This window comes from Aspergillus eucalypticola (assembly GCF_003184535.1).
Source record: "Aspergillus eucalypticola CBS 122712 chromosome Unknown BO83scaffold_12, whole genome shotgun sequence".
NCBI lineage: Eukaryota > Fungi > Ascomycota > Eurotiomycetes > Eurotiales > Aspergillaceae > Aspergillus > Aspergillus eucalypticola.
This window is the reverse complement of record NW_020290286.1, coordinates 1-921,090: the sequence shown is the minus strand read 5'-3', so window position 1 is coordinate 921,090 and position 921,090 is coordinate 1. Positions and strand designations below refer to the sequence as shown.

Genomic DNA, 921,090 nt, shown 5'->3' with positions numbered 1-921,090 from the left:
GGATACTCGGAAAACAGAAAGCGAAACCAGAAGCGATTACCGGACTGAACGGGGAGAACTGGGAACTCTCGCGTTAACAGTCGAGTCAGGGACCGTACCTATGACTATAATGGACCACTTCGAACACATAGATTTCGACGTGACACCATTGGGACGGTATGACATCGTGTTAGGGATTCCATGGCTCAGGGATCATAACCCACAGATCAATTGGAAGACTGAGGGTCTTCAATTCACCAATTGTGACTGCCCAAGACGACACCAGCAAGGACCAGGTATGGGGTCTGGATCCGTACGGCCCGCTAGCCAGCAAGAGACTGGGGCGAGAACTAAGCAACCTATGGGGAGGTTGAGAACACCACGGAAGCCTAACGCGCCAGGCACCGGAGGAAACTCAGAGGAAAGTGGTACCTCGAGTATTGTCGCACAAGTAATAGCAGCAACCAAGCCAGCACAACGAGATTGGCTCAGGGAACTACCGGGATGGGCCACGGCAACAACCGAAGAATACTGCGAGTATAATACTGACAGCACCGACCCGAGGAGCGAGTCACAGGTGCAGGAACACAGGAACGACAGCACAAGGACCGGGACTCAGGAGCGAGGACCTAGGTCCAGCGACACAGGTCAAAGGACTCAGAGCGAGTGGAGACCCAAGCGCAGCGACACAGAGCCAACGGGGACTCAGGAAGGGTGGAGACTCGAGAGCAATGACACAAGAACAAAAGATTCACAAGAACTCCTAGCTGTGACCAAGAGCGACCCGTGCGTCCCGCCACAGTACGAAAGGTTCAGGGATCTGTTCGAACAACCGGAGAAGCCTGAATTACCTCAGCACGGAAAGCATGACCACACTATTCCTATTGAGGAAGGGAAGTCACCAGTGTGTAGAAAGATTTACCCGATGTCCGAAAAGGAATCGCAGGCGCTACGAGAATACATCGACGACCAATTAGCGAAAGGCAACATCAGACCGTCAAAGTCACCCGCAGGACATGGGGTCCTATTCGTACCAAAGAAAGACGGCAGCCTACGACTATGCGTGGATTACCGACCACTCAATGCAATCACGATCAAGGATCGGCACCCTTTACCCTTGATCTCGGAAATCCAAGATAAGATACGAGGGACAAAGTGGTTTACCAAACTCGACATCACCGATGCGTATTATCGTATACGTATTGCGGAAGGTGAAGAATGGAAAACCGCATTCAGAACGAAGTATGGACATTACGAATACTTGGTTATGCCATTTGGGCTTACCAACGCGCCCGCATCATTCCAGCGATATATCAACGAGGTACTGGGAGAGCACCTCGACAGATTTGTAATCGCCTACTTGGATGACATCCTGATCTTCTCGAAAACCGAGGAAGAACACGTCAGGCACGTGAGACTTGTTCTGCACAAGCTACGCCTACACAAGCTACGATGCAAGCTCAAGAAATGTGAATTCCATGTACAGGAAACGGAGTTCCTGGGACACTGGATATCCACGGAGGGAGTCCACACTGAGCGAGCTAAAGTGCAAGCTATTCGGGACTGGCCTCAACCCAAGAATTTAAAGGAGCTACAACAGTTCGTCGGATTAGTCAACTATTATCGACGATTTGTGGACGGATACGCTATCCACATGACACCACTGTTTGAACTTATGAAGAAAACACAGGAGTATAAGTGGGAAGAACCGCAGCAACGCGCATTCGAAAATATCAAACACCGACTTACCACGTCACCAGTGCTAGTGCAGCATGATCCAGAAAAGGAAACCACCATCGAAACCGATGCATCAGACTACGCTATTGGCATGCGTATGACGCAGCCAGGAGATGACGGAAAACCCAGACCAATCGCATTCCACTCAAGAAAGTTGGTTCAGGCGGAACTCAACTACGACATCCATGACAAGGAACTGCTAGCTATAGTGGTAGCATTCAAACAATGGAGGGTCTACCTCGAAGGAGCGAAACACACCGTCACCGTGAAAACAGACCATAAGAACTTGACCTACTTCACAACAACCAAAGAGTTGACCAGAAGACAAGCAAGATGGGCAGAAATCCTATCGCAGTACGATTTCCGTATCGTACACTGCAAGGGAACGGAAAACGGACACGCAGATGCGCTCAGTCGCAGACCAGACTACGAATTAGGAGAAAAGGCTATCGAACCAGCCATCCTAAAACAGAATAAAGACGGATCGATCAGCTACAACAAAGCCAACCTTGCAGCAACACTGGAGATAGGCAGCGACCTAACCAAGCGACTAGCTGACGCCACCAAAAACGACAAGGCACTCCAAGAAATGAGCAAAGGCTCACCGGACAAGATTACCATCAACGAGGAAGGATTAGCTTACTTCCACGGGCTAATCTTTGTGCCAACCAACATGAGGACAGAGATCGTGGCTATGCACCATGATGAGCCACTCAAAGGACACTTAGGAGTCGAAAAAACCACAGAACTGATCGCTAGGAACTATTACATTCCGAATCTCAGACAAAAAGTACGCGATTACGTGGGACAGTGCGAGACATGCATCAGGGACAAGCCCGCGAGGCACCAACCATACGGACAAATGCAAATACAGGAGGCACCGCAACGACCATGGGAATGGATAACGATTGACTTCGTTGGTCCACTACCCGAGTCAAAAGGGTATGACGCTATCACAGTCATCACCGACCGCCTCACTAAATACATCCATCTCGTACCAAGCCAAACAACGATGACAGCGATACAGATGGCAGAACTATTTCTGGGAAATATTGTCGCAAACCACGGGATGCCAAAGTACATCACGTCGGATAGAGACAAGTTGTTCACCTCAAAGTTCTGGAGGTCACTTGCCGACCTCATGGGAATTGAAGAACGAATGACAACGGCTTATCACCCGCAGACAAATGGACAAACGGAAAGGGTTAACCAGACAATCGAACAATACCTGAGACACTACGTAAACTACCAGCAAGACGATTGGGCAGACCTGTTGCCGATGGCACAATTTTCATACAATAACGCCAATCATTCGACAATCGGAGTCTCACCGTTCTATGCTAATTACGGTTATCACCCAAGATTCCTTGGAACACCGATAGGAAAGCAACCAATTGCTGATATAGCCGAAGACATTGTCACATTCACGGGAAACATGCACACCCAACTATCCCGAGACATCGAATTCATGAACCTACGAAGCAAGATATACTACGATCATCGACACGGAAAGGAACCTGACCTAAAAAGAGGGGAGAAAGTATTCCTACTCCGCAGGAATATTAAAACAAAACGACCAAGCCAGAAACTCGATCACCACAAACTAGGACCATTCGTCATCGAGGAAAAGAAAGGACCAGTCAATTACAAACTAAGACTACCGAAATCGATGAACAGAATTCACCCAGTGTTTCATATCTCATTATTGGAACCCGCACCAAAGAACGCTAGAATCGCAGAAAATGTGGAAATCGACGACGACACCGAACAAGAATATGAAGTCGAAAGGATTCTAGACCACAAGAAAATCAGCGGCAAGTCACACTACTTGGTGAAATGGGAAGGCTATGATACCTCAGAAAACACATGGGAACCTATCGAGAATTTGACGGGCTGTCACCAGCTTGTGGAACAGTACCACCAGCAGCAAGGTCGAAGTTCGCCCAGAAGGAAGGGGAACCAACCAACTGAGTCAGACTAGTGTCGTCTGACACAGCGGCAAGTTGAGCAGCGTCATGCTCGTCGGCCAGACGCTCCAGCTCCCGGAGATCCTCGGCGCTTGGAGGATCCTCCCCATCCAACAAATCCAACACACTCGAGTCGTGATCCAGCATCCGGCCACCACGATCCTTAAGGAATTTTCGATGTCTTCGCAGACGTTTCATTTTCGCAAATAATTGCTCGATCTGCTCTTCGGTCTCTTCAATCTCTCGAGCTATTTTCTCTTCATCGCGCTGAAGTTTATCCCACTCGGAATCACTGTGGAAACGCTTCTCACACTTGCGACCACGACGAGTGCAGGCCGCACAATTTCGGTTTTTGGAATCCATGAAACAAGGAAGACCGTGGGAATCACACCAGGTGCAAGGAAATTCGACCTGGACACCGTTACGGACGATCCGGTCAGCTTGATGGCAACGCTCTTTGTAGCGATTACGCAAAGGCATGATGACCCATCCTGGGGAAGAAAAGAAACTGAAGGACCCGGCCAACACACAAGGGGGGAATACACACCTTTATGTTTCTTGAGGACAAGAAACCTCGAAGGAGGGGAAGTGATGTTACGGACCCCTGCTAGTTAATCTACTAGTAAGGCGGACTCGCCAGGCAGAAAGCGCCGATAAGGGCAGCGCTCGGGCAAAGCCAAGTTGTTATTTAGTACAATTCCCGATTACCTTTACGACGCCCAGAACGGCCACGCATCACGTGATCACGGTATACACACGGATCTATGGTATATGGTATACCATCCCGGTCTACAACTACCATGGCGGTATACGACAGACCTAATGGTATATGATATGGTATACGGAGGATAGGATATATAAGGACACTCCTTCATGTACTTAGTTAGTTCTGTTCTTCGTGCTCAATAACACTGTCTTTAAGTAACCATACATTTGGAAGCTTAGCGATAGAACACTCGTCCGCACTTACTTACGGATAGCTGCGCGGCACTATCTGGCCTTACTTCTCTTCTCGTGTCCAAGACCAGTTGTCCTTAGATAGTCATCAGCCTGATACTTCCTCGACCCAGTTCGACGGTACGTATACCAGTGAAGCTAAGCTAACCGGGACAGAGAAGCGATCCTAGGGTTTGACACTTAGCTTTAAAATTTTTTTATTTTTATTTATACTTATTAACTTTCTCTTATTATATAAGTATTATTAAAAGCTTATTAATAAATTTAAATTCTTCAGTAGAGAGCTTAAACAGTCAGTTTAAATTAATAAATATATTAAATAAATAAATATACTAGATTAATATTATTTAAGACTCTGTTTTCTGGATAATATTCTGAATATTAATATTAATATCTATCTCATAATGCTAAATAAAGATATAAATATCTAAGTATTAAAGAATAATTTTTTAAAAAGTATTTATTACTTTATTTATTTATTAAGTTAATAATCTGATAAGCCAGAAATACAAGATTAAAAAAAGTTTATTATTATTATTAAATATCTTGACTCCCGTGTATCAGAGATTATACAGGTAACTAATTTAATTAAAGCCTGTAATTTTATTATTTTAATATATTTTAAATTTTATTATAAATACTGTTATTATCTTCTCAAGAATAATTCTATATCTAATAAATTTATATTTTATTTAATAGAATATAAATTTATTTAATAATTTATCTTTTAAAGACAGCTTCTGTTATTCTAAGTTATCTAGAATTTTAAGACTATATAATTTCTTAAAAAAATCTAGTACTGGTCTAGTCTTTAAAAAGCTCTTGAAGCTGTTAATATAAAAAAATATATTAAATAAAATAATATATAAATTAAAGATTAAACTTAAATTAAAAATAATTTCTAAAATCTTAAATTTATTTTTATTATCTTATCAATTACCAGGCCCTGGAATCCACAGAAATTAATAATATTTATAAAGTTTTTATTCCCAGGAATCTCTTTGTAAAAATTAATTTTAAGAAGATAAATAGTTAAGATTATTTATTTTCTAAATCTTAAATTAGTTTTAGCTTTATATTTTAATAATAAAGATAAAGAATCACTCCTGGATAATTTATAATAATAATTATAAGCTGGCAGAAGAAAAATAATTAAATATATTATTAATTATAAATATAAATTATCTCAATTATGGTTAAGAAAATATATATAAATTTAATAATATTTTTAATATATATATTTTTTGTAAATTATTAGATAAGCTCCAGTTTTTTCTTCTTAGTTATAAAAATAATAACTTATAAAAAATCAGTTACTATTTTTTTAGATAAAATACAGCATAATTTATTATTTATATTTTTAATTTTAATAATAATTTTCTTATTCAGTACTGATATTATTTCCTGTTTAAGAATAAGATATTACTACTTTTAAAATATCTTTAATAAATTTTTATATTTAATATCTGTATAATATTAATTATTTTTATTATGACGGATATTATATCTCCAGCAAAGAAAGTTATACAGAAAATAGATTATTTTATTTAAATCTAAGATTAACTTCTACTATAGTATTAGTTTAATATAAATATATTAATAATATCTTTTAAAGAATAATTGGTGAGCTTATATTCTAGTATAAAAATAAAGATATTTACTTACTTATTCTAGTATATATAAATATTATCTAGTTTTTTTTAAGTCTTATCAGTGTACTACTTTTATTAAAATTATAATATATCCAGGCTCTCTGCTTAGATTAAATAAATTTCTGGAGATAACTGGTTCTTATTCTTAAAATTATTATCAGGACTATTATTATTACTATCTGAAATCTTGTTATCAAGATCTGTATTAGTATTAGAACAACTGTCAGATCTAATATCAGAAAAGATTTTGTTTATATCTGAGCTGGTATTATTATTATTCTAATATTATTTATTATTATTTTCAGCTGGTCAGGGGCGGGTTACTATTATTAAACAGTTTATAAATAACTGGCAGTAAGATAAATATTTAGAGTAAAAAACAGAAAATTAAAAATAACTGAATTTAGAAATAATAAACAGAATATAAAAAAGACAAAAAATAAATCTGTAAAAAAAAAATAAAAGTAAAAAAAAAAATATTATTAAAAAATATTCTAGAACTGGAAAAAATATAATAAAAAAAAAAAAAGAAAAAGCTATTCTTAACTTTTTTATAATAAATATAGCTACAGGAGAATAACTTACTAAATAAATAATATTAAATAAAATATAATAAAGAGTTCTTTAAAATATTAAGACTAGAAACTAGAAGTAAGAGTCCTTCTGTAGAATAAAGTATCCTGGCCGTGGTAATACTAACATGTGATTCTAAGACATGTGATGGTTAAAGGGACGCTTAAAACGGCTGCTGAAGTAGCCATTTCCGGCCGCCTTTTAACCGTCACATCATTTATATGAGTATCTGAGAGAGTTCTAAATTTATCTTAATATTTTAAAAAAATATTTTTTTATTAAACTAAAAAAGAGAGAGTCTTATTATATTTTATTAAATTATTATTTAATTTAAATTATTATATTTAAGAATATGTTCCCCACCTGCTAGAGAAATAAGATAAAATAGTAACTATTATTACTTATTATTATATATTTTAAAATAATAAAAAAAAATTAAATAAAAAGATAATTATTTTATTAATTATAAATTATAATATTAGTCCTGAAATTATAATAGTAAATCAGCTAAAGATAATATCCTGTACTGTAAGAAAAATTCTATCAGAAGAAACAATAATTAATTATATTATTTTATATATAAAAGTACTTAATATCTTGTAAATTATTATTATATTAAAAATAAGAAAATTTAATTTATTAAAGCTTATTTATTCTCTTCAGAATCAGAGAAAAAAATAAAGAAATTAAAATAATTTTTATAATTTTAATTTTTTTAAATATAGTAGAAATTATTTATTATTTTTATATTTTTATTTATATTTAAAATAATCTCGAAACCTTTACAGACCTCAATAATTATATTAAAATAGATATTATCAGCTATTAATTTACTAAAATATATTATCTCCAATTATTCTAGTTAATATTTCTAGAATTAAAGCTATTAATTAAGTCTCTATTTCTATTTATAATATATAGAAGATCTCTATTATTATTATTAATTTATAAGAAAGTACTTGTACTTTTAAATAATATTATATAAAAATTAACAGAAATCTTTAATTTAAAAAAATTTAATTTTATTATTAATAACTACTCTTTAGGACTTACATATTAATCTATTATTTTATAATTATTAGTAATAATATAATATATTATTTTTTTTTTAATTATCCAGTTTACTAGAGCTACTAAGAATTAAGTTAAGATATATACTATTATTAAGTTTTTTAAGAATATTTAGCTACCTGAAAATAAATCTTATAATTTATTTATAAATTCTGAATAAATTTTTATTAAATTTATAAAATTCTAAAATATATTTTTTATAAATTTTTTTTAATAATTACTATTCCATGACCCTGTAAACTATATTATTAATTTTAAGATTAATAAATTATTTTTATGTAGTCTAATATACTCTCTCTCTGGGGCCGAACTTAAGATCTTACAGGAATATATTAAAGAAAATCTAAGACTAAATTAAATTTAATTTTTTAAAAATCTTACTGGAATCTTTATATTTTTTATATTTAAAAAAAATAGTAATTTATATCTTTACATAAACTACAGAAATCTTAATAAAATTTTAATTAAAAATTATTATTCTTTATCTTTAATTTTAAAGATTCTTGACAGAGTCTTAGGTAGTATTAAAAATTAATATTAAAAATACTTACTATTAGATTTATATTAAAAATAAAAATAAATAGAAAATAGTATTTTATATTTAATATAGCTATTTTAAATATATTATTATATTATTCAGATTAATTAATACTCTGGTAATTTTTTAAAATTATATATATATTATACTTTATGGGCTTCTTGATGACTTTTATATAATATATTTAGATAATATCCTTATCTTTTTACCAGATAGAAGATTCTATATAAAATATATTTACTAGATATTAAAAAGACTTTAAAAAGCTTAATTTTATATAAAATTATTAAAATACTCTTTTTATTAATCCCATGTTAAATTTCTAGAATATATTATTAATAATAATAGTATATCTATAGATTTCTAATAAATAAATAATATTATTTTATAGCCAATTTTTAAAAGTTACTATAATATTCAAGTTTTTCTAGAATTTTGTAACTTCTACTGGTAATTTATTAAGAATTATTCTTATATTATATTACCCCTCACCTCTCTACTCCGTGGAACGATCAATGGACAGAAGCCAGAAGAAATTTATTTGAATATATATAAAAGAATTATTTTTTATTTCTTAATTATTATCTTCTAATAAGTATTATTACTAGTATATTTTAATATTTAGAAACTGATGTATCAAAGAAAGAAATAAATAGAATTCTATTCTAATCTAATAATAAAAGTATATTTTATCCAGTTATTTTCTAGTTATATAAGTTCTCCAGTACTGAGCTAAATTATAATATTCCAGATTAAGAATTATTTACTATTATTTATTTCTTTAAATAATAAAGATAATATCTTAAAGATACTTCTTAAATTATTAAGATTTTATTAGATTATTCTAATTTATAATTATTCATGTGATAAATTAAAATTAATTAAAGATAAATCTAATAATTTATATTTTTAATTTTCTTTGATTTTATTATTAAATATTAAATAGAAAAATCTAATCCAGTAGATAAATTCTCTAGAATATCTATAAAGATTTAAATAAAATCTGTTCTATAAAAGAAACTTTTAATTCTAATTTATAAGTATTTTATAAATATATTATCTTTAATAATTAGAGATTTAATTAAAGTAAAATCTTAGTTTAAATCTTAAAATATATAGAAATACCTTAGATTTAATACTTATATAATATTAAGCTTAAAGAATTCTAATAATTAAACTAGTATAAAAATAATTAACTAGACTGCTTAAAAAAATCTATTTCAAGAGAGATTCATATTCTAATCTATAATAATATAAATATATACTACAGAAATTTTATACTTGAATAAATATAGTTCTAAATTTCAAGAAATAATCTTGTATTTATAAAATAAAGATCCAGAAATACAGAAATAAAAAGTATTATTAAATAAAATTAATTAAATCAGAAAGACTGAAATATTAATTTTATAAAATATATTTATTTTAAGAATTATTTTTATATATTATTATCAGAAATTTTATATCAGATACTTATTTATTTATATTATAATAATACTCTAGCGGGACACTTCGGAAAGATCTAAATAAAGATATTATTATATAAAAAATTCTATTAGAATAGATTATATTATAATAAGACTTATTACATCCGAACTTGCCCAGTATATTAAAAAAATATAATCTTTAAATATTAGCTATATAATAAGCTTAAATTATTATTAATACTATTATATCTTTTTAAAGAACTATTTATAAATTTTATTATAAATTTACTGCCAGTTATTTAATATAGGAGAACTGTTAATACTATTTTAATTATTATAAATTATTTTTTAAAATACTTTTTTTTTATTATTTTATTTATAATAATTATTCTAGATCTTATTAAATTATTTTATTAAAAGATTGAACTGGTCTTCAGATTATTTAATAATATTATATCAGATTAGAGATCTATTTTTACTAGTAAATTCTAATTAAATTTATATTATAATAATTATGTTACTTTGAAATTTTCGACAGTGTATTATTACCAAACTAATGACTAAACAGAAAGAATAAATTAAACTTTTAAATATTATTTATAATATTATTTAAATTAATTTAAAATAAACTGGTTTTTAATACTTCTAACCATCTAATTCGCATGTAATAATACAGATAATATAATTACTAAATAATTATTTAATTAGATTTTATATAGTTATTTACTAGATTTCTATATCTAAATTGAGGGTGATTCTCAGTAATAAGAAATTTTAATTATATAAAACAGAATTAATAAGCTCTAAGAAGTAAGGAAATAATTATAAAAAATATAATAAATAATTATAAAAAAATAAAAGAAATATTATAATAAATTTAAAAAGCTATTTCACTTTAAAAAAAAATTTAATTAAGTTATTAATCTAGAATTCATAATTTAAGAAATTAAGAAAATTAGTCCTGAAGTTTATAAGATTCTTCTAGATTTTAAAATTTATTAGAATCTAAGTATATTACTTATATTTATCTAATAAATATAAATAAATTTATAATATGTTCTATATGTCTTTACTGGAGCCGTGATATAACAGAAGAAATAATAAGAAATTACTTCTAATATTAAAATTAAATAATAAAGATAAACAGAAAATTAAGAAAATTAAAAATTATTAATATTATAAAAATCAAGATTACTACTTGATTAAATAGAAAGAATAGTCAAGTAAATATAACTAATAAATTTTAAATAAGAATATAATAAATACTTAATAAATTATAAAAGATTATTAGAAGAAGTAAAAAAAATATAAAATATAAAATTTATAAATTATTATTATTATCTAATTAAATATGTTAAGAAATATAATATTATACTATTATAATATAATAAATAATATATATATATATCTAATCTCTTTTATTCCTGATCTATCAATCAAATGCTGCCAGAACCCAGGATTTCTTTATAAAATAAAAATAAAAACAGAAAATATAAAAATAAATTTAATAATCTTAAAAACTATTATATATCTTTTAAAATTATTTTTATTATTAGATATAATTTTCTTAGTAATATCAGGATACTGGATACAGATTATCTTAATAATAATATTTAAGTAAGATTTTAAAACTAAAATCTAGATTATATAATCTTTATCTTCAGATAATAAATAAAACAGTAAATTACAGTCATATATATAATATTATATATGGATAGTGCCAGCGGGAGAGAAAAAAACTAACAGAATTATAATATAATAATAATTAATAAGAAATAAATTATATACTATTATATTCTTTTATTAAAATATTATCTATTAATTATTTATTTAAATAATTTATAAAAATATTTATATATAAATTATCTTGCGAGTCCCTTTCAAGCTAAACTGGCAAGTATAAATAAATTTTATATAATTAAATATTATAACCAGATTCTAAGTCTGCTTAAATATAATATATTTAATATTATTATTTTAATAATCTGACTCGAAAACAGTCTCCTGCCAATTAAAAATCTTAATTAAATTATATATATTACTGAGTATACCCGCTGAAGTCTAGCTAATATTAGTATTATATCCAGTATAATAACAGAGACTGAATAAGATATACTGGAAATTATATATTCTTACTATTAATATATAAATAATATAAGACCAAGGCACGAGCATCTAAATAATAATTAATATTATAAGAAATATTTTCTGTTATATTAAAATTACCGCTTGTAATATATAAATAATATATATAATATAAATAATATATCTTAATAAACTAATCCTGTAGCACGCAGATCTTCTTAGAAAACATTTTCAGAATCCAATATAAAGAATATAATATAATACTAAATAAAATATAAAAAGAACAAAAAAAGAGACTTAATTATTAATTAATAAATAAATAATAAAAAAAATAATAAAAACTATATAAAATAATTATAAAAAATAGATAAAGTGACTATAAAATACTAAAAAAATAATAATCCCAAAGTAAAAGAAGAAGAAAAAAAGAAATAATATAAAAAATTCTTTTATTTATATTTTTTTATTATAAATCTATCTATGCAAATATAATTAAACACTAGTAAAGCTATACAGAAACAGTATATAATCTTATTTATATTAAGTATCCTGTGGATTCTTTACTTCGCGTTATCAGATCCCCGCCATTCTGAATTAGAAATATATAAGATTATTTCTAATACCCGAGCCAGATGGCTCGTCCCAGTAAAAAAAGATACCATTTATAATAAAATAATCCAGTTATTATAGTGAAGGTCATCAAAATAACGTATTATAGCAGTTATAGAAGTTATAAGATTATTAATAGCAGTTCTACATTACTCTGATATCTATAAGGTGCTGATCCCTTTACAGAGGATTACTGATTCCTCAAGAATCAGTCTATTTTGTGGATATAGGCTACCTTTGTTATTATTAGACAAATCTATGGTATTTAGTGGCTGATTCCTTACCTAGTCGACAGGCCTTCTACCCTGACAAGTAGATCCTATCACACTTTTCTATACTAGACCACCTATCCTTTTCAGCCTAGTGCCCCTGCAGCTACCTGACCATTATCAGCTCCAGATTTACCTCTGGATCCCGACAGCTAATCTTCAGCTGGAGTATAGAAATAGACTCTTTTCTTTGATAATTTTAATATTTATATTTGTTTGTTCATCAGAATGTTAGAGTTATTTTATAACTTTTTAAAGATATAAAGTAGGCTGCTCTGGTTATAACCAGAGAAGAGTCTAAAGATTTCTGAGGCGGGGAGGTGACCGTTTGGAAGAAGAAGGAAAAAAAGCAGCTGTTTATAACTATGATTTAGTCCTAGGAAGGCTCTAGGATTTGTATATAGCACTGTCTCTCTAGATATATCCTAGTAAGCTCTTAGGTCTTATGAATTCTAGCTTGCTGGATTTTTATGTATCAAGTTCCTGCCTTGCTAGGTTACAGGAGGTATTATTTATAATTAGCTGGGTGGGGACCATAATAGTATAAATATCTTAAAGGATAGCTGTGGGAAGATTAGGTACTATATCTATTATTATAGCCCTTCTTAGTATATTAAATAGAGCTGCAAAGTTGGTACCAGGGGTGGCGAGCACAGGATCTAGTATTAGGCTACTTCCAGTAACAGTTATACTGTATTACTTTTGTCCTTCTTGCTAACGTAATCAACGGTCGGGCGGGACACATGGTCAGGCGGGACACCCCTTCGAAAACACTATCTTGAATCTCTTACCTGAGGCTTTTCAATCATTATAAATGCCACCAAAAGCATCTATCCCATCAAAATCACAGGTGGAGCAGGAGGGCAGGATTCTTCTTACTATTGAAGCTATTCAGAAAGGCCAAATTACTGGTATACATAAAGTAGTGTATATTTATAATATTCCTTGAACTATTCTTTATGCTCGACTATCTGGACGTGTTTTTGTTAAAGATATGGCCAACACATGTTAAAAATTATTAAATAACAAAGAGGAATCACTTGTTAAATAAATTTTATTTCTAGATAAGTGAGGAGCAAGTCCCCGGCTGCTTGATATTAGAGATATAGCTAATTTAATAATCTTTAAACAAGGTTATTTAACTAATAAATAAGTAGGCATCAACTGGGTCTACAGCTTTATTAAACACCATGAATCCCTATAAACTCGATTTGCTAGACAACTTAACTATTAAAGAACTAAAATGGAGGATCCTGAAGTTATAAAAAACTAGTTTAATCATGTATAAGAAATTATTCAAGAGTACGGAATCTTATCAGATAATATATACAACTTTAATGAAACAGGATTTGCTATGGGAATGATTACTATATATAAAGTAGTAACTAGTTCCCAGAGAGCAGGTCGGCCATCATTAATTTAACCAGAGAACCGGGAATGGATTACTGTAATTAAATATATTTAATCTAATGGAGAGGTTTTACCTTCGATCCTGATCTTTAAAGATAAAATATATCTAAAAGCTTAGTATAAAGATTAATTCATTCCCTTTATCTGGAGGATTGAAGTCAGTGATAATAATTAGATTATTAATATAATTAGACTTTAATGGCTTCAAAAACACTTCATTCCATTGATTAGAAACAGATTAGTAGGTAAATATAGTCTTCTAGTTCTTGATAGCCATGGTAGTTATTTGACACCTGAATTCAACCAATCCTGTACTGAAAATAATATTATACTTATTTATATACTTGTTTATTTATTCCATCTGCTTCAGCCTCTTGATGTTGGTTGTTTTAGCGTGCTCAAATGCACGTACGGAGGCATGGTTTAAAAGCAAATATAATACAGCTATAATTATATTAACAAGCTTGATTTTCTTGAAGTCTAATTTAAAGCCTACCAGTGTATTTTATCAGAGTTAAATATAATCAGTGATTTTAGAGTAATAGATCTTATTTCTCTAGATCCTGATTAAGTGCTTTCTTAGCTTAATATTCGCTTGAAAACACTACCAACTCTGGACAGCCAGTTAAGTGGCTCAGTGCTTTAAATACTATATAATATGAAGTATTTTTTGAAGCATTAAAATATAGTAGAATATTTATTTTGAGAACAGCAAGCAAGTCTAACTTTATCTATATATTCTATACTATATCAGCTTCTTAAAGGGTGTGAGCTAGTAATAATAAACTTAATCATACTAGCTAAGAAGAATACGGATTTACGTGCTAGCCATAAAAAGCAGTTATAAAAGAGGAAGTATTCAAGGAAGCAGGTAATTTATACAGAAGATACTACTGTTGAAGATACTTAGAGAGTAATCTAATAAGAATAGAAGATATAAAATCATGAAGATATTGAGATTAAATCTCAATCTCTAGCTATGGAGACTTCCTCGTGCGCGCCTCCATACTGCACCAATTGCTTCATTATTGGTCACTGATGTACGCAGTGTTCAAAACCACCTAGTTTTTAATTATATAGCATTTTTATAAGTGTTTGCGTTGAATTAAAGGCTTCATTTTGAAGATATCGAGCGATTCGGGCAGGGGGGTGTCCCGCCTGACCGTGTGTCCCGCCCGACCGTTGATTACGTTAGTAGTTGAGTATTAGTAATCATACCAAATAAGAAGAGTTGTATAGAAAGATTAGCCTTGCTATTCTCCGGGTAATTAATAAACTAGCTGGATAAGATAGTATTAGGGTTAGTAGTACTTATAGCAGTCTTAATAATTAGGATTAGGTTAAGGCCTATAATTTCGGTAATCTCTGAAGACAAGATTTCAGGGGTGACAGGGGTCATGGAGTAATGGCTGCTGGTGAGTTAGCTAATCTTCCTGGGTATATTAGTTACTTAATAAGAGATCCAGTGAGAGCTCCGTTTAATCTAGCAGTTTTTAAAAAAAGCAGTTATGGCTTCCTTCTAGGTCTTCAAGACTGGAAGGCTTTAGTAGAGACTGGCAGAAGAGTAAGTCCAGTTTTGATAGATTGGATATTCTTAAGAAGCTTTCTTTTGGTATCCAGATGGGATCACAGGCTAGTATGTATAATAAATGCATTAAGATTCTTTGCAAGATAGTTCTCCGGGAGGTATACAAAAAGTTGGTTATCAGGTGGCGGCTTTGAAGCTGTTCTATTAGTCTTAATATTACTGTAGGTTTGCTTCGTGGCAGCATTGTTCTTGGCTAGAGAATTTTGGATAATAGTCACGTATGTGGACTGGGCAAGACTGGAGAAGGGGCGAGTAAAGAAAGATAAAAAAGGAATAGAAGCAGGGGTAGGGGCAGGAACTGGGATAAAGAAGGAATTATTTAAGGATACACCGCTAATATAGGTATTAAAATGTTGTTGGGCTATGTTGGCTAGGTTATTGCTAAGGGCCGTGAGCGCTTCTAGCTGGCAGGGCGTGAGGCTAGTGTTATGGTGTCAGTAATTATTCAGGAAGGCTGCTATAGGGCTAAATACTTTCTGGTCCTCGAGGATTCTAGCAGTGGCTGAGGTAGTTGTCTCCTGTAGTATAGTCTATAGAGGGCCACCAGGTTGGTTGTTACGTCGTGCCATGTTATTGGCGCGTTGAGACGCGTGGTGGTTGCCGGGCAGGTGTCAGGCAGCGCGCGGAGGGGGAGCTGTCCCTTATCCTAGGCAGGGCGCCTGGGTTGAGAGTCTAATTTGAGGTTTCAATAGAATATGGCCTTCCAGGGTGAGAAGGCTTGTGGACATGCTCAAAGTAATGTGTTGACTATTTTTATTCCCTCGTGTCAATATTGCCCGGGTGAGTCACGTGTGATGCATTTGATGGGCTTTCGCCAATGGAATATTGTCTCTAGCCGCGTTGCTGTGTTGTCCTTTCAGCTGGGGAGGGGCAACGGCTGCGGAGGGCTACGCTGATGACGAGCTGCTCCCAGCCTGCCATGTCATGAGGCTCTGCTCTTGTTGACATCGAGCTGACAACTTATCAACCGTTTCCACCATATTCAGCGTTGTTCAACAATCCATATCACTGAGCCCTTATTCCAACAAAGCACGCTAGCTCCTCAACATGCCTAGCCCTCCACGAGATGCTTTCCAGATCGGCTGGATCTGCGCCCTCCCAGTCGAGGCTGCTGCTGCTGCGGAAATGCTGGACGAGGATTTTGGGATCCTTCAGGAGCAAGATGAAGCGGACACAAATACCTACGTGCTGGGCCGAAGTGGCAGACACTACGTCGTGATCGCCTGCCTTCCCGGTGGGCAATACGGAACTACCTCGGCGACTACTGTCGCTAACAATTTACTTCGCACTTTTTCCAAGTCTCTTCGAATCGGATTGATGGTTGGAATCGGGGGCGGAATCCCCTCAGCTGCTCATGATATTCGCCTCGGCGACGTGGTGATTAGTTACCCTCAAGGCACCTGCGGTGGCGTGATTCAATATGACATGGGGAGAATTATAGCAGAGGGAGAGTTTGAACGAACCGGCTCGTTGAACAGTCCTCCGAGGGCATTGTTAACCGCAGTCGCCATGATGAGAGCTAATGTCCTGAGGGATGACCCCTGCTACCTGGAATATCTCCACAGTGCGATTGGGAGGACCGCTCGAACTCGGAAGAACTTCGGCCAACCTGCTGCACAGTACGATCGATTATTCAAGGCAAAGCATGATCATCCTGCGAATGCGAGTAGCTGCGATAGTTGCCCTGCGGAATGGGAGGAGACAAGAAGTGGGCGCGAGGATAGCGGCCCGCAAACCCATTATGGAATCATCGCATCCGGAAACTCTGTTATAAAACATGGAAATACGAGAGAACAGCTGAGGTCGAAGACAGGCGCGTTATGTTTTGAGATGGAAGCGGCCGGTCTGATGCTGGACTTTCCTTGCATAGTTATTCGCGGTATTTCCGACTATGCGGATTCACATAAGAATAAGCAGTGGCAAGGATACGCGGCCTTGGCAGCAGCCGCGTATACCAAAGAGCTCCTGGGATACCTTCCTGTTGGCCATGTGTCGCAGGAGGCATTAGTGGTGGATGTGTGTAGTAAGGACCGCTTATCCTAATTCAGTTTCGGGAAGCTTTATGGGCTAATGCGGTAGTCGTAGCTGAGTTGAGAGAAGTTAGAGAAGGAGTCAGCGGCATTAATCAGCGTTTAGATGGAATTAGAAGTCAACAAGACCGGCACCATCGCGAGAACATTAAAATTGCCTCGACAGAAGAACAACAACGTTGTCATCAGACTTTCAAGGTGGCCAACTACACGGAGCAAAAGAACATCAATCCACGCAGAGTTGAAGGAACCTGCTTATGGGCTCTGCAAAGCCCTGAATACACTCGGTGGTCGGAGAGCACTTGTCACGATCTCCTCTGGGTGTCAGCTGATCCAGGTTGCGGGAAGTCTGTACTGGCCAGGTCGATTATTGATGGTTACATGGAAGCTCCTCACAAACAAGTAACAGTATGCTACTTTTTCTTCAAGGACAACGAAGAACAGGACCACCTTGCTGCCGCAATGTGCTCGGTTCTTCATCAGTTCTTCAGTCAGCGGCCCGATCTACTGCGTTATGCTATTCCGTCCTGGGAAGAAAATGGGGAGAAGCTCCGAGGAGAGGCTGAAGAGCTTTGGCGTATCTTCGTGACGGCCGCATCAGCTGAAGGATCACGCGAGACAATTTGTATACTCGATGCGCTTGATGAGTGTCGGGAGGCTGATCAGGGTCGATTGATCGAGATGCTTGATCTATTCCAGCGTCAGTCATATTCATCAACGCAAGATGCCTATTTGAAATTCTTGGTCACCAGTCGCCCCTACTACCATATCCAGAACTACTTCAGAGGGATAACAGAGACCTTCCCACACCTACATCTTAAGGGAGAGGAGGATAATTACCAAATCCGCAAAGAGATTGATATTGTTGTTAAAATAAGAGTCAAGGAGCTATCCGAGACTGCACGACTGTCACAGGATGTGACGCAACGACTCGAGCAACAGCTCATTCAAATGGAACACCGCACTTATTTATGGCTACATCTAGCTATGGATGATATTCGATCTACGTTCGAGGATAGCCTTCGGCCTGCCGACGAATCAATTCGCATGATACCCCCTTCAATCAATGAGGCATACGAACGGATTCTTAGTCGAGTTCCGTCCGGTCAAGTGGATATAGTGGGGAAGGTCTTGCAGATTATTGTTGCTGCACGCCGTCCTTTGACAACAGTCGAAATGGCCATGGCGTTGGGTATAGCTATCTCGCCACAGTCACGAACCGCAGCGAAAGCTGGACTTGATTCATCGCTGATAAGCAAGAAGCTCCGTCATTTATGTGGACTTTTTGTCTTTATCAATAACTCCAAAATCTACCTCATCCATCAGACTGCAAGAGAATTTCTTATCGCGAAGAGAAGCTCGCACCAAGCCGGCCTCGCATACTCATGGAGATTGAACGATGCTGAGCACCAGATGGCTCGAGTATGTTTGCGATACTTGCTAATGGAAGATCTTGTGTGTGATGATGACAGGCATCGCTCCAACACCGAGGATTTCTTGGGGTATGCAGCAGTACATTGGCCCGACCACGTAAGGAAAATGAATCTAGCTTCGGACAAAGAAGCCGTCGAGCAAGTGCATCAATTATATGACGTGAGTGGAAAGCTGTTCCCACTGTGGTTTCCAGTCTTTCAGGAGGCAGCAAGGCCTTACGAGGCGAGTCTCTCTGCAATGAAAGCGCTGCATCTAGCAGTCTTCAACGGCCATGACCTGGAGGTTCAATATCTACTTGGTGTTGATCCCAGCGATGTTAATATACCTGATGGCACAAACACATACGCCATCGTACGGGCGTCCTTGAATGGATACAGAAAGGTCGTGCAGATATTGCTTGATTATGGAGCCAATGTCAATGCCCAGAGTTGTCTCTACGGCAACGCCCTTCAGGCGGCTTGCTCTAATGGGCACGAGAAAGTCGTGCAGATTCTGCTTAAGTACGGAGCCAATGTCAATGCCGATGGTGGTCGCTATGGAAATGCCCTGCATATAGCTTGTTCTGATGGGCATGAAAGAATTGTGCAGCTGCTGCTTGAGTACGGAGCCAATGTCAACGCTGAGGGTGGTCGCTATGGAAATGCCCTGCATATAGCTTGTTCTGATGGGCATGAAAGAATTGTGCAGCTGCTGCTTGAGTACGGAGCCAATGTCAACGCTGAGGGTGGTCGCTACAGAAATGCCCTTCATGCATCTTGCTCTAATGGGTATATAAACATCATGCAGATTCTACTCAAGCACGGAGCCAATGTCAACGCCCAGGGTAGTTATTATATACGAAATGCCCTGCAGGTAGCTTGCTCTGGTGGACATGAAAAGATTGTGCAGTTGCTGCTCAAGTACGGAGCCAATGTCAATGCCGATGGTGGTCGCTATGGAAATGCCCTGCATATAGCTTGTTCTGATGGGCATGAAAAAATTGTGAAGTTGCTGCTTGACTATGGAGCTGATGTTAATGCCCAGGGCAATGTTGATCGAAATGCCCTGCAGATGGCTTGTTCTGATAGACATGACAAGATTATGCAGTTGATGCTCGAGTACAGTGTTGAAGTTAATGCCCAGAGCAGTGTTAAGCGAAATGCTCTGCAGATATCTTGTTTTAATGGGCATAAAAAGATTGTCCAGTTACTACTTGAGTACGGAGCTGATGTTAACGCCCAGTGTAGTATTGATGGAAATGTCCTACAGATAGCTTGCTCTGATGGACATGAAAAAATGGTGCAGTTGCTGCTTGAGTACGGAGCCGATGTCAATGCCTATGGCGGTCTGTACGGAAACGCCCTTCAGGCGGCTTGCTCTAATGGGCACGAAACAATTGTGCAGATTCTGCTCGATCACGGAGCCAATGTCAATGCCCAGGGTAATTACTATGAAAACGCCTTGCAGGCGGCTTCCTATTATGGGCATAAAAAGGTCGTGCAAATTCTGCTTAAGCATGGAGCTGATGTTAACGCCCAGGGCAATGTTGACGGAAATGCTCTACAGATAGCTTGTTCTAATGGGCATGAAAATATTACAGAATTACTGATTGAGTATGGAGCAGATATTAATGCCCAAGGTGGTCTCTTCGGAATCGCCCTTCAGGCGGCCTGTTCTAATGGGCATGAAAAGATTGTGCAGTTGCTGCTCAAGTATGGAGCTGATGTTAACGCCCAGGGTAGTTACTATGGAAATGCCCTGCAGGTCGCTTGTTCTGCTAGACTTGAAAAGATTGTGAAAATGCTGCTTGAGCACGGAGCTGATGTCAATGCCCAAGGTGGCCTCTATGGAAACGCCCTTCAGGCGGCTTGTTCTAATGGACACGAAAAAATTGTGCAGTTGCTGCTGGAGCACAGTGCCGATGTCAACACTCAAGGCGGTCTCTACGGAAACGCCCTTCAGGCAGCTTGTTCTAAAGGATATGATGAGATTGTGCTGATGCTGCTCGAGCGCGGAGCGAAGATATCCAAGCAGGGTCAAGCGATCATCTTTAACGACAACATACTAGCGCTACGGGTAATTCGAAACCTGCTTGGTAAATTAGTTCAGCGAATTATTCGAGCCACGCTGCAGGTAGCCTCCGGAATGAAGGCATGAGGGATCCTGATTCACCTCCAATGGGCTCCAGGACATTGACATTGTGACGACCCCTGTGAACGATGAGGTCCACCGGCTTGCCAGAGAATAAGTAGGCTCAAAGAAAATGCAAATGTTCTTGGCACCTTTCGCATAAAAAGGGTTTTATCCGGACTGTCCAAGTCTTAAGACCCAGGCTTGCGACATGAGTTACGGAGGTGATGCAGAAACGCGTTCACGTAGAAGGAAGAAGATAATATACAAGATAATGAGCAAGACAGTAAGGTTTTAGGTTCCGTAGTGGGTTTCGAAGAAGTATCCCAATGCATTGGAAACCCTCCGCAAAAGAGAACACTAGGCAAGTAGGCCAACACTGGCCTTGATGAGAACCCAGCTTCGTTAGAGGTTCACTACATGTAAGGAAATATACAATACATAGACAGACAGGGTCAGGGAGAACTTGCATATCGCTAAAGGCGAGGATCAGCGTATTAATACTACTACAACAGTACTGCTGCTACTATGTACGTAAGAATATGTTCTTCTTCTTGCTGACACCAAACTGAGGTAGACAGGGAAACAGGTATAGAAATACAGATTAAGAGGAATCTAGTAGGCAAATCTTCATAACAGGACAACAGTGAAACAATGTCTGACAAGTTCAAGATTAGCATTATTTGATAGCTCTAGAAATAAGGAATATAATAATATAATTTTCAGTCTTTTATAATTATTCTGTGGAGTTATAAATATTTAAAGATAATAGTATTCACTTTCAGGTATAATTGACATATATAACAGAAATTTAATCAGATTAGTATATATAATGGAAATTTAAATTAGGTTAATACCTTTTTTTCAGAGATACTAAGCCTAATTAAATCTATTAAATATTATAATAATAAATAATATCATAAAAAGTATTACCTCAATAAGTATTATAATGATAAGTATTATATAAAATAATATATTAATATTTTTAATATAAATTCTAAATTCTCAGAGTCTTATCTATCCTATATACTAGAAAACTTAAATTATATATATTTATTATTTAGTATTATTTATTATATCTAAGTTATATATTTTCAAGAAATATTATTTATTATAAAAATATTAATATATAGCAATCTGTGCACTCTAGTAGGCAAATCTCCACAACGGGACAACAGTAAAATAATGTCTGATAAGTTCAAGATTAGTATAAGGGTGAATATGATGAGATAGTGTGAAGAGTATATCTTATTCGCGAATATGAAATATAAGGTTGATTTCCTTAAAGTATTGTTGCTAACTATCCTCCCTCTATCCGCGAATAGTGAGATATTCGCGGGTAGCCTATGGGTCACGTGCGAGCACTAACCAGGCCTCGCGACGGGGACTGCTATCATTATGGATATTCCTCGCGATAATAAGTATCGCGAGGGTTATAAGGATTTAGGTCCTTACAATAAAAAAAAAAAAAAGTAGTATATTATATTATTATTAATAATTATCAAATACTAAGTTAATATAAAACTCTTAAAAAATAAACATTAATGAAAGAATTACATTTCTTATATATTATAAATAAGAATAAAAACCTGATATATAATTTTAAATCTAGAAATAATAATTAGAGTATACTGGAAATAGTTTACTTAATGAGTTAATAACTTATAATATCTATTTTAATATAATTATCAAGATCTGTGAAGGTTTTAAGATTATTTTAAATATAAATAAAAATATAAAAATAATAAGTAGTCTTTATTATAAATAAAGAAATTAAAATTATGAAAATTATTTTTATTTTTCTACTTTTTTGTCTGATTCTGATAAAAATAAATAAATTTTAATAAATAAAATTTTTTTATTCTTAATAAAATAATAATTAACAAGGTATCAAGTATTTTTATATATAGAATAATATAATTAGTTATTATTAAATTTTGAATAGAATTTTTTTTGGTTCAGAATATTATCTTTAACTAATTTATAATTATAGTTTTAAGATTTTTTTCATAAATTATAATTAATAAAATAATTATGTTTTATACTTTTCTTTATTATTCTAGAATTTATAATAATAAGTAATAATAGCTACTATTTTCTTTTATTTTTTTAGTTACATACAGAATATACTTTTAAATATAATATTTTAAATCTAGAAAAAACTTAATAAAGTAAAATTAAATTTTTTATTTAATTTAATAAGAAAATCATTATTTTAAAATATTAAAATAAATATAAAACTCTTTCAAATTTTAATTAAATTGTTAATATACTTATTTAAGCTAGACTATAATATCTGACTAGAATATTATAATATTCCTGATTAGAGTAAAAATCTAATCTTTAAATTAAGATTATAATTTCTTAAATAATTATTCTTTATTTAAAATCTTATTATTAATAAAATAGTATTATCTCTGTCTGTATATTAAATCTATATAGCTAATAACAGTAATAATCTTATATTTCTTTGATAAATATTTCTTAGAGACTTTTTAAAATATATATTTTCAATAATAATCTATTTCTGATACTTCTAAAGATTAAAGTTTAGTATAAAATAAAAAATATTAATAAATTTAATTTCTTTTTTTTCTTTATCTGATTCAGAGAAGGATTATGAATATTTTAATAATAATTTATTAAAAAAACTATTCTTTATTATTAATTTATTCTAATTAATAAATATAGTTCTTAAGTTATTAAATCTCTTTAATAATAGAAATAGTATTTAATAATAATTTTATATTAATTTAGTCGCTAATTAATTCTAATTTTTTATTATTCTAACATGGTAGCATCTTTCTTAGATAATTAAACGTAAAGAATCAGAATATAATAAAATTTATATATTAGAATAAAAAGCCTGTCGACTAGATAAGAAATTAATTATTAAATATTATAGATTTATCTAATAATAACAAAGGTAGTCTATATTCATAAAATAAACTGATTCTTAAGAGATTAGTAATTCGTTATAGTAGAATCAATATCTTATAGGTATCAGAATAATATAGAACTGCTATTAATGACCTTATGACTCCCATAACCACTATAATATGTCATCCTGATAACCATACTCCCGATAGCTAGGTTATTCTATCACACACAAGGAGGGGGCAAACTTATTTAAATGAATATTAAAAAAAATAAATTAAATTGAAAGAAACTATATATATATCTAATAATAAATATAAATATATTAAATAAAATATATATTTTACCTATTTACTTCACCACTTACTTTAGAAAGAAGAGTGAATAGTAAATATTTATATAAATTAAATATTTAATATAGAATATAATAAATTTATATTCTATATGCATAGCATATATAGTTAAATATTAGATAATAATAGCTATAACTGAGTGGGTTCTTATAGCACATGCATGGTATATAATTGGTTAAAGTTGGTCGTGGTCTAGTATGCTCATCGTGGTCTAAATCTCTTAATACAAGGGGGTTCAGACTATGCCGAGCTATGCTAAGAATAGCTTGGCGTGGTCTGAACAGGGCGATGAGATGACTGGCAGAATATTAGACCACGCTCACCTTTTTTCAGACCATGATGAGCTGCGACCCGGGCGGCTCGTTATCCCGGCGGTTCGTTGTCCAATTACGTTATATTAGCATCTAGCTCAGTTGCAAGTGGGGCCTGCCAAGCTGAAACGTTCAAAAATTTCATTATTTCCCCTCAGCAGGTTCAGCTGCGGCCTGAACACACATGCATGCCGATTGGCTTGAACTTTGCCACACTCATGCCCCATCCTGGATCGGTGAACGCCCGAGCAATGTAGACGGCAAAAAAAAAAAAAAAAAAAAAAAAAAAAAAAAAAAAAATTTTCCGGCACGGTCAAGGCCTCAGTTCCGATACTGATGCTTAAAGGAAGTCATCTCTAATACACGGCCAATGTCCAATCACGACCATGCTGTATAGTGATCTTGTTTCCACAAGAAACCTGACTACTAGACTAGACACCGTCATCAGAAAGCATTACAGTATCGAAAAATCATGGGTACTCCAATTCTCGTTCATTAGTGCTAATTAATATAAGCCGATAACAGCTCCCTTCTGAGTTCTACCCGGTGTGTCTTTACTAGTGGCCCAGCTGGCAGGGATTTACGGGGGCCATTAGCGGCAATCGGGCAAATGCGTTGTACAGGGGTCCGTAACACTAGCACCTACTACTAACTACGTATACGTGTCAGTAGCTATCTCATGGCAAAAGTGCTACAATGGAGTCAGTGGTACCAACGCCGATCAAGAAGACTAGCCACCAATGCAGTCTGTGCCTCAATCACCGATAGGGTGGGGTAGACTCGCTCGGAACAACAGGCCATCCTTACAAACACCACCTTATCATTATCATATCACAGGCCGAGTTTGAATAAGTTGTCGTCAATCTATTAGCGTCTTCGGGATTTGGTTGTCGTTGGAGTTACAGCGATGCTGCGCGCTAAAATTCGGAGACTTGCAATGACTTGCAAGGAGACCTGTACGGAGATACCCTGTGTTAAGCACTCGGTGGGGCCCGGCATCACACTATACCTACCTAGATTCTAGCTATAAAAAAAGTACGCAATATGAATACATTTGTGTACGTTCTCTGTTTACTTCGCTTCCCTCTAGTCACACATAATAAAACTAATAGTTCCCCTGCCCATTCCTATCCAACTCGGGATATATCTCCGAGCTGATATGCAACCCAGAAAATAGTATGATAGAACCGACCAGCCGGTTCCTTACAGCTATCGATTTCTGGTCTCGGAGAGACCGACAGATTGTCAAACACTAGGATCGCTTCCCTGTCCCAGTTAGCTTAGCCCCGTTGGTATACGTACCGTCGAACTACGTCGAGGAGGTATCGACTGATGACTATCTGAGAGACAACCCGGTCGTGGACAAGAGAAGAGAAGTAAGGCCGAATAGTGCCGCGCAGCTATTCATAAGTAAGTGCAGACGAGTGTTATGTAGCTAAGCTTCCAAACATATAGTTACTTTAAGACAGTTGTATTGAATACGAAGAACAGAACTAGCTAAGTACATGAGAGAGTATCCTTATATATCCTATTATTTGCATACCATATCATATACCATTCAGGGTAGATCGGTGGTCGACCCTGGGATTCCCATATACCCTGAGTATACCTTCGATGGTAGGTTCGATGGTAGATGGTCACGTGATGCGTGGCTGTTCTGGGCGGCGTAATGGCAATCAGAAATTATACTGTATATATTATCTATATAATATTAAATTACTTCATGTTAAATTAATTATTATATCTTAGTAGGCAGGCCATGTTTTTGTTATGCCATGATTCTAGAGTGTGGGTATAAGGAGAATATTATTGCAGTATTAATAGGCGATGGCCCGTAATCAAAGAAATATAGATCTTGATGTTGGAAAGCTAGTGTTACTTGAGAGGGATAGGATTATCTTGCGGTGGAAACGAAACTATATACTCTTCCACGATGGCTATGAGAGACCATCCTATGGAGGGTACAGCTACTCGTCCTTCTTGGGCCCCTGTGGTAATAATGTGGCAGCACATGATTAGGAGTGTAATCCACGATAAGTTTGCATATCTAGCTTGCATGTGTATGATGGGTCATCTGTATATGAACGAGTCCGTCCTTCTGTTAATCACAGATTGGTTCAGGATTTGGCATCACTGCATGCATAAATAGTCATTTCCGCACTTTCCAGAGGTGTCTATTGACTTGAATGCAGTGTAACCATATGCAGTCCAATCTTAGATGGTCAGCTGGCCTGACTAATGGTGGTAGATCCACAGAAGCAGGTCATAACTACATATTATGTAGCGCTAGTTCAATTCTTTTTTTCCCACACTTAACTGGTGAACAAGCTCACATCTAGTGTCACAAATGCCGAGTATATAGATATACTAGGGGTTGTCAGTTATCAATTCCATTAGGACTTATATAACAAGACCACGACTAGGACTGAACATTCAGTCAACTACAAAAGTAGATCGAGAATATTGTTAGCATCCAGTCATGCAGTGTCTCCCAGTAGCCTGATTGGCTCTGATTCCGGGCTGTTCCGTTCTTTTCAATCAAAATGACTGTGCGGGAAACAAATCGAATTAGTGCCACAAAATATGTACGGATTGGTAGTAATGACCTGCTTCTGTGGGTCTGCCGCCATGATAAAAGATAGGAAGGAACGGGCAGGCACCAGGGATGGGCCGAGACCAACTAGAAGAGGTAGAGACGGTCGGCCGTGGGATTAAGCAGACGCCCGAAGATAAATATCGAGGCCTTATTCGTATCCGTAGATAGCATTTGTAAATGTAACCTCATGTAATATGGACATGCATCCACCGAATAGCACGGCAGCATCGCGCAATACATGATGTAATTGCGCAGCGGATCAGGTTTGGCTCTACGTGTAGATTTCGCGTCCTGGTAAGATTCCATTCATGTTGTTCTTATAACCTTTTCCATCGTCAATATCGCTTCAATCCATCTGTAAAGTACCCGACGGAGTAACTCGGGTTTATTTTTTTCTTGATATTATCCTGAATAGGGGTGATACATGGTGCATTAAAGCGGGGCTCAGCGTCGCGAGCTGAAGGGAGGCCCCAGCGCCCATGATAGCCGCGAGTTCCGATTTGGAGGAAGTTAGGACAAATCTCTATGTCACCCTCTGCACAGTCACTGGGTTCTGAACGATTAATAGTCCATGTAGTATGCAGTGTTCTGCTAGCCAGATTTGGGCGGCCCCGCTATGGTTGTACCATATCAACTTATCCATTGGCAACTGACCGGGTCCCACTGTCGAATACAGAGTAGAACTTTGTTTATGCCAGTCACTCGATTGCCATCATGGCCGATATTCTTTGGCTTAGCATTCAGCCCCATCCACAAATTCAAACGTATCACGTGCATTGTATCTCCATATATGCGGTTTCTCTGAGGTGGGAGAGATAGAGCCCGTCGACTAGGCAATAATTATGTTGGACAAACACTCTACGCAGCAAGTGGGAGAAAGTTAATGGTATATAGCTAAGAAGCGGGGGCCTGCATATTGCCCCAGCTATGTGGCGAGAACACTGAGTCAGTTTATATGCATTTTCTCGCCCTTACCGGGACATCCCTGTCACTCTCAGCCGTATATGGGAAATCATGTTGTCAAGAAAAAGACAGTCCTACGTGCTGGTTTTGGACACCTAATGCAAATATAGCTGAAATAAAGTGATTAAATGAGGGAAACTGAAAGACACGTAATATTTAGTTACCGGACACTGCCAGCTCATCGCATGAGTTAGTATGGGAAGTGGGGGTTAGAGTTGCCCCTCATCTAGCAACAAAGCAGGCCGTCGTCATACAAGAACGTCTGCCTGTCTATCACCCTGATTGGCCCTCCATGGCATGCAACATAATATAGAAACGCGGTTGTCCGAGTCAAAACTGTTGTGCTTGTATCGCTTAAAATTTCAATAAACAAATGTTGTTGGTATGAATTTGTATATAGATACTAGGTACCAATATCAAAAGTCTAGATTTATTTCTTCATAGTAAGTACTACGCCATGTTACAACGTTGCCCGAACAGAGCGCTCTATCTGAATGAGGTTGGTGACGTGGTGGATAGTATTTAATATGGTGATTGTTTTTGCGTTGGGAGTAAGCAAGTCATTCTCTCTTACTCTAGTACGCTGACATGCAAAAACGGTGCCTGGGTGCTGTACTCTCTTAATTTTATGGGTCCGCTAGTCCACATATAGTTAGCATTTTCAATTTACACCAATGAGTTCGATTAAGAGTGGATTACTGATGGTAATCCTATCCATTTATAGTCTAGAGAACCCACAAAATTAAAAGAGTACAGTACTCGGGCACCGTTTGTGCAAGTCAGTGTAGCTCTCACTTGTGAGGGGAGACTTTTCTTTTTTTTTGTTTTTTTTGGAATCAATTCCAGAGCAGCTCTCCGTCACTAGGGAATATCAATGGAAATCCCCCGTGAAAACCATTATAAGTAGACAACAGAACAGGTCCAAGGGCGTTCTCTCCAACAATCTCGTTATCTTATGGAGGGGATTGATGGTAGTGACTATTGAAAGATCGATCATGCATACCTCATCTATAATTATAATAGTTTTTCGTGACCACAGTCTGCGTATTCTCGCCCCCATTGTTAGTTGTCAGGAACGGTAGAGGAATTCCAAGAGGAGTATAGTAAGTGTTTTCCCCAAATGGTATTAATGGCTGCCCTTGTTAATGCCATGAGGATGACTTTATACTTGTTAGTGGATGAAATTTATACCGGCAGAAATCATTTATTTCTCCTCGTAGCTTTCCTTATGGGATATTTTATTGGCGGGGATCTGGCGACGATTGGTAGCTGAGATGCGGCAGGGTTGAATGCAAAACTAAACATACCTATCAACCATTATTATCAATCAGTCACCACCGTAGATTGGCAGCCTGATCATCACCATCGGCCACGATTACGCGATAAATCATCTCCATGATATCGCATCAGTTAGTGATCATTTTATCATTAGATCGGAAATCAGACCTCATAATTCCTTCATTGTAACCCATGAAATTCAGCGGCAGAATACTGAGTAATAAAGTAGGAGGTCAGAGCGGATGGAAATTACGCATCCATCTTTCAGCCAGCCAGGTGTCCGATTTGACTGTCTTACGACTCGTGCTAGAGCGACTAAGTTAGCTGACCTATCTGAAGCTGGCAGGCTTGGCATATTGTGCCGCGGAGCTCCATCTCTACACTTCTATGAATGACAGTGGCGACTATAAGATGTTCAATACGTAGTTAAAGTCACTGTGTGGCGATTGTCTAATTTACCTAGTAGTAGGACTGACTTATATCTGCGTGGAAAGAAGGCAATAAGCTGCAATGGCCTGAATTGCAGCTCATCGCTGTTTCAGCAGGGGCATCCACTTCATTTTTACAAAATGAAAAGGTAAAAAAATAATAATTAAAGTTAAAATAGAAATAGTTATACTTAAAGAACTAGATAAAGCAAATTTTGAATCAAAGTAAATTTTATTAATAACTTTATCTTTTTGTAAAACAAGGTGAACTCGAATCCCTTTATTTCAATTTGCAATCAAAACGCAGAACCCTCTGCATTATTTTTAATATAGTAGTTAATAACAATATTAAAGAAATATACGAGAAATATTTTTATAATATCTTAAATTATTATTCCAGAAGGATGATAGTTAACCAGCAAAATACGCATCCATCATTAGAGTCGAGGCCATCAAGCATGGAATTATCAGCTAGCGCTGACGGCTATTTGCACAGTTTATTCAACCAGAGCTTATGGTGTGTAATTTATGGAGCATGCAGTGTTTGTGTCGCCCTAGCAATGACTGCAGAAAAGACAGCTGGAGATAAGGGGCTGTGTGGAACTCATATAGAATGTGGCGAAAACGGCAAGGGGGGCCTCAAAATATTCCACCAATGTACGGCCAAGAGGCGGAGTGGTAAGTATTCTGATTTTCGGGCTTCAGCTGTCTGCTTTCATGACTTATATGTCATTTCCCCAGGAAAGAAAAGGATAATAAAGGATAGGGAAAAATTTCCTGCACGAGAACCACTTTTGAATTGACAACATAGCTTGGGCGTCAGCATCTATCACTATGCTTCATGAATTAATTGGTTATTCCACCTTCAGCGGAACATGCCTAGTGGTCTTCATTATCACCCTAGGTGCGACGGCAATTGCGACCCTACGTTCATCTGAACAGATATCTAAATGGCCACTGATCAACAACCGAAGGATTTATGAATTAACCCTGGCACAAGCAAAGAGGCGATTTTACTATAATCTTGATCAATTGTGTCAACTTGGATTCCAGAAGGTAGTAACTCCGCATGACTTGAAAAGCTTTTTGTTTTCATTTACTTGTCCTAACCTCCCGCAAGTCCCGAGACGGATTCCGTCTAGTGACCGATAGTGGGACTCATCTGGTGCTAGCCCCAAAATACCTACACGATATTCGTGTTCAACCAAACCTGGTATTTGGACCGGTAGTCAATCACGTACGGAAGGTGCCGTTCCTATTTTGATGGGAGTCTTTGATGGTTGACTATTTTCAAGGAGTTCAATGGCCATATCCGAGGGTTCGAGCCATTTGGAAAGTCTGCGGTTGCGGGGCCCATATTCCAGAACTTACTGAAGAAGAAGATGGTAATCGCACTTGGTAAGACTTTTTTTTAAAGAATAGTATCACAATGGGCAGGGTCTAACGCAGACTTTAAACGCAACAGGGGATATCATCGAGCCCTTAGTCGAAGCGGCTGGGCCAGCCATTTCGAAGGGTTTTGCTGACAGACGAGGTACAATCCTTACCAGCTATATATTGGTGGTTATGTATACTGACAGTTTTTCAGAGTGGCATACAATTACCCTGCTTGGGCCTTTGCGCAAGATTATTACTCAATGCTCTTCAAGAATATTTGTCAGTGAGGAGCTCTGGCAAGACCCTGCCTGGGTAGATGTGGTGGCGGACTACACAGCCACCGCGTCGAGAACCGCTGATGCTCTACGTCAATGGCCGCCATTCATACGTCCTCTAGCGGCTCACTTCATTCCGGGGGTTTGGAAGATGCGCGCTCAAATTAAGAAGGCGCGAGGAATGATGAATCCCGTCTATGAGAAGAGACGAGAAGAGAATGCCAGGTTGGCCACTCAAGGCAAAGAGGTCCCGAGAAGAGCATCAGATGTCATGGATTGGTTTGAAGAGTGCTCAAGGGGTCAGGAGTACGATATGACTGCTGCACATTTGGGCCTTGACTTCGTGGCGATTTCGAGTACGGCGGACATGATCACCCAGTTGATCTATGATCTTTGTGGCCAAGAACGTCTACTAAACGACTTGCGTCAGGAGATAATATCTGTGCTCGGAGATAATGGATGGAATAAGGCATCCCTATACAAACTTAGGCTTCTGGATAGTGTTATGAAGGAGAGTCTGCGGCTGAAGCCTAGTATTACTGGTGAGTACCTCTGCTAGCTCCCTTTTTCATGTACCCAGCCTTCAAATTAAAACTAAACCTGTCAGGTCTTCGTCGATATGCCCAAACAGATGTCGTCCTCTCTGACGGGACCAAAGTATCGAAAGGTACCTTGGTAATTGTCTCCGGCCACCATATGTTAGAGACTGAGTCGGGTATATATCCTCAGGCCGATGTATTTGACGGCTACCGGTTCTATCGCTTGCGACAGGTGTCTGATCAAGATACCTGGAAACAGTTCGCGTCCGCGAGTGAGAAGCACATAGGGTTTGGCTACGGTCAGCATGCGTGCCCGGGGAGATTTTTCGCGTCTCATCAGGTCAAGATTTTGATGTGCCATATTCTTCTCAGATACGACTTCCAACTTCCAGGGGGCGAACCGCCAAGGCCGTACTTGAGAGGATTCAATTTCAACGCTGACCCATCCACGGAAGTCCTGATCAGACGGAGACAAGAGGAGATCACACTTTGAGTAATCCCACTGCCTGCATTCACTGGTTCCTGGCTCCGCCATCCTTTACTCTGTATATTAGGGCTAAGTTCCCAGTGACAGATTGATTAGGGGCTAGAGAAGCAGAAGTAGACATCCATGATGTAGCTTATTACGAGGATGTTCGAAGAAATCAAACGCGACGAGAAAAAGAAAAAAAAAAAAAAAAAAAAAAAAAAAGAACCGATTTATGGGATGATTGTAGTCATTGTATTTTGTAGTTCACCATATACAGCCTTATTCGCGTGGTAAACCCGACTGTTTCGAGATAGCAGAGATGTCTGAGGACACTAGCGCGTTGCCGCGGCACGTCAAGAAACCTCAATTATTTCAACCATCTACCATTATAAAAATGAGTGCTTTTGGAACTGAAGTTGGTGGAAATCAAAGGCCTAATGCAGAGCCTTTATCTGAGACTCACTCAGTTATTTTATCAACACTAGAAAACAAGACATCGCCGACTCAATTAGCTCAGCGATTAGGCGTCAGTCCCAACACAATCTATTCAACAAAAGAACGCTTTCAATACAACCACACCTTGCTGTCTCTTTCTGGAGAAGACAGACATAAAAGGCTTGTCCATTCTACTAGGTGTTATGTCTATCGACTGGCTCACCAGAGGCCTAAACCTAGCTAGAGTTCGATGTGCAAGCAGCGATTCTGGGATCTTTGTCTCAACAATTAGGCGGGTCCTCAACCGATTTCCTGTGAAAAAAAAAAGGAAAGGAAAGAAAGAAAGAAAGACAATGGAAAAGTAAACTCTTTTGCCTGGGATAGCTAAATAGAGGCTTCAAATCGCGCGTACATGGCTCAAATATCCCGATTGGAAAGATATCGAGCATGCTGACGAATGTTCGGTGCGGAGAAAGTTCTATTTCCTTCTACTCAGCACGTCTTTCGTTTTCCAAACGAGACCTACAGGTGTGACCTAGTGAACCTAATAAACAATAAAAGACATCCCCCAAATGGTCTGGGTGCTATATGGCTGGGTGACCGATCTGATTTGGTCATTATAGAGCAAGACGAATTATCTCAACAAAGCAGCTATTCAACGAAATCGTACACTTTTAGTAAAACGTGATTTCAATGGGCCTAATAGATACTGCTAAAGTGGTTACTATGTCTGATGTGCCAGGCAAGCCATTTTGTTGCAGCCAGGGAGTCAAGAATGGGTGACTTCCATAGAATGTATTGATTTATGTAGTGACGCTTGCAGATGAGGACTGATGTAGTATTTCTCACATCGTACTGGTCATGTACAGGCATTCAACCAGGACGTACTGAGATGGAACGAAATCAGGGCAGGAGCAAGGACAGCCTCGCTATTACTACTGCTGTGCCAGAGATCAGTCGGCCATGGCAGGCAAGCCAAAGAGCCGTGTGGCGTTTCCAGCAGCAATAGCCATTCGGGTGCTTTCATTGAGTTCAAGTCCATCGAACCAATCTGCTGCATCCTCATTGCTCTCATAAGGATAATCCACGCTGAACATCACTCGTGATTCGCCAAGCTCTTCGATTGTGTTTTTCATTGTGCTGTAGCGACGAACACCGGCCAATGTGGCATAGAAATGATTCTGGAAGTAGTACATCAAAGAATGTTTATGTGCACCATTACCACCTGGAGTGCCGATTTTCATTCGCTGATTCGCTCGATGAATAATGAAGGGAAGTGCTTCGGCACAGTGACCCAGTATAATCGTTACAGGATACTTGTCAAGGATTCCAGAGCACATGATTCTCAGAGCATGGCCTGCGCACTCCACACCAAAGCCATAAGATGCGGAGACAAGATTGGGATATTGGCTGTACAGAACTTGCTGATGAATTGGAGGCAATCGTGGATGGATATAAAGTGGAACTTGAAGTTGATGAAGCATTTTCCAGAACGGTTCGCACTCTGGCGCATCAAGATACCGTAGTTTGTCGTCGCGGTCGTCCAAGTTGGTAAAACCATTGATCAGAGCGCCTTTAGCGCCTAATTGTGACACAGCTCTTTGAAGCTCTTTGGCAGCTTCCCCTGGATCATGCATTGCAACGCACGCAAAAAAACCAAAGCGGTCCGGATAAGGTCGCACGTATTTATTATAGATTGCGTTGTTGGTCTCGCGAGCAAAGTAGATGGCTGTTTCCGTATCACTGACTCCTTCAATCCCAGGTGATGTCAGACTAAGAATGGCGTACTGCACGCCGCTTTGGTCCATGGACTTGAGCCGAAGCTCGACATCATCTAATCTGCTCTCGACATCTGCAAGGAATTCGGTACTAAACGGCAGTCCATCCAGATCTTTGATTACCGGACGAGGTGGATAATTCTGATGTGCGGCGAACAGAGGACTTCCCACAGCTTCCTCCAGGGCAATCTTTCCGGTCCGCCGAACAACCGGAATGCTTTGGGTGGTCTCACGATTCATAGCCATTTCCAAGGGGATCGGACAGTCATTCAATGGGAGAGGAAGGGGGTTGAAAGATGACGTGTGAATTAGAGGGGGAAAAAAGCCTGCAGTTGGTTGGGTTAGTTCATGAAGCATGCGCCAATGGATGTCTCTTATCATTTTTCCTTCCCGTCAATGTCCGGGGATTTCAAAGAATATAACGCATATACATGGAGAAGGTGGGGAAGCAGTTTCATGCGGGGACGACTTCTCATAATGTGGGGAAGTATCTGCCCCGCGTCTTCGGCAGGGCGGATTAAGCGAGGGAATGACTGGAGCTATTTGACCTCGGTGTTTGTCAGTGCCTCACATTCTTGGTCGTAGTCGACAAGCCGGCACTCGGCGGAATCGCTTCATGAGGTCACAAATCTTGCGGGGATGAGTTCCAAAGGTTTGTGGGGAAGGTAGCCGGAAACATCCGTATTCTGGTGTTCCTTGGCGAAGGTTCACTCGGCTTGGCCACGTTCTAATCGTGACGCAGAACTGCATATCAAAGTATTTTGGGTTGATCATCGACAACCTTGATCTTCTCAGAAGTGAAACATTTCCTGTTCTGAATCCCGTCACTGGAGCGGAACTACACTCGGATTCATCTGCTCCGCTTGGCAGCCTTATTAGTGCCATCGCAGCTACTCGCGTTCAGAATCTTCTCCAGAATGCAGTCCAACATGGTGCCACCGTATCCGCCGGACGGGTCTCGGTTTCTGGAGCAATTGTACAGCCCGTTGCTCTTTCAGGCATAACAAAGGAAATGGATTTATATCATCAAGAATCATTTGGTCCTGTTGTAACCCTGTTCGAGTTCGATACAATCGACCAAGCTGTCAAACTGGCTAATGATACAGAGTATGGTCTAGTTTCATCTGTCTTTAGCACTGACATTTTGATGGCCTTGAAGGTCGCAAGACGGATAAAGAGTGGCTTTTGCCACATCAATGGACCAATGATTCACGATGAACCTCACTTGCCGCTGGGAGGCCAAAAGGCGAGCGGGTACGGGAAGTTTGGGGGTACCGCGTGTATCAACGAATTCACTGAAGATAGAGTGGTCACTATTGTTGGCGAAAGGGAGCATCGATTCCCGATCTAAATACTAGATTTGCCTTGTACGAAGGCCTAGAAAAGAACGGACGACGTACATAATTTGTTAGTGGAAAATCTTACAGAGCTTGAAAAACAGTTTGATCCAATTATATCTGTATCACATTCTCCATTGATGTAAGCCGCGGAGCAAATCCATTGCAAGAACCAAATGCATGAAGCTTAGGGTATGATATCTATAGATCCTACGCTTTTAGCATTGAGCCTTGCGTACAAGCACGCCGCGCTGCAGCAATTGCCATATTCGTGTACATAAGCTATCGTAATGTCCTCGTCGAGTCTCTAGCTATATGAAATACTTTTGCTATTCAAGGCACTAGTATCTTGCACTGCCGACAGGTATTCGAGTAAGGTACGCAGCCCGCTTACCGGTTACCTTATAGTGGCCTATTACGACTACTGACTCCTCAGCTTTACGACTGCCGAAGGGTGCCAAGACCTAAACACACGAAACTGGGTCTGCATGCTATCAAAAAGACTACATCGAGTATCCAAAGCTGACATTTGAAAATACGCTATTTGTGGCTCATACTAATCAGCCTTGAGACTTGACTTTGATGCCTATCTAGATTTCCCAATGCTTCTTATCTCTAAGCCTTCCTAACTAGCTTAGGACGACCAGATTTCCTGTCAAAAGGAATCTCATTCAGGGATGCCCAATGAACCTAAACGTTTCAGTTCTTTACCTTCCAATTATTCAGGTTTCCAATTGGAACCGCTGGGCATACCTCAGCCAGCATTGAAGTGAGCGCAATTCCAATATGTTTGACTGGTTATGACTCCAGACAACAGCATCAATGGTCATAGGGTGAACATCTCCTTTTAAGAGAATCTAGTCGATATCCCTAGCGATGCGCATGCCCTAAACCCCTCTTAACTCGATGGCATGAACAACACTGGGAGGAAGATTCCACCAATATTTCCGCGCTTCCAGATCAAACAAGATCTCCTTCCGCAGCGCTGATGATGAATATAGATTGCAAAAGTAGGAAGACTCAAGTAGTCATGGCCCTCAATTTGAGGCAGAACCATAGAAGAGGGAACAACAACAAGATCACATGTGGTGTTGATAAGAGATGTCACATATGTCAGAGACACGAGGGATATTCAAAGACAGTGCCTCAAAGACCTTGCAAGTAATCAGCCTGTTCGACATGTTGCATGTTTCAAACAATCAATAGAATCTGACTGACGCAAATTCGAGACGGATGACCTAATATTCAAGGCTATAGATAATGAGGACTTATCTGCATTTCGGCTTCTGCCTCCAGCATATGACGGTGAGAAATTATACCCCTTTTTTTTTTTTTTTTTTTTTTTTTTTTTTTGGGAAAGATAATATCCCGTTTACTGAACACATACGGAAATTTGATGGCAAAATACAGTTAGGTATACTGATTTCGGTGATAGTTATCATAAGCCCGATTAACTCCGAGATCTTAGTGGAGGATGTCCGGTTTGGGCATAGCATCAGCCTTCTCCACGACAGCTGCCCCGCGAAGTTGGCACTGGTGAGATGGGTCCCATGTGGGGAAGACAGGCAAGACAGCTTTGACCACGCTATGAAATAAGTGAATAGAAGGAGAGAGTCCCACTCAGTCTCGCTTAGAGAAAGTACCGAACACCGAGAAAAAGGGACGAGCAGGGCTGATTATCCCCGGGCTTCCTATTACGCATGCTCTAGAACGTTTACAAATCTGTCTGAGTTTGATTGGACTAGCAGATTGGCAGATATGCAACACAGCAGTGTCCCCTTAACAATTTCCATTTTTCTTTTACCTCCGCCAGAGCAGGCTATGAAAGTGCACCCTGTTAATATTAAACCTTAATTTTTTGGAAGGGAAATCATCTATCACACTGAACTTTTATCCTCGTCAATACAACGGGAATTCATCCATTTCGCGCTACAGTGTTGAACTTTCTCAACTACCACTGTATGACAAGTTCCTCGCCCTCATTATCTATCAATTTGAAGTATACCAAATCCCTGGGGGCTTCCCAGCTATCTTGAATATAGCCGTGCAGGAAAGCAGTGCTCCCGTTCGCTATCCCTTCAATGCGCAGTCTGCTATGCTTACCAACGTCGTGGCCACCTATGGGCTCTATCTCCCCGTGATCTTCTTTCACGCAGTCGTCTGGCTTGGACTGTCCTCTGTTCTTTTCGGCTTGGCTCAAGCGTGGATCCATGGTATCATGATCAACATGAAACTTGGTAGCATTTACAACCCTGGGCTTACAGCAGTGGTACTAAAAATTGTTCTTATCGGCCACAAGTATATGCAATAGATGCAAGAAAGGGCTTGATCACATAAAGAGACAGGGTACTCGGCACCTTGCTGCACTTTTGTTTGGTTACAGACTCCTCAAAAGCACATTTGGCTGGCTCCCTGATTACGAAATCGTGTATCCTTTCACACAGGCCGAGATGTAGAGATGGAGTGCCAGGTTTGAAGAATTAGATTAGCATGTTAGAGGAGGAAAGAAGATCATTGCATTGATTCTAGAGTTGTGGTTCGCTACTGCGGAGATATTTGCACCTCAAGAATTCCTCAAGTTCACCATAGGAGAATTTATTAAAATCTGTCTGCTCGGTACAAGTTACTGTTGCTAATGGATACTAAAAATAATAATAAAACCCTAATAATAAATCATAGCTACCTTCACCAACAGCACATATGCGTCAGCGTTATGATAGTCGTAGATGTTACGGGATGTGTAAGATAACCTTGGTTCGCAGGCTCTGCTAATGACCAACTACTTGAATTAAACACTGACGTTGATGGAAAATAGTGCTTAGTCGCGCAGAATATTACCACGATTGTGTCTTTAAAAAAAACCTAGAAAGCATCGCGAACGATATATTCCTCCCTGTGCCTTCAAATGCCACAATCAGATAGCGCACGTCACCGGGCCTCTCAAGCGACGGTTCAATATTAATATAGCTCGTATCTCTGATTCACATGGCGTAGAGGAAGGGGCTGCGGTGATCATATATTATTTTATTAGAATAATTCCTAGTGAGCTGCGCACCCATCCGCATTTAACATTTGCAAGTTCAATATGATCAAGTAGACATCGTTATGTTCAAAATAACTGGCTACTAGGGTGAGTGAAACTTTTTGACCATTATTTAAGTGAGCCCAGTGAGCCGGGTGAGCAGGATATGGACTTAGACCAAGTATGAATCCCCTTTTATGGCTGGACTATAAGTCTATATGAATCCAATTTCTAGAGCTAGACGAGGGCTATATCCTGTACTGCGATATTCTTCCAGAATTTCGTGCCGCCAAGCCCTCGATCCTCAGTGTACCATAAGCCAAGCCGTTCATAGTCCCCCTCTGTCCCGGCCACCGGCCGAACAAGGATACCCAGCATTACCTCTTGGCTAGTAATATCATAGCTCGGGAATATGGAATGTTGGTCGAGACTAGTACTGGCGATCAGCAGCATCGCCATTTCAGCCAAAGGGCCCTGGGCATTGCCGTCTGCATCAGCACCCCCGGAATTATAGTCCCAATCCAAGTGAAGATTGGCGATGTATTCATCTGTTTCCGACCATAGCGTATAACTGAATGTAATCCCGAGAAATTTTCGAGGGCCATTGTTCTGGACTCGGGGGTTTCCGTTCTTGCCAACTGGCAGTTTGACTACTTTGCCAGAAATGAACAGTCATACCTGAGATACGCGGCCATAAGGATTAAACTTCTCGGACTTGACGTCCGCCTTTTGGAGTGTGACTTCCGATGATATCGAGACGGTTGGATTAGTCGGGCCTTTCACCCAGTCGAGTACCACTGGACGGCAGGCCCAGCTCCAGGAGGGTGCCGTATACCCATTCGTTGATTGAAGTTTGTGGTAATCATCAAACTTCTTAAACGAGACTGTTGTCCAAAGAAGCCCCCGGTGTAAGTCCGACTCCCATAGGCCCGCCAAGTACCTCTGTTCCGGGAACCTTTCGTTAATGATCCTGGCCAGCGCGGCGATGGCTGGTAACCGATCTTGCTCATATGTGAGCAGCTTCTTAGAATAGAGCTGAGCCAACTGATACCAGGAACACAGTGTCTCACGAAGCGAATCCTTCCTCTCGAAGTAGGTTTCGTGCTCGAAGCCAGAATGGTCGGCACTTTTGCGAAGGGTTCCACTGATCATGTGGAACATCGAATCTCCAAAAAAAACAATTTGCGGGGCGAGACCAAATTCTCCTGGAAGGTCCACGCTCGTTTGCACCAGTTCGCTTCAGAAAAATCAAGGTTTCCAGGTACTTCCTGGTTACATACCAGTCTTCCAGAACGGTCACCTGATTTGATCAGCGTCGAGCAAGGCGAGCAAAGCATTCGCAGGTGTAGATGACCGGAGATAGTACTACACAGTCGCGACTGAAATGGAATTTTCACCGTCAGTGGATTATGTTTTGGTTTCAAGAAGCCGCTGGAGCAGGAGTCTCCTCGAAGGATGCATAAAGTGATAAAGCTGTGAGAGTAGACCTGTGACATGCTGAGTGCCTCCTTAGCCCAATCCTCTTTGTCATCCTGAATGATGCATAGAGCATCTACCCAAAGAAATCGGATCCCTAGGGCACGACACAACTGAATGGCATCTGCAATTGTTTGTGGGATCTTTCCGAGCTTGATACTCGACAAGTGCTCAACATGGGTGTCGGAAACCGTCTTAAGTTGGCGTTTCGCCTGATCAATCGAACCCCAGCTATAGCTCAAAGTAGCGTACCTCCTCTGGGAAGGCTTCAGTGAGAGGAACTCTGGGTTCACCGTCGGAAGAACCAGTCTCAAGGCTGAGCAACCTCTTGACGACAGATCCAGCAGGCGTGTGGGTAGAAATTCACCGCTGTCATCTGTCTCTAGGGGTGTTTCCTGCACTGAAAGTGCGATCAATTGTTGCAGGCGACCCAGGGACGCTGGAGACATCGGATTGTTCCCTACAGGCTGACGGCCCAGGCTGAACCATGAAGCACATGGATCTAGCATCTCTCGTATCAGGATTGTCTCAAATTTCTGAAGAAGTCATTGCGCACATACCATCCGCGTCAGTGTAGAGATTGTAATGCGAGGAGTATTCTGTTACCCCCTGCTGCTGATTGATGGTGAAAAACACATACAGGGTATCGAGCCAGACCTTCGGGTCATTCGCAGGACGGTGGGGGTCAATGCCAAATTGTCCGAATTTATATTAAACCTCCGTAATAATCAATTCTGCTTCCGCTGGCTGCGTCCCTTCCTTTAAGGCGATGTCCCCCCAGATTGTGAGTAAATCTTGCCGAAGGACATGACAGAAAGAACACCCTCCTGATGCCGTCATAGTGATGCCCGACAAAGATGGAAGCACATCGGTTCGCTTGAAATCCAGCTTCAGCGTTGTTCTCAAAACTACTTCTGGATCAACAAAGCGAGCAAACCACTCTGGATTCACGTAGGACAGCGCCCTTGCTGCAGCTACCGCGGTTGGCCCTACCTCTGCTATTTTGTTCTCCACGGTCATTACCTCTGTTCCAAAGTCGACGTAAGCCTTTCCATCTGCTGCCACTTCGATGCGTCCTCCGTGCTGTATATCATCCAGTTTCAGCACTCGACAGTATGTGCAAGGTCGATCAAGAGTAAGCGAATCGGTAACTTCTGCTATTTCTGCCATGTCTCAGTCCGTAGATAAGATGCTTTCCTTTCGCTTTTGCCATAAATGGGAGTTTCTCTCGTTAAATAAGGCGAGCAATGGGAGAAAAGAAATAGTAGGAAACTTGGCTTTCTTATAAGCAAGGATACCCTTGTCGGTTTGGCTGCGTGACCACTTCTTCATCCTCCTGAGACGTGGTCTTCTCCACACCACACATCTCGGCTTGACAATCTGAGCCACGTAGTTGGCTTCTGCTAGGTTATGGGCCTGGGTTAGCTCTCTAAGCATCTTACGATTACCCCGATTGATCCCGGTAAGCTTGTTAGTATTGTCGAGCGTTGTAGAGATTCCAATCCTTTCAATTGTGCCACTCAGATAGATTCCAGTGCTTTCTATAACCACTTTCACACCTATAGCTGTTAATATTTGTTGAAACGACGTTTTAGGTCAATATTAAAGCCGTAAGAAACGCTTCATTCTTACCATCTAGGCGCGCTCGGAGCGGTTGAGGTTACAGAGTTTACGGGTCACGTGACCCCTACTATTGGTAATCTACTGAGATTACGTTCCAACAATATTTTTATTGAGCAATCCAAAGCAGCTGTTAAGACCAACTGGTCGTTCGGTTTAAAGATGAGTTTGGACTATGCCAATTACGCTAAACCATTTCTGCAACAGATCCGGAATAGCCTGTGTTCAAGATATCGTAGCGTAACGTATTCATTTTAGCCAAGCTCTGGGCCCTGTTCATTACACGTCAGGCTTAGTTTTACTGCCAGGTAGCTTTAAGAATCTCACAAATTTATATAAAGAAGAACCTTAGAAATCCACTTACGGATATTACCCGCTCCAATATCTCAAATTGAGTTTTGCGGGCCTGTCATCCTTCTGTATGCTTTAACGGAGGCCTTAACACTGTTTAAGAGAGGCAGAAGTACATGAGCCTTTATATCTTAATTCTTTCTGCTGCATTTCGATGAAGTAATCATCTTTCCAAAAGAGCGACCAATTAATTTATTTTCGATGCAGATTGATATTTCTGGAATGGCAATTGGGCAGCTATCTAACCGGAAAAAGCAAAGCCAACAAACTTCTACACTATCTTGCACAACCCCCTTGCCCACACCGGACTTTTCCCGACTTTCTCCCAGACCTAACACACATATATTTGTCTGAATATGGCTAGCCTATAAATTCAGATTCTTGGCATGTACCGCTCTGTCTTGTAATGTCCGCCGGAATTGCACCGAGTCTTACAGAAGACGTAAAGCCCATGCAGATGGCGGGGGGCTCCGGTCACGGGTGACTCGGGCACCTGCCCACCCGGATGAGGTAGTGTAACAACATAAGCACGTCCCTCCACTCAGCCTTGTCTGATAAATATATCGCAGCTGAACTGGTCTGACTTCTGTTATCTGCGATCCCAAGGCATCGTTCACTCGTTTACGAAGGTCCTCCGGCATAAGGACTAAATGGATACAGAGTTGAAGATATTTACCTAATAAACTCTTTCCTTTTTTTACTTTGGATCTTCAATGCAGCACAGCTACTAGTATCTGGTTCGAATATTGAGCAGATAGCTATCCGAAATCCTAATCTACAGCTTCTACAAGGAAAACAGGATAGACCCCACTTTTTCTTAAATTTCTTATCTTTTATCTTTAACATCAGCTGATTGTAGATATTACCTTCTACGTAGTAACTGGCAAGGATCAGGCAAATATGGCCATCACGAGATCCAGAACCCCACAAAGAAACCTTTGCAAAATTGGTCGAAAACCTGAAATTCGGTCAATCCGACTTTTGGCAATCGAGCTATTTTGACAGCCACTAAGGGGTTCAAGTGGCCTGATTAGGTATAGTGGTATAACTTTCGGCGACACTAGTCCCCCGCTAGCACTTAAATCAGGCTAGAGGATATCGCTTAGTCCTTCAGAATACGAAGCAAGAGTCAATCGGATGCTTCCGTCTGACCGCGATGCATTGTTATTCAAACTGGCTCTAGACTGGGACCCTGGCCCCAAACCTACCGAGATGAAAGGACTTCTTGTCGTATATGAAGGCGCTGGCCACTCTATCTGTTCCTCTTATCATCTTTCCAAAATTTCCATTCCTGTCGCTCGTTTAACTATATACCCCGGCATTTCCAATAGAAAATGCGTATCCACTCTTTTGCCCTTTTGGCCGGTGCCACTATTGCCATCGCTACCCAGACAGTCTCTCTTTTCCTAATTGGCTTCGATGAGCAACAACTTGAGGGCAAGATCATTGGCACTGTAAGCACAACCATCCCTCTATCAATCTACCTCAACAACCTAACTATTATCATCCCAGACCGGTTCCATGACCGAATATCTTATCAAGTGTGCTGCTGACGTTGACTCTACCGAATGCGGTCTTCCCCCTAATGGCATGACCGTAGCCCAAGGCTCTTCCACCGTCAGCCTGGCATACAGTACGGGTCGTATGTGAGTATATCCAGCCCTATAAGGATCCCACTTCTACCCCACAAGTCATAGCTGATCGTTTCCTGAAACAGAACCATTGCTGAGAACTGCAACTACGATTCCATAAGCGTGACCTGCGCCGCAAGCCTTGACGAGGAAGGCATAACCACCACCTTCACCTCCGCCGTCGCCCTCACTGAAATTCCCGGTGGCGGCTCTTTGCTGCCTGTCACTATCACCGGAACTGCAACAGAGAAAGCCGCCGCCACTACTGGGGCCTCCGTATCGGCTTTCACCGCTGCGTCGACTAGCGGCGCTACTTTGACTACCTCCGCTTCGACTACCGGTGGTACCAGCGCTGGTACCAGCACCAGCGCCTCCTCGGATAGCAGGAGTGCTGCTGCGACCAGCCAGACTGAATCTGGTAACGCTGCTATGCCTATGATTACTGGAGACGCGCGCTGGGCTGCTGCCGGCGGTGCTGCCGCTGTATTGGCGCTTGCCGTTCTTTGATCATCTGATCATTTTTATTTTGGATGAGATTGGAGGTGTTCAGTCGTGGCTCCACCAATGCCTTTCTGCCTTGACAAAAAAGATATGGACATCCTCATGTATCAGCTACAACTGAATCATTCTCCGTCACTCTACCTACCGCCCTGCGGTTAATTATAAGCTTCCGCTCGATTGTGCCATAGACATACTCTCGGAGACTTCTCATCGTATTCGCCACCTTCTTCCCATTCGGCAAATGGTAGAAAAAACTGAGTTGATCCGACTATGGCTGTGGCACGATACTGGGCGGAAAAGGTGAGTATGCTTGTATTCATGAAGAGAAATACATTCCCAGGTATCATTACGACGTTTATAAAAAAAACCTGTATTTTATATGGAATCTAAATTGGCTTTAGCATGTCACGCGATTAGGGAGTGAAAGAGGGTCTCTCAAACTTGGAAGGCAATAACAATTCGCACCGTGTTATTCCGACTGTACTGTCGCACTATAACTGTAGGGCTGTACCTTCACACTTGAGAGTGACTGGAGACGCTGTGGTTATTACCCGATAATGTAAAACTGCAGCATTGTGCGCGGAGCATGAACTTTACCCCTGAGTCTAACTGATGGCGGACCCACACCGCGGGAGGGCCCCAGACCCCTTCTCCAAAGTCCAAAGATAGTTACCAATTACCACCGCCAGCTCTACGGAGGACGCGACCCTCGAAGTACACACTTTGACAGATGTTTTGACAACCAGACCCCGCTGCTGTATCTCCAAGACTGTATCCACGCATTGGACGGAAAAATAGTGTAATATGGCTCAAGGGTTGAAACAGGATAACCGTGATGGCGAATGGACCAAAACGTCATCTCGGGCGCAATGTGAGGTCATCGACTACGCTACGCGGAGTTATCCACACCCTATCGCGCTTCAAAAGACCTGAGGTGCTCGCACTCTGCTGCAATATCAGAAGGCAGTACAGCATTTATCATATCACTTGAAGATTTCAAGATGTCTGGCAGTTCTGGTAAGCTTAGCTCCTACGGTCATGCTGTCCCTGGGGTATTCGAGTTGAAGCTTACTCTCCCCCACTCGGCAAGACTTGCCGAAGTACCCCTTTGCTCGTTCCCCAAGATCTTATAATCCTCCCGCGGAGCTAGGAGAGCTTCGACGCCAAGGTCCCACGGAACGAGTTCAGCTCTTCGATGGGAAGCCTGCATGGATCATTACGAGACACAAAGAGGTCTGTGAGATGCTGAATAGTGATAGATTGTCCAATGTATATGCTGCCCCCCTCAGTTCCCGCTATCTGAGAGTCGCCGTACTTTATGCTCACCAATCATTTAGGAACGATACAACCGCGACGGATATCCCGAAATCCATAGCGGTACGAAGAAGGAAGGCGTCAGGCCGACATTCGTCCACATGGACGCTCCAAAACACGAAAGGCACAGGTAAGAGAGGCACAACAACCTCATTGTTGAAGATACGGAAGCGTCTATTAACTGACTCAGAGCCATGACGGAGAGCTTTTTGCCCCTGAAGCGACTGAAGCACTCAAGCCACAAATCCAGGAAATTGTGGACGGGCTGATTGACTTGATCAAAGATCGGGGTTGTAAAGATGGACCTATTGACCTGGTCATTGAGTTTGCTGCCATGGTGAATCCAAAGGCGATTCTACTACTGATCTTCAAAGTCCCTGAAAAGGAGACTAACAAGATCATCCAAGCGAGCTCCGCGCTCAGCGGCACAAGCGGCACAGCATCTGAGTCGGGTCATACGGATTTGCACGATTTACTAAGTCAGCTAGTCGACGAACGGATCAAGAAGCCTGGCAGTCCGCAAGAAGACTTGATCAGCAAGCTCGTGATTGAACAGTATAGGCTGGGAAGCCTCGACCGCGACGACCTTATCATCCTCGTCTATATGATCCTTGTCGCTGGGAATTCGGCGATTGAGAGTTCCATTGCCTTAGGCGTTACTACCTTACTGCAGAACCAGGATCAGCTTAGAGAGCTTAGGGATAAACCTGAACTGGCAGGGCAAATTGTTGAGGAGATATTGAGGTACCATACTCCGTCTGCATTGAACAGCAGACGTGTCGCGATGGCTGATCTCAGGCTGGGTGGGAAGGTAGAAACGCAATCTTTCGACGTCTATCTGCATAGCTCTGACTGTTACCAGGAGATCACTGCCGGCACAAGTGTCATTGGCTTCGTTCGATCCGCCAACCGCGACGAAAGGTTGTATTCCGATGCAGACAAGTTTGACATCCACCGTCACGTCGACCCGCACCAGAATCTGGCCTTCGGATACGGCCCGCATAATTGTCAGGGTCAGTGGCTGTCGCGGCTGGAGCTACAGGTCGTTTTTAGTAAGTGATAGCGCGCCGGTTCCTCCACCTGTGTACAAGGCTAATAGATGAAACCGTTCCAGGCACCCTATTCCGCAGACTTCCGAATCTAAAGCTTGCCATTGAGCCCTCGGAACTGGAGTATACACCGCCAACACAGAATGTGGGGGTTGTCCATCTTCCTGTGGTATTCTAATGAAACATTTGTTGTCAGAAATAAGAGAATAATAGTATACAAATATTCAAGAGCAATCTTTTTGATAGATAACTAAAATGATAATTCCCACTTGGTGATAGGGCAATTAGAGTTAAGGTTTGCGAGCCAACATTACCGAGTACTTGTGAAAAACTGATGTCATCTCTTCCTTTCTCCGCGGAAGTCTCAGGCCGTTTTATTTAAGCATGGGTAGTTAAATGGAGGAAAGCGGGTCGGAGACTGCAGCCGAGGGTCATTCTGTATCAAATTAGTAAGGCAGTGAACCTATGCCTGGTAAAATGCAAATCTACCAACTGGCCCAGCACCCTGGGTCTTCACAAAAGGAGATTGAAAGTGAACCGGACTGGACTCTTCACTTCCACGAGAACCAGCTGGGCTTCCGGAATGCCAGTGGCCGGTATGCAGGGATCACACATATTGGCGATGAACTCGCTGAAGACCCCGAGGAGGTGCGAGAGGCTCGTGAGCAGATTGGCGAGCTGAAACAAAAGGTCGAGAAGGGAGAGCTGGTCAATTTCCGAGACCTGATAGAGGACCAGAAAGATAGGGAGGTACGTGTGTATGCATGCAAGGCAGAAAGAGAGCGTCAGTAATGGTAATTTGATACTGACGGTTGGTGCAAAGGCATTTCATCTTCGACATCCCGCGAAACGACCCCCCGGCTGGTGATATGTGCCTGATTACACAGAGCAATGGGTGAAGATGGCTCAGGATTGGCCGGCAAATGTCCGGCGGCGGCAGAAACAGGAAGAGAGCCAGAGGAACGAGCAGCAGGAAAAAAAGGACGAAGAGAGCCAGGAAGATGGGGGCAAGCAAGCGAACGGAACCAAACAACATAAGAAGGACCAATATGAAGATGCCAGCACCCAAAAAGCAAAGCCAGAGCAGGACACGCAAAAGTCGGAGGCCGATGGAGGCGCAAGGGACGATAAAACCCAGGAAACTAGTCCGGAGGGACTTGCATTGATCCGCGCGTTACAACACGAGAAGGAAACTATGAGCAGCCTGAAGCAGAACAATGGCAAAGCAAGGTCACCAGCGCCCGGAAACCCTTACGTCACCATTGACGAAGCAGATCAATTTACCGCAGATAATTGGGTGCCTCGATCCCCTGATCTAGTCCGGCTGACTGGGAAGCTGCCATTGAACGCCGAACCGCACTTATCAAAGCTCTTCAACGCCGGGCTCATAACCCCAAATGAGCTCCATTATGTGCGGAACCATGGCCCAGTACCGAAACTGGTTTGGGAGTTTCATGAGATAGAGATAGAAGGTGGTCGGGTGAGAATTAGTATGGAGGAGTTGACGAATAACTTCACGGCTATAAATATTCCTATCCTCCTGGCCTGTGATTACACGCGGCGCAGGGAGTTGAACATGGTTAAGCGTACAACAGGATTCAACTGGGGTCCTGGGGGCGTGAGCTGTGCTTACTGGAAGGGTCCACTGCTTCGGGATGTTTTAATTGCTGCCGGGGTGCCAGAACGCATGCCTGACCAGGACAACCAACGGTATTGGATCCATTTTGAGGGAGCTGATGAGCCGAGCGAGGCCAAATATGCCACCTCTATCCCTTTTGACCATGTTATGGACCCTAGAAATGACGTTATTCTCGCATACGAGATGAATGATCGACCTTTGCCACCAGACCATGGTTTCCCTGTCCGAGTGATGATCCCCGGGTATGTGGGAGGACGCTGTGTGAAATGGCTTAGCAAAATTTGGACGAGCAAGAAAGAGAATGACTCGTACTATCATCTGCATGACAACCGAACGCTGCCTAGTTCTGTCACGGATGCGGAAAGCGAAGTTGCCAAGCTGTTCTTCAGTCACCCAGATACCGCGTGCTACGAACAGACTCTCAACTCAGTGATTGCGAGGCCTGCACAAGGGGAGAGAATTCGACTTAGTGAAGCTCGGAAAGGGAAGACGTATCGCATCGCAGGGTTTGCCTACAGTGGCAGCGGCCTTCCGGTTCGTCGAGTCGAGGTATCTCTAAACGGTGGCAAGACATGGCTCTACTGTATTCGCGAATTTCCCGAGCGCCCCATACGTCATGGGGATAAATTCTGGACCTGGGTACATTGGCACGTTGACGTCGAGATTCTCCAGCTGGCCCAGGCAGAGAGCATTACAGTTGCATGCGTCGATGGGGCTCATAACACGCAGCCAGAGCAGCCGCGCTGGAATATATCAGGGACATTAAATAACTGTCGGTATTCTGTAAAGCCAGAGATGGTCTACGATAACGATGATGACCAGTCAGGTACTCCCTACATATTATTTCGCCATCCAGTGGAGCCAGGAACAGGAGATGGGGGCTGGATGCAGCCAAGCGTGGACGTACAGGTACAAAAAGCTAAGCAAAGCGCGGGTGCGCCTCAGAAACAATTTACACGCGAGGAAATTGAGAAACACAGCAGTGAAGATGACTGCTGGATTGTCATTGATGGCAAAGTCTACGATGCAACGCGGGTGCTGTCTTGGCATCCTGGTGGGAAAGCGCCCATCCTTGCGCATGCTGGCAAGGTTCACCATGAGACTACCGAGGAGTACGCAAGCATCCATGATGATTATGCAACACAGAAGCTCCAAGGTTAGTAAATTTGTGTATTATATTCTGAGAAGTGACTGACAGGGCTGCAGAGTGTATTCAGGGAGTCGTGACGGAAAAGGCGCTGATATACATCGAGAAAAATGCTGAGAGGGCGAAGAAGGAAAAGCAGCAAGCTGCCCAGGCCACCGACCAGGCGCTACAGAAACATCGCTGGGTACCCGTCAAATTGATGGATCGCAAGGCTATTAGCAAAGACACTCGGGAATATACATTCAAACTGCCCGAGGGCAAACCTACCCTAGGCATCGGGGCTTGCCAACACGTCGAAGTAGCCTTTCATATGAAGGACCGAATGCTTGTACGTCCTTATACACCGACTCAGCCGCTTCTTCCCCCGGAGAAATCATCCTCAAAGGATTGTCGTGGGAATGAGAAGTCTCAGTTCATCAGTAAAGTTAGAGACGGAAAGGGTACCTTCACATTGACCATCAAGACCTACTTTCCTAATGACGACCAGCCTGGAGGCGCAATGTCGAACGTCTTAGACTGTTTACCGCTAGGTGAGGATGTTGACATCCGAGGCCCGACAGGGGATCTCGTATACGAAGGATACGGAAATTTCACAATCGCAGGAGAGAACAAGCAATTCCAACGAGTGTCTCTGGTGATCGGAGGCAGCGGTATAACCCCTGCTTATGCACTCATAGCTCGAATACTACTCACAGATGGAGATAAGACGGAGATCCGCGTTATCGATGCGAATAAAACGACAAGTGACATTCTGCTACGAGATCAGCTAGATAAGTTTGTGAAAGATAGTGCTGGACAGCTCCAGGTTGCACATGTCATCTCAAAACCAGATGATGACTGGAAAGGGCTTACGGGACATGTCAACGAGGAAATAATCCAAAAGCACATATTTGAACCTTCTGACGAAAATGTGGCCATTCTGTGCGGACCACCGGCAATGATCGAAAAGGCAGTGCTGCCTGCTCTTGACGGTATATTAATAAATTCTTTTCTGAGCCTGGCTGCGTTGCTGACAAGTGATAGATTGGGGATATGTGCGCGACGAGAATGTCTTCGGTCTTTGATGCTCTGTCGGTCGAGAAAGACCGTCAGGGGAAATCTATGAATACGATATATCGTTCCAAGCATCATTAATGAGGAAGCTTCACAGAGAAGCCATATATATATATAGTATACCAGGATAGTGGCTTCTGATTCAGCCAGAGCATTTGGCCAAAGGATATCCTGATATACTATCAACTTAAACAACGAGTGAGGTCGTCCAAAGGGAAGAGAACAATGTGAATTATACTCATCATGAACTTTGCAAGAAACATTACTATCTTCCAACAATGTATGCAGAGAAGGCACATGACCAATAGGCAGACAGCAGAGTACGTGAACGGTTCCTATAGCGAGTGTATCACCATTCCTTTTATGGCTATCTTGAGAGCATAATTACCTACAGATCTGTGCGGAGCTCGTCGCGTCCCTACTTCTTTCCGCCCTTCTGGTCATTAAGAATGTTTTTGGTAATCTTCTCGGCGGACATAACCGCACTACGTTAGTACTCCCAAGTTTCGTTGGTGTCTAGTGCAGATGTAGAAGGGCAAACTACAGACAGGGATAAAAGGCAGAACGGAGGCAGGACTGGGAACGCCGAAGGATCCACGACTTGAAGAGAAGTAGATAGATCAGCCAAACATTCCCGTTTGGAGATATCGATGAAGGAAGTAAAGACATTAATCCACCATTATCTAAACCCATGGTTAAAACCCGACTATCCATGACAGCATGGGTCGTCCGCGCGACCCATGCGCAGGATAGTCACTGGATAATGTATCAAGCGGAAGCTGTTCTTCAGGGCATGCTTGATTTCAGTCCAAATAGCAGCTTTGGGGCCCGGAGTAAACTTACCACTGATAATAATAGGCGCCATGGCCGGGTTTCCGAAGAGTCGATACATGTATACAATTAATACTTCTAGGTCGGTCGTACTGGTGAGCCAGTTCAGGTACATATTAGACTTGTCGCTCATTATTTTGAAGTTGAGAGTGATACTGCCCTTAGATATAGAAGTCATCGGAACGCCTAATAGGGTGGCATAGTTGTAGCCATCATCTTAAAAGTCATGGCCGAGCGGGAAGGAAATGGCAATAATTTCGGGCTAGTCATTGGGCAATGAAACCAGGTCTTTGTAAAGTCGCGTCAGTAAACTCATAATTATAATATCAAATAGACAGAATTTAGCACGTACCTGCTTTAGTCAATAGCGAGAAATTCCGCAGGTCGCTGGGAATATCCGCAATACTACCAGAGTCGGGATCAAGATTAGTCATTATGCCTGTAATGTTCTCTCCGAACAGATCTTTTTCATGCCAGCGTGACAACACTATTCAATATCACCATTACCTTATCCGCCTCCAGTTAAGCTGCTCCCCCAGTCCCTGTCTGAAATCTAATTTGAACAGTTGTTCCACAACTTCCCTATCATCCAGCCGGGGGTTCTTTGGGACTTCTCAGTGGCAGGGCTCTCTTGCTGGAATACAGGATAAAAGAGCCAGCGGGCCACGGACGATTCTTGGTCTGTGTAATGAAATACTTTTAGGCTCTGGCCATTCAACAGGCTCATAACTTATTAGGAATATCATTGTACATAATATCTGTCACTGATTATTACTACAGTGTGCTGCATGAAATAGACATAGTATCCAAATTTTTTTTCTATATTCTCTCTATAATATATTCTTCGTATCAAATTTGGTCCTTATAAACAAAAGCTATCCCTGTGTCTATTTTCAGATCATGTCCAAAAGAAAGTTACTCTACCGGCGCGATGCGTTCAACGGCGAAGCAACCAGATTGCGCAATAGGCGACGAGGTGAGCCCGTATCTAGAACACTTGAATGGTCTACTACTTCATAGTATTTCCGGACTTCTACAGAATATATTTATATAGGATGATCTAATCATTATATAACATGGATAAAATACAAGTAGTTTATTTTACTAAGAGGAGTTTTGGAATTATCCTGAAGATACGTGATGGAATTCAAGTCTATATATGAGAAACCGGGTCTCCTAGACTTCTGGTGGCTGGGATATCTGGATTTGAAAAGGAGCTTTTGTATAGTATTACAGGGTGTACTATTGATTGTTTTATGCCAGACAACTTGCTAATTATGGATTGGTCATTCAGTGGGATGGCTGACTCGATCGCTACTTGTCTAACTGACTTAATTTAACCTCGTTAAGGTGACCCAAGGATACAATGTCTCTGTTGAAGGATACAAGGGAAACGTTGACACCTGCAACCTTACATATAAGTGCTTATGCTGACTACCACATATAATTGGTAAATGGACTTTTTTTAGAGCAAGAATAGATAAAGAATAGAGCCAGAATCTAGGAAGGTTCACGGACAATATGAAACGTTGCTTATCAGTAAAGTTTATAATTTCCCGCCTCTGGTCTTATTCACTCCCTGCTCATACTGCGGAACGATGTGTTTGTTTCTGACTTGATCGTTGGCGTTAGGGTAAAGCCCCGCCCATACCGTTCCTTAAACTCAGGCGTCTGGCCTTCCGCCGCGTCGGTTGTATCTGACCTAAAGCTGGTCTTTGAGCGAGGCTCATCACCTCTCAGAGAAATAGGATGCTGAACTGTGAGATCTCGAGACAGCTGCTGGATTGTGCTGTTGCTCATATAGCCTCCTACTTGTCTGCTCCTCCAGCCCAAGCCTCGGTTTTTCCCATGGAGAACCTTCCCATTCGCGGAAACCATGAACTGAAGAGCGTCCCCAGTGCCATGGTTTTCAATAACGCTGACGGACTCCTTGAAGTGGCTATCCGCATGAGAGCAAATATCCAGACACTGCCGAGCAGCTTCCCATTCATCACGTAGCCGCGATAAGACTTGGGCATCTTCGTCCGAGGAGATTCTATTTTTTGACTTGGCGAGAAGCTGATCCATGACCTCCTGCATATGCTTTTCTAGCTTGGCTGTTGTCGCAATTAGGCTCCTTTTACATTCCTGCAAGCCTCTGTTCGTAACAGTCTCGGGCGACGAATCACCCATCTCAGATCCTCCAGCTGGACTCGTGTCGTCGGATAGCAACTGGATCTGATCGATATGGTTTGACAACTGGGCGCAAATCTGAAGGCATTTCTCTGTACTCCGGCGCTCCTCCCTCAGAGAGTGCAATTCGGCTGCATCCGGATTGGATAGGGGTTCATCCTTCTCAGTCAGCTGCTCCAACTTTCGATCTATACTTTCGAGTCGGGCTCCCAAGTCCTCTTTTGCATCCTGTATCAGAGCCTCGTAGTTCTCAATGCTTTCGACCGCGACCGCAGATTTGCGCCTGGGGCGGGATCAGTAACCATGACCAAGGAAAGGGAAGTTGGATAACAAGAGCCGGTGTTTGTTGAGGTTGGGTGCTTACAGAGTTGCATCAGTCAGGGCAATATTAATTGTGACTTTGTACCCTGCCAGCAGGTTCCGAAAATCATCGATATCATCCCCCATGTATGTGAGTCTTGCCCAGTCACGGAAGCTGGCCCTATTATTACTCGATCTTGCCGCGCACCGAACCAACTCCTGCTGGAATTCCTTGCAAGCATTCCCGCAGCGAAGCAATGGCAGATCTAGGGCTGAGAGGTCTGTATCGGAGTTTGACTCAACTAGTTCAATGAGGGGCGCCAACACAGCCTTCAGAGCTTCTAGCTCGTCGACAAGGTCGCGCACACGCTTCGGGTGCGAACGGAAGCTGTTCACCGTCTCATAAAGCGAGACCGTGCCTTGGAATGCGAACGTCGCCAAGGCCAGTATTCCAGAGGCGAGTCCGATTGCTTCCGCCATGGTTATCGGTGTGCAGTGGTATTGCTTTACTGTACGAAGCACCCAGACAAATGGTGTAGCTTGTACAGAGGGACCAGGCCAGATCAGAAGTTCAGACAGAGGCAGTCCAGGTAGAAACGTTATGTTGACTGGGGATTTGCCTGGGCAGCCGGGGCCGGGGGGGGGCGGCTCTAGAAGGGTTCTTATCACTCAATGCAGCATCACCTGGTCAGGCTGTAAGCGCCGTGTTCACCTACCTACCACCTACCACAGAAGGCAAAGGTTTCAAGGCGGTCCGGTCGGGGTGGGGCGGCGGCTGCTCAAACGCAAATAACCTAGTGTCATGGGGAGGCAGTGTGCATTGGCCCGATGGCTGTTACGTATTACCCGCAGGACTAGTGCGGGCGCGTACATCAGATTTCGAAAGGGGACGGCCGGTCACATGGCTAGCCGCCTGTCGAGACCGGCGACAACGGTTCACTTCATGGCTTCCAAAACAGCTGGTAGGGGTAATAGTAAGCTACCGTAAGATGTCTAAGCACAGCTGATCATCCTCCACGCTAGTGAGGGCAGACTTCAAAGACCAGCTCGAGAAAGACCCGCCAACCTTCCAACTACAATTCCGGACACGGCAGCAGCTGTTACGGACGCTGACGAGAACTGGTATGCGTTTCAATAACTGACAACATAGCTAAGTGTTGTGAATCTCACGACCGCTACAACTACACGGCCAGCAATCATCCCTGCGAGTGCAAAGCAGAGGGCAGCAACTAGCAGTCATGGCATCGATCCTTCCAGGATACGCTTCCTGAACTGCTTTCCCAGCGCCATGAGGCGATATCAGAATTAGCTTCGATGCCGTTATGGAATATTAAATATCCTCAGCCACTGCCGGCTCAGACGGCGGAAGAGTTGGGCAGCAATACTAGTTTAGTCGTAGATCAGGCCCCGATACGATCGCGGGCGACAAGGCTGGGAGCGAGCCATGGCACGAGCTATTGTTGACTTACCCGTTGCCTATCGTCACTGGATTCAGTATTCAGTATTTATGCTTGCTAGCAATTAGCACTACAGATTGATTTTCTCGAGCATCTGATGGCGCGTATCTTTGAGGCAAGTTGCAGGGCATTGGTTTGCATTATTTAGAGTTGGGGGTTCCCTCTGGTGTACGTAGCTTGCCGATGACGAGATTCCGGTCCGTTGGTTTTCGTCACGTCAATACACCCGGGGTATCGCAAGGTGTACTGTCTTCACGTGACTTTAATGCTAATATATGGCTTGTGGGAACGATTGGCCCCTGAAACCCCTCCAACATTGAGTGGTGTCGCAAGATTCTTGAGATATTATAAACACCTGGGAAATAGAACTTGATTTCGATACTCTTCATCCAGCTATACAATTAAGCGCCCGCCAGCTTATATCAACAATATTATCTCTAAATCCTTGATCAATAATCTCTAACATTCATGAATATCCACCTGAGGCTCTTATTAAGAATTCTATAATCTACTCAGTAAACTTCATGAGCACTAAATATTTTAAATATCTAGCATATAATATACTGTATCAATCTAACTAATATCATAAAAGAGCATGTAATATCTCTCTTATTTTATATGAGATTTTTATTATCTTCAGCTTGAATCCCTTGCCTTACTATCCTAAGGATAGATCAGGGAAAAATTAAATAAAAGATAATATATAATCATGGGCGGAGAACTGAATTTATAAGTTGAGCGCCAGCCTCGCAGCCTCCGCAGGTGGGGGGTGGAGTGGATCGAACTTCTATTGTCTGGTCAACATATAGAAGGACTCAGTTGTTTCGCCAGGGTCGTGGTTATTTCAATCAATCCCCAGGCGATTTCTATCCTCGTTTAGGAGTCGGGTTCTGGCTCTGTTAAAAATTTGCCTTCTGCATCCTACATTACTTTCCGGCAGATATGGCCTGTCCGAATAGAACGATGTACACCCCACAGCAAAGGCGCCTTTTTAAGGAGTCAGAGACTTCCCACTTGATAATTTAGGTGTTACACCCGTAGTTAAACATCCTGGTGACTGGAAAGTAATACGTAGAAATGCTCTAGTAGTATTTTTCCAACAGGGAGCATTCACTACCAAGATGATAAAAAACTTAAGCCGTTCATGTCTCATTTACACCTAAAACCTTCTATCTACAAGTCAGGAAAGTTCCCGATGTGTGATGGTAACGCGGTAGGATAAGACATAAGCAATTCCGAATAGATTTTCGTCCAACGCAATAGTCACGAATGATATACCTGCTACGATCATTTGAGTTGGCACAAAACGGGCAGCAACTGATATTCCCTCGCTCACCATCGCCAGACGCCATATTAAACTTTAACCATGACAGCGGTACTCTGTGGGCTTTGGATCTATGTCCTCTTCTTGGGCTAAGTCTTGAGCAATATTAGCGGCAAAGCTTACTGTGTCTTCCAGGAAAGTTTTCAGGTTGTTGTTGTTTTATTAATTGGGCAGTATGCTCATATGATATCTTGATGAGGGGATTCGAAGGCTTTGATCATCTTTCCCTATACATTCATACACTTCTGCAGTGGCTGTGGATAGGGTTGTCTATTTGTCAGCACGCCATACGAAGGTCTTGAATTTTTGTTTTGCTCATTGTTTTACTAATTGATCTCGATGTGGAGTTGCATATTTGTTAGTGATTTGGTAGACAGAGACATTGAACAGGATTAGGGAAGTAGGGCCGTGCTTGATACCACTGCTGTTGTAGTTCGATCTGCAGATAAAATCAACTATTGCCTCTATGGCACGTGGCTCACCTCTCACGAGATGTATGATATTGTCAACCGGTTTCTGCACGCATTAGTGACCAAATTGGTGGTACATATGCGAGCTTACCATCCAATATCCTTATAAATATTACTATTAAAACTTCACAACTGGGTCTATATTATACTAAAAAGTCAAAGTCTAGAAGCAGTTTTTGTGGTGCAATTAGTACCCGTATTTTCCTCCATAATGTTATAAATTAGATCACCCCTAGCTGATTTTCCATCGTTCAGTTCTGGTAGCAAAAACACTGCTAGTGCTAGCATTTTCGTGCCTAGAGCCGAGACGTTATCCCTAGGGTCGTCTGCAGTGTCCGTAGGGCCGATATCAATGGTACAGAGTGTTAACTCTATCGATCTCAGGAGAGCCTGTCGGCCCTGGGAGCCTTGTTGCTCCTGGGGCCTCCATGACAGTTCCCAACGTACGTTCTTTCGCTTAGAACAGCGAGCTTGCGATTTCGAATCGCGAAGTGTGTCCCTCGAGAAGTTTGGCTGCGCCGGCAAGCGGATCTACTGGTGAAAAGTTGAATCCCATAATCCCTCAAGATAAAATAATAGGTGTCAATTGCCCGGAGAGGCCGATATTATGTCTAGATTCACGTCCTTCTTTTCCACAGGTCAAGCAAAGACCGCTAAGCAAAAGGGGATGGAGAATCTGTCTTGGTGGCAGGACAAATGAACGAAGTTTGACGAGCGGAGATTGGCTAATGGCAGGCCCCGTCCCTTGCCGTTTCATCGAAGTGCTGTAATAGGTATCGAGGTTGATACACGTACAGAAAAGCGGGTCTACTTCAAGTTTTGGTACCCTGGCAAAGAGCAAAACAACCTGTGACAGAATGTGTACACGTCAAATGTATATGAGAAGCGTGAATCTTGTATCTAGGCAGAACATATTGTACTCTTTGTTATTGAGTTGCTACTCAGGTGTCTATGCATGTCTTTGCCAACAGCAAAACCTGGAATACACACGGAGCAGCGAGAAACCTAGTATACGCCTGCGCCCATGTATCTAGGTAGCCTCTTTCCACTATTAGGTTGCCACAGTATGATTCCAACCACGCATAGGACCAGTGCAGTACGCATTTCCTGGAACGAGGAGTCTCGTACAGTTTGCAGACTGCAGGGAAGGATTAACCTGCAAGAACAAATTGCTTGTGATTTTGTCTTGGACACAAATCTGTGTACAAGAATCCCCAGTAGTGGCTGTATGCCATTTCCCACAAAGCTCTGAACTTAGTTGTCCCTTGCAATAATTTCCCTCGTGAGAAACTTGGAAGAATGTTGTGATTATCACTGAGATTGTATCTAGAATTAATAATACTAGGCAGGTACTCATTTTGGCGCCAAGGAGAAGTGCCGGTCAGGGGCTTCAACTAGACAAACTTACTAGCTCTTTATTTGGGTTAAGCGAGCGGAGGAGTATGAGTCGGTCTGAAATTTCTGTACATTTTCATTTGGCCCATTAACGACGCTAATAAGATTGCTATGTTACATCGACTAATGTTTTTGATCGCGTTCAACTTCTTCTAGAGCTAACTTGGCAGTAGTGGGACCATGCATAGCAAAATTCCGCTACAGATGGCAAGGTACTCCGTACAGCGCTGCCACTTCTGAAGCTAACTGCGTGGTTTCTACGCTAGCTAACTACTCGCACGTTTCTGTTCAATCCCGAAAAAGCATCGAAGCTAAGATGAAAATAAAAATAACGACCATGTCTTAGTACACAGTGGTTCGCTTAAGCTAGTCTTTCTTAGAACTTACAAATGGTACCAGTAGTCCTGGAAAGATAACTTAGGGATGCCTTTCGTCGTTTACCATTAGTATAGTCCCCATTATATCTTGGAAGCTCATCAAGAGTTGGTTTTAGGAGCCATTTGGTGCTTCTATGTCTGCTCTGGGAACCATGGGCTTCCTTTTACGCCCCCGGCTGGTGTATCTTTTATTTTTCCTGTGCTTCCTCATTGCTCAGACAGCAGGACAGAACTGTAGCAAAGAGAACCCCTGTGCAACTGGATGCTGTTCGAAGCATGGTTACTGCGGCACTGGTGATGAGTTCTGTGGTGCAGACTGTGTTGATACCTGCGACTATAAGCTGGGTTGTGATGCTAACAACCCATGTGCACAAGGCTGTTGTAACAAATTTGGATTCTGTGGACTTGGACCAGACTGTAAGTACTCAATGAGAAGTTTTTGGATCGGTACATTTTTGGTTTTCAATATCTAACAAAAACACTTTCTTAGTCTGCGGAGATGACTGTGTTGCTAGCTGTGAAAGAAAAGCAGAATGTGACCCGGGCTTTGGGTTAGATTGGTCTGAAAAATCATCTTGTCCTCTGAACGTATGCTGCTCAAAGTTTGGCTTCTGTGGAACAACGTCAGAATTCTGTGGTAAGAAAACAGTGAAACAGCCCTCTTGCAATAATTCAACGCACACATTAGAGCGTGTAGTTGGATACTATGAGACTTGGAGCACTCGGCGTCGATGCAAACAATTCTGGCCGGAGCAAATTCCTTTGGGAGTTTATACCCATATCAATGTGGCCTTTGCAGTCATTGACCCGGATACATTCGGGGTTCGACCTTCTTTGACTGCAGACATTGAGCTTTTCAAGCGAGTTGCCCGCCTCAAGCAAGAAGATCCTGATCTCAAAGTGTATATCGCTATCGGAGGTTGGAGCTATAATGACCCTGGCCCAACTGCAACGACATTTTCCGACCTAGCCGCATCGACATCCAATCAAGTTAAGTTCTTCAATTCTCTCACAAAGTTCATGTCCACATATGACTTGGATGGCGTAGACATCGACTGGGAATATCCAGCAGCGGACGATCGAAGTGGTCGTCCAGAAGACTTTGACAACTTCCCCAAGTTCTTAAAGAATCTCAAAGCGGCACTCAAAAGAACTGGCGGTCGAGATGGTCTTAGTATAACTCTGCCTGCCTCTTTCTGGTACTTGCAACACTTTGACATCGGAAATATGAAGAAAAGTGTGGACTTCTTCAATATCATGACCTACGATCTTCATGGAACTTGGGACAAAGGAAACAAATGGACTGGTGAATTCCTCGACGCGCATACCAATCTCACTGAGATTAAAGCTTCTCTGGACCTACTATGGCGAAACAGTATTCCATCGGATCAGGTAGTTCTTGGAATAGCATTTTACGGCAGAGCATATACGATTGCAGACCCATCATGTACTAAGCCTGGCTGCCTTTTTGCGTCCGGGGCGGAGGCTGGAGACTGCAGTCATGAGGTTGGGATTCTGATGAACTCCGAGATTGACGAGATTATCGCGGGAAAACGCCCCAGAATCACATATGATAAAGATGCTGCAGTGAAGATGATCACATGGGATGATAATCAATGGGTATCCTATGATGATATCGACACCTTCAAGCTCAAAGCCGACTTTGCCCGAGGGAAATGCCTAGGTGGCCTTATGGTATGGGCAGTAAGCCATGACCATACCAATGGGACTTACTCCCTTGCCCTGGGAGAAGCAGCCCAACGCAAGTTTAAAGCTCTGCCCGACACAATCAAAACAGACGACACAATCAAAATCAAACATAATCAGTGCAAATGGACAAACTGTGGAGACCTCTGCCCAGATGGATGGGTTCTGCTCCGCCGTCATGACGATGATAGACATCATGATGGTGAGTGGATGCTTGATGATGGAGGCTGTATCTTCAAAAATCAGGACCATCGCCTGTGCTGTCCTCCTGATCAAGATGCTCCGACTTGCGGCTGGTACACTTTCAACAACGGTGACTGTGAAGGCAAGTGTCCAGATGGTAGTTTTGAAATTGGCGGAACCGACCGTGGATGTTCAACTGCATTTGGTAATTACCAAGCTGCCTGCTGTACGAGTGGTCAAAAGAGTACTGCGCTCTATGAGAAATGCGAATGGGGTGCTTCATTCGAATGCGACTCATGGAAATGCCCAGCAGAAAAGACCGATGTTCTCCTTAAGTCATGCAATGGCAATGGAGGATCGGCTTGCGGTGGCGACTGGAGAACCCACCTGAATGAGGAGCGCAAATATTGCTGTGACAGCTCTGATGAAAACATGACTTTCGACGACTGCGAGTGGCTTGACGACTATAGCGAAACAGGATACCAAGTCATTCCTACCGATGGTGGTAGTGGAAGTGGTGGGAGTGGCTACTGCTTCTCAAGCTGTCCTAAGGACAAAGTACGGGTAGCTATGGAGCACTACAATACTTGTAACAAAAAGACTGTCTCCCGTGCAAAGTGCTGTTCTCCCAACTACACCACGACCCAAAAAAAGGTAGACCCTATGGTGGAGCTTTGGACGGCTGATCTTAAAGACTGGTTGTAAAATCCTACATGCTCTACCGGCTATGGGTACGGCTACGATGATACCTTTGGTGTGGGCTACGATAAAAGAGGCTTCACAGACATGTTGCCTATAGAATATACACCTCGGTATGCCGGCACCTCGGGAACATCTTTGGAGAAACGTCAAGATCAACAGTCATTCTTCACAAGCAATTCAATTCTAATTGTTGCGACTGATGTCATCTACACCTATCGCATGACGAGCAGGACAAACAAAGCCGTCAAGGAAATCAAGGTGTGGAACGACGTAATTGCCGCTTGGTTCACTTATCTAGCGACTTCCACCCTTATACCATTCTTGAGAGATGTTACAGGTGAACTGTTTTCTGTAGTTGCAGAGGATCTTGCAGGTCGCATCATTTGCAACCTAGAGTACTGGAACCAGATGATCAAAGATTGTACAGCTCCCAGTACTTTAGATGAAGTCTGCGCTATCAGCGATCTTGACGGTTTTGATGATGAATACTCTATTGACCCCGATACCTACGGAACGAATGGTGCATCAACCAAACGAGCTTTTAACAGTCTGGACAAACGTGATGGAGCTCCCAGGGATTTCACCGTTGATTGCGGTACTGACCCAATTACTGGACAGCAGCGAATCATGATTATTACATCAGAGGCCTATCCAAATGGTGGCAATGGTGTCAATCTTGCAAATGCCAATGGACTAACAGTGCGATTTGCGGTCGCAAATCAACATGTATGCACTGATACCTCTATTGATCCTAACGCGCCCAACAATCTTTGGACGTGGGTCAGTAAGTGCTCCCAAATCATGATACATTGAATTATTCCCATGGGGCGATATGGTACATGTATTAACCCTTCTAATTCTTTCATAGCTGAGCATATTTTCGAGCTTCAATTGATTCCTCGCTCAATTGAATTTATGGTTACTGGAACTTTACCTGCTGTGCAGGGCTTGCCAGACTTCAGCACTGGGAGCAAACGTATGCCCTGGGACATTGCACAACTACTGAATCAGGATTATTCGACATGGGCTAGCGGCCACACCACAGCAACTGGAACTCCAATTATTAGGATATTTGACAGTCTCGGCTCAAAGATTAACCCCGCTCGATTAGTTAATACTGAAACTCACTTGAACTCGATGAAAGGGAGGGTATGTTACTATGATAAGCCTTCTCTTTGTAATTTTGATGCAGAAAAGAGAAATTCGCTAAATGGTTGATTATAGCTGTTCGCAGGGAAGCAGCCGATTGGTGATGATACTTGGAGGAATCTAAACGTGGCAGATGAGAGAGCTGGACGGGCTGGGATCAATGAAATACGAATGGTACGCGAAGCCTCCTTCAATTATTCATTTATGTGCTAACTTCATTCGTTAAATTCAGATTATATCTGTGTTCGAGTACTTGAACCAGCAGCTTGTGAACCGTCACCTTGTTGATACATATGGCGCTGCTAATAACGAATTGCGTGTGTTCCAAAATGCAGTCAACAGTGTGTTCGGGCAAAGAGACTTCAGTGCGCCTAATCTGTTCAGAACTTTCATGACAAATTTCATGTCACGAATGGCTGAGTGGGCCTCCAATTGGCTTAATTCGCGTATTGATGAGCTACTTGTCACATGGCAAGCGGTGCAAAATGCAGACCCCGGGATCGCACGCATATCAGGTCGCAGCAAACTACACGGGTGATCTGAGGCAGCTCAGAGAGGTGGTTCGATCAAGAGTGATTTTTGACAATTCAATCTTCATTTATATGCTGGCATCAGGTAGCTAGTTGCTTCAAGTTGGCTTTTAGCTGACAAAGAGGAGGAGATTGGAGTATTTTGCAATGATATGACCAGAAAAGATGGGCGGAAGGAAGAATACATTTTGTACGGATGATCACACATTTTCAATGTTTATATGATGCTCACTATCTAGTACTATGTACATAAAAATCATCAAGGACACACATACATCAAATCAGTTGTACGGCCATTTGGATTTCTCAAGTCGGGTAAAGGCCCAGGAAATTGGCTCCCGAAAACAGCTTGGGTACAACTTGTTAGCATTGACGTAATGGAAATCCTGCCAAACTTCTTTGAGCGAGTAACAATCTGACATGAATTCGTAAAAACGGTAAAAGATCTGGGTGATGCTGATTTTGAGGCGGCCATCATAGCCATCCTCATCTGGCCCGGCCAGAGGCCAGTCCGGATCAATTGCCCATATCCATCCATAGTACATATCTGGGCCATATGTGCCACAAGCTGAACGAGCCTCGTCTGTCAACAAGAAGAACACATTTTTGAGAACACCGGGCTTTAAGTCACCCCTCTCGCGGCGATCACGAAAGTCTCTGGCTGGTTGTTAGCAATGTCTTTAATATTATGTAGGAAAACTCACTGCTGTAAATGGCTGATGTTACTCTCATCGGCCTCAAATGGGACAAATTGAGCGAATTTGTGATCGTGTATCTCTTCATATCCCTTGAAACCGAAAGACATCTCAAGGACCTCGGCAAATAGCGCCCTAAACTCATCCAGTCTGGCCATTCCTTTCTGATGGTAAAAGACATAGCCCCAGCTCTTATCATCTTCTCGAACGACAATCCTTCGAACCCAGTCTTGCAGATCTGGGAATGGTTCTTGTTTTCGCTTTTCATGCCTTGCCTCCAAGTCATCATACTGTTTCTGAGGAATTACCTCATTCACAGCTTGAACGGCCTGAAGCTCCATTGGTGAAAGAGCTGCTTCTTGTGCCTGTTTCAGTTTATCGTAAAGATCAGGACGCATCTGCGGCCACGCGAATCGATCACCCTTGTCAAGGGTTGGCGTAATGCGGAAATGATCGTGAATCAGACGACATTCCGCGTATGTGAGGGATTGACGGTCCGTAGCTGCCTTTTGAAGCAAGTTTTCAACTGACATACCCAAGTATTTGGTTGTGTTGGCCTGCATCTCTTCTAAAGGCGGCCATTGCATCAGCTGGTGTTTTTCATCAGGTGAAATTTCCGCTTGATGCTGGATTGCTTTGTCCCAGAGAGGCTCTAATTGAGCAAACTCTTCTAGTGTTTTGGCCATGGTGGGCAGAAAGGGATAGCTTTGCCAACGTCTCCAAAGTTGTTGTTCACGTCCACGGCTGGATTTCCGAGGTTGATCCTATGAAACCAAAGCGTGGATCATATGCGGATGCGACCGGTCTTTATACCCATGCATGGTTTTCAAGCTATTGGTCCTAGTACAACCTTGGAATACGCGACAAACGCAGGTCTCACAGGGTCCACGGGCGTTTTTGCGGAAACGCCAAGGTTTCCAAAAAAATACACAGGAGGGTAATTTACATGAATCTTTACACAACCCGCACGGGACGTATGATATCCGCAGTTTATCTCAGATGTTCAACCTTGGAAGCTTAAAATTATCAATGATTTTTCTGTCAGTAGCAGTCGAAAATACTTTGGGATGGTCTCCTTTATATCATCGGTGCTACCGTTTGGAGAACGGAGGGTAGAAGCTAGACATAATTGGCTATATAAGGCCGTCCTCCTCGCTGAGAATGGAGGTATTCATTGGAAAATTCTTGTCGGAAGGCTGTATGTATCTGTCTAAGCCCTGGTAGTTAGATTAAGGCTCCTTGGCTATACGACCAGTCCTCATTCTGGCCGGGTATGACGAGGACATCAATCGTCTTATGGCATCGAACCCCGGCCTCACCAGTCGTTTCTCGGAGACAGTCACGTTCAAGAAACCGACTCCCTCTCAATGCTGGTTACTCTTGCGGGACAGTCTGGGACAGGTCCGCCAAGTAGATCACGCTGTTATTCGGCAACCTGATGGCCAGTTTCACGCATGGATCTTGACGTCCTTTAAACACCTATCTACTCTTCCTGGCTGGGGGAACGGTCGGGATGTGAAAACCATCTCGGACACCATTATTAGGAGAGTCTTTTCGTGCCCTTTAGATGAAGGCCAGACACAGATGGTGATCACTGAAGGATTGGTCAGTGCAGTTCTCCAGTCCACAATTCAGAAGCGGCAGTTACGTGCGACGGCGACCGTCCCGAATCTGCCGACTTCCCCGGCTGCCATGCCAGCGATGGCTGGACCGCCCCACACGGCACCCTCCTTCACAGCTGCTTCCTGGGCAAAACAACAAGATAACCCGTCGACACCACCAGACACTGACTCAGATGGCGCAAATCTAACAGAGGCTGACCTGAATGGGCCTCGCGATCCAGGGGTATCTAACGAGGTTTGGGACCAACTGCAAGCTGATCGAAAACAACACGACGCGCAAATCAAGCATGATGCGGAGATCATTAATGAGGAAAAGGCTTTGCGAAAGAAACTGGACAACAACTCAGAGATGCCAGACGATGACGAGCGATGTCAATATAAAGAACATGTTAGGAGTCTTGTTCGGCAAACGGTTGAGATCGAGGAGCGAAAGAAGGAAGAAGAAGCACAGAGGAAACTGCGGGAAATGGGTGTCTGTCCTATGGGATATCGTTGGATTTCATAGGCCACAGGCTACCGGTGTGCAGGTGGGAGTCATTTTGTCTCTTCGGCACAGCTGGGCTTGTAATTCCATACGGGTCGCCAGAATATCTGTGATTTGGAAGGCGAGCAATGAGAATGCCTTTCCCTTGATGAGGCGGGGCTTAGACACGATAAGTTTCTGGTGGCTCGCGCCCAGAATAGCGTATACAACAGGATGTACTGCCACGGTCTCGTCGTACGCAACTATTCCAATATAAATGAAACTGTAGGACATTGTTTGATTGCGTTCGCGATAAATTATATTTGCCGCTATTGTCATCACAGCGTTCCCACTGGTAAGCTTACCAGCTGGCACGTAACCGGAATATGGCCGCCTCACGATATCGGCTAATTGCTCCTGATCAACAAGACAACCTAAATAGGGATTTTTCTGTTTGGTTCTGGGTACTTCCACAACGACATATTCATTTGAAGGGCCCACAGATGTGGATGTTCTACGCTCGTACAGTCCCGCTTGGGTCTCTCCAGTGTGTCTCTCGGGTCCGATCTCAGCACGCACTCATCAGGGTAGTCTTTACTACTAAAGACTTACTCCACTGAGCTACATCCGTTAGTGCCATCTCCCAGAACAACTTTAATGCAGTCATACAGGAAGACAAATGAGACTTTGATAATCAGAGCGGCTCTCTACCACATAGAAACTGCTTCGTGATTTTTGAGTTATCGGTAGTAAGCGTATGTTGCTACTTGTATTATTGATGTTGGGCTTCAGGGAATGTGTCGTACTACTGAACACGTAGGTGCTGGCTGGAGGCTTGCTGAATGTCAAGCTAGAGCCCATTTTAAGAGGTTGAGGCTCTTTGAAGCGCCTGTTGTGGTCGGACATGTGACAGTGGTATGTGGCCGACCGGGTGGAGCGGGATGTCAAGATTACTAACATGGGCGAGTACTCCAACTCGTAGCTGTACTCCAACTGTTGTACCCCAACGGAAGCTATGCTATACTAACTTACCCCAATAGCATAAAGTCATGATGTAAATTGTGCTACCATTGCTATGATAGCTTTGGCAGAGCTCTACCTATAAAGCCATAGTTAACAGACAATAGTACTACATCATGGCACTTCTTTGACGCTATACTATACCTACTCCAATAGCATGGAGTCGCGCTGAAAACAGGTACTACTATTACTCTGACACCTCGATAAACCCTTCTCTTCATCAATCCTCATAGTATCAAACCATAATACAAATGTAACTCCACTACATCATTATGATACTCTGAATCTATACTACCCTTCCTCCAACAGCATGGAGTCATGATGAAAACAATCGCTATGGCTACTACGACGCCGAAGTTTGCTAGTAGACAGCTTTCGATATATAAATATCATCTACGATCGAGGCAAACCCCCGCATTGGCCGGTTTATTTTACTACCATAATTAAGTCCCTGCTACTACATACTCAGAGACGAGCTTCCTTCTGAAAAAAAACAAAATCATATTCTCATATCCTCCCTCTTCGTGGCTCCATCGACATGTCTTCAACAAATATTCTAGGCAACCTCAACCAGGTATGCATTGCCACACCAGATTTTTATAAGACCCTCGACGAGCTACGTTCAGTCGGCTTGGGACCTTTTCAAGTATACCGCTTCAACTCCGATACCGTTTCGGATCAGAAATACTACGAGGAGACAGGTGACGATTTATATGAGATGGATGTGGCCTTTGCGTATAATCCCGATTCAACGGCGCCAGTTATCGAGGTCATGCACCCCAAAAAGGGAAAGTCTGTTATACAAGATTATTTGGATAACCACGGCAACAAAGAGGGAGTGCAGAGCATTGCTTATGATATGAGCACCTTGACAATGGATGAGCGCATAGAAGCGATGAAGGATAAAGGCTACAAGCCTGCTACGTCGGGCTACTTCATTGGCAAAAAGGGGGGAACGAAATTCTGCTTCTTTGATACCGCCGACAATGACCGCGTTCCAACGTGCTTCGAGACGATCGAGTGGTCGAGTGATTGGGTAGCCCCAGATCCTGAGTGGTACCCAAATCCGCCAAATGCATAGACAGGACGAGCATTTTGGATTGTGTATCCTAGGCTTGCCGTGACAAGAACAAATCCTGTACCTCAGATCTCTGTAGGTTTTCTTCCCTCGGGGTTTTCCTGCAGACTTTTGCACCTACACACGGAGATTATCCCGAGATGTGGCGTGAAAGATAGAATTATGATCTTATATGTATGATTACCTTAGAACCTGCGCCTTATATCGGATTAGTAAGAATACTAATGACCTCGGCCATCACTACGGTTGCAAGAGACTAGGTAGAGTTTTGTTCGAGAATAATACTATAAGTAGAAACCTGGATCTTTTCGAACCGGATTAGGGAACAGATTGTTCTCTTGCACTCAGGAAAGGGTTTGAAAAAGCCTTTGTATTAGAGGGAGAAGCTGCCAGAGACCGAGAATGACTTGGTTGTGTATCTTGGGTCCTATTATCGATTCACTCATTACCATACCAAGTGTGGGAACGAGGAGTGTATGATGAGATACGTAAGTATGTGCAGGCCACATAATATTATTCGAGTGTATACCTCTGTACTAAGTATCTTCACACTTCTGCGCGGAAGATGTTTAGGCGAGCGACCTCGCTTAATTAGATGTCATTTCGGTCAAGATGGCCATTCTGTCGACTATGCAGGGGCTTTAGTATCTAGATGTTTTGAGCCCCTCTGTCATCTCTATCCTTAGGCGCAGCATTGACTTGTGGTATATCCTAGATGTTTTCATATGAGTATGAGAGCAATGCATACAAATGGGTGCCGATAGAGACAGCAGCATTCCACGGACCCGGCCCGAACCAAGGATAGAAGCACGAGTTCCCTCGGAGCATATCTAAATCAATCTGGCCAGTCACAGACACAGTCTGCTTTCTTAGAGCAGCTCTGCACTCTCGGGTGAGCAGTCCTGTAAATCTTCAGCCATAAACGGCGGATAATTGCGACCAATCCAATGGAATCCCGAACTGCACTTACCCTCCTGACGGGTTAACCTTTGTATTCCCAATGCCTAAAGTACCGGCTAGTCCATACTGTAGATGATATAGAGATGATCACCATGTTTTACTCCACTTGATTAAATATATTGAAAAGAGATGAGCCTTTTTCGTTTATCCTTTTTGTTTGCTTAATTTTTTCTCTCTTCCTTATGTTCATTCGATCTTAGAGTGAGAGAAATTGGCCGTCTGCCGGGTGCCTACAACGCGGAAGGATACCCGACCGGGGAAAGCCACTGTCAAAGTTGATTCAGCTGTGAGTACTAGGCTGAACGGGCAAAATGCCTCGTCGTGCGAGGGATTCAGCCTTGAATTGCAATTATGCGCTCCGTATTATGGGAAGGGATCCACTAGCTCTGGCTGAGCAGGATCGCTGAATGATGAATGCCAATGCAGAGATCATCAGGGAATGGGTGGCATACATACAGTTTGTCGTGGTCCCATGTCAAGCTTTAGTACGGGCCGGATGGGAAAAGTGTAATGAGTAGAGACAGGTCATTGGCGGGAACTCCGAGGGCATCCAACTGCCAGGCTTCGGACAAACTCGCTCGCCCCCGCACTGCAAGCTGGTTGAGTTAATCCGATCCCGTTGCTTAACCCTTGGGACGCGACAGACTGGGCCCTCGGAACCAAGACCTCAGGCGAATCTAGCAGCGAACGCCGGGGTCTAGATCAACAACGTGCAGTACATCATCAGATCGACCTATGCCGCTCGCTGCAGTTTACTTTTACCGCACTGCTGTCTCAATGCCTGTCAAACTGGCACTTGGACAAGGCAACGATTTCTGACTTGCCACAAGGCGGGTGGGCCTGGCTGTAGAACAAGCCTTGCTACTATCCATCGACTACAGAAACCGACACTTGCTATATCATCCTAGTATGTAGTAAGTGACTGTGGCAGTGATTATTTGTTCCGTACTGCCATCATCGCTACTATCTACTGCGTTGTGCTGGTAGTCCTTTTTTACTATAGTAATAATAGGTACTTTATATCTCGCAACACTCATTCGACACCATTGTTACATCCCGACTACTTGTATAAGTACGACTTTCACTACCATGCCGCCACCTAAACCCCGCCAGATCAGAAGACCCCGATTATCATTGAGTTGCAATGTCTGCCGTCGTCGCAAAGTTCGCTGCGGCCGCGAACATCCGCAATGCGCCAACTGTGTCCGGATGAAGGAAAACTGAGTCTACGAGAATATGGTCCGTGATACGTATTCTGGCCGTGTACTCCTCCTGTGCCCCAGGGGATAACTCTAATGGACAGGAATCCTCTGCCGATCATTCGGAGGAGCAAACAGGAGGTTTTACCTGGTCACACTGGATGACACAGGACTCTAGAAATGTGATAGATCTCGGTGATGAGGCTCCGTCCGACGATCGGTTTGTCATTTCGCTTTACAGTTCGAGTTCGGCCCAACTCGGCCCAAAAGAGACAAAAGGAATGATATGGGTTCCATTTGCTTCATCACATCCTCGCATTCTGACGGGTGACACTGCATTTCGATCTATCCTCAAAGTGTACTGTTTCCGTAAACCACACTGTTACGAAGTAAATCCCAAGTGTGGAAAGTATATAACCTATTTAGTGTATGCATTGTGGCCCCGAAAATTCGTTCCAGCTCCGTTCATCTCTTCTATCATCTGAGAGCTTTCTACTGATACAAATAATAAGGAAGTATCATATCCAGGCTCGAGTCCAGACATGAGAGTAATCTATGTGACGGGGAAGACGGAGGCATTGCAAGACGCTGAAAGAACGCCATATAGTAAGTAATACGGCGACAAAAGTGTGGGTGGTACGAGTTTGTGTTAGAATATATTTCAAGTTCAGACCACGAGGCTTTGTAGCAACATCAACCCGAGCCACCGGATGAAAGTTTGGCTCATCAACATATGTTTCCATGCCTATGTAGCTGTTACCTGGGTCTGTTGTGTATAATTGATTTTGTTCCCTTATGAAGACCTAATCAGAAATTACGTAGGGCTCTATTTAAGAAGCAAAAATGAAGGTCGAAAAAATAGTTCAAAAAGGGAATGGGGCAAGCCGGGCTTGAACCGGCCACCTCCAGATCTTCAGTCTGACGCGCTCCCAGATGCGCCATTGCCCCAATGATTACGTCATACTGACAAAGTATATGACCTCTATTGGTACTGATCCTTATTCAATTATCTTGCTCAACGCTTCAAAGACAGCATGACATCCAGTAATAAAGAGTCGGTATTATAGTTCCAGTATGTCCTTTTCGCTTATGCCCCGGGTTGAACTCAATGGATGATATCCATGAACTCGCTGCCATGGAAAATTCACCCGATGCCATTGATTTCGCGTGAACCAGACATTCATGCCTTTATACTGCCTTGTAATCGATCACCTAATTTGACCTTTATTGAGAACCCACTTCTTCCTGTCATATATGGTAGATTAATTGCACCTCTTCAAAGAGCTGCGGCCTACTAGTCTCCTACTCGACCCAATGGACTAACTCTATTTTTACATTACGTAGACTACTACATCGTCCCTCACAGCCGGAATATAATTGGCATATATCCCCGTGCTGGCAGAGGGTGCACAGGACTCTCAACTTTGTACTTAGACCGGAAAACTAGATACATTTATCGAGCATCTTGCTCACTATAATTCCATTACTCACAAACAACCTCATTGCTCAGGAATGTTGCATCCACCGCGAAGCATTGAGTATCGCTGGTGATCTCGTATTCGCCGTACAACGACTCAACAGTGCAGCCCGTGGAGGTGTACATTTTCAAGATAGCCGATGTGCCAGCATCGCAGGAGCCAGAGTAGATCTGCGCGGAGAAAGATTTGAGAGGGAGGCCGTTGGCAGGCCCACAGGCACCAGAGATGACGTTGGCGGCCTCAATGCTGGGGGAGACGCAGTCGGCGTAGTAGTAGCCGCTGAAGGCGACGTCAAGGGTGGCAGCAGCAGTGGCCACAAAAGTGGAAAGCGCAAGGGCCTGGCATGGTCAGGCTGGATTATCGGACATCGGAGGGACGGGATGTTAATAACCTTGAACTGCATATTGAATGAGATTCGGGGGTTTGGGTCTCAAGAACCGTTGAAGTGTAAGTAGGTGGTGTGTTGGTCTGCCATGTTGCAGGGAAGCATCACGACTTTATAGTTGCGATGGGATATAGTAGGTCATATCTATCTTTTCACGCTCCTACTTCGCAGGACGGGGCGCCAAGACAGGGCTGATGCGTCTTTCACCACTCAGCTAGATCTTATCAGATCCATATTCCTGTTCAGGAAGTCTACTCCTTCGACTGTTACTATCTCCGATCTATTGCCAAGCAAGCCTCCTCGTATTCCCCGCACTTGGTATACGACGCGATGTTTGTGATGCCCCCACTGGCGGATTCTTTTACGTGAACCCGTAGTACGGAGGTTCGAGAAAAACTCTTGAAATCGGATTTAGGGTGAACAGAATCTGAGCATAAGTGATTAAGCGAAGAGATAATATTCCAAAGAATATTACATTCTTGATACTTAGATTTAAAGCCAAGATTTGCAGATATCATAGGCTTTATTTTCTGAGGACTGATAGGACGGTACTATCTCGGCCAGCTACCCGTAGAGAATATGAAGGCTTCTGATAGGCCGAAAATAAGATGATTCCACAAGACTCCGCACTAAAATAGTGGGTCCTCCAGCAACGCGAGACCTGCGTAATAAGTCACCCTGGTACTCATCGGCTTTTGTTGTTTTTGGCTTCTTACCCAATTCAAGATACTACTCATCTTTATGACCTTGGGTTCAGACGTATTCCTAACGTTACCCAACGAGGACACAGATTCCCAACGAGAACTACTTATTGCAATTTACATAGACAATGATATATAAAGTGAATACAAAGACGTGCTAAGACGCAGGACATTTCTTGATTAAGAAGCTCATTCACATTAGACATTCCTTTGGGCCAAGTAACCAACGCATCTGGCCACTTGACTGGAAGGAAACACAGGTTCATTTGGTTTGACCAACCATTGACAACTCCAGAGACGAATGCCCCAGAAAGATCCCGGCCCCATAGGATATTTCCTGTAATGCTGTGTAACTCCATTGGAGGACTTTGTGAGCCTCAATTTCATACTACGACAATCCAGGCTCTAGGCCCATTACATGCGATATTGTACACACTATACAGAGTGGAATTCGTGGCTTTTCAGAGTCCCTGGCTATCACCAGATCGAAGTGTATAGAGTTACAGGCACGGTAGCCTGTCCGTTCACCGGAACCAGTGGAAATGATGCCCCAAAGGAGACCAAAGCACTGTAGCGTATATTTAGCATATAGAATGACAGGTCTGACATGCTCTGTACAAAACAAAATTAAGCTGACACCCGCAGTTGGAGGGTCGACTACACATAGACATCGAAGAAGCCATAATGAGATGCTATTTCGCATTCCGCCTCAACTCTACCAGGTTCTGAAACAGGTCTGCTAACTTTCTCTGACTAGCTTTTGCAGGTAAAATAGTAGAATAGACTCGATATAGGCGCCCCTTGAGCAAATCCTCTAATAACTGGACTTCCACACGAGAACTACACGCTGAGCTCCATCTGATTTCTCTGCACTCAGGGTAACGGGGGCGCCTTGGGTAGGCTCAGCGGCCGCATACCAGTACGGGCCGCCTCCCCCGTTGTGTTCAACACCACCATCAGCTTTAAGGTTGCTTGGCTCGCCCTGTAAGGGACATTATTAGTATCCAAGCCCTGTTGTGTAAATTACTCATGTACTTACAAAAGAATTGTAGCCCGTGCTAGACCAGTATTTGGCAGCTCCAGCGTCCGGAGTCACAGTGATGTCTAACACTTCGGTGAGAGTGTAGTAGTTTCCCCGTTGGGTAACCTGCTGACCTCCTTCACGGGCTCTGACCGCAGCACAGGCAGAAACTTTCAATTGGTCCTCTTACACGTCAAGGAAGGCGTAGTCGTCGGATATTTTCACAATTCGGGGTCAAATGGCTGGTTGAGATGGTTCTGCACCCATGATACCGAGTTCAAGCTGAGGGAGTACGAATGGGATTATTCAAAGATCAGGCTAGTCGAGAAGCTATATATCCTTTCTTTTCTGTAATAAAGATAAGGCGTTGAATTCAAGACTGTATCCCTACGCTCCTTCATCCCATTAGCTTGCGTGGCGCTCGACTACCCCTCCTCGACGGTTACGTGAAACTTCTGTAGTGATGTGCCTTTGATGATTGCCTAAAAACTCTGGAATATAAATCAAATGATGATTATCAGTGTATTAACATCCCTCTGGTATTGAATCCTGACCCGAAGCATGTCTGATGGGAACAGACCTTGTCGGACCTCTTACATGTATCTTTGCCGCATCTTGAAAGACATAACTTTTTAGCCGTATCATGACACAGAGCCGTTCTTATATATATCCATATCTCTTTTGCGATTTTTTGACATGAAGAATAATTATTCTCTGCTGAAGGTTCTCAGCAATGTAGCAATGTCTCTGATTGAGTATCTTGCGTCAGTCATCGCACAAAATTAGCATAAAGGTGCAAGTAATAAGAAAAGCGGGCGGAGGGGACCATAGTCTCGAGCATCATCTTGTTACATACGTACCGGCGAGCGAACCTAAGCTGACGCAGGTTATCGTTTATAGCATTCTGATCGTCATAGGACAGTAGTATATATTCGTCTACTAGTTCAACCGCAGAGGTCTTGGGACCAGTACATATCTGTAGTCTGGTTGCTCTGACTAAAAGATCATTGCATGCTATGACTGCGCAACAGCCGACTCAAACAGCGCTTGCAGTCGTTTCCCTTCACTGTCCGCCAGCTCCTCGTAGGTGTGAGCAGTTCCGATTGGATGATATGGGAATGGACTGGGTACAATGTTAGGATGCTCAACAAACACAGATTGATCGCTACTCACCCGTACTCCGGAACCCATGTAATCCGGCAGTTAGGATCTTTTTGCTGTCTTGATTTGACGATTCGAAGCCACAGTTCCTCGAAGAATTGCCGCTCGGGAGCAAATGCAGGATTTAGAGGCTCTGGGCACTGTGATGACTGCTTTGTTCCCATACGTGCATGGATATGGCCAACCTAACAGACATGTCCATTATTGATTGTGTACTTCTTTTGTTCGAGCAAGAGGCATGCTTACACGCGGGATGACGCGGTCGAGGATCTCACGGTCTTCTTCGCCTTGATCTAGGAGTCTTTCGCAGACGACCACCCAATGTGAGATGTCGGCAGTGATACGTAACCTGCGTAATCAGTATCGGACTGGGAATGATCCATAACCAAATTTACGTACTCTGGAACTCTCTGTAGAATGTAGTCGGCCGAATAAGGGTTGAAGAGAGATCTGTTTCGGTGCGTTTCGTGGCAGACTATGCCCTCGAAACCCTCTTCCTTTTCTACCTGAAGAGCTCTTTGGTAGAAGTAGACAGATTCATCAAAGCTCCAGTAGTCTCTGAGGAAGATAGCGAGTCAACATCTTAATCGTGGTATACCCGGAGTGGAGGGAACGTACGCTCCGGATTGTGCATTGATAACCACTGGCTTCAAGATGGTCGCTAGGCGAAGTTGTCCTCGGTAGAACTCGAGGTGAGCATCTGGGGTCAAACCACGAGGGCGGGGGCCGACATATTTTGGCCATGCGGAGAAGAGGCTGCAAAGCAATCAGCTCAAGTGCCGTTCCAATGGGCAGCTACTACATTATAGTCGAGATACTGACAGAATGCTAATTTCCAGGCCCACCTCATCACAGTTCTTGCGGAGAAGCTGCAGTTCTTCGGGTGTCATAAAAGCAAAATCAATCTCGATCCCATCTGTTAGGATATCTCGTTAGTTTAGCCTTTGGGGGCATTGCAGTGCAGGCGCTAGCTTACCGTAGCCGTGAGCCTTGAACTCAACCAACTTCTTTCTCCATTCGGACTGCTCCGGACCGGGATCTATGCCCCAGAGGGATCTGAAACGCGAGATAACAACCATGACTGAGAATTATGAAGGTGCAAGCTCCTTAGGGATTTGGCTGGTCTCCTGAAGGGCACGCACGCAACAATTGCTTGCTTGCTTGCTACGAGCTTGTCTGGCAGGCTGCGAGGAGATAGCGGGGCTATAAATCGGGTGGATATGGATGACAAAGAGCTGATCCATTCTATCACCAAAGGCCATACTTTGGAGGACTCCGCAGATGTCGCCATTGTGATCTGCCCTTTGGAAGTGACTCTGAATTCCTTTGATGCTTTCTCAGCAGGGGATATCACTGATCGGGGAATTTAACCCGCCAGGGCCGCTCCACTTTCCCCAATTGATGGCCGAGTGACTAGTCCCCACCGGGTTAGCGTCGAGGGTGGGCCCGCGGAGGAGTTCTCCTTCTACGGCCATATCCTCCCCGGTTGCCTAGAGAAGAACGGCTATAGCATCATGGATCACAACATCAACTTGCTTTGTCCATCTAAAGCCGGTTCAATGTTCGGCCTGGGAATTCTGTTCCGCACCCGGCCGGCATCGACAAGCCAGACGCGGTCCGCTGGTCATTACGTCTCGCCCCTCCCCCACCTTTTCCCCCCACTCCTCATGAGGTTCCCCTCACCCCACTCCTCGATCGATTTATACCCCCCATAAATATGTAGAATGGCCGGCATTTAGCACACATCACTGCAATTACCATTGTCTTTGACGGATTTGTTTCATCATTTTGAGCAAAAATGGCAGTCCAATTCATGAAGGCATTGAACTATGTCGGGCCATTCACGGTCAAGGTGCAGGAGGTGGAGCGGCCTAAGCTGGAGCACCCCGATGACATTATCGTCAAGGTTACCAGTGTATGCTGTGTAGATTAGCATGATTTCCGCCCAGTTACTGACAGCCATAACAGGCAGCCATCTGTGGTTCTGATCTGCAGTGAGTGCAATTGGGGAGTAGGGTAGAAGAGACTTCGTACACAGATGTTGCTCACACATCCCCAGCATGTACGAAGGAAGGACGGCGGCAGAGCCAGGCATCACTTTTGGTACAATTAACCTTACTTTTGCATCTCTGCCCATTCTGACGTGGATGGAACAATATAGGACACGAGAATCTCGGTCTTGTCGAAGAACTCGGGGAAGGAGTCACCCTACTGAAGAAGGGCGACCGTGTGGTCATGCCGTTCAACGTTGCGGATGGTCGTTGTCGGAATTGTGAGGAAGGGAAGACAGCGTTTTGCACGGGTGTAAATCCTGGCTTTGCTGGTGGTGCATACGGTTCGTCTCTTCTGAGTGAGCGCTGTGCGTGTCTTCGCGTTGACATTGAATCCCACAGGATATGTGGCTATGGGACCTTACCGCGGAGGTCGGTGTGACCCCCTTACTGTTAGACAGATCATGCTTACCGAGTGAACCATCAGGCCAGGCACAGTACCTGCGCGTTCCCTACGCTGATTTCAATGCCCTGAAGCTCCCCCCAGGAACCGAACACGAAGCGGACTTTATTCTGCTGGCAGGTAGGCGGTCAATGCTCTCACTCTTGGGTGATCGGTTAACTAATAGGCAAACCAGATATTTTCCCCACAGGTATACTCCCCCACGAACCCAGTTCAATCCCCAAGACCACGTCCGCTAATATGAGTAGGATGGCACGGCATTGAAATATCGGGTTTCCAGCCAGGTGACAGCGTAGCAGTCTTCGGGGCCGGCCCCGTTGGTCTCATGGCAGCATACTCCGCCCAGCTGCGCGGTGCATCTCGCGTGTACGTAGTAGATCGGGTCCCCGAACGACTGAGGGCAGCGGAACGGATCGGTGCCACCCCCATTGACTTTACCGCGGGCGATGCCGTCGATCAGATCATTGCACACAACGGAGATTTGGTGGATCGGTCCGTGGATGCTGTTGGATACCAAGCTGTCGGTAAAGATAACTCGACCGAGCAACCGAACATTGTGCTCGAGAACATGATTCGCGTGACTCGCGCGTGTGGTGGACTGGGTATTCCCGGACTCTACGTTCCGAGGTATGTCACCCCCGCATCGCACTACGACGGAGTATGTTGGCTGACGACTGACCAGTGACCCCGGTGCGGGTGATGCGTCGGCTGCGAAGGGGATGATTAGCCTCAGCTTTGGCAAGCTCTTCGAGAAGGTATAGTAGACGCCTGGTTCTTTGGAAAGGAGGCACTGATGCTGACATTGTGAGCAGGGGCTCTCCCTCGGCACGGGCCAGTGTAACGTCAAGGCCTACAACCGGCAGCTACGAGACCTGATCATTGCCGGCAAGGCGCGCCCCAGCTTCGTGGTGTCCCATGAGATTGGAATTGAAGAGGCCGAGACTGCATATGACAAATTCGACAAGCGCGTGGACGGCTATACCAAGGTTATCATTCACCCCAATGGCGGGTTCCCCAGCAAGCGGCTACCGGCGGGTTCCTCACTGTAGATTCTGTCGATGTCACGGTTTGTTCCAATCTTAGTAGAGAAAGGTTTTTGTTCATCGTTTAGCAAATGTACAATTGATTGAAATTCCGGTCGAGTACATGGCGTGTATTTCTTCCTCAAGAAATGTTCTCAGGGAAATGGAGTCTGACACGGAATGTTTGTCCGCTCCACGCAGTGACAATCATTTCCAGATTGGGGTTGGATGGCCCTGCGGAGAAGACAACCCAGCTGGGAGCAAACGATAGTAGTCCGGTGCAGGCCTCAACCCATTGGTATCATGGTGCATACTTGTACCAAGAATCCCTGTCTCTCAGTCGGCGGCCACTTGCTAGTAGCTTCGACCAGCCACCGAATGTCACTTTCGCAAAAGGAATGGCAGGCTCTGCGGACAGAGTGAAACTATACCCTACTGCTTGGATTGCAGGGGCATAAAACAGGAATGATTATGGGGAGTCGAATCTACATCTTGTCCCACGATAACATATTCTATCGTTTTGGTATATAACACTCAACCATAAATTTTTGGGGGCGATACCTGTCTACCTAACATAGATTCGATCCGGCTAAAACATTAGAGTATCAGCAATCACCATTTGACTGAACCTCTTCCATCCCGACGGAGTATTCCAGGCTCGCAGCCAATACCCACCCTCCCGTACACCTTTCAGCGTATGTGCAGATGGCCTCACTCCCTGTGGCAGGCTCCGAACAAGGGGGTGCACGAAGAGAACTCTGACCGGCTTGTTCTCATCGCACGCTGCTCCAGAAAAGTCCAGCCTTGCGAAATCAAAACCTGTCCACGTGGTGACCATTACCATCGGCACCCGACCCTTCGCGGGGATTTTTGGCAACATCCGTTGAGACGAATGATCCTCGCACATCCGCAGGAATGCCTTGATGGACGCCGGAGAGGTGTATCGCAAGCTGACCAAACGGAGTCCACCCGCCAGCTTGGCCACGGACTCATTCTGGATCTGAGACACCGACAGCTTGTGCCGCAATAGCCCGATGCTATTATGAATCCAGTAGGTCCCTGGCTGGGGAGGTTCAACCACACGCCGATAGCTGAGCGGACCATAGAAATACATCTCAGTTCGACTGCTGGGAAGGGCACAATAGACCGTTTTGAGAAACCAGGCATTGATGACGTTGTTCCTGGTCGGCTGGGCACCCACAGTCGTGGGGGCGAAAGCAGCGAGTGGTCGTTTGTGCATGGCGCCTACCCAGTCGTCCGGCAGGTAAATGTACCGTTCCTGCAAGGTTTCCTGCAGACATAGCTTGCGCAGCAGTAGACACCAGACTACTCTGGCTATCAGTAGTAGAATCGGCCAAAACCCAGTGGTGAAGTTGGACAGATGCTCGGCATAGGTTATGGATCGAACCAATTTTTCCTGCGGGTCGTTGGGTATCACTCGGTCGGACATCCGGTGACCACAAGCATCGGGTGGTAACAGCGGAGATGTGATAGGTCGACCCGCGAGCAGGTCACAATAGGCCCGAATTACGTCGTAGGCGGCAGTGCCGTCGGCCAGATGATGACTGATGCCGAAGCAAAGTAGGTTGGCGTCCTGGAGAAGCGTGACGCGGATGAGGAATGTATTCGCAGGTCTGGCAGGTACATTGAAGATGAAAGCAGCATCCAGTTCTTCAGGGTCGAGAGCGTCAATAACCGTCGGTTGGCTGCATTCTGTAGACTGGAGCACGCCATGTTTCCAGGATGCTGCACCTTTGGGAAGCGTCCGACTTGCAAAGTCGACAGTCGAGCCAGTGGAATGTGCATATGGGCGGCCCTGTCTCACAGTTCAGAAAATCGTCATTGCGCCCGGGGCTCAATGATGGATACTAATCACTGACCGACCGGTAAAGCTGTCCTCCCAGAGCGGGCCACGCTTTTACCAGCTGAGCTGCTGTCTGCCTCAACACAATTTCATCTAGATGCGCGTCCACGATAAGTCCGGTGAAGACCATGGCATTGCAAGTAAGAGGGTGGACAGTTCGACAACGATACTTCACTTTCTCCATGGCGTGGTCGTTGTTCCTTCTTCAGCACAGGATGCTTGAACTGTAGAGTACTTCACAATGGTCCGCATTGGCTTCGCACTGGACTTATGCTGCTGAGAACCAGCCAGGTTATCTCACGCTGGAATAAGGTTCGCTCGTCCAAAGGTTGATGCGTGAGTTGGTGCTTTTCTAGTTCCACTGGCTTCTGGCAAGCGAACTCCCAATTCATTCGGATCCTATGGCCGACCGAAAGGCTAACAGATGGACGATTGATGACCTTCCTGATATCTAGGTTTAACCTTCAACAGAATCTAGACTTAGGAGGTGTCGATCCTCGACGGAGTCCGGATTGAAACGTTCGGCGGTTGTGCACGTCGTGTACCCATACTTGGATTGATTATGCTAAGATATGGTTCCATTGACAGCGCACCAGTTCATCGATACCAAGTGTCGTTTGTGATTCGAAGTTGTAAGAAAAAGTACCAACCTCGCAGTCAGCAACCCAGCCTAGCTGCTTGGTAATGATCCTTCGAGAAATCATAACGACGCAGTCATCTGGCTCTCGTTGCTCCGCAAAACCAGCATCCAAAATCAGCACCAGAAGAATTTCGTCGTGACACCGATTGCCACTGTCTCTGGTCCGGCGTTGGCTTTCTCCCTTCTTACCTTAGTGACCAGGGGTATTGAGTGTCACCTTGTCAACTGTCTGTTCACTCTGGATGCGCCGCATATTTATCGCTTGTGTCATGATCGAGGCTATTGACATGAATCGTCGAATGAAGGCGCAAAATCGGTGATCTCTGCAAGCTATCCCTTCAAGTGGTAATCTTCCGAAGGCCCGCCGCCGCGACGCAATGTACAACTCTGGGTGACAATGTGTAATGAGCTGACCCTCGTCACGATCGTTTATTGGTTGCTTTTATTAATCTCTCGCAGGGTATCCATATGCCAATTCCTTCCAAAAAGGTATGATCCCATACCACCCGCCAAAGTTGTACGGCGCGGTTCCAAAGATGGCTCATCGGGTCATTCCTGACCCTTCTGCTGCAACTGTTTGATCCGCTCGATCAAATCCGGCATCTTATACGGCTTGTAGATAATGTCGTTCATTCCCGCCGCCAGCATCTCATCCTTCTGAGCCGTCCGTACATTGGCTGTAACCCCAAGAATAGGGACCCGCGCCATGGGTCCATCCAACTGGCGAATGGCCCGGGAAGCCGTTGTGCCGTCCATGATGGGCATGACCTGATCCATCAGTACACAGTCAAACCTCCCCTGCTGCTGGACCGCATCTACCGCCTCCTGGCCATTACTCGCTTCGCTGACCTGAAAGCCGGAGGTCTGGAGCTTGCGCGAGAGGATGCGCTTGTTGATGACGTTGTCTTCCACTAACAAAATGCGCCGTTCGCGCGGATGTGAACGCGGTTCACTGCGCGGATTCTCGGGGGCCTGCTGATCCTCGTCCTCTGGCACAGGTGAGCCTCTCGACGCCGGGGAGGAGACTCCGCTGGCAATCTTCACTGTATGCTGCCGCCGACTGTCTTGGCTGGCGTGTCGCGAGATCTCCGGGACGTGAGTGACAGAGGGATTCTCGGGAATGCGTGGTCGGGCATGACGCTCGGTCACTCCACTCATCTCGTTGCCCATTGCCTGGATCTGGCTGCACATTCGGTCAATCTCCGTGGTTCCGTTGCTCTTGCTAGGGTCCTCCCCGGGTCCTGCTGCAGTGCGTCGCACCGTGAAAAAGAATCCAAAAGTACTTCCCTCGCCCTCCTTAGAACTCACGCCAATCTCTCCACCGTGCAAATGACACAGCTTGCGACTGACATTCAGACCTAATCCCGATCCGCCGTATATTGTCTGGGTGCGCGGAGTCGCCTGGTTGAAGCGCTCAAACAACCTCTTCTGCGCCTCGTCACTGATCCCAATCCCATTGTCTTTCACGGCCACCATCAGAAACGCGTATTCTCCCGCACCCCATTCGGGTTGTGATGTCGCATCCAGTTTCAGTGCCTCCTCACCGGAGTCAAAGAAAACCACGTTCGGAGGATAGGAAGATGGCCGTTGGGTAGACGCACCGATGGAGACGCGGATGCGCTTGTCGTCGCCCGAATTGGCGGTGAACTTGATGGCGTTAGAGAGCAGATTGATGAGGACCTGGCTCATGCGGTCCATATCCGCCATGACCCAATCAATGTCTAAGTTGGCGTAGGAATGGTCCAGCTGGTAGGTGAAGTGAATATCATGTTTACGCAGCTCCGGACGAAACATGGCGAGCGCGGTGGCTACATTCCGGCGCGGTTGCACGCGTCGGGGAGATAGCGTCAGCATGGCAGCATCCAATTTGGAGTAGGTTAGTACGTCGTCGATGATCTTCTTCTGGTGCGCCACGCAAAGACTGATGGTATCGGCTGCTTCAGCGATCTGCGTCCGCATCTCCTCCCCCATATCCGGGGAATGAACAGCCTCCAGGATATCCTCAGTGCAGTGGAGGATGGCCGATAGCGGGTTACGCACCTCGTGGCTGATCATATCGATAAATCGCTCCTGTTGTTGCTTGCGGTCCTCTGCCTCGTGGGCAATGCGACGCTGCGTCAATTCCGCCGTCTTCTCTTGTGTGATGTCGGTGATGGTGCAAACAAAGCCCCCTTCTGGTCCCAAGTTGAATCGTTGTCGCTCCTCCTCATCCTCCAGTGGCGTCAACAAACACACGCGCCATAGACACGGCTGCAACCGGGTACGGTATTCGATGCGGAGGGCATGGTAGGACTGAGAGGCTTCTCGATATGCTGCTGCTACGCGATCAAAGTCCTCGGGATGGATGGACTGGCACCAGCACTCAAAAGCACGATCGGAGGTGCAGGTGGTCAATTCCAAGAAGCGTTTGTTCACGAAGACCGACCCGTCCTGGTGATCAAGGACTGCCAACCCGATAGGCATCATGTCGGCCAGCTGCTGGGCCGACACGTCTGGGTGGCCACCCATGGCGTTATTGCTGATTATTGTCTGCATGGGCTCGGTGTCTGAAGGGAGGAGAAGGGGAAAGGAAGGTTTGAGGAATGGCTCCAGGTCAAAGTTGGGTTGCGGCGCCGTGAGTCTACTGGTGCCAATCAAGGTCGCAGTGGCTGATGGTGCAACCTTCCACTGTTGATCGAAAGGCAGAAAGCACCCATAGGGAGATTTCTTGTGTTGCTGTGTGCCTTTTGTGGTTCAATCCATGTGAATTTTCCATGAGAAGCTGGTCCATGACGTCACGACATGGCAAGCCCTTCTAACCCACATCAACAAACTTTCATTCTCCTGATCCCGATCGAAATTTATGTGCCTGTCTATCTGCCATGATTGTAGACCCATTCTCTTATTCACATTCTGCATCATGGCTAGCACATATGTACCTCGGAATTATAACCGACCAATGCCGTTGACAGAAAGACCAGGACAAAGTGACCTCTCGGTCCTAGGCAATTAACTTCCGCAGCCTCTGTTCTCGGCAAAGCAGTTCTTGTTTCAACAAATAGAACACTGCTGTCTTCATGGTCCAGTTATTCTTTTTCTTCAGCCGCTACTGTCAGCAATAGTGTCTTACATCGCTCACACATCTTGGCCATCCTCTGCTGCAACCCCGGAACAGGCGATGGATATGCGACACATCCTCACTGAAACATGTTCCGGGACTTTCGCCTACGACTGCCACCACTTTACCATAGGTGCAGTTGATGGGGTCTTTGTACTGATCATCAGCCGGTCGACTTTGGCGGACCCATGCAAAGGTTAGTCGGTTTGAACAACGCGTCGATATTCAGGGGTCCTTCACTCCTCATTCTGTCCGAGACGTCCCATTCGACAAGACACATCCTGATGCAGTTGAAAGTCGGTATATTGTCGCAATTGTTGCTTTCGTTAATAACATTAGCTACCACGGACGTGATTTTATTAAGAGGTGCAGCCAGTCAGTTCAACAAAACCTCTTTCAGCAGCCAACACTGCAGCTACGCCGAAGAGTTGTTCGCAATTCGCTACTCTCTCGTATGGTAGTGTCAGTCACTGACCTTAGGTTCGACCTCGGCGTCTACGTTATCTGCTGCTCATTACGAACAGATACCAGGTGTCGCTATCCCATCAGCTGACTATAACTAACAGCATGAAACCCTTCCTTCCAAAGCTGTAGTGGTGGGGCCAGAGATTCACCCCCCCCCCCAACAAAAGGTGCGACATGTTGCTTTTCTACGCGTGGACAAACAGCACAGGACTGGTCTTTCTGCTGATATATAAGAGTGCAGGTCTAACCACCAGTTCGAGACTATTTAAGACCACTGCAGAACTCCACCTTCTCCAATACTTCTTAATCCTACAAGTTCTGATAATTAATCAAACTAATGTCATTCCATATCGCTCAAATCAACACATGTACAACTTCCATTCTTCAAAGAAATGACAGGATTAGATGTAGCGGATCTGCCGGAAGGACTTGAGCATCATGTAGACCCCATGCAGGGTAGCGTACATGCTGGCGCCAGCCACGGCCCAAGCGGCGCCGTGCACGCGTAAGGAACTGACGGGGATATGGCCGGGTTCTGAGCTATCCTTGCGATAGGTATCCGACCGCATGATATGTTGTCGTCGTTGGGTAGGGTCTGACGCATTCAGCTGCTGATCTTGAGATTGTAAACATTCATGGCACAGGGAGCAGCGTACCCGCCGACTGCAGTCTTTGGCTGATGTTGCCGACGACTGGTCGGGAGCGACCGATGAGCATTTGATGCATGATGGAGTTGTGGTATAATGTGGTTGGGTTTGTCTTTTGGTAGTTATAGATATAGTGTAGTTGAGTAGGGTGTGCAGGGTCCCGCGGCTATTATAAGCAGAGGGTGCAGGGGCGAATAGGTTGCCGGAACCAGGGTTGTCAGGCGACCGCGGGGGTGGCGAGAGGTGAGACTTTTGTTCATGATAGCATTTCCTCGTCATGGACTGACTAGACTGCAGCTGGCATAGTATGCAGTTCTTTCTCAGATGGTTCATCGTCCACTATACCTACCACCCGACATGATGGTCCGGCTATTTCTCATTATAGCTGCATATCAAAGTATCTTTAAGTTATTGACTTAGCGTGTCATCATATGCTCTCATTTCTAGTAATAAATTCATTCTAGTGAAATGAACAATATTAAGTATCGGTATTCACTTCATCAAAGCTCCTTGCACTAACTTTGCCCCTTATGTAGGGCTTATATATATTCAGTTGATATGTTGGCAACGGTCGCAAAGGGATGAAAGCAAAGAATACTCCACCATACTGCAATAGATGCCTATTACAAATTCCATCCTCTCTTTTCTCTCTCTCCCAAGCAGTAATAGAAAAGCTTCCTTTGCTTCCCTTCCATCTTCTCTGCATAATCCACCGGAACTTCCGAGGACGTGACGTGTCATGTGATGTCACAGGATGCTCTCCCCGCATTACACAGTCCATACCAATATTACGGTTAGGCTAGGCATTGACCCGGTATCGGATTCGGGGCAATTCCCACCGAGCGGAATATCCGACTTGGAACATCTCTTGCTTGGCTTCCCAAAACAAACAAGCAGAATGGCTATACTCCAGCGAGTGAGGGCTCTCCTGCCCTCTGTGAATGAAAATTCAGTCGTCAGATCGAACGCAGGACAGTCATTTAGTCCTTAACCGTCACCATGGCTTCACCCGACTGGACTCGCGCAGCCCCTTGGATCTGGCTACCTCACTATCTCGAAGAAGATAATCGCCCTGGCCGGTTCTTCCTCTTCAGAAAGACCTTTCAATGGCACCCTTCAGATGACCTACAAGACCTCCCTGTGCACGTCTCCGCCGACAGCCGATATCGCCTCTTCGTCAACGGTCACCGCGCGAGCTGGGGTCCCTGCAAGTCCTATCCAGGAAAATGGTACTACGAGACAGTCGATATCCGCCCATACCTCCGCGACGGTAAAAATGTAATCAGTGCGCGTGTTCTACGGTATTCTACCCTCGTACCGGGCTCCTCGTCGATTGTGAGCATGCCGCTGCCCGGCTTCATGCTGTACTCTCCGCATCCTGAACTCGCCATTTCTACTGATCCCTCGTGGACGTGCATCGAGCAACGATCCGTCAAGATTATCCCGCAGACAGAATGGAACTACCTGCTCGGTCCGCCTTTTCTCTCAAACAATGAACGCGCCGTGGACACCATAACTGGCTGGCATATGCCTGGATATGATGACTCGCGGTGGGATAAGGCGGTATTCAAGTCCAATGCTGTGAAGATGCTTCCTATAGTAAGCCTGTGGAAGCTGGCACCGCGTCCGATACCGGATTTACCGGAGATTGAAGAGAGGTTCGACGGAATAGTCAAGGCCACTGGTTCTGTCAGCGAAGACGAGTGGAAATTGCTGGTTCGAGAGGACAAGCCCGTGGTGATCCCAGCAAATGCGCAGGTTACTGTGGATCTCAGCGTCGAGGCGCTGATGACGGCGTTCGTCAGCTTCGCTTTCAGTGGAGGGGCGAGCTCAAAGATCAGCATCCTGTATTCCGAGTGTTACGAGAAGGACCTGGGAGTGGAGACCGCACCATTTCCCATGCCTAGAACCAAAACTAATCGATCGGACGCGAGTGGTCGCCTGTATGGTGTGAAGGACTTTTACACTGTCACCTCTGGACAAGCTGCCCACTCGTTCGAGCCATTCTGGTTTCGGTGTTTTCGCTATGTTCAACTCGAAATATCCACAACTGATAATCCAATAATATTGACGAACATCTCGCTGCGACAAACTTCCTACCCACTAGAGATCACCACCAAAGTTGACGCTGGTGCCGAGCTCAACAAGATCTGGGAGATCAGTCTCCGAACACTCCAGAACTGCCGCCACGAGACATACGAAGACTGCCCGTTCTACGAGCAGAACCAATTCGCATCCGATTCTCGACTACAGATGCTGTTCACCTACCAATTATCCCCCGATGACCGTCTCGCCCGCAAGACTCTCGAGGAGTTCCACGCTAGCAGAACACCAGACGGACTGATTATGGCACAGTATCCGACTGGCTTCGCTTCTAAGCAGATCCCGCAATTCTCCTTATTCTGGATCCTGATGGTACATGACCATATGATGTACTTTGCGGATAGGACACTAGTGCGCAGATACCTAATCACAGTGGATAGCATCATTCAGCATTTCGAGGATCGCCTTGACGACCGTGGTCTAGTTGGCCAGTTTGACCCCGATACGTGGCCGTTCGTCGATTGGGTGCAGGATTGGTTTGTTCCGGGGCAGATCTTCAAGTCCTGTATGCCTCCGGCGTATCATACGGCGGGTGCGGCTACTGTCAATAGTTTGATGTATGCGTATGCCCTACTACATGCGGCGGAGCTGTGCGAATTTGTCGGGCGGATAAGCACGGCGGAGGAGTATCGGGCGCGGATGCACAGTGTCCGGAGTGCCGTGAATCAGCGCTGCACGTCTACCTCCCAGTTATACTTGGACGGCCCTGGAGTGGAGCAGTACAGTCAACACACACAAGTGTTCGCCATCCTCAGCGAAACAGTAACAGGAGACGCCGCAAAGCAGCTCCTCAGACAGACCGTGGCCGACTCTTCCCTCGCACAATGCTCATACGCCATGAAATTCTACGTCTTCCGAGCAGCAGAAAAGACAGGCCTATACAGCGAACTATTTCCCAGCATGCTAGATCCATGGCGGTCCATGATGGCCAATAATTTAACGACATGGGCAGAGGATGAGGTGAACGCCCGCAGCGACTGTCATGGGTGGAGCGCAAGTCCGGTGAACGAGATCGTCACGCAGCTGTTCGGGGTGAAGCCTGCCGAGCCAGGCTTTGAGCGGGTCCGCATCGAGCCCCGAAGGGAATTAGTGGCTGCAGCTGATGGTTTGTTGCATACCTCTCGGGGGAATATTAAGGTGCAGTGGGCCCCGGGGAAGCCGCTAATTGTCGAGGCGACGAGTAAGATTCACGTGGAGATTGTGGTTGATGGTCGGGTGGTTGAGAGGGTGTTGGGTCCTGGGGAGCCTCTCACTTTTGCTGGGTAGGGATGTTGTGGTACGTAGTAGAAGTATATATGTATTTGATAGATGAATGAATAAAAATGTACGTACTTACATTTTGAGCCCATGTCTTCGATTAAGATACTGCAAAGAGAATAGGTGGTCGAGTTACCTCAATGGAGGATTCAGACATGAACCTTGTGAGAGTTCATCCACCTCGGGCCCAAGCTGATCTGCAGAACGCGTGGAGATGCACTGAATCAGCGTTCTGTTCCATGGAAATCTTGCCCCCTAATTGTCGATCCAGGCCCGGAATTGCCGACATCAAGGAGGGTCCGGTTTTCCCGCTTCCTCGGAAGACGTTCTGATTGCTTTCGAGTCCTCCCAGGCTGCCAGGTTGTACCCCATGGGGTAGACCCGCCCTGCCCATTAATGGGGCATGGGTTCTAGCTATATTTCCCCTACGCCGCGTTGCATGTCCGGCATCAGACAATTGCAGCACACCCAGGACTTGGTCAGCAGCAGAGTCCACAATTGAGTGACAGTATGTCCACCGATCAAAAGTCGGAGTCGAGCCATCTCGAGGTAGTGGACCAGCAGGTACGTCGACAAGACACTGGAACCCTGGAGATCCACGACCCGGCTAGCCAGCATGGCCGTTCGACATGGCAGGCACTCCGGGCGAATCCGGTCGTGGTTCTGTTCTGTCTGTATGGCAATATCGGGGCGTTGATGTATGGGTTCGATAACCTGGTTCTGTCGCTGGCGCTGTCAATGACTGCTTTTGAGTGAGTATTCCTCGCTATAGCATTGGTAAGAATATAGACAGTCGCTTACGGTATGACTGTACAGACAAGCATTCGGAACGCTCACGAACGGGTCATACGTGATCCCCGCATACTGGCAGTCCCTATGGAACGCCCTTTCGCAAGTCGCGACGATGCTGGGATCAACAGCTGCGGGTCCCATCCAGGACAGATTCGGACGTCGAGCAGCATTCCTCGTCGCGGCGTGTCTGTCTGCTGCTGGCATTGCAGTCGTGTATACGGCGTCGACTCCGGGCGTCTTTCTCGCAGGGAAGATTGTCAATGGCTTGTCGTTGGGTTTGGCTCTGACGACTGGGCAAACTTATATTTCGGAAATTACCTCACTCGAGGTGCGAGGTATTGCCCTTTCGGGGTATACCTTTTGCATGGTATGTTCCTTCTAGACATGAAGCAAGAGACAGTGATGTTGACAATGGGTCTCGTAGAACCTGGGATATCTGATCGCCGCATCTGTGGCTCTACCGCGAATGTCAATGTCCACCGACGCTGCATACAAGGTACGTAATTCATACTTCAATCCAACCCCATAAACTAACAAGTCAGGTTCTCTTCGCCTCCGGCTGGGTCTGGCCCGGTGTCATCCTCCTTTTTCTTCCATTTATACCCGAATCCCCATACTTTCTCGTGATGAAAGGCCAGCGCGAAAAGGCTGGCCGCATGCTATCCCGATTAGGCAATCCTGCCTCCGAGACGCCGCTCATTCTCGCAGACATAGTCCGCACACACGAAGAAGAGCAACAACGCAACGAAGCAGCCAAGGAGGCCAGCTTCCTGGAATGTTTCAAGGGAGTCAACTGGCGCCGCACGCGGATCATCCTCTATTGCAATGCTCTGTCGCAAGTGATTGGGTCCAGCTTCATGACTAACGGGCCGTACTTTCTCGTACAAGCGGGCATGTCCTCTGCTAAGACGGGAATGATGACGGAGATAGGTATTGCGTTTGGGATTGCCAGTTCCCTGATCACGGGGTACGTGATGACCGTTTGTGGGAGACGAGCGCTGGTCATGTTCGGCATTGGGCTCTCGACGACGCTGTTCACGGTTATGGGAATTGCAGGGTGTTTTCCACACTCGAGTCCGGCGTTATGGTATGCCATCCCCTTTGCCTCTCTCCAGGTGAATACTAACATAGGTATAGGGTGGTCGGCATCTTCCTCGAACTCTCCTGGTGGGTATACGGTCCCGCCATCGGCCCAGCCATGGCCATTGCAGGTGAAGTCTCGTCAGTGCGACTGCGCGCCAAGTCACTGGCCATCGGCTTCACATTCAACTATTTCTTCTCGACGGTGTGGAACGTGGCGATGCCGTACCTATATAACAGTGATGAGGCAGATCTAGGTGGATTGATCGGGTGGATCTTTGCGGGCATGGGAGCTGTCACAATGTTGATTCTGTTCTTTGAACTGCCTGAGACTAAGGGGAGGAGCTTTGAGGAGCTGGACGAGATGTTTGCGGCGAGGGTGCCGACGAGGCAATTTAGAAGGTATCAGTGTGAGGTTGGGTTGGGGTATGCGCGGAAGGTAGTGCATGATGGGGAGGATTAGTAGTGATGTATACGCAGGACTAGCTCGAATTAGTATGTTGGTTTTTTTACTGTGTATGTTTGGTAGGTTTGTTCATTATCATCAGCTGCATCGTGGATGTCTAAAGTTGATGCTGGGCTGAGTAATGGCAGTTCTCGTGGCCCATGGAGATGGATGACCCTGTGATTTATAAGTAAAGGTAGTTAGGTTTGCTACGGCTTGTTAGTTTGACGGCCAACGGTCTATTCTGCTCATCTACTTGGCACGTCACAAATCGAAAACGAACTTATATAGGTACAGGCGCGTCGGGCAAGAGATCACCAGGTAAAGCTCTCCTCAATATAATCCAACTGGGTACGGCCCTGGCGCTGTCGGCAAGCCCGGCGGACATCATCACTCAGGCCACCATTGCCACAGACCATTACGCCCATGGCCCCGATCTGATTCTCAATTTCCATCTGGACGAGCGTGCCCACATCTGGCCGGCCCGGGAACATCTGCACGGTCGCGCTGGGACTTCTGATCTCACGGGGGTTTCTCGGGCGCGTCACGAACAGCTGGATCCGCAGCACATCGCGTCGACCTTCCATGCCTAGGATCGTGGTCATCCACGGTCGGATCCAGTCTAGGTGCTCTGGAGATTGAATGACCCATACGAGAGTGACACGTCGGGCAGCGACGGTGCCATCGCTGTATCCTTGCACCAAATGGCGGATGAATGGCAGGCAGTGTGTGATGCCAACTCCACCGGCAAAGAGGAGAACAGTGCCGTACGAGTCAAGCGAGTGGAGGTTGCCATAGGGTCCCTCGACAAAAGCAGTGACCGGCATGGCTGCCGTGGAGATATCCGTCGTAGTTGACCGCGGCGAAGTGCTGATCGTGTCCGGGGGCAAGCGGGTGCGCGCGTAAGCAAATGCTTCCGTAAACATCTTGTCCGTAAATCCGGTCCGACGTCGCACGAGCAGGGAAACCGTGTTGACCTTGCGAGACTCCAGCCCAGGTTGGCCGTGGTCATTGCCCATCTCCACCTCGGCCATCTTCTCGTTGTAAGACCCAAGCAGTGTCTGGCCGGTCTCGCCCCAGGCGATGGAGAAGGGGTGTGAGGTCCAAGCCCCGAGTTTCGGGATGTAGACGAAACAGTACTGGCCCGGCGAGAAGGTCCAGGGACGAGCGAGTTGCAGGGTGACGCGGACGGCGTCGCCAGGCAGCGCCTCCAGATAGGCGGTTGTGCGGCGACCAAAGCCATAGTTGCGGTAGATCAGGATCAACAACCGCGCAAGTCGCTGAGCCGCAGTTAGCCGATGTTTCTAATTTCGGACGAACATCCGCAGCAAGGAGGTCTTACCTCAAACGCCCAGAAGGCGATGGCGGCGTAAAGATAGTAACGGCAGGAGTAACGGTAGACATGATGCCAGAGAAATCCCACAGCCACACAGGCCAGCCCAATGTGAAGGTGGAGGAAAGTCTCGTAGAAGGCATGTCGAATGGGAGAAGGGGATTGAACCAGAATGACGAGCATAGCCACCATCCCCTATAGGCCAAGACATCAGCGATTCCGTTGTAGTAGGAATTATGGGGACGTACCATGAGACCATTGAACATGAAGGGTTTCGACAAGGTGCCGAGTGCGGTTGACCACCCATCTGCTCAACATTAGCCCTTGGAACCCAGGAAGCTAGAATAGACCTACAAGTTTGCACTTTGGGCACTCCCCAGGCAATGACATGGGCCAGCCCCTCCAACACGACGATGCGGCCCAACCACCGATGCAGCAGATTCCAGGTGTCGAACGAAACGCGCAGAAGCGGGATCAGGGGGTTGTTGCGGCCAGCCATGACCAGTAGGGGGAACAGATTGGCGGTGGCCATGTAACCGGTTCGGTTACGAATAAGCTCCGCAACAGTTGATTCCTTTGATCCATAGGGCACAGTGTTGGTGCACAGCACAATATTCATGACAACGATGACGGTCAGGAGAAGGGTATGGAAGCGGCTGGGCAGGGTGCCCATGTTGACGGCGCGGGAGAGTTGCCATTCCTGGTTATGTCGAGAGCGTAGCAGCGGCGCATCCAAAAGGTGTCGCTTCAACCAGGCCACATGGAAATTGGGAATGCGATGGTAGGACTGGCGGTGGTCGGTAAAACTGGCGAGGCGACGCAGGTGGGCAGAGAGACGGCCGGAGGACTGCCAGGCGAAGACAACCACAATCATACAGGCCAACACCCAGAGATTGGCATAGCAGAGGGTGTCATTGAGCATGGCATACCACAAGTCGGAGCCCATGGTGGATCAGTGTTAGCGTCACGTTGGATGAGAAGAGAAATGAAAGGACGAATCCCAGCGTGTAGAGAATGAAAAGATGCAAGATAAAAAGTCAACTCAGTGGACCAGCCACGATGGCAAACAGCAATGACCCTGGCTGGGGGCAAGAAGCGAAGAAGAAAAACAAATGAAGGACTGCGAACAGAGATAAAATTAAAGTTAACGATCGAAAGAATGGAGCAGAGAAAGAATGGACGCAAGGATAGCCGGGATGGAGAACGAGCGGATCTCGCCGGTCAAATACTATCTACTAAGTAAGGAACTACATGGAGGCGCAAACGGATCGGCGGAGATGACAGGGTGGTTGGGATGCCATCAGAGCGCCAGATAAAGCAGATGACCGACCCTGTCAGCGGGGGTGGTGCAGAGGAGTAACTCCTCTACTAAAATTCTGAATCTTCATGATAGGCTTGGGGGGGAGGGCATGCAAGGGGTGGAGAGTGCGCCGAGACGAGTCAGTGGCGGGCAGTCGACAGCTCTGCTGCCTCATCAACTCGAGACGCGCAAGAATAGTGGCTACCAAGGCCCAAGCCAGCCGGTGATCCCTCGTCCAATCAATCGGGCGAAGAAAGCGACCGGCGCCTAGCCCAACGGTCTTGGTTTCACGATCAAATTGGCTGGGGGTGAGGCGTGGGTCACGGGTAGGGCTGGTTGCCTCTGTCTATTCTTGTTCTGCTTGACAAATCATCTCGTAATAATCCCCTCAACCGAGAGCAGTCCAAGGGAATCGAAGATTGAGTAGAAATTCAGGGTTAACATTACCTAGTATAGGGTTCACTAACAATGCAATGGCTTGCCTGCACGGAACAGAAATGCGCGCTAATCAGCTAATTAGCTGATAGGGTCCAACAGGGATGAGTTAATCGACGATCCCAGTCAGCGCCAACTTAAACAAACCACACCTGAAGAATTCTGCATCTCCCTGTCATCTCTTCCTCGAAACAACACCCCCTCTCACCTCGTCGGCTATAAGTATAGCCAGCTGACAGCTTGGCAAGACTCCAGGCGGCAACAAAATCCGAATGTCTTGGAGTGCTGAAACCACCAAGAATGCTTGTCTGCCAGTGAAGCCGTGGGTGGATCCCGGCGGGGGAATGTCCCACTGGCCCATTGTCGGCTGCCCCTGACAGCCACCACGCCATATAGATGGGTTTCCACCCTTCAATTTATTTACGGCAAGAATCTCTATTTTTTCTTGCTCGCCGTGAGTAGTTTATCCGACCGCTCGTTGCTAAGAAAAGAGTCTCATGAGACGTTATGGAGCCCGAAAACAACGCCAGTCGCCCGACCGTGAGAACTGGACCCCCCCGAGAACCACATTCCCCACGCGTTGGAGAATCCTCTGTCTTACTAAAATTGTGGCCAACTGAATCACATAACACTTCGAGAATCCGCTCGTTGGTTTCCTCACTCTGTCTTCGTCACAAGCAAATGTGATTCTGACGAGAACGTCCATCCTCTGGATCTCACAGGGGAGAGGGCTGCAGCAACAAATAGCTGCTTGAGACCACCAAGGTACTAGATTCAAAACGTGCGAAGTTAGTTGGTTGTCTGCAGGGGCCGATACGAAGCAACATCTCATTGGGCTGGGTTCAAGGTCATGCTCTAAGCACAGGTGCAAGTTACAGGAGGCGCCATCGCGACCAATTCCACCCCAGCGGCTGTTCGCTTACAGCGGAAAGCCTGCTACAGTAGGTGTTGTATATGGATACAGCTGCGAGTCATGAGACATGCCTGCGCCGCGATCCACATGTGGGTGTTGGGATGACAACGACAAAAGTCATGATCTTGCCTAAGGACTTATGAGGACGCGCTTTTCTCCGTTGGTGATATCTGCACATTGCCCCCGGCACTGTTTTGACTGCTGTTGGCTTGGTTGAAGCCGGCAATGCTCATCTAAGACATGGGAGGTTACAATTGCCTCGCCGGAGTCGATGCCAGCGGATATTCGTGGGTGAATAAGCCATCTACGTGATACCTGTCGCACTGTCGACAAGCAGCAGTACTATCATCAACGCTTGCATGGTTGTCATATATGGGAGAGGCCCTGCCGATAGATGTTTGGCCACTGCCAGGATATAGTTGACGCTTGAGCAGAAATGGGGTCAAATATATGTCCCAAGGACCAAGCGAGCTCAACATACTATATAGCAGTGAGCCTGCAGCCTGGATAGACCAGTAGAATAATTCACCACACCATCCTGCTGCACTCAGCTTCCTAGTCGTTCAATTTTGAGACGCCCCACGCTTCTGAACGAATCCCGGAGAATGCTGCCAGTCTCCTCTGGCATGAATGCCTTGTATTGCAGGCAAGACACAGGATGAGTCATGCCTGAGGAACCGGGTGTAAACGCCAAGCCGCCCAATGGGCCCGCGCGGATAATGCAGGCCAATCAATGTCGATATCACCAGCGAACTGTCGGTGTTTCCACCGAATCAGAAGGACTAGTTCTGGAGGGGAGAGACCTGACAAGGATGTATGACTGTTCAATAAGATGACTACAGATAAAATAAATCCTCCAACACATGCTCCTATCCCATCATGACAAACTCATTGCTTCCACCACCTAAAAACCGTGAAACTTACGGTCCTACAACATGACAGCTGCGCGACCGCTTGGACCGCCAGTCGATCTGACCCCCGCCCAGTGGCCCTCGCCAACCATTCTCCGCGGGCGATACATCCAGCTCGAGAAGCTACAACCCAAACATGCCAACGATCTCTGGGACCGAATCGGCGGAGCCGACCCAACGCTCGCCTGGCTATGGGACTATATGCTAGACGGACCTTTCACTCAGCGCTCGGCTTTCGAGCAATCCATCACCTCCCGGTCCGATTCCACCGACCCGTTCTACTTCGCCGTGATCGACGAACGTGCCTCCAGCCCCAGCTGCGGCAAAGCCATCGGATTCCTTTCGCTCATGCGGATTACCCCGGCACATTGGACCGTGGAAATCGGGAGTGTCATGTTCTCCCCGGTGCTGCAACGCACTGCGGCTGCCACTGAGACGATCTATCTGCTAGCGCGGTATGCCTTTGACGAGCTGCACTATCGTCGAGTCGAGTGGAAATGCAACGCGCTCAATGCCACTTCCCAGAGGGCGGCCCGGCGATTGGGGTTCGTCTATGAGGGTACCTTTCGGCAGCATATGGTGATCAAGGGTCGAAGTCGGGATACCGCTTGGTTTGCGATGGTGCGTGATGACTGGGAGGAGGGGGCTAAGGAAGCGCTGGAGCAGTGGCTGGAGGAGGGGAACTTTGATGAAGACGGTCGGCAGAGGAGGGGTCTTCAGGATGTCCGGGAGGCAGTGAAGAAATCGAGATCTGTAGAGTAACAGAACATGGTGCCAAGGTTGGCTAGAGCGATATCATAGATATGAGGACTTGTGTGGTGGTCAGTTTAACCTGCATCTAAGATAGATTTAATTCCCAATGTGTTCAGTTTTAGGTAAATATTAGTATATAGCAATGACCGTTCAAGGCGGTATTCTGCTTCTGTCTTTCCCGTTCTATACTACTTAGACGCACTGCACTCCATTCCGCAAACACGAAAAGGTCACAGTCACGCTTGAAATTCTTGCTACTTTTATAACCTATTCCCACTCTTTGAAACTCATCCCCCCTCTCCGCTTTATTCAACAGAAGCCACCAGACCCTGGAACTCCGACCCAGCGCGGTGAAACCATCCACATCTAGTACACGATCTATAATCGTTCCAACTTCCAGGAAGCCCCGGGGATATATTTGAGTAGGGAATGGGCTTTCCGAGCCATAGCTGTTTCTGGGGGCCCATAAGTAAGACAAGTGGAGGAGTAGCTCAAGAGTGGATATACTACTGTATAGTTCTGGATTAAACTGAACCTTGGGCGGATGCAGAAGAAGAATCGTGATAGAGGTATGTGTGGGAATGTGAGAGAGATAGTAAGCGTGGCAGTGCAAGGGATCGTCACTTGTCACAACGTGGCTGAGCTGCGATCTGGGATAGCATGTGACTTCGATACGATTGCAATCATTGCATCTTACTAAAGTGCGAAGTCTTTCGATCAATCTCTCCCATGGCGAGGACAGCTCCAATGCCTTTATCTTTGGACTGATGTTGATGTGGTATTTCGGGCAGGTCTCTGCGAAAGACACCAATGGGTGGAAATGGGGTTATTAGGGAAGACATAGTGTGTACAAGTTAATGGACCCTAGATTGCTCGGTGACGTCCTTGAGAGGAGATTGTAGGATTAAGACGGAATCAGGAAGGTAAAGAAGACCACCTAAACCTGGACAGACAACAGAAACTGGCAAACAGATCATAGGTAGAATAACTAGTTTTTATTTCGCATCGCATATTTCATATCTTCATATTAGAACATGTACATTTATAAATTTCCTTCAACCTTGGCCACTGCGCTCATCAAGTCTTGTACTCCCTTCTTCGCACCCTCCGCCGGCTCCTCATACGGTGTCCGGGGCTTCAGCTTCTCCTCTGCCCCCTCAATACCTGCCGCACGAGCCGAGAAGATCGCAGCTGCGTACTTGGTGGCAGCAATTCCACTCTTGCAGGGGCTCTCCGCCAGCGCTGCCTGGCGCTGCAGCTCAACTGCCTCCTGAATTTTACCAGCAACATAAAGATCATAAATCTTCGACGCCGTCTTCGGAAACACATTGGCAAAAGCAGCAATGCACCCAGCAGAGCCCGCAGCCAGACCACCGATCAAGAAATCTGACTGACCACCATAGATCGCGAACTCCTCCTTAGAGAAAGTGGCTGCTAGCCTGGTAATCTTGCCCACCGATCCACATGTCAACTTGACACCCACCACATTCGAGACCCCATTACCGCTCGATGCCGCAGACTCGCGCACGATGGCGGTGATGGTCTCCGAGTCCAGATCCACACCGTTACAGACACCCGGGAAGTTGTACACCACGACGGGCAGGGGACTCTTGCGCGCGACGTCAGCAAAGAAGCGCTTCACGACGGCCGGAGTCGTGGCTTTGCCAAAGTAAGCGGGGGGCAGGACGAGGATGTAGTTGGCGCCCGCGGCGGCGGCGTCTTCGGCCAATTCGAGCACTTGCTTGGTGGAGTGGGCACCGCAGCCGGCCATGAGGGGGTAATCGGGGCCAACGGCGGCACGGGCCGTGGCGATGAGTTGGGCGCGTTCTTCGCGGGTGAGGAGGAAAGCTTCGGAGTTGGTACCGAGGATGACCAGACCGGCGAGGCCGGTCGTGGAGAGGTACTGGTAATATTTCTTTTGGGCGTCGAGGTCGAGGGTGTCGGTGCTATGGTCGAAAAAGGTCACGGCGGGGCACCAGACGCCGGCTTTGGGGATGCGAGGTTGAGGGGTGACGGCGACGGAGGAGCCCATGGTGATGCTGAGGTAGTATCAATTCTATGTGATAAGTCTTTAGGAAATAAGGGTATCAATTGAGTGAGTATTCTGTCAATGACGTGCTGGTGGGAAGCTGATTATATACTTGAAGGCTGCGGGGACGGAAAAGAATCCGATCGGGATGTCTTCCCGAATACTTATCAGCGGGCAATCAGTCCGAATGCTGTTTGACACTCAACGATATCGGAGTGAGTGCGGGGGTTACAACTGAGGGGTTGATGAGGCGGTTATTTGCATTTAAACATGGTTAGTATATGCGCCGGACTCCACTGAGTTGCGTTGTAGTGGCTGCAACGGTGGTGGCAACTACTGTTAAATATATCGCCTGGGAACAGTGGTACTTGCACCCTCCACATTCACATTTTCCAGATACTAATGCATAGGAGATGGAACCTAAATATCAGATAGCATGACCTACCCACCATCTGCTAAACACCGTATACTCGAAATAGAAAGCAGCAATACAGAAATGGCCCCCAACTGCAAGGGTCCAACATCAGCCACGGCAACGCCTCAGCCTAGTCTTAGCGCCGTCATCCTGCACCGCAGCTCTCTCCAAATGTCCTCATCTTACGAAGTCACCTCCAAGCACCCGATAGACACTCACATGGGACGATAGTAACCGAAATACATGGCTACTATCATGACACCCTAGATATTGTTCGTCTGTCGCCAGAGACACCAAACGTTACCTCACCAATCCTGGCTCCCGCTAGGATACGAGACATCAGCCGGCCATGGCTCACGGCTGGACATCTCCCAGCGCCCCGAGTTCCACCGCACTCCTGGCAATAACCTCAGTATTTACCGTGACTTCTCTATCGGCCGTGACGCTTCGATTTTACGCGCGAAAATTAGCGCGACTGGACCTACTCGCAGATGACTGGCTAGCGCTTGCTGCACTGGTAAGCAAGCCTGGCACTGCCCAATAACCAACTAGCTATGTTGCAATCAAAGTATCTCACATTCTACACAGATATGCACCTTGGTTTACAATAGTACTCTACTAGCAGGAACATCCCGCGATATCATCGCAAACTACACCCACCCCACAGCTCAAACTGAAGTTGCAGCAAGGAAATATCAACTCGCCCTTCAAATCATCGAGATCATCGCCCTCGGCCTGACCAAGCTGAGTTTCTTCACTTTATGGAAACGCGTCTTCAGTACCCATCCTGTTCATCGACTATGTACTTTCCTCATCGGCGCAGTAACGCTGTGGATGGTTGCATTCATCCTCGCAACGATTCTCCAGTGCGGGGGTCATGTTTCTCGTATTTGGTCATCGATAGAGGATGTTAATAACAGTAACACCTGCGCAAGCGCAAACAGGGGTATTCTACTAACGGTGTATACAATCACCGATCTCATCACAAACATACTAATCACAATCATTCCTATCTTTGTTATTGTCGGGTTGAATATGCGGATAGGGAGGAAGATAGGGATGATGGGGCTTTATATTGTTGGTATCTAGTATGTCCTATTCCTCTCCCATGCCCATCTCTTTTCTTCCCGGGGACTTGTACTAATGAAAGTGATGCATAGCATAACCGGGATTTCCATCACAAGGACATATTTCACGATAGTCCTGTCATACAACAGCAATGAGGAAGAGAGAAGGTTATCTTTCATGCATGAATTCACTTTACTAGCTCTGTGGGCTGTGGTCGAGGTAAATGTGGGGATCCTGGCTGCGTGTGTTACGGTTGTAACGCGGGGTGTGAGAGAGGTCTACGCTGGTGAGTATTTTATTCTAGTCTTGGAAGGGTATAATGTGCTGATTATGACTACTAGATAAACGGAAGAAGAAGTTCCATATGTTATCCGGGGTGGCGTTAAAGGGGGATCATGACGGTGTGGGTGATGAAGAGGCACAAGGATTTCAAATGAGAGATGTGGTATAGAATGTGGAGGTCAGTTGGACCTGTGGGTGGTGTATACTACGATAATGATACTATATACCCTTTCCGATTTACCAGGCAATAGATGGTTGCCCATTTTGACCTTTTTTTGATTTTCTACATCTCTTATATTTAATAGCTCATGCAGGTGAATGTCGCTCCATAATCCGAAATGCTGCGCAAGCCATGCGTCGTCACCAACCAAACTATAATGATGCACCCGAGATCTCATAGTTCGTCGTAAGTGTAGGTTGAAACCCCAATCAGTGCTAGACTTGTCAGCAAGGTCCTCATCAAGATCTCTCTCTAATGACAGAACATACCGTGATGTCCTCCCACTTCTCCCATCCGCGTCCGCGCACTGCAGCCAAGTCTTCTGCTGTGACATTCTTCCCGGTTGTGAAGTAGCCAGCATTGATCTTCGCATCGATTTCGACGCGCGAATCCGTCGGGATCATCTCGTCTGGGATCGGGATACGCTCCAGGATCTTGATTCCCGACTCGACGATGGCGTCGTGCTTCATGTTGGACATGGATAGCATGCGGTCGATCTTTTTAATGCCGAGCCAGTGCAAGATGTCTGGCATCAGCGCTTGGAAGCGCATCTAGAATCAGAGTTAGTCGGATGTTCTATTCTGAGGTTTGGTAAACAGCTTACATCTCTAACACCGGCAATGTTCTCCGTCCGCGTAAAGTACTTGTCGGCAGTGTCGCCGCCGCGCTTGCGGGCATTGTAGACCAGGTACTTGATCACCTCACCCAAGGCCCGACCTTCCTTTCGGAAGTAGATGACCACTCCACTACCTCCACTCTGGGCTTCGCGAATCGCCTCCCGAATACCAAAGGCAAGGTACGGTCGGCATGTGCAAATATCCGATTGAAAGACATCACTGCCGTTGCATTCGTCGTGAATACGCAGTGCTAGTTTCACATTCTCGTCGGACACCCGCTCCGGTGGCCCAAAGATATACACCGTCAGGCCTCCAATGGGAGGGAGGAAGATCTTCAGATCGGGCCGGGTGATCAGCTCGGGATAACTTCCGCCCGTATGCTCGAATAGTGTCCGTCGCAGCGTCCCCTCATCAACTCCGAACCGCTCTGCAACACCAGGCAGATACCAGACCGGTTCGACGGCGACTTTGGTAACGCGCACTTCACCGGAGGAGTCAACCACAATGGAGCCGTCCACATCAAGTTTCCCCTCCTTCACCGCGTCGGCGATTTCCGCAAAGTTCATGTTCGCGCGGGTCACCGCCATTGTGGGGCGGATATCCCAGCCCTTGCTTAGCTCGTCCCGGAACTGGTTAACAATGTCATGTCCCCACGGGTCCATAGACACAATCTTGGTCTTATCGGCCCAGGCAGGCTGCCATGGGAAGTTGAATGTAGGTTGACTGTTGCTGAGGTCAGGACGGAAGTTCGGTTCCAAATCACCGGCGGCAATGGCGAGGGCGTTGTAGATGCTGTAACTGCCACCATGAGCGCCCATAGCATTCCGCCGCTTGAGTAATGCGGAGCTACGGGAGACAACGACGGGGCCGCGGGATTTAGCATCTGGGGCGCCCCATTCGAGCGGGATGGGGTCGATGCCACTTTGGCCGGGGTAGGTGGTCAACTAGCTCATAAGGTTAACGATTCTTGCCCACACCAGTCGGACACTGCTCCACAAACTTACCACAATATGCTTACTGTAACGAGAGTTGGAGTGAGTGGGCGAGGTTGGGGTAGTCGGTGACTGGGCTGTCGCCTCGTCGGACGTGGGCTTGATGGAGGTATCGGTCTCCAACATGGTGCTGGATGACGATGCGGGAAAGGAATAGGCTGTGAAGAAACAGGGGAGATGGGATGAAGAGGATGAAGAAGGGAAGAGAGAAGAGCGAGATAAAATGAGGAGAGGAGGGGACAAGAAAACAGGGCGACGATGGGTGTCGCTGCATGCCAGCTGCATGTGACTTGGGCCCGAATCTCAATCTTACGGCCTCATCTCTCCCTCATTCTCCGCACTGCCTCCTTATCGTTCACGCCCCCCTGGCCTGGCCTTATCTATCCCCGGTTTGGGTCAGGTGTAGACTGAACCATGGTTATCGGGTCTATCATACCGGTTGTCTTGCTAATTTAAAACGAGATCATAATGGAACAACAGCCAGATCGGCGGTTATTTTGTTTTTGCAATCCGACTCGCGGTCAAGTTGCGGATGCACGATGACGCCGAGGGCGATGCGGATGATCGACCCCTCATTCCGGTCCGGTTGGAGTTCCGCGGGGAAGCGCGGCGAAAATGCTACAAGGGAGCTGAGGTACTAGCTACTTCGGCCATCATCTCCAATGAATGAGCGACCGATTCCATGGCTACGGGTTCTCCTTCCATGCTTAGCCGAATTGTGGCATCGTTGGGACACCGAATCACGAGACTCCCCCGGGTCACATGGCCCTCCCCTGTCTGGCTGCCGGTAAGGAACTATGTCATGGTTGGCTGGAAATGATGACCCGAAACCACCCAAAACACCCATAGGTTGAGCAAGCAACTGGTATCTATTAATCTGACTTTCATTTGAACACAAAGAAATCCTCATAACTCTTCATAAGCAATCCACATTGCACCATAGTCATATCTTATTCCAATCTCTTCCAATCAACCCGGTTGAGCAGCCGCCATCGGACAGCGGCGTCGCGTCGAGGGTTTGTCGGACACGCTCTACCGGAAGCCGAGCTGAGCACGTGAGCTCTTGATCGTCTTCTTGATAATGTCTTCCACCTCGTCCCAGTCCTTGGTGTCAATCCGCTGGATGTTAGTGTTGAAGTATCGCTGAATCTGGTTGAGCATCTCCCACTCTTCCCGGTTGGACACGAAAGAGATGGATACACCCACGCGGCCGAAACGTCCTGTACGGCCAATACGGTGCAGGTAGGTCTGGAAGTCGGCCTGTCGTTGACGGGCGCCGGGTTGGTGCAGCTCAGGGATATCCTATCCACAGAAAAATGCATCATTAGCAATGAAACTCATGATCATCATGTAAAGGACACGGCTTACGTAGTTGATAACCATGGACACAGTGGAGACATCGATACCACGGGCAAGCACGTTGGTCGTAATCAAGACCTTCGCGTGTCCGGCACGGAATTGGTCAATGACTGCGTCACGCTGCGATCCTTCAATGCCACCGGTCAGGGATGCCACGGTGTGACCCTCGGCAACCATGCGCTTTTCGATCTCCTGGGCAGAGGCACGGGTCTAATCCTGCGTTAGAGTAACTGCCTTGCCGTAGAGGATGTGTACAAACCTTGACGAAAATGATGGACGAGCCGACGGTGAGCAGACCGTAGAGGTTGACAAGAGTCTGGTACTTGTCCTCGTCATTCGAGCAGTCCAGGTACAGCTGCTTAATACCCTCGACCGTCAACTCCTCATGCTGGAGGGTGATCTCGTTGGCCTGGGGGGCGAACTTGGATGCATATTCGTGCACGTGAGCAGGGAAGGTAGCCGAAAAGAGCACGACCTGAATATCTCTAGGCAAGAGACTGAAATAGACGTTAGCACGTATGGCGTAAAAAGTGAACATAGAGCAACCTACGCCTTCACACGGATACATTGGTCACCCAGACCCTGCTGGTCGAGCATGTTGTCGGCCTCATCCAGAACAAGCACGCGGAGCTTGTTCGCAACCATGATGCGCCTCTTGATCATGTCCATCACAGTTCCAGGGGTACCCACAACGACGGAGCACTCCATCTTGGCGGGACGAGCGCCAGTATCTGCCGGCACGGCGGTACCAATAACGAGCCCATCAAGGAACTGGCCCATCACTTGGATGACACCAACAATCTGACGAGCCAGCTCTCGTGTGGGGGCCAAAATCAACGCCTGGGGGGTCTTTTGCAACTGCTCCGACGAGAGGTCCAAGCGACTGAGGATGTTCAGGACGAAGGCCGCAGTCTTTCCAGTACCGGACTGGGACTGACCGACCAGATTCTTCGCGGGGTTGCCAAGTAGCAGCGGGAGGGCCCTCTCTTGGATCTTGGAGGGTTTCCGGAAATTCATTGCCGACAATCCCTGGAGGATGCGAGGGTCCCTGATTTCACGACGGGTTAGCACCGTATTTTAGCAGTATAACAACCGAAATTGACGGATGCACGCACAGGCCGAGATCTTCAAAGTTCTTCACGGAGAAAAGGGGGTTATTCGGATCGGCCTGGAGATCGCTGAGCTTGACTTCAACGGTGTAGTCAGGCTCATGAAGGTCGGAGCCACCCTGTTGGGCGGCGGCGCCATCGGTCTGAGGAATATCTTCGGTCTGTTCGGAAGCTTCTGCAAGAAATGATCGCATAAGTCAGGGTCCAACAGGGTCTGGTAAAAGAGTGACATGGAAGTGAAACGAGCGGTGGCATAGAAGTAGACTAGTATCGTACCGGTAGGGGCAGATTCCTCGGGCTTGGTGATGCGGTCCGCAAGAGAACCGGCAGCGGGTTCTTCAGACGCCATCCTGATGATGTACAGAAGAACTGTGAAGGAAGTATAGGTAAGAGGTTAGGGAAGATATTTCGGATGCAAGTTGTTGTTCGTGTTTCCCAGACGGAGGGGAGATGGCGGGGTAATTAACAGCGCGCTGAAACAGGAATCAACCGCTCAACACAGGAAATGAAGCGCACACGAGAAAAGAATGACACGTTCACCACGGTGCCCAGTTAGATGATGGAAGAGGAAGGGCGATTGATCGTTCAACACCCAGGCAAAGCAGCAATGGCTAAGGGAAGCCCCATCACCATGACGGTCGAAAAACCAACGCGGCTGACCGCCTTGGATCGACACTAGGCCTGTTTGGGCCAGCAGCCGAGTAACTGCAGTCTAACCATATCAGGAGGCGGTAAGAGTCGAGGGATACCATTTACGATACCATACGGTTGCCAGCCCAAATGGGGATGACGTAGGGAGCCTCCGACTAGGCAATGGAGGCTCAACGTGGCCTGACAGGCATCCAGAGGCTGTCCTGTATGGTCATCTTCCCCGCTTCCTCATCGTTCTCCAGCCATTCCAGCCGCGCCTGGCAACGATTCCTGGTTCCCCGATCCCCCCCTACCCACCATCCGGTTGTACGGACTACGGAGCACACACGGTCGCCAACGGCTGTTCCGCACGTGGAAGGTAAGTTAGGCTGCTCCATTCGCTCTCCTGGTTGGACTCGCGACTCGCTAGGTCGACGCAATTTTGAGTCTTCCATGTCGCATCTCCGCCTGTCTCCCTGCGGCGTGACCTCCGACAAGCTGACCATCTATCAGAATGGCTACCCCGGATGTCGCCCCTCACTTTGGGGCGGAGTTGAAGGTATGACATAACTCTGTCGCATCAACCCCAGATCCCAGCTAATCGAGGACCTTGGCAGGATTCGTTTAAACCGGTCAACAATTGGGTAGGCACTTACTTCCCTCTTCCCGCCTCCTTATCCCTTCCAGCTGAATACCCCGGATGATCGCCGAAATCTTATTCATCGAGAACTAAAGAGAATGCTTGCTAGGTGTCGAATGGTATCGGATGGCTGGATGAGATACAACAGTTTTACCGCGAGCGCAGCGCAATCGAAAAGGAGTATGCGGCAAAGTTAACGGCGCTATGCAAGAAGTACTACGACCGCAAAGCCAAGAAAATCAGCAGTTTGAGTGTCGGAGACACCCCTAGCATGACCCCGGGCTCCCTCGAAAGTGCCTCACTTACCACGTGGTCGACACAATTGAGCGCCGTGGAATCGCATGCCACTGAACGGGATCACTTCGGTAACGACCTGCTTGTACATGTCGCAGAACCGCTCAAACAAGCTGCGAACCAGTACGAAGAGCTCAGGAAGTGTCATGTTGATTTCCATGCCAAGCTCGAGAAGGAGAGGGACTCCTCGTACAGTGACCTGAAGAAGGCGAAGGGTAAATATGATGGCGCGTGCCAGGAAGTGGAGGCAAGGCGGAAGAAGATGGAATCTTCGTTCGACCACAGTAAGCCTAAGGCCCAGGCAGCGTACCAACAGCAGATATTGGAGATGAACAACGTTAAGGTCGGTTACTGCGATGATGCCAAAGACTATTGCTGACGGCAATGCAGAACACATATCTCATCAGCATTAATGTGACAAACAAGATGAAAGAGAGATTCTACCACGAATATGTGCCGGAGCTACTTGATGTAGGTGTGCTTTGACTGGTTGGATCCAATCTGCTAATATCCCGGGTAGGGCCTGCAAGACCTTAACGAAACGCGTGTAACGAAGCTGAACTCGCTCTGGACATTGGCCGCACAACTCGAGAAGAATTACCTGTCGAAGAGTATGGACCACATGGCAAACCTCATCAATGAGATTCCGCGCAACCTTCCACACTTGGACTCGCTCATGTTCCTGCGCCACAATGTCACACAATCACAGGAGCCGGCCAACATGACCTTCGAGCCGAGCCCAATCTGGCACGACGACGACGCTCTCATCACCGACGAAGCGGCCAAGGTCTTTCTGCGCAACCTGCTCAGCAAGAGCAAGACACAGGTGCGAGAGCTGAGAGTCGAGGCGGATACGAAGCGACGCGAGGTGGAAACCGCCAGACGGGTCCGGGAGAGCATCCGACAGGGCACGGACAAGCGCAACGAGGTGGAAGTTGTCCGATCTATATTCTTCCAGCAGGAGTCCCTGCATGAAGTTGACCGCAGGCGCCTGACTGCCGAGGTGGAGACGTCTACCATCATGTCGGCGGTGGGCGATCTTTCGCTCGGAGCGCGCAACCACAATTTCAAGTCGCAGACGTTCAAGATCCCGACCAACTGCGACCTGTGCGGAGAAAGGATATGGGGATTATCCGCCAAGGGCTTCGACTGCCGGGATTGCGGATACACCTGTCATAGTAAATGTGAAATGAAGGTACCGGCTGAGTGCCCGGGTGAGCAGACCAAGGAAGAAAAGAAGAAGCTGAAAGTGGAGCGACAAGAACAAGCCAACGCCGCCCCAGCACCACTTGATCTAGAACCAACCACGAGCTCATCCACTGCGCCATCACTCACCCGCAAGGACACAATGAATTCGCTGAGCTCCGGCTACGCCGTCAGCGCCAACCGATCTATGTCCAATGCCGCACAATCTCCCACCACGACCGCAGCGGAGCTTCCCACACCCGTCGCAGAGACCAAGCCCGCCCCAGCACGGAAGAACCGCATTCTAGCACCGCCACCGGCACAGTACATCAGTGGTCCGCCCGCCAATGACTCGGTGCCGGCGCTAAGCTCCAAGACCAACGAGCAGCATGGCAAGATGCTGTATGCATACCAAGCGGGCGGAGCTGACGAGGTGACTGTTCAAGAAGGGGACGATATCGTCATCCTGGAGCCAGATGGTACGCCATTTCCCACCTCTTACCCTGACGACACTAACCAAGTCATTATAGATGGTTCCGGTTGGATGCGCGTACGGTCCGGCGGCGAAGAAGGGCTCGTCCCTGCTTCCTATGTGGAAGCTGGGCCCGCACCTTCACCCGTGCCGTCCGCCAGCCCCGGCTTCACGGCTGACCGGCCAGGCTCAACGTACTCGAATTCGTCGGCGTCGCTGACGGGCGGCGGCGGCGCCGGGGGCAACAAACGGGTCGGACCAGCTGTAGCACCGCGCCGGGGCGCCAAGAAGCTCCAGTATGTGGAAGCGCTGTATGACTACGACGCGCGCAGCGACATGGAATGGAGTATGGTAGAAGGCGACCGGTTCGTGCTGGTGAACCGGGATGGCGGAGATGGGTGGGCCGATGTTGAGCGGGGCGGGGTGACGAAGAGCGTACCGGCGAACTACATTCAGGAAGTGTGATGATATTCCCACGACCTGCAGGGGGTTGAGGCAGGCTGCACCTTTCACATACGTTGTTCTGATTCGATTGTCATTGTTACCTTGCATCGGGAAGCCTGGGAGCTGGTTTGCTAGTAGTTTTTGCTTGTTTTGGTTTTGGCCGTTGTTGTTGCTTTTGGCTACTGTCTATATCCTCCGGCATATTCCTAAGTGGTAGTAGGTAGATGAGAGGCGAGAAGTGCACAGTGCACAGTGCACAGTGCAGCAGAGCTAGTAGGGAGTTGTAAGTGGATGGATGAAGATATCTGTACATAGGGTTGTTGAAGTGCGCGTTGTGATTATGGCATGACAGTGTTGTCTTATCATTTCTTCCTTTTCAATCCACGAGGTGTGTAGTGATAGTATCCTTTGCAATGCTCTGTATAGCTTCACCAGAGCAGACACTACAAGTTGTGGGCTAAAGAAGCAGGTAGAAGAGGACGATTGCAGTGAACCAAAGGTCTGCTGTTAGTCACAGTACAGCACAATAGGCAGGCAGGCTGAAAAGCATCAGAATTGAGGAGGCAGAAAGAAAGTAGGTAGGAAAGAAGAGGGAACAGGGCTCTATTTCTGATAAAAAAGAAAAAAAAAAAAAGGGTTTGATTAAAAAACCAGGAAACACCTAAAAAGGGATTCCGAGATTCCGATCGGAAAGAGGATCTACAGCCAAAAGCTACTTTCCAGTGCTAGACACAACTAAACGATGTCCCTCCAGCCAGCCGCGGGTGGAAAAGAAAAACTTTCATGATTTAGCCGGGGATGGATGGATGGAGGGAGGGATGGATGACCGAGTGACTGACAGACCAGACGTTGCAGGAAAGAGAGAAGCTCGGACGGCGAAAAAGAGGGAAAGACAGCTTGCAGATGCACTGCAGGCAGTTGGAAGGATCCTGCAGCCAAAAACCCGCCAAACCGTGATCCGCGCAGCCAATAGCGAGGGAAGAATAATCACGCAGTTGGCTCGTGCGAGAGTTAGCGAGTTGCGACTAATCTTGATGGAAGTAAGCTCAGCTTGTTGCTCAGCCACCTCCAGATTAGTTAACCACCTCCTACTAGGAGTGGGTGGCTGGTGTGTGTGTGTGTGTGGTGTCGGAGGATAAGAGAGTTGTAGCTTGTGTCATATGCTGTGATCCCGAGGTAAATACCAATAAACTAGTCACTAGTAGTAACTAAGTAGTAGTAGTAGTCTGAAGGTACTGTAAGTAGTGTTGTCTTCCTTCCGGGGTATTGTTGTCCTGCAGGTTATGAGGCAACTGACTAGGGTTTCTTCCTGTTCAGTCCAAGTCCCTGAACTTTCAGGCAGCAGCAATTTTAGCAATAACAAAAGTCAAGAAAAATAATCAGTGAGTCTAGCCGAGCGTGAAATAGGAAAAAAAAAAAAAAAAGAAAGAAAGAAAGAAAGAAAGAACGGCAGAAAATTGAGACGGAGCCAGAAGGTGGCACTGGCGAGCAAAAAAGTGGTATTTTTTGTATGCGGGAATTTGCTGGACCATCCATTAGGGAGTAGAAGACTAACACCGATGGGGCAGCTCGTCGGGAAGACTTGATGGGAAAATGCCGCATTCTTTTCCTGGTCTTTTTTCCATCATTACTTGGTACTATACTACTACTACTCTACTACCAACTTACTCTATGGTATAGTAGGGTTCTGCTGATATCATACGGTGGAGGGCCGTCGGAGCGAAAAGTACTGCTCCCTCCCTCCCTCCTCCTATGACTACTACTACTACTACTACTAACTACTAACTACTAACTACTTGGTACTTACTACTTACTACTACCATTACCACTCTATTCTAGATTTTCTTCCTCTCTCTCTCCCTCTCTTCCCATCCCCATCTCCACTTTGATCCCTCTCCTGATTCTCTTGCTAATCGAAACCCGGGGATCCTCATCCTTTTTGCCCTCCCGAATCTTCTAAAATCCCTCATGGCTATACCTCTTTACCACTAACTAATCTCCCAAGCGAGATGAAGTGACATCCCCATCCATGCAGTCGATCCGTGGCTGTGCCATCTTTCCCCCATCTTGTGTCTAGCAGCTAGCCTAGCTACTCCTTCCGTACGTAGCTGTTTACCCTCTTTTCCATCGCACCGTGATTATTTTCCATTCCCAATTAATTTTTTACTTCCTTACCCTTCCCTTCCCTATCACCACCTCCACCCACTTCTACGTATAAATCCTCCCTTCCCTCCCATCTACTTACCCACCACCATCATGCCCATCTGCTCCTCTTTCTCACTCCCTCCCTCTCTCACTCCCCTCACCATTCAATCGTTAATCCCCAGGAATGCTTATCGACGGCGAAAAGTGGGCGTGTGAAGCTTGTGTCCGCGGCCACCGTGTGACCACCTGCAAACACAATGGTATTCTCCTCTCTTTCTTTTCCTCCAAATTGTGCTGCTCTTAAAACTATACTAAGCGTGATACACAAATAAAGACCGACCCCTAATTCGCATCAACCGCAAAGGTCGTCCCTTTGCCACCTGCTCCATCTGCAACTGCACCCCCTGCGAAAGCCCCGAAGAGCACGCCAAGCTCAAACGTGAGACCGATCATCATCATCCTTCTTCATCCTCAAAAGTACACGTTCACCATATTTCTACACACCTCATTTCACCCATCGTAAATGGATTTTGGTGCAGTTCAGGCTGATATAGTGGCTTCTAGCGAGCTGCTGGCCGTTCCCCGCGACTCTCTGCCTCTCCGTCCACCTTTCTCCCCATTGCCCCGAGGCCATCCGTTTCCCCTAGTACCAGCGCGACGAGTCCCAATTCATCACTTCCGGCTGCTGCTAGCGCGTACGCTGCAGTGTCAGCTGCGGCGACTCTCCCAGGGAGTACGACAGCAACCGCAGCAGGATATCTCTCTTCACCACCCATCACATCTGTCCCACCGTCATTCTGCTCCATGGCCGCCACCACTGACAGCATGTCCATGTCCATGGTGAATCCCCTGCTCGTGGATGCGCATCGCATGTACAGCGACCTGGCGGTATCCTTTGCAGACAGCAATGCCATCTACGCGCTGGAGGACCTGGGATTAGATGACGTCAGTGCAACCATGCTCGCTGCCGATTCTGTCTTCCAGGGGAACGACTGGGACTGGTTACATGATGATCACCACGATGGTGGTGTGCTCTAACATTTGTGGATCCTCTTGGGTCTGCAGATTATTCACTACAAAGTATTACTCTGTGGATTCGAGAGGGTCGTTTGGGTAGGGCGGTGGGAGGCCTGGGGTCCGAAAATGATGGGGCCGTATATGATGTTATGAGAAACGAATTGTACTGAGAAAATGGTATGGACCAGTCGGGATCAACAGGACCTATCTACTTGCTTACTTTACTTGACTGGTTCAATTAGAGGAGAATTGCATTGCATTGCATGTATGTGCATGTATATAGCGTGGGCAGGCTGAATTGATTTACTGCATAAGGTTCATTCCAGATTCCGCTAAGTAACACTGACAGAAGGACCACAAGTGCTACCTTCCAGGGGTAGTTGGCATGAGATTTATTGTTGACCAGCACGTGGAAAGGAACAAGGGGAAACACCGTCAAATATTAGTGGGGCTTTACACAACCGAGAGATCCACTGATCAAGCTAACGATCGTCTCTACAATTTGTCTTCTGCCATGTTATTTTCTTTCTTGGAGGAGAAGCAAAAAAATAGAAAAAAAAAAAAAAGAAACAGAAATTCAATTAAAAAACAATCAGTGGTCTTGAAACTCTCATATATATATATATATATATACCTAATACCTGTCCTACCTATTTCTTACATTATCTGGTTGTAGGAATAGGACTTTTCAATGGGCAGTAGCCTAATAATTGTTGGCTACTTCCAGTCCGTCCGAACAGTTGCGGAGGTACTAGTAAAAAAGTCATCCTCCCAACTACTAACTAACTAGACCCTTTGACCGCGGTACTACACCGCTGAAAGAGAATTTCCTTCTTTGGAAAGCAACCAGTGGAAGGAAGTAAGCAAGCAATAATAGCTAAGTACAAGGAATACGAGAAAAGTATACATCGTAGGTTTTAGAATACCTCGAATGTGGATCTCGGCATCTGTTATTAGTATTGAACCGATAGACCCAGAACTAACTACTTAATTATTCATTAACTATTATACGTAGATGGTGTCAGGGTCGGTATATATTCTCGTGACGATGGTATGGTTCTCATATTGTACAAATTGGATTGGCTGTAGTGAACTGACTACAAGTTATCCGAAGTGTGGAAAGCACGACATCTGACCTACAGTTCGAAAGCACACCTCTCGGCCAAGAATGTACAAGTACAACAGAACAATTGAAAGAATAAGAAAAGTAAATTCTATATATAAGAATAGGTAGATACACAACAGAGAACGGAACGGGCCTAGACTTCATTTATTCCAAGTTTGCGAGCGCGCCCTTTCCCTACTGACGAGTTCATCACCATCTAAGCATAGGTGGGCCAGACAGTCACGGTCGAAGTGCTGGTAGCCACCACCATATCAGTGGTAGTGGTCCAGGCAGTCGAGGTCACCCATATGGTGGTGGTAGAGGCACCCGAGTCGGCAGCGGCAGTGGTAGCCACGGCTTCCTTGGCGGTCACGGACTCGATCTCGCCGCTGCTGCTGTCATCCTCGTCCTCATCATCCTCATCGTCGCAGTCGTACTCGTCGTCATCGTCGTCACCCTCGTTGTCGTCCGCGCCGGTGCTGCTCTCCGACTCGCTGGAGGAACCAGCGGAGGAAGAAGAAGAAGAAGAAGAGGAAGAACCGGTGGTGGACGAGATGGTGCCGGAAGTGGGGACGGCCGTGGCAGTGACAGCGTCAGTGGTGGTGACGGCCTCGGTCTCAGTCTCGGTGGCGGCAGCGGCCTCGGAAGTGGTCGAGACGTAGGCGGCCTGGGTGGAAGCAGCAACGGAGACGGAAGCAGAGGCGGAGGCAGAGGTGGCGCTGGTGCCCTGGGCGATGATGCGGGCGACGGCGGCCTCGGCGGCGATCTGGATGATGGCCTGGGAGTTACCGGTGGGAAGGTCAGGGTGGATACTGCCATCGACGATGTACTATAGAAGATAATATGTTAGAAGAGATGGTCTCTGAGATAATAATAATAGGGGGAGGAGGACGTACCAAGTTCTCAGTGCCGTAAACCTTGGTGTTGAGGTCAACAACGGAGGTGCCGTTGGCCTCACGGCCATCATCGACACCCATCTTGGCGGTACCGACGTAGTGGTCACCGGCGGTCAGCTGGTTCAGGATGCTCGCGGCGGTGGCGGTACCCTGGATGGAGAAGCCAGCGGTCGAGTTCTTCATGTCGGCGATCAGGCCGTTGAGGAAGCGGGTCAGGGCTTCCTTGTCGGCGGCAGTGTTCAGGTAGGGAGAGGTCTCGATGGTGGTGGAGCCGGTCGAGTCAATACCGAGGACACCGGTGGAGGTGGCACCGTGGGTGAGGTACAGCTTCATGGTGATGACACCATCCTCAGTGGTACTGCAGGAGGCCTGGTAGAAGCGGGTGATGCCGTCAGTACCGACGTTGGAGGTCCAGAACTGCAGACGGTGGCCACCCTGGGTCATGACACCGGAGCCCTCGGAGTAGAGCTTGCGGATGGGGGCAGTGGCGCCGGAGATGGCACTCTCAGTGTCGAAGTGCGTGAAGTTGCTGTTGGTGTTGACGGTGACGGTGAACATGGGGTGGTCACGGAGGTTGTCGCCGACGGGCAGGTCGATCCATTCACTGGAGGGAGGCAGGGTGATACCAGTGCTGCCGCTCTGGACGGTCTTGATCTGCTCGGAGGGTCCAATACCGGAGTTGAACAGGATGCGGGGAGTGGACATGGAACCAGCAGCAAGAACAACCTTACCACCAGCGCGGACGTGGATGATTTCGATGCCGCCAGAGGAGGTCTCGACCTCAACACCGGTGATGCGACCACCACGACGGACGACGCGGCGGACCTTGGTGTTCAGGCTCATGTGGAAGTTGTCGGCGTCCTGGACCAGGGGCAGGTAAGAACGGACAGGACCAGCACGGATACCGTTGCCGACATCCCAGGAGGGGTAGCTGTAGACCATGTGCTTCTCGTTGGGCTGCTCCTGGGAGTCGACGGACTTCCAGCCGAGACCCTTCAGGAAGGAGGAGAGAACGGTGTACATGCCCTGGTCGTAACGCTTGCCATCAGCCGAAGGGAGGGTGCTACCGGGGTTGCGGGCGTAGAAGCGCTCGGCAGCAGCCTTGACGTCCTTCCACTTCCAGCCGGTGGGCCACTTGTCGTCGAAATCGGCCTCCTGGGGGTAGATGAAAGACATGGCGTTGATGATGGTACCACCACCCAGAACACAGCCAGCCATGCCAGCAGTGTCATCGCAGAGGTACTGGCTAACGTAGTCGGAGCCCTGAATGTAGGTGCCCAGAGCCGGCAGGTCGTACGCGGTGATGGAGGAGTTCCACGACAAGGAGTCGGTAGCACCCAGCTCGACGGTCGGGGCCACACCACGCTCGATAAGCAAGACGCTCTTCTTAGTCTCGGCCAGGCGCTCAGCAGCAACCAGACCAGCAGCACCACCACCGACAACAATGTAATCGTAGGTCGTGTTCGAGACCGTGGCGGCAACGCTGGCAGAGGGAGAGGCGGAGGCAGAGGCAGAGGCGCTGGAGGAAGCGGAAGCCGAAGTAGCAGTGGACTGGGTCGCGACAGCCTTGGAGGCCCAGGTGGAGTACTTGGACGACCTGGCTTCGGCCAGCTGCACCTCGAAACCACCATAGCCGGCAGCGTGGTAGGGCATCTTGGACGAGGCGGAGGAGGGAGTCGTGGGGTTCGAGGCACTGAGAGCCCAGCCGAAGTAGTAGCTAGTCGAGTTGGCGTCGAAAGTGGTGGGCTGACCGACGATGCAGCCCTTGCACAGGAAGGTGTAGGTCAGGTAGGTGCTGTTGACGGAGGTGCCGTCGGGGATCTCCTCAATGGAAGCATCACCGCTGTAGACGGACGGCGAGACGTAGGAGGTGGCCTCACGCAGAGTTCCAACGGCCGAATCACCATCGGGCCAGGCGGCAATCAGGAGGACGTTGGTCATGGACCCCGACATACTGACACCACCCCAACCCTTGGAGCTGGACAGAGGGACGGCCATCTGACCGATGAAGTCGGTGCCGGTGGTCTCCTCGGGCAGGGCGATACCGAAACAGAAGCCGGTGTCATCGGTATCACACCATCTCTGGAACTCGATGCCAGAGGCCGAATCGGTGTAGGCGGAGGTGTTGTAGGCGTTGGCCGAGACGCCCAAGGCGTAACTCAAGGCGGCCACGCCACTGAGGAGAACGGAACGCATCTTTTCCTGGATTTACCCGAAATGCAGAAAAACGCAAAGTTGAAAAGATAGGCCACGAAGGAAGAAGATAAAATTCGAAAAAAGGAGTGTCAAAGAATTGGGTATGTCAAGCTGGCCCAGCAGCAACCCAAGGTAGAAAGAATGGCGGCAAAAAAAGAAGTTGCCAAAAAAAGAATGAAAACTCTTGAACAAGAGTGAAGTGAAGATGGGGAAAAGAACAGAGAAGAGAAACCCATAATGGCAGTGGCGAGGGCCATTGATATAAAGGACTCGAGGAAAGCGTGCGTGGGGATGGTCCGACGGCCATGACATGAAGAGCGGAGCCATTAAACGGTGGTGATATGGTAATCATATTGAAGGGGGAGGGCGGAGGGCAAGGCTAATGCATTGAAGAAATTGAGTGGGTGGACACTGGCTGGGCAGACGCCCACTCTTCAGACGCCCAAAGGAGACATGGATGAGGGCATTCTTGGCCATCGGCCTCCATTCTGACGAGGGGATGGCGGCTGTCAGTGGCTCGAAGCAAGATAAGCAATTTCCGGCGGGACTGCTAGAGTGCTTCTAGCTGTGAGGTTTATCTTCCTCAGTGGGACGTGCCAAGCCTCACTAAACGGCACGAGTTTCACACAACGGCCGCCGTGGTTTGAGCATGAAGGCGCCCAGGAGCTCGTTCCAAGCCAAGCCCATTTAAACAAAACACTCCTCCTCCGTGAAGTTCGCGCGCTGGTGGATTGCTCACTAAACCCGTACTCCTCATTGGCTTCACCCTCCCATAGTCGGGGGGGACTATTGGCCTCGACACATCCACCGTTTCTCTCCGTGAACGGGGTCCCACCGGAATTGACCGAGTGCCACCAGGATTGTCTCGGTCTCTTTTCTCTCTATCGTCGGGGAGAGACTGGAAGGGCTGCCAAGGTGCAGGACAATGTCCGGGAACCCACCCGTCAAGGAGGGAGACTGGCTATGGATCTATTTCGAGATGAGCCAAGGGGTTCTTGGGCCAAAATCAGGAACTCGGGATGACCTCAATGGGTCAGCTAGTAGGACTGACCGTTGCATGATGAGGGGTAGAGATAGATAGAGTAGATGGCTAGATGGAGTAGATAGATTGTGAGAAGGAGTTTGCCAGAAGCACGAGTGCTACGACGGAGGGATGGAGACAGCCGCCCGGCCAGATCCTCCGGCGGCCAAACCTGAGACGGGCAAAGTGTCAGACTAGCGGCGCTGCAATTTATTTTCCCTGCAAAACTCCGGTCCGCCCCCCTCCAAATGTGGGCCCACCTGGCCAGCCGACAGGAAGAGGTTGATTTATTTTTTTTCTGCTGCACTGTCCAGACAGTCACCATGTGGGAAACTAGGAAAGAGTGAGAAAAGCAGGGATGCTACCTGGGTTCCGTTCCATTACTAGATACTCTACACATCGACTGGCACCGGCTAAGGATGGTCCAACCCAACTGTACACATGTCAGAATGCTGCTTTGCGCCGAGACCCACTCGGCACTACTTTAACCCCTTGCCGGCAGCAAACAAGATAAGAAAAGAGAAGAAAAAAAAAGTGAGACACAACGCAAAGAACCAACGCATGAAAAGATACGAAAGATCATTCACCCAACTCAGTCCTTACAGCAGGACGAGTCCGGCACCGAAGACGGTGGACAGCACCGTCACCAGTCCCACCATCACAGGGGCCATGCCGAGGCCGGGAATCTGCAGTCCAGCAGCAGCGCCCGTGGAGCTCGTCGAGGTGCCGCTCGAGCCCGAGCTGGAGCTCGATGAGCTAGCCGAGCCCGATCCGGGGGTCGCGGTGCTGGTGGACGCAGTGCCGGCGTTCATGCTACCAGAGCCGGAGAATCCGGCGCCCTTGCCAGCGCCCTGAGTCATGTACTTCTTCGCAGGTTCGGGAATGGCGGGCAGGGAGTCTCCATCAACATCCCAGTTGGGGGAGTCCTTGGCCGGGCAGGGGTTGGCACCACCGGTCTTGTTGTAGCCGCCGTCACCCTCGGGGTTGCTAGTCTTGGAGTAGGCCGACTTCAACGCATCGTAGTCGGACAGGGTCTTCACATCGTTGCCATCGATCTCCACCAGACCGTAGTTGCTGGATTCCTGGGAGTACTCGTAGACCAGACCACCAGAGTAGACGCCGGTCATCTCGGTGTTGTACAGAGCGCTGACCTCCTCGAACTCACGCTTGTTGGTGTTGCAGCCATACTCGGACAGGAACAGAGGCAAGCCGTATCCGGTGAAGTTCTTCACCTTCTGGTCCCAGCCGGAGGTGGTGAAAGAAGAGGGGTCGCACCAGGAGTAGTCATTGAAGGCGAAGAAGTCACTGCGCTCATCGTCGGTACCGCAGTTCATGTACTCAGCCATCTGAAGACGGTTGGTATCAATGTCGGCCTGCATCAACGGTCCTCATTAGTATGTATTCCAACCGAAACTGGGATTGGGCTGATTTGTGGACTTACAGCAGAGTATCCGACAGGGATCTCACGGTAGTTGCGGCTGCGGATGTACTGGCGCAGATCACGCGTGACAGCCTTGACATAGGGAGCAGCCTTGGAGGAGGGACCATCGTTGATGACCTCGTTACCCGAGAAGAAAGCCAGGGTGTTCTTGTAGTTGGCGAACTTGTCGACCGTGGCGAAGATGTACTGCAGGTACACATCGTTGTACGACGGGGCGGGATCGGCACGGTTGAGGGAGTACTTGGGGGTGTTGACATCCAGCACCAGGTAGATGCCAGCATCCGCCAGAGCGTTCATGCACTCGTCGTGGTCCTTGGAGTTATCGACCGAGTAGACACGGATGGTGTTCAGGCCGAGCTCTTTGAACTTCTCGATATCACGCTTGCAGCCATCGGCATCGGCAATGGGGTCAGCGAGTTTCGAGGAACCACCGGGCTGGTAGTCGACACCACGGATGTAGAAGCGGTCATCGCCCTTGAAGAAGGCATTGCCCTTGACGGTGATGGCCGTCACATCATCACGGGCCTTGATGGTCGACGAAGGTGCAGCGAGAGCGGTGGAGGCACCAAGAGCGAGGGCAGTCGCGACAGCGGTGCCCTTCATTGTGATAGATGGTGATGGAGGTGAGAAGATACAAGGCAGATGGTATTAAGACAAAGAATGAGTGTCAGGGCGGCCTGTCAGTGAGAGATGACTGAGAAGGTATGATAATGAAATATGCAGACGGCGCCGGATATAGGATGGTTCTAGAGAACAGCGAACGAAGAAGAAGCGAGAGACTAAAAAGAGGTCTGAACGAGTGACTGAAGAGGAATTTGAAGAATGCCGGAAGAAAAGCGGCGACGAGGTTGAACGACCGAAAGGGTGAAGGAGGAAAGAGCAAAAACAGCCAGCGAATATGGAAGCGGAAGGGAGGGGGGGGAGGAGGGAGTGGGTGGCACACGCCTTAAAGCAGGCAGAGGCAGGCCGACCATCCCTTCTGCATTGCATTATTGACATCCACTGGGGTAATTTACTCGCGCCTTTGTGAATCCGTCAGGGTCTTGCCAAGCAAACAAACATTGCGCCTGCAAGCAGCCACGGCATGTGTGGGAAATTGTTGGTTCCGCTCAAACTAGATGCTACGAACCAATGAGGAAGACACCCAAGCGATACTTTCCTTTTTTTTCATGGGGAGATCCAACACTCCCCAAACGGCAGGTCAGCGGAAGTCCCAGGGGAGATTGTATTGTGGCCATCCCGATCGTCAGATCGCCTGTGGGCGAACAAGGGTCTCGCACTGGGCCAAGGCGCCGATGAAAGGCTGCCGTGGCCACTTTGCAGGGACTGGCCCCGTCCGATTCCCCGGTCGGAACAAATGAGAATGCAGGCCAAGAGAGGCGCACAAAGAGACAAGCTGCTCATCTGCTCGTCTTTTCGACCGTGTGGGTGGGGCCCCCAGCCTGCCAAGAGTTCCCGGTGGGGCCAGTCCCTGAAAAGTCCCTGGATGGTCCCTGGCAAGTCCCTTGGGACCCTGATGGCCCGTACCAGCTCGGTTGCTCGTTACAAGGGTTGACATTCCATCGCTCACAACGGGCCATTCACACCTTCAACACAGGCAACAAATAATTAATTAGAAATGATGCTGACATTCTAGTCAGATCCCTGAGTAGCCAGCCATCTGATTGCCCAACCTCAAGGGCTGGGTATAAATTCTCTTCTGCCGCTACATGCTAGTAGCAAAAGCAAGGCACCGTCCAGCGGAAAAGGAGTCTCGTCCTTTTCTGGGGTCCAAACCCAGGCTTCCCGCTCCCTGCCGTGCCTGGAAGATCGGTCCCATCAAGATTTCCCAGAAAGACTATATTTACAAACTAACTGTTTCAGTTCGACTGCATTGAACGTGGCTCCTGCTTTGTCTCGCCACTGCAGAGGGACCTGGTGTGGCTCTCTTACCTCAAAGCAACTTCTTGAGTACGATTGGTAGAGTGCCAAGATGAACACTCCTAAGGGGCGGTCATGGCAAGATTGTATTATGGTAGGCCATGACTCTGTGTCAGGAACTATTGCCTCTGGGCGACTGGGCATTTCTCAGATGCTGTGGTTGGGTTGAACTTCAGCGACCATACAGCAGTGCCGCCTTTTCACCTTCCTTCTACTGAGACACTCATGCCAGCGCCAACAGCGACTACATCTACGTACTTTATATGCAAGCGCTTTCCACCCTCCAAAGATCTTGTCGGATTCCATAATTAGTCGAGGTGGTGGCATGGCTTCGATAGATTGGTCGCATGGACTCTGTGCGACCGACACGGGCTCCCTTACTTGGACTGAAGGAAAACCCTCACGGATCTCACTTGGATGCTATGTCTCTGGCAATTGCCATCCACTCCACTCCTATTATCGCCACAGAATTTGACAATTGAATGTTGCTTCAGGGTATCTCGAGCTTCAATCCTCGTACATAGAACACTGCCACAGGTATAGAGGCACAGTCTGGCTTCAGTGTCTGCATTATCACAAAGGCAATCAAAGAACATGGCGCGCCTACTATCTATTCGACCGCCCATGTCTCACCAAAAATAGGAAGCTGACGTCAACGCACGGATTCGGGGGCCCCGCCGGAGCCGATTAGCGCCGCCCATTGTCTACTGCTGACCTTCCTAAACCAGGCCTGCCTTTACTCCAACGGTAAACCAAATCAGAGGCATGTTTCAGCATCTGGCATATTACCGCTTTGGAACCTAAAACCGTTAGCCATGTGATATGGAGCAAGTCCACTCCCACAAGACCTACTAGTACTGTAGCCAACGAGCCATACTGTCTGTAAATATATCTGGGTGCCTGCAAACAACTGAGACTTGACTGGTCCAATCCGACCGAGCCGAGACTCTTGGCATTCGCACAGAGTGTGTTTGGGTGTCTACTAAGGCATACACTTCAACCCGCAGTCTCACCTCGTTTCACTGCGAGTTGCCCAAAGGGAAACACCTTTTTCAAATCCAGAGGGTCTTAATATCTTCTACTTGGTTGTTACATATTGCTGAGTACCGATCAGCCCGTCGGTATAGTGTCGTGTGCCATTAGGTCGCCAAGAAATCCATCGGACTCCACGTCTAGCCATCTGCAACCGAGACGAAGAGTCTAGATTTCACCACAGCTCCACCCACCAGAAATGACGGGACTCGCCAAATTTAGGCAGCAACCTGCAGTTTCTATTCTTCCGAGCATGTGCTCGTCTTGTTCACTTAGCCAGGTCTGAATTGATGATATATTATGTGCTATTGTATATGCGGATGTGCCCTGATCCTATTTTATGTATCCTTCACTCAACTGTTGGTCACGCCCGACTGAGCTATGATTCAATAACGTACCATCCTTAGTTCTTGAAATTATCGACACAAGAAAGTAGAATATATAATTAGAGTCTCCTTCGACCGAAGTTATAGATTATAGTCGATTTTATGAATGCCGAAAAGTAAATGGTAATTCTAGTCATTCGTTCTGGAACAGTGGCAGCATCTAATAATATTTCACACGGTGAGCTCTACTTCCCCTGGTTATAGTACATCTGTAGTGTACCATTTTCAGAAGAGTATTTACTAGTAGTAATCGTAGATACTACATCTCACCTTAGCCTTGTCATTGCAACTTACTACTCTGGGACTTATAGTACTGCTCTGTTGTGAAGACAATTACTATTCATCCATTAAATACCCAATATATATATATACTACGCTATATATGGTTCCGAGAGAAGTCCCAACCTAGTAGCATTCAATTGTTGAGTTACTAGTACAGTTATTTACGAAGAATTTTGGGAATTTTTCCTGGGTGGTAGCTCCTATTACTCTTGGTACTCAGAATTTATAAATTCCTGAACCACAATACTGGCGAAATCAGTGCTAAGCTGCATCATCGCTCGTTGCACTTACTGAACATCTCTCGCAACCCATTCTTCAGCTACGAGTCACCCAAGCTAAGTTCCTCAATGTCGCTCGTTACCTAAAGGTCTGACACTGTTATGTCTCCGATTCCTGCCTGCTTAACAGTAAAAGACACCGCGGGTGTGGCCGCTTTACCGTCCCACAACCAGAAAGTACTTAGTATTCCTACCTCGGCTGTTTTTCCTGTTTACATTTAGCAAAGGTAATTGAATCATCTCCATTGACCGACTTTCCTTCTCTTTTCTCGTGCTGGTCGATAAGCGTCTACAACCATGATCAACTAATTAATCAACATGGTTCGTCATACAGTAATCCCACCATCACGCCTGACAATACCGACCACGGTCCGCTCCGAGTCCCAGACTTCGCAGACATTATGCTCATCTATGTACTTCCAAGAAATTTATAAGCTCTCCATGGTCAACGTGATGAACAGCATCACTGATCGTTCCACAGTGACTGTGGATGGATCGAATAGCAGGAAATGCGGACTCGACAGTTGAAACCGTTCTGACACTCGTGGATTTGCAGTATTTTTTTTGGGGGGTGGGGGGGGGGGGGGGTTACGGATGGAGCCTAACGGAGCCTGCCCACTATGAGGGAGAGAGAATCAATATTGACAATGTTATAGCCTCCTACAGAGATGCTGAAGTCGTGCCAAAACGTATTGAACAAAGTTTCACGACCGGGGGGCATTCACGGCATTCAACACCACACTCCCTGCACGATCACTCTCGAAGAAACGCCGAACAAACAGGTCTATATGCCATGGCAAATATTGAGGTTATCGGAGTGTCTTCAGAGAATTTTCTCCTTGCCAACGACGTTTGGAAGCTCGACAACCTACTCAAAGACTGTATCGCTGCTGTTATTGTCTTTGAGATGGATGGGGTAATGCCGTTGTCTTTAGCTCCCCAGAGGAATGCAGCAAGACCGTGATGGTAATGTCATTCAGGGACCCTGATCTTCCTGCTACCGACGGCTTGTGTGTAGCGATAATCGATGATGCAGTCCATCACACCCATGGACAAAAATATCGCCGTGCATTTGATATTTGCTGATGGGGCCATTCAACATTTCGATGAGAATAAGATTCCCGGAGCAGGTTCAACTGAGGAAGGTTATCGCGAAGGTCCAAATTTGCAGATGTTAAGAAATGCGATATTAGCGAGAACATTCCTGCATTAAGGGAGAGCAGCCTTGCTAACCCGACCAATTCGGGTCCTTGTCATTCACTTGAGTGCTATATGATTGGAAACCCGTGCCTTGTACTAACCACTCAGTCCGCATTAGATGGAGTTGGTCCCGATCTAGCGGCTTGGTGGCTTGGGCCGGATGAACGGCTTGCATGAGCTGGGATGCCCTGTCGGGAAAATCCGTCGCAAAGCAGCGCTTACAGCCTGAACGAACCATTGAGAGTAACCCACGTCATGTTCCCCCTCTTATATCGGACTAACATCGTATTAAGAGGTCTCCACCCGACCCTACAGAGTCCGTACGACTCGTTCTATCTTCCCACGGGGATATCGTAGCGTGTTGGAAAAGGCACATGGGGGACTTTATACGCATTAGGACACCGAGAAACAATGCTCACTCACAAACATGCATCTCAGGGTCCAGCTATTATATTAATGTTACATCGCTTCAAGGGGTCTCACGCTAAGGGGCCCTTTCATCCCTACAAGGCCCTACTAGCGTAGTCCGGGGGAGGCTTTTACTCCGTAGAGAGATTAAAGGGCAAATTAAACCGTTATTAGGTACTTCCATTCGTCCAAGCGAGTACATTTTATTTCTCAAATGCCATTATCACTTGGTTCACGCAGCCAATATCTTCTACAACCGTTTCAAATGCCTCCTAACCCACTACGCTCTCCGACACATCCCAAATGCTTCTCCCAAGGCGACTTCTAAGACCATGTTCCCTAATTTTTCTGAACACACACACATGTCATCTACTGCTCATTTTCATCTTCCTCTACGGCCTAGCAATCAACCTAGCCCGCCTAACATGCTGGCGTGATCCCACATCCGCCTTCTTCGCCTCAGACCAAGCATACAAGCCGGCCTACTCCACCCTCCGCACAGAACAAGCCAACGAACTCATTCAACAAGCCAACAGCAACACCCTCCCCCAGCACCTCCAGACAAAAGCCTCTGCCCATCCCACGATGTGCGTCGGAATCGCCTCAGTAGCCCGAAAGGGTACACGCTACCTCCAGGTCGCAGTCGGCTCCATCCTCGAGGGCCTTACCGCGACAGAGAGAGAAGACATGTACCTTATCATCTTCATCGCGCATTCTGATCCAGCGGAGCATCCAGCGTATATGGAGCCGTGGCTCCATGCTCTCGCTGACAAGGTGCTTGTCTATGATCTGGATGTAGTGGATATAGAACATATTCGCAGTTTGGAGACACCAGAAGCGAAGAAGTTTGCTCGTGAGAAGGGTTTGTTTGATTATACGTATCTCCTTAAAGCTTGCGGTGAGCTCAATACGTCGTATACGGTGATGCTGGAGGATGATGTCGTTGCTTTGGATGGGTGGTTTCATCGGACTAAGCAGGCTTTGAATGTCGCGGAGCGGAAGGCGGAGGAGGAAGGGGTGGAGCAGTGTAAGATATGCTTTTATCAATCGGTGGCAGATGTGCCATGCGAGATAAGCTAATAGAGATATTGTCACAGGGCTTTATCTCCGACTTTTCTACACCGAGATATTCCTCGGATGGAACTCAGAAGAGTGGACCATCTACCTCTTCTTTTCTCTCCTAGCCGTGTCTGTGATCGTGGCCACAACCACAGCAACCCGATACTGTTGCCCTTCTACGGCTAGATACCTCTCGAACGAGACCATAACCATCCTCTCACTCGTGGTCACCCCCCTCCTAGTCACCCTCTTCTTCGCCGCCGGACGGCACACAATGCTCCCAATCCCCGATGGAGTGCACGCGATGCCCAAGTTCGGCTGCTGCTCTCAGGGATTCGTCTTTCCACAGGCCCGCATCGGAGACCTGGTATCCTGGTACGAAAGTAACCAAGTCGGGTACGTGGATATGCTCACAGAGAGCTACGCTGACCAGAACGGGGAGGTTCGCTGGGCGTTGACGCCTAGTGTATTGCAGCATGTTGGGAGTAGGAGCTCGAAGACGAATTCGCTGGGGAGGCATAGGGAGCGGTTGACGATGGCTGAAAGGATTTGGAATTTTGGATTCGAGGAGAATGATCCCGGGGAGTTGAGGCTCGAGCATCGGTTGTGGGATGATGGTGGGGGGTAGGATGTAGGTGTGTGGTATATAGTATATTTGGTTTTATAGCTGTTTTGTACTATTTAGGTTTCGTAGTTGTATAGTTACATTTGGGTGTTACTGATTATTTATGTATATCAACAGCTGGTATTATCTTTGTGGAAGAACTGGAATACGTGCATGGTCATAGGCTATAATGGTAGTTGAATCAAAATATAATGAGTAAAATAAATGACTATATAACAACTGCAGACCAGGAAACAATGTATAAGGCTTTGAATTGAGTACACAATGAAGCGATACTTATAAAGTACATAATTTGATGTTTTAGACAAAAGTTCATGAACCGGTCTTGGACCTTTCCAGCACACCTCTTCGTAATGCATAATTCCAATATCAGCTTCCTAATGATCAGCCTTGAAGCCCATCGAGGCCCACTCGGCATTGACCTTAGCCTGAAGGTCCTCGGGGTATGAGTTCTTGAAGTCCGCAGCCTGCCAGTTAGGTCCAGTTGTATACTCAGTAGGCATCAAAGCGTCAGAGACAACCTTGCCACCCTGGACAGGGGAACCGCTTCCATGGCCCATGTACGGAATGAGAGGAAATCCGCGGACATCATCGTAGAAGTACTCATCAAGACTGGGCCGGCAACGTGTGCAGAAAGCCCAGATCACATCTTTCCAGTCATACACGTCGATATCCTCACCGACAAGGAGGAGGCGATGAATAGTGTAGCCAGCCTTGTGGGTGAAAATCAAGTCACCGAACTTACGACAAAGTTCCTCAGAGGTGGTCTTCATTTGTCGGAGCTTGGCGCCGTCGATTTGAAGAACAACCCACGTCACTTGAGATTCGAAGGGGGACATGGCTTCCTTGACTGGAAGACCGGCGTCTTTGCAGAGTTGGTGGATTTCGGCAGCGGCGAGGGGTCCGATCATTGTATGCTATACAGAGAGACAGTCCGAGTTAGTTTACGGAGTAATCAGGAGTATTTTCGGGGTCAGTATGACTCACAGTCTCGTCGGTAAGGCGGCCGCAGTTGGAGACGGGGAGAATAGCACCATTGCGGTAGGTGATCTTGTTCACCTTGTAGAGAGGGCAAGGGTGAGAATCACCGGGAAAGACGTAACTATCAAGGGGCATGCAGAGTTAGTATCTATTGAGTGGTGTATATTGGAAGCTGTGTATATCATACCCATGCATCTCGCCAAATGGACCCTCAGGACCAGTCTCCGTAATAGACATAGTGCCCTCAAGAACGATCTCAGCGTTAGCTGGGACATACAGGTCATTCGTCTCACACTTGACCACGTCAATCGCGTGGCCAGTCATAGCGCCAATATACCCAGCCTCAGTACAGCCGTCCGGAAGTGGCATGCTAGAGGCCATGATAGCAGCAGGGGGAACACCGAAGCACAGAGCCCAGGGCACGTCCTTGTCAATGGCCTTCCACTTCTGCTGCATCTGCCAGACATGCTGGGGTGGGATCACCAAACCAGCCAGATGGTCCTTGTCGTAAACCATAGCACGGGCGATTGACCAATTGGTCCAGTCCTTCTCTGGCGAGGAGATAACGTGCATACCATAAGTCTGGATGTACTTTCCGCCATCAGCCTGGTGCAGAAGAGGGACCGGGAGCTTCGTGAGATCAAACTCCCCCTCATTCAGCACATTCTCCTTGCACACTCCAGTCTTGACAACGTTGGGGGGAATCGGTGGGGCATTCTTTGCCCAGAGCATCTTATCCAAGATCTCTTTCATGCCGGAAGATGGGGGGAGGGCCAGATGACGAGCAAGTCGGCCGTACTTGTCTTTGCCTGATCGGAGAGAGTTGGGAGCACCGAGAATACGCCAGAGGCCATTGTGAGCTCCCTTAAGGTTATTGAAGAGGGGAGTTTTGTCATCAGTTTCGCAGACCTTGCGGATGATAGCGCCGCATTCAAGGTTAGGATCGATTTCCCGGTCGATTTCCACGAGGTCGTTGTCTTGCTTGAGGGCTTCGACGTATGAGCGGAAGTTCATATGAGGTAGCTCCTGGATAGGAGTCTCGTGGACGTGGTGGATACCATGGTGAACACCGTGTTGAGAAACCATCTCGAGAATATGGTAGGAGTGATTTGGAGTAAGAGACTAGTTGAGAACCTTGATATGGGTATGTCAGTGGAATAGAGCTTGATAGAAGTAGAAGCCAAAAGCAATCTGGGGAAGGATGAGAGCAGGTGTTTTACATGCATATTCGGGGGCATTGGGTCCATCTTGATGCGATGAAGTCACACTGTCTACACTTCAGTTCGGTGACAATCGGGCTGAGCTTCTTGCTTGTTGCTTCGCCCGGAAGCTCGGGGATTCGGAGACTCGGGCCGCATACTTTGCCATCGATGTTTCTGTTAACTATCGTATTTTATATGCTTTTACTAGCAATACTGCATCTCCCCAGTGGTGATCTCAACAATGTATTAGTCTCTATTGAGTGGGATCGTCGGAGGACGTATTGGAACGGTTCCTATGGTCATGAGGTCATCTTGAAATTCGACCCAACTCGCCTCTCGATGCTTCTTTACCTCTGCTTCCTGTCCACAAAATGCCGCAAGCATATTGATCGTGACTATTGAACTCGGAAATGGTAGTCGTCAATAGTGGAGTAGATACTTTGCAGATTGCCCTATAGCAGAAGTAAGGAATGGCTTGTGGGAATTCATGTCAAAATTCGAACATTCAAAAGATCATTTGTTCTGGATGAAGTTGTCAGATATGGACAGTCTGACCACAGATAAGAGGAATGTCAATGGAGTTGAAGTAACTATTTAACGACTTTCAATTTTGTGCTCCCTATGCCCTATTTGTAAGCCATATACTTATCGTTATCCTACAGGGTGTTAGATCTCTGGCATCTGAACAAAGATGGTGGACTAATAATATTCTTTGTATGTTTAGTGTGTTTTCTATATAGCAGAACACTAAAAAGTTACCGGTGAAAGCCAGTCGTATTCTTACAAATTATCTGAGCTTTTAGCAAGTGTTCAAGTTAGTTGCTGTGGGTAACCAAACATAAATTTTTTCGAAGCTCTGCATGTCTGCCACATGCAATATCTTATGTATGATCTATTAAGTGTTGGTACATTGGATTTTATCTTGTCCTCAAAACACCATCCAGTCCCCTCCTATCATAACTACGTGACACGACAGTCCCATTTAGGTTCGTTGTTCAGACTTTTTATCTCTTCACAGGAGATGTCCCATCCTGTCTGCCTAATTTCTGTCAGTGTGGGATTCGTATTTGCCAGTCAATTCATGTAGTACCTTGGTTTGTAGATAGTTATGAAGCTCAATGCTGTTGGACACCCAGCCTCTCGATGAATCTATCGGCACTGGAATTATAGGCACCCTCTCTTTCACCGTAAGTTCCCCATGAGGACCTTCAATTTCCCCGAGCTTATCCGGGTTATTCGTCAACAAGCGAATACCAGAACTGCCCGAATCATTCCCCAGGGCAAGGTCCATCAGAATGGCGGTCGCTATCCCATATGACCGAGCATCTGCTGGGCGCCCAAGGGCAAGATTTGCGTCGACCGTATCCAGGCCCATATCCTGAAGATTGTATGCCCTAAGCTTATCTGCGAGTCCAATGTTACGACCTTCCTGCCGGAGATACACAATCACCCCACTATTTGATGTGGCCATCATACGTGCTGCTTCCTCTAGTTGATTTCCACAGTCACATCTGGCCGACCAGGTAGTCTCGCCGGTATAGCATTCCGAATGAACGCGAACCAATGTTGAATCTGTATTCGAAGAAGAAGGCGTGCCTTCTTGGCTCAACCGCGAATCATCTGTGATGATCTGCCCAGGCCATAATCGTCCTTTATATGCTCCTCGAATCATTCGGTCCAGTTGTGTCTCGTCTTTGTTCGCTCGATTCAAGCTTCGGCTCTGAATGTGGTCTCCGAAAACATATGCCAGGTGCGACTTGTCGTCAATATTATTCTTGTAAACGTGTAGCCGCAGCTCTGCGCCAAAGCTGGTTGGTATGCGTGCTTGCACAATACATTTGACTTTTGGAAGAGAGGTTGAGTTTTTGGTACACTGTTGTTTCGTTGCATATGGTTCCACTGTGGGATATTCGAGGGGTGATCGACGGTTCGAGTTCGGTGGAATTAAACTGAAGGTCAAATGGCGAGAGGCGACCTCATCTCGAGATAGGTCGATGGTGCATTTAGTAGTCGTGGACATGGTGCTTTCTGAGAGATATCCTTTTTTTGAAGTATGAGCAGGAAAGATGCGATGAAGGAAGGGGTGACATTGTGAGAACGTGTAAATACCTTTTTATCTAATCTTTTGCCTCCAGAAAAAATATTCAGACATTTTTCATACATTGCGCCTTTCATAAATCTATCCTTATGTGCCTTCTGCATCATCCACTATTTCTTTTTGCTCCAATGCCCCCGGAGCTTTTGCCGCCCGAGGGACTCCGAGTCCCGAGCGTCCAGTTCCGAGCCGGCAAAGCGGCATGTAGCAAAGCTACACTTCTTCAGAAAATGAACTTTCTTGCACCTGGTTTGAATCTGTTCCCGGATGGTTCGGAGCCTCGGGGAATACATGCTTGCACATTGTGTACACGTCAATGGAATAAGTTAATTCCAGGAAGACGATCACGCGTAGCCACCCAGGCCCTTCTAGTTATGGTTGCCATATATGAGGAGTGAACAGTTGATCATTGGATTCCACGGTACATGCGAAATGTGTTTCATCCACCGAGAGTGGCTTTCAGAGTACTAACAGAGAACTAATCGATTGCGTAAGATCTTTTTTCATGAACCAGGACAGTTTTTAGAGTCATAAAATTATTGATGCTATTCGCAGTGATTACGAACGGGACTGGAGATACAAACGCCGTGGTAAGGTTATTACTACGGTATGGTGCCAACCCAAACATCGGAAGTCACCATAGCCGAGTGCCTTTGTTTTCGGCTATAAACAGCGGCTCAGCAGCATCGGTAGAGGCTCTCTTGAAAGCAGGATGCGATCCAAACGCGAAAGACAGGTACCGATGCACAACTCCGATGAGCGCCACGGTACGTGGTAAGGTCAGGGTGATAGCAGCATTACTCAGATCGCCAAGGATAGATCAAGATGCACCGAATGACTATGGAAGAAGCGCATTTTCGAAAGATCAGAAAGCGAAGTATTTCCATGACATTGTAGGAATATTGTCGCAGTGCTCCGACAAGATCGCTGGTCTTCCCGAATGTATCCTCCGTTTGGATGGCTACCAAGGAGAAATGGCTTGCGATGTCTGTCAGGACTATATGGACGGTGATGGGGCATATTATCATTGTTAGACATGCAATGACTATCAGTTTGCCATTTGCGATGACTGCAAGGCGCGAGGAATCATGTGTCTGAACGGGTCGCATGAAATGCGTCAATATGAACAGGACCGGTTTGGTGCGGAGCGACGGAACATGTCTGATGATATATATTGTCCTTGCCGCGGACGGATCAGGCCTCGGTGAGATATACTATACATGTGAGAGTTTTATGTCACTAGGCTTACGCTGAATGAACAGGTTGGAATAGGAACGGAAGACTCGGCTTGGTAGCATCTAGACGGTGGATATGCAATTGCGATGCAACCCATAGGATAACGGACTTGTCAGAAAAAGGAACTAAGTGGATTCCACATCAAGCCTTGGGGCGATTCTGAAACGCCCATGGCCGCTGTCATTGTCTGATGCGGTGAGTGAGTGGATTCATGCGGGAAGACGGTACCCCCGGATACATTTCTGGTTTGCACTGGGGGAATAAGCTTTTCGGGTTGCAGGGTAGTTCTTGAAAAATTAGACGCTGAGGTATAGAAGATGTAGAAAGTATAAGATAATATGTCCCGTCAATATTGGAATATAGGTGGTGCAGTAAGAGCGGCGACATACTATCCAGCAAATCTAGACTAGACTATCACATGTGACACGGTTCATGTAGAGTACGATTTGCTAATCCAGCTGTAAAAGTGAGACAGTCTAACCCGACCGGAAGATATATTTGGCTGTCCGCTGTGTTGCTGCTGCTGCCGGCTGCAAGGCGTGGATAAATATAGTAGCCAATAGATATCCACCCTAATAGTAGTTAACACAGTGCTGATGCCACGTCGTATAGATACGGGATTGTTATAAGCCATGGCTGACTGCGTTGGAGCGACTCCCACTCGTATTCAACTATCAGTGCTTTTCATCCATCCTCAATATAAGATTTGTATGAGGCCACCCATGGAACAACGAGGCAAAGCCACCCACCCATTCATCTACCTAAACGCTGCCTGAAGGAAAGAAGCAAGATGAGCTACCAGGATCAAGAGCACTAATCCAGGGACAGACTAGTGCAAGCCTCATTCCCAAGCTGTGAGCCAATAAAATGTCGTAATAGTGGCACCACTTCAGCTAAAGAGCCAAGAATAGCCTAGCAGATCCCCGATCCGGTGGACACTAGGCTCTGTGTAGTTTAGCGTTGGACCTAATCGGAGCTAAGCCCCCCTCGCCGACACTTGACCGGATGCGGAGAGGTTTCTTGCTAGTTTTTTTTTCTGCTCGGGAGTCCGGAATGATGGTTTTGACAGGGTAGACGGGAGGGGATTTACATACCGATGGTGGAAGTGTCTGCGATCGGTAATGAGGGATGAGGGGTAGTCTTGGTGAAGGGGGGAATTATTTAGTGGTTTGTTAGAGGTTGAGGCAAGGGAATTCAATCCAGGAACCGTAGGATTGAATTATCTTCCCCTGACAAAAGGGAGAGTCCACTCGATCAATGGTTGCCAATAGTCACAGTGACGGAGGGAGGAACAGACCATGTAGTCGCACTGGGTAACTACCTAACTGCATAGTAATTAACTCTCCGATCAAGCTATAGATAGGTCATCGGTAAGTTCCATGTGCTCCCATTATAAACTCACAGTAGTCGCGCCTATCACAATTTCTTTTCACCAAAAAAGAGTAAAGTAGGAAAGAAAAGAAGAAAGTCACTGATTTCATGGTGTCGTCATTGATTCAGATTGCCTTCCTTATTCGGGGGGGTTTTCAGTCGGGACGTTCCCGCCATTTTTTTGGTTTTTACTTTGTAGAATTCTCTTGGGGAATAAAAAAATGTGAAACATTTGAGACAGGTTGACCGGCGAATTGACATTTCCGGTCGCGGGTAGGGAAGATACCCCTCACTCCCTTCACTTTTCAATACTTAGTTATCTATCTATTTATTATCTATCAAGTATGTGTCGACTGCAGACCCTAAAAGCCTAGACAATTGAAGTACCGCATTCATCCAGCGCTATTCTACAAGGGATTATTGGCGCAATGGCTGGACTCTGATGCTGACGTTGACAACACCTTAGTTGGGACCTCCGTCGCTTGCTGCCCTCCCCATCTGGGATGAACCAAAGAAGTGGTCCCCAAGGTTCAGGGCCATTCATCCAAGACAATCCAAACTCCGGTTATCCGTACCTGCAAATAGTGAGTATCGCAGTATACTAAAAAGTAGTCGAGTCGTACTAGTACCGAGTGGTGGTAGAAAGGGCAGTGCAGTGCCACAATGTGTGCTAGGAATACTCTGTCCTTTAGAAGGACTAAACTAGTAGCATCGTTAACTAACGTATCTCCGAATCTATTCCTGTCCATCTCGACCGACTGGATTTTCTCGAAGCTCCACTTCGGACCTGCCAAGCCGAACCAGGCCTGCCTTGTTTTTTCTGCCCAGTCATTTGTCCCCATTGACTAGTATTTATCAGTCCATCCACTGCCAGGCAACCAACTCTTTGTCTTCTTTCCCATCCTTCCGGTGTGGCTTGTCTTTAACCCAATTCACTGTGTCATCTGAAGACTCTGGGTGAGACACCTCACAGCCTTCCTCTCGCTAGCGCCCAGCTTTATTATCTGCCAACCCGCCATCGTTCATCTTCCTATTCCTCTTTCGCTGCCATCGTCTCGACTCAGTCTCCCGTTTCCCAATTCGGCGTCGGATCGAACTATAGTCAACTCCGTGTCATCCATCGTCGGATTACCCTCTTCTTCCCCTGAATCTTATCATCCAACTCAATCACATCGATCAAGCGCCATGGCGTTCCTCACTCGCTTGCTTCATTTTCTGTTGCTGTCGTTGATCGCCTGCGCTGCTATCGCGGCCCCAACTGCCGATCAGTCTGATGCCGCCAACTCGGTGGTCGACTCGACTTCCCACGGCTATCTCAGTAGCTTCGAGGACAAGGCCCTGCATCTGTATGAAAAGTTCCGTCACGGAGTTCTTCATTCCGTAAACGATGCCCAGACTGCGGAGGAGGATGCTGCACTGTCCAGCCGGGCCAACCTCGCCAAGCGACAGGGTGTGAGCAATTCGACGAGCGCTGCAGAAACCAGCCAGGCGACGGAACCTGCCGCGACTTCGGCGACTGCTGCGGCCACCACTCAAGCGGAGACTTCTGCCAGCAGCGCTGACTCGACCTCGGCCGAACCCACCTCCGCTGCCACGACCGCCGCCGCCACCACCGCGCATACAACCGCCGTGCAGACTACATCTAGCTCTAGCAGCAGTGAATCCAGCTCTAGCAGCAGTGAGTCGAGCTCTAGTAGCAGTGAGTCTAGCTCCTCGTCCACGTCTCCTGTCACCACCTCCTCCACCTCCTCCTCTTCTTCTTCGTCGTCGACGTCGACCTCTTCGACTTCATCGACTTCGTCCACTGCGTCCTTTTCTTCCTCTTCTTCTTCTTCTTCTTCTTCTTCATCCACCTCCTCTTCTACTACCTCTGCCTCTACCTCTTCATCCACATCTTCTTCTTCGTCCTCCTCTCACACTCGGACAGCATCTTCTACCACCAGCGTGCCTGCCACCACCACCTCGTCGACCTCGTCCACTTCCACTTCCAGCTCGACCTCATCCACCGCAAGGTCGACCACCATGCACACCACGAGCTCCACGTCGCAGGATACGACTAGCACGACCAGCACGACCAGCACAACTAGCACGACCAGCACGACCAGCCAGCCCACCACCCCCTACACCTCCACCTACAAGATCACCACCACTCTGCCCGACGGCCAGCAGAGCACCGTGACAGCCGTGACAGTCGTGCACCCCACGGAGACCGCTCGCGAGGTGGCCACCGGCACCAAGGCATCCCCAGGACTGCAGACCGACTCTGCTGCCTCTGCCAATGGATTCGCGCGCGAGTTCGCTCTCATGATGGGAGGAGCTGCCGTGGTGGCCATGGCGTTGTAGCCTCTCTCAGCCTGTGACAACAATATTCTACCATTCAAGTGCATATTCGGCGTTCAATTCTATTCTCACATTTCGAAAATGTTCTATGATACCTCACGATCCTTGAGCAAGCAAACAAGCTAGCATGTGCATATTTCTCCGGCGTCCAAATACCAGTCTCTCCTTGAAAGCGCTGCATAAATGGGTTGCAATTTACAGTTTACATTGGTGTTGAAAAGGAAATTTGTTTTTTTATGATGACATGTCTCTCTTTATGATCCTGTCCCAGTTTGCAACTACATACATACATACATACTATGTTTCCAGCGTGTGCATATTATAATTGTCACTGCGACTGGTGTATTTACAACCAACCAACTGCAACAATTGAAACTGAACTGAACTTGAATAATCGTATCACATCGTACTCCTGGGTATTTAACTACATTTATCAACACATAATCCCCACCAGAACCATAACCTCCACCCAAAAATATATATATGTCCCCCCACCCTATATCCCACCCTTCACACCCCAATCACTCCGCGCTACCGCGTTCCGCAATAATCATAGAGTAGCCCTCTCCTCCTCCGTCCAAAACCTCACCAAACTCTCCCAAGCAGCCACATCCCCATCCCTCAACAACGCCGCCACATCCACATTAAGCGGCGAATCCGGTCTCGGATCAGTAAGCAACTGATGGATCGCACTCAACGTACTACTCAAGGTATACACAGGACTCCAATGCTCCGTGGTCAACAACGTCAGACAGATCTCGCCCGTGGTGAAGCTGATATTCGGATGGCTGATTTTCGTCTTGAAGGTGATTTTCGGCGGGGTGAGGGGGTAGGTTGGGGGGATTTGGATGGAAAGGGTCCAGAGGCCATCTATTATTTCATTTTCAATGATGTTAGTGGGTTGTTGTTGTTGTAGGGTATAGAGGAATGTGGGGATGGGGATGGGATAGGTATAAGTACTCTCGTAAGGCGTCCCCGGAACACCTTTTAATACTGCTTCCCAGTGGAGGAGGTCGTCTTCGTCGACGGGACCGAGGTGCAGGAGGGCTTCGTTGGGAGAGTTCGTGTAGTCTTTTAGTTCGCGGAGGAGGCGGTGCGTTGTTTGTGAGGAGGCCATCTTTCTGTTCCTTATTTTTTATTTTCCCGTTGGGGGAAATTTGTGTAGGTTGGTATGTGGAGGAGGGGTGAATTGATAGGGAGTGATTGATAGTTGGTTGGATGAATGGAGATAGGAAGCAAGCAAGCAGCAGATAAGGTGGATGTCGCGGTGGCTGGTGCGGGTGCGGTGCGGTGCTTGCTCGTGTCGCGCCGAGGCTCAGAAGCCAGAACTGCCAGCCGTGGGTCTTGACTACCCGCCGGTTGATTGGCTTTCCGGTCGGTCTCGGCTTCCGAACCCCCATGTGTAATCCGCCGTCACTGAGTCGCTCGCCCCTTGTTGAGCCTAATTTCAGTCGATCTCGGATTTACTTACATGGTTTGATTTCATGTGAAGAATTGTTTATACGGCACCGAGTACATGTTTTAAGATAGAGCTAGTACAACATGCGCACTTCCCGGGCATCTAAAGAAACTGCCAAGGTGCTGCAGGCTTTGTCGCCTCCTGCTCGACGAACAACTCGCAGTTCGGCTCAGGCTGCTAGTCGCCTTCAGGGTTTTGCTTTTGGGGGTGCTACTGCCCCGGATGTATCTGTCAGTGATGATGATACTTCCTCGCTCTCGTCTGTGCCGACGGTTGATATTGAGGATATCATGGAGCCGCCGGCCAAGCGTCGCAAGAGTGCGTTGAGCGCCACGTCTACCAGGGCGAATGCGCGCTCTAGCCGGAGAGCTGTCAAGACAGAGACTCCAATTAAAGAAGCGACTCTTGTCAAAGCAGAGACTTCTGTCGAAGAAGCACCTGTCAAGAAAGAATCACTTGAGAAGCCGTCAAAAGCACGACGGACGCCCGCTCGCAAGATCAAAACCGAGAATGGCGCCTACTCCATGCAGCCCCCCTCCAACTGGGAGACTATGTATGACATGGTCAAGAAGATGCGAGAGGCAAATCCCACTGCACCCGTTGACACCATGGGCTGCGCCGAACTCTACTGGCGTGCGTCCTCTCCGCGCGACCGCCGGTTCCAGACTCTCGTCGCACTCATGCTGTCGTCTCAAACCAAGGACACAGTCACGGCGGTGGCCATGCAGCGGTTGCACACGGAGCTTGGAGACCAGTCGACGAGCATTGTGAAGAAAGAGCCTGAAGAGTATTACTGGAAGCCCACAGACCAGGTCAAGGACAGCACTCTAAATCTGGAGAACATCCTAGCCGTCACTCCTGAGCGACTCAACGAGCTCATTGCCAAGGTGGGCTTTCACAACAACAAAACCAAGTATATCAAGGCTGCAGCCATTATCCTTCGCGATCAATACGATTCCGATATTCCGTCGACTGCGACTGAACTGATGAAGCTCCCTGGCGTCGGTCCGAAGATGGCGTTTCTGTGTATGAGCGCGGCGTGGGGCAAGCACGAAGGCATTGGCGTTGATGTTCACGTTCATCGCATTACCAATCTCTGGGGCTGGCACAAGACAAAGAATCCGGAGGAAACTCGCATGGCGCTGGAATCGTGGCTACCGAAAGACAAATGGCACGAAATTAACAAACTGCTGGTCGGCTTAGGACAGACGGTCTGCTTACCTGTAGCTCGGAGATGTGGCGAATGCGATCTTGCAGGAACCAAGCTCTGTAAGAGCGAAATCAGGGGTCTAGTAACACCAAAGCGAGACGCTGTGAAGCAGGAGGGGCCAAAGGTGAAGGTCGAGCAGGAGTAGAAGTTGAAACCAAGTCATGGGATTGAATGCCCCAGGCAACTCGTCAGTCACTCTTAATGTTTTGTTCCAATTGTTTGGTGGGGAAACACAACCACTCTGTTCTGCCAGACCAGCCTTCTTCCTCTGTTGACCGTGTGTTTACCTGTGTTAACCAGACATCTTTTCCCGTCAAATCATCAAGTTGTATTCTGTTGATCTTCGATAACGTTGTCGAGACTTTCATCACTGTGCTTAACAGCTAGCTCGGCTCGAGTTAAGCTCTCACTTGCGCTTTTAAGCGTAAGCTCATCCATCAGGTTAATTGTGTGACACAGTGAACCTTACTAACTTGGTCTGATTATGTGCAGGTTGGATGGAATTTAGTGTCATCGAGGACGACAGTTGGATTCTCGCTTTCGATACCGTTCAATCGACCATACCGCCACCTGGGACTTGCCGAAGGTCTGGTTCTAAAATTGTCAGGATGGAGGTCACAAAGAAGGGCCCTACACTGTTCGATTTGCCAGAAACTATCAGAAATAGAATCTTCGACTTCGCTGCTCTGCGTCGTTCTTGTATCATCGACTTCACCCTGGAGCGGGACCGCATGAAGCGAGACCCGCCTTATTGTCATAGAACCGAATTGCGAGCGCATCGCAGCCCTTGGCTTCCGCTCAGCCGCTGCTACCATCCAAAGCTGCCGACACAGCTGTTCCTGTCATGTCACACCCTGCGCCGGGAGGCCGGTGCCTATTTCTTCTCCCGTAATCGCTTCAGCATGTTTCTGCGCGGCCGGGCAGACTATAAAAACTTTGAAGCATCATTGCAATGGGGCATGGAACATATTCGGTACTTGCATGTGGATCTCGGTCATAAGGATAACCGAACGCTCAAGCTGGCGGGTGGTTCCCACCAAACATTGTTGACGTGGTGGGCGGAGTTCTGCAAGCTCGCGGCAATCGACATGCCGAATCTCAGATACTTCAGCCTCAAATGCAAAGCCTATGAGCAGGAAGTAGTTGTCCGGGTGATGCGTGATATGGATCCGTTTCCCAGCCTGTTCAAGTGTGCCTTCTATTTCAGCAATGATCAGGATAAGATCTATAGTTTCCTGCCTGTGATGAAGCGCACGGCGCGCCGCCTGACGGACAATCTTGATGTCCCGCCGTTTCCGTTCATGTATCTGCCCCGGGAACTGCAGCTGATGGTGCTCGGGCACCTGCTCATCTGTCGTTCCGATCCGTGCATGGCCGATCCTGTCCCGGGCCTTATCGTCTTGGATTACCGCGACCGTCTGCGCTTCAAGTCCTGCTGTGGCACCTGCTCGCCGGTTGGAGGCATTTGCTTCTGTGATAAGACCGAGACGGTATTTTCGACGGGCTGCACCTGCTTCGCCTCGCCATTGCGCTATTTCCTGGTTAGTCGGGAGTTCCATGAGCTCGCTCGTCAGGTCTTCTGGGGCCGCAACAAGTTTATGTTCGTGGAGGAGGATCCGACCTACACCATGGGCTTTCTGAGTGGCATTCCCACGGAATCAACGATTCTGGTACAGAATTTGACATTTCACTTTCCCTTGTGCTTTCGGGCCACCCCGCAGACGGGAGCCCGTTCCGCGGACGCGAATTTGCGGCACTGGGCAGTTCTGCGCCGTTTCATCCGGGAGCACTTTGATCTAGCGCGCCTAACCCTGAAGATCCATGATCAGGGCCGGGCCACGTCAATGTACACGATGGACAACCGCAAGAGATATTTGCGCCGGCTGCTTATGGCGTTTACCGACATGAGAGGGCTGCGAGGGTACCGGGTGTATCTGCGAGATGACCGCGGGTTCGAGAGACAGGCCGTGATGGCTGTCATGGGGCGATGGGCTCCTTGAGATGCCGCGATGCCTATCGGGTCTTAGTTCTTTCTCGTCTCTGGCAGAACAGGGAACACATATCTTCATGGTTGTGATGGTTGATGATTGATGGTTGTTGCAGATAGCGAGTTGATGCACATAGATGCGTGGTGTGCTTTTCTTTTCTTTTCTCCACTTTTTCTTCTCCTGTGTCTTTTCTTTGTTAAAGCACGAAAACTCGTCTCCATTCAGATAGCGATGCTCATGCAGGTGGTAGATGCTTATCCTGCTGTTATTTCTTTTTCTTTCTTTTTCTTTTCTCATGTGTCTTTCTTCACAGAACACAAACACTTACCTCTCATGATTATGATCCTGATGCCGATAGATGCCTGTGGTGTTTTTATTTATTTTCTTCTCTACTTTTTCTCTTCTCTTGTGTTTCCCTTTCACAGAACACGAACACTTACCTCATGGTATTGCCTCCTTAAAATATGGATGGTTGAGTCTGTCTTCATCAAGATGATTCAGGCTCAGCCTGCCGTTCATCCAGAGAGTCAGTGTCAAGATCAACCTGAGATAGCCAAGTGTTGACGTGTCTGCCTGCCACATGCATGATATCCATCACCAACGACGTGACCTAGTTATCAAGAATAATATGCCGATAGATAGTCTGTCTCTTCATCATCCCTACTAGTAGATAGACAAATAGTAGAGTGATGCACGTAAATAAACAGTAACCAGCAACCAGCAAAAAGTAAACACCAAAACTGAGCACCCAGAAAATAAAAGAGAGAGAGAAGAGTAGAGATAGAATGAAAAGAGAAAGAAGAGATCCCGCCGTGTTGTTCTTCTGAAGATAATAACTAATCGACACCAAACAGGGCCATAGCAGATTAACTGCAGCATACGCATGATACGATACTGCCTCGTATCTTCACCCTCCTTCACCAGTGATATAGATACGGTCGTGTCCATACACTTAGAAGTAGCTAGTAGCTAGGGTTGGTTCGTTATCATGCTGCATGCATGCATGCATGCAGTGAGACACAACTAGATATATAGATATGACTAAGCAAAGCACCGCACCGCACCGCACCCGCAATGAAGTCACCCCTCACAAAGTCACAACACAACTAAGATGATGAATATTTTCCCCCGCGCTATCAACATTCTCCAACTATATACAATTATATTGCCCCCAATCCCAATCCCAATCTTACCCCTACCCCTACCCCTACACACACACATACTTACACACTTACACACTTACACACTTACAAACATACACATACATAACCCATTAGATGATACACAAAATGTCCCTTCCAATCCATCCCCCCACCTTCGCAACCACACAACTCACCCTCCTCCGCGCGGAACAAACCGCCGAAATCACCTCCAACAACCTCTTCACCAGCAGCGCCATCACCACCGCGTCGCCATCCACCCGGCGCACACTCCAAGCGACAGGCCACGCCCTGACAGGTATTGTCCTGTCGCAATGTAGGACGGGGCTGGGGGGGAGGGTGGTGGGGGAGTTTGTGGCGGATGCGGCTGTCACCAATACTTCTTCTACTAGTTCTACTAATTCTAAATCTGGTTCTGGTGGTGGGGATGGGAAGTTGAGGTTAGGTGCGCATGGGGTTAGGGTTGGGGATGTGGTTAAATTAATTGAGATTAGTTCTAGTTCTGGTTCTGGTTCTGGGGGTGGTGGTGGTGGAGGGAAGAAGGGGAAAGATGGGAAAGATGGGAAAGGAGGAGGGGTGGAAGGGGTTGTGACGAGGGTTGGGGAGAGTGCGGTTTGGGTTGCGTTTGGGGGGAAGGATTCTGGTAAAGGGAGTAAGGATGAGGATGGGGTGGAGGAGTTGTGGGGGAGGAAGGTTTGGATGTGAGTTTTCGTCGTCTTGCTACTTTCTTTCTTTCTTTTGGTTATGCTGGTATCAGAGTGATGAGTGGGGTGCTAATAGCGTATAGGATCAAACTTGCCAATGATGTTACGTATAGACGGTATGTCTCTACTGATTGATTCTATGAAAAGCTATACTTATTGATGGTATAGGATGAACCAGACTATGGAGAAAATGGTCAAAATGACCGACTCCGAGCATACTCATTTCATGCGCGTGGCCTTTGGTCAGACCTCGCCTATGTTGCCAGACTACGATTCTATCGGGCCTCTGGAGTTTACAGATCCTACGCTGAATGACTCCCAGAAGGAGGCCATTCGGTTTGCTCTGGCGGCGCGCGAGATTGCCCTCATTCATGGCCCGCCCGGGACCGGCAAGACGCACACGCTGATCGAGCTGATCGTGCAGATGGTGCAGCGCAAGCAGCGGGTGCTGGTCTGCGGCCCGTCGAACATCTCCGTCGACAATATCGTGGAGAGACTGGCGCCGAAGAAGGTGCCCGTGGTGCGCATAGGACATCCGGCGCGGTTGCTCCCGTCCGTCCTGGATCATTCGCTGGAAGTGCTGACGCATACGTCGGAGGCGGCGGCGATTGTTCGCGACGTCCGCAAGGAGATCGACCAGAAGCAGGCGAGTATTCGAAAGACCAGGTCAGCGCGGGAGCGACGGGCCATCTACGATGATCTGCGAGAACTGCGGCGCGAGTTCCGCGAGCGCGAGAACAAGTGCGTGGAGAACCTGGTCCGCGAGAGCAGCGTGGTTTTGGCGACGCTTCATGGAGCCGGGGGTCATCAGCTGAAGAACCAAAAGTTCGATGTGGTCATCATCGATGAGGCGAGTCAGGCACTGGAGGCGCAATGCTGGATCCCGCTGTTGTCGGCATCCAAGGTGGTTCTGGCTGGTGATCACTTGCAGCTGCCGCCGACCGTCAAGTCGACCAAAGATGATGTTAAGAAGATGAAGGCCAAAGAGGAGGACAAGAAAGAAAACGGAGAGTTGCTAGACAATGTCTCGCTGGAGACGACTCTCTTCGACCGACTGCTGTCGATGCACGGCCCGGGGATCAAACGGATGCTCACGACGCAGTACCGGATGCACGAGAAGATAATGCAATTTCCGTCGGACGAGTTGTATGACTCGAAATTGATGGCTGCAGACTCTGTCAAGGCTCGACTGTTAAAGGACCTACCCTACGAAGTGGAGGAGACCGATGACACCAAAGAGCCGCTGGTGTTCTGGGATACGCAAGGTGGTGATTTCCCTGAAAAGACCGAGGATGCGGATCTGGGTAAGAAGGCCCACTTGGGCGATAGTAAGAGCAACGACATGGAGGCTCTAGTGGTGAGCCGGCACGTCGATGCGCTGGTGGACGCAGGGATACACCCCGAAGACATTGCGGTGATTACGCCATACAACGGTCAGCTGGCCGTGCTGTCGCAGATGCTGCGGGAGAAATACCCCAGCATTGAGCTGGGCAGCGTCGACGGGTTCCAAGGGCGTGAAAAGGAAGCGGTGGTGGTGAGTCTGGTGCGCAGTAACAGCGAGCACGAAGTGGGATTCTTAGGGGAACGGCGTCGTCTCAACGGTAAGATCCCTCCCAAGTGGCGAGGGTGCATGGACTGACAGTATTAGTGGCCATGACGCGGCCGAAACGGCATCTGTGCATCTGCGGTGACTCGGAGACGATTAGCAAGTGAGTGCCCCTCTCGTAGTCAGCATTTACTTTGTAGGCAAATCGTTGACGTTGACTGTTCTCCACAGGGGCAGTGGGTTCCTTAAGCGATGGATGGGATTCCTGGAGGAGCATGCTGATTTGCGGTATCCGGACGCTGGCGATCTGTTGTGATCATACCTAGATAGACTAGCTACGAAGTATCCTCGGACGTTGCTTGGGCCATGAGTGTCACCGATGGGAGGTCCTGCAATCTAGATGCAGTGTCGTGCAACGTCTGCAGCAGACGGTCCCTTGCAGGAGAACAACCGACTCAAACAAAACATACGCGCAAGGGATAGCATTGGAGGCAATTCAGACACGCGATGAAAGAATTGCCCAGAGAGTAAATAGTGTTGGCATGGGCGCATTTCCCTGTCACGTCAACCATCCACATTCCATATCTTAGCGAGAAATCTTAGATTGTCCATGTGGCTTGCTCGATGGAATTCCGGGAACCCCTCCCTTGGAGACGCCAAAGAAGAGGGGGGAAAGGAAGATCATGCGTCATGGCGTAGTGAAGTGTGCAGGATCTAGAATCCCACGAGCGGGACAGTCAGCCTCGCTTCTGTCCACCGCATAGATAGATACTCAAATAGATACTACTGGTGATTCGCTGAATGAATGAATGAGGATTGTGTCCGACCGCGACCGAGGGGGACGGAGAAGGAGGGAGGGCCCGTCAGCGAAAAGCGAACGGTTCCGAGCGTCTGATGGGCCAACTTAATCGGTTGTGGACGGGAGCGGATGGGGGGTTAGAGGGGAGAGGGAGGCCACTTGGCGTGTTTCAGCATGGGGGATTGCCATCGTGGTCCAATGATGAGAGAAAAGAAAAGAGGAGTTGAAGCAGTGAGTGAGTGAGTGAGTGAGTGAGTGGAGGAAGGAAGAGTTGGGAATGGGGCCGAAGGAGTGAGGGAGGAAAGATTCGGTTGTGTGAGGGAGTCAGTCACTGGGTGTGTGTGCATGGATGGTAGTGATGAGTTGGCGCGGCACAGGTTGAAATTAAATTAAATCTTGCATATGCTGTATGCAGTAATTAGTAGTAGGATGGAATTTTACCCTTTCTTTTAAAATGGATGAAAATATACCTTGGGAATATTCAGCAAGTAAATAGTAAAATAGTAAAAAAGTTTTAACTCGAACAATGGAATTTTCCTCAGCAATGAATCATCATATTTACTAGTTAACTAGTTAGTTAGTTTTTAGTGGTGATAAAATAAATATTTTGGAACTAAAAATACACCCCCTGACACACGCCGCGAGTGTTTCGAAATTCCACTCCGCTTCTTCTTCTTCTTCTTCTTCTCCATCCACCAGCAGCTCAGCTCCACTTTTGCTATGCGCTTCTCTCTTTTAGTTCTCTTTCCTTCGTCTCTGCCTGCTGCTGCTACTGCTGCTGCTGCTTCTGCTTTCCCCCCGGTCTTCTCTTCCTCTTCTCTTGCAGCTTCCTTCCATTCCTTCGTCTCTAATGCCAATTTGATTGATTACTTCCTGGTTGGGGTCCAACTCTATACTTTGGTGATTCTCCCCCGATATTATTATCAGGGCGAATAATCCATTCCTTCTGTTATTCTCCTCCCTTCTGTCTCTCTCTCTCTCTCTCTTCACCTTCTCTGCTTCTCTCTTCTTCACTCACTTCCACTCCTTCTCCATCGCCAATCCCGGGATATTCTTCCTGGATCCTCCCTGTTGGTGTTTGATAAGCTCGACGATTTCCCGTATTCTGCTCCATCCTCGCCGATCCCGCCCGCTTCTTCTGAATCTTCTGAGACTCTCTTCCCTGTTGCTCGTGTCGGGGACTAGTGAATCTTCGTCTCCAATTGCCCCCAAAGTCTTGGGTTTCCCTCCCCCCATTTCATGACTCTGTAGTGTCTCTCTCTACCAACTCGTCCATTAACTCTGATTTACTTTCCCTACTATTATTACTCCATTTTATTTTTATTTTATTCTGCCACCTTCTTCTTCCCACTCTCGACTACTTCCTCTCTCCCCCCCCCTCCTGCTGACTCCTTGGCTTCATTCCTTCCGACACTCTATTCTATTTTCTTCTTCCAACCTATCGATCATGATTTGAGCCCTTTTGCCAAGGTCAGCTTCCCCCTCTGACATCCATCCTTCCAATGTGGATTCCCTGCTGATGCTGGTGCCCGCAGCCTCACTCCTTTAGATTCCCCTCCGCTTTTCAGCTGGTGGCTCTGCGCCTTGGCGTATATCCAATCGTTCCTTGTCCCTGTCTTCGTATCTGTCCTTACCGATCGCTTCGACTGTCTTCCCACCCCCTTGCGCTTTTGTATGCCATTGGACCGGTCTGCAGCGTGCATGTTTCATGTGTTGTCTATCCCTCTAAAGCCCAAGTTCCGACATGTCTGGTGCCAGTACAAGTACCACGCGAAGTGACTCCGCCCACAGTCGCATAGCTGACTCTCCAACTTCGGACCCTGCAGCTGCAGACGCTTGCTTTGATACTGCATTACCGCCCATGAGTTCCAAACAGATGGTCGTCTCCACGCGTCGTCCACCCCGTGCTTCCGAATCCTCCCTGATCGCTACTAACCTCCGCAACACCAATCGCGCCGTCGCTACCCTGCCATACACCCCCGGAACGACCACCCTTGCTCGCGGGCCCAGCACACATCGTCGTACCGGCAGCACCCTCAAGACCGTCATGCGGAAGATCTTCACCCGCAAAAGCCGCGGGCAGGAGGACGACGATTCCGCTGATTGTCGGTTCGGCAACCACAGTCCGCGATCGAATCAATCGCTTGACAAGCCGCAGCCGCTCTCCGGTTCGTGGAACGCCAAATCCACCAGTCCGTTGCAACAGGAACACGGGCCCGTCACCTCGTGGGAAGAGGCCCTGCGCAAGCTCGAACCGCAACCCCGCCGCCGACGGGCCACGCTGCCGAGCTTGATCTTTTCGGACGACGAATCTCGCGGTGCCCTGGAAGCGGTCGTGCATTCGGGCCGACCGACCAGTAGACGGGACAACAGTCCGCATGCTAACAGTGATCCGGATGAGGTCCGCCTCCGAGAGATGCGCCAGATCAAGCGTCGCTCCCGCAGCGCGACCGCCCTGCGCAGCATGGCCAAAGATCACCTGATGTCTCCCATTCAATGGCGTCGCCGCAGTCTGGAGTCGTACGCCGGATCGACTACCTTTGGCGCGGTCTCCGAGGCAGATGCATCGGAACGACCCCCAACTCGGACTACGGTCGCCAGTGCCCCCAAACCCACCACGGAGCCGTCCTTCCTGGATGGGCCGGATGAGGACGACGAGGAAGACGCACCAGAGGAGCCCATGCCCCAAATGGTGGGGACGCTAGTCAACTCATTACAACACGATGAGAATGTGACGCTGGAACAGCGACTGACCACCTTGGAGGTAAAATTGATCGACTTGGAATGTGCGATCGCACGCATACAGTCTGGGCGCAGTGAAACGCCGACCGAGCCGTCGGGACAGAGGAAACCGTCACCCCCGACGACACGGCACAAGCGCAAGCAATCGTCGGCCCAGTCGCCGTCGGGTAGTGATGAAACCCCGGGCGCCAAGTCGCCCGGCGGCGCCGATCGCCCGTCTAGCACGAGCACACTGCGCCCGAACCATCTCCACCGCTCGCGTACATTGCAGGCCCCGTCCTCCACGTCGCTGCACGAATGCAATACCATCTCCGTCGAACAGTATAGCGCACTCGTGATGTTGCTGCGCCGGGAGCAGTCTGCGCGACGCAATCTCGAGGAACAGGTGTCCAGTCTGCGGAGCGATGTCGAGCAACTCACGCGCGTGGCACGCGAATCCATGGGCATGGGTCCGATTTATCCCATCCCAATTGACGCGCATGATATTATGCGCATGCGGCAGACCCTGGGGCCGTCTCCAACCAACTCGAGGCCGCCGACGGAAAAGATCTCCCCGGACAGTGATTCCGAGGAGCGTCCGGAGCTCCCTCCGAAGGGAGACCTGTATAATCCGCGGTGGCCGTCGGCGCGACGCGTCGAAGTTGGCGGGATGATATGATGCCAACATTTATTCTTACTCTTCTATTCCCCTTCTCACCCTCCCTCTTCTCCTCTCTTATGACCATATCTGCTTCATACCCTCATTGGTTATTATTATTATTTTTTTTTTTTTTTTTTTTTTTTTTGAAAATGTTCTGCTTGTGGTTATGATATCCTGCATAAGATTGCGTGCATGAGTGATACTGTACATACCAATTGCTTTCATCTACGGACTGGCTGCCGGGCTGCAGCAATAGACTTATAGATCAATTGAAGGAAAAAAAAGTCATAAATATACAAACACCCACTAAGAAGAACATTAACAATTAAATCAATTAAGATATACTAAAACAGCTATACACGAAGCAACAACAACACCTGGATATCTACCCCCACAACCCAAACCATGCAATATGATAAACAACCTCCCTAATCAACCTTTTTAACATCCTCCCCCTCCTCAAACCTCACCCTCTTCCCAAACAACACCGACCTCCCCAACACCGAACCTAGCACAAAACCCACATACGCCCCGGTCAACAACGTAATCGGATACGCCTGCCACGGCCGATCCCTACACAATCCACCATTAGTACATACATCCCCAAACCACCCCTCCGGGAAAAGAAAGGAAGAAACATACCAATCCAGCGGCACCGGCACCGCCCCAAGCCACGCACCCACACAAGTCCCCAACGCCCCACCCCAAACAACATCCCCAGGCCTTTTGGCCCCCCACACCTCCTTCCAAACATTCCCATCGACACCATGAACATACACCAGCGCCAAGGACGAGAGAATAGCCATATGCGCCGCGCAGAGCACCGTCTGGGCATGGTGAGTCGTGAACGGCGCGCCGAAGAGAATGAGGAGGATGCTGAGGACGGGGGTGGCGAGGAGGGTTGTCAGAGTTAAGGACAGTAATGAAGCCTATTCATTCCATTGGTCAATATTTCGTTAGGATGAGAAATTTATATAGAGGTGGGGGGAGGGGGGGGAAGGACGTACAACAACCCGTCCACGAATAGCCGATGCAGTGGACGACGAGGACGAGGACGAGTCCTTTGTGCGGCGCCGGCCGACGCGGCCGGGACGGAGGATCACGTTTCCGTTCGTTCTTGATCCAGTGGTCGTGGCCGTGGTTGTGGACGATGCGCTGGAGGTAGCAGCAGTAGGGGTGGATGGGGATGTTGGTGTAGCTGCTGCGGTGGCGGCAGAGTCGGTGCCAGCGGCGGGAAGACAGATCATCACGTAGGCGACGTGCGCGAGAGCGAGGAAGGGCAATTGCTGGGCCATTTCGGAGACCGGGTCATTGACCAGCGCAGGGAATCGCGCGGCGAAGGCGGAGAGAAGCGCTGCTGGGTGGATGTAGGAGTAGGTGGTTGCGAGTTGGGTTGGGAGGATGTTCACCGGGGGTGCGGCGGGTTTGTTGGAGGTGTCCGGGGGCGCGGAGGCGGCGCTGTTGGTTGTGAGGGGGGAGGGGGGTGGAGAGGCCATTTTGATGGAGGGGCGATGGGCCTGAGGAGGGGAAGAGAGGGAGGGGAGAAGGAATTGGGGAGGTGGTGAGGTTGATTAGGAGCTGTGGAACGAAGAGATGCTTCGGAGGTGACGGAAGTGGAAGAGGAAGATTGGTTTTGTTTGGTTTGTTTGCATGGGTTAGTCTGGGGTCGTTAGTGCCTGAGGTGTCAGGGGATGTTACAGGTTTACTTTTGAAGATAGGCCATACAAGTCGGAAAACTCTACTATTCTGCAATAGTGTCATGTACCATACATAATCTACACCTATTTAAAACACATGGCACGCCATCCCACAAGCAATACATACATCATTCGTGACCCATAAGTGCATCAACGACAATCCTCATGGCAGCCTCAAGCCACCTGTGCGTGAATCATGTCGTCCATTTCCATATCCTAAACCACTTGACAAAGGAAAAAAATCAGAATTCTTCATCTATGACGGTACAGCAGGTCCTGGTCCAGCGTCCGTTCCCTCCGTCTCTACTGGTGGAGAGGCCACGGGCACGGCCATAGGCTCCTGCTTCTGCTCTAAACCAGGCACCGCAACAGGACTCTCTGGTGTCCGTGGTTCTTCAGGAATCGCCGGAGGCAGTCCTGAACCCGGCAGCGGAGAGACCGGTGAACTTAATTGCCCCTCTTTAGGATAGCTAGTCACGTCGATCGGAGCAGGTCGGTTTCGTAGACTATCCTTGCCAGATGGTGACAGCGTGTGGCTCGACACAGACAGGTCGGCTTCCGAATTTACAGGGCTTCGCGTCCGATCCCGCTCGGTGGACTCCTTCACACCATCTCGCACCTGTGCAACCTTGGCTTTGAACTTGCCAAACAGGCTGCGCTTCTCGGGTTCAACGAAAGAAGCGTCCTTGGCGGCCCCGTTGTTGCTGACTTCCGCGTCGAGACTCAGAGGTTGATAGGACGGATCGCTCGCAAATTGCTGCAGATCCGAGGGCGAGCTTCTGCTCGAGTGATGCCAACTGCCAATCGAGCTGGTGCTTCGGTCGGCACCGGGTGTGGTGGCCATGAGCGGTGGCGACGCAAGTCCCAAGCCAATGTGCTCGTTGCTGCGTTTGGACGAGCGCGGGAACCGCCAGCTGCGGCGATGCTCCTTGCGCTCCGCTCGCGCCGCATCATCAATAGGGTCAGCATCTGAGTAATCGGTGAACGATGATCGAGAGTTCATCGATGGAGTCCGTGAGCCATAAGGCCGCAGCGATGTGTCGCCCGCCTGCTGTCCACCTTCGTGCGGCAACAGCTGCTTCTCCGGCCTGCCTTCTCGTGGCGGGCTCAGATCATCAGAACTCCTAGTGTTAGGAGCTCGTGGCGTCGCTCCTCCAGCATCATTGTTGACCTCCGCGTGTCGGGAAGTATGCAGGATCGCTGCTAATCCAGTATCAGATGTCGCAGCCTGCAGCGACTGAGACGAGCTTTGCGCACTTTCACTCGCGCTGCCAGGGATTCGCTTCTTCTTCAAGCGGTTCGGCTGTCGCGGCTCTTTATGCTCACCACTTGGTGGTGGTGACTTGGAGAACAGACTCGAAAGCTTGCGTTCCCGCGTCGGCGTCACCACCGCCGGCGGGGGTGAAGCAGCTATGGGTGGCAGTCCTTCCCGCAGGATAGGCCTGTCACCGACAAGCTTCTCTGTACTCCCCTGTTCAGGGTGTGGGATAGGCCTTTCTGCCATCAGCCTCTCCGCAATGGGCGCCTGAGCGGGCTTTTGAGCGATGGGCTGCTGAACAACTGGCCTTTCGATAGTCGGCTGTACAACAGCTGGCTTCTCCACACTGGGGTGTGCCGTAGGCTTCCCCGTATCGCCAACCTCATTCCCATTTTCAAGCGCACTCTTTGGTACGGGCCCGTGTGTGGACGAGTGGACATAGACAATCCCAGTCCCTGGCTCTACCACCTCTGTTATGGAGCCTTGACCATTTGTGGGTGGCGGAGTGCCCTGAGCAGCCTGGTTAGGTGCAGGGCTCACCTGAACATTGGTCTGAGGCAACTCAGGTTGAGGTTGGGCGGCAATCTGGGTTCGGGGTGTAACCGGGGCTTCAGGAACCTGAGCCTGAGGCTGAGGAGCAACTTGGGGCTGAGGAGCAGGCTGATTTTGGGGAGCTTGGGGCTGAGTTTGAGGGGCAATCTGTGGTTGAGGAGCAGGCTGAGGTTGAGTAGGCTGGGGCTGAGGTTTAGGAGGCCGAGGAGTGTCCTCAGCAGGCGCAGGCGCACGGCTGGACGCCCGCGAGTGTTGCGCAGACGTGTGTGCCGATGAGTTGACCCCTGTGTTCTCCACCGCTCGTCCATATCGTGATGGAGGAATCACGGGCGTCATCTTGGACGGTAAAGTATTGCTGCGATGTACCCCAACACCGCCCAATGAGGTCGGTGTTGCAGGGCTTGCAGCATTGGAATTGCGCGAATTCTTCGATGAGACAGACACATTCCGGCGCAAACTTCCATACTTTCGGAAGCTCTCCGCACCGCCACTGGCACTCGACACCGAGCGTCGAACATTGGAATGAGTGGTGGGCCGGCGGGCCAGACCTCCTTCGACCTCCTTGACCGTCTGCTCATCGGCGGCGGTGCCGTTCATACCAAACAAAAAGTGGTCCTGGTTCTCAATCAGAAAAATGAGGACATCCTGACTCAACTTGTATTCGTCTGGAGACATGTCGTGCTGCGGATGCGACAACAATCCTGGTTGGAAGATGGCAGACAGATTGGCCGACGTCATGCGATTCTGATCCGACTTGGACGCAAAGACAGCCAGCAGGTCGAGAATGTAGAGCAACAGTTGTTTGTTCAACGGGGGCAGCTCGCGGATCAACTGCTGGTAAGCCGCGACCGCTTTAGCATGGTCGAAGGCCTCCGTTTCCGCGGGCGGGGCGTTGTTCTGAATTTGTTCCTGGACCTGTCGTTGATACGTGCGTAGGGGTTCGCGAAACCGTTCATAAAAGTCGAGCGGGACAATGGGTTCGGGCAGCTGGTTCAAATAGCGCCGAAGAACGTTCGCAGCATCATGCACAGTGTAGCCAGTCCAATCCAAGCCCTTTCCATACCGTTCGGGGGAGTCGAAGATTTCCTGAAGATCTTTGATGCGCTTTGCAGAGCCACTCAGACGGAAGATGCCCTCAACGTCGGTCGCTAGCGAGATATACGTTAGCACCGATCTTATCGCACGGCCAGCATGGTCGATATACCTTTCTCTTTTAGATAAACTCCACATTTTGCGACCACGATGGGGACGTATCCGTAGATGAAGCTCTCGCCGTTGTCGTTGGTGAGGGAAATGGCGACGTTGGCGTACTTAATGCTGACGTTGAGGGGGATGCCGAATATACCCTGGGGTTTCTCTGCATTTCGTTAGCATGTGTTGAAAGTAGAGTCCATCAAGCGCAACATTCAAGTAGCTAAGGAACTGCATGCTGCAAAAGGCGACTGGCGTCGATGCGATGGGATCCCACGGACGCCCCACGATCGCATCGCCGCCGACCTTCCCCGCAGCGCAGCAAACCCAACCCAAGATCCTAGTATACCACCACACATACCTTTTGGTTCCTCCTTTCTGGTATTTCTCTTGAATTGTCTCCACCAGGAAGCCAAATCACGTTTCGACGGCGGCGAGGTTGCGATAGTCTCAGGGGGGGCAGCGGTGGGTGGAAGCCGGTGCAGGGGATCGACACCCGGGTGCGACTTGCCGGTGGTAACCATAGTGGGCAGTGCGCGATGAAAATGAGGGTTCCAGACGAGATGCGACGTGCCTGCGAAGGTATAGAAATATAGCGACCGGACCAGACCCTGCTAATCCGAGGCCTCCGTCACCGCCCTTGTTGTTGGCGCGAGAAATTCCGGGGCTGGGAGGCGTGATCCCAAAATAGCACGAGGACTAGTCAGGCAGCGGATTTTAAGTGCCGCGCCGTCCGAAACACGTACAGTAGCAGGGAACCGGTAAAACAGACACTGGGAATTTTTCCGACGGTGGAGAGAAGAGATGGAAGACAGCGAAGGTGGGACAACGCACGAAGGAGGAAGACAGGGGAGATAGGGAGGGATGGAGTGAGAAATGAAAGGAGGTTAACAAGGGAACGCAGGAAGCCAGAGTAGATGTAGGAGAGAGAGGGGGGGGAAGATGGGGGCAGGCAGGCAGCGCTGGCAAGAACGAGACGAAGCAGGACAGGACACGAGCAAATCAACGAATGCCGGACTGTCCGTCAACGATGAACGGTTCGGTGGGGGGGAGAAGATGGTTGTGGTAAATGATGAGCAACAATAAGGACAATAAGGGAGTCTAGCAATCAGGAATGAACCTCAGGCTGAGAGGCTGATTTGGGGCCCTCCGACAGGGCGGATGGGACTGTGGTTGCGTGGGTGAGCAGCAGCAGAGATGCTTCTTGGCTGGTCTGGGGGTGAAACCAATGACCATCATCTGAACCAAGGAAATGCGAGAGCTGCAGTCAGATCGATAGATACTTCGGAGAGTTGGTCGTTGTCGTTGTAGATGGTGACGATGGTGGTGGTTGCTATGCGTGATGATGGGGGAGGTGGAGGGATGAATGAAGATGATTGTGGAGGAGACAGGAGAGACAGGAGGGAAATAATGGAAAGGATGGAGCAACCGACGGACAGCCAACCAGCCAAACTGCGTGACAACCGGACGAACAGGCTTGGAGGCGTGGTGCTGTAGGCGGGACCCAAAGGGGAAGACAGAGAGGTAAAAGAACAAGAAGAGGAATGACCAGTTCAGTCACCAGTTCATTCACCAGTCAGACTATGTATTTCTTCCTAGCAGCACCAGAACGAGGCAGTCAGAAGTAAAGGAAGGAATGAATGAATCCAAGATACGTAGTTAGAATAGAAATAGGATAGATGTGTCAATCAGAAATGGGAACGAGAAGGGGGAGAAAATGGGAAATTGAAAACACCCCCCGCCAAGCATGGAGATGGATTTGTTGCTCTTTTGGGAATTGAAGTTCTGGCAAGTGGCCCTGCTTGGGACCAGACCCCAGGGTTCCAGGGTTGATGGTTTGACCTCGACCAAACAGGTCCCTTTTTTTTTTGTGCCCTTTTTCCCTTATTTCCTTTGCTTATTTTCTCTTGTTATTTTTTAGAAACCCTTATTACGGAGTATTATCTACTAATTTTGCTTATTTTTAACCGCAATTCCCAATTCTTGTTTTTATTTCTTTTTTTTTTCTTTTGGGACTTGGTTCCTTCTCTGCTTATTATTTTTCCAGTTCCCTTCGGTTCTGGCCCTGGTTCTAGTCGACCCTCCGGCACACTAGCATGGGACACTAACTGGACCATTCTTCAATCATTCCGCTACGCTGGTTAGATTGCCCCAGTTCTAGCCAATTGCGTCAAGGCCCCTCTGAGACATGAGGCTATCCGGAGACCACACTCAAATGGACTCGCTCTCCATCCGGATAAGGATTCTCGAATGCAGAATACCCTCTCTCTCTCTCTCTCTCTCCCTCTTTGCCGACCGGGGATCCCCTCACTGGATGTGTGAATGAGTGACCCTTATTCCTGTTGACTCACTGTCGCCTCCTCATGACCGATCAGAAAACTATAAATTGAGAAGGGGAAAGATACTCTCCATTCCTCCAAGGCTGCTACTACTACGTTTACAACAAGGTATATAGGCTGCCTGTCGACCCGTCGGCTGCTCGTGGTTCTAGCTAAAAATATGGTCATGGACCCCCTGATGCAACCCTCACGGCGCTTCCCCTTGAAGCAGCGATGCCGCACCATCAGGGTCTTACCGCGGTTCTCCAACCATCAACTGATGTGGCTGTCATCCCAAACGGCCCGAGAGAAATGCTGACCCCGCGTCTAGTGGTTTAGTTCGGTCGTGGTGCGAGATTCGCTTGCCCGAACTAGTCCGTCAGCTGCCGATCTCAGGAGTGCAGTTCCAGGTGGCCACTCATCTATCTACAACAGCTTACCCACCAGGCTGTTGGGCTGGATCCCTCGCCAGGTTAATCGTAGGGCCGACTCTTCAGTAGCTCGACTTTGCACATACCGAATATAGGAACGTCCGGTGTGATGGTGAAATGAGGGGAAGCTTATGCCATTGATTGAATCATCACATTCAGTCTCAAACAACCAAGACTAAGCTTACTCTATGCACATATAACACATGGAATGTCCCCTGTTGGAGTGCGCGTAAGTCCCAAGACATGTATATACAGCTCTAGCTCAAGCGTGGTGTTAGATAAATGGGTCAATTTACGTAGGTATAAAAACAACAACCAACCAGAGATACTGCTATATGTTCACGACTATCATTGGAAGACAACATGCCCCTATCCGAGTGGCTGGTACCACATAATTTCTTGAGATAGGTGGCTTACTGGTCTGCTGATCTCGGTGGCACATCTTCCACGCAATCACCTACGGGACAGCAATATAGTTTTGTATACTGGGTCCGCTAGAAGTCAGCTAACAACTTGGCCAGCTCCATTCCAACAACCGACCCGTGCAAGCTCTGAGCATGATACACCGCAAAAGCAATGAAATCACCCCGACCACGATCCCACTAAGCTCCGGATTGGAATGTGGGATGGTTCTCCTCAGAACAAAACTTCCTAGATCCTTCGATCGAAGCCGGCTAAGACCTGTCGATTTCCTTAGAAGAATCCTCCAACAAGCACCAAAGGTGGCTCCTGCCCGAGTCATTGCGGTGGGAATCTAAAGAAGATCTTTGTCCTTCTGGGTTGCTTCTCGACGTTAATGGACCTCCGGTTGTGGACGGCGAACCATGGTTCTGGCGAATGGAAGTCTGGGGCCAGCTGGCCGTTGTGCTTTTTTTAACTTGCCCAAAGAATGGAACTGCGCCAGTTAGATTGTCCTGCTGTTTGCCGTTTTGGGATTGCCCTCGGTTTCGGCACTGGATGAGTCAGCACATTCACTCGCGGTCCGGTTCCGGTCACCTGATCGGAGTTGCATTGCGCACGTGATCATATCAGAGCCTGCGGTCCGTTGAGCAGCTCCGGAGCTACGGTCGTCATCACGACCCAGGCCTCTTGTTATCAACACTACCCTTTTTGATCAACCTAGCTTCAGCCCAATCACATCACAATGGAATCGTAAGCAGCTCACTTTGTCATCCCTTCTATCATAGGTTCCCCCGACGTGTACTGATAAGTCCCAGCCTCAACGCCTCTGAGCAGCGTGAGCTCGCCTCTCGCATGGAGAGACGCCAGATGAAGGAATTCATGACCGTACGTGAGACCTGAAATAAACAGACATCCTTTCGCGTCGAACTCGGATCCAACCTACACACCGTTCATACCTCCCTGACCTATCCAATTCCTCCCTCCGTCTATTATCATCCATCATCCATCATCCATCATCCATCATCCATCATCCATCTATATCATCCCTAGCTGGCCTTTTCAATTCTAATCTCATCTCCATAGATGTACTCCAAGCTCGTCCAGCGCTGCTTCGATGACTGCGTCAACGACTTCACCACCAAGTCCCTGATCAACCGCGAAGAGGGCTGTGTCCTGCGTTGTGTCGACAAGTTCATGAAGGGATCGGCTCGCCTGAACGAGCGGTTCCAGGAACAGAACCAGGCCATGATGATGCAGGGACAACAGCGGTAAACGGGAATTCAGCATGGGGTTCGGTTGCTTTGCTTTGCCTTGACTTTGGCGGTTTCTGTATAAAATATTAGAATTTTTGCAATGATGACATCCCCTAATGGCCGGCGATGGGCTCCGCTCGCTCTTGAGGAGCAGGTTTGGTTGCCGAGATCACAGTATGGAGGTATACTGTTGCTGCCGTGATTGTAATATATGGAATGAAATAGCATTGAGTAAACTGCTGATTAAAATGTATATGGGTAATTGTAGCATGTATCAGGAATAATGGATATGACTTTCACAGATAAGACAGTGGTGTAAACCTTATGAAGTCATCGTTTCTGCTTTCTCCGATTGTCCTTCTTCTCCAAAAGACGTGAGGGGATCACTCTCCAAGAATACTTCTACTGGAAGTCTAGCTACGAGCCTTGATGTAAGTAGTGACTGGAGCTGTGTTGATACAACGAGAATCAAACTTACCCGATCGGGACGCCGACAGTCAGCCGTCGGGTCTCTTGGCGTGCACGGGCCAAGAGAGCCGGAAAACATTACCTAACCGGGTTATGCCTGAGTCATCGCATCAAGTGTCCCAATGGAGTCATTCTGTACGCCAGACGAGTGACTATCTACATAGTTATCTTTCTCTACTAGAGGGATATCAAAAGAATGGAGCTCCCTTACGTGCCCTTGAATGCATTGAGACTACTTTGGCGGAGATTGACCCTCCATGATAGATAACGTATCCAGTAGCTCCAGTCATGGCCCACTGCAAACCGACAATACCGGGACCGAACCCTGCCCGCCACCCTCATACACAATCATGCGGAGGCATGAGGGGATGAATGGTTAGTGTATGCGAGATAAATGATGCAAGACGGAGGAATTGATGGTATCGGGATGTGTACCCGAAACCCGGGCATCTAGAATGTGCCCAGCAAACAGAGCAAAACAGAACAAAAAGGGAATGCCCCTCATGGCGCCCCTCTTCTACCCCCCTCGTGCTCCCCTCATCGGCCAACTCCACCGTCTTTGCCGACCCGACCACTCTGCTGCCAATTTATTGCTGGCTCAACCTCGAGCTTCATTCTTCCTCTTCTTTCATCCTTTCTTCCTTTTTCTCATCCTTTTTATTCCCTTGATTCCCTCTTCCGGTTCCTTCCGGTTCAGTGATTGCCACCATCTTTGCCTGATTCATCATGGCCAGCACTGTCGGACAGGTGAGTTTGTTTGTTCCAGCTCTAGCAACGACCAGCATTGACGTGTGTTTTGGCTAACTGTTCTAGACCATCACCTGCAAGGTAAGAAAGCACTCGAACAGTGACCTTTGCGATCCAGTATACCAACCAGTTTGTAGGCTGCCGTCGCCTGGGGCGCCGGAGAGCCTCTCTCCGTTGAGGACGTCGAAGTTGCTCCTCCCAAGGCCCACGAGGTCCGCATCCAGGTCCTTCACACTGGTGTTTGCCACACAGGTTGGTGATATGAAACAGCGGAATTGAAGCAAGGCTGACCGAGCCAGATGCCTACACTCTCTCCGGAAAGGACCCCGAAGGTGCTTTCCCCGTCGTTCTGGGTCACGAGGGTGCCGGTATCGTCGAGTCCGTCGGCGAGGGCGTCACCTCCGTGAAGCCCGGTGACTATGTCGTTGCTCTCTAGTAAGGAATACCATTTTGCAGTTGCAGACTGCGATTGCTAACGTTTGCAGCACCCCCGAGTGCCGTGAGTGCAAGTTCTGCAAGTCCGGCAAGACCAACCTCTGCGGTAAGATTCGTGCCACCCAGGGCAAGGGTGTGATGCCCGACGGCACCTCTCGCTTCAAGGCCCGCGGCAAGGATCTGCTGCACTTCATGGGTACCTCCACCTTCTCCCAGTACACCGTCGTGGCCGACATCTCCGTTGTCGCTGTGACCCCCAAGATCCCCACGGACCGTTCCTGCCTGCTTGGCTGCGGTATCACCACCGGTTACGGTGCGGCCGTTGTCACCGCCAAGGTGGAGGAGGGCTCCAACATTGCCGTCTTCGGTGCCGGCTGTGTCGGTCTCTCGGTCATCCAGGGCGCGGTGAAGAACAAGGCTGGCCGCATCATCGTGGTCGATGTCAACGACGGCAAGGAGGCGTGGGCCCGCAAGTTCGGCGCCACGGACTTTGTCAACCCCACCAAGCTGGGTGGCAAGACCATCCAGGAGCAGCTGATTGAGATGACGGACGGCGGTTGCGACTACACTTTCGACTGCACTGGTAACGTGGGTGTGATGCGGGCTGCCCTGGAGGCGTGCCACAAGGGATGGGGTGAGAGTATCATCATCGGTGTTGCTGCTGCTGGCCAGGAGATCTCCACTCGCCGTGAGTTTTTTCAGTGTCTAAAAAATGGCACCATGCTAACTGATTGCAGCATTCCAACTGGTCACTGGCCGTGTGTGGAAGGGATGCGCCTTTGGTGGTATCAAGGGCCGCACGCAGCTTCCGGGATTGGTTGACGACTACCTGAACGGACAGCTGAAGGTGGACGAGTTCATTACGCACCGCGAGAAGCTGTCCGAGATTAACAAGGCGTTTGAGCAGATGAAGGCGGGCGACTGTGTTCGCTGCGTTGTTGACCTGTCATAATTCTGTCATAATGTACACTGATGATAATCAACGAAAAAAAATTCACGAGTTAGCTGTTAAGTGTATAAATATATGTAGCAGTCTCAAAGGTCTATATATAGGCAGTAAGTAGTCTCCAAGGTCCTCATTGTAGAATATTAGGACCTTGCGGTTTACAATGCACAACATTGTTTGCAGCAAGTTAACACCACTGCAAGTACGGAGGTACACGGGAAAGACGAAACACGCTGATCATAACCCCTCACCTCACTACTACACTACTAGCCACCTACTTGTCCTTGACTACTCTTAGTATATGTACTACGACAGCTCCACAACAGATACCCCCTATCTAATCAGTAAGTACCACTATCACTATCAGTATCACGATATCGGAGGACCATCCGCTAGTCAGACACATACCAAGATAATCTTATCGTCGCCCGCGATAATCACCTCATCCAAACAAATACAGTAGTTTAAATCATACTACCTATACTGCATGCAGTACGGGCAACTTCCGAGCAAAGAGACGCTTAAACTCGGCAATTAATGCCATCAGAAGAGGGGTAAATGAGTAGATCGGCCTCCGGGATCGGATTGCTCCTTATAGGTACCTACTATCTAGTGCTAGTAAGTACCGTGTATATATATACTTCCGTTACCACCGCCACCACTACCATCTACTTCCACCATCTCAAATAAACTCAAATAACCTACTTGAACACTGTCAACCCACTACTACTCAAAATGACCATCCAAACCCCAACCAAAGACCCCTCTCCCTCCCACCCCCCTTCAGCACCATCCCCCGCCACCAACTAACCTTCGGCCCATCCCCGATCCACGCCCTCCCACTAATCACCGCGGCCCTAACCCCCCCAACACCTCAGAGTACCACAATGATCTACGCCAAACGCGACGACCTCTCCTCCCCCCTGGCATCCGGCGGGGGCAACAAGACCCGCAAACTGGAATACCTCATCCCGGACGCCCTGTCCCAAAACTCCACAACCCTCATCTCGATCGGGGGAATCCAATCCAACCATACCCGCCAAGTAGCCGCAGCCGCCACCGTGACCGGGCTAAAATGCCGAGTAATCCAAGAAGACTGGGTGCCCTGGAGTGATCCCCACTACAGCAAAGTGGGCAACATCCAGCTCTCGCGCCTCATGGGCGCGGACGTACGGCTTGACCCATCTGGATTCGGGATCGAGCATAAATCCACTCTGAAGAAGTTGGAAGAGGAGTGTATCGCGAACGGGGAGAAGCCGTATTACATCCCTGCGGGGGCGTCGGATCACCCGTTGGGTGGGCTGGGGTTCGCGCGGTGGGCGTTTGAGGTGCGGGCGCAGGAGAAGGAGATCGGGGTGGAGTTTGGGACGGTGGTGGTTTGTGCGGTGACGGGGAGTACGATGGCCGGGATGGTGGCGGGGTTTAAGTTGTTGGAGAAGTTGGATCGGGAGAGTGGCAGTGGGAGGGGGAGGACGAGGGTGGTGGGGATTGATGCGAGTGCGAAGCCGAAGGAGACGAGGGAGCAGGTGTTGAGGATTGCGAAGGAGACGGCGGAGAGGATTGGATTGGGGAGGGAGGGGGTGACGGAGGAGGATGTCGAGTTGTGGGAGGAGTGGCATGGGGGTGTTTATGGCGTGCCGGATAAGAGGACGTGGGAGGCAATTGAGTTTGCGGCGAAGACGGAGGCGTTTATTACGGATCCGGTGTATGAGGGCAAGAGTTTTGCGGGGATGATGGATTTGGTGAAGAGGGGGGAGATTCAGGGGAATATCCTGTTTGCGCATTTGGGTGGGCAGTTGGCGTTGAATGCGTATTCGGATTTGGGGAAGACGCAGTAGATAACTCTTACGGGGTGAGAGATATACGAGTGCCAGTTGTCATACAACGATAGTGTGAAGAAGGATATAGTACGAATGATAACTATTGATATTCAAAGAGTGACTGTAGTTGGCTAACAATGGTAAAGGTGGTCAACGCCTAGCATTACGGCTAAGCACGTACTAGGGTTGGTCTAGAACAGCTTGTGCTCCAGGGTCATCTCCGATTCAGGCTGCAGTCCAACACACGCCCGGAAGATGTTGGTCAGGGCACTGCGCTGCTTGGTGAGCGAGTTGACCACCGGAGTGCCCGGAGGAGTCAGAGGAGCCTTGAGCATGTAGCTCAGCACGCTGAGCACGCTGTGGAAGCCCTTGTACTCGGCCGCCTCGTCCGCCTTCCAGCTGATGCGAGTCATCATCTCGGCAATCAGCACCAGGTCAATGATCAAGGGCGACGCCAGCAGAGAGTCCTCGCAGATGTTGAACAGACTGATGGTCTGGTGGCCACCCATGAAGATCTCCGCGTAGTACTCGTCGAGCGCGCGCTTGTTGTCGCCCACCGCAGGCATGTACTTGATCACCACGGTGTGGTCGGGGTGCTCGTCCTTGGCGTAGAGGATCTGGTTGGCCGCGACCATGTCGTCCACCACGTTGGACTTGGAGATCTCCTTGGACCGGAACTGCTTCTGGGAGCTCAAGTTCTTGCCGTCGTTGTTACCCAAGTGGTTGTAGCTGGCAATCGAGGTGAGCTTGATACCGGCGTTGATCAAAAAGTCAACCAGAGCCGACTTCATCTTGGTCTGGCCCGACTTGAAGTCGTCTCCGCCAATGAAGGCCTTGTGCTGCTCAGCCAACTGGATCGCACCAGGGACGAAGGTGTTCTGGGGAGAGCCGTTGATGAAGGGAACCTTGTCCAGGATACAGGCCACCGCAAAGACAGTGGACGGGGACACCTCCAAGTGGCCGGTCTTGATAGCGTTGAGCAGGTTGTCGGCCGTGTCATTGACGCCAGGCAGAATGTCGGCGTAACGCTCGGTGTTGGCAGTCCACATCACGATGACCTTGTCGAGGCCGTTCTGCGCCTTGAAGTCGCTGTTTGGGTCAGTGAGGAAGCAACAATTACACCACAGCAAACTCACCGAATGTCCTGCTGGATTTTCTCAACGTGAGCCCAGCATGCCTTGGAGCCCTCGAGCACATTGTCGGCCCGGTCCTCCTGGTTGGCAGCGATAAAGTCCGGGTAGTAGATACTAGGCAGGGGCTTCATCTCAGCCATCTCCTTACGAACCTGCTGCTTGAGGGCAGGCTCCAGAACCTGGGCACGGTCCATGGAATCGGCAAGGTTCATGCTGCTAATGTCCCAACCACCAATAGCGAGATCATTGGGGTGGACCATGGGCAGCATGTCGTGGAAAGGAATGTTGATCTCCTCACCGGTCTTGGCGTCAGTACCGAGCTTGATGGTGGAACCCATGACCACAGAGCCGTAGTAGTTGGAGGCGCGCATGCCCTCGCGGGTCTCCCATTCGAGACCCCGGCGGTTGGCAAGAAGACCTGCGGTCACGGTGGAACCATTGTTACCACCCCAGCCGACCATCATGACACCCACCTTGCCCACCTTGCGGTCGACCTTGAAGTGGTAGTTGGTGGCCTTGGGAGTGGCAACGAGCTTGTTGTCGGCAGTGCGGGTGATATCAGTGGTATGGTAAGCATACTGGCTTCTGATTTCATTGTCGGTGTACACGACGTTGGGCGAGTTGACGGTAAACAAAGGAGCGTTGGCACGAGCGGACCCGTTCACGGCGCCATTGGCAGCAACATCCGAGCTTGCGTGGGGAGCCATTGTTCACAGTTGACAGACGATTGGCGTGCGAGATAGATAATACGAGTGTTCAGACTGCGAGTTGTTTACTGGACGTATAATGCGTAGTCCGGTGCCCCACCACGGTTGGATGAGCGCCGGCCGTTGAACGGGTGGTGCCGCCTGAAGAAAAGTAGACAGATTAGCCATGAGAGGTCTCTGGAAGGTGGGTTTTCTTGAGGGAAGGTCCAATTGCTGTTCTTGGAGCATTGGGGGGTTATTGGGATAGGGGCAGCCATCACCGGGAGATCGCGGAGAATGGTGGGGAACTTACGAGTTAAGAAGTGTAGCGAAAATTTTGACGGTTTTTATCAGACCACGCCTCAGAGAGTGTGATCAAAGATTGAATTGAACGACTTGAAGACGATTGCTAACGAACTGAAGGTTTTTGATGGGTGGTAGAAGGAGGAAGGGTCGAGGGAAGCGAGGAGGGAACGGTACTTATACGGCGGGTCACGTTGCTGACCGTATCCGGATCCAAACTGCTCCGCACCCCCAACCAGCTCAACAGTGCACTAGCCCGCCTTCCTGGCAAATGACAGGCTTCAGGGACTGTCTAGCGAGATGTTGACTTCCGAGTGCCGGCGTAAAAGCGTAAAAGGTCAACCACAACCAGCGCATCCCACAAATGACAATTGCGGTGAGCAAATCGTGTCCATGTCTTCCGGGTACTTCAATGAGTTTGACTGGTGAATGAGAGGCTAGCCATTGCGACAGAGTGAATGTGGCTTACGGACCGTGACTTTTCAATACATTGAATCTATTCCTTCCGGCTCAAAATGGCCATTCCGCCATACAAATCTGCTATAATCTGGCAGTATCTCGATAAAACCCCGCTCTGCCGTTCCCGGCATTGGCCTGCCGCTAGCCCATGAACGACGAGATAGGATTGTGGGTGCCATAATTCCCAGGAGAGAGCAAGCAGCGGTGTCCCAACTTTGGGACAAAGACAGACTTGAACTCAGGACAGGCAATGGACTCCCCAGGCTGGGGACGGAATGTGGCCTGGGCTCCATCCATCATCGATAGTGGGTCGTTTAGGCAGTGGGAGTCGCGGGGCTCCGCCCGCGAATCGCGATAATGGCAGTTCATTGCCGACGCTGACACCAGACTAGAGCTGAGATTGGTGCGAGTCCATAATAGAAAATGTAAGCCAGAAATCTGCTTTCATGGATCAAGAGTAGTCAAAAAAAGGAAATTGACCGATACAAGTCGGAATTGCTGCTGGCACGAAGCTCGACAAGAAAGCTCTCGTGGTGTGCGGGCAGGGGGAGCAGCGGAGAGCTCGGCAGACGAGCCGTGGTAGAATATCACAACCCCTGGACTATCCATCGGTAATGCGTGCATAACGGCCCAACAGGATTGCTGCCTAGATTGTGAAAGGGAAACTAGCTAATAGCTATACGTGCTTGTCTCCACCATGCGCTGTGTGTGTGTGCCAGTGTGGTGTTCCAATGACTGTGTGTAATTTAGTAGGTAGGGTTCAAGCTAAGCACACCAATCATGATGCTCTTCTGCAACGCTGCCGTTTACAACAATCATGTGATAGCGCCCGCTGCAAGGTCCTCAGGCAACACGGCACCCAGAGGATAGGAACGCAGCCTCAGGCTGTCCATCGGCCGTGGGATTGGCGGAGGGCGGGAAACATTCGGGCAGAGACTCGGCTAGACCTTCGGCTCGGCAAGAAAAACTAACCGACTCAAACGCCATGGGCTGACGACGAGCGACTGCGACTCAAGTGTCAGACAGTGAGAGATCCGCTTGACGCGCAGATTATATAGTCAGACCACAATAGATCCATCATCCAGGAGCGGTCCCATTGAAAGTTTTTGCGTTTAGCTTATAGTGCTGTATACGGAGTAGAGCTTGTGCAGAGCACTGCACCAGTACTCCGTACACACTACGGAGTACACAGTCCTACTACTAGAGGGATATTGTCCGCCAATCGGACTCAAAACAGCGGCCGTGCATATTCCGTAGGCAGGTACCCATGGGCTGTCGTCAGCCAGATCATGAGATCGATCCTCCACTACGCACAAAGCATGCCATCATTGCTCACAATGCTTAGGTATCCTACTCAATCTTGAGAGCACTGCGCGTCGCCGACTGCCGGGTACTATTGGGACCGAACCATGGTACGGAGGTCACCGGTTCCTGGACGCTACACAGCTAACAATCAGCTGGAAGGTTTCGATCTGCATCACCCGGACACTGGTCCACCAAGGTGCGTGAGGGCAGTCGAGGGGTTACGACTGTTCTCGAAATTCGGACAGTTTCTAAACATATATCTGCCAGTTGTGACAGGCCATCGGTTTCCCAGATCGTCGGGTCCAACCAAGGAATGACAGCGTATATACACTCTGCTAAACCGGGCCCCTTGCTTCCTGCTTAAGCTTCCGGAATATACTTTGGAGTTGGAGATGGGGTAGATGCAAATCACATCTGCTTGCGGGGGTTACTGGTTGGGGTGATTGTCCATCCTCATCTTGAACGTTAAGATTGGGATAAGAGCATGAGATGTCACTTCTGGGGGCCTGTGCTGGTTCGCCTCGAAGGTAAAGGACAATCGATGATGCTAGAAACGGAACACTCCATATAGGGGGAAGTAATAGGGGAAGATTATTGGTGTAGACCTCCAACCGATAGACGAGGCTCGTGCGTTCCAATTTGGAAGCCTGCAAGTCCAGTCACAGAAGGGATACACCTCCGTCCTGGAGGTGACAGACGGACGACGGCACCATGAAAAACATATTGAGCTAGACTAGTTGCCATTCCACTTGCCAAGTTAGACTGGGGGAGGACGGGAGAATCGTTGTTAGTCACGGGGGGGGCGGGTTGCCCCTGAAGGATGATCTGCGGTGGATGATGGTTCAGGGGCTAAGATGCCTGGGAGGCAACACTATCGTCTGGAAGGTCAAGAAATCGGCCATTGTTGCAAACTGATTGGGGTGGTGGGAAAGGGGTAGATAAAAATAAATGAGAGTCAAACCGATATTGAGTGTGAACACGAAAATTAAGAAGCTTGACCGGGAGGTTCGGAGCGAAAGTAGGGTAGAAAGTAGAGTAGAGTATGGGGATGCGACCGGAGTAACTCTCGGTCAGTGAGTGTACACACCGTAGATGTCCAGCCATAGAAATCACCCGTCGATAGTCATGGAATAATTATCCTGAAGACACATATTCGAAAAGCAAATCAGCCTCACTACAGGTTTCTTCTGTAAGTAAGAATTCATGCCAATCGCTGACCTGACACCAAAGAAGAATGTGTTCCGACCCGCGGCGAGCTGCAGCCAGAGCCCTTCTAGTCTAGTCTAGTAGTGTTGTCAAGGAGAGAGAGAGAGACATGAAGTGGTGCTAAAGCAACAACGCGTGTTGGCTGAATGGCCCCAGGGCCAATCAGGGGGAAACATTGCTGGAAGGGTTCGTGGATCGCCCCAAACTTCCAACTTTCTCACTGCGAACACACGAGGAAGTTCTCTAAGAGAGGTCCCACCCAACTAGAATCGGTCTTTTCTGCATCCCAGACGGGCTAACTATCCACCCACTGGACACACACTACACTGGCAACCAAGCTAGTCTAGTCTAGTTGTTTAGTGTTTCTTTCCCCCCCAGCCAAGAGTTTACTACTAGTATTAGTATTAGTATTTTGGATGGGCCCTTCCCACCTCCCCCCCCCCAGTCAACAATGGTTGGTGCTTGTGCTTTCTCCCTTCACTCTTTTCAGTTCCGACATCCATGCGTCTCTAACCCAACTCCTTCTGGCTCCATCCAGATCGTCCTGTCGCGTCGTGTCGTGCCCTTGACATCTGGGGATGAAATTGTTCCCCTCATGCGAGGAGTCCTGCACTGCATAGATTCACACGACCCTTAAAGCACGCGCCCGGTGTGGCCTGGACGAGCCACTTTCTACCCCCCTCACACAAACCCCCCCTCCACCCGCTCATTCCAATGAGCCAGTGACTGGTGGATATCTCTTCGCTATTGTAGACTGTCGCCGTTGCCCAGCATGGCATCCATCATGGAGGGGGGCCTACTGCCCATGATTAAATGCTCCAATTGTGGAATGAGCGTGGAAATCTCCTCCATGGGCGATCATGTGTGCGTTAAACCAATGCCAGGTAACTATTCTCCCCAATCTTTCTCTACTTCAACTATGTTGTCCACGGTTGGAATGCAATGTGTTGACCAGTCCCTTGCAGCGACTCCTTCACCCTCTCAATCCCCTCCGCCGGCCCCGCCCAAATCAGACAATGTGTTACCCTCCAGAACTCCCAGCGATGCCTGGGCCTCCAAGTCTGGAAGGTCCGGCCCTCCGCCTCGCATTGACCCTGCAATGGCTAGTATGTTTATTTGGACACCACGCGAGCCTGCGCCATCCATATATTAGAGTTATGCGTCTCATGCAGTTAACACCGGCCTTCCAGATCGTCCCTTCTTGAACCCCGCAAGCCCGATTGCCAACCACGACCCGTTGATCCCCTCCCCTCTTTCAACGTCTTCAGGTCAGCGATCGCCGTTCAGAGCGCTCCAGCGCAGCCAGACCTCTCCATTGCCCGACGAACCGCACTCTCCGGACTCGATTAACCTGGAAACCGCGTTTGCGACTTTTCCCTTACCCCGTTCCATGTCGGACAGACACCCGGGTGGTATGTCGAACATAAAGGATCTCAGGTCAGCACCACCAATGCCATCGGCTCGATTGGCACCTGCATTGGACGGAAATGCGCTGGATGACGATATGCCTCCGCCACCGCTCCCGAAAGATGACCCTCCGGCGACGGCCATGGGCGTTGGGCATAGGCATGGCGCTTCGATAGACAGCAAAAGCAGCTACCGGACATCGCTGGCAAGCACACGATATGGAGACAACAGGAATTCCAAGCGGTCGACTGCCATGTCGAGCCGCCGGCCTTCGTTTGGAAGCGTCGCGCGCGATCCGTACAAGTTCGTGGATGATGCTCCCCCGGTGCCGTCTGCTGCACCGCAACAACTCCTGCGCCCCTCCCGGAATTCGGACACCTCGGTGGCCGGAGTCGCAGACAAGCGTGAAGGCAGGGGTGAAATATACAGTGGCTTCGATTTTGGGGTGTCGGAACGGCCGACGAGCGCCAAGGCTGAAATTGACCATGTCAATGCGAGCGCACTCCGAGTCTCCTCGCATACCAACAGCAACTCCGATCGTCTGAGCAGCAACCGCGGCTCAGCAGAGTTGTTCTTCCAAAGCCCGTCCCAGAGTTCCTATGGACCCCCGCTCGACTTTGAGCTGCCCAACGAGCCGCTGGCTTCGCCTGCCACCCCGGCCAACGGGGAGTACAAGGCCTTCAAGCCACAGAGCTCTGAATTTCTCCAACCACCAGACGCTGAATCTGGTCGCACCAACGAGCGGGATACCAACCAGAGGAAGGATTCTGATTCCGCTAGCGAGGGAAACAACTCCGTCTCCAACTTCGCACGAGCATTGGGACTAGAGGTCGACCACACCGCGAATGATTCAATCACCTCGTCGGATTCCTCGCCGTCCGACACCACCCGGAGTGGAACGTCTCTATCTAGTCTGCCATCGGAAGCCAGCATGTCCCGACGGAAACCCTCAGACCAGGGTCGTCTGGGCGCTGTTGTGGAGGAGGAGAGGAAGAAGTCTCAGCAGCCTGTGCTGGACGAACCGGTCCTCGAAAGTCCGACCGAGCTCGAGCCCCCTCGCATTCCAGAGGCCTTATTCAGCCCGGACTCGCCAACTGACCCTGCCATTAGTCAGGGCAGCCTGTCGCTTGTTTCGGAAAAGAAACCCCGACGTCCTGAGGAGGAGAGCCCACCGCGGCAAGAGGTGGTGCGTTCTGCGACGGCACCGCAGCCGCGACCCTCCCCTCGGCCCAAGGGCCCCTGCCGTGGTTGCGGTGAAATGATTATGGGCAAGTCCGTGTCATCGGCCGATGGCCGTCTGACGGGTCGATACCACCGCGCCTGTTTCGTGTGCTTCCAGTGCCGGACGCCGTTCCAGACGGCTGACTTTTACGTCCTGGAGGACCGTCCCTATTGTGCCCAGCACTACCACGAACGCAACGGCTCCCTTTGCCAAACCTGCAATACTGGCATTGAGGGTCAGTACCTTGAGACTGTTGAACGCCGTGGCCGTGGACCCGCGGATCGCCAGAAGTTCCACCCGGACTGCCTGAAATGCCGCACCTGCCAGGTTCCCCTGAAGGGGGATTACTTTGAATGGTATGGCCAGGTTTACTGCGAACGTGACGCCCGACGGGCGGCAGCTGCTACGCCACCACCTCCTCGTCCTCGCCGTCCAACCATGCCCTCGTCTCCATTAGCCCCGTCCGGCCGTGGATATCCCCCACCGCCCCCAGGGTACATGGGCCCTCCTGGCCCCGGTCCTGGCTTTGGACCGCCTCGTGGACGGGGTCGTGGTCTGCGACCCCCCGGCCCAGTCGATGGGCCATATGCAGCGGCGGGACCCCTTCCTCCCGCGCGACGTTTCCCGGAGCGCCGGACTACCAGGTTGATGATGATATGATATCCCTAATGGCTGTTCTGATGGACGTTACGCTGCGGACAGCTTTCTTTTCTCTTATTTTGCCAATGCTTTCCAAGTTTTGGGGCACATATTTTTTTTTGCCCTTCACATTTCCTTGCCATGACCTAGACCTTTCGCCATATACCCTTCTTTTGCATCTCCAGAAATTGGTTCCTCATCGTTAATTTCTTTCTCCCCTGGCTGGCGAGGTTTGAACAGGGGTCGCTTCTCTTCTTGTCTGTTGGTGGTCACCAACAATTTATGTTTACACTGCATAATGTCTGGTGTCATCTTGGTGTTTCCAAGCTGGTTATTCTACTTGGTTGGGTGGCTGGATATCCTCTTGACGGCATGTCAGAGCGTTAATGTATGAATTGATTAATTTAACATCAGCAACATTGTTGTGCAGTATGTAAAGGTCACTGTAGATCCTCCAAACTAGAGAATTCGTGTGGTGTACTGCCTGAGGCTGCCGGATGGTCCACCTGACCGGGAAATATATATGTGCCGCAAATTTGAGTACTCCCTCGACCACTACGTTCAGTCCTCTTCCACAGAAGTATTGGGTATCCTGGGTGGGAATTTCGGCATCCATTCCCATTGTGTCATCAAATTATCATGTTTCATGCGCCCAGTCGGATGGAAATGGCTTGCATGGATACTCAATTAGACCATAATGCTTGCATATCCCTGATTCGGTACTTTGCTGGCGGGGTTGGGTTGACTACCAGCTCTGGTGTTTGGTGTCCAGTGAACCAGTTGAGTCGAATCTGGGGTAGCACATAACGAAGCTCTTTCGCTTGACGTCGTATTAACTCAATCTGGTCCGGAATGAGCTTCGACAAAGACAATTCAAATCTGCTGATTCAGCCAGCTCGCAAGAGCTGCAAAGATGATTATTACAGAGTCCCAGTTAACAACAACAGATGATACAAGGGTTAAACTTACCGTTCTGAAAATATGCATCTTCTTCGTGGCCAATGCACCTGGCCGTCCTTGCTTCGTGTTCTCTTCCGTCTGCTGCCCGCTGCAAATAGTACGATTGATACTAGGTGAACTGGTGGGAATGTTGTCTGATATCCTTGATACTGTCTTTTTCGGCGGAAGATTCAGCGGAAAGTGCGGCATTTCCATAACGAGGGGGATATCAGGGGATTGCTCTCCGCCCTCCTGGACCTCCATAGTTATGGGGTTGGGATGTCCCGCATACCCAGGAGTCGCTGGTCCTGTGAGTGGCACTGCAGTTCGGGCGATGTACTGGCTTTCCGGAGACTGGGTTTGGGGTACTCGGCTTGGACGGCGTTCTCTAGCGGCGCTCTCGATCTGCCTCAACTTTGTGTGTGTAAAGGTCTCTCTGTTCATCATGGCTGTCGAGCGGGCCATGTGATATGCACCCAGGGTTTGATTGATGTCCGCTGCAAGGGCCTTGTATAGGCGCATTATGTCTTGAGCCTTTGTTTCGGCCTGCACGGCCGATATCCACAGGATTTGGTGGTGATTCCGAAGGCCAGGATCACGCTCGAAAGCTTCGTGTATCTGACCTCGTGTCGATATCATCTCCTTGAGGGCCTTGCTCATATACTCATATAGTGTCTCGGCCATGTCTCTGCACTCGAGAGCGTATACTTGTGATTTGATCATGGGCATACCAGCAGTCTTTGCCATTAACACGGTGTCGATAGTCTGCCATGACTTGACTGTTTTGTCTTGAAGATGGTTGACCTGAATGATGGCATCTTCGACCAATCCTAGTGTGGAATTCTGATGAGAGCCAGCGCGCGTTGTTCCTAGCGTTGGGATAGCGGTGGGGACATGCACGCCGCCGCGCGGGGTTTCTGGCACTTGCTGTTCAGGCACTTCCCTTTGCGGCTGTTTCCCCTTGGAAATGTCACTTTGCGATCCGTCTTGGTGGTCTTCATGACGAGCAGCTTTCTCGTGATGCTTTCCTTTCCACAATGTCAGGATTGACCGTCGTCTCTGGGTTTCTCCTTCCCTTTCTTGCCGGGATGCTGCTAGGACTTCTATCCCGTTCATCTCGGTGTGCTGTTCGGGCTCAGACTGGAGAGAATCTTCTTCCGAGGCGGTGTCTGTGCGTGCTTTAGCTTTGTGGTGGCCTCCTGTATCGACTTTTGTACTGGTGGAATCATCGGATGATCAGCAAGTGGATGGAGCATTAGCTGGAGAAGGAAGATCGGTGGCACCGATTGAGCAACGAATGAGTTGAAGAAGGCGATGACGTTGGGGGGTCTGTGGCTTGTCCAGGCTGCCACCTCAAGCTGGGTGTACCTCAGAAGATCGAGTTGAACCATGGTCAATGGGAAGGGAGTTCCTGTTTGATGGATCAGTCCATTACTGCTACGTCAATGCTCGTCATTCCCAAGCTCTAAAAAGGTTGTCTCCGTGCGGGCAGCTTCACAAGCTTGTCTGGAACTATAATGCGGACCAACCACAACACATGACTCGTGTTACTACTGTACCAACTCACTGGTAACACAAGGGGTAAGATGAAGAGGAGCCCTTCTTACCGAAGAGGTAGACATGCACAACATTGTCATCAATCTCGGTCTATCCTTCCTCCGAACAAACCACATCGTGCCAGCGCATCTCGCATATCGGCAGCCAGCCACAAGCGGCGGGGGATCTGCAGACTCCTCACGGAGTCAACAACACTTATACCCCTCCCCCTCCGTCCAGCTCTTCGTCCCCAAAACGTTCCTCTCCCACTCTACCAAAACACCCACCTTAACAAAACCACCCACCATGGCTGTTCCCTCCGGCCTCCCCAACTACACTCGTCACATAACCAGCCACAACTCCTCCGGAGAGGCAATAATCCACTCCTCCACACCAGGCGATTGGACAAGCATCGGGGAGGACCGATTCGGCTTCAGCGTCGCCTACACCACCTCATCGTTCCCACCCGACCTCAACAATGACGCCGACATTTCTAGCCACACAGCCAAAATGGAATCCAAGAACCTCGGGCTCGTCAATCCCAACGGCACCGTCTGTCGCGTGGTGGACTTCGCACCCAACACAGACCCATTCATGCACCGCACGCGGAGTCTAGACTACGGAGTTGTCCTGGAGGGCGAGATCATCATGGAGCTGGACTCGGGGGAGAACGTGTTGATGAAGAAGGGCGACATAGCCGTGCAGCGGGGGACGATGCACGGATGGCGCAATCCGAGCAAGGAGAACTGGACGAGAATGCTGTTCGTGCTGCAGGATTGCAAGCCCATCTCTGCGGAGGATGGCAAACAGCTGGGTGAGGATCTGGGAAAGTCGTCGGATTTGCCTCCTTCTGATGGAGCTAATGCATAACTTCCATCTCTATCTATACACTAAGTCTCACTCTATATACACACCGACAATGAATAATGACAAGATCAAGGAACCCGAATAACAACCTTCCCAAAATGCCCTCCACTCTCCAAGAACCTAAACGCCTGATCAGCCTCCCCAAACCCAAACACCTTCGAAACCACCGGCTTAATGCCCTTCTCCTCATAGAAAGCCACCATCTCCTCAAACCGATCCCTTGGACCATTAATAATCCCCTGCAGCGTAACCGTCCGTCTCAGCGCCAGCAGATTGACATTGATCCGATCCTCGGGATCATCCACCTTGCCGGACAAATACCCAATGCAATTAATCAAGCCCCCGAACGCAATACACTCGAAACTCTTCCTCAGCGTCCTCGCACCCCCAGTCTCAAGAATAACACCCACCCCCTTCCCCTTCGTAATCCGCAGAACCTCCTGGTCCCAGTCCGGCGTAGTCCGATAGTTGATCGTGTAGTCCGCACCCAGCGCCTTCGCTTTCTCTAGCTTTTCGTCCGACGACGATGTAATAATCACTACACCCACGCACACACAATCTCATTAGCATGCAAACCCACACCCCAATCCCCATTCTCAACAGATAGATGAACATACCAATAGCCCCCAACTCCTTCGCAATTTGCAACCCCGCAACCGCCACCCCCCCAGTCCCCTGCAACAGCACCACGACCTCCCCACCCTCGCCCGAGCCCCGTCCACTCTTCAACTTAATCCTCTCCTCCAAACTCATCCAAGCCGTAACACTCGCAATGGGCAACGTACTCGCCTCCACATCGCCCAGATGCCCGGGGGCCTTCACAAGCCCATGTTCCGGAAACACCCTATGCGTCGCCAACACACCCGCCTGGGGATGTCCCAGCCCATTCGCCAGTTCCTTCTCGGTGACCTGGCCGGTGATGTGATCGGGTAGGAAGGTCGAGAGGACGCGATCACCGGGCTGGAAGCGGGTCACGTTGGGGCCGATGCGTGTGATGGTGCCGCACATGTCGGAGCAGGGGACTTTGTGCTCGGGAGTGGAGGTGGAGGTGGATTTGTGGTGGGTGTATTCGCCTTTTGTTACTGTTGTTGTGGTGGAGGGTTAGTAGGTGATAGATGGGGGAGGGAGAGGAGGAGGCAGAGGAGGGTAAAGGGGGGGTTGGGAGGGGGGATTACCTTCGACGTCGCGATAGTTGAGAGATACGGCGTGGATCTCAACGAGGACTTCGTGATCTCCTGGAGTTGGGATCGGGATGTTGGTGGTGGATTTGGTGAGCGAGGAGAGGCCCGTTAGGGGGGTGGTCCATTGGGTGACGGACATCTTTCTTCTTTTTTCTTTCCTTTGTTTGATTGTAGTTGTAGTAGGGGGATGTTGTAGTATATCGAATAAGTGGGATAGCAGATAAGAATGTGAAGGGTGAGGGGAAGATAAAAAGGGAGGGAAAAAAAAGCGGCAAAAATTGGAGAAATCGGGTTGATGTCACGATGACCCACTGCGGGGAGGGAGGGAATTTGGGACAATTGATTATCAATCAACAACAACAATAGTGGATGCGGAATTCTTCACGGAAAGGGGTTGCCGAATGGATGGAGTGAGGGAAGAAGAGTGGAGACATTAATTGTGGTTGTGGTTGTGGTTTCCGACTGGGTTGGGGAATTGGGGATCGTGGTCTACGGGTTATTTTCTTTTGAGTGGGTGATCTTAGGATAATTAGCTCTTGTCCTTCATTGGCGTGATTAAGGTATATTAGTACAACGCTGTCTGTCTAGTAGAATATTAGAAAATATTATACATTGATATTCTCGTTTTGTCCGCAATATACAAAGACAGAGGTCACAACTGTTCATACCCACATGCTAGAACACGATACTTGGGTTACACATCTATCTTTTCGTCCTCCGTCTCACGCTTGCGCTTCTGAGAAGGATGCAATAATCCGGAGGCAAACTCAACCATCTCATCAACAAAGCCGGTACAACGGACGTTCCCGACTCAGCCGTATGGCGAAGGTGGTCTCGGCGGCAGTTGTGAGGAACCAGTCTGTGAAACGAGGCGAGGTATAATGTCATGGTAGAAGTTTCGCTCGTGGAGATAGTAGTCTCTTTCGGCGATGAGGAACTGGATCTGCTCAGCCTGCAGCTGCATTAGTTCCTGCAGTTGCTCGGGATCCCCGTGCGAGCGCAGTCTGGGCCGGCGAAGGAGTGCCTTTGCAGGTGATCCAACTTATTCCCTGAGAAAGTGGATTTCTGGGGCCTGCAGCTGGATACTCCCCTACAGAAGGTTATTCTGTCGCACCAAGTGAGCGATGCGGTTGTGGCAGGCTTTTAGCCTGTCCTCAAAGTTGTTCCTTGGCTTGTCTAGCTCATTGAGAATTTGAGCTTTCTTGATACCCTCGTACCTTTTGACTGGGTCGCCAAGATTTCCACGCGGTAGGATATCGGTATGACCCCTGAGTGGCAGGTAAGCAAATATGCTATGAAGACCAACTTGGTCTCGAGTGTAACACATCATCCATCTCAGAGATGGAGGTCACATAATCAATAGCTAAGATTGACTCAGAGAGAACCCGTCCCCAACTTTCCTAAGCGATGATAGAGTTGGCTACGCCCAACAGGTCCCTAGCGTGTTTCAGAGTCTAAGCTGAAGTGAGATCATCTAGCTCCATGTCTAGTCTGGGGTGAAAGGTCTTCTAGGATTTTGTACTATGATTGGAGTGGCATTGGGGGCTGTGTTCACTAGTAAGCCAAGGAGTGGTGTCGCTTAACTATATACCTAAATCATTGTACCAGGACCATATTGTCGACCAATGTCTTTCGGAAGGCTCAAATTAGCATCTTCACCATCTAAATTAATCAGTAATATGCTGCTTACTATATCTAGTGCTTACTATGGTATGTTGTTAACTATATTGCTTACTACATATTAGGTGAGACTTGGTACCAACACGTGACCGGTAATATTTCAATATTCATTCAGTATCTTACAAGCGTATCCCATTGTCTTCGTACAGTGTTTCATTAACCGCTAATAAGTTACAGCCCCCTTAAGGCTTTCCGGATTACGAGGATGTTGTAGTAGATGGAGCAAAGCAAATGATATATATCCTATAATTTCCTGATGAATGTAGAATTGATTGTAGACCAAATCATAATTCCTGATCCACAATTTTCTGTAATCTCAGGATATTCTCTATAGTGTTATCAATTGGGCTGCATCAAAACATCATGAGTTCCTTTCCACCCCCTCCTACCCAGTCCCTAGGTGAGTAGTCTCCCTGCAGCCGCAAGTGTGTAATCTAACAAAGCGTGCAGAATGGGAAAAGCTTGGAATCGCACCCATGGATGGTCAGTATATGCCCTGAGACACGAGAATATGTAATATGACTGACAATTTCTTCGCTATGTAGTAAACGCTCATGTTGAGTGCGAGTATTCGGTGTCTACTGGTCATTGGTCCGAGCCCCGACTGGTTCAAGATCCTTTGCTGCGCATCCATGGTCTTGCCCCAGGGCTTAATTATGGTAGGCATGTGCATCGAACGCTACAGGTCAAATTGCTAACAACGCCATAGGCCAACAAGCATTCGAGGGCATGAAAGGTATTGTCACATGATACCCGTCTACGGATGGCTCTTGAAGGAATGTGGAACTGACTTTACATCAGCCTATCGTGACCCTCAAGGCCAGATCAATGTCTTCCGCCCCAAGGACCATGCAGCCCGGCTAGCCTTGTCGTGTTCCGCAGTTGCTATACCCACTATTCCAGAGGAACTCTTCCTTCGTAGTGTCAATCTCGCCATTGCCGGGAATGCGGAGTATGTGCCTCCACACGATACAGACGCTGCGCTCTACATTCGACCTCTGGTATTCGGATCCGATCCTTTCTTTGCAGTCTCCGCGGGAACTGGATACAAGTTCTGCATCTACGTCCAGCCCTACAGGGCCTACCACGGAAGTCAGCCTATACCAGCCTTGATCCTGGAAGACTTGGATCGCGCTGCGCCAAAGGGTGTTGGTCATGTCAAGGTCGGCGGAAATTATGGACCCGTCCTGAAATGGAGTGATCAGGCTCGTGCTGAGGGATACTTCATCACTCTACATCTCGACAGCCGGACCAATTCCGAAATTGACGAGTTCAGTACCTCCGGGTTCATTGGATTGAAGAAAACTGGAGACTCCTTCACAGTCGTGGTGCCCAGTAGTCGCTCAATTCTGAAAAGTGTGACCAGCACCACATGCCTAGACTTGGCCAGGTCCATGGGTTGGAATGTTGAGGTTCGCCCGGTATGTCTTTCACCAACTTAAATACGCACCTTGTCTTGACTGGGCTCGGTGGTTTACATAGACTAACCCCGAATGCAGATACCATATTCTGAGCTTCAATATTTCGATGAAGTCATCGCGGTGGGCACTGCCGCAATGCTGGTATCGATCAAGTCGATCACCCGGAGGTCTACTGAGGAGACTTTCGCGTATAACACTGACGGCTCAGGTGATGGTTGCAAGCAGCTACAACAGGGTCTTCTCGACATTCAGAAAGGAAGAGTTAAGTCGAACGAGGACTGGCTATGGCAGGTTCTGCCTATTGAGCAGGAGGCTGGTGATGAAAATGCATTGTAGATACCAAAGCGTGGCATTTATATATATATTTTAAGAAGTTTCGTTACAATCACTATGGGTAAAAACGCGCCAGACTATTCGTGGTTAATGAAGGCCGATGTCCTGAAGTTGTATACATATCGACTAATTACTGCAAGTCATGATGTGACATGAGGGTATTCTTTTTGGTGAATCATGTACGCAATGGCAGTAGTCTCTCAACCATTTCTTCATCTGCATAGATCACCAAATTCCAAGGGTCAAACAACAAGAGGCATACTAAGAAGTTGTATGTCATTGCTTGTGTAATTCTCCGAGGCTCCAAAGTCTGTCCCAGGGGTTTGTGATGTGGTTGCCTAAGGCATAGTAATTGAAACTCATGGAATGACTTCTGTCTATATCTCAGATTGCACATGTACACGAAGAACTAAGGTTTACACAGTGTCAGTGAAACGAATCAAAGACAATCCACTTGTCAGTCGTCGATACTATGCAGCCCTATTGATACTGGCAGGTTAACGGGACTTACGGGAGGCGGACGCGCGCGTTACTGCCACATCAGACATCCGCCTGTGCGAAAAGATCTGCCTCCAGAAGCCTTACGAGGTAAGCAAAAACAGATTGAACTTGTCATAGAAGATTTCTAATAGAGTCATCCTTGGTTACTATTACGGTAGTCAGCGGTTCGTGTGTAATGACATAATTGTGTGGTTCAGGAGATTATTCTGCATTACATAAATTCTAAAGTTATTTCACATTACAATACTTACATGTTCGGTTACACCTATGTGCTTACGGTATTTATTACTGTATTTCTGTGTAATTGGTCCGTTGCCCGACCCCGCATCACACAACTATTGATAAGATCGCCCATGAGCTGCGCCATGGAAGCCTCTAGTTTCTCGCGTCAGCTTCTGCTGCAAATAGAGCAAGAGCAGAGACCGCCATGAACTCCACCATGGGTCCAAATGCGCCGCCAACGGCTGCGGCCACGAGGCAGAAAGCTGAGATGAGCTAGCTACTAGCGCCGCACATGGCAAACAAGTCAGGTGGGATGGTCAAGCCTCCCATGCTGACAGGAGGTCTTACTAGATAGTGCTCGGAACAGACTGGCTAGGGCTGAACTTCGTGTTGAAGGGGCGCTTTCTCGTCAGGATTCGGGTTTCATGAAGCTAAGCATAGCCATGAGTGGATTGGGGGCCTATCGTAATCAACTGGGTGTGAAGCCCCGTCACATGCCATCTGTCTCCATTTAAATCGTTCAGAGTTGAAAATGAGACTTGAGATCTTCATGACACTACTCTGAGTTGATTTGAATCGTTAATCTGGGTCGGCGCGCAGGAGGCACCCATGGCTGCCGATATGGATACCCAGCGCAAGCTGGCTCGCATACTGCTCATTGAGCTTATGGCGTGAGTAGAATCATTGGATTGCAAAGCGTGGTACAAAGCGCACTGGCTAACAACAGGACTTGATTTGACTTAGATACCAATTTGCCTCCCCAGTACAATGGATTGAAACGCAGGACGTAATCCTCTCTCGCAGGGAGTGCGACAAGATCGTCGAGATAGGGCCCACTCCGACACTCGCGGGCATGTTTCAGCGAACTATCGACAGCAAGTACCAGACTCAGGAGTGCACTAGGTCTACGCCCCGACGACTCTTGAATTCAGAGAAGAACACCCAAGAAGTTTATTTTGAAGACGCCCCTCGTGTTGTTGAATCTAAGCCGAAGGAAAGGACAAATGACGCAGCAAAACCAGCTACCAACCCATCATCTGTCAAAACAGAAGTGACTCCTGTAGCGCAACCAGAGGCGGTATCGGCACCGACACCGAAGCCTACAACAATAGAACTCGAGGATGAAGGAGTAAAGGCACAGCTGATTGTGACCGCGATAGTTTCACGAGCGCTTAAAAAGGCGCCGTCCGATGTTGACTGGACCAAGTCTATCAAAGTTCTTGCTGGCGGTAAGTTCAATATATAGCGGGCCGTTAAATCTTCACCCTGGATGCTGATGAACACAAGGCCGCTCAACGTTGGAAAATGAGGTCGTTGGAGATCTCCATGCAGAATTCGGCTCACTCCCCGAACGCGTTGAAGACACACCTGTGGCTGAGGTGTGGCCGGCGATCCAGGCAAGCCATAGTGGAGTACTCGGAAAAGTGTCTACAAACATGATTAATTCGCTCTTCACTTCCAAATTACCCAGTGGTTTCACCACCGCTGCCGCGCGAGATCGACTTAAGACACAATGGGGTCTCAAACAAGGGCGGCAGGATTCTTGTCTACTACTTGCAACGACAGAGGCACCCGTGACGAGGATTTCATCTGAATCCGACGCGAAAACTTACATTGACGGCGTCGTGGAGAGCTATGCTTCGAAAAACAGTATTCCTTTAACAACATCTCACGCCACTGCGGACGGAGCCTCGGCTTCCAATATGTTGGTCGACCCAGAAGCATTGAAGGCGATGTCTGAGGCTCAGAAAGCGGTGTCAAGACAACTCCTTAACATTTATGCCTCTCAGCTCGATCTAGACCTGGGAGCGGATCGGCAAGCATTAGACGCTCTCCATAACGACATCAAAACCGGGCTGCAACCAGAGCTGGGTCTCTGGATGGAGGAGCACGGGGAAGACTACGCCAACGGTATTAGGCCACGATTCGATTCCCGCAAAGTCCGCACGTACGATTCGGCATGGAGTTGGGCCCGTCAGAGGCTCCTCGAGCTGACCGAGCTGGTAACTCCAGCGCAGCGTGGAGATGAAGTCACCCTCGACGAAGAGAATGTCCTGCAAGCGTGCTACGCAATTGCCAATGCGGCAGATGAGACACTACTCCATATTATCAATGAGGTGTTGGGCAAACTTGGGAATTCTGCAGTTCCGCGCCCCATCTTTACTAATCTAAAGGCTCTGTGCAAGCATGTGCTGGAGTTCGGTCCAACCTTCAAAGGATCCCCAAGACAGATGGCACCATGCACGACTATCGAGAAAGACGGAACGATACGATATCACGAAAAGGAACGTGAAGATAGAATTCGTTTTGCTCATCTGGCATCGCCCACATCCGAGGATGGCGCTCTTCCCTATATCCACTTAAGGGAACAGAAGGGAGGTGCATGGTACTACAGTCGCGCATTGACCGCAAAACTCCAGAATGCGCTTACTCTGGTGCATGACCGAGGTTCGTCCTTCAATGGGCAAACCGTGCTGATGACGGGGGCGGGAATGGGTTCAATCGGAGCTGCGATGATTCGACACTTCCTACAGGGGGGAGCCAAAGTCGTTGTCACAACCTCCTGCCTGACTCCCGAGGTGGCGAAGGTATACCAGAGTATCTATATGGACTACGGCGCCAAGGGCTCTCAGCTCGTTGTTGTCCCATTCAACCAAGCCAGTGTTAAGGACATCGAATCGTTGATTGAGTACATCTACTCGCAAGGTGGTCTTGGCTGGGACATAGACTGCTTTATTCCTTTCGCTGCTATTAGTGAGGCTGGCCGACGACTCGACTCTATTGACTCGAAATCCGAGCTTGCCCACCGTTTGATGCTCACAAACGTCTTACGTTTGCTGGGCGCTATCAAAATCAGCAAGGAAACGTACCACTGTCATACCAATCCCACCCATGTCATCCTGCCTCTGTCTCCCAATCATGGAACCATTGGTGGGGATGGCCTATACGGTGAGTCAAAACTGGGATTAGAGACGCTGTTCAATCGGTGGCACTCAGAAGATTGGCAAGACTACCTGTCCATCTGCGGTGCCGTCATCGGTTGGACAAGAGGAACAGGTCTAATGAACCAGAATGACCTCATTGCAGAGGGCATTGAGGCGGCAGGCATGCGGACCTTTTCTCAGGAGGAGATGGCCTATGCTCTGGTCTGCCTCTGCATGCAGGAAATGACTGAGCTTTGTCAGGAGAGACCCCTTTACGCAGACCTAACGGGCCGAATGGCAGAAGTGCAGGGTCTGGGAGATAAGCTGCAAACGCTGCGTCAGGAGCTCAAGGAAAGAAGCGAAATACAGGCTGCGCTTCTCGCAGAATCGATACTAGAGCAGCAATGCTCGACTACCGGCCAATCTTCCGAACCGAACAGCAGCTTGGACCGACTCGAGCAGAGAGCACATGTACGCTTGGACTTCCCCAAGCCGCTTGACTACGATCGCGATATACGCACTCTTGGCTCAGACCTCCAGGGAATGGTGGACCTAGATCGAACCGTAGTGGTGACGGGGTTCTCGGAGTTAGGGCCCGTGGGCAATGCTCGCACGCGATGGGAGATGGAGGCATATGGCCAATTCTCACTCGAGGGCGCCATTGAACTAGCCTGGCTCATGGGATACATCAACCACTTCGCTGGAACAATCGATGGGGCTCCTTACTCCGGGTGGGTAGATACTACGACCAAAAAACCCGTCGCCGATATCGATGTGAAATCTATCTACGAGGAAAGAATCTTGACTCATACCGGGATCCGCCTAGTCGAGTCAGATAATAAGCCTTTCCTGCATGAGATTACATTGCAACAGGACTTGGAGCCTCTTGATATGCCTGAGTCGCTCGCAGAACAGATGAAGTCGGAGCATGGAGAGTTCGCCGCAGTTCAACAATCCACAACACCAGATCTTTTCACGGTTCAGCTTCGCAAGGGTGCCAGACTTTATATCCCTCGTGCAATGCAATCCACTCGCACCGTGGCTGGACTCATACCGACTGGCTGGGACCCACGTATTTATGGTATCCCCGAGGAGATCGTGTCTCAGGTCGACCGGGTTACGCTTTTCACACTGGTGTGCACGGTCGAAGCGTTACTGTCTTCCGGGATCACTGATCCGTATGAGCTATACCAATACATCCACGTGTCTGAGGTAGGAACATGTATTGGTTCGGGCCTTGGAGGTGCCACTTCCCTGAACAAAATGTTCAATGGGCGCCAAAGCACTCAAGATGTTCCGAATGATATCCTACAAGAGACCTTCATTAATACCACAGGGGCTTGGGTCAATATGCTTCTGCTCTCAGCAAGTGGGCCCCTTCGCACCCCAGTCGGGGCATGTGCCACAGCTGTTGAGTCTCTAGAATTAGGGTATGATACCATTGTCACAGGTAAAGCTAAGTTCTGCTTGGTCGGCGGCTGTGATGATTTTACGATAGAGACCTCTCAGGAGTTTGCCAACATGAAAGCGACTAGCAATGCAGAGGAGGAATTGGCAAAAGGTCGAGCACCTCATGAAATGTCCCGACCGACCACGAGCACTCGCAGCGGCTTTGTGGAATCCCAAGGTTCCGGACTCCAGGTGCTCACAACAGCAGCACTGGCGGTTAAAATGGGCTTACCAATTCGCGGAATCATTGCTTTTACCAGCACATCTAGCGATAAGGCCGGCCGCTCGGTGCCAGCCCCTGGAAAGGGTGTCCTTACCAACGCCAAGCACATCGCCTCACGGGTACCATCACCTCTCATGAATATCCGCAATCGCCGGAAGCGGTTGGACTTCCGCCTACGCCAGATTGCAGAAGCGCGGGACGTAGCCTTGCAGGATCTCGACTTCGAAGTGGCTGCGGTGGTAGCCCAGAGCTCGACTGTGGATGTTGAGGCCTACGTCCAGGAGCGTCGACAGCAGATAGCGGCAGACTTTGCCCGCGATCAAAAGGACGCTCGCTTCAATCTGGGTAACGACTTCTGGCGCAACGAGCCGAATATCGCACCACTTGCCGGTGCCCTAGCTACATGGGGGCTTACCATCGATGACCTAGATGTGGCATCCTTCCATGGCACGTCGACCGTGATGAATGACAAAAATGAATCCAGCGTCATTCACCAGCAACTGAGCTCGATGGGTCGACGAAAAGGCAACCTCATCCTCAGCGTCTTTCAAAAATCCCTGACCGGTCACTCCAAGGGCGCCGCGGGCGCCTGGATGCTCAATGGAGCCCTTCAGATGCTCGACTCGGGACTGGTCCCTGGTAACCGGAACGCTGATAATATCGATCCGAAGCTCGAGGAGTTTGCTGATCTGATCGCCTACGTACAACGGCCGATCCGTGTCCCCGATATCAAGGCCGTTTCCGTCACTTCCTTTGGTTTTGGTCAGAAAGGAGCGCAAGCCCTCTGTGTCCATCCCCGGTATCTCTTTGCCACTCTAGATCGGGAAGAATACCACGCTTATCTCGACCGCTGCACAAAGCGGAAGAGGAAGGCAGATATGTATTTCTACGAGGGAATGAATGGGAATTCCCTCTTCCGTGCCAAAACCGCGCCGCCATTCGCCCCGTCTGAGGAGACGAAGACGTACCTTGACCCAACTGTCCGATTTACGTGTTAATGATATCCCTCCAAGTTTCTGTTGTTTTTAGATAGCTTCTCTGAATTGATATATTTATTCGAATTATACTCGTCTCTCTAGTCACGCAAGTTTCGTAGCTCACTCTTTCCCTCAACTTTATCATTACTACTGTTCCTAACACCCCCTGTCTTTTCATCTGCCATCATGCGTGATGTACACTCACAATAGGTATTGACGAAGAGAGCCTCTTCTGTTACCCACTCCACGTTTCAGTCATCATACGAGTTAATACTACATTAACCAAACCCCCATCGCGCTAAAGTTGTGATACCAGTGACGGTGGGATTGTTCCAGAAAGACCTAGATTATGAATGAGCTCTTCCACGTGGCTTAACTGATTCAGTATCAGCCTGACAGTGAACCATGTTTTTGGAAATCGATTTGGCTATTTTTGTCATCATACTTGCTACTATAGATGGATTAAGGGTTTTTGTTTTGCTGTTTTTCTTTTCTTTTCTTTTTTTTTTTTTTTTTTAGTTCTATTATCCTTTTCTGTTCTCCTTTCAACAGTTTGGTTATTCATTAATCACAAGCCGAGTATGGTTAGTACTACAAGCAAATATATACTATTACTATTACTACATCAATATTAGACGGTCACATGCTTGAGCTTATTCGGTAACAGAGCACATGCATAAGCTTACTATGATTAAGAATCTTCTTCAATCTTACTAAAACGTTTTTCCAGCCCCAGTCTGATACAGTCACACTAATTTCAGAACCTGTCGAAGCCATAATCCCCGCTGACATCGGTCGTCAGTGTCACTGCGGCACCAACCGTATTTCTCCACCAAACTATCACCAAACAGATCAAACTCCGACCAAAAGCCCTTTGTCCGCAGCTGGTGCCGCCTTTGCAGACGAACTCACTCCAACTCAATAATCTATGAAGACAGAGTATCTGGACTGGAAGATTCAAAATGTTCAACGAATACAATATGCTTTTGTCACTGCAGTGTAAAACCGTGCTAGGGATACGATTCCTTCCAATGGGGCCGAAATTGTACGGTGGCTTACTACACAGAATAGGGTAAGACAGAGCCTTGCAGCTTACCAGCTTCATTAACAAAGTAGTATGTGGTGACGATCACTTACTATAATCATCCACGCACTAGTGCAGGGACTCAATCCATCTTGAAGGTTCTCGGTCACCGCCACAACCGGGTGTCGTGATTTATGTATGTAATATATACTGTAAGATGCGTAAGTATCGTCGTACTGTTACACCGCATTGTCATATGCATGATGTTGACTTCACCGCCAAGACCTCACGTACCTGCAGGAAGATCTAGTTTCAAATCTGAAACAAGAACATCGACCAACACAACAGGCGCAGTCGCATGGAAGCTCAATAGTAATTATTACGCAGCAGAGATAGAGTAAGGTGACCGTCGGCAGGATCCAAGATTGAGGATCCGACACGTGGATGGCTGCTATGGAGTATCCACTCTATATGCGAAAGGTGGAGAGGATACGGGATATGCCCAGAGTGGCGAAGGTGTTCCTGGTAGGCTGTGGTAATTGATGGAGTAAGATTGTAGATGTTAGAAAGTCTTCCCCAAGCTATATTACACTGACTGCAGACTTCGCGGCTCGGGGCGTGGGTAAGAGCAGAGGTTCATTCCGCCGCTATACACAACACAATCATGGAGAGCCCGTGGTCATCGCTAGGATCGCAAGGATCTTCTTCAATCTTTGAAGCACCATGGGAGGAAGTACGACAAACACAATCACTTTTTGCGGACGAGATCTCACTCGAATTCGGAGCAGTTCAATGCTCAATTCCTATTTCCAGTCAATTGGCACCGAGATGCCGACTGTTGAAAGATAAATTCACCAATTCGATAGCGTCCTCATTGCAGGAATTCTCCAGTCCTCTCGAGCTGTGCTCATCATTTTTACGATTTATTTTGGACTATACATACGATGAGTTATCGAGTGCGTCGCTGGACGTCGCAATTCTCCGCGAGATTCTGAGCTTCATTCAAACCAGCTTGCTTCGGAATGAGAACATCAACACCGTTTTGACTTCTATGAACGGCGATCCAGCCGTGGATCACTCGATTCTGCGAACGTACTTTCAAGTATGTGCCCTGACCAACCACCGATGCACGACAGGGACCAGTGAGCTCCTTGCGAGTGCGCAACGAGGCCAAGCAAGGCTGTTTGCGCTATTCAACGGCCAAGGGGTAGAGAGCTACTTTGACGAGCTCGTGGAGACCCATACCATTTATGAGGAACACCTTGCATCTCTCATGTCTTTGATGTCTGAAACGCTCGTTCGCCTGGCTGCGGATGATCAGTTCAAGGAGATCTTCCTGCATGGTCTTGATGTCCAAGCCTGGCTCGCCGCCCCGGATACTCGTCCTCCTATCGACTACCTCACCACAGCGGCCGTCAGTCTGCCGCTCATTGCTGTGTCTCAGTTGGTGCAATATGCTGTTGCATGTATTAATCTGGGTGTTACACCCGGGGAGATGCGACAATATTTGTACGGCGCCAGCGGTCATTCTCAGGGAGTCGTCGTAGCCGCCTTCCTTGCGGCTGTCACAACATGGGACAGCTTCTACACGGCCGCCCGACAGGTCATTGAGGTGCTCTTTTGGATCGGGACCCGTTGTCAACAGACCACAAGCACTATGTGTCCGAATTCCGGCCTCGAGAGATCCCCCTCGTCGTACATGCTCAGCATCAAGGGAATTCCGCAGACTACGCTGCAGAGACAGATTGATCAGATTAATGCACAACTCCCCGCACAGCAGGCTGTGCATCTCGCTCTAGTTAACGGACCACAACAGTTTGTCGTCGCCGGGCTGCAACCATCCTTGCAGGCACTAGAAAGGATCCTTCAGCTTGGAAAGAATGGCTCATCATCGGCCAACACTAACTCGTCTCGGATCCCTTTTCGCCAACGCGCTCCTATTATAAGCACCCGCTTTCTACCAATTGGCGCGCCCTTCCACTCTCCATACTTGCAGAAGACGGAGGATTTACTTCTCCAAGACCTGGCGCCCTTCACTCTTCGTGGAGCTGACTTAGCCTTCCCCGTCTATCACACAGAAACAGCTGAGAATCTCCAGAGCAGTGAGAACATCATTCCCCAGCTGATACAGATGATCTGCACTGGCCGGGTTGAGTGGGAGATGTTACAGCAGAAGGTCCTGCCGGGTTTCACTCATCTTTTGGATTTTGGACCTGGGGGAGACGCTGGAATCGGCAGTCTTGTCAGCCAGCATCGAGAGGGCACAGGCCTGCGAACTATGATTGTCTCCGCTCATCGAGGCACCAATACAAATTTGGACTATGCAGGTGACTTCTATGCCCGGTATGCTGCGGTCCGATACAGCCCTACCTGGTTCACAGAATACGCCCCATCCCTCATTCTGTCACCCAGCACCGATCCTCAAATGCTAGTCGACACCAAGTTCACTCGCGTCATCGGCCTTCCTCCGGTCATGGTGGCCGGGATGACCCCAACCACAACGTCGCCCGATTTCGTAGCAGCCATACTCAATGCTGGATACCACGCCGAGATAGCCTGTGGCGGCTTCCCCGACGCTGGCAAGATGCGTGAGGGTCTCAAGTCTCTTGCTGCAGCAATCACTCCTGGTCGAGGAATTACCTGCAATGTGATCTACGCGAACCCACGCGCCATGGCGTGGCAAATCCCCTTGCTAGCGGAGTTGCGGCGATCGGGAGTTCCGATCACAGGATTGACAATCGGGGCCGGGGTACCGTCTCCTGAGACTGTGCAAAGCTACATTGACGAGCTGGAGTTGGAGCACCTTTCTCTGAAGCCGGGATCCAAGGGAGCGATCGACGCAGTGCTGGAAATTGCACGTCTTCGTCCTAACTTCCCAATCATCCTTCAGTGGACTGGCGGTCGCGGCGGAGGTCATCATTCTTACGAGGATTTTCATGAGCCCATCCTCGACCGGTATGCGCAGATTCGGGCCTGCTCCAACGTAATTCTGGTAGCAGGCAGCGGCTTCGGCGACGGAGAGGGGTCTTACCCTTATTTGAGCGGCACGTGGTCGGAGACCTTGTTTGGCCGGCCTCGAATGCCGTTTGATGCCATTCTGCTGGGAAGTAGGGTGATGACCGCGAAGGAAGCGCGTACCAGTCTTGCTGTTAAACAAGCCCTTTGCGACATCCCTGGCGTTGGGGACGCGGACTGGGAAGGCACCTATAAGAAGCCTACGGGGGGTATCCTGACCGTCCGCTCCGAGATGGGAGAGCCAATCCACAAGGTGGCCACCCGGGGTGTGAAGCTCTGGGCAGAATTGGACCGGGATATCTTCAGCCTCCCTCGTGGGAAGCAGAAAGACGCGCTGCTGGCTCGCAAGGACTATTACATCCGCAGGTTGAATGAAGATTTTCAAAAAGTGTGGTTCGGCCGGGATGTTGCCGGAGCCGTGGTCGACCTACAAGAAATGACTTATGCGGAGGTCTGGCAGCGAATGGTGGAGTTGCTGTATCTGCCACATCTCCAGGCGTGGATTGACACTTCTTTCCGGACCTTGGTCTGGGACTGGACTCGACGCATGGAAGAGAGACTTGGTTCCGGCGCAGCAGCGAATGAGAAAACTACCCGAGCTGTTCTCCGAGATCCATCACAACTCAACCATCCTCATGAGTTCCAGGAGGAGCTCTTCGCCAAATATCCACAAGCCAAGAAGGAAGTTATCACTGCAGCCGATGCTGACTACGTGGTTTTACTTTCTCGTCGCCGCGGACAGAAGCCTGTGCCCTACATTGTGGCCTTGGACGAGGATATGGAGTACTGGTTCAAGAAGGATTCTCTGTGGCAATCAGAGCGCCTCGAAGCTGTTTTCGGACAGGATGTTGGGCGCATTTGTATTCTTCATGGACCCGTGGCCGCGCAGTATACCTGCACACCTAATGAGCCAGTCCGCGGTATACTTGAAAGCCTTCATAACTATTACATAGAGCCGATCCTGAAAGAGCGATACACTGGTGACCTTTCTAAGGTTCCACTTGCGAGGAAAACAGAGGATCTCGACTCCCTACCCCTGGTTTGCGATGGTTTTGTTCTTGAGCAAGGGGTGAACGCCGTCACCTATCGAGCCACGGATATAGATCGCCAGCCTTCATGTGAACAGTGGCTGAAAGCCCTCACTCAATCAACCCTCGCCCCTTGGTGCCGTGCCATTTTCACAGAGCCGATGATTGTTCAAAATGGGAAGCGGATCAACAACCCCCTTCGTCGACTGTTTGCCGCAACGGGCAGAGGACGAGTCGTCAAAGTGCGGAATCCCCAATCGACGAGTATGCCGGAGATCTTCATCAGGGAGGTAGAGTATCAAAGAACGACAGGAGGCAAAGTACGGCCACATTTGATCGCAAGTGCCGCTCTACGAAGAGCTTCTTCCGCGCCCACCAGCGACATTTTGATGACTCTGAGGGATGCCGCATCTGAGCCCTTGGAGTTACGGTTTCAGTACAAGCCACAACCTGGTGTTCCCAGCATTACTGAAGTAAGAGCCAACCGGGATTCACGGATTCAACAATACTATCAGCATATCTGGGTCGGAAAAACTCCATCTTTGACGACGTTGGTCTCTCCTTTAGATCATGTCTTTCGCGGCGAGGCAGTGGTCCTGACACGAGAGATAATCCGACAGTTCGCCCAGAGTATTTGCAATCATAACTCCAAGTACACGTCAGAGACTTCGGAAATTCCTCTCTATGCACCTCTGGATCTGGCTATAGCGGTTGGATGGAGACCGCTCATGAGTTGCCTCTTTCATCCGCTTATGTCTGGAGATTTTCTTCGGCTTCTGCACCTTAAGAACTCTTTCGAGTACTGTGATGGAGCTGAACCATTGAAAGAAGGAGACTGTCTCTCTTCAGAGGGCCGACTAACATCGATTAAAATCAAGCAAGGAACAGGAAAGGTTGTTGATGCAGAGGGAACCCTCTGCCGGAATAACAAGCCTGCAATCCGAATCAAGAGCACCTTCATCCTACTGGGCGAATACCAGGACTACGAAAACACGTTTGCGGAGGAAGACGAGAGGTTTAACCTCAATATTTCTTCGCAAAAGGATATCGCTCTGTTGAAGTCCCGAGCTTGGCTCTCTCTGAATCCAGGTATCGACCTGCTGGACTATCTCCACAAGTCCATCCAGTTTGAAGTCCGGAGCCGCTACTCTTTCCTTGACTCGGACAAATACGCAAATGTCTCCGTGGAGGGACAGTTCGTCTATCGGTCGGTGACCGGAGACTCCCAAGTTCTAGGAAATATTAACCTCCCGGGTGACAACTACATCAAGAACCCAGTGACGGACTATCTGCGCAGACACGGTAGTCAACTCGACAACGATTCCCAGGCACTCGCGCAGCCGCAAACTCTGCTTGATGACATTGAAATTACGATTCCGGACTATGCAACCAAATACGGGCAAGCTTCGGGCGACTGCAATCCTATTCATCTCTCAGAGTTGTTTGCGAGCTACGCCGGACACGAGAATCGAGTAACCCACGGAATGTTCACCAGTGGATATGTTCGAGCGCTGGTCGAAGCGCATGTCGCGCAAAGCGATCCCTCGCGAATGCGCTCCTGGTCCTGCAGTTTCGACGGCAAGGTTTCACCGGGAGATAAGCTCGGCATCAAGGTCGATCAGGTAGGCTTGTCGCGCGGCAACCTCTTGATTTCCATCCAGGTCCACAATACGTCTTCGGGTGTCAAGGTTCTTTCTGCTCAAGCCACAGTCGAGCAGCCTCCAGTGGCATATGTTTTCACCGGCCAAGGCAGCCAGCAGCCGGGAATGGGCATGGAGCTTGAGAAGCAGAGTGCGAGTGCTCGGATGGTGTGGCAAACCGCAGACGAGTATTTCAGTAAAACATACGGTGAGCCTGAAGTCCCTCTAATCTCGTACGGGTACTAGAAATCGGGACCAATGAGTTATCTTCTAGGATTTTCCATATCCCAAATTGTACGAGATAACCCGAAGACCCTGACCGTGTATTTCGGTGGTGTCAAGGGCCGTGCCGTTCGCGCGAAATACACCTCTCTCAAGTTCGACACTGTCGGAGATGACGGGACGGTGATTTCCAAGCGCGTCTTCCCTGATATCACCTCATCCTCTCGGTCGTACACGTTCCGCTCCACCAATGGCCTCCTGCATCAGACACAGTTCACGCAGCCTGCTCTGGCTTTGATGGAGATGGCACGGTTCGAAGACATGCGGGCCAAGGGTGTCGTGAGAGAAGACAGTCTATTCGCCGGTCATTCGCTGGGCGAGTACGTGGCGCTGGCTGCAATGGGCAGGATCTTTTCCATCGAGGAAGTGTCGGCTCTTGTCTTCTACCGGGGCCTGACGATGCAGAATGCAGTCAAACGAGACGCTGAGGGTGTCACCGATTACTCCATGTGTGCCGTCAACCCGATGCGTGTCTCGCCAAGGTTCAGCGAGAAGGACCTACACTGGTGTGTCGCGGAGATTGCTCGCAGCAGGGGTCCAGGAGGACTGCTTGAGATTGTCAACTACAATGTTGCGAATATGCAGTATGTCTGCGCAGGTGATGTGAGATTTTCCCCTACTACCTTTATAGGCCTTGGTGTCTGGGTTTCACAGATCGAATAACCACTAACCCGTGAAATATTATATTTACAGCTTCGTGCACTAGCCGCCCTGTCAGAGTTGCTGGATGCTATCGCATCTGGCGTCTTGAGTCTCACCGGTGTTGAGGAAGTGAAGGACTTTATCCAGAAGACCCTCACACGATCAGAAGCCTCAGTCACAGCAACAAAGAAGCGGATAGTTTTGCAACGCGGGCGAGCAACGATACCGCTCAATGTCAACGTGCCTTTCCACAGTAGTCTGCTCCGCCCTGGAGTGGAGTCCTTTCGCTACCTACTTCACAAGCATATATCTGAGCCCATGGTCGATCCAGATCGACTGATTGGGAAATACATCCCTAATCTGGTCGCCAAGCCATTTGAGCTCTCCAGGGAGTATATTCAGGGTATCATGCAGTTGACTAAAAGTCCGGTCTTGGGGGATGTGCTTCAAAAGGTGAGTCTGGAACGAATTCCTTCCTATCGTTTACATCTAACGAATGACATTCTCAGTGGCCACTATTATGAGGGGAGATACATATTTGTTAGTGTTTTTACTTAAAGAGACAACAGTGAACAGATTTTTTGTTAAGGAGTTGGGAGATGGTGTAGTTCCGGGGATATATTTACATGTTACTTTGTTGATAGAGCATTAGCGTTTGTACAATGTTGTTCCATGATAGTTTATATTTGCGTCAATTACAAATAGATATCTGATGTCAATGGAACATCCAATAGCACACATGAGACTTCCTTACTGAGGCAAAGGATAATCTCTCAATATCTCCGACATATATACAGTTTCCACTACGAGAGCTCATTGCAAGATGATAATGTTACAAACGAGATCCACTATTTCCTGCCTACTAATGAAATTTTCAAGAGAATCTGAAGTGTCAAACCTTCCTCTTATCTTACGGCGAGGCACACAAAGGGCGGGGATAACGGTCAAGCAGGATGATGTGTTGCGTCTCCACAAAAACTAAAATCACTCATACAGGGTGGTAGATGTGATGGAGAAGATCAGATGCGACGGCTGTCGATCCCACTCGCCTTGCGTTTAGTGTCATGGCTTGCAAATGGATGGCTGAAACCCAGTGTTGACCATGCTTATGAGCATCATGGTTATTACTATTTATTACTATATCACCAACGCGTCCAACATAGGCAATGACCAGACAGATCTTTCAATTACTGTGTGTCTAACCTAAAACAGGACCTGCAGTGCACATCTGTTGGCTTAAATCAGTGACGAACATCCAATGCTGAAGAGTAAAACCACATCCTCAATCAAGTGGTAGACCGAACCGAAACGAACTAATGCACCTACACTGCCATGTGGTGATCCTGTTCCTGCTAATGCAGCATAGATGAAGATAAATGTTTCAACTGATCTACCGGATGTCTTCGAGAGATAAGCAAACACCATAGCCCCATGGATGCAGCCTGGGAAATGAACGCAGTGAGGCCTGGAATGTGCCAATGTGCGCTGTTTCCATTGTGTAAATCAGAAAGTCAATTGCTTTCCACGTTATCCTCATTTCCTGGTGGGCTGAAAGAGGTGATACTTGTGACTTTTCTTTACATTCCCTGTTCTGATGTCAATGCTGTCAGCATCTATGATGCAGCTTATATCGCCCCTCCTTTCGCCACGTTTTTGTGGATCAGTGGGGGATTACCGATGACTCATGGAGCTAGGAACTCAAATCCATCATGAGTTCCTTTGTCGGGTTGTAGGCAAGTAAACTAACCCTAGATGTCTTGGACTTCCTATAGTAAGCATAGTAAGCAGTCAGAGTCCACTGTGGCGCTGCCAGCATGTGCACAGATGGGGAAGGAAGCCAACCATCATCTAGCTGGCTGTTATATTTTATTCGCGGGCCCAGTAGGGCTGTGTTTGGTAAATAACAATGTTTAATTTGAGGTAATAATGCATGCTACTCGAACAGGTCATTGTCTCTTCTACAAGGCTATGCTACACCAACTGCTTGGTTCCGAGCCCAAACTGGACAGCCTTACCACCAGGGCTCAGCTACCAATGTCTCAGACAAGATGAAACTGCGTATTGCAAATATAGATTGTCTGACCTCGTGTTCGATCAGCGCTTCAATTCTACAGCTGTTCCTGCTGCCCATGGCGTCGTCAATCGCCAGCATAAGTTGAGAGAGGGGACCGGTGTAGTTTCTTCTTCCATCAAAGGCCTTCTAAATCTTTAGATCTATCATTGAAAAGTAAGAGTGCGTGAACAGTATGATCGACTCACAAATTATATCAAATTTCGCCCTCAAGGGACTCCTACTGGGTCTCATAGCTTTGAGCTGCAGCGTGTGTCACCCCGTCTCCCCACAGCCTTATGGATATGAACAGCATTACTAACATTCGGAATTCACAGGCAGCGGGACTTTGCATTTCTCGACTTTTCTTTCACCCCTTAGCCAAGTATCCCGGTCCCTGGCTAGCAAAGATCACCACTTTGTATGCCGGTTATCATGCATGGCGCGGGGACCTGCATCTTGACATGTGGAAATGCCACGAGAAGTACGGTGAGTATCTCCGACTATCTATGGCAGTCGAATATTGGAGTACTAACGTCGGGTTCTCTCTGCTCTTAGGTGACTTTGTCCGATATGGACCCAATAGCCTCCTTGTCAACACTGCCGACGGGCTTCACGACATATACAGCCACGGAAAGAACTTCAAAAAGGCTCAGCGCTATGCTGCCATGGTGCATCGGGCCCCGAACACATTGACCGTGATTGACAAGAAGAAGCATGGCAAGAAGCGAAGAGTCATCAGCCAGGGCTTTTCAGACTCTGCACTCAAAAACCACGAGGTTGTCATCTTGGAACAAATAAAGCACCTTTGCAACCAGCTGAAGGCAGGAGACGGAGGTAAGCCGGTGCCAGCAGAGACCTGGTCTACGCCCAAGAATATGGGCCGAATGAGTATGTGCTTCCCACTAAGATACCCCGGATATCCAATGAAACTAACACAGAACCATTTTTTTTTCCAGCCGACTACCTCGCCTTCGACGTCATGAGCAACATCATCTTCGATTGCCCCTGGTCAACCCTGCGTGACCCCACCTTCCTCTTCATCCCGGAAGTGATCGAGAAGTCCAACGTTCGAGTCGGAACCCTGGCCCAATCGCCCGTGCTCAGCGTTTTTCGTCTGGACAGATACCTCTTCCCCGAAGCCATCAAGGCCAGGAACATGTTCATCAGCTTTGTCGAGGTGATGCTCGCCCAAGGCATCGAAGCAGCCTCCAAGACAGGCAAGGGTGTCTTCGCACACCTTGCCAAAGCCAAAGACCCGGAGACCGGTCTTCCCCTACGCAACCGAGAACTAGGCGGCGAGAGTGCGACGCTGATTGTCGCGGGAACCGACACCTCCTCTACCGCGATGGCGGCCTGCTTCTTCTACCTATCACACAACAGCGCAGCCTATCAGCGCGCCGCGAATGAAGTTCGCACTATCTTCACATCCCCCGACGAGATCCGCATGGGTCAGCAAATGAATCAATGCGTGTTCCTGCGTGCCTGCATTGACGAGAGCATGCGCATGTCCCCATCAGCGGCTGGATCGCTCTGGCGCGAGGCCGAGGAAGCAGGAGCTACTGTGGACGGACAGTATATCCCCCCTGGTGTGGATGTGGGAACTTGCATCTACAGCATTCATCATAATCCAGCGTATTACCCTGAGCCGTTTTGCTTCCAGCCCGAGCGGTGGATCGCGGATGAGTGTCGTTCGGTACAAGGGGATGTTGGACGCGCACGATCAGCGTTCAATCCTTTCTCAATCGGGCCCCGCAGTTGCATTGGGAAGAGCCTCGCTTATGTGGAACTTCATCTTGTGTTGGCGAGGGTGCTTTGGGAGTTTGATATCCGGCTTCCAGGAGGGGATCTGGGGAAGATTGGTGAGGGGAAGGTGGGCGCGGAGTTTGGCCGGCATCGTACTGATGAGTATCAGCTCTATGACCATTTGACTGCTGCGAAAGAGGGGCCATATTTGGAGTTTTGTCCACGAAGTTAAGGGTGAATGTGCATTGGTCTACCGGATATTGGGGGCCGCCTATTGGCAGTAGAGAACTAGCTCGATTGGCCTAAAGAATGGCCTTTGGATGTTAACGATGTAGGCCCAGTAGGTCCGGGCAAAGGGTCTTCTGACATATACTTAGCTTGGCTTGGACTTGTTGAAAGGTATAAAGCTGCTGGTTCACATGAATGAGCGAGCACGAGCTCTACTACTAACCTACAAGGCTCCTTCTCAACCATAATAGAAGTACCCATTTATTGTATTCATTCCTCGTAAACATCGTAGAGAATATATTATAAGAACCATCGGAACCCGACAGCACCCGGTCCATCGCGCAACCGTTCAGTCGGGACATCCTGCGCCCGCATCCTGATACCCTCCTTACGATCCCTCCGGTGGTTATCCACAAGCATATATACCCCCAACAGCGCCGCCAGAATAGCCCCAGTTCCACCGAATGCGCCCACTGTGACGAGGGCAGGCAGATACTTGGGCTTATCTTTCTCCCGGAAGACATTACTCGACACCAAACCCATCAGGTTCGCCAACGGCACACCAATACTCGTCAACAGCACACGCTTGTTCTCATCTGCAATGTTGTTGTTATACCATGTGGAGAGCAGCACCGACGGCGCAGAGGTACCCCAGGTCATCATAAAGGTGGCAAAATACGCTAGGTGGATTTGACGATCCACGTCATCGATAGCGGCATAGATCATGAAGCCCGTAAAAGTGAGGAGGAAGCCTAAGACAATGAAAGGAGCGCGGAGGCGAACGGCGTCTGAAGCAAAGGCTAGGACGATGAGCATGACGGCTCCGGTAACATTAGGGGCCACAGTGTAGAGGTTTGTTTTGACTGTGGAAAAGCCCAGGCGTTGAATGATCTGGGGCATGAAGAGGGAGACGCCCTGCAGGGGCACACCGAGACAGATTTCGATGGCGAGGAAGGCGTATGTGGAGGGGTGTTTGAAAATGCCGAGAGCGGAGCGGAGGTGGAAGGGTTCGTCGACGATGGCGGAACTGTCGACTTGGATGCGGTGGTGGGCGAGGAGCTTCTCGTCTTCGCTGAGGAAGGAGGCTGTCGAGGCGGAGCGAGGAAGATACCAGAAGGCGAAGCAGGAGAAGAGCACGGTGACACCGCCTTCGAGAATGAAGAGGTAACGCCAGTCTGGGAGTGAGGAGTCTTTGATTTGGAAGACGCCGAAGGCGAGTAGGCCGGAGAAGGCATTGGCGATGTTGCTGGCTGCGTAGAAAATGGCGAGGCGACGGGCAAGCTCGCCACGTCGGTAGAAGGTCGTGAGGTAGTAAATGACTAGCGGGAAGAAGGCCGCTTCAGACATGCCGAGGAACCAGCGCAGAGCGAACATGCCACCGAAGTTTCTGGTCGCAGACGAGAGCAGCGTGAATGAGCCGAAAGAGAACATGAGCACGGGCAATACGCGTGCGGGACTCCAGCGCTTGCCGAGCATGGCAAATGGGGGCGCGAATACAACATATGGGACGTAGAAGATGGATAGGAGTAGGTTATATTGGCCGGGTTTGAAGTTGAGATCTGGTAATGTTAGCGATGGAGGATTAAGGAAGGAATGAGGGCCGGTTTACCATCGCTCATGCCGGCAGTTTCAGCATTACTGAGGTTGCCTTTATCCAGAGCATTGAAGAGGTCTAGAATCATTAGCAGGTAAGAATATAACATCTAGATAGGTGTACGGACACATCAATGCGAGCACTGGAAGTATACGAAAATCGAAGCGACGACAGAGAGCCCGTTCGGCCTTGTGGTCGATGACCTGGACGACATCTTCGACGACCCCCGGGACAGAGCCGTAGCGGTCGATGTGTGAAGCATCGTCGGTGATGGAGTCGCGTGTAACCGACTTTTGGACTTTCGGCGGCGGATCCGAGGCTTGGGCGATCATGGTTCCTCCCAACGGCGGATGTATGTTTAGAGCTGAGAGGATAGGGAAGGGGAGGTTGGAGGGAGGGGTGTTTTCAAGAGGTGACGATGCAAGGAGGAAGGGAGAAAGACGGTCTGCTTTATGCATAAACAAGAACGGACAGGAACAGGCTTATCAGCCGGCCGTGAGGAGGATAACTGGAACCCCCCACGGCTTCTCCGCAGATCTGGCGATGCGACGACGACGGATGCGGCAAGGTTGCATCGCGGTGGCCCTTATCAGCCGGAGAGATAGCGTTGGCGATATCGGCTGCGATGTTAGTTATCAGCACCCCTGTCAATGCTCGAGATAACTCAGATTAAGGGTCTTGGCTGCGTGTCAACGCTCTCCCTGCAATATACACACCTAAGTAAGCGGTCTGTTTAATGAACAAAACCATCAACTTGCAGGGTCTTGAAGGTGGTTGAGGATGAGAGACAAATTGAGTTTACTTCTTCACTGGGGTTACATTGACCCTCATGTGAACTTCCCCGCATTCAAGCTTTGCCATGACGCGGACCGACTCTATCGTCCCCTGGATACGAGATGCAGCCCTTCAACATTTGCCGAGGTGCAGACTTCCCGTGACGCACGGTGACTCTCCATGCTGTCAGTGCGCTGGCCTGGTACGGAGCACTCAAAGTCAATAACACGGAACATTTCCACGTTGTCTGTTGACACCCGGCGACTGATCATCATCCACAGTCGAGTCTCTACTCCTTTCTCTTAAGCTAGTCCTTCCCAGACAATTGCAACCTCAGAGGTAGCCATCGTGGGGATGTCCCTTGGTGCATTGCGATGACCACAGTTGGTCGGCGAAAGCCATTCATATGGCATAAAGAGAAGCCCTACACTCAGGTGCTGTCCTCCGGTATTAAAAGATCAACATACCTTCTTCATCAACCGGTATCCGGAAGGCAGTCATACTGCGGTTAAGGCACCAGATAATACGGCCAACACGGTAGCTCAAGAAAGCCCACCTCTTGCTGGGCGATTTGAATAAATCTTGACATCGGTCCTTGTCCAGAGGTTTGATTAAATCGTGACCGTGGACCATAATTAGAAATTCCTTTCTCGGTCGCTTCAATCTCCAGTCGCGACCAAGCAAGGGGGCAGAAACTGGCGATGCGTGGCTGCCCTTCTAGCTCTGACATTTCCAGGAGCAGATGCTCCAAAGTTAGTGGAGTGCAGAATTGTGCCTCCTTCATCTGCAGATTGTCAGTAATGAGATCGAGGCCAATGGAGCTATCTCCGACCAGTCGTCCGAGGTGAATACACGGACTGATCTTTCTTTAACATATACCACCCGGTCTTGCGATCATGGGCGTTGCTCCGTTTGCGCATCCCTTGCTTGCTGGATTTTACATTATTTTGGTTTGGACTAGACGCGAGGCACAAAGCGCTCGACACCTAGCGAGGATGTCTCCCTGAAACCGATTGCAAAGCACAAACCTTTCGTCCCGACAAGCGCTAGTCAGTCGCTCTATCTCGATATCGGCGTTGTGGATAATATATGTGACAGGATAAGCGCTTGTTGCGCTGATTCTTATTTCTGCAGGTCTTGTAGTAAGCATCCAACAGAAGGTCACAGACAGTCATCGGACAACAATGACAGACAATAGCCAGCGCTTTGTTGATTGATTTTGGCAAGGCGCACGGCCATCACCGTTCTTATTGGCCACTATCATGAGACATAGTGACCCTAAAGTGGCGTTTCGATTACCCAGATCCAAGTTGCGAGGTAGTTACATTGTTGACGCTATTATCGAAAAGCTATCCTGCCATTGCTTGGGCTGATAAGGGGCCTCGAACCATTGCAGTGACTTGGAATATACCAGAGGCGACATTTTTGTGGCGGTTTATGTAAGACAATCGGGGAACGGAGCAACGGAGACTTACCCGGAGACTTTTGCCCTGGTACTATAGACCGTGTTATTACTCCGGATTGGGACTGACAAATCGATCTTTGGACAATAGCATCAAAGAAGACTGCATTGTGTGTTGAGATAGATCAGCTTAGCAGCGTCCCCTTATAGGTCACTCTCTTGGCATTGTCAAAATGTACTCCTTCGTATCGCCTCAACCTCTTCCTCCATCGCTACCGTCGAATAACACTCAAATCGAGTCGCAATGACTACCTCATCTCCAGGAGCGCAGGAAATTGCATCGCATGATATCGAAATGTCATCGAGACATCATGATGGTAAATAGCTCTCGAAGATGTCTCACAATAGCTGAAGGCCTTATCAATCCATTGACTAACTCAAAATCATTCAGGTCTAGTTTCTGAACAGACTCCACAAGATGAATACGTCTACATTGCGGATAGATACAACTTGATTCGGCGGATCATCTTCATCATGACGGTCTGTTCATCCATGTTCACCAATCAGTTGGGCTTATGCAACAGCCTTTCGACGCTCGAAATAATCGGCGATTCCTTTGGTGTCACTGCCCCTGGTCAACTCTCGTGGACAGTATCTGGCTACGGCTTGACTCTAGGCACATTTGTGTTGATCGGGGGACGTTTGGGCGACGAGTTTGGCAACAAGGCAATCTTCATCATCGGCATGGGCTGGCTTGCTTTGACCAGCATGATGGCAGGAGTCTCTGTCTATTCCAGCTGGCCCGTCTTCGTCCTTGCTCGTGTCCTGCAGGGCCTCGGTCCCGCCTTAACTGTGCCTAATGCACTCGCTATCTTCGGCAAATGCTTCTCGCAGGGCCCTCGTAACATGGGGTTCGCATGGTTTGCTGCATCAGCTCCAGTCGGTGCGATGGCCGGTCTCCTCTTTGGGGCTCTCTTCGCCATGGCGTGGTGGCCATGGATATACTGGAGTCAGGCTTTGGGGATTGCCTTTCTCTTCGTGCTCGCCATACTTGCAATTCCAAATATGCCTGTTGAAGGTGAAGAAAACCAGCGACGAACAATACGAGAAACTGTAGACCGCCTTGATCTCCCGGGAGGTGTCACTGGGGTGACAGCCCTTGTTCTGTTCAACTTTGCCTGGAACCAGAGCCTTGTTACAACCTGGGATGAACCCTATGTATACGTGTGTCTCATCCTCAGCTTCCTGTTTCTGGCGGCGTTTCTTTTCATCGAAATTCGCCTAGCTCGCTATCCAATTCTACCTGTTGCCGTCCTCACCTCCGACATCGCCTTCGTCTTCGGTTGTACAGCAGCCGGCTGGTCCACATTTGGCATCTGGGTAAGTACTCCTCTTTGGCCCAATATTTCTGTCAAACTAACGATGTATCTAGCTTTTCTACGTCATCCGGATATGCCTTAACATAGGCGGTCAAACCCCCATCCAACTAGCTGCATGGCTCTCTCCCATCCTCGTCACCGGCATATCAACAGCATTGATAATAGGCAAAATAATCACCAAGGTTCCAGCTCCGTTCATCATGTTGTTTGCGATGCTTTGTTACTTCCTGACCTCCCTTCTCATGGCCCTGCGACCTGTACATTCGACGTACTGGACTTACTTTTTCTTCGCCACCATTATCGCCACCTTCGCTATGGATTCATCGTTGCCTGCTGCCACAATCATCTTCTCGAATGCGGTGCCGAGGCAGTATCAGGGGATGGGGTCCAGTGTGATCATGACCATTGTCGTCTATAGTATTTCGCTCGGTCTGGGTTTCGCTGGTACTATTGAACTTCAGATCAACAATGGCGGACACACGGAGGCAGAGTTGCTGCATGGTTACCGGGGTACGCTCTGGTTTTCTGTCGGGTTGACGGCATTCGGCACGGTGCTCGCCCTTGTCTTTTTAATCAAGGATCAGCGAAGACGAAGGCTTGCTAAGAGTGAAAGGGGGGAGGAAAAGAATGATTCATCGGAAAGTTGAATGCTTGAAGACCTGATCCCCAGCATGGGTGGAGTATTAACTAGAAGGGAGTTGAAGACTTCAAACTGGCCAAGCATGATTGTTTGGACTCGATTGTAGATTGGTGGGCTTAACGAGGTTTTCGACTGGCAGTACTTGTGTGGAAACATGGAACCCTCCGCCCTCCGCCCTCCGCTCCCGGTCGCCAGATTCCGGGAGCTGGTCGGGGCTGCTATACTTAATTATTGGAAGAACTACTAGATCACACTACTACTTCTACATGAAACATTTAATTTCGTCTACTCTAGCTTTAGAAGGTCGCTGGTGAGTAAGTACATTCTATGTTCAAAATTTAATTCGTCGATCACTTGGCTATAACATCAGCAAATTCAAACTTTATTGTTCATGGACATGACCTGGTTTTAAGATATATTGAAGTGTACTAATTTCTGGCAACTTACTTTTTGGAAGTGTTTAGTGTCTGACCTGTTTCTATTTCTCTCTCCAGCTGCTGTCAGTATACTAAAACTTATATGATTTCTTTGCACATTATGATGAGAGGTTTCTGGAAACCTACAAATTCCGAGTATGAGTAGTGTATCTTTCATACCCTGAAGGTATTAGTGCCCGGCTGTCGCGACCTCGGTAATACGATCTTCCATGCCCTCCACCAGCTCAACCACGACGCCCGCCTTCTCCAGTCGCTTCCTTCCCGTGTTTTCCCCAATGAATTTCTCCGGTTCCTTGATTCCAACGTAGACAACCTTGATTGCGTCGCCCAATTGGAGTATCCGCTCCACGCAGGTTCGATTGCCGCTCAGCCTTCGGTTGCAGGGCTCCATGGTCGTGTACAGAACAGTGTTTTGGGGCAACACCTTCCCAATTTGATTCTCTGGAATATCATGCTGGTCGGCCACTTTGATGAAACAGCAGTGTTCCGCGTGGGTGTTGCCTGGATCTCCCGGACGGTCTCCTGGCAATTCCATAGAATATCCGGTTGAAAGGATCTCGTTTTTGTCGGCATCGACCAGAACTGCTCCGACACAGAACTTTGTCGGGGCTGGAGGTGAGAGACGAGCTTGGTCGAGAGCATATTCCATGTAGGCTTTATGGTCGCCAGCTGGAATACTGGGGTGACTTGGCTTAGCGGCCATTGCACGAAAGGCTTCAGTAGAGGAATTTAACAAATATGCTTCACCTCGATCGAGTCAAAATTGCTCTTGGCTGGTGTATGTATCACGAAGGAAAAGAAAGAATGCAGTGTAAGAAAGATCGCATGTATCAATCCTTCCTTCCAATGGCCCCTGGGATGAGGGGGAATGCCTGATGCGGGCCGCCATCATCCCCCTTTGGCAGCTTAGGGTGCTTAGGGGCGCTAAATCACCCACTCAACATCCCTAACGCGCTCCACTATATGTAGGTGTAGTGGGAAACTGTTACCCATGTTAGCTGATCTAGCCACGTACTTTGGCACCACAGGCCATCGAAGCGTAAACTGCTTATTTGGGAATGTTATCCTTGCTGAGGCGATAAAGTTAGCGCCCAGGGCTTTTTTTCCCTCCGGGCAGTATGGTAGCTTGACAGAAATCGCAAAGCTGTTGGGTGTCCTACTTTCCTATAATAGCCAGATAATTTGGCTCATAGAAGGTAACAACGGTAAAGGTGGGTGCAGTTTCGCTTCTTTCCCTTTCCGTTGCCTCACCGTGGTCCTGCTATTCGCTCCCAAGCAGCCCTGGGGGACCACTGCCCGTACTGTTGGGCTAATATATATAGTATCTGTATGTGCTCTCCTTCAGGGTGTTATGACTTGCAGACATGGCTAAACAGACTTGCGTAGTACGTGAACGTGGTTCCAGAAGGAGCGTACTCGTGACTTGATCAGAGTATAGTCAACATGGACGATCCAAAAGGCCCTCTTGGCCTAAATCTTCTCCATTCGCCATTGGAGCCTCACGTTGAGTTTGTCTTCGTACACGGCCTTGGTGGTGGTTCTCGGAAAACATGGAGCAAATCAACCGCCAGCTACCACTATTGGCCACAGGAGTGGCTTCCCAAGGATCCCGCGTTCTGCAATGTGAGAGTACACAGTTTCGGGTACAACTCAGACTATTTGAATGACAAGGGTAACTGTCTAGACATACACCATTTCGCAAAATCCCTATTAGGGGAGTTGAGCACCTCTCCACATCTGAGTCAAGCGGACACACCAATAGTGCTCCTGGGACATAGTATGGGCGGCTTGGTTATCAAAAAGGCTTATCTACTAGCGAGCCAAGATGCCATTTTTGAGAAGCTTGTGAAGCGCTTTCATGCAATTTATTTCTTTGCCACACCCCATAGAGGGTCTGGCTCGGCTAAGCTACTTGAAAATATCCTAAAGATAACGCATTCCTCTCGCGCATACGTTTCCGACCTCAAGCGCGGCTCCAGTACGATACAATCTATCAACGAGGAATTTCGGAATCATTCCGGCAAGATGGAACTATGGTCGTTCTACGAGACATACAAACTCGCCGTTGGACTGTTCAGCATACTCATCGTGGACCCCGATTCAGCCACTCTTGGATATCGCGAGGAGCAACAGATCCCATTAGGAGCCGATCATCGCTCAATCTGCAAGTTTGATGCGGTCACAGATCCTAATTATATCACCGTTCGAAATGCCTTAGCCTTGACTGTGGGCCGAATATCGCACTCAGGTGAGTCTCCACATTAACGACACATATGACACCTATAGACAAGTTTCTGACTCAGATAAGTGGTCACGTCGAAGACACAACAAGTGAGAAACCAGTTACAGCAGCTTGAGACGTATCTAGGCATTTATGAAAATGTTGATGATGACCTTATCCTTCTCGAAGACACTCGTATGAAAGGTACTTGTGAGTGGTTTGGATCCAAGTCCAGTTTTCTTACCTGGAAAAGCTTTGACAAGAGCGGTCCAAACGTCTTTTGGGTCAATGGAAAACCAGCCACTGGAAAGTCGGTGCTTGCTGGATACGTTGTCAGTCAGCTTCACAAGACCAGGGCTGGTTGTAGTGTCTATTTCTTTAAATATGGTGATAAGTCGAAAAGTCGACTAAGTGGATGTCTGCGTTCCTTGGCTCTCCAGATGGCTTGCACAAATGCCGAGATTAGGAAAATACTTCTTGAGATGCAAAGCCAGGGAGTCAGAGTTGATAGTGAGGACGAGCGGATTCTATGGAGAAGGCTATTTCAACCCGGCATTCTTCGGGCTATTCCTGAGGGTCATTATTGGGTTATTGATGCACTTGATGAATGTGCCTCCTTCTCTTTATTTTTCGACGTCATCCTTACCAATCTCGACGAATCGACTCGGCTACGGATACTAGTGACCAGTAGGGCGACACCGGGGATATGCCAATACTTTTCATCGCTTGGAGCGCATAAGGTTATGTCCGAGCAAGTCTCCGTGTCTGACACTCTCCCGGATATTAAGCTGCTCGTCGAGGCCAGAACAGGGTCTTTGGCGGTAGGTGGAGACAAAGACCGCAATAACTTAGTGTCCAAGATTTTGGATAAGTCCCAAGGGTCATTTCTGTGGACTATGTTGGTACTTAAGGAACTGGCAAATTCGCACAGTGAGCAGGAGATAAGCCAGGCTCTTCAGGATATGCCCCGGGATATGGAACGGCTCTATATGAGATCGCTCGAATCGATGTCGCAAGCTTCACAGGGAAAGACATTGAGCAAGGCTGTTCTTATCTGGACTACATGCGCAACGATGCCACTCAAAATAACTGAGCTTGAGGTCGCCTTGAGGCTGGACGTCAATGATCATTTCCCGAGGTTAGAGGAAAGTGTATTATCACTCTGTGGCCAGTTTGTGACAATTGACAAACTTGGCAAGGTTCAGATGGCTCATGAGACGGCGAGAGAGTTTCTTCTCAACGCCAACCTCAAGTCTGAGTATGCTATCAGAAAGGAAGAAGCACATACTCGCATTGCTCGAACTTGCCTTATGTACCTCACAGGCGACGAGATGAAGCCCCCTCGGACGAGTGGACGAGGTGCTGCGGCCTTCTCTTCAAGAAAGAGGTCGAATTTCTGCGCGTATGCCTGTTCAGAGTTCTCATTCCATCTGTCAAAGTCAAGTCCAGTTGCAACTGATGTCTTCCACCTACTTGTCAAGTTCCTCACGGCGAACGTCCTGTCATGGATAGAGATGGTCGCGCAGACCAAGAATCTTGATCTTATCATCCGCGCCGCAAAGCATCTCAAGAAATACCTTACAACATGTATGGCGCATCTCCCGCCTGTTGCTGGTGACCTGCAGGTGATCAGAGGCTGGCCAACGGATCTGGTACGCGTTGCTGCCAAATTTTCCGACGCTCTACTGATTTCACCCGCGGCCATTTACTCTATCATTATACCTTTCTGCCCTCAGGAATCCACCATTTACGATGCTGGCAATTCTGTGAAAAGGCTTTCCGTGACGGGCCTTTCTCAGAACCAGTGGGATGATCGACTGGCATGTATTGAGTTCAGCCAGAGCCAAACAACGGCGATCTGCTACGGCGAGATTATTTTTGCAGTTGGGTTGAGTTCCGGAAAGGTCACGCTGTACGATGCTACTTCGTATCAAGAACTTACAACACTGGAGCATGGAGAAAGAGTGATGCATTTGCAATTGTCTAGCAAACGCGGGCTGATTGCAGCATGCGGAATGAAGACAATCAACATATGGGAGATTCTTAGTGGCCGATTGATTTCCACTTATCCCGCACCACCCCGGCCACTGGGAATGATAGTTGATGATGATCGACTTATAGTTGCGTCGACCAAAAATTACTTGGCGTCGTGGGGACTCGACGAAGGCGGAATGCAGTATCCCCATCGGCCATGGAACGATTCTGACAGAATGAATGTTCCGACACATCGAGTCCCTTCTGCTGTATCAATATCAGTTGGTCACCAAATGATGGCAGTTGCCTACAGCCGACGGCCCATCATCCTCTGGGACCTCCAGGAGGACGCTTACTATGGGAGCTGCGGGAAGAAATTCGCCAATGGCGAAACCAGCAGACAAATGGTCGCTGCATTGGTTTTCAATCCCAACCCTTCGATCGAACGCCTTGTGGTAGCCTATCTCGATGGAGAGCTTACCCTCGTCGATCCATTCCAGGATGAGGTTCTGGTGAGCTTCCGGGCCAATTGTCAAACCCTAGCAGCTAGTCCTGATGGGCGTCTGCTAACGGGAGGTGTCGGATCTGGAATAATTCACATATATGACTTCGAGACATTGACGCTTCTTTACCGAGTTGAGTCCACAAAACTCTACATCAAACAATTGGCATTCAGCCCGGATAGCCTGCGACTGGCCGACATCAGGGGTACGGAATGTAACATCTGGGAACCTGCTATTCTTCTTGGTGACTCAAGCGGAAACGACAGCAGCCAGGCTACGTCAAATACTGTGTTCGAGATAGTGGCCACAGAGACAAGAGTCAAACTTACTGCACTTACTGTGGACGTCCAGGAAGATGCCGTATTCTGCAGCAAGAGCGATGGATCGGTATGTCTCTACTGTATACGATCAAGCAACGAATTACGCACACTCTATCGTCATAAGATCAGTGTTCACGTACTCAGCTGGCTACCCAAGGCCAAACTCCTGCTGAGCATCGACGTGTCGAACAGAATATTAGGGTGGAGACTCAAGAAATCACCGACAGAAGGTTGGCTGCCAGACGAAATGCTCTTCCAATCACGCCTCGACTGCGGACATGCGATTACCCAAGCACTGGCTAGTGATGTCGCAGGAAAGTTCATATTGTCCACTCGGGAAGCAGATTATTTGTGGAATATCAGCGGTCACAAACTAGACATGCGAACATATTCGTCAAAACCCAGCATCCGCAAGTGGCTGCAACATCCTGATTCAGAAGAACATGTGATATGCTTCGAAGGCACGACCGCTCGTATCTGTTCCTGGGGCGACTTGACTGAAGTAGCAATAGTCGAGATCAATATTCATTTGGGTGGTCTACAGATCAAGAATGCCTTTCCCTGCAAATCCGCAAGGGAACAACGCATACTTCTCGAGTTATTGGAGTTAGATGGCTCAGCTAAGACATGCAAGCTCTACCTGCTCGATGCGGAGGCATTCGCTGTTTACAACGAAGGAAATAAGCCAGATATTCCCAGCGCAGCATGCGCAGGACAAAAAGATACGCTACTGGAGAACAAGCTAACTCGTACTGACCGGACATCGAGCCAGTGCCTTATCAACAGAATAGCCACCCTGAGCAGGAACATCACACATTGTATCGGTGTTACCGCGTCCAGCAAGGTTGTCTTTCTGGATACCCACTCGTGGGTCTGTACTGCTGATCTGGACACACCAAAGGACAGCAAAGAGCTATATGTTCGCCATTTCTTTGTGCCATATGATTGGTTCTCGGGGTCAAGACACCCAATCTCGACCCTTGCTGGGCGCGATGTCTTGATTATACGCAAGTCAGACCTTGCTGTTATCAGAGGAGGATTGGAATACACGCTGCCGGTGGAATCTCCAGAAGCTGTACTTAAAGATTGACATGGCTCTTCGAAGCAACGACTGCTGCCTCATTGATTCCCAACATGGTTTTCAGAGTCATGGGAGGGGGCTGATTTGTAGGGTCGTCTCAAATACCAATATAACGACATTTCCTCCATGAAATCAACCATCTTCCAAAACCCTTCATAATTGGGAGCCAACGTTTCCAGGTTCAAATGAAGTGCTTAGGTTACGCGTCGCTCCGGCAGATATCAAGAAAAGCACGCGCAGAACATGCCATCGCAGGTGCGGTATGTGGGAGTAACCTAGTTGAAACGCATACTTAATTCTATTGGGCATAACATTCTATCTTTGCCTCCGACCTCCGACCTCCGACCTGCGGAGCTTTGCTTAAGCGGGACCAATAACGGACCGCGGATCGAGTATCCCTCCTACCTTATTTCCGCAGGGCAGGCGTTGTACCACGGTTCCAAAACAGGACCAGGGAGCGTACCACGAATTTGAGATCAACTATGTCCCAAAACAATCTGTATGGCACGGACAAGACGTGGACGGCTGCGGACTATGCCATTGGACGGAAAATGAATGGATACTGGGCCAACTTTATCAAGACAGGCAATCCCAATGGAGGATCCCTGGCCCAATGGCCTGTCACGGAAGAGAACGCGACGGTGCAGCATGTGGGCGATGGAAGGGGTGAAATCCCGACCGCATCTGATGCGAAGGTTAAGTTGTTCGAGGAGTGGTTTGAGACACTGAAGACATACTGAGGGCATGGAAATATCTGCTTGTATATAGCCGTCTGTAATCAGCCATGCTTCATGTACATCATCTATAGGATAAGCAACAAATGCAAATTGCCTGATATGCTTCCCCGCATTTGTGGAGCCGGTCGATCATTGTAGATTATCCATTTAGCCGATACCATGCGTATATCTGCTTCATCCCAGCTGCTCGGACTACCCGCAGATTCAAGGTAAAATCATTGAGAATATCACTTCAATTGAGTACCATCAATACGACCATGGCCCGTCACAATAATCATAACTTCCTCCTCTATCTCGTGATCCTCCTCTCCCTAGCCCTACCCATTCTAACCACTCCCCTTCCCTCTTCCCGGTCTGGATCACAATCCCAATCCCACTGGGTCGACATCTGGACCACAATGCCCCAACTCACCGAACCAGCCAACCTCCCCCCAGCCCCATTTGTACGTCCCCCCTCCTTTTCTCCACCCCCAGTTTTATACACCACTAACATGAAATAGAACTCCACTCCCTCCATCTTCCCCAACACGACCCTCCGCCAAACCCTCCGCCTCACCCAACCTGCCCAAACCATCCGTCTCCGTCTCTCCAACGCCTTCGGTAGTACCGACCTCCCCATCACCTCCGTAGCCATCTCCGTCCCAGCCAACAACACCCTCGGCAGCGCATCCATCATCCCGGGTACCACAACCCCGTTATCCTTCGACGGAGACGCCTCGATCCTCGTTCCAGTAGGGAGTCTCATCGTCTCCGACCCAATCACCCTCCCGAAACAAGCGGGTACGACACTAACAGTAGACTTGTATCTGGAGAGCGGACAAAATGGGACAGATATTACATCTCACCCGGGGAGTCGGACGACGTCTTGGATGGGATTTGGGGATTTAGTTGGTGTGGATGAGGTAGTTGGCGGGGATGTGGTGGGGGTTGAGCATTGGTATATCCATCCCCTTTCTCTTCATTTCATTATTCAACCATATCACACCGTCTCAGTCGCACAATGTATACTAATAGTTTTGAGGGAAAAAGGTACTTCATCTCTACCATTGAAGCCCTCCTCCCAGATACGTACCACGGGTGCGCAATCCTCGGCGACAGCATAACAGACGGACGAGGGAGCGATACGAATGAAAATAATCGGTATCCTGGCCTCCTCTTTGTCTCCAACAATACATCAAAAGACTGACACATAATGATGCTACACACAGCTGGCCCGACGACCTCCTCCCATACCTCCACACCCCCAACTCACCAACAACCACTCTCTCCCTCCTCAACCAAGCCGCCGGCGGCAACCGGCTCCTCCACGACTCCCTCGGCCCAAACACCCTCTCGCGCGTCGACCGCGACGTGCTCTCGCACTCCCACATAACGCACACGATCGTCTTCGAAGGCGTCAACGACATCGGCACAGCATCTACCTCCCCCACCGCGCAGCAAATAGTAGGCGATAGAATCATCATGTCCTACAAACAGATCGTCACGAGGCTGCATGCGGCAGGGATAAAGGTGATCGGAGCGACGATCACGCCGTTCGGGACACCACCGAATGCGTCCGTCGTGCAGCCGTACTCGGATCCGGAACGGGAGAAGACGAGACAGAAGGTGAATGGGTGGATACGGGATTCGGGGGTGTTTGATGGGGTGGTTGATTTTGATCGGGTGGTTAGGAGGGGTGACGGGGCTGGGAAAGATCTGTTGAAAGGGGAGTATGATAGTGGGGATCATTTGCATTTGAATCCGAAGGGGTATGAGGCGTTGGCTAGGGCTTTTCCTGTGGAGTTATTGAATTAAGCTGAGTGGGGAGAGTGTGGTAGGTGGAATAGTTACGTTATTATGCCAATTGACTGACTGATTCAACTACTACTAACTAACCAGCTAGCTAGATATTAATTAAGTTCGTTCACATACTCATGCTCATTTTGCATCATACCCATACAAGATCTTCCTTCTCTCTAGAGATGGTTTAGTATCCCCGGAGGCTGCGACGACGGGGCACACTGCGCTTGAGGGAAACACCGGCCTCAGCGGCATCACCGTAGGGACCAAAGTCCGGGGATCCACCGAGGGTTCCGAAGATATCACCGACGTAATTGCTGGGGGTGATACCGGCAGCGAACGTGGCGTTCCACTGGCTAATGATACCCTCGATGATCTTGACACCGGCGTTGTAGATGTTCTCGACAGAGGGCTCGTAGGCACCGGTAGAAGCGTAGAGGAGGTTCTCGCGGGCCGACTCGCCAGGGTAGGGACGGTCGAAGTCCGAGGCGGTACGCATGACGATGATACGAGAGAAGTCGACGAGCTTAGCCTTAGCAGCACGAACCATGGCCTCGAGGGTGGCGTTGTCCTCCTGGGCGGAGGCGCAGTAGTTACCGGTACCGTTGGTCAGGACCTTAGTAGTGTTGGCGAAGGTATCGCCGAGGATGTTACCGGAGTAGTAGACGTCGCTGGTAGCGACATCGCACTGGACGACGGAGGGGGCGGAGGCACCGGCAGCGTAGATGCCGTCGGAGGTGTTGTAGTTAGCGCGGTAGGCCTTAGCGGCGTCGGAGTCCGCGAGGGTGGCCTTGCTGGCGAAAGCGGCGGCGATCTGGCGCAGGTTGTCGTTGACTTCGAAGACCTCGGTGCCGTAGATGCTGCCGGGGTATTGCCAGGGGTAGTAGGCGCCCTGGGGGAAGTAGCCGGTGGTGGCGTTGGCGGGCATTTCGCGGATGTCGATCTCGTACTGCAGAGCGACTTGGACGGCGTAGCGGGCCAGAGTCACACTGCAGATGGTGGTCTGCTCGGGGTTGACACCGGCGATACCGGCGATCAGGAAGTAGGTGTTGGTCAGGTCGAAAGTGGGGTTGAAGATGATGGAGGAGACGGTCACGGCCGCGTTGATCTCGGCTTCACCGGTGACCAGCTGGCAAATGTTGTGGTCGGCCGTGCAGTGCACGTCCGGGAAGAGGGGAGAAGCTCCCGGGATGGTGATGTTGTGCTCCAGCACGTTGAACTCGGGAATACCCCACCAGATGGCGGCTTCGGGTTCGAACTGGGTGGTTTGTTAGTATATGACAGCATTCATGGTGGGGTTGGATTAGGGTGCTAGATGAGGGTGGGCTACCATGGACACAATGAAGACCTTGGGAGCGATCTTGTCAGTGGACTGGCGCGCGGCGATGTTCTTGGCCGCGGGGACGGAGCGAGCCGCAGCAAGGGAGGACAGGCAGCTGCTGGCGAGCAGCAGGCCCGTGGAAACGGATTGAAGGAGCTGCATTATGTGTGCGATGGTGGTTGAGTGCACTTTTTTGGCTGCAATGGCTGGATGGTGAAAGCGATGTTGGGGAGACCAGCTTTATAGCTTGCGATTGAGGTCTTTCTGTTCTGCGTATCAACGGCGTAGCTATCGGGATTTGGTAATAGGGTGGTTTAGTCGACCCACCGCCGCGTGCTAAATGCCCACATTGTTGGAAAAACTCTGCCAGGGAGACGGGCTGATTAGGAAGGATTTGCATCGAGAGCGGAGAGGGTAGCATTGGTGCCTGCCAGAAAGCCAATGATCGGCGATCCATTCCGTACGAACCGAGCCGGTTGCTGCGGTGCATTTAGTTGGGGTTACTTACTTAGTGCTGTTCTCCACCCAGCTGAAGAATGGGACGCAATTGAGTAGCTGAGTTTGCCGTGGGCGTTATTTTATTTTTCTTCTAGCTGCCAATGGATACAGAGATCAATCATCGGTAGACTAAGGTACGGCATACAGTAGATAGATGCCATCAATTCCTGTTCCTGAATGTTGTTCCCACAATAAGAAGAGGATATACCCCGTGGCACCACGGAACGGAGCCAAGAACTAACGCAGGAACAAAACAACAACCCAAAAGGCAAAACATGGAATAGATAGCAAAAAGATAAGCGGGGAGCCGGCCGATAACCATCGCACCACCAATATCGCGCAATTTAATTAACTTAGATTGCCTTATCGCTCACCGGCCTATCAACGGCGCCACTAGTGCCGGAGTGGAGGGATTCCATCGGATTTCTCCTCTCCATCATGCTTCCCAATGCGTCCATTGCTGCACCTAGGCAATTGATTCACATCCCTGTGCAGATATGGTGACATCGTGCGTGTCCTCAGCCGTAGCTGAGTTTATATAGTAATATAAGAAGCTGAGATTCAAATCCCGATGAGTAGAATTGCATGGTGTTCACGGCTGTAATGGGGGGAAGATGAGGGCACGAGGGAGGGCACGTGCGGGGCTGCGCCCAGCTGAAGAACTTTCCGATCACCACCACGGCACTCTCCACCTCGTTGCAGTCAGACCCCGTAGGGCGTACCGATTAGATGGATGAGTTACTAATAAGGAAGAGATTATAGCCGGGTGTGAATCTACAATATTCGTATGTTATCTTATTCCTTGGCAGTAGTAGTAGTACTCTCGCGGAGATCTCCTATCTTATACTTCAGTTAACTGTACTGTCCAAAATATATATATCTACGGATACTCCTATTACTAGTACTAGCAGCACTAGCAATGCCGATACTACTAGCAACACCAACCCAGGTCAACCAGATAGTACTACTAGTTGTATTCAGCTCTTTATCCAGTACATGCATCTATTGCAAAGGAACCGTATTAGTACTCCGTCGTTTAAATTTAATTGAACATTCGTTCAATTCTATCCAAATAACTGCTTGGAGCCACACAATGGTAATCACCATTCCGACAAAACATCATGAATGTCACTTGTAACCTGTACAACCACTACATCGACATCGTAAAATAGTACTATGTTGGGAAACGAAATGCCAGTGCTCTACGTTCAGAATGGCATCCCGCATTGGTAATTCCTTGTTGCTGCGGCCATTTACATCTCGCTCCTTCTTGGTCGCAATGTCACGTCCGCGGACTCGTTTCTACTACATTCCCCGCTCAGACTCTCATGCGAGGTTTCCCATACCTGAATATAGCTGAATCGCTGGGCAAAGACATCAAGCATCTTCGATGATACATAAAGAACAGTCATATCCCTTGACATGACAGTCAATCCATGTACGTAGTACCCCAACTGCAAGAAGAATGTCAGTCTCCAGGGCCTACTAAAGAATACTTACATCGGATTCGTCGGCCTTGGGGATTTTTTGGGCTTCGTTGATCCAATCATCACCAATACACCCCACGGCCTCCCTAGACGAGGCTTCTTGTTGGTCGGTTCTCATTCCATTCCTTTCCTATCATGCCACTCGGGTGAATATTCCGAACATGTGCTGATCACCACCCAATGGAATAAGCAATCCAGCCGAGCATTCTGGAATCCAACTGTCAGCCAGTTGGCGTCTGTCACGAAGCCTACGGAGTGTTGGTGAATTATCACGTGATCTAAACACGCCGACCATCCGCGGACTCGAGCAAGAATGCATCATCCCTTGCCAAGTTGCGACCGTGATGCCATCTTGGTAATTGTCAGGGTCCAATCGCCTGATCCATCAATCCGACAGATCTGGTTCCACCGGAAGCTCACGGATTCTAGAAGACGGAAGATCTTCTAGGGATCCCACTGATCGCTGCGAGTTTATTGAAGTTAAAGCTGGCCCCAAACTCAGTTTTCGAAACTAACTCGCCGGGATCGCTCCACATGGCAAGGGTATGAAGTGCTGTCTTAGACAGTTTCGGTCGAGTGGAGGTTATTCCTGACCGGACTCCATCCCCCTTCCTCCATACATGTCCGACGCGAAACCACGCTGACGTGGACAGCAGGGGATCTCACATTGCGCGGTCAGATCTCCGACGATCTCCTCCACCAACAACGGCCTTGGTGGAGATCCTGCACTGCTGCTACAAATACATTGGCCTCCCTTGCCGTGGCTGCCTCGGCCGATCCAAAGCAATGTCAGATGCTTGGCAGCAGCAGACCTCAACGGCCTCGTACGACCTCGGAGCGGAGTGGCAGGTCACGGGTTGATCCATGAAGCAGCTGGGATGCTGTCGGGCTGCCGAGAGACGGTCGGAATGTTATTGAGCGATGATGTTTCCGGGTGTGGGAGGGGATGCGATGGTCATCAGGCTGAGCCGTAGGTGGCCTCTTATTCGGATCATTCATCCCTGGCCAGCTCAAAGACACAAGGGGTTATATACCCCAGCTGAGGCGTGTCACCATGTGAGCTGACAGGAAATCCGCGTAACGGGTCAACGTCAGGTTTGACGACTTCGTCACACCGACCGTTCTTGTCCGTGAGAGGATGGCATGTAAGAGCCGCTCCATGCGATCACATTCTGCCACTGAAGATTACGCTGGACGCGAGGCCCGACTGCAGTATCTCCGCAAGTGGACAAAGGGTCCTCTCTAAATGGGAAATGCAGCGATGGGCAGCAGCTGCACTGGAGGAGTCAGATGCAGCAGAGAAAGCCGCGTCATCGTCAGCTGCGAGATGCTCCCGTGCGCCTGCCGATCGCGGGAAATGAGTCCGCATCTGCTGTGTTGATAGTCTTATTCCTAAAGAGAATGATCAGACCAGACGTAGCATGAAGGATTGGGGGGAAAGCGAAGAAGAGAGTCAACTGGCCGATGTCATCGGGAAACGACGTCATCCACGTGGGGTTGGACCGTGACGTCACCCTCCCGTCTCCCTCCAACTTGTTGGTTGTTATACTCTTTCCTTTTTATCTTTCTATCTTCCCCTTTCTTCTGCTGGTATTGCATCGCATCGCGTCGCATCCTGGACCTTGCATCGCAAATTTGTTCTGCCACCCGTTAGGATACCCCTTAGACGAAATACCCCCGACCGGCTCGCTCAGGTGAGCTTACATGACAACCGCTATCAGCTAGATATCCATAACTAATCCCTCAGTAGCCACCCACGAAAGTCTAATCAGGAACCACAAAGTCAGATCCAAAGAAACAACACCAACTCAGCTCAGTAATCACCAAAAATGGTCGGCTCCATCCACGAACGCATTCGCGAAGACCTTATCGGCAAGGAGCGTCGTCTCTGGACGGCGCTCACCTCGGCTGACCCGGGGCCCGAAATCAAGAAGATGTGTAACGAAGAGGCCAACCTACTTTTTCCGCAGCGCGAGGTTCTGCACCTGCATTCGAAGCCGTCAATCAGCGAGGCACTGAAGCCACCCTTCCATCACTTCGACGAGTACGAACTGCAGGAGGTGCGCGTGATCGTCATCGACTTGATGGCCGGGTCAGTAACGTACAAGATCAATGCGCGCCGCGGAGAAGAGACGTACCGGGGCACCGGGTCGACGACATGGAGCCAGGGGAGTGATGGAGAGTGGCGGATTGTGGTGCATCAGGAGACATTAATGTGATGAGATGAGATTCATTGAGATTCAGATGTAGGGGGGCGATATGGGAAGTGGCAGTGACAGTAGGGGATGGATGAAATGGACGAATCATGATTTCTTTTGATGCAGTCATTTTGATGCAGTCTGCTGCTGAATATTCTTTTTCTTGTTACATTATTTTATTTCTATTTTTCGTTGGACCCTGCTTTTCCATTCAGGGGTTGAATATCCCTTTGTATTGATTGTGATTGCGTGGATGTGTGAATGTGGCTGGCTGACATCAGACGGACAACGGAGTTTTGAATCAGACAAGACTCTGACATTAAGGTCCACGCAGATCGTCATAATAGCATAACACAACATAACATAGTTCCCATCTCATCTTCATATGCTAGTCTTCCCTTCCCTCGTTACCCAAAGAAAAGCAACCACAAAACAACATAAGACAACTCAACAAAAGAAAAAAGAACCAAAAGAAGAAAGAAAAGAAAACAAAAAGATCAACAAAGTTCACAATCATAAGGCTACCCAACCCACCCCAGTGGGACCAATAGTAACTGCATCATTATTGGCCCTAGTTTCATCGCGGTAACAGCAGAGTGGAGCTTAGCAGCATGTTTTCTTCTGTAGGGCGAGGGTGGCAGTGTGCAGATTGCAGCTGAGCACGCACCAATTTTTTTGCACTGCACGGCAACTCCGTGTTCATGCATGCACTAGCTAGCTGGCTAGCTAGTTAGTTTATTATTCTTTTGCTTTCTTCTTCTTCTTCTTCTCCTTCTTCTTGCTTACTACTACCCTACCTGACTACCGGAATGAGATACCTAGCAGAGACCACTTACTATCTTGGGTAATGATCTGTCGATCAGGGTGTAGTTTCTGTCAGGGTCTAGAACTTTGTGCTGCTTTGCTCACTGAGAATACATTTGTTAGATTTATTAAGGTTTGGAGAGCGAAACACACCACGTACCAGATGCTACTTAAGATCTGATGTGACGTGAGGAGTAAGCAGTACTAAGTACAAGGCAACCAGATTATATTAGTTATAATTTCATCATGATTGATTAGGTCAGATGGAGTACAGTAAGAAAGTAGCCAGTTACTCTAATCGGTCAAGAACATATTACCTGTCAAGTAAGTGAAAATCTAACCACTCAATTTCCATTTCCCTTCTTGGTAATGTAGGATATAATAGTATATGTACCACGCAAGCTGCGATATGTATAGTAGGAAATAAATATCGGTTTCCCCACTTTGGAAATTTCAATAAACAACACAGCCCCCTTTCTTTCTTTCCTTGCACTTTGATCCCGAAAATAATTTCCATCACATCCCTGCCATCCAATGTAATCCAACAACAACTCTTTCTCTCTCTCACAAAATTAGATACCAGAAGGGAAATCGAACAAAACCAGATATTGTAAGCAAACAAGACAAGGGAATTTGTAAAGAATCAAAAAGAAAATAGGGAAAATGATTAAACACCATTAGCAAACCCATCACCACCAGCCTCAGTATCGACCCTCACCGAATCCATCAACCCACAAACCTCGAACAACTTCTTCGGCCCCATGCCCTCCGGCAACCCGACGACACCATCCTTCTTCAACCTCTCCAGAGCAGCCGTAATGCCCATGTAAGCCGGAGTAATGCAAGCGAACGAGAAGATCATGATACGGAAGCCCATCTCCTTAGCCTCATCAACGGAAATAACCGGCCCAGCCCCGTTCTCCACCATGTTAAGCAGAAGCGGCCAAGGCGCAAGGTCCTGTACACACCGCCTCGCCATCTCCTTACTGGTGAAGCCCTCAAGGAGACCAACATCGGCGCCAAGATCGCGGGCGGCCTTAAGGCGACGAATGCACTCGTCGTAGCCGTGCTGCTGGAGGGCGTCAGTGCGGGCAATCAGCACGATGTCGCTGCGGAGGCGGTCCTTGGTGAGCTTGGCGGCGCGGAGGCGAGTCAAGTATTCCTCCATGCTGACGACGCGCTTGCCTGCCAAGTGACCGCATCGCTTGTTTTGGATCTGGTCTTCGATGTGGAAACCCGCAACGCCGGCTTGGATGTATTGTTGAACGGAACGAGCGACCATTAGGGGGCCTATATTGTTTTTGTTTTTGGTGGTTAGTGGGGAAACTGGGTCTTATATTGCCGTTTTGCTTTTGGGAGCGGGTAGATCATTATGTCTTGGCAGAGGGTGGAAGTTTAGGGGATTATGGGGATTTGGCTCACCTCCGTAGCCAGTGTCCATGTCAGCGATCAGGGGAGGGCCGTAGGGGTCCAGGTTCGCGATCATCTCCGCGTTGGTCTTCATGTCGTAGATGTGGGCTAGACCCAGATCGGCCATGCCCAGTCTAGACGCGGTAGTGCCGGCGCCGGTCTTAAAACCCTTCCGTTAGTATGATCTTTGTTTTCGCCGGAAGCGGAGAAGTGTGCGTTGATTGATTGTGGGGAAGAGGGTAGTAGTAGTAGCTAGCATGGACATACCATGTACATGCCCTTGAAGCCCAGGTTGATGGCAATGCGGGCGGACAGACCGTCGTAGACACCAGGGCACACGATCAACTCATCGGACTCGCGAAGCTGCTTGCGCAGCTTGCTAGCACCAGTGACCATGTTCAAGTTGACCACGGGCTCTTGACGGGCACCGTTGATCTCATAGATACCGTCCTGCTCAACGGTGATGGTGATAGTGTTGGTCATGCTGATGGTGGAAGCAGAATCGGGGGTATCAACTTTCATTGCGAGGGGGAAAAACCACAAGGTATATATAGGTGGGAACAAGGAGAGTTTTTTATCCCTTGGAAAGTGGAGAGTTGAAGATAGGAGAGAAAAGAGGCTTGATGAGGATAGAGAGAAACCAAAGGAAGAGCCAGAAGGTGACCAGTTTATATAGACGTGTCGGGAGAAGATCATCCCGCCAGCAACCAATATTCATTACCTGAGAAGATCATTTTTAAGAATTGTTTTTTATTTTTCCAATACTTCTTTTCTTTCTGTCTGCAACATTCCCCTCCTGGTGGATTGTAACGCAAGCCCTTGGCCGAGAATCATCGTCAATCCACACAAATGCACGTACACCCTACTCCGGTGAACGAACCATTGCCATTGAATTTTCTTGGCCACCATCCCAGCGCCGAGAAAAGAAAAGAAAATGGTCAATCGACGCCATCGGCGGACTATGATTTGTGCCTGTGACAAGTCGAAAAATGTCCGAATGCAATGCAGCAGGGGCCTAGATAAGCTCCCCCTCCTCTTTTTCTTTTTTATTATTTTAATATTACTATTGTTATATTATTCGCATTTTTGTTTTCCCGTCCCCCCTCTTCCCCGTACGTAGGCTAATGACCAGTAAATCGCCAGATCTAGTAAAGGATGGGGCTGGCTGGACCGCCACCGCGAGGGGAGTTAAGAGACATACTCCGCGCGTAGTTTCAGATTACGCGCGCCGGTGATGGCAGGATTGATTGACTAGGTGATTCCCTGATTTGGTCAGGTCAGGGGAGAATGAAGGAGGGGGTGTTGAGTGAGATGAAGTCAGATAGATTAGGCCCGTACTTTAGGCCACGCCGACAGTGCATGGACAAGACGCATCGATTCAAATCGATGCGGTGGCACACGAGCACGAGTTCCTCGGTAGCCGCAGGCTCCAATATACTGCAGTTGCTGCATGTCAGACGCTTTTGCTCATCACGGACGGGGCCCGTTGTTCTTCACCCAGTTGAAAAAGACAGTAGCCTAGCCAAGTCGCATTGGCAGAGGAGGGATGGAGGGGGAGGGAGAGTAAGTTTGGTGGCCAACTGAAAGCCAGCGAGCAATCAACCTCCGGAGTTCGCCAGCTGGGCGAAAAATGGGATGGATCGGGCTTGATTGGCGCTTGGCCGAGGAGGCAGATCTGCACCGATAGACTGCCAGGGCTCGGCTGATGCGCCGGAAGTTAAACGGCATCCCACTTACGGAGTCACTGTTGAGGATTGCCAGCGGCAGGGCGGGTTCTAGCACGCCTGCTGAATGGCGGAGAAACCGGAGCGCATTGGCTCCCGGGACTTATCGCAGATGAGGTGAGAGAGGGGGTGATGGAGGTTAGTGATGAAGAGATAGGCAATAGTGCATGGCTGACCAGCCGACGGAGAAGCCGATGGAGAAACCAGGACCCAGATGGACCAGATGGCCCAGGGCAGCAGCTGCAGTGCGGACTCTCATCGCCGACATTAAGTGCGTCTCTGTTGCTGCATGCTGCAGAGCCAAGTATCTTGGCAACCTGGGGGGGACAGAAAATTAATACTGGAGGCGATAGTCTCGAGTCCAGCCCCGGTTTTGCTGGGGAATGAGTGATGGATCTGGCTGCGCGGTTGGCTCTTGCGCACGTCTAGTGATTTTTTAGGTAGTGGATGTACTCTTTTTGTCCTTCCTTGGTCATGAAAGGGTCATGGTCACTTCGCAAGTTGCCTAGAAATGTGCTCATGGCCTAGAATGCATTTACTCTCCGGTCAGTGCGAGTGATCAGAACCCCGGTGTGTAACCCATGAGTACAGAAGAGGAAAAGGGAGAGGAGAGCTGAGGAACATTTCGGACCCGGCTGGGTGGTGCCGCATAGGTGAAACTGACGACGCGGGTCCGACACAGCAAGCAGTCCGACAAGTCCCCTGCCTAGCAGATCGGATGCAGTGAGGAAAAATAAACCGCCACGACTATTGGAGCTGCAGATTGGAAGAGGATTAATCGATAGATAGGTAGGACCGGACTAAACCGGGAGGAGTATAGGGGGAGTGGGAGGAGGGTAAGAAGAACAAGGGTAAGGGAGACAGAGAGAGTGTTGAGTGAGTGAGTGTCTGTGTGGTGAGGCGCAAGTCAGCCGATTGGCGGAGAGGAGATCCAGTTTGGGAGGTTCAAGGGTAGTAAGCAGTCTGATTAGTTACTTAGATTGGGTGAATAATGACGAGAGACAGAGAGAGAGGGGGTAGACTGGACGACCAGCATAGTCCGAGAGGGAAAAGAAAAGACAGGCAATGATAGTCGTGGCTGACTTAGCTAGAGACTCCAAAAACGGCGGATAGAGAGGCTAGCTCGTCACTTCGATAGCACTAGAGTTCTCGGTCCAGTTGTTAGTTGAGTTAGGTCGAGTCTAGTGCTGTAGGGAATCAGCCCAAGCCCGACAGCGGCTCCGGATTCGCCCGGCTTGGCCCCTCTGGGCGATTGGTAGAAGTTTGGGGGGGGGGTTTTAGGAGAAAGGGATAGCGGCCTGGTCTTGGAATCTTGGAACGAAAAAGAAAAAAAAAAGGTTTGTGAAGGTTTTGCTCAGAGGGTCTGCGGCCCACGCGGGCCCACGGTTGCGGTTGTCTTAAAGCTGGCGAGCTCTTCAATTTCCACGCGTCTGTCAGCCTGCCTTTTCCCGCTTCTTTCCTGCTCTGAGCGTGCTAATTGAGAGACTGACAGACAGAGTAAGAAAGCAAGAAAGATACTTTCATACTTCTTTTTCTGCTGCTGCTGCTGCTGTCGTTTCTGCATCTCTGCTTGGGCCCTGTCTTGCTCTGTTTCTTTCCCTCCAACCCACCGGAGCAGCAGCCTAATTTTCCAGCCATTGAAACCATGGAGGACAGTAAAGGTGCTAGCCCAATGGTTAGCTATGTTAGGGCTGAGATCAATGTCAAATATGCGGATTTGTTGTTGCTGGTCTGTTGTTTCTGTTCGGGTTTGCTGGACAGCACCATGTACAATGGTGAGTCACTCTCTTTCTCTCTCTCTCTCTCTCCACTCTCTCTATCCCTTTCCTCCACACCTTTCTTGTCCCTACCCCATCAATCTCCATAAATCTCCATAAATCCCCATAATTCATAATAATGGAATCATACTTACACTCTCCCCCACAGCCTACAATACTTTCGTTTCCATGCAAACAGGAAACACCATTTTCGTGGGGTTGGGTGCCTCGCAGCAGGATAGCCGACCGTACGACTGGGCGCGATCCTTGACGGCCATCGGCTGTTATGCGATCGGCAGCTTCATCTTCTCCCGCATCAACAACTTTCTCGGCCCCAAACGGCGCGGTACTCTGGTCGCCTGTTTTCTGCTGCAGGTCGTACTCGTCATCATCGCTGCGGCTCTCTCTCAGAGCCATGTCATCGCCGGTGACCTAGCCGACGCCCACTCTACCACGTTCGTCACCCACTGGAGCCAAGAGGCCGTCATCGTTTTGCTCAGTATGCAGTCCGCGGGCCAGACCGTCGCCAGTCGTGTGTTGGGCTACAACGAGGTGCCGACCGTGGTGATCACCAGTCTGCTCTGTGATCTGATGATGGATCCCAAGCTATTCCTGTTGCGCAATGAGAAGCGCGACCGTCGTGTCATCGCCTTCATCCTGACCCTGGTTGGTGCCATCGCCGGTGGATGGATCAGCAAAGCCACGGGCAACATCTGGGCAGCCCTGTGGATCATCGCCGGTCTCAAATTCTTCATGTCCGTTGCTTTGTCCTTCTGGCACGTCAAATAAGTTAATAGATAGCTCTTCTTTTTCTTCTTTTTCTTTTCCCCGCTCTTGACATTTTCACTTCTTGTTCTGCTTCGTTAGCCATCACTTCAAATTAGACCGTTCTGCTTTCGCTTCCATTCTGCCACACCCATACATTCATCAGAGCCAAATTATCCGGCACCCACGAAGTCCGAAAATATCTCTCCAAGACCACCTCCTCGTAGCTTTGATCATCCACACAATAATCCCCGCCAGAAGGGCCGATATGCGCACAATGCACATCCGGATTTAACCTGACCATATTATCATGCACCTCCCGACACAGCAACGTATTCCTTCCCATCTCGTATGGCTGCCCAAAGCGAATCTTCTGCGTCAGAAACACATAGCAGTCCCGCATAGACGCATACTGCCGATTCCTACCTAGACAATACTCCTCTTCAGTGTGACAGATTGTCCGGGCGAATAGATCCGCCACTTTTTCGCGAATTTCTGTTTCGTTAGTCGTGTGGAAATTACGCCCCGCGGCTTGGAGAATCTGCACGAATAGCCATTCCAGCCATCGGAAGACAGCGTCGTACTGGGTGATTTGTCCGGCCGAGTTGAATTCGAACCAGGCGGTGATTACCCCCGGCATGACCAGGTCGAAGGTGCTGATGTTGAAGGTGAGGACGACGGTGGAGGCGACGGTGTTTTGTGTCGCTGCGAATTGGGTGATGTTGTAGGCAATGGGAACGCCGAAGATGCTGGGGTGAGTGGGTTGAGAGAAAAGACCGGAGATGTATTCGTTGTTGAGGTCGCGGTTGGTGAAGGTGCGGGTGACGTCGACGCGGCCTTGGACCTGTAGTTACTTATGATGATTATGGAAGGGGATGATCGGGGTATGGGATGTGAGGGAAGTAGGTACATTGTCGGAGAAGATGGAGGTGTCGTTGGGATTGATATGGGCGGTGTTGGCTGGATAAAGGAAGTTGTCCCAGAAGTGGGTGGTGAGAGTCCAGAGTTGGTCGACGGTGTAGCTGGTGGTGAGGGGGATGAGGGTGAGGAGTTGTAGGAGTACTAGGTAGTAGTACATGATGGTGACTTCGATTGGATATAGTCTAACTTTATAGACAATGTCATTTCAGCTACTAGAGGTACTACTGCAGAAATCGTAGCAGCCTGTCATGGTGGCTGTGTAATCGGCATCAAGCAGGACTATATATATCGGACGGCACACGGTACCCATTTTTCATGCAGCAGCTAGGCACCAAGATAGATCCCTGTCTTTGCAGCAGTAGCTACATTCAGCTTATTATTCTCATTGTCTGACGAAACATGTTACATGGCGCTCAAAAGATGGGAAGGACAGACGGATGGTCACCGTGTGCAAGATCCAAGCCATGGCTGATATGTCTGCACGGGGAGTCAGGCTGATAGAAGCTGGTTCACGAGCTGACCCACCAATTATGGCCTGCAATACGAGTCATCCTGCGACACCCCCCCATTTCGGCAGTGATAAGCCTTATAGGGTGAGCTACTGCGTGGGTGCCACCGTATCAGCCACTCGGCAGACAGACTTCACCACTGCTCTATGATTCCGCGGCAGTCGGACCCTTCTCTTACCGAACAAAATGACTACTGAAGGACTATCATTCCGATCAACCTGTCACTTGCCTTTCTTGTAAATTCCCCGCATCACGTCTCGGAATAGTTCCGGGGGACGGAACTCTCCCGGAATTCAATTCGGGTATACTTATAGTTAGTCACAGCTGTATACGTTGCTTTTTCCCCGACAGAGCTATACAAAAAGCAAATCAAAAACACAAAATGGCTACCGTCACCCTTACTGGCGCCAAAGGCCGCCAAATTCAAGGTACTATACTCTCCCACCCCACCCTGTCTAGAACCCTCTCTCCTAACAGCACAGTCCCGACCACCCTTTTCATCAACAATGAATTCACCCCGGCCTCCACCAACGAGACCCTGACCATCGAGAACCCCTCCACCGGCACCCCACTCGCAACCGTCTCCTCCGCCAGCCCAGCGGACATTGACCGCGCCGTGCATTACGCCACACAAGCCCTCCCCGCATGGAAAGCCACTCCGGGCGCCCTCCGCGGCGCCCTCCTGCACAAACTCGCCGATCTGATCGAGCGCGACGCGGAAGACTTCGCATCCCTTGAAGCTTTGGAAGGCGGGATGCTCTACACGGACAGCAAGGCCATGACCATGCCCCAAGCCATTTCCACCCTCCGCTACTACGCCGGCTGGGCCGACAAGATCGACGGCAAGACGCTGCATCTCCCTGACGGCGGAGTGGGGTATACTTTCCGCGAGCCACTAGGTGTTTGTGCCGCCATTGTGCCCTGGAATGCGCCTCTGTATGCCCCTTCCCCGATACCATAACCCACCAACCAACTAACACCCGTACTTCCACAGAATGATCACAATCTGGAAACTCGCACCCGCCCTAACAGTGGGAAACTGCCTCATCATCAAACCCTCCGAACTAACCCCCCTGTCTGCCCTAAAACTCGCCCTCCTCATCCGCGAAGCAGGCTTCCCCGCCGGCACAGTATCTATCCTCCCCGGCGACGGCGCCAAAGCCGGCAACGCTCTCTCCACTCACCCAGCTATCCGCAAACTCTCCTTCACGGGATCCACTGTCGCCGGGCGCGCCATCCTGCGCGCCTCGGCATCCAGCAACCTGAAGAAAGTTTCCCTAGAGTTGGGGGGTAAAGGCCCCTCAATCGTATTCTCAGACTGCGATCTAGCCAACGCGCTCCTGTGGACGCGCATTGGCATCACAGCGAATAACGGACAGATCTGTGCGGCGGGGTCGAGGATCTATGTCCAGCGGGGGATTTACGAGAAGTTTCTGGAAGAATATGCGCGGTTATCTAAAGAGGACAAGCCCGTGATCGGGGATGCGTTGGACGAGAGGACTACCAAGGGACCCGTGTCTAGTGCGGCGCAGTTGCAGAAGATCTTGGGGTATGTGGAGGAGGGAAAGAAGAGAGGCGTGAGGGTGTTGTTTGGGGGAGAGAGGATTGGGGAGAAGGGGTATTTCGTCCAGAATACGGCGTTTGCGGATGTGGGGCAGGGGGAGAGGATGATGAGAGAAGAGATTTTCGGACCGGTTGCTGTATGTTCCGTCCTCCCCTGCTTTTCTTCTTTCCTTTTGTGGTGGCTGAGGTGGATGTGTGCTAACGAGAATAGTGCATTGCTCCCTTCGACACAGAAGAGGAGGCTATCAAGCTGGCCAACGACACCGCGCACGGACTCAGCGCCGCCATCTTCACTAACGATGTGAACCGCGCTCATCGCGTCACTGCAGGTATTGAGTCCGGACAGGTTACTGTGAACGCGTGGGCGATGCTAGCGTCGAATATGCCGTTCGGGGGAGTCAAAGAGAGTGGATTTGGACGGGACATGGGCGAAGAAGCATTGGAGGGATGGACGACGGTCAAGGCCGTTAAGTATAATATCCTGCCTTCTGCGGCAGCGAAGCTGTAACTTACATAGTGTGGTGTGTTTATATTGATTATAAAGACAATGATATAAATGAGGGAGAGAGGGTTAATACAAATAAAAAGGATCACTCGAGTACCGCTCATACAGTTCCGGATACCATTTCTTCCCGACGTCAGGGTGGCTGATGATTCGGTTGCGGAGGTAGGCTTCACCGAACTAGACCCAACATCGACATTTATCAATAGATGCCTCTACATAGCGATACAATAACAAGGGTGGCAGAGGGGTACATACACAGTCGAACCTGTCCGAAAGAAACTCACTCGGCACATCCTCGGCCCTTCTCTTCATCTCATCCTCATCGGACCACTCCCCGACAGGGACCTTCTCAACAATATGTCTCGCCGAATCACGCAGATTCGACAACGTCAAGTCCATCCGTATCCCCATGAAGAATGGGATACTGTATCGCGTTGTACTCTTGGGTGCCTGCATCCCATCCACTTCAGTACTACTTCCCAGAGAAAACGAAAAACATGGGACTTACAACAACTCTATGCACCGTCGCACTACAGACACCCCCCGTGATAGCCTCAAACCCCTGCTGAATATTCACCACTAGTGCACCCTCATCCTCCAGCGGGGGGACATCGATCCAGTCACCGCGTTTATTAAGGACTTGTAACCCGCCTGTCGTATCCTGTGAGAGGAAGGTGAATAAACCAGTGGAGTCTTTATGTGGCCCTACGCCTTGGGATTTGTTTTCCCCGGAGGAAGAGGGTTGAGGCGGGTATTTAATGAACTTGAGTCTGTCCATGGTTCCTCTGTATGTGTCGAAGGTTGTTGGCGGGAGAGAGAGGGATTCGGCGACGTATTGCAGGAAGGTGTTGCTTAATGGGATGAAAGAGGTTATGTATTCTTCTACGAGCGATTGCGTGGCTGGTGTGGGATACTGGTTTTGGCCTTCGAGACGGGACCAGACTGGTGCTGTTTGGTTGTTGGAGGGGGGCAGGTTAGGGGTGCCGAAGTCGAATTGCTAGTTGGGTGGTGGTTTGTTAGGGTATGTGTTGTGAGTATGATGGGGACAAGGGCGGAAGGGGAAATACTTCTCGCATGTCGGTTTTGAGTGCGGTGGTTTCGGCCCCGAGATGCGTGTAGCCTAGGAAGGAGGGCGAGTTGATCATGTTGGTTCGCTCTTTGGTTTCAGATGGGAGGGAGAAGAGGTCTGGGAGGGTAGCGTGGGCGCGTTTGGTGAGAGACTGTGATGGTTCTTCTTTAGTATGTTGTGGAATATGGGCACTGGTGGTGGTGGCTGGCTGAGGCTTACTTCCAGTCCATGGTTCGTGAGGTACAGGAAGCCTACGAGGAAGATGGCGTCGCGGAGCTGGGTAAGGGTTTCTACTTTGGTTTCTGGGTCCTGAAGACGCTGGAAGTCGATGATGGGGACGGAGGTGAAGTTCGACATTGTGATGGCAATGGCGATGGCGATGTTGGTGATGAAGTGGTGAGGGGAAGTGAGGGGAAATGGACGGATGTCATTGTTGGCGCTGAGTAATAAGGTGATGGTTTACTGCCGATGCAGATGGCGTGATCTGACTGACTGTAGACATGGCTATATCATAGAGAATGTGAAGAGGATGAAGGCATATGATGCTGATTATGCTGTTGGTTTTCGTTTTCTCATTTTCTTCGAAAGGGGGAAATCTGGATTGGCTTTGCAAGTGAGTTGGATTGTATGGGACATTGTTATTGGTCAAGATGGCTTACAGCTCAGACTTAGCTAACAGAAATATTAGCTACTCACTAAGCAATCTGGAAGAAAGCTAAAGGAAAACAGGATAGTTGAAGAGACGGCATCGATCTCAGTACCCCGGCTTAATCTCGGTAATGCCCTCATGCTGACATTACTATTCTAGCGGTGTGCCTTCCACGCTCACAATCTATCAGAAGCACTCCTATACTTTGCCACTTCGGCTGCTATGCGAAATGACCGCATCTCATATATTGCGTCCAGACTAGAGGTGGAAGTATTCAGCAAGCGTCTTCAACCACCGTGATGTCAAGTATTGAAAGAGACTGGGTCATAACCCTGCATACATTCGTTGCCTCCGGCATTGCCGACGAACTGTCAACTAATTAAGACGACCTATAATCGACACACCTAGACCATGCACATGATATATTAGCTGCTTCACATATTTACCATAGGTGGAGAATCAGAGTCACTCGAGAACAGCCAAGGAATAGAACTCTCCTGCCATCAATCATCTGAAGACGGCGCTTAAATCGTGGCCAAACGGGCAGCAAAGGAACGGATGAAACGGAGCCATCCAAAGGTGGAAGTGGACACGCTCCATTGCCGAGAACGACCGGTGCTTGGACTTCTTGTTCTTTTTGAACCGTGGCTTGATGTCCCCGGGGTTGGCAGATTATTGTTTAACGTGGTCATGATCCGCGGAAGCAGTATCATCTAAGCCGCGCCAAAAGACACTTTAGCATGGCTTGAATCTATTATTCAATCCATGGGAAGGTACAACTCTGACGTTTACGATGATAGTAGCTTTGCTGCGTTAAGGGAGCTGGATCAATGCTGAACATGAGACCGGCACTCCACGGAGCTGTGCCACTGTGGAGGATAACCCCTGATTGATTAATCTTGCCAAGTTATTCTGCTCCTTCGGCTCCCACAAAATGACTCGTACACCACTCAAAATCTTCCGGGGGCCATGTCCAGACGCGCCAAGCATCGCAGCCGGAGTTCCTGAGCGGACACTAGTTGTGAATGGCACGGACAGTTCCACCGCACAGCCACAACAGACTAGACTTTAGCTCTCTTGGCAACATTGCTGAAACGCCAAGTGCCGTTGGTGGAATTCAGCTCCCAGCATAATATCCACCTCTGGACAACGTCTTTCCTCACGATGCTCCCTCCCTGCCATGCGAGTGGTGCGACCAGCTTCATCCGTACGGGGCTTGACCGGCATCTTGGCAGTCGCATCCAAAGAACCTGCAGCTTAACCTCGTCACGGTTGCTATGCTGAAGTCCACCTATGAATGTATCTAGCCAAGCCTGGAGACAGTCCTGATGCTTGAAGTGATTTCATTCTGTCTTAGAGCTCCCAATGCCGTCGACCCATCCGTATAAAGGGAACAGGTAGACCCTGAACGATATCTCAAATCAACCCTCTCATATTGTCTTTCTTTCTCTCATCCCCCAACTACCTTTCCATTCTTTTCTCTCTCCTAATCACAATGACCAACTTCAAGTGGATTGTTGCCGCTGCCGGCCTCCTGTCTGGACAGGTCCTGGCTGCCCCTACTGCCACTTATACCCATGCCAAGCGCGCAACCGTCAGCGACGTAAGTACCCTCATTTGAAGAAAGTCACAGGAATTGACCTTTGCAGGCTGCGTTCGGCTATGCTAGCATGAACGGCGGCACTACCGGTGGTGCCGGCGGTACTACCACTACCGTCTCGTCCTATGCTGCCTTCACCTCTGCTGTCTCCGGCGATGAAGCCAAGGTCGTCTACGTCGACGGCACTATCAAGGAGACTGCCGACCAGGTCAAGATCGGTAGCAACACCTCCATCATTGGCAAGGACGCCAACGCCATCCTCGAGGGATTCGGAGTGTAAGCACATCCCCGCAATGAAGAGCCAACCAAGCTGACATGCAATAGTCTCGTCAAGGAGAAGGAGAACGTTATCATCCGCAACCTCGGAGTCACCAAGGTCCTCGCTGACAACGGCGATGCCATTGGTGTCCGTACGTGAACATCCACCCATTACACACCTTCTGATATACTAATCCAAGCAGAGTACTCCAACAACGTCTGGATTGACCACTGCGATGTCTCCTCCGACCGTGACCACGACAAGGACTACTACGACGGTCTGATTGATGTACGCAACCCACAATCACACTAATACCCAAACCATTTCACTAATAAATAACCAGATCACCCACGGATCCGACTACGTCACCGTCTCCAACACCTTCATCCACGACCACTGGAAGGCCTCCCTGGTCGGCCACTCTGACAGCAATGAAGACGAGGACAGCGGTCACCTGACCGTCACCTATGCCAACAACTACTGGTACAACATCGACTCCCGCGCTCCCTCTTTCCGCTTCGGTACCGGCCACATCTACAACAGCTACTACCTGGACGTGAGCGACGGCATCAACACCCGCGATGGCGCCCAGCTGCTCGTCGAGTCCAACCAGTTCGTCGACTCTAAGAAGGCTCTCTACTCCACCGATGATGGCTACGCCGTCTCCAACGACAACGACTTCGGTGATGCCAAGAGCACTGCCGAGGAGGGCACCCTGACTTCCATGCCTTACGACTACACCCTTCTTGGCTCTGCCAATGTCAAGGCTGCTGTTGTCGGCACTGCCGGTCAGACTCTTACTTTCTAAGCTTGCTGCGATAAGTTTGGGATATTAGTGCAGTAGGTTGAGGTTGACTAAATTTTTGTCACTCTTTTCTTTTATTTTGGTACCTGCAGGACAGCTATTTAGGCCCTAGGTTGTGAAGTACTCTAGGGTCAATATACAGTTATTGCTTGAATTGAATTTAATTGAGGCAACAATCGTACTTACTGTAAGCCGGTGCACATAATTCACAACTCACATAACATACGTGCACAGCATAAAGCGAGTGAGTGAGCATATCGCCAAATCTTCGGCCTCGCTCCATTTAGACTAGTACTCCATATTCCACACAATCGGCCTATTCAGACCCACTCACCCAACCAGCTTAATCCGTAGAGTATTCCTGATTGAGTTTGCGGTAGACACAGACATCACATCTACTCACTTACCCATTGATAGCGACCCGCCCATAGCAGGATTCCTCACCCCAGCTTATCCGAACACCAGCGGGACCTCGAACCTCGCTCAAATCGTGCCGTGAACAGTGATACCTCCCCCCGCTACATCCCTACCACTACTATACTGCAATCAAAAGCAAAAATATGGTAAGCTGTGGTGGAGACCGCAATCGGAAACCAGTTTCCTGAAAGCTTGATTTTGCCATCTCCGGAAAACCCATCGATTGGGTAGTGTTGATGCATCAAGGTTGTTTTTCGGGGTGGGTTGGTCTTGCTACCTACACCTGCATGTGCATCGGCGGGCTATACTAGGATGGTGGTTGGCTTAAAAAAGACCAAGTTCGAGATTAGTATCCTGATAGGGAACAAGTATCAGACATTCGCCACAATGATACCAAAATTTGGTCGACTGATGATGTGATCATGGTTTGGACAGCAATACATTGCTTATAATAAATGCATATGCAGGGACAAGGATAATACAGAAATGCGATAGATAGCACCGGATAAGTATATATCCACGACCAGTGAACTCCGATAAAGATAGTGGAGAGGGTTATTGTTCTATAGGTCATATTCTGATTATCTCTACTATCCACCATTGCATCCAAAGCTCTAACACATGCATTTATATTATTGCACCTTCCCCACCCCCCTATCCGCCCTAACTACACAAACAACCGGCCAAACCTGCAAAACGACCGCCCCAACCATCAAACAACCCGCAAACACCTGCGCACGAACAAAGTCCGCCGTTTCCAAATTCACTAACGCTCCTGCAACGGGCGTGCCCACTAATGACCCGAACGAACTGATCCCCCACATCATGCCCATCCTCGTTCCGAGGAAGTCACTATCGGGACAGAATGCCTTGTGAGCGACGATAGACGTCGGCGCTGTGACTAGCACCCCGCTCACGAACCCCCAGTAACAGGCCCAGACGATAAATCCGGCTGTGTTTGTCGTCGCGATCCAGGTAAACATGGCTACTGCTGCTGCCGCGACGAAGGCGATTAAGATGAAGATTGGTTTGATGTGGGTGCCTCCTGAGGCGAGGAGGTAGGGAACTGTTCGGCCGAAGGCGGAGGCGCCGTTGGTAATAGAGACGAGGTAGAAGGAGAGGCTGGTTGGGGTGTTGAGGGCGGAGCGGGCGTAAGTAGCGATGTAGAAGATGGGTACGTAGTAAGCGAGCATGACACATGTCATAGAGAGGGAAAGGAGCATGAACGGGAGGTGAGTGAGGGCTTTGAGTTCGATGAGGCTTCTAGTGCGCGTTTTCTTGCCTGGTCGACGGCAGAGTATAGCGCAGGTGATGAGGGCGAGGAAAAGGTTGATGAACGCGATGCAGCGGACGCTCCAGGCGAAGTTGATGATGGGTTGGACTTGGCGGAAGAGGATGGGGAAGATGACGCTGCCGACGCTGGAGCCGATCGAGGCGCAGCCGATAGCGATGGGCCGCCTGGTTGTAAAGTACGATGAGATGACGACCATCGCGGGGATGTAGGTGATGCCGCCACCAATGCCGACGCAGAAGCCCTGCGCGAGGAGAACTTGGTAGTATTCTGTTGCTAGGCTGAGCATCATCATCCCGAACACGACTAGGAAGGATCCAGTGAGGATCAGGGGCCGGAGGTATCCTGCGTCGACTAGGGGGCCGGTCACCATGCCGACCATCACGATCAGGGTGGCTTGGACACTGCCGATCCAAGAGATCGTGGAGGGTGATTCGTCTGGGAGGAGAACCGTTTGGTAGAATTCTTGGAATGCGCCATAGCAGCTGATGAGGCCCCTGCTGGGGGTTAGGACTGCTTGGGCGTGACTGGTGATGGGGATGTAGGTACGTACCAAGAGTTGACGAAAACGCAGAAGCCCGCGAGTACGCTGAGCCAGCCTTCCAGCCCTCCGTCGGGCACTGGTTGCCTCTCTGGACTAGCCTCGTCTGGGGGTTGATGTTCGTTATGCTCGTTAGAAAATTCGTCTGGAGCGCCTAGCCCCTCATTCTGTGTGCCCATGTCCGCTGCAATCTATGTCTATCCTATTCTGTGCATGTAGTCTACAAGGAGGAGATGAAACGTGAAAGGGATACTTGTCAGAAGTCACAAATGACCAAAATTTCGGGCATAAGCTCGGTTAGATGGCAGACTGGTTCCTACCCCAACTTTCGGTTCCCCGCAACGGCAAATGTGGAGTTGGAGTCGAGATCGGGGAACCTTTGGCGTCCCAGTCGCTGGAGTGGCAAAGCCCTTTGCCGGGGGTCGCCGACAAATTAGGGTTGACTATAATCTGGCTTATGTACGTCGAATCCCGTGATACTACTCTAATGGTCGTAGTTGGTAACCAGCGGAGGAGATGGATTGAACAACGCGAATTACATAGACATTGCGGATTCAAGATCTAATAATGTCGACACACTAGTCGTTCAACCAAAAACGGCATATCGCATCTAGCCAGCCATGTGAGAAAAATGCATGTCCCAACAAAGATATATAGCATGATGACATGAAAAATAATAGCAAATTGTTGCGAAACTGGGTGTGCATATCCATCCACCTATTACAGTCTCAAAATATATTCTGGCCTCAATCTGCTGCATACGGAGGCGGGCGTGGTCGAACTAACCGAGTCCATCTCACAAAGGTTCGAATCAATCGATCCGAATCAAAGTGATTCTCCCATGACGCTATTATGGTGGGTGACTGGAAAGCCTCATTCCTGCATTCATCTTTCAGTGCAATGTCACAATATAAAACAATTTCTTTTCGCCAAACTCACCTCATTCTCACCCCCATCGCGCACAGCAATATCCTCCAGGATCAGGGCCGGCTTTGTACCGATTGCACGCAAACCCCGAGCACCCTGCTTGACAAGCCAATCGTACGTCACAACGGCGGCATAAACACTATTCATATGGTCTTCATTATCTTCGTTCATGCCCTCCGCCGCAATACTCATTGTATCACAAGCCATCATCATGCACTGCAATAGGAACTCATCGTCTTCATCTGTATCAATGCCGCGATTGTTGGGTGGAAGCACGATCGTAATCCCTGCGTCTATATATAGCCGATAATAAATGCCGGTTGCATTGAGGCAGTATAGAAAGGAATCTGCGACGTCTTGGTGAAGGTCCCCAGGCCCGAGAATCGTGATGTTGGCAGCTGCAGTGATTTGCACCAATGCAGCTATGAGAGATGGAGAGTGTTGAAATCGCATGGTTGACGGCGAATATGAAATAAAAGTGGTGCGAAAATGCGTCAGAAGCTATGCCGGTTCTAAGATCCTTCGATGACCTTTACAAGTGCTAGAGGGGAATTCAGCATGCTAAAATATCTTGACTCGACACATAAAGCAAGCATTCGCTGGAAGATAACATAAGACAAAGATATGACCATGCGAAGAAATAAATACTCTACAGACTCGCCCGATCGTTGTTCGTTAGGTCTCGAGGCTGGTAGCGATGACATGTTTCGAGAGCGGAGGTTTGCATGGCCCCACCCACAGTTGATACGAAAACGGGGCAACTGTCGTATCTAGATGACTCACTCAAGGTATACTCAAGTAGGCGCATGCTTACTTGAACTACTGGCGCAGAAGCTAAGGAGAGGCCCCGTACGAACCTCTATCGCAAAGGGAGCAACGTCCACTAATAGGCGAGTCGATGACTGGCAACTCTGGTCAATCTCCATCGCGGTGGATATTGAATTGCAATCTATTTCTCGTGCGCGGTCTACGGGCTCTCGCCCATGATACACTAACTTCAACAGGAGCTATCGCCGACCAGCCAGTGTACTAGCTCATAGATAAGGCCACGATGGAGGCTCCCAGTACCCACATCCGCAGTGCTTAGAGCCATCACCAAAGATCGCTACGCGTCATTTGACTAGGCATCATCTGAACACCAAAGCGCTTAGCCAGGTCTAGCACATTCTAATATAGTGATTATCTTGAAACGATCATATGATTCCCGGTTATAATGGACGAACACCTCTCCACAACATAGCATGGAGGTGTCTGTGTCTGATGGACCAGGTCGAACTGTTCAAACACCTTCTTGATGCAGGCGCGAATGTCGATGTGCAAAGCAGGGATGGTTCGACGCCGTTAGCGATGGCCTTAGGACACTGTAGTCCGCAGGCGGTGAAATTTTTACTTTCAGCGGGGGCCGACCCAAACCGTGGGCATTATAATGGGCTTCCACCCCTACCATGTGCAGCGGTTCGTGGCGACGTGGAGATTGTGAGAATACTTCTTGACGCAGAAGGAATCAATCCGCCTTTACAGGATAAGAATGGGAAGTCAGCGCTGGCGCTAGCCCAAGAAAAAAGGTCATACAGCTGTGACCGAACTTATAAGGCAGCACATGGAGCATGCCCCTTGAAGCTGCTATGGGTCATTCTAATTAGTGGTCTTGTTATATACCGACTCTGAGTCGATGAATATGGAGTTACTCTTTTGTTGAAGCTCCTCGTAAAATCATGAAAGATGTTGTAGTCCCCAGAATAAGATGACAAAACAGTACATTCAAACGCCGGTTCCCTACCTGGACCGATTACGGCGATGATCACCCACAATGTCCCCGCCTCATCCCTTTAAGCGGAAATTGCTGGCCGCTCAACCTCAACCCTCGCGCAGTTCCTGCCTTAGATCAGCCGAGAAACCCCCGATGTAACTTACTAGTGAGCATATAAAACTCCATGTCCCCCCCACACTTTAACTACTAACATCGCATTACTTTCGCCATGGCCACTATCCAAATGGCCCACAATATGTCCGTCACCGGCCTGCAGCCCGAGTTCTCCCAGGCCACCACAGGGTTCGAATACTACGATAGTCGATTCCTCAACATCACAGGCAATGCCCCAAAACTGGAGGTTCTTCTAGAGAACAATGACTTCCCATTCGCCCATGAAGCAAGTGTCTTTATCCCATCCACCGACGAACTGTTCATGACTAGCAACATCTTCACCGATCCCCTCACCAACCAGTCAACAATCAAAATCTCCAAAGTATCCCTTAGCAGCAACCCAGTAACATCAGAAATAATTAATACCACCATCCCTCTTCCCAACGGAGGTATCAACCACGACTCTGGTATCCTTTTCTGCGGCCAAGGCACGCTCAACCAATCTGGGGGTCTATTCCAGATGTCTATTGACCCGCCATATGAATCCAAGCTCCTAATCAGTGGTTTCTACGGTCGGAATTTCAATTCCCTGAATGATGTGATCGTTCACAGCGATGGCTCTATCTGGTTTACTGATCCTACGTACGGATACGAGCAGGGCATCCGCCCTGCACCGCAACTGCCGAACCAAGTTTATCGCTATGATCCGAGTACCGGGGATGTACGTGTTGTTGCGGATGGATTTAGTCGTCCGAATGGCATTTCTTTCTCTCCTGATGAGAAAATTGTATACATCACTGATACGGGGTATACGGTTGGTGATGGGACGACGGATCCGACTAAGCCTTCCACTATGTATGTCATTTCCCCTTCCCCACTATATGATCTCTTGTCGCTTTTCTTTATGTTCGCAAGTACGGTATACCATCTCACATTTATGGTTGGCTGATATGGAACCATCCAGCTATGCATTCGACATCACCACCTACCACGGCCAGCCATTCCTGACCAACCGTCGCGTCTTCGCGATGGCAGCAAACGGTGTCCCGGATGGGATCAAGACCGATATGGAAGGCAATGTGTACGCTGGCTGCGGGGACGGGGTCAACGTCTGGTCGCCCAGTGGTGTCTTGTTAGGGAAGATTTACATCAAGAGCGGCGTGGCTAATTTTTCCTTTGGCCGAAATGGGCGGATGTTTATTATGAATGAGAACCGGCTGTTGTCTGCGCAGCTCGGGCATTGGGTGAAGGGGTCTATCTTGAAGATTTGAAGGAGTGGGGATGATTTGGTCCTTTTGCTGAGGTGGGGGTGCATGCAGTGTGGTATTATATGTTCGACGGCATTGGGAAAGCATTGTCTAGTGAGCTGAGGTTTGCTTGGTAATATATCCCGCATGAAGTAGCGCGTCTTTCTGTCCTTATGAAATGTTGATAACGAGTTTTAATGCATAAATTGCAAACCAGAGATGACACTAAGAAAGCGGCAAGGGCTTCATTGGTGGTAGTCAAATGTGATGTGGTGTTGTGTATGATCAAATCATGTTCGAAATTGACCGATTGTCAATACATCAAACGATTTACATTGATGCGTTGAAAGACAGCGAAGACACGTCTTCAATTATTTTAGAGTTTGATCACACTAAACTGTATAGGTCCTTCCTAGATACATTGTTTCCTCCAGTGCCACATCTAAATATAGCCTTTTTAGCTCTTTGCTCCAGTGCGAAATACTCCCATGTCTCTAGATTCGCTTAATCGATTAGTTGCCGCTGTCTGTGTATTACCATCTGCAGAGCATGGATTTGCCTTTCCATGTATGCGCATATGGAATATATCGGCTGAGTATATCATGAATGCCGGTAGGCATGACAAGATTCTGTGTTCCAGGTACTTAGCGTCCATTAGCATAGGCTATGTCGGGCCAATTATGCAGGCACTTACAGGATGCGCATATGAGATCGGAGATAAAAGCTGGATGCAATGCATGGATAATATATCATAGGCAGCAAAAGCAGGGGCGCTGCCTTGGCGAGATTGATGTGAGACCAGAGACTTTAGATATTTGCCGACATAGGTCGGACATTCGTAAACCAAGCGCACGCAACTGCAGGTATCAATGTGATTATGATCGGTAATTCTAGTATGCCAAGAAGCCCAACTCCTTGAGTATTCTGTGGCCCGAGCACGGGGCAAACTAGTTCGGCATCCAGGGTTCAGAGAACAAAGTGGAGCCGGCATGTTACTGTTCATCCGAGTACGAACATCCTTTTCGGGAAGAGCCACTCGGCCGTCGCCCGACTTGGGCTCCACCATCCATAACCCCCCTTTCCAAATTGATGTCATTCAAGGTTGGAATAATATGGGGGTACCTAGTCCAGGCTGAAAAGCCGGGTATAAAAGGAAGGATGATTCAGAGAATTGCAGTCTGCGACACTCATTTCATTTCATACACTCATTCCTGGCTCACATTCCTTTAGCGGCCATGTCAAACTTTTCTATTTGCTCGCCTGCAGCCATTCAGACCCCGGTCGTGTACGGCGCTGAGATCATTTCTCTTTCTGCGTCTTGGGTCACCAATTACACCGATTACATTCCGTACACGTTCAACTACAATGGAGGTACTGTTGAACTCGAAAATGCCAAGTTCTGCAACATTACCGTGAAATATACCCATCCCGGCTACGAGGATAATATCACTGTCGAGACCTGGCTTCCCGAGCCGACCAACTGGAACGGCCGCCTGCAGGCAACAGGAGGTGGCGGATGGGCTGCTGGCCGGTTTGTACTGTCCGAGTTTTTCATGGGAGGTGCACTTGGGGAAGGGTTTGCTACCACCACAACCGATGCTGGACTGGGCAAGGATACTACAGGACCTCGTGAATGGGCGCTCACCAGCCCAGGCAATGTTGATTGGGTGGCAGTGGAAAACTTCGGATCTCGGGCCTACAATGACCAAGCCATCATTGGAAAGAGCCTGGTGAACAGCTTCTACGGTCGTGCTCCTGACTATTCTTACTGGAGCGGTTGCTCGCAAGGAGGCCGGCAGGGAATGATGATCGCTGAGCGCTATCCCACGGCATACGATGGTATTGCTGCCTCAGCTCCCGCACAATCCTTTACCAAGTTTACTTCATCGCTGTACTATGCTCTCTTCATGCGCATCTGGCACAACTTGAACCCTCTCGTCTGCGAACTGGACTTCCTGACACGCGAGGCTATCACCTACTGTGATCCCCTTGATGGTGTGGTAGATGGACTTATCTCCAACATGACCGCCTGTAACTACGACCCCTATACCGCCGTGAACAAAACATTCACCTGTGACTCCTTGAACCGCACTATCGCACTGAGTCAGGGCGCCGCGGTCATCATTGATGCTGCCTGGTCGGGCGCGCAGACCACTGACGGTCACCAGCTCTGGTATGGCTACAACCCGGGGTCCGACATTGGTAGTACCTTTGGTGCTCAACCGGAATTCAACAGCTCATCGTTCGCCACCGTGAAGGATGAATGGTTCAATCTCTTCGTCGCTAAGAACATCAGCTTTGACACCATGGGGTTGAGCCACTCGGAGTACCAGGAGTTTTTCAACCTCATCACTTCGGAATATGGTAGCGCCTGGAACGCAGACGACGCGAATCTGCATGCTTTCAAGAACAATGGAGGCAAGCTCCTGACCTACCACGGCATGGTATGTCTTTTCCCCTTCCTTTCCCTTCTTTGCCCAGCCATATTGCCAAAACCATGACAGCAGTAACTAACCCATCACCCTTTTACCAAAAAAGGCTGATCCCAGCATTCCCACCAAAGGTACCGAATATCTCTACAACAAGGCGCGGGAGCTTTTCCCGGATATTCAGGACTTCTGGCGCTTCTTCGAGTCGCCGGGTCTCGGTCACTGCGCCGGCGGCCTCGGTGGCCAGCCCACCACCGTTATGAAGGCACTTCAGCGTTGGGTTGAAAATGGCACTGCCCCGGACACATTGCCTGTGGAATACCCGTCGCTCGGAAATGGTCTTCATCGCAACTTGTGCCCCTATCCTTCCCAAATTGAGTATATTGGCGGCGATATCTCTTTGGCTGAGAGTTTCCGTTGCACCTAAGTGATGCGGAAGATGTTACCAAGACAGAGGCGGTTGTGGCTTGTTTTTGCTTGATCGACCTCATCTGGCCTTTTCTGAGTTTTGAATTCTCTTATCTGTTCCTACATATTCGGCTTTGTGCAATAAGTGCTTAATTTTGGGGCATTAGACTTAGACTCATTCATTATATCATTGCTTTCCATTCGCAAACCGGCGTTTGAAAAAGGAGAGATAGCTAGTATGCGGCAAAGTTATAAAACAGATCCAGATGTCGATATCGAAAACGGCCTTCCGAGATACGCTCTGAGGGTAAACAGAGAAATTAGATTCCAAAGTTAGCGAGCCGGTGAAGGTACCGACAGCCCGTATCACTAACGCGTCCAGGGGACTTAGCTCTGTGAACTTGTGCAGACAGGACGCTGGCACCAATAGTGGGTCTTGTTGATTCAAAAAACGAGCTGCGAAGAAAAAGCCTTTCTTTCCACCCTGCTCAGAGATCTCAACATTGTTCTATAGTAGGTCAAACGTGTACTACGAAAAGAAGCTCCTCTTGAGCAATCAGTCCAGCATCTGGTCATAATATTGAACGACGATCTCTATACGGATCATGTCTTCCCAACCAAGGTCAACGGGTGAGTGGGATGGCATCACATGGTAGAAGTTTCGAATTTCAATGCCAGCCCCGGTGGACCCTGATAAAGGGTCTACGGAATACAACTGGAATTTGGCATAGGCACTACTAATTACGTAGTACCAGCTTCAAATCAGTGCAAGAAGTAATACCACTAATCTTGAAAAGGCTATTCGCATTCGAATACGATAACAAGCCGATCAGTAAGGATGGTGCCTATAGAGTTGTGGGTCTTCTTACCAGGTGGATCCACAAGGCTGACCAATTCGATTGAGCCAGCTCCCTGGACTCAACTTCTTTTAAGAGGTGAAGTAGGTAATTTTTTTACCGATTGGTGAAAGTTTCTTGGCTTCAGGTACTTGGCTCAATTCGCGTGCTTGTATCCTCATCCTTTTTCGAGGCTTGTATGTTTCTCCTGAGTTTATCTGTAGGCAACAAGCCTTCTTAACCTTGGATTTCCACGTCTTGCAGTTTTGCACGGCATGCATAGAAGAGATCCATGAATTCTTAGCAAGTCGTTAATGTTGTGTTATGACACGAGCTGAGCCTGTGCCCTACGGAGTGTTGTTACATAACCATGAATATCAGCCCAAGTTATATCCGATCTCGTAGGAGGTCGCTAGTTGCGACTAGATCCTCACCATGTGTTTCAGAGTGGATCTGCTGTGGATATGATGGCTCCAGGCAGATGAAAGAAAATCTCGATAACGCTTTCCTGCTCTATGGCACTAATATTGCTTTATGGTTCTGCAGGCCCAGGGGTACTACACACATATAAATATCGCGACTAGACGCTATACAGGGTTCTCCTCGACGTAAAACTCCACGCTCTGCATAAAATACTGACCAGAGTTTTAATTGAACAAGATGAATTTCTTCGATTGGATTACCACATCTTTCAGCAAAGCGCCTACTCCAGAACCAGAAAGCCATATTTGGGATCCAGAGACTGTGACCATGCAGCAACCAACTGCTCCTGAACCTCCCAGCACAAAGAATTCGGTATGATACATGCGTGAACATCTCTTCGACCATAGCGTCAAGTATACTGACCAGAAGGAAAGACAGCGGCCGCGGAATCATCAGATGTGAGCATGCGAGGAGGTGGTGAAGCAGGAGAAGTTTGTTGTGGAGTGTAGGTTTCCCCTTCCTTCTTCGCTCCGCTATGAATAGTATACTAATTCTTTTAGATGCTGCGGACTCATGTGTTTTGAGTGCTGCTGCGGGGGCGAAGAATAACGTTCAAGCGAATAGATTGTGCGAGCCAGCAGATAAATTTTGCTTTAAGTAGATATTGGTCGATGCTTCCATACAGGATTGCCTTTTTCCGCAGTGGGGCTTAAATGTAATATAATTCAATTCAAGATGAACTCACATTTCTGTGTGGCCCGTACAGTAGCCGGTGCAGACGTGCGGACTACCACTTTTATTTATTCTAATTTTTTTTTCATCAAATGCGTGGCGTAGAAGCAGAGCGTTGGAGCCTGATTGAAATGGGGCCGAGTGAAGGGTCATCCTAGAACCCTGCAGTCCCACATATGCCCACCACAACAAGGCTCATTCAACCCTTCTCTATCGAAATAAGCAAATCAGAGTTTTCGCAGGTCCAGACCCTGAAAGAAGTATATCAGTGATCGAACATTCAGAAAGATCTCTACTGCCGTGGTCTTTGATTTATTGCACAACAATATTACCGCAGAAAGCCCCACAACATGATCTGGTACTCGACTCCCTAGGCGACTTTTTCTCTAAATAGGTGCATGAGGCTTGTGTCTCACTGTATCTGGTCTAGAGTCTATCGACTCCTATTAGAGCACAAATCTCGAACCAGCGCCCCATGTCGACGAGCGCGTTGAACAATAGTGGACCAGGTTCATTTTCCGGAGCTTTGGTTTTGCCTAGGTTTCCCTTTCCTTTAACCGGATTAGGCAGTTCGCATTCGTGTTGATGTGCATGTGTCTCAGAATGGTATTTGTATAACATATAACAGTATCAGCATTGATAATTACGTAGTTCCAAATAGCAATTCACGGACATTCGCATGATATATTTCCGTGACTTGTAAATAATGTTTGAATCATGAACACTGAAATAAAGGGGGCCCATGAAGGCATATTCCTTAAATCCCTATATGGGACAATTTATTGAAAATGTCACTTATGGATCTAATAGCACTACAGAGACCTTTTCATGGTGCATCTTATTTCCATGATGATTGCGATCTCAGAATATGGCCTGCAGCAGCTGTATCGTACAGTATACATAATGCTAAATATATATATCTTCCAATGTCCTTTGATATATGCTAGCTGCGTGAGTATGTCCAAGGTGTTAGCTGTAGTAGGCAGTATATCTCGAAATGGAATCCCTAAAGACTGAAGCCCGGCCATCACTTTGACAGAAACCACGTAACATCCTCTTCTACATATGTTTCCGCACAAACATACGCATGATCAACGAAGAGCGAAAGTTGATCCCCGCAACAGAAGAAGCCCTTTATGAAATAGTCTCTCATGTATCGCAGTACGGTCCTTTATATGCTTCCCAAATAATCTAGAAACGTACTGGGCTGTCTACAGTGAGTCAGATCTGGGATGTTGGGCGCCCTGGATGGGCGCGGCGCAAAGGAGGCTGACCCAGGAAAGCAGAACGGTTGGGGCAACAGAACATTATCTGCAGCAAACCCCAGGCATCTCGAGATAATTGAGCGACTACTTGCCATAAAGTGGGTGTGTCCAGGTCAAAACTGGCTGGGGAGAGACCTCGGTGGGGAAGCAGTATAATGTTCGACATAACCTACAACAATTTATTCGCGTGGCAACGAAAGAAGATTATGTTCGTATACGTGAATCGATGTAGCCAAAGCCTCCGCGGTCCGCATAAGCAAGAGATTACTGAAGATAACACAGACATGGTCGTTTCCATTCAGCACGCCATGAGGCATAAGACGACTCGGGGTGATAAGGCGTTGCTATTTATCATGCGGGTGGGTCTAAAATAGGGATGACCTTCATTCAGGACTACGCAGTGGTATTGAGACCCACACGCAATCAAGTTGATACCGAAAAATGTTCTCGAACATGAGCAATTTATTAGGCATATACTGTTGAAGCCCACCAATATAGCCTGCCCAGATATGCTGATATTGCTACAGACATCAATTAACGCTCACCGGAATTAGGGAGTCATCTTGATTGCTGGTGTCAAGCCTCATTAGCTAGTGCCATGCACTCCCAACATCCACGCTTTATTCGCTCGCCTCCATGAAGCTGGATATGGAGCAGTAGACCCCCACATGTGAGATTTTGCAAACTTAATGGTAAGAAGGACTAAGGACCGCCTCTTCCCTTATTGGGTTTCATGATATGGTCACTTTGTGATGGTTTCTGAACCAGAGGGCAAGCAGTAGAACAGAAGTAGGATACCTTTCACCTGTGGTGTCTGGGGGCACTCGGATAAGTTCACGAAGCTAACCAGGTTTCTGGGCTGTCCTATGCTCGAAAAGTTATAATGATTACAAAGTCATCTAGGCCATGTATATAGGCCTCGGCACTCTTGTCAATTATCATGTTTGCTGATTTTACAACGTCAAATTGATATTCCAAAACCAGTCAACAGTGACTCGCTTATAGGCCACCGAACGTGAAATTGGATTGCTATATGGAAAGATATGAACTAGTGGCTTTTTTATGCAGCTGCAAATCTGCCGGCATCCTCGAGTAAATGAAGAAGGTACGGTTGTCCGCCGGCGCACGCTGGGTGAGGGGACCATTCCGGTAATCCAGTCCGACTGGAGGATGAGTACCCCCGAAACGCTATTCAGTGTGAGCTTTAGGCTATGATCCCAGGCCGAAATTACTGCTCGGAAAATGGAGCACGCTCCGTCAAGTCAACTCAACATCGGGTGGTACTAAAATTTTGATACTGCTCAGTTCCTTTTCCAGCGATGGTTTTGCTGCGCAAGGGGCAGTGATCTCAAACAGTGGGGCTAAAAGCGTGGAAGCAAACAGAATTACCAAGGAATGGTGTACTGAAATAATGGGGCTCACGTTCCAGAGTTAATGGGCGAGAAGGTCGTGCAAAATATACTATTCTGGTGCCACCGGAAGACACCCATTCTTGGCAGTCTGGACTAGAGCTATTTTGGAAAGGTTGCTATGGAGTATCCTGAAATACTGACCAATAGTGATGTCCAGACTGGGAGCATTGCCCTGAATAACATGGGGGTATGAATGACTAAGCGGAAGCGCCGATCATCTTGGCAACCAACCTAGTCTACTTAGATCAGGTTGAAGTGTGGAACAGCCGTTATCGGCTCCTCAGACTTACATGGAGCTAAACACGGATTGATGGGCGTGTACGTATGCATTCCACCTGCTGTATGTCACCTTGATGGCTGTTGAACTAATTGGATTCCGTACCTGGATTATTGAGTCACTATATTCACGGATATTACAAGCATGTAGGATGTACAGAATAACACCCATTGTGAGTAGTCATCCAAATGGGTCTTTCTCTGAAGCTAGAACCAAGATTGTGATCAGCACAGTTACGTATCAATATCATTTTCTTCACCGCAGGGCTGAACAGGGTCGATTAGGATTTATCTGCTACCCGCGGCCTGGACCAAGTTTTCTTGACCACGGTGTTTGCGGGTTCCCTGCGGAGTTCGCTGAAGGGTTAGCAGTCCCCGACCATGGGGTTGTGTGGTATGACGAATCTGTCGACTAATATAAAACGCCCAAACTGGCTCTCGCTAGGCTCGAAAACAGACAGGGGGTCTTCGACCTGCCGCCTTAACATGATACTGAGCTGACGAAGCCTCGACTTGGCACTAACCAGCCATACCCTATTTGACTTGGCGCACGAGTTCGCGCAGGAACGAAAGCTTAGCCTTTGTGAACTGCTTGCTTGGGAGCAGAAGTAGATCATACTGCCTGGAGTGTAGACTTTATAGCTTCTACATGTGTCGAATTTTGTTCACTCTCTCAATGACATGTTCAGTCAGGCAAATGCGAGTGCCGAAAAGGGTCCTAGAAGCCGAGACCCTGGTTGGACCTCCTGTGGCCTGCCAAGGCGCCCGACTGCTCGAGCGGAGATTTACTGACTCCACCCGGATAAGGTTATTACCGCCCTAACATCGGGACCCTCTTGGCGAAGGCCCTGATCAGATGCAGATTAGATGCATTCCATGCCATTGTCGCTGCTACTCCCTGCTACTCGTGTCGGGGTTTCAGGTCCTGTTTGACCAAGTTTGGGAAACATGCAAGCAGCAATGACCGACAAACAGGTTATCACTCACACTTTGCTGTGTTGCAATATGAGAAATAGCCTTCACTTGATCACAGCCCCTTCAAAATCTTTCCATCACACTGCGCCCATGACATGCGAAAGCCAGCTGTCACAGTGATCTACTGATGTCACTCAACCCCATAATCTGGATAATGCTCTTCCGGGCCGCGCAATCGGGTGACGAGTGTTAGAATCTGAGTTAATTTCTGCTGCAGAATGTCAAGCCTGGTGGGCCCGGCCGATGAATAGCCTTCTCACTCCACTCGAACCACAGGAGACGGCTATCACGGTATGTCCCCAATGTTGGGTAGCTGATCGTACTATATAAGACATCCACCCGCCACCCCAAACAAACCTCATCATTAGACGCTTCAGTCAGTCTTTATAGTCTGCACCTTCGCTCATTAAATCCACCCCCACACTCTTTAGTGACCCTCAACATGCGCAAATCCACTCGCGCAGTTGTCGCTGCTCTGGCAGCAGCCACTGCTCAGGCTACTTCCCTGTCCGATCTCTGCACTGTTTCCAATGTTCAGTCCGCCCTTCCATCCAACGGCACCCTCCTGGGAATCAACTTGATCCCCTCCGCCGTTACTGCCAACACCGTCACCGATGCCAGCTCTGGCATGGGTAGCTCCGGCTCGTACGACTACTGCAATGTCACTGTTACCTACACCCACACCGGCAAGGGTGACAAGGTTGTCGTGAAGTACGCCATGCCCGCTCCTTCCGACTTCAAGAACCGTTTCTACGTTGCCGGTGGTGGTGGTTTCTCCCTGTCCAGCGATGCTACTGGCGGTCTCGAGTACGGTGCTGCCTCCGGTGCCACCGACGCCGGCTACGACGCTTTCTCCTACAGCTACGATGAAGTCGTCCTCTACGGCAACGGCTCGATCAACTGGGATGCTACTTACATGTTTTCCTACCAGGCTCTTGGTGAAATGACCAAGGTCGGCAAGCCCCTGACCCGAGGTTTCTACGGTCTCTCCAGCGACGAGAAGATCTACACCTACTACGAGGGCTGTTCCGATGGTGGCCGTGAGGGTATGAGTCAGGTCCAGCGCTGGGGAGATGAATATGATGGTGTCATTGCCGGTGCCCCTGCCTTCCGCTTTGCTCAGCAGCAGGTCAACCACGTCTTTCCTGCCACTATTGAACACACCATGGACTACTACCCTCCCCCTTGCGAACTTGACAAGATCGTCAACGCTACCATCGAAGCCTGTGACCCTCTCGACGGCCGTACCGATGGCGTTGTCTCCCGTACTGACCTTTGCATGCTGAACTTCAACCTCACCTCCATCATTGGCGAGTCCTACTACTGCGCTGAACAGAACTACACCTCCCTGGGCTTTGGCTTCAGCAAGCGTGCTGAAGGCAGCACTACTAGCTACCAGCCCGCCCAGAACGGCAGCGTCACTGCAGAGGGTGTTGCTCTCGCCCAGGCCATCTACGACGGTCTCCACGACTCTAACGGCAAGCGTGCCTACCTCTCGTGGCAGATCGCCGCTGCGCTATCCGATGGTGACACCGAGTACGACTCCACCACTGACTCCTGGACTCTGAGCATCCCCTCCACCGGCGGCGAGTATGTGACCAAGTTCGTGCAGCTCCTCAACATCGATAACCTGGAGAACCTCGACAATGTCACCTACGACACCCTGGTCGACTGGATGAACATCGGTATGATCCGCTACATTGACAGTCTCCAGACCACCGTCATCGACCTCACCACCTTCAAGGAGTCCGGTGGTAAGATGATCCACTACCACGGTGAATCCGACCCCAGTGTTCCCACCGCCTCGTCCGTTCACTACTGGCAGGCTGTCCGTCAGGCCATGTACCCCAACACCACCTACACCCAGTCCCTGCAGGATATGTCCGACTGGTACCAGCTTTACCTCGTCCCCGGTGCTGCTCACTGTGGTACCAACTCCCTCCAGCCTGGTCCTTACCCCGAGGACAACATGGAGATCATGATCGACTGGGTTGAGAACGGCAACAAGCCTTCCCGCCTCAACGCCACCGTCTCCTCCGGTACCTATGCTGGTGAGACCCAGATGCTTTGCCAGTGGCCTTCTCGTCCCCTCTGGAACAGCAACTCCAGCTTCTCTTGTGTTCACGATTCCAAGTCCCTTGCTACTTGGGACTACACTTTTGATGCTTTCAAGATGCCCGTCTTCTAAGTGGGTTGATTGAGAAAATATGGATCTTGAAAGGGCCTTTGATAGGATCTCTATCCGTCTGTACCTAGTATCTTCGCTTCGAAAGTCGTTGTTGTTCTTCTACCTTTTGTGTCTCTTTAATCTGTATACGTGTGAAGAAGACTTTTACTAGCTTATTTAGTCAACAATATCATTGGAGTGTATATAACACTTATTGCTTTTTAAAACTGAACAAGTCTTCTTGCAGCTTAATGCGTGTTAAAAACTGTGCACGAGGAATTTCAGAATATGTCTGCAGGTTGTGAGGACAGAGACAACATTTGTAATCAAGCTAGCCAATCCCGAAATCCATCCGTGATAAGCAGAATCAAAGTAATTACCGCCCCCACTCCCACCCCACACGAACAAATTACAACAATCCGAACAAAATCATTCTTTGCGATATCTTTAGCCTTCACAATCCTTGGTCATGTTCTTCATGGCCCCTCTCGCCCACCTTTCAGACCACATCTGGGATAATCGGACGTTCTAATAACGCATTAGCACAGGTCTTGTACTGAATCAGAAGAAAAATTTGGGAATTTTTAAATTTGGGCAGTAAGGAAGGGAAAGGAGGGGGTCTGGGTGGAGAATTTACAAGGCAACTGGAACTAACCTGATCAGAAACCTTCCACAAGGCATAGGTCAAAAGAAGGGATGCGGCGCCGAACACAATGTACCAGCGCCAGTCAGGGTTGCTTTGCAGCGCGTTGACGTTCATGCCAAAAAGACTCTGTTGCTATTAGTCGGGGCAGAAAAGAGCAGAAAAGGAAAGAAAGACAGTTCACGCTACTACTTACCGATGCAAACATCAGTGGTAGGAAGATAAACTGCCCTCGTTAGCCATGTGAATGGAGAGAACCAATATATCGTCTCACAGTTATTAGACTGATACGTCTCATGAAAACTGTTTCTTCAACGGAAAGCCTAGCAAATTCCTGATATTGTAAGAACCATTCAATGAGGTCAACAAGGTAGGTATCTTACCATCTGGCGAAGGTCCCGTACACGCTCGTGCTGTTTATCCAGTCGATCATTGATAGTCGCCTTCAAACGCCTAAGATCCTCTTCTGACTTTAGCAAAAAAGGACTGTGATGTACATCCACCCTGCGATATTCATCGATTGCCCTCCGTATTCCCTTGATCTGGTCTTGAAGGGCCTTCTGAATGGTGGCCAAGTAACGTGAATCATCAGCTAGGTCAGTAATCAGGATAGTGGCGCTCGTCTCGTCACCATTGCACTAGTGGTCAGAGCTGTCAGCGTAAGACGCAATATCCGCGATAAGGGGTCGACGTACATGATCAATGACATGCGTCTCGATTTCATCGCATATTAGGGACCATTCCTGAAATAATTCGCCAATGTATTGCTGTAGGAATTTGTAGTCGCTTGCAGGAATCTGTCCGTGAGAGATAGTACTGCTGTAGAATACTGGTTGTATACTTGTATCCGGAAACTGTGGCCTTGTCCACGATATACACCAGCATTTATGACTTGTTATACCCTGAGACTGGAATGGGCTATGTCTCTTGAAGAATCCTGCATCTGGGCTCGGAAATTCTGCTGATAGAACACAGGTTACTTCGGACAGTCTTGTGTCCAGATGCACGCGGCTGTATGCGTATGATTCTGTATTGTGGTAGAGGCCATGCTGCAATGAGGCTATCCAATTTTGTTTGCTATTGTGTAGCCTGCCAATACTTCCTGTTAGCATTTAAAGAAGGTACTCATCAAACGGCAGTATTTACCAAAGATGCTGAAGCATATCCCATCGCTCGACAAGACGTCCTTGTGGAGTTACATCCTCTGCTTGGTAGAAGTCGAAGACAAGGAATATTGTTCTTCTTTTGTACCAGCTCGAATGACATATTCCGGTCTGCTCCCTCCAAATTGCAGAAAGACGCCTTATCCTTACTGTCCCGCAATAGATTGAACCAGTCCGCTTTGTCTTTGAAGCAATCCACTTCGGCACGCCATCGAAGGAAAAGCTTCACTATCGGTAGCAGTCCTTTCTCTTTTGCCAAGGCCAAAGGAGTTAAGCCACGTCTGTCGGCTTTCTCTAGAATTTCCTCTAGAATTTTCTTTCTCCCTAGAAACTCTAAGCTCACATTTGTTGGAACTTCAACTGTATCCATAGGCAAGTGAGATACATGGGCGAGTATTTGTTGGAGGTGATACTCCATAACGCCGATATTAGGGATGTCAAGCATTATATGGAAGGCGGTCTCTTTGTTTGGCCCTTGCGGTCTGGTAAATGAATAGCCGTTGGTAACGAGCCATTCAAGAGGTTCAGATCGAGTGTGAGCATTCCTCGCAAGGAGCCTCAGAGTAACGTCATCCTCGCTCCATAATAGTTCAGCAATCTCGCGGTGTCTAGCCTCTATGGCCCGCCAAAGCGGCGTTTTTCCATCTCTGTCCGCCGCGACTATACTGATGCCCTTAATGTTAAGAAGTATTGTGACGATTAAATGCCTCTCGAGTTGTACAGCACGCGATAGCAGGGTAAGGCCAAAGGCATCATGCTCAGACAACATGGATGTGCTTATATAGTCGGATGGCACTGGTATCCATTCCCGCACACCCGAGTGTGAGGTCTGCCCAAAAAAGTTTTTTGCCTCCGGTGGAAGGCCTCTTGCCTCCAGGGAATGGCTTCTGTTCCAAATCAGTGGAAGAATGCGGAGATCATAACCTGTACTTGAGTAAGGCTCGCTTTCTAAACATTGGAGAAAGTAATGGCAAGGTGTCCAGCCTTGGTTATCCTTGTCATCAAAATCCTTGTCATCAGAGAAACTGATATCCCAACTGAGTAGCTCAATCAATTTCTCGTGGCCGAATTGTGCTGCCCAGGATAAGGCCGATCGTCCAGTTTTGTCACATCGGTAGGGGTCCGCTCCAGCTTTTATCAATTTGTTCACAGCCCACGCATTTCCAAGCTCTGCTGCATGAGACAGTGGGGTACGACCGTCTTCATCTTGCTCAATCAGATTATCCATTTCAAGGCCCTTCAGTAGCGAGTCCCATTTCGCACGTTCCTGCCAATGTTCCCGGCTGGAGATGGATCCCGTTGGCAATAACTGCGCTGCGTAATGGAGCGGTGTCATACCAAATTCATCTTTTGTGTGTGAATAGGCCTCGCTATCTCGCTCAAAGCGATCGCCGAGAGTGCGGTGGAATTTTTCTAGGACCCTAGATGAGTATTCTTTTCTCTTTTGCTTGGCATTGATATGAACAGGACTAGGGGCACACCTATGGCTGTTTCAGGGGCCTCCTTTTTTGTTTGTAGCTTCCTCAAGAAATCTTCCAATTTTGAAGCCTCCATCCAGTACCAACGATGACAGATAAACGGTGCTAACACCGGCCTCGAAGAGATTCAAAGCATTTGTAGAATAATACATCGTAGCCTAGATCGCAAGGCTGCGTGGCTAAGATAGCAGCATCCGTGCATCGCCTCACGCTAAAGTTGTGGTTTCGTTTGATTTGATGCATTGCCATGTTGCTATGCGGAGTTGATAGCACTCCATCCAGGGGTCCTATTACTGTAGCCAGCGATAAGATATTGTTGAACAAATGTCTGAATAACACAAAGTCAAAGTTTCTAGATATGAAGAAACTTAAGTTATATGGTATCTCATGTGAAAATTGTTTTCGCGACCGTACGCGCTGTCAATTCACCCATGTGTGGACACTGAGCTTTGTGTTGACATCTAATTTAACCGAAAGGCGGAAACGTGGCTATGCTCGCAAAGGATCGCATCGTGCAGCAACCCCGCGCGACGTGGCTATCTTGCTGAGGCATTTACGTGGTATCATTGAATGCAAGTTAGCGATAGATCTAAGGTGCTTGTTAATGATTAAATTCCATGTTGTGTTTTTTGGCTGCTTAAAGTTGAGGATATTCAGGATATCTAGGAGATCTCGGGTGACAGGCCCCTGCGGTGTGCATACCAGCGGGTATTCATCAAGGGGTTTCCGGTCTTAGCGTACAACTACTATTTGTAGTCTTTGCTCTGCTCTTGTCGAGGGAAGAACAATACCAGTATATAAAGAATATTAATAGACATTCTATGCTATTGGATAATACTAATACAAAGACGAAGGTAAGAATCACTGCACTACCCTAGCAATCCCCATATCCAGATAGGTTCTGATGTAATATGCAGTGCGTTCAGGAAGAGAAAGAGTACTCAGGAATGTTAATGGTGGTAACAGTCCAGGTCTTGCCACCATCGCTGGTGGACATGTCGCCAGTAACGCCGCTACCCTTGGCGAGGGTGTTGATGTAGTTGGGGTCAGCAACATCGAGGATAATCGTGGTGTTGGTCCAAGCTAATGAGCGGTCTTATTAGCACGGCGAAGATTCTTCGGTAATGTCATTGTTCAACTTACAGTGAGCACCGACAGTGCCGCAGTTGTCCTCGGCACACTCGACAGCGCTACCCCAACCCTGAGCCTTGCCATCGCTGGTGGAGAGAGTAGAGACGGTTTTGCCGTTGATCAAAACGGTCTGGGTGTAGTTTCCGGTCGAGTCATCGAACTTGTCTATAAATCGCGAGTTTTAGCTATTATCCAGGAACGACAGCTTGAAAATGTCACTTACAATGCATGGTGACCTTATCGCCCTTAGTACCGTCAGCCTGGCCATCACCGTAGAGGGGCTCCTGGGAAGTAGCTGTGGAGATGAGCGGGTAAGTAATTATTTCGTTTGTCGTTAGTTTCCGTGGTCACTAACCGCTGGTCTCCTTAAGAGTGTAGGCGTACATGGTCCAATCGCTCTGCTGCCAGTTGTCGGCAATGGACTGAATCAGGTCACCATTGGAGGTGCCCATACCAACCCACAGGGAGGTGATAGCATCGGAGGAGCCGCCGCTAGGGCCGTTGGGGAGGACAAGAGTCGAGGTAGCTTCACGGATGAAGGAGTCGTCGGAGACCGGACCAGTGCTGAAAGCAGGACCCATGGCGGCGTTCACGCCGGTGGCGCCAAGAGCTGCAAGAGCTGCGAGAACCTGGGTGCGGGTGTACATTTTGATGGAGTCGTGTGTGGTAGATGCGGGAGCTCGTGTGGTCTTGTTGTTCTGATAGACGGACCGCGAGGACAAGGTACATTCTTATATGTTCTGATAATGACGAAGCAGCTTTTAACGTTCCTTCCCTAATACTCCCTCTCTCCTCAGTAATTATTAACGTTTATTGTCTGATGTTTCGGGGAAATATCCACCAGTGGGGTTTCGGTCCCCGGGAGTATTGCCCTAGTTGAGGGGATTTTGGCTCTTGTGCGTTCCATTGCACGAATGGGGTGTGCAGACACAAATATGCTGCCCCCATGCTGTCCAGGAGCCAAGAAAAGAGTCAATCTATATGGATCTCTCTGACAAGGCTACTGCCGCAGACTCCTACCTCGACTTCCCGTCCTGACCCACTTGATGGGTAATCAATTCCGATTCCCGACACCATCAGGAACAGCTCTCTCCCAAAGTCAATTGCACCTGACAAACAGTTACAGGCAGAAGTAAAATTTCCCTGGCTCTGGACTGATTCATAACTGGCCTTCAGGGTTGCTCTTTATTTTCCGGTAATTTAGCGAACGAATGCCGTACTAAATATCCGAAGGTCCAGATGCTCGCTGAATCAGGGTGGCAAAAGTCGCCATAACCTTTCCATACTGACCCGGTAGGTTAAATTTAGTCATGAGCTTGCTGTAGCGGTTACTCGAACTTAATAACCGCCATCAACAACCTTGGGCCAAACGGCTATTCTGGTTTGTTACAGGAAAATGCAGTATGGACCTCCCAGATGCCCATATGGCCCTTCTCCACTTATGGGCCCTGCTCTTGGCGCCCTACTGTAAACCCTGGAACAGCCCCTATGCAGGGGTCCTCCGTTTTCGGCGTCAAAATAGTAACAGACAGACCTGCAGTTGTTTCAACACTTTTAGGGTGGTTAATCTTCCGCCAATAGGAGACTACAGCGCCTTCTTCATTACTTTATCCATAAAGGTATGAGCTCCGTGCTTCATTTAAGATCCTCAGTCATACCTAACAACCACCACCCACGAGGGCCCAGTAGGAGATCCGGGTGCGGGTCATGGCAACTTTGGCATCCAATTCGAGTAAGGTTTACGGGATAATAATACAACGATTAAGATTAATTTTCAGTTGACGGGTGTGATTCGAAAGCTAGGCTTCTATGCTATTGATATGACCCACCCGGCCTTACACATTGATTTAACCTAGATGTCACTAATATGGGAAGCTTTAGACATATCGTCTCTTTCTGACGTGACTGCAGTAAGTAAAAGTATAAGGAACTGCTGCGACACCTTCACGGTATTCAAAGTAGCGGTGTCAAAAACTATTGTTGTGACAGTCAATATATATTTCATCGACGGTTTCCATCATGTAGATAGCCGATTCTGATTGAAATCATCTATGACCAAGTTCCTCACGTCAAGAGCACTACAGAGTCGTTTGCGCTGGGCGGATAAAAGCTTCACCGTCTCAAATTATATCAGTTATTTTACTTTCAGGCGGCAGCATTCTGTTGGAGAACATGGTCAATGGGGACGATTTTATTTGTTGTATGGCTGTGGAGCCACGGGGCTGGTCATTCAGCATGACATGGCAAAATTTATTAGAGGATACCCCTAAAATCAAGGGGTTGTCATGGGCTCTATAGAGATTCATCTACTCATTGCATCTAGAACACTGCGGAGACTTAGAAATTGTTCAAGAAGATGCGCCTGTATTATCTTTTGCTTCGACGCAACCTAGTTGGGGAGAGAATGGGCCCCTGCTCCTTGAATCAATATAAGGCGCATCAATACATCAATATTGCCAGGTTATGAGAAAGGCAACAGCGCTATCACAATGCAATTTGTGATTATTTCACTCGGATTCTACGATTATCTAGACTACTATGTCTCTCAGAGCCGAGCTTGTGTTGCTCCATCCCTTGCCTGGACGACGACCAATATACGGTGCACAAATATTTTCATGGCAGCAGCTTTACCGCCATTACTAAACTGTTCTAGCATCAGATTAACAATACATCACGTCGTACCTCCTGGGATTATAGTGGTTGCGTATGCCAGCTTGCTAGGCAATTCTCGTAGAGTTATTCAAGCGCCTATGACGACTATGCTGATTTAATATATTGACATATACCATATATTGTGCGATGTCGAAGGAAAATATATTTACATAAGAGATGTCGGACTTTTACAATGTAAACCTACCAGTTTCTAATAAACGGAGGCCGATGCCATTCTACTAGTTGTCGAGTTGAAATCTGACCCACGTCAGTAGGTCTTGTTATAGGTAAGGTGGTGATTGAGGTTTTTACCCTAGATACAGTCATTGCTGTCAGAATCTCCTCATTAGTGTGCTACCGGTAGTAACAGTGATGCCCCTAAATGTAGGGGCATAGCGATTATATAGTTATTTCTGCTGACATAGCATGTCGGGATTTGGCAGTATCATGTTTGCACGAGCCATGAACAATAGTTGTGCTGCAGCTGCTCAAGCTCAAAGATAGGACAGTCGGTCTGCGGGGTGGGGGAAATGGACCTGTCATAGTACATCTCGAGATCGATCTCCTTGGACCGTAAGCCACGATAAATTTGGAGACCTGTCATATGAGTTCCTCTTGGGAGTCATGTCGGTTTGACCAAGTAGAGAAATATACATATGATACCCTTTCATGCTGTGCATCATTTTATTTCTGCATCTTATTATTGATGCGACTTGAGACGTGAGACCCGAATCAGAAGCCTAACCGGTGAACACAACATTCTTTGATGCCTTAATGTGCGACCAGAATATGGGGCCTTGTAATCCGTCCCTTTTGATTTGTGAATCCTAAATGTAGAAGTAATCAACCAATCAGCTCGCATGGCTTAGTTGGTAAAGCGCATGACTAGTAATCATGAGATCCTCGGTTCGAATCCGAGTGTGAGCATTTTTGTATTTCTTTTTACCGCTGTCAAGGTAGGAGACCTTTTGGGGTAAGTGATTGCTCAAGGTCCTATTGTTTGCAGTGTCTTCATAAAACAGAACAATGTTCCCTCAGTACTCAGAGAGTGATGTTGTGAAGGCAGTATACTCATAAGCTCGTAGGGTCTGCTCAGCAAGCCCCCCTATGCAAGGGATACATCGACTTCAATTGACTGCCCAGCTGCACCAGACAAACCAGGTGTCACAATGATTAATGAAAATTTCAAAAAATATATCATGGGGTTATGGATTATGAACATCTACTCTATAGGAAAATTTGACACCTCCATGGCACGCATTCTTCCTATAACAATAACATGTGGATAACTCGTCCAAAAGAAAAGCACAACCTAAGACAGAGCAAGGTTGTGACAGATGGTGAAAAGACGAGTCATGATAAAATCAAATGAATACCCGGCGAGATACCTAATTGGCGCTGCGGTATACAGTGCGATAAACATCACCAAGATCGTGCAGGTGGACAAGCAGCGGTGGGATACGACTTAGAGAGATGTACCCGGCTTCGGCTCCGGGTGATCTGTCACATATAGTATCCTCCTAATGGACATGCTTGCGACCGTGGACTGGGGAGCCTTCGACTATAGTCTCTTAGCCGATAGATGAACGTCGTGGCACACAAAGTAGTCAATGCGATAGGTATAAAGTCCTTTTATCATAGTTTTGCTGGGGAAGACTAGTAAGGTTGCCTTTATTATGGGATATAGTTTACTACGGCAATTTAGCACATCAGAATTAGTTATCATTCAACTTGTTATGCCAGTAGCTTGTAAGGGAGTCCCAAGCAATAGCATCGAGCATATAAACGAAAATTTTTGCCCCAGTATCGATGTATCCTGTACAGCATATCACCAGATCGTAGAGAATTTGAGATATTCTGGGCCTTGTCGAGGTCCCAGCGTGCCAATACATATGACATGATCAGTTATGCGTGAGAAGCAATAAAATCTGCGCAAATCAATGGAGTGATCTCCCGAGGTCATATGCAAAGCATATGCTTTATACAAACCATTAACTTCAGGGTTGTCTGCAAATATCATGTATGCCACAACTACCATTCAGGGTTGCGCTGTTGCATGGCATGTCGAAAAATTGAATATAAGACCCATAACAGATTGTCAGTGGCATGTAAGCAATGCATGATTTACCCTCCTTGAACCTCACAGGGACGCAGACCAAAGTTACACTGCATCTATTATTTGATCGCATGCACCAATAATGTTTGAGGTATTTGTTGCCCGTGGTATTTAGCCTTCCGGTGGCTCGTATATAAACCCTCTCGAGATAAACATCCATGTATCTAGCAAAAGGCACAAGTCAGACATCTGGAACCGAGCCAGTACAATGAAAGCCAGTCTACTCTTCGTTCTCTCTTCCTTTTCCCTGGCCTTGGCCACGGATTCAGCCAAGTTACTTCCATGGTCGCCTCCAGGGCACGGCGATGGTATGTCTGACTTATGAAGTTAGTGATGAAAACTAAGAAGCAACAGTGCGAGGCCCCTGTCCAATGCTGAATACCCTTGCGAATCACGGGCTTCTACCACACAATGGCAAAGACATTTCTGAAGAAGATATTGTCAATGTACTGGGCAACACGCTGAATGTTGCAGAGAGCCTTGCTGTTGCTCTGTATAAAGAGGCCATGACCACAGTTGAAGACCCCAACGCGACTACCTTCTCCTTGAGTGACCTTGATCGCCCTGGTATCTTAGAGCACGATGCCAGTTTGAGGTATCTGCAACCCCAGACACATCAGGAAATCAGGCTGACTCGCCCAGTCGTCAGGACCCTTACTTCGGGAATGACCATGAGTTCAACCAGAAAATATTCGACCAGACAAAATCGTACTGGACAAGTCCTCTGATTGATATTGAAGAGGCAGCCGAGGCACATGAAGCCCGTTGGAACACTTCCAAGGCCACCAACCCTGACTTTAATGTCTCGGAAACCGGGACAGCATTCAGTTTCGGAGAGTCTGCCGCCTACATGCTTGCATTTGAAGAAGACGGTATTGGGTATGCCAACAGATCTTGGGTAGTATACTTTTTTGGTGAGTGAACTTGATGAATCATGAGCTAATAGCGCCGCTAACATGTTGATTGCGTAGAAAATGAGCGCCTACCCCAAGAGCTTGGATGGACTAAGCGTCCATTTGTTACTACAAGCGAGACTCTGTTCAACTTGACCCAGCGGATTGTGAACTCCACTGTTGGTGTCACACCAGAAGTGATAGCCAAGCTGAAAGACTTTGCTAAAGCGAACCCCAGTTTCGCAGGGTCTTCGTAAAATCATGATATTCATGGTTTTTCCTGTCTTCTAGCGCTGGGGGGCTATCATTCCCGAGAGAAAGAAAGCTGCAGAGTGGAACAAGGGTTTCTTTTTTTCGATAGTTAAGGCAGGTAATGCGTTTAGTGATTTGTGAGAGATGAGTTCACAGGTTCACCATTCACCCACGTGTCAAGGGGCTCGGACAACAACTGACATGTACACATGTCTCAACGGGTGAACATTTATTACCTACCTAGGGTTCTTCTGCTTGAGTTCATTCTTATTATCAGTCCGTCCGATCTACCAAAGATATTATACTACCATCTAGGATCCATTAGAGCATCCACAAACCGCCCTCTCATATATTATCTACTACAATTAATTCCACATCGCAGGCGAGTTATCATTTGGGTGAGCTATACTCCAACCACTCGCTCAATAGTCTCCCTTACACCATCCATATCCAGCCCCAGCAATCCAATGGCGAGCTTTTGTTCCCTGACGTAGTTGGTCTTAAGGCTTGGAGTACTTCCAAACGCAGTCGCCCGGACTAGTGCGAGCGCGCCACTAAAATCACCGGCATTCAGCTTCTTGAGTCCTTCAGCAACCTGCTCCTGGGTCGTAGTCTGTGTGACTGCCCACCGTGATCCGGTGACCTCTTCGAATGTCTTTAAGACTTCGTTCTGAGTAGTCTCAACAGACGCAATATATAGAAAGCGGTTTTTGGTTTCCTCCGACCGTAAGACGACAGATAAGACAGCCTTTCCAAGCTGTTCCTCATTCGTCATGGTGAATGATGTGACACCACCGTCCCAGATCACTGCAGACTTCGTCTTGATGTCAAAGCCGAGGAAACCAGATGCAAGTCCCTAGAATATCGATCAGTCATAATATATCAAAGACATGGTAAGAGAAGACAACTCACCCAGTCGAACAACCCAGAAGTAGCAATTCCAGTCCAGCTCAACCCCCCTTTCTCTTTCTCTTTCAGATAGTCAATAATATCTCTCTTCTGTTGAAATAGAGGGAGTAGCTGGATCACGGCATCATCTTCGCTGCTGGTCGAGAACTCGGAGGGAATAAACCGTTTCACGCCTGCCTCGATCGCAGCATCAACGAACTTCTTTTGTTCAGTGAAGGCAGTCCCACCAACTGCGGAGATGAGCACATCTTGCCCACGAAGGAGTGACTGGAGACTGGAGGGCGAAAAGTCGGTTTTATGGACAGTAACGCCGGGTGGAAACTCAGTCGTGCCGGATGATTCTTGGCGGGATAGGACGCTAACGGCGATTCTCGCATTGAAGCTCAATGCCTTGAGGATAATTTGACCGATCAACCCGGTTGCCTGTGTTGGTCAATTGGGTGTCCGAAGGAATTTAGACACGCAAGACATACCCCAATGATCGTGACTTTGGTTGGGGTGGCCATTTTGGTCTAAGCAGAGCGGAAGATGTGGTATGAATCGATTGTTTCCTTGAATCTGCTATGAAGCTTGCAGCTAAAACTGAGGGAAGATAACCTCTATTTATGTTTGCATTTGAGGCATCGAATCTACTTGATGATCAGTTGTATACACACTAATACGCTTTTCTCAACCCTAACTTGGGACTAGCCCCTACAGCTCAATGCTTAGTGCTTACATCCCATCACCCACCTCTAAGCAGATGATTCATCAAGATTATAAATACGGACTGCGCTCCGCTGTCCGCCCTACCCAATCACTGATTGATCTTCACTCTTGCACCATTTCACTTACACACTCACCTGCCCAAAAGTGCCTACGTTGGGATACGTCTTCTTAATCTGTCAATCAATAGACAAAAATGCTACGTCGGACAATCGCATCCGGGAGATCCTGCCTCGAATGTAGTCGGCGAAAGATCAAATGTGATAGGTCACTGCCTTGTTCCTATTGTGTAAAGATTAGAGCGGCATGTGTTTATCCGCCGACGAGAAGGCGCTCTCGGAGCCCAGACTCAGGGAATGTCAGTGTCACGAGTCGGCTTGATAGAATTGAGGATACGCTACGAGTACTGAGCGAGGATTTTGGTCAAATTAGAGACTTACTACGCCATTTAGTCTCATTCACGGCATCCGACACTACAGGGGATGGCGAGATTCTCCAAACGAGACCCTCGAATCCTCATGGAGACTGCGTCGATACTGGCCATGGCCCGGCTAATGGAACAGAGCCTCCAATCTGCGCAAATAGCACTTTTGATAGCGCGAAAGAAACAACCGAACGACAGCACCCATCGCCTGTCACAATTTTTATTCTGTGGCATTGGTACCTGGATACCGTTGACCCTGTGCTCAGGGTATTCCATACGCCTAGTGTTCAGAAAGACCTTATGCGAGTTATCACAGCAGATACCACTGTGGATGTGGCAAAACAATGTTTGCTCTTCGCGATGTGTTATGCTTCAGTAATCAGTATGCCATCTACCACGTGCCTGGACAAGCTTGATGAAGATAGGCCAACGCTACTGGAACGGTAAGATAGCCATGTCCTCAAACTCGAAGCTAGCTAACAATATAGATATCGCAATGGAGTCGAGCGCCAACTTGCACGAGTAGACCTTTCATCGTCCTTGGAATCTACTCTTCTACAGGCCTTCATTCTATATCTTGTGCGTGAATGAGTCCTTTCGCCCTAACTCAGCTAATAATCGTACTAGACCTGCGCCCGACTAGACAGCCACGGCCCATCAGTTAAAACCCACCTCCCTACAGCCATCAACATGGCATACCGGATGGGTCTCCACCGCGACGGCACAACACAAAACAAATCAGTATTGGAGACTGAATCCCGACGTCACCTATGGTGGCAGCTCGTTACCCTTGACACCCGAACCGCAGAGGATCACAACACAACCCCCTATATCCTTGAACCATCCTTCACCACACAGTTTCCATGCCTCATCGTTGACGCAGGCCTCCCATCCCCGATCGCATCCAATGCCACTGCATCCAGCACGTTCTTTCAACTTCTCCATTTCGAACTCATATCCTTCACCCGACGCATAATTTTCTCGGACACTTTCAACCAAGCAAACGACTATCACATTTCGTCCCCGATACAAAAGCACAAGGCCATCAACGACTTCCGGCAATCACTAGAAACCCGATACTTCTCTCACTGTGGCTCCATAAATCCCCTAGAGTTTATAACCGCGGCAACTGTCCAGCTCTTCCTTGTGTACATGAAATTAGCGGTGTGTAAGCCTGGACACAGTTTTCGACCTATTTGTGTAGAGGTCCTTCAGCGAGCACTCGCGCTGAGGGAGCATGAGCCAGGGCAGAAGTGGGTTTGGTTAGTTCAGAGAGATATGGAGTGGGGAATGTTGGAGTTGCTGCTGAATGATTTGTGCGCAGAGGGGGTGAACGAAGGGAGGGAAGAGGCGTGGAGGGTTGTTGAGCAAGCATATGGGTATTGGAGGGGAGATGAAACTGGACGGAAAACTGGAAAATGGGCGGTCATTGAGAAACTAAGGGCCCGTGCTTTGACTATTCGGGGTTACGAGAGCGAGATCGATGTACCGAACGGACTCGAATTGGTCCCAGACAATTATGGTCCAGTGCCGGCTGAGGAGCTCGCCGAGGGTACTGGGACGGGAGAATTGCCTGGCGATGGGACCATGTGCGAGTGGAGTATGGAAGCGTTTGAGCAGTATTTTCAAGGGCTGGGTGCCGGTGACGGTATGTCGAATGTGCTTTAAGCTGTTAGCTTGTACGGAAGCGTACATGTTTAGATGGAACCATACATAGTTTGGTCGTTGCGTGACGATATCTATAATAATATTACATACGGACATGGCTTTATGTCACAGGACAGCAAGAACATGTGAGCGATACATATGGCGATTTCGTGCTCTACCTATATCCTCGTTGAGAAGTGTAGCGTAGAGACTACGTAATTAGCAGCGATGAATGCACCAAAAAGACAAGACTGGCCTGCAAAAGTATGGTTTGCTCAAGCATAGTGCCAGGTGTCATTAGCAGGATGTTCATACCCTGCAAGCTGGCTGCATGCTAAGCTTTATCGGCCTGCAGTGCCAATCACATACTCATTCGTCTGTGCGCTTGCCAACCAACTACTCTGACGATCTCCCTCTTATGCTCACCCCTCATCCACTTAACCAACTATCAAAGCAATATATTGGAAATTGCTTATGGCACAATCTTCTGCTGGTCGGAGAAATGATGAGCTGGCGCGCAGGGCTCCGCATCTTCCCCACATTGAAGCCACGGCCACCAGATGCTAGTTCTTTTCTACCCTGGTATATTAGAACTGACATTATCGAACGCTATTGATCAACCTACAGGAATTGAACAGACGTGAGTGTAACCCTGCGATCGGGGCTGTATTACGCCCTGCCACCATCAATAGCGGGCTTTGCCTACGGATGGGAGATTGCGTCCATGAGCGGCATCTTAACGATGCCGCAGTTTCTTTCCTACTTTCATACGCCATCAGCTTACCGGCAAGGTGCCATGACAGCAGCTCTTCAAGCTGGCGAGTTTGGGGGTTTGCTACTGATTGGGTTCTCTCTTGCTGACCGATTCGGCCGTCGATACACGCTTCTCATTTGTGTAGCTATTTATCTGATCGGGCAAGCAGTTGTTGTCGCTGCACAAAACCAAGCCATGTTTATTGCAGGCCGACTTGTCAATGGACTCGGAGCGGGTGGCCTATTCCGATCTATTTCTCTGTAAGTATATCATCTTTATCGCTGTCTCCAAATTATTCCCTCCCCCGATCTCGTGTGGTTTTGCTGAAAGTGTCAGGTATACCGCCGAAACAACACCCCACACAGTCCCCGGCATTATGTCCTTCACAATGAGCGCAGGGATCGCTGTTGGCTTGCTAGTATCTTACTGGGTACAATATGGAGCGCTTAAGGTTTCCGGAACAGCCGCGTGGCGCATGTGCTTTGCCTTGCAGCTAGTACCTGGGGTCTTAGTGGATATGCTGATTTATCTACGCCCAAAATCTCCACGCTGGCTGTTTCAACACGATCGCAGCGACGAGGCATTTCAAGTTTTGGCAGACCTTCATGGCCACGGTGACTGCTCCGATCCATTTGTACAAGCCGAGTTCCAAGAAATCCGAGTAGTCGTGCAATATGGGGGCCGCACACCTCCCCCATCATACCTGAGCCTACTCGCTAAAGCGCCCTACCGGCGTCGCACTGCGCTAGCAATGGGTCTACATTTTATGCAGAACATCAGCAGCGTCCGCATCGTCTTCTACTATGCAGCCAAGGTATTCACGCAGACTGGATGCACCGGGACCCAAGCGGCATCGCTAGCGAACGGCATCGGATCCTCCATCTTCCTAGTCGCCTCCTTTTCGCTGACCGTCATGATCGATCGGTACGGTCGACGAAAACCACTGATTATCGGCCCAAGCCTCATGGGCATATGCATGATTGTTGTTGGCATATTACTAGTTGGCTACGGCTCGCCGTATTTCGATGCCGAATCCCAGCAGTTGAAAAACAGCTTTGCGAACGTCAAGGCCGGCAATGCAGCTGTGGCATTTGTATTTCTACATATGATTTCCTTTGGCTCAACGTGCGCTGAGTTGCCCTGGACTTATCAGAATGAGGTGTTCCCTATCTCCGCGAGAGGCAGAGGGACTGCAGTTTCTGCCTGCATAATATGGTTTACGAATTTTTGGCTCGGTTTATATATGCCTGAAGCGTTGAAGGCTGCATGGAAGATTTATTTCGTTTTCGGGGGGGTTTGCATCGCGACTTCTTTTGAGACGTATTTGTTCTATCCGGAGACTGCGCAGCAGTCGCTCGAGGAGCTGAATTTGTTGTTTATGCCGATTCGACGTAAGCTGGTTTGCTTTGACTGGGAGGCATGTCAGAAGGGGTCATTGCTGCATCGGATTTCGAGGGCGTGGAGGTGGCACAGCAGCTGGAGACTGCGCTAGTCATGGGAGGGATTCAGAGGACTGTGAGTGGAGGATTTATTTTTGCGCTTAGCATACCCGGCATATACTAGTATTTCGTGGGACCTTGCTAAAGAAGATAATACGAATTTTTGAGTCGTACGCGTATAACAAAACGGGGCACGATGGTGGATGGAGGTAAGAACCGAGTGATTAAAGCAGAAGGATCAGAGCGAACTATCTCCCGACAGTACACAATGTGCTTATACACAGCCCCTACGGTTAAGAATAGTCACACTAAAAGTAAGCTTCCTCGGCGTCCCACTAGAAGGACGCGGAACTATAATTAACCCAACCTCCTGCACAATGATGCATTCTTCTGATAATGTCCTATCAACATCCCAGTCGACTTATCCCGGCCGGTCCCGCCCAACCCAATCAAACTCCTTCTAAGCCGCCACCCGTATAGCTGGCCTGTTGATTCGGTAGAAAGTAGTCACAGGTAAGACAATTCCAACGACGCGTATAGCTTCATGCTTGTCAGATGTCCTGTCCTATCAGGATGTGCATAACGGAGGAATGCGGATGCAGGTCTCAGTTGATATAGCCAGGCTCAGATGATCATTGTACGCCTGATTCATTATCGTAGAACGTAGATGAGGCTGAGTCGACATCGTCAATTTCAATCATCAATAAATATAAATACGCGATTGACCATCTCGCCGAACATCAGAATCATAACCCATCACATCCATCCTAATCAAACCAACTGACAGCCACCCTCAAGAACCACAACAATGACTTTTCTCACCACCCTTATCCCCCTCCTCGCCCTCCTCACCCCTGCCCTCTCCGCCACAAACTGCAGCACCGGCGCCTTCACCGTCATGTCCATCCGCTCCGGCACTTTCATTCAAAACCTCCCTCTAACCGCCGCCGACACCAACTTCTACCTCGGAGGCACGACCTCCACCGCATGTCCAGAGGATGTAGCTGAATACGACGCTTGCCCACCAGGAGATGAGACCGTGATCGACTACAGCAACTATCTGGTATGTCTACCTACCATTCCCAAATTCCTTCCCATGACATGAATGACTGACGATGAACAGAGTTCCGGGTACACCCAAGAAATCTACGTCGACCCCACCGGCGCATTGAAGTTCGTCGAAGCGCACACGACATACATGGACCCTGGTGCATCGACAAGCACGTTCTGCTATACGCCGGGTACGAGCTATGGACAGTGGACGTATACGGGCCTCGGGGCGACGGGGTTCATGGCTTGTCCGTTGGATGAGGATGAGGAAGTGAACGGGGGTGCGTGGCAGGTCTTTGCGGCCATGAAGAATGCTACGGTGCCGTCGGGGAATGTGAGTGATTGCTTGCAGTTTGAGGCTCTTGCGTACCCATGGGTGTCGAATGGGAGTTCGATTGCAGCGTGGCAGTATGATTAATTAATTCATGATTTCTTTGATGGGGTGGACTGTTGGGGAGGGGTTTGAGAGAGCTACAGTGTATTTATGTTGATTGTGTCGCTTTTGGGGTTCTAAAGTTAATACTATGGGGGTAATGGTTAATCAATGAATGGACGTTGCATAAATATTCATCCCAATATTTCATAAATATATAACTGCAACGCTGTTATACCAAAGACAGTACACCACTACATAACATCAGAACATAATTAAACAGTACTAAGGACCTACAGCACACGTCATAAGGGACTTAAATCACCCTAATCAACCCACTCTAACCGATAAAATTTACTATAGTATATCCACCAGCAGTCTCCCACCTCCGACACCTCCGCGGAAAACTCAACGCCCACGCCCATCGCCTAAACACTTATCACCCCATACTCTCGGACTACCACGACAACGTCCCCACACCATCCCGTCACTTCTACTGTGTACTAGATACTGTATCGCGTCTCGTCTACTCCAGACTAAAGACTACAATTCTAACCGGCAGTTGTAGTCATCCCATCGAATGACGTAGAACCCCACTCACTCCTCTCACTACCAGGACACGCGACACAGACTCAACCCTACGGACCGACATGGGGAAGACCAAGAGACCTTCTTTCTTTTCCCCGAAAATATCTTATGCTTAATGCCGGACATGTATTCTACCATTGACTCGTAACTTCCATTCACAGCACACTATATCTCTACAATCTCCTCCACTGTTACAACACTCGTACTCACCCGGCCCCCATAACCAATGAAAATCAATCACAAGAACCCCATAGAATCCGCCCCGATCAGATCCGACCCCAACATCCAAATGCCGCACAGATCCGGCATGTCCGTCCATCCATCTAACAATGGGGGCGAAATCGAGCTCGGAATCGGAATCATCACATCCATCCATGCCCTACCTACCGTGATTAATAGTAGAGACTACTAAGTATTACCCGGGATCCTAAACAACAACCACCCACCCAGACAACCCCATTGGCCAACTACATGAGCATATCCCGGCTTCCAATCCCGAAAAATTCCATGACAACAAAACTAACCCCAAACTAGACTACTATTTAGTTAAGTATCTAGCTTGAGGTTTATCAGCCCAACTAACTCAATACTAGGCAATTTAGTGCAGAAATTATCTACCAGCTAAACTTAAGTAACCCAAGGGCCATGCGACATGGGACACATGCAGGGATCAGACCATAGCCAAGACTTTGATTGACCATAGGGTAAGACGGGGGAAAAAGTTTTTTTTTTTTTTTTTTTTTTTTTTTTTTTTTTTTTTCATTGTGTCTTTCCCATCATTTCCGGGGTAATGTCTTAGTTTTCAGGCACATGGCATGACATTAGGGTTGTTCCATGGAATTGAAAGGAACTGTGGATGGAAGAAGGGGAATGGAAGGGGTAAATAGTCTAAGCCAGCCGCTTTTCTGGATGTTAGTGGGGTGGAGTGGCCTGGTTATTAACCGGGTGGATAAAATGTCGCTTTTTGGTTCATAACGGTTCAGTTGGACTAGCTGTTCCTGGGGGGGAGGGAAGAATATTAGGGGTAGCTTCGGGGACTCTTTCCGTTCGTATTTATCTATTTCTTGACGAGACGATCATAACAGTTCATTTATTGGGTCACTGATATATTGAATTTGGAGGAAAAGGGATGAAGAGTAGAGATATTAACTGACATTAATTAATCACTTTATATATATTGATTAATCCGGAAGACTTCCCATCAGGGAATAGACTCCCCCCGTCGTACCTCGGATGAAAACTCGGTACGCCGCGCAACCGAAATAAGGATGATGAAGTCAAGAGACCAACATGTCTGATATATATGATGCCGAACCAAGAACCGAAATGCCATAAATCGAACAGCCACGGCATTATGCCTGCTGTATGGTAAAACTGTATAGATGATATCATAGCTCGTGAGAACCCAATAACCCAAGCCCGCCAACCGGAACACCACCCCATGCAAACCCTCTATAGGAACTCCTTTTCAGATGAATAAAGCGACGAGGTCGAGTCTCCCGGTCCCGGGAGCTGCACCTTGGTCGCATCAAAGCCCCACGCCTGTTCGCGAGCTTCCTTGCTGTTGCGGACTTGCATGGGCATGGTCCACTCCTTGAGGCGGCCCTCCAAAAAGCCCAGGTCACGGTTCTTTTCCCACATCCGCCGCGATACCTGGAAGGCGGCATTAACCGTTCCTCGCCGCAGATCCTCATAGGCTTTGAAGGCAACAGGGAGAGGATCGTAACGGTGCTTCGCTAGGATGCGCGAGAAGAGAATTGCGTCGTCTAGCGCGTACGCGGCAGATTCATCACGCGGCGGCATCTACTAAGATCAGTATTAAATCGAAGGCATTCGAGGGATAAACACTTACTGCATGCGCCGCGTCGCCGAGGAGGATGACCCGGTTACGGTACCAGCGTGCACCCGGCCGAACTTGCCAGACAGGATAGAGCATCCAATCGTCGGCCTTGTTGACCATGTCCCGGATGGCCGGGAGGCCCGACCGGCCGAAACGGTCCCGCATCTCTTGACAAAGGGCATCTTTGATAGCCGCGGTGCGCCGCCAATCCTGACCTGGCTCAATCTTGTAGTGCGACAGGAGCTCCTCCCGGAATTGCACGATGGCGGCAACGAAGATTTGAGTATGATCTCGGTCACAATAACTGGCGAGCAAAGAGCCATGACGGGAAATATTCATCGAGGTGGAGCGGAAATGAACGGGGGCCTTGATGTCTTTGCTATCAATCATGGTTTGGACGAATGAGATGCCCGTGTACTCGGACGGGTGCTCGGGAGAGACCCATTGGGTGCGGACGTTGGAGTGGACCCCATCGCAACCGAGAACGAGGTCCCCGGTGGCCGTTGTGCCATCTTGGAAGTATAGGACGGCCTTGTCTTTTGACTCCTTGCCGCGGACCAGCTTCTTGCCAAAGACCACATTGACGTTCTTAGTGCGCTCGACAACTTTCAACATGGCCAAGGACAGGATGATACGCATCACTCTGCGGCCCTTATACCCACCAAATCCGTTTCCATTGTCATCAGTAAAGTTGATGGCGCCGAGGGAGCGTCCCGAGCGGCTGGAGAACAGCTGGATAGCATCTACATCGGTGCCAGACTCTGGTCCCAGCTTGTCCAGCTCGTCGAGGACACCCAAGCGATCCAGATGGCGCTGAGCAACGGGGGTGAGGTTGATAGCACCGCCGGATGTGGAAAGGATGTCGTGCCGTTCATAGACATTGATCCGGAGATCGGGGACAAAGGGCGTCAATTCCTTTGAGAGGGCCAGGGCAACGGCAATGCCTGCAATGCCGGCACCCACGACCAAAATATCGCGGGGGACCGATTCGGCTTCGAGAGGGGGAGCTCGGTCCACGAAATTCCAGAAGCTGACCCAATCCTTTCCGGCGGAAGGTGGCGGAGTCGCCTCATACCCAAGATCCATCATGGTTGCAACTTTTGAGATGTGATTCAACCGATACGACAACGGTAAAGGGTTCTATTCATGAGAGACGATCGAAGGTCGTGGAGGGGTGCTGCCATAAAGAGAATGCGTGTCGTGTGCGTAGCTGCCCGAACCAGAGGGGAATCGCTTAAGAAGAAAAATTGAGAAGACTCTAGTGAAGAAAAATCCTTCGGAGGCGAAAATTGACTACTAATATCCAGGGGGGAAAGGACTAATATCCAGGGGGGAAAGGTTAGGGGATTGGGGTTTGTATATGTACACCAATCACCCCGGTGCACCGGCCAGGCTCCGTAGTTTGTAGAGACCAGCAGGAGACATGTTCGGCCGGATATGGAGACTGTTCGGAGGTAGGTCTGTCATGGTGGTATGGAGACTCGACGCGGCGAAAAAAAGTTGGCAGGAACCAAGACCCAAAAAAAAGTTTTACTTTCCATGTCGAGAAAAAAAAAAGAATAGAAAATAAAAAATCAAAACCACGAAAAGAGATTTGCCTGCAGGCTCTCCACTCATCAAACTAAACCTCGTCTGGCGACCGTCGAGGCAGAGACCGAGCATCAACGGCGCCAAGCCAGCGTCTGCTGCTCCACCCGACCTCCGAGACCACGGCCGATTCGGGATGCTATAGGCTGGAGGGACCAAGCTGTCACTGACTGAACGGTATCCTGGCCCGCGGTGGACACGCTGGATCATTTCATCACAACCGTTACGGTCCGGCGCGGCATTCTTGGAAGCAAGTTAGTCCATTAGATCCATTCGTGAGTGGTAAGTACTATATTGAGGGGACTGATAGATCAAAGGGACTGGATGGGAAGGATGTGCTTACCGAGGTTGAGACAGGAAGGTGTGGGTCAGTCCGTGTGGCAGCTAAGACTGAGATGAGCCAGGATGAAGGACTGATCTCGTCGGCCGGAAGGGGTTCATGTTCGTGTCTCAACTCTCAAGCGATGCCGGCGCAGAAACCGGGAATGGTAGGAAACTATGCATGGTGATGCAGAAACAAAGATGTGGATGAGCTGAGACCTTCCGCTGAGAATTTTTACTTGTTTGGTGTGTGATTGTGCGTAGCCAAGACACTAAGGCGTGAAGAGGGCAGGGGGGTCACCTGCTCCTGCATACATCCTGGCATCTTCAGTCAAGTTTTCCCAGGCTAACTAACCGCAGCTGAAGCTGTTGATGACGAGGATGTAGAGAACCTTTTCGGAAAAGTGTTGTCGTTTGATTTACTGCGGCTGCATGACTGATTTAGGGTAATCACAATCACATGTTAACGTTCGCAAATCGAGTATATTAATCTAGACTATGAGGATCAATCTCTGTCAGCGCCATCGGCGCTTATGCTGATATCCTAGGCTCCTAGCTCCCATATCAGTTCCACTAAAGGAGTTGTGCGCCAAAGATTAGGCATTCCGGCTTTGAAATCGATCCCAACGCCTGGCACTAATAATCCAGGAACCGCACACAGATGGTCCAAGTGCCCTTCGGTCGCGATCCCGACCCTCCGAAATGATCAGGACAGTCTAGACTCCGCTCGCAGCTCCCCTCTTCCCGCGACTTGGAATCTTCGATAGGGGGATATTACGGAGAACTATGGGAGTCTTTGCGCCGGCCGCCGGGTTCCATCAACGGTACTTCGTCGTCCAACCACATTCGATGCTGTCCTGCGCTATTGTGCTCCCCACTTCGTTTGGCCTCGTCCGTGAGCTGCGTGACGTAGCCTCAATGGTCTCGGATTGACTACTTGGTAGGGAAACAGACTGAGAAGGGGATAGCAATTATGTTAGACTAAAGAAAGCAGCCTGTCGCCTCGTATAGACACAAATCAATTACCTGCCTCCACGGATGTCAAAAGTTCATGCACCTGTCATGCACAGAGACAGACACCATGCGTGACTCAAAACCGGTTTCGCTTGACCTGTCAGATCTGAATTTTCTAGCGTCAACTCTGGTTTCCACCACTCAGGGTCGACCATCACCAGCAACGCCCTCCGAGAACGGTGTGTGTTCCTGACGATCCATAGCTATTTTCTACCTAGTCGATAACTAAGCTAGTCAACACTTTTTTTTTTTCCCTGACACCATGAACTGCCGTTGTTTCTGAATTTCAGCTTCTCGTCAGTCGTCACTAGTACACACCGGATCGTTTCAATCCAGAAGCAACTCCGTCCATGACGACTACTCAGCCTTATGCGGAGAAATGCATCCTCGAATCATAGGTCGCAACAGGGGATGTCAACACCTCATCTGCTGCAGCCGTTCCGGAGGAATTGCCGGAACGGCCACGCGAGGCCCCTCTTAACCCCCTCCCTCTTCCGCTATCCGGCGTCTCCATCACCCCTGGAATAGAAACATAGCCTAGACAGACTGACAGAGACTTTATATTGAGAATGCGTCCACTACGACAAAACCACCTCCCTCGGGATACAGGTCCGTCAATCACAGCCTTCAAACCGATGCCAGGCAACAATAATATCGCACCGCATCAAACTCCCGATCACTTCAAAAAGAGGAAAGAAACCGAAGACCATACCCGGAAATTGCATCCGCCCAGATGGCCAGAGATGAGAGAAACCTCGCACCCGATATCCGACACTGACGATCTGCAAGTCCAAAACCCCTGCCACGCTTGGCGGGCGGGGGGAGAGTCGTTGTCACACGTACGCAAATAACCGTCTCGTGATGCCTTTAGTGCCTAGCACAGCTACCTTCAATAGGTTCAACGGTTACAGAGACAGGACAAGAGAGCAGGTATATCCCCACCCCGGTAACTGTCATCAAACTCTATCGTGAGATCGGCGGGCCTAGTTCATCCTGAGGACGTGGCTTGACATACCCATGCATGAATTGAATCTTATTATTATCCAATATGAACTGGGTGTACTCATCATCAACCATCTTAGTTCCATGCAGATGCAGATGGGATGGGGGATCTCGATCTGTGGTAAATGCCGCATGGCGGAAGGTATTTCCCTATATGAGTAACCTATTATTGTTCGTGGCTAGTTAGGCTGTATGCTTCGTGATACTACTACGTAGGTAGATAGGTCTAGATCTATATTTTTGGAGGTAGTACTACTCGGCGCATCATAATGAATCTACGAGTAATCATCGTAGTAAGGTCTCTAACAGCAAACTCCGGTGTGATGCACTCTTCACAAACTAGCATAACACATAGTACCTCTTAACTCCAACAACTTCCTAATCACTACGTCATTTGACGGAATACTCAACAGAGTCGAATCAACCGCAATATCTCTCAAGCCAAGCACAATAATTCCGTATCTTGACCCCGCACACAACCCAATAGACCAACCTAGATCACCTCCTACAGTTGACGTATCCCCATCACGTCAAATACATTGATTGTGAAATGTATTATTCCCCAACACATAGAGATAAGACGACAGGGCCTACTGAATTTTGGGTCCGAGCGTACGTAAGGTCCCATACCAGTACTAAATTGGACCTATGATTGAGTCGCGCTGTATCACGTTGGACCTGTACTATTTAGCATGTCCCGATAAGGGTTTCATCTATACCGGCGAGATGGGGAGAGGCCTATGCGCATCTTGGATATTAGGGTGTACGAGAAATAGTAGATAGGTGCTGCGCACGGATAGCTTGTCTCGTATCTGGCGTGCTAAAGTGTAGGGTCTAGACAACTCATATATTGGACAACGCTAGATAATGAATGATTGATATAATATCGACGCACGGATGCGCGGCTTCACATGTAATGTAATGATGACTCTAAATCTGGATCTCTCTTATGCTATCATATCTCTGAAACGCTAAATGCAAGATGCACGAACTTTTCGTATATGCAAGGAGAAACACTTTTGGATGTATCGTCAATAGACCGTTTCATGTAGGTCAACCGGGGAGTTTATCTCGGCAGGGTATATACGAGTCTGCGCGACGGTCGCGTCGGAGAGTAAGTCTAGTCTAGGTGGATTCCGCCACACGGTCGAAATGGACTTTCGAGTCTAGGTTGAAGAAAGTGTTGACGCCGGAGAGAAGGCAAACAATTGCTAGTTCTGTTAGTGTTGTCACAAAATTGAGAGTGGTAGGGAACAAACCGATAACGCAGCTCATCTCGTAGTATCCGACCTGTTCGGCGATGTAGCCGGAGATGATGGGCCCGACGAATGCTCCGAGCGTCCATCCCATACTGGCTACTGACAGAGCACGGGAATAGCCTCCGTTGGGGCCAAAGATGCCAGGGTGCTTGGCTTCGACTTCGTCAATTGTGACTGTAGTTGCGTTAGGTTGTGTTCATAGTGTTATCTTTTTGGTACTGCTGAAGTTGTACTTACCCGTAGCTTCGATGGTTCCAGCCCCGTTCAGCAGACAGGATACTGATCCCACCACAGTAACACAGACAGCATAGATAACCTTCCCGCGATCGCCCTCATTGGCCCAGTGGAATCGCTCGTCACCGGGCATGCCGATCACCCACATCACGGGCGCAAGAAGCAAAAAGCCGACCGTGGTAGGCCATCGGGTCCCGACCCGATCTTTCAGCCAGCCACAGATGGGGCTAAGAAGGATCCCGGGACCTTGCAGAGCGAAGAACATCATACCAGCAGGGAAGCTACCCCAGCTGAATGCATCACGAACATGAAGAGGAAGCGTGGTGTCGAAGCTGGAGATGAGAACAGCAAAGGAAAGATAGCTGATCACACCGCAGACGAAGCGGGGATACCGCAAGATATAAACATAGAACTTCCAGCCTGCCATGTCGCCTTCGGCCTCAAGGCCGGGATTACTGCTCAGAAGAGGGGCGCGTTCAGGATCCGATGCGACACTCTCATTGCTGGAATAGTCTGAGTCGTTTTCGACGTCTGACTTCTCCAACATGAGCAGGCGAAGGATAATGTCGAAGATCAAAATAATGAAGGAACTAGACCACGCTACCCAGTATCCGCCCAGTTCGAAGAGAATGCCCGCAACCATAGGGCCTGCTGAGGTGCCTGCTGCTACGACCAGGGAAATGACGCCGTACGTCTTGCCCAGATTTTCCGGTTGCACATTGTCCGCGATCGTGGCGTATCCGACCACCCAAACAAAGGAGCTAGCAATTGCCTGGATGAGGCGTCCCGCGAAGAGCGTAAATGCTGTGCATGTCTGTCAGTATGCCAACATTCCAACGTCTGGCGGCATGTAGACCTACTTGATGTCGCCAAGGCCAGAACTATGGAGCCCAACAAAGCAGCTAATAGCGATCCGACCAGCAAAAGTCGCTTGGAGGACATCCGATCGGCATAGTGGCCAATAAACGGGCTTGTAACGAGGGAAGCGACGGCGGTTTCGGACAGCAAGGCGAAGCTCACGCGTTGGGTGAGGGATACGTCTAATCCAAGACGGCTTTCGAGAACGTAGGGGAGGATGGGGACGAGAAAGGCGTAGAGAAAGGTGTCTAGATAAGATGACAGATATTGTAAGCGAAATTCCTCACAGTAGGACAAACGCAGTCATTTGGGGTGTTACCAGTGAACAAGGCCATCGCCATGGCGCTCACAATGAAAAGGGGCGATGACCGCCATTGCTGGCCCCATGCGCCTCCCTTGGAGTCGGAGAAAGTCATGGTGCCGTTGTACAACTGCAGACCAGTTGGGAATGAGGCAGAGAAGACATTGCGATGCAGCGCTGCTGATAAGGAATGAGGGATGGGTGTCAGCCCTTAGCTGGCACCCCAATCGGAGTCCGCGGCTAGCAATTCCGAAACCGAAGCCGGGGTTACTTATTAATCATCCAGCACGGAGTACGGAGTAGTTAATAGATGAGAATGATATACACCGCTTCCCATGATCTTCGGGCCATGCATGGAGGTGTCCCAACATAAACCTAAGCAGGTCATTGTTGGTGGGCATCTACCCTAGGGCAGGGAGAAGCAAGCACCTTGCAGGGGAAATCGAACATGTTTTGCGGGTGGGGCAAATCCTGACCAGGCACCCAGGCAGCAAGGCACCAACAGCCCACTGGGGGTTTATCTACTATTTATGTCTCATGGAGGCTGACTCTAATATCCGGCAAATAGCCTATGATGGTCAAGAATAAATGAATATAGCCTATTTCAATTATTATGGAGTGAAGCCTGCATTCACACAGTATCTCCTCCGAGTTCAATGTCAAAGGCCAGATCCCTGCAGGAAACACCTTCATTATCGACGCTCTCCCCGCTGTCCGATAGGTGGTCTGACACGTCCTGCAAACCTGGAACCGGAGTGTTTGACACCCCTGTATAAGTTGGGCTCTGATCTTCTTCATCTTTCGTAGCCAGGACCGTCTCTGGTACTACAACGAGAGCCCCGCTCGTTGACTCTTTGTACAAGCCGGGCCACAGCGTGCATTGAACACGACCTGCAACTTCCTGGAAAGGTATAGCATGCTGCATATAATCCGGGACAAAGTTATCTCCCAAGGCACTGCGAAAGAAATGATAACGGCTCAGTTGACGATCTAGATCGCGCTTGAACTGCATACACTCCTGCACAAGGGCACGCAAGCGCCTGGCCACGGTGGGCGGTTCAACGGAATAGTACTGCGAGAGCATTATCTCCACTTGAGATACCACCATGTTTATGTCGCTTTGCTCATCTCCAAGCTTCTCCGCAGCTATGCTTGTGGCCGTGCGCCAGTGATGCTCAGTATTCCCGGTGCCTGGGGTTCATGTCAGTCTCACTTTGACCTACAATAGATCGGAAGTCATACAGTTCTGCCGTAGTGTCTCTGCAATAGACACGAATCTTCCCGATTCTTCATTGGGTATCCCTAGTAGGTATAAACTGAATATGCGCTGAAACAGAATCTGGCTGACGACAGAGGTGATAAACGCTCGAACCTCATGTGGGCCTCGAGGTCCAAACATTGCTCCATTGTGCTCGAGATTCTGTCTGAGTTTGTTCAGCGGATCCAAGTCGCGAAAGTAGGTATTGGACCAGTTTCTAAGTCGCTGTAGGAGCCGTCTCATATTTTGTGCGATATCGTCGTCAGAGAGAATGTTTGGCTGAAAATTTAGAGCTTGTATCTGCTGCGTGAGCGATCGGATGTCCGATTTCATTTTAGCCAGCTCTAATCTCATCGACTCCTTAGACTGCTGCGCTTGGTATAATTGACGCCGAAGGCCCTCTTCTACGTGACCCGTTGCCAGCGCAGCCTTTTCTAACCCTCTGTATAGTTCGGGGTTGTTCTGGGAATATGAGCATGTGGTTGTCATTACTAAATCGTCAACTGTGAATTCGACTCACGCGAAGAAGATGCTCGACAGGTGACAATTTTGGAGGCGACATATTGCTGTTGGCAGCAAGTCTTCGTGGCCTTTCCATGTTGCGAAGGATATCAAGCATTGGGAAGTACTGGGAAACGATGTCGATGAACTGCTCCATGGTTGTAATTGCCGTTGTGTAAAATGCTGAATTCATCCTCCAAGGTCTTCGCCAACGTTGACTTCATCATTTCTGGCTAATCGTCATTGTGACTATGGGAACGGAAGTGATGCATGGTAATGACAGATTCCATCCCGCTTCGGCTGCTTAAATCCGCTCTGCCACCCCTCCTTTCACTTCCACATTTTCTTTTTCGTATCTATACGATAATCTACTATTGTGTCTCAAATATGTCGAATCCTCGTATCGTCATTGGACTTGACTTCGGCACCACTTATAGTGGGTAAGAGATAATGATTTACCCAATCGTGATCGGGGAACTAATATTTGTCAGTGTCGCCTGGGCTTTGAGAGATTGTCCAGATAAGCCAGAAGTCATAATGTCGTGGCCTGGAGCTGGGAACCGTCTGTGGCGTCGTTTGATACGTTCATAAAACAATCTGCTGATCATTAGCAACAGGTACAACACCTAAAGTCCCTAGCACCATGGTGATCAAATGCGGTGGGCGTGTCCATTGGGGTTACCAAACCAACTACCTTATTGGAGATAATATTCGGGGCATGAAGCTATTATTAGATGAGCCCCAGAATTCAGGATACGTAGCATCTTTGATAGATGCGGGACTCCTCAAAAGGTCGCGCATACCTGCGGTTACTTTGACTGGCATGTATCTGACAGGACTGGTTGACCACACCAAGAAGATTCTCCAGAGACGCTTCGGCCCAGCAGCCGATCAGATGGAGATGAAGTATGTCCTAACGGTGCCGGCCATTTGGTCTGATAAGGCAAAGGATGCGACCTTGAAAGCTGCTTCAAGGGCCAAAATCCCTCAGAAGGATATTACTTTGGTATCTGAGCCAGAGGCGGCAGCTTTGTACTGTCTCAATGCAATTCAGCCTAACTCCATCGAGGTAAGTTGGGGTATGCGATAAGAAGAGCTTCTTTTTGACGTCGTATGTAGAACAACGATGTTGTCGTAGTATGCGATGCCGGTGGTGGTACTGTGGTAATTAAGCCTATCCCCACATGGGTGACTATTTTGCAATTATCATGGCTGAACACGACAGGATCTCATCTCATACCGCGTGAAGACGGTGTCTCCATTGTGTTTGGAGGAGGTATCCGAAGGCAGCGGTATGCTATGCCTCCAGCCAAGACGCTATCTAAATCGGCTGACAAAAGCAGGTGACATCTGTGGATCGGTTCTGCTCGATGCCGCATTCAAGAGTTTTCTCAGTGTCCTGGTGAATGATAAACACTTAAGTGGAAAATCCTCTGAATTGGCGTTGAAGTACTGGCAAGATCAAATTAAGCCCAATTTTGCGAGTGACCCGGACTTTGAGGAGGAGACCCATTTTGTACCTCTGCCTGGATTGAAGGACAACCCCAAGATAGGTCTACAAGATGGGTTTCTCCAGCTGGAGGGGTGAGTAAATCTGCATCATCGAAGCATCCCCTGCGCGCCTCGAAGCTAAAATCTAGAACTATAGTGCTCAGATTAAGAATATCTTCGATCCGGTCGTTGACCGAGTCAAGGTGCAAATAGTTCACCAGGTTAATAGTGCTAGAGCCAAGAATATGCCAGTGAAGGTGAGTACATCAGTTGATTTACGAGCGTGGCTGATTATTAACGGTAGGCCATCCTTCTGGTAGGGGGATTCGGGTCATCCGAGTATCTCTATCACTGTATTCAGGAAACATTCAGTGACATTGTTGTGATGCAGCCACCAAACTCGTAAGAAGTTAAAGAATGTCTTTTAAGATGCCCAGGTTAACAAGTACTAGTTGGTCTGCTGTGATGCTGTGAGTCTCATAAGGTAGAAAGGGTATTGGTGCAGCCTGCTTACCTTAACCCAGTGGTGCGGTCCGATATGGTTTGGGAGGCAGCCAGGTTACGAACCGAATTGCTCGATGCCACTATGGCATTCGGCATGAAACAGATAATCCCCAGACCATGGCTAGGTTTCCAGAAGCAAAGAGATTCTGGGATGACTTGAATGAAAGGTGGTATATCTGCGACATGATAGAATGGTATATCCACAAGGCAAGTACTCAATCGATGATCTTTAGGGAGCCTTGCAACTGTTGCTCATTACTCTGTAGGGCGACGAGATTCACGAAGGAAAACCCATTCGGATGGATTTTGACACGACCCTTGCTGTTGGCAGAACGCCCAGTATTACAAGCAGACTAAACATATGCCTTCACAGTGAAGCGCCAGAACGTAGCGATAGTAGTAGGCAGTGACTATTTCGTGTTCCACTGAGGTACATTGGCTAATTAGCACGCAGGTGTCTACCAGTTGTGTACCTTGACAACTGATTTAAGCAGTGTACCAACTCAATACTTCACTAAACACACAAACAGCAAAGGCACAGAGTACTACACTATTAGCCATGTCATGACTATGACCCCGGGGTCCGCCTCAATTAAATTCGAGCTGGAGTTAAATGGCCAATCATATGGGGAGGTTCAGGCTACTTATTTCGATTGAGAGTTGCACTCGGTCACTCCGACTGCGGTGTGTTCAGGACACTGATCGTGTTTCTTTCTTTGAACTAGCGTAGCCATAGGAAATTTGATTCGAAGTCTATCAACAGGTCCAATAATTCCATAGTAAGAGCTCAGAGGTGTTGCCGCTCTCATATAAACCCATGCGTCTATACAGTCTACTTCTTGACTGTATTCCCTCGGAGACCACACCACCCCAACCGACCATCAAATGATCTTAAACAGCTTATTAAATTTGAAAACCCCCTCGCTGCCCCCCAGCTTCGCCAAGCCACCCAACTACCCCAAATCTGCAGCAAACAACCCGGATAAACACCTGCATTGACCACCCCGACGCAGATCTTCCGCGAATAGCGTCGTGTTGCGGTGAGCGGAGTTTACCCGCACCTCCGCATCCGGATAAAAACAGAGCACATCAATGCGATCGATCATCGGCCGAATCCGTGCTCAATGTTTGTAATAAAGAGGAGGGGACATCCCCCGTTACTTTCTCTTCGCATACGCCATACCGACAGTGCACAATGCGCCTGCCACGCTGCGTCAGCGTCATTCTCCTAGGGCTGGAAGCGGCACTCGCCGAGTCCACCCAAAAATGGAGCATTCAGGATTTTAAAACCTTGGTCACCTTCGGTGATAGCTATACGGACGATACGCGAATTAGCTACTTCAGCAACCATAATGGGTCTGCGCCGCCAGTGGGCTGGGTCGAGCCTATTGTATGTTCCCCAAACATCATGCACACTATCCCTACTTCCAAAAGGCTCATGAATGCCCACATAATGTATATATACATTGCTAACAAATACCACCAGACAAACGAATCCTCCTCCGGCGGCTACATCTGGGGTCACTTCGTGCACCAATACGCCCACCTATCCCACCGGTACAACTACGCCGTCAGCGGCGCCTCCTGCTCAAATAAGATAACCCCCCGAACAACTTCCTTCGGACTCTACCCCTCCGTCCTGGAATACGAAGTACCGGCATTCACAGCCGACAACGCCTACTACATTCCGAGCACGGGAGAAAAATTCCTCCAAAACGACCCAGACAGCACAATCTACTCCATCTGGATCGGGACGAACGATCTCGGGAACTACGCATTCCTGACAGATTCTCAGGTCGCGAACAAGACGATCCCGGATTACATTGACTGCGTGTTCAATGCACTCGATGGCGTGTATAAAGCTGGGAAGGGAAAGTACTTCGTTATCATGAACATGGTGCCGTTGCAGTTAGCGCCGCTGTATGCGACGCCGGAGAATGGGGGCATTGGGGCGAATAATTACTGGCCTGATAAGTCGGGGAATTTCACCGAGATTAGTTATCGCATGTGGGAGCAGGTGAGTACCGTTAATCAGGTCTATGATTATCGGACGCCGTTTGAGTGGGTCGTTGGGAAGAGGTATCCTGGGGCGAAGGTCGCGGTTATGGATATGTATTCGTTGGTGAGTTCAGTTCTTTCCTTGAGGGGTTGAGGTGTGATGGTTGCTGATGTGGGCAGATCTCCGATATCTACTATCATCCCCAGCAATATCTCAATGGGTCAGCGCCGGCGAATGTCACGGGTTATATTCATCATTGTAATGTCGCGGGGTCAGAGTGTGAGACGCTGTCGAGTCCGGATTCGTTTCTCTGGTATGATCAGCTGCATCCGTCGCAGAGGACGGATGAGATTATTGCGGAGGAGTTTATCAAGGTAGTGAAGGGGGAGAGTGAGTATGCGACATATTGGTCGTAGGGTTCATGACTTAGGTAGTATATACGATTCGATGATGCAGTCTACGAGTAGTTGAGATGGAGGTGTAAGGGGGTCTGGAATTCTACGGGAAAGATATCTTTTACCAGCAGTACACAATGATCACTGAAGCCATATTTGGACCCCATAATAAGTCTTTACATTCATTGGATTGTAGAAGTTTTCATTCCACAAGAAATAATGTGGTATGTCTATTTTGACCTAGTGACGATCTACACAACATCAAACTCAATAGTCCCCCATCCCTCAAACGTACAAGTCCACTGACCAACCTCCATATAAATAGCCTCCAGACAACTCCCAGGCATAATAACCTGTCCAGCCTGAAACTCGATATCATATTCCGCCAACCGATTCACTAACCACGCCACAGCCGACATCGGATTCCCAAGAACATTCTTCGTATTCCCTGTCATCAGCTCCTTGCCATTATGCTTCAAGACACCACGGGTATCATTAAGGGTAAGCTCGGTAAGCTTGCGCGGCGTTCCACCCAATATGATAGCACCAGTTGACCCATTATCCGCAAGCGTATCCGGCAGATCTATCGCCCAGTTGTTCACGCGGGAGTCAATGATCTCAATAGCAGGAATAGCATAGTCGATGGCATTGATAACATCTGCCACGGTGATATTAGGACCTTTCAGGGGCCCCCTCAGAACGAAGGCAGGCTCTAGTCCGACGAAGGGCTTGATGAATTTATTCAGGTGGATAGGTGTGCCTTCGTAGATGAAGGACTTTGCAAGTAGGAACCCATAGTCAGGGTGGTCAAGACCGAAAGCGATTTGCATTACTTTCGCGATGTTGCCGAGCTTGTATCCGACTAGACGGTCGCCGTTTGCGACGTTGTACTTGGAGTTGATGTCTTGGATTCTGAAGCCGTCGTCTGGGGTGAGGCTGGGCCAGATCTTGGTTGGTGGGTCGATGGGCTTTGCTTCAACTAGGGCTGTGCGGAGGGCAGATGCGACGTCGTTAAGGTTGATAGAAGACATGGTGAGGGGTGATTTAGAGATAAGAATAATGGTGAGAATTGGATGATTGATAGAGTATTACCTTGTTAGGGCATCGGGGCCATATAAACAAACTCGTAATTCATGCATCGTTCTTCTACTAACCTGCCTCCGTAGAAGCATCTCGGAACAAAGCAGTTGCGGTCATTCTTTACCTGCTGTCTCTGGCTACTATGATAGATACTCACATCCGATTCCGAGACGATCGATTCCCTACGTTCTATGATAAGCATCGGATAGGAGCCGAGACCCCCACCTTCATCCGAGAGTGCTGCCGCGGGTGCTGCCGAGAGCAGCGACCATAGATGCCAGGGATCGGGTTCATCATAGACCAAATAAGTCTTCTTCATACTGCCTGTATTGCAATATGACGGCTTGTCTCATTTCTGATGGTCAATTGCAGGTCTCGGTAGAGCCGATAGTGTAGGAAAATTACCAAGCAAGCAATTGACCACCATGAGATATCACGCGCCATCGTCGGCGTCCGAACCATGGATCCGATTTATATAAACATATCTCCAGGTATCCAGCAACGCATGTTCACCATTGAAGTTGGTGACAACATTACAAGATCTATTATCCAAAATGGCTCCATAAGCAATCTTCATCCAGGTTGAACTACCCATTATTATTGGACCCGCAACCAATTAGGCAACAAGGCCTTCTTACGGCCTGCCATGATCGCTAATCACCGGAGCAAAGATCGCCAAGTGGGAATTAATCGACCCAGCAAGGCAACTGAACAAATGATCCATTCTTTTCCCGTCCATGCCATGATCCTTCTGGCAGTTTCGTATTGGTTACCATGGCTATCCGACCACTGTGCAGGTTGGCTAGCTCACTTACTAGCTGTATCAATCATACTGGGTTTGACCGTGATTGAGTCTAATCTTCAGCCTTCCTTCTCTATTAAGCCCTCTTTCTATCGCAGTTTATCTTGACCGATAAGCGAAGCAGCAGGACGACACTCGACAAATCTCGGGTTGGTACCCGATCATACGAATCTTGGGGGTTTGTCGCGAGGGCGCTTTTCTGCCAACGCCAACGTCGGCTTATCTGCGGGGGTACGACCCACAATATGCGGTATTGGGGAAGGTTAAGCTTGTTGATCAAGACCGCATTCAGCTGCCGCACTTCGACTGAAAATGCGGGGGATCCGAGATGTATGAATCGTGTTCTGTGCCTCTGTATTGGCCCCGAGGTCATTGGCTACGCTGCCTCCCAACACCTGTTATAAAGGGGTCATAATGGCCTTCTCAATGCGCTGGAATCTTCCTTCTGCTCTTCAGGCAGTATCAGCAACCCCTTTTCGATATGGACGTCGACAAAAAAAACATTGATGACGTTCCACAGCAACCCGAATTCGTCCATGACGATGTGTTCGGAGAGATCTCGGAGCACGGTCCCAACTTTCGCAATGTTTATACAAGCAGTTCTCATTAAATAAAGTCACAGAAGCTAATTGATTCCACTAGGTCGGGTTCATAGGAACCGTTATCCTCATGATGAAGACGCAGATTGGTTTGGGTGTCCTCGCCATCCCATCCGCTCTGGATGTTCTGGGCATGGTCCCGGGCATTATTTGTCTGTTTACAATCTACTGTATCACTACTTGGTCTGGCTATATTGTTGGCACTTTCAAGATCAACCACCGTGAGGTGTACAGCATTGACGATGCCGGTGCCCTCATGTTTGGCCCGTTGGGCCGGTGGGCCCTTTCAGCCGCGTTTTGCCTTTGTACGTGATGACCCCATCAAATAGTCGGAAGTAATATAACACCAATAATAGTTACTAACTATATGCAGATTACATTTTCACCAGCGGTTCTGCAATCCTCGGTCTTTCCATCGGCTTGAACGCTGTGTCTACCCATGCAACATGCACGGCCGTCTTCACCGCCGTTGCAGCCATCGTCGGTTTCTGCTTCTGTAGTATCCGAACGTTAGGTCGCATCACCACCGTTGCATGGGTGGGCCTACCATGTATCCTAACTGCCGGTACTTTCCCCATCGACACGTCTTATGCACGATACACTGACTTTTCACAGTAATTATTGTTACTGTCGCAGTCGGTATAGAGGACCGCCCCGCTGACGCGCCCAAAACGGACGGCCCCTGGGTTTCCGACTGGGTGGCCGTCGGCCATCCCAGTTTTGCGGATGGAATTGCTGCAGTATCGAACCTACTATTTTCTTTTACAGGAATCCCGGGTGAGCTAAGCCCGTCTGGTTGTTCCTTCCCGGTATGCTACCACCCACTAATCCCGTCCAATTCCAGGGTATTTCTCCATCGTCTGCGAAATGCGCGATCCCCACCAATACACCAAAGCGGTGGTCCTAAGCCAGACCGGAGTCCTCGCTGTATATTCTGTAATCGGCGGAGTTGTCTACTACTACTGCGGTACCTACGTTTCTTCACCGGCCCTTGGTTCAGCAGGTGGCGTTGTAAAGATCATCAGCTATGCATTTGCACTACCCGGGCTCCTAGCCACACTGACAATAATTGCACATGTAAGCCACAGGCAGCCCAATTGCGACATAGGTCCCAACATGCTAACCATACCTCTTGCTAAAACACTAAAGGTCCCCGCAAAATTCATCTTTGTCAATATCCTCCGCGGCTCGCGCCACCTTACCAGCAATTCGCCCACGCACTGGATCACCTGGCTGAGCTGTACCTTCGGGATAATTGTGATCGCGTGGATCATTGCCAGCACAATACCCGTCTTTGATGCTTTGGTATCCCTTATTGGTGCTTTACTTGGCCCGCTTATTTGCATTCAACCGATGGGCGCTATGTGGCTGTACGATAATTGGAGGAAGGGGAAGGATGCAGCGCGGTTATCAAAAAGGTGGATGTTCCAAGTGGTATGGAGCGTGCTGATGATACTCATCGGCTCATTCATGATGGTGGCGGGAACTTATGGGTCCGTTAAATACATCATGGCATCTTATGCTGAGAGTGGAGGGTCTGCTGCTTTTTCGTGTGCTGATAACTCTAACTCTGTTTGATGGGTTGGTTTGACCCATGAGGAAGCTAGAATCAGCGTTCGAAGACGAGCTATGTGTACAGGATGAATATACTAGGACTATATACAGAGGTACAGATACTAGGAATATACGTTGAACTTCGTATTTCCCAGAGGCGTAACAAAGCTAGCTGACCTCAAGGAACTGGAGCCTGTTCCAGGCTTTCTGTGCTCTTAGAGAACCTAGATCTCTGAGAGCCGCTAAAGCCATATACAGTGGGGTTTCCGGACGTGATTCCACGGCTGGGAGAGCAAGTCTGATCTTTGACAGCTCTGCGTCGATATGGCCCCTACCCCTCGTGTGTGGGACCAGAAATTTATATGCCTGTTTGGAAGGGCCTTCTGGCTAAAATGAAACAATCCATGATCTATTTGTTCAGGGGTCTGTGAGGCTACCTTCTTACGTTTTGATTAATAAAATGTGACGGCTTCGTCGATGGGAACATGTGTTAATCTTTCCTGTCTCTCTCGTAGGTCTTCATATTAAGATTTGCCAAATAACCAATAGTCGATTGTACATTAAGCCAACAGAATAACAAACTTCTAAACCAATTCCTCCCTACCTCCACTCGCTACTCCAGGTGCTAAGCAGAGATTATCCGTCGACCATGACGTCTCAATCCCGAAAGCCCATTCTTCCAGATTCGAGGTGGAAAGATCCAATAATGCATTGTATTGTAGGCCCATTCTGTTAGAAAGTTAGCGAAACATAGCCAGAAAATCTGCTGTGCCGCAGGTAGCGTGACCTTTCTAATTAGTAGTAATACACATGCACTGAAGTCAAATCCTAAGGAATGAGATACATCCCGACTAGGTTCATCAACAAAAATTTTCCTTTCCAATTACATTCAACATGTTCGATTACGTTGAGGTACCTCAGGACTGAAATGGCGCCATATCAGCCAGCTGGACAGCTAAAACTATGAGAGTAGACTAGTAAATTCCTGCTTTGTGTTAAGAGAGAGGACGGGAGGGAATACCATATAGAAGGTGTATTCCGGAGAATACAGAGAACATGAAAGGATTCAAAAATACACTGGGAGTGCATTTAGCATGGCTCCTAGATACATCAGAGATGGAGTTTCTGTCTCCCAGCTACACCATTTAATCAGATACTAGAACTCTAAGGCACCATGCCTAACACATGCAGTCTTTATAAGCCTGCCTTCCAAAGCAGGACTAGCTGTCCACCGTTCAGCGGGATGCATTCGGCATGGCACGTTACTTTTCATTGGGCTAATATCTCGGAATTCGCAGCTCGCCCAAACTCATCATCTGCAAAAACCGTGGCCCTACTATCACAGTGGCATAAAATGACAGCGAGCCTTGTGGTTTGTAGGGTAGTTTATTGAAGTATCTCACAACCAGCCTGATTATTCCACGCGCTTATTAAATTCATTTTCAGCACATAGTTGCCTACATGTGTTAATATGCATACTCTAAGGTCTTGTTCGCGTATCTACTAGTCCTGCTGGTAGCTCCGGCGTTCTACAGGTTGGGCGAAATGGGTGATGCTCCACACATCACACATGCATCAGTCACGTTCACATCGAAAGTCGAGTTACTGACGGCGTTATCAACATGATCTACTTCTATAGCCTAATTTCAATTATCCTTGCTAGTCAAGGTAATGCCCAAAAATCATATTTCTCAGTCCGCTCCACTAACTGCCGACAAGTGCCGTCGCGGTCAGAGCACATACGCTCAAATATATGACCAAGCGGTATAACTTTGTCCAGAAGAATTCCTAATACGGACAATGTCTAGCCTGTTATAATTTGGTGAGATTGCACTATTCATATATTATCCTGTCAAGGGGCAAGTGCGGCTTCGCGACCGTGAACGGACAGCAGAAACGGAAAAATGTGTTATTCATGGGAGGCGGACTTCATATTGAATCACCACACATTTTACTTTTCTAAATGAATGTAGTTACATTGTGATGTGGAAGTTCTCGAATAATAATTATGTTAGTGTGCCCATGACACCCAAAAGGAAGCTACAACGGTATTGAAGCTTCTGGTTGAAGTTTAGTATACTACAGGAAGTCATATGTAATTGCATCTGATTGAGTATCTGATAGATTCGTGCCTTCTGTTTGTGTATAGTATCGCGTGGGGTGTCGAGACTATTCGCGTATACTGTAACCCGTTAGTTTTGCCCTTTTATCACCGATATTAGCTGCGGTAGGCACCAGGAATCAGAAGCACCTTATGATAGGCATGTGTCTCACACCTCTCTTCCTTGCAGCTTATCAAAATCTATACATTTACCGACGCTCAATTCCATTTTTACCAGGCAAGAGTGGAAGCCAATAGTATCAATTATATCCTAAGACAATTTGTTCCAGTGAACCAGACGGCGACATTCCTGTTCAACGTTCGCCTGCCCCTTGCCTGCATAAGTTGATAATGTCTCAATAAGCGGTGTATATCCCCGCTAATACTCATAACATTTTTATTCCGGAGCAGAATGAAGCTCGATTCCCTAGTCTTTCTCATATGTTACTTGTGTGTTGTCTCGCTTATTCCTGTTTCCCTCCTTCTCATTATGGCCCCGGGCAGCCAGAACTCGCGATCAAAAGATAAATCCGAAAAAGCGGATAAATCTGACAAGGCCGATAAACCCATACTCAGTGTTATTAAAGACCTCAAGGCGTCAGCTACAGCTGTACTTCAGCATTATGAATACTTCGACACGGTTGAGAACTTGCAGAGGCAGGTCAAAGAACTCAATCAGCAATTAAAGGAAGCCAATGCAAAGGTTGAAAAGGCTCAGGAAGAGCAAAAGCAAAATGATATAACAAAGGAAGAATTGACGAAGTCGTTCGAGCAGCGCATTGTGAAGTGGAAGGAGAGAGAGCATGAATTGGAAGCTCAACTAAAAGAAGAACGCACTAAGGCTGAATTGAGTTCGCAGAAGAAAGAACGGAGATGGGAGGAACATTTGGAAAATTACGAGAAAAATTTACGCAAATTAGAAGAGGATCTTGAGTGCGAAAGGGATAAGAATACCAACCTAAATTCCCGTTTACGATGGACCGAGAAGACACTAAGTGGCCTTCGTGGAGATTTCCACATCGTACCTCTGGAACAAGACTTGTGAGAGATATTAGATGCAAAGTTGGGATTATAATGCTCACTCGCCGGCAGTTTCTCCAAAAGTTTCAAAAATCTCGAAGACAAGCTCTTTGATCTGACTGAACGGTTCTTCAAGGGCCCTTTGCAACCCTTCGATCAGGTGAGCCGAAGAACTAGCATGAGTTACCGGGGGAAGAAATATTTCTTTGACACAAAGACAGGGACATCATCATTTTCCTCGCACTTCCCAACCGATTTTGTTTTACGCCGACTATCAAACAGTTCCGTGTGCCCGTATTGCCCAGTCACTCATTGCGGATCGGCTTTCTAAGGATGTTTTCAAGCCTATGTGTATTGCATCACCGAAGGGGCTCAAAAGCATGGGCGATGAAATCCAGAGATCCAGGAACGAACCTCGCCAGAAGGCAATACTTCGCTCACTTCTCTTCAAAACCTTCCACGCAGAAGAGGAAGAACAACAAAGGGACATTATAAATTCGGTTACGTCAGAGCTCCTCAACCAACTAGAAGCGATGTTGAGCCCCGAGGGTAATAGTGTATTCAAAGAAGAATTATCAACCTATCTGAAACTAGCTGCCCAGTTATGGAACCAGATAAAGAGTGGATCAGATTGGGTATTGGCGTCTTCCGATTGGCACAACAAGTTTCGAGAGTGGAAGAAGATTCGGGGGCAATCGAGTAGTACTGTGGTGGAACAACAACGACTGCAATCAGGAGTTCCATGGTATGTCATGTTTCCACAGATGTATGTTGATGGAAATGATTCCCTCTTACATCCGGGGTCCTTGTGGTCTTTCGATAAGGCGCCGGTTGAAGAGAAGCGGAATGCGCAATCTCCCCGGGCTCGGCGAGTATCGGCGTCTCGGAGCTCCAAAAGCCCAACTGTAGCGGAAGCCAGCTCTGATTCAGGAGTTACACCATACAGAAGTCTTCCATCGAGGGATAAGGTTGCCGAAATGGGTCGCAGAGTATCTTCGGATTCCGAAGGCCAGCGAAGATGTAAATCTACTTGCTGAGCAGAGTCACTCTGTTTGATACCAATGGACAAGCAATCAATAAAACAATGAAGTGGCAGAAGCCAGCAATAGAGACGTCTTTTGAAGTATGTAGCGTATTTTATTTATTTTTTCTTTTCTTTACGAATGTATAAATCAAAGTTGATTTCATACTTGGTCTTCGAGATCAAATATGATTAACCTTCTGTCATTCGATCATCTATCATTTGCCGTTTTCATAATGTCAATGTGGAACCATTATCTCACACTTTCAGTCCATCAATTCTGCGACCGATTATTCATAGTCTTTCACAGGTTTGCCGAGCGCACAATGTTGATACCACCGGTCACGACCATCTTGATGTTGACATAATCGTCAAGGCCGTACTTGCTGCCCTCACGGCCCATGCCGGAGTGCTTAACGCCACCGAATCTTCTACAAGTCAGCGGAATCATCATCAGAGTCAGGATGAAAACAACTTACGGTGCAGCCCAATCAGAAATAACACCCGTGTTTATAGCCACCATACCGAACTCCAATTGCTCAGACACACGGTGTGCCTTGCCTAGATCACTCGTAATCAAATACGATGCCAGACCAACCTCGCAGTTATTCGCGCGGCGAACAACCTCGTCCTCGGTTGAAAATTTGGCGAGCGCCGCAACTGGTCCGAATGTCTCCTCCGTGGCCACATTCATAGTGTCATTCACATTTCCAAGAATGGTGAGCTCGTGGAAATTCTTGCCGACAGAAGATAACGTGTTGCCACCGAGGAGTACACTTGCACCCTTGCTAACTGCATCCTTGATGTGTTCCTGTGTCTTGGCCACGCCATTGGTTAAGGGGCCGTGTGTTACGGCAGCATTCTTGCCATTGCCAATTTGACACTTCTTCACCTCCTCGACGAGTCTCTGGCTGAAACGATCATAGATACCCTCCTGGACAAAGAATCGGTTCGCACACACGCAGGTTTGGCCAGTGACCTTGAACTTACTGATCATCGCGCTCGTAACAGCGGTCTCAATATCGGCGTCGTCAAAGACAATGAAAGGAGCATTTCCACCAAGTTCAAGACTGAGCTTCTTGAGGGTGCTGCTAGATTGTTGCATGAGAAGCTTTCCAACCCGCGTGGATCCAGTGAAGGAGATCTTCTTGACAATATCCGACTGGCAAAGCGTCAGGCCCAAAGTGGGAGTGTTCTCTAGAGCTGTGACAACGTTCAAGACACCTTTAGGAACTCCCGCGCGCTCAGCAAGTACAGCTAAGACATTGGACGAAAAAGGTGTGAGGCCGTCCGACTTCAATACGACTGTGCATCCTGCAGCCAGCGCAGCAGCAACCTTGCGTGCTCCCATAGCCATGGGAAAATTCCAAGGGGTAATCAAGCCACATACACCGACTGGCTCCTTAAGAACCTGTGTACGGCTCGATGGGTTGCTGTGAGGAATGACATCGCCATAGATACGGGGGGCTTCCTCGGAGAACCATTCGAAGAACCCAGCAGAGAAAAGTGCTTCTCCTTCGGCATCACCCTTCGCCTTACCGTTTTCTGCAGTAATGACTCTGCCGATATCCTCCTTATTCTCGACAATCAGATCGAACAAGCGACGCAGAATGCGCCCGCGCTGGCGGCCTGACTGAGACCGCCATGAGGGGAATGCTTTCGCAGCAGCTGTGATGGCGGCGTTGACATCGTCTGTGTTTGATTCAGGGCACGTTCCAATGATCTCATCCGTTGCGGGGTTGTGAACGTTGAAGGTCTTGTTCGATTGTGATGCTACCCATTGGCCGTCAATGTATGATTTCTCGACAAAGAGGCTGGGGTCCTTTAAGCTCGATGCGAATGCGGGGCCCATTTTCAAGGTCGTACGTTTCTATGTAGAAGGACTAAAGGTCTTGGGTATAATGCTCAGGCAGAAGATGAAAGTGCAGGAATATTCGACGCGAACACAAAATTCTTGAATAACCCTTTGTATATATCTGAGAAATTGAATTAATCCTTCATTCACTGGGAACACTGTTGAAAATGGCTACCCCATATGTTATCCCCGCTCGAGCACGGATCCTCGGGTCAACGCACCCCTCGGGTGAGTACCGATCTTCCCGAGCGCCATGATGTCCAATGATTGACGTTTCTTCAATTGCTTGGACCTTTTTAGTAGGTGTTTCCTACCCTTACAAAAACTATAGTATTGTGAGGGGTTGACCGCAAGACGCGACCTAATACGTCACTTGCCTGTTTCGTTCGGCAAGCTAAACCTTTCAATCATGCGGAAATGCATTCTCGATTGAGCGAGAAATGATCCTAGGAAGAGAAATACGCCGATTCAACTACTAGGCTTTTGTGGTTAGAGTGCTTGGAACTTGTAGGTAAAGCGCGCATAGTACATGTCAATACTTGGTTGTTCTTATAAATGATTATTTCTCAACAGTGCCTTTCATTGGTATGCTTGTCTTGATAAAAGTGAGTATGAAATATGTCATGAATACACCGTAGAGCATAGCCTATCGACCCTAAGTACACCTAAGTTATATTCTCAATTTCATCAAACCAAGAGGCAACGGCTCCGCTACCTCCACACAGAACAGACTACTTAGCATCCACCCAACCTAAAACATACTACTCTCAGGAATTGTTTGATCTACACACCCGATCATCGCAAGACATCAAACACGGCTTTGACCTTTTCCATGTGTTTGGGTTTCGTTTACTAGTGAACTTATCTGATCCGAGCAGCTCGACGCGGAACCGACGCTCCAGAAGAGGAGGGGTAAGGCTTATCTCGGATGAGAAGCCGAAGCGGGGGAGACCCTCGGACCAAGCCTTGAGGATCGGGTGCATAGTGTGTCCCGATGTTCCCGATACGTACAGTGCGCGAGTCCATTGCTCAACTGAGTTGCATTCAAAATGTTATTTACGTCTAGGTGGCAGCGGTCGCGATGACATGGAATGTGTACAATATCAAGGGAGGACCTTACCTTCGGGAGTTCGATCGAACGCACGTACACAGAGCGCAAGCCACATCTACAAACCAATACAACAACACATACATAATCTACAGCCGTCTACAATCGCAGTCAAATTATGTTCACTAAGAATATCCAACATTAAATTCAGATATGCCAAGCACACAAATAACCCGAATCATAGCATCCGCTGCAATGTCCTTCGCAGTCGTTGTACCCTTCGTTCCACCCGCTTTGGCAACTGCAAAGATGCGGTCGAATCGCCGTGGCTCTGACATATCCCTCCAATTTGCTTTTGTGAGACATCCTTTGTCTATTATCATGCCTGCCTGTCTCTAAAGCTTTTCAGTGCATGCCCTATCTTACATTTGCAGAGTCGCAGCAGAAGTCAGGGACACCTCCAAATATTGCATATGACGAGCCCAGGAAGTAATACAAATAACTTGCATCCAGCGTTAGGCAGTGAGCTTGTGTGAGCTTACTTGGGTTGTTATCTTCATATGGGGATATTCAGCTGGAATTTGGGTTTGGAGCGCATCGCATGTGTTTAGCGGGATTCTACTTTTTCCTCCCTTATCGAGGACAATTGTCCAATTTATCTAGCTGTCTTCTTATATGTTTTATCTTATTCAGAGAGACTAAATTAGACCAGGTGAGAAGAACACTCAACGTGTATAGAATCCATAATTCAGCCGATCGATATCAAGGATAATCGCCAGGACCTTTAAGATACAGCCAACACCGCAACTGCCCACGCCGGCATATCAACAGTGAAGCTTCCGCTACCAGACACAGTAGAAGTCTGCGTCGTAATTGACACATCATGGGGATAGTTGCTCACTGTCTCTCCCCCGGAGAGCAACTGGAGCTGACCGGACGTCGTGCCCTCGATGTTCACGGTTACATTCTGTGATGACGACCCGTAGTTTGCCAGCTTGACGTAGTACGTGCCCTCGTCAGCCACGGATGCGACCCAGTAAAGCGGATCAAAGTCGGCGGTCGTGTTGACGGGAAGGACTGTGGAGCCACGGTTTGTCGAGAACATCTTCTGAACGTAGTATGATGTGGAGCCGGTTATGGAGTCTGGACTGGAATCCAGGCCGAAGAGATCGGGCTGTTGCGGAGTTAGTATGTTCGGACAATTACAGGGAACTGTATGTGATGGAGACGTAAGCACTTACCGACCACTCGGCCATATCGAAATGCTCCAGCAAGGGTGCGAAACTGGCCATCTTGACAATGTCGCTATTGCGTTCCATGCCGATCATGTAGACGGCTTCACTGCAGGATCCCTGCATGTACGACCAGTATGTGGTGCTACCGTCGTTGCCGGTCGTACTGGCGTATTCGCCGACAAGAATGGGCCAGTCGCGTGACCAGTTGTCCCATTCGTCGAAGAGGTCGATGAACTCGTCGGGTGTGAGGTAGTGGTGGATGTCGGTGATGACGCCGTCGGGGATGGTGGATGGGAGGCAGGAAGTGTCGGTGGTGGAGGCGACAATTGTCAGGTTGGGGTATGCAGCATGAACAGCATCATAAATCAGGGTAAATCGGTTTGCGTAGGTACTGCAGCCGCTGTTGAGGTTGTCTTCGTTGCCAACTTCGAGGTACTTGACGTCCCAGGGCTCGGTGCGGCCGTTCTTGGCACGCAGGGCGCCGTAGGTTGTGTCTGCGGATCCGAGGACGTACTGCTAGTGTCAGAAAGGCTCTGGGAATATTTTGTGGGGTAGCATACCTCGAGCTCATTGAGAATGTCGTCGACATAGGGATCCAAGGCTGATCCGGACACGATGCCACCACCTAGGGAGAGGCCACTCCATACAGCAAGGAGTGGCTCCATGTCCATGTCCTCGCACCATTGAAGGTATTCATCGAGACCTAATCTTTGGGTAAGTATGGCTTTACTTTCGAATGAAATTTCCGAGTTGAGCTTACCAAGTGCGTCCGTGTTGGGATAGGTCCAGTCACCTGCACGAGATGTAAGTCAATGGCGGTCTCTATGGAAGACAGGTACAGTCTCCGTACCTTCGCGTCCTGGGCGATCAACGACAGGACCAATAGTCTCGTTCCACTTCCAGCGATCGCTAGGTGTTGCACCTTCCCTGATAACAAGTCAATTCAAAGTCCAACGCCAAATCCAATCCCGATTCATGTGGACTTACAGATTATTGCCTCCAGGGAACCGCAAGAAAGACGGCTTGATGTCCGCAAGGAAACTAGCAACATCATTGCGCAAGCCGTTGTACCTGAGCGATGTTAGACTGTCGCCTAGAATGAAATAGTTAGAAACACTTACCGTGATTTATAAGTAGGAGGAAACAGCTGCACCAATCCAAAGTTCAGAGAGCTCCCAGCCACCTTGGAAGCATCAAACCGTAGCTGCCACACATTGTGCGCATCTGCAGACACAGACGAGCTGAAAGAAGTCTCATAGTAGGTGAAGTTGGTGCCGGTGCTATCCACGGTAATATTATGATCGGCATAAACAATTCCGCTCGCGTTTCCCACGAGTCGAAGATTGACGATGCCAGAATAGTCACCCTTCATATAGAAGTAGTTGTCGTAGTTAGTCCCCAGAACGGGAACTCCCTCATACCCTTCATTTGCAAAGCCAACGTAGCCAGTTGCTCCAGAGGGAACGGCTACCTTGAGTGTGGAAGTGATGGCACTGCTGAGAGGATTGGCCGTGTCTTGCGATATAGTCACATTTCCTACTGCGCTGTATGCCGTGAGGCCCGGGTCGTCGCCCTGGAAGCCGTTGTTGCGTAGTACTTGGCCGTGGATGCCACCATCACCTAGCACTGGTTAGTGTGCCATTCTCCATGTAACTCAATTGATCTGCCATACCAGAGTTGTTGATATCCTATATTCAAGCATATGAGCGACTGCAGTAATGAGATGAGGGCGAATCAGAGTCCGTACCTCGAACATGACCCCATAAAGAAGGGGACTTGACGAATTCCCACCACTCTTTGACACTGTCAGTTCAATGGCCAGCGTCTGACCGGCAAGCAATGCCGCGGCCAGCGAGACCAAAGTAGACGAATACATGTTTGAATGCTTCTGAGTTGGCGGCTCTACTTTTGCGATATCATATGAAAACTACAACTTCCCGGAAGGGCAATTCTTTAAATACTTTGGGTAATAATAGTACTAGTATGCAGCCTGCAGAACTGTTCCTGTTCCTTACATTCTGAAGTCATAGAATTGGGCAACGCATGGGCCCATGGATGCAAAATAACTGCATTTACCTTACCCAGGCTAATAAGCCCACAGGAGAATTACCTCGTTGGGGTTGGCATCGTCAGGCACTCGATCGCACCGACCCCCCACGCAGCAGAAGATGCTGGCAATCGCGGTTAAAGTAGAACAGAAATAGACTAGAATTATGTATCATGCGGGCAACATGTGTTGCATGTTGCTGCATGGTTGAAGAAATGCGGGGGGCAGATGAGGGGTTTCAAGGCTATCGTCGTCGTCCTCGGCCATTCTGCGCCGAGGGGTTAGTGACAAGCGATAGTACTATGTTCTCGGCGGAATTTTTCCGACCACTCAAGTGGGTTTACGGAGATTGCTTATGAACATTCCAAGGCATGAACGTAAGAAAACATGTCATTCATGTTATCGTGCCTAAACGTCGAGGAAAATGACTGGCAGGTGCCTGGATGCGAGGCGTACTAAGCCCTCGTATCCGGGCCGCTCAGGGGTCAATTCAGGGACTAGCACAGGGGCAGATGAACGCTATGCCCTTTGAAGTAACTAGGGGACTCCTGTATATTGTGTCATCTACTTGCTTAAGTGCGGAGTTTCCGAAGGAAATTGGCCTGTGCACAGATATTCTAGCCAGAAAAATGTCATGAAGTGCGTAGTTCGTGGGCAGGTGCTGCAAATTTGGCATTTATTGAGTATCGAAAAATCAATTTATGAAGCTCTAAGAAGAACAGACCAACAATATCATTACGATCTCAATACCGCTTTTGCTGTTGTGTGGGGGAGATGGAAAGGTAGGGGGGCAAAAAAAAAAGAAAAAAGAAACGTCCCGGGAGAGGATCGAACTCTCAACCTCACGATTAACAGTCGTACGCGCTAACCTTTAATGCTGAATTAGTAACTGATTGGATATGATGTGGTGATGAAGGGTAAGCTTACCAATTGCGCCACCGAGACGACTCGATATTTGGTGCAGAAGAATAGTGTTTAATGTAGGGCAATAATGGAAACCAGCCTTTTTTGAAGACCAAAGCTGATAACAAACCACCTCCTGAATCTACATATATCCAACGCAACATCACTTCGCTAAGATGAAAGATCTTTATTGCCATAGTTGCTTTATAGTGCGCTGAATATATTCCAGGTAAGAGCTATGTTATATGTACTTTGAGATTCATGTGTAGGAGTAATATCCTACGTAGACCGCATTGTCTCACTGCGGATATATCATCATCGCCTGTTAAGGAGTATATTAGGGAGTATATTGATGTTCTGAAGGCCATATTCCGAGCTCCCCAACAAGTCTGTGGGACAATCACTATCACTCGTCTTGATCAAGAAAGATGAATTTACGCCATCATCCTGACACTATTCGCAGCAGAGTATGACTTTGCTATCACCAACATCCAGCTCAGTCGATACTGATGATGACTTCCAGAGAAAGCGACGCGACCGCTTCATTTTCTAGTGCCTTAGTTAATTGAACCCACCTTGCCCTATCTCATATTTGGCCTGGTATTTAATATTATTGCTGCTCGATGATACTTCTGGTCTCACACATTCACTCGTTATACTGTTATATATTTCTCCGAACTCCGCCGTGGAACGGAATTTGAGAGCGAATGGCGACAAGTGCTACTGTTCGACAACCTACAGACACCCCTGCAATATTTGGACTTGATGCCCGTACTAGTAACTTAAGCGGATCCAACGTTACACTTATTACTTTATGACCATGGGCCCATGCATGCACTTAGTTGGCTGTTACACAGCGAGGGACGCGCGAGACTACAATTGAATAAAGTTTGGTAGTCCAACTGCATACTAATCTTTCATTGAAACTAATCCAACCAGTTGCCATCAAACGGTCTCACCACAAATTATAATATTCCTAATGGGGTATAGCTTCGCTCTACCTGCCTCCAGAAGCAGCCACTCGATCCTGAGGCGGGGTATGGGGATTTCCCCAGGCTGAGCCATGTGATACCTACCCTACACTGGATGCATTGAAACGAATAAGTTCATGATTATGGCGTTATGATCATTAAAATATCAAGAATGTACATGATAATATTGATGATTCCACCTCCTACGCCTCAAACCCAATTCCCGGCCCATGGTGCGGAGACCTCAACGCACGGTCATATTCTCTGTCAGCGCGGAAATCGTCCCGGGCGATCTGCTCCTCGTTGGGGTGGGGGTGGGTATGCTTGTTCTGAGGGGGGTGAGAGCGGTGGGTGTGCTCGTGGCCTGGTCCTATGTGTCAGTCACCAATGTCTAGCATGATGCTAGATGATAAAGCTAGGAGATGGCAAACGAACCTTCGCGACCGATGGTGGGAGGATGCTCAGGTGCTTCTTCGTGCTTGTTCTCGGTCTTGTCCTTGTGGTGGTGAAGATGAAGAGCGTCTTCGGCCTTGTGGATGAAACCCGACATGATTGATGGTGGATGAGAGTATTTCCGGTTATGAAGGTCTGGTTTTGACTCGAGGATGATAATCAAAAAGGAGACTGCTTCTCTCTTTCGAGGAAAGTGGTAAGCCTTATAAAGGCAGCAGGAGATTGAATGACGTCGAATTAGGTGATTGCGTGGCTAAGCGTGGCATCCAAGATGGGCTGATTTGATAACTTCCAGTTTCCTTCCTATGCATGCATGGCCGGGGCTAGTTTGACGTCATCGCGGAGATGGACGGGCTGATTGGAGCAACATCAACTGGAATGTAGATCACTAGATAAGCCTTGTCTGGCGACTCGGAACGAGCGGCACGTCTCCATCTCAGTTGTACTACGAATGCATGTGAGTTTCATTATGAGAAATAGGTTATATGTTTAGGGTTACTGTGATCGGGGCTGAACGGCTGTACTGTCCGAGGCGTGGTAGCATGCTGAGCCATATCCATCACATGAAGGGTCATCGGAATCTAGCTTTAATTATAAATCTGTCCGCGGGGACGAAATGGTTATTGAAAAATCCCACGGTCGCAGGCTATTGTAAGGCTGGGTCAAAGTAGCCCAGGACATAATGTCTTACCGAATACGGAAACCCGAGCGATCTAGAGGTCTACCCCGCGCCCATGAGATTTTCTTATGCCCTACTTTAGAAGCTCCCTCAAATGCAGATAAGTAACAGGATATGGCATCCGAGGTGATGGCATTGTGAATTTTAGATGACGGACAAATATCATCCCTGAGGATTGACACAGCCTTGAAAACATTTCAGTCTGTTCTTGGCCAAGTAACGAAACAAGCACATCCAGTTTCTCTCAAACTACAGAAGCAGAATCAAATAGACTAAGCCATGTGTCTGATTTCTGCTGAATGGCTACACACCGCCCCCAGTGTTACGCACGGTTATCGCAGTGCTTCCATATTTTCCCGGCTCATTATTTCGGGAAATAACCGGCTCTTCTTCGAGTAATCTAGCAGCACGGGTTCTTCCAATAATTCCTCTAGCGGTGTCCCTTTTTTCAAGGTAAGCAATGAGGCCAATAACTGGGAGAGTTAAAATTCCCGTCACCAAGCTCGCAATATACCCTTTCCTGAAGTTGGGCGCATCGGTTACTGGATAGAAGACCAACGGCCACCAGGTCACAAAAGCAAAGTCAAAGGAGTTCATGAATCCAGTTGTGATGGCACGCAGCTGGAGGTCATGGCCTGTAACGTCAGCCATCCACGAATACCAGACAGCTTGAGGTGCGTATGTTGTGCCGAGTAAATAGAAGGCAACAAAATAGCCAGCGTCCGTGGAAGGGGTCGAGACAAGGATAGCCGAGCCGATGACAAAAGTCAGACCGATGGCGATTGAGACCTCCCATCTCGATTGTAGCTTGTCTGAAATCGCTGCATACACAACTATACCCACAACGGCAGTCGCATGGATAACGGTAGGATAGGTGTTTTGCTGGACGACCGTGTACCCCCGTGAGGCTAGCCAGTAGGCCATGACGTTGTTTCCTAGCATTTGCACACAAACTGAATACACTGACTGGATATTAGCTCAGTGACTGGAAGACAATTCTCTCTCGACCTACACATGAAAACAAACGGCAGGAGCCAGAATTGCCAGCTCAGCAACACGCGCTTGAAGACCGTGGTATCCCAGGACTTCTTGGAGATGGTACCCAGCCGAGTTGCTGCATGTTCCTTCTGCTCATCGGTAAGATACCAGGCCGCACGGTGTGATGGAAGGTCCGGAATGAAGACCCAACCTACGGCGATGTTAGTATTGTTCTCTTATCGAGACAAAGAACGAGCCATACCGAAGAGTGCCACTGGGATAGTCATCACTGAGACGATGATGAATATCCACTTCCATGCAGGCAGGCCACCTTTACCCGCCAGTGTCTCTAACAGACCGGCTTGAATCCAGCCACCGGACAGTGTCCCCAATTGGCCGAATACGCAGAATACCGCTGCCCGCATCCCGAGCTCAGACTTCTTGTACCACGAGGCTAGGATAAATTGTGCACCAACGCTATTACAAGTTAGTGTCGGCCAGCTCAATCACATGCAAAGTAGATTAGGCGATTACTATGCGATGGCCGAGAACCCTCCTTCGATCGCATTCAACAGAATGACCTGCCAGGCCCGAGTCATCTTGTATGTGATTAAGGTCAAGACACTCCAGGTAACATTGGCAGTAACAAAGACATATTTCGGTCGCACCACTGTGAGAAGGCTTGTACCGGGCATTTGGCAGACAGCATAGACTACCAGGTACGCGGTGCTCATGTAGTTGTATTCTTTCCCCTCGAACCCGAGGGCCTCTCGCATACCGCTGATGTAGGCCGAGGAATAGCTAGACCGTGTCACACCAAAAAGGAACCAAATAAGGGAAAAATAAGGGAGCAGAGTAACATCCAGCTTGGCAAGCAGTGCCCGATCCTTGGGATCCTGACCCCAAAGCCAGGTCGCAAGTCTGGTCATGAAGGCCATGTTGATCAGCGCTTATTTAGCTGAGGCGAATCAATACTATCACTTGGAAGTAGTATGGCTATGCCTTATGCTAACATGAGCGTGAGTTTGAGACGATGAGAGTTGCAAAGTGCCAGATATTCTGCCGCTTGTCGCACAGGCGTCAGCTAGGAGATATCCCCAATGCCCCGACAGCAGAAGCACCAGAAACCAAAATGAAGCCTTATCTTGCAGAAACAAGAGATGCTGATGAGTTAGCAGGCTAGATCTCGGCGATGGTGAAAGACCGCCTGTGAATGGTGAGATCTCCTGCCGATAAGCAAAAGAAGGATAATGTGATCGTCGGTGAGGGGAACCAGAAATCCTGCAGTCGGCCCGCGTGACTTTAGTGAATTGTCTTTGAGGCTCCAAGGCCACGGAAAATGTCATTCAGTACAGGTAAATCCCTGGATGCAGATGGAATAACATTGCACCTATACTTCTATGATCGATATCCACAAAAGGATGTTCCGTAAAAAGTCGTCCCATTGGCGTCGAGAATCTCTCAGTATGGGTACATACATGTCTTCCATCCCAGACGGAGCACCATAGCTTCTTTTGCATGCCCAACACAGAACATATTAAACCCGGCCAACTGTACCTCCAGTGCTAATTCTCTCACCATACAAAAACAAAGGCTGCTTGTTACTGAACTTTGAGATATCGCCCAGTACCTCGGCAGCTTCAGGGCCTTGAAATGCCTGCTTCGCTGCATGGTCGTCCTCGTAGAAGAGCACACATCCGAAGAAGTAAGGAATTCGGTCTTCAGTGACACCCGGACCATACTTCACGACAGTCCAGCCATGTAATCCATATTTTCTCCAAAGTCGATCGACAAGTGGCAAATGATGCGAGAGATAGTACTCAAGGTCGTACTTTGCATCGGCTTCGTTGGGATAGAGGACAGTCACGGTATACACCATTGTTTCGATGGCTGACTGGCTAAGGGCTCATTCAAGTGATGGCATAAATGGAGGCAGATGGTACGTAGGGTTGGTGGAGGAAAAGCAATTCACCGAACGCAAAAGAGGGCTCCATTGGTAAAAATATAGGTATGTTCTTGTGAGATGGTTCAACTCGCAACCACTGACCTCAGAATGATCGATGTTTGAGTTCACTGATATTAGCGTTATCAATTGGTAAACTGTAAACTCTATACGGACGGAAGCTCGTGATGGGACCTACCCAGGGCCTGGACAAAAGCTTGCCTTCTTGGTTCGACTTTCTTGGTTCCGTGGTCATTACTAATAAATGCGGTTGCTTCGCAAAGATCCAGCAGCTATAGTTCGTGTCCTAAATCGCCCAAGGATCCGAAATCCGAATGGAATACCTTCCCAATAGATTATGCAATAGATTGCGTTGCAATGTTCCGCAATTGCGGCAACGACTATTCGCCGAAACGTTAAAGCCCGCAAAGTGTACCGGATATCATCATGTGTCTCAGTTGTTACAGCCATTCAAATCGCAACAAAGCTTCGTCAAAGCTTTGATTGATAAAGCCAGAAGAGATGACTATATTGAGTCTAATCTCGTGATAAAATTGTTTGACAACGCAAACGGATGGAGTCAGATGACTGCCTGTCAACCAAATAAACCTAAACCTTTGGAAGTCCGGTTATACTGGTGTGCAGACATGTTTGTAGCAAATTCTATTCAATGAAGATCCATTATGACTATCATCTATACTCGCTTGTATGGAAAAATATTGTACTGTTGGGCCATTGGGCTCGTTATCTGCCGTTCACCGTATCGAAACCTGGTTTTGCATATTTCTTGTTCCTATATAGAAGTACTCATTCGTGCCTTCGAAGACATGGAGAATTGCAAGAGACGCTTGTAGTCACATATACCAAAAGGGAAATAGGAAAGGTATTACCCAAACACTAAGAATTGTCTGAGCATTTATGTTTGACGAGATTACCATGATATATCAACCTTATTCGCATAAACTCTCGGAAATGGCCTCCAAGTCCCTTATCTGTTGTTCATGATACCCGTTAGATCCTCTTTGTCAGTCCTTAACATACGGTCCCTGAGATCACAAGTCTTTGTATAGCCAATCGATTTTGCGAGCCTTTGTCTGCTTAAGCCCATGTTTGTATTCATGGTGTTCCTTGTAAAGGGCTCCAAGAAATTCAACAGTAAATTATGGTAGAGGAACATTATGAAGTGATAACAGTCTACATCTTATACAAAAGATATTTATTTCTTTCTGGCAATAGGCGCACGATAGTGTGTAAAGATGGTACATGCCACTACATGTTTGGTACGACAAATGTATCTACAGCCTAAACTTCCGATAATATAGAATAAGAAATAAATACAAGAAAGCATAACAGGGGTGTTATGCATTCGTAGAGTTCTCCCCAGCTTAGAACTAGCCGGAGTCTTCCAATCACTTCGACTAAAAACACTCCACCACAAAGGAACAAGGGTCAAAAGACATTCTGCTTTGACTCCAGAATATAAAGTCTATAATACTGAGGAGATGATAAGTTAAATAGAATAATATGACCACGACTTTGCTGAATAGATGTACCTTCGATTGTTACGTGTTATATTCAATATCGCTTTCTCCATTGCAAGCCCAGATATCTTCCACTCTGCTTCACGCCCATCCAATCGCCACAAACAACACCAAAATGAATCCATTCGATGAGCTTCCATGTGAGATTCTATCCACAATCATCACGGAAGCCGCGGACTGGGTGGCCCTCGAAAGCCTTTTGCAAGTCTCTCCGCGGGTACGAAGACTCTTTGCCGGAGATGGCGAGACCCCCGGGGATCGTGAAGCCATTCATATAGTCAAATCCATGTTGACAGCAAATCCAATGATGCATCACGACCTGCACGGCCTGTTTTGCCAGTGTATTGCACTGCGCCAGTCCTCGTTAGCAGTTACTAGTCTCGAGCAGTTCAGGTCAGGGGACTACGATCAGTTGTCTGTGGTCTTCAGTTCATCCATATCACAAGCTTCGCTACGAGAGATGGTACATGTCGCAGCTAACATCCAACGGCTTGCGTGCGCTTGCTTGACCACGTTCCTGAGCAGGATTCGGGGGATAAAACCGAGGTGCCACATGCCAACTGGCAGTGAAGTACAATACGAGCCGCGCGAAGCAGGCCCTCCCTCGTGGATTGAGGAGTTTCGAGTGTATCGCGCGCTGTGGCATTTCCAGTTCTACTCTGACCTTTTGAATGCGGCTGAACGACTGATGTTTCCGCAGGAAGATCTCGAACTCTTGCGGACGAAACCCCTCGTCTGGAATAATCCGTCAGAAACATTGGGGTCTGAACTACTTCCAGTAAATGAATGGCTGTGGGGTATGTTCTCTGAGAGAAAAGATTCCTTTACCGATATTCCAGCGGTGAAGAGATTCCCCAGTAGCTATCCAGCATACGTGGATCCTCTCCCTGATCCTTCACAATTGCAGGATGAATATTCGGTCTGGGCCCCTCCAGCTCTTCCTATAGACAAGGGCACAAACGACATTTGGCGCCAGGGATCCGGAATGGTCAACAGAAGATCGGGGTCGACCGGATTTTACCCTTACTGTGTGAATATTAACATGAGTACACCATCAACACGTCGGATGCACTACTGTTTCGCTGATTCACCAATTTACCGCGAGATTGGTTTGAATATATGGGATAGATGGCGGTTATATTGCCTTGGCATCTGGTATGCCTGTAATCCTGATGAGCTCCGATGGGAATACCTAGGTCCAGATGGATCCCTTGTCCCAGAGGGCTGCTTTCCAGAGCATAGCTTGATCGACATTAATTACCGGTTGTCCTTCTTTATCAAGCCCAGAGTGCGGGAAAGGGAGGAATTTTGTGAGAAATGGTCCAGGGAGAAACACGGTTTACTAGAGACAAGCAGAGCCGAGGAGACAAGCAAAGTCGAGAGGAGGATAAGGCGGGAAACGCAAAGCATGCCAAATTGGTCTTGAATTGCCCCGACAAGTTCAAACCAGATATCAGCTTAGATCTCGCTAATTAGTTCAAAACAAAAAATTGTCCGATCTACATAAGACCACAATTCCAGTAAGGATAGAAATCCTGATTCAATAGAATTAGCTTTTACATTGATCGACGTCATATCATATTTCCTATAACCCGGCGCATTCAAGTGCGGCCAGTAGAGCACCTGAGATTGAGTGGGCATGCCCTTCAATGAATTCCTCCTTACCATTCCAAATAGGCCAAATTTCATGTTGTGACTAAAGATATAGATCGTAAGTCAGGATGGCCAAGGTTGTCTTTTCGATCTCAAACAACCCAAGATTCGGGGTCACCGGCGAAGCAACACTGGGCGATCCGGGCTTAAAGTGAAGGAAAAGCATGGAATACTCTTGATCGCAATGGAAAGCCCAGTCAGTTTACCCAAAGAATTACAGGCAACTCTGCACTGTACCACCAAATGCGATCCTGCTGCTCAAAAAGTTGAAAAAATTTGTTTCGAGCGGAACGGCCGTCGCAATTACACCCAGCTCGGTGATTCCAGTCGATATCAAAAGCCTCATTAAGGTTGCTCATCCTGTTTTAGAGAACTACGATGTAGAATTGAATTTGATATTGGCTTGGAAGGTACGCGTGTGCAGAACCAGTGAGCAATACTTTTCTAACATCAGTAGGTCGCCTGAGGCAAAGTGGAGGTATGGAAGGACTTCACGGCATAATTGTGGGGTTTCCTCAGCAGAGTACTTCGTAAAGCTTGGAAATAAAGCTATGCAATATTTTGGAAGCCTTGCCGGGGTTATTCAGTCTGGCGAAGAAGGTAATCAAGGCACAGCCGCTTGCGAAGCTACAGAAAAGATTCCCTTGAAGTAATGGCGGGGTTGGTTCAGCTGTGACGGCGCTCAGTACAGGAGTGGGTCTCTCTGAGGTGAAAAAGTAAATGACAAAATAGACTTCATAACAAGGAAGAAATGAGAAGGAGAAGAGCCAAACCGTTGCCGAATGGGAGCTTCGAAGACCGAGGTATCTTGCAATGAACGAAACCAGCATCTACGTCCACATTAGTGGTGCAACAGAATACCTTCAAGGCTTTCCTTCCGTTCTCATATAATCCCACCCAGTTATATAAAGCTATATTATGAACATTAGATCCAAGTCACTCATGAGCAATCAAATTCCGGTATAAAGTGAGACTGATAGTTGCCCTATTAGGCGAGTTCCGGGGTTAAGGCTTTTCACACTGACATATCTCGCCTCTCGTGAGAGTAACGCGAATTGTATTCCACAATCACCTACATATTTCGGGTATTCACGATCCAGGGTTGAGACAAATCATGCCCTCCGCAATAGATGGCCAAGCTTCTTTATTTCTAATTTCATCTGGCTACATCCTTATGGAAAAAAGGGTGTCCCCGTTCAGAGGGCGGGGTTTTAACTAATGCAGATAACCAGTTTTACATGAATTCCTCCTATGTCATGGAGATAAGTGTATACTATCATGCTCTATTTTCACTGTAGTAAGGTCTACCACTTTGGCTTGTAATAGCCTCACTATCAGATAATAGTCGCTTTTTCTTCTCTATCAAGGGCTTGGCCTTGCAGAACACTTTCAAATCACTCCAAAAAGATCCCTACAGTCACTGTCATACAAATCGCTGTACCTGTTCCTGATCAGCACACATCATGTCGGTCGTTGGTCCCAATGCCAAGGCTCACAAAGACCTAATCAAGTGCCTGGAGAAGAAACAGGCTATCATGGAACGTCTGGCGGAAATCAAAGAAAGAGTGACAAACCTACCGTCGTCCTACTTGAGTCAAGCATTTCAAGAGCATATCGGTATCGTGCTTACATATTATGATCTTAGGGACCATTTCGGTACCAGCGACAAAGTGTACTTTATACCATACGCAGGACGCCTCTTCCCGACCATTCCATGGGACGAGGCAGAGCTATTTGACTTTGATCCCAGCCCACGAAGAGAGACATATCACATCCATAGAAATCTGGACAAAATACTCGCCTATCTTACACCGGTTAAGGAAATATGGACAGAGCGGAAGTAAGTAGAGAGATACATAGACATTCTGAGTTATCAGGATACGTCCTGACTGAAGCACTGTTGTGTCCGGTACTAGGTTCTTCGGGGACAACGTGCAGGTTGGCGAGGACTTCCGCGATTTCTACCACTGGTATGTCGTCAAGGAAGCCGATGCACAGGGAGATTCGGAGAAAACACATTGTACTCTCAGGGTCTTGCAGTACACGGAGCCAGAGGAACTTCTCATGCGGAGTGAGGTCCTTAGCGCTGTGACATACATGATGCACAAATTGATGTACAAGTGCTACAAAGATCAAACCATCTTTCCGGTAAGTGGTTCAATTGGTTTAACCTATTGTGACAGTCACTTATTGGATAACTTGTCATAGGTTCTCATCACTTCGATCTTCCCATCAAAAGTCCGTATCTTACAGGTATATTTTGATGGGGAAGATCTCCATTTTTCCAAGACTCATATCTACGATCTTAGAGAAAATCATCATCACACGTATACTCTTCTTGCTCGGTGGGGGTATCCTATTCCGTGTGGAGACCTCAAAACTGTCAACATTAGGGGGAGAAAACTAAGCGCTGCTGTAATGGAGCAGGTGGAGGACTGGAAGGAGGAGCAAGAAGCTATGAATATGGACGATTCGCCCGACAAGTGACAGTTGTATCGTTTCGAGATAATCATTGCACTCAACGTTTTGTGTTGCTGTTTCACTTTAGTGGTTACCCTAAGAGTGCATCCATCCACAGTTTGCAGAACAAAGCGGCTAGTTGTCTGGAAAATTTCTTTTTCAATCTATTGACGGTGCTGACGGTCATAGCCTCCAATAGGCGGATCTTGCATGAGTATGATGATACTATATCCGAGAATTCTATTCAACCTTAGCACGGCCCCAATCTACCCGATGTAGAAAGATAGCCAAACCCCCAAGAAAATATTGATATCAGCGAGGCACAAGCATTTTGTTCCAAAAGAAGTACAATCGCACCCAATAAAGTACAGACCCCGAGGCATAAAGCCCTTTTATCCACCTCGGTTCAATCCAGCCAGCGTCTCCGGTACCGCAAAATACCGATGAAACTGTCCCCTAGTATCATACCCCCCTTTCAGCCTCGTAAGACGTTCCTACCTCCTACTCGACGACCTGCATCCCTCAAAACAAATGCTTTTCCAGGTGAATCATATTTCTTGGCTCGCAAACCATAACGGATGTAAAGTTAATTCCACCTTTAAGTCCGATGACGGGCGTGCGGAGTAAGCTCTCGATCTCCGAAGCCCTCGAGGCTATATCCCCCACTCGTCCATTCCCCTACTGACTGGCCTTCACCATGAGAAGAATGTATACTTGCTTCATTCACACACACACTCCCCTCCAATAGCCTGAATTCTCACAACTTGTATTATCCAATTCACACACAATGCCACTCCCCAAACCCCTCCCCATTACCGGCTTCGGCCTCCTAGGCATGACATGGCGCCCCAGCCCAACCCCAGACGAACAAGCCTTCAGCGCCATGAAAGCAGCCATCTCCCATGGCGCCACTATCTGGTCCTCATCCTCCGTCTACGGCATGCCCCCTCAGCCCCCCACAGCAGGCCTACACCTCTTGCGCCGCTACTTCGACAAGTACCCCGAGGACGCCGAAAAGGTGACTCTCTTCATCCGGGCCTGCTTAGACCCGGAAACCTTATGCCCGACATGCACACGCGCAGGCGTCCGTGCTAGCTTCGACGAGTGTAGAAATGTCCTCGGCGACGCCAAAAAGATAGATATTTTTGGGCCAGCGCGCATGGATAAGAAAGTGCCTGTGGAAGAAACGCTAGGGGCGTTGGGCGAGTTGATGGATGAGGGATTGATCGGGGGAGTTGGGTTGTCGGAAGTGGGTGCAACTACTATCCGCAAGGCGCACGCGGTGTGTCCGTTGAGTGTGATCGAGGTGGAGTTTTCGTTGTGGAGTACGGATATCTTGGAGAATGGGGTTGCGGTAGCTTGTAAGGAGCTGGATGTACCGATTTTGACATATGCGCCGCTGGGGTATGGGTTTCTTACCGGGCAGGTGAAGAAATTAGAGGATATCCCGAAGGGGGATATTAGGCATTGGTTTGGGAGGTTCCAGCCTGAGGTTAGACACACCCCCCTCAGCCTGTTCCTTTTGCTATCTATTGTGCAGGGGTTTGATACAAAACATGAGTTCGGTTATGCTAACCGACTTTTGTGAAGAACTTCCCCAAGAACCTCGAATTGGTGGACAGAATCAACGACTTCGCCAAGCAGCGCGGCGTCACTCCCGCCCAGTTAGCCCTCGCCTGGATCCGCGCTCACTCTAACTCTGGGCCCTACGGAACTATCATCCCCATCCCTGGCGCAACGGCGGCTCCTCGTGTCGAAGAGAACTGCACCGCGGTTCCGCTGGCAGCTGAGGAGAAAGAGCAGCTAGATGTGATTCTAAAATCGTTTGATGTTGTGGGTGAGCGACAGGTCGTGGGGATGAGCTCTGAGTTGTGGGGTTGAAAGACATCGGGGGGATGACTAGTACTCACAGTCTGCATTTTGGAGCGCCCATACTTAGGAAGCTTGGGTAGTAGCGCTTTGATGTATTTATAGTAGTACATCCTGTGTTCGAATGATAGTATGCAGACAATGAATCTGGCATTTCTGAACCACCCAGTTCTATCGTCTTATCTATCTCATCTATTCTGAAAATGGCGCGCCATGAACCATGAACCAATCCCGGTTTTCTACAAATTCAATGCAATGCACATGACTCAGACTCACACCCAAGGACCCTTCGAATCCAGTACATCTCTAATTGTTCTTCCGCTTCCGATCCATTTCGCTCAACCTCTTCATACCACGCGTGATCTCCACCGCACTTTCGTACGCAAGATCTACACTTTGATTAGCGACTTCAAACCCCACCCAGCAAGGCATAGATAAACTCACAAGTACCAGCAGCAAGCCAGATAAAGTTCATGAAAAAGTAATAGAACCAGAAATAGTAGCCTTCAGGACGACAAAAGGACACTCCATGGTAATAGAGGTCGAACATGCTCGTAGCGTAATAAAGCACATCTCCGTAGACCTGTCCTACGGAGACGATGAGCTGCAAGACATATCGGGCTGGATGCTGCCTGGCGATGCAGTATGCGATAGTAAATGCGAGAGGGCCCCAGCAGAACTGTATGTATTTGTCAGAGGTGAGTTGATTCGGTGTTATGATATGGGATAGACTTACAGCGGTGACAGCCTCCATGGAAACGAGGAATGAATCCGAGGTGAGATAGCGTGAGTCGGAAAGGGAATATTCCTTCCAGAGCTGGCCGAATAAAGTGTGCGAGCCGGCTAGGGTCTTGTGGTAGACCACGAAGTAACTTTCGAAGAATAGATGTATGCATCCCGCTGTTTCATCCCTCGTTAGTAAGTATTCCAAAAATAAGCAAAGACGATACCACTTACTAAAGCACATCCAAATGAACGCAAACTGGTCGGATCGAGACACCAAGTTTCGCGGACGGCAGATGTAGGCAGATGCGATACCCAGCACCAAAGCCCATAGCACAGCAAACTGAGCAACCAGCGATAGAGCCGAGCTCTCGTTGGCTACATAATGCGGCAGATATACCGAAGACGGATAGTAACTGTGAATGACATCTGTAACATTGTACATTTTGCTTGAGTTTTTGTAGTGTTGTCTGCAGCCAGTAGCAGTTCACACAGATGGCTTTATACTATGAAGCCTATAGTGTGTGTACGGGCGGAACGCGCGGACTCCGAGAAACGGCTCGGGATCTCCGCCTGTTCGCTGACACCACTCTATTAACTACTACCCCTATCCCTTGCACGCTATTGCTAATACCTTGCATGCTTAGTGGAGTGTTCTTGGCTTACTGGCTTGGTTCGTTCAGGTACCGTTGGCCAAGAATAGAATTAAACTCAATCCATGGTTGGAGTTAGCTGCAGCATTAGGCGTCCTCGACGAGTTTAGCTCTTTGCAAGTGCTAACTCTGCGTGTGAACATTAGCTAGAAATTTGTCTTATTGAAATACGACGGGAAGTACAGTTATCCCGGGTTTCTTCTCATCAGAAAGAAGAAATAGTTGTTACAGTGTTTCAGAATATGAACTTGATGACCCTGATGTACTATAAAAAAGGACGGCGCAGATAGTGACGGGTTGTACTTAGTCCAGGCTGTTAGCTTATGAGCAATACACTCTGGGTTACTCGATCCTTACATAACTACAGCGTATTATTCTTAGTGATGTTTTTCATTCTTCTGCTCGACTACATACGTGGCTAATGTCAGTGCCCAGAGCCCCAGATATACTTGTCACAGACAGCTCTATCAAGATACTTTGAAAGCCCGCAACATCAACACTATCCCTTCATCCATTTAATTCAATTCAAATTTCTCAACAGTAAAACAATACCCGAAATTCCACAATAAAATCCACATAAGGAGAGTCATATTCCAACCCCCAACCCCAAACTCACTCAAAATAGCCATCTACTCACCACCCTACAAAGCCAACTCCAGGCTGACCATGAAAAGACCAAGTGCAAACATTCCACCTCAAACTATCACACGACTACCAATCCTTCTCGTCCCAAATCAAACAGGGCAATCCCGCTTATCGTGCCCCTTGCCATTACATTTGGCACATCTCTGCATAGGACAGTATCTCATAGAATGACCGACACAATCACATCTCATGCAGCGTGGAATGGGGCACTGCATTATTGAATGGCCTTGCTGGTGGCATGCTGAGCAGGTTGTTGGGGGGAAGGTGTATACTCTGTCTGGCATTTTGGTATGGTATGGTATGGAGTTGATATTGGGGTGGTTGGGTGATCTGATGTGGTTGGGGACTATGAATGGATGATATTAGAGGATGGGCGGAGGTGTAGATATGAGATGGGTCTCTGGTTGTGAGAATATGGAGTGGATGAGGACTATCAAAAGAGGAGGAATTTATAGTGTTGTGGTGAGCACTCATGAGGCTCTCAGTGTATACCATGTAAGAGGAATTTTGTTACTCGTCTAAGTTGTTTTTTCTCAGTAAACTGTTGACTTGGTATGACTACGTGGTACATTGGATGTTTTAGGAAATTGGCAGAGAACAGTTAAATGGAATCCCTCAAGTACCCCAAGTAGAAGTAGATATTTCATCCTCCGTGACATATTGACTTGGTATGACTACGTGATACACTGAACATTTTAGGAAATTGACAGGGAACAGTAGGAGTAGACTACCCTAAGTAGGAGCAAGTAATACTGTTGCAGAATACCTACTCAGCCTGGCTGTCTATCTACCAGGGTGGCATCGGTCCTTACCCGATGGACCGACCCATGACCATAGAGTTAGGGTGGTGGGGAAACGTTAGACCGTCTGGGACAATGCACACTTTTAAGTAAAGGGTGGTACCGGCAATGCACAGCCCGCGGCTTCCGCACCCACCGATTGATGTCATGCTTCCGGATAAAGTGTCAACTCAATTCGACCCGTTGAACGAGGAGGAGAAAAGATTAGTGTCTTGGTTGATGATGTATGCGCAACAATTGTGTGACCCGGTGGAAGAGGCAAAAAGCCGTTAACCACACACACAAGCGCGTGTGGGGCTGCAGATCACCCCGACCGGCAGCCGGCCTAATTTCTGGGGCGTCTGCTTCTAGTTATAAGTTACTTTTTAGGGCCCCCCAGTCGGCCCTCGGTTATAGTATGTCCGAGCAGCAAGGAAATGTGGCTGCAAGGTGTTATGTGTCAGTTGTATGCTCGAAGATCTCCTTTATTGATTTAAGGAGTCGCGGTGAGTGTCTTCCGGAAAAGTTTTACGATCTTTCATGGCAAGCCCAACCCCATTTTCTGGAGAGTCGGATTAATCCCCGGCAAGCTTCAGGGGTACCGCAAATTGATGTAAGTTACTGAAGCCTCGGCCCCTCAACCATAGAAGCTTTCCCCGCACATCGCTGGTAGCTTTTGGAGTTCACCGGTAACTTATATACGGCTCCCCCACGCCGATCGTGACTTCTCCCCCATCATTTCTTCCTCTATTCACCCGTCCTTGATCACTCATCCTCTTGCGTCTTGTTCCGCGAAATCCGCCTCTGAATACACCCACCTTCCTACAGAGAGCTGAGAACCTCACACCCCACGACACGATGGTTTTCCTACCTCCTAAAGAGGCAGGCACTTTGCCGCCTATTCCGGACAATATTCCGCTCAGTGAATTCATGCTTACAGAGTTGTATGGGCGGAATCCTCTGGGTTACTCACGGGACCCTTTCACTTGCGGAATTACCGGGAAAAGCTTTACCACACTAGATGTGGTGGATCGTGTCGATTATCTGTCTCGCGCTCTGTCCAAGGAGCTGAACTGGAAGCCGAACACAGGCACCGAATGGGATAAGACGTTAGCAATCTTCAGTTTGAACACCGTGAGTTTCAAGCCCCAGGTCGCTACGACATCTTAGCTCACTAGATTATCTTCCCAGATCGATACCTTGCCACTGTCATGGGCCGTCCACCAGCTGGGGGGACTGGTCTCCCCGGCTAACGCAGCCTACTCAGCTGCTGAGCTAAAGTATCAGCTGCTCGATTCCAAGGCCAAGGCTTTGTTCACCTGTCTCCCTCTCCTACAGACCGCTCTTGAGGCTGCATCCCTTGCTGGGTTACCCAAGGATCGCATATACTTGTTGGAAGTCCCACCACAACTCACCCCCGGAGTCAAGGCTCCAGCGCAATTCAAGACGGTCTCACAGTTCATTGAAGAGGGGAAGTCGCTCCCCAAGGTCGAGAGACTGAACTGGGCCGCTGGCGAGGGTTCTCGGCGGACAGCCTTCCTATGCTATTCCAGTGGGACATCCGGGTTGCCTGTGAGTCAGAACATGCAGGATATTTTATGTCACAAATCGCATCTGACCTCCATACTAGAAAGGTGTCATGATCTCTCATCGCAATGTCATCGCAAACGTGCTCCAGATCCAAGCATTTGAGGGCACTTGGCGCGACTCCCTCAAGGCTCCCGGAACCCAAGGCAACCACACCGAGGTGGCATTGTGTCTGCTTCCTCAGAGCCACATCTATTGCCTCGTAGTTATATGCCATGCTGCTCCATTCAGGGGTGACCAGGCCGTTGTTTTACCAAAGTTCGAATTGGATCTATATCTCGCTTCCATTCAGAACTTCAAGATCTCGTCACTGTTCCTGGTCAGTAATCTTGCTCATATGAAGGCGCCGCTCCGCAATGGGGTCTCAGTGGTTAACTCTAATAGGTCCCTCCGATCATCATCAACATGCTCCGCAACCACGAAACTTGCGCGAAATACAACCTAAGCTCAATCAGGAGTATTTTCACTGGTGCTGCGCCCTTGGGTGTGGAAACAGCCGAGGACTTTCAGAAACTATACCCGAATGTAATAATCCGGCAAGGATACGGTACGCATTCCTTCAAGACAACTAGTGTCTCACACTGACATGAACGTGCAGGTCTGACTGAGACATCAACTGTGGTATGCTCGACTCACCCAACTGACGTCTACCTCGGTTCATCTGGCATCCTCCTTGCTGGCGTTGAAATGCGCATTGTGACCCCAGAGGGGAAGGAGATCACAGACTACGACACGCCTGGTGAACTGGTGGTCCGCAGCCCAAGTGTCGTCTTGGGTTACCTTAATAATGAGAAGGCGAACCGGGAGACCTTTGAGGATGGGTGGATGCGAACCGGTGACGAGGCCGTCGTCCGCGTGGGCCCCAAGAAGACGGAGCATATATTCATTGTCGACCGTATAAAGGAGCTTATTAAGGTCAAGGTATGTTTTCAGTGATTCGTCTTCTTACTAGAAATTCGTGGAGTAACCGATCGGAATGAACAGGGATTACAAGTGGCCCCGGCCGAACTGGAGGCTCATCTTCTTACCCACCCCGCCGTTGCTGATTGTGCTGTCATCGCCATCCCCGACGAGGCGGCTGGAGAAATCCCCAAGGCCATTGTGGTCAAGTCACCTTCTTTCCGTGGCAGTGACGAGGAGGCTATCCAATCGATCAAGAAGCATGTAGAAGAGCACAAAGCCCGACACAAGTGGCTCAAGGGCGGCGTTCGCTTCATCGATGTTATTCCCAAGAGTCCTAGTGGTAAGATTTTGCGTCGGATGCTTCGCGATCAAGAGAAGGAGGCAAGGAGAAAGGCTGGTTCCAAGCTGTAGGCATGCTTATACTTTGGGATACTGTGAGAGCGGTGCACTGCAGAAGATTTTGCCTCGGCACGCTCCCTCCTATGGATATAAATATTTCATAAAATAGATAAGATCTCATTTACCAGAATGTCCTTTAGATAAGATACAAACAGTAGATGGGATGCTTTGTGTTTAGTACTTAGTGACCCCCTTAAGCGGATGTTTGCTGTGTTTGCATTCATCGCGGGGAAAGAATCGAATTTCTAAGCGGGGGTTGATCGGGAAGATTGATCAGCACCGAAAAAAAATAATACTCATTCTTCGGACGGCGCCCTCTGTCGTTCCTTCACATTTCTTTTCAATAAATTTCAAATCGGACAGTCGCAAGCTGATCCTCACCTGAAACTTCCTGTCAAACACATCTATCACCAAAAACAACACATCCCCTGCGTTCAGTGCAACCCCGCAGTTCATATTTACATCACCATGTCGTCGCAAGATCCTCACCGCGCCGACGACGACGCCTACGTTGATGCCGATGAAGCTGATGAGGTTATCAACCGTGATGAGGACCACCCCATGGAGTCCGATGGCGAAGATGAGGATGGCGATCAGCCCATGAGCTACGAAGAACAAGAAATCACCCTGCAGAATGACTCCGCCGCCCATTTCGATAGCCACAACGACTCCGTTTTCTGCATTGCTCAGCACCCCATCCACAACAACATTGTTATCACTGGCTCCGGAGACGATACCGCTTATATCTTCGATTCGACACCGAACGATGAGCGCCCCGTCCTTCCCCGCAGCTACGAGTCGGACCCGCAACCCAGGCGCGAGCGGGATTCTCTCCAGCCGCTTCTCAAGCTTGACGGCCACTCCGACACCGTGAACGCCGTCGCATTCACGGAACCCAAGGGCGAGTTCGTTATCACGGCAGGAATGGACGGCAAGCTGCGTGCTTACCGTGATACTACACCCCAGGGTACCGGGCTCGCATGGCAGTTCCTCGCGGAGGTTCAAGAAGTGGAGGAGATCAACTGGGTTGCTGTCTGCCCTTGTGAGAAGGGCAACGAGGAGAAGAGCAACATCATTGCTCTGGGTGCCAACGACGGTAGCGCTTGGGTGTTCCGCATCGACCCCCGGGACGCCGCTGCCCCCATCTCCATCATTCAGTCTTTCTTCCAACACACCGGATCCTGCACTGCGGGTGCCTGGACTCCCGATGGAAAGCTGCTGGCGACCGTCTCCGAGGACGGTAGCTTCTACGTTTACGATGTCTTTGGCGACGCTGCCGCCGCTGGCGTCTCTTACTCCCCGGGTACTAGCGCTGTCGTCGGTCTGACTGCGGAGGACCAGCGCTTCGCCGTCGAGGGTGGTCTGTACTCTATCGCCATCTCCCCGGGTGGTGCTATTGCCGCTGTTGGTGGTGCCGAGGGCAACATCAAGGTGGTCGGTCTTCCCCGTTTAGCGCCGGCTGGCGGCGCCGCTGCTTCCAAGGCGAAGGGCAAGGGTGCTGCTTCACAGGCGACTGCCTCTGCTGCGGGTACTCTGCTCGCCTCCCTCCAGGCTCAGAGTGACGGTGTTGAGACTCTCTCTTTCTCTTCCCCTCCTCTGACTCTTCTTGCGGCTGGCTCCGTGGATGGCTCGATCGCCCTGTTCGACGCTGCCCATCGCTTCGCCGTCCGCCGTCACATCAAGGAGGCGCACGAGGGCGCCGTGGTTAAGGTTGAGTTCCTGCAGAGCCGTGCTCCTGCCACCCCCTTGCCTCGTCCGAGCCCGCTGGCAGCCGCGACGGCCGGTCAAGGCCAACCGTGGCTACTCACCTCCGTGGGTATGGATGGTATTGTCAGACGCTGGGATGCCCGTGGAGGAACTGCGGCTGCTGCCCAGGGTTTGTTGAAGGAGTGGAAGGGCCACTTGGGACTTGTTGAGAACTCGGAGGGTGAACAATCCGGCGGTATCATGGGCTTTGTGCAGAGCTCGGATGGTAAGCGGGTTGTAACAGCCGGTGATGACGGTATTTCGCTGGTATTTGAGGAGTAAACTTTTCATTATGATTAGACCAAAAAGCCTGTATAGATGCGGACTTCCGAGATATCGGCGTATTAATGCAATTTATGACCATGTTTAGTTCTCAATTGATCACCAGTGTCCTGCCTGGTATGATGATATATAGCAGTACTACCACTAATAGTTTACTTTAGTTCGTTGCTAAACTGAGATAATCTCGAATGCCTACACAGCCTGTACTCCATAAGATTTGAACAAAATGCACTTGATGTGATAAATAACAGTTACTATGTACACCCGACAAATGAAACAACCCAAGCGCCGTCTGTAGAGAGCTAAGGGCCATTCAGGATAATGAGACAAAAAATCTATCCCAATCGAATCGACAATCCCTTCTCCCGCTTGTACACCACACAATGTGACCCTCTAATCACGTACGGATGCCATTGATCTCGGCAATCCGGGGTATCCTTCATCTTTTTTCCATCGCATGTCGGCTTCTTTCTTCCAACTCCGCACTTATGCTCCCCTTGATCGTGATTTAGTGGTGGCCCTCGCCGTGGTGATGGTGATCATCCTTCAGGAAGAAGTGCTCGTAGGCGCAGTAACCAGCGAAAGCAACGCTGGCAATGCCGAAGCCAGGGAAGATGCGCTTGAAACGGTTGATGCGGCTGAAGGGACCGGTGTATCTCCAGGCCTCGCTTGGGTAAATAGTCAGTACAACACGTAATCATTCAATCGGCGGTGGAAGTATCGTACTAGCGAGCCCAGGGGTCCTTCTTGGCCCAGGCCGACCGGGGGTGGGCGGCGGCCTTGAACTCGTTGATGTCAAATCCGGTGGGGTTGGGAGCCATGGTGAGCGGATTGGCGATGGATTAGGAGCTGAGTTGGAGGTGAGTTGAACGGCGGATCGAGTATTCAGGAAATTGAGACCGAGATCCGCAGGGTCCGGACAGACAATGGACGGGAAACCGGGGGTGGTAGCGCGAGAATGAGGGACAGGCGGAAACAGAGGAAGTTGAAGCTGTACGGAAACGAGGGAGTTCGAGCGAGGACTGGGGGCTTGGCGCACTAGTCCGGATCCAGCAACCGCAGCTGTCCGCCTTCTTCGCCGGCGAGGATGAGCCCGTCCGTCCCAGAGCCCAGCGCGAAAAGAGCCGACCGAACCTCCCTCCCACTTCGCTTCAACTCATCGTTCACATCCCAATCTCAGATGCGTGACGGTTGATCAGTTCTCTCATTGCTGCCTTTCAACATGCCCCCTCCCGTCGGCCGATACGGGCCTACTGGCCTAACAGCTTCCTATACCCACCTACAGCAAGCCCATCTCCAGCAACAGCAGCAAGCCCAACATCACCCGGCCCACGCCCAGTCGGCCAACTCAGCCCTCCCTCCTCCATCCCTTGGTGGTCACCCTGGTTTTGCCACCGGAAACCCGAACACAAATATCAATCCGTTTACACTGTCCGGCACCGGTATCGCAAATGGTATGTCCGTCGCAGGGTTCGCGAGTGCCGGGGATGGAGGCGGCACCGGACTCGCCAGCCACGCCGCCCAGATGGGCTTCGCACGAGGCGCGCAGATGCAACAGCAGCAATTACATCAGACTCACGATGGCCGACTGGCGCTCGAGGCAAAGGCCGGTGCGGTGAAGACGCGGATACGTGACGTATGGAGCCACAATCTGGCTCAGGAAATGGCCATCCTGCGACAGTTCGTCGAGAAGTATCCCTACATCAGCATGGTAAGATGCAGCTAGCTGTGGAGCTGGGAAATTATGAAGTTGCTCGGCTCCTTTTACTGGGAGATGAGGGACGCTAACCAAAGCCCAGGACACCGAGTTCCCCGGTATCGTCGCACGTCCAATGGGAGCGTTCACGAATAAAGCAGACTACCACTATCAAACTCTCCGGTGTAACGTCGATCTCCTGAAAATGATCCAGCTTGGTATTACCTTGTTTTCTGCCGAAGGCGAGGTACCCCCGCCCAACGCTACGGATGCGAATGGACAGCCTCTCGGAAACAGCCTCGTCCCTGCGCCGTGCACATGGCAGTTCAACTTCCGGTTTTCGTTAGAGGAAGATATGTACGCACAAGAGTCGACGGCGATGCTGGCCAAGGCGGGTATTGATTTCTCTATGCATGAAAAGAACGGAATCGACCCCTTTGAGTTCGGTGCTCTTCTGATCAGCTCGGGGCTCGTTCTTTTGGAAGATGTCCATTGGGTCTCTTTTCACTCCGGTTATGATTTCGGATACCTCATGAAGATTATGCTCTGCAAACCTCTTCCCGAGAACGAAGAGGAATTCCACAAACTCCTCAAAATCTTCTTCCCGTCGCTGTATGATATCAAATATTTGATGAAACATGCAGGACGCAATCAGGCTGTAAACGACTCTCCGTTAACGCCAGCCGCTGCTCAAATCCTCACTAATCTCGGACAGAAGTCGGGTCTGCAAGACATTGCGGATGAGCTCGGTGTCAAGCGCGTCGGCATCGCTCATCAGGCAGGGTCGGACTCTCTCGTGACGGGTGAGATCTACTGGAAGATGCGCCAACTCGTCTTCAACGGCAGCATCGACGAGTCGAAATACTCGGGTCAGATTTGGGGCTTGAACGGTCAGATGCCGGCTTTGCTGTACCACATGCAGCCACATCAGACTCCCAATCTTAACGGCGCCACAATCTACTCGGCTACCGGCACGCCAAGCACCCCCAATGCCGGTCACATGGGCAGCCAAACACCCCATACGATGACACCTGGTGCCACTGGCGGCGTCCTGGGGCAATTCCAGCTTGCCAAGTCATGAGGCTCATCGGTTCGTCTGGCTGTCTTGGTATTATCTCCTTTCAATATTTGGTGTTAGATCAGGTTCGGGGAGTTCGAGATATTGTCTACGTTTAGGTACATTTTCCCTGACTCTTTGCTCTCTTGCTTGTATAGGCTCCTACCCCTGACCGGTTGGATCTGGCAACAGCACCCGGATCCACGGTCACTTCTCTCCATTGAACCTTAGCCGGCGGTTCTGTTTACTTTTCACCTGTTTGTCATGTTGCTTTCGGCAGAGATGGCAAGGAATCTATATGATGTGATGGATGTACATAGCATGTGGCATCGGTTGTGTTTCTTGGTGCATTGTCTTGTTTGCTAGTGTGTGTTTTCTGTTTTTTCGGTCCGTTTCAAGGAGTTCATCGCCTGCAGTGCCTTCGCATTGTCTTGGAGGTGGGTGTTTGCAATAGGTGTATGGTGTTCGTCTCCGGCTGGAATGTGATCTACGTCAAGCATTATTTCGTTAAGCGTCCGGGGTTTACCACTCCATTCGTTTCTATTCCCGTAGGTAGAACTGGTTGGGAATCTACTTTGCCTCTATGATAGACATGTTAATAATTAGCATTATTAAACTATCTTGTTAGTAGATCAGACCCACTTGACCCTTCGTGGCTCAATGACAGCCTGGCAGTGATGCAGAACGCGTTGTATTCCCCCGTCCGCGATCGGTCTGCTGATCTTGCATCGGGAAGGGGGACTCGAACCAAGACTGTCCATCCCTTGATGAGCCTGATAGGGGCAACCACATCCGACGCCTAGATCGGACCCTTCCAGGCCGACGCTCGGGTCAGTCTGCGAATCCGGGGTAGCCTATCTCACCGGTGGTCGTAGACAAGGTTCCGATTGCCGCTTTGAGTCGCAGCGGAGAAGCGGTCTACACTAGACCGCTTCGGGGCAAGGAATCCGGGCGTGCTTAACGAGGCGTATCTTATCGGTGGTGCAGCGGTCGTGCTGTACAATCATATCCTCCTCTGGCAATGCGCTTGTGCAGCCATGCACTCGCTGCTTATAAGGTGGGTGGTCCCCTCAGTGCCGACTATGGTTTCACACAGTTTGGGTGGTAACATCACTTTACTTCTTCATTTCTTGTCCTACCGTACAACCGGACAGGTCGCCGGTTTATTTTCCAACTGAGGAAAACATATACTTTTACCTCTCCCATACCCAGTTTCTACCGCACACCAAGGAATCACTTCGTTGAGAGACAATTCCGAGCGCTTGCATTACACCGCTCCTTCATCATGGTTCTTGAGCGCCTTCAACAATTGACCCATCAGGTCCAAGCTACTTCTCCCCCTCCTCATCCTTTGGACCCTCTCTCGACGGTGGAAATCGATGCCGCTGTCGCCCTTATCCGCAAGGAATATGGCAAGGTCAACTTCAACGCGGTCACTCTGTATGAGCCCCGCAAGGCGGAGATGATGGCATGGCTGGAGAACCCGCAGAAGGCTCCCCGTCCCACTCGTGCGGCCGACGTCGTTGCCATTGCGCCTGGCGGCAAGGTCTACGATGGAGTCGTCGACCTTGATGAGAAAAAGATCGTGAGATGGGAACACACGCCTGGCGTGCAACCCCTGATCACCATGGAAGATTTGCAGGAGGTTGAGTTGATTGTTCGCAAGGACCCCAAGGTTATTGAGCAGTGTGCAATCATCGGCATTCCTAAGGAGGATATGCACAAGGTTTACTGTGATCGTAAGTTGTCATCGTACGACAGGTTGTGATGTGCATGATGCTAATTCACTTGCAGCTTGGACTATCGGGTACGACGAGCGCTTTGGCAATGGTGTCCGTCTGCAGCAGGCTCTCATGTACTACCGTCCTCACATTGACGATTCTCAATACACGTTTCCTCTGGACTTCTGCCCTATCTTCAACGCCGAGACCAAGCAGGTCATTCATATCGACATCCCGCCGGTGAGGAGGCCCATCAGCAAGGCGCCTCCCAACAACTACCACCCCGCGTCGATTGAGAAAGAGGGCAGCTACCGGACAGATATCAAGCCCATTCACATCACGCAGCCAGAGGGCGTTTCTTTCGGCATCAACGGACGTACTATCGACTGGCAGAAATGGAACATCCACGTTGGTTTCAACTACCGTGAGGGTATCGTCTTGAATAACATTACCTTCAATGACAATGGAAATGTCCGTCCTGTGTTCTACCGTCTGTCTCTTGCGGAGATGGTCGTCCCCTATGGGAACCCTGAGCACCCTCATCAGCGCAAGCACGCTTTCGACTTGGGAGAGTATGGTGGTGGCTACATGACCAACAGTCTTTCCCTCGGCTGTGACTGCAAGGGCGCCATCCACTACATGGATGCTGCTTTTGTCAACCGCGCGGGTGCTAGCACCATCGTCAAGAACGCCATCTGTATCCATGAGGAAGACGCTGGCATTCTCTTCAAGCACACCGACTTCCGCGACGAGTCTGTGATTGTTACCCGTGGTCGGAAGCTAGTCATCTCCCACATCTTCACTGCCGCCAACTACGAGTACTGCGTCTACTGGATCTTCCACCAGGATGGCACTATCCAGCTTGATATCAAACTCACCGGTATCCTGAACACCTATGCCATGAACCCCGGCGAGGACACCAAGGGCTGGGGCACTGAAGTTTACCCTGGCGTAAACGCACACAACCATCAGCACCTCTTCTGTCTGCGTGTGGACGCCAACGTCGACGGACCCAACAACACCGTTTTCCAAGTCGACGCAACTCGCAGTGAAGCCGAGGTCGGAAGTGCAGAGAACCCGTACGGAAACGCATTCTACGCCAAGAAGACGAAGTACACTACGCCTCTCGAAGCAATGTCCGACTACGACGGCAACACGTCCAGAACCTGGGAGATTGCCAACACCAACAAGCTGAACCCCCACAGCAAGAAGCCCGTCTGCTACAAGCTTGTCAGCCGTGAAGTACCTCCCTTGCTTCCCAAGGCGGGTAGTTTGGTCTGGAAGCGGGCTGGATTCGCTAGACATGCTGTGCATGTTACTAAGTGTAAGTGCCTACCATGACACTTCATATTGGAACTACTTCACTAACTCCCAAATAAAGACTCCGATGACCAGATTCACCCTGCCGGTCGCCACGTACCCCAGACCTCGGGTGAACCATCCCAGGGTCTGCCAGCCTGGATTGAAGCCGCTGGTCCGAACTCTTCGATCGACAACACGGACGTCGTCCTATGGCACACGTTTGGCCTTACGCACTTCCCCTCCCCTGAAGACTACCCCATCATGCCGGCTGAGCCAATGACTTTACTTCTCCGTCCGAGACACTTCTTCGCGAGGAACCCTGCCTTGGATGTTCCTCCTAGCTTTGCTCGCACGCCGTCGCAGGTTGCTGCTGGTGCTGGAGCATGCTCTTCTTGTAGTAAGAGTGATGGATCTAGTGTTCAGGTCTAGTTTGCATCCTTCATTTTTTTTTTCTCTCTTTTCTTGTCTTCCGTCTTTGTGAAGGTATCTTTGTATGATTCCCATCATGGCTTTTGTTTTATTAGTATTTAGTTAGCTTTTGGAATAGGATTCTCTGAAATTATATGCTTTGTAGTGGATTGACCTGTAGGTTCCTTCCCAGTAAGTAACTTGATTACCGCCCGCTTATTTTCTTGGTTGACCTGAATATGGAAGTCCTACAACTGGTGGCGCATATGTCAAATCCGTACAGATCGCCTTTCCCATAACATTGATTCATTCCATGACAAATGTTAAACAAATTCCTCTTTACATTCCTAAGCCATACGTGAATCGATTAACAACTCAGTCTGTGAAGCTTGTCTGGTCACTTTACACCCTTGCAATAGTGACGCAGCAGTATTGACGGACACCGGGTCGCGATTCACGCTGGCAGATTATTTTATGGAAATCTCCGAATAACAAATAACAGATTCTGCTCCCTTGTCTTAAATGCTTGCTTTTTCACTGATTCCCGTTTCTAGATTACCTGGTACTGCTATATTTGCCTGTATTTGTCTATATTCGTGAAAGCTACTTGGTCCGTGGCCAGGTACCGGGTCATGCTTCCCTTGAGCTTTGGCCATGGAATTGCATCACACGGTGATATAATGTGCACTCACTACGACTTTTACTTTACGATTCCCTGTGCTCGGTGATTATATACACGTCGCGTATTGTATGAAAGAGGCTCTTCACCAGCCGCTCCACATTCATGCCTGTTAATTACATTAGCTGATTCTCGCACTGCCTCTTCTATAAGAAGCTCGCTTCTCCTCTCCCTCTCTTCCTCTTTCTCCTCACCTCTCTCTTCCTCACACTCCCATCAGCATCATCAACATATATAGTCATCTCCGTCTTCTATATACCCAATGGCATCATCGACACAAGCACCATCCTAAAAACGACTTCCTCTTTGATCTTTGATATACTTTACTTCCTACTTTTCCTCTTCATTGTTGGACTTCTCTACCGTGTGCTGGAATATCCCTTGTTCCATCCTACTCAAAGGGTCTGATATATCCTTCCATGCAAGTCACCACATCACTCATACTCCGTGAAGGGACCTATATTCATTCTTAATCTTCAAGGTTATTGCGGAGCTTCGAATACTTTCCGTCGCTCGTTCCCATATCATGATCTCCCTAGCTTCCTCGCTCTAATCTGCCAGGAAAACTGGTATAGTTGCGATGCTCAACTTCCAATGGCGTCAAGACCAGAACACCATCGAGCTACTTGGTCATGGTCGATGCGTGCTTCAATGACACCTTCATGATGCTTGTAACACAATGTCGATGATATCGTGACCGAGATAGCTGACATGTATCATGCTGCATGTCGCCCATATCGCTTGCAGGATGGAGAGGATGAACATATACCCATCAATCGGCGTGGTGAAGGTGCGGTCGCCAGGTCCGCAGAGACAAGCTATGCTGGTAGCTTTGAGCTTCGGCTGTTACGATGGGGCTCGCTTGATTGAGGGTCTCGCCCTGAATCACTCACTTAATTTCGAGTTACAAACTATCAAGACGACCCAGTGATTTTCGGCGCGAGACCACCATACACATAGCTGTCGATTAACGCGAGCAGAAAATACTGAGGCTTTATTGTTTCTCTATCTCCCACACGCAACGGTATACGAAGTCCAGAAAAAGTCACAATGCATCATGCCATTTCCGTGTCTCTATACCACCAGGCAAAATCATCATGGCAGGGCCTAGCACAAGACCATTTTCTCATGATTAATCTCGATGCATCTCTGATAATGTGATCAGTCTTTCAAGAAACCTTCGTCATGCTCAATACGCTTGACTGGACTGCTAGCCAATGGCGCTGTTGCTACAATTGCACTTTGGTGCTCCCACAAACTGTCACACTACCGGCTCTTCGCGGAAGACTTTACTCAATATACTCATGGTTTGGATTAACCAAGAGATCCATAGTGAGTCCAGTTTAGGCTTGCTGCCAGATACGCTATTGATATCGATAATTCATCTTTAGCACTCAGCGCCCATTAGTCACTCCAGTCAAATCGTCGAATACATGGGCTGACCTCCTATACGACTACACCCACGAATTGTCTAATTGTGCAGTGTGAGAGACTACCCGACAGCATAACTTGCCTGTCGATACTAAGAAGTAAGGACAATTGATTCTGGAAGGCTTCAGTCTATGATGCTGGATACATCCTCGTGCATACATCGTTTCCCATAGGCCTCTTCAGATAAGCCTGTGTCACTCGTTCTATGCTTGGAAAAGCATCCGACCCAACTAGGTCATTATCGTCTCATGGCTTGAGAAATGTGTCTTTGAGAAACCTCCCCGACCATCGTCCAATGTCATCAAAGCCATCATGGATATACGGGACTGTACATACCGTCAGAATGCGCCGAAATGTTCCTGGTTGCGACCAGAAAGAAAAGCCATTCCCGAAGAGCTTGTTGTCGTACAAGGCTAGTTGTTGCCGAAACAGACACGGACTATCACGATACTCTGTGGAGGAACTGGTATCTGGTTCTGCTTCCAGGGCACATAAGTACTATGAAGTGCGTTTGTCAAATAAAATGAAGCTTTCTTCAACATCAATGAATCAACTGCCGCTGACTTAGCAGTGGATATCTCCAGGAGCACATCCTGACGTCAGCATGAATGGGTAGGGCTCAACGTTCCCGTTAGTTTCGATATGCGCGCTCCTTCAATCGGTGGTTCTATCTCGTGATTAATTGTGTTTCTTGTTCTTCTGATATAGTCAGAATCCTGCGTCATGACTTCCATTCCAACTCAGGAGCCACGAGTCTGGAGATGCCACACTTTAGTTGGATGTCTCCTAACTAAGTTGGGCTTACGCGCGTCAATATGTACCCAATGATGCTACAGGTACTGACGAGAGAGATTGGGTCCGATCTGGCAAGTGCCGCTGTATCCACTCAGTTGGATCTCGAAGATGTCTAAGAGGCATTTCGAGAGACGAAACACCGAGGACAATAACAGTGCCAAGTTGAGAGATTGACGCCAAATCAAGACAAGCGACGCTAGAAAGATCAGAAACGAGTCAAGTTACACACCGCACACTATTTCAGGTATGTACAGAGATACTCCAGGTCCAAGAACAGTCAGGCCTGCGTTCATCCAAGGCAAGACGTTGCGCAGCACATGCAACCAACAACACTGAAACCTTCTTATCCCAATATTTCTAGTTCTTGTGCCAACAGCCATATCCGAGACAAGAGATTTGTTTTCAACCTGCCATATCCTTCGTCTCAATCTTCCACGTCATCCTCTCCAGTGCATACTGCATCTTGATCTGGACGGCGTCTGGCCTTGACGCATTTAGGCTGGTGGGGGAGTATATGATCTCCCTGAGACGGCGTCTTTCGATGCCTACATCTGCGGGCGAACGAAGGAACGGAAATATACAGCATTATAATACTAAGAAGCTGGTTCGGCCAAGCAACTCAATGGAGCTGCTTTCACTCGTCCGACAAGAAAGGTACAGAACAGTGCGCTGCCTACTGTGAACGGGCGCTTTATCTGCTCCTCTGCCAGCGTTTTCTCTATGCCGTCTCCTTTTATATCCTTGTTCGTCTGACTTCAAACAATACTGCTGGCTTCGTGAATCGCACATTGTTTACGACCATCGAAGCTCGTCCTCACTGCTGCTTTTCCTCGACTGGTATATCTCTGGTTGATGCTCCCTCATGCTACGCTTGTCAGGCAACCCCGTGTTGATCAAATGAGATATCAATTTACGAACTTTCCAACAAGCTGCGCAAAATTCTAACTCCTGGATATAATACACGCAGCGACGACGCGGATACGCATTTCTCCAAGACATCCCGTTCATTACCGAAGGAGCAAACAGACGTGGGAGCAGATTCTCGCTTTCCATGTGACGGACAAGAAGACAGACACTCCATAATTCACGTTCATGTATGCGGGGATTTGCAATCTTGGAAAATCGAAAGATGACATCGATCAAATTTTGACGCTGAAGACCACAATCATAGGCATTCGACGTCTGAAGATTTTTCAGCAACACACAAGAGGCACCGTACCCGAAAGTCTATACAGCTAGGAATGTTTTTTGGATGTGAGGAAATCACCAGAATGCACCGCTATGTACCGCTGATGGGAGTCATCCATATATATTATGTCTGTCCGCCAAACAGTTCGTTAACAGTTGATACTGCTACATGCAAAGGCGTATTTGAGGAGTCGGGGACATGATGTCAGTCCTGACCAGCAGATGAAAGCGAAGCTGGCCAGATGCAACCGGTCATACAGGAAACAGATGGAGATGGATGGATCTTATTTCCTCGTGACTCACTCCAGACAAGAATGGCTAGAATACTTCCGGTCTTGCGGAGGAAAGTTTCGACAGGCATAGGCGATTAAAATTGACGAGACTGTGATTTTCTCCATGGGCCTTTGAAGATGATGACGTTGCATCGGTCCACTGACAATCACAACCTACTTCATCAATCTGCCTATGCTAGTAAGAGACATTACCATATCCACAACTTCCACCATTACTCCAGAAGTATGGTGGCCGGCTACTGGCAGTCATAGGCCAACTAGGTCATGAGTTAGTGGAGATACTTCAAATGATACTTGTCCTTGTCGACCTATGCAGCCTAGGAAAGCTGCTATTGGTGGACACAGCTCTCAAATGGCAGCGAACTTCCAGATTGGGTGTGCTTTGTGACTTTTGGCTTTCTTCTTACCAGTTATCATGCTTCATAGGAGTCTCATGAGATCAGGGCTTGCCGATGTTAAACCCGACATCATTGCTAATCGCTGAGCAAACACTTAGTCCATCATTGAACAACGGATTTTCCTGGGTGGATTGATGCTTTTCAATTCACTCGCAATGACAAGTCTTGCGTCAGCGGGTCTTCACGACACCTGCTTTTGTTCAGGGTGTGTGGTAGTCGCTAACGACCATGGATGGTGTGTTGGCGATTGTACTATATCATATTTCCCGGGAACCCGTTCGAATACATTCATATCCCCACATTATTATTGCTTATACTACAAATTGAGCAAGAAATGATGGAGCCATAACTGCGATAACAAAAGGCTGGTCATGGGAAGATCCAGCGGTTCAGAGTGCTTTGTGTTGCCCGATTTCAGACATTGATCCTGAAACCCGTCGAACAAATGTTTCCGAAGAAGCGTGCTGAGACAATGACTTCGGTCTTATACTTTGTTAATCTCAACTGCGATTGACCCAGTATACCATGCGTCCATGAGGATGTTATATGAGGATGCCCAGGCTTCAATGCCGCCAAGTGATCATGTTGAGAAAAGTACACATTCTTCAAGTGGTCAACGTGACTGGGGTGGTTCACATCATCCTCACGGGGCAAACAGGTGAGCAGCGCTTGAGCGTCTTTGTCCTGGTTGGACGTTTCCTTCCTGGGGAATCCCAGGACATTCTACTCGCTCGTTCCCGTCCAGCTGCACGTTATGCAATTGCACACGTTCGGTCTTCGCACAATATTCCAAGCAGCTTTAAGAAGAAGGATCTTTTCAAATTGCGCCATGAGAGGTTACCAGTTCCTCGGGCAAAGTTCATGGAGTTATCACTATAGAACGATGACCTCCAAATCGCTAAGGTCCCCGAGATCAGACCTGAGGTTGATGACATAGGATGGACAAGGTCTCTTGCGCAAAGGATCGGGATGTTCGATACAGTCTTGATCGGCCATCACAATTCCAAAGCTGAACTAGGGGGCAAAGCACCCGACATATATGACGCTTTCGACGGTGGCATTGTCATTTGCTCTGCGTACTACGCTTGAATAACGGTATGAACGTCAGCCAATGTTTGACCTCATGGAGTGTTAGCTGCAGCACTACAATGAGTCAAGGCTTATGAGGTCTTTCTCAGTCATCCGGTGGTTCATCTCAATTATGCTCTTATTGATTGGCCTAAAGGAGAGAGAATACAGGGCATTGCATACGACCGAAAGTTCCAGCTCGTACGATGTCATCGCGCTTATGGTATACTAAGAACCTCGAATCTCATGATCTAGTTAACGAGAAGATCACAATGGCTGATTCATAAACACTAGTTGCTCACCAACTTTGAACGTGATGTGACGCCCATATCGAATGGACGCAATCAATACTCTACACAAAAGAGCCTATATCGAGAATGCCTTACTGTTTCATCCGGTCATTCTACGTCTCGTCTATAAAGAACTACCTGCCACGAACACCGCCGCCACCGCTCCGAGGCGATTACAACGCACTACAAAAGGGAAGAGTCCTTCGTGGCTAGGGAACGAGCAAGTGGCCGCTCTGGAGCAGGGATTCGACCTGTCTCCTTTGCCTACGCTCAAACAAAACGAAGTGATCGTGCCGAACACCTACAAAGAGGCTGTCTCGTCGCCGCTCGCTCCGTACTGGAGGGCAGCCATGACCACACAAGTCGAAAAGATCAAAATAACGAACACCTAAGTGGTGGTTGTCCGACCCGCCGGCGCTCGCGTAATCCCAGGGATTTTATATACTACGCTGTTCAAGAACCGGATTCTTATCAAAATGATGAGGATATACTCATAGCCTTGTTGTTCTGGATATACACTGCACATTACACTCATTTTGTGCTTTCTCGAAAGAAGCGCCGAGGCACGATATCCTCGTCTGAATGGTTTAATTAGAGACTTTCTCTGAAGCAGTGGACTTCGACACCGACCAGACTCTTCTCTCGTCGTCCAGGAACATTCGGAATTGTCACTAAAATAACTCGTTCGGCAGCTTCATATCATCGCTGAATCAACTTCTTCGAATGCTTCTTCTCTCCGGGAAGATCTCCTCATGACTCTATACTTCATGGCTTGTGCTTTGAATGCGCAACTGATTTGAGAAAGCCACGAACAAGGTAGCGAATTGCATTAGCAGTTGTTCTGGCTTACTATTGGTGGTGCTAGAAAGACGACTCTCAAGGGCAAAAAGTCAGGGAAGAACGCACGCAACTTTTGGGTTCTTTTCTACCAGAAACCCTGTCCGTCGTTTCTCTTAGACGCCTACTATACTTCGATTATGACGATGATGCTCTTTCTCCGAGGTTATACTACTAATGCTTCTTACATTCTGAGCTTAGAGCTGCTCTGTGGCGTGCAGAGATGAATGCCCAAGCCTCATCCGTCGTAGAAGGGTCGTCTCAATATGGAGTACTGGTTTCTAATTCCGATGACTCTAATGTCGCATGGGTGCGCTTTTTCTTTTTTTGCTGACGGTTGTTGGCTCCAGATACCAAGTCTCTCTTCTTCGTGCAGCGGTAGAGAGAAATGATCAGTGAATTCATGCAGAGCTTCTACCGGAATCTTCATCGCCTCATTGCAACTACCTTGAGGCTGTCGATGAGCATGGTAAGGTGGACACAATAACAGACTTTTTATCCAGCTTATAGATTCCGACATAGTCCACCTTCAAGGCCATGAAGCAACAAGAAACTCTCTGGACAATTTTGGCTTGTATGCTGGCTTCTGCATACCCAACAAGACGACTGGTACTGAGCTTTGAACATTGTCAAGATGAGCTGCTTGAGCAATGCGTATCGCCCAGACGTGAGTCAGTTCGTCCATTCTATGGCCACGACTCACTCGTCCGGCTGTACCTTGGTATCTGCCTGAAGGGCACCGGGTCTAAGGAATTGACTCAGACTGATCGAAGCACCAGCTTAGCTACGAATAACGGACCAACGACGTCATCTACCTTGCAACCATAACATCATTTTATGGTGTGGTTGATGGAGAGTGAATTTATATGAAAAGATATTGATAAAACCCCATGTTGCTTTATTGGTTAACACTGCATTTTAGAACAGACCTATCGCTAGTCGGCTGAAAAAGATGGGGCATGGGGTAACCACGCATTCCTCATTGTCATGCCACAAATTATGGGGCAATGGGCTAAAGGCTCACCTACCTACACCTTGGAAACAATCGCAGCAGAGCCGATCTATGTATCGAGCTAGTCAGCAACTTGTTGTGCTATGGATACAAAGTATCTCCTGCTTCAAGCCCGCTACTAGTGTCGTGTGGCCTTACTACCGCATCCCGACACACTGGAACTGACCTAGGTGTCAAGAACCCATGGAGCGATCATGTTCACAGCATCCCAAATACGAAATTCCAAATAACATTGTCAGATATCACGGGGCGTTTCTCTTACCCCGGAGTATAGTCGTTCAGCAGACTTGTTTCGCTGGGCTGTACTTGATGAAGCCGCTATTGCTCTCTCTTCGTGCAGCCTGTTATCTTCACATTAACCATCCATTTTTGCTCGTTTTCTCTGCTCTCAAAGTCTCTTCTACTCATCCCTTTCATTTGCCTGCGTCATGCCTCGCAATTGCCATCATCCAGTGACTCTTCCGGCATGAGTCACTGCCTTAGAGCGCTCTTCTTCCTTATCAATTGGGTGGAACACGTCCTCATGCTACTTATCTAGGCACACTAGCAGCATTACTTTCTCGGTAAATGAGAGCGATCTGAGGGGTTCGAGCATTGTCACTACATTTTCGGTCAGAGTCATCCAGCCGGATGCTGTTCATTGGCGAGTACTGTTTCCGGAATACCACAATTTCGAGATCTATCGCCCCGATCTCGAAGGTTCAACGCATTAGCGTTTCTTCGATGCATCGGTACTAAACTTCTGTTGCCGGCATCGAACCCGATCTCGACATCTACTCTCCATTCTTCGTGTTTTTCCTTATGTACATGTCGCCTTCTGCCCCAAAGAATACGAGGAGCAGCTCCATATACCCAAAACACTAATACGATCAAGACCCACATTTACAGGAACATCAACGCAAATGGCATGTCTCATACCGTCACCACTGTTCTTTTCAATGATAGACGGGTCTTCGAAGATTATATAGAATTGCTGCTTTCTTCAAACCAAAATCTGCACGGACCATCATGGCCTGTCAATACTGCAACAAAACAGAAGCATTCAGTGACCAGGAGTAGGCCAGGCTTAGTTCTCATATGTTCCCTGATAGGACAGTCATCGTCGGCCGCTGGAAATGGGAATTATAATCACAGATAGCATACTATTCTTGAGCCCAAAGCTGTTCCATTGGGGACATGGGTAAAGCTAAAAGTGCTCATCTGTGATGGGGCTGTTCAGGCTTCATGAACTCGAGAAATCCTACTCGCGAAACATATTCCACTATATCCAGCAACAATTGAAACTGACAATCAAACCCAGCATACATGACAAGTTCTTAAGGCAAAGACTATGGTGCAGAAAGTGATGGCTAAGACCTTCCATCATCGTTGCGTGGAGGTTACTGGCATAATGTTCTCATGAGTGGGACTGTCAACTCAAATAAAACTCGATCGTTCGGTTGGAGTTTTCTTCACTTAGAATGCTGGGCATGCTGCCCATTCTTCGCAATCAAGTTATCATTGAAGAAGAGGAACTGACTGGGTGGCGCATTTCCCAGGCGAGGAGGTATGCATCAACACACACTGAGAAGCCCGACTTGCAGACGCCATCATGTATTCTCTATATGGAGATACCATCGCATTTTCAGCGGATCCCACTCGAGATGTTCCAGTACTGATAAGTCTCAAAAGGTTCAAGCAAGCCGCGAACTAATGCCGGCAATTGAACCAGGCCTATACATAGTCGAACCTACACCTCTGTTCCTACTATCGCCGAACCGGTTCGTGAAGTTGATCAGAAAGGGACACTTGGAGGCACGCGCGGGGCACTATGTCCTTAAGGCGATCATGCCGCTTATCTGTCTCCGTCGCGACATGGGCGAACGCATGGACATAGACGACCAGAGGGTCTGTGAGATCGGCGGCGAGATCCCGCGAGCTGGGTCCGGTGGTTGTTTCCACGCCGTAAACAATTTTCTTCACGCAGTCTCCATCTCGTCCTTGTTCCGGCGTCTGCAGAATAACGGCACATTCAGGGGAATGTCGATTTTCCAGTACCGGATGGGAAGGCAGTTCGGCGACCTGATCAGTCCTTCTTTCTACAACCTAAAATGGACAATTACTTTTGGAAGTTCGCAACCGGGGATGGCCAAACCATCGCTGAAGCCACCATACAATCGAGAACTGCTTACGCCGATCGCAAAGCTAGACTCGAGCTCTCTAAGAAAACATCATTCGAGAGCTGGAAAGCAAACTGCGAGACAGGTTCAACGCCTTCTATACTACCGCGGCAGGAAGCAATTATCGGCATGCAGTACCGATCTTGCTCATGTTGGTGGACAGACGCATCACTGTTCGACAATACATGTGTCATTTTATTTCTTTGGGCTTGCCACTAGACTTTCTACCATTCAGTTCGTCATCGTGCTTCAGATTCGTGGGATTGAACTTTCCTTGTTCGGCCATGACTACAGTACACAAATTATGCTCATATACAAGGCGACTTGGAAGCAGCGACTGGAGATATATAAGATGCTAGTCCCGCATCCCTCGATCAGAACATCCATGCACTCCAGTGTAAACTATTTCCATCATGCGAATCCTGAGAACGAGCAGTAGGTGCTTTTAACAGTACCTACTATCGACCAAATGAGTCTGTATGGAAAGCTTATACACCAGCAGATGAACCGGGGCCGGAAGGATAGACACAGACAACCGTTATCCATAGGATCCCCGTCGCGCGGACATTCCGCGACGAGTGCCACCTTTCCTTTGGTAAAAGGAGTCCCATCATCCGTGTCCTCAAGAGGTTGAAGGAAAGCTGGCGACCCGCATATTGGTTCCTGTCTGCTACCCCCTGCCCCTCCTCCCCTTGCAATATTCAAGCGTTCATGAAGCTCACAAAGACGCCGGAGTGGACTGGCAACCCGGACACAGCATACCTAAATCATGAGTACCTTGCGGAGCTCGGGAGGCAGTTTAGAACAGCGTCTAACAGAGATCAGGTAAATATTCTTGATGCGACTCTGTGTAAGCTCTGTGACTTCTTCCAAGCAATCAATTTCATCAAACGCACTGCGGATACGGAGTGGTTCGGGCAACCATGCCTGGAACTCCCCCTGAAGATAATGTGTAGAGTCGAGAGCCTGTTCGCAGAGCCAGATTGCCAGTTACTGGCAGAGCTCCGGAATACACGCCTGCGGCAGTACAAGGAATATGAATCGGAAGGCACGAATAAAGTCTAATTAAAGCTTAAACTCGCGAGCATGACTGGTGCAGTTCGTGTCTGTGCCGCATTTCCTGGTCTCATCCGATATACAAAGCAGAAACATATTGCCCTTGAGAATATCATGACAACTGTGCCATGTATGATAATGAATATATCATCCCTCGTCCAGAGGAGAGCCAGTGGGCTAAGAATATTGATATGTTGCTGGAAGGTTCGACATGCTGGCAATATCTTGTAAAGCTTATTAGGGGACTCAGGACTGAGGAAGGTACCAACGCACTGCAGAAGCTGGTCGTCCTCTCAGAGTTTCCCTCTTCGGCTGTGGTTCTCTATCTGGTACGTCTTCTTCTTTGCTTGTTCTGTCCACTAGATGAGTATAGCTAACACCTGTAGAAAGTAACAAAGCCAATGATATAGGTGACAATTTAGCCAGTATACCTGAGTGTGCTTCCGTTGTCTCTCGCCATCCGGATACGCCGGTTCTATGGAGCCCAGCCCTGGCACAGCTAGTATGTCTGACTGCTACGATACACAAGCACTCAATCGTCACGCCTTGCTCTCTGATCTCATCTACAAAACAGTGTCCAAAACTCTGGAAGGGCATATGATTTAAGACATGTGGACTTATAAGCGCCAAATCGAAGATTGGTCAAACCCAGCGCAATCTCGACCTGATTGGAACTGTCAGTGAGCTCGAAGATCTGACTTCTACGCACCCAGTAGTTACGTTGAACTCTAACACTTGCTACATCACGAGTCAAGATGAAAACGTCGCAGTATCATACGATGGAAGAGACAATCCTACGCTGAGTACTCAGCCTGCGAGCTACGCTGTGGCCGTGCGAAAATCTCCCCCAGACGGGCTGGGTATTCTGAGAGATCTATTGTCAGGAACTTGGGAATGTTTTCGTCCTTCCCCTCACCATTTTAGATATACTCGTCAAATAGCGCCAATATGTGAGCGTTAGGCGGCTTTCACGTCTACTAATTGACCCAAAATCTGGAACGGGAATGCGAAGCCCGGTGCTAAGTCTGACGAACTCATTCGACCGACTCTACAGGCCTGCAGCGTCTAGATACCAAAGAAAGTAGGCTAGATGCTGTGGAATATCAGTGCCAAACCTGAGTGAAGAAGTCGGGAATAACAGACCCGGATCATCCCAGGATGAATGGAAAGTATAACGGAAAAGTGCTTCGCTGCCAACTGGTTGCTGTCACCGGCTGGCGGAGATCCTTCTGCGGTGCCTCATGCTGGGCATCATGTTAGCTGTCTATCAATACAGGACAGACTCAGGAAACGGTCTTTTACTCCTTCATATGAAGATGAATGGTTGATGGTTGATAGCGGATGCTGTTAACGATCTTGATGCTCGAATTAATACTCATCATGCTCAGTCCTGAAAAATCAAGGACGGAATGAAACCAACGGACTTGGGTCTGTGATAATGCTTCATCAATCAGCGTCAATGCCATATTTCATCCTCCCACGTCACTCGCTGGCGCTGATGACCTTCAGGTCATGGAGACATGCGCAGAGGCTCTGGGATTGTCCGGGTGTCTAGACTATCTTGATTTGAGGTCCATAATGGCCCATCATGAAAGAGAACTGGATTCAGAGATGGCTTGGACAGTGTGGAAGCCCAAATCTAGGATTGGTCTACTGGGGAGTGTCACTACCCTACTTTGCAGAAGGGAGTTTCTGTTTTAAATGGGGTGTGTGGATGTCTTTGCCCCCTACACATTTCCTATTGCAACAGCTCGAGAAGCAGCAACTGATGGTGGAGGAAATTTGATGTTTCTGTTTCAAAACAGTTACTATCAGTTGTTTTTAACATTACTGATGGTACTAGTATTCAGTTCCTCACGTACTTACAAAGACTGAAGCGATTACCATCTGATATTTATCGTAGTTGACATCAATTAAGACCATACTCCCATACTACCAAGTACCAAACAGCCATCCCGTCCAATAAAACACATACAATAGAAAGCTATACCCAATAGATAACAGAAAAATATCCTTCACAAATTCAACAGACAATAAGAAACAGAAGACAACTGAACCATAACATGAATGACCTCACTCACCTCCCGCCCTACCCTGTGCCCCACCACCCACCATTCACACCGTAACCGACCCCACTCGAACCACACCACAAACCCCCTTCAGTCAAATATAATTTGCTCAGAACCACAAATCTCCAACAACGTCCGATGTGGTGTAATGGCTAACATCGCTGTCTCTCACACAGCAGCTCGGGGTTCGATTCCCCGCATCGGAGATGCTTTTTTCATTCTCATTCCTTTTCTCTTTATTTTTTGTACATGTTTTGTTTGTAATTTTTGCTTCTGGTTGATCGTCGCTGTTTCATGATATAATTTATACTATATATATATATATATATTATTTTTGGATGCTTACTTAGTTTGGGTTTCAGCCTCACTTCAATGTTTGTATGCATACTGCTGGGCTGTTTTGGGATAGTTTTCATACTGTGTTCAACTATCTGCTACATTGGATTTACTAGGGTATTAGATTCTAGGTGTAAGGATGGGAAGAGGGAAGGAACGCAATCAATGCATGATGATATTCATACAACCATAACGCCATTAAGCCATAAAAATATGAAAGAAGTAATAATGTACTCCGATGATCGAATCCCAGCTCGATTTAACATCTTCCTCTTATCATATATCCACATCCATCCATCTACTCATCCCACTCGTCCAACACATCGTCCTACAGCTTCGACTCAAGCACTAGCACTCCTCTTCAACCCCTCCTCCACCTCACTCAACAACCCCAAAAGCTCCTTCCCACCCTCACTAACCCTCCCCTCGATCTCCAACCCCTTCTCAACCATCCCCTTGGCCTCCTCCCATCTCCCCATCTCCACCAAACACCTCCCACCCCTCCACCAAGCCTTCACATTCGCCACAGGCTTACTCTCAACACTACATCTCGCATCGACCAACCCCTCCGGCCACGCGCGCTGGCTCATCCACGCCTGCGCCCGATTCGCATACAATCCCGCCAACTCGTCCCTCGCCAGCGTGACAGGTTCCCAGCCGGGGCGGCCCAGCGCCATGTCAATGGCGTATGTGTAGAGACGGACCGCCTCGGCGTGGTTCGACTTGCGGTATGCCGTGTTGGCGCTGTCGCGGAGCTTGGTGATTTGGGCGCTGCGCTTGGGGTTGATGGGGAGCGGAGGAGGGGGGATGTTAGGCGGGTCGAGGGAGATGAGCGAGCGGTGCAGGGCGTTGAGGTGTGTGAGTTCGGTGGTTATTGTGGCGGTGGAAGTGGGGAGCGTGGTGGTGTTGGTGGTGTTGAGGGAGATGGATTTGCTGGTTGGGTCCAGGTGGAGGGGGTATTCGGTGAAGAGGTCGACGGAGGCCATTTTGTACCTTTCTTATCGACTTGTGTGTGGTGGTGGTGGGTATATTTTTCGTAGTTGTGTGAAGAACTTGTTTAGCTAGATACTACCTATCTAGATAGATATCGTGTGTAGTTTCAGATTTCGGTGTGACCCAGAATATGGTCTGTGCGGCGGTTGTTAGTGGTTTCGATTATATTGGGAGGGTTCATTGACTCACGTTCAGATATAGGGGTATTATTAGGGGACACGCGGGAACGACCTGTTGGATTGATTGATTGAAGAACAGGCGTATGGGAGATGACAGCACTGTAGGAAGAAGCAAGCTGGACGCAAGTTGTCCAGTCCTGCGATAAGTCTCGGGCGGTGGCAGAATTGCCGGCATAATGGTTTGTGGCGGTCAGTCACCGGGTAATTATTTTGCAGATTGCATCGTTATCGCATTCTTGACTTTGATGAGATATGTAATTGTCTCTTCTAACTGCTTCATTAGTTGCACGGGCTTAATTTTAGTGGAGCATCTATGAGATTATTTCACCTTCCATGGGACAATCTTTCCGCGCTATACTCGGTAATTGATGCATTCGTTCGGAGTTCTAATGTATACCCTCTACTATAGTACTGGCAATAGTTCCATACTGCGCACCAGTATATCAATCCAAAATGTTAGAATGGCTATAAACCGTCGCTTCAAGCACACGGATGTCCCTACACAGTAGACTTCTATCTATGTAGGCACTTGTATCTGCCCTTCTAGGAAAAGCGTCGGTTGGGAATCCACAGCAACCAAACACCAGCCAATCAAGGTAAACACAAAGCAAGCAAGTCAAATGCAGTCCATTGTAGGAGATGTGGATCTATGGGAGGTTAGTTTTTCGATTAAACGGATGGTTTCGTGGCTTGTAGAATTTGATGATTGATTTGGGGATGTTGTGAGTGGAGTACTTGTGGACAAAGAAGGGTGTCATGTGCGGAGATTAGTTCTCTGTCCAGGCAGAGTAGTGAATGATAGTTGCAGGTATAGACATCAAAGTATAGAAAATGTCAAGATTCGACTACTAATCAATCATCCAGCAGTAGAGGTGGAAAAAGCAAGTCTGCATGGATTTTAAACCCTGCTTAGGCAATTGTCAGAGAATCAGCGTAGCCATATACATTTACACTTAATGCTATCTATGTCATAGTCCAACAGTGTCATCCAGATCATCAATAACCATGCAGACATAAGGTCCGATGCGAACACGTAAGGGACTTGTCCCGTCCAATCACAGCATACAGTCATCACCAGTGGAAACAGCAGACAGAAATGGGCAGTTGAAACTTCACGCAAAAAGTCAATCAAAAAGATAATACAGCACGAGTGCGCCCACAAACACCGCTCCATGGTCATTTCGAGAAGATAAACGCAGAAAACCGCCGCTAGCCACGCTCAGCGCCCATAGCCGCTAACACTAGATCCGAATTCGGACGCTCCTCCGTAATGTTGGCCGTGCGCACCGCCATAGCTGGTGTTATAGTCGTGGAGCACGCTTCCACCAGAGACCGTCGGGTCGTATGTGCCGGACAGCGCCGAGCGTGCTGCATGCGAGTTTCCAAACTCGTCCACCTCGCTCTGCTGCAGCAGAGCGTAGTCCTCGTCCCGGTCGCCACGGACAGAGGAGCCGATACCAGCACGGGAGCGGAAGTCGTCTTCTTCCTCCTCGAAATCATGGGCAGGGTTCGAGGAAAAGGCGGCTTTTGTCTGCGCGGCAAAGGTGGGATCGGAGACAGCGTCGGGCAAGGTTCCGGTGCGGCGGAAATGCGAGACATTGCGGAAGGACATGAAGGCAGTGACGCAGAAAAGCAGGCTTTTATGTTATTAGCACAGATAATGGGGATGCCATGGGTATACTCACAAGACAACAACGCCCAGAATAACAGTAGCTGTGCTGACCTTGCATTTACTTGCACTTCCGTAGGCCCAGTTATCGCATCCGCTTTTGCTGCTGCTGCTGCTGCTGGTGTCTCTTCTGCTCGACGAACTCGAGCTACTGCTGCTGGAGCTGGAGCTAGAATCGGAACTAGAGTCCGAACTTCCCTTGCTCTTACCCTCCGCCACATAGCTAGCCACACAAACCCAGGCAGAAAACCACAGAATGGCGTACAGGCAGTCGACGGTTGCGAAGGCATAAACGTTACCGAAGCGTCGCGCGCGGGGCCACATAGGCACGGCCACGAGGTAGATCAGACCGGGAATACTGAACCAGCACTAGAATGATTGAGAATCAGTACATGTCAACCAGGCGACAAGTGTGGGGATTTCAGTTATCGCAACGTACCAAAGCAAAGTACCAGGCGGAACGCCCATCAATGCCACCTCCCTTTGTGAAAACAGCGATGGTCAAGGCCCACGCCAGGAAGATGATGAACCCCTGGAACCCATGGATGAGGTTTTTCGTCCTCCCGGGGTTGAAAGAAGGTCGTGCGATTCTCATTGTGGGAGGAGGAAGAGGAGAAAGACGGAAGACGGGGAGCGGTGCCTGACGACAAAGGGCGCTTCCTTGTACGGAAGCGAAAGAGAGGATAGAGCGATCGGACTTTTATGTGAGGAATCAAATCGAGGATACTTTCGATGCGCTGTATGTCGAGGCAGACGTCTCAAAAGAAAAAGCGTTGTGGAGGGGCGTAAGATGGGGTGGAATGGATTGTTTATGCCGATAGCGATCGAAAAACCCAAGACCAGGTGAACGGGGCAACCCGATCAATGCCGCGCGGACGCTAAAGTGGGCGGTTTCAAATGGTAGCGTTGGCGAACCCGCAGCGCAACGACAATAGCAGCGAAATGAATTTCAATCAATCAAGTTGTTCGAACGATGAGAGTTTGAGAGAGATGAAAGAGAAAGGGGCAAAAAAGTTGACAGATGAATGTGAATGAGATGAGATGATTGTGGCTGAAGCGCAGCATCTCTTCAGCTTCAGTCTTTGGTACGGTACCGTAACTTGGGATGCCGATCTTACCGCTTGACTAATTATAGCCTAGGCTGAAGTGGCCGCCAGAAATAGCAGCACCTGACATACACTTGTCCATACACTTACTTACTATCTATATTGACACCCACCGTGTTGGGCTCACAGCTCCCGGCTTCTACGGAATACCGTTGTCTGGTCGACATCTCAATGAGAGTTGAGGAAATAGCTCGGTTGCTTACATTCCTCGTTGGTACCGTACCTGTTCCAAAGGCCCTCCATATAAAGTTTTTATCGACCAATCGGAAAACCTGCGGGGAGCTTTCCAAAGCTGACGAATGCCAGTCAACCAGCTCACCTGGAGGTCATGGGAGCAGTTCAGGCAGCTGTATTAGGAGATAGAAGAGGATATAGTGTGCTGGCATGGCACTCACGCTACAAAACGTGTCTGCGAATATCATAAATCGTTTCGTCCGGCCAAAATCTGTTGGAGCAAACATTGGCAGACGAAAGATCTATAAGAGAACAGTATAATCCAGATAGTATCGGCGATAACACAGTCTGCTCTGGTGGAGCGTCCTGAGTAGGTGAAGACGTATTTCAGGTGGCTTTATTCTCTTAATAGACACTAAGACCTAATTACACTATAGTATATATATCTCGTCACTCCTATCCAAGGAAGGCCACCACATGCAAATAGTAAAGATATACCCACTCTCGCTACATTAGTATTAATATAAAAAAGAGATCAGCCTAACCAGCCTTACATGATCTTACATTCCTACTACACTGATGTACAATGACGTACATTCATTACCAGACAGATGTTCGTGTCCCCTCACTCCCTCACTCCACTCCACGTGCTTCCTATACAAGACTATAGGATCCCTAACTTACCTGCACATCGCCGTCAAATAATCCATCTATCCCTATTTACCAGTCTCCCTTAGACTACATTTCTTACCTACCACACCACGGATAGTATCCTCAACTCAGAAATGCCTATGCTAGTAATCCATCTAACTCGAATAATCCACACCCCACATGCTAACGATGGCCCCTCAACAAACCCAAAATTCTATACAACAACCAAAACAAGCAAATACAATTTGCTTTTTTCATAACGGATGGTTCCCCAAATTCATACATAGTATCACATCCAATCACATCCTCTAGCGGCAGTACTAGCCGTTTCAATCTAGCGCTAAGATACTGTTCTCATGGAAACAGCTCTATATGTAGTCTAGACTGTTTCTAGTACGCGGGATATTGACTATCTATGCTGCAGATCTTATATTTCATATCTAACTTCTTACAACTGATTTTACTTAGATATATTCCAAAGAAAGGAAGGAAGAGTCATAATATTCAAAAATAGCAATAACCAAGTAATATCTCATAGCGCCACCTAATGCTCCTTTATATATCCAAGTAATCGTAACATCATGTCCCGTCCTGTCCTGTGGTTCCCGTCCTTTCGTCCGTCCGTCCATGCTGGGTGGAACAAAGGAAATAACCAACGAACAAAAAGTACTAATAATCGAAAGAAAGAGAATGAAAGGGCGAATCACTAAGGCATGCAATCACGCCCTCTTCACCCTCTTCGGTTTCACAATCATCTCCAACTCCCTCAACGGCTGATAGACATGAGCATGCCACCACCAAGGCAACGGATCCAACTGGGAGAACTTCTGATTCTTCCAGAAGAACAGGAGCTTACTGCCCTCGTTAAGGGCGCGATCGACCTGTTTCTCCAGGGATCCAAATACCTTCACGTTGGCTTTCTTCGCAGAGCGAAACAGACTGAATCGTCGGCGCGGAGGAGGCGTAGTGATGTCGGGCTTTGAGGAAGCAGGCGCAGACGCAGACGCAGACGCAGCCGTGCCATTCACCTCCCCCTCAGCGACACCATTTGTCTGCGGCGTCAATGCCTCCAAATAACCATCCACTAGGGACTTTAGATCATCCTCAAGGATGAGATACTTGACCGCCGACGCGCCATGCGTGCAGCTATCAATCAGTATCACATACCGCAGACAATTGTCGCTCACCTCCTCATCCACCATCACCTTCAACCGCAGATGCCCTGTCAACCGAGCACCCATCTGGCTCGCGAACCGCTCCATCAGCGCCTGAATCGCCGTCGCGAGCCCGCGGTCCATCGGTGACTGGCCCCAGCCACCATCCCCATCCTCCTCAGCGGGGTAGATCTTAGTTGCCTTGACCTTCCCAGCGACGACCGCCATCTCGGCATAGAACCCTCCCAATCTCGTCTGCTGCTGCAACATCCACGGCCTCTCCCTGGAGATGCGAATCTGACTAACCTCGGAATAGGTCAGACTAAGAGTCCGTTTCGGCAGCATCACCTCGCGATCATCCGCCCTCCGCATATTCCACACTTTGGTCGGCGACCGATGGAGAATCTTATGGACCGCATCCCGAGACAACACCTCGTGTCTCTCCACAACAGGTAATCCCTTCTCGACCAGAAATGCCAGGAAGGCTTCCCGGTCCGATGAGGATTGGGAGAGTATATCTACCATCCCCCGATCAAGAGTGACGCACTTACACCCCGTCCGTGCCTCAACCACGCCCTTCGCGACGGCATCTTCTTCCCCCTCTGTCTCCTCGCTGCACGGGATCCACACGTCCACGTTCTCTTTCATCACCACATCTAGTATTTGCGCTGCGTACCCTTTCATAGTACCGCCAGGGACACCAGTGGTAATGCGATAATACCCGCTCAGTACTCGGGACATACTCTCCCCGCACGCCACGCCCGACTGGTCATCCCCGCCCACCACCTCGGCTCCAATCACCCGATGGCCGGAGTAATACCACCCGCGCGCGATGGCCAGACCATACGGAGTGTCGATACCAGTGACGAGGACAGTCCGCGGCTTGAATTGGCTGTCGCGAAGGGCGGCAGCGCGGCGACGGGCACCGGTTTTGTTGCTGTCTGTTAGGGAGAAAGGGAAGTAGCCTGCGGCGTAGGCAGCGAGGAGGATGGTGTTGTCAAGCGGGAGGAGAGCGAGGGAAATAGCGACGCGGAACAAGTGCACTAGGACTTGGAGTTGGAGGAGAGAGCATCGGGGAGTTTGCAGGGACCGGGATTTGGTTGTGAGGGCGCGGCGAAGGCGAAAAGGGTGGCCGACTGTCATTCTGGTGTTATATAAATTTTTTCTTTTTATTGTCTTCAGTTGGTATATGGATAGGTTTCGGGGACTATTTTAATTAGTTAGAGGTAAAGTGGGGTTATTGTTGTATAGTATAGTATACCCCGAAAGCACCAGAAAAGAAACCCAAAATGAAGAAGAGAAATGAAAATGAAGATGGCCTCTGCAGAGTATCCACGGGCGGAAATTCTCCCTATATTATGTACTCCGTATTGTGTGTCGCGCGAATGCAAATGTAATGTGCGTCTCTCTCTGTGTGTGTGTGTGGAATGCTGCAAGGCGACCACGTCAGCATAGGATTCGCATTTGTGATGCGAGGCGGGCGGCGATGAATAGATAGGTAGAAAGATAGATAGACTAGTAGCTAGTAGTAATTAGGAGAGAGATGTGTTGGGTTGCTGCTGATGCCGAGTGTCAAAGTAAGTAACTGAGTGAGGTGGCTGGGACTGCCAGCTAGCTAGCTAACTAACCAGCTAAACAGCTGTCCGTCTATCTTATGGTTTCCACATCGCAAAGTGGGGGATGCGGATGGAGCCTATTGGAAAGAAAAAGCAATATGCGGATTTCACTTTTTTTTTGCCTCGGGCTGGGCTAGTTGGTGTCTGAGACTTGCATGCGATTGTAGGGTTGCAGTGCAAGTAGGAATTGATTGGATGGGTGCGGCCGAGGTTAGGTAGGGTAGCTGCTTGGCTACGGTTGCGGCATTCCTTGCCTTGCTACGGCGTAGCTAGCCCTGCCATGTAAGTGTCCACTGTTCAAGTACGCAGTAGGTAGATAAGAATCGGTAGATGGATACCCGATTCAATGCTGGGCGGGATGTGCTTGTGTGGTGCATGCAGCTGCTCATTGGGTTTCAGTTTCGGTTTTGTTTCATGTTATGCTATTGTGAGTGAGAGTTGCATTATTGGCTCGTTGAGGTCATTGTATGTGTCATGCATGCAGACAGGAAAGTAAGCACTTGAGAAATGCACTAGATCTCGTGAGGCACTCAGAATACATAGTATAAATAAGTAGTAGCTAGCTGAAGTGCAGATCTACAGGTAACTAGCTAGCTACTAACTACCTAGTGTTCGGTTACTACTACTACTGCCGGGAAAGTGTTCCTTGGTTCTCACTTTCAAATTCCGGGACCCCATTCAGTGGATCAGGGAACATGTATCCAGATGCATCAAAAGGAGAAGTAAAGCAGCTGAAAGCCGCTCGCAACCTACCCAAATGCAGTAACTGCACAGTGACATTTCCGATCGTCCGTCGGAGATTGCATGGCCGGCGGCGGATGCGGACGAAGGGATAGATCCGGTACGGAGCTCTTTCCAATCACTTTACCATGGCATCTTCGTATGCAAGGCGACTGCCCTATGAACAAGCCTTGAACCTATTCTATGGTGGAGCTTAGCTGCCTGGAGAAAGTTGGATCGGCATCACACAGTTAGTAGCAGGCTAGCAGGGTCAATGCGATCCGACCACGGTGGAGATGTAAACGTGGATCGTAGCGTCTCTTGAACCGGGTCGGGTTTCACATTCAGAGCGAGTGCTTTGATACCGTCACCCCTCAATAACGCCGCTCTATGGGATTATGTTCCTTTTCAATGAGATTTAAGCTTCGAGGTTGAGCACGGGACTGAATTTATGCGGAACTGGGTCGTATCATATAAGTCTCGACCAAGGGTACGCCCTCCACGTTTGCATTGTTGAAAGGGTACTTGCATTGTCTCCCTGTTCCTATTCTGCGCCCCCCACACACCACACATGACCCGCGCCCATATGGACCTTCTGGCCACCGAGATGAGGAGCCACATCCCGACGCTGAGTTGCTTTCCTCGATAAGCCAGATGAGGGGTGAAACCTTATCAGATGCCGGCTAAGTATCCTGTGACGAATTAACGGGGGAACCGGGACCACACCTGCCTGGACCGATGGGGTAACCATCTCCGACTGCCCGGAATATGCGATGTCGTGCACTCTTGCGTCCGCCACTAGGGATGGAATAGCTTCGCTTATTTGTTCCTACCATTCCATGGAAATCATGATGCGATCATCGTGGGTGTGGCCCACGGCCGGATGGCGACATATCGGCCTTATCAACTACAAAGGTCCAAGTCGGTGCCGAGTCGAACTAGTCCGCGCGTCTTTCGGCGCTCTTAAGTATCCTGCTGTCCCTCGAACGTGGCTTCAATGTCCACGCTCCCCATTTACTATACCTAGATCTTACCAGCCTCCCTCTGAATTCACGCAGCGCCTGTTATCGACCATGGGTGATAGTGCTACCCCCGAAGCCCCTTCTAACCCTCCTCCGGTGGAACGTTCGGTAAGCTTGCGCCGCAACCCCGATACGGTGGGTTTATACTCTGACAAATGACTGCTTGACAGCGTGAGGAAGGTCGAGAGCTGAAGTTGCTTCACTTCATCTACGACCAACCAAACCGTGATGAGATCCAGGGCAACCCTGCCAAGGTCCTGGATCTGATCGAAGAGTTCGGTAAAACGTACCACTTCATGAACATCGGTCGGGCCAAGGGCAAATTCATCATCGACATCATCGAGGAAAAGAAGCCCGAAGTGATGATCGAGCTTGGTGGCTATGTTGGCTATTCGGCCATTCTGTTCGGAGATGCCGTGCGTCGGGCTGGCGGACGGCACTATTACAGTCTAGAGTTGAATCCCGAGTTTGCGGCCATTGCGAACATGCTGCTTGAGCTGGCGGGCCTGCGCGACTTTGTTACGATTCTTGTTGGTCGGAGCGATTTGTCCCTTGACAAACTTTTCTCGAGTGGTGATGTCAAACAGGTTGAAGTGATGCTCATTGATCACTATAAGCCTGCGTATACCGCCGATCTGAAGCTCTGCGAGCAGCTCGGCAAGATCGTGCCCGGGGTTTCAGTAGTGGTGGCGGACAACGTGCTCTACCCCGGCAACCCGCCGTATTTGGAGTATGTCCGCAGCACAGTGGAGCAGAAGCGTGAAGCGGCCAAAAAGGGACCGGTCCAGGCATATGACACGACCAACTTGGCACAGCGATCAGTCGGGTCATTCATGCCTGCGGATGCAACTCCCAGCTTTGAGCTAACGGGCAACCCGAATTTGGTGTATGACAGCAAATTGGTCAAACCCGAGACCACACGAGTGAGTTTCACCCGTATGTCCGGAGAGTGGTAGGCATTTCACTGACATGCAAATTCTGTAGGACGCGATCGAGGTGAGCCGATGTGTGGGGATCCAAGAATGAAAGGGTCCCAAGGATAGAAGTTGAGAGATTTTTTTTTTTTTTTTCATGGCTATTTGCAAAGGCTGGACCGAGTGGCCTCATCGTCATCAAGCATCGGCGAGAGAGCGCAGAATGAATTCCGAAAGTGAGAAAGTGAGAGTGACGCATTGAGACATCGGCTTTTGCCGCGTGCCCCGCCCGACCCAAAGGTTGCCGTCGCCAGGACCTTCCCCCGCGCCAGCAGTCAAAATGGCCACTTAGTTGCTATGGGGGAAAAAAGAGGCGGGTTTGCTTCATTTGTAATCCTTAGACGATATCCATAGCGTATATAAGCAGAGAATTCCCCCCCGTTTTCCGTTGTCCCATTGTTCATTGTCCTCGCTATCCTCTCCAAGATATACCCCCACCCCATTGCAAGTAACACCACCCATCATGGCTTCAAAGACCTGGAACGTCGGAATTGTGGGTTATGGCTTCAGTGCCAAGACATTCCACATTCCCTTCATTCAGGAAGTCCCTCAATTCAAGATCACAGCTGTTGTGCAGCGCACCCCCAAGCCCGATGACGATGCCGAGAAGGACCACCCCGGAATCAAGTCCTACAGGACCACCGAGGAGATGGTCAAGGATGAGGGTGTGCAGGTGGTGGTCATCACCACCGCTCCCGATTCGCATTACGCCTTGGCCAAGCTGGCCCTCGAAAATGGAAAGCACGGTAAGCTTCCAGACAGCCACTTGTAGTAGTTAATTCCGTATGAGTGCTGACATTTTCTTGCGACAGTTGTCTGCGAGAAGCCCTTCACCCCCACCACTCAGGAAGCCGATGAGCTGGTTGCTCTGGCCAAGAAGCAGAACAAGCTCCTGGCCGTGTACCAAAGTACGTCTCCTTTACCCAGTCGCCAATTCGGAAGAACATGGTCTGATAACAATATTTGGTAGATCGCCGGTGGGATGCCGATTTCGTGACCCTGTCGAAGCTCGTGAAGAATGGCTCTCTTGGTCGTGTGGTGGAGTTCGAGACTCACTTCGACCGTCATCGTCCCCAGGAGCCCTCCCCCGATGTTTCCAAGTGGAAGAACAAGGTCATCCCCGGTGGTAGCGCCATCTATGACTTGGGCGCCCACCTCTTGGACCAGGCCGTGCACCTGCTTGGCAAGCCGGAGCGCGTGACTGGATTCATTGGTTCCCAGCGCGAGGTCAACACTTCTGGTTTCGAGGACTCTTTCACTGTTCTGCTCCACTACCCCAAGGGTGTGCTTGTCACGGCCAAGGCCGGTGTTGTCAGCCCGGAAGAGGAGCAACTGCGCTTCTGGGTTCGGGGTGAGAAGGGTAGCTTCAAGAAGGTGAGTCAACGGCCTTTCACTCTAGATGTCGATTGGTAACGGAATACTGATACCTATACGTTACACAGTTCCACCTTGATGTCCAGGAAGAGCAGCTCAAGTCTGGTGTGAAGCCAGGTGACAGCGGTTATGGCCGTGAGCCCTCTGAGAGATACGGTAAGCCACAGAACATACCTTTTGATACGAGGCAACATGCTGACAGTCTGCTAGGTACTCTCACGACCATTCAGGATGACAAGCCTGTCAAGGAAGTCATGCCCACTGTAGAGCCTCCGACCTGGACGGAATATTACCGGAAGCTGGCGCGGGCTCTTGGTGGAGAGGGCGATCTCCCAGCCAGCGGAGCCGAGGCTCGTGAAGTAATTCGACTGATTGAGTTGGCCCAGGAGAGCTCGAAGCAGGGAAAGACCCTGGATGTTTAAATTTCGCATAAATAGTGTGCCTATCACGGGTCATGATTTAATGATGGATAGAATTGATTTTGTATTGTACAAGTGACAGTGTGAAGCCTTCAGCCACTGATTCTCTTAGGAGGAATAGATGCCGCAGTGATCCTCAGTGTTACTAAATATCACTCCGTAGCGTGCTCCACCTGCTGTAGGCGAGTTCTCGATTATTGTACAGAGGGACTACTCCAAGGATAGACATCCCTATACAGTCTGGTCTCAACAGTGTCTCCAATTCCCCCTCATTTCCCCTCACGAAAGGTTTCACGAGGAAAGGCGCGAGGGTTCGCCGGCGCCATGTTTTTGGGGACCCCAGATTGATCGACGATTACTCAAGTCTGGGCGGGAATGAGGTATGTTACGCTGTCTGAAATCCCGATACCACTACGAGCCTATGAAACATGGGTGATTTGAGGCAAAAGACAAGTCGACTCGGGTAACAGTCGGCGTAATATTACAGACCAGTGACCTCATCGGCAGCTGCCCCGACGCTAAACTGAAACCGGAGTTTCCATTACCCAACGCGAATATCATGAGTGGCAGAAAGATCCCTTGGACCAGCCAGCAAAAGGGCCTCTGTCCCTCTCTTTCCAGGGCATCAATGGTCATCTCCAACTCAGCACTGCATTCTCGCCTTCTGACTACCCGCTTCCGCGGAGATCCTCATGGTTACAATGTAGGAGACCTCGTTTTGCGTGCCGACTTTTCCAGCTCTCCTCAGTGCTGGCCGGATGGGCCCATCCTAGTATTTTAATCTAGAGGAACCCCATAATGGCCTTGTCCACTCGCTCTTCGTCTGTTTCAAACCTCCAATGGGATTCCTCGGTTTATATTTAGCTTCTCTGTCAACTCCTGTCAATCCACGTAGTCCAAGGTAGGTTTTTGTCCTCGCGGCCCCCCCTGACATGGACCCGTCGGGACTCCATTTAATCAAACTGATGCCTGGTCGCTTGATGGGTGTCAATGCATGGCCATAGGCCAAAATTTGCGTCTGTCATTTCTCCTCGAATGTGTGTGCTTGGCTGCCTCTTCATTCGTGGTGTTTTCCGTCTTCAATGGCCTGCTTCTCCATGTTTGACGGCTGTGTCTGATTTTATATACGATAGGGTGGCGAGCCGTGTTGCGTGCTTTAAGACTGTCCGGGCTGGTTACCGACAGTGCTGAAGGATGAGGGCGCAGAAATCTCAGTCAGAGTCTATGCTCCAGCGCATCGACTTCTCTCGACTACATGTGGACATCGATGCCTTCCTCAATCCATATCTGCCGCCTCCACCGTGGCGCCATCTGCCCCGGCCGATCTCTCGGTTCTTCGGGTACAGGAAGACTCTCGCGCCAAAACCCCTGGGGAATCTTGTGATCGCCTTCTGGTCTTTGATCGGGGTCTTCTGTGGTGTGCTCGTAGTAGCGGAGGTGTCTGAGCATGTTCCATCATTCGAAGCTCACCATGCCCCAATCATCGTCGCCAGTTTTGTACGTACCTCTTGAGACCCCAGACTCCACCATTGCTTTTCAATATCGACTAACCACCTCATAGGGTGCTGCTGCTGTCTTGGAATTCTCCGCCATCGAATCACCCTTTGCCCAACCCCGAAATGCCGTCCTGAGTCAGATTATTGCCAGTTTTGTCGGCGTTGTGATCGGCAAGCTCTTCGCGCTGAACGAGAATGCCCACTCTATGCCGCAAGTCGGCGGCGCTCTGGCGTGTGCCATCACGACGGCCATAATGACAATCACAAATACGATCCATCCCCCTGCCGGCGCCACCGCCCTTCTTGCCGTCACGCAATCCTATGATGTGGGATGGTACTTAATCCTAATTATGCTGCTGGGCTGTGTGCTTATGCAGGCGGTGGCCTTGTTGATCAACAACATTCAGCGTCGCTTCCCTATCTACTGGTGGACGCCGCAGTCTTTAGAACGGCCCAAGCCTGATGATACCGAAAGCGCCCGGGAGGCCAAAGAGGGAAGTGTTGCATCCATTCAATCCCACGATACCTTTCCCGGCGTTCCGACCCATATTGTTATTGAAAAGGGGAGTGTCATGTTACCAGATAACATCACGGTTACGGAGCAGGAGATGGCAGTGTTGAAAAGAATTAGCGAACGATTATAGGCATACATAATATTAGAGAGATCGGAAGTTGCCTGGCCTGAAACAAAAAAGCCCGGAAGAAGGCTTCCGACCGATTAATAACAGCTATTCATGTCGTGCAACAGAGAATGAAAGACTAAGTTTGGGATGTTTGTAGATGAGGCTGAAAGTAGGTTGGCTGGACATGGCCAATTAGTAGTACTACTATGCGCGACAGAGTCTCCAGCCAATTACGAATCGAGTCGAATACGGGGATTCACGATGGCTATTTTGTTTGCTTCTTTACGACTTACTGCTGGGCATAGTTTATATATATCGCAACGGTGTCATGTTGTAGACTACTATTTCCGTTGCGTTGGTTAATCCCGTATATTGGAATGATTCATAGTTGCTCATCTTCTATAACTGAACTATCTGGTGGAGTACTGCTTGCTGACCATTATCTTGGCCTGCCTTGGGCGCAAGGCTCTGAAGCACGTGACTGTGGATGCCCAATGCGGCAAGCGTGCGCCACGTCCCGTGCAGTGACGTCGTGCAGCCAATCAGCGCGAGGCTCAGCCGCCCACTGAAGGAATTTTCGAGGCAAAAAACAACCATCCATTCATCGATTCTTCGTTGTCGATTCTTCTGTTCCTTCAACTTCATCGGGATTCTCCCTTGTGTGTTGAGTCTGAGTAGTATATCTGCTCGTATATATCAATCCATCTTTGATTCTTTTGTGCCCCTTCGAGATCCTCATTATTTTGTGAGAGCGATCTCATTCGATCACTTGTCTTCTTCACTTTTTGCCTGGCCAGCCTATCGATAAGGGCTATCCAAGGAACCACCCCCCACTCACAAGAAGACTTTCGGTCGCCCCCTCCCACTCCCCGCTATTACTGGTCCACCTTTCGCTCAGGTTCTTTTTTTCCCTTTTCTCTCTCGCCTTCATCGGACAGCTTTTATCTAGGCTTCCTGACCGTCCCTTCCTCTTCCCTTTCCGCCTTACCTACCCACCACCACCTCCCCCCTCCTCCTCTCCTCTCTCCTCTCCTCCCATCAACCACTCGCTTATTCGACAAGATGGTGTCTGCCTCCAAAGCCGCTCGTTTGGCAAAGCGTGCCGCCGATGGCGCCGACAAGAAGAAGCCCACCAAGGGCAAGAAGGACGACCCCGTCGTCGACGGTGAGGGCGGCGATGACCAGCCTGCCACCACCGATGAAAAGATGAAGGAGGTCGAGAAGTTGACTGCTCAGATGGACAAGCACGGTCTCTCCGATCGTGTCACGACCGGTGTCCTTGCTTCTCTGCCCTCCTCCCGCGACGTCAAGGTCACTTCCGCCTCCCTGGTGTTCCACGGAAAGGTTCTTATCACCGACTCGACTCTCGAACTGAACTTCGGTCGTCGTTATGGTCTCCTCGGTGAGAACGGCTGCGGAAAGTCTACTATCCTCAAGTCCATCGCCACCCGCGAATACCCCATCCCCGAGCACATTGATATCTACCTTCTGAACGAGGGTGCTCCTCCCAGTGAGCTCGGTGCCCTTGAGTGGGTTGTCACCGAGGCCCAGAACCAGCTCGAACGAATGGAGAAGCAGGCTGAAGAAATTCTTGAGAAGGAGGGTCCTGACTCTCCTATCCTCGAGGATCTGTACGACGTGAGTTTTCCCCTCTCCACCTCTTCATCCCTCTTTGCTCAGTTCTAACCTCTTCTGCAGCGTATGGACAAGATGGATCCCTCGACCTTCCACACCCGTGCCTCCCTGATCTTGACCGGTCTGGGTTTCAACAAGCAAACCATCCACAAGAAGACCAAGGACATGTCTGGTGGTTGGCGTATGCGTGTGGCCCTTGCCAAGGCCCTCTTCGTCAAGCCCTCTCTGCTTCTGCTCGACGACCCCACTGCTCACTTGGATCTCGAGGCCTGTGTGTGGTTGGAAGAATACCTCAAGAAGTGGGAGCGTACCCTGATCCTCGTCTCCCACTCCATGGATTTCCTCAACGGTGTTTGCACCAACATGATCGACATGCGCATGAAGCAGCTCCTCTACTACGGTGGTAACTACGACTCCTACCACAAGACTCGTGCCGAACAGGAGACGAACCAGATGAAAGCCTACAACAAGCAGCAGGAAGAAATTGCTCACATCAAGAAGTTCATTGCTTCCGCCGGTACCTACGCCAACTTGGTCAGACAGGCCAAGTCCCGTCAGAAGATCCTGGACAAGATGGAGGCCGATGGTTTCATCCAGCCCGTCATCCCCGACAGAGTCTTCAGCTTCCGCTTCGCCGATGTCGAGAAGCTTCCTCCTCCCGTCCTGTCCTTCGATGACGTCTCTTTCTCCTACTCTGGCAAGTGGGAGGACACCCTGTACGAGCACCTCGACTTCGGTGTCGACATGGACTCCCGCACAGCCCTTGTCGGACCCAACGGTGTCGGAAAGTCCACTTTGCTGCGCATCATGACCGGCAAGCTGAGCCCCATCGGTGGTCGTGTCTCCCGTCACACTCACTTGAAGCTGGGCATGTACAGTCAGCACTCTGCTGAGCAGCTGGATCTGACCAAGTCTGCCCTCGAGTTTGTCCGTGACAAGTTCCCCGAGAAGTCTCAGGACTACCAGTACTGGCGTCAGCAGCTGGGCCGTTACGGTCTCAGCGGTGAGTCCCAGACTGCCCTCATGGGTACTCTGTCCGAGGGTCAGAAGTCTCGTATCGTCTTCGCCCTGTTGGCTATCGAGTCGCCTAACATGATCCTGCTGGACGAGCCTACCAACGGTCTGGATATCCCCACCATTGACAGTTTGGCCGATGCCATCAACGCTTTCAGCGGTGGTGTTGTCGTCGTGTCCCACGACTTCCGTCTCCTTGACAAGATCGCCAAGGACATCATGGTCTGCGAGAACAAGACCGTCACCCGCTGGAACGGTACTATCGGCGAGTACAAGAACCACCTCCGCAAGAAGATGATTTCCGAGGGTGCTGTCTAAAGTACAAACCACTGAAAAAGAAGGAAGAAGTGATTAATCTTCTTGTTTATGATTGGAATGTTCGAGACGACACACACATGCAAATATAAAAAAGGCTTGTAAGGGGAAGGAAAAAAGTTTCTCTTTACCGTTACAGGAGAGATGAACCATCCTGATGAATGACATTCGCGCGGAAGGTTATCCGTTTTTTCTACTATTTTTCCCTTTTTTTCAAATACCTGGAGATATCTTTGCTCATTACTACTACTACACATTTGGGTGCTTTGTTTTAGATGGTCTGTGTTTCATCTTTTCATACCTTCATCGTCTCTCCCCCACACCTAACTAGACTTGAGCGTTTGAGGGTTTCAATTTGATATTATTCCCTTGCTATACTACTTTCAGAGTTACGTAGACATATATAGCCATGTAGGATGTTTCCCTCGTATCACAACTACAAGTATCTATACCTGAACTACATAGATTTCCGAGCCCAATGGTGGTTGTATACTTTGGCAACTATACTAGTAGTAGTGGTAGTAGTAGTATTATTTATATAAGGCTGGATGATTAGTGCTACGAGAGGTCGACTTACTAATTAGTATCCCCCATGTTCAAATATAGGGTACTACGGATAGCAGCAAAGCAACACTTACACAATCCAAATCCCACCTTCTAATAATGAAGAAGATCAATAGTAACATGCATGCTTTTCCCATCTATTGCGCCTATCTGCACGCTCAAAACAACAAATTCACCAACGTCGTCGTCGCCCCAAAATTGCTAACCATAATAACAAATATAGTATAGGAATTATAATTTGAACCATAAGGTTCATTATTACTGCTATTGCTGCTATTGCTGCTGATCACCCTCCATCTGCCTCTCCTTCGTCCTTTGTGTGACTAGTTCCCCTCCGAAGAGATCTTTCGTCTCACTTCCCCGTTCTAGTTTCCTTTTCTTCGCTAGACGCTCCATTTCGCTTTCTGATGTTCCTGACTCGCCTGCTGCAGCTGCAGCAGCAGCTGCCGCTGCGGCAGCGGCAGGGATGCGCTTCTGGCCTGCGATATTGGCCTTCTCTGGGTTCTGGCAATGGTAGAGTTTCTTGCCGACGATGCGTTTCAGGGTCTTCATGCGGGCTTCGTCCGACGCGAAGGGTTTGTATGCTTGGAGGAGGGCGGAGCAGTTTGCGAGGGTGGTGAGGAGTTTCGTGCGTAGGGCGTACAGGGGATTTTGATCATGGTTTGTGGATGATGATGATATGATTGGACCGCCTAGTTTCGTGTCGAGGTAGAATTCAGCCAAGGGACGATCGGCGAGGAGGAATGCCGAGAGCCAGATCTGGGCTGGGGTGTAGAGGAAGTAGGCGTCTGTGATTTGGGCGGCGGCTTTGAGGATCTCGCGGGTGGAGTGGTGAGCGCGGGAGATGCGGTCGTTCATGGTGTTTGCGGTGGCGGAGGAAGGGGAGAGGGAGAGGAGAGCCCTGCGGAGGTCTTCTGGTGTTTGGGAGGGTTGGAGGTGTGGTGCTGGTTGGCCTTGGCCTTGGGATATGGCGCGGAGTTCCATGATGCCGCCTTCTAGGCCGCGAAAGGGGTGGCGCACGTCGAAAGTGAAGCGGAGGCTTTGCATGACGAGGAATTCTGGGGCGATGATGTCGTCGGCGGAGGTTTGGCCGGGGACGCCTTCGGCGAATTGTCGTAGGGAGAGGTAGTAGTTGTCGGTTTTGGTGGCGAGGAAGAGGGCGCACGGCATGATTTGTTTCGGGTGGTAGGTCATCGGGGAGTTGGTGAGGTAGAAGCGACGGAGGTATTGGATTGCGGTGGCCTTTGGGGTTGGGTTGGGTATGTTAGTATTATTGGGAGGAGGGGATATTTGAGGGACTGGGATATGGGGGGAGCTCGTACTCTCACGATGGTGGGAAGTGGTGGTTTGTAGTTCTCTCCTAGTTGTATGATTTGTTCGGAGTAGTAGTCCACCACTTGCTGCTCTTCTTCGGGTGTCAAGCACTCAATCTGCTTGTCTTCTGCTGCTTTATTTTCCGCATCGCTTCCCGGGGCTGGTGTCCCTGTTGTGGAGGAGGTGGCTGATCTTCGCGCGTCTTGTGCCCTTCGTAGAGCTGCTCGCACTCGGTCACTCGCAACGGAGTTGGTGGTTGCTCGTAATTGCTTCAGTGATGCTTCGGTGAAGGACCACAGTCGGAACTGGGAGGATGATCGGTATATTTCGTCTTCGATCATGTTGGTGGACAGCTATATAGCGAGTTCGCTGTCGCGATAGGTGTAGCTAAGGATTGGAAGTGCTTGTTGCGCGAGGATTCTGGGGACGGCGGAAAGTCAGAGCTGATCTGCAGCGGACTTTGCCGCATATCCACGTGCTTATCGATAGGCCCGCTGCCTTTACTTCCGTCCATTACTAGACCTCCACTGCAGTTTGCTGATTGCCTGGATCATATAAAAGAGATGGCATTTAATTTGAAAGCACTATAACTTCAGTCATACAGGTATTGATTGAGTTAATGCAAGGCTAATCGTATCCTGACTTGAGCTATGCTGCCGAAAAATGTAGAAAGCGAATGGATATATTAAACATGGATCATCACAGCCTGGGTTCTGACTTGGGAGAAGAGAAATGAAATTGTCTTGGTCATGTTTGTGCGAAGAGGACTCAAGATTCGAGAGAGCAAACCCGACTGAATCGCCTAGCACCGTCGCTATTGCAAAATCTAAACCATCCGAACCGTCTGTCACATCACACCAACTACGGCTCACCAAGGAGCCGCGCCGTAATGTCTCCCATGTACGCCTCCTCCAGCTCGTAATCTTCCCCGTCCATTCGATCAATGCCATAGTATTTAAATGCGGCTACAACGCGGTCAACGTCAAATCCCATGTTACAAAATCGGTCGATCAAGTCTTTGTTGTAGCCGTCGTATCTGCACAGAAAGGTTAGCCAGAGCATGTTTAATCCGACACACAGGTACATACTTGCTTAAATCCTCTTGTTCCTGCTCTTCTTTCGACTTGATCTCCTGCAGCCGAAGCGTTTCGTCTGTCACACCGCCACTGCCTTCACCTGCATGCCTTTTGGGAGCTCCTGCATACATCACAGCCCACTCCTGAGCAACCCGTGCAAATTCCTGCGGTCTCCGAAGGAGCATCGTGGCGACCTCGGCATCTTGAGGATCTTTGGGTTCGGGTGTGCTTAGCAAGGATTGCAGTGACAGAAGGGCAGACTTGATGGTGAGCACCGGCGACCACGCAGTAGAAAGAGTGTCTAGGCAGATGGCACCCTAGGCGATTGATTTTATTAGTAAACCTGAAGACAACAAAACCTTACATGACTAGAGGAGACTCACTGTTTGACTGCTGACGTTAGGATGCCAGACCTTGGTCACAAACTTCATATGGGGAGGTCGAAATGGATAATCGTTGGGGATTTTAATGTCGATGGTATAGGTGCCACCTTCGTAGGGTGTTCCTGGAGGCCCTGGGAACGTGCCTCGAAGGTGCGTGAGATCCTCACCACCGTTCAGTGGCTCAGCCGTGATTTGCGACTGTGTGTCGGCGTGAATGTCGGCGATCTCTTTGGCGATACGCCTCGCACGATTGCCAGACATCGTAAGGAACAATCTCGGGAAAACGGGTAGCTTGTGTTATTTTTATTTCTTTTCTGAAGATGCGAAGAAAGTAGGCTTGGATTGTCTGGACAGTCGAAGGATAAGAATAGAAAAGATCTAAGAACTATGAGGCAATAGTCAAAGCTTCGTCAGCCTCACAGTAGCTAACTACCGAGAGGGGGATGAAGTGCAGCAGGTCTGTAGCAGGGAAGCTGAGGAAAAGAAGGAAATATTGGAGCAGGTGCAATCAATACAAGCGCTGGAGACCAACGACTGATCTGTAACAGCGGGTCACCTAATCTGGTGGGAGTGGACTAGAGAGGATTGTTGTAGTATGGGCGAAAGTGAGGGGATCAATGCTCTCGGCGGGGCGCAAGTAAGCGCTCTATCACGGAAGAGCGCTAAACAATCAAACAAGATTAGATCACAGGAACTTGGTCGAGCCTTGACACGGGGATGGGTTCGGATAGAATATATATGAATGACAGCGGAAATATATATTCCGGACTGACAAAAAGGAACAAGTTGTCGAAGCAATATAGGGGAAATGACCCGTCGGGCTACCTGGACGGTTCGGCGTAGAGCTGAGCTGCCAGTACATTTTGTACAGATCGGGCCCAGCTCGGTTGGCGCCAGGCTACTTTTGGCTTCTGGGCGGAGGATCCCAAGAGGGGCTTGCGGGAGATGCCTCAGGGATCGGCCCATCGTCACCTCAGGCATTAAGGCATGTAATCTGTGCCGGTTGATGTCACGTGCTTCCAAATGTGCTGGACGGGCGCCAAGGCCCGAGCGGATGGCGACCAACAGCTTCCCAGCTGCGCAACGCATCAGCTTCACGTCCCCATCCTCCTTCCACCCATCCCCCATCTCTTCACCCCATCCACGCACATCGCGAATTCCTTCATTACATTCCTCAGACCCCTGCATAGGTTGTCTATAAGAAGCCTACTGCTTCTCACAGTTTCGGACTATGGTTGGTGCCCGGCGTTGGCCCTTGTTGACAGCTCTTGTCGGCTCCTGATGTCACTTATCTGACCAATCTTCACCACAGGGTAACCAGCAGTCCAACATCGGCGGAGGCCCCGGTGGCGATGGAAGAGATGAGAAGGACAAGAAGGTATGCTATACTCCCCATGATCTTCCCATCAGGTGGCAGCCGGCTTAAGTAACGCTTCTCTGCAGAAGGACAAGCCCAGATACGAGCCACCACCGCCGCCTACGACTCGTCTCGGACGTAAGAAGCGCAAGGCTGCCGGCCCCAGTACTGCCTCAAAGCTTCCAGACATCTTCCCAACGTCACGATGTAAATTACGATACCTCCGAATGCAACGAGTCCACGACCATTTGTTGCTAGAGGAAGAGTACGTGGAGAATATGGAGCGCCTGCGCAAGACCAAGGCCCAGGCTGCGCTGGATTCGGCGAACCGTAATGATCTCGACATCATGGATCGGAATGCCGATGAGAGAAGCCGGGTTGATGATATGAGAGGCAGCCCCATGGGTGTCGGAAACCTGGAAGAGCTGATTGACGATGACCACGCCATTGTCTCGAGCGCGACTGGACCGGAATACTATGTTTCGATCATGTCATTCGTCGACAAAGACCTTCTCGAGCCTGGTGCTAGCATTCTTCTACACCACAAGTCGGTCTCGGTTGTCGGTGTGCTCACCGAAGAATCCGACCCCCTCGTATCAGTGATGAAGCTCGACAAAGCTCCTACAGAATCATATGCCGATATTGGTGGTCTGGAAACCCAGATCCAGGAAGTCCGGGAGTCCGTGGAGCTTCCTTTGCTCCACCCGGAGCTGTACGAGGAGATGGGTATCAAGCCACCCAAGGGTGTCATTCTTTACGGTGCCCCTGGTACCGGAAAGACGCTTCTGGCCAAGGCGGTCGCGAATCAAACCAGTGCTACTTTCCTCCGTATTGTTGGTAGTGAGCTGATTCAGAAGTACCTTGGAGATGGCCCTCGTCTGGTCCGTCAAATCTTCCAGGTTGCAGCTGAGCACGCACCCTCCATTGTTTTCATTGATGAAATCGATGCGATTGGTACGAAGCGTTATGATTCTACGTCGGGTGGTGAACGAGAAATCCAGCGTACTATGCTTGAGCTTCTTAACCAGCTTGATGGATTCGATGATCGCGGTGACGTCAAGGTCATCATGGCCACCAACAAGATTGAGACCTTGGATCCTGCTTTGATCCGTCCGGGACGTATCGACAGAAAGATTCTCTTTGAGAACCCAGACCGTAAGTCTTTCAGCACTATGCCTTTTGTGCCACATTGCTAACTATGCACAGAAAACACCAAGAAGAAAATCTTTACCCTGCACACTTCCAAGATGTCGCTCGGAGACGATGTCGACTTGGACGAGTTCATCAACCAGAAGGATGATCTCTCTGGTGCTGATATCCGTGCTATCTGCACTGAAGCTGGTTTGATGGCGCTGAGAGAGCGCCGGATGCGGGTGCAGATGGACGACTTCCGCGCAGCCAGAGAGCGGATCATGAAGACTAAGCAGGACGGAGGTCCAGTGGAGGGACTGTACTTGTAGGCGTGCAGACATCGATGTTGTACTTAGATTTTCCCTAGTTGAACCGATGTAGCGCGGTGCTATTAGGTCAAGAATCTATCCTAGTGTATCTTTACAGTAGTAGCACAGGGTCACTTTGGTGGCCTGTAAGTAGTGTTGTCACGGGCGCTGCCCTTGAACTTGCACAAGCGTATTATCTGTCCGTGGCGCATTGTAGATGCTGCTGACCTGGAGCACTCTCACCCATTCTCCGGTGACGTCGCGAGACACTGCTTATCGAGAAATATGAGGTCTTATCAGCACGTGACAACATCACGCAAACACTGCAAATACGCCAAATCTTACAAACAACAAGGACATCGTCTGTCGCATCTGAAGTCATCTCCGCCAAACTTCATCCAGGACAAGAGACCAGCTGCCATAATGGACGCATTTGACGAGGAGGCATTCAAGAAGTTCTTTCCGACTAGCTTTGGCAAGCAAGAGAAGAAAACCGATGTCAGCTCGCAGATTGATCGCACCAAGCGCACAGAAGTCTCTGTGAATCCTGATGGCGACGACAAAAAAGCGGGTATAACAGGGGAGGCGACGACTGAGGCGACGTTCGCGGTGGAGGAAGAGAACCAGAAAAACGATTCAGATAGTGATGATGGAAGCGACGACTCCGATGACGATTCCGACGATGAGGATGAGTTTCCGGTGTCTCACGAACTCGTTCTCAAGACACACGACCGCGCAGTGACTACGTTGACCGTGGATCCCGCAGGTTCGCGACTGATCACCGGCTCGACCGATTGTACTATAAAGCTACACGACTTTGCGTCCATGACCCCGTCGACCATACGCGCATTCAAATCCGTCGATCCTTCGGCCAAAAAGCAGTCTGCTGCGCAGGAAACGCATGCCGTGCATTATGCAGCTTTCAATCCCTTGTCCCCCAGCTACGTCATGGTTGTTTCGGCCACACCCCAGCCAAGGATTTTGAGCCGCGATGGTGATACGATCACCGAGTTTGTGAAGGGTGATATGTATTTGAGGGATCTGCATAACACCAAGGGCCATATCTCTGAGGTGACTGGCGGCGTGTGGTGTCCAACCGACGAGAATCTCTGTGCCACGGCAGGAACAGATAGTACTGTGCGCATCTGGGATGCCAATGTCGGTCGGTCACAGAAGGAGGTTATTGTGCATAAATCAAAAATGGCGGGATCCGCTGGCCGGAGCAAAATGACCGCTGTCGCATGGGGCTCACCCAAGCAGGGTGGACCTAATGTTCTCGTTGCTGCTGCGCTCGATGGCAGTTTGCTCATGTGGAGCGGGAACGGGCCGTACACTCGGCCAAGCGCAGAGATTAGAGATGCCCATGCTAAGGATACTTGGACGAGTGGCATCGACGTTAGCTCGGATGGACGACTTGTTATTACCAAGGGCGGAGATGACACTATCAAGCTATGGGATACTAGAAAGTTCAAGCAACCTATCACCACGGTCGCCCATCCTTCCAGCACGCGGTATCCGTCGTCGAATATCATATTCTCGCCTACTTCCGCTAATGTTCTCACGGGCTCGGAGACTGGACACTTGCATATCTTGAATCCAGCTACGTTGAAACCGGAACTGGTCACGCCCGTTACGCCAGGATCGCCCGTTATTAGCGTTTTGTGGCATGAGAAGATGAACCAAATCATTACCGGCTCGGCCAACGCCGAAACTCATGTTCTTTACAACCCTAACATGTCTACCAAGGGTGCTGCCTTGATCATGTCCAAGGCACCGAAGCGTCGACACATTGATGATGACCCAAGCCTTACGATGGACCTCACCCAGGGGATTTCTGGCGACTCTGTGGTTGTCGGATCCAACGGGGTGCCTCATTACAGTTCATCCACCTGGTCCGCCCGGCATCCGACCATCGGACTCACGGCGTCAGGCCGTCCAAGGGATCCACGGAGACCTCATCTACCAGCACAAACGCCCTTTGCCAAATCGCAGCCGGATGAGAAGCATATCCGCGAGAACATTCCGCTTAGTTCGATGCGGGATGAAGATCCCCGGGAAGCTCTGCTTAAGTATGCGGACAAGGCCGAGAAGGACCCGATATTCACCAAGGCGTGGAAGGAGACGCAGCCCACGCCAATCTACCGGGATATTAGTGATGATGAAAACGAGCAGGGGCCGGATAAGAAGCGGGCAAAGCGGTGAGGTGTTGCGACCGATCGGAAATAATAAACATTGGTTCCATTCCTTCTACGCCATGAATTTCAGGACATGTACACAGTATACTTTTGGAGCAAGGGCGGCGTTGAGCGTGATGAACTTTCGTGGCAGATAAAGTGTGTTAATAATCATCCGCCCACTAAACGGAATTAAACAAACAACAGAGAGATACCCTATGGCAGTGAATCTTGTGAAACTGTTAAGACATAATAGTGCATAACAAGTAAGTGTACTCCGCTGTGTAGAAAGTGTACTTGCGGCATGGACAGCCTGCTTGATGACGTTGAAGGGGCTGGTGGGTGGGCCAGGATGTGCAAGTCGTCCATTCTCCGGATCGTCCACTCGACGTTGATCTGGAGGAGGCGAGCAAGCCAATGATTCCACGTCTGCCGCGGGCTCCTCGATAATCTACTACTGCAGCCTGTCCGGCTTTGATTGCCCAGCAAACCTCACGCGATGCTGCGCTTATACGTGGTATTTCCCACTCTCCCAACTTGAGCAGGCTCGCACGTGCGAACTGGTCGTATCCAAGGATTTTAGGCCCGAGTTTAGGGACTGCGACTAGTCTCTCGCCGGTTCTCTCGGCATCTCTCTCTCTCCCAGAATCCCCCCATCCCTCCTCCCCCCCAATCTTATTCTCTACATCCGTGCACTAAACCACTGTCGGACCTCGCTCGCGGATGACGAGCGTCTGTATTCATTTTACTGTTTGTGGTGCCTTTCGGAGTCTCTTCCCTATCGCTGGTGAACGAAGACTCCCTGAGCTTGGATTTTATCACTTAGGGGATACAGAATGTCGTGGCTCACAGCAGCATGAACCCCTGCCCCCCAAGAAGCTGATGCCAACAATCTGAAGGAATATATGCTGTGACGACTACCGGAAGACTCTCCTTCGTTACAGTCAGTCGGCCGCCAGTTTTCTTGCCGGTTTGTCGACATCGGAGGCTTTCCGCATCCTACAACCTTATAGCGGCGGATCAGTCGGGACCTCCTTTTCACTCCCGCGCTCGCCTTTTGATCAGGCCTACTTGCGCCCGGCCATACCCTTGAGTCAACCTCCTATTGCGGATGGCTTACTTGCAAGAGGTGTCCCTGGCAGCAGGCCTGCTCACCGCGCTCGCCTCCTCCGCTGTTCCTACGCCGACACCCACACCGTTTCACTACTTCCCCTCCTCGTCCCAGCCTTCTCCGACGTTCACGTCCAGTCCCGGGTCTGACAATGGCGATGGCGGAAATGGTGGAGGAATGCACGAATGGTCATCCTTGATTGGAATTGTGACTGCGCTGGCGGGCAATGTGTTGATTTCCCTGGCGCTCAACATCCAGCGCTATGCTCACATCCGTATCGATAAGGAGTGGGAGCAGGACAAGTTGAGACACGAGTTGGATTGGAAGCGTGCGAACCATGGACACGGCAACTCTGGCGCATATGGATCTGTCGATGACGACGACTTTGACGGAGACGCAAGTCGAGGAAGACATCGTGCGTCTCGACCGGGTCGTTACCGGGATGAATCTCCTACTTCTGAACCCGATCATTATGAGGAACCCCGCAGCCATTCCGGGCGAACTCGCCATTACAGGGACGATGAGACAGACTCACAGGATCATATGCAGGACTCCATGGTATCCGACCGGACTGCGCGGTCGGGGAGTGAGCGTTTGCGCCGCAAGTCATATCTTCGGTCGCCGTACTGGTGGGTGGGAATTGTGCTCATGTCTCTTGGCGAGGTCGGGAATTTTATGGCCTATGGATTTGCTCCGGCGTCTATTGTGTCACCGCTCGGCGTTGTTGCTCTCATCTCCAATTGCGTCATTGCGCCATTTATGCTGAAGGAGAAATTCAGACAGCGTGACTTGTGGGGAGTTCTTATCGCGATCGCAGGAGCGGTGGTGGTTGTCCTCAGCGCAAAATCGTCGGAAGAGAAGATCGGCCCCCATGATATCTGGGAGATGATTACGCGCTGGGAGTTCGAGTTGTACCTGGGCGTTTCCGCTGCGCTTATTGTCGGGCTCATGTGGGCAAGCGGCAAGTATGGATCGCGATCGATCCTGATCGATGTTGGCTTGGTGGCGTTATTTGGTACGTACCCATGGTCCCTTTTAGTGAAATTATGGTGGATCGTTGCTTACTGTTTGACAAGGTGGATATACTGCTTTGTCGACTAAAGGTGTCTCATCGCTGCTATCTTTTACACTTTGGCACGTCATTACGTTCCCAGTCACCTATCTTCTAGTCTTCGTGCTTGTTTTCAGTGCCCTTATGCAGATTCGGTACATCAACCGAGCTTTGCAACGGTTTGACTCGACTCAAGTCATTCCAACACAGTTTGTGCTTTTCACTCTCTCCGTGATTATCGGGAGCGCTGTACTGTACCGGGACTTCGAGTCCTACACAGCTGAGCGTGCATGCAAATTCGTGGGTGGTTGTGTCTTGACATTCATGGGGGTCTACTGTATCACCAGCGGCCGTGTACGCGCAGACAACGAGTCTACCTTCTCCATTGACGACGAAGAGGAGGCCATCGGCTTGTTGGGCGCAGACCGTTATCATGATAGGGTCGATCTATCTCCCCCTGCTCCACAAGCCCGGGCCCATAAGGCAGGACGAAAAGCTCGTACCCCGGCAGGTGATCATCTTCAGTCTCCTTCGGGGTCCCTCCTAAGTCAGGGCATCGAAGACGTGGATGACGATCAGCGGACACCTAGGGGCGTCTTGTCGGCTGCACCATCCTCCCCACGCGGCTCGCTGACCGCTGATTTGCTTGAAGAACCTTCTTCGGAGCCTTCCTCGCCTATGCATGCTCGTTCGCTTTTGACGAACCCATGGGCCGACTCTCTAGAATCGGCCATCCAAACCCCCAATACTGAACCACCGATCCATCGCCCTTCTACACCCCCGGCGCAGTCGGAGCTTACAGCACACGATTCACCCTTTCTTCTTCGTTTCCCCCCTGCTCCTGGCGCTGAGGATGAGTCGGCAGGCCCAACTTCGGGACATGGACGGACTCAATCGAACGTTCGGAAAGCGATTGTCCCGCAGACGCCGCCCGCTCGGCATTTACGCAACTCCATTTCAAAATTCTCACCCGGACCTCTTCTGCCGACCATCTCGGCTGGCTTTAGTGCGGTAGTAGCGGAGACACTACGCCGCGGCGAGATTAGTCCCAATAAAGGACGAAGACTACACCACCGGATGGACCGGAGAAAACAGTTGAGCACGACAGTCTTGGAAGGATTTACTCGGCAGCGTAACGGAGACGCAAGAGGCGGCGAGTACGAGGTGGATGGCGATGTTGAGAACGCTCACAGCCTTGGGTTCCCGCTGTCCAGCAGTAGACTTCCAGGGACTGGTGCCCTTGCGACGGCTCCAGTAAGCACTGGGGATCTCACACCTGCTGTTGATTCGGAGGACGGCCCCATCAACCAGCATGAAGACAACACTACCTCACTCTCGCGGCTTCGCAGCCTGAGTGACTCGTGGAGTGGTGGTCTCGCCTGGCTGGGTGGTGTTCTCCACAAACCGGGGGCGAACAGAGGATCGGAGGCTACCACGAGCATCCGAGAGAATGAAGGTGAAGACAGTGCCGAGTCGCAGGGGGACCACGACGGGCAGGGTACCGGCGCAGGTACGCGGGCGTAATTTGAGCTTTTGACGGTGACTGGCTCCCACCGAATGTTAGTACATACGTTTGTTTTCCTATAGATAATTCACGGGTGGAGGCTGTCTCATACCACTGCGAGCATTAGCATTCTTCGACTATATAGCTGTTTAATAGAATTTTGAGAAGCGAGCGTGTTGTACTTCCGGTAGCTTGAGGCCAGTGACAATCTTTTATTTGCGTTAGACTTGCTAGTGTCCAAAAGGTGGAACCCATATTCAAGACTTTCTTCAGTTGGCCCACCCCGCGGGCATTCCATCAATATCGGGACGGGCCTTAGTTCCATCTTTGCACTTTGCGCTTTGCAGGCCTGCTGGTCCGAGGAAAGACGACGATAGGTGGAGAAAGAGCAGCAAGCAGCCGGCAAGTCCGCACCGGATCACCTGCACCCTGGCCCAACTAGGGCTAACTAGCAGCTGTTAGTCTGCTGCATGGATCATCTCCGAGTCATTTCCCAAGATTGCTTACCCCTCCCCTTCTTGCCATCGTCCTGAATTTACCCGTGCTCCCACTGGAGTACACCTCCCATCCTGGGAAATTACTCCATCGACTGCCAATCTAAAGTATCGTGGGACTCGACCGATATCCAGTCAGCTGGCTCGCCTTCAGCTTCGGACTCATGCATCATGCTCCCTCATTCGTTGCTGCTTCTCCACGCTCCCCAACACTACCAGCCCCCATGGGTACTGGCCTCATCTCCGAAGGGATTGCATGAGCACAGCCTAAATTAAACGGCTTCCTTGTCCGTCACTGCCGATGGCATTTCTTAGTCTGTTTGCTCAGAACTTTTTTCTTTTCTTGTTCTCTGGGGCTCCGCTTGGTCTGCACGCTAGACATCATATGCTGCCTGCATGATGTTAAATACCGAGGGGGATCTCCCACTTGAGCTTCCTCTTCTGTCTTCCCCCCAATATCTGCCTGCTTGTCTACCTGCATAAGCTCGCTCGTACCGAAGGAGCTGGAAGAGCAGATCATTGGCTCTTTACATAGCCATCATGGTGGCCGGTCTTTTCGCAAAGGCGCTTTTGCTCCTTCAGCTTGGATCTGGGGCTCTCGCTGTGCAGAATGCCTCCAGACCTCTGTACAAGAATCCCCATGCGCCTGTGGAGGCGCGAGTCTCTGATCTTCTCAGTCGCATGACTGTTGAAGACAAGATGGCTCAATTGATGCAGGGTGCGTGTTTCTTTTCTACGTGAAGACCCACAACTGTGAAATCAATTGATTGTTTTGTTCAGATGCAATTGCGTTCATTGCAGTAGCTAATGCTTGGTGGTATAGGTGACATCAGCAACTGGATGAACAGCACAACTGGGGCTTTTAACTACACCGGCTTGGTGGAGAATATGGAGATGAAGGCTGGTGCATTCTACAGTATGCATTACCTCTGAATATTTGTAGATAGGCAATTAACGTTGGTAGTTGGATATGCTGTTCCCTGGGACTGGCTTGCCACCAACATCAAGAGAGCCCAAGATTATCTGCTGCAGAATACGACGCTTGGGATTCCTGCTCTTGTTCAGACTGAGGGTATGTCTACCTCCTTATCAAGCTGATGTCGATGCTGATCCATGGTTGCTGTCTACAGGTATTCATGGCTTCTTGCTCGAGAATGCGACTATCTACAACTCCCCCATAGGATACGCCTGTTCTTTCAACAGAAAGGTATGCTTGCTGCTATATGTCACCTACGACTGACACTGATCCCTGTAAATAGTTGGTTGAGAAAATGGGACGACTCATTGCGCAAGAGGCTCGTGCTATTGGTACCACCCAACTGTTTGCGCCGCTGGCCGATCTGGCTCGTGAACTCCGATACGGTCGGGTAAGCACTGCAATACTCCAGCGAAGATGACTGGCTGACGATAGTCGATCACAGGTTGAGGAGACGTTCTCAGAGGACTCTTACCTTGCCGGTGAAATGGCCTACCACTATATCGTAGGACTGCAGAGCTTGAACGTTTCCGCCACTGTCAAGCACTTCGTGGGATATAGTTTGCCTGAACAGGGTCTGAACACTGCACCTGTCCAAGGAGGAGAGAGATACCTGCGCTCAACGTATGTGCATTTCTCCACGTGACGATCTAGAATCTAACACAGTCTAGCTGGCTGCCGTCCTTCAAGAGAGCCATCGTGGATGCTGGTGCATGGAGTATCATGAGCGCCTACCACGCGTAAGTCACTACAACCAACGACAGTCGGCTATTAACTCACAGGTTCTAGATACGACGGTATCCCCGCAGTGGCTGACTCGTTCACTCTCACCAAGATCCTCCGAGAAGAATGGAACTACGACTACTATGTAATCAGCGATTCTGGTGCCACAGACAGACTGTGCACAACCTTTAAGCTCTGCAGAAGCTCTCCCATCGATATGGAGGCTGTGACAACCCAGGCCCTGCCCGCCGGCAACGACGTCGAGATGGGCGGAGGTTCATTGTGAGTACCCCAATCATCTGGCGTAAGCAACCCAGCTAACACATCATAGCAACTACCAGAAGATCCCCGAGCTCGTCGAGTCCGGCCAACTGGACATCGAGGTCGTCAACACCGCCGTCTCCAGACTTCTCAGAGCCAAGTTCGAAATGGGCCTTTTCGAGAACCCCTACCCTGCAGCACCTCAATCCGAATGGAACAAGCTGATCCACAGCCCGGAGGCAGTCGAGCTCGCAAGAACCATCGACAAGGAGTCCATCGTCCTACTTGAGAACCACAACGAGACCCTCCCCCTGAAGAAGAGCGGTAGCATCGCCGTCATCGGACCCATGGCACACGGATTCATGAACGTGAGACTATCCCTCTCCCCCTGTAACTACCACAGAACACAACCAAGCTAACCCACCCAGTACGGCGACTACGTGATCTACGGCAGCCAATGGCACGGCGTCACCCCTCTCGACGGCATCAAAGCCGCCGTCGGCGACGCCGCCACGGTCAACTACGCGCAAGGCTGCGAGCGGTGGAGCAACGACGAGTCAGGCTTTGACGAAGCCATCGCAGCAGCCAAGAAGTCCGACGTGGCCATCGTCGTCGTCGGCACCTGGTCTCGCGACCAGACCGAACTATGGGAGAACTACAACGCCACGTACGTCCCCCCAACCACCCCCCATCATCCATCCATCACTAACCCCCAAATCAGCACCGGCGAACACGTCGACCTCGACTCCCTCGCCCTCGTCGGCGCCCAAGGCCCCCTGATCCAAGCAATCCGGGACACCGGCATCCCAACCATCGTCGTCCTCTCCAGCGGCAAGCCCATCACCGACGTAACCTGGATCGCGAACAGCACCTCCGCCCTGCTCCAACAATTCTACCCGTCCGAACAAGGCGGCAACGCTCTCGCAGACGTCCTCTTCGGCGACTACAACCCATCCGGAAAACTCTCCGTCAGTTTCCCCCACTACGTCGGCGACCTGCCCATCTACTACGACTACCTGAACTCGGCACGAAACATCGGCGACGCCGGACACGCCTACCCCAATGGAACCCTGGACTTCGGATACCAGTATGTCCTGGGTGATCCGCACGCTGTGTACCCGTTCGGGTATGGCAAGAGTTATTCGACTTTTGAGTATAGTGATATTAAGTTGAGTAAGACGAATGTGTCCGTGAGTGATGAGACGGTGGTTGTTAGTGTTGAGTTGAGGAATCTGGATGAGAAGAGGGAGGCGACGGAGGTCGTGCAGGTTTATGTGGTTGATGAGATTGCGTCGGTTGTCGTGCCGAATCGGTTACTTAAGGGGTTTGAGAAGGTGGTTGTTCCGGCCGGGGGCAGTGTGGAGGTGGAGGTTGAGATTAAGGTACGGGATTTGGGGCTGTGGAATAGCAAGATGGAGTATGTGGTGGAGAAGGGGGAGTTTGGGGTTCTGGTTGGGAGTAGTTCCGTGGATATTAGGGGGAGGGCGGCGTTTTGGGTTGTTTGATTCTTGCTACTTACGTGATAGTATGAAGTAGTGGTAGTAGTGGAGAAGTAGTTGGGATGTATTTGGGAACTTAGTATATTGGGGTGGGTATATATAATTCAATTCATCATTTCACTTCGTGTGCTTGCTTTTGGCTAATAATGACAGGACATAGTATATTAGCAGTTCATATAGAGATAGTCAACCCAAGAATAAGAATAGTCGTAAAGATAGGGCAAGATAATTAATCAGACCCCTCCCGCTCACCATTCGAAGTGTCTGCATTTTCTGTCGTCGTCGTCGTTGTTGTTGTTGTTGTCTCCCTTCCCACTTTCGATGACCCGTCCTCTGTATCCGCTACTACTCCCTGCTGCGTGCTCGATCGTCTGCTACCGCTACCTGGTCGAGCAGTAGCACTACTGCCACCAGCAGAGGTAGTGGCAGCAGAAGTACCAGCCGCACCGGCCCGTCTCGATTTCGCTCCCTCCTTTAACTTCTCCCACCGCTCTCTGTACCTCCCCAACACATCGCGGAGTTTGTCGTTTTCGCGGCCGACTTTACCCAGTTCTTTCTCGCCACGACGGACCATTTCCTCTAGTTCCTTGATACGCTGGTCGTAGTCTGTTGCTGGGACTGGCGGAGATGAGATGCCGGCGCTGCCGCCACCGGTAGTTGTGACTGGGGAAGGAACTTGCGATTGGTTATGAGGGTCTGAGGATGGGACATTCTGAGTATGATGCATTGCTCGCAGGGATTGTTGCAGCGCCATGGAACTTGATTGGGCGTTGACTTCCCACATGTGTAGTCGCTTGGAGAGAGTATCTGAGAGATGGCGGAGGGCTTGGTTCTCCATTTGTAGCTCTTCCATGGTTTTAGGGTTTTGAGTAAGTCGGGAGAATTTCTCGCTCTGACTGGTAGGGGTGCGGGATGTAGCTTTGCTGCCCATGGGTGCTGCTGCTGCGCCGGAGAGGCTTTGGCGGAGTTCCGGGGATGGAGGGGTCTCGCGGGCGTCGACGAAGTCTTCGTCGGCGGCGTCTTCGAAGCTGCTTCTTCGGGCCTCTTTTTCAGCCCGCGTCAGAATCCCTGCGTAGGAGACGGTGCCGCCGGTGGTGGGGACCACGTAGAAGGATTCGGCGGCGCTGCCGGTTCCGCCACTTGCTCCACCGGTGTTGTCTTTGATGGCTTGGAGGGCGGCGCGGGAGAAGAGCTTGTTGATGTCTGGTTCGGCAGAGCGATCGGGGACGGCGTTGTAGCGGTCGGTTTTGGTGTCTGGAGCGGATTTGCGGCTTGTCGAGGGTTGCGAGGATGGGTCGGTGCCTAGGGGGAGGCCGGCGAAGGCTAGGGGTGCGGAGATCTTGGAGATGAGTCCTTCGAAGGTGGAGTAGAACTTTTGGAAGGGTTCCTCGGTGAGGGAGGCTCGTGGGCGGGATGGCTCTGAGGGCTCCGCTGGCGCGTACTGCTGTGAGGTGATGTCTGTTGGGCTGGGCGTTGGCGGGATCCAGGGTTGTCGAGCGGAAGTTGATGTGCGGTGGCGCTCGCGCTCGCGCTCACGCTCCCTCATCCCTTGCATCTGTGCGGTGCCTCGTAGTCGGGACTCGCTTGTTCGAATCTTGCTTGGGCCGTCGGTCATTTTGGCTCCGGCTTGCTGGGGAGCGATTGTTGGCGATGCCGGAGAGGCGCGGTGCGCGGGGATTCCTCGTGCGGATGCTAGATTGCTGGCGATGGAGGATGACTCTCTCGACGGTAGACGAGGGTGTCCGGATAGCCGTGGGATATGCTGGGGATCAGTGGAGGTGGATGCTCTCGTCCCCGATTCTGTGGAGAGCTGGGCAGCTGCGCCGGGGCCTGCATTGCTTTGGGGATTCTCATGTTGAAAACGGAGGATCTGTGCCAGTTTTTTGTGATGTTGTTCGAGCAGGTGGAGGGTCCGCAGAGCCTGTGCAGTCGAGGAAATGAGCCAGCGTTCTCGTGTAAGTGTAGATGCAGCGATGCGTCATATACGTACCTCTTTATCCGAACTATTCTGAGCTGCAGTGGCAAATTCTCCCGCAGCAAGATCATGTTCCTCGCTGGCTGCTACGGGGTTCGACTTGCGAGTCTCGAGAACTGCATTGCGAGCGTGGGTATGAGCCTTGTCCGAAGGGGTCTGTCAGGCCGGATACAACGCTTGAGGCCGCGCAAGAAGAACTTACCAAGGTCAGGGGAGCAGTCTCCATGGCTGTGGAGGTCTCAGAAGAGAATTAAAATTTCCGGAGTGGACTACCACAAGCCACCCCCCAAAGCGACTGAATGTGAGTTGAATATGATCGGAGAAGAACGATTTAAGACATTCAGATAAGGGCCGACGAAGGACTATCGCTGGTGACGACATCCCCTCACCGCTTCGGGCAGATCACGCGGCGGTACCAATGGAACGGTAACATTACCACCCATGGAACCAGTCCCGCAAGTACCAATAAGTACTCTCCCCTACTATCCACTACTAGCATCCACCGCACTGTTACCGCTGCAACCCCCTGATTCCGGATCGTGGTATGGTTGTGACCGTAATACGCTGGCGCATACAGTGTGACAGCTCCGGCACCGCCGCAGTTCTATAATTAACCGGCTGCAGCACTGGCAAGTTTCACCATCGCGATTAAGATATATTAATTATGAGAGATCTAGAAAGCAATTCCAGGGGAAAGACGACAGAGTATATGAAGTTACAGCTACAAAAGCATCCCTTATCGTAATCGTATTCCTGCCGATTGGAAATCCACCTTGTAGATTTACATCCCCCCCGGCGGAGAAATACGAGCGGAAGTAGGTCACCGGCGGTAATGCTCCGTTCACCGTCGATGGTCTGGCAGCTTTGCGGAGTTGCACTTCGAAGCGCCTTCGTTTCGCTTTCCTTCTCCTCATCGTCATCTTTACCCCTTCCTCCCCCCACCCCCCATTTTCTTTTTCCTTTATTTATCTTTTCCCCTAAATTCTTCAGCAGTAGGGAAGTGAGAGGAAGGACATGCTGCGGGCGCTGCGACCATCTAGACGCAGTTAGACTCATCTTTCCCCTCTACGACCCTCCTTTTCTGCTGACGTTACCTTACGTTCTACATACAATGCATTGCTAGAGACGTCGACCGGTTCTGACCTCTAGCATGCGCACTGCCGTTGCTATCCAATATCCCCTTGAACTCTAAATCAATTGTTCATTCACTTTCGTTTCTGCCTCTATTCGTCCTCCCTTCACCTCCCCTCACCCCCGCTCCTCCATTCGTTCATCCACCATGGAGGCCAACCCGATCCCCGACCCCCCGCCGGTTCCAGAAACCGATATACCCAGCATCAGCAAAGTGAATCGTACCAAGACCACTCCGGTTGATCTGGAGACAATGGGAAGTTCGTCCCGAAGCAATGGGCGCTCCTCAATCGACTCGACCTCCGACAGACCCAAGTCGCAAGCCGGCGAGGCTGATTCCGCCAAGGCAGGCTCCAGCGGATTTTCGAAGCTTTTGGCCGCTCGACGGAAGAAGAAGAAGGATAAGAACCAGAAGCAGTCGGATGAATCGTCCACCCAGCTGGAGACGGAGAGTAGCAAGGATGTCCAGGAGAGTCGTTCAACAGAGTCGCGCGACGGCCTTTCCACCACCTCATCAGTCGGCCACGAGAACCTGAGCCCCCCGGACCATGACACTGTCAACTTGCTGACGGACGACTCCGAACCTGACAGGTGAGTTCATGTGTCCCCATTCCATTGGTACGCCATCGGCGAGTCTAATAACATGTCTAACGTGGATTGACCCAAAGAACACCCCCTCTTACTTCTCACAACTCCCATGCTGGCTTTTACACCTCATCCTCCCCCCTTATAAAGACCACATCGGTAGACGAGACGGAAGAAGATGGTAAAGGCGACTCGGAAGCTGCCGCTCCCGAGTCGCAACAGGAGACGGAGCGACCGCCTAGCCAACATGGCTCTTCATTAAACGTGCCATCGGACCGCGGGAAGAAACGAGGCATCTCGCCCGGACGTCGCTTCAAGAACGCCTTCGGCTCCAACCCGGATAAGAAAGCCTCTAACCGCGATCGAGCAGAATCTACTTCTAGCTCCAAAAGCAGTAGAAGAGGCAGCTTATCCGCGAAGAGAGCTCAGACTGTTGCTGAACCGCCCCCGCCTTTGCCAGCTCCCATTCGCACCGATCTCAAGGAAGACAAGCCTCTCCCTTCCCTAGAAATTCCCGCTCCGAGAACACCCCCGCATACCGCCATTCCGCACCCGCAGACCACCGTAACTCCTCCCACTCCGAATACCGATTTTCCTAGGCTTTTCACCTCGCCAGACGTGACTAGGTCGCCTGATTCTATCCACTCGAAAGATTCACCAGCCGGTATCATTGTCAGCCCTTCGGGGAATATGATCTCCCACCGGCGTGTGCGGTCCGCCTCCGCTGCGAGCCACAAGCCCAGCAAGCTGTCGAACTCCATATCCGCGATAGGACCGACGATTGAGGAGACCAAAGCGAGCGCAAAATCACCGGGCCCCATGCAAACCGGTTTCTTCTCATCCGTCTTCTCCGCCGCACAGAACGCAGCCTCGACTCTGAGTAGTAGTCTGAACTCTCAGTCAAAGGGTCGCAATGTTGCACAAGGAGGGTTGAATGAAACTGAGAACCAGCCTTCTGCTGAGGGAGCCCCAGGCCCCAGCCAGCCCATCAACAATAAAGCAGACGAGAAAAAGCCATTGGCCGTCGATACTTTGGGATCTGGAGACCTGGACTTTAGCCATCTGGATATCGCCATACCCCCCGGTGGTTCTGTCTCCACGCCGGACGGCGTTGTGATTACCAAACCAGACTTGCCCTTGGAGAAGCGCAAAGTATCGCAACGTGATGAAGAAGCAGCCAGGCTTGAGGATAGTCGTGCAGCCCGAGCAGTCACAATGGCCTACGAAAAGCCCTCGGAGACGTCGTTGGTCCCTTCGACAGATGACGGCCTCGACCTACAGTCCAGTGCTTCTTTTACAAAGGAGGGCGCTGGCGACCAAACTCCACCAAGTGGCAGTATACTCGATGGGGAGATCGGTCACACTCGGCCCTATCGAAGCGGAAGTGTGCGAAGCCGGCTTGCCCGCCGCCGGCACCGTGGGTCTTCAGCAGCAACTACATCGACACTTGGTGCAATTGGCGCCAGTGCTATTGCCTTGGGTGCCCCAGCTGCCAATGCCAGCATGCCCCGCTTGACTGGCTTTGCTGTTGCCAGCAAAAAGCGGAACAGGGACTTCCATCAACTGTTCCGCAGTGTACCCGAAGACGATTACCTGATCGAGGACTACAGCTGTGCCTTGCAGCGAGAGATCATCCTAGCTGGTCGAATCTACATTTCGGAAGGTCACATCTGCTTTTCCAGTAATATTCTGGGCTGGGTGACCACCCTTGTAATCAGCTTTGACGAAGTGGTGGCGATAGAAAAGGAGTCCACTGCCATGGTGTTCCCGAATGCCATAGCTATCCAGACGCTACATGCTCGGCATACGTTCCGCAGTCTTCTTAGTCGAGAGTCTACCTATGATCTTATGGTTAACATCTGGAAAATCAACCATCCTTCTCTCAAGAGCTCTGCCAATGGAACCAGGGTCAAGGACGGCACAGGAGACAAGACCGAGAAGGCCGGTGAAAGTGATGATGAGAGCGAGGAAGAAGATGAGATCTACGATGAGGACGAAGAAGGCGACAATGCTGATAGCCTCTTCGAAGCTGCCGGCGCCAGCGTGAATGGGAGTGATAAGTCCTTACCTACCAAGCCTGTTAGCCGCAAGGCTTCGGGCGCTCTTGCCAGTGCCAATGGGGCTGGACAGGCCGGAGCCAACTCCAGCGGTGATGGAAAAGGCAGCAAGTCGGGCTCACCCGCTGATGGTGACACTGACTTCCCTGGCCCGTCAACTCATCCTCCCACCGAGTATACTGACCCTGCAGGCCAATACGATAAGGTGGTAAAGGATGATGTGATCCCAGCGCCTCTCGGAAAAGTTTACTCTTACGTGTTCGGAGCGCAATCTGGTGCGTTCATGACGAAGTTCCTTGTCGAAAATCAGAAATCGGGAGAGCTCCAATTTGAAACTGGAAACAAGGGTCTCACCAACGACAGCCGCACACGGAATTATTCGTATATCAAGCCACTGAACGGATCCATTGGTCCCAAGCAGACAAAATGTATCAGTACTGAAACGCTGGATTTCCTTGACTTGGAAAAGGCCGTACTTGTTACCCTGGGCACCCAGACACCCGACGTCCCCAGCGGTAATGTCTTCTTGACCAAGACGAAGTACCTCTTCACATGGGCGCCGAACAATCAGACACGATTCCTCATGACATGTACCATCGAGTGGTCGGGGAAGAGTTGGCTCAAGGGTAGGTCCACTGCGTCAAATGACCTACTACAGCTGTGCTAACAGAAAGCAGGTCCCATTGAAAAGGGTGCGATTGACGGTCAAACTGCGTTTGGAAATGACTTGGTTGCCGCCCTCAAAGCTGCTGTTGTTCCTCGTGGCCGCACGGGTGGTGGTAAAGGCAAGAGTAAGGGACGACGCAAGAAGAGCGAGGTCGCTCAGGAGGCGGCGGCTGCTGCTGCCAAAGCAGCGGAGGAGGAACGAGCACAGCAGGCGAATTCCTGGGGAGTTCTGGAGCCGCTCCATGGGGTGCTTGGACCTGTTGTGGACACGGTCAAGCCTCTTTTGAGCGGAAACGTCGCCATTGTGTTAGTCGGCATTCTGCTCTTCTTGCTCTTCTTCCGACGCCCGTCTCAGCCATCTGTGGTATCCCACGACATCGGATGCCCTGGTTACTCTTTACCCCAACGTCTAGCCGCCTATGAGGAAATGTGGCGCCGGGAAGAAAGCGAGCTCTGGAGCTGGCTGGAAGACAGGGTTGGCATGGACGGATTAGCCATACCCACCGTCAGTCGATCGACGGGCTCTCGGACACAGCAATACTCTCGCAAAGTCCAGAGCGAACGTGCGCTGGCCAGCAAAGTCAGCGAAGAAAAAATGTCCGACCTCGAAATGGATCATGCTATTCGCACTACGCGTGAAAGGCTCGATACTCTGGAGAAGATCCTCCTCGACCGGCGATCCCAACCTGCAGCGGACCAAGCAGTCGTCCACAGCGAGCTGTAAGGCCGAACCACCAAAAGTAACAACCCCATCTCTACACACATGGAGAACTGGGTAAAAGCATAGAGCTACAATCACATTGTATGGTGACATGACCATCCCATACGTCCCTCGTTACCACAAATTTCGTTTTTTTTTTTTTTTTCTTTTTTTTTTCCATTCTATTTTCCTTCCTCGTCTTGTCAGCGAGTTGCGGTGTTTAGGGCGGTCACATTCTCCCCTTTCACGTATTCCTTCTCATCATACAGTCGGATTGAGAATTCGAGCATCAATCTGGGATTTGTATGCTTAGTTTTTAAAGTATCCTGAGCGAGACATTTGTTTATTCTATCTTTTCCGTCACTCACTCTTTCTCTTTTTGTTACTCTTTTCCTCATATTTTTCTCCTCTCTTTTCCTCCATGTCTCTATATACATATTCCTCCCCGGTCTGAACTGTGTGACTACTACTACTACTTCATTTGGCTCTGTGGAAAAGGAGAGAGAGCACTTTGTACATGAGCACCAACTATCTACATGTCTATACAAATATTATTTCGACTCATACTTTCTGAATTTTCCTTCGGTGATGGGGGTGGGTAGGATTGTCATTCAGTAGGTTTATGGCGTAATAGTAATGACTGAATTCAATTGAATATGTCAAGATAAGTATGTATGTATACCACTAGAAAGAGCACCCTCTCGTCTTGTTAATACTGTAATGTATATATGCACATCAAGCGAGTAGCGCAGAGTACGTAGCCAAACGTCTGTTAGATGGCAGAAACATAGCTAAGAAAAGCAAGCAAGCAAACAATCTGCTCGTAATATTATATACACTTGACATATATATAAAAATGATAGTGGTACAAAACGCCGTCCATCAAATCATCTATGACGATATCGAACCGAACATCGTGTTTTTGTTCGGTGGAAGCAGATATATAAACAGAAATAAAAGGGCAAGAGCAGTAAGGGTGCTGGGGATATCATTGATAATAAGCTAACATATATAGGGTCATTGTAAAGGTCGTGAAACATGCAAGCAAAATTAAGTGGATGTGCGCGTGCTTTTGAACTGAAAAGCATCATCTTATGATTCATACTCGTCTTCTCTCGGCTGTGAAAGTGACAGCTTCCGCTGGGAAGAAATAGAATGGGAACGTGACACGCCACTATTCTCGGCGTTGCGTCTCTCTTCTTCTTTCCGCTTCTTCTTTCGGATCTTCTTCATTGCTTCTTCGGTTAATTGCTGACGGAAGAGGCGCTCGACGACGTCTTTCTTGCGAGTCATGCGGTCGCCAACCATGATCAGAACACCGCCGGTGATGTTGCAGCAGATGGAGCAGCAGAGGATGACGGTGGTTAGGGCGAAGGGGCGGACGTGGTAGCTGATAGCCCAAGTGCAGGTGCCTAGGGCGATTTGGAATAGGGAGTGGCAGTCGAGAAGGACGACGATGGCGATGAGGAGGCGCATGGGAAAGGCATAGTGGGTGAAGGTTTCGTGGGGTTTGTAGAAGGTGTGGGATTTGGAGAGCTTGTTTTGATGGTGGATGAGCTTTAGTTGCCTCACGGGATCGAGGACGGTGAACTCGTATTCTTCACCTTTCGGGGTGTCGCCGAGTTCGACGTCGACGTCTGTTTCTCGTCGTGATGGAAGGTCGTTCTTGTTCTTGAGATCAGGGAGGTGCCGTTTGCGCCGGATCTTCCATGTCAGGAACGTGTAGCGAGCTACGAAGATCATGTGGTAGGTGTCGATAGCTCGGAACGGGGCCAGCCCGTCACCCATGATTGCGAAGAGGGCTACGAGGACGTTATCGATGACGTTAATAATATAGGACTGCCTGCCTCCGACGTTGATCCAACCTGATAATGGGTTAGTGTTCTGCTCGATGATCCGCTGGGTGAATTGCAGTCACTTACCAATGAGGAAGAGTACCCAGGCAAGACCAAAAAGTGTGATGAGTGTGGCATATAGAGTAACCAGGAATCCAAGAGCTGCGGAAAGGAAGTCAGCAGCATATACCGAGAGTTGAAAACGTCCTCACTCACGCTTTGATACATATTTTCTAAACCCTTTCATCGAACGCTTAAACTTTGATCGTCGAGAATGCAACATGTGCCGGACATGATCATTAAGCTCTTCGATTTCTTCCGGGCTCCAGCCCGCAAGGTTGCTGCCCTCAGGCAGCACAGCAAATCGAGGCTCCTCCCCCTCGCCGATAACAGACGTAAGGGTATGTTCCATGGATGGACGAACTTCAGGCACCTTTATCTCATCCGCTCGTTCCTCGTCACTCGTCGATTCCAGTTCTCTCATAGGCGATGGCGGTGAGAGCGTATAAGTCTGGTTGCGATTCAACAGAGGCCCTAGATTAGGAATGAACAAGGAATTCTGAACATTCGTGAGGGTAGATAAGGCCGACACTTCCGGATCTGAAATACATTAGGCTACTATACCACGAAACCATTTGGTATGATGGATAGCTTACCGATGACGTCCAGAACATCCACAATATGAGACCGATATTCGTCGTCCACCTCATGGTTTTGAGCCGGAGCGCTTCCACCGACCGTCGACGCACGATTCCGCGTGAAGCGGTTCACACCCACTCCACTAGCCCATCGCATGGGGGTTCGACTTCCCCGTCTCGGTATCTCTGGTAGCGGAGGGACATTCTCCGGCATTTGCTGGTTTGATGCGGAGGAAACGATCGGACTCGACGCCTCCTCTTGCACCGGGCGCATCTGGCCGCCCGTGGTCACCCGTGCCAGAGCAGCCGGGTTGGGCGTAGACCATCGCCCAGGTCGGGGCTCCGAGTTGCTGCGACGGCGGTTGCCCTGCCATGACTCGTCTTCAGCGGAAGCTGCTGGGATGGGAGCAAGAGGGGACAGAGCGACACCAGGAGTTCTGCTGGTATCACCATTTTGCTGCGATTGCTGTGATCGGGGGGTGGATAAAGTGGCCTGCTCAAACGAGGGCAGGCGTTGGAGGCGAATGGACGGGCGGCGAGAACGCAGCGAGGCCGCACGTTGTCGGGGGTATGACGTCGGTCCGGAGGAGGGCGTGGCCGACGGTGGCTGGCCTTCGTGGGGATCGGGCGAGCCGTTGACGGGCTCGATGGGGTCCATTGAAGACGGCGTGCACGAAGAATCTCACATGGACGATGAGGTTTCTCAAAGGGAGGGAAAGGGAAGGAAAGGAAAGGCAAAAATATTGAAGAGGCGAAGGATGGAAAGTGAAAACGAAAGGGGCCGCAAAGGCTAATTATTTATTGGAGGATGGGATTTGCTGCCAGGAAAGGAAGCTGCCGTGGTTACGTCGTGACTAAGCCAGTCAGCATCACCACCCTAATTAACTGACTGACTGACTAGTAGTTAGTTTCCAAGTGGATTCGTCGATCCTCCAAGGCTTGTCGGGGGGTCTTTCTTGTTCCTCCAGTGGATGAACCTTGCAGTTGTGCGCTGTTCTTTCACATCTTGGTTTATGCATCGGTGTATATAATAACCTGAATTTTATTTTGTTAGCTGCAACTCTCTGAAGCACAAAGATAAATATTTAAATTAGTCAGTTCACCAACTTGGCACCGTCCAGTCCAACTACGGTCTAGCCCCCCGTGGACTGCCTTGGGCAACAACCGTGCGTCTCCCATTGCTGGATCCCCAATCGTCAACTCTTTGGGCCCTCTCGCAATCCTCCACTACTGAATCACAAAGAATTTCAAAGTCTGGCCTTGTTCCATGAATATCGGTGCTATATACAAATTGTATATTCATTCAATACTCTACCCCTGCAATAGCCTTCAACCCTCAAATATCAAGAGTGGCTTAATCTGACTCGACAAAAATATATACATCCCCACCCAAAAGACCCGGCTCCGCTTAGTGCCCAACCATTGCCTGGTGACGCTCATTATATCTATTTCCCTGCGGCTTGGCGGCATCAATGATCTTGCGCATCTCTGCTTTCTCCTCATCGGTCAGGTCGATCTCCTGAGAAGCCCAGTTTTGCTCCAACCGGTGCGCCTTGGTTGTGCCGGGAATGGCAATCATGCCTTGAGCAGCAACCCACGCCAGGGCCACTTGGCTGATCGAACAGCCTCTCTTGCTTGCGATTTTCTTGATCTCATCCACGATCTTCTTGTTGGCGTAGAAATTTTCACCTTGGAACTTAGGGGCTAACCACGTTTAGTAGGCATAAGTAAGAAGTAATTCTATATGGGCAAAGCAACTTACAACCGCGACGGAAATCGTCAGGCGCAAAGTCTTCGGGCGTCTTGAAGGGAAAGTCGTCCACGAGCCAGCCGTGTCCCAGAGGACTGTAGGCCACATACGCCACCCCCAGCTCCTTGGCGGTGTCGATCAGACCGTCCGTCTCGTGCAGGGTCTCAAAGGCTGAGTATTCGGCCTGGACGGCGTCGATCTTGGCAACTGGGAAAGGTTAGACAATGAACAGTGATAGAAGTCAGGCAGTAAAACTAACTGGAGTTGGCTTTGCGCAGAGTTGCAGCAGAGCATTCTGAAAGTCCAATGTACTTGGTCTTGCCTGCCTTGCGGATCTCATCCAGAGCCGGGATGGACTCCTCAAGAGGGGTGTCTGTTTTGGGTCAGCGAGTCTGAAAGAAGACATGGATGCATAGCACGTACTAGGATCAATACGGTGGAGGTAGTATAGGTCAGGTGTGAAGCCTAGTCGTTCAATGGTTCCTTCAATGTATTCCTTGATATGGGAGGCGGAGTTGGTGACGGTAAAGCTTTCGACTTTGAACCCGCACTTGGAGGCAACTGCATCGGTCAGTACCTAAGTATATCAATGGGTTACACATGTACATACTGAAGATCTTATCGCGCACATTGTGCTTGCGAATGAAATCCCCCAAAAGTTTCTCGTTCACACCCGCTTGGTAGATAACCTGAGTCCATGGGTTAGACTTTCACACCTTACTCAAGGAGTTGATGGGTTAAACTCACAGCAGTATCCCAGAAAGTGCATCCAAGCTCGATGGCTTTCAGCAGAACCGGCTCTGCTTCTTCAAGACTGAGGTTGTAGCCCAAGCCGAAGCTGAGGCCCATGGCACCGAAGCCAGGCGACGGGACCTGAATGTCTTGGAAGGGAAGTGTCTTGACCATTTTGACGAAGGATGTTGATAGTGTTGAGAGATATAATTCTGTGTGGATCTTGAGAATCTGAAAATGGTATGCAGGCAGGTATGGAAGCAGTTCTTATAGGAACAGCTGTAGGGTCATGACATCGGCCATGGCTCTGCTTCCGGGTGGATCATGGACAGTCCGGCACGGGCTCGGAAAGGACCCTTTCTTTTGCCGAGTATCCATTGTAGCAATTGATTCGCAGCTTGGGATTCAAGTTTCCACTGATGTGTGAAGTTGTAACTTCTCTCGCCTCCAGTGTAGTCTCATACTATGGTACCACAGATCGCCTATGCGGGCAGCTTACACGCTAGCCGGCGGGAGTATCAAGTTGATGACCGCTTAACTCCCCCAATATCCGTTAACTCCGACAGAACCGAGGATATGTCCATATTTTGTTAGGAGAGTGAACCACCTACCTTACGATCATGATGGAGATTATGGAATTGAAACATATTTCAAAAGCATGCTAAACCTCTTTCTGGTTCAGCGCATATGCAAGGGTCAGAATTTAGTTTCTACTCTAGTGCCGATGCGGGGTCCAGTTCCGTTCTCATCCACTAATGTTAGAGTGGCAACTCTCATTCCGACGGAGATTTATTCAAGTCCTATAGTTCTGACTGCAGTTCTGCGAATACATAATGAGCTAGCCGCCCTATGACGAACGTAGATATTTCTGAGCATCCTATGAGGGCTTCAGCTTACCAGGCAGTAATTCTTTCTGTACGCATCAAGTTTTGAAAATTACTACAGCGTCTGAAACGAACATTCCTCGGCCAGCAATTATAGTGTGGTGGATGTCAGGATCCAGGTTCGATCTGTGAACCCACCCAACGGTGTATCCGGGGACCGAAGAAAGGCTTCATATAATCTTGAAAGAGCCGATTGATGCGCTTGGAGGCCATAACATCCTTCATCAGCAAGTCTTTTATCTTGGTCAGAGATTTGACAGAGAACGCCATCCCACACATGTCTGCACTATACTATGTGTTGCCAACACATAATGCACTTATACCTCCAAGGGGGCGCACATAACGGAACCCCATAACCTGGGTAATTATCGCTGTGTTTCAATCAATGTCCACGGCGTTGAGCAATGGGTTTTGCTTGATGCAGGGAGCTAAGATTCCATAATCAATTGATCTAATAGCAATGCAGAAACGTTCAAAGTGCGCTACGGCCGGCCTGTGACTTTTCTTGAGCACGTGGTAAGGCACACAATCCCCCCATAAGTGCTAAGCAAGGTTGGCTTGGATAGTGACCTGATCAGTACACTTACAGTTGGATATTTACGCTCGATTTCTCGTTCCCGACGCGGATCTCCTGTGTATTCCTATCGGAGATTATGAGAGGGTCGATTCCAAAAGGACTGTCTCCGTTCATTGGATCTACTTTTTATAGTCAAATAGTCCGTTGCAAGATCAGCATCGCATTTATAGTGCATATGCAGACGTTCTAGTGGACAACGCACAGCATTGATGGCCGAAGACATCCCCACAACCAGACTCCAAGCTGTCGCACAGCTACCTAACCATGTCACCTAACCAACAAGTGTCCGACCCGCTACTCTATATCAGCAATAACCTGTTGCAGTCCACTGATCTTCTCTGCCTCTGCAGGGTACTGACAATACTGTCTTTCCTAGAGGTATCCACTAACAATCCTCTGTTATTGTCCAGCGTTAAATTTCTCTACGACTTGACCGCTCACAGGTTTTTTTGCCAACATCCACAGTAACTCGCTGAAAATCTGGACGAAGAATATATATATCAATGAGTTGAAATACGTGGACATGGTCCTCGGCTCTCATTGAGGATGCTCTTGTTATATGGGTACTATAGTGCCCAAGGTCGGAAGATTGGGCAGTACTAGTAGACCTAAAGCCATCAGTGCAGGTGTATAGATAAATGTTCTATTAATATATCCAGGTAGACCCACCCTCTGGTACAGGACAAAAACAAATTACTTTTGAGGCCAACGAATGAAACAACCGCAGAAGCAAATATGCGGACAGCTGCCGATAAGCACACTATCTTGAACGCTAACCTAACTACGGAGTACAAGTAGCTAGGTGATAGGTTATCGGAAAGGAAGATGCTTTAGTTTATTTCTATGATATGCTTCTTTTGCTACTAGCTACTGCAATTTCCAGCGATGTGGTAATCATCACGGAATCGAGGTATTGAATGGATTGGTTCCTACCCGTGCAAGGAAGTATAAGACTGCAGTGTAACTGGAATGTCATGAATGATATAGAGATGATATATTACTACCGGATTTGTTAAAAGGATCCGAACAGTGGGAGGGGTAAAGAGGGGAAATGGAAACTAAAAGTTACATGTGGGCAGGCAGTACCAAATAAATCGCCCAAACATGCTGACAAGTGAAGAGGTTAATGCCAGAAAGAATAAATTAGTATAGTATGATGGTATGATAAGTCAAAACAAATGATCATCCAAGATAGGATACTCAGTGTTGATGTATGTTCGCATTGCGCGCAAAAATATATTTCCCCTACTCACCAATATACAGGCCGCTAATATTTCGAGGCCAATAATAAAACTTCCCGGGCAGTTGCAGGTAGAACATCATGGGGATTGTTTGGGATTGGGGCGGGAGTCGGGCGATTTCGTGGAACGGAAATAGATTGGTTGAAGGGTGATGGACGGGGTGCGTCATGTGCTTGATGTCTCGGCTGCAGGGGGGAAAATCGGGTTTGCAGGATGCATACAGGAGTGACAGACGACACTCTGCAGTTGATTGATCGAGCTTTCACGGACCCCATGTTTCGAGCTACAAGGAAAAGAAAATGAGTGGTGACAGTCAAGGAATTGAAGCCTCAATTGGGAGAAATGTTGCCGGTACTACGACCATTATCAACAAACAGGGGAGCAACTGATTGGGACGAAGGGGAACTGCCGGGTGGAAATGGATGGAGTGGCGATGACGGGAGAGGGCGATCTGGCCAGATACAAGTTGGTTGGCAAGTGGGGATGGGGCTCGCGGGCAACCCGATTAATAAATACTAAGGATGAACTGGCGACTGCAGGTCAGTTAGTTACTCAGTAATGATACCATTGCGTTGTAAATTTTAAGGTGTATTCCCTGCAAACAATTGTCATTGTTTTTTTTTTGGAAGGTTATATTATATTTCACGTGGGAGGGAAGGTCAGTTGTGTAGAAATGGCTCTGATTTGGGAAGCAACGATGTTTCTCCCCAACAACCACTAGTGTTAATCGAAGAAGGTTCATGAAGGAGTGAGTCAACAACCGGTGATGTCAGATCCCCTGCAAAGGGCTCCAGCTGCTCCATCGCGTCTAAACTGCTCCAGGGAAGGTGCCTGAGGGCCGCCCAGACCGCCGGACGGAAAGTCCACGTCGGGCACCCCAATACAGTCTAGCGTCGTACGGAACTGGTACGGCTGGCCAGCTCCAAGGCATCTTCAGGCAGATCTGGGCTGATCCAGGCATCTTCAGGCAGCAACCTGCCCCCTTCGGCATAGGCCCGCCACCGCCCTCGCTGCCTGCCCTTTTTCTCTCACCTTCTCCTTTCCCCCCCCCGTCGACTTCATCCTTCCTCTCAAGGTAAATCTTCATCAGTTTCAATACCAGATTTCCCCCAAGTCAACTCTCGTATCTAGGGCACCAAGCTACCCTTTTCCTCCTATCTCCCCCCCTCTTCAAGCTATTCCCATTCCCATTTGCTTCAAGGAATTTCAAGTACAGGCAGCCTTTAGCTACTCCTGAGTCCTTGTCTTAACCGCACACAAACCCGGTCAAGACTTCCCCGCGCGCAACTCAAACAACCGTTCAATTCTCTCCACGCTCAACTCCGTTGCGTCCTCAGCCATCAAGATGTCTACTGCCGTCGAGAACACTACCGACAACGTCGCCTCTGCTCCCGCCACTACCGCCCCCGAGGCTACTACCAACGGCACTGCTCCCGCCCCTGCGCAGTCCACGGACGCTGCCGCTGCCAGTGCCGATGAAGGACGTCGGTTGTACATTGGGAACCTCGCTTATGCGACCACTGAGGGGGAGCTGAAGGAGTTTTTCAAGAACTACAAGATGTAAGTGTTTCGAGTTGCTTTGCTTTGTTATTGTTCCACCTGGCCTTTCACCTCCCGGCTGGTCTAAGCTCCGTTGGGGCTGGTCCTAGCGGTTGGCGAGAGCCACGTTTCCAACACCCCCCTTGCTGCCATCGGATGGTAGTACCGCGCAGCGGTGGTATGTGACTACTACTGCAGGCACGCCAATTCTTCAGAGCTCCATTTCTGAAACCCCCTTCATTATCTACATTCTTATGCGGAAAGTAACATCCAAACTAACAATGGCTCTTTCACAGTGAGAGCGTCTCCATCCCCGTGAACCCTCGCACCAACCGTCCCGTTGGCTACGCCTTCGTGGACCTCGCCACTGCCCAGGAGGCCACCGCTGCTATTGAGGAGCTGTCTGGAAAGGAGATCCTCCAGCGCAAGGTCTCTGTGCAGCTTGCCCGCAAGCCCGAGCCCGCCGAGGCCAAGGCCGAGGGTGCTACAAGTGGCGGTGAGGGTGCCAGCGGTAACGAGGGCCGCAAGAGGGCTGGTGGCCGTGGCCGTGGCCGCGGTCGCGGTCGTGGTCGTGGAGGCCGTCTGCCCCGTGCTGGTCGCTCTGTAAGTGACTCGTCGTTTTATCCTCCATCCAATTGAATGCTAATCTCCATGTAGCAGGCCCCAGTTCAGAACGGTCAGGAGGCTGCCGAGCCCACCAACGTTTCCGGTCAGGCTGCTCCTCTGACTGAGGTCACCAACCAGAACGAGACCGCTGCTGCTGCCGAGTCCAAGCAGGCCGGTAAGCCCCGTGCTCCTCGCCCCCAGAAGCAGCGCGGTCCTCCCGAGGATGGTATCCCTTCCAAGACCAAGGTCATGGTCGCTAACCTTCCTTATGACCTGACCGAAGACAAGGTACGGACGATGAAGTCAAAAAACACAGCAACATGCTAACTCCCTCCCAGCTGAAGGAGATCTTCGCCGACTACCAGCCCGTCTCTGCCAAGATTGCTCTTCGCCCCATTCCCCGTTTCATGATCAAGAAGCTCCAGGCTCGCAACGAGCGCCGTAAGGGCCGTGGTTTCGGTTTCGTCACCCTGGGCTCCGAGGAGCTCCAGAACAAGGCTGTTCAGGAGATGAACGGCAAGGAGATCGAGGGTCGTGAAATCGCCGTCAAGGTCGCCATCGACAGCCCCGGCAAGGAGGACGACGCTGTCGCCCCTGCTGAGGCCGAGACCACTGAGCAGGCGACCGAAACTCCGGCTCAGGAGAACGCTGCTCCCGCTGCTGCTTAAATGACAATCTCGTTCCCCACCTGAACGAACACAACCCCGTGGAAACTCGGGGGATCGATTGGAGGAGGTGAAGTCGGGACCCGTCATCTGCATGGTTTTTCATAGTGGGCGTCGGCAGGAGGCCAATTTCTTATCCGCATGGGGAGAAAGGCGCAAGAGCAGAAAGGAAAAGTTCTAAAGCTGAAACCTTTTGACTATTCTTCCTATTTGATCTGGTCCTAGGGGGTTCTTTATATGTTATATCCGGATACCCGAAAGGGATTCGTTGTTGGAGATGAAAACGCCGTAATGTGATTGTCTGACGGAACCTGACCTTTGCTCACGAATCTTGCCATTCTGCCACACTGTATCTTAGCAATATTTATTTAGCTTATGATTAGCCGCAAGGCTGGCCTTGTAGTATTGTGCATGTGTTTATCGTAGTATTTTCCACGCCCGTACTCAGTCATGAATATCCAATCTATTCTTCGCTTCATTTTACTGATAGTTTCACTAGATACCCTGGAGTCTGTAGATCTTAACTATACACCGTAGTAACAGAACACATCGCGTATGCCACATCCCCACATTAAAGTCAATGGTCATCAGTACGGAGTAATACTACTAGGTAGTATGTAAATCCAGCCTGGATTAGCACCGCCAATGGGAGAGGAAAAGAGTGTCAATTTGATCACCGCAATGAATTATACGGATATTCCGTTCCTGTAACTTTCTAGTAGCTACCATTATGGCACCCGCGTTACTTCGGTTACTAGTACTGCACTGCCAGATATGTAATTTATACTGGAGTTTAGTAGTAGATGTGGTATGACTACAGTTGTGTGCTTGGGGCTTTATGTTGATTGGTTGATTGGTTGGTTATAGTATAGTGGATAGTGGTATTTGGAGATTGCTGTATATTATAGGTATTCTTTCATTTTTACTAGGTAATTAGTTAGTTAGTGGTAATTTGGATGTCTAGGTAGGGAGGGGTCCTTTGGGTAAATACGTAGTAAATAGTAGGATGGATGGATGGATGGTATGTTTTTCTTTTCTCTTTCTTTTTCTTTTTTTCTCTCGTTTCTTTTGTTGCAATTGGACTGACAGCGTGATAGTAGTTATAGATCAGGATGGATACTTAGATAGAAGGGTTGAAGATGGAGATGTTGTGGAGGGGTTGGTGGGTATTAGGCTGTACTATTAATCTGTTTAAATGGATATCGAGATTGCTCGAATACACTCTTCTAGCTTTTTGCTTTCGTAGATGTATTGGATCTCGGGATTAGTGTCTGTCAGGTATTATACATCATGTCTTGACTATGAAGAAGAAGAAGAAGAAGATCCCCTTTCAATAGCCTGTAGTTGAGAATAAATATAAGAAAGACTTTTTATATGACCCTTCCCCTATTTTTTCCATACTGAGACAGGATTCAGAAGAGGACGCTTTTATGGCAATCTTTTGCAGTTCAAGGATGTTGAATTCACGGTATCTCTCTTGGAGTTGTTGCTTTTCATCCCAGAGCCATCTTCCACTGGTATATCGGAAGAAGTCTTTGGGGTTTCCGATGATGTTTGGGAGTGATGTTGATGAGAGTAATGTCGGCTCGAGAGGGGTGCTGGAAATATCTTTTGTGGGCATATCGCTAAGGTATTCCGTATCCCCTTGAATGGGGGCGAAGATATGCGCATGGTTATCCCAAGCGGTTATGGAATTATTGAAGTAGGATATCACGAGGGCGTAGTGTAAACATCCTTGATTTGAGTAATCGGTCATTAGTCATTCCTTTGATGCATCGTGTGATAGATACTCCAATTCATCTTATGGTATTAGTCTTGTAGCAGGTATCTGTGCGTGGATTCGTTTTGGTCATAGATACTAGTGTACTTACTTGATTTATGCTGCATCAGTTTCAGATTGAAACACAATTATGACAAAGTACTTCAATATCAATAGATTGGTATGTTGTAAATATAATGACTACATAGCAGCTCTACAAGCTACGAAGCTGAAATAACTTCTGAATATACTCTACCTCCATGAATTATCCCACCCAGCCTGCTCGATAACAAATGCGATAGCCAGTTCGGAGAACCGAGCCATGTGCTGGCAAATCGTCAGCAAGATATGGACAGGGGGAATGCGGTCAACTTACTTCGATAGAGAAGACGCCCGTTTCATCGTCAACGTCCATCCTATCTTTGATGCCGTGAACATAGGGGTCCATTTCACCTGGGAAAGAACCCCCAGCGAGCGGGTTGCCTTCAGAGGCAAAGGCAGCGGGGTAATTGAGCTTGGTGTACGACATGTAGTCGGATCCAGCGTTCCTTATAAACCATTCAGTACCTGGCGTATCTCGGGGATACTTTGGGGTCTTACGGGCCAAGTTCATAGACTTCCGCTGGAATGGAGATGTATTCTCGACTGAGATTGACGGTCCAGTTTGTGAGCGCTGCATCGGCTTGGGTTGCAACAAAGCCGATGGTCTCGGTTGCATTACGGGCAATGAATGCTGTCATATCCTATACAGGGGTTAATAATGATAGATGGAAGGAAGCGTTGTCGGATGACCTACAAACTCCATCATGGCACCAATCTTAGCACCCTGCTCCTTCTTATACCGCGCAATAGCTTGACTGCCCAATAGCCCGCCCTCTTCAGCGGCATACCAGTGGAATTCGACAGGCCCGTCCTTGGGCGTGTAACCGTTCTCGGCCAGAATACGGAAGGCCTCGAGGATACTGACAGTGCCGGAGCAGTCATCGTCAGCGCCAGGGGCGGGCAACAGCGGAAAGAGATAGTTGGCCGAGTCTTGGTGCGCGCCAATGATGGTCAAAGGTTGAGAAAAGCTGCGGACTTTAGGCTCGAAGCGTGCGATAATCGAAGATTGGGGGAAGGGGTGGGTGAAGTATTCGAGAGAGATGTGGGTGCGGAAAGGCGAGTTGGAGATGATCTTGGTTCAGTAAGTTCATATCCATCCAAGGATTGTGGCTGTAAGGGAGGAAATACCTCAGCAATATGGTCGTGCAGCCATTCAGAGCTCTGTTCGCCGTGAAAGTCCCCGTAATATCGGTTGTAGTAGGAGGTCATGTGCTGCAGGACATCGTGCATTCGTTGCGTCTCAATTTGAGAGAACAGCGGCTTCACGAGACCTTTATGGGACAGCTTGGGAAGGTCTGAGGGGGTTAGTCTAACAAGAATTACTGTGCCAGAAAGGAAGACTTACTGGGATCCCCAGAAACCGAAGCCATCGCCTGCTCCGCGTAAAAGTCCTGATGGTCGGTGATGTCTACGAACTTCTGACCGCGTTGGCGGAGGCGCAGCTTGTCGCCTTCAGTCATCCATTCCGCCTTCTCTTCGCCTCTAATGTGCAGAAGACGGGGTTCAGCCAGAAGAGCTGCAGTTTCAGGACGTAAAGACACCATCGCAGCAACAGGGTCGGAATAAGTGTTCAAGGCCGAGACGATGGCCTCGTCCACGACGTGTTCGCCGAGTGTAGTCTTTGGGACCTCGCGATCCGCGGCGAAAACTACTTGCGAGTCTGGCTGTGGGTGCGGGGAAGCCAAAGCTCCTGCAGTGCTCCAGAGGAGCAAAAGATGGGATGTTCTCATAATAACAACCAAGTTGCTGCGGATATTTAGGTGCTGGATTAGGGCGCTGCGAGCTGTGAAGTGTTGAGTCGCTTGGGTGAGGCTTGTGGAGGAAGAGGAGAGATAAGAGAGGTAAATAAGCTCTCCGGCGGCAAGGGACAAAGCAGGCAACGGTCGGGCCTGCTTAGCGCCCGCCGGAGTCCGGAACCGCGCTATTTGCTGGGGGGCAGCCTGAATTTTTGGGAAGTTTGGTGGTGCCTGTCATTCCAATTGCCAGCCATAATTGTGGTTCCTTATCGGTGTCCAACCTGGAGGAGTCAATAATGCCACTATCGGGTGAAATCACCTTATAGAAGTGACTCATGCTCTACGGATTGAGTTGCTTAAATTCAGCATAAGCACTAGTCATGCCAATAGTGTCATATGAGAATGCTCGTGGCTCGAGCTTTTTGACTACTGCGTACCATTGATCGCTTTATCTTGCCATCTCCTTGCTGCAACATCTCAAGTGACTGACAGCTATAGCTATGCTTGAGATAGCGGTGGGTTATAACCTACATGGAATGAGATTCGAAATGGCTCCAAGATCACCAAAAAGTTGAAAGTATCAGTTCAATGAAAGCCGTCCACATACTCTTAGTCGCTTGGCATCCTACCCGATCGTATGTGAGAAATGCTTCGCTTTCTCTGATTGCACAGACATGAGGCTTGCCAGCAAATATTCGTTGATTCAGCCATAACATAGGCAGCATATAGCAATGCCAGGGTGTCTGAGAAGGGGCCTGCTATATTCAAGTTCGCTCTCGTGCAATTGCCGAATCCATCGCGATACATAGGATCGCTCAAGATGATTCAACAAGGAACTCTCCCCTCGCCGATGCACTGGCTGAAGGGGTCATCTTGGAATGAGGTCAGCCCCAACAAAGAGATCGGCTGCAACTAATCACTACACAGCTTTGAAGCCAGCCAAGTCCTGACAGTGGCCGGCGTTGCACTGGGTCTCGACTCTTCTACTCCACACTCCTCTGCTTCTCATGCCGTGGTCATCTACTCCTGTAACAGAACGTATTGAAGGCTTGCCCAAGTCACAGTCAACCGATAATTGCTCTCTACCTTAGTCACCGTCACTGATATTACTGATTTCCCTCTAGGTACAGCAGTGAGAAAACCGACTTTCCAGGATGTTGATAATGTCAGTTATATTGATCAGAACACATAAGTATTGAAGCAGTGGATCTTCACCCTCTTGTGTTGAGATGCCGTTTGAAGCCCAATCAATGGGTACCACAGTTGGCTGAGCTGGAGCCATGGGACAGCAAGTGGAACTGCTGGCCGCATCCTCGGCAGCCAAATGCCGCCTTCCATTAATTGCACCCTGGAAACTACCATCCCTTCTCAACTTTCATACACAGCCTCACTCGTTTCGCCTGTTGCGATATCTACTTTTACTGTGAAGTGGACCCGACAGGTTGAGTTTCATCTGGCGGGTGGAGAGACTAATAGAAGCTAAGGATAGTGCCCTCTTCTCCCCTCCGATCGGCCCCTCTCTTCCTCGCTGCTGAACCTCCCCGATCTCTCACCGCATCCAGGGGCTGGGGAGCATTGAGCAATTGCTGCCCGTCTTATTCCCGTCCTTCATCTGTGCTTCCTGCTCTTATTATCCTTGACTCATCATGTCGCGAATGTGGGAGGTCGATCCGGAGACGAGGGCCAAGGTATGCCATCGTCACCCCTCCATCTCCTGATTCTGCCACTGCCTCCGCGTCGACGTCGGAGTTTTGGATAACACACGCTGACTGCCCTGGATCTGCTCTCCCCCTCTAGCTCCTCCAGTTTTCCAAAACCAATGGCAACGATAAATGCTGCGACTGCGGCGCCCCTTCGCCTCAATGGGTATGAATCCTCCATCCTCAGACGTGCGCGGCACTGTCGCCACGATTCGCGCAATCGTACCAACCGACAATACGCCCACATACAACCATCACTGACACACACTCTACACCCAGGCATCCCCTAAGTTCGGTACCTTCATCTGCTTGAACTGCGCTGGCACACACCGTGGCCTAGGTGTTCACATCTCCTTTGTCCGCTCCATCACTATGGACGCCTTCAAGACTTCTGAAATCCTCCGCATGGAGCACGGTGGCAACGAGCCGTGGAAGGATTTCTTCGATTCCCATCCCATCACGCAATCCGAAGGTCGCACATTCGAAGATTCCACCATAAAAGAGAGATACGAGGGCGAAGTTGGCGAGGAGTGGAAGGAGAGACTGGCTGCGAAAGCCGAAGGAAGAGAATACGTTCCGGGCCAACCCAAACCGCAGCAACCGAAGAATAAGGAACCAACATCTCGGTCGAGCACACCGCTCGCTGCCCGGACCGGATCCCCGGCATCGCACGACGGAGTGCCGGAGATGAGCAAAAAGGAACGCAACGAGGCGTATTTTGCTCGGCTGGGTAACGAAAACTCCTCGCGCTCGGAGTCGGTCCCTCCATCGCAGGGAGGCAAATTCACCGGATTTGGGGGCGGAATGCCGGTTACAAACACGCCCAAACAGTCAGGTAGCGGGGCGGCAATTCCAGGATTTGATGATTTCCAGAAGGATCCCATGGGTGCGTTGACGAAGGGCTTCGGATGGTTTGCAACGACTGTAGGGAAGAGCGCGAAGACAGTCAATGATTCGTACATCCAGCCTACGGCGAAGACGGTACATTCCCCATACATCCTCTATCCCCGTTCGCTATGTGTCATCAACATACTGATGACCTCTCCACCATTTAGATAGCAGAATCCGACCTTGCAGCACAAGCGCGCATTCACGCCGCCACCCTCGGCCAAAACATGCAACACGGCGTCCGTGGCGCAGCGGACCATTTCCATCGTTTCGTGGAAGGACCCGACGAAGCTGCAGCGGCAGCCGCGGCACGGAGAGGCCGTGTTGAACCGGAGAGGAAGGATTTTTGGGACTCGTTTTCTTCGGTAGCAGCGCAGGATAGCCACCGGAGGACCGCATCCAGGTCGAGTGCCATCGGCACTGCGGCAATGAAGACGGGGCCTAGTGGTGCTGGCGCTTCTTCGACTTCGTCTGCAGCTGCATCGTCCGCAACAACTGGCACGGGGGCGGGCTCGTCCGCGACGGCAAGGAAGAGTACAGATGAAGGTGGATGGGATGATAACTGGTGAAGAGCAATAGAGACGGACAGATTTAAGACACAAACGTTGTTATTATTGTTCGGGAGAGCTTCGCTGGATAGGGTACGTTAGATTGGTTACAGATATGGTGCATTACATTACCTGTTTCATTTGTTCATCTGGCTGGAGTGCTGGTGTTGTGTTGTGCTGTGTGATGTGACGAGACATTTTTGCATGGCAGTGTGCGTATACAATTGATTGATATTGACTTATCCATTGGTGGTCTCTGTGTGATGCATTGTAGATTGTATACTCCAGAAGTGTTCCTACTTCTCTCTCTCTCTCTCTCTCTCTCTCTCTCTCTCTCTACCATTTGCATCGACTTCCATAACACACATGCAGAGCGTTGATGTAATGTATCCCCAGTCCCTTCTACAAATCACCTATTGTGCTTGCACAGTATCATGGAATAACACGACCTGATTATAGTACCAATAGTATAATATACATCTTGATCTCAAATCCATCAAAACATCATCATTTCCTCATATTTAACCCCCTTATGGAAAAAGAAGAAGAAGAAGTCTCATGTCAACCACCGACATAAGAGAGCCTTCAGCAGAGAATATTAAACTCACGAGACTGCATTATTTGCTCCATGGATATATCAATCGTACGACTGTTACTCCAGAACTAGACAATATTATAGAGTTAATACCGATATCAGTATCTACTGGTGAATGTGAACTGTTCAGAATCTCTGCAGGGACAAATTTCTGTTACTATCAAGGTACGGTTGTTGTATTCCTTGATGATATGAATCATAGTAAAGTAGTATCTATCCCCGACGCCAAAAAACCCAATCCGGATATCAATAAATCTAATCTAATCAATAATCTCCCTCGCCCTCCTCATCTCCTCCTCACTCGGCATATTGACAATCATCATATAAATAACTTTCTAGAACCAGATGTTAGCAATCAGCCCCAACTCAATCAAAGAAAAAAAATACTCATGAACATACCCTCTTCAACAACTTATTCAACCCACCGCCCACAAACCCCTTCGTACTCTGATGAGGAACAGGCTTTCCCTCTGCGCGAGCCTTCTCAGCCTCTTTATCTCCCCCCCTTGCCTTCTTCAGCGCAGCATCAGCAAGACCACCGAAGAAGGACGGTTTCGCTCCCCGAGCAGATCGCCCCTCGATACCCATCCAGCCGAGGATCGTATCATCGGTGAATTTCCCTCCCGTGGCCATGGCGAGTAGAGATCCGCTGGCGGCTTTATTGGTAGGGTCTGCGTACCGAGAGGTGAATTCGGGCTTGCGGCCCATGGCGAGGTTGCTTTCGGGGTTTTTGGCGATCTAGATACATCATATTATATTAGCTGGGCTGTTGCCCCTGGTGATCAAGATGGATGATGATTCACTCACGAATTTAGCTTGATCTCTCTTATCGTAGTATTCCTCAACCCCTTCCATCGCGCGATGCACTTTCCCCAGCAAGACTTCGTACTTTTTCTTCGTTGCCTCGTCGACATCCGGATTGTGCAAGTCGGGGAAGATAAGAGGGGAGAATTGGTCGAAGGTAGAGTTTGCTGTTGCGTTGGCTGTTTGGTATTTTTGTTTGATTCGGTGGAATCCTTTCTCTGGGGTTCGGGCGGAGGTGATGGTGTTGTTCATGTCGAGGTCGAGGATGGCTTCTTTTGATTCTGGGGCGTAGGTCATGAGCAGGCAGAAGAGGCCGCGCGGCATGAAGAAGTCCTTGTTGACTTTGTCGAAGAAGTTTCCGGATCTACATTCATTCATCTATTAGCACGTGCGTGTGTATGAGAGAAAGAAAGTTCAGGGAAATGCAAACCAACCTCCGTCTCCCATCAACAGCCATACCAATCCTCACAACCGCATCAGCCACAATACCCATGACAAACCCAACCGTAGGACTAACAAAGTATCCTCCCACATTGTTAGCCAGGTTTATAACCTGAAACCACTGCGACCCGACACAGGATTTATTAGCCTTGTCGACATAATCAAGAAACATCTTCTGATCGATACCGAACTTCTCAAGTTCGGGTGCATAGGCACGCACAAATCCTCGCTGCCGGTCCTTCGGCCGACGCTGAGGCAGAACAACTGGATAATCAAGCTTCGGAGGGCCGAACTCGACACTTGTGTCGTAGTAGCTCCAGTTGAGAGGGACTGGATACTCCCGGACAAAGGATTCCGCTAGCTTCATGCTATAGTCGGCGTCGTCTTGATCGGGTGGGGGTGTGGTTGGGTAAGTTACCCCACGGAGGTGGTCTTGTGCTTCATCCAATTCCCATTGGCGCTCGATGTCTTTGTCGACTTCGTCGTATTCTCGTGAGTATACGGAGTCTTGATCGTATTCGTGGACTTTGGTTGTGGACTTTTCGTCTTTGGGAGTGAGAGGTGTCTCGGTGGAATTGGGCGAGTCGCTCACTTCTCTAGATGTTTGGGGGGAAGGGTACTCGTTGTGTGTTGGAGGGTAGCTGCTCTCTGTAGGATAGGTGTTCTGCGTGGGTGGTTGACCATGTTCCCAAGGGTGGTAGGCAGTGTAGGTCGGCGGATGGCTGTTCTCCATGGGAGGGTAGTTGTTTTGGAGGGGGGGTTGGCCATTTTGCATTGGAGGGTAATTGTTCTCCATGGGAGGTTGACCGTTGTACATGGGATGTAGACCATTCTGAGCAGGAGGGTAAGTATTGTAGTTTGGAGAGTAGTTGTTCTCCATGGGAGGAGGGTAGTTGTTATGCATAGGAGGATGACCGTTTTGTGCTGGGGGATAGTTGTTCCCCATAGGCGGAGGATAGCCGTTATTCATGGGAGACGGATAGTTGTTTTGCATGGGAGGTCGGTCATTCTGTGCAGGAGGATATGTGTTATGGGATGGTGGATAGTTATTCTCCATGGGAGGAGGAGGACTGTTCTGCATAGAAGGACGGCCGTTTTGCAAGGACGGACGACCATTTTGCATCGAAGGACGAGTATGTCCCCCATCCTCCGTATGGTACAAAGGTGCCAAACTTTCAGTCTCTTCAACAGGGGACAAAGATTCCCCTTCCGCATGTTGCTGTTTCTCTTTCTGCTTCTTTTCATGATGCTTCGCTTTTTGGGCTTTAACAGTTTCCGAGACGAGGCCGATCCCGGCACTGGCTTGACGGATAAAGTAACCCATGACGAACAAAAAAAGACAAGTACAATTAGAGACGTATTATTTTGCAGTCAGTTAAGAAAGATGAATCAAAAGATCTCTGGCCAAGCATTCAAACCAGACAGCTAGAAAGGACATATTTATACAGACCCTTGCCCACCATCCCTCTCCCCCCCACCTCCCCTCGGTGATAAGAAAATGGCCCCCAAATGTATACGTGCTAGGGACCTCACCCGCCCAACCCCATAAAACAAGGGCCGCGTCAGCACTAGAACCACTGAATATCAACAGTTGATTGGTCACCTCGTTTGGCAAAAGCTTTTCTTTGCTGCGCCTTACTCCGCTGTCACATCTTAACCATAAGAAGTATCCCTGGTGTTCCACCTATTACGGGTGGATTTGGGGGCGGGTCAAGTCTGCCTTAAGTATATGATAGGATGGATCTCAGGCAAGCTTTGGTGGAACACATCCATGATTGTCTTGGTACGATGTACAGAGTAATAATTGAGTATGTACAGTACTACTTTGGTATTTACCCTAAATATCTAGAATAGAATCCTCTATTTCGAACATTATGATTATCATAACTACATACTACATCGCATCACGATCATCAATAACAAAAATTCCACCTTTTAATTTACCATAGATAAGTGATCTTAAACCCCTATCAGTAACAATGTGATGACCCTGACTCAATCCTGCCCGAACATAGCCTTGCGACAACTATCCTCTCAGCGATGAACCAAACCCAAACAGGCAATCGAGATGTTCGGGTGTGAATTGCGGGGGGTCTATTCCTAATACAGCAATGGTCATCGCCGCACTAGCTTATTGGGGTTTAGTACTCTGAGTTGGATGCCGATCTTCGTCTGAGCCCCTGCCTCAGCCGCAGAGCTTGGTGGAACACATCGGAAATTGTTACCAGGATGTCAGCCCCGAGCAAAACATAGATGTACAGCCGAACATCGACAAGGCTGGATTTGGGGTAATTAAACTGTGTGGAATCCGTCTTGAATATTGTATTGGTTCTATTATGTGAAGTGTGGAATACTTCTGAGAAAATCTAGTTGTAAGTAGAAAGAAATATATATAGATGAAATGTACACATAGTATATGTGTATATTCAAGAATCATATGTCAATATGTACAACCAGAGGAAAGTCGATGAACGTAAAGATCATTACGACAGTCTTGTTTATACCCAACGAACATTCTATATCATGAGATGCCCCGCTGCCGGCTGCCGAAACGGGCCGTAGAAGGGAAGACGGGTTAGCTTAATAGGCCCCTGCTTAAGATTGATGATCCTGATTGCTCTTGTTCATGTAGAAAGATGATCTAACATCAGACCAGTCTTGATGAACACCTCATTCTGGCGCGGAATCAGCTATTCGTGTCTTACACTCCCTAAGGTTTCAGCATTAAAGACAGATCTTTTGGAGGTATTTGCGTTAACGGGATTATTTGCTTGGTTTGTTACATATGGAGTTAATTAAAATGAAGATAATTAAGTATTAAAGTTCAATCAGTATCAGCACTAGATATTTCACGTGCGTGAGCTTATTCCGAAGAACAAACCTTCACAGATCTTCCTCATCCAGCTGGTCGCTTTTCCAGTTCCACTACTAAACCTTTCACTAGTTTCCAGACTTGTAGCAACACTATGCTTTGATCGGCTTCAGATTGATATTCAAAGGTGGATTGTGCCACACAATCCAGGCCCTCTGGTTCGAAAGCCAAGTCTTGGGATCTGTAGCAATCTCCAAATCAAAGTGCAGAAGCAAGTTGCATATGAACAGGGACACGATGTAGTGTGCCATGCTAATAAAAGGTCAGTGCTTTTCTTGACTTCTCGGATAGGGGAAGAAAATAAAAACATGTAGAGATCAGAAAAAAAGATACATCTTAGAAGCAACAGGAAGGGCGAAGTGGGTGTAGGACTTACTATTGACCAATGCAATTATAAGGACCGACAGAAAACGGCTTATACGCATCCTTAACATCTTTAGATGCGAAACTGTTCTCCTCCTTAGTATTGTACCATCGCTGAGGAGCGAAAGTCTCCGGATCATGAAAGTTATCCGTGGAATGAAAAGCTGCAAGAGGAGTAACATAGACGCGAGTTCCACCAGCAACCCATTTACCAGCTATAGTGACCCCGGGAGACGGCACCAAGCGCCCAGGAGTGACAGGAACAGCTGGAAACACACGAAGGACTTCCTTAATGCAGGCATCAAGAAGGGGCATGTCGACCATATTCTTCATAATAATGTCGGAACTGGTCTTGAACTTTGAACGAACCTCATTTTGCAAGTCCTTGAGAATGTGTGGGGCAAGGAGAAGATGGGCGATCAGGCCGCTCAAAGCCACCGCAGATGTCCCGGATCCTGCGATATTCATGAGTGGTGCATTGGCCTGTATTTCTTCAAGAGATATGTTATCTGACTTGGCGTCTGTGAGGAACTGCACGATATCTGCGCGATATGAGTTCGATGCCAATCGTTTCTCGAGCCTCTGGTCCGTTGTAGAAAAATAGAGTCGTCGCATTCTGAATACCTCGCGAAGAATTGGCTTGAGTATGATCCTGGCCAGAGGGAAGTCTGCCAGTGCTTGGATTACGGCAGCACTGGGTACTATGATCAGCGAGGCGCGCGCAAAGGCCCGGTGGGTTGTATCATCCAATAAGTGAAGTGGTTCCCCGAATTGAAGGTCATTGATCATGTCGAAGAGGGCCAGGTTCAAATACAAATTGATGTCGACAGGTTTGGCTGTCTGATCAATCTCAGCATGAAGCTTCTTGATTAACTTGTCAATATGCTGGATAATCAGAGGCTCCTGAGCAGCCAGTGCTTGCTTTGAGAAGGCGCGGGAATACAAACGTCGCAGTCTGGCATGATCTTGGTTGTTGGCGGTGACCAAAGAATGAAAACCGTATTCCCCTGCCATAGCCCTGAAGAATACCATATTGCGGGGTATAGCGAGGGGCCAAGCTGCGCTACTCGAGTAGATGTCTTTCCAGGCGCTTGCGGCGGTGAAGCTGAGCTCATCCGGAGCCACGCGCACCACTGGGCCGTACTTTGCGTGCAGCTTTTCCAAGGTATTAACTGATTTGCCAATCAAGACCAAGAAGAAAATGGGAAGACGACTGGAAGCCATGAGACGAGGACCAGGATAGTGCTTGAGGGGGTGAAAGAATATGTTGTAGATGACGCATATTATGGAGTACTGTTGTTCTTGTTAGTGGATGAACACGAAGTCACTGGAAAAATGAGAGTGCTCACGGGAACAAAGGCCCACGCAAAGGCTTTGAGAATGAATGGAAGAGATAGTTCATCCATGTTTAAGGTCATCTTGCTCGGTAGTAGCTGAGAAGTATTGAGGTTACTGAGGTTGAGAAGTTGAGAGGTTCAGAGGTGAGAGTATGTTTGAAGAGAAGGGTAACTTTGCAGTGGAAGGAGCGGGTTCACAAATATATAAGTACGATTCACCGCTTCGAAGTGGAACAAACAGGAATTGAGAAAGCAGTCACTCGCTGTCATGTGGCGAGAAGCAAATCTAACTCGGTCTACCGTATGTAGCAGGAGCAAGGAAGATTTGAAAAAAAAGTGAAAACAGGGTGAAGTAAGTCCAAAAACGGCAAAAATGACAAATAAAGTACACAGAGGCAAGTGAAGAGCTTGACTTCGTAATGAGCACACTGCATTCCAGAGGTGAATGATCACGATGGCCTATGATCCTTTTGTGATAGTTCGCGTCGGGCATAACTTCCATAGAAAGATAGAACAAGCACTCAGACCAACTTCCCCACATTGTTTACTTGTCATATGCCTAATGGAACTTTAAAATCTAAGCATATGCAATGGTAATCACTCAGATATGTTTAGGGGACATCATACCTGTGACATGTGCTTGGCATTGCATATTTGTATGCGTTGGCCATCCTTCGATGTACACTTCAGCACCGTTCGAACAAAACATGCTGAGATTGGCTATATGTAGACGCCGATTACGGAGATGCTTACAAAGGGAGTTCTTTGTTGTACTGGGCTTCGTAGGGCATGAGATGAGCTCGAAGTTGGGATGCCATGAAAATAAACTTCCGTTGATCTGATGTTCCGGGATCATCCCTGTGCTTCTTTGAGTTACTTACGATTCCAGGTCACACATGTGGCACATGTACGCAGATCCAACTAACAGGAACCAATGACCAGTGCGTATTATAGCATTGGCCAACATCCTTAAAGACTAACGCAACGTGAGATGTGACATGCAAGTTAGGGTATAGTGTGAACCGATCTTCCGCTGTCTCACACCGTTCACATTAGGGTGCCGAAGCCGGTGTGCTCAAGCCACCGTGCCCACATGTTCCTTCTCTTTCCGTATTTGTGTCCATTACTAGATTTGTGTACAAGAAATGTGTTTGTCGGTCTTATCTGCTAACATGGATAGCATTCACTAAATGGCACTAAATGTGAATCATGACCGCTGAATCAAGTAGCTTGGTTGTCCATAAATAATGACCTGTAGCCCATGAACCATTTCAGCATCATAACCGTCATCTTCACACAAATCCCTTCAGAAAGTCCACTTCAGTACGCCCTAGCAATGGGTCAACCCTTCTCTGTTAACCAGGATTCTACAGACCCTGCCACCAGTGATCCAGTCAGACTATTTTTTACCCTGGTATCCGCCTTCCTTCGAGAAGTCTTCGTCACTATACCCGACGTCCCAGCCGATGATGCCTTCGACGGAGAAGTTTTCCTCCACTTCAGCCGTTGTGGACTGCCCTCAGAGGTCGTCTACAAGTATTCTAAAGGAGCGGCCTTTATGGCACGATGCTTCTACCCACACCTAGATCGTGACACCCAATTGTCCATCGGAGTGTGGACGTCATACATCTTCTCAATTGATGATCTCTGTGAGGGAGCCGAATTCAGAGAGAATCTCAAGTATTACCGCGCATACCTCTTGGGAATCCACCAGCCACAGTGGGCCTACATTCGTGGCCTATTCTCAGCCCTGGAGGACCTCTGCGCCCGCTACGACCCCTTTGTTGGTGACATGATCCTCAAGTCCTCAATGGATTACATCAGTGTGAACGTTCTCGAAGTGGAGCAGAAGGGACGTCTCAAGGTTGATCGCAATACCAGCATGTTTCCCGAGTTCCTGCGGCAAAAGAGCGGAATCGGAGAGGCCTATGCATTCGCCAATTTCCCCAAAGGTGGTCTCGACATCGCGTCTTACATTACCTTAATTCCTGATCTGGCGGCGATTGTGCCACAGCTCAATGACATCGTTTCCTTCTATAAGGAGTCGATTATCGGCGACGAGCAAGATACTAATGTGATGCTTGTATCTGAAGTCGAGGGCTGCTCCGCTACTGAAGCGTTGGAGATGACGGTTGACAAGTGTCTTCATAGTATTCGGAGATTACGTGCAGCCTGCTTGAGAGATGAGGACCTTCGAGTTTCGGTGGACTCTTTCGTGGAGGGGTTTGCTTTGTATCATTTGAAATGGTCCCGTTATCATATGGATGACTTTGGGGATTTCCGCGAGTGGCTGCTGGAAGGTCACTGATTTTGGCGAATGTGGATAGGGCCGATGTATGAAATTGGTTCTACTAATACGTGGCTGTCGTCAACTTGGCGAGATTAATACAAGATATTTGGCGGATATTGTTACTGTGGATTTGGCGGGACCTTGCAGGGTCTTTGACATTTGGATTAGTAGTTGGACTGTGTCGAACTTGGCGATCACGTTTCTAGTGTAATGAAAGGACTGTATCGTATTCGTCTAAGGCATTCATGGCCAATGCATGAGTTCGGACTACAAGAATCACACTATCTCTAGCCTCATATTGTACTAGCTTGCACAATCCACACGGCCGATGAAGATATAAGTTCTAAGGCAAATCCGTGTGAGTAACCACACTAGCTATTGATTCCAGATCTGGATAAGTTCGTTGATACAATATAGCCCGTAACAGCCAACTGCCACCTCAAGTTTTCAGCTATATATTCTGACCTTATTCTAAGCTAATTACAATCTCACATAGTCTCATAGTTATGCCTTGCCGCATTGGAGCAAAGCATTGCAGCCAACTTGACAGTTTTTCGACATCAGCACCGGAAGAATGTCCAGGAGTATCCGTGGCTATCTAATTTAAAGACCCATTTCTCCTCCATCCCCTAGCGAGCGCATTGCAAGTTTCCGGAGATGGCATGCCTGCCTCGCCTTATCCGACTCAACACATCTCACCTCGACATAAATCCGTATCTGAGAAATCCTTCGTGCTCGGCCAGCAGAGGTTGCCATGCGCCAGCTTTCCCAAGACCGAGGAACAAGCCCATAGTCTGGTGTGCGTTGTGAAAGAAGTCTTTCTGTTTTCGCTTTAGAGAAAGAAAAATATACACAAGTTTTGAATGACTTCGTTGAAATGGCTGTCCCGAGCAAGGGAGCTGGTGTATGGGTAACCAACTACAAAGCCCCAGGCATAGTATCGAGAAACACGGTTTGCGACTCACAACTAATCTGCACCACCAGATCATCTGCCAAGGCGATTTAGGTGACAACTTCTATAGCTCTGGAAAGGGCACCTGTGACTACTACATCCCCCGTCTCAACTCAACAAGCAACTACCCCCCAGTATCGGTATCAAATACATGTGTGCTCATCCCAGAAACTTCTTCGGCGAGCTCGCCCTTCTATACAACGCACCGCGCGCCGCAACCGTCATCTCAAGCGAGTTCGACTGCCTCCTCTTGGTCCTGGGCAGGGTGTCCTTCTGCCGCATCATTGGCGGAATTTGCATTCGCCCCGGGCTGGGAGTATTGTGGCCGCCACGGCTGTGGTTGTCGCGGTGTAGGATCGGCGTCTGTATGGTTGCTGCGTCCGGTGGAGGATATCAAGCCAATTACACCGTATGTGGGGCTGTTGATGATGAGGAAATGGTGGGGTTGGGATCAAGTGCTCTTATGATTGTCGCGAATGAATGGGTGAATAAGAATGCAAGGCTTTCAGATGTCATATGATCTGCTTGCTGTTGAAAAGGTACTGATAAATAGACAAGTACCTTTTTCTATACGTTGTAGTGGGTTAGTTCAGTCTCGCCATGATTATCTTTCGGGTAAGTCCACACAAGCTAGGAAGAAAAATGGGAGCCCTCATTATAGCTTGGGCTCTGCTCCATACATTCTTCTACATAGATCCCTCGACGGGCCTGGAATGCTCCGGTTCTCCGGGAGTGAATCATAGCCCGGGTAACCATGTGGTCCGAACCGCACCCCAGACGATCGACGGAAATTAGTCTGGTTGGTCAGGGCGGTTCCCATGGACAATACGTAGTATGGAGCACAGATTTATAATAGAGTGCGAAGCGAGTCAGTGGCCAGCTACAGTCGGTCTCGAAATTCCACTGACCTTCAAACACATGATGATTGTTTTCTAGCCCCATTACCAAGAAACTAGTAGGGGACTTATAGAGCACCAGACGCTTGCAAATGGGGGTGGCTGTAAACCTTGTACAATACATAGATACGTGAGTAAGCAGGTATCAATTCATGCACCATGTTTTTGACTTAGTAATTAGCACGACTCCGCCACGACAGTAAGTAACTGTGTGAGGTACCGATGGAGGCGGCAAATTCGCCGAAAACTACCTACATTTCACAGCCCCATTCATTTACATAATTAGACTAGCTGGTATTGACAAATCAGGGGAGAGTTTGCTCTTTGCCGAGCTGCCCTGGCAACCATCCAATAGAAGTAAGTGTTCTCTCACATTGCCAAAGGCCTGCAGCTTACTTACTACAACAGCAGCAAAAATGATTTCAGGTTCTCTTCGACGACATGTTCTCTATCAGATACTGAACCTGTTCAAGTTGCGTGTGGCTCTCAAATTTGTCGGCGTCTTCGAAAGATGTAGGATGTAGCTCTGTGATATCCTTGCGCAACCTGCTACATGGTGTTTGCGGAACGAAATTGCGATTGGCAGCACCGCTCGATACTGACTCCGGTGCCCGATCAGCATTGCTGAACCTCGATCGTGGCTCGCCCTGTTTGGACGATGCTGTCGGTAGCATACGGCGGTTAATAGCGGCCATCAGGCAATAATGATTCTGATGGCTAAGTACACTCACCGCTGCCCTCCGTAATACGGTATCACTTTTCAGCCCCACCCCTCCTCGGAGAGTAGGTAGACATGTGCGGGCCTGGCTCGGGCCGAAGTAGAGTTCGAAGGAACTTGGCTCCGCACAACCTTCTGAGTTATTATGAAAACATATAGACAGAGAGGTAGCCAAAGCTTTTTCTTGTGCTGTGATTCACCAGTACACCTTCTTAGAAGCTACCTCAATCCACCGCTGTCCTGGTGAGAGAGAGATAACGGGTGAAATTCGGACAGCCGCAGAATTGGACAGCTCGGAAATCCCTGGTTTCCACGGATTTGGCTGTGGCAGGCTAAAGGCAAGCTGGCACATCCTTGTCCTTCAGCCGCGCCAGCTCATCAATACATGCACCACGAGTAAAAAGAAAAACTACCCATCGCTTGGCCTGAGTTACACGCAAGGAGCTGTGTTCCTCTCGGCACAGAAACCGATCTTGTCTATCTTCAATGAGACTTTCCAGATCAATCATGCCCCGCTGCTCTCAGGATGTGTTCTTAATTGACCAATATGGACCAATCTTAACGTTATAGGTACCGTTGGTATATACTGTAATGTTTGCTCATCTACCACTGTTCTGTGCGCGCTATCTGTCATTGACTGCAGCTCAATCAAAACATGACAGGTGTACAGTGGCTATCAACCATACCCTACCCCGCACGTAGCATAGGTATTTCCTATACTTATGATCCTACCTCGCAAATTCCATGGAGATTGATATTTCAAAGCACTGTGAATTAAGAAGACAATTCAGACCTTAGTTGGTGACTCTGATTCATCTCAAAAGATCTTCCGGAAACTGGGTTGTCATTATTACCCACCTACTTGTCCGTGGGCTGTTTGCATCTGTGGATCCACTTCTCGACTTCCCAAGACATCACAATGCGTCTCATCAATGTGCAGACATACAGATTAGAGGAGTTCTCCGAGGAGCAATTACCTCCTTATGCTATACTATCGCATACATGGGGAAGTGATCAGGACGAAGTGTCTTTTCGTGACATCACCAAGAGGAGTACCGAGCGTGCCAGTGCTAACCATTGGCCTATCAAATTCGAGGGATGTTGTGAACAGGCAGCGAAGGATGACCTCGAATATGTGTGGATTGACACCTGTTGCATTGATAAAAGCAACTCAGTGGAACTCAGTGAAGCTATCAACTCCATGTTCCGGTGGTATAGGAAGGCTAGAATTTGTTATGCCTATCTTTCTGATGTCACTGATGAGTCTGTTGAGGCTAATCCGCATATGGTCTCTGAATTCTCTGGAAGCCGTTGGTTTAAAAGAGGTTGGACACTACAAGAACTCCTAGCACCAAGGAACGTTCAGTTCTACAATGCTACGTGGACCCTCCTCGGTAGCAAAACAGATATGAAGATATTACGACTTATCCAGAAAGAAACCGGCATACCGCGTTTGTTTCTCCGAGGAGAGGCATTGACAAATGCGAGTATCGCACAACGCATGTCCTGGGCTTCAGGAAGAACAACAAAGAGAAAGGAGGATATCGCTTATTGTCTTCTTGGGATTTTCGGCATCATGATGCCAATGATTTACGGCGAGGGTGATCGTGCATTCATTCGTCTACAAGAAGAGCTTATCAAAAGAACCAGAGATGCTTCAATTTTTGCATGGGGCTTGCCATCAGAAACTCCTGCCCCCGTTCATTTTGAAGATATTACTTCTGCGGGATTATTCGCAACCTCTCCAGCCGATTTCGCCAATAGCAGCCATATCATATCACAGAATCGCGAGATCAAGTCTAGTGCCACATTTGTTGTTGAAGGCGGATGTGTCCGATCGGAAATTCCTCTCTACACAGACCCAGCTGGCCAGCTATTCGGACTACTCAATTGTGGCCTCCTGTCAAATAACAGTGGTAGCAAGGTAGTGGGAATCCCGCTTGTTAAGGATCAATCTGGGGAATATAATCGACCCGGAGGACATTACTCTCAATTATTCCCAGCATCTGAAGTCACCACCATCTCGCAAATCTACATCAAGACAGAGCGGGATCAGAAGACAACTACAGCATCCAGTTATAGCAACTGTTTTGAGATCGAGAATCTTATTGAACCTGGCTTAAAGCTGATTGAGGTAGAACCGCAAGACTGTTGGAGAGAAAAGGAGTCTCTTATTGCTACAAGCAATCATTGTCCCGGAAGCAATTTACAGCAATACTGGCTACGATTCCGCCCGGAAGATGAAGGATCTACCGACTTTATTGTGCTACTTGAGCTACAGATATTGGGATCACAGAGGAAAGCACAATGTCATATTATGACATCATCTCAAACTACTCCACTGAAGGATTTAGTTCAGTATTCTAGCAATATGAGACCAACAGCTTTTGGTCACAATGTTGCTCGAGGTAACTCGCGGAGCATCTATGTAACCATAGATCAATACACTACAGCCTGGATATGCATGTTTGTTGTTAAGATTGCTGAGACAACAACGTTGCCTACTATCACTGTGAATGCAACATTCGAGTTAGAACTACAGGCAGCAAAATATGAGCGGGAAAAGACAGCAAAAGAAAAGAATAAGCTTTATCTCGAAATCGGAAGATTCAATAAGCAGAGAGGAACGGCATACACGCTGGAGTCTGTTGAGGAACGTTTGGCTGAGATAAGACAAGAGCAAATCCAGCTAGAGGCAATTCAAATATGGCGGACTGAATTGTCCAAGAAGGAACTGTCTATCGAGAGGAAGTTTGACGATTTCGAAAAAACAGCCCTGGTAAATAATTATGACCCAGTACGGAGTGCAGAAATCAGTACTGCAAAAGGCGAGTTGGTGACTCGCAGGACACTCACAGAACATTCTGGTCAGGTTTGGAATGTGGCGTTCTCCCCAGATGGTAGAGTTCTGGCCTCCGCCTCTGATGACAAGACAGTCAGGCTCTGGGATGTGGCTACTGGAGGACTACGCAGTACATTTACAGGTCATTATAATCGGGTTTGGAATGTGGTGTTCTCTACAGATGGTAGAGTTCTATACTCCGCCTCTGATGACAAGACAGTCAGGCTCTGGAAGGTGGCTACTGGAGGACTACACAGTATACTCATGAGATATCCTACTTCGAATTACAGTGTGGCATTCTCCCCAGATGGTAGAGTTCTAGCCTCCGCCTCCGATGACAATACAGTCATGCTCTGGGAGGTGGATACTGGAGAACCATGCAGTAAACTCACAGGACATTCTGGTGATATTCACAGTATGGCATTCTCCCCGGATAGTAGAGTTCTGGCCTCCGCCTCTGATGACAAAACAGTCAGGCTATGGGAGGTGGCTACTGGAGGACTACACAGTATACTCACTGGACATTCTGGTCAGGTTTACAGTGTGGCATTCTCCCCAGATAGTAGAGTTCTAGCCTCCGCCTCCGATGACAAGACAGTCAGGCTCTGGGAGGTTGCTACTAGAAAACTACACAGTACACTCACAGGACATTCTGGTGTAGTTTACAGTGTGGCGTTCTCTCCAGATGGTAGAATTCTGGCTACCGCCTCCCATGACGAGACAGTCAGGCTCTGGGAGGTAGCTACTGGAAAACTACGCAGTATACTCACAGGACATTCTGGTATGGTTTACAGTGTGGCATTCTCCCCAGATGGTAGAGTTCTGGCCTCCGCCTCTGGTGACAAGACAGTCAGGCTCTGGGAGGTGGCTGGCGGTTTCTAATGATTAAGGGGCTCTTGGATATCAGAAAAGTTGTTTCTCGAATCAGCTCCCCACTATTTTATTCTCATCTCTTTGTAACGGGAGGGCCTGGGATAGTAGAAGCTTATATACAGCAGTTTACTGTGATGTATGACTATTCTAGAGCTTTCTGGATAAACTTGCAAATCCGGACAATTTACCACTAAAATGGACCCAAACGTTTTCGGCATCAAGGGACAAAATCCACTGGAACATGTGTAATGTTACATTGAACGGCATCAAAAGTGCTTGACAAGTGCAGACAGAGAGGTTATTCATACATCTGTCAGTGTGCAGCTCCCATCTTCTGCTCTCATAGCTAAAGACGTTTTCATCATTTCGAGGACCTGATGGAGGTGGGTGGATGTTTGTCAGTATACCAAGGTCTCTTCCCGTCTTCGATCGCTATATCTATGAGGGTAGTCACTCACAAACAGCATCAATCAGTCCAGTTCCTGAACTGCTGTCATTACTATCATTTTTATCTTTCTCTTTCTCTTCTTTATTATTGTTCTTCATCTCCTTCCTCACTACCACTGGAGGCCTGACAAGCTTCCAAGTCCTTTTTTAAACTGCTCCATCTTCCTCTGAAAACCACTGACCTTATCCTCTAACTCCCCCACTAAATCAAGCTCCTCCTTACAATCCACCGGGTCCAGAGATGTGACATCCACAACACACGATATATATCTTCAAGCACCGGCTCAGTAGCCCCCAAATACAGGAAACATGGAGCCCTGTGGTTCGCTGGTTGCGCACTGTATAGACTTCCTTGGCAGGTTAGACATGGCTGCAGGATTCAAAATACATCGCAGGAGGGTAGCTGTCCAGAAGAATTCAGGCCTCGCCGTCTTTCCACAGTGATATGTGACACATAGTCTCTCCTCCAGTTGTTGGACCTCTTGTCCATGTTTTGAGGGACAGAATCTGTTGAGATGTTCTCGGACCGTTTATGGGGAGATGGATCTGCCGTACAGGCGAGGTATGTGGGGGGGTGATGAAGTAGGTCTTGGGAGACAATACAAGGGAAAATATGCATACTGACTGAGATGTAGTAAGGACCAAGCGAGATGATAGCAATCAATGTTGCTATCATATAGTTGTTACTGTCATCCCATTCATGCCGTGTTCATCTCTATCTTATCTACTCATCTCTGTATATAGAAGCATTCAATTCCTAAATTGGCCATCACATCATCATCAATCGCAACCCATATACATACTATCGAAGTAATGAACTAAGATACGGCACCCCTACAACCCAACCCAATACCTCGTCCTCTCAACCCCAAACTCCCCCCTCAACTCTCCCTCTCCAGTTCCTGTGACCAGCACCCCGTATGTTCCCTTCTCTGACGCCCATTTCTCGCGCTGCTCGTCCCACCAACTCGTCGCTAATTTCTTCTCTACAATAATCTCAACCTGTTTCTCCTCCCCAGGCTGGAGGAACACCTTCGTGAACCCCTTCAGTTCACGGACGGGCCGGTTCACCTCCGTCTTTGGGGGAAGGACCCACAGTTGCACGATTTCTGCGCCGGCGACGGCGCCTGTGTTCTTCACTTTGACTGTGGCGGTGATTGGTTCTCCATCCGCGAGGGTGCTCTTCTCCGGGGAGGTAGTGAGCTTCAGATCACTACGGGAGAAAGTGGTGTAGGATAAGCCGTGGCCAAAGGGGAAGAGGGGTTTCACGTTCGTCTTTTCATAGTACCTGTATCCGACGTAGATGTCTTCACCGTAGAGGACGCGGCCCCGTTCGGAGCGGAAGTTAAGATAACTAGGGTTGTCCTGTAAGCGGACGGGGAAAGTTACGGGGAGCTTGGCGGACGGGTTGACGTCTCCGAAGAGAACGTCCGCGATGCCGTTACCACATTCGTTCCCGCCGAACCAGGCGTGGACGAGGGCTTTGGCTTTGTGGACCCATGGCATGGTGACAGGGGTACCGGACTGGAGACACACGACTGTGTTGTCGGGGTTTGCGTCGAGGACACGAGAGATCAGTTCATCGGTTCCAGGAGGAAGGTCCATGTGTTCGCGGTCGTTGCCTTCGGTTTCCCATTCGCTAGTGAGACCGGCGAAGATGATGACTTGGGAGGCTTGGCTGGCTTGGGAGACGGCGTTGGAGATCAGTTCTTCTTGGCTGACTTGGCGGGCGGCGCCGAAGCGGAATCCGCCGGGCCCGAAGATGACGATGCCCCGGGTGTCGAGGTCGGAGGTAGGGGCGCTGCCGAATTCGAGGACTACTTTGTAGGTTTGGCCTGCGTTGAGGTGCTTAGAGCCGCGTTCTTCGACGGTGGCGTTGCCGAAGAAGGCGGTGCCTTGGCGTTGGTTCTTGGTGTTGTCGACGACGGTTTCGTTGTCGATTAGGAGACGGCCGGTGCCGACTACAGTGACGCCGAACTCGTAGACGCCGGATTCTGTGGGGGTGAAGTAGCCTTCCATGTCGACGTAGAAAGTGAGGGAGTGGATCTTGGGGTTGACGTAGTCCATGAGGAAGCCGCTGGAGCGGAGGAGATGGAGCTCGTCGACGAGGGTGCGGTTCTCGTGAGAAGGAGGCTCGTTGTAGACACGGAAAGTGAACCCCGGTTTACCATCCTGGGTTTTGAGCAGCGGACCGAGGAGAGGAAGTTCCTTGTGGGAGTAGACTCCCTGCGAAAATTGAACTTCGGAGGTGGCTTTGGCGGCGACGCCATCAAAGGGCGAGACAGTGTAGTAGGGGTCTAGGGAGGCAGAGCCGCCGCCACAGTAAGCGGCGATTTGGGCATTGGGTCCGATAACCAGGACCGGCTTGTCTTTGCGGAGGGGAAGAATGTTGTCTTCGTTTTTCATAAGCACGACGGCTTCAGCAGCGGCGCGGCGGAGAAGCTCCCTGTCTTGGGGCCGGTTAAGGGCTTTTTCTGGGGCGTGCTCGGGGATGCCCAGAGGCTCGACCCAGTTGATGAGGTTAAGAATATTGCGGACACGGTCGTCCAGAACGAATTCGGGTACCTTGTTGGACGACACAGCATGCGCCAGGGCAGAGCCACGCCAGCGTGTCTTGCCGGGCATTTCGAGGTCCAGACCAGCAGCAATAGCATCGGAGGTGCTGTAGGTTCCGAACCTGGGGCACTGTGAATATCCATGCTAGGCAGCTATTTATAGAGATATTTCTTACCAATCACTCATAACCAGACCAGCCCAATTCCACTCCTTCCGGAGAATATCCGTAATAAGCTCCTTATTTTCACTGACATGCGTGCCATTAACCTTATTATAGGCCGTCATAACACACGCAGTAGGACATATCCTCATAGCCAACTGAAACGGCAACAGGTATATCTCGCGCAGGGCACGCATAGTGACGATGCTACTGACCGCCATACGCTCATGCTCCTGATCATTGCAGACAAAGTGCTTTAGTGTGGCAGCAACGCCCTTCTCCTGCAACCCCTTGCAGTAATTCCCAGCCAAAACTCCCGAAAGTACACCATCCTCGGCGAAAGACTCGAAGCCTCGACCGCCGAGCGGAGAGCGCTGGATGTTGATGGTGGGACCGAGCACGATATGCGAGCCCTTAGCGATGGACTCGTCACCCATCAGCTGGCCCACCTCGTGCAGCAAATGGGCGTCCCAGGTTGCTCCGAGGGCGGTGGCACAGGGGAAACAGGCGGCTGGGATTCCGTTGAAGAAGCGGGTGCCTCGCACGCCATTGGGACCATCGGACATGCGCAGAGCGGGGATGTTTAATCGGGAAATTGAGGCAGTATGCCAAAAGTCCACGCCTGCTGTAATGATTAGTGATCTTTTCTTTTTTTTTTTAGTTCGGTTATAGGTCGTTACTTGCCAGCCGTGAGAGCTACCTTTTCGCCCAGCGTGAGCTCTTCAATGGTCTTTTCCACGTCCAGACGTGCCATGGTGACAGAGACGGGAGGGTGAGTTTATTGTAAATCGAGAATTAGATGGAGTGGCATTCGAGTCAACTGCAAGTTGTGCAGCAGAGTCAAGTTTAAGAGGCGGAGAATCGTCGGTAACTGAATGGGAAGGGAGGGATTGAAGTATAAATTTATCACAGATCAGACTGACTCGAGTCGAGGACTACTACTGGAACAAGTGGTTGGAGCGGGGCAGACAGAGGAGTTCATATATCCGGAACTCAACGGTGCCTGACACCCCGCCTGAATGAACCATGCATCCGATGGCTGCAGAGTGGGATGGAATGCATCATGGATCAACATCATGAATGGCGGATCGACGGGAGGAATGGCCGAAGGAGCAGCCACGAAATGCCCCGAAGATTACCCGCTTGGTTGGGTCGGAGTGTCGGCCCGCCTGCCCTGTCGCCAGTTGGCCTTTCGTCTTGCAGATGGACCGCATATCCTGGCAGCCACCATCTTGCTTGCAGATGCAGATGCAGGGTCTGAAAGTCAACCACGTCGGACATTGTCCTACCCCGAAAAGCAAAACATCCCACTTACACCCCTTGTCCCTCGACTACTCATGCAGCCAGACTACGGACCAGAACTTAACTCTCGTAACGTGCAGCCAGCTGACTGCGAGTAGGTAGTAGCTGCTATGCGTCCGGGTATCCAATCAAGAACACAAATGGGGAATGGAGGAAAAAATTGTATGATACAGGCCATGCGTGCACATAGATCAGAAAGTCCCAGGTAAACAGACGGAACGCAAAACACCGTCCAACAATGCTAGTAATAGAGTCGCGTAATAGGTCAAAAGGAAATGGTAGATTCAATGAGAGACAAAAAAAAGAGCAACATGCAATCACGCATCATTCCGCCGGTATCAGACCCCTTGTATCTTCGACCATCCTTCATGCGCCACGTCGGGGCCGTTTGGATTCATTTCCCATCCGCATTCCTCCACGCCCACCACCATCGCCATGTCCTCCTTCATCCCCAGGTCGATTACGCTTGCGGTGAGGCCCACTAGGCGCCCCCTCGCGATGGTAGTCCCGTTCACGCGGACGATCCCGGTTACGGTCACGATCACGATCCCGCAGCTCGCGCCCACCTCCCCATCGTCGGTCATCCTCAGCACCAGCAAGCGGGGGCGGCGGAGGTGGTGGGGGACCCTGTCCGCCAAGAGAAGACGGAGGTCGAAGACGGCCTTCATGCTCCTGATTACTTGGGGCAATGTCCGAGCCCTCCTCCCGGTCACGCCGCCGCCGATTGTCTTCACGTGCGCCAGGCCCACGTCGAGATGCCTCGCGAGACTCATACCGTTCTTCCCGAGGCCCTCCCGGTGCACCACCCGCGTCGCTTCGGCGACTCCGTTCACGCTCGTAATCCCGGTTTCGGTCTCGATGCTCTTCCCGTCGACTGCTACTGCGTGATCCCTCCTCTTCGCCGCCACGCCGTTCCCGATCGCGGTCCCGTTCCCGTTCACGATCATGTGGGTGTGTGCCCGAAAAGAACCGCTGGCTTCGTCGGCTCTCCGCGCTGGACTCCTCCGCAGGCTCTCCTCGACTGCCTCCTGGTCGGCTGCGTGAAGGGCCATCTTCTTCACTGTAGGGAGCGCCAGAAGACCGACCCGCCAGAAGATCGGGGCGACCTTGAGATGCTGAGCCACCCCGGCCACCATCCTCCTGCGCACCGGGAGTTGGAGGCCGGGCCGCTTGCGGTGATGGTGCGTTCATGGCACCAGACTGTCGATTGGCACCCCTTCCTCGAATCGTCGGACCAGGGCCACGGTCCGGCGGCCCACCGGATTGCTGGAGCATATTGTTGATGCCAGCAAATCGCTTGTCTCCCCGGCCACGTTCACCACCAAACCCGGGACCTGAAGGCGGGCCACGTGGCATGGCTGCGGGTCCAGAGGGTGGTCCTAGTCCACTGCGTGGACCAGATGGGGGAACAATCGATGCAGGAGATGACGCATGATGCGAGCGTTGACCGCCCCCGTATGAGTTGTCTTGGGGCTGCTGCTGCAAGACCTTCAACCTATCAGGGTGAATTCCGCTAGTGTCGAGTTTCTCTGGGCCTGGTGACGGGGGCCCTGTTGTGGTAGACTGATCTGGTGCGTTTCGTAAGCCTTGCCGGCCAGGGCCAGTAGGAGGCTGGCGTTCAGTCGGAGCCATTGCACCGGACGCAGGTGGTCCTTGAGAATGCTGTAACCCGGTGGCATTGCGGCCACCACGCCCAGCATTGTTTCTTCCTCTCGGGCCTGACGGAACATCCGTAGGCGGCTCTGGTTGACGCAGTCGGCCATGATTCATGTCAATGCCGGTCACTGTATCTCGACTGTCAGCGCCATCCATGGAAGGACGCCCATATCGCTCACTTCGTGGCCCTGTGGGCATATCCTCGTTTCGTCCATGAGACTGAGCAAGATTGGCAGCACGGCGATCATCGGCTGGAAATCGTTCCGGACGGCCCAATGGTTCCATTCTTGGAGGAGACAATGCTCGTGTTTGCAAATTTCGTCGGTCGTCTCTATCTTGTCGTCCGCTTTCGCCCCTCCGAAAACCTTCTGAGTGGTCGTCTATCATACCAGCGCGATCAGGGTGCGTGGGAGGAACAGATCGTACATTTGCTGGCCCCTCCCGAACATCTGGCCGTAGACGGCCGGGCCGATCCGGCCAGTCCGCATCACGCGGCGGACGTCCATCCCGGTGAGGAAAGCTGCGGAATGGTTCGTCTATGGGTTGCCTTGGGTAGTCCCTGTCCATTCGGGGGTAGGGTCTCACATCACCCATAGCCGGGTCGAAAGGCCGAGGATAGTCATGGTCCCCACCAAAGCGACCACCACGTGGATAGTCTTGATGTCTGTCACGGCGGTCCTCTAAGAGATCAGGCCGAGGGGGTAACTTGTCTTCACGGTTGAATCGGTGTGGTCCCTGCGCTTGTGCTCGGGTGTTCTGCGCACTGGATGGTGCCCGTTCCGGTTCAGGGCGCTTCGGTACGTTTGCCGGTCTACCTGAGTCTGAGATTTTCGACGTAGCTTGCGACGCAGCGGGCGATGCTGGCGCCTGGGGCCGAGCAGGCAAGTCTGCCTCTGGATGAGCCCCGCGAGCAGAAGTCACATCCTTCTCGCTTGATGTTTGCTCGCGATTGGCTGACGCTTGTGTTTCGGCAATTTGAGCCGCAGGCGAATCACGTTGAGATGGCGTAGCCTTTGTGTCCGAAGGCTTTTGTGCTGTCCGATCAGCCAGCGGGACATCGGCCATCTTTGCATCCTCTATCTCTCCATCTTCAACCTCGGCCTTCGTGGCGCCCGAATCGGTTTTCGACTCTCCTTGCGACCTGTAGTGGCGTAAGATATCAGTATTTAGGTATCAACACAGTAAAGTGATTTTTCTCCCCCTGAGGACTTACCCGTTGGTAGTTGTAGGCTTGAACTCGACAGCACTAGCATTCAAGGGGGTGGGTGTTGTAGACGATGGACGTGGTGTGGTTGGTTTTGTTGCTGCACCTGGTCTGCCAGGAACTGGCGGGCTTGCACTCATGAACGCTTGAGGAAGCAACCATTTCTTCTCACGCCGGTTGAGATCGCCAATCAGAGAAGCAGCCGGAATCTTGACATCATCTCGTTCGTCGTTCTGACTCAAGTTGTTCATGCTGGTTAACATGTCCCGGCCTATCCAGTTCACGGCGGGGAAGTTCTGCACAACAGCCTTCAACACGCTGATCGCGTTACGAATGTGCATGTACTCGCCACCGTTCAAGCACGTCTTCAGAGCTGAGGAGAAGAGGCGGTGCCACTTGTACAAAAGCCGACGGAAATCTTCGTACTCCAGATAAATGGCTGGCTTCCCATCCAAGTCAACATTCTTGGCGAATCCAGGAAGGTCTTTCTTGGTGCCAAACGCTTCCTTCTCGTAGACAGCCTTGTCGGCATGCCAACGACCGAGGTCGCGTAAGACCTCGTTCAAGAAACGACCCAGGTTATCTGCTTCTCTTGATGTGCACTGGAATATCAGTGCGGTAAGTCTTTGCTCCCTAAACAGCTGGTCCAGAAGTCCGACAGTTCGGAAGTTTGGAGTTCCAGTTGTATGCAAGAATTTGAGCATCTTGAAGCAGTAGAATGCATCAATGGGAGACAACAAGAGGCGCGGTAGGAAGCACTGCTCAAGAAGGGCAACATTCAACGAATCGTGCTTCCCACGCATACCCGCAAACCAGCGATCCTTCTCCTTCTGTAGTTTGGTTCTTGTTTGCCCGTAGGCTTTCAAGTGGGCCTTGTTCTCTTCCAGTATCCGATCTTGGAGTTGTGTGAGTTGCTTCTTCTCTCGCTCTTTTCTCTGCGTCCCTGCCATGCTGATATCGGACCGATCGTTGCTGATGGCCATGACCTTCCTCTTCTGCCGATCAATTTCATCTTCATACGATTTCTGGGGTATATGCACGTCGTACAAAGACAGCTGCCAGAATGTCACATAGAACTGTAAGCCGACAACACCCCATGTCTCGGGACTCAACACAGCCTTGACTTGGTCCTGGAGATCTTGCAAGACAGGATTCAAAGCAGGCGCATCGGCAGCGACAGGCCCAGTAGATACTGTAGCAGCGTTATTGTCGGTGTTGTTCACGGTCTCGGCTTTTTCGGTATCGACATCCATGGCATTCTCGGACGGCTGTTCGCCTTCAGTCACGGTCGCCTCCCCATCTTCCGTCGTTTCCATCTTGTCAGTTTCGGGCTTGGGTGGAGATGTCTCTTCGCTCTCGCGACTGGACACCAGTGCGACCGGAGTCTTTGATGATTCTTCATCCTGCATCGTCTTTTCTATATCTGCAACCTTTTTCGCAATACTCGGGCGCCGAATCCAAAACGCTACTTCGGGCTGGATGCCGAAATCGCTGATGAGGGAAGCTAAGTCGGGAACGAACGAATCGAACTCCTCGACCGACAAGTTACTGCGAAGCAGGTCCAGGTACTGAACAAGGATACGGTGAATCTCATCGAAGATGTTTCCCAGGAGCTTGAGCTCTGAAGCGCCTTCTGTTTCTCTGAAGACGCAGATCAGTCGTTCCTGGGCTATGGCAATGAGCAATTGTCCGGCAAGCTTTGAAACAGTGAGAGATTTCATGAGTCGTCTCGAGGTAGTCTTTGACTCGTGTCGCTTATCCAACAACTGCAAGATTGTCTGTGATTGTAAAAGTTCGCCACCTGCCATGGCCTGGATTTGCGCATCGTTGAAATTGTTGTCTGTGATGATTCCCGCCATAGAACTAATCATCTGCTCGAGGATGATCAAATCTGTTGAATTGTTCTGGCGAAGCTGGTCCACAACGTACTGCAAGACCGGGGTTGGATCCATCACCGAATATCTCTTGAAAGTCCTTCCTGCAAATGTCGCCAAGGCGTTCAACCAACGACTAGTCAACAAGCCGCCTTCTTGAACGCGGCTCCGTCCCTTCTGGCCCAGCGAGCTGATCATGACCCACGTCAGGATATCGTACCCAAGATACGTGAAGTAGCGCGCACACTCCACAACGACTTCGATAAGATTCTCGTAAGACTCAATCTGATTGATGGCCACACTAATAACGATGCCCGGATTGGCGTAGGCAATCTTGGCCAACGCACGAGCCATAGGTCGAATATTCGTTTTGCTGAGCCTCTTAAGAACATCTTTCGTTTCCGCCTTCGCCTGATCAAATGCCGACTTGATGTCAGGAAGTCTGGACGTCTGGCCGGAATTCCACTCGGCATACATGTTGTACCGTATCTCTCTAGGGAAGAAGCTGATAAGGTCGAAGATCTCATTCACCACACCGGGATTCGCCTTCGTAAGACTGATCGACGGAACCAGGAGTCGTTTGCAAAGATCCTGCCAACGAGCTCTGTTCTCTGGCGAGTGATCTTTGCTCATGCTGTGCTTTCCGATCCTTGCAATTTTTGTTAGTAGGCCTGGATCTTGGCCGATTTTATGACCGGACAGATTAAGGAATGATGAACACAATGCGAAGACGTCGTCAACAGTCTGGCAAATGGGAACATTATCCGCCCAATCATCCCAATAAAACCTGTAGTCAGTTCCATCGTTCGTATCTTCTTTATCGAGCTGAGCCCACCGAAGAACTCGGCGTGGTGGCGCCTGCGTCAGTCGTATTTGTCCCTTTGGCACGCCAGACTGGTCATGATTGAGTATTTGCTTTTGGTCTTTGAGCACGTCCACCGAGGGCAATGGGCGTAATGAAGAATAGACCTTGCCAAGACAGTGGTGCAGGATGCGGTGAATGAATTCAGGGAGTTCGGGATAGACATCCATAAGCCAGGGGAATTTGCTCAGGATGAAAAGAGACTCGGGGAGAGCTCCAATGGCGAGTAGGCTCTTGAGAAGCATCACTTTCTGGTCAGAAGGCTCAGGAAGCTCGTCCTCCTCCGCCTTCACGCCTGTAGATTTGTCTGTTTCCTGGTCTTTTCCAGGAGTCGCTGATCGCGTCTCAGACTCACGAATGCGTGGGATAGGTAGGGTGTCGTCTGAAAGAGCACCAGCCATCATCAAGGCATTGATGCCACCACCAGGCCGTGCTGCCCGTTCGCGATCAGCCTTCTCCTTCAGCTTCTCTTCCTTGAGAGCATCCATGGAGTCATCCGGCCTCCAAAGGTGCGGATACAGGTCACGTAGCGAAATGAAACCAACTTTAATCAATAGAGCCGCAAGATAAATGAGGTTGTCCGGAAGAACATCAGACTTAGCGCGAGCGCGGGAGGAATAGAACCGAAGCTTGAAACCAAGTAACTGTGCTGCTACTCGACTTCCCTTGGGAGGTAGTGTTCCGGTTTCCTCGATCCATTTCCGCACCTCCTTTTCCTCTTCCGAGAGACTGTTGCTTTCCGGGAGAATCCGCTGTAGCTCTTCTTTGGACACAGGCCGGCGACCGATTTCAAAGAAAGCACGGATTCCGATTTCTCTGACTCTATTCCAGAACTCGTGATCTCGTTGCTCGTTCGCTTCCATTGCTTCGAGACGTTCCTCATCGGTAGTTACCCACCCAGAAGACCCGGGCAGGGCCCAGTTGGGTAGACCAGAATCACGGTTACCCGCATCGACTGTGCGGAAGGCATCCTCTTTCGGCCACCAGGAGCTAGCCCGCAGAAGCTTCACGAAGAAGCGGTACTGCTTTACAAGAACAGCAGCAAAAACATCGAGAGTAACATCAAGGACACGGCCTACATCCATATCAAACGCGCCAATCATCGCCTTCACCTTCTCAAATGTGTCCTCGACAACTTCGCTGGAGGGGGGCTCATTGTTACTTGTCGTAAACAGCTCTGTAAGCAATTTTGAGTATCCTTCGGACTCTTCCCGCAGAAGGTTGTAGTTCGATTGCCGATAGAGGAGGTTCGTCTGCTTGCGAATACCCATGCGTGTGAACGTTTCTCGGACAAGTCCTAGGGATTGAAGGAGTTGAGTGTCGAGTTGGAGGCGCATGAGAGCGGGGTGGATCTTCGTAGAGAACACGAGCGGTCTCAGGGCACTGTTAGAAGTGTCGGAATCGGTGAGGATAGATAAAGTGTCCAGGAATAAGGAGCGAGTATCGAGGATGGCTTGGTCTTGTCCTTCATTCTGCATATCAACATCCTCAGCGGCAACGTCTTCGCCAATGACATCCCTAACTGCAGCTCCAGCTTCCTCCGGTGGCAGACGACCGTGTAGGGCGGACCGAATGAGTTCCTGGTATATCGAAGCAAGTGCGGCGGCATCTTGTGCGTCTCTCACTTCGATACCCTTTTCCACAAGATCCTTCTTTCCAGTCGTCGCCCACTCGTCGATGGCGTTCTGTGTAACATATTCGTAGTCGTAGGGTGGCGGGGGCCCGGCAGGAGGCTGAGGAGCCGACGCCTGAGCTAGCGGCGCAGGTGCCGGCGTGGGGGTAGGCGCGGGAGATGGATTGATGTGTGACGGTGGTTGTGACGAGGAAAGAGAAGGCGATGGAGGGGGCTTCTGGTGATCTGTTGTTGAAGGCACGCCGTTTGCCTGGCTTTGTTCTGAGACGTCTTTCGCGGGAGTTGTGCTGGGCGGGGACATGGCATTATCCCTCCGACCGGCAGGAGGGTTCTGACCATCGGTGCTGGGCCTTCGACCCATGCTATTCCTTCCGCCCCGACTGGGTTGCCTTCGTAATCGACCACGCGCGTCAGAGTAATCGCGAGATTGCGGACCGTAGTTGTGTTGCGACATGTTGAGATTGCCCGGTCGATGGGGCGATGGCCGTTGACCGTCGTTCCCTGAATCGCCAGACCACGATCTATCACCTCTCTTTCTCTTTCCTCCGGCACCTGGAGCCATGGCAGCCCGATTGGAGCTAAAGTGCGCGGATAGAAAACCGATGTGTTCCCGACAGGTCGCAATTCATGCGGCGAACCTAGATTTCCGAGGGTCAGCTTCCTTCACGTGGGACCACAGAGCCGCAATCGGTCGGAGAAATCGATGGAACGCGGTTTAGGGGACTATTGGAAACAACCTGCTGTGGAAAACTCATACGGCGGAAGGAGGGAAAGAATGATGCCTGGGGAAGACACAAAGATCGCGGGTCGGATCAGAGAACGTAATGGCAGTGAATGCACGGGTAGCAGTAAAGGCGGCGGCGTCTACGGGCGGGTGTCGCGCCTTGATCGCTTAGTCTCGAGAGCTCCGCGCTAGGCTTTTTCGGTGTTACCCGCCTAAGGCATTTTCCTTCGTTCACAAAACTCATTAATATTTGCTACTTGTTACGACCAATATATCACTCGGTGTTGAAGTAGAATCTATCGCTTCAATGGCGATGGTTCACACCTTACAAAATCCATATCGCATTTTGAACATTATCGTGTCATTCGTTATATCAATACGTCGTAGTTGGCTACATAAACTTCCGAGCTCCCTCACAGCAAGCCCAAAGCCTTGGCCTCAATGTCAACGATGTCAGGAATAAGCTCCTGCAGACTTGGGCGGTGGGGGTTCCAACCCAATAGCTTTCTACCACGGTAGGAAGTACCGCGAGAGCTGCTACCCCAGGCATACAGGCCAAACTGGTTGATCTCAGTAACCTGTTCGTCGGTCAAGGGCTCAACCTCAGGGGACGGGATAAGCTTCTTTTCATAAGCCACCTGGGCCACCTGCTTCTGGATGTCACCCCAGCAGAAAGGACCGTTCTCTGCCAAGTAGTAACCCTTGTCGTTCCAAGTGGCCTTGCCACCGCCCGCAGCAGCAGCCTCACTCAGCAGAAGATAAAGATCACTCAGATCCTGCACGTTGATCTGGTGCCAGATGTTCTTACCCTCACCGACCTGCAGACCCTTCTTGCGCTTCAGGACAGCAGAAGCCAGCCAGTATGCCTGCACACTCTTCTGGTTGCAGGGTCCACGACCCGGTCCGTAGATGGTAGGGGGACAGACGATGGCAATCTTGACACTGTCGGGAGCACGCTTGCCAGCATTGATGACAATCTCATCGACATTGCGGTGGAACGAATCGGCAGGAAGGTTGAGAAGCTCATCCACACCATCCCAGTCATCATGCTGCTTGGCACGTTCCAGACCCCATGTGTTGCTACGGAAGTCCTCCACGGTCAAGATGCCGGTTCCAGAAGTGTGGATCCACCACACTGGTCGGTCAGGGGTGTGGTGAGTGGCACCCTTCGCGATGGCTTCGGCGGCAGCGACATGATCACAGTCGGCACAGTCTAACCATGGCCCGTGAGTTATACATTCAAATTACAGAAGAGCACGTGAGCAGGGACTCGGAGAACATACGGAGTACGATGTCAGCGTTCTTGACTTCCTCCTCGATGATATCGGCGGAGTCAAGGTCACCCAGTACAATCCTTACGTTGGGGTACTTGCTGGTGACTTGAGCGGCTTTGTCCTTGTTGCGCACCAAGACGGAGTACTGCCAGTCAGGATGAGCCTGGTAGACGTCGTAAAAGGTGTCTCCACCGATGTATCCAGTAACACCGGTGCTGCAATATACGAGAAGCAGCGGTCAACAAGTGTACTAACATCTGTGAAAAGATAAGCGGAAACCTACAGGAAAATCTTTTGGGGAGCCATCTTGTCGTCGTGTTCGTAAGAAGGTTGGTATGAGAATGGATAAGGGATTGCTGGGGAAAGAGTGCTACTAGAAGTGGGGGAGGGGAGCTCGACTTTTTATAGCTTGATCAAAACAAAGAGAGACCAACTGCCAGTTCCAGCTTAAGCTCCGCCATGCTTTGAAATCAAGAGTGGGCAAGATGGATCCTCGCAGGTGCAAGAATCAATCAGAAGTTTCAGACCTGGGCAAAAGTGGGGGTGGGGGTACCAAGAAGTAGTAGCTATCCCCATCAATTGCGGGCTTTCCTTGTGCTTCCAGTCTTTACTGGAATGGATGGCTCGGAGTATATTTCTGGTTCCACAGAATGAACTTTCGGCATGAACCTATAAACTTAACATGACACAAACCCTTTTCACGGTATCCTATTACTACATTGATCCTGATATTGTGTCGTGGGGATGGATACTCTACTAAAGTATGTACCCCAGCTACCCCTCATGACGTACATGGGCGGGGCTGAAGCCCAATGAATTCAACAACTGGCTATTTCTCGGACCATTGCACATAGACACCTCACTGGTACATTACTTGGGTCGCATTTGACAACGTGGTTCACATCTGCCACTCAAGGAACCGGGGTGCCGATATAAAAGTATATCTGAGAGGCTACGGATTGTTTGCATAAGGTAGACGTACATATACTCTTCTTGAACCGATACAAACTTCAAGGGCATGGTACAACATAAAAAGGCAAGGCAAAGCATAGTGGCTGGATTGCGAAACTCAAAGGTGGGCTTATTTCAATAGAAAACCGGCATCAAAGGGGAATCTTGCACAAGAATCATGCCTATAATCTACAGTTGCTCAGAAAGTGCTCGTGGCCAGGCGACTAGCAGCGTTACGAGCGTCAAGGCGATCATCGTCGTCTTCCTCCACAATCGAACTCACACCACTGGCAGAGCGCAGACGCCCCTTCCCAGTGCCCTGTCCATTGACCTCCTCGTCATCTTCAGTGGGTGTCGGTGCAACAAAGCTGCCACTGAGGCTCCGGCCGAGGCTGTCGCTGCGACGCGGTATGCCGCTCCAAGCATCTCCCTTGGGGCCTTGGCTTGAACCAAGATTAGGTCGACGAGCAGTTGGGTGGGATTCACGTCCTAGACGGCTAAGTCCTCCCGAAGCGTCAATTGCTCGAATGTCAGGTCGCACACTCTCCAAGGTAGCAAGGGTCCTCCGTTCGGATTCAATCTGGCGCAGGGTATACTCGCGGAGGCTGTTCAGCATGTCGTTAGTTGTCCGGTCAAACCACCGTTGCTTCTCAGCGAGTAAGTTCGATGTGACCCGCTGCGTCCGCTTTGTGAGGTAGTCCTCGTGGCCTTGGGCCTCGTCCAGGGCATTGATAGCCTCGTCCACCTTGTCCGGGCGGACGGAGGAACTGACTTTGAGGCGGTCAGCGGCGGCGCGTTTGCTACGTGTGGCCTGTTGAGCTTGGATCAATTCACGAAGGAGGATGTGGCGGTTGGTAAGAGTCTCCTTGACGATTAAGGCATCGGACGAGTGGTAGCTTAGAGGATCCCCCAGTGTTGTGGCCTCCGCAGTCGCTTGGACGGCATGGAAATCTCCGACGGTTTGGATGATCTTCCCCAATTTCCGGTATGCATTGGACAGTCCAGGGTGTGTCTCTTGCACGTGCATCTGGCCTAGCTTAACACCAAAGTCCGATTCTGCGAGACCGAGTCCTGGATAGCTAAATGTTAGTACCCTTGATAATAAAATATGAGCCGTCATAGCGCATACCTCGACGAGCCTTGACGACACGGTCAACCTTGTGACTAGTATCCATTGTTCCTAGATAAAACATCTTCACAGTCGGACGCGCATTTTGTAATTCAGGCGTGTCATCGGGGGGCGGCGCAAACTGCTTCAGGACCTTCCTTCGAACCCCAGTTGCGGGCTGTTTCATCCGAACCACAGGACTGTAACCGAAATCACTCTCGACAAACAGGACAACCTCGTCATCATGGGTGAGAACTTCATTGCTCAGTACGACATTCAGCCACCGCTGCATAGACGACTTGACTCTGTGTTCATCCTCTTCGGTTCCAGCGCCGGCAGGGGTAAGTGGTGGAGGGACCGCGGGGACCAACGCTTCCGGATTAGCCGAAATCAGATGGTCCGCAAGCTTGACAAACTCGGCATGGGTACGACGAACGTCTCGATACTGCGTTGTCCTGAATTTGGGGATATTCGTCTGGAGCCTGTTGTCAGTAGGCGCAGGGCGAGACAAAGAAGGGCACCACTCACGTGAACATCGAATCGAAGAATAGGGTCCTTCTTGCCCGTTCTTTCTAGCCCCGTAACTTTCGCCTGGATCCTATACACAGGTGCAGGTTGTCTGGGATTCTGTCTTGGGCCCGTTTGGTAGCGGGCGGGGAGCTGAGAACGAGGTTGTTGTCCATGCTGCTGCGGAGATTGTTGCGACTGCTCATCAGCATAGCCGGGCTCACCCAGGTGTGCACCCTGCAGTCGCGCGGACAAGTCAGGCGATCCAATCTCGTTCTCCTGGAACCCAGGAACTTCGGTAGGCTGCGATTCGGCATTGTAGGGATCTTGGGGAGGCAAGGGGGCAGGGGGGATGTCGCTAGCCACGGAAGCCGGAAAGGTTGTTTGTGTCGGGCGTGGTGAAGCCCAAGGAGAAGTACCCGCGGGATGATCAGGATCGTGTGATATGGCGGAGTAGTCCATCGTGGCTGTCTTGGTCTAATGGGACCACGTCTACACCGCGCTGCGGGCGCGCAATCATCAGTATTGTCTCATCTGGTATGGTTATCGTTGCGGATCAATTGGTGTTCACCTATTGGTACTCAAAAAAACGATTGGGAATAGGATGATGCCGGAAACTCTCAAGAATTCGGGCTTGACAAAGGAAAGGCCGATGCAAGCGTTGAGATGGGGGAGGGGAAACTGTTCAACTGAGCGGAACGGAATGGACTTCGGAGGTTACGTCGTTGGTGCCTGTGCAGCCTGATTGGCCAGGCATCTGCAGCCCCGGTCACTGGACTGCCGGAAAAGCTTCAGCAGCTTCATTCATACTCCCAGTTCCTCCGCACACACTACCCTTTGAAGGGCTGGACCTTTCTCTTTTCTACAAATTGTTTTTATTTCTAGTTGTCTTTGACGATGTTTGTCAAGTTCTAGGTCCCGGATCACGCCAATTTGTTGTCTCCGATTATATAGACAGTTTCCGTCCCAATGGTTACAGCTCTTTTCTTACGCGCCTCTCACCAGACGGTGCGGCCAACTGGCCTACGACAATGCCAGGCAGCTACCAGCCGTCTGGGATGTAATGCGTCCTTGATTCCAGGGGCCAAGAAGGGGCAATTTCCTAGGATCCAGTTGCTCTCATCGTCTGCATCCAAATTACAGGCAGACACCCTTGACCGAACTAGAAATATAGGCATCATTGCACATATTGATGCCGGTAAAACAACGACCACTGAACGCATGCTCTACTACAGTGGCTTTACCCGAAGAATTGGAGATGTGGATGAAGGGTCCACCGTCACAGACTTTCTCCCTGCGGAACGCGCTCGCGGGATCACCATCCAATCTGCTGCCATCACTTTCCATTGGCCGCCTCAAGCAGCTGGTGATCAGATTGCAGCCGCTCAGGATAATCCCAAAGCCCCAAGGTCTGCCACATCTCATACAGTAAACCTAATTGACACTCCTGGGCATGCGGACTTTACCTTTGAGGTTATGCGTTCTCTGCGCATTCTAGACGGGGCGGTGTGTATTCTGGACGGCGTCGCTGGCGTCGAAGCTCAAACGGAACGAGTATGGCACCAAGCAAGCACATATCGTATTCCCAGGATTGTCTACATCAACAAGCTGGATAGAGACGGTGCAGCTTTTGGGCGTACGGTAAGAGAGATAAGCTCCCGGCTTGCGGGCTACCCCGCTGTCTGCCAGATCCCGTGGTTCGAGGGCGGAAATGGCCGCTTTGTTGGAGTTGGCGATGTGATTAATTTGCAGGGTCTCCGATGGCAAGATGGTGACGGTAAAGCCGTCAAAATGTTCAACCTGCAAGAGTTGGATGGCGAGGAACCAGGGCTTGCACAGGAGATTCGACGCGCAAGGACAGCACTTGTTGAGCTACTTAGCGAGCATGATGAGACTATGATCGAGAGGTTCTTTGAACATGACGAAGATCACCTCGCAGTCCCTCCCAACGACATCCTGGACAGCTTACGCCGGTGTCTTTTGCAAGAACAGGGTAGAAAGATCATCCCTACTTTCGCAGGTGCTAGCTTCCGCAACATTGGTGTGCAGCCTCTCCTGGACGCCGTCACAAATCTTCTTCCCAGTCCCCTCGAAACCCCTGATCCAGAGATTAGCATCGGAGGCGTCAGCGGAGGTCTTCGGAGTCTACTCTCCGGCGATCTATTAGTCAAGCAAAGCGAAAAAGCAGCCACATCCAAAGGGAAGCAGAAAAAGAAGAAGTCCGTCACTCAAGCCGAATCCCAAAATGCTATTGAGAAGCTTCAGAGCTGCGCGCTTGCTTTTAAGGTGGTTAACGATGCCAAGCGGGGAGTCTTGGTTTATGTGCGCGTTTACTCAGGCTCCCTGGACCGAAACAGTGCTATATTCAACACTAATCTCAATATCACTGAACGTGCACCGCGCCTGCTCAAGATGTACGCTAATGACGCTGTCGAGGTGGATTCCATCCCCGAGGGACATATCGGCGTTGTGGCTGGCCTGAAGCATGCTCGAACCGGAGATACACTGGTGTCATATGCAGGCAACAAATTAACGCCACCCGAACCACTTGACACCCTCCAACTACGTCCTATCCAGGTGCCGCCTCCCGTTTTCTTCGCCAGTATCGAGCCCCACAGCCTGAGTGAGGAGAAGAAGATCCATGAATGCCTGGCCCTACTCCTACGTGAAGACCCTAGTCTCCACGTCACTGTTGATGAAGACTCCGGGCAAACGCTTCTAAGCGGCATGGGAGAGCTCCATCTCGAAATCGCCCGAGACCGCCTCATCAACGACCTGAAAGCGAAGGCTACAATGGGCCGCATTGAAATCGGCTACCGTGAATGTCCGCTTGGAGAGTCACCTGTCACCAGCAAAATCTTCGACAAGGAGATCGCCGGCCGCAAAGGCAAAGCCGGCTGCACGGCAGTAGTGGAACCTTTCGACCCGGACAACGCACCTCCCGTACCCGAAGACGCACTTTCAGTCGAAACCAAAGAAGGCAACCAGATCATCATCCTTGCCCCAGAACTGCAGGTCGAAACCAGCCGTAAAGGCGTCGAGGAAAGCCCCATACTTCCCGCAGGCCTAGACGTACACTCCTTCCGGGCCTCCCTCCAAAATGGCTGCCTAGCTGCCCTTGCTCGCGGCCCTCAGTTCGCTTTCCCTATGCACCACACCCGCGTCACCCTCACCATCAACCCAACCGAACACCTCTTCGGCACCGACACCACCCCAGCAGCTCTCTCCTCCGCAGCCCGTCTGGCCACCTCCGCCGCTCTCCGCGACCTCCTCTCCTCCGGCCCAGGCACCTCCCTGATGGAGCCCGTCATGAATGTGATCATCAGCATCGACGAAGCCAGTCTCGGAGCCGTCGTACACGACATTTCTTCCTCTCGCGGCGGCCACATCGTTTCCCTCGACGAAGAAATCCCTCTCACGTCAACCGATCTCTCCGCATCCCCCCAACCGGTTGAAGACCTCCCACCCATCGACCCGAAGAAGGTCTACGCCCCCGCGGACCCATTCGAATCTGGATCCATTGGTGCCTCCCTCCCCGACACCGCCAACCGACCCAGAACCATCACTGCAAAGGTACCTCTCAAGGAAATGGTCGGGTACTTGAAACACCTGCGCAGTCTGAGTGCCGGCCGCGGTACCTTTGTGATGAGCGTCGATCGGTTCGAGAAGATGAGTACCCCACGGCAGAAGGCTGTGTTGACGGAATTGAGAGGCGGGTTCTAGATCAACGTTCTTTTCCCTATTCTTCTATTACGTCACTTTTCTCTATATATGCTGTATATTATATCTACATGGTCTGGTTAAGCCAAAATAGAAAATCGAAAATGTGTAAGATATCACCCGACACTTAAGAAATCTTGATTCTTCATAGAGTATTCCGGAATACAGGGGCCTCGAATGAGTAACCCCCGTATGCACCTGTCTCGTTTCGTTCCATTCGGGTTGAGGCTCGGCGTAGTATGTTTTTAACCGCAGGGGCGAAGGATGGTTGAAACTCTACCATCTCCCTTGATACTACTACACTCTGCCTTTCTACCATTGCGATCTGTAATGGGCAATTTACCGTGTATTGAGATTATTACGATAGGTTGTGGGTGTAGTAGTTCTCAGAGGTCTTCCTTAAAAGGTAAAGCCAAATTTGCTTTCACAATGTGCAGAAATCCTACCGCTTCCTTGATAGGGATGGCTTTATGCCTGAGGCATTTTGTTACTGCCTGAGGTATAAGGCCGTGACCTCGGATCAAATTCGAATGAGGTTACTTTGAGGGGACGGTGAAGTTTTGCTGGCTCAGAAGTGAGACTTACCTTATTTGGAATCATATTTGCCTTCTAAGATAGGCCGAGGGTGCGATATGAGCGAAGGCTGGTGTGGTGGCAACCCAGTGGCTGTTGTGGCGATGGCGTCTCTCGCAATATATATAGTGCTAAACTAGTAAGTATGCATACAATCTTCCACACTTCCCCTGGAAGGCCAACATGATCATGATCAAAGGTAAAAAGGCTGAAGCCAATTCCGGAAGAACGGATACTTCGTGAATTTCATAGCATATCCTACACTGCAAATCAAATAAAGTGTGCTCGCACTACAAATTCGGTTGCACACCAGTCGACGGCAAAAGCTGCGTTCTAGTTGGAATCACCCCAACCTTGGCCATACGGTCAAACGCCAAGAGATGGCCCTTGCCTACTGACCTCTCCTCCATGAAGCTGAAGCTACGGATCTTGTCCAGACTGAATTCACGATTTCGATCCAATAGTTTGAACCCAGCGTAAACAAAGAGCCAGGTTTCTGGTCCGATATCCCGCTTTTGTAGACCGTACTCCTTGCACATGCGATCGTAGTCGTCCTGGTGGTCGTACCACCACTTGTCGATCGCTGCGTAGTCCTCCTGCGTTGGCCCTGTGGCCTTCAGACCGAAGTACTCCGCGAGGATAGGCCATTTGGCGCACCATGGGCCTGGAGTGGCCGTGTCTGCGATGTTGAATGCTTCCCCATTCGCTTCATGTGGTTTCACGACAGACAGATAGATCTCTGCTCGCGAGATTATGTCTTGAGATGAATCTGTGAATGTGTAGACATAATTGGTGGGCGTGCCTGGAAACGGAACAGTAGCTCCGTGGCCGTACACGTAACGGTAAAGTGAGAGGTAGAGAGCTATTGGCTCAACTGTGGTCATGCTTGTGGTGCTGGGTACATGGCCTGGGCATCCTCTTGTTAGCACAATTTAGCCTAGTATCTCATGGTAGGCGTGTCCCTACCTATGATTTGGTCTGGGCGAACTTCACACCAGCCCCAGCTCTTCCCCTGAGCTGCTTCTCGGATCAAGTCAACCTGGCCATAGTAGAAAATCTCGTCACCGTATGGGAATGGAACACGCGGGGCGTCTTCCCTCAGAGGTGTATTGAAGGTGAGCTTGTCGATGTGTTGAAAAACCGCGACGCCGTAGTACTATTCAGTTAGGTTATTGTTGACTCGATATTTGCAGGGTATAGCATACATTGGTACCTGTTTGCAGCACGAAGAAGGTCATTTTCTTACACAGTGTATCGCAGGCATGGACAGCATTGTAGGTCATGGCAACGTTGATGCTCTTGATATCCATCACATTCTCGGTGTATGCGGTAGCATTGGAGTACGCTGAGATGTTAGTAGACCATACCCTATGCGGTCAACTGCCAATAACTGATGTCTTACCGAGATAGTATACATGAGTAATCTGATCTAACTGCGGGATTGTTTCATGCATTTGGGTCATCACTTCATCCAGGCTACCCCGTAGGTTAATGCCTGAATACACCTCCAATCTCAGATCATCGGGGAGGCCTAGTTGTCCCCGCGTTTGGGGCCGATGCGTCAAGCCGATCACCCGTGAAAAAGTGCTCTGAGTTGGATATTCCAGCAGGCTTCTAGTCACAGCCCAGCCGGATATCCCACTTGCGCCGAAAACCAAAGCGACTTTGTCGCCAGAGATACTGCCCATTGTGAACCACGCTTAAGGTTTAATGGAATTCAATTTGAGAGGAAGAAAGGGGTCTCCTCCACGCTCCTTTTATCATTAGGAGTATGTGTTAGGTGGAATAGGAAGACCAAGAATGACCCGCCGTCAGTGTTGACAGAGCCGTAAGGGATTGGTCGTACGCTCCGCCGTGCCATCCTAATCCAGCGGGCGACATATGCCCGCCCCCATCATTCTTCCATGGGCGAAATGCCAAATCCAGTAATAACTGGATCCCGTTTTATTATAGAGTGCTTTGTTAAGAGACGGGGGCAATTATAACACCGGACGGAGCCTTTTAGTGGACATAGTTTCGAAGAACTAAAACTAACACGTCATATCAGTCGCTGATTCCAAGGCTTTGACATAGATACCAGAAAGTGGCCCGGCCTCTGAGTTAGATTAATGATGGGATCGACTGTGCACATGTTTGTCCATAGCCAGATACTGTTTCCAAGTTTCCTATGCCTAGTTTGTCATAGATTGGTGTTCATATCCACCCGTGTGCGCACCAATTTGAGGCCGTTCTTTTGCCCCACTAAGTGCAACGAACCGGTCTGTTGCCTCAGCTGGCTAATAATGTGGAATCACTTCATGCCCGGCGACCAGTGGTGCTCTCATTATGTGGGCTCTTAGGTTCACGGCCGAGAATCATTGGGCCTTATGGCAGCCTTCGAGATTGTAGGCTGACCTCCCAGATGTGCCCACAAAGAGCTGTTGTCACCAGACATGCCCCTTTCTTTCAGAGAAAAACTTGTGTAAGTATCTGAGACTGCAGTTTTACCCAAGCCCAGTGCTAGGCCCGGAGAAGGCAATGAGTAAAATGAGAGAGAAATGGAAAGAATAAGAAAAGGGAGAGACATCAGACCGGAAAGGAAGCTAAGCCCCGTGACAGGGCGCTAGGCCCATTATAGGACCGGGATCAAGCCACCCGTTGTGGGCTTCCCACTAAACTATCCATCGACAATTAAACTAAAAGTGCATCTACAGTAAAACACGGTTATAAGCAACACCCGATATAAGGAATCCTCCATTACAAGCAACTGGCCACCGTGTTCAAATTGCTACACCATACAAAATTGCTTAATCCTCCCTTACTAGCAAATTGCTAAGTTCCTGACCTTCCTCCATACAAAATTGCCTATATTGGATGCTCGGAATAGCTAATTTGGACGTCATCATTCAGGAATCATGCCAAAGCAGACCTCCAAACAAACATGATATTACATTTCCAACAGCCAAAAAGCTGCTCTACGCGCTCAATACTAGTTGAAGCCTGAGCTCACTAATATCAATCTTATCAAGTGGTTTGAAGCCATATACAACCAGCGGATTACTCCCTCTTCCATATCCCGTATCCTATCTTCCAAGTTCAATTATCTTGATGCTATTCCCGACCACCGATTGAAGGATAAACGACGTCGAACAGAGTTATGGCCAGAGCTAGAGGCAGCAGTTATTAACTGGCTTGAACGTGCACAATCCTATATTACTATCTCACAAGAAGTCATACACGAGAAAGCAAAGTAATACTGGCTGATTCTCTATCCTGATAAGATAATGCCATTATTCAGCAACGGCTGGCTTCGAGGCTTCCAATATAGGAAGAATATCAAGAATTTTAAGTAGTACAGAGAGGGCAGGAAGATAATATTAAGTAATACTAAAGACCAGATAATCTTGATACGCAAAATACTATGTGTTTACACGCCTTGTGATATCTTCAACTGTGATAAAACTGGCTTATATTGGAGAATGCCTCCAGATCATGGTCTTTCTACGCGTTCAATCTCCGGACGTAAGAAAGATAAGGCATGTATCAGTATACACTTCTGCTGCAATGCTGATGCCTCTGAGCGTCTTCCTTTATAATTTATTAGTACAGTAAAGAAGCCTCGAGTCTTCCAAGCAGCAGGTATAAATCTAGAGAATTTAGATTGCAAATAGCGAAGCAATTGAAAGAGTTAGATAACTACTGTAATCTTTAAAGAATAGCTTCTTTGGTTTGACCATAGAATAGCTGGCCGGCAGGTTGTTTTATTATATGATAATTTCTCATCTCATCTTGCTGCGTACGAAGAGGTTAAAACACAGTTATTAAATATTCTGGTTATATAGCTGCCACCTAATTCAACATCACAATACCAACCACTTGATCAAGGCATTATCCGGACCTGGAAGGCTTACTAGAAACGGCAATGGCTGGTTTATATAATGACTGAATATGACTGGGAATATGATCCTATAACTATAATGAATCTTTTGCAAGTGCTCCGTTGGTCAATATCTGCCTGGAATCTTGATTTGAAAGATGATACAATCTGCCACTGCTTTACACGCGCGCTTTCAGATGATGCTTATAATCCTATGCCTGACTCTGCTATTTTACATGATTTGACTACTAGTCTACAGAAGTTACGGGATACTGCACGGATTCAAGATATCATGCATATCAACCAGTTCTTGAATCCCTTAGAAGAGCAGATTCATGATGCAATTACTGATTTAAATAATATCATTCTAAGCCAGTACACTGCAGTTGAAGATGAGGTCGAAGAGAATAATGAAATGGTAGAGCCTCTACCATTTATATCATCTACCAGGGCCCTGCAGGCATTATATGACCTCTGCTTGTACAAAGAACAATAAAATGATGCTAATCTAGCATCTTTATACTTGCTAGTATGCCAGGAACGTGATATTCTTCGAAGAAAGATGTCAAACACGCAACAAAGTGATATTCGTGGCTACTTTAGGTAGAATATTCAATATAAGGAAGACCTCGATATAAGCAATTTAGTGGCGTGTCTCATATAATTGCTTATAACCGTGTTTTACTGTAGTTCCTTGCTCCTGCTTTAGCCCCCGATGCGATTCACCCGTGCTTACTGTGGGACCCAAGGCTAGATATGTCTCTTGCCTAATTGGTTATGACTTGTCTTGACTTCATCTAATCGGCGCATGGCTGTTTCTGTCCAACCCGAACTCCGAGGCAATCAGTATTATTGGGAGTGGTGATCCTTTCCCTTCCGGCCGAGTAGCTGGCGACATCATGGCAACATCCTTGTACTTACTCCTTCACATAGGCCAATCAAAAACTTGAGGCACTCCTGCCAATCCGACCTCCTCCTCCACAGAAGTCTGGAACACTAATCCTACCGGCATGACCCTGGTTAGTTAGGCGAATGTAATGGGCCGCTTCTCTTGCTTCTAAAGTTGGTCTAAGCCGACATATGATATAAGGAAATGTCGCACTCCGATCGCGAGAGAGGCTTCTTGAGCACTGGCTGTCGTTGCAAGGTCTCGAGATGCTGCCACGATCGCTGGAAAAGGGTACGTCCTTCACGGGGCAGCAAACGACGGTGCTTGGGATTGGGGTAGCATTTATGGCATTTACCTCGGCTGTAATTGCCCTTCGCGTCTACGTCAGGACACTTTTGCTGCGCGCGTGGGGAGCTGATGACGGTGAGCCGAATACCGTACCCATGTCCTCCCATATTCGCTAACCGACATGCAGTCCTTATGGTAATCGGAACTGTAAGCATACAGCGACAACCCAAGGCTTCATCAGGTGTTGACCTTTCAACCAGATCTTAACATATGGTCTCTCCGTCGCATCAATTGTGGGTAGGTTCAGGCACGTAAAGACTTGGGTTATTGACTTATTGACCGTGGCAGCCGCATATTATGGCGTTGGCAAACACTGTACGCCGTTTACTAGTTCTGTTGAATTTACCTCCTTCTAATGTGAAATCAAGATTCAGATGTTCCTATCGAAGATCGGGTCCCTATGTTCAAGGCAAGTTATAGGGATACGCTACAGCCACACCAGCCAGGCTGCCTCCACATACTAGCCTTCGCTTATGCCACACCCTCCACCTACCCTACCTTGCCACTTTATGTATGTCGCCGTCTGTGCGAAGATCGTTGCCTATGGCATCTACATGGCGTCTCAGGCATCATATTGGTCATTCGGCTGCTAGATCGGGACCCCAGCAGGATCTGAAATAGATGGGAAGGTGAAGTGTTTCTGTGTCTACAGAAAACAAGCCTTGCCTTCTACATTAGGCAGAAGGTGTGGCATGAGCGAAGACTGGTATATGGAGGCAGCCTGGCCGGTGTGGTGGTAGTAGCTCCCAAGTTATAACCCCAGGACTAGGAAGAGTATGCCCTGCTGACTATAATCAGTGTATATGGGCTACACGCCTCCTCTACGTGCTTGGATTGTGTTTCATCAAGCTATCTCTCCTATGGTTCTATCTCCGGCTTGAAACACGACGTTTCATGCTATGGCTTGTGTACTCCGTTATCTTCATAGTTCTGGGAGTATCGATCTCAAGCTTCTTCGTTGATACAATCTCCTGCATACCACCTTCTAAATTCTGGAATTCGGCCAAGTCAGGACATTGCATGTCAACGGCGTCCCAGCAGAAGTTCTATGAAGTTAATGGCATCCTCGTCATTGTCATGGATATTCTCATCTGGGCTGTTCCCATTCCGATGCTATGGCGTGTTCGTATCTCTTTGGTAAGTACAAAGATACTCTTCCCTACTCTTTTGCTACCTACTGATCATCATCTTGCAGCGGAAGAAGATTGCAGTATTGGGGGTTTTTAGTGTAGGCCTTTTGTCTATAGCTGGTACGTTGTCCGTTCATGTCATTGATGTTTCTCTTTCCTCTCACTCTTTGGTCTCACTCCTTCCACTCGTTCTCGCTCTCTCTTTCTTTTGCTTTCCTCTCCCGCTTTCCCCCCTCCTTTCCACTACCCTATTTTCTTTTTCTTTCTTTTCTTCTACAACCATTTCCCAATTAACCAATGCAGCTGCTTGCGTGAGATACAACACCGTCTTGCAACTAGCCAACAATCCAGATGAAACATACGTGCTGGCTGCCTCGCTTAACTGGTGTGGCATCGAAGCCTACGTCGGTACGTACCATTTTCCATGCCTGACGTGTCAGGCCTAGGACTAAAACACCATACGTGTAGCCATATTCTGCGGCTCCACTCCAGCATTATATGTTTTTGTGAAGCGCTACCTCCCAGGAATGCTGGGCCAGTCCTACGCGCATAATCCAACCTACTCAGGACAGAGCAATGCGAAAAGATTCAGCGCGCCATTCCGCGCAGTCTCCCGCCAGCGTATGAGCGAAAGCCGGTTAGGTGAGAGCCAAGATGCATTACATGATGGCGATGGTATTATGCTTAAAACAGACATCCACTGGGAGGTCACTGATATAGATGCGGAAGCTCGACTGGACCCGCACCATGTAAATATCTGAGGATCTCGTCACTATGACTAGAGCAGCAGATGAGATCAAAGTGAGAAATTTGCGACTGTTGTATACGGCGGCACGTCTGTAAGAAAATGTGACGATTCCAGGCTAAACTGGAAAGTTTTTAGACCCACCGGACTAGTGAAATCCGTCGCCGTCTCTTCGTCGTCTGCATTGCTACGGTTCACTGCATATTCTTTCTTCATGTGCTTCTCTCCCCTCCTCTTGGCGGGGACTCCTTGAGTCGGTTAGAGCCGCCTGTCACTGCATCTCCGCCGTCTGTCTCACGGAACGTTGTTCCATCCTCTTTCCAAATTACTATACCTTTTCCGACCTCTAAACAATCACCTGCAATTACCAAATACATCTCTATCTGACCGCACACATCCGAAATGCTTCCGACTCTTCCGCCGAAATTAGAAAATTAGAAATCGAAGCTTGATATCATAATTAAAGCTAGCCCAAATTCCCCGTTACCTGGCATCCCCGCCATCACCATGAATTCCTGTTAGTCAATCCACCCAGATCTCCCCCTCATCCCGAGTTATTAGCTTCGGTGGGTCATAAAAAGTGTTCCTGTTTTTAACAGCCCATCAGTCTTCTATTCCACCAAGTACGCCAAGACATCATACTACCACATCCCCTCCACCCTCAACTTAGAAGACGTTCAACAAATCCTCCACAACCACTCTACCCTAGCACATATATTCTGGCCCCAATTAGCAAACGATCCAGAAAACCTTCTTTTCGAAAACCAAACCGGTCCTAGCACTACGGAAATCCAGATTCGCCCAGCATCAGGTTCCGGTCCCGGCCCTTCCGGGACAAAATGCAAAGCTAGCATAACTTCTCACCATGAGGCCAGAGAGGTCGTCGTCGCCGAGGAAATGCCTCTCGGGCTTCGGATGACGCTGGTTTATAGGATTTCTGACGAGCCTCCGCAGGGTATTTCAGCAGAAGAGGGTGATGGCCTGCTTGCGTTGGCTGACTCGCAGCCTTCTACGTCGCTCTCGGGCACTGGGTCACGAATAGGGCTGTATGTGCAGGTGGAGAGATCAGTAATGGCACCGAGACCTCTTTCGATGCTAGTCAAGATGACAGACGGGCCGATCGTCAAGACGAAGAATCTGTTGTTCGTTTTGGATGAGTTAGGGAACGGGAAGGAGCTGGATGCTGCGTTGGATGCTCTGAATGAATTGGGAGAGTCGGATGATGAAGGGGACGAGGTGTTGGAGAAGTATAAGGCGGATTGAGATGCATACAGCCACATACTCATAAAAGTTTGGACTAGCCGCTACTAATTAAACAGACCTTGGTAGACTTAGATCATTATTTTAATGCCTATTGCGGGGAGGTGACTTTGAAGAGCCACTTTGCTAACGGTAAAATCAGATATCCCGACCTATGCATCTGCACCAACCTCCATCCCTCGATTAGAGCCAGGGCTTTTCGCATCAAACGCAACCCAATCCTAGGCATTCCCCTTTCCCATCCCATGCAGGGTGAAGGAAGATAGTGATAGAGGTAGTGAAGGCAAATACATAAATATCAACATGAACTGGCAAAATAGTATCATCAGGCAGGGGTGGGAATGAAGCCCTATCACCTCTGCCTGAAGATTCACCGTACTCGAAGAGGTATATAAATGCCGCCATTTCCCTTCGACGTTTCTTCTTCTCTTCATCCAACACCCTCATCTTCATGGCCTTGCTGCATCTATAACATAAACAACTAAGCATCTTGATGAGGTCATGACTATGATCATACGAGAGATACTGAACATGCATATGTATGTACTGTACTGAATTAGCTTTATAGCCTCGGGAAGACCACTACAATAATATGATCTTCGACAGGAAGTTTGAGACAGGTCCTGCGCCGCTTATACCAATATATCTTTCTAAATCGCGTGTCTTTCTACCAGAGTGGAACACCTTCCAAAGCCACAAGATATATCGAAATCTCCAAGCCTAATTTAGGCACAAGCGCCAGTCCCTGTGTCAATGTTGTTTATAATGATACTATATATCGCGAACTAGAAGACTGGTAGAGGTCCATATCTGCTGCCGAAAATTTGGCAAATGATCCCGTTAAACTATCCCTTCAGAAACATAGGGGAGAACCAGTTCTACTAATAGGAAATAAGTTATGTCGTTCTATAAAAGGTGGTTAATCCCATTACAGTCGAAGTCGCACACCATTTTCCATTGTCTCTGGGTAAGAAAGCTGGACACTCCAAAACCCACTTATCTTTGAGAATACTGGAGATAATTCAGGTCATGGAGAACAATCAGTCCTATAACATTTAAGTGGTCAAGCGAAGTAAGAGAACACCTTGTGAATTGTGAACTACCAGAGGGCAATATCAGCCCACATGCAGAGCTGAGCAAAGAAGACAAGAATGTTGCTACAGTCAACTTCCTCTGTGAACTCTGGGACATTGTGGCACATGACAACCAGTGGAGAGACGAAGAACTGAAGAAGTCTGTATGTAATATCTCTCTAACTTAAATCAGAAGGAATATGCTAACAGTAATAGCTTATGCTATTTCCCACTGATAATGCCATAATGGTGAAAGGCGAGGAATGGGAAGTGTACGTCGCAATGTTATGCTATCGCCACTGGACCATTGTGGTCTAACGTTGTTCCCATTTTACTTGTCCCGGAATACTCGGTAACATGCGCCCGTTTAATGATCCAGATACAATCGTAAATTTTCCGTTTTAAAATATTCACCAGCAGCCGTGTACGCCAGATTGTTGAGGCCCCTCCTGGGACAGAGGACGAGCGGTTGCTCTGCAGCCGGGAGTTTGTCACCAAGCACATCCTTATAAGGAGTTACAGGACACGTATACCATTTCTTATCGCTTGAGGAAAATACTGCAGCGAATTATGATCCGCCGAACGCAGGGCTCTGCGCTACCGATTGGGTCCACTAATAAGATCGGAGCTGATATTCCCCCCGCCTTTATACTAATCCATGAATAGTCACGTCTGTTGATTTCATAGCCTCTGTTTGCACATCTAACGATTAAAGCAAGCCTGCCTATCATTTTGAAAGCAGAGGAAATGGTATCATCTAGGCCTTCTGTCTATGGCTTCTACTATGCACACTATGCACGAAATATCAGATAGTGGGAAACATAACCCTTAAGTGATGTCACTGATAAAACAACGCAAAGACACCCATTGTGGGATTTCACTGGCTCTAAGACTGACTATACATACGATCTCCACCGTTTCTGATACTAGCAGCAACCGGAATATACTGCACATCTGATTGGGCTACAAGCTCAGAAGTAATGCGCCCAATTACCCCCTGTATCTCATCCTCCCGTCTTCAATCGCAATGTCATGGGTGAGGCAAGCTGGAGTTGCCGCTACAAGTCATCGTTTCTTAGAAAGAGAACGCCAAGAATGCCGACCACCGAAATACTAATGTAACAAGGAAAAGGAAATTGATAGCCCGGAAAATCGGTAAGTAGATCCAACACACGTTAAAGGTCCGCCATGAAGCTACAATGCCTTCAGAATCACCCAACACCTTAGAGAGAAGGGTGGCACTGTATATCTGCTTCAGCGGTAGAAGATGCCGGCGATACTACACCGAGACAACGCAAGCGGGCCAAGAGAGCAGTAGATATCTCGAAAATGCTGGACAACCGCGTTTTCGAGTAAAGCGCATATGAGATTGCAGAGAATAACCAGTGGTCACTTGATACCAGAGCGGATACAAATGATATTCTCATCCATCCAACCATGGAGGACTATGAGAGGATTGCAATACATGAAAAGTGGTTGGATGTCCAGGAGTATCAATTCGATAATCATGAGGAGGCCTGCGCGAACCTGGGTATTGTTGATCAGGCGAACCCCCGAATGAAGGGCATGCAGCGCGGGCAAGAGCTAAAATTTTGGCAGCCGGCCTGTATAATCGTGTGGCCGAAATTATGAGACTCGGTTTGCTAGTTGGAGCCATTATTGCTGATGTTGTAGGCGTTGGTAAGACTTGGCAGGCCGTCGCATTCCTTTTGATCAATGAACAGGAAATATCCCCAATCTTCTTCCTTGAATCGACTCCCCTGGTTTGGATGGCGAAATGGTTCTCTGCAGCCGTGATTTTCGAAGCAAGTATATTTTCGCTAACACCATCTCCTATCGGCTCTGAAAGTTGCTCCGCTGCCAAACCGTCCCTTGGTTGTGAAGAGGGGTTAATGATAAGTTCATAACTCGATCTCGGCTATGGGAGTGACATAGTAAACTTATTATTTACTATGTCATTATGCCTACCGTCGGAACTTGCATGGCCACTAGAGGCTTTCGGCAGATACTACTGATGAACCGCTACCATTTCAACTTTACAAGTTTGTCGCCTGAGTTAAGTTTCCGAAAGGCTGTATCATAATTGGGTGATGCATCGTGTCAAGTCTAATAAATGCTTATAGTCTGTCCCACAGATAATATGTTGCAGAGATTGTGTTCTCATAGCGAAAAGCAAGGTCATACTTCGAAATCCTTTCTGACGATGCCTTGGAATAAGTCTAAAGCAACCAAGCGTTCAAAGTGGTTCTCCCAGGAAGAAATTGGTCCAGGATCAAAGATAAAGCTAAATAACGAATGGGTCGTTCAGGAGGCTTTGAGCGAGCACACCTTCCAACACGACCACGATGACTACCTCGCTAGGGTTGGGCCCGCTTGGACAGCCATACGCCTTCTTGTTGAGAAGAAAGGTTCGCGCACCAAGGCGTATATGCGCATCTATAAGCAGATAATGAACGGGGGCACGGAAGCCGAGTCGGCCAGGATGCGAGCTCGGCAAGCGAATACGTCGTGGTGTCCCGTTGAGCTAAAGGTGTACAGGTCACTTCCAAAGAAGCGGCCTCTCATTGTACCGCGTCTCTTAGAAGAACGAGTGGCCAAGCAAGACGAAAGTGGTTCCGTGCCAGGCGGCTTCCTGATGTACATTGTGTGGGAGATAGTACCTGGAATCCAGCTCGGAGATGCCTGTGGTTCCAAGGTCTTTTGGACACAAGAGCGATCTGAGAGAGACGCAATCCGCGAGAAGGTCAAGGAAGGCCGCATGAAGCTTTATGACTGGGGATTCGCCCCTGATCCTGGGTGCGGTCAGAATCTCGTATGGCACGCTCAGACCTCAACCCTGTAAGTCAACTAGAAATGGCTTCGTCTGCTTCTTTCGATTTTACATACTGACCAGTGTGACTTTAATCTAGTTACTTCGTTGGATGGTTTTTAGCCTACGAAGGCGATGAGAAGAAACCGTGGACTCCGAGATTCTGGTATTTTTGGGGTTTGACCCGTCCTGCCGCGAAGAGCGATCGTTCGAAGACACCGGATGATACATGGACTTGGTAGAGAGTCTAGGTCTAGCCATCATTACTATGGTACTTTCCTTGCACTGATATCAAGTTGCCCTGACAAGCAATTCGAACTTCCACTCTTTTGCGATAAGCCATTGCAGGATATTGGAGATATTTTACTCAACCTACCACGATACTCAGACCACCTTGGTCATAATGAATGATAATGGTCCCATCGAGCAAGCCATCAATTCAGATGGAAAACGGTGGAATATCTCTTTATAATAACATATTATAAATCCCATTTCTTATCATTTCTGGACCACTGAACATGAGCGAATTGCGTCAGGGTTCAGTTACCACAAGGCTATCACTCTGGTACACACAACTTATCATTCACTCTGATTTATCCTAATCGTTCTCCCACCTCGTCTATTATAGAGCTTTTTTTTCATTTCATTATTGAAAGGTATGGCTGAAGCCGAAGATACCGACGCCAAACTTATATTTTGGCTAAGTTAGATCCCAGCCACTTCTTGTGGCTGTTCCTCGTGGTCTTCGTGATCGCGATTTGCAACGTCCCTATAGAGATATAATACCCATCCACCTAGGTATATGCCCATACCACAACACTGCCAAGCCCTTATTCTTATGCCTCATTCCCAGCGGTTATGCATTTTCAGACCATTTAGAACGAGAAGAGTAGGATAGGGAGAGAAGATAGTTCAAGGGGAACAGAAATTAGCTTGATACGAGGATTCTTCTTGCAAATCTTCTCAAAACCTACTCAGTGCCAAAAGGGCACAATGGCCTAATTTTATGCAGGAGGTTGAACAGCAATATCTCATGCCAATGGACAAAAACGCCAAAGTCTGGATGCAACAATTGCTCGGAATCACGTTGAAGTGGGTAAACAGAGTGATGTCACTTATGAAACACGAGGAACTAGGGAAAGTCCTAGAGAAATACTGCCAAACCTCGTACGGTCGCTACCATTTTGATTCCATTGTTGCGGACGGAATGGTAGCATCTAAGTTGCCTGAGGTAAGATTTTATATTATAAGTATTATTGACTGTTACTAATTTGAGTTTAAAGCTCTGGGTCGCACGCGTGACGATATCATCACGCTAATATAGGCGCTTCCAATCTCAAGCTCTTCGATAATGAAACCGATACTATCATTTGCTCTGGAGATAGGATCACTGTTACTACCCCAGATCCCGAAAAGTTTCCACTACCTGATCTAGATCTACTTGATCTTCAGTGGACGTTACATCGGCTTGGTGCAATGTGTGCCGCGGCAGGCTGGCAACCAGCTGATCAAGCAGATGATGATGATGATGATGATGATGAGATTTACTTGCTTCCTGAGAAACCTTTGGAAATGTGCACACCCATTTCACACCGGACTGGTATATCGCAGAAACAAGAGGCCAAGCAAGCCTACTTCAAGGATGTGATCGAAAATGCAATCAATTCATGGAATCTCCACTGTGGGCACTAGTGTACTTACAGAATATCAACTAATTATATGCTGTATTCGTATAAGCACAGCAGTTGTACCAAGCTTTCAACTTGAGTTAGAATGACTGAAGTAAGTTGCGTACTTTCTTCTGGACCTTGACTTGCCGGGAAAGTGACCCCTGGTCTCAACACCGTAAGACCAACTTAAGGTCAGACAGCTACACCTACTCGCGTATTGCATTGGATAGTTGATATTCGACAGCACCAGAAAGGGTACATTGCAGTGTCGGTGTCCAGTGTCGGTGTCAGCTGATGACAGCAACAAAGAATTCCAATACCTATATGTTCGATAATGTTGTCTATAGCACTCGTGGAATGAACTTGCTGAAGCGTAAAATTAGCTATGTCAAGAATAACGCAACCCACTTTATCTAATCATGCCAACGTCAATACAAGAAGATACTCTACAAAAATTAAAGTGGTAAAGATTAGCGCATTGTAATTGTTCACTCGTCAATAAATAAGTCTATGTGCTAATATATGACCTCTGTGCGCATCAAATTCCCAGTCATTACTACATCATCATCAAGTGTAGTAGCTTTAAATATCTGCTGCGTGACCTTTCTCCAGCTTTGCCAGATTACTTCTGCTAATCTCAAATCACTACCACCATCCTCATCACAATAACCACTCATCACTCATCACCCTCACCATCCAAGATGCGATTCTGGTCCTGGCTTCGGGGAGAGCCCAGATGCGAATACTACTACAGAAAACGTCTTGAGGATATTGACTACCAAATTGGCCATGACACCCCAAGAGACCAAATAAAGAACTGGTTAAACGAGTACAATGAAGAGGAAACACTGGGGTTTGCCATTCTACAGCGCCAGCGTCGTCTAGAGAATGAGAAACAGACGGCGGGGGCGCAACAACAGCAACAGCAATTCCGGCGACGACGGTGCAAGCAGTGCCAGTATCAGAAGGAGATGTGCAGTGCCTGCCATGAAGCGATGCAGACAGAAGATGTTCCACCGCCCTACTTGAACAGATCTCCAGAGGATCTCGAACGCGATCTGGCCAAGCTGCTCGAAGAGTTTTCGAAGAACAGGACTCGCTTGGGGGCCATAAGGCAGAAACTTTTAGACAGTAGAAGTTTGTGCGCCAAGCGTGCTATGATCCCACGCTGGTATAGAAATGACGCTGGCCGGACGTTTAAGTGGGTTGAAGACCGGAGGAAGTGTGCTGATCGGGGGGGTTGCTGTGGCCGTACCTGTGGATGCTGCGAAGAGGTTCTGTTGGAATATCAACGGCCAAAGTTCTGGGACTCGGGAAAGGTACGCTTCAAGGTGCATGGTCATTGCACGGCAGAGTGTGCTTGCTGTATTCAATTCTGGGGGTTCTATAATCCCCATCCTGCTCTCCCTGCTATGTGTTCCTAGGTATTTGAGTGAATCCAATACAACTCACATACGTATGCTTGACCGAGCCTGCCGTGTATATGCTAGCTATGCAGGTACTTCACCGTCTGGAGCAAACAATATGTATGGCCCAGAACGCCGTCGAGTTTCTCAAACTCGCTGTAGACACATGTAAACCACGAAGAGCGCACGCTACGACGTCGGAAGGTCGTCGCCATAGCTGATCACAGCTAAACAGCACAGCAAAGTAAAGCGCAGTCATACAACAGTAAGTTTATTATGTGACGTATTCTAACATACCTTTCCCTTCTGCTTTGCGTGCCTTCCCTGCTGACTCTGTGTCGCTAGGTTGGCAGGTACTTGGGTAGTATCATAGGTGCTTTCCATTTACAGACCGTACCTTCCTCTAATATCAATGACTTGCTCGACGGCAGCCAAAACATCTTCTTAGACTTCGAATCCCCTCTCTTTTCTTCTCTTCTCTCTTCTTCTTCTTGAAATCAGTCACTCGTTTGACAACGCTCGTTTCACACAGCATTAAGTCCCTCTTTGCGATATCCACTTTTATCCACTCGTTCATTACCCCCACATTCACTTTGAGATAGCTTTTTGTCTTTCTTTCTTAGATAGTTATTATGGCAGAGGCATTAGATGCCGACGCCACACTCTCGTTTTGGCAGGAATTGGACCCCAGCCACGCTTGGTGGCTGTTCCTTGCGTTCTTCATGGTCATGATTTGCAGCGTCGCTTCCTTTGCGGTGAGGCTCCATCTGGAGCTATCGATCAAGCGCCACCACATCAGGAAGCTACGTGCAATGCCCCCATCATGGAGGCGTGACGTGGAAATGGGTCAGAATGAGGAAGAGGTGGGCGGTGAGGACAGGGTGGGCGTTGTTGAGGTGAAGTTGGGAGCCGGAAGAAGAAGAGGAGGATAGGGGAGTGAAGAGGGGGTTCGAATGGGTTAAAGGGTGGGTGTGGCGGGCGGGTGAGAGGGTCCCTTCTTTTCGATTAATGCTGGCCGTTTGTCTAGGACTAACCGCATCGACCTGACGAGTTTACCGAATCTCAGCGTATACGGCATCAACCTGTGAGGTGAAAGGGCCCCTTTGTTTCTGATACTAGATACTGACCGTTGCTATAGGATATCATTTCATCTCTTATATCGCCTTGACCAGTTAGATCTGGAAAAACTCAGTGAGGACGACATTACCCTGTGAGGCGAACGCACTCTATGTCTCTTATATATACTGACTTTTGCTGTAGGATATTGTTTCATCCTTTCATATCGACTTGGCGAATTAGCCAACGGTACTCGGCGTATATGGTATCAAACTGTGGGATGGAAGGGGCCCTTTGTTCTTGATATACACAAACCTTCGTTATAGGACATTGTCCGTCTTTTTATGTCGCCTTGACGAATACGATAAAACGAGATTTCTAAGGACGTTCAGGGGGACGTTGGATGGTAGAGAGAGGGAAGAGAGCGAGAGGAGTTGAGTGAGCTGAAAAAATGGGATTATTATCTATTATTAAATTCGTACTGACTTCGCCTGGCAACAGAACCTCCGAAAGAGTGACTCGGTGTCATTGTCTTTGTGGGCTCAGGATGATGGCTTAAAAATGGGAGGAATCAAGGTTGGGTGGAAGAAGGAAAGGCGATAAGGGGAGGTGGATTGATGTGAAAGGGCATGTGAAATGGAAGGAAGAGTGGAGTGAGATGGAGAGAGAGAGGAGGACAGTAGAAGAGAAGAACGTGGTAAAGATGTTGGAAGACCCGGGAAGGCAGGGTAAAACATTGTGTTTTGTGATTATTTGACGTTTTGTATGTACATGCATCCTCTTTGGAGCGCAGAAAACACCTGCACATCAAGGCCACTAGTCAAGGCCAGGTGGGTCTCAATAAGGCGGGATTATATGCTGCGCATCAGCATGGATTTGAAGGCGCAACCGCCAAACTCGTTCCCGAAATTCTATCCTTCAGATGCGACATTCTCTGCTGGTCTCTCTGTTTTCGGTAGTGCTCTTCTACTCCTCTCCCACATATTTACTTCATCCCCATAATGAACAACAGATAGTCACAGAACTACAGATGCCAGAGTTTCTCCTTAGTCCCGAGGCAACAGACATAATCCGTCAAATCAGGGCTCCCTCACCATAGATCGCGAGAGCCGCTTGAATACCTCCCTCGATTGATTGAATGCCTATGATCCTTGTTTCATCCGCTAGTGTTAAAGCCATGGCAAGTATTTGCAGTAACAACCATACTTAAAGGCGAATACCTGCAGGCCGAGTCCTGGCCAATGACTACGGACAGAGGGAAGAAGAGTATGGATTTCCATACATATGTAATAAATATATGATATTCCTTCTTTGAACCGTGGACTTGCCCATGAGAAAAATACAATACAAGGCCACAAGCTCACAAGCTAACACTCGTGGTTTGCTCGTCTGGCGGGAGGTTTACTGTACGGTGAATCATGGGGAGGGATGTATGAGCGATTTCCATGTTGATATGATCATAAAGATGTGATACCAATACCTGCTGGATTACCATGTAGTATAGTACTAGATGAGTGGTGGGCTAAGCTTACCTACCTAATATATATTGACGTGAATGAAGCAGTGCGTAAGGTCTCAGCCCTGTGAAACGGATGTATTACTAGTCATGTTATGCATTTATGAGCAATGAGTATTCTCGTTTAGTTATGGAGTACTTACTTGATTACAGTAGGGAAGACGTTGAGTCTCATGTATGTTATTCGAATATTATCAATTATTTACAATTATAACTAGATATCTTCCGGCTTGGGTGGATCATATAGAGTTGCTTCGTACTTTGGGAAAGAAAAAAGGATACATCACATGTCAATTGCCTAGCTCGCTTGGAGGTTTCAATTCATTAGTAACAGGATTTCTATAGGAATAAGGCTGCATATGATTGATTGACAGGTGATGGTATGGCTATTATGCATAAGGCTAATTAATTGCATGGTCTAGATACATGTCACCGAAACCAAATGCCAAGGCGCTGACTGGAGGAACAGACAGGTCTAATATGGATAAGTATGAGAATTTTGTAGATATATGTCAGGAATGTGAGGGTGAGCGATGCTACACAGCAACACCGGATCTCTCTCTAAATCTTGAATCAGGATAGTGATTGTAAAAGGATAATGTCGTATTGTCACCGAAAGTCGTAACAATTATGTGTAAATAAAGCCATCCAGGGCCAAGAAGTATCTGTCCTATCTATATCATCAATAGGTGCCTACCGGCGGGACAACGTTCACGGGTTTGCGCTTCGAGAAAAAGCTCTTCAGTCTGCTGAAGACTGTTTTCTCATTGGTGGGCACGTCCTCAGTTCCTCGAGATCTGAGCTTCCGGCTCGTTGCCTTGCTCATTGTTGACCAGGAGGTTTTCAGTCTCGAGGCGTTAGACCCGGGGCGAAGATTGGAAACATTGTCCGTCGACTCGGGGTAGACTGGGAGGTGTGGCGTGCTGGCATTAGCAATGGTGCCCGTTCTCATCTTAGCCATCACCGCCTGCTGAATGTTCATGTCGCGTTCGCTTTCTTCTGCGGCGGTGAGGATGTGCGCTAGGCCACTGCTGTCGATGATGATCCCGGGGTGTTGTTTGCTTGCTTCAACAGTGGAAGAGCCCAGGTCCAGCGGATCGGTGTACTCTGGAGGATGGATGGTTGGGGCTTCCGAATCAGCGACTTCACCGTGGCTGTTCGATGATGATTCCACAGGCTTTCCGAGACCTGGTGTGATATTGCTGGGGACTGAATGGGGTGAATGAAAGCTAGGGACTCCGGTGGACATGAGTGTAGTCTCGGGGTCCAGAAAGACTTCAACATCATCTTCGCTAACAACGTCTACATGATTGCCATCCTTATTCGAGTGAGGTTCGGACTCAGACCCGTCGAGGAAGGCCTTGACACTCTGACTCCTATCCCTACTCTCCTTTCCCGAGCCCATTGCTTGGCTACCATATCCTGCTCGGCTAGGCGGGGCACTCGAGGACTGCGTTCCATCGCTAGCGAGTGCTGAGTGGGAGGATGTCGCTCGTCCCGATTTGAGACTATCGCATTTGAGGTGTTGGCTGGTTTGGGAACGGAGAACCCTCATAGCCTGCATACTGGACTGCTGGGTCAAGGCGATCCCGGAATCGTACTTGTCCTTCAGGGCTGCCACATCGGCTCCCACTTTGGGAGACACATACATGGAGTCAATTTGAGGCGCCGTGGACGGTTCGTGCATCGTCGTATTAGTTGTGACCGCGCGAGAGCGCTTGCTGGGCCCCGACGGCTGGCCTTTCTCGATCCTGTGTACGAGCAATGAACAGGCATTTCTAATCTGCGCTTCTATGTCGGTAGGGATGTTCGGTCGGTCGATTAACGGCGATGATGGCTGATAGGTGCCAGGGCTATCAACACCTTCCACGTAACGGGTGGGTTGGTTATGGGCAAGCTGGTTCAGCGTAAGTTGGTTTTGCTGGGTTATCAAAGTTGGTTTCTAGCTTCACATTAGGCGGCGACCGTGAGGTAATCTGAGGTAATACACACTTGTGACCCAAACAGAAAAGAAAAGGAGGTGCGTCGCTTCGTGCTGAACTCCATCGTGGCTGATGTTTGCAAATATGACGAAACAAGAGGCGTCGGTCCGGAAAGGGATCAGCTGGATAGACTGCAGGGAAGACTGTGGCGACGCCAGCCAATGTAGGAGAACGCAATGGTGCGTCGACAATCGACTCGTGATATGGAGAGTAGCGATAAAAAGGAAACAAATCCGGTCGCTGGGCTACCAGTCCCAAGGAAACGGACCAAAATCGGCGATACTCAAGGTCAGCCCAGATCAATTCCTCAGCTAAAGAATAGCTCGAAGAGGCATGTGCTCTCCAGGAACTTCTGGGATGGAATGTGGGGAGCGATTCGAGGAATGCTGTCGAAATCAAGGAAAGGAGGGGTGAGGACCGATTTGAAGGTCAGGGGAAGAAAAGCCACCAGAAATTATGAGAGACGAGAGGTGACAAGGTGACTCAGGAGCAATGGACCAGTCCATCTGCTAGGTACACCACCTCCAATATTCAATCGCAAGGAGTAAATATAATGCAACCGCGGCGCTGGGGACACAGGCTGTCTCAACGAGGGACCAAAGAATGAAATATCATGGACGAGAACACTAGAGAGCAAAAGGAACGAGTGTGGTTGGTGCGATGAGGCCGTCATCCAAGGAAGAGAAAGCAGGAAGGAAAAGAGGAGGCCCTGCAGAAAGCAAGCCTCTGTCACACGGCATCACGGGGCTACTGCAGGCCTGAAAATCTGGCCGTCTGATTGCCTCGTAGTGGCCTCGGACTTAATCTTGCAGTGCACTATTGTCGATGATGCAGCCAGTCCGGCTACCATTCGCTAGGGGTGAAACCGGCCAAGGAGGGGTAGCAAAGCAGACCATGCAGTGATCGATGCGTCTGAGATGATGATGGCCGCACTTTTCCATTTCTAATGGTAGCCAGTGCTGATCAGAGCGTCCAGAGAAGCTGTGGGTTGTTATCCCCATCAGACTCGAGGTCTGAACAAACCAAGTCATCTCCCAATGCGAGGGTAAAGAGTCTCACACGAATCAACTGAGTGTGACAGCATGGCTGTTGCACCAAACGGAAGACTTCCCTTGTCCAACGGTCTCGCAAGGGGCCGTTGGAGTGGAAAGAAGGGATGAATCAAGGGGCTGTACGATGTTTCCGTGGAATGACTGATCGGGTAGCAAGAATGAGATCCATCACATACAGGCAATCCTGGCGGGACTGCAGCCACTTCTGATAGGCAGTTCTCCGCTGCCTTTCCTGGTGGGAAGAGTCGATCGACACGCCCTGTTCTGTACTTAAGTTACCACCACCGTCATACGGCAGCCATGCGAAGACGCTGTCGGACCCTGAATATGATCGATATCATGGCATGAGACGAAATCAGTATCCCGGACTCAAGGAATACCACATTGACCCATTCGCCCGTAACTCAAGTCCCAGAAGCTCTATGACATCTCCACAATGTTGACCCAAAGTATGATACAAAGTCACTCAGGCTGACATTGCAAAGGCAGCATACTTTGGCCGTTGATGTGTTCAATTTCCTGGCGTGTCCGCGACGGTGTCACCTTCGAGAGGCCTCAAGTTGATTTTCATATCAGGCCAAGCGCAGTTAGTTCTCTTGTCAATGTCAGCAGCGCTTACATCAATGCTTGCCAGGGCTCACGCGGCGGAGTCAGGAAATAGTTACTGTATCTGATACTGAATAAGCCCTTGCACTGATGCTATAAATTTGACTCCAATGATTGATTCGCTGTTGCTATAGTTTGACGGTCGCGGGTTGGCTTGACCAATCAACAAGACGAAGCGATCATGTGACATCATATCACTTGACTACTTACTACTACTACGTGTGTCTTCACTGACACTTCCTAGCATGGACTGCCATAGCTGGCATCCATCCTTCAATTCTTCAGCAAAATATCTGCAACAATATACTCAGAAGTTACTGATATTGATGGACTGATTCCTACCAACGCGGACCTCAAATGCCAAAGTATATAGCTCTTCCTGATACTTCATCAATGTACTAACAACTTAACTGATTACAGACAGCAGCGATGTGGAAAGGCTGATCCCTTGGGTATTCAAACATCATGATATCGCAAAACCTAACTGCACTCGCTTTTGGCCGAAAGAAGACTCGGAGTTCAAGGACTTTTTCTACTACTTTTCCTGTTACCGTGCTGTATTAAACGAACTTGACCCAGTGCAAATTCCATTATTTCTGAAACCGGACGAGAAAGTCACACTACCGAGGCAAAACTGGGAAACACCCGGAAGAGCACCGCAGTTTCTCCAATCCCAGGGTATGATGTTGAAGGTTTTGATGCAGACTACATATGATAATCTCGAAGACCTTGCGGAGAATCGCCCGGAACTTCAGTAAGCTTTTTTCCCTATATTTGTATCTTTTGACTTTGTTCTAAGTGCCTTGAACTAGCGTTCCTATATCCAATCTTAAGAAAAGGTACGTGATTGGCGGTAAACGATATGCTTCGAGACCCGAGGGTGCAGTTGTAGTCGAGTCACAAGGACGGTCTGTACCGATAATCTCTTATCTAAGTGAATGTATTGAACCCCTGGCAGCTTATTACCTTTTATATGTATATTCCCCGCCTCTTGATGGCCACAATCCTAACATCTACGAAGTGGCTTGAAGGGCAGACCTCCCATGACTTTGTAGCCGAAAATTTGAGTATCATGCTGGGACAGCTTGCTGCAAATATCAGCCTAGACCATCAAGACCAGGAAGAATTTACTCTTGGTCTCTATGGGTCTTGTATCTATATTTCACGTGGGCTGTTCACGACAACTCAGATGGTCCAGGTACATTCCAAGGGTTGTTCAGAGAACGAAGTATTCCACTTGAGATCTCGAGAGGCTATAATTTATCTCTGAGGAAAGACTGACTTGAAGCCATGCATGCCCTCTCAAGATTACTTCGATATCTCATGAGTGGGAATGCAAAGGTTGGTGCTATTCGAACACACATGAATCCTAATACGGAGTAGAAATACCTTACTGTAAAAAACCCGTTGGGAGAATAAACCTCAAGAAAAGGAAAATAATGATGGCACATTACCCTTCCATCCTGCAAGCCAACCCCGTACTGTATAATACAAGCACACACGCACAGCAGCGCCAAAGCGCAGGTCAAAATGATACATCACATCTCCAACCCGCCTCTACCCGTCTTCGACTTCGAACCTAGTCTAATAACCGGCTTCAGAGTTTTGCACGCAGACTTTCCCCATCTGCACTCCGCATTTCGCTTCAATTCCTGCAAGCAGCAGCCCAGCTCCTCTCTCTGCCTTGTAATTAATTCCCGAAAGCATATTCAAATCCATGGCGTTTTCGCTGCGCCGACCACGTCATATTCTCTGTCTGGTGGTTCTCCGCAATGACCTCAGGAGGGCATTCAGGTGAGGCCCGACGGCGGGTATCATATGCCGAGCAGAGCTGCAGCTGGTGTTGGTGTTGGTGTTGGTTCCTGGTGCAACAGTGGGTTGCTGGGCGGGTTGAGAATCGAACCGGATAGAAGAGGCGGATCTTTGCGAGAATGAGAGAGGGGGTGATGGTGGTGTCATGTGGTTCGAATTCAGAGTTGTGTTTGCAAGATTATCAGTGTTTGAATACGAGACCTTAATTACAAGGCCACACCGCCAGGCACCGTATCTAACGGGTGGCCAGTGCTATGACAATAGAAGAAATGGTGACAAAAATTCTATTACCATAACGAATCTATGTACGATCGAACACTTTTCTTATGAAGGTCGCCCACCACCCTCGGTGTCTTGACCTGTGCAAAGAACACTCGGTGAGGGCTTATCTGATGGAGAGCAGTTGGATGCTTCTTTTACAGCCTTACCTGTGTAGAGGAAACGAGAGAGGCAGTTGGATGCTCATCTCTCTGACTGGCTAAGAATAATAAATCACAAGACCGCACCGCTACTTCCCCAAGGCGCCTGAGCCTGGCGGGGTCCGAAGCCGCCGGCGCGTCCTCTCTGGCCGAGAGAAAGGCCGGGGCATGCCCACGCGGTACATCAGGCAGTATAAAAGGCTGCAACTAATGCGCCACATCTAATAGGACTCTGGGGGTCAGTTTACCACGCGGTGATATCTTCCACTTCCGCTTCGCCGAAGGTGCTGCTCTTGGTTAGCTTGTTGACTCCGTCCACAGCCTCGACTCCTTCGGCGGGTGCCTTGGACATGATGTCCGGCAGGACTTCGCGGAAGAACTCGAGGATGTAGCGGTTGACCTGTTCAAACTGGAGGAGGAAGGCATCGTGGCCTTCAGGACTCTCGATCCGCTTCAGGCGGGAGTCCGGGATGCCAGCAGCGATCTCCTTCTGTTCATCGAAAGTGAACAGTCCATCGGATTCGATACCTAGAACCAGAGCAGGCTGCTCAATCTGAGACAGGGCTTCCCGAACGGGATTCTCCGCGGAAGGACTGGCCCGGTGTCGGGACACATCGTGCGTATCCAACTTGCGGGTGATGGCGATGTAGCAGTTGGCATCGAAACGCTTCACGAACTTCTCGCCCTGGTACCGAAGGTACGACTGAGCAGAGAAATAGGTGGGGAGCCGCTTCTGGGAACCGTTGGTCTCAATGGTCTTGCTGAAGGTTTTGGCACCGGAGAACTGAGGGTCTTGGAACTGAACTTCAGAGTGTTGGGCGTCGGAATGCGGCCCGGGCGAGCTGCGCCCACTCTTGTGTCCGTCGTTGTGGATAGCCCAGTGCTCGTTCGGGGGAGTGGGCGACCTTTCCTGGCCATTGATGGTCTGCCGCTTGGAGGGATCGGGCACGTTTCTGCCAAAGCGAGACTCGAAAGAGTTGCGGCTACGGTAGGTGAGGAGGGCGGACATGCGCGCCGCACCCAGACCGGTGGCCGGGGGATCGTCAAACGGGTAGTAGCCATCCTCATACTTGGGATCGCTGTAGATGCTTTGCCGTTGTGCTTCACCCCAGCTGATACACCATGCCGAATGACGAGGAGAGGTGGCGATCGGAACGATTGCGCGAACATAGTCCTTGCCAAAGTAGGCGTACTCAAGAGTAAGCATACCACCCATGGAGCCACCCACCACGGCTGCAATTTGACGGATGCCCATGTCATCCAGTACCATCTTGTGAATCCTATGCGTTGTTAGCACGCTATTACACCATAAAGCATGAGAAGAAAACTCACTTTACATCATCACGGACGGTAGTGAGAGGGAACTCAGGACCGTACAAGCCCTTGGACGGATCGCCATCCTTGTAGGTCACAGCGCTAGCACTTCCGTACGGACTACCCAGACTGTTCAAGCAGACGACGAAGAAGCGCGATGTATCGAAAGCTTGACCGGGGCCACCAAGCAGGGGACCCCACCAGTCCGCGACATCCGCACTACCACTGAGAGCATGACAGATCACCAATGCATTGTCACGTTCGGGGGAGAGTTGACCTCTCGTCGTGTAGGCCACGGGAACGTTGTGCAAGGTAACACCAGACTCAAGGGTGAAAGAAGGGATGATGACGATCGATTGATCGGTGATGAGAGCCGAATAAGGGTTTTCGGGTTGGGAATCAGCCCTCTCTACGGGATTTAGTAGCTGTTCACTTCGGAAAGGCGGGGGAGGGGTAGAGGGGGAAACTGACGGAATTGCCCGGGGGCGGCAGCTTGGGCGACCATACTGGACGGACGCGTGTGGTTAACGGACGTATGGATGCAGGACAAGTAGCAGGACGAAGTTTAAGAACTATGAGAGAGGGAGAGAAGCAAGATGAAGCAGTAGACACACAAATGAACAGGAGGGAAAGTTAAAAGGAAAAAAAAGCGCGGGAAACGGCAAGATGATGGCGATCGCTGGTCCCCCGGGGAGTTTTCCGGCCTTGACTCATACGCCATCACGGGCCAATCACATGTCTTGCATTCATCCTGAGGCAGGATTGTGTCTACGGATTTAGGTTCCACCGAGGATCCGCCCCCGGTCCCGCTTCCCGGCATTTCTGTGTCTCTCCGATCCCGGGCTCTCCAAGCATCGCCATGCACAATACCGTTGATGAAATAAGTGGTCTATGAACGACAGAGCGAGCACGATCAACGAGTGAAACGATGAGAAGATGGTGTGGCTGCACTCTGTATCCGGTTCAGTATCGTCTTAGCGAATACGAAATGTACCGGTCCATGAAAAGCTTTATTCAGTTTAGGCCCCTTCCCTGGCTATCGGGCCGAGTATGTATTTCGTGGAAAATATCAAAGCGTGACCTTAAACATCACATTCCTCGGGGTCTTTACTTATTTAAAGTATTTGAACAATTACATTATTTCATTGATATGATGTTCAGGTTATCAAACCAGCAACGCTCTGACACCCCGCTCATAACGATATCCACACAAATTGATATTAGTCAAGTATATGATTCTGATTATGCCTCAGATAAAACATCATGGTTTCATGTCATCTCCAAAACATTCCACACCTATAACAGGCCTACTTGATCTCGCTTTTTGATAACTGGTGCGCCGCTTAGCCTCGATAAATAGTATTAATACAAAACAACGCATTGACAATGTCTAAATTCCGCTAAAACAAGACAATCGTTAATCACAAAGCCAAACCAATAATCATCACGCACCTATTTACAACGAAACAACCAACTTCTTCGCCGAAACGCCCTTCTTCAAAATATCCAACGACCCCTGCAATGACTCCAATCCCTCACCCACCACCTCCACCTTAGGCGCACTAACAAAGCTCCCCTCCTTCAACGCGGCCGGCAAGAAATCCACAAAGATAGCAGGCCCAACCTCATTCTCAGCCAAATCACCACCAAAAACGAACTTCGACTCGACCCCATCTGCCAGCGGTCCAGACGGCGGACTCACCAACGCAACAAACTTCTTCCCTTCGACCCTCGCCACAATCTGACCACACTTTTCAGGTGACTCCGGCCCAATAGCCAATGCACCAGCACTAGACTTCCCCCTAAATGCAGCAATGATATCCTCGACTACGGTCTCCGACTTGTAGTCAAAGACGTGGCTCGCACCAAGAGATTTGACAAAGTCGTAGTTCCGCGGCGAAGCCGTCGTAATCACTTCATACCCCGCCGCCACGGCAAGTTGGATAGCGTTGCTGCCGACGCTGGATGATCCGCTCCAGATGAGGACGGTTTGGCCTGTTGATGGGGCTCGGGGGGGAGTGGGATGCTGCAGCGCGAGGTAGTCTTTCTGGAAGAGGCCACATGCGGCGGTTGATATTCCGAGGGGGATTCCGGCCGCGTCGGCGTAGGATAGATCGGATGGGATGGGGGAGGTCATGTGTGCGTGGAGCACAACGTAGTTCTGGAAGGCACCTTTGGAGGAACGCGTGCTTTTCAGTTCACCTGTTAGACCGAGGACGCGGTCTCCGGTCTTGAATCGGGAGGAAACAGGGCCTGGTCCGACTTCCACTACCTCGCCGGCGACGTCGCTGCCCATGATAGCGGGATAGGGTGTCCAAGCGAAGAGGGCGGAGCCAAGGTCTTGACGGGCATAGTCGACCAGGTTGAGCCCGATGCAGTGGTTCTTGATTACGAGTTCGTTCTCGCCGGGATGGGTGTATGGAGCGCTGTCAATTTCCAGAGGGTAGGCCTTTTCGGACTTGATCCAGGCTGCGGTATTGGTTGGGGCCATTGTGGTGAGTCAATCGTTGACAGTGTAGAACTTAGAATATCTCCAGTACCTATTTACAAGAGAATACATGTGCAGATATAATGGACAGACCGCTGTTCCTGGCCAGGGATCTATATACCAATCTCGCCAAGAAGTCCAACGGCATCTCGGATTAGGGCACGGTGATAACGCCGTAATATCCGATGGCAAATCCTTCGGTGCTTACACCCCGACGGGGTTTGCGACTCTTAAATCCTACGGCATTGCCGCCCAGATCTGACGGAATTCCGACCCTCTTTGCATCTCTTGTGTCATGATTTATGCTCAAGTCCGCTTGTCGCCATGGATCAGCCCCCCACCCAGTATGATCTGGCCCCGGCCCCGTACGGCCGCGCCTGCATGAATTGCTCGCAGTCTAAATGCAAATGCATCCTACCCAAAGGGGGTGGGCGATGCCAGAGGTCTGTCCTAAGGTATGCACTAGGATGATTCGAAACTGACAGCATGGGCAGGTGTCAGCGCCTGAATAAAGAATGTCGGCCATCGGCTTTCCATCGACGGCAGAATGCGCGCAAGTCCTCGCTGTCCAAGACAGGACGGCTGGAGAAGAAGCTCGATGATTTGGTGACGCTGCTTCGTGCGCAGTCTTCTAACAATGCGGGTGATTATGCTGAGCTGATTGAGGAGCTGCGACGAGAGCCGGATGAAGTTCATCACCATCCACCACCGCCACGCTCCCAGATCAAGATTACTCGGACAGTCTCGACGGCGGAGAAATCCATCGACTGCGGGTTCCTTAATCACTTTGCCCAGGTTGGAGCTACCTCATCCCGGGATGAGTCGAATAGTGGAGGACAGATGCCAAATGCGAGTACAGCAGAGCCGACCTGGTCCCAGGCTGAAGAGTATCTGAGCATGTTTGTCACTCAGAAGCTACCCTATCTGCCATTCGTGTATTTCCCACCAGGAACAACAGCACAGCATCTCCGTAGTGAGCGGCCGTTCCTCTGGCTAAGCATCATGGCAGTCACGTCGAAGAGCCCGAGTCAGCGACGTACACTGTGCGATAGGATCCGCGATACCGTAGCTCAGCGCATGGTTCATGACTGCTACGGTCGCGACCTCGACTTCCTCCTAGGTCTCCTGGTATATATAGCCTGGTACGATTACCCTTCTCCTAGATGCCCCTATGGTACTAACAGCCACAGGTCCAACCAGCAACTATTCAAGAAGCTCAACATGACCATCTACAGCCAATTCGCCACAGCAGTAGTCTTCGACCTCATGCTCAACCAAGCCCCCGGCGGAGACAAACCATCACTACTGAGTATACTCCAAACGCACCCAGACGAGGATCCCTCCCCCCCGCCAGCCCGAACAATGGACGAGAGACGCGCCGTGCTGGGCTGTTTCCTCCTAACCTCCAGGTACACCAGCGCCCCCCCCAAATCCCAACTCAGTACTACTAAGTATGCACCCACTGCTAATTCAGTCCCAGCATCTCCCTCTTCCTCGAGAAAAGCGACCCCCTCCGCTGGACCCCGCACATGGACGAATGCCTACACCATCTCCTCGAACACCCAGAATGTTTGAACGACGAGATCCTCGCCCAACAAGTGCGCTTCCAACTCATCAACGAGAGAATCAACACCACCACCACCACCACAGATCCCTACCACACCAACCTCCCATCCTTCATCTCACCCTTCAAACCCTCGCTTTCAATCTACACCCACACCCTCACCACCCACCTCCATCAAACCCAAAGCAAACTCACCCCCAATTCCCAACGCTCCCGAATTCTCCACCTCCACCACTCCAACACTTACCTCACCATCCACGAATCCGCCCTCCTAAAACAGTCCCCTACCCTTAGTGCCACTACCAACACCACATCCACTACTAATCAGCTCCGCCACCTCGAATCCCTCCACGCCTGCCTCTCCGCAACATCCACCTGGCTCACCACCTTCCTCGCAATCCCACCAGCCGAATACGCAGGCTTTCCCTTCCCGATTTTCTCGCAGCTCGTGCGGCACCTAGCAGCCCTATATCGGCTCTCTACGCTGGATGATGATGATGGTGGTGATCCGGCTTGGGATCGGGGACATGTACGGCAAACGATCGATTTGATGGAAGTGATGGATCGGTTGATTGGGAATTTGGGACAGGCGGCCGCGTTGGCGAGACTTGAGGCGCAGGGTGAGGATGAGGATGAAGATGTGTTTTTTTATTCGATTGGGAAGTATGAGTCGGTTAGGTTGAAGTGGGGGGGTGTTTTTGGGGGTCGGGATGATGGGGGTGTGGTGGAGGGGCAGGGGCAGGGGGTGCAGGATGGTAGTAGTGCTAATGGGCTGGGTCAGGGACATGGACAGGTGCAGGAGATGGGGGGGCTGGGGGTTGGGTATGATCATGATTGGTTGTCGGAGTTTTTGAACTCGATGATCCACTAGTAGTAACTGATATGTATATATGGTGGTTGGGTTGGTTCATGTGTATGCTTCTCTGGGATATTATAGGATAGTATATATCAGCTAAGTATATAGACATCCCCTCAATGATACGCCAACGTGAGCATCAACTGTATATCAGCATCCTATGCAAAAATATCTCCCCCCTCCGGCCCATTCCTCGCCTTCTCCATCCTCTCCACACTTGTCTTAAACAACCGTGGCATCCCCGTCTCCTCGAACTTCTTCCCCTTCTGGATTATCTCCGCCAGTCCTTTCGCAGACAGCAGAATCACCGGCATTCCATGGCCATTAAACCCAGCACAGACATACTGCCCGGGTTTATTGGGAACCTCACCGATATGCGGATGCGAGTCGGCCGAGTAGCCCATAACTGTTACCAGAGTCAGCACAAGTCATTCCCCAAACACTAAAAAGTAGATAAGAAAGAAATTAAAGAAGGAAAAGCTCACCACCCGTCCAAATTTCCTTCACATACGCCCCACTATCCTCCCACCCCCTAAACGTCCGCTGCATGTACCCATCATAGTAATTCTTCGCCGACTCAATCAACGTCGTATCATCCACAACACCATACCATTCCTCCCGCTTATTAATAAACGTCGCTTGCGCACCACCCACAATAATACTTCCATCCGGTCTGGAAATCAGATAACTACCCCCGCCGACAACATCAGATCCGTACCCGATTGCATACGAGTAGGGGAGGAACGGTGCGGGCTTTTTGCCCTCTCCCTCGGGGACAGCGATATGGCAGCATATTCCCTTGCAGGGGATGATGTTTGCCGAATACTCGGGGAGTAAGCCGGCGGTGTAGGCGTTCGTCGCGTAGACGATCTTTCCGGCGCGGAGAGTGCCGCGGGGGGTGGAGATGGCGTGGATGTTGTCTTCTGTAGTGATGGATGTCACTGGGGTGTGGGTTTGGACGTTCAATTGCGGGGATTTGATGATTTTGCTTAATAGGCCGAGGATGAATTTGTAGGGCCAGAGTGTGCCTGATGTGTAGGAGATGCAGGCCTTGGCGTTGTGAGCGCCTGATATCTGTATCTTTTTTTAGTGTCTTTCCTTATCTCATTGGACAGTAAGTGATGGATGATAAAGAATAAATACTCACCACCTCTGCATCCCTTTTTCCCGTATAATGCAAATCCTCAGCCAACTTGACCCCCTTCGCCTGCAACATCTCATACGCAAGCTTGGCTTTCTCTGCCGACTCTTCATCCAAATACACATTCATGTTCCGGGTAATGTTCAAATCGCAGTCGATGTTCTCCTCGCGGAGAAGATCTTTCAGCGCTTGAATATGGGCGTATTCGAACTCGGCGATCTCCAAGCCAGCTTCTAGTCCGGAACGCTCAATGTAGGTGGGAATGTGACCGTAAATGTCGGGGCGGACATGGCCGCCTTCACTTTCAAGGTTAACATCGTGTACCTCATACTTATGGATAGGGACATACCATTTCGACCCGTTGCGCCCGAGCAAATCTGCCTCGCTTCGAGCAGCGTAATAGTAGTAGTCTTGTCACCCTGCTCAGCAAGCTGTTTGAGGAGATAGTAAGCTAGCGTGACGCCCGAGTAGCCGCCGCCGATGATGGCGATGTCGCTTTGCGGGGGCAGGTCGGGGGTGCTCCGGATATCATCGAGCGGGTCGAGTTGGGTGCGCCAGAAGGGAGTGATGGGGTTGTTTGGAGGGAGCATGGTATTTGTTGTGGTGGAGCCCATCGTGATAGTATGTCTACAGTGAGTGGTATTCAAAGATTGAGTGTAAGTCTGAGAGATGTTTACTACGACCTTGTTCAGTCGGCTCTCACCGCAATATATACATGAGTCGATCGCCCAACGTTTTAGCCGTTTATCCCGCCCCAACGTAGTAGATGGGGTCGATAGTACGTGGATAACGGCCTAGCCCCGATCTTATCTGCTTTATCTTCGGCGTTCGGCCTGGGGTCCATTAGTTAGGGGGACTATCGGCCGTTGTCGGAGATGTATAGTTCAAAGAGGGTGGGCTCGATGTCAATAGTATGTGCTTCTATGTGGGTGATAGTCTTCTAGAAGACGGGATATGATCGTCTAGAAGACGGGATATGATCGGGAGAAGTTCGTGAAGAATTGCCGGAATGGTTTCTGGAAGACCGGGCTGAGAACCATGTTCGATACGCCAGGCTGGCCACTGAGAAGCTCTCCCCTGTAAATGTCCGTCCAGTTGCTTATTGTTAGGCTCGCCTTGTATCAGCCACCCACGTCTTATCAAGCGTCACTCCGGATGAAACCTCATTATCATGAAGCGTCATCTCGGACGTGCACTCCGCTTATCTATTTCTTGGCTGTTAATATGCAGGATTAACGAGTGCGGGGGACTGTTGATAATCTAATTACTACCTCTGACCTGAGCTTGAACTTTACGGAACTCTCCCATCGAAATTCCATCCTATACTAGCATCATGTTGGAGGTATGATGTAAATATACTCATAATTCCGATACTACTTACTGCAACAATGTAACTTACCACTGGTAGTAGGTATTATTGCGTGGGAGATCCCGACGAGGAAAACAAATTGGGCCGCAAACAAACATAGTAGACTTGATACATCAATAACACCTGGCAAATACTTAAAAGGCCAATGTGTCACTCTTAGCTGTGCTGAATACAGAGAAGCATCTTCAGCTGGAGCTCCCAATCGGGTATTTTTCTCCAAGTGGAGCCTTACTCAGCCAGACCGCATTAGGCAGGTCACCATACCGGAAATAGCTACGCACCCAGTGACCACCGCCCTCATCCAGCCTAGCGCGCGACATCATCTCGATCGGTCGCAGCTCAAAGACTCACTTCTCATGCCCGACCACCGCAGGGGCATCGCATCGCATTTCAAAACCTCCCAGCCATGACCACACCCGTTTGAACTTGCCCGAACGATTTTCCTCATCGCCGATACACTCTACATGCTCGAAGTCTACCACGCTGTGCGCTTTCCGCTACAATGACCGACTATTCGAAATGGAAGGTGACCGATCTTAAGGCCGAGCTGAAGCGGCGCGGCATCGCGCAGACCGGTCTCCGCGTGAAACAACAGATTATTGACCGATTGGTGGAGGAAGACGCCCGCGATGAAAAGGATACCGTCGCGAATGGAGAGCCGGCCGCCGAAGAGGATGTTGCGCCGCAGGAAGCGCAGCCCGTCGACGCGAAGCAGCCAGAACCAGAGCCAGAGCCAGCCGCGGATGCGCCAGCTCAACCCGAGGCTACTGAGACCGAAGTGAAAGATAAACAGATTGAGGAGGCAGCACAGGAGCAGGAACAACCACAAGCACAACCAGAGGAACAGGGTGACGCGGTTCCTGAGTCGAAGCCTGAGCCGGTGACCGACGAAGCTCCCGCCGGAAGACCTGCTGAGCAAGAACAGCAGCAAGTACAGCCAGAGCAACCTGCCCAGGAGTCACCGAAACCCGAAGAACCAGCTCAACCCGCCGATACCAGTACTGTCGACCAACCCGCCGATACTTCCGCCCCGCAAGACCAGACCGAGAATGACACCGCTGCAGCACCGGTAGAGCAGGCTCCTGGAGAAGCAGCACCGGAACAGTCTGAGGAAATGGGGCCAAAACCTGCAGAACCAGCTGCATCTGGTGAGACCGCTGCGCCGCCCGCTGCAGTCCCCTCGGAAATGAACACCGGCCTGTCAACACCCCTGCCTACAGAAGAAGTGTTGGAGGACCGGCGCAAGAGGAAGCGTCGCAGTCAGAGTCCTGTGCCAACACCAGAAGCGCTCGCAAGTAAAAAGGCCAAAGCCCTAGACGAGACACCCCGAGTCGTTTTGCCGGAAGACCAGGTTTCCGTGGACAAAGAACGTGAGGCACGGCAGGACGGAGCTTCCGGTCCGCAAGAAACCCCTGAAGAACGCGCGGGGCGCGAGACCGCGCCAGAGGAGGCCCCGCCTGTGCAAGATGAAACATCCAAGAAAGGCGCGCCCCTGAAACATGACGTTCGCTTCAAGGGGCTTTTTGCTGCCAAGGAAACGGAGCAGACTCGCCCCGTCTCCCCTCCACTGGCGGATGCGGTGATGGAAGATGCCGACGTCGAGCCTGCCGTGCATGCTGCCACAGCAGCTCTCTATGTCGGCGGGTTGATGCGTCCTCTCCAGCCGGTCGCGCTCAAGAACCACCTTGTCAGTCTCGCGTCCCCTCCGGATGCCTCACCCAATCCGGATGTGGTCGTAGACTTTTACCTGGATCCGATCAAGACACATTGCTTTGCTAGTTTTACGTCGGTCTCGGCAGCGTCGCGAGTCCGCACCGCCCTCCATGGTACGGTATGGCCCAACGAACGCAACCGCAAGACTCTATTCGTGGACTTTATTCCGGAAGACAAGTTGTCACTGTGGATTGAGAAGGAAGAAGGATCGCGACAGCGCGGTGGCCCTCCCGCGCGCTGGGAAGTGCGGTATGAGCCAACCGACGATGGCGTAGAAGCTGTTCTTGAAGAGGTTGATCCCAGAAGCGCTTCATCACAACATACGCGTGCGCCTGAGGCTTCAGGCTTTTCTCGTCCTCCGCCTACCGGGCCACGGGCCGAGATGGGCGCTCCTCGACGTCCTAGTGGCCCAGTTACGGCCGATTCGAGTTCACAACCTGGACAAGGATTCAAGCCGCTGGATGAACTCTTCATGTCTACTACTACCAAGCCCAAGCTCTACTACCTCCCGGTCCCTCGGGAGGTGGCCGACCGGCGTTTGGATCGGTTCGACGATTTGCTACGAAAGGGTGAGTTCCCCCGACGCGGAGGAGATGAGCGCCGTCGCATCACCTTCGAGGATGAAGATTTCTTCGTCGATAATGGACCCGACTTTGGTGGTGGGCGCAACCGACGAGGCCGGGGCCGCGGTGGTCGCGGACGTGGAGGGTTCGGAGATTCGTGGAGAGATGACCGACGTAGTCGGTATTGAAATGAACAGATATACCCCTGATGATATACTATGGAGCTGCCATGGTTTGGGATTAGGTACTTGGTGTAATTGCAATTTCGTGTACAGTAGGCGAATGCCAAGTTGGCGCGGGGGACAAGAAAAATATGAACTACGGACAAGAAGTGATTTTATTTGAGCCAAGATGGCGCGAGGTGTATACTAGGTTGGGTAAGTGCCTCCGGGAGACGAATCAACGCATACCATCAGGATTTATTTTTATTTCTACTTTAATTTTTATTCGGGAGTCTCTGTCGGCGTGGGTGTGTTTTGAGGTGGATAACTTGGAACATCAGAATCATGCAGTCAGAATGGCTCAATAATAAGTTAAGTACTCACTTGGTTTAAAATTGCGGTGGCGCAGCGACCCTCCGCCATTGCACTGCGCGGCAGATGCAGCGAAGGTGATTGATTGGCACAGGAACAGTGCTCCGTAGTAAGAAGAATCCATCGTAAGAACTGCATCTGACTTAAGAATAAATAAATGTGGCTGCCTTGCCGGTTCGGTCTCATGCTCATGCGCCTTCTGCTACCAAGACTTTTTTCTTTTCTCTGGTTTGACTCCACGATCTATTGTTTTGGATAACAAAGGACCAAGAAACCCAACCGGTCCTTCCACAGTTACACCTTGTATGATTATTTGTTCCTAATTCCGACTTTCCAAGCCTGACGTGCAACGACGACGTACCTCCCGACGAGCTCCACTTCATTAGCCCAACTGCGCTAAATAGTCTCCGTCATTCCAACTCTCTCAATCCGCCGGTCGCTTGCAAATCCCGCCTGGTTGTTCTTCCTGCCAGCGCATCCCGAAGCATCGCAAGGGCAATCGGTCCGTATTGAACTGAACTTCCCAGGATCCAACTTTCGCCAGTGACCCGACCGGCCTCCCGAGTAAACGAGGCACAAACAACGTGACAAAAGCTTAAACTTGGGTGGCTCCCAGGGGTTCATGGGGGGCCAAGCCCGGCTGTGCGGATAAGATATCTTAAGAAAAGCGACGGGCTGGCGTCCATCACGACGATCCTCTTTCTTCTCCCTCTTCTTGCTTTCGCAACCCGTCTCTTTTCCTTCCTTTCCTTGCACCCCCCTCAAAGGCTGTTCATCCTTGCAGTCTCCTTTCCTTTCCTGCAAGAATGGGCTGGCCAGTGTGCAATTCGACCGTGGAAGACGAAACCAGTAGGCAACCCCCTCTGCGCTTTGTTTGAATGCGATCTGGGTGGTTATCGAATTGGAATGGGCTGACGCGGTTTTTGACAGTCACGGAGGTTGACCTCTGGGATGGCGGAATCACCTTCCACCAACTCTGCCTGATCGTGGGCGGGGCTTTTGGTCTCGTGTCTATAGTTGTTTCCTTCTACCTGATTGGAATGCACGCTACTCACTACAGCAAAAGAATAGAACAACGACAGTATGATTCCCCTCATTCTGTGGTCAGATATTGGCACTTAGTTGTTGTCCATGACTAACGTCCTCCTCTTTTCACTAGTATCATTCGAATTCTGCTCATGGTCCCTGTTTACTCCGTCGTCGCATGGCTCGGTACCTACTTCTACAAGAACGATGTCTACTATGATTTGATCGGCAACTGTTACGAAGCGTTTGCGATTTCGGCTTTCTTCTCTCTTATGTGCGCTTACATCGCGCCCGACTTGCATAGCCAGAAAGAATATTTCCGTGGAGTCGAACCCAAACAGTGGGTCTGGCCGATCCCGTGGCTTCAGAAGTGTACCGGTGGACAGAACGGCATTTGGAGGGTACCGCGCAGTGGTTTGACGTGGTTCAACGTGAGTGCGACAGGCCAGGTTGTGCGCGATTGCAGTTATGCTAACGCGGCGCTAGGTTATCTGGGTGGGCGTTTTTCAATACTGCCTCCTCCGAGTCCTGATGACTATCGTCGCAGTCGTCACGCAGAAGTTTAACCTCTACTGCGAAGAATCCCTCAATCCCGCGTTCTCGCATATTTGGGTATGTGCTGTGCGTTTCTTATATTGGATTCTGCTAACATGCGATAGGTACTCCTCATTGAATGTATTGCAGTCACCATCGCCATGTACTGCTTGATCCAGTTCTACATTCAGATCAAAGATGACATCGGCCAGTATCAGCCATTCCTGAAGATTTTGTCGATCAAATTGGTCATTTTCTTGTCCTTCTGGCAATCGGTACGTGCAGCATCTTGCCCCCATCACTACCCTCCGGTTGTCTAACCCATTCTAGACTTTAATCTCCTTCCTCACCTCGGCCGGTGCCATCAAAACCACCTCTAAAATACAAAGCCCCGATCTCAAGGTCGGACTGCCGAATCTACTGATCAACATTGAGATGGCATTCTTTGCTGTCCTTCATTTGTGGGCATTCTCCTGGAAACCGTACTCACTCAAGAACCAGCCATCCGAGATCACCGACTTCTACGGCAACGGCAAAGCCAGCTATGAAGGCGGTCCCTTTGGCGTGAAAGGTGTGCTTGACGCATTGAACCCGATGGACCTCATCAGAGCGGTCGGACGCAGTTTCCGCTGGCTCTTCGTCGGCCGGAAGAGACGCACGATGGATCCCAGCTATCACCAAACCGCAAATGACGCCTTCAACATGAACGCTACCGAGAGCGGAATCGATTCTCACGGCACCGAGTACGGCGGCGCAGGTGCAATGATGGCTGGTGGACGCTACAGTCCCCCTGGCGAAGAAGGACAGGTCCTCCTGTCGCACGCCCAGCCAAGCCCCGGTGGTGGTCTCGTGCCTCCGCTCGAGGAGGAAGCGGACCCGAACCGCTTCTACAACCATAACCGACTCAGCGCAACCTCCCTCCTGGAGCCAACAGCCACGCATACCGCCCGGCCGTACTCCCCTTACGAGGAAGACGCATACAACCCATACCTCGTGAACTCCCACCTAGAACAAGACCACTACCACGAGCCCGTCCACCCCAACCCACCCTACCCAGACCATCCTTCCGACCTCAACAACCCCTACCACACCACCACTACGCTGCAAGAACAGCCCCCTATCCCCCTCCCAGAAGCCTACCAACCCCCTCCCCCGCACTACGACAGTGACCACCAACAACAACGAAGGTAAAGCGACGAGATTTGATTTCGACGAGCAACAAAAGAAACTCCGGTACCCCCGGAGTATGATGACCCCTTAAGTCTTCATGCATGTTCTTCACTTTCTTGCGCGTTCCTCATCATCAACCCCACTGGGTAGAGTTGAGAGCGCCACGGCTAGCTCATTAGCAAGCCGTGTTTATCTTTGTCTCTTGGCGTTGGCTTATTTTATATCTGTCTGTTCCGTGCATCTGTCGTATAATACCCTCTGAACTTTTCCTGGGCTGTCTTTTTCTGTTTCTTCGATTGTTTGATTTATCTAGCTATATGATATCACGGTATGAAGATTGAGGTTTTTGATGTGACCGGATTTACTTACCTACTATTCATGGTTTGTCTCTCTCATCTCTCTGATTTCCTGGGAGCTTTACTTCTCACGTGTGGGATGAGGGAGGGAGGGCTTAGGGTGTGTTGTTTATATATCACCCGGGCTTCCACTTTTTTTTTTTTTTTTTTTTTTTTTTTTTTTTTTTTTTCCCTTCATTGTTTTCGTTCATCATACTATGACTTCTTATCCTATCTTGCTGTCTTTGTGCGGAGATAGAGATTACTTAGATTAGAGTAGATACTTTTTCGTTGTACAATATTATCTTTTACTTTCGATATACTACTATAGACATCTATACATTTGTGGCCGTGACTGCGTTGCGGGAACTGTATTGGTTTACAATGATATCGACAGTGGAACAAACCTACATAGCAAAAAACATTGTTGATGTTGATGGAAGTCAATCAGGGTATGATCATGCATTCATTTCGTTAAAGTCTACTACTACTATCAGCTACATCGATTAAATCTATGTCACCGATATCTCCCTATCCATGACTCACGCCATCGCCCGTCGAGAATGGCTCAGCGAACCGGTTCTGCCATGATAATTGTTGCGTTTTCCGGGACATCGCCGTCCGTCTCACGCTGTTCATCAAGGCGGTTCGTTTCCCGAGCTCGCGCATCGCGCTGATGCTCTGGCCGAGTTGTCCTAGTAGAGAGACGAGGTGGACGTCGTTGCTCTGGGCAATGGCTTCGGCTGTGAAGGCGCTTTGTTCATCAGGGGTGAGGAGGGAGAGGTGCGAGAGGAGGGCGTTGATGTTGCGGAGGATGGGGTGGGAGAGGGTGGCTGTTGAGTTGGGGGTGTCTGCGGATATGCTTGCGACGTAGGATTTGATGAGGGAGATGCGGGATTCGAGGGTCTTGATGGCGTTGAGGCGGGTGGTGAGGCTGGCGATTACTGTGGGGTTGGATTGGTTAGTGATGTGATGAGCTGGGTTCGGGTTTGGGATGGTGGGTGGGGTGACTCTTACGTTCTTCTTCCTCCGGGGAGAGCACGTCTGACTGGTCCTTGGTGGGTTCTTTGCCGGCTGCTTGTTTTGTGAGAGAGGATGTGCCTGGTGTGTCTACGGCGGCGTTTCTGGCTGTTCGTGCGACGGTGTCGATGCCAATCATCTCGGCTTCGCCCGTTTCGACGGAGTAGGGCAGTTCGCGGAATCGGATCGTTAGGGACTGTTCCTCTCCATCAACCTGCATTGTCTTGCTGTTCTCTGTTGCATTTTCGCCCTCGTATACGCTTTCGTAGATTGTCACGGGGAGCTTGCCGCCGTTGGAGGAAGCATCGTGTACCAGGGATGGGTGGAATGCGAGGAACACGGCGGACTCGTTGTGGTTGTGGAGGATCTGGCGATGGATTGGGAGGTGCGCGGTGTTGGGGCCGGATGGAGGAGCAGTTGACCACCAGCCGACGAGGTCAAGCGCAGGGGCTTTGTGTACATCTTTGACTTGGAGGAGGTTAGCGAGTTCCAGATACATGTAGATGGTTGAGATAAGGTGGAGGGGACTTACATTGCTTGACTCTTTCCACGAACCAGTCCTGTGGGATCTGGAGCTCGCCATTGGCATTCTCGTTTACGATACATTCGAAAACGTGTTCCAGGGTAATCTCGCGCCCGTTCTGCTGGCCTAGAAGCGCTCCCACTATAGGTCCTTGCTGAGAGCGGGCGGCATGGCGGGTGATGTGGTCTGAGATAGTCAGGAGGATAAGAGGGTGGAGCTGGATATGGAGGCCGGAGTCGGAGTTCTTAGGCGATAGGAGGGATTCTGGCTGATCAGACATGATGATCGGTAAATCCTTGAAGGAGGAGGTGGTATACCGAGTCGAAAAGGTAGGAGGAAGCTGTGATGGTCTGGAACTTATCGTCGGGGAGACTGACGGAGATGTCATGGGTGTTTGTCCCGTTTGCAACCAGCTTTCCCCGCCGCCGGGGATAAGAAAGCCGTTCCTGACTTGCCTTTCTCATCTCTCACTTCCCCACGGAGCGCATCACAGTGGATCTGTTTGGAATCAAAATGGCCGTTCCATCTACTTACGATGAGGTCCGACAGCACCTGGAACAGGTGCAGCGCGAACCTTCCACTCCTCTGGACACGTCTCTTCTTGAAAAGTTGAAGCTCGAGCTTACCGAGAACGTCGATCGCAGAGTCCCCGCCACCCTTATGATCCAGATATCGCAGCTGCTCCCCGTCCTGCAGGAGGACCCGACTCCTCTTACCGCTCTTGGTGTCAAGGCCACGACGTATCTCAGCTTCGCCGACCTTCACTCCGTCGATCCTCCGATTAATTTCATTGCCGGTTTCAAAGCGCCATCGGAACCTATCAACTTGTTGGCTTTGTCGTTGCTGCGCAAGGCAGGACACGCCGCTAGTGATGCCGCCATCGTTGCCGGCGATCCGGAACTCGTTTCGTCCTTGGTGGAGCTGTGGTTATCGACATCTTCTACGGCCGTAGCACAAGCGGCGTTCGACACAATTTGGGAGCTCTTGGAGGTCGACTCGGCCAGTCCGCTCGAGAATACTGGACATGAAGGCGACGAGGCCACCGGTGGTCAAGGACTCGTTTGGAGACGAATCTTCGCGGATAAGGATGTTTACGGGTTGCTATTTTCCCTCTGCAGTCTCACGGATAATGGACCAGGTAGTCTGTCCAAGCGCGACAAGACTGTAGCTCAGGGACGGTTGATGGGTCTGCTTGTGAAGGCGGGTCGGCTGCATTGGGACATCATCTCGAAACCACAAGTGCCAGAAGTTGAGAGGAAATACCAGAGCAATGGCCTCCTCCATTTCGCTGCCTGCCATATGGTTGACAAGGATGACGTGCTCATGCACATGACTTTGATTAACTTCTTCCATGATCTTCTGGAGATTGATGCTCCCGGTCTCATCGCTCGGACCATTGTGCACTCAGCGTCCACTTTCTCATCTCCCGCACTGGATTATCTCATCTCGCATAACATACACTCTACGTTGTTGGAGTATTACTTGGATGAGTCAAAGCTCGACGCCGTGGACCTGGCTTACCTGTGCGGTCCTATCATGACTTACGTTGCGCAGTATGCCGAGCTGTATCCCAACCACTTCCTGCAAAACCCACAGTATCTCCTGGACCGGATACTGTCACGGATTGCTGCCTCGGTGGCAGTTTCAACTTCCCAGTGGGCGCACGGGCCCGTTCCTAGCGGGCAATTGAACGTACTCTCCTGTCTGCCCCGCGTTTTGCTCGTGGAAGCAAGCAAGCAAAAAATGAACCCTGTTCTGGCCTTGCCGACCAGTCCTCCAAACAAGGAGGCTCTGGACGTGCTGGCCAAGATCCTACACGGCCCAGTGAAGCAGGACCTTACGGACTCGATGGAGTTGAATGCATCTGGCCAGATGCCGACAGATTGGCACAAAGAGGCCGCGGCCGCCCGCGCGTTGTACTTCATGTACACTAATCAGCATACCAACTTTTGGACGGATGTAGTTGCGACGGCGGATATTCTCGCTATGAAGGATATTTCGTTGGCGTCAATATCGCTCATGAGATCCATCATCACTGCTAATTGGCAGATCTTAACGGGCGAAGTCACCTCGTCAGTCCCTGGGAGTTCCCGATACCAGCTTCCCACCGAACAAGATTTGGAGACTTTGTCTCCGGCTACACAGGGAGTTCTGCCGTCATCGGGTGCTTGGGCCGCTCTTACGCCGCCAGCCCTCACTATCCTCCTGCCATATCTGTTCAAGCCTCCTCGGTCATATGCCGAATTTGTCGGCGGCGGAGCAGGTGATTCCCAGCATGCGGTCTGGAAAGTGGCAACGGCAAAGCACGAAGTCTTGGTGGCGCTGTATGACTGTCTCAAAGAAAATGGGGGACAAATGGAAGGATTTGAGGACATCATGCGTACTCTCCGGCAACGGGTGAACGAGGGGCCATGGGGGCCTGTATCCCAGACTGCGAACCAGGTTGCAACCGTTGGCCTATAAGGGCCGCGCTGCGTTTCCCAGCTCACTGCACGATTTACGATCACGCCATTAGATACCTGTACTATTTCATAATTTTCCATTCAGCAATAGCATTGAATTCTACATCAATAATAGCATTTCCTACACAGTAACTACAGTACACTTTATAGATACTACACTCTGATTGGCCCATCCAGCCACCCCAGGGTTCCCGCCCCGGTACCCTAATTACCCAATTCGCGCAGATCTCCGCAGGCGGTGAGCCACATCCAAGCTCGGCCGGAACTTTTTTCTCAGCCATTGGATCATGGCGCAGTGAACGCCCGCCAGCGCTTCGGCCTTTTCCTCCCTGGACGTTAAACAACCTGGGCCCCAACGGAGCCATCTCCATCCGATTGAGAAAAAGGGGCATATTCTCAGTGAATCATTTAATAATCCGACATGTCCCGATTCGGCGCAAAGAAAGGCAGAAAGCTCCCCGGAGCCGAATTCACTTGGGAGGCAGATCCCAGCGGAGAAAATGATACGGCGCCGACGCCTTTGTTCCCTGTATGTTTTGGGTTGATGTGATGTGATATATTTGCTTCTTTGTTTGGTTGCTTTGTCACATGGGTGATTTGTTGCGTTTACCGATGTCGTTCACATTCACCCTGCTGCTGCTGCTGCTGCTGCTGCTGTTGTTATTGTCATAACAGTCTGGCTTGCTGTTGCTTTTCGTCAATCAAGGAATGAGGGAGAGGCTCTAATCATGTCATTGTACAAACAGAAATACACGGTCCCTCGCGCCAGACCGCTCTCCTCGCAGGAACAATTGCAGGTGGATTTCTATCGCACTCTTCGGGAACGGTTCCACGATGGCCCCTATTACTCGATTCTGGAGGGGGCGGGGTCGACGATGAAGAAGGATAGTGCGGCGCGGGCGAACTTCGATCCCTTCCATGGCATGCCGAGTTATTCGGGCAAGTATCAGAAGAAGAAGAGGGCTTTGCCGAGGTTACAGGGGAGGCAGTATGGTGAGTTTAATCATTCTGTTTCTGATGATTTACGAGGAAGTTGGGAGAGGGACATGGTGCTAATGGGATTGTGGCGGTAGTGATGAAGTTCTTCCCCCGCGAATTGTGGCAGACGATTCAGCCGACGTTCAAGCCCGATGCCGCGATGGATGGGTATGTGCCGCAGGTGGCGCGGGCTGGGGTGAAGCGGGGATTTGAGGACGATGATGAAGAGGAGGATGAGGATGCGGCGAAGCGAGCGAAGGCTGGTGGTGAGGAGGGTGAGGGGGCTGAGGATGATGATGATGGGGACGGGGATATTCTGGATCCGGAGGAGGAGCAGGAAGGCGAGGAGGAGATTGAAGATGATGACTTTGAGGATGACGATGATGAGATGGGTGGGGATTATAACGCTGAGCAGTACTTTGATGGTGGTGATGACGAGTATGGGGATGATGGGTTCGGAGATGGTGGTGGTGGCGGCGAGGAGGATACTTATTAGATCGAGCTGGATTCTTGAGATACCCTTTGTTCAAAACTATTATTCTTTGTCGGTTGATCTTATCAATCTAGCGGTTACTTTGGTTTATTACTATGGTTGATTGGGTATATTCATTCCATTGCCGGAGTATTTCACATTCCGAATGTCTCTTCGATTTGTACCGGTACAGCATCACAGTGACCAATACTTCTCTCCTCATAACTATATTCATACACCATATCCCATCCCCAACACCAAGCAATGAATAAACATCCCAACTATCTACCTCCCATATATGCTGCCAACCCTCTCCGATCCTCGGGATGACGTCATCCCGCTATCTCGCGCCAACTGGACGATCGGATAGAACCCCTCAAGCCAAAACGAGGGGAAGGGAAAAAAAAGAAGACCCGCGATAAGCCGAAAGTGACAGATAGCCAACCCCCCCCCCCATCACCACACCACGCTATCAGGGAGATAGTACAGGGTGCAGTACTTAGGTACAATGAACGGCAGCCAATCACTCCCACCGCGGCGCTCGGCTCTCGTCCTGTATGGCTCTGAAACGGGCAATTCGCAGGAAGTCGCCGAGGAGCTGGGGGCGTTGGCGGAGAGATTGCATTTCCGGACCCATGTGGGGGAGATGAATGTGTATAGGCCGGTGAGTTTTCACCTTTCAATTGTGTTCTATGTGGATGTGGGTGTTGCAATGCATGCTAACTGGTGTATGTGATGATGTATAGGAGGTGTTGAAATCGCATACGCTCGTTATATTCGTTGTCGCGACGACAGGACAGGGTGATTTCCCGGCGAATGCGAGGTCGTTTTGGAGGTCGTTGTTACTGAAGAGGCTTCCGGGGAACTATTTGGATGGGGTTCGGTTTGCGTCGTTTGGATTGGGGGATAGTTCTTATCCGAAGTGGGTTTTATTCGATCTCATACATGGATTGGAAGAGGACATGGTGATGGCTGACTGGCTGGCTTGACAGGTTCAATTGGGCGGCACGCAAACTACATAAGAGGTTGTTGCAACTGGGTGCGAATGACATATATGATGCTGGGGAAGCGGATCAACAGCATCCGGAGGGGTGGGTTTAGCTATTCATCTCTATTTGGTGGGTGTCTCCTAACTGTGTTGTATAGACTCGAAGGGACGTTCATTCCGTGGTTGACCGGTCTTCGTACACATTTGCTCGAGACGTATCCGCTGCCTGAGGGGCTGGAGCCGATACCGGATGATGTTCAGTTGCCGCCGAAATGGATTTTGAAGCTCCAGGAGGATGCTTCGACGACAGCACAGGAAGGACATGCAGTTCCCGGCACACATGAGAATCTACCCGCCCCCGATGATAATCCGAAGTTGACTCGATTGGATTATGATCTGCGGCCTCTGCCCGATACTTTGACGGCAACGCTTAGGGAGAATAAGCGATTGACTCCGCAGAAGCATTGGCAGGATGTGCGTCATGTATCACTTACTGTGCCTGAACATACTTCCTACGTCCCTGGTGATATGCTATGCATTACTCCCAAGAACTTCTCCACCGACGTGAATGCTCTGATCCAGATGATGGGTTGGGAAGAACAAGCTGATCAGCTCATCAGCCTGGTTCCTAATAGCCATATTCCTGCTGATGATCTCCCTTTGCCGCCTATTCGGGGTCTCGACTCCTACCCCCAATTGACGCTCAGGGCGCTGCTTACAGACTATCTCGATATTCAGGCTATCCCGCGCCGGTCCTTCTTTGCGGAGATTGCGCATTACACGAGCGATGAGATGCACAAGGAGCGTCTACTAGAGTTCACGTATACCAGCCCCGAGTATCTTGACGAGCTGTGGGATTATACTACTCGTCCGAGACGGAGTATTCTGGAAGTCTTGCATGAGTTTGACTCGGTCAAGGTTCCATGGCAGCATGCTGTCTCAGTGTTTCCTGTCCTTAAGGGGAGACAATTCAGTATCGCTAGTGGCGGCGAGCTGAAGAGGGGTCCTGACGGTGGCACCAAATTTGAACTGATGATTGCCATTGTCAAGTACCAGACCGTCATTAAAAAGATCAGACAGGGTGTATGTACACGGTATATATCTGCGCTTCGACCCGGAAGCACTCTTAAGGTACAACTGCAGCGCGGTGGACTCAATTCCTCCGTCAACCAGCTCGTTGGCCCAACCGTCCTAGTGGGTCCCGGCACCGGTCTGGCACCACTACGATCCATGCTGTGGGAAAAAGCAGCGATTATTAAGGCATATCAGGAGGAAAATCCTGGGGTTGAGCTCAGCATCGGACCCACGCTTCTCCTCTACGGCGGTCGCAATCGTGAGGCAGACTTCTTCTTCGAAGACGAATGGCAGCAGCTCGGTCAGCTGATCAAGTTGAACGTGCTCACGGCATTCTCCCGGGATCAAAAACAAAAAGTCTACGTGCAAGATGTAATCCGCCAGAACTATGCACTGCTATTCAAGCTGCTGCATGACATGGCAGGGTCGGTGTATATCTGCGGCTCCTCTGGACAGATGCCCAAGGCAGTAAGGGAGGCGCTGACGGAAGCATTCCAGCACGGCGCAGAGGTGGAAACCGATCGATTCAACGAACAAGGGGCCGAGCAGTATCTGCTTGGCATGGAGAAGACGGGACGGTATAAGCAGGAAACTTGGTGATCCGCCTCAAGAGGTACTGTCACATGTGAAGCGGTTATACCATCAACACCTATAGATAGAGCGAGCATGTCTGCCCGATCCGACACCATGCGGATAGAGTAAAGAAACGCAATATACCCAGATATTCGAATAGAACCAATACCCACCCTATGAGGTCATTTGAATACATATTACCCCGCTAAACTTGTCAACTTGTTGTACAAAGTCTCATAAGAGAGGAGGCTAACCTCGGCTGGCGGCGGAAGAGCAACAAGCGTGGTTAGAATCTCGGCCCGCCTCGGCGGACTCTCCGCCCAGGTCACCTGTTTTCTGCCGCGGATGGAGCAGCAGCTGCTCCGACGGATCGGTGTCTCTCTACTCTTCCCTCAAAACGGCTTCTTGCTCGCTTTAAGAGTCGACGCCCCTCACGCTGCTGTCCCTCCCCTCCATTGCCCCTTCACTCCCTCCGAAGTCCCTTTACCACATATTATTGTCATAATGAGCGGCTTGCGAATTCTCGTCCCCATTAAGCGGGTTATCGACTATGCGGTGAGTTTTGGATTTTGTCGCCTCGTGCTTCTCCTGCTCCGTTCTCGGTGAAGAGTCACATCTCCGAGCGAAAGTTGCCCGCACGCGCAGTCTGCAATTGTGCTTCGTCAACACCAACACCTACACTCACCATAATATTACGATACTCCGGCACGATATATCATGCTGAACATCACTGATAATGTTAGGTCAAACCCCGCGTCAACAAGGCCAACACCGGCGTCGAAACCGCCGGTGTCAAGCACTCCCTGAACCCGTTCGATGAACTCTCCGTCGAAGAAGCCATTCGCCTGCGCGAACGCGGCACCAAGAACCAGAGCCCCATGAAGGTCGAAAACATCCTCGCCCTCTCCGCTGGCGGAGCCAAGTGCGCCGATACCCTCCGCACCGCTATGGCCATGGGTGCCGACCGCGCATTCCACGTCGACGTCGGCGACAGCCCCGATGGTGGTCCCGAGCCTTTGACGATCGCCAAGATGCTGCAGGGTGTGGTCAAGTCCGAGAACATCAACCTGGTGCTGCTGGGTAAGCAGGCGATTGATGGCGACCAGGGCCAGACCGGTCAGATGCTGGCGGGTCTGTTGGGGTGGCCGCAGGCGACGCAGGCCAGCAAGGTCGATATTAAGGATGCGGATGGTACGGTGGAGGTGACACATGAGGTGGATGGTGGTGTTGAGACGCTGCGGGCTAAGTTGCCTATGGTTATCACTACGGATTTGCGGTTGAATGAGCCCCGCTATGCTACGCTGCCGAACATTATGAAGGCTAAGAAGAAGCCTTTGGAGAAGAAGACGTTGGCGGATTTCGGTGTTGAGGATAAGAAGCGTTTGAAGACTCTGAAGGTTACTGGTGAGTTTGCCCCCTGCCCTTCCATGTGCACCCCGGCGCTGTTCTATGTACTGACTTACCGTCCCAGAACCCCCCGCTCGCCAGGGCGGTGGCAAGGTCGAGGATGTCGACGGCTTGATCGGCAAGCTGAAGGAGTTGGGTGCTCTGTAGAGGTGGATTAGGACAGATGATTGGATACAACAATAGGTATACCTTTGTGTGTGTGTGTATGTTTACGACTAGACTCGTGTCCAGTATCAGCTGAACCGGCTGGACCTTATTTCTCATTTCATTTATCTCCCGCGGATCATAACCTTGCTGTGGATATACTATTTACTTATGCTTAACTCTAACCGTGGCTGGCTATACCTGCTACAGTGGGTCGACCGCACGAATCACTCATCGGGACAGGAGCAATTGCCTGATAGAGTAGGAGAGTAGTTCACACGAACTATCCAGCTGTCTACTCCGTAGCTAGCTGAACTCGGGAGTTCATCGGCAACTACTACGTAGTGACCTGACAAGCTAAATCTCAATATGACACAGGTCTAATAACTAGTTATTCCCCCTGTCACGCTGACATATACCAATTACCCACATGCACTAATACCAAGCTAGTCGATTATAATCCGTCCGGGGATCCCGATCCGCTAGATAGATGGCAACCCGCAACCAGTAGTCCAGTAGTCCAGCGTGGGACCCAAGCACCGGGAACCAGCCGCTTCATCGAATCGGATCGAGATGATGGTAGATGTATGTTTACTAGCATGGTCTGTACGGAGTAACTTAGGGGTGTGATGGTAATTTTGCATGCACTAGGATGGGTACTAGTTTGATATCAGGGTTAAGCTAGTCTGGATGGAGATGTTTTGTTGGATGTATATCATTTGTATAGATATACTATCTACTAGCTACCGTGGGTAGTAGATGGTAGATGGAAGGGATGGGAATGGAGTGGAACTATGTATTGCTAATAGGAATTAATACTAGTGAGTGGGTTTGGAGATATATAAAATTCTCAGGTTAAATATATTCAGTAGTAGAAGCTACTATGATTATATATAGACTCTACACCTTTATACTAGATACTCGCCTACACATGACCTCTAGATATAGTTAGTAGTAGAGTAAAGTAGTAGTAGTAAAGTTAACCTTCAACCCAACTGCATACATTCCACGAGCCAAACAAGCACACAGACAAGCAGACACACAGACACAGAGTGAGTAAGTGATGAACGACACTCCCGTTCGCATTCCAACTATGTACTAACTGTACATGATCCTCCGATCGATCCATCCCGCCCGATTACCGTCCACTTCGTACCTACAGTAAGTTGGATGATACATCATATCAGGCACGGTTGGTAGTGCAAACAAACGAACACGAACACCAACTCGAACAGAACCCAAACTAAAAAAACTCAATTCATCCACGGAAGCACGTATGTATCCATCCATTTGTTTATCTAACTTTCTGATCCTTAGCTTAGCGGTCTAACAGAGTAGCTACAGTACGTATGGACATGACTCGTTGCCTTTCGGCTATTGATCCACTAGGGTGTTATGACAGGAACACTGCCATCTACTATCATTGTAAATGGTTTGTTGGGGATGGTGTATATAGTACGCTAGCTAGCTAGCTAATTAGTTAGTCTCATGAAGTGCTACGATCGTCGAATTGACTGGCTGACTGGATGATTAGTTAGGGTGAGGGTGAGGGTGATGTTTCGGCCGAAGTTGCCTCGTCTCGTCTCGTCTAAGAATAGCCTGTCCTACAGAGTACAGTAGAGTAGACAGGGATCCATCTGTGGTTCAGCTGAACTACTGAGTAGACTGGAGTGTTTCGCATTGCTAGGGTAGGGCCAGGGATTGTGGAATGTTCTGTTCTATTTACTAAATTCTACTATCCTATACTATCTATAGTCAAGTACAAATAGAGGGGATATACAACACCTACCATCCTACCCATCACCAAACCATGAGCTTAGTTTAGCATAGAAGTAGGGATAAATACATACCACTCTCTGATCACCCACTCCGTCCTCAGTATCCCTCTGAACCGCAATAACCGCATCAATCCACTTCCCTACTATCCTCGTGGGCCCCTACCATCCCATCCCACCGATGGCATATGATATATCCAACAGTAAAGAAACACGGGAAGTGAAAAAAAATTTTTTTCTCGTTCTAAATGCGCACATGGTGTCCAGGGGAAAAAATGAGATGAGAGAGGTTCGTTCGTGAGTTCGTGAGTTCTTGCTCCCGTTCCTCCCGTTCCTTCGATGGCCCCCCGGCCCCGGGATGATGAAACTCTGTTTGAAGGGGGTTGATGGGGTGGGTAACATGATTTGGGTTGGACTGGTCAGGTTGGGCTAACTGGATGGGGTAGTAGATAGGATTTAAGTAGGTAGGTAGTCTAGGTCTGTGGTACCTTTTGTAACAAGGTACCTTTTTTTTTTCTTTTCTTTTCTTTGCTTTGCGTCTCGCCCTTGGAACGGTACGATCGAGGTGAGCCACTTGCGTCAATTGAGCATGATCATGCCCTGCTGTAGGTACCGGAGGGTAGGTAGGAAGGTAAGTAGGATGTGGTATAGTATCCCAAGCAACGCATCTTCCCTGTCGTTGGCGAGAAGTGGAACTAACCCGAGTAGACTAGACTAGACTATTGGATCTCGATTGGGGGTGGAGGAAAAAAGGGAGGAAATTGGACCTGTCAGGGACAGGATATTATTTCTTTTTCTACTTTCGGAGTGAGTTAACCAGCTACAGTATCCGTATTTACTTCCATATTAACCTGGTGACTTGTTTACTTACTACCTACTTAGTTATTGTACTTAATTCTGCAGCTAGGGTTGGAGGGGATAGTGGAGAAAAGACAACATGAAACTAATGCAGAGAATTTTCTTTTGCCTGGGCGACGAGAAGGAAATGAAGCGAGGGGATGGATGGATGGATGGGTACACCAAATCAATGCGAAGGGATACAATTTACCCATCCATGGATGGGGGCCAGACAGACAGAGCTAGCTAGCTACTGTAGATACTAGTTTAGGGTAGGGTGTGGACTGGACTGGACTGGCTGGCTGGTATTGGGGCTGAAGGAAGAAGGTCAAAAAAAAAAAAAAGTAAAAAATAAAGCAGCACCACTGCACGTAAGCAAAACAAAATCACGGTAGAAGAAGCGATTGGACCTGTCATATTCTTCGGGTGGGAAGTTGATACATCCCTTGTGAGGGTACGCAGGGATGAAGAGGGGAAGATTCACGCGGATCTAGTGGAAGTTAATCGGAAAATGAATTTTATTTTATTTTGATTTTTGATTGTTAATTTAAAATTTTTTTGAACAAGGAAATTGTGAGGGTGGGTTTACTTTGGCAGCAAGAAGAAAATTAAACTAGACTAGACATAGATTAGCTGGGGATCTGGTTCAGGGACTCTTGGCCCCATCGCCATCGCCATCGGGTACGTAGACGATGACGCTGTCATTTGGGGGTTGAAGGGTTGAGGATTCTTCCAGGATACTTTCATTTTCTTCCACGGGAGAGAAGCATTGCGAGAACAGCATTTGAAAGACAATGAATGATTATCAATTAGGATAGAAGAATGTAGAGGAAAGTATCTATTTCTACATCCGAACAGCCGACGGGCAAATTATAAATGTAGAAAAAGTTAGGGTAGAAATCTAATCCGATCGGCTTATCGGGCGCGGCGAAGCGATGACGCTGATGCTGCCATGATGCCATGCATCCGGAACCAGACTGAAGGAAATGGATGAATGACTGCCTAATTAATATCCTTTTCTTGTACTCCCCTCCACTTCCTCGTCATCATCTGGCTGACTGACTTGACTTTCTTGTACACCTTTTTTTTTTTCATCCGGCCGTTCCATCTCCGGCCAGCCACTCTTCCCTCCCTCCCACTTACTTCCAGTCCAACCATGCCCTTCCGACCCAGCCGTGTGAGTATTTGTGCCTGGTTCGCATCCACGGCTCTGCACACTTCTTCCATTTAGTCTTGTCTTCCCCTCTTGCTTCTGTGAAAAGAAGAATCCATCCTTTTCCCTTTCTGCTTCATGCTTGCTTGCTTTTTCTTCCCCCTCAACTGCATTAGCTCTCGGTCATACATCCAGCCTACATCTCTAGCACATCTGACCGACGGGTCCTACGGGTCGATCACCCCCTCCACTCTGGGGTTTACCTCTCATCTCCTACATAAACTGTCCCTGCTCCTACTTGTGGTGGACACGGAAATTAGCTGTTGTTTCATCTGGTCCCTTTTCCCACTTTACTCTCGGATATATTGTCACTTTTTGAATTTCTTTTCTTTTCGTGGCCCTGGCGAGGCTCAGGCGGAGGTAAGCCGACCCCCGAATGCCATTTGCCCGTCCCATGGTTCCCCTCCTTCCTTTCCTCGTATGTCACCGGTTCTCCAGCTGCTCGCCACCCACTCAAGGCGAGGTCTGGAACGCACGGCTAGCACGGCGAAAAGCTCGAGGTCTTCTTGCCTTTTAATAATATGGCCCTCTCCTACCTACGTCTCCTTCCTCAATACATGCAATTTCCTTTCATCGCAGATCACTGACGTTCCGGATACTATATAGTTGGCTTACATTCTTACCACTTTCCGGACCCGCATTCCTCGGTTGTCACCCCAACTTCTGTTGCGCCCGTTTGCTGCCTCTTTATACATTCCCGGCTGCATTGGGACTTTATGTGAAATATTTTGGCCGTCTTCGTCTACTGCTGCCATTGCACCCGCAATTATAGACTGCCTCTTTACCCACTGCGCGGTCCTCAGGACTCCATCCTGTGTCACTCTGTTTGGTAGACTTGGAGACCCCGCGGGATTCTGAGTCGCCACCATGCCTTCCACTCTGTGGGAGAAGACGAAAGGCACATCTAAGAAAGGATTCGATAAGGCATGGCATACCCTCGACAAGCTGGGCGATCCCGTCAACCGGCTATCCTACAAGGTCGGCGCAGAGGCCTTTTGGCCCATGACCCTTGATAAAGAAAGCGACAAAGCTGCGCGAATCCTCCGAAGTTTCTGCAAAGATGGTTTCTATTCCAATGAAGATGCCGATCGTCAAAGCACGGACAGCTCGGTCAGCAAAGAATCCGGCAAGATCGATCGCCCCAAGGGCAAGCAGCGCGTCATGAAGAAGATCCCCGCTAGGGTTATACAGCGCGCCAAGGGCCTCGCTATCTTCACTACTATGCGCACAGGCCTCTGGGTCAGTGGCTCGGGCGGTAGTGGTGTGCTCCTGGCGCGGACCCCAGATACCAATGAATGGAGTCCGCCTTCCGGTATCATGCTTCATACGGCTGGTATCGGTTTCCTGGCGGGCGTGGATATCTATGACTGTGTGGTGGTCATCAATACCTACGAGGCCTTGGAGGCTTTCAAGAAAGTGCGATGCACTTTGGGTGGAGAAGTCAGCGCTGCGGCCGGTCCGGTTGGGATGGGCGGCGTGCTTGATTCGGAAGTGCACAAGCGGCAGGCCCCCATCTGGACCTACATGAAGAGTCGCGGTTTGTATGCTGGTGTTGCTGTGGATGGTACCATCATTATCGAGCGTACCGATGAGAACGAGCGCTTCTATGGCGAGCGCATATCGGTTACTGACATTCTCGCGGGCAAGGCCAAACGGCCTCCTGCATCGATTCAAACGCTGCTGAACACAGTGAAAGCTGCCGAGGGCAACCCAACTGTGGATGAAAACTTGCTGCCGCCCGGGGAAACCCCTGGGGATGTTGACATTGTGCCTGGACCGGGCTCGTTCGGCATTCCCGACCCCGAGGACCCCGATCCGTTTGGTGTCAAGGCGCTGGAGGCGGAGGGTCTCTTTATTCGTGAAGCTGGGACGAAATCCAGACCATCGCAGGAAGTGTTCGAGTTTAAACCCGGCCCGAACAGCCCGATATTTGCGACTTTCCGACGGAGCATCGACAGCTCACCACGCAATAGCTGGCGAGCAAGTGTACAGAGCTACGCCAGTATGGACCGAGGGACCCAAACTGATGATGGTCCCACGACTGCCCCGACTTCTATCAGCCGTGCCTCCTCCCGGAGCTACCGTGACGTGTCCGACCGCGCTGAGACCAGTCCCTGGGATAACGAGGAGGGACGATGGGAGACTGTCATCCCAGAACACGACGAATATCACGGCCAGGATGATGTCGAAGACGTGGATCTGGATGACGATGTGGAAATCCACGAAGTCAGCAGCGCCACTGTATCGAAGCGCGAGAGTGCTGCCCACTCGCCTGTCCCGGTCGAAGACTCCATCGCTCCTGTCGAGTTTAAGCGTCACTCGCCCACATTCACACGGGCACGCCTTGTGACGATCTCCAAGCGGATGCCCCCGGCCCTCCCACCCCGAAACCCCCAGCGGACGCCCGCTCCTGTTTCGACTTCGACTCCTAGCTCGCCTACGGTAAACCCCTACGCACACAGCCGCCGGCGTTCCGTGGCGTCTAGCCCGGGACACGCCACGTACGGCTTCACAGAGATGCCTCTGTACCACAAGAGCGATTCGGAGAGTGACCTGTCCTCTACCGGTGCTCCCGAGTCATCCAACAAGCCTTCACCAGACCGTGAAGAGTTCCACTCGGTATCCAGTCTGCACGATTCGGACGTGGCGTCCGAGACAGAGGCTAATGAGGTCAAGGAGACTGAGACCGAGAAAACCCACGAGGCATCATCCGATGCAAGCACTCCTACATACGTTCACGAGTCTGATGTGTCCCCATGGGCGAAGTCTGACACAGACCTGGCACCCACAAAGACCATCACTTCTGAGGACCACGTCAAAGTGGAGTCTACGGTGCAACCCCAGACTGCGTGAGTGCTAAGCACATACCGCCATTCCTTGTATATATTCCTTCTGGCATATTGTTATTGGGATCCATCCCGTTGCATATTGCATATTGATGTTGATTCCCACTGTGTTTCGGCTGTTTGTATCGCGTTTCCAGCTCTTGTTTTTATGTTTTTGTGTCATACTGTAATGGTAGTCTTAGCGTGCGTGGTGTTTGGTTTCAAATTGGGCATGGATACCTGGGCGTCTCGGGATGGATACTGGGACGTGGTAAGATGCTTGAAAGCGTGATTTGAGTTTGACAATATATCCCTATGTTCTCTTCTCCAGACATATTGATTGTAATGCAATAGCATTGTGTAGACTGCATTACCTTGGAACGGAACTGCGAAACCTGATCTGTATATGACCGATCACGATCGAGCCACCGACATCATGGCGCGCTCTAAACCAATACAGTAATGTCGATCAATCCCGCTTGAACCAAGGCTGATTTCCTGCTGAAGTATATCATAAAGTGAAACATACTTTGTAGATATTCTCGGCAGTTGCCTGCCAGTTACCCCATACATACCTACGGGAGAGTGGAGTGGAGCGAGTGCACGGCCACTCGATCAACTTAGTGAGATTGTGAGACAGTGACAACCGGCGATCCGCCGGCTTATCGGCGATGGCGTTATCAGACCCCTAGCAGTAGTACTACAGTAGTTAGTTAGTATTTATACTACTTCCTTCGCTCAAATCCCTGTAACACTTTACTTTCTTTTTCTTTTTCTCCCTCTCTCTTTTCTCTTTCTGTGCAATTGATGAACTCTCCATGAGAGTTCTGCACAGATTGAGATAAATACCTAGACAATCACCATGATGCCCTCCCTCGGAATCATCATCACCATCTCCACCATCACCACCCTAGTCGCAGGACAATCATATTTCCCTCCCACACCGGAGGACCTCACCATCATCGAGTCTGAAATCTTCCCGGGGGCAAAAATCTCCTATAAACAGGTTGGGCTACTTACACCCTACCCCAACTTCAATTCCCATCCTATACCATCCTAACTAATAATACTTACTACTGTACCCCAGCCCCTCGGCATCTGCACCAACACCGATACCACCAGCTACTCCGGCTACATCCACCTACCCCCGCACACCCTAACCAACCTCTCCATCCCGGGTATCAGCATATCGCAACCATACCCTATCAATACCTTCTTTTGGTACTTTCCCGCCCGCCACCACCACCATAATGGCTCATCATCGCCACTCACCATCTGGATGAACGGCGGGCCAGGCGGATCCTCCATGATCGGATTATTCCAAGAGAATGGACCATGCGTGGTGAATCCGGATTCGAATTCCACGAGCTTTAATCCCTGGTCGTGGAATGAGTATGTTGATATGTTGTATGTGGAGCAGCCCGTCCAGACGGGGTTTAGTTATGATGTGTTGAGGAATGGGACGGTGGATTTGGTGAGTGGGAGATTGATGTTAGTGTTGATGTGGGGGAAGGTGATTGGGATGGGGTAAGGCAGAATGAGACGTTTTTGGTAGGGACTCTGCCGAGTCAGGATGTGGGTGGGACGGTTAATGGGACAGTGAATGGGGGGAGGGCGTTATGGGTTGCGTTGCAGGTTTGGTTGGGGGAGTTTGTTGAGTATGCTGCTGCTGCTGGTGAGGGTGATGACAGGGTGAGTATATGGACGGAGTCGTATGGAGGACGGTATGGGCCTGCGTATACGGCGCTGTTTCAGGAGATGAATGAGCGGATTGAGAGTGGGGAGGTGAGTATTGGGAAGAAAATCCATCTGGATACGTTGGGGATTATCAATGGCTGTGTGGATTTACTCGTTCAGGTCCCGTCGTTCCCGGAGATGGCGTATAATAATACGTATGGGATTGAGGGGATTAATCGCACGCTTTACGACAGGGCTATGGATAACTGGAGCAAGCCGGGTGGATGCAGGGATATGATTATCGAGTGTCGCGATGCGGGCGAGCTTGGGGATCCTCTCATGTATGGGGATAATGAGACGGTGAATAGCATCTGCGCGGAGGCGTCGGAGTATTGTTCGAGGGAGATCAAGAGTTTGTATACGAATACCTCTGGACGGGGTTACTACGATATAGCGCATTTCACACCAGATGCAGCGCTTGTGCCCTACTTCGTCGGATTCTTGAATCGCCCGTGGGTGCAAAAGGCGCTCGGGGTCCCGGTGAACTATACCATGTCGTCAGAGGCAGTGGGAGACAGCTTCGACTCGACAGGTGATTACCCTCGCAATGATCCCCGCGGGATGATCGGGGATATTGGGTACTTGCTTGACTCTGGTGTCAAGGTGGCTATGGTGTATGGGGACCGGGACTATGCCTGTCCATGGCGCGGCGGGGAAGATGTCAGTCTGCTGGTGGAGTATGCTGAAGCAGAGAAGTTCCGGGCTGCAGGGTATGCAGAGGTGCAGACGAAATCATCCTACGTTGGGGGATTGGTCAGGCAGTATGGGAACTTCTCATTTACGCGTGTCTTTCAGGCAGGCCATGAGGTGCCGTTCTATCAGCCTGAGACGGCGTATGAGATCTTTAATCGGGCTCAGTTTAATTGGGATATTGCGACTGGAGGAGTCTCCTTGGTGGAGAACCAGGACTATGGAACGGAGGGACCGTCATCGACGTGGCATATTAAGAATGAGGTGCCAGAGAGCCCTGAACCAACGTGCTATTTGTTGGCCATGGATTCGACTTGTACGGATGAGCAGAAGGAACGGGTGCTGAGTGGGGAGGCGGTGGTGAAGGATTGGGTTGTTGTTGAGGATGTTGAGGTTCAGGGATCGTTCAGTGGAGATGGTGATCAGTTAGCACAGGTCCCGTTGGGACACTGATGTTAAGTGCAATGTTGGTAGTGTGGTGGTTGGTTGTGATATAGATGGTATACACTGTATAAAGATAAAACTGACTAAGCTCCATACGTATGTATGATGCTAGCTCGATCTGGCAAGTGGCCGGCTGACTGCCCAAAATGGAAGACTGAAGCATCTCAGCTCATTTCCATCAGTTCATCTCAATATCTCCATCTGGCTGTCAAACTTCTATATCCACCGGCTGGACCCTTCTAGTCTTACCTCCACTGCTATCACCCGAACAATCCGTATGGCATCACGGGTTGACCCCTCCCTCGCGGCCATCGAACCTTCTCGAACCTTCTATTGGTCGACCGCTGCGGTCAACGTCACACGTCACCGCAGGCTCACCTGAAAGCCGCCGGCGCTGCACTATACATCAGCCCTCGTCCTCACACCTGGCTTCTCCGCTAATCCTTCAGATACATCATTTACTGTGCCTTATGTCTTGAAACCACCCCTATATAACCTACATTAACTCCCGTCGATATACTCTGATCGGATCGCGGATCGCTGAATCTTCTACGTCATTCGAGACTCTGCTCCCCTCCCCTCGATTCCCCCATCTCACCCCGTGGTGTGACCCCCTCGTGGTGTGCTTATATGGTGTCTGGACTCGCCAATTAGAGCCGTGCTTCACATTTCTACCACGTCTGTCGATTTCGTGATTCCCGTTCCTTTGACCTATCTTCTGGCCCTCGCCAATCGACTCCACAATGGTTGCAGAAACGAAACTCTACGATGCCCTCTCGATCAGGCCCGATGCCTCACAGGACGAGATTAAGAAAGCTTACCGTAAGGCGGCATTGAAGTACCACCCCGACAAGAACAAGGATAACCCGACCGCCTCGGAAAAGTTCAAAGGTATGTTCTGACTCTATTTACCCCGCCCCAGCCTCCATTTTTAGGCCAATGGTGCTAATTTTCAACAGAGGTGTCCCAGGCATACGAGGTTCTTTCCGACCCTGAAAAACGAAAAGTTTATGACCAATTCGGCCTTGAATATCTCCTTCGTGGCGGTCCCCCGCCGTCCAGCGGCGGCGGTGGTGCCGACGGCCCCAACCCCTTCGAAGGTGGCATGCCCGGCGGCTTCTCGTTCGGCGGCATGCCTGGCGGCGGCGGTGGCGGTACTCGGACATTCCACTTCTCGACTGGTCCCGGCGGCGGCGGCAGCGGGTTCCGGTTCAGCAATGCAGACGATATCTTCCGGAACTTTGCCAAAGGCAGCATGGGCGGTATGGGTGGTGGTATGGGCGGCGGTATGGATGATGACGATATCTTCTCGGTGCTGGGAGGTGGGCTCGGCGGCGGTCGGAACTTCCGGAATAGTCGCGGGCCTAGCGGATTCAAGCAATCGTCGCAGCGCGCGCCTACGCCCGAGCCTACGGTCATGGAGAAGGAGCTGCCGCTGACGCTGGAGGAGCTGATGCGCGGTACGACCAAGAAGGTGTCTGTCAAGAGCAAGACCTTTGATGCGAGCGGCAAGCGCACCGTGCAGGATGTGACGCTGGAAGCGAATATCAAGCCTGGTCTGCGGACCGGCTCTAAGATCAAGTACCGCGGAGTAGGCGATCAAGAGGAGGGTGGACGGCAGGACGTACATCTGATTGTGACTGAGGTAGGCATCACCCACCCTAAACCCATTTTACCTTAGTCAATACTAACAACCAGCAGAAAGAACACCCCAACTTCAAACGCCAAGGCGACAACCTCGTCACAACAGTCGAGCTCAGTCTGAAAGAAGCGCTGACCGGCTGGGAACGCATCGTGCGCACAATTGACGGCAAATCCATCCGAGTGTCCAAGCCCGGCCCGACACAACCCGGACACGAAGAACGATTCCCAGGACTGGGCATGACGATCTCGAAGAAGCCGAGCGAGCGCGGCGATCTGGTGGTTCGGGTGAATGTGCGGTTCCCAGCTAGCCTAAGCGCGTCGCAGAAGGACATTCTGAAGGACGTTCTCCCGTGATTCTTCCTTGCCTCTTTGATACTCCTGTTGCCTCTGTTTATTTCTATTCCCATTTCGCTGGTCTGTTAGCATTATGGCGTTGGGCGTGCGGCTGGTTCCGTGATGTGATGAGTGATGATGATGAAGCAGTAGTAGCTTGGAATAAAAGCTTATATACCTGTATGAGTGTGATAAATTGTTAATGTATGCTACTATGATACTACATAAAAACGGAAATTCCGATAATCAATTACTCTAGTAGAACAAAAACTAGTATATCTTATCACACTGATCACATGCCCTTCCCACCCAAAATAGGAATGACTACGGAGTAACCTGTAACTAAGCTTATCGATAAGATAGCGGTCAACAACAACATCACACCTCACAGCTCCAGCTCGCTCCATCTCCATCTCCATCTCCGCAAACCAACCAGATCACTCAACTCAGTAACCATACCAATAACCCATCTCACCCACTTATCTCATTATCAATTATCCACCACCTAATCCCCCCAAAGAAAAGAAAATGAAAACAAGAATAACCTACCTCCAACCCCCCTCCTCGCCATTCACCTCCACCCAAGCAAGCCTCACCCCGACGTCCCTAAGAATCAGTGATCTGGATGCCGCGAAGGAAGTTCGTGTTACGGTTGATGTTGCTGAGGTAGTTGATGATGAGGTATATTGCCTTTTTTTTTTCCCCTACTATCTTGATCAAAGATAGATAGCTAATATATGTGGATTTCATGAATTCATAGGTCCGAGGTATTCTAAACGGTTTGCATGAAGTACATATTCGCTGGGCGAGGGAAGATCCGTATGTGGTTGTGGCGCCGTTCGGGAGTAGGGTTTCTGCTGGGGTGGGGGTGGGAGTTAGTCCTCTTCAGAGGAATGAAGAGGGGGGTGGGAATGGGGATGGGGATGGAGATGGGGAAGGGGTATGTCGTCTTCTAAGGAGGATGTTTGGGATGAAGGGGGTTGGGTGTAGAAATTATACGGTATGTGTTTCTTCTTCATTTTCAGTTCTACTGGTGGGGTGTGTACATGTGTGTGATGCTGATTCTGGTACATGTAGGACTCCTTCACCACTCCTCCTGTTCTCTCTACGCGATTCGCTTCCACGTCTACGTATCAATTCCATTCTGCCCTGCCGGAACATAATCTTGGGGAGTACATCGTGGAGAATATCTGTCGCGGGGAGGGTTCTGCGTGCGCTGCGGATTGGGGCACTGCTGATAGCATTGATGTGGACTATGATGCGGTGTCGCGGTCGTTGGTGGTCTCGGGGTACTGGGGCCAGCCTAGTGCTTCGGAGGGATGGACGGAGGAGATTCGTGCGCCCAAGGAGAGTCGTGACCGGGTTGAAGTTGGGTTGTTGGGGACGGAGAAGGCAGTCGAGGCGGAGGAGATTAAGGTTGGTGGGTTGTTGGGTGTTGTTGGGGTGGATAAGGAGTTGAGTATGCATCCATCCCCTTCCTCTCGTTTTTGTGTGTTGTTGAGGGGATGATAGCTGACGGTTTAGAACCCACGTTGTTCTCCTTCCCTTCCAGACACCATGTCCTCCCTCGCGAGGCGACTTTCGATGTCTTCTTTCCCCGTCCGACGGGCACGCATCCGACTATGACCATTTCTCTGTCCCCCGCTGCGCTGGAGTATCCCGCTGCGCCGGAGGACACAACCTGTGCGCTGCATGCGTATCTGACGCTGCCGTCGTATATCTTTGGGGACAAGTACCAGCTGAGCACGGATGATCCGCTGTTCCTGGAGTCGCACCATCTATTGGCGTTGCGGGCAGTAAGCGGAGCAACGGACCTGGAGGCCCCGGATTGGTTTGTCCCGCACTGGGGTTCGAATTGGCTGCTTGAGCTGGCTACGCCGCCTGAAGGCCAGGTGCCCGAGGAGTGGAATGTCACGGTGCCGCTGCATCTGCGGTACCTGCGGCCGTCGGAGACTGGGTATCGCTCCGCGGGGGTGCCGTGGCCGGTAGTCTTCTGGGCTTGCACAGCGGAAGAGGGCACGAAGATGGGCACGAACCCGTTCGATCGGGTGAACCTAGGTTGGGATGGTATGTTCGGCCCCCGGACGATGTTCTACCAGGTGCATCCTAGTGGAGAGAAAGCCCGGCATGTTGAAGAGTTGGACGTGCCGGTGCTTCGATTAGAAGAGGGCGGATTCTTCAGCAGCAAGACAGTAGAGCTAGGCACGATGGCAGCGATTGTTCTAGGCTTGCTGTGGGTATTGTGGAAGCTGGGTAGTGTGGCGCGATCCTCCGGACAGAAGAAGAGCGACAAGGAGAAGAAGTCGCAGTAATCATCCCTCCCACACATTCCAACCTCGACAATGTGTTTAGGCACCAATCTGCCGCCGCTATACATCAGTGTACATAAACCGCTCCATATCGAAGCTGCCCAAACTAGGAATATCAATTAGCAGATCACTCAACCAGGAGAATCCCGGATAATCAGCCAACGAATGATGCGGCTCTGTAGAATCACCACCACCAGCATCAGTCGCAGGCGTACCCCCCAGCCCCATCTCAATCTGGTCCGCCCCCGCCCCCGAATTGACCCTGAGCACATCCTTCAACGCCTTCGTATCCTCCTCCTTCCTGCGCTGATGCAACAAAATCAGCAAATACGCCGTACTATACGCCTCGCGCATCACCTCCGTATCATACGCGGCCGCCACCTCGCGCAGCGTGCGCATCGCACCCCCCAACATGACCAACGACGCCCGATTATCTATCGCCAAGAGCGTGCACACCACCTGAAATGGCACGTTCGCGATCTGATGCCACGGGCAAGTCGTCGCGACCATCTCTCTCGCTGCCTGCAGACCTTTCACGGAGAGTGCCAGCACGCGGTCAAGCAGGTCCCCGGAGATAATGCAGTTCAGGGCGCGCAGACGCCGGTAGATGCAGAGCATGAGATTACATTGCACGAGAATCAACTGGGGTAAGACGTGGGTTTGGTCGAGGACGTTGCGGAGGGCAGATTCGAGATCTGGAGGGTCGGTGGTTTTGTTTGTGTTTGGGTCGAGGCTTTCGGACATGGGTAAGAGGGTGAAGATTTCTAGGGTGCCCGGGACGCGCGGCGTCGGAGGCAGGGATGTTGCGCCGTGGAGGACGACGCGGGAGCGGGCGAGCTCGAACGAGATCCAGACGTTGAGATGGCGGGCCATGCCGAAGAGGCGGCGGCGGAGGTCAGGGTCGACTGGGGTGGGAAGTTGGTTAATGGCGTCGGAAGAGGGTTGCTCGAGGTGCAGGCCTGTTGCTTCGATGAGGTGCATTAGGGTGCAGCTGGCTGTCCAGGCGAGGTTCGGGGTCGAGGTTAGGCGGAGGTAGGAGACGCGGAGAACCCATGCTGTTACGGTGTCGAGGGTGGGGGTCGTGTCTGATAGCATGTTTTGGTCGAGGATGAGCCGGGCTGTCTCCGCGAGTTGGAGCTCTGTTGCGCTGGATTGTCTACGGGAGAAAAGGTAGCCGAAGGCTGCGACGCCGGCGAGGACGGCGTCGTAGGGCCCGTAGAGGAGGGCCGAGTCGGCGGTAGGTGGGAGCCAGCGGCGACTGACTTGGCGGAGGAGGGTGTCGCGGTCGATGAATGGGTAGCATGGGTCGACTTTGTCGAAGAAGATGGCTACCAGGGAGCGCATCTCGTCCTGCGAGATGGTGTCCACGATGGGGACTGCTTTTGGGGCGGATGGTGGTGGCATTGATGGAAGTGGGAGATGGCGCGCGCCCACGTTCCATGCGAATAGATGCATCTTGGGCGCATTGGTGGGATCCACCTTGAGGCCGAGGCGCCTGGCGAATGCTGCGCCGGAGTTGGCATCTAGCGAGCTGAGCCGGGCTGCTGTCTCCTCTGGGGAGATCTTGGGCTCGTGGCGCGGAGGATGCGCTGCATCAGGGGCCGTTGCAGAGTCTGCCGGCGCGGCGGACTGCAGCTGGAATAGTCTGGCATCGCGCTTTCTGCGCGATTGGAGGTCATAGTGGCAGTCGGAGCCGAACTGGGCGCATGTTGTGCATGGCTGGTCGCCGGAGCATTTGCGCTTGCGCGATTGGCATAGTGTGCAGGCAACACGGGAACGCTTCCTAGAGGGTTCGGTCATGTCTCCCTCGGTAGAACATTTCCACGAATGGAGGGTCTGAGGTGTAGATAGGTGTAGAGGTGGAATAAGATCAGTAAGTTGGTTCCGGTCAGTTGATGTTGATAATAGTTAACTAACTAGTGCGGAGCATGTGATGTGCTGGTGAGTCAGCTTCGCTTGTGCAGAGCATAATAGTTATCCACACCTTATCTCTAGCTTTATCTCTACTTACTGATCTGCATCGGACCGATCGAGTATTGCGAGGTTCTCAACAGTGGTTATAGAGTGCCACTCTAACATTCTTCACTCAATCAATGCGTTGAGAGGTCGAATAGCCATGAATAACACTCATGTGAATTGCCAATAGCAAAGTGCAACGTAAGACGTCCACAGTACAAACATCGGAGTCGGAGTCTCGCAGGCTCCGCTCCGTTCAGCCCCCATGCCAGCATGCCAGCAGTAGTCTATCTTGTCTGACGACCAGTATGATGCCTGTCTAGCCGTGTAATTTGAGTCAAAATGCCAACAGTACGGGCTTGTACAAACTGTGTCCGAGCAAAGACGAGATGTGCCCTCAATGAGGCCTCCGGGACATGTGAACGGTTAGTCCGCTCTCATTGATGTCCTGGCCATGCTGATAGTCTGGTAGATGCCTACGCCTCCGGAAGACCTGCCAGCCATCGCCTCCAGTGCGCAAGCGCCGGATTGTGGCCAAAGCCGCTGCAAAAGATGTCCAGAAGCTTGAGGAGAAGCTGGACGGATTGTACAGTATCCTCCAGGGCCAGACGGGCCTGCTGAACGGATCGAACCCGTCGGCCCAGGAGCATGCAGTTCCAGCACCTCATACGGACGAAGCCGTATCGCTGTCAGTATCTCTACCGCAGAGTTTATCAGGCGCAACATGTAGTCCAGCTGCTCCTTTCGAGCAGCCTCGAGCAGCTTCTCACGAGCCTAACGATGATGACGCCGAGGTGTACTTGGCTAGGTTCCGCTCCGATTTTATCGGCCATATGCCCTTTCTTGATATCCCAGCCTCTCAAACTGCCAGGCAACTGCATCACGAGAGCGCGCTGCTGTGGCTTGCGATAATGACTGTCGCATCTACGCGGACAACGCAGCAGAAAGCCATGTCTAGGCAGATGAGAGAGATATTTGGCCGCGAGGCGTTTGTAGAAGGCACAAGAAGTATAGATTTCCTGTTGGCAGTTCTGGTATACGCCACCTGGGATCGCTACTACGCCCTTGATAAGCCGCTTTTTACTAGTTTGATGCAGTTGGCTATCGCAATTGTATACGACCTAGGCTTGGACAAACCACCGGCGCAGGACCCGAGTCTCTTGCTTAGCTATGATTTGAAGGGGCACAATCGGCCGTCCCACTACTCTCGGCTGCTTACCATGCAGGAACGCAGGGCTTTGCTGGGGTGCTTTCTCGTCAGCTTCACGTAGGTAAATCCTACTAGGGTAGAGATGCTGTCTAACATTCCAAGGTCGAATGTGTCCCGAAACGGTGAGCCACTTCAGTGGACGCCCTCATTCGACGACTGTCTTCGTGTATTCGAAGAGCAAAAGGAATCAACTAATGATACCCTGCTGGTGCAGCTTGTCAGACTACGTCTCATCACAGGAAAGGTGATGGACGCACCAGTGACGGGGCCGGGCGACACTCACTTCCTGCGGCCATCGGCTCCAATATATCTGCAGTCATTTCAAAAGCAGATTAGTGGGTTCCGATCACGAATACCTCCTGAACTCATTGACAACAGTAAGCTCTTAACCCCCGTTGAATACCCAGCTAACGGCACACAGAGATCCTGCAAATGGAGCTATACAGCGCAGAAATGATGATCTACGAGATCGGCTTCTCGTCAGACCCAAGCATCTTTCCCCAGCGATCGAACAAGCAATTCGAATGTCTCTGTGCTTGTCTCCAGACTATCAAGTCCTGGACCGACACCATTTTAGCCCTGCAACCCGTTGAATATGTCGGGCTTTCATGCTTGATGTGCGCCAACATGGCACGCAGTTTCATCAACCTCTACCGTCTCACTGTCTGTGAGTACCCCGTCTGGGACCGCAAGCTGGTGCGGGAGACAATAGATGTGTCATGGGTACTGGAGACGGCGGCGCAGCGGTTCACGCAGGTCAAAGAAGCAGCTGGACTGGATCCAGAAGCTACTCAAGAACTTGACTTCTTCATGATAATGGCAGCGAAAATGGAGGCTATGAGGATGTCGTGGGATACGGCGGTGATGCCAATGATGGAGGACTCTTGGGAGCCGACTTTGGATGATCTGGACTTGTTCTCTAGTGAATTCCGCAATATGTGGAGTTGGTGATTTTCTGCAGCAGGTAACTGTAGAAATACAAGTTTTTTCGGTGCTTACCAACAAGCAGTCACCCATCCATTTGCAAACGGAGGAATTTGAGGCATGGTCCGGTCCATCGGAGCGGAGTGTCATAGCTCCTACTCCGATCCACATATATCCAAAACCCTTAGTACATCCTTCCCATATATAAGGAGAAGCCATGTCATGGCTTTATCTTCAATTCTAATCCCAATCATCTTCTTACCATTCTCAATCCCCCAATCCTCTTCACCCTCCATAAGCCTTCATCTCCCCAATACCACCACCGCCACAACTACTACAACATGCCCTTCCACCCCACCAAAGACATCCCCGACCTAACCGGCAAAACCATCCTCATCACCGGCGCCAACAGCGGTCTGGGCAAGGCCTCCGTGCTCGAATTCTCCCGGCACAACCCATCCCAAATCTGGCTCGCCGCGCGCAACCTCACCAAAGCACAATCCGCAGCAGACTCAATCAAACAACAAATCCCCACAGCTGGCATCCACCTCCTCGAACTTGACCTCTCCTCCTTCTCTTCCGTCAAGCAAGCCGCATCGGTATTCCTCTCTACCGCCACCCGCCTCGACATCCTGATGCTCAACGCCGGCGTCATGGCCGCACCACCGGGAATGACTCCCGACGGACGATACGAAGTGCAATTCGGAACGAACTTTATGGGCCATGCGCTGCTCACGAGGCTGTTATTGCCCATTATGGAGAGAACAGCGAAGCGGAACGACGCTGGTGTAGGTGGTCGTGTGAGGATTGTGGCTGTGGCGTCGCATGGACAGCGGTATGCGCCGCCTGGGGGACTGCAGTTCGAGACTTTCAAGACGAATGGGGAGAGCATGGGTCCGTTTGCGAGGTATGGGCAGAGTAAGCTGGCTCTTGTGCTTTGGGTGAGGATGTTAGCGGAAGTATATCCGTGGTTGACTGCTGCTTCGATTGATCCGGGCGTGGTGGCCACGACGCTCGGCGATGGGGCTACGGGTGCGCCTGGGTATATTCGGTTTTTGTTCAGGGTGGCGTTGGTGTTGAGGCTTGCGTCGAGCTTGGAGGTTGGGGTTAGGAATCAGCTTTGGGCAGCGGTGTCGAGAGAGGTGAGTAGTGGGGAGTACTATGATCCTGTTGGCGTGCTGGGGAAGTCGGCGTTTGGGAGGGATGAGGAGTTGGCGAGGAGGTTGTGGGGATGGATGGAGGGGGAGTTTGATGATTATCTGGGGAGGGATTGAGGTGATGTTAGTTGCTTGGTTGGTTCAATGGTTATGTGGTTTGATTTCTTCGATGTGGTTCAAATGATGTTTGCACTGTGTAGTAAGAGTATGAGATATATATCAGACCGAATGGTTGGTCTTTGCTATCGTATTATAAGATTTAGCTATATTTAATTCTCGAAACATTTGATAGATGGATTGATATAGGTCAATCTTCATATCTCCTCCCATCAGGATACCCCATAAATCCCTCCAACTCCTTCAAATCCGGCATCCCCGCCGGCCCAGGCATATACAGCATATTCTCCCTCTCCGACGTCCCATTCCACCAGATCTCATTCTTATGCAACGCCTCCATGATCTTCGGCGCATCAATATACGTCCGTATCTCCACCATTTGATCGTGATACCACTTCGTCACCCACACGTTGATGATATCAAATGGGTCTCCTGCACATCATAAGTATACTTCATCCCTCAAATACACAATATACTAAAGGATGGAAGTGATAATACCAGAATTCATAACCCCCTTGAAATTCACCTCCTGCACCGACCATTGACTCTCACAACCCCCAATGATCGCAACCGGATGAATCTCAAACTTATCGGCATGATCCATGAACAATACACTCACTCTTCGCAATGCATTCACATAAAAGTGCAGCAGATCGTTATAATGTCCCGCAATCGGGTGGTGTCCTACAACGGTGAAACTGACGTTCTTGTGGATAAGCGTGAAGAGCTTCGTCATGTCTTTTTCCAGAATCTTGAACGAGTCCCAGATGTGGGGTTGCGAGACGTAAGTGCAATTTGTCGAGGGATTCTCGAAGTGGAAGCCCTCGCGAGGAGGGTCTGAGGGGGATGGAGGGATCAGGCCATCGCCCGTGCAGGGGTGGTCTTGGTTAGGATCATTGGGGTCGATGAGGCCGGTGCCGTTGCAGTGAGGGTCGTCTAGGGGTTGAGAGTCTGTAGGAGAGGGGGCGAGAAGGGTTTGATCATTGTTGGTGTTGATGTTACGGTTGGGGAGGGTAAGGGTGAGTGTTAGGGCTGAGAGAAGGAGGATTATGAGGATGAGGTGCATTGATGTGTTATCTCGGAGAGATGTACTAATTTGATGATTATAGTTTTGATGCGTGACATATAGTGCAATGTATGTTTCTATTGAAGTTTTATGTATTGGTTTAAATCAAGTCTCCGAACGCATAATCTACCGGGTATCACGGTCATGTATGCTGCAAAAATGAGCCGGCGCTGCATTGGAAAGCTCACTGGTTAGTTCAGCAGACTGTCTGCAGCTGGTTGGCTCCTCTGGTTACAGTTGCACATTAGCCTAGGATGCGTGTGAGCAATGCGACGACTCAATTGGTTGTCGAGTATTAGACGTCTTCCTTGTGCTGACTAGCGGTGTAACACTCGGCGCCAACTTGCATTTTATATATCATCACCTTCTACTATCCAGCAGTAGTGGTTGTATACGATGAGCTGGAATAACCCCAGCATTCTTGATTGTTGTCCGGGGATAGACTATTTATAATAGTCAAGAGTATGCCGGAAAGAGAGAATGAAGCTATCAGTTATGTAAAAGTTAGTCACCAAGATCTGCCATACTTGGGGTTATCAGAACTACGAAACCCACCAAGTGGAGAGACTTACATCAATAGTGAGTCATGGCGAGTGCTCAGTGGTAGGGGAAGGGAGAGCCCGCCCCCTGTTTGGGGCGGCCATGGAATGGCTGGGCAGCTGTTCCTGTTGTTGAGCTGCACTAATCCTTACTGTTCAGAGGAACTGGGGTTCATTATTGAAGAAAAAATGGATCCATCAAGTGAAGGGCGCGAGAATCGGCGGAAGAGTGAGTCAAGGGAATGAATAAAACCCTGCCAAAGTTGGCCTCCCCGATAGCGGACTGTCGAATGGCCGCCCTCCGATTGGCCGGACACGCAACAACCAAGTCGGTGAGTGAGGAAAGCACGTGCCACCCGACCGGGCCGGCACACTTTTTCCCTTCTTTTTTAATCTCTTGGTCCCTCCCTCTCTTTCTCTCCCTTTCCTTTCTTCTCCGTATCCCAGATTGCTCCCCCCAGAATCATCAACGCACTTCCATGTCTAACTAATTAGACCCCCTCCCATCTCCAATCAATCTTGTATACCAATCCTCAGTGACTGGTAACAGCACAGTCGCGCTTATGCGTTTGGCACCTTCCGTCTTCACTTCTCAGGTACGTTGTCTACCACAGTACTATGGGTTCCCATGGCTACTCCGCATTCCCCTCCCCGCCACTATCGTCACTCGTCATGGCTATCCCATCATCGAATTGAAAGGCATTGATAGAATACTAACATGATATCTGTAGGACTACATCTCGGATCACCTCTGGAAAGCTTCCGGAAACTTCTGAATCCACTTCACACAACCCGCCCTATTCTTCTTTCACATTAAATAAATCCTATCACAATGTTCGCTCGTGTGTTCAAGGCCATGCCCGCCAGGGCCCCTGCCTTCACTTCCGTGAATGCTTCTATCCAGTCCCGCTTCATGGCTACCGTCCGTCAGGGACGTCCCGCCACTGAACGTGCCACTTTCACGATCCGAGATGGCCCCATCTTCCATGGAAAGTCCTTTGGAGCCCGCTCCAACATTTCCGGTGAAGCCGTTTTCACCACCTCTCTGGTCGGATACCCCGAGTCCTTGACCGACCCTTCCTACCGTGGTCAGATCCTGGTCTTCACCCAGCCTCTGATCGGTAACTACGGTGTCCCCTCTGCCGAGAGGGACCAGCACGGTCTGCTCAAGTACTTTGAGTCTCCCAACCTCCAGGCCGCTGGTGTCGTCGTGGCCGATGTGGCTGAGCAGTACAGCCACTGGACTGCCGTCGAGAGTCTCGGTGAATGGTGTGCTCGTGAGGGTGTGCCCGCCATCTCTGGCGTCGACACTCGTGCCATTGTCACCTACCTCCGTGAGCAGGGTTCTTCCCTCGCTCGTATCACCGTTGGTGAGGAGTACGACGCTGACCAGGATGAGGCCTTCGTCGACCCTGAGCAGATCCACCTGGTCCGTCAGGTCAGCACTAAGGCTCCTTTCCACGTCAGCGCCGCCGACCCTCAGTGCCACGTCGCTGTGATCGACTGCGGTGTCAAGGAGAACATCCTGCGTAGCTTGGTCAGCCGCGGAGCCAGCATCACCGTGTTCCCCTTCGACTACCCCATCCACAAGGTCGCCCACCACTTCGATGGTGTCTTCATCTCCAACGGCCCCGGTGACCCGACTCACTGCCAGGACACCGTCTACCACCTCCGTCGCCTGATGGAGACTTCCCAGGTGCCCATCTTCGGTATCTGTCTGGGTCACCAGCTCCTGGCTCTGGCCAACGGTGCTCGCACCATCAAGCTCAAGTATGGTAACCGTGCCCACAACATCCCGGCTCTGGACACCACTACTGGCCGCTGCCATATCACCAGCCAGAACCACGGTTACGCCGTGGATGCTTCCACTCTGCCTTCCGACTGGAAGCCCTACTTTGTCAACCTGAACGATTCTAGCAACGAGGGTATGATCCACAAGACTCGTCCCATTTTCAGTACTCAGTTCCACCCCGAGGCCAAGGGCGGTCCCCTGGACTCCTCTTACCTCTTCGACATCTACCTGGACAGCGTCGTCAAATACAAGAACCACCAGCTGGCGTTCCACCCCAACCGGAACACCGTCCCCAGCCCTCTCTTGGTTGACCTCTTGGCTAAGGAACGTGTGGGCGTCCAGCCTACCATTGGCATGCAGAACGTGGCCGCTGCCGCTGCTGCCGCCGCCGCTGCCGCTTAAAGGAATGTCATTTGGAACTGGAGTTTGGGTTTGGGTTTAGGTCGGAATATCTTTGGTTGTACATGATTCATTCGGTTTAGTTCGGGTACATTTTGGTTTAGGAATATATATTATCACTTCACATATCATGCACACTCGTACTATAAATTCGACAATAACACATGTAGTAATAGCTTGCCGTTGCGTGTTTACTCATCCTTTAAAGACCGCTCTGTCGGGCACTGATTTAGAATCGTTTCTGATATTAGAGAAAATGTCGGCAAGGCGAAGCACAGTAAATGGAGGGTCTGAGAAAGATTCTTTTATGTTTGTGACACTCCGTACTTGATGGTCTGACAGCAGCTAGTTTGATATGTGCCCGGGCCCTCATAGTTTGTAGTTCGACCTCATGGTTCGAGCCATTTTACGCCGTGGATTCAGACCCCGAACCATCCTTTTACCAAGCAGGATGAGGAATGAGGAATGAGGAATCTGGAGGGCTCATAAGTACTGCAAGAACTCGCACGGTGGGGTGAGTTCTCCTGCGATGGGGTCACGCATCGCTAATCATAGTGTATGTGTGATCTTCCCCACACTGCCGCTGTAGACACGAGCGATTGGTATGGCGGGGTTATAGCTCTCAGTCAGTTTTTCATTAACATCTAGCAAAAAGTGATACGGTACAAATGTCACAGTACTACCACCCTGAAGACCTACGCAGTCCAATCAGCACCTTTATGCATGGAGTGACATTTCGCGCTCGCAATCACAAAAGCTTACTTTCGCGCCATACTTCGAAGGATGTGCGTTCTGCATACATTGTATCAATGGCTTGGCACTTTGAGCTGCTGCTTGATTAGAAAGTAAATCGGAATATCAAATTCACGAGTACAAGTATTTCATTTATCTGGGTGGTCGAATGTAGCAGAAGCTTCCACCGCTGTCGAAGGACATGCTAACTAGGAGGCCTTCAGGGAGAATATCAGGAAAGCCTGCGATGTGGCTCAGAATGTTGTCTCGACCTCACTCAAGCACATTTTTAAGCCACTCCATCTCATGTTTCAGATTACCCCAGCTCTATCGAGAGCTGGTTGGCCCCAATCTCTCATCCACTCTGAGCACAAAGCCTGTTGTGCTGTCGCTCTTTCATTCGGCCGGAAGGCCAGCATCGATAGAAGCATCGCCTTGAACGCCCTCCTCTCAGTGTCCGCCACGAGTTCTAGGCCCGCCTGAGCTCGACGCTCCTGTATACAGTACTCAAATCTCTGGTCCCAGGACATACGCACGCCATCAGGACCCCTAGACTTTTTCTTCATATCCAGCTCGTCCTCTTCTTCATTGAACCATTCGCGTCTTGCGCTCCACTTCCCCCACCACTCAGGAGGTAAGACGCCAAGGGTTTCTACTTGCTCGGCGGTCACACGGTCGGGAGTTGCGAAAAAAAGCCTCAAATAAGGGCCGCTGGCCGAGAATCTCCCAGATGGTACAGCCGAGTGTCCAAACATCCGAGGGAAAAGAGAGCGGCTCGTCAGAGAATCTAGCCTCCGGTGGCTGAAGTAGGGGAAGAGTCTTCGAAGAGAGCCTGACTGTTTTCTGTGGGTTGAAAGATTCTCCAAAATCACTAAGGATGATCTTCTCTTCCCCGAAAACAACATCATCACTGGGAACGCCGTACCAGCCAGGAATGAACACACGTGCGGGTACACCATTCGACAATGGCTTTCCGTCGAGACGAACAACAGCTTCGGAATACGGCTCTCCGAATTCCTCGTACAGCTCTGGGGTGGAAAGGGTATCAATCACTTTAGGAAACTGGACTAGGATGTTGCCGAGATGAAGGTCTTTAAAAAGTTGGAGTCAGCTAACCTATCCAGTTATCGATGCAGCTATGCGCGTTTATAGATTTCACATACCGCCATGTACAATATCTTTGGCTGTGAAGGAATGCGACACCACGAATAAACTGGGCAATGATTGATCGCGCGACATCTGGGTGAAAAAAAACCAAGAGTCGATGCCTCTTTGGCATCAAACAAGCTCATACGTGCTGGCGGAGTAACAATACATCTATGCTTCCCATTGGGCCCGGCAATCCAGAATTCATCCAAGAGTCGTGGGATGATCTCATTTCCCAATCCAGGTTGCGAGTTTCCAAGAGAGGATAGAAGACTAGCCTCGGATGTAGAGGTACTAGCATCAGCAGTAATAGCTTTCACTGCCACATACCTGGCCCGGTGTAGGTCCCGGGCTAGCCATATAGTCGAGTATCCTCCATACCCGAGTTTGTCAACCAATCGATTTCGGCCCTCGTCTAGGTCGTCTCCTATATCTAGAGAATGATATCCCCCGGGGCAGTATCTGTGCAGGTCCTCGACGTCTTCAACCAGCCTGTACTGAGGCTTGCTAGGCTTTACGGATGATGTTCGAGATTAATTGGATGCATCTGTATCTTGGTTCATCTTATCTGACTTCAGGGGAGCGAAGGTGGACATCAACGAGATCTTTCGGGCAAAAGGCTGGTTTATAACACAACTCCATATCTTCTTATGGGATAGTCGGACATTGTTGATGTAAATGCAAGTACGTGCAAACATCTGCAGGCGCGGGCACAAAGACCGTGACAACATTTGAAACCACTTCCCCTTAAAAAGGTTGACCACTTCCGACCAATCATGGATGATTAATATCACGGGACCTCTCGGTTGGATTTCTAGCCCTTGCCTTCTTTCTCGCCAGGTAAACACAGACACCGAGATTCGATTTTACTTTGCCGCAAGCCCCTCTACCCCTAGGTGTGACCCAAATGACCTGTGGTTCCTGTAGCGCGGGCAGTTATTCGCCATCATGAGTGCCTGAAAGGCTGCTAGTTGCCATCGAGGCGATGATGTCCGTTTCATTTGACGCAGCGATATTCACAGCAACCTAGTGTGGGAGCGAGCTAGGAGTTCGCATTGGGGATGAAGGAGCAACGTATGCAATGAGCTAAGTGTCCGTGGATATATAAATGCCTAGCAAGTCGTCATTCAGAATGTCAGTTCCCAAGCCATACAATACTCTCTGTCGTTTCTTTCAAGGTCTTTTACACCACTAGAATCTGAGATCCACCTCTTCCTGTCTTCACCATATCCACTGTCAATATGGTCAAGTATTACCTCTACAGAGGCAAGATGCCAACCGACGCGAAAGAGCTCCCGGGATATGGTGGCTCTGGCATATCAAACTGCCAGGGATATGAAACTCTATCCGCGGGCAATATTGATCCGGTCAGACTGACTCGAGACGTTTTCTTACCATCTCTGGTATGAGGTTGCTAATGACATCTGATATACAGGTCCAAACACCACAAGACGACAACGATAAATGGCCAGACTGGAGAGGATCCGAAAGGCTGAGGCATTTGACCTTCTGTTACAAGGATGATAAGCAACTTTGCGAACAATACCCACACTGCCTGCCATGGGTACACGAAAGGATAATTCTTCCTGGGAACTTCTCGAATCGACACACGCCAAGGACAAACCAGACTCGGTGAAGCGCAGGTACTCGAAGAATGCCAGTGTGTGGCCAAGTCCTGAAGGACTGGATGAAGCCCCGGAGATCGGTTATGGCCCACTTTCTGTGAGGGCCGAGCTTGACTCGCGGAGTCCGTATTCCAAAGCAGCGCTTTCCTTGGAACCGAGCTCGACAAGCAAACAATGTGTCATGCGGTGAACCTGTCTCGAGGCAATACAAGCTCTACTACGAGCCAAACGTTACCCTCGTCCGGGTGTTTAGACTATGTATGCAGTGTATCGCACGCCAATAAACAATGCCATGTAACAACCAAGGTCAAATAAACTGAGTCCTGTAAATCATGCTACTCAATATCAAGACCAGCATTTTGGAAGTGACGTTTGTTCCGATGTTCCGTTGTCTCCACCTTCTAAACTTACATATTAGTACACCTTCTCCTAGCGCGGTTTCCCCACTCACTTTTTGCGCACTGCATTCAAGCGGTTCTTCCCGCGAGGTCCGACAATGCGATTTTGGAAACGGGCTTGGGCGACTTGGGAGAAAAGGTCGTCAAATATGGATATCGGCTCGAGTACATACAGTACTTAGTACATAGCAGACGCCCCTTGGGCGCCCTCCTATGTATAGCTGCGGTGTCCCGGGGAGGAACAAGTCTACGGTCGTCGTCGTCGTCGTCGTCGAAATCCAAGTACTAATAATTTAATAAGTGCATACATATTACAACTGGGATATATACATTATACTACAAAGGCAGAGATCTCACTCAGACATACATAGTACACAATATACATTCATCACTAAACCCACCCCCTTCATCCAACTAATTGCTTTCCAGACACCTAGTACAGCGGCAACTCATAAGCATCGAAGTCATACACCCAAGTCTGGTACGACTCCTCATCAAAGACACAAGTCAACTCCGTCCCGTTGTTCACAAAGTAAGGTCTCAATGGCCAAGCACACAATTGCTGAACCTGACCATAGTTCTCACCCTCCTGGACCGTAGCATTCAAGCGATCCGGCTTCTGGCCGTTCTCCACCCAATCAAACAACGTAGGCAGAGTACTCTGCGGCCAGCCGCCATTGGGCTGGTCCGTGCTGTACGTGCAGTGTGCAGCACCAGGAACAAGGTACAGACGGTTCCAGTCGTTCAGGGCGTCAGAGGACTCGTTGAAGGAGAGGGAGGAGTACATCGTTTTGCGGACGGCTTCGTGGTAGTGGACCGAGGAGCCGGTGGGGATACTGGGGTCGGATTCACCGTGGACGTGGATGATCTTGCCGCCGTTAGAGTGGAACGGGGTCAGGTCGGGCCAGGTGGTTTGCAGGACGTCTTCGTAGCGTTGCCAGCCCAGAGTCATCCATTTCGTCATGACGTCGTAGGTGACGTTGTCTAAGGTGGAGAGGTTGTCGACGTCGTGGAGTTCGAGGAACTTGGCGACCCATTCGCCGCCCAGGGAGGTGATGTCGAGTTCCCAGGAGTCAGTGTCGGAGTTGTATTGCGTTTCGGCGTCGTCGAAGGTCGCGCTGGGCTGGTACCAGATGTAGGCACGCTTGCCGTCAAGGGTCTTCAGGCCATCGAGGATCTTGGCGGCGACGGCGGCGCCTTCTTTGGTGACGGTGCCGTTTTGGGCTGGGGTGGTGTTGCTGGTGGAGAGACGTTTCTTGAGCACAGTGGTGGTGGTTTCGGCGGGGCAGTAGTAGGGGGCGCCGATGGTGGAGTTAACATTGAAATGCAGCTTGCAGAGGTCGGTGCGGGCGACGACCCCATCCTTCTTGCCGTCGAGGGCGTCGCAGGCGGCAATGGTCATGTTGTTGATCTTCTCAAGTTCGCAGGGCGGGGGGTAGTAGCCCATGGTGTATTCGACGAGACCCGGGTAGAGGTGGTTCGGCTGCTGCTGACCGTAGCGGATGGCAGGGGCGCCGATGACAGCACCATCCCACTCCTCGCCGAAGCGCTGGACTTGGGACCAGCCCTCGCGGCCACCTTCAGAGCAGCCCTGGTAGTAGGCGTAGAGCTTGGAGGAACCGAGGTTGAAGAAGTTCTTAGTGAAGGCCTTGCCGACGGCGCTGAGTTCGTAGTGGGCTTGGTAGCCGAACATGTACAGGGCCTGGCGGTCAATGGTACCGTTGGCCTTCAGGAAGACGGCGTCGAATTCGGTGGAGAAGCTACCGAAACCACCGTCCGTCTGGCCGGAGGCAGCGCCATACATGACACCGCCGGGCAGGTCATCGCCGTCGCCGTTAATGGCATAGCCGAAACCACCGGTGGAAAGCCAGCGGTTCTTGAAGTCGGCTGGGGCAGGGAGCCAGAACTGCAGCAGGACTTGGTCGTCGAGCCCATCGTGGGTGTAGGCCAGGGTGACGTTACAGAAGTCGAAGGTGGAGGCAGGCCAGAAGGCCGTGGAGGCGGAGCTGTAGTTGTAGACCGGATTGGCGGTGATGGAGGTGGTGTCCACGGTGATGCCCATGAGGGGGCTGCTGGGGGCCACGGAGCGAGCGTAGGAGGATGTGCAGACATCCGCCAGGCTGGTGGCCTGGGCAAGGGAGAGTGTGGCCGTGCCGGCCAGAAGGCTCATCTTGGAGCGCATTGCGAGAGAGTGACTGAAAAGAGGGACTTTCAATGCGTGGAAAGAATGTGCTTGCCGGTGTGAACTACTGGGCAGATACCAGCTGGCGGTAGAGTGGGTTTTATATCATCCATGAATTCGACAATGGCCGTTGCCTGCTTTATAGTACTATTATTATCGTCATGGCATCCCGCCAAAGCCATGCAATCGATGTATCTAGATTAAGGAGGACAAGCATCATTGACCCACTACGGACATCCGTAAACAAGGTAAAAACACGACGAGCCCTTGGTCAAGGGAGAAGATGTACGCGTCCTCTGGGTTCGAAAGCGAAATGCTTAGTGACTGTCCCGCGGCATGGATCGTCAGGCACCGTTCGTGTCATCTGTGGACCGGTTAACTCGGGATTAACGGGATGAAGAGGACGTCGATCGGCAGAGTATTTGCTTACCGTGAAGATCCTTGATGAAGTTGACGGTGGGGGGGTGACATGCCGATTCTCTTTATGAAGGCAAACTAGAGCAGCAAAAACAGACTGGCATGGTGAAGAATGATAGCAAAAGATAGCAACAGACAGAGAAATAGAGAGCGCTGGAGATGGAGTAGACAGATGAGGGAAGTTGCTTTATCCGATGGGGATGCGATAAGCCCGAGAAAAGCGGGTAATTCCTATAGTGCGCAGGCTAAGCTTTGGCAAGGCCGGTAGTCAATACCCTGACGCGTGTACCCTTTTTCTATCTTCCTTGTATTCCCTGCCAGGTGGATCCTGAACACTGAAGAATGATGCAGAGCGTGACGTAACTTGCACCAACCCATATTGTCCCATTATCCCTCACCACACCAAATTCTTCTCCGCGGGATTTCCGGTGGGTTCATACGATTCAATTCGAGATCTGCAGAGAATACACCAAGTCTAGTATCTACTCCGTCCGGGCATATTAAAACAGTCACCGTTGCTTCAACTAAAGTGTAGAATGCAGGAACTATTTTCCGCTTTATTTAGCAACAATCGACACCACATCCTCATCCGACACCACATGTCCCAAGCCCACCCGCTGTGGGATATGGCGTGCACTCGCTCCCCATACCATCGCATACTTGAACGTTTCCTTCAACGTGCGGTGAATGTTGTCGCACACATCCTCGATAGTTGAGTTGCTGCGGCAGATCAATGCCTCGGAGAAGTCGGGCACCTCACCTTTCCTGTAGCATCGTTAGCAATGCCCCATTCATAGCAATAGGTGCTTCATCGTGGCTGGACGAACCTTTTCGTGTAGATCCGGATAAGACGGAGTTCCTTCCAGATGCGATCCACGACATCTTCCACACCCAAGTCCAGTTCACAACTCATGACGGCTGTGTGTGGTTCGCGGGCTAGTTGGTCAAGGAAGTCGAGACTGACTCCGTCAATCTTATTGTAAACGTAGAGGCTGTACCCAGATTAGAATAGTGAAATGCTGATAGACGGACAAAGGTTTACCATCTGATGTATTTACGGTGATCCTTCATGATCACGTCAATGAAGTCGTCAATCGTGGCTAGATTGATGTCAGCAACGAGACTCATTCGGACATTGAAGCACGATACACACCATATTCATCACGAACCAACACTTCGCAGTTGAGCATCTTGTAATCGCGGAGAACATTGTAGATCATCTTCTCATCAAGGTACTTGGGCGGCGTCTGGAAGGTGATCTTCATGCCACCAGCCTTCTTCTGCTTAAGGTAGATGTTCCTACGCCGATTAGCCCAGGATCTATTTGAACAAGACCTGAAATACTCACGGAGGCTCCTTGTTCAACCTGATGCCTACAGCATCCAATTCCGCCTCCAGCAGTGCTCGTTGCTCTGCACGTTTCGTAGCATCCAAAACCATCAGAACGAGATCACTCGTCTAACCTAGATCAGCCCCGAACGAAATACAGCCTCCAGAAAGAGTGGTAAAACAAACCTTAGCAGCCGAAATAACCTGTCTTCCACGTCCCTTACCCTCAGACGCACCCTCAATGATACCTGGCAGATCAAGAATCTGAATCTCCGCACCTCCATACTCAAGCACACCAGGGATAGCAGTGAGCGTGGTGAACGCATACGCGGCCGTCTCACTCTTCGTCTTGGTGATCTTGCTCAGGAAGGTAGATTTACCGACGGAGGGGAAACCGACGAGAGCTACACGCGCATCACCACTCTTGCTCACATCGAAACCGACACCACCACCACCGGAGCCACCTGTGGGCTCCAGGAGCTGGGCTCGTAGACGGGCAAGTTTTCTGAGTAACAGTTAGTGCTGGCTCCGCATGGCGGGGTAGACTTGAAAATGAGTTGCATGAGTTCTGCTTACCCCTTCAATAGACCAAGATGGTACTCTATAGTCAAAAGTACATTAGTTCACACAAAATCTGATATCAACTGAGACATCGAATCGCACCTGTGGCCTTGTTCTCTGCACGTAAGTTAGCATGGCGGGGCTATCAAGAGCTTATATGCGACCGGAACACTTACTCTGCGTCCTGCGCATCTCATCTTCGATCCTATAAAGCGAGAACAAAGCGTAAGCAATCATTAACCACTAAACAGCACCAACAAGACATGCAAGATGGGCGACATACTCCTTGATCTTTTCCGTAATGTTCACCATCTTGCCGGTTTAAGAGCCCCGCGGACTCGATTTTCCAGATACAACAAACGACACAACCAGACAACCGAAGCTAGATTTCGCTTGCTGCAAAATCCCTCAAGTATCTATCAAACGAGCGAGATATCTCCCCGAAAATCGACGTGATCGCAGCGCAAGAACACGAGCAGCTCTGGTCTGGGGAAATCGTCCTCAAAATCGTCCGCCGCGCCAAGCACCCACCCCGCTTACGTAATTGCCACCTCCGGCGGAATCTTCGAACTTGCCGACTTCAAACATCAACATCCCATCTCTTCCATCAATTTCACCTCACATCATCTCCAATCCCTCCACAAATCACAGCAGCCATGGCTGAAGCTACACCCCCAACTGAAACAGTAACTCCTCCTACGGAGGAGGTCATCGAAGACCAACAACAACCCCAGCAACAACAACAAGAAACCGAAACGACAGAAGAAAGCACCGCCCTAACAACCACCGCCGACGGCACCGTCGAACCTACAAAGAAGACCAAAAAGATAATCCGACGTAAGCGCCGCCCAGCACGCCCTCAAGTCGACCCAGCGACAATCAAATCGGAGCCCCCACCGCAAGTCGGCACGATCTTCAACATCTGGTACAACAAATGGAGCGGCGGCGACCGCGAGAACTCCTACCTAAGCAAGACAGCCGCACCATCACGATGCAACATCGCGCGCGACAGCGGCTACACACGGGCTGACAAAGTTCCGGGGTCATATTTCTGCCTATTCTTCGCGCGGGGGATATGTCCGCGCGGCGCAGAGTGCGAGTACCTGCACCGTTTACCAACACTGCACGATATATTCAACCCGAACGTGGATTGCTTTGGACGGGACAAGTTCAGTGATTACCGGGATGATATGGGCGGTGTAGGGTCATTTATGAGACAGAACCGCACGTTGTATGTGGGACGGATCCATGTGACGGATTCGATTGAGGAGGTGGTGGCGAGGAATTTCCAGGAATGGGGACAGATTGATCGAATTCGCGTGCTTACGTCTCGGGGTGTTGCATTCGTGACGTATACGAATGAGGCGAATGCGCAGTTTGCGAAGGAGGCTATGGCGCATCAGAGTTTGGATCATAATGAGATTTTGAATGTGAGGTGGGCTACGGTCGATCCGAATCCGTTGGCGCAGAAGAGGGAGGCAAGACGGTTGGAGGAGCAGGCTGCAGAGGCGGTTAGGAGGGCCTTGCCGGCGGAGTTTGTGGCTGAGTTGGAGGGTAGGGATCCGGAGGCCAAGAAGAGGAAGAAGATTGAGGGGAGTTATGGATTGCAGGGGTATGAGCCGCCGGATGAGGTGTGGTTCTCCCGCGCGAAGGAGTTGGAGGATGCAAATGCGATTGCCCAGCTGGAGGCCCCTGAGCAGCCGCTGATGATTGAGGGTGCGTCGGAGACTGCTGCTGGTGGTGCTGCTCCGCAGGAGGAACAGGCCGGAGGGATTTTCTCCAGCTCTGCTGTTGCGGCATTGAAAGGCCTGGCTGGGGGCAGTGTTACAACCCAGCAGGCGCCTAAAGCTGCTGGACCTCTGGTGGCGTACGGGAGTGATGATGATAGCGAGTAATTTGGTTGATATTAATTGCATGCATTCTTACGTGTACTATAGCAGAGATACCTGAAAATGTGCTTGACATGACTGGACTTCATTTCATCGTTTGGATTCTATGGAATGGCTAATTTCAACGCTTGTTTGCATGGCATAATTGTGGGTATATTCGAAGAGGAGATTCAATCAACAGCAGATACAAAAAGAGACACATAACACGTAACATCACACATCATTTCATCTGTCGGCTGCGCTTCCAAGGTCGTAGTAGATGCATGACCCTGTGCGGTAGTTGTATATGAAAGCATTGCTGAAACTCTCCATCCCATCTACACGACTTTCGGTTGCAAGGTCTAGTAGTAGTTCATGGACCTGCGTGAGGTACTTTCGTTCTGTCAAGGGCGCGTTCTGGATGACTGTGCGCCAGCTTTCGGGATCTGAGAGGCGGGTGTTCCTGATGGCTTCTAGCAGCTCATCGCGAGTATCTATGGCGGCAACTGGCCCGTTCAGGGCATCCTCGACCACCTCGCGAGATCGGAATAATGCTGAACGGAGTTAGCAGGTTTGTAGTAATATCGAGATAGATCGATCATACCTGTCTCAACAATATTCCTGCGGTTGGACTTCTTGCTTCGATGCTGGGGTACAAGAATGCGGACATCGCTGAATCGCTCATTGAAGGAAGGTCCTGGGTCTGCTTGGCTAGGCAGACGAGACTGCCGTAAGGGGTCCGCTGCGCCCTCTCGCTGGTAGCGCGCACGTATCTCGTTCCGCAGCCAAGGAACAAGTTCAGACCCTCGGATGTCGAACTCTTCTCTCGGGGAGAGACTCTTGACCTTGAACCCCCTCTCCTGACTGTCTTGCTTGGCAATCACAATCCAGCCGTGGCTGTCTTCCCTGTACTTGTTCAGGAGTTCTTCCAGCGAGGAAGCATCCACAGCCAGCTCTGCACTGACGTCATTGAGCCATAGGTCCTGGACGATTTTAATGCCCATGGTACGCAACACTGTGGGATCGAAACTTGCAACAAGCACATCGCACTGCTAGCGGTTAGTATCTCTCCGTAACTAGATTAGTGGATATCCGACTTACTCTACGTGTCTTCCAGAACGCCCCAGTCTCCAAATCAAAGCTCTTCGCTGGGGTCTTAGTAGGAGTTCCAAGGTACTCCAACATAGCCGAGCTGAGGCGATCCCAGCTCAAGTTGAATCCCACAGCATGTGTTTGAGAACGACTGGCTAAGACCTTGGGCCGGAACTCTTGAACCAGCGAATCATACCGCCCGCCAGCCGCGAATACATCACGCCGCTTACTGTCAAAGACACACTGGAAAAGAATGCTGCCTCGGAAGAACTTGTCGTTGAGACTCCCGAGAGGGTTCATGTAAACCTTCCGCTTGACATCAAAGTTCTGCAGATAAGCCACGAGCAGATTGATGCGAGCAAAAATCGGTGCCAATCGCTCAGCAAATATCGTACCCTGCATAATAGCCCGCAGTCGTTTCTGAACCTGCTTTGGAGAGTCTCTGAAGTCGAACCGTGCCAGGTCATCCAGCGAGGTCGAGGCAACACCGATAGCTGGGGAGCGAAGCTCACTTCGAATCTTCTGCATCGTCCATTTCCCTACGTTCAGCTTGCTGACGACCTCCTTGACACGAGGGATCTGAGATGGCGTGATTCGGCAGAACTCCATGATGATCTGAAGCAGGTCCGAATGATTGATAACAAAACACATAGGGGAAGATCTCAGAGGAGGAAATTCTTCGATGATCTCATCCAGTACTTTGATTACCTCGGCTTCTTTCAAAGCCAGATCCAAAGTGTTGTGTGACACGATATCGAAGTCTACCTCCTTATGAGTCCTGGGCTCGCCTCCATGAGGCAATTCTCTGTAGACGGTACCAAAAGCGAATGTTTTCTCCAGCGAAGAGTCTTGTCGTGGAATAGCACGCGCATTGGGAAGGGTAAGATCAAAGGGCAGTTGAAGTAAGTTGCCAGAGGAGTCAAGCAATCTCACAGCGCCGTTATTGTAATGTTGAGATCTGGGGAACAGCATCTGTCTCTGGGTTTCAACAGCCCCATGGCGGCGGAAGATCGACGTCAGCTTCTCCTTGACGAGACCCTGAATCAGCAACTCGGTGGCGCCTGGTGTACCGCGAGAGTCCATATCCCAGGCGATGTCTTCAAACTTCTTTGGTGATTGAGAGAAGATGCCGGATAAGATCTTCTTGTAGTCGGGAGAGTTTGGATCAGAGAGTAGGTGCATGATGGCGCGCCTGAAGGTTTCTTCTTCGACCTGCAGAGGAATCATTCCGCTATGGAGAAGATCCGAGGCTGTAGGCCTCTCGCTCGGGTTATGGCTCAACAATGAATTAATGATCCTGCCCTGGACTACCTTATCCGTATACTGAAATGTAGACGGCAGGGTATGGTTCGGTTCGCGTATAGCCCGCAGTGTTTGATCGCGCTCCATGCCTGTGGATAAGGCATGACACATCTCAAAGAAGATCACACCGAGAGAATACATCTGTGCCCACGTTAAACCCTCTCTCGCTTGTTTGGTTTGGTTGCACTTACATCAACTTTTTCATTGTAGTTGCCGGTGATGCCCGACTTCATCTCGGGGGCAACATAGTAGGTCGTACCCAGACTGCGAGTAAAGTTGCCTTCAAAATCGGCAGTGGTGGAAGAGCGCACGGCTGTCGTGAACTGGCCACTAGTAGCGAGACCAAAATCTCCAATACGGGGATTATTCGCCACGTCGATGAAGATATTGTCTGGCTTGAGATCCCGATGAATAATTCCATGGCCGTGGATATGGCTCAGTCCGTCCAGGATCTGCCGGAACAAGCGCCAGGACCGGTCAACATCATCGTAGAGACCATTTCTTATCAGATCGCGAAGGGTCTATGTATGTCAGCATCAACTGCATATTGTTAGGCACAACAACCCAATACTCACATGTTTTTCACAATACTCCATCTGGATGAAGAGCGTGGTAAGTACGGGCCTGCCCTGGGAGCCTGACCGCACCCGACTAAGCTCCTTGCCTGTGGCACTCTCCGTCTCAAACGTTGAGGGCGTGTCGCCCTTATCTCCGTTGGACAAAGTTCCATCGTTATCTTCGTCACTGTCGGAGCCAAACTCAATCTTAGGATAGCCGCTCGAGCTGATAAAGTCAAGCCCGCCGGTACTATAATCATAGGCATGCGTGTCCCGACTAGCAAAGACGTCACTCTCCGTGGAAGAGATGGCTTCCTCGTCTACGTAATCATAATCCTCCTCGATCCACGCAGTATAATAACGTACTACGTAAGGATGATTAAGCCGGGACAGGAGCATAATCTCCGACAGTGTGTCTTTCAGGGCCGCGGTAGACTTCTGAGTAATCTTCTTGACCGCGTAAAAGCGGCCATCAAGCTTATTCCTTGCCTTCACCACCTGCCCAAAACCTCCTTTTCCTAACCGCCCAGCTTCATCAAAATCCTGGTTGTACCGCGAGAAGGCAGGCAAGCCATTCAGGGAATCAAGACGTGGACGCCTCGGTAGAGAGATTGAGTTCGAGGCACTGGTGCGAGCAATCAGGGGAGTGTCGACACGGAAGAATTCTGAAGGCTGCAGTTGGAAAGCGGTCGGCCGCTTTTTCGGATCGGGCCTGAAGAATTCATGCAGGAGGTCCTGCAAAGCAGTCGATAGCCCGAGCGTGCCCATCAGCGCATTCGCTGAAGTATAACGCTGCAGCACATCCGTTCCGAATCCCATCTGAAGGAAGACGATACCCAGGTCCCAGACGTCCGTCTTCATGGTCAACGGTGCGGTCCCGTGTGTTAATTCAGGGGGCATCCAAAATGGCGATTTTGACGTTGTGAGTAACCGCTTGCTGGCAGGAGAATCAGGAAGAGCTTCTTCAATGCCAGCTCGCAGTTTCACAATGGTCCCCCCAGTACGAGTTCTGAACAACAGGATACGACCACAATGAATATTGCCATGAACAAAACCACTGCGGTGGTAAAACTCCAAAGCTTCCAGCAGCTGGATCGTCCAGCTGCGGAGTACTTCCACAGGAACGGTTCCGACAATATCCAAGAACTCCGCCAATGTTCCCTTGTTTGAATACTCTTGGAGGGCATAGACAGTCCAGATGCTGTCCTGAGTATCCTGCATGCTCAAGGGTCGGGTTATCTTGAACCCAACAAAATCCACCAGGTTGGGATGCCGTAACTTCTTCAGGCCTTCCAGCCTGTCCTCACTCGAGCGCATTTTCTCTCGGAACAGAAGGGGCTCGACTCCCTTCTCATCCAGGGAGATTTCTCTCAGAACCAGCAGAGGCGCATGGGACCGGTTGTCGGAGACGACCGGTCTCACGGTATATGTCTCCTTGCCTGGTCCGATCTGGAGAAGCGATTTGCCGTACACCGCGCGGAAGACCAGGGTGGCCTGGTCCGTATCCGTCATAGCTAACGGAGGGTCGAAGGTGATCGCCCCCGGGATGTTCTCCACAGCATCAGTGTCCCCGTTCGCATCCAGTCCAGGGGTGCGACTTTTACGTCGGGACAATCGTGCCTTGGCCCGCTCTCGGACCTTGTCCTCCAAGAGTTGTTGGAGGGCACGCTCTTCTTCTGCTGTGGCTGCCTCCTGTTTCCGGATCTCCTCTTGTCGCTCTAGCTCGGCTCGCTGGTTTGCGGCGGCTTCCTGTTCCATTCGCTCCTCCTCTAAGCTCGGAAGATCCTTGTCTTGAGCTTGAGCCTCGGCCACATCTTCCAAGACGTCTTGAATGGACACCGCCAGTTCGTATATCATTTCAGAGCCGAGAAGGGTCTTCGGCTTATTCTGTACAATGTCTTGAATTCTCGATCGAGCGCCTTTTCGGAGATCGTCTAAGTTTTCCAGGGATAGGTTGGGGTAGGTCTTGGGATAGGTGGTGGGCAGCTCGACGAGCAATACCAGGTGGACGTCAGGGTTCGACGAGGCTCGCAAATGAAGCTTGAAGGCGACCTCGGACGATTGCTATAGAGCTTCTTGGTCAGCTATGCATCGAGCGATATCAATGCGACAATCACATACCTGCCAGGCAGAGCGCCTGTGCTGGACCTCTTCAAAGTCATCACCGTAGATGGAGCGCAATGCTTCGACTTCATTCTGGTGGATCTCCTGATAATTGGTGGGGGCAACTACCGGCGGCGAGAAAGACGGCGAGTCTGGACGGAGTAGCTGCGGCTGCGGCTGCTGCTGCTTTTTCTCCGCTCGGGGAGAGCCGTGCTTGGGGGCATTGCTGAAATTCTTCTTCTGTTTGTGAGGCATAGCGGGGCGCTGGTCGGGCGGTGAAGATAGTGGATGCACCGTGATCGAGATTGGCCTTTGCCACGGAAATTAGTGACAAAGATGCAGCCGAAGCTGCAGCCCTCTATAGCTCAGTAGAGAACATATCTGAGAATTGGGAGAATAAGAAGAGAAGAAAGGGTGTAGAAGTATAGGTGTGGAGAGAGAGAAAGGTAATTAGACGAGAGAGGGAGAGAGGAGGGGGAGGGAGGAAATGGCGAGAGGAATACTACTAGTGTAGCAGTTCAAAAGACGGGAAGAGAGGAAAAGAGCGGTAACCCGACAGCGAGTATATGAACGCCCAATGGAAGCGCCGCCCCGTCGTTTTTCCGCCCACCGCCTTTGGGGCGGGCAGCTCGTGACTTGGCGCATCAACGCCGTAAACAAAGCACAGCGCTCCACGTCAATCCTCTGGCCCCCCAATGGTCTTGTTGGTGCCATGCGTGTCTCGTTCAGTCCCATAATTTGATTGCTGGTGAATCGCCGGCTTCTCTTGTCCCCTGCAGACGCGATGCTGGGGTGGATCACTGGGCAGGAAGACCAGGTCGCAGGTGCGTGTGTTTCCCTCTGTACTTTCTGCTGGTCGCTACGAGTAGTATGGCTTGCTGCCCGCCCTGCTGCTGCTGCTGCGTGCGCGCGCCCTTCCCTCCACCTCCCTCCATATACGGCCCAATAATGGCCTTCCAATTCATCTGACCTTGTTTCCCACCCGCGCTCATCGCGCGCTGGCCTATTTTTCTAACTTGTTTATCCCCATAGACAACTCAAGGGCCGGAGAGCCACCCGAGACGCCCGCTCCCGTGTTTGCGATCCGCGCTTTCAAGAGCGCCTTGTTTGGTACCCCAGGTGCCGATGACGACGAATCCACCCACCGTACTACTACTGCTGCTGCTACCACTTCTGCTGCTGTGAAGAAGAAGAATCCATCGACCAATCAGCTGCTGAATGATCACATCACGTTGAAACCATCCAGTGGAAACACAGGGGATGCTTTCAAGGCTTCCAAAGCCGACTTGGATCTGGCAGTGAACGCGATGGCATCGCCTACAAAAAGTATCCTCGTAACACCCGGAACCGCATCCAACCGTCGCAAAACCGTGTCGTTCGGCGACGGGGTCGTCGATAACGAGCGCAAGCGGGAAGACCCGTTCACGAAACCTAACAAAACCCCCACCTCCTCATCCAACAACTTCTCCAGCCAGTGGTCGGCCAACTCTTCGGACGGAAAGTTCAAACCTCGCAGTAAACTGACGCAAGCCTTGATGGATTCGCGAGAAAAGTCCAAGGGCACGGGGCTCTTTTCGTCACAGGACCTCGAGCCCAACCCCTCATCCGAGGGGTCCAGACCATCGCCAGCGGAAGATGACAACGACGATACCATCAACCTGAACGAGCCACGGTCGCAGTCGGGGAAATACTGGAAAGCCGAATTCGATAGTTACCGAACGAAAACGACATGGGAAATCAAAAAGCTTATCCAGTACCGCTCCGCCGCCAAAACATATGCCAAGAAGAAGGATGAAGAAGCGTCGCGACTCGCCGATAAGTTGAGGGAGGAGGAGATCAAGGTCTCTGAGATGGAGCGCCATGTTACCCATCTAGCCTCGACCATGGTTGGAGAGAGCGCCAATGCCGATAAGGAGAAGCTGGTGCAGGACCTCACCAAGCAGACCGCGTTGGCTTTGCAATACAAGCACCGCGTCAACTCACTACGCAAACTGCTGGAACGGCACGGCGTTGTAGGGAACGAAGTCGATGATATCGCTGAGCAATCTGAATCCGAAAGTTCTTCAGAGAAGGCTACGGAAGAGCTCCGCAAGACCCAGCAGGCTCTGGACGAAGCGAAGACCAAGATCGACGATATGAAGCTTCAGCAGTCCGACTTCACCAAACTGCAAGACCTCGCGCGCAGCTCTGAACAGAAAGCCTGTGAGCTACAGAAGGAGAACGCGTCTCTCAAGCAGACCCTAGCCCGGGTGAAGCAGGAGATGAGCAAATACGAAGGACGCCGGAAGGAGAAGGAAGCTAAGCTGAAGCAACGCGAGGCCAAACTGGAAACGCGCATCCAGGAGTACCGCGAACGGTTGAAGACCGCATCTCAACAACATCGCGATCACGAGGAGGACCTGAAAGAGTCCTTCAACGAGGAACGCCGTCGCATGCAGGAGCAGATCGACCAGCTCAAGATCAAACTCACCGCGATCGAGAGCCTCCCACACACCCAGGTTCGAGCGCGCCACACCGAGAGCCCTCGCAAGAACTACACCGGTGTGCATGTCTTCGATTTCGGGCAGAACAGTCCCCAAAAAGACGCCGAAGACGACAACACCGCGGACATCGACGAGCCACCCAGTCCCAGCCCGCGTGCCAAAGAACGCCGCTCCTACCCATCCCGATACACCACCACCGCCGGCGACCTGGACCTCAAACGAGCCATGAAAGCCATGGGCATCACCGACGAAGACCAACTCGCCTACCTCGGCGAATCCCTCAAACCTCCCAAAGCCCGCTACCAAAACGAGCATCACGATGATGAAGAACCAGCCACCATCCCGCCCTCCTCTCCACCCGACTATCCCCATCACCACCACCATCACCCTCCACCCTCCACCCGCCCGCGTCCCAAACAGAAATCCACCAACACCAACACCTACCGCAGTCTCTACGCCCCAACCAACACAACCATGACCTCCCTCGCCCACCATCTCGCCAACAACCTCGACGACAGCCACCACGGCCGTCCCCGCGCGCGCCGCTCCCCCTCCAAATATAGCCTCGACGCAGTCACAGCTCTCCCGGACTCACACGTTCTCGACCGCGCCAAGCGCCGTCAAAGCCTCGCGGCCGTCGTACCCCGAGACTCTATCCCGATGGACCGCAAACTGCAGGCCCAAGCACGTCTCAAGCAACGAAAAGAGGAAACCCGAAAGGGAAAAGAGAATATGCGCGCTTATACGAACCAAGCCTTATCGGTTCTTGAACCTATTTCTTAATGTTTTTTTTTCTCTTCCTTTATCTTCTATCTCCTATATGTCATATTGGAACAACGGCACGGAGTGATATGGAACGGATGGTGGTTGGTTGGTTGGATGGATGGATATATGAAAGAATCAATCTCTTGAGCTTTGATACTTGAACTGAACCGCTCTTTTCCCTTTGTGTTGTGATGGAAGTGAATACCTCCCCTTATTGTCTGGTCTCGTCTGATCTGATCTGATCTGATCTGGTCTGTGTTTTGTTTGTTCGGTGGGTGGGTGGGTGGTCTGGTGATATGGTCTGCTCTGTTCTGGTCTGATACCTGTTCTCTTTTTCTTTTCCTCTGTTTATGTGAATGTCACTGTCAAAACACTTACTCACTCACTCACTCACTCACTACTTAGCTCTAGTTCTAGCTCTAGTCCGTTGATCATTGATCGTACACGTAATCTTAGTTTTTATTTCCCTCCACACCTCTACCTACATCTTCTATATACATATATTCAACTACTCAATCTAGTCTAATCTCTCGTAATTACTATCAACGAGATTAAAATAAACCACAACCACATAACACCTCACCTTTCAACAAGGTGTATAGTACATATCATATCCAACTGAGCCCCATCTATGAATCCATCCATCCATTCAAATCTATCAAATCGGTCATTTATCATCTAAATATATCATCTACATAATCTAAGCCTTCCCATCACAAAATGACACAACAGCCCACTTCCCACTCCACGCCCACTTTCTCGCCTCGTCGCCCCCACCATTGGGCAGCTGGCGGAGCTCTTCATCCACACCCTCGGGCAGACCAACCACCACGTCGGCCTTGCAGGTGCGGAAGGCCATTACGCGGACGCCGGATTGCGGGCCCAATGGGCCGATGGCTTCTGTGAAGGGGGTTGTGGGGGCCCATGCGGCCTATAGAAATTTCAATCGGATTAGACTTTGAAGAGGAGATGATGGGTGAGGGGGGGAAAAGGGAGAGGAACGTACATCGTTGGTCAACTTGCGGTAGTTCAAGTCACCTTTGAACAAGACCAATTCGCTCTCTTTCAGGTCGTGGAAGAGGTCCGGGGCTACATATGGCATGCGCCAGTAACTTCCGGGGGTAGTCCAGAAGGAGTGTGGGCGGATGATTAGTTTTCCTTCGGCGTGGAGGTGGCTCCAGTGGTCGAAGAGGAATTTGACTTCGGAGACTTCCTTCTCTGAGAGGGGGTCGAAGGTCTTGCCGGACTCGTCGGGGGCTGTGTAGAAGGCTTGCGGGTCGGAGAGGGCGGCGATGAGGGCGGCAAAGTCCGGGGGTGTGACGTCGGAGACGAACCAGGGGATATTCTTGGGGTGGAGGACGACGGTGGTTGCGAGGCCGGCGGAGAGGAGGTAGCCGGCGAGGATGAGGTCGACGAAGAGCTCAAAGCCGGAGTTGTCGAGGACGATGTCGACGCGGCGGTCCTGGTTCTTGCGGTCGCGACGGGCCTGGTGCAGGACGTCGAAGGAGGCGTTGAGGTCATTGACGAGGATGTTCTTCTCCGAGGCCTTGCGGGCTTCGGAGCCCTGGAGCTTCTGGATGTCTTCGTAGGTGAGGGAGGTGAGGAGGGAGAGGTCGGTGGCGTTGCCCCAGAGGCAGATCTCGCACATCTCGGAGAAGAGGATACGGTCGGATTGCTCGATCTGCTCTGGGGTCTTGCCGTCTGTGCCCTTGCTGGCCTCCTCGGCCAGTTCCTTGTATCGTGCGGCGAGTTCGAGGACGGCGGGCCGCGAGGACTTGAAGGTGGACATCTTCTGGCGGGCGAACACGTCATAGCCCTTCCAGTGCTTGGAGAGGGAGAAGAAGGTGCTCAGACGTCTGTCTGGTGGATGTTAGCTGGGGTGGTAGGGTATGGAGGTATGCCAATTGCACGCACAGAGGTAGCATTCTGAGTAGAGCCATGCGACGTTGTGCCATGAAGGGTTTCCCCGCTGCTCCAGCTCCTGGTTGTACGCCGCAATGTCGGGCTGACCATCGTCGGGGAGGGGGCTGTAGATGGTCAATGACTGTTTGGTTGTCGAGTATAGGAGCGGAGCATGATCTCACGTCAACTGCCTGTTGTGCTGCAGCTCATATTTGAATGCTGCGAGGTTTCCGATGATCGCTTTTCCTTCCTGACGCTTCTCCTCGTCGGTTACATCAGCGACGCTGCGGTGCAGATCATCAATCGCACCAGTCTATGCGAGAGGAGTATTAGTCAAGGATTATACTGCGATAATTGGGATCGCATGATGCATACGAGAATGACGGGCCAGCGTTCATGGGCCGAGACGGAGGCGAAGCTGGACTTGTCGGAGGTGAGATACTGCGCTGCGGAGGGGAAGGCGGGGTTAGTGTGGGCTGCAGAGAGTTGGGACAGTCAGTGTCACTCACGAGTCTGGGGTTCGTATTCCATGATGAAGGAAATAATTATGTGATTAGATAGATAGGAATAAGTCAAGGAGAGAAGAAAACACAGAAGAGGGAGAGGGAGAGAAAAGAGCGCGAGCCAAGATGGGAGAAGAGCGAGAAACAAACACGACGTCGGTTGAGAATCGCGGGGTCCCTGCCGTCGGGATTCTCTGCACCGACAGTCACTTTTAACCCTCATTTCTCCCCCATGCAATTCAGTGGCATCTTTTATCTAATTGATGGATGCAGAACTCTTGACTGGAAGGCAAGACGTACGACACGAAGCAATTCGTCCAACCAATTCCCCTTTCCCACAGCCAATCCAACATCGCCAGACCTGCACATGCGGGACAACTCAACCGCAGAGAACATACACCTAGATAGCCTTGAAGAAGAAAGATTAAAGATGTAACTAGCAAAATAGATAGATAGATATTCCGCTATGCAAAGAGTTCACGAGATCGTCGTCAATCATCCGTAGATACATGGCCCTCGTACTGTGTAATCCAAGGCTTTCCGCATCTTCTTCTTCTTCTCATCTGACCGTCGCAGTTCCCATCCTGAATCGTGATGTATATGTATCATGTCCCCGTCCGATCGGCGAGATTGACCCGCTCCCAATCCATCCCATGAACGCCCAGCTTGCAAAGCAGTCAAGCCTCTCACATCATCGACGACATGAGAGAGTTTTGCGCATACGCCTGGAATATCAACATTAGTCTGCCAGTCCGCACTTTTTTGTCAAGATAGTGATATATCACTTACCATCGGCTTAATATCCGGGTGAGGAACAGCCTCAAACACCTGGTACTCAAGCTTGAGCTCGGGTCCAATCTTGATAAAGGCACCCTTGTTCTCCGTGGTGTCGCAGTACTTCGGCGCAGAGAAGACGGTGATACACCGTCCGTCGTGCTCGACCTCGTAGCCCTCCATGCGCACCTCGTGCGAACGGATGATCGCTTCCAGACCGTTCTTCTCACAGAAGCGCTTGGTGACATCCGGACCAAACTGAAGACCAACACCACGCTTGCTGGGTCCGCGACCGGGCGCGGTCTGCGGGTCCGTCCACAGCATTTCCATCATCAAGCCCTGCTGTCCAGGCTGGCGCTGGTTGTGGCGGTTCAGCTTGCGGATATCATCCAGCGTAGTGTTGTCATCCGAGAAGAGACCACCGTGGAGCACAAGGTACTTGTTGCCGATCAACGTAGCCAGCGGCAGAGCCGAGAAAGACTCGGAGAAGACCTTGAACACCGTCTCGTTGTATTTGGCCTTGCACTCGCCCTCGAAGCCATACACCTTGTTCATGTCGTCCGTCTCGTGGTTGCCACGGTTCAGGAAGATACCGTTGGGGCGCAGCCACTTGTAGGCGTACAGCAGGAGAGCAATCTCCGTCGACCACGATCCACGGTCCACAAAGTCACCGTTGAAGAGATAAGCATGGGTATCGCTAGGGTAGCCGTTGAGGCGGAAGATCTCGAGAAGATCGAAGAATTGACCGTGCGTGTCACCGCAAACCGTCAACCTAGTACCCTCCTTAACACCCACCTCCACCATCGTCGGCTCCGCATAGACAAGATCCTTGACGGCCTTGATTATTTGGAAAGCGTATTTGCGATGGATCTTCTTTCCGTTCTTGAACCGCTCAATCATGTCATCAATGAACTCCTGCGTCATTTCCTTCTCCAAGCGCACACCATCATACTTCTCATCCACGACCATCGCATCGATATCCAGATCCTCGAAAGCGGAAGGCGGATCACCGACCTCGATCGCCTTCTCGAACTCGAGCCGACGAACGAGCTTCTCGCACTCGGTAAGCTTTAGCTTGGCATCGCGGTTGTTGGGCTCTCTCTTGATCACGGCCTTGAAGTCTTTCAGGGCTTCCTTGTAGTGCAGAATAGCGGAGTTCGCAAGGGCTCGGCGCCAGTAGGCCTATCGACGGTAGGGTGAATAAGTCAGAGAGGCGAACAACGCCAACAAGCAGTAACAGCAGCAGCAGCATCCAACGAACCTTGACATAGTTGGGGTCAAGCTCCAGTGCCTTGGAGGCATCAGCGATCGCAAAGCCATACGCCTCAAGCTTGATATGTGCCTAACCAAGAACCCCCAGAAACAGTCAGTATCTCAACACAGACCTCCACCTTCAACGCCAGATTATCCAACAGTAGCGCCACCTACCTGAGCACGGTTACTAAAGAACGACGGCTCCTTGTCATACTTCTCAATGGCTCTAGTGTAGAAATCTATAGCCGTAGGCCACTCATGTTCAGCGAAGGCCTTATTCCCCTGCACCTTGAGGGCAGTGGCGGCCTCGAGATCGGGGGAAGCCATTGGGGGGGCGTCGGGCGGCGCAACAGTGAAGCGTTTAACGAAAGGAGGTGGGGGAAGGTGGATTTCGGGGCAAGAGAGCACGAGATCCTTTCGCAGTTTAATATGGGAATGTTTCAATATGGGAAAAGCCAGAAAATGAAAGTAGAAATATGAAAATGAATAGAGAAAGGCGAAAAAGAAGAAAATATCAAAAAAGTAAAAAAGTTCCTGAAACTTTTTCCTCGGGCTCACCCGTTCCTGGATTCAACTTCCAAGCACTTTTAAACTTGGGTCGATGATGGATTGATTGATTGATTGATTTGCTTTCCCTTCCGTCACTTTTCTCCGGGCTGGGTGGTCTTGGCGCTGACCCTCCGATTCCAGAACCCTCTTGGTGTCTCTTGTTCTTGCCGCATGCATCTTACCTACAATCCCTACAACAACCTCTCCTACCATTCTATTGACTCGCCAATTCTTACCCTAGAAAAATAAGAGAAGGGCTGAAAAAGGCAAGATGTCCTTCTACGTCGCCCCCAGCCAGCAGCGTACTCTCCGCGCCTGCATGGTGTGCTCGCTCGTCCAACTGCACAGCGTACGTCCAGCTGCCCAGCTGCTACTACCTACCTGCCTTCCCCCCCCAGAAGAAAAAAAACCCCCAATTAACACATATTTGTTTTAAATGGAATAGAAATTCATGCGCGAAGGTTGTCCCAACTGCGACAACGTCCTCGGCCTCCGCGGCAACAACGACGCGATTCAAGAATGCACGTCGCAGGTCTTCGAGGGCCTAGTGACGCTCCGCGATCCCACAACCAGCTGGGTGGCTAGATGGCAGAGATTGGATAGTTATGTGCCGGGGACGTATGCAGTTAAGGTTACGGGGTCGGTGAGTTTACACCCATTTTATTATAGTGGTGGTGGGTGGTGAAGAGGATATTGGGCTGATAGTGCTGGGTGAACAGCTTCCCGACGAGATTATTTCCAGTTTGGAGGATTCGGGCGTGAAGTATATTCCGTATGTTTTATTCCCTGCCCTTGTCTTTGGTTTTATGTGGGGTAGTAATTGATGGATGCTGATTACAATGTGTCTTGATACAGGAGGGACGGTAGCACGGGTGAAGAGGAGGCGTAATCGATCGATCGCTGTCTGCTTGCTCGGATGTTTTTTCTTCGCTGCTATCGTTCGTTTGCGCCATATGTCGGTTCTCTATCTTGCACGGCATAGCGATATTTTCTTTCAAAAAAGAAGGGGATGGCTTGGCCTTCTTTCTTCGATTTGCACGATTGGAGTTTCGGTTCTACAATTTTCTCTTTCGATCATGTACGGTACGGGGTTTGTCGGGTTGGTGTTGATTCTGCTCACTGTTTATAATTTACAAAGGGGGATGTCTACTGGATACCCGGACAATATATTAAGATCAAGATCAACGCTGCCTTGGCGGCATCACTTTGTTGCTCAATGACTAGACTAGCATCATTGCCATAAATCGTAGCACAAATTGCCTAATATATAACGGCTAAAAATATCATGAAAAAGAAATGTCCCCATCCCAAGTTCCGCTAAACGCCAATACTCATAAACTAGAGTTCAATCAAATCGACCGTGCAGCTGCTTACAACTGCTTAATGATCTTCTCAACGCTCTCCAGGAGGATATCAGCTGCAATAAGTTAGCATTTTTTTTTCCTCTCTCATCCCGTATCTAAGGCAGACTTACCATGGTGCTTCTGGAAGACCAGCATGGGCCTCAGGCGGACGGCGCTCTGGCCGCTGCCACCAATGTTGACACCAACGCCCTTAGCCTTGACCAGGAACTCGTCACGCTTGGGCGTGTCCCAGGCAATGAAGGTTCCCTGGCCCTTACCACGCAGGTTCTGCAGGTGCTCGGGGTACTGCTTGGCGAGACGCTCCAAGCCGGAGAAGAGGTAGTCACCGGTGGCAGCAGTGTTCTCCACCAGGTTCAGGCGCTCAATCTCCTCGATGATACCACGGAAGATCAGAGCACGGGCCGGGTCACCCATCCAGGTGTTGAACTGACGGTAAGGCTTGTTGGGACGCAGGGCCGGGTTGCCATAGTAGTAACCGGCGGTCTGGGCCTTCTTGGAGAAGGTCACCATGTCAGGGGGAGTCTCCAGGTTCCAGTGGTCGTGGGCCCAGAACTTGCCGGTGGCACCCACACCAGTCTGCACCTCATCAACAATGAAGAGAACGTTGTTGCGCTTGGTGATCTCACGCAGGCCACGGAAGAAGGCAGGGGAGGCGTGGTTGTCACCACCCTCCGACTGGATGGGTTCGACGACAACAGCGGCGACGGGGTTGTGCCACTCCTTGATGAGACGCTCAGTCTCCTGCAGACAGCGCTGCTCTTCCTGAGCGTTTTCCTGAGCGTGCTCCTCCAAGGGGTACTTCAGGGAGGGGAAGGGGGCCTGGGGCCAGTCAAAGGCGGGAATGTCCAGCTTGTGGATGGGCTTGCTGCGGGTTGTAGACAGACTGCCGAACAGACGACCGTGGAAGGCCGACTTGAAGGACATGATGGACAGCTGAGGAGAACCAGGGGACTGGTTCTTCATGGTAGACTCCAGCTCCTCCTCGGTGAACTCGGTCTCAGCGCTACCACGCTCGCGCTGACGGTAGTACATAAAGGCGGCCTTGTAGGCAGTCTCGTTGGCATCCGAGCCGGCCAGGGCGGTAAACACCTGGTTAAGGCCCTTGGGGGCAGCCTTGAGGATACCAGTGTCCAGGATGTCAGCCCAGTCGTGAGAGGGGAAGTTACCCAGAGCCGGTCTGTTGATCAAAGCATTGACCATCTCGGGAGACTCTGCCACCTTGCGGAGGTGGGGGTTGTTGTAGCCGACGGGGATGGAGGCAATCTGAGCATAGCTGAGAACAATAAATATTAGAACCATACAAGCGCATTGTCGCAAGGATCATCATCGGTTGGTAGTAGTAGTAGCTTACACATCAAGAAGCACGTTTCCGTCCAGATCGGCGATGCTGTGTCTAAGTTAGTATTCGTTCGGCAGTCTTGCCCGCAAGGGGTGAGATAAATGCAGGGTCAACTTACTAGTTACCGTGGGACTTGTAGTAATCAGTCAGCATGTTCAAGCTGCGCACATCAAAGACCTTGTCGAGCTTCTCAGCAGCAGCCTTGTTGTTGGGGCCAGGAATGGCCGTGGCCAGCTTGGGAGCAGAAGGCTCATCGGGGAAATAAGGCTTCTCCGCAGCGCGCATGTGCGGAGTAGTGGTGAGAGTGCGGACGGCCGACAGGCGCGTCGTCGGGCGGAGCCTCAAGCTGGAGCGGAAGATAGCAGCCATTGTGATGAATTAATTGAGAGGAGATGGGTTTGAAAGGGAGAAATGGGTTGAGGGGCCAGGGGCACTGAAATACCCAGCTGGAAAACAGGGATGTGGGGAAGGATACGATGACGATAACGCAATGATGATTGATAAGGAGCTCCTCGATCGATGCTCAACCAGACAAGCAGCGGACCAGCACCGATTATAGATTTAAACTGGTGCAATTGAGATAACTTAGGAGGAAGAAGATAAATGACGAGAAAAATGGCAGCGTGAAGGGTTAAATATGGAGCGAGGGGGGCAGCTATTGAAGGGAGAGCTCGCGATGGATTGGAAGCTGCCCCGCGCCGTACAGCTGCTTCGGCGTTTTGCACCAATCAGCAGCCGTGCTCCCCCGGTGCTCGGCGACTTCTCAACCCATCCGGAGAGCCGCCGTTCAACATGATAATTCCTAATGATAATAGTAATTCGATAATCCAATCATTCAGATGGAAATGTTCTTTATTGAGTCACTCTGCTTGCCTCTTCCGCCGACTGCCGATGACAGTGAGTGGCAATGAGCACAGGAAGTGACTGCCTAATGGGGTGAGATCATATCGGATCTGCATCGCTTATCAGTGGCAGGGGTGGCCGATAAGCACTCCGTCTCTCGCTGCGAACTCCGATGCATCACCGCCATTCCAGTGATGGCCATTTATGCTAAGGAGAAGCAGGATTTTGGTTAGGTAAGAAAATACATAAATTGCTCACTTCCTTTGTAGCTGAGAGTAAGATAGCTACATTGTTTTTGCGATAGCTAAGTTCAATTCAATTGAAGGCAGTGCTACTCGAAATATATTTTACTGCTGCTAGGGTTGTACGTAGACCTTGCTGGTTGACATCATCAAGATCGATGATCATGATCCATTGAGGTTCGGTTGAAGGATATCGTGAGAGTACTAGCAGTACATGTACATGTACTAGAGGAGCCATGGAAGTAATATGAAATTCATCCAGTCTATTGTCTAACATCTGGCGACAAACGAAGCAATACAGCATGCGATAGTCCAGGTCAAGCAACAACTAAAAACCTAAATATCATAGCCAATTAGACCAGAAATCCAGGTTACTGACACCCGAGCCTTCTAGAATCCGTATATGTCAAGAATGCTCACATGTCAGAGACAGTACTAGCGTCTCCCCTAACTCAAATTCGAATAGAACCAGAACATACAGCCATCCATCCCCCCATAAACTACCAGATAAAATCCTGTACATACTCAATCGTCAATTGCAGCAACCCAAAACTATATATACCCGATGTCACTTATCAAAGACACCAAGAAAAAAACCAATAATTCAAAGCAATAATCCTAAGCAAGCGACCAGCACAAGCGAATATAACAAACAAAGCCAGCTGAATCACCTTAAGTAAGCTCCTACTAATATAACACCCTAACAAGGATAAGTCAAGAGCAAAGAGCCAAAACCAGCACATAAGTGAACACACGCACACACACAATCGCAAATCCTAATACCAACTCTAACACTGAATACAACCTACCTACCTACAGTACTAAGCCCATCATCATCATCATCATCATCATCATCTCTCCACAACCCTTAGTTAAGCCAACTTGTCCAACTTCAAAGCCAGCCAAGACATCCTCTCATCCTCTCAACCCCAACCCCGACACCAACACCAAAGCTGAAAAAAAGCGGGGTATAGCACACAATAATATACCCAAGCCCCCAAGTAAAATTCCAAATCTCAAATACCACGATCTACTAGATACATATGCACACACGGCCCCCCCCGTCCAGCTTTAATCTCCGATGCAAGATTAGCTGAGTAGGTGAGCATCCAATCATATTCATGATAGTAGTAGTAGTAGTAATAGTAGTAGTCTAGACCATTTGTCATTGTCTACTGTACTGTGTAACTACACCATACTCCGATTATTCAGACAGAAGTCCAGATTACTCCCCTGCTGTGGGCAACGGTACAAAGTAGTAACTGGAAGTGAGTGGAGTGCACCAAGTAAAAAAGATGTGGCCCTCTTCCACCATAATCAATAATACACTTTGACACATTCTTTTTCCCACGGAACATGACTGATTAACATCTAGAAGAGAAAAAAAATAACTACAGCATCCCACAATCCCACCATCGCTATATACCCCCAAAGTTAAGTTACCACAAAACAACTAGAAACAATCCTCTTCCACCAAACCACGCAGCAAAAATAAACCACACCAACTTAGACTACCCCTCGCCAAACACCCCCCCCGAAGAAACATTGTCAGATCTTAATTACACCCATCCGCACCTGCGTTAGATGCAGCAAGACGGGCCGTAGTCTATTGATTTAGTCTAAGTTACTCAAGACTACAGAGTAGTTTACAACACGTCAATCTACGGAGTGGCCGATGTCAAAGATAAACTGGCACTTATCAAAAACATAAATCAATAACCAACCCCACTGCATCCCTCCGACGGAGCGGACACGGGGCTCTCATTTTGGTAGGCCCAACCTGTGCTGCACTGGGGGATCCCTGCAGGGAGGTAGTGATAATACTGTCTGTTAAGTATGATCTATGGATGGAATCGGAGGAGGCAGGAGAAGCGGGACTGGATGGGGTACTGTATAGGATCGGATCAGGCCATACTGGCATCGGGCATGAGTGGAGTCATGACCTAAAAGTAATTGCAGTGGAGCCGGAGACCCACTCCGTTTACGGAAGGATTAGGTTGACACTTAATATCGGATGGGCTGAGATACTCATGATTTACTCGTGAGACGGTCGCGTGGTGGTGGGATTGTGTGTGGTATATTCATGTTCGTGATGTGTTTGGTATACTATAGGTACATGACTCCAGCCTCAAAAGAGTATACATAGGTAGTAAGTTATACATGTTCATAACTCAATTCATAACCAGATGACTCCCCCTTGTTGCATTAAGGGGAATGGAAGAAAAGAAAAGGAAAATATAGAGAGCGTGACACCCTAGACTGGGTTGCTGTTTTCGTAAAATGTGTGTTGCTCCTTGGAGTCACGGGTGAGTGAGGTGGAGGAGACGTCGCTTCCAGGCGACGTATATACCACACCATTATTCTTTAAATCGACGTGATGCGTCGGGGTTGCAACGCGCGTGTGATTCGACATGACCTGAGAGTTGTTGCTATGGCTGGGTCGCCGATTCTCGGTCCATGTCTCCATCTCAACAGTGCGCAAGACCTCCATACGATCCACGGTGGTATCGCCTTGGTAACCATACTGGCGATCTTCTATCATTTTGGAAGCGCGGGACTGCTTGGATGGTCCAGTGGAAGACCATCCCTTCAACTCCCGGTTGCCGAATGAGGATCCGTAGCCACGGGCGGACGGGAGAAGGTGGGGCAAGACAAATCCGATAAGAGGTCTCAATGCAGGTGCAGAAGCACAGATCTAATACAGAGTTAGCCGTGATACGCGCGCATTTTGAGAGGGTGATCATACCAATGCCAAGTTGATTTCTACCGATCCGGCGACCAGAATAGGCCATCCCATCCAGGTAGTGTCATAGGAGGCCATCATACTCTTCCAGACATATACGGTGCGCACCGTACCCGCCACGTTGACAAAGATACCCAGACCAAAGATCGAAATCACGGCCATCCGCTGCCGGGCAGGCAGCTTCAGGTTCCAGATCAATGGCATCGGGACCAGAGTGCAGAGAAAATCGGTGAAGATGTTGACAACGCTTGCAGAGAATACTGCTGCGCCATAATTGACGCAATGATGAGGATACATCGGCTCCAAGTCCCAGAAAGCATGGATAGGCCTGTTTTATGACAAGGTAAGTCAATGCAATGCAGTGAGTCGAGGAACAGGGGACTCACGAGCACTGAAAGATGCTGACTAGCAAAAAGACAATGCAGCACAAGGCCACAAAGATGAAGGAGACAATCACGACGATGTTGTAGATTCGGTACAGTCCCTTGCTCCCCGTTCCGATGAGGCGCTTGCAGAACCACAGAACCGAAAGCTTGGTGATTGAACAGGAGAGGGAAAATGTAATTTGGAAACCGAGGTTGTATTTGGTAATGACGGGTAGCCAGGACAAAGGCACATCCCATACATGCCGGTTCGCACCCCAGCGCTCAGTCGCCAGAGATGTACATGCACACATGCCCACTGCAATAGCCTAAAAATTGTTTATTAGACCGGTAACCCATCATATATGCAACTTGGACGTACAAAAGCGATGACGATGAAAAAGTCATCGAGACCAGGTGTGCACGTTATCTTGAAACGCGCGTAAAGACGGAGAACAGTCACGATGAATGCGATGGAAAGAAGGACGATATTCACAATATTCACGGCCGGCCCGCGGGTCACAGGGTCAACGTAGTTAGGTGTGGGCCATGTGGCCAGAACCTCGGCCGGGGGGAGTTGCATGTTGGCGATTTAGCCTGGTAGGAGCGAGGGCAATAAGGTGTAAGATGTTGAAAGTTGGTGGCACTGTTGTATAGTGCCGTATTGTTGTCGTAAATGTCGAAATGTGGTCAGCCATCAGCAACCCCCAGTCGAGCAGTCGAGAGTCGCATTGGCCATCGTCACAGTCAAGATCAGTCTGGAGTGTTGTCAAAAGCGAAGGTAGTCAGCCGTGGCCGACTGATGATACACGAGGGCCAGTGATGTTGACAGCACGAGTGAGGAGGGGAACTAGAGAGATGATATACCACGATGGCGAGTATCCACCCCTGGCCTAGACAAGTTGCGACATAAATGGTCCCTTCGCTAACCATGGACTAGGGAGTTTATTTCTGTGTGTCATTTTGAGTTTAATGGATTTGTTCAATTTCAGATCTAGTATCCCGGCCAAGCGGGAAGTCAACTCCTCCAATGAGACTGTGAGCGGACCTCCACCGCAGGCCATTTTATCCAACCGATGGCAAGCAGAAGTCGCAGAACCGAGAATTACCGGGGTACCAAGCCAGCACAGGACAATGATAGGCAGATCATCGACCCGTCGTTCACGGTCGTCTCCACATGCCAGGGGGACGATCTGAGCAGTTTGAGCCATTTGAATGGGCTCGTTGGCGGAAATGTCAATTAGGAATAGGGATCTAAAATGGACCCGGACCAGAAAGTCAAACCGGTTAGCTCGTCTGAAATTTGCGGGCAGGGAGGGACTCCTGGTTCAGCAGTCACTCCATTCGGGGCAAAGCATGTGCAAAAGTTAGGTTCTGACTTTAGGGAGGAAAGACGAGGTGGTATCCCGGCTAATGGGGGGAAGAAGACTCCAGCCGAGGCCACTGACAAGCCCATGGAGAGAATTTTGGTCCTTCAGACAGCGGACGTGAGAGAAAATCAATTGGAGCAAAGGATGCGAGATCCACAATCTAATTACAGGGATGGCAAGGTTTGCGTCGAGCTTCGAAGGGGAGGCCCATTAAGCTGGGGCTGATGAGCACGAGCGGAGAGAGTAAAAAAGCGTAAGAAAGAGTAGGAGGAAGCAGGAGCCAGTCAGGCTGAATGAGGAAAGACCACGACCAGCAGCGGCGACTCCACCAGAATTCCACTTACCTGCGGCACACCAGTCCCTTCTGGTGCTTAGTTCAAACGAACTAAAGAAAACAATGCTACTGTACTCCGTACTTAGTGGCCTCCATTCTGTCGTAGATTTGACTCCCAGCAAAGAACTGGCGCCAGAGCCTTCCGTTTTTGGATGAGCGCCAGATTGCCCCGCACGCATTTTCCCTTCCATAAATTACAGAATGTCCACAGAAAGTCTTCCCCTCACATTTGGCCCGGGTGGATGAACCATCATTGGAAATACCCTCAGCAAGCATTGAACTGCCGTGGTGGCTTGTTGTGCACCTTGAATTTCCTTTGGTGGTACCAGCCCTATGGAAACTCTTTACTATGGTAATATTAGCCCGATCACGATATACTTACTGTATGCAACCCTTGCATGTGCATCACCACCATCGCCATGTTGGAGATGTCCTGCATGACATGGGGAAGGCCCACGAGTCATAGGCGGGCCCAATTGGGTAATGATGCGAGATACGGTGGGAATTCGATAAGAGAAAAAAAAATTTTTTTTCAATTCACACCCAGAAAATTTTGTGAAATTCTTAAGATAGATCACACTCGTTCAACCTCCAAGACTCCAAACCACTATTGTCTCCCATGTCCCCATATCGGTGTCTGCTCTGTGCGTGCAAGTGGGCAGCAACAGTCCGAGTTGGTATCTGCACGGTCCTGGCTACTCCTGAATCGACCATTGTGCGATGATCATCCAAGTTCCTTGGTGATTGATGTCATCATTCCGAAGTCTTCATCGATCCAGCCTATATCGGCCAATACTGCTCGAATTGCCGCAGTGCTCCTCGGAGAACAATTGATCGGAACTCTAACCGGTGATCCAATTCGGGCAAACAACGATATGCCGATTTGCCTCGTCAATTTTCAACTGCTGATAGCGAATACTCTATTTTCCTCTATCTCTTTTTCCCCCTTGCCCAAACCAGTGAGACTAACTTTTCTTGATTTCTCTAATTAAGTAATCGTTCAGAGAAGGATTGACTGCGACCAATAGTCCGTGATAATCTCCCAGCTGAAGGTACTCGCCAAGGTAGCTTTTCCTGGGTGATCTTCCCGTAACGAGACCGGGATTCCAAAAAGCTCAACACCAGGGCGAGCTGGTTGTGATGATCCTTACCAGCCATGGGTAGTCCTCAAGAGCCCCCGTTCGTGATGGAGTCAATACTTTTGTCATCACGTTCCAGAGCGGACCCGGTCTTCCGGAAAATGATAGGATCGACGAGATTCCTTGGGCACGAAAATAGGCAACACTGGGTGTTCCTGTCCATGGTTCAACCTCGATATCTCGGGAATAACTCGCAGGAAGCAACTAACTTCAATATCCATGAACATCTTTAATATTTTCCCCCTCCGTCCCAGACTTTCCTTCTAGACCCTTGTCTAATCCGCTTCTATGCATTCCCTTTGCCCACGTTCTGTCGGTCGCCGTTTGGGCGGCAGTTAAGGTGGTTCCCAGCCCCATAAATAGGACTAGCCGCAAACTTTAACGCGAATGGTGCCGGCTGTCCAGGGTTGATCGCCGCCGGGCTCGAATTGTCTGGTTAAACCTGAAGATCTTTGCGGCCGCCTGAATGTAGTTGAAAATCATATTGTGCGCATCGTGGCTCGCTTTGACCATACATTCCGGGGTACAGAACTGATAGCTGCGTTTACGTCTGTCAATGGCTGCTGCCTCATGACTCCTGATTTGAAAGATGGGGTCCGCGCATATATCCCCAGGTTCGAAAATGAGTCCTGCGGGCTTACTTCGCCAGCGACACAGCTACTGACATGATTCAGATACTCAAATGGTCCACTATTCATGAAGCACCCTGTTGTTTCAGCTGCAAACCTACACAGTAGATTCACTCCTACATAATTCACAGAGTCTGTAAATAATCCCAAACCCCTTCGAAACCTAGCACCTTGCCATGAACGAGATGAAACGGGATGAAACAACAGAACTGGTGACTTGGCTTTTTCGGACAAGCTTTTCCAACATGATGGATGCAGAGAACGGAGATCAAGATAATGTCACAAATCCATCCGGCCGTCTTCTGCGACCGACCAGACATCCGGCAATCTGCAATCCGCAATATGCTTCCCAGTAAACTGCTTCGGATTTCTTTAAGTTCCTCCTTCCATCCGAGAGCAATACCCCTCATTCCTGATGTTCTACTCTATACAAACTTCAACAAAACTCTCTCAGACACCAAATATCAGCCTTTACAGTCGACTCTCGCCACATTGAACCTACTCTTAACACTGACAGCCTTGTCAGTAGATCCCGATATTCCGAACGAGGGGTAGATTATGTACTCTTGCCTATTCCGGTTCTTGAAGGAGCGGTTCTCAAAATTGGGTCGGATCCTCAACGGATCCCGTTTTCGGACCCGAACCTTATCAGGACAATGGGGGACATATAGCCTATGCCCTGCCAAGATGTCAAGACCCTGTTTATTTCACCAAAGAGCGCCGTCGTATATAGTGTCTGATACTACCAACACTTACTTCTTCTAGATAATGTATGCTTGCGTCATCTAGCTCCTTGGTTATACACTTATCTCCCTTCAGCCTGCTATCATGGTCAATGCAATCTCTGCGATAAACCATGAATATGGGCTGAACCATGATGCTCTAAGCAGCAAAACAATCATGATTTATGGATCAACAAGCACTGACTCCTAAATAACCTGCCCAAAACTCACCTACTACCTCATAATCATATCCCCATCTCCCTCACCCCCCCTCCCCCACCAGATTTCCCAGAAAACCCCTCTTACTTCCTTGGTTCCTATCCCCAACCATCTCCTCTCCACAAACGGAAAATGTAGCCACCCACGAAACAGCCCCTCATCCTGCAATCTTCAACAGCAGTTGAAACTCACCTACACAGACCAGCACAAAGCTCCATATAGGCTGAAACAAACCAATGAAGCATGTGCTATTACAGAACTGCCGAGTTGGAGCTGGAGCTGGAGCTGTCGATTCCAAGCTAGGAGAAGCTTTCCCGAGACCTGAGCTTGAGATTTGGGAATTCATGTGGAGTTAGATCGACAAATCAGCCCACCTCCGTCTCAGCTGGGAAAGCCACTGTCGGAGATGTCTGTAGGTATGTAGCTTAGCTTTGGCAATAAGGTGTCTCTTTGGGTATTAGATGGAAAATTATAGCTCTAGGTATGACGGATGTTTGCCGAGGGAGTGTGAATGGGGTTTTCTCATTATGTTTTGATTGTTTTGTTGTAATGATGTTTGCCTGGAGGACTGGATAGTTTTTGGTTGTGGGATTGAGTGGCTTACTATTTCTTTTGAGGGCTAGCTGTTATTACTTCGGTATTGCCTAAATATCCTGGGCACTATTCACTTCTCTAATATTTCTCTTGTTCGTAGTCTTGCACAAAATTTTTCGATTATTCTTTTTTCTCTCCTCAGAATGATTTCTATTCTCTGCAGTAGCTAGGCTTTTCATTACTCTGAATACATCATCCCCAATTACACCTCAAACAGAGACGCCAATGAGCACCACGCCATATCACACACAATGATATTAGCAGCAGTTTCCACAAACTCACAAGATATGTTGAATGAGGACTCAACAGGTTTGCGCAATTCAAACTACATACAATCCCTACTAGATTGGTTCATAGATGAATGACGTTTACGAATTATGTATAACTCCACTCGACTAAGTATTCCAATCACGCAGTGAACTCGAGAGGGTATGCAGTTATGCCATAGGTCAATCCCTATGTTGTATTTTGCGATTTATGGCTAGAGCTTCTATGGGATGTTACGGAGGACTAGGTACTTTCAACCTTTGCTGAAGATAATTGAGTTAACGGGTCAGTCAGATGTCTTTATAGCGATTGCTCAGATGGAGGCATCAAACGGTTTACTTTTATCTAGCTGGTTTTGTGGTCTGACTGGTGGTTAATGATATATTAAAGCACGATTATAACCAAGCCTGTAGATATATATTAGTCCGTTTGGAGGATCCACAAACTTTTGTTGATAGAGTACCAGGCATACTCAGTTTCGGGGGTGTCAGAAGGATAGGGGAAGTAGAAGAAGATGCACTTGCGACATTCTTCATGACTGTCGAATATACTACTAACATTTGATTGGTATATATATATATATATTATCATGGTACTTAGCCAAGGTGCTGCTTAATTATACTGCTACCCTATCTACCACCACCTACTGAATACATCCACTATAGATTTATAGCCTCAACTTCTGATTGTAAATCATGTCACACTCGGGCTTGGTATTTACAGTATTTGCCGATTCCTTGATAATACCCCAGTGGCTACGTTAATTCGTTTTGATCGTTAGACTCAGATCCATGCAGTTATAGGTCTTGGGACATAGGATACGCCAGGTGGCCAGATGTTGGGTGGCTACAATCGGGCTGAATTTGAAGGAATGTCTTGCAGTGCATTTTTCTATATTTATAATAGAGTATAGTGGGGTTCAATGTCGCATTAAGTAACACTGTGGGGGATTACATTGATTAATAAAACTTCTCTATATATCATATTCATCTTACCAGAAGATGCTAGTAGAAAACTTTTTAGGGAAGTTAGAGAGCATATTGCTTCTTACTCATAATACTTCATACTGTCTTTATACTGAGCGTATAAGAGATCTCTATGAAGTTTCTTTGCCTCCCATATTGTAAAGCGTTCTGTATATACTTCTGAGGGTAGAAGGTCTCTGCTTGTTTAACCTGGCAAGAAATAATAATTTTTATAAGAAATCTGTGTGATAATGTACCGGCTGTAGGCAACGTCAATAGAGAGATTGGTATATGGAGCTACTGATTAGCTATAAAGCTAGGTAGTTAGTATGCAGTCTGGCATGGTTGGCACTATCTGAAATAAAGAAGTAAAGAAACCACACACAAATATGTTAAGCTAGCTTGGTGAGCATGAACCTTCTGTGGTTCCGGATATACGGGATTACCGATTTACGAGACTTCATAGGCTCACTCACCAGTCAATTGATACGGTGGGGTATCAGCAACAACACTTGCTCTATTCTAACTCGAAATCGATATATCGATATGACCGGGGTATCTTGGCATCCATATTGGCCGGATATATCTAGTTAGATGGCAAAATATGGTGACTAAGCCGGCTGCTAAGACAGATGCAATCCTGAACACATCATGACTTCCCTCATTTACAATGAAGTTGACCTCGGCTTAAAGATTCGCATATTGCGTGTAGCGATTGAACGGTGAGGGAAGATAGTCAATTAAGCTGTTTATTTGGCGACACAAACCTCTTCTCCTGGTCAGTCCAACAGCCTCACCCATCATGATTCGACCTCTATTCTCTCCCGCGCAGGGTAGCATAGCTAAGAAACGACTACTATGTTCGCCTGCAAGGGCACGATGTCTTTTCAGTACTTTCGCAAATGTCATTGATGGCACAACCCGAGACTCTTCACGAGTCCACCAGGGCATCAATCCGTCAAATTGCCAGAAACTTTGGGATGTTCCCATTGCATCGAAGAATGATCTCCAAGATGCTATCACATCCGCGCAAAAGGCGTTTACCTCCTGGTCAGCCATATCAGGGTCCGATCGTCAATCTGCCATTGCTCAATTAAGAGATTCTATCCTGTCGAGTAAAGAAGATATGGCCGAGTTGCTTATGAAAGAAGCAGGCAAACCAGTAAGATTAATCCCTCAGACAGTAGGTCGGTGCTAACACCCTATATCAGAGAATGCAAGCGACTCTCGAAGTAGACCACGCATGTGGCTTTCTGGATTACTTTGGTACATTACACAATTATGCTTACGCAGACCACTGGTTAACCCGTCTTTCATAGCAAATGTCAAACTTCCATCCGAAGAAGTCATCCATGAAGACGCCTCCCTCAAGCTAACCCTGAATTACCTCCCCCTCGGAGTTATCGGAGCTATTGTCCCCTGGAACTTCCCATTAGTTCTTGCCATGGGCAAAGTTGCCGCAGCCCTCGCCGCAGGAAACACCGTGATTGTCAAACCATCCCCCTACACCCCCTACAGTATCCTCAAGGTAGCCGAATTAGCCATCCCGATTCTACCCCAAGGTGTATTCCAAGCCATTAATGGCGATGACACGACCGGGCCAGAAATGACCGTGCATCCCGACATCAACAAAATCAGTTTCACGGGATCAACCAGAGCAGGCAAGCACATCCTGGCTGCAACAAGCAACACATTGAAAGAATGTACGCTTGAACTGGGCGGTAATGACCCGGCTATCATCTTCCCAGATGTAGACATTCAAGCTGTAGCCCAGCAAGTCGCCTTGGGTGCTTTCTTCAACAGTGGACAATTCTGCCTCGGCAGCAAGCGTCTCTATGTTCATGAGGCAATCTACAATGAGTTCCGAGATGCCTTGGTCAACGTCGTGAAGACATGGAAAGTAGGACCTGTCGACGAGGATGTCATGCTAGGTCCAATTCAAAATGAAATGCAATTCAATGTCGTCAACGACATTTTCAAAGACTGCAAAGCAAACGGATACAAATTTGCTTTAGAGGGCGGCCCCAGCACCGGCCCAGGGTATATCTTCCATCCTACCATCGTGGACCGCCCACCTGATGGATCAAGAATAGTCACGGAGGAACCTTTCGGTACGTGAGCCCACTCCTTCCAACTTGATTCTCGATATTGACCCACTTGAATCACAGGCCCTATCGTGCCTCTCCTCTCATGGAGTAACGAATCAGAGCTCATCTCAAGAGTCAACGACACCAAGACTGGACTTGGATGCTCAATCTGGGCCAAGGATGTGGAAGCAAGCAAGAGGCTTGCGCCAAAGATTCAGTCTGGAAATGTCTGGCTGAATAGCTTTGCGAAACCTAATCCTCAGGGTTACTTGGCCGGTCGCAAGGAAAGTGGAATTGGAGGTGAGTGGGGATTGAAGGGGCTAAAGTCGTATTGCGCGACTCAGACAATGCATCACTACAAGTGATTGGATCCGAATTGCCCTATATAAATAGACGGCAAATCCGCCGTTGGATTATACTGCTCATGAATATTCGATGGAAATAGTGGATGACGGTAACCATCTTATTTTATCAACTTTTGTGATGGTTGTCATTATCCTGGTTGCTGTAAAAGAAGGTAGTATGTTCTGCTGAATGAACAATGGTGAAGACCATATAGAAGAGACTATAAGAAAAAAGATACATAATCTGTTAAAACCAACAAGGTCTTCCTATATGCAGAATCTAAGAATGATCTCCCCAGAAAATTCAAGTAAAAGTGGAAGCGAAACTTAACTCTGCATTGGATAGTCGTCTAGTACTTATCATTATCATGAAATAAGTTATTTTCAGTACTGTGCACCGGATTTCTGCATTACTGTTACTATAATAATAATCCAAGACATACATCATCACTACTATTCTTCCTACATTCTATACGAATTTGCTCCCATCTGACTTGAAGGTAGTGACTCCGGACACTGAATGTCCCGTCTAAACATCTAAAGAATACATCCTGGTCTATTCCTCACAAAACTTGACCAAACGACTACAACCACTTTGAGTCGAACAAACGAAATACACGACAGTGAGAAAATAACCACGATAAAGCCCTCAACCCGAATACTAAATCCATGAAAACTCCTCAACACGCCACACTATACATCTTGTGCGAGCACAGCCCCGTTAACAGCTCTATGGTCTTCCACCGGGTAGACTAGATAGAGAGATGTCACGACGGAAAAACCGAAGAAATTCGATTTCTCGACTAACTAATGCTCCCCCACCTCCCTCCCGCTCGGTACCAAAAATAGATACGGTTGTTAGATGTAGATGTAGGATTCTTAAACCGATGTACTGTACTACTGTATTGGAAAGGAAGATGTAAGTGGTGCTATCTATAGATTTTACTGTTGGAGTCCGGACTGGTTATGGAGTAAATATAGCTGGTCCGGTTGTGAGAGAGTCTTGGTTAAAGGGTGGCGGAATTGTTGGATGGATGTGGTTGCGTCTGTTCATGGTTTTCTTTTCAAGATTACAATTTTACTACACAGTAATGTGTCAGAAGAATAAGATGGAGATTAGATGTTTTGTTTGGGCCATTTGTAGCTGACAATATGTAAAAAGTTGGTGGACTGTGATCAAGGCACAGGTCATTATGATGCTTTGGTCTTCACGCTTAGTCTTGATCAATTGACCGAGCGGGCAGATGATGAAACATTGAAGAAGTTAGCTGCAGGAATAGTCACTGTCCGGGTGTGACACGGCACTTTACACCTTCGCTTATCAATCATTACGATCATGGTTAGGTTCGGCTGATTTGGGTTACGCTCCTGCAAGATGGTAAACGAAACTCAAATACGAGCAGTCAAGACATGCTAATGTCGGTGTCATTTGTCTAGGCTCGGTGAAAGTTGGCTTGGCAAGTAGCCTCGGCTGTGGCATAACAACTTGTGCATGCCATAAAACCCCTTTTGATCGGACCCTGAAGCGTTCGTGGTTAATGTTCGGAGAAATATACACACCCCTGAAAGTACATGAATAGCACATGATGAGTCAGTAGCGTGTAGTTGATAGATTGACTGATTATCAGAAAATTCTTTGATCTTCGATCGGTGAGGCGATGCGGTGTCTCCGCGCGGAAGGCGACAGGGGTATCGGGTTGATTGCACGGAATACGCCGTTCCTGCAGCGAGGCATACATAGTACACTGGAGTAAGAATCGGATCGCGATCCTGCCGCAGACGGTGCTGACTTGATATTTCCCGAGGGGAGTGGAAGTCTGATCCAAATGAGGCCATCGGACCTTCCGACTGTGAGAGAAAATGACCTATCTCCAGAGACGACCAAGGCGGACTCAAAGACCTTTCATATCTCCTGAAGTGCCGGGTGAATATTTGATTCTTTGACTGGGTTCGCTTTTGTTTCAGCAGCGAAGCCCAGACGGAGAGAAATCGACTCGTGCGGTGCCACGAAGGCCTGGCCGCGAGAAGAAGACGAATGAGACCAGCGGATTGACTGGGGCGGAAGCAGCCGTCTGACGTTTTGGCCCGCGTGGCGCGGCCAAACTGCCTGAAACAGGGGGTCTGGACCGCATCCATTATTGGCCAGATGCTCCCAATGGGCGGATCGCCAAGCGTTCCTGGCAGTTGACTCTCGCTATTGGCTCTACCCGGGGTCGCTGTATCGTGTATATCCCGATTTTGCAGCGGGGACACCCAAAAAGAAGAAAAAATAGCAGCAGTCATACGCAGCACCAGTGGCTGTACAGGTACCAGTACACGCAGCATACCATACTGACATACACTTTAGAGTGTATGAACAGTGTCAGAGTATGTCAGTTACACAATGGCAGCAGCGCTCTGAACTTTGTTTTATGGAGCTGCCCCATGTCCAATGCGTGGCAGTCGTTGGTCTGGGAATTAATAAGTTTATGTTGGCACTAGATATTAGTTAGTAGATATCCCCATCAGTGAACTCCTGACGCATCGTCCTCTCCCATCAATCTTCACTTCTCGGGAATTTTTCAATCGTTGCTTACTACCTTCGTTTATCACCTGTCTCCATTCCCAGGTTGATCTTTCACGTTCGTTCCCGAAGGCAGGCCCTTCTTTGTTCTTAACCCCAAACCACCATCAGTCTCTCCTTTCGATTCCCAACCCACCGATTAATTTTCAGGTCAGAATGGGCGACGAAGCGAGCCATGAGAACCACCTGGCACCCACCACGGACCATGATGTGCCCACTATTGTCCTGGCAAATGAACTCAAAGAGCCACGGGGACGCTTGACACCTCGTCCTTCTTTTCTGGAGAACCTCGCCAGTTCCACAGACAGACAGTTCATGCTAGGAAGACGCAACTCTAGCGAAATCGATCGATATTTCGTATGTTAATATCAGGGTATATTATTGGGAGTGACCACTTGGACTAACAATAGACGTATAGCACGGACCGCGAGATCTCGATCGACACTCCAAATGGCCCACCTTCCTACGAATGCATGGCAGTATCATGCCGAAAATGATTTTGCCTCTTACTTTTGTTGCAGCTTGGGCCACCGTCATTACCTGCATTTCCAAATGGGTCCACAACAGTAGGTTTCTCTTGATGGCTATTGTGAGTGGACGCTGACCAATCTTCACTAGTCGGCATCAACGATATTCTCTTGACAGTTACCGGTTTTGTGGTCAGTTTGGCGCTGTCGTTCCGCAGTTCGACGGCATATGAGAGGTTAGTCTGATGCATGACCCTTGTGGACAGCTGCTAAACTCCGTAGATGGGCGGATGGAAGAAAATACTGGGCGCTCCTCAACCAGACGTCTCGCAACCTTGCGCGTACTATTTGGGTCAACACGGCAGAACGCGCAGGGGAGGCGGGCAAGGAGGACTTGCTGGCAAAGCTGTAAGACTCTTTCACACTTCTGATCATTACCATTTTTACTAATAAACGTAGGACGGCCATGAATCTCATTCTGGCGTTCGCCGTCTCCCTCAAACATAAACTGCGATTCGAGCCCGATGTGGGATACGAAGATCTAGCAGGCCTGGTTGCTCACCTCGACACATTTGCCAAAGAGGCCCACGACCGCCAAGTCGTTCAACCCCCGAAAAAGACGCCCTGGAAGTCAGTCGGTGAATACCTGGGCGTTTCCTTTGCCGAGTCCAACCCGAGAAAGCTTATCAAGCGGTCCAAGAAACCCTTGGGCCATCTTCCTCTGGAGATCTTGAACCATCTCTCCGCATATGTCGACCGGTGCATCGCCAACAATACTCTCAGCGTCAGTCTCCATCAAGGACAAGCCAGTACGTACCCGTCCCGATGTCTTTCAAAATATATCGCTAACTTCCCAGTCACCGCTTTATCCACCCTAAACGAAGTCCTCACCGGCACCGAGCGCGTCCTGGACACTCCACTTCCCGCCGCATACACCATTTCCATCGCCCAAATTGCCTGGATCTACGTTCTCGTGTTGCCTTTCCAGCTCTACGACTTTCTCGAATGGGTGACCATCCCCGCTTCCGTCGGTGAGTAATCCCATCCACTGCACGGAATACACTAATCTAACAATATCACAGTTGCCGCCTACATCATCCTCGGACTTGCCTTCATCGGCAGTGAAATCGAAAACCCCTTCGGTCACGATGTCAACGATCTTCCTCTCGACACCTACTGCCGCCAGCTCGCCGTCGAGCTTGACATCATCACCGCCATGCCCCCGCCCAAGTTGGACGAGTTCGGCACGCGCGAGGACAACTTCGTCCTCTATCCTCTCAGCACATCCGGATACCCCGAGTGGAAGGACCGCTCGGTCGAAGAGATTCGCGCCGCTCTGAGGGCAAAGGTTGTAGCCAACTATCCGTCCGCAGCGATGTCGGACGCCGCGACAATGATAGGGAGTGTGCGAAGCAAGCAGTCTGTTTGAGAGAGCAAGAGGTGATGGGTTAAAAGTTTAAAAGCAAAAGGATGGGAGGGTAGATCGTTTTGATTGATGTTTTGGGATGGTGTTCAATAAGCATGAGAGTCTGGTGTTCTGTTTATCATAAAAAAGAGGATGATGTTATGTATGGTTGGTTGGGTCGGTTGGGTCGGTCATTCGTTACTACTATTACTACTATACCAGGGTTGGTCATTCGATGTGAATATTTGGGAATCGAATCTTTTTGATATATCATACTACTTGCTTAAACTGGGTATATTATGCATAGCCTGCTTTATCGTACATCGCTTCTCCATTTGTAGAATGTCACAGACAACAACAATCTTCATATCCAACGAGACCCTTGCTATCACAAGCAGAACCTCTACACACCCCGTCCCAATCGCTAAGAACCGTAGGTCCTCCCACCATGCCACCCGTACCGCACTATCCCACAATATAACCCCCCCTCGACAATCCCATCTTAGCCATAACAGACACCACCCATCACCTCAAATATCATCCTCACCCCCCACCCAGATCAGATCGATCAAGGAATGAACACCTCCGCCCCACCCCCATTTACCAACGCCCCGAGATAATTCCCCTTCGCACAGACCCTCCACGCCACGCTCCCCCCTCCTCCCACATCACCACCTGATGTATTCGTAGTCGTACTCGCACTCCCTCCAATCCACGAACTCAGCGCCGCCACAACAGCCGCCGCATCATCGCGCGGCACGCGCGTCCATACTGTGCTTCCCAAACCCGCTCCTTCCCCTCCTCCTACTGATTTCCCTCCCGTAGATGTTGATAATGACGATGGCGAGGGTGGCGATATCTTGAGTATATCAATAGGGATAGATGTACCTGTTAATCCGAGGAATTGGGAGAGTGCGGCGGAGAGGTAGGTTCGGGCTGTGAGGGGGTCGAGGGGTGTGGATGTTGTGGAGGTGGGGGGGTTGTTTATTCTGTGAGACGGGAGGTGGTTAGTTAGTTGATTAATTGGTTGGTTGGGTGGGTTAATTGGGGGAAATTGGGAAGAAGATGGGACGTACAATTGGAGTTTGAGATATGTCCATGTTGGTGTGCGCGAGGTGAAGTGGATGGTTTTGGGGGGGTTGGTGGAGGATTTGCGTTCTGAGGGTGTGGTTGTTATTGTTGACATTGTGTATTTCTAGGTGGTGGTGTTTTAGAGAGAAAGAGAGGGTGGATATGTAGGTAGAGGGTGAGTACTGAAGTACGTAGGTATGGAGGAATTTGCGTTGAAAATAAACTGGGGGATATGCGATGCGATGCGATGCGATGCGGGCGGGAGAAAGTTGAGAAAAGAAAAATCCCCCGTGATGTGATGTCACGGCCGGCGGTGTCGCGCTTGCGGGAGCGATATTAACAACAATCACCACTGAAGATAAATAAGTACATGAATACCAACTAAAAAATAACTTATATATATATGTATATAAGCAATCATTTTTGCATAACAGCCCCCTCTAATATCCCCCGCGCCCTCTGTAAATACTCATCTTCGCTGTGCTTCCCAATATCCAGCTCCGAAATAGCAAGGGTCTTTTCTCGGGACTTTGATCCACGGATCACTTCTACGTTGGATTTGGGGACTTGGAAGATCTGTTCTACTTATTATTAAATGTTTTATATAGAATTTAAGTAGAGGATTCGGTTATTATTGAATGAGAAGGGGGGGTGTGTGTGTGTGTGCTTACCTGCGCCATAACACGCGACACGGCTGCGTTCGCCTCGCCTTTCCTGGGTACTGCGGCGACGCAGACATCTACCCTGTCTATTCCAATGGCGGTTATGCCCTCACGGTTGCTTGAGGCGTTTGGCTTTACGTGACAGGATATTTGGAGGGTGTAGAGTTGGTTGTTGGGTCGGGATTTGGTCGCCGCGGTTTGAATCAGGCGGAGGAGGGGGGTGGACATTGTTGGTTTATTGTGAGATGTGTGAGGGTGTGGAGGGGTGTATGTTGGAAGATGGGTTTGATGCGGTGGTGGATGTTTGGAGTAGATGTAGTTGTCTAATGGATGAGGGATTGCGGGTTAGAGGGTACTAGTAGTATCTATATCTGAGGCAGATTATTGGCTGTGAGATGCGGGATGTACATGGCTCCGATTAGGGTCATTTGGTGCCCTACTAACTATCTACATTACGCGCAACATGATGATGCTACTTGCAATGGGAGCTATATTATTTGTAGGCGCTTGAGTCACTACTATGGTAGAATTGGTTACTACTACTGTAGACTGCCTTATACTGTTTGCTCTATCCTAAGAACTCCGGCTGAGCAATCAGCTACTGCTACGGCTACAATGCAAAAACCTCATATCAAGCTGATACGCACTCAGTGTTACTCCATATAACTACCATCAAACCAATTGTTCATTCCTTAACATACCAAACCACAGCCCACAGCCCACTGCTTCACCAAATTGCCCACTCGCAGCCTCTTGTGAGGGCATTAACAGCGAACACCCCAGCCTGCAGTACAGAACAAAGACAATTCTGTATTGAGTCACAATACCTAACCCAGCCGCTGCATTTAAACACCATTGAGCCACAGAAGCAACAATAGAGACCCACCCAAGAACAAAGGCCAATGTATTGATACCTTTGTTACTACGGGGCCCCAGGTCTTCAAGGTGGACCCAGTCACCGAGGTAGATCCAGCCTCCGGGATTCTGATTGGTCAAGTCAGATCTATAAGGCTCAGTGACTGCTATATTGGCGGCTGGTGCACTGGGGCACGCTGTCGGATCTGTCATGAGTAGTTCGCAGTCAGCTGTGATTTTGGGGATATTGGCCTTAACGATGCTAAATGATGGCTTCAGTAGATGACATGGTTTGCGGAATTGCGTACGCAATGATAAGTCGAATATAGGCATGATTAGGTTCGTTGGACAGAGCTGTGTCTGCTCAATCGCTCATCTTCAGGATAGCCCAAAATGATCGTCAAAGCCGCAGAAACAGCCGTCCTAACGCATCATATAGAAAACTTTGAAGAGCTCGACAGAGCATCCCGAGTGAATATCTCTTCTCCAATTCGAACAATGAAGTTCTGCCCATGGACCTTACCCTATGTCGAGCTCTATGCCAGCCTCTCTATTAATTCTATGTTATTAAATGAGACAATGGTCCCCCGGAACTCCAGACGACTTAGTCGAACATCTTCCTCTTCTTTTCCTCTTGCGAGTTCTCCAGCCAGTTCGTCTGCTCCGTGTACAGTCTATCTGTCGTTTCGTGCTTTTCTTCGTTTGAAATCGTTCGTGGATAGTAGCAATTTTCAACTGCGTGCCAGGTTCAAGGCTTCGTTTCTCTCATACAGTCTTTCGGAAAAGGCTTCCCTTCTGTTAATCGTTCTCGGTCAAGACAACGACATAACCATCTTTCACAATGGCCATTCTCTCGACCGAAAGCACCAATGCTTTCCAGGACATGTTGAAACAGAACTATGCAATGAGTTAGTATACCATCCACAGTCGGGATCAAGAAACTAACAAGAAGCAGTGCAAGCTTCGTTTCAAGAATCCGTTCAATCTGCCTACCATGAGGCGTGCCAAGCCCAAGCCGACTCAGGCGACTTTACTTCTTTCCATCCTGAGCAGCAAGACTGGTCATGGGACAATCTGCCGGACATCCTCTATCAGCTCAAGCCTACTGGCCCTAAAAGCAAGATCGAGCCGCCAGATATGCCGTACCCCATTAACGGAAAGCTCCTGCGCGACATTCCCGTCTTGCCTGATCACATTGCCTCCGATGTTGACGAGTTTCGTGTGGAAGCTTGGATGCGTCTCGATAGACGGATCCGTCTCAGCGATATCACCGACCGCATGAGTCCCGAATTTCGTATTGCCCCCAATGCACTTCAGCAGCGCGGCGGACGGTTCAGACAGGCGTTTGGCATGTTGGCCTGGGATTCAGGAAACAAGCTGAGTCGCGAGCTTGAGTCCAAATTGATGCAGACATTGATGGAGCACGGCATTGATCCTAACCTTAATACCACTCGGGGACTTACTCCCGGCTTGATCATTCCAGCCCTGGGTGAAGCTGGCGGACGGATCCCTCTCCCACCTACCTACACGTTGGAGAAGCGCAAGAAGCGCAAGCGTTGTATGCGGGCTACTGGGCCCAAGAAGCCTAAGAAGATGCCCAAGGCACAAGAGCAGATGCTTGTCAATACAGCAAAAGAAGCTCTGCGAGTCTTTCAGAATGTCGGACCTGCCCCATCTCAGAATGGGATCGACAGCGGAGTTCCTACCAACTCTCAGATCAAACAGCTTATGATGCCCGGTGAAAGTGTGTTCGCCGTTGAGATACCTGCTCCCGACACACTTTCCGTCCCAGTTACCGCTATTGTCCCTGATTTGGACGAATCGAATGTCAATGAGGACTGGCCGATGTCTGATGCGGTCCAGGTCGAGCCACTATACAAGCTTGTCCCCGCCGAACAGAACCTTGATCAGCCAACTGGGCCACTGCCTGTGTTCCGGGGTGAGGTCCCGGACCTGGAACTTCCTGGCACCGTGTGCCCGATGGACCTTGACATGACCTTGGGTGCGAAAAACCCATGGAGCGACGGCTACCGAGTCCTGGAGACGGTTGGCCATTGGACGAAGGTCGAGGTAAAGTCAACCAACGGCCTGAAGCCAGGAAAGTCCGGCGATCAAACACTCTTCAATCCATATGAAGAGATGCAGCTCCCGACTCCAACCACGGTGCCGTGTTGTGCAGACATTAAGGCAAGGCAGCCAACAGGCGGGCTGTTCCTGATGAAGCCGCCTTCGGCCCTGGATGCATTGCCAAACCCCTACCAGGTCGCTTTATTCAACCATTGCCTCCGGGAGTTGAATTTCGGGGAACAGTATGTTTTCAATCTGCCATTTTTCGGCCTGTGAACAAGTTTCACAATATCGGTCTTGACTTGGGCCTTCCGATTTTATTGTTTCTGCGATCGTCTGATGCTGTTCAGTTAATTCGTTGTTCTGTATATTTATTTGCTTTTCCGTTGTTATTCTGTTTCCCTTCCCTTCCCTTCCCTTCCGTTTTCTTTCCTTTCTTTTTCTTTTCACAATATGGGTTTTTGTTTTTTTAGATCTTCTTCAGCAGCGGAAGTAGAGAGGTCGAGATAAGGTTGGGCGCCAAAAATGACTGCCGCGCTTGGTTTGGCTTTGATTTGAATCTTTATTTGTTCTTGCAGTATTTGTTGCGCGCAGCCGGAAAGGAGTTAACATGAAGCGAATACCCTCGGTGTACTGTTAGTTGATGTTCATTAGGCATTCAGACAGAGATAAATAATGCTACTACTTCATGCAAAACGAGCTTGCGATCGCATTAGCTTCACATTATGTTCAGATGATGCTGTCTGACGGCTTCGTATCACGGAGAATATGTGAGCTTGGAATCTTCCTGCTAAGGCTGATTTTTATGAATGAGATACCCCCAGCCGAATTTGCATGGCATCATCCATACGAAGCATCCAAAGGCTCTGAGGGATCGGCGGGTTCCTGCATAGACGGCGAGATCTTTCCGACGTCAGGGTCGTGCGGAGTGAGTTGCACGGGTCTCGCCGTTACCGAGTCTGTTCAAGCAGGAGAGAACCACAGGTCACTTCCTAATTTCATATATCAGACAATTCTTCATTTCATCCTCATCTCCACATCATCTCCACTTTTATACTTCTACTATACATCTCCTGCTGAGTGATTAGATTAGTCATCCACTACTTAGTGGGGTGATTACCGACCGCCTTGGCTGCCGGCAGAAACAACTAAAATCATTATCTCCGCCTTATTAGACGCGCTGTTCCTGTAGCCTCGTCGCCTCGTTATTGCGCGCTTCTCTGCGCGTGCCTTTGTTTTGAATCTCTGCTTATCTGGAAGCTATTCTTTCGCTCGCTCAACTTTCCTTGCTCTTCAATTTAGCGATTATTTGTGTGGCTGGTGAAGTAATCAAGCACCGGAGATGCTATATCCGCCCGGCCGTTTTCAGACTTTCTCAGGCACCGGAAATACTTTTTGAAAGAGTGCTGGAGTATTTTGAAGATACCACCACCGCTCATACTTAAAGCCAGCCTGGCTGGCCCATTGAAATGGAGCCTGGCGGAGATCCTCTCGACTGGACGGTCGATGAGGTGGTGCAATTCCTGTGTCGAAATCCCCAGACACCATGGTCTCGGTCATCATCGCGTGCTCCACGACCGGACCCTGTCACATTTGAAGCTACGCTTCGGGAGAATGAAATTACCGGCGAGGTACTGCTGCATGATGTAGACAAAGAGACCTTACGGGAAGACCTCGGCGTGAGAGCCCTTGGCCATCGTAGCTCTATACTCATGGCAATCCGCTATCTCCAGCGAAAGAGTCTCAAGTTCCAGGAATCCCAAAATTTAGGCAGTTTGTCTGAAGATCACGTCGACTATGCGAACCCGGTTGTTCCTCGACTAGACACTTCAGTGTACCGTTTGCCCCCGTCCCAAAATGTGACACCACAACGAGAACCTTATCAAAGTGCTCGTCTTCAGACTCCTTCATCCAAAGTCCCGCCGCAGGAGCCTTCCGGGGTTCTCCCCAAAGCTGATTTTGAATGTAGAGCTGATCCTGTGGAGCATCGCAATCCAACCGAGGCTGCAAGCCGTTCTGCTACTGTTCAGCGAACTGAGGAAAACATCCCGTCAACTCCAGAACAACCACCTGAAAGACGCATTCGGCCTGGGGAGGATTTGATTGTCGATGCTCATGGCAAGAAACGAAGAAAGCTCAAACTTAGTGCCTTGGCTCAGGATGACCCTGACCATAGTGTTTCAAAACAGACAAGCAGATATAAAAGTCCCAAAGAGTGGTACATGGGTCCGGAAGAGCTGAATGTATCCAGGCTATTCTATGCTTCTGACTCACACTATGACCCAGAAGAGAGTGACCGGACCTTCTCAATTATCGGCTCCAGGCTTCCAGCTGGCCAGCGCAGATTCGTGAACCAGAGACTTCTCTACTTCCTCAAGCAGCGGCCTGTGAAGTTAAGCTCCACTCAGTCAGCTTTGGTTCCCTATCGAGACTTGACCAAGCAAAAGAGTAAACCGTCGAAGAAGGAAGTAGTCATCGGCCCTAGCAGCCCAAGGGCTTGCACTTTGTATACTGTGGATAATGGCAGAGTCACAGTCTCCAAAGACGAATTACAGAAGTGGCCGCAATTGGTTCAGTCGGAGAAGGCCGATAACGGAGGCGTAAAGGACCATGACCCCTTTGCCTACTTGTTACAAAAATACCCCGCACAGGACGACCATGATGATGACCTTGATACCCTTCCGCTATATGGAGACTCAGGAACAGAGGGAGAGTTCGATGACGACACATGGCAGGAGATTGAGGATGAACGCCAGGAACCATTGCCGCGGCAAACAATCCTTACATCTGCTGAAATCAAAGCTATCATTGCAAGTTGCATTTCAGAATATGAGAACAAGTGGCTGCAAGATGGAAAGAAAAAAGAAGAGCCAAAGGCACGAAGAATTTGGTTATCTTCCAGGAGAGGTAGAACCACTAATGAACAAATCAAGACATTCACACGTGATATCAATCGTCTGGAACGACGTCTAGGTGTATTCACGAAAGCGATAAAGGAAGGTGAATATGCATCCCGAAAAGAGCTACAAGTACAGTGCCGAAGCCTGGAGAACACCGTCATCAACATCCAGAAGCAGAAGTGGCTTATATCCGTTCTTGAACTCGAGAAGTGTCCTCCAAAGATGGCTTTCCCTGCGAGGCCTTTGCCTCCTAAACGGCAAAGCATTGACGAGGATGGAGAGTCACTCGGCTCGGAAACCGATAATGGCCCTTTTGATGACGACTCTCTTGAGGACTTTATTGAGGATGACGTTTTCCGCCAAAGCCTTACCCCTTCGTCGGACGACGATGATATCATTAGTCCTTCTGGACGAAGGCGAAAATTCAGGGCTAGGGCACATCCTTTCGTCGTATCCAGTTCTCCCTCTCCTCCGCCAATTCCTGAAGGGCCAATAGAAACTATTGATCTGACCGGCGATGATCCACTGTCTGAAGAGGATGATTTTACCGTCGAGACACCCCCACTGAACCCAGCGCGACAGACGCCACAATCTGAACATGTCGTGTCAAGAGAAATCTCTCCTGCACCAAGGCTTCCTCCTAAAGTGTATGTCGAGATACCGATTGTCGAGATACCGAAGACCGAAATACCGTCACCATCGAAACAAGACGGCACCGCACAGTCTGCAAATTCCGCGAGGCCGCAAATAGATAAACTAGTGGACCTACCCGAAATCAACGATTTTGACAAACTGAAATGTATCGCTTGGAGACTCCTGGAAGAGCGTTATGACCGTTGCAGACTCCTGGCAAAGTTGATAGCATCACTGGCAGATGAAGAACGACAGAGATTGACTAGGATGGTTCCGACATATGACGTAGAACGCCTGCAACACCTCTCAAACAATGCTTTGAACAGGCTGTCTAAAGGCAAGGACACATTGCCTCATTCGAAACCTGATGAGGCTAGTTTTGTCTTGCGCACGGCATCACTCTTTATTTCATGGATAAACTGCGCTCATTATCTCGTGAAGGGCTTCCCAAAAACCCATGTTTGGGAGGCAAAAGCGCGTGTCACGGATTTTCCCGAGTTTTACAAGGAACTCTCCTGCCGCTTGGATGCGTATCAAACCTGGGATTTAAACCGGCAACAGACCGCCATGGCTGTTTTTGACTCACCCCACAAGAAAAGGAAACGTGAAGTGAAGGAGAGCCAAGTCGCAAAAATGAATCAAGAAAATGCCAAACTTCGTGTTGCTATTCAAGAGAGGTTGAGGCAGAAGCTTGAACGCAAGTTGGAAAGCATGGGTGTCAGTAATACTGATGCCACTCGCCAGGCTGTCAGCTTTGGCGATCCTGTCATCTACCTGGACCCTCATATCGGACAGCGTGTCAAACCTCATCAACTGCATGGCATCCAATTTATGTGGCGAGAGCTGACTGAGGATGGTGGAAAACATCAGGGCTGTCTGCTAGCTCATACAATGGGCTTGGGTAAAACGATGCAGGTCATCTCCCTCCTTGTGACTATAGCTAATGCAGCTGCTTCTGAGAATCCTTGGATCAGGAAGCAAATTCCAGATGACCTCCTTCGATCCCAGACCCTTATTCTGTGTCCGTCGTCACTGATCGAGAACTGGTACGAAGAGTTCATCATGTGGACCCCTAAGAATTCGGCCATCGGGCCTGTGAACAAAATCACCAGCTCGGCTTCTTTGTCGGAAAGATTGGATACTGTGGCCTCTTGGAATGAAGAAGGCGGAGTACTTCTTATCAGCTACGACATATTTCGGACATGGATTCATAATAAAGGAACAAGCAAGAGAGGCCAACCTCTTACGGAAGAGCAGCACGATAACATCAAGAAGTGGCTCCTAGAAGGAGCCAACATTATTGTTGCCGATGAAGCTCATAAAATGAAGAATCCCCTTTCTGGAATTACTCTTGCGGCCATGCAGTTTCGCTCTCAGAGTCGCATTGCATTGACCGGCTCTCCTCTTGCCAATAACCTTGTGGATTACTTTACTATGGTCAACTGGATTGCAAAAGGCTATCTGGGAGAATTTACAGAGTTCAAGGCTAACTTTGTAGAGCCTATCGAGGAGGGGCTGTACGTGGACAGCACACATAGCGAGCGGCGGCGGTCTCTTGTGAAGCTTCAGGTCCTGAACAAGATCCTTGAACCAAAGATCAACCGAGCTGATATCTCTGTCCTCGAGGGCAGCATGCCTCCCAAGGTCGAATTTGTCATCACTGTTCCGTTAACGGCTGTGCAAAAGTCTGCATACGATCTATACGTGCAGTCAGTTCTTGAGGGCAGCGAAGACGTTAGCAGGATGAAGCTACTGTCTTGGCTTGCCGTTCTGGGTCTCTGCTGCAATCACCCGGCTTGCTTCAGAGATAAGCTACTCAGCAGAGCCAGCGAGGCTCAGAAGCTCGATAAATTACTAGACGGCGCCGCGATTGAACCAGCCCCGGGTGACGAGCCTATCACGCAGCTGGGTCTGGACGTTGAAACTCTCGTGTCAAAACAAGAGCAGCTCTTCTCCACTGTTCCTGACATGGGTGCCGCAACACTATCCTGTCGAGCCGAAATTCTGAACAGGATCATCGCAGAGTCCGTTCGAGCTGGAGATAAGGTACTTGTGTTTTCACACAGCATACCTACACTCAACTACGTCGAGAATGATATCCTCAAGGCGTCTAAATGGAAATATTGCCGTCTAGACGGAAGCACTCCAATAGCCAACCGACAACATGCCACCAAGCTATTCAATCAAGGGTCTGCGGAGGATGTATACCTGATCTCCACCCGTGCTGGCGGCCTCGGCCTAAACATCTTCGGTGCCAACCGTGTCATCATCTTCGACTTCACATTCAATCCCGTCTGGGAGGAACAAGCCGTCGGACGTGCCTACCGCTTAGGCCAGAAGAAGCCCGTCTTCGTCTACCGATTCATCGCAGGCGGAACTTTCGAAGAAGTCATGTACAACAAAGCCGTCTTCAAAACCCAACTTGCCTTCCGTGTCGTCGACAAGAAAAACCCAATCCGCTTAGCCACCAAGTCCCTCGGAGAGTACCTCTTCCCGGCGAAGCAAACACCACAGCAAGACGTGACAGAATGCCTCGGAAAAGATCCAGAAGTCCTCGACAAGATCATCCGCGCGGACTCTCAATCTGATGAAAACCAGCGTCTAATCCGCAAGATCAAACTCACAGAGCTGTTCCAAAAAGACGACAACGACAAGTTGACCGAGGACGAGAAGAATGCTGCCCAGCAGCAACTCGATGACGAGCGGCTAAAGCGTACCAACTACGAAGCTTATCAAAAGATGATCATCGAAAGACAAAAAATGGCCTTAGCACAGGGATCCGGGCCTTATGGCCTACCTCCACAAATGCATCTCAGCCCACTACCCACTCAACGTCCTCTACAACCATTCACCCCTCAGCCATCGGCACCTGCACCCCAGCCCACCATTCCAGCTAGTGCACACAATGTCGGCCCTCCGGCTCTGGCTCCAGACACGAGCATCACACAACAAGCTCCACAGACACCTGTTACGATCCCCGGCCTAACGATGACCAATTCTGACCAATCTCATGCTCACCCTCATCCTCTAAGCACTCCTGTGACGCCTGAAAATAGCAATCATTCCAACACCTCTGCTACAGCTACATCAGCACAACCTACTTACAGCGGCAGCGGCGGCGGCGGCAGTACTACTGAGAACTCAAGCGCAATAAGAGATCACTCAGAGCCACCGCAAGATTTGCAAGACCAGAATAAGCCGAGCTGCAGGCCTCAGTGAGGTTTTTTTTTTACTGGTATCCTTTGCACTTAATATCAATCCTACACTCCGACTCGCAACCAGAAGACTACCATTTCTCTCTCATGAGATCACACACCTGACACCCCTATGCAATTGTCTCCCTCCCCAACGAGGAAGAGATAGCATAGCATAGCATACCTCCCAACCTTGTCCCTATTCGGCGTTCCCTTCGAGATTGTATTGTATTAGCGAATTGCACATGATGCTGCGGCGGCGCGCTCACTTTTCAACTTCTTTTTTCTATCTGTATCTTTGATCTTACCTACATCGGTCTTTTTTGTCTTGCACATAGAAATAGTTAATGAGAATGATGAACATGGATTATGATGATTATGCTACTAGTCGTAAATTCCATCAGGAATTGTTGGATTTGGTTGGTATGGTGGGTTGGGGTTGGGTTGGTTGGGTAGGATAGTAGTTGTGATGGGTTTTGTTATAGTTCAGCTTCAGTGAGTTTTATGATATGATGTATTTCGTTTGGGTTACCCCTCTAATCTCGTAGGTAATAACAGCTAGGTAGGAATGAAAAAGAGGAAGTACCTCACACAGCTGAAGCTATTACGAATGAATTTCTATTTCAACAACTTCTCCAAATCCGCCACCCTCGTCGCTCTATCATCAACCTTCTTCCTCGTTGCCGTCTCCCTGAACGCCTCGAGCATCAACTTCCGCTTGTTCTCCTGGATAGCCAGTACGCGATCCTCGATACTATCTTCCATGACGAGTCGCCAGACGGTCGTTTCACGGGTCTGACCGAGTCGGTATACACGATCGACAGCTTGATCTTCGATAGCGGGAGCCCACCAGCTATCGCACAGTATGGCTTGGTTAGCTGCTACGAGGTTTAATCCGACGCTGCAAACGCTCAAGCTAGCGAGGAGGACGGTGCAGGATGGGTCGGTGGAGAAGCGCAGGGTGGAGTTATCGCGGCTGATGGAAGACATTTTGCCGTCGATGCGGGCGAAGCCGATGCCGTGGCGGAGGAGGTGAGGTTCAATGAGGTTGAGGAAGGAAGTCCATTGGCTGAAGATAACGGTTTTGGTTCCGGATGCTTGACCCTGTGCTGTGAGGATTTTGATCAGGGCTTCGATCTTGCTGCTGGGATTGTCAGGGTCGGCGTCCACGGTGTCGGTGCTTTCGCCCATTTCGACGGCGGGAGACACTAGGGTTGCGGTGTCTGGGATTTCGGCACGGCACATAGGGCATTTATGTTGGCGTTCGATGACTTGTTCGATGCAGGATCGGTCGAAGGCATGTGCGCAGGCGGTGATTACGGGTTGTTCGAGGTTGTCGAGGCAGATGGGGCAGGTGTCTTGGCTTTCGATGCGGATTTGGAGCATGTCTTGGAGGGCTTTGATGTTTTCGGGGGTTAAGGGGACGACTTTGTTGTTTTCGAGGAGGTCGGCGAGCTTGTCGAGTCGGGTTTTGCAGAGAGCCCAGTGGTTGCAGACTTGTCGGAGACGGAGGATTACTTCGAGGAGGTGGGAGTAGTTGGTGCTAGTTTTGTCTTTGGATTTGAAGTCTAGGAGCATGCCCTTGGCCTCGGATCTGCTGGTGTTAGATGTATATCAAGGAAGGTGGTTGCAATACGTACTGGAACATGTCGTATTTCTCTTGCTCGTGGGGGTGGAACTTGATGCGCAGGATGCGGGATGTGAGGGGTGGCAAACGCAGGTTCACAAAGTTCATGTCCTTCCTGCGGCGTAGGCAGATAGTTGTCATCAAGGCTTGGAGTAGAAGGCGGGAATCGGGGTCCCCGGACAACAGAGGTCGTATCAGGACACTGTTGAAGACGGCCAGATCCTCGAGGCCACCAGTCAGTCTCAGAAAGCGCACCTGGGAGTAGAGGTCCTTGAGTGTGTTGACAATGGGCGTTCCTGTAAGAGTCCATCGTGAACCCGCCCTCAGGTTACAAGCCGCCAGGGCACCCTTGGACCGTGGGTTGCGAATGGTATGTCCTTCGTCGAGGACGACACGGCGCCAATGAATGGAGAAGAGGCCTTTCTTCGGTGGTGCTTTGGCATTCGGGCTGTACTCCATTGCCAGGGCACCATAGCTTGTAACAACCACATCATACTGGTCAAGGTTGCTTGCTTCCTTTTTCCCCTGTCCGTGGTATATCAGCACCTTCGGAGCTTTGTCGCTATGAGTATGAACAAGCGCCTGGTTTCGCCAATTGCTCATCACACCCACTGGAGCCACAATCAGCGTGGTCCTGGAGGACTCCGGAGTCTTGGGCTGAGAATTGACCAGTATCAGTGAAAGGATCTGGATAGTTTTGCCCAGACCCATATCATCGGCCAGTATACCACCGCTCGCAAGAGGCGGAGCCTGCGTCATAGAGTAATTGGTAGCAATATTGGTGTACTTGCTCCCATTCTTCTTCCAGAGCTGCACGACATCACCCCCATCGCCAGGAATACCCGGATTCTCTTTAGCAATCATCCAAGCAAGCCCTTGACGCTGATATGGAAGAAGCTCCGTGGCCAGAGCAGCCGGAGACTCCGCCATCGGCATATTCTCCAAGTCAGATTCCTTCATGCCAAAGTCCTCTGTGACATGGCCGATATCGCGTGGATTGAAAGTGCTGCTCTGGCCGATAAGTTCCTCCAGGTCCTCGCCTTCAACGAGCCCTTCCCCAGTGAAGAGATTCGAATACCCTAACACATTCTCTCCCTGGAACTGCTTCCCTTTGCCTTTAGCAAGCGACCTCGCCAACTTGGCCGCCTCCTTCCTCGCCTTCTCCCGCTCCTTCTCCAATTTCTTCTCATTGCGCTCATTCTGCTTGAATCCTCCGAGAGGCAGATTATCCATCTCCATCCGACTCTTCAGCGCCTGTCTCGCCTCTGGCTGACTAGTCCCGAACAGCTTCAGCACAATAGGACAATCAAAAGCGCCAATCACACCAGTCAAAACACCATCAACGACAAGAGATCGATCATCCTACACCACCCCAAGGCAGAAACCGCACCATTAAACTTAGCCCCAAATAACTTCAAACTACACAATACAATCTAACATAAAAACTACTTACCAAATACTTCGCCAGCTTCGCCGCCACCGTGCGCGGAATATGGCCAATCTGCTGCCCCATGACATTATCCACGCGGATGGCATTCGAATCATACGGGTTCCCGGGGTCGCGCACAACGCGAACATGTTCCCCGATCGTAGCATGTCCGCGATAGTACCGCACGCCGACAATCTTGGCTTTCAGGTCTCCGTAGTGAATGTATGTGGACACATCATCACCAGCATCTTGGCTTCCTTGAATGAGATCTGTTGCGTGGGCGTCGTCTTCGTCCTCGCCTGATTGGCTGAGGGGCACGAAGGACGTGTCTTGGCCGAAGCGTTGGCCGGTGGTGGTGCGTGGAGTGGGATGGTGTCGCGTGTTGTTGACGGCTTCATCGGTGGTGAGATCTACCTGCTCAAAGGAGCGTTTCCCTGGCGTGCGACCCATAATGGGGGATGGTGGTGGTGTAGATGAAGGGAGGGGATGACGAAAGTTGATAGATAGAATCGGGGATGTCACTGATAAGTTTACTCGATAAGAAGTGGAGAAACGCGCTAAATCGCGGCCCCATGTGACTTGGGTGGATACTACTCTATACTTTAAGTGACGGGCAGTTGCTTCATTCACTGTAGGCCATTATTGAGAAGATGTATTCTATTCGAATTCTCTGCCTTACCCCCTGTATTTCTGCAGCGTAAATTTTAGTGCATATCTACCATTCTATATACGATAACACTAGCCATGCAACTAGCCGCACACTAATTTTAAGTCCTGATGCCAAGATGGTCTGAGGTGCGACACTCACAATACATTTACAGGAGCGACTGTTTACTCTTTGAACGAGTCACGAGTGTTCACTCGATCAACATCATACGGATTCCCCTCGTACACAGACTCTGCCTTTGCAGAGCCCGGTCGACGCGACCCTTGCGACGCTATCGAACGGGTCCGGGCGGCGTCTTCGGCTGTCACAGCAGGGAGATCGCCGAGTCGCGACTTCTCCCCGAGTGTGGACGAAGAGGCCTGAACCGGCGATACTTCTGTCTCTTTTTCTTCTGTATCTTTTTCTGTAATATCCTTCTCCGGCTCTGACTGACGATTGTCTCGCGTGCTTTGCTCCATCAGTCTCCTCATAAAGGCATTCGACTGCGCCGAATATTTGCAGCGGGTTCGAATCGCCGGGCCGTATTTGTAGAATAGGAAAGGAAATGGGACACACGCCAGTGCCAGGAATGCGGGAATGCTGGAGGCCCAATGGACACCCAGGTTGTGGTACATGTAGGTCGTGAAGAGCGGAAAGACGGCGCCAAAGATTGAGCGCAGAACGGAATTGGCGGCCAACACGGAGGCGGCGAAGATGGTGTAGGCATCGATCAGGTAGTTCATCAAACTGAGGAAGACCAGCACCATGCCGAACCCGAAAGGCACGCAAGCCGCGATACTCGCCATGAAGTGAATCGAAGGGTAATTTGTCCAGGCGAACCAGAAGAGGCCCAAGGGAATCATCACCGACGCCATCAGACACGGAGGGAGACGCGCTTCTGGGGGTGCAAATCCCTTGTGAGCTTCATCGGTTCTTTCGTACCGTTTATTGTCCCAGATGCTGTACAGAACTGCTAAGTTCATGCCCACCATGACCCCCAAGAATGAGAGACCAGAGACACCCTGGTTCCAACCGCGCAGCTCCTCGTACACAATGGGGAATGCAGCAAACATCATGTACAATGTTCCGTAGATGATGGCCATGTAGATGGAGAGTAGGAAGACAATCGGTTCACGGAACAGAAGAAGCCACGGCCGCGACAGTGCTGTCTTGAAGACGGTGGAGTAGGGGACCTTCCCCTTCTCTGCCTCGGTCTTACTTCGATGGATCTTCCCTGTCACCTTGGTCAGCTTCTTTGCGCGCTGCTGTAACAGCACCGGGGCGTAGGTCTCCGGCACCACCAGGCTACCGATGATCCAGAGAAGACCGGAGAAAGCAGCCAGGAATCCCATCACCCACTTCCATCCCGCGTTCATCCCCAGGAAGCCCCCGCAAACCGGGCCGATGGTTGGACCCATAAACGGTGCCGCTGCGAAGATACTCATAGCTAACCCTCGCTGCTTCGCGGGGAACAAGTCCGCCACCACTCCTCCGGCATTTGTCAAGGGCGACGATCCGAATGCGCCCGCGAAGAAGCGTAGGATGATGAGGGTCTCGATGTTCTTGGAGCCTGTGATGCCGGCATTGAACGCCGCGAGCCCACAATAGCTGACGAAGAAGAGGTATTGCCGGCCCCAGAGCTCGCTCATGGGAGCCCAGAGCAGAGGGCCGATTGCGAAGCCCAACACGAAGAGCGAAATGCCGAGCGTGGCCACCTCAGTGCCCACATGAAAGCTTTCCATTATCTGCTCGACTCCTCCACTGTAGGCCGACGAGACCAAGGACACGGCGAGCGTAGCCCAAGCCACTGTTATCGTATACAGCCATTTGCGCCAGGCGGGGAAGTTCATGGGATTCCGAGGATCATTCGGAATCCAGGTGACGAGGTATGGGTCATCATCAGTGCCAGAGCCCTCCCATGCATAGTCGAGGATTTCTTGGGTGAGCACGCCTTGGTCGAGCAGTAGGCGCCAATAAGATATTCGGTTGGGCATGGCCGGCTCCCCAGCAGCCGGGAGATTGTCACCAGCCATGTTTGGTGATTCTTTTCGTATGCAAGAAAATGGCAGCCAATACACGGTGGGTGAAGGACACTAACCACAAAGAAACAGTTACTGCTCGAGCAGGGAAAACTCGAGATTATGTATCTTGGGGGCCACCTGGGACCAACCCTGTATTCATGGCCACTGACTAGTGGGAAGAAGCAAACAGACCATGCGAAATACACCGAAAAAGCTAGTCGTTGAGGAGGATTCTGCAGCCTCTAATAACGAGGGAGCTGGCGATAGAGCAGCTGATCCCAGATTGCGCAAACCCAATAGCCGACCCTGATATTGGGCTATGGGCGAGCACGAGCGCCGTGCATCTTCCAATCATCATGCGGAAGTGAGCCCCAGATACTACTAATGGGAAGCACCAGATTCCAGTCGAGACGAGCATGACAACATTGGATGGACCGGCAAATTAGTGTGAACTGGGTTGTGTGGGATTCTTGTGCATAAGAGCTGGTCGCATAAAACATACTCAATCCGGCGATCGATTCCTGGTTTGGAGGCCCAAGCAGGAATGGTTCCGGCATCTGGTTGGTGGAATGGCCTCAGTGCACAAGGATGCACGCTATTGAATGCATAAGATGGAGATGGAATACGAGAGGAACCGAGCCACGCGTGAAGGGCGGCTTTAGCCGACCGATGTTTGAACGGCTTTGTATGTCTGAAGGATGAAGAAATCCATCGTCCTGCCGATTATGCTGATGAATCCATTCATGGGTAGCTTGAGGGCACTCTGACCAAGCATCCCGCTTGGCTGTGCATTTGGTGAATAATGAAGGATAATGACGGATAATCTGGAGTGACGAGCCATGGAATGATGAGATTAGAAGGGAGGGGTCCATGATCTCTCCATCTCGGTCTCTAGTCTCTACTAGTCTACCCCAGATGGGAGAGAGTCATTCGGGGTCTCCGGCTCCAAACCGCGAGATCCACTCATTCGGTCATTGATTTATCAATTCTCTGGCTAAAGTTCTTTAGCTTGTTTGCTCGACGGTTTCGGGATCTGCTTCCAAAGCAAAGGGGTGCTTACTTCCTCTTCTGAAATACCGCATAAAAGCGCTCAGTAGTGCTCTTCTGGCAATTGTGGATGGCCTCTTGTCTCCCTGCATTCTTGCACGGAACGTGGATCCCCCCAGGCTTCACAACATTTATAGTATATATATCCACTCAAAAACGAGCATCTCTAACGATCTTTAATCTGGTATCACACTGGGAATCTTAGGGCTTTTATGGTAGCAACCTCTCTGAGTTGGACACCGCAATGCTTCCAACTGCAAACTGGCATACCGCTATTGCTGTGCTCACACTGGCCAGATATATTCCGACCGGATACTCTCCGGGGATTTACTGGATCATGCTGCTGTTCCAGTTCCAGTATCGACGCCAAAGCCAGGATCGACCCTGGGAATGGACTGATAATAACCAAACTTCTCACAGGATTTTCCCGGCTTCGGAACCCCTGGGCAAGCAACGTGCGGGATGGTTACCGATCCATTTTCTCTCCGTCTGAAGCAACGGTCGCACTCTAGAAAAAAAAACACAAAGCTCGAAACTACGCAGCAACTGATTATACTTTGAACCACGGGTAGCCTTATATTTACCCCGACCCTAATAGTTCTGCAGATCAGATATGTAAGATGCGAGGACCTTTCTGAGATGGAAAAAGCAAACGCGGCCAGGACCGGCCCGTGGCCAGCGTGGCGATCCCTTGCCTGGAAGCATCGCGATGATTTCGTCGCCACCCGATGGAGTGTCCTAACTAATCTGAGCTTCATGGTTGCTTCATAGACCACCTAATCTTACTTTTATAGTTTTATCTCGTTTTATTCCACTTCTCTATTTTCTAGTCTTGTCGCTAGATCCGGCCATCGGAAGGATGGCCGCCTCTCAACCACCTTTTTCATACCGCCGTCTCATCCACGACAATGAAGCTCAGTTCGAGTCACTCATTCAAAATGGCCAAGTGAAGCCCGTTCTCTTATGGCATCTGACACTACCCCTTGTGCTGTCCATTCTAGCGCTCCTTGTCCCGCATCACAAAGGTGGCCGCTATGTTCGCCCCCTGGTGCTGGCGTGCATCATAGGCATCACCGGCAATGTTCTCCAGCATCGACGCATGCTCACGGGAGGTAATGGCTACATGGCCGGTCTTATCCCCGTATGGAGCACCATCTGGGCCGCGACGATTCTTCTCTTCCGCAATGTTGAGCGCGACTTCAAACGCCTGGAGCGCCGTCCATTATCAAAATCTTCTACCGCAGCTGTCCCAAATGGAGTTGCGGCCAACGGTCATGCCAAAGAACCAAAATGCATAGACACCACCAACGACAGCAGCACTGAATCTGTCATATGGCAACCATACCCACGGAACCTTTCTCACCGTATCAACTGGGTCATAAGCGTGGCCACCAGCATGCGCGGGCCCGAATGGAATTGGCGCATCTCCTCCATGGACGCCTTACCAGCCTCAGTCCAGGCACAGCTCAACAACTCCTCAGAGCATCTTCATGAAGAAAAAGCAAACAAAACCACCCCTCCAAAGCCCATTACCATGCGCGCTCGCCTCCGCACCACACTCATCCTCTTCCTCCAATCCTACCTCCTCCTCGACCTAATCAAACTTCTCATGATCCGCGACCAATACTTCATGGGCAACGTATCTCCTCCCGCACCACCCCCCTTCCCCTTCCACCACCTAACCCCCTACCCTCTCCTCATCCACATCTACCGCTGTTTAGTAACAGCCACCGGCGTCTTCGCCGCCCTCAACTACGTGACATGCCTAAACCCGCTCATTTTCGGCGGCCTCTCCCTCGCCTTCCCCAACGCCGCCAAATCCCTCACCTCCGTCCCCCTCTCCGCTCCCTACCTCTACCCCCCAGCCTTCGGGCCCTTCCTCACCCCGATCCTCGACCGCAGCCTCGCCGGCTGCTGGAGCCTCTGGTGGCACCAGCTCTTCCGGTACGGCTTCGTCTCCGCGGCCCACTGGCTCCTCTCTCTCCTCCCCTCCCGTCTATCATCTTCCCGCCTAGTCCGCCGTACACTCACTGCCCTCGTCGCCTTCTCTCTCAGTGGTCTCGTTCACGCCTCCGGCAGTTACGTCCAGAACCGCGAGACCTATCCCCTTGCGGGTCCCTTCCGCTTCTTCGTTCTCCAGGCGGTTGGGGTTCTCGTTCAGGGGTTGGTTTCTCCACTGTGGTTGTGGATGCCGCGGCCGATGAGACGGACTTGTAATGCTCTGTTTGCGGTGACCTGGTTGTTTGGGACGGCGGGACCCTTGGTGGAGGATTTTTCGAGGGGTGGGTTGTGGTTTACGGAGCCGTTGCCGGTGAGTCTGTTGAGGGGGTTGGGGATCGGTGTGCATGACGGGGATCAAGGGTGGTGGTGGTGGAGTGGGAAGTGGTTTGGTAGGTGGGATGGTGGGGAAGGGTTTTGGGATAGGGGGGTAAGGTTGTATTGAGGTTTCATATGTGCTTTGGTGTAGTAGTATATACACTATATGTTTCTATGTAGAGTTCGAATAGAGCTTGGATATGGTTTGGATTCTGTTTTCGGTTACTATTTTGTCTGGGAAATGTGTACATGCAGTATGGAGCGGGCTAATTTGTTGGTTATGATAAACTGAATGATAATGGTATTTTTAGGTCTAAACTTGGACTCGGTATTTACTACTACTATTGTATGAGGCAAAGGCTAGGAACAACTTAGTAAATTAGAAAGTTACTATCTTCTGGGAGTGATCGTGCCTTGTTAAACCTTTTAATAATCGCTACACTTTTAACTTATTCTATCGTATATAGTACATGCATACGCCCCTAATCATCCATCTACTCCTCATCCTCATCCTCATCTTCCGTATCCGGGTCGACATTCAAAGAGGGCATTTCATCATCACTCTCATCATCTGCTGCGGCAGCTGCGGCCAAGGCAGATGGCTTCGCAATAGAAGACTGAGCCGGCTTCGGCGTCTGCACCGGGGCCGGTCCAGCGATAGAAGACGTAGGGACAGAGATAGCGGCCGTGCCGGTGAATGTTGCCGGAGATGCTGCGTCCAGAGGAGGCTGGGTTACAGCAGCGGCCTTTGGTTCGAAGCGGGGCTTCTTGCTCTGCGAGCTGGGACTTGTCGTTGCGATTGTTGGTGCCGCAGGCTGTTCGACCTCATCGGCGTAGCTGCGCTTGCTTGGTGGGGAGGGGATATCCTTCTCCACGTCCATGATGTCGTCGTGCTGGAGGGTAGGGGTGGGAGTGGGCTTGAGGAACCCGGTTGCTGTAGATGCGGGGACTGCGGTGACTGCCTCGTCTTCATCTTCGTCGTCGTCATCTTCCATGGGCACGTAGCCGTTGGCTGTCAAGCCGGTCATCACCACAGGCATGCGCGGGCGGATGAGGCATTCCACTTCCGTTTCGGCGGGGTGGCTGCGCGCCAGGAAGGGGAGGATGCTGGTGCCGACGCCACGGCCTTGCATGGCGGGGAAGGGGTTGAGGACGCTGGCTAGCATGGCGTTCTTGTCTGAGGTCAGGATGAGGGTGCGGTCGACTTCGGCGCGGAGGGCCGGGGACATGAATTCGGATGGTGTGTGGGTCAGCGTGGCGGCGAGGAGCTCAGAAGCAGCGCGTGTGAGGTCGGGAAAGGACGAGGAGGAGCTGGTCTGGCGGACTTGTTTTAGGCCGGGGTTCAGGAAGGAGTCGGCGTTGACGGTGGCTTGGCTGCTGGACTTGTTCTTCGACTTGGGGTCGGGCTTCTCGGTAGCTGCGTTCTGGTTGCCAGTGGGAGGGAGAAGGTCGTGGCAGCATTTGCGGATGATGAAGGCCATGGAAGACACGCTCTGCTTGGTCATGGAGGGACCGATGCGGGTGAGCAAGGCGCAGACCAGATCGTACACGGCGGTGCGGACGTCCCGGCTGAACTGCTCCGCGCGGAAAACCCACAATGCCTGCTCCAGAATGGTTTGTGCGACGGGGATGGCGCTGGTTTCGAGGGCATTGACCAGATCAAGGAGGAGCTTCATGCATGCGATGTGGATGCGAGGAAGTTCGGTGAGCAGCTGCTCGCGCTCCGCGCGGCCAATCTGGGGGTTGGCTTGGATGTCGCTGCTACCGGAGGGATACACCACCATGTTCAGTCGGGATGTCAGATCCAGGATCGCTCCCACCGGAATGGTCACGGTAGAAGCAGTAGCGGTGCCGACGAATCCAGAAAGCATGCGCAAGAGCACAACCAACCGGTTGACACCGGAATTCAGACCCTGCCAGCTCTCAAGTCCCAGAGCGTCAGGGCCGTTGCCCACTTCCTGGCTGTAGTTCTGCGGTTGCGACATCTGTCGCAGGGACGGGTCGACGGATTCCCACTGTTCTACGACGGCCCTCAGAACGTAAGAAGACGCTGCGTGCACGGAGGTAATGGTCATGCGACAAGCGCTCTTCCATTCATCGCCGCCGGTGTTCTTCGGGGCGCAGTTGTGGAGGGAGATGAACAGCTGCTGAGCGATTTCCAAGATATGTTCCGGGAACGTGGGCGACGTGGATCCGATGATGACCTGAAGGAGACTGTGGATTTGCGCGGTGAACGGACGGAAGATAGTCGGGTGTCTTGCGATCAGCTCATTAACAGCTTGGAGGACAACTTCGACGAAGGGAGTATTCGGCTTGAGTCTCCGGACGGGCTCAGAAGATGGCTTGACAGAGATCAGGTTCAGCGCCGAGGTGATGAAGCCTGGTAGAGCCGGAGTGGTGATCTCGCGAACGAGGGTCGGGTATTGGTAGGTCAGGTGGAAGATGCGAGTCAAGGTGATGATGCACATTTTCTTCGTAGAAACGGGGTCGGATTTCTATGCGCAGCAATTCAGTAAGCATCTGCCATGCAGTATGTCTCCCATTGAGCATCTTACAGCCAAAATGCTGATCAACCCCCGAACAAACGGTTCGCTCGAACGTAGAATCTCCCACTGGCCAGCCTCGACCAGCGCCTTCACAAGCACCACCGCGGTCCAGCGACCTTCATACGTGCGGTCCTGCAGCAGACTTCCCAAGCGAGTGATGAGCTTATGAATCTGAACGGCATTGTCCGAGTCCGTCTTGCCCGACTTTTGGCTTTGGGGAGTTGACAGCAACTCCCCGCAATTGCTGATGGAGGATGCGAGGCATGATGCGAGATGCGGTAGTTGCTTGACAGGCACGTTGGTCAACCGGTGGTTGACGGCATGGAGGGACATGGACATGTAGGCCATCTTCACGAGGGCAAAATTGCACAAGCGACCGCAGCGAAGCAATTGACGGGTCTGGCGCAAGATTGAGTTGATGCTCCAAACATCCAATTTTCTGGAAATTTTTGGCTTCGACGCTCGGACCACATGAAGCCTCGGGCAATAATACGAGACATTACGTACGTTACGGCGGGTCTCCCCTTAAGATGGTCTCCGCCGTCAACGGAGCCATATCATCTTGTTTCTCTGCTGCCTCGAGTGGGCATTCGTCCCTGTTATGGACGCTGCTTCTTTCTCTTCCCTCCGATTGTAATCATTGATTCCTCCGTCTCTGTCTGACCTTTCCCAATCATGACTGTAAGTGGTGGCTTCTCACTTCACCCCCCTGGGAACGTCTCAATGGCAAACTTGTGAAAGCTTTCCCCTCAATCTGCCACCACATGCCTTCCGCTGACCGAGGCACCGATTCCCATTCATACAGGGTCGAGACTCTGATAAGGGGCATCGCTATGTTACGGCCCTGGACAATGCGCGTTGCCAGAATAAATGGGAAGAAGTTCCGGAGTTGATTCGGAAAGTCACCAAACATGCTCCGCAGAGAACATGTAATGCCAACTTGCCTTTCCCCGGAAATACTGGCCAGCCAACAGATGGACTAATGGGGATGCCACAGGTCTCCTCGAAGTAGCCAGCGCTGAATACCAGCTGGCCTCACACCTTCAAAAGCATCCCTCCACCCCCCGCCCTTCCTCCGCCGCCGGTCTCCATGACCTGATTCCATCACTCCTATCCACCGTCAACCGGGCAGAAGGATCGAAGCAAGAAGTTTTCCAGGCGCAGGTCTGCTTGGGATGGGTACATTGGACTGTCAATGAGCTAGGCTTGGCAGCTGCCCGGTTTCCTCAAGATTTTGTAGAGGCCGTGAGTGAGCTCGAGCAGGCAGGGGAAGAGCTCTCGCCATGGACCAAGACATGCCTTGTCAAGGCGTGCTATCTCAAGGGTGCGTTTGCTCCACAGTGAAAATTTGAGGATGTGCACCTGCTAATCTATGATAGGTTCTGCACAGCGCATGACCTCCGACCCCGAAGGCGCCCTGGAGACCCTTCATTCGCTTACGCCATGGGTGAACAGTCAGCTCCAATCCCCTACAAACAGCGCCCAATTTCTCTACTGGTCTGAGAAACTATTGGGCCAAGGCGCCTCTCTGGCATGCGAGGAAGCCAGCAGAGACCTTGCCGCTGCTAGTGCTCAAACGATAGCCACGACGCTAGGTTTCTTCAGACTGTGGGCATCTCATCCTTCAGTCAAGCAAATGACCTTGCCTCAAGGCATGCTTATGGACGGCACTACCGAGCCGGTTTCGAAATCCCCGACCTGGAAATCGTACTACAATCTGCTATCAAGTATCTTGCAACAGGGCCTGCCGTATTGCCCTCCTGCAAATGGACCTGAACGCCCGCAGCTTGCCAGTGAAATCCGACGCGTTGAGGCGCTTTGTGAAGCTAGCATCCTACGCGAGACGAAATTTCCTACAGCTGACTCGAGCAACCCGGAAGTTGAGGCCTGGGTCGAACAAGTCATTCAGAACTGGGAGGTGCTTTGCGGTGCCGGTTGGACAGATGAAGAGCTTGGGGAGGGTGGCCAGAATGCTGTCGGCAGAAACGTTCTTGATGTAAGTTTCCAAGTCGAGGGACTGAGGATGGAAAGCAACTTGCTGATAATCTTAGATTCTTTACCGCGCTGCTACCAAGACATACCACTCACACTTGATTTTGCGGCGTCTGTTCCATGTGCATTGTGCACTCGCGGACTATGACCTTGCTCTGAGGGCCCTCGATTCATATATCGAAATCGTCACAAGCGCCAAAGAGCGGGCTGCAAAAGGAGCTGAATCTGGAGACCTGGAAAATGATGGGGTCCTTTTGCGCACCGTGTCGGAGGGTGTGACAATGCTGAGTTGCTTCGGCTCAGAAAAAGAGGCCGAGAAAGCAAAGGATCTCACATCTCTCCTGAAAGAGTTTACCGAGAAGCATGTACAGGATGATGAAGACCAAGGCATGACTCTCGTGGTGCCTGAAACTAGCTCAACCCGCTCCCAGGCAGTCCCCCCATCCGACATCGCTGCAGCTTACCGAGGAATCGGTATCGGGCTTGCTAACTGGGCTTATTGGACTCCCGTGAATGAGGATCGCGACGACATCCGGGCAGAAGCTATTGACTACCTGGAGAGAAGCCTGGCCCCGGAGCTTGAAGACGAGTCTAACTGCTCCTCTCTATATACCCTGGCTGTTCTTCTAGCAGAGAATCGTGATCTAGATGGTGCCATCGACTACGTCAAGTCGGCGTTGACATCCGATGCACAGCACAAAACAGGTCAAGCTGATTTCGCTCGAGAAAGAGATCTGGTGCCCCTGTGGCATCTGCTTGCTCTCCTTCTCAGCGCGAAGCAGGACTTCGACATTGCCGAACGCTCGTGTGAAGCCGCATTTGAGCAGTTCCCTGCTACGGTGACGTCCCTCGCCCATAGCGACAGACGACCGCAGAAGCAGAATCACACTGCTCAAGATCAGATCACGGGCATCACTCATGAGCTTATCGAGAAGCTACGAGTCCGCGAGAAGGAGCGTATTATCGAGACCAGGATGACCCAGTTGGCGTTTGTTGAACTAGTTGAGGGCCCGGGAGCTGCTGTCAACCATAGCGACCAGCTCCTTAGTCTGTTCGCCACACTTTTCCACTCTCTGAACCTGGAAGATAACGAGAAGCCAAATACCAAGGCTGAGCACGAGCACGAGCACCTTGTTCCCCCGAAAAGCTCTGCTGGGACTGTGAAAAGCCTCCGCGGCAGCATCTTTGGTCGCCACAAGGGACCCCGCGCTCCTGAAAGGAGGGCAGATTTTGGACAAGAGCCCAAGACAGATAACTCGACCTTTACAGAGTCTGCCCCGGCAATACAGGTTACCGATGGGGAGAAGTCGGGGCTTAATGACAGCACAGACTCACGTCAGGCCCGTAAGAGGAGCAATACCTTGAGAAAGGCAGATGCTGCTAACTCAAGCCATGTCAACGGCGATAGCGAGACTCAGGCTGGGCCTGAAGCTAGTAACCCTGTTCCAGACATGGTTGGACTAGCCGTGTCGGATGCAGCGGCCCAGCCCCAGAGCGCAAAGCAGCCATTGGGGCCTATGGCTCACAATATGAAGCACAACCAACCACCCGCTCCAGCCGGACATTCCGAGCAGCCACCGGAGCAGGATATCCGACTACCTACATCGTACGCCTTCGACACTCCCACCAGGGCGGTGACCAAGGTCCCACCTACTCAGGCCCAGAAGCATGGCCTGTGCATCCTCGTCAAGGTTTGGCTGCTTATTGCTGGGCTCTATCGCCGGGCATCATCTTTCGAGGATGCTCACGAGGCATGCGAGGAAGCAGCCAAACAGGTAACGCGCTTCGAAGCTCTTGTGGCGTCACAAGAGACCTCCGCTAGAGCGTTTAGGGAGCGTGGATGGGGCGTCCCCAAGAGCACTGATGAACTATGGGCAGACGTTTATGCCGAGCGCGGTCTCCAGTCTATCGACCAGACTCGCCCGCATGAAGCGATGGAGCACTTTGAGACGGCGCTTCTCCATTATGCGGATCATCCGAAGGCAACTATTGGTTTGTCAAATCTGCTCCTCGACGTTTGGGAAGAGAAGATGCCTTTGCAGCCTCCCAAGCCCCGGCTTGATGCCGGCGTATCGACGCTGTCGCTGTTTCCGAGCAATTCTAGCAAACCATCATCTGAAGACGACGCGAAGCGGTCAAGTCAAGCGCAGAAGCCGCAGGCTAAGGAGGTTCCGGATTCAGACGACGAAGAGCCCCGACTCCTGAACCGCATCGCGGCCCGCGAACGTGCCTTTGGGCTGTTGTCCGGGTTGACCAAGCGTGGCAGTGCGTGGGACAACTCCGAGGCGTGGTATGCACTCTCCCGCGCGTACGAGGCGGAAAGTCAGATCCAAAAGTTGAGAGATGTTCTGTGGTGGTGTGTCGAGCTCGAAGACCGACGCCCCATTCGGCACTGGTCCAACATCGGCTCCGGTATATACGTTCTCTGATTATTGTATCTACATCGTCAAGGGAGCTGTTTTGTGGCATTTGATTTGGCATTTGGTTGCTGTGATACCTCAGTGATATCCTCATGTGCATAATTAGACTACGGACTACTGTATAGAACTGGCAGGTCAATGGGGATAATTGTGACAATCGCGATAGTTCAAACGGAAAGTAGGACATCTTTATTTATTTACACATCTTCGAACATGGTCTGATTTCTAGGCCAACGCTCTACCAACATCTACCGGGGTGCCGCAACGGGAGTCCAGGCGGAGTACTTGGGGCGGGTACTGCACTCGTTAGCTTTCGATTTTTTATACTGGCAATCAATAGGAAACTCACGTAGAGTAGGTCTTGAAAGCAGCACGGCTGAGGGTCAGGTTGGGCCTGTGCTCAGGCAGCTCCCAGCTGCGGACACCGGTCTGCATGATCTTGTCGGCAGTGGGGGGAGCATCCACCATGTAAGAGATCCAGGCGTGCCTAGCAAAGTTAGCACGTCGCATCTGGCAATCAATTACGAGAAGCTCACCAGCCAGGCTCAAGCTGCGAGGGGTCGTATTCCTTCTCCTTGTAGTCGACCCAGCGGGTACGGACTGCGCATGGTCAGCAACAATCATTTACCCAGAATCATCATCACCCACGAGGAAGCTCCTCCTCCATGTTCTCGAAGTACTTGTTGCCGTAGCGGTCAACACCGATCAAGGTACCGGCCTTGGTATCACCTAGAATCGCATGGCGTTAGTCTACCTGCCATGACCTCCAGCCAGCAATCCACTCACCAATGTACTATTGTAGCAAATAGCACGTCTCGTCAGTGTCCATTCCACTCCTTCACAAGCTTCTTCACTCCCAGCATTCGAAAGCATACCTGCATTTGGTGGCCATATTCCTGTGAGGGGATACAGTTAGCAACTCGTCCGTGATGCCCCGGAAGAACCGTAAAAGATCTCACCTTGAAACCAATCCGTCTCAGATTGCGCAGCGTCCGAAGAATGGTCGACATCTTGTGTGCAGAGCAGCGAAAGGGGCAGCAATGGCAAGAACTGAGAACAGGTCGGGTTCGACTTCGACTCTTGCGTCGCTCGCTTTCCGCCCGGAGGTCGAAGCCGCCCCAATCCGGTCTAGCGCGGATCGCTGTTTGCCGGGTTTGCAGCATCCGCTCGTCTTTCGATCTCAATATTTCTCGACTTTCTCCAATAGCACTCCGGCAATTACATTTGATTTCTTGTGGGTCTTCTGCTGCTACGCGCTCAGCTACGAGGGAGGGATCATGTTCGGACGAATCGGTGGTAACACCCTGCGATGTGCTGCGCGCAGACCAGCTGCCCGAAGAGTCCTACTATACGAGCGCAAATTCTCGGCCAACACCTGCCATGCCAGCTCCAGCTCGCCTGCGTCCTCTGTTGCGTCGCCGTTAGGGAGTATCACGACCGAGTTGGATCGGATCTCGCCGTGCTTCGAGGTGCCGGCGTCGCGGATCACGATTCTAGACTCCCCGGCTAGCTTCTACAACACGCTCAAGGTACGGGGATATCTCGGACTTTAACGTGGTGGATTGCGACTAATCCTAGCATGTGCCAAACTACAGGACAAAATCAAAAAGGCTCGCAAGCGTATCTACCTTTCAACATTATACATCGGCAAGACGGAACATGACCTGATCGACACGTTGGATCAGGCTCTCGGGGCCAACCCCGAGCTCAAGGTCTCCATCCTCACGGATGCTCTACGAGGAACGCGCGAAACACCCAACCCTTCATGTGCGTCGCTGCTGGCTTCTCTGGTTGAGAAATACGGTGCGGATAGAGTGGAAATCCGCATGTTCCACACCCCAAACCTGACCGGGTTGAAGAAGAAATGGGTGCCTCGTCGGATCAACGAGGGCTGGGGTCTCCAGCACATGAAGCTGTACGGTTTTGACGAGGAGATCATCCTGTCAGGGTATGTGCGACGCTCCAGGATTACTACATAGACACTGACAGCAACCCAGAGCCAATCTCTCTAGCGAATACTTCACGAGCCGCATAGACCGGTATCACGTCTTCCACTCCAAGGAACTGACCGACTACTACGCCGGCATTCACAATGCAGTATGCAGTCTCAGCTTCCAAGTCCTCCCCGACTCTCAAAACGCCGCTGGCTACCTCCTCAACTGGCCCGCATCCAACGGCGCGCCTTCACCTCTCGACCAACCCGAGGACTTCATCGCCTACTCATCCACCATCCTGAACCCGCTCATTCAGCCCTCACCGAAGCAGTCCACCCTGCCCCCGAAGTCCCCCGATCAAACCTACATCTACCCCGTCGCGCAATTCACTTCTCTCTTCAAACCCAACGACACCTCGACCGAATTCCCCGCCGTGACCACCATCCTCCGTCTCCTGTCTACCTCGCCCGCCTTCTCCGGCGCCCGCTGGCTCTTCACAGCCGGCTACTTCAACATCCACCCCGTCCTCTCCTCCCTCCTCATCGCCAGCACCTCCGCCTCCCACACCGACTCCACCACCCGAGGCACCGTCCTAACCGCCTCCCCCTGGGCCAACGGCTTCTACGGCTCCCCCGGTATCTCCGGCATGCTGCCGGCCGCATACACGCACCTGTCCGCGCGGTTCCTCGACCGTGTGGCCGACGCCCAGCGCACCAACTCCATCCAGCTAAAAGAATGGCGCCGCGGCACCGTCGGCCAGCCCGGTGGCTGGACCTACCATGCCAAGGGCCTCTGGATCACCCTCCCCAAGGAGGAACACCCCAGTCTGACCTTCGTGGGGAGCAGTAACTACACGAAACGCAGCTACAGTCTGGATCTGGAGGTTGGGGCGCTCGTCGTCACGGGTGATGCAGAGCTAAAGCGCAAGTTGGGCGCTGAGACAGAGCGGCTGCAGGAGGATGCGAAGGCCATTTCGCGGGAGGATTTGAGGAGAACGGAGAGAAGGGTGAGTTGGAGGGTTAGGTTGGCGATGTGGATCGTCGAGAAGGTGGGTGGGGCGTTATAGTATACTACCTTTGAGTTGGTTATGTGTAATATGTATTTGATAGATAGATAGTATACCCCGTGTATAATTGTATCGAATGTACATTATGGGATGGGAAGAGTTACATCCTACAGCCTATATCATAATTCAAGTGTCAGAACAAGAACAATAAGTTCAGACTTGTAGCAGGCAATGTCGAGTTTCATTATATCATACATTATAAGCAGTATGATGTTGACGATCGCTATCCGAAACCAACCGACTATCCTGAACACCAACCACAGTGTTTTGCCGAAACGGAGGAGCCTTCGCAAGGATAAACTGTATGAGTTGACTTGATTGTCGAAAAACCTTCACGGAATGCAAGTGCAATTTCCATTACGCCTCAAAACCATCACATAAAAGAACGGAGTGCCCAATAACCAAAACCAAACCCCTTTTTCCTCCATCCAAAGCGCCAGTAGCTAAGTATCTATTATATCCCATCATAATCTCATCAAAGGTGGTGTTTTACCAAGCCTTATGAAGATGTCTTGTATCTCCAGTAGGCTCTCCAAGATACCACTGACCGAATATTTTGATCAAGGGCCTCGTCTTTCTTGCGAAGATCAAATAGCCGAGTTGTACGCATCACAAACGAAGTGCCATTTAAATATGCTTCAATGACTCGAGCATGTTGGGGTCCCATAAAGGAGAAGAGAAGAACCTATACAGTCACACTTAGTGCTTTGCTTGCCTTAAGAAGAAGAGACGAAGGCGTAAAATGGGAGCTGGAATTACCGGAACAGTCATATGTCCATGCAAGCGACGCCGTCTCATCTGAGTATGGGCTAATCTGAGAGCAACTAGGATCTCTCCTTGCAGAAGCTCGTCGTTGATGTTGTTGTTGTTGCCATCTTAATTGCTATAGAGCATGGCTTTCATATGCGGAGATGAATGATCCTTGACCTGATCGGCTCTCATAGTTCCATATTCAGGATATGCATCGCGCCATAGCCCTCTGAAAGGCTCATCGCTGGTACTGTTGGCCTAAGTGTCAAAAAACCAAGTCTAGTACTGTAAAACAGCAGGAGTGGGGGGGAGGTGGAGGAGGAGGAGGAGGCAAGTTTACCTGACACCAGACCAGGTTTTCCTAAGAATGAAATCTTTGCTGCCAAGGGAACTCGCAAAAACATAGTAGGAATTATAGTCAAGCACGCTGCGAGCACAGTCAATGTGGAGTCTACAGTAAGTTCTGGGTCCCATGAATCGTAGTCAGTATATTCCGATCTTCCTTCGTCATATTGATCGTCGGGGTCCAGGAGTAAAGAGGCATCGCATGGTTTAAAGAAGATGGGTCTATCATTGGAGCTTTCATCCAGCTCCACTGGTGACATGCATAATTTATATTTCTTCAGAAGGCTGGAATCAAGTTGATGAGCGTCAAGGCTCTCAATATCATTGCGGATTTGACGGAGCGCATGCCGTATTTCCCTATGCTGCGGAGTCTCGGAAGAAGACATGGCCAGTATATCAAATATAAAAAGATCATGCGGTCTTATTCTGACTTGGTATGATTCGCGCAATGATCCTTATGCCTGTGAGGTTATCCCTTCGTTAGGGCTCTTGGAGATTTGAGTGGAGTTGTTTTGTTTTTGTTTTCGAAGAGTTGCTGTAGAGCTTAGTCGGAGCGGCGCAGGACAAGTTGGAACCCTGTACGGCCATTGTCTACTCTTCTGCTCTAGAAGCAGATCATCTTTTGGGTACTATGCAAAGAAGTATTTGGGTATACTTGCGCGAATGTTTCGAGTTCCTTCCCGTTTGCGAAGAAATAGTAAGCTGACTAGGGATACTGATCTTTGTTGGTTGTCCAGGAAGGCTATGGTGTATATGAACCCAAAACTTTTATATGAAAGAACAGTGCTAGATAGTCTATCACCAGGCAAGAAATGCAATCATCTCACGCACACATGCACACCCTAACGCCAGTCCCGCATTTTTATTCCCACCAAATGATAGATAAATTGGTATCGTTGCAATCATTCAAGCATACCCACTCACATCCCACTCACTCACTCAGAGGGAACCCACTACGCCCTCCCCGACACCTTCCCAGGAATCCTAGCAGGGCCCAATCCCTGCCGAACCTCATCCAGCATGCGAATACCAATCGCCTCGTTACCGTTCTTTCCGCGCTTCGCCTTGGCGCCCTTCCGCTTAGCCTGGGCACTCGTCTTGTCGTCCCACCCGGCGAGGAAGTCATCCATGATGTTGTTGAAGTTGTGGGAAGGACGGACAGCCTCGCCGTTCGCATCAACGAGACTCGGTGCCTGGGACGAGGCAGTCGAAATGCCCGACACGGCACTCATACCGGTCATGCCGGTCATTCCACTGACCATGGACATGTTGTCATCGAACTCGTCCTCCTCGTCGAGGGAGTAGAGGGCCTCGACGCGCTCGAAGCGGTCGTCCAGGAGACGGTGGCCCTCTGTACGGGCAAGGGCAGACGAAGTCATGGAGTAGGCGGAGGGGTTAGTGAGGGCGCCCTTGCGCTTCTTGCGGCGGATGGGAGTTCCTCCGACAGTGAAGACGGTCGAGGCGAGGGTGCTGCCCTGCTGGGAGGGGACGACGCTGGGAGGAGCGGCGGGAGCTGCTTTGCCGGACTTGGCGTCTTTCTTGAACTTGGCGAATTCGCGCATCCAGCCTTGGTCTTCGGGGTGCATGTCGGGCGCGGGCTCGTTGTGTTCGGGAAGCTCGCCGGGCTGGTCCTCATGCTCAGAGTCTTGGTAGCGGGCCTTTGCAGCTGTGGTGTCCATCTGCACAGGGGCCTTTTCTGTCGCATCGGACTCCCATCCATCGTCTTCTTCTTCGACGTCGTCGAAGAGAGTATCTTCCCAGTCACCCGGGTCCATTTCCTCTGCCCGCGTAGTCAACTGACCGAAGACATCCTCCTCGTCGTCCTCGTCCACGAACTCCTCGTCCTCGAGCGCCTCCAGGGCCTCGCGCAACCGCGGGTCCATGTCCGGCTGGAATCCCGCAATGGCATCGGGCACGTTCTGCTGGTCCTGGTAGGTGGGTTTGCGCACGTAGGAAGACGCCGTCGAGCGCATGTCGTAGCTGTACATGCTTTCGGTGCCACCGAACTCACTCCGTCCGTCGTCCAGCGAGACCTGTTTCAAAGCGTCCTCCAACTTCAGTCCTTTGCCCTTGTCCTTGCCCTTCGTCTTGGCCTCGACGAAGTAAGCGTCGCCGGCGCCGGTGCCGAGCTCGCGCAAGTGCTGCATGTAGTCGTATTGCGAGTCATCGTAGAAAATGCCGTAATTGGCAGCTTCACCTTCGTTTTTGCGCGCGGCTCCTCCGAAGGTTTGGTTTAGGTCGGCAAGACTTTGGCCGCGGTGCTTGGATGCGGAGGAAGATTCACTTGGGGCGTTTTTGGGGGGTCCGTAGACGGGGTGCAGAACGCGGTCGTCGGCGGAGGGGTCGTGAATGAGAGGGTCATGTTGGGAACGGTGGAAGAGTTGATAGGTAGTTGCTTGTTTCTTGTCGCTGTGGGTTGGGTGGGTTAGTTGAGTACATAGATTGATTGTATGGGGTGTATGGAGGGTATGGAGGGACAACGTACATCCACTGCTTCCGGGGAGGCATTTTGGGCGGTAACCGGTAATCCGGGAGAGATACTCAGGGAAAAAAGAGAGGAGGGAGGGATATAGTTGTGATGGTGAGAATGAAGCTCAAAGATGAAGATTAAATGTTGGACTGAATTTCGGCAGAAAAATCGCGGTCGTGGGATGGTCACGTGCCGCTTATCGCGAAGGGTCCTCACCACCACCACTGCTGATGCTGCCGTATTTCAGTACATGTAGAGTAATTCCAATTAAAATTGTATTCTTCTATATCTAAATCCTACCTACTCTCTATCCAAAACAAATCGTGCAGTCTCTTGGACGAACGCAGAAGGTGCTGAGTCAGCCTTATCTTATCCGCGCGGGGTTCGACGAAAATTGCCCGATTGGGTTTTTATCAAACCTTTCTTAATAATCTTCTTTCACTTCTTCTCTTCTTCAACCTCCACCATCCCTGGTGTCTCTCCCTCTCAGTCATCCCCAGGTACAGAGACAACCGTCACCATGGTGCTTGCTAAATCCAAAAACTCCGTCGGGCTGGGCAACAGCCTGATGAACGACCGTTTCGGCAAAGGCAAGGCCTCCAATTTGAAAAAGGCCTCGCACAATGCCGGTATTGCCCGCAAGAACGAAAAGGGCGAGACCTACATCACCAACGCTCCCACCGAAGCCGCCTGGGTGAAGATGCGCAGTATTACCGAGCAGGCCGCCCTCGATGAGTTCCTCAGTACCGCCGAACTGGCCGGCACCGATTTCACCGCCGAGAAGATGAACAACGTCAAGATCATCCACACCGATCAGAAGAACCCCTACCTTCTGTCCGCTGCCGAAGAGAAGTCCGCCGTGAAGAAGCACAAGCAGAACAAGAACCGTTTGACCGTTCCCCGTCGGCCCAAGTGGGACCAGTCCACCACCCGCCAGCAACTGGAGTTGATGGAGCGCGAGAGTTTCCTGAACTGGCGTCGTGGACTGGCCGAGTTGCAGGAGAACCAGGATCTGTTGATGACTCCTTTCGAGCGCAACTTGGAGGTCTGGCGCCAGCTGTGGCGTGTCATCGAACGTTCCGACTTGGTGGTCCAGATTGTCGACGCCCGTAACCCGCTGCTCTACCGCTCCGAGGATCTGGAATGCTACGTCAAGGAGATCGACCCTAAGAAGCAGAACCTGCTGCTTGTTAACAAGGCCGACATGTTGACTGAGGCCCAGCGTGCCATGTGGGCTGACCACTTTGAGCGCCAGAACATCAGCTTCCGTTTCTTCTCCGCCCATTTGGCCAAGGAGCGCAACGAACGCCTCCAGCAGGACCTCGACTCGGAGGACGAAAGCGAAGAGGACATTCCCGAGGAGGAGCAGCTGGCTGAGGGTGCCAAATTTCTGGATATCAAGGACGGCGAAGAACCTCAGGAAGAGCACGACGGTGGTCTTGAACTCAACCCCAGCGCCAGCTCCAGCTCTTCCCGACGCACAGAGATTCTCAACGTCGAAGAACTTGAAGAACTCTTCCTTTCCAACACCCCCGACACTCTGCCCGACAACGACACGCCCGAGGGCCAAGTCAAGAAGAAGACGACCATCGGTCTGGTCGGATACCCCAACGTCGGTAAATCCAGCACGATCAACGCACTGCTCGGTGCCAAGAAGGTCTCCGTTTCCGCCACCCCCGGTAAGACCAAGCACTTCCAGACTCTCTACCTGTCTCCCGAGATCATGCTCTGCGATTGTCCCGGTCTCGTGTTCCCCAACTTCGCCACCACCAAGGCCGAGCTCGTCGTCAACGGTGTCCTCCCCATCGACCAGCAGCGCGAGTTCACCGGCCCCGCTGCTCTCGTCGCCCAGCGCATTCCTAAGCACTTTGTCGAGAACGTCTATGGCGTGAAGATCAACACCCGCCCCATCGAAGAAGGAGGAACTGGTATCCCCACGTCCCACGAACTTCTCCGCGCCTACGCCCGCGCCCGCGGTTTCGCCACCACTGGTCAGGGTCAGCCCGACGAGTCTCGCGCCGCCCGCTACATCCTCAAGGACTACGTCAACGGCAAGCTCCTCTTCTGTCACCCGCCGCCTGTGCCCGAAGGCAATGACCCCATCGACCCCATTGAATTCAACAAAGACCTCTACGACATGGCTCACCTGCCGGCCCGGCGACAAGCCCAACTCGCCAAGATGCTCCAAAACGAGGAGATCACTGATCCGGAATTGCTCGCCCTAATCAAGCCTGTTGAGAAGGGTGCGCGGTCCCGCAACCTCGACACGGGCTTCTTCGGCCCGGGTTCCAAGGGCTCTACGGGCCGTCTCACCCTTCCTTTCAATGCCCAGTACACGGACCAAGGCCAGGAAATGCGCAAGCATCTGACAGGTCGTAAGGAGCGCATGATGGTCGCTCTGGAGCGGGGAGTGGACGTCTCGGAGGTGAAGAGCGGTTCGTCAAAGAAGCATTTCAAGGCGAATAAGCGGCGGGCTAAGAAGGTGCGCAAGAACGCGATGGACGAGGATTATTAGCAGCTGCTCGCGGGCGAGTCTATATCCAGGTTTTCTTTTTTGTTCGTTAGATAAGGTTTGGATGGGAAAAGTTAGGTTTCATTACACGATGACTATGGGATTAGGCATGGCGTACTTAAACATGAGTTAAGTAGTACGTGGACAGGTGAGGGATGGAGGGAAGAAGGGAGATGATGACGTTTCGTTATATCCATTGATGTTTTATTTAGAGCAGTCCTATCGTCAGGACGGTGCATGATGAATATGATTCATGAGACTTTGCATGCGAATCTTCAAACAATACTAATCATCCTATACCAACCAACAAATAAACCATCCCCCAAATATACTCAATCTCATCAACCCAACTTACAACCGACTCTTCCCCCCGCAGCACTAACCCCCAACAACCTCTCCGCCTCCTCAGCCTGCCACTTCAACTTCCTCCTCACCTCCTCCTTCCTACTCTTATTCTCCCTCCTCCCCATCTGCAACAAATGCACCTCATCCGGCCCATCCGCAATCCTCAACGTCCTCACCCACGCCCACATATACGCCAACGGCGTATCCTGACAAACGCCCATAGCGCCATACGCCTGCACCGCGCGATCAATAACCCCACACGCCATCGTCGGAACCATGACCTTAGCCTGAGCAATCTCCTTCAACGCGCTCTTCGCATCCCCCTGATCAATCTTAATCGCCGCATTCAACACAATCAACCGCGCCGCATCAATCTCAATCCGCGACTTAGCCACCCACTCCAGAATCACCCCATGCGAAGACAGATTCTGCCCGAACGGCTTCTTCCGCTCGTCGTTGATCCGCGCAATCATCCACTCCAGGGCCTTCTCGGCCGCCCCGATCGTCCGCATCGCGTGGTGAATACGTCCGGGACCCAGCCGGCCTTGGATGATCTCAAAGCCGCGGCCTTCACCGAGAACGATGTTGGAGGCCGGCACCCGCACGTTCTTGAATGTGATGTGCCCGTGTCCGTGCGGGGCATCGTCGTACCCGTACACGGTTAGCATCCGGTGCACCGTGATCCCCGGGGTGTTGTGCGCCGGCACCAGGATCACGGATTGTTGTTTGTACGGGTCTGGGTTCGTCGGGTCCGTCTTGCCCATTACGAGGTAGACGGCGCATCGCGGGTCGCCTGCGCCGGAGGACCACCATTTCTATATACCAGCGTTAGCATATACCCTTCTCCAGTATACATATCAAATAAAACAAGATAGAGAGAGAGAGAGAAGGAGAACATACAGATCCATTAAGCACCCACTCATCCCCCTCCCTCTTAATCTCCAACTGAATATTAGTAGCATCACTACTGGCGACCTCCGGCTCCGTCATGAGGAATGCAGACCGGATCTTTCCCTCAAGGAGAGGCTCCAACCACTCCTTCTTCTGCTGCGCGTTACCATACTTCGCTAGCACTTCCATGTTACCCGTGTCCGGGGCGGCGTTGTTCGTTGCCTCCGACGCAATCGTGCTCTTGCCCAGGTACTCTGCCATCAGCCCGTACTCGAGGTTACTGAACCCGGCCCCCTGCGAGAAGTGGTTCTTGGGTAGGAACATGTTCCAGAGGCCTTGTTCGCGCGCCTTCTGTTTCAGCGTTTCCATGATCGCTGGGTAGGTCGACCAGCGCTGGGCGCCGGTGCCGAGTTGCGCGCGGAAGATGGGTTCCGACGGGATGCATTCTTTTTCGACGAATTGTTCGACCTATTACTTTATCAGTGGTTTTGTTGGGGGTGGTGGTGGGAGGGATGTAGCTGGGGGATGTAGCTGTGGGAAGGAGGTATAGGGAGTATAGGTAGGTACCTGGTCGAGGGTACGCTTGGCCCGGTCGCTAACGAAGGGTTGGGCGATGACGGGGATGCGGGTGGAGGCGGACATGATAGATTACTACTTTTGTGGATACTAGAGTTGATTGATTGATTGAAAGTAGGATGATAAGATATGATAGGGAAAAAAAAAGAATGGAAGTGAAATAGGGAGGATGGGGTTATAAGCTGAAGCAAGTAATGCGGAGAATCGAGGTTGCGGAGAAGCAGCCGACCGAGCCTCGGCTGATCGGCCGATGAGTCAGCAGCAGCATATTCACGCATTGCATTCATTAACCATCCAGAGTTATCAATATGAAAGAATTATCAATCAACCGATTGATTGATTGATTGATATGACAATAAAGCAGTAAGAAGTAAAGCGTAAGAAGAAAAGGAAGAAAAGCATAAAGCGTGGCCGAATCCCATATCGAGCCTTGATTTTCTCATAAACCCAATCAATCCAAACCGAACCAACAAACACCACAACCGACCCAGAGCAAACCAATGCAGATTAAGAAAAACAACAGAAGCAATGAATCACCCCGGTTACTGGATCATCATGCAATCGGAGTATTGCGACCGGCGCAAACACAGACAGATGTATCCTTTTATTTTTACCCGGAGATGATCTGATAAATCATGCCTCGGTGTTTTCTTTCTGGGCCGACGACTGCTGTTCGAAATTCTTCTTGCCGAGCTTGGCGAAGAGGGACTGGGGTTTGCCGGCACTACACACAGTTTATTAGTATCATCTTCAACCAGTAATCTATAGACAGTAGAAAGCATACTTCTTAAACCGCTTGCCCTTCAAATCACTCAACTTCTTGGAGCACGGACTCATGATATCATCCGAGGGAGAGACGTAGCTTGCTTGGTTCCTTTACGACGGTCAATATCTGTAAACACATGCATATCTGGTGATTGATACTCACTTATCGCCATTCTCCAGCTTCCCCTGCAACACCTGACGATGATATTCCATCGAGTTGATCTTGGCGGGGGCGGCCTTGAGCTCGTTCAACTTCTCCGTGTCTTGAGCGAGGTGGGTGTTGGTGCGGTCGGTGAGGGGGTGGGAGTCCATTTTGATTGTTCCTTTTTGTTTTCAGGATATCTTTCTGTTGATAGAGGTATCTGGTTCTGGATATGAGAAACAAGTAGTCTTGTAGTAGCAGAGATGTGGAGGAAGAGTCAGTGGAAGGCAGTGGGAGGGAAGAGGATAAGAATCGAAGGCAAGAAAAACCCGTCGATTGTTGTCATGGCAACCACCTCCATTACCACCACCCGAAGATGTCATTCATTGTCTATTCACTTAGATAGTAAGAAGTTAAGTACATTATTTGTATCAATTATCTGTCCATTCAATAATCACTGTAAATGGTTTGGGTATATACATCATCTCATCATGTCGCGTAGCTGTACTCCGTACTCCTCTACAATATGTGTACATACAAACATACATATTCCCTGCATCCCCCCTGCACTCTATCCGGTGTCACCAGCTGCTGCCGTGACCAACACATTTACACTTTCCCCAGGAATGACGGCCGGCTCGTCACTTAGTCAAATAAGCTCTTCTGCAGCTGTTGGCCTGGGAACACGCGGCCGAGACATCGCCACCGCGCTGAACCTGCAGCCAGAATGCAACCCGTCTGTCATGTCGGGCTCCACATGCCACAACCACATCGTCACTAGGCCTCGGCCACCGCGGCATTCCGTCCATGAGAAACGGATGACTCGCCCGAGCTAGATGATTCTTCAATGGACTCCTCGCCTCCATTGAGGTCAGGCGGACTACTGCGCGATCGGACTGGTGGCGCCACCTCCGGCAGTGCCAACGAGTTCCCCCTGTGGTTCTCTGCCTCCTCCGACGAGCTCATTACATCAGAGACAGGTGTCGGTGGAGAGTATGCCAGTGTGGGACTAATCGGCCCATCTTCCTGAGAATCCTCGGACAGGTTGCGTCGGTGGCCGCCCGCGCGCCGTCCCGACGACGTCGGGCTCACAGACGGCGACCCAAACGAAGGTGATGACGACCGCAGGCTGTACGACCGCGACACCATGTTTTGCATGCTTGGCAACTCAATGTAGCTGCTGACTGCGCCGCGCGAGAAGAGCACCAGTCCGAAGCAGAACAGGATCATGATGCTCTGGATGACGGCCACCCGCTTCTGGAAGACCAGTTCATCAGCGAGGACGCCCAGCTGCGCGCTGAGCGAATGCACCTCCTGATGGTACTGGATGCGCTGATGCTCAAATTCGAGTGCTACGCTCTTCCAGACATTGTCATACTGTTCGCGGAATTGCTTCAGTTCATGAAGCACCGTCACGTTCAGTTGCTCCAAGAACGTCGATGTCTTGGCCAGCTGTCGTTTCTCAACTTTGTTGAATGCGTCGCGCAAGATCCGCGACTGCTCTTCGATGTACAGTAGGGAAAGACTGGAGTTGGATTCCAGCATTTGTAGTCGCTTATTCACGGACTTGAAGAATGACTCTTGCGTAGTCGGGTTCGCAGAAGGAGGCTGCGTTGCTGTTGACCGCGTTGTCTCCGCGGCTACGCTTTGCTCTTCCTTGGTGAAGCCAGTAGACCGGCTATCGGCTTCACCTTGTGATGTAGTTTCTGGACCTGCCGTTGTAGCAGACGAAGGTACCGAGTCAACATTCGGGCTGACAGTTACTTTCTGCTCCCCTGCCTCCTTGGCCGGAGCTTCGTTACCAACAGACGCAGTATCGTCGCCCTTGGGAGGCGCAGCGTCAGTAGCTGGCGGGCGATTGAGAGACGTCTGAGTCCCTTCAGCCCCAGCAGCTGGCGAGTCATGAATACTACATGTCTCAAGCACCCCCAGAAGCTGCATCATGACCGTCTCATCAACGACCGGACCGGGGTTAGGGCAAGTCTCTGGCGTCTGTTCGTCCACCTTCTGCTCTGCCGTGCCTGCTGCAGGTGCAACATCCACCGTAGGGATTGTCTCTATCTCAGCAGCCGCCGGTGCAGGCTCGGGCTCTTCATCAGCCACCACATCGTCTGTCCGACTAACCTCCCCATCATGCTTATACTCCTCCAGCATCGTCGTTCCATGCACGCGAATCAAGCTAAGCGGACAAAAGAACTCATTCCCGTAATGCGTGAGAAACTCGATCTTGACATACCGCGCCCAAATAAGCGGATTCTCCACCGCAAATGCCTGAACCTCGCGCGTATTCTTCGCCTCGTAGATGCCCAGCTCGCGCCACTGGTCCAACTTCGCCGGATACCGATCCGACACACTGACGCGAAAGGTGTGAAAGATGGAGCTGAAAAACTCATAGTTGGCCAACACCACGGTATCAACCAGGATATCATCACACAGCTCCAAAATCAAGAACTTGTTGTTGGCCCGACACTCATTGAGCATATAGCTATCCTTGTTCTCAATCAACACCGACGACGACCCCGTACACTCCGGATTCGTCTTCAGCACCGTCGCAGCGCAATCAAACGACGCATAATTGAACCTTTCTTTGCACGTCGTCCCCGCATCCTTCGACCTCGACACGCCCCCAGCCGGCGGCACACCCTGCGCGAGGGAATCCACATCCCCGACAGAACCCCGCTCCTCAGTAACCCCAGTCGATACACGAGCCCCCCAAGACGTCGGCTTCGCCGCCTCCGGCGTATCAGCCCCAAAGCCACCAAAATCCAACTCAATCTCAACATCCTCACCCAGCGAATCCAACGCATTATTAATCCCCGTGGGACGCCGCCTCCCTTCCTTCCCAGCAGCAGCAGCAGCGCCGCGCGCGCCCACATTTTCCGCAGACTGGCCAACCTTGGCCAGATTCTGCTTCTTCCAATCCTCAAACGACAGGAAATTCGCATTATCGAGCGGCGACTCGGTATCAAGCTCATGGTCGGGCCGCGCACTGCTCTCGGAAGAAGCAGCCATGGAAACAGACACAACGGAGAGCGTCTCCTCAGGTGCTTTCAGCAACGGTTGTTGTTGTGCCGCGGAGAGAGAAGTAGCCGGGTCCGCTTCCCATCGCGTCTCTGGACACTGAGGCCACTGGATGAACTCGGCTTCGGCGACTTGCCAACTCGGCGCGGGACATATCGTCTGACTGGGGTCTGCGGTTGTGCCGTCAATCCAGGTGGAGATTAAAGTCATCCAGGGAATCCATTGTGTGGCGGTCCAGCTGGTGGTCATTTTTTGACCGAGACTGTAGTCGCAATGCGACCTTTCTTTCTTTTCTGTCTTCCGAACAAGTAGCACGTAAGATAGGATAGGAGGTCGATGTGATTATTATGATGTATTTCGGGCAAGATTCATTGCACTATGTACTGTAGGGACTGATATGTGTATGTAGTAGCTATTATAGACTGGAGAGGGGGGAGGGGGAGGGAAAGAAAGCGAAGACAGTAGTAAAGTTAGTTCGCTCCTTATCAGTAGGCGGCGCGACCCCTTCAGGGGATCGTAATGACACGGATCAGAAGAAAATCCGAGGATAAATGAATGAATGGTTGAAACAACAACCTCCGGGAAAGCAAAGGAGGTCGGAAAAGTAGGTAGTACAAGTCGCGCAAGAGGCCACGCGCCAGAAACACCGCCTCTTTGCTCACCGGGTGTGAGATGGCGTTGTCGCGCGAAGATAGATTAGTTGAGGGAGTGTGTCTTTCTCCATTCTTTCCCGCGGCGGTCTGGAACGGAGACCTGCCACCGCCTTCTCTCCCGCCACTGGCACTAAACATAGTGGCATCATTCGCTACTAACTACTACTGACTAGACTATACTAGGAGGTGACGGGGACAAACCTACGGTGTAGTAGGCCGTGAGTCACACCAGAACAGCTGGCAATCTACATTAGCCTGACGATGACTACTATGGAAATATCCGGTCTACTCGGTTTACACGCAGGCAAGGCAGTTATCCACATCGAATCATAGTAGATTCCTCTGGCTATCCCCAGTATCCTCGTATCACTCTCACCATACCAGCTAGTTACAGTACAAAGAAACCAGTCCTGCGCCCGGTCGGCACAGTCGCCTCAAGATGTGGATGAATGGTCATAGTAGTCTTGCTTTTCCATGACTTTCTTTTTTTTTCATTGTTATCTTCGTAGATCCCTGGTGGCCTCCAACCACCTGCCATCGTCCTCCACCTGCCTCGTCGTCCAGGCCCCCGTCAGGTTGAACCAAATTTTTTGGGTAAGAAAAGTTGAAAGGTTGACATTGTGCAAAGAATGGAAAGGGGCAAGAGAAGAGAAACAAAATCATATCCTCCACAAAACAATCCCTCCCAAATCCAGCAGATGAGTCACTTTTCGACCGCCCATCCCCATGCTTGCTCCTTCGAAGAGTGCTATATTATACAGGATAGGAATCAAAACACTAGCACCTCCGACGTGAGAGGCTTGCCGAATACAAACATTCTATCGTAACGGTAGAGAAGAAGAGGGGAAAATAAAATATTGAATATAAGGCTGCCGGATGCACCCGACGCGGGTGCATCTAAGCCGAGTGGAGAGACACGCTTCAAAAATCAATCAAAAAGTAGAAAAAAGAGAAGAAAACAAGCCGGAGAAGTTTGGTTGTCGGTAGATAAAGTTGTTTGGAATTTGCCACTCTTGTCAGGGTAATTTGGTCGGTACAACGAACAGGAATCGGATTAGAGCAGAGCGGGAACGAAGGCAGGAGGCATGGTTCTTAAAGATGGAGGTCATGCCAGCCACCGACAAGGTCGAGATCCTCATCGATACTGCCATCGTAGTCATGGGGAACCTTCACGTTGGCAGACTTCGGTGATTCCCAGGCATCGCGACGCCGTCCCTTCTCCTGGAAGGGGCGTCGGCGGCGATCTTGGAAGGATGAGGCCTCTTTCTTGGCAGCCCAAGAGCCGTAGTCGAAGCCAGAAGATCCCAAGCCCCAGTCCTTCCTCCAACTCATGTTGAGAGGGAACTTCTTGCGTCCGAGTGAAGCCTCGGGAGACTTGTAGTTCCTCCTCCGGTCACCCAGGGCAGCCCACTTGTCATTGTTGGAGTTCTTCGGGGGACTGTCCGGAGTGCGAGGGGGAGTCTTGAGGCCAGTGGGGGCCATGGGAATATTCCATGACTTCCCAGAGGTCTCCTCTGATGGTACCGAAGGCTTGGGTTGCTGAGCGCGAACGTTAAGCATAGAAGGAGTCACAGAATCCCGAAGGCCTGTCAGCGGGCCACAGAGTTCAGGACCGTTGCCTTCGACAGGGCTGCTGCTTTCGTGGCTCCAGCTACGAGAGTTCTGCTCGCGCCGCTGCTGGAAAGCCAGGTCTTCAGTCTCAGACTCCTCCTCCTCGTCCCACAGATCACTCCAGCTCTTGGAGATCTGCTCGTCCTTCTTCTTACCAAAGACCATAGAAAGAGAAGGCAAAGGCTTGGTGGTATGACTGGGAAGAGAACCGGTGATGGGCACCGGATCCGATGGTGGGGGGAAACGCAGCTCACCCTTGCGGAAAGCAGATGGCCGGAACGAATCGCCAAGAGCAGACTCCAGAACAGATGCCATGGAGGGAGTGCCCTGGTGAACGGAGAACCACGATGTGCCAGCAATCTCCGAAGGAGGGAAGAGATCCTCCGAGTAACTCTCGTTGTCGGGAATAGCCGACAGCTGCCGGATCTGCTGAGGGGGGCTGGCCTGGAGGGCTTTGGCCCATGGGAACGAATCGCCCTGGTTGATGTGCGGGCTCTGGATGGAAGGCGTCCGGAGAGGCTCGCGGTTGGCACTTGCGGGAACGACCTCGCGGTCATCGGTGCAGAACTCATCCAATGCTTCGTCATCGGTAGTGAAGGAAACAGTCCGCATGATGGAATCACGAATACCAGAAAGGGAGCGCTTCTCGGGGTCGATAGCCAAAGCAAATCTCAGGATCTCAAAGGTATCCTGGGACATGTTGGGGAAGATGTCGAAGAGTGATTGGCGGTCGCGGACATAGTCCGCGAAAAGGATATCGGATTCGGTCGGGGTAGCGAATGGGTTCCGCGCGAAGAGAACGTTGAGTAGGCAAATACCAATCGCCCAGATATCGGCTTTGGCGGGAGAGTAGCCAGTGGTTGAAGGGTCATACTGCTCCGGAGCCATGTAGCGGTCACTTCCAACACATGCCTCATGACTCCAGGTATCCCGGGTCGCCAAACCCAAGTCACCCAGCTTCATGGATCCATCCTGCATCAAGAAGATGTTCTCTGGCTTGATATCACGATGGTACATGCCATTGGCGTGCATGAACTCGACAGCGCTGACCAGCTGCAACATGAAATCACGCACGTGCTCCGTCTCCAAGGGGCCACGGTTGAGCCTGATAGCCTCATACAGATCGCCGTTGGAACAGTACTCCAAAACGATGTACATGTGAGCATCTGTCTCAAACGAATGGATGAGGTTGACGATGTTGGGGTGGTGAGCAAGACGTCGGTGGCAGTCGAGCTCTTCGAAACGAGCATCGTACGGCGAGGCACCACCCTTGGTCAGGCACTTGATAGCAACGTCCTGGCCGGTCTTGGTGTCGATAGCAAGGAAGACCATGCCAAACGAACCGTGGTTCAGAGGGGCGACTGTTCGGAAGCGCCCATCAAGGAGCTGACCCTCCACAAAGCTGTTCTTTAGGCACTCCATATCTGATATATACTCGGACTAGACGATGTTCTCCCAGAGATGTTCGTTCCAGTGGTTTATAGCAGTCGATGGCGGTTATCGCAAGACGAATGCAAGAATAATTCAAACGACCAGACAACCAAGATGGTCAAATGCCAAGCAGATCTCGACCACCGAGAATAGAAGTAGAAAGATGAAGGAGAATAGAGTAGAAAGAAGACAAGAAAACAACCGGCTTGTTGAGTCACAGTTTCATATAAATACCGGGAAGAGAGGATATGGTGACAAACGAAAAGAAAATGATGACGACGAGTAGGCGCGAAGCGCAGTGCAGATACCCTTGGGGGAAGGGTGATTGACGACGACTAGGAAATAGTAAAGACTGTTATGAGTGCATCTGTATATCGTTTCACAGGTGTAAAGGCGCGAAGCCCGAGGAACGGAAGTATGTCGAGAGAAAGAATGTGTCGAAGTGAATGACTATGTCCGGCAATGGGACACCAAATAGAAGGACCAAAGGAGAATAACGCTGCGTAATATCGTGACTTGAACACCAAATGTATAAACAAACAAGGCTCGTAACTGAAAAAGGCCTTCGAACACCAGGCTGAAGGGCCGGAGAGGGGTCGTGACTCAGGGGGGAGGGGAAGTGATCGAGGATGGGACCGACGGCTATAAGGTCATAAGTCGCCCGATGATATATAGTCCGGAGATTTGAGAAAGAGGAACTATATAGGAGGTATAGCGGGGCTCTGGACAACTGGTATGATGGATCTTCAGGCCCGTAGGAGAACGAGATGAAGAACCGAATACCAGCACCCGGCCCAGGTTGCGCGGCGGACGGATGGACAACTAAGCAGAAGTCGACCTCACAGCAGACGCAAAACCCTCAACACGTATCTCTGCAATTGAAACGTAGCACGCGGCTTTGAGACGGTTGGATTGAGGGAGGGACTCGTGGGTCCGAGGAACTCTCGACGTGGTTGGCTTTGAGATGAGTCACGCAGGGTGTTCGGAAGGCCAGGCAGGAAGACAGCGGCGAGGCAGATTAGACCGTAGAGGACAGGACAAGTACTCTGTTCTGAAGTAGATCTAGTGGGGAAATCTTTGGCAATGTGACCTAATCAGAGGATTGCAAGCAGTACTGTATCGTGTCGCGATAGAGGTGGTGAGGCGAAGAGGAAGATGATGGGGTGGCGATAGTTGATGGGTTGGGTTGGGAAGGCTGATTGGGGAAGCGCGGATGTAGAAGGAGCAATGGATTGGTAGCTGGGAGCGCGGGAACGAAGAGATGAAGAAGGATAAGGATAGGAAGGAAGAGAGGAAGAGAAGAGTAGGAGAGAGAGAAAGGAGGAGAAGAAGATGGAGAGGAAGTGAAGAGGAAGGTGAGAGTGAAGGTGTGAGTAGGAAGGTGAGGTGGAGAGGATGGATGAGCAAGAGCGAGCGATAGGGATAAGGAGGTTCCGGATGATAGCAGTTGGGATCAGATGGGGTTTAGGTAGGTACGGTAATTCGTAAAAGTACGGGGGGGGGAGGGTGGAAACGGAGGGAGGGTGACGACTGGACTCTATGCCCTTCCATATTCCTAGTATTTCCTAGGCACGGCTAGTCGGAGGGGGGCGACTCTCGGAACCTTGGGGGAGGGAAAGGGAAACAAACCCACTCAACCTGCAGCGATGGCGAGAAAGTGGGCGAACGAGCGAGAACCTCCTACGTCGCCTTGGTTCCAGGGTGGGTGGCCTGCTGGCCAATGACGGGTGTTTATTACGGTAATCATGCATACTCATGCATACTCCAGACTCCCCAATCGGGCCAAGTGCCTGCGAGGATGGTACCCGGCAACCCCCATTTCCCTCGTGGTCAAGTGGTAACAATACTGTACGTGCGATCTTCCGGCCGACCCACCTGACTGGCGGCAGGTCGAGAAAAAGAGGCCGCATCCGGCCATTCGACTCCACTCCCTCTTTCTGCGCCCCCCTGAATGACTGTTTTCCCTTCCCTTTTCCTCTCTTGTCCGTCGCCAGAAGAATCCGCGCGGCGGTGATTCAGCATTGCCTGTCCTGGAAGGTTCTCCATAACCCGCAGCGTCATGGAAGAGCCGACCCTTTTTGCGGTACCGACTCTGTCTGGTTGACTCAACTCAAGTCCTGAGTCTTTCCCCCCTATCTCTCAAACTTGGTTATCCAGTTACCAAAAGGCACCAGAGTCAATCAATAATCCAATAACCTATTAGTAGTATTAATTATTATTGTAATAAGAATAATAAATTTCCCAGTTATTTACAGGTATTACGGAGTAATATCTATGGATAGTTGAGCACGGGAATCACTGCCTCCGAGAAGCCGTTGAATGGCACCAAGTAATGTTTCAGTAGCGTTCCAGTCATTGATTACGAAGGCGTTATTCTCCTGGCTGCCTATCAATCACCTCAGCAGCCCAGAACATTCCTCCACTTTTCCGCTGTGTCTCCCTTTGAGTCATCCCCTGCCATTGTTGCCAGGTCGTCTCAATTCCATTACTGCTTTGTCAATAATGATACTGTCATTTGGCATTTTAATGACGAGATTTGTTGCAATTCCAAAATGACGGGCTGGGAGGCAGGTGTCATTGAATGCGTCAATTCCCCGAGGCATTTCTCTTTTCATTTTTGCTTGTTGGGGAAATGTATTACTATGTAGTAACTACGGAGTATAGGTGCCGCAACCCCCCCCCCCCCCCCCAGACTCAGGTACATGTAACCTGTCCTGATTGCGGCCAGCTTGTCAATAACTTAAACGGCTGCTGACTGTAAGTTCCCTCCCTCAGTAACTAACTACGTACACATTAAAGTAATTAATCAATCACTAACTTTGAACTAATTTATGTAAATTGTTGATGGCCATTAGATAACAAAAAGTTAATATATATTCATAACTTTTCAATTGGTGCAGTAGAATCAAAAGTCAAGTTAAGCGCCAGTTTAGAGTTACCTCCCAAGCAAAGACGGCGTGAGTCGACTACTGCCTGAGCAGGGGACATGGAGGGTACGCCCTGGGCACCAAGGCAGCACCAAGTCTACCGGCTAAGCTAAGTTCCTGCAGGTCCCGGCAGGGTCTCTCCCACCCCATCCGAGCTATGTTATCTATCCTCATCACTTATCATCCACCTTGCTATGTTCCCTGATAGACAGACACAAAGTACAATCAATATATTCCGGGAGATAACTACATCATTCCCTTCTTCCACCAGCCAATCCCTCCAAAACATTGACAATGACGGAAATAATGCATCCAAGGTATAACTATTTCCGTTGAGACCAGTCAGTCAACAACACAAACAAGGGGGCGGCGGTTTTCGTAATACCCAACATCATTAGCATCATAGCCATCGTCTTCATCATCAACCCAGAGCTAAGGTAATGATCACCGAATGGCCCGCCCTCATTTCCCCTCTTCTCTCCCCAACAGACCAGACCAAGACCAGATCAGATCGATCCTAAACCCATCCATCCACCATCTATGATCTAACAGTAAACGGGGAGAAACCACCCCACCAGAGGAACCGGTGACGATGGAGACAAGAAACACACTTGGACACGCGACGATTGCACCTAGACTACGTATCGCTAACATGTTTCCATTTTCAGAGCATACTAATCATTTCCACTGACTCTTCCGTCCTCGGCCGGCGGCGGGAACAAATCCAATCAAGAGTTGCGCCCAGCATGATTACTAAGTGAGTAAGTTAAGTAAAGTAACAAATACGGATCCGGGGGGTGCCTGGAGTTGGCCTGGCGGGCAGCCACAACAGTCTGAGTGACGCTACAGTGGATCCCTCAGGATCCAATCAGACAGAATCCCCCAGTGGCCACTATTTCCAGGCTGCATGACGCCAGCCCCAAGCAAGCAACGACTGGCGCGAAGTCGTGGCCAATAATTGACCATTCGTTTGGGTCGGCTGTTCTGAAAAAAGGCCCGGGAGGACGATCCCGGACATTCGTCGAGTTTAACTAACTTGTGACACAGTGGACTATAGACTAGTAGTTAGTATGGGGAAGAAGCTGTTGTCGGTAGATACGGATATTGCTGCGCGCCGATCATCAGAGGAGACTAAAGCCTAGGTTCCGAGAGGTGGCAGTAGATTCTGCTACTACTCCGTAGTAACTAGTAGTACTGACGATACTCAGGTATCACTCAGGTATCACCGATCATATGAGAGATAATGATATGACTGAATAATTTCCTCTATTTTTTCTGACTTGCCCATGCAGAGAAAAAAAAGTATGTAAGAAAGTAAAAAATCATATCTACCCGACGAGGTAGTAAACCAACAGAGTATGTACCTAACATTAACAATCTGAGTAAGGGTAAGTACCTAAAAGTTCAGCACCGCATCAGGTACCTTTTTTTTCTCCCCAAAGGATTAGTACCTAAGGTTCAAAGTAAGAAGAAAATAAAAGACAATTGAGTCAGTCAGTCACAGCTAGGAGAGAAAGAGAGGTGTATGTGTGTGGTTCGGTCCAGGCCAGCCAGATAATCCAGGGAAACTATACACCATGTTGAATCAATCAATCAATCAACAACGTCTATTGTTGTTGCACAAAACCTGCGTGATCCACGTTGATCCTGTTTACCGCGCGGGATTTCCTTCAACTCGGCCCATCATCTGTAACAGGATTTGCGGGGTTAAACGGGAAGGCAGGAGGGAGATTACGTCTCAGACAGACAGACAGACAGACAGACTCCTGGGCCAACTTCTGATCTGGCAATCGTATCGTACTATCGATCGGGGTGGAGACTTTGGTTATTTGTTTTTCCCTTTTCTTCCTTTGGCTTTGGTATCATGGAGTATATGGAGTGAACATATGACAGGAGGTATGTAGCAGAGTATGCGAATTTGCTAATGATTCGTTTCGGGTTGTACTGTCGGCAAGATAATAATTATTATCCTCCGTTATGGTACTTTTACTATTACTATTACTTACTATGTAGTAGTAAGTAGTAAGTAGTGGATAAGGTTGTGTACAACTGGTACGAGGTGACTGGATGGAAATATCCCTCTTCCTACATACATAAAACGGAGGTACATGATCGGAGACTAAATGATGAAATTGAGTAAAAGAAAAATACAAAGTCAAATAAATGAACACATAACTATAATCAACATCAATAAACATAACATGACTCTTAACTTCCATAACAGCCAACACAAAAGGCACTGGCAGCGCCCCGTGGCTGGCAAGAATCTTTCCGGGGCTGCATGAGCAAAAGTAGCAATGCTGGCGGTGAAGGACCAAGGTGCATTAGTGCCTGGCTGACCGCCTCCCGAGCGAGTGTCGGGAAGGTTTCGTCCTTGCAGCTGGCAAAGGGTTGCGTGTCTCGATCATGCAGGCTTGCCTGTCTCCGACACGCCGATGGGCAGCTAGCAGGAGGCAGCCAAGGGACGATGATGAGGTGGTCACCCTCAAAGAAAGGGTACGGAGGACGGAGTACAACAAAAAGAACCAGACCTCAGGCATACGTGGATGGATGGATGGATGGTTCCTTTCTGACTAAGGAATTCCTTCCCATTAACTAGGTTTTCCGCTATTCATTCTGCCAGGTGGCTGTTTTTGCACGCATCACGCGATAAGCAGCGGCCCCCCAAGCAAGCTGCCTGGCCTTACCACCACACCACCACCACCATCACCACCACCTCATCATCATCATCATCCACCATCCACCATCCTTCTCGGTTCCTTTGAATCTCTGATGGTGGCTGACACACTCTTCGTATGAGAGAATAGTTTAAATCTTCCATGAGATTCCATCTGGTTCCATCTCTGCCCCAGGATTCCCGAATGACCAAATACCAGCCCAGCCCCAGTCTCAGGCCCATACTTACTGTACAAAGTATTTACTTTTAGCCTCTCAGGTGATCCAGGTCACCTGGCTATCTCTCTCTCTCTCTGTCTCTGCCAATCTCTCACGCCATCCCCAAGGTTTCCCGCTAACATTCATCTCTCCCATGGAACCGGGATAGCGTGACCCAGTGGATGAACTGGATAATCCTGACTGCCTGGAACTTGCCAACCTTCCGTCTCAACAATGACTAGGTTCATGGAAACCCCAGGTGCTGAACCTTAGATACTGTCTGCTTTCTCCCCCTTATCGGGATGATTATCTGCCGAATGAAACACGGGCGGTGCTGATGGCTGGAACACCCTATCGTCGCTTGTTCTGGGCGGGTGTGGTGTATCGGTGGAACCTGGGAGAGGGAGCCAGTTAGGAGGCAGAGGAAGGTTGGAAAAGGTTATCTATCTAGTACCAGGATTTGGGGATGGATGGAGGGATGTTGCACCATTGGAGGTGATGGTCTCGACATTTGCAGAACAGTACTATCTATCTATCTATCTCTATCACTATGCTTTAAATTAGTATACAGCCAGCTACAGATACAGATACAGACACAATCTCAAACGAAACAACCATAGAAAACTCCAAGTAACTATAATGAGACCAATCACTCCCAAACGGACATATCTCATCTCCACCAGATAGATTACAAGATTCATAGTATACATCCATATATCCATATATCCGTCAGTAGTACTCCATACGGAGTACCAAGTAAATACTTTACCCCGTATCACTCCTATCGGCAGATAACCCACTGGCATCCGATCAATCAAATCACTACCCTTCAACCCTCATCGCCATCATTAAACCCCAACTACCCCAATCCCAACCCCAACCAGCAATGAGCACAGCATAATCCATGAATGAGCACGCGACACAAAAGCAACCCATCATCATCACCCCATACGGAAATGATTCGATCATCGCCACCAACCTATCCCAACCTTCCCAGACAAGATAAATACAATAAAATCGATAAACAGATAAACAGATAGTCAAAACCTACTTACTAGTTAGTGGCACCTTTACCCCGCACGATCAACAGTAAAGTGCCACAGGCCAAGTCCAATTCGCAATCAAACTACCACTACTACTACCACTATCTATTAACTAGATAGGTGAACTAAAGCCCAGCCACTTAATTATACTTTTTGTCACATCGCTATCAGTTGCCGTTCATATTCATCCATCCATCCACCCATCATCCACCTAACAGAAAAGGGAAAAAAAAGCAATTTAGTGATTTGTGAGATCCCACTAATAGGGGAATTTAAGGTGGTAGTTCCGCGGTTAGAGAGGGATTGGGATTGGATGGATATTACCCTGTCTTGTGTTTTAACTATTTACTAGAGTAACTAGTTAGTTAGTTACGTAGTTACAAATAAAGAAAGAACCGTTCAACGAACAAAAACTGAAACTGGGATGGTATGGAATGTATGTGTGCATGAGATTTCCCCAGATTCAAGACCTACCTACCTACCTACTTACTGCAACTCGGGATGAAAGTTCGGGGAGGAAAAAGAAGGACGAAAACTGGACGAACCTCCTTGCTTCTCACCCGGAACCAACAACCGCAGGCAGAACTGGGGATGGGGGATGGGGATGGGGATGTGGAGTGGGATCGCCGTTGAGAAACGGACGGAAGAGAGGAACCGAGGACTCATTTTTGAGTAATTACAGAAGATTTGTGGTTGTGGTTGTGGTTTCTTCTAGTTGGTTACTTGAATAAGAAATGACACAAAAGACTTAACTGTGTAGTAACTAACTGATGATTATCTAGATATTTGTTATGTCTGGGATAATAAACTATCTCCACCTATCTACTAGTAGTTTATTCAGTATGAAAGATAGTTAGTTACCCTAACTCATATCTCAAATCCCAGTCTGGTTCTGGTTCTGGTTCTGTTTCTGTTTCACCTATTCTCAACAACTATCTTACCCCAGAATCCATATCCTACATCCCACACACACACACACTCACTCACTCAATCCAAGAAAGAAGGACATGAACATGCAAGATAATCCCGCACAAGACTCATCATGTATGGAGTATGGGGTGCTTGCTTGCCTGCTTGCTTGCTGCACACCCCTCCTTTATCCCTTCCGTTTGTGTCTCAGACAATGAGATGGATCAGACCAGACAGGATGAGTAGAGCAAGACATGCACCGTATGTAGTACGTATGTATGTATGTATGTGAGTTATCGTACATACTACAGATGGATCATATGTACTATCACGGAACACAACATGAGGATATGTATGTAGTCCAGGATACTACTTCGAAGTACTTGGATATGTTTGTGGTGATGTATGTGGAGGTAGGTATGCTACTCTGTACCTGTGCATAACTACCAAGTAAACATATTGATGTAGTGCTACCTACCTGCTACTTACTTACTTACCAGTGTATAAATACAAATATTACTGGTGTTGGTATAATATGGACTTATGCTATGCCATGCTATGCTACTCATTACCTATGTATTTCTTCGCTATGTAGTATCGTAACTAAATATATTTCCTACACATCTTTCTGTTTATATATAGATATACATGCTAGTACTAATAATGTTTACTATAACCCAAAGTAAGTAACCAACATATCTACTTAATCTACTTACTAGTACCTATAACCCAAAAATATATCCTAAGTCCCATCTATACACAAAGTAAGCAGAAAACAAGGATCCTCCCTCCCCGGCGCTTGGATGCAGCAATACTCACCACACTCACCACCACCACCACCAGCGCAGCGCAGCACAGAACTCGTCACGAAACGCACTGCAGGTGCAGGAATCAAAGAAAAAAAAAGTGGAGATTTGTAGGTTGCAAGATATCCATCTACTGGCTGGCTAATATGCAGAGTGTGCTGCAAGCTGCACCCGCACAGCCCTGTCGGATGCAGCTAGCTGGGCAGGCGTTACGCCGAGCAAAGCACACACCCACCCACACGAGCAGTCACACACACTGGAGAAAAAGGGGATCAGCAAGGTGTGTCTGTGTGTGTGTGTGTGTGTGTGTGTCCGTGTGTCCGTGTGTCGGTGCTTTTGCAGAGACGAATTGAAGACAGGGGGTGGGGTTGGTTGGTTAGCTGTTTCTTGCTTGCTCTGCTTGACTCGACTCGACTCGACTCGGCTCTAGAACACGAGGACGGACTGGACTACTGTAGTAATTGTCACTACGACAGGGTCTGCAACAAGTATGGTTTGGGAGTACTGCTACGCTTATTGGTGCTGGTGCTCTGCTTATGTCCATGGTAATGATATTGCAGCTTTATATATACCCGGGAAATAAATAGAAAAGCATGAGGTATGATTCGTTCGAACGCTGATAAATGCAAGGCGCCATCGTACGACAGGGACAGACAGTAAGTAGGTAGATAAGTCAGTAGCTAACGGTCGAAAAAAAAAGCTACCGAGTAAAACAGTAAAGAAAAAAAGGACATGCATGCATTGGATGAGGAACGTGCTCTCCACGCTCAAGGCAACTACAATGCCCAGTCATCGGGCCCGTTCAATTCCGCAACAAATGGCTTGTCGATCTGCTTGATGGCATGATCGCCGCAGAGGACGCTGTGGTCGGTAGTGTTAGTAAAAATGAAAACAGAAATAGAATAGAGCACTCTTACCAGGCCTCTGCAATCAGCCCGTCCAGTTCCCGCACAATTTCTTCTCGTCGCGCCGCTCCCAATGTCCCCTTGTTTAGCTGCGCTTGTAGGTCGCGGATATATTTCTTCTTGCCACCGGCCCCGTCGAGGACCTCCTTGCCTAGGCAGTCGCTGTGGAAGGCATGCTGGCACGGGAAGACGAAAAATTGCCGGCTGAGCACGGGCAAGGAGCAGAGCCAGCACTTCTCTCCGGGTTCGACAATTGCATATCGCGTGTCCAGCGCTGCAATCTCCGTCCGGATCTGACGCGCTGTGTGCGCCGAGTTATCCATTTCTTGTCGCAATGCATCGATATGCCGCGAGTAATCCTCCAGTGCACTGCAAATCTCGTCCTTGAAGTCATCAATGACGACAAAGTCCGGGAAGAACGGGATCAGATCCTCGATGCGGAGCAGTTCGCATCGGCGAAGGAACTCGATGGCGTCCTTGATGCCCGTCCCAGGCTGGTGGATCTTCTTCTCTGCTACAAGAAGCCAGAGCTTCTTCCGGAGCTTGTCGTTGCCCTCCGGTCGGTCTGCCACAATCGCTGCCAGTTCGATATCTTCATGCTGCAGAGCCAGCTCCACCGCCTGGAGATACTGTCCCATGGCGCTGTAAATGTGGACGCACGATTGCACGCGCTGGTGTTGGATGCAAAGACGCAGCGCAAAGTCTGCATCGTATGGCGGCGGAGATGACGACTGTGACTGCAGGTAGGTGAGGAGTCCGGCTTCCGAGGACGAGGGACTCGAGGCGTGGATAGAGATCAGGGTGTTGTGGACCGCCGCGGATGGCTTCGGATGGTTGACAATGATGAAGTTCAGGTATCGCACCGCCTGGTTCTGTCCCAGGGGAACATTTACCGTTTTGTTGTAGTTCAATAGTGCAGGAATCAGCTTCTCCGGCTCAAGGTTGGTCTGCCGCATCAAGATGTCGACTAGTCCAGCAGCAGCATGCGTCATGAGAACACTGCTATACTTGTAAAACACATCGGGTTCACTCTGTCGTTGCAGAACATTGAGCGCCTCCGACCACTTCTCCCTCTGAATCCAGTAGGACAGCACATAGTTGTGGTCATTGACCGCCGTGGCGAAGAAAAGCAACTCCTCCTCTCGTCCGTGGCTACTGATGAGATCATACGCAGTTTTCTTGTCCAAGTCGGACCGATATTTGGTGACGAACTCTTGAAACTCAGCCCGGACACTGCCAAGTTCGTCCTTGACTTCTTCCGTGCTCGTTCCCTCCGCCAATTCTGCTTTGGTGGCGATGTTATCATCAAGCGAATTCAACTTCGTCATGAATACTTCGACAAGCCAGCTGGCAACCATGATCCGTTGCATCGACGAGGACTTCTTATACGTAGAAAGCTGCCCAAGAAGGTACTTCCGCAGCGCATCATGCTCGCCTCGGTTGATCAGAGTCAGACAGACCTCTTCGAAGCCTTTGCTGCTCTTGCCCCAGACCTTGGCCGCCTCCAGATAACGGCCCTTACTGGCGAGGAAGTCTCCTGAGGCGGTGGAAACAGCATCCTTTTGCGCTGTAGTACGGGCATACTGCAAAGCTTCGTCAAACATCTCCTTCTGTAGGAATACCTTCCAAACGTCTCTATCCTCGTCCTCGACTGCGATTTCGAAGATTTCCTGGCTGGTAAACAGCCAGTAAGTGTGCTGCATCGCATCCGTCAAGAGGCCCAAAGCACTCTGTCCCGGTTCCAAAACTGCTTCATCGTAGACAATCTCATCATTCATACGATTCACAGCAACAACTCTGCCTTCAACAAGGGCTAGAATGTGCCATTGGGACAACGTCATGGCAGTTATTGGATCTTGTATAAGCTTCTTGCCTCCGCGCGCAGATTCACTGGCCGGGAACAAAGACCGCGGCAGCATGGTTGAGCTTTCAAATGGTTGTGTGAGTTTCTGTGGCGCATATGGAAGTTGCCCATGATAGATACCCTGCGAACTGAGCCATGCGAATTCATTTTCCGGCTGGCCAGTCGCATTCTGGCCTTCTGGAACAATAGGCGAGATAGCCAGTGCTGATGGTGCCGCGCTAGAAGACTTCTGAATCTCATGGCTTACAGGCGCCTCGCGTTGGAATAGATCAGCGTAGACGAGACTCCCACCTTCTCTCCCGTACCTTCCCGTGCGTCCTGAAAAACACAGCAACTTGCCGTGAGTCGCTATTAGCACCCGTCTGAACTCGGGCTTTGTAGGTATTATCTCCGCCCAAATCCCTGTGACAGGAGACCCTTCCGTTGTCTTGTAGATGGCCTGCGCATATCTCTCTTCACGGCGGTAGAATTCGGTAGATGGTTCAATGTAGGCCTCCCATATCTGGCCATCCGTCGTGCCCAAAAGTATCTCTCTTGTTGAGGCCGTAGGTAAAGAGGGGTTCCATGCGACACTTTCAATCGGAACACCTTTCAGTCGCGACAGTGGCTTAGGCTGTCGGGATTGGGTATGGAGGTAGTAGTTTTCGCCAAGGGTAGTGGTGATGATCAGATGGGACGCCGAAGGGTCCAGAAACATGCGACGTATAACGCCTATCTCCGATGACTTTTTGGGAAGGTCGATATCTAAGAAATGCGGGTCAGCCTGGCACCGGGAGTGTAGTTAATTCTCCAGGATCTCCGTCATAAGGTCACGAACCATCGATGTCCTCCGGGGTATCAAGATCTATTCGGAGGATGCGTCCCGTCGACAAAGCCAGAATCAAAACATTGTTAGCGACCTGCGCTGCGACAAAGTCCGCAGCCAGTGGAAACTGCAACTGCACATGTCGGACATCGAACATGGACAAACCGGCGTCCGCAGGCTCGGTGAGGTTGCTGGGAGCAACATAACCGCTGGACGTCTCCAGCGCCATGATGCGCCAATTGTAAATAATAGTCCTATTTCATTGCTCGACCGCACAATAAGCTTGGGTGGAGCTGCCCGGACGAGGTATAGCAGCCAGGCGAGCTGGAGATGGGCGATGATGAAGATGGGATGAGCTCGCCCGAAGCGGAGCTATTGATACCCTTGGCACATATGCCTGAGGCAGACACGCTCTATACCAGATGCCGCTTGCGTAGTATTCGATGTATATACTATTGGCCACATATCTAACCAATTGAAAACAATAGAAACCCTCGGAGTTTCGTATTGGTTGGATTATAATCATAAGCATGCTTGCAAACTATCACTACTCTATTAGGTCGCTATGCAATCTACTGAACGCCGATGCAAACCCTCAACCGACAAAGACTGAGCTGAAAGCACAAACATGCAACATGCCCGGGTATCAATCCCCTTGTCCTTCAAAACATGCAGCCTGGGCCCATAGCAAATAATTGAAAGGTAAGCGAAGCCCATGTGGAATCAAACATTCGGATCGTCATAACCACCTACACCGTCACATTACAACACACTCCCGGTCGAGCTTCCGTCCAATTTTCTCCCGAGATTTGTCCTTCAGCTTGTCTCTGACTCGCTCGGAGTCCCTCATCCGTCGGGGGCTTTTGTCCTTGCGCTCACCTCTAGGAGGACTAAATTTCTCCGTCGGTCCCAGTTCGTTCTCCGTCAACTCGTCCATTTCGCCTTCAGAGACTCCATCGTTGGTGAACTTCTCTCGGCTGCGTCGCCCGGTGAACCGTGAGAAGGTTGTGCTGATTCTGCTCTCGCTAGCCTGGCTCCCTGCACGACTGCCTGGATTGCTTCTTGTCTGCCTCGAACTGCGTCGAGAAAATGAGAACGAGGCCCTGCCATCATCATCTCTTGGGGTAAGTCGCGGCGAAGTCGGCGCATATGACTGCATAGAGGTCGGATCAAAAACTTCAGAAAACGCCACACTCTGCTTTCTGCTATTGTGATCCATAGGGGCAGGATCTGCGCCATCGGGGCCAGTGATTTCGAAACTAGGCCGACCTGAAGCGTATCCCTCCGCGCGAGCACCACTGATATCATCCAGAGACAGATTTTGTGGCTTCTGCGCCATGCTGGCGTTCTCCATATCTCGAGAGTCCGTCGATAGCTCAGAAGAAGGCGGTTTATCGAACAGATTGGCTGCCGCAGCATCCTCATTGATAGGTAAGATCTGGTAGAACAAGAGGTACGGCGACTCGTGTTTCAAGGCCTGTTCGATGTCCACTAGTGTTACTCGCTCTTTCGCCAGGTCATCAAACCGCATCCAGTATCTGGAGGCATCAGAAGGACCTGCCTCCTGGTCCGAACCATGAGAACTGGCTGGAGGCGCACCAGCACTGGTACCTCTAACAATCGATATATAGTGCCCCGAATCGACTGAGGTGCCTCGATGGCAGACCATGGCTTGCAGAGACAACTTGAAGTTTCCGTAGATGGGGCCTTCTTCTTCCATACTGTCATCCTGAATGAAATGGGGCAACCCTATCTCGGTCGGAATGTCTATGAATGTATTGAGGCGTACTGCTTTTCCAGTGGGTGTCATGGAATAGCGTTTGAGACACATGCCAAGGATTGGTCGCTTCGAAGAAAAGTGCGCGGCGACTTGGGCGTCGTTTGTCGGGGTGTTGTCCGTATACCATGCTATACTCAGGTCAGCACTTCCGTAACGCGCATACCAGGTAGAACTTACGTATGAGACTGAAAAACTGCCACGCCGGCATCATGACCTCCTTCCTGTAGGAGCCCCTCCTTTGAGAGCTGATCGTACCGTCCTGAGCATTTTCATCGCCGGGAATAAATCGCTCCTGAACGATGCTGCTCCGTCGGTATGGAGGGGGAGCCGAGTCGACCACTTCCGTCAGCGACGCCACTGGTGTGACATCGTCCAGCGGAGAATGTGACTGGCTTGAAGCTGGCGACAAGGGTGAGCCAACCTCAATGGTCTCGACATGTGTCGTACAGCCTTTGGCTATCGAGTCCACTGATTTGGTTGAGCCCACAGTGTAGCGCCGCTCCAGATGCCGCTTGACCTCAATCCTATTATTAAAGTATGACTCCAAGCAGTCTTCCAGTGTAACAGTCTCACCATCAGCTGGCTCAGGTATCGCAACTTCCAGAAGCCTCTCGTTGACAAACTTATGATCACCTGTTACATCCTCTTTTCCGGTATGGTAGATGTCCATCTTGAGCGTGAGAAGCGGTAATTCCAACTTTTCCGTGATGAAAGTAAACGCTTCGGACGTATCCTGTTGGTGAAGCTTGGCCGCATCTTCCCAGCCGCATTCAGCAAGGGCGTCCTGTAAATGCTTGGTCTTCGACCGAGTAGACAGTCAGCTTTAATAACAAGAACAAATCCGGAAGGAATACGCACAAGGTCCGTTGTAATCAGCCTTCCCGACCGCAGCATGTTGACCCAGAGTCGCAACAGTACCGACAATTTCCGGCGGGGCTCATCATTGAAAGACTTGTAGAGAATTGCTTCGAAGCAATCCAATCGAGCGAACATGGCAAAGAGTAGTGCATCTAGGTAGCAAGTGACGCCTTCACGATTAACCGCCCCAAGAAGCTTCGTGGTTGGCGTATACCCTCTTATGATCCCCTCGATCGCATCCTCAAGAATCATGAGCATCTCAAATGCCTTGTCTACATCCCCCTTTGCGTGCTCCGACTGCAGGGCATAACTGATGTGTTCGGGCCGTAAGCCAGTAATACCGAGCTGTGCGACACGTTGCTCTAAGACCTTGATCTACTTCTTGTCAGCACCAGCGAGTACGCACGTTCCAAATTGAATTCACCTTCTTTTGATCTTCATTGCTATCCCCGGTAGGAATTTTATCGGATGAGAAAAACCCACGAAAATGGGGGCGCGAAAGGAGGTTCGATGCCTAGATGACGAGGCGCATTAGCATGACCAGACGCCACCCATCGGAACTCCACCATACCTCTTCTTTGGCATTTTTCTTCTCACGTCTAGTGAGAAACCTGTGGATGCCACTCATCCTCAGCAGCGCATGTGTCCTAACCAGACGACGGTAAAAATCAAACGAAAGTGCGAAGTGGGCAGTGCGAGATGCATCGATGAGTGGGGGATCTATATAAATCCTTGCTCAGGCTCCAGAATTCCGATGGAGCACGCGAAGAGATCTCTGGTGGAGTCACAACACATATCAGACGGTGAGATCACTCAGAATTAATTTTTCCCGATTTATCTTTTTTCCTCTATTCTGACTTTTGGTCGCGATGGAATTCTCACGATGTCCAATTAGCAAAGCCCGACGTATACTAGGCACTAGGCACCAGGTGCGATCAGTGACATCACATGTAACGGCACAAGATCTTAGCTGTAGAACAATGGATAGAAAGGCAAAGAGGGAAGTGTGCTCGAGGCAACTAGGGTATTTGCTGATGTGGAAGAAAGAGCCGCTCATCAGAAGACCTTCGCAGCCGATCTCAGCGCATTGACGATAAGCTTGTTGGTGGCGGGGATGACGAAGTTGATCACATGTGGATCCCCGCCTGTGGAGGGCCCTTCCTTATGGCTGCCTGATTTATTCCCTGCCAGATCCCCCAGGCACCAACAACCCAGGCCAGGTCCCGGACACACCACGTGATGCTGTCCCGAAAGAGTCGATGCTCGCCGGTCCGCGAAACAATTTTTGGGAATCCAGTCTCCGACCAGTCTACAGTAAACCCCCATCCCCTGTGGACCTCAATGGCTGCCAGTGAACCCTCCAGATACCTGGCAAGGTCATTGCCACGGGCCTTTGCGCCCTCTTCGCGGGCTCCGGCCTTTTGCTGGCGTCGCAATGCCTCCGATCAAGCGTCGACGAGATCTCCGTCCGCCGCTATCAATGACCTGGAGTCGACCACTCTATCCACCCCTCTGTCGGAGGACACGGTGAAGTCCTTCAGTCCTCTCGAAAGAGCCAGAGCACGCAAGACGCAACTACCTCGGAGTCGGTACGTTACCTCCAAGATCCAAACCCTAGGCTTCACTGCCCTCCAACAATCATCCACCATCACCTCTAACACAAAACACCTAGTTATCAATTCCGCTCGCCCAAATACGACCGTGGTCCTCTTCACCCTCACCGGCCCCCTCCGCCCTCTGATCCCTCCTCTCGACTCTTCGTCCCCGGACCCTTCTCCCTTCCCCGTGTCGCACAGACCTGGCAATCCACCGTCGCACCGGACCTCCTCACCCTCCTCTACGTCCACAACCCCCCGGGATTCAAGCCCCCGCCGAAGGCTCCCCGTCTCCGTTCATGGGATGACAGCTCCCCGTACCACAAGAATCGATCTCTCCGTGGCCCTCGTGGCGGTGACGTTCTCCGCCTCCTCCGCAAACCGATCACCTTCAACAACATCCCCAAGATCGAGCGCATTACTCTCCACAGTTACGTCAAGCAGGCTGCCCAGTACGACTCATCATGGCTGCATGTCGCCGGTATGGCCCTGCAGGCCGTAACCAACGTCAAGGTCGAGACCTTCAAGTCCAAGACCAGCGTTGCCCAGTGGCACATCGCCCCCGGTCGTGATACCGTTGCCGCCAAGGCCGAGCTGCGCGGTGAGAACATGCTGCATTTCTTCGGAAAGTTGGTCGATGTTGTCATGCCCAGACTCAAGGATTGGCAGGGTGTGAAGGGTAGCAGTGGTGACAGCAGTGGTAACATCACTTTCGGTCTTGAGCCTGAGGAGATGGCTCTGTTCCCGGAGATTGAGGTGAACTATGATATGTAAGTTTTTCCCCATTTGCATTGCCAAGTGTACAACGCTTTACATGCACACATACATATGCACGCAGTGCCAAGTACGATCAGATCTAATCAGAATGAAATAGGTACCCCCCCAAAATGATCCCCGGTTGCCACATCACCATCCACACCAGCGCCAACACCGACAAGGACGCCCGTCTCCTGCTCAGCGCCATGGGTGTTCCCTTCTACGGCAAGCTTGTCAATTGAAGAAAAAAATCCATAACATATCATGTGTTAGGAAATTGACATTTGGCAATCAATAGACGGCCATTGTCTTCTTCTTCTCCCATTACCATCACCTCACTCACACCTTTGTTGATTTGAGCAAACATCTTCCTCCTTGAATATGTAACATGAAAGGATAGTACCTATATCTGTGGTGTTATTAGTATTATTATTATTGCTGCTGCTGTTGTTAGAATCATCTATGTAAAATACGCTCTGTTTTTGGTATTATTAAACTACAAATGCACATTTCTGATTCCAGCTTAATACTAGTATATGACATGACAAGACATGACAAGAAACTCTCAAGACAGGACTGAGAAAAAAAATAATAAGGTGCATGTCGATGACGTTAGTAATCGTCAAATTAAATAGTCTATCAGTTACATATAGATAACATACTACTACAGAGACAATTGAAAATAGAAGATGGTGTCTCCCCTCTCCCAGGGAGTAGCAATGCACGAACAAATTCAGCATTGGCCCACAATCGCAGCTTTTATTTGACGGAAGCTTATTATATGTAAGATATCACGGCACATTGCAGCTCTGTACAAGAATTGAATTGACTTTCATCGTGGCTTGTCAACAAGCCAAAAGATAGAAAATCAGTAGGGTAAGGGGGGAAAGAGGCCGGCCGTTATATGATTGTGCTTTTGGGTGGCAAAGTGAGAAAGCAAAAGGCAGATCAAGACAATATATGTGGTATGAGTGATGCGGAAACAAGGAAAAGACAGAAACGCACGCGAATCCAGGGGGTATTCAACTCTCCACACAAATCAATCGATTAAGCATTCGGGAAGAAATTCGTCGTCAATGTATTAGGTAGTGTTTCCGGGTGGGGGAAAGGTCCCGGTTTGATGCTATTTTCATGCAAGAGGACTGGCCAGGAATTGGCACTTGAGAAGTTCGTCGGCACTAGGTCTCTTTTCGTAATCAACTTGGAAGGTCATGTCCAAGAATGCTACGGCTTCGTCGCTCGCGTGTTCGGGAGCGGGAGGTCTGGCTTTCTCTTTACCAATGGCGTAAATGGCTTGGAGTTGACTGCAGGAGGGGAAGGGATGTGCGCCGGTGAACATTTCGACCACCAGACAGCCCAGACTCCAAATGTCAGCCTTCTTGGTGTGGATCGTCTGTTGGACCACTTCAGGTGCCATCCAGTACACGCTACCCTGCATGGAGACTCGGTGTGCGTGGCCACCTCCGCCACTTGCCCGGGCACCGAGGAGAGTAGAGGCTTCTACTCGTTTAGAGATACCGAAATCGGAGATCTTGATGCCGCCCTTATTATCAACAAGAATGTTGGCACCCTTGATATCACGATGGATGATATCACGGCTGTGGAGATAAGAGAGACCGGCAAGGATTTGCCTCACGAAGTTCTTGATCAGAGGCTCTTGGAACGTGTTATACTGCTTAAGCATGGTAGCAATGGACCCTCCTGGAACATACTCCAAGAAAATGTTCAAGTACTGGTCGTCAGCAGCAGTGCCCAGGTACTGGACAATGTTCGGGTGATGGAACCCTTGCAAAAGTTCAATCTCGTGCTTGAGGGCGGTAACCATGCTATTCTTCCGCTTGTCGAATTCAGTGCCCTTGGTTGCGGACGGAATCTCAACTTGTTTCACAGCCATGAGCTCTCCGGTAATGGCATGAAGGGCGAGGAAGACACTTCCGAAGGAACCTTCACCGATTAGGGATCCCTTCATCCAGTTCTTGGGAGCAAAGTTGTTTCCAGCCAAGAAGTCATTGAGACCATCATCTTCCTCTTCTCCATCTTCTGCTACGAGGATGCTCAAGCGTTCATTGAGTGAGCCTCCATCCGTTGCAGCAACACTTGCGTTCTCATCCACAAGGCTCTGGCGCGACGTTGTGGGGTCATCCGAGCCACTGTCAAAAGAAACATATGATTTGCGATTGGGCTCGACGGGCGATTCTTCCTGAAGAGGCTGAAGGGAGCTGGAAGCAATCGAATCTCTGTACGTAGCGGAAGGAAGGTTGAACTTGGAAACAGAGAGTGGCCGCTGGCCGCGAGCAGTTTGTGGCCCGGCATTAAGCCAGGTATCGGCAATACTGGGGATCGGGGGCGCATCTCTCAGGCTAGACGCATAGCTTGTATTACTGACGACACTCAAACGGCTGGCGGCCCGGCTCAGGCGCTGAGATCTGCGAACAGACATGCGCATGGTCTTTTCGATTTCCTCCCGCTGGTGACTAGGGAAATAGGACGTGATCTCATGGATGATCATCTCGCTTGGAGGACGGGCACCGAAGAAGGACCGCAACTTGCCCACCTGACGCTCCACATTCATGGGCGGTCGCATATCATGTTCACTAGGTGTCTGGTTGTGTCGGGAAGAAACGGGTGACATGGGCTGTCTGATATTATGCCAGGGCTCGCCAGTCAGCTGCTGGATCTTGAGCTGGTTGCGAACATTGGAACTGCTCAGAGCATTCATATGCGCTAATTGACTTTCATCTACCGCCAGCTGAGAAGCACGACGAAGCTCATCGGGATCGGGTTCCCCAGCATGGATTTTGCGAAGAATAAGGCGACCCCGCTCGGACCGGTGAGTACTCTCACACACCTCCATGAGCTCCTGGTCTGTCAGTCTTCTACAGTTGGCAGAATTTGGCTCCAGGCCGTCCAACACGTAGAAGCAGTAATTGCGGTATTGGTGTTCCGGGAGTTGTAGTTTTTTCAGCACGCAGAGAACGACCTCATCGGCAGTCTTGCAGTGTTTGATGTCCAGCATCTTAGTTTGTCCTCCTGTGTATATCACTCTGATAACGGGCGAGTTCGTCGGTAATTGACCCATAGTCAAGCCATCCAAACTAGGGTTTTGCCTCAAATGCGATCCAGTTCGTTCGCTGGGCGTTCCTGGCTTTCGGCTGGTCATTGAGCTACCGGAGGACGGATGGTTGAAGTAGCTTTGCCCCTGTTCCATACGTCCCATTTCCATCGGGCTATTAGCGACATACTGCTGCGGACGCAGAGGCGATTCAGGCCGCGAGGACGGCCTGTTAGCGGAATAGTTGAGAGCATTAGTCTCGGCTGCTCGAGACGAGCGGCGAGTTGTGGAAGTCTGCCGGAGATTGGAGGGACGTGATGGGTCCGATGAAGTGTTTGTGTAAGATACGGCTTCCAGCGTAGCCAGTTGATTCTGTCCATTGTAAGTTTCTCGAGTTAACTTGTATCAGAGGCGTATCCAACATACCAAGTTCCTCGACTTGCCGTTGAGGACCGACTTGTTTCTGAGCTGCTTGATGGCAACGAATATCCGCACACGATCGCCGATTTTCTTGATACCCATCTCCTGCAGGATTTTCTGATCACATTCGATGAGGTTATTACCATTAAAGTTGTTCGCTGGAGCCGATCAGCATTCGTTGCCAGAGTAGTTTTGAACTGGATAACGGTGGCGCTTGGTACCTTTGAACAGGGCCTCGTATTGGCCGCAGTTTATGCTGTGAAGCCAGGCAATAACCTGCTTCTCATCCCAAGATCTTGTAACGGTCAGTCTTCTGCATGCTTTGTCGGAGGATTTAGAAGGGCCAAGACTTACCGGACCGCATCAAGCCCGTCATACGCGTCAGAAAAGCTTGACTCGGTAGGACTGGTGAACATCATCCCCTTCTGTGAATCTCCAATTGCGGTGGGCTTCTGCGAGGACCCAGTGTAGTAGGAGGTCGTAGGGGTCTGGGTTGCAGACACACCCAACGGGTTGTAGGTTGCTTTAGCAAGCATGGCTGCGAGATATCCAGAGATCGCGGACGAGGCTTTCCTTGGGTATATGTATTCCCTGCTATATAACCCTGCTGATTTGGCGGCAAACTCTGGAATAAATAGCGTAAAGGCTGGGCTATCGCCACCTAGTGTGTATAACCTTGACGTCTTCGAAACACCGACTCGGAGGGGAAGCGGGACTCGGCAGAGATGTTGGGACGTTCAATGCATGGTCCAGAACTGCACCTCTAAGATTGTCGCGTAACTGTCAGTCCTTGAAGCGGCGGCCAACTGAGGACAAAGACCGGGTTGGGGTATCCGTGGGGGCGCCTGTGGAGGGACAACATGGTGATAACTTACAGTTCAGGCTGAATCGATATCACCGGTGTATCCAACCGAAAGAGGAGAGGGTATGCGGTAGGGTGTCTGTGCTGCTTTCAAAAGACCCGATCCTCCTTTGTGCCGCTCCGACCAAGGTCTGGGCTGCACTAGGGGGTTGAAGTTGTCGATCTGACGTTATCGCTGGATGGAGGTCAACCCACCGGGGGGGGGTGGTTGGAGGGGAAAGTGACAGGCGCTTGAGGCTGATGCTGAGGCTGGGGAGGTGGGTGAAATGCTGTGTGCTGTGTGCTGTCTTGGTAAGAATGGAGGAATGGGTAGGGCGACCGGAGGGGAAAGTTGAAGGAGGGGGAGGAATAAGAAGAAAAGCCAGTGTTGGTGGTAGTAGTAGTAGATTAGATTGAAAGGCAAAGTTGACAGGACAAGAACCGCCTCCCTTGGTATCTAGTAGCGCGGTCAGTCCGGAGGCTAACTAATGAATGGATTGAAACCTCTTTTGCTTACAGACCGAACTGGATCTGACGGAGCCTGTTAGGCCGATCGGTCGGGGACGATGGGCTCCTCCGGCATGCGTCCTTTTAGTTGGAGTCGCGGGTTCATTCTCAAACACGCCGCCGCGGCTGATTTGTCAAGGAGTCTGATCTGAAACAATGAACCCAAGACGCCCCTCCGACTATCCCTTCCCGTCCAAGAGGTTATTCGATTTCCCTTCACCCCCCATTCTTTCCTGCTATTCTTAGGCGGTTGAGCCGTCCTGGTGGGCATGTTCCATGGTTTGTGCCTGGGTGATGCTTGGTTCTTCCCAAGAACCTGGTCCCGGTAGTACTCGGAGAGTTTGTTTATTCTCTTCCCTTTGGATGATGAAACTAGACTACTTGAGTCACGGGCTAACGCGTTGGGAGGTCCCTCAAGATGAGACAGCTTTCGTGTTCATCGGTTGAGAAACTGCCGGGTTCTGGTTGGTGTTCACGATCCTTCCATTGGGCTCCCACCCGACGGCCTTTGCTTTAGGGTCAGGCTTCCCATGTCTCTGACCCGATAGTAGATATCTCAAAATTCAATAACTACCCCTTCTCACACCACTCACCATCACTACATATTCTGCGGATTACTGTTGCATTGCAGCAGTCATCTGGATATCCCGTGTCTAGGCCTCTCAAACTCTAATTAGCGCATTCAAACCTTACTCTCTACAGGCTAGTCAGTGGCGTTGCACCATAATCTGTCTCTGACAGGAATACCATCAACGCTGCGGGCCGGCTTACTGATGATGGAATAATACGGGAGGTGGTCTTCTTAAGCGTCTGACTGGAAGAGTAGATCCATACCGAGTAATGACTGACTCTCTTCCAAGGTGGATCGTACCGTCCGAAAGCATCTTCTATCCCTGAAGATTCATTCCTCCCTTATCCGAAGTCTAAGGAAGGACCCATTTAGCCTTGACTAGAGAACTTGGAATCGAGCGGGCTCCTCCGATCTCTGCTCGAGGGCAGTCTCTCCTTAGCCAAGCATGTTGAAAACTGGTATGAGTAGAGGGAGAGCTCGCCACTGTACTCCCTGAGAAGAAGCCATAAGCAGGGACGCTCCAGTAAACCCTAATATGGTACCGAACTTTATACGAAGATATCCCAAGGTACCATATATATTATGTATTCTTTGGGTCAGGAAAATAATGTCAATAATGGAGACTACCAGCTTACTTATCGTACGGGCATCACGAGGATTACCACTGGTCAGTAGACTTGTTCTACTCGCAAGTCTAGCTTGAGTCGACAAGCGCTTCAAAGCTCGTTCATTCAAAAGGCGTACCCTATATCTACTGGCATGCTCCATTCACGACCCTGAGCTTTTATTTCATGCAGCAAGGTGTGTAAATCGATGTAGATAGATCGTGGCCCCATTTCGGTACCAAGTTCTGGGGGTTCGGTGGGGTGGGACGGTTCAGCATCTGAACCATCCGGCCATCTGTGTCCCGTCCATTTCCAATTTCGGCTGCTGCGACTCAGGACCGCTCCGCTCTATTCACAATCGGATAGCGGTCGACAGATGAGATGAGTTAAAGATAGCTCAAGGGGCTAGGAGGGACAAATCAGCTTTGGGGCTCATTTCAATCCGTTTACCGAGCAGATACCTTGGCGCTCAGGCAGGAACAGCTTCACCTCAACCATCTACTTCTAAGGTACTATTAGTAGTAGTCCATAAGGGAATTACGAGTTACCTGGTATGCTTTGGCGTCCGCTTAAGCTGAAACATTGGCTTTCGATAAGAATAATTGCTAAGGGGAGGAATACTCTGCCCCTTATTCCCCTGGCTAAAGATATAATAAAGCGTATTATTGCCGAATATCGCATGTCTAGTACTACCTCTCTCTTTGTAGTACAAGTATGCAACGGATGTCATTGATTTGATCCTTGGCTGAGATAAAGAAGAGAAAGTGGGGGAGCATATGGCAGCTGATGAAAAAATTGTGGAATGAGCAAAGATAAGCACCGTGACTGCAGACGGTCGGCCTAATTGAGTTCAGGCTGGACACAATGTTGTACATGATATATATCTCCGAGGAGCGGGTGCGTGTCGGATACCGAAAGTACCCCAGTCATGTAATAGCTATAGTAAGTAATAATGTAGCTAGAAATGTTGGCCATAGTTATGTTGTGCACAGCTACTTTATCTCCCATCTGATATTTAAATTCAGAGTGTTGTTGTAACCCCAACTGGACTCCCCATGGAAATGCGGGCCTCTGTGAGGAGATGTTCGTGATATCGATGCCCAAAGTAAACATCTCCGCACCGGTGGGGATGGCGGAGTCAACTTTCCAAGGGATGTGCAGGAAATCCTGCGTAGAGACCTAACCGGCGCACAATGCAGCAATATCGCCCGCACTTCCCTTCTCTGATGTTGGAATTTGAAGACTGACAGGGGCATATCGCGGGGAAAGTGACCTAAATTGACAAGAGGAGAGGAGAGAACTGACTGGCCTCCACACGTTAGTAGACAGAATAATTAATGAGTGGTAGGGCTTTCCTTTTGGCGGAAGGCAGCGGGAGGGCACCACGTGACCGTAACTCGCAAAACCCCCTCATGTTGACCCCACAGTTTTTCTTCCCCGCTCGCCTGTAATCCCATCTAAGGACATGGTCCAATTCCAGGGCAATTCGCCATGGAGGACGACAGAGGCACCCCGGGAAAAGTGAGGAAGAAAAGCACTCCCGCTCATCGCAAATCCTTGTCTTGCGAATATTGCAGTCGGTCGTTTGCGCGCCTGGAACACCTCCAGCGCCATCTCCGCACCCGTTGAGTAACCCTGAAGCCTTTCCCGGCTGCTTGTGGCCTTCCCACACACGCGAGACTGACGTGTATCATCTAGATACTAAGGAGAAACCTTTCTCATGTGATATTTGCTCCAAATCTTTTGCGAGGAGGTAAGTTGTTGCCCGCGTTGCATCGCAGCCGCCCCGCGCTAATATGGGGGGAAATTTCATAGTGATCTGCTCGTACGACATGAGCGGCTAGTCCATCCAACTGAGACCGCAGCCAACCGGGAGCATCGTGCTCAGAATAGCCACGATGTCCCCCAGACCCAACCTCCCATAATACAGCCCACTCACCATGAGTCCCGCATGCTAGAGCTTGCCGACGCTGTCCCTATTCACACCCAACCCGTGCCGCCGCCGCCTCCCGAGGTGCAGGTGCAACCTCCCCCGATTGTGGAAACGCCTCACTTCAACCCTTCTTGGGGATATGACTTGAACCTCCTTTCCCACGCTGCAAGTCATGTTGCCCTGGAGGGTGAGCAGGAAAGTCTCGAATCGCTCCGCAAGTCTTCACAGAACGTGGGCACCTCGCAGCCACTTACCCACGTCCCAGAGAGAGCGATAACCGATAATTATGGCGTCGAACCCTCTATCTTGGATCTTGCTGACTTAGGGGATCCTGTTCAAGACTTCACGGTCTTCCTGGAGAGCGTAGGCCTGTCGTCCGACTGGGACTCTGGCGTATTCTCAACGGTTGAAGACCCGATCCTGCCGACTACTCTCCCAATGGACTCAAAGCCAGCCATCCGTGAAATCGGGAGACTTGGTCCCGAGCTCATGAGCGACCCGCGGACTGCAGCTGATGAACAGCCGTCGTTTTCTAATTTTGGATCACGACTACCGTCCTTGCAGCCTGAACCTCATGATGTAGATGACCGTCTCGGGTTTGGTGATGAAGGACCTCGCCCCGCCTGGGATATATCAAATGCAGACCGTCAGGTCTTCCTGTCGAAGCTCGATGAATTCGCCTATATTCTTCCCAAAAATTTCATTCCACCTTCAAGGCACGCACTGTCTCGGTTTTTTGCTGGTTATATCAACGGCTTAAACGAGCATCTTCCTTTCATTCATGTCCCCACGCTCTCCGTTGCCAAATGCTCACCCGAGCTCACTCTTGCGCTGGCTGCTGCGGGGTCTCATTATCGATTTGAAAACAATCGAGGCATAGAGCTATTTCACGCAGCCAAGGCCATCCTGCTTCAGCGTCTCCACCGCCGAGATAGTAAGCAAGTGGCTTGTCCGACCTGGAACTTCCTGTCACCGGCATCTGGATTCCACAACTCTCGCGGGTCATCCGCGACCTCAAACCATACCAGTAGTCCGTTCCAGCAGCAGCAGCAGCAGCACCCTACTCTATACCCAGCGGATCCTTCTGGATATGCACCCGAAGATTCGGATGCGCACATGGAAGTGATTCGAACATTTCTTTTGCTTACAGTGTTTGCTTCGTGGGAACGGCACCCAGAGTTGTTACGAGAAATGCTCTCACTTCAAAGCACGCTGGCGAGGCTCGTGAGAGAACATGGTCTCGTCGAGCCACCTCCTAGCCCCGACCCGAACAACTGGGAAGATTGGATACGACGGGAAGGTAACCGGCGGACCAAATTCATTGTTTATTGCTTCTTCAACCTCCACTCTATCATGTACAACATCCCCCCTCTCATTCTTAACGCCGAGCTGAAGCTGAACATGCCCTGTTCGCACGACGTCTGGAAGGCTTCAAATGCAGCTCAATGGCGCCGTGTCCTCCGCACGAGGCATGGCCCAGAAGTCTCCTTCCAGGAGGCTTTTGCCAGACTTTTCTTCAAGTCCAGTACTTCTAGCGCCTCGGCGCCGATATCCCCCCTTGGGAACTATATCCTGATACACGCTATTATCCAGCAAATATTCTTTGCACGTCAGCTCTGTCTCTCTGCCCCAAGTATGCATGGGACAAGCTTACGTCAAGAAGACTTGTCCGCTTTGGACAATTCTCTGAGTGCCTGGAAGGCGTTGTGGAAACGCACACCTGAATCTAGCATTGATCCTCAAAACCCGGCAGGTCCGATAGCATTCACGTCTACTGCCCTTCTCGGGCTTGCTTATATTCGGTTGCATGTTGATTTGGGACCTTGTCGTCGTCTTATCACGCAAGATCCCCTGCAAATCGCGAGAGCTCTGGGTGAATCTCCACCAGTAGCACGAAGCCCTCGTCTGATCATGGCTCTTTTGCATTCGGCCCATGCACTTTCAATCCCAGTCCGCCTAGGTATTGACTTTGTGGCCCGAACCCATTCGTTCTTCTGGAGCATCCAGCACTCGCTGTGTAGCTTGGAGTGTGCTTTCCTCCTTAGCCGTTGGCTGCTGTCAATACCAATAACCCAGGCCGAGCAGAGACTGTCAGAGCACGAGCGAAAGCTTCTTCTGTGGATCAAGAGTATGATGGATGAAACCGACATGGCTGTTGATCCCCCTGGGGCACCCGACCTGGACTTTATCGCCAACCCTTATAAAGCGAAGCAGCTGAGCGTTGCTATCGTGCGTGTTTGGGCACGAACCTTTAAAGGAAACACCAGCTGGGCGATTGTGGATCTAGTTGGGTCGAGTCTCGATACTTATGCCGATTTTCTAGAGACGCAGATGTAACTGCCCACCTCGCTCTGTGTACGACTGGCGCCTCGTGATTCGACTCCACGCCAGACCTCCAAGCAATATTTCACTCTTCACAGCGCTGGGGAGCCAGCACTATCTGTGATTCGTTTATGTCTCGGTTTCGTGATTTGATGAATGGCTGAACCGCCTTATTCGCTAATGACACTTTGGTTTTTCTGTATTGCTGGTGTTGTTGTATACCCATGTCTTCACGGATATGACATCTTTATTTCCATAGTATCTTCCGTGTACATAAACTGTTTCTGTTCTCTTTTCTGGGGAGGAGAGCGGCTCTTGTGTATCGTCATCACCTCGGTTGGCTCATGATTCTCGCCTTCCACCTGCTGGAAGTCTACAGAAGACAAGGGAGTGACCACGAACTCCCCTACTTCCGTTAGCTTTCATGGGCTGATCTATCCGGCCACAAGACCGCTCTCCAATCGAATGAACCGGGTATTAATAAAAGCGATGCGGGTTGCAAGAAACGGGTATCAAGAATACATAGCAGTCCACCCCTAGTAGCCGTAGCCCACTACTTTTCACCAAAACAAACCCAAAGTCATCCAAGTCAGAGACTCTTAACCCCACCCAAGAAGAAAGAACATCAAGACTTCTGCTTCCCCCGACTCCTCACCACACTAGCCGGAACAAACCGCAACGCAGACATGGACCTCTCCAGCTCCGCCATCCCCTCATCACCAGCCGGAGCATGAGCAGCAGGAGCAGCAGCACCTTGTCGAGAAAAAATAGACGGAGAAGAGCCTTTCTGAGCACTCGCACCAGAATCAGCCTGGGATATGGAAGTCTGACGATACCGTAACCGCCCTTCCTTCGGCGAAGTAGGACCCGTAGCAGCTGATGATAACCGCCGACGATGGTCATGCGGTGTCCTCAGTAGAGAGGTCTGCTTGTCGATACCGTCGTTTACGATGTAGAAGTTGTATGTCTGGATACATACATTAGTCATAGTCTTCAGTAGACATGGAGAAACAGAGGGTTAATGATATATTATACCTTAAGAAACTCATGCCTATCAATCAAATGCATTCTGCGTTTCTGAGGCGTAGAGCATACGCGTTCGCAGCCTTCGACGAAGCATGCATACTTGCATATTATACCATTAGCATCAGAACATCGAACATAGAGAAGGGGAGGAAAAAGAAAAGGGTAATAACGTACAGTCTTCTCCCCCCTCTCCCTCCTCGTCGCTACCAACGCATCATGATTCTCTTCAATATGAAGATTCAGAAACCTCTCCGTCGGGAAATTCTTCCCACACTGCGAACACCGATTCACGTGTGCCTGACGGTAATGCACCTCGTAGTCTTCGTAGGACGTAAACGAGATGGTTTCCCGATGGGGCGGTAGGGAGCAGTGCATGACTTCTTGGTTGGGGGGTGTGGCTGTGGGATCTAAGGAGGGGATTTTGGGACGGGTGGGTGAGGAATGTTGTGGTGATGGTGAAGGTGAAGGCGATAGGGATGGGGATGTGCTTCGTGAGCGTTTGGACATTTTATTTCTTTTTCCTGGGTTTGTCTTTTGTATGAAGTGGTGGTGCTGGGTTGCTGGTGGATGATGGTGAGGTGTTTGGGGGATTGTGATAGGTCAGGGCTTGGTTTAGTTTGGATGGGCTGCAGTTGCAATGAAGTGTGCAGATTGGGGTAGTAGTAATGTGGTTGGTTTGTCTGGATGTGTGGTGGGTTAGTTGGGAATTTTTCTTGTTTGTTTGAAGGGTGAAGAGATGTTGATTGCTTACGAAGTACTAAAAGTAGGGTGTAGTAGAAATTTACAAGATTGTGATTGATAGTGTAGTGTTACTGTTATAGTATAAAAATGGAATATGGAGGAATGCCCAGCGAATATTTGGTGAGCCACTAGGCTGGATTGGTTCTAGACTGGAGGTGGGATACTTTTTTAGCGGATGTCATAGCTTCCGCGATTAGTGGAGGAATGGATGATGGAAAGTCCGGAACTGGGAGGTTGAGTACCTTTGTGATGGAGGTTGCCAGAGGACTTGTAAATTGTAGATGGCTATGGTAGTAAGTAGTTACTTTGACAATAATGCATGGGAAAAAAAAATGATAAGTGTAGGGATATAATTGGAGTATGCGATACGTAGATACAGTGCTAATAGTATAGGGATATTCTCTGCAATGAGTATCTGCAGTGTGGATCCTCAGGTTCCCATTCAGCTGAAAAAGTAACATAATATCGAAGTATATCCGGGATCTACAAAAATACCGCATAGTGAGTAGTTGTGCATCTATCACAACTTGATGATTTGCAAATCTGCCAAATGGTATTGGCGTTCTCGTACTGTAAGGAAAGAGGACTCGAGAAAACGGTTCGGTGCCTGAACCGGATCACCAGCCACAATCCATCCAGCCAATCACACATATTAGAATCCCTCACTAGCCACAAAAAAAGACGGCCGGGCAAAGCATCCCGAGCCATTCAACCAATTTTCGGACGAGCGTCGAAAAGTTCCCGTGATATGGGATTTTCTCTCCAACGAGCGGCGGCCGCGAACCCCTCCGTTGTTCGTCTTCGCGCTTCGGGGTCCATCCTCATCGCTGCATCCACATCCTCCTCCTTCCAGTGGCTGTCACTCCGGGATCCTGACCGCCCTCCACGCCCTCGCTCTTTTTTGTATATACTAGTCTTACTGACTGATGGCTCGTTCACTGTTCCTGTCGCCCGCAGACTCCCAGCCAGCCATAGCCATCTGACGGGCGAATGTCACCGTTAGACTGACACGGGTGTGATCTCTCTTGGTCCTGAGCATGGCGTCCGCGTTCCAAAATACGTGGCAGTTAGTAATCCCCTTCTCCGATCTCTCCCACTGTCACTACTTCTTTTACAATCATTCTTCTTGTTCCCCTCAAACCGTGTTTGGACCCGTGTCTCTAATGCCAAATTCCGCATCATACAGAACTGCGCTCGAAGTCGAAAAGGAGCTCCTCAAGAGCCTTGCCGAGAAAGAGCCCACGTTTGCTGAAATTTCCCATTACCTTTCGGAGTTAGTAGTTGCTGTCCCCCTCCTGCCGTCTTGCGGTGCTTCGGGTTTGCGCGCAGAATCATCTGACCGTCTCTGTCCTTCCTTCCTCGCCGTCGCAGATTCCGCTCTACTTGTCAGAATGCTATCCTTCAAGACTTCGAGACTGCCCGCTCCGTCGATGTCGAACCTCGCCTGTGGGATGCGCATCTCAAGATCAACACCCGGTTCCGCAAATTGCTCTCTCGCGTGAGTGTCGCATGAGATCCTGCTCGTTCGCTGCCCGCCAATGTCTAATATATGATGTCGATTATAGTTCCGGGAGGAAAGCGGAAAGAAGAAAAAGCCGGTAGAAAGGCGGAAGCTCGAGAAACACTACCTTGAGTTCATTAAATCAAGTCAACGATTCTATCGAGCCTTCATTCAACAATTGTCCTCCCACTTTGGAGGCATCCCGGAGCTAGAAAAGGTCGCGCGGAAATTCAATTCTGACAGTGAGCATTGTCGTCCCCGTTTATTCCTGGGCTTTCGTTGAGCAAAGCCATGTTTCTTTCTCAGATCTATCCGCGGAGCCTCCGATCCGAACTTCCGAAGCCCTCAAAAGGCACATTCTTCAATCATGCCATTCGACCCTCATCCGTCTCGGAGATCTCTCGCGCTACCGCGAGACCGAACTGGTCAGCAAGAACCGCAATTGGGGTCCGGCCATAGGTTACTACGACCTGGCCACATTGATCTACCCCGCGTCCGGTGCCCCTCATAACCAATTGGCGGTTATTGCCCTCGCCGACGGGAACCATCTAAGGGCCACTTATCATCTGTATAGAGCGTTGGCCGCTCAAGAGCCCCATCCTTCGGCCAAGGGTAATCTTGAGATTGAATTCAGAAAGGTCATGAATGCGTGGGTCAAACGAGAGTTGATTCGACCCGAAGACGCTGGCATTCCCGGCAGGTCATTGGCCCCTTGGTTTGTATACCTTCACGCGCAGTGTTACAGAGGGATTGATTTCCCTGAACACGACGAGCTTGAAAGTGAAGTCCTGAATCAACTTGCTGTGGATTTGAAGGAACGCTCTCTGGAAGGTACATTGCAAAAGTTCTGCCTGATCAACATCGCTGCCGAGGAGTTCTCGCGGACACATACGAGCGGTAGGTTTCTCGACTTTCTCCTTAATAAAAGCGTGTATTGAACCAAATTACTAGATGATTCCACATCCAATGCGCGTTCCTTCTTCCAACGGATCAACGTGAAGACATTCTTCACATTGCTCCAGATTCTCCTGGCCGAAGTCGAACGCTTTGCGGTTGAGGACCCCAGCAACAAAGACGCCCAAACCGGACCTGATAAGGTTACTGTTGTTGCACGACGTGTCCTTCCGGCGCTACGAAACTACAGCTCTTGGCTCCTTACGGCCAGCAGCCTTTTGGTGTCCTACCAAGGGGAAAAAGACAGTCCTCTAGCAGTCCAGATCATCGAGTTCTGGAAGATCTATGCCAACACTTTAACCCTTCTTGCGTCGACGTTCGATGTAGTGCATCTGCCTGAGATCGACTATTTGCTGGAAGAGGATGAAGAGACCTTGTGTTTTGCGCCGTTGGCCAAAGAGGCAACTTCCCGGAGGTACTTTAGCTCGACTGGCCAGCAGAAGCCCCGAATGAACGATCCTGGGGTAGAAAGGAATCACCCCAATATGGAGATGCTTTACCGAATCCGCGAGTTTGTTATTGATGGCTTGGATCTCGTTGTGAGCAATGTACGGATACTACGTGCTTATTGTTATCCTCAATCGCCATGCTAACTACTGCCTGCTCTAGAAAATACCCATTGCCCTGGTGGACGATGAAGACAAGAAAACGTTTATTTACCAGGAAGAAGGGCTCCCTTCGCAATTCTTCGCCAGTCCATCGGGCCATCACCATACGATCTCATCCGCTAGTATTGAACGGGACGACATTCAAAGGGCAGCCCCTGATCCTAGCCACAACGTTGACACTAGGAGTGTCTTTGGTGGTTCACAGGCCGCCTCCGCATCGATGTCAGCTAGCATGCATCGGATCGTTGAAGGTGTGGAAAGATTAGTAGAATCCGACACATACGAGAATGCTCCGGCCATACCAGAGCAGCTGGCTTTTCCAGGGAGCAGCAATCAACAGCGACCATCCAGCCAGTTCTTTGATTCGAGTATGGATTCAATTTTCCAAGAGGATATCCTTCCCAGGCAGACCCCTGCTGCTCCCCCTGGACTCGTACCACCCGTGACTGGCTCTGCACCTCTCGTCCGAGTGTCGTCTTCCCACTCTTACGCCGCCCGGCCTGCCCTTCCTGGTATCCCAAGCATCTGGAACACAGCTCTATCGCCGGAACTCGGTGATGCGTCTTCGCCACGGACTCCGCCAGGTCTCGGACAACAGTATCCGGCTTCTATGCTGCCTGGAAACATTGCCAGCCCCAGTCATCATCTACCATCTCAGGATATGATCGCTAATGAGCGGATGCTCCGGCAGAGCATGATAAACCAAGCCTTGGGGAACAATCCACCATCTCAGGATATGGTCGCTAGCGAGAATGAGCGCATGCGCCGGCAGAGCATGATGAATCAAGCCTTGAGGCACAGTCCGCTCAATGGACCTAGTACCATACCCTCCTCCTGGATGCCCTCGCCCAACTCTACGTCGCACCACCGCCTTTCTGGATTCTCATGGGACCAAAGCTTAGTAGACGCTGCTGCAAACACACCTGGTTCCTTAGGAGTGTCCAGCCAGCCCATGTCTAGCGGACTAAGTAATGCATCTTGGGCCAATAATGCATTCATCGCCAGCAGTTTCCCCTCCGGAGCAGGGTTTTCCAGTTCCGGGTTCACCAACACTCGTAGATCCGCCACGCAATACGGTGCCATCGGGCAGACTCCTCCCTGCGGCCACGGAGGCTGATCTCAAAGACCGTACCACTCAACCAAGTTCCGTGGGTGGGTCAGTATGGCTACTCATATTTCAGCACCTCTTTCGCAGTGACATGAGCAGGATTGAGGAAGCATGCGACTATCTAGCTGTTTGTCCCAAGGACTGAGTGACCGACTCTATCCATCTATCTCCGAACTCTCAATCCTTTTGTAGTCGGATCAGGCTGGCAAAGGAAGGCTTGGTAGGAATAAGAGGAGGAATGGTCACTGCTATGCAGACCCTTCGTCACTCATTACCACAGCTCAGGTCTCGACAATGGCGTGATCCGAATACCATAGGATTGGATGGTGCTCGTCCATCTATAACAGTCACCGGCGGGTTATCGCAGAATAAAAGGGCTTGTTGATGAGATTTGACTGTGCCTGGGATACGATGATGACGATGATGATAATGATCTCAAGGTCTTGACGCTTGTGCACTGATGAGGGTGAGGAGGATGGGGAGAATGATCAAGCTGCATGCAACTAGCTAGCTATCTATATATGAGGCCACGGCATGGATGACTTGTGCACCTGCAAGCGTTGCAAGAAGAATTCGAATTTATCTTATCATTATTCGTCTTACTCCTCATTTCCTAGTCATAGCCACTATTGTGACTTTACTCTCCTATCCTTTACAGGCCTCATGTCATCATCATAGGTTAGTATTCTACCAATACGATATCACTAGTTTCCACTTTAAACCAAGAAAGTCCCAAGATAGATCGAAATGTTTCGACTGATTTCGTAGTATATATTATATATACAACCAAGATAAATTCTTCATTAAATCGTTGTTGAGAACGTCATCATCTGCAACTCTGCAATATCTATCCATCATCATGAAAATAAAACCCAAAGGGAAAGCGTGATAGCGAGGATCCGCATACATAGACCGTTGATGAAAACAGCATAGTCTAAGACGTTAAGTCAAGGACGTGAGGGGTATAGAAGGTTGAATCTTTAGAAGAGAAGAGGAAGGGAAAATAGGAAATTTTTTGTAGATGAGAGAGAAAAAGGTATCAGCTATGGCTCCACGCCTCCGAAGGTGGGTGTTTGGTGGAGGATGCTTAGGAGCGGTTGATGGGGGTGTAGGCCTGCTTGGGGAAGGGAAAACTAGATACCGGACAGGTCGAGTCAGTCACTGCCAGACATGTGTTTGATGGATGGATGGGGCTGATTTGGGGACTTACGAGGCACCCAGCTCCTGGATGCTGAGGGAAGCGAGCCACTGGCCCATGTCGATGCTGTCCTCGAGGGACTTGCCCTGGACGATACCGGCGCAGAAACCACCGCAGAAGGCGTCACTGTGTGGCGGTTAGATTTTGATTCCAGCGGTTGATTTGCATATAAGAGGTCCATTACTTACCCGGCACCGTTGGTGTCGTTGATGCTCTCCTTGGGGATCTCACGGACGGGGATCTCCTTGACCTCGACCTCACCGTTGGGCTTAACGGTGGCAGCGACAGTGGGGAGGGTGCCCTGGGTCACGATGGCAGTACGAGGACGGTTGGAGTTCTTCTTGGGGAGCTGAGCCAGCTTCTTGGCGATCTCGACGACGTCGTCGGTGCCCCAGCTGTGGCTCTCAGAGAAAGCACGAGCCTCGGTCTCGTTACAGAAGGTGTAGTCGGTGTAGGGGAGGACGCTGTCCAGCTGGTCCTTGAAGAACTGGGCAATGAAGGGGGCAGAGAGGTTGAGCATGAAGACCTGTAATCGATTCCTGGTCAGCAGGTTGTCAACAAGATCCTATGGGATTGACCATACCTTGTTCTTAGCAGCGGCTTCCTCACCGAGGGCCTGGATGGCAGGAACACAGACAGTAAGGTGGAAACCACCGACGTAGTAGAACTGGGCCTTCTCAACGAGAGACCAGATGTGAGGCTGCTTCAAGTGCTCGATCTTGTACTCGTTGGCGGCAGCAAGGTGGGTGCACATGCTGCGGTTGTGGCCGGTGATGATGACACCGCACTTGCCGGTGGGCTGGGCATCATCGACACGGTACTCGGTGTGGACACCGGCCTGCTCGCAAGCCTCCTTCAGGATCTCGGCGTACTTGTCACGGCCGACACATCCGATGTAGCAGACGGAGCTGGCGGGAAGAGCGTACTAGTTCGGCATCACGTTAACAATCGTCCGCATGCCATGGTGGAAGGGTTCAGATTAGTCTTATGTACCTGGGCACCACGGGCAGTGTTCTGGGCAGCACCACCGGCGATCAGCTTGACATCGTTCTTGGCGAACAGCTCGTCGTAGAGACCCATGTGCTTGTCCTCAGCAAGGATAGCATCGTTGTCCTTCAGGCCATACTTCTGCAGAAGGGCGGCATCACTAGTGACAATGTTAGAATACTTTGAAGATATATAAATTATAAAATAGGGTTTTCGGAAGAAGTAACATACCCGACAGCCTGGATGTCTATAGGAAGCAATCAAAATACCGGAAGTTAGCCCATTGAACAATGTAAGATCCGGGGATAGTAAGCAGCGAGAGAAAGAGACGGAGGGGAAATCTCACGCACCGAGGAGGGGGTTCTCCAGGCACAGAAGAGGGTAACCTTGAGCAGCAGCCATTGTGGAGGGTGGAATGGAATGAAATGGGGGAGAAAAGAGGTAGAGAGTATAGAAAAGGCAAGGGAGGATATAGAGAGGGAGAAGAAGGGAAGAGAGAAGAGGGAGAGAGAGAGCAGCGAGAGATATACCAAGTCAAGGAGGGGCAGCCATGCAGAATCCAAAAAGGCGGGCGTAATGGCTGCCTCCCGCTGATTGGCCGCAGGAACCAACAAGTTACTCCGTGCCCGGACTATCCCATCATTCCTCCCTACTTGCTTTTAGCTATACGCTCAATCTTACTATCTACAAGTCTAAATTCCACCCGGCGTCAAAACCCGCGGGTCCGAAATCCTCCCATTCACACATCCATCTGCCCCTTAAACAGATCTACCACCCATCATGACCGACCCCGCCCTCCAAATCCCCGAAGTCATCCAAACCGCCTCCATCAACCCGGAGCCGTCCGCGGAACACGACGTCAACCCGCCCACCGCAGCCTCCGAGAAGCAGCCCGTCGTTGAAGACGATGTCGCCTCCGAAGCAGGCAGTATCCCCTCCGATGTCGTCGCCCCCCACCGCATGATCAAGCCCGTTTCGCGACGACACCAGCTGCCCCCATTGCCCGATCTGCGCTTCGAACAGAGCTATCTCGCCAGCTTGCGGGGAGCTGATACCTGGGGCCGAGTAGCTTGGATTACCATCAGAGACCAGGTAGGTTACCTGCCTGTCTTGCAGTATTCCACTGCAAGCAAAAGAGGCTGCAGACTGACACAAATGCGCTATAGGTCCTCCTCCCTCTTATCCAGGGCACCGTCTGGACTCTCGCTCTCTCCGGCTGGCGATTCTGGAACCGCAACGCGTCCCTCAGCGGCCAGACACTCGGTAGCAAGATCCGGAGATGGTGGTATGAGGTGAACAACTGGAAGTTGCCTCCCCTGCGGTCGGCTAAGGATCCTCGCATTGCTGCGAAGGTGGAAGACGTGAGTGCATCCATGCCGTAGCCCATTCCCGTCGCTCTATTTCTCTTTCAACCCACGTTCCTTGAGATATTCTTATCTCAGTTGATTTTATTTGCGGGAGTATTCGGTTATATATACCAATGAGACGGACACTGACATTTGCGGAGTTCTTGCAGTTCTACACGGCCCAGTTCTCGAATGCCGGTGCTGACTAGGTCGTGTTTTTTGAGTGATTTATATGTATGGTTGTCAAAGGTATTGACGTGACTGTGGATGTCTAGTAAAGTCTGCATTTTGGGAGTTTAGCGTACGGCGTTTTCGTTGATTATAAGCTTCCCCTTATATAGCCTGGAGCTTTCAGTTTTCCTACATACTATCTCTAGTATCTACACCCAAAGGATACGAGACTTCTAGTGTTTCATCCCAATCTTGCAATTTAGATACTGTACATAGCGCATAGCAGCCCCAGCAAGAGGTCCGTCCGTCCATCTGGTATTCCATAGTAGTATGACAGATTATGTCTTGGGGTTAGATGATCCCTCATCTCTCTGATACCGATCGATTCACGCCCATGATCATCCTGCTATATAGCAGTCACGGTAGATTTCCATATCACACACGTCGCATCTCTAATAACAGCACATTTTTTTTTGCCGCAAAGCTTGACCCGACAAATTCCACCCACGAACAGAAAACGCCTTGAACAAGAATGTGAGCGAGTTATATCTCAAGTCTGACAAGATAGATTGTATTTCGGTGGATAGCTCTATCGAGACCAGGGGAATCGACCATTGGTACTGTGTCTGTTATAGTATATGAGTCTTGCCTAGTTTCATTCTTTCTAAGCTGTTTGGGTCTTCGTCTCAGTCGCAGTCGGCTGCGATACATCGACTTTGGCAGAAGTGTCAGTTGTGGTGACATCTTGGGCTGCGGGCGCCGCAGCATCAGGTAGCGTCTTTGCGACCACGTCTGGTTGGGAGCTCTCCCCGTTCACTGCGGGTGGTGGTTGCCCTTGCAGTGCATTTTCCGCACCGGTCGCCGTGACCGGTTTAGCCACATCCTCCTTGCTCTTCGGGTCTTGCTGTAAGGGTTCCTCTGTTGGGCCATTGGGGCTACTTGGGACCTTGTCCTTATTGTACCTGAGTTGTACCACAAGGCTTGGTGGCTCTCCGTTCAACACTGCTTCATCCCCACTCAGCTCCTCTTCGTCGTCGCCCTCGAATTCGTTGTCCTCTTCTTCCTCGCCTTCGTTTCCTTGCCACTCATTTCCGCTGGAATGTCCTCCTTCCGAACCTTCCTCCATTTCTTCATCGTCGTACTCTGTATATCCATTTGCTCGCGTCGTCCGACCCCTTGTGGGTCTACCCTCGTCGCCAGCATCGCCGTCCTCGCGTTGTCCACTCAATAACGTCTCGCCATAAAGGCCGCCTGCGCGAGACCGTATTTGCCTACCACTGGCTGTGAATCTGGGGCCGGCTGGTTCTGGGGGTGTGGAAATTCCGGAGGTGTTGCGCGTTGAGCGCCGTGTAGAAGGAAGGCCATCAGAGAAGATGTCCTCGTCATCGGAGTAGGTGTATTTCAGTTTCTTTCCGCGTGTACGGCCTTCATATAAGGAGAAGCCAGGCTCTGGCCGAGCGAATGCTGCCTTTCGCGCAATCCGGTAATCTCGACGCTTGCGTTTCTGCCACTAGTAAGCACCGATGAAAAGAACCACAAATAAAAGCGACGGCTTACCTCTTCTGAGCCCTCAAAGCGGGGTATGGAGTTCCTTATCCGCTCACTGAGTTTCTTGGAGTGGATGCTTTTCTCGCCGTCAAGTCTATCCGCAACTGCCTTCAACTCAGGGATATTTCCCGCGATACTCCACCAGGTAACATTCTTGAGGGCTGGGTTGCCCTCGCGGTACAGTCTGAAGTGTGTATCATCCAATCCTTCAATGAGCCAGTATCTGCGCTTGAGGCCGTCGCGGCCCCACGGTTGGACGGAGAGTGGTTGGTTCAGGTCGTCTTCGTGGCGTGCCTGTTTGTAGGACTCTTTGATTTTGGCTTGGATGGCATCGGACGAGGCAAGGGACCAGAGGATCAAGGATTTCAGTAACACCAACTAGACAATGTCAGTATACGAGCTCCCGGTAAGTTTTGGTTCGAGTTAGGCGACGTACGCGTTCTTCTGGCGACATGGTTGCGAATGTACGACCCCCGTGCAGAGGGTTCTTGCCTTGCCAAGCCTTAGGCCACTGAGAAGCATGAGTTTGGATCGCCTCTTCCAAGGGACGCTGGTAGTGATTCCGACTGCGCATTGATTGAGCGAGTTAGCTTGAATGTATGGTAACCAGTATTGACACATGTGTGGTCGAAAAGGAGCTCCCCGTCGGATCTTCCAAGAGTGTAGGGTCTGGGGCATAGGAGGCAGTCATACTCGACATCCTTCTTCCGGTTCAATACCAATCCAAGAAATGCACATAACAATCTCTCAATATGATCGCCTGGAGGAGATTCCGCGACGCCTCTTTCAACGTCCTGTGGTCCAAAGTGTGGTGTAGATCGCGGGAACGCATCGTTAAAACGCGCACGGAACATTACAATGAACTACACATTGCGACAGGTCAGCAAACATGATCAGGAAACGTGCCAAACGCGTCCAAAGAGCTTTAAAAGAGTCTTCATTATCGTAGAAGTTCCCGGAACATACTGCAATATCTGGATTGTCCGCCAACACATATTCGTGGGGTGGTGAGGGCTCCCGCTTCGGCGGCGGAGATTCGGACTCCTTCTTGAAGTATTTCGTGATGCCGACGGGCTCATCAATGGCCATGGAGCCCGTTTCTTCATCGGACGGAGGCGCCGACGAAAGCGACGATAGGTCCGAGTCTGAGAGGGACATGTTCGACATGTTCGTGGTGCTGTCCGCAGGTGGTGGTGGTGGTGAGGCAAGACAGAGCGGGCGAATCCGCGGCAGAAGTTCTACTTTACGCTACTGCTACCTACTTGGGTTGGAGCGCGGCTTTTACGCGCCTGGCCTGTCTGGCATCATCGAGAGCAGCCCTTATCCAGGGATGATCAACACCCAATCACGATAACACATTCGCTATCGCGAACTGAGCTCCATCAAACGCGCAACAGGTCCGCGGAACAGACTACATTCAGAAGATTTCATCGATCAGAGTGTCATTTAGTGCAAAGTAGGTTTGTGACATGAAATTTGAATCTCTTAATAGATCAATACTACCCGAGCGTCCGCTCCAACAACGAAGGAGTGTAACTAATCGTCAAACAGCGCGACTTAGTCCTTCAGGGTTCAGACATTGGGTCTTGCCCTAACATCATTTCTGAGGGCATTTGGGCGACGTTCCCTTAAGCAGACATACAGTTCTGCAAGAAGTTGTCAACATTCGGGTCGCCGGATGTGACAAGGACAGTTTGTCGATTGACATTAAGCAGCCTAGTGGCGTGAAGATGCCAGGATAACCTTGCGGCAGTCTCCCCAGGCGCGTCAGATCCCATTTGCCCGGGTACACTTTGTCACAATTGAAATTGCGGATCGGTGGGTGACCCTGAGGCGGCCCGGGCATGTAGAGAAAGCCCAACGGCGGAACGAGATGCGGCAAACATCAAGATCCCGTATCTCTGACCCGGATGATCAAATTTGACCACTTTGAACCAGTATGATCTGTTTACATGGAGAAAACACCCAAGTGATATAGAGACGCCAGTAAGACAATAGTGCTATTAAGCCAGGTCAGCCCGGGTCAGATATTTTAAAAGGCGGTGGCTTGAGTCAATAGCCCACTGCAAGGACATCTCAGGTAGCAGCAGCAGGAGGAATACTGCTTGTCAAGAGATGGAATCCGACATGGATGAACCGCAAGTGACCGGGACAGAGACAGGATAGATGAAAGGGAAGCGGCAGTTCAATAACAACGAGTTGAATGAAGTGTGGAATTCAGGAAGAAGGGATAGTATGTATCTAGAAGGAAATTAAATACCGACAACGGCTGCATATCATCAGCAACCTCACTACTTTGCAGTCATAATAATCTTTCTTTACTCTGATGATAGCAGAGTTCACCAAATGCAAGCAAGATATGCTCGTTAACCGCTTAAGTCCAATATACCGTCTTAGTAAGAAGGCGACCCGCGCCACGCAGCCGCGCCCACAAAACCACACTAGTCCTAGCGCGGTTAGATTAGCGACTTCCACCCTAAAGCCCACACAGCCCTTCGCCGACGAATTCTCAACACCAACCCGACAAGCCCAATCTTAGCATTTTGAGGTACGAGAACTCGAACTCTCCCACCACAAGGTCGCCAGGCGGAACTTTCTCAATACTAACGTCCAGGTTCCTATATAGACAGTCGCCATGGGTCGCGTGATCCGCAACCAGAGGAAGGGTCGTGGATCCATTTTCAGTGAGTGCGACCAGCAGAATTCATATTGAAGCGAAATTCGCTGCATCTCCAGATCAATTTTTACTGATACAATTTCTTTTCGCTCGACAGCGGCAAACACCCGTCTCAACAAGGCTCCTGCCCAGTTCCGCACCCTCGACTACGCTGAGCGTCATGGATACACTCGTGGTGTCGTGAAGGAGATCATCCACGACCCCGGCCGTGGTGCTCCCCTCGCCAAGGTCCAGTTCCGTCACCCCTACAAGTTCAAGACCATCACCGAGACCTTCATCGCCAACGAGGGCATGTACACCGGTCAATTCGTCTACGCCGGAAAGAACGCCGCCCTGACTGTCGGAAACGTCCTTCCCCTCGCCTCCGTCCCTGAGGGTACCGTTGTTACCAACGTCGAGGAGAAGGCTGGTGACCGTGGTGCTCTTGGTCGTACCTCCGGTAACTACGTTACCGTCATCGGCCACAATCCTGAGGAGGGCAAGACCCGTGTCAAGCTCCCCTCCGGTGCCAAGAAGGTCGTCAAGAACACCGCCCGTGGTATGATCGGTATCGTCGCTGGTGGTGGTCGTACCGACAAGCCTTTGCTCAGTATGTCTCCGAAAATCCGTCTCCATTGGATCTATTTCTGGAGAAATTTCGGTTAAGGAAGAGGACTTTGATGGCTAACAAATTCCCTACAGAGGCTTCTCGCGCCAAGCACAAGTTCGCTGTCAAGCGCAACTCTTGGCCCAAGACCCGTGGTGTTGCCATGAACCCCGTGGATCACGTAAGGCTCCCTTCGATGATTTGGTCGATTTATCTACAGGTTCTGACATGTTTTCTCTACAGCCTCACGGTGGTGGTAACCACCAGCACATTGGTAAGGCCTCGACCATCTCCCGCTACGCTGCCCAGGGTCAAAAAGCCGGTCTTATCGCTGCCCGGAGAACTGGTCTGCTCCGTGGTACCCAGAAGACCAAGGACTAAGCGTGATATTGTGTGGAGTTTTCTTTGTGACGGGTTGAAAATGCTCTTTTGCTATGAGGCATATGTACTTAGGCGACTGCGGATAATCTCCCACGCGTCCTTAGCGAATCTAGGTCGTGGCCACCAAATATTCTCATGATGACCAAAGCAAAAGAAATGGGTTCAAAAAATTCAAATCCGGGTGCATGTTTTCTTGAGATATCCTATTTAAAACGGTAGAACTAGGAAGATCTTTTTCCCAAGTCTTCAGGTCCGTTTAAGGAACCGTATTGCGCGATTCGTATCAGAATCGATCTTGAGCCAGCCATGCGAAGATTAAAGCTAGACTTATTATGGTGCAATTGCGTCTGCTTCACTCTGCACTTTTGCCTGAGTCTTCGGGTATCAGTATCTATACGCTACCTGCTCTTCACAGGTGTAAGAGAGCGCTCAGAGGCTGACAGATTGACGGGATTTAACTTCCGAGGGTACTTGTAATCTTTCTCTGCCCACTACTTACTAGCAGGACTGAAGGGGAACAATAACCATTGATGCCTTGGATACCCGCCATTCTCCAGAATCAATAGTACAGCCACCGATAATAGTATCTCCCCAGATACTACGTAGTATTGTGGATCAATTAGTTGACAGACACCATAACAACCATGCTAATTGCGAATACGGTTGAGCACAGACTATCCTCTTACCGCAGTGCCTGTGCTCAGATCGGATATATATCTGTTTTCTCACCAGACTGCGAATAGCGATGAACAAATTCTTCATAATCATCATACAAGACTCCTGATGGTAGTCAACGACAAACACATAGGACCTAGAGGCCTTCCATTGTTTTTGCTCATGGTACCACTATAAAAAATGTAAGATGAAATGCCAATGATGCATGACACTGCAGCAACCGAGATACGAAACCTTGCTCTCAAAGTGACCAATCACAGCCAAATACCATGTACCCCAATATCCCCCAGGAATAAATGGAGGCGAAATTCAAGAAACGAACATCACCATAGACTGATTAGTTACTTACATATACAAATTACCTCCCCCAATGATAACCACTTCTACTATATTTACAATGCCACCATCACAAAACCTGCCCCCTCTCCCCCTCCCAAAACCACTCCCCTCCACATCATCCACATCCACCCGCTGGCTCGCCATCCAAACCCGCGACCCCAAATACACCAGCACCTTCGTGTACGCCGTCCTCACCACGAAAATCTACTGCCGCCCAACTTGTCCCGCGCGTCTCGCCCGACGAGCCAACGTCCGCTTCTACGATACAGCCTCGCAGGCCGAGCGCGCAGGGTTTCGCCCCTGTAAGCGCTGCAAACCCGAGGTTGTCATCGACAATAGCAACAACCACAACTTGTTGGGGGCGAATAGTAATACCACAACTACTCCTAGTAGTATAAATGGTGGTACTACTATCTTCCATCCGCAGATCCATTCAATCCAGAAAGCTTGTCAGACAATCCGGGCTTCTGTGCAAGCGGGCTCGAAGCCGACGTTGCGGATGCTGGCGGCGGAGGCGGGACTGACGCCGAGTCATTTTCATAGGGTGTTTAAGAGGGTCGTGGGCGTTACGGTGGGGAGGTATATGGGTGATATTATTACGAGGGGAAAGGGGATGGGTGGTGCTGGGGAGGTGGTGGAGGGAGCGTGTAGGAATTGGGTTGGGGGTGTAGGTGATGGGTGTGGTGATGATGGAAATGGGGCTGTTCTGTGGAATGACTTTGATGTTTTACTAGCCGCTGAGGAGGATGATGGGTTCGTTGCGACCACTACTACTGTTGCTATGCAGGATGTACACCCGGTGCAGGATGAGGAACTTCTGGCTTGGCGTGCAGTGGGTTCTTACGGCGTTGGCATTGGGGGAGGGTGTTCGGTTGATGAAACGTTTACATTGGGTGATGGAGCGCTGTAGATATATATACTTTAAAGTTGTTTTAAGCACCTAATGTGTTTTAGGATGAGAAGGAATGAAACCTTCCAAGGGAAACGGGGGTCCTCAGATTTAAGCGGATCCTGTCGCATGACATGCACTGCCTCGATGGGACCTTACGGTAGGTTGTATACGCGTACCTGCTAAATCAATGTCTTGGTGGTGGGTTTGCCGCGGGTGTTGATGGATTACGTATTCGTATTCAGGGGAGGAGTGAGACAAGGGATGATGGATGCGGTTCCGTCAGTACATCAAATTTGAACTTGTCTAAGATCCCGCCTTTCAATGTGCGGATACACAGCCTGGATATGATCGAAATAATTGCATTAAAGATGATTTTTTGAAGAGCTCCATTGATCTCTAGAATTTGTAGGTGGATACTCACTTATCCTGGATTGGAATTAGCGTAAACGACCAGGAACAGGGTATCATGGTGATTGAATGCCTCTGCGGCTGTACAAGTAAACCAAACAACTCAAGGTATCTTATAAACAACAATGAATCGACATACAAGAAAATGCTCGGTTGTATAGAATCAACCCCTGGTCAATGGCTGTCTTCTGGTCCAAGAACCAGCGATTGCGACAGCAGTGACTACCACTGCTAGCATTACAACGGAGTTTCGAAGATGGCCATGGCGATCCCAAGAGGACATGGACGTTAGCTTGCTCCAGAGACTGGTGTGCGCTATATCCACAGAGTATAGTGCCTGTGATAAGGCATGTGCGTTTTGGAAACCCCCTTCGACCCAGCACTTTTCAATGATTGAGCCGAGCCAGAGTCCATCGGTACTAGGAAGTGAGTCTCGCCGTGGCCAAATAGCTCGGCCGTCTAGAGGAACTCCCTCTTGGAAGAGGTCGAAGTCACATTTTTGTCGAGTAATCACAGCGTACATCACTGCACCAAGCTGACCAATGTCTGTTTGTATGGAAAATCCATCGTCATCTGCTGTCTCCATGGCAGTATCCATGGGTAAAAGAGATGCTTCGCTGAAGTCGCAGACTTTGATAGATAAATCTGAATCCAGCAGAAGATTGCGAGTTGCAACATCTGCCACAAGAACGCGTTTATCGTGAATCTGTTCAAGGGCTTGGGCCATTTGACGAAACCATATAATCTGGAGTGCACGAGATGGCTGATTCTCTGCCATGTAAGTTCGTAGATCTCCGTTTTTCATATAAGCGAGGTGTGTGGCATTCTTGTGGAGCCCGAGACAAGGTACAACACAGTCAATTTGCTCCCTTGGGAAAAGTTTCAAACAATGATAGATGCCTTGCTCGCGTTCAAGAGCTTCTTTATTTGACTGCACGTCCTCGTCGCTACTCCACGGGTGTCTCAAGGGAATTTTGACCGCAACATTGTCGCGATAGATTACTACCCCAGTTCTTCCGTAACCTAGGACCTCGTTATCGTGTAGGGGGTTTCCATCGAGGTCTATAAGCAAGGAAGAGGCCATATTCAGAGAACAGTACAAATCTCAAGGTACAGGTGAGTTAGAGGAATGATAGCGAAGGTGCGGAGCGTACGACACGTGACTATGCGAAGAAAACAGCTGGAGCGTCGTTCATACATTTATTCAAGCTGCAACTGTGAGATATTGGCCCTAAAGTAATCCACCATATCCAGTATCGCCTTTGTCTTCTTTTGAATTGAACCTTCTGGGTCTGCCGGGCCTGGCTTGTTTTGGTGCCTTGGGAAATTCACTCCGCGCTTGGTACAAATTGTAGGGCTTCGATAAGAACCTGATACTGATATATTCAACAACGTTGAAGTACTTATCGCTCGAACCAACTTGTTCCTTGAACTAGACTAGTGCTACTAGTCACTCCACAGAGCTTCCATGCAGGGGATTTACTATCGTGTACATACAAAGCAGGAACTGAATGCTAGCATCCCTGCTTTTTGGTGCCGAGGCATTGAGCACTGTGGTAGTGTTGGAATATGCCTCTAACCCGCCTTTGATCCTCGGGTCCCACTTTTCACCGTGTAGGGGTCTCCTTTCTTTCTCAAACACAAGGTGTGATCGTTGCCCGTTTGACCATGACCTCCGCATCGAATGTTTGTTTCAGATTGAGAAAGAGATGTGGGTTCATGGTCGTCATGACTCTTGATAGGTTTAATCGCAGGATCTACGAATCATGTCTTGGAGCCCCGGATAACATCATCCTGAGATACTTTGTGCTCTCACTCAATGTAAAGCAGACGCCATGCAATTGAACACTGCAGTGATATTCCAGCGGTACGTGGTCGTAATTTTACCTAGAGTTTCTTGACAGATAAGCTTTCCTGGCACACCAATAGCTATTGTTGTCGATGCATTGACCGGGTCTTGCATCATGGTCTGATGATCGCGTCCAACGCTGGCGCTTCCAAATTACCGTGCAGAATCATGATCAGAGGGAGGATTGTCGGTACAAAATACGTACTATACAGTAGGGGCCCCTTTCTGCCGTGTCTGTCGCTTTGGACCCTGAACCATGATTGCTTGATTTGGATTTCTCAAGAATTTCTTCCGAACATCCTGTGGGAGATCTTTACACAGCCTACAGTTCATCATTGGGGCAGCCCCACCTACAAAGAACAGAAGCTTTACCCTGAGCCTCTTAAGCATCATAGTAACTCTCTGATCGAATGAACCAACCTGTTTGATGCTCTCTGGACTTCCAGACTCACAAGACGGTGTATCTAGACCATCTGGCTGCTGCGTAGGTAGCCGCCCACAGTCTGTTCTGAAAATAGAACGAGACTCAACTGGTGGCAAAGAGAGCTTCCAATGGAGGACCACGTTTGGACTGACCATCGGCCATCGACCGCCAATCGACGGCAGTAAATCCCCACTGCAATGACCCACAAACGCGTGTCACATCCGGCAGTCCAGAATCTGCTCTGGCCTATGACGCTGCTCGATTCTGATACACCTCCAGATCCGCTCAGGTCTTTTTGACAAACCCGGTTTTACAGGTCGATGATAATGATAGGGCCTTCGTCAGCAACTTATCTACCGGCTGTGCCACCGGAATGCATCTGTACCTTGGCTAAAACCAGCTAAAGTAGACCAACCCACTAGTTGGAAATTCCAGATAGGAGAGCTGCTAGGTTTCAGGTACACCTCATCCTGCTGGGCCAACTGAACTTAATTATGGCGGTTCTGGCCCCGCCTCCGCTGGTCATTGGAGGGATCGAACCCTCCATCTATCCCAGGGACGGACTTTGGTTTGTTTCGCACTCCGTTCTGTATGATGGTTGCTTTGGAGATACTGGCTGCTCAGGGTTCAGGAAGAGTAGAATCAGTACATAATGCATGCCACTTGTGAAAGATAGAAGGGGATGGGGCAGGGTCACTATGCGACCAAATTCTTTTTCCCGGGTCGGTTCTGTCGAGTGTTGGTGGGGGAGAAATTCTGCTGGGAACCTTGAAAAGGCAATGTGGCGCTTTCCGTGCAACCAGCTCTCCATTGGAGAGTGTCTGGCCCGCTTGCGATTGGCAATAGCATTGTGGTCTCGTTGCTGTCTGTCATTCCTCGATCAACACTGCCATGGTCGCAATCGCTGCCCCGGATTTACTAATAATATTCTCTCTTGCCCGGAAAAGAATAATAATGGTTAGCAATAATAAAATTAAAATAACCATATTAATACTAATCAATAGGCATAATAATAGTAAAAGGAAAAAATGATCCCACTTGCCAACTAATTCCCCCTGTCACCCTTTTCGAGCCTTCCCTTAAGACCCAACCCGTCCCTCCTCCTTGTCTGTCGCAACTCTGCTGCACCTTTTTCTACCACCTACCCTTTCTTTTTCTGCTTTCTTTCTCACTTTCTCGCCTCCTGGCTGTGGCGCCATCTTTTTGTCTCATACGCAGCAGCGTGCTTCTTACGAATCGTGTTTCTTTCGTTTCAACCCCTCTTGCAACAACCCTCGATTCTAGAAACAAATTTCATCTAGACGGTTTAGCTTGGTTTCTGGTCGCATAGTAACCTCGTTTCCCTAAACCATAAACCTCGGATCAATACAACATTCGTTTACTCACTCTATTTTCTATCCAACATCACAATCCCTCAACATGAACGTCAATCGCAAATTCGATCGCTTCAAGCAATGGGCGGGGGAGAGAATGGGCGGAGAGGCCAAAACCACCCTCTCAGATGACTTCAAAGCAATGGAAACGGAGATGAACGTGCGCCACGAAGGTAAGCATCACAACACTCAAGACATATGGTATTTATCCAGCTTAATGACTCATGCGCCCCCCATCTAGGAATTGACCGTATCCACAAGGCGACTGGCTCTTACATCAAGTCCATTTCGAAGCGGAGCGAAGGTGACGATAAGGAAAAGACCTTGCCTATTGCTCATCTGGGTAGTAGCATGGTTGGCCATGGCGAAGACTTCGATGCGAACTCTGATTACGGCCGCTGCATGACCAGTAAGCTAACACGAATGTCAAAAATTCGCATTCCTATTCTAACGACATTATTACACAGTGCTTGGGAGGGCTGAGGAGCGCCTGGCTCGTCTCCAGGACGCTTACATCTCGCAGGTGAATGCGGGGTGGCTTGAGTCGCTGGAGCATTCCTTGACTCAGATGAAGGAGTATCAGGTATGACGGGGTTTGCAAGCGCCAATTGAGGTGGTATGAGATGCTGACCCTATGTTCTATAGGCCGCTCGCAAGAAGCTTGACAGCCGACGTCTGGCCTACGATACCTCCCTCTCAAAGATGGAGAAGGCGAAGAGGGAAGACTTCCGCGTGGAGGAAGAGCTCCGGACACAGAAGGTCAAATATGAAGAGGCCAACGATGATGTGTCTCGGCGCATGCAGGATATTAAGGATTCCGAAGTTGACGGTGTTGCGAACCTGGAAGCGTTCTTAGAGGCTCAGCTTGACTATCACGAGCGCTGTCGCGATGTTCTTCTGCAACTCAAATATGAGTGGCCAAACAGGTGAGCATATTCGAAATATCGATCTACCTCGTCATGCTAACGTACTAGTAGAGCTCAGCCTCCAAGCACCCGTCGTCCAGGACGCCCTCGCTCAAACACTGCGCATTCCTACCATGAACGCTATGAACCACTACATGAGGAGACCGACAACACGGCTGATCTGCGTCCTATCATCCGATCGACCAGAGCATCTTCGATCGAGCCCTCTGCCAGAGAGGTTTACCCGCCAGATGCTTACTCTCAGAGACCTGTTCTGAACAGAACCTCTACATTTGAGGGACCTACGCAGTTGCGCCAAGAACAATCTCCTGGCACATACCAATGGCCATCTCGCGCAGCCAGTGACAACTATATTGGTCGCAGAAATAGCGTGCAGTCCCGGACCATGGGCAGACCATATGTTGATCCATACATGGAGCAGTCGGAGGATGCTAGTCCTGTTAGCGGCACCAGTCCCGAGAGGACGTATATGGGCCGGAACCCATCTCCAGTCTCTTCGTATGGAGGTGCTGTCTCGAGAAAGTCCAGCTCTACCACCTTGAACGGCACACCACTGAACAAGAAGGCCCCTCCACCCCCGCCTCCTCGCTCCAAGAAGCCTGCGCCGCCACCGCCTCCCATGAAGCGCCCCATTCTCAGTGCAGGCGAGTACTGAACTCTTTTATTTGGTCAAGGTGTATGTTACTACGAACAAGCTGGAGCTTGGAGGATTTGGCGGGCTATATACCAAACTGTTGCTCACGGATTTCCGGAAAATCCGTCTAGCCTGGGTCACCACATATGCGCTGTATTCATCTCTACTGGGGAGTGATGAATACAACTAATGATTCAGTGGGCAAAGCCTCGCACGGTCGCTAGTAGTCTGGAAGGGATGATGATCAGCGATATTTTCGGGCCTGCACCAGCAGCGGTGGTGGATGATTGCACAGATGTGTTGGTGCATAAGGGATAAGGGATTTCTTTTTATTTTTTTTCTTCTTTTTTAGACCGGGTTGGTAGTGTAAATTATTTAGCCCTTGGGATAGGCCTTAATCAAGTCATCGGCGTTTGATGCTGGCGTATTCGTATACGCACCTCACCAATAGTCTAGCCTTAACATAGTATCCCGATGTTAGCGCGGAGTGCCGAGGGCGGGCACGACGCTAGTCCCAAGGCGGGTATGCCGGCGAGCAGGCCAAGCTGAGTCAGCGACGGGCGCGGGAAGTGAATACACGTGACCCGGCACGAAATCTTCTTCCAACGTCTCGCCGCCTGCCTCTCCTCGTTACAGGCACAGGCTGAGCACCGCCAGTTTCCCCGACCAGCACGGAAAGTCGCGAAAGCCCCGTCCCCTCCATCTCCATTTCATCCAGACTGGCCTTCCACGCGCCTTTTCCAACGCGGCCCCTCCGTCTGGGGTCCTTTCTACCCCTACATCCTCGTGTTCTACAGCCCCTTCCCCCTTCTTCCTGATTCTCCTGTTTTGTCGCCTACCGCCCTGTGTCTCCCCCGGCTTGGTCCAAACATCACGAAACTTGTCGCCAAGGTCCAGATACAGGCCGCTACCAGTCGCATTCATCGACATAAGGAGCTCACCATCCCTCCACGTCAGTAATTAAGCGCACTCGATCGCCCTTCCCTGCGCGAATTGCCATTTACCCTCGCCGTCCTCAATTCCCACGTGTTTCCCTAGGCGCTTGTTCGGGGCCTGTCGCATCCAGGTCGCTTCCACGTCGCCCCCCAGCGTGTCGTTCGCTTATGACTACGTCCACCACGCGCTAAACCATGGCTTCTCTCCAGTCAGCACCCAGTATGGCGGCTGGAAACATGTCGTTGCCGCCAAACATCACGCAACAACAAATCCAAGAGGTCTTCCAGGTATGCTTTTCCGTCCCTTGTGGAAGCACTGCCATCACTTCGCCCTTCTATCCTACTTGCTTTCTTTTCCCTCAGTATATAATCAATTGGCTTTCAAATGTAAAATCTTCTGACATGGCTCCTCAATAGAAATTCAAACAGATGCAGGAACAAGGCGTTCGCCATGATGATCCTGAATACCTCAAGGCCCACAATCTTCTATCAGCCTTCCAGCGGCAACAAGCCTACCACAAACAGAGGCAAATGCAACAGCAGCAGTTGCAGGTGCAGCAACGTCAGCAGCAGCTCAATGGCTCGAATACCGAGGCTGTCGCTGCGAATGGCATTAATGGTACGTCCCATTTCCTATCATCGCATATTACATATATGGCTTGCTCACTCACTCGGAACTTTCGTAGGCCGCAATAACTCTATTCCCAACGCGACGAATACCAATATACCGGATGCTAGCGCGACGGGTGGTCAACAGCCTGCAACCCAGGGCGCACCTCAGAAAGGCGCGGCTGGAACTGGAAACAGTTTCTCCGCTGAGCAGCTTGCAACGCTTAGGAACCAAATCCTAGCTTTCAAGATGCTATCGAAGAACCTGCCGATTCCGGCTCGCGTTCAGCAGCAACTTTTCCCTTCGAAGAAGCAGGAGACTCCTGCTCCGTCCGAGAATGTCGCGGCAGCGGAAGGCGTCTTGGAAGCTGCTGCTCAGAGCAAGCCTGATCAGCCTGCAGCTACAACAGAGGCTCCTCAGCACAAAGATTTCTACCAGAACTTCCAGTCGCCTTACGATCTGATACCCAAAACTGTCAGCTTTACCGACCACGCCTCCCGCGCCAACCGCATGCGTATTCCCGCCTTGATGCCACCTGGAATTGACCTCGAGCAAGTGCGCGAGGAACGCGAAATAGCCCTTTACAACAGAATTAACGCACGAAAGGCGGAATTGGCCGAGCTTCCTACCAATATTGGCGCGTGGGATTCTAGCCAGAGCGACACCGCCACTGGAGACGATTCTGTGAAACTCAAGGCCCTTATCGAATACAAGATGCTCAACCTTTTACCGAAACAACGCCTTTTCCGGAAGCAGATCCAAAATGAGATGTTCCATTTTGACAATCTGGGCATGACTGCGAACCGTTCGAGTCATCGCCGTATGAAGAAGCAATCACTACGGGAGGCTCGGATCACCGAGAAGTTAGAGAAACAGCAGCGCGATGCTCGCGAAACGAGAGAAAAGCGCAAGCAGTATGATCATCTCCAGGCTATCCTTACTCATGGTGCCGAGTTGCAGACTGCTGCTGCCCAACAGCGCACTCGTATGCAGAAACTGGGCCGTGCTATGCTTCAGCACCACCAGCACATGGAGCGTGAAGAACAGAGACGTGTGGAGCGTACCGCCAAGCAACGTCTCCAGGCTCTTAAGGCCAACGATGAGGAGACCTATCTCAAGCTGCTCGGACAGGCCAAGGATTCTCGTATCTCTCACCTTCTTAAGCAGACCGACAATTTCCTTAAGCAGCTTGCTGCCTCCGTTCGGGAGCAACAACGAAGTCTGGCCGAGCGCTATGGTGAAGAAGACCAGTTCTTTGAAGAAGATGAAGAAGAGGAGATTGCCTCCGGTAGCGAAGATGAAGGTGACGGAAAGAAGAAGATCGATTACTATGCCGTTGCACATCGCATCAAGGAGGAGGTGACTATTCAACCTAGTATCCTTGTCGGTGGTACGCTTAAGGAGTACCAGATGAAGGGTCTGCAGTGGATGATTTCCCTGTACAACAACAACCTCAACGGTATTCTAGCTGATGAGATGGGTCTCGGAAAGACCATTCAGACCATCAGTTTAATCACTTACATCATCGAAAGGAAGAAGAATAATGGCCCCTTCCTCGTCATCGTCCCTCTCAGTACCCTTACCAACTGGAATCTTGAATTTGAGAAGTGGGCGCCATCTGTTTCTCGTGTTGTCTACAAGGGACCTCCGAATGCCCGTAAGCAACAGCAGCAACAGATCCGTTGGGGCAACTTCCAGGTTCTGTTGACGACTTACGAGTACATCATCAAGGATCGTCCGATTCTGAGCAAGATCAAGTGGACTCACATGATTGTTGACGAAGGTCATCGTATGAAGAATACTCAGTCGAAGCTGAGCAGCACACTTTCACAATACTACACCAGCCGTTACCGTCTCATTTTGACCGGTACACCCTTGCAAAACAACCTTCCTGAGCTGTGGGCACTGCTGAACTTCGTTTTGCCCAATATTTTCAAGTCTGTCAAGTCGTTTGATGAGTGGTTTAACACGCCTTTTGCCAACACAGGTGGACAAGATCGTATGGAACTGAGCGAAGAAGAACAACTGCTGGTGATTCGTCGCCTTCACAAGGTTCTGCGGCCCTTCCTACTGAGACGTCTGAAGAAGGATGTCGAGAAAGATCTTCCCGACAAGCAAGAGAGAGTCATCAAGTGCCGTTTCTCTGCATTGCAAGCCAAGCTGTACAGGCAGCTTGTTACGCATAACAAGATGGCTGTCAGCGATGGCAAGGGAGGTAAGACCGGTATGCGTGGTCTGAGCAACATGCTGATGCAGTTGCGAAAACTCTGCAACCATCCCTTCGTTTTTGAGCCGGTTGAAGATCAGATGAACCCTGGACGAGGAACCAATGATCTGATTTGGCGTACGGCCGGTAAATTCGAGCTTTTGGATCGGATTTTGCCCAAGTTCCGGGCTACTGGCCATCGCGTCCTGATGTTCTTCCAGATGACGCAGATCATGAACATTATGGAAGACTTCTTGCGTCTTCGTGGATTGAAGTATCTCCGTCTTGATGGATCCACCAAGTCAGACGATCGATCCGATCTGTTGAAATTGTTCAACGCCCCGGACTCGGAATACTTCTGCTTCCTGCTATCCACACGTGCGGGAGGTTTGGGTCTCAATCTTCAGTCTGCCGATACCGTCATCATTTTCGATTCTGATTGGAACCCTCACCAGGATTTGCAAGCCCAGGATCGTGCGCATCGTATCGGCCAAAAGAATGAGGTTCGTATCTTGCGTCTGATCAGTTCCAACTCAGTTGAGGAGAAGATCTTGGAGCGGGCTCAGTTCAAGCTTGATATGGATGGCAAGGTCATTCAAGCAGGAAAGTTCGATAACAAGTCTACCAACGAGGAGCGTGACGCTTTGCTGCGGACGCTTTTGGAGACTGCCGAGGCTGCTGATCAGATTGGTGATCAGGAAGAAATGGATGATGATGATTTGAACGAAATTATGGCGCGGTCTGACGAGGAGTTGACTACTTTCCAGCGTATTGATAAAGAACGACAGAAGACTGTTCCTTATGGCTCTGGTCACAAGTACCCTCGCCTGATGTGCGAAGAAGAGTTGCCCGATATCTATCTTACGGAAGATAACCCGGTAACTGAGGAGGTCGATGTCGAGTTAGCTGGTCGTGGTGCACGTGAACGCAAGATTACCCGGTATGATGATGGTCTTACTGAGGAACAATGGCTTATGGCTGTTGATGCGGATGATGACACGATCGAGGATGCTATCGCTCGGAAGGAGGCGAGGGTCGAGCGTCGTCGGGTTAACAAGGAGAAGCGTCAAAAGAAGACAGTGGGTGATTCTTCACCGGAACCTTCCCGCGAGAACTCCGAGACACCTCAGCCGAAGAAGCGTCGCAGAGGTCCCGCTCCGAAGCGCAAGGCTGAGGAGGTAGTGGAGGAAACGCCTCAGCCAAAGCGGAAGAGGGGAAGACAAGCCAAGCCGGTTGAGACGCTGTCGCCTGAGGATCGTGCCACCCTGCAGCGCATTGTCAACACCGTATACCAAGCGTTAATGGATATGGAGGCGGAGCTGCCGGCCGATTCGTCAGACAGTGAGGATGGCCCTGTTACGCGGTCCATCATTGAGCCATTCATGAAGCCACCGCCCAAGTCGCACTATCCCGACTATTACATGGTCATTCAGAACCCGATCGCCATGGATATGATCAAGAAGAAGATCAACCGTGAGGAGTATCAGAGCCTGAAGGACTTCCGAAATGACATCCATCTCCTATGCCAAAATGCCCGGACTTACAACGAGGATGGCAGCATCCTGTTCCAGGATGCCAATGACATCGAGGTGAGTAGACATCTGTAAGCAGTCGAGATTTAAGCAGCCACTAATAGTATATAGGCCAAATGTTTGGCGGAGCTCCAGAAGGAGACCGAAGGCTACCCACAGTTTGCCAACTACGATGACCTGGGTGGACAAGGCGGAAATGACCAGTCGACTGCTGCAGCATCGGGGGCCGATACACCTTCAGCGGTTGCTACGCCAAAGCTGAAGCTCACGTTTAATAGCGGCAACCGAGATAACGCTGCGGCTGCAGGAGCCGGCAATGGCGTCAGTGAGACTGATTGACATTGCTAATAGACGTTGGTGAAGACATAGTGGCTGTTATTTCTTGACATGGTTTAACGTGTTGCAAAAACTTCGAATACCTGCACATTACATTCTATGCTGTTTTGATCTGTCTTTGATATGCCCCCCATTTTTTTCCTTACCGACCTTTTGCTCTGTGGATGGCGTTCCTGTGACCTTTTGGTGGCTGGGGATGGACGATGGTTGATGGCGCACTGCTCTATTCGATTTGAAGACGAGCGAATTCTCCTTTTACACTTCTCTCCCCGGGATCCTCTTCGAATTTTCTATTACTACACCTGTTTTTCTTCTTCCTCTCTCTTTTACCATTTTCCTCATTTGAGTGCCGACGATGTCTAGACCGGGCAGGTCGTGGATCTTTCACTGTCACTTCGGGGCTCGGCTGGGAGGGTTCTGCCTGCCAGGGGGAGTCTCGCTTTTGAAGATGACATTGGTTGTAATTGGATCTTCAACTATGTGATTTATTAGCGACGGTCAATGTAGCCCTACGTAATGTACCATGTTTGATGTTGGTGAGCGCAAAATTATGCCGGGTGGAATTTTATAGCTACGAGGGTAGACAGATTGATTGTGAGATACCGACAAAGAGAATACTATCAATGTACACTTGCCATTGTGTGTGTATTCGAAAGCAGCTGGGGTTTAATTACATTGGTCGGCTTTTTGCTTTGTAGCTCGGTCGCAAGATTCTCACTCACACCCTAGGAATCCACTTGGCACAGCAACAAGCTACACATTCAAATTGGAGACACATACTTTTACAATAGTTCTTCGCGTTTCAGCCTGTTTCCAGAAGGGAACTGAAAAGCAAAGCGTGGTTCGCTAACTCATTAGCTGAATACCTCTCTGCCTATCAGGTTCACAGGCTTATATGGATGGTGGGATAAAATGTATGGATAGAATGGAAACTAATTCCGCCCACACACAAACACAAACATAAACACTATCATCCACTTCTTTCCACCAGCTCTGTTGTCTAGAATATTTCTAGAAAACCAAGATACCTTCTAACTATCTGTATCATAATTACCTAAGTGATTCTCTCTTTTAGAGAATTTCCACACCTACAGAAAGTAGATAGATAGATAGTGCATTCCGACCTGTGTGGAAATGGATTGTTTTGTTGGATGCACTGCAGATCTTGTTACGTATCAAACCCCCCGGTCAATCCAGTCTGAACTTTGGTAGGCGATCGGGATTCGTTCGATCTTTGGATGGGGACGGGAATGGATCTTCTTTCTTTCACCCGAATTGATTTCTCTCTCTCTCTCTAAACTATGTATAGAAGGTGGGCTTTATTACCGGGGAGGAGAAGGAGGTTCGATTATTGGTTGATGGGGGGATGGATGCAGATGCAGAATTCATGTACCTACTTCCTTAGTTACTACTACTAGGTTCAAGCAGGCCCTAAATTTTGTCCTGGTCGGAAGAGAGATACTCTTCTCTATGCACTACCTACTTATAAGTTACTTTCTGGTGGTTGGAGTGTTTCTCTAATATGATTCAACATTGGGATAGTGTGCTCACACATGTGTTGGGAAATAAAACAGTAGATATAAGTACTATGTATAGCCATATCAGAGTTGTCCAATAACTAATATTATTCAATAACTCACTATCTAATGTGAGGGATAAATCCAGCCCCAGTGGAGCCCCAAAGCAGAAGAAAAAAGAAAAAAAAAAGCGCTGCACAGAAAGGAAAAAAAGCCCTGCCGTCGGGGCCCGGACGAGACCCCCCGTAACATACACTACTATACTAGTAGTACATCGCTGATACCGAGTGTATCAATCGAATTGTCTGGAAAGTAATTCCCTCTAGAACTCATCGATACCCTGTATAGTGAACAAAGGGTATAATCATAAGAAATCAAGCACATGACCAACATCCCCATCTGATCCACCCTGTGATGATTAACTCTCATCTGCTAGTTACTATTCCGGTCAACAGATTGCTCTGCTGGGACGTCATCTGGGGACAATCAAATGGCCAGCCCTCGACGTCATGAGCCCATCACGTGACCCCACCGTCATCCCGGCTGGCGGTTCCGTAACCGCCAGCTCGTCCTTTCGAATCTCACCTGCTCGTTCGTCCTCCTCTTCTCCCTCTGCCGCGCCCTGATAACGACCGAATCCGACTTTCGCTGTCCCTTTCTCAAGAGTTTACGAAGCCAGATCTTTCATTCTTCCCTTAGTACAGCTTCTGCTATCTTCATTTTCTCTCCCAAAATGGCCTCTTTCCAGGATCGTGCTCAGCACGCCATTGCCCAGCTCGACAAGGAGGTAAGTCGTGTGTGCGTTTTCTGGTTTTGTGTCTTATTCCTCCCTGTCCACCCCCCAATCGGTCTGCGATGAGGTTCCTTCCTGTCGGCATTGTATCGGCCTTTTCTCTTCCTATCTTACAATGATTTATCTGTCGCGGATTGGAATCTTCGCAGCTGGGGGGATGGGGATGAAGTCGTGTTGTTGTTCTTCGATTTCTGCCTACTTCCCATATTTCTCAGCCGCCGCCAGTTTCGAAGCTAAAACTAACCATCATCTCCTCTTCACACTTTAGCTCTCCAAGTACCCTGTCCTCAACAACTTGGAGCGTCAGACCTCCGTCCCCAAGGTCTACGTGATCCTTGGCCTCGTCGGCATCTACTTCTTCCTGGTCTTCTTCAACATCGCCGGTGAATTCCTCGTCAACCTCGCTGGTTTCCTCATCCCTGGATACTACTCCCTGAACGCTCTGTTCACCGCCGGAAAGGCCGACGACACGCAGGTATGCTCTATCCTTTTATTCCCTACTATTTTTTGGAAAGATAAAAATTGTGCTGATGATCGTGTTTCTGCGTTTAGTGGTTGACGGTATGTTACTCGTGATTCCTCCGTTATCTCGACATAACTCGGGTGTTTCATACGCCTAGGTTATCTTTCTGCACGTGACAAGGTGCATTCGTCAGCTAGCGGTTATACTGATTGGCATGTGATTCTTCTAGTACTGGGTTGTTTACGCTTTCTTCACCGTCATTGAGAGCGCCATCTCTGCTCCTTACTGGTTCCGTAAGTAGTCGCAATGGTTGATGTGATTTGTGGCAGTGGAACGTTCGTGAACTGATCGCGACTCTTCAATACAGCCTTCTACTACATCTTCAAGTTCGCCCTTGTCCTCTGGATGTCTCTCCCCCAGACCAAGTAAGCTATCCCACCTCCCGCAGTCACGCAATTACCAAGAACCCAACTAATCCTCTTCTCCAGCGGTGCTCAAATTGTCTTCCACTCCTTCATCCAGCCCGTGCTCGGCCGCTTCTTCCAGGGCGGTTCCACCTCGGCCAACCTCCGCGCTCAGGCCGAGGCTGCCGCCAAGGACCAGTAAATAGCTAAACCGTGAAGTCCGGGGTGAATCTGTGGGGTTGATCTCGATCAATTCCCAGAGTCAGTCGATTGTGTCTCGGTTTATGTTTTGGGAGAAATTTTGCAAAACAAAGGCAGTACGAAAGACTTCCTTCCGGGATAATCTTGCAATGCCGATATGTTTGGAAAAATATTCGATGTAACTGGATGAAGCGGTGTGATTGATGGATTGATGGATTGATTGATTGATACGATACGATACTTTGAGCCTTGTCAGGCGAGAATTGGGCTATCCTTGTGTGTGTGGGTGTGGTTGCTTTTTTCATGCTGTTCCTTTTTCATTGCCATGACTTGAATCTAAGTAGAATTGCGTGTTGAATCTTTTTGCGTTGATTGGTTGGTTTGGAAAGGGAGAGGACACCACCGTGCTCTCTCTCTCCCCCATAGCTGTGTGGTATTATTATTATTATAGCTATACTTTGATGCATTATGCCTCCGTTTCTTGGTAAAATTGAGCATTGTCAATGACTTGATTTGACTTGACCCTCTGGTCATTCATTCATCCATTCCTTCCTTGTCTCTTCTCTTCTCTGTCGAAGATGAACGGGAAATGTAAGTGGTGGATATGAGGGGGGGTATAAGAAACATTTCATCCTCTGGATCGAAATCTGAAGGAGACGGACGTCATGTTGAAAAGGGGCAAAGAAAGCGGGTAAAATACACTTGCAAGAGAATCAAAGTTGGTTGATGTTGATTGTGGACGCCACCGACGCCGGAATGGAAATCAGTAGACCAGGGTAGTGGTGGTGGCGGCGGATGCTACTCCTGGGCAAAGCACATAGGTAGCATTCCATACGAAACCCAGATGTGCGCCCTGCCGCGCCAGCCCTGCCCTGCGCATCGTTTTTCAAACATGTCATAGCAACATTCGCGTCCAGGTAACCGTAGCCTGGGCACATGTTTTGTGTGTGAGAGAGAGATAGTGTGTGTGATTGGGAGGAAAGAAGTAGTAGAAGGGGGTAGGGGTAGGAGGGTTAGCCTGCATCAGTATAACCCGAAGCGATTCTGCCAACCATCCGATCTGGGGTTCAGAACCACGCGATAAGGAAACGGATTCGAATCGGTCGTAGTGATCGGGGGAATGTGTTCCTTATCGCGGCTAACCACGGCTAAAATCTTCAGGACGGCTTTCTGAAGCATATTCTCCATTGCTTTGCGCACTTTGGCGCGTTCTAGACCCGGCAATCACATGTCAGTACAGGAGGGAGAGAGAGGTAATAGCTTGGCGGATGTGTTGTGAGTGTGAGGGGGGGTCGGATTGCGTCCATACCAGACTCTGTTCGAGGAGTGGCTATCGTCACATCCAAATTCCACACTTCCCAGCATACTTCTTCCTCGCCCTTCCCTGATAGTCCGCCAAACCAGATTCCCGGTCGTCGACGTCGCTTTTCGTAGAATTCCACGGCCATTCGGGCCCGGACACCCCCGCCACCGCCGCCATCGGGGGCGCTGGCTGCTGAGGAGTGCTGGCGGACGAGGGAACTCACGCGAGAGTCGATGAGGGTTTCGAGGTCTACGTCGTTGATGGCGGGGAGGGTGAAGTCGAGGACGTCGAAGGTGATGGGGCGGATAGAGGGGAAGTATCGGTGGAAGAAGATGGTGTTGAGGATACCTGATTGTGGAGAGGGGATGTTTAGTATTTGGCTATTTTACTCGTATAGAGAAAAATTCAGCGAAGAGACTAGAAGAACTGATTCACCTTTTAACACGTCGCGGACGTTGGTTGTATCTGCGAAGATCTCCAGAAAGTACTCCGGGGGCGTTTTGCGGGGCTCCATCGTGATGGGGATAGCGACCGGTGCCACCCTATGTATGTGTACAGAAATTAAGTGAACTCGGCGATCGACAGGCAACAAATCACTATCCAGTTAAGTCGGAGCTGAGCTGTCCAGTGGGGAAGAGGTTCCGGCGTGTTTAGTCGAAGGATGGATCAGATCAGGTCTGGGGTTGAAGGGGTGGGAACCGGTGATGACGATGACGCTGGCGTTCGGGGGAGGGGGACAGAGCGGGATTTGATTGACTAAGACCGGTGTGGAGAGGTTGACATGGAGAACGGGTTATGAGGGAGGCATGATCTGCTGGGGATACAATCCATGTGTATTTTATGATTGTGAAGGTGAGAGGGGGGGGCTGTATATGGAGGAGAAAGAGAGAGAAGATAAAGAAAGAAAGAGAGATAGAGATGATGATGTTGATGAAGGGAAGAATAATGGGGAGTCATGGCGTGTATGTAATGATGGGGTGCCCCTCGCCTGTGACGGTATGATGGCTGTTCTCCTTATCCCTTATCAGCCCTGATAGGGGGCATCCGCACCCGTATCGTCTGGTATTGGCGGTACCTGGCCCAGCACTGGCCTGGCTGCCTAAGGTTGGTTCGCATTCATGGTCGGACAGAATCAGGCCGAGATGCAAATGAAAAGAGCAGAAACACCGTGACTTATATCGATGATGCAACTAATTGCGGGGATGAAGTGGCACAAACTATTGCCATTTGGCCTTCCCAGCAACTAGCTCACACTCGTTCCTTTCTGGCTACTACTAAACTACAGACCACCATATATCCTCGCATCCGCCATAGCCTGACCCGCTGGTGACGATCATACGTGTTGCTGGCTGCTCTTTAGCCGAGGCCGCTTCAGGGACCCTCGATCCCCGACCGTGCTTCCCGTCGCTCTTCCATCACTCACGCCGTCTCTTCGGCTTTCCTTGTGATTCCCCAACCCCATTATTCCTTTTCTTTCTTTCTATTTCACTTCATACGATGAACTGTACTGCTCCCTATATCTGAGAAACTGTTCCCCGATCCTCTTTGCTCCATAATGATCAGTGCCACTAAGCGCTGGTTCCGGCGCAATCGCAAGGGCCTTGCGATCGGAGCTGGCGTGATCGGAGCGGGCTATCTCGCAGGCCAGTACCTGCTGTCCAAGATCTCAGAGGCGCGCGAGCGCATGAGTAGTGACCGCATTGCTCGGGAGAAGTAAGTGATGGGCCTCCCTTACCTCTTCTTATCTCATCGATGTGACCTGCTCGCGTGCTCGAAAACGGTAACTGACGGCTATTGCCTCTTGGCCAGCTTGCGGCGACGCTTCGAACAAAACCAGACCGACTGTACCTATACTGTGCTAGCCCTACTACCGACAGCGGCGGAGGATATTCTCGAGGCACTTCCCGTGGAAGAATTGACCAAGGAGCTCCAGAAGAAGCGTGCAGAACGACTGGCTCGTCTTAACGCTGCCGAAGGAACAGGCTCGGATCTAAGCTCGGTGGGCCCAAGTATAACGGATGATGATCGGCGTAGCTTGTCTAGCTTCCAAAGCGATGGCTTTGTCCGTACGAGTCAATTAGGGGAGTCGACCATCGAGGGGGGTGGCTCACCACGTCCGAAGCGAAACAAGACCCAGCTGTGGAACGAGGTCAAGATAACCTGTGAGTTATCACGTACCGTCGTTTTTCTACAGGAACCGAGGAGTCTAACAGACCATCATAGCTATCACTAGGTCGTTTACGCTCATCTATACCCTGACCTTGCTGACCATCTTCACTCGAATTCAACTTAACCTGCTCGGCCGACGCAACTACCTCTCCAGCGTAATCTCCATGGCCACACCCTCTGCGGATGGTTCGACTATTCGACTCGAGGATCACGATGATGACGACCTCACGCAAACACTTGGACATGACTTTGAGACGAATCGGCGATACCTTGCCTTCAGTTGGTGGCTGCTTCACCGAGGCTGGAAGCAGTTGATGGATGAGGTGCAGGCCGCCGTGACGGAGGTGTTTGGACCTTTGAATCCCCGGGAGGACATCTCGCTGAGCAAGCTGTCGGAATTGATCCTGCAAGTCCGTGGGAAGATAGAGGGCAAGACCGAGGAGGACAGGAAGTACGTTTTCTATGAGCAAGTCTCACTGGCCGGATGCTGACCCGTTATTCTTCTAACAGGCATCGGAAGTGGTTATCTTATGTGCTCCCCTCGCGAGAAGAGGAGGACTATCTGTTGCAGGAGTCCGGGGTTCTTGGAGTAACGGAACCCGCGACACCTCAGACAACAGCGTCGCTGCGCCATCTCCTGGACGAGACGGCCGATCTGATCGACTCTCCGACTTTCATTCGTGTTATGTTACTCCTCAACAACGAATGCTTCCAAACTCTAATTGACCAATGCAAGACCGATGCGTTCAAATCATCCACGCAGGTGCCCACATCTGTTCCTCAGTCCTTCGACTCGGTCGCCACGGTCGTCCCCGCGGCTGACGGCTCCGACACGAAAACGAAGCTGGCAAATGTGTTGGCCGTTCTGGCTCGGCAAGCCCATGTAATCGGAAATGGAACAGCTCCCCCAAACCTGTATCTGACCTCCATTGAACAGGGGGTACGAGAGCTAGAGGCCTTTGCGGCTGTTATATACAGCTCCAACTTTGACTCTGAGCTGCTCGGTACCGATTCAAGGACGCAGCCATCGGGAGTAGAGGCGGGCTTTGATGATCCTACATCACCTGCCCCAGAGATGATTGAGAAGGAGGATGTCAACGAAGAAGGACCCACCCCAGGAGCATCAGTCGTAGCAGTGGACGATGACTCGGCATTTGAGAAGGCATGGGGAAAGGCTGTGGATGATCAACCGTCGAGCAATTGACCGTGTGGCCGTGTGCGGGCTTTTAGAGAATTGTTGGGGAATCTCGGGAATATCTGTGGCATAAAGGGTCCTTATATCTATCCGGCGTCTCATCTCGGCGCGGACTGGGAGAGAGACGGTACGATTGTATGATAGCTCGTGGTGGCGAGTCTTTATTATTTATGACAAGCTAGCTTATATGGGTTATGGGTGGGTGTTCTAGAACCATTACCGGAAGGACGGGCATATCGCTAGATTGTATCATCGTACGCGTCCTCTCAATGATCCTCGGGATGTTGGGGAGGACGTGGGACGAACGAAGGGCAGCACGTGGCCGGCCAGTGCCACGCATTGGACCCAAATGATTAGACATGACACTCTTGTCCCGAGCAGCTTCGGAGACTTCTATTTGCGCACTTATGCAGGTTGTGCGACTAGATACGGCATCTGTGCCACCCGGTCCAGAATTCGTTGCTCTCTCATTGGACCTACATTGTGCATTTGGCTTTTATGTTGCAACCTATGAATTCTGTAATGACCTGAAAGCAAAGATTTCGACAGCACGTAGATACTTTGTTGTCGTTGCGATGTCTATAACTCTTCCATTCTATGATGCCTGAAGCTTAGGGAACGAACTGCTCGAGAACTGCCGATTGTGGGGTAGATAAGCTTAGCGAAGGAAGGAAGGGATCTGCGGGGAAAAAAAGGTGGGTTTGGCACGGCTGCTATCTACTACTACTAAGCTTTAACTGGAGTCCACTTGAGTTAGTCGGCCATGGCTGGACTATTGCTTTTAAAAATACCTACCCTCTACTACTGCTTACTCTCTACTCCTTCTAGACTAGGTCTGTAATTCCGGAACAGGGAATGTGCAGACAGGATGGAGCTTACAGCCGGCATGTTCTCCTCCATTCCTCCTAAACTTTCTCCCTCTCGGCATGTTACATCCGTCCAAACTGGTATCATCTTTGGTTCCAACCCAGATAAAGCCATCATCATGGCCTCAGACTATACAGATAGGATAGCCGGATGAAACCTTCGAGTGGCATAGTCGGGAGGCACCATGGATCGGACAATCATGCTAAGCAATGCCCAGCCTGTCAGGCTATCTGACCTGCGGTTTAGGCCGAAATGGGTAGGATGTATCCGACCCGTCCCAATTCCTCGCTAATGTAAGGCCTCCCGAGTCAATGAGTTAATTGGTCCTCCTCCACTGCCGTGTTCATCACAGCGGCCTGTATAGGCGATTGGTTAGCTTGGATGGATCGTCAGCCGCCATCAAAGCAGTCCGTATGCACTATCAATCTTGTCTGGCACCCCTGCTTGCCCCTCTTGTGCGGTGTCTTTTCTTCTTCTTCCTGCTCCCCTCTGCGTGGCCAATTGTCGTGGTCCTCTCCTTGAAATAGTGTCTCTGCACCTTATCTTGTCTGTTTACGCGCTCTCCTTGACATACATCCCTTGCTTCTCGATTATTGTTATTGCACCTTATATCTGTCGAGAGTACACCCTTGTCAACTGGAGTGATTTGGTCACAACATTTCTCCCCCATCGTGTCGCAATCTAGCGCAGAGACACAGAAGCATACAACAGTATCCATATTTCCGCCCCACCTGTCACAATGGGGTCATCCGAAGGTACAGTTCATATGAATCGAGGTCTCACGAAGACAATAGTGACCTCAGATTGCGTGAACAGAGTCAACAGATCGCTCTCCTCAACCCGAACCCGGATTCAAACCCGAGGGCCACATTGAAGCGCTCACAACAGATCTTCCTCCTCTCACCACAACCACGGAGCGCCGGCTCATGGCCAAGATTGACTGGCACATCGTCCCGTGTCTCTGCGTCCTGTATCTGCTTGCTTTCCTGGATCGGTATATGCCTCTGCTGCCTTGGTAATGGGAAATATTTTCTAATAACGGCTTGTGCCTGGTATAGTGTCAACATCAGCAATGCGGCCGTACTCGGGCTTGAAACGGATCTTAACATTGCTACTGGAACGAAGTACAATACCGCACTCACTATATTCTTTGTGCCCTACGTTATATTCGAGATTCCATCCAATATCTTGCTGAAGAAGTTGAAACCTCATGTATGGTGTATGTATCCCACGTCTATGAGCACCGTTGTGCACCGCTTATAGGGTTGCTGAATGATGACAGTGTCTTTTTGTATGTTCGGGTTCGGCCTCGTCATGATATGTCAGGGCTTAGTCTCAAACTGGGGTGGACTGATGACTACACGCTGGTTTTTAGGTATGAAGGCAATCAAATTCACCGACATAGAACTAATAGAGACGCAGGAATGTTTGAAACGGGCATGTTCCCCGGATGTGAGTGGTCTTTTTCCCCAGCTCGAAGGGCCCTTTCGCTAACAGAGTGCATCCAAGGCTTCTATCTTTTGGGCATGTGGTATAAGCGCAGCGAGGCACAGAAGCGCTTTAGTTTCTTCTTCAGCTCGACCACATTGGCGGGCGCCTTCGGCGGTCTGCTTGCCAGCGGTCTAGGGAAGATGGCCGGACTCCGAGGCTACGGGGGCTGGCGTTGGGTTTTCATCATTGAGGGAGTTATCACTTGCGTGGTTGCCATTGTCTGGTTCTTTATAATCCCGGGGTTCCCAGAGGATGTCAAGTGGCTTAATGAGGAAGAGCGAACGTATATCCAGGCTAAGCTGGCTCGTGATGCAGGGAAAGCTGGGCATAATGCTCGTATGGGTTGGCGCGATGTGTTGGCTGTGTTCAAGGACTGTAAGTACATGCGAGGACCAGAAGGCGCCACTACATTCCTGCATATGCTGACTGAATAATAGACAAGATCTTCCTTGGCGGGTTTATGTATTTCGGGCAGGTTGTCACAGCATATGGTAAGTTTGATTTCCGTTTTAATCCGTGAGTATCAGGAAAGTAGTATATGCTAACAAGCTCAGGATATGCTTTTTTCGCCCCGACTATTATCAAAACCTATGGCTACGGAAGTATGTATATGTTACCACTGAATACGCTGTATACTGAGCTTTTGTACCAGCCATCCAAACCCAACTGTACTCGATCCCACCATGGGCAGCTGCGTTTGCATTCTCAATGGTAATTGCAACGTTTTCGGATCTAACCAGACACCGACTGGCTTTCACTTTGATTCCTACAGCAATTGCTATGGCTGGATTTGGAATACTATTGAATGTACACGGAGAGGCTCATCGACACGTCCAATACGGCGCGCTTTTCATGGTGACCTGTGGCTGCTATAGTGCAATGCCAGTTATTGTATGTTGGTTTGCTATGAACCTAGGGGGTCATCGCAGGCGCAGCGTGGGCACGGCATGGCAGGTTGGGTTCGGGAACAGTAAGTGACGTCGACACAAAAGCATAAAGCGATGACGCTGCTGACATGGGTTATCTACCAGCGGGAGGTATCATCTCCACATATGCATTCCTAGCCAAAGATGCGCCTGAGTATCGGAATGGTTATATTATCAGTCTGTCCTTCATCTGCTTTTCCGCGGCCTGCTGCATTGGATACTTTGTGGCTCTCTGGGCGGAGAACAAGCGACGAGACCGGGTTATGGCCAATGGCGCCCCCGCGGAGCTGCGAGAAGATGAAGAAGAGGTCCAGGGAGATCTGGCGGTGACCTACCGTTACGGCTATTAAGCAATTTTCCCAATGCAGCTGGAGGATCTTATCTTTAATTCTAGCGGACATCTACATTCTACATAGAGCACGATGTTATTCATAGTTATACCGTAGTCGGTAGGGCTAGCTAGGGCTCTCCTTGATAAGACACACGAACAGGTGAAACGAGAATAATGAATCTAAATGCCATTGGAAGCATCCATAACAACCGAGTCCTTTTTTCTCTCAATGGTAATGGGTTCCCACCGCATGCCACGGTACTGAAGGTACACGCACCAGGAGGGTTGATGTCACGGGCAAGGCCCAAAGCGGTAATGCCAGTCTCGGTAAAGCAGTGGATGACAATCAGCGAGCCAATCAGCGCCGGCGCAACACTAGCGAGCCCTTAGCGGCATTGCATGCTGAGTCAGCCACGGCGCACACAAGAAGCTCAACCGCGGCCGCTCTCCATCATTCTTGCAACCATCTCTTCATCCTCGCAGAAGTGTGAGTACCCCCTCCCAGCCTGCACTGGTTGCAGCGCTTTGTCGTCCAGCTGGGCCAACAGTGACTGACTGACTGGTATCAGTTTCGAATTCTCTTCGAAGATGAGAGCCAAGTGGAGAAAGAAGCGCGTCCGTCGCCTCAAGCGCAAGAGAAGAAAGATGAGAGCTAGATCGTGAGTGCTATCCACAAAGCAATGAAGCAAATCAACGCAAACCGGCAATCAACTAACCAGTTCCGCAGCAAATAAATGACTCGCCCACTCCATCTCAGCTCTTCATGTGAACGCTCAGTTTGAACGCTAAACATGACAATTGCGACGACGTCACGATGATGATTCCAGTTATGATCGTTACGTGGTTCGGTATCTCAATCGAGGCCTGTCTGGTCTGCCACAACATTCTCGGTGCAATCGACTTCGGAGCCCGCCGTTCATCTACACATCCAATCCCTCGGGCTCGTTATAACGTTTTCGATCTTCTCTTGATTTCCTTTTGATCCAGACAGTGGGGGTGCGAGTGCCGCATCTTTTCCTTCGGAGGTACGAATGTGTTTGGTGGGGTTGGAAGGCATGGTGGAAGAGTCGAATGGTCTTTCTGTATTCCTGTACTATCTTACTCTTTGCCATTGCCGATGAGCTTTGCGTGGGGACTGGTCAATTTCTCGTGTCCTGGGTTCTATTGGGGAAATCCGATGGAATTCCGGGCCATGGAGAGGTCATGAGAATTTATTCCAAATACCAAAAAGTTTACGACGCACATGATGTTCCTTGTAAATCTTCAAAAACCACAGTAGCATGACTTTGTAGAAAATGATTAAAATCATAATATCCCACTTATCAATCGGGCTATAATGATAGGGCCATATTGGACTAAGAAGATTGTGTGCGCATGAAGGCTACCTGCCCGCCTGGAGTCTTCTCCGCCTTCCGCTCACAGCCCGCCTGACCGCCTTCAACTTTTTTTCGTGGAATTTTCCCTCCACCTGCCCGATAATCTCCCTACCAGTCAATTCTCTCTCCGCGGCGTCGCATTTCCCTTCAATTCCTTATCCAGACATAATGCCGTCCGATAAGGTTGAAAAGAAGCGCAAGCGCGCCTCCGATCGCCATGAAAGGCCTAGCAAGAAGCCCGCGCTCGAGCTGCAAGATCTGCCTCCGCTGGCCTCCAGCGTCGTGGAGGATGATAGCGAACTAGCTCCGGTGATCAGTATGCTGCACCTTTTTTACACATTGCCTCACTGCCCTCATGGTACGGTCATATGGTATGGGAATAATCTAATATAATGCACTTCAGTCACTACTCCCGGTCTCAACGCTCCGCGCAATCTCCGCCTCAACCCATACCTCAAGACCCGCAGCAAAACCTCCTCCTCGTCGTCACGGAACAAGGGCATCGTCTCGTCCGAATTGCTGCTTCAGTCCTCCGAGCACCCCAAGCTGGACTTCGTGGGTCGCGAGGCCGAGGAGGATGCCGACTCCCAGCTCAAGCACTATGTCGCGGTCGTGGACCCGGAGAACAAAACCTGGCAGTTCATCGAAGTGCGGAAGATGACCCTGCGTGGCGCCGTTCGCAAGATGAGAGCAATTGACGAAGAGTCAGAGGAGGAGAGTGAAGAGGAAGAATTGGTTCGCTCAATTCTGTCCCTCCATGGTCTACACCGGACATTGGCTGACCATCCAAATCTTACTAGAAAACCATGCGCGCTCAAAGAACAGAACTCACCAACACCTTCGGTACCAAACAATCTCGCAAGGCCGCTCAATCGCTTGCCGAAAACGCTCAGCTCTCCAACGTGCCCTCAGGCGCTGCCTCCGCCGCCGAAACCGCCATCCTGGGCGCCATGCCCGCCGACGCAGCCACAGATATCGCCTCCAAGGCTGCCGCCCTGCAAGCGCAGGTTCAAGCCGCGAAGCCTCTGCCCCAGGCCAACCTGGACGCTGCACACCCGTCAGATGTCTACCCGCTTGACGTCCTCGTCCCCAACGGCCTGGCCACCCTGCGCCAACTCCCCAACGTCAAAGAATGGCAAGACAGCGTTAACTCCGGCGCCGCCGTCAATACCACCTCGCGGTACGTCTCCCGCCGCGTCGAAGCCGTCGCCCTCTCCGGCAACACCACCCACCTCCAGATCCTCCGCTTCATCCTCCTCCTCCTGGAACTCGCCCGCGGTCTTCGTCCTGGCCGCGACAAGTCCGCCGGTCCCGGCAGCAAGCGTCTCCCTCCCCGCGAAGACCTCCGCCGCATCCTCTCCGGTGGAACAATCAGCGAGAACTCCGCCAGCGGCGACCAGATCGCGGACCCCGTCATCGACGCCGTGCGCCGCAAATTCGCGCCCCAGGGTGCTTCCCTCTCCAAGAACGACATCACCTTCCTCCACACGACCATCTGCGCCCTCTCGCTGCACATCCCGCCCCAACCTTCTAAGGACGGTGGTAACAGCTCCGCCGGCGGAAACGCCCCCAACGAGCTGGCTACCGATCCCTCGGATCTCCGTGATGATCTGCGCCTCGATAACGTGGCGATCACGCAGTATTTCCGCGAGTTGGGTTGCCGCGTTGACAAGCCCCGCGAGTCGGAGTTTGCTAAATGGGGTATTAAGGGTGGTAAGGCCGAGGCTGCGGCTAGACGGGTTGCTAGGTTGAAGATTCCCGTTGAGTTCCCGAAGGTTAGTCGTGGTGGTGGACGGAGGTAGTGGACTTGATGGAAAGAGGGTTTGTTTGGGTGTGATTGATTGATTGATTGTAAGTTAGCATTATATTTCTCTGTATGTATGGATGGATTGGCAAAAGAACGTCGTTTTTTTCTTATCTTCTCATTGCTCTGATTGGTTAGCTGAACCAATTTGATTTGGCCAAGCTTGCAGTATTTCACTCGTAGATCAATCAATAATCATTTCTCCCTGGTGTCTCCTAGTAGACATTACTGGTACTAACCTACTCAACGTACATCTGATGTCTGACGGACTCAATTGTGTAGTAGTAAAAAACAAATATACTAGTGTTCCAGCATGACATAATATGTTAGGTGATATATACCTTCACTTCTCAATCACCAAGTATATTTAGTAGTAAAGATTCAGGACTACCAACTCAACCCCACTATAGTAGTAAAAAGCCATAACTTAAGTAACAGCGATGAAAGTGAAAGACTACTTAACAACTTGAGTACGACTAGTAGTACTACCTTCAATGGTAATAAATAGTCTCTGCAACTCAATTAGAATATCCGGACTGTAGTACTAGTCATTGTGTGTAAAATATTTTCATCTACACTACGAAGAAGTTACTCAAGTCACGACCATTACTATGCATCCAAGGTCCATAGTTCATTGCACTTTTTATAAGTTCTTTTTTCTTTTCTTCCTTTTCTCTTCATACATTACTGATTTATGCACCTACTTCTACTTATTAACCATGATATAATAGATATTTCTCGTATTGCTACCACACTACGTAGTAGTAGTAGTAGTAGTCGTAGTAGTAGTCGTAGTAGTAGTCGTAGTAGTAGTCGTAGTAGTAGTCGTAGTAGTAGTCGTAGTAGTAGTCGTAGTAGTAGTCGTAGTCGTAGTAGTAAAACCTGATATTACTTCTACAAATCAACTACCCAATAACCCATTCTCCCTCTTCAATAATATATTAACTATTCAGTAGTAAGATTTCAGTAAAAACCTCTTAATAAATAAGTCATGTGGTACTTATACTATACTTCTGCTGAAGTGGATATGATATCATCGAGTGTGATGACGATATGAACTCCAACCCATATTAAATCAGTAGGGGGTGTTCTGAAGTAGTAGCCTTATTCGGATCTCCATCTTCCCCATGAAGCTGGACGGTCAGTTGTAGGGATTTTAGAGGAAGCTCTATGTTATCATTGAAGCTGGCCAAGTCTTTGAAGGTCCATTATTTACAGGAATACTGCATGACATTGACGGCCGTGCTGGTTGGTAACTACTATGTACATTGACGGCTGTGATATTGAATACCCTCTTTTCTACACTGGTATAGTTGTCTACAATGGGAAAAGGCAAGGTACATACTACATCTACGATATACTAGGAAGCATAACTGCAGCATAATGAGGAATAGACATGATCATTCGATCTAGAACCCAAAATCATCGGTAACGACTGGCCGGTTCCATGTGTCTTTATCCACCTTCATATTTCATATTATAGTAGGCAAATGTCCAGAGTCTGGTCATATGATCATGCTGGGGGTTTAATCCGCCAGCAGAGGGAGAATAGTAATAACAACGATCAACTGTGCTGGATGTGATAACATCCAGACCACCACCTTATTAGCCTAAACCGGATAGGCTTAAGCGGCAGCCACTCCCACAGGGATCGAGGCAGCGGCAGGGCGCACCGGAATGGCGGTCTGCATGCGGGAAGCGGCCTGGGAGAGCGCCTCGGCAGCGGCAGTCTGGAACTCCCGCGTCACGGCAGCTTCGACGGTCTCGCTAGGCTGCAAGCCCAGCTGCGCGTCCTCCCAGATGGGCTGGTTGGCGGCCTCGGCACCCTCGACGCCCACGCCGACGAAACCACCCTGGGCCTCCCAGTCACTAGCGCGCTTGATGCCCAGGTCGTTCCAGACGGTCTGCAGAGCCTGCACCAGGTGGTCCCGGTGCTCCTTGACGTGGCCGGGGGTGGGGGTGATGCGGAGACGCTCCTCGCCGCGAGGCACGGTGGGGTAGTTGATGGCCTGCACGTAGATGCCGTGCTCCTCGAGCAGCTTGTCCGAGGCCTGCTTGGCCACCTCGGCATCACCAACGAGGAGAGGGATGATGTGGGATGGGTTGGGAATCACCGGGATGTCCAGCTCCTTGAGTGATTCCTTGACTGCGCGGGTGTGCAACTGCTGCAGGACGCGGTCGCGCTGGTGCTGCGCCTGGTATTTGATGGCGGTGTCCGCTCCAGCCATGGTAGCCGGGGGCAGCGAAGTTGTGAAGATGAAGCCGGGGGCGAGAGAGCGGATGGTGTCCACCATTGCCGCCGATCCGGCAATGTAGCCACCAACGCAACCATACGCCTTGCCGAGAGTACCGGTGATAATGTCGATACGGTCCATGACGGTTCCCTTGGTATCACGAGGGTTGGCCGTATCCTGAGAAGCGTAGATGTCGTAGTCGAGGTGCTCAGCCACACCCGCACCGTGAGGTCCGTACATACCCACGGCATGAACTTCGTCGAGGAAGGTGATGGCACCGTACTTGTCGGCCAGATCACAGATCTGTTCGATCGGAGCAATGGAACCGCACATACTGTAGACGGACTCGAAAGCGATAATCTTGGGGACGTTCAAAGGAAGAGATGCAAGTTTGGTTTCCAGATCGACCAAGTCGTTGTGCTTGAAAACCATCTTCTTGGCTCCAGAGTGACGGATACCCTGGATCATAGAGGCGTGGTTGAGGCTGTCGGACAAGATGACACAGTCGGGCATCTTACTGCCCAGCGTCGCCAGAGTCGCATCGTTGGCCACAAAGCAGGAGCTGAAGACCAGCGCAGCCTCTTTGTTGTGGAGTTTGGCCAAAGTGCCTTCGAGAGCAACGGCGTGCTGGTTGTGACCGGAAATGTTGCGAGTACCTCCGGCACCGGCTCCGTAGTTGTCCAGGGTCTGGTGCATAGATTTCAGCACCTCGGGGTTACGACCCATACCGAGGTAATCGTTGGAGCACCACACGGTCACCCTCTCTTCAGGAGAAGCGGTGTGGGCACGGGGAAACTCCTTGGCCAGGCGATTGATGTTGTTGAAGTAGCGGTACGATTTGTCCTTGTGTTTCTTCTCAAGCTCGCCCTGGTAGAATGCATTGTAGTTGAAGGGCGTGGCGTTGGGGGCATGGGGACGAGGGCCGGGCACGGTAGCGGCGGACGGTTCGAATTGCTGCTTGGTGATGCCGGAAAGACCGGGGTGAGCTGGGACAATGCCGTTAGCATATAAATGGGTGTTGAAGCTGTAGGAAGGAAATAAGAAAAAGTACTAACCTCTCTGTGACTCCTTGTAGACATTCGGGGTCACATCAGCGCCATTGCCAGCGGTCGAATGCAACGCTCTCTTGCCGACAGTGGGCCGGAATTGCTTGGGGTTCAGGCCCGCCACACCGGCAGTATAAGAGGTGAACCGCTTGGTGTGAGCCAGGCGAGCACTCTGCACCGCCAGAGCCTTGCTCATCACTGGGCAGCGACGAGCCAGGACCTGGAGGTTGGACATGGTGCCTCCGCCAGGGCTGATGCTGGGGCGGGTCGCGGTCGACAGTGAGCGCAAAGTGGTCGGGGAAGTGCGCTTGAGGAACGGGCACATGGCCCGGGACTGCTGGAGAAGCGACTCCATGGAGACTCGAATGAGCGGGCAGACAATTCGAGATGGACAGTGCAAGCCGAAGGGATGAGATAGCCCCTAATTGACGATCAGGGAGCTGTGGAGGAATGGGGAGAAGAAGAAGAAGAGGAGGGTAGTGAAGAAGAGAAGAAGGGAAAAGGAAGAAGAACACGACAGGATATCTTGGAACTTTCAAGATTTGGGAGGGGAAAAATTACTGACCTCCCGATTACGGGACTCCATGACCGGTAATGAATGTAATTTTAGGTATGACTCGCCGAGGCTGACGATCGAGGCGCCGCTGATTGGCTGCTCGGCAGGCCGGCATGGGGGGAGAGCTTGCTGAGTAAGACGAACGGGCCACTCACGGCGCACATCAGGCCACCCGGTCTTTGCTCGGCAGGAAAGTTGGTGAAACCCTGGGATCGGACAGGTAATCAGGGTGTGACTCCTTGAAGTATACATCTGTCTCTTACTGCATTGTCTTCTGCATTATCCACTGCATGTTGGGATGCGGAGATGCTCGTTGGCGTATGCCATCCGATGAATCGGGCAATGTACTCTGTACAGGAAATAATACTACATAATACGTGTTGGGGACGATCGTTACAGCGCACGGGGGCAAAAAGTGCGGAGAAGACCGATCTAGTAATCTACTACTGCAGTCACCGGGATTACTCATCCCCTCAAGGCCCAGAACCACATGCCATCAATAATCAAACCCCGAGCGAAAGAAGGAACTTGCAGAAATAAGATGAAGTTGAAAAATGTATCCCAGTTCCAAATCCAATCACATGTAGAACAATACAAACATACCACATCCATCCGTCTATCCGTCGTCTGTTTCCCTCCTCGCTGCTGCTTTTTTGGATGCCTCATAATGACTAAGCTCATGTCCATCCGTCTCATACATTACCGCAATAGTCTGCTCATCACCACACTGCCGCCCTAACCTAATGTCTCGTGTATCAAAATGCTCCTTGTTAATACATGACCTCGGATAACATAGCCCGAAGCCGAGGAAAGAAGTGAAATGAAGAAAAGGTGTTCGAATCGCAAAATAAATAAAAAGGAAAATGGTAAGGATGGAAGAACCTTTAAGAAACTTGGGCATAAACAGGAAAGACAAGAGGGAATGTTATCCAAACGCCGCCAATCCGTCAAATCGTATGGGTAAAACGAGAGAATGAAAGTGCGAATGTCTGATCGGATCAGCTGGGACCCAGGCCTCCATCGCCGTCAATGAGACGCAGTCGCTCCTTAGTTGTCTTGGCGCGCTTGGATGTTCCCTTGCCCGATCCGCGTCCACGTCCACGCTTGGGTGCCGGTGTGGACGAGGGCGTGCCCACGTTCTCTGCGGTCGACACAGGAGTTGCTGCCCCGGATGGTTTGGCACTGGCATCGTCAAAGTTACCCTCGCCTAGGAAAGTTAGAATTCATCTCAAAGCTATACGTAAAGTGCGTAGGGAAAGGCATACCTTCGTGGTACATATCATCCAGCGTAATGTCCTTCTTTCTCTTCTGAGCTGCCTTCTTTCCTCCGCCTTTGCCCGCACCGAACACTTCGCCGCGGTCCAGAGCCTCCTTCTCCTTCTGCTCAATGAGCTCGGCTTGCTCATCGTCGGCCAACCACATGGCAATATCTTTCGTGCGGCTCTCCCGGTTGCGCGTGTTGAAGTCCACTCCTCCAGCCGCGCCACCTGTGATGACAACCCGCTGGACCTCTTCCTTCTGCAGGGCACGCTTACGAATCCGCTCTTCGATGGTACCCCGGGTAATCAGTCGATACACCGTAACCTGCCGTGTCTGACCAAGACGGTGGGCACGGTCCATGGCCTGAGAGTCAATAGTCGGGTTCCAATCCGAATCGTAGAAGATGACGGTATCGGCCGCAGTCAAGTTGATACCCAGACCACCAGCACGAGTGGACAGCAGGAAGACGAAAATTTCAGGGCGCTGTTGGAAGTCAGCCACGGTGTCGCGGCGATCCTCCAATTTGGTGCTTCCATCCAAGCGGCAGTACTTGTAATTGCGGTAAGTCAAGTACTCCTCCATCAGGTCGATCATGCGGGTCATTTGGAAGTACAGCAGTACACGGTGACCGCCTGCCTTGAGCTCGCGAAGCAATTCATCCAGCTTAGCCAATTTACCAGAATCGGTGACAAACCGGCGCATGGATGGCACTTCAATGTGCGTGTAACGGCCCTTGACGGAAATCGGCGCCGGAAGCATGGGGCCAAGCGAGTACGGGGTAGGGTCCACCTTCTTCTCGATAATCTGTTCATCGACCTGTCTTGAAGGCGGGCTATACAGTGCGTGTCGAACGGAGACATTGAAGAGGGTGTCCTTTGCTTCAATCGAGGGGACATGGCTCGAGGAAACCACAGAGATCGGAGGTGCCGATGCGGCAGGACTGACGCAGGGCTCAATGACGTTAAGGCCTTCCCGCTCGTACGTAGATTGCGAGACGGTCATCAAGTCCCGCATTATTCCCTCTGCGGCAACTTCATTGACGGCGTGCTTATCATTGCGATCGACGATGTTGAACAGTGTATGCGGAAGGGCGGACTCTGCCAGCTCCTTGTCGTCATCGTAGGCAACGTTTAGCCGGGATAACCTGTTAACCTGACCCCGACGGCGGACTGCTCGCTCGAAGACTCCGAGGTGCGATTGCTCGTACGCTTCACCAAGTGATGTATCAACAAAACGCAGGAAAGAGAACGCTCCGTCGTCCTGAATGCTTTGCTTCATATTCTCCGGGGTAAAGATATTCATCAAGTGGTTCAGGTATCGTCCGCGGAACCCGGCGTGAGGATTTTCAGCGCCCGCAATGTCGACACGACCGCCTGCACCGCAAAGAAGGCGTGGCATGGGGTATTCAATCAGATTGCGGGTTGAGTACCTGACATCGACGTTGCTGCCTTCCCGAACAAACGACGCCGTCTCGGCAAAGTAGGCGGTAGAGAAGGGAGACTTTGTTTCGGCACGCTCGAACAGGTCAGGGTGGTTACAGACCTTACGGAACTGCATGACCAAATTCATCAGGGTCGTACTGTCGGCCTCGTCACCGACGGCAGCCTTTTCGATAAGATCCATGATGCTGACGCGGTTCCGTAGATTGGTATAATAGGCCCGCTGGCGATAGGTAAGATCACAGAAAATGTCCTTTTCGACCTTATCTCCAAGCTCCTGCTGGACGTGCTTCTTCACACGACGCAGCATGAAAGGTTTCAAGATCATGTGTAGACGCCTCAGCTGATCCTCGTTGAGTTTCGTGTTACTCTGAGCATGAGATTCAATATCCTTAGAGAACCATTCGCTGAACTCGTCATGAGAATCAAACAATGTCGGCATGATAAAGTGAAGAAGGGCCCACAGCTCCTGCATATTGTTCTGAATCGGTGTACCGGTCAGAAGGAGACGGTTACGGCAGTGGAATCCAAGCAAGTTCTTCCATCGTGAACTCTGCGAGGACTTGATGGCCTGAGCTTCGTCCAGAATCATGTACTGCCATTTCACCTTCTGGAAGTACTGAGCATCAAGCACGACGAGCTGATACGACGTCACCAGCACGTGGAACTCCGATTCCTTGGTGTAGGTGATATGCTTGCGGTCCCAGAACTTGCGGAGAATCTTACGATCCTTGGCAGAACCCCAGTAGGGAAGCACCTTGATATCCGGCACAAACTTGGTGATTTCCTGCTGCCAGTTGTGTAGGGTTGAAGCGGGCGCAATGACCAAAAACGGACCCCAGATATTGTGTACCTCGGCGAGATAAGCCATGACGGAGATGGATTGGATGGTCTTTCCCAGACCCATCTCGTCGGCTAGGATACCGTTGATGCCTTGCTCGTACAAGTTGACCAGCCAGTTCAGACCCTTCAGTTGGTACTCCTTGAGCTTAGCGGTAAGCATGTTGGGCTGCGAGATCTCGATATCTCCCAAACTTGTCGGGTTTTGGAAGTTCAGTTCGCCCTCATCCAAGGCATCCATCTGGTCCTGATTAGAGTTGAAGGCGCGTGCTCGATCCTGCGCTTCCTGAACAGCATTCTGGGCGTTAGCCATGGCGGCCTGCCGCAAGGCGGTCTCGTCTTCGGCATCAAAGTCAAGATCCTCAAAGTTCGTAACTTTAGTGCCTGCATCAGCAACACTGGAGGGCATGTCGATAGTATGATCCTGACCCTTGCCGGGCTGGACGGTCTCACCCGTCGTTTCCACGGCTGTGTCCCCGGCAGCATCTTCTGCGCCCTTGATTTTTCGGCCAATGAAGTGAGAATACAGTTCGGTTTGGGAGATGAGGAAGTTAAGCTTGCGCCTTTGACGGTTGGCTTCGCGTTCTGCTTCCGCCTTCTTAGCAGACTCAATCTCTTGCTTCTCCGCAAGACGGCGAAGATCACGCTCCTCTCGTTCGTTACGCTTCCAAAAGGACATCATCTCACGCATGGTGCGCTTGGCGCGGGCTTGAGTATCCTTCATACTCTTGTTTGTGCGTTCCTGCCACTTGCGGGACTGCTTGCTAGCCAGCTGAGCTGTCTTGCGTAGATTCTCCTGACGCGTGCTGAGGGACAAGGCCTTGATGCGGTAGACTTTGGGAATGTCTTTCCGAGCAATGTCACGCCAGATCTGCTCATAAATCTGGTTATAGCCTTTAGTCTCGTAGGCGGACAAGGGCGTTGGCGTGGGCTCCTTGGAGCGGCCACCTTTAACCTCCTTCTTGAGAGACTCCTTTCGGGGGTCCTCCTTAGGTGCGATAGGCAGAGGTTCGTCATTCTCCATAGCGGCAAAAGCAGCCTCTGCAGCGTCCTTTTCGGCCTGCTTTTGCTCTTTCGACTTCTTTGGCCGGGTGACCGGTCCACCGCGACCGGACTTACGTCTCGACGGCGAGCCCCGGCCAATGTGGAAGGAGCTGGTAGTGCCGCCTTCGAGATTGGGGGCCAATGGAGTGACCTCGCTGATCTCCTCTGGGGCAGTGATCCCCTCGAGAGCTCTCTTGGTGGTCTTGATCTTCCTTTGCGCCCGTTCAGCTTCACGAAGGAACTTGGCCTTCTCCGCAGAATCCTGAGCTTCGTGCGCCTTGGCCTCTGCTTCCTTCTTCTTTTGCATCTCCATGCGCACCGTGTTCTCACGACGCCGCTTGCGTTGCATGTCCTTCTTGCGCTCCTTTTCATCCTGAATTTCTTTCGCCTGGACTTCAGCAACGACGGATGCTTCGTTTGCATATCGGAATCGGTCCATGCCGGCAGTCGCTTGTTTCTCGAGGGACTTGCTGAGCTTGACAAGGAAGTCATTTCGGCGGCGCTAGAAGCCGTGTCAGTAAATCCAGAAGATTTTGCATATGATGTAGAAGTCATTGCGTTACCTTGCGTCTCAGGATTTCGGCCTGTTCAGTAGCAAAGGCACGTTTCTTGCCCTTGGCGCGATATTCCTCCCGGAACCGGTCGTAACCAGGGGCTTCCACATCGCTCTTGTCCGCTTCGGCCATATCAGCCAACGCCTTGTTGAGGGCTTCTGTCTCCCGTTCAGTCATCGCTTGCCGAGATCCGGCACCACGAGGCTGAGCGAGCGTTTTTGAAGACCCAGAGACGCCGTTGGCCACATTGGAGGCCCGTGAGTCGGCAGTCTTTTGCTCAGTTTCCGGTGGATTGCGACGGCGTTTCTCCGTGGTGGGCTTCTTCTCCAGTCTCGGTAGAGAGGCGGTGAGAGGCGGTGCCCGGTCTTTGGACTTTTGTGACGGAGCAGCTGAAGCTACGGGCGGAGGACTGAGACTGGGTTGGGCTGTTGCTGCGGGCGCTAGGGGAGTTGGGGTAGCCTCGGCAGAAGATTGTCTCGGGGGAGGAGCGCGCTCCTCAGTCGGTCCGGAGAGAATGCTGGCAAAAGACATGGGATCTGCTGCCCTCGTCGGTTTCTAGACGTAGCAGAGCATCACAGCGTCAGTCAATGTGTAGGGAAATGTGGCCGTGACTAACAAGGGGATAACATACCACGTCCTTGGGGGGTGAAGACGCTCGTGGCTCGCGCACCACAGAGGAGGATGGATAACCCATAACACCGTGAGTGCCCATGGAAAACTGGGAATCTGTCTCCTTCTTGGGTGAAGTTTGGGGATGACTATCGGGCCGACCAGCGGGATGGGCGTGGGACGGTGTTGAGTGACCGTAGGGAGATGCGCCGTTGCCTGACAAGACGGCGCCAGGATAGGGCCGCGGAAGAGCAAACTGTGGGTTTCCAGCCGAAGAATGTGCCTGGTATTGCGACGGCGGTTCCGAGGGATGAGATGACGGCGGCGCGGCGCCGTTCAATGGCGGCAGAGTGCCTGGCAACGGGGAAGGCGCATGGGAAAAGTGAGGGCTCCTGGACGAGAAGGCAGGAGGCGTCTGGGGTGGATGTTGCTGGTATTGCTCATTGTTGGCGTAGTAAGGGCGGCTTTTAGTCGGGGGGGAATAAACCGGATAGCGAGACTGCTGCGTGGGAGATTGAGGATTATAAGGCGGAGCCCCCGTCATGGTGGCCGCGTGTGCCGGGGAACGCGGCGGGCGAGTGTTAGAAGATGGTGCCAGCAACAGGGACCGCGAAGGCGATGGGGTGGCTGGAGGAGGAAGGGGAGAAAACGTGTTCGGGGCGAACAAGGACCGTTATGAAGAACGAGGGCAGGCCATGCGCGAAGGGGGTTTCGAGAGGATTTATCTCAGGAAGATCTCGATGGGGGGGCGATCACGCGTCGGGTTGGTTGCCGCAGCTGGTCCCAGCTATCTGCGGAAGGAATTAATTCTGAGAGGCCTAAATGGGGAGAAGTGGAGAAGGAAGGCTGGAGGTTATTGGGAGGAAGGATGGCGATGATATGAAGGCAGGAGATGATGGGGGGAAGATGGAAGAAAAAAGACAGGGAAGAGATGAGGTGGAAAAGGGAGGATCGCCTCACCGGATTGACAGGAATCTTCGGAGGGCTCCAAAGTGCTTGTGGTGAGCGAGCCAACAAACCCTCCACGGGTCAACCGTTCCGGACAGGATGCGACAAGAAACACAGGCCCAGCCAAGCCGTGAATGGGCTACCCGATCGGGGAATGGTCCTGGGCCGGCAGAGAACGAACGCTACTTGAGAAACCCAGCAATGTTCGTAACGGAGACGCTCAAGATGAATTGATGGAGAATTGGGATTGGGATTGAGATTGAAATGGGGGAGGGAGTGAGGTGGATGTGGATGTGGATGTAAATGTGAAAGATGGGGGAGGTGAGCAGCAGGTAAGGGGAAAGAAGAGTGGAGGATGATGATCTCAGTTCAGTTCAGGTCTGGTGTTGTAGTGTAGTGTAGTGTAGTGTATCGTACCTCAGTTTGAGAGATACCTTTCCTTCCTTAGCTAGACGTGGTGGTGGTGAATGGGGTCGTGCTCCGGGGAGGAGATGGCAGAATACATAGATGATGATGAGAAAAGATGGAAGTTCGAGATGGAGATTAGTCTCACTAGGGATTGGGATTGGGATGGATGGATGGATGGATGATGAAGAGGATGATGGCGATGGTTCCAGTATTTTTGATTTTTTTTTTGCGCTGCTGCTTCCCTTTCCCCCCCTTTGGGCCAACTTTCTCCCTCATTTTCCCTCATCTTGTCTCGTTCCTTCTTTCGTTTCTTTCTGCTTTCCCCATCCAATCCCGCACCTGCCCGTATGTATTGGTATTACCATTACAGAGTGTTATTGACCACTAGCCGTTGCCCAGATCACCACAGCTGTAGTTCGCAGCAACTCGATGCCTTCTACCAGCCTTCTCCTAGCCTTCTCCTGTCTAGGACATGGAATTTTCCCCGAATATTGGTGTTATTCTATACAAGGCAGACGATCATCTACACAACGGCTATTGCATACTTTTCTTCATCGAAAAGAAGTATAACACTACCTCCTCTATCTCCATCGATCTCTCCTGCATCTGGACCGGGGAGGCTCCGTTCCATGACCGAACTGTTAAGTTCGATACAGGTAATGACCGTCTCCAGACATCATCGCCTTTCGATCGGGAACGGAGAGAGCGACTGACTGTGACTGACGGACTCTCGGGTTTTTTTATGGAGATTACCGCCAACTCTGTCCCCCGGTTCTCCCATCATCCATCACACTCTCCAAAATCTCACAAAAACAGGACACTTCATCGTACACCTGATCATGGGGGGGGGTGGATGGTCGCGTGTGCTGCTGCCCCTCCAGGGGATTTTGACACGATTAGAAGCGCCTGCATCGGCTTACATTGTCCGGTGTACATGGACTAGGTAGACCCTACAGCCGTAGATAAGTCGAGTAACTACACCGGCGTCTGGCCATGTCCAGGATCCATCCATATTGTGTTCCCGGCATCTCGCGACTTCGGTTCAAGCATACATCATTTATTACTAACAAGCACGCTTGGAGATCGCAATACTTTGCCGTCTCAGCATTTCTGACAGAACTGAAGTTTAATAGCTATCTCTGCCACTTTCATGTTTCTAATTTCTCTAGAATGCCGACAGCTTCAATTGGCGGTTGAAACGCGGAGCGTGGCAATTACCTTATCCCGGGGGTGATAAGTAGCTAACCCCCATGTATCTTGCCGGAGCTACCGCCACCAAAGTTTAGTGCCACGCACAATGAGATCGTCTGGCATAGATATCCAATGACAACCCCAGAGTAGACGTTCTCGGGTTGGACTGCGGCTGATGTTTACATACTAACGCAACGCTTGTCCGAACGAGGAGTTGCACCAATAATCAGAAAGGTGCTTGTTCATAAAGGGAAGTTGACTCGTCTCTCCACCAAGGCATATGTCTATATGGATCCAAAACTATCTAGGTAGAAGGGCATGGGTGCTACTCTGTAGCTAAATATTCGCCTGGTAATGGTTTCTAATGCTACGAACCTTGCAAGAGTAGTTTTTGGTTGTACTTATAGAACCTACAATAAAAGCTTCTAGCCTCCCTATGATAGCTATTTTGCTCATAGTTGTACGACCCATGCCCATGTCAATGATCAGGGCTCAGCCGGCGCTGCAACGGGTGTACCTATGGCCCCGTCGCAACAAGTTCTTCTGCCCAAGCTGCAAGTACAGCATGTTCAAAACCAGAAGAAATAGAAATCACCTAATTTCTCTAAATTCGCAGTCTATTACTCAGTAGCGACTGAGGTGCTAGTCCAAGCATCAGATCTAACCTAGCAATCCCTGGCGTCCTGACACTCCATCCATGTTGGATCGGCTGATCGGGTTGTTTGCCCTATGATAATCATTGAACAGACTCTATAGATCTCTTTGTAAAAATAGTTAAAAAAAAAAAGCCTGACCAGACTCATTGCTAAGAACACCTCCGAAAAGGGTTAAGATGGGCTCGTAGTCAGGTGGGTGCCCCGGAGGTACTCGATCAGACCATCCACAACTGGGCTTTTTCAACCTTCCATCTGCCCTTTTGCCTGGAAGCTTCCGCACATTCAGTTCTCTGATGATACTGCCACTGATCATGATATTGTGTTCTTATCATGTCTGACCACCACTCACTGGGGATGCCATCGAAACACCGGAAAGTCGCGAAACCGGCTGAGATCTGCGAATCTCATGCAATCTAGCCGCAGCAATGCGAAGTTCATATGTGGAGAAACACCAACCAGGGACAGGATTCGGCAGAGCACGAAGAGTTTGAGGTATAGGAACTAATCCCAAGGTAACGCAGAGGCACTAAGGAACATTCTTTTTTTTTCGAACTTGGGGTGAGACAAAGGGATGGGATGCAACGATCCTGGGCGAGGCCCAAGGCAGAGCGATAAGAATGATCGGCCTAACGCTCTCGGATCGCCCGTCCAACCATGCGCCTTGAAATCTGCCGTATCTATCCGCAAACATGCTTCTGCTACCTGCCTTCATTGCTGCAATTTTCTGATAGAATTGAGTGCTATGGACTGGGGAAATCCCGAGAAGGAAGCCGTTCGTCCGAGTCATCCGCGCCTCTCTCGCTCTCAACCTTCCATCGGAATAATCAACCCCTCTTTGCCAACACAAACCAGATGCGGGCAAGATGGGGCTGGGCCGACTTAATGCGGTTCTAACAGCGGGGATCTGATAATAGAGGGTCTTTATAGCCAGCGTTCCTCGTGTACATCTGGGGTTTCAGGATGTTCATTTACCCCCCACGCATTTTCCGCGAATGGAAACTGCGGAGAGAGCTTGAGTTTCCATGACGTCTATCCCGTCTGCCATGTCCCGCCATCCCGACAGCCATGGATCGGGATACTCAACCACTTAAACCCAGTGAGACATTGATGCGGGATATTTCCCCAAGAGTGGCTTGGGGCATACATCTTTACTGGGCTGTCTGTGAATATCGTCTCTAACTGAATTGGGCATGCTGTAAGCCCGAGGATGGCCGCCCGGCCGAAAGACCAAGGGCCAGCTCTAGGCTCGGTGACTACTACTTCCTTGTCAGTGTCTCCTGGCATGAATCCCTGTCCTGCCACTGGATCCTCCTGGTTCGACGTCACTCGATCCCAATTCACTTCCGGCGATGGGCGGACATCACCCCACCTGTCCGTCATACCCGGCAACACCACCAGGAGGACACAACTACATAAAGCCACGAAGGTTTTCTCGCCCCTTGACCTGGGAGACCCTGATTATTCGTCTCACATAAACATCAATTGCTTTCATCAAGTTCACATCACATCGTATTTTTGTCATCTACTATCTCAACCGATTCCCCTGGTCTGCCAACATGACTATCCCGGAGAAGCAATGGGCCCAAGTGGTCGAGAAGAAAGGTGGACCCCTTGTTTACAAGGAGATCCCCGTTGCAAAGCCTGGCCCGGACGAGATTTTGGTCAAGATCCGGTATACCGGAGTTTGCCACACCGACTTGCACGCCATGAAGGGTGACTGGCCACTCGAGTTGAAGCTTCCTCTCGTGGGCGGACATGAAGGAGCTGGCGTGGTCGTCGCCACGGGTGAACTCGTCAATGAGTTTGAAGTTGGAGACCACGCTGGTATCAAATGGTTGAACGGATCCTGCTTGGCTTGTGAGTTCTGCAAGCAGGCCGACGAACCCCTCTGTCCTCACGCTTCGCTATCCGGCTACACCGTCGATGGTACGTTCCAGCAGTATGCCGTCGCCAAGGCCAGTCATGCGTCGAAGCTTCCCAAGGAAGTTCCCCTTGATGCTGTCGCTCCGATCCTCTGTGCCGGTATCACCGTCTACAAGGGATTGAAGGAGTCTGGAGCCCGTCCCGGCCAGACTGTCGCCATTGTCGGCGCCGGAGGTGGACTCGGATCGCTGGCTCTGCAGTACGCCAAGGCAATGGGACTTCGTACCATTTCTATCGACGGTGGCGATGAGAAGAGAGCCATGTGCGAGAAACTCGGATCGGAGGTAAGCCCCCTCCCCCCCCATTCCTCAATTCTCCCGATACCACCACATTTGGCTAATCACATACCCACAATGCAGGCATACATCGACTTCAAGACGTCCAAGGACGTGGTTGAGGACGTCAAGGCAGCCACTCCGGAAGGTCTGGGTGCTCATGCTGTGATCCTTCTCGCTGTGGCCGAAAAGCCCTTCCAGCAAGCAACCGAGTACGTTCGCTCCAAGGGTAGTGTCGTCGCTATCGGCCTGCCAGCCGGCGCGTTCCTTCGAGCCCCTGTCTTCAACACCGTTGTCCGTATGATCAACATTAAGGGAAGCTACGTTGGCAACCGACAGGATGGCGTGGAAGCGGTAGACTTCTTTGCTCGCGGACTCATCAAAGCTCCGTTCAAGACGGCTCCTTTGGAGGATCTGCCGCGCATCTTCGAACTGATGGGTATGTTGTATACCTGCTTATAATTTTTTTTTATTCATCCCACTAACAGCTATAACAGAACAAGGCCAGATCGCCGGTCGGTATGTCCTTGAAGTACCTCAGTAAGTGAGTAGACACGGGAAAGAACTGGCGTTAGGACATGGCTTCACGAGTTGCTGGTCAGACGGGAGTGTTAAACCAATCCTGAACATGCATTGTACTGGAAGTGACTACTATGATGGGCTTACGACTACGATAATATCTCCATGGCATGTTAAACATGATAAATAATACTAAATAATCGATTCCTTCTATCACATCCACACGTGATACAACATATATCAAGTAGACGAGGCACGCTCTGCTGCAACTCACATTGTCTTTACATCCATGCTTCACCCATCATACACAATCATCACTCACACATCGCCCATCACCTGCAAGACTAAACATATAATAAGTTGTACTGATTAGAACAAAATCCCGAATATATATACAATTAAGTACTAGTAAATAAACTCCATCCAAGAGAGCAAGCACAATGACTGAATGATTTGTATGTATGTACGAAAGAAACACCATTTACCTTTATCCAAAATCCAACTAATGATAGTACTATCTAGTTACTTTATAGTCGCCAAAAATCTAGCTACTTATAATATCACCCACCATCAACTCCCATCCACACACACTCAATATATATACCATCATACAAATATGAACACATAAATAAGTATAAACCCCATCACTTCATCTCATCCTCACTCCCACTCCCACCCCCACCCCCACCCACCGTCATCTGCGGCCCTCTATACACCTTCCTCGCATAAACCACATAATAAACCATCGCGCCCAACCACAAACTCCCATTAATCACAATCGTATAATTCATATCCTGCGCTATACACCCACACCCATACATTAGCTTTAATCCTCTATTCAACAACAACTCCAACCCGAACCACCATCCAACGAAACAAAAGGGAGGGAAGGAAGGAAAAAAAGGAAGAAGGACTTACGCGACGGCCCCGGTCCCCCCGTCGGAAACATACTCAAGACAATAACATACGCCAAATAAACGACAGCAGTAATAGCAATCGGTTTACTAAACCACCCCGTATAAAACTCTCCCGGATGAAACCGCTCCTTACCCCAGACAAGACGACTGAGGATGGGGACCATCCAGGCGAGATCATTGCCCGCGACGGCGAGGGAGAAAAGGGCGCTAGAGGCGGCGTCATCGATGAGACAGAGGAGACCTAGGATGATGGAGACGAGGACGACGAAGCAGACCATTCGGACGGGTTGGTAGCGCACGCGTTTGCTCACATGTCGGAAGAAGGAGGAGAAGGGGAGGGCGCCGTCGCGGGAGAAGGCCCAGCTTTGGCGGGAGGCGGCGACGACCTGGATTCATTTAATATGAGTATATTCTGTGAGGATGTATGTGATGGGTGAATGGTTGGTGATGGGGATGGAAGAGGGGGGGGGGATGTGTACCAAGCTTAGGCCCATGAAGAATTGGACAATTGCTACGACGACCATGAAGCCCAGGGCACCGCTTTTGCCGAGGGCGTCGTAGTAGATCTATCCATAGCTTCGGTCAGTACTATTTCCTAGGGGTATAGGATGAAGGGAATGGAAGGGTGGGTGGGTGGGTGAGTACCTGCGCCATTGGCTGTCCGAAACTCGAGTTCAGCACGGCATTAAGATCCGGGTTGATCACGGCGGCAATGAGCGCGAGAGATACAAACCCTAACAGACCGCAAAGTCCCGCAGACCAGATAATACCTAGGGGTACAGCACGCGCCGCATGGCTGGCTTCCTCGCTCATGTGGACGCAGGAGTCGAATGCGCCGATGGTCCAAATGGGCGACATCCACGAGAGCATGAAGGTCCAGCCCTGGGGCCAGGTTGTGAGGTTCTCGGAGTGTCCGAAGACATATGTTCCCGAGTTGATCTGTCCCCCGCGGACGGCTTTACCGATGGGCAGGGCGAGGACGGTGGCCAGGACGAGGCCGACGTTGCTCACGATACAGGCGGACTGGATTTTGGGCATGATGCGCGCGCAGAAGATGGCGATAAGGCCGTGGACGACGACGCAGGCGACGTAGGTGCCGTATAGGACGGGTCGAGAGGCAGTCCAGTTTCCATCACGCGCAATTGATATGACGGAGAGGAGCATTGTAGCGAAGCCATCTTGTCGGCTAGGGTCAGCGATCGGAGGACATGGAGGATTCGAAGGGTTCGCGTACAATCGATGGAGCAGACGCCGCCGATGAGTCCGAGACTATTGCTGTACCCTACTACGAAGCTGAGAGGGTTCTTCCACTTCTCGCCGCTGAAGTAGTGAGTCCAGAAGTAGAGACCACCGGCTGTCGGCATGGCGGATGCTAGGTCGGCCTATACCAGTGGAGCAGTGAGCATTCAGCAATTTCGATAAGCATATGAGAGATGTTGCCCAGCAAACATACCATCGCCAAAGCCACGATGAAGATAAACACACTGGCAGAGAACCATCCTGCACAAGTCATCAGAATCTCTACCTAGAGTTTACCAAACAACAGCGAAACCCTTACCCTAACTCAAGTTAGCCAAGAATTCCCCATGTATGTAAATCCAGCATGCATATGCAACCATACCCAGACCATGCCCGCAGGACCAGCAGGAATCGAATACGAAAGTGTCGAAGCAATCGAAGGCAACAATCCCATAATACTAAAAGCGATAGCGAAGACCTGGACGGTGGAATAATGACGACGCAGTTCCTGCTTATACCCCAGCGTAGCTTATCCGGATGCGATCAGCACAAACAACCAGCCAAAAAAGCCAACAACTCGATAGAAGTAAAGATGATAGTATGGCATACCCAAAAGCTGTGAGTCCCCCTGCTCGACGGGGGCATCTTCATCAGCTACACGAGCAGCTTCCTTGAGCTTTTCCGCCATCATGGAAAAAAAAAGAGAAGGAACAGCAGACAACAAGCGGAGCGATGAAAGAAGAAACGTGAATGACAGCAGAAGGATGCACAAGCACCAGACACTCAACTTATACTAGTTCCACTACCAAGAGCGCGGGGTTCCAGACCTCCTCCAATCCATTGGGAGTATAACAAGTATCTAATCATCCATCTTTTACGCCGAATGGGAGAAAAAAAAAAAAAGAAACAGTGCTGATAATCCATTCATCCTCCGATAAGCCCAACAAATCGGTGGCGTCGCGCAACCAAATAGGTAAGTAGCCACATCCTAGTAAAATCAACCAATGAACGAGAGAGACGCTCTCGATCAGGAGAGCTGCAAGACTGGGATGTTGTTATCACGACTCTTATCGCGGGGGAACCCTAGCACAACGCCCGAGCAGCCAATCTGGATGATTCTGCGCCTGATAACAACCCGCGCTGGAGCACCATAGTTTGGAGGCTTGTCGCGAAGGATCCATTGCCGATTGCCCATTCGGAATCGGAAGTGACAGGGAGAGGGGGAAAGGAGGATTATTCCGAGGTTTACTGCTAGTCAGTAAGTGCTCTGCCGGTAGTGCCAGCTGGGGAATCACGCGTCTAGTAGTGAGAGGGGGATCGGCCTGTCCGACTAGAATTGGCTTGGCTTATCTACGGAGGTATCTTACTACCTACGCATGTGCTTCATTGCAATTTAGCGAGCAAGAAGAATCTCAATCATTCAGTTCTAAATAGGAACATGGCAATCATACACAATGACATGTGTCCAGGGTGTCCAGACCCGGCTATGCCGAAGAAACAACAATACAAAAGCAGCTGCACCGGTATATAGTGGATATACAAGCACCCCCGCATAAGAAAAAGGGAATTGCTGTCTGGAGCATACTCGCTACTGAACGCAACAGGGCGAGCTACAACCACCAACAGACCCCCAGGGGTCGAGCAGAAGGAACAACAACCATCCCGAAAATAGGAGGCTGGCAGAAGAAACAGTTGAACAGAAGTTGGAATCATGCATTATGAGTACACACAAGGTGGAAAAGAAACGATTGGAGTATCATCTAAACAGCACCAGGCCCCTTGTGGTTCGACTGATCTAACAAAAGTCGAGGCTTGATATAATCTTCGTCCAACTGTCGGAACCACGCCGCGTGGTCCCCGGACGGTCCTCCCGAGAAGAGGTCTCGAATGGCATCGCGGGCACTCAATCCGGTTTCGCGCCGGTTAGGCGAGGTATTGTTGGGGGGAGTGGTCTGCGACGGCTCCAAATATTGTTGCGGCTGGGATGGCGATCGCCTGAGGCGCGAGGTAGTCGGCGCCGGGGCGGACGGGGGAAGGTCGTCATCGGACGGCACATCCTCAACATCAAGGTCAAATGCGTCCAATTGATCGGCGTCTGCCACACGGTTCTTTCCGGTAGTCCTCAAGCCAAACTCGTCCTCACTGGCCACATCGCTATCGCTGTGGCTGCGGGCGGCACTACCCAGCAGCGTGGCTGTCGACGTACGATCACGCCCTGAATCTCTCTGGCTGTATGCGTTGGAATAAAGCCGGGCATGGCCTCGCGTACGGCCCGAGCCGGATGGAGGAGGACTGGGGCGACGGTTGTTGCCGCTCGAATAGCTGTTGTTCCGGTCTATATCACCGCGCGGCACTCCGTCCAACGGAATGGTCGAGTCCATACGGCGAGGCGTGTATCCCAAGCCTGTATCGGAGCGTTTGTAGTAGGTGCCACCGTTGGTGACCTCGATGTCAAACTCATCGTCCGACTCGATCTCTTCAACAACTCCGGTCCGGATTCCCAAAATCTCCAACATCCGGGCCGTCGTGCCACCGAAAATGATGACGGTCAACACCACCACCACGAGAACAGTGGCTCGCAGCGCCGGGGCGTTGACGCCCTTCAGGCCCGCGGCCAGCGCAACACCGACAGCTCCGCGCAGACCTGCCCAGAAAAGCATTGCTTGATAAGCGAAGGGCAGCTCGTCAGCAACATCCATGCCGCGGCGACGGGCTCTGTATCGGATGAACCAGTTGATCGCCTTGGACAGCGGGAACACCGCCAAGTAACGCGCAACACAGATACCGAAAACGGCGACCAGGATAAAGAGAGGCTTGAACTGTAGATGTCTTTGGACGAGCAAGTCGAGTCCGAGATAAATGAAGATAAAGTTCTCCGATAATTGCGCCATCACTTGGAAGAGGTATTTCGTGGTGAGTTGGGTACGGCGCGACATGTTGTAGTACGCATAGTGTTTGAGGGTGATTCCACAGAACAGAAGAGACACAATACCTAAGAATGTCAGCTTGCTTCACACCATTGGTGAAAAGCACATCACTCACCAGACAAATAGACACCATTCGAGAAGAAGTAACTGGCATAGGCGATAAGGACAATCAAGCAACTCTCAATCTTGGGCTGGCGGCGCACATGCGTGTACTTCAAGCCCAGAGCGGTCATGATGCCGACGATGATACCCACCATCATACTTCCAAAGAAAACCAGCAAGAACACTCCAATAGCCTCGAACAAGTTCAAGAAAGTCAAGGAACCCGCATCACTGTCGGCGTACTTCTGCGCAGTCTCGAATAACACAATAGCAATGGCATCGTTCAAGATCGACTCGCCAAAAATGACCGTGTAGAGCTTCGGCTCGACTTTGTACAAGTTGAAGATAGCCAAGATAGTGACTGGATCCGTCGCCGACAGAGTCGCACCGACTGCGATAGCCTCAACGAAGGAGATATTCAGCCCATCCAACGGGATTCTCGTCCAGACAAACAAGACCAGTCCCAGCACAATAGCAGAGATAAACGTTCCAGCGAAGGCGAAGGTGAGAATGGTACCGATGTTTCGGAAGAAGTTCGCCTGGTGTAATTCGTAGCCCGACGCCAAAATAATCGGAGGAAGGAGAAGGTTGAAGAAGAATTGATAATCGAAGGTGACACTATCCTGAATAGGTGACTCAGGACTCAATCGGATGATCAATCCGACGAACATGCCTAAAGTTATCCCAAACCCATGAGCGCCTGACCCTCACAGTATCCCGAGAGGAAACAACCAAGCTGCGATCGACGTACCCGCAAATATAGACAGCACTGTTTCATGAACCGCCTGAATCTTCTTCTGTTGGAGAATGTAACTCGTGAATAGCGCGAACATCAACAACATAATTAGGATGAAGAGCGCCCAGGAGCTGAAGAACTCCTTATCGCCGGTATCCGGAGCATCTGCTGTAAATCCGACATTGTCAGATCGAATGGCCAAGACCAGAGATAGAATATTTGGAAGGAGTATAATGCGCGTACCATCATCGGGGTCCGTATCCGAATCCACAGCTCTCCCTGAAAAGCACGAGGTCGTTAGTGATCGTCTCCGTTTCAAATTGCCCGACCGCGTATGCATCCATTCATCACAAGGGGCCGCCGCCTCCTCACAGAGGAAATCCCCAGGGATCTCTCAACCATCACCCCGAATCTTGACATCCTCCTCCTAACTGAAACACTGGTATCGCATGGGACATTGGAGACATACGGATTAGCTGGTGTAAAAAGTCGCCCATCACTTGGGTAGCCATTGTTTGGGGATATCCCTCGCAATCACGACGCGGATGACGGTTTAACGCCCAGCAGCGAGTCTCTGGTACGGGGACCAGGCACACATAATCTGCCGATCGCAAAAGACCTGACGGGAGGCAGAAAGGCGCAACAGCAGCGAAAAGCGAGAGACTGTAATGATGTGTGAAGCGAAAGCTGGCATGAGTTGTAGGGGACAAGTATTCGTCAACGCCCGCCGGAGTCCCGCGTGGCCAAGACCCGTCGCTGTTCGGCCCGCTGATCCTCCTGGCGTGTGACGTCGCCTCAATAGAATGAACTATTGCTGGTTAGTTACTTTTTGCCTACAATAACGGGTCTTTTTTTGTTTCTACTATTCCTTCCACTTCGGCCTGGTGTTACAGATTATGATAACTCTCCATCAATGTGTAGTATTTGATGTTACTATCTTTGTGTCTGTTACTCCACCCCAATAAGAGAACCTCCTACGATGAAACACTCACTCCCCTTGCTCCCTCGGTAAGCCTACTGGTCAGCACTGCCGCCAGTACTGCCGCGCAGCCCCCGAATCTCATCACCCACCCAACACTGTCATCCCACGGCTCACCCCGAGGCTTCTGGAACGCCTTGAAAATCGCACTAGAAATCAGACTCGAGATGATTTGTGGCGCCGAGATGGCCACATTGTGCAGTCCGAGGATGATCCCTGCCTGTGCCAGGTTTTCTTCCTCTTCCACTTCCCCTGCCTTTGTAGTTGAATTGGGTGATCCATTCTCCAGGTCTTGCTCGTCGGTATTGGCTCGGGCTGGTAATCTCGTATCATCTCGAGGCTGCTCGGAGACTGCACCCCCATTCTGATGCCGCCGAATGCGACGCTCCGTGTCAATGCGGGAGACCTCCGCAGAGATTAGGGCAAAGGGTGCCCAAAGCGTCAATGCCCATGAGATACCAACGATCCCGATAACCACCGTTGCCGCCTGGTAAGAATAGATGAAGAATGTGCTAAACATGCAGACAGCGAACAAGATGTGCGACATGAGCCACGCACGCCGAAGGGTGAATCCGGGAATCTGCAACTTTGATAGCCACTTGTTTTCTCCTGAATCGCCCTTATCGATTCCCAAGATGGGCGCGGGTGCTTCCATGGCAGTGCTAATCGAGGATGTAGACAGCCTTCTATTGCCTAGGAAGGGCTCGTCCTCCGACTCACCTTCCGTAGGAGTGGGCTCAGAAGGAACAGCTGACTTGTAGGTAGGAACAACAAGGACAGGCAGCGTTAGGTTTGTCACAAATGAGATGATTGCGTAGACCAGCAGCGCAAATGTCCCAATTCTCGTAGCTTCTTCCCAAGCTTTGTTGATATCATCATCCGAGAGACCCGGGTGTCCATCGAAAATCGGATTCACAAAGAGCTGCCCGATATATGTCGTGGAATAGAAAAGGAAAGGGAACCAACCCACCCACGCGGCAAGTTGAACTTCGCACACCTTGGCGATCTCCGGCGGCAGGTGTTTGATCGACTTGAAAACGTGCTTGAAGAATGTCACAAGCCCAGGGTTCCCCGATGAGGGCGTGCCATCTAGACGGGGATCGCGTTCTTTGATGTATAAACAGCTGACCAACAACGTTATCCCAAGTGCGACGGACGCCAATGCACAGAGGACTTTGAACTGTGTGTTTCCCAAGAACGGGAACCATTTAGGCAGGTCCATGTATCCAAAAATGTACCCAAGAATGTTACCAACGCCGGTGAGCCGACTAGCCCACGCATTTGCCGCCTCCTGCTGGTGCGAAGGGGCGTTGTCCACAATGAAACACCGGATGCCTGCCTGCACTGCAACCGAACGGTCACTTTAAGATTGCACATATAAGCGAAGCATAAGGAAACCTACCAGTATTTACAGAAAAGTCAAGGCAGTACATCAGGATGGTGGCCAGTACAATGACCACAGTCCGCGTTGCACTGGAGGCCGGATCAACACCGAAAAGGCCAAGGAAGCCTCCGGTCATCTCCTTGACCCAGGCGAGAGCAAGGAGAGAAATGACCGTCGCAATGCCGCCCACTACCATGAACGGCTTTCTCTTGCCCCATGATATGCGGCAATTGTCGCTGCAGATGCCGATATACGGCTGCACAAGGGTACCTGTGATAGGACCAGCAATCCAAACGAATGCAAGTAAAGCCTTGCTCATTCCGAGGGACAGGAGGTAGGGCTATGCTCAGGAACACAATTAGCACCCTATTCCCACATGAAGCCCTAGAAGCAGTGGTAGCTTACCGATCCATTTGATAGCTCAGTGGACCACACAACCTGAAGACTAGAACAACAATTCGTCAGCTTCGGGCAAAAGCCATACACCACACCGAAACAGTTCTAGACTAGATCGCCAACGGACTAGACTAGCCACTTACCCGCCAATGCTCAAAGTCAACAAAAACAGGTACCAGCTGCTCTTCGTCTCAGACAGATGGTGAGCATCTCCAGCCCCGCTGGTCCCGTTGTTATCTCCATTTCTTGACATCGAATGCACTTGATTATTGTCAGATGCTCCCACCAAAGGGGATGTTTCGTCAGCGAACCGCTTATGCGTCTCTGGCATTTGATCTAGCTAAAAGCAGCGTTGCTGGACACAACGACCCCCTGTTAACAATCGGGGGATTCAAAAGAAGTTACCGCGCGTGTGTGTGATACGATCAGGTCTTCCTGCTTTAGTCATTCATGGGATAGAAAAAGCCCCGAAGATAGCACACGCGGGACTAGTAGCATATGGAATGGTTAGAAGTGGATAGATAGACCCAAGGGTTTGGAAAGGCCGTGGTACACAAGCTAGTCCAGTATGGAATGCAACCGTTCTGTGGCTTCTTCCTGCCGGAGGTTGAAGCAAGTGGTAGTGCAAGTGTGTGATAATCTCAAACAGGCTGTTGAAACGTGGTTGGATTCCTCAGGGTTCGGCAAGAGGTAGTAGTGGACACGCGAGTATGTATTTATGGAAAGTGAAGCGCTCAGGGAGCAGTATCAGCAGATAGGAGGTATGGCACAAAGATCAACCCTTTGGGGTCCTAGTCTTGCACCATGCTAGGCGGACTATAAGAACAGCTCACTGCAGAGAAATAAAGAGGAGGCATTCCTGATGAATACGATGGGGGTGTCTTGGATGACGATACCTTGTAGAATCGGGTCGACGTCAGCAGGCCATGCACGTGATATAGCCCGATCTGGAAGCCGGGTCGAACGGGTCACGATTGGATCAGGCGGAGACACGCAGTCGTCTGACAAGTGACAAACATCCATCCCCTGACTTACTTTTACGGCTACTAGTCATTTAACAGCATGGGTTTCATTACCATTTGATTCGTATCTATATGTATGTGCTCAACCTATGCACGCCCGCCGCAGACACAAGAACCCATCTTCTCGGAATATCTATAATGGAAGAAGCTTCAAATCCAGACCTCCTTCTTGCATTCCCGCTTCAGGTGTGCCTGGAGAGCCGCGCAAAATATCCCACGAGCAAAGAAAAGTAGCCTTTTCAAGCTATGTGCCCTTTTTGATCAACCTCATCTGTAAATCCAACCCACCAAATATTCCCATCACCGCGATAAATGAAATAGTACAAGAAAGCCCATTATCAACATAGCACATAAGACAAATAGAACCAGGAACCCGACCGAACAAAAGGAGACAAGGTAAGACACAAGCACAATTATGGGGTAAAGACAACAGCTTACCAACCCCGAGGAACGAACACATGTAACGCTTATTATGGACACCAAATCCAGACCGACCGCGAATAGGAAACAAAGGAAGAATCAATCCAAATCTGGAAGCAGCCCCGCCATCACCCGGGGGACAAGGCCGCAAAGCAGGAGATGACATCCTGCAGGAAGCCAATAGCTGTCAACAGAGCCTCAGTGACGTGGCATCAACGTACAGGGGCCACAGGGCCGAACAGCGTACACTTGGCGATGCAATCAATCAAGAACGGAGAAAGGGACGTTTTGTATGCAGACACGCGCCCTCAACTCCACGACTTAATAAGTGAGAACACAGTAGACGACCGAGGGTCGAGATGCAAAAGCATCAGTAAGAACTGAACAAAGCGAACAGAGTAATGTGTGACATGTCTGGCAAAGTATCGACCAGTTAGAGGTCCACCATGGCGCGTCACTCATAGCTGCTGCTGCAACAGTTGAGGCGCAATCATGTGAGGAGCGACCATTGTGGGCATAGCCGATGGCAGAGTCATAGCGGAGGGCATCGTGGTCATGCCAGGAACATTAACCATGGCACCTGAGACAGATTCAGACGGGGAAGACCCCTCCTCGGCTGAACCAAATCCGTTCTCTTCATTTTCCAGGTCTTCCTCGTGGCCAGAAAGGGGCTGCTGCCCATCCTGTTGAGCCTCGTGGATTCGACGGTGTCTGTAAGGCAGATTAGCATCCTGCAATAAATACTGAGTGAACATGCTGATAACTTACTGTGCCAGGTTGTCCGATCGGGAAAATGCTTTGTTGCAGTAAGGACAAGGGTATGGCCTCTCCTGGGTGTGTGTTCTCACGTGTCTGCATCCTTCATGTTAGTCGGCGGCTACAGAAACAATAGCTTTAAGGCTTCCGCCGATCCCTTCAGGAACCCGGACCAATTGGGAAGCTCATAAAAATAGAATTTTGCAGCTTACCGTTTCAAATGTTCTAATCTCTTAAAGAGGCGTCCGCATGATGGAATGGGGCAGGAGTGTGACTTCTGCGGGTAGGGGCCGAGCTCCATCATGGTAGCGCTCCGAGCACGACGGATGGGACCGTATCGGTCATTCTTATTCGTCGCACTGTTCTGGACAGATGCATCTAGCGCCTCACCGCTAGGGAGAGGCGCTAAGTCATCTGGTTGATTTGCAAGAGCCAAGGTACCCTGCTCGGGGTTTTCCTCGAGACTCGGCAGCGGGGTGCTGTTGCGGGACATCTCATGCAGCAGGTTCTTCTGGGGAAGGACTGCAGCGCGATAGCCATTGGCAGCCCTGAAAGACTGATCATGATGAGGCTCGTCCACCTCCGCTACCGGAGCCACCGAGCTAGAGACTGAGCGACGAAGGTCGCTGGGTTTATGGGCAGCGTACGCAACAGCTTGGTTCGGTGCACTAGTCACCTGGGGGTGCGGCCCAGCGCCAACGCTGGTGATACTCGGGGGTATCGAAGACCGCCGCCTACGTTGCTTGTATGTAGGAGAGCCTTCGATGACCGAGTAGACATTTGAAGGGAAAGTTCTTGCAGGCGGCGGGTAGTGCGCATGGGCAAGGTTCGACGGGGGTAGCTGCATCATTGGATTGAAGTGGGTTGCGGAAGAGATATCGGGGATGGCGGTGTAGAGACCGGTGTCTTCGTTAGCGATGTATGCCGGTTCAGCTCCAAGGTGGGAGCTGTGCTGAGGAGGTGTAACAGGCTCGAACGATAGACCCCGGTTGCTGTAGTCCTCGTATTGAGACGAAACGAACGATGGCGCCGGCGAGTATTCGACGAAGGTGGGCATGGAGGCATGGCGCTGGTGTAGACGAGCAATGGGCATGCCATTGCGGTCGTATTGAATGTGCCCGTATTCGGCTTCGCGCTTAATAACGCTCTGGGCCAGGGTGGTGGGCATAGGAACTGGGTTGTACATCGCCGGATTGCCCGACTCGTCCGGGAGAAGGGGTAGCGCCGGGGGAGCCATCTGGGGAGCCATCTGGGGAGGAGGCATAGCGTCAACGGTCCGAACCACTGGGGATGCGGGTTGGCCATATGTCGTACTTGCGTGTGCAGCAAACGATGAGGAATTTGCTTGTTGTGCCTTTGTGAGTTGTTCATACAGCGACTGGGATGAATCGAACTCGAAAGACAGAGCAGGCTCGCTGACCGCAACCGTGGTCGCCTCCTGCCCCATTTTCTCCCGCTTTAGATCACGTTCCAACGCATCAAGAAACAGCCGATCGTGTGGCACACTGTACCAGTAGAAGACTTTCTGCTTTTTCTGGGTTCGAATGCAATTGTTCTTGTAGAGGAAGTCGAGGAACGGGCTCTTGGGTTCTTCTAGAGTAGCATCAGTTCCGGCCTTGAGGTTTCGCAAGTCCGAGAAGATACCCTCCTCGAACTTCTTCGAATTCTTCACGGGGCGCCCGAAGGCCTGGAATCTGAATGCCAGGCATCTGACGATGTCGGTTCCGGAGATGTGAAAGAGATTACTCCTATCGCGAATCAGTTTAGGTGTTCTTTGATCAACTGCATGGCTTTGCGACGATCGCAACTAACCATAAGACGCAAGAGATGTAGTCGCCAGTGGGAAGCAAGAAGCGCCGGATGAGTTGATCTGCATGCCAGTCCACTGGCGCCGAGAGGAGAAAGTATTTGACTATACCAGAGATAGACCATTAGTCAGGGGTCCATCAAAGGGCCTGGGTTGAAGGCACTGGAGAGCCAGACTGAAGATACAGGTGTTGTAAGCATCGCAAAGGAAAACGTACGATTGTCAACCTGCTGCAGCGCGACTTGCGCGTCATGTGGAAGGCTTTGCTGGGCTTCAGTGGAAAGCATAAACGTCTCCGGCTTTTGGGGAGGTGCCATAGGGGCACCATGTTGGGAATACATAGCGGATGTGATACAGTAGTCTGTCGGGGAATCAGTCAAATCTTAAAACGACGGTTTGCTTGCAAGCATAAGCGCGAACAAAGAAGAGCGCCATGGAAGCGGCAAGTGGACGGTGTCACAGAGCACCGGTTGGGCAGAGCAAGGAGTTACGCACAGTCACAACACCCGGTTAGGAAAGCGGACAAACAACCACTCGCAAGGAATCAAGGGGAGCGATCTCGGAGGATTGAATGCTATATAAAGATAGAAACAGGTTTGGATATAGGGTGTTCGACGACGGGATCGTGAAACACAAAAGGGTTATCCAAACACAGCTGATGGGTAGGTAAAAAAGAGGTGCCAGCCTCTTGTATGGAAAGAGTAGCAAGCAAGTAGTTAGGCGCTGACGTTGTGCCGACCCTCGTCAACAAAGGGCAAATGAAAGGCAGTGAGAAAGAGAGAGAGCAACAGAGAGTTGAACTGGGCCAGCCCGATTACAAGTCCCTTGGGTTGAGATAACTCGCACGGCGAAGATGGGGATGTGAACTGAAACGAAAGGAGGTGAAGAAGAAGAAGAAGAGGAAGGACGAAGTAAAAATGGAAGAAGAAAAACAAGAGATGCCAGTCGCGATGGGGAAGAGTAGGAGGGGAAGGGGAAGAGAGGAAGAGGAAGAGGTGGAGGGATGAAGTAGGGACTTGCTTTTTTACAGCAGAGATGAGGTACAGATCAAGTATGGAAGGGCAGTCGGTAACCGGTAATAATAATGCCAATCGATAAAATAATAATCTAACAATAAATAATAAAATCGGGAAAAAGAACAATAATAATTTAAACGACCAGCCAGTGTCGAGAGACGGAGACTTTGGGTCTGGGAGGAGGAATTCAGGGAGTGCCGCCGACCGAGACCCGCGGATCGAGTCGCGCCCACTTCTGGAGTCTCTCTTTCTACTACTTTCTTCTCCTCCCTCCTGGGCGGCTTGACTAAGTTACTTACTTAGTTGGTTGGGCTCCGGGATACGCGCACGGCGAGAAAGTAGGGCTTTTTTTTACCCACTGAGTAAAGAATAGGAAAATATAAGTGGAGACTGGCGCCAGGGACCGACTTCAGGGCAGGGGGGAAAGGGAAGAAATAAAAAAAAATTAAAAAAAGAAAAAGAAAAGAAAAGAAAGAATATTCAGAGTAAATAAATAAAATAACGATATTATAATAAAAGAGGAGGGAAAAAAAAAGAGGACAGAAAGTCTGAGAGAGCCTAAGGGCAAAAAGAGGAGAGAGAAGAGAGAGAGAGAGAGAGAGGGAGAGAGAGGGCCCTCCCGGTAATCAAATCATACGATACAGGAATTATACATGTATGGTAAAAAGGGCTGCTCCCTGAAGTAACCTGCCAGGACCGATTATTGTGCTATTTGCTTCTCTCAGCAGCGAAATCACACCTCCAAAAAGTGGGGTCAATGGTAAGATAATTAGGTATCCAAACGGTCAGGTACCAGGAGGATAACCAGATTATCAGACAGTGGGGCTGCCGCCGACTTCCAAAGATTCCAATCCATCCCATCCGTTAGTTATTTTTTTGTTGCCGGGCCCGCCTCCCTCTTGGGTTAGTCCACCTCCATCGTTGCTAAACTTATTCATAGAAACCTGCTGGAAGGTGGTAAGAGCATTCAGTACGGAGTAAGTTATCTTGCTAAGTAGTTCAACTTACTAGTCAGTTGATTTCCTGGTCGGTCATACCAACTTTGAAATGAGAAAAAAAGGAAAAAGGAAAAAAAGAAAACCATCAGTTGAAAGGGTCTCTAGTACTACATACTAACTCACATATACTAACATAATAATCATCATACACACCCTGTCTCTTCCTGCAGCTTGCAATCATACACCCCAAAGCTTTAAGCCAATCCCATTGATTCTGTGGGGTAGCCTACCTGCTCCGACTTGGCGACTGTTAATTTAAAGAGCGCTTCCTGAAGATATCTTACATCATGGGCCGCGCGATATTTACTGGCTTTCTGCTATGTGTGGGGAAGGTGTGGCTAACCTTACACAGAAGAACGAAATGGGCAAACAGAACATGCAAAAGTGGAGTTGGTCCCGGTAGCCTAGGCACCTCCATGATGGATCATGGGTATCCGACGGCCTGACTGTTGGGAATTCGGATTTGCAACCAAAATAGGATATCAGTACGCTTTCTCTGTGGACAAAAATTCCTTGAGTGGGATCCAAAGAGCCTTAACACAAGTAAGCTCTATCTCTTGGCATCCCGATATTACTACCAGAAGCTTTTGGAAAAGGGGAAATCAGGAGAAGGGTTCCCCTCTGTGGTGTAGTAAGAGTAAGTATTGTGTAGTAAGTAGTTGTACACCACCAGATATGCACATAGGCGCGCACGGGCGATGTACCCTCCTCTTTTTCAACTTACTTAGGCGACGATTTATTTGGGGGCCTCATTCTTCTTGGGGGCCATTTGCCAGGTCTCACTCCAGCCTATCCAAGCATTACACACATACACAGACACAACCCACCATTGACACTAGCACTGCATATCACAGCCAGCGGCTATGGTAAGTGGGAAGTCACATCGAATAAGAACGAGAAGATGCGGCTTGCTTAACCGCCCAATTCATCGCTACCAACCTTCTTCTACAGTAGTAAGTAGTCCACTACCCTTTCTTCTTTTTTCTTTTCTTTTTTTACACCCTTTGTGCCAGCAATGCTACCCGCTTGGTCAAGGCATGGAAATGAAATCACAAACCAAGGCGCCTCGCTGGGTTTGCCGCCCTGGGTGGAACCAAGAAAAGACCACAACGCCAAGCCTGCCCGATCAAACTGGCGCGGGAAACAATCTTGAAGCATTCGCCCCTTGTTTCAGAGTTCTGGTGAGCGCTTACTACTCCGCCAATGGCTGGCATGGATTATCCCTTCCAACCCACAATTTTCAGTGGCCCCAATAGAACTGAGAGAAGCAATATCCACCTTCCAGTCGTGGTACTAGTGTGCCTTCCTCTCTCTCTGTGAGATAGGTTTGTTTACCCTTGCCTATTTACTTACCTGTATGTGACTACTGTAGCTACAGTATGACTAGTAGACTAGTAGGGTAGCTAGTAATAGCCCATCCATCCGTCCATCACCTTTGTCTTGTGTTTGTTCTGGCAATATAGTAAGACAAAGGCTTCCAACCTGCTTCTTCAATGTGTGGTTGGATATCTGGCGGCTAGGCCATGCTATAGTCATCTGCAGATGATTGCCTGGTGTAGCATGGCATGGCATGGCAATGGCAGTGTTGTATTACTTACTTGACATGGGCTCATCTGATTGTCAGACTAGCCATGCACCAGTACCACCGCCCAGTTTCTGTCCAACAGGCGAATTACATGCAGGGTTATTATGCGGGTTTCCGAAGTAGTATCTAACTAGTAGAAACTCTTCAGGGCAACAGTAATTGACGGCACCAAAAATAAACCGACTGACTGATCTTACGTGATGACCAGTTTGATCGTGGCGCACAAGGATGTACAATCCTTGGTATTGTACAGTTAGTAGATAGTAGATACAGAGTAGATAGTAGCCTCTTGGGAAGTCTACCGAAGTAGTGGGACAGTATGATATGTTTTGCCCCCTTCGGCTTGCATATTGGCCCCCTTTGTTTGGGAAGATCAAGGGTACCGATGGAGGAGATCACTCGGCCAGGCAGTGCTTACACGCATGTACATACACTACACATACATTTTCCAAAAGCATGGTGGGCTTAGCTGCTCAAAGATAGGAATAGCCTACAGCCCAAAACGCCACTGCCACCAAGGGACGCATGACCGGTGAGATTTGCCGCTCAAGGCTGGTTGAGGGGGTCACTTAAGATAGTAGTAGTTGGGAAAGTAAACCCCGGTAAGTTGGTAAGTACCTACTTAGTAGGTACTTTCTGCCTTTTGATTGTCTTTGGACGTATATAACTGATCAAGATGATCAATCACAATCACCATCATAGCGGCAAGCGCTACGCCCATTGGCCCACCAACCATAGCCTCCAAATAAAGATTAATATCGGATACAAATTATCACGATCGACTAAATGACATTCACCTGACTCTTTCACAAGATACAGACAACGATCTTAAATTAAATCGCACACAGTATGAGGGGCCCGATTACCCGAGCTCATTTTTGAGACATCAAGGTTTGGTCCGTGTGCATCAATATAGTGCACTTCGATATTGGGATCGTGCTTTATGGGGTATGTTCCTAACTCTAAGAACATCAAGATCGTCCTCGTCGTCTGAATTCATAGATGCCTGATGATATTATCACTGGTATGTCAGAGATGACATAATGATCGCCCAAGTCACATACCAGGCTGAATCACTGTAGCAGGATAGGAAACAAGCGCGGGTAATGTCGCAATCCATGTTTCGTGACCCGAGCTAACCCATTTGTTTAACGCGATCACGATGACAAATCTGAAAGCAATTGTTTGCTAGGTAATTTGGGAGAGAAAAGGCGGTGATGCGAAAAATGAGGTCTAGCCGGTTTAACCCCGGAGCATGCCATCATACGGTCAGGACGTTGAGCATCAGGGGTGATCTGCGCAATCCAAAGGATGGATGCGAAAACGGCGAAGCTTAGTCGCCAAGCCTTAACAGCCCAATTCTTGTGGTATCCATGGTAGGATGTGTCTTCCGAAAGTCTGTCCGAAGTGTGCCGTAAGGCCATGATTGCCCCCTATACTGTACTTCCTCCACTTCAGCCCGCTCAAGGAGGCTAGGATGGCTAGTATAGGGTATGCTGGTTATAGAGGCATACTTAAGTGCTGGGATTGTCAGGCGGTCATTGGTCCGATCGTCAAGATCTTTATGTAAGTAGTCTACTCCACAGTTTCGGCCGAATTCTGAATGTCCGCAGAGAAAGAGAGAAAGACCTACAGAGATAGTCACCGTGCACTGTGCAGACTACAACGACTGCGTGTGCTGGGCAAAAAAAAGGGGGGGCATCATGGGTATGCCGGTCAGGAGAGGTCAGGGACCACCAAGAGATCACAAAAATAGACAGGCTGATATCTGAGCACTGTCATCGATCAGGGTCGGTGGGAAGAGACCCCTTGCTACCATGATAAATTCTCCGAAGACCCAGTCAAGAATGCCGGAGGCTGGTTGCTGCATTTGGGAGAAGTCCGAAAGACCGAGCATCCCAAGAGGGCGCCGATAGCTCGCACCCATACACATTTAGAGTTATCCAAAGCCATGTCTTTTAGTCTGGACGCCTCTTCGGAGCAGACTACGTAAGTTCACACGATATCTCGCAATAGTTCTCGGAGTAGCTGCGAAAGGAAGTGGAAGAACGGCGTAAGGATGGGGATTGGGATGGGGTTAGGATGGAGTCGGGATGGCTCGAATCCAGTAGCAACAGTCGGAAGCATAGCGAGACTAAGGTTAGCATGGCAAATAGTGCCAGTAGATAGTACTCCAGTACTCCATCGAAGATGCTAAGTGGTACTAAGGACAACTTGGAAACTCAAGCTCTCCCCTGACGGTTGAATCCTTCCAGACCCTAATAGGGTGGCAACCAGGCCGGAATAGGCAATTGTGCCTGGATTCCATGGGGTTCTCGATGGAGACCAAATGGGGCCATAAATTACGGCCGCCTCTGCCGGCTTGCTGACCACAAGGTCGTCATTGGTAAAGCCGGCATTAGCTCGCTACTTAGTGCCTTAGTAGTAAGTTAGTTCAGAAAAAGGCCATTCTACTTTGACTTACCCTTTCTGTCCTTCTGCGAAGAGGAAGGGCCGCATTTCCAGCAAGGGAAGGCTTGGCCCGCTCTCTGTGCAACGGGCCTGGGTTTGATCGTCAGGCCTGAAACCATCTAGAAAAGTCCAGCACTGTTCCAATTTCCGGCATCCGTCACTGCCAGGACCACCTGGGCAACATCTATCTCTTACTGTATGAGTCTGTGCCGCACTCGGCCTCGGCCTGTACAGCAGTGCTATCTGTCGGGGATATGAGATAGGCAGCTCAGGGCGATCAAACAGAGGCCGGACCAACGCTAGGTCCATCTTTCTACATCTCTACCTTCTGTTCTGGTGATAGCTTGTGTCTCGTATCTAGCCATGAAGCTAAGCTGGAGTAGTGTCCAAGATGAAACTCCCGGCCTGACTCGAGAACGTGCGGGGGAGCTTAGAGTCGCGTCCATCCGGATTCTGTTTACAACTGTCAGCTCCTTAGTGGAATGTGTAGCGAGTGCGCCGTCCCTATGCTGATCTTCCCAGCCTGATACATCTATCTCATCCGGATTGCCGATACGGTCGATGGTCAGTAGGCCAGCTTGGTCGGCCTCTTTCACCTAGGATTTCGCACACACAATAGTCGCTTGTTGACAACAGTCGTACTATCCCACAAACTGATATAAATCCGTAAACCATGCCAATAAACCTCGGAGACCCAAGAGAAGCACACTGGCTCCCTGAAGAATCTGTCTCCGCCAGTCAGCAAATGGAATGGCCGGATATATCGGAATGGAGATGATCAGCGGCCTTGTTCTCTCGCCGTTTAAACCTCGGATCTTGGTATTACCCTCTGTTCTATATGGCGACCAACGGAGAAAGCTGGAATTCCGTGTGCGCAAACCCACCTCTTGCCTCTAAGTTTCTGCCCAGGCCATAGATCGATCAGCTAGCTTGCCCTTGTCTCTCGATCCTCCACATTGTTGACTTCTCGATATTACGGACAACAGATGAATGACATTTTCCATCATACCTGTCTAATAAGGTGAAAAGATACTCATGGGCCTAATCACACCAGCTATCTAGTGCATTGTCAATATGCCAAGCAGGTAAGTGAGCACTAAGAGTGGGGATTACGCATTTTTTTCCACGTTCCTGCATGAAGGATCATATAGCGGCATTTTCTGTCACTGAGCATGGATACTCCAACTCCGCATCATGCTATCAACAACAACACGCTATACGCACCAATCCGGCTTCATGCGCGATTCGGTAGACTTCCGCTTAAGGGGTGATAAATGCCAAGTGTAGTCGGCAATGATCCAGATCCAGCTTGCACGATATCGTCTAGACTTCTCCAGAAGGCACCAACCACCCTGTCTCTACGGGTCACGACTCAGACTTCTGACTCGTACTAAGCGACATTTCCAAGCGATTCCGGTGCAAGTGTCAAAGTACACTGCTCGGAAAGGTTACGTGCAGAATCTGAAACGACGAAGATGTCTCCCTGTCCCGCCTCATGGCTTGTGGTTCGTGCAAAGGCACGAGCATGCAGAATTTAGTGGGAGATGACTAACAAAACCGGATGGATGCATGACAATAATGGGAACTATTATTGACGCCTTAGCAATTCGCATCCAATTTTTCTTTCCTCCTTTTGCGGCTTCTCCATTCCCCTTCACGGCAGCGGTACCTGAACTAGAGAATTGGAACCACGGAACCGCTATTGCACTAACCTAATAATATCGGATTATTCATGCAGGTACCCCGGTACACCGGAACTAGATAAGCAGACAGAGGAACTGCCTGAGGGTGGGACGTTTATCCGCTAGTAGCAGATCGGTGTGCCTGTAGCCGCAGAACTGGCAAACTCAATCATATCAGACTGGCAAACTCTTAGTCCTTATTAGGCTGGCTTAAACCGAGACCGAGCTAGAGATGAAAAAATAGGAGTATGACTGATCAGATGAGAAGCTAGGTTTCTCAACTCAACATTTGGTGAGCGCTACTACTGGAGAGAACTGACGTGTACCTTGATAGTAGTTCTCCAAGGAATCGAGCTAAAAGGTACTAAAAGTCTTGTTTACAGTCGGTTCATGCGTGCCCTTTCACCGGGTGTCTCTATACGAGATGGGGATGTTCTATTTTTGCTCGACAAGAGACTAGACGCTTTCTAAGATCTATCTATCTAGGATGACTCGTGCTTCAGCTGTTTATAGACAGCACCTAGCGACTATAACTGGCCAACCTCTGGGGTATTCTCATGTCCGTCGACCTTCTCAAACGTCCTAAGGCCATAGGCTGTCTCGAAATTGAGGGTCTCGTCCTCAAACCTTAGCTCGACTCGGGGATATCACCGTATTCGGAACAGCGTGCTCGGTCTCGCACATAGTTTGGTGTTATTGGAACGTGCTTCGCACACTGTCTTAAGGCGTTTCGGGGATTAAGGTTTGAGCGGGCAAATCAGAAGTTTCAGCATTGAATCAAGGCTGCAGCCCGCATGGACGCCGGGGCCATCTCGACGTCCTCATTACGAGCGGGCGCATCGTTCTGCTCTCCCCTTTGTTGCGGCACATCGAGGACTCGATCCCGACCGATCACAGCAGTCTGGACACGGTAGACCTTCACAAAGGGGTCGGGGCGTGTTGGTGAAACAGCCGAAAAACAAGAGGAAGGCGAAGGATTGACAGAAAGTTCCTCATGTAAAGAAACAAGACTACAACCCCTCTTCCGGTAAGCATTACTGGGGCTAGGATACGCTCGGCAGCCAATCCATGTCGAATCAGGGCGGCGTGCTCTGGGCGCGCACGGAACGTAAAGGGATCTGACTGGGAGTGGTGTCAGGCGTGGCTAGTACTGCCACTTATGACTCTCAGGCAGGCCTAGCGACGTCCTCTGCCCCTGCCCTTGCCCTTTGTCGTGCGGCGCGGGCCTTGAATGGCGGCCACGTCACGCTTGCTCAGGTTCAAAGCACCACCCGCAAATTTTCCGATAGAAGCACCTCCGACACCGCGCTCCCGACGCTTGGTGCTGGCTGGATTTGATTTCGGTGCGGGCTTCTCGAGGATGATACCGTTCTCCTTGGCTTCGCGTCGGCGCCTATCTTCCTTCATTTCCGCCTTCTCCTTGATGCCTCTTCTGTGCGCTGTGGGCATTTTCTGCTTATACAAAGATGCCTTTGCCCCCAGTTCCTGCATTCTCAGATCGAGAGCCTTGATTCGGTTTTTACCGGTTGGCGCAAGCTCATTCGCCGACTCGAGCAGATGGGATTCTTTGAGGAGCCGTTGCAAGGCGAGATCATTCTTCAGATTATCCGCATCCATGGCGTCCTCCTCGTCATCATCGCTCTTTTCCTTCTTGGCCTTCTTTTTCGCCGGCTTCGGTTCTTCGGAATACGAGGGTGGTTTCGAGGTCTAGTAGAGGCGAATTAGCAAAGAAACCATAACAGCACACGCACAATTCGTAGACATACCATAAACGCCTTGCGTGCCTTCTTATCCAACAAATCCTGACTTTTGATATCGCGATGCTCAACCACCTCAACCGGAGCCTCGTCTTCCTCTCCGGAAAGACCATCCCAATCAGAGCCCGATTTAGATCCCTCCTCAAAATCCTCATCCTCACTATCTTCTTCATCCGACTCATCACCACGGGTCACCTGGCCCCCAGGCACCTCCAACGGCTGAAACTGCGCCTCAAAGAATTTGCGAAAAACATCCGTAGCAGACGCATCAGTCGTCTCCGTCTGTGGCGTCGTCTTCTCCTCCTCTTCATCCACCTTCGTAGTCCTAGAGACAACAGCAGCCTCTCTCTTGCGCTTTCCGACCATTTCCAATTCCTTGTGCTGCTGCTATAAACCAAACAATAAAATGCTGAACGACCAAACCACTCGTCCCGGCGGAAAAAAATAATGCGCGCGATAAAGTGACGACTTTGCCGTAAAACAACCGGCTTATGTAACCCACTTATTCTCCATACTGTATAGTTGCTATCACGTGTAGATAAGATAACCCGCGCAACCCCTCGTCGGATTTCCACAAAACCGTGGGGGGGGAATAGATAGAGTCATTTATTCATTCACGACAGTACTGATCAGACACACGAATTGAGTGACTTGTGGTGGACATTTCAGAGGATACCTCCATCAAAATGACCAAATTCCGTCCCTGCATTGATTTACACTCCGGCCAGGTGAAGCAGATAGTGGGCGGAACGTTGAGCAGTGTTGCGGCGGATTTGAAGACGAATTATGTGTCGAAGTTGCCGGCCAGTCACTATGCGGAATTGTATAGAAAGAATGACTTGAGAGGTGGACATGTTGTTATGCTCGGTCCGGGCAATGATGAGGCTGCTAAGGAGGCGTTGAGGACTTGGCCTGCTGGGTTGCAGGTTGCGGGGGGCATTACGGATCAGAATGCGAAGTATTGGATTGAGATGGGGGCTGAGAAGGTTGGTTTTCTTTGTTTCTACTTTCTTCTTTTTTGGTGGGGGGGGTTTGTTGGTGTGGATGGATGATGGATAGATTGGGGGTTGGAGGTTGAGGGTTGTGTTGTTATGCAGTGTAATGGCTAATGTTGCAATTGCAGGTTATCATCACATCGTTCCTCTTCCCGGAGGGCAAGTTCTCTCTTGAACGGCTGCAGTCTGTCCTTGCTGCGCTGGATGGTGATAGGTCTAAGCTGGTCTTGGACCTGAGCTGCAGGAAGAAGGGCAACACGTGGTTTGTGGCTATGAATCGCTGGCAGACGATTACTGAGATGGAGATTACGCAAGGTAAGCATGAAGTCTTAGCTTTGGATTGATGGCTATGTTGTTATGGTTTTGCTTGCTTTGTTCTCTCGCTGTGATTTCCAGTTGTTGCACGGATACAACTAACCGAAGCAGAATCAATTGCGCTCTTGGAGCCCTACTGTTCCGAATTCCTCATTCACGCTGCAGATGTTGAGGGTCTGCAACAGGGTGTTGATGAGGAGCTCGTGTCTAAGCTGTCCCAGTGGTGCACGATCCCTGTCACATATGCCGGAGGTGCTCGGAATCTCCAGGATCTGGAGAAGGTTCACGTCAGCAGTCAAGGGAAGGTGGATTTGACGATTGGAAGTGCGTTGGATATCTTTGGTGGATCTGGGGTAACGTTTGATGAGTGTATAGAATGGAACAAGACGCATTAGGGCGTGGTTGTTGGATTGAAGCGATAGTTGTGGATGAAAATAGACATGAGACATGGCAGATGATGTATATATATTTCAAATACTAAAAGCACTGAGGCCATGAATGGAACCAGTACTACTACACTACTTTTAACACACCTCGCATATTCAAAGAGCGACATCTCACAAGACCTAAAATACTCATTTACTCTATACTATCAGTCGAAAGACTTAATCCCCTGACGGGACAAAGTATAACCATCCAGTGCAACACCATGACGCGGACAACAAGTCTCGACACACAACCGCCCGCCCCAAAACAGCTTAGCGCCAACACACCGGAGGTCTCCACCGGCACCTGCGATCCTCGACATCATCCAACGACATCAACGGCTTCATTCCCCCCCCTCTCAAAGGCAGCCTGGACAGGCAATCTGAAAGTTCCATCACTCTTTTATCCGTGTCAGCGATCAATACATCCCATCGCTAGTTCGCAAATCTCATCGCATCTCATCGAATAGCGGGTATCACCATCAACCACCCGAGCCGCGCCAGCCAGCCACTCCCAACTCTCCCTCCCTCCTCCTCTCGACCCCCGAAAGGTGCCCCAATCATACCAGATCATACAAGATGAAGCCCGTCGTCTCAGCCCTAAACGCATGGTCCTGGTACGTCTACAATACACCCACCCAGCGCGACTCCAGAACCAGAACCAGAACCAGCTAGCTAATACAAGGGACATTGAAATAGCGTGGTCATCTCCGTCTTCGCCATCGTTATCCTCTCCGTTTTGGGTTCGCTATACAAGGTGCGTTTTATACCACATCAATATTCTATTCTCGTCCAAAAGAAAGGAGTATTCTGACAAAAGAGTCATGGAATAGAGCGAACACCCCGGTTTCACTGGCTCCGAAGGTGAACCTGAAGATGGCGCCGCGGTCGCAGCTTCGATTTTCACCGCTGTGTTGGTTTATATTGTACGTGTTTATCCCTGAATCCTGATGTATAATGGATTGGAGTGGTGGAGATGAACGAGGGAAAAAGAGAGAGAGAGAGAGAAAGAATGGATATGCTGACCGATCGATGGCTGGTGTAGGCTTTCTTCGTGTTCTGCGCTTTCCAGGCTTACTTGCACATGAGGGCCCGGAGGGGCGGGGCTATATCGTTGAGTTAAAGGGTTATCCTACATTGCTTTGCGATTTTTGAGATTTGATTGGGTGAGGTGGATTACTGGCTTTATCTTGCTGGAGTAGGAAGAAGCATATCGATGCAGATGCGGATAGATCATCGAGAGATGTACAACTTATCCCACCGGCGGGCATACTTCCCCTGGATGTAAGAGAAAGAGAAAGGAAAGGAAAGGAAAACAATGACGATATTGTCTGCGTGTGCTGTGCTACGTATGACAATCTGATCGTGGGAGGCTCACTCCATCCTCGCTTGCTTAATATAAAGCCGGAATGGCATTGGATTGATTATTGATAGCTTCTTCAGTTGCGATGTGATGTGATGGATGTTTGGATTGATTGATTTTTTTTTGCGCCGTTCTCTTTTCTGGTGTATTTTGCGGGTTGTATATGTATATAGTCTTTGTTCGAATAGAACTTGTGTGTCCGCAGTTATGTTCAATCCATCATCATCATCATCATCATCATCATCATCATCATCATCATCATCATCATCATCATCCATCATAATATTTCACTGTTCGGTTCATTAATAGATGCCGTAGTAGCAGCGAGTGGAGTACTATCTGTAACAGAAATTAACAGAAAGGCGAAGTAACTTTCAATACACATATGACATGTATTCATTCATCCTCATAAAGATAGTAGTAATAGTGGTAGGCAAGCAAATCGGCTCAAGCGCCATATGTACAATGCAAGTTTCTCTAATCCCGCCCATTTTTGGTATATGCCGATTTCGCTACTGCTCCCCTGAATAACAGTGTAAATGGAGAACCAACCCCGAGCAACGCCACATGCAGATGACCTAAGAAGAAGGACTTTTGTGTTTCAAGTATCGTTTGTGGGTGTTGTTGCAATACCGCACATCATTCATATTCATAAACGGTCTGTTTTCTCTGATAGTGCTTAAAACTCCTCGTCTTCAATCGGGTCGAGCATCTTGGACATGTACGGTCCATCGAGAGTGTATCCCAGACGAGCGTAGTAGCTGCGCACACCGACACCAGAGATAACACTGATCTTTGTGCTGCCGTGCTCCTCGCGAGCGATGCGCTCTGCTTCTTCCATGAGCAGGGTTCCGAATCCGCGGTGTTGGAACTTGCGCGGGTCACGTCCGTGGAGAGGGACGGCAGATCCGTACACGTGCAGCTCACGCACGATACTGGTCTGCTGACCGGTGAACTCGGGCCGGAAGGTGTGGGTTGGGCTGCACTTGCGCAGGCGCAGCAGACCGATCAGGATATCCTGCTTGGGGTCCTCGTAGGCAAGGAATGTCTCCCAGCCTCCGTTGGCCGTGTAGTCACGGCGGATCAGCTCGACTTGGGATGGGCGGATCTTGTTCTTGACTTCATTGATACCGACTTCACGGGTACGTACGTCGCGGCAGGTGGTGCCAAAGTCCTTCATGCGTGCCAAGGCCAGTTCGCGCAGGTTGCCGTTCTCGACTCCCGAGGTCACCAGGGGCATGGGGATATCACGCTGGACACGGTAGATACGCGTCCATGGGGGCACCAGAGCCAGGATGCGGGCAACCAGGTCGATAAGGGCGTTTGGTGTGTAGTTCTTGTAACGACCAGTCCTCCATAGCTCATAGAGACCAGTTCCACGAATGACCAGCGTGGGGTAGATCTTCAGACCATCCGTTCGGAAAGCCGGGTTTTCGAAGTACTCCTGGAACTGGAACAAATCACGCTCCATGCCCACGTTGGGCAGATCCGGCATCATATGACTGACGACCTTAAAGCCGGCATCCTTGGCAAGCTTGAATGTTTCTGCGACGGCCGCAACAGTGTGACCTCTGTTTGTGTCTCTGGCAACATCCTCATACAGACTCTGGACACCAATCTCCAATCTGGTACATCCGTAGCGGAGCATACTGCTCAAATGTTGGTCGAGACAGTAATCCGGTCTTGTCTCGATCGTGATACCCACGCACTTCACGTTACTCATCTCACCAGCCTGTACTGCTTCGTCGACATTGTCCGTCTGGTATCCACTGAGCGCGTTGTGCAACTGAGCCACGAACGACTCACGGTAGTCCTCCGGAAGAGACATGAATGTTCCACCCATGATGATGTACTCCACCTTGTCCACGCTGTGACCCAGAGACTTGATCTGGTCCACACGTCCTCGGGCCTGCTCAAACGGATCGTAACGGGCACGGATCGCGCGCATCGACGTCGGCTCATATCCGGTATATGACTGTGTAGAATACTCAAAGTCGGAATCAGGGCCACCAGGGCAGTAGACGCAAATATTTCCGGTGTAGGCGATATGGGGACAACGATGGGGTTTGCTCATGACCGCGACAACCGCGATACCGGACGACGTTCCTAGCAGGGGCTGTTAGAATTGCTAAGCGCAGGGGAGACAAGGCGCAGACATACTGATGGGCTTCGCAATCAACTTGGGAAGGATATATTTCTTGTAGTGCTCAGGGACAGCCGCGATAATGGCTGTCAATGGGGGTTGTGTAGCCAGGGCATGCTTTTTGGCGACTTGACCCCGCAGTTTGTTGAGGTTGATATCTCTCTTGGGTTTCTTGGGATCGCGTTGCGCTTCATATTCTTGGATGAGGGCATTCGCAATATCGGAGCAAGCTCTCATAAAACGTTCATTCTCCGGGGGAAGTTTGGCATTTTTCTTCGACTTGGGAAGTGGCGGCATAGTCATTGTAGCGGTCGCCATCTTGAAGGAGGTGAAATGCACACCACGCGAACTGCGCGACGGGGCGAAAAAAGAAAGACAAGTAGAAAATCAATCAACCGGCCAAATCAGTCATAAAGATACAAAATCTAGATCTGGATCTTGGATAGCCACTACCGAAAAAAGAAGCGTAGAGCTAAGATAATGTGGGGGAGATGATGCGGCGGAACAGCACAACGGCAACAGGAAAAAAAGAGCAGCGAGGCCGAGGGAGGCAACCGACCGCCCGTGACAACTCGGATCCGCTTAAAGCTTTGTCCCGAAATTCCCCAAAGCGAATCTGTCCGGCGCGTTTGAAACGGCTACTCTTCTCTCTTCTCTATCTCAACCACAAACTCTCTCTTGCACCTTTGTAGTGCTTCACTTTCACACCTCTCCCCTCTTTCCGATATCCCCTTACCGGGTTTCTTCCCCTCCCCATCAACCATGCAGGCCGTCCGCCGTAACACCGTCGCTGCCCTTCGCAATGCTGCTGCCACGCAGCGCCGGGCATACTCTGCCTCGGCCAGCCCGGCTTATGCTGAGACTGTGAACAACCTTCGCATTAACGGAGAGACCAAGGTCATCTTCCAGGGTTTCACTGGAAAGCAGGGAACGTACGTCTTTTTTGCCCGATCCGCTGGGAACGCTGTTTTATCATGCATGACATGCTGACGTTGCTATTTTTCGTCTTTCCGCAGTTTCCACGCTGAGCAAGCTATCGCCTATGGTATTATCTCCTCCTACGTCTGCACCAATTAGATAGGTGTCTCCGGCGGTTTCACATGGGAAACTCACAACTTGCTAGGCACCAAGGTCGTTGGTGGAACCAACCCGAAGAAGGCCGGCTCGATGCACCTTGACCGTCCCGTCTTCGCCAACGTGAGCGAGGCCGTCAAGGAGACTGGAGCTACCGCTACTGCGCTCTTCGTCCCGTATGCTTCCGGCGTCCTAATCGAGAATGGAAGGAACATTTGCTAATGATTGAGTCTAGCCCCCCCTTGGCCGCTAAGGGTATTGAGGAGGCCATCGAGGCCGAAATTCCTCTGGCTGTCTGGTAGGCAAACTCTCTCGATGACGATAGAAGAGCCTAGCATGTGCTAACAACCGGGATAGTATCACCGAGGGTATCCCTCAGCACGGTATGTTTTCCTAGCCATGGCGTAGCGCCGACGATCTCTGCATGTTGGGTGTAGGACTGACCACCAATCAACCAGACATGGTTCGTATCACCGATATCCTGAAGACGCAGAACAAGACCCGTCTGGTGGGTCCTAACTGCCCTGGTATCATCGCTCCTGTAAGTTGCACCTAAAAACCACTAGGCGATCCTTCTGGACAGGGGTCAAGATGCTAATGATGAAATTTTTCGGATGTATAGGGCCAGTGCAAGATTGGTATCATGCCTGGATTCATTCACAAGCGTGGCCGTGTCGGTATCGTCTCCCGGTCCGGTACCCTGACCTACGAGGCCGTCAACCAGACCACCCAGGCTGGTCTTGGTCAGTCCCTGGTCGTCGGTATCGGTGGTGACCCCTTCTCCGGCACCAACTTCATCGACTGCCTGAAGATCTTCCTCGAGGACCCGGAGACCGACGGTATCATCATGATTGGTGAGATCGGTGGTAGCGCCGAGGAGGATGCTGCCGAGTTCCTCAAGGCCAACAACAAGTACAACAAGCCCGCCGTTGGATTCATCGCCGGCATTAGCGCTCCCCCGGGCCGTCGTATGGGTCACGCCGGAGCCATCGTCAGCGGCGGCAAGGGTGGCGCTGACTCTAAGATCTCCGCTCTTGAGGCGGCTGGTGTTGTTGTCGAGCGCAGCCCCGCTTCCCTGGGCAAGGCGCTGCTGAACGAATTCGTCAAGAGGGATCTGGTCTAGACGAATTGATAACAGTCTGCACGCAGGCGGAGACATTTCCCTGAACCCTGCCGGTTCCTGGGCGGAACACACCACTCTTATTCGCCCAGTATGGGCGGGGGTTTTGACTTCATCCCCTCCCCTCCATCTCTCTATCATTAGACGACTCCCTTTCGATGTCCGAGCCATGGCGGCCACACTGTACTTTTTGTCTCTTATATCTGGTCTCATTTTCTCTTTTTTCTCGTCGATATATCTCCTATGTTTAGAGATGCAAGGAAGTAATTAGGTTCACTTGTAAATTTGGTCTGAATTTCTTTCTTGCTTTGAAACTGATGTTGTTGTCGGAGTCATGATCTACACCGTAGTTATTGCAAACCCACGGACTCCGTGTAGCAGAATCCTACAAAGTCGATTAATCTAGATGGAGTCTGGTACTACCCAGCACGGCAGGGTCCAAACTCAATAAACTGGAGTGAGTGAGTGCCAACGTGCAGGCCCGCTTAGAAGCCTAGTGACTGAAGGATGGTTGCCTGAAGACTGACCAGACTAAGCTAAACTAAACTAAACTAGCTTAGATTAGATGACTGAGGACACCCGGGAAACCTTCTCAAATTCTCACCAAGCACATACTTGCAAGTTGCAACAAACTAAACCGAATGGAATCGGCATATCGGACATACCCGGAATCCTCCCAGCCAGTATGGCCGAGCAGAAAGGATAGTCCACGGGCATGTTTCGGGAATGTTGGGGCTTGGCACCGGGCCGGGAGAAAGACCAACTTGAACTTGATGAATATCCGATAGGATCAGATCATTTGCCGCTTCAAGCAGCCGTGACAGACAATCACTTCCATCATCATCATCTTGAATCATTATTCGGCTACCACAATATTAATAATAATAATAAAACAATAATAATATGCTTTGGCTAGAAAGCAAGCAAGCAAGTACTATGTAGGCTGTGTACATCACCTACTATGTTTGGCTTTGTGAAATCTAGTGTCTGACCCTGTAAGGGCCAATCAATCACATTTCTTCGTTGTTATCGTTCAAAGTTATTGGGGATTATGCAATCGTGCATGGATGTGATCCTGGTCTAGACTATTACTATTTACTACGTTGCTACTACTGTGTACATACGTACTTTGGTTAGCTAGTTAGTTAGTTAGCTAGTTAGCCGCGACTTAGGGTCATTCATATCCCGGTATACTATACTATCCTAAACTATACTATACTATTGTCACTCAACTAATTAATATCCGTAGTCTTAGCTACCATCTTAGTTGCTTTAGTTTTTTTCGGCCCAATCCAACGAAGTGTGTGGCTTAGGAAGCTGAAACATCCCGTGTGTCCCTAACTGCTCTGTCTGCATGCCGGTCTGTCCGTCGGCTTCCCGAAGTTGCATTTCATTCTGTTGTGGATGGCTTTCGGGTTGTGGGGGTAACCCTGGTTTTAGGAATCGAGGTGGCTGAATTCATTTACTTGGTGGTGTCTAGTGGTGAGTACTATGAAGAGAGGGTGTGCTTAACTTTCAATGATATACTTATACTAGTTAATGCTGAAGAAGAAATATCTCCATCCTATTGAAGGTTAATAAGACAGAAGTGATATAGATTGATAAGTTTGATGATATGGTATAAATAGATAATACTTTTTGTGTAACGCTCCTCCCTCCATCCCTTCCACGTTCAGTTTTATAGTTGAAAAGAAAATAAAATAGAGAGAAAGAAAGAAAGCAGGTTTACCGACTACCTTCCCCCCCCCCTCTCCTCATCCCGACGAGGAACCACCATACCGAGCAACCAAATCCTTCTGGTCGGCACCGGCAAGACAGGGATTCTACTCCCTTGCAGTGGATTGCGTACTTCGAAAGCGAAGCGAACAGAAGAAAAGCGAAGAGGGGGGAAAGAGGCAAACGGGACAACCTAGCAAAAAGGTTGGCGAATAAATTAATTGCCCCTCCTTTCGGGCTGCAGCCAAGACTTATAGGTACATTATTAGTTAAGAGTCATTTAGTAGTTGACTACTGTGTGTTTCGCTTACTGTGTTAAAGGGGTCTTTATCTACCTATCTATCTATCTCTTTCTATTTATTCGGTTATCTGTGTTTGATTTTAATTCTGTGAGTGGTTACAAACGGGCATATGGAAGTTTTGGAAGGATGATGGAGGGAGGGAGGGAGGGGATGCCTCAGATATCGGCACGTCAAAGTACTTTTTCAAATAAAAAAATAATAGGCAGAGAAAGTGTGAGAGGAGAAGATGTGTCTGCCAGGTCCCATGTGAAGAATACATATACGCTATACCGAGTATGTTAATTGATCTGATCTGCTGCTGCTGCTCGAGCCCTGAAGATAAGAATGACGATGACAGAGGTGTTGTACGTGCGCAAAGCTTGCGGGTACTAACTAATAGTAATAAAAATAGATGAAGTGCATATATATGTGTATATTACTTTTGTGTTGTTGTTGGAATAAATTAATTGTATTTGTTAGTAGTGGTAGTGCTAGTTTAGGCCTGTCAAGCTGCTACTGTAGACGTATACTAGTTATCTACAGTCAGTAGATAGCTCACTAACTAGCTAGTAGTTGTGATGAATTAGCGTATAGTGATATTGATGTGACGACATCCTACTGTGTACTAACTAGCCAAATGCGCAGGTATGTCATGACTGATAATCACCGATTGCAGCCTAACCAACAATCGATACCTCCTGCCTGCAGTATGGCAGACAGACAGACAGACAAACAGATAGCTAGATAGATAGATAGACAGGTCGAGAACAACCGACGCTGCAAGATTTCTTCTCATTCTCTCGTGTTGTCTTGGCTGCATACCCGAGCCTTGGAAGACAATCCCAACCAATTCCCGATTTCAGATAGTTGTTTCTTCTTGCTTGGGCTTTTCTGTATTCGTAGTCTTTTTGTCTTGGCCTCAGGCCAAGATTCTTGGTCGTGTCGGAAGATAGTAGCACACTAAACCGAGAGAGTACAGTAATACAACAGATCATTCGGTATCTATCTAATAAATGTGTGGCAGAACCGGTTGTGTTAGCATGCAGCGAGGTATGCATGCATACATACATACATACATACTTCGCTCGGGCTTTGCAATATGACTGGTTCTCGGGTTTGGCCACAAACGGAGAGAGGGAGGGGAGCGGGATAATCACAGTAAGTTAGTTATTAAATCAATTGAACCTCGCTAAAGGAGAGAGTGTGTGAGAGTGTGTGAGAGAATTGACAAGGGGCACAATAAAAAAAAGCTTTAATATATATCTTTTTGCTTCTTCTTGTCTGCTTGTTTCTTTTCTGTTATCTGCAGGTCCTGACAGGTACTAAATATGTAAGTGCATAATGAAGGATTACCAACCTATCTACCACAAGTTTTTCTACACAGTTGAAGTAGTAGTCTACTAGATGTAGTAGAGTTTCTAGGCAAAGAAAGAAAACGGAAGATACCGGATTGAATTGAGTTGGTTTGAACAAGGGCCGCCCTGTGATAACAATAACCTAGTTAGTTCTAGTCTCTCCCATTCTGATTTATTCATTCTATTTTTATAATTCTCTTCTTTATTTAATTATACTTTTCGATTCTTTATTTTTATTGTTTTTCTTCAGTCGTCGGCTCGCATCTTGTCTAGATCCCGATCTGGTCCAAAAGGTACTCTTACTTACTTCCACAGTAGTAGTGGTAGTGGTACGTAGTGGTGGTGGTGGCATTGAATACGAAGAGGCAGTCAATAAACTAAAATACTCACCCACTTGCATGGATCATAAATTCTACAAAAGATGGGATGGATGGATTTATCTTTCACCGTCTTAACACAACAACACATAATCCAACTCAAGTCAACACAGCACAACACACACCACCTCAAACATCAGCCATCCGAACCACCTTTGCCAAGAAAAGAAACAAGAAGACAGGAGCGGACCAGCCCCAAACACAAAAACTAAACAGTTTCTACTCCCGTACGCCTCCCGATTGACCGCCCGTCTCAAGTGGCGGCCGCCGGCGTAGATCATCGCCTCCACTTTGCAGGGAACTTTAACCAGTCGGAATGGGTGATTCGGGTAGAGAGGGACTCAGAGAGGGGGCAGAGGTCTGAGTCTGAGCCTGAAGTAAATAGTACTAGATAAATAAATAATAATTTTCGTGAAGTTACTTACTACTGTTACTACTAGTTGGAGAAATATCTCTGCTGAGCCACCCACTAGTCTATATTTCATCGTAGTTAGTTTGTGGTATAGATACTCCGTAGATATTAATCCTTTTCTTTTTTTTTTATTGTTCATGTCTTCAAGTTGATTTAGTTATATAGTAGTGATGCCCAAAGAAATAATATTAGAATAATAATGGAGATAAGAATATTTCAGTTTAATTGTGATATCCGCACACTACTGCCGGATCACTTGGTATACGATGATCATCAAAAAGAAAAGAGAAAAAGAGAAAAGAGAGGGGCCGAATAAGAAGAGGAAAAAGGGACGTTATGGTGTGCTTGGGACCCCTGATTTGCTTGTTTAGTTCGCGGTTCCGGCGCTAGTGCAGGACGACGCAGCGAGGATGGATTTAAAGGAATGGGTTATGGGTTAGATTTAGTGCTGATTTAGTAGTAGTGTTTTAACCTTCTTATCAAGGAAGAATTAGGGTGTGCTCTTGGCACAAGTTCCTTTTTTTTGTTGTTGTGATCCTTGGCATGAATAGTTGTTGTTGTCGCTAAGGAGGAAAATAGGGAGAGGAGAATATTCGGTGAAATATGTAGTACTCGTTCGGTTACATAGTAAGCATGACTGATGGCAGAGGAAATTGTTCCGTTGTCGTTGTTATCTATCGAATTTGAACTGCTACTAGTGAGGTTAGCTCTTCAGCACAGGTGCTGTCGAACAGTTAGTGGTGCTGTTAGTAGTAGATAGTAGTAGTAGAACGGAGTCCCACGGAGGAAGAAGGAGAAAAAGTTGGTGGAGATCCAGTTCAAGGTCTCATCTTGCTCCATCCGCGATCTACGTCGTCAACCACACTATTGCGATCAATCAGTCTCAGACCCTCTTGCTCTGCGTGTTCCGACACTCCATACACCTCCCTAGAATCCCGACACTATCCGTTTTCGTGATTTACATGCATTGGTGCCTCATATCCTCACGGCATCTTCGTCATCACTTTCTATTATTATGCATCTCACCCTGTTGATTTCCCCAATCCTGTATTTTCTTTGCTTCACTTCTACTGCCATCCTGTTGCGCAACGACTCCTTTTTCACCCTATCCACAACCCCTGATGGCAATCTCTACTTGTCTCATATTTAAGCTTACCATCTGTTACGTAGACCTCCCGCACTGACCCGATCAGGTGCTCATTGGCTGTGGAGTTGTGGTTGGCGATTCTCCCGTGGGAGAGCTCCCTCAAGGTGTCTTGGTATAGCTTCACTCCACCCCCAATTCCGCAATCTGCAGCCACGGTGGAACCAGCCCAGCGAGGCTGGCCAGCTTGTCAGGGATCCATCCCAAGAAAAACTCGTTGTCTGGGCGTAGCACTCGATTTTTTTGGTCCTCGCCTCCCATGCAATCATCCTCCTACACCCCCCCCTTCTTAGTGCGTATGGGCCTGATGTAGATCCCCGAGATCCATAAGCAACCCACTACACCTGAGCAGTTCGCCAATCAGGCTGATCTCAGATTGCTCATACTGGCGCGCGTGCGTGCTCCCTGTTTCCTACAACTACTCCTTCTAAGGGGGGGGGGATAGGGACCCTGGCGCCCTGAGTCGTCAATTGATGACTTGCCTTGCCGTCTCGCGTTGCATCGGGCCTCTCCGTGTTGATCACGCTTAGCTTCTGCGTGGGAGACAGCCTTCTCCGTCAACACATGTGGGAGATGTTGGCTGAGAAGAGTCGACGGCCTATCTACTCCATACCATGTAGCCCAACGCTCCGCCACGGCGCCACTGAATAGCCTGCTCAGCTTCCTTATCACGGGCTCCGCTTCCATCTAGACCCTTGCGCATGACAGGCGTGCCCGGTCCTTCACACACACCATTCGCTGGAAATCTGTATGCTAAGTTGACTAAATCCGTCAGCTCTCGAGGTGCAGGCGCTAGTCGTAGTCCAGGATGGCCTGGAAAGCATGCTCGTTCTGGAATTTCATCACCACGCCGGGCCCACGTCATGTATGCAGATCTTGGTAGCTCCGCCCTTTCGCCCTTTTTTATTTTTCTGTTTCTGTTTCTTCGTCGGCTGCCCGACGGCTTGGACTCTCTCGGATGTGACCTAGACTACTGGTCGCCAAGTAAGACCGGCCGAAGAGATACTCCTAAACCCACGTCTCCGTTCATACCTTGGCGATAACACCGGCTCTTGCCACCCACATTTACCCTCTTTAGGAAGGTCATGGAAGATGGATAGCCCCCCCGTCTGTCCAAGATGCTCCGCAGTGGAGCAATCCTGCATCTGCTTTTTAATCGAGTTTTCGAAGATGTTTTGGCCCAGTGCCAGATCAATTTCAAAACTCCGGAACATAAAGTGCATTGGCCTCGCACTTCCGGGCTTGCAATCTCAGCTTTGATATTCCTCCCCAAGGTGGTTCACAGATTGCCAACGTGCTTCGAGGCTGGCCCCGAGTCATATCAACAATCATGTCTTCAACCACATCTTCATCAAGATCAGACCTTGAAAAGGTCCCTGTACCACAGGTCACCCCTAGAGACAATGACTCCGACAAGGGATCTCTCTCTCCGGAGCCCTCGACCCTCGAGGCTCAGTCGTCCGAGAAGCCACCGCATCATATCTTCACACGGTCTCGCAAGCTGCAAATGGTTTGCATCGTCTCCCTCGCCGCCATATTTTCCCCGCTTTCGTCGAACATTTACTTCCCTGCCCTGGATGATGTCTCAAAAGTGAGTACCTCGGTTCCATGCCTTCCTGAACCCGGCATATTGACTGTATCATGATAGTCCCTCAACATCAGCATGTCGCTCGCAACTCTCACCATCACCGTGTACATGATCGTCCAAGGCCTTGCCCCTAGCTTCTGGGGTTCCATGTCAGACGCCACGGGTAGACGGCCTGTCTTTATTGGAACATTCGTCGTTTACCTCGTAGCCAATATCGCTCTTGCTGAATCTAAGAACTATGGTGAGCTCATGGCCTTCCGAGCCTTGCAGGCTGCTGGTAGCGCGGCCACCATCTCAATCGGTAAGAGTGACCTCACAGCCTATCATAGCATCTGGCTAACCATGATTAGGAGCCGGAGTGATTGGTGATATCACAAACTCGGAAGAAAGAGGTAGCTTGGTGGGTATCTTCGGTGGAGGTAAGAATACCCCCTTTGCTTGCCGGATGGCTAAGCTGACAGAATCAAGTTCGCATGCTTGGACAAGGAATCGGGCCGGTTTTCGGCGGCATCTTCACCCAGTATCTCGGATATCGATCTATCTTCTGGTTCCTCACGATTGCCGGGGGCGTGAGTCTCCTGTCCATTCTGGTGCTCCTCCCGGAGACATTGAGGCCAATTGCTGGAAATGGAACTGTAAAGCTCAATGGAATCCATAAACCCTTCATCTACTCGATCACCGGCCAGAAGGGGGTTGTTGAGGGAGCGCAACCGGAAGCGAAGAAGACCCAAAGCAGCTGGAAATCGGTTTTCGCTCCTTTGACGTTCCTCGTCGAAAAGGACGTTTTCATCACTCTTTTCTTTGGAAGTATCGTGTACACAGTGTGGAGTATGGTGACATCCAGTACCACCGACCTCTTCAGCGAAGTGTACGGCTTGTCATCCCTGGATATTGGACTTACTTTCCTGGGCAATGGTAAGTAATATGATCCTCTCTGACACTTGGTTTGAATGATCGCTCATGCATCGATAGGCTTCGGATGCATGTCTGGCTCTTATCTGGTCGGCTACCTCATGGATTACAACCACCGCCGTACTGAACGCGAATATTGCGAGAAACACGGCTACCCGGCAGGCACACGTGTCAATCTGAAATCACACCCCGACTTCCCCATTGAGGTTGCCCGGATGCGCAATACCTGGTGGGTGATTGCCATCTTCATCGTGACCGTAGCTCTGTACGGTGTGTCTCTGCGCACACACCTGGCGGTTCCTATCATTCTGCAGTACTTCATTGCGTTCTGCTCAACAGGGCTTTTCACTATCAACAGCGCTCTGGTCATTGATCTTTACCCAGGTGCTAGCGCCAGTGCGACAGCAGTGAACAATCTGATGCGGTGCCTGCTTGGAGCTGGCGGTGTGGCTGTCGTGCAGCCTATCCTTGACGCCTTGAAACCGGATTATACTTTCCTCTTGCTTGCCGGCATTACCCTCGTGATGACTCCGTTGCTGTATGTCGAAGATCGATGGGGCCCTGGCTGGCGACATGCCCGTGAAAGGAGACTCAAGGCCAAAGCCAACGGAAATTAGGGAGGCAAAGGGTTTAAAAATGGTGTAGTGGGACTGGTGAAGTAGATGTTTGATTCTTCTCCACACATTCTTGATTCGGGTTTTCTTTTAGCGGCATTTGGCGATACCACTGTTTTGCAAGCGATACCAGTTAGATTTATAGAAGAATTGATCAGTTCCATCGTTATGTCGCTGTTGTTCTCTCATAGTATTGTAAATGCACATATGGGTGGAAGAGAAAGCATTGACATTGTGGTTGAAATAGAATAATTCAAGTGGAGATGGAAGTATAAAGTGGAAGTCTGTTGTTTAGTGTTGAGACTAGACTAGACGTGGCCGATGAAGTCACGGGGCTCAGCTTAGATAATCTAAATGCGGCTGATGTGACCGACCGATGGATTGTTATAGTTATGAACACCGGTCGGTCAAGCAGAACATATCGCCGCAAAAGGGTATAATAATGGCTATTATAGAAATAGGAATGTTAGAGTAACCACCCCTAGTTTAGGAGCCAGTAGGCAGTTGTTATAAGGATACGTATCTCTATCTATTTGGGGGAACACGAAGAGGTCGGGAGTACATACTTGTTAGTTACTTGTTTGTTTGTGACGAGGAATGTCAGTTAGGTAAGCACCACGTGATGCGTGACCCAAACAAGCGCCCGGTCGTTGCTTGAGGAACCAATTTCTCTGTTTATCCTCCTTCGAACACCACACTTCGACCTTCTGGACACTGTCGCTATGAGCCTTCCATAGCCAGCCTGTTTCAGCTCGACAACCCCTCTTGATGCCTTGACGACAACTCATCAACTTCTAGCTCCGTTGGTTCACGTTCTAGCTGTCCTTCTTGCGGTGTGGACCTCGTGCGGTCGAGGGTGGCTCCGTGAAGGATCAAAACAGACGCTATTGCCCGTGGTTACCGATCGTCTCTCACCCAGCAACAAGGAAACCCAGACACACACTGCACAGCGTAGCAGATCCTAAAAGAGAAAGAGATGCCTCCTGAGATGGGTAAGAAGCTGCCTTCCTTCCTGCAGGCGACGTGTCTGCTTCCATCTGACCTTCTCCGCACCTGAAGACCTTGATTGCCTTCCCTCTCCATCTGCTGTACGTTGGACTGCCGGCTAACTTGCAGGAACCGCAGCCCGAGCGGCCTCCCAATCATCGAGTGCTGCTTCCCAAGCAACCCAGATAGTAGCAACTCACAGTCGCCCCGGGACGGCTGATCTCATGAGATCACGCTCCGAAACCGTAGTGTCCCGAAACAGTCGTCGCCCGCGGTCCAGAGGCTCGACGGCTAGCATCCACTCCAACACGACCCAGCAGACCCAGGACCAACAGCTTGCCGATGGCTTTTCTCAGTTCCTGCCCACCCAACCCACTGCTGGTCACAATGTTTTCGGCGGTAACCCGGAGGATATCATCATGCGATTTGGCCAACAGTTGTCGCACCCGGTGAACGGAGCGTCCCTCGACCCGACCATGCAGGATGCTCACCATGCTGTCATGCCCAGGGCAGAGGAATTTCCCAGCCATGCAATGCATAGTCACCATATGTCACATCACTCCCTCCCTTCTGGTCTATCAAGCCATGGATTGGCGGGCGTGCCGATGCCCCAATACACAGCTATGTATGACAGTGGAATTGAGAACCATGTGCCTGAGCATGTACTGGAAGAAAATGATATCTCCGAGGCTGGCGCGAAGAAGAAGAAGGGGTCCAGCTCGTCGCTAGCCAACGATAACGAATTGCGCAAACTGCTCCGCCAATATGAAGGGTATTCGCTGAAGCAGATGGCAGCCGAGGTCTTGAAGCATGAAGGGGCTGGAGGCAAGGCTGAGAAAGTCAAACAAGTCTTTGCGATGATTTGGTAAGGCTTGTTTATTGCAGTTCCATGCATAGGAATGTTCGCTCACAACAGTCTAGGCTGAAGGAGAACTGCCGCAAGAGCAGCGGCTCAGTGCGCCGCGATCGCGTGTACTGCTGCTATGCAGAGAAGTGTGGAACAGAACGAGTATCAGTTTTGAACCCTGCTTCCTTCGGCAAGCTTGTGCGCATTATCTTCCCAAATGTGCAGACTAGAAGACTTGGTGTGCGGGGCGAATCGAAGTATCACTATGTGGACCTCACTGTCATTGAGGAAAAGCAGCAGAAGCCACCACCCCTCAATCCACAGTTGCCATCGAACACGAACAGCGCAGCAAATGTCACTGAAAGCAAAGTTGATGACATGATGCAGAAGAGGTGCGTCACGTGATGGACTCATTCACGGATTCAAGTACTTACATAGATCACAGTGTTAGTGTTGCGCCACAGCCTCCTGCAGATACTGCTATATTCCCTTCGCCTACGACATCTTTTGCACCAAAGTTCACTGCAACCCCATCTACTTCGGGATGTGACTGCCAATCTTCATCTGAGTCTCACACTGGTTCATCCATCAGACTTGACAATATGGCAAGCACATCAGGAAAGTTGATACACCAAATGCTTCACCTACCGTCTTCCGACTCTCCCCCAATGGACAACGAATCTCTGCAGCTTCCTGATATCAGTGACTATCTACCAGCCAATACGGATTCGAAGATTGCTGCGGCTCTTGCGGCTCTCTACCGTTCACACTGCATCTCCGTCATCGACAGTTTCAGATACTGCAAGGAAAGAAACATGCTACGATATTTCTCCGCCTTCCATGGAACGTTGACCGTACCAGTCCAGAAACTCCTAACCCACCCGAATCTTGCTCCGTGGATCAAGGAATGTGACTGGATAATGTACCAGAAAATGATCGCTTTCGTTGCGCCACTTACTACGCAGGTCGTTCCCAAGCTCGTGTTGGATGCTTTCAGCTCGATCTCTCAGAAACTTACAGCCCATATTGCCGATACATTCAAGTCTCAGCCACTGCATGTATCGGAGGCAAGATTAATTCCGGCTCATATCTTCTGCAACCTTCTGAAGCACATGCTCGATGTGAATCAATCTGCAAACGCGGCTGCGGCTTGGTTGTGCCATCCCGACAACAGAAATCAGATGTGGTTTGACTTCAAAACCTTGGTGGATCCCCAGGAGATGATCGTGAAGGCGAATATCCCACGCTGTTCCGAACTTGCAACAGCACTAGTATTGAAGCACGATGTTCGGGCTTTGCTTACTCCTGTTGCGGACATGAATCCTTCTGCTGCCCTCCCGTTCTACACCCGGCCAGATACCGATGAAGACATCCAGGCACACAAGTACCCCGTGGAGTCGGCTGCGGGAGATGACTACAACTTTCCAGACAAGTGGATATCATTCATCCTCAACCTACCTTCCGTATTCCCCCATCACAGTACGCAGTGTATCATCGAGAAAGTCGATGCTTTATGGGATTGCATACTACGACGGTTGACTCTAGGTGGCGCCCAGAGTTTCAGCGCCTGGTGGATGACCAAGGTTTTCTTCCATGAAATGATGCTATGGCAGGCCGAAAAAGGAGGATTTATGCGTTACACCCCAAGCACCTTGCACTATGCAACCCTGAGCTCGAACCAGCAGGGGCCAACCAGCTTCCTCATGAAACCGTCTAACTGCCCAGTGCCGGACAAGAATGAGTCCCAACACGCCGCTCATTCGAGGACAAGGTCGGCCGCCAGTCCAACATCAGCGGAGAGTCTTACGCAAACGCAGACACCAATGCATCGCTCGCAGATGGAAGCCGAATCGAACCAGAACACATTGGAAACCGAGAAGCCTAGCGGTGTTTCCGATAGCATGACTGGTTTCCAGGCTCCCAATAATGATGATAGCGCCATTGACCTTGACGATGATTCGATGCTCATGACTGTTGGTAAATATGGTGATATGATGGTCTCTGACCCAGCGGATGCTGAGGGAGATGTCGTCGTCATATAATTTACCTTCATATATCCATTTGAATTTCGTTCTTGGAAAGAAAAAAAACCCGTTTTCTTTGCTTATGGGCGGAGTTGGATCTTTTTTTTCCCGGAGTACTATTTGGCTTGATCACTATTTACGTCTATTTCAGAGGAAAGCTCGGCGTTCGACGATCTTTGCACGAGAGACGAGAAATGACAGCATCGATTCGAGATACGTTGACCTGCAGCAATGCTGTCTGTGCAGGTTGACGATCGTACAAATCTAACAGCGGGTTGATCCTGCTAAATTTTCATATTTTGTTTCACTTCACGCTGTGGCTGCAGATGACCGAGGCCCGTCTTTGTACATATGTTTCGGTCTGCCGACGATTGTCAGGTTATTGTCGTCGGGATGCCATTCTTCCTGGCGCCTCCTTTTCCTACGCTCATTTTAATACCTTCCCCTCGTTTTCATTGTTCTGTCCTGGTTCATTCCAGGAACAGCTAATAACGAACACCAACGTCTATGGAAACCCCCAACTTGCTAAATACCTACCTGCTTTTGGCTGGCCTACCCGGTCGTCCTTCTGCTATGGGACTCGACATACGTGCATATTCCTTCATGCGTTAATAGCATCTTGGGCCTGGTTTCTCTCAAATCATGACACTCTGATCTACCCCAGACAGGGTCTTTCATGCCTAATCACACTTTCCCACCCTTGTCACTCATTTCACATGACGGCTCAGTATACAAGAGCTGATCTCTCACTTTCCTTCCTTCTTACTGTGATTTACTCAACGCGGAAAAGGGCGCAATGCTAGTCTGGGTTTCGTTGGATGATGACTTTGCTTGTATTTTACTTCTGCTGGATTGAGTGATCTTGACCTCCTTCCTGTGCTTTTCTGTTCATGGCCTTTGACGATTGATGTATTGAGTGATAAACAGCCATTTATTTTACAAATTTACAAATTCTGAAATATGTTAGAAGGTGTGATAGTAAGATACATAGTAAGTACATTCTAGGCATTCCGTTTCGATGGAATGAATCACTACCTAATGAATAATTATGATGTCCATGTGTCATTTGGGAATGGTCAGATGAAGATATGCAATGGGTTCATGGGTCATGAAGTAATTCAGCATGTGATGTGAGGCGATGAGAGAAGGCATCAACAATTACCATTAATCCCGGGGATGGTAAGTTCATGTCAGCAGCCCGGGTTTGAGCATTCGGAAAGAGAAAAAGAGAAAGGTAAGAAAGAAACCATGGAATGATAGTCGATGGACGCCATACTCCATAAACACCAGGCATTGTTGCATTCCGTGCAGTTCCGTGCCGAGCTTTCGCAAAGTGCATTGGTCTAGTTGTGCTGGTTGGCTGTAATATTGTATGCAAGTGAATTCTACAGTAGCAGACCCAGATAACATTCTGGTATGATTTGATTCAGAAGAAGGGAGGAAGAAGGGGAAGAGGAAAAAGAGAAATCCCACTGGTTTGGTTTACCTGAAACTCAAAGCAGGGAAGAATCTGGTCCCGGCATAGCCGTAGGCGATGATGCTTTGGATATCTATGTTTTTGCCGCTGTGAGGACTCCATAATTTGACGAGGATATATCGTCCTGAGCTGTATCAATTGGGTTAGAGACTGATGTATACCTATTGAGAGAAGTATGGTGGGAAGCAACATACGGAGGTGGATCGAATTTGATGCTGACCATGCTTTTATTGCGCTCAATGGAAAAGCGAGCATGTGGTTTCATTAGTTGAGGAGACTCTGAGCCAAGTGTGCCTTCAGGGCGCAGACCTGGTGTTGGCATGGCTAGGTATGGTCGTCGCCTTGGTTGGCCCTCTCGCTCTGCGACATAGCGGCGACGCATAGCTCGAATTCGTCGTGATAGCTCTCGCTGGCGTCGTGTAAATGTGCTGACGTTTGAATCATCGTCGCTTAAGCTCATCTCACTGTCCGAGCATATTGTGTTGTCCTCGTCCATCCGCCCTAGGGGCATGCTATCGGTATCCGTAAGGGAAATCAGGTCGTCGTCGTCCATATGGTCAAGATGATCATGACGTGTGTCGGACTGCGCAGTGTACTCGGTTGTGACTCGAAATTCAGACGTGGGGTCTGGCACATTGCTAGCACTAGGTTCTACAGCGCCGGGGTCATCAATACTATCTGATTCTGAATCCGAGGAGGGGTCAATAACTGGGCCCCGACCTAAGCTTTGCAGCGGAGGTCGATATGCATTTAGATACTCCTGGGATGGTTGCATTCCGCCAGGTAAATGCCGCGCGAAGGGCCGAGTTGATTCCCATTGCACTTCGAAAGCAGCTGTACGGGCTAGGACTTCATCACATGACATTGATACGAAAACCATGCCTTCCCGGATCCTTTTAAAATTGTCAGTGATAGTCTGAGATAGAGTATCTAGCCCAACTGAAACGTACGGGGAGTTGTAGCATGATTTTGGCGCTTTGATTACAATCTTCTTCAGGCAGAACGGAGACTCCCCTTGGTGCTTCAGAACAAGATTGCAGCGATCAGATTTCGTACAGTATACGGAAGCGTCATTGCGAAGTATGTTCTCTGGCCATGAGCTCTCGCCATGCGGCTCATATCTTCCCCCATCGCAGCTAGTCAACTCCATTCTGAGTGCCCCAGGCACCACCTGGCCATATTGACCGTAGCGGAAGCCCTGTAATCCTTCTCTATTATCATCTGTGTCAAGCTTTCGACGTTTCGTCCTTGCACGGTCCAACTGGTGTTCATCTTCTACCTGTTGAGGCATGGCGGTGGGAGAGTCTAAGTGAGGGACCGGCGTATCTAGGAGAGAGGAAGTATTGGAATCTCTGGGCCGCCTCAGACGGTTAGGTCGGTCGCTACCCCTACCAGCTCGAGGCCTTGGAGTTCTGCTATCAGAACGTGAGGGATCGGAAGCGCTTTCGTCTGGGTTCGCCACTGGAACACTCAAAGGCTGCAGTCTTGGTACTCCTGGACGCGGACGCACCGGTGGCCCTGAGCTGCCCGTATTGGCACGGCTTTGTCTCGTTCGTTCCTGGAGCTGTTGCATATGTTGGTCGAGGGCTGCCCTGGCTTGCTCAAAGCTAGAACGGTCCCAGAAGCGAGAAGAGCGGTAATCGTCCATCTCTTGGTTTAAGGTCTCCACAGCACGGGCGAAGGCGAGGTCACCGCGGTTACGCTCCGATGTTAAGAGCTCCCGGAGATGCTGTAAACGATTCAGCGGAGGCTGCTGCTGCTGTTGCTGCTGTTGTTGTCGCTCATTGGTTCGAGCTCCACGAGAAGGACGGCGAGAGGCAGGAGGATAGTCGTAATTTCCCGACTACAGTGGTACATGCTAGTCAATAGCTGCAGCAAAGCGGGGTGGCATGTGGATGCTTAGGCCGTGTAAGGTTTCTATTGGTAGCGGAGGGAAGGCTATATTCACAAACGTACCATCCTGTGAGAGTGAGTTGTTTCGTGGCTAGTGGGAGCTGGCTCGGAGCACCGGGAGGGAGGCAGTGAGTGAGCGGAAGCGGGAGCGGAGGCCGAATAACTATACCGCGATTATGAGGCAATGACGAGGGACACGATTAAGAAAAGCAGCTTAGCAGACGAGAGGGAGGCACAAAAATGCCACAGCGGTGACATGGGAAAGACCTCGAACAAGAAATGAAGGCCGATGAATGGGTGATAAGAAGGAGGCGAGATGGTTGAAATTGGGAGGATGATTGATGAGGGGGTGAAATGGGATGGTTTGATAAGTGATTTGATTTGGTTGATTTTCCCAAAGCGTTTCAATGGCCCATGCACGTGATGATGCTGGGGTAAGCTCTCCTCCTGCCTATTACTACTCTCCGCTTCCCTTCTTTCACTCTCTTCGTATACAATCACTCGTTTCGCCTGATTCCGTTTTCAAGAAGACCCCGTTGCCGACGGCGAAGATACATGCAAGTCCCACAACTGCTGGCCGATCCGCCTGAATCCGCTACTTTCCATTCGCCGTCTTGTGTCCCATACTTCTTCCCCTCACTCTTCTCCGGCACTCCGACATAAACCAGAAAGAAAGCTTTCGCGAACAGTCGCAATGGAGCCACAGCCCGATCCAGCTCAGACTATCAGCGCTGGTAAGAAGATTATCTCATCTCCGATAAAAATCTACTATCCAATGGAAACCGACGTTTGACTTGTCCATGGAACGCAATAGACGAGATAGCTCTGTATGATCGCCAGATCCGCCTCTGGGGAGTTAAAGCCCAGGAAAAGTGAGCTCTCTCAACTAACTACAATGCTTACCAACCCGATCAAGCTGACGGTAACTTCTCTATAGACTCCGATCCGCGAACATCCTCCTCATCACTTTCAAGGCGCTGGCGAACGAAGTTGCGAAGAATCTAGTATTGGCAGGCATTGGCTCCTTGACCATCGTTGATCATGAGGTGGTGACAGAAGAGGACTTGGGCGCGCAATTTTTCATCAATGAGGAACATTTGGGTCAAAATGTGCGCTGTTCCATTTCCAACAAGCTTTCATCCATATACTGATCGCAACGCAGCGCGCGCAAGCGGCAGCGCCCTCTGTCCGCGCCATGAACCCGCGTGTTCAGCTTCACATTGACACAGAAGACATCCACCTCAAACAGCCCGACTTCTTCGCCCAATTCGATATCACCATCGCAACCGAGCTTGACTTTGCTACATACACCACCATCAATGCGGCCTGTCGCATCGCAAACCGTCCCTTCTATGCCGCCGGACTGCACGGATTCTACGGCTTCATGTTCGCCGATCTGATCTCGCACGATTTCGTCATTGAGCGGACCAAGTCCAACGTCCCATCCGCCACGCAGGAAACCCCGACCCGCAGTATCCTAAACATCACCACAAAGAAAGAGAACGAGAAGGTCATCGAAATGGTGACCAAGCGCGAAGTGTATTCCCCGCTGATCCTCGCCAACACCTCGCCACTTCCCGAGGAGTTCACCCGAATCGCACGCAAGCGCAAACAAGTAACACCTCTCCTCACCTGTCTCCGCGCATTATGGGAATATCAGAAATCATCCGGCGGCGCCCTACCCACATTCTCCCACCAAGACCTGGAACTTTTCACCAAATACGCTCGCGACTGTCACCAGGAACTCAAGCTCGACATCACCACCCTGGACGCCGGGTTCCTGCGCACCTTCCTCCAGAACCTGGGAAGTGAATTGAGCCCCGTAGCCGCATGCGTAGGCGGCTATCTTGCCCAGGACGTGATCAACGTCTTGAGCGCACGAGAACACCCCCTCCAGAACATGCTCCTCTTCGACGGAGAACGCTCCGCCGCTCCCATCTACCCCTTACACCCTTTCTTCCCTCCGGAAGTTGAGAGCGCCGTTCCACCCGTGGTTCCAGTTGTCCAAGCTATCCCGTTGGATGGCGAGCCAGCCCCGGCACTTTCAATGCCCTCCCGCTAAGACGTGAGACGGCAGTTGTTGAGAATGGACAGCGGCCTACCAGATGAGGAATATTGTTTCTCTTCTTTCTCTTTTTTTGCATATCGGCATCCCTGCTTGGTGGGGCGATCCGCTTACGACGTGTACGATAGTTCCGATAACACGATTTCGATATCTTCCGGGGGAATTATTCAAAATAAAGCCATTCAGATTTTTAACTTATTTCTCTCCAAAAATAGGTCTCTCGCATTAGTGTTAGGGATTGATGAAATATTACACTGATTAGAACTCACTTCCGCACAGAACATACCCAAACCAATCCAAATCGATGTTCACACCAGACTCCATAGCTACAGCGAGCTAGAATACTACGCAGTACCAGAGATATCTGCATACAATACGAAACCAACGAGAAACATAAGAAGAAAAAAAGGAAACTAATATATCCGATATCTCAACGATCTTTTTAAAAGAAAAGAAAAGGAAGAATATGTAAATAAAAAACACCCAATGCACACTCCCTCTACAAGAAGATAAGATTAATGCGTCGTAGCTGCCGTCCCATTAGCAACCAAAGGAGAGTTCTCTTCGTCTTCAGTCTTCCTCGGACCCATGGCGTGGGTGTCCTTGGCGTCATCCTCCTCGTCGGAGATAAGGCCTTGGAGTTCGAATTCCTCGGCGTCGTGCAGGTGCTGTGCTTCCGAGTGGGAACGGGCATGGCCGTTCATGAGGCGGCCGTTAGCGGTGGGTCTGTAGCGGGAGGAGCCCTCGCCGGCATCTGCGGCGCTGGAGGAGCGCGAGTGCGAAGGCGCTTGTGCGGATTCGGGCCATGCGTGGACGGCGTAGATGTGGAGGAGTACGTTGACGACTGTGTTGAGTGGGGTTAGCTGCGGTTCATTGGTCTGAGGGGAAGGAAGTGGTCTTACAGAGGAAGAGGATGAAGGCGATGCTGTAGAGGATGAGGACATAGGATACGTGGGTGATGCCTGCATCGTTCAGAAGTTGCATCTGCTCCTCAGTGGCGCCCATGAAGAGGAAACCTGAGGCGTATAGAAGCTGCGTTATGTTAAAACGACGATACTGTTCAGCCAGAGGGCTGTGGAAGACTTACGAAAGGCGTGAGATATTGGAAGCTGTTAGGGTCGGATCCGTCCGGGCTGACACTGCCCTTGTCCCGGAGCACGAAGGAGATCTCGACGATTCTGGTGAAACCAGCAGCCATCAAGGTGTAGCCGAAGATACTGTGAATCATGGTGCTGATCATCAGAGTCTGCGGATGGGCAGACATAGCATAACCAGTGAGGAGAATAACAATGGCTGGGATCAGGTTCCGCTTGGGACGGCCGTTGCGCTTCCGGCTCATCCAGATACCCAGTAGACCGGCGCACCACCAGACAACACCCATAGTGGTGTGCTGCAGATCATTGTGGACCCAGGGACCTCCCCAGCGGTGTTCCGTGAAGGTGTTGACACATCCCCATGCAGCGATAACCAACGAGTCGAAGAACTCCTGGCTGCGGCCAGTGCGGCGCAGCCAGTACTGGCCAACGAGGAGAAGGATGGTCAACAGAATACCGTAGGCGATGAAAGCGCTGCCCATGATGAAATGGGCCAGACACTGTCCCAGATGATCATCCCGACAGAATCCCAAGGCGGTGATTCCTCCAAAGAGCATCTGGACCCAGCTCGCCACAGGCATCGCCTTTCCGACCACTCCATGCGCAATTACAATAACCCTGCGGATCCGGCCATGAATGCCCTTGGAAAGGTGCAGCTTAAGATAGACACCGAGGACGATCTGTACCACCATCATGAGCATCAGTGTGTTCGCAAAGGACGCGTGGACGTTCTTCGAGAACTGGCGGCCTTTGTGAGCATGTCCGAGGAAGTATGCGAGCACAGCGATAATTGTTCCGACAATTTGGAGGGGAACATGCCAGCGCGAGCGTACAATCTGCGATCGTAAAGCGGAAATGTCAGATATGAACCTCATGTAATCATGCAACCAGGTATCCCCGACCGCGCAAGGCCGGAGATAGGATGTAACAGGGCCAGCTTACCCCAAGAACCATGCCCAAGGGGAAAATAATGCCAAAGGCGAAACCCATAAGAATCATGTGTATCCATAGTGTTGTGTCCTAGGCGACTAGTCAGTATAAGATTGAGACCGCTGCGATCGCAGACAGGGTGCGACAACATACAATCGGATCCTCGGAGATGGCGGCACCCTCGGGGACACTCTCATGGCCCCCATGGGCCAGAGCCGGGGAAGCAAGCAGTAGGACTGCTAGCAACCCTTGGGGCCCAAATCGACTCGATATCGCCATTGTCAACTTCACCCTTTTGCGAGGAGAAAAAGAGTGAAGAAGAAGAGGGGAGGGAGGGGGAGAGAGAAAGAGAGAGAGTGTGTCAGACGATTGAGGATTTGATGGAAGCGGAGGCGGGAGTTCGGTTCCCTATTCGGCCTTATTAAGGGAGCCGCGAAATCGGACGGAGCGGATTGGTCGCCTAGCGTTGTATGGCCACAATTACCAGGCAGTCAGTACTAACTACTTAGTATACTACCTACTACAATAAAGGCAGTACGTACTTATTCGTTGGTAATAGTAAACCACTCAGCTCATCGCCATTGCTAATCTATCCTTCTAGAACAAGCAACAAGAATACACCAGACACCGTGGTGAAAGATTTTCATCATCGCTTGACAGTGGATTCGAATTATCTGTGAAACTGCAGATCGGACGGCATAGAAGAGACGGGCCCCATCCAGGCCTACGTACTCACTCGACTTATATCTACAAAAAGTACGCTATTCTCTCCCCACACACCCGGCAGTCAAGGCAGCTAGCTCTCTGAATCATTGCCAAGGCTATCCTGTTACATTGGTTATTCCCTCTAACATAACAGCCCGGTTTCAACTAATGGGGAAGATGAGATAGGAAGCCAATCCCCCCCCCCTTCCAATGCATGCGCATACCATCATGCCACCACCCCAGCAAGCCACATCCTCCACTACAACCCCAGCCAGTGACGAGCAAATCCAGAGCCAAAGAGAAAGAAAGCTGGTAGCTATGTATACTCTCCCCACAAGTAGCAACATTCAACTAATGAAAAAACCTAGTCCACCCTCCGCGCATCCATCGCCAGTCTACAATCCCAAATCAGAGAAAAAGAAACGCAAATAGAACAGACCAAGGCCAAATTGAAGTATGAAAACCATCCATTCACATTTGTAGTTTCATAACCAGTCCAGCAATCACTCACATACATGGGTATTCTCACTTATTGACACCAAGTCTAGAAATGACCCATCCACGACGGTCAAACGACACATTCGTCTTCTCCATGAGTACAATGAAATCAAAGACATCGCCCAGGGATTGATGGGCTTGATTGCCGATGCTCGTGGTGTACGGCAGGTGGACGTGCAGAGGGAGTATGGGTTGGATGATCGGGACTGATTTCCATTAGGGTGTTGATTGATCCGTTTAGCAATTGATGCAGGCGTTCAGGGTACTAGTTGTCGATCTTGCGGAGTTCAGGAACGGGGTAAACAGATTTGATCATGGGTTTATGGTTGGGCGTTCATGAATGGCGAGGGGCAATCTTATGAATACAGGCTGCTACATTACTAAAATCAGAAGCCATATGAATATAATCAGATTGATTCGAAGCTGTCATGCAATGATACTACTTTTATATACTCCAGCTGATGACAGTAATGAGAGTTGCCCTCAAAACTAAAGTACAGTCGTGAGATTTTCCATTCTAAGCAAGCAGAATGCCCGCCCACTCCAAGCCGATGAATGCAGCTTAAGAAGTAACAAAAAAAAAAAAAAACTGAGTGACCACCAGAGCCAACACCAGACATGGCTTTTGAGAAGAGATCATAACACATTACAGGATGAATAGAGATGAGAGATAATCGCAAGTATAAGGGGGGGGTATAAGCAAAGCAAACAGACTGTAGAGATCTAAACAGGATGCGATAAATATTAGTGGCCACCGTCCAGGCTCTGCAAATTAACCAGCTCGTAATAACGGCCTTTTATCCGGATCAATTCTTGGTGGGTTCCGCTTTCGACGATCTTCCCCTGGTCGAAAACATAGATGATATCGGCCTTCTGAATCGTACTCAGACGATGTGCGACGGCGATCGTGGTTCGGCCCTTAGCCGCAGCATCCAATGCAGCTTGGACAACTTTCTCGGACTCGGAATCGAGAGCAGAGGTGGCTTCATCCAGAAGAAGCACTCGAGGATCCCGGATCAAGGCACGTGCAATCGCCACACGCTGCTTCTGACCTCCGGACAGCATGCCTCCTTTGCTACCAACAACGGTGTTGAAACCCTCACTAAAAAAAGATTGTTAGTGCGAAATCCTTTCCGGACAACAAATGGGTGAACTTACGGCAGGGACATGATAAAGTCATAAATGTTGGCATCCTTGCAAGCCTTCACCAGTTGCTCCTCCGTCACATCTTCTCCACGGACTCCCAACAAAATGTTCTCCTTGATGGTGCCTTGGTACAAGGTGGGTTCCTGGCTGACGAGCGACAAGAAACTGCGGTACGAGTTCACATTGATTTGAGTAATATCCTTTCCATCAATAAGAACCTTGCCAGCAATGGCATCGTAGAAGCGTTCGAGGAGCGCAATTGTCGTACTCTTGCCACATCCACTAGGCCCGACGAGGGCAATGTATTGTCCAGGCTTGACGGTCAGGTTCAGGCCTCGCAGGACAGGCTGCTCAGCCCGGGTAGGGTACCGGAAGTGCACATTCTTGAACTCAATCTCACCTTCCACAGATTCGAGCTGCTCGCCCTCTTCGGACCATGTGTCAATCTCTGGCTTCCGATCAAACAGTCTCCGGAACTCAGCTGCAGCGTTCTTCGCCTTGCCCATGTCGGGGGAGAAGGAGAAGACAGTACCAGCGGACTGGGCGCCAAACAAAATTTCGGAGAAGCAGACGAAAAAGCGAAAGACTGAGTACTCGTGATGGCCCAGGAGGGTACCTCCGTACCAGAAGCCGAGTGCAACACAGAAGAAAACTAGAGCTTGCGAGCATGCATAGAGGATAGAAGACTTCAGCACGGATATCAAACTCTTTCGGCCCTGGTCCTCCAACTGAGAATGGTACATTGCCCAGACATCCTGCTCCCGAGTGAGGGAGGCGACAGTGCGAATAGCAGATGTCGCTTCGCAAGCATAGCTCGCAGAACCCTCATAGGCAGTCTTGGATCGTTGTTGGAATCTTGCAAGCATGTAGAAACGGTAGAAACCGCAACCCAGAAGGACAGGGACCACAGAGATACAAACCAGAGCTAGTTTCCACCCGATAGATAGAGAAATGATCATAGCCGCGCCAAGAGTAGTGCTGGTCATGAGAATAGTTCCCAAGGTCGCGCCACTGACACCAGAAAGATGCTTAGTCTCCGTCGAAAGGAATGATGTGAGCGCACCAGTGCTGTTTTCCTCTCGGTCAAAGAAGGTGATATCCTGGCGAAGAATCGATCTGAAGGCCATGCTACGAGCGCGGCGAATCAGTCGCTCTGAGCAGACGGCAAATGCGGCACCATTGATGGAAAGATTGATAAACTGAGCAATTCCGACAACGAAGAACATCAGAGCCCAAAAAGCCCCATCGTGACGGATTTTGGCGGCCTCGCTAGTAGGCAACGAAAGTGTACTGATAGCTTTGGCGTAGAGCACAGCCTGAGTCGGCTGGCCACCACCGGAAAGGACGGCGAAGACCAAGCCAATCAGCATATACTTAAGCTCAGGGCGATTGAAAGAGGCGATGAATTTGACCAACGTCCAGAGGGAGTACTTCCGAGCTACCTCGGGTTCCCGCTTAGAAAGAATGGCGCTGGAGATGGACTTGTGCGTTCCACTGCGGTTCAGTCCATTCCCGGCGAGGGATTTCTCATCCTCATCATCGAGAGAGCCAGACCCGCTGCTGGCAGACTTGATGCGCGCAATTTCCTGTTTGGAGAAATCTTCCTCATCCACATCCTCGTCGGCAGCCAGGGCTTCCGCGTCCTTTTCCTCGTTGATACGCTGGGCCTCAACAAGACTGTGGTAGGTACCCTTACGGCTGACAAGCTCGTTGTGGTTTCCTTGCTCTACAATCTTGCCATTCACCATGACAACGATGTTGTGCGCCGTCTTGATAGTAGACAGGCGGTGGGCAATCACGATAGTGGTTCGACCTTCAGCAGCTCGGTCCAGTGCCGCTTGTACGACGCCCTCGGATTTCGTATCCAACGCAGATGTGGCTTCGTCGAGGAGAAGAATTTTGGGATCGCTCACGATAGCACGCGCGATGGCGATACGCTGCTTCTGTCCACCGGAAAGCAAAAAGCCGCGCTGACCAACGTTGGTCTCATATCCTTCGGGAAGTGCCGTGATGAAATCATGCGCATTGGCCATTCTGGCCGCATTCTCGATCAGCTCTCGGATCTTTTCCTCGGATTCTTGCTCGAACTTGGTCCCGATGAGACCATAACGGATGTTGTGATAGATCGTAGTGCCAAAGAGAATAGGTTCTTGGCTGACCAGTGAAATTTGCTGACGCAACCAACGAAGGTTGAGAGTCGAGATATCATGGCCGTCCAACAGAACAGAGCCCCCGACGGGGAAATAGAAGCGCTCAACGAGTCCGACAACAGTACTCTTTCCAGAGCCGGACGGGCCCACCAAGGCAGTCGTCTTTCCGGCAGGCATGCTAAGAGAAACACCATCCATGACAGTGACTTCTGGTCGCGAAGGGTAGATGTGCTTGATGTCACGGAACTCAATGTTGCCCTCGAAATGCTCAAGCTTCTCACCTTCTTCGGAATAAGGATCCAGGGGCGAGGGGCGGTCAATTGTACCGTAGATCTTGACAGCGGCGGCGACAGCGTTGGTAAATGCCTGAGCGTTAGGGCTGACGTTACCCAGACTGAACGAACCGATCAGGATAGCCATCAACACAGTCAGGACCTGGCCAACATTGACCTCACCGTCTGTGAGGAAGCGGGAACCCATCCAGAAGCCAAGGCCATAGTTGGAGAACATAATACCAAACATGCCACCAATCATGAAACCAAGGGTCACTTGGGTCTTGATACCCCACTTCTCAGCTTCAGCCAAATGAGTTTCATATTGCTTTGCGAGCTTGTCCTGAGTTCCGAAAGCAGTTGCATTGCGGATGGAGCTGATAACTTCCTCCGCTACTGTACCACCGGCACCGGCGCTCTGCAGAGCCTGCTTGCTGTTCTTGACAATAAACCGAGATCCACCTCCCATAAGCAAAACCAACGCCACAATGGTTGATGTGCAAATCAGGGCCAGCTTCCAGTATTTGATATAAGCGACAATAAAGGCAGTGACAAACGTGGCGATGGCGGTCAATGTCAGTCCAACCTTTTCCGAGACACCGTCTTGGATGAGGTTCGTGTCGGCCGTAATGCGCGTAGTCACTTCACCGGCACCCAGCTTATCGAAGTAACCCATGTTTTGTCTCAAGATCGACTCAAGGTAGTGTTCGCGAATCTTTTGAGTGACATGTTCACCAGTGTAGATGAAGCCGACAGTGGAAATGTATACAGTGACGAACTCTGCGATGCCGAGATAAACGAAATATAGAACATTTTTCGTTAACTGGTGGTAGAAGTCGTGGTACGACATTTCAGACAAGGCTATGCCTCGGAAATCTGAGGCCAGGGAACCGAAGAGGATCTAGGTCGAAGTCAGTCCATAAGCCCAGTTGCTAATAACTGGCGTCATAGATAGGCACTCACTGTAAAAAGAGGCAGCGCAGCGCCTGCGACAATGGCACAAATTGCGCTCACGAACATAATCGCAAGATCCATTCGGGAAGCATAGCGAAACAGACCAAAGAAGGAGACATTCACATCATCTGCGTCCAACTGCATCTTCAAGATCTGTTTCTCGTGCTCGGGAAGATGGGCATACAGCGCATCTGAATCATCTGCTCGGGCTAGCTGGTTGCCAGTAGATGGCTGAGACGCTGGGCCCTTTTCTCCTGTAGGAACCATTGTCGTACTGGTGATTGATGACTGGCCGCTTGACTTGCGCTGCTCTGCTGAGGACGGTCTTGCTCCGTCCATTGCTGTCAATTCAACGTCGTTCGGGGATGTCTCCGCCGAGACGTGCTCATTCTCTGGGTGAGACATTCCGTTCGAGGTGTCGAAACGAAAGCCTCACTCTCTAGTATATATGGAGGAGGGTGAAAGACGAGGACAAGAGGTCGCTCTACTCCATGAGGTGGGACAGCTGATGGGGAAAGTTGAAGTTGCTTGTAGCAGGAGCTGGCCGATTGCCCCCGAAATAACAGACGCGAGGGAGAGAAGGACGCGCAGGGATGGGAGCAGGGAGGGGGAGGGGAGGGGTGTTAGAAGAGAGATAGGATGGCTGGTGCCCTGTTGTGAGATATTCCTCCACACGCGTGGCAGATAGGGATGGAATGATCAACTACAACTTATGTGGTGGAGTGTAAGTCAGACTGGATTGAAAGGGACCCAGGGCAAGATGGGAATTAAAAATGTGGGAAAAAAGGGGAAGAGGCTCTAATATTAATCATAATTAAAGAAGAATAGGCATCAGAGTTGATTCTGGAACCTAAGCTGGCCTTTCAACTTAACTAGAGACAAAAAAGGTATCTGCGTCAGCGACAAGTCCCCATCTTTGCCTTCCAATCTTCTTTTGCTTGATTGAATGGTGGATTACTTTTCTAGTGGCCGTCGCGTTTAGTTCCATTTGCTCGGTCGGAGCCCCGACTTCCCGAGGGCCATTTTATGCATCTCCCCCACTAGTCACCGGACCTCCACCTGCTGATATTCCCGGAATTTTATGCTGAAGCTTGTCCAGATGCGGTAGACGGTGGTATTTACTATTTACAGTATCTATTAACCTATTAATAATATCTTCTTCTGGTAGATGATAATAAGTCGTTGTTTGGTTGTCGCAGTTAACGAAAGACTGCTGCAATACTTCACAATAATCTCAAAAAGTCTCTGCAGAAGGAAGGTTATCAGATGTCTAATTGGTACAATTTGCAGTGCTCTGTTACACTGCAGGTCAATAATAACAAACGATAAGTCCACCCATATATACGATCTCGTACATAAACTACGAAGATCTTACCTACCATCAGCACACTATGAACCGGCCCTCGCTCGAATTTTCAAGAACACCAACAATAATTGTTACCTCATTGCATGGGCTACCGATTCTCCCAGGATAGCAAGTACCTTAGTAAACCGGGAGTTATGATAATTGATTCGGTTATTTAGGGGCGAAACTTATGAGTCACAACAGTCACACTCCAAAAGTGAACCTTCAATGGATGATGGTGATGATGCTTCGGATCTGGTTCTAGAACCACAGCGCGTAACCTCCTCCATCTTCCCTGCTAAAGGAAGAGACAAGAGCCCTACCAATCGTAATACGAATACGACGCCAGCTGTGTATGGCTGAAGGGTTCTAGTCTACGGAGTACAGTAGTTACTTACTACTAGTAGTAGTAATTGGCGGGGTCCGACACAACTCCGCCTTAAAAAAAAAAAAAAAACTCGAACTGAGAGTAGGGAGAGGATTAGCCTTAATTTACCGAAGACCCGCATGGGCTTTTCTGGGTACCGAAGTGAAGGCAAAGTAGTCTACTCCGTTCCTTGTATGGCTATCTATACCCTGCTCGGGCACAAGTTAGATAGATGCTGAGCTACAACTACGCAGGCTGGGGCTGCCATTCATGCTTCGACAGTTAAGCTAGTGGAATCTGAGACTTGAGAGGCCCCAATTTATTGAACTTTACTCCATCCACATTGAAAATGGATGGACACTTGACATAAGGAATTCAGGGGCGGGTACCTTTTCCTGTTGCATTCCAAGACTCCAATGAATATGTGATCAACATCAAAACATGCCGCACCAGATGCCTTTGTTTACTTTCGCCAACAGCAAGCATCGACTAGATACGTATTCTTCATCATCCTGCGATGTTGTCCATTTTAGTGATGTGTTCAGGTTCCACCGAAAAAAGGGCCATGTGGGCAAAGAAATAGCGAGTTTGCGTGTATGTCATCGAAGTGGCAGCCTAATTAGCAGTTTTGGTTTGGCTCGTGTGTGCCTGAGACAAAGGTTGTTGAAAGGATCTTTGTTGTATTCTGCATAGAAGTCGGCGAGTCGGGGTCTCCGAGCACCGCCGCCCGCTAGATATATCTTACCGATCGCAGTCGATGCCTGATTAGGCATATCGATACCGCAAACTAACCGGCCCTGATCCTTTGTGCCTTCTTCCATTGGTCCATCTGTAATCCTTGAATAGCCCGTTACCATGGACATATCCACTGCTAGTCTGCTACATGCTGATAGTGTCTTCGCTACCACGTCTACTTTTGACTCATCTCCCACTATGTCTAGCTTCGTGTTCGGCTTACGAGAATTGACCTGTTTGGGTCCCCGACATGATTTTAATGAAACCTGCAGCTGTACTCTGTACGGAGTTATCAGTTGTATTCACCGCTTGTGGTTTATCGTTTGGAATGTTAAATCCACAGTGTAATTTAGAACATCACGTTGGATTCCCAATATCGGTCATACTAGGTGATATAGCACCTACTTATCTCTGTTTGCTATCTGATCAATAACCTGACAGGCTCGTTCTGGCCCGAATAGAGAAAGTTACTTTGTGGTAACGCCCTGACACCTAGCTACCCCAGCAACTGCTCAACTGTACATTGAACATTCCGAGCCTTTTGGATCCCTGAAGCGACTCGGGACTTGCTAACCCCCGCCAAGTTCAAATACAGGGCCATGCACGCTATAGTGTGCGGTAGATACCGTCTACGCTAGGCCGGAACATGGGCTCTCCGAACGAATCCCATGCATTCGTATATAATGTTGATAAGCTCAATTAATTGACTGGTCGACGGGAGGATGGGCGGCCGATGCCGATGTAAGCAAGCAAACATGGCGCCTTGATTAATAAGTCAACCGTTGTCTATGATGCGTCGAATCGCTCAGGCATAGGCTTCCCATCTACAAAGTTTGTGGCTTGAAAATAACCGGAGAATATCGGTATGACATCCGATCTGTCAATGATACTCCCAGTTGTCAAATCTTGTTTTCTACAGTATGGTTCAGGCTCGTGAACTGAGCTCGTGACGCAACTTCCACACCTCATCAATGTAATGGACTCCCATGGTCCCGCGCTGTCTCGCCATCCAAGCGGCCTGTCTGCAATGCAATAATGTATTATTCTGCGAGTACTCCGTACAGAGGATGTAACTGGGCACAAGCGCATCTCCGGTAGCCTGAAGACTCTAAACGGCTGGTTTGGTGCTCTTCATGTCTACTGACTGTCCAATTGGCGGGGGTGTTGCATTGTTACTCGAGCGGCAAACACACGCGCCATTGCCCTCAAGAGTATTTGTGATTTCCCAAAGCACGTCTCAACCGGCGAACACCTTAATATCAGTCTTCTGGCTGCCACGAGAATGATCTTTACTGGAGCTCTTAATATGTTGTAGCCACTGGGCGATATAACACGTGACTTGTAACTTCCCGTTTGGGGTTTCAGTCACTCAGGGACAATACCACGATAAGTACTGCTCAAATACTATAGACATTGCAGACTTTGCCAGCTCAGCATAGCACATTAGATCTATCATAATCCCTAAGAGAGATGCAAAATACAAGCATCTTATCCCCGTTCAAATCAAATTTCCCCGACTAGAACCACCAAGAAACCAAAATGATGGGGTACCTTCCGCCTTAGGCAGAAATCACATGACCCCACGGAAGCGAAACGCTAAGCCCTGCCCGCACAAAAAAACTACCACTACTGAACGGCTTGACAGACGGTCGACAACCTCATCATCGCCAGTCCATACACTCAGCTCGCCGTCGCGACAAGTCTTCAAGATGCCGGTTAGCAGCCCTCCCTGTCATTCGAACGACCGTGAACCATTCCATTTTGTGCTGGAAATAAAAAATATGAATACGGCTACACGGACTAAGGAAAAGTGGTCGGGATGATGAAGTTGAACAGCAGGCTAACGATCAACTCTCTTCTTTCACTATAGAGCCACAAGAGTTTCCGCACCAAGCAGAAGCTTGCCAAAGCTCAGAGACAGAACCGTCCTATCCCCCAGTGGATTCGTCTCAGGACCGGTAACACCATCAGGTAAATAAGAAACCGTCACCTGTTCCCAATTTGCACGCAACCCATACAACACACCCCGCGAAGTCCTCGATGAGTCCCAGCGAAGAAGTACAAAGAGCATGAGAAGGAAAATGGAGTGATATCAGCGAACGAATAAACAAAGAGAAGGAATATTCAAGACGCAGCCCCAGATGATTCGCCAGCACACACCAAAACCCCCCAAATCAACTAGTCGACCGCTGGGAACAACATCAAAGGACACAGCACACCCCACATTCTACATCCTCACCCACAATCCTATCATGAACCCAAAAAAAACACCGAATACTAACATGTCTCTTCCTAACCCAGATACAACGCCAAGCGTAGGCACTGGCGCAAGTCCCGTCTCGGAGTCTAAATTCGTCCATTGGAGGAACCTTCCACACCAACCGACTTTTTCGATTCCGCCCCGAGAAATGTCTCTGTCCACCTGCTGCTACTTTCCCGGGGGAAAATGTTTCGTTCAGTTGCTGTGATACCGCTGCCAACAATGACAACAACAACTCTTGTGTGCCGCTACTGCTCGCGATGATACAAAAAATAAAAAGAAACAAAAAATCCACTTGCATCATTATAGATTATGTTGCCTGAAATCAAAACCCGCTTTTTGAGATGCCCGTTTGATTCTCAATCTCTATTGTTTTCCTTTGCTCTTTCTCCCGCTCTAAAACCCGACAAGTTATTTGAAGCGCGAGGGGAAGGAAGAGTGCATAAGCGGGGAGGGAGAGATAATGCTTGCTTTTTTTTCTTCTCTTTTGATGGAGGGGTTTCTCAACTGGTCTTGTGGTGGTGCAGTGGTGCTTCTGCAAGATGTGTGTACACGAGCTGAAAGGAACGACAAAAAATCGAAAATTCATGATGGGTTAATGAGCAGTTTTGAACGAAGATCTTTTTCCTATGTCTGTATATGATATGGTTTGTGTTGTTGTAGTCTTTCCGCGTTGCGTGGATTCGGGGTCTAGATCCTGCCCTTGTAGGCTGTATGTCTATAGACATTACAGTAGTAGTAACCAGTCTTGCCTACTGGATATCAACGACTAGTACAATTATCAGAGCTATTACTAGCGGGAGAAGATAATTACAGTTTCTACTTGCCCTGCACGTGGAACAAGGTTATATTATGGCAACAATATGCGCAATGGCGTTAAAAGTGTTAGTTAACCATGTACTACTTTAGAGCTACATCTATCCCCTGCTCATAACGAACGAATGGCAAGGGCCAAAGGGAAAAGAGAGATTGAGAAAGCAAACCGCTGGCGTTGAGAGAATTGAGTGAAAAAGTAAAAGACTAGTAACTCCATGAACTGCAACCTGAGACCCAACGAGACCCGAATTAAAACATCATGATAGCTCATCTTCCTCGGCTTGCTTGCAATCAACAAGCCGTCGGAGTCAGCATACTGATGTCATGGATTAACGCAGATTTAGCGGCTATGGCGAGTATAATGTTAGCATACGCTCAGATGGTAAAATAGCGGGTGTTGGGTTTCTGTAAAAGACTTACTCCTCGGCCCACTCGTTCTCACGGCGGATCTGATCCTCCTCCTCGGGGGTGAAGTCGTTCTGGATGTTGAAGGTCTTGCGGATCTCTTCCGGAGACTTGCCCTTGATCATGTTTGCGACAGTCTTGCATCCGACATCCAGAAGACCCTTAATGTCGAGGTAGTTTGCGGCCTGTCGAGTTGAGCGCCAAGTTAGCAGGTGGGCTTTCCTAGAAAGTAGTTCGTAACACGTACCAGAATGATCTCGAACAACATCTCCTGGTCAACCTGGGTAAACTTCTGATCCCACTCGTCGATGTCGGTGGTCTTGCGGCGGGAGTCATCCTCCTCGCCAGTGCTGGGGGGGTCGTTCTTGTGGTGTCTGCACCATTCGATGACCTTCTTCAGAACAGCTTCGTTGACCTATGTTTCGGTCGTGGTTAGCTATGGCCACCAATGGTCCTTTTACTTTCACGGACAACTCACATTAGGGATCGGAATCTCCTCGTTGGCGCCACCCAGATCTTCCAGCATGTTCTTGATGAGGAGGGAGCGCTCGGCAACATCACGTTCTGTATTTCCACAAATGTTAGCATATCTGCTTTAACCGTAACACAGACTCCAAGCGCGTCTGCCGAGCTCGAACCACCGCGTGCACTTACCACACTCAATGTGCACGCCGTCGCCACTGATGAAGGTCAACATGGGACCGGAGTAAGGAGCAGGTGTGTCGGCCATTTTGTTGAGGTGTATTAGGAAGTGTCTAAAAGATTCGAGTTCTTTGGGTGAAGATGTCAGCTCTCAGCACTGGAGTGAGTTGTGTTGTTGTTGGGTCAAAGGCCAGCGACGACGTTAAAGATATGAGGGGTACCTGGGTGGGGGAAGACGTTTGCTTACTTTGCAAATCTAGCCGTGACAGCGGAATGTGAATGAGTTCAAGTGAGTTGGTTGCGAACAATGGTAATGGGTGAACAAGCAGAGATATAGAGGAATATAAATATCCCAACCAGCGGTGGGAAAGTGAGGTGGATGAGAAAGAGATACAAAGGTTCAAATCTGGGGGTTGAAAGGGAAGGAGGTTGCTTGGGAGAGTTCCGAGACCGATGAAAGCCAAGAGCGATGAATGGCCCGGCGTTGAGGCTGACGAGGGTCCGGCAATCTCCTCCGTCATTCGCTGCTGCTGACTCCACCCGGGCGGTTGTGGCCTGGTGCTGCCTGAATGGATGGTTCTTTCTTTCTTCTTTCGATTTCCTTTCCTTACTTACTTTACTTACTTACTCACTAGACAAGCAAATGAATCAGCAGAGTGAATACTATTACACAGTACTTTGTCATAATAAGGATATTGCCTATTGATCTAATTCTCATTGACCTTATCTAAAACCTTATGCCCATTGTTGCTTAGTTGATCTATTGTATTCTTTGATGCGAATGAAGTTGATCGAAGACTATAAACTATACGCCATCTGTATAGTACCTTCCACCAAGGTCCAACAAGCAATTGGTAGTTTCTTTGGTCAAGATATACAATAGCAAGGGTATCCCCTAGATATCTCGCAGAAGCTGATCAAACACTGTTCATCCTCTGGAAATCATCTAGAATCTAGTGTTTCCCAATGGAGGAAATCCCGACCGATGCATCAACAACACACACCATCAGCATTCAACATTCCATCGATCGGTCGCACTAACTCTGGGGGTGCACGGATGCAGAAGTGGAAGGGAAAGGTCTCCAGTTGTTGCCAAGTTGGAGAATTCCCATCTGCCTCAATGCTTGGATGTCAAACATTGCCGATAGATCCGTTCCTGAGGATCCTCGATGGGCTGTCTGACCCACCAGCACAAACCAGGACTGAACTATCAACGGAGTAATTTCACCCCAAAAGCCAATAGTTCCTGGCAGAAAGAAGTGATATCACCCCACGAACACGACAACTACGTACCTTTTCCCATCCACTCGGAGTCTAACGCTTCAACTTCTCGGGGATAAACATTTATCTCCAGTGCGCTTTGTTTCTCCTGGAATCTTACTTTTTGACCTTCTTTTCTTTTCTTTTCTCCTGTCTTTTCCCTCCCTCTTTCTCTATCGCTCTATAGTTGCTTTTGCATCTATTGTTTTTCCCTTTTCCTGATTCTGGATAGCCCGCCCTTCATGTCCCAACAAGTCATTCCTTGATTTCTCTTTCCACGTTCATCTCCATAAATCTTCTCGGATGCAGGACGGCTACTAGTACTAGGCAACCGGCATGTACAGTATCCCCCAAAATCAGACTGGTTCCTTGTTGCCTTGAGATTCTCCGTGCTTCAATCCACCCCCCCAATCCCAAGCCATGTGGAGACGAACGTACCTGCTGCTGCTGGTGATCCGGGTGTACTTCGCACTGTCTCCAAGTTATTTACACCCGGATGAGAATTTCCAAGGCCCTGAAGTCTTTGCAGGTGAGTCAATTCCGCTGAGTCGCACAGATTATTTTCTATCTCCGTTGCGATCTTGATCTTTTTATTCTCCGGCGGTGCGACCGCTTGTGACTGGAGATGGCGCTCTTCCGACGCATCCCGCGCATCGAAGCAGCCTTGTCCTCTCCACCGCAAACCCCAAATCTACGTGGGAACTGAATGCGCATTGCTCACAAATGTTTCCCTAGGTCGCATCTTCTCCTATCCTTCCCGCTTACCCTGGGAATTCACCTCCGATAAGCCGATACGCAGCGTCTTCCCACTATGGCCGACCTACGACGTACCGATGAACCTGCTGAAGGGATTCTATACAGAAAGCGGGACACTAAACCCTCCGCCAGAGCTGGTTTACTATGTGTTACGAGGGGTCATGTTTCTCTTGAGCTTTGTGCTCGAGGATTGGGCCGTCTATGAGCTGGTTCCTCTACCGCGCCATCGCCGCGCGACGGTGGTCCTAGTCGCATCCTCGTATGTCACCTGGACATATCAGACGCACACCTTCTCCAACTCCGTCGAGACCCTGTTGGTCGCCTGGGGCTTAGTCTTGATTCAGCGCATTGTTGATAACAAGGTAGGTTTATTAGTGCGGAATTCATATGATGCTAGCTCCTGGCTAATCACTGCTTATAGCGACGCTCGTCCATCTTCGCATGCGCCGTGCTATCTCTCATCGCCGTCGTGGGTGTTTTCAACCGCATCACTTTTCCGGCCTTCCTCCTCGTCCCAGGACTGCGGTTACTGCCTCATTTCTGGCGCAAGTACGTATTGCGCAGCCTTGGACCCTCTCTTTCCACCAAGCCTAACATTTTTAGGCCTTTCTCCTTGCTTTCATTTGCTGGGTTCGGTTTATTCTTCTTCTACATCGCTGTCCTTGTCGATACAACATTCTACAACCCTTCTGCCTCGCTTTGGGACGCTGTTCACACACCTATCATCACGCCCCTCAATAATCTGCTCTACAATAGCGACAAGTCCAACCTAGCTCTCCATGGCCTTCACCCTCGGTACCATCACTTTCTAGTCAATCTGCCGCAACTCCTGGGGCCAGCGTATGTGGCGATAGTACTTTCTTTCAGCAAGTCGAAAGCAATTCAGTCTTCGCTAAAAAACATACGCGCCGTCTCTGCCATCTCAGCAACCGCTATGCTTTCCTTGTTTCCGCACCAGGAACCCCGGTTCCTGCTTCCATGCGTCCCGCTCCTCCTTAGTTGCCTCCGCGTGCGCAAATCGCGTCTTTTCTTGGCCGCTTGGGTGATTTTTAATGCCGCTCTAGGGTTCCTCATGGGAGTGTACCATCAGGGTGGCGTAGTCCCTACTCAGCTTGCGATCCCCTCAATCGTCTCCGATAGCTTCTTCGAGGCTGGTGCCATCGACAATGCCCAGAAATCGGCTACGATACTCTGGTGGAAGACCTATTCCCCTCCATTGTGGTTGTTGGGAGAGAGCACCAGCACCCAGCTGGACATCGAAACGCGGGACTTGATGGGTATCTCCGGACCAGAAATGGCCAACGAGCTCGAGAAATTGGTGCCACAATGCCCAAACCCCGACGCAAGCAACAGCGTGGATCATCCCGAACGCTCGGTCTTTGTGGTCGCACCTAAATCCGCTACTTTCCTCGACCGGTATACACATCCCTCGCCCGACAATTCAGGTCTCACACTGCACGAGCTGTGGACTTGGCGCAAGCATCTCAATTTGGATGACCTGGACTTTGGCACTGATGGCATTTTCCCTACCTTGAGCCGAGTGATCGGCAGACGCGGATTGTCCGTCTGGGCCGCACGAAGAAGTGGTTGTGTTTGACAGATTACGCTTTGAAATATCAGATGACGTTGAAGCTCACTCGGTCAGCTGGCAGCGGGAAACGACTTAGATCCCGCTTTCGACGGAGACAACCTACACATCTTCTTTCCTCTTCTTTTCTTGGTTATTGTTTTTTATCCCTTCTTCTTGCCATTTACACGCCCGTTTTGATTAGCCCCTTCTCATACCACACATCCTACCTGCCTACCTATCACCAGCAGATTATACTACATACCCATGCTACTATATCCCATTATATACCCCACCAACCACATGAACCATTTTCCGTTCTCATCCTCTCAGCGAAAATCTCTCTACTACTAGTCAATCGGTACAGGTTCTACACGCTTAGTAGCACCCTATTACTGCGTGCATGTACCCAACATCCTACCCTTCCTATACCCATTCCTACATACCCACATATTTTCTCATCATCACGACAATAGAATATACCCCACTACTAATCATAATCATGTCAGAACCTCTTTTTAGTTCGTAAAGATATATACTAACTCCGAGAAACTTAAGACCATTATATATAACATCACATAAATACCTAGTATTACCCAACCAAGCCTACGTACTACTAACATAAACCTCCTAGATCAACTATTTAACTAATTAGTAGTAACCGACAGAACATGATAGCACAACATTCCAGGATAGTGATCCCGCATGCTGGCACCCAGTCATCCGTGCCAACCTACTACTAGTAGTATGTATCATGTCATCCGATCAAGCGCAGATCGGGACAAACAGACAGTCATGTCGGTCGGTCATGCGTTCGGGATCCTGAACTCCCCTTACTTCCTACCTTCCTATCTGCCTCTACACCTCTAGCTACAAGTAGTACTGCTCGTAGTTTGTACTGCATAAAACAACAAATCAGGAGTCTTGACTTTTAGCAACTCCGAATCAATAGATAATTCCTTGATGTAAATAGATAGATTTGGGGGTTGGTAGAATGACTGAGGCAAGAGGGAGGGAGGGAAGGGGGCGCAACGCCTTGTTTTCGTTTCCATGAACTAGATACATGACTGGAAGGTCATATTGAGGAGTTGGAGAAGGAGATAGAATGATAGAAGTGAAAATAGAGAAGAAACATGGGAATATCGCGAAAATGGAAGCATCTTCCGTCCATCAGGGACACTGGCCTACTAATATGTCGTCCAGTGTTAAAACGAGCGTGTGAAGAATAAGTACTATCGGGGGGTGGATCCGACAATAAAAGACACGCTCCAGCCTGGCCTGGGGTTCGCAAGCCAGAGGCAGAGGTTGAAGCCATTTTCTGATCTACGTAATCGTCGACTCTCATAAGATCTTGAGGCGAAGGGGAAGAGGAGAAAAGTGGGTACATATCGACGTTAATTAGGAAAAGAGAACATGATTCGAAGCAGTGAGCAGTATCTCAAACACATGGGAATACACGGGCCGTGCTTGAATCACATATCCTCGGGATCATCAGGGTTTTCAAACAAATAGTTAGCTGCGAGCTCTTCGTTCTTGTCGCAAGCGAAATAAGCTTGAATGACCAAGTCCCGAGAGAATCCAAGCCGGCAGAGCTAGCAAAAACATGTCAGCTACGTTTCCACAAAGGATGATGGAATTATGGTATACGCACGCGTTCAATGGCATCTCTCTCTTCTTCCGTGACGTGAATTTGAGTCGTGCCAGGGGGCAGCGCCTCGTCATCATCAGGTTCCTCACTCAGGAGCTGCAGGAATTGCTCCTCATTCTGACCAATGAGCTGCGCGATTTGGGGGTTTCCAGCGGCGACTTGTTGGAGGATGGGCTCGAGCATTTGTGGTTGTTGTTGGACCAACTGACGAAGCTGCTGGAAATGGGGGTTATTGCGAAGAAATTCGAGACTCGGGAGTTCAGCGCCACCAGCACCTCGAGCTCCTCGAGCTCCTCCCTCCTGGCCACCAGCCTGAGCGGCAGCCTCGAACAAGTTGACCGGTTCGTCGTCACCAGCGGACGGAGCGCTTTCGGGAGCAGCAGTCTGGGGTGCGCTAGCGGCAGCGGCTTGCTGTTGCTGTTCCTGTTGAATGTTCTCGGGGATACCCTGCTTAAAGTCAGCGCAAAATCGGGCAACCTATGGCCGGATGCCAGCGCCATGAACTCACATTCAAAAGGTATTCAATAGCACGGTCGGGGTTGAAGAAAGCAGCCCTCATTGCACGGTTAACATCACTCCGAGCGAAACCCATTGCCTCCATCTGAGCCACGACAGCTTCACTCTGAGTGCCACTCAGCAATGCGGAGGGGTCATTGAATGCGGAGCCCTGTGCCTGGGAGGCCCCCGCGGCGGCCGGGGAGGGAGTCGAAGGAACAGCCGGTGTAGTGGAAGCGGCAGATGGGGCTGGGGCGGGAGGCGCAGCAGGGGTAGAGGTGACTGCTCTGGATGGGGTGGAGGGCGCTTGTGACGAGGTGCCGGAGGAAGTAGCCTTGGGCTACACACGAGAAATTAGACCTTCATCCAAAAGGCATGTATCCTTAGCCTCAGGTCTACGTACCTTAGAGACCATGCACACTATGAACCCCTTCTCCTCGATGTTGTATGACTCGATCGTCTTGTCATCTTGAAGGATCTTTCCTGTTGGAGCGAAGAACGGTCAGCGCTGAAATGACGGCCTAACATAGTGGCAGAGGCTATCGAGAAAGGTGCAACAACTGTAAAATGCAAAAGATACTTTACTTACCAGAGTAGATGAGCTTAAGCTGAGGAACCTCCCATTCCTTCTCCTTGGAGATCTTTTCCTTCACTTGCCCGACCTGTCGGATAATTCATTTAGCCCCGCACTGACGCCGGCAAAGTCACGACGCTGAGAGGAAGGGAACCGCCTACCGTCTCCGAGGGCTCTGCATCGATTACAAACTTTTGTTGTTTCAGGTCCTAGAGGAAGAAGAACGAACATGTCAGACTCGAGGACAAGCAGAGGGGGTGGGGTAGAAATCACGCGTACCTTGAACGTGAGCTTCATCTTGCGCCACCGGATGGAAGAGAGATGGCTCGGTGGGGTGGTATTCTGAGGAGCAGGGAGATGTAGAAGAAGGGATATACGGGGTAGCTAACAGCACCTGTTGATGTAGTTTGATGAGGGGGAGGGAAAGAGGGGGGAAACAATCAACGGTTTGGAAATAAACCGGAAGAGCAGCAAGCGATGATTGATGATGACAATCATGACGCCGGAGCGAGAGAAGGAGCTGGCGGGAGGCGGTCACTCACGGTCTTTCCTTCCCCAGCCACTCAGCCACACAAAACCCCTCGCTAGTTTGGTTTTGTTTTGTTTGGGAAGGTACTACTCAGCCACTCTTTTCCCAGAGGAAAAGAGTAGTAACTTATACTATGTCTATCTATCTATCTATCTATCTACTTAACTTTCAATGTGATGGCCATAATTGGAGGCTAAATCAATGCTCCGAAAATATCACTATTCGCTCGAAATGCTCCCCAGAATATTGTAGGCAGCCAGTTCCATGAAATAGGGTGTATTGAAAGTACTAAGTACTAGTTTGGTACCTTGAATCAGGCAATTGCTGTTGCTACTATTGCCATTCGGGAAGTTATCGATGGAAATATATCTTCGTTCAATGCCGACCACCAGTCCTGAATCAAGAATTGACCACAGAAATACTAGTACTTACTACTAGTATTTAATTGTTACCATCCACTTTACATATTCAATACTATGACTCTACAATACGGAAAAGTATCATCCGATTACTATTACTACCTATTACTTAGTACGCGACAGTCTTCCTTTTCCTACCCGCTCCACAAAGCGATGATGCGCCCAGTTAACTCTTCTCGTTCTGCGCCGCTTTCTCTTCTTCCCTGATATGATGAAACCATATACAATAATTCTGTAACCTATACGGAGTTGCAGTGCTTGGGTACTTTGGATGCCGTGCCACCCGTGGCAAGGGGTATGGCCCTATCGACCTGTCGTATAGATGTATCACATGGAGTGGATGATGCGGTGGAGAGAACTAGTACTCTTACCAACACGAAGCCATCAGGATTCCACAATTAGCTTGCCGCCTTTGGGGGGAAATTCTCACCCCATGTACTGCAGAGATCGATTAAGTCTCCATATAATTCCATCTCTACTGTACTGATTGTTTGCTCTTCCAGCCAGCATCGTTACATGATGATCTTAATCTCTATTACCTCCCCTCCCAAACCATTGTTTAGGGGGAGCAGCTGCCTCCCCGCTTCTCTTCCTTCACAAGTAACTATAGCGGCCCCTCCCGGGAACGGAGTGATAGATCACAGCTCTGCTTTGCAGGACTTGGGCGCTCCCCAAGTCCCATCCAGGAATCCAAACAGACGATCTCCCAATTAAGGCTTTCCCGGACCTCTGGAGATCCTCCCGGCCGCTGCGTACAGCAAAGCCAGCCTGATCTGACAAATTCTCTTCTAGACCTGTTCCATATGATGAGGATACCTCTGAGGTATGCCGTGCAGCGTTGGCGATTAATTCGTCACTCCCCTTTGGTGGTGAACTTGAGGTTCAAGCTCAGAGTTTTTGTCTTTGCATCGTACTGGGGGATAATCATACGAAGATTAAGCATGTAGGTTCATTAAGGCTGCGTGGGTGACAGTTTCTGATGTTAAAGGCATGTCATCCCTGGCCGTTGGAAGTCATCGCCAAACCATGAGCTTCCCTTTGACGTATATAAATACGAGTCAGCTTGACAGTGATCATGAAACCCTTGGTTAATATGTTTTCTTTTTCCGTTTTCCTTCCTGGTGCCCCTACCTACTCGACACGACCACCCCCTTCCACTTTCGTGGCAATCGAGAGGGGCCCAGTTCCCCCAATAGCTGGCAAGGCTAGGGCATCGAGGGAATGGTCGAGAAAGGCACCTCGATCCCCGAGCCTACCGATCCGCACTAAGATTGGTATGATTCCCATCTGCTTCTCTGGCAGCCCCTGCTAGTCTAGTGAGATCGAGACCCTGGAGGCGTAGATTGCTCGGCTCCAGGTCCATTCGCCATTGCCATTCGACCGCTGTTCGAAGTAGTCAACGCCCCCCCTGTCATGATAATCCTGGTAAATGCATACGCACTTTTTCTTCGAACAATCCATGCGTCCTTATTCAATTATCCTCGGGGAACCCATTCCCCCCGTCTTTCCCTCTTTAGCTTAATTGATTGACTCTCGTTCTTTCCGGGTTGTTGGGTATTTACTCCGGCTCGACCCTCGTCCACCATTGTCCCTCGTTTGATCATTGCTAACTCGTCACGCCCACGATTTTGTCCGCCCGATCTTTTCCATCGAGACATTATCACACTGTCCTTCCATGCTATCATATTGCCTCTGTACTTCCCAAGGCTTTTTCTCAAGTCCAGAACGCTCTCGACGTCACGGTCAGTCCAAACTACGACGGCCGGCTTGGCTTGGTACCAACTGCCTCAATCGCTTCGGCTGAGCTGTGCTGCTAGACTCGACATCTTTGAGCCCTTGATTTGAATATCTGAGAAGACCCTTGAAAATATCCTGGCATCTGCACCTGTCCCTTAAGGGCGATCGTTGGACACTGTCTTTACCACGAAGTCCGCAGCATCCATCTTCCTTCGTATAGCCCTGACCCCCCCTTTTCCATGTCTCTTAGTATGCCCAGGGCCTCCCCGGCCCGGATCCTGGGTGGCACTACTTTATTATCGACGTTCATTACTACTATCCTCGATGGCATGTGCTTCACCTTCTCCAGATCCCTCTCATCTCGTGTGTCTTCGGTGGAATCGGCCATTGTCAGCTTGGGCGCAGTCAGCTGTCTTGCGCTTGTATCTTTGATGCTCCTCTGGATCAAAGATATAAAAACTGAGCCTACAGAGCAGTGCAGAAACCACCGAGCCATTGCATATGGGCTTATTGCTGCATATTTATCAGTGGCCACTGGCGTGACGGCAGGAGGGATAGCATGGAGTGCAGCTCAGTCCGTGTCAGCTAAGAAGTCGGTCACAAGGCATCAGTCCTTGCTAGTGGCTCGCTGCACCATATGGGCCATTTCGGTCCTCAGCCAAGGCATACTAGGAGGCTATTTCCTGACAACCTTGGCGAGACGGGAATCCACTAGCAAATGGTCGCCGCCATCCGTATCCCAAGAGCTTGAGGTTCTTTCTGATAAAGCAAGCGTGAAAGACGCAAGCACCGTGCAATCATCCTCTCTGGCCAGCGAGTCTCAGCGACCATCCGCTGATTTGAAGACTAATTCCGACACTGTCCCTCCGATCCAACCGTCTGTTTCAAATACAGAGTCCCAGGCCTCAAATCGCTATTCTGGACGCACACTATTCCAGCATGACTCCAAGCAAAGCTCCTTTGACCTGCAGCGATCATACGTACCTCATGGAGACAGCACAGCCACACCGGCCACAGTAGAGGAGCACCCCGTTGACCAAGCCGGCAGTGCAGCAGCTGGGGTCAAGCTTCGCCCCGAACCCCCCAAAATTCGACGAAGCTATTCCGATACAAAGCGATCCTTGGATGGCTTGGTTCGCCAACCCTCGTCAGCACGGTCATCACCCGCGACTTCATCAACACAGCTGGTGACTCCCGCTAGACCTGCCCCTCCTAAGCTGAAACTCCCCGATGAGAGCTTCATTCATCCGTTATTCCGCTCTGACAGCTCATCGCCGCCCCCGACCCCAATGCCAGGTACCACGGTGATTGCCTCACCAGCAGCCGGTCAGACCATTTCCGTGCAGGCCTTGAACCGGGTCAGATCCACTCGTTCGCTGCGATCCCAAGCACCACGCAGCAGATCGCCGCTGTTCGATCAACCACTGAACGGGATGGAACGGAATACCGAGTCACCGGAACCCAGCGGTCGAGGATCTCCCATGCCCAGCTTCATCATGGCGGCAGATGTGCGGAGCAGTATATCACGGTATGAAAAAAAGTATGACTTGAACGAATCACCGGATGAGAGCTAGCTGGGCCGAAAAGGGGCGCGACCGCATTGCAGGTTTGGGCTTACATGTCTTTCCTTTGTTCATTGTTTTTTTTTCTTTCCTATGTTGATAGATATCCTGGACATAGCGTTTGATGTAGTTAGCAAGTACTTTCCTAGATAAGTATAGATCATATAATGCATCATGGCTCTCTACTGAATGGCGGATATGCTGACAGCCAGTAAGTACATTATATGTGGCTTGTCAGTGCTAGTTTTCTGCTGGGGGGTGAAGTTGAAACTTTTGAGGTATCGAAATACATCATAGGAACGAATCATAATTGGATTTTATAGTAGAAGCCACTATTCTTGACCATGAAGAAGATCGAGCTAATATGTCTATATAGTCAAACACAACATCCAATGACAGCATAAGAATCAACACGATCAATTATACCTCCAAAATATCCACCAGAAGAAAAAGCCAAGCAAAACCATAAATGCCTGCGTCATTCCTACCCACGGAGCCCGATTCTCTCCCTCAAAAACCTGATTCATCATACGGTGAACTTGAATCAAGTGCGGCCTTTTTTATTTCGTGCATATCCATGCAGATGTACACCTGTCATGGGCCAGACTCTTACGAGGCGCACATTCGTCATGAAATGGTGGATTTCTGGTTTGTGACGTTTTTCTCTTCTTTTTTTCCCTGAAGGTTGTTTTTGTATTACGAGGTAAATCAGAAAGTGAGTGACTGTCTGATACTCTTATTTTTCCTTGCCCTGTGAAAGGACTTTTTGACTGAGAACGTAAGCGGGTATTGAATCATCTCAACACACCATTCTTACACCAGTATTGTGAAAGGAGTAGAGGTGAGCTAATCGGGAGATATCAGGCCTAAGGGTTGAAGTGACGAAGTCAAGGAGGGATAAGGGGGGTGGGGGAAGAAGAGCTTGATGATGGTGATTGATCTGGTGTCTATTTTTGGCAATATGTGGAAGGGAAGGTGGCATATTGACAGGGAATAAAATTGGCTCTAGGACGAGGAATTGAAGAACTTGTACTACTGTCTCGCATCATGAAGTGAAAGAGAATTTCAGAAGTTTTACTTACTTAACTTACTCCGTAATCGGAAATGGAAATGGAGATTCGAGTTTAGTTATAAAGTACGAGGAAGCAGGAAGGTACCCACTTTCGGAAAACCCATCCATCCATCATCTACTAGATTACTAGATAGATAGAAAGATATTATTTACAAGACTACCTAGATAATAAGTAGAAAGTCGTACATAAGGTACCACGGACTAAGTTAATACGCAAGGATCTTAACACGTGTGTATCTTGATGAACCACCTTTTTTTTTTTTTTTTTCTTTCGAGCATTGTCACTCAAAGGAGCATTGGCAGCATCTCATCGAATTGTTGCACGGTTTCAGCGCGATTTGTCGAGAAGCGAGTAAGTAGTCGTAAGTAGTCCGGTGTTCGACGATGATAATTCCCTTAGCGGTGAGTTTAGTGGCTGGATCTTACTCGGTTTAGTTGGTCAGAATTGGCTGGGATGGAATTATACGGCCACACGGCCCTGCTCGACTTTACGACGTATTTCCGACTCATTCCATCCAGCCTTTTTTTTGACAGTCGCTCGGCTTTTCCACGTTTATCTCCTTTTTTCAATTTTTTGTTTTTTTTTTTCATTTTGAAATATAAATGAACTTTTGTGTAATTGTTTTGTCGTGCTGGGTTAGAGATTCATCTGATTATTATTCGATGCTTTAATAAATAGATCTCTCCTTTCTATCTTCTAATTTCTACTCGGATATTGGGAACGTGGGCCGGGGTGGTCGGTCCCTGGCTCCTGCTTTTGCGCCACTCCAAGCGGCCGGGACAGCCAAACGGCCCAGTCAAATTCCTCGCCGTCGGTCTTTTTTAGTTCAGCTAACACTAACACTGGCTTGAACTGAACTGACTGACTGACTGACTGACTGAACGGACTGGACTTGATCTTCCCAGCCAAATTCATCGCCCATCAGCTTCAAAATTCTCCATAATCTTGTCTTGTTGTGGTGGTTGTGGTGTCGTCTTCTTCCTCAATTTTTCTCTTTACCTGGGTCCCCTTCCTTCCCACGGACTTCTCAACTATCCAAGGTACGGCAATAGTTAGTTTAAACACTCCCTTTTGCGTGTCATTTGGGGTGGTGTTATTTTTTTCCCCCCTTCTCCTTCTATTGTCTTTTCCTCCCTTTTCGTTTCCTGGGTTTTTCTTTTCCTTTCGCTGCTCTACAAAACATCACCGGACTTTCTCTGCCCGCGCATGAAGATTAACTTTTGGGATCAACCACCCCGAGAGCTCCATCAATTGCTGGGGGATCGATCGTTCTGGTAGACCGTAGTTATTGCTACTGCTGCTGCTACTACTACTACTACTACTACGACGACGACAAGCTGGAGCTGCTGTTTCTGCTTGCTGTTGCTACCTCACTAAACCAACCAACCTTTAACTACTACTTTCTACTTTTTACTACTTCTACATCCGGCGAAGTTCGTCCTTGTACTGGCTTCTCCTCTCTTCTGTTCTCTCTTCTCTCTTCCTTTCTCACTCCCTCTTGACAGTCTCTCTCTCTCTCTCTGCCAGGCCCGCCAACCAACCAACCAAACAGCGGGTAGCTTTTCTTGCTTCGCTCACTTGATCCACTTGGCCGAACCTCTTTTTACTTCATTCCCTCTCCAATCTCCATTCTACTACTTACTATCTCGACTTACTACCCTCGCGTTCCCGCCTGGGGATTCACTCAATCAATCTACTACTTCTACCTACCTTCACGTTGCTGTTCCACGCCCCGAGGAGGAATTTTTCCTTATTCCCTCCCCTCCAGGTATGTTCTCATCCTTTTCCCTCCCCATCTCCCCCCATTTCTTGCCCGATTGTTCCCCCATTTTACTTTTCTATTTCTGCTCTCCTTCCCGCAACCACGCGACCCCCAGCTTTTTCCTTGGGAAGCGATCCTCCCGGCACGTTTCCATCGTCACATACCTCTCGTCTCATCTCGGCCTTTTGCCTGGCTGCCATCCTCCGCCCTTTTCTTCCCTGTACTTCCTAATGCGTCCTCTTTCCCCCCCAGCATATCCCCATCCTTAACTTTATTCCAACCAATGTACCATACACCTGGCTCTTTCGCCGTTTTCCCATTTTCTTTCTTAACTACACGTACCCATGTCGCTTAGCATGGCCTTTCACCGTTCAAGATAGTTAATGCCTGCATCCCTTCCCTGATCTTCTTGCAGTTCCTACTTGATCTTAATGGGGCCTGCTTGACATACGTCTTTTCCTTGTTTTCATTTTTCTCTCCTGCTTTCTCATCTATTTCGCGTGACCCACTTCACTGCTTGCCCTTTTGGTGTTGCTTGCCTGAAGATCTTGCATTTTTGCCTCATCTTATCATTGTGTTTCCATCAACGACCGCATCTCAACAGCCTTGTTGTCTGTTCCTGTCTCCCCCCTCAAACGTTGATTCTCAGAAGTGGATCCTCATATCTGACAGTGTTATTCGTCTTGTTTCTTTCCATTGCCCCTCCACCCCATTTGCTCGACTGGTTCACGCATCCTTAACTCTAACCGAATCCTCAACTAGATAGTGGACAGCAATGGCGGGGGTCAAGCGTAAACTTGAAGCTACCCAAGCCTCAGCTACATCCTCTGGTGGTCACGCTGGCGCTGGGGCTTCCCAGAACAATACTAGTAAGTTTTTTACCCCCTTCCAGCTATCGCAGCAGATTCTTATGGCTCCCCAGACTCCACAAATGATGATTTTTCATCTGTTCGTGTGACTCGGAGTTTACGTTCGAGTCGAGATGCACGTGCCTCTCAACATGATGTTAGAGCCCCCAGCAACACTGCTGCCACGGCTGGGAACAGCAACAATCATCTAAGAAACAACACCAATCGCCCATCACGTATTATCACGCTCAGCACTCGTGCTGCTCGAGCCAATACTGCCGCGGAGAATGCAGCTCGCGAAGCGGCGCTCCGTGAGACTGCAGCGCGTGAAAATGTAGCCCGTGAAAACACCGCTCGCGAAACCCGTCATACTCGGACTCGCGCAAGCGCCCAGTTGGCCACTGCCCAACCTGAAACGCCAGTAACAGCCGTTCCAGAAACCCCTCGGCACAAGCGCGTCAAGCGGGGCCCGACGGTTGAAGAGACACCTCGGACTACGAGGCAGTCGGCGAGACTCAGGGCCCATGTGCATCCAACATCAGCTGAAGATGGTTCTAACGATCAGGGCATCGTCCCGAAATTCTCAGAGCCGAGCCCTTCTACCACTGCTGCCCCGAGTACCAGAACGAGAAATAGAAGCCGGCAATTTGCTGACAATATCATTGACACTACTCACAATGCTACTTCTACTGCTCCTGCGGTCAAGTCTCCTTCACCAGACAGGACCACTCCTGTACCGGTTGAGCAACCCAGGCCACCGCAAGATGAGCCTCAGAGCATCGTGCCAGACCTTCATCTTTCTACGAAGGAAGAGTCACCAAAGGGCACCGTTGTTGATGAAGACAAGAGTGGTGTCACTGAACCGGCAGCCCCTGAGACTGCTGATCGTCAGAATTCAACGACCACTCCAAGTCCAGAGGCATCCGAGAAGCCTAAGTCGTCATCTCAACCGAAAGATACTGGTGCGGCTGAGAGCGAGAGGGTCTCGGAATCCCCTAGTAAGAACCCTAAAGTGGAAGAGGGCGAGTTGGAGCACGCATTAGATCACCAATTGCAGAATGGCACCGGTGGTAATCCGGCATCACGGTCCCCCGCTGAGGCCGTGGCTGACTCGAGAATTGACTACGACTCTCGCCAGGTGACTGAAGAGATTGAAGGATCAACGCCAGAGGTAGCTACAGAGTCGACGGCCGGTAAACCAACCCGTGGTGGACGGACTCGAGGCCGCGGTCGTGGTGGACGGAGTCGCGGCTCAGCGCGTTTCGCAGTGAACAAACGAGGACGAGGCGCCGCACGCAGTGGTCGTGGTGGTCGCACCGGTCGACAACTGGATCGCTCGAGCGATGTGGAGCCTGACCGCTCTCCTTCCCCAAGTGCAGCTACCCAGAAGCTGCGGGACAGGCAACGGGAGTTGGATAAGGCCTTCAAGAAAGTGGCTGCTGCTCAGCGGCTGGCGCTGGCAGTGCTAGCCACGCAGTCTGAGAAGCGACTGGCCCGCGATAAGAACGCGCATAAAAACGTGCCAGAGTTTGAAGAAGTCAATATGCAGTTGAAGGAGAGACTAAATGGACGGAAGGAGGTTTTACGCCGGGAATACGAACTCAAGGTGGCGCAGGAGCACCGGCTATTCGAGGCCAACAAGCAAGCTATTGAGGAGCGATATCGGGTGAGTTATGACGCTTATTCCTTTCATTAGACGAGCTCCTGACAACCAACGAACAACAGGCCCAAGCTCGCAATATTCGAGAAGAGCACTTGCTGGCCAGTCAGGGGGCGTATATGACTTTTGTCGAAGGTCGCCGTGCCGCAGAAGATGATGAGCATACTGAGGTATGTATAAAATCCGGTGCTCGGAACCAGGAATGGCTACTAACGTTAACACTGCAGACTGATGATTCCGAAACCGAGCCGGAGCGCGGACGAGTGGTACCACCCGCCAGGGAAGTGTGGAGAGGCTTCAACTCCAACTATGTTCGGAATCCTTCTGGGGCAGCCCTTTATGATCGTGCTTACTTTGGCTGGGACGACTTCGTTCAGCGGGCCAAGGTGGGCGACGACATCGATCCGCAGATGAAGGAAATCCGGGACGCAGGCCCCTTTGCCGGCATGACCGCTGAACAGATTCTTGACATGTTGGTGAAAGCGACCGGGATTGTTGAAGTTCCTCGCAACGCAGTGCCGGCAGAGATCAGTCCTCCGGTGGTGCTGCCTGACTTGCGTCCCCGAGCATTGTCAGCCCTGGCAGATATTGCTGCGGCGGAGCCTCCGCGCCCTCCCCTGTCACAAGCTGCTCCACGCCTCTCGACTCATCGAGCCCTCCTGCCCCAGCCTGCACAGCCGCCATTGGCCCACGGCCCTGCCGAAACTCGACCATTTGTGCTGCCTCCACCCACCCCCCAGAGACAACAGCCCCGTCGTCTTCTTCCAGCGGGGCAACAGATTCCCCCGATCAACGAACAGCTCGGCTTGCCTGATCCTTTTGCCTCCATGGGAGGGCCTCCTCACCTTCCTCCTCCGCCGGGGTCCAACTTTCATCGACCTCCCCTACCCGGTTTATGACGGGACACCACCCCCCAAGTCTTTATTATCCGCCGCCGCCTCCACCACCTCCCCCAGGGCCTCGTCCCCCCTTTTAGCGGGAAGGGGATGAGTGTGTGCGCAGGCTTCTCTTTGATTTGTCTTTTCGCGCTAGGATTCTCACCCGGAGTTTTGAAGTAGACTTCTTCGTTGGGATATGTAAGGCCTTTTCTCTTTTCGATTACCTAGCGACTGGTTATGTATTTAGCTACGGAGGATTCCCCTTAGGCGTTGAGTGGTTAGGATCTTCTCTTCATAAATATGATTTCTTCTTAATTTTTATATTATTGAGTTCGTCCTTCTTGATCTCACGTCTCTTCTCACCCGGAGTGGGGAACCGTACTATGCGGCGGTGCAACTATGTAAAGGGGGCTGGATCTAGTAGTTACTGGGGAATCTAGACCCACCGGAGGATGAATCATAATGGCTCATGTCTTGCTGGTGATGAGTCGACGGGCGGAAATGATGACTGATGCTGATTGCTGACTCATGACTGGTTCTGCCCGGTCGCCGCCTTCCACCCCGATGGGGACTAGTGCCATAGGCGGGGCTATCGCTCGAAGCTTTTTATTTCCTCGGGCTTTTCCTCCATCACTGCGGTTCACGACCCTGCTGTGCTCTTTAATTTGCCTGCATCTTTTGCCTGATCGAGTCCCGTCTCTCGTCAATTGCGAGTCGCAAAGTCCTGTTCTAGCACTTTGTGTTCCTTTCTCGCCGTTTTCCCCGCCACGAACCTCTTCCCGACAGGCTCTGCCTCGCCCTCACCCCGCCTTCACCACTTCGAATCTCTTCCTCTCTCCTCCCAGCGATCTCTTTCCCTCTTTCACGGGCACTCGATCAACTTCCTCGCTTTCTCGAAGCGAAGACCTAGAATTATCCAAACTTCACTATTCCCACCACTAGTACTCCGACTCCGACAGAAGGAATTATGGCCGTCCGCGCGCAGTTCGAGAACTCCAACGAGTGAGAGACGCACCCCGGAGAATTTTCTGCTGGCCTGCTTGACCATGCGGCCCAGACCTCGCAGCTTCTGGACCCTTTACTAATGCATCTTGGTTTTCTAGGGTCGGTGTTTTCTCCCGTCTCACCAACTCCTACGCTATTGTTGCCATTGGCGCTTCCGAGAACTTCTACAGGTGCACATATATATACCCGTTTCTACCAGAACCACAACCCAGTCCCATTAACGCTCCATTTAGTGTATTCGAGGCCGAATTGCAAGATGTCATTCCCATCTGCCACGCAACCATCGCCGGAACCCGCATTGTTGGCCGTCTGACGGCAGGGTATGTCTAGGCCCGGACTCAAATTTGATCTCCGTATCAAAATCCACTGACTATCTTTCGCCCCATATCAGAAACCGCAACGGTCTCCTTGTCCCCACCACCACGACAGACCAAGAGCTTCAACATCTCCGGAATACGCTACCCGATTCGGTGAAGATTCAACGTATAGAGGAACGTCTTTCGGCTCTGGGTAACGTCATCTGCTGTAATGACCATGTCGCGCTGATCCACCCGGATCTCGAGCGGGAAACCGAAGAAATGTATGCCCGTGATACCCCTTACACACACACATACATGCAATTTTTGCACACTCATGCTAACATGTTAAAACTAAACAGCATCGCCGATGTCCTCGGTGTCGAAGTCTTCCGTCAAACTGTCGCCGACAACGTCCTGACTGGTTCCTACATGGCCCTCTCCAACCAAGGTGGTATCGTCCACCCCAAGACCTCCATCCGTGACCAGGATGAACTTTCCTCCCTCCTGCAAGTGCCCCTCGTCGCTGGTAGTGTCAACCGCGGTAGCCCCGTCGTCGGTGCCGGTATGGTCGTGAACGACTGGCTCGCTGTCACGGGTCTGGACACGACAGCCACGGAATTGAGTGTGATTGAAAGTGTCTTCCGTCTGGGTGAGATGGGTCCCCGTGGTGTTGGCATGGGTAATGCCAACAAGGAGAGTATCGTGGAGAGTTTCTACTAGAGGAGTTTCTTCCTTTCATATTTTACGCCTTTTTCCCTTTTTTTTCCCCCACGTTTTCTTTCTTTTTTTTTTTTTTTTCGCCTCTCTCGAACATACATGAATATCCTTATTGTGCTATGAATGAATGGAATGGGTAGAATATTTGGGGGTGTATATGTGAGTGTGTGTGGACTGACTGGACACTATTTTTCTTCCTTAAAAAAACTCCCTTTACATCATCCTCGTAGAGTAGACGGAACTAATAAAACATTTACATAACATACATACATAGTGCAGAGAACCAACAAACTAGACACATATGCTTCCATTCCGCATCATGTCATTAAAAATAAATTAAATTAATACCTTCGTAAGTACTACAGAGAAAATGCTAACTGCCAATCTGGATTTATGGTCTACTGCTAGTTGCGTAATTAGCTAGTATTAGTATCATATCAACTGATGATGATGATGATGATGATGATGGTATACATTTGTACACGCATGTATGCACTACACTTGATCACTACTGCGTATGGGTACATATAGAAGTGGAAAAAGTATAGATATAGATATGTGCTTTTAGTAATACACTTCATGATCCTACTTATCCTCTCTCCCTCACTCTCTCGCCAACAAAACCTAAGAAGAAATGAAAGATCCTTGTTGATTGAGTACTTCTTGTTGTTTTCCTTTCTCTCTCTCTCTCCTCTAAGACCGGGAGGTATGCAATCATCATAGCTATCGCGGGTACGAACTGGGGGTATTCATGTTTGAACAAGGAAAAGTGATAATAAAAGGGGGTAGGAATGCAAATATAGAAAAGAGAAATGAAAGAAAACCCAGACGAGAATGAAAGAGCAACTGGAAGGGAAGGAATAGAATATAGTAGAAATAGAATAGTATAAGGGGAAGAATGGCACAAGGATTAAGATAAACGGCCAAATCGAGTCAGATCAGATCAGATCAATTCAAAACGAACCAGATGCTCTTCGGACGAAATCCCCTTAAGCTAAGGTATTGGGGAATATAGAGGGGGACAAATAATAGGAGGGCTAAGAATAAATGGCAGCCAATTAGTCATATCATATCAAGTCAAGTCGAACTCCTAGAACACCAGACCCGATGCTGGAACTCCCCCCTTGGGGTGGAATGGATGGTGGGGATATCAGCTGGCTAGCTTTGGTTTTACTAGCTGGCTGGGGTTACTCATGCTATACCCGTCCCTCGATGCCAATATGTGTCGGGTTTAGCTCCTTCACGCCATCTTCGGAGATGAAATGATTGTTGTTGGTATCCATCTCCTGTTCAGGGTAGGGAGGAGGTGGCGGAGGAGGCGGAGGAGAACCAAGATCTTGTTTGTCCGCAGGAGTGGGCTCATCTGCATCGCTCTTCGTATTCCCATCTTCGCCACTTTGGCCTTGCTCGTTACCAGGGCTCATGGGAGGAGGGGGTGGTGGTGGCGGCGTGGAGGATCGTTGTCGCTTGGACGAAGACGGAGTAGTATACTCGGTTGTGCTTCCATCACCGGTGTTTGGCTCATCTTCTCTCTTACGTTTCAAGAGGCCTTGCACTTCGTCTGTCATGGTCGTAGGCGTCTCCTCATCCTGTGCTGGAACCCGATCGTCCTCATCGTCAGACATCTTTACGTCCAGACCGTCATCCTCGACAGCCTCCGCTGCCGCGTCATTGGGCCTCGAATTTGGCTCCTTCGACTGTCGCTCTGCTTTCCGTTGTTCGTATGCGCGGTGCTTGACGACAGCTTTGTCGAAGAATTCTTTGCAGAATTTCTTCACCTTCTTTTGCTGCTTGTCATCGATCTTGGTAGGGTCCCCAACACGGTTGTTTTTGAAATCCGAATTTACCAGTTTCTTAGCCACCTGTGTTGACAGCAATTGGTTAGCTCGACTATTCTTCTGTGAAAGCTTCAAGAGAGGTTTCATCTCACATCTTTGGCATAGCGTTTCAAGTCATCTTTTGGAAGTTTGTGCTTGAACTTGTCCACCACATACTTGACATGGGGATAGAGCTATTTACCGTCAGTACTTGCACGCCTTTCGAATTTATGCCTCAAACGCTGTACTACTCACCGTGTTCTCATAGATTTTCTTTCGCTTCTCCTCGCTATATGACCTCCACTTTTCTTGACCATCCTTCATATCCGGTGTTGGTCTAGACGCTTGTGGTGTAGCTGGAGTTCCGCTCTTCTCCTTTGGTGTGTTCTCCTTGGCGTTCATGATACCATCGATGATATCCTGCAATGCCTTGTCTCTCGACTCTTTCGGGGCCGGCGGCGGTTGAGGAGCGGCCTTTGTCGGTCGTGTCCACGTAGTATCCCCGCGAGCGGAGTAATAGTAGGTTCTCCCATTTGATTCTGCTTGGAACCATCCTGGCGGGAGGGGGTTAAATTGTCGACGGAAGGGTCGGGGACCATGATGGTGAGGATTTCTCTGGCCATGTCCGCCTCGCGCTTGAGCAGCTGGCCCGCGAGGGGCTTCTATAGACCGCGACCTCGATCGGGAACGAGACTTTGACCGTCGTCGCTCATCTCGAGTGTTCTCCCGCCGCCCGAACTGATTAACAGCTGGCGTCGTGGCATTGGGATCTCTCTTCATGCGTGGAATGCGATAACCAACCTCGAGGGTCGACCAGACTTGCAGCAAGGTGGCTGACTTCTTCTCCACACGCTCATCACCACAGCTGGTCAATGGTTGAATGGTAGACTCAATCTTGGAGTCGATGATCTTGTTCCGCGTCAGACGAGGAAACTTGTCGAGAATGTCGAGAATCTGTAAAACGACGTTGTGATCCTCCTTCCACATGCCCAGCTGGGAGTTCAAAATCTGGTATCCATGCATTTTCACCACCCGATTACGGACTCGCTCATCATCACAGCGCTGAATTCGTCCCAGGAGCTTGACCGCAATCCATTTCTCCTTGCACTGCATGAGCGCCGCCATGACCTTGGTCACGCCATTCTCCTCCAGGGACCTGGGCTGCACGCTGTCCACATATTCCTCATCGTCCTCTCCCGTCTTCTTCTTGCGTGGCCGCTTCGCAACAGCGGTGTCCCAGCCGTCTGCATCGTCAATACCCAAAGCCTCGATGGTAGCATTCGACAACTTTGTAGCCCGCTCCGTTTGAGTTCTACCTCCGATGAAGCCGGTACAGTTAGGCTCGCCGCAGTAACAGGGTTGCGGATCTGCCCCATAGCGGTCGACATTGTAGTTGAAGACGAGTTCCTCCCCAGCTTGAATGTGTCGTTCAGCAAAAATGCCCATGCGAAGTTTCTCGCCAACGACCCACTTGTCGACATAACAATTGGGATTGCACGAATGGTTGCAAAAGCGGCCCAGATTGCCCTTTTTGGTCGCATCGACAAATTCGCCCTTGCTGAGGGACATGAAATAAAAGTGCTTGATTCCCTCTTCGTCATACTGTCTCATGCGGCGCCGAAATTGCCCCTCGTTGATGACTTCGCCCACATACTCAAAGATAAATTGGTGCGGTCGCAGGTCAGCCTCCGCCCGGAGACCGAACCCTTTCTTTTCCGTTTTGATCACCGCCACCGGAGCATATTCCCTTCGCTGGAATCGTTGGTTCTGACACTCTGGCCCACATCCACAATCGCCCATGCATTCGATCTTGGTCGCGCGGTTAATGCAATCTGAGTCCTCACCGCATGCCAGATTTTTGGAGACGGACGGTTCTGGTCATGGGTTAACTAATTAGGTCCGTAGGTGGGGGGAAGACACACAAAACAACACAGACATGAAAAACCAACAACCAAAGAAAAGGGGGAGATGTATCGAAATAACAACGTGAAATAACAGAGTGTTTAGATAAATAGAGAAGGGACAGAAAATAAACAAAAAGGCAGGAGCGTAGACCAAGTGGCCGTTCCCACCTCCCTCAAGATGGGTTAGAGGAACGCCACCACGCGTAGGAGCCAAACGATGAAGCCAGTGACGGCGAGGTTGAGTAGATAGACAGCGCAGGAGATATCTCAGTAAAAACTTACCCCATTCTTCAGCACAATCGCATTCCATCGCATGTTCAGTATAACCCATGTACTTATTGGCGTACGTGCATGCGTCCATCAAGTCAAACGTCGCTTGAGCCTCAGCTGTGCTATCCGGCAGATGGGCAAACAACTGCGGTGGCCGTGGAACAACCTTCTGGGAAGAGCTCCGTGTTAACTTGGGAGGCTGTCCAGGCTCGAGCTTGACAATTATGTCGCCTCCGACTTTCTCCTCCACGTTGTCCCCATGATTGTTCTCCGCCCCTTTCACATTGCTTCCGTAGTCTTCGTAGTTCTCTTCCTTCTTCACCGGGGCTCGAGAAGAAGATCGTGATCGTTCTGCCTTTGGGGTCGGGACGGGGGAGGCGTTGGAGGCCGCGTTTGACGATTCATCCTTGATCATGGCTCCTCCGCCGTTTGACATGGCTGAGTTTTCGGGCGCTGCGTCGGACTCCAGCTTCATCGCGGTCACCGCATCTGCGACAGATTCTGATTGATGGTCCGCGTAGTCATGAGGGGACATGACGACACGGACGGAGCGCGCAACTTATTCGGTGCCCGGTGGGAGATGCGCTGAGGCTAGGCTAGATCGGAGACCGCGCGAGAAAGTTGTCGTTGTGGTTGCAGTTCCAGTCTGGTGGAAGACAAGAAGCAAAAGAGAAGAAAAAGATAGATGGTGAAATCAAAAGAAGGGGGGCGGAAGGAGAAAAGAAAAATAAAAAGAGAGAGAGAGAGCAAAGAAGGGAAAGTGAAGCGATGAGGAAAGACTGGCAGAATAATTCGACGAGAACTTAACCACCAGAAAGAAAGTCGCAAGTCAAAGCATCGCCCACGTTTTCCGCGGGTGCCAAGAATACCTCGAGGGTAGAAAGGGTCGAGAGCAAGGTTTCACGACCACCCCAGTGTTAGCCGGGAATAGCCTACAGAGAGGACTGAGATATTGGGAATCTTTCATTTCAATGTTATTGTCGTTTTATTCTAAGCCAAAGTGGTCTATTATCTATTCACCTTGACCCAACGATCCGGTGGCTCAGTATACAAACCCGACACCCGCCCATTCAAACCATGACAATAATCCTTCACTGTTGGTATATCTCTTTTGAAGCACACAAAAGGTCTAATCGAGAATGCGGAATTAAACACGCATTGAATTATACCTTTGTTCTCATCCTCTGTAAATGCATCGCTTTCACAGATGAGACAGTGGGTGCTCGACGCGTGCTATCATCTTTGCATTCCAACTGATCTTAACCGAGTATCGACCCAGCATAAACCAACCCATGCTTGACTCGGGGTCCACTAACGGTCACTTGTTATATGTGGTCTTTTCTGCCCTTGTAACCTCTTTGCATTTGGGAGTTGTTCAATACTGTAGCTATCGTGGGGTTATTAAGATCTGAGCACTCGGCTTCACGGTGTCATGGTGCTAGGACGGGGCAGATCTGGTAGGCAATCCATGTTGTCATAGTCCCTAAGTAGAAACTCGACTCTGCGATACCTTTGCAGAAATCAGAGTGTCAGCAAAAGCACTTGGAACGGTTTCTTTCTAAGCAGCAAAGCTGGCTTTCAATGGAGTTATGAGACCTGGACATTGCATTCGGGGCCAAATTCAAGCCAACGACCGAGAAAACGGAGGTGCAGAAACGGACTACAATCAATGGAAAAATGACAGGCCAGCAAGACAAAGCGAAGGCATCGTAGGTCAAAGCACAGGAGGGAACTTGCGATTCGTAATCCTGGGAGATTCAGACTTACTGTACCATCTCAAGTCCAGCTACCCCCTTCCCGTCGCATCTTCCGAGGACGGGGCACCGGGTAGTTATGAAGCAGGAAGAGCGCGTGAAAGCTAAGACGACCGGCACCTGCAGATGGGGAGACGGAGAGACTGTCCTCCAACCAACTTGCGGTTCGCTTATGCGGGAGTCAAAATCATAGGCCACGAGACGCCCAAATCACCAAGACTAGGGCTAGGGTCCGCCTGGCCATGCAGCTCCCTCTCCTAATCCTCCCATCCAATGGCTAGGTGGTCGGACGGAAGATCAAATGGCGACATGGATACCACGGCCGGTGTACTGGACTCACATGCAGTGGAGAACGCAGGTGGAAAAAAAGGATCTGCAAGAGAAGCATTAGAATGCAACGCAATGACTGTACTGGACGACATGTCGAATTCAGGAGCATTCTTCTACCGTGCTTCCAGACTGACGTGGTTCGGGGCGGCTAGCGATTGGAGGAGGCCGTCGCATTTTGGGTAAATGCAGGCAGGAAGTATATGCACTCCGTAGGTAGCGCAGCAGAGTTCAAAATGAGTGGGTGGTCAGGTAGACTTAGCCGGATGGATGGAGTCAAATGGGATCACTACCGTTTTAATGGCAGCACTAGGTACACGGAATCTCCATCCGGAGCAGGGACGGACCTAGCACGGAGGAGAACTCACTGGATGACTGGACTGATCTCGAGATTCCAAGATGCAGGCCGTCCCACGCCGGACGGAACGCTCTAATTCTTCTCGGAGTCCGTGCTTAGTTTGAACTTTCTTTCTGTGAAACCTTCGTCTGAACCATGGGACCTGGCAGTGATCCCCAGCCTTTCAGCATTTAAAGGTAAGGGAAAGAGAAGGGAAGAGCGAATCGTGATACAGAGCTTGTTGTGTCCAGTCAAACGTAAGACGGGGTGATGGGAAATTGAAGCCATGACAATCAGGATATGACCATGCATGAACCGGTGTTGCCTCAATAGAGTGGGTTGGATGACCGCAGAGGGAGTTGGCCTGTCTGTGTATGTACTACACTATACTACTAGTATTGTATGGTATTATAACATTCTTGTTATAACTAGGATGAGGGGAGAAGTGTTTTGGGGCCATTTCATAGTTACTTACCCACACCCAGAGAGAGAGAGAGCCTCCGAGGTAACTGGTACCTCCTAAGTACCTGTCTAGGTCTCAACAGCCATAATAGGTACCTTTTTCGGAGCAAATCCACCAGCACTGATGTTCAGGCCTTGAGTTGTGCCTCCGGTGTACCCCGTTAGGTACACGGCACACTATAGCGAGATAGCAGACACCTATAGCCGAGGATTATGATATGCGATCCACATGCGTGCATTTCATCGCTGCTTAGGGCCAATTCCGTCCTCTCACACAGAACCCCGGGTGCTTTTTATTTTAGGGCTTATAGAAAAAGAAAAGGATGAGAAATCATCATCATTACAAATAGTAGCTACTTAATGTAAAAAACTGAAAAAGGAATGTGTGTAAGACTAGAAGGGATAAGAGGAAACCGAAGTGAAACCGCGATGGGCTTAATGAATAAGCGTAGGAATTGACTAACTTAACTAACTAATGCAGAGTATCGGGGGATTGTCAAAAGACACATCTGTGCGCAGAAGAGGCAGACCGTCTTAGAACATGGATCTTGCACCTAAGCGCAGGCCAATTCTTTCACACAAATACTCTCTGGTGGATATCATCAGTTGCCTTCTTCAGGAAGGTAAAACTACATGCTAGATACTTCCCTCGAAAACTTTAACTAGTCATGCATCTTTAAATGAATTAATATGAATTTTTCCGCTATGCTACCAGACGGTGAAGAGAACACAGACACTAAAGCATATACGCACGCCCACATACACACGCACATAGAAAGAGCACTAGCTATACGGAGGAGGAATTCTTGTAGCCTGAGTTTACAAAGTATTATTAATATTAGGAAAGAGAATACTAAGAAATACTACTCCGACCACGATGGACATCTCTGGCGGAGGGTGAAGATACGTTGGTCTGAAGTTAATTAACCTACTAGGGCGCCTAGTGTGCAAAGAACAGCATCAGCGCCATACATGGGTCAGACTTGCTAAGACAAGATCCAAGAATTTCGAGTATTGAGAGACTAAATGATAAACTACTTCGACATACACACTGCAAACACATAATAAGTAGTAAATTATAAAAATTAAATAGATCAAGACCTTACATTTGGATCATTTCGAGTCAATCTCTTCATCAATCGGAAATTTTTCTCCTCTTAAAAAGAAACAGAAAGAAAAAAAAAAAAAAAAAACAAGTATTAAAAGAAAATAGAAAAATAAAAATAAAAAACATCATGATTTTACGCACCGCAGGTTTTCCAAGCCCTCGCCAGCGTTTACCGCAGTCTGGAATTCCCTTTAGTTACAAGCGCTACGGGTACCTGAGGTGTGGGTCTGCCACAATGTTCCCGCCTGCCAGGAAGTCACCGGTACCTCCGCGGCGGGTACCGAAGTGCTGGCTTTTTACCAAACCAAACAGCGGCCAAGTAGGGTAAGCTTACCTGGTTGCCGGAAGGTTCTACCCTTCCTACTGGTAGTTTTTAGTACTATAGTAGTATGGTACGGTCAGCGGTTAATTGGTTACAGACTGCGCCACAGGCCCCTCTGCCATTCCCCAAAGGCAAGTCCTCCTCGTCTCGGGACTCCCTTTGTTTCGATCTTCCCCTTTTCCCGCGATGTGCTTCGTTCTCTTGGTCGATTTCACACCCCGAAACCCCCGCTCATCTCCATTACGGTCCGTTGATCAATGGATACGGTGGTCTTCATCCCTGGCCATAAACGACCGTGATTCGGACTCGTCGGGGAAGGTCGAAGAGAGCCGGTGGGAAACCCATCGGCCTCAGTGACAACCTGTCCATGCAGGACTATAGTGGACTACTGTCTGACGGTTGATTCATGTTGGCGGGGCTTTGCTACTCCTGCATGGTTCTCGTGCATGGGCCATTGTCTGTCTCGATCCGATGTTACGATGCACAGGTGCAGACAGACCACTTTGCTTTCTCGCATTGCTACTAATTATACTTACTCTGACTTATTGGCCACCTTCCGACAATCGACCCGTCAAATGAAAATCAGCGGCAACATTGCCTAGATCGTCACCACGATGACCTGACGATGTACTGTGTAGTACTAGACCGTCTAGCGAGTTCACAAGCGCGGTGGTATGAGCCCAGCCTGCCTTGTGGGGGAAGGCTTTTGTCGGCTGGTCGGTCTGCTTCATCTCTTCCCGATGGATTTATTTTTCTTGTCCCTGAGCGGCCGCCGTGCCGACCAATTTGGTAGGACAAAAAAATAATGGTGAAAAATAAATCGAAACGGCGATCTGTGGAATCGGAATCATAAAGAAGGAAAAATAAATTCAGGGAAGAGAAGAACGACCGCAAAAACTCGCTTCTGCGCAACAATCCATACTAATGCCGGCAGCTACGTCTTGTTCCCTGACTCTCATTTTTTTATGAGTCGGTCTTCTCTTTTTTCATATGCTACTGAGCTTCCGAAGAGAATTCTCATCCAGATGGTCAACATGATCTCTGGACCATACACTCAATCTGCTCCGATGCCAGACAGGATGAGCAATACTGTGAGTGGACTGGAAGTATCCAGTCAGACGGCTTAGTGACTGGGCTGGCCGTTCCGGAACATCCTTGCAGCCTTCGTTCAATCGCCTTCTGCACTAACGGGATCCATCCTCTCTACCCAGCCTCCAGGATTTTGCTCTCGTCCGCGCCTATTGCGGAGCCCAACACCCCCACTCTGCGGTTATCAACCACCTCCGCTGCTATCATTTTTCTGCCAGTCATCGCCGGATGCATTCCCGCTATCGTGAATAGGGCCAATGCATGCTTCTGCATTTTCCTGTAACTGTATGCATTACAGTACACGGACTGACACACAAGAGACAAGTTGCTGTCGGGATGGATCGACCGCACTACCTACTTCCGGGCCCCAACCCCGAACCTCATCCCCTTAGGAGAAGAGTACCTTCATTTCTGAGCAACCTGTCGATTCCAGGCCATTGACCCAACATCTTGGGGCGCCCGTACCCACTCATCATCAATCGCCTGTCGCCCATCATGTACCGTCAGAACGCGCTGCGTCCCGTGAGAGGGTCTTTTTTTTTGCCCCAGAGGAACGCCTCTTGACCCAGAGGCGGCAAGTCTTGCCTTCCTGGATATGCCTAGACGATCCTCTTCGATTTTCTTCCTTATATTTATTATTATTATTATATTATTTCTCCCCCCCCCCCCCAATTTTATGTTATTTCTTTACTTCTCATCTCATTTGCTATCGTCCACTCAACTTATCCACCCCTTTTCTAGTGCACAGGACTTTAACTTTGTCTGATTTCGTAGCCAGAGCGCGTACAGCAGTAGCCGCAGGCTGTTGTTGCATTGCTTCTTCACGCCGAGTCGGTTTTGGTCTTGTGGCCCCCCTGCTCTTGTTACCCGTCCGGGTTTACATCGTTTTCCCAGCTTTCATGCATCTTTAGCCTTTCGCTGCTTTTTGGCACCCCTCCTGGTCTTATTCGAACTGGCTCGGAGATTCCAGAGCTAACGCGCCCCTCCCAGTTGAGCGTGCGGCTGGCTTCCCTCCCCTCTTTCCCCTTCCCCTCTACTACAAATGCCACCGACACTTGATGGCATTTTTGAAACCATCGCTCTTGAAACACTATCCTTTTCTCGGTAGCTTCCGGTCTAGTCCCTCTCTGGCAGGTTGGGGTCCGCTGTCCTTGATTCGGGTCACTTAAGTTCTGACCCATTGTGGCTCTCTTCTCGTCTTCGACTCTCCAAAAGTTGCAGGTCGCAAGGTAGAGGAGGAACTAAAGAATAGGAGTCCCTGCAGCCTTCCTCTTGCCAACCGGCCGCATGTCTGGCATCTGCACCAGTGCTCTCCTGCGCAGCCCCGACTTAAAAAGTCCGTTTGGCTAGAAAACGTTTTTGAGAGGGTACGGTGTTACCTCACTACTGGTCGAGCGTCTCTCTTCCCCCCTTTTCCTCTTCTTACATTCGTTTTCACCCTCGAGGTGGTACCAGTATGCACCGTTGAAACTGTTCTTTCCAGAAATCCATTCGATCTCCAGCGACGACGGCAGCCAACTGCCCTGACGTTTCTCTCTTAGGGCCACGATCCACTTTGGTTCCATCGTTTATTTTTATCTCCGTTCCCTTTATTTTTTCTTTTGATTTTAAATCTTTTTCTTTTTTTTATTCCCCTTGTTTTCTTCTTCTTTCCTCCTTTTGGAACCTTTCCAAGCCTTTGTTCCACGCAGTGGCCTGAAATCGCAGAGGCAACTGTTATCCATTCGGAGGTGTTCCTACTGGGTTGTTTTGTTTCTATAGCCTCTCCTTACGCCGTCTTCTTGCTTTTACCCTTGCGATCTCTCATGTGTTCCACTACCTCAGTGAACGATTATTTGACTTTCAATGTCTGCTATTCAACCCATGTGCAACGGCTCATCTTCCTTTCATTCGTTTGCTGACCATTGTTTTGATCCTCTTCCTCTTTCTTGACATTTATTCGCTGCTCTCCTAGCTTGCTTTTGCATCTCTATTTAAGAACCCACGTGTTGATACACTCACTGGTGTAGACGCATCGTTCCGTTTGGGAGGCTCCGTGGCAATTCTGTTCTTCCCTTTTTTTTTTTTTTTTTTTTTTTTTTTTTTTTTTTTTTTTTTTTTTTCCTTCTTTCTTGTTATCGTTTCTTCGGTCCCTCGTCGATTCGTGCTTGGTGCGTGTCGACCTGGTTGGCGTTGTGCTTTGCTCTTGACTGTTCTACATCCGTAGTCGCGTGACGCGTCACTCTTTATATCTTGCTTCCAGTCTAGATTCTGGGATCGGTTTTACATTCGGTTCGTGTGTTTGGTCATTTATCAAGCAGGTAAACCGCCTCCTTATACTTCCATGGTCTGCTGGCTATGTCGAATCAACCAGAGAGGCCATGGACTGAGGAGGAGAAGGTAGGGCCTCCAATCCTCGCCCCTCTTCCTATAACAAGTCCCTCTGTCATCGCAATTACCGGTGCTTTTGCTGACGGAGGTATGTCTGGCTCTAGTACACTCTGCTTACGGAGATTCTGAAGAAGGCCCGAGTGCCTTCGAGCCATCTTGTCAGAATGATCAGGGATTTCAACATTACCCCAAGCTGGGCGGATATACCCCTTCCTCCAGGTACAGATCTGCCAGCACCTTCCGCTTGTCCTCTGCCCCGGGCAGCTTGAGTTAATGCGACTCACTTCCTGTTCGCATTGACTGCGTACGAGGACAGCCTTTCATGCTCTGGATGGTTGACTTAGCATTGCTGATCCGATTCTGTCCAGGTCGCTCCCTCAATTCCTGTCAAATAGCGTTCTGTAACATGCTACAACATGTTCAACTATCCGTCACTCACAGCCTCGGCTCGATTCCCCCGCAACCCCATGAACCCTCAGTACCAGCAACCGTTCCTCTAGAAAGCAGTAGCGTCTTGCGCAAGAGGCCCCTAATTCCTTCTGACAGGGCAATTCGTGCCCCGCGTGCGATACAACCACGCCCTGCGACGAGCACCGCTTCTTACAGTAGCGAAAGTGGAGCTTCGGCCCTCTTGTCCCCAAGTTCGGAGAGCGTCACTGCCAGAGGAGAGCCTCCACGGAAGCGTGGACGGCCTAGTAAGGCTGAATCGGAACGGCGCAAGGCAGCTGCTGAGGCTCGTGGAGAAACATATCCACCTCCACGGCGGTCTGGATCTCACAAGCTGAAAGTTTCGTCTACGCCCACTAGTCCCTCCGGAGTCGCACCAGGGTTGCCGTCATTTTCGCCCCAGGCCAGCAGCAGTCGCCCGCCGGAATTACCACGACATGAAATGCACTACGTTCCTCCGCCGGGGAGGCCAATTTCGTTGATGGGACCGAGTAGCGACGAGCGGCCAAGGGATATGCCGAATCAAGACATAGGCTCTTCGATGCGAGAGCTACCGCGTCCGGATTTGAGACAGACTTTGCCATCACCCGGAACCCTACATTTAGGTCATAGAGATACACCACTCATACGACGGGAACCGGGGGTGCCTTTTGAGCCTCTCCCACCGGACAGACATCCTTTCTCACAAAGCAACCGGAGGAGTCTCATACATCCTACTAGCAGATATCCAGATGAACCGCCCACACCAGCCTCCGATCTACCCATATCCAAACAACCAGAGAATAGGCCGGAATGACATGAAGAGTAAGCACACAGCGTCTCCGATTTCCCGGTTCATCATGGCATGACGGACAAATTACAACATTGAATATGAACGATAGTTAGCATTGGTTCGGAATCCCTCACCAGGAAAAAGCAGATCGGAATGTAAAGAAGCAAGGCAATGAGCGCCACATCCTTCATACGTTATTTTCTTCTTTTTCCCATCTCACATTATTGCGCATCGGGGTCCCGCTCTTCGGCGGGGCGGCTTGATGGACAATTTGATTGCTCATGCTTGGCGGATCAATATCCCTATGACCGAGTTGAAGCGTCCGACAGACATGTCCAATCTTACTTTCTCTGGGCTGGCTTAACTTGCGCGTATCTGGCTAAAGCTGTGCAAAAGTCGGTCAACCTCGTCACCAAAAGCCTGATTGGTCCACTTTCCTTGATCAATTTCCTGCGTTCTTTTTTTCTCCTTATGCGTACATGCACCTTAATGATGCACTGAGTTGATGATCTTCCATGCATATTGAATTCTGCACACATCATCGGGCTTTCGGAGCACTATTCCAAAGTCTCCATTCATACGAACTTCATGAATATGACGTGACATATTGACTTTCCTTGTTTTGGGCATAATCTTCCTTGTCCTACATCATGTGCTCTCTCTCTTCCTCTCCCTCCGTCTCTCTTATTGTCATTCTTCTCTTCTTCCGCTTGTGGCTTCTTCTCCACTGGCCAACTTTTCTTCCTCTTCCTCTGCCTTGACCCTCTCCGCTGTCTCTGAGCGTGTGGTTCTTCTATGGTCAGGACATAATATATTGTATAATTACTAATTCTTTTAGTGATCAGATCTTGACAAGGTTATATGTACAGCTTTTCAGTTCTCTCTTCAAGAGGTCATCGTGCCATATTGAAGAAAGACGAACAGAGGATCAAAAGAAGTTGAAGAGGAGCAAGCACTATTCAAGCACAGCTCCAAATGCGTAGACGTCAGATGTAATATCTCTAGCTCTAGCACGGCTTCACTGTAATGTTTGGGCATCGTAATATGTATTGGGTCGCCGTCGAGCCTGTGGCTGGCTGGTGATTGTTCGTTGCATGATTATTATTCATACCGAGTGTTTTAAGGATTTTGCATTACACTGCTGCATCTAAGCTTGTCAGAAATACTATTATCTGACATAAGTACAGTAGGGGATGAATGTGTCGCCAGGTATTTCTCTTCCTTCTGGCTGCTGCATGCAACGGTAATAATGATTCCCTTTCTATTATACTAGACATGACTCCGTAGTTGCCCGCTGTCGACCTATACCCAGAGCAGTCCTCTCCCATCATTCTCTCGATCACGGGTCCTGACTACTCCTGACCCGATCAAGCAAGGACCTTAATCTGGTTGTCGAGGAGATATCTGATGGATTAGATGTCTCAGGGGCACTAGTTGTGGTGGTACCAGCCGCCGCAGACAACGATGCGACTGGCTCCGGAATGCCACCCGAGGCAGATGGCGCAGATGGGCGAAGTGCGGCCGGTTTTTGATTCTCTGCAGCCTGCTGTGCTTTTTGTTCTTGTTGTCGCTGTTGTTGCTCCAATTGAAGTCTGATGGCGCTTACTGCAGAGCTCAGGCTTAGGCCTGTGTTCTTTCGGCCTGATGCTATAGGTGAATCGGGGCTATGTTGTCCCACGAGTTTCTTCACATCGTCTCGTCCTTCCACGCGGCGGGTGAGGTACATCTTGGGAATGGTGCCTTGCCGGGGGAGGGTGCGGGTCCGGATGCGTTCAATTTCTTGTCGATAGGCGGTCTCGTAGATGTCGAAATCAGCGGCACCGGGAGACTCGCTTACAATTGGATGGGATACGTCGACGTCCATCTCGTCGGGTTCGGCAGATATCATGGTGTCAGGTTCTTCGGAGATGGGATCGGTGTCAGTATCCATGTTGGGTTCGTTGGACGAGCCGGTGTATGTTGATGGTCCAATGTATAGGAACGGGAATTCCTCCTCCAGAGGATCGCGTGCATGGCCACGGGTTCCTTCAACGCTGCGCTTTGTGGTGACCGAGCTAGCCCGGGATAGCGGGACGAAAGGAGACGGGGACTGAGGGTTGGAGTTGGATTGGAAATCGTCAATCGACCCTCCGGCGATATTGTGACTGCGAATAGACCCGGAATCTTTCCGTTCAGGCTCCATTCTGGAAGCATTTCTGCCGTTGTTGCCTGGCGCAGGTCCGGGTTTACTGTGATGGCTGAGAGACTCGCTGCTGTCGGTAAGCTGGTTGGGAATTAGATCGTCGCGACGCTGATGGAAGCCTTGCAACACGTTATCACGTTCCCACGGTCGCCTATTATACATGTTCAGACTCTGGCTCTTGTTGAGTATGGGCATATTGCCGCTGGCTGTGAAGCTCTCCTCTGGCTCCATCTCCATTGGAGGCTCAACAAAGTGCGTCTCGTATTCTTGACCAAGGATGCTCTGCATGGGCGGGTCTGCCTTTGCCGGATCTATCAGTCGTTTGAAGTGCGTAACCGCCTTGATCTATTGGAATTGTTAGCTTGAAACTTACCAGTCACGACAGTAGTATCTTCAATGAGGTTATCAACTTACCACGGCCATGACGTGACCAATAGTTTTCGTAATGGCGGAGTTCATCTCTTCTTCTGTGGGCAGACCGACGATCTCAGCGGTGTTCTCGCTCTCTGGTAGAAGAGGATCAAGTCCATTCTTCGTCACCCAAGGGTGTTCCTGTATGCAGTCTATGAGTAAGATAATGGCGTACAGGCAGCGTTTTTGCTTCACCTACCCGCAACTCCTCCATCGTGATCCGCTTAGCCGGGTCTTTCTCCAGGATTCGGAACATCAAGTCCTTGAAGTTCTCGTCGGTCTCTCCCTCGCATACAACAGGGTCGTTCTTGATGGCTTCGTAAAGCTCAAAGATACTTTGCTTCTCGAACGGGAGCCTGCCATATCGAAGGCAGTACAGTGTGACCCCCATAGACCATATGTCCGTAGCCTTGCCCGAGACATCACCGTGTCTCACGACGCACAGTTCCGGCGGAAGAAAGGCAGGAGAGCCTGCTGACTTTGCGGTAAACATGTTTGAATCCTTCTCGAACATCTCCGACACTCCAAAGTCAACGACTTTCAAGACATCGTCACTCGTCAATAGACAATTGTCCGGTTTGATATCGCGATGTACAATACCCTGCGCATGTAGGTATTCGATTCCTAAAATCAGATCGCGGAACCAACAGCGGCATTGGTCGTCATCATAAGGATCTGCTCGTTCCTCGAGCCCGACCTTCATGATCACTCCTTTCTTACACATCTCCATGACCATGTATAGTGAGTCCTCTGTAGGATCATCGAGGACTTCTATGAGAGATACAAGGTTGTTGTGATTCAGCTTTTTCATGATGGCAATTTCTTCCTTGATCAAGTAGAGGGCGTTTTCCTTGTGCTCATCCCCACCCGGCGGGCGGCGATGCAGTGGGGAGTTGAATCCATCTGAGGGACGCTTAGGGCCTCGGGGCCTGCGCAGAAGATGCGACTGGGCACGTTTTCGTAGACGAGCCTTGGAGAATTCCTTTACAGCCTGAACGGTGCATTCTCGGTCAGCTTCTTCAGGAGATACCCGAGATGATGTTGCGCAGGGGCAAGTACATATTCGTTTCCAAACTGGTCAGTGGCAAGATGCACTGCTCCGAATGATCCTCTGCCGATCTCTTGCTTGATCACATATTGATTGATCCGGTGCTCAGCAGTGCCATCATCCTGGCTGGTATAATACTCTGATCGAGCATTCAGCGTTTCCTGGTAACAACGATTAGCGAGAGAGCTATACAATCAAGAGGCAGGCGTTGTAATAAGCGGTAATCAAAAGCAGCACATATGAGAGCGTATTATCAGGGCAAAGAATACATACCTTGACTGGACGCCTGACTATTGGGTTCCGGCGATGATGTCTCTGGGGACTTTCGTAGGAAGGGGTGGAACTAATTTCCGAGGTCGATGTGAATCAGTATCCCCATGTAGGAGCATCCGGGAAGAATGAGTGCACGGTTGAAGAAAGCCAGAGACAGGCCTGAGGGCAGATTCGGAAGATGAGACGAGCAAAGCAGTGCAACTCACACACAGCGAAATGGCGGCAGAGGTGGCCGCTCGGTGGTGATCGGGCTGGCATCCTGCTGGGGGAGCTCGGCGTCCCCTGAGGCCATTGGAAGATGTCGACGACAGAACCACCGCGGCAAGGATTTAGGGTCCCGAGTGTTTTCACACAAAGATCGGAACTTGGCAGACTTGGGTCGGCCGTGACGAGAAGAGAAAAAATGACGGTTACCTGTGATGAAGTGTGGGGAAAGATCGGGGTTTACGAGGCAATGGAGATAAGCAGCCGTTGCGCCGAAGTCAAGATTTATGGCAAGAGGGACCGACTGAAGAAGGATTCAGTGCTGTGGAACAGGGACTCCGGGAAGAAGAGGAGGAGTTAGAAAAGGGTTACTTCTCCTCAAGGTTGCGGTGTGAGATCAAAAGACAGGATCGAAGAGAGGGAGAGAGCTGAAAGAGATCGACGGGGGGGGGGATTGAGAGGGGAAATCGTGGTGGTTGAAGAAGTGGTGGATGCCCAGGGCACCAGATTTATGTAAGGCTGATACTAAGCATTACGAGGCGTTAATCCAGAATTTCCCCGAAGAAATGATGATAGGCACGATTTATTGAACATCAAAGCATCACTTGACGATCTGCTCGATATATCCTCAGCCTACAACTCATCAACCACAAACGGAATCCTCAAATGGGGGAGTTCAGCATATAATTGGATTGTTTTATTTATTTTGTTTTTTTTTTTATTGCATTGGATCGAGAATCCGTGGATCTGAGCGACTCACCGCCCACGAGTAAGATCCCCGAGTCTAATTCAACTGATCAGCTTAACCTTCTCCCCTTCTTCCCCCTCCCGTCAGACCCGCTCTCGATCTCCTTTTCTGGGGCTCATCATCTTGAATCTCTATCGTCCGGAAGACACGTTTCAAGCCACCTCTGTGACGCTCCAAATATAGACTGTTCGTCTCTAATCCGTTACCTTCGCTACTTTCCCCTGTCGGCATCATGGTTGTTTACTCCTTCTATATCTTCGATCGTCATGGTACCTCCCTCGCATCCATCCACCCATCCCCAGCCATTCCAATTGACGTTGCTAACCCGGTCTCTCCCATCCTAGCTGAATGCATCTATAATCGGCGCTGGCTCCCACGCCCAACCTCCATGACTGGCAGCAAGTCCTCACGACCGACTTCCGAAACATCTACTCCGGGTCTCCCCGCAACATTAGGCCAAACTGCGCGCGCCACGGACGACGATGCCAAGCTCATCTTCGGTACTGTTTTCTCCCTGCGCAACATGGTTCGTAAGCTAGGAGGCGAGGACGACAAGTAAGGACACTATACTACAGCGACGAGGCACCTCGACTGCGAGGACAGTCATTAACAACTCGGCCACGTTGATAGTTTTGTTACCTACCGCACGAGCCAATACAAGCTCCACTACTACGAAACTCCGACCAACATCAAGTTCGTCATGCTGACGGACCTCAAGAGTCCAAACATGCGTGTTGCGTTGCAGCAAATCTACATCAATCTCTACGTCGAATACGGTACGCTCTGGCTTAGCTTACGACGATGACTCCCTCTACAGCTGTACGCTGACCACCTCTACTTCTAGTGGTCAAGAACCCGTTATCTCCCGCCGAGCATCCAGGTGGTATTGGTGTGAACAATGAGCTCTTTGAAGAGTCTCTGGAGCAGTTCGTGGTATGTGCTTTCAACGTTGTCTAGTTGGATGTCATCTAACCGATAACAGACTCGGGTTCTATCATGAAACCGACTTGAAAATCCATTAACACCCTATTCGCTCATGGATCTGAGTCGAAGCGAGCCCCAAGCTTTAATTGTCGAGCTTCCACAAACAAGCATCCATGCGATAGCGGGATCAGCCCCTCCTGCATCCCAATGACCTCAAGAGAGCCGTCGTGCAGTAACGGTCCGGTGCGGCGGAGGCCTTCACCGGGGTCCCTTACTGTCGACACATGCCACAGGTCCGTTACTCGAGCCACAAGTGTCATAGCTACATAAGCACATTGCTCGCAGACCTGATTTCAACCCGACACCGGTCCGCGTCCGGCCCTGACAGCGACCAAGCGAGAAACGGGCACAAATTCTTGATCAGGTCAGTATGAGACAGACGAATTTATGACTTGACGTCTTATCATTATGTATAATTTCCAAAAATGGAACATTGAGAGCATACATGATTGAGAGCATACATGTCCTCCCAGAGATAATTTACATATATCACATAATTACCCATATTATCAACCATAATCACAAAAACAAACCACAACATAACTCAATACACCCTTCCCATCATCCACACTCATCGACATATGGAAAATGTGATCAATCAAGCATACCGAGTACTCGAAGTCCCCACATTGCCATACAACACCTCATCCGGCAACTCATCCTCATCAGGTCCCTCATTATACTGGTTCTGAGTCTGCGGCTTCGCGCCCCTCGTCCTTCCCTGAATCACATTACTCTGATCAATCGCCTCGTCTTCATCTTGAGCTGTACAACAAAGCAGTTATCGTTAGCACCTATTCCTCTTACACTAAACGCATAATCATCTGTTCCATCATGGAAGAAAGGAAGAACATACCAAGCTGCTGATCCGTATTCGAATAAGGCGGCTGCATCGGATCCTCATAGACATCATCGTCCCGAGTCACGGGGACCTGATTCTTCAGATTCGATCGCGTCTCATGTGCGTACGAGTTATCCCGGAAGGTGCCAGATACCGGGGACGGGTCGTTCTCGGCCTCGTAGAGGTCTTCGGCTTGACGTTCGTATTGGTTGGACATCTTGGTTGTTGCTGCGTAGTAGCTTTGTTTCAGTTTGGGATGGTTTGATTTGATAATATATTGGGTTGTTGGTTGGAGATAGGGTTTGAGATAGGTAAAGCTATGCAACAGTGATTAATGGGGGGGTATTTATAGTTGGTTCTATGTGGTGATGGAGGGTTGATGCAAGATTGATGTCAGGTTGATGGGGATGAAAGATTGGGTTTGGGGTTTAGGTTTGGGGAAGATGTCATTTGTTTCAATGTTGCTATTCTTTGCTTTGATGTCAAGACTTTGCTTGGGTGCAAAGTGAGTATCTATTGAGTGCTGTTGCTGCTGTACTACTACAACAGACAGTAGGTCATTGTGAGAGGGATGAGGTGATTGATTGTGGGGATAATGATGGTGATGGTGTCACGATATGCTTTCAATCGTCATCTTTGGATAACAGTTACACTGTAGTTAGATGTATGGAGCCAATTGTCTAAGGCAGCCATGCTGTGTTCAGTCAGTCCCTGTTGCTACTGCTGCGCAGTTAGTTTGCATACACATGGTAGGGCTGGTTTGGCTGCAACGGGCGACCCAGACATAGTGACCCCCAAATAGCAAATCAGCATCAAAGCCAACAGCTCCCACGACAGGGAAATCACAAAGCTCTAGAAGCTACATGTTGGTTCGATATCATCTCAACCACAGATGAGCTCAAAACGGCGGGCATGACATCGCCCTGACTCACGGTGAAGTAATTCGCCACGGCCTGGCCAGACCTTTTGCTCACTCACTCACTCACTCACCGCCGCCGCCGCCCTCCTTCTTCCATCAGGTCCTATCGGTGTGGTGTTCCTGGCTCTTTGCTGATGAGCGATTTGAAAGACACCAATGGCGGCATGCCCGGAGGAGACGTGACGGGATATGGTGTTGTTGTTCGCTGCCTTCCCTTCTCCCGTTGATGGCCGCTAACTATATGTGCCTTACCTAATCCATTCCATCGCACCAAGAGTACACACACACCACAAGGATCTCCATTATGACCCTATTTTTAATTCCAAGAATGCTATTTGGCATGGATCATCTGACTGTTTCCTTCCTTCCTTTCGCGCGAGGGTAACCAGAGAGGGAGAGAGAGAAGCAGGCTGTGTTCAACGGGTCGGCTTAAGCCGTGCGCCAGAACACGAGTTGTGCTTGTGCCAAGTAAGCTCAGCTCTCGCAGCGAGTGAGTGACTCACGGGGCGATCAACTTAAAAAAAAAAAAAAAAAAAAAAAACAAAAATATTGTTGAAGATACGGTCAGAGGAACTCGGGCCGTTTCTGGTCTGCACAGCACGGGCAGCTTGGCTGTTTTCCTTTTTTTCACTTTCGCAGGATGAGAGAGAGAAAGCCAAGTCTATACCCGGTCTTGGTGGGTGGGCTTTGTTGTTTTTCGTCACGGATTTGCTGGACAAACTTGAATCGGAGCGCAAGCAATATGTCGAGTCAGTCAGGGAGTCGGAAAGAAACGCATACATATGAAGGCGATGGTCCGAGATGTTAGAACTGCTCAGTTCTTTTCAGTCTCAAGTGTCTCTTCTCCGTATGATCAAGATTTATGTCTCCGATCACAATCAGCTGATACTTCGACATGAAAATGTGCCGTGTTGCCGGGCATATGTGCGAGTTGTCCTTTTGAGTGTCATACTAACTTAGTAGTAGTTAACTAGTCAATTAGTTGGTTAAGATTAGGCAAGTTAGTAGACAGTTTAGTTGGGCATATACATCGATCCCGACGAAGCAGCAGCAGCAACAGCAGTTGTCCGATCGTCGGGCGAAGGAAGGGCAGGCAATTCCGGGAGTTGCTGCAGTCAGTCCCACACCGTCCTTCATGTAGAGTTTCAACTCCACAGCCATTGCAGTATCTTGTAAATCAGTAGATATAGGGAGAAATGGAAGCAGCAGCAGCAGCTTAATCTGACTCGGGTAAGGAACACGCGGATGCGACGAAAAGCTTGAACCGGCTTACCCGTCCAGTCATTCGCTTCTCTTCGGCTAGTTTACGTGGAGAGGGATCCTAGAATGAGGAGGACCAGCAAACTAAACAGTTATCCTCCCCACTGCTACCGGAATCCGGGCGAATGAACCCGCATCCCAAGCCACCACTGACTCCATTCTTGTCGCTGTTGGATTATGAACGTTGGGTTGGACGGGGTGCGCGGAGTCCGTGTGCCTGTGAAGTCATATCCCGCAATGGAATATCCAACCAGGGGGAAGATGGAGGAAGGAGGGGAAGATCATCTTTGAAGATACGAAAGCAAGAAGCAAGCAAGCAAGCAAGCATTGTAGTTAGGTAGAGATAACAGTTGAAGTTGTGAGTAGCTGTAGCTCAGGTTTCTGCTGCTGCTTTATGCTGCATTTCTCTGTGAATTAGAACCAATTGTATGGATCGCAAGGACCTCTCTCAGTGTCTCTACTAGGTACCCTAGCTACAGGGTGACTGACGGGTGGTTGATCACCATGCGGTGGCTGTCTCGATTCCCGCATATTGGAGGGGGAAGGAGGGGAGGAAATACGGAGCAAAGCATCCATGACGATGAAATTAAGGATGTTCGGGGATCCATTTCGTTTTCATCATACCACATGGCAAGTTACTCTCTCCCGCCACAGAATGGTTCAGCCTGCAATTGATCGCTGGTCCTGGATTGGATACTCACCATACTTGACAGGGAAGAGGAAAGAAAAGAAGGGTAGCGAACAGCACCCGTATTTGGCATTACGAGGACCCCGGCGTCATTGTTGACTGGCATTATCATCCCCGTCATCGGGATCCATGTTCATGTTCATCACTCGGGTGGCGGTCGCCTGTCTAGCAGTTTCGATCATCCCATCAGTGCGCGCAGGGGAAATGACAAGGGCTGAAAAGCATGGATGGATTAATCCCTTGTTGTTTCCGTGGGATGAAATGGAAATGAAATGGAATGAAATGAAATGAAATGATGGGGTTGTCTGATCGGAATACTAGCGGTCAACCAAGAGCTGTCTCTCTTTTCTCCCTCTTTTACTAGATAGATACCTAGTAGTTAGATGCCTACTAAATTCCGTAGATACCTAGGTTTTACTACCTGACAGGCTTAGGCTTTTAGCTTTAGCTTTGGCAGTGTTTCTTTTCTTTTCTTTTCCCGTAGTAATAACAAATACCATGCCATATTGTCATCAATTTGGCCGACGGTGGTGCCTAAGTCAACCCAGACAGACTCTATTTCCCCTGCTTCTAACTAAGTCCGTTTCTACCCTAGTACGGAGTACTCCGGACTTATTCTCCATCTTTGTATCCATAACCAGGCTGGGGTTCGGCCGGGTCTTTTTCGGCAGGAGGAGAAGAAAAGGAAAAAGATGAGGAGGAGGAGGAAGTAAGAAACAGCACTAGTTTGCACGCGTACCTCATCCGTATCCATGGAACAAACATCCACATCCACTCGTGGGTATTTCTTAGCCGGAAACCGTATCGGAAAGCGGTTGTTCCTCGTTTCCGAACGTTCCATCATCTTTTTTCCTCGTGGAATTTTCCCCTCCCCAACTATGATTGCCAGTTCAACTTTCTTCAGTTAGTACTAGTACTACTCCTAAGTAGTACTACACAAGTAGTAGTCTTTGATTATGCTTTCTCGTTTCTCACTTACTTTTCTGTTTTCTTGCCTCTGATCAGTAAACTGATTGACCAAATGATGATTATAACCATTTATAGCAAGTAAGCTGGCTGGCGATACGATGCCGATCTGTTCATTCACCTTTTTGCTTTTTGGTCGCGCCCGCAGATGTATGTAGCCGAAGCCAGGGTTGATCCCACCAAATCATCCATGGATTTTATCAGCGATCCGGTCCAAATCACAATCAACTACTGCATCTTCTACCGTACGGAAGATGTGGCCTCACTTCCGTAGATTGCTGATATACCATCGTCCCATCGAGATTGGACTGCAAAGCTATACGTATTAGTTTGTAATTACCCAAAAACAATAGAAAATAGAATAAAATAAAAAAGCAAGCTGTAGCTCTTGCAGCTCCTTAGGTCTAGCTCATGGAAGATCCAGAGCTCAGCTCTCTCTATCCCTCTTTCCCTCTCTCTCCTTTCCCTCTTTCTCTTACTGATGAGAAACTGGATAGTATCTCTGTCTCACACACGCACCAAGCTGGATCGGTACACCGTCACATTCCCCCACTGGCGGGGACATCTATTAAAATGGAGCCCTTGCCCGGGTTTCAGTAGAAAAATTAGGGTACGTACTATCTATACACCGGATTGCAAAACCGGGGAGGAAGGGGAAATATCTAGACTAACCGTGAATGAATCAGTGATTAAATTCCAATACTTAGCTTTCCACCATGACTCGGCCAGGTTTAGTGTCCTTGGACTAGTAATGTAGACAAGACATGAGAGTCCTCGGAACCGACCCACTCGGTGTGGTGCATCCCATCCCACTTGGAGCTGCATCGCGGACTGGACAATCATGCTAATTTCGACGGGACCGTTTTTCTCCCTTTCTTCTCTCGTTGGATCGCTCTTCCTATCATTGGCTGGGAAAAATCCCTCGTGCTAATTGAATCTGAACGCGATCCGTCCACCGTGTGTGTTCCCGTCGATACATCATGCAGTAGTGGAGAGGAGAAGGGGGAAAATGAAAAATGGAAAAAAGAAAAAAGCATGGGGCTTCCACCGCACCTTCAATTTATTCCTCTTCCTCTCCCTCTCCATATCCACTGGATAATATCCTGCCACCCGGAACACGGATACTGGTGGTAGATGGTGGATCCGATAGGTGGTCGATACTGCGTGTTCTGTAGGGAGTGAGGAGGAGTGTAAACTGTGTGTAACTAGCAGTAACTGGTATGGTGTCGAGTTAGCTCCTGCAGGCCATTTCACTCCCCTTCTTCTGCCCCCGAAACTATTAGTTAGTCTAGCCTCGTCGCGTGGGAACTTCAAAGCTCCAAATCTCCCTGTGTGTGGATGTTCGCGTTCGTACTACCCTGGGTGGAACAATCCTGGCAAGCGACAATAGCCCCATTGCGAGGCATTTGTTTGCCCAACAAGATGAGACGCTATCTTAGCTCTCGGTAAGTCACTACTAAGTACTGACAAGTCGGTTCGATGGAGCAAGCAGCTTGCTAGGTACGCTCATGGAGCATGCTCGTTATCAGCGGATCTCCGCAAATCAACATCCGGGCTATGCGTTTGACATGGGCCAGGGTGGCTGTCAATCCATTAACCCTCCCTACCTTCCTTTGCCCACTGCACTAATACCCAGTCAGCTACGCAGTAGTAGTACTCCGTAACCTCCTCTAAATCGTAGTTAGGTCCGCCAACCTAATACCTTTACGACCGAGGTCCGGTGCAGCTGTTCATGGGAAACCCACGTCATTGCAACCTTTTAGCGCACTGGTGGATATTGCCTTTCGTTCAGTCGCGACAAGCCGGAAGACATCGCTAGCCCGTCCGCATAATAGCAGAAGTGTTTGTTGCAATAATACACACCCGAGTGGTCGCCAGGTAATAGTAGCGCTGCAGATGATTACCCTGCTTTCTGAGATACCAATGATGGACATGCTCGGCAGAGCAATGACCGCCAGATGGCTTGAGAGTTACTTGACTTGCACCCTATAGTTGCTTGTTTAAAGCGCTTGGGGGTACGAGAGGCGGCGACCGACTCAGCCTGGCCTGCTGCTGCTCCTCCTTCTCAATCAACTCCGGAAACAATATGAGGTTTGATAACTTTCGATATCCGTTCGCCCTTGAAGTTTGGACCCTGCTGACCTTGCCCCCGCCCCACGGGACAATTCGAGTCTCTGACACCCAAATGGAGGTATGTGCATCGAGGAAAGTTGCCTCCATCGCAGACTAAGGAAAAGGCTCCGGAGGTCAAGAGGTTAGGAAAGAAACGGAGAGTCATTTCTTCATCTGACCACAGGCTTCAGGACACATCCAAGTAAGGAGCCTTCAAAGACAGATGCTACCTTTCTGCGGGTCAAGTATAGAGCCCGTTGGCTAGAAGCAGCGCCATTACCAGCAGGTGGTCCAGATAATAAAAAGTAGTATGTAAGTATGAATGAAGGATCATGTAGCACCTTCCATTATTGGCGCGGGGAGCTGTTTCGATAACATCATACATATCTAGTATGATAGTAGTAGTGGTAGCATATGCTGAATACTAGCATCGGTGCCACCGAGAGGGCATCCAGCCCACCTACCCAACTAAGTAATAGCAGTGGCTGTATTTCCCGTCTGGTTTAGTGGCACTTGAACTACTACTAGCGACCCTCAGCCCCTCAAAGATTGTCATAAAATACTCTGCAGGATCGCATGAATTAAAGCAGACACTACATGGCCAGCTGTAGGCAGACAGGATATATGCTTGGCATAAGTGTGCGCGCGCACCAGAAATGGGGTCATAGATGGAGAAGGAGGCCACCGTGAAATGCAACCAACGACTGGTGGATGCTTCCCCCCCTTTAAAGGGGGTCAAGAGGGTTCAAATTGGCCGCTAAGCACAGTATTCGCTCTGGTGCAGTCCACTTAATTGATTTACTTCACCTGTGTGTGTTGTTTTGGATGGATGATTTACTTTTCTTGGGGGAAATGTTACCCCTCATGCGGGTAGCATGACCCTTGAGTAACTTACAAAGTAAGTGATGGGCTCTGACTTAAAACTAGTTAACTATCACTCCATCACTAATCAGAGTCATACTTGAAGATGATGGTGGCTCCGCCCTGCCACGCTGGTGAGGAGCCGCCACACGAAGCTCCGGCCAAGGTTCTGGTTTTACTACTAACTACTTTGTAATAGGTATTATTCGGAACTGTAATAGTATTGATAATACGCCAGGCATCCAACTCCTACCTACTACCTACTGACTAACTTACAATACTATATTGTACTATACTCGATACTAGTCGAACATCCGACCACTCGTGCTTCGAGCCAGTGAGCCACCCAAGCCATCGGTCCCCTCCCCCCATCCATGATGTGCGGGGACCGAGGGTTGGATTGAGGCTGTGCGGCATCTGCAGTGTTGTGATCCGAAGATTAAGGTCGTTCCGGAGTCAGTGACTAATCGCATCCTCGATACGGACAACGGCGATGACACAAACGTCATGATTTTGAGGAGGGGGGGAAGGGAAAAGAGAATGTGCGAGACCAAGCGAGACCAAGCGCTGAGACTGGTCGGGAGGCGGACGTCATCCGACTGATTTTCGTGTAGCAGAATGAGGGGAAAGTCAAGCTGGTTTAGAAGAAAAGAGAAAGGGAGAGTGTCAATCTGCAATCCCATCGGCTCTGGGACCCATTCATGTCGAAAAGGCAAAGTTGACAGTCGGTTACTTTCTTAACTAACATTGAGTGGTTGCGCGTAAATGACGACGGGACAACGAAGCAGTCGACTGGACATCGGCATCGCTAGCAAAAAAGCAACACGGAGGAAGTGCTTAGTAGCTGATGAATGTGAACGCGGAAGCAGCCCCAGTAACGGAGTATTAGCTCCAAGGATCTTCCGAATTAATCTTACATCTTACAGCGGATGGAGACTTGGTCTTGCAGGACAGGAGAGCCCTGTCTTTTTTAGAAAGCAGGTAAGTTGTCAGTCACTTAACTAGTACTGCTGGAGCAGAGACGCCCGCGCCACTGTTGTATTGTGACGGCTTTACGGTTTAAGCACTACGTAGAATACTACTTGCTGCCCACATAACCAGGTACCCTAGTCACAGCTATTCTTCCACGCACAAATTTACTAGTTATCAGGATGTTATTTCAGAGGAACAAGTGTTGGTTTAAAGAAATGCTTCATATGAAGTCATCAATCAATGAAGCCGATCAAATACAAACAACTTGAATCGCAACCAAATACCTACATAGTACATCGGAGACCAAAGTAGAATATTGTTGAGTGGAAACAAGTGTGGCTGCAACTGTATGATACCATACCGTTACAGTAACAGGAAGCCAACGCAGACCTGCGAACGGGAGGCGGTAGCGAGAGCCTTCACCTTGATTTCATTATTATTGGTATTACTCGATGCTGACCCAAGCACGGGATTCCACTGGGGGAAGCACAAAAGGAGAGAAAGACGGCCAACTGATTAGATCAAAGACTCGAGGGAGGAGAGAGAGACACACACAGAGAGAGGGGGCTATCCTTTCTTCCACATGCGGTAACAACGGGAAAGTCCCTCATCTTTTGTAACCTCAATCAGAGGCTTGTATCCATTCGAGGTCAACGCAGGTTCCCACAATTTGAAGATTATTAATAATATGATCTTAATTATAAAAAAAAAAAGTAGAATAATTAAATCATTCCATCCATCGAATGGGGGAAATAATTAAAAAAGACCTGTGGTTCCTTTAGGTAGTTGGAAGGAGAAAGAAGAGGGGACTGACTACTAACTAAGCAAGCCCACCCCCCCATAAGGTGCTCCTCAGCTAACTATTGCTTGGTTACTTCGACCACTGCCTCCATCATCCAGAGTCTCATACTTCAGGTTAGGTTACCTGCCCGGCACCAACCTGCGACGCCCGCGGCGTACTACGGTACCAGTTAGGGTATTTCAACCTGGGCACCCCCGGTGGACTAGGCTGAGCCCTCTTCCCTCACTCTTCACTATTTTCTTACGAGAGCCTTTCCCCCGGGGTAATTTTCATCACCACAACAGCTGTTTTCCCTCCTAACTTTAGTGGAATTCGCAAGGCAACGAGCCAAGTCTTCTTTAAGGACCCTAGTCTTGTCTGTACCGTTCCATCTGGGCATTCCCGTGCCTTGTTGCGCCGTGCTTCAATTTTTTTTTCTTTAAACTGAATTTTTCTTTTTTTATTATTATTGTTTCTTTTTCTGATTTTTTATTTTTCCGCTGGTTCATTTTCCCTTTTCAATTTTGCCCACCCTTTGACTAAACAAAACGGAGGGGAAGGGAAAAGAAAAGGAAGAAAAAAAAAAAGTTTTATTGTAATTTCCACAACCCAAAGTCACTTTCGTCACTCTAGAAGAACACAACCACGTCGCCTCAGGCCACCACCACGACCGACTGGGGCCACCGCAACTTTTTTCTCTCTTCCTCTCCCCCCGTTCCTCCCAACTTTCTTCTTCATCTCTCAATTTCTTTTCCATAGCCATTGTCGTTGGCCTTTGCAGCTTCGTGCTGTAGGCTTTTAATTTTCTCCCACCTTGTCACGGGGGGCATTCTTGTGCCTCTTTACCTCCGTGTACTTTTCATTTTTCACTACCGCACATGACTCCACAATCTGCTTCACCAGTACCTTCCGCAGTCTCCTCCACCACAGCGTCACAGATCTCCTATGATTCCCGAGATGGAGAGCCCCAGGTAACACGTGCTTTAGCGGGCATGAATCTGTCCGCCGCGAACGGGGACGTCCTCCCCGTTCCTCCCACCCCCGCAAAGATCGCTAGACCTACCATGGCCAATCGCATCTCTCGCATGTTCTCCAATACTGGGAAGTCGACTCCGAAAGAGCAGGAATCGCATCGCGACTTCTCAGACAGCAGTACAGAAAGCATTAAAGCTCCCTCGAACGCCAGCATCAAACAATCCAAGCCCACCTCTAAGCCCTCCTCCAAGCCTAACTCCAAGCCATCCTCCAGAGCCCCCTCGCGACAGGCGTCTACGAAAGAGGAGGCCGAGAAGAAGCCAAAGTCCAGCAATGGCAAAGATAATAAAGAAGCTGCCCCCGTTCACAAACGATTCGAGTTGCCCGGAGATGGCACTCATAACCATCACCTCCGCAGCGCAAGACGACAGGAGAAGCTGACGGATCTACTACGTGACATGCTGGGCGGTGGCAGGAAGAAGGATGATCACGTGGACGAGCAACAGCTATCACTTATGTCTACATGGATCGACCAGTTTAAAAACGAACGGGATAAGCTAGCCGCCGACAAGAAGGGCGGCCCCAACGCCACCGCTTCGCTGGTTGACAAATACGGAAAATGCCAGGAAATCGTTGGCCGTGGCGCCTTCGGTATTGTTCGGATTTCCCACAAGGTGGACCCGAGAGACTCGAAAGTTGAACAGCTGTATGCCGTGAAAGAGTTCCGTCGTCGGCCACAGGAGACGACGAAGAAGTATCAGAAGCGATTAACTTCGGAATTTTGCATTTCCTCTTCCCTTCGCCACCCCAACGTCATTCACACCCTTGATCTTCTACAGGATGCCAAAGGTGACTACTGTGAGGTGATGGAGTACTGCGCTGGAGGCGATCTCTATACCCTCGTGTTGGCGGCCGGAAAACTGGAAGTGGCCGAGGCGGATTGCTTTTTCAAGCAGCTTATGCGTGGCGTGGAATACATGCACGAAATGGGTGTTGCCCACCGTGACCTGAAGCCTGAGAACCTGTTATTGACCACCCACGGAGCTCTCAAAATTACAGATTTCGGAAATGGTGAATGCTTCCGCATGGCATGGGAAAAGGAAGCTCACATGACTGCGGGCCTCTGTGGTTCAGCCCCTTACATCGCCCCGGAGGAATACGTCGAGAAGGAATTCGACCCTCGGGCGGTGGACGTATGGGCGACGGGTGTTATTTACATGGCCATGAGGACTGGACGCCATCTCTGGCGTGTGGCCCGCAAGGATGAGGATGAATTTTACCAACGCTATCTGGAGGGTCGTAAGCATGAGGATGGTTACGCTCCCATTGAAACTCTGCATCGGGTAAGTGTTGAGCGAACCCCTCGCTTCAAGTTGACACTGGCTCACAATGTCTCCCAGGCGCGTTGCCGAAACGTGATCTACTCGATTCTGGACCCCAATCCTTCCCGCCGTATCAACGCCTCGCAAGTCTTGAAATCCGAGTGGGTTCGCGAGATCAAGCTGTGCAAGGCTGGCGAGGAAGGATACTGATACATGGTCTCGACGGATTGATCGGACGTTGTTCCGGACTGTGTATTCCTGATGGTGGTCTGCCTGTTTCTGTTTGTCTGCCTCTGGCGACTGCTTAAAACCATTAACCCGGGTGGTTTATGTGTTTCTCCCGGTCCTTTTGGGAGGGTTGTTTATTTTATTTATTCCCGGTCCTTCTGAGCTGTTCTATAGAAGGAGGCACCTTGATTTTACACTACTATACCGGCGCATGTTTTCTGTCTTTCTTCTTTTTCATCTGCCTACTAGCTTATGGGCTTAGTTTGGTCGTCATGTTTTCATGCCAATGCAACGAAGAGTCATGACCTATGAGCCGCCTTTTCATTCCTCCCACATATCTTTTTTGTTCGCCATGGTTTCTCTCCTACGTTCGATACCTTTTCTTTCGCATTTCATGCATCTCAGGCATTCTTTGATTGGTCTCATTCCCTATATGCGTTTTTTATGGGCCATGTCAGTGGCTGAATGACAAACACCGACAGGGGAATTTCCCTTTCTGCCCGGTTTATGTTGATCATGCTGGCCGGCTTCCACCTTTTCGGGTCTGGGCGCGCATATATTCATCCTCATGGGACGGTGTTGGAGCATTATGGGTTTTGTGAGATGTAGCATCGGGAGGTTGTATTAGTATGGGCGGTGTGATTTATCTTGGGATACCCATTTGCAGAACATATTCCAGTATAACTATGAGCATCCGCATCATATCTACGAATCAAACCTGCGCATTATTTGAGTTTGAAGCATCATTTTTGGGGAGACGTTTTGGGATGAGCCGGCGGCGGTCAGGTGAGTTGGCCTGACGCCGCAGGAGCAGGAAGTATTGCTCGATGGTTCCTTCCTAACCTCATCGTATATGATATTACCCACCCATCAGCCTTTCTATCCCCCTACATCTCCCTATGACTACCCCCAGAGTAGACAGACTCATGACTCGACCCTACTAGCAGACCTCTGGTTCAAACCTAGTGCCGGTACTATCATTTATGTCGTTGCTGCAGCACCTCTGAGTGACCCAGCAGCAGATGGCTCCAGGAGCTCTATGACCGGCTGGAGTACAGTTGGCAGCGTCCGCTTGGCCTTGGAAGTATGGGGCTTCCCACGCTAAACAGACTTTTTCCCCCTTCCAGTCGGTCGGCCGATACCAGATGATGACTCTTGAGTGCGTCTCGACAGTTGTTGGCTGCCCCCTATTCTACTTGCTGCTGACGCCACGTCTAGTCGACGTCTAGGGTGAATAAAATGCTACATTTTACGACCATATTACCATGCAAGCGACGGGCTCTGTGCAAGGTAGGCCAGCTTCTGACCATCCCTTTTCAACAGCTGGAAATTGTTACACGGCGACGTCTGCAATAGGGCCAACCTTCATCCAGCAGCCGAAGAAAAATTCTCACACCAGGATGGTGAAAGGTGTGGATCCGTCCAATAATGTTTGCATGAGGAACTTCTGAATCGAAAGTACAACTAGCATAGCGGCCGATGCGTGAGCGACTTCTTACTATTGTCTTGGGCCCATACTTCTATCGATGCCAAGATTTCCTAGGCAGCCAAGAGGCACAGCATTCTCGAATCCTCAACACTCCATGCCAATGGATAAGAGAATCGGTCTGGAGGTCTGGAAGTCTCCAATTAATGTACCTAGGTATGCCTGAGAAGGGTGTATGCATCAGATGCATCAGGTGCCTCAGGTAGGCCGGCTGCCCAATCAATAAGGGTCATCATAACAAAACATGCGCCGTACACGGAGCTGCAAACGGAGGGGACGCCGGACGCGAGCCAGATCAAGCTTGCTTGGCGCATCATGCAGCCCCAAAAAGGAACGCGAGCCCGTAGTTCAATAGGAGCCAATCCTCGGAAGGCTAGCTTGCTGAAACCCTGCCCTGGTGGAGCTCGAACAGCTCAGCAGCGCTCAGCAGGTGAGTCTGGTCTGTTGGAATGGATAGGTATTGGGGATTGTTTTGTCTGCTGGACGAAAACCACAACACTGCATATCTATGTTGAAGCACTTTCCCTTTCTATTATGTATCATTACTAATTCTCCTGACCGTCTTCAACCCAACACAAGCATGCATGATTCATCCCCCTTTGTTCGAGCCACTGCCCAATCCCGTTGTGGAATGCCGCCCTCGGCAGTCTGGCCAGCCCTATGCAGTTGTCCTCGCCCAGAAGGATCACGTCGTGCAACCCGGACAGGCAGCACCATTTTTTACCTAAGCCGAGACTAATTATGGGCAATCAAGGGCCGCCAACGACCACGACCCTGAAGGTAAGGAACACCCACCTGAAGGCCGAATGGAAATCAGGTGGATGTCAGCCATGCAAGGCTGGCCATACTAGCCTCATCGAGTAGGATTTGGGTCTGGATCCCAAACTAAGGGAGGTGCCGATGTCGATTATACTTGGCAAATTGTCTTTCATTGCGAAGTCAATTTAGTGCCCTCGTTCTTGTATATCATCAACACCTCCCTTTTGAATCTTCAAGTGCCAGTTTGTCCATTGAAGTTGCTGCTAAATGTGTTTTACAAGAGAATTGATCCCTTCGGTATACTAATCCACTATCTCCAGGAATGCTGGAGCGATGAATACCAGACTTGCCCCGTCACTGGTACACTTTGCGGTCTTTAGAGGACGGATCCCGACAAACGCGGATAAACACGGATCGCTTCGCATGAATAAGATGCTCATCCTAGTATACTATAGCCGCGGCAGAAGAAGCATCGAGCTGCAGGTGATTTTGAATAGTGTGCGCTTGCCTAAGGGGTATTGGGAGCGTGAAGAATGTTTGTGCGACCACAAACATCGAGATCAGGGTTGCATGTACCCCATACTTTCGCTTACAACTTTTACTGTCACTTGTCAGAATCTCGAATGCACTCCAGATAAATGCTACACTATTACATGAAGTTTAATGCCATCGCATGAAGTGCATTATGCGGCATGAAGTTGGTGTAGGATACATTCTGATTGCCTCATAGGGCAACAGGACATCGAAACTCCGATGTATCTTGTGTCACATCATGATGGTCGCTCGATTTGGCTGGCATCATGACGTCTCCAGCTACATCCAAAGACATACTCAGGCACAAGGCAAACCGAACCCACCCCCTTCCTCTTTGACATCACCATCCCCATCTGCCTGGAGAAGTCTCGGATTGCAGGCTGCCAGATTCCATTAATCACACGGAGAGGAGGGGCCGGCCTTATGACGTCAGAAACGAGCAGAACCGGCAGTCGGAAGTTCAAATCGGCTGGTTCGTAAATTCTTGCGGGTAATTTTACACTTTCCATTTCGTAGGGCTGTAAGTTAAACAACCGAACAGTAAGATTTAGTAAATAATTATGACACAGCCACGAGATCCAGGCAGAAAAGTGCACAGCCACAGCCACGCCAATCAATCAATCAATCGAACGTCTCCGAACATCATTCCGTCCCGCATCGGGCATCTTGCTTTCTGAGGGCCTTTCGCATTCATTCAATCAACCCTGTGTCTATTCTCCTTCCCCCTCTCCTCACATTATACGTCTACTATATCCAGTAACCCACTTTGTCCTCCACCTACGAGAGTTACCGGTTCTTTGATTTCGAACATACACACCCCACCCCCTAACTGGTTACCGGACCCCCCCCCGACCGACCGCTACTGAAGTTGCCATCATGTCCTGGGCAGGTGCGCTGAATACTCCCGTTTCCTACCTATCGATGGATCCTGCGCCGTACAGGCACCCATCCCTACCTGAATTGTCATTCTGACCGGGTCTACAGGGTTCAAGAAAAATGTCAACCGCGCTACCACGCAGGTGATGATGAAGACGGGTATGTTGGATCACAACCCCGCTCGAGTCGGGCCGAATACCTCTACGACATATTGCTTGGTGGTTTTGCAAGGAATATACTGACGCATTGGCTTGGGTTAAACAGGACATGTGGAGCGCACAAGTGATCGCGATTATGAGATTGAAGAGCGGTATGGATTGTCCGACTGATTGGAAAGGGGATGCAACTTGTTTGACTGACGTGGACACGATGCGATATAGTCGGTACCGGACGATGGAAGCCGCCGCAAATCGGTTACAGAAAGAGGCAAAGGGATACTTGGATTCGCTACGAGGTGTGTTTTGATACTTTGGTCGCTATATAGAATATATGATGCGGAGGCGGGATGCTGACGTTGGACGGTGCTGGATAGCTATGACTGCCTCGCAGATGCGGATCGCTGAGACTATTGATGCCTTCTATGGTGATGCTGGAACCAACGACGGAGTGAGTCGGAGTTATAAGCAGGCTGTGGAGGATCTGGATGCGGAAACGATCAAGGCGCTGGACGGCCCGTACCGGTACGTTTTGGAGTCATTGCTATGGATGCCCTTTTGGGCGTGGCGACTCATTGGTTGACTGGTATTTTATAGCTCGACTGTGTTGGAACCCATCTCTCGGTTCTGTGCCTACTTCCCGGATATCAACGAGTGCATCAAGAAGCGCAACCACAAGTTACTCGATTACGATTCGATGCGCGCCAAGGTCAAGAAGCTGGTTGAGAAGCCCGATAAGGATGCGACGAAACTGCCCCGGACGGAGCGCGAGACGGAAATCGCCAAGCAAGCGTATGAGCAGTTGAACGAACAGCTCTTCACTGAACTGCCCCAGCTCATCGACCTGCGAGTGCCGTACCTGGATCCTAGCTTCGAGGCCCTGGTGAAGATTCAACTGCGGTTCTGCGCGGAGGCATACTCGCGCATGGCGCAGGTGCAACAGTACTTGGATGCGGAAACGAGGGATCAGTATGCTCGGGGAGACCTGGACAACCGGGTGGAAGAGGTGTTGCAGGAGATTCGGGATTTGAGCATAGCAGGCACGGTCTGATAGTTCGTGGTACTTTGGAGTGGGAGTTCAATTCTTTGCTTGTCTGTTTTCTTCAATTGCGTGTGATGATAGCCGCTGTAATCATTCTGCATCCAAGCCTTGGCATCATTGTTAACACTATTTCTTTTGAGAGTGTTCTTGAGTCGAATCCATATGCACGTAGATGAAAGAGTAGACTGCAGAGGGAAAAGCAAGTCTAATAATATAAGGGTATCTCTAAGCCATCTCTATCTGATCTATCTATAATTACACAATAAGTAATAATATCATACAACGGCCATAAGCACCAAAAGATCCCCCCAAAAGAATCACTCCGCACCATCCCTATACAACTCATCCACCAACACCTCCAAAACCGGCCCCGCGGCAGCCCTCACAGCCTTCAGCTCCTGCTCACTCATCTCCGACAGGACATACTTCGCAACACCCCCTCGATCCCTGGTCTCGGGCCTCCCAATCCCCACCCCAATCCTCAAGACCGACAAATCCACCCCGGCCCCAAGTACATTCTTCTTCGGATTGGGAGGATACATCCCCTTGCCCCTCAAACTCTCAAACGAACTAATCAATCCCCGATGTCCCCTCAAACTCGCCTTCTCGGGCCCACCTCTCTTCACCCGGACTTTTCCCAGCGGCGCCTCCAATTCATCATGTAGGATGACTAGTGTCGGGGAGAAGTTTCGGAGGGTTGTCGGGTCAGCGCCCCGGAGATGCCATTCTGCTGCTGTAGCGTCTGATTCTGGGTTTGTGGAGAGTACATTTCCCGGCTGCACGATCTTCTGGTATATTTCGGTTTGGGTGGATGAGAGCCACGATTGGAAGTTGCGGAGGAGTTTAGGACCCGATTCGTTCATGTATGATGGGCTCGTGTAGGTTTTGTAGAATAATGGGTTGATTATGGTGCCATTGTTGGGAGAGGTGCCCACGAGAGGGACTCGGCGTGGGAGAAGTGGCGTCAGGGCTTCGAGGAGGATGTGGCCGGCGCTGTGTCGCGTCGTGCGGTATGGGCGTGGATTGCCGATTGAGGCGATGAAGAGGAAGCGTCGGGGGGTTTTGAGGGGGGAGGGGCGGTCATTGAGGGTGAAGGTGTGGTGTCGGGGTTGTGGTTCGGTGGGATGATGGGGGTAGTTGTGGTGGTGGTGGTGGTGGTGGTGGTGGATTTTGCGGATGGTTGGTGGTGATGTTCTTCTTCTTGTTCCTGTTCCTGTTCCGTGGTTTGGGCGCTGTGCAGCACTACTGCTTCATGCATCGACGGGAACTTGCTTTTGTTTCGCTTTGCTTTGCTGTTTCCACTTGATTGGGATGAATTGGTGTCCATGGCATATATGTCTTGTGTGGATATGATGATTTATTTCTGAGGTCATCATCATTTTACTGGTGTGGGTTTGGGGTTCTTTTTTATACTATACTGACTGCTACTCATTTCATCATCGCAGGAACTGTATACTTCCTTCTTACTTCTATCAACAGGACCACCCGAGTTACTTGCATGCTTATCCCGCTGAGTTGAGTCACTTTCTGACTCACATATCTAACTGTTAGTAATTAACTAATAGCAAAGCTGCTACCTATGGATCTCATGTGGAGAAATGCTCGACCAAATACCATACAAACCCTTGTCCCTGCAGCCTCAGCGTCAGGCTGTGCCAGACGCCACACTTGCACTAAAAACAGAATTCACAAGGCTACAATTACAAGATGACCGCCCGAACTGTCCCTTTAGCCTATCGGCCTAAGCGTCTCATCTCTTCCCCCCGACACTCCCAGACTAAGCCAGGCGATCGGGCCAAAATCGATCCAGGACTAGGGAACGACCACCCCGGCTGCCACAAAACGGGGAAATGAAAGGACCGCTGGCTGCATGGCGTATGGCGTCTCGTGTGCTTTTGCCTAGTCGCACTGCAGTTGGTTTCCCAGAAACTGGCCCGTTCCCGTCGATCAGAACGGGGCCTTCCAGTCTGCCTCTGCATCGATGGGTCTAGAGACTTCTCTCGGCCTCTCAGCATGCGCGGTGCACGAACTAGTCCAGCGGCCTTGGGTCGTCTATCACGGCCTTGGTTGCTGATCAACTGCCCTTCTAAGCTGGCATAGCTTCTATGCCATCTTTCCATTCTATTCTCCGGCTTTTTACTCTTCCTCTTCCTCACTGTCCACAGCCCACCTGATCGAGTTCCTCTCACTAGGCCAGCCAATGTACTATATTCCGACCATCCGGGGTCCGTCGTCCAATTTCTCGTGCTTCCCAAGCCGTTGAGAAACCTCCGAGTTTGTTCCCTCCAGCACTACCTGGACCGACTGCGTCATTCTCGGCATCTTCCGCCATCTTTGCTTTTTCTTCCTCCCTGTGGTCTTGGGCTGGAACAGACACGATGAACTATTCACCTCCTACGTGTCAGTGAAGCTCGCTATTAGCACTCGTGGCACATGTTTGACGGCCTCGTATGATCCTGATTGTGGTTGCACCTTGAGAGTTGCTACAGAAAGTGCTGCCCTAAGCTTGATCGGGCCTGACGTTGGCCTCTGTCTTCAAGAGAAGCTTCTCTATAAACCCGAGCACGCCACACCCTTCACACCCTTCTAACCGAACACCCCTCTCAACTTCGTCATGTCATGGAGGCAAAAGATCTCCAGCCGTTGGGCCAAAACGAGCCAATCGTCGAGCCCGACGAGAATGAGAATGCGCAGAAGCAATCATGGACCAAGCCTCCTCCGGATCCCGAGTCCAACTCCGAGTCAGATGCAGACTCGGACGAAGCATCCATGTATGCAATGCCTTTCTTGGTATCCTGCAATGCCAACCCCCAGTGGAGTTGCTAACCATACACCACCACCACCACCAGCAACTCGTATGAGACACACCAGCTCGACATCTACGAAGAGAATAACCGTCGCTACCCCAACGATTCATACCACATGCCGAACGATGAACCCGAACGAACCCGTCTGAACATCGTCCACCAGATCTACCTCATCCTCCTAGACGGACATTTAACCGCCGCCCCCATAGTTACCAACGCGCCTCGCGTCCTCGACATCGGCACCGGTCCCGGTGACTGGGCCATTGAAATGAGCCATGCCTACCCCCACGGCACCATCATTGCTTCTGACATCGGCGTCTTCGACAACGCCCTCGGCCATGTCGACCTCCCCAACCTCTCCTTCCACCTCGACGACGCCCGCGACGAATGGGCCTACGACATCCCTTTCGACCTCATCCACCTCCGCGGCCTCTCCGGTGCCTTTCCCGACTGGTCCTTTATCTACCAGCAAGCCTTTGACCACCTCGCTCCCGGCGGCTACCTCGAAGTCGCAGATACCGACTTCGCCGCTGAAACCATGATATCTCTCCCGCCGAACTCCTACCTACGTCTCTTTGCCTCCGCCCTCCGCTCCGCAGACTACTCAGCAGGTTATCTACGCGATCTGAGCCATCTCCAGCCCGCGCTCTTCCGTGCTCAGGGGTTCATCGATATTGATGTCCGCGAGTACACGTTCCCCATCGGTCTGTGGCCCGAGTCGCCGCAAGACCGAACCGTCGGCAAGATGGGCCTCATTGCCTTATTGGAGGGCCTGGAATCATATAGTCTGCGTGCCCTGACCACTACGTATGGCTGGGTGGCGGAGGAAGTGCGCGAACTATGTGACCAGGTGCGTGCGGAAATCTTGCAAGGCGTGTATCGCATTAGTGCGAGGGTGAAGATCGTGACGGGGCGGAAGCCATTGACGTGAGCAGAATATGCGGATATCCATCTCCTCCCCTCTTTATCTTATTCTGTTGATGACCTTATGATTATGATTTTATTATCACTTATACCATACCGTGGATCGGTATGGGACTTTGGTCAGGCTTTATCTTGAAGATATAACCTCCAATGGAGACAGTTCAGACTTTTGTATCTATTCTCTCGCACAGACCATATAGATGTGATATCTCCAACGTACATACAACAATAGAAAGCAAGTGAACAAATAACAGCAGAAGAGACCTCTTTTATCCTAACGCCCCGAACCCAATGCAGTCGAGCACAACATCAATAGGCTAGACAAAACAAAACAAAGACAACAGCGGGCAGCTACCAAACAAGGTAGGAAGCAAGAAAGAGAGCAAGAACTACAGCTGGAATTTCGTCCTTGTCTTCTCCATCTGCCCCTTCCACTCCCACTCCTGCCCACTGGCTCTCTGGATCCCCTTATCAACTCTGCGCAACTTCAACGTAAACCGGGGTCCCAATTCCTGCATACCCGCTCTAATCCCCTCCGCGCCCTTCATCTCCTTTCCATCGGAACCCACAACCGCCTTCTCCGTCTCCCTCTTCTCCCGGAACACATACCGATGACGACGGAAGAACAAGTAATCACGACTATTCAGCACCGTCACGACCTGCCGGCCCTCAATATCAGGCTGCGGCGGGAACAACGTCCGGAACAAATGCGCCGTCAACAGACCCAGCGGCGTGCGGAAGTTATTCAGAATCAGCTCGGGCCAGTGGTCCGTGGCACGTCCGTGACCCGGGATGCGCTTGCCCTCGACCCAGTTCGTCATGGAGAAGTGGAACATGGGTCCAGTGGGAAGATGCACGATGTCCAGACCGGCGGGCTTCTTCTGGTCTTCGCGGAGGATCACCACCGCCGTAAAGTTGCGGTTCGTGGCGAACTTGGAGATCTCGCGAATGGAGAACTGGTGCGCGAAGCGGTGGCGCGTGCGGCGGACGTAGACGGAGTTTGGGAACAAGTCGGTGAGAAGCTCGGCTTCGTGGTGGAGAGACGAGTTAAGAGACGTCGTGATGAGGATCTTAGGGGACTTGGGGTTCTCGGTGCTGAAGAGGGAGGGGAATTTGGACGCTAGGGCTTCGGGGACGAGATTTAGGTTGGTGCTCTTGGTCGATTGGGAGGGGCTGGTGGCGCGCTCTGTGGCTGTGGGGAGGGATGATTTGCTGCGGCCGCGAGTCGAGTCGGAGGAGGATTTCGATTTCTTCTTGCCGGAGTCTTCGTCTTCGTCGTCGTCGTCGTCGTCCGAGGCGTCTTCGTCTTCCTCGTCGCTGCTGGCGAGCATGCTGTCCACGTCGTCCTCGTCATCCTCTGATCCTTCTTCTTCGGCATCGGAGGATTGCTCGTCCTCGTTCAGGGGCCGGTTCAGCTCTTCGTCTTCCTCTTGCTTGCGCCGCTTGATGCGCTCGACGTCCACGCTCAGTCCCAGACCGTCCTCGACGTCGCTGCCGGCGTCATCCCAGACTCGCTTGCGGTCGATGGTCAGGGGGATGTTGCGCTTCAGACGCTCCTCCTTCAGCTTGGGGTTCTTGGCCTCTTCCTTCTTGAAAGCATATCGTTCGGCACGGCGAGAAGAGTCCTTGGCGCGCTTGCGCTTGATGTGGAGGAGTTTGCGCTGGATCTTGTTGCGGGGCTTCGCGTCGAGACCGACGCCCGGAGGCGGCCGGTGGGAAGCTTTCTTCGAAACCATCGTTTGCTGGAATTGGGGTGAACGATGGAGGGGTAGGAAGTAGTTGAGTCGAAGCAAATGAAGATATCAATATTGGATTACCCGTTTGGGCTATCCAAAAAAATCTGGCGGATCAAGTGTTCATCCGGCGGTGAGAATAGGCACGCTGAGTCAGCCAGGGCGCGGCTCGATTGGGAAATGAAGGGAAGTTCAGCTTTCTCGCGATCGGCCAGGAATTGGATTCCTTTCGTGATTATTTGGCGGAAGAAGGAGGGTAATTCGCCAAAAGAGAATCAAGGGCATTACAGCCCCGCATAAGTCCCTTGTATCCGCATTCCTTATCGACGGCAAACTTGAGGATTGGTGGAGAGTTCAACAAAAGGGCAAGCGGATGAGTCACTGCAGCAGCGCTCAGCGGCTGGGCGGCCTGAGGTGTCGGCGGGCATTGGGTCCCTCTTTTCGGTCTTTTTGTCCCCGCCATCCCAATCGTCTTCTTCATCGCCAACTTCTGGCTTTTCGTCTTCCCCCCACTTGCGCCAGCTCCTCCTCCTCCTCCTTTATTCTTCCTCCCCGTTCCTTTTCCACCTCCCTCCCCCGTACGCGACATCATCTTCCTCAGCCGTCCTCCAAAAAGAAGTCCACCAAAATGGCTTCCCTCTCCACCAAGACCGGCCAGGTCGTCGACCGGTCCGTCTTGGACTCTATGCTGCGCCGCCGTCTCTTCTATACCCCTTCCTTCGAGATCTACGGTGGTGTCTCCGGTCTCTACGACTATGGCCCGCCCGGTTGCGCCGTCCTGAACAACATTGTCGATCTGTGGCGCAAGCACTTCGTCCTGGAGGAGGACATGCTCGAGGTCGACTGCACCATGCTCACCCCGCACGAGATCCTGAAGACCAGTGGTCACGTCGACAAGTTCGCCGACTGGATGTGCAAGGACCCCAAGACCGGCGAGATCTTCCGCGCCGACCACTTGGTCGAGGAGGTACTCGAGGCCCGTCTGAAGGGTGACAAGGAGGCCCGTGGCCAGAAGGTTGAGGTGGACGAGGAGAAGGAGGCCAAGAAGAAGAAGAAGGTCAAGCAGACCAAGGCGGTTAAGCTGGACGACGCCGTTGTCAAGGAGTACGAGGAGACCCTCGCCCAGATCGACAACTTCGACGGCCCCGAACTCGAGAAGATCATCGCCAAGTACGACATCCGCAACCCCACCACCGATGGCAACCTCCTGCCCCCTGTGGCCTTCAACCTGATGTTCCAGACCTCGATCGGCCCCAGCAGCAACATGCCCGGCTACCTGCGCCCGGAGACCGCTCAGGGTCAGTTCCTCAACTTCCAGAAGCTGCTCGAGTTCAACCAGCAGTCTATGCCCTTCGCCTCTGCCTCCATCGGCAAGTCCTTCCGGAACGAGATCTCCCCGCGCGCCGGTCTGCTGCGGGTGCGTGAGTTCCTGATGGCTGAGATCGAGCACTTTGTCGACCCCCAGGGTGGCAAGAAGCACGCCCGCTTCGAGGAGGTCAAGGACGTCAAGATGACCCTGCTCAACCGCGACATCCAGCTGTCCGGCAGCACCAAGACCGAGGAGATGACTATCGGCAAGGCCGTCGAGACTGGCCTCGTCGACAACGAGACCCTGGGTTACTTCCTGGCTCGTATCCAGCTGTTCCTGCTCAAGCTGGGTGTGGACCCCAAGAAGCTGCGCTTCCGCCAGCACATGGCTAACGAGATGGCTCACTACGCCACTGACTGCTGGGATGCCGAGCTGCACACCAGCTACGGCTGGATCGAGTGTGTGGGCTGCGCTGACCGTAGTGCCTACGATTTGACCGTGCACAAGAACAAGACCGGCGCCCCGCTCGTTGTCCGTGAGACTCGGGCGGAGCCCCTCAAGGTGGAGGAGTGGCAGATTGACCTGGACAAGAAGAAGTTCGGTCCCCGCTTCAAGAAGGACGGCAAGACCGTCACGGCGGCGATTGATGCTCTGTCGCAGGAGCTGCGCGAGAAGCTGTCGCTCGACCTTGAGCAGACCGGCAAGATCGAGGTGGAAGTTGAGGGTGTCGCTGGCGGCAAGGTTGAGCTGGACAAGGAGTTGATCAAGATCGAGAAGCGCACGCGCGTGGAGAATGTGCGCGAGTACACTCCTAATGTCATTGAGCCCTCGTTCGGTATTGGTCGTATCCTGTACAGCATGATCGAGCAGGTCTACTGGTCCCGTGAGGGTGATGAGGCCCGTGGTGTAAGTTTCCTTCCCTCTTCTGACCTTGGTTTCTTTTTTTTTTTTTTATTTTTTTTTTATTACTATGGTTGATTGGTGATGCTAATGGATGAATTGCTAGGTCCTGTCCTTCCCTCCCGCGATTGCCCCGACCAAGGTGCTGATCGTGCCGCTGTCGACGCACCAGTCGTTCGCGCCGCTGGTGCAGCGCCTGACGACTAAGCTGCGTCGCATGGGAGTGTCCAACCGTGTGGATGACTCTTCCGCCAGTATCGGTAAGCGCTATGCGCGCAACGACGAGTTGGGTACGCCGTTTGGTGTGACGGTCGACTTCCAGTCCGTCAAGGACAACACTTTCACCCTGCGTGACCGTGACTCGACCAAGCAGGTTCGTGCCAGCGAGGACGAGATTGCCCAGGCTATCAAGTCCCTGGTGGAGGGTGAGGAGACTTGGGAGGATGTGCGCAAGCGCCTGCCCGAGTTCACTGGCCAGGAGGTTGAGTAGATGGAGAGAGAATTTGTCTAATTTAAACCAAAAGAACGCTGTCTATTTAGATGGGCTGAAGAATGGCCCTAGACCATATTCAATTCATTGATTACATGAATAGTAAGAAGATCGATCAATAATAGAGTTGCTGGCAGTAAAAAGTAACGATGGGGATCGATTCGAGCCTCGGCCGATCGCCAAGAGATCGACATGCTCTCCGCTTCGTCATTCTGGCTTCTTCTTCGCTTCTTCTCTCCTTCTCTTCTCCTTCTGCAACTCCCCCCTCCTACAATCTATCTCTTTCCCGTGCCATTCGGATAATAATTACTTCTTTCGGGGATTGAACTCGATCCATCCCCCGGGATCCCACCCGCCCAACATGGCTCCCTCCATTCCTTCGGCCAAACTGACTCTCTCATGCCCGCTCTTCGCCGCCGACTTCGACCCGCGTCATCATGGCTTGCTTCTGGTCGGTGGAGGAGGAGGTGAAGGCCGTAGTGGTGTCGGCAACAAAATCGCAAGTTCCTCTTGATATAAAGTATACTTCTGCAGCTCCATGCTAATACGTCAATTCCCCAGGCCCTCTTGAATACCTCCAAGCGCTCCGAAATCTCCGAAGTTGTCGACATCAACTTGTCGCGCGATGAGGACTCAGTCACTTCTCTCGCCGCCGTCCAGGCCGACGACGAAGCCATCATCGCCCTCGCCGGCATCAACAGTTCCGTGGCGGAGCAGAAGCGAGGCAATAACCAGCATCTGCGTTCCTTTCGCATTGATCATCCCACCCGGAAAGAGAAGGACAACAACAAGGAAAATGAGAAGACAACGAACAATGGACAAACCACCGCGCTTTCGCGAACATCATTATTTCGCACTGTGAAAGGCCCCTCCTCCGGCGCCGCCTCCCCCGACACCTACCAGCGCACCCTGCGCCTCTCCCCCTGGCAATCCGACTCGACCTCCCCGCGTGTCGCTGCCATCGCTACTGGTCTCGCCCCGGCCGGCGAGATCGTCTTCTTCAGCGCAACCCCCACCCCCAGTCCATCCGACGTGATCGGACGAATCCGTCTCAACAGCGACGAGGAAGCCGAGGACGTCGATCTCACCCCTGTCCCCGGCAACAAGGGCCAATTCCGCGTCGCCTACACCAACGGCGTCGACATCTGCATCTGCACCATCTCCGCCGACACGCGCTCCAACGCCTCCCCCGACGTACAATGCGTCTACACTACCCCCATCCCCGACAAGGGATCCCCCCGGATGCGCCCCAAGTTCCGCGCCCTCCGCTTCCTCTCCTCAACCAGCCTTCTCCTCCTCCAAAACGCCCCAGACCGCAAAGGCTGTGAGCTCGTCCTCCTGGACCTTCGCCCCGCCATCATCACCTCCGCCATAGCCACCACCAAAGAACCAACCACCAAAGGCGCCAAAGCATCCATCCTCCGCCGCAAAAAGCTCCGCAAAACCATCAAGATTGGCCTCGGCCTCGACACCTGCCTCCTCAGCCCCGACCCCACCACAAGCCAACAACAAGCCGTCATCGCCATCTCCGGCAGTGACCAATCCATCGAGCTCCTCACCCTCGAATTCAACCCCTCCACAAACCGCTACAACCATTTTCAAACCTACACCTCCCTCCGCGACGTCCACCCCTTCTCCATGACCAAGCTCTGCTTCTCCCGCTTCCACTCCCCATCTCTCCCCGTCTCCCCCGAAACCGCCCCACAATACATAAAACTCGCCTCCGTCAGCATGGGCAACACCGTCGTCGTCCACACCCTCCCCTTATCCCCCTGTCCCCCGACAAGCCGCTCCCCACGCTACGTCCTCTCCATGCCCGGCGACTCCGAAATCTGGACAAACCTCACCTCCAGCTTCGCTGCCATTCTCTCCATCCTCACCGTCTGCTTCATCCTCCAGGCCTTCACTGAGATCCGTGGCGCCATGCCTCCTTACCTCGGCGCGAAGGACTGGTTACCGCCTAGTATCCGCGATGCTGTCGCTATCCCTTATGAACCTTTTACTCCTTCTCCTTCTCCATCTATCCCTACTACCAGTTCTACTCCCATTCCAGAAGTAGGATACCCCCCGCAAATCCGTTCACTGAACGATATCCTACTCTCCTCGGGTGATCTCCAGCAGCAGCAGCAGCAGCAGCAGGGGCGTCAATCCCTCCTGATAAACTGTAATCCGGAGACGAATACCCTCCGGATTGACTCCACTGATCCATCTTCATCATCTTCCTCTGAGACTGATTCGGGTATCCATATCTGGGAAGATCTCTCCGAGGAGACTCGACACCGGTGGATCAGTCAGCTCACGCAAGCGGGTTATGAGCCATCTGGTGAAGATGTTGATGTGGAGTCGATATTCAAGGGGGTGAGGTTTGGGGATTTGTGTACCGAAGTGCCCATTCACGAGGAGTTGTGATGCCGTTTCTTGTGGTTTTGTTCCCTTTTTTCTTTTTCTTCTATATCATGGCTGGTATGTGTGTATGTATGTGTGGATGTGGGCCTGATGCAGGGTAATGGTAGGTGGCTATGATTGTGACTGTGGCTGTGGTTGGTTATTTACGTTGCACATGTTGCCTTTCTTGGATGTGGTGCTTGCTGGTGCCGATGATTGTTTATGAATAGCTCCTTTCTTTTCTTTGTTTTTCCTTTTCTGCCTTTCTGGTCCTCCTACTATACCTATGATTGTACGCTATCATGCTCCGTGTTCCATTCAACTGTACTATTATCATTGACCCGTGGGCCGCTGGTAGTTATTATGATCACAGAAAGAAATATAGTATCCTCTTTTTTACTAAGTCCCCTGGTTCCCAAGTACCCTCCTCTAGCTCGCTTCTTTTTAGCTGCATCAGTCGACCATCAATATTTTGTCTTCCCTCCTATCTTTTCTTCTCTTCCGCTTTTATACCATGCAGACGTAGTTGCTAAAAAGCTGCTCACAATGCAAGAATTCCATCATGGACTCGTCAATTGAAACAAACATGACCGGGTACATGAGGGTAACAAAACAGGTTTTTGTTGCATGTTCATATACCAGAGCATTTCAGCTCATCATTGATCTTCAGTACTCAGAGACACAGTTTTTGTGAATCGTACTTCGGATCTCTCTTCTACTTGCATTTCTTTGTCTCAGAGATGCAGCCAGAGATCAGCTGCACGCATACATCAAGTGCCGCCTCACAGGCATGGTTCGGAGCATTGAGGAACCGCACAGCGGGAAGGGTGGGATAACCAGATTAGTTGCGAATGTAAGAGGAATCACAAAGGGGAATCGACTCCAAGAAAGAACGCCAAATTACCTATGCCGAGTCTGCAGACGACAGAGCTGTGCAATGAGGATATCACAAGTAGAAATCGAGTTGCAATGCAGGTCGTTAGGGGGCAGCAAAAATCAACCGGAGGCGCGTAAATGTGACCCATATGTGCGTGAAAACAAGATCTGGTGTAAATCATAAGAGGAACAAGGCAACCGGCAGCGACCATGTGGCTACCAACATCGCCATTGCACATTCTCCTCTCCACAGTTTTATCACTGTCCGCTGTTCTTCTTCCAACGGAGCAGCTCCGCCAGGCTCGCGAGGCTGCAGCCCAACTTGAGGAAATCATGGGCCAACAATTCATCGGCGGTAGCGCGGCTGCGCACATCGACACAGAGACATACACTCAAGAACGACTTGAGCTCCTTGCTGAGCTTCTCTGGCTTCTTCAGGCGAGGAGTGCCGTTGGTGGCGATGAGGTACAACGCCTTGAGCGGCTCCTCATTGAGGTATGGGGGCTCGGATTCGATCATTTCGATGGCCATGATACCCAATGACCAGCAGTCCACCTTGGGGCCATACTCCTTCTGCTTAACCACCTCGGGCGCCATCCAGTACGGAGTACCGACCATTGTGGCGCGCTTACTCTTCGACTCGGTGAGCTTAGCACAGAATCCGAAATCGGCTAAGAAGTGGTCAGCATCAATTCCCCAGGGTCATTGGAGAACTGGAAGGGTTACTCACTAATCTTGACATGACCAGCCCGGTCAAGAAGCACGTTATCACTCTTGATATCACGGTGGATAATGTTCTGGCTGTGCAGATGGGCCAATCCCTTGCAGGTCTGCTCGTGGTCCTCATCATTAGTATCAGTCTCCGATAAGGGTCGATTTTTTTTTTATTTACGCACCTCTGCACAAATTGTGGCAATTTGATCTTCCTGGATCACCGGGTTGTTGTCAATGACATCCGTGAGAGCACCACCTTCCATGAACTCCATGACAACCCACAACTCGTTGCTCTGCTCCTGCAGGAACGAGTCAAGGAAGTTGACAATGTTCGCATGCTGGCTGTCTTTCATGACAATGATCTCGTTGACAATGAGTTCTTTCCGAGGCTGGCTACGCAAATCCATCTGCTTAATAGCCACCTGGGTACGGGGACCGTACTGCCGGTATAGCTCCCGCGCAACGCCGGATGTAGCATGCTCCTTAACGCGTGCCACATACACGGATCCGGAGGCACCCTGTCCAATCTTCCGCTGCTTGCTGTAAGACTCGTTCGGGTTGTCCTTGGAGACGACAGAACGCAGGCGATCCATGACCTCGTTCTCGCTCATGTTCGACATGCGCACTTCTCTCTGGCGGGGCTCTGCCTTCTTGCTCAGGGCAGCCTCGGCTTGGCGGACCCCATCGGGGACGTTTGTCTTCGCGGTCTGCTTGTTCGCGATGTTCAGGGGCTTCACAGGCTGAACCGGAGCAGGCAGCTTGCTGGGAGGAGGGCCCTGGGCCGGCTGCGCTTTGACGCCATTGTTCTGAGCCCGTGCAGGAGACTGTCCCTGAGCCGGGTGTCTGGAGCCCGGAGAGGATTGCTCAGCCCTGGCAGAGCCATTGGCGTAGTCTCCAGGCCGCTGTCCGGCGGTAGGGGCGGATGGGGCAGGGCGCTGAGCTGTCAGCTGGCGCGGAGGCTCCTGGCGAGAGGAGCCAGGGGCCTGCGGGGCGGGACGGCTGGGCTTGTAACGATCATCGGAGGACTGGCCGTAGCCTCCGAGCTCTTGCTTGGCCAAGGGGACGCGACTCTTGGGCAAAGAGGCATTGTATGCTTCTTGGTCGAGCCGGTTCTGCTCCTCTTCCCGCTGACGTGCGCGACGATCCTCTTCCATACGGCGACGCTCCTTATCCGCCAACTCGTTCATCCGCTCCAATTGTTGCTGTTGCTCCAAAGCACGATCAGAATCCGACTTGGACTGCGAAGGAGACGAAACAGGGGACTGGCTGGAGTACGACTGGCCACCGCTGTCCAAACGCTGTGCGGGAGCAGGCGGCGGGGGTCTTGGGGGTGCAATTGAGTTGCCCACGGACCCGCCGCCGCTGAAGGGCTTCGCCTGCTGGTTCGCTGGCGAGGAAAGCCCAGCGTAGTACTGAGGGTTCTGCTCGCGCATCTTAATGTCCGAGTAGAATTCCAGGACCTCAATGACGGCCTGGGGGTTCTTCTTGTAATCCTCCTTGGTGATTGCGGACGCGGTCAGGAGCTTCTCCCACTCTGGCGGCAAGCCCACGAAGGCGCCGGTGCGCGGATCGAATCCGACGTGAACACGATGGCTGAAGTTCGTGGGGTTGCTTACCCCTCCCATACCAGGGCAGCGCTCGTAGATCTTGTCAATCCAGTCGTAGATTTCGTCATCGCTCTTAACTTCGCAAGTGATGCTCTTGGTGGGCACGTCACGGGTGATTACGGCGGCTTTGGAATTCGCGTCCTTGGGGTTGGCGAGACGAATGATCTCGAAAGCCATGCGAGTATCCTCCGATCTCGAGACGCCTGTGACCGCCGTCAGCGGAATGGAAAGGACGATCTTCCCCGTTTCATTCTTGAGAAAGTCGAGGCGGAATTCGCGCAAGATCAAGTATCGTTGATTCCACGTCGCCAGAAATTTGTCCTCCTTGCAACGGACATATCCCTCCTTGATAACGGTGACGCCTCCTCCGCCCGACTGATCGGTCTTGGTGCGCGTGAGCGACGGGGTGCTCGTGTTGGGGAACAGCGAAAGGTTGGCCGGACCGGGGGTACTCGGGGAATTCAGACTCATCTGGCTGAAGGAGGTAGCCACGTTGTTGGAGGGGTTGGTAGGCAGGTTGAGTTGTGGGCGGTCGGCTGGGGGCCGGGGGGCAGGCCCCGGATTCATGAATTGGTCTGGGGAGTACATCCTGCGGGCGCGTCAGCAGCGCCCGGAATTGATCACAGGCGGAAACCTGTGAGTGATTCGGGGCTGAAGGGCCAAAGGGGGTGGGTAGATAGGTAGGAAAGAGGGGGACAGGGAACTGAAGTCTGGCTCACTTTTCATAAGAGGCCATTAAGCTGGGCCGGAGTGGAAACCGAGACGCGGAACTCCCTGGGAGGGGAAGGGGGGTTCCTCAGGGGGATTGAGGGCGGGGGGGGGCAACCGTGAAATCCACGGAGCAAACAATGTGAAGGGGAGGGGCGGTCCCGACAACACACCCAGATTAGTCTCCAGGTGCACTTCACTGCAGGCCAGTCAGCATGAGAACTGTGGCATGTGCAAGGCTGGGTCTGTCAATCTGGTGACCCGTGGATGCGGTAGAGCCTCTTCTTCCCCAAGGGAACTATATTCCACCACCTACTCCATAGGCGGCGGGATGATAGAGATGGAACAAGGAAAGCAACCAGAGCTAATTGAACATCTGAACATACCTTGAGGGGTAAATGTAGGTTTATCTTCACGCAGAAAAGAAGCCTCGCGCCCGCGAGGAAGCTCCGAGCGTGAACTGCACGTCTCGAAGGTGACAACCCCAATATCCAGACGCAGTGAGACACCAGCGGTTACCAACCAGGGCGGCCAAGTACACAATGCAGGAGAGATGCAGGCGATGGCAGAGGGAAGTACCCGAGGCGTGCTGGGGTTCAGATGAAAAGGAGGTGGCGGGTGTGCAAACAATAAACGAGAGTCAAGATACAACCGCGGGGAGTAACGAGAAAACAAAGATGATGAGGAGGAAGAAGGATGAAAGACGTGAAGAGGGGGAAGAGGATAAGGAAGAGGGAGAGAGAGGGTGTGAAGAGGGAGGGAGTAAGTAGGAAGTTAGAAGGAGCACCAACAGGAGGCGGCAAAAAGGGAAGGCCGGCCGTTGAGTTGAACAAAAGGCTCTCGAGGTTTCACCACCCGCGGCTCCAAGGGGCGCACGGCTCTAACTCTCCTCAAGAATATTATTATTATTATTCTCTCTGGAGGGATGGTGATGGGCTTCCTCTTCAACCCTGTGAAGCAGATCACTGAAAAAGCCCCGGAAGATAGAATGAAGTTGGGGGGGGGGGGGGAAGAGGAGGGAAAGGAGGAAAAGGAAAGAACAAGACAAGGAAGCAGAGGAATTGACTACTTTACATGCAACCCAGCAAAAATAAACTAATTGACAATCGCTATTTTGGTAGAAGTAAATACTGTCTTCGGTCCCCCCTGGAATACACTACTCCAAATATTCCTGTTGGTTGACCACAAACAGAGTAGGAGAGGGTCACCAAACAACGATCGATGGGTCCTTGACTTTGATCATAATGGATTGTCGTGGGCATGTCTTGGGAGGTTTCATATACAAAGCTAAATCCGAAGCAGCAAACAGCAAACAGCCAGGGCTCTTCTCTCCCCTGATTGTGATGATGCACAATTAACCTCTCCATCCTAGTAAAAAGAAGCGCCCTTACGCATTTCACTGCGAGTGCAACTACGAGAAGCGATGAATCAAGTAGTAGTCCCTATCCAATGGGATGGATGGTCATCATGGATAGGACTATCAAGTCCAGCCCTAGAAAGAGTCCAATTAGACAATGAATGGTTGTTTCGATGTCCCCCCCTCAGGCAATGAGGAGTATGCATCCTTACTGTCGCAATCCCTATATATTGATTGATTGATGGTCACTTCCTTGATTGTCCCTTTAAATCACTAACTACTATGCATGCGTCAAATCGGAGATAGAAACTTGGCCAACGGGACCCAGATTAAGGGGAGCCAGAAAAAGCGTACGCCAGAGCCAACTCCACTTGGATTGCAATTGCTTGTCGGTTGGAATCAGATTGATTAATGGCCAGGACCGAATTACATCATCCGCGCGGATGGCCCCGACAAGCCATGCTAATCGTTAAATTCTCCTAGTCTTGAGGCTATTCGGGGCTCCTCAGCGTCTCCTTGCGGTCCCTAAACAAATTCAAATGGGTAAGCATGAAATCTTAATCCTAATCCTCACCCAACAAAACCACACACGGGCAGCCAGCCTATTAGCTGGCCAAACAGACCACATACCCTGCATATAGAATCCTGGTCCAGTACCAGCCACCAGTGAGGATAGAGAGACCGAGGGACCCACGGGTCGGTGGTCTCGAGTCTCCAACAGCGAGAAAGAAGACGGAGAGAGCGAGTGAGAGAGAGGCCCACCAGCGGCCCTGATTTCCCGCCCCTTTTTTCAGGTCAAGCCCAACTGCACTGGAATTGATTGGATCAGACCAGCAGCTCGCTTCAGCAACAGTCCATGTCAATTGTGGTGCTGCTGCATGTGCAGATGGAACTAAGGCCTCTTTCATGCATCGCCTCGTTTACTAAAAAGGCATTGTGAGAATTTTGGTCCATTCATACAAATTTGGTCATTAATAATAATGCTACATATTTAACGCTTAACCCTCCTCTTCCAGGCCACACATACTACAGAGTACACTGCGGTATTTTGTATAAGTACATGTGGTGTGTAGTCAATCATATTGAGTACTTCAATCATCGTTCCTCACCAAATGGATGGTTGAATTTTAACAACCCATTCAAGCCTCCAACCCATCCATCGTGTGCTTCACCACCGGTAATTCTTCGCATGACACATGGCACGCCTCCTTGCCATTCATTCTTGCCATGTCGCATCTCTTCGTCCCATACTCGTGCCTCCATACCCGCGGTCAATCCTTGCCCTAAGTTCACCCCGTCAATGCTGACCTCCAACTCGCGACTCCGGTTCTTCTCGCTCAGTCGGAGGGTAATCGGAGTACTGGATGGCAGCACCAAGGGCCGGAAGCTTAGACTCCGCGCACAGATCGGTGTTAGTAGAACCGCGGGCACAAGTGGATGCACAATACTGCCTCCACTGCTCAGACTGTATGCTGTGCTACCCGTCGGTGTCGAGATAATGATTCCGTCAGCCACGGCTTCCGTCAGAAACCGGCCCCCAACATAGACATCCAGCACCGCCAAATGTGGCTCTTTGCCTCGATGCAAGAGCACCTCATTCATTACGTACACTCCTTGGTTATTCAAGACGTTTGGCATGGCCGCTGATGTGGATTCTCGTTGGACTGGCTTGCCGTCTGCCGTAAAGAGCCCAACCTTCAGTCGGTTGCGCATCAAGATTCGGGCGCCGCGCGTTAAGCCCATCGACTTCCCCCGTACCGAGGACCATCCAGTAGGATTCGCTTCCAGATCCAGTGCTTCGTCGGCTGAGGCCGGCCGGGAGTCTCCCAGCACCGTCGCGCGATCCCCAACGCCGGCTCCTGACATGTATACCTCGCGGAATGCGCGCTTGTATTCGGCAAACTTCCATTCACTCAAGAAGCCCAATGTTCCCATGCTAAATGACAGCACCGGCGGGACGTTGTAGCACGTGGCAAACAAGGACGAGGCATGCAGGATCGTACCATCTCCCCCGAGAGTAACGGTGAGATCCACCTTATCATGCAATGCCGGTCGTAGTTGGTCGAGAGGGGCGGTGTAAACAGGCGACTGAAGTGACGAGTGTATCTCCTCTGCGACACTGGGTTCTAGAATGATCGAGGCCGATGGGTAGGTAGACGTCGCATGACTACATTGCCGGTGAGGGGTTAGCATCCATGACTTCTCGGTCAGCCGGTTTGGGGACTCCGTACTTGGCAAATTCAATTAGAGAGGCAGTGACGGCCGGAGAATAGTCTTTCTTCACGACGAAGATATTCCGCGGGGGTGCTGGCCATTGGAGGGAAAGGAGATCGCCCTCTTGGGATTCTGCTCGGGGCGCACAAGCAGGTCAGCATATCAGGAAGAGCTTCAAGATATTTCGCAGACGACACTGCGTTGACGCACACCTTGGTATTTTGGTATCAGTCGTTTTGGTAGAGTTGCAACATCTCTAATCTCGTAACGTCGTGAGGAGGAGGAAAAGTTCCGTGACCAAAGCATCCGAACCGGAGGCCCGATACGAGCAAGCCGTGGTCGCATACTCGCAAAATACATTTTTAGTAGTTGATAGATCGAAAAAGACCATGTACGCTCTTCTAGAAGGCCGATATTAGCTCACTTCGAGACTTGTTTCTAGGTTATGACTAGAGCGCCCACATTATCAATCTAGGCCTGATTCATTGTTACAAACCAGCATGTGAGAGAAAGTTGCGCGGGGACCCGACATTGCAGGTTTAGTTGAGAGAGGTAGACATCTGCATCTATATTCTTGCAATTTCTGTATGAATAGTCTGGTCCACAAAATAAAACATATGTAGGAAGAAAAAGAAAATCAGGCACAGAGGAGAAATTTCATCTATCTCCGAAGCGTCGAAAAGAGTCCTGCAAGCGTGATGCCGATCGAGACCCCCGGATCTCCGCTGACCGCCTTGAGGGGAGGGCCGGGCCAACTGACGTAGTGGTTTTTGACTGGAGATCATTGATCATGCGCCCACACACTATTGAGACACTTGAGAGCTGTGCTCCGGCTCAAGCTTCCTGCTCCCTCGAGACAGGAACCAACCTTCTCTCCCGTCTCTCTCTATTTTTCTCTTTCAAATTATCTTCCCCCCAAAACATGGCTTGAATCTAGTTCATTTTTACATCCCCCTCATTATTATTATTACCTCCTCGGTATAGGTACGGCTTCCGTTAGTTAGTCCCTTTGTCCTCCGATCCCTCTCGACATTACAACAAACACTCCTGGCCTTCCGGCAGACACCGCTTTTCCTGTACAGTGTGCTGCATCTGGTTGCTCGCGTGATCCAAGGGTGGGAAAGCTAATCAGTGCCCGATCCAGTTCCATTATCTCTAGAACTTTATCCTCTCTTATATAGTTGGCCTGCAAGTCCCTTCGTAACGCCTCGTCGCCAACAACTGATTTTCATCATGGATACCTCCGAGGTTCGACAACGAAAGCATGACCCTCAACTGAATCACACAGCCGCTCCGAAAAAGCAGCCTTCTGACAGTCAGGATGAGGAACCCCGTTTGAAGCATGGCATTGCGATGCAGCTTCTCCGCTCTTTGCTCCTGGCCACATGGTTCAACTGCTGCTGCGTCGCCATCCTAGCGACCCAGGTCATCGGCTCCCCTCTATACGTGATAAACAAGGATTGGTATTATTCCTATATGGCGTACACAAAGCAGTCCTTTGGCTTGGTCATTACGGCTCTCACTCAATGGGGCTGTCCTACCTTTGTGCGAGTCAGCGGTGACAAGAGTGTACGGGGTCAGGTCCACGTCGCAGAGGATGGGCGCTTAAAGACCCAATTTCCAGAGCGATTGGTCCTCATAGCCAATCACCAGGTGTATACTGATTGGATCTATCTGTGGTGGGTGGCATACACGAATACGATGCACGGCCGCATCTTCATCATCCTTAAGGAATCCTTGAAGTACATTCCTATTATCGGCCAGGGTATGACCTTTTACGGCTTTATTTTCATGGCTCGCAAATGGTTGTCCGACAAGCCCCGTCTGCAACATCGATTGGAGAAGCTGAAGACTCAGCATACGGGATCGCAGTCAGGCTCCCCGCAATATGACCCCATGTGGCTTCTGATCTTTCCTGAGGGGACGAACCTATCAATCAACACCAGGCGGCGGAGTGCAGAGTATGCCGCAAAGCAGGGACTCTCCCCTTTGAAGCATGAGCTGATTCCCCGCTCCACTGGTTTATTTTTCTGTCTACAGCAGCTGCGCGGGACAGTGGAGTGGGTCTATGACTGCACCGTAGCCTACGAAGGACCTCCGTAAGTACTCGATGCGCTTGCTTGCAAGCGAATGAGCATTCCACTAACTACTTTCCTCAACAGTAAGGGTAGTCTACCTGACAAGTACTTTACCCTTCGGTCGACGTATCTGCAGGGGCGACCGCCCACTTCGGTCAATATGCATTGGAGACGTTTTGCCGTGTCCGAGATCCCTCTGGATGACCAGCAAGAGTTTGACTCGTGGCTCCGCGAGCGTTGGACCGAGAAGGACCACTTGCTTGAGGAGTACTACGAGACAGGGAGGTTCCCGTCCGAGCTGGCTGGGTCTATCGAGGTTGGGCATGGATTCGAGGACCGGAAGACTGCCGCGGCTGCAGGGTATGCTGAGGCACATGTGCGGTTGGGACACTGGGCCGAGGTTGGCCGGATATTCATGGTGCTTCTAGGCGCGGTGTGCCTCTGTAAATTGCCCAAGCTCCTGGGATTCTAATGTGGGAATGCCTTCTTGACCGTGGATCGATGTTGCCGTTATGTGCTATGACCGACACTCTAACCAACCCGTTGCATGACATGAGCAGATGCGCTTAGAGTATTATTATGACTATTTTTCATTACTGGCGTGATGGGTGTCACTTGGATAGATGCTTCTCTCCTCCACTATATTGCTTTGAACGTGGTCTTGGGGCAGTTTTTGATTTCCTCTTCTACGATATCGATATAGCTTTCTAGTGTAATCCATATATAGCACCGAGCAGGTGTATTACATGAAACACTAATTATTGAGAAATGTTCAATACAGCGTATGATGGCCGCTGCATACCATATATAGCTATAATATTAATTCTCCACCATATTCTATTGATTTGAATACATCATTTAAATAAATTGGCACTGTGTAAACACAAACATACGGAGAGTGCCAGTGAGTGAATGACAAGCCACAGCTGGCAAGCGGGCGGTGGCGGTGTAAACTCGGCCCGGCCAGCCTCTCTCTCTGTCTCTCATGCCAAACCTCCGGAGCGCTTCAGAAAGCATCGATCTCAATCTGCTGCAACCACAGGCTTTGTCCTCTGACTGCTACAGATTTAGGAGCGCTCTTCTTGCTAGCCACCCGGCAAGAAGACACTTCTTTCAACCGCATCTTTCTACCCCCCGCTCTAGTTTGGCTTCATCCCGATCATGAGTTGAGCTGAACTACGAGCCAAGCTCCTTTCACCTCTCCGAAACAGTCGCAATCCTTCCCATTGCCCCATCCACAACACAACACATTGCTTAAAGCAGTGCCCGCACACGCCATGGCGTCCCTTCAGAATGGCCACGCCAATGGCACGAATGGCGATTCTCTTCCAGCGGCCAACCCGTTGCCCAATCTCCGTTTTTCTGACATTCCCTCCGCCATCGACATTCCCGCGTCCACCCTCGACAGTGAAGTCGAGGTCAGCCTAGAGATTCTTCCAGATGACCCAACCGAGCTCTGCACATTGTTGGAGAACGAAAAGGCCGCTAAGAACTTTTGGGTCACGATCGCGCTGGCATACGCCAAGCAGAAGCAACTCGATCATGCCATCGACATCTTAAACAAAGGTCTCGCGTCGGTCGCTCATGGAGCCACGAAAGAGAAACTCGGTCTGCTGGGATGGGTTTGCTGGCTGTTGATGTTGAAGAGTCGGAATGCCCCGCGCGTTGCACCCGAGGGAGAATTGTACACCGAGGCGAAGACGAAGGATCATTATCTCCAACTTGCGACGTCGACTCTGAACGAGGCTTCACGACTGAATCCGGCGTTCCCCCCTCTGTTCCTGGCGCGAGGTGTCCTGTCGCTGCTGCGCGCCTCGCTACATCCACCCCGTCCTGTTCGCCCGGGCACCGTTGACACATCCGAGAGGGTAGAATCGCTGCGGCAGGCGCTCAAGTGCTTCGATGAGTCGTCCAAGGCTTTTGGTGGTCGGAATGTCATGGCCATCCTTGGGCGCGCGAGAACGCAATACTTGCTCGGCCGATACGCCGAGGCCCTGGAAGGCTACCAGAAGGTTCTGATGAAGATGCCCAGTTTGACAGATCCCGACCCGCGGATTGGTATCGGCAGTTGCTTGTGGCAGTTGGGCTTCAAAGAGCAGGCCAAGGTTGCTTGGGAGCGAGCTCTGGCGTTGGTGGGTTTTACACAGATTCCACTGGTACCAGTTCCTTGTTTACTAACCGCTTGACTTTGTGTTGCCAAACAGAACCCTGACTCCAAGGTCGCCAATATTCTCCTCGCAGTATACTATCTTTACGACAGTTCACGACATGCAACGACAGACCCGGCCTTCGGTTCATTGTACAAGGTAGCAATGACTCAGTACACGCAGAAGGCGTTCAAATTGGACAAGGAATACCCCATGACTTGTTCTCTGTTTGGCGGGTACTTCCTCCTCCGGAAGGCTTACTCCACCGTCGAGACCCTGGCCCGGAAGGCCATCGAACACACCGATGTCATGCAGATTGCCAGCGACGGCTGGTATCTCCTTGGTCGGAAGTCCCACTATGAAGGCGACCTGACGCGTGCTGCGGAGTATTACAACCGCTCCGACCAGGCTCGTGGCGGTGGTGAGAAGGGATACCTCCCGGCCAAGTTCGGCACGGTACAGATGCAAGTGTCCAACAAGGACTTCGACGGAGCCAAATTCCGCCTCGAAAAGATTATCCAGCAGACGAAGAATGCCGAATGCATGGTCCTGCTCGGCGCGCTTCATGCGGAGGAGGTCTTCGCGGCGCAGAGAAGCGGCAGCAAGGAAGACAAGTCGGCTGAGATCAAGAAGGCCATCAACCTTCTGGAATCGGTTCGCGCCCTCTGGAAGGACGAGACCAAGAAGATCTCGCCCGACGAGTCCGTCTTGGTGTACCTGGCCCGGCTGTACGAGCAGAGCGCTCCCGAGAAGAGCATGCAGTGTCTCACCCAGCTGGAAGAGATGCAATTGGCAGAGGTCGCAGAGGAGGAGCGCCCTGAAGGTGTCGTAGATGAAGAGCAGGTCAAGGCAGCTCTCCGCGTCCACCTTCCCCCGCAACTCCTCAACAACATGGGATGCTTCCTGTATCAAGCTGAGAAGATCGAACGAGCCCGGACCATGTTCCAAGCAGCGCTGGATGCCTGCGTCCGGTCCAAGGAGAAGGAAAGCGAGCTCGACACCGACGCGCTCGTCACCACCATCAGCTTCAACCTGGGCCGGACCTACGAGGCAGCCGACATGCCGGAAGAAGCCAAGAAGGTGTACCAGGGTCTCCTCGAGCGTCACGCTGACTACACCGAAGCCAATGCACGCTTGACGTACATCGCCCTGCGCCAGAGCCCCACAGACGAGGGCCCGAAGAAGATGGCCAAGCTCTACGAAGCTGACTCGACCAACCTGGAAGTACGCGCCCTGTTCGGCTGGTACCTCAGCAAGTCCAAGAAGCGGGCAGCCAACCTGGCTGAGGACCACGAACAGCGCCACTACAAACACACCCTGCAATACTACGACAAGCACGACCGGTACTCCCTGACGGGCATGGGCAACATCCACTTGTCTACAGCGCGCGATATGCGCCGCGACAGCGACCAGGATAAAGAAAAGCGGCGCAAGATGTATGAGCGAGCCGTCGAGTTCTTCGACAAGGCCCTCCAACTGGACCCCCGCAACGCATACGCCGCCCAAGGTATCGCCATCGCCCTTGTCGATGATAAAAAGGACCACGCCTCCGCCGTGCACATCTTCTCCAAGATCCGTGACACATTACGCGACGCCAGCGTCTACCTCAACCTCGGCCACGTCTACGCCGAGCTCCGCCAATACACCCGATCGATCGAGCACTACGAAGCCGCACTATCCAAAGACCGCGCCCGCGACGCACAAATCCTCGCCTGCCTCGGCCGCGTCTGGCTTGCCAAGGGCAAGCAAGAGATGAACCTGCAGGCTATGAAAACCGCCCTCGACTACGCGCAGCGCGCCCACTCCGTCGCTCCGGGCCAAGTCCACCTCGAATTCAACGTCGCCTTCGTCCAGAACCAAATCGCCTCCCTCACCTACGGCCTCCCGGAAACGCAAAAGACGGTCCAAGACGTCCAAGATGCCGCTGAAGGCCTCCAACAAGCCGTGGAGACCTTCAACCGCGTAGCTCAAGCCAAGAACCCACCGTACCCATCCAGCGCCTTGGAACAGCGCGCCAACATGGGTCGCACCATCTTGAAGCAACTCGAGCGCGCGCTCCAAAGTCAAAAGGAATACGAAGAGAAGAACGCCGCCAAGCTCCAACAAGCGCGCGAGGCGCGTGAAGCCGAAAAGCGCCAGCGCGAAGAAGAAGTGCGCAAGGCTCAGGAAGCAGAGCGCGAGCGCAAACAGCGCGTAGCGGAGGAGCGGCAGCGCATGATCGAGGAAGCGCAGCGATTGGCGGAGCAGCGCGCGGAAGAAGAACGTGCGCGTGAGGAAGCGGAACTTACCACTGAGTCGGAGACGGGTGCTAAGGTTAAGCGCAAGAAGAGGATGACGTCTACTAAGCGCAAGAAGAAGCGCAACGAGGACGACTTCATCAATGATGGGGGCGATTCTCCTTCTAGAGAGAGGAGCTCGGAACCGGACTCCGATGGCGAAGCGGCGGCGGCGCCGAAGAAGCGCCGGCGTCTGGAACGTCGGTCTGGTAGTAAGGCGCAGCAGAGCAAGTACAAGAGTAGTGAGATGGTGGTGGATTCGGATGACGAGGAGGAGGGGGTGGATGAGGACCATGCGATGCGTGATACTGGGGCGAATGATGACGAGGATGAAGAAGAGCAGGATGTGGTGCAGCGTCGTCGGGCCAAGGTCAGTCGACGAGTGGCTGATGATGATGAAGATGAGGATGAGGATGAGGATAATGGGGCGGCGGTGGCTGGAGGAGGGGGCGAAGGGGCCACAACTGGGGGCGATGGGGGCGAAGACGATGATGATGGCTTGTTCAATGACGATGGTGGTGATGATGATATGGATCTGAAGGAGGATGAGTGAATAAGGGAGTGAGTGATCTAGATCGATCTTACTTAACCTACCTACTACCTCTTTAGGAGCTTGTTTGTTGGGTGGGGAGGAGAGCAGAGCGGAGCAGAGCAGAAGGAACATGTAGTTTTACGGATGGTTGTGCCTTGCTTGTTATCTTTCTCTATGTGTTTCTTTTTATTTTTTATTTTTTTTTGTCCCCCTTTGATTCCAACTTTCCATTCATGTATTTGAAGAGATGGCGTTGGGATTGGATGTTCGATACTTCAGATATTATTACTACTGCTACTACTTACTTATATCGGTACTTACTTATGGGGGGGGGGGGGGCGGGGCAAGATTTGTCTATACTATGATCGAAGCATGAAATGAGCCATTGATGCTGTTATAGATGTGCTGTGTAGTAGTACTTAGTATATGAGTGGCTCTCATAGAACCATTTTGACCTCTCTAAGTACTAGTAAGCATGTTATGTACTGTTAGATATGCAATAAGTCAATCGAACATGAAATGTGTACAAGACGTGTTCTACCTGTATAGTAGTAGTATTATTCGTATCTCTACATCATATTACTAGGTAGTAAAGTAAGGTAGCATCATATATATATCATTGACCTATGTATAGCGAGTATAGAAATAGAAGTAGTAGAAGTACTAGTATTTATATAAAGAAGCTAAATACCGACCCATACAATAAATACACGCATACCGAACACGATACGCATCAAGAAACAATCAAGGAAACCAACCCCCGATTCCCTCCCCCCATCCATCATCCCATTCAGTCATAAATTGGTTTAGTTTTAGTGTACTGACTCGGTACAAACTAAAACAGTAGACTTAAGTAGAACTAAACTAAAACTAAACTAAACTAAACTAAACCAGCACCACCACCACCACCCACAGTAACAGCGAAGGAAAGGGCTGGGCTATTACCTATCGTCTCTAGTCTCGAGTCTAGACACCAGGGATCGTCAGGAGTCCTTCGAACGATGGAGAAAGAAGTTGGGGGCAAGGGAAGGGAGGGAGGGGGGAAGTGGAAATGGGTGGGTTGGGTTGGATGGTGCTACACGCTAGGGGGGGATAGGTGTAACTTGGAAAAGAAAGGGATGGACATAGTGGTGGTTATTAAGGTTGGATCTGAGACAGTGGTGTGGTAGTAGTAAGTAGTTGGGAGGCTGGGTGTGGTGTTGTTACTGCCTGCCTTTTGGGGCTGAAGCGAGATGTGTGAAGTTAGTTGTTTTGTTTGAGGATTTGAGATGTGGATGGGGGCTAGTTTGGGGGGAAGATGTGTGTGTGTGTGAGGGAAATTGTTGGTTTGGTGGTGGGATTTTTCTTTGTAGTGATGGTTGTGCGTGTGTGTATGTCTGAGAGGGGCTTTTTTTTTTTTTTCCTTCGGTCAGTCTCTTTCTCTTTCTTTCTCTCTTTCTTCCTTGCTCCGTCTCTTTCTCCGACCCTCTTTCTCTCTCTCTGCGTGTGTGGCTTCTCTTATCTGCGATATATTATCTCTCAATGGGGCTCTCCATTATGGCCTTACTGTGGGTATCTGCACAAAGATGGAGGAGGATAAGTATAGTACCTGAACTTGTATGGTATGGTATGGCCGGTGCGGATAATGGGTATCCGTATCTGTTCCGGTATCTCCAATACTTGTTTGGAGAAGGGTATGTAAGTAAAATATACGTAAGGAGAGGGAAAAAAAGACCCTCGGTGGATCAGCTGACGAGCCTCAGCTGCACCGGAAGAACTGCTTCTTACGTCGGGATTATTCATTATTATTATTAGTAGCCATTGACGGCTGAAAGCAGGCGGATGCCTACCGATTCTCATGCAGTGTTCCTGTCCACAGCTGCCCCAGTCAATGGAGTGACTGAACTCCATATTGGACACGTCTTCCCTGCTGGCTGGGAAGATTCTCCCACGAGCAGGCTGCACATCCAGACCGCCGGTCCATGTAAGAGAAGAAAAAGAAAAGAAAAAAGCAAGGAACGTGAAGGGGGAAACGTGACGGGCTGCACGAGAGCTGCAGGTACATGTAAGAGGCGCATAAGCAAGTTCTGGGTTAGTCAAGATGAGAACATATTAGCGGTGTGTTCGCACTCAATCTGAGAACTGAGATCTGGGATGACTCAATCGAGTAACCCATCTGAATCTGAATCCTTTCCCGTCTCCTCCCTCTTTTCTTCCCCTCCTTCTCATCCTGCAATGGTTCCTTTTCACCTCCAGGTTCCGAGGTCCACCCCGTAGAGTCCGTAGTCTCCGGTACTAACGATAACCGACCATGGGGAAAGTAGCAATTGACAGCTGATATGACGTTTCCAATTGACTTTCAACGGACGCTGTAAGAGTATCCGTTCATCCAACGTCTTTTTGTCGGTTGGAGACGGCCGAAGCACATGTGGAAATTCTGTCATCTCGGGCCCGAGGTAAGACCCATTGGAGACGGAGACCGACTGAACAATCAATCAATCATGGCACTTGCTGGGAAGCAACGCGTCCCTAGTACTCAGTACTACCATTTACTTTGCAGGTGGCTCGCGTGGTAATTTTCCTTGGTGTTCCTCGGTACCTAAGACTGAACCGCACCCGGTGGAACAGAGAGGAGCACTACTGTTAATTGTCCATATCCTCACTGGGTCTCGCAAGCCCGGACATCCTGGTCACTGCATGAATCTGTCTCTTTTAAGATGGGGACTGACCAGGATGGTCGCGGGTCGATTTAATATGATGAGTCGATTTCACCACGTTAAGTGGATATAATAATCCACCACCGCTTGGGCGGATTCTGTGCGCCGTTCGCGTCTGCCACCGTCCCCTCCCGTCGGAGCTGTCCTCCAATTCCAGCAGGTAGATCCAGTAGTTAGTACAGCAATGGAGAAGAGCGCAAGTACTAGTAGATATTAGTGGGTTGTGGCTGTAGATGTATGTATGTATGTATGTATAATGTATGTGTATATGTTGTTATTCCCACCCTTGGCTAGCAGTTATGAGAATAATCACTTTTTGAGTTAGAGTTATACCTGTCATGTTGGAAAATGTTTGTTTGTGCCTGGCGCGGATGCAACCTTTCACCCAATTGCCATTTACCGGAACCATGGTTCAAGCATCCCCTTCCAGCCCGTGGCTTCCCTCTGGGTCCCCGAACCAATCTGGCAAGTCAACCAGCTTATCCCGACACACAGGATCCGCTCTGGCGTTCACAAGGTTCAGCCAGGCCGAGAAAGCTTCCGTCGGGCGTCCAGTCAAGACACTGCAACTATGGGCTAGCACGACTTCTGTTGCCCGGTGGAGAGAAACGTTGAAACTGGGCCCCGAAGTCTCCCTCTAAGCGAATGAAGATCCGGTGGTGCCTGAGTTTGACGTCTCGCTCGTATTGTCGGGACAAGGGAGAGGCAGGAAAGGAGGAACAAAACATCCCTCGGTCAAATTCGAGGCTGTTCGGATGTCATGCTGTTTGGGTTCATAGAGTCTCAGGACTGCTTATGCACTAGGTAGTCCTAGGCACTGTGCTCCGTAAGTCTGTCTGTACCTACCCAGTAGCTGCATGCATGCATGTAGGTACGTATGCATGTCCACAATGAACCCGTCAATCAGCGTGCTCGCCTGCTGACAGTATGGGGTTTACCCCGAACAAACGCGCGAATATTTGGACCTCTGTCTCTCACTCTTTCGCAAGAGTAGTCCGTCGGAGAGTAACGGTGCCAATGATAGATTTGTCTTACTTCAGCCGGTAGGAGAAAAAAGGAAAAAAACCTCCAAGATAATGGCCGAAGTCCATGCATGACTTCGATTGACCATGATCCCATTGCACATTGTATCGCATCCATCGCCTATAATTGATTCACTATCAGCCCTTTGTGGTTCCGTCGAACCCACCGCCAATACTCGCCCAACGGAAGTCCCCGTGAGATCATCGCGTCTGACCGAGAGTCCCGAGCTGAGAGCTCGGTGCTCGACGGTCAGATAGATTAATTATCATGTTATTGATTCTGGGCCCTTGGGGGAAATAGATAACCGATAGTAATCTGTACCAAAGTGGACTCTGTAGGTCATTGCAGCATCGTTTAGTTAATTGTCTTGGGGAAGGTAGAACGCATATCATTCATTAGATTACCGTCTCAGCTCATCATTCCATAAGCAACAACGACAACAACAGCTTTGTGTGTGTGTGTATGTGTGCGTCGAGGAGACGATTTCCGACCGCTAATCAACATGTTTGCTTTTTCTCTTTATTTTTTTTTCCCTTATCCTCCCTGTCATTTCGATGGAAGCCCCTAGAACCATGGCTGGAAGCCCATGTGCGTTGTTTTGTTGCGCCGGAGGAGTTTTAGTGCCTTGAGGGATCTCTCTCTTTCTGTGTGTCTCTCTGTCCATCTCGAGTCCATGTCTAGGCAAAAGCCCGATCGATCAGCGCACGGCGCAATCCATGGACCCCGACAGATAATAGTAATTACAATTAAGACCGAAAAGGGAAAGCAATCGAGCATACCTAGATTCGGTTGAAGTCCCGCTCATCTTCACACTGTCTTTCTTCTGTCTCTGCTTCTGTATCCGAGTCTGTCTTCCCCTTTCCCATCTTGGGTGATACCTATTACTCACTTGGGTATCTTGGAGTTGGGGGAACTGCGTAGGTGGTAGTTAGTTTAAGGGGCAATTGACTAACTAGACGGTTAATAGGGGAGGAGAGTTCGGTCAATTGGGGGCTCATGGGTTAGGCAGTCGAGCCATTGAATGTCTGTGCGAAAGGGGGAAGGGGGGTGAAATAATTCCTTTTCTTTTTATTGCGTATTCCTTCAAAATGGCATCGTGTCGTTTTTCCCCCACGAAGGATGATAGTGTCTATCTTTGGTTCAACTGCCTCGGGATCGAACGATCCTGTGGATTAGTCTTAGGAGGTTCGTTCAATTCCCCCCTCCCTCGGTTGCCTCTTTGGGGGGAGGAAGGAGAAGGGAATGATCCCTTTTCCATCTTCCCTTCGATCATGATCTCAAACGCATGTTGCTTTTTTTAAATATACCATATCCACTCTGGGGGAAGATGACGATGACGATGATGTTGCTACTGCAGCTGCGGCGGCGGGACACGACAGATGGGAAAGGTGTCAATGTCAATTCATACTACTACTTACTTACACATACACAGCATACACACGCACAAGCTTGGTTTTGGTTCCATAGGGCCGATTGCTATGTATGATTGCTATCGGGAAGAGAGCCGTAAGGCGGATCCCAGGATTCAGGATGATATATTCTGAGACTTGTCAACTACTATTACCTGTTTACTCCGTAAGGCCTTTTCTTTGGGGGGGGGGGGGGCGCCGAGGAGCGAGGTCCAGGCATACTTGAGGTAGTAGTTAGTATCATAGTGGCTGATTGTTACCTTAATTGCCCGCTGAACGGAAGAATATCTGACACCGGTAATGATTGTGTCAATCAATATTAATCCTACAGCTAAAACAAATGTCCTCGGGCAGGGCCAATGGAAAATTCACCCATTTACTTCCCGAAGGAAGAAAAAGAAAAGAAGACAAAGTTTTTCAACGGCGAACGTGGGCGGGACAAGAAAGTAAAAATGCTAAAAAAAAAAAAAAAAAACAAAAAAAAAGAAAAGACAGAGATGAAAAAAATAAATAAGTCGGAATAAAAAAAATAAAATAACAACATAGGTTTACCATTTTGAGTTTTTTATTTTTTGACTGACTGACCCTGCTGGCTGAAGCGGTTATTTACCTTACGGCATCCGATGCAGTGTTGGGAGAGAGGGGAAGGGAGGGAGGAGGAGGAAAATACGCTCAATACCCCTGCCGTCCCGTGTTGTTGGTGTACCGTAAAATAAGTCTGGAACTGGGCTGGGATTGACATCGCCAGTATTTGATGATCGTCTCGTCTCGCTCCTTTCCCTCCATCTACAATTTCTACTACTAGTATAGTCCTCTTCCCTCCCCCCCTCTCCTTCACACACTCTCTGTCTCTTCTTTCTCTGTTCTAGCCTACCCCGTCTCAATTTCTTTCCCTTCATCTTAGTGTGGGTTTCGTAGTAGTTTGTTGCTGCTCTTTTTATAGTGCTGGTTGTGATCGTTTGTCTTTTCCCCGTTCACCCAGTGTTTTACCCTCGTTTTCCCCAGAATTTAATCCCATACCTTACTACTTACTACTACTTTTACTATTTCACTACTTCACTATCTACGGACTAGTCCCGACCCATCATTCCTTTTCGTTGGTACTGCGGCCACTAGTTTGGGTCCGTCCAGTAAAAACCACTTGCTCCCTAAACTGTTATTGCGACAGCGACGGCTGGAACTTTACTTTACGGCTCATTTACTCCATCCTTTGCCCACATCTGTTGTCTCCATATCTTCTTCACACGCTCTCTCTTGATTTCTCTTACTTACTCGTACTCTCTCCACTATCTTTCTCTCTCTCTCTCTCTCTCTCTCTCTTTGCTTTCCCCTCTTGCAATTGATCTATCATTTCCATTTTCCTTTTGTTTCCCCCTCCCCCATCATCTCATTCCTTCTTGTCACTTGTGACCCAGGGTTTTGGATACGTTTCCCGCGGCCGTTTCAACTTTCAATCTAAAACACTCAAGAAACTTTCCGTGGCTCTCGACACGGGGCATGCGCTTTCAACCTCGACCTTGAAAACCCGCCAATCTTCAGCTCGTCGGTGCTCTCGACTGCTTTGTGTCTCCCCAGCTCTCTGGTGTGCGGCATCTTTTCCCTACCATGGTCAAAGCTAGGACCATCCCATCACAATCGGAGGCTTAACGGTCGCTCACTTGCTTCGCCTTGCTCATTTGCCCGCCCCCACGACTCGGTCATCGCCCACCTGGATTCCCTGATATATAGTCAACATACCTTCCCTCTGTTCCTCTGATGCAGGCTTCCCACCCGCCAGTGTCCATTCACACCATGTCCCAGCAGGATCTGGACCGTCCCTCCGCCAGAGCACCCCATAACGAGTCCCCCGAACCATATTCGGTCCACACCCGCTCCAGGTCAACTGCACATGCGCATAGTCCCAAGCGGCTGTCCGTGTTCAGTGGCCGCTCTCGCAGTAACACCACCAACTCTACCACCTCTTCCCGCCGTTCCCCCGCGTCTTCCATGACTTCCGTGGATGCAGCATCGCTGCCGTCGCATGATGACCGGGCAACCTCGGCGGCTGGTGTCCGCCATGAACGGCCCGAGAGCGTGACCAAGTCGCTCCTTTCGCGGGGAAGCCGGATCCTCCGTCGTCAGGGAAGTAAGTTCCACATTGTCTCCACGCTGGACGAGGAGGATGAAATGGAGCGTGAAAAGCCTCGCTTTGAAGTCTCGGAGATCTTCAGCCGGAACAAGTCACGCCATAGTGATGCGCGTAAGTCACTCCTGTCACATGCGCATTGCGCTGTAATTGTCGACATTGTATTCAATGCTCACACAATGGACTCGCCACAGATGACCAGCTGAAGAACCTCATCTCGGATCCTTTTGACTTCCACCATCTGACTCATACGAGCCCGTCCCAATTCCAATCGCTGGAAAAAGCCCGGGAGACTGACTTGGTCACTGAGTTCTCGGCCATTCGTGCCTCTCAGAGGCCTGTTACCAACCTGAAAGGAATTCGTGCTGAGGACCTGCACTTCCGTGACTTCTCCACGGAGGATCTTACTCAGTGTGGGACGGCCATTGGCTGTGACGACGTTGTTCCCCCTCCGCCAAGTAGTCCACCAGCATCTCCAGGTGGTTCCTCGTCGGTGAGTCCCAAGCAGCGCGACCTCAGAGGACGAAGAGAATCGCGCGTCATTGAGAACTTCTCGCGGCCTGTCCCAAGGTTTCCTAGAGTTGGGTCAACCAGCCCGCCGCCGAGAGCCTCCTCCCCGAGACTGGCATCCTCCCCTGAATTACCTGAGCCAGCTCCTCGCGCCATTGACGAGATCCTGGGTCTGTCAACCCAACCGACATACCCGGAGCATGTATACTCGCATACCGAGGATGTAGAACATGCTGCTGCTTGGCCGCAGATCCCTATGGAAGACATGTTCCAGCCTCCTTCGGGCCATTCCTTCCCGACCAGCGTCAACAATGAAGTGATGAATGCCCGCACCTCGTCAATGTCCTTACCCACTCTGTCGTCAGACTTGGAAGACGTGCCAGAAGAAGAGGAGCCGGCCCCCTGGCATGAAGGAGCCGGCCTCGAAACTGACGAGGTCTCTCCTCGCGCGCCTGTTATGTTAAGATCTCCGCCTCTGTCTGAGGCGCGATCTCCATCCAACACTTCCCTGGCTGGCCCTAGGTCCGATTTGTCCATTTTTGTTGCCGAAGACTTGTCAAGAAAGTTCGCCGAGGCACTGGGTTCCCCCACCCTTCCACAGGATCGTATTGCACCACTGCAAGAGTCCATGGCTCGGGAGCCAGTCCGAAGGAGATCCTCAGTCAACTTGAAAGCCATCCAAGAAACTATATATGAGTCTTGGGACGCAGACATTGACTACTGCTATGAACATGCTGCCGAGTCGAATTGCAACTTTGACTGGACTCGCAGTTCACTTGACGAGGCTCGACAAGACGATGCGGAACACGGGGTTACTGGCGCAGATGGGAACACTGCGATGTTTGAACCAATGCGGCTGAGCGCGTCGGCCTTGCCCGCTACTGACCTGGATCATGTCCCCAGCGCACAGGTAGTGGTTACCTCCACACTAGATGACAACACTGGCATTGCTGTGACGCAGCGGGACAGTGATTATTTTCAGCCTGTGAGGTTTGCCCCTACCTTGGGGAAACATATTAGCCCCGATTCGCTGTACGATGAGTATTTGACGGCGGACACGGAGTCAGACCGACACTTCGCCTTCTACTCGCAGCCAGGTGTGATCCAGCCTATGGACCAGTCTGTGTCTCCCCGGAGCAGCTTCTCCCCCATCAGCAAGTGTAACTCCCAGGAAAGTTTGATCCTGTCCCGCGCCGCGTCGGTCGTCCGCAAACATCGTTCCTCCGTATCGACTGCTAGTGTTCCTGATCTGGTGCACAGTTTGGCAAGCAGCCGTGAGTTCCACCCATCTGAGCAGAGACTCTCAGGTGAACTTTCAGGAATGGGGCGCCCCGAATCTTCCCATCACCGGCAGACCAAGAGCCTGGCCCGCGAAGTTGAAGCCCAGCTTCTTTTCCGAGCCGATGGCGACGCAAGCCCCGAGCCTTCAGGCTATGCGTCCACCGTGGGTCCTTCCATCCACGACAGAGCCAAGTCCACCACTGAAGTGGAGGCAGGCCCATTGATTGCCAGAGCCATCAAGAATGATGCTGCCTCTAGGGCCGCCCCTCGGCGCAAGGGCCGAGCATCCTATTCTCTCTTCCCCACTCCTGCAGCCAATTGAGCTGCAATCAACCTGACGACAACTTGCATCCATCACAGACCCCTTGTTCTCAGCATTCTGCAACATTCCGTTTCTCATCCGTTCACTTATAGAACTTCTTCAACGACTTGATGATTCTTTATTTTTTCCCTCATTGTGGTGGCTTGCGTTTCGATTTCTCTGCGATGAATGTTATCTATTGAACCGTCATTCGGTCCCAATCTTGCGGGCTATGCGCTTATGTTTTCTTTGTTATTTCCTCAGATTTTCTTCACTTGCATTTCCTGGTGCATTTCTCAGCGACTGTTTTCCTCGGGAAGAAAAAATCTTGGGTGTTTTTCTGGCAATGGAGGATTTGGAAAGGACAGTGAACGGGGTTTCAGTCGGAGAACATTCTTTCGGATTTATATTTTTCATTTTGTTGGTCTCGGTTTTTGTCTGGGTAGCTGCTGCGATTGCAGTAGCACTTGTGTTGTTCAACATCCATTGTCGATTTAGGTCTGTGTCAGTATATAGATAGAGCAGGAAGGGATAACTGGGTCTGTCTGAAAAGAGTTGTTTGATACGAGGTTTACACGCGGGCAAACCGTGGAGAGGAAAAAGTGATGATTATAACATTTGATATTACTGTCACTATAGCATGAATGGCGCTATTCATTGATTCAGTTTTCAAGTACTGGGCATTGCAGTAGCAGACGTTGAAACAAGTAAGCCCACGTGCATCAGGCTAGACCAGACCACCTGATCGCCATGTGACGGCGGCTCTCACCGCCAACAAGGGCGGTCTGGATATTCTGCCAGTAGTGTGCTCCTTCCTCTGCTGATATCGGGGATCGCTCTTTCCATGTTCGTCATCCACGCTTGGTCGCAGACGAGCATGTCGTCTTCCTTCTTCCCTTGCCTCTTCATCATTTAGCAACCTTCTTCTTCGATACTTCTACGCTTATGTCTTTGTCTCACACGCAATCACCAGTCATGTCTGCCGACTCGCAGGCTCTGACCAAACGTCAAAGCGAAACCAGCCTTATGCCCCCGCCGCCGCCACCCAAGCGTATCAAGCGGCCGGCCACTGTGTTGGACGAAGATATCTACACCAATGCTCTGTCGGAGATTATCGCGCGTGATTATTTCCCCGGCCTCCTGGAAGCCCAGGTGAAGCAAGAGTACTTGGATGCGCTTGATTCGAAAAACAAACAATGGATCGTCAGCTCCAAGAAGAAATTGACCGACCTGTTGAAGACACCGGGAAGAGCTCGATCGCATTCCGGATCAGCCAATATGACACCACGAGCCACCAATTCGGGACGCCCTGAAGACACCCCGATGGGCTGGGGTGGAGATACACCGATGTCAGTCATGTCAACAACTTCGTCATCTACTACACCCAACGTCGACCATGCTACTAAACCGGATGTGTCTCGCCTTGGGCTGCTAGAGTTCCAGGCCAAATATACGAGTGAAGATAATGAGTCGTTCAACAAGCTGCTCGATAAACAAAATGAAAAGCACCGCGAGAGATATAAATGGTTGTGGAGTGGGAATAAAATACCGACTGCTAGACAGATTGCGTATCGGCGGCAAGAAGCTAAGCGGATCGAGGCACAAGGGGGTAACCCAGATCAACTCAAGCAGGTGGCCATAAAGACTGACCTGGACGCCCGGCCCGCAAATCCAGATACCTGGAAGACTCAACCCGAGAACTCGCTCATGTTTGCGCCTTCTTCCATAGAGGACTCATATGAAACTATACAGCAAAAAGCCGAAGCATCATCGCGCGCAGGGCCCAAGCGGGTAGTGTTTCAGAACACACGGTTACCAGATGAGAGCGTCCAGCAGACGTCATCTGCCACAAATGCACCCCCGCCCTCACCTTCGATATCGGCCATTAAAGACGCTATTGCCGGACACCCTCGGCCCACCGAATCTGAAGCAGTATATACAGGGGGTGAGACGCCACGAGTGAATGGGTATGCCTTTGTGGATGAGGATGAGCCTGAATATCCCCTCGCTTCATCAAATGACAATAAGGATTCTGCGATTTCTCTGGATGATATTCGCCTGCTTGGCGGCAGTGATGCCACACCGAATCCTTTTGAGATCAAAGAAAACCGGAGACGAGAAGATATTCACCACCGCATGGTAGATCGCGTAGCGAGGTCTAAGCGAGCGGAGAAGTCCCTTCGCGAAACAAAGACCCCTGTAACGCCACGGTTCGCCAGCAGCCCACGACTGGACTTTGGTTTGCGTACCCCAAGTGCAGCTACGCCAGGAGGGAGGACGAACAAAGTGTTGACTCCCGCAGCACAGAAGTTACTTCACCAGGTGGGAAGTACGCCTCGTCTAGCGGCATCGTCCTCAAGTTCATCTCTGAGGAACATGTGGACACCGACCCCGAAAAGGGGCAAATAATGTGGTGTCTGCTTTCATACAAATTTCTCTCTTTCCTTCTGAAAGCAAAATGAGTTAGCGCTTGTGTTTCGACTTGACATTATCAGATACCAGGGATTATCGCGGCGTCATGAAAGGGGATTATATGCTATCATGAGTTAATGGTTAGAAGGGTTCGACATATTTACTACAACAATTGCCGTCTACATTTGGGCATCTGTCATATGGCAATGTATATACTAATTCAAAATCGTGAGATTTATTACTAGCTAGCTGCCTTTGGTCTAGTGTTTGAGACAGATCAAGGCAAGTCTAAAGACTTTTTTGGGTGTAGAGAAGACAGGCCCACCTGCCAACTATAAGCAAGTGTATTTTCGCAGCTTACGTCCCAAAACACTTCTCATTTAGGGGCCATAATAGTTGAAAATAACAGATACGAACTCCAGGCTGTAACATACAAGCCATCCTTACGCAGAGGGGCATTCGCATCTTCGTATAGCTATGCACATGCAATGCCTCTCTGATCCAGCATTATGACTCCACCATCTATGCCTGCTCCAAACATAAAGCAGACGATCTATGTATTCCACACTATACATACCCGATGCATGTCGACTAACGAAATTAAAAAAATAAAGAAAGAATAAGGAAGTCAAAGATTCTGGGGAATAGTGACACTCATTCGATTTAATTGCGTGCGATAAACTCCTACTACCCAAGAACCCAGAACAAAGTCCAAACACTTATCACCATATAGAGGGAGATCCAGATGCTCTCATGCAAACTGGAAACAGCATTAAGGTAATACGCTGCTCCAAGATAACTGCACGTGATGTCACCATTAGGGTCGCGTGTGCCGTACGACATATTCGCCCGCGGGCCTTCCGGACAGCCGAAGCCTAAAATCGAAGGACAATTCCGGACAAGGCTATGACAGACGCCCTGGCAGGGGAGAACTTCCTTGTATGGACCGGGGCGGATTTTGCTGTCGATGAGGGGGTTGCGTGAGTTGTTGGTAGCGGGGCTTTTGAGGAGGGAGGAGTTGGTGATCGAGGTGCCGTTGAGGAAGGGCTGGCCTGCATTCCGGATTTGAAGGTAGGTGGCGTTGCTGGAGAAGTCTGCGCATCGGGGAATTGTCACGGCGCAGAGCCATTGCTTGTATGCTTCGGCGCAGGTGTGGCAGGATACAGCGAGGGAGAACATGCTCTCGCTGGAGGTGTTGCATTGGACTTGTTGGAGGGAGTAGTTGAAGTTTTTGTATAGGGATGCTGCGTTGTCGTCATAGATTTGGCGGAGTTCGGTCATGTTGATGGAAGGGTTGGATGGCACTGCGTAGGCGACTTCGGAGCAGAATGGCAGGTCGTATACAACGGCACAGTTGTCATCTGTTTGGTCCTTCGTTAGGGTACGTTTAGACCATGCTATTGGGGCATTGTCTCTCACCTGTTTTGGTTGTAAAGTTCATGCGTGGCCATACTTTACCTCCACCTCCCACGATTCCATTGCCCCAACTGGTGGAATTGCCCTCACGAGCCATGAATCCGTAGTAGGTGGAGGTTTTGTTGAGACCGGTGACATAGAACTGCTCGGTTGGCCTGTCTACTGCACCCCGGGTGGTGAGGCTCGCCTCAACTTGGCTCTTCCCAATCTGCGCCAGCGTATCGAGAGCGCAGAATGACCGTTCTAAGCCAGAGATAGACGAACTGTTGATGTTGTTGGCGAACATTGTGTATGGAGGAGTCCTGTCCATCCAGGAACTGTAGTTCTGTGACGTAAGATCGGTGGTGGTGAGATTTCTCGTCGTCAGAAGCGCTGCTCCAGTGTCCGAATCAACTAAGAACATGAATTGATCACTCTCGTCGACGCTATGAAAATAAGCATCTGTCGAGGCCGCAATCTGGTAGGTGAAAGAACCAGAATATTCGGTGCTATTGGGAGCCGTCACTCCGACATAGACATCACCATTGGCCGTAAGGGTCATGCCCACATAGCCTTCCTCTGCTGATTTGATTGTCTGGTCGGACTCGGACTTGTCAGGCCCAGGCTTCTCTATCGATTCAGATGCGTAGACTGTCAGCTGCGGTACAGCCGCTGTGCTAGTGGAATCCGAGTTGTTGCGGCTGGGCTTCGAGCATGCCGTGAGGGACAAAAAAACGGTGGTGGAACGTTTGGAAAGATCGCGACGCTTATTCTCAGAGGTGCTGTTGGTCTCATCGCCATTCACGGGGAAATACCACCACTCCGTCTCGCCCATCTTGAGAGTGCCATTCTGATACTGATTGTTTCCGAGGGATGTCACCCCAGTGGGAGCCCGGCGAACTAAGTCGAGTCCGCGCGTATCTCCCTCTTCGTCTACCGCATCTTCGAACTCCAAACCGTTGTATTCTGCGAGTGGGAAAGCGAATTCCGGACTAGCCTCACCGAAGAGGAATTGGCCATGACTTCTGGAGGCCAGGGTTGAGGGATCTGGCAGGGCATTCTCATCCGCAGTCGCAGTCGCAGTCGCAGTCACTCTGCCAACGCAGATGGCCAAGGCAATTGCGCATCCGAGTACCGCGCGGACAGTCGCACGCTGGCGGCACTGTAGGCGTGGCGGTATAAGCCGAACGAACATTCAGGATGATTGAAGGATGGTTGATTGCGAGAGGAAAGGCATCAATCGACGTCCATGGGCTGTCTTGTGCCGGAACGTAACAATTTCCTCTCACGGCGGAGGCCAGCCGAATTGTGAGGGGAAATGCAAGTGCCAACGGGGATGGAGATGCGATCGGGGGCTACCCCATAAACACAAACAGCATTCGCCCCGTGTGACGTGAGTCCGTTCAACCTGGAATTGGAAATCCCAGTCGGTTGGCCGCTGAATTTAGGGAAGATGGGCCTGAGGTCATGCTGGCTGGAGAAGAAAAGAGTCTGGACTCTCGTAAGGTGTGGGATTTGCTGGTTGCCTGGAGGCTCCGAATCGCAGCTTATCTTGGCGCCGCCACTCCACTTCCTCCGGAAGCCTCAGCATATACTACTAACAATTTCGTGCATCCATCCCACCCCCCCCTTACTTAAATTCTACGGTATGTTTTCGTAGCTTAGGAACAAATATATTTTCTTTATGCATATGCACATCACTCACTACTACAAACAAATTGACCCATTCATGTCCAACAGATATTTACGTGCGTGATTTATATTGACAAAGCAACCCCTTCCCCCCCCCCCTCGGGGCTCACCCTGCTAGGCTCACACGAGCTTGTAGCAGCGAGCCACTACTCCGCTGAGAATGACAATAGCTGCAATAACCCCAACAATTCCAAAGAACCAGCCAAGTCCTGCCGCATCTTGCCCAGGGACGCGGACGTTCATTCCGAAGAGACCGCAGATCAGGTTCATAGGGACCAGCATGGTGGCAATGAGCGTCACCTTGCTCAGAACTTTGTTGACGTGATTGCCCAGCATCAAGTTAGTCACGTTCAGCTGCGCGAGATAGTTGGTATGCGATCGGCTAAGCATCTTCTCAAAATGCGCAAGGTTGGACATCATGGTTACGACGTGATCCTGAATGTCACCCAGGTAGAGACCGATGTCGCCACGCGGTGTCACCGAGTACTGCTCGTTGCAGCGCTTGGAGAAGCCCCGGATAACGTCCGCCTTGCCTCCTAGCAGGCGCATCAAACTCATGACCTTCTTGCGCAGACCACCGATGCGCGGCAAGAATGACTCGAAGTCATCCATACGCGCGATGAACACGAGATCTTCGATGGCCTCGGACTCGACCTCAATTTCCCGAATGACGGGCCCAAAACTATCAACGATATCGTCGCTAGAAGGCAATTAGTCAATATTGCCCACAGCGCAATACTCATCATTTCTAAAACTTACATCATGGCGTAACAGATCCAATCGCTACTCAGCGATACATAGTCACGGAGCTTTCCAATTCTCCTCCGGACGTTAGCGGCATGAGGGTTTTCGGTGAAAGAGAACGAGAGGACCCCATCACGAAATACGACCATATAAAAGTTGACTGGCTCCATGAAACGCTCGTCCGCCTTGTCCACCTGGTAGAATGTCCGGAAACAGACAAAGTAATACTGCTTGAAGAGCTCGACTTTCTCACGCGCTTCCTGGGTCAAGATATCCTCTGTTGTCAAAGGATGAATAGAGAAAGCTCTGGACAAAGCTCCCACCTCATCCTCAGTGGGGTTTAGGACATCAAGCCACCAGACACCTCCGTCCGGACCCAATTGGAAAAGGTCTCGAAAGGTGTCTCCCGGCAAAACCAGGTCACCCAGCTCGGCAGCATGCACGGTACTCTGTGCCTCCGACGAGAAGAATCCGAAGCGAGTAGGCTCGTTCGCGTTTTTGAGGGTCGCCAACAGTTCCTTTTCGTTTACGACTTCGGAAAAGTCCTTCTTTTCTTCCTTCTCCAAAGTCGACTCCAAAATGTCTTCTGACGAACGCTCAATGCTTGACGAACGTTTCTCTGCGTCCTTCTCGGACTTCTGAGCACCCGGACGAAGGTCATAAAAGACCCGCGGCTTCTGACTTTGCGAGCTGACGCTGTGCTTGCGTCGGTTTGCGGAAGGTTTCGCCTTTTGATTGAGAGCCACGAACTCCTCCAGTTCCTCATAGTCAATCACTGGAATTCTGCCCGGCTGTTCAAACGTCGGCAGGCAGCCATCATCGGTTGGCTCCAATGTTAAATCTCCAGGCTGCGGTCTGACCACACTCGCATTGCTGAAGGTTGGACGGCGAGGATGTGTGCCACCAGATACCGTGCGCTGGAGAATGGCTTCCAAGTCTGGGGCTGCATGGCTTTCCAAAGTATTCGCACGCTCTCTGCGACGCGGGTCTGCGAATGCTTCGACCGAATTGGGCGGGGACGTCGACCGAGCAGACACAGATGACTCGCGCGACAAGTTCGGAATTTCCTGGTGCGTGCGACTATAAGTACGGCCGTGGCGGATGTTCCCCGTAGGATCAACTGAAAAGCGACGTCCCATAGCATTGAAATCCTTGTCTGATCGATCATCATCCACTACCGCGGTTTCAAAATCACGCGATAGAGAGCCAGCTTCCCGAAGCGCATCCTCGATGTTGAGCAGGTCTGGACGCTGAGGCGTCTCGGGATTGAAAGCCTGCGGGACGGTATTTTGCCGACTCAGTGGCACATCGGGGGTGGCTTCCAAGCGTGGCGCATCCAATTGAAATCGATGATCATCCAATTCAGGAACCGGGGTGCTGAACCTGGTCAGGCACATGTATTTCTCGGACTTCGGTGACTCGGACATTGTGGCTATATCGGTGTTCTTGATTGATTCTTCCTCACGTGGGTATTTATAACAGGGTTGACGAAAGCGAATTTGCTGGCAGGGAGCCGATATTGTTGACTTAATGTTTTTTTGAATTGATTATATGCGCGGCGGCGTTCAAGGGCGCGGCGTCGGAAGTTGTAGACTGGATGAGAAAGGTCCCAGGGCGATTGCTCCTCCATCCATTAGCCAGACCCCTCGCAAGGGCCTGGCATTACCGATGCGCGTCCGTGTGCCAGCTTTGAGACTGCTTGAATAAGCTCTATTAGGGGGGTCTGGTGTCGCCCCCGCAGAAGACCCTGAACTTGGGGCCCAGAAGAGGGTGGAGGAGGGAAGACTGGTTGCAGCGAAGGCCCGCCAACTTGACTGAGTGAAGCGTAAGGAGCGCCGTCGCTCCGAAAAGTGCGGAGGAAAAGTGCGATGACAGAGAGAACTCCTTAACAGAGTTCTCGCAATTCAGCGCAAGATCCGACCGGCAGGATTGACGCCCAAACTAGGTTTAACGAGATCGAGAAGAGCTGCTGGACAGCGGATAATAAGTCGGACCAATCGGGCTGCAGAAGATCGAAGACAAGTTTCGGTCTGACTTCAATGAAGTGTTGGATTGAAAAGTGCACTGAATGTGTTTCAATGTGAGTGGTGATGATCGTCGGCACACTCAAAAGGAAGAGGGTGGGAGACGACTGGTAGAAAAAAGAGTCGCAAAAGTGGAATGGGGGACCCTATTTTTTTAAGAGTATGATGTAGTACGCACCACACTCGGAAAAATAGACCCCGTGGTCAAAGACGATGCGTCAAACCACGAGGACGGCGAAAAGAGCAACGGCGAATCAAAGACAGCCGGAACACTTGAAGAAGCACGATGCAAGATTCTAAAATATGTATGAATAAATTCAAGAGCAGTGGGTTTTAAAGATATCACCAAGGAGGTGATTGTGAGGAAGATGTCTCAAGGGGACAGGAGAGGACCGAGAATCAAGGCAGGCCGAGTGGAGGAGCAATTCTAGTATTTAATAAAATACGAGGGGCGGGCAGAAATTTCCGCTTCAAGGGTGAAAAATGGACTGAGGAGTCTGAAATTTTTAGTTGAAGACGCCGCGTCGGCAAAGGCCCCGAGGCGGGTTTAGTCCGGTCGTCGTCCAATCACGCCGGTGGCTTTTAGTAGTCTGGAAATCTGGTTGCTCCCGAGTCCGTGGCCATCATCAGCTGCTCTGCAATAATAATCCAGTGAGTAGTCACTCCCACTACATGTGGGATGGTCAGATTTATGATTGTTCAAATCATTGCTTGACCTCTGTGAGGAATCAGGAATCGGGAATCTCCTGGAATGGTCTTGCGTTGTGGATGTGGACCTTATTCGAGTGGATTCTATCTAGTATCTATCCATTCATTCAAGCTGCAAACCTGAAATTAATTACAGTACTACTACTGGGCACCTGTCAAAAACTTTCCTGTGAAAGAATTATTTATATCTCTTTTGGCTGGCAAACCTGCACGTTCCAGATCCAATGGTTGCCGTGGACAAGCCAGATCCGTGTGATCTACCCACTTCGTCCAATACTATCTCTCATTTGCTAGCATCCTAACCAAAAAAAACTAACCACTCTTACTTCACTCTATCACCCAAGGTTCCCAAACGGAATTGCGCGAATAAGACCTATCTAGGCAGCAATCTCAACATCCCATCCTATCTCGTTAAGACTGCGTCCACATTAGCTGTTGTATGGCACTAAATACTTACTACTCTGTACTAAGTACTTAAGTATGTCTTGCTTCGCCCGAAGAAGTCTTCATCTCCATCTCCCAAGTGGGTGTAAATACTGGTAATATTACCTTGCCACATGGAGCCTGACTTAGGGGGGAGAAGGTCGTCTTCTGCTGCCCAATGAAGGCTAAGTTGATCATAGCTGAGTCGCACTGCAATTCCAGCCCTGCGTATCCAATTCCACACGCGAGTGGACGAAACAGGGCAGAAAGGATCAAACCAGATCTGGCTCATTCTCGAAACACATCATCCTTCCAGGACCCCCACAGGGGTATGCATGAAAACTTTTATGATATAGTATGTATGTCATTGTCACACCTTTTCCACCGAATCATTGTTAGTCTGTTCAGCTATTGTAGGACAATGAGTAGGGAGAGAAGTCTTTTTGGGCTGGTCGGAAAAGTATATTGCACTTGAAGGAGGAGGGGGGGAAGCAAGCGTTTGCGGCTGAGGTTGTGTTGTGTTTGTAATAATACGCACAATCTTCAGGTCAGATCGAGGGAAAGCGATCGCATGACTCCAAAGAAAACTTGTATTGATTAGTTACTATTTGCCAGCTTAACTATGGATGTGAACAAGGAAGTACTTTCTGTAAGAGGTAGTAGTAAGTATTAATAAACATGTCACAAACAATGATGATAGGAGAATTTGGAAAATAATCTTCGAACTTGGCTTTGTGGCACCTGGATCTAGCAAAGCCCTGTGGTCCCTCACTTGCCCGCTTTCTGCTTCCCCGACGTCGGCCTTTTTTTTTCCCTTCTAATTTTTGGAAATCCGTTTTCATTACCTTTTTTGACCACCGAGGACCGCCAAGAAAAGAAAAGAGTCACAACCTTAAGTCGGAGCCGAGTGCGATAATAATTATTATTGTAGTGACTCAAATCTATCTATCACTACTACACTGGTGACTGGCAACAACGGTGCTCTTGCCATACATACAACATACCTAGCAAGGCACTGGAGATTTCATCCCGCTTCAGTCCATTTTTCTTTCTTTTTTTATCCCCTGATCCCTCCTCCGTCCTTGTTCCTCCACAATGGCTGCCACTTCCTTTGTTATCAAAACGCCCTGCTCGTCCGCCAACATTGGACCTGGGTTCGACGTGATCGGTCTGGCATTGTCCATGCATCTGGAGCTCCACGTCACAATTGATACCTCCAAGTCGTCGCAACAACCACTTAACTGTCGTATCACATATGACGACCTGAGCAACAGTACCGAGAAGATCAGTCTGGACCCCGAGGTTAACTTGATCACCCGTGTAGCACTTTACGTACTTAGATGCCATAGCCAACGGGCATTCCCTGCTGAGACTCATGTGCACATCGTAAACCCGATCCCCTTGAGTCGGGGTCTCGGTTCTTCTGGCACTGCCGTTGTGGCTGGTGTAATGCTGGGAAATGAAGTAGGTAAGCTTGGGCTCAGCAAGGATCGTCTCTTGGATTATTGTTTGATGATCGGTAAGTCGCACGTCCGTCTTTCTGCTGGTGGGGAATAAAGTCGAGCATCCTGCATGCGATTGATACTGCTCGACACCTCGTCATTTGCTGGCTATCGCTCATCTGCTCAACAGAACGACACCCCGACAATGTCGCTGCCTCGCTCTTCGGAGGCTTCGTTGGCACCTATCTCAACGAACTCGCCCCCGAAGACGTAGCGCGCAAGGAGATCCCTCTCAGTGAAGTTCTCCCTTCTCCGGCCGGTGGCATTGACACCGGCAAGAGGCCTCCTGAGCCGCCCATTGGCATCGGTCATTACAGAAAGTTCCAGTGGGCCAAGGAAATCAAGGCTATTGCCATCATCCCCGACTTTGTCGTGCCCACCGCCAACGCCCGGAATGTTCTTCCTACCTCGTATACCAGAGCGGACGTTGTAAGCATTGTTCCCTCCGTCGCCAATTCCGAATCCGATAGCAAATGAGCTGCATCGGCTAATGCTATTACTTTGTTTAGGTCTTCAACCTCCAGCGCGCTGCCTTGCTCCCAGCAGCTTTGGGCAGCTCTCCGCCGGACCCAGACATGATCTATCTGGCCATGCAAGATAAGGTCCACCAACCATACAGACAGACTCTTATCCCCGGCTTGACGGAGATTCTCCAATCAATGAACCCACGTACGCAGCCCGGTCTGCTTGGAATCTGTCTGTCAGGTGCAGGCCCGACCATCCTTGCCTTGGCAACGGATAGGTTCGAAGAGATTGCAGACCGCATCATCTCTCGCTTTGCTACCAATGGCATCGCCTGCCAGTGGAAGTTGCTTGAGCCTGCCCAAGACGGCACCACTGTCCAATACTGAGAATCGGATGGCGGTTGCCCAAAGATCTATTCAAATCACACGAAAAGAAAGTCATGATTTGAGAGTCTGATAGATATGACCGCCATGATTGGTGTATATGCTTTCATAGACGGCTAGAGCCTGGGGAAGGGCTCTATAAACAGTGGGCACAACGAAAGTGACTCTTTCTATCACTCGTTTTTATGATATCCGTGTCCACATTCTCTTACTGCACAGTCGCCTAGACGGTCAGTCTTACAACTTATCAAATATAAATTTCCCTGCAAACACAGGATTGTCAAGGCAACTTGTGTACTCTTGTAAATATAAAGAGACTGTTTGATCATCTGACAGGAAGAGCACTGTTATTACAGATGCATTGCTAGAGAATACACAACCAGGCCACATTATCAATGGCCGTCCTCCCAACGTCCCTATAATGACACCGAAAACAAGGAAATAAAGAAAGAAATAGTAAAGGACGATGTTTAATCGAACGATGATGGGTAACTTGACTAAAACAATCAGGAGCACAATACGCTACGCCCGATACAGGCCTCAAAAATACGAATGTTACTGTCCATGTAACAATACAGCGTCCGATGGACCCGCGATAAGCAGAGGCGGTGGACATGCGACCACCTCAAGCTAACCTCAGCGCCGGCAACGAAGTAAAGGGTGCCCCTTCGACCAGCGACCGCCTAGATCGAACTGGGAAACAATCATATCGCCCTTTAATCAAAACATCCACAATGGAAAGTCTACTTGCGCCGATTCAAGATGCTCTGGAGGGTCAAATCGTGAGTTCTAGGTTTCCTCTGCGCCTGTTGTTTGGGTGATCGTTATTACAGCCACCTATGCGTTTACTTCTATCTACCTATCCGGAGTGTATGATTAACCATGTTGCCGTTTCCATGAATAGGACTTCCAGGGCCAGCGTATTGCAGAGCTTCTTAGTACGGTGCTTCTTGTTCTGTCGGGTGTAAGTTTCTCTACTATTTTTCTACGATGATGATGGTGGTGGTGGTGGTGGTGTTGTTGTTGATGTCTTCTGGACTGATTGCTTACGATGGTCGCTTTGTTTAGGCCGTTGCTTTCATTGTTGGATACATCTTCCAGGATATCCATCTAACACTCTGGGTCGGATTGGCCGGCACGTTAATAACTGGGTTGGCCGTAATTCCGCCTTGGCCTATGTACAATAAGAATCCCGAGAAATGGCTTGTTCCCTTGACGACGGGCGTGGGAGGTGGTGCAGGTATTGTGGTAGATGGAGTTAAGGTTGCGTGATACAAGGAGTCGCGGACCTTGGACATGTCTATTTAATATCCTGAATCAATCACAACTTGTCCGCTTGCGTGTGCACAAACAAAACCTGCATCGATAATTTTGAAAGCCGCTGCTGAGAACTGCGAAATGAACCACAAACGCCATAGAAAGCCCTCCCTTCCGGTTCTACCTTATAGGGGATATTGTAAGACATAGAAGATGATCCGCCCGTATTCGAACCCTGCGATCTTCGCACACGCGTTTACCGGCCGTACTTCTGGAACTCCCAGTCCCTATTGTCGAGGGGACAAACTTGACGGGTTTTCAGCCACCGCGAGATGCAGTGGAAGTGGAACGCATGCTAGAGACAGAAAAAAGCGGGCGTTAGTGTGGGATGCAGAGTGAGTGTCAGGAAGAGTTAACTTACGTTGCAGATACCCCAAGCAACTGTACACTCTTCAGTTGTAGACGAACCTTGGTTGGCCTGGCACTCGATACCTAGCAACCATCAGACATTAGACTTCGGGTTACATGAAGGCAAGACAGGTCCAAGACGTACAGAGATCCATGATGTGATTACGGCAGATTGCGCAGTTGTCGACGACAATATCCCACGCCCACAGAGCGACCGCGTTCCACTAGAAGAGCAACCCGATTAGCTTCAACGGTACTCAAAAGGGAAGCACACATCTTTGGTGCTGTACCTTCTTAACCTCAAACTTCTTCTTGCCGTCACTGGCACCTTCGGAAGCTTTCGACGATCCCTTTGCTTTGACAGCGGCGGCAGAGCCGGCTTCTTTCATTTCCACGTCCGCCATGTTGCGCGCTTTAACCCTTTGACGGCGCTTAGTCTGTCGAAAAACCGGTCACAAGTCGGAATAGGTGAACGAGCTGAGCAAGGTTCGGAGGAGGGGCAAGCAAATAGATTAATTACGTAGGTCGCTCGGATAGTGGTGGTACCTGACCTGTAGGTACTATTGGTAGTAGTTGTGGTTAGTTAGCTGATAACCCGGGGAGTGGTTGCGGTGTGAGCCCACCGGCAATACTCTCTGGTGGACGTAGATCGGAGAGGGGCATTGGCTTACCCGAGGAGCACTGACGTAGTAGGGGTATTTCTATCAAAGGAAGGGTTGATGGGAAATGATAAGGGTAGGAAGATGTATGAATCTTCGTTTATTTCCTTTTTTTTTTCTTCTTTTCTAAAAGCCGAGTACCTTGTTGGGGAAAATGATGTCCTGGGGGTATGAAGTGAGATAAACAGCAGTTGAATGGGAGTTATTTTTTGTTTTGTTTGCAAGGCTGCTGGCCGGGCAGTGGCGTAAGAACTCTATGCTTGTTAACTAGCTATTAGTGAACTGAACTTGTGACTTGTACCAAAGTGGCTGAGTCATCGCCGATGATCCCCGCTTGGTTCTTCTTCCCCCAGCCATTCTTAGGTTTCCGCCCGCCCTTCCCAAAGTCCAGTCACTACTTACTCTCTCTCACCTTCACCTTTCCTCCCTCAAAGCCTCGGTCAAGACCTACAATGTACCTCAGCTTTCCTTTACTTTCTGCCTTTATTCGCCTATCTAGACGTGAGCATGCCTAGGAGTCTTGGCTTACTGCTTCCTCTGCGCTTCCTTCGACTCTAATAATAGACGATTTCAACTCTCCGACTTGATCCTCCCATCTGACGTCTTTCCGATCGATCAATCAAAGAAGACCAACTCGTCGGGCCACACACTCAGTGCCCAGCACACCTAGCGACGATCTCCTCTTGTCCTTATCTCCTGATAGTTCTATCCAGCTTTGAATCATTGGGTACGGGCTGCTGGACAGTGCTTCGTACCACCATCGACTCCGTGATTATCGTTCGAGCCGCTTCTTATCGCTATTGTTTTTGTTTCTGGTGCCGCCGCCGCCCAGTCGTTTTCGGTTTCTCTCCACAAGGCTGCCTATTTCTTAAGCCTATCTGACCACCATGTCAACTCAATCGCCCAACCCTCCGACGCCAAAGGGCCCGCGAAACAATCGACGCAACTCCAAGAGGAATATGACACCCTCTACTCAGAAAGTCGCTATCCTGGCAACCCCTCCCTCGTCACCGCCAAGGAACTCCAGTCCTGGCGGGACCGCCACCGATTCCTCTATCAATGTCAACGCCTCCAAGAAGAAGAACAGTCGGTCTGGCAAGAAGCCGCGCGACGCATCCAAAGCATCCCCAGCACCTAATGGACACCGTCATACTACTTCTCAACCTAATAATACCATCGCCACTCCTCAAGTGAAGGACAGCCCTCATTACGCCGGCCCGACTTTCCATGCATCTCCGGCACCGTCAGCACTGCCTATTCCCAGTTTCTTCTCCAAGTCTCTACCAGAGTCCGATCTTGCACCGACCATCGAATCCGACGGTGATCACCTCGATGCTGAGCCGGATCTGGAGAACACCCCCTCAAAACCGAAGTCGCGCCCACAATTTCAAGAGGAAGCGCGCCAATCAACACCTTTGGATTTTCTCTTCAAAGCTGCAGTCGAGGCCAGAAACCCCCAGCAGCAGCAGCAGCAGCGAAGCCCCGAAGCAAGCAGTCGGGTCCGGTCGCCACAAACTGATTCTAAGACCCTTCAGCACCGTAGACCCAATGGCACTGCCGGTGGGCTCTTCCGGATGGAGATGGAAAGCCCGGAGTTCCAGCATTCACATATTGGGCCTTCCTTTGCGACCCCTTACAAAGACCGCATGAACGCGTTACGGTCGGCCAGCTCACCTTCTCCTCCGGTGTGTGATTTCGATGAGCAGGAGAAGAGAGCTAAAACCGAAGCTTTGAAAACTTTGTTGCTCAATCCTCGTCCCCAGAGGCCTTCTTCCGCATCTATCACGGCTCAAGATCACTTCAACCCAGTGATGGAGCGCCCTGCTTCAAATCCCGGCTTACCTCACTTTGCAACGCCAGTAAGAACGACTTCGGGACCACCCGCTTCTATCTCGCATGGCATGTCGTATGATCAGAAACAAACATTCGTCGGAAATGGCCGGCACTATTCATCATCCTATACACACTCGAACGCTGCTCAACAATATCACTTGCAAAACTCCCCCTTGAGGAAGGAAGTCCTTACTTCGAGAGTTGAAAACATGCCGAGCGTTCATGGCCAAGCTTTCTACCCTCCAGCCGCGTACGATCAGCCCAAATCTCCGCCTAAGTATGCACAACATTCGACGTATTATTCTCCTCCGCAGCACCAATCTCCTGTCTCACGGAGCGTGTCAGTGAGCAACAACGCGCAGCCTTATGACACGAAGAAGATTGAAGATGATCTACGAAGGATCTTGAAACTCGATGTAAACCCTACCATGCCAGCCAACGGCATGCAAAGCTCCTTCGCCTGACGCGTCTGTCATTGGCATTTCGTGAGGCCTTCCTTCCTTCCGTTGATTTCCTATTTCATCCGTTCATTTCACGATATCAAGTTTTCAGAAAGGGCACAGTCTTGACGAACAGTGCTGGGAACACTAGCTGAATCCCACTGGCCATGTGAAGCATGGTTCTCATTTTTACTGGGCTACCGCAACTTACGTTCACATCCTAATCATCTGGCGCTTCATGTCCTAAGTTATGTTCTATGTCCTTCTCAAGGGTCCTGTTCTGTTGTTCTCCACGGTTTCATGTTGGTAGCGGCTATCCTGGCGATTGAAAGGGAGTTATCTGTCCCCCTAGTATGTCTTCGAACCTCTATTTGCATTGAACCCCGGAGTATGGTTGCCTTTGGAGTGCTCTTTATGGGACTGTTGGTTTGGGCGAGGTTTCCTGACGTCTGCGGATATCCGTGATGACACTCGTTGTTCACGTTGTTACATTTTGACCTTTTGTTGTTGCTTTTCTCTTTCTTGTCTTGCCTTATGCTTTACCCTTCCTTCTTATCTCATCTTTATGTCCCTTTCTATCAATACCTGACCTTCGTGGATTCGGTTTCAGGTTTCGCCAAAGGCGATGAACGATGACTTTGCTGCTCTTTTGTTGGGTTCGGCCCTCTCGTCTGCTGGACGAGATCTAGCAAGACCAATCCAGGATTGGTTGTTTCCTGACATGTATCATGAAGGCCTTTCGTTTCTCTTATCACTTTTCTTATTCCTATGTGTCATGTACCTACATTCGTTTCGAAGCTCCTAGTCTTCGCGGTGGGTTTGTCCGTTATCAACGCACATCCACATCAACGGCTATCCCAATCATACTTTCGTTCAGCCGGATACTATTTTTCACCTCATCTACACTTCTCCACCCCCTATAAGGTAATGTAGGTCCAGCAAATGGCCAGAACATGGCGATTAGTAGTAGCGATAGTAGTAGCGGCAACGATAGTCTAGTCTCTCTGCCAAGTGACAGCTACTCTAGTATGTCTCAGGGACACTGGAGCAACCATATTAAGAAGATGTCTCCCCATCTCCAGTCAGTAGTCCGACGTTCACTAATTAGCGAAGCCCCTCCCCGAAACCCCGAATTAGCAACTGTCTCCCCCTACTACGCACTAGATTCCTACTTAGTTGACATCTCCACGGACTACAGAGCCGGTAGGGAAAGACATGGGTATGGATAAGGAGGCCCGAATCCGGAGTCCAGAACCCGGATAGAAGCTGGGCGGGCGGCAAGCCCAACCTCAACGGCGAATGGGGAGTTCCCGAAAGCGTCGGTCCACTTTTTTGCTATTATTCTGGGTTCCACTTCCGTTTTGCAAATTTCGCTAACTAGAGGGAAGTTTGCCTCCACTTGCAATTCCACCATTACAGAGAAGAGAAACAAGAAAAACCGCCGTGAAAGCGGACAGGGGGTATTGTGTGGTGGGTAATCGAATGGGGAGATTCTCAGGGCATTGGGATATTTTATGGTTGTTTCTTGGCCATTTCTAGTACCCTTCCAGCCAGGTACTATATAGTAGTTTGGTCACATGCGTGGTAGTAGTTAAGTGCCATGCACGTATTGGCTGGTAATCGTAATGATGGCTAAGTAGGTAAGCTATGTACTATAGGTGTATCTGAGACAGATCTTGAACGAATGATCCACTGGTTTGGATGCTCTATTACATCTACATAATACATGTCCAATGAACGGAACTGCTGGTTCTTCTGACAAGCGAGACAGGTAGATACATAAATTGTTTTCGTCGGCTAACTCCTCGTGCTAAATGGAGTTCCTAGGTGTTCGTGGGGTCAACTTTCTCCGCAAGATGAAAAGGGTGGTCCTGTGTTGCATGGATGGTATCCCCTATTGGTGAGCTATTCCCGCAATCTACTGTAGGTTTCTGGGGGTATAGGGTACAAAACTGGGGGATCCGATCTGGTGAGGTTGGTCAACTATTTAGGCTGGTGTCTTTGGGATAAGAAAATGTTCACTCATGCAATGAATCACATGCCGGAATAACTATAGGTCAGATGAATCTACTTATTGCGGTATACGCAGTAGCTCTACTTCTTACCCACCTACATAACACTAGTCACAATCAGGTACCCGGTGTATATTTGGTTTACACACGAGTTCACAGGGTCTTTTGGAGGCTGTTTGTTACATCATTTAGTAAAGATGGATTTAAAGCTGGGATGAGCAAGGATCATGATCATTGGCATGAACACTCCGGTTCGATGATGGGACGAAGTTCCTACATGAAACCGATTAAACTTCAAGGTTGCGTCCACTCTCTCTCTCTCTCTGGGTTATAAAGGACATAGAGTGGTTCATCTAAGATAGAATATAGTTTTATTATTAAGCAACTGTACCTTACCTGGATTCAGCATAAGAAAAATTGACCCCGACCGTCTGCGGGAGGGCCGTAGACAAGATCAGCCACTGCAGTCATAGTTTATTGAGTAGCCCTATCCAGGAAGGGTTTTGCAAGAAAAGATGTGATATCACACGCGTAGCGCCGCAATTGGACAAGGCTTGCCACCTAGATGGAGGTTGGTGGCGGGTAAGGAATGTTAAGAAGTGGTGTCTGCAGGAACGGACATTTTAGGTAGTGGTGAGTGAGGATTATGTGATGCATGATAAGCTTTCTCTTTCTCTCTTTTTCCTCCCTTTGGTGGTGTTACAAGGAGTCGGGTTTAAAGCAGGGGGAATTAAAATGTCCATAACCTAATAATCTTATAGAGAGGCTACTAGATAGAGAGGAGGAGGAGGAGCCCTTGAGAGGATACCGGAAAAGCCATACCTAAATACTAGATAGATAGATAAACCAATAGCCATCAGTTACAAAGAAGAAGTAGTAGTTATTTTAGGGGGAGATTGAGTTAGCGTTGAATGTGTAACCGCCGGTACATTGCGAGGCAATCTAAAGTGACTGCGAAGAGTAATGATGTGGTCCAGTCAGTCCCTGGTTCCGGACGCCTTTCCAGGGGGTCAAACAAACGAATCGTCGCTGCCGGCCTCGCCCCCCCGGAAAGGAAAAAAAAATAGAAAAAAAGAAAACCCACTGCACGCTACTTGGTGAAGGGCCCCAAAGGGAGACGACGACAGCAACAGAAGAAGGAGAAGGAGTTTGAGAGAAAGTGGAAGACGACGACAACAATAACCACCATCGAAATTGGAAAAGGAATTTTGACGGAAGAAAAAAAAAAAGAGAGAGACAGAATCTAATCTTGCTGTTCATCACAAGAGAAGAGGGAAAAGCGCTTTCTCCAATTCCTTCTTCCCTTCAACTTATCCTTCCCTTTCCTTTTCCCTTCCACGCTCTTCTCCCCTCATAAGGAGACAGACCCAAAGACCGAGATCCAATACTCAATTTCCCCATTTATCCAGTCCTTCCAGACCAACCCATTCGCATCCCTCCCTTCCTCGCGCGCTTGCTCTTACTTTCGCTCTCGCGCGCGCTCTCTTTCTCTCGCTCTATTTCTCTCTGGTACTGGCACCATCTAATCATCTTCCACTCTGCTGCTCTTTCAAATCTCCACATCTTCTTTCCCTTTTCCCACACCCCCTTCCTTCCCCCTCCCCCCTTCCAACTTTCTTCCTTCTCCCATCTTCCTCTAATACCAATCGCCTCTTAGTGCTGTCACTTAGCGGTTCCCTAGCCGCCCCGTTTTACCCACCGGCCTTAACAAAACTTCCTCTACATTATTATTTGCCTTTCCGCTCTTGATCCATCTATCCGCGGTACTGAATTCCGACCTTGGACTCCCTCCTCCCTCCCTCAAATGCTCCTCGATCCCTTTTCATAAGGAGAATTAGAGAAACAGAACAGCCAGCGCTGGTCTATTTCGCTTGCCCTCTGTCACTAGACATCTGTCTGGATTCCAATCATGGCGAATGCGTGAGTATCTCCCTTTCATCGAAACACACCTGGCCACGTCTCCCGAGAATCCGAGCTCAGCGGTTGACACTTTTCTAAACCCATCCACAGCATCGGCTCAGCATGGCGGTCCTTTTGGCATACGATGACTTCTTATGATCGCCATGCTTCCCATGACTCGCCATATCGAACCGGTAAACATGTGCCGCTTAGTCAAAGTCGACACGAACCTCTCACATCCATTGCAACAAGCGCTATCGAATCTCGACCCGATTTGACTTCCCCGTATGATGACGATCAGCCCAAGGGCTCAAATGGCTGGTCCGGCTCACCTACGGGAGGGGGCTCACCCAATCGCCCATACTCTCCTGGAATGCGATCATTGTCATCTCAGAAGCGTCAATCCGCAGACCCCAATGCGGATGGTGCCCCAGAGATTCAAATGCAAAGTTTCCATGATGGTGCTCCGCCCCCTCCCCCCATCGCTCATTCATGGAGGAAGATTGAGAAATGGCTGGAGAACAACTACCAGGAGCTCTGGGATAATCTATGCGAGGGCTGCACCCAAAATGACATCAACGAATTGGAGCACGAACTGGACTGCAGCCTACCGTTGGAGCTGCGGGAATCTTTGATGGTCCATGATGGTCAGGAGCGGGGAGGACTGCCCACCGGTGTCATCTTCGGCTGCATGCTTCTGGACTGTGAGGAAATCGTTCAAGAATGGAAGAACTGGAGGGTAGTCAACGAGGAGTTTTTGAGCTCATCTATGATGAACGCTCCTCCAAGGGCAAGCCCCAGTTCATCGTCCGCTGTGCCCCCTGCCCCGGGGGCTAATGGTGCTTGGAGAAACGACCTGCTCGAGCGACAGGACTCGCAGCCTCCCGGTGCAGTCCAGAAGGCCTATGCCCATCCGGCTTGGATTCCCCTGGCTCGCGACTGGGGCGGCAACCATATCGCTATCGACTTGGCCCCAGGACCTGCTGGAAAGTGGGGACAAGTTATCATCTTTGGCCGGGACTACGACTGTAAATACGTCATTGCTCGGTCCTGGGCTGCCTTCCTTGCGACGCTAGCAGATGATATTTGCAGTGGCAAGGTCTCTGTGGATGAAGAAACGAATGAGATGAAGCTGTTGGAATTCAAGTCGCAGAACGTGGAACCCCCCTACCTGGAGATCTTGAGGTGGAGAACCGATCAGAAGTATGGCAGGAGACCACCTAGGCGCAAGGCTCCGAATGGCTTGGGTTTGAGCACGGGCGGCAAGTCGGGCAAAGAGTCCCCCTATGGCAGCCCAACTCCCAGTGAAGAGCGTGGAAGGTCTCCGCATCGCTTCCCCAACCGGGGGGCTACTCAAAGCCCCAAAACTCAATTCGGCATGTCAAGTCCGCTGGCTCGTGTCACAGAAGAGGCACCGAGTCCGGTGCACACCGTTGAGGAGACTGAGCTTCCAGAGCAGGCCGCCAAGGAGAACGGAGAAGAGCGTCAATCCGAAGACTTGATGGAGGTAGCTACGCCTCAAATCGGCGGGAAAGAGAACGAGGGAGCCGGAAAGAGTGAGGAGCGCCAGTCGTTGGAAGCGGACAAGGCGCAAAAGCGTGACTCGAATCAACCGTCCTTGGCCACTGGCTTGGACGCCGAGGTCTTGGGTGAAATGAAAAATGTAGCGATCTAGACCTCGTTTTGAGCGATTGTTGCCTTATGTTGCTCCTTTTGTTCCGGCGCGTCATCTTCATCTTTTATCATGAGCACCTTGCTTTTGCGTTTCTAATGAGGAGTTTTCTGATCTTGTCTCCTTCCAGTCCAAGTGTCCCAGGCGCCCCTCCATGAAAGTTGATGGATTTGTGTGAACACTCTTCTGACCTACATGTATAAATCCTCGCATCGTCATACTCCATGATTCCTGTGACCGTCCGTATTCTTTCCAATTCTTTTCTTGTCATTTGCAACTTCGAGCAGCCTTATCTTTCTACTTGGGATGGTCACCCGCGATCTGTTTTCATCTCATTTTTGTAACTTTACCTCAACGATGATGCTGTATTAGTTCTCTTCAAGGCTTTTCTTTTTTCTCTCTCTGGATTTCTGCAGTAGTCGATGTGGTAATACTACTCACTCTACGACGATCTATCACAAGTATGATGATGTGTCTTGGCAGTTACTCAAGTGCTTGACTTCAATATATTCAGTACCCTGCTCCGGCATTGGTTGGTCCTGCGAATCCCGATATCGCCAGCTCTTTCTAGCTCGCCCATTTACAAGTATAGGCTCGATTGGAATAGCATCCGGGCATATTCCGAACCTGGAAGTCCATCACCCGAACTTGAGTCGCTCCCTGCTCGGTTGGCAAGATCACTGCTGCAAATGCAGATTGGTCACACATCAACGTCAATGACTACAGCCAAGCAACGAATCTCTGGTCCCCAAGGCTGTTGTCTCCATCCCGCCTTGTTTCATTGAGGTAACGATGCATCCAACCACCAGACGGCGAGATACCGCTCTGCAATTATGGCAGGCTATCCAGGAAGGCCACTCGAATTTCTCAATCCCAGTCGTCATCATCGTCATCAGCATGCCTATAACTCCTCGCGTTGCCCGTCCGAATCGACCGCTTCCCCCGATCTCTGCGCTCTCCGCCATCACTATCATCATCTTCCGACCCATCAGACGCCCCATCACCAGCCCCGAACTTCTCCTGGGCAAGGATTCCCTTCCAAATCAACCTTTTCTCCAATGTAGCAGTGCTAAACCCATCTGTTCCATCCCGACCACCCGATCCTAGCCCCTCAAACCCAGTCACGCGCTCAACCCCAACCCCATCCTTGAATCCGATCACACATGGAAGCACCCGGATCTTCAACCGCTCCACCACAAACGGCGTGTTCCGTACATCCACCCGAGCAAAGCGTACCTCATGGTGTCGGGTTGCTAGCGCTCGAATATGCTCGTCCATTGTGCCGCAGCGCGCGAAATCCGGGTGCGCAAAGTGAATCACGCATCGATGGGTCTGCGTGGTAAAGTCTAGGAGTGCTTGATCGCTGGAGATGGTCGGGTACAGACTGTCTTCGAGGATGGTGTGGTCGCGAGTGCGGCTGTCATTGTTGTTCTTGTTGTTTTGGGCCGAGGCAAATTCCGCATTGAGTTGCTCAATTCGGTGTGCTCGATAGGCTGTGTCGTCTTCGTTCTCTAGCGCGTCGAAGAGAGCGTCCGAGTCGGCGTCGTGGTCATCTTGGTCTCTTGCGGGGGGGTGGTCTTCGAAGGCGCGACTCATGGTTGTGGTGGGTTCTTTTCTATCGTGGTTTATAGTTGTAAAGATGGGCTCTCGGTGCAGAGAGCGAGGTTGAACCCGATGGTATATGTGTTCAATTGAAGAATAAGGGCAAGCCTTAGAAAGAGACAGGAATAGGAGAGGTAGTATATATGGTAGTTATATGTTGATGATAAAGGACGAGGAGGGGAGTGCGAAGCACACGGTGGGTCGGAGGGGTAGGTAGGTGGAAGCTGAATGCTCCCGCAAAAGAGCTTTAGAGATTGGCGTTGAGTGAGATAGAAGGAGGCTTAAATGAAGATATTATATGTAGGGATATGGATACAACATTCCAAGGTGAACAGTCGTATCCCCTTTGTAACTTGATCGGGGAACGGAGTCTATACGGAGGCAGAAGAATCTACGGCGGATTATCAGTCGGTTTGGACCGCATTGAAATTCCCAGTGCTGGTACGATACGGAGTATGGAGGAAGTCCCTGAAAAGGTGTACCACCGCCTCTTTGGTCAGGTACCAAGTGTAATTAATCATTTCCACCAGATCCCGATTTCCCCAGCAATAGGGACAACGTGGCACTGTGAGACACATCACTGATAATCGGGAACAATCGACCAAGGCACAGGTAATATGAACTTGTAGAAAGCCAAGCATGGCACACCATCACAAAGAAACATGACCCTACTGTATGTAACTATGTATGTACTGGTATACCAGCCAAGATTAAAAATAACCGACTGTACGCCGCATCCGGAGGAAGCGGGAGTTCCAGCCCAGGCGGGAAGGAAAGGAACCCTTTTTTTTTTTTCATTTCCCAGTAATTTGCTTTTCCCCCTTCGCCTTCGTTCGCGATATTATTATTCTTCTTCCTTCTGGTCGGTCTTCCTCCCCCCGGCTTATCCTCAGCCTCTTTCTCGACTTTCTCCTCCTCGTGTCTTCCCCCTCTTCTTCCCCCCTTGTCCTCTCGGCCCCCGTTCTTTCCAAACTGCCTGGCTGATTGAACATATCTCCGGGCCGGTGTTTCGTGTTCTTTTTTTATACTTGCGGGTTTTCTTTCCTCTTAACGCTCGCTCCGGCGCCGCCAACTATCACTTCATCCCCGACTCGCCGTCGCCTTGCCACGACTTCTCGTTCCCACAGGCATATCGTTTTCAATTCCCACCCACTTCGCATAGACACTCATTGAATCAGTCACCATGGCTGAAGGCAAGAAGACCGACGACTACACGATCCAGATGGATGCGATAGACCAGGGCAACAAGAGCTTCGAGGCGCCGCCGCCGCCTCAGCCCAGGAGTCCGCCGTCGGGCTCGCTGTCCAACAACCCCATCTTGCCGGTGTTGGCCTACTGTGGATCCTCAATCTTGATGACCGTCATGAACAAATATGTTTTGTCCGGCACTGATTTCAACCTCAACTTCTTCCTCCTCTGCATCCAGGTATGTTGGCTAATATCGGAGCACATGGCGGGTGTGTATTGCATGCTCAAGGCTGACCGCTGTTCGATTTCCTATGCAGTCTCTCGTTTGTATCATTGCAATCCAGACCTGTAAATCATGCGGTTTGATCACTTATCGCGACTTCAGCGCGGACGAGGCCAGAAAGTGTAAGTGCCCAGACTCTACATGCGTGCTTTCAAACCCCCCTCGCGACGCTCTCGAACTGACATGCCTTTGATTATCACTAGGGTTCCCCATCACTCTGCTCTTGATCGGCATGATCTACACGGGCTCTAAAGCGCTTCAGTTCCTCTCGATTCCCGTTTACACCATCTTCAAGAACTTGACCATCATCCTTATCGCCTACGGAGAGGTGCTGTGGTTCGGTGGCTCTGTCACCGGTCTTACCCTGTTCTCTTTCGGACTGATGGTTCTGAGCTCTATCATTGCCGCCTGGGCTGACATCAAGCACGCTGTGGAGAGCAATGGCGATGCGACCGCCAAGATGTCTACTTTGAATGCAGGCTACGTCTGGATGCTGGTCAACTGCCTCTGCACATCGTCCTATGTTCTGGGCATGCGCAAGCGGATCAAGCTGACCAACTTCAAGGACTTTGACAGTACGTTGCTCGGATTAAAACTCTTGTAGCTCGAAAGTATCGTTTTTACTGACCTGCCGTTTTCTAGCCATGTTCTACAACAACCTTCTGTCGATCCCCGTCTTGATCGTTCTGTCCGCTTTCTTAGAAGACTGGTCATCCACCAACGTCAACCGCAATTTCCCTCCTGTGGACCGCAACAGCATCGTTTTCGCCATGATCCTCTCCGGCCTGTCGACCGTGTTCATTTCCTATACCTCCGCCTGGTGTGTTCGCGTCACTTCGTCGACCACTTACTCCATGGTTGGAGCTCTGAACAAGCTTCCCATTGCTATCTCTGGACTCATCTTCTTCGATGCTCCTGTTACCTTCCCCAGTGTTTCGGCTATCGTCGTTGGCTTTGTTAGCGGTATCGTTTACGCCGTTGCTAAGATCAAGCAAAACGCTAAGCCAAGGACTGGTGTCTTGCCGACCGCCAACCCCCCGGTCAGCGCCAGCAGCCAGAGTATGAGAGACTCCCTACGTTCCTAGTCGGGTTGCCAGTCATCAACTGGATGGTCAACTCGTTGTGGGCAACTGCTCCGGCTTGACCATCGTCAAGGTTGCTCCGTACCGAGTGCAAGACTGAACGTGCTCGTTACTCGCATGTGATATGTGATTCTTCGTTTCGTTGTAGTTGGCGAGGGCTGTCGTTCAGACCCTGAATCACAGTCTTCATGCCTTCCTCGGCAGGTGTTGGTGGTTCTGTATTCTATTTCCACGTGTCGAGCTACCTGAGAGGCCTTTCATTTGCTGTTATTGGTCTTTCAGCTTTGCTTTCAGATATCTGCCCCGATCATGACCCTTTTCGCATATTCTTTTTATTTTTGTTTCGGGCTGCGCAGATGGCTTCCATTTGAATATCATCTAGTAACGCCGTGGATTGATATGACGTGTCTTTTTTATTCTTTGCTGATCATGGCGTGTTCCGTGTTTTTGTCTGTGACGGGGCCTCGCAAGTTCAGGTTTCGTGCGGTTGAGGATTTATCAAAAAAGGAAGGCCTTTCCTGGTGTTTAAGCCTGTATATAAGAAGTTCTTTCTTTACTGCCCTTTTTAATAAATTCTATAGAATTGAAGCGTGTTTTTGGACGACTGAAGATCCCTTCGCGGTAAGAGTACTACTTAGTCGCCGTGGTTGCACTCGGAGTATCTTCTCATAATGTAAGGTCCCTGGAGCTTCTCGTGAACATGTTGCATGCTTTTCCCAACAAGTCTGTGTGTGTCACGGTCCTGAATTAAACACTTACTGTATAACTGCATTACCTAGATAGAACCTTGTTGAGCTACTTACTACGTACTACCATCAATAAGTACTGATGCATCTCCGGAGGTCTGTCTCTTATGGGGTCCCGTCCCTACCATGATTCCGCAAATTCGATCCTCTCATTGGTCCAGGCGGCAACCAGGCAAATCATACGTAGTAGAATTTTGAACCGCCGCCGTGCCTCCACCGTACCTTAGTGCCTCTGTATCGCAAATATATATATATATCATTATCAAAAAACCTTTATATGAAATATATATACAGTACACAACCCTTACCTAAGAAAAGAGACAACTCCCGTCTTCCCCTTTTTTTCATCATTATTCCTAATATTTACCTTTTCCTTTTTACCCCTAACAATTTCCCTACATACTCTTAAATAACATCAGACAAGGGAAGGGAAGGGATTAAAAACCTGAAAAAAGGAAGATAAAAAAAAAAAAATGCCCAAGTCCAAGAAAGGCGGGGGCCCATCCCCAGCAGGCCAGCAACAGCAACAGCAACAACAGCATTCAAAAAAGCATCGCAAAATGTCATCGTTTGCTAAGCTTTCGACTACCACCCCTACGAACTCTGCAAAGCCTAAAGCCGCTCAGAGTGCTGCTCATCAACACCCCGGGTCGTCGGGTAATGCTAAAAACAGCAACAATGATCGAAAGATGAAGAACTCGCAGCAGCAACAGCAACAGGTGCAGAGGAACCAGCGGCCTATCGTGCCTTTTGGACGGAAGGATCGGATTTTGTTGGTTGGGGAAGGTGAGTCGGATTTGCCCTTTCTTCCCAATTACTACTTTTATGTGCCCTTCTTGCGGTTCGATAGGTGCATGCATTGCCTTTACAATCTTGATACTTGCTTTTTTTTCCCTCCTTCCTTTTTTTCTTCTCTTCGCGCGCGCCTTTCCTCCTCCCCACGCGGAAAGCAGACGCTCAATGTCTAAGCCCGCGTTGGCCTTTGTCTACATCATACTTGCTGATCCCCACCGTGGAAGGGGGAATCTGACCCCGAGAACCATGTCATAAAGTTGCTTCGCTGGACCGCAATCCTAACTATATTGATGTAGGCGACTTCTCCTTTGCTCGCTCATTAGTCCTTCAGCACCGTTGCAAGAATGTCATGGCTACCTGCTATGATTCCAAAGATACGCTCCACAGCAAATACCCCCAAGCTGAAAATAACATTCGAGATATACAGTATGCATTTCCCAAGGCGACGACGGGGGAGCATGCTTCGGACAGTAAGGAGAACTCATCCAACGGAGACGGCACAAGCATTGTTGGAACCAATGCACAAGGGCTCCTTGAAGACCAGGCGCAACGTCGTGGACCCAAAGTCATTTACTCAGTTGACGCTCGAAAACTTGGTTCTCCTGCGGGTGGCGGTAAAGAAATACGGACGGGCTTTCCTCGACAGGAGCGAAAACGCCCGGCCTGGAAAGAAGCAAAGAGCGGCATCTCTTCTGCACCACAAGGTGGGCCGTGGGATGTGATCTGTTTCAACTTCCCCCATGTCGGCGGTATCTCCACCGACGTCAATCGGCAGGTGCGAGCCAACCAGGAACTCTTGGTGGCTTTCTTCAAAGCGTGCGTGCCTTTGTTGTCTCATCAACCCGTGCGCGTAGATAGTGACGATGAAGACGACTGGGACAACTGGGAGGACTCTGACGTTGAATCAAGCGGGGGTGAAAACGATCATGATGGCAGTGAAGACGGCAACCAACTGCGAACAGCCAATACTACCGGGCAGGCGACACGCCAAAACAGAGTGGAGCCAGGTCAGATTCTAGTGTCGATGTTTGAGGGTGAGCCTTACACCCTCTGGAATATTAAAGACCTTGCAAGGCATGCTGGCCTGCGAGTGGTTACCAGTTTTCGATTCCCGTGGACCTCTTATAAGGAGTATTCCCATGCGCGGACGCTGGGCGACATTGAAGGAAAGGATGGTGGAAGAGGAGGCTGGAGGGGGGAAGATAGAGACGCGAGAATGTATGTCTTTGAGGTTAAACAGGAAGACCATCCAGTGAAACGGAGGAACGCCCCATCTTCCAAAGCTGGGCAGAGTGCGAAAAAGAAGAGGCCGAGAGATGCATCCGACAGTGACGACAGCGAATAGGAAATACCTGTGCAAATTACTCGTTGCAGATACACATTCCACTGTCCGTTTCAACCCAGAAGATTGAAATAAGGAGCAGGGCCAGTTGCAGCTGTACATAGCCTTGGTACACATTCCTTGTTTACATGATGTAGACTTTCTTCATATCACCCTCATTGAATACTTCACCGGTCGTAGGGTCCTTTACTTTACCTGCCTCAACACATCCAACTTTCTTGCTCATCTCTAAGAGCCGTTGCTGACCGTAAATCCTGCCATTTGGAAGCACAATCGGGTCGCTTTCAACGTAGCTCTTTGTGTGGTGAGCATATGGCATGTTACGTGCGAGCTCGTTAAGCTCGGTCGAACAAATTGGACAAACAGATGTTGTTGTGGACAGCGAGTTCGAACTGGAGGAGGTATAGGCCGAATGGCACGAAGGAGTCTTGAGAGCCGACAATCCCGCAGACAGAGCGATGTGTAACAAAGGGCGAGAAGATAATGACAAGAGCTCATGGTGAGTGCGGACAAAGAGATCGGAAAGATAAGCCCATCTTGCATGAGCATACATCGACTAAGGGTGAGTCAGTTTGTACGGTCTTTCATGAGAGTGTCTCCAATATCCCCATTACCTTGTACGGCTCAGCTTTGGTGTCTGGAGGAAAAGCCAAAAGTCCTGCAGCTCGATGAATCTCTACCGACTGTGTCTCAAGGTAAGGCGCCAGATATCTTTTGGCGTGAATCATAGCGTCGTTGAATCTCTCTTTATGCCCCGTTCTGACCATTTCAATGTATTGCTGCAATCGGAGTTCGAACTCCAGATTATACTGTAAACCATGGTCAGGTCTGTGTTCGGGCATATAGCTCCGTGATCATCGGTCGATGTTAGACAAACCTGACTCTTCTTCAGCGCTGCTTTATTCTCGCCACACCATTGCAGGGCATCTTTAGTTTCACCAGCGCGTAGGCTCTCGGCAATCCGTTGACACTGTACGAAAACGTTGAGATCTACAAGTTCCTCGATCCCCTTCTCACGGGCTAATTGCTGGGCACTTTTAATATACCCGGAGCGTAACATATGATCTACCATGAGCCTGTCCAATCGAACCCTCGCCCACTGATCATATTGGACGTCTGCCAAGCTAGGAATCTGGTGAAGTTTCTCCAGGTGCTGGATACGCTTCCGGGACTGCTCTTGAATTTTTCTTTCCTCCTGATGTAAATTCTCCATTTTCCGTTTCAAGCCTTGCATGCGGGAAATCATAGCGTCGAGTGCAGCAAGAGCTTGGTCAGGCGTTTGCTCATTTGATAAGGATGCATTGGCGGTCTCCTTGAGTGCGGGGATGACATATTCCTTTTCACGCTCCACGAGGCGCTGAACAGATTTGAAATTTCGACGTGCAAGCTCATGTGGTAACCGTAGGAGAGGCTGGTCCTAGAATCAGACGACCAAATTAGTATCAGAATGCGGGGGCAAGCCGGCAATAGGTTGGGGCCATAGAGCTGAATACCAAGAGCAGATGGTTCTCCGCATTGAGCCGGGTAGATGTAAGTTCCGCAGCCATGGTGAACAAAGATACAGCCAGTGATTGAGTTTCTGACTGGTCAGTTACAAGGCTAAGCACGATCAAATGGGACGTGAAGTAGACATAAGTGAATGGGGGTTTAAAGGAATGGGGGAGCAGCAGATGGAAGTTGCCCGACGTGGTTACCGGAAGTAATGCGGGGGACACCGCCTCCGGTCACGGGTCTTCAGTCACGGTACCCGTGCCCAACTACGAAGACGAAGTTCACTTATGTTCAAGGACCACGCAGGTGGAAATAGTAATTGAATCGAGAAAAGACACTGACATACAAGAACCGCAACAAAATCTCTTTAGTAAATAGATTCCCTTTTCAAACCCAAGACTCCGACACAAAGAAACAAGTATGTTACAGGAATCATACCCAAGCGACGCTCCAACAAGCCTAGACCGATTGAATAGCGGCCGCTCCCCGTTCTGAGGCAGGTAAAGAACTTCCCGGAAGCGTTTAATCACTATCGTCGCTCTCCTCCTTCTCCTGCTTGGACTTCCGGCGCTCCTTCTTTTCCTTCTTCTCCTTCTTCTTGCGCTTGCGCTCGGCCCGCTCCTCGGGTGTCTCACCCTCGTGGCGCTTGCGCTTCTTCTTCTCATCGTCGTCGTCATCAACATCCATCTTGTTGGGAGAAGAAGGGGTTTCCGTTTGCTCGGCAGGAGTAGCAGCATCTTCCTTAGCGACAGGTTGAGCCACTGCCTGCGCGCCTTCTTCTTCGGGTGCGCTGTAATCCTTGTAGTCGTTCTTCCATTTGGCAGGCGTAGCCTCGTTAGCACGACCGTACTTCTGCATTGTTTGTCAGCAAACCAGCACATAGGTGAGCGTTTCACAAATTCAGAGAATAGCTTACATCCAGCTTTCCGGCGGACTTGAGCTTCTTCTTCTCCAAAGCCACAGGTCCCAAGCCCCAGCGACGGGGGTACAGGTCGCGTTCCATGATACAACGCTTGACCTTGGCAACAACGCCGTGATCGCAGGTGGACAGCTCGACGGTCGACATTTGAGCGATACCGATGGCAATAGCCTCACCCTTAGTGGTCATGAGGACTACCTCTTCGTTGACCTCAATACCAGCCTCTTCACCAGAGTCAGCAATTCAAATCGGACCATATAAAGGTGGGATCTTACCGAAGCGGAGGAGACCAGGAACCATCAGCTTAGCACCATAGCACACAGCATTCACAGCGCTGTCTTTGACAACGATACGCTTGTACGTGGTGAGGAGAGTCTCCAGAGGCTTGATGACCTTCCTCAAATAAGACTCGTCCCGCTGGTTGTCGTACATCCATTGGGCATCCAAAACATCATGCAGAGTCACCATTCCACTGTTCTCATCCATGGCACCACTGCGAACACGGCGGAGTTCCTGCATGTGCGCACCAACACCGAGCAGAAGACCCAAGTGGACACAGAGGGTTCTAATGTAGGTTCCGGCTTCACAGCTGACCCAGAAGACACCAAGGTGCCTCTCGTTGTCGAACTCGTAAAGCTTGCTTTCGTGAATTGTTCGGATACGAAGCTGACGCTTAACAGCAGAGATCAATGGCGGCCGCTGGAAAAGAGCTCCAGTCAATGTCTCGAGAGCCCGCTTGAACTGGGCCTCGCCACCAGGAATCTTATCATGAAGGCGAATAACGCAAACGTATTCTTTTCCGGCACCCTGTTGGGATTTCACCAGGCGAGTGGCACGGTCAATGCAGACAATCAAGCAACCGGTGACCTTGGGGTCGAGGGTTCCGCTGTGACCAGTCTTCTCCGCCCTTTACAGAACTAGTCTCAGTATCGTCAAGACGAGAGGAGAGTGAAAAAGATAATTTACCTCAGGATTCTCTTCATCCAAGCAACAACCTCATGACTGGAGGGGTTTGAAGGCTTGTCCAGGTTGATGACACCGGAGTTGATGTACGACTTCAGGTCACGCTTCAAAGGAGTGCTACCAGCGGGGATAGGCGTGAAGTGGCCGGTCCTGACAAGCACTGATATTATGGATGAGTACCAGCTACATTGATATGAGATATGGCCTTGGAGTGAACATACGCTTGTCATAATTCTTCAGAAGAAGCGGCCACTCCGACGTGTCGATTTTCGAGGAACTAGCCTCAGGCTTGATTGCGTAGTCCATCTCCTCCTTAGCCACTGCGACCGCCATTTTGAACAGGCTGGCTTGAAGGGTGCAGAGATAACTGGGTTGTTGCGCGCGTTGAGGGAAGGCGCAGGAAAAATTGCACTCTCCGGACTAAGTTTTGTTCTCGCGCTAGCGAGGAAGAAGTCTGGGAAATTTTGCAAGTGCGGCGAAAGCTCCTGCGACTAATCAGGTTAGAGCATAAATTTTACCCGCCGACCCAGCATCCCGTGACTTGTCTTTTGCACCTTGCAAATTCCGTATCCGTATGTCTCGTTACGTTTTTAAAACATGTTTCTTTGAAGGACTGTATCGAAAGTTGACAATTTTCATTACTTGGCGGTATATGAGAGGTATCGGTCTAACCTGTGTCGTGTCTACTTGAGTATCTGCTACCTCTCTTTTATTTATTATTCTGAGCATCGAAATGACTTCCAAGTACCTGCAAGAAGTTGAAAGTCGTACTTCTTGAGCCCTTGGCTTCAGCACCAATTTAAATACAATTGTAGTAAACATTGCCCGCTTGACTAGGCTTCCCTACTCTGGACTGGAGCGACTCAATAACCTGATAGGAACGACGTGCCTACTCAGTCACCACCAAGTCTTCTTCCTGGCCCTCTTCTGCTCCAAGGGCTCTGAAAGGATGAAGTCCAGCTTCCCGAAGAACCCTGGGTTTGGTCCGTCGCACGGTAGGCGGTCCCAAAGGCGCGAGCTTCGCCCCGCGGCTTGCTAGCAGCAAAGAACCGCCTCACAAACGCTGGAGTGACGAGGTAATTCTTACCACCTCCGAAAGTTGGATATATACGGGTAAGGAAATCGAAGAAGTGGGCAGCAACTATGCCCATACCGTCCCTCAACGCCGCAGGCCATCCGGAAACGACCAGTGTTAATGTGAGCATTGCCCAAGGTAAGAACTCGACGGGTATTTGGACGATGAAAAAGCTCGCCTTTTTTCCTCGATTGTCTTGGGAATACGTGTAAACGAATGCCAGGATCAACGCTGAGTTGAGAAAACATCAGTATGGGCAAGCATAATTTGGTACCACGGTTAGCTCACCGGAGGTAAAAATTACATTATTCAAAAGACAACCTGCCGTGAGCTTTGGGTTGTCAGTACTGGCAAAATCAAGGAGGCTACATTGGAAGGGAAAAAGGGTCTATAAAAATAATGACAAAGCAATAGAATAATAGTTATAGAGATGTAGGGCACCATAACCACCAGTGTGAACCGATTCATCACACTAGCTATCTCACTGGTCGTCCCACCATGCCTACAACGCATATAGCCCCGGTAAAATCAGTTGTGGAGCTATACGGGATGCAGGGGTGATCTCCCTCGTTTCCAGGAACCGCTTCAGCTGATGCTGCGCTGGGCGGGCAGATATACGAGGTGGTAGATAAACAAATGAAACAGAACGATAACAATAACGAAGATGGGCGCACAGCAAGACTGCGAGACAACAGGGATCGAAGTCATCGCTTGCATATGAGACTGGGATGTTCCCACAACTTACCATGATGATGGATGCTACGAAGAACACATAAGTGAAAAAATCACCAGGTGCACTGAACCGGGGAGATTCAGTCTCCAGGCGGCTGCCATAGGTAAACACTACCGGCAGTTAGCACGCCCGTTCATCAGAACAGCGCAAAAGCCATACTAAAGTAGAGGTCAAAGATCAGGGAAAGGCCTGGTCCAGTGATCATGAACGGCGAGAACAGCCTCCATATCTCTGGTAGTGTCTTGAAGACAAGGCGGCGAAGGAACAGTACATAGTAAGCGCTGAGAAGGCCACCATGTACTAGTATAGACTGTAGAAAGGTAAGTGCAGTGAGTGTTCTGAAGGAGAGTCAGTTATGGATCCTGATATGAGACACAAATGATGTGAGAATAGCTCATACCTAGTAACAGGAGGAGCAGCCCAAAACTGGTCCATTGTGATTGCAAGGAACTGCTATGAAGAGCAGTCACGGGGGTAATACTGTAATCTGAGTACAGATACTATTCGAGACACATCATTCAGTGTCACAATAGGTGGCGTGGCATTCAATGTTGTTTTAACAACTAAGTTGGGAATATTGTGAAAGAAAGAAAAGGACAGAAAGTGAGTTCTTATAGTGTGTGTATTTCCTAGCTCCAGTGCGGCATCTGTTTATCCGTTCCGGCATGTGTGCGACCCACAGGGTTATACCAATTGCGGAAGTTCCTATCATCATTTCTGTACGTAATGATGTCCTGCTGTTTCAGTGCCTGGTTAGTAGAAAACTACCCCGTAGTTAGTTAACAACGATAATGACATGATCAGTGACTAACTATAGCCACCCCAGATTTCAAGCAGAAACGAGTGTGAACAGATTATCATATTCATGAATGGGTCCTCGGTAGTCCATAATGCTCCTGAAATAACGAGTTACTAGTGCTACATGCGAGCTAATTCAACATGCAATGTGTCGCTATATGCCACAATACACCCCTTCCATCGAACAAGTATCGATCTACTAAGACGTCCCTTTTCGACGGCCGTGATTGCTCTATGACTCAAGTATCATAGTCAGAGTAGTGGTGTCAAGCCGAGTAAGTTCCTAATATATCAGGAGGCTCTCCTCTCTATTCGATTATTGGCCTTGGCCGCTTCTTCATCATGACTCCATGAGCCCTACAGAGGGCTAGTGAAAGCGGTGCCTCGGACGGCAAGTCGTCCGTCCTTACCCTCAATCCAAACATCCCAGGTTGTGTAGCCCTTTCCCAATTTGGGTTTGCCGCATACTGCTAACTCCTCATCAACATATAGAGGAGCTATGTTCCTATACTCAATGTGTGTGACAGTCAATTGTAACTTACTCAGATGGCCCTGCAGAGCAGTAAGAAGCAACGTCAAAGTCAACGGTCCATGTACAAGAAGGTTGCGGTAGCCTTCAACGTCTTGTGTGTAGGCCTTGTCGAGATGTATAGAATGAGCGTTGAAAGTAAGAGCCGAGAAGCGGAACAGCAGGGTTTTGTTAGGTATGAGTCTGTGGAGGAAGTATGAACCCGAGGGTGCTACGCGCCACCGAGCACCGTTAGCAAAGATATAGTGACTGGTAATCTTCGAGGTAGCTCGCACATTTTATAGCCCTATTTTCCATGTCAAAACCAGCCTTGTCATGACTTAGTTGCTCGGGAGTTTTCTTGCGCATAAACAATAGATTCCTGGTCTCAATGACACAAGCATCGCCAACGTCTTCCTCGGTTTCCTTCCATATCCGCTCTTTAATATCGCGATGGTCTTCGCCCTCTCGAACTGTGCCGATCCGCCTTTCAATCCTGACCATAACCTTTTCTTCGCCTGAGCGGCCCTTCATTACCACGTCACGAATAGTTTCGATACAAACGGCTCGGCTGCCATTTAGCACCAGGCCTTTCGGAGTGGTGAACCTGACACTCCCACCAGCCCACAAGCGCCTATCAAAGGGACTCCCTGGGGCATGTAAGGTGTCCGTACCGTCTGGAAGGATCTGCGGCAATGTGACCTGGGGAGGGAAGTAGACTAGGTGGTGGCCTGCTGGCACGGGAGATCTGCTGTGTGCGGAAGGAAGCTCATTTGGCGCTGGGGTTAGCGTGGGAAGGAGTTCGGCCAGAGTTAAGCTCAGGAGGTATGACGGCTGGGGATGTAGATAGTCAAAAGTCAAGGGGAGCTGTCGTGATGTCAAATCTCGGTGTAGCCTTTCGGAAAGAGACGAACATGCACGAAATGAAGCCGGCAGTGTCCGCCATTTCTGCTGCTGCTGCTGCTGCTGCTGCTGCTGCTGCCATGAACGCAGTAATAGTCGCATCCGTCTGGAATTCAAATTGAACATGCGCATTTGGTCCAATTGATAAGATAACCAGGCCCTGGTGGACAAAATGAACCATCAAAAACAAACAATTCGGAGATGATTACACGGGCTTAAACGAGTTCAAATTTCGACTAGTTATGTCAGCCGCAGCTGTGGAAAGGAACAAGTCACAAGCTCTTGGCAGGAGTACAAAATCGTGAGGCAAGCAACTCAAACCCAGTGGATCTCCGAAGTCCTCATAGCGCTGCCATGGAGCCTCTCAAGGTCGCATTCCTCGGCCCTGTCGCGTCATTCTCCCACCAGGTCAGAATTTCATCAGGTTGGACTTCGCAATAGTCCCATTACTAACCAACCTTTTAGGCCGCAGTTGAAAGCTTTGGGTCTTCAGCTGAACTTTTACCCCACGTATCGTTTCCGGACGCTTTCGCAGCATTGCAAGGAGGCAACGTCGATTATGCTATCATCCCTTGCGAGAACTCAACCAATGGCTCGGTTGTTCAGACTCTAGATCTCTTGGCGGACCCGAGCGGCCTCTACAGTAATGTGAAGGTGTGCGGGGAACATTATCTGACAGTTCACCACTGTCTTCTCACTCGAAAGGGTCTCTTCCCACCTGGCCAGCGAGATTACAGCTCCATCACCAAATTATATACCCACCCGCAGGCATGGGGTCAGTGTGATACTTTCCTTGAAAAAACTTTCAAAGGCGTCGAAAGACAAGATGTCTCGTCAACCTCCAAGGGCGCTGAGATCGTGTCCAAGGAGACGACAGAGCGATGTGGAGCAATAGCTAGTCGCTTTGCTGCCGAGCATCACGGTCTAGATGTATCAGAGGAAAATATCGAAGACAAGGCCAATAACACCACCCGGTTCCTGGTGCTCAGGAATGTGACTTCGGAACGTACGGGTCGGCTGGTCTTCCAATATGCCAACGGTTCCCCAGCACAGACACAAAATTCTACTACACCAACAGCGCAAAAGACTTTGATCTCATTTATGATTCGCCAGGATTGCCCGGGTGCCTTGGCAGATGCTCTCTTGATTTTCAAGGATCGTGGGATGAATCTGACCAGCATTAATTCGCGACCGAGTCAGATAAGGCCGTGGAAGTATGTATTCCTGGTCGAAGGCCAATACGTTCCAACAAGTGAAAATGCGGATGCGGTATCCAAAATCATAGATGGGCTACAACATGTCACTGAGGGTTGCAGGCATTTGGGAACATGGGCGGATCAGCTCGTATAAGTCTAAGTGTCGGTACTGGTGAGGAAGTGCAAGAGGATCACAAGTGCTTGTAGCCTGCAAAATTCATATAGACATATCAAATCGATACCCAAATGAAAAAAAAAAAAAAAAAAAAAAAAAAAAAAAAAGGTTCTATGAAGCAATTCAATTGCCGTGTAGGCCTCGTGTGTCATGCGCTACCAGATTTACAGGCATCTACAGGACCTGTAGATAACATGAAGAGGAGAAGCCAGTGTTGGCTTGCTTCCCTTGTAAGAAGCGCACTCAGAAGCAACAAAAGGAAAACACAACGAAGAGATCCAGTGTTGACAGGCACTGGAACAAACATTCTAAACGCGCTAGCCCAAGTGTTATACGATCGACAGCCCTTGGTGAGTTATAGGTTCGACATAAACAGATCTATCATCTTTTCGAACTGAAGTATAAAACCTAGTGCCACCCTAGACTGTCTACATAACCTCAGTGAACATGTTACGGAGCTTGGATGGCCCTGCTGCTATGTTGTCAGCAAGTAGCAACGATTGCACATATAATGAAGCACATACTTCTGGGCAGCTTCATAGGATATTGACTGGGCAACGGCACGGTGTGTACCATTGCGGCCATGTTGCCGGGAGAGCCGCCATCACGAATCAGGGGGCGAGCCGTCAGAAGGTCCGAACCGGAAACTTCTGGCCGTTCATCCTCGCTCTCTGCGAGGCCGCGGAACCGTCAATCTATAGAGTGGTTAGCACACGAATAGTATGGTTATGGAGATAAACGTACCGTCGTAGAATTCATCCTCGTCATCGTAGTCAGCAAGCTGTTCGAAGTTGACCTTGTACCGAAGGATGGCTCCGATACCACCGAAACCCTTGACAAACTGGTTTCCTTCACTGGACTTGTCGGAAACGAACTCCAGGGTTGCTCCAAAGTCCTTGTAGTTTTCAGCAAGCCACTCAAGGAACGACTGCTGCTCGCTAACTTCCATCTCAGTGCCTGTCTCCTTGTCCATGAAGAGTTCCCGATTCTCTTCCTGTGACTTGGTAGTGTGGATGACGACGTCCGAACCGCTGGAGCTCTTGAGAACGTAGCGAGTGACGTCAAGGTTCTCATAAACGATCAGTGTCTCGGCCGCACCAAGCTCCAAAGCCTTCAATGTATCGTCAATGCCATAACAGACCTTTCCAGTATCCTGACTGATTTCTTCGAAGTACTTTCCGATAAGCTTCTTCTCCTGAACGAATTTGACGTTGCTCAAGGTCTCAGATGCCAGTTCAATAGCCTGGTTAAAACCGTTCTCGCCACCATAAGACACGTCAACAACCTTGATAACCTTAGCCTGCAATCTCTGGTCGAACATATCGGACTGGTTCAGGTCGTTCTTGAAATCGGCAGAACCGGCCAAGATCAATCCTGCAACATTGACCTTGTCGTTGGTGATGTAGTTCTGAACAGCCAACTCAGCAATCTTGCGTACGTAGTTGTGGCGCTTCTCCTCACGAAGACGAGCGAAACGCAATGCTGATTGACCACCACGGCCGTGCTTTTTGGGCAGATCAACGCTCAACTTCTGCAGAATTTCTCTGGTGTTGCCGCTCAGGGTACCGAACAGAGCACCGTTTCCATCCATGACGATGAAACCAAACTTCTGATCAGATTCGAGAAGTTCACTGAGAGCCTCAGTGTGAAACTTGTTGTCACAGAGATACAACGAGGTGTTGATTGGCTTGAAAGGCTCGAAATCGATATTGATCTTGCGCTCCTTTCCTTCAGAGGTGATAATTTCACCGCAGTAAACTACTAGACCGTTCGGAGGCACCTTGTTGTAGAGCTTGAGACGTTGCTGTGTCGAAGTGATAGCGGAAAGGACGGAAAGACGGTTGACACGAGACTTGATATTAGACGCAGTGCCCTGTATTATGCGATTAGCAGACTGGCTGTCACTCTCTCAGTCAAACCACTTACAAACTCTTCCGCCAACATCTTTGCTGCTCTAGAAATCTGGTCCTTGGGGGCTGCAAAGAAGATCCGATAATTAGAAGGTATTCTAGCGACGAGTCGACTGGACGGAAGACGTACGAATGATAAGAGAGATCATGGAGGTTCCGTTTCCTCTAGCGGCCTCAAGCCGCTTGATGAGTTTCTTCACCTTCCATATCTCGATGTTCTTCTCCGCTTCGTTCGGCTGAGCCGCGCTCATGTTGGGCGAGGCAACAATATAATACGACCAGAAGACGTTAAGTGTGTGGCTTGCTGGTGCTAGAATACTGACTGTTAGCGGCAAGACGTCTTTTTTAAAGGTGCAAAGAGAAAGCGAACTGGGGTAACAAGGGATCTATGAGAGTAGGCAACCCCAAAGACAAAGGTGAACGGGAAAGAGACGATCAAGTCACATACCTCACGGCTGGTCGTTTTGCCGTCCAAGTCCAGCGGGGTGTTTAAGCAATTTTCATCAGGCACCGTGGGGGGGCGGCCGACGACACAAGGAACCAACGAATGGGCCGGCGGTCGCCTGTTTACGATGACATAAGCTGGAACTCGCACAAGGGGGATTCATTAATACCACAACGCTTGTTTAGAAGCATTGTGATCCATGTTAATAGGGAGTATATAAAGGCGAGAGAGAATCGCATTTGAGGCCTCTGCATTTGCATCATTGTTAGGCTTATCGATCTCCCTCAACATTGCGACCTCAAGGCTTCAAAGATCAATGAGATGGACAGAAGTGCGGTTCCTGGAAATACCATACTTCCGTTATCCAGTATACGATCCAGCGCGCTTGCGAGTCCACTTTAATTGTCAAACTGCACCGCTTGGGGCCTATATTATGAAGAGCGTTTCTTATCAAGTCCTTGAGTGCTTAGAACTTTGGCTGGGGCGTGCTACCTAGTCGAGACATAATGGAGGATTGCCTGATGTCATGGCTCAATTCATACTAATCAATACGAACGGTACTACGGAGTACTTCCCACATAACCTTCTTCGCTGGCATTCGGCCTACCTTACCTATCGACTAACTAGATCACTTACTATCATACTTCATATATGGCACAACCTAGCATGAGTCTGGGTCTTTGGAGTTGGCCATCTCTCTCAACATCAGTGGTCATTACTCTGCGATCAGTTCAACATGTAACCATCCGCTTCAACGGTCTTTCAATCGTAAGTTTTCGGGGACTTCGAAGCAAGAGTCTTAACACTATCCCGAGAACATGCAAGAAAGAAACCGTCCATGTTATCGCAGACTGAACCACCCCCGTCTGGAGTACATAAATCAATGTGGTGAACCAAAATGCTATTGATGGCTTATCAATAACACGGAGAACTAGCTACAAAAGCTGGTTGGAACTCCATGTACCTGTGCAGTATTAGTTCCAAGAAGAACCCCACATTCGCTCCCGAAATTCGCAGAAGCTCCCGGGGGTCCTTTTCTATCATGGAATAATTTCTCATTGGACTTACCAATCAAGATTTCTACCCTTGCCTTTCTCGGAGATAACCTGTTTGTATCCGTTAGGTAGACTACGGAGTGCTACACTACTACACGCTTATCTTTGTCCTGGACATCGTGCAAGCCGATCCTGTGGCTGCGCCTATAAGAAATCGCTGATAGTGACGACTATTCCACTCACACTCTGGGTTTAGTATCCGCCACCAAAAGTGACGCCCTTATATTACTTCGCCGATAGCTGATTTGTCTCCTCACCAGCCTTGATTGTACTAACTGTCTTCAATAAATAAACTCGGTCTTTCCAAGGTTTCCTTTCCTCGATCGCTCTTTCCTTGACATCTTTTTGATTTTTATTTATTTATTCATTTCTTTCTTTTTCTTGTTTGTTTCCCTTTCGCGAAAGTCGACCTAGCAGCAAGTAGCTTGGTTCTAGACCGGAAGCTTCTGTCCCCTGGCAAGGGACTTTTGAAGGAATCATACACAATGCCTGAATCCACAATTCCTGCGGCTGCTGGTGCCCAGGCTTCTAGCTCACATAGGTCGATTGCGCCTGGTAGGCCGAGCGCTGAATCTGCAATTGAGTCTGATGTGTATCCTTATGGGCTTGCAACCAGCAGTGGCAGCTATTCAAGAGTAGAAGATAGCTACCCGAGGCCAAGGTAAGTCGCCTACTCATCCTGAAATCACATAAAATGCCAGCCTCGGTTTAACTATGTCTTGTGCTACACAGATCAGCGTCCTTCTCCGCGCGGTTCAGACAGGCAGGAGGAGTCAATAGCATTGACAACTTTGCTCGGTCGTGGCAGCGAGCTGCATATTTTCCAGAAGTCTTACCTCGACGATCGTCATTTGTGATAGACTCCGACGAAGAATGGGCTGGGAATACAAACGACATCTTCAGGCCACATGATTACTCGGGGCATGGGGCCGACGTTACACGTCCCTTGTTGGGTGCCGATGGAGAAAGTGAAGACAATGCCATGGCCGGCCAGCTGGATCTGAGAAAAAAAACATCGATTGCAGACATTTTTGAACCATCGCTGGGGGGTTCGTACGGAACGATTTCTTCCCGCGTTAGTGCGACGGCACGGAAGCATGCGATCCAATTGCACAGAGAGCAACAAAGTCATGGTGATACATCTGTGGGCTACGAAAGGGAACCGGTCCTTGTAAAGCAGGTGCATCATGAAGACGGTACAAGAGAGTGTATCGTTGTCGGCCAATCTACGGTTCCACAGACAATCTTCAATTCCGTCAACGTTTTAATCGGTGTTGGTTTGTTGAGCTTGCCACTAGCTCTGAAGCATGCTGGCTGGCTTCTTGGCCTGCTATTTCTGCTATTCGCTGCAGTGGCCACAAATTACACGGCAAAGATCCTTGCAAAGTGTCTTGATGCTGATCGGAGTATTGTCACTTACGCAGATCTAGCATACATTAGCTTCGGTCACCACGCACGCTTAGCGACAAGTCTCTTGTTCTGCTTGGAACTAGTTGGGGCTTGTGTTGCACTGGTTGTGCTTTTTGCGGACAGTTTGCAAGCTCTCATCCCGGGCTTGAGCCTTCTTCAGTGGAAAATAGTATGCGGACTTTTGCTTGTTCCCCTCAACTTTTTACCATTGCGACTTCTTAGCGTGACAAGTATACTCGGCATACTTTCTTGTACCTCTAGTATGTGTACCTTCTTTCAGAACTCAGTGTATTACCGAGAAACTAACATTGTCGAAGTTGTCATTATCACTTGTATTGATGGGCTTACGAAACCAACCGCCCCGGGATCTCTCCTTCAACCAGCCAGGACGTATTTATTGCCTGACAATTGGGCCACTCTTCCTCTTAGCTTTGGGCTGATAATGTGTAAGACCAATCACTCGCTAGGGGTTGCTTAGGAAAACGCGCTGATGTTCAGATAAGCACCATGGGGTGGCCACGGCGTATTTCCAAATATATACCGCGATATGCGGCATCCACAGAAGTACGGCAAGAGTCTGTGGGTCACTTATATTTTTACGGTAAGCGGGTTTCGGCAGCATCTTGAAGAGTATATGCAGAGAAAAAACGGTGCATATTACTCAACGAACAGGGGATAATGTTCTCGGGTGCTAATCGAAATATTCGTCCTAGTATTCTCTTGACTGCACGATGGCCATAGTGGGCTGGATCATGTTTGGAGACGATGTTCGAGATGAAGTCACTGCCAACATCCTACGCACAGAAGAATATTCGCAGGTATTGTCTATTTGCATGATCATGTTCATCGCCATCATTCCAATCACAAAAGTACCATTGAAGTAAGTCATATTTCGCATTTTGTCCTCTTGTCCTGTTTGTTTTCGAGAAAAATGTGGATTGTTGATTGATAAATGTAGCTGCCGGCCGCTCGTGGCCACAGTCGAAGTCCTCTGTGGACTTGGGTCACACCCTGAACTTCAGACAGATCCCAAGAGCACGAAAGCCATGGTTCAAAGCTTTCAAAAGCCTTAATACGCATCCTTGTCGTGGTCAGCATTGTTATCATGGCAGTGTTATTCCCTTCGTTTGATCGAATCATGGCGCTGATGGGGTCAGCTTTATGTTTCACGATCTGCATCATATTGCCGGTTGCCTTCCACCTGAAAATATTTGGCAACGAAATAAGTCCAAGAGAACGGGTACTGGACTGGTGCCTTTTAATAACTTCCTCGATATTGGCGTTGATTGGGACTGCATGGTCCATTCTGCCACAGGATGCCATCCCTGCACTGTAAGAGTGCGGATAACGACGCTTTCTTGTTGTCCCATACGACACTATCACTTGACGATAATTGAAAAATTGTTCCTTGTTTTTCCAGGGTTCAAGATTTCTTTTTTGAAAGGTTTGGCGTTGTAGTCGTCAACCTGATCCCAAAGTTGGAATATCAGCTTGGAAGTCTGCTTGGTCTTAGCCAACGCAAAACCCATACTGGACATTATGTCTTGCAGCCTGCTTTCGGTGAGGTAGCGCGAATTGGTAACGCAGGAGACTGGCAGGACCAGGAATAGGCTTGGGGTAACATCAAGAGAAGACCCGGAGGGGGGTGATGTGGTCAAGAAGGATATACAGCGCTTCAACATTTCACCCCGACCGGCGGCGTCGGGAACATAATTGAGGACCAAGGAAAGACTGATGATATGGAACCTGTCGAAATCGTTTTGGGGAAGCGGCCTTTTCATGAAGTCCTGTTTCAAGATTCCCGGTTCTTGAGAATTCAGATCTATCCTAGTGACATCCAGTGACTTGTTCATTGAACAAGCGTTCTTCGTACTTAGAGCTCCAATCTCGAGTACTCGGAGCTTGTAGGGCGTATTTGCCATTGGCAGTAACCGAGGAGCTATCCAATCAACCAAGACCTTGCTAGAGTCGCCTCCACGATCTAGAGACTGGCCAAGTTTGCTTGCGAGCTGGTAGCTTTCCAAGCCACCATTTTCCCGGATCTGCGCTTCGATCTTTCCGACCAAAACATCATCACCGGCCCGTACAGCTTGGGAATGCGCCTTGAGTAGTCGATGGTGTGATCGAATGAGATTTCGAGTAGCTTTCGCCGACAAGGCCGCATGCTTTGCCCGGACAGTTGGTGGGCGGGTGCGGGACAGAAGAGCAGGTCTTTTTCTCCATTGTTTGTTAGAAGGCCCCATGTCTTCTCGGCCTAGTAGTACTGCTGCCCTGGCAGTCCCCTGGCGTTTGAGTCGTAGTGTCTGCGCAGGCAACAGCCATGAATTGGGCTCGTTCAACTATTGTCGAAATCATTATTGATGGCTTCGAACATGTGAGAAACCGCTTATTCTTCACGTGACCGTAACGGATACACTATGCTGAAAGAAGACAAACTCGACAGACTAGCCCGTTCGAGTTGTGGTCGCCAAGAGATCCAAACCATCCGACACGGAGGGCTGGTCAGGTGACCCACAGAGTCAACCGTAGGGTTTTCATTAAGCGAATACCTTCCAAATAATTCGACACTCGACACTGCGACAATCAACACGACAGCGCCGGACGATAGCCATGGCTCCCAAGGTGGATAACAAGCAAGGTAGGCATCATTTATGCGATTCATCCGTCGTCTTGAAATTTGCAGATTTGTTCTTGTCGAAATCCCGGTTTTGTGAGCCTCGAATGGCATCTACATGTGGCGGTACTCCGGGGGATAAGGCCCTCTCAGCACGATCAAAAAAAAGGCATTTCCGATGAACGATTCGAGCCCTGTGTTCCCCCCGCTATTGTCAACCTGCATGGATTTTGTGATTTCGAACGAGCGATCGGCTATATTTTATTTTGAAGTGACGGATGGGCTGACATTCTGGATCTATAGGCAAGACCAAGCCCAGCGACAAGGCTGGTGCTGCCGCCAAGGCAGTCATTAAGGGTGCTGGTGTACGTTCTCACAAGGCTTCAAATCCACCCATGCTCTGTTCGGTGCTAAATATCATTTGATTCTCCAGGCGCACAAGTCTCGTAAGGTCCGCACCTCTACGACCTTCCACCGCCCCAAGACCCTTCAGCTTTCCCGGTCGCCCAAGTACCCCCGCAAGTCGATCCCCCATGTCCCTCGCCTCGATGCGCACAAGGTCGTCCTCTACCCTCTCAACACCGAGAGCGCCATGAAGAAGATCGAGGAGAACAACACCCTGGTCTTCATCGTCGATGTCAAGTCCAACAAGCGCCAGATCAAGCTCGCCCTCAAGAAGCTGTACGACGTTGACACCGTCAAGGTCAACACCCTCGTCAGGTACGACGACCTATCTCATAATCATTGACTTACTACCGAATTCGGGATATCTAACTTGTCTTTAGACCCGATGGACTGAAGAAGGCCTACGCCCGTCTAACCCCTGACGTTGATGCTCTGGACATCGCTGCCACCAAGCTTGCCATCGTCTAGATATATTTCATTTAGGGTTTGGGTGAATTTTTATTTTGCGCGGTGGTTCATAAATATCAGTCATAAAATTAGCTACCAATGCTTGAATGAGGGCTGAATGATCGTTTCCAAAAAAGAAGAGGGAATCACTCGAATGCATGAATACCACGAATAAATCTGGTTCTAGGCTCCGTAGATCTTAACGCCATTGCCGCGGACTCAAGGCTACTTGCCTATCCTAGGCCTAGTGTTCAAGTAGAGGGTACAAATCTATGCATGTCACAGCCTCACATGCGCAGGCCGCCAGAGCTGAAAAGTGAACTTCCGGCATGGTCACGGTGCTTTTCCATGTGGCAAAGCCAGCACGTCCTTTCTATTGGTATGATTGATATAATACATGAGGTACCCGTTTACATATAGGGTGACGGCAGACGTGCTCTATGCAAGAGCCCGCTGCTTTTCGTTGAAGAAGTAGAAGACAAAGATTACACAGCTTATCCACGAAGAGCTTCGAGATGCTTCAGGATCGCAAGGTTCGAATCCATCCACCGCTCAACGCAGTTCTGCGCGCATGTTTCCTCATTTTGTTCCAGGCGACCTGACGAGATCTTTCCCGCGATACATTTCTTCCAGCAAATATCGGACAACGAATGGACGGCTAAATGATGACCATTAGCAAAATGTTGCCCTGGAAAGTCGCAAGACAGGGACGAAACGGCTTAGATAATAGCGACTCGGACATAAATAACTCACTTTGCTGCATCGTGGCCTTTTGTTGCTCGTTCGCCAACATCTGGCTCAGTTCGTTCTTGTCGGCATCATTCAGCTTGCTAATATCGACCTGGGTCTGTGCGTCCATGGTGAAGATGGATTTCTGTGAAAGGGACCGGAAAGGTAGAATTTAATGATAAATGTTGTTTTAGGAACGGATCGCGAGTATGCTAAGTACAGGTCTGGAGTAGGAGATGGGATGGTTTGCTGGTTGGTCTCTGACGATGCTCAACCATCGGAATCAAACGCCTAGAAGAATTAAAGGCGGTGTGCCATGGCAGATGCGGCCGCAAGCTCGTAGCGCCCGCCGCTCGAACGCATCTATCTATTGTGGAGCAAATCATTCTTTGGGCTACGCAAAATCAACAGGGTTGCGGTGTTTGGTTTCGCAATACTCACTTCTGTCCCTCTTTCGAGAAATCACGCAAAACCGCCTTCATTTTTGTCTCGTTGGCTACATATCCAGAAATGCCCCCAGTACGGACCTCGCGAAATCGCAAACCGCCCCCGGCAGGCTTCGATGATATAGAGGATACACTCCTGGAGTTCAGCAATAAGATGAAAGATGCGGAGAATGCATCGCATGACGGGAAGAAAAAGCACGAGATGCTGTGGCCCATATTCCAAATCAGCCACCAGAGTAAGTGGTCTTCCGTCGAATTCATATTCCAGTTGTCGAAGGCTCAAAGTTACTCATAGTATGACACATAGGGTCGAGATACGTATATGACTTGTATTACGAAAAAGAAGCCATATCAAAACAGCTGTACGAATGGCTTTTGAAGAACAACTATGCGGACGCCAACTTGATTGCGAAATGGAAGAAGCAAGGCTATGAAAAGGTTACTATCTACCCGTTTTCTACTTCTGCTCTTCCTTATATCTCCTCCTTGCTGTCATCCTTCAAGGGATACTACCACGAGATTGCCCTACCAAGACCTGGAACAAGATGAAATAACTAACACGTGCCATGTCTTTATTACAGTTATGCTGCCTCCGGTGCATCCAGACGAAGGAAACGAATTTCAATGCAACTTGCATCTGTCGGGTACCTAAGGCGCAGCTCAAAGAAGATCAAACAATTCAATGTGTTAGTTGTGGGTGTCGCGGTTGTGCTAGCAGCGACTAGCCTCATCTCGAAAACAAAATTTCTTTTTCTGTATTTTAGCGTATCCGGGTTTCGTTAAATCAGTTGAGAGGCACAGGTCACGCAGGTTAGACCTTTCTTTGGTACGGCGTTAGGTTAGGAATTGAGACCTCAGACATCTTTTCCTTCCATGTACTGTTTCCTCGTACGCTGCCTTTCGAACATTTTTTTCGGTTTCTGCTTGCTTCGCGCATCATTCGGCACCAACTCACTAGGCTCTGTTCATTATTAAGAACATACCTGAACTCCTTATTACCTTTTCTGAAACTAGAAAGTAATACACTTCTACGCTCTTTTACACTTCAAAAAATACAGAAACAATGCAAACTGTGCGCTCTTGTAGTGGAAGCCAACTTGAATATGTGCTTGGTAAATCACCTCAAACATTCCGGGACATAAGCAAAGAAAACTGAAACGACACGCAAGCAAAAAAGCAGAAATTCGAGTTCGTTTAGACATCACATACTCATGTACATCTTACCAAATGTCGTCATAAAGGTCGTAACAAGGTCATTCCAGGTCCGGTATATGTCATAACCGACTACCAACCACCCTTTAAACTCCAGCAACCTCATCTGCTCAAAAATGAAACACACAGATTAAATGCGCCCCCCCTATCCCTCAGAAAAACCCGTTGTCTACCAGCTGGATCGGACAACTTGCCAATTTAGTACACCATCAAGAAAGAAAATGCAAATCTCCCGAGGCGCTCGCTGCGCATTATTGTTTTATGGCTTCAATTTCACCTTCATCGTCCAAGCCCCCAACCTCCTGGCTTTAGAACAGAGGTGTGTTGCTCCGATGACTGCACGAAGGCCTCGGTGGGTATGACTTCGATCTTGACGATTCTTCCTTGCTCATACCCCCGATCTTCTGAAATCCCTGCAGGATATCCACGCCATCGATTTCTGTCGGGCTTTCATCAAAAAGATGAAACGAGAAGAAATCCTCATGTGAAGAGTCCAGATAACGTGCTGAGTCAGTCACTTTGGAAGGCGACTCGGGGAAAAGAAGGCCTTTAGCTTTGGTCGATGATTGCAACGGCTGCACCCCTAGCCTGTTGTTGGCATTCAATGATGTGATATCTGCCAGTATATTGCCATTTGATCCGCCAGCGTCTGTTCGAGTACGCTTAGTAGACCGCTTCTCTGGCGAGCCGTATGCTGGGGTTGATATGTTATCCGAAACAGGATCCGCAAAGACATCGAAGCCAGTATGAAGGTTCTCGCTCGGCGTGAACGTTTCGTCTTGGATATTAAAAGCTGGACTCCACGGAAGATCCTCATCATTGAGTCCCAAATGTTTTATCGGGGAATTGACCATGTGTTGAATCTTTTTACGGTGGTTCCGTAGATTCGTGTTTGGTGATACTGAAGGTGGTGGCTTAGCGGGTTTCTTGAATTTGATGACCGGCGTGATAGGAGGGGGTAGCATGCTGATATATTCCCCACGGAGGGGCGATGAACCAACAACTAATCCTGAGTCCTTCAAGATGCCACAGTGACTTGGGCTAATGTCGTGTGAGGAACTTCGAATTCGAGCTATCTCTTCCTCTGCCCGACCACGCTTGATTCGGGGAGGGTCTATGTCTAGATCCGAAGTCAGAATGTGCCCAGCTTCGTTTGGTCGCAAAGCTGAGGACTCTAGCGACGAGAAGTATCCGCTGTCATTCACTGCAGTTTGCTTTCTCTTATTGGTGATGGATACTAATCCCGAAGTGATGGTTTGAGAAGGGGTTGGAGGGGTTCCTTGTCGAGTGTAACGAGGAGGTACAACAGGTGGTGACGAATGTATGGGTTGTAGTGGTGACGATCGATGTCCAAGAGTCTGTTGCACAGTACGGTTGGTATGTTCGTCACTCGTGTCTTCTTGAAGAGCAGGGTCAGAAGCAGGGAGGGTGGCATCAGAAGACAAATCCACAGGCTTCGAATGTTTTCCTGTCGCTTGATATGGGGGGGGCGGGACTGCCCAAGTAGTAGTACTTGAGTTATGCGGACGAGCTGTGTCCTTCTGCGGCGCGGCCGGAAGAGGAAGGCTGGACATGGTTGCGCGGCGCAGTGGCTTGTCTTTGAGGAATTGAGCTTCCATTCCAGGTTCAATTGCCCAGTAGTTGCCTTTCCCTGGATCATCCTTAGGTCTTTCTTGCTTGATAAATGCTTTATTCAGGCTAAGATTGTGCCGAATGCTGTTCTGCCAACCTGGGTCACTATTTTTGTAATAAGAAAACGTATCCGAGATCCACTTGTATATTTGCGCTAAGGTCAATCGCCTGTTTGGCGCACGAAGTATAGACATGCCAATTAGCGTCGCATAGCTATAAGGCGGCTTCGTGCCATCGTCTTCTATCGGGGGCATTTCATGAGGTTCCGGCAAGCGCATAGAACTAGGTTCCTCCCGCTTCTGCTTTTTTGTTTGTCGTTCCTTTAGTGGCGCCGCGTCCATAAGTGTCCTCTTCACAGGTTTCGGTATGAATGAGGGTTCAGGGAAGTCTGCAAAATTATCGCTGTTGGGCTCATCTGATGACTGCGCATCCTTAGGTGAGTGTTTCCCTGAACTGGAAGTGGAGAATGTCGTGAATAACGCGGATTGGGGCATGGAAGAAGAAGCAGCGCTGTGGCGATATCCGAAAGAGGGGTGTTTGGAAGGAGAATCTGTGGTGAATTTTGGAGCCGGGGGAGCCGTGATGGGAACGAATCCTAGACTTCCATGTCCAGAAAATAGGCTACTTGAGCTGCGAGCAACTTTTGCTGGCGAAGCGTTGTGTGTCGTAGAAGTGGTCGCATTTGGAAATTGATCTTTCGCCGACGACACATGCTCAACGGGCTGCAGAGGTAAAGGTGAGGGCTCTAAGCGGGGGCGTGGCTTGGAAATCGCTTTTCCACAAGAAGGCCGTGAGGTTACCGGCGCAGAACGTGTCGGGCTCATACTGCCACGATCTATGCCCTGTACCTTGGTGTCAAGGGACTTTCGACGCGGAGCAAACTTCCGCACACCGTGTATGGCAACAGGGCAAAGCTTCGGGTCACCTTGGGCTCTGGCAAGGTACCCGCAGAATGAACGAGGGAGCACGCCTTGCTGGGATATTTGGACAAAATCTGGGTGATAGAGTTCCAAATCGCAGTGCGAGAAACGATGATGGTCAGAACATCAAGCGCGTAAGAGCGCGATGCAAAGGCAGTAATCTAGAGACAAGGACACAGACGGCCTAGGGGAAAAGCCTTTGTCATCCAAGGCGTGAAACTTGACGTGGTTATCTGGACAATGATGTAGCCAAGAGCAGACTGCCTCTGGTAGGGTGTGGTACGTTGAGTAGGCGCGAAGTAGATGATGTATGTTGGATGATGAGACCGAGAACAGAGCGATGGAGCAAGTGGGTTATCGAAGGAAAGAGTCCCAGAACATAGGCGGCAAGACGGCTCGACTAAGTTCAAATCCCTTTGTCCGGTAAGGTCCATCCAGGTAAGGTGGGGAGATATGCGCAAGATATTTTGTGAATAATTCCTTAGTTGAGTGAAGAATGAGAGAACGAAGAAAGACAGGCTGCACCTGTTGATTGCCCACGCGCCTCGTCGGGCCTGTATGGTATGGTTATGGCGCGTGCGCGTCACGCGTCGGGCAGCCTCCGGACTATCAAGCTACCCTCGGGTGGCCATCAGGCATGAGAGGCAGATATTACACGTATCGTCACAAGTAAATTACCATTTACTCCGTGTTTGCAATTTCGTCCTCTTGTGCTTCGTACCGCATACATAAATGTAGATGGTAATACCAATCCCTGGCTCCCCCTCCTCCCTTACTAGCCTAGCACAGACTGAGTAGGCATGCGGGTCCCTTGATGCTGCCCAGTGAACAGTATCGACGCTACATCTGTTAGACCCATGGGGATTCATCCCTTGCTCAAACCCACCCAATCAGCCGGCGAATTTTGCAGATCATGGGTCCCTTGGTCAATTGATGAAAGCAGTTTGGAGTCTGGACTCTGGTGGCATGCACTTGATACATTATTATAAATTCCCAGCCTACCAAATACAGTCTAGGCTACCGAACACAGTTCTACTCATTCGTTATAAAAATTGTAACTGACGAGGATACCGTATCCACACTCCCACCCTTCTGGAAGCACTTAGGCTACGTATTACTTCGCTACCACAAACATTCTCCGACTTCACGATGGTACTAGTAGCCCACTACGGCCCTAGCTTCCATGAAACCCTGTTCACAATCTACTATGTAAGTAAAGCGCTACTGAACTCATTGAACAGCACAAATAAGCCACATGAACAATTTATGCCATCCAGGGATGATTACCTCACCTCCCTCCCAGAAGAAGCAGCGAATACCGAGCTAGGGACTCGCAATAATGCGGCTTGTCTAAGACAATGCAGCGACCGAGGCGTAAGCAACCACTTACTGCTGTGAGCCATGCACTTAGGGGTTTTGAATTGCCGCCCCCACCCACTCGCCTTTCCTTTCCCTACATTTTCTTATCAAAGCTCTTAGGTACTGTGAATCGATCTCGCTGTATAATAACTGCAACACCCGTGGAGCTAGAAGGAAGTCAAGCTAAAAGTGCCATGGTGGCGCAAGGGTTGACCCTAGTTAGCACCTATCTAAGTTCTATAGATTATAGAACCGCCGTCTGAATATCTGAAATGTCTACATGTTACAATACCCTCGAAGGGGCCGTGAACTTATTCGGCATTACCCGCATAACGTACTGCTAACTATCTCTAATATTATACAAACAATTTGTAAACGTATGTTGTAACTGGCATGATTTGCTCCTACTCCTATATTCAGGGATCTACCCCAAACTACTGTATCCACTACTATATCATCATATATTCTTTTCCTCGTGCAAGGTTGTTGTTGAACAATGTGATAAATAAACCTCGCATGCACCGTTGTGAACATGGCTTTTGTTGGACCTGCAGGAACTATGCATATACTGATCATTACTGTAAGCAGAATTAAGTCCGGAACTCGCTATATAAGCCTTTCTGACAAAAAACTATTCAGCAATGTGATGAATATGCAGAAAGAAGCTTGGGAAGCATTCCTTTAGAATAGTGGGAAAGGTCTTGCAAGAAGATGAAGCTCTATAAAATAGACAATAAGGACAGATAAATCAGAAGATGTATAATGGTAAGCCAACCCCAGTAGACCAAAGAAAATAAACTTGACGCCGATGCATGAACAACCTGAAGCATACAAGAAAAGTCCTAAATCTATCTGCATTAGACAAACCTGCAACCGAAGAAGGAAAGGAAAGAATATAGAAAGGAAGAAAAGAAGCATGAATCAACTACACAGCTGTTTATATGCGCGTGACTCTTGTAGGTTGGGGAGACATAAGGGTGATAATGGACATCATAGCGTTAGGGGCGGACACAATATCTGGAAGGTAGCGCGACGCAAATGTATAAGGAACAAAAAGAGCACTTTTAGTCCAAGAATGTGAACATGCTGGTGTGGATGATATTTAGGGCACGATCAGCGTCTCTTTCTTCTATGACACACGAGATGTTGATCTCACTTGCACCTTCAGGGCGGTATATCGTCAGTCGGTGTTCAAGACGCACAGGTGAAAGCGAGACTTACCCTGGGAAATCATCTCTATATTGACATTGTTCTCACCTAGGGTAGAAAACATGCGGCCAGCTACTCCGATCATATTTTTCATCTGTTTTCCGACAAGACTAAGGATTGCCATCTCGGGGATGATATCAACTGTACCATATCTCTGCAGGTCACGCAAAGCACCTTTAAGATCTTCATCAATTACCTGGTATTCATCCCTCCCGACTCCGTTTAGGAGAGGCATTTCCGAATGAAGAGCCATCGAGACATGAACCTCACTTGTAGATATCAAATCGATAGAAAGTCTCCACCTGTCGAGGACGGAGAATATCCCAGCGAAGAATCCATGTGAGAGCGAACGTTTGTTGGAATGGACATTAATCACCAATATCTTGTGCTTGATCGTTACCGCCGTTGGGCGTTTAGGCCGCTGCACAAGACTGGGGCTGCGGGTACGGAATAGTCTCGGATCATGACCTGGGGTTGTCTTCTCCAGTTCAAAAGTGGAGTCTGGAAAGATCACGGTGCCATCACCTCTTGGGTTCATAACATTCTTTATGCGAATTGGAATCTTGGCACGGATGACTTGCTCCATAGTGAAGGGATGGATCACCTCCGAACCATAGAATGTCAGTTCAGCTGCCTCGGCTGGTGTGATTGCAGGTAAAAGGCGTGCAGTAGGCACTTTCCGGGGATCTGCGGTGAATATTCCATCAACCTCTTTCCAGACTTGGAGTTCCTTGGCATCTATTCCAACAGCAACGAGAGCGGCGCAAAGATCAGTATAACCGCGGCCAATTTGATCGAGGAGGCCACCAGGTACGGTTCCGAAAAAACCAGTAACAACTGGCACTTTGTTCTCACAGGCCCGAATCTTTCGGCCAAGAGCTGCAGCGAGATTATTGTAGAAGTCCTGGTCGAGACCCTGATTCGAGATAGGAAAATCGATGACCTCAGCTAGATCCACGTACTGTGAATCCACCCCGCGGTCCTGAATATAAGCGGCCATGAGGCGACAACTGAGTTTTTCTCCTGTACTAATCACTTTATCCACGCATCGTGCGCTTATCTCTCCTAAAGTTTGTGCAGCCTCCAGGACTCGAAGTACTTTGTCGCATTCGTTGTTTATCTCTGAAATGAGCCGGGACTTAAGTACCATGGACTGAATTTGTTCGTCAACAACCTGGATATGTTCGAGCCGGACTGCCTCAACAAGGGAAGCATATTCCTGTGATAGAGCGTCTTCCGCATCCCGAGCTGCTCGCAAAAGGCTGCGTTATATAGTAGGTTAGTCCGAATGGTAACTCTATTATAACAGGATCTGGAAGTCGTAGAGACATTGCGGACAGGAGCTGGACAGGCTATGGAAAGATCTCTTGGGATTTGGAACACAGGGGTTATGACTCACCGGTTTGTGGTTCCTGCAGCCTTCGTTGAACTACTCCTTGCCGAACAAACTATAGCCACGCGGTGTTCGAGTAGACTTGGTCTGATTCAAAGCCGTTGTTAGCAAATACGGCGAAATTAAGAAGGATGTTCAGAGGGCGATTATACTTACAATACCACTTGGTCAATGATGTTCAATGCGAATTTCCCAACACTGGTACCTCCAAACTTCTGCACAACCCAATTGCTATCCGGTGAGTCTTTTGACTCATACCTGGCAACTTCCAAAAGATCCTTCTGGTTTTGCTGATGATCGTCCATCTTGGGGTCGCTCAAACAGCACGTTGAAGCCTTGCAATTGAGAGATGACACACCCACGCAATTGGCTCCGGTAGCGGGACAGCCTTTTTTATGTGCACTGGCGGGGTTGCGAAAGCGGAGCTCATGCCGATGAAATGTAGAACGAATAGTCGTTCGCCATTTTGTTTCTCCGCCTTCCTTTTGCGGGTACACATTATCAGAACTCAATTATTACTAATCGAAGATAAACGTTGAGTCAGAGAACGAAGGTAACTAACTAGTTAGTTAAGGTATCAAAGCAGTCTAGTTCTTTCCGAGTTTGCATATGCCCCGTTTCATAAAGTAATCTACCCCCTAACCATGTGTTCTCATATCAAAGAGATGGGAGAATGGCATCAATCAGAATACATTTTGAATTCTCAGTTGGACCACTTGGTGCTATGTTAAACTATCATGTTCTTCTATAACACATTGTATTAGACATCCTATCTGGCTGATCATTTTTAGCCATCAATACAAAAGTTTTATAGGCATCAAAATTCTTTTCAAGGATTGAATCTATGATACCTGTAATCATGCTTGCGCTCAGATATAATGAGACTCTCATACGAAGATGGCTCAACAGCAGACTACAGGTGGTTGATTTGGCTGTTTTGTCGCGGATTATGGTATCGCCCATTTAGGGTCCCACGTTTCTGATTTCCCTTGGTATTGCTATGTGCAGCAGTTTGTATTATAGAACTAGCGAGGTGTGACTATTCAATGAGATCCGTTCAGTATGCTACCTGTTATCGATATTATGATACTCTGTACTGTTTTACCATCAGAAAGACAGATTCGTCTATCTTAATATGTGCAAGAAGGGGTGCATCAAATCTAATTTGTGATACATGTTAAGTAGCAGTAATATTTCATCGGCGGAAATATTAATATACTCCGTATTTCCTGCCTACTTACAGTAGCAAACTAACTACATCTTGATTTGCTGGTAGCAAGTCGGGAAGAATAACCGATATGAATATGAGGCTAATATTACCCGTAATGGTATTGTTTGATAATACCAGAGAGTCCCCGAGGCCAAACTTCCATTCATTCTCATTGTTGGGCTCTTGGCCACACCCCAGTACATCGTCGGAGTAAGTAATGGTTATAAGAAAAGTTAAATTGTATATTGTTTTAACATAAGTTGTCTCAGTTGGGCCTCGATCTTCGCATCTAACCTACTTGGCACATGATTTTGTGGTTGAGTTAGGTGGGCCTACGATGGTTGCCTATTTAGCCAACTGTCAATTTTGTCTACTTTCTGGCCCTAGTCGGCTCCTAATCACCTCTTCTTAGTTGCTGGAACACATATGCTAACCATAACTTACAAGAACGCGGAGCTGTTTTCATCTCATCTTGAGGTAATCCTTGGGGCGGTTACAATAAAAAACTGGCTGCCATGGACCAGATAAATCATAGTGATTCAACGTGTCCCTTTTGTCCATTTTCTGATCCGGACATTAGCCGTGTTGTAGAGCATGTGGACGTTTATCACCCTGAAGTGGATACTCAGGCTGAGCATAGCAGACGGCCGGCAAATGCATCTTCAACTGGAACAGGAGAATGTCCAGGGGATTATGCCGAGTGTCCGCACGGCTGTGGGGAAATAGTACTCAACACTGAACTCGCCGCCCACCTCGACTTGCACTTTGCGGAAACAGTTGCCTTTGAAGACATATCTTTACACCAGCCAGAGTTGCCTGTTGACGTGGAGAGTCCAGTGTCAAGCCACGACGCAGAGAGACGGGAACGGTTGAAACAGCGCACTCCCGGGCTGCTACCCAATGAAGATAGAACGCCCTCGCCGTGGTCATTGGTCAGCGGCACAAAAACACCGCACAGAGAGACAGCTAAGCGGCTTGGAGTACGAAATCCTCACTTACCCTTTATACATCATAGAGCGCGTTGTGCTGACACTCAACCTAGCGTACGGAGTTAGGGCCTCATGCTCACGAAAAGCAGATGCCATCATGGCTGCGAAGAATGTTAGAGAGGGGTTCTATGTCAATCTTCACAAACACAATTGCCTCAGACGGCACGCTTCGGAGGCGCGAAGCTGTCGAAAACGAGACGCGCGATGTCATCCCGGTGCTCGCTCGGTTGTGTGAGCAGGACAAATCCGTCCAACGTGCTTTTTTCTGCAGCCCAAAGGTCCATCAGATCTCCAAGATCCCCAAAGAAGGGGGATTTTGCGGCTATAGGAACATCCAAATGCTAATCACCTTTTTGAAAGAAACCCAGCTTCCGGGGCATGAGCGCTTCCCAACGGAACTACCCACGATCTTCCAACTACAAGATATGATCGAAGATGCGTGGGACAAGGGTTTCAATAGTGTAGGGAGGGTCGAAACAGGAGGTATCCGAGGAACAAGGAAGTACATTGGCACGCCAGAGGTATGATGACCATGAACGTAATCTTATGGTTGCAATTTGATTCATTACTCTATAGGCACAAGCCCTGTTCTCGAGTCTCGGCATACAGTAAGACTCCTTCTACAAATTGCGAAGCGCTGCTTTAACAACCCACAGGTGCGAAGCAAACAGCATTGGTGCCTCGAAGGAAGTGCGTGCACATGACGCATTATATATGAATGTTGCGGCTTATTTTCGAGAATCAAGTGCTTTGGAGGAAGGGAAAAAAGTCATGCAGACGAACTTGCCCCCCATTTACTTCCAGCACCAGGGTTTGAAGACCTTTTTCTTCGTGATATGGGACCTGTCTAATTGGTGGCCGGACATAAACAGGACATTCCATGACCATTATCGGCTTCGAAATACGTGACGGTGGCAGCGCAGACATACTAGTTTTCGATCCTATGTTCCGAACACCCCCAGCAGTGAAGCGCCTTAGGGGGGCACAAGCACTGACGTCGGACCCTGCACGCGTATTGAAGGCATACAGACGAGGCACAGCATATTTGCAGAAGTACAAGGCATTTGAGCTTCTAAAGTAAGTATGATAGAAGAGGCGACCAATATGGTGACGATGCAGTAATAGCTTACCAGATTGCTTCTAGACTAAAATATTCCGCCAATTCGTCTAGCAAATAGCACTGCAAACTATCGCGGCATGGCATCAAACTGCAAAACAGCAACAGTTCTTTGGCCTTCCAGTGTGAAGCGCACATCACAACATGCCTAGTTTGCCATTTCCCACTATCATGAGTATGGGCATGACTCGTCAGGTAGCCGCTATACGTCAGCTCAACAAGTAGCATCATGCTCAAGAGGAAAGTTACCCAGGTTTGAGTTTTCCCGTGCATTGTACCACGTTGTAAGAACTCAAGCCACCCGGCGAGCTCTACATATCACCATCCTTATCAGGGTTACATATGAGCTAGCATTTTCTGAGTACTATAGTGCCTATTCGTGCATATATAAATATGAGCACGGCAGCTTCGACCAACTAGATAACGATAACGAATCATGTAGCACCGGGTAACTTATGGAGATATCGGGACTTTTGATAATCCGAAGCTGTACTGATTACTTACCCCACGGAAATTTTCCCCTCACTGTTGAAACTTTATCGGCCTTTATCGGGCAAATTAAAAAAATACTCATTCACGTCGCACATTTTTATGAGGCATAATGCGGACATCTCCAAATGTGATAATAACAGGCACGCCCGGCGTAGGAAAAACCGTCCATTGTGAACAATTGGCCGAGGAGACAGGTCTGCGGCATCTTTCAATCAACCATGTCGCAAAAGAGCGAGACTGCTACGAGACATATGACCACGAATTACAAACCTGGGTTGTGGACGAGGACAAAGTACGTTCATGTAACGCTTATATAGTCTAGTTCCCAGTCTCCTCACATTTACCTAACATACATATTGCAGCTCCTGGACGCTATCGAGGATCAAGTACTTCAAGGTGGCTATCTAATTGACTGGCATGCATGCGATCTATTCCCCAAGTCATGGATTGATCTGGTCGTTGTATTACGCTGCCCATCTACTGCTGTTCATTATGATCGTCTCGCATCAAGGTACACCACAAGGAATATAAGCCATCCGCTCCCACCCCCGCCCTCCCCCTTCATTATTAGCTGAAATATCTAATTGGAGCTTATCGGTTTACAGGGGATACAATGAGACGAAGCTGCAGGAAAATTTAGATGCCGAAATATTTGGTGTTTTGCTTGACGAAGCTCGAGAAGCCTTCGACGAGGAATTAGTGGTTGAATTGAATAGTGAGAGGGATGATGATGTAGAGTCCAATTGCGCAAGGATTTCTAGCTGGGTACAATCTTGGAAAAATGACCGAGCCTGAGATCTCGATTTACCCACGGCAATCCGGGGGAGGGGGGCGGCCGAAACCGACACCAATTCGCACCGTGAAATTCGCAGTTTATATCAATCACGTCTGTCGGCCAGCCAATCTTGCAACTTGACCAGGGCTTTATATCTGTGTGAGATGAGGTTCTGCTCCAGTATTAGTGGCTGATTGAAGAAATTGATGGGACAATTCCATTACCTTCTCCTCTTTGTCCATTTCAGCGTAAGTCTTGCCGCGATACTCGAAAATCGGATCCCAGCCTGGGAGAAGCTAGTGAGCATTGATGTTTGTAACTAATAGTCGCCTGTACATACCAAAATTCGCAGGACCTCTTGGTCTCACGATAGCTCCCTTGCGATGCGTCAGCTTCTGACAGGGTAGGTGGAGTTGGCACTTAATCCTACCTCAGTTCTACCCTGGAATAAGATTGGATCCGAACCGGGTCCGCTGGAAAAGGCAAAGGTGCAGACAGCCTCCGCGGCTCTGGTCTCGAATGAGTCAAGCAATTTATTCAGGCCTTCATGGCCTAGGGCATCGAGGAATGATTTGCTAGGTAGAATTATTAGAAGAGTTAGTATGCTTAAGTGAGGGAAGACATACATGTATGGGCCAGGCAGTCCGTTAAGAGCGTGAAACTCAAGTGCAGTATCTTCCGTCAACACCGGGCCTCCGACCTGACCGAAGTGAGTCATTGTCTTTGAGCTGTGCGGATTCTGCCTTCTGCGATGTCACTCACCACTTCTGCTGCACGTCGACATTTCTCCCGGGCAATCTCTTCTATCGTGCCCTGTATCTCAGGAAGGTCAACTGCTTGATTTTCAACGTCGATCACAGTCCCTAATATCGCTTTCACTTCTGCTAGTTTGTTTTTGTTGCCGGTGATGAAGTTTATTTTTTTCATCGAGGCCATCTTTGCGTAGACCGAACGGATTCTTACTAGAGGCAACAATAAAAAAACCAGATAGTAGGTTGTTCGTTGACAGACTGCAGACAAAGAGGAACGGATAGACGGGGGTGCGCTAAATATATATATACCTGTTCCGCCGAGGGTTCGTTCAATCCTCCAACGCTTAAGATTCTAGTTTCCCCGCAGCCCCACCAGGTGGTAGTGTGGTTAAATTGCAATGGAGCAACAACTTATGAGGGGCCTTCATTCGGCTGCTTACAGAGATGTACTATAATATAAACTGGCTAGCACGATACAAACGCTCATCATCATGGTTTCTATGAAATTGCTGGTACTCCGTTGTTCATATACAAAGTCTATTCCATCGTCGCCGCGCCGCTTTCCGTCATCTCCAGCCTCTCTTGCTGAGCCATTGCTTGGGCAGATACGATTTCAGCCAGCCGCTTTAGTCGCGGCGTTTGAAGCCCTTCAGAGACCGTTAGCATCACTCAATGCATTTTCCGCTGAAGCCCACTTACATGATGGGGTGTATGTCTCCAAGGCTGTTATAACACGTGGCTCCGCAATCTCATACGGCCCACTATCTTCCATGTCAACTGGTGTCAGGAGGAGAACATCACTCTTCTCGGTGACACGGGAGGCCACGGCCTTCATGATTTCACCATTGATAGGTTGCTCATAGTCAGCCACGAGATACTGATTCAGGAGTTTCTGGATTTGGTTTGGCGAGAGCCTAAACCTGTCAGTACTGCATGGAATTTCAGCAGGACAAAGTTGACCGGAACTCACATCCAACAAATATCTTGAATAATCTCGATGTCATTCAGGGTGGCCTTCTTCAGCTGAAGAAGCTTGGTCGCTTGCTAGAAAGAGATGAATTTAGCGGACAGAACAAATCCATCGCCTCGATAGGTATCTTACCATTAGATGCTCCAGCTGAAGTGTACCCTCGGGCATATCATGGCTCTTGCACCACTCCTCGATGCGGGTAATGTTGTAATTGATCTGCAGGCCACGTTTCCAGGAGAGAAAGTTTCTCCGCATGAGAAGGTCATTGAATGCAGTGACACCGACAAGTCGGAGAAGCTCAGTGACCGTCTGTGTGATAATAGTCTCTTCTAAATAGAAAGCCTTCATTGCTTTGTAGACATTGTTCAAGAGACTGAGAAGGTTATCCATACTGTAGGCTGGGTTGTTGTTGGAGGGTAAGAGCTTCCCAAGAAACCTGTTTGTTTCGCTTGTAACGAACCCAGGGAGGGACTGGGATTCTATGATCGCTGGTACAATCATCTTGTAAAGCTTCTTCTTCAATACCTTCATCCACGTATGATAAATGTTGAACTCCAGGCTTTCGAGATCATGCTTCACAATCTCTAAAAGACGATCATACTCGAAATTATCCGTCTTTTGTGCTTCATACCAATCTTCGGCCAAGAAAACGAAAGACAACATTTCGTGGACATTCGAAAGCCAAAAGGCTCCAGGATTAATGGCATCCTCTCCATCATGCTGCATAACCTCTTGCTGGATTGACTGCATGACGTTGGCTAAGAAACGCTCGGACTCTTTCACAAAGCCATTGTTCCACATTTCGGAAGTCACTAAATTGATCAAATAAGCTGGGAACAAGACCTCCTTCTCCGTTGGTGGAGGCGTAGAGCTGGGTAGTGGGATTTTCAAGTTGCGTATCAAGCCCATAGTCACCTCTTCATTGAGCTCATCTTCTTCAGACAACAAATTCTCGAGCTCTACCTCAACGGAGTCCAGGCCTGGAGAGAAAGCATTTCCCGAGAAATGCTGGCGGCCCATAGCCGAGCTAGGAATGGCCATCGACACTGGCCTCGGGTTATAGGCACCACTGAAACGATCAATATCGATCCGCTCAGCCCCGGCACTTCGTCTTTTAGGCTTGGGCTTCTTGGAAGAAACGAGGTTTATCAAGCCGCTCGCAGGCGGCTGGATGGGCCCACCGTTCGGCTGATCTCCATTTACGCCGTTGGCAGGCACAACCCTCTTTGCAAGCTCAAGCTGTTCTTCGAGATCGACTATCTGCTGACGAAGAGATGCCTTTTCGTTTTCAGCATCAGTATTCAGCTGCTGAAGTTTCTCCAACTCTTGGTTTGCGGTACGAATCGATTCCCGTGAGACCTTCTCTTCTTCCTGTAGACGCTTGATGGTTGCCTGCGCATCATTATGGTGCTGTTGTAACTTGTTCATTTCCTCCTCCATGGCAGTTAAGCGAGCAGCAGTAATACCTGCCTGGTTTGCTTCGGCCTGTAATTCTTTCGAACGATTCTCGAGCACATTGTGTCGGCTTCTCCAAGACTTCACTTGTGTCTCATAATTCTCCAGTTGCGAGTTGAGTGACTTATTTTCTCGCTTCAAGGATTCGAGGTACTGAGTCAACTCTACCACCTTATTTTCCAGCTTATAAGAGATCTGTTTGAGGTCCCGAGCATCCTCGCGGAGCTTTTTGTACTCTCTCCTGGCCTGCTTTCCTCTCCAGAGATTCTGGACAATGATCACTTTTCTGCGGTATTGCCTCCAGGCGCGTAGCTGTCGCCAGGAGCGGAACGATCGCTGTATTACTTTGGCTGCATTGCCATGGATCGTGTCGAGGATATTCTGACGGCAAAGGAATCCCTTCGCAACTGACTGGAAAAGAATGAAATTGGCACGAATGCGGCTGTAATTCCGCCGCTCCTTCTGTCCTCGCCATACCCTCTGAATAGTCGTAGCTGCCTTGACCTGCCGTATCTCAGCTGCACGTTGCCTTGCCAAGAAACCTCTAATAAGAGCCTGCGTTGTGAGGATAGAGGCACGAGCCTCGAGATATCTGCGGCGGTAGTACTTGCATCGAAGGTTCTTCTGTATCATAACAGCACACCCATTCAATCTTGATGTGCGAAGATTCTCGAGAAAAGCAAGCATGCCTGCTCGAAAGAATATCTTCGTTAAACCCAGTTGGTATTTATCTTGCTTTTGCTGGGTGCCATCCCCAAGAGCTTTTTGTAGAATGGCATGGCACATGTCCCTAATTTCTGACGTCCATTGCGATGAGTGACAAAGCATGTAGTACCGGATTGCAAATTCCTCGTATGTCCAGCGTGTAGGATATCCAGCAGTACTGATCCGTACAGTCTCAAGGACACCACAGGCTCTCAGTTGACTGAGTACCATCGGCCCTTCGAACTTCCACGACTCCTTAGCCTCATTAGGTTTGATGCAGCGTATGTAGTGCACGTCGGTAGAGTTGATTGTGTTCATGAGCTCAATCAATGATGATTTGAAAATTCCTCCCAGAGTTGGCTTGCGATTGACAGCAACGCCAATTTTTCGACCTGGGGCAGCCACGGGCTTGGATGAGATAGATGCCGAATCTTTCTCGCGAACGGCTGCTGCCGTGTCTAGGATTTCTTTCACGAACTCATTGGATGAGCCTCGCAGAATCTCCAAATGCTCGTCTGGAACAGTGTCCCGGTTCTTTTCTATGAAGCCGTCGGACTCGTAGGTCACATCGACCGCATAGTGACATATCGTAAACGCGGACTTGCCGAACCGGGGCTTCTTGTAGAATTTCTGCTTATCTGCGGCGAAATTGTGGTGCAATTTGGTCACAAATTGCTCATCTGAGCCCATAGGCAACCGAGATTCTTCATCCAAAAGGGATAAGATACCCAATTTTGCTTCAATTAGGTCAATACAAGGTTGGTTGTCCGAAAAGTCAATGAACGTCCAGTCTATCTGCTCGCGCACATATTCTTCCTGTTCCAGTTTGAACACGTGCTGGTTAAACTCTTGCTGCAGCTTCTCATTGGCGTAGTTGATGCAAAACTGCTCGAAAGAGTTTTTCGCAAAATGTTCGAACCCGTAAATATCCAAAACGCCAATGAAAGACTTGAACTTGTTCAAGATACTATCGGTAGCCAGACCTTGGTTGATCCTATCAACAAGCCAATCGAATAGGCTAGAATAAATGAATTTAGCAACCGAGTCCCTGACCACCGTGGCCTGTTGTTGAGTTAGGTTGGACGTTATCTTTTCCCCTCGCGTAATCAGTTGTTTCTTGACTATCCATTTCGCAAACTCGTTGGCGTCAATCCCAAGCAATTGGCAAGCTCGAACAAGTGAAGGTTCCGAGGAAGACAAACTCGAATCTGTCCTGGTGGCGGTAATTCTGACATTCCCAAGGTGCAACAAAGCAGCGAGCACACGGAATATTTCCGCCTGCGTTTTTTCCGGGACCCCTATAGTACTCAAGGACTTCTTTGTCGCATTGAATTCGGCTCTGTCGTCAACACCATCAATCGTCGGTGTACCACCTTGGTTAAGATAATCGAAATCCTCGACGGACGTAAGGCCAAGCTCCTGTTTTTCGGGGTCAGTGGCACCGGCAACCAGTTGGTAGAATATATGATAATTGCGCTCTTTCAGTGGCTGGAAGACAAGTCGAGATCGTTCAAGAAGATAAGTTCGTATCTTTGCGCCAATTATATTGGTCCTGTCATCGAACATTATCTCAATGTACTTTCCGAAGCGCGAAGAATTATCGTTGCGGGTGGTTTTGGCATTTCCGAAAGCTTCCATGACAGGATTTGTGGCCAAGATCTGCTCTTCGGTTTCACTGATGGCATCTGCTCGACTGGTAGTATATTTTCCAGGTTGATCTGAAGACTCGCGGGTTGCAAAATAACGCATTATGTACTTTGCGCTGACCGTTTTCCCGGCACCTGATTCACCAGAGACTACAATCGTTTGATTTTTTCCATCGCGTAGCATGTCACTATACAAATCTCGTAAGCAAACATATAGGTTTTCCTTGGAAAAGGAGTCGCTCTTACGCGAACGCTTCCTCGGCGATAGCAAAGAGGTGTGGCGCCTGAGATGCCCTATGCTTTCCAGCATATACTTGCACCATTTGTGGAACGTAAAGTGAATCGACCCGGGCAAAGGGATTGGTAGCAATAAGAACGATGCCGCTATATGTGTATATTTCTTTCTGGGCATAACGCAGCTTGATGGCCTGCAAAACTGGAAGGGACTCAGTAACCACCGTAATCTCGATTCGGACACACACCCACCGGCTGGCTCATTCAGATGAGACAGGTTCGTAAGGTCTTCGCTGGCTTCGAGCATGGCAGGATTCATCAAGGGCGGCAGTTTTGGATTGTTGTCTACCTGCAACTCGGCCTGGGTAGTTTCCAGAGTTTTTGTCTTTGCACATAAACTTGTCAGTTGATATCATATCTTCTATGTGAGATAGCCGGACAGATAATATAGTACGAACCTCTCCATTTTCTATCAAGAAGACAAGCTGCACTTTGTCCCCATCAACTAACTTCTCTTTGACTTCAGATGCGACCCATCCCTCGGTCGGATCAGGTTGCCAAGCCCTTGTTCCGACCTCGTAATTGTGAGCCATTGCGTTCAGGTCTGCAGATATGTTGTCTCTCTATATCTTGACGTGACCGGAGAAAGCAACCTATGCGGGACGTTCGGAGGATCTGTTCGAATAATCGATGTTAAAAGGCATCTAGTGAGGAGGTGAGGGAAAAGCACAACTGATTAAAGTAATTCGAGAAATGATTTCCCGTCTGGTAGTGGTAGCGACGGGCTCTATCCTTGATTATAAGTCAGAAGAAGGCATCATGCTTCGCTTCAGGGAGAAATTACTGAACTGGCTAACAGCTGGCGTTACCGAGCCGCAACCCCTGAGGCGGCGCCTGGAGAGCGGCGCCACTTGTCGACGCGATCCCCACAGTTGTCAGCACCAGCGCCAAGAGCCAGAAATCATGAACATCATGTATTACTGCTATCTAGGTATTGATGATAATCAGAAGCCATCAAGGGGTTGTCTACTCTTCCCCAGAGAATATATTTATACAAGAATGACTAGAACGGACAATTTTCTAGCTCATATGCAGCTGCCAGTCCGAATTGTGGCAGATGCTCTGCAGAGCATAGACAGTCTTACATCAACATAAGATGGTGACAGAACAGGCGGTGAAGAAACACTACTAAAAATTAGCTAAGACGGACCACTCATCGATAACTATCTACTGTATGCACCATGCTACCCATTATGGGGGTAAAAGCAGTTTTTTCGTTCGTTTTGTATGAAGTCGCCGGTTTGAAAGAGCAAACATTAGCGCTTTTGTTATTAGAAACAGTAGAGATTATGTTCCTCTGGCCACGAAGAGCTGTTTTCTAATTCTTCCCCCCCCCGCACAGGGCCAACACGAGAGCAAGCGGACATACGATCTCTGTGTACTGCCCAAGTCTGGAGTAAGCTCATGCTTCATATCGTTGCTTGGACACAAAATTTGGATAGAAAGTGATTAGAGATATGTGTCACGCAACAAGACTAGCGATGCGCACGATGCCTTAAACAAGGAAACGCCAATGGATTAATTGCACTACAAAAGCGCTCCCCAAGACACTGGGACAACATTCTGAGGCAAGATTACTAGGCGGAAACGACAAGTCAAGAGGACCGGGGGTGGAAACAGTGACAAATAAATAATAAAGTATGATAAAGTAGAGGCGAAAACATTGATAAGACAAAAGGAAAGAAAAAGGAAAACACCACTTGAGGGCTAGGCGTGATGAACTGATTCATGCATGCTCCGAGCTTGGTTTATTGAGCCATGCTGAACATTCTCAGCTTTGTTTACATTCTGCAGCCTCCTTCTTCGGCTTCGAGGTGCCATCCTGTTCTGGTGTTAGCATGGACCGACGGTATGAGCAAGCGATGATCATTGAATGCGCACCTCTTCATCGGAGTCATCGTCAACGTCCCGGTCGGATCTCCTCTCATCATCATCGTCTTCATCATCTTCATCCTCATCTTCCTCGTCCTCGTCGTCGTAGTCATCAGCATCCATGTCGTCACCCAGCTCTTCGAACTGAAGGGCCTCTCCCGTGAACCAGTCAATGGCTCTGGGGATGAGCTTCTCCTTGATGTCTTCACCGAGCTGATAATCAAGCTCGAGTCGCTCCTCGATATCAGTAGCAACGGTATCATCATCGTCAGTCGGGGGCTGAGGGGGGGAGAAGAAGTTGAAAAATGACTCCGTGGGGACGGTAATTTTGACAATCCGGGTCTGTTTCGTATCTGAGGAGTGTCAGCTACAGTGCACATTTGATAAATGCTATTTCGATACTCACTCTTGTTTCTCTGTTTCTTGCTCTCAATGCGGACAGTAAGATCTTTCTCAGCCTTCCAATCGATCTTGGTGCCTTCGGCGTGATCGTAGATAAAATCACCACCGTAGCCGTTTTCTTCCTTGTAGTAGTAGGTCTTCGAAATAGTCTTGTTTGTGAAATAGGCATTCTCTGAAAATTCGAAGATGAGACGGAAGCCTGGGCGGTCGAGGTATTCCATACGGATATCGACGAGATGTTTCAAAGCCTCTTCATCTCGCTCGGTGATCATTTCTGCGAGAGAAATCTGGTTCTTCATAGCTGAAAGCCAGAATTCAGGTATGCCGGCGATTTGGGACTCCTGATCCTCTTCTTTGGCGGCCTCAGCATCATCTTTAGAGTCAACATCCTCTTCATCACCCTGTCCCGCTTCAACTTCATCATCCGTAGGCTCCGCGGCTCCGTTGACTATCGTGGAACGCCTCTGATACAAGGGAGTAAACTTCGCGAAGTATTTCTTCTCGAGTTCCAGTACTTCTTCCTGAAACTGAGCTTCCAATTTAGCGTGCTCCTTCTGGATACCCTTCAGGCCAGCAACGCGCCGGCGGACTGACACGGGTAAAGATTCAATGTAACCCGAAGAGCGGCCAACGAGAGATCCGAGTTTTCCCTGAATCATCGAAACGAGCCCAGGGTTGCGTGCAAATAGGGAAGCCGCCGTAGCATGGTCAAGAGACTCTATAAGTGGTTTGTATGAGAAACGATCTCGAAGGTGGTAAGGAATTTTACCTTCTTTGATACTAGCAATTCCAGGTTGCTGGGCATGAGAAGAAATAGGAGCATTGTTGGCCGGGGTATTCTGTGGTGTCCTGCAACCGTCGTATCTTGTCAGAGATCAAAGAGCATAGCATACAAGATGTTTGAGAAGTTGGTAATTCAGCGAAGGGATACTTACGGAGCCACTGGAAAGTCCGCTTTCTTATTCCTGATGGGCTCAGACATCTTGACAGTGCTGTTTAGGGGGGAGGGGGTAACGAGGAGATGGTTTGGCAGAGGGGTCTGGCGAAGAGAGTTAAGGAAGAATTTGATACGTTTTGCGAGGTCTGGAATAATACTGGCTTGGTGGGATCCCTTAGCGCCCTTGGGCCGAGGGGCTTGGCGGGACGGGGGGCGCTGGCTGTTGAGAACTTTTCAAAAGCTCCCAACAATACAGTGACAATTACTGGTGTCGGCAGGCCATGTGCTTTGTCATTCCAAGGCTTTTAACTAACTAACTACCTACTCAATTACCATTATCCATCTCTTTAGTCAATAGTACAATATAGGTATAACCTTCTATACTTCATAGTCAATGGCCTCGAAACTATGGCCTTTTAGTTCCAGAATACCGTACTATGCAGCGGAACTTACCACTTTTCCTTAACTTTCCAACATTCACCACGGAGTAGTCTATACTACCTTGTCAAAGTACAGATACACGACGCAACTCTCTTTGGGGCTGTCCCTGCTGTATACGATGGTGTTATCCAAGCGCCCCAGAAACAGCTAGCGGAGGGAGGTTTGGGCGACGAGCTATTGAGAAGACACCAGGATGATATCATTTCACCAGTCATACGCGGCCAGGGTCCCGCGGGTCATAGGCAAGTCAAGACTCCTTACCTCTGCTCCGACACTCTAAGAGCAGGACATAGTTATAGTAAAAAGGTTACATAAGTAGATTGCAAGTTTTCTATATACTCGATACCAGCCAGTATGAGCTATGCTATTCGCTATTTTCTAGGTAATTTTGATATTAATAGAAGTCTTGGCAGACAAGAATCTTTATCAACAGACAGCAAAACTCTGTATGCGGATTGAGGAAGGATTCATAAGTCGATGCGTACCGTGACAACATCCCGCCATCTAGATAGTCACGTGGAGATAAGACGTCAAGCCGGTCATAAAGAGCATCTTCGGACCATCACGTTAGTCCACGCACAAACGCAGATCGATAATTACACATCTAACACAGTGTTAACTTTGGTTGTTCAGCGTGACGAGATTAGCGGTTTTCGGCATGCGAAGAGTCAAATAAATAGCTCTAATTTCCGTCCATTGCCTGTCGGTGTCAACCCAAAAATCGACCTCTACACGAAGTCGAAGCGGACCTTCAAAAGCGCATAGGAAGTATCATTCTCAAGATGGAGCCTGATATACAACCACCACTAGAGGCTCAGTCACCCATGTTTTCAGCTGGGGCTGATCGTCGCCGCAATTCAATAAGAAGCAGGTTCTTCACACTAGACAATACCCTCCTGGTGGGCCTTGCTGATGGTCTTCCAGCTATAGCGTTGTCTCAGACGTTGAAATGGCCCGCAACGAGGTGCGTCCAGATGCCGGCGAAGCTTATGGAACAATGAACATAACTATCTATACTAGATATATGATGGACCGATATCAGAGAGTATCCCTTCCAGTGTTGTTTCCTTTTCCCACCGTCGGAATCGCAAGGATTCCACCACAAGCTTCACCTATTTCCAGGAAGATCAGGAACACCTGGACTGGCCAAACGAAGATACCATAGATGCTGAAAGTGACGTTGACAACTTATCTGATATTGAGACGAACGAGTCAATTAGATCCTCTAAACGTCCGTCCTTTTCTAGAGACTCTGTTCAAGACCCCCTTCTACGAAGGTCTCTATCAGCTTCGTCGCGTGATTATTGCCATAGGGGCGATCAAAGGGTAAGCCAAAAGGTTCACATCGTTTCGGAAGACTTGACTATCGTGATTGCGGGCTTTTCGACGAGTCCTACCGGTCTGCTATTGTATTATCTATCTTGCCTGTTGTCGCTCGGGGTTTTCTATCTCCTATTTCGTTGGTTTCCAAAGTATCGAATCCGTTTGATGGGAATGCCAACACCTCTTCAAACCTGTCAATGGGTTGTGATTGAGGTAAGCAATGTTACATATGGGACTATAAAAACTTATCGCTGAACTGGGACCAGGATCAATGGAATCAACTTGACATTCATACTGTCCATACTGAAGTATACGGTCGTCCTCTCTCCACAGTCTTCAGTCCTGACTACGAGTCGTATGATGAGGACAATGACCCAACAATCTATCAATTACGGTACATTGATTACAGATATCATCGGCTTATTTACCACCCAACCGATGACCGATTTTGTCTAATCGGTGGCTGGAAAGACCCTTCCTGGCTGAACGCGAAAGGGATGAGAGCTGGACTGGATGCCGATGACCGTGATAGCCGTGAACAGGTGTTTGGCAAGAATCTCATTGATATTCAGCAGAAATCTGTTTTCCAACTTCTTATGGATGAGGTACCTGTTCACCGACGTTCAATGTTGGATTGGCATGCTCACTGTTCCAGGCTTTCCACCCATTCTATATTTTCCAACTTGCTAGCCTTGTCCTCTGGTCGCTTGACCAGTATTACTATTATGCTGTCTGCATCTTTTCCATCTCTGTGATAAGTATAAGTGCTACTATAATCGAAACCAAAGCAGTATGCTGTTCTTGCCAAACCAATGTGCTGGTGTGCTAATTCTATCTAGACAATGAACCGCTTAAGACATATTTCACTGTTTGAGTGCGATATCCGTGTGCTTAGGAATGGGTTCTGTAAGCCAAACTTCTAAAATCTAGCCATCCTGATGCAGCATTAACGTTTCTTTCTCCAAACAGGGAGATCTGTCCCCTCTCGGGAGCTTGTTCCGGGTGATGTTTACGAATTTTCTGACCCCTCCCTGAACTATGTCCCTTGTGATTGTATACTGTTATCCGGTGATTGTATTGTGAATGAAAGCATGCTTACAGGTTCGAGTATCGTCTCCCAAGGTCTTGATAAGAATCTAATGGAGGTACAGGTGAATCTGTCCCTGTTTCTAAAGTCCCACTGACAGACGATGCCTTGAAATACCTGAATTTGAGCGCACCCTCAATCCACCCCGCTCTTGCAAGACATTTCTTGTTCAGCGGTACGAAAGTAATTCGAGCACGTCGTCCCCAAGGCGTTGATGATGATGAAGCTATTGCTTTGGCAGTCGTTGTGCGAACAGGTTTCCTGACCACGAAAGGGGCCCTTGTTCGATCGATGCTCTTCCCAAAGCCTTCCGGCTTTAGCTTTTACCGGGACTCATTCCGATATATATCTGTTATGGCCATCATAGCGATTTTAGGTTTCGTGGCCTCGTTTGTCAATTTCATCCGCCTCGGTGTAAGCATAGCTTGGATGCCAAGAAATAATTCCTGTAACTGACTAGATACAGCTTTCATGGCATCTGATCATCGTTAGGGCCCTCGACCTGATTACAATCGTTGTGCCTCCGGCTTTGCCGGCCACGCTGAGCATTGGAACCAACTTCGCCCTCTCGCGACTTAAGGCACATAAGATATATTGCATCAGTCCACAAAGGTTTGAAAACACACCAAGTCCTAAAGGAGACTATGTTAAGCTTTTCAACAGGGTCAATGTAGGGGGCAAGTTAGATGTGATCTGTTTCGATAAGACAGGTACTCTCACGGAAGATGGGCTGGATGTACTGGGAGTGCGGATCGTGGACCACAATAGAAGGTTTATATGCGTGCAAACTACACTTCATACAATTGCTTATCAGTTCGCAGGTTCTCCGACCTGCTCCCTAAGCTGTGTCTCGCGTCTCCGACATCATCATATACAAATAGCATTCAAGATATGAGCAGGTACAACAACACCCTTTACACCATGGCAACATGCCACTCTCTGAGAGTTGTGGACGGCGAACTTCTTGGGGACCCCCTAGATGTCAAAATGTTTCAGTTCACCGGTTGGTCCTTCGAAGAAGGTGGGAGCCATGCTGAAGAAGCGGATTCCGAGGCGATATTACCGTCGATTGCGAGACCACCTGTCAGTGAAAACCCTACCAGTGCTTGCCAGCGAAATAAAATAGAGGTCTGTACGCCACTTTGATGCTTATAACTGGCAAATTGTTCGAATCTGACTATGCAAACCTAGGCACCCCTAGAACTCGGGATTTTGCGTGTCTTTGAATTCGTGTCACATCTCCGTCGAGCAAGTGTTATTGTACGCCAATATGGTGACACTGGTGCCAGCACTTTCGTGAAAGGTGCACCAGAAAGTGTGAAGGCCATATGTCTTCCAAGCAGCTGTAAGGTTGCACCTACTTAGGTTCCAGTTTGAAGCTGATGCATGACTATGTAGTGCCTCACGATTTTGATGAGCTCCTGAGTAACTATACCCACAAGGGCTATCGTGTCATCGCTTGTGCGGCGAAATATGAACCAAAATTAAGCTGGATGAGAGTCCAGAAAATGTCCCGTGCTGATGCTGAATGTGATCTGGAGTTTCTTGGCTTTATCATTTTCGAAAACAAACTGAAGCCAAAAACGGCTGAAACTATTGCTGAGCTGAATAAAGCAGGGATACGCAACATAATGTGTACAGGTGATAATATATTGACTGCAGTAAGTGTTGCTCGCGAATGCGGACTAATTAGTGGAGATGAACAATGCTTTGTTCCTCGCTTCGTACAAGGTAAGCTGTCCTCGCAAGGCGTCATGGCTATTGTTAATCTTGCACCAGATCATTCTCCTCAACATGCGTCCGATGACTGTCTTTGCTGGGAAAGTGTAGACAATCCCGCACTGAAGCTTAACCCGAGTACTCTTATGGTATGAAGTTTCATTCACAAGAAAGAGTGGGCATGGCTAACGGCGTGAAGCGTTCGGTGGATTCGACGGCTGTAGACTTATCTATACCAGGCAATGCCTGTAGCCTCAGCCATTACACTCTTGCCATCAGTGGCGAGATGTTTAGGTGGATCGTGGACTTTGGGAGCGAGTTGCTTATTAAAAGGGTGTGTATACCGGCATGGGTCTACGAGTAGAGTTGGCTTTTTGTTGCGACATTGTTTTTGCTTTCATATTAACACTGCCTGCAGGTACTTGTGCGTGGAAAAGTGTTCGCGAGAATGTCACCTGATGAGAAACATGAACTAGTGGAGAAGCTTCAATCCCTAGACTATTGCTGTGGCTTTTGCGGCGACGGTGCCAATGACTGTGGTGCATTAAAAGCCGCTGATGTTGGTGTCTCCCTATCAGATGCCGAAGCTTCGGTTGCTGCTCCATTCACCAGCCGCCGCTTTGACATATCGTGTGTTCCGACGCTGATCAGGTACCAAACATTCGAATTGAAATATAATACGTTGCATTGGACGTCTAACAAGGAAACAGGGAAGGCCGAGGTGCCTTGGTCACAAGCTTTTGCTGCTTCAAGTACATGAGCCTATATTCAGCAATTCAGTTTTCAACTGTCAGTTTCTTATACGCATCAGCGTCAAATCTTGGTGACTTCCAGGTGAATCTCAAGGTTCCTGAGAGACAATATATAACCTGCTAACAAAGCATGAAGTTTCTTTATATCGACTTATGCCTCATATTACCAATAGCAATTTTTAGTAAGTGTCTTAGCTGGATCAAGGATGTCAACTACCGGGTGAAGTTTAGACTGACTCTGCTCACCAGTGGGATGGACTAAGCCAAACCCTGTATTATCGCGGAAACGACCCACTGCTGATCTTGTATCACGCAAAGTCTTGATCCCGCTGCTAGGCCAAATAACGATATGCATTTTGACTCAATTAATTGCATTCGAGACTGTGAAATCGCAACCATGGTGGGTAACTTGGTTTTTCCTTAGCTCAAGCTTGCTTTCATGACAACCACTGACCTTCTCAGGTTTCAACCCCCTCAGCTAGATCTAGAGGAAAGCAACATTGAGAACTCCGAGAACACCGTTCTGTTTCTGCTTTCCTGCTTTCAGTACATCCTGTCAAGTGCTGTCCTTAGCGTCGGACCGCCATTCAGAAAACCGATGAGCTCTAACAGTCAGTCCCCCCAAGCATGTGTGGTCGGCCATGTCACTAACAGAGTCTAGAACCATTCCTCTCTATGATAATTGTGGATTTGATGATCTCCTGCTACATGCTGTTTACACCCTCACAATGGCTGAAGCGGGTCATCCAATTGACGTACCTGCCGGAAAGTTTCGCGTGGTGGTTGCTGACACTTGCGGCCTTGAGCTTTTTGTTCTCTTGGTTGGCAGAAAGGAATCTCTTTCCTAGATTGGCTCATTTGCTAGGGCGCATGTACACAGCCTTGCGACCAGGTCACCCCAAAAAGCGTCGCCAGTACAAGGTACTACTCGAGGAAATGCAAGGGTAGATGGAATTCCACTTCTGCACATATCCTATTCTTCAGATATGATCGTCGTCATTCTGACTTGAAAGTTTGAGTGGATGGTTCCTTTAATGACGACAGAAAGCGAGAACCTTTGTGTTACAACTCGATTGAGATATCTGATGTAGTCCTCAAGAAAATCAACTGTCTTCCAATCTCAACAAGCGAGACCGTACTCAGGTCTGAGAATATTCGGCAATCAATGGTCCCAAGGATGCTTCCAACCCAACAAAGCAGGACCGTCTTTCTTCGCCCTGTACATCAGCTATAGATCCGCAAAAAGGGAATGGTTAGCACTATTCGCCATATAATCGCGTGAGATTCGTACAAAGAACCACATGCTAGCTCCCAATGCAGTCGCGGTGAAACGATAGAGAGGTCGAGCGGGATGAATATGAATTGGGTGGTTTGCAGCCATATCTGTACATGACAAGTCAGTGCCAGACGATAAAAGAATTAGATAAAAGGTGATAGAAAATTCTAGGTGCATACTTTTCTGCCGTTTAAGACTTATGTATCAGGACTGATGGTTTGAAGAAAGGTAAGTCGATAGCAGTGAGGGATCGGTACGGACTAGATTAGAAGCATTACATAATCACGTGATACCAAGAATTCTGCTCCAGGTAACAGCCGGCACGGTTTGGAGTCATGGACAATCTAACTTCCTTCGTACCATCTCAGCTAGTGAGATCATGACCGTCATCCAGTAAAATCATACATTGAATTATCAGAGCACTATGATAGCTCTGGCTCTCACACGAGTGAACGGATCGCGTCCCATACTACCTTGCAAACAACAGTCTTCTACAGTCTTCCTGCTATCAACCTGATATTGTTAGGTATTAACAGACTTTTCTTTCGATACAAGTCATATATTTATTTGGCCATCACACAACGGTCTCTCGAGACGTGTGACTCCCAACCGAGCTCTTTCAATCTAGAAGAATTGCAGTGGTCAAGGATCCGCGCGACGTTCGGCTTTGCCTTGACGCTAACAAATCATACCTTGTATTGCAACTTGGTTCAAGCATTATTTCAGGGAGGTAGAGCCTCACACTTGTCCCGATCTCGCACGGTTGGCGTCATCATCCGCATATATGATCACTTTGGTGAGGAGAGTGGGTAGAAAATGGTCATAGTATCCCTCGAGAGAGACAGCAATGGCAACAATCGATTCCATGGGTGCACTAGCATACGTGAGTTTGAATTTTTGGGTAAGCTTGGTGAGGGTACTTTTGGGTGGGTTGCAGAAAGCCTGTACAACGATGTGTTCTCAAACTGAATATCTACAGTGAGGTCTACAAAGCGAGATCGAAAAAGGACAATGCTGTCGTTGCTCTCAAAAAAATACTCATGCATAATGAGAGAGACGGGGTAAGATGACCGATTGGGATCACCGCGTTAGTAGATGCTGATCGATGCCCTCGAAGTTCCCCATAACCGCACTTCGTGAAATCAAACTTCTGAAGATGCTATCTCACACTAATATCTTACATCTTAAGGAAATGGCAGTCGAACGGAGTAAAGGTAAGTAGAACTTCCTACCGCAAAGTGAAACGTGCTTATACCAGCACAGGAGAAGGACGTAAAAAGCCAAGCATGTACATGGTAACACCATATATGGAACACGATCTCTCAGGTCTTCTGGAGAATCCTGCTGTTCAGTTCACTGAAGCTCAAATCAAGTGTTATATGCTTCAACTTCTTGAAGGCCTTAGATATTTACATGAGGTACTAATTCTTGAGAACTACTTAGATCTTGGCCCTAACTTGTTATAGAATCGTATATTACATCGAGACATGAAGGGTCGGTGAACCATCAAGCAGCAATACAGCCTCTTCGACTAACCACCTGATAGCTGCCAACCTACTTATTAGCAATAGAGGCATACTTCAAATTGCTGATTTCGGATTGGCCCGACCATATGAAGAGGCCCCTCCTCAGCCTGGGCGAGGCGGTGGAGAAGCACGAAGGGATTATACTACGCTCGTTGTGACACGATGGTATCGCCCCCCCGAACTGCTTCTTCAACTCCGGCGTTATACGACAGCTATCGACATGTGGGGCGTTGGGTAAGTAAATTATCCCGATCTTCGTGGTGATGGTAGTCTGACACTCGCAGATGCGTCTTCGGGGAAATGTTCAAAGGAAAGCCGATCCTTGCCGGGAATAGCGACCTCAACCAGGCGCAGATGATATTCAGTCTTGTAGGCTCGCCTACAGAGGAGACTATGCCAGGGTGGTCTTCACTACCAGGGTGTGAGGGAGTGAAGAATTTTGGTAACAGACCGGGTAATTTACGTGAAGTATTTAAAGAGTATCGTCCACCCTCCGAAAAGACCAGGTGAATGGGAAACTTCGAATATATGCCTAACCTCTTCTCAGGCAAAGCCCCATAGCGATATCCTTGCTTAGTGAGCTTTTAAAGCTCGACTGGCGGAAACGGATCAATGCTATCGATGCTTTGAAACATCCTTACTTTTCTAGCCCACCACTACCGGCACGACCTGGGGAGTTACCTTCTTTTGAAGACTCCCATGAGCTTGATAGGAGAAGATTTCGTGGGCAAAAGGCACCCATGCCACCGGCACCTGCAGGGGGTGCTGTAGGGATCGGTGGCCCGAACGGAAGTTGGGCAGGTGGCTCAGGGAACAGAACAGGCGTCGAAGGTCGAAATAGTCGTCTTCCAAGCGCAGCCCGTGGTACTTGGAACAGCGTGATTCAGGGAGTCCCTCCACAGCGCTCTTATGACATTCGTAATTGCGAAATGCACGCAGCTCGATCGAGGACAGGTGGGGAGGATCTCAGCCAAGGATCCTGGCATAGAGGGGGGTTGCCACCTCGTCCGCCAACGTCAAATCACCAGATGTGGTCTTCCGGTAGCATAGGTAAATTGGGACGCGACAGAAGCCACCAGGCTCGCGGGCGGTCTGAAGGGAACCTAGACTCCTACATTCCAAGCTATGCTGGCGGAGGCGAACGTCCTTGGGAGCGAGACCACAATCGGGGCTACAATACGGATCGGCGTGACATCAACAATAGTGACTCCGCCTACCAACCTGCGCGAAGAGACTTTTCGCGAGAAAATCTGACAAGACGAAGGAGCCGTAGCCCCTACTCTAGGGAAGGTGGTCGTGATGCAGCTAGGACAAACCATCGCAGGTGATTCGGTTTCACCCGTGCCACCACGACCCTGCAATCGCTAATTGTCGGATACCTTGTCATTGACTGATCGCAGAAATCACAATGCCATTCATTCTTTGGACTGGAAACATGTGGGCTTAGAATTAGTAGCAGACATAACAGAGTATATTGGCATCAATTCTATAACAGCATGTGTTCAAAGAAAGGCTGAAGTGGTTCTATCAGTTTCTCGTTCACTCCAGCGAGAAAGATAGCTAATAACGGAAAGAGAGTAATATTACTTATAGAAATAGAAATATAAAGTAGAAAGGAGCAGCGGTGTTGAATATTCTGCCGACAGGCTAGCATTGTAGACTAACTTGTTTTCTCATGTCCCAAGCGCATGAGGAAATCTTGAGTCGGAGTAATAGACCCGTAGATAGCTCGCTAGCGTATCACGGGTTCGAATCAAGTTTAAGGGGAAATTGTACTGACAGCTTCATTGGACGAGTGCCGTTGAGGGACCTCTGCCGCATAGAAAATGAACAAGGTTCGCAACTAATTTTGTGATTCCCTTCCGTTTCTAGATCCTTTCGGAAAATGGGTAGTGACCCATCCACCTATACCTTCTAATCATAGGTAGAAGCACAAGAGAGGGGCGCTTTAATACAAGATGCGCGTCATAATTCGAGCTAGAGTAAATGATCAGTCAGGAAAGTCATAAGGTGATATCAAAGAAAGAGATTTCGTACATCCGAGGCTTTCAAGTCTCTCGTACAAGTCCTTGATTGTCATGTTGTCGACACTGCTGATATCGGCCATCAAGTATGCCACCTAATATAGTCAGCTTCACACTGCTTAGACATGTCAATGCATAACGACATACATCACCTCTGCTATCAGTCATTTGCTTGTCAACATTGTGATCACCAAGAACCTCATTAACTGGAAGCCATCAGCAAAGCACACATTATTCCTGTTTCGTAGAAAAGAAGCCTACCTTTTCGCAAAACACCCGGAACGTTCTGATGAATGAAGATGACCTATTCCAAAGAATTAGCTATTATTCAAAGTTGAAAACTTTGTTCCTGTACTCACTCGGGCATGGTTGGGTTCATCCATCGTCAGGGACCGCAGAGCAACCTCCGGCAGGTTTACGGCCCCCAGTGTTGTGCCCTCATTAACATATCTCACCAAGGCTTCTGCCACCTCAACGCCAATCGCACGCTGCGCCTCCTCTGTGCTACCGCCAATATGTGGCGTGAGGATCAAATTCTTGAGACCCCTAAGATCCGTTGCCCAGTCATTGAGGCTTTGGTTGAAATAATCACCATTTCCGGCTGGCTCATTGGGATAGACATCCAGAGCGGCACCCGCCACTTTGCCGGACCGCATTGCATGGATTAGAGCAGGAATGTCCACGACACTTCCCCGACTGGCATTTATCAGATAACTGCCAGGCTTCATTTGCTCAAACTGGGGTTGTCCTATCATGTTCCGTGTCTCTGGGAGCTCAGGAACATGGCACGTGATGAAGTCCGACTCAGACAAAAGAATTTCAAGGGTTGGTACTTGGCGAGCAGTACCCAGCGCCATCAGGTTCACTACGTCGTAGAAAATAACAGACATGCCCATAGCCTCTGCTAGAACTGACAGTTGAGCGCCAATGTGACCATATCCAATTATGCCTAACAGGAACATTAGCCGACAGCAAATGATGGTAGAATCAAGAGAATACCAAGGGTCTTTCCGCGGATTTCCCAGCACTTGTTGCTCACTTTGTTCCATGTGCCGTTATGCATCTCATTGGAACGGTCACCCAGTTGACGGGCAAGAGCAATGATTTCAGCTATAACCAATTCTGCGACACTACGGGAATTGCTGAACGGTGAGTTGAAAACAGCAATTCCATGTTCAGCTGCATATTGCAGATCAACCTGGTTCGTCCCGATGCAGAAACAACCAATGACAATAAGATTCCGAGCTTCCTTTAGTACACGAGCGCTCAGCTTGGTCTTCGAGCGAATCCCAATCACATGTACATCTCTGTTCACGGGGGAGGCAAGTCAGACAGATACTAGAGCTGAAGCAGATACGATGATACTGACCGAATTTTCTCGATGAGTTGATCTTCCGGAAGGGAGGATTTAAGGAATTCCACCTGATAGCCCTGTTTGGTAAGGATGTCCCTACCCGTTTGGTTGACGTTTTCCAGGAGCAGGACCTTGATATCCTCCGTGGCAAACGGCTTCAAATGCTTTGCATTTGCTAGCGGTATCGTACGGCTTCCAAAAGCTGAGCCACCATGGCTGGAAGGAGCAGACTGGAAAGAAGCGGTAGGAGAGGTGGAGAAATTCAAGCTTTGTGAAGGGTTGAGATTCAATCCCTCTTGGACATTGATGTCCCTTGCAGATGTAGCCATTTGGTGAAATTGGTTATACGAAAATAGAGGGTGGAAGAGTATTCTGTTACGTTAGAAAATAGAGGGCACAAGAAGTAGTGGTATATCCAAAAAATATAATTTGAGTGAACAGTAAGACCCAAATTGACAAGGAAGGGGGTACTGAAATTTAAAACCTCCGGAACCGGACTTGAACAGAGGCGTTCCACACTCTTTGTGACTAACACTTCATCTGGCGTTATGATCTGTTTGAGTCATCGAAAGGCACAGCAATTGTTTGGCCAGTTACTTTTTGGAGGGGCAAACAACAGCGGGGCCGAAACATTCCCTCTTGATCCGGATCCACACAAATATTTCATGACTTTTAACTATCGACTCTATACTCCGTATACAATTTAACCTTAGACCATGAGAGGCGCCATATTGTGTAGAATAATTCTACGAGGCTAAGCGATTGGCCAAAGGATAATTTCATTGATTGTACCCTGTACTCTATATCATCCAACTATCATGGCATATGCAATAACAGTGGTCTTCTGATCCAGGTGACTGGGATCTCGCTTTTACCGCTTTCACTTTCTTTTTTTTTCTTGGTTAATCGAGATGCTCACATAACAGTCATTGGCCCGCTAATTGATCTCGTCTAAAGTAACATTTGACTGGCCAGATTCAAACCTGAAGGCCCTCCAGTTTCTTCGCAGTCTCATCTGCACCGCTCACAGCCTTCGTAGTCTGCTTGGCTTTGTTTTTGTTGGAAGTACTATCTTTCGGCAGCTCTTTGGAATATGGGATAAATTCGGGAGCGCCCGGGATATACTTCCTCAGAGGCTCTGGCACAATAATACCCTATCACATTATCAGTATCAACAATCATCAGCAAGTGGGTTCGGAGTCATGACGTACATCATCTGTCTGGTAGTTTTCAAGCACACAACAGAGTGTACGTTCGGTTGCACACAGAGTCGCATTCAAGGCATGGACATAGGACTTCTTCACATCAGTAGCCTTCTTCGTGCCATAGCGAATCTCTAGGGCTCTGGATTGATAATCGGTACAGTTGGAGCAGGATACTAGCTCCTTGTACTCTCCTTGAAATGGAAACCACGCTTCAAGGTCATACTTCTTCGAGGCGGCATTGTTCAATGCCCCCGAAACAATGGCGACAACCTGGTACGGTAGGCCAAGAGACCGGTAGAACTCTTCCGAAGTGGCCATCATTTCGTCAAACGCTTGCCACGAGTCTTCCGGTTTCGTGAGAACAAATTGTTCGATCTGGGCTGAGTTAGCATTACAAGCAACATGGGTAACCTAGGGCTTATCACCTTCTCGAACTGATGGACACGGAAGATTCCCCATGCATCCTTACCATGAGCACCTGCCTCTTTCCGGTAGCAAGTACTATATCCAGCGTACCTGCGTGCTAGTTAGCCTGAGGGAGAAGTTGACTAGACATGCCGGGACCACCAACTTGATTGGAAGATCTTTATCTTGCAGCCATTCTCCGTCATGCAAGGCTGAAAGCGGTTGCTCTGAAGTAGCGATTAGGTACTTGTCGGTGGACTTGTCTTCACTTTCCGTGACTTTGTAGAGTTCCTCGTCGAACTGTTCAAGCTGGGCGGTCTTCGCCATCATGTCCTTGAGCATGAATTGAGGGGGTTGGTTAGGCTTGTAACCTTTACCCCAGAGGAATTCTAAGCCATAGTTTATGAGCGCGAGATTGAGGAAAAGCCCATAACCTGTCAAACAGTAGCCGCGGTGGCCAACCACTTTGACACCACGCTCTGAATCAAACCCATCGAGACGAGTGAGAACCTCATGATGCGAAAGACAGTTGCGCTTCTCGACCTTCACATTGTCGGGCGCCCATGTCCTTATTACGGCATTGTCGTCCTAACGGCAGTCCTTTCGGTTAAATGAGTCTCTAGCGTCTGACTGAGTATAATACATACTTCATTGTTGCTCACGGGAACAGAATCATGAACAAGGTTGCCAATAGTCCGGATTTTGCCGTCTCTTTGCTTTTCCTTCTGGATAGCCAGTTCCTCGGCGTCCTTCTTGCGCCTCTCGAGGTCGGCTTTCTGTTCCATCAGGTCATTTGCGTCTTCCTTGTTCTGTTTCAAGATTATGTCAGTTTTCTGTCAAGCAATAGAGGATACAATAGATGGATTAAGTAAAAGTATAATTGGAATTATATGTAAAATAAATGCGAACCTTCTTTCTCTTGCCAATTTCTTTTTGGAGTGCATTAAGCTGGGAGTTTATTTGCATAACCTCATACCGTGCTATAAAATATCCGAAATCAGCCGTTTAGAATGTAAATATCTGTTATAAAGCAGACATAGCATACCACGCCGCGCCTCTTCATATAGGGAGAGGACCTCATCAACAACACTCTCCGGGGCGTAGCGTTTCCGTTGACTCTCCTTGATCTTGTTCGGATCGCCACCGCGATCACTGATGAAGTCTGCCAGATCAAGCATGATGAACGGATTTTTCTTGTACGATACAAAAATCTAGCGTCCCAAGATTCAACTAAGGAGGACAGATTAGCGGCGACAGTTGGCGGGGAGGACAGCTTGTAATAAGTAGGGAAGGAGGGGCTAGAGAACTCGGTTGGTGTATCATCAAATGGAGGGGCAGAAATTTAGGGGCTCGACCAATTGGGTATAGCATACTCCTACTAATGAAACTTAGTCGGCCGCTCTGCACAAACAGCATCTGACGGCTGTCTCACCCTTCCTTTCTTATAGGACGGACTTAAATTCCAAACACAGCTCTCATGTCCTGGGAGATAAACTACTGTGTATGTATTAGATTATGTAACAGACAAAGACAGTACTTGAGAAATCGAGTGCCGAAAGAATCACAGCTGCGCCAGTGAAGAGCTGCAAAAAAACGTATCCCAGAAATACAACAACCTAGGCTAATCAACAGCTATGTTGCCTTTCCGAGAAACTGGAAGTGATATCCAAACGAGGCGTAGCCATTTTCGACCACCTATGTCAATACCTATCCTGCTACATCATAGGCCTTATCACATTACGGCGCATTTGTTGCCTCCTGCCGGCTGTGATGGGTTTTGCGACTTTTCGATCTCCCCAATCATTAAGTCAAACGCTTTCGCAACATTATAGTCGAGACGAGCACTAGCCTCAGTAAATGCACAATGGAATTCTTCACAAAGCTGCCGGCCTTCATCTAGAGACACCTGGCGTTGCTCAGATTTGAGATCGCTTTTATTTCCGACAAGCACAAGGGGTACATGATCGGCACCCTTATTTCATGTCAGCTTCTAAGGTGGCTGCAAAAACCAAATTGGATACTCACAAGATGGTTCAGAATCTTGTCACGTATGACCCTCACCATGTCGAACGACTGACGTGAAGCCACCGAGTAGACAATAATATACCCATGTATTCCGATGAAATGCTTGGAGTTCAATATACTGTACTCGTCCTATAGCAGTATTAGCCACCCACGGGACTCTAGGCTCAGGCCAAATTTTCCCCATACCTGACCAGCTGTGTCAACGATTTCAGTGGCATAATCTTGGCCGTTGTATTTGATGATTCGACTGAACGTGTTTTCGATCGTCGGATAGTAGCTTTCTACAAAATGATGTTCAACAAATCGAACTGTAAGAGAAGATTTACCTGGGAGATATTTTAGTAAACATGATGCGATCGAACAAGCAAAGGAATGTCACAGAGATAGGAGGCCATACCCACAGAGCGACTGCCAACAATAGCTATTTTGCGCTGCTTCGGTGCACTAGGCATCTTCTAGAGTACAGAGCGGGAAAGTGGCTATAAGATATAAGGCGATTCTTGCGGAAGTTGGTCAATGAATTAGAGATTTTTGCGCACAAAGATATAGGCTTCTCGAGGTCATTAACAGGTATCTAAGCACGAACCCACGGTTTGTTAGAGGCCTCAGTGGTCAAACTTTGTTAATTGTGTAGCACCCTTATGATAGGGATGGCAATCAGATCACAGATGAGCTCACCCGGAAGTGGCGAATAGGCAATCCAGGAGCGCAAACAAGTCAAACGGCAACTAGAACAGAGCTAAGTACCAGAATCGCTATTATGTCAAAACAAGATTTATATTTACAAAGGAACCTCCACAGCAAACAATCTGGTTGGCAATCTAACAGAAGAAGTACAATAAATACTGAAAAACATCCTTTTGACAAAGGAATGTTGTTACTTGTGTTTTTCCAGTCTTCCGTTGCAAGTAGCGATCATCAAAGGATAGGTGGGCAGGCCGCTCATAGCGACCATTGCAAGAACAGGTCTTTATTGTTACAGTTTACATATGGAGTAACTACTGGGCTGGATGAAAATCGAAATTGCATATAGATATCTCGGAGCTTTATTTATAGACGTGCTCTCTGGCGTATCTGATTCAGGACATCCTTCAAGCGCGTTGTTGATCTACCTCCACGTTCTCCCGAACTCTCAAAAAGCTGCGAGTCTTGCTCAACCTTCTGGTGGAACTTTAAGAATTCTTCTGCCGTCGATAAGACTAGTAGAAGACCTTCGCCACGAATTGATTCCCTGATTTGATTCAATGCCTCCTCGTTGAGACACAAGGTAGCCAAAACAATCGAGAGGTATCCAATCACAACATTATAATGCACTTCGGACACAGAGCGCGCCTTATCTAAATTAGCTCAATGTGTCCTCCAATTGAGAATGATATATTCTTACCTGATCAACAAATGCAAGCCCCGCGGAAAAGTGCTCGAGAAGTAACTGGAGTAGTGACTTAGAATTAGAAGCTGGATTTAGGAAGGCAGCTCGGGAGAGCTCGCTTTGTTCCGACAAGTTTATGAGCACACCCAAAGCTAAAATGTTGGCATTTAAAGATCCATTTTCATCCACATTGCGATTCATTGATGCACCAGACAACCCAGTAGTGGCAAGTTCCACAAAATCCGAGACCATGTCAGGAGTAGCAAACTCTTCGCATAGCGAAGGCACATTATTTGTAAGGTTGAGTATCACCCTGGCATATAACATAGGAATCTGCTTACTCCGATCAAACTGACAAAATGGCAGAAATTTACCATGGTTCTCGAAAAGCAGCCGGGAAAAGTTGTGATGATGATACGCTGATGTTCCCGATGTTCCCGGTAACATCGAGTGAGATTCCAGAATCAAGAATGACAACCTTGATAACTCATAGCTCTCGAGACTTGCTTTGGAGGTTGCATTGTCACATTGTATTATCAGCAAGTTGACGATTTGTTCCGTTAGCGTCGCGGGCAAAGGTTCAATGTCGTCCCCCTTTTTGAGGAAGCTAGAAATGCAGAATTGGATGCACGAAAGTGTCACCAAGCAGGGAGAAAGGCTCGGCGATGGGGACGCATTGAAAAGAACAGAGGAAATCTGAGGTAATGTCTTTTTGAAAGATCTTTGCACGACCTTGGACAGGCTGGTGGTTCCCTCAGTTGCCATATTTATGATGTCTTCGGTCATAGTAAGGAGCTTGTGAGACATTCCCAGGATTGTGGCCCAAAAAGATCTCAGACTTGTGTGAGAGAAAAGACCATTCGAGCAGATTAGTCTAAATGCACACAAAGCCATGGACGTAATGAGAATGTTTTGATCATCCGCGATGCACTTGACAAGCCGTTCATTGAAACCATATTCAGAGAATCGACGCACAAAGGCATGCTCAAGAAGTTTTGTGCATAGCTGTGCAAAGCTACTACATTTCCCAGAGAGAGAGTTATTTGGATCCTCGATGTCTTCAAATATCACCTCAACTGACTCCCGAAACCGTGCGTTATCTCCAGCCTGTCTAAGCTCATGTATGCTACGGACAGGTCTAGATTCGATTTCATCGTCGTCACTAACCAAATTCTGGTTACCATCAGTGTTTGTGATGTTTGCCAGACTTGCGTCAACAGGATGTGGCGAGGATGCTGAAGTGTCCCGCTGTTCAAGAGCTGTCAAGCTCAGTGGATTACCCAAGAACGATCGTTGGCGTGCATAAGTGATCCTAGAGCCCCGTATTCTGGAAAGCATCGGAGTGTCCGCTTTGATGGCCTTTTCGGAGCTATGATCTGTTACTTCATCCGGATTTTCACAGTGGCTTGCGCGAGGGATGTCGGTTTCTTGCAGAGGCCGGGAGTTTTCTGAGTGTATGTTTTCAGCTACAATTAAGTCAGAACCACTCGATCCAGTCTCCTTGGACGGTACTGCTATACCTAGCAAATCAACCAGTCTCTTTCGAGCAGAGACAGTTCTCCTGTCATGCCCAGCTTCCGCCAAGGTCCGGCTGGGGGTGCTACCGTCTGAGATGGGCTGTTCTTCAATGCGAATCCGTCGTGACACAGACGCAGCTGGGTTGTGAGGGAACTCCGATTCTCTGCGTTCAATATGGGATTCCTTCAGAGGACTGCAATTCCCTTCAATATCATTAGACTTGTAAGCAACATCAGCCGCACAATCATATCTAGGCTCGTAAATATCCGAGGCTGCGTCATCGCTATCGCGTACGTCAATTTGGTCCAGGGCTGGCCGTGACTGCTCCGCATGCATATACCTCCTCTTCTTTCGACTGCGCTCGGATTGGTACAGGCCTCTATTCGGAGGTGTAAAAGGCTCTTGGGCCAGTTGATAGCCTGCAGATCCACTGCGTTTTTTTAACAGTGTCGGGGGCCCAGTTGTAACTTTATCCGCTTGCGATCGTGTGCCAGAGGACGCTTCCGCTGATGAACGGCCAGGCCTCCCCGAAGCTCTTCTGGCCGTATCTTTCTGGGGCATTTAGGAGTAGTACTTCCAATCAACTGCGCATAAGTCTATTATCTCTCAAGCGTAGCGGGGTGCAAGGCGCTTGATAAAGGTTGGTCGCATCCAGATCTGCTTGTAGTGCCAATGAAAAAAAAATGGAGTGGGCATATGTTTTAAAGGCAGGTGTGAGATCGCGTTGGAACGCACCATATCGTGGACAATCGAATAGATAGATGACTGGACTACAACATCGCACTATGTACTATCTGGTACTCCGTACAATGCAAGCTTCCGAGGTTGGCTTGACCCACCATACTAATTGGTACTCCGTATTTCACTGAGAATACCTTACTAATATCCGCTGATTCTCTCAATCACGGGACTGACTCAACAGCTTCCAAAAGGTCAAGTTCTCAGGTTATATATGCTCAATGCAATTGTGCACTCGTCCATATGAATTGTGTCCTTTGTTATACAGTCAGAAGTTGTGGAAATGTAGTCTACCGTACTTCTGTGTATTAAAACTAAGGTTAAAACTTAGGCCACGATAAAATCTAGCTACTTCGAGTTTGAGCATTAGACACAGTTCAACATTCACTGCATTGGGTCCACCTTAAGTATGTTGGAGGCTTGAGAAGGCGAACGTTGACAATGATGTCATATCGACAGAAGATTTACATATAAGCTTATCCTTATAAAGGCATATTTGCATAGTTACAAGGCGGTGTCTTACCGTGTTGGTAAAGGAAGATTTATAGTCAAGAGGAAAGCTGTTCTAGTGTGGGGAATGGCATTTATAACGTCTAGAGTCAAAGTGCATTATGTAGACGGTGAAAGGGAAACGGAAAGAAAAAAGCCTTGTGTCTACTTTCCGCGCTTGATACTCGATAGATATCTACTTGATCCGTCGACTGACTTACGCTTTGCTTACTATCCCACATTTCCGTTGTCTTAAAGTAAGGGTCAAGTGCCGATACCAGGTCATAGCTTCCCAGTATACAGCGACGTCGCCGAATCGACCGGATCAGCTATAAAAATTACCCTCGGGTGCCTGCGTAAAATTCTATTAATGGGGTTTTGGAGTCACAGGGCAAAGTGATCCAAAAGACATAAATTGCTAGAAGGATGAACAACCACGAACCACCTAGTTATTGGCTTTTAAAGGTTCACGGTGGTCGGGGAAAAGCACTGTTCAAGAGTTGGTACCCACTAGGGGTATATGGTATAAAGTGTGAAGAGGATATTTTCATTAGCAATTGTTATTCGAGATGTTTTAAATTAGGCGGAAACTCAGTCCCGAACTTGAAAGGCGTTTGTTTAATGCCCATACCCAAATCTTGGGCCGAAGTTGATTTTTCAGGCTAGCTTGGGTGCTCTCTCAGAGGATAATGGACGGTTCTAGACTGATTGCATGTGGTTGAACCCACTTCTATGGATAGTTTACCGCAGTACTTACCGTGATACTCCGTATTACGATTGACTACGGAGTACTAATAGCCAACTCAAGTAGTCCCACTAATTTATTGTACCAATGAGGAAACGTTTTAGCTTCGCAGATTGTTATCCTGAGCTTTACATGCCTGCATTACTCTCTAAACTTCAACCCAACCCTTCTACCTTGGTAACAGGTTACTTCGCTGCAAATATCTTTATTTTTCCTGTTTCTTCACCACTTTTCGTCTCTTTCATTTGTGGAAGGCGGGGATAAGCTACCATAGCCAAGACGAACGAGATGTCAGAAGCCACTCCCTCCCCCGCGCAAGGCGTTGGCCCCATCTACAGGCCCGATGGCGAAAAGCCCACAGCGACAGTATCTAAAGACATATCGTACGAAAATGTCCACGTTTTACCTCAGTCCCCTCAGCTGATCGCTCTTTTGACGTAAGATGAAGGCCGATTCAAAACTTATAAGCTAACACTAGTCAGTATCCTCTGCTGACACCTTTCGTAGCATGATCAGAGATAGAAGGACTAGCCGTGCCGATTTCATCTTCTACTCAAACAGGATCATACGCCTCCTGGTGGAGGAGGGGCTCAATCACCTGCCAGTGGTTGAACAATCGGTCACGACACCTGTAGGTCGCGTCTATCTCGGAGTCCGGTTCGAAGGGAAAATATGCGGCGTTTCCATCATGAGAGCAGGAGAGGCGATGGAGCAGGGTTTGAGAGATTGTTGTCGTTCTGTCCGAATCGGAAAAATCCTTATACAGAGGGACGAGGAAACTTGCAAGCCAAAACTGTTCTATGAAAAGCTCCCTGGTGACATCGCAAATCGATGGGTGCTTCTTCTTGATCCTATGTTTGCAACAGGCAAGTTCTTCGACTCAACGCACTAAACGAACTAACACAAAACAGGGGGCTCTGCAACACTTGCCGTTGAGGTCTTGAAAGCAAAGGGGGTTCCGGAGGACCGCATTTTGTTTCTTAACCTTATCGCAAGCCCTTCAGGCGTTGCAGATTTTGCTGAACGCTTTCCAAAACTCAGAGTAGTGACTGCTTTCATAGATCAAGGCCTAGATGACAAAAAGTAAGTATCTCGGGTCTATAAAACCTACATTTACATTACTGATCAAGGCCATTCTAGATACATCATACCAGGGCTTGGTGACTTCGGCGACCGCTATTACACGCTGTAGCCATACCAACGAAGATTGTGGCTTCAGAAACCACTATGATATACATACATACAATGTATGAATAAAGTACACGTTTACAGCTTAACGATGTCGCAGCTGGATTCCATTCACAGTATTAGGGTATAGTATCTTCCACTAAGAAGTGTGCCGCAAGTTCAATGTTACTTCATTTGGTACGCTGCGGGATCCTCTAAGTTCAGAGTCAGTATTCATCGGCATATGTATCGTTCCGATCCGCTTCCTCGAACCCAACATCACGAGCGCTGGGGGAAGTAGCGAAATCGTTCGAAGGTCTGACACGAGGATCATTATCCTCGTACTTGGTAGCAGTATCCTTGGCAACCGCGTCACAGGCATCCACCCAGTCCGAGTATACATCAACAGCAGCGGAGAGATCTAAGTATATATCATAAGCAAATGCCACTCACGTAGAAGAAATCATGCACGCACAGTTTATGCCTGTCTGAAATCGCTGACCGCAGACTTTGCAGGACAGGTTCCCTAGGCCAAGTTTCTTGTCTAGTTTTACGACGATGGAGTTTTCGTGATTGCAGAAAAGGCACGCAAATGTCGTAGGCAACGGTTCTCTCTAACTCAGTGTTAGCGACGGTAACGCCGAGGAATCAGAAGGAGGTCACCTTTCTAGGTTGCTGTGGTTGCCTGCTCGACTTCTTCCGCTTACCCTAAATTCATAGAAAGCTTAGAGAAAGGTAGATTGGAAATGTGTAGAGTGGCATACCATGCTTCAGAGTTTCTGGGTGACGCGACCGGCAATTCAAACTGTACTTTGATACTGTAAGAAATTTGAACCTCTTGGGTTGACAGCTCAACAGCCGATGTGAGGTCAGCAGAGCAATGCACGAAACTGCTGTAAAGTCGGCGGCAAATTTATGTTGTGAAGGCACAAATCTAGTGAAACAAAGCGGTGCGAGCAAGTGACCGGACCGATTTTATCTGAGTGTGCAGGCTATGAGGAAGTTTGAGTGCTTCAGTGGAGGACTAGGGATCTTCGGGGAGGGGGGCTAGACAGGTATAGCCTAATCATCCACTACATGCACTCCCCGAGACTGAAGAACACTATTCGGTGCACAAAGGTAATGGAAAAGCAACCAGTTGGTTGACTGGCGGTAGATTAGTCATCGTCATCGACTGGTACGTTAACGTTCGTTAGTTAACTAACATTAAAATAACTATGTAGAGTGACTAGTCAAATGGTTAACTTAGTTCCCGCCCGAATCGGCCAGCCATACAACTTCATACAAGTGATATCTATAACATCTCGGCGATTATGAGTTAGTAATTTATGAATTAACCAATGGTTCTATTAGGTGGTAATATATGTATCAGAATATTATCAAGATTCTTTCTCAATAAAGGGTTATATATTGACTAGAGAACCTATATGCTAAGTTAACCTTAGTAGTCACTGGAGATGAAACAAATGAAATGAGAACGAGGTGGGGGGAAGAAGATCGAAAATATTTATTATTGTTTGTATGATTTATGTAGATTCCACAGATCTCTGCTAGTTGAGATACCGTGAACTGAGAATGGCTTTCGTGTGGCACGGGTGGTTGACTCGGGCGGAAAGTACACCACCGTACGTTACAGAGTATGAATATAACTACTATGTAGCTGTGTAATGTGATGCATTCGAAGTCGTAACAATTAGAATTATATATGGATAATAAAAGAGCCCTTGAGAAGAGCCCTTGAAATCTGCGGAATACTGGTCTGAAGAGGTAAAGATATTAGACAGCATAATGTTAAAATTTGTACTTTACTGAGCTACTTGACTCGAGCATAGACACCTGCGAATTTCGGGAAAAGCCTATAGCAGTACAACCAGGCACTTGCAATCTCGAAGCTGTCCAAGTTATGGAAAGATACTCCGTAGAAACGGGGTAGATAAAATCATGTGATGTAAAAGTTTTGTCCAATCATTGTGGACTTTGGGGGGCTTGGTGGAGGCGCAAATATTATGTAACTGGATAGGGCCGACGCCTCGCTTAGCCGACTTTTCTGTGGGATTTCGATTTCTACTCTCATCCCGCGATCGAGCAGCAAGCAGCAAGCAGCGACAATCGATCCGACTCACCTCCACCAGAGCGTGTGGTGTGATATCCTAGTCTGTCTTCAAGCCGCGCAAGATAGACACGAGTCGCAAATATGGCCGTTGGAAAGTATGTGAACGCCCTACTCTGTTATGAATTTAAGTTGCAGCAATTCGACCGTATTGCGCTCTTGCTGATTTCATGCCAGGAACAAGCGCTTGTCGAAGGGCAAGAAGGGTGTTAAGAAGAGAACTGTTGACCCTTTCACCCGGAAAGATGAGTACTCTGTTAAGGTAAGTTGACGATTCGAGAGTTTGTGGATTTTGCTAACAAGAATAGGCTCCCTCTACCTTCCAGACTAGAGAGTATGGCATCGCCCCTCCCCCCATTTCGTCGTCAGGACTTTCAGATATTATTCAGCCTCGTTATAGACATCTTTTCTCGCATTCTCCCTGTGCAAACCAGTCGCTGACGTTCCCTTTGTTGAAGTGTTGGAAAGACTCTGGTGAACCGTACCAGTGGTCTGAAGAACGCGAACGATTCCCTGAAGGGCCGTATCTTCGAGGTCTCTCTTGCCGACTTGCAGAACGACGAGGACCATGCCTTCCGTAAGGTCAAGCTCCGCGTGGATGAGATCCAGGGAAAGAACTGCCTGACCAACTTCCACGGTCTGGATTTCACGACCGACAAGCTGCGATCCCTTGTGCGCAAGTGGCAGTCGCTGATTGAAGCCAACGTCACTGTGAAGACGACCGATGACTATCTTCTCCGTCTGTTCGCCATCGCCTTCACGAAGAGACGCCCCAACCAGATCAAGAAGACTACATATGCTCGCTCGTCCCAAATCCGCGCTATCCGCAAGAAGATGACCGAGATCATGCAGCGCGAGGCCGCTAGCTGCTCTCTCGCTCAGCTTACTACCAAGCTCATTCCCGAAGTTATCGGCCGTGAGATTGAGAAGGCTACCCAGGGAATTTACCCCCTGCAGAACGTTCGTTTCCCTCGGTCTTCATCTATTATTAAATAATTGCGACTCATCTAATGCTCCATTAGGTCCACATCCGCAAGGTCAAGCTTCTCAAGTCTCCCAAGTTCGACCTCGGTGCGCTTCTGAACTTGCATGGCGAGTCTACAACCGATGACAAGGGACACAAGGTTGAGAGAGAGTTCAAGGAACAGGTCCTTGAGAGCGTTTAAGCTCTAGCTATTCGCTGGTCATGGATTCTGGTTGCTCTGCCATCTTGGGTTCACGGTGCCACTGCTCCAAGTATGATAAGTTTATGTCAAAAGTAGTGTCGTTAGCCAACAAATGACAGTATATGCAAGTTGTTCACAACGCCACGCAGCTTCTCAGCTAGGCCTTATCACTGGGACGTTTTAATCTTATTCATGGGTAAAGCGAAAGGGTAAACATTATAGTTTGGTATGTTCAACGTTTGGCTGATATCCTTCCTAGTCGTTGATTACTAAATTGTAGGTATTGTGAATTGAAGATTCATCTGATTGGCGGCTTCTTTTTGCTATAGGACTTGTGCGTCCACTATCGGATGACCCCGTACTCGGTATATTTTAGGCTTCCAACTACGCTTTCCTGTATATCGTGTTACATGAGTATCACACATGTCTTATTGTATGGCATGCGGAAGGTCGGCCTAGGCTTAAAGAAGAATAAAGCTTGGCAGTAATGTGTTAGAAGTCCGATGCTACATAGTTATCATTATTTCAGGCAGCTTCTATACCTAAGGCTTTTCCCGCTGCCAAGAAATCGAACTCTCACTGGCCACATTCCTCAGTCCTTTATTTCGGGGTTTTGTATGAACCGCGAGAACCGCTTTTACATGTAAGATCGCTTTTAGGTGCGCTCCATGGAGGTCTTCTGCCCACCTCCCATGCTATCCGGCAACAGCCTTGAGTAACTGGGCCACATTGGCTCAGATGCACATCCGTTATAGGCTTGGCCCTTGGAGGCGTTCAGGCCTCAGGATGATAAAACATGGACAAATCTAAGGGCCGTGACTTCAACGGCACCCTTTCTTTGTCGTCTGTACCCCCATTGCGAATAAAAAATTTGGCTACTTGATATGAAGAAACTGATATCAGTAAGGAAAACTATCACTCCCTTTGTTTGTCGGGATTTCCTTTGTTCATTTACTAATTATTCTTATATCTTATTGGATTCCATCAGAGCACCTTGCAGGCCACGCTAGAGATCCTAATCAGCTTATATCTGATTTCTTTGATTATAGCAGTAATCTATTGTCTATTTTTATATTATCAATATATTATAAGAGCAGAAATATTCTAAATCATTTTAGATTTTTGTTTTTATTTTAGCTGTAAGAGTTGGAGCAGTCAGCTAGCTGTAATCCCAGTGACAGCATGAAGAACTACAATAATATAAGCTAACCTCCCTGACTCTCGATTCAGCGCGCCTTTCAAACACTTCTTATATTTTCATTTTCGTCTTCCTGGATCTAAATTGCGGCACATCTTTTAAGTATTTCTAATTTTTATTTTCTTATCCTCCTGAATATTGATTTAGTATACCCTTAGATATTCTTTACCTTTACCTGAAGAGACAAGTTATATTAAGAAATTAATCTAATTATAAGTAACATAATTAATATAAAAGAGATTTTATAGAGAAAATATGTGATAGAATAGCCAGCTGTCAAGGCCGGGATCGCCAGAATAATGTACTATAATAGTTAGGGTAATTATAAGATTATTGATAATTATTTTATAATTCATAAATTAATTATAAAATACTGATGGCTTGGTATTGAGCTACTGATTTTTTCTGAATTAATCTAATCTATAGATAAAAATTAACTTTAAATGAATCTATAATAATTAGCAATCAATTCTTTATCTAATTAACTGTTAGAGATTGCTTTTTAATGCCAAGAATACATTATCTTTAGAACAAGTGTGACGGCCGATCAAACATATCTCATTTAGTGCATCTAAACTAGAATATCAAATATAAGAGGGGAAATGTAAGGACCTAAATCCCTACAACCCTTGTGATATCCTTTAATGTAAGGTATACCCATGCTGATATCAGTCTTACTATGAGAGCCTTTACTAAAGTATTACATGACTTATAGGTCATCGCGAAACAATACTAGATTATTTATAACTAAGATTAGGAGAGTTAGTAATAATATTTTAGAATAAATTTTTATCTCTTATATTTATATTTATAAGTTAAAAATATATTCTTTATATTATTTTAGACTTTCCTTCTTATAATCTTATTATTTAAAATCTGTGAGATAATTTATTAAATTATATTTATATAAATTATTAGAAATTATATATACAAAGAATTTTTAGAATTCTCTGATTTACTAGTTTATAATATTAATATAAAAATATCTATAAAAAAATTCAGAAAAGTATAAATCTTTTTAAAAAATTATTATAGATAATTTATTTTATTTAACTAAATTATAGATTTTAAATTAAAATTAGAAATTATTATAAAATTAAAAAAATCTGCAGGGATATAAGTAATTAAAAATTTTTTATTTTTAATATTAAATATTTTAATATTTAAATTTATTTTCCAAAAATATTATATTATTTAATAACTATTTATTATTTAGCAGGAATTAACCGTAAAAAATAAATAATAAAATAAAAAATAAGAAATATATATTATAATTAATTATTTAGATTACATTTTTAATAATCTTTAGAAGAAAAAAACTATAATTATTTATTATAATTATAATTAAGAAAATTTTATGAGATTCTGGAAATATAATTAAATAATTATAATAATAAATAATAAGAGATTTAATTATAAATTCTTAAAATTATTTTTTGAAAAAAGAAAAAAACCCTAAATTTTTTTGATAATAAAAAAATAAAAATAAAATTTAATAATAAAATCTAAAAATTAAATATAATATAATTATATCTATTTTTAAATTTTTTAAAATAATTAAATATAGAATTTATAAACAGTTAATCTTTTCTATAAATAAATAAAATTTAATTATACTTTTTATAAAAATTTAATTAAATCTTAACTGATAAAATAAATAACTAGATTATTTATAAAAAATTAATATTATTTATAATAAGATTAAACTACCCTACAAAAATTAGAAAAGATAATCTTAATATATTTTTATAAATATTATTATGTAAGTTTATAATTTTTATTATAATAATAATTTATCTTAATTATAAAAATTTGAATTATTATATAATTAATTATTATATTCATAAGAAAAGATAACTATAAAAAATAATAGAATAAGAACCAGCTTTTATAAAATATATTTATAAACCTTTTTAGAAAAAAAATACTTATTTAAAAAAGTTAATTATCTTTATAATAATATTAGAAAATAATAAAGATAACTATAAAGACTATTTAAATACTATAATTAAAATATTTAATATAAAAGAATCATATTAGAAATATCTTGAATTTATATCATGAAACTAGTTTTGAAATTTTAATAATTTGAATTTATTATGTTTGCACGGAGAAGCTTATTTTATTATGAAAAAAAATAAAATAAATATATATTATAAAGATTTTAAAAAGCCTATAGGAATAAGAAAAAGAAATTATTTAAATAATTAAAAAAATTTAATAAAAATTTATAAAGAAGACGATTATATTATATTTATTTATATGATTTAGAATTAATCTTAAAATTAAATTCATGGATAATGATAAATTAAAGATTAGTCTTCTTTATAAGATATTTCCCGTGGAGTAAAAGGCTTTATAAAAATTTTAACAAGAGCCTGTAAATATATATTAATTATTATAAAAACAAATATAATAAATA

General features: G+C 49.5%; 321 protein-coding genes, 3 non-coding genes and 1 pseudogene across 325 annotated transcripts; 179 read left to right on the top strand and 146 right to left on the bottom strand.

Annotated features, from left to right (window-relative positions):
• Nucleotides 1-16,909: 16,909 nt before the first annotated feature.
• On the top strand, nt 16,910-19,785 carry BO83DRAFT_312928 (purine and uridine phosphorylase; the record flags this gene model as incomplete). Its single annotated transcript, XM_025527536.1, has 2 exons — nt 16,910-17,885; nt 17,948-19,785. Coding segments are annotated over 2 exons (2,814 nt in total), but the record flags the coding sequence as incomplete, so codon positions are not given.
• A 630-nt stretch (nt 19,786-20,415) lies between these two features.
• Nucleotides 20,416-20,823, top strand: BO83DRAFT_312499 (ankyrin repeat domain-containing protein; the record flags this gene model as incomplete). Its single annotated transcript, XM_025527518.1, has 1 exon — nt 20,416-20,823. A coding segment is annotated over one exon (408 nt), but the record flags the coding sequence as incomplete, so codon positions are not given.
• A 264-nt stretch (nt 20,824-21,087) lies between these two features.
• On the top strand, nt 21,088-21,330 carry BO83DRAFT_280630 (ankyrin repeat domain-containing protein; the record flags this gene model as incomplete). The annotated part of the gene is made up of 1 exon (XM_025527095.1): nt 21,088-21,330. A coding segment is annotated over one exon (243 nt), but the record flags the coding sequence as incomplete, so codon positions are not given.
• Nucleotides 21,331-31,075: 9,745 nt separating this feature from the next.
• On the top strand, nt 31,076-32,925 carry BO83DRAFT_427194 (cytochrome P450; the record flags this gene model as incomplete). The annotated part of the gene is made up of 6 exons (XM_025535331.1): nt 31,076-31,297; nt 31,362-31,478; nt 31,537-31,639; nt 31,707-31,775; nt 31,830-32,435; nt 32,501-32,925. 6 exons carry the CDS (start codon nt 31,076-31,078, stop codon nt 32,923-32,925), a joined length of 1,542 nt encoding a protein of 513 aa, XP_025388353.1.
• Nucleotides 32,926-34,289: 1,364 nt separating this feature from the next.
• Nucleotides 34,290-35,360, bottom strand: BO83DRAFT_437525 (amidohydrolase family protein; the record flags this gene model as incomplete). The annotated part of the gene is made up of 1 exon (XM_025536018.1): nt 34,290-35,360. One exon carries the CDS (start codon nt 35,358-35,360, stop codon nt 34,290-34,292), a length of 1,071 nt encoding a protein of 356 aa, XP_025388352.1.
• Nucleotides 35,361-36,009: 649 nt separating this feature from the next.
• On the top strand, nt 36,010-36,465 carry BO83DRAFT_313169 (aldehyde dehydrogenase; the record flags this gene model as incomplete). Its single annotated transcript, XM_025527549.1, has 1 exon — nt 36,010-36,465. A coding segment is annotated over one exon (456 nt), but the record flags the coding sequence as incomplete, so codon positions are not given.
• A 3,245-nt stretch (nt 36,466-39,710) lies between these two features.
• Nucleotides 39,711-42,119, bottom strand: BO83DRAFT_417308 (HET domain-containing protein; the record flags this gene model as incomplete). The annotated part of the gene is made up of 6 exons (XM_025534743.1): nt 39,711-40,103; nt 40,152-40,710; nt 40,754-40,773; nt 40,871-41,451; nt 41,510-41,606; nt 41,667-42,119. 6 exons carry the CDS (start codon nt 42,117-42,119, stop codon nt 39,711-39,713), a joined length of 2,103 nt encoding a protein of 700 aa, XP_025388350.1.
• Nucleotides 42,120-44,025: 1,906 nt separating this feature from the next.
• On the top strand, nt 44,026-45,515 carry BO83DRAFT_361182 (uncharacterized protein). Its single transcript, XM_025529444.1, has 3 exons — nt 44,026-44,374; nt 44,433-44,566; nt 44,638-45,515. The coding sequence occupies exons 1-3, from the start codon at nt 44,255-44,257 to the stop codon at nt 45,056-45,058; spliced, it is 675 nt and encodes a 224-aa protein (XP_025388349.1). The 5' UTR covers nt 44,026-44,254; the 3' UTR covers nt 45,059-45,515.
• Nucleotides 45,516-46,053: 538 nt separating this feature from the next.
• Nucleotides 46,054-47,593, top strand: BO83DRAFT_427190 (cytochrome P450; the record flags this gene model as incomplete). Its single annotated transcript, XM_025535330.1, has 6 exons — nt 46,054-46,069; nt 46,143-46,321; nt 46,390-46,496; nt 46,559-47,177; nt 47,229-47,418; nt 47,481-47,593. The coding sequence occupies 6 exons, from the start codon at nt 46,054-46,056 to the stop codon at nt 47,591-47,593; spliced, it is 1,224 nt and encodes a 407-aa protein (XP_025388348.1).
• A 287-nt stretch (nt 47,594-47,880) lies between these two features.
• BO83DRAFT_388895 (putative nitrate reductase) lies at nt 47,881-51,265 on the top strand (the record flags this gene model as incomplete). Its single annotated transcript, XM_025532776.1, has 4 exons — nt 47,881-48,165; nt 48,305-50,210; nt 50,261-51,172; nt 51,225-51,265. 4 exons carry the CDS (start codon nt 47,881-47,883, stop codon nt 51,263-51,265), a joined length of 3,144 nt encoding a protein of 1,047 aa, XP_025388347.1.
• Nucleotides 51,266-51,960: 695 nt separating this feature from the next.
• BO83DRAFT_388894 (uncharacterized protein) lies at nt 51,961-52,519 on the bottom strand (the record flags this gene model as incomplete). The annotated part of the gene is made up of 2 exons (XM_025532775.1): nt 51,961-52,271; nt 52,438-52,519. 2 exons carry the CDS (start codon nt 52,517-52,519, stop codon nt 51,961-51,963), a joined length of 393 nt encoding a protein of 130 aa, XP_025388346.1.
• Nucleotides 52,520-53,386: 867 nt separating this feature from the next.
• BO83DRAFT_338233 (uncharacterized protein) lies at nt 53,387-55,187 on the bottom strand. Its single transcript, XM_025528502.1, has 2 exons — nt 54,622-55,187; nt 53,387-54,540 (listed from the first exon to the last, which is right to left on the bottom strand). The coding sequence occupies exons 1-2, from the start codon at nt 55,035-55,037 to the stop codon at nt 53,658-53,660; spliced, it is 1,299 nt and encodes a 432-aa protein (XP_025388345.1). The 5' UTR covers nt 55,038-55,187; the 3' UTR covers nt 53,387-53,657.
• A 4,545-nt stretch (nt 55,188-59,732) lies between these two features.
• BO83DRAFT_398946 (glycoside hydrolase) lies at nt 59,733-63,944 on the top strand (the record flags this gene model as incomplete). Its single annotated transcript, XM_025533292.1, has 7 exons — nt 59,733-59,997; nt 60,278-62,171; nt 62,244-62,956; nt 63,041-63,321; nt 63,397-63,495; nt 63,554-63,784; nt 63,813-63,944. The coding sequence occupies 7 exons, from the start codon at nt 59,733-59,735 to the stop codon at nt 63,942-63,944; spliced, it is 3,615 nt and encodes a 1,204-aa protein (XP_025388344.1).
• Nucleotides 63,945-64,080: 136 nt separating this feature from the next.
• On the bottom strand, nt 64,081-65,377 carry BO83DRAFT_408332 (uncharacterized protein). Its single transcript, XM_025534033.1, has 2 exons — nt 64,556-65,377; nt 64,081-64,508 (listed from the first exon to the last, which is right to left on the bottom strand). Exons 1-2 carry the CDS (start codon nt 65,230-65,232, stop codon nt 64,133-64,135), a joined length of 1,053 nt encoding a protein of 350 aa, XP_025388343.1. The 5' UTR covers nt 65,233-65,377; the 3' UTR covers nt 64,081-64,132.
• A 330-nt stretch (nt 65,378-65,707) lies between these two features.
• BO83DRAFT_437517 (uncharacterized protein) lies at nt 65,708-66,921 on the top strand (the record flags this gene model as incomplete). Its single annotated transcript, XM_025536017.1, has 2 exons — nt 65,708-65,744; nt 65,802-66,921. The coding sequence occupies 2 exons, from the start codon at nt 65,708-65,710 to the stop codon at nt 66,671-66,673; spliced, it is 909 nt and encodes a 302-aa protein (XP_025388342.1). The 3' UTR covers nt 66,674-66,921.
• Nucleotides 66,922-68,189: 1,268 nt separating this feature from the next.
• BO83DRAFT_312449 (VOC family protein) lies at nt 68,190-68,732 on the top strand (the record flags this gene model as incomplete). The annotated part of the gene is made up of 1 exon (XM_025527517.1): nt 68,190-68,732. The coding sequence occupies one exon, from the start codon at nt 68,190-68,192 to the stop codon at nt 68,730-68,732; it is 543 nt and encodes a 180-aa protein (XP_025388341.1).
• Nucleotides 68,733-70,879: 2,147 nt separating this feature from the next.
• Nucleotides 70,880-71,841, top strand: BO83DRAFT_388888 (uncharacterized protein; the record flags this gene model as incomplete). The annotated part of the gene is made up of 4 exons (XM_025532774.1): nt 70,880-70,928; nt 70,973-71,277; nt 71,401-71,494; nt 71,690-71,841. 4 exons carry the CDS (start codon nt 70,880-70,882, stop codon nt 71,839-71,841), a joined length of 600 nt encoding a protein of 199 aa, XP_025388340.1.
• Nucleotides 71,764-71,836, bottom strand: BO83DRAFT_t154. The gene has a single exon. It is a non-coding gene; the product is annotated as a tRNA-Phe (tRNA).
• Nucleotides 71,842-72,247: 406 nt separating the features above from the next.
• On the bottom strand, nt 72,248-72,769 carry BO83DRAFT_445535 (uncharacterized protein; the record flags this gene model as incomplete). The annotated part of the gene is made up of 2 exons (XM_025536554.1): nt 72,248-72,704; nt 72,758-72,769. The coding sequence occupies 2 exons, from the start codon at nt 72,767-72,769 to the stop codon at nt 72,372-72,374; spliced, it is 345 nt and encodes a 114-aa protein (XP_025388339.1). The 3' UTR covers nt 72,248-72,371.
• Nucleotides 72,770-74,266: 1,497 nt separating this feature from the next.
• Nucleotides 74,267-75,213, bottom strand: BO83DRAFT_417300 (uncharacterized protein; the record flags this gene model as incomplete). Its single annotated transcript, XM_025534742.1, has 3 exons — nt 75,071-75,213; nt 74,492-74,621; nt 74,267-74,434 (listed from the first exon to the last, which is right to left on the bottom strand). The coding sequence occupies exons 1-3, from the start codon at nt 75,097-75,099 to the stop codon at nt 74,267-74,269; spliced, it is 327 nt and encodes a 108-aa protein (XP_025388338.1). The 5' UTR covers nt 75,100-75,213.
• A 274-nt stretch (nt 75,214-75,487) lies between these two features.
• On the bottom strand, nt 75,488-76,713 carry BO83DRAFT_408331 (sugar phosphate isomerase/epimerase family protein; the record flags this gene model as incomplete). The annotated part of the gene is made up of 7 exons (XM_025534032.1): nt 75,488-75,596; nt 75,647-75,819; nt 75,881-75,983; nt 76,034-76,192; nt 76,253-76,390; nt 76,457-76,550; nt 76,611-76,713. 7 exons carry the CDS (start codon nt 76,711-76,713, stop codon nt 75,488-75,490), a joined length of 879 nt encoding a protein of 292 aa, XP_025388337.1.
• Nucleotides 76,714-77,013: 300 nt separating this feature from the next.
• Nucleotides 77,014-77,349, top strand: BO83DRAFT_312891 (uncharacterized protein; the record flags this gene model as incomplete). Its single annotated transcript, XM_025527534.1, has 1 exon — nt 77,014-77,349. A coding segment is annotated over one exon (336 nt), but the record flags the coding sequence as incomplete, so codon positions are not given.
• A 4-nt stretch (nt 77,350-77,353) lies between these two features.
• BO83DRAFT_361171 (glutathione-independent formaldehyde dehydrogenase) lies at nt 77,354-79,137 on the top strand (the record flags this gene model as incomplete). The annotated part of the gene is made up of 10 exons (XM_025529443.1): nt 77,354-77,549; nt 77,603-77,628; nt 77,694-77,737; nt 77,796-77,969; nt 78,028-78,057; nt 78,113-78,208; nt 78,264-78,278; nt 78,334-78,715; nt 78,771-78,843; nt 78,901-79,137. The coding sequence occupies exons 1-10, from the start codon at nt 77,433-77,435 to the stop codon at nt 79,135-79,137; spliced, it is 1,194 nt and encodes a 397-aa protein (XP_025388335.1). The 5' UTR covers nt 77,354-77,432.
• Nucleotides 79,138-79,699: 562 nt separating this feature from the next.
• Nucleotides 79,700-81,158, bottom strand: BO83DRAFT_398940 (uncharacterized protein; the record flags this gene model as incomplete). The annotated part of the gene is made up of 3 exons (XM_025533291.1): nt 79,700-80,201; nt 80,271-80,926; nt 80,991-81,158. The coding sequence occupies 3 exons, from the start codon at nt 81,156-81,158 to the stop codon at nt 79,700-79,702; spliced, it is 1,326 nt and encodes a 441-aa protein (XP_025388334.1).
• A 1,005-nt stretch (nt 81,159-82,163) lies between these two features.
• On the bottom strand, nt 82,164-84,122 carry BO83DRAFT_398939 (histidine kinase G2; the record flags this gene model as incomplete). Its single annotated transcript, XM_025533290.1, has 1 exon — nt 82,164-84,122. The coding sequence occupies one exon, from the start codon at nt 84,120-84,122 to the stop codon at nt 82,164-82,166; it is 1,959 nt and encodes a 652-aa protein (XP_025388333.1).
• A 1,268-nt stretch (nt 84,123-85,390) lies between these two features.
• Nucleotides 85,391-85,945, bottom strand: BO83DRAFT_378560 (uncharacterized protein). The gene is made up of 2 exons (XM_025531286.1): nt 85,833-85,945; nt 85,391-85,771 (listed from the first exon to the last, which is right to left on the bottom strand). Exons 1-2 carry the CDS (start codon nt 85,900-85,902, stop codon nt 85,578-85,580), a joined length of 264 nt encoding a protein of 87 aa, XP_025388332.1. The 5' UTR covers nt 85,903-85,945; the 3' UTR covers nt 85,391-85,577.
• An 877-nt stretch (nt 85,946-86,822) lies between these two features.
• On the top strand, nt 86,823-89,192 carry BO83DRAFT_437511 (putative rhamnosidase B; the record flags this gene model as incomplete). The annotated part of the gene is made up of 1 exon (XM_025536016.1): nt 86,823-89,192. One exon carries the CDS (start codon nt 86,823-86,825, stop codon nt 89,190-89,192), a length of 2,370 nt encoding a protein of 789 aa, XP_025388331.1.
• A 501-nt stretch (nt 89,193-89,693) lies between these two features.
• BO83DRAFT_312504 (maltose permease Mal61) lies at nt 89,694-91,518 on the top strand (the record flags this gene model as incomplete). The annotated part of the gene is made up of 5 exons (XM_025527520.1): nt 89,694-89,935; nt 90,000-90,342; nt 90,400-90,471; nt 90,518-91,062; nt 91,113-91,518. The coding sequence occupies 5 exons, from the start codon at nt 89,694-89,696 to the stop codon at nt 91,516-91,518; spliced, it is 1,608 nt and encodes a 535-aa protein (XP_025388330.1).
• Nucleotides 91,519-91,711: 193 nt separating this feature from the next.
• BO83DRAFT_417293 (ferric reductase family protein) lies at nt 91,712-94,152 on the bottom strand. The gene is made up of 4 exons (XM_025534741.1): nt 93,188-94,152; nt 93,082-93,140; nt 92,843-93,028; nt 91,712-92,780 (listed from the first exon to the last, which is right to left on the bottom strand). The coding sequence occupies exons 1-4, from the start codon at nt 93,777-93,779 to the stop codon at nt 91,815-91,817; spliced, it is 1,803 nt and encodes a 600-aa protein (XP_025388329.1). The 5' UTR covers nt 93,780-94,152; the 3' UTR covers nt 91,712-91,814.
• Nucleotides 94,153-96,389: 2,237 nt separating this feature from the next.
• BO83DRAFT_417292 (GNAT family N-acetyltransferase) lies at nt 96,390-97,315 on the top strand. Its single transcript, XM_025534740.1, has one exon. It carries the CDS (start codon nt 96,417-96,419, stop codon nt 97,152-97,154), a length of 738 nt encoding a protein of 245 aa, XP_025388328.1. The 5' UTR covers nt 96,390-96,416; the 3' UTR covers nt 97,155-97,315.
• Nucleotides 97,316-97,882: 567 nt separating this feature from the next.
• Nucleotides 97,883-99,462, bottom strand: BO83DRAFT_35531 (dihydrodipicolinate synthase family protein). The gene has a single exon (XM_025529140.1). It carries the CDS (start codon nt 99,175-99,177, stop codon nt 98,188-98,190), a length of 990 nt encoding a protein of 329 aa, XP_025388327.1. The 5' UTR covers nt 99,178-99,462; the 3' UTR covers nt 97,883-98,187.
• Nucleotides 99,463-99,589: 127 nt separating this feature from the next.
• BO83DRAFT_417290 (uncharacterized protein) lies at nt 99,590-101,173 on the top strand. Its single transcript, XM_025534739.1, has 4 exons — nt 99,590-100,106; nt 100,178-100,677; nt 100,750-100,943; nt 100,999-101,173. The coding sequence occupies exons 1-4, from the start codon at nt 99,939-99,941 to the stop codon at nt 101,106-101,108; spliced, it is 972 nt and encodes a 323-aa protein (XP_025388326.1). The 5' UTR covers nt 99,590-99,938; the 3' UTR covers nt 101,109-101,173.
• Nucleotides 101,174-101,197: 24 nt separating this feature from the next.
• On the bottom strand, nt 101,198-102,977 carry BO83DRAFT_378555 (putative GTP cyclohydrolase II). The gene is made up of 4 exons (XM_025531285.1): nt 102,781-102,977; nt 101,764-102,720; nt 101,429-101,710; nt 101,198-101,374 (listed from the first exon to the last, which is right to left on the bottom strand). The coding sequence occupies exons 1-4, from the start codon at nt 102,892-102,894 to the stop codon at nt 101,369-101,371; spliced, it is 1,359 nt and encodes a 452-aa protein (XP_025388325.1). The 5' UTR covers nt 102,895-102,977; the 3' UTR covers nt 101,198-101,368.
• Nucleotides 102,978-103,800: 823 nt separating this feature from the next.
• dbp5 (ATP-dependent RNA helicase DBP5) lies at nt 103,801-105,585 on the bottom strand (the record flags this gene model as incomplete). Its single annotated transcript, XM_025527538.1, has 6 exons — nt 103,801-104,070; nt 104,137-104,337; nt 104,387-104,624; nt 104,678-105,175; nt 105,243-105,411; nt 105,513-105,585. 6 exons carry the CDS (start codon nt 105,583-105,585, stop codon nt 103,801-103,803), a joined length of 1,449 nt encoding a protein of 482 aa, XP_025388324.1.
• Nucleotides 105,586-106,185: 600 nt separating this feature from the next.
• On the top strand, nt 106,186-109,250 carry BO83DRAFT_378550 (putative actin polymerization protein Bzz1). Its single transcript, XM_025531284.1, has 7 exons — nt 106,186-106,245; nt 106,380-106,425; nt 106,484-106,510; nt 106,616-107,143; nt 107,191-107,271; nt 107,321-108,464; nt 108,516-109,250. The coding sequence occupies exons 2-7, from the start codon at nt 106,381-106,383 to the stop codon at nt 108,920-108,922; spliced, it is 2,232 nt and encodes a 743-aa protein (XP_025388323.1). The 5' UTR covers nt 106,186-106,245; nt 106,380; the 3' UTR covers nt 108,923-109,250.
• Nucleotides 109,251-111,383: 2,133 nt separating this feature from the next.
• On the top strand, nt 111,384-112,404 carry BO83DRAFT_378549 (uncharacterized protein). Its single transcript, XM_025531283.1, has one exon. It carries the CDS (start codon nt 111,851-111,853, stop codon nt 112,082-112,084), a length of 234 nt encoding a protein of 77 aa, XP_025388322.1. The 5' UTR covers nt 111,384-111,850; the 3' UTR covers nt 112,085-112,404.
• Nucleotides 112,405-113,385: 981 nt separating this feature from the next.
• Nucleotides 113,386-116,260, bottom strand: BO83DRAFT_427164 (putative cellobiose dehydrogenase; the record flags this gene model as incomplete). Its single annotated transcript, XM_025535329.1, has 2 exons — nt 113,386-113,997; nt 114,065-116,260. 2 exons carry the CDS (start codon nt 116,258-116,260, stop codon nt 113,386-113,388), a joined length of 2,808 nt encoding a protein of 935 aa, XP_025388321.1.
• Nucleotides 116,261-117,743: 1,483 nt separating this feature from the next.
• On the bottom strand, nt 117,744-119,413 carry gel1 (1,3-beta-glucanosyltransferase gel1). Its single transcript, XM_025528979.1, has 2 exons — nt 118,723-119,413; nt 117,744-118,654 (listed from the first exon to the last, which is right to left on the bottom strand). The coding sequence occupies exons 1-2, from the start codon at nt 119,323-119,325 to the stop codon at nt 117,881-117,883; spliced, it is 1,377 nt and encodes a 458-aa protein (XP_025388320.1). The 5' UTR covers nt 119,326-119,413; the 3' UTR covers nt 117,744-117,880.
• A 5,024-nt stretch (nt 119,414-124,437) lies between these two features.
• BO83DRAFT_361135 (uncharacterized protein) lies at nt 124,438-126,011 on the top strand. The gene is made up of 2 exons (XM_025529442.1): nt 124,438-125,255; nt 125,326-126,011. The coding sequence occupies exons 1-2, from the start codon at nt 124,532-124,534 to the stop codon at nt 125,913-125,915; spliced, it is 1,314 nt and encodes a 437-aa protein (XP_025388319.1). The 5' UTR covers nt 124,438-124,531; the 3' UTR covers nt 125,916-126,011.
• A 284-nt stretch (nt 126,012-126,295) lies between these two features.
• BO83DRAFT_338187 (UbiD family decarboxylase) lies at nt 126,296-127,913 on the bottom strand (the record flags this gene model as incomplete). The annotated part of the gene is made up of 3 exons (XM_025528501.1): nt 127,081-127,913; nt 126,900-127,014; nt 126,296-126,829 (listed from the first exon to the last, which is right to left on the bottom strand). Coding segments are annotated over exons 1-3 (1,476 nt in total), but the record flags the coding sequence as incomplete, so codon positions are not given.
• A 1,048-nt stretch (nt 127,914-128,961) lies between these two features.
• Nucleotides 128,962-130,460, bottom strand: BO83DRAFT_378546 (GTP cyclohydrolase II). The gene is made up of 3 exons (XM_025531282.1): nt 130,205-130,460; nt 129,186-130,135; nt 128,962-129,134 (listed from the first exon to the last, which is right to left on the bottom strand). The coding sequence occupies exons 2-3, from the start codon at nt 130,113-130,115 to the stop codon at nt 129,108-129,110; spliced, it is 957 nt and encodes a 318-aa protein (XP_025388317.1). The 5' UTR covers nt 130,116-130,135; nt 130,205-130,460; the 3' UTR covers nt 128,962-129,107.
• On the top strand, nt 130,459-131,349 carry BO83DRAFT_35165 (ankyrin repeat domain-containing protein). Its single transcript, XM_025528951.1, has one exon. It carries the CDS (start codon nt 130,733-130,735, stop codon nt 131,222-131,224), a length of 492 nt encoding a protein of 163 aa, XP_025388316.1. The 5' UTR covers nt 130,459-130,732; the 3' UTR covers nt 131,225-131,349.
• Nucleotides 131,350-133,687: 2,338 nt separating this feature from the next.
• BO83DRAFT_378543 (putative GPI anchored cell wall protein (Dan4)) lies at nt 133,688-135,447 on the top strand. Its single transcript, XM_025531281.1, has one exon. It carries the CDS (start codon nt 133,983-133,985, stop codon nt 135,138-135,140), a length of 1,158 nt encoding a protein of 385 aa, XP_025388315.1. The 5' UTR covers nt 133,688-133,982; the 3' UTR covers nt 135,141-135,447.
• A 153-nt stretch (nt 135,448-135,600) lies between these two features.
• pex4 (putative ubiquitin conjugating enzyme (UbcJ)) lies at nt 135,601-136,418 on the bottom strand. Its single transcript, XM_025531280.1, has 2 exons — nt 136,098-136,418; nt 135,601-136,007 (listed from the first exon to the last, which is right to left on the bottom strand). The coding sequence occupies exons 1-2, from the start codon at nt 136,252-136,254 to the stop codon at nt 135,688-135,690; spliced, it is 477 nt and encodes a 158-aa protein (XP_025388314.1). The 5' UTR covers nt 136,255-136,418; the 3' UTR covers nt 135,601-135,687.
• Nucleotides 136,419-136,679: 261 nt separating this feature from the next.
• BO83DRAFT_408311 (endonuclease III domain-containing protein) lies at nt 136,680-139,806 on the top strand (the record flags this gene model as incomplete). The annotated part of the gene is made up of 2 exons (XM_025534031.1): nt 136,680-137,947; nt 138,333-139,806. 2 exons carry the CDS (start codon nt 136,680-136,682, stop codon nt 139,804-139,806), a joined length of 2,742 nt encoding a protein of 913 aa, XP_025388313.1.
• A 1,108-nt stretch (nt 139,807-140,914) lies between these two features.
• BO83DRAFT_445476 (putative DNA helicase) lies at nt 140,915-143,948 on the top strand. The gene is made up of 5 exons (XM_025536553.1): nt 140,915-141,655; nt 141,772-141,774; nt 141,827-143,259; nt 143,307-143,367; nt 143,436-143,948. Exons 1-5 carry the CDS (start codon nt 141,072-141,074, stop codon nt 143,518-143,520), a joined length of 2,166 nt encoding a protein of 721 aa, XP_025388312.1. The 5' UTR covers nt 140,915-141,071; the 3' UTR covers nt 143,521-143,948.
• A 1,545-nt stretch (nt 143,949-145,493) lies between these two features.
• Nucleotides 145,494-147,505, top strand: BO83DRAFT_35051 (uncharacterized protein). The gene has a single exon (XM_025528909.1). It carries the CDS (start codon nt 145,748-145,750, stop codon nt 147,401-147,403), a length of 1,656 nt encoding a protein of 551 aa, XP_025388311.1. The 5' UTR covers nt 145,494-145,747; the 3' UTR covers nt 147,404-147,505.
• Nucleotides 147,506-147,735: 230 nt separating this feature from the next.
• Nucleotides 147,736-148,881, bottom strand: BO83DRAFT_408308 (PIG-F family protein; the record flags this gene model as incomplete). Its single annotated transcript, XM_025534030.1, has 3 exons — nt 147,736-147,958; nt 148,028-148,314; nt 148,393-148,881. The coding sequence occupies 3 exons, from the start codon at nt 148,879-148,881 to the stop codon at nt 147,814-147,816; spliced, it is 921 nt and encodes a 306-aa protein (XP_025388310.1). The 3' UTR covers nt 147,736-147,813.
• Nucleotides 148,882-149,338: 457 nt separating this feature from the next.
• Nucleotides 149,339-152,607, bottom strand: BO83DRAFT_312955 (putative Rho GTPase activator (Sac7); the record flags this gene model as incomplete). Its single annotated transcript, XM_025527540.1, has 3 exons — nt 149,339-152,040; nt 152,097-152,249; nt 152,445-152,607. 3 exons carry the CDS (start codon nt 152,605-152,607, stop codon nt 149,339-149,341), a joined length of 3,018 nt encoding a protein of 1,005 aa, XP_025388309.1.
• Nucleotides 152,608-155,922: 3,315 nt separating this feature from the next.
• Nucleotides 155,923-156,734, top strand: tim9 (protein transporter TIM9). The gene is made up of 2 exons (XM_025531279.1): nt 155,923-155,984; nt 156,050-156,734. The coding sequence occupies exon 2, from the start codon at nt 156,318-156,320 to the stop codon at nt 156,504-156,506; it is 189 nt and encodes a 62-aa protein (XP_025388308.1). The 5' UTR covers nt 155,923-155,984; nt 156,050-156,317; the 3' UTR covers nt 156,507-156,734.
• Nucleotides 156,735-157,503: 769 nt separating this feature from the next.
• On the top strand, nt 157,504-159,149 carry BO83DRAFT_378534 (bifunctional alcohol dehydrogenase/S-(hydroxymethyl)glutathione dehydrogenase). Its single transcript, XM_025531278.1, has 6 exons — nt 157,504-157,702; nt 157,769-157,783; nt 157,840-157,954; nt 158,002-158,137; nt 158,188-158,825; nt 158,875-159,149. The coding sequence occupies exons 1-6, from the start codon at nt 157,682-157,684 to the stop codon at nt 159,087-159,089; spliced, it is 1,140 nt and encodes a 379-aa protein (XP_025388307.1). The 5' UTR covers nt 157,504-157,681; the 3' UTR covers nt 159,090-159,149.
• A 471-nt stretch (nt 159,150-159,620) lies between these two features.
• On the top strand, nt 159,621-160,921 carry BO83DRAFT_408305 (putative 1-aminocyclopropane-1-carboxylate deaminase; the record flags this gene model as incomplete). Its single annotated transcript, XM_025534029.1, has 2 exons — nt 159,621-159,637; nt 159,844-160,921. 2 exons carry the CDS (start codon nt 159,621-159,623, stop codon nt 160,919-160,921), a joined length of 1,095 nt encoding a protein of 364 aa, XP_025388306.1.
• Nucleotides 160,922-161,094: 173 nt separating this feature from the next.
• On the bottom strand, nt 161,095-162,743 carry BO83DRAFT_313159 (inositol-3-phosphate synthase INO1; the record flags this gene model as incomplete). Its single annotated transcript, XM_025527548.1, has 2 exons — nt 161,095-161,992; nt 162,040-162,743. 2 exons carry the CDS (start codon nt 162,741-162,743, stop codon nt 161,095-161,097), a joined length of 1,602 nt encoding a protein of 533 aa, XP_025388305.1.
• A 3,713-nt stretch (nt 162,744-166,456) lies between these two features.
• Nucleotides 166,457-169,678, top strand: BO83DRAFT_437485 (uncharacterized protein). The gene is made up of 3 exons (XM_025536015.1): nt 166,457-166,879; nt 166,961-167,101; nt 167,186-169,678. Exons 1-3 carry the CDS (start codon nt 166,768-166,770, stop codon nt 169,282-169,284), a joined length of 2,352 nt encoding a protein of 783 aa, XP_025388304.1. The 5' UTR covers nt 166,457-166,767; the 3' UTR covers nt 169,285-169,678.
• BO83DRAFT_378528 (uncharacterized protein) lies at nt 169,662-171,744 on the bottom strand. Its single transcript, XM_025531277.1, has 2 exons — nt 170,233-171,744; nt 169,662-170,168 (listed from the first exon to the last, which is right to left on the bottom strand). The coding sequence occupies exons 1-2, from the start codon at nt 171,316-171,318 to the stop codon at nt 170,151-170,153; spliced, it is 1,104 nt and encodes a 367-aa protein (XP_025388303.1). The 5' UTR covers nt 171,319-171,744; the 3' UTR covers nt 169,662-170,150.
• Nucleotides 171,645-172,934, top strand: BO83DRAFT_378527 (cupin domain-containing protein). Its single transcript, XM_025531276.1, has one exon. The coding sequence runs from the start codon at nt 171,823-171,825 to the stop codon at nt 172,606-172,608; it is 786 nt and encodes a 261-aa protein (XP_025388302.1). The 5' UTR covers nt 171,645-171,822; the 3' UTR covers nt 172,609-172,934.
• On the bottom strand, nt 172,674-173,925 carry BO83DRAFT_427144 (zinc-dependent alcohol dehydrogenase family protein; the record flags this gene model as incomplete). Its single annotated transcript, XM_025535328.1, has 3 exons — nt 172,674-173,143; nt 173,223-173,687; nt 173,781-173,925. The coding sequence occupies 3 exons, from the start codon at nt 173,923-173,925 to the stop codon at nt 172,674-172,676; spliced, it is 1,080 nt and encodes a 359-aa protein (XP_025388301.1).
• A 1,904-nt stretch (nt 173,926-175,829) lies between these two features.
• Nucleotides 175,830-177,217, top strand: BO83DRAFT_338145 (branched-chain amino acid aminotransferase; the record flags this gene model as incomplete). Its single annotated transcript, XM_025528500.1, has 6 exons — nt 175,830-175,866; nt 175,917-175,949; nt 176,012-176,125; nt 176,176-176,202; nt 176,268-176,887; nt 176,966-177,217. Coding segments are annotated over 6 exons (1,083 nt in total), but the record flags the coding sequence as incomplete, so codon positions are not given.
• A 1,335-nt stretch (nt 177,218-178,552) lies between these two features.
• BO83DRAFT_338144 (fatty acid synthase subunit alpha) lies at nt 178,553-183,538 on the top strand (the record flags this gene model as incomplete). Its single annotated transcript, XM_025528499.1, has 3 exons — nt 178,553-178,614; nt 178,688-179,172; nt 179,231-183,538. 3 exons carry the CDS (start codon nt 178,553-178,555, stop codon nt 183,535-183,537), a joined length of 4,854 nt encoding a protein of 1,617 aa, XP_025388299.1.
• A 1,666-nt stretch (nt 183,539-185,204) lies between these two features.
• On the top strand, nt 185,205-191,672 carry BO83DRAFT_338140 (fatty acid synthase subunit beta; the record flags this gene model as incomplete). The annotated part of the gene is made up of 5 exons (XM_025528498.1): nt 185,205-185,273; nt 185,421-190,431; nt 190,498-191,108; nt 191,199-191,600; nt 191,657-191,672. The coding sequence occupies 5 exons, from the start codon at nt 185,205-185,207 to the stop codon at nt 191,669-191,671; spliced, it is 6,108 nt and encodes a 2,035-aa protein (XP_025388298.1).
• Nucleotides 191,673-193,393: 1,721 nt separating this feature from the next.
• On the top strand, nt 193,394-195,175 carry BO83DRAFT_313141 (cytochrome P450; the record flags this gene model as incomplete). Its single annotated transcript, XM_025527547.1, has 4 exons — nt 193,394-193,472; nt 193,540-193,686; nt 193,756-194,088; nt 194,157-195,175. 4 exons carry the CDS (start codon nt 193,394-193,396, stop codon nt 195,173-195,175), a joined length of 1,578 nt encoding a protein of 525 aa, XP_025388297.1.
• Nucleotides 195,176-195,471: 296 nt separating this feature from the next.
• BO83DRAFT_408296 (putative MFS transporter) lies at nt 195,472-197,097 on the bottom strand (the record flags this gene model as incomplete). Its single annotated transcript, XM_025534028.1, has 3 exons — nt 195,472-196,730; nt 196,781-196,843; nt 196,893-197,097. 3 exons carry the CDS (start codon nt 197,095-197,097, stop codon nt 195,472-195,474), a joined length of 1,527 nt encoding a protein of 508 aa, XP_025388296.1.
• A 2,148-nt stretch (nt 197,098-199,245) lies between these two features.
• BO83DRAFT_408295 (MFS transporter) lies at nt 199,246-200,967 on the top strand (the record flags this gene model as incomplete). The annotated part of the gene is made up of 3 exons (XM_025534027.1): nt 199,246-199,318; nt 199,399-200,321; nt 200,374-200,967. The coding sequence occupies 3 exons, from the start codon at nt 199,246-199,248 to the stop codon at nt 200,965-200,967; spliced, it is 1,590 nt and encodes a 529-aa protein (XP_025388295.1).
• Nucleotides 200,968-201,364: 397 nt separating this feature from the next.
• On the bottom strand, nt 201,365-202,260 carry BO83DRAFT_34671 (putative DRAP deaminase). Its single transcript, XM_025528790.1, has 2 exons — nt 201,524-202,260; nt 201,365-201,438 (listed from the first exon to the last, which is right to left on the bottom strand). Exon 1 carries the CDS (start codon nt 202,098-202,100, stop codon nt 201,567-201,569), a length of 534 nt encoding a protein of 177 aa, XP_025388294.1. The 5' UTR covers nt 202,101-202,260; the 3' UTR covers nt 201,365-201,438; nt 201,524-201,566.
• Nucleotides 202,261-202,834: 574 nt separating this feature from the next.
• On the top strand, nt 202,835-207,505 carry BO83DRAFT_445418 (NACHT and WD domain protein; the record flags this gene model as incomplete). The annotated part of the gene is made up of 2 exons (XM_025536552.1): nt 202,835-203,645; nt 203,706-207,505. Coding segments are annotated over 2 exons (4,611 nt in total), but the record flags the coding sequence as incomplete, so codon positions are not given.
• A 473-nt stretch (nt 207,506-207,978) lies between these two features.
• On the top strand, nt 207,979-208,236 carry BO83DRAFT_427136 (uncharacterized protein; the record flags this gene model as incomplete). Its single annotated transcript, XM_025535327.1, has 2 exons — nt 207,979-208,146; nt 208,198-208,236. 2 exons carry the CDS (start codon nt 207,979-207,981, stop codon nt 208,234-208,236), a joined length of 207 nt encoding a protein of 68 aa, XP_025388292.1.
• A 254-nt stretch (nt 208,237-208,490) lies between these two features.
• On the top strand, nt 208,491-210,027 carry BO83DRAFT_445399 (SGNH/GDSL hydrolase family protein; the record flags this gene model as incomplete). The annotated part of the gene is made up of 4 exons (XM_025536551.1): nt 208,491-208,676; nt 208,734-209,170; nt 209,263-209,373; nt 209,442-210,027. 4 exons carry the CDS (start codon nt 208,491-208,493, stop codon nt 210,025-210,027), a joined length of 1,320 nt encoding a protein of 439 aa, XP_025388291.1.
• Nucleotides 210,028-210,052: 25 nt separating this feature from the next.
• Nucleotides 210,053-211,676, bottom strand: BO83DRAFT_378524 (purine-nucleoside phosphorylase). Its single transcript, XM_025531275.1, has 2 exons — nt 211,343-211,676; nt 210,053-211,270 (listed from the first exon to the last, which is right to left on the bottom strand). Exons 1-2 carry the CDS (start codon nt 211,493-211,495, stop codon nt 210,200-210,202), a joined length of 1,224 nt encoding a protein of 407 aa, XP_025388290.1. The 5' UTR covers nt 211,496-211,676; the 3' UTR covers nt 210,053-210,199.
• A 2,861-nt stretch (nt 211,677-214,537) lies between these two features.
• BO83DRAFT_34640 (uncharacterized protein) lies at nt 214,538-215,191 on the top strand. Its single transcript, XM_025528776.1, has 2 exons — nt 214,538-215,012; nt 215,066-215,191. Exons 1-2 carry the CDS (start codon nt 214,783-214,785, stop codon nt 215,136-215,138), a joined length of 303 nt encoding a protein of 100 aa, XP_025388289.1. The 5' UTR covers nt 214,538-214,782; the 3' UTR covers nt 215,139-215,191.
• Nucleotides 214,760-215,612, top strand: BO83DRAFT_34507 (nuclear transport factor 2 family protein). The gene has a single exon (XM_025528738.1). It carries the CDS (start codon nt 215,148-215,150, stop codon nt 215,535-215,537), a length of 390 nt encoding a protein of 129 aa, XP_025388288.1. The 5' UTR covers nt 214,760-215,147; the 3' UTR covers nt 215,538-215,612.
• Nucleotides 215,613-215,850: 238 nt separating this feature from the next.
• BO83DRAFT_378522 (uncharacterized protein) lies at nt 215,851-216,428 on the bottom strand. Its single transcript, XM_025531274.1, has 2 exons — nt 216,353-216,428; nt 215,851-216,234 (listed from the first exon to the last, which is right to left on the bottom strand). Exon 2 carries the CDS (start codon nt 216,221-216,223, stop codon nt 216,038-216,040), a length of 186 nt encoding a protein of 61 aa, XP_025388287.1. The 5' UTR covers nt 216,224-216,234; nt 216,353-216,428; the 3' UTR covers nt 215,851-216,037.
• Nucleotides 216,429-216,987: 559 nt separating this feature from the next.
• BO83DRAFT_312930 (isocitrate lyase/PEP mutase family protein) lies at nt 216,988-218,252 on the bottom strand (the record flags this gene model as incomplete). The annotated part of the gene is made up of 3 exons (XM_025527537.1): nt 216,988-217,610; nt 217,743-217,890; nt 217,998-218,252. 3 exons carry the CDS (start codon nt 218,250-218,252, stop codon nt 216,988-216,990), a joined length of 1,026 nt encoding a protein of 341 aa, XP_025388286.1.
• Nucleotides 218,253-221,099: 2,847 nt separating this feature from the next.
• BO83DRAFT_437472 (YoaK family protein) lies at nt 221,100-222,208 on the top strand (the record flags this gene model as incomplete). Its single annotated transcript, XM_025536014.1, has 2 exons — nt 221,100-221,229; nt 221,381-222,208. The coding sequence occupies 2 exons, from the start codon at nt 221,100-221,102 to the stop codon at nt 221,998-222,000; spliced, it is 750 nt and encodes a 249-aa protein (XP_025388285.1). The 3' UTR covers nt 222,001-222,208.
• On the bottom strand, nt 222,092-223,054 carry BO83DRAFT_427130 (uncharacterized protein; the record flags this gene model as incomplete). The annotated part of the gene is made up of 2 exons (XM_025535326.1): nt 222,092-222,820; nt 222,887-223,054. The coding sequence occupies 2 exons, from the start codon at nt 223,052-223,054 to the stop codon at nt 222,092-222,094; spliced, it is 897 nt and encodes a 298-aa protein (XP_025388284.1).
• Nucleotides 223,055-223,763: 709 nt separating this feature from the next.
• Nucleotides 223,764-225,566, top strand: BO83DRAFT_361061 (putative aldehyde dehydrogenase). Its single transcript, XM_025529441.1, has 4 exons — nt 223,764-223,834; nt 223,889-224,342; nt 224,401-225,106; nt 225,181-225,566. The coding sequence occupies exons 1-4, from the start codon at nt 223,789-223,791 to the stop codon at nt 225,475-225,477; spliced, it is 1,503 nt and encodes a 500-aa protein (XP_025388283.1). The 5' UTR covers nt 223,764-223,788; the 3' UTR covers nt 225,478-225,566.
• BO83DRAFT_437469 (isopenicillin N synthase family dioxygenase) lies at nt 225,541-226,916 on the bottom strand (the record flags this gene model as incomplete). Its single annotated transcript, XM_025536013.1, has 5 exons — nt 226,763-226,916; nt 226,542-226,694; nt 225,983-226,471; nt 225,730-225,924; nt 225,541-225,651 (listed from the first exon to the last, which is right to left on the bottom strand). Exons 1-5 carry the CDS (start codon nt 226,898-226,900, stop codon nt 225,541-225,543), a joined length of 1,086 nt encoding a protein of 361 aa, XP_025388282.1. The 5' UTR covers nt 226,901-226,916.
• Nucleotides 226,917-228,687: 1,771 nt separating this feature from the next.
• Nucleotides 228,688-229,859, top strand: BO83DRAFT_312945 (pectate lyase family protein; the record flags this gene model as incomplete). Its single annotated transcript, XM_025527539.1, has 5 exons — nt 228,688-228,795; nt 228,842-229,068; nt 229,117-229,202; nt 229,254-229,339; nt 229,395-229,859. The coding sequence occupies 5 exons, from the start codon at nt 228,688-228,690 to the stop codon at nt 229,857-229,859; spliced, it is 972 nt and encodes a 323-aa protein (XP_025388281.1).
• A 1,046-nt stretch (nt 229,860-230,905) lies between these two features.
• Nucleotides 230,906-232,338, bottom strand: BO83DRAFT_445385 (putative MFS monocarboxylate transporter; the record flags this gene model as incomplete). The annotated part of the gene is made up of 2 exons (XM_025536550.1): nt 232,118-232,338; nt 230,906-232,061 (listed from the first exon to the last, which is right to left on the bottom strand). Exons 1-2 carry the CDS (start codon nt 232,282-232,284, stop codon nt 230,906-230,908), a joined length of 1,323 nt encoding a protein of 440 aa, XP_025388280.1. The 5' UTR covers nt 232,285-232,338.
• Nucleotides 232,339-232,704: 366 nt separating this feature from the next.
• Nucleotides 232,705-233,693, bottom strand: BO83DRAFT_378517 (uncharacterized protein). The gene is made up of 2 exons (XM_025531273.1): nt 233,045-233,693; nt 232,705-232,984 (listed from the first exon to the last, which is right to left on the bottom strand). The coding sequence occupies exons 1-2, from the start codon at nt 233,483-233,485 to the stop codon at nt 232,979-232,981; spliced, it is 447 nt and encodes a 148-aa protein (XP_025388279.1). The 5' UTR covers nt 233,486-233,693; the 3' UTR covers nt 232,705-232,978.
• Nucleotides 233,694-235,026: 1,333 nt separating this feature from the next.
• Nucleotides 235,027-236,167, top strand: BO83DRAFT_312500 (SMP-30/gluconolactonase/LRE family protein; the record flags this gene model as incomplete). The annotated part of the gene is made up of 2 exons (XM_025527519.1): nt 235,027-235,751; nt 235,861-236,167. 2 exons carry the CDS (start codon nt 235,027-235,029, stop codon nt 236,165-236,167), a joined length of 1,032 nt encoding a protein of 343 aa, XP_025388278.1.
• Nucleotides 236,168-237,300: 1,133 nt separating this feature from the next.
• BO83DRAFT_417252 (putative feruloyl esterase) lies at nt 237,301-239,160 on the top strand. The gene is made up of 2 exons (XM_025534738.1): nt 237,301-238,587; nt 238,682-239,160. The coding sequence occupies exons 1-2, from the start codon at nt 237,379-237,381 to the stop codon at nt 238,997-238,999; spliced, it is 1,527 nt and encodes a 508-aa protein (XP_025388277.1). The 5' UTR covers nt 237,301-237,378; the 3' UTR covers nt 239,000-239,160.
• Nucleotides 239,161-245,341: 6,181 nt separating this feature from the next.
• BO83DRAFT_445379 (putative tannase) lies at nt 245,342-247,196 on the top strand (the record flags this gene model as incomplete). Its single annotated transcript, XM_025536549.1, has 1 exon — nt 245,342-247,196. One exon carries the CDS (start codon nt 245,342-245,344, stop codon nt 247,085-247,087), a length of 1,746 nt encoding a protein of 581 aa, XP_025388276.1. The 3' UTR covers nt 247,088-247,196.
• Nucleotides 247,197-251,177: 3,981 nt separating this feature from the next.
• Nucleotides 251,178-252,388, bottom strand: BO83DRAFT_445371 (uncharacterized protein). Its single transcript, XM_025536548.1, has 4 exons — nt 251,837-252,388; nt 251,705-251,776; nt 251,494-251,646; nt 251,178-251,433 (listed from the first exon to the last, which is right to left on the bottom strand). The coding sequence occupies exons 1-4, from the start codon at nt 252,126-252,128 to the stop codon at nt 251,273-251,275; spliced, it is 678 nt and encodes a 225-aa protein (XP_025388275.1). The 5' UTR covers nt 252,129-252,388; the 3' UTR covers nt 251,178-251,272.
• A 2,599-nt stretch (nt 252,389-254,987) lies between these two features.
• BO83DRAFT_t155 lies at nt 254,988-255,060 on the top strand. The gene has a single exon. It is a non-coding gene; the product is annotated as a tRNA-Thr (tRNA).
• Nucleotides 255,061-256,457: 1,397 nt separating this feature from the next.
• On the top strand, nt 256,458-257,399 carry BO83DRAFT_398883 (peroxidase family protein; the record flags this gene model as incomplete). The annotated part of the gene is made up of 4 exons (XM_025533289.1): nt 256,458-256,557; nt 256,604-256,844; nt 256,892-257,163; nt 257,221-257,399. 4 exons carry the CDS (start codon nt 256,458-256,460, stop codon nt 257,397-257,399), a joined length of 792 nt encoding a protein of 263 aa, XP_025388274.1.
• Nucleotides 257,400-257,797: 398 nt separating this feature from the next.
• On the bottom strand, nt 257,798-258,809 carry BO83DRAFT_445368 (aromatic alcohol reductase; the record flags this gene model as incomplete). The annotated part of the gene is made up of 3 exons (XM_025536547.1): nt 257,798-258,250; nt 258,307-258,726; nt 258,777-258,809. The coding sequence occupies 3 exons, from the start codon at nt 258,807-258,809 to the stop codon at nt 257,798-257,800; spliced, it is 906 nt and encodes a 301-aa protein (XP_025388273.1).
• Nucleotides 258,810-259,204: 395 nt separating this feature from the next.
• On the top strand, nt 259,205-261,100 carry BO83DRAFT_361048 (transcription factor domain-containing protein; the record flags this gene model as incomplete). Its single annotated transcript, XM_025529440.1, has 3 exons — nt 259,205-259,875; nt 259,921-260,011; nt 260,060-261,100. 3 exons carry the CDS (start codon nt 259,205-259,207, stop codon nt 261,098-261,100), a joined length of 1,803 nt encoding a protein of 600 aa, XP_025388272.1.
• A 1,121-nt stretch (nt 261,101-262,221) lies between these two features.
• On the top strand, nt 262,222-263,481 carry BO83DRAFT_445361 (sugar transporter; the record flags this gene model as incomplete). Its single annotated transcript, XM_025536546.1, has 1 exon — nt 262,222-263,481. One exon carries the CDS (start codon nt 262,222-262,224, stop codon nt 263,323-263,325), a length of 1,104 nt encoding a protein of 367 aa, XP_025388271.1. The 3' UTR covers nt 263,326-263,481.
• A 473-nt stretch (nt 263,482-263,954) lies between these two features.
• BO83DRAFT_437461 (uncharacterized protein) lies at nt 263,955-264,873 on the top strand. Its single transcript, XM_025536012.1, has 2 exons — nt 263,955-264,335; nt 264,396-264,873. The coding sequence occupies exons 1-2, from the start codon at nt 264,081-264,083 to the stop codon at nt 264,738-264,740; spliced, it is 600 nt and encodes a 199-aa protein (XP_025388270.1). The 5' UTR covers nt 263,955-264,080; the 3' UTR covers nt 264,741-264,873.
• Nucleotides 264,874-266,735: 1,862 nt separating this feature from the next.
• BO83DRAFT_427115 (FAD-dependent oxidoreductase) lies at nt 266,736-268,212 on the bottom strand (the record flags this gene model as incomplete). The annotated part of the gene is made up of 2 exons (XM_025535325.1): nt 266,736-267,086; nt 267,136-268,212. The coding sequence occupies 2 exons, from the start codon at nt 268,210-268,212 to the stop codon at nt 266,736-266,738; spliced, it is 1,428 nt and encodes a 475-aa protein (XP_025388269.1).
• A 3,677-nt stretch (nt 268,213-271,889) lies between these two features.
• Nucleotides 271,890-274,092, bottom strand: BO83DRAFT_338091 (MFS transporter). Its single transcript, XM_025528497.1, has 5 exons — nt 273,718-274,092; nt 273,401-273,646; nt 272,544-273,344; nt 272,307-272,480; nt 271,890-272,258 (listed from the first exon to the last, which is right to left on the bottom strand). Exons 1-5 carry the CDS (start codon nt 273,812-273,814, stop codon nt 272,173-272,175), a joined length of 1,404 nt encoding a protein of 467 aa, XP_025388268.1. The 5' UTR covers nt 273,815-274,092; the 3' UTR covers nt 271,890-272,172.
• A 238-nt stretch (nt 274,093-274,330) lies between these two features.
• BO83DRAFT_427113 (uncharacterized protein) lies at nt 274,331-275,615 on the bottom strand (the record flags this gene model as incomplete). Its single annotated transcript, XM_025535324.1, has 3 exons — nt 274,331-274,890; nt 274,942-275,419; nt 275,478-275,615. The coding sequence occupies 3 exons, from the start codon at nt 275,613-275,615 to the stop codon at nt 274,331-274,333; spliced, it is 1,176 nt and encodes a 391-aa protein (XP_025388267.1).
• Nucleotides 275,616-275,845: 230 nt separating this feature from the next.
• Nucleotides 275,846-278,110, top strand: BO83DRAFT_312893 (Hsp70 family protein; the record flags this gene model as incomplete). Its single annotated transcript, XM_025527535.1, has 11 exons — nt 275,846-275,898; nt 275,950-276,041; nt 276,070-276,527; nt 276,578-276,622; nt 276,684-277,042; nt 277,107-277,206; nt 277,254-277,351; nt 277,402-277,419; nt 277,474-277,664; nt 277,739-277,852; nt 277,908-278,110. The coding sequence occupies 11 exons, from the start codon at nt 275,846-275,848 to the stop codon at nt 278,108-278,110; spliced, it is 1,731 nt and encodes a 576-aa protein (XP_025388266.1).
• A 538-nt stretch (nt 278,111-278,648) lies between these two features.
• On the top strand, nt 278,649-279,930 carry BO83DRAFT_445353 (SGNH/GDSL hydrolase family protein; the record flags this gene model as incomplete). Its single annotated transcript, XM_025536545.1, has 3 exons — nt 278,649-278,843; nt 278,940-279,575; nt 279,632-279,930. 3 exons carry the CDS (start codon nt 278,649-278,651, stop codon nt 279,866-279,868), a joined length of 1,068 nt encoding a protein of 355 aa, XP_025388265.1. The 3' UTR covers nt 279,869-279,930.
• Nucleotides 279,931-280,098: 168 nt separating this feature from the next.
• On the bottom strand, nt 280,099-280,878 carry BO83DRAFT_313022 (2-keto-4-pentenoate hydratase; the record flags this gene model as incomplete). Its single annotated transcript, XM_025527543.1, has 1 exon — nt 280,099-280,878. One exon carries the CDS (start codon nt 280,876-280,878, stop codon nt 280,099-280,101), a length of 780 nt encoding a protein of 259 aa, XP_025388264.1.
• Nucleotides 280,879-282,210: 1,332 nt separating this feature from the next.
• BO83DRAFT_445344 (uncharacterized protein) lies at nt 282,211-283,986 on the top strand (the record flags this gene model as incomplete). The annotated part of the gene is made up of 6 exons (XM_025536544.1): nt 282,211-282,315; nt 282,372-282,633; nt 282,702-282,893; nt 282,944-283,105; nt 283,173-283,405; nt 283,478-283,986. 6 exons carry the CDS (start codon nt 282,211-282,213, stop codon nt 283,904-283,906), a joined length of 1,383 nt encoding a protein of 460 aa, XP_025388263.1. The 3' UTR covers nt 283,907-283,986.
• A 2,409-nt stretch (nt 283,987-286,395) lies between these two features.
• Nucleotides 286,396-288,040, top strand: BO83DRAFT_312755 (uncharacterized protein; the record flags this gene model as incomplete). The annotated part of the gene is made up of 3 exons (XM_025527530.1): nt 286,396-287,024; nt 287,076-287,163; nt 287,225-288,040. 3 exons carry the CDS (start codon nt 286,396-286,398, stop codon nt 288,038-288,040), a joined length of 1,533 nt encoding a protein of 510 aa, XP_025388262.1.
• Nucleotides 288,041-288,226: 186 nt separating this feature from the next.
• Nucleotides 288,227-289,905, bottom strand: BO83DRAFT_408274 (NAD-dependent succinate-semialdehyde dehydrogenase). Its single transcript, XM_025534026.1, has 2 exons — nt 288,504-289,905; nt 288,227-288,452 (listed from the first exon to the last, which is right to left on the bottom strand). The coding sequence occupies exons 1-2, from the start codon at nt 289,874-289,876 to the stop codon at nt 288,329-288,331; spliced, it is 1,497 nt and encodes a 498-aa protein (XP_025388261.1). The 5' UTR covers nt 289,877-289,905; the 3' UTR covers nt 288,227-288,328.
• Nucleotides 289,906-291,711: 1,806 nt separating this feature from the next.
• On the bottom strand, nt 291,712-294,038 carry BO83DRAFT_445341 (glycoside hydrolase; the record flags this gene model as incomplete). The annotated part of the gene is made up of 9 exons (XM_025536543.1): nt 291,712-292,101; nt 292,169-292,678; nt 292,723-292,865; nt 292,923-292,955; nt 293,013-293,089; nt 293,150-293,233; nt 293,284-293,782; nt 293,835-293,850; nt 293,910-294,038. 9 exons carry the CDS (start codon nt 294,036-294,038, stop codon nt 291,712-291,714), a joined length of 1,881 nt encoding a protein of 626 aa, XP_025388260.1.
• A 984-nt stretch (nt 294,039-295,022) lies between these two features.
• BO83DRAFT_t153 lies at nt 295,023-295,154 on the bottom strand (annotated as a pseudogene). Its single transcript has one exon. The product of its transcript is annotated as a tRNA-OTHER (tRNA).
• Nucleotides 295,155-296,286: 1,132 nt separating this feature from the next.
• On the bottom strand, nt 296,287-296,879 carry BO83DRAFT_361031 (uncharacterized protein; the record flags this gene model as incomplete). Its single annotated transcript, XM_025529439.1, has 2 exons — nt 296,519-296,879; nt 296,287-296,447 (listed from the first exon to the last, which is right to left on the bottom strand). The coding sequence occupies exons 1-2, from the start codon at nt 296,631-296,633 to the stop codon at nt 296,287-296,289; spliced, it is 276 nt and encodes a 91-aa protein (XP_025388259.1). The 5' UTR covers nt 296,634-296,879.
• A 471-nt stretch (nt 296,880-297,350) lies between these two features.
• BO83DRAFT_378504 (pantothenate transporter) lies at nt 297,351-299,412 on the bottom strand. The gene is made up of 4 exons (XM_025531272.1): nt 298,728-299,412; nt 298,456-298,670; nt 298,228-298,404; nt 297,351-298,177 (listed from the first exon to the last, which is right to left on the bottom strand). The coding sequence occupies exons 1-4, from the start codon at nt 299,129-299,131 to the stop codon at nt 297,519-297,521; spliced, it is 1,455 nt and encodes a 484-aa protein (XP_025388258.1). The 5' UTR covers nt 299,132-299,412; the 3' UTR covers nt 297,351-297,518.
• Nucleotides 299,413-299,730: 318 nt separating this feature from the next.
• On the bottom strand, nt 299,731-300,072 carry BO83DRAFT_312539 (uncharacterized protein; the record flags this gene model as incomplete). The annotated part of the gene is made up of 1 exon (XM_025527522.1): nt 299,731-300,072. The coding sequence occupies one exon, from the start codon at nt 300,070-300,072 to the stop codon at nt 299,731-299,733; it is 342 nt and encodes a 113-aa protein (XP_025388257.1).
• Nucleotides 300,073-301,791: 1,719 nt separating this feature from the next.
• On the top strand, nt 301,792-303,102 carry BO83DRAFT_408271 (uncharacterized protein; the record flags this gene model as incomplete). Its single annotated transcript, XM_025534025.1, has 1 exon — nt 301,792-303,102. The coding sequence occupies one exon, from the start codon at nt 301,792-301,794 to the stop codon at nt 303,100-303,102; it is 1,311 nt and encodes a 436-aa protein (XP_025388256.1).
• A 1,690-nt stretch (nt 303,103-304,792) lies between these two features.
• Nucleotides 304,793-305,816, top strand: BO83DRAFT_427101 (uncharacterized protein; the record flags this gene model as incomplete). The annotated part of the gene is made up of 3 exons (XM_025535323.1): nt 304,793-305,169; nt 305,246-305,477; nt 305,538-305,816. The coding sequence occupies 3 exons, from the start codon at nt 304,793-304,795 to the stop codon at nt 305,814-305,816; spliced, it is 888 nt and encodes a 295-aa protein (XP_025388255.1).
• A 760-nt stretch (nt 305,817-306,576) lies between these two features.
• BO83DRAFT_445327 (aldo/keto reductase family protein) lies at nt 306,577-307,919 on the top strand (the record flags this gene model as incomplete). Its single annotated transcript, XM_025536542.1, has 2 exons — nt 306,577-307,281; nt 307,380-307,919. 2 exons carry the CDS (start codon nt 306,577-306,579, stop codon nt 307,668-307,670), a joined length of 996 nt encoding a protein of 331 aa, XP_025388254.1. The 3' UTR covers nt 307,671-307,919.
• BO83DRAFT_378502 (EXPERA domain-containing protein) lies at nt 307,779-308,842 on the bottom strand. Its single transcript, XM_025531271.1, has 4 exons — nt 308,616-308,842; nt 308,395-308,558; nt 308,103-308,337; nt 307,779-308,047 (listed from the first exon to the last, which is right to left on the bottom strand). The coding sequence occupies exons 1-4, from the start codon at nt 308,824-308,826 to the stop codon at nt 307,965-307,967; spliced, it is 693 nt and encodes a 230-aa protein (XP_025388253.1). The 5' UTR covers nt 308,827-308,842; the 3' UTR covers nt 307,779-307,964.
• Nucleotides 308,843-311,215: 2,373 nt separating this feature from the next.
• On the top strand, nt 311,216-313,418 carry BO83DRAFT_361022 (acyl--CoA ligase). Its single transcript, XM_025529438.1, has 6 exons — nt 311,216-311,592; nt 311,650-312,030; nt 312,089-312,364; nt 312,430-312,592; nt 312,644-312,966; nt 313,030-313,418. Exons 1-6 carry the CDS (start codon nt 311,317-311,319, stop codon nt 313,357-313,359), a joined length of 1,749 nt encoding a protein of 582 aa, XP_025388252.1. The 5' UTR covers nt 311,216-311,316; the 3' UTR covers nt 313,360-313,418.
• A 224-nt stretch (nt 313,419-313,642) lies between these two features.
• Nucleotides 313,643-315,452, top strand: BO83DRAFT_378500 (WD40 repeat domain-containing protein). Its single transcript, XM_025531270.1, has one exon. The coding sequence runs from the start codon at nt 313,816-313,818 to the stop codon at nt 315,373-315,375; it is 1,560 nt and encodes a 519-aa protein (XP_025388251.1). The 5' UTR covers nt 313,643-313,815; the 3' UTR covers nt 315,376-315,452.
• A 152-nt stretch (nt 315,453-315,604) lies between these two features.
• On the bottom strand, nt 315,605-316,345 carry BO83DRAFT_378499 (NADH dehydrogenase [ubiquinone] 1 beta subcomplex subunit 3). Its single transcript, XM_025531269.1, has 2 exons — nt 316,102-316,345; nt 315,605-316,043 (listed from the first exon to the last, which is right to left on the bottom strand). The coding sequence occupies exons 1-2, from the start codon at nt 316,194-316,196 to the stop codon at nt 315,884-315,886; spliced, it is 255 nt and encodes an 84-aa protein (XP_025388250.1). The 5' UTR covers nt 316,197-316,345; the 3' UTR covers nt 315,605-315,883.
• A 252-nt stretch (nt 316,346-316,597) lies between these two features.
• On the top strand, nt 316,598-318,152 carry BO83DRAFT_312871 (CCR4-NOT core DEDD family RNase subunit POP2; the record flags this gene model as incomplete). Its single annotated transcript, XM_025527532.1, has 2 exons — nt 316,598-317,086; nt 317,175-318,152. The coding sequence occupies 2 exons, from the start codon at nt 316,598-316,600 to the stop codon at nt 318,150-318,152; spliced, it is 1,467 nt and encodes a 488-aa protein (XP_025388249.1).
• A 1,070-nt stretch (nt 318,153-319,222) lies between these two features.
• On the top strand, nt 319,223-321,653 carry BO83DRAFT_338061 (peroxisomal copper amine oxidase). The gene is made up of 3 exons (XM_025528496.1): nt 319,223-319,867; nt 319,923-321,173; nt 321,231-321,653. The coding sequence occupies exons 1-3, from the start codon at nt 319,414-319,416 to the stop codon at nt 321,578-321,580; spliced, it is 2,055 nt and encodes a 684-aa protein (XP_025388248.1). The 5' UTR covers nt 319,223-319,413; the 3' UTR covers nt 321,581-321,653.
• Nucleotides 321,654-327,745: 6,092 nt separating this feature from the next.
• BO83DRAFT_388804 (uncharacterized protein) lies at nt 327,746-328,093 on the top strand (the record flags this gene model as incomplete). Its single annotated transcript, XM_025532772.1, has 1 exon — nt 327,746-328,093. The coding sequence occupies one exon, from the start codon at nt 327,746-327,748 to the stop codon at nt 328,091-328,093; it is 348 nt and encodes a 115-aa protein (XP_025388247.1).
• Nucleotides 328,094-331,010: 2,917 nt separating this feature from the next.
• On the top strand, nt 331,011-332,749 carry BO83DRAFT_388803 (uncharacterized protein; the record flags this gene model as incomplete). The annotated part of the gene is made up of 4 exons (XM_025532771.1): nt 331,011-331,096; nt 331,179-332,144; nt 332,258-332,534; nt 332,666-332,749. 4 exons carry the CDS (start codon nt 331,011-331,013, stop codon nt 332,747-332,749), a joined length of 1,413 nt encoding a protein of 470 aa, XP_025388246.1.
• A 144-nt stretch (nt 332,750-332,893) lies between these two features.
• On the top strand, nt 332,894-333,726 carry BO83DRAFT_388802 (uncharacterized protein; the record flags this gene model as incomplete). The annotated part of the gene is made up of 3 exons (XM_025532770.1): nt 332,894-333,094; nt 333,139-333,267; nt 333,403-333,726. 3 exons carry the CDS (start codon nt 332,894-332,896, stop codon nt 333,724-333,726), a joined length of 654 nt encoding a protein of 217 aa, XP_025388245.1.
• A 1,242-nt stretch (nt 333,727-334,968) lies between these two features.
• Nucleotides 334,969-335,040, top strand: BO83DRAFT_t156. Its single transcript has one exon. It is a non-coding gene; the product is annotated as a tRNA-Glu (tRNA).
• Nucleotides 335,041-335,327: 287 nt separating this feature from the next.
• Nucleotides 335,328-336,434, bottom strand: BO83DRAFT_437448 (uncharacterized protein). Its single transcript, XM_025536011.1, has 2 exons — nt 336,353-336,434; nt 335,328-336,298 (listed from the first exon to the last, which is right to left on the bottom strand). The coding sequence occupies exon 2, from the start codon at nt 336,154-336,156 to the stop codon at nt 335,512-335,514; it is 645 nt and encodes a 214-aa protein (XP_025388244.1). The 5' UTR covers nt 336,157-336,298; nt 336,353-336,434; the 3' UTR covers nt 335,328-335,511.
• A 1,127-nt stretch (nt 336,435-337,561) lies between these two features.
• BO83DRAFT_361003 (uncharacterized protein) lies at nt 337,562-339,030 on the bottom strand (the record flags this gene model as incomplete). The annotated part of the gene is made up of 3 exons (XM_025529437.1): nt 338,451-339,030; nt 338,028-338,380; nt 337,562-337,979 (listed from the first exon to the last, which is right to left on the bottom strand). The coding sequence occupies exons 1-3, from the start codon at nt 338,604-338,606 to the stop codon at nt 337,562-337,564; spliced, it is 927 nt and encodes a 308-aa protein (XP_025388243.1). The 5' UTR covers nt 338,607-339,030.
• Nucleotides 339,031-340,430: 1,400 nt separating this feature from the next.
• On the bottom strand, nt 340,431-342,736 carry BO83DRAFT_378494 (uncharacterized protein). The gene has a single exon (XM_025531268.1). It carries the CDS (start codon nt 342,237-342,239, stop codon nt 340,662-340,664), a length of 1,578 nt encoding a protein of 525 aa, XP_025388242.1. The 5' UTR covers nt 342,240-342,736; the 3' UTR covers nt 340,431-340,661.
• A 1,769-nt stretch (nt 342,737-344,505) lies between these two features.
• On the top strand, nt 344,506-345,594 carry BO83DRAFT_408262 (O-methyltransferase; the record flags this gene model as incomplete). The annotated part of the gene is made up of 3 exons (XM_025534024.1): nt 344,506-344,562; nt 344,625-345,377; nt 345,439-345,594. 3 exons carry the CDS (start codon nt 344,506-344,508, stop codon nt 345,478-345,480), a joined length of 852 nt encoding a protein of 283 aa, XP_025388241.1. The 3' UTR covers nt 345,481-345,594.
• BO83DRAFT_445318 (putative NAD binding Rossmann fold oxidoreductase) lies at nt 345,557-347,224 on the top strand (the record flags this gene model as incomplete). Its single annotated transcript, XM_025536541.1, has 5 exons — nt 345,557-346,174; nt 346,241-346,336; nt 346,399-346,802; nt 346,871-346,958; nt 347,013-347,224. Exons 1-5 carry the CDS (start codon nt 345,892-345,894, stop codon nt 347,222-347,224), a joined length of 1,083 nt encoding a protein of 360 aa, XP_025388240.1. The 5' UTR covers nt 345,557-345,891.
• Nucleotides 347,225-348,415: 1,191 nt separating this feature from the next.
• BO83DRAFT_427086 (HPP family protein) lies at nt 348,416-349,361 on the top strand (the record flags this gene model as incomplete). Its single annotated transcript, XM_025535322.1, has 2 exons — nt 348,416-348,718; nt 348,783-349,361. The coding sequence occupies 2 exons, from the start codon at nt 348,416-348,418 to the stop codon at nt 349,359-349,361; spliced, it is 882 nt and encodes a 293-aa protein (XP_025388239.1).
• A 607-nt stretch (nt 349,362-349,968) lies between these two features.
• Nucleotides 349,969-352,680, top strand: BO83DRAFT_360990 (ATP-binding cassette family ATPase ARB1). Its single transcript, XM_025529436.1, has 2 exons — nt 349,969-350,978; nt 351,039-352,680. The coding sequence occupies exons 1-2, from the start codon at nt 350,403-350,405 to the stop codon at nt 352,305-352,307; spliced, it is 1,845 nt and encodes a 614-aa protein (XP_025388238.1). The 5' UTR covers nt 349,969-350,402; the 3' UTR covers nt 352,308-352,680.
• Nucleotides 352,681-352,998: 318 nt separating this feature from the next.
• On the bottom strand, nt 352,999-354,589 carry BO83DRAFT_378489 (TFIIH complex kinase subunit CCL1). Its single transcript, XM_025531267.1, has 2 exons — nt 354,191-354,589; nt 352,999-354,110 (listed from the first exon to the last, which is right to left on the bottom strand). Exons 1-2 carry the CDS (start codon nt 354,521-354,523, stop codon nt 353,142-353,144), a joined length of 1,302 nt encoding a protein of 433 aa, XP_025388237.1. The 5' UTR covers nt 354,524-354,589; the 3' UTR covers nt 352,999-353,141.
• Nucleotides 354,590-355,043: 454 nt separating this feature from the next.
• BO83DRAFT_398849 (E2 ubiquitin-conjugating protein UBC1) lies at nt 355,044-355,902 on the bottom strand (the record flags this gene model as incomplete). Its single annotated transcript, XM_025533288.1, has 3 exons — nt 355,044-355,218; nt 355,271-355,575; nt 355,642-355,902. The coding sequence occupies 3 exons, from the start codon at nt 355,900-355,902 to the stop codon at nt 355,044-355,046; spliced, it is 741 nt and encodes a 246-aa protein (XP_025388236.1).
• Nucleotides 355,903-356,728: 826 nt separating this feature from the next.
• BO83DRAFT_378487 (proteasome regulatory particle base subunit RPT2) lies at nt 356,729-358,464 on the top strand. The gene is made up of 4 exons (XM_025531266.1): nt 356,729-356,875; nt 356,954-357,019; nt 357,085-358,153; nt 358,205-358,464. The coding sequence occupies exons 1-4, from the start codon at nt 356,873-356,875 to the stop codon at nt 358,456-358,458; spliced, it is 1,392 nt and encodes a 463-aa protein (XP_025388235.1). The 5' UTR covers nt 356,729-356,872; the 3' UTR covers nt 358,459-358,464.
• Nucleotides 358,465-358,830: 366 nt separating this feature from the next.
• BO83DRAFT_378485 (WD40 repeat domain-containing protein) lies at nt 358,831-360,820 on the top strand. Its single transcript, XM_025531265.1, has one exon. The coding sequence runs from the start codon at nt 358,861-358,863 to the stop codon at nt 360,637-360,639; it is 1,779 nt and encodes a 592-aa protein (XP_025388234.1). The 5' UTR covers nt 358,831-358,860; the 3' UTR covers nt 360,640-360,820.
• A 902-nt stretch (nt 360,821-361,722) lies between these two features.
• Nucleotides 361,723-364,297, top strand: BO83DRAFT_312600 (DUF803 domain membrane protein; the record flags this gene model as incomplete). The annotated part of the gene is made up of 2 exons (XM_025527525.1): nt 361,723-362,737; nt 362,799-364,297. 2 exons carry the CDS (start codon nt 361,723-361,725, stop codon nt 364,295-364,297), a joined length of 2,514 nt encoding a protein of 837 aa, XP_025388233.1.
• Nucleotides 364,298-365,177: 880 nt separating this feature from the next.
• Nucleotides 365,178-368,309, top strand: BO83DRAFT_33465 (putative beta-glucosidase). Its single transcript, XM_025528386.1, has 11 exons — nt 365,178-365,489; nt 365,595-365,687; nt 365,736-365,843; nt 365,902-365,978; nt 366,031-366,138; nt 366,193-366,371; nt 366,419-366,487; nt 366,537-366,752; nt 366,802-367,099; nt 367,160-367,398; nt 367,453-368,309. The coding sequence occupies exons 1-11, from the start codon at nt 365,312-365,314 to the stop codon at nt 368,234-368,236; spliced, it is 2,349 nt and encodes a 782-aa protein (XP_025388232.1). The 5' UTR covers nt 365,178-365,311; the 3' UTR covers nt 368,237-368,309.
• A 12-nt stretch (nt 368,310-368,321) lies between these two features.
• On the bottom strand, nt 368,322-370,501 carry BO83DRAFT_338022 (uncharacterized protein). The gene is made up of 3 exons (XM_025528495.1): nt 370,408-370,501; nt 370,221-370,346; nt 368,322-370,151 (listed from the first exon to the last, which is right to left on the bottom strand). The coding sequence occupies exons 1-3, from the start codon at nt 370,429-370,431 to the stop codon at nt 368,460-368,462; spliced, it is 1,842 nt and encodes a 613-aa protein (XP_025388231.1). The 5' UTR covers nt 370,432-370,501; the 3' UTR covers nt 368,322-368,459.
• An 872-nt stretch (nt 370,502-371,373) lies between these two features.
• Nucleotides 371,374-375,458, top strand: BO83DRAFT_33455 (GRAM and VASt domain-containing protein). Its single transcript, XM_025528383.1, has 3 exons — nt 371,374-371,927; nt 372,005-374,604; nt 374,656-375,458. The coding sequence occupies exons 1-3, from the start codon at nt 371,485-371,487 to the stop codon at nt 375,366-375,368; spliced, it is 3,756 nt and encodes a 1,251-aa protein (XP_025388230.1). The 5' UTR covers nt 371,374-371,484; the 3' UTR covers nt 375,369-375,458.
• Nucleotides 375,459-376,039: 581 nt separating this feature from the next.
• On the bottom strand, nt 376,040-378,571 carry BO83DRAFT_378480 (uncharacterized protein). The gene is made up of 4 exons (XM_025531264.1): nt 377,836-378,571; nt 377,396-377,779; nt 377,267-377,341; nt 376,040-377,209 (listed from the first exon to the last, which is right to left on the bottom strand). The coding sequence occupies exons 1-4, from the start codon at nt 378,473-378,475 to the stop codon at nt 376,437-376,439; spliced, it is 1,872 nt and encodes a 623-aa protein (XP_025388229.1). The 5' UTR covers nt 378,476-378,571; the 3' UTR covers nt 376,040-376,436.
• Nucleotides 378,572-379,047: 476 nt separating this feature from the next.
• BO83DRAFT_360962 (aldo-keto reductase) lies at nt 379,048-380,500 on the bottom strand. The gene is made up of 6 exons (XM_025529435.1): nt 380,315-380,500; nt 380,178-380,256; nt 379,991-380,128; nt 379,827-379,940; nt 379,580-379,774; nt 379,048-379,521 (listed from the first exon to the last, which is right to left on the bottom strand). Exons 1-6 carry the CDS (start codon nt 380,471-380,473, stop codon nt 379,226-379,228), a joined length of 981 nt encoding a protein of 326 aa, XP_025388228.1. The 5' UTR covers nt 380,474-380,500; the 3' UTR covers nt 379,048-379,225.
• A 1,995-nt stretch (nt 380,501-382,495) lies between these two features.
• BO83DRAFT_445309 (uncharacterized protein) lies at nt 382,496-384,575 on the top strand. The gene is made up of 8 exons (XM_025536540.1): nt 382,496-382,554; nt 382,628-382,670; nt 382,780-382,906; nt 383,041-383,149; nt 383,225-383,276; nt 383,329-383,470; nt 383,665-383,737; nt 383,824-384,575. The coding sequence occupies exons 3-8, from the start codon at nt 382,865-382,867 to the stop codon at nt 384,078-384,080; spliced, it is 675 nt and encodes a 224-aa protein (XP_025388227.1). The 5' UTR covers nt 382,496-382,554; nt 382,628-382,670; nt 382,780-382,864; the 3' UTR covers nt 384,081-384,575.
• BO83DRAFT_378477 (RNA-binding protein) lies at nt 384,058-386,213 on the top strand. Its single transcript, XM_025531263.1, has 4 exons — nt 384,058-384,561; nt 384,837-385,143; nt 385,198-385,434; nt 385,485-386,213. The coding sequence occupies exons 1-4, from the start codon at nt 384,347-384,349 to the stop codon at nt 385,812-385,814; spliced, it is 1,089 nt and encodes a 362-aa protein (XP_025388226.1). The 5' UTR covers nt 384,058-384,346; the 3' UTR covers nt 385,815-386,213.
• Nucleotides 386,214-387,721: 1,508 nt separating this feature from the next.
• On the bottom strand, nt 387,722-389,529 carry BO83DRAFT_360956 (peptidase family M28). The gene is made up of 6 exons (XM_025529434.1): nt 389,018-389,529; nt 388,801-388,967; nt 388,367-388,744; nt 388,171-388,313; nt 387,947-388,118; nt 387,722-387,897 (listed from the first exon to the last, which is right to left on the bottom strand). The coding sequence occupies exons 1-6, from the start codon at nt 389,400-389,402 to the stop codon at nt 387,823-387,825; spliced, it is 1,320 nt and encodes a 439-aa protein (XP_025388225.1). The 5' UTR covers nt 389,403-389,529; the 3' UTR covers nt 387,722-387,822.
• Nucleotides 389,530-390,912: 1,383 nt separating this feature from the next.
• On the top strand, nt 390,913-392,616 carry BO83DRAFT_33286 (GTPase-activating protein GCS1). The gene is made up of 4 exons (XM_025528314.1): nt 390,913-391,096; nt 391,206-391,274; nt 391,388-392,089; nt 392,164-392,616. The coding sequence occupies exons 1-4, from the start codon at nt 391,055-391,057 to the stop codon at nt 392,563-392,565; spliced, it is 1,215 nt and encodes a 404-aa protein (XP_025388224.1). The 5' UTR covers nt 390,913-391,054; the 3' UTR covers nt 392,566-392,616.
• A 783-nt stretch (nt 392,617-393,399) lies between these two features.
• On the bottom strand, nt 393,400-395,708 carry BO83DRAFT_360949 (uncharacterized protein; the record flags this gene model as incomplete). The annotated part of the gene is made up of 4 exons (XM_025529433.1): nt 393,400-393,474; nt 393,539-393,877; nt 393,947-394,307; nt 394,378-395,708. 4 exons carry the CDS (start codon nt 395,706-395,708, stop codon nt 393,400-393,402), a joined length of 2,106 nt encoding a protein of 701 aa, XP_025388223.1.
• Nucleotides 395,709-397,348: 1,640 nt separating this feature from the next.
• On the bottom strand, nt 397,349-399,037 carry BO83DRAFT_388781 (cytochrome P450; the record flags this gene model as incomplete). The annotated part of the gene is made up of 3 exons (XM_025532769.1): nt 397,349-397,508; nt 397,633-398,912; nt 398,969-399,037. 3 exons carry the CDS (start codon nt 399,035-399,037, stop codon nt 397,349-397,351), a joined length of 1,509 nt encoding a protein of 502 aa, XP_025388222.1.
• A 1,255-nt stretch (nt 399,038-400,292) lies between these two features.
• BO83DRAFT_312983 (terpenoid synthase) lies at nt 400,293-401,264 on the top strand (the record flags this gene model as incomplete). The annotated part of the gene is made up of 1 exon (XM_025527541.1): nt 400,293-401,264. The coding sequence occupies one exon, from the start codon at nt 400,293-400,295 to the stop codon at nt 401,262-401,264; it is 972 nt and encodes a 323-aa protein (XP_025388221.1).
• Nucleotides 401,265-402,123: 859 nt separating this feature from the next.
• On the top strand, nt 402,124-403,618 carry BO83DRAFT_388779 (uncharacterized protein; the record flags this gene model as incomplete). The annotated part of the gene is made up of 6 exons (XM_025532768.1): nt 402,124-402,198; nt 402,231-402,607; nt 402,779-402,813; nt 403,276-403,293; nt 403,359-403,451; nt 403,506-403,618. The coding sequence occupies 6 exons, from the start codon at nt 402,124-402,126 to the stop codon at nt 403,616-403,618; spliced, it is 711 nt and encodes a 236-aa protein (XP_025388220.1).
• A 1,113-nt stretch (nt 403,619-404,731) lies between these two features.
• Nucleotides 404,732-406,654, top strand: BO83DRAFT_296729 (HET-domain-containing protein; the record flags this gene model as incomplete). The annotated part of the gene is made up of 1 exon (XM_025527116.1): nt 404,732-406,654. A coding segment is annotated over one exon (1,923 nt), but the record flags the coding sequence as incomplete, so codon positions are not given.
• BO83DRAFT_294885 (WD40 repeat domain-containing protein) lies at nt 406,655-407,530 on the top strand (the record flags this gene model as incomplete). The annotated part of the gene is made up of 1 exon (XM_025527112.1): nt 406,655-407,530. A coding segment is annotated over one exon (876 nt), but the record flags the coding sequence as incomplete, so codon positions are not given.
• A 1,278-nt stretch (nt 407,531-408,808) lies between these two features.
• Nucleotides 408,809-411,727, bottom strand: BO83DRAFT_408243 (beta-glucosidase H; the record flags this gene model as incomplete). Its single annotated transcript, XM_025534023.1, has 3 exons — nt 411,375-411,727; nt 410,706-411,312; nt 408,809-410,651 (listed from the first exon to the last, which is right to left on the bottom strand). Exons 1-3 carry the CDS (start codon nt 411,442-411,444, stop codon nt 408,809-408,811), a joined length of 2,520 nt encoding a protein of 839 aa, XP_025388217.1. The 5' UTR covers nt 411,445-411,727.
• Nucleotides 411,728-412,056: 329 nt separating this feature from the next.
• On the bottom strand, nt 412,057-419,995 carry BO83DRAFT_378473 (putative THO complex component (Rlr1)). Its single transcript, XM_025531262.1, has 2 exons — nt 414,862-419,995; nt 412,057-414,789 (listed from the first exon to the last, which is right to left on the bottom strand). The coding sequence occupies exons 1-2, from the start codon at nt 419,673-419,675 to the stop codon at nt 412,359-412,361; spliced, it is 7,245 nt and encodes a 2,414-aa protein (XP_025388216.1). The 5' UTR covers nt 419,676-419,995; the 3' UTR covers nt 412,057-412,358.
• Nucleotides 419,996-420,284: 289 nt separating this feature from the next.
• On the bottom strand, nt 420,285-421,694 carry BO83DRAFT_378472 (putative nucleoside-diphosphate-sugar epimerase). Its single transcript, XM_025531261.1, has 3 exons — nt 421,503-421,694; nt 421,229-421,434; nt 420,285-421,158 (listed from the first exon to the last, which is right to left on the bottom strand). Exons 1-3 carry the CDS (start codon nt 421,523-421,525, stop codon nt 420,359-420,361), a joined length of 1,029 nt encoding a protein of 342 aa, XP_025388215.1. The 5' UTR covers nt 421,526-421,694; the 3' UTR covers nt 420,285-420,358.
• A 429-nt stretch (nt 421,695-422,123) lies between these two features.
• On the bottom strand, nt 422,124-424,451 carry BO83DRAFT_360934 (retromer subunit VPS17). The gene is made up of 4 exons (XM_025529432.1): nt 424,357-424,451; nt 423,807-424,287; nt 423,300-423,753; nt 422,124-423,241 (listed from the first exon to the last, which is right to left on the bottom strand). The coding sequence occupies exons 2-4, from the start codon at nt 424,245-424,247 to the stop codon at nt 422,370-422,372; spliced, it is 1,767 nt and encodes a 588-aa protein (XP_025388214.1). The 5' UTR covers nt 424,248-424,287; nt 424,357-424,451; the 3' UTR covers nt 422,124-422,369.
• Nucleotides 424,452-424,639: 188 nt separating this feature from the next.
• Nucleotides 424,640-427,617, top strand: BO83DRAFT_378470 (mitochondrial elongation factor MEF2). The gene has a single exon (XM_025531260.1). The coding sequence runs from the start codon at nt 424,755-424,757 to the stop codon at nt 427,506-427,508; it is 2,754 nt and encodes a 917-aa protein (XP_025388213.1). The 5' UTR covers nt 424,640-424,754; the 3' UTR covers nt 427,509-427,617.
• Nucleotides 427,618-428,368: 751 nt separating this feature from the next.
• Nucleotides 428,369-429,766, bottom strand: BO83DRAFT_398827 (SDR family oxidoreductase; the record flags this gene model as incomplete). The annotated part of the gene is made up of 4 exons (XM_025533287.1): nt 428,369-428,985; nt 429,045-429,234; nt 429,284-429,423; nt 429,481-429,766. 4 exons carry the CDS (start codon nt 429,764-429,766, stop codon nt 428,369-428,371), a joined length of 1,233 nt encoding a protein of 410 aa, XP_025388212.1.
• Nucleotides 429,767-431,797: 2,031 nt separating this feature from the next.
• Nucleotides 431,798-432,573, top strand: BO83DRAFT_445290 (uncharacterized protein; the record flags this gene model as incomplete). The annotated part of the gene is made up of 2 exons (XM_025536539.1): nt 431,798-431,890; nt 431,972-432,573. Coding segments are annotated over 2 exons (552 nt in total), but the record flags the coding sequence as incomplete, so codon positions are not given.
• Nucleotides 432,574-433,089: 516 nt separating this feature from the next.
• On the top strand, nt 433,090-436,309 carry BO83DRAFT_398825 (uncharacterized protein; the record flags this gene model as incomplete). Its single annotated transcript, XM_025533286.1, has 6 exons — nt 433,090-433,246; nt 433,299-433,318; nt 433,970-434,308; nt 434,367-434,421; nt 434,605-434,734; nt 435,628-436,309. 6 exons carry the CDS (start codon nt 433,090-433,092, stop codon nt 436,307-436,309), a joined length of 1,383 nt encoding a protein of 460 aa, XP_025388210.1.
• Nucleotides 436,310-439,156: 2,847 nt separating this feature from the next.
• On the top strand, nt 439,157-440,596 carry BO83DRAFT_445265 (uncharacterized protein; the record flags this gene model as incomplete). The annotated part of the gene is made up of 3 exons (XM_025536538.1): nt 439,157-439,159; nt 439,613-440,217; nt 440,289-440,596. 3 exons carry the CDS (start codon nt 439,157-439,159, stop codon nt 440,428-440,430), a joined length of 750 nt encoding a protein of 249 aa, XP_025388209.1. The 3' UTR covers nt 440,431-440,596.
• Nucleotides 440,597-441,194: 598 nt separating this feature from the next.
• Nucleotides 441,195-441,880, top strand: BO83DRAFT_388766 (uncharacterized protein; the record flags this gene model as incomplete). Its single annotated transcript, XM_025532767.1, has 2 exons — nt 441,195-441,419; nt 441,530-441,880. The coding sequence occupies 2 exons, from the start codon at nt 441,195-441,197 to the stop codon at nt 441,878-441,880; spliced, it is 576 nt and encodes a 191-aa protein (XP_025388208.1).
• A 679-nt stretch (nt 441,881-442,559) lies between these two features.
• BO83DRAFT_388765 (uncharacterized protein) lies at nt 442,560-443,282 on the top strand (the record flags this gene model as incomplete). Its single annotated transcript, XM_025532766.1, has 1 exon — nt 442,560-443,282. One exon carries the CDS (start codon nt 442,560-442,562, stop codon nt 443,280-443,282), a length of 723 nt encoding a protein of 240 aa, XP_025388207.1.
• Nucleotides 443,283-446,171: 2,889 nt separating this feature from the next.
• On the bottom strand, nt 446,172-448,382 carry BO83DRAFT_337972 (uncharacterized protein). The gene is made up of 2 exons (XM_025528494.1): nt 447,829-448,382; nt 446,172-447,778 (listed from the first exon to the last, which is right to left on the bottom strand). The coding sequence occupies exons 1-2, from the start codon at nt 447,880-447,882 to the stop codon at nt 446,519-446,521; spliced, it is 1,314 nt and encodes a 437-aa protein (XP_025388206.1). The 5' UTR covers nt 447,883-448,382; the 3' UTR covers nt 446,172-446,518.
• Nucleotides 448,383-449,682: 1,300 nt separating this feature from the next.
• Nucleotides 449,683-450,769, top strand: BO83DRAFT_33098 (uncharacterized protein). Its single transcript, XM_025528254.1, has 4 exons — nt 449,683-449,841; nt 449,904-450,230; nt 450,289-450,315; nt 450,498-450,769. The coding sequence occupies exons 1-4, from the start codon at nt 449,834-449,836 to the stop codon at nt 450,529-450,531; spliced, it is 396 nt and encodes a 131-aa protein (XP_025388205.1). The 5' UTR covers nt 449,683-449,833; the 3' UTR covers nt 450,532-450,769.
• A 1,182-nt stretch (nt 450,770-451,951) lies between these two features.
• met2 (homoserine O-acetyltransferase) lies at nt 451,952-453,526 on the bottom strand (the record flags this gene model as incomplete). Its single annotated transcript, XM_025535320.1, has 3 exons — nt 451,952-452,987; nt 453,040-453,430; nt 453,493-453,526. 3 exons carry the CDS (start codon nt 453,524-453,526, stop codon nt 451,952-451,954), a joined length of 1,461 nt encoding a protein of 486 aa, XP_025388204.1.
• Nucleotides 453,527-454,477: 951 nt separating this feature from the next.
• BO83DRAFT_360918 (zinc-binding alcohol dehydrogenase family protein) lies at nt 454,478-455,527 on the bottom strand (the record flags this gene model as incomplete). The annotated part of the gene is made up of 1 exon (XM_025529431.1): nt 454,478-455,527. Exon 1 carries the CDS (start codon nt 455,510-455,512, stop codon nt 454,478-454,480), a length of 1,035 nt encoding a protein of 344 aa, XP_025388203.1. The 5' UTR covers nt 455,513-455,527.
• A 267-nt stretch (nt 455,528-455,794) lies between these two features.
• On the top strand, nt 455,795-457,762 carry BO83DRAFT_337965 (Zn(II)2Cys6 transcription factor domain-containing protein; the record flags this gene model as incomplete). The annotated part of the gene is made up of 4 exons (XM_025528493.1): nt 455,795-455,952; nt 456,004-456,651; nt 456,700-456,918; nt 456,990-457,762. Coding segments are annotated over exons 1-4 (1,758 nt in total), but the record flags the coding sequence as incomplete, so codon positions are not given.
• Nucleotides 457,763-457,977: 215 nt separating this feature from the next.
• Nucleotides 457,978-459,737, bottom strand: BO83DRAFT_378465 (NAD(P)/FAD-dependent oxidoreductase). The gene is made up of 4 exons (XM_025531259.1): nt 459,420-459,737; nt 459,077-459,366; nt 458,415-459,003; nt 457,978-458,335 (listed from the first exon to the last, which is right to left on the bottom strand). The coding sequence occupies exons 1-4, from the start codon at nt 459,682-459,684 to the stop codon at nt 458,088-458,090; spliced, it is 1,392 nt and encodes a 463-aa protein (XP_025388201.1). The 5' UTR covers nt 459,685-459,737; the 3' UTR covers nt 457,978-458,087.
• Nucleotides 459,738-460,816: 1,079 nt separating this feature from the next.
• On the top strand, nt 460,817-463,126 carry BO83DRAFT_378464 (SAP domain protein). The gene has a single exon (XM_025531258.1). The coding sequence runs from the start codon at nt 460,942-460,944 to the stop codon at nt 462,901-462,903; it is 1,962 nt and encodes a 653-aa protein (XP_025388200.1). The 5' UTR covers nt 460,817-460,941; the 3' UTR covers nt 462,904-463,126.
• Nucleotides 463,127-463,963: 837 nt separating this feature from the next.
• BO83DRAFT_33035 (DUF300-domain-containing protein) lies at nt 463,964-466,154 on the top strand. The gene is made up of 6 exons (XM_025528233.1): nt 463,964-464,097; nt 464,179-464,329; nt 464,408-464,705; nt 464,761-464,886; nt 464,934-465,083; nt 465,139-466,154. The coding sequence occupies exons 1-6, from the start codon at nt 464,055-464,057 to the stop codon at nt 465,997-465,999; spliced, it is 1,629 nt and encodes a 542-aa protein (XP_025388199.1). The 5' UTR covers nt 463,964-464,054; the 3' UTR covers nt 466,000-466,154.
• A 610-nt stretch (nt 466,155-466,764) lies between these two features.
• BO83DRAFT_360904 (COP9 signalosome complex subunit 6) lies at nt 466,765-468,185 on the bottom strand. Its single transcript, XM_025529430.1, has 3 exons — nt 467,866-468,185; nt 467,331-467,801; nt 466,765-467,257 (listed from the first exon to the last, which is right to left on the bottom strand). The coding sequence occupies exons 1-3, from the start codon at nt 468,134-468,136 to the stop codon at nt 466,845-466,847; spliced, it is 1,155 nt and encodes a 384-aa protein (XP_025388198.1). The 5' UTR covers nt 468,137-468,185; the 3' UTR covers nt 466,765-466,844.
• A 153-nt stretch (nt 468,186-468,338) lies between these two features.
• On the top strand, nt 468,339-470,404 carry BO83DRAFT_378461 (uncharacterized protein). The gene has a single exon (XM_025531257.1). The coding sequence runs from the start codon at nt 468,370-468,372 to the stop codon at nt 470,317-470,319; it is 1,950 nt and encodes a 649-aa protein (XP_025388197.1). The 5' UTR covers nt 468,339-468,369; the 3' UTR covers nt 470,320-470,404.
• Nucleotides 470,405-470,636: 232 nt separating this feature from the next.
• On the top strand, nt 470,637-471,867 carry BO83DRAFT_378460 (DNA-directed RNA polymerase III subunit C31). The gene is made up of 3 exons (XM_025531256.1): nt 470,637-470,847; nt 471,065-471,311; nt 471,392-471,867. The coding sequence occupies exons 1-3, from the start codon at nt 470,740-470,742 to the stop codon at nt 471,790-471,792; spliced, it is 756 nt and encodes a 251-aa protein (XP_025388196.1). The 5' UTR covers nt 470,637-470,739; the 3' UTR covers nt 471,793-471,867.
• Nucleotides 471,868-472,276: 409 nt separating this feature from the next.
• tah18 (NAPDH-dependent diflavin reductase) lies at nt 472,277-475,957 on the top strand (the record flags this gene model as incomplete). The annotated part of the gene is made up of 9 exons (XM_025527544.1): nt 472,277-472,432; nt 472,515-472,690; nt 472,761-472,863; nt 472,997-474,408; nt 474,462-474,463; nt 474,755-474,823; nt 474,882-474,958; nt 475,147-475,807; nt 475,875-475,957. 9 exons carry the CDS (start codon nt 472,277-472,279, stop codon nt 475,955-475,957), a joined length of 2,739 nt encoding a protein of 912 aa, XP_025388195.1.
• A 3,513-nt stretch (nt 475,958-479,470) lies between these two features.
• On the top strand, nt 479,471-480,516 carry BO83DRAFT_32928 (uncharacterized protein). The gene has a single exon (XM_025528186.1). It carries the CDS (start codon nt 479,858-479,860, stop codon nt 480,383-480,385), a length of 528 nt encoding a protein of 175 aa, XP_025388194.1. The 5' UTR covers nt 479,471-479,857; the 3' UTR covers nt 480,386-480,516.
• A 130-nt stretch (nt 480,517-480,646) lies between these two features.
• BO83DRAFT_388753 (lipid-binding SYLF domain-containing protein) lies at nt 480,647-482,632 on the top strand (the record flags this gene model as incomplete). The annotated part of the gene is made up of 1 exon (XM_025532765.1): nt 480,647-482,632. The coding sequence occupies one exon, from the start codon at nt 480,647-480,649 to the stop codon at nt 482,630-482,632; it is 1,986 nt and encodes a 661-aa protein (XP_025388193.1).
• Nucleotides 482,633-483,369: 737 nt separating this feature from the next.
• cp1 (putative carboxypeptidase S1) lies at nt 483,370-485,622 on the top strand. Its single transcript, XM_025531255.1, has 3 exons — nt 483,370-483,610; nt 483,692-484,069; nt 484,090-485,622. Exons 1-3 carry the CDS (start codon nt 483,470-483,472, stop codon nt 485,482-485,484), a joined length of 1,914 nt encoding a protein of 637 aa, XP_025388192.1. The 5' UTR covers nt 483,370-483,469; the 3' UTR covers nt 485,485-485,622.
• Nucleotides 485,623-486,218: 596 nt separating this feature from the next.
• Nucleotides 486,219-487,473, top strand: BO83DRAFT_398809 (putative DnaJ domain protein Psi; the record flags this gene model as incomplete). The annotated part of the gene is made up of 3 exons (XM_025533285.1): nt 486,219-486,366; nt 486,435-487,120; nt 487,177-487,473. 3 exons carry the CDS (start codon nt 486,219-486,221, stop codon nt 487,471-487,473), a joined length of 1,131 nt encoding a protein of 376 aa, XP_025388191.1.
• Nucleotides 487,474-487,854: 381 nt separating this feature from the next.
• Nucleotides 487,855-489,970, top strand: BO83DRAFT_337933 (uncharacterized protein). The gene is made up of 4 exons (XM_025528492.1): nt 487,855-488,133; nt 488,213-488,452; nt 488,530-488,911; nt 488,977-489,970. Exons 1-4 carry the CDS (start codon nt 487,981-487,983, stop codon nt 489,762-489,764), a joined length of 1,563 nt encoding a protein of 520 aa, XP_025388190.1. The 5' UTR covers nt 487,855-487,980; the 3' UTR covers nt 489,765-489,970.
• On the bottom strand, nt 489,822-491,635 carry BO83DRAFT_445221 (putative C6 transcription factor; the record flags this gene model as incomplete). The annotated part of the gene is made up of 1 exon (XM_025536537.1): nt 489,822-491,635. Exon 1 carries the CDS (start codon nt 491,559-491,561, stop codon nt 489,822-489,824), a length of 1,740 nt encoding a protein of 579 aa, XP_025388189.1. The 5' UTR covers nt 491,562-491,635.
• A 408-nt stretch (nt 491,636-492,043) lies between these two features.
• BO83DRAFT_337928 (Zn(II)2Cys6 transcription factor domain-containing protein) lies at nt 492,044-493,958 on the top strand. Its single transcript, XM_025528491.1, has 4 exons — nt 492,044-492,142; nt 492,190-492,984; nt 493,030-493,304; nt 493,349-493,958. The coding sequence occupies exons 1-4, from the start codon at nt 492,060-492,062 to the stop codon at nt 493,876-493,878; spliced, it is 1,683 nt and encodes a 560-aa protein (XP_025388188.1). The 5' UTR covers nt 492,044-492,059; the 3' UTR covers nt 493,879-493,958.
• Nucleotides 493,959-494,171: 213 nt separating this feature from the next.
• Nucleotides 494,172-495,125, top strand: BO83DRAFT_408221 (short-chain dehydrogenase/reductase; the record flags this gene model as incomplete). The annotated part of the gene is made up of 1 exon (XM_025534022.1): nt 494,172-495,125. The coding sequence occupies exon 1, from the start codon at nt 494,193-494,195 to the stop codon at nt 495,123-495,125; it is 933 nt and encodes a 310-aa protein (XP_025388187.1). The 5' UTR covers nt 494,172-494,192.
• A 190-nt stretch (nt 495,126-495,315) lies between these two features.
• BO83DRAFT_437400 (uncharacterized protein) lies at nt 495,316-496,191 on the bottom strand (the record flags this gene model as incomplete). Its single annotated transcript, XM_025536010.1, has 2 exons — nt 495,316-495,557; nt 495,624-496,191. 2 exons carry the CDS (start codon nt 496,189-496,191, stop codon nt 495,316-495,318), a joined length of 810 nt encoding a protein of 269 aa, XP_025388186.1.
• A 974-nt stretch (nt 496,192-497,165) lies between these two features.
• cpa1 (carbamoyl-phosphate synthase (glutamine-hydrolyzing) CPA1) lies at nt 497,166-499,085 on the top strand. Its single transcript, XM_025528490.1, has 2 exons — nt 497,166-497,326; nt 497,462-499,085. Exon 2 carries the CDS (start codon nt 497,563-497,565, stop codon nt 498,922-498,924), a length of 1,362 nt encoding a protein of 453 aa, XP_025388185.1. The 5' UTR covers nt 497,166-497,326; nt 497,462-497,562; the 3' UTR covers nt 498,925-499,085.
• A 462-nt stretch (nt 499,086-499,547) lies between these two features.
• BO83DRAFT_398803 (kinase-like protein) lies at nt 499,548-501,466 on the bottom strand (the record flags this gene model as incomplete). Its single annotated transcript, XM_025533284.1, has 5 exons — nt 499,548-499,565; nt 499,974-500,262; nt 500,327-500,744; nt 500,909-501,311; nt 501,434-501,466. The coding sequence occupies 5 exons, from the start codon at nt 501,464-501,466 to the stop codon at nt 499,548-499,550; spliced, it is 1,161 nt and encodes a 386-aa protein (XP_025388184.1).
• A 1,717-nt stretch (nt 501,467-503,183) lies between these two features.
• On the bottom strand, nt 503,184-505,375 carry BO83DRAFT_32810 (tannase). Its single transcript, XM_025528147.1, has one exon. The coding sequence runs from the start codon at nt 505,002-505,004 to the stop codon at nt 503,256-503,258; it is 1,749 nt and encodes a 582-aa protein (XP_025388183.1). The 5' UTR covers nt 505,005-505,375; the 3' UTR covers nt 503,184-503,255.
• A 554-nt stretch (nt 505,376-505,929) lies between these two features.
• On the bottom strand, nt 505,930-507,782 carry BO83DRAFT_337914 (putative GTP binding protein (Gtp1)). Its single transcript, XM_025528489.1, has 10 exons — nt 507,595-507,782; nt 507,488-507,516; nt 507,414-507,428; nt 507,327-507,351; nt 506,937-507,255; nt 506,770-506,879; nt 506,575-506,720; nt 506,464-506,521; nt 506,249-506,413; nt 505,930-506,186 (listed from the first exon to the last, which is right to left on the bottom strand). Exons 1-10 carry the CDS (start codon nt 507,621-507,623, stop codon nt 505,979-505,981), a joined length of 1,104 nt encoding a protein of 367 aa, XP_025388182.1. The 5' UTR covers nt 507,624-507,782; the 3' UTR covers nt 505,930-505,978.
• Nucleotides 507,783-507,919: 137 nt separating this feature from the next.
• cwc2 (active spliceosome conformation promoter CWC2) lies at nt 507,920-509,307 on the top strand. The gene has a single exon (XM_025531254.1). It carries the CDS (start codon nt 507,968-507,970, stop codon nt 509,204-509,206), a length of 1,239 nt encoding a protein of 412 aa, XP_025388181.1. The 5' UTR covers nt 507,920-507,967; the 3' UTR covers nt 509,207-509,307.
• Nucleotides 509,308-509,315: 8 nt separating this feature from the next.
• Nucleotides 509,316-514,734, bottom strand: cpcC (putative protein kinase (Gcn2)). Its single transcript, XM_025528117.1, has 6 exons — nt 514,252-514,734; nt 512,149-514,194; nt 511,765-512,094; nt 510,281-511,714; nt 509,784-510,228; nt 509,316-509,733 (listed from the first exon to the last, which is right to left on the bottom strand). The coding sequence occupies exons 1-6, from the start codon at nt 514,486-514,488 to the stop codon at nt 509,426-509,428; spliced, it is 4,800 nt and encodes a 1,599-aa protein (XP_025388180.1). The 5' UTR covers nt 514,489-514,734; the 3' UTR covers nt 509,316-509,425.
• Nucleotides 514,735-514,931: 197 nt separating this feature from the next.
• Nucleotides 514,932-517,949, top strand: BO83DRAFT_360859 (uncharacterized protein). The gene is made up of 2 exons (XM_025529429.1): nt 514,932-515,057; nt 515,266-517,949. The coding sequence occupies exons 1-2, from the start codon at nt 515,018-515,020 to the stop codon at nt 517,497-517,499; spliced, it is 2,274 nt and encodes a 757-aa protein (XP_025388179.1). The 5' UTR covers nt 514,932-515,017; the 3' UTR covers nt 517,500-517,949.
• A 66-nt stretch (nt 517,950-518,015) lies between these two features.
• BO83DRAFT_360854 (damage-control phosphatase ARMT1 family protein) lies at nt 518,016-519,992 on the bottom strand. Its single transcript, XM_025529428.1, has 6 exons — nt 519,893-519,992; nt 519,759-519,829; nt 519,566-519,696; nt 519,396-519,508; nt 518,488-519,341; nt 518,016-518,412 (listed from the first exon to the last, which is right to left on the bottom strand). Exons 1-6 carry the CDS (start codon nt 519,912-519,914, stop codon nt 518,182-518,184), a joined length of 1,422 nt encoding a protein of 473 aa, XP_025388178.1. The 5' UTR covers nt 519,915-519,992; the 3' UTR covers nt 518,016-518,181.
• A 112-nt stretch (nt 519,993-520,104) lies between these two features.
• On the bottom strand, nt 520,105-521,865 carry BO83DRAFT_32733 (PP5 family serine/threonine-protein phosphatase). The gene is made up of 2 exons (XM_025528080.1): nt 520,676-521,865; nt 520,105-520,611 (listed from the first exon to the last, which is right to left on the bottom strand). Exons 1-2 carry the CDS (start codon nt 521,627-521,629, stop codon nt 520,573-520,575), a joined length of 993 nt encoding a protein of 330 aa, XP_025388177.1. The 5' UTR covers nt 521,630-521,865; the 3' UTR covers nt 520,105-520,572.
• BO83DRAFT_378445 (uncharacterized protein) lies at nt 521,721-522,512 on the bottom strand. Its single transcript, XM_025531253.1, has one exon. The coding sequence runs from the start codon at nt 522,239-522,241 to the stop codon at nt 522,065-522,067; it is 177 nt and encodes a 58-aa protein (XP_025388176.1). The 5' UTR covers nt 522,242-522,512; the 3' UTR covers nt 521,721-522,064.
• A 128-nt stretch (nt 522,513-522,640) lies between these two features.
• On the top strand, nt 522,641-523,650 carry spt4 (transcription elongation factor SPT4). The gene is made up of 4 exons (XM_025531252.1): nt 522,641-522,812; nt 522,909-523,106; nt 523,183-523,235; nt 523,319-523,650. The coding sequence occupies exons 1-4, from the start codon at nt 522,735-522,737 to the stop codon at nt 523,350-523,352; spliced, it is 363 nt and encodes a 120-aa protein (XP_025388175.1). The 5' UTR covers nt 522,641-522,734; the 3' UTR covers nt 523,353-523,650.
• Nucleotides 523,651-523,741: 91 nt separating this feature from the next.
• gatA (4-aminobutyrate transaminase gatA) lies at nt 523,742-525,790 on the bottom strand. The gene is made up of 4 exons (XM_025529427.1): nt 525,285-525,790; nt 525,179-525,214; nt 523,938-525,100; nt 523,742-523,880 (listed from the first exon to the last, which is right to left on the bottom strand). The coding sequence occupies exons 1-4, from the start codon at nt 525,533-525,535 to the stop codon at nt 523,834-523,836; spliced, it is 1,497 nt and encodes a 498-aa protein (XP_025388174.1). The 5' UTR covers nt 525,536-525,790; the 3' UTR covers nt 523,742-523,833.
• A 2,262-nt stretch (nt 525,791-528,052) lies between these two features.
• BO83DRAFT_32644 (uncharacterized protein) lies at nt 528,053-528,401 on the top strand. The gene has a single exon (XM_025528040.1). It carries the CDS (start codon nt 528,099-528,101, stop codon nt 528,294-528,296), a length of 198 nt encoding a protein of 65 aa, XP_025388173.1. The 5' UTR covers nt 528,053-528,098; the 3' UTR covers nt 528,297-528,401.
• On the bottom strand, nt 528,324-530,276 carry BO83DRAFT_378441 (uncharacterized protein). The gene is made up of 4 exons (XM_025531251.1): nt 529,739-530,276; nt 529,381-529,685; nt 528,998-529,322; nt 528,324-528,946 (listed from the first exon to the last, which is right to left on the bottom strand). The coding sequence occupies exons 1-4, from the start codon at nt 529,937-529,939 to the stop codon at nt 528,506-528,508; spliced, it is 1,272 nt and encodes a 423-aa protein (XP_025388172.1). The 5' UTR covers nt 529,940-530,276; the 3' UTR covers nt 528,324-528,505.
• A 52-nt stretch (nt 530,277-530,328) lies between these two features.
• Nucleotides 530,329-531,501, top strand: BO83DRAFT_398796 (uncharacterized protein; the record flags this gene model as incomplete). Its single annotated transcript, XM_025533283.1, has 7 exons — nt 530,329-530,394; nt 530,498-530,556; nt 530,601-530,682; nt 530,835-530,906; nt 530,989-531,093; nt 531,261-531,358; nt 531,390-531,501. 7 exons carry the CDS (start codon nt 530,329-530,331, stop codon nt 531,499-531,501), a joined length of 594 nt encoding a protein of 197 aa, XP_025388171.1.
• Nucleotides 531,502-536,397: 4,896 nt separating this feature from the next.
• On the top strand, nt 536,398-538,229 carry BO83DRAFT_437388 (aldehyde dehydrogenase family protein; the record flags this gene model as incomplete). The annotated part of the gene is made up of 4 exons (XM_025536009.1): nt 536,398-536,757; nt 536,807-536,861; nt 536,915-537,706; nt 537,764-538,229. The coding sequence occupies 4 exons, from the start codon at nt 536,398-536,400 to the stop codon at nt 538,045-538,047; spliced, it is 1,491 nt and encodes a 496-aa protein (XP_025388170.1). The 3' UTR covers nt 538,048-538,229.
• A 2,305-nt stretch (nt 538,230-540,534) lies between these two features.
• On the top strand, nt 540,535-542,744 carry BO83DRAFT_337888 (UPF0187 domain membrane protein). Its single transcript, XM_025528488.1, has 7 exons — nt 540,535-540,946; nt 541,008-541,155; nt 541,208-541,292; nt 541,339-541,464; nt 541,516-541,865; nt 541,914-542,087; nt 542,139-542,744. Exons 1-7 carry the CDS (start codon nt 540,746-540,748, stop codon nt 542,483-542,485), a joined length of 1,431 nt encoding a protein of 476 aa, XP_025388169.1. The 5' UTR covers nt 540,535-540,745; the 3' UTR covers nt 542,486-542,744.
• A 285-nt stretch (nt 542,745-543,029) lies between these two features.
• On the bottom strand, nt 543,030-543,789 carry BO83DRAFT_360835 (uncharacterized protein; the record flags this gene model as incomplete). Its single annotated transcript, XM_025529426.1, has 3 exons — nt 543,538-543,789; nt 543,301-543,450; nt 543,030-543,237 (listed from the first exon to the last, which is right to left on the bottom strand). The coding sequence occupies exons 1-3, from the start codon at nt 543,645-543,647 to the stop codon at nt 543,030-543,032; spliced, it is 468 nt and encodes a 155-aa protein (XP_025388168.1). The 5' UTR covers nt 543,648-543,789.
• Nucleotides 543,790-543,913: 124 nt separating this feature from the next.
• Nucleotides 543,914-544,457, bottom strand: BO83DRAFT_360832 (DUF167 domain-containing protein). Its single transcript, XM_025529425.1, has 2 exons — nt 544,204-544,457; nt 543,914-544,108 (listed from the first exon to the last, which is right to left on the bottom strand). The coding sequence occupies exons 1-2, from the start codon at nt 544,420-544,422 to the stop codon at nt 543,950-543,952; spliced, it is 378 nt and encodes a 125-aa protein (XP_025388167.1). The 5' UTR covers nt 544,423-544,457; the 3' UTR covers nt 543,914-543,949.
• A 1,167-nt stretch (nt 544,458-545,624) lies between these two features.
• BO83DRAFT_417177 (uncharacterized protein) lies at nt 545,625-547,502 on the top strand. Its single transcript, XM_025534737.1, has 2 exons — nt 545,625-545,957; nt 546,005-547,502. Exons 1-2 carry the CDS (start codon nt 545,891-545,893, stop codon nt 547,390-547,392), a joined length of 1,455 nt encoding a protein of 484 aa, XP_025388166.1. The 5' UTR covers nt 545,625-545,890; the 3' UTR covers nt 547,393-547,502.
• Nucleotides 547,503-548,446: 944 nt separating this feature from the next.
• BO83DRAFT_360826 (putative SNF2 family helicase/ATPase) lies at nt 548,447-554,146 on the top strand. The gene is made up of 2 exons (XM_025529424.1): nt 548,447-550,667; nt 550,740-554,146. The coding sequence occupies exons 1-2, from the start codon at nt 548,586-548,588 to the stop codon at nt 553,866-553,868; spliced, it is 5,211 nt and encodes a 1,736-aa protein (XP_025388165.1). The 5' UTR covers nt 548,447-548,585; the 3' UTR covers nt 553,869-554,146.
• Nucleotides 554,147-554,414: 268 nt separating this feature from the next.
• Nucleotides 554,415-557,369, bottom strand: BO83DRAFT_408205 (DEAD/DEAH box helicase). Its single transcript, XM_025534021.1, has 3 exons — nt 556,924-557,369; nt 555,484-556,832; nt 554,415-555,437 (listed from the first exon to the last, which is right to left on the bottom strand). Exons 1-3 carry the CDS (start codon nt 557,347-557,349, stop codon nt 554,462-554,464), a joined length of 2,751 nt encoding a protein of 916 aa, XP_025388164.1. The 5' UTR covers nt 557,350-557,369; the 3' UTR covers nt 554,415-554,461.
• A 212-nt stretch (nt 557,370-557,581) lies between these two features.
• On the bottom strand, nt 557,582-559,882 carry BO83DRAFT_378437 (MFS transporter). The gene has a single exon (XM_025531250.1). It carries the CDS (start codon nt 559,576-559,578, stop codon nt 557,731-557,733), a length of 1,848 nt encoding a protein of 615 aa, XP_025388163.1. The 5' UTR covers nt 559,579-559,882; the 3' UTR covers nt 557,582-557,730.
• A 1,590-nt stretch (nt 559,883-561,472) lies between these two features.
• Nucleotides 561,473-563,056, top strand: BO83DRAFT_312587 (wax synthase family protein; the record flags this gene model as incomplete). Its single annotated transcript, XM_025527524.1, has 1 exon — nt 561,473-563,056. The coding sequence occupies one exon, from the start codon at nt 561,473-561,475 to the stop codon at nt 563,054-563,056; it is 1,584 nt and encodes a 527-aa protein (XP_025388162.1).
• A 357-nt stretch (nt 563,057-563,413) lies between these two features.
• Nucleotides 563,414-565,823, bottom strand: BO83DRAFT_360817 (uncharacterized protein; the record flags this gene model as incomplete). The annotated part of the gene is made up of 2 exons (XM_025529423.1): nt 563,414-565,424; nt 565,485-565,823. 2 exons carry the CDS (start codon nt 565,821-565,823, stop codon nt 563,424-563,426), a joined length of 2,340 nt encoding a protein of 779 aa, XP_025388161.1. The 3' UTR covers nt 563,414-563,423.
• A 522-nt stretch (nt 565,824-566,345) lies between these two features.
• On the top strand, nt 566,346-569,896 carry BO83DRAFT_398795 (putative filamentation protein (Rhf1); the record flags this gene model as incomplete). The annotated part of the gene is made up of 4 exons (XM_025533282.1): nt 566,346-566,376; nt 566,473-566,799; nt 566,855-567,471; nt 567,527-569,896. 4 exons carry the CDS (start codon nt 566,346-566,348, stop codon nt 569,894-569,896), a joined length of 3,345 nt encoding a protein of 1,114 aa, XP_025388160.1.
• A 141-nt stretch (nt 569,897-570,037) lies between these two features.
• BO83DRAFT_378433 (complex I NDUFA12 subunit family protein) lies at nt 570,038-570,958 on the bottom strand. Its single transcript, XM_025531249.1, has 7 exons — nt 570,847-570,958; nt 570,763-570,783; nt 570,674-570,680; nt 570,536-570,616; nt 570,424-570,487; nt 570,237-570,374; nt 570,038-570,184 (listed from the first exon to the last, which is right to left on the bottom strand). The coding sequence occupies exons 1-7, from the start codon at nt 570,895-570,897 to the stop codon at nt 570,136-570,138; spliced, it is 411 nt and encodes a 136-aa protein (XP_025388159.1). The 5' UTR covers nt 570,898-570,958; the 3' UTR covers nt 570,038-570,135.
• Nucleotides 570,959-571,109: 151 nt separating this feature from the next.
• On the top strand, nt 571,110-572,887 carry BO83DRAFT_360809 (CDP-diacylglycerol--glycerol-3-phosphate 3-phosphatidyltransferase; the record flags this gene model as incomplete). Its single annotated transcript, XM_025529422.1, has 3 exons — nt 571,110-571,416; nt 571,483-571,835; nt 571,885-572,887. Exons 1-3 carry the CDS (start codon nt 571,165-571,167, stop codon nt 572,885-572,887), a joined length of 1,608 nt encoding a protein of 535 aa, XP_025388158.1. The 5' UTR covers nt 571,110-571,164.
• An 824-nt stretch (nt 572,888-573,711) lies between these two features.
• BO83DRAFT_445163 (uncharacterized protein) lies at nt 573,712-574,368 on the bottom strand (the record flags this gene model as incomplete). Its single annotated transcript, XM_025536536.1, has 1 exon — nt 573,712-574,368. One exon carries the CDS (start codon nt 574,366-574,368, stop codon nt 573,826-573,828), a length of 543 nt encoding a protein of 180 aa, XP_025388157.1. The 3' UTR covers nt 573,712-573,825.
• Nucleotides 574,369-574,747: 379 nt separating this feature from the next.
• BO83DRAFT_337854 (ribosome biogenesis protein LTV1) lies at nt 574,748-576,645 on the bottom strand. Its single transcript, XM_025528487.1, has 2 exons — nt 576,468-576,645; nt 574,748-576,391 (listed from the first exon to the last, which is right to left on the bottom strand). Exons 1-2 carry the CDS (start codon nt 576,488-576,490, stop codon nt 574,936-574,938), a joined length of 1,479 nt encoding a protein of 492 aa, XP_025388156.1. The 5' UTR covers nt 576,491-576,645; the 3' UTR covers nt 574,748-574,935.
• A 255-nt stretch (nt 576,646-576,900) lies between these two features.
• Nucleotides 576,901-579,220, top strand: BO83DRAFT_378431 (ribosome biogenesis GTPase LSG1). The gene has a single exon (XM_025531248.1). The coding sequence runs from the start codon at nt 576,973-576,975 to the stop codon at nt 578,965-578,967; it is 1,995 nt and encodes a 664-aa protein (XP_025388155.1). The 5' UTR covers nt 576,901-576,972; the 3' UTR covers nt 578,968-579,220.
• An 85-nt stretch (nt 579,221-579,305) lies between these two features.
• BO83DRAFT_312708 (uncharacterized protein) lies at nt 579,306-584,953 on the bottom strand (the record flags this gene model as incomplete). The annotated part of the gene is made up of 6 exons (XM_025527529.1): nt 579,306-580,124; nt 580,210-580,668; nt 580,782-580,851; nt 581,561-581,650; nt 581,705-581,763; nt 582,476-584,953. 6 exons carry the CDS (start codon nt 584,951-584,953, stop codon nt 579,306-579,308), a joined length of 3,975 nt encoding a protein of 1,324 aa, XP_025388154.1.
• A 1,301-nt stretch (nt 584,954-586,254) lies between these two features.
• Nucleotides 586,255-588,879, bottom strand: BO83DRAFT_32455 (putative serine/threonine protein kinase). The gene has a single exon (XM_025527980.1). The coding sequence runs from the start codon at nt 588,388-588,390 to the stop codon at nt 586,450-586,452; it is 1,941 nt and encodes a 646-aa protein (XP_025388153.1). The 5' UTR covers nt 588,391-588,879; the 3' UTR covers nt 586,255-586,449.
• Nucleotides 588,880-593,638: 4,759 nt separating this feature from the next.
• On the top strand, nt 593,639-593,956 carry BO83DRAFT_32358 (uncharacterized protein). Its single transcript, XM_025527940.1, has one exon. It carries the CDS (start codon nt 593,733-593,735, stop codon nt 593,901-593,903), a length of 171 nt encoding a protein of 56 aa, XP_025388152.1. The 5' UTR covers nt 593,639-593,732; the 3' UTR covers nt 593,904-593,956.
• A 2,173-nt stretch (nt 593,957-596,129) lies between these two features.
• BO83DRAFT_417163 (uncharacterized protein) lies at nt 596,130-596,920 on the top strand (the record flags this gene model as incomplete). The annotated part of the gene is made up of 5 exons (XM_025534736.1): nt 596,130-596,420; nt 596,464-596,565; nt 596,653-596,728; nt 596,795-596,834; nt 596,872-596,920. The coding sequence occupies exons 1-5, from the start codon at nt 596,286-596,288 to the stop codon at nt 596,918-596,920; spliced, it is 402 nt and encodes a 133-aa protein (XP_025388151.1). The 5' UTR covers nt 596,130-596,285.
• A 632-nt stretch (nt 596,921-597,552) lies between these two features.
• On the bottom strand, nt 597,553-600,862 carry BO83DRAFT_32334 (vacuolar protein sorting protein DigA). The gene is made up of 3 exons (XM_025527928.1): nt 600,545-600,862; nt 597,876-600,471; nt 597,553-597,819 (listed from the first exon to the last, which is right to left on the bottom strand). The coding sequence occupies exons 1-3, from the start codon at nt 600,759-600,761 to the stop codon at nt 597,735-597,737; spliced, it is 2,898 nt and encodes a 965-aa protein (XP_025388150.1). The 5' UTR covers nt 600,762-600,862; the 3' UTR covers nt 597,553-597,734.
• A 169-nt stretch (nt 600,863-601,031) lies between these two features.
• Nucleotides 601,032-604,240, bottom strand: BO83DRAFT_378424 (ubiquitin C-terminal hydrolase family protein). The gene is made up of 5 exons (XM_025531247.1): nt 603,742-604,240; nt 603,595-603,684; nt 603,171-603,545; nt 602,490-603,111; nt 601,032-602,440 (listed from the first exon to the last, which is right to left on the bottom strand). The coding sequence occupies exons 1-5, from the start codon at nt 603,796-603,798 to the stop codon at nt 601,290-601,292; spliced, it is 2,295 nt and encodes a 764-aa protein (XP_025388149.1). The 5' UTR covers nt 603,799-604,240; the 3' UTR covers nt 601,032-601,289.
• On the bottom strand, nt 603,587-604,311 carry BO83DRAFT_32314 (uncharacterized protein). The gene is made up of 3 exons (XM_025527921.1): nt 604,053-604,311; nt 603,742-603,945; nt 603,587-603,684 (listed from the first exon to the last, which is right to left on the bottom strand). The coding sequence occupies exons 1-2, from the start codon at nt 604,225-604,227 to the stop codon at nt 603,839-603,841; spliced, it is 282 nt and encodes a 93-aa protein (XP_025388148.1). The 5' UTR covers nt 604,228-604,311; the 3' UTR covers nt 603,587-603,684; nt 603,742-603,838.
• A 97-nt stretch (nt 604,312-604,408) lies between these two features.
• Nucleotides 604,409-606,043, top strand: BO83DRAFT_378423 (mitochondrial 54S ribosomal protein uL5m). The gene is made up of 3 exons (XM_025531246.1): nt 604,409-604,759; nt 604,843-605,535; nt 605,640-606,043. Exons 1-3 carry the CDS (start codon nt 604,512-604,514, stop codon nt 605,761-605,763), a joined length of 1,065 nt encoding a protein of 354 aa, XP_025388147.1. The 5' UTR covers nt 604,409-604,511; the 3' UTR covers nt 605,764-606,043.
• A 436-nt stretch (nt 606,044-606,479) lies between these two features.
• On the bottom strand, nt 606,480-609,720 carry BO83DRAFT_32277 (STE11 family mitogen-activated protein kinase kinase kinase). Its single transcript, XM_025527908.1, has 4 exons — nt 609,348-609,720; nt 609,215-609,288; nt 609,000-609,151; nt 606,480-608,945 (listed from the first exon to the last, which is right to left on the bottom strand). Exons 1-4 carry the CDS (start codon nt 609,527-609,529, stop codon nt 606,651-606,653), a joined length of 2,703 nt encoding a protein of 900 aa, XP_025388146.1. The 5' UTR covers nt 609,530-609,720; the 3' UTR covers nt 606,480-606,650.
• Nucleotides 609,721-613,008: 3,288 nt separating this feature from the next.
• Nucleotides 613,009-616,018, top strand: BO83DRAFT_445157 (FTFMHR domain-containing protein; the record flags this gene model as incomplete). The annotated part of the gene is made up of 3 exons (XM_025536535.1): nt 613,009-613,141; nt 613,216-613,270; nt 613,333-616,018. The coding sequence occupies 3 exons, from the start codon at nt 613,009-613,011 to the stop codon at nt 615,785-615,787; spliced, it is 2,643 nt and encodes an 880-aa protein (XP_025388145.1). The 3' UTR covers nt 615,788-616,018.
• A 379-nt stretch (nt 616,019-616,397) lies between these two features.
• On the bottom strand, nt 616,398-617,521 carry BO83DRAFT_360774 (uncharacterized protein; the record flags this gene model as incomplete). The annotated part of the gene is made up of 4 exons (XM_025529421.1): nt 616,973-617,521; nt 616,808-616,897; nt 616,568-616,739; nt 616,398-616,525 (listed from the first exon to the last, which is right to left on the bottom strand). The coding sequence occupies exons 1-4, from the start codon at nt 617,303-617,305 to the stop codon at nt 616,398-616,400; spliced, it is 723 nt and encodes a 240-aa protein (XP_025388144.1). The 5' UTR covers nt 617,306-617,521.
• Nucleotides 617,522-618,412: 891 nt separating this feature from the next.
• BO83DRAFT_32225 (uncharacterized protein) lies at nt 618,413-621,984 on the top strand. Its single transcript, XM_025527887.1, has 7 exons — nt 618,413-618,605; nt 618,726-618,812; nt 618,911-619,037; nt 619,105-619,282; nt 619,347-619,937; nt 619,992-620,542; nt 620,604-621,984. The coding sequence occupies exons 1-7, from the start codon at nt 618,577-618,579 to the stop codon at nt 621,717-621,719; spliced, it is 2,679 nt and encodes an 892-aa protein (XP_025388143.1). The 5' UTR covers nt 618,413-618,576; the 3' UTR covers nt 621,720-621,984.
• A 475-nt stretch (nt 621,985-622,459) lies between these two features.
• BO83DRAFT_378419 (adenosine kinase) lies at nt 622,460-624,402 on the bottom strand. Its single transcript, XM_025531245.1, has 7 exons — nt 624,246-624,402; nt 624,127-624,142; nt 623,902-624,055; nt 623,492-623,833; nt 623,097-623,434; nt 622,921-623,034; nt 622,460-622,843 (listed from the first exon to the last, which is right to left on the bottom strand). Exons 1-7 carry the CDS (start codon nt 624,295-624,297, stop codon nt 622,798-622,800), a joined length of 1,062 nt encoding a protein of 353 aa, XP_025388142.1. The 5' UTR covers nt 624,298-624,402; the 3' UTR covers nt 622,460-622,797.
• Nucleotides 624,403-624,557: 155 nt separating this feature from the next.
• BO83DRAFT_437361 (DUF1770 domain-containing protein) lies at nt 624,558-625,705 on the top strand. The gene is made up of 3 exons (XM_025536008.1): nt 624,558-624,987; nt 625,062-625,256; nt 625,403-625,705. The coding sequence occupies exons 1-3, from the start codon at nt 624,676-624,678 to the stop codon at nt 625,448-625,450; spliced, it is 555 nt and encodes a 184-aa protein (XP_025388141.1). The 5' UTR covers nt 624,558-624,675; the 3' UTR covers nt 625,451-625,705.
• A 371-nt stretch (nt 625,706-626,076) lies between these two features.
• BO83DRAFT_360762 (uncharacterized protein) lies at nt 626,077-628,147 on the bottom strand (the record flags this gene model as incomplete). The annotated part of the gene is made up of 5 exons (XM_025529420.1): nt 627,927-628,147; nt 627,654-627,823; nt 627,397-627,526; nt 626,970-627,338; nt 626,077-626,922 (listed from the first exon to the last, which is right to left on the bottom strand). Exons 1-5 carry the CDS (start codon nt 628,125-628,127, stop codon nt 626,077-626,079), a joined length of 1,716 nt encoding a protein of 571 aa, XP_025388140.1. The 5' UTR covers nt 628,128-628,147.
• Nucleotides 628,148-628,424: 277 nt separating this feature from the next.
• BO83DRAFT_378415 (uncharacterized protein) lies at nt 628,425-629,298 on the bottom strand. Its single transcript, XM_025531244.1, has one exon. The coding sequence runs from the start codon at nt 628,804-628,806 to the stop codon at nt 628,558-628,560; it is 249 nt and encodes an 82-aa protein (XP_025388139.1). The 5' UTR covers nt 628,807-629,298; the 3' UTR covers nt 628,425-628,557.
• A 170-nt stretch (nt 629,299-629,468) lies between these two features.
• Nucleotides 629,469-630,830, top strand: BO83DRAFT_378414 (60S ribosomal protein uL2). The gene is made up of 5 exons (XM_025531243.1): nt 629,469-629,508; nt 629,587-629,644; nt 629,735-630,226; nt 630,319-630,404; nt 630,467-630,830. Exons 2-5 carry the CDS (start codon nt 629,596-629,598, stop codon nt 630,602-630,604), a joined length of 765 nt encoding a protein of 254 aa, XP_025388138.1. The 5' UTR covers nt 629,469-629,508; nt 629,587-629,595; the 3' UTR covers nt 630,605-630,830.
• An 846-nt stretch (nt 630,831-631,676) lies between these two features.
• mpt (putative DNA repair and transcription factor Ada) lies at nt 631,677-632,528 on the top strand (the record flags this gene model as incomplete). Its single annotated transcript, XM_025533281.1, has 1 exon — nt 631,677-632,528. The coding sequence occupies one exon, from the start codon at nt 631,677-631,679 to the stop codon at nt 632,526-632,528; it is 852 nt and encodes a 283-aa protein (XP_025388137.1).
• Nucleotides 632,529-632,788: 260 nt separating this feature from the next.
• Nucleotides 632,789-634,020, bottom strand: BO83DRAFT_445149 (serine/threonine-protein kinase HT1). The gene has a single exon (XM_025536534.1). The coding sequence runs from the start codon at nt 634,000-634,002 to the stop codon at nt 633,082-633,084; it is 921 nt and encodes a 306-aa protein (XP_025388136.1). The 5' UTR covers nt 634,003-634,020; the 3' UTR covers nt 632,789-633,081.
• A 1,624-nt stretch (nt 634,021-635,644) lies between these two features.
• BO83DRAFT_378412 (uncharacterized protein) lies at nt 635,645-635,900 on the top strand. The gene has a single exon (XM_025531242.1). It carries the CDS (start codon nt 635,686-635,688, stop codon nt 635,842-635,844), a length of 159 nt encoding a protein of 52 aa, XP_025388135.1. The 5' UTR covers nt 635,645-635,685; the 3' UTR covers nt 635,845-635,900.
• Nucleotides 635,901-636,252: 352 nt separating this feature from the next.
• BO83DRAFT_378411 (BAR domain protein) lies at nt 636,253-638,548 on the top strand. Its single transcript, XM_025531241.1, has 5 exons — nt 636,253-636,737; nt 636,806-636,973; nt 637,032-637,147; nt 637,210-637,490; nt 637,542-638,548. The coding sequence occupies exons 1-5, from the start codon at nt 636,611-636,613 to the stop codon at nt 638,143-638,145; spliced, it is 1,296 nt and encodes a 431-aa protein (XP_025388134.1). The 5' UTR covers nt 636,253-636,610; the 3' UTR covers nt 638,146-638,548.
• Nucleotides 638,549-639,171: 623 nt separating this feature from the next.
• BO83DRAFT_32118 (putative RSC complex subunit (Sth1)) lies at nt 639,172-644,010 on the top strand. The gene is made up of 4 exons (XM_025527843.1): nt 639,172-639,347; nt 639,477-639,678; nt 639,746-643,464; nt 643,519-644,010. Exons 1-4 carry the CDS (start codon nt 639,255-639,257, stop codon nt 643,744-643,746), a joined length of 4,242 nt encoding a protein of 1,413 aa, XP_025388133.1. The 5' UTR covers nt 639,172-639,254; the 3' UTR covers nt 643,747-644,010.
• A 1,913-nt stretch (nt 644,011-645,923) lies between these two features.
• yop1 (putative membrane biogenesis protein (Yop1)) lies at nt 645,924-647,597 on the top strand. The gene is made up of 6 exons (XM_025531240.1): nt 645,924-646,047; nt 646,322-646,528; nt 646,606-646,614; nt 646,746-646,809; nt 646,884-646,941; nt 647,005-647,597. The coding sequence occupies exons 1-6, from the start codon at nt 645,994-645,996 to the stop codon at nt 647,120-647,122; spliced, it is 510 nt and encodes a 169-aa protein (XP_025388132.1). The 5' UTR covers nt 645,924-645,993; the 3' UTR covers nt 647,123-647,597.
• Nucleotides 647,598-648,144: 547 nt separating this feature from the next.
• BO83DRAFT_426989 (autophagy-related protein 101) lies at nt 648,145-648,938 on the bottom strand (the record flags this gene model as incomplete). Its single annotated transcript, XM_025535319.1, has 3 exons — nt 648,145-648,332; nt 648,431-648,772; nt 648,860-648,938. The coding sequence occupies 3 exons, from the start codon at nt 648,936-648,938 to the stop codon at nt 648,145-648,147; spliced, it is 609 nt and encodes a 202-aa protein (XP_025388131.1).
• A 1,041-nt stretch (nt 648,939-649,979) lies between these two features.
• Nucleotides 649,980-655,422, top strand: BO83DRAFT_398753 (MFS transporter; the record flags this gene model as incomplete). The annotated part of the gene is made up of 12 exons (XM_025533280.1): nt 649,980-650,137; nt 650,234-650,586; nt 650,648-651,048; nt 651,165-651,533; nt 653,519-653,649; nt 653,714-653,874; nt 653,938-654,030; nt 654,078-654,107; nt 654,165-654,525; nt 654,584-654,621; nt 654,799-655,116; nt 655,178-655,422. 12 exons carry the CDS (start codon nt 649,980-649,982, stop codon nt 655,420-655,422), a joined length of 2,658 nt encoding a protein of 885 aa, XP_025388130.1.
• Nucleotides 655,423-656,056: 634 nt separating this feature from the next.
• On the top strand, nt 656,057-656,719 carry BO83DRAFT_31916 (uncharacterized protein). The gene is made up of 3 exons (XM_025527765.1): nt 656,057-656,062; nt 656,131-656,329; nt 656,393-656,719. The coding sequence occupies exons 2-3, from the start codon at nt 656,218-656,220 to the stop codon at nt 656,608-656,610; spliced, it is 330 nt and encodes a 109-aa protein (XP_025388129.1). The 5' UTR covers nt 656,057-656,062; nt 656,131-656,217; the 3' UTR covers nt 656,611-656,719.
• Nucleotides 656,720-656,883: 164 nt separating this feature from the next.
• On the top strand, nt 656,884-658,673 carry BO83DRAFT_337784 (DNA-directed RNA polymerase I subunit RPA49). The gene is made up of 3 exons (XM_025528486.1): nt 656,884-657,095; nt 657,183-657,514; nt 657,580-658,673. Exons 1-3 carry the CDS (start codon nt 656,948-656,950, stop codon nt 658,579-658,581), a joined length of 1,482 nt encoding a protein of 493 aa, XP_025388128.1. The 5' UTR covers nt 656,884-656,947; the 3' UTR covers nt 658,582-658,673.
• Nucleotides 658,674-659,958: 1,285 nt separating this feature from the next.
• hemA (5-aminolevulinic acid synthase HemA) lies at nt 659,959-662,408 on the bottom strand. Its single transcript, XM_025529419.1, has 2 exons — nt 661,873-662,408; nt 659,959-661,803 (listed from the first exon to the last, which is right to left on the bottom strand). The coding sequence occupies exons 1-2, from the start codon at nt 662,216-662,218 to the stop codon at nt 660,209-660,211; spliced, it is 1,941 nt and encodes a 646-aa protein (XP_025388127.1). The 5' UTR covers nt 662,219-662,408; the 3' UTR covers nt 659,959-660,208.
• Nucleotides 662,409-662,997: 589 nt separating this feature from the next.
• BO83DRAFT_31890 (uncharacterized protein) lies at nt 662,998-663,481 on the bottom strand. Its single transcript, XM_025527756.1, has one exon. It carries the CDS (start codon nt 663,318-663,320, stop codon nt 663,036-663,038), a length of 285 nt encoding a protein of 94 aa, XP_025388126.1. The 5' UTR covers nt 663,321-663,481; the 3' UTR covers nt 662,998-663,035.
• Nucleotides 663,288-668,917, bottom strand: ino80 (chromatin-remodeling ATPase INO80). Its single transcript, XM_025527753.1, has 4 exons — nt 668,188-668,917; nt 667,566-668,111; nt 663,685-667,504; nt 663,288-663,626 (listed from the first exon to the last, which is right to left on the bottom strand). The coding sequence occupies exons 1-4, from the start codon at nt 668,707-668,709 to the stop codon at nt 663,418-663,420; spliced, it is 5,097 nt and encodes a 1,698-aa protein (XP_025388125.1). The 5' UTR covers nt 668,710-668,917; the 3' UTR covers nt 663,288-663,417.
• A 915-nt stretch (nt 668,918-669,832) lies between these two features.
• Nucleotides 669,833-670,507, top strand: BO83DRAFT_31869 (uncharacterized protein). The gene has a single exon (XM_025527750.1). The coding sequence runs from the start codon at nt 669,994-669,996 to the stop codon at nt 670,462-670,464; it is 471 nt and encodes a 156-aa protein (XP_025388124.1). The 5' UTR covers nt 669,833-669,993; the 3' UTR covers nt 670,465-670,507.
• A 2,417-nt stretch (nt 670,508-672,924) lies between these two features.
• On the top strand, nt 672,925-674,483 carry BO83DRAFT_445141 (zinc-dependent alcohol dehydrogenase; the record flags this gene model as incomplete). The annotated part of the gene is made up of 3 exons (XM_025536533.1): nt 672,925-673,575; nt 673,651-674,005; nt 674,064-674,483. The coding sequence occupies 3 exons, from the start codon at nt 672,925-672,927 to the stop codon at nt 674,108-674,110; spliced, it is 1,053 nt and encodes a 350-aa protein (XP_025388123.1). The 3' UTR covers nt 674,111-674,483.
• A 246-nt stretch (nt 674,484-674,729) lies between these two features.
• Nucleotides 674,730-676,929, bottom strand: BO83DRAFT_360722 (putative GABA permease; the record flags this gene model as incomplete). Its single annotated transcript, XM_025529418.1, has 8 exons — nt 674,730-674,884; nt 675,037-675,388; nt 675,482-675,568; nt 675,648-676,180; nt 676,237-676,384; nt 676,456-676,527; nt 676,624-676,769; nt 676,851-676,929. 8 exons carry the CDS (start codon nt 676,927-676,929, stop codon nt 674,730-674,732), a joined length of 1,572 nt encoding a protein of 523 aa, XP_025388122.1.
• A 1,072-nt stretch (nt 676,930-678,001) lies between these two features.
• BO83DRAFT_398748 (bifunctional K:H/Na:H antiporter NHX1) lies at nt 678,002-682,688 on the bottom strand (the record flags this gene model as incomplete). The annotated part of the gene is made up of 6 exons (XM_025533279.1): nt 678,002-679,233; nt 679,284-679,943; nt 680,022-680,171; nt 680,250-680,285; nt 681,103-682,329; nt 682,388-682,688. 6 exons carry the CDS (start codon nt 682,686-682,688, stop codon nt 678,002-678,004), a joined length of 3,606 nt encoding a protein of 1,201 aa, XP_025388121.1.
• Nucleotides 682,689-684,519: 1,831 nt separating this feature from the next.
• steA (sexual development transcription factor SteA) lies at nt 684,520-687,519 on the bottom strand. The gene is made up of 6 exons (XM_025527608.1): nt 687,266-687,519; nt 686,988-687,131; nt 686,776-686,875; nt 685,176-686,711; nt 684,976-685,059; nt 684,520-684,918 (listed from the first exon to the last, which is right to left on the bottom strand). The coding sequence occupies exons 2-6, from the start codon at nt 687,109-687,111 to the stop codon at nt 684,666-684,668; spliced, it is 2,097 nt and encodes a 698-aa protein (XP_025388120.1). The 5' UTR covers nt 687,112-687,131; nt 687,266-687,519; the 3' UTR covers nt 684,520-684,665.
• A 4,977-nt stretch (nt 687,520-692,496) lies between these two features.
• On the bottom strand, nt 692,497-693,495 carry BO83DRAFT_417136 (uncharacterized protein; the record flags this gene model as incomplete). Its single annotated transcript, XM_025534735.1, has 5 exons — nt 692,497-692,775; nt 692,834-692,910; nt 693,016-693,063; nt 693,146-693,416; nt 693,463-693,495. The coding sequence occupies 5 exons, from the start codon at nt 693,493-693,495 to the stop codon at nt 692,563-692,565; spliced, it is 642 nt and encodes a 213-aa protein (XP_025388119.1). The 3' UTR covers nt 692,497-692,562.
• A 2,183-nt stretch (nt 693,496-695,678) lies between these two features.
• Nucleotides 695,679-696,625, bottom strand: BO83DRAFT_426979 (uncharacterized protein; the record flags this gene model as incomplete). The annotated part of the gene is made up of 2 exons (XM_025535318.1): nt 695,679-696,209; nt 696,269-696,625. 2 exons carry the CDS (start codon nt 696,623-696,625, stop codon nt 695,679-695,681), a joined length of 888 nt encoding a protein of 295 aa, XP_025388118.1.
• Nucleotides 696,626-696,854: 229 nt separating this feature from the next.
• Nucleotides 696,855-698,066, top strand: BO83DRAFT_337758 (1-(5-phosphoribosyl)-5- ((5-phosphoribosylamino)methylideneamino)imidazole-4-carboxamide isomerase HIS6). Its single transcript, XM_025528485.1, has 3 exons — nt 696,855-697,245; nt 697,383-697,569; nt 697,681-698,066. The coding sequence occupies exons 1-3, from the start codon at nt 696,946-696,948 to the stop codon at nt 697,962-697,964; spliced, it is 771 nt and encodes a 256-aa protein (XP_025388117.1). The 5' UTR covers nt 696,855-696,945; the 3' UTR covers nt 697,965-698,066.
• A 152-nt stretch (nt 698,067-698,218) lies between these two features.
• Nucleotides 698,219-699,634, top strand: BO83DRAFT_445108 (uncharacterized protein; the record flags this gene model as incomplete). Its single annotated transcript, XM_025536532.1, has 5 exons — nt 698,219-698,403; nt 698,465-698,611; nt 698,694-698,751; nt 698,828-698,920; nt 698,988-699,634. The coding sequence occupies 5 exons, from the start codon at nt 698,219-698,221 to the stop codon at nt 699,147-699,149; spliced, it is 645 nt and encodes a 214-aa protein (XP_025388116.1). The 3' UTR covers nt 699,150-699,634.
• Nucleotides 699,635-699,962: 328 nt separating this feature from the next.
• On the bottom strand, nt 699,963-702,146 carry BO83DRAFT_31419 (Elongator subunit ELP3). The gene is made up of 2 exons (XM_025527574.1): nt 701,518-702,146; nt 699,963-701,463 (listed from the first exon to the last, which is right to left on the bottom strand). The coding sequence occupies exons 1-2, from the start codon at nt 701,816-701,818 to the stop codon at nt 700,037-700,039; spliced, it is 1,728 nt and encodes a 575-aa protein (XP_025388115.1). The 5' UTR covers nt 701,819-702,146; the 3' UTR covers nt 699,963-700,036.
• Nucleotides 702,111-704,081, top strand: BO83DRAFT_417132 (succinate--CoA ligase (GDP-forming) subunit alpha). The gene is made up of 7 exons (XM_025534734.1): nt 702,111-702,432; nt 702,517-702,545; nt 702,624-702,750; nt 702,810-702,872; nt 702,932-702,957; nt 703,033-703,115; nt 703,197-704,081. Exons 1-7 carry the CDS (start codon nt 702,263-702,265, stop codon nt 703,695-703,697), a joined length of 999 nt encoding a protein of 332 aa, XP_025388114.1. The 5' UTR covers nt 702,111-702,262; the 3' UTR covers nt 703,698-704,081.
• A 4,783-nt stretch (nt 704,082-708,864) lies between these two features.
• On the bottom strand, nt 708,865-709,844 carry BO83DRAFT_337750 (uncharacterized protein; the record flags this gene model as incomplete). The annotated part of the gene is made up of 2 exons (XM_025528484.1): nt 708,865-709,157; nt 709,593-709,844. 2 exons carry the CDS (start codon nt 709,842-709,844, stop codon nt 708,936-708,938), a joined length of 474 nt encoding a protein of 157 aa, XP_025388113.1. The 3' UTR covers nt 708,865-708,935.
• A 202-nt stretch (nt 709,845-710,046) lies between these two features.
• On the top strand, nt 710,047-712,228 carry BO83DRAFT_378394 (florfenicol exporter). The gene is made up of 5 exons (XM_025531239.1): nt 710,047-710,570; nt 710,628-710,868; nt 710,918-710,986; nt 711,036-711,482; nt 711,540-712,228. The coding sequence occupies exons 1-5, from the start codon at nt 710,310-710,312 to the stop codon at nt 712,094-712,096; spliced, it is 1,575 nt and encodes a 524-aa protein (XP_025388112.1). The 5' UTR covers nt 710,047-710,309; the 3' UTR covers nt 712,097-712,228.
• A 747-nt stretch (nt 712,229-712,975) lies between these two features.
• Nucleotides 712,976-716,123, top strand: BO83DRAFT_31336 (RFX family transcription factor). Its single transcript, XM_025527556.1, has 4 exons — nt 712,976-713,085; nt 713,219-713,945; nt 714,002-714,319; nt 714,373-716,123. Exons 1-4 carry the CDS (start codon nt 713,070-713,072, stop codon nt 715,967-715,969), a joined length of 2,658 nt encoding a protein of 885 aa, XP_025388111.1. The 5' UTR covers nt 712,976-713,069; the 3' UTR covers nt 715,970-716,123.
• Nucleotides 716,124-716,920, top strand: BO83DRAFT_31333 (uncharacterized protein). Its single transcript, XM_025527552.1, has one exon. The coding sequence runs from the start codon at nt 716,278-716,280 to the stop codon at nt 716,752-716,754; it is 477 nt and encodes a 158-aa protein (XP_025388110.1). The 5' UTR covers nt 716,124-716,277; the 3' UTR covers nt 716,755-716,920.
• A 44-nt stretch (nt 716,921-716,964) lies between these two features.
• On the bottom strand, nt 716,965-717,396 carry BO83DRAFT_31218 (uncharacterized protein). Its single transcript, XM_025527506.1, has one exon. The coding sequence runs from the start codon at nt 717,288-717,290 to the stop codon at nt 717,051-717,053; it is 240 nt and encodes a 79-aa protein (XP_025388109.1). The 5' UTR covers nt 717,291-717,396; the 3' UTR covers nt 716,965-717,050.
• Nucleotides 716,977-719,669, bottom strand: BO83DRAFT_360692 (uncharacterized protein). Its single transcript, XM_025529417.1, has 4 exons — nt 719,385-719,669; nt 718,379-719,271; nt 717,623-718,321; nt 716,977-717,557 (listed from the first exon to the last, which is right to left on the bottom strand). The coding sequence occupies exons 1-4, from the start codon at nt 719,385-719,387 to the stop codon at nt 717,434-717,436; spliced, it is 1,719 nt and encodes a 572-aa protein (XP_025388108.1). The 5' UTR covers nt 719,388-719,669; the 3' UTR covers nt 716,977-717,433.
• A 129-nt stretch (nt 719,670-719,798) lies between these two features.
• BO83DRAFT_31310 (E1 ubiquitin-activating protein AOS1) lies at nt 719,799-721,696 on the top strand. The gene is made up of 4 exons (XM_025527546.1): nt 719,799-720,055; nt 720,136-720,193; nt 720,259-720,430; nt 720,484-721,696. The coding sequence occupies exons 1-4, from the start codon at nt 720,016-720,018 to the stop codon at nt 721,381-721,383; spliced, it is 1,170 nt and encodes a 389-aa protein (XP_025388107.1). The 5' UTR covers nt 719,799-720,015; the 3' UTR covers nt 721,384-721,696.
• Nucleotides 721,662-724,060, bottom strand: BO83DRAFT_378390 (Ytp1 family protein). Its single transcript, XM_025531238.1, has 6 exons — nt 723,953-724,060; nt 723,564-723,870; nt 723,423-723,500; nt 722,474-723,316; nt 722,289-722,418; nt 721,662-722,230 (listed from the first exon to the last, which is right to left on the bottom strand). Exons 2-6 carry the CDS (start codon nt 723,687-723,689, stop codon nt 721,902-721,904), a joined length of 1,506 nt encoding a protein of 501 aa, XP_025388106.1. The 5' UTR covers nt 723,690-723,870; nt 723,953-724,060; the 3' UTR covers nt 721,662-721,901.
• A 283-nt stretch (nt 724,061-724,343) lies between these two features.
• Nucleotides 724,344-724,823, top strand: BO83DRAFT_426969 (SWI5/SAE3 family protein; the record flags this gene model as incomplete). The annotated part of the gene is made up of 3 exons (XM_025535317.1): nt 724,344-724,427; nt 724,484-724,569; nt 724,664-724,823. The coding sequence occupies 3 exons, from the start codon at nt 724,344-724,346 to the stop codon at nt 724,821-724,823; spliced, it is 330 nt and encodes a 109-aa protein (XP_025388105.1).
• Nucleotides 724,824-725,357: 534 nt separating this feature from the next.
• mdr1 (ABC multidrug transporter Mdr1) lies at nt 725,358-729,540 on the bottom strand (the record flags this gene model as incomplete). The annotated part of the gene is made up of 3 exons (XM_025535316.1): nt 725,358-725,715; nt 725,772-729,082; nt 729,145-729,540. 3 exons carry the CDS (start codon nt 729,538-729,540, stop codon nt 725,358-725,360), a joined length of 4,065 nt encoding a protein of 1,354 aa, XP_025388104.1.
• Nucleotides 729,541-731,832: 2,292 nt separating this feature from the next.
• BO83DRAFT_378388 (uncharacterized protein) lies at nt 731,833-732,032 on the top strand (the record flags this gene model as incomplete). The annotated part of the gene is made up of 1 exon (XM_025531237.1): nt 731,833-732,032. One exon carries the CDS (start codon nt 731,833-731,835, stop codon nt 732,013-732,015), a length of 183 nt encoding a protein of 60 aa, XP_025388103.1. The 3' UTR covers nt 732,016-732,032.
• An 882-nt stretch (nt 732,033-732,914) lies between these two features.
• BO83DRAFT_31200 (uncharacterized protein) lies at nt 732,915-734,109 on the top strand. Its single transcript, XM_025527501.1, has 3 exons — nt 732,915-733,293; nt 733,453-733,553; nt 733,884-734,109. The coding sequence occupies exons 1-3, from the start codon at nt 733,157-733,159 to the stop codon at nt 734,048-734,050; spliced, it is 405 nt and encodes a 134-aa protein (XP_025388102.1). The 5' UTR covers nt 732,915-733,156; the 3' UTR covers nt 734,051-734,109.
• A 570-nt stretch (nt 734,110-734,679) lies between these two features.
• skpA (SCF ubiquitin ligase subunit skpA) lies at nt 734,680-736,145 on the bottom strand. The gene is made up of 6 exons (XM_025531236.1): nt 735,953-736,145; nt 735,718-735,834; nt 735,542-735,627; nt 735,311-735,478; nt 735,079-735,248; nt 734,680-735,005 (listed from the first exon to the last, which is right to left on the bottom strand). The coding sequence occupies exons 2-6, from the start codon at nt 735,791-735,793 to the stop codon at nt 734,999-735,001; spliced, it is 507 nt and encodes a 168-aa protein (XP_025388101.1). The 5' UTR covers nt 735,794-735,834; nt 735,953-736,145; the 3' UTR covers nt 734,680-734,998.
• Nucleotides 736,146-737,385: 1,240 nt separating this feature from the next.
• Nucleotides 737,386-739,318, top strand: smp3 (glycosylphosphatidylinositol-alpha 1,2 mannosyltransferase smp3; the record flags this gene model as incomplete). The annotated part of the gene is made up of 4 exons (XM_025527523.1): nt 737,386-737,494; nt 737,701-738,083; nt 738,143-738,270; nt 738,325-739,318. The coding sequence occupies 4 exons, from the start codon at nt 737,386-737,388 to the stop codon at nt 739,316-739,318; spliced, it is 1,614 nt and encodes a 537-aa protein (XP_025388100.1).
• Nucleotides 739,319-740,550: 1,232 nt separating this feature from the next.
• On the bottom strand, nt 740,551-742,395 carry BO83DRAFT_31020 (putative UV excision repair protein (RadW)). Its single transcript, XM_025527429.1, has 7 exons — nt 742,285-742,395; nt 742,167-742,214; nt 742,021-742,093; nt 741,835-741,914; nt 741,445-741,771; nt 740,940-741,383; nt 740,551-740,880 (listed from the first exon to the last, which is right to left on the bottom strand). The coding sequence occupies exons 1-7, from the start codon at nt 742,300-742,302 to the stop codon at nt 740,761-740,763; spliced, it is 1,110 nt and encodes a 369-aa protein (XP_025388099.1). The 5' UTR covers nt 742,303-742,395; the 3' UTR covers nt 740,551-740,760.
• Nucleotides 742,396-744,753: 2,358 nt separating this feature from the next.
• Nucleotides 744,754-746,296, top strand: BO83DRAFT_360675 (uncharacterized protein). The gene has a single exon (XM_025529416.1). It carries the CDS (start codon nt 744,930-744,932, stop codon nt 746,262-746,264), a length of 1,335 nt encoding a protein of 444 aa, XP_025388098.1. The 5' UTR covers nt 744,754-744,929; the 3' UTR covers nt 746,265-746,296.
• A 3,566-nt stretch (nt 746,297-749,862) lies between these two features.
• Nucleotides 749,863-752,494, top strand: BO83DRAFT_426963 (uncharacterized protein; the record flags this gene model as incomplete). The annotated part of the gene is made up of 4 exons (XM_025535315.1): nt 749,863-749,956; nt 750,010-751,601; nt 751,661-751,765; nt 751,823-752,494. 4 exons carry the CDS (start codon nt 749,863-749,865, stop codon nt 752,492-752,494), a joined length of 2,463 nt encoding a protein of 820 aa, XP_025388097.1.
• A 622-nt stretch (nt 752,495-753,116) lies between these two features.
• On the top strand, nt 753,117-754,573 carry BO83DRAFT_378377 (translation initiation factor 6). The gene is made up of 5 exons (XM_025531235.1): nt 753,117-753,475; nt 753,577-753,648; nt 753,712-753,798; nt 753,870-754,058; nt 754,137-754,573. The coding sequence occupies exons 1-5, from the start codon at nt 753,441-753,443 to the stop codon at nt 754,495-754,497; spliced, it is 744 nt and encodes a 247-aa protein (XP_025388096.1). The 5' UTR covers nt 753,117-753,440; the 3' UTR covers nt 754,498-754,573.
• Nucleotides 754,574-755,690: 1,117 nt separating this feature from the next.
• On the bottom strand, nt 755,691-759,020 carry set2 (SET and WW domain protein; the record flags this gene model as incomplete). The annotated part of the gene is made up of 4 exons (XM_025527531.1): nt 755,691-756,356; nt 756,425-756,505; nt 756,567-758,185; nt 758,498-759,020. The coding sequence occupies 4 exons, from the start codon at nt 759,018-759,020 to the stop codon at nt 755,691-755,693; spliced, it is 2,889 nt and encodes a 962-aa protein (XP_025388095.1).
• Nucleotides 759,021-766,221: 7,201 nt separating this feature from the next.
• BO83DRAFT_398726 (putative AT DNA binding protein) lies at nt 766,222-767,497 on the top strand (the record flags this gene model as incomplete). Its single annotated transcript, XM_025533278.1, has 3 exons — nt 766,222-766,263; nt 766,359-766,473; nt 766,623-767,497. 3 exons carry the CDS (start codon nt 766,222-766,224, stop codon nt 767,495-767,497), a joined length of 1,032 nt encoding a protein of 343 aa, XP_025388094.1.
• A 1,080-nt stretch (nt 767,498-768,577) lies between these two features.
• BO83DRAFT_378370 (putative calcium/calmodulin dependent protein kinase) lies at nt 768,578-772,050 on the bottom strand. Its single transcript, XM_025531234.1, has 6 exons — nt 771,594-772,050; nt 771,388-771,457; nt 771,126-771,275; nt 770,266-771,057; nt 770,070-770,207; nt 768,578-770,000 (listed from the first exon to the last, which is right to left on the bottom strand). The coding sequence occupies exons 1-6, from the start codon at nt 771,677-771,679 to the stop codon at nt 768,813-768,815; spliced, it is 2,424 nt and encodes an 807-aa protein (XP_025388093.1). The 5' UTR covers nt 771,680-772,050; the 3' UTR covers nt 768,578-768,812.
• A 521-nt stretch (nt 772,051-772,571) lies between these two features.
• On the top strand, nt 772,572-773,339 carry BO83DRAFT_388666 (TRAPP subunit BET5; the record flags this gene model as incomplete). Its single annotated transcript, XM_025532764.1, has 4 exons — nt 772,572-772,894; nt 772,970-773,115; nt 773,184-773,272; nt 773,322-773,339. 4 exons carry the CDS (start codon nt 772,572-772,574, stop codon nt 773,337-773,339), a joined length of 576 nt encoding a protein of 191 aa, XP_025388092.1.
• Nucleotides 773,340-773,921: 582 nt separating this feature from the next.
• On the bottom strand, nt 773,922-774,381 carry BO83DRAFT_398723 (uncharacterized protein; the record flags this gene model as incomplete). Its single annotated transcript, XM_025533277.1, has 2 exons — nt 773,922-774,088; nt 774,180-774,381. 2 exons carry the CDS (start codon nt 774,379-774,381, stop codon nt 773,922-773,924), a joined length of 369 nt encoding a protein of 122 aa, XP_025388091.1.
• Nucleotides 774,382-780,047: 5,666 nt separating this feature from the next.
• BO83DRAFT_378365 (uncharacterized protein) lies at nt 780,048-780,617 on the bottom strand. The gene has a single exon (XM_025531233.1). It carries the CDS (start codon nt 780,273-780,275, stop codon nt 780,063-780,065), a length of 213 nt encoding a protein of 70 aa, XP_025388090.1. The 5' UTR covers nt 780,276-780,617; the 3' UTR covers nt 780,048-780,062.
• Nucleotides 780,618-783,601: 2,984 nt separating this feature from the next.
• Nucleotides 783,602-785,230, top strand: BO83DRAFT_417116 (serine/threonine protein kinase SAT4; the record flags this gene model as incomplete). Its single annotated transcript, XM_025534733.1, has 1 exon — nt 783,602-785,230. The coding sequence occupies one exon, from the start codon at nt 783,602-783,604 to the stop codon at nt 785,228-785,230; it is 1,629 nt and encodes a 542-aa protein (XP_025388089.1).
• Nucleotides 785,231-786,555: 1,325 nt separating this feature from the next.
• Nucleotides 786,556-787,198, bottom strand: BO83DRAFT_378362 (uncharacterized protein). The gene is made up of 2 exons (XM_025531232.1): nt 786,717-787,198; nt 786,556-786,658 (listed from the first exon to the last, which is right to left on the bottom strand). Exon 1 carries the CDS (start codon nt 787,049-787,051, stop codon nt 786,887-786,889), a length of 165 nt encoding a protein of 54 aa, XP_025388088.1. The 5' UTR covers nt 787,052-787,198; the 3' UTR covers nt 786,556-786,658; nt 786,717-786,886.
• A 913-nt stretch (nt 787,199-788,111) lies between these two features.
• On the top strand, nt 788,112-788,467 carry BO83DRAFT_378361 (uncharacterized protein). The gene has a single exon (XM_025531231.1). The coding sequence runs from the start codon at nt 788,266-788,268 to the stop codon at nt 788,422-788,424; it is 159 nt and encodes a 52-aa protein (XP_025388087.1). The 5' UTR covers nt 788,112-788,265; the 3' UTR covers nt 788,425-788,467.
• A 325-nt stretch (nt 788,468-788,792) lies between these two features.
• On the top strand, nt 788,793-790,315 carry BO83DRAFT_337701 (amphiphysin-like protein RVS161). Its single transcript, XM_025528483.1, has 6 exons — nt 788,793-788,916; nt 789,012-789,062; nt 789,168-789,213; nt 789,284-789,357; nt 789,436-789,583; nt 789,656-790,315. The coding sequence occupies exons 1-6, from the start codon at nt 788,904-788,906 to the stop codon at nt 790,107-790,109; spliced, it is 786 nt and encodes a 261-aa protein (XP_025388086.1). The 5' UTR covers nt 788,793-788,903; the 3' UTR covers nt 790,110-790,315.
• A 102-nt stretch (nt 790,316-790,417) lies between these two features.
• On the bottom strand, nt 790,418-791,176 carry BO83DRAFT_312618 (aminoacyl-tRNA hydrolase; the record flags this gene model as incomplete). The annotated part of the gene is made up of 1 exon (XM_025527526.1): nt 790,418-791,176. A coding segment is annotated over one exon (759 nt), but the record flags the coding sequence as incomplete, so codon positions are not given.
• Nucleotides 791,177-792,425: 1,249 nt separating this feature from the next.
• On the top strand, nt 792,426-794,029 carry BO83DRAFT_30125 (class I SAM-dependent methyltransferase). The gene is made up of 3 exons (XM_025527129.1): nt 792,426-792,500; nt 792,590-792,871; nt 792,950-794,029. The coding sequence occupies exons 2-3, from the start codon at nt 792,720-792,722 to the stop codon at nt 793,836-793,838; spliced, it is 1,041 nt and encodes a 346-aa protein (XP_025388084.1). The 5' UTR covers nt 792,426-792,500; nt 792,590-792,719; the 3' UTR covers nt 793,839-794,029.
• Nucleotides 794,030-794,220: 191 nt separating this feature from the next.
• BO83DRAFT_360645 (rRNA-binding ribosome biosynthesis protein RPF1) lies at nt 794,221-795,567 on the bottom strand (the record flags this gene model as incomplete). Its single annotated transcript, XM_025529415.1, has 1 exon — nt 794,221-795,567. The coding sequence occupies one exon, from the start codon at nt 795,565-795,567 to the stop codon at nt 794,221-794,223; it is 1,347 nt and encodes a 448-aa protein (XP_025388083.1).
• Nucleotides 795,568-795,789: 222 nt separating this feature from the next.
• On the top strand, nt 795,790-798,352 carry BO83DRAFT_360644 (glycine--tRNA ligase). Its single transcript, XM_025529414.1, has 2 exons — nt 795,790-797,779; nt 797,880-798,352. Exons 1-2 carry the CDS (start codon nt 795,938-795,940, stop codon nt 798,261-798,263), a joined length of 2,226 nt encoding a protein of 741 aa, XP_025388082.1. The 5' UTR covers nt 795,790-795,937; the 3' UTR covers nt 798,264-798,352.
• Nucleotides 798,353-798,531: 179 nt separating this feature from the next.
• BO83DRAFT_360641 (uncharacterized protein) lies at nt 798,532-801,019 on the top strand. The gene is made up of 2 exons (XM_025529413.1): nt 798,532-798,762; nt 798,825-801,019. The coding sequence occupies exons 1-2, from the start codon at nt 798,625-798,627 to the stop codon at nt 800,670-800,672; spliced, it is 1,986 nt and encodes a 661-aa protein (XP_025388081.1). The 5' UTR covers nt 798,532-798,624; the 3' UTR covers nt 800,673-801,019.
• Nucleotides 800,772-801,369, top strand: BO83DRAFT_30094 (uncharacterized protein). The gene has a single exon (XM_025527127.1). It carries the CDS (start codon nt 800,871-800,873, stop codon nt 801,225-801,227), a length of 357 nt encoding a protein of 118 aa, XP_025388080.1. The 5' UTR covers nt 800,772-800,870; the 3' UTR covers nt 801,228-801,369.
• Nucleotides 801,370-801,745: 376 nt separating this feature from the next.
• On the bottom strand, nt 801,746-804,679 carry BO83DRAFT_30105 (serine/threonine protein kinase CLA4). The gene is made up of 3 exons (XM_025527128.1): nt 802,421-804,679; nt 802,255-802,354; nt 801,746-802,195 (listed from the first exon to the last, which is right to left on the bottom strand). Exons 1-3 carry the CDS (start codon nt 804,431-804,433, stop codon nt 801,783-801,785), a joined length of 2,526 nt encoding a protein of 841 aa, XP_025388079.1. The 5' UTR covers nt 804,434-804,679; the 3' UTR covers nt 801,746-801,782.
• A 2,179-nt stretch (nt 804,680-806,858) lies between these two features.
• On the bottom strand, nt 806,859-808,807 carry BO83DRAFT_337685 (NADH kinase POS5). The gene is made up of 4 exons (XM_025528482.1): nt 808,587-808,807; nt 808,337-808,525; nt 808,142-808,256; nt 806,859-808,077 (listed from the first exon to the last, which is right to left on the bottom strand). Exons 2-4 carry the CDS (start codon nt 808,482-808,484, stop codon nt 807,006-807,008), a joined length of 1,335 nt encoding a protein of 444 aa, XP_025388078.1. The 5' UTR covers nt 808,485-808,525; nt 808,587-808,807; the 3' UTR covers nt 806,859-807,005.
• A 266-nt stretch (nt 808,808-809,073) lies between these two features.
• On the top strand, nt 809,074-815,472 carry BO83DRAFT_408137 (putative RNA polymerase II transcription elongation factor (Ctr9)). Its single transcript, XM_025534020.1, has 10 exons — nt 809,074-810,223; nt 810,287-810,518; nt 811,414-812,334; nt 812,407-812,461; nt 812,483-812,692; nt 812,714-812,895; nt 812,923-813,060; nt 813,088-813,451; nt 813,473-813,488; nt 813,510-815,472. The coding sequence occupies exons 1-10, from the start codon at nt 809,358-809,360 to the stop codon at nt 815,176-815,178; spliced, it is 4,653 nt and encodes a 1,550-aa protein (XP_025388077.1). The 5' UTR covers nt 809,074-809,357; the 3' UTR covers nt 815,179-815,472.
• Nucleotides 815,473-816,825: 1,353 nt separating this feature from the next.
• BO83DRAFT_29981 (uncharacterized protein) lies at nt 816,826-817,329 on the top strand. Its single transcript, XM_025527126.1, has 2 exons — nt 816,826-816,834; nt 816,900-817,329. The coding sequence occupies exon 2, from the start codon at nt 816,979-816,981 to the stop codon at nt 817,273-817,275; it is 297 nt and encodes a 98-aa protein (XP_025388076.1). The 5' UTR covers nt 816,826-816,834; nt 816,900-816,978; the 3' UTR covers nt 817,276-817,329.
• A 4,747-nt stretch (nt 817,330-822,076) lies between these two features.
• BO83DRAFT_426945 (uncharacterized protein) lies at nt 822,077-824,523 on the top strand (the record flags this gene model as incomplete). Its single annotated transcript, XM_025535314.1, has 2 exons — nt 822,077-822,524; nt 822,605-824,523. 2 exons carry the CDS (start codon nt 822,077-822,079, stop codon nt 824,521-824,523), a joined length of 2,367 nt encoding a protein of 788 aa, XP_025388075.1.
• BO83DRAFT_29950 (uncharacterized protein) lies at nt 824,438-825,036 on the top strand. Its single transcript, XM_025527125.1, has one exon. It carries the CDS (start codon nt 824,692-824,694, stop codon nt 824,998-825,000), a length of 309 nt encoding a protein of 102 aa, XP_025388074.1. The 5' UTR covers nt 824,438-824,691; the 3' UTR covers nt 825,001-825,036.
• A 332-nt stretch (nt 825,037-825,368) lies between these two features.
• BO83DRAFT_378347 (splicing factor ESS-2 family protein) lies at nt 825,369-827,244 on the top strand. Its single transcript, XM_025531230.1, has one exon. The coding sequence runs from the start codon at nt 825,478-825,480 to the stop codon at nt 826,909-826,911; it is 1,434 nt and encodes a 477-aa protein (XP_025388073.1). The 5' UTR covers nt 825,369-825,477; the 3' UTR covers nt 826,912-827,244.
• A 95-nt stretch (nt 827,245-827,339) lies between these two features.
• Nucleotides 827,340-829,797, bottom strand: BO83DRAFT_437308 (MID1 family protein). Its single transcript, XM_025536007.1, has 2 exons — nt 828,334-829,797; nt 827,340-828,275 (listed from the first exon to the last, which is right to left on the bottom strand). The coding sequence occupies exons 1-2, from the start codon at nt 829,502-829,504 to the stop codon at nt 827,602-827,604; spliced, it is 1,845 nt and encodes a 614-aa protein (XP_025388072.1). The 5' UTR covers nt 829,505-829,797; the 3' UTR covers nt 827,340-827,601.
• A 324-nt stretch (nt 829,798-830,121) lies between these two features.
• Nucleotides 830,122-832,172, bottom strand: BO83DRAFT_313063 (magnesium transporter CorA family protein; the record flags this gene model as incomplete). Its single annotated transcript, XM_025527545.1, has 2 exons — nt 830,122-830,701; nt 830,761-832,172. The coding sequence occupies 2 exons, from the start codon at nt 832,170-832,172 to the stop codon at nt 830,122-830,124; spliced, it is 1,992 nt and encodes a 663-aa protein (XP_025388071.1).
• A 2,540-nt stretch (nt 832,173-834,712) lies between these two features.
• Nucleotides 834,713-836,659, top strand: BO83DRAFT_378344 (homoserine kinase). The gene is made up of 3 exons (XM_025531229.1): nt 834,713-835,419; nt 835,533-835,831; nt 835,912-836,659. Exons 1-3 carry the CDS (start codon nt 834,996-834,998, stop codon nt 836,251-836,253), a joined length of 1,065 nt encoding a protein of 354 aa, XP_025388070.1. The 5' UTR covers nt 834,713-834,995; the 3' UTR covers nt 836,254-836,659.
• Nucleotides 836,660-836,933: 274 nt separating this feature from the next.
• On the top strand, nt 836,934-837,522 carry BO83DRAFT_360611 (signal peptidase complex subunit 1; the record flags this gene model as incomplete). The annotated part of the gene is made up of 3 exons (XM_025529411.1): nt 836,934-837,032; nt 837,155-837,214; nt 837,319-837,522. The coding sequence occupies exons 1-3, from the start codon at nt 836,985-836,987 to the stop codon at nt 837,520-837,522; spliced, it is 312 nt and encodes a 103-aa protein (XP_025388069.1). The 5' UTR covers nt 836,934-836,984.
• On the bottom strand, nt 837,319-838,692 carry BO83DRAFT_378343 (SCF ubiquitin ligase complex subunit HRT1). The gene is made up of 5 exons (XM_025531228.1): nt 838,587-838,692; nt 838,206-838,475; nt 838,061-838,139; nt 837,929-837,999; nt 837,319-837,862 (listed from the first exon to the last, which is right to left on the bottom strand). The coding sequence occupies exons 2-5, from the start codon at nt 838,317-838,319 to the stop codon at nt 837,764-837,766; spliced, it is 363 nt and encodes a 120-aa protein (XP_025388068.1). The 5' UTR covers nt 838,320-838,475; nt 838,587-838,692; the 3' UTR covers nt 837,319-837,763.
• A 583-nt stretch (nt 838,693-839,275) lies between these two features.
• Nucleotides 839,276-841,223, top strand: BO83DRAFT_29730 (proline-rich nuclear receptor coactivator motif-containing protein). Its single transcript, XM_025527120.1, has one exon. The coding sequence runs from the start codon at nt 839,462-839,464 to the stop codon at nt 840,869-840,871; it is 1,410 nt and encodes a 469-aa protein (XP_025388067.1). The 5' UTR covers nt 839,276-839,461; the 3' UTR covers nt 840,872-841,223.
• A 1,635-nt stretch (nt 841,224-842,858) lies between these two features.
• BO83DRAFT_29726 (uncharacterized protein) lies at nt 842,859-843,244 on the top strand. The gene has a single exon (XM_025527119.1). The coding sequence runs from the start codon at nt 842,909-842,911 to the stop codon at nt 843,191-843,193; it is 285 nt and encodes a 94-aa protein (XP_025388066.1). The 5' UTR covers nt 842,859-842,908; the 3' UTR covers nt 843,194-843,244.
• Nucleotides 843,245-844,864: 1,620 nt separating this feature from the next.
• BO83DRAFT_445050 (1,3-beta-glucan biosynthesis protein) lies at nt 844,865-846,467 on the top strand. The gene has a single exon (XM_025536531.1). It carries the CDS (start codon nt 844,904-844,906, stop codon nt 846,431-846,433), a length of 1,530 nt encoding a protein of 509 aa, XP_025388065.1. The 5' UTR covers nt 844,865-844,903; the 3' UTR covers nt 846,434-846,467.
• A 449-nt stretch (nt 846,468-846,916) lies between these two features.
• Nucleotides 846,917-848,389, bottom strand: BO83DRAFT_378340 (thioredoxin domain-containing protein). The gene has a single exon (XM_025531227.1). It carries the CDS (start codon nt 848,024-848,026, stop codon nt 847,298-847,300), a length of 729 nt encoding a protein of 242 aa, XP_025388064.1. The 5' UTR covers nt 848,027-848,389; the 3' UTR covers nt 846,917-847,297.
• A 731-nt stretch (nt 848,390-849,120) lies between these two features.
• On the top strand, nt 849,121-850,741 carry gmtA (GDP-mannose transporter). Its single transcript, XM_025527117.1, has 4 exons — nt 849,121-849,458; nt 849,538-849,625; nt 849,707-850,078; nt 850,146-850,741. Exons 1-4 carry the CDS (start codon nt 849,216-849,218, stop codon nt 850,586-850,588), a joined length of 1,146 nt encoding a protein of 381 aa, XP_025388063.1. The 5' UTR covers nt 849,121-849,215; the 3' UTR covers nt 850,589-850,741.
• Nucleotides 850,742-851,891: 1,150 nt separating this feature from the next.
• On the top strand, nt 851,892-853,471 carry BO83DRAFT_312989 (25S rRNA (uracil2634-N3)-methyltransferase; the record flags this gene model as incomplete). Its single annotated transcript, XM_025527542.1, has 2 exons — nt 851,892-852,117; nt 852,423-853,471. 2 exons carry the CDS (start codon nt 851,892-851,894, stop codon nt 853,469-853,471), a joined length of 1,275 nt encoding a protein of 424 aa, XP_025388062.1.
• A 16-nt stretch (nt 853,472-853,487) lies between these two features.
• BO83DRAFT_445044 (FYV10 family protein) lies at nt 853,488-855,015 on the bottom strand (the record flags this gene model as incomplete). The annotated part of the gene is made up of 4 exons (XM_025536530.1): nt 853,488-854,024; nt 854,083-854,277; nt 854,346-854,885; nt 854,962-855,015. 4 exons carry the CDS (start codon nt 855,013-855,015, stop codon nt 853,593-853,595), a joined length of 1,221 nt encoding a protein of 406 aa, XP_025388061.1. The 3' UTR covers nt 853,488-853,592.
• A 245-nt stretch (nt 855,016-855,260) lies between these two features.
• On the bottom strand, nt 855,261-857,295 carry cbf5 (pseudouridine synthase CBF5). Its single transcript, XM_025531226.1, has 5 exons — nt 857,063-857,295; nt 856,845-857,001; nt 856,154-856,785; nt 855,876-856,102; nt 855,261-855,811 (listed from the first exon to the last, which is right to left on the bottom strand). Exons 1-5 carry the CDS (start codon nt 857,172-857,174, stop codon nt 855,482-855,484), a joined length of 1,458 nt encoding a protein of 485 aa, XP_025388060.1. The 5' UTR covers nt 857,175-857,295; the 3' UTR covers nt 855,261-855,481.
• Nucleotides 857,296-857,734: 439 nt separating this feature from the next.
• Nucleotides 857,735-860,960, bottom strand: BO83DRAFT_398699 (uncharacterized protein; the record flags this gene model as incomplete). Its single annotated transcript, XM_025533276.1, has 6 exons — nt 857,735-858,147; nt 858,655-858,743; nt 858,793-858,987; nt 859,050-859,075; nt 859,838-859,988; nt 860,227-860,960. 6 exons carry the CDS (start codon nt 860,958-860,960, stop codon nt 857,735-857,737), a joined length of 1,608 nt encoding a protein of 535 aa, XP_025388059.1.
• Nucleotides 860,961-861,189: 229 nt separating this feature from the next.
• On the top strand, nt 861,190-862,298 carry BO83DRAFT_337633 (prephenate dehydratase PHA2). The gene is made up of 2 exons (XM_025528481.1): nt 861,190-861,266; nt 861,324-862,298. Exons 1-2 carry the CDS (start codon nt 861,213-861,215, stop codon nt 862,206-862,208), a joined length of 939 nt encoding a protein of 312 aa, XP_025388058.1. The 5' UTR covers nt 861,190-861,212; the 3' UTR covers nt 862,209-862,298.
• Nucleotides 862,299-862,336: 38 nt separating this feature from the next.
• On the bottom strand, nt 862,337-864,390 carry BO83DRAFT_445036 (translation termination factor eRF1; the record flags this gene model as incomplete). Its single annotated transcript, XM_025536529.1, has 5 exons — nt 862,337-862,698; nt 862,754-862,900; nt 862,974-864,102; nt 864,156-864,205; nt 864,270-864,390. The coding sequence occupies 5 exons, from the start codon at nt 864,388-864,390 to the stop codon at nt 862,658-862,660; spliced, it is 1,488 nt and encodes a 495-aa protein (XP_025388057.1). The 3' UTR covers nt 862,337-862,657.
• A 1,734-nt stretch (nt 864,391-866,124) lies between these two features.
• On the top strand, nt 866,125-868,385 carry BO83DRAFT_398696 (putative transporter; the record flags this gene model as incomplete). The annotated part of the gene is made up of 7 exons (XM_025533275.1): nt 866,125-866,300; nt 866,372-867,309; nt 867,367-867,495; nt 867,553-867,650; nt 867,763-867,929; nt 868,008-868,052; nt 868,094-868,385. The coding sequence occupies 7 exons, from the start codon at nt 866,125-866,127 to the stop codon at nt 868,383-868,385; spliced, it is 1,845 nt and encodes a 614-aa protein (XP_025388056.1).
• Nucleotides 868,386-868,428: 43 nt separating this feature from the next.
• On the bottom strand, nt 868,429-869,587 carry BO83DRAFT_312876 (25S rRNA (adenine2142-N1)-methyltransferase; the record flags this gene model as incomplete). Its single annotated transcript, XM_025527533.1, has 2 exons — nt 868,429-869,266; nt 869,565-869,587. The coding sequence occupies 2 exons, from the start codon at nt 869,585-869,587 to the stop codon at nt 868,429-868,431; spliced, it is 861 nt and encodes a 286-aa protein (XP_025388055.1).
• Nucleotides 869,588-869,609: 22 nt separating this feature from the next.
• BO83DRAFT_378324 (60S ribosomal protein uL23) lies at nt 869,610-870,684 on the top strand. The gene is made up of 4 exons (XM_025531225.1): nt 869,610-869,687; nt 869,967-870,028; nt 870,097-870,383; nt 870,449-870,684. The coding sequence occupies exons 1-4, from the start codon at nt 869,660-869,662 to the stop codon at nt 870,534-870,536; spliced, it is 465 nt and encodes a 154-aa protein (XP_025388054.1). The 5' UTR covers nt 869,610-869,659; the 3' UTR covers nt 870,537-870,684.
• A 155-nt stretch (nt 870,685-870,839) lies between these two features.
• Nucleotides 870,840-871,496, bottom strand: BO83DRAFT_378322 (Tim10/DDP family zinc finger protein). The gene is made up of 2 exons (XM_025531224.1): nt 871,269-871,496; nt 870,840-871,173 (listed from the first exon to the last, which is right to left on the bottom strand). Exons 1-2 carry the CDS (start codon nt 871,372-871,374, stop codon nt 871,010-871,012), a joined length of 270 nt encoding a protein of 89 aa, XP_025388053.1. The 5' UTR covers nt 871,375-871,496; the 3' UTR covers nt 870,840-871,009.
• A 258-nt stretch (nt 871,497-871,754) lies between these two features.
• BO83DRAFT_312532 (BUD31 family protein) lies at nt 871,755-872,415 on the top strand (the record flags this gene model as incomplete). The annotated part of the gene is made up of 3 exons (XM_025527521.1): nt 871,755-871,926; nt 871,998-872,128; nt 872,272-872,415. The coding sequence occupies 3 exons, from the start codon at nt 871,755-871,757 to the stop codon at nt 872,413-872,415; spliced, it is 447 nt and encodes a 148-aa protein (XP_025388052.1).
• Nucleotides 872,416-873,051: 636 nt separating this feature from the next.
• Nucleotides 873,052-875,487, bottom strand: BO83DRAFT_29412 (forkhead box transcription factor). Its single transcript, XM_025527111.1, has one exon. It carries the CDS (start codon nt 875,356-875,358, stop codon nt 873,211-873,213), a length of 2,148 nt encoding a protein of 715 aa, XP_025388051.1. The 5' UTR covers nt 875,359-875,487; the 3' UTR covers nt 873,052-873,210.
• A 1,970-nt stretch (nt 875,488-877,457) lies between these two features.
• BO83DRAFT_378319 (aspartate kinase) lies at nt 877,458-879,797 on the bottom strand. Its single transcript, XM_025531223.1, has 4 exons — nt 879,572-879,797; nt 879,422-879,502; nt 878,035-879,284; nt 877,458-877,975 (listed from the first exon to the last, which is right to left on the bottom strand). Exons 1-4 carry the CDS (start codon nt 879,718-879,720, stop codon nt 877,878-877,880), a joined length of 1,578 nt encoding a protein of 525 aa, XP_025388050.1. The 5' UTR covers nt 879,721-879,797; the 3' UTR covers nt 877,458-877,877.
• A 996-nt stretch (nt 879,798-880,793) lies between these two features.
• BO83DRAFT_360559 (C78 family peptidase) lies at nt 880,794-883,217 on the top strand. The gene is made up of 7 exons (XM_025529410.1): nt 880,794-880,835; nt 880,895-881,605; nt 881,668-882,135; nt 882,191-882,222; nt 882,271-882,425; nt 882,487-882,691; nt 882,759-883,217. The coding sequence occupies exons 2-7, from the start codon at nt 881,141-881,143 to the stop codon at nt 882,790-882,792; spliced, it is 1,359 nt and encodes a 452-aa protein (XP_025388049.1). The 5' UTR covers nt 880,794-880,835; nt 880,895-881,140; the 3' UTR covers nt 882,793-883,217.
• A 115-nt stretch (nt 883,218-883,332) lies between these two features.
• Nucleotides 883,333-884,018, top strand: BO83DRAFT_312676 (nucleoside triphosphates FAP7; the record flags this gene model as incomplete). The annotated part of the gene is made up of 3 exons (XM_025527528.1): nt 883,333-883,515; nt 883,586-883,734; nt 883,829-884,018. The coding sequence occupies 3 exons, from the start codon at nt 883,333-883,335 to the stop codon at nt 884,016-884,018; spliced, it is 522 nt and encodes a 173-aa protein (XP_025388048.1).
• BO83DRAFT_378316 (non-canonical purine NTP pyrophosphatase) lies at nt 883,845-885,026 on the bottom strand. Its single transcript, XM_025531222.1, has 6 exons — nt 884,761-885,026; nt 884,625-884,698; nt 884,429-884,573; nt 884,339-884,375; nt 884,223-884,284; nt 883,845-884,170 (listed from the first exon to the last, which is right to left on the bottom strand). The coding sequence occupies exons 1-6, from the start codon at nt 884,932-884,934 to the stop codon at nt 884,102-884,104; spliced, it is 561 nt and encodes a 186-aa protein (XP_025388047.1). The 5' UTR covers nt 884,935-885,026; the 3' UTR covers nt 883,845-884,101.
• A 117-nt stretch (nt 885,027-885,143) lies between these two features.
• BO83DRAFT_337598 (type V myosin) lies at nt 885,144-890,594 on the bottom strand. The gene is made up of 7 exons (XM_025528480.1): nt 890,219-890,594; nt 890,013-890,145; nt 889,773-889,962; nt 885,853-889,714; nt 885,721-885,794; nt 885,450-885,664; nt 885,144-885,397 (listed from the first exon to the last, which is right to left on the bottom strand). The coding sequence occupies exons 1-7, from the start codon at nt 890,351-890,353 to the stop codon at nt 885,288-885,290; spliced, it is 4,719 nt and encodes a 1,572-aa protein (XP_025388046.1). The 5' UTR covers nt 890,354-890,594; the 3' UTR covers nt 885,144-885,287.
• Nucleotides 890,595-891,686: 1,092 nt separating this feature from the next.
• nap1 (histone chaperone NAP1) lies at nt 891,687-893,076 on the bottom strand (the record flags this gene model as incomplete). Its single annotated transcript, XM_025532763.1, has 3 exons — nt 891,687-892,045; nt 892,099-892,943; nt 893,030-893,076. 3 exons carry the CDS (start codon nt 893,074-893,076, stop codon nt 891,687-891,689), a joined length of 1,251 nt encoding a protein of 416 aa, XP_025388045.1.
• A 973-nt stretch (nt 893,077-894,049) lies between these two features.
• Nucleotides 894,050-899,732, top strand: BO83DRAFT_378313 (putative P-type ATPase). Its single transcript, XM_025531221.1, has 22 exons — nt 894,050-894,343; nt 894,397-894,436; nt 894,493-895,008; nt 895,062-895,400; nt 895,451-895,585; nt 895,635-895,701; nt 895,765-895,896; nt 895,947-896,296; nt 896,349-896,494; nt 896,546-896,653; nt 896,704-897,010; nt 897,074-897,227; nt 897,281-897,613; nt 897,662-897,750; nt 897,801-897,935; nt 898,020-898,252; nt 898,312-898,435; nt 898,490-898,535; nt 898,603-898,753; nt 898,816-898,964; nt 899,015-899,581; nt 899,645-899,732. The coding sequence occupies exons 1-21, from the start codon at nt 894,255-894,257 to the stop codon at nt 899,299-899,301; spliced, it is 3,930 nt and encodes a 1,309-aa protein (XP_025388044.1). The 5' UTR covers nt 894,050-894,254; the 3' UTR covers nt 899,302-899,581; nt 899,645-899,732.
• Nucleotides 899,516-899,734, bottom strand: BO83DRAFT_312653 (uncharacterized protein; the record flags this gene model as incomplete). Its single annotated transcript, XM_025527527.1, has 2 exons — nt 899,516-899,581; nt 899,645-899,734. 2 exons carry the CDS (start codon nt 899,732-899,734, stop codon nt 899,516-899,518), a joined length of 156 nt encoding a protein of 51 aa, XP_025388043.1.
• Nucleotides 899,735-899,985: 251 nt separating this feature from the next.
• On the top strand, nt 899,986-902,725 carry BO83DRAFT_337588 (CDC2/CDK family serine/threonine-protein kinase). The gene is made up of 8 exons (XM_025528479.1): nt 899,986-900,555; nt 900,609-900,690; nt 900,747-900,843; nt 900,893-901,047; nt 901,096-901,123; nt 901,176-901,389; nt 901,440-901,634; nt 901,703-902,725. Exons 1-8 carry the CDS (start codon nt 900,446-900,448, stop codon nt 902,481-902,483), a joined length of 1,662 nt encoding a protein of 553 aa, XP_025388042.1. The 5' UTR covers nt 899,986-900,445; the 3' UTR covers nt 902,484-902,725.
• Nucleotides 902,726-903,103: 378 nt separating this feature from the next.
• BO83DRAFT_313200 (D-3-phosphoglycerate dehydrogenase) lies at nt 903,104-904,862 on the bottom strand (the record flags this gene model as incomplete). The annotated part of the gene is made up of 7 exons (XM_025527550.1): nt 903,104-903,132; nt 903,193-903,274; nt 903,327-903,385; nt 903,441-903,483; nt 903,539-904,128; nt 904,179-904,486; nt 904,549-904,862. 7 exons carry the CDS (start codon nt 904,860-904,862, stop codon nt 903,104-903,106), a joined length of 1,425 nt encoding a protein of 474 aa, XP_025388041.1.
• A 559-nt stretch (nt 904,863-905,421) lies between these two features.
• On the bottom strand, nt 905,422-907,440 carry BO83DRAFT_378310 (serine--tRNA ligase SES1). Its single transcript, XM_025531220.1, has 7 exons — nt 907,189-907,440; nt 907,053-907,123; nt 906,791-906,952; nt 906,310-906,731; nt 906,164-906,254; nt 905,745-906,113; nt 905,422-905,687 (listed from the first exon to the last, which is right to left on the bottom strand). The coding sequence occupies exons 1-7, from the start codon at nt 907,319-907,321 to the stop codon at nt 905,511-905,513; spliced, it is 1,425 nt and encodes a 474-aa protein (XP_025388040.1). The 5' UTR covers nt 907,322-907,440; the 3' UTR covers nt 905,422-905,510.
• A 170-nt stretch (nt 907,441-907,610) lies between these two features.
• Nucleotides 907,611-911,871, bottom strand: BO83DRAFT_408104 (Rheb small monomeric GTPase RhbA). The gene is made up of 6 exons (XM_025534019.1): nt 911,058-911,871; nt 909,553-911,003; nt 909,281-909,500; nt 908,355-908,449; nt 908,169-908,297; nt 907,611-908,115 (listed from the first exon to the last, which is right to left on the bottom strand). The coding sequence occupies exons 1-6, from the start codon at nt 911,614-911,616 to the stop codon at nt 907,876-907,878; spliced, it is 2,694 nt and encodes an 897-aa protein (XP_025388039.1). The 5' UTR covers nt 911,617-911,871; the 3' UTR covers nt 907,611-907,875.
• Nucleotides 911,872-913,315: 1,444 nt separating this feature from the next.
• Nucleotides 913,316-914,219, top strand: BO83DRAFT_398680 (uracil phosphoribosyltransferase; the record flags this gene model as incomplete). The annotated part of the gene is made up of 4 exons (XM_025533274.1): nt 913,316-913,464; nt 913,535-913,893; nt 913,939-914,110; nt 914,168-914,219. 4 exons carry the CDS (start codon nt 913,316-913,318, stop codon nt 914,217-914,219), a joined length of 732 nt encoding a protein of 243 aa, XP_025388038.1.
• Nucleotides 914,220-914,288: 69 nt separating this feature from the next.
• On the bottom strand, nt 914,289-915,346 carry BO83DRAFT_378307 (transcription elongation factor 1 family protein). Its single transcript, XM_025531219.1, has 4 exons — nt 914,959-915,346; nt 914,858-914,902; nt 914,670-914,808; nt 914,289-914,615 (listed from the first exon to the last, which is right to left on the bottom strand). Exons 1-4 carry the CDS (start codon nt 914,959-914,961, stop codon nt 914,422-914,424), a joined length of 381 nt encoding a protein of 126 aa, XP_025388037.1. The 5' UTR covers nt 914,962-915,346; the 3' UTR covers nt 914,289-914,421.
• A 968-nt stretch (nt 915,347-916,314) lies between these two features.
• On the top strand, nt 916,315-917,678 carry rps1 (40S ribosomal protein eS1). The gene is made up of 5 exons (XM_025531218.1): nt 916,315-916,402; nt 916,482-916,566; nt 916,613-916,638; nt 916,763-917,264; nt 917,327-917,678. The coding sequence occupies exons 1-5, from the start codon at nt 916,389-916,391 to the stop codon at nt 917,468-917,470; spliced, it is 771 nt and encodes a 256-aa protein (XP_025388036.1). The 5' UTR covers nt 916,315-916,388; the 3' UTR covers nt 917,471-917,678.
• The last annotated feature ends 3,412 nt before the right edge of the window (nt 917,679-921,090 follow it).

What these genes read in the sequence shown, in the direction of transcription:
- BO83DRAFT_32358 (XM_025527940.1), top strand. Translation starts at nt 593,733, where the DNA reads ATGCAGGCTTGCCTGTCTCCGACACGCCGATGGGCAGCTAGCAGGAGG.
- pex4 (XM_025531280.1), bottom strand. Translation starts at nt 136,254, where the DNA reads ATGGCCTCCTCACAAACAACGCACCGCCTCCTCCGCGAACTAAAAGAC. An exon ending in TCCGGGGACGCCTTACGAGA is followed by an intron (nt 136,008 to 136,097) that starts GTACTTATACCT and finishes ATGAAATAATAG; the next exon opens with ATGGCCTCTGGACCCTTTCC.
- BO83DRAFT_437485 (XM_025536015.1), top strand. Translation starts at nt 166,768, where the DNA reads ATGGCATCCATCATGGAGGGGGGCCTACTGCCCATGATTAAATGCTCC. An exon ending in GTGCGTTAAACCAATGCCAG is followed by an intron (nt 166,880 to 166,960) that starts GTAACTATTCTC and finishes AGTCCCTTGCAG; the next exon opens with CGACTCCTTCACCCTCTCAA. An exon ending in CATTGACCCTGCAATGGCTA is followed by an intron (nt 167,102 to 167,185) that starts GTATGTTTATTT and finishes CCGGCCTTCCAG; the next exon opens with ATCGTCCCTTCTTGAACCCC.
- BO83DRAFT_360826 (XM_025529424.1), top strand. Translation starts at nt 548,586, where the DNA reads ATGGAGCCTGGCGGAGATCCTCTCGACTGGACGGTCGATGAGGTGGTG. An exon ending in GGCTTCCTCCTAAAGTGTAT is followed by an intron (nt 550,668 to 550,739) that starts GTCGAGATACCG and finishes GGCACCGCACAG; the next exon opens with TCTGCAAATTCCGCGAGGCC.
- BO83DRAFT_378460 (XM_025531256.1), top strand. Translation starts at nt 470,740, where the DNA reads ATGTCCCGATTCGGCGCAAAGAAAGGCAGAAAGCTCCCCGGAGCCGAA. An exon ending in CGCCGACGCCTTTGTTCCCT is followed by an intron (nt 470,848 to 471,064) that starts GTATGTTTTGGG and finishes TTGTACAAACAG; the next exon opens with AAATACACGGTCCCTCGCGC. An exon ending in GTTACAGGGGAGGCAGTATG is followed by an intron (nt 471,312 to 471,391) that starts GTGAGTTTAATC and finishes TTGTGGCGGTAG; the next exon opens with TGATGAAGTTCTTCCCCCGC.
- steA (XM_025527608.1), bottom strand. Translation starts at nt 687,111, where the DNA reads ATGTATTCCCAACATGGTGCCCCTATGGCACCTCCCCAAAAGCCGGAG. An exon ending in GCTGCAGCAGGTTGACAATC is followed by an intron (nt 686,876 to 686,987) that starts GTACGTTTTCCT and finishes TCTCTGGTATAG; the next exon opens with TCAAATACTTTCTCCTCTCG. An exon ending in CGATCGGACAACCTGGCACA is followed by an intron (nt 684,919 to 684,975) that starts GTAAGTTATCAG and finishes TCTGCCTTACAG; the next exon opens with ACACCGTCGAATCCACGAGG.
- hemA (XM_025529419.1), bottom strand. Translation starts at nt 662,218, where the DNA reads ATGGAGTCGCTTCTCCAGCAGTCCCGGGCCATGTGCCCGTTCCTCAAG. An exon ending in CTACAAGGAGTCACAGAGAG is followed by an intron (nt 661,804 to 661,872) that starts GTTAGTACTTTT and finishes GCATTGTCCCAG; the next exon opens with CTCACCCCGGTCTTTCCGGC.
- BO83DRAFT_417177 (XM_025534737.1), top strand. Translation starts at nt 545,891, where the DNA reads ATGGCCATTCTCTCGACCGAAAGCACCAATGCTTTCCAGGACATGTTG. An exon ending in GAAACAGAACTATGCAATGA is followed by an intron (nt 545,958 to 546,004) that starts GTTAGTATACCA and finishes AACAAGAAGCAG; the next exon opens with TGCAAGCTTCGTTTCAAGAA.
- BO83DRAFT_338091 (XM_025528497.1), bottom strand. Translation starts at nt 273,814, where the DNA reads ATGACTTTCTCCGACTCCAAGGGAGGCGCATGGGGCCAGCAATGGCGG. An exon ending in GGCGATGGCCTTGTTCACTG is followed by an intron (nt 273,647 to 273,717) that starts GTAACACCCCAA and finishes CATCTTATCTAG; the next exon opens with ACACCTTTCTCTACGCCTTT. An exon ending in CGAGATGAGCTGCGTTATCG is followed by an intron (nt 272,259 to 272,306) that starts GTTTGTTCCCTA and finishes TAACAGAACTAG; the next exon opens with CAATTGTTTGCCTTCTCTCC.
- BO83DRAFT_30105 (XM_025527128.1), bottom strand. Translation starts at nt 804,433, where the DNA reads ATGTACTCCCCAGACCAATTCATGAATCCGGGGCCTGCCCCCCGGCCC. An exon ending in TTGCCACAATTTGTGCAGAG is followed by an intron (nt 802,355 to 802,420) that starts GTGCGTAAATAA and finishes GACCACGAGCAG; the next exon opens with ACCTGCAAGGGATTGGCCCA. An exon ending in GGCTGGTCATGTCAAGATTA is followed by an intron (nt 802,196 to 802,254) that starts GTGAGTAACCCT and finishes ACCACTTCTTAG; the next exon opens with CCGATTTCGGATTCTGTGCT.
- BO83DRAFT_338061 (XM_025528496.1), top strand. Translation starts at nt 319,414, where the DNA reads ATGGTTCTTGAGCGCCTTCAACAATTGACCCATCAGGTCCAAGCTACT. An exon ending in GCACAAGGTTTACTGTGATC is followed by an intron (nt 319,868 to 319,922) that starts GTAAGTTGTCAT and finishes ATTCACTTGCAG; the next exon opens with CTTGGACTATCGGGTACGAC. An exon ending in TGCTGTGCATGTTACTAAGT is followed by an intron (nt 321,174 to 321,230) that starts GTAAGTGCCTAC and finishes TCCCAAATAAAG; the next exon opens with ACTCCGATGACCAGATTCAC.
- BO83DRAFT_32928 (XM_025528186.1), top strand. Translation starts at nt 479,858, where the DNA reads ATGCTTGCTTGCTTTTTCTTCCCCCTCAACTGCATTAGCTCTCGGTCA.
- BO83DRAFT_378313 (XM_025531221.1), top strand. Translation starts at nt 894,255, where the DNA reads ATGGAGCCTGATATACAACCACCACTAGAGGCTCAGTCACCCATGTTT. An exon ending in TGTGCTTAGGAATGGGTTCT is followed by an intron (nt 895,702 to 895,764) that starts GTAAGCCAAACT and finishes TTCTCCAAACAG; the next exon opens with GGAGATCTGTCCCCTCTCGG. An exon ending in TGTGTTCCGACGCTGATCAG is followed by an intron (nt 898,253 to 898,311) that starts GTACCAAACATT and finishes ACAAGGAAACAG; the next exon opens with GGAAGGCCGAGGTGCCTTGG.
- BO83DRAFT_35051 (XM_025528909.1), top strand. Translation starts at nt 145,748, where the DNA reads ATGTCTGGTGCCAGTACAAGTACCACGCGAAGTGACTCCGCCCACAGT.
- BO83DRAFT_337933 (XM_025528492.1), top strand. Translation starts at nt 487,981, where the DNA reads ATGAAAACAAGAATAACCTACCTCCAACCCCCCTCCTCGCCATTCACC. An exon ending in TTGGGTGTAGAAATTATACG is followed by an intron (nt 488,453 to 488,529) that starts GTATGTGTTTCT and finishes TGGTACATGTAG; the next exon opens with GACTCCTTCACCACTCCTCC. An exon ending in TGGGGTGGATAAGGAGTTGA is followed by an intron (nt 488,912 to 488,976) that starts GTATGCATCCAT and finishes CTGACGGTTTAG; the next exon opens with AACCCACGTTGTTCTCCTTC.
- BO83DRAFT_337928 (XM_025528491.1), top strand. Translation starts at nt 492,060, where the DNA reads ATGCCAACAGTACGGGCTTGTACAAACTGTGTCCGAGCAAAGACGAGA. An exon ending in GCCTCCGGGACATGTGAACG is followed by an intron (nt 492,143 to 492,189) that starts GTTAGTCCGCTC and finishes ATAGTCTGGTAG; the next exon opens with ATGCCTACGCCTCCGGAAGA. An exon ending in TCCTGAACTCATTGACAACA is followed by an intron (nt 493,305 to 493,348) that starts GTAAGCTCTTAA and finishes AACGGCACACAG; the next exon opens with AGATCCTGCAAATGGAGCTA.
- BO83DRAFT_378465 (XM_025531259.1), bottom strand. Translation starts at nt 459,684, where the DNA reads ATGGGCTCCACCACAACAAATACCATGCTCCCTCCAAACAACCCCATC. An exon ending in GAAAAAGGGATGCAGAGGTG is followed by an intron (nt 459,004 to 459,076) that starts GTGAGTATTTAT and finishes AAAAAGATACAG; the next exon opens with ATATCAGGCGCTCACAACGC. An exon ending in GAAGGAAATTTGGACGGGTG is followed by an intron (nt 458,336 to 458,414) that starts GTGAGCTTTTCC and finishes CTCTGGTAACAG; the next exon opens with TTATGGGCTACTCGGCCGAC.
- BO83DRAFT_378534 (XM_025531278.1), top strand. Translation starts at nt 157,682, where the DNA reads ATGGCCAGCACTGTCGGACAG. An exon ending in CACTGGTGTTTGCCACACAG is followed by an intron (nt 157,955 to 158,001) that starts GTTGGTGATATG and finishes TGACCGAGCCAG; the next exon opens with ATGCCTACACTCTCTCCGGA. An exon ending in CCAGGAGATCTCCACTCGCC is followed by an intron (nt 158,826 to 158,874) that starts GTGAGTTTTTTC and finishes AACTGATTGCAG; the next exon opens with CATTCCAACTGGTCACTGGC.
- BO83DRAFT_378502 (XM_025531271.1), bottom strand. Translation starts at nt 308,826, where the DNA reads ATGTACAATGTTACAGATGTCATTCACAGTTACTATCCGTCTTCGGTA. An exon ending in GTTCATTTGGATGTGCTTTA is followed by an intron (nt 308,559 to 308,615) that starts GTAAGTGGTATC and finishes GGGATGAAACAG; the next exon opens with CGGGATGCATACATCTATTC. An exon ending in CCATGGAGGCTGTCACCGCT is followed by an intron (nt 308,338 to 308,394) that starts GTAAGTCTATCC and finishes AAATACATACAG; the next exon opens with TTCTGCTGGGGCCCTCTCGC.
- BO83DRAFT_378361 (XM_025531231.1), top strand. Translation starts at nt 788,266, where the DNA reads ATGATGGTCGCTCGATTTGGCTGGCATCATGACGTCTCCAGCTACATC.
- BO83DRAFT_445476 (XM_025536553.1), top strand. Translation starts at nt 141,072, where the DNA reads ATGATACACAAAATGTCCCTTCCAATCCATCCCCCCACCTTCGCAACC. An exon ending in GGAACGGCGTCGTCTCAACG is followed by an intron (nt 143,260 to 143,306) that starts GTAAGATCCCTC and finishes TGACAGTATTAG; the next exon opens with TGGCCATGACGCGGCCGAAA. An exon ending in GACTCGGAGACGATTAGCAA is followed by an intron (nt 143,368 to 143,435) that starts GTGAGTGCCCCT and finishes TGTTCTCCACAG; the next exon opens with GGGCAGTGGGTTCCTTAAGC.
- BO83DRAFT_437308 (XM_025536007.1), bottom strand. Translation starts at nt 829,504, where the DNA reads ATGTTCGTTCGGCTTATACCGCCACGCCTACAGTGCCGCCAGCGTGCG. An exon ending in GAACTTTACAACCAAAACAG is followed by an intron (nt 828,276 to 828,333) that starts GTGAGAGACAAT and finishes AGGACCAAACAG; the next exon opens with ATGACAACTGTGCCGTTGTA.
- BO83DRAFT_378527 (XM_025531276.1), top strand. Translation starts at nt 171,823, where the DNA reads ATGCACAACATTGTCATCAATCTCGGTCTATCCTTCCTCCGAACAAAC.
- BO83DRAFT_378504 (XM_025531272.1), bottom strand. Translation starts at nt 299,131, where the DNA reads ATGGCCTTCATGACCAGACTTGCGACCTGGCTTTGGGGTCAGGATCCC. An exon ending in TATCCCAGTGGCACTCTTCG is followed by an intron (nt 298,405 to 298,455) that starts GTATGGCTCGTT and finishes ACATCGCCGTAG; the next exon opens with GTTGGGTCTTCATTCCGGAC. An exon ending in CCTGCCGTTTGTTTTCATGT is followed by an intron (nt 298,178 to 298,227) that starts GTAGGTCGAGAG and finishes ATATCCAGTCAG; the next exon opens with TGTATTCAGTTTGTGTGCAA.
- BO83DRAFT_337914 (XM_025528489.1), bottom strand. Translation starts at nt 507,623, where the DNA reads ATGGTGAACATTACGGAAAAGATCAAGGA. An exon ending in GTTGGTTCGTGATGAATATG is followed by an intron (nt 506,522 to 506,574) that starts GTGTGTATCGTG and finishes ACATCAATCTAG; the next exon opens with CCACGATTGACGACTTCATT. An exon ending in CACCGTAAATACATCAGATG is followed by an intron (nt 506,414 to 506,463) that starts GTAAACCTTTGT and finishes ATCTGGGTACAG; the next exon opens with CCTCTACGTTTACAATAAGA.
- rps1 (XM_025531218.1), top strand. An exon ending in AAGATGAGTACTCTGTTAAG is followed by an intron (nt 916,567 to 916,612) that starts GTAAGTTGACGA and finishes TAACAAGAATAG; the next exon opens with GCTCCCTCTACCTTCCAGAC. An exon ending in GAATTTACCCCCTGCAGAAC is followed by an intron (nt 917,265 to 917,326) that starts GTTCGTTTCCCT and finishes ATGCTCCATTAG; the next exon opens with GTCCACATCCGCAAGGTCAA.
- gel1 (XM_025528979.1), bottom strand. Translation starts at nt 119,325, where the DNA reads ATGAAGGGCACCGCTGTCGCGACTGCCCTCGCTCTTGGTGCCTCCACC. An exon ending in TCCCTGTCGGATACTCTGCT is followed by an intron (nt 118,655 to 118,722) that starts GTAAGTCCACAA and finishes CCGTTGATGCAG; the next exon opens with GCCGACATTGATACCAACCG.
- BO83DRAFT_408137 (XM_025534020.1), top strand. Translation starts at nt 809,358, where the DNA reads ATGGATACCTCCGAGGTTCGACAACGAAAGCATGACCCTCAACTGAAT. An exon ending in GGGAGCGAGCTCTGGCGTTG is followed by an intron (nt 812,335 to 812,406) that starts GTGGGTTTTACA and finishes GTTGCCAAACAG; the next exon opens with AACCCTGACTCCAAGGTCGC. An exon ending in CGCCCGACGAGTCCGTCTTG is followed by an intron (nt 813,061 to 813,087) that starts GTGTACCTGGCC and finishes CTGTACGAGCAG; the next exon opens with AGCGCTCCCGAGAAGAGCAT.
- BO83DRAFT_361182 (XM_025529444.1), top strand. Translation starts at nt 44,255, where the DNA reads ATGCGTATCCACTCTTTTGCCCTTTTGGCCGGTGCCACTATTGCCATC. An exon ending in AGGGCAAGATCATTGGCACT is followed by an intron (nt 44,375 to 44,432) that starts GTAAGCACAACC and finishes TTATCATCCCAG; the next exon opens with ACCGGTTCCATGACCGAATA. An exon ending in GCATACAGTACGGGTCGTAT is followed by an intron (nt 44,567 to 44,637) that starts GTGAGTATATCC and finishes TTCCTGAAACAG; the next exon opens with AACCATTGCTGAGAACTGCA.
- ino80 (XM_025527753.1), bottom strand. Translation starts at nt 668,709, where the DNA reads ATGACGGGGGCTCCGCCTTATAATCCTCAATCTCCCACGCAGCAGTCT. An exon ending in CTTCACCCCCCAAGGACGTG is followed by an intron (nt 668,112 to 668,187) that starts GTATGTTATCCC and finishes TGCTACGTCTAG; the next exon opens with AAACCGACGAGGGCAGCAGA. An exon ending in GGATGATATGTACCACGAAG is followed by an intron (nt 663,627 to 663,684) that starts GTATGCCTTTCC and finishes TAACTTTCCTAG; the next exon opens with GCGAGGGTAACTTTGACGAT.
- BO83DRAFT_360675 (XM_025529416.1), top strand. Translation starts at nt 744,930, where the DNA reads ATGTCTCTTAGTATGCCCAGGGCCTCCCCGGCCCGGATCCTGGGTGGC.
- BO83DRAFT_360854 (XM_025529428.1), bottom strand. Translation starts at nt 519,914, where the DNA reads ATGGAATACGAACCCCAGACTC. An exon ending in GGAATACGAACCCCAGACTC is followed by an intron (nt 519,830 to 519,892) that starts GTGAGTGACACT and finishes TCCCCTCCGCAG; the next exon opens with CGCAGTATCTCACCTCCGAC. An exon ending in CTACTCAGAATGCTACCTCT is followed by an intron (nt 519,342 to 519,395) that starts GTGCGTGCAATT and finishes AACATCCACCAG; the next exon opens with ACAGACGTCTGAGCACCTTC.
- BO83DRAFT_29726 (XM_025527119.1), top strand. Translation starts at nt 842,909, where the DNA reads ATGAATCTACTTATTGCGGTATACGCAGTAGCTCTACTTCTTACCCAC.
- BO83DRAFT_378347 (XM_025531230.1), top strand. Translation starts at nt 825,478, where the DNA reads ATGTCTGCCGACTCGCAGGCTCTGACCAAACGTCAAAGCGAAACCAGC.
- BO83DRAFT_31916 (XM_025527765.1), top strand. Translation starts at nt 656,218, where the DNA reads ATGATGATTCCAGTTATGATCGTTACGTGGTTCGGTATCTCAATCGAG. An exon ending in AGCCCGCCGTTCATCTACAC is followed by an intron (nt 656,330 to 656,392) that starts ATCCAATCCCTC and finishes TTTGATCCAGAC; the next exon opens with AGTGGGGGTGCGAGTGCCGC.
- BO83DRAFT_378343 (XM_025531228.1), bottom strand. Translation starts at nt 838,319, where the DNA reads ATGGCGGACGTGGAAATGAAAGAAGCCGGCTCTGCCGCCGCTGTCAAA. An exon ending in TAATCACATCATGGATCTCT is followed by an intron (nt 838,000 to 838,060) that starts GTACGTCTTGGA and finishes GATGGTTGCTAG; the next exon opens with GTATCGAGTGCCAGGCCAAC. An exon ending in TTGCTTGGGGTATCTGCAAC is followed by an intron (nt 837,863 to 837,928) that starts GTAAGTTAACTC and finishes TTCTGTCTCTAG; the next exon opens with CATGCGTTCCACTTCCACTG.
- BO83DRAFT_378445 (XM_025531253.1), bottom strand. Translation starts at nt 522,241, where the DNA reads ATGGCTTCCCCCGATCTCGAGGCCGCCACTGCCCTCAAGGTGCAGGGG.
- BO83DRAFT_378370 (XM_025531234.1), bottom strand. Translation starts at nt 771,679, where the DNA reads ATGGCCTCAGGGGACGCCGAGCTCCCCCAGCAGGATGCCAGCCCGATC. An exon ending in TAGTCAGGCGTCCAGTCAAG is followed by an intron (nt 771,276 to 771,387) that starts GTATGTATTCTT and finishes CGTTGTTACCAG; the next exon opens with GAAACGCTGAATGCTCGATC. An exon ending in ACCAGTTTGGAAACGAATAT is followed by an intron (nt 771,058 to 771,125) that starts GTACTTGCCCCT and finishes TGCACCGTTCAG; the next exon opens with GCTGTAAAGGAATTCTCCAA.
- BO83DRAFT_378549 (XM_025531283.1), top strand. Translation starts at nt 111,851, where the DNA reads ATGGCCGCCACCACTGACAGCATGTCCATGTCCATGGTGAATCCCCTG.
- BO83DRAFT_378499 (XM_025531269.1), bottom strand. Translation starts at nt 316,196, where the DNA reads ATGGCTCCCAACCCCACCGGATTTGACATCAACGAGTTCAAGGCCGCC. An exon ending in AAGGACCCCTGGGCTCGCTA is followed by an intron (nt 316,044 to 316,101) that starts GTACGATACTTC and finishes TATTTACCCAAG; the next exon opens with CGAGGCCTGGAGATACACCG.
- BO83DRAFT_378500 (XM_025531270.1), top strand. Translation starts at nt 313,816, where the DNA reads ATGTCGTCGCAAGATCCTCACCGCGCCGACGACGACGCCTACGTTGAT.
- BO83DRAFT_378390 (XM_025531238.1), bottom strand. Translation starts at nt 723,689, where the DNA reads ATGGCGATATCGAGTCGATTTGGGCCCCAAGGGTTGCTAGCAGTCCTA. An exon ending in CCATCTCCGAGGATCCGATT is followed by an intron (nt 723,501 to 723,563) that starts GTATGTTGTCGC and finishes CTAGTCGCCTAG; the next exon opens with GACACAACACTATGGATACA. An exon ending in TCCAATATCTCACGCCTTTC is followed by an intron (nt 722,419 to 722,473) that starts GTAAGTCTTCCA and finishes AACATAACGCAG; the next exon opens with CTTCTATACGCCTCAGGTTT.
- BO83DRAFT_378473 (XM_025531262.1), bottom strand. Translation starts at nt 419,675, where the DNA reads ATGTCGCAACACAACTACGGTCCGCAATCTCGCGATTACTCTGACGCG. An exon ending in AAGCCTACAACTACCAACGG is followed by an intron (nt 414,790 to 414,861) that starts GTAAGTCCTCAG and finishes ACGCCACTACAG; the next exon opens with GTCGCAAGGAGAGTCGAAAA.
- BO83DRAFT_31333 (XM_025527552.1), top strand. Translation starts at nt 716,278, where the DNA reads ATGACCGAGGCCCGTCTTTGTACATATGTTTCGGTCTGCCGACGATTG.
- BO83DRAFT_378431 (XM_025531248.1), top strand. Translation starts at nt 576,973, where the DNA reads ATGGTGCTTGCTAAATCCAAAAACTCCGTCGGGCTGGGCAACAGCCTG.
- BO83DRAFT_33465 (XM_025528386.1), top strand. Translation starts at nt 365,312, where the DNA reads ATGGTGGCCGGTCTTTTCGCAAAGGCGCTTTTGCTCCTTCAGCTTGGA. An exon ending in GATGGCTCAATTGATGCAGG is followed by an intron (nt 365,490 to 365,594) that starts GTGCGTGTTTCT and finishes TTGGTGGTATAG; the next exon opens with GTGACATCAGCAACTGGATG. An exon ending in GTGAACTCCGATACGGTCGG is followed by an intron (nt 366,139 to 366,192) that starts GTAAGCACTGCA and finishes AGTCGATCACAG; the next exon opens with GTTGAGGAGACGTTCTCAGA.
- BO83DRAFT_31890 (XM_025527756.1), bottom strand. Translation starts at nt 663,320, where the DNA reads ATGCCCAAGTTTCTTAAAGGTTCTTCCATCCTTACCATTTTCCTTTTT.
- BO83DRAFT_34507 (XM_025528738.1), top strand. Translation starts at nt 215,148, where the DNA reads ATGGTCGGCTCCATCCACGAACGCATTCGCGAAGACCTTATCGGCAAG.
- BO83DRAFT_378441 (XM_025531251.1), bottom strand. Translation starts at nt 529,939, where the DNA reads ATGCAACTCCCCCCGGCCGAGGTTCTGGCCACATGGCCCACACCTAAC. An exon ending in TTTTCATCGTCATCGCTTTT is followed by an intron (nt 529,686 to 529,738) that starts GTACGTCCAAGT and finishes AACAATTTTTAG; the next exon opens with GCTATTGCAGTGGGCATGTG. An exon ending in GTCAGCATCTTTCAGTGCTC is followed by an intron (nt 529,323 to 529,380) that starts GTGAGTCCCCTG and finishes GTCATAAAACAG; the next exon opens with GCCTATCCATGCTTTCTGGG.
- BO83DRAFT_378480 (XM_025531264.1), bottom strand. Translation starts at nt 378,475, where the DNA reads ATGGACCCCATCGAGCCCGTCAACGGCTCGCCCGATCCCCACGAAGGC. An exon ending in TAGAAAATATGTATCAAAGC is followed by an intron (nt 377,342 to 377,395) that starts GTGAGTGAGGAC and finishes TCCTTTCCGCAG; the next exon opens with CTCTTGGATTCCTGGTTACT. An exon ending in CTGGGTACTCTTCCTCATTG is followed by an intron (nt 377,210 to 377,266) that starts GTAAGTGACTGC and finishes ACCCATTATCAG; the next exon opens with GTTGGATCAACGTCGGAGGC.
- BO83DRAFT_378560 (XM_025531286.1), bottom strand. Translation starts at nt 85,902, where the DNA reads ATGCATCAAATGCTCATCGGTCGCTCCCGACCAGTCGTCGGCAACATC. An exon ending in CCAAAGACTGCAGTCGGCGG is followed by an intron (nt 85,772 to 85,832) that starts GTACGCTGCTCC and finishes TGAATGCGTCAG; the next exon opens with ACCCTACCCAACGACGACAA.
- BO83DRAFT_378310 (XM_025531220.1), bottom strand. Translation starts at nt 907,321, where the DNA reads ATGCTTGATCTGGCAGACTTCATCAGTGATCGCGGTGGCGATCCGAAC. An exon ending in AAATTGGCAAGAGAAAGAAG is followed by an intron (nt 906,953 to 907,052) that starts GTTCGCATTTAT and finishes ATCTTGAAACAG; the next exon opens with AACAAGGAAGACGCAAATGA. An exon ending in AAAACTACCAGACAGATGAT is followed by an intron (nt 905,688 to 905,744) that starts GTACGTCATGAC and finishes ATAATGTGATAG; the next exon opens with GGTATTATTGTGCCAGAGCC.
- BO83DRAFT_378414 (XM_025531243.1), top strand. Translation starts at nt 629,596, where the DNA reads ATGGGTCGCGTGATCCGCAACCAGAGGAAGGGTCGTGGATCCATTTTC. An exon ending in GGGTCGTGGATCCATTTTCA is followed by an intron (nt 629,645 to 629,734) that starts GTGAGTGCGACC and finishes TTCGCTCGACAG; the next exon opens with CGGCAAACACCCGTCTCAAC. An exon ending in CCATGAACCCCGTGGATCAC is followed by an intron (nt 630,405 to 630,466) that starts GTAAGGCTCCCT and finishes TTTTCTCTACAG; the next exon opens with CCTCACGGTGGTGGTAACCA.
- BO83DRAFT_32810 (XM_025528147.1), bottom strand. Translation starts at nt 505,004, where the DNA reads ATGCGCTCCAAGATGAGCCTTCTGGCCGGCACGGCCACACTCTCCCTT.
- BO83DRAFT_378307 (XM_025531219.1), bottom strand. An exon ending in AACCACAGCAACCTAGAAAG is followed by an intron (nt 914,809 to 914,857) that starts GTGACCTCCTTC and finishes ACACTGAGTTAG; the next exon opens with AGAGAACCGTTGCCTACGAC. An exon ending in ATTTCAGACAGGCATAAACT is followed by an intron (nt 914,616 to 914,669) that starts GTGCGTGCATGA and finishes ATATATACTTAG; the next exon opens with ATCTCTCCGCTGCTGTTGAT.
- BO83DRAFT_31336 (XM_025527556.1), top strand. An exon ending in CAAGTCTTTGCGATGATTTG is followed by an intron (nt 713,946 to 714,001) that starts GTAAGGCTTGTT and finishes ACAACAGTCTAG; the next exon opens with GCTGAAGGAGAACTGCCGCA. An exon ending in GATGACATGATGCAGAAGAG is followed by an intron (nt 714,320 to 714,372) that starts GTGCGTCACGTG and finishes CATAGATCACAG; the next exon opens with TGTTAGTGTTGCGCCACAGC.
- BO83DRAFT_378316 (XM_025531222.1), bottom strand. Translation starts at nt 884,934, where the DNA reads ATGGCCTCGATGAAAAAAATAAACTTCATCACCGGCAACAAAAACAAA. An exon ending in GTCGACGTGCAGCAGAAGTG is followed by an intron (nt 884,699 to 884,760) that starts GTGAGTGACATC and finishes CACTTCGGTCAG; the next exon opens with GTCGGAGGCCCGGTGTTGAC. An exon ending in AAGAGGTCCTGCGAATTTTG is followed by an intron (nt 884,285 to 884,338) that starts GTATGTACAGGC and finishes AGCTTCTCCCAG; the next exon opens with GCTGGGATCCGATTTTCGAG.
- BO83DRAFT_378550 (XM_025531284.1), top strand. Translation starts at nt 106,381, where the DNA reads ATGGCTACCCCGGATGTCGCCCCTCACTTTGGGGCGGAGTTGAAG. An exon ending in ACTTTGGGGCGGAGTTGAAG is followed by an intron (nt 106,426 to 106,483) that starts GTATGACATAAC and finishes GGACCTTGGCAG; the next exon opens with GATTCGTTTAAACCGGTCAA. An exon ending in ATGTGCCGGAGCTACTTGAT is followed by an intron (nt 107,272 to 107,320) that starts GTAGGTGTGCTT and finishes TATCCCGGGTAG; the next exon opens with GGCCTGCAAGACCTTAACGA.
- BO83DRAFT_378319 (XM_025531223.1), bottom strand. Translation starts at nt 879,720, where the DNA reads ATGGACGATCATCAGCAAAACCAGAAGGATCTTTTGGAAGTTGCCAGG. An exon ending in ATCATTGACCAAGTGGTATT is followed by an intron (nt 879,503 to 879,571) that starts GTAAGTATAATC and finishes GCTTTGAATCAG; the next exon opens with ACCAAGTCTACTCGAACACC. An exon ending in TATAGAGATGATTTCCCAGG is followed by an intron (nt 877,976 to 878,034) that starts GTAAGTCTCGCT and finishes ACCGCCCTGAAG; the next exon opens with GTGCAAGTGAGATCAACATC.
- BO83DRAFT_378394 (XM_025531239.1), top strand. Translation starts at nt 710,310, where the DNA reads ATGTCTTCAACCACATCTTCATCAAGATCAGACCTTGAAAAGGTCCCT. An exon ending in CCCTGGATGATGTCTCAAAA is followed by an intron (nt 710,571 to 710,627) that starts GTGAGTACCTCG and finishes GTATCATGATAG; the next exon opens with TCCCTCAACATCAGCATGTC. An exon ending in CGCGGCCACCATCTCAATCG is followed by an intron (nt 710,869 to 710,917) that starts GTAAGAGTGACC and finishes AACCATGATTAG; the next exon opens with GAGCCGGAGTGATTGGTGAT.
- BO83DRAFT_31310 (XM_025527546.1), top strand. Translation starts at nt 720,016, where the DNA reads ATGGAGCCACAGCCCGATCCAGCTCAGACTATCAGCGCTG. An exon ending in GGAGTTAAAGCCCAGGAAAA is followed by an intron (nt 720,194 to 720,258) that starts GTGAGCTCTCTC and finishes ACTTCTCTATAG; the next exon opens with ACTCCGATCCGCGAACATCC. An exon ending in AGGAACATTTGGGTCAAAAT is followed by an intron (nt 720,431 to 720,483) that starts GTGCGCTGTTCC and finishes ATCGCAACGCAG; the next exon opens with CGCGCGCAAGCGGCAGCGCC.
- BO83DRAFT_33035 (XM_025528233.1), top strand. Translation starts at nt 464,055, where the DNA reads ATGGGCTGGCCAGTGTGCAATTCGACCGTGGAAGACGAAACCA. An exon ending in GTGGTTTGACGTGGTTCAAC is followed by an intron (nt 464,706 to 464,760) that starts GTGAGTGCGACA and finishes ACGCGGCGCTAG; the next exon opens with GTTATCTGGGTGGGCGTTTT. An exon ending in CCGCGTTCTCGCATATTTGG is followed by an intron (nt 464,887 to 464,933) that starts GTATGTGCTGTG and finishes AACATGCGATAG; the next exon opens with GTACTCCTCATTGAATGTAT.
- BO83DRAFT_33455 (XM_025528383.1), top strand. Translation starts at nt 371,485, where the DNA reads ATGGAGGCCAACCCGATCCCCGACCCCCCGCCGGTTCCAGAAACCGAT. An exon ending in GACGACTCCGAACCTGACAG is followed by an intron (nt 371,928 to 372,004) that starts GTGAGTTCATGT and finishes ATTGACCCAAAG; the next exon opens with AACACCCCCTCTTACTTCTC. An exon ending in GGGGAAGAGTTGGCTCAAGG is followed by an intron (nt 374,605 to 374,655) that starts GTAGGTCCACTG and finishes AACAGAAAGCAG; the next exon opens with GTCCCATTGAAAAGGGTGCG.
- BO83DRAFT_378555 (XM_025531285.1), bottom strand. Translation starts at nt 102,894, where the DNA reads ATGTTGGAGACCGATACCTCCATCAAGCCCACGTCCGACGAGGCGACA. An exon ending in GTTACAGTAAGCATATTGTG is followed by an intron (nt 102,721 to 102,780) that starts GTAAGTTTGTGG and finishes CTTATGAGCTAG; the next exon opens with TTGACCACCTACCCCGGCCA. An exon ending in ACATTGCCGGTGTTAGAGAT is followed by an intron (nt 101,711 to 101,763) that starts GTAAGCTGTTTA and finishes CTCTGATTCTAG; the next exon opens with ATGCGCTTCCAAGCGCTGAT.
- BO83DRAFT_378365 (XM_025531233.1), bottom strand. Translation starts at nt 780,275, where the DNA reads ATGACTCTCCGTTTCTTTCCTAACCTCTTGACCTCCGGAGCCTTTTCC.
- BO83DRAFT_360641 (XM_025529413.1), top strand. Translation starts at nt 798,625, where the DNA reads ATGGCTCCCTCCATTCCTTCGGCCAAACTGACTCTCTCATGCCCGCTC. An exon ending in GTGGTGTCGGCAACAAAATC is followed by an intron (nt 798,763 to 798,824) that starts GCAAGTTCCTCT and finishes TCAATTCCCCAG; the next exon opens with GCCCTCTTGAATACCTCCAA.
- BO83DRAFT_417292 (XM_025534740.1), top strand. Translation starts at nt 96,417, where the DNA reads ATGACAGCTGCGCGACCGCTTGGACCGCCAGTCGATCTGACCCCCGCC.
- BO83DRAFT_378543 (XM_025531281.1), top strand. Translation starts at nt 133,983, where the DNA reads ATGGCGTTCCTCACTCGCTTGCTTCATTTTCTGTTGCTGTCGTTGATC.
- BO83DRAFT_31020 (XM_025527429.1), bottom strand. An exon ending in ATGCAGAGCCCTCGGAGACG is followed by an intron (nt 742,094 to 742,166) that starts GTAGGCGGTTCC and finishes ATTATCCGACAG; the next exon opens with GTCGGGCAAGTGAAGGAAAA. An exon ending in AGAGAGATGCCATTGAACGC is followed by an intron (nt 740,881 to 740,939) that starts GTGCGTATACCA and finishes TGTTTTTGCTAG; the next exon opens with CTCTGCCGGCTTGGATTCTC.
- BO83DRAFT_361061 (XM_025529441.1), top strand. Translation starts at nt 223,789, where the DNA reads ATGGCTACCGTCACCCTTACTGGCGCCAAAGGCCGCCAAATTCAAG. An exon ending in CAAAGGCCGCCAAATTCAAG is followed by an intron (nt 223,835 to 223,888) that starts GTACTATACTCT and finishes CTAACAGCACAG; the next exon opens with TCCCGACCACCCTTTTCATC. An exon ending in GTGCCCTGGAATGCGCCTCT is followed by an intron (nt 224,343 to 224,400) that starts GTATGCCCCTTC and finishes GTACTTCCACAG; the next exon opens with AATGATCACAATCTGGAAAC.
- BO83DRAFT_360904 (XM_025529430.1), bottom strand. Translation starts at nt 468,136, where the DNA reads ATGTCTGATCAGCCAGAATCCCTCCTATCGCCTAAGAACTCCGACTCC. An exon ending in CGTGGAAAGAGTCAAGCAAT is followed by an intron (nt 467,802 to 467,865) that starts GTAAGTCCCCTC and finishes ACCTCCTCCAAG; the next exon opens with TCAAAGATGTACACAAAGCC. An exon ending in CTCCCCGGAGGAAGAAGAAC is followed by an intron (nt 467,258 to 467,330) that starts GTAAGAGTCACC and finishes CCAACCCCACAG; the next exon opens with TAATCGCCAGCCTCACCACC.
- cbf5 (XM_025531226.1), bottom strand. Translation starts at nt 857,174, where the DNA reads ATGGCGGTCGCAGTGGCTAAGGAGGAGATGGACTACGCAATCAAGCCT. An exon ending in TCTGAAGAATTATGACAAGC is followed by an intron (nt 857,002 to 857,062) that starts GTATGTTCACTC and finishes CCATAATATCAG; the next exon opens with TGCTTGTCAGGACCGGCCAC. An exon ending in TCCTGGTCTCCTCCGCTTCG is followed by an intron (nt 856,103 to 856,153) that starts GTAAGATCCCAC and finishes ACTCTGGTGAAG; the next exon opens with AGGCTGGTATTGAGGTCAAC.
- BO83DRAFT_408332 (XM_025534033.1), bottom strand. Translation starts at nt 65,232, where the DNA reads ATGGCCAAAACACTAGAAGAGTTTGCTCAATTAGAGCCTCTCTGGGAC. An exon ending in AACATCAGCCATTTACAGCA is followed by an intron (nt 64,509 to 64,555) that starts GTGAGTTTTCCT and finishes ACAACCAGCCAG; the next exon opens with AGACTTTCGTGATCGCCGCG.
- BO83DRAFT_32733 (XM_025528080.1), bottom strand. Translation starts at nt 521,629, where the DNA reads ATGGTCGTGGATGAGAAGTATGATGGTGTGCGCTTGGAGAAGGAAATG. An exon ending in ACCCGGATATTAAGCCGATG is followed by an intron (nt 520,612 to 520,675) that starts GTAAGTGATATA and finishes TTGATATTCCAG; the next exon opens with GCGTATGCGCAAAACTCTCT.
- BO83DRAFT_360832 (XM_025529425.1), bottom strand. Translation starts at nt 544,422, where the DNA reads ATGTCCACCCCCCTCCTCCGCCTGATTCAAACCGCGGCGACCAAATCC. An exon ending in TGTCGCGTGTTATGGCGCAG is followed by an intron (nt 544,109 to 544,203) that starts GTAAGCACACAC and finishes TAAGTAGAACAG; the next exon opens with ATCTTCCAAGTCCCCAAATC.
- BO83DRAFT_378470 (XM_025531260.1), top strand. Translation starts at nt 424,755, where the DNA reads ATGGTTACAGCTCTTTTCTTACGCGCCTCTCACCAGACGGTGCGGCCA.
- BO83DRAFT_378362 (XM_025531232.1), bottom strand. Translation starts at nt 787,051, where the DNA reads ATGATGCGCCAAGCAAGCTTGATCTGGCTCGCGTCCGGCGTCCCCTCC.
- BO83DRAFT_32644 (XM_025528040.1), top strand. Translation starts at nt 528,099, where the DNA reads ATGGAATCGGAGGAGGCAGGAGAAGCGGGACTGGATGGGGTACTGTAT.
- cpa1 (XM_025528490.1), top strand. Translation starts at nt 497,563, where the DNA reads ATGTTCGCTCGTGTGTTCAAGGCCATGCCCGCCAGGGCCCCTGCCTTC.
- BO83DRAFT_378517 (XM_025531273.1), bottom strand. Translation starts at nt 233,485, where the DNA reads ATGCGATTTCAACACTCTCCATCTCTCATAGCTGCATTGGTGCAAATC.
- BO83DRAFT_360956 (XM_025529434.1), bottom strand. Translation starts at nt 389,402, where the DNA reads ATGAGAACATCCCATCTTTTGCTCCTCTGGAGCACTGCAGGAGCTTTG. An exon ending in TTCGGTTTCTGGGGATCCCA is followed by an intron (nt 388,968 to 389,017) that starts GTAAGTCTTCCT and finishes TAACCCCCTCAG; the next exon opens with ACCTTCCCAAGCTGTCCCAT. An exon ending in TGCACGACCATATTGCTGAG is followed by an intron (nt 388,745 to 388,800) that starts GTATTTCCTCCC and finishes TACTGAACCAAG; the next exon opens with ATCATCTCCAACTCGCCTTT.
- BO83DRAFT_31200 (XM_025527501.1), top strand. Translation starts at nt 733,157, where the DNA reads ATGACCCCACGGAAGCGAAACGCTAAGCCCTGCCCGCACAAAAAAACT. An exon ending in TCGCGACAAGTCTTCAAGAT is followed by an intron (nt 733,294 to 733,452) that starts GCCGGTTAGCAG and finishes CTTTCACTATAG; the next exon opens with AGCCACAAGAGTTTCCGCAC. An exon ending in AGGACCGGTAACACCATCAG is followed by an intron (nt 733,554 to 733,883) that starts GTAAATAAGAAA and finishes TTCCTAACCCAG; the next exon opens with ATACAACGCCAAGCGTAGGC.
- BO83DRAFT_29950 (XM_025527125.1), top strand. Translation starts at nt 824,692, where the DNA reads ATGTTATCTATTGAACCGTCATTCGGTCCCAATCTTGCGGGCTATGCG.
- BO83DRAFT_360859 (XM_025529429.1), top strand. Translation starts at nt 515,018, where the DNA reads ATGCTGGGGTGGATCACTGGGCAGGAAGACCAGGTCGCAG. An exon ending in GCAGGAAGACCAGGTCGCAG is followed by an intron (nt 515,058 to 515,265) that starts GTGCGTGTGTTT and finishes TTATCCCCATAG; the next exon opens with ACAACTCAAGGGCCGGAGAG.
- BO83DRAFT_337598 (XM_025528480.1), bottom strand. Translation starts at nt 890,353, where the DNA reads ATGGCTCACAATTACGAGGTCGGAACAAGGGCTTGGCAACCTGATCCG. An exon ending in ATCGCCGAGGAAGCGTTCGC is followed by an intron (nt 889,715 to 889,772) that starts GTAAGAGCGACT and finishes AGATTTGTATAG; the next exon opens with TGACATGCTACGCGATGGAA. An exon ending in ATTCAAGATATTTGTTGGAT is followed by an intron (nt 885,665 to 885,720) that starts GTGAGTTCCGGT and finishes TGACAGGTTTAG; the next exon opens with GCTCTCGCCAAACCAAATCC.
- BO83DRAFT_437448 (XM_025536011.1), bottom strand. Translation starts at nt 336,156, where the DNA reads ATGGCCTCCGTCGACCTCTTCACCGAATACCCCCTCCACCTGGACCCA.
- BO83DRAFT_378528 (XM_025531277.1), bottom strand. Translation starts at nt 171,318, where the DNA reads ATGAACGGGATAGAAGTCCTAGCAGCATCCCGGCAAGAAAGGGAAGGA.
- BO83DRAFT_378489 (XM_025531267.1), bottom strand. Translation starts at nt 354,523, where the DNA reads ATGATCGAAGACGAAATATACCGATCATCCTCCCAGTTCCGACTGTGG. An exon ending in CACTTCCCACCATCGTGAGA is followed by an intron (nt 354,111 to 354,190) that starts GTACGAGCTCCC and finishes CCAACCCCAAAG; the next exon opens with GCCACCGCAATCCAATACCT.
- BO83DRAFT_361135 (XM_025529442.1), top strand. Translation starts at nt 124,532, where the DNA reads ATGCTTCTCCCAAGGCGACTTCTAAGACCATGTTCCCTAATTTTTCTG. An exon ending in GGAGGAAGGGGTGGAGCAGT is followed by an intron (nt 125,256 to 125,325) that starts GTAAGATATGCT and finishes ATATTGTCACAG; the next exon opens with GGCTTTATCTCCGACTTTTC.
- BO83DRAFT_378423 (XM_025531246.1), top strand. Translation starts at nt 604,512, where the DNA reads ATGGCTGCCAGTGAACCCTCCAGATACCTGGCAAGGTCATTGCCACGG. An exon ending in ACGCAACTACCTCGGAGTCG is followed by an intron (nt 604,760 to 604,842) that starts GTACGTTACCTC and finishes CAAAACACCTAG; the next exon opens with TTATCAATTCCGCTCGCCCA. An exon ending in ATTGAGGTGAACTATGATAT is followed by an intron (nt 605,536 to 605,639) that starts GTAAGTTTTTCC and finishes AGAATGAAATAG; the next exon opens with GTACCCCCCCAAAATGATCC.
- BO83DRAFT_34671 (XM_025528790.1), bottom strand. Translation starts at nt 202,100, where the DNA reads ATGGCCGCTAAGCCAAGTCACCCCAGTATTCCAGCTGGCGACCATAAA.
- BO83DRAFT_30094 (XM_025527127.1), top strand. Translation starts at nt 800,871, where the DNA reads ATGAATAGCTCCTTTCTTTTCTTTGTTTTTCCTTTTCTGCCTTTCTGG.
- BO83DRAFT_378340 (XM_025531227.1), bottom strand. Translation starts at nt 848,026, where the DNA reads ATGAGTCGCGCCTTCGAAGACCACCCCCCCGCAAGAGACCAAGATGAC.
- BO83DRAFT_378419 (XM_025531245.1), bottom strand. Translation starts at nt 624,297, where the DNA reads ATGGCTGCTGCTCAAGGTTACCCTCTTCTGTGCCTGGAGAACCCCCTC. An exon ending in ACACTGCCCGTGGTGCCCAG is followed by an intron (nt 623,834 to 623,901) that starts GTACATAAGACT and finishes ATGCCGAACTAG; the next exon opens with TACGCTCTTCCCGCCAGCTC. An exon ending in AAGCCGCTGCTAAGAACAAG is followed by an intron (nt 623,435 to 623,491) that starts GTATGGTCAATC and finishes AATCGATTACAG; the next exon opens with GTCTTCATGCTCAACCTCTC.
- BO83DRAFT_30125 (XM_025527129.1), top strand. Translation starts at nt 792,720, where the DNA reads ATGGAGGCAAAAGATCTCCAGCCGTTGGGCCAAAACGAGCCAATCGTC. An exon ending in GACTCGGACGAAGCATCCAT is followed by an intron (nt 792,872 to 792,949) that starts GTATGCAATGCC and finishes CACCACCACCAG; the next exon opens with CAACTCGTATGAGACACACC.
- BO83DRAFT_378546 (XM_025531282.1), bottom strand. Translation starts at nt 130,115, where the DNA reads ATGTCCACGACTACTAAATGCACCATCGACCTATCTCGAGATGAGGTC. An exon ending in ATAACTATCTACAAACCAAG is followed by an intron (nt 129,135 to 129,185) that starts GTACTACATGAA and finishes GACAGAAATTAG; the next exon opens with GCAGACAGGATGGGACATCT.
- BO83DRAFT_33286 (XM_025528314.1), top strand. Translation starts at nt 391,055, where the DNA reads ATGTCGCGAATGTGGGAGGTCGATCCGGAGACGAGGGCCAAG. An exon ending in ATCCGGAGACGAGGGCCAAG is followed by an intron (nt 391,097 to 391,205) that starts GTATGCCATCGT and finishes CTCCCCCTCTAG; the next exon opens with CTCCTCCAGTTTTCCAAAAC. An exon ending in TCCAGCCTACGGCGAAGACG is followed by an intron (nt 392,090 to 392,163) that starts GTACATTCCCCA and finishes TCCACCATTTAG; the next exon opens with ATAGCAGAATCCGACCTTGC.
- BO83DRAFT_361022 (XM_025529438.1), top strand. Translation starts at nt 311,317, where the DNA reads ATGGTTTTCCTACCTCCTAAAGAGGCAGGCACTTTGCCGCCTATTCCG. An exon ending in GTGGGACATCCGGGTTGCCT is followed by an intron (nt 312,031 to 312,088) that starts GTGAGTCAGAAC and finishes CCTCCATACTAG; the next exon opens with AAAGGTGTCATGATCTCTCA. An exon ending in AATAATCCGGCAAGGATACG is followed by an intron (nt 312,593 to 312,643) that starts GTACGCATTCCT and finishes ATGAACGTGCAG; the next exon opens with GTCTGACTGAGACATCAACT.
- BO83DRAFT_338022 (XM_025528495.1), bottom strand. Translation starts at nt 370,431, where the DNA reads ATGGAGACTGCTCCCCTGACCTTG. An exon ending in AGACTGCTCCCCTGACCTTG is followed by an intron (nt 370,347 to 370,407) that starts GTAAGTTCTTCT and finishes CCTTCGGACAAG; the next exon opens with GCTCATACCCACGCTCGCAA. An exon ending in AGAATAGTTCGGATAAAGAG is followed by an intron (nt 370,152 to 370,220) that starts GTACGTATATGA and finishes TCGACTGCACAG; the next exon opens with GCTCTGCGGACCCTCCACCT.
- BO83DRAFT_32118 (XM_025527843.1), top strand. Translation starts at nt 639,255, where the DNA reads ATGGCTTCTCTCCAGTCAGCACCCAGTATGGCGGCTGGAAACATGTCG. An exon ending in AAATCCAAGAGGTCTTCCAG is followed by an intron (nt 639,348 to 639,476) that starts GTATGCTTTTCC and finishes GCTCCTCAATAG; the next exon opens with AAATTCAAACAGATGCAGGA. An exon ending in AGGATGCCAATGACATCGAG is followed by an intron (nt 643,465 to 643,518) that starts GTGAGTAGACAT and finishes AATAGTATATAG; the next exon opens with GCCAAATGTTTGGCGGAGCT.
- BO83DRAFT_408274 (XM_025534026.1), bottom strand. Translation starts at nt 289,876, where the DNA reads ATGGGCCCCGCATTCGCATCGAGCTTAAAGGACCCCAGCCTCTTTGTC. An exon ending in ATTTCTGATTGGGCTGCACC is followed by an intron (nt 288,453 to 288,503) that starts GTAAGTTGTTTT and finishes GACTTGTAGAAG; the next exon opens with ATTCGGTGGCGTTAAGCACT.
- BO83DRAFT_378524 (XM_025531275.1), bottom strand. Translation starts at nt 211,495, where the DNA reads ATGCAGCTCCTTCAATCCGTTTCCACGGGCCTGCTGCTCGCCAGCAGC. An exon ending in AGGTCTTCATTGTGTCCATG is followed by an intron (nt 211,271 to 211,342) that starts GTAGCCCACCCT and finishes CAAACCACCCAG; the next exon opens with TTCGAACCCGAAGCCGCCAT.
- BO83DRAFT_408205 (XM_025534021.1), bottom strand. Translation starts at nt 557,349, where the DNA reads ATGGGTCGCACGCCAGGGAAACGCTCCTTTGAGCAGGTAGATCTCACC. An exon ending in CGAAGCTGGCGAAGTATTTG is followed by an intron (nt 556,833 to 556,923) that starts GTAAGTAGTTTT and finishes GGGGTGGTGTAG; the next exon opens with GATGATCGATCTCTTGTCGT. An exon ending in GAGAAATACGACATGTTCCA is followed by an intron (nt 555,438 to 555,483) that starts GTACGTATTGCA and finishes TAACACCAGCAG; the next exon opens with ATCCGAGGCCAAGGGCATGC.
- BO83DRAFT_378472 (XM_025531261.1), bottom strand. Translation starts at nt 421,525, where the DNA reads ATGGCTCCCCAAAAGATTTTCCT. An exon ending in GCTCCCCAAAAGATTTTCCT is followed by an intron (nt 421,435 to 421,502) that starts GTAGGTTTCCGC and finishes CGTATATTGCAG; the next exon opens with CACCGGTGTTACTGGATACA. An exon ending in GAACGCTGACATCGTACTCC is followed by an intron (nt 421,159 to 421,228) that starts GTATGTTCTCCG and finishes GGCCATGGTTAG; the next exon opens with ACTGTGCCGACTGTGATCAT.
- BO83DRAFT_360934 (XM_025529432.1), bottom strand. Translation starts at nt 424,247, where the DNA reads ATGGACTACTCCGCCATATCACACGATCCTGATCATCCCGCGGGTACT. An exon ending in TTCTTCGATTCGATGTTCAC is followed by an intron (nt 423,754 to 423,806) that starts GTGAGTGGTGCC and finishes AACAGGCTCCAG; the next exon opens with ACGAATATCCCCAAATTCAG. An exon ending in TGTCGTCAAGGCTCGTCGAG is followed by an intron (nt 423,242 to 423,299) that starts GTATGCGCTATG and finishes TTAGCTATCCAG; the next exon opens with GACTCGGTCTCGCAGAATCG.
- BO83DRAFT_29412 (XM_025527111.1), bottom strand. Translation starts at nt 875,358, where the DNA reads ATGAGCCCGACACGTTCTGCGCCGGTAACCTCACGGCCTTCTTGTGGA.
- BO83DRAFT_437461 (XM_025536012.1), top strand. Translation starts at nt 264,081, where the DNA reads ATGACTTTTCTCACCACCCTTATCCCCCTCCTCGCCCTCCTCACCCCT. An exon ending in TCGACTACAGCAACTATCTG is followed by an intron (nt 264,336 to 264,395) that starts GTATGTCTACCT and finishes GACGATGAACAG; the next exon opens with AGTTCCGGGTACACCCAAGA.
- BO83DRAFT_378487 (XM_025531266.1), top strand. An exon ending in GAGATGAGAAGGACAAGAAG is followed by an intron (nt 357,020 to 357,084) that starts GTATGCTATACT and finishes GCTTCTCTGCAG; the next exon opens with AAGGACAAGCCCAGATACGA. An exon ending in TCTCTTTGAGAACCCAGACC is followed by an intron (nt 358,154 to 358,204) that starts GTAAGTCTTTCA and finishes AACTATGCACAG; the next exon opens with AAAACACCAAGAAGAAAATC.
- BO83DRAFT_31218 (XM_025527506.1), bottom strand. Translation starts at nt 717,290, where the DNA reads ATGCACTTTGCGAAAGCTCGGCACGGAACTGCACGGAATGCAACAATG.
- BO83DRAFT_35165 (XM_025528951.1), top strand. Translation starts at nt 130,733, where the DNA reads ATGCTATTCGCAGTGATTACGAACGGGACTGGAGATACAAACGCCGTG.
- BO83DRAFT_29981 (XM_025527126.1), top strand. Translation starts at nt 816,979, where the DNA reads ATGCCTACCGATTCTCATGCAGTGTTCCTGTCCACAGCTGCCCCAGTC.
- BO83DRAFT_417290 (XM_025534739.1), top strand. Translation starts at nt 99,939, where the DNA reads ATGGCTCACGGCTGGACATCTCCCAGCGCCCCGAGTTCCACCGCACTC. An exon ending in CTTTATATTGTTGGTATCTA is followed by an intron (nt 100,678 to 100,749) that starts GTATGTCCTATT and finishes AGTGATGCATAG; the next exon opens with CATAACCGGGATTTCCATCA. An exon ending in TGTGAGAGAGGTCTACGCTG is followed by an intron (nt 100,944 to 100,998) that starts GTGAGTATTTTA and finishes TATGACTACTAG; the next exon opens with ATAAACGGAAGAAGAAGTTC.
- tim9 (XM_025531279.1), top strand. Translation starts at nt 156,318, where the DNA reads ATGTACTCCAAGCTCGTCCAGCGCTGCTTCGATGACTGCGTCAACGAC.
- BO83DRAFT_445371 (XM_025536548.1), bottom strand. Translation starts at nt 252,128, where the DNA reads ATGTACACCCGCACCCAGGTTCTCGCAGCTCTTGCAGCTCTTGGCGCC. An exon ending in CGATAAGGTCACCATGCATT is followed by an intron (nt 251,647 to 251,704) that starts GTAAGTGACATT and finishes CGCGATTTATAG; the next exon opens with ACAAGTTCGATGACTCGACC. An exon ending in CGGCACTGTCGGTGCTCACT is followed by an intron (nt 251,434 to 251,493) that starts GTAAGTTGAACA and finishes ACCGCTCATTAG; the next exon opens with CTTGGACCAACACCACGATT.
- BO83DRAFT_360990 (XM_025529436.1), top strand. Translation starts at nt 350,403, where the DNA reads ATGGTGTCTGCCTCCAAAGCCGCTCGTTTGGCAAAGCGTGCCGCCGAT. An exon ending in TCCTCGAGGATCTGTACGAC is followed by an intron (nt 350,979 to 351,038) that starts GTGAGTTTTCCC and finishes CCTCTTCTGCAG; the next exon opens with CGTATGGACAAGATGGATCC.
- BO83DRAFT_29730 (XM_025527120.1), top strand. Translation starts at nt 839,462, where the DNA reads ATGTCAACTCAATCGCCCAACCCTCCGACGCCAAAGGGCCCGCGAAAC.
- BO83DRAFT_32225 (XM_025527887.1), top strand. Translation starts at nt 618,577, where the DNA reads ATGGCGTCCGCGTTCCAAAATACGTGGCA. An exon ending in ATTTCCCATTACCTTTCGGA is followed by an intron (nt 618,813 to 618,910) that starts GTTAGTAGTTGC and finishes TCGCCGTCGCAG; the next exon opens with ATTCCGCTCTACTTGTCAGA. An exon ending in CTCGCGGACACATACGAGCG is followed by an intron (nt 619,938 to 619,991) that starts GTAGGTTTCTCG and finishes CCAAATTACTAG; the next exon opens with ATGATTCCACATCCAATGCG.
- BO83DRAFT_417293 (XM_025534741.1), bottom strand. Translation starts at nt 93,779, where the DNA reads ATGGGCTCCGACTTGTGGTATGCCATGCTCAATGACACCCTCTGCTAT. An exon ending in TCATGTTCAATGGTCTCATG is followed by an intron (nt 93,029 to 93,081) that starts GTACGTCCCCAT and finishes CTTGGCCTATAG; the next exon opens with GGGATGGTGGCTATGCTCGT. An exon ending in TCGCCTTCTGGGCGTTTGAG is followed by an intron (nt 92,781 to 92,842) that starts GTAAGACCTCCT and finishes ACTGCGGCTCAG; the next exon opens with CGACTTGCGCGGTTGTTGAT.
- BO83DRAFT_378344 (XM_025531229.1), top strand. Translation starts at nt 834,996, where the DNA reads ATGGCTGCCACTTCCTTTGTTATCAAAACGCCCTGCTCGTCCGCCAAC. An exon ending in GGATTATTGTTTGATGATCG is followed by an intron (nt 835,420 to 835,532) that starts GTAAGTCGCACG and finishes TCTGCTCAACAG; the next exon opens with AACGACACCCCGACAATGTC. An exon ending in CGTATACCAGAGCGGACGTT is followed by an intron (nt 835,832 to 835,911) that starts GTAAGCATTGTT and finishes TACTTTGTTTAG; the next exon opens with GTCTTCAACCTCCAGCGCGC.
- BO83DRAFT_360692 (XM_025529417.1), bottom strand. An exon ending in AAATCATGCTACAACTCCCC is followed by an intron (nt 718,322 to 718,378) that starts GTACGTTTCAGT and finishes CAATTTTAAAAG; the next exon opens with GATCCGGGAAGGCATGGTTT. An exon ending in ATCAAATTCGATCCACCTCC is followed by an intron (nt 717,558 to 717,622) that starts GTATGTTGCTTC and finishes CAATTGATACAG; the next exon opens with CTCAGGACGATATATCCTCG.
- BO83DRAFT_378485 (XM_025531265.1), top strand. Translation starts at nt 358,861, where the DNA reads ATGGACGCATTTGACGAGGAGGCATTCAAGAAGTTCTTTCCGACTAGC.
- BO83DRAFT_31419 (XM_025527574.1), bottom strand. Translation starts at nt 701,818, where the DNA reads ATGGCGACCGCTACAATGACTATGCCGCCACTTCCCAAGTCGAAGAAA. An exon ending in GTTGATTGCGAAGCCCATCA is followed by an intron (nt 701,464 to 701,517) that starts GTATGTCTGCGC and finishes AGCCCCTGCTAG; the next exon opens with GAACGTCGTCCGGTATCGCG.
- BO83DRAFT_32455 (XM_025527980.1), bottom strand. Translation starts at nt 588,390, where the DNA reads ATGGAGTGCCTAAAGAACAGCTTTGTGGAGGGTCAGCTCCTTGATGGG.
- BO83DRAFT_378477 (XM_025531263.1), top strand. Translation starts at nt 384,347, where the DNA reads ATGTCTACTGCCGTCGAGAACACTACCGACAACGTCGCCTCTGCTCCC. An exon ending in TTTTTCAAGAACTACAAGAT is followed by an intron (nt 384,562 to 384,836) that starts GTAAGTGTTTCG and finishes GCTCTTTCACAG; the next exon opens with TGAGAGCGTCTCCATCCCCG. An exon ending in ATGACCTGACCGAAGACAAG is followed by an intron (nt 385,435 to 385,484) that starts GTACGGACGATG and finishes ACTCCCTCCCAG; the next exon opens with CTGAAGGAGATCTTCGCCGA.
- BO83DRAFT_378415 (XM_025531244.1), bottom strand. Translation starts at nt 628,806, where the DNA reads ATGCCCGGGCCGCCTCAGGGTCACCCACCGATCCGCAATTTCAATTGT.
- BO83DRAFT_378461 (XM_025531257.1), top strand. Translation starts at nt 468,370, where the DNA reads ATGGCCGTTCCATCTACTTACGATGAGGTCCGACAGCACCTGGAACAG.
- BO83DRAFT_32277 (XM_025527908.1), bottom strand. Translation starts at nt 609,529, where the DNA reads ATGCTTGCTAAAGCAACCTACAACCCGTTGGGTGTGTCTGCAACCCAG. An exon ending in GACGGGCTTGATGCGGTCCG is followed by an intron (nt 609,289 to 609,347) that starts GTAAGTCTTGGC and finishes GACCGTTACAAG; the next exon opens with ATCTTGGGATGAGAAGCAGG. An exon ending in ATACGAGGCCCTGTTCAAAG is followed by an intron (nt 609,152 to 609,214) that starts GTACCAAGCGCC and finishes GATCGGCTCCAG; the next exon opens with CGAACAACTTTAATGGTAAT.
- BO83DRAFT_417252 (XM_025534738.1), top strand. Translation starts at nt 237,379, where the DNA reads ATGTCAAACTTTTCTATTTGCTCGCCTGCAGCCATTCAGACCCCGGTC. An exon ending in TCCTGACCTACCACGGCATG is followed by an intron (nt 238,588 to 238,681) that starts GTATGTCTTTTC and finishes TTACCAAAAAAG; the next exon opens with GCTGATCCCAGCATTCCCAC.
- gatA (XM_025529427.1), bottom strand. Translation starts at nt 525,535, where the DNA reads ATGGCTGCTATCTTCCGCTCCAGCTTGAGGCTCCGCCCGACGACGCGC. An exon ending in TACAAGTCCCACGGTAACTA is followed by an intron (nt 525,215 to 525,284) that starts GTAAGTTGACCC and finishes ACTTAGACACAG; the next exon opens with CATCGCCGATCTGGACGGAA. An exon ending in GGTCTTCCAGAAGCACCATG is followed by an intron (nt 523,881 to 523,937) that starts GTAAGTCTGCCT and finishes AACTTATTGCAG; the next exon opens with CTGATATCCTCCTGGAGAGC.
- BO83DRAFT_337784 (XM_025528486.1), top strand. Translation starts at nt 656,948, where the DNA reads ATGCCGTCCGATAAGGTTGAAAAGAAGCGCAAGCGCGCCTCCGATCGC. An exon ending in CGAACTAGCTCCGGTGATCA is followed by an intron (nt 657,096 to 657,182) that starts GTATGCTGCACC and finishes AATGCACTTCAG; the next exon opens with TCACTACTCCCGGTCTCAAC. An exon ending in AGAGTGAAGAGGAAGAATTG is followed by an intron (nt 657,515 to 657,579) that starts GTTCGCTCAATT and finishes AAATCTTACTAG; the next exon opens with AAAACCATGCGCGCTCAAAG.
- BO83DRAFT_337854 (XM_025528487.1), bottom strand. Translation starts at nt 576,490, where the DNA reads ATGCCTCCCCGGAAGCAGTGGAT. An exon ending in CCTCCCCGGAAGCAGTGGAT is followed by an intron (nt 576,392 to 576,467) that starts GTACGTTGTCCC and finishes CCCAACCCACAG; the next exon opens with CGACAAGAAACAAGCAACTA.
- spt4 (XM_025531252.1), top strand. Translation starts at nt 522,735, where the DNA reads ATGTCCTTCTACGTCGCCCCCAGCCAGCAGCGTACTCTCCGCGCCTGC. An exon ending in CGCTCGTCCAACTGCACAGC is followed by an intron (nt 522,813 to 522,908) that starts GTACGTCCAGCT and finishes TAAATGGAATAG; the next exon opens with AAATTCATGCGCGAAGGTTG. An exon ending in TCGGGCGTGAAGTATATTCC is followed by an intron (nt 523,236 to 523,318) that starts GTATGTTTTATT and finishes GTCTTGATACAG; the next exon opens with GAGGGACGGTAGCACGGGTG.
- BO83DRAFT_378522 (XM_025531274.1), bottom strand. Translation starts at nt 216,223, where the DNA reads ATGCATGAACACGGAGTTGCCGTGCAGTGCAAAAAAATTGGTGCGTGC.
- yop1 (XM_025531240.1), top strand. Translation starts at nt 645,994, where the DNA reads ATGGCCTCTTTCCAGGATCGTGCTCAGCACGCCATTGCCCAGCTCGAC. An exon ending in TTGCCCAGCTCGACAAGGAG is followed by an intron (nt 646,048 to 646,321) that starts GTAAGTCGTGTG and finishes TTCACACTTTAG; the next exon opens with CTCTCCAAGTACCCTGTCCT. An exon ending in CTCTGCTCCTTACTGGTTCC is followed by an intron (nt 646,810 to 646,883) that starts GTAAGTAGTCGC and finishes TCTTCAATACAG; the next exon opens with CCTTCTACTACATCTTCAAG.
- BO83DRAFT_445309 (XM_025536540.1), top strand. Translation starts at nt 382,865, where the DNA reads ATGCTGACAAGTGAAGAGGTTAATGCCAGAAAGAATAAATTA. An exon ending in ATCTGGCCAGATACAAGTTG is followed by an intron (nt 383,471 to 383,664) that starts GTTGGCAAGTGG and finishes AGGGAAGGTCAG; the next exon opens with TTGTGTAGAAATGGCTCTGA. An exon ending in ACTAGTGTTAATCGAAGAAG is followed by an intron (nt 383,738 to 383,823) that starts GTTCATGAAGGA and finishes AAACTGCTCCAG; the next exon opens with GGAAGGTGCCTGAGGGCCGC.
- BO83DRAFT_445050 (XM_025536531.1), top strand. Translation starts at nt 844,904, where the DNA reads ATGACTTCTTATGATCGCCATGCTTCCCATGACTCGCCATATCGAACC.
- BO83DRAFT_378377 (XM_025531235.1), top strand. Translation starts at nt 753,441, where the DNA reads ATGGCCGTCCGCGCGCAGTTCGAGAACTCCAACGA. An exon ending in CAGTTCGAGAACTCCAACGA is followed by an intron (nt 753,476 to 753,576) that starts GTGAGAGACGCA and finishes TTGGTTTTCTAG; the next exon opens with GGTCGGTGTTTTCTCCCGTC. An exon ending in GCTTCCGAGAACTTCTACAG is followed by an intron (nt 753,649 to 753,711) that starts GTGCACATATAT and finishes CGCTCCATTTAG; the next exon opens with TGTATTCGAGGCCGAATTGC.
- BO83DRAFT_360644 (XM_025529414.1), top strand. Translation starts at nt 795,938, where the DNA reads ATGAGTCACTGCAGCAGCGCTCAGCGGCTGGGCGGCCTGAGGTGTCGG. An exon ending in AGGGTGATGAGGCCCGTGGT is followed by an intron (nt 797,780 to 797,879) that starts GTAAGTTTCCTT and finishes ATGAATTGCTAG; the next exon opens with GTCCTGTCCTTCCCTCCCGC.
- BO83DRAFT_32334 (XM_025527928.1), bottom strand. Translation starts at nt 600,761, where the DNA reads ATGGCGCTGGAGACGTCCAGCGGTTATGTTGCTCCCAGCAACCTCACC. An exon ending in TACCCCGGAGGACATCGATG is followed by an intron (nt 600,472 to 600,544) that starts GTTCGTGACCTT and finishes CGCATTTCTTAG; the next exon opens with ATATCGACCTTCCCAAAAAG. An exon ending in GGGCTGATTGCAGAGGCCTG is followed by an intron (nt 597,820 to 597,875) that starts GTAAGAGTGCTC and finishes TACCGACCACAG; the next exon opens with CGTCCTCTGCGGCGATCATG.
- BO83DRAFT_337701 (XM_025528483.1), top strand. An exon ending in GATTATGAGATTGAAGAGCG is followed by an intron (nt 789,214 to 789,283) that starts GTATGGATTGTC and finishes GATGCGATATAG; the next exon opens with TCGGTACCGGACGATGGAAG. An exon ending in ATACTTGGATTCGCTACGAG is followed by an intron (nt 789,358 to 789,435) that starts GTGTGTTTTGAT and finishes GGTGCTGGATAG; the next exon opens with CTATGACTGCCTCGCAGATG.
- BO83DRAFT_337685 (XM_025528482.1), bottom strand. Translation starts at nt 808,484, where the DNA reads ATGTATTTTGCGAGTATGCGACCACGGCTTGCTCGTATCGGGCCTCCG. An exon ending in ACTGATACCAAAATACCAAG is followed by an intron (nt 808,257 to 808,336) that starts GTGTGCGTCAAC and finishes CGCCCCGAGCAG; the next exon opens with AATCCCAAGAGGGCGATCTC. An exon ending in TCTCTAATTGAATTTGCCAA is followed by an intron (nt 808,078 to 808,141) that starts GTACGGAGTCCC and finishes CCGGCAATGTAG; the next exon opens with TCATGCGACGTCTACCTACC.
- cwc2 (XM_025531254.1), top strand. Translation starts at nt 507,968, where the DNA reads ATGGCTGAAGCTACACCCCCAACTGAAACAGTAACTCCTCCTACGGAG.
- BO83DRAFT_337972 (XM_025528494.1), bottom strand. Translation starts at nt 447,882, where the DNA reads ATGGAGTTCAGCACGAAGCGACGCACCTCCTTTTCTTTTCTGTTTGGG. An exon ending in CTTTTCTGTTTGGGTCACAA is followed by an intron (nt 447,779 to 447,828) that starts GTGTGTATTACC and finishes ATGTGAAGCTAG; the next exon opens with AAACCAACTTTGATAACCCA.
- BO83DRAFT_378412 (XM_025531242.1), top strand. Translation starts at nt 635,686, where the DNA reads ATGGCGGTTCTGGCCCCGCCTCCGCTGGTCATTGGAGGGATCGAACCC.
- BO83DRAFT_338233 (XM_025528502.1), bottom strand. Translation starts at nt 55,037, where the DNA reads ATGGCGGAAGCAATCGGACTCGCCTCTGGAATACTGGCCTTGGCGACG. An exon ending in GCCCTGACTGATGCAACTCT is followed by an intron (nt 54,541 to 54,621) that starts GTAAGCACCCAA and finishes ATCCCGCCCCAG; the next exon opens with GCGCAAATCTGCGGTCGCGG.
- BO83DRAFT_378494 (XM_025531268.1), bottom strand. Translation starts at nt 342,239, where the DNA reads ATGACAGTCGGCCACCCTTTTCGCCTTCGCCGCGCCCTCACAACCAAA.
- BO83DRAFT_417132 (XM_025534734.1), top strand. Translation starts at nt 702,263, where the DNA reads ATGCAGGCCGTCCGCCGTAACACCGTCGCTGCCCTTCGCAATGCTGCT. An exon ending in GAAATTCCTCTGGCTGTCTG is followed by an intron (nt 702,873 to 702,931) that starts GTAGGCAAACTC and finishes CAACCGGGATAG; the next exon opens with TATCACCGAGGGTATCCCTC. An exon ending in CGAGGGTATCCCTCAGCACG is followed by an intron (nt 702,958 to 703,032) that starts GTATGTTTTCCT and finishes CCAATCAACCAG; the next exon opens with ACATGGTTCGTATCACCGAT.
- skpA (XM_025531236.1), bottom strand. Translation starts at nt 735,793, where the DNA reads ATGGCCGACACACCTGCTCCTTACTCCGGTCCCATGTTGACCTTCATC. An exon ending in AGGAGATTCCGATCCCTAAT is followed by an intron (nt 735,479 to 735,541) that starts GTGAGTTGTCCG and finishes ACCGAAACATAG; the next exon opens with GTCAACGAAGCTGTTCTGAA. An exon ending in TGTTGTTCGAGATCATTCTG is followed by an intron (nt 735,249 to 735,310) that starts GTACGTGTTACG and finishes TCAACTCGACAG; the next exon opens with GCCGCAAACTACCTCGACAT.
- BO83DRAFT_378411 (XM_025531241.1), top strand. Translation starts at nt 636,611, where the DNA reads ATGAACGTCAATCGCAAATTCGATCGCTTCAAGCAATGGGCGGGGGAG. An exon ending in TTACGGCCGCTGCATGACCA is followed by an intron (nt 636,974 to 637,031) that starts GTAAGCTAACAC and finishes ATTATTACACAG; the next exon opens with TGCTTGGGAGGGCTGAGGAG. An exon ending in CTCAGATGAAGGAGTATCAG is followed by an intron (nt 637,148 to 637,209) that starts GTATGACGGGGT and finishes TATGTTCTATAG; the next exon opens with GCCGCTCGCAAGAAGCTTGA.
- cpcC (XM_025528117.1), bottom strand. Translation starts at nt 514,488, where the DNA reads ATGCCTCACAAACAGAAGAAGAATTTCAGCAATGCCCCCAAGCACGGC. An exon ending in ACAGGCGCTCTGCCTGGCAG is followed by an intron (nt 514,195 to 514,251) that starts GTATGTGATTGT and finishes GAAGCTCTATAG; the next exon opens with CAATCGTCCGAGGTCGCCTT. An exon ending in TGGAGTATTGTGAAAAACAT is followed by an intron (nt 512,095 to 512,148) that starts GTGAGTATTGGG and finishes TGACATACATAG; the next exon opens with ACCCTTCGCGATCTGATAAG.
- BO83DRAFT_32314 (XM_025527921.1), bottom strand. Translation starts at nt 604,227, where the DNA reads ATGAGCGGCTCTTTCTTCCACATCAGCAAATACCCTAGTTGCCTCGAG. An exon ending in GGCTTTGCTAATTGGACATC is followed by an intron (nt 603,946 to 604,052) that starts GTGAGAATTCCA and finishes TGACTCCACCAG; the next exon opens with AGATCTCTTCGCGTGCTCCA.
- BO83DRAFT_360559 (XM_025529410.1), top strand. Translation starts at nt 881,141, where the DNA reads ATGGACCAGATAAATCATAGTGATTCAACGTGTCCCTTTTGTCCATTT. An exon ending in AGACAGCTAAGCGGCTTGGA is followed by an intron (nt 881,606 to 881,667) that starts GTACGAAATCCT and finishes CACTCAACCTAG; the next exon opens with CGTACGGAGTTAGGGCCTCA. An exon ending in TTCTCGAGTCTCGGCATACA is followed by an intron (nt 882,223 to 882,270) that starts GTAAGACTCCTT and finishes AACAACCCACAG; the next exon opens with GTGCGAAGCAAACAGCATTG.
- BO83DRAFT_34640 (XM_025528776.1), top strand. Translation starts at nt 214,783, where the DNA reads ATGTCATCGGGAAACGACGTCATCCACGTGGGGTTGGACCGTGACGTC. An exon ending in CCCCCGACCGGCTCGCTCAG is followed by an intron (nt 215,013 to 215,065) that starts GTGAGCTTACAT and finishes CTAATCCCTCAG; the next exon opens with TAGCCACCCACGAAAGTCTA.
- BO83DRAFT_378324 (XM_025531225.1), top strand. Translation starts at nt 869,660, where the DNA reads ATGGCTCCCAAGGTGGATAACAAGCAAG. An exon ending in CAAGGTGGATAACAAGCAAG is followed by an intron (nt 869,688 to 869,966) that starts GTAGGCATCATT and finishes CTGGATCTATAG; the next exon opens with GCAAGACCAAGCCCAGCGAC. An exon ending in CAGTCATTAAGGGTGCTGGT is followed by an intron (nt 870,029 to 870,096) that starts GTACGTTCTCAC and finishes TTGATTCTCCAG; the next exon opens with GCGCACAAGTCTCGTAAGGT.
- BO83DRAFT_337888 (XM_025528488.1), top strand. Translation starts at nt 540,746, where the DNA reads ATGGGCGACGAAGCGAGCCATGAGAACCACCTGGCACCCACCACGGAC. An exon ending in AGTTCGACGGCATATGAGAG is followed by an intron (nt 541,293 to 541,338) that starts GTTAGTCTGATG and finishes TAAACTCCGTAG; the next exon opens with ATGGGCGGATGGAAGAAAAT. An exon ending in TCTCCATCAAGGACAAGCCA is followed by an intron (nt 541,866 to 541,913) that starts GTACGTACCCGT and finishes CTAACTTCCCAG; the next exon opens with TCACCGCTTTATCCACCCTA.
- BO83DRAFT_445149 (XM_025536534.1), bottom strand. Translation starts at nt 634,002, where the DNA reads ATGGCCTCTTCCTTGCTTATAGACCTCGATGGAAACCCCCTACACGAT.
- BO83DRAFT_437361 (XM_025536008.1), top strand. Translation starts at nt 624,676, where the DNA reads ATGACCGACCCCGCCCTCCAAATCCCCGAAGTCATCCAAACCGCCTCC. An exon ending in GGATTACCATCAGAGACCAG is followed by an intron (nt 624,988 to 625,061) that starts GTAGGTTACCTG and finishes AATGCGCTATAG; the next exon opens with GTCCTCCTCCCTCTTATCCA. An exon ending in TTGCTGCGAAGGTGGAAGAC is followed by an intron (nt 625,257 to 625,402) that starts GTGAGTGCATCC and finishes ACATTTGCGGAG; the next exon opens with TTCTTGCAGTTCTACACGGC.
- BO83DRAFT_378322 (XM_025531224.1), bottom strand. Translation starts at nt 871,374, where the DNA reads ATGGACGCACAGACCCAGGTCGATATTAGCAAGCTGAATGATGCCGAC. An exon ending in AAAGGCCACGATGCAGCAAA is followed by an intron (nt 871,174 to 871,268) that starts GTGAGTTATTTA and finishes GTCATCATTTAG; the next exon opens with CCGTCCATTCGTTGTCCGAT.
- BO83DRAFT_378464 (XM_025531258.1), top strand. Translation starts at nt 460,942, where the DNA reads ATGACCGACTATTCGAAATGGAAGGTGACCGATCTTAAGGCCGAGCTG.
- BO83DRAFT_378424 (XM_025531247.1), bottom strand. Translation starts at nt 603,798, where the DNA reads ATGAGTGGCATCCACAGGTTTCTCACTAGACGTGAGAAGAAAAATGCC. An exon ending in AGAAAAATGCCAAAGAAGAG is followed by an intron (nt 603,685 to 603,741) that starts GTATGGTGGAGT and finishes CTCGTCATCTAG; the next exon opens with GCATCGAACCTCCTTTCGCG. An exon ending in GCAATGAAGATCAAAAGAAG is followed by an intron (nt 603,546 to 603,594) that starts GTGAATTCAATT and finishes GACAAGAAGTAG; the next exon opens with ATCAAGGTCTTAGAGCAACG.
- BO83DRAFT_337588 (XM_025528479.1), top strand. Translation starts at nt 900,446, where the DNA reads ATGGTCATAGTATCCCTCGAGAGAGACAGCAATGGCAACAATCGATTC. An exon ending in ATCGACATGTGGGGCGTTGG is followed by an intron (nt 901,390 to 901,439) that starts GTAAGTAAATTA and finishes TGACACTCGCAG; the next exon opens with ATGCGTCTTCGGGGAAATGT. An exon ending in TTACGTGAAGTATTTAAAGA is followed by an intron (nt 901,635 to 901,702) that starts GTATCGTCCACC and finishes ACCTCTTCTCAG; the next exon opens with GCAAAGCCCCATAGCGATAT.
- gmtA (XM_025527117.1), top strand. Translation starts at nt 849,216, where the DNA reads ATGGCTGAAGGCAAGAAGACCGACGACTACACGATCCAGATGGATGCG. An exon ending in CGCGGACGAGGCCAGAAAGT is followed by an intron (nt 849,626 to 849,706) that starts GTAAGTGCCCAG and finishes GATTATCACTAG; the next exon opens with GGTTCCCCATCACTCTGCTC. An exon ending in CAACTTCAAGGACTTTGACA is followed by an intron (nt 850,079 to 850,145) that starts GTACGTTGCTCG and finishes GCCGTTTTCTAG; the next exon opens with CCATGTTCTACAACAACCTT.
- BO83DRAFT_35531 (XM_025529140.1), bottom strand. Translation starts at nt 99,177, where the DNA reads ATGGGCTCCTCCGTCGCCGTCACCCCTCAACCTCGCATCCCCAAAGCC.
- BO83DRAFT_337758 (XM_025528485.1), top strand. Translation starts at nt 696,946, where the DNA reads ATGACCAAATTCCGTCCCTGCATTGATTTACACTCCGGCCAGGTGAAG. An exon ending in TTGAGATGGGGGCTGAGAAG is followed by an intron (nt 697,246 to 697,382) that starts GTTGGTTTTCTT and finishes TTGCAATTGCAG; the next exon opens with GTTATCATCACATCGTTCCT. An exon ending in TGAGATGGAGATTACGCAAG is followed by an intron (nt 697,570 to 697,680) that starts GTAAGCATGAAG and finishes TAACCGAAGCAG; the next exon opens with AATCAATTGCGCTCTTGGAG.
- BO83DRAFT_33098 (XM_025528254.1), top strand. An exon ending in GAGAATCGCCCGGAACTTCA is followed by an intron (nt 450,231 to 450,288) that starts GTAAGCTTTTTT and finishes GCCTTGAACTAG; the next exon opens with CGTTCCTATATCCAATCTTA. An exon ending in ATATCCAATCTTAAGAAAAG is followed by an intron (nt 450,316 to 450,497) that starts GTACGTGATTGG and finishes ACATCTACGAAG; the next exon opens with TGGCTTGAAGGGCAGACCTC.
- BO83DRAFT_408104 (XM_025534019.1), bottom strand. Translation starts at nt 911,616, where the DNA reads ATGCCCCAGAAAGATACGGCCAGAAGAGCTTCGGGGAGGCCTGGCCGT. An exon ending in TCGTTGACACAGCTGGTCAG is followed by an intron (nt 908,298 to 908,354) that starts GTATGGGGAAAA and finishes ATACTGCTATAG; the next exon opens with GACGAGTACAGTATATTGAA. An exon ending in ACAAGATTCTGAACCATCTT is followed by an intron (nt 908,116 to 908,168) that starts GTGAGTATCCAA and finishes ACATGAAATAAG; the next exon opens with GGTGCCGATCATGTACCCCT.
- BO83DRAFT_31869 (XM_025527750.1), top strand. Translation starts at nt 669,994, where the DNA reads ATGGAATTTTCCCCGAATATTGGTGTTATTCTATACAAGGCAGACGAT.
- BO83DRAFT_360962 (XM_025529435.1), bottom strand. Translation starts at nt 380,473, where the DNA reads ATGGTCAAGACACTTCCCTTCCAAGACATTCAGGTCCCGTCGCCTGGC. An exon ending in TGTGCGCGATAAGATCTTCA is followed by an intron (nt 380,129 to 380,177) that starts GTATGTACATGT and finishes TGACCGATGCAG; the next exon opens with TTGCCTCCAAGTGCGGGTTC. An exon ending in TCTGCGCAAAGCCAACTCCA is followed by an intron (nt 379,775 to 379,826) that starts GTTAGTTTTACT and finishes AACCTTTCCCAG; the next exon opens with TTGCCAAGATCGACGCCGTC.
- BO83DRAFT_378433 (XM_025531249.1), bottom strand. Translation starts at nt 570,897, where the DNA reads ATGTCGACCATTCTTCGGACGCTGCGCAATCTGAGACGGATTGGTTTC. An exon ending in TGAGACGGATTGGTTTCAAG is followed by an intron (nt 570,784 to 570,846) that starts GTGAGATCTTTT and finishes ATCCCCTCACAG; the next exon opens with GAATATGGCCACCAAATGCA. An exon ending in GCTTTCAAGACCTACTCTAC is followed by an intron (nt 570,185 to 570,236) that starts GTGAGTTTCCTA and finishes TAACGAGTGCAG; the next exon opens with TACCCGCCCCAAGTACTCCG.
- BO83DRAFT_378437 (XM_025531250.1), bottom strand. Translation starts at nt 559,578, where the DNA reads ATGGCTGGTGACAATCTCCCGGCTGCTGGGGAGCCGGCCATGCCCAAC.
- BO83DRAFT_337633 (XM_025528481.1), top strand. Translation starts at nt 861,213, where the DNA reads ATGGAGCCTCTCAAGGTCGCATTCCTCGGCCCTGTCGCGTCATTCTCC. An exon ending in TCGCGTCATTCTCCCACCAG is followed by an intron (nt 861,267 to 861,323) that starts GTCAGAATTTCA and finishes CCAACCTTTTAG; the next exon opens with GCCGCAGTTGAAAGCTTTGG.
- cp1 (XM_025531255.1), top strand. Translation starts at nt 483,470, where the DNA reads ATGCCCTCCCTCGGAATCATCATCACCATCTCCACCATCACCACCCTA. An exon ending in CAAAAATCTCCTATAAACAG is followed by an intron (nt 483,611 to 483,691) that starts GTTGGGCTACTT and finishes ACTGTACCCCAG; the next exon opens with CCCCTCGGCATCTGCACCAA.